Below are 1,153,433 nucleotides of genomic sequence, written 5' to 3'. Positions count from 1 at the left end.
GTCAATGGTCTCCGTTCAGATCAGGCACATCGCGTCGGGGCACTATACATGGCGATTTAGCTGCCCTACTAATGGGATTTATGCTGCTTACAATGCTTTCAAATCCATGCACGAGATTTTCGTATTCTCTCGCTCACTAAGTGCAAACTATTGACCCTACAGAAAAATAAAAACGCCTTCTTGTAGCAAATTTTATGAAGTTAAATTTTGTACTGGGATACGTTTTCGCTGGTGGGCCACGATTTTCTACTTATCTACGTATCTCAGCACAAAATTTAACTACATAAAATTTCATATAAAAATATCCTGTTAATTGGTCCATCATATTTCGGGCTTGCAGCCGGATCACGTTGACATCTTGGCACGATATTCCGGCTAACGAACATGCAGCCATCTTCAGGTGAGTACGAGACTGAAGATTACTGACGCAGACGCAGACGCAGACGCACAAGACTGAGGGATTGTACCCTCTGCAGTTGGCGAAGCTCTAGCGTAACTAACACGCTTCTCCTTCTTACTTGAATACTGGTGTGGAATGTCATGACGGTTGGAATTTTTGCTTGACTTTTGTGCAGATTTTTTATTTTTTTTATTTTTATAAAAAAAAGGTGAAAGGATAGTTAGAGTGATAGTGGAAGAAATTGGAAAACGAATGGCCCAATTGACTGGCCAGAATTTTTTTTTAAAGAAGACAGGACAGTAGAAGGGACAATAGAAGTGTGTGGAAGGCGAATGGCCCATTGGCTAGCCGAGAATTATAACTAAGTGATAGAGTAAAGGATAGGAGGAGAAACAGCATAAGTTGAGAAAAAACGAAAGTCAATTTTCCTGGCCTCTTCTTCTTCTTGGCGGCATCTTTTGATGGTGGTGGCAGACAGTCGTGAGGTGGTGAGGTGGGGTGGGAAGAAAGAGAAAGAAGTGTGAGAGTGACAGATAAAGAAGTGAAAAAGGAGAGCCTGTCATGATTAGGCCGGTTGTGGGGAGGGTGTGGGGCTGATGAGGGTGGCATTCTGTGGAGGGTGGATGACATGACTAGGGGAGATGAATCGATGATATGAGAGATGGTAGTCTACATGAATTGTGGTGACTAGTGTCTGCGAGGTCATGGGGGGCTGAATAAAAGGTCAGGCCATCGAGTGGTGGCTAGATGATGGACACGGGTGCCCAAGGAAAGGATTAAGGGATTAGGAGAGTGACGGGTTTGTTGGTAAAAGGAATTGGCTGCAGAGAGGATACAGGTACGAAGGAGAGGCACCTCGGCCAAGATGTGGAGCTCTTGGGTTGGGAAGTCGAAAGGGAGGTGGAGGGCACGCCGAAGAGCCCGGTTCTGGACGGTTTGGAGTCGGTGGAGGTGGGTGGGGGCAGCATTGCCCCACACCACCACTGCGTATTCAAGGATGGGGCGAACAAGGGAGGTGTACAATCTAACAGCAAGGTGGGAGGGGAGTGAAGAGGTTGGATTGATGAGAGGGTAGAGCAGGCATAGCCGCCCCATTGCTTTACGACGCACATCATCTATGTGGGGGCGCCAGGTAAGGCGTTGGTCCAGGGTAACACCCAAGTACTTCGCAGTACGAGTCCAGGGGACTGGTGTACCAAGGACCATCACCTGAGGGAGCCGAGTGGGAATGTGGCGTCGGCAGATGATAAGGGCTTGGGTTTTGGAGGGATTAAATGCCAGACGCCAGGTCCTAGCCCAATCGGTTAGGGAATCTGTAGCCCCCTGGAGCCGCTGTTGAAGACCTGCCGCACTCCGAGAACGAGAGAAGAGTGCAGTACCATCTGCGTAGAGAGCTACATGTACCCTCGGCGCAGAGGGCAGATCGGCTGTGAAGAGGGAGTAGAGTAGCGGTCCAAGTACGCTGCCTTGTGGTACTCCTGCCCTGATGCGTCGTCGTGTAGATTTCCCGTCAGGGATCCTAACATGGAAGGTGCGACCTTCCAGATATGTGGCTATTAGCCATACATGGGGCACTGGAAAGCCGAGGGAAAATAATTTGTAGAGCAGCCCTTCGTGCCAGACCGAGTCAAACGCTCTGGATACGTCGAGGAGTATGGCCCCGAAGTACTCCTTAAGTTCTATGGCGTCCAGTGCCTCTTCTACAAGGCGCAGGAGTTGGTGAGTGGTTGCATGTCCCTGCCTGAAGCCAAACTGCTCATCAGGGAGGACTCGTTCTCGGGCAATGTGGATGAGCAGTCGTTTAAGGTACAGTCTCTCGAACACCTTGGAGATGGCGGGCAAGAGGCTGATGGGGCGGTAGTTGGCAGGGGAACGAAGATCCTTCCCAGCCTTGGGTATGGCGACCACTTCAGCATGTTTCCAGGCAGTGGGATATTGCCTGGTTCTGAGGATGTTGTTGAAGGTGGCTGTCAGGATGGGAATAGAAGCTGGGGGTAGCTGCTTCAGGAGGGCATTCGTCAGGTTATCAGGGCCACCAGCTTTCTTGGATCTGAGGTACCGCAATTGCAGTTCTACCTCCTCTTCATTGATGAGGGTGATTTCATCCTTGGGGTCCTGGACGGCAAGGAGTCGTGGGAGGCGTGCCGTTACCTGGCGGATATGGTCGGGGTCAACAGGGTCATTGGCCGCAGTGAAGTTGTGCGCGAAGACATCAGCCAAGGCATTAGCCTTGGCGTCTGACTCGGACACAAAGTCATTGCCGACCTGGAAGGGGGGGGGGGATCCGTTGCTCTCGTTTCAGAAGGCCTTTTGTGAGCTGCCAAGCAGACGGGTCACTCAGGTCAATGGCAGAGATTTTGTTCTTCCATGCCTGATTGCGGTGGTCTTGCACCGCAGCCTTGATTTGGCGCTGTAGTCTATTGATGAGGCTCTTGGTTGCCGGGTTCCGAGTGAGCTGCCATTCTCGGGTGGTCTGGTTTTTCTCTGTGATGAGAGCAAGGATGTGGGGGGGGGGGGGAGTGGACGCAGATGGTCTGGGGGCCGGTGTGGATGGTGAGCGGTCGCTGCTGTTGCAGTATCTAGGGCAATAGTGGTGAGGTGTATGAGGGTATGATCTGTGTCCGTTTGATCGGCAGCAGGGATTGTGGGTAGGACTGCTTCGACCCGCCTCTGGTAGGACTGCCAGTCAATACCGCGGATGTTCAGGCCTTCACTAGGCGTGGTCGTGGTTCCAACGAGGTTGATGGAACAAATGACCGGCCGGTGGTCAGAGGCTAGAGCGATGCGGGTGGCTGCAGTGATGAGGTGGGGTAGACCTTTCACCACTGCGATGTCTAGGACATCAGGGGGACGTCCTCCAGAGGGGTATATTGTGGGGTCGTGCGGCCTGATGGTGCAGGCATGATGCCGCTCAGCGACCCAGAGGAGTCGACGACCAGATGTGTTTGTTAATCTACTGTTCCAGGCAGTATGTTTGGCATTGAAGTCGCCCCCAACAAAGACGTCGTTGCCAAGTGACAGCAATGCCTCATAGTCCGGTGTTTAAAGAAGGCCTCGTGGTGGTCTATAGAGAGCCATGAACGTGATGGGACCCCTCACCATGTGAACAACAACGCCAGTGGCTTCCACAGTGTTAAGTGGGGGGAGGGGAATGAGGTGGTGGCGGAGGGAATTTCGCACGTAAACCGCTGTGCCACCGAAGGCGGTGGGCCTGTCTGTCCTGTAGCAGGAGTAGTTTGCTACACGGACAAAAACACCGGGTTTGAGGTGCGTCTCAGCGACAAGGCAAATGTCAACCCTCTCATCAAGGAGAAACTGACGAAACTCGCCCTGCTGTTTATGGAGACCGTTGGTATTCCAGATCATGGCTGTCAATCCGTGATGTCTAACAGCCATGACTGGTTGGAATGGGGGTGGTGGTGGGGGACATGGATTGGGAGAGGGCAGAGGCAAGTTGGAGTGGGATGGTTTGGAGGAGCGAGCTGAAAGCGGAGGAGATTGCTGAGGTCAACGCCTCAACAACATTGTTGATGAGGTCACCAAAGGGGGTGGGAATGGGGGACTGGATGGGGAGAGGGAGTTGGTGAGATTGTACAGGAGTGGGGGTGGAGGCAGCAGAGCTTAACGCCTGTTGCCAGGGAGGGGGGTGGGGAACAGCGGAGCATGACGCCCGCTGTGGGGAGAGGGGGGCAGTGCATGACGCCTGCTGGGAAGGGAGGAGAGGGAATGCTGCTGGGGGAGGAGGGATAGGGATGGAGAGGAGGGGGGTGGGTAGGAGCCCGGAGGGGCAGGATGGGAGCGAGACACGTGGAGGGGGTGAGTCCGCGACGCCGACCCACCTAGGGCACCAGCGTAACTAGTCCCGGACGGGCCGCCGCCGAGGACCCTGAAAATCGTTTTTGGTTCAGATATGCCCTAAATGACTGGATTTTTGGGCAGTCCATGTAGCTGCCCGTATGATTCCCGCCACAGCGGGCGCAAGTGGGGGGAGCGTCCCGGGGTTTGGAGCACTCCGAGGAGGCATGACCACCGGCACACTTCACGCATCGCACTTCGCGGGTGCAGTCACCCGCAAAGTGCGCCAATCCTTGGCAGCGAAAGCATACCAGGGTCATCCTCCTGGAGCGGGGCTTCTCCATCGTCACTTTGACGTGGTCAAGGAGGGTGAGGGTGAGGAGGAGGCGGTTCTCCGGCGTGTCAGGAGCGGAAACGAAGAAGAGTGGGGTGGGGCGGCGGGTGCTGGGGGAAATGATCCTGGAGATGACTGAGGGGGTGATGCCTAATGAATTTAGGGCCATCTTCAGGTCATCGCCAGAGTACTTCATAGGAAGCCCCCTGACGACGACTCGCAGGCGGCGGGACTTGGAGAGGTAGGAGAAGTATGGGATGTTGGAAGTGCGGAATGTGTGGAGAACTGTACAGAGATCCTCTGGGGACTGAAGAGAAAGTCAACACTGGTCATTGGGATTTGATTTGATCTGGTAGGGGGAGGTGTTTAGAATATCTAGAAGTTCTTTGAGAGGCCGACTGTAATCAATCATAATGGGCGGGGTGGGGGGGGTGTGACTTTGGGGGGGAGAGGAGGGGGAGGGGCAGCGTCTGCAGCACCATCAATGGCTGCAAATTGATTATGGACGGGCACATCTGTTGCCATCGCTGCGGATTGACGGCGAGGTGCCGTTTTGCGCGGTACTTGGAATCCTTCCGCGTCGACTATGGCCTTTTTCTTTTTAGGTTGCCGGAAGCGGTTGTGGGACGCATACAGCGTCCTGTATGTCCGGCATGTCGAGTGGCGGTCTGGGGGGGGGGAGCGGGATCTAGAACGCGGCGCACGCGGGCTTGTCCCACATGAAGGGGGCCCTGATGCGCAGATTTCCCTAATCGCCCTAGCTGCAGCTTCATTGATGGCTGCATCAATGAAGCTGCGACCGGGAGTGGCAGGGGAGGGGCAGTTGACTGTGGATGTGATGGTTGTGGTGGTGATGGTGGAGGTGGAGATGGTGGCGGTCATAGGCAGCGCAATAACGCCGCCGGCTGCGGTTGTCCTAATCCTTTTCGTAGACCCAATCGTCACCGTTGTCGTGTGCGTGGTCGTTGTAGGTGGGGGGCCAGATGGGGCCGCCGACGGAGCAAGCTCCGCCGGACGGCGATCCGCCACACCCGTCGCATCAGAACGCACTTCTGTCTCCCGCGGCATCCCAGCTCGGAATGAAGATTACTGGTGCGCGTCGTTCTATATATACCGAAAATTGGCGCGGCGGCGCCTGCGCAGTGGAGAAGGCAAAGACCGCGCCCCCTGTCTAATTTGGCGCGCTCTGCAGCAGAAGCGGGCCGCGCATGCGTAGTGGTGTACCTATATTTGCGTTATCTGTCGTAAAGCGCCTTCGCGCAGCTGAGGCGCGGTAGTCGAAAGTATAAAATCAATTTTCGTCAGCCGTCGCACTAGATGCAGACCCATGTCTCTGTGAAGCGATTAAAGAACGCTGTCTGTACTCGGAAAAGGACTTAACTTCGCTCCTACACCTAAGACTCCACCTTTCGCGGATTTCATAAGTGCTATTGAAGAAGCTGTTAGACCCCTTCCCAGCGACGCAGCTGAAGAAATCAGGCGTGAAACATGCCGTGCACTTAAGAAAGCGACTTCTGTGAAGAACAACATTTCTTCTAGCGAAAGGGCTGCACTTCGCAAACTACGTGAAGATCCCCACACTGTGGTTCTCCGAGCGGACAAGGGCAATGCGACGGTACTTTTGCCACGAAACATCTACAACGAGAAGATTTATAGCCTCCTTGGTGAATCCACATATCGGAAGATCGACAAGGATCCGACGAGCAGAGTAGAAAGAAAAACGACAGTTTTGTTAAACTCTTCTACGCTTCCACCTGCAGTCATTAAAAGACTGAAACCGCATAGTTCTGTTCCACCGAGGCTTTATGGTCTTCCGAAAATTCATAAAGAGGGACTACCATTACGCCCTATTGTCAGTAATATCGGTGCGCCAACCTATGACTTAGCACAACATCTGTCTTCGTTGCTGAGACCTTATGTGGGCAAGTGTCCACATCACATTCGTAATTCCGCCGATTTTATTAGTAGACTGAAGTCGCTCCAACTCCACAATTCTGACTTATTAGTGAGTTTTGATGTCGTCTCTTTATTTATTTACTAAGGTTCCACTGATGGATTCACTGGCACTCATTAGCAGAAGGTTCAAAGCCGACATAACAGCATTATTTCATCATTGCCTGTCCTCAACTTATTTCTTATTCAATAATGAATATTTTGAACAAGTTGACGGTGTTGCCATGGGCAGTCCTTTGTTCCCTCTGGTAGCAAACCTTTTTATGGAGGACTTTGAGGAGAAGGCACTCGAGTCGGCTGAAATTAAACCGAAAGTCTTCTGGCGTTACGTGGATGACACATTTGTAGTTTGGCCCCATGGAGAAGAAAAACTGGCAGGATTCTTAAAACATCTGAATTCCATTCACAAGAATATTCAGTTTACCATGGAGGTCGAAAAAGATAGATGTCTGCCGTTTCTGGATGTCCTTGTCAATCGTAGAACCAATGGATCTTTGGGGCACTCCATCTACCGGAAGCCCACACACACAGATCTGTATTTGCAGGCGACAAGCTGCCACCACCCTGCACAAACCATGGGTTTGCTGCGTACTCTGGTGCACCGGGCACATGTGGTATCTAATAAGGACAGCCTTCCTAAAGAATTAGAACATTTGCAATCCGTCTTCAGGGAGAATGGATATTCTACACGCCAAATCCGCACAGCTGTAACAAAGAAGAAATGTAAAGAGAAACAAGAAGAAGAAGACAAAGAGGTGGTCAGGTCCAGGGCGTTTCTTCCGTATGTGGGTAACCTCTCCTTTAAAATAGGAAGGATTTTAAAGACGCATTGTGTTAAAGTGATCTTCCGACCACCTACGAAAATATCGGCTTTGCTTGGCTCTGTGAAGGACGATCTGGGTCTGAGGAAGGCGGGTATTTATAAAATCCCTTGTCAATGTGGCAAATCCTACATTGGCCAAACTACTCGCACAGTACGGGAAAGATACGTGGAGCATGAGCGCCACACACGTCTACTACAGCCCAACAAATCAGCCATAGCAGAACACTGTACTTCGACGGGACACTCCATGGATTATTGTGGAACAAAAATTTTAGCGACAACTAGATATTTTTGGGAATCCATTATCAAGGAGTCCGTGGAGATACGATTGGCAGAAGATCTTATTAATCGAAACGGCGGCTTTCACATGGATAAAGCATGGGATCCTGTAATTTCTTTAATCGCTTCACAGAGACATGGGTCTGCATCTAGTGCGACGGCTGACGAAAATTGATTTTATACTGTCGACTACCGCGCCTCAGCTGCGCGAAGGCGCTTTACGACAGATAGCGCAAATGTAGGTACACCACTATGCATGCGCGGCCCGCTTCTGCTGCAGAGCGCGCCAAATTAGATAGGGGGCGCGGTATTAGCCTTCTCCACTGCGCAGGCGCCGCCGCGCCAATTTTCGGTATATATAGAACGACGCGCACCAGTAATCTTCAGTCTCGTACTCACCTGAAGATGGCTGCATGTTTGTTAGCCGAAATATCGTGCCAAGATTTCAACGTGATCCGGCTGCAAGCCCGAAATATGATGGACCAATCAATACGCCGGGAAAACTTCAAGATACACATCCTGTTAATTTATTCTGTGGTACTAACAGCTTGTGCATAGCAAGCAAAAGAATACAAAATCTCGCGCGTGGTATTTGAAGGCGTTGCAGGTTGCATAAAACCCATCAGTTGGAGCTGTAAAATATGCACCGTACAAGCTTAGAAGCCTTAAGGGAGTGCAAACGATATGCACTATTGTGGCCGGCTGGAGTGGCAGAGCGGTTCTAGGCGCTACAGTCTGGAACTGCGCGACCGCAATGGTCGCAGGTTCGAATCCTGCCTCGGGCATGGATGTGTGTGATGTCCTTAGGTTAGTTAGGTTTAAGTAGTTCTAAGTTCTAGGGGGCTGATGACCTCAGATGTTAAGTCCCATAGTGCCCAGAGCCATTTTTTTGCACTATCATGAAGAGATCTATTTTTAAATTGGCAGAAATGCTAGCCATAGGGACACATACATGCATTTTCTGTGGTGCTTTTCCAGAAAGGCTTGAACAGCGACAGTCTACAGAGAAGGTCCTGTGACTGAAGTCTGGAGCTACGGGCTAAAATCAGTAATTTTTGTACTGCCTAAAGTTATTGAATTTGTAATGAAAATTTCAGTTTCATAATTACTTGAAGATGACAATAAATTTGCTTGATTTTGGAAATGAGGCCCACAATGACAGCAATCTCAATTCTGGTAAAAAGGATAATGAAAGCCACGTCATAAATGATTTCTGACCTTAGTAAAGCATTTCAGCGCATATCACATCAGCTCTTGTTCCGCACGCCGAAACGCTGAGTGTTACTGATATTGCCCTGACAACCTAAATGTCCTGCTTAGAAAAGAGGGTACGAATAGCTTGTATCCTGAGAAGTAATGTCATACAAACAGGAGTTAGACTATGGCCTGCCTAACAGATCTTGATGTTCGCAGATGAAACTCCTTTACTTTTTAGCGGGAAGGAAGCTCCTAAGGCAATTCATGAAGCAATTGTATTATTCGTTGCAATCAAAGAATAGTTCAAGTCAAATAAATTCTAAGAAAATGAAGACAAACGCAGCAGATATGTAGTCTTCATTACACTAGGCTCTTTGGACTCTTGTATAATGTGGGTCGTGAGAAACTTCGTAGTTTCATGACTAGAAGCAAGACCACGCGGCAAAAACACACTGTAGACGAGTGCTATTGACAGAGGATGTCAAGTTTATCCTATATTTCTCTGTAGCTAGAAAGATTTTGACACCTAACAAGGGATTTCTGACGAAAATGCGTGACTATGGAATACCATACCAACTGTGCCACTGAATTCGTGATTTCTTGTTCAGAAATGACACAGTTTGTAGTGATAGACGGGAAGCCATCTAGGTGAAACCGAAGTGATATCTGGTGTTGAACAAGAAGGTGTTATAGACGCTCTGCAGTTCTTAATCACTATAAACAATTTCAGTCGTCTTAAATTGTTATTGGATGATGCTGTCGTTTTGGATCTAGTGAAGTCACAAGAAGATCGAAACTAATGGCACAACGATTTAGACAAGAGTAGTATATCTTCTTATTACCCGGATTACTTTGACCTCCAAGCGTCTGCTGAAGGTCATCCCATGTCCATCAAGTGCATAGATGATGTCATCAATGGCCTTGAATATGTGATGTGATCAAGATGGTGAAAGGAGGGAAATTTAAAAATTCAAATGAGAGATGGTGGGAAATAAAAAAAAGACGAAAAAATCCGAGATGGCGGAAGCAGCCCAGTTTTAATTAGTAATACCCCCTACGCTCCCCCTCCCCAATCCTTGAATCAGAGCCTAGTACTCTACAGACCACTAAGGTGAAACAGCCAATCCCAATGTACCCTCAGAGCAGCCTTCTTGGCTATGCTCAAAAGTAGCCAAATAGTCTGAATTTTTTGGATCAATGTTTAAAAGTAAGTGTGTGGCAGCGAAACTGGCGATTTTAAAGGTTTAATCAGGGGTGTACAATTAGCTTTATTTACTTGAAATACACAAGAACACACAGTAAACATAAAATCAGTTAGTTTTCAAACTGAAAAACTTAGAAAAGTCTTATTTTCCAAAAATTACGTATTTTAGATTCCCACCATTCCTCCGTCAGCTCTCAGCAAGTCTTTTGTTGACATTACTCGTTATCTGTTGCAGCATCTCCACAGGAATTCGTTGTGTTGCTTCCTGAATTCGATGTTTAAATTCATGAATTGGGTTTGGTGCTGGGGAGCTGAACACTTGTAATTTCAAGTAGCCACAAATCATAGGCTGAAAGATCGGGGAATCCGGCCAGCCATAAAGTATCTCCATGTCTGAAGATAACATGACTGGGAAAGAGGTACCTGACAGGTGCCATGGAATTTCGTGTGGTATGACTGGTAGCCCCATCCTGTTGGAAGAACTTGTGTTTGTTCACAGGCAGATGCGCAATTGCATGAGCCAAGAAGGTCTCCAATATGTGAACACAGCGTTTCCTTGTCACATTTACTTCCCTTGCCCGAAAACCTCAAACCACACACACACACACACACGCACACTCACTCTCATCTTCAAAGAAATACCTATCAGTTATTGCAAAAGAAGATATCCCGCATCATACAGTAACTTTCAAGCTGTGGAGTGGTTTCTCATGGATTTATTGCTATTTTCTATTAGACCATTAGACCAGTAATGAGAATTTTGGTTGTTAATATATCATGACAAATGGAAATGAACTTATTCAGTCATCAGTAAGTTGTTAACAAGATTCTGGTTTCCATTAATCCACTGGAGAAGTGTATGGCAAAACTGAAGCCTGTTTCTACAGTCCTTGTCCTGTAGTGTGTGGAGAATTTGAATCTTGTAGCTATGTAAATGAAGATCTTTCTGTAAGATCTGTTGAACGCTGCAGTATGAAAACCCGAGAGCAACAGAGTGACGACGTGCAGAACGACGTGGATTCAGTTCAATGGTCTCTCTTGCTGCCGCTATGTTCTCGGGCGAACCTTCTGTTTTTCCAGTACCACCTGTCTTATTCATTGTGGAACGATTGACCTCAAAGTTTCATTCCCAGGTCTCGATGGCATGGACTGATGGAACACCATCGTTTTTATGACTCTTCAGCTCTCTTCGAAATTCTTTCTAAATGATCACGTAACTGTTGCCGTACATTACAATATAAGCACGTTGTGTCCCTGTCCCCTACTCCATTGTAGCTAACAATGCTTTAAAGTTTTCTACAAGGTGAATGCAGTGTCGTTTTCCTCATTCCGTCAAACAAAAAGAAACGCTGTTGCCAAATCGCCCGATTCCCTGCCGCCCTACATATGTGCAAAAAGTAACGTCAAAGGTGTAAACTGCAGTAGTTTCATAACTAAAAGTACTTTACAGATCGTTAAAATGAAACAGCCAATCACAATGTAGCTAACTTGAATGTGCGCAAAAATATCCGAACCATGTAATTTTTTTTGTTCAGAAGTATTTGGCAAAAAAATTATGTAAGGATATAATTCGTAATATTTCCACTTCTGCAAGTATTTCACAGACCATTACAATGAAACACACAATTACAATTCAGTCATCTTGAGCATGCTGAAAAATATCTGAATGTTCTGAATTTTCTTCCCACCATGTTCAAAAGCATTTATAAATAAAATTACATAAAGGGTACAACCTGTAGTACTTCCTCATTGAATAGTACTTTACACACCGTTAAAATGATACAGACAATCACAATGTCATTGTGATTGGAACGAATCGATTCGTGAACGATCGCTCTCCTTCGCGGAAGGAGTAGCACCGCTCTTTCAGGGTAGGTACGACGGCTTGGCGCTAAGGTCCGATTTCAACAGCGTGCAGCCGCCCATGGATCAGCTGCCGCGCCATTCACCGTGCTCCGGATTTGGGGCGCTCATCAGCGATCTCCAGCTGCTAGATACATGGGGATATGTCCATATAAATCAGCCGGGTATCACTCATTTTACGCGATTGGTTTATGGCACTGTTCCACAGGACTTACAAACTGAATTATTGGACAAAATTACAGAAGAAGAAGTTATCGACGCCATAGGTAAAGGAGCGCCGAACAAGTCTCCTGGCCCCAACAGACTCTCCGTGGAGTTCTATAAAACTTTTCGGTATTTACTGGCTACCAAGTGATCGTATATCTGTAGGGTGCTTATAGCCTAAGCGATGCCGCTCCTAGCGGCCTTCGTCGAAGGATTGGTTATGGCGGACCACAAACAGACAGGTGGCGCTCGAGTTCATGATTACCACCCGCCGACACTCCTCAACTGTGACATGCCACACTCACATCATCTCATCAGATCGGCCTTTCCTGGGAGTATTAATAACATCCACGCAGCACTGTGTCGATACCGCGACGTAATAGCGCAGGCGAGGGCACACCGCATCTCGGGAGGGCTGGCGTCGCTAGATTTTAGCTAAACTTTTTATCAGGTGGATCAGGCGTACCTGACGTACGTTCTCCATCATATGCAGTACCCGCAGCAGTTCACAGATGTTTTCATGCCCTTTTTTCGAGGGACGACCCCCAAGGAGCTCGTCAACGGGCTTCTCATGCTGTCCCAACCGATTTCTACATCAGTGCGTCAGGGTTGCTCCCTTTCGATCGTACTGTATGCCCTGGCGTCACATTTCTCTGTACAGTATACGCAGACAAACTGGCGCTCCTGCTCTGCAACGGTAACGATGTAACCAACGCACCAGAACGGACTGACTCATACGATGTGGCTTCCGACAGCTGTCTCAGTGTCACCAAGTCAGCCGCCATGAACATAGGAGTCGGGTTAACTCCAGCCTGTTGCGACCACCTACGGCTTAGTGGTGCTATCAGATACCTTGGAGCAGAGTTTCACGACGACATACGCGCAATGCAACCCTCGAATACCACAGCCCGTTACAACAAATTCGGGTCAAAAGATCGCCAACAGTGTTTCCTTTGGTTTACTGTCAACTCCAGCAAGTGGATGAGTTACGTTACCCGAATATCTGTGCTGTGTGGCAGTACAAGACAAATGGTTCAAATGGCTCTGAGCACTATGCGACTTAACTTTTGAGGTCATCATTCGCCTAGAACTTAGAACTAATTAAACCTAACTAACCTAAGGACATCACACACATCCATGCCCGAGGCAGGATTCGAACCTGCGACCGTAGCGGTTGCTCGGCTCCAGACTGTAGCGCCTAGAACCGCACGGCCACTCCGACCGGCAGTACAAGACAGTTCAAGTCAATTCTTTTTTGACGTTTTTAATAATGTTTTGCTTACGTGAATGGTACACTGTCGTATGTTAAAACAGGGCTTGGGTTGCCGAATAAAAAATATGTGATGAAATGCGTCTGCTTTTCGCCTCGACTCATGTCATTTACACATAAATACGACGCTGTTCTATAATTTCTAAAGAGATACTCACGTACATACGCAGATGTTGATGCTGCACTGACCTGTGTAGATCCTCTGACTCGAAAGTAGTAGGACGCCTGACATGTCTTACTTAGGATGAGGCGGCCAGTCACATCTACATCTACTCTCCGCAAGCCACCTTGCATTGTGTGACGGAGGCTGCTTTGTGTACCACAGACACTCCCCGCCCCCTTTCCTGCTCTATTCGTGATAGTTCACAGGAAGAACGATTGCCAGTAAGCCTCCGTGTGTGCTGTAATCTCTCTAATATAATCTTCGAGGTCTTTCCGGTGTTATATGTAGGAGGAAGCAATATATTTGTTGCCACTTATGGGAACGTACGCTCTCGTAGCTCCAACAATAAGTCGCACCGTGATGAAGAACGCAGCGTCTGCCACTGGTGTTTGTTGATCGTTTCTGTGACATTTTCGCGCTAACTGAATGAACCGGTAACAAAACGCGCACTCTTCTTAGGATATTCTTTATTTGCTATCTGGTACGGATCGCATGCTGGCCAGCAGTGTTAAAGTATTTGTCGATCAAGTGTTTTGTAAGCTAATTCCTTTGTTGATGGACTACGTTTTCTGTGAATTCTTCCAACGAGTCTGTCCGGCATCCGCCAATCTCGCGATTAATTTTATGATGTCGTTCCATTTCAAATCGTACCGTAAGCACACTCATAGATATTTTTTGGAAGTAACTGCTTCCAGTGATTGTTCTACAATTGTGTAGTCGGCCTGCTCCTTACTACCCACTGGTGGTTGTTCCACCTTTCATTGTGGGCGACAGGTGACATAGATTTTAAAAACATGTTCAATAGGTTTTCATAAAATTTTGACGTAAAGGATTTGGTATGTAATTACACTACTGGCCATTAAAATTGCTACACCAAGAAGAAATGCAGATAATAAACGAGTATTCATTGGACAAATATATTATACTAGAACTGACATGTGATTACATTTTCACGCAATTTGGGTGCATAGATCCTGAGAAATCAGTACCCAGAACAACCACCTCTGGCCGTAATAACGGCCTTGATACGCCTGGACATTGAGTCAAACAGAGCATGGATGTCGTGTACAGGTACAGCTGCCCATGCAGCTTCAACACGATACCACAGTTCATCAAGAGTAGTGACTGGCGTATTGTAACGATCCAGTTGCTCGGCAACCATTGACCAGACGTTTTCAGTTGGTGAGAGATCTGGTGAATGTGCTGGCCAGGGCAGCAGCCGAAAATTTTCTGTATCCAGAAAGGTCCGTACAGGACCTGCAACAGGTGGTCGTGCATTATGCTGCTGAAATGTAGGATTTCGCAGGGATCGAATGAAGGGTAGAGCCACGGGTGGTAACACATCTGAAATGTCACGTCCACTGTTCAAAGTGCCGTCAATGCGAACAAAAGGCGACGGAGACGTGTAACCAATGACACCCCATACCATCACGCCGGGTGATACGCCAGTCTGGCGATGACGAATACACGCTTCCAATGTGCGTTCACTGCGATGTCGCCAAACACGGATGCGACCATCATGATGCTGTAAACAGAACGTGGATTCATCCGAAAAAATGACGTTTTGCCATTCGTGCACCCAGGTTCGTCGTTGAGTACACCATCGCAGGCGCTCCTGTCTGTGATGCAGCGTCAAGGGTAACCGCAACCATGGTCTCCGAGCTGATAGTCCATGCTGCTGCAAACGTCGTCGAACTGTTCGTGCAGATGGTTGTCGTCTTGCAAATGTCCCCATCTGTTGACCGAGGGATCGAGACGTGGCTGCACGATCCGTTACAGCCATGCGCAAAAGATGCCTGTCATCTCGACTGCTAGTGATACGAGACCGTTGGGATCCAGCACGGCGTTCCGTATTAACCTCCTGATCCCACCGATTCCATATTCTGCAAACAATCATTGGATCTCGAACAACGCGAGCAGCAATGTCGCGATACGATAAACCGCAATCGCCATAGGCTACAATCCGACCTGTATCAAAGTCGGAAACGTGATATTACGTATTTCTCCTCCTTACACGAGGCATCACTACAACGTTTCACCAGGCAACGCCGGTCAACTGGTGTTTGTGTATGAGAAATCGATTGGAAACTTTCCTCATGTGAGCACATTGTAGGTGTCGCCACCGGCGCCAACCTTGTGTGAATGCTCTGAAAAGCTAATCATTTGCATATGACAGCATCTTTTTCCTGTCGGTTAAATTTCGCGTCTGTGGCACATCATCTTCGTGGTGTAGCAATTTTAATGGCCAGTAGTGTATTATCATATGCTTTAACTATCTGCAACTTTGATTTAAAATTTTATAAAGTAAAGTTACTTCCCTAATTTATAAATCACTATTACCATTAAACCCGTGGGCGCTTCGAAGATTTTAGTACAAAACGAAGATAGAAGTGTGGGTGGTACGTAAAAAAGGATGGCTGCGCCTGCAATAAAGGGTCTTTCTGTCTATCTATTCGCAGTACAAAAGCAAATTTGCTTCCCACTCCATGCACCTAGCGTCGGTCCTCTGTAGGTGGTCCAGCATTTCGCTACTGTTTCCTAGCGACGCAGCTTCTGTGTATACAACAGCATCATCCGCGAAACGCCTTATGGAACTTTCGACATTATCTACTGGACCATTTATATGTATTATGAAAAGTAATTGCCCGGGATTCGTTTTTACGGCATGTTGAACTTCGGCGTGGTGATTCGTTTCTCTGGGCAGGCGGCCACGAGTCCGCGCCGTCACTTGGTCGTCGGTTACTGTGTCGTGTTCACTTCATCTTGCTGCAAATCTATTTGTCAGATCTCTACATACGTTGGGTGCATTGGAAGTATAATAGGGTGCATTCACGTGGGACAAACGTATGTTTTAGAAGTCACGGTTATTCACAGTAAATCTTTTACGTTCTTTCGACATTCTGACTGAAAGGGGAACTCAGTTCATCGTGTGCTTCCGCTGCGTTGTCACTGTCAATAAAATTCTTCTCGTCTGTTGACCGCATTGTCATTATGTAAAATTATTCGACGTTCCGGCCATTTTTACAAATGGCCTTGCTCAGGGCTTTTGTTCATTGCGGATTGGGTTGAGCAGTCTGCTCAAGCGGACCGAGTTATCTACGCATTCTATTAGCATCCGTACTCATACTGAGTATTAAACACCCTTATCATTCGGTAACAAATCAGTCCAACTCTTTGACACCACTTTTTCATGTATCCAGTAAAGTGACCTAGTTTTCGTAATTGGTCTGAAGTTCGCTCTTGATCAATGATTTTCATTGTACATCTTTTTACTATGTAGAAGGCGTGCTTTTTCTAATAAAGCAAATTATTAGCATAACGGTTTTAATATAACTGTTTTCTAGAACTTCATTTATTTTACCCTCAACCATATGGTTTATGTAAATTTACAGTCTGTCACAGGCTATACCATGGTCCCATGCCCTGTTTAACTGTACCATAAGTCAAATATTTTGCGAATTCCTCAACGCTGCGAGTATAAGTGGCAGAGAAATAAAAACGGGGTAGAAGGAAAAAAAGTGAGGAAACTGTTTATTTTTTCAAAAGTAACTGCCATCACTACATTTATTCCACTGTGAGACAAGAGTGTCAATGGCTTCATGGAAAAATGTTTGCGATTGCCTACGTAGTCATGAACGTACTCAGGCGTGCCCCTCTTCGCCCGAAGCAAGTCGACGGTCAGGAATATTTTTCTCCAGGACTCCGAAAATATGGACACCGCGTGGTGAGATATCTGGACTCTTTCGAGAAAGTGCAAGGGCTTCCCAACGATACTTCTGCAGCCTTGTCGAAACAAGCTTGGTGATACGTGGGCGAGCATTCTCCTGCAACAGACTGATGCCGTCCGTCGACATTCCGAAGCGTTTGGACCTGGTGGTGCGCTTCAGTTTTTGCAAAATGTCCACGTACCGCTCTGCGTTAACTGTGGCGTCTCATTCCAGAGAGTCAGTGAGCAGCGGCCCGTTGCAGTCAAAGAAAAAAAAAAAAATCATGAGTTGCCCGGATGTGATGTGCTTGTTGTATCGACTACGCTGCAGACGTTTAGCTGGGAGGGCCTTATACATCATCCCCACAGTTGCGCTCTCTTCCCATCAGATTTCCATATTTTTGGAGCCCTGAAGAAAGACATTCGTGGTCGTCGACTTGTTTAGGACGAAGAATTGCACGCCTGGGTACATTCATGGTTCCGTCTATGAAAGCATTGACCGTCTTATGTCACAGTGGGATAAGTGTATTAACAGCGATGGCGATTACTTTTGAAATATTAGCAAGTTATTTACTTTTTTCCATCTGCTTCGTTTTCAATCGACTGCCCTTTTATATTACGCGACTTTTAGCAGTTTCGTGTTAGGGTTCATACAAGAGACTGAGCCGGCCGCTGTGACCTAGCGGTTCTAACCGCTTCAGTCCGGAAACACGCTGCTGCTACGGTCGCAGGTTCGAATCCTGCCTCGGGCATGGATGTGTGTGATGTCCTTAGGTTAGTTAGGTTTAAGTAGTTGCAAGTCTAGGGGAGTGATGACCTGAGATATTAAGTCCCATAGTGCATAGATCCATTTGAACCAGGAGACTGACGGTAAATACAGCAGCACAGCCAGAATTCGCTACAGACCAGTTCTCACCAAATGCTCATATACAAGTTTGTTTTGTATTCAGTTATTAGTGTTTAAGTACTTAAGTAATGTTCAGAAATGTTACAAATTAAACAAACTGCCCAACATGTGCAGGTCTCCGTTACACTAAGAGTTCGTAAACTGTGCTCTCCCTAGTTCACGTTTTTTTTTTTTTACATAGCTAAGTAATGATTATCATGTTCAGTTATTTCCTTCTGATACTGAAGAGTCTGTTTTCCGTTGCGCTTGCGAGCTCAGTTAATGTCGCCACTTAAATTATAGTCAGAAGCGTACTTTCATGGATTTGCCGGAAGGAAAACCGCCTGTGAACAACTTGTAAAAGAGATCTAACATTGATTGAGTCGTTGAATTAATGAAGACGGCAGTTAACTTTCAAAGATACCATTTAAAAAAGATGTAGTGCTGTTCATATGTTCGAAAAGAAAAATGTTACAAGACACACAATTATGCCGGATTATGTCCCCCTTGTAGCTAAACAACATGTGCTTGAATGAGATTTTCACTCTGCGGCAGAGTGTGCGCTGATACGAAACTTCCTGGCACATGAAAACTGTATGCCGGACCGAGACGTGAACTCGAGACCTTTGCCTTTCGCGGACAAGTGCTCTACCAAGAGTAATTGACCGTGAAAGGAAATGGTCCTGAGTTCGAGTCTAGGTCAGGCACACAATTTTAATCTGCCAGGAAATTTCACATGTGCTTGACACATTTTTTAGGTTGTTCCTGGACAAAAAGTTATTTCGGGGGTTCGGGATAAATATGACACTCTGTCTGCCAGGAATAACGAAACTACCGGAAGCTAAACCAAGGTGGACGGGAGTTAACAGAGGTCTCAACGGCATTATTCAACAACCTCGGGAAGGAGGGCACTGCTAGGTGACGTGAACACAACCATCTTACAGCAGTATAATGTCACGATAAATCCTTGCTGGAAGCTTGGGGGTTGAACAGTTGGTTAGTAATCAGTTTTTACAAAGAGGGCAATTACTTGGTGCGCTCGAACTTGCCTCAGTATTTTCATTGGAAAAGCTTTGGTACTTGCAAGAAAACTCGAAGAATACAAAAGAATTTGGATTGAATTCTCATAGAACCACTTGAAGTATCACCACATTTCCAATCAATCATGCAAAATACGCAAGCAAAAGAAAAGGGGAAAAGTTATCTTGGCCGCTCAGATAAAAATATGAGAACCGTAACAGACAGTAAATTGCCGCACATGGAATGTGAGGAATAGAAGAAGAAGAAGAAGAAGAAAAGGTGAGAAATATAGTGCAGAGGCCTTGTGAGAGCATCTACATTGCGGGGAAGATGAATAATGTATTATTAGACAATATGTATTAGAGAAGCGGACCGTAGTACAGAATGCAGTTTAATGTGTAATACAAACCGCAACGCAACTAGTTGTTATTTTTCGTACATAGAGCTGTACCAGAAGTAAAAGTTCCATTATGGACCAGAAAATGTTCAGACTATTGGTTCCATTGTATGACACTGATCGGCGAATCACCTGTTACAGTCAATGAATAAACGTGGTTTTGGGTGAATAAGTATTTGCGTGGGTGCGTAAACATCAACAAGGAGTGTTGTCCTGGAAATGCTACAGCTGTTTTTATTTAAGGAACTGGAACATATAAAAATAAGCCGCAGGTAAGTCAGACTAGACAGTTATAGCAAGTTATTAAGCTGTTTCGATATGAGATTTTATACAGTTCTCAGGAAAGAGAACGTTAAGTCGGCTAAACGTGAATTATCATATGACACTGGGGAGGCAAATGGCTTAATATGAAACATGAGAGAAAGAGAATTAACTCAGTCCAAATACGTATAATGTTATGTTATTGGATAGGGTCATTCTCGGCGGATAGTTATTCAGGTTAGCAGTTTGCAGAAATTTATGCCCAGCACTACTCGCTGCTCTCCCGTAATGAACATGTAGCTTGAACTAATAAATCTAGTTGTACAAGCTGTAACACAAAGTGATGCAGATGCAGCATGTTGTCACGTACTCTAAATTCTTGGTGGTTCTTATGGCTCTTTCACAGGCAATATCTGGAATTTATGATTGTGATATTTGCAATGGGTAGTTTTATCACTGCTATAAACACTTTACGGATGAAAAACCCATGACACTCGTGTAATATTCTACAGTATTTACTATTTAACTAACTGGTTTTCGGCTGTTAAGCTAGCATCAGGAACAAGAAAAAATATGTATGGCTATCAGTTTTGAGAGATCGAATCTTAATTTAAGTGTGTCCAAGGAGTCTCTCAATTGTGTGACAAAAAAGCTGATATTAACGTTTGATATAACACTAAAGTGAGAAGAATCATTTCGATAAAAATGTGAAGTAAAAACTGTTTAGCTTAGACAAAATACATGACACATTGAGTTAACGAATTAAATGACAAATTACAATAATTGTTCAGAGAAGAAACGTAAAATGAGGAAAATACAGTAAACTTTGTTGGTACGTTTCAAAGACCTGACTGAAAAGGTAATATTGTCATAAAAAAGTATAACATTACAAACAAGTATAATATTACAAGTGATACATGATGAGACTAAACTGGTAATTGAAACACCTGCTTTTATAAAAAGTTTAATTATAGGGCAAGTGAAATTGCAGTAAGAGAAATAACGTAAAGTATGACGCACATAAGTAGGAGCGGTAATTTACAAAGAAGTTTGTGAGGGTTTACTTACAAAACTGCGGTTGAAAGTGGTGAATGAGAGAACTGTGTCTGATCGTTTGGTACTAAGTTTGGGTAAATAAAATTAAGTTTCCCAATTTTCATTATTTCAAGTTGGTTCATCTTCCTCCCTTTCTGGACTTTATGTAGTAGCTTTTTCCACGAACCAACAGAACACCCAATTAACACAATAACTTGTTTAAAAAATTCCCCTCGGATTTTCTTTTGGTTGCTTGGTCCTTCATGAATTTCAGGAACGTCACTTGCTAGCTTCTTCAGATGACTGCTGTTGAATGATGGGTCGGGTTAGCAGCAAGTCTAGTTACGGAAAATTTATGTGGAATCAACTATTAAACTCGGTAGAACGCTAGAGAACTAATTAATATTACAAATTTGCAGAGAAAATCTCCGATCACCCATTGATGTGAGTTGCTTAAAAGTGCATGACTAATACAGCTCATTTTCTCATTTACTGCAGATTGCAGTCAGCAGTGTTGTTAAAACATTACAAAGAGAATGCGATAAGAGAGTTCAGAGAGACTGCGAAGAACTCGACAAAATGCTGAGAGATCAATTTGAGTATCAACTGAGCTCCACTATAGAAGCTCTGGAAGCTCGTTTCAAGGAGGATACGCTAAATCGCTTAGCTAACCAACGGGCAGACTTCCATGCGTACCTACAGTGAGTATTGCTCCTTCTCATACTGCATAATTTTAATTATTTTTATTTTGTGTTTATTGTGTGACTAGAGCCGTGCGTATGTTGCCTGGTCGACGGAACTGACGATGTTACGGGGAAAATGGAAAAATAATCTGCTGTATGGACAATTTAGAATTAAAAAGTTCATAAGAATATACACTCCTGGAAATTGAAATAAGAACACCGTGAATTCATTGTCCCAGGACGAGGAAACTTTATTGACACATTCCTGGGGTCAGATACATCACATGATCACACTGACAGAACCACAGGCACATAGACACAGGCAACAGAGCATGCACAATGTCGGCACTAGTACAGTGTATATCCACCTTTCGCAGCAATGCAGGCTGCTATTCTCCCATGGAGACGATCGTAGAGATGCTGGATGTAGTCCTGTGGAACGGCTTGCCATGCCATTTCCACCTGGCGCCTCAGTTGGACCAGCGTTCGTGCTGGACGTGCAGACCGCGTGAGACGACGCTTCATCCAGTCCCAAACATGCTCAATGGGGGACAGATCCGGAGATCTTGCTGGCCAGGGTAGTTGACTTACACCTTCTAGAGCACGTTGGGTGGCACGGGATACATGCGGACGTGCATTGTCCTGTTGGAACAGCAAGTTCCCTTGCCGGTCTAGGAATGGTAGAACGATGGGTTCGATGACGGTTTGGATGTACCGCTATTCAGTGTCCCCTCGACGATCACCAGTGGTGTACGGCCAGTGTAGGAGATCGCTCCCCACACCATGATGCCGGGTGTTGGCCCTGTGTGCCTCGGTCGTATGCAGTCCTGATTGTGGCGCTCACCTGCACGGCGCCAAACACGCATACGACCATCATTGGCACCAAGGCAGAAGCGACTCTCATCGCTGAAGACGACACGTCTCCATTCGTCCCTCCATTCACGCCTGTCGCGACACCACTGGAGGCGGGCTGCACGATGTTGGGGCGTGAGCGGAAGACGGCCTAACGGTGTGCGGGACCGTAGCCCAGCTTCATGGAGACGGTTGCGAATGGTCCTCGCCGATACCCCAGGAGCAACAGTGTCCCTAATTTGCTGGGAAGTGGCGGTGCGGTCCCCTACGGCACTGCGTAGGATCCTACGGTCTTGGCGTGCATCCGTGCGTCGCTGCGGTCCGGTCCCAGGTCGACGGGCACGTGCACCTTCCGCCGACCACTGGCGACAACATCGATGTACTGTGGAGACCTCGCGCCCCACGTGTTGAGCAATTCGGCGGTACGTCCACCTGGCCTCCCGCATGCCCACTATACGCCCTCGCTCAAAGTCCGTCAACTGCACATACGGTTCACGTCCACGCTGTCGCGGCATGCTACCAGTGTTAAAGACTGCGATGGAGCTCCGTATGCCACGGCAAACTGGCTGACACTGACGGCGGCGGTGCACAAATGCTGCGCAGCTAGCGCCATTCGACGGCCAACACCGCGGTTCCTGGTGTGTCCGCTGTGCCGTGCGTGTGATCATTGCTTGTACAGCCCTCTCGCAGTGTCCGGAGCAAGTATGGTGGGTCTGACACACCGGTGTCAATGTGTTCTTTTTTCCATTTCCAGGAGTGTATGTGGTTGAAGATGGGACGAATACCTCCGAGAGAGACAGTTTCAAATTCTTGGTGTACGTGCATAAACGTGTATAAAGTATAGAGTCTACATAAAGTCCGGGACCACTTTCAATCATTTATTGCACAAGAACTAAACATTGTACAGGTGTCATACATATTGCATTTTGAAGAGAAATTCTAAGATTTTTTTTACAAACATTCGATATGCGAACCATGAGTGAACCATGAGTGATGGTAATCGAATTCTTGCCATACCCGTCCCAGCATGGCATCGTCGACTGTGGCAGTCGCTTCCCTTATTCTCTCCCAGAGCTCTGCTGCATCACGTGGTAGAGGCGGTATATACACCAGATCTCTAATGTGTCCTCAAAGAAAAAAGTCATACGGAGTGAGATCTGGTGTTTTTGTCGAACTCCAGCACACAGAAAGCTCGCTCCGCACCTGAACTCGCCATGTTTTCAACTAGCGCTGACTATCGGCAAATTACCAAACTACTTTTTGGGTTTCTCTTCAAAATGACATATGTATCATATCTTACAATGTTTGGTTCTTGTGCAGTAAATAATTGAAAGTGTTGCCGGACTTTATGTATACTCTGTAGTATGTATTGAATACGCCAGCACGGTATATGTTTACGGGCTTTTAAAGAAATTGCGTTTTCTGCTTGTGGAGAATTCCAACGGCAAGGGGTGGGATTCTAGACTACAGGGTGATTCAAAAAGAGAGCACAGATTTGAGTTGTTTATTACAGACAAACTACAGAAGATAGAAACACATTGCGCATGTCACTGGATAGGGAAAGGTTCGAGGTTTTGACACAGTTGCGTTGTTGTTTGTTTGTAGGAATATGGCGACTATACCATAAGAGAAATCATCTTGTGTGCTGGAATTTGGGCGAGGTCAATCAAATGTTCAAATGCATTCCGCCGTGGATTCAGCAAGAAGCCGCATCTGCACAAACTGATTTATATCACGCATACAAAATTCTTGGAAGCTGGTTGTATATACAAAGGGGATGGGGGAGCATTGGTTGGCCACGCGCGTCTGATGAAAATGTCGAGCGTATCCGATGTGCGTTCACACAGTGCCTCGGAAGTTAATAAGACGGACAGGCCAGGAACTTAAACTTCCTCAAACGACGTTGTGCCTTACAAGTTGCAGTTACTGCAGCAATTGCATCCCGTCGACCATAACACAAGGTACATATTCTGCATTTCAGTTCTCTATCGGGTAAAATAAACCACCATAATGTATGAATTTGGGGGTCTCAAAATTCTGGCGTCGTTGCCGATCGTGAAAGAGACTCACTGAAGCTGAATGTGTTTCCTGCCGTTTCTGTTCACAAAGTTTATGGTTGTTTCTTTTTTGCGGAGGAAACTGTGACAGGAATGTCGTACCTGGACACGCTACGAAATCGTTTGTTCCCTCAACTTCACGAACATTCCTATGATTACATTTTTATGCATGACGGCGCCCCACCTCCCTCTCCCCTTGAGGTGCGGCGTATCTTAATAACACCATCACACAATGTTAGATGGTAAGGGATACATAACAAGATCTTGTTCATTGTTTTTGGTCTCCCAGTTCACTAGACTTTATATCTTGCGATTTTCTTCTGTGAGGACACATGAAAGACAGAATCCTTGTCTCATCTACGGCACCTACTTTTCAAGAGCTGAGAAATCTGGTTGTTGAAGCTGTCGATTCAATAAACAGGGACTTGTTGTTTCTTGTGTGGAATGAAATGGACTAGCATTTCGATGTTTCTCGAGAAAACATGGAGCTCATGTTGAGTGTATGGTATAGTGTCGGTGCAGACATAAAACTTTGAACCTTCGTCTACACAGTTATATGCACAAAGTGTTTCTATCTTTCATAGTTTTTTCTCTAATAAACAACTGAAATCTGTTCTTTCTTTTTGAATCACCCTGTGTTTAGTAATATCTTCAACAAACTCATTGACTCTCATCCAGTTCCTGTTTCACATGGTTCTTTTGAGTACGCTAATGCATAAAATGTGGAAGAAGAAGAGCCTGTTTCTCCGTTCGCAGACATTAGCCGTACGTCAAGCACAGGCACATGTACATCACTTCCAAAGAAATGTTTCCTCTCTTACAGAAAGAAATTATTTGGTTACAAGATTGGCTGCATATTACGCCATCATCAGGAGAAATACTTCTACGCAGGCCAATGTAGCTCGACTGTGGGAATTCTATTGATGAATAGCTGCTTATTGCCAATTCTACAGTCACAATGCTCGCTGATAATACTAATTTCATTCGTGACGGTGTGAATAGTTTAGATATTTCATATGGATGTCGTGACGCATATCCCGATAGTCAATAGTTAGAATACATCAGTATTGTTAGTTACAACGTATTTTGTTTCACGGCAAAAGTAGAAAAAATACAGGAGACAGTCATCTTTTTAAAAAGTAACTGTAGTATGTGTTATAGGAGAAATCCCTTATTTCCTCCGGTCTGGGGACCGTTACAAACGGTACAACTTTTGGGCATATAATTAGAGAAATCAAAAAATAAAAAATTTCCATATCCATCCTGAGGAAGTAAAGCTTGAAAATTTTTCTATTGATGCTTTTCCTTTTAGTGTAACAGGAACCAATTATGCACAGGGAGAAGGGAGTCATAACCGAAAAGCAAAATCTGTTTTCTGGTTTAAACAACGACATCTTATTATCAGAATTTTAAACATTGCTGAGAGCAGCAACCGTAAATAAAGTTTCAATATCACTACGGGTATCTTTTTCAGAAGGAAAGTCGCATAAATACCATGACGTTAAAATAGTAAACCTACATGATGTGCTAAGAAGCTCAAGTCAAACAGCAGAAAATATAAAATAATATCCAATGTCTGCTCTTTTAACAGGCTGTACCCGTGTAACAGTTTGACTGTTTCCGTGGAGGACTTCATTCCGTATTTTCTACTGTTTTGCTTGAGTTTCCTAGCTCATCGTGTCTATTTAACGTTATGTAATTTATATGACTTGTCGTCTGAAGAAGATACCCTTAGTGGTTTTGAAACCTGGTCAAGGTTAAAGGTTTTTAAATTAAACTTATGAAACTGGCTGTATCCTTTATATATTTGACATCTTTTTGTATCGCCATTAGAGGAAACAGAAATATCACTTTTTAAAAATCACCGCAGTACATCTTTCTGGAAACATGAAGGCGTGTTTCCGACCTACGAAGTATGAAACGATTCGAGTAAAAGACCGGTCGGTTGTGGTTTTGAAGAAACAATTTATCCTCGAATAGGATTCTGTTATGTGGCAAGAATCTCAATCTCTCTCTCTCTCTCTCTCTCTCTCTATCCCTCTCTCTTTCTCTCTACCCCACCTCTCTCTCTCTGTCTCTCTTTCTCATACACACACACAAATATATACGCACACACACGATGGAACGTGCCTACAGATAGTTGGGAGAAATAAATATTTGATAACATTTCTTTTGACACCATTGCCCTTGTACAACATCACACATGAGAATTTCGAATTCTGGATCTAGAACTTTCAAGTTCATTAAAACAGTGCTGTCAGATTATACTGCATACATGAAACAACATTACCTTTAGCCGTTTAAACAGAGGACTTCATTAGGACTAAAGATTCGAGTTCTATGAAAATACGGTAGGAAATAAGACTAGCAGATCTCTTTACATAAATTCGAATAGTTTCCTCAAATATTGTTTAACATGTTCTGGGGATCTGCTACTGAACATGTTTAAATATTTTTATAGGTGATCGACTAAAGTCATCTTGAATTCAGGATCTAGTAGATAACGATGGATCTTATTGTCCAATGAATAGGAATTACACCTGGTGAATTTCATGCAATTAAGCAGTTAGCATCGGAGCTCAACGTAGGTCGAGTAAACATATCCGTGGAGAGAAGCTACCTTATAGTACATCTTGTAATACTTTCATGTTGTAATGACGAAATAAGTTTGGCGCCCAACATACAGGTGGCAGAAAGCGAACCGTCTTCTACGGAAAGTAGCTGCTGTATTGAAGTGGCGTGCTTGCGCCCTTAAAATCTTAGGGCAGGGCACTAGTTGCAGTTGACAATAGCAAAATAATGTTGGCAATACAAAGAATAACAAATAACAATCATTTTTTAAAATATACCGGGTGTTTCCGTAAGAGCGTGCAAAAATGTAACAGGACATAGAGAATGCTCCATTGAACAATTTGAGGTGGGCAACCTGGGATCGCAGAAGCCATCTTAAAGAGATATGGAAGTTGTGGTGTCACCGCCAGACACCACACTTGCTAGGTGGTAACTTAAATCGGCCGCGGTCCTGTAGTACATGTCGGACCCGCGTGTCGCCACTGTGTAATCGCAATCCTAGCGCCACCACATGGCAGGTCACAAGACAGGGACTAGACCTCGCCCCAGTTGTACGGACTACATAGCTTGCGACCAGACGTACGAAGCTTTCCTCTCATTTGCCGAGAGACAGATTGAATAGCCTTCAGCTTAGTCCATAGCTACTACCTAGCAAGGCGCCATTTGTATCAGTGCTTATAGCGTACTAATATTCAAGAGAGATGTATTCCAACAAGAGAATAAAGTTTAGTATTATAAAACTACGTACTTTTCTTTAGTGCATTAATAAGTCTCCTGTTCCAGTACTTCAAGCCCGTCTGCGTTAGTTTAGCGTGCACCTAGCTACCTCATTGTGTCTAGACAGTATGAACTAGACACAACATTAATTGGCGCCGAGGAGTGGTGCCGCGCCCACGTTGCATTAATTGATTGTACTTTGCTCTGATTTGCTTGTGTCATGGCTTCGCCACAATCTCCAGATGTACTGTCCGAATTTTTTCGCTTGCAGAATCAGCAGACGCAGGCGTTATTGGAGGCCCTTGGACAGCTCGTCCAGGGTCAACGTGCGCTGCAAAACGATGCGGCAGCCGCCGCTTCTTCGCTACCGCTGCCACAAAACGCTGTTGCACCTCCCTTTCGGCCATACGTGGCGGCCGAAGAGACCTGGCACGAGTGGTCTCGCCAGTTCAACTTTCATCTCGCAGCCTACAGAATTCAAGGTAAAGAGCGGCAGCTGTTTTTGCTTTCTTGTGTCGGTGTGTCTACCTACCGTGTGGTAGTGAAATTGTTCCCCGACGCGACGTAGCAACTCTGTCCTACGAAGAAATTTTGTCTGCTTTAGATGCCTATTTCAAAGAAACAGTAAATGTAGTTGCAAAACGGTATACGTTCTTTCGTACAAAACGTACGGCCGGTCAGACTAATAGGGAGTGGGTAGCAACTTTGCAAGGACTTACTAGGGAGTGTGCCTTTGAATGTGACTGTGGACTTCCTTATTCCGATACTATGGTGCGTGATGCAATAGCACAGAACGTTTCTGATGTTCGCATACGGGAACAGATTTTGAAACTAGTTAATCCCTCCCTTCAACAAGTGATAGACATATTGGATAGGCAAGACACACTTGACTTTGCTCAGGCATCTTTTGAAACTTCGCCAGCAGTGTGTCACATTAACCGGCCCGCCGGGCCCGCTGCACGGGACGCTAAGCGGCCCTCGCGCCCATCGCAGCAGCGGCAGCCTCCCTTGCAAACACGTGCGCCGCGTAAGCAAGCAACTGCAGTGAAATCATGCCCGCGGTGTGCAACTAGACATTCGCGTGAAAATTGCCCGTCACGCCAAGCTATTTGCTTTTACTGTCAAAAGAAAGGACATGTTCAAAGTGTTTGCCAGAAAAGGCTTCGATCAGACAATCACAATAATTCCAGGCCCTTTGCTTCGCGCCGGAATCGAACCCAGGACAATCAGGCTCGTGGACCTTCACCCATGGACATTCATGTAGTTCATTCCCACCCGTCCAGTGACACTTTAGCTATCAGTGACTGTGTTCGTCCCACAAACAGAGTGCGTCGACGTCGCCGCAAATCCCGTAAAGTCGCAAGTGCTTCTGTACCTGTATCAGTTCCAATTGCACGTGACAGTCGCTCTTGTCGTCAGCAGGACAATAAACTTTTTGTGGACTTAGACTTTGAAGGCAAAGTGATACCATTCCAGCTCGATACCGGAGCTGCAGTTTCATTGCTCAATCAAGACACGTACAAACAGCTGTGCGCACCGCCATTGCGTGCCGCAAATGTTAAGTTAACTAGTTACTCTGGACAGCCGATCCCTGTGTTAGGACAGTGCAGCCTTCTTGCCACATACAAGGGACAAACGAAACTTGTGTCATTTTACGTTCTTCGTTATTCTAGTGCAGTGAACTTGTTTGGTTTAGATTTGTTTCAATTGTTTAATATGTCTATAGTAAATCAGGTCCTATCAGTGAATCAGACTGTGCCTTCCGCCAGTGTTTCTAGTCTTTGTGAAGAATTTGCAGACATTTTTGCACCGGGCCTTGGTTGCGCTAAGAACTATGCAGCACATTTGGAACTGAAAGACAACGCGCAACCGAAATTTTTCAGAGCGCGCAATGTTCCCCACGCATTGCGTGATGAGGTCGCAAGAACATTGCACGATTTAGAATCTCAAGGTGTAATTGAACGTGTGCAGGCTTCTCTCTGGGCCTCACCCTTAGTAATTTTGCCAAAACCTTCCGGAAAATTGAGACTTTGTGTGGACTTCAAGGCAACTGTGAATCCACAACTTGTGACTGCTACTTTTCCTTTGCCCCGCCCGGAAGATCTTTTTGACAAACTGTGCCCGGGAAAATATTTTTCCAAATTGGACCTAGCAGATGCGTACTTGCAAATACCTGTGGACGAAGAATCCCAGCGCGTCTTAGTGGTTAACACGCATCTTGGCTTGTATCGCTTCAAAAGACTGCCATTCGGGTGTGCATCCGCCCCTGCATTGTTTCAGCAATATTTACAAACTATTTGTGCGTCGGTCCCTACTGCTGCGAACTATCTGGACGATATTGTGATCTCAGGACAGACAGAAGCAGAACATTTGCAAAATCTCCGCACATTATTTCAGGTCTTGCGTCAGCATGGTCTTCGCTTGAGGAAGGACAAATGTGTGTTTTTTGCTCGGGACTTACCCTACCTGGGGCATGTCATAAATGCCCAAGGTATACATCCGAGTCCAGAGCACCTCCGTGCCATACAGGACTTACCTGCTCCGCAGAACTTAAAACAGCTACAGAGTGTGCTGGGTAAAATTACTTATTATGCAAAGTTTGTGCGCAATGCTTCTTCCATTTCAGCTCCGCTTCATCGCTTACGCCGTAAAGGTGTTCCGTTCGTCTGGACGGCGGAATGCGAACGCGCCTTTCGCCAGTTGAAATCGGCGTTACTTTCAAATACTTGCCTTACGCCATTCGATCCCCGAAAACCCCTTTTGTTGATGGTAGATGCATCGGATTTCGGGATCGGTGCTGTGCTTGCGCACAAAGATGGCTCGCATGATCGCCCTATTGCCTTTGCGTCAAAATTGCTCTCATCTGCGCAAAGAAATTATTCACAAATAGAGAAAGAAGCTTTAGCTCTCGTGTTTGGTGTTACCACGTTCCATGACTTCTTGTATGGTCGTCACTTTACCATCATCACGGACCACAAACCTTTGACATCGCTTTTTCATCCGACCAAGCCTGTACCTCCACGTACAGCGCAGAAATTCATTCGCTGGTCGCTTTTTCTCTCGCAGTACCGCTACGATATCTTGTATCGGTCCACTGCTAAGCACGGAAACGCTGATGCGTTGTCCCGTTTGCCTGTTGCTGAGGATAAAGCATTCGATTCTTCCGAACTTGCTTGCATGTTCATTGATTCGGAAGCCGATGACGTGGTCGCATCGTTTCCGATTGATTTTCGTCGTGTCGCTACAGCCACAGCTGCTGACCCTGTCCTTGCTACTGTTTTGCGTTTTGTTGCTACGCAATGGCCCTTGTCAAAGTCACGGATCGAAGATCCTTTGGTTCGCCGTTTTTTTGCTCACAGGGAGAGACTTTTTGTACGGCGTGGTGTTTTGTTGTTGCGTTCTGATAATGATCAATCCCGAGTCGTGGTCCCACGATCGTTACAGTCCTCTGTCTTAAAGCTTTTTCACCGAGGACATTGGGGTATAGTGCGTACGAAACAACTTGCTCGTCGGCACTGTACTTGGTTCGGAATCGATGCTGCGATTACGAATATGTGCTCCTCTTGCGTGGCGTGTGCCGAACAACAATCCGCACCGCCGCGGAAATTCTTTGCATGGCCGAAAGCCACTTCCCCTTGGCAACGCTTGCATATCGATTTTGCTGGTCCATTCTGGAATGCTCGATGGTTGGTTGTGGTCGATGCTTTCAGTAATTTTCCTTTTGTTGTCCGAATGTCTTCCACGACGTCTTCTGCCACAATCCAAGCCTTGTCTGCTATCTTTTGCATTGAAGGTCTTCCGCAGACTATTGTTTCCGACAATGGCCCACAATTCATGTCCGCAGAATTTCAGTCATTCTGCGAGGCCAATGGTATTCAACATCTGACGTCCGCGCCGTTTTCGCCTCAGTCAAACGGTGCCGCTGAACGATTGGTCCGGACTTTCAAGTCCCAAATGTTGAAATTGAAAGAGTCGCATTCTCGGGAGGACGCATTATTGCTCTTTTTGTCTTCGTATCGCTCTCAGCCCCGCGATGGTCGCTCGCCGGCTGAATTGCTCCATGGTCGTCCTCATCGCACCCTGATGTCTTTGCTGCATCCGCCGCATCAGGTTCCTGTGCAGCGGCAGACTCCTGCTTTTGCTCCTGGCGACGTTGTCTATTATCGCAACTATCGCGGTTCACAGCGTTGGCTCGCAGGGCGCATTCTTCGCTGCCTCGGCCGCGCGATGTATTTGGTATTGGGGGCCTCTGGTGAGGTGCGTCGGCATCTCAATCAGCTGCGCCTCTGTCGTCGCCTGGGTTCTGCCGCTCCCCGTCTGCTTTCAGCGACGGTGCCGTCAGGTCAGCGCCTTGGGGACCCATCTACTGGCTCGCCTCATCCCCAGGTGTTACCGACGCTGCCTTCCATTTTGCCTCATGGCGTCGCGCCGCCGCCGCCGCAGCTGCCGCCGGCGCCGCCCGCAGTGGACGCTTCGCTGCAGCCGCCACGCGCCTCCCTGGGTCGCGCGCCGCTGCTCGCTTCCCGTGACCAGCCGTCCTCCGCCATGGACCTCTTGCCCGCTCCGGACCAGATGTCGTCTTCGCCCGTCGGGTGCTCCGACCACATGGAGGTCGACCCTTCGGCCCCTCTTGTCTCCTTACGTGCGCATACACCTCATGTTGACGTGCACCCTGGACTAGGTTTGCAGGCGTTTCCTAGCTCCCCTCGGACCGAATGGCCGGGTGCGGGTGGCACAGCCTCGCCTGTTGTTAGGCTCCCCACCTCATCGCATACGTCAACATGGGGTCCTCCCCACGGCGGGCGGAAGCCTTATCTCACGACCGTTCGCCGATTTGCGGGGGAGGAATGTGGTGTCACCGCCAGACACCACACTTGCTAGGTGGTAACTTAAATCGGCCGCGGTCCTGTAGTACATGTCGGACCCGCGTGTCGCCACTGTGTAATCGCAATCCTAGCGCCACCACATGGCAGGTCACAAGACACGGACTAGACCTCGCCCCAGTTGTACGGACTACATAGCTTGCGACCAGACGTACGAAGCTTTCCTCTCATTTGCCGAGAGACAGATTGAATAGCCTTCAGCTTAGTCCATAGCTACTACCTAGCAAGGCGCCATTTGTATCAGTGCTTATAGCGTACTAATATTCAAGAGAGATGTATTCCAACAAGAGAATAAAGTTTAGTATTATAAAACTACGTACTTTTCTTTAGTGCATTAATAAGTCTCCTGTTCCAGTACTTCAAGCCCGTCTGCGTTAGTTTAGCGTGCACCTAGCTACCTCATTGTGTCTAGACAGTATGAACTAGACACAACAGAAGTAAACTTATTTACCGCTTTGTCTAACGTTACTTTTTCCAGCTTATTTACAACTAACACGCGTATGAGTTTACTACTGTTCTGTTTATTAACATGTACAGTCTTTATTCCCTCCAAGGAAACAAGGAGGATGAGCTTGAGTACTAGGAAGTCATGACGCCATAGGAATGGCCACCAATACTTGAGGTCCGTGCAAAGAGTTCTACGTGAGTTGTTGGAAAACGTACCCTTGGCTGTTCGTGAGAGGATGTGGACACAACATGAGGTTGTACCGTCTCACTGCAGTGTGGATGTCCGGAACCATCTCAGTGCTGTATTTCCTGGTCGCTGCATTGCAAGGGGAGGAGGTCGTATTCCATGGCCTGCGAGATCACCTGACCTGAATCATCCTGATTATTTACTACGGGGGATATCTAAAGTCACTTCACTTGTGCGTGAGACTGCAGTGGATACGGAGGTGGAATTAGTCGCCAGAATTGAAGCTGCCTGTGATGTGATTCGAAAATCACCAGGGATATTTGCCACGGTGCGTCAGAGTCTTGTTCGCCGATGTCACGCTTGCGGTTTCAGCACATTTTGTAAGGTACAGTACAGATGGTACGTTCATTGTGAAAACGATGATATTTGTAGTTAACTGTAACTAATGTAGATAAAAAATTACACTGTGGTGTGATTTTATTCCTGTTATCTCCTTAAGCTGGCTTCTCCGACTCCGGGTTCCCTACCTCAAATTGTTCAGTGGAGCTTGCTCTATGTTCTGTTCAAATTTTCCACGCTGTTACGGAAACACCCTGTATACACAACAAATACTTAGCTGTAGTTTGATGAGAGTGTGAGGCCCTGAAGTAAAAGTTCTGAACACTAGTATAACCTAACTCACTGAACGCTGACCAACTAATCTATCAAGTGTTCAGTCTGGACTGCTGTCGGTGACAGTATCTAAGTTAAGTCTGTCAATAGGTGTAGGCTGCGACACTTGGTAGTGATTGCGGCAACAAGACGATTGTCCAGTGACATCTCAGGTATGTGACATCGGTAGTCATTTGATAACCTATAATAACAGTATACGAAGAAAGACATTCGTCAGTATACAGCAGTGAACCGACCTGAAGAGGATCGCGGCAAGTCGGTCGAAACGTCGGCAATTTAGCTGTTTTAGTAGTTTGTCATGACGCGGCCCAGTACCCAAAATTATTTTATTCAATATGACGATACTTGTTGATAACTGCAAATGAGAGCGCGACAACTGGAGATGAGACTGCAATTGATAAGTGAAAGGGCACGGCCGCAAAAATCTGCTGCCAGTGTAAGAATGTTTATCTGTGATCGCAAGCTAGATAAACTAGTACGCCTGCCTAATATCGCGAGGGACCCCATGAGCGCACAGAAGTGCTGCAACACGACGTGGTACGAACTCAACTAATGTTTGAAGTAGTGCTGGAGGGAAATGACCCCATGAACCCTGCAGGGCTGTCCATAAATCCGTGAGAGAACTAGGGGGTGGAGATCTCTTCTGAACAGCACGCTGCAAGGCATGCCAGATATGCTCAATAATGTTCACGTCTGGGGAGCTTGGTCGGCGGTGTAAGTGTTTAAACCAGAAGAGTGTTCCTGGAGCCACTCTGTAGCAATTCTGGACTTGTGGGGTGTCGCATTGTCCTCCTGGAATTGCCCAAGTTCGTCGAAATGCAGAATGGACATGAATGGATGCACGCGATTTGATAGGACACTTACGTTCGTGTTACCTGTGAGAGTCGTATCTAGACACATCAGGAGTCCCATATCACTCCAACTGTACACGCCTCAGAACGTTACAGAGCCTCCACCAGCTTGAACAGTCCCCTGCAGACATGCAGGGTAACCGAGCGAGGTGGCGCAGTGGTTAGACACTGGACTCGCCTACGGGAGGACGACGGTTCAATCCCGCGTCCGGCCATCCTGATTTAGATTTTCCGTGATTTCCCTAAATCACTCCAGGCAAATGCCGGGATGGTTCCTCTGAAAGGGCACGGCCGACTTCCTTCCCCATCCTTCCCTAATCCGATGAGGCCGATGACCTCGCTGTCTGGTCTCCTTCCCCAAACAACCCAACCCAACATGCAGGGTCCATGGATTCATGAGGTTGTCTTCATACCCGTACACGTCCGTCTGCTCGATACAATTTGAAACGAGACTCGTCCGACCAGGCAACATATTTCCAGTCATCAACAGTCAAATGTCGGTGCTGACGGGCCCAGGTGAGACTTAATGCTTTGTGTCGTGGAATCGTCAAGGGTACACGAGTGGGCCCTCGGCTCCGAAAGCCCATATCGATGATGTTTCGTTGAACGGTTCGCACGCTGACACTTATTGATGGCCCAGCACTGAAATCTGCAGCAATTTGCGGAAGGGCTGCTCTTCTGTGACGTTGAACGATTCTCTTCAGTCGTCGTTGGTCCCGTTCTTGCAGGATCTTTTTCCGGCCGCAGCGATGTCGGAGATTTGATGTTCTGCCGGATTCCTAATGTTCACCGTACACTCGTGAAATGGTCATACGGGAATATCCTCCACTTCATCGCTACCTCGGAGATGCTGTGTCCCACCGCTCGTGCTCCGACTATAACTCCACGTTCAAAATCACTTCAATCTTGCTAACCAGCCATTGCAACAACAGTAACCGATGTAACAACTGCGCCCGACACTTGTTGTCTTTATAGGTGTTGCCGACCTCAGCGCCGCATTCCGCCTGTTTACATATCTCTGTATTTGAATACGCATGCCTATACCAGTTTCTTTGGCGCTTCAGTGTATTTGACTTATGAAGGGAGCGCCTACTGTGGCTTCGCTTATAACGGTAGGCGGGTGGATGGGACTATTTATAAGCTTATAAGCTTAATAAAGTTCCTGATATGGGTGCCACCTGTGTGATGACTGACCATAACTATGTGGCGCCATGCTAGAGACTTCAAAATTGTTCAAATGGCTCTGAGCCCTATGGGACTTAACATCTGAGGTCATCTGTTCTCTAGAACTTAGAACTACTTAAACCTAACTTAAGGACATCACACACATCCACGCCCGAAGCAGGATTGAAACCTGCGACCGCAGCGTTCGCGCGGTTCGAGACTGAAGCGCCTAGAACCGCTCGGCCACAGCGGCTGACAGCAATTAAGTATTGCACTCAGTCTCTTAAATAAACTTATGTGCAAAACTTAAAGACGAAAGTAACTTTACCGTGATATGTCACTGCCAAATAACACAGATAAAACTTGGATCATACGTAGAAGGAACTGCTACAGTATCGCACAGAAAGTAACTGAGTGAAGTACGCAATGAGACGAACAGAAATAACATTTTAATTCGGAGGCAGTAATTACACTGAAGGCACTGCGATTTATGGTAGTCCCCTGGACATTACAAAAGGCATGATATGATACTTAATAGGTTTTGTGATCATTACGGTCGGCAGTGTATGTTCTACGACGTACTACATTGCTGGCCACAAGGTTGGTAAGGTTGTCTTGTGGTGGGGCATTCCATTCCTCCACCAGCGCTGTTGGAAACTGTTTTTTGGTCGTTGGTGCATGTGGACGTCTGCAGTACTTCTCCCAAACGCATCCCATACGTGCTCGATCGGATTTAAGTCGAGGAACAGGCAGGCCAGTCCATTCCCCGAATATCCTCTCGTACCAAGAGCCACGTACGCTTTTCGATGCGGTCGAGCATTGTCATCCATAAGAATGAAGTGCTCTGAACAGACCGACATGACGAGGGAGTACAGCACCATAACACCATTGAGAGGTGAGTGTGCCTTTTTTAAAGATTTGGAGGTCAGTATGACACTGCAACAAAATGCCTCTCCACACCATATCACTTTGAGCACCAGAACTATAATGTCCGACAATGTTCCCGGGTCAACTACGTGTTCCCACCTCTCACCATATGAGGGTACGCTCAACACTTTCGAACATGATAGTTTTGATGGTCCAGTTGCGGTGACCTCTGTTCAGTTATTGTCTTTGTACGTCTCATTGTGTAATTTTTTTCAATTTCCTTCATCTTTATACTGTAACACGTCTATCTATGTACGTTCCAAGTTCAATCGGGCACGTGAAAGATACTTTCACTACTTAGTTTGGCACACCACTGCCCATGGCCACCGTTGGACAATCATCCACTCTGTCTACAAAGCCTCTCTAGGCAGATTTTGTCAATAGTACCAGGGGTGTGGTGGATGACATGAGTTAGAGGAATGCTTTAGAAGCTTAAGTAATTGATAAGAACCACATGGGTCCATTTAATAGCAAATTGCGGATGTAAATAGATTGCAACCAGAGTGCTCAACAACTAATCAGTTTTGTATTAAAATGAGCGAAGGCTCCTCCTGCGAAAGAAAGAAGAAAAATAAACTGCTCTACGAACTGTAAGTAGTCATTCCAGTACAAAATCTCATACCTTCTGTGTACTGTCTACATAATAATTAATGACGAACTGTTGGTCTGTGGGGCTACTCCGCATGATTGATTAAAGTTGTATTTTCTGGCTTCCATCCCAGTTAATTTAAACTAAAATCAAATTTAGAATTAATTTTCAAAATCGACTTGCCAGTTCTTTTCCTGCAACACCTGAGTTCGCAGAAAGTCTAATGCCACGGAAGTTAAACGTAAGACTCTGCAATAGCCGACAATAAATGTGGAACTAATAATCTGAAGGGATGCAAGTGCCTGTTGCAGTCTGTGAATGATAGCGAGTTTGATCCAGATGAAGCATGACTTCATTTATCTGGTTAAGTGAACTCACAGAACAGCATGTCGGATTTGTGAATCATCCCGTCATCAAAACAGTCGTAGCACTGTCATAGAGAGATCGATGGTGTGTAATCTTGCATTGTTTGGCTTCCGTTCAGAGGACAGTACCATCCACCAACCCATAGGTTTACTCTCTGTAAGTCCATCTTTACACGGATAGTTGCGGGACCTCGGGTGTTCAGTATAAAATGTCGAATTAAAACACCTCCAGCCGTCCAAATTTCCAGTTGTGTTTTATTTGAGCAACCAGTTTCAGCACTACATTACGCCATCTTCAGGCCTCCTGACCGACGTGTAGGAAGACCCCCACCTATGGTCTAGTCAAAACAGGAGCCAGTATTTATTGACTGGTATCCGTAAATTTATTCTTAAGACAGCGATCTCATCCATCATCACTTGCCGACGATTCTGTGAGGACCAGAGGTATGATCTATAGCGTCGAGCACACATCTGAGCAAACTGCAATCAACACAAAATTAAATACACTATTGGCCATTAAAATTGCTACACCACGAAGATGACGTCCTACAGACGCGAAATTTAACCGACAGGAAGAAGATGCTTTGATATGCAAATGATTAGCTTTTCAGAGCATTCACACAAGGTTGGCGCCGGTGGCGACACCCACAACGTGCTGACATGAGGAACGTTTCCAACCGATTTCTCATACACAAACTGCAGTTGACCGGCGTTGCCTGATGAAACGTTGTTTTGATGCCTCGTGTTAGGAGGAGAAATACGTACCATCACGTTCGACTTTGATAAAGGTCGGATTGTAGTCTATCGCGATTGCAGTTTATCGTATCGCGACATTGCTGCTCGCGTTGGTCGAGATCCAATGACTGTCAGCAGAATATGGACTCAGTGGGTTCGGGAGGGTAATACGGAACGCCGTGCCGGATCCCAACGGCCTTGTACCACTAGCAGTCGAGATGACAGGCATCTTATCCGCATGGCTGTAACGGATCGTGCAGTCATGTCTCGATCCCTGAGTCAACAGATGGGGACGTTTGCAAGGCAACAACCATCTGCCGAACAGTTCGACGACGTTTGCAGCAGCATGGACTATCAGCTCGGAGACCATGGCTGCGGTTACCCTTGACGCTGCATCACAGACAGAAGCACCTGCGATGGTGTACTCAACGACGAACCTGGGTGCACGAATGGCAAAACGTCATTTTTTCGGATGAATCCCGGTTCTGTTTACAGCACCATGATGGTCGCATCCGTGTTTGGCGACATGGCGGTGAACGTACATTGGAAGCGTGTATTCGTCATCGCCATACTGGCGTATCACCCGGCGTGATGGTATGGAGTGTCATTGGTTGCACGTCTTGGTAGCCTCTTGTTCGCATTGACGGCACTTTGAACAGTGGACGTTACATTTCAGATGTGTTACGATCCGTGGCTCTACCCTTCATTCGATCCCTGCGAAACCCTGCGTTTCAGCAGCATAATGCACGACCGCATGTTGCAGGTCCTGTACGGGCCTTTCTGGATACAGAAAATGTTCGACTGCTGCCCTGGCCAGCACATTCTCCAGATCTCTCACCAGTTGAAAACGTCTGGTCAATGGTGACCGAGCAACGGGCTCGTCAGAATACGCCAATCACTACTCTTGATGAACTGTGGTATCGTGTTGAAGCTGCATGGGCAGCTGTACCTGTATACGCCATGCAAGTTCTATTTGACTCAATGCCCAGGCGTATCAAGGCCTTTATAACGGCCAGAGGTGATTGTTCTGGGTACTGATTTCTCAGGATCTATGCACCCAAATTGCGTGAAAATGTAATCACATTTCAGTTCTAGTATAATATATTTGTCCAATGAATACCCGTTTATCATCTGCATTTCTTCTTGGTGTAGCAATTTTAATGGCCAGTAGTGTGCATTCGTAGCAAAGTAGAACACAGCCGATACACGCCAAGCACTCATGTTAGGGATCAGCTCGGCGAAACATCCATCTCTACGTACATGAAGAAGAAGTCTGAAAACCTCTTAGGCACACACTACCCCTACGCTTCAAATAAAAGGCCTATTTTTACAACCAACTCTCAGTTTAGGCTATGGTAGAGTGCAGATAACAGCCACACCTCAAAAAAATCATTCAGATACATAAAAACCGCAATCTTCTCTAATAATTAAAGTCATGCTGGAAGTCGTAGAGGCTTCCCTGTTGTGCATCATGAGATAAAATCCAGACACCGAGACGTTGCATTCTCTTGCATAAACCTGTTAATTAACGGAAAAAAAGATTGCTGTATGTTGTTCACATATCTATTACCAGTTATAGTTTGGTGGAAAAAAATTGGTCGAGTTATTCGTGTTGGACACTCCTACTTTCACACAGTGCAGAATAACCGATGAGGATCTTCAGAACTCCAATGTCGATTGTTCTACGAATTCAGTTTCCCCGACAAATGAAGACGTACTTCATCACAGAAAAAGACTTCAGGATCAAATTCTGACTGCAATAGCCCGCTGCACTACTGACATCGAACAGCAGTATCTGAATTGATCAGCCGATGCACTAACGTTACATTTTAAAGTGTCAATTTGAGAACATTCTGAAGTGCTGGGGTTTCTTTCCAAGGCCGCTCCTGATAAGCCTCATTTATTCTCGGCTAAAACCGATAAGCAATTTGCCACAACATCCGACCAATGGCTCGGAACCTATGCGGTTATTAGAGCCTGCTTTAGGGGCATTGTGGATCCTGCGAAAAAAAAAGGCATCGTAGGTGAAACACTCAGTCGTTACGAAATTTTATGGGTATCCTCTTGAATAGTTCATTGTCAGGCACCCTCATACGCTGACGTGACAGAAGTCATGGGATAGCAATATGCACAGATATAGATTGCGGTAGTATCGCGTGCACAAGGTATAAAAGAGCATTGCATTGGAGGAACTGTCATTTGTACTCAGATGATTTATGTGGAAAGGTTTCCGACGTCATTATTGCCGCATGACGGGAATTAACAGACTCTGAAGACGGATTGGCAGTTGGAGCTAGACGGATGACACATTCCATTTTGGAAATCGTTAGGGAATGCAATATTCCACGGCCCACAGTGTCAAGAGTTGCCGACAATACCGCATTTCAGACATTACCTCTCACCACGGACAACGCAGTGGCCGACGGCCTTCACTTAACGATCGAGAGGAGCGGCGAGCGTGTATAGCTGTCAGTGTTAACAGAAAGCACACTTCGTGAAATAACCGCAGAAATCATCACGGGACGCACGACGAACGTATCCGTTAAGACAGTGGGTGAAATTTGGATTTAATGGTCTGTAGCAGCAGATGACCGGCGCGAGCGCATTTGATGTCAGCTCAAATAGCTCTATGGGACTTAACATCTGAGGTCATCAGTCCCCTAGACTTAGAACTGCTTAAACCTAACTAACCTAAGGACAGCACACACATCGATGCCCGAGGCAGGATTCGAATTGGCGACCGTAGCAGCAGCTCGGTTCCGGACTGAAGCGCCTAGAACCGCTCGGTCACAACGGCCGGCTTGATAACAGCGCGAGGTCGCCTGCAGTGCATCTCCTGGGCTCGTGATCACATCGGCTGGACGCTAGAAATCTGGAAGATCGTTGCCTGGTCAGATGAGTCCCTATTTCAGTTAGTAACAGTTGATGGTACGGTTTGAGTGTGGCACATACGCCACGAGAGATGGACCCCAGTTGTCGATGGTGTGGGCTGTGTTTACATGGTACGGACTAGTTCCTCCGGATGTTCGGCTACTTGGAGATCATTTGCAGCCATTAGTGGACGTAATGTTCCCAAAAAACGGTGGAATTTTTATGGATGGCAATGCGCCATGTCCCCAGGCCACAATTGTTCGTGATTGGTTTGAAGAACATTCTGGATGGTTCGAGCGAATGGTTTGCCACCCAGATCGCCCGACATGATCCCATCGAACATTTATGGACATAAACGAGAGGTAAGATCGTGCGCAAAATTTTGCACAGGCAACACTTTCGCAATTATGAACGGCAATAGAGGCAGCATGGCGCAGTATTCCTGCAGGGGAGTTCCAACGACTTCTTGAGTTCATGCCACTTCGAGTTGCTGCACACGGCGGGCAAAAGGAGGTTCGACACGATATTAGGCAGTAACCCATGACTTTTGTAACTTCAGTATACATGGTCCTGAAAACAAGTCGTTTTGGAGCTAATTGTCACCTCAGTTTATTTCTGTCCCCATACATTCCCCTTTGCCAGAACTGCTTGACATTCTTAAAACATGTAGCACCATTCATCCTGTCTATGTATTAGGAATCTATGTGAATCTTAATTCGGTGCAGTAATCAAATCCCATTGCTTATTGTCAGGTAGCCTAATTTTTGAGTAAAAATGATTGTTGATGGATTCGCATTTCAGTCTTTTCCATACAGAAGGCTCTCACATTTTATCTACGTAGTCTTGTATGGTGAACCATTCATAAACTCATTCTGGATCCCCATAATCTGTGGATAGCTGTTATAAGTTATGTGACGGATTAGAAAGTAAAACTTTATATCCTATTAGAAAATACAGTATTCCATTAGAATATGCATAAAGTAACCATAACTCTTTTTGTCAGTAAAAAAGTTGAACATATATTGTTCACATATTTATTTCAAGTTATGATTTGGTGGAAAAACATTAGTCCTCGAATATTGCCACTATTTTGTTTCGCTCATGATACTGTACAATCTTTCCTTTTAACATACATTTCACAAATTTATTTCCATCTGGGGCACATCGAATGGTGTAATGGAATCTTGTTGAAAGGTTGTGTCTGGGAAAATTGATTAATTTGCTATTAGGGTTGTGAAATGATAATTAAATGGACACCCTAGCTGCAAACAGGCGTTGATGTACTTCATTGGGGACATGTTGAAAATGTGTGCCCCGACCGGGACTTGAAGTACATCAACGCCTGTTTGCAGCTAGGGTGTCCATTTAATTATCATTTCATTTCTAGCAAAGCTGCATGGTCATCCACGGTAACTGTTGTTTCGGGAACAGATACTACCGTCATATATAGTTATATTAGGGTTGTTTTTCACAAAGACGTGTTCACAAGTCTCCTTACGCTGAAAATGGACGTCCGTGCTGCAGTATTATAGGTTCTGTATACAAATGATTTTTTCACTGCGTATGGTGGTGTTTTTTTTCGTGTGTGGTGGGAAAGTACACAGTGCAGTAACAGCTTTCTGTAGGTAACTAAGTATTAGCCTCCCCGATATTTGCGCTGATAAAAAGGGATCCGCAAGGCTTGTGTAACGTATTGTCACCAATCGTTGGTACATTACTTTAAACTGATGCTTCCATTAGTTTACGTACTGTGAATGATACCATGTACAAGTTGTGGCCCAGCAAGAATGTTAAGTAGAGCCGAAACTATTGATGGTCTCTCTCTCTTCCCCGTCTCTCCCACCAAACTCTTTTTTCTGTTTGTCAAAATGCTGGTATGTTTCATTATGTCTGACCGTAATACTGTTATTTGTTCTTACAGGTACATACGGCAGGCAACCTTAGACTTATTCCACGAAATTGATATGCACCACATGCACGCTCTTCAGAAGCTTCGAAACGACTTAGAAACTGCTAACATGGCTGACATATGTTACGTAGCTGCACGGGAGAGGAAAAGCTGCCAGGAGGAGAAACGAAAGATCTGGCAGAGATATGACGAGACTGTGGCAAAGTTCAAAAAGATAATCGAAGAAAAGGAAATGGATATAGCCGTGACGAGGCTGGAGATCATGAAAGGAAGGTCTGAGGCCTTAGTGTGGCAGGAAAAGGTGGATGAAATTTTGCAAGAATTTCAGAAGTTCGTCGCCTTCGCTCTGAAGTCTCTTCCAGAACATTCCGCCTTTTTGATAGACAGAAAGAGATTGCTTGATGCCGTCAAAGATAAGATTAAAGGAACGGCGTGGAAGAAGGTTACGGATGCGATGGAGAGTCTGTTCAACGCGGTTATGGAGCGTATATCTGAACATGAGCGCGAAAAAGAAGCTATGAGGGAAATCCGTGAAGCAGAGGCAGAGCGAAGACGACAGGAGAGTATTGCTGCATTTATGCGAGGTGAAGTTATCGATTTAGTACCTACGGAAGGCCAGATAGATGAGTACAGGCAGAAGCGTAAAGAGAGTACAACTGCGTTCGTGGAAAAAGAAGTTATACTGCCTGTCGCTGTTGCTGCCGCTCCCACGACGTTCGTGCGCGACGAAATTGTAAAGGCGATACCTCCTGTTGCCGTGCTGGAGACTTCCAAAACGAAGAGGAAGGAAAGGGAACGAGTTGTCCAATTTGCTCGTGATGAAATTGAAAACTTACTGACAATTTTCCGTAAACATCCTAGCATGGCGGACTTCGTAGCTCCGCCTCTAAATACGGAATAAAGCTTTTCACTGAATGTGAGATGTATTGTTTTGTTATGGCCATTACATCTTCAGAGTGTATACGCGGACAAGGAAAAAAAAAATTCCCGGGTTTTTCCCGGATTTCCCGATTACAAAATACACTTTCTCCCGGGCTAAAATACGTTTTTTCCTTGTTAAGTGACAGTATACTTTCCCTCGGGATCGTAAAACTTATCAATCCTTTGAATGGTTAAGATTTGGTACACCGGCGTAGAGCCTCCCGCCACTTTAGGAAACGAACCCCATAAAAAAATGCGTTTCGGAAGGATCTTTGATTTGCACCAACATATACGCTGCATATTTTCGTATTAAAAAAGTATATAGTCGAACCACCAAATACAGAACGTTAGTTTCTGAAGCGTTGAAATGGAGATTCCGATGCGGTTTTGTAAGCCACTCACAGCTCATGTCACGTGATATCGCGAGCCGATGATAGCAGATATTCAGTGCGTTTACATGGGGCTCCCAAAACCGGATTCCGTAAGCCGATCTCCCAATACCGCTCCTGGTGGTCAAGTAAACACTTCAAAATCGGTTCTGGAAATACGCTTCTGGTTGCCAGTTTTCCAGTTCCGCAATCGCTGTTCGCTGCATGTAAACGCAACCGGTACTGAAACGTGCTTGGACTGTCATGTTTCGTTTTCAGAATGAGATTTTCACTCTGCAGCGGAGTGTGCGCTGATATGAAACTTCCTGGCAGATTAAAACTGTGTGCCCGACCGAGACTCGAACTCGGGACCTTTGCCTTTCGCGGGCAAGTGCTCTACCAACTGAGCTACCGAAGCACGACTCACGCTCGGTACTCACAGCTTTACTTCTGCCAGTACCTCGTCTCCTACCTTCCAAACTTTACAGAAGCTCTCCTGCGAACCTTGCAGAACTAGCACTCCTGAAAGAAAGGATATTGCGGAGACATGGCTTAGCCACAGCCTGGGGGACGTTTCCAGAATGAGATTTTCACTCTGCAGCGGAGTGTGCGCTGATATGAAACTTCCTGGCAGATTAAAACTGTGTGCCCGACCGAGACTCGAACTCGGGACCTTTGCCTTTCGCGGGCAAGTGCTCTACCAACTGAGCTACCGAAGCACGACTCACGCTCGGTACTCACAGCTTTACTTCTGCCAGTACCTCGTCTCCTACCTTCCAAACTTTACAGAAGCTCTCCTGCGAACCTTGCAGAACTAGCACTCCTGAAAGAAAGGATATTGCGGAGACATGGCTTAGCCACAGCCTGGGGGACGTTTCCAGAATGAGATTTTCACTCTGCAGCGGAGTGTGCGCTGATATGAAACTTCCTGGCAGATTAAAACTGTGTGCCCGACCGAGACTCGAACTCGGGACCTTTGCCTTTCGCGGGCAAGTGCTCTACCAACTGAGCTACCGAAGCACGACTCACGCTCGGTACTCACAGCTTTACTTCTGCCAGTACCTCGTCTCCTACCTTCCAAACTTTACAGAAGCTCTCCTGCGAACCTTGCAGAACTAGCACTCCTGAAAGAAAGGATATTGCGGAGACATGGCTTAGCCACAGCCTGGGGGACGTTTCCAGAATGAGATTTTCACTCTGCAGCGGAGTGTGCGCTGATATGAAACTTCCTGGCAGATTAAAACTGTGTGCCCGACCGAGACTCGAACTCGGGACCTTTGCCTTTCGCGGGCAAGTGCTCTACCAACTGAGCTACCGAAGCACGACTCACGCTCGGTACTCACAGCTTTACTTCTGCCAGTACCTCGTCTCCTACCTTCCAAACTTTACAGAAGCTCTCCTGCGAACCTTGCAGAACTAGCACTCCTGAAAGAAAGGATATTGCGGAGACATGGCTTAGCCACAGCCTGGGGGACGTTTCCAGAATGAGATTTTCACTCTGCAGCGGAGTGTGCGCTGATATGAAACTTCCTGGCAGATTAAAACTGTGTGCCCGACCGAGACTCGAACTCGGGACCTTTGCCTTTCGCGGGCAAGTGCTCTACCAACTGAGCTACCGAAGCACGACTCACGCTCGGTACTCACAGCTTTACTTCTGCCAGTACCTCGTCTCCTACCTTCCAAACTTTACAGAAGCTCTCCTGCGAACCTTGCAGAACTAGCACTCCTGAAAGAAAGGATATTGCGGAGACATGGCTTAGCCACAGCCTGGGGGACGTTTCCAGAATGAGATTTTCACTCTGCAGCGGAGTGTGCGCTGATATGAAACTTCCTGGCAGATTAAAACTGTGTGCCCGACCGAGACTCGAACTCGGGACCTTTGCCTTTCGCGGGCAAGTGCTCTACCAACTGAGCTACCGAAGCACGACTCACGCTCGGTACTCACAGCTTTACTCCCGAGTTCGAGTCTCGGTCGGGCACACAGTTTTAATCTGCCAGGAAGTTTCATATCAGCGCACACTCCGCTGCAGAGTGAAAATCTCATTCTGGAAACGTCCCCCAGGCTGTGGCTAAGCCATGTCTCCGCAATATCCTTTCTTTCAGGAGTGCTAGTTCTGCAAGGTTCGCAGGAGAGCTTCTGTAAAGTTTGGAAGGTAGGAGACGAGGTACTGGCAGAAGTAAAGCTGTGAGTACCGAGCGTGAGTCGTGCTTCGGTAGCTCAGTTGGTAGAGCACTTGCCCGCGAAAGGCAAAGGTCCCGAGTTCGAGTCTCGGTCGGGCACACAGTTTTAATCTGCCAGGAAGTTTCATATCAGCGCACACTCCGCTGCAGAGTGAAAATCTCATTCTGGAAACGTCCCCCAGGCTGTGGCTAAGCCATGTCTCCGCAATATCCTTTCTTTCAGGAGTGCTAGTTCTGCAAGGTTCGCAGGAGAGCTTCTGTAAAGTTTGGAAGGTAGGAGACGAGGTACTGGCAGAAGTAAAGCTGTGAGTACCGAGCGTGAGTCGTGCTTCGGTAGCTCAGTTGGTAGAGCACTTGCCCGCGAAAGGCAAAGGTCCCGAGTTCGAGTCTCGGTCGGGCACACAGTTTTAATCTGCCAGGAAGTTTCATATCAGCGCACACTCCGCTGCAGAGTGAAAATCTCATTCTGGAAACGTCCCCCAGGCTGTGGCTAAGCCATGTCTCCGCAATATCCTTTCTTTCAGGAGTGCTAGTTCTGCAAGGTTCGCAGGAGAGCTTCTGTAAAGTTTGGAAGGTAGGAGACGAGGTACTGGCAGAAGTAAAGCTGTGAGTACCGAGCGTGAGTCGTGCTTCGGTAGCTCAGTTGGTAGAGCACTTGCCCGCGAAAGGCAAAGGTCCCGAGTTCGAGTCTCGGTCGGGCACACAGTTTTAATCTGCCAGGAAGTTTCATATCAGCGCACACTCCGCTGCAGAGTGAAAATCTCATTCTGGAAACGTCCCCCAGGCTGTGGCTAAGCCATGTCTCCGCAATATCCTTTCTTTCAGGAGTGCTAGTTCTGCAAGGTTCGCAGGAGAGCTTCTGTAAAGTTTGGAAGGTAGGAGACGAGGTACTGGCAGAAGTAAAGCTGTGAGTACCGAGCGTGAGTCGTGCTTCGGTAGCTCAGTTGGTAGAGCACTTGCCCGCGAAAGGCAAAGGTCCCGAGTTCGAGTCTCGGTCGGGCACACAGTTTTAATCTGCCAGGAAGTTTCATATCAGCGCACACTCCGCTGCAGAGTGAAAATCTCATTCTGGAAACGTCCCCCAGGCTGTGACTAAGCCATGTCTCCGCAATATCCTTTCTTTCAGGAGTGCTAGTTCTGCAAGGTTCGCAGGAGAGCTTCTGTAAAGTTTGGAAGGTAGGAGACGAGGTACTGGCAGAAGTAAAGCTGTGAGTACCGAGCGTGAGTCGTGCTTCGGTAGCTCAGTTGGTAGAGCACTTGCCCGCGAAAGGCAAAGGTCCCGAGTTCGAGTCTCGGTCGGGCACACAGTTTTAATCTGCCAGGAAGTTTCATATCAGCGCACACTCCGCTGCAGAGTGAAAATCTCATTCTGGAAACGTCCCCCAGGCTGTGGCTAAGCCATGTCTCCGCAATATCCTTTCTTTCAGGAGTGCTAGTTCTGCAAGGTTCGCAGGAGAGCTTCTGTAAAGTTTGGAAGGTAGGAGACGAGGTACTGGCAGAAGTAAAGCTGTGAGTACCGAGCGTGAGTCGTGCTTCGGTAGCTCAGTTGGTAGAGCACTTGCCCGCGAAAGGCAAAGGTCCCGAGTTCGAGTCTCGGTCGGGCACACAGTTTTAATCTGCCAGGAAGTTTCATATCAGCGCACACTCCGCTGCAGAGTGAAAATCTCATTCTGGAAACGTCCCCCAGGCTGTGACTAAGCCATGTCTCCGCAATATCCTTTCTTTCAGGAGTGCTAGTTCTGCAAGGTTCGCAGGAGAGCTTCTGTAAAGTTTGGAAGGTAGGAGACGAGGTACTGGCAGAAGTAAAGCTGTGAGTACCGAGCGTGAGTCGTGCTTCGGTAGCTCAGTTGGTAGAGCACTTGCCCGCGAAAGGCAAAGGTCCCGAGTTCGAGTCTCGGTCGGGCACACAGTTTTAATCTGCCAGGAAGTTTCATATCAGCGCACACTCCGCTGCAGAGTGAAAATCTCATTCTGGAAACGTCCCCCAGGCTGTGGCTAAGCCATGTCTCCGCAATATCCTTTCTTTCAGGAGTGCTAGTTCTGCAAGGTTCGCAGGAGAGCTTCTGTAAAGTTTGGAAGGTAGGAGACGAGGTACTGGCAGAAGTAAAGCTGTGAGTACCGAGCGTGAGTCGTGCTTCGGTAGCTCAGTTGGTAGAGCACTTGCCCGCGAAAGGCAAAGGTCCCGAGTTCGAGTCTCGGTCGGGCACACAGTTTTAATCTGCCAGGAAGTTTCATGTTTCGTTTTGTTTTTAAAAATTTCGGCTAGTACTGACGGAGTGGCTTTTTGTACAGTGAAGGATAAGAAGAAAAATTAGACTGAAGCTGTTTGCACCTCGTCTAACTGATGAGAAATAGCGATTGTGCTGACTAAATCATAAATTGCTGTTTTCCAGACGCCGTAGTTAACTGGACTAGCAAATCTGCTTCAGACCTTCACATGTAAACACGACAGCGAAAAACGGTTTCCGAAATTCAGTTTTCGTTTTTCGCAAGATGTGTCGCATGTAAAAGTAGGCATAGGACACGTGATGTAGTCAGCCTACAGTAACATCACTGTTAAGTAGCACGAACACACAAATAGGAAAATTAATGTACATAGTGTAGCTACAAGAAGATCTAAGGTTTCACATATAATATTTGTCTTTTTTGCGTGTGTTACAGTTCGATACATCACACAAATGTGCCGGTACAATTTTAAGTGTTGACGTAATTGTCTGGTCTTCTGGGCTCTTAATTATTCTAAGTGGCCTGCCCTCAAAGTGTTAAGCTTTAAATCAAAATCAAACGCACTGTGATTTAAGAAATTCAAAGCTCGTTCGCACACTTAACATAACTCATATTGTGTAAAATGAAATGTACTTTGAAAGTAACGCTTTTCAAACGATCAATTGCAATATTTTCCCGCGACCTGTTAGAACTCGTTTCCGCAGTAGTCAGAGAGCGCCAGGAAACGGCGTTACTGTGCCTGCGCAACCACGATGAAGTAGGTAGCCAATATGTTCGTACTTTTATGGTATTAAAAGATCTTACACTACGTCATAAACGAAACAGGACATCGAGGATACTGCAAGAGCATCGGAATTTCGTAAACCATATTACAATCCATAATTCGACTTAAAGAGCACATTCATATGTCCAGATTCACGAAGAAGTAGGCCCCAAGCTGATATTAAACTTTTCAGTGTGGTTTTCAGAATGCAAATTTTCTTGAAGTGCCAGTACTGTACTATCTCATGTTTAATTCTATTGTATAATGCCATACATCGCAAAAGATAACAACGTGCACTTGAGACTAATTACATATTTTAGCCTTTCATAATTGTGTAATATTTTAATTCACTTTATGGTTCGCAGCCACAGAAATCCGTTTTGTTCTTGAGAGGCAGCAAAATCACTAAACGTAAACACGGTTCACGTGGAGACTACCTCTCATCCCACTAGAACTCAGACTACTCTGCGCATGCGCGAATCTGGCAGCTTGGGTGTGCCAGAAAAATGTTTCTGCGTAGCATCTGGCTGCTTGTTCCTACTGCTGATACAGCTCGTGTCTAGTTACCTAAGACACATCTAACAGCCGCACTTCAAGTATCCAGAAGCGGGAGAAGGCACTGCTCATACGCTACTCAACTGCGCATGCGCATAATCCCGCTGGCAGCTGCTCAAAGGAACCTAATATTAACTGTTGTGACGTTACTCTCATCGGAAGCAGTTTGTTGTTATGTAGCATTGCATAGTCTTCACCCTAAAGCCTTCGTCACATTTTGCTGTTGGCAGATGCTTGTGTGTGTGCTGTGTTTTGTTGTTGTAAATGGCGCATTTCCTTTGCAACTTACGTTTTATTTATTTTTTCTTCGTTTATGTTGCAGTAATGGGCTAAAGTAAAATTCTTTGTTAGAGATCAGTTTTTACCAGTCAAACCTAACAAAATTTTTAACTGAAAGCTAAAACAACGAAAAATTCCTGGAATTCTTAAAAGTTCCCGGGTTTTTCCCGGTTTTCTCCCAGATGAAAAATTCGCGGGTTTTTCCAGGATTTCCAGGTTGTCCCGGAGCGTAAACATCCTGATCTTGTTTTTATGCTTGTACTGGTCACATCGACATGGCTACGGAAAGAAAACTGAAGTACACTGTGAAACGTATCTAGGATATGTAGCGACTCGCACTATCTTATGCCACACCATATGTAAAAAGCAATAGTTATGAACGTTACTAGCGTGGAGCTATTTCGTTCAACGTCCGAAAGTAAATTCACGTGAGGTAGAACAATATTGAGACGTATGTGTTTTTCGTCAAATGTTTGAGCGGAGCGAAAACAATATACTCTAGAAACTACACAGTGGATTTTTGTCCGAATTTTCATAGCTAAGTTTTCATAGCCAAATAGATCGGGTCTGGTACACTATTGGCAAAGCGCGTGGGTGGACATCAAGAAATCGTGGGATTGAATCTCGGTCGGACTGTGGATTTTTCAGTCTGCGTTTTAACCTACCATTCAGCTATCAACGCAGTGAGTAGTCGCCAGAAATCACAGGGTGGTCCTGATTTCACATTCAACTGTAGAATTGTTACTATAAGGACAAATGTGGTATCAAGTAGATCAGCGTGAGGTACAGTTTAACAAAAAAAAATGCTTGAAGGTAATTGGGGTAACCGAGAAACACTAAATTAGTGATATGAGGGGAAAATTAAACATTTCACGAACATCTGCCGCTAGCTACGTAAATGAAGTGTCAAAGAGTTTATCTTATCAAGGCCTAGCTCTCTTGAACTTGAAAAGTTGCGTTGGTGTGATATTTAACCACAATAAAAACTTACGAAATAACTTTAAAAAAAGTGGTCAAGTGTTTTGTCAAATGATTTTTTACAACTAAGGAATAAAATAGACTGGAGAAGCATTTGACGCAACTTCGAATAATGCTCGGACTCATGTAGCCCTACAGAAAGTATGGTGCCGACTGACAGTGTGAAGTTTTATGTTTAACTTACAATCTTGGAACGTTAAACAGCACTATAGGATCATTCCCCAATGGATTACGTAGACGGTAGTCTCATTTGCTGTACATGATCTCGAGTTCCATTCAAAGGCTCGTCAAATGCTTCTCTAATCTGTTTTATTTCTTGCCTTTAGACAAACCATTTCACAAAACATTTGACTATTGTTTTTTCAAAAATTTTTTGTATTCTGCTCCAGTTATAGGAATATTTACAGTGAAATCGAAGGTCCTAGACTTCAGTTTCAGATAAACCTAGACACAGATAGAAGGAAAAATATACAATTATATTGTCTTTGCCTAGCATTAGTCTAGCTATGGTTATCTTACTAGCTGTAAATGTTGTTAATATAAAGAAAAATCAAAATCAAATTTGAATTGACTAACTGTCTGGACAAGGAAAGAACACCTTACACTTTACTGAAATGCACAATATTTGGAAGTGAATCGCCCGGTACTTACTTACTTCCATAAATGATCATGTTTTTATGAATCAGAATCGCTCGGTACAACGAAAATTGTCTCTGTACTCACCACACAGATCTGCTCTCGTCGTAGTAACGTGATACTAATTTGACCTCGAAATGCAGTTGCTTGCAGTAGTCGGCATTTGTCGAAATGTCTTGCATGCAAATCGCAAGGAGAAAAAAAATAGGGAAGCGTTCACTGATTATTTATAGAAATGTAATTATTGTTATATTTAGCCTTTGAAGATGTCATAGAATTTTAGAAATATAGTCAGAATACATATGTTTTTGGATGGGGTCCGCCTTTAGCAAAACACAGTTTTGTTTTTTATCCCAAACATGTTTTACGGCAGTTGCACCATCATCAGTGGGCTTTTATTTTATGGCTGTTAAACATAAAGAATGTTCTCTACTGTTTGCACACATGTAAATATTACTTTTAAAATTGCAATTACAAATTTTTGAAAAACGCTTAAAATAACGTATTCATACATTTTTACCACATGATGTGGTTATCTGGAGGTATTGCGTCACTATAAAACCACAGTACCTCTGGAAAACCACATCATGTGGTAAGAAGGTATGAATACATAATTTCAAGTGTTCTTCAAAAATTTGTAATTACGGTTTTAAAAACTAATATTTACATGTTTACAAACGGTAAAGAACATTTTTTATGTTTAACAGTCATGAAATAAAAACCCACTGATGATGATTCAACTGCAATGAAACACGTTTGGGATAAAAAAAGAAATTGTGTTTTGCTAAAGGCGGACCCCATCCAAAAACATATGTATTATTAAAGCAAACACGGAAAAAAGGAGTTTCAACCTCAAGATGATTATAATCAGAATAGTTTAACTTCAGATAACTGAGAAAGTCTAACTTTATAACAAATTATGTATCCTCTGACGATTTTTTGCAAAAGAGAGCAAAAGAATCTACCTCATCTACTGAAACTATTCCCTAAAGAATTGTTCCACCTGAACATCGGTCTTGATTATTTCATACAGTTTTCTACCACTAGGAATCACTGAAATAGTCATACTCTTAAAATGTTGGCCATTTGTGCCAAGCTGGTATATAACGACAAAAATGATAAAATAATTTGAGATGATCAGTTATGGGTGCAAGTTAAATGATGCTTACACTCAAGACATAATTAAAATTCTAAGCAGTTATTATCTTTTTTGGCAAATGAAATGACTCATTTTCAAAGACTTTACTGGTCGCATACAGATATGTTTTTATGTATACAGGCTGAAGCGGCGAGTGAGAATTTGTACCACCACTGGAAATCGAACCCAGGGTACCACCACTGGAAATCGAACCCAGGTCTTCTGCTTACTAGGCAGGTGCGTTAGCCACAGAGCCACTTCATCACAGCAGTTCATACGGCTGCACAGATTATCTTGACATGCCTCCCTCTTCGATCCAAATTCTCGTTGCCACTCCAGTCTACTTTAAATTCCCCCTTACATACAAACAGGATTGCCGAGGCTCTCCATCTCCAGGAATAGCAACTCAGCATCGAACGTAAATTGTGGGTCCAGCCTGAAACCCAGGTGCAGGTACTTATACAAATGAAATGACACAATTTCAGTGACTTTACTGGTCTCAAAGAGATATGATTTTATGTGTGTATATACCTGGGTTTCAGGCTGGATCCATCATTTACGTTCGATGCTGAGGCGCTGTTTCAGAAGCTGGAGAGGCTCGACAGTTATTTTCGTGTATAAGGGGGCTTTAAAGTAGACTCGGGTGGGAGTGAGAATTTGGATCGAGGGAGGCGTACTAGGGTAATCCGTGCAGTTGTGTAAGCTGCTGTGCTAAGGTGACTTAGTGGCTAACTTAACTGCCTAGTAAGCGGGAGGCGCATGTTCGATTCCAGGCCTTGGTACAGAATTTCACTTGTCGTTTCAGGCTATATACATAACTCATATCTTCTTTTAATCACACACATGAATTGTCCCTAGGTTTCTGCATATAAAATCATTTTTTCGACCACCAGATACAAAGAAAATTGCAACAGATAACACAGAATCCCTAGCCATAACAGTCTTCCCTGTATAAACACACTCACACACACACACACACACACACTGCTCCCTCAAGCGCAACTCGTGGGCTCCTCGTAGAGAGTCGTTGCAGTGAGCCCTAGCAGCTCCGACCATCTGCCCAGGGCAGCTCAGCCAGTGACCGCAGGGAGGTGTGCACCCGTTAGGCCGCGAGTTCGCGCCCTGGTCCCGCCCCTGAGGAAGGAAGCTTGCAGTCCGCCGGACGGTGTCACCCAGAGAGCGGAGGCTAGCAGCGCTCTTGTTCCTCACGCTGGTACAGCCCCACCACAGCTACGGCATGTCGGCGCAGCGGAGGTTGGTGGTAGTTCCGGCGGGTCGACTGACCGCCGACATCCATCACCAGAAGTTCGTTGTAGTTGCCCTGCAGCTTACACAATCGTCATTCTCTCCAGTTCTAGAAGTGGACAGAATGGCGACACAACTGCCCGATATGAGCCTCTGGGCTCGCTTATTTACACATCTTTTCCCTACATCTCTGACGTAGTTCCTCTGGGAGAAGAGGGGGGGGGGGGAAGACAATAAGTGCGCTATTTAATATTTACAACGTCAGCTACCCTCAGCCTGCTTTGGTCCTTCTACGCACACAGGTCACTAGGCGCTGTTGTAATTGCAACATGCGGGTTCTTCACAGCATATCAGTGCTACTCTGATTATTTCACACTTGTATACAGTACCACAGGGTCGTGCTTTCTCGCCTAAGAGCGTAGTCGTAAACCTGCCTCACAGAATCGTTTGCTAAATATCAACACTGCCCTTGGTTGCCATCTGATGTGACGATCAGTCCTTTAACGACTACCATTTCCACAAATTCACGTCTGTAGTTATTCGTGGCGCAGCATATCTCCTTCCTTCCGAGAATATTCGTCCCGAATCTTTAACAACATGCTCTTACTCAACTACCTCAACTCTAATAATTTACGTATTCACGACTTCTCCTGAATTCAAAATACGGGGCTTCCGCTCACACTTTACCACTACCATATACCCCTTCCCACACTAATGGCTTCCCCGACCAACGCCATTCAACCATTCTACTGGTAATCGATGTTTTGATACATCCACAGCCTGTGCTCTTTTCCGTCTTACCCAGAAATACAATACGCAAAAGGGTGCTAGAAACATGCCACTACTGGTGGCTGATATGCTCATCACTAATACATTGTGCTCCTGTCCTTCCCAGAAATGGTGTACATGCCGCCACATTTGTTCCATGGAAATTCCCCCTTGTGGGACTCTATTAATCTGTCCAAGGACTACCAAAGCTGTATACTGAATGTGTTATTTACGAATGCTAAATTTTGAAGGGCTAATACTCTCAGAGATCCTTCTGACCAAAAAAATGGTTCAAATGGCTCTGAGCACTATGGGACTCAACTGCTGTGGTCATAAGTCCCCTAGAACTTAGAACTACTTAAACCTAACTAACCTAAGGACATCACACACATCCATGCCCGAGGCAGGATTCGAACCTGCGACCGTAGCGGCCGTGCGGTGCCAGACTGTAGCGCCTTTAACCGCTCGGCCACTCCGGCCGGCAATCCTTCTGACCAATACAACGTATTCTGCCACAGTGTAAAACAGCTGAGCCCGTAAGCATACTCAGAAGACGAAAATCCGTCCCGACTACCTCACAAGCTCGTGCCATTAATGGTCATTCTGCTTTCCTGAACTTGAGTTTTTCCAGCCCTTCTGGTCTGCCTCATTCGAAGCAATTCATCCATACAGCTTCCTTCGTGAATACGGAGTATAAACAATGTGTACCCATCCTCTGGAAGTGCGTTAGAGCTAGCTGAGACTCCTTCCCATAACTCGTCACATTTACTTCCCCCAGAAGCAAACTCGCTTCACATATGAAACTTCCTGGCAGATTAAAACTGTGTGCCGGACCGAGACAGGAACTCGCGACCTTTGCCTTTCGCGGGCAAGTGCTCTACCAACTGTTCACATGTTCGCATTTCAGTTCGTATTTGGCCACCCAGACAGATTACAGCCTTCTCATGTACTCACCTTTAGAACTCTACCTATGGCATTACCATATGAGACTGCCTTCCCTTGGAGACTAGCGATACCTCGCGAGTTCTACCTGCACCCACTTCCCCCATGTCCCCCATTTCACTGGATATGGGCGAATACTGAATCATTGAAACTCCCAAGTTTCTCCCTGCAAAAGGGACACGGAATGCTATATGCCCCTGGCTCCATCTGTTCCCACGTCCACCCTGGCTGTGTAGAAGAACAGTCTAACACTTTGACTATATGTTGTAACTGTGCGGAAAACTGCCTTCCTGCCAGCCGAAATATCGTCATGAATTCCCTCAGAGCAACCAATACGAGACTAAGTTGTCTGTTCACCACTTGAAACATGGCGTCCTGTAATATCGCCAGTCCACTCCTAGCATCCCCAAGTTAGTCGGCTAGACCAAGCAGCAACCTTTCTACATCCAATTCGTTGTCCAACACGGTCAATTGCTTCTGTATTTCCTCCAAATCGCTATTCAGCACCTCTCTCGTTTTGCTGGTACACCGGGTTAGCTCTGCTGCTAATTCCTCTCATAGTCTAGTGGTATTCAACACCCCTTGTTCTAAGTTCGGTAATCGCGTTGGGTGCCACACCATGGTATCGTTTGTAGAACTTGCCCTCTGCTGAACCTGAGCAACTGTGCTATTTAACTCCTGTACTTTCTCTTCGTTCGATGTTCTCAATATTGTCTTTTACAATTTTTCTCCAACATTTACCCAGCCCCTCTTCCGCCGACTCCTAGCTTGAGGACCCACATCCACTAACTGTGACAACTGCACCCTAAATTTATTATAAGGGAACTGCAACTCCTGGTATTCTCCCTTTATCTCCCTAAATAAATTGTTCTCCTGTGCCTCCTTATATAATACTGAAAATGCATCCTCCAATCTACGCATCTTCTTCCTAATCTCCTAGATCTCCAGCGTTGCTTTTAGCGTCCATTTATGATCAGTAAGCCACACATACTGTTGTCTCGAGAACACCTGATTCTAGAGGCATAATAACCGTTTCCTGCCCCTCCTCGCCCTTGTAGACGTACAGCAACGCAGGACCATTCCAGCTCCCCAGCATGTCCTTACATATTCGTCACCTCCAGAACAAAATTACTCTATCACCCCCTCCCTCCTTCCAAGAATGCACAATTCACAAAATAAACAATTTCAGCAATAACGACATGAAAACTAACAACTCTGGAACAAACAGCAACAAATATCCCTATGACAATTAAAAAATATACTTCCTGATATACTGAACAAAAACATCCGCCAACAAATTACAATTACACAAATTACTTACGTGACCTCAGCCTATAAGGCACATCATGCATCATTTGTTGCTCACCAATTCCAGGTCCGTGCTTTTTAAAATATGTAACTTTCACCTCCGGGTTGGTTGTCGATAACTGTGGTATCCTCGCTATCATTCCTTTAAACGATTTTATGCAACTGATGTTATAACAGACGTATTTGTGGGGAACTATATCTTCACGTTAACCGGTAATGTCATTTCCACGACCTGGTCCTCGGTATTCTGTTAAAAATTTCCTCATTTTTTCCTTTGATATATAGTGAATAAGTGACCATTACCCACTGCCCCAAACAGTATTGTGGAAATTTGCCCATTCGTCTGCATTATTGTTCCTGGCGCACTAGCGACTTAGTGTTTGCCTTTTGTACATTCCTCGAAACTTTCCTAATTATTCTGGCAAACTTCCTCACCAGCTCACCATCTAGTTCTAATTTCGGAATCAAGACATCAAAGAAAGATGGCATTTCCTGCTGAACACCCACGCAAATGGAGAAAGCCCATTGCAGTATGAACCCCGAATTACAGTCACACTGTACGTAAAGTAAATAGGCGTCCCAATCATCGTGCCTGGAACCCACGTAATAGCTCAACATCGCTGCACTTGTGCACGCGTTCAGTTCTCCCATTGGTCTGAGGATGAAACAGACTTGTCCATAACTTCCATATAAGCAACATGTGGCATAGTTGTTTCATTAAATTCGAGACAAAATTCTCACTCTGGCCCATAATTACGGTCTCAGGCATCCCAAACTTTAATATCTGGTTTTTTACTAACGCCTGCGCTACAATACTAGCCCATGGTCTGGCATTGGTACCATTGTCAAAAATCTAGAAAAATGATCGATTGTCGTGAGAACGTACCTGTTTCCTTCGGGTGTGTTATTAAATGGCCCAAGTACATCCAACCTTAACATAGAAAAAGGACTGGACGCGTCTGGTAACATTTTCAAAGGCCCTTTCTGATGCTAATGTTGGCCCTCTGCACGTATGACACGTTCCTTGATGCACTGCTCCACGTCACACTTCCTGTTCCTCCACCAAAACTGCTCTGCTACATGTCTATCCATTGCACTTCGCCCATCCTGACCTGACAACATATGGTCCTGAGCTTGCTGCAATACTTCCTTTCGAAAACCCTCTGGAACCACCACACATGGTCCACACCTCATCGTTCTACACAACAAACGCTCATGCATAACGAAATGTGGCTGTGACTTAAATGCCTGGCCCTCCTTAACCGTTGCCTGTACCTATTACCTCTCTTCATTACTCTTCCCCAGCTTACTTAACAAGGTTCAACGATGTATATTCTCTCTGCTTTATGGATTACCTCGTACTAGAATTCACTAAGCTTAAGTGCTCACCGAGGTAATCTACTAGGTGGATCTTTCAAACCAAGCAACCATTTCAATGAGGCATGGTTTGTCACAACTTAAACTTCCTACCAGATGGATAATATCGAAAATACATAATACTATGTAGGACTGCCATCATCTCTTTCTCTATTGTTGAATAGTTACCTCCCCTCCCCCCCCCCTCCCGGCCCTAAACTAAAGAGAAAGGATGGTATTCTCTGCAAATCATTTTTAGAAACTGTACATCTAAGGCCATACTTTTATTTAATGTGAGCGGCTTCATAATATTAAAACATTTACTTATTGGTTGTTGTAAATAAAAAGCAGTTGGGGGTGAGGTGTAAGGTGTAATTAGATGAATGACGGACATTAACTTGACTTAACGAAGGTTTATTCAGCACTTGCACATACAACAGCGTGGAGCGAACTGCCTCCGGCCAGAACACATGCAGAATATATACAGCTACAGAACATTCCAGTACAATGATTCTTGACATTTGTAGATACTTCTTGAATGTACTCGAACTGAATATGGAAATTGTAGTCCATGTGAGTTTTGAACTCACGACCTTCCATGCAACAGTTTAGTATCATAACCACTACACCACGGTGCTACTCAGCTATTTCCGCGACATTGCTCCCTCCTTAAAAGAACAGCGTCTCTGTGTTACGTCCTAGTCCGGGAACGCGTCATCGGTAACGCATACTCCGACTCCCGACGACTGATTCTCGCCCTGACGGTGATCTTCTTAGAACTTATTTGCCACTACACTCTTCGTCATCTTTCCGCTTGTTGCCTGTCGCTGGAGAAACCTTCACAAGTAACGTCAGACAACTGTCTTACAACCTTATAAGGTCGAAAATAGCGTCTGAGGAGCTTCTCAGAGAGACCAACATTTCTAACAGGATTGAAGATCCAGACGAGGTCACCAGGCTTGTAGACAACAGGGCGGTGGCTCGCGTCATACCTTCGGCGATCGTTTTCTTGAGTCTGCGGCGTGCGGAGTCGAGCTAACTGCCGAGCTTCCTCAGCTCTGGTTAACACCTGGTCGATGTAGTCGTCGGCCACGTCATCAGGATTTAACGGAAACACAGTGTCCATCGTCGTAGTCGCCTCACGCCCATGCACCAAGAAAAATGGCGTAAATCCTGTGGTGTCTTGTTTGGCGGTGTTGTAGGCAAACGTCACGAAAGGTAGCACATCATCCCAGTTGCTCTGCTCAACACCGACGAGCATTGATAGCATGTCGGACAAGGTCTTATTAAGGCGTTCAGTAAGCCCGTTAGTTTGCGGATGGTAGGCAGTCCTCATGTGATGAGTAATGTTGCGCCGACGGTTTATCTCTGTTTTTCTAATTAAATTGTCCTTTCACATCCTCTGACCGATTTAAGGCAAGCATAATTTGAGATACCTTGGCGTCCTTCTTCTGCTCAACAGAGAGATCCTGGGGTGCAGCGAGACAGTCACTATCTTCATCAAAGTCTTGCTGGTCTTGCACAGGGTTTCTTGAGAGACAGTCGACGTGTTGGTGTTTTCTTCCACTTTGTACACTATGGTAATGTCATACTCTGGAAGAAGTAGTGGCCACCTGACGTGAAGTCCTGTTGGATCGTTCTTAAGACCTATCAACCAACAAAGTGAATGACAGTCTGTAACAATCGTGAATGGCCTTCTGTAGAGATACTGTCGAAATTTGCACATGGCCCAGTTCACAGCAAGACATTCTGTTTCTGTAGTTGAGTAGTTTCTCTCGGCTTTTGTAAGTGTCCTAGAAGCATACGCTATAACCTTCTCTTTTCCATCACCAGAACAGCACCGATCCCATACCCACTGGCATCTGTGTGTAGTTCTGTAGGTGCACTCTCATCATACAGGCCAAGTACAGGGTCAGTCGTCAGAACTTTTCGCAGCACATCGAAAGAATCTTGTTGAACACCACCGCAGATAAATTTAACATCTGCTTTTAACAAATCTTGGAGTGGCCTGGCTTTGATACAAAAGCCTTTGATAAAACGACGATAGTAAGAACATAATCCGAGGAAGCTTCTCACATCTCTAATACTTTTAGGAATAGGAAATTCCGTTATAGATCTCACCTTCATTTGACACAAGATGCCCAAGTATGTTGATTTATTTTGCTCCAAAGAGACGCTTTCTTGGATTAAGTTTCAGTCCGGCTTGTTGGAGACACTTAAGATCAGCCCTCTGTCTTTTTATATGCTCATCAAGTGTTTCTGAGAACACTATAATATCTAAATAACAAAGACACATCATCCAGTTCAAGTGCCTTAGTAGATTATCCATCATCCGTTCAAAAGTTGCTGGTGCATTTCACAAACCAAACGGCATTACCTTAAACTTATGCAGGCCCTCAGGGTTGATGAATGCAGTTTTCTCACCATCAACCTCATCTACTTCGATTTGCCAGTATCTCGAGTACCTGTTCATGGCTGAGAAAAACTTAGCCGCCCCCTTCAATCTAGTGTATCGTCAATTCGTGGAAGAGAGTAAACGTCCTTTTTAGTTATCTTATTAAGCTTCCTGTTATCAACACAAAAGTGACAACTGCCATCCTTCTTCCTGACGAGGACCACGGGTGACGATCATGGGCTCAGTGAAGACTGAATGATGTCATTCTTCATCATGCAAGTAGCTTCTTCTGTTGTTCCTTGGTGAGATCTGGTGATAGTCGAGCTAGAAGATCTTGTCTCGTAGTGGTAGTGCTAATTTTGCCCACAGACTCGGATTGGGAGGTTTCTACTGACGCTCAGCTGTTCTTCAATTAACGGCTCAGCGTTTGCTATGCACATGCGTCTAGGAAGGATCTGCGGTTCTCGGCGACAGTTAACTATCCACAATTCACTGAATCCGTTCTTAAACGAGACGACAGAGGCTGGGATGACCAAGTTATTCTTCAGTGGTATTCTTCTCTTACATTCCACTACAAGATCCATGGGTTGATGCATGGCATGACACGTGACAGTTACCTTTCCAGCGCTGACTGCAGGAATGATCACTTCATCCAGAACACAAAGTCTCCGCACACTCAGATGCGCATCTTTCTGTCTTACAGTATCTCATCTCTTCTAGCATAATATTCGAGCGACCACAGTCTATAATTGCCTGAGAAGCTTTCAAAAAGTCCCATCCAAGAATAACGTCATGACTACACTCTTGTAAGACGATGAGTTCTAAGGGCTGTTTATGGACACTTATACCCACATGAATGGTACATCTTCCTGCAGGTTTTACGTATTTTCCATTAGCCACTTTTAGCAGAGATGTTTTGCTGTCGGCGAATACGGTTTTCTGCAACTGGCGACGGTACTTCTCCGAAATGACTGAATATGATGCTCCAGAGTCCACAAGAGCTTGGGCTGGTCGGCCATCCATGAGGATATCGACGTAGTTTCCTACCATTTTTGTAGTGATCGACGATGGAGGATTTTTCTCTTCGGCGGCCTCACCTCCAAGGAAGGTCGCATCCTTTAGTTTTCGAAGTTGCGGCGGCTAGGTGATCGGCTGGAGCTTCTAAATGACGATGGAGACCTCGATCGGCGTGTTGGGGAGCGTCCTCTCCAGCGGCTACTTTGCGGCGATGGTGACCTACGTAGTCCTTCACCCACATCTTCTTGTTCATCTTCGTCGTCCCGAAGTTTGCGTCGGCTAAAATCGGTCTGCTGTCTTCTGGCGCGGGTGTCATCAAATATCCGCCGCCTTTTTCGTCAATAACGCAACACATGTCCCGGTCATCCGCATTGGAAACATACTGGTTGGTTATCCTGGGTCCTCCAGACGTCAGTCTTCCTTGGTGGCCAAACAGGTTCCTCATGCGGCATTGTGCGAACGTAACTCCGCCTGGGTCTCGACTATTTCACCGTTTTAAAGGGAAATGAAGGGCGAGAGATTGGGTTCAATGTCTGTTCCACTTCCTTCCTTATGACCTCTTAAAACGTCTCGGTTTTTTGCTCGCCGTGCAATAAGTGCCTTCCGAACTTCCTCTCACACTATCTGATGAAGAACACTTGTGAAATCAGTTGCTTCCTCCATCACAGACATCGATACGACGTTTGGAAACAGTTCAAACATCTTGCGTGTAATTCTTTTTTGATGCAGTGTCTCGACATAATGGCATCATTTTATGAAGTCGTCTGCTGTCTAAACCTTTTTCAGGAGGTGGGCTTGATATATATCCTCAGCAACACCCTTCATGAGCTGTACAACTTTATCTTCCTCCTTCATTCTAGGATCCACTATTTTACACAGCCCCAAGACGTCTTGAATGTAGGATGCTGTAGTTTCTCATGGACGCTGTGCCCTGCACTTTAATATATCTTCAGCCTTGCACTTCTGTCGTTGTGTGTCACCGAAATACTTGCGCAGTTCCGCCTGGAATACTTCCCAGCTTGTGAATTTCTCCTCGTTAGTGTCATACCATTGCTTGTCAGTGCCCTCCAAATAGAAAAATACGTTAGTCAAACACACGGAGTCATCCCATTTGTTAAATTTGGCTATCGCTTATATACCTTCAGCCACTTGTTTCGATCTTGGCCATCGTCACCAGAGAACCCGGAAAGACGTGTCATATGGTGTCGCACAGTTGCTGTTATCGTAACGTCCTCTTCTTCTTCTATTACCGTTAGATTGCTATCTGTTGAATATGGCTCGAAATCGGGTTTGGCTCTGAGCACTATGGGACTTAACTTCTAAGGTCATCAGTCCCCTAGAACTTAGAACTACTTAAACCTAACTAACCAAAGGACATCACACACATCCATGCCCGAGGCAGGATTCGAACCTGCGACCGTAGCGGTCGCGCGGTTCCAGACTGTAGCGCCTTTAACCGCTTGGCCACCATGGCCGGCGAAATCGGGTTTCTCGCCACGTAAACGGGGGCTCTGTCGTGGCCTGATGGGAGCCACTGTGTCATCGATAATGTGCGCTATCACAAGTTCCAGCACCCGTCGCCTCCATCAGAATAAAGTCACGTAGAAGAAGGTGTAATTAGATGAATGACGGACACTAACTTCACTTAACGAATGTTTATTCAGCACTTGCACATGCAAGAGCTATACAGCTACAAAACATTCCACTACAACGTTTCTTGACATTTGTGGATACTTCTAGAATGTACTCGAACCGAATGTAGACATTAAAATTGTACAGTCGAGTTGTGTTTTGAACTCACGACCCTACATGCAACAGTTTAGTATCATAAACAATACACCACAGTGCCACGCAGCTTGTTCTCCGAAGATATAATTGTCCATGTGTATTTAGATCCTCTCTCCACACTGGCTCTAACTGAATTAACTTAGTTTTGCCCTCTATACAGTAGCCCTGTAGTAAATAATAATTCTGGTATGTAAATCTAAGTCCTGTGGGACTTATTAGACTCGTCACATTGGGCAAATGCGCCCCCCCCCCTCCTGCCATTCCTCCCAATCCTTCGATTCTTCGCAGCCTGCATGCCTGCATGATGAGTTCTCATTTCTTCTGCTGGTAGCTATCTTATGAAGATGACGTTGGATTTGGAGCACTCAACAGCATGGGCACTGATGCCTTTGGTGGATATGAACGTATACATCCCGTGGTTTGATTGATGTCTGACCTCATAAGCGAAATTGTTGCGACCATTCGCCAGGAACTCATTTTAACCTACCATCCATAGTTTATTAGCATCATCTCACCAATACTTTAGGTAGGAGATCTTCACTTCACCGAATTTTAAAATGCTTGTTGCGCTGTTGCCGTTGTGAGCCAGGATGCTGGACAGGTCTTCATCCGAACTACGAAACTCATGTAGTTAAAATACATTGTACTAATAGCGGTATTCCTCAAGCTTCACATACTGGTAGATCATCCCACCGGGAAGAAATTGTGTGTCAGTGGACAGTTTCCTATCCGTAGCATGGTGTGCATCACTTCCTTCCTGGTATGAGGATCAGTATACCTGATTTGATTCGTTGTTGTCCGTCATTTACCATCTCCAACCACTTGTCTTTGACCGAATCGTCAGGCTGTGGTATTTATGCAACATCTCCGCCTACATGTAATTATATTTAGTCGTTGCGCTTTAACATATAGTATAAAAAGAGTAACATCGCTGTAAGCTAGTAAGATACCCGTAGCGCGACGTGACAGATCGTCTGAGAGCGTGAGAACGGGTTACTAGAACCCATAGTATGCTGGAACCTTAGAAGGTAGCGGGATCCACCTAGGAGGTTTGGCACCAAGAAGCGTATCTTTCGTTACTTAGATTTACTATTTGAACGGTAATGTACATCTCCAACCGTGCTGGTAAATTGTTAACAATAACTTCTATAATGCTCAGTTCTTACTCAGAAGCTAATTGCAGTTTTCAGTTACTATTGATCTGCGGGTAAGACGAACAGTGACAAGCGTGCCCTGAACGAGCAGCTGAGCGTGCAGGCGTCAGTCTGTTAAGGTAGTTCAGTAGGAGCCTACGATCGGTTTCTCAAGAGGCAACACGTGATTCAGCACGGAAGTGGGTTTTCGCATAAAGACGGAATAGGTGTGTGGATGTTCATGAACACCATACTTGGCATATATCTAAATATTACAAGGCGAGCTGTACTGCACCTTTTCGTAGACACTGAAACTGCTACAATAAAGTGAGATTAATCATATCTGCAGGAGAAAAAAGGCTTGTGTAATAAACTGAAAGCTTTTTATCTCTATAATAAAGACAGAAAATATAAATCATGTTCACAAAAGACTTTTCAGAGGCGCGGGTAGCATAGATCTAGCAATTGGAAACTACGTAGTCCCGACTTGTAAAGTGGAAACACAGTAACGATACCGAACGAATAATACTCCTGCGCTTTTTTACATTCTCGTGCGTCGAGCGCAAACGTTAGGGAGAAAAATCATTTAAGCGTGGCGCTGCAGGCTTGTGTTGTCGGAGCTGGTTTCCATCCCCTCTGTACAGGTGTCGGGAGAGGGGGAGGGGTGAGGGGGAGGGGGTGACGAGGAGGGGGGGGGGGCGGGGCGCGTTTGTCGTCGCTCTGAGCGGCGCCTGCTTCAGCCGCGGCACCAGCCGCTTTGCATAAGAATCTGAGAGCCGCGCTTTCGTTTGTGGAACGCTCCGCGAAATCAGATAAGCCACTCCGTCTGTGGTTGCGCATTTCTAGCGGCGCTTACCGAAAGTAGACCGCATAATAAGCGAGCTCGTGATTCGCTTCTCGCTATCTTGTGGTGACATGGATGGACAGCATTGCAATGCGGGTAAAACTGGCAATGCTTACTTTTTCATTTCCCGTAGCGCGTTAACCCCTTTTCTTTGGCTGCTTTTCTCAAGCATCTGTTATGTTATCTCGCTTCTGGCGGCGGATCTTGTTCTTCAGTTTGTTGTCTTTACCATGGTGTATCCAAAGCCATAAACAAACACTCACACCATCAGGAGAGCGGTTGCTATGCAACCAGTACACTTATGTAATTGTGGTTCCGGAGAGGACGGGGTGGGGGAGGTAGGTTTAAACATTAGCTCGCTCACTATGTCGTAGAAGATTACAATGGTCAGTTCTTGTGTTGTTTGCTCAATGTGTTGTGTTTTCAGTAACTTATACCAGCGAAAAAATGCTCCTATTGGAGTACAAAAAATACGAATAAGTTCATATTTATCTAAAAGACTTTAACTGAAAAGTGGCATACCATTTACCTCATTCTATCTTCCTCAGCACCTTTAAAAATTTCCCCAAAGATTTTGGCATGCGAACATATTCGCGCTGTATTTTAACATGCAGCTCACATCAAACTCCCCTAACTGTAGCTCCCTCACATGCACTAGCCCACAGCTGTAAGCTGCTCACACCCAACCAATCCAAGTTGTCCTTTGTCACTAACTCACTCAGCCCAACTCATTGTCCCCATCTCCTTGTGTCTCTCTGTCGTTGTCTCCTGTGTGACAACCACAGTCACCTCAGTTCTGTGCTACTATTACAGACTTCTCTCACTGTCACTATCTTCTCTTGCTTTCTTCTCCCAATAATATCTGATTCTTTCCTTCCCACTGCTTCTGTTTCTTTTCACTGTCACTATCTTTCTCTTTCTCGTTGTCACCGTCATATACTCTGTTTCTCACCCACTTCCACTTTCTCTTTATCCCCCCATCCCCCGCCCCTGGTACTGCCTCCTTCACTCTTTTCCTAACACTATTTTGTCACTTGTCACTGTCAACTACGTTCTACTGCCACTGTCTCTCTCTTTCTCCCACACTACCACTGTCTCCTTCGCCGTTTCTGTAAGACAACCACTGTCTACTATTTATTATTTTTCCGTCTCTTTGCCATTGCCACGATCATCTTCTCTCTCAGAAAGAAAGAGCACCAATATATTCACATGCCAGAATTTTGAGGAAATTTTTAAATGTTCTGATGAAGGTACAAGGAGGCAGCTGATACCTCACTTTTCTGTCTGATTCTTTTAAATACTCAAGAACGTACTCACACTTTTTTCTCCGATATGAGGGTTTTTCCGCAGGTTCCCTTCCTTTTCCTGCTTTAGCACGGCGTATAACTCATCGAAAAGAAACTGTTGCTCAATGAAATTCAGATGGTTTACTTACATAAAATCGAAACATCGTAAAATTAATTTTACACCTTTTACGCGCAAAAAGTTTTTGCATGTGCTTCAGTACAACACCATGGAGTTCCCAGATGACAACGGAGACACTTTACAGCCTATTGCCCCGTGCTACGACGCTTCATAAACTATCTTTTCACCTCACACCGGATTTTCACGCGTATTTTACGTGTACAAGTAAGGCAATTCAGAATCTCTGTTTATTGGAACTGATTAAGATACAGGGTGTTTAAAAAATGACCGGTATATTTGAAACGGCAATAAAAACTAAACGAGCAGCGATAGAAATACACCGTTTGTTGCAATATGCTTGGGACAACAGTACATTTTCAGGCAGACAAACTTTCGAAATTACAGTAGTTACAATTTTCAACAACAGATGGCGCTGCAAGTGGTGTGAAAGATATAGAAGACAACGCCGTCTGTGGGTGCGCCATTCTGTACGTCGTCTTTCTGCTGTAAGCGTGTGCTGTTCACAACGTGCAAGTGTGCTGTAGACAACATGGTTTATTCCTTAGAACAGAGGATTTTTCTGGTGTTGGAATTCCACCGCCTAGAACACAGTGTTGTTGCAACAAGACGAAGTTTTCAACGGAGGTTTAATGTAACCAAAGGACCGAAAAGCGATACAATAAAGGATCTGTTTGAAAAATTTCAACGGACTGGGAACGTGACGGATGAACGTGCTGGAAAGGTAGGGCGACCGCGTACGACAACCACAGAGGGCAACGCGCAGCTAGTGCAGCAGGTGATCCAACAGCGGCCTCGGGTTTCCGTTCACCGTGTTGCAGCTGTGGTCCAAATAACGCCAACGGCCACGTATCGCCTCATGCGCCAGAGTTTACACCTCTATCCATACAAAATTCAAACGCGGCAACCCCTCAGCGCCGCTACCATTGCTGCACGAGAGACATTCACTAACGATATAGTGCACAGGATTGATGACGGCGATATGCATGTGGGCAGCATTTGGTTTACTGACGAAGCTTATTTTTACCTGGACGGCTTCGTCAATAAACAGAACTGGCGCATATGGGGAACCGAAAAGCCCCATGTTGCAGTCCCATCGTCCCTGCATCCTCAAAAAGTACTGGTCTGGGCCGCCATTTCTTCCAAAGGAATCATTGGCCCATTTTTCAGATCCGAAACGATTACTGCATCACGCTATCTGGACATTCTTCGTGAATTTGTGGCGGTACAAACTGCCTTAGATGACACTGCGAACACCTCGTGGTTTATGCAAGATGGTGCCCGGCCACATCGCACGGCCGACGTCTTTAATTTCCTGAATGAATATTTCGATGATCGTGTGATTGCTTTGGGCTATCCGAAACATACAGGAGGCGGCGTGGATTGGCCTCCCTATTCGCCAGACATGAACCCCTGTGACTTCTTTCTGTGGGGACACTTGAAAGACCAGGTGTACCGCCAGAATCCAGAAACAATTGAACAGCTGAAGCAGTACATCTCATCTGCATGTGAAGCCATTCCGCAAGACACGTTATCAAAGGTTTCGGGTAATTTCATTCAGAGACTACGCCATATTATTGCTACGCATGGTGGATATGTGGAAAATATCGTAATATAGTTTTTCCCAGACCGCAGCGCCATCTGTTGTTGAAAATTGTAACTACTGTAATTTCGAAAGTTTGTCTGCCTGAAAATGTACTGTTGTCCCAAGCATATTGCAACAAACGGTGTATTTCTATCGCTGCTCGTTTAGGTTTTATTGCCGTTTCAAATATACCGGTCATTTTTGAAACACCCTGTATTAAGAAAATTTTCGAGGCAGTTGGAAATTGGGATGTTGGGAATATATCGTACAAATTTCAGCTATTTACTATGCATAGCCGCCTTGGAATCTTCGGTTTGGTTTTGGTCCTCTGGTGACGGCGAAAATATAGTAAAAAAATATTTTTGTGCGTTTTTCCGAGGAACCGTCCTTGAACATGCCTCCATAAGCCCCAACAATCCCACCGTACACTACCTCAAATGCATAAAGAACCAACCGATTTGCTCCATTTGCCTAAGCAGGAGGAAGTGTGTAATATTCATACTTTGATAGTATTCATACTAGGATAGTGACACTAAGACGATCCTTCTGTTGGCTATACAAATGGCCCTGTCCCAAGAGCTATGCAAAACACTTGACCCTACCTTTTTATAGCCAGGAGAACCCGAGATATGACAAGCGGAAAATCCCATTCTTTCGCACAGCGTTTTGGAATGTATTAGGTACGCATGCTGTCACTAGCATACCGATACAGTACCATGGAATCATTTTAACGTGACTCTTCTGAAGCATTATGAGAAAGATGACTAAGCCATAGAGTGAACAAGTCACAGTGTTGCTCCGTTTGAAGATGTGCTCTTTGTGTATAGTGTGTGAATTTGTGTGTGTGTGTCATGGTCGAATGTTGTTGCTAGAAGCGTCGTATGGAACGCCGGTAGACACGATATGCGAGGAGCCTGTAAAGGCGTGTTCACATACGCAACTAAAGTGTTGCCACATTTAGTGGCATGGCGCAGTGGCACAATGAGGGCCATTCAAACAGGGCGCCACAAATTTCACGTTGCGGCGCCCTTTTCAATACGGCGTCAGCTGAGATGATTCGCGCGGGTATTAACGTTGTAGTGCTGGCTATGACATTTTTTCAATTCAGGCGAAGTTAAAGACAAGAAAAAGAAAACGCTAATGTTGGATGTGAAAATGGATTTTATGCAGGAATAGCATGGGAATAGAAACGCAATTGTAATAAAAATAACACCCGAGGACGAAAACGCTACCTGCTTTGGTAAACTTTTGAGAACAACTTTTTTCCTGTGTTGACACCTTGATGTAGTTTGTAGTTTACATCTCTGATTTCTTTTGCAATTATCTCGGAATAAATAGTTAATTAATTTGCGTTCTTGACAATATGGTGTTTGTGAATTTAATTCATTACTAAGTTAACTTTACATTCCCGTAAAAGGACTGATCGCAGCCAGTATTCAATGCAAACCAAGCAACAATTGGCATGTAAATTTCGTCTGCTGACGCACCACTCTTAAGAGATTTATCGGATGTTGACCAAACTCATGTACAATCTATGACCCAGCTCAAACCACACAAGAACAATTGTCGGTAGCACTGCAAGATGCGTGGATGATCATGTGACTAGAATGATTCCGTCACCTCCTATAGTCAATACTTCGACATGTCACTGCAGATTTGAGACCTCGTGGAGGAGCGACTCGCTTTTAGCATCAAATCCAGTGCCTTCATGACCTGTGGCCACTCAAATCGTGACACTAAAACATACGAATGAAGGGCTCCTCATTGTACTATGAGGCAGTGGCTACGTAGTTTCCTTCGGCGCTGTCGAAGGACTCGTCGTGACTGGACCTAGAGACGGATAATTTCATCATCTTGAAAGAGGGGTTTTTATTTTCACAACTTAGCGTTGGGAGAGTTGGTTTGATGATAAAGAGTTCAAGAACGAGTGCTTCGAATCATAAAGAAAGAACGCTTTCGAAGTCTTGCCGATGGTTCCTGGGAATGGCTTTACTCAAATAAACAGAATCAACATGCTAATGGTAGATTAGTTTTTCTTCACTGTTGATAAGATTTTCGCGGGTGGAAATATGAGCCGAAATAAAGGTTACATTACGCTTCTATCGCAAACAAAGCAGACCAGAAAACGACAATAATACTATCAGGCTCTGTGCAAGTCTATTAAAAGTATATATAAGACTACATATTTCAGATTGCTTCATGAGGAACAATATTACTCTAAACAATATTAGCTTATTTTGTTTTTTATGTTGGTCATCTTACATACAGACGTACTCAGAAGTGGTATGGATTGCTAGAACAGCTTAATGGATGTACAACGTTTTGCTATCATGAGGAGCCGTATATAATATCACTGAGCCGTGGTAAAAATTGCTGTTTTGAAGAGCGCGCCGCAGCGCGTAGTGTGAAGCAGTCGCCCTCCGTTTTTGGCGGTGGCGCCGCTGGGGCAATCGTAGCTTTTGTGTCTCCCTCTGGTGGAAAAGGGGAAAGGTTGCCTGTTCACGTGCATTTAAGGGGCGCTATGATCTCGCCGGTTGGTCAGTCTGGGCGAGTCTGGAGTCAGTCTGGGGTCAGTCTCTCGTCCGACTTTGTGGCGCACAGTGAGAGAACTCAACGAGTGGTCGCCCGGTCGGGGGCTTAGTTCCTGCATCTGAGTGTGCGCGTTAGGCCGCCAGTCTGCTCGAGTTGCTCAGGCAACGGTCATTGGCGGTTGGACTTATCGGTTGATCGGTCGCGCACTGAGACGCAAGATGACTTGTCCGCCTTGAGCGTCGGCGCATGTGAGGTCGCCACGTGAGTCCAGTGGGCCGCGCCTTATAGCGAGGGGTAGTGGCTTCGCGGCCGAAACGAGAGCAACAGGAGTCAACCCACAACATCGGTCTGGCCGGTGCGAGCTGCGACGCCGTGACGCGGGAGGTCGGCACGCCTTCCTGCGTCCGTTGAAGCGGCTGGCAGCGGGCGGTTCGGGAGAGCGTTTTGGGGGTGCTGCGCCAGGTCTTCGCCAGAAATCGCAGTTTATTAGAAGTTAAGTGATTGGTGATATGTTGTTTCATTTACTTGTTAAATTCTACTTGTTTTCTTGGTGAGGTCACCAGTCGCTTTGTTTTGTGGTCGTCCCACCATTCTTCTCCGTTTGCACACCTGCAGGAAGGTGGTTATTTATGAGTTGGGTGGTCCGTTTTCTCTTGTGGAGTAGGAGCGGGTTAGAGCAACCTGCGGTTCGGGTTGTTCGGTAATCTCCCTATCAATCTGCCGTACGTTAATAGCTGCCTCTGTCATGTAAGTCGGATTCGGTGTGTTAACGAATTTATTGCTTGAAGTGTAACGGCCTAATTCCTGAAATATGTTTTGATCTTGCCTATCATCTTGAGAGGCGGTATATGTGTACTGTAGAGCATATTTGGCCAATCTTGTATAATTTTATGTAAGATTGCATTTCATGGGCTTTTATTTAAATGGTCATTTTAGTATATAAAGTTTCCACCCTTCCAAATGGTCCAAATGGCTCTGAGCACTATGGGACTTAACTTCTGAGGTCATCAGGCCCCTAGAATTTAGAACTACTTAAACCGAACTAACCTAAGGACATCACACACATCCATGCCCGAAGCAGGATTCGAACCTGCGACCGTAGCGGTCGCGCGGTTCCTGACTGTAGCGCCTAGAACCGCTCGGCCACTCCGGCCGGCGCTACCCTTCCACCATAAGACTTTTCTTAGAAGTTAAAATCAAGTTGCACCTTCGGTGGCAAGTTATTCTTTTAATTTTAGTGTTTTGTACCATTTCCATCCCTCCCACGGACTGCATAGTTTGTGTGCTTGTGTGAATTGTTAAAACTTTTACTTTAAGGTAATCTGGTGTGTTGCAGATTTGCACCTGCGTAGTATTTCAAGGGTTGTTGTGAGCGGTCGTGACTACGGCCGTGTCAAAAGGGAGCAGCAAGGTTCTCAACCCGAACGCTCAGACACTCAAAAATTTGTTTCTTTCTGCATCTGAATAAATTTTAACTTGATATTTAGAGGGTGCTTTCTGCTTATAATTTTAAATTTGTTTCTTAAAAACAGGCTTTAGAAATAAAATTACCATTTGTTAGAAGCAATTTCATTTTGATTTCATCAGTTACTCCCTGGCAACTACTTCTACGCACACATAGTGTGATTAAATGTGTTAATGTTCTTGATAAATCGCTAGTAAATAAAGTAAATTTTTACGAATATTTTTTTGAAATTAAATCCAAATTCTTAAGAAAAAGTTTTGAAAGTAAATTCACGGTTCACTCACGGCTGACCATATGAAAAATAGATTTCATGAAGCAGGTGGGTCCTATGAAATGCTGTGATTGTATGTCCATGGCCTTTCCAGTCACTATTTGCACTGTGTTTATTTATATTGAATAGATTAATAATAATAATTTCTCTGTAATGATATACCTAGTGTGTCACAGATGTTGCAACTAACATGAATTCAAATTTCAATGAAGGTAGATTCTGGCAGAGTTGAATATTACACAACGCAAAACATACCGTAAACACCTCTGAAGGATTATGACTTACGCTGGTTCCGACTGCTGCCTGCAAGCCAATACGACGAGCGATGTATGATCGTAGGACATGTGATCAGCATGTCGCCACCTCCCTGCCCCCCCTCCCCCCAGCCATCATTAACAGTTGATGAATTCTGATGATGTCGCTCTTCTACTAACTCCACACAAACGCTGTGTGGACCCCGTTCCAAACTTCTAAGAAAAATATATCAGAAGATACCGGGAACTGAACATGTCCTTCTGCATCAAGCAGAGCAACGCTAAACGCCCGACTACGGAGGCGCTCTAGTATTACAAACCTATCAGTTCAATAACTCGTGGTTGCAGAATAGTGACACGAATTATTTACCGAAGAAGCATATCTCGCGGACCATCAGTTTGGGTTCCAGAGAAAAGTAGGAGCACGCTAGTCAATACGGACACTACAATTCATTATGAAGATAAGTTAAAGAAAGGTAGACCTATCTGACTGGAATAAAATCCTTTGGAATTCGGAAGGAAGCAAGGATAAAATTCAGGGAGAGAAAGGGTATACAAGGTGAATCACATCAGACTCGCACCGCAGATATTGCGGAAATGGAAAATGCTATTGATGCGAGGTTTCACAGAATGGATTGGCAGTTATGTGTAAATGTACACATTTTAAATGAACAATACCTATTGACATTAACGAACTAAAAGTAGGGTAAATTGGAATGTTTGTTTCAGGAGTCCAGTGCGAGTCATTTACGAGATACCCTGTTGTGCAAAGTATCCACACCGACACTTGTATATGCCATTCAGACATCTTAGATGCTACGTACGATATTGTTATGTTCGCTTGCAGTCTGCTTGTCTGTTCCCTGAATGCATTGCGACTTGCTAGTCCATGTATGACAGTTCAGATCGTGAGTGGACGACGGGACTTACCAATGCAGGAAACGCCGAGGTGCTCGTGGTGGGTGGAGAGTATACGAAGAACGCAGTTTGTTCTTGTGTGGTGTATGTGGCAAGATATCCCAATAGACGTCAACCATTTCGACAATTACTTATCAACCTCTTCAGCCAGTTACGTGAAAGTGGTAGAGTAACACCTTGACAACGTACCGGAAGGAAACAAGTGACAACAGAACAGGGGAAAATTAATGTTGTTGCTGTTGTTGGAGTTGATCCGCACGTTAGCTCCTACGCAGCCGCACAGGAAAGTGGCATGAGTCAAGGAAGTGTCCTACGTATACTCTATCGACAAAGATTCCATCTACATCACATCGCTCTTCATCAATAGCTGCACAGAAGCAATTACGAGAGTCGTGTTAACTTCTATATATGGGCATTAAGACAGGATACTCCAGACGTATCAGCATCCCGTTCAGTGATGAAGCAACATTTACCAATAATGGCAGGTAAAGCCCGAGACATGCACTACTGGTTCCTTGACAATCCCCTTTGGTCTCGTTAGGTGGAACGTCAGCGTCCAACATGATGGTTGTTCAGCCTATGCTGCACGAAGCACTATAGCGTGTCTTCATGAATTGTTTCCAAATCGTTGGAGTGGACGTAGGGGACCTGTATCTTGGCCAGCCTGTTCCCCGTATTTGACGCCTGTAGACTTTTTCTGTGGGGAAAGCTGAAAGACGCTGTCTGCAAGGACATACTAACGACAGCCGTTGGTATGAAACGACGTACTGCTGCAGCCTTTCGGACATCTTCGTTGAAATGCTAACACGTCTGCGGCAGTCGTTCCTTACCAGGCTGGAAGAATGTATTGCCGCTGCCGGTGATCGGAAATTTGTGGTAAGTTCCTGTGGGACCAAATTGCCGAGGTCATCGGTCCCTAGGCTTACACACTACCTAATCAAACTTAGACTAACTCACGCTAACAACAACACACACACACACATGCCCGAGGGAGGACTCGAAAAAATGGTTGAAATGACTCTGAGCACCATGGGACTTAACATCTGAGGTCATCAGTCCCCTACAACTTAGAACTACTTAAACCTAACTAACCTAAGGACATCACACACATCCATGCCCGAGGCACCATTCGAACCTGCTACCGTAGCGGTCGCACGGTTCCAGACTGAAGGGCCTAGAACCGCTCGGCCACTCAGGCCGGTGAGAAGACTTGAACATCCGACGGGGGGAGCCGTGCGGACCGTGACAGGGAGCCTCAGACCGGCCGGCACCGGTGGTGGTTTTGAACATAACCTGTGCTGATCAGTCTTCTCGTCACTGGTCAGAATCCGCATAACGAATGTATGCACTTTTGTTATTCTTTAGTGTGTGCTACCGCTGGTACTGTACGAGTGTCGGAACTTTTCAAAATACGGTGTCTCGCAAGCGACTTGCACTAGAAATTTGCAACAAGCACCAACGCAATAGGCATTGTTCAACTTAAAAAAGTTTATGTTTGCACAAAAAATACAAGTTCTAAGTATTACTATAATCTGTTCATTGGCGAACAATACGAGCACCTCACTACCGTCAATTTTGTGAAAACCGCACATCAATAGCACTTATCATTTCTGCAGTATTTGCGGTAAAAAGAGCAACTAGTAAAGGAAACCAAAGAAAAAGTTGGAGAAGGAGTTAAAGTTAAGGGAGAAGAAACAAAAACTTTGACGTTTTTCCAATGACATTGTAATTCTGTCAGAGACGACAAAGCACATTGAAGATCAATTGAGAAGAATGGGTAATGTTTTGAAAAGAATTTAGAAGATGAACATAAACAAAAGTAAAACAAGGGTATTGGAATATAGTCGAATTAAATCAGGCAATGCTGACGGAATTAGATTAGAAAATGAGACACTGAGAGGAGTTGACTAGTTTGCTATTTGGGCAGCAAAATAACTGAACATGGTCGAATTTGGTATAAAATGCAGACTGGCAATGGCAAGGAAAGCGTTTCTGAAAAAGACAAACTTGTTAAAATTGAACGTAATTTTAAATATTAGGAAGTCTTTTCTGAAAGTATTTGTCTGGAGTGTAGCGTTGCACGTTCAGACACGAAGCTTTTGAAATTGTTGCTACAGAACGTAGCCGTAGATTAGCTGAGTAGATCGAAATACTAATGAGGAGATATTGAATCGAACTGAGGAAAAAAAGGCATCCATGGCAGCACCTGGTTAAAGGAGGGTTGCGGTTGAAAGGTATCGGGGTATCAAGGAATTATCAGTTTAGTACTGGAAGGATGTATGTGGGGCAACAACTGTAGACTTACACCAAGGCCTGTGCACGGTAAGCAGGTGCAAATACTTGCTGCAGTTGCACAGAGAGGAAGAGTCTTGCATAGAATACACTACTTTGAACTGAAGACCACAACAATACTTGCAAAAAAGGAAAGTAAAAGAAGTGTGTGTGTGTGTGTGTGTAATGAACATACGTGGTAAGCAAGAACTTCTATAACAGGAAATACATATATTTCTATAAATAGTGTAGACCAGAACTGTTATAAGCATATAACGGTTAATAATTGCTTATAAACTGGACAAAATAAAAGATACCGCAGATAGGTAAAAAAAGTAATGGACGCATACCCAGAAAGGTAGAACTGACGAGAAAAACCAAAGCACACAAAAATTATCGGAGGCAATGGACAGAGTGCGAGTTGATACTTTTTAGACGTCTTTTCAGAGTGAAAGATTACAGATTAAGCAAAGAAATTACACTCCAAACACGAACAGCATTTATATCTTCTATTTGGTGGTGTACATTGTACTCATACGAAGCTTAAACTGAACACGGTTCACTGCACGATCTGTGTTTATTTTATATATTTTTCCAAATGTTTACTGTCAACTCCAGTGAGCGGAATAGTTTGTTACCTCGGATACGTACGCTGTGTCCTAGCAAAAGTGAGTCAAAAGCCTTTTCTATTAAGTTCTTAGGAGCGCCATATTTACGTGACTGGTATACTGTATGTTTCTGAACAAGTCTTGTGGAGAGGAAATGGATTACCGAATTAAAAATATGGGGTGCTATTTTAAAAAGACGTACTGAGCTTTGTGTATCATAACCAATAAAGTTGTAAGAAAGGCAATGAAGGTAATTGATGTCCCTCAGCTAACTAAGAAACATTTTCTTCGTTAATTTTTTTATTTTACATCTGGACAAAAAATTATTTAGCATGGTCAAGATGATGGGGACACCCTGTATATGAGCTTGAAACAAATTTCTTTTCTGTCGTAGAAATAAACTTACATTTACAAAGAAATGCCGGAAGACGTTCCTTGATTGGTAGTAATTCAGTAATATTTCATTAGAGAGCAGGACAACTCACTACTTCTTATGTAGACGCACAACAGATTTCAGGTCTGAATTTTGTGAATCACATTTGAAGAAAAGTGCTGATGTTGTTGGCAGACGGGAATGCGGCAATGATTCATTAGTTAATTGGATCCCGGCAGTGTTTTATTTGAGATAGCCAGAGAACTGCGAACTTAATGAACTTAATTGCGCATGCAGCCCAGAGATTCTGTTTGATGTTTTGTGCAATGCTTTTAATTTGTAGTGATACACGTTGCTAACAAACGCTGACCATCCGAGTGATGTAATCCTAAGATGGACCTTTCTAATTTGTACTATCTGCAGCGATTAAACGTAACTTCATTTATGATTCGTTAGCAACTTTATAGTCGAAGCCTGTAGTCATGCAACTTCCATTTATCTCGCTAGTGTCCTCCACTAAGCTTTTTATTTTTATTTTTACCACTCGATACAATCATTGTATTACTATCTTACCTTTCCCACATCTTTCATTTCCTGCAGTTTTCTTCCCTTCAAATGCGTTTCTGGTTTCCGTACTTGATAAAAAAATTAAATTTTGTAGGAGTACTCTTATTCCTTGTTTGCAATCTTTTAAGCATATTGGCATAATACAGTGGGTATCAAAAATAATCATCCGATTTAGAAAAATCGTAACTATTATGTTATTTGAGATATGTGCATGTACAACAGCCGGCCGATGTGGCCGAGCGGTTCTAGGCGCTACAGTCTGGAAGCGCGCCGCCGCTACGGTCGCAGGTTCAAATCCTACCTCGGGCATGGATGTGTGTGATGTCATTAGGTTAGTTAGGTTTAAGTAGTTCTAAGTTCTAGGGGACTGATGACCTCAGAAGTTAAGTCCCATAGTGCTCAGAGCCATTTGAACCATTTTTGCATGTACAACATACTGTTGGAAAGAGCAATCTCTCGAGTCTAACATGGTTCCCGCTAGGTTGCAGCAGTGTGCGCCCACTTCAGTTCTATAATCCGTTCATCATATGAATAATCCTGATGTAAACATTGCGCTATGTATTCTTCCGCGTTTGCTGGAACCTAATTGGATTTCCGTTTCACGCGGGACTGCAGACAAGCTGTCTCGAGTACTGTCAAGTACGATAATAAGGGTACGTTTTGTGCTGTGCATTACGAGCACATCGAGTTAGGGATAATACGGGACAACAGCTTTAACGGCGCATTTAACATGGACAGCACTGGCCGGTCAGGTGGTACAGCTAGGCTGCAGTGATGTGACCAGCTGCAGTTCACACGTAAAGAAGAACGAGCAGAGGAGCAATACAGCTTCGAATGTAATTTAATTTTTAAGCAGAATGAAGTAATACACTGCAGATTTCCCACAATGCGTTCCTTAGACGATTAGACGAAAACCGCAACACGTTATCGGTTTTAGCTAACGTACTATTGTAATTAAAAACAAGAATGATGAAAATTCCTGACTTAACCACAGGGTAATTTTTCTGCATAAGCTGTGTGTAACGTAAGAGAGTATTGAAGGATTTCACCGTATAGTTAAATATTGAAGCCATTGAAGGTATTCCTTACAGTCAGTCGACTGCTAAATTCTTAGCTCCTTCCTTACCCGAATCCGAGAAATACATTTCAGTTCTGGAAGTGTCACTTGCTACGTTGATATCGAACCTATCAACAACAGAATCCACAAAGCCAACCAGGCGCAGCATTTTCTCTTCTTTCATGACGAGCCGTTCTTTATACCGCCAGCGTTCCTCAGTGACGGGTGAAAAAGCTGCGTGCGTTAGTTCCGGTATGTATGGAGGCGTAACAGTCTTGTTACTTCTCGGGCCAAGTCGCGCAACTTGGCTCCAGATTAGTTCTGTTGGGGTCATATTGTAATGGTACAGAAGCAAACGTAAAAGTGCAGCATTTGTATGATGTGCTCGATGCTGTGAAAATGATTGTTTTTCGTGTTCCTACGATACTTATGTACCTCTGTGTATAAAACGATGGACATAGTCCAGATATAGAGGATTTGGGTTTTCATTTTTCCCTTAAAAATTAAATTGTTATGATTTCTTAATTTAAACAACTTTTATGAACAGTCTTTCATGAAACATCGATAGTTAAGAATCTGTATTTGAAATGGAAACATGAATTTCGCGTCCAACATGTAATTAGAAACAAGAAGACGTGCATTTTTCATAAAAATGGTGATGAGTTTTATAATTACGAGATGCAGGTATTTGAAATTGAACGAGAAAAAAATTATACTGGGGAGTTTTGAACCAACTCACGAATAACTGCAAATCGTTGGAGGTGCATTGCGCTACCAACTCCGCTACACATTTTACGGAGACGTGTTTACTAATTGCAGGATATACAACACTGGGAAAACTTCAAAGCCGATTATCTCCGTACATTTATGACAAACATTAAGAACAGCCTATTTCTCGGCACTTTTTTAACCGTGTTCCACGCGCGTGTTTCACTGCGGAACAGAAAGCAGCCTCAGCCATTTTCATAGTGCGCATTAACAGCGCGATAATCAGAGCACAGCGATGCAGAGGCTGTGTCTGTACACGATTTTTGAAATAAAAACTACGTAGATAAAGCGTGATTAAGAAAAACGTTGATGGTTGTTAATACATTTGAATATCTTAAAGTTTCATTTAACCCTTAGCTACAAGCTTAGCGACACTCCGTGCCGCAAACTGCACATTTCTGAGTTTTGGCAGTTATTATGGGAGGTTTGAGGTTGAGCTTCCAGGTATTCACCCACCAGGTCTCTCCACATGATTGCCGCATGACTCCGTGCCTGTGTGATTAACAGCTAGTTGTCTGCAAGCCCTTAACTGAGACACTTCCTCGTTGCGGCACCCCATACCGCTTGCGTGTGTTGGTGTTCTACAATTATATTTATAATACACGATAATGTAAGTATTTTTTTACTACTTCGTTGCTTTTTTATTACTTCTATTACAAAAATAAGCTTCATTTTGCTTCATTCGTCTAATTGTTCTATTGACTTCCGTCGTTTATTTGCTTTGCTTTTCCTTTCATTATTTCCTCGTTTCTCATCTTTCAGGTCTAGACGGAAGAGATTATGGAGCTACTAAGAGAGCTCTCTGATGAAGAGCGTGAAGGCAGATTAGAACAAGAAGATACTTCCTATTTTTCAGACAAAAGTGACGAAGAAGAGAGAATTGTTGAAGATGACCATTCTAGCGAGAGTGAACAGTCAGGAGACGAAGGCCAAGAAACTCTGGAAATGTCAAGTGAATTTCAAGTATTTTTGAAGCAGGGGAAAAGGTCTGAAACACTTTGGCTTAGCAATCCAGTGACCCAAACCTCGAAAACGTCTTCAATTAATTTGCTGTAAATTTTTCTTGGACCCACACATGTATCACGGGATGCTAAAACTGAAATTCATGCATTTATGAAGTATTTGACAATTGATATTTTAGATAAAATTGTAAATTACACTAATGTAATATATAGAAAGAAAGAGAAGTAGTTGCGTTTATTCCAGAGATAGAGATTGTAAGGACTGTAAGGACACCTCTCGGTCCGAAATCATGCGTCTGTCAGGCCTTCTATATATTTTAGTAGTCAACAAGAGTTGCAGAGCTGATGCTTCGCGGGCCTGGAAGACGAATGGTGTCGGTCTAATGGTGGCCAGGGCTGCTTTTGGAGTAAACAGATTTCGATTTTTACTACAATCCCTACGCTTTGACAATTACCGCAGTCGACCACAGAGATGTGTGGTAGATAAATTAGCCCCAATTAGAGAGGTTTATTCAGAAATAAATGAAAATTTTAAGAAAAGTTACTGTTTATCTGCGTTTGTCAACATTGACGAAATGCTCCACCCATTTCGAGGCCGATATGGCTTCGTCGTCTATATGCCAGATGTGTTATTGTTGTGGTCTTCAGTCCAGAGACTGGTTTGATGCAGCTCTCCATGCTACTCTATTATGTGCGAGCTTAATCATCTCCCAGTACCTGCTGAAACTTACATCCATCTGAATCTGCTTAGTGTATTCATCTCTTGAGTTCCCTCTGCGATTTTTACCCTCCACGCTGCCCTTCAATACTAAATTGGTGATCCCTTGATGCCTCAGAACATGTCCTACCAACCGATCCCTTCTTCCAGTCAAGTTGTGCCACAAACGCCTCTTCTCCCCAATACTATTCAATAACTCAAAAATTGTTCAAATGGCTCTGAGTACTATGCGACTTAACTACTGAGGTTATCAGTCGCCTAGAACTTAGAACTAATTAAACCTAACTAACCTAAGGACATCACACACATCCATGCCCGAGGCAGGATTCGAACCTGCGACCGTAGCGGTCGCTCGGCTCCAGACTATAGCGCCCAGAACAGCACGGCCACTCCGGCCGGCTTCAATACCTCCTCATTAGTTATGTGATCTACCCATCTAATCTTCAGCATTCTTCTGTAGCACCACATTTCGAATGCTTCTATTCTCTTCTTGTCCAAACTATTTATCGTCCATGTTTCACTTCCATACATGGATACACTCCATACAAATACTTTCAGAAACGACTTCCTGACACTTAAATCCATACTCGATGTTAACAAATTTCTCTTCTTCAGAAATGCTTTTCTTGCAATTGCCAGTCTACATTTTATATCCTCTCTAATTCGACCATCATCAGTTATTTTGCTCCCCAAATAGCAAAACTCCTTTACTACTTTAAGTGTCTCATTTTCTAATCTAATTCCCTCAGCATCACCCGACTTTATTCGACTACATTCCATTATCCTCGTTTTGCTTTTGTTGATGTTCATCTTATATCCTCCTTTCAAGACACTGTCCATTCCGTTCAACTGCTCTTCCAAGCCCTTTGCTGTCTCTGACAGAATTACAATGTCATCGGCGAACCTCAAAGTTTTTATTTCTTCTCCATGGATTTTAATACCTACTCCGAATTTTTCTTTTGTTTCCTTCACTGCTTGCTCAATACACAGATTAAATAACATCGGGCAGAGACTACAACCCTGTCTCACTCTATTTCCAACCACTGCTTCCCTTTCATGCCCCTCGACTCTTATAACCGCCATCTGGTTTCTGTACAAATTGTAAACAGCCTTTTGCTCCCTGTATTTTACCCCTGCCACCTTCAGAATTTGAAAGAGAGTATTCCAGTCAACATTGTCAAAAGCTTTCTCTAAGTCTACAAATGCTAGAAACGTAGGCTTGCCTCTCCTTAATCTATTTTCTAGGATAAGTCATAAGGTCTGTATTGCCTCACGTGTTCCAGTATTTCTACGGAATCCAAACTGATCTTCCCCAAGCTCGGCTTCTACCAGTTTTTCCATTCGTCTGTAAAGAATTCGCGTTAGTATTTTGCAGCTGTGACTTATTAAACTGATAGTTCGGTAATTTTCACATCTTTCAACACCTGCTTTCTTTGGGAGTCGTATAATTATATTCTTCTTTAAGTCTGAGGGTATTTCGCCTGTCTCTTACATCTTGCTCACCAGATGGTGGAGTTTTGTCAGGGCTGGCTCTCCCAAGGCTATCGGTAGTTCTAATGGAATGTTGTCTACTCCTGGTGCCTTGTTTCGACTCAGATCTTTTAGTGATCTGTCAAACTCTTCACGCAGTATCATATCTCCCATTGCACCTTCATCTACATCCTCTTCCATTGCCATAATATTGTCCTCAAGTACATCGCCTTTGTATAGACCCTCTATATACTCCTTCCACCTTTCTGTTTTGCCTTCTTTGCTTAGAACTGGGTTTCCATCTGAGCTCTTGATATTCATACAAGTGGTTCTCTTTTCTCCAAAGGTCTCTTTGATTTTCCTGTAGGCAGTATCTATCTTACCCCTAGTGAGATAAGCCTCTACATCCTTACATTTGTCCTCTAGCCAGCCGGCCGGGGTGGCCGAGCGGTTCTAGGCGTTACAGTCTGGAGCCGCGCGACCGCTACCGTCGCAGGTTCGAATCCTGCCACGGGCATGGATGTGTGTCATGTCCTTAGGTTAGTTAGATTTAAGTAGTTCTAAGTTCTAGGGGACTGTTAAGTCCCATAGTACTCAGAGCCATTTGAACCATTTTTTTCGTCCTCTAGCCATCCCTGCTTAGCCATTTTGCACTTCCTGTCGATCTCATTTTTGAGACGTTTGTATTCCTTTTTGCCTGCTTCATTTACTGCATTTTTATATTTTTTCCTTTCATCAATTAAATTCAATATTTCTTCTGTTTCCCAAAGATTTCTACTAGCCCTCGTCTTTTTACCCACTTTATCCTTTGATGCCTTCACTACTTCATCCCTCAAAGGTACCCATTCTTCTTCTACTGTATTTCTTTCCCCCATTCCTGTCAATTGTTCCCAGAAACGCTGTACAACCTCTGGTTTCGTCAGTTTATCCAGGTCCCATCTCCTCAAATTCCCACCTTTTTGCAGTTTCTTCAGATAAGCCAGCCAAATATGGAATATAAATGTATGCCTTATGTGACGTGAAAACGAATTACGTATCACATTTTGAGATTTATTGTTGTGTACAGCGTCCAGGGCAGTATGTACTATCGAATAAGCCGACGGAAATCGTAAAGAGATTAGTAGAACCATTGAAAGGTTCAAAGAGAAATTTAACAACTGATAACTATTATTCAAGTTACGAGCTTGCTATACACCTTCTCGAAAATGGCCTTATTTTTTCTAGCCACCATGAAGAAGAACGAGCCAGAAATCCCTCTTGAGTTCCTTCCTAACCGAAATCACCCAGTAGGATCAACTTTATTTGGCTTTCAAGATTGTTGCAAGTGTCATTTTACTGTCCACAATGCACGATAAGCCAGCTGTATGCAAGAAAACGGGAAAACCAGGCATCATTCTTGATTATAACGCTACTGTAGGTGGCGTTGATTCACATGATCAAAAATGTGGCAATTATTCTACGAGGCGAAGAACAAGGAGGTGGCCACTAGCATTATTTTTTCAGGTTTTTAGATATGGCAATTGTAAACGCCCATATTATTTTTGTTGCCAACAACATATCGATTTTGGAAACGAAGAAGCAAAGGCGAGAAGAGTTTATTGTAAACTTGGGATTTAGCCTACTTGAAGGTTATCTGAAAGAAAGAGCTCACATACAATCACTGCCCCTAGATATAAAAGCATATTTGGTCAAATACAAGGAGCCTTCTGATTTACCAGTAATTCCTCAAGTGTCAGGAAAGCGACCAAGATCTGGTCCATGCCACGAGTGCGGTAAACATCGCAACATAAAACTACAATAACATGCTCAGAGTGTACGCGATTTGTGTGCAAAAAGCAAAACTATTTGCAATGCCTGCAATATTCCATTCGACGACGCGTGACATCTTAGTATTTATTTTTTCTAAATATTTGTTCATCGCTATGTTTTTTATGCAACCTTGTTCCTAGTTAGTCATAAGTAATGAGTTATATTTGAAATATTTACTGAAGTATTATATTTGCCATCATGAGTCATTTTTAACAGTTGTACTACTTAAATTTTATTGCTCAATAAATATTTTGAAAATACTATGTGGTATGATTGCCGGAAAATGGAACTGCGCACGCGTAACTTTCAGCGGCGCGTATAGCTAAGGGTTAATGTAACTAGGTAATAATATATCTAATACAACACCAGTGTACGTGTGCTACGGGTTCTTACCAATCATCGCGTTTGTGTTTGTTTCATCAGGTTTATTGTTATGATGAACGGATTATAATAAAAATTGTGTCGGGACAAGAGAAAGCGTTTTGTGTTCAACGTTTTAAGCAGTGCGGGTCAGTAATAACTGTTCAGCGTGCCTTTCATACTATGTATGGTGTGGATCCTTCTACAGCACAGAGCATTAGACGATGGCATGAACATGTCCGATTGATTTGATGTCGTGTGACTTGGGCCTCCCGTCGGGTAGACCGTTCGCCGGCTGCAAGTCTTTCGATTTGACGCCGCTTCGGCGACTTGCGCGTCGATGGGGATGAAATGATGATGATTAGGACAACACAATACCCAGTCTCTGAGCGGAAAAAATCTCCGACCGAGCCGGGAATCGAAGCGCTGACCAGTCAGCTACCGGGGGCGGACAAGAAATCCAATAAACAGGTTGTTTGTGCAGAGGCAAATCGCCGGGCCGTCCCCGAGCGTCTAACACAGACGTCGAACGCATCCACCATAGTTTCACAAGGAGACCGCAGAAATTCGTCCGCCGCGCAGCTTGACAGCTCAACATGCCCCCCATGTTCGCCTGGAGTGTGTTGCGTCGATGTTTACACTTGAAACCGCACAAAATACAGCTACTGCAAGCTCTTCGTCAAGGTGACAAACAATAACGCGTGGAGTTGTGTAATTTCGTTCTTGGCAAGAAGGAGTGTAACAGTTTTCTTCCACGTTTAGTGTTAGCAACGAGGCAACATCCCATTTAAATGTAAAGGTGAACCGTCATAATGTGAGAATATAGGGTACGGAACAAGTACATGAATTTTTGTAACATTAGAGGGACTCTCCAAAATTTAATATGTTTTCCGCAGTTTCACAGCAAAAGGTGTACGGCCCAGTTTTCTTTGCTGAGAACACTGTTACAGGAAGCACATATCTCGATATGCTTGAGATCTTTCTTTTCCCACAATCGGAAACTGATTCGAACGACTTTATTTAGTAACAGGATGGGGCACCGCCACACTAGCACCTGGAAGTCACCGGACCTCTCTGTTTGTGATTATTGCTTGAGGGGTTTATAAATCACTCTGTTTATGTGCATCCGTTACCAACAACAACGAATGAACTGAAACATTGCATAACAGCAGCAGTGGAAGCTGTAACTCAAGACATGCTCGCTGCAGTGTGGGAACAATTTGAATACCGCATTGATATATGCGGTGCATCTCACGGGGTGCATATTGAACACCTACGAAAATGTATGAAAAAACTTTTTGAGTTTCCCATTCACCAAAAAACAAAATTCATTGTATATGTTTATTAGTTTCAGAAACATAGACGTGTCAAATCGGGTGATAATTTTTGATACACTCTGTATTTTATACTACTTATGTTATCAGAAGGGATATAAAACATTTTTATGCCATTTAATCTGTATCTCGGTTTTAAATACCCTAACCTTAAAGAACTTTGCAATATTGGTATACGCTAACTTTGCAGTCGACGTTATCCCATATAATGCAAATAGTTTTCACGAATAATGATTTACAACCATGAAAGTTTGAATTTAGTAATTCGGCGTAAGTAAGTCTAGCCTTTAGCTGCTAATTAATTATAAAACCTACCAAAAATGCAAAATACATTATTTGATAGATTTTTTACCAGTGCAGAAGTAGCCTGAAGTCCACTCCTACGATTATTCGACACATTAATTTTCACAATTTTAGATGTATGACATGCAGCAGTTAATTTAGCATTGTAACGTAGCTATAACAAATAAACCTACGTTCGTCAGTGAAAATGGGCACGATAAGCAACCCGAGCTATCAGTAAACGGAGTCTAACTTGCACAACACTGTGTGCGTGTTGTATGAGTGTCAGTTTCACTGTCGTTTAAGCCCTCAACTAACATTTGGATAAGTATCTGATTGCGTATTTGAATATGAAAAACTACAGGAACAAATGAACCTGTAACAATGAACACCTAAGCTATCTGACTGCGTTTTTGAACAAGAATTTACAAGTCATACAGAATCTGGCTTGGCAATGGAATTTACTGGATTAGAGTACATGACATATTGTGGTTTGTCAGTGTCTCTGTTTTGGCCTAAGTTTTGCACTTACCTCTTTAGATGACTGCCTTTTCCCATGTTGTTTACAGCAATACGCAGCAGCAGCGGCTAAAGCTTATTATTACTAAGAATAAATTTAATAAAGGGAGTTTGCTTGGATCCTGTTAACTACGAAATAACTGGTGAGAAGGGAGTTCATAAATTACGACTATTTAAACACTTCACGTATCATCATGGCCAAGTATTAATAATGGCGAAATGCCTCACAATGACCGTATAAGTATCAATATGGCTGAGTGCCAGATTGACAATTTTCTCCATTTCAAAGTTAAGTTAACATTTAATAACCGCAGCATATTTATTAATTAGATGCGGAGAATAATTATTATTGTTTGGAAGATAAGGAGGGTTCTTTAATTGACAAGCAAAACATGGGATTATTGCAAACTCGGACTAACAATCACGAGCCTAATCCTACAATTGCTTTAGCGCTATGCTGGCGAATTTTACCTTGAATCCCATCTTCAAGCGTAGTTAAGCCATCTAAATCTCCCCTCGCTATATAAATGAAATCAGGCCTTGAGTGTGGTAAGATCTGGCATCACCGACGTGAGGGCAGCATGACACGTCTTCTGACTACGAGCTCGCGACCGAGACTACTACTTTCACTCTCGCAGACAGACCTCGTCTCACAACATTGCTTAGAATCACGCCCCCATGTTTCGCCCTCAGATTGTTACTATCGATACCTGGTGCTTATTTATTTCCAATTTTGTACAATGCAAAGAATAGCATTAAGTTGGCTATATCGTAATGGAGAGTTCTGATACACTCCTTACAACATTCGTAGACTGCTGTTATGGGTTTGAAATTATGGTTTCTGTTATACTTAGAAACACTACGTAGATTTCTTGAAAGTTTGTTGTCAGCCAGTGTTCGCAGCAAATCATTATTTTAACGAATATACAGTAAAATAAATAATATCAAAGCTGTGAGATATTTGTGCCAACTGCGACATCATCAGGCGGTCATACAGTAAATTACTTATCTGGATGCCTGTTTAATAGCTGTGTTCCAAGTTTCTGGCAATATCTTGGCTTCTTCTCACAGCATCTTGTGTTCTGTCAGGAGAGGTCGATCCTGGTATGTAGGGGAAGCGTTGCTGTGGTGCGTCGCCAGTCATTTGTTGTCAAACGGTAACCCCCTTTGAGCTCTTTCCTGTTATGTTATGTTAACCGGGGATCTAGAAATGACGGAGAGGCTCCGTCCCCGCCGCAGCCGCAGTGGTCCGCAACCCCACGACGACTACCGCAGTCCACTTCCCCCCTCCACCGCCCCACACCGAACCCAGGGTTATTGTGCGGTTCGGCCCCCGGTGGACGCCCCTCCCCCCCCCCCCCCCCCCGCCCTCCTCCAGGGAACATTTCACACCAGACGAGTGTAACCCTTACGTTTGCTTGGTAGAGTAATGGTGGTGTACGCGTACGTGGAGAACGTGTTTGCGCAGCAATCGCTGACATAGTGTAGCTGAAGCGGAATAACGGGAGCCATCCACAGACTGGCCTGCTCACCGGACTTCGACACAAATTCGCCGGGCGGATTCGTGCCGGGGACTGGCGCTCCTTCCCGCCCGGAAAGCCGTGCGTTACCCCGCACGGTCAACTGGGCGGACCAGGCTCTTTCCTGTTACTGAAACTGCGCTACTGCAGTACTCAGCAGAGATGCGAAGTGCCCTTTTCAGATGGCCGTGGTTGCAAAGTCTGAAAATAAATGTTTATTACTAACTTGGACACATAACTATGTACTACCAACATTCAGTTAAAAGTAGCGCATGTTGTTACCTTTGAATGCAAGCATGAAAAGTAACAGTGACTGTTGACAACCAAAGCACACACCTAGCGTTCAGAATACTACAGCAGAAACGTATCCCCGTCGACCCTTGGCTGTGGATATACTTCGTGTCTTCTCTGGCCACTTGAAAAGACACCGTGTGCCCTCCAGGTAGGCAATTCCACGGCAGCTCGGTCACGTCCCGCATTGGCGATTATTACTGTGCAGGCTGCCCAGCTCTGCGGCACACCCCGTTGTCGACCGGAACTTTCCACTCGGTTTCTGGCCACCAACCAGTCTGTTCTGCTCTAATTGTGGCCCGTGAAAGTAATCTGAGCCCACCACGCTGTACCAAAACAAGTCTGGACAGCGCTCCATAGCAAGACCAGTGCCACTGCACGATTCGTCCGCTACTAGACAATGCAGCTTCCAGTGGTGGCTGAAATTATAGTCACAGAATCTCCATGTCCGTTGGCCAAAACTTCCTAGCCCAGCCCACCAATACTGACAACCTCGGCCTCCGTGTCAATTCTTGGCCCTAATGCACTATACGCTTGACCGCAGCTTCCACTGCAGCAGCCGAACTGACTTCCAGATGGTGTTGCCGTTTCCACTTGGCGCAGCTGACCTACCTCTACTATGTTGTGCCACCCCAGCTAGTCACGGAGCAGTGCTGCTGTGACTCAAAAGCCAACAACTACGACCTCCGGCCAAACTATGAGTAACAGAGGAGCTGTGCTGTGGCTGACCGGCTGGGGAGGAAGGCAACAATGCCGCGAAATTCAATTTTACGGCACAAACTAAACTGGCCATCACCCCTCAGCAAAATGGCTCTGAGCACTATGGGACTTAACTTCTGAGGTCATCAGTCCCCTAGAACTTAGAACTACTTAAACCTAACTAACCTAAGGACATCACACACATCCATGCCCGAGGCAGGTTGCGAACCTGCGACCGTAGCGACCCCTCAGCAGAAAAGACTAGACAAATACTGGAAAAGTCACAGTACCTCAGTTGTTACAAACACCAAGCGTAACAATACAAACATGACAAGTCGCGACAGGGACGTAATCCCCGACTCTCTCTCTCTCTCTCTCTCACACACACACACACATACACACACACAAACAAGACACTAATAATGTCGTGCTCACAGGTGCAGCGTCTGGTTGTGCTTTCCTTCTATAGGGTAGCGACGAGAGGACAATACCCCGTGCCATGTCCAACTGAAGAAGGGAAAACCCACCTGACAAAGAACCAACAGCTTACTAGCATGCATCCAGGGGACTTAACTACGCCTGCCAGAAATACGCCCCTCTCCCAGTACAACATACCATATCATTCTGTTACCCGGAAAAAAAATATACGCAATCGCAGCGACTATCTGTACTGCCATAAGTTGTAAGTCATAAGACCTGCAGCCTTCTCCTTTCTTCAATAACGGCAACAGCTCATTAACCATAGCCATTGACAGTAACCTATGCAACTTACATATGGGAAGGTGTCTCACTTTCAAAAAAATTGCAGTATTAGTGCTGCTTCCATGAGGGCAAACGTAACATTGTCAGTGTCACTACTCACATCCATCCAGTCCCACGCTGTCAACTGCAGCGTCTTGCCTAGGACTTGCTGAAGTTGCTGGGGACCACCCTCGAATAGATCCATCGAAAGCGAAATCCTCTTTGTGCAGCCATAATGCGTATCATACCTCCCTAGCATCCAAACGTGAAACATCATCAAGAAAAACAAAACACAATTTCTTAATAATTCAAAGCTAAGGCTACAGGTGCTGTAACAGCACAGCGTACAACCATACTGTATGACCAGCTGTAGAGCAGGTTTTGGGTGGGGTTGTATTTGGGCTGGGGGTGGTTTAGGTATGAGCTTATTTTACAATAGAATTTATTGTACAACCCAAGAGGGGCGTTCAATAAGTAATACAACAATTTTTTCTGAAAGCGGGTTGGTTCAAAACAGGTTCGTTCTGTTCCGGATTCCAATACACCATATTAAATCATAGTCTTTTGGCTACAAAACAGTACTTTCCAACACAATCTGCGTTCAGTCCGACGGCCTTATGCTACCTTACTGTGAGGGCCTGAATGTCGGCATGGTACCACTCCACTGGTCAACTTCGGAGACAACGTCTCGCTGCGTCAATAACCTCCCCATCATTCACGTACTGCTTCCCGTGGAGTGCATCCTTCATTGGGCCAAACAAATGGTCCTTCGTTGCTCTTTGTGGTCTTATGTTAGACAGCGAGGAACCCAGTGAGAACACACCTTTGGGTACCCCTACTTGTCTAAGAGTGTGTCAGGACCCATAACAGAGTCGTCCAGTTGCGCAGCGAAATGTTTGCGATCCGCTGATTACCTCGAATGAGAGTGGCCGCACGTTCCAGCACTGCAGGACTCACAGCTGTGTGCGCCGCGCAGGATTAGCCGAGCGGTCTAAGGAGCTGCAGTCATGGACTGTGCGGCTAGTCCCGGCAGAGGTTCGAGTCCTCCCTCGGGCATGGGTGTGTATGTTTGTCCTTAGGATATTTTAGATTAAGTAGTGTGTAAGCTTAGGGACTGATGAACTTAGCAGTTATGTCCCATAAGATTTCACACACATTTGAAAATTTTAAGCACACTGTGTGCGGCCGTCCAGCAAACAGGAGATGGGACAGGATGACAGACGCATCACTCAACCACTCACCGTGCTTTTGCTCACTGCCACGTCTCCATAGACATTCTGCAGGCACCTATGAATATCTGCGATGCTCCGGTCTTCCACCGAAAGCAACTCAAAGACAGCGCTCTCCTTGGAATAATCTCAATTACATACGCTATTTTGAACGCTACAGGTAGCGCCACCATCTATCGTAACTTCGTGAAACTACAGGAGCTGAAACGGGAATGTTCCACGGTGTCCCACAATAAATTCCAGATTTTTCAACCGAAATTGCCAGGGAAAAAAAAATTGCATTAATTAATGAATTTTATTAGCAGCCAAAGACAATGACCTAAGTAGAAATTATTGACAAATGGTTCAAATGGCTCTGAGTACTATGGGACTTAACATCTGAGGTCATCAGTCCCCTAGAACTTAGAACTACTTAAACCTATCTAACCTAAGGACATCACACATATCCGTGCCCGAGGCAGGATTCGAACCTGCGACCGTAGCAGTCGCGCGGTTCCAGATTGAAGCGCCTAGAACCGCTCGGCCGCACCGGCCGGCGAAATTAATGACAGTTAACAAGAAATCAATAGCATTTTGTCCATAAATAGTTCTCACGTAAATGGGCAACACACAATAATAAATAACAAAACTTGTCTGAAGCAAATGTAATGCGGATTTCCACCGAATCCTCCCCCCCATCCCCCCCCCCCCCAATTGACTGCCTCCTTACAGAGGGAGCCCTCATATACAATCGCCGTCATAAAGTGGACCCCTCCCGTTCCCCAGTCCAATCCTACCGCTGCCAACGCTGCCTCAAATACAACGACCATGTTACCGCCACCTGCAAGAGTCCCCCTACCTGTCCCCACTGCAAAGCTTCGCACTTCTTAAAGAACTGCCCCAACCTCAACCCTCACCCCTCCTGCAACACCTGTAACGAACCCTATCCTACCTACTCCTCGAAGTGTAAAGCAAAACCTCCTCCTGTCACCCCTGATCTCACCATCCCTGTCTGTCCCGTCGACGGCCCCATCCAGCCCAACAACTCGCTCCACCCTCCCCCTACTGCAGATGACATCATCCGTTTCATCACCATTGTGCTCCAAAACACCAACCCTTTCCAACACTCCCACACCCTTTCCCAAATCGCCCTCACTCCCCATTCCATCTTCCATCTTACCACCTATACCAACTGCTCCCACAACTAGGCCCACTTCACCCCCCCACCATAATCTAAATCTCCCCTCCCATGCCACAACAACATTACAGTATCCTGTACCATAATATGTGCTCCCTGCCCATCCACAAACTCCTCTTCCTTCACATCCTCCATCAGCACCACATGGATGCCTTCATCCTCAATGAAACCTTCCTTCAACCCTGTATCTCCATCTCCATCTCCACCTTCACCGCACCGATAACCCATAGCCTCTGGCGTGTGGCGTGGTTGCTATCGGCCACCTCAAGCACCTCTCTGTTCAACCCCAACCTCTCCTCAACAATCCTGCCTAGCATCTCACCCTCAGCCTCTTCTTCCCCACCCTTACAGTCACCTGTGCCACAATTTATGTCCTCCCTCGTACCCCCATCCTGTACGATTTTCTGGCCCACATTGACTGCACCTTCTCCACCTACATGGTTGCTGCTGACCTCAATATCCACAGATGTGCTCATGCCAAACTCTAGCGGTGGCGTCGGTTTCTCACCACCCTCCAGGGAGACCTGGTTCCCCTACCCCAGCACACCTGACACGAATCCATCACCACTTTCGATATGATCCTCGCCTCTCCCAACCTCCTTGGGCACATCGCCGTGAATGTTCTTGACCTCATTGGTAGCGACCATGCTCCCGTCCTCTTCACTATATCTAATGGTCGCTATCCCTGCCCCACTCCTCGCCCTGACATCTCTTCTAAACTTGTTCATGATTACTCCCGCACCAACTGGGATGCCTACTGGGACTCCATACACACACAGGTCGAACGCCACGACCTTACTCTCCAATCTCCTGATGACATCTCCCACACTGCTGCCTTCCTCCACCAGACCTTGTCCGACGCAGTCGCCACCCATATCCCTACCAAAGCCATCCACCCTCACCGCCCAGCACTGCTTCCACTTGTTGTCCTTATCCTTCGTGAATTCTGCCGCCTCTACTGCTCTTTTCTCCACACTCGTGACAGGGACACACTCACCCACCACTGGCAATTACAACGACACATCTGTAACATTCTTACTGTGAAGAAGCGCCGTGCTTGGCGACAGACATGTACACAACTCAACACCGTGCTCCCAATAAACTCTTCCAAGTATTGATCTGCTTTCCACCACCGTACTGGGAACTGCCCTACCTCCCAATACCCTCTCCTCTTTGATGACTGTGACTTTCCTGACAACCTCAGTAAGGCCAACCACTTTGCCTCTCACCCATCTGATGTTTTCTCCATCTTAGATGATTTCCAATTTGATCATTCCCCCTTCCCTGATGTCATCGACTGTACGCATACCTCTGTTCCTCCCCTTGCTCCTAGCTTCCAGTATTTTGGCCACACATCACCATCTGAACTTAACACTCCCATCACTACACAGGACATCAGCCTCACACTCTGCACTAAATGCGACACTGCTCCTGGCCACGACTGCATTACCTACCACCACCTCAAACACTGCCCACCCTCCTTCCTTGTAGTCCTTGCCACCCTCTACAATGTAATCCTTGACACCAGCTTCTACACCGACCTGTGGAAAACCTCTTGTATCATGATGTTCTCCAAACCCAACAAGACTCCACCTGATGCCTCTTCCTATTGCTCTATATGTCTCATCTCAGTGTTCAGCAAGTTCTTGGAATCCATCCTTACCCGGCGCATCCATCACAACCTCCACCGACACCACCTCGTCCCCAACACCCAACATGGCTTTCAACCTTCCTTCTCTGCCGATGACCAACTCCTACGCCTCACTCATCTCCTTTCCCTCCAGCTTGACTCCCATTGCTCCTCCATTTTTATCTCTCTAGACCTCAAAAAGGCCTACAACCATGTCTGGCATCCCGATCTCCTGTTTAAACTCCAGACCTACACCCTTCCTGTCAACTATGTCTGTCTGATTGCCTCCTTCCTCTCCCACCACCCCTCCTATGTTACCATCCATAATGCCGATTCCCACACCTTCTACCCCTCCACAAGTGTGTCACAGGCCTCTGTCCTCTCCCTTCTCCTCTACCTCCTGTACACGGCAGATATGCCCCCCCCCCCCACCCCCCATCCAGTACACCTCCTGCAGTATGCCAATGATGCCGCCTTCCTTGCCCTCGCTCCTACCCTTCAATGGTCTCAACGTCTTCTCCAGAATCACCTTGACCTTTTTGTCACATGGTGTAACCAGTGGCTCCTGAAAATCAATCCTTCCGAAGACCCAGGCAATCATCGTAAGTTGTACCACTCGCTCCTTCTGGCTCCTTGATTTCTCCCTTACCATCTGCGCCTGTCCTGTCCGCCTCTCCCCCACCCTCACCTACCTTGACCTCACCATTGACAGTCACTTCACTGGCATCCCTCATCACCACTCTATCCAATGCAAAGCCCACAACCGCCTCCGACTCCTCAAACTCCTCTCTGGCTGGCCATGGGGGTTGAACCCCTCTACCATCCTTCACACCTACAAATCCTTAATCCATCCCATCCTCTGTTTTGCCAGTTCTGCCTGGATATCCGCCCTCCCCCCCCCCCCCCCCCCCCACCAGATCCTCGAGGGCCGTGCACTCTGCCTCGACTTCTGTATATGCCTCCTGACCCTCATGTGGATCCTCTATGACCTGATTCCTTTCCCCCATCTGCTCCTATTCCTCAAACATATCCACGTCCTCTACACCTCACGCCACCTTGATCCCCCTCGTCCCCTGGTTGCTCCTCTCCTCTCCAACCCCTGACCTCTGCTGCGCCTTCACTGTTGTGTCCCCCTTACTTTCCGCCTCTACACCCTTCATCTCCTTTCCCAAGGTGGCTTCCGTCGACTCCCCCTCCTGGATGATGCCCTCTCTCCCTCCATTTATCCCTCCTGTCCACTCTGATCCTCCCCTTCCCCACCTTTCCTCTGTCCTTTTCCTGGGCTCCCTCTCCCCCCTTTCCATCATGTTTTTTCCCCACCTACCCTCTCTCTGCCTCCCTTCTCTCCTCCGAGTCCTTTTGCATTCCCCTCTTCTGCCTTTCCCCACTCCCTCACACGTCTGCCCTGGCCCCCCTTCTGAGTCCTCTCCCACCGTCGGTCCCCCCCCCCCCCATTTCGTTTTGCCTCTCCTCCCCCCTTTTTTCCCCCCTCACCTGTCCAGGTGCTCCCGATCTGCCTTTGGCTGTGGTGTGTCATCTTCATGCTAACTTTTTAGTGCAATGTTTCAAGTGAGTGTTAAGTGTTGCGCGTCTTTCCCGAAGTGTTGCGAAAGGAAATCTTACTGTTGCTGGGTGCGATTTTTATATCTCTTGCGAAAATAAACCCGACTGTCACCGTGATGTTTTATTTGTCTGTCTACTATTTTACCTGTCTGCGTCCTATGTATTTTATTAGCATCGCCAACCCTTTGTTTTATGTTTCAACTTCCACAATTTTCCGCCATTTTACAATTTAAGTCATCGTTTTTATCGCCTGCTCTTATTGTTTATTATCTTCTTCTTATGTTTTAAAAATTCTGTAGGCTGAAGAGCGGCATACTAAGCTGCTGCCAGCCCACCCCCTTCGGGGGGAATCGAACATCAATAAAGGAAAAAAATGTAATAAGTACAAGTCAAATCGGATTCAGCCCCTGTGACACACAAGTGAACACCAACAAAGGACAACAGAACAGAAATCACCATCTTCACAACTTTAGCCCACAGAACATTATCATCGGCAATCAATAAAACACAATAAAGTAAGTGAATGAAATCAGAATAGGAGCTACCTCTACTATCAATAGCCTCCACCATTACTTCTACAGACAACAGGACTACACCAGGCCACCTAGTCTAGGGCAACATACATCGACATAAAATTCTGTGAAACTGTAAATCTGTGCAATAGTTGAACAAGCCTTTAGCGTGACTACAAAACAGGACTTTCTCTTCGATATGGTTACACACGCCGTCAGTGTGAAAATGTACAGAACGCACAACATTGCCTTCTCACATCCATATCATACAATGTTGTACTTGTAACAGATGAGTTGTATTCAAGCACACAAACCAACCACTGGCTGTCTTCACTGTCCGCAGCACTGCTGCACAATAACATCAGCCAGACAACTTGTCCGCTGCCAAACAATCAATTTTGACAACCAAAGCACACTCCTAGTTCTCAGATCACTACAGCATTAACATAACTTCATCATTTTTCCTCTCCGTCCGTGATTGGCGCATTCTCTGGCCACCAGGAAAAGACACCATCCACCTTCCACCCCCCAGGCAGGTGATATTTACAACATCTTGGCTAAACCCATTGTTGATTGCTGTGACTGTACAGACTACTCGAATCTGCGGCACACTATGTTGCTGACTGGAACTTCTGTCTTACTTGCTGGCCACCAAGCAGGTGCTGTGAACTGTGCCCTGCGACGGCAGCTTGGCCCCGCCACGCTGCACGCAGAATAAGTCTGGACAGTGATCCATAGTAGGACTGATGCCACCCCATGACTTGTCTGCCGCTAGCTATGCGGCTTCCGGCGGTGGTTGAATTTGCTGTCGCCGCATCTCCCTGTCCGCTGAAGACACAACCAGGCTCAGCCAACCGACGCGGACAACAATGGCCGCCTCACATTGGGCCAACTTGCTTCAAGACGTGGATATAATAGAAAAATAGATATAAAATCCTACAAAACTGCATTCTTTTTAGATTCTTTGGGTCGTTGGTTAGGAATCTGATGTTGGAAATACAAAATTCAAAATGGTGGATCCAGTTTGACGGATCAAAAATTGTAAAGTTAGCGAATTCGACTAAAGCGTCACGTATGAAGAATTGTGAGGTCGCTGCTAACGAAATCTAAATTGCCTTATAGAAATGTTTCATTTGGTATTTTAGCCATTTTCCAATCAAAATCTTAATCGCATTCGTGGCTTGTGTCTTAACTTTCAGAAGGCTCGCTGGGAGATGGTTCGAAAAGCAGATCTTTTACCTCAGGTGGCACTTGTTTATCTTCTCCAACTGCCATTTTCTGAACTCTCGGGATGAATGGATCCGAAGGTGTCAAAAGCCGGTGGAATATGACATGCATCGTTTTCCCACGCGAATATTTGCGTGTAAAATCTCTGTAACTCTGGATATCTTCATTCCGAGCTTACTGCGCCTCGTCAGCCAGCCGACCAAGTGCCAGCGCAGCAGCTTCGATTCTGGCATAGCCGAGCGTCAAAATTATATGGAGCATTACTGCAGAACACTGTGCGTCCTGTCAAGCTGACACCCAGCTTTCGAGAAATATACATTTTTTGAGAGTTATTGATATGTTTTAGTTCTATAGTTCTGTGTACAAAATGTGAATAGTTCTGTAGCATTTTCCGAAAGAAGTAATGTTATTCGGGGAAATATTAATCTTGTAAAAAAATTGCTTTCCAAAAAAATTATGATCGCAACTCCGAATGGCTCCCCAAGTAACGGGTAAGGCGAACTCTAGATTGCGGTTTACTGGTAGGATCCTGAAGTGATGCAGCCCTTCAACAAAGGAAATTGCTTACAATACTTTAGATCGTCCAGTCTTTGAGTATTGTTTGTCTGTATGGGACCCTTACCAATTGGGTCTGAATCAAGAGACTGAGAAGGTCCAAAGAAGAGCGGCAAGATTGGTGACTGGTACGTTTAGTCATGGCGAGAGCGTTACAAATCTTGTAGAAAGTTTGAAGTGGGACACACTTGCAGATAGACGACGCGCTAAACGGAAGGGGCTGCTCACTAAATTCCAAAATTCGATCTTCGCTGAGGATGTGGAGTATATATTATTAGCACCAACTTTAAAATCGCGCAATGATCGCCATTCAAAGATAAGGGAAATTAGAGCTCGTACTGAGGCGCTCGCCGGCCGTTGTGGCCGAGCGGTTCTAGGCGCTTCAGTCCGGAACCGCGCTGCTGCTACGGTTGCAGGTTCGCATCCTGCCTCGGGCATGGATGTGTGTGATGTCCTTAGGTTAGTTAGCTTTAAGTAGTTCTAAGTCTAGGGGACTGCTGACCTCAGATGTTTTAAGTCCCATAGTGCTCAGAGCCATTTGAACTGAGGAGCTCAGACAGTCGTTTTTCCAACGCGTGATCCGCGAGTGGAACAGATGTGTGGCTAGCGGAATATATATGTGTAGATGTAGATGTTGGAGAATTCTACAGAAAACCTAACGAATTTTTTGTGGAGATAACAGTTGATGAGATAATTGTAATAATGAGGGACTCTTTTTACCGTGTGGCACTGCCGCACGGTAGAAAAATGACCGTCCACTACAAACGTGCAAATATGTGCACGTAAGCCTGTTTGAACATGTTAACTATACATTTAAGGTAGTAGGAGAGCCATTTACAAAACTGGAGCCACGTAGAGGAAATTTGCAACCAACGGATAAAACCGGTAGTAGTATAGTTTTGAGTCGATATATGGTATTAAACTAGTTAAAAATGTCATAAACATTCCTTTAGGAGTGCCAGCCGCCTTATACTGTCATGACAACTAGGCAGGCCGCACAAACAATATCTGAAAAATGTGTGCTTGTCCGATTCAATGTTTACCATCAACTGTCAAGCCGTGTATCATATCGACATGAGGCTGGAATGACGCCGTAGCACTGAACAAGTATGCAGTCTACACAAGATTTCGCGGGACTAAAGTCGGCACGTGCACCTTGCTTTTTCCACATTGTGTAGGTTTTGAGGCGAATTGGTCCACTGTGCGCCGCACCGGTCGTTGGGCCGACGTCACGACGCAGAGTCGTCCGCCGCTTCCACCGCGGCCTCCAGATGATGTCGCTACCACGCGGTGCAGCTGACTAAGCTCTTTCGTGTTGCACCGCCCCAGCTAGGCACAGAGCTGTGCGGCTGCATCTCAAATACCGCCAACTGCACTCTCTGGTCAAACTATGAGTGCCAGAACAGCACTTCCATGGCCTTCTAGTAGCGAAGGTAGGCGAAATTCAACTTCACGGCACAGTAGCTAGCAGGCAAGATCTGATAAAAATTATTATCTCCGTGGGATTTATTTTAATACGTGCCAGTGTAAACGAGTCGTCAGTTGTGCAAATTGGATGACACAGTTTCAAAAAAAGCATAGTACACGAAATTATTACGAAAGAAAATGAAGTGTCAGAAATAAAGTGGTATGAGGTCTTTTCAGACGAAACATGGGTCATATCCATTACATTGTGAATAGATGATGTCAAAGAGGGCGAGGATTATTCTCAAAGGAACTCTTATGCTATTTAGGGCATTGCCATGTAGACACGTAGCGTATGACAGCACTCTAATGGTGAGAAACTGAAATGTGCGCTACGACAATCTTCTCTCCCTGTTTGTTGGGCATAAACACGAGGGTGCTGCCAACCTGGCTAGATCTTCCATTCTCTTTGCTGGATAACAGATGTTCGTACCAACGTACTACACATCCCACACTACCAAATTCATCTGTCATACGCGCTTCTGACGGCAGTAAAGGACCTAACCCACTCAACTCATAAAGATGTGCGCCTGCGGCATCTTGGGAATACCAGCTAGGAACCGATAGGCCGCTACTCTGGGCCACTCTTATGGCTCCTGACGCCTCGTGATGTTCAGAATACTAATTCTGCTGACCTACATACGCATTACTGGTGTAGATACCTTGGGCTCTAAGGCACGCTGGTGGGACGGAGCTCGACAGCGATTAGGACGTTTCGAAGTCTTTTTGTGGCAGGCACTTTCATCAGCATTGCTTCGCGGCGAGGAAAGGACCTGGACACCAGATCTGAAGCAATTGTGCTATATTAAACAAAACCTCACAGTAGTTATTGGTTGATGGTGGTTCTGAGCACTATGGGACTTAACATCTGTGGTCATCAGTCCCCTAGAACTTAGAACTACTTAATCCTAACTAACCTAAGGACATCACACACATCCATGCCCGAGGCAGGATTCGAACCTGCGACCGTAGTAGTCGCGCGGTTCCGGACTGAGCGCCTGAACCACTAGACCACCGCGGCCGGCAGTTATTGGTTGAGTGGAGGCCTGTAACTGTACTAGCTTTCTTCATCTCCATTTCTTCCATCCCATTACTTGGCATAGATCTTCTGTACTAGTTTGATGCCCCCTCCCCCCCCCCCCCCCCAAGCTTCCTCTCGGAGTAGCACTTAAACCCAACGTTGTCGATTATTGGTTGGACATGTTCCAATCTCTATCTTCCTCTTGAGTTTTTACCCTCTGTAGCTCCCTTTAGTACCATGGAACTTAGTGTTTCCCACACATTCCTTTGCTCGCCGATTTTTCGGAGGTTCCACCCATTTCTCGTCTTATCAGGTCACACAGTTTCCAGCATCCTTCTTTTCCAGCTTCCCCCTACTCAGTGATTCATTCCACCAGTAGGACGTGTGTTAAGACATTTGAGAATAACTGTTAGAAGGTGTAGAGAACAAAAACTGTAGGGAAAGACAAAAACTGTAGGGAAAGACAGAGATTGGAATACATACATCAAATAATCGAAGACGTTCGTGCTATTCTGAGATGAAGAGATTGGCACAGCAGAGGAACTGGTGATGGTCCACATGAAACCGGTTTGAAGATTAACCTCCCTTTTAACCCCCCTTCCCCCCCACCCCATCACCAAAAAAAGAAGTGAAGGTAATACCAACGTATGATGGCAAGTGTGAGCTGTGCTGTACCTGAGAGCTGAAGCGGAAACACTTCATAGGCAAGCACAAGGCGGTGTCCTGGAGTGCAACATGAGGCTTTCACGTATCTCGTGTACTTAGCTCGCTCTTCGGACTTAAGTCCGATCCTACTGCCAAGACACACTTTTTATTGAAGTAATACAGCCCTTACACAGCCACGATGGCCATCTGTAGAACTATGAGAGGCCTATGACGAGTCATGCTGGTCGAGTTGTTTTACAGTATGAGTGAGCCGTTTCGTCTCTTATCGATATTGCACATTGTTACACTCTTTGACTGTTAGCAAGCAACGCCTTCGCGCTTGGTGCCACAGAGAGTATGCGCGGCGAGTTCTGAGCCTTTTACAAGCGTACCGGGCTCACCATGGTGGGGTAGGTCTGGCGGTCAAGGAGGAAGCTTCCGGCGGGCAAGAGGAGCGCCGTCTCCACTCCGAGAGGACAAGCTGGGAGGGCGTCTTCGGTGCAGTGCCTGTCTGACTGCACGACGTCGGCGTTAGTGCCCTTTGCGAGCGTATGGACAGGTGGCGAAGTGGCCAGAGGTACATTGGGCGAAGGAGTCATCGGGTTGTGGGGCATGGCCAAAGAGAGATTGGTGTACCAGTTGCCACTTGCAAAAGCCTCTGTTCAACCAAAAAGAACTGAACTTGGTGAGCACATTTCAGAACATTGCCTTTTGCTGTGCACTTGGGCCGCGCAACTGACTTTAACACACAGTTCAGTCCGCTTAGTACTTTTCAGATACAGAGAATTATCAAAGATTTTGTTGCAACCTTATGCATCTTGACCGAGACTTTAGAAAGTTAATGGCCTGAGCAGACACTGATGGAGCCTGGTAGGGCACTAAAAGTGTGAGGTACTTTTATGGTTCTTAGTTCGTAGAAACGGCATGTTGGAAGTCGAAAGCAGTTGGCAGCGAGCCCATTCCTCAGTAAATCTTGCCGGAGAGGTCCACAGCTGTACAGAGCAGACAGACCAGCCCCTAGTCGAGACAGGTCTCCAGCAGGACAATGCCACTATACCTGCATTGGCGCCAGCTGAAGGCTGGGCTGGGAGCGACAGACTGAAGGGACATGTCTACACAGTGGAGTCAAGAACCAGGCATTGTGTGCAGAGCCACGCGTAATAAAAATTCACAAGTTTTCTTGTTCGCTGATACTGCAAATAGACCTGTGACTCACTTCCATCGGCCACCTCGGTTGCCTAAGAAACTCCAGCGTCTGAGAAATGTTTAGAGATAGAATCTTTATTACACTACATAGCTAGGACTAACATGCTCCAAGGCACAGGTGATTTAGATAAAGATATTTTAAGATTATATCTGTTCACTTGTTGCCATGGGAAGCAACATGACTTCGGAGACATCATCTCCTCGCTCTTCGAAAAGTTAAAAAAGCCAGCAATGGGCGTTTTTTTTCAGAGACACAGGTTTCTTAACTCATGTGCTGGTTGGACATGAGTTTGTGCTGTCGTGTAGGAGGGGAGATTTAGCGCCTCTAAAGCCCTATGATTGGCTCAAGACGGGGTGAAGGTGGTCGTACACTTTGTGGAAAAACGGAATTTTTTATCGCGAGAGATGCGAGGCACTCGGGTTCTTGACTTTGGTCTGGAAGTGGTCTTCCAGTCGAAGCTCTGGCATGTCTGGTTGGTGCTTGGGACCTGTCCTGAGACTGACTTCACTTGCAAGTAGTTAGACTGGAGAGCCTGTGGTGAAGTTCATACTGTACCGACAGTGTGACTTCAAACGTTCCGGACTACTCGTTTGCCGAGGGCACACCTATTCGTTTTTGGTTTACCAGTTTTGACGTTTCGTATCCTTGTGCGCTCTGTCGTATAAGTGAGCCAAGTTGGTCCTTGGTACAACCAGCGAATGGGTGTGTCATGCACTGAAATCTACCATGATTTCAGGGCTCCGGTAGAGAGGAAATAGCGACCCGTCTGCCTGATCGCTAGACCGTGAGATTTTTGCATTTCTTTAGTGGCCGCGGTCGATTCACGGGTGCCGCTTCCACGTCTCGCCAACGCCGCGCACTTCTCGCCAGCTGCAATTTACATCGCCGCACGAAGCAAACAGGGTAACATAGATTTGATCAACCAAAGTCTGCTCAGCGTCAGATCAATTCACATTGCGTTATCCACTTTTTAGTGCTAGAGTACTTCACTCACTTCTGCCACCCAGGATCCTTGTCCATTGTTCTGTTAACCAAACTGTTAACTAAACTGTTAACTAAACTGTTAGTTGTTTACAGTATTCAGTCAATAACTATCATTTATGTCTGTTTTTTATTTAAAAAAATAAATGTTGTTAGCAAATTTTACTACATTTTCAATTATTTTGTTTAGTCTGCACAATACGTTAACTTTCATTGTGGCGTCCCACGACCGGTTAACCTCCACACTCCCCACTGAGTTGCAGTCGGTTTTGTTGCTTAATGTTTCTTATTGGTTCTGACAGGCCTGAAAAGAGTAGGCTATTCGTTGTTTCATGTTAAATGAGTTCTGGCCGTTAGTTGATTCTTGTTATCGCGTGTCAGAATTAAATATGATTTTTTCTCTTAACGTTTAATTTGTTAATTTAATGCTTTGAGTACCACAGTGGACAGGTAGAATAAACTTGTATGGTAAGTTGATCCGACTTTCTAAGTGAATGCATCTGGATTTAAAATATTTATTATGTGAATTTTTGTAACTCGTCTTAGTTGCTGCTGTACCTTTGCTTAGTTCTATTTGATCAGACTTCTGTTATCAGCACTGTATCTTGCAAGTTTGGGCCTAGCGATATTACTCTTGCACTAACTTTACCAGGACTTCTTATTAATGGTTTATTACTGAAAGGTTTGTAGCTGTTGCCATCTGTTACAAGTACTATTGCTTTGATTTGTTCTTATTCTTATTTGTTGGAGTTAGCTTAATTATTAGTACCATGAAATATCATTTTAAATATATTCCTGGGTTTGGGCCATGCAGTGCGTAATTTGGAAGAGCTGCTTTCTGTGTGAACGGGTTACTGTGTGTTTGTTGAATGTATTTTATTTTTATGTACTAGAAGTATCAGGGACAGCGCTATTTAGTCAGATCCTGTAGAACAGTGTGTCCAATGTGAACTGGACATCTGTTGACATTTATAATTGCATTGTGATCCTTTGGCCCATTTTATATTTTGTTATTGATGGGCGTAGTTTTGGTTTGTTTTAATAAGATTGTTGTTGTGAGAATGATGCTTATTTGACGGCCCTGATCTGTCACTCCCCTACCAACTTGCTCACTGGCCATTTTAACAAGGAACTGATGTGTGTCTAATATTGTCATATGAGAGCATTTCTTTCTGTTTACGAGAACAAGAAACATCATAGACAGTGTGTGCCAGTTTTGGCCCTTGTCCGGTTTTCTGGAACACAGTATCACTGCCTCACGTGTCCTGATAATGCAACGGTATGGTCCACATGTTATTACAGTGCGTCACGTTATTTTATGGATCACGAAGGTAAGTCAAGGGTACGAGTGCATTTATTAATGCTACTAAGGCAGTCAGTGTAATTCGCATAAAAGATGAAACTGAACTCCAAGCACAAAATTTTTGAGAAAATTGTGCGATTGTTTATGTGTACTTTGGTATAAGGGACCCGTTGTGTCTGGTGCCTATAATTCTTATACATTCCGTTCACTACCACAGTTATCTTTGTTTCTATGAAACCTGTAATATGCAGTCACCAAAACATACAACATGTGTAGTGCAGCAAAATTCAGTGGAAAAAGTACTATGATGTGGTCGCCGTCGCTGCATCAAGAGGTCAGCTTTGCGGCCTGGGCCGCTATTCTGTTACATTCGCTGAACACGTACACGGGTGCAGGCTGGTGTGTACACCTCCAACACTCAACTAACGTTGCCAGAAGAACAAACCTGAGACTGAACTGAGCAGTACTGAAAGCAGGCTTGGGGTTGAGGAGTAAAGTGGACATTACTGTTTTCACTAGGAAGTACAGTGACTGTATGGAACAAGTTTGTTTCCATACAAGACACACATCTCGTGTCGTCAGTAATGACACTGTAGTGCAGATATTTACAGCGCAGTACAGGGTAACAAATCAAACTAAGTGGAGTTACTCTGTAGCAAGCCACCCGAGACCACGCTTCTCTGAAACTAAAACACCTATATAATATCCCCGAACAACCTTCGTCATTTTGTCAGCGAAGTTAGGGCTCACCCTGCATAATACAAAATACACTTCATTTTAAAGTGTTCAGCTGCGACAAAATGTCATTGCAAACAATATTAACAAGTGGAAGCATATACGGTAACTTATCCTATGACATTTTCATCATAACAGTACGTGAAGATACACAGGATGAATCTGAATTTATTCCTGGCAGATCATTTATACAATGTGATGTATCGTTCTGTTTTGTAAATATGCCCGCAAAGTATTAAGAGCATTAGAAGGATACTTAATTCTATGAGCCCCAGTGGTATCTGCCTGAAACCACAATTTTATGTTTTTGAGATACCAGTACCTTTAGCATGTAACCACCGATTATATTACAAGATAGATACTTTTAGCGGTACACTGAGGTACTTCTACGAGTTTAGTGCATTGAAACAGTAAATTATAACGTTCAAAGCAACAGTCGGTGTGGAGATTGTGCTACGAGATTGTAGGAGATTGTGACATCCGTTTCTTTTTTTTTTACGTAGGGGACATATTAAGGAGATCATTGACAGCGAAAGTGAGTACATCTGAATTATTGTACCGTAAATTTTAGTTTATAATATTGCTTTTAAGAGTTTCTCTAAATGAAACCACTGGGACAATATGTAGTTGTGATACAAAAGTTAGTAAATTTTAGGCCCATTTTTGATTGTTTTTTGTGATTATGATTTGTTTTAGGTATTATGAGTTCAAGGAAGTTTCGAGATGTGGGTTTTTGTCTAGAAAAAATACAAATTTGCTTTCAAGTATACCACATGAAATGATGGGTGGTTGTGTATTATATGTCCCAATGGATCCAAAGTGAAACTGCCTCCTTAAAACAACTGACTGTTTACCTTTTGACAATTTTATCTTGCATTCGTTGCTTACTACATGAATAAAGATTAGTTTTGTTAAAAATTTTACTTTTACACTCCAAAGTGCGACCATTTCCTTGAACCATTTGATTGTTGACTTTTTGACATTTTCTTCTTCTATTCAATGTTTATTTCTGTGACAATAAAGTTTGATTATTTGAAAAACTCTAAAATTCTATTTTTTCATGTTTGTGGGACTCAAAGGGTTAAAACAGCAATTTGTAGCAGCAAATGATGGGTACCAGCGAATTCGACTGTAGAGTTTTGTCAGATACTGACGTAACCTATGCACCCATTTTCAATGACGTCGGTTGTTTATAAAACGTCAGTCAGCTCTCGTTCGAGACCGTGAGCAGCAGCCGATTTTAGGTTAGCATGTCCGCCGATACGAATACAGAGCAGAGGCATGTAGAAGTTTCCGATAAACGCGCTCGTTTCTCGGCTCTTTCGGCCGATACGCGGCCACTTGCGAATGTTCGAGTAAGCCGCGGCGCGTGTTATGCATAAATGAGATGTGTCTCAGCATCGCGACTGCTGCCCCGCCGGTGACGTCACGAGCATTGATCGCGGGCCACCGAGAGCGCGGCAGAGGTCCGCCCTCCTGGAACGGTGGGCCGCGCCGAATCAGTGTCCCACGTACCAGATGAGCCCGCCGAGCGACATTCGCTGCGATTTTCTGGCCCGTCCTCTATCATTTACTCAGTGACTCATAAAAATGCAGTGTGAGAACAAGGTTCACCATTACGACTCAGACTTCTCATTTTAGATATGAAGGGCTTATTTCAATAGTGGTACAAGTCACCTCCACTTTTCTGCCTATAATGCTTCTAAAATTAATGATCCAAACAAAGAGAAAGAAAGGTTCATGTCTAGCAAGAAGCCATATGCTTGAATATTTCTGGTACCTCAACTGCAGATTTTTCAGCGCTCATTTAAATGAACAATAATGGACTTGTACCACTATTGAAATAAGCCCTTCATATATAAAGGAATTGTATGTCCTATGCTACAGGAAAAAGGTTCATTCCAATATGACGAAATTTAACGAAAATTTTACCAATAGATGGCGCTTTAACCGTCAGATATGCAGATCAACGGATACACGGCAAACAGCTGTTCCTTAATTTGTGTCCGAGATACCTGGCATGACTGTCTCGATGAAGGATCGCATAGTGCTGGTAATGTTGTTTTACAAAGATCGGTGTCTGTGCGCCAGTAGCCCTGCAGAAGTTCCGGACACTCAAGGATGGGAAAAAGGGCATAAGTCCGATAAGAGTCTGGAGAAAATGATTACAAAATTCTAAAAGACAGGTTCTTTTGAAGTGCAGTGTGACAGAGGGAGGGAAGCAGTCGATCCGACGCCTGTCGAAGATGTGACCACAGCATTACAGGAGGGGTCGAACGGTGGTGTGCATACACACAGTGTACGGGGAACTGCCAGAATGTTGGCCGTGCCTGGGAGCACGGTGCATAAAATCCTACGACATAGTCTGCATTGTTCTCTATACAAAATCACCCATGTTCTGAAGTTACCAGCAAGGGAAACGTACGCTCTGGATTTCTTGCTCGCATGGAAGTGTACAATGGATGGTCGTGGAACAGACGAAGCCGATTTCCATCTTGAAGGACAGGCCAATATACAGAACTCAAGAATATGGGCAACAGAAAATGCGCATGCACATCAACCGGTGCAACTTCACCGTGCAAAGGTGATTATGTGGTGCGGGTTGACTGCGTCGTTTATCGTAGCGCCGTATTCTTTCGAGTTGATCAGTCCTGCGGTTACTGTTACCTGTACCGTCACTGTTATGCACTATGGCAGTAGTCCATTAAATTTCGGGCATGCAGCCGCACAAAGAAGGTTTTTTCCACTGATACTTCGGTCGTGTATCGTCCGGCCATCTTTAGAGTAAGTCGCAAGACTGACGACAAGGTGGCAAGCGCGGCGTTACATGCTCCACCGTGGCGGTACGCGCCTGTGAGTCGGTCGGCAGCAAAGAGATACGCTTACACACGCGCTGCATGTGGCGAAGGCGTACAGACATTTGATTCGCTTATCGATGTATGTTCGGCGGCGATGACACCATGACCACATCTCTGCAGTTTAGCTAACCCAAGAGCCGGATTACACGCTTTGTTCAAATTAAAACCATAATTTCTATTTATTAAATTGTTAGCTCTTGGGATAATTAAACTGCAGAGAAGTCGTCATGGTGCCATCGCCCCCGAACATACATCGATAAGCGAAACGAATGTCTGTACGCCGTCGCCATACGCCGTCGCCACATGCAGCGCGTGTGTAAGCTATCTCTTTACTGCCGCCCAGCGTCTGTACTTAAGATTTTATATTTTTTTGGCTGCTAGTTTCGAGGTTGGGTCAACGCCATCTTCAGGCCCTATATAACAACACTATACATAAAACAAAAATGTGAGTCATCAGAAGTCTGTGAGCTAGTGTAGCCGGCCGTGGTGGCCGAGCGGTTCTAGGCGCTTCAGTCTGGAAACGCGAGACTGCTACGGTCGTAGGTTCGAATCCTGCCTCGGGCATGGATGTGTGTGATGTCCTTAGGTTAGTTAGGTTTAAATAGTTCTAAGTTCTAGGGGACTGATGACCTCAGATGTTGAGTCCCATAGTGCTCAGAGCCATTTTTGAGCTAGTGATATTATAAACATATTATATAGCCGGTCGGTGTGGCCGAGCGGTTCTAGGCACGTCAGTCTGGAACCGCGCGACCGCTACGGTCGCAGGTTCGAATCCTGCTTCGGGCATGGATGTGTGTCATGTCCTTAGGTTCGTTAGGTTTAAGTAATTGTAAGTTCTAGGGGACTTATGTCCACAGCAATTAAGTCCCATAGTGCTCAGAGCCATTTGAACAATAAACATATTATATATAGGATGAATTCATTAAAAGTAGTTACATTTCGTTTATTTTCACTAAGATGCAATTTACCTTGACATTGACAATTGTTATGGTACAAAGAAGTACAAATGATGTCAAACATACACGGTTATTTCCGTTATAGATCAATACCAGACATTAGAATAAAAATGGGGGTATATATAAATCTAGGTGACATGCCATTACTCTTAGAGATACTGATATAGGCATAAAATAGGACTAAAATTGTGTTAAAAGAGAATAATAATACCCTAAAACTCTTCTTTGTGTGTACAGTTTAAGTAACATATCAGTTTTATGCAAGACGGTATTTCTCTGCGCACTGGTAATTTCAGTGCAACGGCGTTCCGGAAATGCTAAAATCATCAGCCGTCGCTTCTATACAACCTATCCGTCCCGATCACCTGATCCTAATCCGTGTGGCTTCCGGGTGTGCGGTTATCTGAAAGATGTGTTCAGAGCCCAAATTACGAACATAGTTGATTTGAAGGCACCCATTGTGGCGGAAAACGGTGGACAGCGTATTTAGCATGTCTTGCGACAGTCTCACTGCAATTAGAAACCGATACCATTTTGCTTTTAATGCGGTTTTTGGCCTAAAGACACATGAAAACTGATTTTTCCAATATGCGTGGTGGATGGGTTTACCAAACTGCTTCTCTCACGTAGACTGTATGATCTACACAGATTTTTCCCGTTTTTCTTAAGTAGAATTTTTATGGTGTTCACAAACTGCAACACCTTCTAAACTTCTCAAGCTAAATGAGGTCATACAAGCATGGTCTTTGCGGCATGGACTTCTGACTAAAAAGGGATTCTGATGGCTGTGGTCCAAGGTTTTTGTTAATCGTGCCTTTTACGTTCTTGTGGTGATATTTCCATACAAACTTGAACCTTTAACACACATTTATTTATATATAAACGAGAAGTGAAATACCAAGTTTCATAGATTTATCTTTAAAAATTTTTTAACACAGCGAAGTATTTTCTCAAAAATTTTCATCCCCTATATTACCCCCTTAGTGGTTGAATTTTCAGAAATACTGAAACGTATATATATATATACACACTCCTGGAAATTGAAATAAGAACACCGTGAATTCATTGTCCCAGGAAGGGGAAACTTTATTGACACATTCCTGGGGTCAGATACATCACATGATCACACTGACAGAACCACAGGCACATAGACACAGGCAACAGAGCATGCACAATGTCGGCACTAGTACAGTGTATATCCACCTTTCGCATCAATGCAGGCTGCTATTCTCCCATGGAGACGATCGTAGAGATGCTGGATGTAGTCCTGTGGAACGGCTTGCCATGCCATTTCCACCTGGCGCCTCAGTTGGACCAGTGTTCGTGCCGGACGTGCAGACCGCGTGAGACGACGCTTCATCCAGTCCCAAACATGCTCAATGGGGGACAGATCCGGAGATCTTGCTGGCCAGGGTAGTTGACTTACACCTTCTAGAGCACGTTGGGTGGCACGGGATACATGCGGACGTGCATTGTCCTGTTGGAACAGCAAGTTCCCTTGCCGGTCTAGGAATGGTAGAACGATGGGTTCGATGACGGTTTGGATGTACCGTGCACTATTCAGTGTCCCCTCGACGATCACCAGTGGTGTACGGCCAGTGTAGGAGATCGCTCCCCACACCATGATGCCGGGTGTTGGCCCTGTGTGCCTCGGTCGTATGCAGTCCTGATTGTGGCGCTCACCTGCACGGCGCCAAACACGCATACGACCATCATTGGCACCAAGGCAGAAGCGACTCTCATCGCTGAAGACGACACGTCTCCATTCGTCCCTCCATTCACGCCTGTCGCGACACCACTGGAGGCGGGCTGCACGATGTTGGGGCGTGAGCGGAAGACGGCCTAACGGTGTGCGGGACCGTAGCCCAGCTTCATGGAGACGGTTGCGAATGGTCCTCGCCGATACCCCAGGAGCAACAGTGTCCCTAATTTGCTGGGAAGTGGCGGTGCGGTCCCCTACGGCACTGCGTAGGATCCTACGGTCTTGGCGTGCATCCGTGCGTCGCTGCGGTCCGGTCCCAGGTCGACGGGCACGTGCACCTTCCGCCGACCATTGGCGACAACATCGATGTACTGTGGAGACGCTCACGCCCCACGTGTTGAGCAATTCGGCGGTACGTCCACCCGGCCTCCCGCATGCCCACTGTACGCCCTCGCTCAAAGTCCGTCAACTGCACATACGTTTCACGTCCACGCTTTCGCGGCATGCTACCAGTGTTAAAGACTGCGATGGAGCTCCGTATGCCACGGCAAACTGGCTGACACTGACGGCGGCGGTGCACAAATGCTGCGCAGCTAGCGCCATTCGACGGCCAACACCGCGGTTCCTGGTGTGTCCGCTGTGCCGTCCGTGTGATCATTGCTTGTACAGCCCTCTCGCAGTGTCCGGAGCAAGTATGGTGGGTCTGACACACCGGTGTCAATGTGTTCTTTTTTCCATTTCCAGGAGTATATATATATATATATATATTTTCCACGAACCTACTACGGTGTCGTAGCAGGCGGAGAGGTGATACTCCGACGTGGCGCGTCCCAGGTGGCGGATAGGGGGGTCCTCAGCGGCTTGCCGGCGGACTTGAGCGAAATAAAATAGCTCTCGCGGACCAAACACACAACATCAAGAAATCCATTAGTGTCTGTTCTGGTATCCAGCGACTAGTGGTCTGCGTCTGTTTACCTAGTTGGTGCGGCAGTGAAATATGGCTTGATCTCAACAATCAAGTCTGCAATTACCGTGATCTTGTTAAAGGTCACCACAACCAACTTCAACTTGAAGTAATCATGATGGAATAAATGGAAAGAAATCCGCTACCCCAGGCCCCAGTCAACGGACTGGACTTTCCTGGTCATCGGATTCTGGGGGACCAGGAACATCATGAGGAGAAGAGTCGGAGCTTCTCAAAACCTCTTCGCAAGCACTACCTTGGCACTCTCAATGCAAACACTCTGTTCAAACTTGGAAAACTAAAACAACTGACAGACATGCTAGATAAATTTCACATCAAAATTCTTGCCATTCAAGAGACGCGCTTCGTAGATGAAAACCATTTCGACACAGAACATTACAGGATTTACAAAGGTAAACCTGCGGTCAGAAGAGGAACACCATTATTGTTTGGTACAGGGTTTGCAGTACACAAATCAGTCATGGATAACATCATAGACTTCAATTCAATATCAGAACGTATCTCGACACTGTCCTTCAAATCAGGTAATAAAGCATACACAATTATCAACGCACATGCACCTACAAATGACCATAACAGAAAGAAGCCACAAGAAATTGAAGACTTCTGGGAAGACATGGAGGAAGTAACTAACAACGTACCAGAAAGACATGTGAAAATTTTAATGGGTGACTTCAATGCGCAGCTTGGTAAGGAGAGAAAATTCAGAGAAATAACAGGCCCATACTCAGCACATATTCGCACGAACAGAAATGGGGAACACCTCATAAAATATTGTCAAAACTTTAACCTCAAAATCATGTCAACACAATTTCAAAAACCAAGACGAAAACTTACAACATGGAAAGCACCCAACACAGTGTGGGGAGAATTTCAGATTGATCATGTGGCCATATCCAAGAAAAATTCGCGGGAAATTCTAAATGTCAGAACACGTAAAGGAGTCTTCGAGTCTGATCATTATTTGCTACAAGTTAAGATTAGGCCAATCCCAAGACTGAAACAGACAGCGCAAAACAAAATAGTCAAACCTGATCCGGAATACTTGAAGATAAACAGGGATAAAATCGTTGAAGAAATTAATAGGCATTCAATAGACACATGGACAGATCTGGCGAAGGCAGTTCAGAAGACTATGTGCTGGGGACAACCACCTAGAAAACGCAAACATAGGTGGTGGAACGCAAATTGTGATGAAGCCATTGAGAGAAGAAAGCAAGCAGTAGCTACAGAAATTCAGAAACATGGAAAGAATTTCAATAAGTTCAGAAACTAGCATCGAAGGAAATCAGAAGGGAAAAACGAGCATATGACAATAACAGACTAAAAGAAATTGAGGAAGATTTCAAAAGAAATAACACAAGAAATTTTTACAGAACTTTCAAAGAAAATATTAAGGGCTATCAACCCCCTAGCCTCTGCTTCCGAAGAACAGATGGATCCCTGGAAACAAACACAAAAGAAAACTGTAAAATTCTCAAACATTACTTTGATAAACTTCTTAATTGCAAAAAACCTACAGGAAAATTAACATTCCAAAAGACCACATCTAATGCCGATTCTGATCCACCCACAATAGAAGAGATAGAGGAAATCATAAAACAAATGAAAAATAACAGAGCTGCCGGAGAAGATGGTATTATCGCCGAGATCTGGAAACTCCAAGATGAAAACATCACCAAAAAAATCCATAAGATTATCTCCGAAATTTGGATCACAGAGAAAGTGCCAGAGGAATGGAAATGTGCATTGATCCATCCGTTACATAAAAAGGGTGATAAGTCAGATCCAAACAATTACAGAGGCATTTCGCTAGTACCAGTTACATACAAAATTTTCTCTAAGGTGCTATTAAACAGACTAGAACCACAAGCAGATCTGCAAATTGGGGAATACCAGGCGGGCTTCAGAAAAGGGAGATCATGCATCGAACAGATCTGGAACTTAAGAACACTTTTGAAAGTCAGACAGGCAAGAAACACTGTAGTTACCTTTGTGGACTTTAAAAAAGCATATGATTCCATAGACAGACAGACACTCTTTGACGTACTGGAAGAATATGGTATCGACAGAAAAACCAGGACACTTATACAACAGACGCTTACAGACACTACCTCCAAGATTAAGTTCATGGGAGAAATTTCGGAACCCTTCCACATACACACAGGTGTCCGACAAGGAGACGGGCTCTCACCAATCCTGTTCAACATGGTGTTAGACAAAATTATCAAGCAGTGGGAGGAACAAGTTAAAGGAATACAGCTGGGAAGACCACGTGAAACCAAAACAATCATAAAATGTCTGGCATTTGCAGATGATATAGCCATACTCAGCAATAATACACAGGAGGCAAAGGAAGCACTGGAATGCTCGCATGAAATAGCTGCCAAAACAGGTCTGCAGGTATCTTACGAGAAGACACAATATATGGAACGACAGACCAACAATGTACACACCATGCATACTGTATATGGATCCGTAGAAAGAGTCGAAAAATTTAAGTATTTAGGGGAGTACATACAAATGGGAGGATCAAACAAGGCGGCTAACATGGAACGAACGAAGAAACTCCAGAAGGCATACAAACTCACATGGTCACATTATAATAAGAAAAGCATATCGAGGCAGGCCAAACTTAGGCACTACAAAACAGTTGTATTACCAGAAGCATTGTACGCGTCAGAAACAACCACAATTGGAGCATCAGGCATCATAGACACAGAAAAAATAGAACGCAAAATTCTCAGAAAAATATTTGGACCAATTCACAGAGATGGCATATGGATGAAGCGACCTACCAAAGAGCTGTACCAGCACACTGACAGACTAACAGACGCGATCAGAAAACGCAGATTAACTTTCTATGGGCACATACAGAGAATGGACAACAACCGACTTACAAAGAAAATTTTTGATGTAGTAAACAGCTCAAGCAAGAAAACAAATTGGTATCATGAAATAGACGAAGACTTAAGGCAGATAGGGATCAACAGGCAAATGATAGGAGACAGGAAATACTTCAGAAACAAAGTTAGGAGTGCAAAATTTATTGTAAAGGAGAGAAAGAAGACAGGAACATTATGGACAGAGCAAAGGAAACAGGAGCACAGCCAAAGGATGAAGAGATTTTGGGAAGAGAAGAGGAAGAGAGGAAAGAAGTGAAAATTGTGTCATCATGTGATTTTCGAGTTCAAACACTGTCCATAAGGGCAACAATGAAATGAATGAATGAATGAATATATATATTATTTCTGACTAAGAAACCAAATACCAGTTTTCGTTGTTATAGCTTCAAAATTGTCTTAATAGCGACATATTTTCAAAGATGCATTCATTCCTTATTTCACGCCATTAAGAGGGTAATTTCGAACAATCCCTTCTTAGACGATGCCTCCAGCATAAGATTCACACACTGTCCAAATTTCAACTTCCTATCCCTAGCGTTTTGATCTGGGAGATGATGAGTGAGCGAATCGGTCTGGCGCTGCATGGAGGTTGCATTTCCAAAAAAACAGCGAAACAAATGTGAAAAGCCAAATAGCAATTGCCATAGAAATAGCTTTAAAAATGCTCTCACAGTGAGATATTTTCATAAAACATTTCAACCCCCTATTTCATCCCCTTAGGGGTTAAGTATCTAAAACAGTAAGATGCGTATTTTTGTATTTCCAGCAGAGATGCCAAATACAAGTTTTCATAGATTCATCTACAAAAATGTCCGGCCCCGGTAGCTGAATGGTCAGCGTGACGGAATGTCAATCCTAAGGTCCCGGGTTCGATTCCCGGCTGGGTCGGAGATTTTCTCCGCTCAGGGACTGGGTGTTGTGTTGTCCTAATCATCATCATTTCATCCCCATCGACGCGCAGGTCGCCGAAATGGCGTCAACTCGAAAGACCTGCACCAGGCGAACGGTCTACCCGACGGGAGGCACTAGCCACACGACATTTCATTTCATCTTCAAAAATGTTTGCATAATGAAATATTTCCATAAAATCTTTCTTCCTCAATTTCATCCCCACGGCGTTCAATTTCCAAAAAAAGTGGAACACGTATTTTTTATTTCTTACCAAGAAGACAAATTCAGATGTTTATAGTGAAAGATTACCGTCAAACCTCCTTGCCTAGGGACGCCAGATGAAAGTAGGTGTCGTCAAGCCCTGAATGAAAATTGCGCAACGGATGACTGGGGAGGGGAGCTTGAGAGCGCTACCTAGAGAGCGTGTCCTTTCTGCACGATACTAGGCAAGGGGCTGGAGGGCTCACACGCAGATGTGTGGGTCCCTGCATTCTATAGCTTTTACTTTAAATGAATTCCCTTAAATTGACTTCTTTGTGATTTTTAAGGTATGTTAACGATTGATGAGAATTGATTACCTATTTATTTTAAACATTATCACTCGATTTTACAGCGATTTCAGCAATTGTTCCAGTTTACTGATATTACAATTTTACAACTTATAGCTCGGGTATATTATATACTAATCTGCACGCACATTTCTACGGGCAAGACGGAATTGCGTTGGCCAATTGTGTATCACCAACGTCTCCAAATATTTTACATAGGACTTCCACTATGTGACGAGGGTAACGGGCAAACTGGGGACCAGATACATTAACACAGGGGGTCAAAATTCCGAAATTAAACGAGAACATTCATTTCCTTACACAATCCAAAGCTGGAAATAAAAGAATTAGTACAAATATTCAAATACCTCTCTTCCATGCTTTAACATTGAGACAGTTGCACTGAGGGCACGTCTGCTCACTTACCCGTCTTCTGTAACACTCCCAGAATATGTCGGGCACCCAGAAGTCTTCCTGGGCCCCGGTGGAGGGGATGGTCGAACCACTTTGCCGTGATCAACCTCTCCACCCCAAATCTTGTGACACTGGAACGTCGTTGACTTTTACCTTCCTGTGCTGTCTCTCTGATCCCCTACCCAGGAGTGAGGTTGGCGCTACTATACTACAGAACTACTTCCCAACTGAGGTTTGGCCACGCTTTACGGAAAGGTGTGAGGAGGATTAGGAAAGTTAATGTGCAGATTCACATTCACGTACGAGAAATGCATAATACACAACACATATAAATACGTATTATGAAGCCTGACATATTTCTTTCCACCATGTCCATATGGGTTCTGTTGCACCCGCGGCCGGCCGCGTCGTGCAATAAAATTGGCTGCGGAGCCGCCTCTGTTTGTGTTTCCCGGTGCGAGCGAGCAGCGAAACCTGCTGCTTATAGAGCGGAAACTACTGTACCGTTTCAATAGATTTAGCTCTAAAAATGCTTTCATAGCGAAATATTTCATAAAACATCCTCTTAGGTGTTGAACTTCCAAATACACCGAATCAAATATTTTTTATTTTTAACCGAGAAGTTAAATATCTATTCCCACAAACCTAGCTTTAAGAATACTTTAGCAGTTCTTTGATAATGATTTAGTGTCAAAAAAATGTTTAGCTCTGTTTTACCCTCTCTGTTTTACCCCAATAGGGGTTGAATTTCAAAGAATGCTAAAACACATATTTTTTTTATTTCTGACCAACAAACTAAATAATGATTTCGTAGGTCTAGCTTCAAAATTGCCTTAATAGCGACATTTTCAAAAAGCCTGTCATCCCCTTTTTCACCCCCTTAATAGCAACATTTTCAAAACGCCTTTCATATCCTATTTCTCCCCTTTAGATGTGGAATTTCGAAAAATCACTACTTAAACGACGCTTACAGTAAAAGATTCACACCCTCTGCAAGTTTCAAGTTTCTGTCTTTAGTGGTTAGGGTCGGGCATGAGTCAGTGAGTCAGTCAGTCACTTGGGAAATGACTTTCGTCTATAGAGATTAGAAAAAGGAAAAGTTAAAAGTAACACGCAAAACATCCATGTAGCGAAAGGCAAATTAGATGCCGGCGGATGCTCTTTTCGGAGGTCCACTTGCTTAAGTTGGTTGGTTGGTTTGGGGAAGGAGACCAGACAGCGAGGTCATCGGTCTCATCAGATTAGGGAAGGAAGTCGGCCGTGCCCTTTGAATGGAACCATCCCGGCATTTGCCTGGAGCGATTTAGGGAAATCACGGAAAACCTAAATCAGGATGTCCGGACGCGTGATTTAACCGTCGTCCTCCCGAATGCGAGTCCAGTGTCTAACCACTGCGCCACCTCGCTCGGTGGACTTGCTTAAGTACCTTTCTGAATACATATAAATATGATTAAATTCGTTTTGTGGATGTTGCTGCATATTCCTGTGGTTACAGATTTCCATTTCCTCCCAGAAGATTATTATTGAAAAATTATTTACATATGACTTTGATATAACAATAGTAGAAAATGAGTTGTTGCAAATTACATATGCGTGCGGCAATAAATAATAATAATTTTTGCTTTTACCTTATACTACATCGCTCAGGCACCGCCATCGTTCTCCACGACCGGCCTTGGTAATTCCATACAGGACACAAGTGCTCTCTGTGAGCTATACAAGTAGACAACTGCTCTCTAAGAGCGACCTGGCCCAACCGCCCGACTGCGAGCTACTACTACTATTGCTGCCGACACTGCTCTCTGGTCTGCGATTCTATTGTAGCATACATATTGCAGGCAGCGCGTGAGCAATCCCTCGAAGTTAGATTTGCTCGAGTGCGCTAGGAATAAATTCCTTAGTCATGGACCTCTCACAGTGTGCTAATAACGTATTCCTTTTGTTGCCAAGTTTATATCTTAGTCTTGAACCAATTCTGCCCCTAATTTGAAAACCTGCATTTACTTTTTTTTTGTTTAAAGCAGTCTACGGTCTTTTCAGATATCGTTCCGCTTTATGAAATAGTGACGTGTTTCTTACTACTTTGATTAAACCTTTTCTTTCTTTTCCCCTTTTAGGCTAATTTCGTTGTATATTTTAATGACTTTTTTGTCCCTTTTGTAACAATAGTTATGTCCTTCCCAAGCGCGCTTTCATCCAACGATAATTTCAGCTTTGTGTTAATCGTTACTCTAAAGCACGCCCATTTATATCTTTTAGCATGGTAAGACATTGTAATCTCTCTACCACTATATTTTTGCTTATGCTTCATTTTAACAGCTTAGTATGCGGCGACAGAACATGGATAAGTGTTGGTTAACAGAGAGAACACCCTTAGCTGCAAAATCTGAAGGTGTTGCCTGGAACTAAATCTTGCTTGCATTACGAAGTGCACCATCAAAGCTGTCTCTCTGGCGCCTTTTCCTTTCCTAGAGCCAGGGTCATCAGTATTTAACAGACCTTCAGTTTCCTTCTTCACTACCTTCTGTACTGTTGTGGTTTGCAACTTGTGTGCGAGAGCTGCCAAGTAGATCGTACAATAGTTCTCGAATTTATCTACCCTTAAACTGTTCGCCATTGTACGGATTATATTCTTTCCAAAGTCCAATGATGTATCTACAATCTCACACGCTGTACTCATTAAATTCATAGTCTTTTGGTTTCTACTTCCTCCAATGATTAAAAAAAATACAGTTTCTTGAGAGTCTTTTAAAGATGATATGCAGTATTTCTTTCCTTTCCTAAACACCTCAATATTAATCTTATTCATCGATCAGTTTATGTATTATTATATGATGTGGGTGCACTTGTACTACTGTGTGCGCGATAAACTCTAATAGCTGATTTAGGAATCTCTTTTTCACAATGATGTAATCAATTAGCTGAATTTCCTCCCTTCCCATTGTACTTTTGTGTAGCGGCAATACAACAATCTCTTTTCTCCATACGTTAAGGGATGTATTTCTAACTATATCTCCATATACGAGTATGAAATCACGAACATCCGCATAGGATAAAAACGAATTACATTGTACCTAACATACACCTTGTAAGCTCTAAAACTAGCCGCAGTGCAACAATCCATTTTCTCCAATTCCAAAGAGATGTATTTCCAAATACTTTTCCATACACGAGCTTGAAATCACAAACATCCGATCAGACAAAAATCTCAAAATTAATGTAGTTGTTTTTGAAAATATAAATGAAGATGCCTTCTCTAAGTAATAGAACTATGACAGGAGACTATAAACCATTTAGTAAAGACTTTCTAACAGTTAGCCCTAGTGAATACAGGTTTAAGTTACTTTAAACGGTTCTGAAAATATGTTTGAGGTTAATGGTTTAGATGGCTCACCCTGTTTAATAATAAAGTGTGAGAATTATTTCAAATGACTATTTCTTTTTCTCTCTAATTTTTACTCTTATAAATGATAATATACTAATGTGTAATAAGAGAAGGAAGACTTATTTGTAGAAACCCGTTTATGATAAACATATGTGATAAACATTAAAAGACTGCATTTGAGGTAGCAAAACTTCTAGAAGTTGTACAAGTGGTCTATTCAAAGCCAATGAGCAAAAAATGGAAGAGTGCTGCTCTTTTATCTTGTTTCTGTAAAATCAGCCCTCTCCTATTAGGAGCTTCTTCAGATGTGCAGACCTAGTGTGTGTAAGCAGTTACTGTTTACTGGATAAATTTTACTTATATCTAAGTATCTGTGCGAATCCGTCATTAATCCAAGCCACTACCTTGTTCCTCACCATTTGTACAGTCGTGGACAAAACGAGCGAGACCCCTCGCCTTTTCGTTATGCTGATCCGCACGGCTTTAAAGTCTGCTACACAGCATAACAGGCAAGGCGACGAAGTGCTACCAACATACTATGCGCAGGCGTGAAATTGACAAACTATCTGAACTTTTTTAGACTGTATTCCATAATTTCTAAGACTATATTAATGCTGATTAGTGTGTTAAATACAACACGTAAACATAGGACAGAACTGAAAGAAGAAACGCTAATTTGTATGAAACGGACGAATAAAAATGAATTTCAGCTTATCCAGATAACAGACAAAGAACCCCAGACCGTTACGAATTAGCAAAATATTATCCGCATTCGCCCGCGAAACGGTCTGTGTCAACGTTCAGACCAGTCATACTGGATTACCATTGCTGACCTACCATGAAAGTGTGCAAATTTAGCAATGCGTGAATATTCATAACGAAATTCACTTAAACATCATTCAGTGCCACACTTAAGTCAATTCCATTATTGACAGAAGCGGAAAAAGGAGGCAGTATCATGTATGAAATTCTACAAGAGTGTCATATTGACATCCACAGAGCGCCAGTACAGAATAAAGGTAGCGATAAATCGTATTGGGTGCGCGAGAATTTCTTAAAATTGCTTTACTGATATTCTACCTGCCTCCATAGAGATTAGAACCGAAAACAAACCAGACCTTCCTTTCACTATGCTAGCAGACAACCTAGGCAAACAGCCCTCTATTATTACCCCAGACATGAACAAGCCGGCAATTTCGCAATAAAAATCTGCAGTTTCTGTTGCATAGAGCTTTCTGGACTCAAAAACATGAATTTTCTTCCTTTATGTCACCACTTATGCGACAATCATTCGGGATGATTATCGAAATAACAAATTACTGTTATTAGAGAGTAAATTTTGTAGGATAATTCTGCACCACCCCAGGAAATAAACGGCTACATAGCTGCCAAACGTATTCTGCATTGTTTCGAATTCTCCACTAGACTCGCCACAGCCAGAAAACGTTCATTAGCAGAAGTGTTTCTTAAGCTAGCTAGCAATGAGAATGTTCGTACTTCTAAAACGCGGTGGCATTAATACTGGGATGTGAATTACCACGTGTATAGGCAAATACATTCTATTTGCATTCCTGTAAACGTGATTTGGATCGAAAACGTAGCTACGACTAATATGCTTATGTATCGACAGCAACTAGAACATTTCGAATAAAGAGTAGCGGGTGTTATTTATGCGGCCCTCATCTTCAGTGTTTTCGTTGTTAGGATTTCGTCACCTAAACCGGTAAAAACGGAACCCTACTAGTCTCACTTTCTTGACCGTCTATCGGTCTACCCAACCCTTAAAACCCGTTTACCTCCAGAACGGGTGGACATAATAAGCGGAAATGTATCGCACTTCTTGCTGTAACCGGTCCCTTGCTGGTGTAAAAAAGTGAGCTTCTATGTCAACGCAATCAAAAGATACGACGGTTTATGTAAAGAAAATTTACGCGAAAGGTCAAAAAATGGCTTCAAGAACTATGCGACCTAACTGCTTAGGTCATCAGCCCCTAGACCTAGAACTACTTAAACCTAGCTAGCCTAAGGGCATCACAGACATCTATGCCCGAGGTAGAATTCCAACCTGCGACTGAAGCAGCCTTGCGGTTCGTCACTGAAGCGCCTGGAACCGCTCGGCCACCGCAACGCGGCGAAACCCTACTCACCTCATGTATAATGATAATATATACTGTCTAGTGAGGATAAACTGTATTCTCCAGCAACTCAGATCGTTTGATCACGGAACTTTTACGAAGCTACATTCAAACTTTGTCGAAGTCGTCTGCAATATCCATTACAAACACCCTAGGAACTTCGTATGCGATATCCACTTCTGAATACGCTGGCAGATAATGCAGTACTATAACAAGTAGGTGGGAACTTATTGTTATTGGTCCATGCATGACACTTTATTTCAATATCACTTTAACGCGCCTAGGTGTTCGTATCTGGCTGAAATTAATGAACAAAAAGTAAATAAACAGTAAACAACTTCGATGTTCAGATCAAGTGAAAGTCACATGTCGTAATTACAACATAATTTCGTTGTTACATCTACATGACTACATCAACAGGATTTCTTTGCAATCCGGACTTACGTGCCTGGCAGAAGGTTCGGATTATTTCTCTACCGTCCCACTCATTAACAGTGTGCGGGAAAAGGGACTACTTAAATCTTTTCTTGCGAGCCTTGAATTACATTATTACTATGGTTTCTTCTTGTGTAAGTACCCTAGGAAATAATGTTTTGGCATTCAGAACATATGGTGGTGATTGAAATTTCGTGAAAAGATCTCGTGGCAACGAAAAACGCATGAATGTTACCCCAACTCGATTATCAAATCTGGGATCCTCTCTCCCCTATTTCGTGACATTACAAAGCGTGCTACCGTTCCTTGGACGTTTTTGCGTGCACAGTCAATCACGTCTGTCAAGGATATTATAGCAGTGGACGGACAAACGTAGTGTAGGCAGTGTTTTCAGTTGGCCTGTTGCGTATTCTTAGTGTGCGGCCAATAAAACGCAGTCATTCGTTTGCCTTCCCCACAAAAGTATGTTTTCGATCTTTCCAGTTTAAGTTTTACTGGGTACTGAGATGAACTGACAGTGCTTCGACTTGTGTTTTGTCATGTAACCGAAAGTTAATTATTGTTATTGGACGCAGCTTTCGTGTTTAATGTATTCCTCAGTCAACAACAGTAGACTCCTCGTACACCACACATAACTGTTTCAAAGTATTAAATTGTTACTGATCTTACCATGTTGCAGTGGTCATCTTAACTTGCCGTTTTGAAAAAAAGGAAAATATTATAGCGAAATGTAGCAACTAAGAAGCGGAGTATCCAAACAAACAAACGTTTCCGGTTTAAGTAGTTGCAGTAGGTCTACTACACAGTAACGTAAATTAGGAGCAAAGTCCATAAGTAGATCCTCATCAGGAAAACCAGCCCTCATAATGCAAAGTGCAACTACAACAAAGAAAGTTTCCAAACATGTCAATGAGTAGTCGAGGAAAGTGGACGCATTCTGTCTACTGAATCCCAACGCACGCAATTTACGAGGGGGCACGCCAAGTGTCAGACCCCGATCTTGCTTTTAACTACGCTCATTGAAAGAGGGGACAAAATAAGCTTAAACTCTACCGCTTCTGAGAAAACGACGGTCAAAGTGTTCAATGCGTTGTTGCTATAGTGTAGATACCGCTTAGCGGTTAAGGATTCAACTGAAGCGGTGGCTCTGCGGCTACCATAACGACTTCGGAACTTTGCGCTGCGAGTTCGAAACCCGGTTTTTCCTTTTTTCCCCCCTCACTCTCTGAATTATCTACGAATGTTTATTCCAATTTATGATGAAACACTGTTGTCGTTATTCGTCAGTTAATTTACTGTGTAAAGAAATAAGTTAAAAAGGGAACACACAGTGCGTAGTGGGGCGATCACTCTGTTGTAGAAATAATTCAGAAGCCAAGATCGCTTAAATACTGTCTACTGGATAACCGGTTTCAACACACTAAAGGTGCCATTATCGGATCTAAATGTAGATTAACATTGATAAACCATTTGGATATAACGATACATGAGGCAGACGAGATGATTTTATATCAGCTTGTCTCATTCGTTTATTATTTTTTTAATTCATTAATTACACATAAAGTTAATTGTCGAGTAATGACAACATTATTTCAACATAAATTAGAAAAAAAACATTCGAAGATAATTCTGATAGAGAGGCAGGAAAATAAAATAATTAAAAAACCCAATATGGTCTCGAACACGGGAATCAATGCTAAGAAGGAACGACGGTAGCCACTGAGCCACCGCTTCAATTGCGTTCTCGGCTGCAGAAGGTATCTACACTAGAGCAACAGCGCGTTGATAACTTTGGCCGTCGTTTTCTCGGAAACGGTCGAGTGTCTGCAGATAAGCCGAAACACAAGTTCGCTTATTTTGTCCTCTCCTTCACTGACAAGGGGAGGCCGCCAATTGTGAAATTCAGATTCGATTCATACTGCGCATAATAAAAGCTCATGGCCAGAGGTGTAATGTGGCAAAGCACCAAGATGCACTTCTCAGCCGTTGTCGAGAAAATCGACAGTTAGAAGAAACCGCTGCGGTGAAATACTCTCTACGATTCATAATTTTCTACAGCGTCGTGGCGCAGCGGTAAGCGCTCGAGTTCGTAATCCGAAAGTCGGCGGATCGAATCTCGCTCCATGCAACTTTTTTTTTTTTAGTATTTGTTTTTTGTAATTCAAATGTGTGTATAAACACACACACACACACACACACACACACACACACACACACACACACACACACACACACACACACACACACATATATATATATATATATATATATATATATATATATATATATATATATATATATATATATATATAATTCCCGGCAACAGGTTGCAACAATTATGCATATAATAAGTTGTTGAAAGTCGTTTGTCGTGGAAAAACTGGCGACTTCGAACATCATTATGTTTTCCGCAAACAAATTTGTATTTCACAAATGTTATTAATTGTCTTCATAATGTTAACCACGTATGGTTAGCGGAAGACGTAGAAACGATATTCCGAAACGAATACGTATAGCGTAAGTCAAACGTTCGAATTAGAATAGAAACCCCACGAACACAAATTTGCTGTGGCAGGTATGAAATATAAACTCCGTTAATCGCTCGTTACACTTGAAGGACAGATGTTGAATGGGCCGAAACGAGCCGCCGCATAACAGCGTAGTTGCCTGCTAACATCGAAAGAAGGTAGATGCGGTCCCTAGCACAACTTATAACACCGTCGAAAATCAGTGCGGACGTGAGAGCTTTGGTACACCCTGTTAAACAAACGGTAAAATGGAGGCGGTACAATTGGAGAGCGATCCGCCTTCACCAACATGCATAAGCAATTCATTAATAGTTTATATATATATATATATATATTTGAATTACAAAATAATAATAATAATAAAAAAATGTTGCATGGCGTGAGATTCGATCCGGCGACCTTCGGATTACGAACTCGAGCGCTTACCGCTGCGCCACGACGCTGTAGAAAACTGTTAATCGTAGAGAGTATTTCACCGCAACGGTTTCTTCTAACTGTCGATTTTCTCGACAACAGCTGAGAAGTGCATCTTGGTGCTTTGCCACATTACACCTCTGGCCATGAGCTTTTATTATGCGCAGTATGAATCGAATCTGAATTTCACATTTGGCGGCCTCCCCTTGTGAGCAAAGTTTCGGGACAATCAGCCTATGACACTTGACGAGTTCCCCTCGCTCGTCGAGTCGCTTCTTACGCCCGGCGAGAATTATGTATGCCTCCGAGTAAACTGCGCCACCTGGAAACACGGCGAGCGGGGATAAACACGTTTTCCTTCTTATAAGGCAACCCACTACAGATAAAATTCATGAAGTGTTCTTCAGGTTGCCTCAGATATTTCAGAAATGTTTCTTGCCTCAGGCCTGCCGCATATGCAAAACGTAAACATTTCATTTCATGTAATATTTATCAGGATAAGACATGACAAGAGTGGACCAGTCCCTTCTGAGAAAAATTAGAGATTTTAAGTTGCTCCACTATGTAATGACACGGGTATGGGCTTGCGATCTGTCTTTTATGCCATCGATTTCCGTGTTACACATACTTGGCCACTGCGTTGTGGCTGCCATCGTGGAGGAGGCAGTCTGTTTCCTGCCAGCGCTGTTTCCGCAGCCAATATTAACCGCGACGAATCATTCAGTCAACGCTAAATGGCCCATCTGGCTGAGGCAGACAAGGGCGCTATAATAGAACTCCATGCAGAGGGATCTTCAAATGCCGACATAGCAAGAACTATGGGTCTTCACAAGTCGACGGTAGCCAGGTGGATCAGACGAAAGGAAGAGAGTGGTAACTTGAATGGGAGGCCTCATGGCCGTCGCCGCAAAACAACAGCAGCTCAGGATCAGCAGATACGCCGTTTCAGTGAGAACCACCCATTTGTCAACGCACGACAAATTCAGCAAACTTTGGGTCTCAATGTTAGCAGTAAGACCGTCACTCCTCGTGTAAGGGAAGGTGGACTGAGAGCAAGAAGCGCTGCTGTGAAAGAGACATTGACTGTTTCCCAAAGAGAAGCTTGCCTTGCTTTTGCTACTGAAAATGGCGACAAACCTCTCCAGTTTTGGAGGCGAGTGATTTTCACGCACCAAAAAGTTTTCTCTACGGCATCATCCGGAAAAGTACTAGTTTACCGGCCTAAATGTGCTAGGTATAATCGAAAATATATTTACAGTTGCCGAAGGAGTGGCAGGTTGTCGGTGCCGGCCGGTGTGGCCGTGCGGTTCGAGGCGCTTCAGTCTGGAACCGCGTGACCGCTACGGTCGCAGGTTCGAATCCTGCCTCGCGCATGGATGTGTGTGATGTCCTTAGGTTAGTTAGGTTTAAGTAGTTCTACGTTCTAGGGGACTGATGACCACAGATGTTAAGTCCCACAGTGCTCAGAGCCATTTGTAGTCGGTAACGGTATGGGCGTGGATATCGGCCGAAGGGTGTGGGCTCCTGTGGGAAGTGGAAGGAAGATTCGATGCGCGCAATTACATATCAATTCTGGAGAACGTGATGTTGCCTGCTGTGGCAGCAAGATTTGGCGATGATCAGATCATGTTCCAACAAGATCGCTCGTCTATTCATATGGCACGTGTGGTTAAGAGGCGGGTCGACGACCATAGTAATATTACTGTAACGGAATGGCCACCTAAAGAAGCTGACACGAATCCCATTGAGAATATCTGGGCAGAAATGGTCAGAGTAATACGAGAAAAGGGCAGTCACCGTCGACTCGCCGACAGCTTTCTGATGTGATTCATGACGCTTGGAATGAGTTACTTGAATCTCCTAGTTATGTGGCTCGAATTGTGGGCTCAATGCCCAACAGACTTCGAGCTGTTGTGGAAGCCAAAGGAGGCTTCACCAATCAGCTGTTTCAAGCTTTGTTTCTTTCTTCTTCGTATTTTTTTTTTTTTTTACTTACAGACGTATATTTTATATAATTTCAAGGAAACGCAGTAAATGGAATGTGGACTGATTTTTGAGGCTTCATTTTGTGACGGCTAAACAGTGCTGCATCATGGGACCCGCTATTTGTCCACATGTGGCTGAACATCAGAGGTGTAAAAAATTTTGAGGTGCCGAAGTTCTCTGGAAGAATAACGTCTTTTAGACAAGGAGATGATTTTTAGTTCATTTCATTTTAACCATTCACACTATGATTTGACATTCTAATCTTTGATTTCATTTTATTATTATGTATCTTTTCTCCAGTGAAAGTCAACGGTAGTAAGTTTCAAGATATGAAGAATAACTGGAAGTTTCTAATTTGTGGAAAGCGTATTTAACAGTTAATATTTTCGACAAATCTGTAGTTATAGGACATATTAAGAAGCGAGTCAAAAATGGCATTGTGGAATGATCAGGTTGGTCTCTAAAGGGTAACGACGATAAAATAGCAAATATGAAACTATGGGTAACAACTATTGTTGATGGTGAGGAGCCATAATCGATATGTCACTTTTCCGTAATTGTATTTCTGAAGTTTATTGTCAATCCTAGGACTGACACCGATACTCTGTTTTACGTAAAGAATACAACCTTCAAAATTTATTTAGCAGCGCAGAATATTAAATCACAGTTTATAGATCAGGAACCTAATCCAACTGCCTTTAATTTTATTTTCACGGATGACATTGAGACAGTAAATAACAAGAGAAATAAGAAAACTCTCAGAATCAATATAGAGAATTCAAGTATCATGTGAATTCAAAAGTTTGCTATAATAGCGATTAATTGCTTTTTACAGACCCCTTCATGCCTACGTTTTCCGTCAGACAGACAATGTTTGAAACTAGGACTAACGAGGTAAACAATTTTTCCACAAATTGTCAAATTGGAAGTCGGAGAGCCAGTTACATAAATTACGATGACAACAAACGTTTTTCAAGTAAACTGATCACAGGAGGCATCCAACGCATTTATTGTGAGTTACATGCACAGTATGTAAACTGGCAACGCCACCAACACACAATACCACTAACAAGGGAACATCCCCATCGCACCGCCCTCAGATTTAGTTATAAGTTGATACAGGGGATAGGCCTTGAAAAACTGAACACAGATCAATCGAGAAAACAGGAAGAAGTTGTGTGGAAGTATGAAAAAAATAAGCAAAATATACAAACTGAGTAGTCCATGCGCAAGATAGGCAACATCAAGGATAGGGTGAGCTCAGGAGCGCCGTGATCCCGTGGTTAGCGCACGCAGCTGCGGAACGAGAGGTCCTTCCGTCAAATTTTCCCAGGAGTGAAAAGTTTAATTTTTATTTTCAGACAATTATTATCTGTCCGTCCGTCCGTCCGATGCGCGGTAACCGCGCCGTAGTATGATGACGCTACACCAAAAAAACATCGAAAGACATGACGTCAGTCGACTATAGCGCACGGAAGAGAGAGTATTCCTGCTAATGAGGCTCCCTGGCTGGCAGTTAACTGTTCGCTACTTTGGACGAGAGTGCATTAAATACGTGCGATGCATTGCGTGGGCAATATGAATCCAGCAAATATAGCTCGTGACTCCAATAACAATGTCAATGAATATTTTCCGAACTGTAAGGCATCGGAAAGTTCCTTAAGGGATCGAACGATTGTCGAACATTTGTATGATTATTTCCTACATTTGTTGAATAACAGTACGTGTGGTGATGATTGTCTGAAAATAAAAAAAATCAAACAACTAACCCGAGGGAAGCCTTAAACCAACGACCTCTCGTTCTGCAGCTCCTCACGCTAACCACGCGACCACTGCGCTCCCGTGCTCAAGCTATCCTTGATGTTGCTTATCATGCACACGGACTACTCAGTTTGTTTGGTTTGAATATTTTTTTCATAGGTCCACACAACTTCTTCCTGTTTTTCGAATGATCTGTGTTCAGTTTTCAAGGCCTATTCACTGTGTCAACTTATAACTAAATCTGAGGAGGGTGCGATGGGGAGGTTCCCTTGTTAGCTATGAAACAACTGTAGCAAAACGGAGCATCCTCGTTATCCATGTGATGGATAAGACGACTAATTCGCAACATAAATGTCAATGTAAGCATCAGTTTCTGTTGGAACGTGCTTCCCGGACCAAATAACATACATTTCCTACGTCTTCAATGCGAATCATGTAGCAAATGTAATTTAAAGGACATAAAAATATCGAGTGAATTTACTAAAATAATTATGAACCACTTGAATTTGCATTCAACAGGCAATGTTCAGAAGTCTGGTGTAGGAGTACTGCATGCTCTAATTCGAAACAACAAAAATCAACAGAGTAACTATTATTGAACGTCATCAGGTCACTCATCGAGCATTCCTATGCAGTACTGTTACTGGTGACGTGTTATGATGCCTTTATCGTTAACTTCCTAAGAAGAAATGAAAGGCTGAGCCCCACCAAAAGACGTAAACTCGAGGAAAGAGTTGCGTGAACATATTATTTTACATCTGATAAATCCAAAAGTGTGTTTTGGGCTACGAATTCTGCCCCCAGGGTGTGTGCAACACAGCTGGAATTTGTTGCCAACAACTGAGTCACCTTTCGGTCACAGTGTAAGAAAATCGAGCAACAAAACTACATCCCCTGTGCTACTGCATGATAACGCACTATGTTGATTTGAGAAACAAAACTATCCAGGAGATTGATAGGAAAGTCGTCTCTCAGGCACATTTGTATTGATAGGGAAGTCCTCTCTCAAGCACTTGTCCCTCTCGTCATATATTTGTAAAATTTTACCTTTCCCACTCTAGATCGATCAACCGTCAAGGCAATTCATTTCTAGACGAAAATACTTTTAAAACTACTCTGGTTTATTGACATCGTTAGAACAAGTAGGTTTCTACAGGCGTAGAATTTGTAAACAACTTTAGCATTGTCATATCGTTTTAGATATCGTGAAAGAAAATTCTGCTGCTAATTAATTTCTCTTTGATAATTACTGTTGCGTTTAGTAAACTAATGGAAAATGCAATTAAAATATTCACTGTACTAATACAAACTAAAGTCAGCTTAATACAGAAACATCACGACGGCAGTCTATCTTAATAAAGCATTAAGTTTCTGTGAGACAATTGGGCTTATTTTAACACGAATTAGTAGGATATTACAGACTTTACACTTAGAAAAGATCTGTATTTATTTCATTTCCTGTACCATTCGTAAGTGTTATGAAAATGGGGCTTTTCATAGATAAAATTATGTATTCACAACAACAACAAAATGTCGGCAGAAAACAAAAGTGGCATTATGAATCTGGCAGTACCGTAAGGTTTTCACTCTGACACTAAGAGTTACTGAAAGTAGCAAGAAGAATTTTGCTCGAGCGTTGTCTTACGATTCCCTTATTAAGTTTTTATCTGCCTGCTTGTAGCTGTGCTACAAAAGAATTAAAAATCTGGCTTTCAGCAAGTCTCGAAAGGCGAACAAAAGCAGCTTGCACCTGGTTACTAAGCATGTTACCTGGGGACTGGTTTTTTCTTAAAGCGGGAAGACATCCTTTTGTGGTTCAATTGGCAAATGTCAGTCAGACGTGTGACGTTAGTCTAAGCGTTTCGGTGTGTTGAATTTGTACCAATGATTTTTCTACACGTTTTTTCTGTCCCAAATAGAGTTGAAGTCTCCCATTAGTATTTTCACGTCATCTTGGTGAATTTTGCTCATGGTATTTTCGAGTGTGTTCCAGAATTTTTCAACATTGTCGGTGTTTTTCTTATTTTCGATGTTGGTGGGTTCAAATGGTTCAAATGGCTCTGAGCACTATGGGACTTAACTGCTGTGGTCATCAGTCCCCTAGAACTTAGAACTAGTTAAACCTAACTAACCTAAGGACATCGCACACATCCATGCCCGAGGCAGGATGCGAACCTGCGACCGTAGCGGTCGCGCGGTTCCAGACTAGCGCCTAGAACCTCTCGAACACTCCGGCCGTCGATGTTGGTGGGGACACGTGCATTGATGAGTGTAAATGTTTTACTGGGGCTCTGAATGACCATAGTCATAAGTCGCTTGTTGACGGGCCAGCCGCGGTGGCCGAGCGGTTCTTGGCTCTTCAGTCTGGAACCGCGCGACTGCTACGGTCGCAGGTTCGAATCCAGCCTTGGGCATGAATTTGTGTGATGTCCTTAGATTAGCTAGGTATAAGTAGTTCTAAGTTCTAGGAGACTGATGACCTCCACTGTTAAGTTCCATAGTGCTCAGAGCCATTGGAACCTTTTGATTGTCGATCGGTGTGAATTCTTTGGCAGAGTTGATAGATCGGTGTTCGAGAAATGCAATGCCGAAGATTGGTACGCCTTTCGTTACCTTTTGTTGTATTCTGCTCTTGAAGATGCAATGGTTTCCCTAATACACGGTTTCATTGTCAGTTAGTCGTGGTTCTTGAAGTGCAAGGATGAGAATTTTTTGTCGGTCCATTTCTTTTGTGAAATTATTTAGTTTTCGTGTTTGGATCAAGGTATCGATGTTTACTTTTAAATTCATGTTTTTTGCTTGTAGGGAAATTTACCAGAGATCTTCGATATTCTCTGTCGTGCTAACCTGGACTCCCCAGAATCCGAAAATCCAACTGCCGCCTGTCGACAGCCGGGTTGTGTACCACCTGGGATAAAGTTGACTTTGCTTGCATAGTTTACGTTTGCTTGTGTTTCATTGGTTGTGCTTGGGTGATACCAGGACCGGACAGGACCAGAGGGTGTTGAAGCCTTTGAAAGCAAATATTTTCAGCCAAGCTCATTGAGCTAACACGGTGACCAGAGTAACGGTGATTTTCACTCAGACGTGTGTGGATTTTGCGTTCAACGGATTGAGTAGCCGTTCAGGATTGTGTTAGTATTTGGTTCACCCCTAGTATTTGATTTCCTCGGTACCACCCATATGGGGGAGGGTTTCCACTATCCGCCACACGCGATTATTATTATTATTATTATTATTATTGTCATTATGTCTCAGCAAATCCCATATGGTGTATCTTCCCACCACTGAAATAGATGTGTATTGTTCGATTCAGTATTTCCATCACATAAATGTGGTTTATAATTACGTTACATTGCTACTAGTAGACATATTTCTCACTTTTTCTTAGACAGTTGCTACCTGTTACTCCATCATAGGAATTTATGTGCGAAGCATTGTTGAAATACAGACGTTCAAATTATCCGATTTCTGTAATTTCATTTCGATACCAGATCGTTCTAATCGGATTCAGCCAGGTAGTCTTAATGTGGATATCCGACCACGACTGTCATCATATGATAGACTGTGTAAACCACATTCTTTATCGGACTGTTGAATATAGATCACTTATCTATGACAGGACCTGAATTCTTAAACACTGTGGAAAATAATAATCCGATGTGCTTATTACAAATACGTTATTCCAATATAAATATGTGAACTAACGAGATAACAGTTTATTTACAGGAGCAGAACTAATGTTCAAATGTTCAAATGTGTGTGAAATCGTATGGGACTTAACTGCTAAGGTCATCAGTACCTAAGCTTACACACTACTTAACCTAAATCATCCTAAGGACAAACACACACACCCATGCCCGAGGGAGGACTCGAACCTCCGCCGGGATCAGCCACGCAGCTCATGACTGCAGCGCCCCTGACCGCTCGGCTAATCCCGCGCGGCTACTAAAAGTATACTCGTCCACAAAACCCATGTGGACAATTATCTGATAATCGGTCAAGCTTTGCTTTGTCGCAGCTCTTTAGGACAAAAGAATGGACAGCTCCCTGCTTTTTGCGTTTCCGATAGCGCCTACGATAAGAATCTGGTGTCATATTATGTTTCAGAGCCGTAAACTGTTTATTTTTTCACCTCATACTAAAACAAAAGCTATGATATGAGACGAGGAAATGACTTATATGCTTCTCAGGAACTTAAGTTTTTCGCGTTAATTTTCTCACTTCATTCTAAAACAAGGACGTTAATATGAGAAGAGGAAATGAAATATACGCTTCCAAGACATATTATTTCCTTGTGTGCTACTACTGCATACATGAAAGCCCTGCAGTTAATTTTTGTATGTTGGATAAATTTTGATATCACCTCACATTCCTTTGTGAGAAGGTTCCTATTTTCTTAGGATTCAAATAGAGTGGACATTTCATCACTGGTTAATATTCTCATGACTAATGACATGATACCCGTTGCAATTGCTCCATGGCACCTGTGAGTAGAGTCTCACGTTGGTTACTATAAGAACACGCAGGCAGTGATATCCGCTCACTGCAGTCAGAGCCAAGGTGATTTCTTTCTGTTTATGGCGAAGCGTCTGCTGCAGTGTCCACGCTCAGCCAACATAAACAAATCGCGGCGGCATTGGGCAGTGCTGATCGCTGCGCTTGTCGCAGGCCTCGACAACAAGAGCGCACTCTCTGCTAACGATACTATGGAGTTAATACATCTTACTTAACGTAATATGCAGGACGTGGGTTAGGTGAAAATTCAGTTTGTAACTTCCCATCGCATTAACATACTTTACAGTCATATTTGATGCCCGGTTGTCTGTCTGATGTTAATAGTATTGATTCAGATTGTGCATTAACACGAAAACTCACTCACACACACACACACACACACACACACACACACACACACACACACACACGCGCGCACACACTCATTGATTCCAGTGAGGGTGACAACTACTGTGTGTTGAACAACACATGCACCAGTCAGTTCCTCAGTTGGCGTCGAGTGGATGAGTTTTTTCAATTACCTTGCATTGCAAGAATTGTATGTAAGAGCCTGAAAGTAAATGGACTTGTATCCTAAAGAGCTGCGACAAAGCAAAGCTTGACCGATTATCAGATAATTGTCCACATGGGTTTTGTGGACGAGTATACTTTTAGTAGCCGCGCGGGATTAGCCGAGCGGTCAGGGGCGCTGCAGTCATGAGCTGCGTGGCTGATCCCGGCGGAGGTTCGAGTCCTCCCTCGGGCATGGGTGTGTGTGTTTGTCCTTAGGATGATTTAGGTGAAGTAGTGTCTAAGCTTAGGTACTGATGACCTTAGCAGTTAAGTCCCATACGATTTCACACACATTTGAACATTTGAACATTAGTTCTGCTCCTGTAAATAAACTGTTATCTCGTTAGTTCACATATTTATATTGGAATAACGTATTTGTAATAAGCACATCGGATTATTATTTTCCACAGTGTTTAAGAATTCAGGTCCTGTCATAGATAAGTGATCTATATTCAACAGTCCGATAAAGAATGTGGTTTACACAGTCTATCATATGATGACAGTCGTGGTCGGATATCCACATTAAGACTACCTGGCTGAATCCGATTAGAACGATCTGGTATCGAAATGAAATTACAGAAATCGGATAATTTGAACGTCTGTATTTCAACAATGCTTCGCACATAAATTCCTATGATGGAGTAACAGGTAGCAACTGTCTAAGAAAAAGTGAGAAATATGTCTACTAGTAGCAATGTAACGTAATTATAAACCACATTTATGTGATGGAAATACTGAATCGAACAATACACATCTATTTCAGTGGTGGGAAGATACACCATATGGGATTTGCTGAGACATAATGACAATAATAATAATAATAATAATAATAATCGCGTGTGGCGGATAGTGGAAACCCTCCCCCATATGGGTGGTACCGAGGAAATCAAATACTAGGGGTGAACCAAATACTAACACAATCCTGAACGGCTACTCAATCCGTTGAACGCAAAATCCACACACGTCTGAGTGAAAATCACCGTTACTCTGGTCACCGTGTTAGCTCAATGAGCTTGGCTGAAAATATTTGCTTTCAAAGGCTTCAACACCCTCTGGTCCTGTCCGGTCCTGGTATCACCCAAGCACAACCAATGAAACACAAGCAAACGTAAACTATGCAAGCAAAGTCAACTTTATCCCAGGTGGTACACAACCCGGCTGTCGACAGGCGGCAGTTGGATTTTCGGATTCTGGGGAGTCCAGGTTAGCACGACAGAGAATATCGAAGATCTCTGGTAAATTTCCCTACAAGCAAAAAACATGCATTTAAAAGTAAACATCGATACCTTGATCCAAACACGAAAACTAAATAATTTCACAAAAGAAATGGACCGACAAAAAATTCTCATCCTTGCACTTAAAGAACCACGACTAACTGACAATGAAACCGTGTATTAGGGAAACCATTGCATCTTCAAGAGCAGAATACAACAAAAGGTAACGAAAGGCGTACCAATCTTCGGCATTGCATTTCTCGAACACCGATCTATCAACTCTGCCAAAGAATACACACCGATCGACAATCAAAAGGTTCCAATGGCTCTGAGCACTATGGAACTTAACAGTGGAGGTCATCAGTCTCCTAGAACTTAGAACTACTTATACCTAGCTAATCTAAGGACATCACACAAATTCATGCCCAAGGCTGGATTCGAACCTGCGACCGTAGCAGTCGCGCGGTTCCAGACTGAAGAGCCAAGAACCGCTCGGCCACCGCGGCTGGCCCGTCAACAAGCGACTTATGACTATGGTCATTCAGAGCCCCAGTAAAACATATACACTCATCAATGCACGTGTCCCCACCAACATCGACGGCCGGAGTGTTCGAGAGGTTCTAGGCGCTACAGTCTGGAACCGCGCGACCGCTACGGTCGCAGGTTCGCATCCTGCCTCGGGCATGGATGTGTGTGATGTCCTTAGGTTAGTTAGGTTTAACTAGTTCTAAGTTCTAGGGGACTGATGACCACAGCAGTTAAGTCCCATAGTGCTCAGAGCCATTTGAACCATTTGAACCCACCAACATCGAAAATAAGAAAAACACCGACAATGTTGAAAAATTCTGGAACACACTCGAAAATACCATGAGCAAAATTCACCAAGATGACGTGAAAATACTAATGGGAGACTTCAACTCTATTTGGGACAGAAAAAACGTGTAGAAAAATCATTGGTACAAATTCAACACACCGAAACGCTTAGACTAACGTCACACGTCTGACTGACATTTGCCAATTGAACCACAAAAGGATGTCTTCCCGCTTTAAGAAAAAACCAGTCCCCAGGTAACATGCTTAGTAACCAGGTGCAAGCTGCTTTTGTTCGCCTTTCGAGACTTGCTGAAAGCCAGATTTTTAATTCTTTTGTAGCACAGCTACAAGCAGGCAGATAAAAACTTAATAAGGGAATCGTAAGACAACGCTCGAGCAAAATTCTTCTTGCTACTTTCAGTAACTCTTAGTGTCAGAGTGAAAACCTTACGGTACTGCCAGATTCATAATGCCACTTTTGTTTTCTGCCGACATTTTGTTGTTGTTGTGAATACATAATTTTATCTATGAAAAGCCCCATTTTCATAACACTTACGAATGGTACAGGAAATGAAATAAATACAGATCTTTTCTAAGTGTAAAGTCTGTAATATCCTACTAATTCGTGTTAAAATAAGCCCAATTGTCTCACAGAAACTTAATGCTTTATTAAGATAGACTGCCGTCGTGATGTTTCTGTATTAAGCTGACTTTAGTTTGTATTAGTACAGTGAATATTTTAATTGCATTTTCCATTAGTTTACTAAACGCAACAGTAATTATCAAAGAGAAATTAATTAGCAGCAGAATTTTCTTTCACGATATCTAAAACGATATGACAATGCTAAAGTTGTTTACAAATTCTACGCCTGTAGAAACCTACTTGTTCTAACGATGTCAATAAACCAGAGTAGTTTTAAAAGTATTTTCGTCTAGAAATGAATTGCCTTGACGGTTGATCGATCTAGAGTGGGAAAGGTAAAATTTTACAAATATATGACGAGAGGGACAAGTGCTTGAGAGAGGACTTCCCTATCAATACAAATGTGCCTGAGAGACGACTTTCCTATCAATCTCCTGGATAGTTTTGTTTCTCAAATCAACATAGTGCGTTATCATGCAGTAGCACAGGTGATGTAGTTTTGTTGCTCGATTTTCTTACACTGTGACCGAAAGGTGACTCAGTTGTTGGCAACAAATTCCAGCTGTGTTGCACACACCCTGGGGGCAGAATTCGTAGCCCAAAACACACTTTTGGATTTATCAGATGTAAAATAATATGTTCACGCAACTCTCTCCTCGAGTTTACGTCTTTTGGTGGGGCTCAGCCTTTCATTTCTTCTTAGGAAGTTAACGATAAAGGCATCATAACACGTCACCAGTAACAGTACTGCATAGGAATGCTCGATGAGTGACCTGATGACGTTCAATAATAGTTACTCTGTTGATTTTTGTTGTTTCGAATTAGAGCATGCAGTACTCCTACACCAGACTTCTGAACATTGCCTGTTGAATGCAAATTCAAGTGGTTCATAATTATTTTAGTAAATTCACTCGATATTTTTATGTCCTTTAAATTACATTTGCTACATGATTCGCATTGAGGACGTAGGAAATGTATGTTATTTGGTCCGGGAAGCACGTTCCAACAGAAACTGACGCTTACATTGACATTTATGTTGCGAATTAGTCGTCTTATCCATCACATGGATAACGAGGATGCTCCGTTTTGCTACAGTTGTTTCATAGCTAACAAGGGAACATTCCCATCGCACCCTCCTCAGATTTAGTTATAAGTTGACACAGTGGATAGGCCTTGAAAACTGAACACAGATCATTCGAAAAACAGGAAGAAGTTGTGTGGACCTATAAAAAAAATATTCAAACCAAACAAACTGAGTAGTCCGTGTGCATGATAAGCAACATCAAGGATAGCTTGAGCACGGGAGCGCAGTGGTCGCGTGGTTAGCGTGAGGAGCTGCAGAACGAGAGGTCGTTGGTTTAAGTCTTCCCTCGGGTTAGTTGTTTGATTTTTTTTATTTTCAGACAATCATCACCACACGTACTGTTATTCAACAAATGTAGGAAATAATCATACAAATGTTCGACAATCGTTCGATCCCTTAAGGAACTTTCCGATGCCTTACAGTTCGGAAAATATTCATTGACATTGTTATTGGAGTCACGAGCTATATTTGCTGGATTCATATTGCCCACGCAATGCATCGCACGTATTTAATGCACTCTCGTCCAAAGTAGCGAACAGTTAACTGCCAGCCAGCGAGCCTCATTAGCAGGAATACTCTCTCTTCCGTGCGCTATAGTCGACTGACGTCATGTCTTTCGATGTTTTTTAGGTGTAGCGTCATCATACTACGGCGCGGTTACCTCGCATCGGACAGACGGAGGGACAGATAATAATTGTCTGAAAATAAAAATTAAACTTTTCACTCCTGGGAAAATTTGACGGAAGGACCTCTCGTTCCGCAGCTGCGTGCGCTAACCACGGGATCACGGCGCTCCTGAGCTCACCCTATCCTTGATGTTGCCTATCTTGCGCATGGACTACTCAGTTTGTATATTTTGCTTATTTTTTTCATACTTCCACACAACTTCTTCCTGTTTTCTCGATTGATCTGTGTTCAGTTTTTCAAGGCCTATCCCCTGTATCAACTTATAACTAAATCTGAGGGCGGTGCGATGGGGATGTTCCCTTGTTAGTGGTATTGTGTGTTGGTGGCGTTGCCAGTTTACATACTGTGCATGTAACTCACAATAAATGCGTTGGATTCCTCCTGTGATCAGTTTACTTGAAAAACGTTTGTTGTCATCGTAATTTGTGTAACTGTCTCTCCGACTTCCAATTTGACAATTTGTGGAAAAATTGTTTACCTCGTTAGTCCTAGTTTCAAACATTGTCTGTCTGACGGAAAACGTAGGCATGAAGGGGTCTGTAAAAAGCAATTAATCGCTATTATAGCAAACTTTTGAATTCACATGATACTTGAATTCTCTATATTGATTCTGAGAGTTTTGTTATTTCTCTTGTTATTTACTGTCCCAAAGTCATCCGTGAGAATAAAATTAAAGGCAGTTGGATTAGGTTCCTGATCTATAAACTGTGATTTAATATTCTGCGCTGCTAAATAAATTTTGAAGGTTGTATTCTTTACGTAAAACAGAGTATCGATGTCAGTCCTAGGATTGACGATAAACTTCAGAAATACAATTACGGAAAAGTGACATATCGATTACGGCTACTCACCATCAACAATAGTTGTTACCCATTGTTTAGTATTTGCTATTTTACCGTCGTTACCCTTTAGAGGCCAACCTGATCTTTCCACAGTGCCATTTTTACTTGCTTCTTAATATGTCCTATAACTACAGATTTGTTGAAAATATGAACTGTTAAATACGCTATTCCACAAATTAAAAACTTCCAGTTATTCTTCATATCTTGAAACTTACTACCGTTGACTTTCACTGAAGGAAAGATACGTAATAATAAAATGAAATCAAAGATTAGAATGTCGAAGCATAGTGTGAATGGTTAAAATGAAATGAACTAAAAATCATCTTCTTGTCTAAAACACTTGACTCTTCCAGAGAACTTCGGTACCTCTCAAAATTTTTTCAGCTCTGATGTTTAGCCACATATGGAAAAATAGCGGGTCTCATGATGCAGCACTGTTTAGCCGTCACAAAATAAAGCCTCAAAAATCAGTAAATAAAACTATTTTTGTACAGTTGCTCCGAATCGCATATACCAACCGCCCTTTGCTGCGACAACTACTCAAAGTCTATTGGGTATTTGATTTTGTTCTGCTTTTTCGGGCCTCCTTACCTCTCCTTCTAGCCCAACCTTTGTTCTGCAATTACGTCTTCATCGGGGAGCTTCTCCTCAACATTTTTATTTTGTGCTGAACTGTTTTGTACCCTTCTTGCATACACACGTGTGTCACGTATTTTATAGAGACTGAATGAATATATAAGGTGAGTATTTCTTCTCTTATCAAATTAAATATTACATATCTTGCTGTGAATTAATTTGTTTGTCCCCATTCCACTTATTGCGTTTCCTTGAAATTATATAAAACATAAGTCTGTAAAAAAAAATCGCGTATAGCCTCCTTTGGCTTCCACAACAGCTGGAAGTCTGTTGGGCATTGAGCCCACAACTCGAGCCACAGAACTAGGAGATTCAAGTAACTCATTCCAAGCTTCATGAATTTGCTGATTTGTCGTGCGTTGACAAATGGGTGGTTCTCACTGAAACTGCGTATCTGCTGATCCTGAGCTTGCGTTGTTTTGCGGCGACGGCCATGAGGCCTCCCATTCAAGTTACCACTCTCTTCCTTTCGTCTGATCCACCTGGCTACCGTCGACTTGTGAAGACCCATAGTTCTCGCTATGTCGGCATTTGAAGATCCCTCTGCATGGAGTATTATAGCGCCCTTGTCTGCCTCAGCCAGATGGGCCATTTAGCGTTGACTGAATGATTCGTCGCGGTTAATATTGGCTGCGGAAACAGCGCTGGCAGGAAACAGACTGCCTCCTCCAAGATGGCAGCCGCAACGCAGTGGCCAAGTATGTGTAACACGGAAATCGATGGCATAAAAGACAGATCGCAAGCCCGTGCCCGTGTCATTACATAGTGGAGCAACTTAGAATCTCTAATTTTTCTCAGAAGTGACTGGTCCACTCTTGTCATGTCTTATCCTGATAAATATTACATGAAATGAAATGTTTACGTTTTGCATATGCGGCAGGCCTGAGGCAAGAAACATTTCTGAAATATCTGAGGCAACCTGAAGAACACTTCGTGAATATTATCTGTAGAAGGTTGCCTTATAAGAAGGAAAACGTGTTTATCCCCGCTCGCCGTGTTTCCAGGTGGCGCAGTTTACTCGGAGGCATACATAATTCTCGCCGGGCGTAAGAAGCGACTCGACGAGCGAGGGGAACTCGCCAAATGTCATAGGCTGATTGTCCCGAAACTTTGCTCAGTGAAGGAGAGGACAAAATAAGCGAACATGTGTTTCGGCTTATCTGCAGACACGCGACCGTTTCCGAGAAAACGACGGTCAAAGTTATCAACGCGCTGTTGCTCTAGTGTAGATACCTTCTGCAGCCGAGAACGCAATTGAAGCGGTGGCTACCGTCGTTCCTTCTTAACACTGATTCCCGTGTTCGATACCATATTGGGTTTTTTAATTATTTTATTTTCCTGCCTCTCTATCAGAATTATCTACGAATGTTTTTTTCTAAGTTATGTTGAAATAATGTTGTCATTATTCGCCAATTAACTTTATGTGTAATTAATGAATTAAAAAGTAATAAACGAATGAGACAAGCTGATCTAACATCATCTGGGCTGCCTCATGTATCGTTATAACCAAATATTTTATAAATGTTAATCTACATTCAGATCCGATGATGGCACCTTTAGTGTGTTGAAACCGGTTATCCAGTAAACAATATTTAAGCGATCTTGGCTTCTGAATTATTTCTACAACAGAGTGATCGCCCCACTACGCACTGTGTGTTCCCTTTTTAACTTATTTCTTTACACAGTAAATTAACTGACGAATAACGACAACAGTGTTTCAACATAAATTGGAATAAACATTCGTAGATAATTCAGAGAGTGAGGGAAAAAAAAAGGAAAAACCGGGTTTCGAACTCGCAGCGCAAAGTTCAGAAATCGCTATGGTAGCCGCAGAGCCACCGCTCCAGTTGAATGCTTACCCGCTAAGAGGTGTCTACACTATAGTAACAGCGCATTGAAAACTTTGACCGTCGTTTTCTCAGAAGCGGTAGAGTGTAAGCAGATAAGCCGAGACACGTGTTCGCTTATTTTGTCCCCGCTTTCACTGAGCGAAGTTTCAGCAAGATCGGGGTATTTCCTCGGGAACACAGGAAGAAACCATAGTAATAATGTAATTCAAGGCTCGCAAGAAAAGATTTAAGTGGTCCTTTTTCCCGCACACTGTTAATGAGTGGGACGGTAGAGAAATAACCCTAACCTTCTGCCAGGCACGTAAGTCCGGATTGCCAAGAAATCCTGTTGATGTAGTCATGTAGATGTAACGACGAAATTATGTTTTAATTACGACATGTGACTTTCATTTGATTTAAACATCGAAGTTGTTTGCTGTTTCAAAATGGTTCAAATGCCTCTGAGCACTACGGGACTCAACTGCTGTGGTCATAAGTCCCCTAGAACTTAGAACTACTTAAACCTAACTAACCTAAGGACATCACACACATCCATGCCCCAGGCAGGATTCGAACCAGCGACCGTAGCAGTCGCACGGTTCCGGACTGCGCGCCTAGAACCGCGAGACCACCGCGGCCGGCTCGTTTGTTGTTTATTTACTTTTTGTTCAATAGTTTCAGGCATATACAAACACCTAGGCGCGTTAAATTGATATTGAAATAAAGTGTCATGCGTGGACCAATAACAATAAATTCCCACCTACTTGTTATAGTACCGCAGTATCTGCCAGCGTCTTCAGAAGTGGATATCGCATACGAAGTTCCTAGGGTGTTTGTAATGGATATTGCAGACGACTTCGACAAAGTTTGAATGTAGCTTCGTAAAAGTTCCGTGATCAAACGATCTGAGTTGCTGGAGAATACAGTTTATCCTCACTAGACAGTATATGTTAACATTATACATGAGGTGAGTAGGGTTTCGCCGCGTTGCGGTGGTCGAGCGGTTCCAGGCGCTTCAGTGACGAACCGCACGGCTGCTTCAGTCGCAGGTTGGAATTCTACCTCGGGCATAGATGTCTGTGATGCCCTTAGGCTAGCTAGGTTTAAGTAGTTCTAGGTCTAGGGGCTGATGACCTAAGCAGTTAGGTCGCATAGTTCTTGAAGCCATTTTTTGACCTTTCGCGTAAATTTTCTTTACATAAACCGTCGTATCTTTTGATTGCGTTGATGTAGAAGCTCACTTTTTTACACTAGCATGGGACCGGTTACAGCAAGAAGTGCGATACATTTCCGCTTATGATGTCCACCCGTTCTGGAGGTAAACGGGTTTTAAGGGTTGGGTAGACCGATAGACGGTCAAGAAAGTGAGACTAGTAGGGTTCCGTTTTTACCGGTTTAGGTGACGAAATCCTAACAACGAAAACACTGAAGATGAGGGCCGCATAAATAACACCCGCTACTCTTTATTCGAAATGTTCTAGTTGCTGTCGATACATAAGCATATTAGTCGTAGCTACGTTTTCGATCCAAATCACGTTTACAGGAATGCAAATAGAATGTATTTGCCTATACACGTGGTAATTCACATCCCAGTATTAATGCCACCGCGTTTTAGAAGTACGAACATTCTCATTGCTAGCTAGCTTAAGAAACACTTCTGCTAATGAACGTTTTCTGGCTGTGGCGAGTCTAGTGGAGAATTCGAAACAATGCAGAATACGTTTGGCAGCTATGTAGCCGTTTATTTCCTGGGGTGGTGCAGAATTATCCTACAAAATTTACTCTCTAATAACAGTAATTTGTTATTTCGATAAACATCCCGAATGATTGTCACATAAGCGGTGACATAAAGGAAGAAAATTCATGTTTTTGAGTCCAGAAAGCTCTATGCAACAGAAACTGCAGATTTTCATTTCGAAATTGCCTGCTTGTTCATGTCTGGGGTAATAATAGAGGGCTGTTTGCCTAGGTTGTCTGCTAGCATAGTGAAAGGAAGGTCTGGTTTGTTTTCGGTTCTAATCTCTATGGAGGCAGGTAGAATATCAGTAAAGCAATTTTAAGAAATTCTCGCGCACCCAATACGTTTTATCGCTACCTTTATTCTGTACTGGCGCCCTGTGCATGTCAATATGACACTCTTGTAGAATTTCATACATGTTACTGCCTACTTTTTCCGCTTCTGTCAATAATGGAATTGACTTAAGCGTGGCACTGAATGATTTTTAACTGAATTTCGTTATGAATCTTCACGCATTGCTAAATTTGCACACTTTCATGGTAGGTCAGCAACGGTAATCCAGTATGACTGATCTGAACGTTGACACAGACCGTTTCGCGGCCGAATGCGGATAATATTTTGCTACTTCGTAACGATCTGGGGTTCTTTGTCTTACTGAAACAGTTAAGTCATCTCGATAAATTGAAATTCATTTTTATTTGTCCAGTTCATACCAATTAGCGTTTGTTCTTTCAGTTCTGTCTTATATTTACGTGTTGTATTTAACACACTAATCAGCATTAATATAGTCTTACAAATTATGGAATACAGTCTAAAAAAGTTCAGATAGTTTGTCAATTTCACGCCTGCGCATAGTATGTTGGTAGCACTTCGTCGCCTTGCCTGTTATGCTGTGTAGCAGACTTTAAAGCCGTGCGGATCAGCATAACGAAAAGGCGAGGGGTCTCGCTCGTTTTGTCCACGACTGTACATGTTTGAGGAAAAAAGTCGGCGAGGTTGGCGGCAGATTGCTCAGGCACAAACGATCGGACGCAATTGATGTCCTTTCGTCAATATCCTTTCGTTAACTGCTTTTCAATTAACTGCCCGAACCCCTGTCAGATATTTTTATCCGATCGTTTCTCGATTGTATGCAATATTTTGCAGTCAACATTACGCGGGCCTGAAGGGTTTCCGCTCGCGAACGACGACGTCTACCAGAGTACTCAATGGCCTAATACTAAGCAGACCTGTGGATAAGAAACACGAAGGTGGACTTCTATAAGGTAAATTGTGATACGAAAGTAGGGAACTTTCCTGTGACGCACCATATTGTGTGCATCTTATCCATCCTCAGTGTGGGTTGCCTCCATGTCACGGCTGTGCTGTTCTACTAAGTAACACAATTTGCACACTGTTAAATTATTGCCGCACCTTTGAAAAACCATTAACTTTTAATTCTCATTGCAGGGAAAGAGGGAAACGCGACATCTGGCGCCGAGTTTGCTGCCACGAAAATTTGTCTGTAAATTTCCATCCTTGTTTATGGTTGCATCTTGGCGTTTTTCCTGTTTCACGTTTGAAAAATTTTTCTAGACCAATAAGTCGTTTTACCTGAAGAAAGAACGATGGAACGAAATCTAAAGAAGAAATTATATTGTATGGTATAAGGAAGCAGTCATACATTATAGAAGAAAAACAAGGTATGGGATATCCTTGTCTATTGCTTACATTTCGCATGTCACAATCTTTTTCTTTTTTAAATATCTCACTGACAATTCATAACTCAAATCAAATTGTTATGAGTTCTGTTTTGAAAAAAGTTAAATTTAGGTATTTGTATTTTTATAAAAGATAGTGACCAAGATGGCAGCTTCTACGCAGTAGATGAATTTCCGCAGTTTTAAAATGTAGCGTCCATCTTCTTTAACGGCACTTAGAGACAATGTTTCTGCTTGTAGTTATAACATTTGTACCATAACATAAATCAGTAGCAATACTGCCGTTCCAGCAACATAGGAAATGAACCATACCATTTCTGACATGTAAACGCAGAGGCCGGCCGTAGTGGCCGAGCGGTTCTAGGCGCTACAGTTTGGAACCGCGCGACCGCTACAGTCGCAGGTTCGAATCCTGCCTCGGGCATGGATGTGTGTGATGTCCTTCGGTTAGTTAGGTTTAAGCAGTTCTAAGTTCTAGGGGACTGATGACCTGAGAAGTTAAGTCCCATAGTGCTCAGAGCCATTTGAACCATTTGTAACCGCAGAGGCAGTGTCTAGTGAGGTAATTCCCGAAATAAGTGAAAAAGCAGATCTGTTCACGTTGTTCTTTAAGAAAATTGCAGTAATGGTGGACAAGAGTGACCAAGAAATGGCCAAGCAAAATTCAGCCCAAATTAATACCGCTGTAGCCGAACGGCCATGGAAATGGCTACGCGAATTTTAGTGCAGGTAGATAATACCCAAGCAGAGCATGGAAGACAGTTTGCGGTGCAAATTAATATGACACTTTCAGAGCGAGATAAACAGTTAGTCACGTGAAATGATATCGGTTTCTCTACCGAAATTTCAGAACTAAATTAAAGTCATGAAGGCATACCAGAAGCAGTAAGGAAGTTAATGGACGATGCACAGGCGCAGCAGACAGTGCAATCTACAATATAAAGCACGGTGTAACAACTGTCTCAAAGGACTGAGAGTTTGGTACTTGATCCTGATGAGGAGGTATGTAAGATGGTTCAAATGGCTCTGAGCACTATGGGACTTAACTTCTGAGGTCAGCAGTCCCCTAGACTTAGAACTACTTAAACCTAACTAACCTAAAGACATCACATACATCCATGCCCGATGCAGGATTCGAACCTGCGACCGTAGCGGTCGGTCGCGCGGTTCCAGACTGTAGCGCCTAGAACCGCTCGGCCACACCGGCCGGCCGGTATGTAACAGCTCAGACGCTCAAGGCTAGAGGTTTTCCAACAAATTTGCCAAATAGTTGGAAGAAAAGAGCGAACAGATTAACAAAATGTTAGATACCGAATGGGGAGATACTGTGCAGCCAAGGACATAGCTGGGATTTTGTCAAAAGTAGGGTCTAATTTGTTAAAGAGGACCTTAAAAAGGCTCATGATTTTCGTTTTATGCTGAAAACACGTAATTTGTACATAATTTGTTTTTGGGAGACCTTCATACAAATGTAGTATTCGGTCTATAATATTAAGCAAAAAAGCTCGTCTTTATAAACAGGGTGTCTCACCTAACTCTGCCACCTCAAATATCTCTGGATCAACAATAGATATTCAAAAACAGTTTTCACCAACATGAACGTACGGTAGGGACTTAGGAAACGAAATACTATGCGGAATTTTAAAACTTAAACAAATACTATTTTCAACACAAACTTGATTATTTTTAAATAGGCACCCCCTATTGTTTCGTATGCAATCAATAGCATGAAAAATCACAAAAATCATGGAGTTGGTTGCATCTCAATATGTAAATTACATCGCGAGAAATTGCGAAGCGAAGTTGACGCTTGAATAAATGAAGTGCACAGCTAGCGCACGTCCTGAGACTCAAGCGTGCACCTCGCGCTGCCGGTAATCGTGATGTGACTGACGTTCTACGTCAGTGGAGTGTTAATGTATGGTGTGGTACTGTATGACAACACATTATTGGCCCATATTTCATTGATGGCACTCCTACAGGGGGACAGTATAGCCCCTTCCTGTGCTGTACCTTATTTGAACCGGTCCACCTCTTATAATGTGTCAAATAATGCGGTATCAGAATGGTGGATGTCCTGCGCAAAATGTTTATTGTTGCGAAATGACAACTAGAGGTACAATTAATGGTAACACACTTGGTTTCACGTTTCTAAACCTCATAAGTTCTGAAATATGTGGCTTGTAAAGGATAGCAACGAGGTGATGTGGCAGGGGAGAGAGAGAGAGAGAGAGAGAGAGAGAGAGAGAGAGAGAGAGAAAGAGCGAACTGCGCAATTAAACATTTCTTTTTTTTGCCAATATGATAATTGCACTCTGTTGGCAAACGAATTAAAATCTTAATATAATGATTGCCTCATTATTACGTAATACAGCTCAGTCTCCTAATATAAGATTCATCATCGCGGAGCAAAACAATGTTAACATTGGGCTGAATAACTTATAAAGTTAAGCCGGTACAAATCTCGTTTGACAATAGCTATCTTAGTCCTACTACAATCTTGCATTTAAATTTACGACTTATCTGAAACCGATTCATAATTTAGTATCTAATTTTATTGAAGTATATTTCATTTCAATAAAATTTTTCAATTTTCTTAAGTCATCCAAACTTTAAAAAGAAATTATTATTTCAACAGTCAACTTGAAACTAAGAAAATGGTTCAAATGGCTCTGAGCACTATGGGACTCAACTGCTGAGGTCATAAGTCCCCTAGAACTTAGAACTACTTAAACCTAACTAACCTAAGGACAACACACACATCCATGCCCGAGGCAGGATTCGAACCTGCGACCGTAGCGGTCGCGCGGTTCCAGACTGTAGCGCCAGAACCGCTCGGCCACCAGCGACCGGCAAACTTGAAACTATATCAACCAAACTTACTTATAAAACAAAACGGAGTACACAAATGTATGGACTACGGTACCTTAACACTAATTCACGCATTAATTTCAGCTAGACTCTTACTATACGCGATCTCATATATGAGTTAGTATTTATTCTTGATAATATCCTTGTACAGCCTTTCATGCCAATAATCTACGATATACATGATATGTTGTTTATATGACGTTTATTTACAAATACATTAGAGTAGTGACTTGGGCTCACTTTTCCAATATATTACGAATAAGACATTTCACAGTAGAACATCTCTCTTTAGGTGATACTTGAAGATATTATACAACGGCGTTCCCCAAATGAGCCATCTTCATGCACAGAGACATACTACAAAATGACAGTCACCAGCGCCCTTCCAATGAAGGTACGGCTTTTAGTGCCGGGAGTCTACGAAGATACGTTTGGCTCCCCTTCGATGCGGTTTTTTTTCATTTAAGCAGACAGGCTGCGTCCTTAAGGGAATGGAATCTTTCAGGAAAGAAAGGAATTCTGAAGAACTTGGCTGTTGCCTCTAGTACTGGACCAACCCCGGCATTTGTCTAAACTGTAATGGGAAACCACAGAAAACTATTTTCATGCCTCATGCCAGTGGATGGGTTCGAACCACCACGCCTCCTGAATCCAGGGACTGCTAGCTCAGCGCCTCAAGGCATGGAGCTACTCCACTCGGTGGGGAATCTGGAAAAGTGATTGTGTGTGTGAAGGGGGGGGGGGGGGGGGGTGCAGGGCACAGTCGGCTAGGACGAATTCAAGTAGCCCGCTGAAGAAATTTGTTATAAACGAACTATAGCATGTGCTGTCATCACATACCCCTTCGCCCTCCACAAACCCCTTCCCATCGTTGCTTATCGGAAACGGAGTTCATGACTGAGTATCACCTGCGCGACCAGACTGTGTGATATCTGGCCATTTGGGCTAATAATAATTTTGAGAATTTCTTTTAAATAAATGCAACCATTGCCGTTTGGGCAATCTTTCTGTTGGTGACGCGTTTTTTGAAAGAGGCACGAAATCCGAGTGTATTTTTGTGCATTGATTTTAATTTAATACCATTCGTAATGATGTTTACCGCTCCGCTGCACTGTCAAATACTGAAATATTGCAGCCGTAAAGTTCCAACCAGTGCTAGCATTAAACTGCTATAGATAGGTAATCAGGCATATCATAGTAGTGCGTAAAATTTTTTAACTTAACCATAACGCTAGATGACAAATCAGAATCGATTTTCCTCTTCTTTCTTGTTACAAACCTATCCATAATTAGAAACAATCAGAACATCACACGGCACAAAACAATAAACGACAGCACTTACATTGAATTCAACTGCCAGAACGAACTGAAATGATTAAGAAAACAACAGTGGACTCAGGTAAGGTCAGCCGGCCATTGTGGCCGAGTGGTTCTAGGCACTTCAGTCCGGAACAGCGCTGCCGCTACGGTGGCAGGTTCGAATCCTGCCTCGGGCATGGATGTGTGTGATGTCCTTAGGCTATTTAGGTTTAAGTAGTTCTAAATTCTAGGGGACTGATGACCTCAGATGTTAAGTCCCATAGTGCCTAGAGCCATTTGAACCACTTTTTTCAGGTGAGGTCAACAATGTACAATAGTTGGTCTCGGCTAAAATAGGTACAAACTATAGTCGATAGTGCTGTCGATATATCGATAGTTTACAACCTTCAATGGCCTTGTTGAGTATCGGTAGTACGCAAATTTGTTCGTCGTATGATGAAAATCAAAGCATACGAGGTGATCAAAAAGTTTCTGTTCGAAGACCGTACATTCCAGAGCTGGTGGTTCTATGCCACTCAGGCAAAATTGCCGTGGTCATAGAGGCAATAATCCCGCCGACGCATCAGGCTGAAGACATCAGTTTGGTGTAACACCGTGTCCTGCTGCGTGAAGGAGTCCGTAACTGCCTATTACACATCCTCGCCCGGTGGAATAGTCGATCTTTCAAGGCCTTTATTTTTTTGTGGTGGGTGAGGGGGAGGGGGAAGAAAAGCGTGATAAGCGCATAGGGAGGATCAGATCTATAGGGTGGGTACTCGAGTGTCTCTCACTTGAGTTGGCGTTTACTGCTGCGTTACGACATTTGCCGTATTGGGGTATGCGTTATCATGAAGCAGTCACACGCCTTGTTTTTATTTATTTTATTTACATGTCAAGTTCCGTAGGACCTAATTGAGGAGCAAATCTCCAAGGTCATAGAACGCGTCAGTACATGAAATTACAGCGTAAAAGTAGTAACATGTAAAAATAAAGTGTTTATGAACCCATAAAGAGTCAAGCCATAAGTTTAAGTAAACGCGATCAAGAATACAACATAAGAATCAACTTAATTTTACAAGGAATTCCTCGACAGAATAGAAGGAGTGACCCACGAGGAAACTCTTCAGTTTCGATTTGAAAGAGCGTGGATTACTGATAAGATTTTTGAATTCTTGTGGTAGCTTATTGAAAATGGATGGAGCAGTACACTGCACTCCTTTCTGCACAAGAGTTAAGGAAGTCCGATCCAAATGCACGTTAGATTTCTGCCGTGTATTAACTGAGTGAAAGCTGCTTATTCTTGAGAATAGAGATGGAGAGAGATGTGACAGGAACGGAACCTAAGTCGATGGAGGATCTGTAGGACACTCGCCTGACTAATGCCACTTCGTCGTGCGATTGTGTGGAAGCTAACGTGCCGATCAATTGCAACAGCAGCAAGTACATTTCCCATCTTTTATCGTCACTTGTCTGCTTCTGTTACGTTGTCTAGGTGCTTTACATCTTTCACGTAACTATTTGAAGAGGCTGACAAATAAAATCTGAGAGGGTTGACGTCTATTGGGATATCTTGCCGCATACACCATACAAGAGCTAACTGCATTGTTCCTAAACTCTCCACACACACATGAGCATGTCGGCTTTTCCTGCATTGAAAAGTTCCATCGTCCACGATTATCATAATTGTTTTCATACAGCTATCGGTGGAGACAGATGTGACAGGGACGGAACCTATGTCGATGGAGAATGTGTAGGACACTTGCGTGACTATTGCCACTTCGTCTGGGTGTGAACTGTCACTAAGTACCTAGCAAATCGCAGTGCACTCAACCAACACACGAGCACACCCGAAGCAAACATAACATTGTACCTAGTAACCACGCAGTCAGAATGGCGCAAACAGGTGTCGGTATGGAAACTTACAAAAATACGATACCTTGTAAGCGACTCGCACTTGGATGCTGTAACGAACACCTCTGACAGTCTAATTTAGCCTACTTTTAGTTTGTTCATATCAATAAGCATTTTTGCATGCAAAAGTATGTTTGCAAAAATAGACACTATCTAAGTATTATTACAATCTGTTTTTATTACAATCTGTTTTATTATTATTATTATTTACTATTTATTTTATGGCCTTCATTGGACCACTGTAGTCAAAAATATAAAGTTCTAAACAAGTTGTTACACAGGGATACAATTTCGTTCGACAATAACTTAATATGATATTTAGGTAATATAATTATTAGAGGCTATTCTTATATGAAAGGTGTTTTGCTCTTCTGTCTGCCCAATATTTCTTCATTCTTTCAGATATTTTCTTTCTTTCTTTATCTGAGACAACTCTTCCTGTACTCCTTTTATTGATTTTCATTTGTAGTCTGGTTTGCGGGTCTTGCAGTATTCTGGTTTTCTCTGTCTTGTTTTTTAGGTCATCTACTGTAATTTGAAGTTCTTTTATATCTTCCTTAATTTCTGTGATCCATTTAATGTCGCTCTTGCTATCCCACAATTTTTGTATTATTTTTGTACTAATTCTGTTTTCTGGAGTTCTCATCAGATCTGTTTATTAGCTAACAATAGGACCCATGACTATCAATCCGTTCTGTGAAAACCATACATAGATAGCACCTCCGTTTCCGCAATATTTGTAGTGCAAGTTTTAAGTGATTCACCCTGAGGTGAAAAGGCGTGGGATAGCAATATGTACATATGTAGATGGCGGTCGTATCGCATACGCAACTGCATTGGGTGAGCTGTCATTTGCACTTAGGTGACTCATGTGAAAAGGTTTCAGACTCGATTGTGGCCACACGAGGGAATTAACAGACTTTGAACATGGAAAGGAAGTAGGGGCTAGGCGCGTCGGACATTCCATTTCGGAAGTCGTTAGGGATATCAGTATTCCGAAATCCACAGTGTGAAGACAGTTCCGAGAATACCTAATTCAAGCATTATCTCTCACCGTGGACTACGCAGTGGCCGATGGCCTTCACTTAACGAACGGAAACAGCGGTGTTTGCATAAAGTTGTTAGAACAGAAAGGGAAATAACAGCAGAAAACAATGTGGGACGTACGCCAAACGAATACGTTACGATAGCGAGGCGAAATTTGGCCTTAATGAGCTGTATCAGCAGACAACCCACGCGAGTGTTTTTGCTAACAGCACGACATCGCCTGCAGGGCATCTCATGGGCTCGTCACCGAGTCGGTTGGGCCCTAGACGACTGAAAAACTGTGGTCTGGTCTCTTGAGTTTCGGTTTCTGTTGGTACGAGCTGATGGTAGGGTTTGTGTGTGGCGCACAGTCGACGAAGCCATAGATCCAAATTGTCAGCATGGTACTGTGCAAGCTGTATTTACATAGAATGGAATGCGTCCTCTCGTCCAACTGAACCGATCATTGACTGTAAATGGTTACGTTCGGCTACTTGGAGACGATTCGCAGCTATTCATGAAATTAGTTTTTATGGATGACAGTGCACCGTGTCACTGAGCCACAGTTATTCACGATTGGTCTGAAGAACATTCTGGACAATTCGAGCGAATGATTTAGCCATTCGGATGGCCCGACATGAATTCCATCGAACATTTACGGGACATAATCGGCAGGTCAGTTCGTGCACAAAATCCTGCACCAACAACACTTCCGTAATTATGGAGGACTAGACAGACAGCACGGCTCAGTATTTCTGTAGGAGACTTCCAACGACTTTCTGAGTCCATAGCACGCCGAATAACTGCTCTGCAACGAGCTTAAGGAGATCCGAAACGGTATTGAGAGGTATCCGATGACTTTTGTCACCTCACTGTGTAATGTCTTTGTAAAATGAATGTAGTAACCAAGGCTTTACGTTGAAACTGATACTGGCCATACAATTGTCTCGCGAATCCCCTGACGAGCAATCTGACGAACACCACGGCAACTGACCTAAGCGGCGATCGGCAGCTGTCCTTCGCGGCAGTGGCAGCTGTTCCTGATCAGGCCTCCGCTCTCAGCTGCCACGGCGACGCCTACCTACTTTCGCCTGGCAACCCTGCACACCCGCTTCACTTGCTCGCCGCCGCGCAAGACGTATCAGCCTCCTTTCAAACGTCGACGACGTAATTTTATTACTATGTACAAAATTTTTCTCGACAGTTAAACTTTGGAAAAATCTTACGTTAAGCACCCGCAAAGATTCAATCACTTCATTAATCAGTCTATGTCTCGAAACACAAATACGAATTTGACAACTCCATGTACAGATATGGTTCAAATGGCTGTGAGCACCATGGGACTTAACTTCTGAGGTCATCAGTCCCCTAGAAAGTAGAACTACTTAAACCTAACTAACCTAAGGACATCACACACATCCATGACCGAGGCAGGATTCGAACCTGCGACCGTAGCGGTCGCGCGGTTCCAGACTGTAGCGCCTAGAACCGCTCGGCCGCACCGGCCGGCCCCAAGTACAGACCCTTTATACGGGTGAATCGCCAAATGTGTGTAAAATCTGAGTTTCTGGATGAACGTAATATATGAATGTAGCTCATGAACACGTACTGAGTAAATACTCTTAATTCATTGCACTAACTGTGTAGAAATCATGGTGACGTCCCTCGCTCTGTAGAGTTTTTTTTTTTTTCGCCTTGGCTCTTCTTCTGCGAGCTCATCAAGGATCAGAACGGACAGAGAACTCAAGAAGAATATCGGACTAATAATTGAGTTTTCATCAATGCTGTAAAGCGAAAATGAATTCATGTCGCCTGAGCACTTACCATAAACATCTTTCAAGAATTTAACATATTTGTAAAGTTTTCTTAACATATCATTAGGCAAATATTTTAATTTATCTGCTACCTTACGCTGTATGTCTCTTTACTAAAAGTTAATATAAATACAATGTGCTGAAAGATAACTCCTAACTCCACTGCAATTGAACAGTTTATAGTGTGTGTTGTTGACATGACACCTTCAAGCGTTCAAGCAAGCATTGAAGTATTTCACATTTTTATTTCTTTTTTGCTCTAATTTTTACTTTCATAAATGATAATGTAATGATGTAAAGTAAGAAATGCATTTTCATTGGTAAAAACCAGTTGGTGATAAACATATTTGCTAAATATTCAAACACTGCATTCAACATAGCGAAACTTTCAGAAGTTGTAACGGTGATGAATGCAGAAGCAGTGAGAATAAATGAAGGAGCGCTGCTTTTCTATCTTCTTCTTGTAAAATCATCCCTCTCTTGTCAGGAGCCTCTTGAGCTGTGCAGACCTAAGGTGTGTAAGCAGCTACTGTTTGCTTGAAAAAATATATATTTTTGTGTGTGTGTGTGTGTGTAAGCAGCTACTGTTTGCTTGAAAAATTATCCATCTTAAGTTTCGGATGAGATTATCTCGTAAACTATACATCAGGTACAAATAGTGGGTAAGACAAGTTCGTAAGCTCAAAGCAGGACATCAAATGATACTACATGTGACCCCCAGCCCCCACCCCCTTGGGTGAGGCGGGGGGCAACTTGTAAATCTTAAATGGAAACCCCCATTTTTATTGCAGATTCGGATTCCCCATAAAAAAAATAATCACATTTTGTCCGAAACACTTTTTTAAACCATTGACAGATGGCGCTGAAATCGAGAAAAATTAATGGTATTAAAATTTCGTTAGGGAACTCTTCACAATTACATTACTCAACCGATTGTGGCGCTACCGTGACCAAACTGCGAACTATGGCTCAGTTTAAAGGTCTGTGCAATGCGACCAGACCTCACTTCACTTTCAGATTGTGAACCGTAAACATCAACAGACGAAAGTAAATTATTCTTTAGAGAAACGTGTTTCACTATTCTCCTACAGAGATTGTTGATACGATCTTAATTTTAGGCGAATGCCATAACAATTACGCTGCAGCTGCGCAATTGTATGCGGATCGTTTCCCAAACAGACGACATCAAAGCGAAAACATTATTAGAAATTGCACTCAACGAGCTCGAAATGGTTACATGCACCGTCCACCTTGACATCGCGAATACAATGAAAACGACGCTGGTACCATTACCATTCTCGCCTGTGTTCAACTGGATCCCGAAATTAGTAGTCGTGCGATTCAGAGACAAACTGGAATACCGAAATCAACTGTTTTGAGGATTTTGAAGGTACATAAATACCACGCATATCATATCACGCTGACACAGGCATTAACGCCGAAAGATATGCAAATACGTGTGCATTTGATGTCCCCCTTTGAGCTTACGAACTTGTCTTACCCACTATTTTTACCCGATGTATGGATTTAGAGATAATCTCATCCGAAACTTCAGATGGACCACCCTGTATATATATTATTTTTCCAGGGCAGCTCAAGAGGCTCCTGACAAGAGAGGGATGATATTACAGGAAGAAGATTAGAAAGCATTTATTCTGAGTGGCTTTGCATTCATCACCGTAAATTGCATAAATGATAAGGAGACGAGGTAGTGGATTAATGACTAATGACAGAATCGACACACACATACACACACACACACACACACACACACACACACACACACACACACATACATTGTTGCTGTTGTGGTCTTCAGTCCTGATACTGGTTTGATGGAGCTCTCTATCCTGTGCAAGCTTCTTCATCTCCCAGTAATTACTGAAACCTACATCCTTCTGAATCTGCTTAGTGTATTCATCTCTTGGTCTACCTCTACGATTTTTACCCTCCACGCTGCCCTCCAATGCAAAATTTGTGATCCCTTGATGCCTCAGAACATGTCCTACCAACCGGTCCCTTCTTCTTGTCAAGTTGTGCCACAAACTCCTCTTCTCCCCAATTGTATTCAATACCTCCTCAATAGTTATGTGATATACCCATCTAATCTTCAGCATTCTTCTGTAGCACCACATTTCGAAAGCTTCTATTCTCTTCTTGGCCATACTATTTATCGTCCATGTTTCACTTCCATACATGGCAACACTCCATACAAATACTTTCAGAAACGACTTCCAGACACTTGCATCTATATTCGATGTTAACAAATTTGTCTTCTTCAGAAACGCTTTCCTTGCCATTGTCAGTCTACATTTTATATCCTCCCTACTTCGACCATCATCAGTTATTTTGCTCCCCAAATAGCAAAACTCCTTTACTACTTTAAGCGTCTCATTTCCTAATCTAATTCCTGCAGCATCACCCGATTTAATTTGACTACATTCAATTGTCCTCATTTTGCTTTTGTTGATGTTCATCTTGTATCCTCCATTCAAGAAACTGTCCATTCAGTTCAAATGCTCTTCCAGGTACTTTGCTGTCTCTGACAGAATTACAATATAATCAAAGTTTTTATTTCTTCTCCATGGATTTTAATTTCTACTCAGAATTTTTGTTTCCTTTACTGCTTGCTCAATATACAGATTGAATAGCACCGGGGATAGGCTACAACCCTGACTCACTCCCTTCCCAACCACTGCTTCCCTTTCATGCCTCTCGAATCTTATAACTGCCATCTGGTTTCTGTACAAATTATAAATAGCCATTTGATCCCTGTATTTTACCCCTGCCACCTTCAGAATTTGAAAGAGAGTATTCCAGTAAATATTGTCAAAAGCTTTCTCTAAGTCTACAAATGCTAGAAACATAGGTTTGCCTTTCCTTAATCTATTTTCTAAGATACGTCATAGGGTCAGTATTGCCTCCTGTGTTCCAACATTTCAACGGAATCCAAAATGATCTTCCCCGAGGTCGGCTTCTACCAGTTTTTCCATTTGTCTGTAAAGAATTCGCGTTAATATTGTGCAGCCGTGACTTATTAAACTGATAGTTAAGTAATTTTCACATCTGTCAACACCTACTTTCTTCGGGATTGGAATTATTACATTCTTCTTGAAGTCTGAGGGTATTTCACCTGTCTTATACATTTTGCTCACCAGATGGAAGTGTTTTGTCAGGACTGGCTCTCCCAAGGTTGTCAGTAGTTCTAATGGATTGTTGTCTACTCCCGTGGCGTTGTTTCGACTCAGGTCTTATTCAGTACTCTGTCAAACTCTTCACACAGTATCATAACTCCCATTTCATCTTCCTCTACATCCTCTTCCATTTCCATAACACTGTCCTCAAGTACATCGCCCTTGTATAGACCCTCTATCTACTCCTTCCACCTTTCTGCTTTCCCTTCTTTGCCTAGAACTGGGTTTCCATCTGAGTTCTTGATATTCATACAAGTGGTTCAGTTTTCTCCAAAGGTCTCTTTAATTTTCCTGTAGGCCGTATCTATCTTACCCCTAATATGATATGCCTCTACATCCTTACATTTGTTCTCAAGCCATCCCTGCTTAGCCATTTTGCGCTTCCTGTCGATCTCATTTTTGAGACGTTTGTATTCCTTTTTGCCTGCTTCATTTACTACATTTTTATATTTTCTCCTTTCATCAATTAAATTCAATATTTCTTCTGTTACCCAAGGATTTCTATTAGCTCTCGTCTTTTTACCTACTTGATCCTCTGCTGCCTTCACTACTTCATCCCTCAGAGCACCCATTCTTCTTCTACTGTTTTTCTTTCCCCCATTCCTGTCAATTGTTCTCTTATGCTCTCCCTGAAACTCCGTACAACCTCTACTTCTTTTAGTTTATCCAGGTCCCATCTCCTTAAATTTCCACCTTTTTGCAGTTTCTTCAGTTTTAATCTACAGTTCATAACCAATAGATTGTGGTCAGAGTCCACATCTGCCCCTGGAAATGTCTTACAATTTAAAACCTGGTTCCTAAATCCTGTCTTACCATTATATAAAATATCTGATACGTTCTAGTATCTCCAGGATTCTTCCATGTATACAACCTTCTTTTATGATTCTTGAGCCAAGTGTCAGCTATGATTAAGTTATGCTCTGTGCAAAATTCTAGCAGACGGCTTCCTCTTTCATTTCTTACCCCCAAACCATATTCACATACGATGTTTCCTTCTCTCCCTTTTCCTACTCTCGAAATCCAGTCACCCATGACTATTAAATTTTCTTCTCCTTTCACTACCTGAATAATTTATCTCATCACACATTTCATCAATTTCTTCATCATCTGCAGAGCTAGTTGGCATATAAACTTGTAGTACTGTAGTAGGCATGGGCTTCGTGTCTATCTTGGCTACAATAATGCGTTCACTATGCTGTTTGTAGTAGCTTACCCGCACTCCTATTTTTTTTATTCATTATTAAACCTACTCCTGCATTACCCCTATTTGATTATGTATTTATAACCCTGTATTCACCTGACCAAAAGTCTTGTTCCTCCTGCCACCGAACTTCACTAATTCCCTCTATGTCTAACTTTAACCTATCCATTTCCCTTTTTAAATTTTCTAACCTACCTGTCCGATTAAGGGATCTGACATTCCACGCTCCGATCCGCAGAACGCCAGTTTTCTTTCTCCTGATGACGACGTCCTTTTGAGTATTCCCCGCCCGGAGATCCGAATGGGGGACTATTTTACCTCCGGAATATTTTACGCAAGAGGACGCCATCATCATTTAACCATACAGTAAAGCTGCACGCCCTCGGAAAAATTACGGTTGTAGTTTCCCCTTGCTTTCAGCCGTTCGCAGTACCAGCACAGCAAGGCCATTTTGGTTAGTGTTACAAAGCCAGATCAGTCAATCATCCAGACTACTGAAAAGGCTGCTGCCCCTCTTCAGGAACCACACGTTAGTCTGGCCTCTCAACAGATACCCCTCCCTAGTGGTTGCACCTACGGTACGGCCATCTGTATCGCTGAGGCACGCAAGCCTCCCCACGAACGGCAAGGTCCAGCCATCTGTATCGCTGAGGCACGCAAGCCTCCCCACGAACGGCAAGGTCCATGGTTCATGGCAATTTACGTTGTAATTTATGATGCATGTTTCAGGAAAATGCAGACGATGTTGGTGACGGATTGTTCGGACACGAACAATCGGACACAGTTGATGTCTTTTCGTTAATTGATTTTCAATTAACTGCTGAATCTCCAGCTTAGATACTTTATCCGATAATTTCTCGGTTGTAGGCATTTTGAAATAAAAATTACGCTGGTCTGAAGGGTTTCCGATTCCGAACAATGACTTATGACAGCCTACTCAATGGCCTTGTAGTAGACAGATCTATGAATAAAAAAACACGAGGGTGGCCTTCTATTAGGTAAACTGTGATATGAAACCAGGGAACTTCCTTGTGACTCACCACATTGTAAGCATCGCAGTAAAATTATCCATTTTCAATCGGGGATGTCATCCCCTGTTTCAACGCCATTTGATCATAGTCCCAGTGCCAGTGCCAGATTGTTAGATTAACGCCGCACCTTGGAAACCTGAGAATAAAGAGGGACAAGAGGGGAACGCCACATGTGGAACACCAGAAAAATTTCAGAGCGATAAATAGCTGCTGTTGTAGTCTCTGTCTAAATAAGGAAAACAACGAAGAACAGATTAAATACATATATGATTGCAAATAAAGAAATATTTTCCACATACGTACCAGTAGATTGCAGAAAGCTTAATAACGAAATATTTTACCAACATATGCTACCAAAAATCGATAAAGTTGTTAAATATGTCTATTTTGATATTGGAATTAACGATATGATGGGTCTGGTGGTCACATCGTATTCTCATGTAAGCTCTTCTCTACGAGAACGTTCCAGACCTCGTGTAGCATGAGCAAAGCAACAAAGCGGTAGTCCTGGCTCCGCCTAACACACGACCTTTCATCATCTCGCACACCTCTGGTCGATGAAATATGCACGGCGTTTACAGCATTAAGGGACTGGCCGCACTAATGAGACCGCTAAGGTCACAGTTAGCCGTAGCAGTGCGGCTGCCGTAAGGGTCACCCATATAACACCGAACCCAGGTATGTGTAATATCTGGACTGTTGAAAGGGGTGTCTGCACGCAGAGTTTCGTGTTATGCTTCTATTTCACACTAGCGCCAGTGTACATTCACAAACAATCGGCTGAATAAAAAACAGAGGCTTTAATTACAGTGCGTCAGTTCTAATGCAATTTTAAATCAGTTCGAAATAATTCCAGTAAGTCTGAATGTTATTAAGACACAATTACTTTAGGTAATGACAGTATCTCGGAATCTAAGAAGCATTTTCAAGTACCTGGAACATGATGCTTTTCATGAACGTTTTGTAAATCCTTTAGACGACCAATCAAAGTGGAACGCCAATTTAGATGCCTTTATTCCGCAACTCGAATGTTGAACTATGACAAATGGTGTCCCGTTTATGGATTGTTACACTATTTTCTAAAAATATGGCACGTAATCGTAGAGATAACACAATGTTTCATTCTCCTTCATCGTCATCACATCATCATCATCATCTTCTTCTTCTTCATAGCGAAGAAGTTACGAGGGTAATCCCAAAAGTAAGGTATCCTATTTTTTTATAAGTACATAGACCTGTTTATTTCTACAATGGTTTACATCAGTTTACAGCTTGAACATTTAGCTATTTTTCGACGTAATCACAATTTCTGTCGATGCATTTTCGTACACGCTGTGGCAGTTTTTGTATGCCCATGTCATACCTGTTCGCCGCCATGCTGTTCAGAAAGTTATGAACCTCTTTTTTCACCTCGTCTTCGGACCTGAATCGCTGGGACCACAATTAACGCTGACAGGTACTGTGAGAGTCTGAAAAAAGGTCAAACGACTAATTCAGAACCGGAGACAGGAATGTTGAGCAAGGGCGTACACGTTCTCCATGACAAGGCCCGCCCACACATCGCTCGGCAAACCGTTGCTCTCCTGCAACAATTTCAGTGGAACATAATCACCCACCCACCCTATAGTCCTGACTTGGCGCCCAGTGACTATCAACTGTTACCTAGTTTGAAAGAACAATTGGCCGGAAAACGATTCAGCTCCGACGACGAGGTGAAAGAAGAGGTTCATAACTTTCTGAACAGAATGGCGGCGAGCTGCTATAACATGGGCATACAAAAACTGCCACAGCGTCTACAAAAATGAATCGACAGAAGTGGTGGTTATGTCGAAAAATAGCTAAATGTTCAAGCTGTAAACTGATGTAAACCATTGTAGAAGTAAACAGGTCTATGTACTTATAAAAAATAGGAGATCTTACTTTTGGGATTACCCTCGTACGTTAAATCACTGAAGGGATCGAAGTCATTTGTCTAGACACACTTTGGCTGTAACGGCGCTGAAACAAAGGATGACACAGAAAATGCCGAAATACTAAACGCTTTTTTCAAAACTGTTTCAGAGAGGAAGATCGCAATGTAGTTCCTCCTCGAAATCGTCGCACGAACGGCAAAATGACAGATATGGAAACAGATGACCGAGGTACAGAACAGCGAAATCGCTCAACAGAGAGAAGGCCACTGAACCTGACGAAATACCATTTCGATTCTACACAGAGTAAGTGAAAGAACTTGCCCCTGTTCTAGCAGCTATGTACCGTAGGTTTCTATTGAAGCTCAGCTTTCCTAATAATTGGAAGAAAACTCGTCACTGTTGTTTTCAAGAGGGTCCTGGAACAGACGCACAAAACCGTTGGCCTGTATCTCGGTCCTTTATAGAAATTTGGTACGTGTTTTATTCGAACGGTTTATAAAGATTCTGCAGACCAAAATCTCCTGTGTAGGAATCAACATGAATTCCAGAAACAACGATGGTTAGAAACCCTGTTCGCTCTCGTAATCTACGAGATCCAGAAAGCAACAGATACAAGCGCCCAGGTAGATACCGTGTTCCTTGTCTTCCGGAAGGCGTTAGATAAAATTGTGCACCTGGAGCTACTGAACAAATACAAGCGTATGGGACATGAGACCAAATGTGAGATTGAAAGGTTCCTGGAAAACGGAACACAAAATGTCATCCTGAACGAGACAAGATTACAGCCTTAAAAGTAACCTCGGAAGTGTCATAGGATCATTACTTTACACAATATACGTTAAAGACATAGTAGATAACTTCGGACGCTTCTTGAGGTTTGTCGCGGATGGTGCTCTTACAGGGTGTTTCAAAAATGACCGGAATATTTGAAACGGCAATAAAACCGAAACGAGCAGCGATAGAAATACATCGTTTGTTGCAATATGCTTGGGACAACAGTACATTTTCAGGCGGACAAACTTTCGAAATTACAGTAGTTACAATTTTCAACAACAGATGGCGCTGCAAGTGATGTGAAGGATATAGAAGACAACGCAGTCTGTGGGTGCGCCATTCTGTACGTCGTCTTTCTGCTGTAAGCGTGTGCTGTTCACAACGTGCACGTGTGCTGTAGACAACATGGTTTATTCCTTAGAACAGAGGATTTTTCTGGTGTTGGAATTCCACCGCCTAGAACACAGTGTTGTTGCAACAAGACGAAGTTTTCAACGGAGGTTTAATGTAACCAAAGGACCGAAAAGCGATACAATAAAGGATCTGTTTGAAAAATTTCAACGGACTGGGAACGTGACGGATGAACGTGCTGGAAAGGTAGGGCGACCGCGTACGACAACCACAGAGGGCAACGCGCAGCTAGTGCAGCAGGTGATCCAACAGCGGCCTCGGGTTTCCGTTCACCGTGTTGCAGCTGCGGTCCAAATAACGCCAACGGCCACGTATCGTCTCATGCGCCAGAGTTTACACCTCTATCCATACAAAATTCAAACGCGGCAACCCCTCAGCGCCGCTACCATTTCTGCACGAGAGACATTCACTAACGATATAGTGCACAGGATTGATGACGGCGATATGCATGTGGGCAGCATTTGGTTTACTGACGAAGCTTATTTTTACCTGGACGGCTTCGTCAATAAACAGAACTGGCGCATATGGGGAACCGAAAAGCCCCATGTTGCAGTCCCATCGTCCCTGCATCCTCAAAAAGTACTGGTCTGGGCCGCCATTTCTTCCAACGGAATCATTGGCCCATTTTTCAGATCCGAAACGATTACTGCATCACGCTATCTGGACATTCTTCGTGAATTTGTGGCGGTACAAACTGCCTTAGACGACACTGCGAACACTTCGTGGTTTATGCAAGATGGTGCCCGGCCACATCGCACGGCCGACGTCTTTAATTTCCTGAATGAATATTTCGATGATCGTGTGATTGCTTTGGGCTATCCGAAACGTACAGGAGGCGGCGTGGATTGGCCTCCCTATTCGCCAGACATGAACCCCTGTAACTTCTTTCTGTGGGGACACTTGAAAGACCAGGTGTACCGCCAGAATCCAGAAACAATTGAACAGCTGAAGCAGTACATCTCATCTGCATGTGAAGCCATTCCGCCAGACACGTTGTCAAAGGTTTCGGGTAATTTCATTCAGAGACTACGCCATATTATTGCTACGCATGGTGGATATGTGGAAAATATCGTACTATAGAGTTTCCCAGACCGCAGCGCCATCTGTTGTTGAAAATTGTAACTACTGTAATTTCGAAAGTTTGTCTGCCTGAAAATGTACTGTTGTCCCAAGCATATTGCAACAAACGGTGTATTTCTATCGCTGCTCGTTTAGTTTTTATTGCCGTTTCAAATATACCGGTCATTTTTGAAACACCCTGTATATACATAGCGGCCGCGAGGGTAGAAAACTGTGGCGATGTGCAAGGAGTCCTGCAGAGGATCATCGACACGTGGTTCAGAGAGTGACTGAGACGTGTCCGCTTACATCGATCAGTCGATCGCTAGATCACGGTAATGGGGCACGACCTTTGGTGGTTCCCCGTGCCAAGAGCTTGACCGGCACGAAGATTGACAAAATTTGCGCCCCGAACTGGAAGCAGCAATTCGGAGCGAGAGGCAGGTTTACCTCCCTTTTCTGACGCGGATAGTAAACGGCTTTTGCAGAGCACAGACCTCATACCACGAAGACAGTGTTTAGGGCTGCCTGTGGTGGCACTGGGACCATGGAACTTTGCCTGTGCCGAGCGTGCGGTGACTTTGAGTGCCACTTCGCTACCGATACATCAAATATTTTGGTGAGACTCTTTCTTGGCTTTTGCACCTTGTTTTTTAAAAGTCGTACTGCTGAAATTAGTTTCTCCTTCCCGAAAGGTCTGCTGTGCCTGCTGTTTATGGGGGTTCGCTCCGAAAGAACTGAAGTCTACCTTAATGGAAGTAACTCTGTTTCATTGCAGACGTTAGTCGCAACTGTTTGTGAAACGTGTGGAAGTTGCGATGTCTGTATTACAGAGCTAGTGGAATTAAGTTAATCGGATCTGGTTTCCGTTGACAATGTTGAGGGCTGAACTGTGCATTGTTTTTCCTTTTAAATACAGTGAAGTCTAACTTGATCGGTGTGCCTTTTCACTGTAATCATTTTAGTTAAGCATTTGCAAGACTTTTGAGTGGTATTAGCCTAATTTAATTAGATTGCCTTTTCACTAAGTATTTGGATAACGTTTTGTTGGGGTTGTTAGTTGACCCGTAAGGAGATTTTCTTGGTAAATTCTGCTAAAATAAGAATGTACTTTTCCACTGCACTTGTCTTAAACAGAGAAACAAAGTTTATCTGAGATTCCGTTGGTGAGCTATTTGAAATAGTGGAGTTTACCATTTAGTAAGAGCTGCCTAATTCGTTAATTAAGGCTGATGTCTTACTGCAATACATGTTAGAACTCAGTGAGTTTGAATTTCCATTTCAGAATGGTGCTTAATGACTCTTCCTCCTGCATAATTAGTACAAATAAATGTTTGCCAATTAATTTTGGTGGCACATAAGCGTTATTGGTTTTCTCATTGCTGTAATAAGGGAGTTACCCAGTTATTAAGTTTTTTGTTGCTTTATCACCATAGCCGGCCGGTGTGGCCGAGCGGTTCTAGGCACTTCAGTCTGGAACTGCGTGACCGCTACGGTAGCAGGTTTGAATCCTGCCTAGAGCATGGGTGTGTGTGATGTCCTTAGGTTACTTAGGTTTAAGTAGTTCTAAGTTCTAGGGGACTGATGACCTCAGATGTTAAGTCCCATAGTGCTCAGAGCCATTTGAACCACTTTTATCACCATATTCGCTGATTGAGCAGATGCTTATTTCAGATTTATTTGTGTTAGGCTCTTAAATGGCAATATAATTAAATATGTGAAGCAGTGCACTGTTGGTATTTTTCTAAGTTAATTCTCAGTCTGTTGTAGTTCATGTTGTACGGGACCTGTCCTATCGAGCACACTCGTGGGTGGCGAGTTCACACCGCCCACCTGTCCCTCGGGGTATCCCGTCTGTCGCGGGGCTGAATTGTATCTGTAAAACTACTCCTGGTTGTGAACTTGTCACCAGCGGACGTGACGCATCGATTGTGTGTCCACTGTTGTTACCACAGCTGCTGCAATCATTTAAGATGATGTATTTGAAAACCAATTGAATTTTTTTTTGTAAATGTGAAGGTTTTGATTATCAATATGCAGCTTGGCTGCCTTCAGATACCTAGCGATTTTCGAAAATTACTTAATTCCTTAATCGTTCAAAAAATCTTTTGCTGACGTCAACTGCCAATCCCATTTCCTCTTTAATATTGAAGTTGTTCAATTTCTTATTTTTAAAAGCTATTTCACTGTCGTCGCAAGGTTATTGACTTTATTTAAATGTGAGGTTACGCATGTTTTCAACTGTGAACGCTGCTTTCTTGCCTTCTGGCCCAGTCCTACCACTCAGCAGCGAATTAAGCTGCTTTAGGGTAACTACACCTAGTTCATTGGTAGCATTAGAGCCTGGTTTTATATGAAGTTGGTGGCCAATTACGTAAATATTGTTGCACTATCCAGTTTGAACTATAATTAGGTGTGTGTGTGTGTGTGTGTGTGTGTGTGTGTGTGTGTGTGTGTGTGTGTGTGTGTATTCCTGTGTCAGAGAGAAGAAACTAATGCTAAATGGTGTTTCAGGGTAGCAGCACTTGTGGAATGGAGCCGAGAGGATGCCTGAGTTTGGCCTGTCAAAAAGGAACAACTTATCTACGAACTCCGCATTCGTGGAGAATCTGAAGATGGCAGCGTCGCTGACATGGCAGTGCGCTTGCGCACTCTTATATTGTCCACTGCGCCTGACCGCTGAAAACATCGGCAAGATAGGTCCCGCTTTATCCGTCTATCATCGAGAATATAGAAGTTTTGGAGGATAGCAGTCCCACACGTACCCAGGTATTCCGCGTTCGGGCACAACTTCAAAAGAATGTTCAAATGTGTGTGAAATCTTATAGGACTTAACTGCTAAGGTCATCAGTCCCTAAGCTTACACACTACTTAACCTAAATCACCGAGGGAGGACTCGAACCTCCGCCGGGTCCAGCCGCACAGTCCATGACTGCAGCGCCTAGACCGCTCGGCTAATCCCGCGCGACTGGGCACAACTTAATCACTGGATCAACATATTGCGCGATTTGAAGGAACTTGTGTACACACCCGAACAAAGAGTTAACGGTGACCAATAGTTAACGCAAAGCTATGCAGTTGCAAACTAGGCTTAGTAGTTTGGGTTGGAGTAACTACGAAGTTACTGAACGGTGTAGTCCTATGCGAAGTCAAGCTAATAAGTCAGGTCGCGGCAATGTGAGTGAAACACATCCTCGCGTAGAATTAGAATCCTTTGCAAGATTGCCGAATACGATTTCGTATCTATTTCAGAATTTGCCAGCGCTGTTTATAGACGAATTTAGGAGTTTTATGGTTATTTGTACGTTTTGAGAAACTCCCGGACGCACTTAACGTCTCGCATCAGATGATCCTTCTGTTGTTCTGGGAACGTTACGTCACGTCGGGGTTATGGGCCCAGATCCTTAACATAAATGAAGTAACGTATTGCATGTAAACAGACAGAAAGGCCCATTATTTTCTGACAACACGATTTCAGAATTACTGGAAGTACTTACTTCCATAAAATATCTAGAAGTGTGCGTACATGGTTATTTGAACTGGGACGACCACATGAGATTAATCTTGGTTAAGGCAGATGCCAGACTGAGATTCATGGGAAACATCCTGAGGAAATGTTGTGCATAAACAAAGGAAATAGCTTACAAAATAATATTCGACCAAAACTTGTATGTTGCTCGTCAGTCTGGGATCTGTACCAGATAGTTCATAGAGGAAATAGGGAAGATCCAAATAAGATCAGCACGTTTTGTTACAGGTTCATCTAGTAAGTGCGAAAGCGTTTTGACGGAAGCCTTGCACCTTAATTCATTTGAAAGTATTTGTTCATTTCTACACACTTAGAGACTCCTGAATTATGTGTAGCTTATTTAAAAAAATTTCTTGGCTCTTTTCCTTGAGTTATCTTCCCTCGTAATTTTCCTCCTCTGACATTAACTAGGAATAGGCTGTCTCGTATTATGTGAGCAGTCTGCTCCTGTCTTTTTCGCGGTATGTTCCTAAATGCCCTTTCTTCGCCAAAGGCTTTTCAGGATTTCCTGTTTGGCCTTGTCCATTTGTCACAGCAGTACATGTCTCCCAGATGTGGATGGTTCTCAGGAAAATAATTATTCGAGGCAAACCACCAATAAACCAATGAAGTCCGTGGCAGCGCTTGTAGTAGTGACTACACATGGAGACAAGATGGTTACAGCTGTCATCACCTGACAGTCTCTCTGTGATGTGGAAAGCAAGGAGAAGCCATCACACGAATCATTTCACAGCAACAATCTATAATGTATCATTCTGGTGTTAAATTTTCTGGGGGTAAAATACATGGACATCTATAGGTGCACATTTATATGGGGCGTGTCCACTCTTCGCCTTTATGATGGCTTGAACTCTTCTGGGGCACTTTCAATGCGGTGTCTGAACGTCTGTGGAGTAATGGTAGTCCATTCTTCCTCAGAAGCCGAAAATGGAGAAGCTAGAGATGTTGGATGCTGGGGTCTGGATGTTCAAAAATGGTTCAAATGGCTCTGAGCACTATGGGACTTAACATCTGAGGTCATCAGTCCCCTAAAACTTACAACTACTTAAACCTAACTAACCTAAGGACATCACACACATCCATGTCCGAGGCAGGATTCGAACCTGCGACCGTAGAGGTCGCGCGGTTCCAGACTGAAGCGCCTAGAACCGCTCGGCCACACCGGCCGGCTCTGGATGTTCCAGACCACGCCAAAGGTGTTCGATTGGGTTCAGGTTGGGGCTCTGATCTGGCCAGTCCGTTTCGCGAATGTTATTGTCCGCAAATCTTGCATCGCAGATGCTGTTTCGACAGAGTGCATTGACATGCTGTTAAAAAACTCATCTCGAGACTGTTCCTCTACTGTACATAGTATACAACATGTGTTCATATCCTTCTGCAATTAGCGTTTTCTTAAGCTTGTTATGTGAAGTACACGCTAACCACGAGCAACATCCCTATACCTTCACACTACCACCTCCATATTTCACTGTTGACATTATACACGATGGCGGGTAGCGCTTTCCAGCCATTCGCCAGAGTCAAACCCTGAGGTTTGCTCAGCTGCGGTACGCCATTCTTTTTAACTCCCTACGCCCTGCCCTTATTTTAGCAGGACTGCTGGTAGCACTTGGGAATTCACGAATGATTCGTTCAGCTGATTTCATGCTTTCTTTTACAATGACCCTCTGCCAATTCTTGACGCTCCTTTTTATGCCTCGAGTCCGCCCTTAGCACATCTGGTGGTCAATCCGCATTACACAAGGGAGGCGAAATAGTTTTGAGCAGATGGAGTAACCCCGCCTCCCCCCCTCCCCCTTCCCCCCGCCAATCCAATCCCAGTATCGGATCTCGGGACGAGGACAGTCTCAGAGGGCCTAGTAATAGTAACAAAGACAGCATGTTTCCATAGTTAACAACCTAACAACGTAAATTACAAGATTGTAGTACAGCAAGCCGTTTTCAACAAATAAGGTAGATTTTGCTTTTATACAATTATTTAGGTAGAATTCTACCAGTTAAAAATTTTTCTTGTCTCAGCAGAAAAAATGCGAATATGGCCCTCTTTGACCCAAAAGTGGGTATCTAGCTGCCTCAATCCTCATTCCGCCTACCTCACCAAAAATTTTGGCACGCCAGCATATTCACGATGTTTTAATACAGAACATTCTGAATTCTTTTACGCAGTCTCTCTTTATAGTGAAGCCTCCACATTCAGCATCTTCCTCTCAGTGCCACTGTCGATATGTATCCGGTGCCACTCTCTCATTTTCACCCATTGGCACTTACTCCGGTTTATCTCCCATTGTCACTGTCTTTATCCGTTCCTCTCGCTCTTCCTTTCAACTGTCTCCTTCTGACATTTCCACTGTCTCTGTGCCCCACTGCCATTGTCTTTGTCCCATTCTTTTTCTCTCCCAATGCCATTGTCTCCTCCTCTTTCGATTACAGTCTACGGTCCTTATCTTCAACATGTCTTTAGGGATTGTTTGATCGGGGTTTTGACCCATAGACCGGAAACTTCCATCCTTTGCAAGTTCACTTTACACTATTTTTTTTTTAAAATGCACACCATTTTAGGCTACACCAACAGTATACCAAAAAAATATGGTGCTTGATTTAAAAGCAGGAATTTTTTGTATTACAAAACAATTTTTGTAAGGTGCTTACGCCCTGATATGGCAACACCGAATAATTTCCAGGTCAAGATAGCCTGTGTAGCCATGAGGTGCCCATCATACAGCAAGCGCGTTATAAAGTTTTATTGGTGAAAAAATGCTGGCTAAAAACAGTTTGGTGGCCTGAGATACCCTTGCGATTACCGTAGAACTCCTTCTATGTGTACTGGACAACAGTTAAAACAGCATTTACGCCTCAGACCGGATATTACGTGCTCAAATACGGTAATTTTTGAACCTCTGGATCTCGGCAACGGATAACGATAACGAAAGATATTTCGAGGCTATCCGAAAAAATCGTTTTAACCCTTTGTTTCCTGACATAAGAAAAAATTCACTTTTTAGCATTTTCTTTGCAGAATTTATGCTATTGTGGCCTCAAATGACGGTAGGATTTTTTGTAAAATTTTATTTTATTTTTCACAACTTTTTTCTCTCCTGGTACTCAGAAGTACCGTCAGACTCCATGGACAGAATCACAATATGCGCAGAAAAATGCTCCAATTTTTATAACTTGTCCTTTATTCCACATAAATATTAAATATTTTTACATTAGAAAATTAATTAACAGAAGTATGGTATTTCTCAATTTTTTTTAAATTTTGCATAAATTTATTCTAGAGCAACTTCACAATACATAGTAACTTAGCTATACATCTTTGACAGTATATACATATCACATATTTAGTGATACCTCATGAAATTGTCGGAAACAGTTCTTTTTCTCATTGCAGCACAAATACACTTTACATGTACTACATTGTGAATGTGGTCTCGACTGAATTTTATTTTTCGCATACATTTCGCATCGTCCTCTTTTACAACTGAACACTACTAAATGGTTTCCTCGGTTGCCAAGACGTACATCCTTCGGAACAGAAAAGTTATCCTTCCTTCTCTTTGGGGGAGTTATTTCATCTTTACCAGAGTTTCTCTTTTTGAGATTTGGCACTTGCTGTTCATTCATTAGCCCTAGTGTCACAGCACTCCTGAATTCCAGCAGTGGCAGTGCCCCATGTAGATCACTGAAAATGACGTAAGCATTGACAAAAGCAATTTCTATTACTTCCCAGAAGAGACGGTGCCACCATTTCTTTGATCGCCTGTCAAGACCATAAGTTGAACGTAATCTCTCTGCATGATCCACACCACCCATGTTTTTATTATAATCACATACAGTAACTGGTCATGGTATAGTCATACTAGTTCCATCTTTCTGTTTTCTTGTCACTACGCTCTGTTCAGTGCCATGGAAGTTTGACGCAAAATACACTACTTTATTTTCCCTCCATTGAAATACTGTTAGGTCTAAAGATGACTCTCTGTGATTTGATTCCCCACGCTTTAGACATTTTTCTTTAGGTAAATTCCCTGGCAAACCTTTCCTGTTTGTTCTAATTGTTCCACAGGCAAATGTATTTACGGATTTCTGTGTGAGAAAAAGTGGACAGAACAACTAGTGAGAGGTAACGCATTGTTGCTACAATAAAGTGATCGCACAACCTGACGGTACTATTAAGTCCGCCTTATATTTTCCACTTTATCTCATTCACTTGTAACGTAATGCTTCAAACTATTATAAAAAAACAAAGAAGGTAAGTACGTACAATGGAAAACTCAACGGAAGTTTCAATAAATTGCGCACAAATTCAGGCAACACCATGGAAACAAGCACATACAATCTTCTGTTTTCACAGCAGCGCGCGAAAAACAATTTCAAGCTCTGACCGCCAGAGCGGTCTACGTATTGCACAATAACATCTATGAAACAGTAGAGCAGAGTTACTGTTACATACCGACAGGCTCTCAGATCACGAAACTGCACCACGAGAAAATAATGAGAGTCAAAACTTACCGGTACTTTTAAGTACCGTTAGGCAACAAAGGGTTAAGAGCATATGGTAAAACTTTCGACGATTTGCCATGAATAGAAATTATAGAAGTGGTCATCGCCACAACTGATACTTTTGTTGCCAAAAAATCATGCTTTTTACGATGTATCTTGATAATGGATAAAGATTTCCGAAAACTGGGAAACGGAGGTTGTAAATTAATATCTAAATAATGTACAGTTAAAATCTAAGCCATTTTCTATAGTTAGTTATTTAGGTAGTTGCGGCCAACGGTCCAGTAACAGCTAAAAACAGCTTTTTGCTTTTCTCTGCACAGTTACGTTACATACTCTTGCAGGCGAAAATGAAACATACGGATCATCTCATGAATGTTGCACATCTGCTTAGTAATCTTGAATCAAGGCAAATGAATAGGAAATAAATTCTTCGTACATCCATATTTAAACTGGATGACGGTGGGACATCAGCTGGTATAATTTTTTTTAAAAATGAAACTCCTCCTGCTGTACTTAAGATTTCATATTTATTTGGCTACTAGTTTCAACGGTGCCTCAACGCCATCTTCAGGCCCGTACACTTTGATGATATCAAGTGTGTGTGGCTGAGTACTAGAAGTCCGCGGTGAGACCAATACGTGCTCCACATGTATGGAGGGCAGTAACTAGTGTGACACCGGCCCTGGGCATACCAATAATCCAGATCGCACGAGAAAACGAATTGTCGAGAAACTGGGGTCTTAATTATACTTCCATTACTATCCTGTTGACCTAAGGATAGAAATTCGGTTTGGACCGGGTGTTCACCTTATACTGTAGGCGTCGTTTGAGATGGGATTTTTCAAAATTCCACCACTGTGGTGGGGAAATGGAGGGTGAAAGTTCTTTTTGAAAATAATTCACTATTAAAAAACTACTAACGCATTTTTAAAGCTAACTTTATGAAAATTGGTATTTGACTTCTCGGTTACAAATAGGAAAATACGTGTTACACTGTTTTTGAAAATTCAACTCTTAAGGGGGTTAAATAGGGCCAGACGTAATCACTGACTCATCATCGCCCAGCACAAATCGTTAAGGATAGAAACTTGAAATTAAGGGAGGATGTGGATCTTATACTAAACGCATCGTTTAAGACGAGGTTGTACGAAACTACTACTAAATTGGTGAAGTAACGCATGAAGGGCTTCTTGAAAATATGTCGCTATTAAGTCAGTTTTGATGCTGTAACTATGAAAATTGGTATTTGGGTTTGTCAGTCAGAAATAAAAAGAAGGAAACATGCATTTCATCATTTTTGGAAATTCAATCACTAAAGGGCTAAAATAATCGAATTTTTTGCTAATAAACCATTATTTAAGAAGCCGTAAAGCATTTTTATAGCTACAACCATGAAAATTGATATCTCACTTCAGTTAAAAATAAATGTTTGTGGTTTTGGAAATTTAAATGGTTCAAATGGCTCTGAGCACTATGTGACTTAACATCTGAGGTCATCAGTCCCCTAGAACTTAGAACTACTTAAACCTAACAAACCTTAGGACATCACACACATCCATGCCCGAGGCAGGATTCGAAGCTACGACCATAGCAGTGGCGCGGTTCCGGACTGAAGCGCCTAGAACCGCTCGGCCACCATGGCCGGCTTGGAAATTTAATCCCCTAAAGGATGGAAACTGGGGATGAAACGTTTTATGCAATTATTTCATTATGCAATCATTTTCAAAGGTAAAGCCGGCCGGTGTGGCCGAGCGGTTCTAGCTGCTTCAGTCTGGAACCGCGCGACCGCTACGGTCGCAGGTTCGAATCCTGCCTCGGGCATGGATGTGTGTGATGTCCTTAGGTAAGTTAGGTTGAAGTACTTGTAAGTTCTAGGGGACTGATGACCTCAGATGTTAAGTCCCATAGTGCTCAGAGCCATTTTCAAAGGTAAAAGTACGAAATTTGTTTTTGGCTTCTCTGATAGAAATAAAACTATGTGTTCCACCATTTTTGGAACTTAAATTCTCAAGTGGTGAAATAGAGGATAAAAATTTAAAGAAAATATTTTGATGTATTAAAAAAATTTTTTAAACGAAATCTATGAAAGCTGGTACTGCACTTCTCGGTTTGATATAAAGAAACGTCTGTTAGTGGTGGAAGTTCCTATGGAAATATCATCACAAGAACGCGGAAGCCATGATTAACGAAAACCTAGGACTCCGGACACCAGAATTGCATTTTGACCAGTATATTCGCAGAAGACCATGCTTCTATGGCCGTGAAAAGTTTAGAAGGTTCTGCGTTTTGTAAACATCATAAAAATTCGATTAAAGGAAAAAAATAAAAAACTGAGCGAAGCTCTGACTTACTGTGGTAGCATTGCTCATTCTGCTCGTGATCTAAGTCTGCACATGCATCACTGTCAAAGAAGCGAACACTGTGTGATAGGAAATGTCATGGGATGACAAACCAACTATCCGAAGATAGATGATTATGCCCCATTCGATCTCACTTATATTTTGATGTTGCGTCACTTAACGTTGGTAGGTGTAGAGCGGTAAATTTGTCACCGTGATGAAGGCCACTTGCAACACTGACCGAAGCGATTATGTACAGGGTGATTCAAAAGTAACAGTACACACTTCATATGAGTAAAATATGATCAAAATAAGAATAAAATGTTAAATGAGGTTTTGTCTGAAATTGCTTTATTTCAGAGTTATGCAGTAGAGTATGTATCATCCCCCCCCCCCCCCCATGAACCATGGACCTTGCTGTTGGTGGGGAGGCTTGCGTGCCTCAGCGATACAGATAGCCATACCGTAGGTGCAACCACAACGGAGGGGTACCTGTTGAGAGGCCAGACAAACGCGTGGTTCCTGAAGAGGGGCAGCAGCCTTTTCAGTAGTCTGGGTGATTGACTGATCTGGCCTTGTAACGCTAACCAAAATGGCCTTGCTGTGCTGGTACTGCGAACGGCTGAAAGCAAGGGGAAACTACAACCGTAATTTTTCCCGAGGGCATGCAGCTTTACTGTATGGTTAAATGATGATGGCGTCCTCTTGGGTAAAATATTCCGGAGGTAAAATAGTCCCCTGTTCGGATCTCCGGGCGGGGACTACTCAAGAGGATTCACTATCAGGAGAAAGAAAACTGGCGTTCTACGGATCGGAGCGTGGAATGCCAGATCCCTTAATCGGGCAGGTAGGTTAGAAAATTTAAAAAGGGAAATGGATAGGTTAAAGTTAGATATAGTGGGAATTAGTGAGTTCGGTGGCAGGAGGAATAAGACTTTTGGTCAGGTGAATACAGGGTTATAAATACAAAATCAAATAGGGGTAATGCAGGAGTAGGTTTAATAATGAATAAAAAAAATAGGAGTGCGGGTAAGCTACTACAAGCAACATAGTGAACGCATAATTGTGGCCAAGATAGACACGAAGCCCATGCCTACTGCAGTACTACAAGTTTATATGCCAACTATCTCTGCAGTTGATGAAGAAATTGATGAAATGTATGATGAGATAAAAGAAATTATTCAGGTAGTGAAGGGAGACGAAAATTTAATAGTCATGGGTGACTGGAATTCGAGAGTAGGAAAAAGGAGAGAAGGAAGGTAGGTGAATATGGATTGGGGCTAAGAGATGAAAGAGGAAGCTGTCTGGTAGAATTTTGCACAGAGCATAACTTAATCATAGCTAATACTTGGTTCAAGAATCATAAAAGAAGGTTGTATACATGGAAGAATCTTGGAGATACTAGAATGTAAGCCGGCCGAAGTGGCCGTACGGTTATAGGCGCTGCAGTCTGGAACCGCGAGACCGCTACGGTCGCAGGTTCGAATCCTGCCTCGGGCATGGATGTGTGTGATGTCCTTAGGTTAGTTAGGTTTAACTAGTTCTAAGTTATAGGGGACTAATGACCTCAGCAGTTGAGTCCCATAGTGCTCAGAACCATTTGAACCATTTGAACTAGAATGTATCAGATAGATTATGTAATGGTAAGACAGAGATTTAGGAACCAGGTTATAAATTGTAAGACATTTCCAGGGGCAGATGTGAACTCTGACCACAATCTATTGGTTATGAACTGTAGATTAGAGCTGAAGAAACTGCAAAAAGGTGGGAATTTAAGGAGATGGGACCTGAATAAACTGACTAAACCAGATGTTGTACAGAGTTTCAGGGAGAGCATTAGGGAACAGTTGACAGGAATGGGGGAAAGAAATACAGTAGAAGAAGAATGGGTAGCTCTGAGGGTTGAAGTAGTGAAGGCAGCAGAGGATCAAGTAGGTAAAAAGACGAGGACTAGACTTGGGTAACAGAAGAAATATTGAATTTAAATGACGAAAGGAGAAAATATAAAAATGCAGTAAATGAAGCAGGCAAAAAGGAATACAAACGTCTAAAAAATGAGATCGGCAGGAAGTGCAAAATGGCTAAGCAGTGATGGTTACAGGACAAATGTAAGGATGTAGAGGCTTATCTCACTAGGGGCAAGATAGATACGGCCTACAGGAAAATTAAAGAGACCTTTGGAGAAAAGAGAGCCACTTGTATGAATATCAAGAGCTCAGATGGAAACCCAGTTCTAAGCGTAGAAGGGAAAGTAGAAAGGTGGAAGGAGTATATAGAGGGTCTGTACAAGGGCGATGTACTTGAGGACAATGTTATGGAAATGGAAGAGGATTTAGATGAAGATGAAATGGGAGATACGATACTGCGTGAAGAGTTTGACAGAGCACTGAAAGACCTGATTCGAAACAAGGCTCCAGGAGTAGACAACAATCCATTAGAACTATTGACGGCCTTGGGAGAGCCAGTCCTGACAAAACTCTACCATCTGGTGAGCAAGATGTATGAGACAGGCGAAATACCCTCAGACAAGAAGAATATAATAATTCCAATCCCAAAGAAAGCTGGTGTTGACAGAAGTGAAAATTACCGAACTATCTGTTTAATAAGTCGCAGCTGCAAAATACTAACACGAATTTCTTACAGACGAATGGAAAAACTAGTAGAAGCCGACCTCGGGGAAGATCAGTCTGGATTCCGTAGAAATGATGGAACACGTGAGGCAATACTGACGTTACGACTTATCTTATAAGAAAGACTAAGGAAAGGCAAAGCTACATTTCTAGCATTTGTAGACTTAGAGAAAGCTTTTGACAATGTTGATTGAAATACTCTCTTTCAAATTGTAAAGGCGGCAGGCGCAGGGAGCGAAAGGCTATTTACAATTTGTACAGAAACCAGATGACAGTTATAAGATTCGAGAGGCACGAAAGGGAAGCATTGGTTCGGAAGGGAGTGAGACAGGGTTGTAGCCTCTTCCCGATGTCATTCAATCTGTATATTGAGCAAGCAGTAAAGGAAACAAAAGAAAAATTCGGAGTAGGTATTAAAATGCATGAAGAAGAAATAAAAACTTTGATGTTCGCCGATGACATTGTAATTCTGTCAGAGACAGCAAAGGACTTGGAGGAGCAGTTGAACAGAATGGACTGTGTCTTGAAAGGAGGCTATAAGATGAACATTAAAAAAAGGAAAACGAGGATAATGGAATGTAGTCGAGTTAACTCAGGTGATGGTGAGGGAATCAGATTAGGAAATGAGGCACTTAAAGTAGTAAAGGAGTTTTGCTATTTGGGGAGCAAAATAACTGATGATGGTCGAAGTAGAGAGGATATAAATTGTAGACTGGCAATGGCAAGGAAAGCGTTTCTGAAGAAGAGAAATTTGTTAACATCGAGTATGGATTTAAGTGTCAGGAAGTCGTTTCTGAAAGTATTTGTATGGAGTGTAGCCCTGTATGGAAGTGAAACATGGACGATAAATAGATTGGACAAGAAGAGAATAGAAGCTTTCGAAATGTGGTGCTACAGAAGAATGCTGAATATTAGATGGGTAGATCACATAACTAATGAGGAGGTATTGAATAGGATTGGAGAGATGCGGAGTTTGTGGCACAACTTGACTAGAAGAAGGGACCGGTTGCTAGGACATGTTCTGAGGCATCAAAGGGATCACAAATTTAGCATTGGAGGGCAGCGTGGTGGGTAAAAATCGTAGAGGGAAACCAAGAGATGAATACACTAAGCAGATTCAGATGGATGTGGGCTGCAGTAAGTGCTGGGAGATGAAGAAGTTTGCACAGGATAGAGTAGCATGGAGAGCTGCATCAAACCAATCTCAGGACTGAAGACCACAACAGCAACAACATGCATCACAAGTGCAACACAAAATTAATTCTTCTCAGAAAACAACGTCAAGAAGGGACCCTAAATTAAACTCAGTTAAATGCTGTAAGATTACCCCAGAACATGTTCAAAATGATGTGGAAGTAGACGAAGAGAGTGAAGTGCTCGACCTCTTATCACTCTAAGAATGTTGCAGGCTCCGTTCCTCATTCTAGACTCTTGTACAGCTGCTTCTAGTTCGCTACTGTAGTTTTGCTATATTCTCAATTGCTACACCATATACGAGCGCCTTGAGATGGAACAAACGGTAGAAGTCCAAGGTGTTAAGGTCCGGAGATCCGGCGGGCCAAGCAACTGGTCCTGTACGATCTGTCGACTTAACGGGATGAGCAACTCTGAGATACTCTCTTGCCTCCCGACAGAAATGTGCAGCGACACCGTCGACAAAGCAACATTAGTCGATAGGCAGGCGAACATGACACGTCAAAAGCCTGTGCTGCCCACTGATGTAATGCCTATCGCAAATGACTGTATTCATGATACCTCGGAATAAAGCAATTCTAGACAAAATTTTGTTGAACTTCCTTATTTTAATCCATACATTACATCCACGAAGTGTGCAGTTATTTTTGAATCACAACAACTGCTGTCACGTCTTCGAATGAAGCAACGATTAAATTCACGATATCCAGTGATTTAAGGCGCTATACGATAAGTTCGTTTATTTGGATAGAAACGTATGGGGCCTTAAGATGGCATAATGAATTGCCGAAACTAGTTGCCTTCAGAATAAAATAAAATGTCTTAAAGGACACGGCTGTTGGTGTATTTATTGATATTGACAATTACTTAACCAGCCGATGTCCCATGGCCATGATGGATCAACAGAGACTGATTGCAGGAAGCGTTCTCTTCGTGTTGCCTTTTCTCTATCTGTGACTGATTTCCGCAGATTGTAAACAGTACAGTATATCAAAGCCACCAGAAGGATCTCACAGTGCACCACGAGTGGCAAGATACAACAGGCATCTATCCTACCTGAGGTGGGGCGGATGTGGAGAGGTAGCGAGTTATGAGGGGCATAATGGGAGGGGTGTAAGACCACCTCGAAGTTGGTTAGTTCGTGAGCGCTCATAGAGCACATAGCTGCAAGTTTTGCGGTAACTGTGTTATTACGACGATTTTTTCTCAACCTCCAGTACACGTGCAACATTATGATCCGTTCATTACGAGTAATGGTTTTTTTACAATAATTTCGATGTGTAATCAGAACAGTGATGCATTTTATACCAGTTGTGGTACCGTGTATTGGGCATCGGTTACCTAGGCTGCAAGGTGATTGTCGAGAATGGGTCTGTAGCAAATTCTGACGTCAGACTGTGATAGATACAGTCCTCAGCTGTATGCTTACGCTTATTAAACTCTTCTCTGTCCAACACCACCCTCTTGCCAGTTGAACATACACTCCTGGAAATTGAAATAAGAACACCGTGAATTCATTGTCCCAGGAAGGGGAAACTTTATTGACACATTCCTGGGGTCAGATACATCACATGATCACACTGACAGAACCACAGGCACATAGACACAGGCAACAGAGCATGCACAATGTCGGCACTAGTACAGTGTATATCCACCTTTCGCAGCAATGCAGGCTGCTATTCTCCCATGGAGACGATCGTAGAGATGCTGGATGTAGTCCTGTGGAACGGCTTGCCATGCCATTTCCACCTGGCGCCTCAGTTGGACCAGCGTTCGTGCTGGACGTGCAGACCGCGTGAGACGACGCTTCATCCAGTCCCAAACATGCTCAATGGGGGACAGATCCGGAGATCTTGCTGGCCAGGGTAGTTGACTTACACCTTCTAGAGCACGTTGGGTGGCACGGGATACATGCGGACGTGCATTGTCCTGTTGGAACAGCAAGTTCCCTTGCCGGTCTAGGAATGGTAGAACGATGGGTTCGATGACGGTTTGGATGTACCGTGCACTATTCAGTGTCCCCTCGCCGATCACCAGTGGTGTACGGCCAGTGTAGGAATCGCTCCCCACACCATGATGCCGGGTGTTGGCCCTGTGTGCCTCGGTCGTATGCAGTCCTGATTGTGACGCTCACCTGCACGGCGCCAAACACGCATACGACCATCATTGGCACCAAGGCAGAAGCGACTCTCATCGCTGAAGACGACACGTCTCCATTCGTCCCTCCATTCACGCCTGTCGCGACACCACTGGAGGCGGGCTGCACGATGTTGGGGCGTGAGCGGAAGACGGCCTAACGGTGTGCGGGACCGTAGCCCAGCTTCATGGAGACGGTTGCGAATGGTCCTCGCCGATACCCCAGGAGCAACAGTGTCCCTAATTTGCTGGGAAGTGGCGGTGCGGTCCCCTACGGCACTGCGTAGGATCCTACGGTCTTGGCGTGCATCCGTGCGTCGCTGCGGTCCGGTCCCAGGTCGACGGGCACGTGCACCTTCCGCCGACCACTGGCGACAACATCGATGTACTGTGGAGACCTCACGCCCCACGTGTTGAGCAATTCGGCGGTACGTCCACCCGGCCTCCCGCATGCCCACTATACGCCCTCGCTCAAAGTCCGTCAACTGCACATACGGTTCACGTCCACGCTGTCGCGGCATGCTACCAGTGTTAAAGACTGCGATGGAGCTCCGTATGCCACGGCAAACTGGCTGACACTGACGGCGGCGGTGCACAAATGCTGCGCAGCTAGCGCCATTCGACGGCCAACACCGCGGTTCCTGGTGTGTCCGCTGTGCCGTGCGTGTGATCATTGCTTGTACAGCCCTCTCGCAGTGTCCGGAGCAAGTATGGTGGGTCTGACACACCGGTGTCAATGTGTTCTTTTTTCCATTTCCAGGAGTGTATTTCCCACCGAAAAGAATAATGATATTACCTTACACAGCAGCCTTTTTTCCGCCAGCTTGTAGATGACTGCTTTAATTTGAGTGTCTGTCACTAGTTCCGGGTGGTACTGTAAAATTTTTTTCCCAGCAGTGTAACACCAGTTGTATGCTATCGTCAATTTTTGAGCTGTATTGCGATTTTAGGCAATCGTTGTGTAGCGCTAAGCATGTAGTTGGGTAATTAAAGCGGAACTTAATGATTAATTAAGTTATTGTGATCGGTATTTATTTCATTTTCCCGATCAAAACAAATTAAGTACGCTAAACTAACCTCCCTCTGTATCATCGGGACAGTTTCGATGTGTTGGGACGCGCAAATGGGTTTTCCATCCAGAAAGACTATGGCTTGAGTCCCAGAAAGAGCACTGTCATTTTCAATTTAGCGCAAATTGTGTTTGGGGGAGGGGGGGGGGGGGGGAACCAAAAAATTGTGTCAACCTCACTTCAGAAACATCCCAAAAAACAAAAAACCTGTCGATTACTCATCCATCATTTTGGAGAATTTCAGATTAGTCATGCTGCAGCATATGACTACCAGAAAGAAATTCACTATGTGCAACCACGCAGAGGTGCAAATATCGATTCGGATCATTATTTAACCAGAGTAAAAATTAAATTCACACCCGAGAGGAGTTTAAAAAGAAAAACACTGATTATCCCAAAATTTCATCCAAACAAAATCAGACTACAAAATCACTGAAAAATGGGAAGAACACGCAGAAGATTGGGAGAAATTTCAAACTAAAAATCATCAAAACAGCAAAAGATATGATCCCTCTTCACAAAAAACCAAAACACCACTGGTGGAATCAAGAATGCGAGAAGGCACTAGAAGAAAGAAGAAAGGCATTTCAAAATTACAATTGCAACAAAAAAGAAGAAACACAGAAGAAATTTTCCGAAATGCGCAAACAGACTTCCAGGATTTTAAGACAAATTAAATGAAAATATGACAGCGAGCAACTGCAGTCAATCGGATAATACTTCAAAAACTACAATAGATACGATTTCTATAAGGGCTTCGTAAACCAGATCAAAAACCTTTGCTTTAGAAAACAAGATGGCAAATTAGCCCTCAAATATAAAGAAAATTACCAAGTACTAGCCAATACTTTTCACAGCTTTTGTATTCTGCCAGCCGCTGTGGTCGAGCGGTTATAGGCGCTTCAGTCCGGCGCCGCGAGGGTGCTACGGTCGCTGGTTCGACTCCTGTCTCGGACATGGATGTGTGTGATGTCCTTGGGTTAGTTAGGTTTAAGTAGTTCTAAGTCTAGGGGACTGATGATCTCGGAGGTTAAGTGCCATAGTGTTTAGAGCCATCTGAACCATTTTTTTTAAATTGTTCAGAACCCAAAGAGAGATTTCTGGAAGTGCAGCCAGATATCTTACCACAGAACTCGTCACCACTAACACAAGAAACGTAAAAGTAATAAAACATCAGGGGAGGACGGAATTTTAACAGAACTCTTGAAAATAATAAATGGTTCAAATGGCTCTGAGCACTATGGGACTTAACATCTATGGTCATCAGTCCCCTAAAACTTAGAACTACTTAAACCTAACTAACCTAAGGACATCACACAACACCCAGTCATCACGAGGCAGAGAAAGAACTCAAGAACTCATGAAGACTTTAGGCCCAAATACACTCAAAGAAATTAGTCAAATAATCCAAAACATCTGACAAACTGAAAAAATCCCTGATGACTGGAAGATTGCTGATTCATGCACTACTTAAAAAGGTAATAAATCAGATATTAAGAACTATAGTGGAATCTCTCTATTACTAAAGTTGGCGTCATTTATGTTGGCGGCTGAGTTTAGGTTCGTTCTGCGCATCTGACGTCACAAAACGCAGTCAGCCAATGAACAGAGAATGACGTTGCCATATCTCGACTGCAGTGCAGAGCATGGACGAGTGTCTTCAGTTTAGGACACGTTGTCATAAATAAAGTAATAAAACAAAAGCAATGTCTTGATAGCAGACATATTCTATTAATTAATTAAACCAAACAAGGAATAAGACTCCTAATTCAGGCGATAGCAAGGAAAAGTGTTTGTATCACTCTCACGAACCGCTTTTTCGCAATAAAGAACTGCGGTAATTGTTTACTTCCTATTGTACTTCGACGAACTGCGGTAATTGTTTACTTCCTATTGTACTTCGACGAAGCGTGAGTAATTCATAGTCATACCAACAGTGTTTGTCAGTATTTTGCGTGACGTGTCATAGTCCTCATGGCGTTATGTAGTCAGACGTGCGTGGTGCGTTATCGTAACGGTTCAGGTGTTTGCCGGCACGGTAGCTCAGCGTGTTCGGTCAGAGGGTTATCAGCCCTCTGTAATAAAAAAACTGAGTTAATCGATCAACAACGAACCTAAACGGCTGTCTTACGACGTCCGCCTCGAGCAGACGCAACGAACAAAAGCGAACAAAATGAGATTAAAAAAAGAAAAAAAAAGGTGTTGGGCTGCTACGCGAATGGTTACGAGTTCAAACCTTGTGCGGTGCTTACTATTTTGATTATTTAAAAACAATATCGAAGTGCCTTACTTCACTAATTATATTCGTTGGAAAGCAAATTTTTTGAAATTTCTAGTGCTTCGTCTCTTCATTACCCCTTTCGCTGCAGCAGACACGTGCTCGCCGCATTCCGCGCTGTGCGCGATTTTCTCATCACTGCACTGCTCGCCTGTGCAGACACATAGTGTTCCCACTGCTTTGACACACTTATCATTCGATTTCACAAAAACTATTTGGCACAAAAATTTGATTTTTACACGTCTTCTTGATACGTTCCCCCCATAAATGACTTAATTTTGTTTCGATGTTCAACGCAGTTACTATGCAGCATTAAATGTAGTAAACCATTGCACGAAATTTTGAAGAGTTTGCAGAGGTAGAAGTCCATAGCGTATACTTTCCGTATGGTCGATTTTAGTTGCCACAATGTTGAGAATGAAATGTGGACAAGATTCCTAAATTTCATATAAAATTTACTGTATAACAATATCTCATTTAATTTAAGTACGACATAGGTGTACGTGCTCTGTGTAAATAAAACTTTTGTTACAGTCGCGAAAGACGGAATATTTCTCAATATTACATACGACACCTATGTGGTACTTAAATGAGCTATTGTTATACAGTAAATTTTATATGAAATTTAGGTATCTTGTCCACATTTCATTCTCAAGATTGTGGCAACTAAAATCGACCATACGGAAAGTATACTCTATGGACTTTTACCTTTGCAAACTCTTCAAAATTTCGTGCAAAGGTTTACTATATTTAATGCTGCATAATAACTGCGTTGAACATCGAAACAAAATTAAAAGTCATTTATGGGGAGAAGGTATCAGTCAAGAAGATGTGTAAAAATCTAATTTTTGGGCCAAATAGTTTTTGTGGAATCGATTGATAAGAGTGTCAAAGCAGTCGGAACACGATGTGTCTGCACAGACGAGCAGTGCAGTAACAAAATCGCGCACAGCGCGGAATGCAGGGAGCACGTCTTTGTAGCAGCGAAAGGGTTAATGCGGCCGTGGTGGCTTTACTTCATGAGCTGCGCGCTCCCCCCTAAACGTAAGCTTGCGAACAATGCTATGCTATGGCGCTGCTTCTATTGGCGCATGCGTCGTGTGCAACTGGCAACGCAGCAATCTCCCGCGTCTGGGCGGGCATGCGCGAGCCGCCAAGATAAAAGAATTGAACTATAGTCACCTACAGAATTCTTTCAGCTTGTCTCTTGAATAGAACACAACAGCAATTAGAACCAAAAATAGCAGAATATCAAGCAGGATTCAGGCCGAACAGATCATGTCCGGAGCAAATTTTCAACCTCAAAGCCATACTCAAAATGCGAGCTCTCAGACAAAAACATGTAGTATGCACATTTGTAGATTTTAGAAAAGCATACAATTCAATAGACAATATAACTATTCCAAATTTTAGAAGAGAGGGGATTAGCTCCCAAAACAAGAGAAATGATAAAACAAACACTAATTAGCAAGAAACCTAAAATAAAATTTATGGAGGAGATCTCAGAACCCTTTGACATTCAAACAGGTGTGAGACAAGGTGATGGACTCTCTCCTATTCTGTTCAACATAGCTCTAGACAAAGTTATGGAGGAATGGGAGAAAGAATTCAAGACATGTGGGGTTTGGAAGCCAATCTGATGGGCGTTGCTAAAATTAACCTCTACATACCATACCTTGCATTTGTGGATGGCCTGACGATACTAACAGAGGATGAGCAGATGGCAGTCAAACAGCTGGAAATACTCAAAGAATGTGCAGAAAAAGTAGGTTTACAAATTTCATTTGAGGAATCTGAATTCTTTCGTTCAAAAACAGAAATTTCAAGCTTGAAAACTAAATATGGTAAAATTAACAGGGTCCCATACTTCAAATACCTTGGAGAATCAATCGAACCGCCTCCAAAATATTAATAAATAATTAGGGTTAAAGCAAAACCTCAGCAACAAAAAAAATCAATGTCAAGAGGTGCAAAAATTCGACACCACAATACTGTCATAAAACCAGCAATCCTCTACGACAGTGAAACACTAACCCTTAACAGCAAACAACTTGAAGACATCAAAAAAGAAGATAAGAAGATCATCAGAAAAATTCTAAGAGGAAGATATACCCAAGACGGTTATAGGCTACAATCAATTAAAAGAACAAAAGTTTTCAAACAACGAAACTGGTATTAGGAAAATGCAAATGAAATTCTTTGGTCATCTCTGCCGACTACCGGAAAATCGATTGATGAAGAAAGTAATAGATTATGTAAGCTCAGTTAAGAATTCCACACCTCGGCTAGACGAAATTCGAAAGGACCTAAAAAATGCAAACATAAGATCAGCCGAAATTCTAGAGAGACACGCCACCTTCAGACACAAAACAGATAAATGGGAAGTTATATCAAAGTAAGCAAAAGAAAAACAGAACAGACCAAAGTGCTAGGATGAGGGTAAACAAGCCTTTTGGGAATGAATGAAAGCCTACTGGAAGAAAAAGAAGAACTCAAAGAAAAATTAGTAGTTATTTGCTTAACGTCTTCCATTTCAGGGGAGAATTCGCCAATAATAACAATAATAATAATAATAATAATTCCTTTCATGAATGACGTGTTTTTATAGTTCTCGGATACGCGTGCGTGAAGGTTTATGAGATGTCCGTATCGAATACTACCGAAAGTTGATAACCGATCATGAGATCGTCGTTATTGCGGGCGACGTCAAAATGACGTCACGCCTGCAGGAAGTATCGTGAAACGAGTGTTGCCCACGAATAAGCAATTAATGAACTGATATAACACACGCTAGTGTTAAATATAAGTGGGAATAGGCGTGTACTGCATTTGGTACGAATCCAACTGAATGCATTGTAGTCAGCCATTCTGTGACTTTTCGAATTCTAAAAGTTGATGAATTGATAAATGGGAAATAAGTTATATAGGAATGCTGATTCCTGCTGTATAAGAATAATGTAGGTAAATACATCGTCGTCTAATATGAAACGGTAACTACGATTTTATTTCAAGTGATTCAGTACATGTGAATCCCGACGTGTGGCACATCGGAACAGCCATTCGGACGTACGGACTTTTGAAGCAAATTCTCGAACCTGCGCACCGTTAGAGAGTTTCATTCACCGCAAAATGTTTCCTCCTTTTTGACGTTTTCCTTGAACGGATAATACGGCCAGATTGCACTCTAGACGAGTGTCATTGAGTAGACAACTTACGAACTTTCGAGAAGTCTAATTTCTTTAGGAGTTGTAGCCTACGACGAACTTCGCAGCGGGGCGTCTGGCAGCAGAAGACTAATTTCGCCGAACTTCAGAAAGGGAATACTAGAAGGTAGTGTCACTTAATAAGCGCACTGATATATACACAAACATCGCATAAATACTTGGGACATTATTTTTGATACTGAAGTACAATTCCAGATAACAAATAACATCGAACACCGATTAGATTTTTGAAAAAGATATTGTGATATATTTAACTGCGCTGAGAGCAGGAGCTGGAGCTCCTAATCCAGAACGCACGGTGACAGGATAGTACTATCAGAGATACATTTTAAATTCATTGTGCATTCAAGGAAGAGTGTAGAGGTTAATCTGCGAACTTAGCAGACAAAGACGAATGTGCTAAGACTTTTAACATTTTTTTGAACATCTGACTTGCTTCCTAAACGTTTAAGAAGGGTGTTTTTAATGTTTCCACAGCGTGACTGGCAGACAGCGTATTTTTTTTTGCAAGTGATCAAGTAGCGGCGCTTTCCTGAAGTTTGCCGGCCGAGGTGGCCGAGCGGTTCTAGGCGCTACAGTTGGAACCACGCGACCGCTACGATCGCACGTTCGAATCCTGCCTCGGGCATGGATGTGTGTGATATCCTTAGGTTAGTTAGGTTTAAGTAATTGTAAGTTCTAGGGGACTGATGACCTCAGAAGTTGAGTCTCATAGTGCTCAGAGCCATTTGAAACATTTTTCCTGAAGTTTTTTAATGTTTATTTTATAGTTCAATTAGGTTTTTATTGTCAAAGTTGCAAATTTTGCACATTCATCATTGGATAAGTAATATGAGTGAAAATGGGAGAAAGTGATTGTAATTTTATGAGAAATTATATTTCATTCACTTTTAATTCTAAGTATTTTAATCAACGAATACAATCGTCGTGGTTTTCAAGCCGTGTCGTTTCGAATTAAGTACTCGACTTCTCGACAGCTGTGATTTCAATAGTGCAAAAAAGTACTCAGTACCGGAGTTGGCCCTACTAAGGGGGAGGTGAGGGGGAGACCATTGGATACATGATAAAATAGACTTACAGAAGAAACTGGATTTAACTGGCAAGAAGAAGCTAAAGATTGGTAAAAATCTAAGAACCTGCTGGGATCCTGGGTCGCATACCGACGCAAACAAGGCACAGCACCAAGTGACCGAGTTGGTCGACGATGTTGCTGATGATGATTAGTTACTTTATTTAAGACCGCTTCCGTGCCCCGTATGCTTCACCGCCACGGTAGCTCAGCGCGTTCCGTCAGGGGACTGGCCAATCTCTGTAATAAAAAAGTGAGTGACCTTCTCATGGATAGAATCTGAAAGATGTTGTGGGACATCCGCTTAGAAGCATTAACGATAAACGACGAAGAAATAGACCTAAAGTAAACAAATAACTGTTAGCGTCGCTGCTTTCGGTGCGGAAGGATGCGGGGCCTGTTACCAGTACTTTCTTAGATTTTTTTCTGAGGTACAGAGGTCCGTAATAGTGTCCACTGAGCAATGTGAGCCCAAATGAGGACCTACTTGAATAAAGGAGCAACGGCACCGTAAATATTCATGTATTGGCTAAACGGCTGGAGTGATAGGGGACATGCTAATCACATGTCCCACGATCAAAGATCGCTCCTCGTACTGCCTTGTAGCAGCAATAGGAGTAGGCCAGAGTGGTGGTAAGTGTATGTTGCTTAAGGTATTGTACGTCCTAGTTCACATTTATTAATCTGGTCCATTTTTCATTTATTGAAATATACTTTGTTAAATCAACATGTGGAAATAAAACACACATTACTAGTAATTCTTAACCAAACGGGTATTAATGGCAGTTGCTGCAGGTGAGTAGCTTTGCTAAGACAGGAGTCTTTGGAAGCTCTCAGGGAAGAAAACACGTGTACGTCGTGGCTGGGGCACGTCTGACGCTGCGGCTCCTTTAAGACTATTTAGCAGCCCTGCCGAACTTGGGCTCTGCGAGGGCATCGTAAAGCCGCGGACGTACAGCACGGACGCATTGTGTACCCAAACGCCCCGCGGGGACGTAATAAAAGGCAGCCAGCCTCACTGCGACGATGATCCACCCGGGCCGAAAGGCACAGTAGCGGAGGTGCAGGGAGGGACGCATCAGGGCACGGCGTCTCGTCCCGCTGCTTTGGAACGTATAAAACCTGGAACGCGAGACCTGGCCGGGCCATTGAAGCAACCCAGTAGGAGAGATACTCGGCTGGGAGAAAGTTCTTCCGCTTCAAACACCACGGTTTACGGCTCCCGCAGAAAGAGAACTTGGCAGCATGTTTCGATAATAAAGGGCCTCCGTCTGGAAACAGCCGACTTCGGGGCCTCCTGCGTGTCTCACAGCGGAAGTGGGCTTCCTGCAGATAGTTCTGCCACAACATTGATTCTGCTTCTGGTTTTCGAAATTCGGTAACGAGGCTAGTTACTGCCTTACAAAATGAAGACAGTACGGAAATGCTTCCATTACAGGTATGTTTTTTTTTTCTGAAACGGCAGGTTTCGGGCTGGGAAGTAATTTTTTGATGAACCCAGCGAAAATTACAAAAAGAATAATATAACGTTTACTCAGCAAGTTCTGAGATCCAACGTGCAACATGGACACATACGAATTTTTTTTTTTAAATTTTTACAAATGTTCCTCAAGGATGTCTATGGTCGAAATGTTACAAATGTTTATTAACGACAGACAGCTCAGAAAATTTCTTAATAAGCAAGTCTCTTTGTTGGATGAAGCCCCTTTGGATACACCAAATAAACAGTATTGGGGACTTTCACCAAGACAGCAAACGAAGAAAAACCTACCAGAACAACTTTACGACTAGAAAATACAGCAGACAAAAAAAATGTTTAAACAGCGTTCTAGTAATTGAAATTAATGCACAATTAATTTTGGTCTGACCGAAAACAAGAACGACCCAAATTAATATTGTAACAACTGTTTAAAAATTCTCTATTTTCTGTTAACGGGCTTTTTGACAATAATTTGTAACCAATGTCCACCAGCCAAGTAAGTTTACAACCATGGCATTAAATATAGCATATTCAAAGCCATTAAACGAGCTGTCTTATATTCGAAGGCAGCATTACTGATACACGAGTCAGCATAGGTGATCACTTGTCGAAGACGAGATTTTGAGCATTTCTGAAAATGTTTGATAAAATTTATGACCTGACTGGAAATTTTAATACAGCAGATAGCTCAAGAGATTTAATAGTTTAATTACTGAGATCAAGTTTATTAAATTTGTTCAAGTTTGACATATGACAACACCGCCAAAACCTACGAACAATCATGCAACAATCTTACCATACGTTAAGCGTTAATCTGAGCCGTATTGTTGAGTTCAATACATTAGGCTAATTTTCCAGGAACGACTCAGAAGGTTCAATCAAACAATACAATTTTAAAACCAGTTGTTTCTGAACACAGAATCTTACAGTAATTTGCATGGTACACGACAAATACTGAAACTATTCCTTTAGCAAATAGACCAGAGAAACGAACCAAAATACAAGTAAACTAATCGCTGTTGCAGAGCTACAACTGAATACCAGGAACACTGTCTAGGCTTGCAGTAGTCGTAGTCATAATGATCCATATAATATCAACGCTAACCGCTAATATAAAACGTGGGCAGAATGAGACAGAAGGGACGTGGAGCAGTCACAACTTACTGGAAAATATTTACAAAAGCTTCAAACTCACACAAAAATAAGGACGAAGTTGCCAAGAAATTGCTCAGCGTTACAGTCTGCTATTCTGCAGTGAAGTCGTTCCAGTATCGTAACATATAAAGCTCTGCCCAGCAGCACATTGCAGAATAAACACCACAGGGCAGGTTGGGCTGCTGACACCACACACTGCCCCTTCTGTCATGGCGACAGCCCCACTGCTGGTATCTGGAAACCGCGGACAGCTGAGGTCCCCATACAGCACTCGTGCTTCCTCGTACAGGCGACTCTCCAATGTCCTGCCTACGCTATTCCTTAAGTACTCGTTCCTCAGTGGGCACCACCGCCAATAGACCCCAACTTCGTTCTGACAGCAGCGGCCAAAGACCACAAGCTAAGAAGGATTGATACTAGAGGATAAGCGGCAGGGACTGCTGGCACACGGCACGATTTACTCCAACAAAGTAATAAAGCTAGGGTGATGTGGAATGTTGCTGAGTGACAGAACTATGCCACAACTGTGGCTGCTGCCGTTCACACCATAAGAAAGAAGATTCAACGTAGCGGACATCGAGTTTTTTACCTCCTATGAGATCTATAATGATGATTACTCGCTATCCACATGATCAGCAGCCATTACAAAGGGACCTGAAGACGGTGTGGTGGTAAGTGGCAAGTTCCTATGGGACCAAACTGCTGAGGTCATCGGCCCCTAGGCTTACACACTACTTAATCAAACTTAAACTAACTTACGCTAAGGACAACACACACATCCATGCCCAAGGGAGGACTCGAACCTCCAGCAGGGGGAGCCTCGCGAACCGTGGCAAGGCGCCTCACACCGCTCGGCTACAACGCAAAGGTAGTGTAATGTAAAACCTGAATGAGAGATTTCTGGAAGAAGTACTATGTGTTGATGATCATGACGACGATAGGTTTCTTTGCGTCTAGACGTCTATGTCTCCAGTGCCCTTGTACTGCGAGCAGCAATACCACTCCGGTAGAAAAAATGGTTCAAATGGCTCTGAGCACTATGGGACTTAACTTCTGAGGTCATCAGTCCCCTAGAACTTAGAACTACTTAAACCTAACTAACCCAAGGACATCACACACATCCATGCCCGATGCAGGATTCGAACCTGCGACCGTAGCAGTCGCGCGGTTCCAGACTGACTCCCGGTAGAATATGAAAACTCTCATGGGATTTTGGAAACCTGGCCTCTCAGTGGAATGTATAGTTGATTATGAAATGTCGCCATTCAATACGGCAGCTCTAAGACATACTAACTCACTAATTTATAGCATGCAATGTTTTTGTAAGCTTCGGCCATCTCTGATGAATAGGAAGAACGATAATTCCGCGTGTATCGTATTTCATCGCCAACGTCGACAACACTAAACTTAACTCTACATTCATGTCCAGATTTGAAACATCAGTGCTAAAACATTCTCAGTCTACATATAAACATGAAAACGCCCAACCTGTACAGTAGGTACTATTAGTTTTGTTGGCTGGTTTATGTTAATAACTCGACGACTAGAAAATTGTGAAATTCCATTGGCAGCTCAACAATAAGCGCCCATCGCTTATCGTTACCGCTGAACTATGGTCTCGGATAGTTGGAGCAGCCCTATATAATATCATGGAAAAATGAAAACCTCTCTAGGTTTCCTACTGGTAACGAACTTAAATACCACGTTTGTGAGATGCACTATGAATTTCACGCTTTGGTGGTAATTTCGTAGTGGTGTTGAACTCTTCAGTCCAGTTATGTATTTAAGACATCGAAATTTTCTCCTTAAAAGTGAAAATGAGTAATAAATATTAACCACGATGGAACTGCGATAAAAATTCAACATTCTTTATATTTTCATGGCTGTCCCAACCACGGATAAGTTACATTCCGCGAATTTGCTCTGCCGTGAACGACGGACATGCGAATCGAGCCACGGATGTCTCAGAGCAATATATTTACTCCAAACGTATTTCTTGCCTTTAAGTATCCATTAATCTCGATCATGCCCGTATTTAGCCAGCGAGCACTTTTTTATGGCATCGTTAACTTTTACTACCAATTTTACATTTATTCTGAGAACGCTAACGTTGCTAGCACGGCGTAAAGATAATGTAATAACATTACTGCTGTGAATCATATATGCAAAGTATCGTTGTAACTTGATAATATGTGGAATACTGGTTTCCATATTCTCCCCTTTATAACAGTGTCACTTTTCATATTGGAAGTTCCCGTTGAATAATAACGGATTTCGCTTTATGACAGTGTCAGATGGTTTAGTCGCTCCTGCTGAAGCGTAAGAGGTTTCACATTCCGACACATAGATTACGTTACACACAGTAAAAACCCCTTCGGTGCGTGTTTTAGATATGTTTCCTGAGCTTATGCAAAAAATTATACACATTAGTATTAAATTGTGAGGCTATAGTAGAAAAATCAGAAAAGTGACATGCTAAAAATCAGAACTAGGAAATGAGCAGTACCTAAAGGGAAATTATACAGAATTCCAGAGGCAAGGGAGATTGGCGCAACCAAAGGTACCTCCTGCCTTAAAACATGTCTCTTGGTATCAAATATTGACGTACAGTTGAGAAGGAAGCATCAAGGACACCGAATGGAAATTATACGTGGATAATTGTAGTAGCAGGACAAGTAAGTGTAAAACAGGTGCTTATAATGACAATACATGCATATGCAAAATATATTACCCAGGACGAGATAAAATGATGAAACGATTAGTAGTACTTACGAAGATATCGACGATGTTATTAAAACGAAATAGTGAATATCTTTTTCTCTCTCCTTTCTCTTGCAGTAGTTTTCCATGTAGGGAATATTTAAAGGGGCAGAATTAAAGCGAGTTACTTATAACACTGGATCAGCTCTTAATCAGCTTAAGGCAAGGTGCTGGCCTACGTTTCCAGTAGTATAGTGTTGGGACGTGGACCACTGATATTGTTCACTAAGGAAATATAATTATTAAGTCTGTAGTATGCAATAATTGTTTTATCGTGAAATGGAGAAGTGAAGGATCCGGCATCTAGCTGTGAAGTGACCCGTTATGGGCTAATAAAGACGAAATGGCTCTAAGCACTATGGGACTTAACATCTGAGGTCATCAGTCCCCCAGACTTAGAAATACTTAAACCTAACTAACCTAAGGACATCACACACATACATGACCGAGGCAGGATTCGAACCTGCGACCGTAGCAGCAGCGCGGTTCCGTACTGAAGCGCCTAGGACCGCTCGGCTACACCAGCCGGCTAATAAAGACGGATAAATTTATAAAATATGGTTTAAAGTGCTTGTGAAAAGATTGAACCGCGTTCGCAGCGGCATGGCTTGAAAACGAGGACTCACTGCAATTCCTCCTACGTAGACCGTGCTAAAGCTTCAGATTCATTTCCTGCTACAGGTGTAATTCGACCTTGTTTGCAAGACCACAAGGAAGTATATCCGAAGTGATGATAGCTTAAGGACGGAAGGGTTTAGGAAAGTTCTACTGACACAACAATCGACTGCAGAGTATTTTAAACAAGTATAATTTGAAAAAGAAAGACCACAATTACATAAATAATGCAGTCTATACAAGATAAAAAGACACTGAAATCAGCGGCAAACGTGCCTTAATGACAGATAGAGATTAGAGGAGCGAGAGACATAGCTCAATCGGTCGAGTAAAACTGCTCGCACAGATTATTAAAGGACGCTTAACAAAGGAAGAGACAGAACACAGAGTTGAGGGCGAGTGAGACAGATAAGGCCTAATGGTGGCACATGGCACAAAACCAAGTAGTTTACACTGAGGTGACAAAAGGTATGGGATAACAATAGGCGCATACACAGGTGGCGCTCTAACATCGCGCACACAAGGTATAACACGGCAGCACATTGACGAAGTTGTCATTACTCAGGTGATTTATGGCCCCAGGACGGGAACTAACAGACTTTGAACTAGGTGTGGCAGTTGGAGCTACACATACGGGACATTCCACTTGGGAAATCGCTAGGGAATGCAATATCAGAAATCCACAGTGTAAAGAGTGCGGTGAGAATACCATATGTCAGGCATTCTCTCTCACCACGGACAACTCAGTGGCCGACGGCCTTTCTTAACGACCGAGAGCAGCGGCGTTTGCGTAGAGTTGTCAGTGCTAACAGACAGGCAACAATGTGTGAAATAACCACAGAAATCAATATGGAATGTACGACGAACGTATCCGTTTGGACAGTGGGCCGAAATTTGGCGTTAATGGGCTATGGCAAGCAGACGGCCGACGCGAGTGCCTTTGCTAACGGCACGGCATTGCCTGCAGTTCCTTTCTTAGGCTCGTGACCATATCAGTTGGACCCTAAACGACTTTAAAACCGTGGCCGTTTTCAGTTGGTAAGGCATGATGGCAGGGTTCGAGAGTGGCGCAGGCACCATGGATAAATGGACCCGAGTTGTCAACAAGGCACTGTGCGAGCTGGTGGTGACTCTATAGTAGTGTGGACTGTGTTTACGTGGAATGGAGTGGTTCCTCTGGTCCAACTGAAGCGGTCGTTGACTGAATATGGTTATAGTCACCTACTTGGAGACTATTTGCAGCCATTCATGGACTTCATGTTCATAACAACGATGGAATTTTTATGGATGACAATGTGCCATTTCAACGGGCAAAAATTGTTCGCAATTGGTCTGAAGAACATTCCAACAATTAGAGCGAATGATTTTCTCCACCCAGATCGCTGGACATGAATCCCTTTGAACGTTGATCGGACGTAATCGATATGTTAGTTAGTTCATCCTGAACTGGCAACAATTTCGTGATTATGGATGACTAGAGAAAAAGCACAATATTTCTACATGGGACTTCCAACGACTTGCTGAGGCAATACCACGTCGAGTTGCCGCGCTTCGCCAGGCCAGTGGATGTCTGACACGATTTTAGGTGGTGTCCCATTACTTTTGTCAGCTCAGTGTAGCTAGCGGCTGCATGGACACGTTGGTCGTCCTGCGGTTAGTTCGATTACGACTGACAATCGCACAGCTAGCGATTAACTAGACTACGGATTGTTTTTCGACTAAGCGGTAACATTGCAACTATTCCAAGGTGCTTGAAACGCTCAGTTAACTATCTTCACATGGCAGCTAATAGGTAGGACCATGTTGTTTGGACTTACTGTACTAGCCATGGGAAGTCGTGTAGGCAAAAATCTTGCTGTTGGCGTTACTTCAAACTTTGGGATTTGGAGAAAACGACCGACTGTGCGAAGGATCTACTTTTAGCAGCCAACATAACAGTGCTCATTTTCATAGTTTGGGACAGGTTACAAAGTTAGATTGGTTAACACTTCCTTTCTCGAACGGTTACGCCCGCTTCTCTGACAGCCTTGCCGTATCCACGCATGAAGGACCGTTCAAACTAGGCACAAAGAGCTCCCTTGCAACGAGAAACGCTATTTGGTGAAAAATACTAATTTATAGCAAACAAAATTTACATCCAATAATCCTATACTGTGGCATCAACTGTTATACCGGAGCCAAGGTAGCCCCTGAGGGCCGGCAACCCATATTACAGCACAGAGGACGAGGTTGTCTATGCCCAAGGCGTACCAAAAGCACCATGGGACATACCGGCTATTTACATACAAGTTAATGGAAACAGACATTCCGAGCACTACTTTCTGCAAGGGGAGCTCGAGCCACGGCCTACAGGAAGTATCACTACGCCAAAACCTGATTGACAGGAGATAGCTATTTAGGGGCTAGAACCAGGCCCGAAGTTCAGTTCACGCTGGATGCCGACCTCGTGTACTGCGACCGTTGAAGATTACGTCTTCGTCTCTGAATTGGATAGTTACTAGTGTGTGGGTGTGTTACCACGAACAGAATACAACTGTGCGCGTCCGGGGCAGAATGCCAATTCATTAGCTTGTCAGGGTGGTTGTGAAAAGACTTCTTTTGTGGAATCAAGACCCGAAAACAATCAGGATGGACAGGCAGGTACAACGTGTCTAGCTGGAGGCCAAGCCAGAGAGAGAGCGACCTGCCTTGGACAGACGCTCCAGCTGCGTCCGTCACCCTACATGTGACCTCTCCCGCACTCCTGGTTGGCTGCTTAAAAAATGATGCATAGGGGATTGTTGCTCATCGTTTTTTACAGAAACAAATATCCTCTGCTCAGGTGACGATCCGACTCGACACGCATTTTTCTCCACCGTCACATACGAAAATTTAACTTGAAAAAATTTTGAAACAGAAACTATGTATTGGTTATCCAACCTGGCTAGGCGACCTGCACGCTGCAATGCTTCGTGTGTTCTCATGTGAAAGAAGATAGTACTGAAGTTGTAACACTTATTTTTGACCTATTTTGTATCTGTATCGATATTTCTGTGTAAATTTGTAGTATTGATTATGTATAATGTTTTATCCATCATGGAAATTCTTTAACTATGAATACATGTTTCAGGTATGTGAAACTTTTGAACGGTGTTGTTTAATTTATGCTTGTGGGCTTAAATAACTAATGGAATGATTGCTATGTAATGTACTGTAAATGACTTGGTCCGTAGTTAGGGAACGTAGAGTTGAATGTAAAAGATGTGGGGAAGCCCCACAGCTACGGAAGTAGCCTGGCGGAGTGGAAAAGGTGTGGTTGGCGGGCAAGTGGCAAATCGTCCTTTGTGACTGGTAAGGAGTCTGGGCTCTGCAGTGCTGCGGTTAACAACTCGCGAGCAGTAGCTGATCATTATGCCTCATATTCCTGGGTTTTTGTGGCCAGAAGAGCTTAAGGGCAGTATTTATGGGCCTCGGATGCTGCATTTTGTGATACCATTATCATGGCAGGTTTTTGATCCTGTAAATATAATTCCCACGCCAAGAAGATATGTAACAGGGCGAGGCCAACAGTATATATAGTGAAAGAGCGAGAAGGTATAAGAAATGAAGGTAAAGGAAGAACAGTAAGAGAATCATTTGAAAAGATTTTTTCTCCAGAAATTAACGTCGAAATAAAGCATACCAACGAAGAAGCTTTGAGATATAATTTACACAAAACAAACAGACCTGAATGCATGACATATGTAGGATTACTTAGTATTATGTGGAGGGAGGATGAAATCACTTATTCCCAATTTATGGTTCAACACTCGAGGAAGGGTTTATTATGGTGCTACTATGAGTAGAAGTTGATTTACTCGGCTTATTAAAATAGTAAGATTTTATGACAGACGCAAAATGGGCGCAGGAAGACGACAGACTGCTGCACTGCGGGAAGTATTTGATAAAATGAAGAAATTACTGCCAACATATTATTCTGCTGAGATGTACATTGTAACTGATGAAAAGTTGTCGTTATTACGTGACAGGTGTCTCTTCAAGGCCTTCACGAAGAAAAACCTGGAATGTATGGTATACTTATAATGCTCACAGACTCTAAAACCAGGTACGTCCTCAGCTTGGAGCGGTATGCAGGGGAGAAAAATAATAGTACACAACAACCAAATTCAGCTGCAGCTGTAGTGAAACGCTGCTTGTTCCTGTACATAATTCAGGGTGCAGTGTCACTACAGTCACTTCAGTTGATTTGGCCTAAGATTTGTAGAGAAATCACAAGCTAATTCTCGTGATAAATTACAAGCTAATAGGAAGCATATACCTCAAGAACTGAAAGACATCTCAAGAAGAGAATTATATTCCAGTAAATTTGCTTTCAGTGATTCCAGTATTGAAAATATCTTAATCACAATTGTTTCTTGTATCCCCGTGAATTCTCCCTCCCTTCTCCTTCCCCCCCCCCCCCCCCCCAAGAAAACCTTGACGCTGCAATTGATTCACCTATTGACACTTAGAACAAAACAGTCATAATTTTATATTGTAATGAGACGAAAGGCGGCGTTGACACAATCAATCCAATGGCGAGGAAATTTTCAACTAAGAGGGCTAGGGAAAGGTGGCCGTTATCTTTTCTATACTCAGCGTTAAACGGTTAAACATCGTTCCTGCTCAACTTTCCGGAGTGGAATAAGACAAAATCTAATAAGCATCGCCTTTTTCTTCAAGAATTGGGACTACAACTCTTGAAATCACAATTGAAGAAAGGACTACGAATATTAGAGGACTACAGAAGTGTGTGGTTTCAGTCATGGGAGGTATTCTCGGACGGAATATCAAGCCGAAGATCGCTGAAAAGGAAACTGTAGGAGGAATGGGAAGATGTCATTTGTGTTGTCGTGAAAGCCAGTCAAAGCACTGAAGTACAGTAACGATCTGTAACAACTGTAAGAGACATATTTGCAGTAGACACAGCAAGAAAAGTATTATATGTTTCATGCATGAAGACATTTACGAAGAAAGTGATGAATAAGTGCTCCCAGAAACTATACAGTGTAAAGTACTGTATTAAATCTAAAACATCAGTAATACTTTTGAATTATAATGAAGTGTTCTTCAGAAACTCTGTAAAGACTTTTACTACCAATGTAAAGAGATTCTGCTCAAGAAAATAACACGAAATACACACAAATGATGGAAAAAAGTGAAAAATACTGAACGCGTCTTTGTAGAGAGCGCTAAAAGGCATTTTCTGTTTCTGGAACTTTATTACACATCAATAGCTCTTTATACAATATTTGGTTGGTAAAGGTCAATAAAAATTAAAGAAATTTGAATTATAAAAATTTGTTTTGATGTGGGCACAAAGTACACCCCTGGCCCTTTACCCCCTACCTCGTCCCGCCTTGGTACCGTGCCTTATGAAAAATACGTTGGTGCTGCAAGGGTTAATAGCCGTGTTGGAAAGCATCTACGGAACCAGATTTAAGAAAAGTCAAAACCTAGCCGATAAAGCGATCTGACTAAAAATCCTAAGAAGATTTGACCTTATGTGAAATCAGTGAGCTGATGGAAATCATCCGTTCAGTCACTCAGAGACAATAGTGGCACCGAAACGGAAGACGACAGGAAAAGGCACAAATACTGAATTCGGTCCTCCGAAACTGTTTCACCGCGGAAAATTATAATATGTCAATCACCACACGAATGCCGAAATGAAAGATATTGAGGTAAGCGAACAAGGAATACAAAAGCAAGTCGAAAGGCATCTGGGCCTAAGGAGTTCTGACCTTATTTGAAATCGGTGAGCTGATGGAAACCATCCTTTCAGTCACTCAGAGACCATAGTGGCACCGAAACGGAAGATGACAGGAAAGGGCACAAATACGGAATTCGGTCCTAAGAAACAACGAGAGCCCATGGCGGTTGAAAAAAAAAGCAGTGCAGATAATTGTCGTTTGACTAGAAAGGTCATAGGACAGATACACGTAATTATAAGCTCATGTTGCTGACGTCAATCTGTAGAATTACATAGATTCCGCAAACAACGGTCTTGCGAAATTCAGCACCCTGAGGTGACGAAAGTCATGGTACAGCGATATGAACATAAACAAATCTCGGTAGTATCCTGTACACAAGGTATAAAAGGGCAGGGCATAGACAGAGCTGTCATTTATACTCCCGTGATTCAAGTGAAAAGGTTTCCTACGTGATTATGGCTGCACAACAGGAATTAAGAGACTTTGAAAGCGGAGCGGTACCTGAAGTTAGGCGTACGGGGCATTACGTTTCGGAAATACTTAGGGAATTTGTTAATTTCGAGATTCTGGTATTCTCGGCCCACTAAAGAGTGTGTCCAGACTACCAAATTTCATGCATTGCCTCTCACCACGGACAACTCAGTGGCCGATGGCCTTCACTTAACGTCCGAGAGCAGCGGTACTAGCATAGCGTAGTCAATGCTAACAGACAAGCAACACTGCTTGAAATAACCGCAGAAATCAAAGTGAGATCTACGACAAAGGAATCCGTTAAGACAGTTCGGCGAAATTTGCTTTAATGGGCTATGAAAGCAGATGACCGACTCGAATGCCTTTGCTAACAGCAACTGCAGCGGTTCTCCTGGACTCGTGACCATAACGGCTGGGCCCTAGACGACTGGAAAACCGTGTTGTGGTCAGATGAGTCCCGATTTCAGCTGGTAAGAGTTGATGGTAGGGTTTGTGGTGCAGACCCCACGAATCCATGGACCCAAGTCATCAATTGGTGGCTCCATAATGGTGTGGCATATGTTTACATTGAATAGTCTGGGTACTCTGGTCCAATGGAACCGATCATTGACTGGTAATGGTTATGTTCGGGTACTTGGAGACCATTTACAGCCATTCATGGACTTCATGTTCCCAAAAAACGACGGAATTTTTGGGGGTGACATGTCAACGGGCCACAATTGTCCGAGACTGGTTTGAAGAACATCCTGGACAATTCTAGCAAATGATTTGGTCCACCAAAATCGCCCGACATAAATCCATTCGAACAAATATGAGGCACAGTCGAGGCGTCAGTTCGTGTACAAAATCCTGCACCAGAGACACTTTCGCCATTATAAACCGCTATAGAGGCAGCATGGCTCAATATTTCAACAGAAGCCTTCCAACGACTTGTTGAATCTACGCCATGTCAAGTTGCTGCACTGTGCAGGGAAAAAGGAGGTCCGACACGGCATTAGGAGGTATTCCATGACGTTTGTAACCTCAGTCGTCTAGTGGTAGCGTCGACGTCTCCACGAAGCTGTTTGCAGATGACGCAGATGCGGAGGTTCGCCAACAATCATTCTTCCTACGCGCCAATCGCGAATGGTACTGAGAAGGGGATATCAGAAGTACCCACCCGCCACACACCGTAAGGTTGCTTTCGGGGCGTATAGAAGTAGGTAGTGATCGTGATGATTACTCAGACGATGAACCCACGCGCACTGAATTGTTCACTTTGTGCATTCTGTAGTTACAGCAACATGTTAATTTTGCTACTCACAGTAAGTGAAGTTTAGAGTACTCACACTTAACCGTGATTTTCCTGCAAACGCCGAAGTTGCCTATTTATGTTGACAACATTGCAATATCGTGATGTTCAACTCGTAACTGCCATCTGGCATGGCTGATCAATAGGGGTTACTGGAACGAAGGTTTTTAGTGTTCGGGTACACAATTCTACACCGTACAGCCGTTGTGTAGCGATCTAGAGAGCATAGGACCAGCAAGGTAACAAAATCTGCGGAAAGGTGTGAAGACCTGACTGTTTCATGCCGTCGTATTTGCTACGCATCAATTTTCTTAATTTTTTTTCCTTATTCCACAACTTGCTTTATACACAGGCTTTTGTGTTAATAGTAGCTTTCAACAGATTTGGGATACTTATTTTTGAAACTTCCACGTCATCAACATAAACCTAACAGCAGTAATCAAGACACAAAACTCGTTTTCTGACCGAGCAACAGTCAAATTGCCATTTATTTATCCATTTCATGGTTTTCCTGTGCTTCCTCTAAATCATTGCTCAGGTATGCCTGGATAGTTACTATGAGTAGGTCATGACCAGCTCAGTTATACATTCTTTTCCATTGGAAAATTTGTAGGACAAGCAGATTACAGACAGAGGTTCATTGGGAGACGCATAATGAAGTTTAGCTCAGCCATGAAAAGAATGACCTTACAAAACACTTGTTCGATTCTTGAGTGTCGTTCATCAATCTGGGAGTTTTCGCGAGATGCGATTAATAGAAGAAATAGACAATATCCAAGAAAGAGCGGCGCGTTTCGTCACGGGTTCGTTTTCTCGCAGCGAGAACATTTAAGAGATGCTCAACCAACTCCATTGGCAGACAGTACAAGAGGGGAAATAAGCATCACGTAGAGATTTGGCATTGAAATTCCGAGTGACTTCCAGTCTGAGTTGTGAGCATATTACTTTCTCCCAGGTACGTGTCGTGAAATGAGAACTAATGGGGAAGTTTACCGACAATCATTCTTGCCACGCACAATTTGCGAATGGGACAGGGCGGTATGTAAAAGATTGTGGTACCAGATGTACTCTCCTTTACCCACCTTAACCTGGTTTGCGGAGTATTGTTGTAGGATATGTACCCTAACTACTTAATGTTGACAGGATATTACATGTCCGTCGCTCCTCAATCCGACAATTGTGATCACTCACACAGTCTGTAGCGCACACAACCGTCGCGGAGGTCTCTACTCGGCGATAGCCGGTTCGAATCCTGTTGGTGGAAGACTTTTCATCGTCAGTCTTAGGCAGGAACGGGGAAGTCAGGAGGTGGCTTACACATGGAGATGTTGGTCACCAGGCACTGCGCTAGAGTTATTGATTAAATTCCAAACCACTCCGCAGTGTATCACAGACCGAGCGCGTGTGTCAGTTTTGACGGGATACCACCCGTCCCTTGGGGACGTTATGCATGACAGTATTGTTCAAGAGGAATAGGTTTTGTGACGCCACAGGCTTCCACCCTCTTTCTTCTCTCTCTCTAATCATTAACAACACTCACGTATCACAGTCATCCGAACTCAGCGAATGCTTATGTCACAGCACATTTCGCAAAGGGAAGGTGCAAACATGCCCTAAGAAAGAAAACGTTCCCAAATAGGCAGTTGAATCTACCCCTCGAGGTCTCCCAGCCAGTACTGCCATACGATTTGCACTTTGCCTTGGAAACTGTAGAGCTTGCAACAGCATTATTCAACGTAGCGAGGAGTAACCATCCGAACGATCTGAAGTGGAATCACGACACAAAACGAAGTCACCGATGTGGCGTCCAGATGAACTGTACAAAAAATTATTGTTATAGGCCTATAAAAAAAGCTGTAGGTAATCAGATACCAGTCCGAGATTCATCGGAAAAATCTTTAGAAAATTCAATTTATTTTCGAGTATTACCCACCAGTTTGATCCCTTAACAGAATAGATTAACGGAAAAGATATAGATCTAACGAAGGGCGCGCATTTCGTCACGGGACGTTTAATTCGTGCAAGAGCGTTAAGCAATGATCAACAGACTCCAGTAGAAGATTAATCATACTGAGTCTATCGTAGAGTTAATATGCCTCAGAAATATCAACTGCCTATGATTAATATATGACTTACGCTTGAGGTACAGGCAGGATTAACCCCATTTCGCTAACTGCTAAGGTGCTATTCCAATATCGAAGAGCCTCTGCAGTTCAGATGGCTCTGAGCACTATGGGACTTAACTTCTGAGGTCATCAGTCCCCTACTTAGAACTACTTAAACTTAACTAACCTAATGACATCACACACATCCATGCCCGAGGCAGGATTCGAACCTGCGACCGCGCGACTGCTACGGTCGCAGGTTCGAATCCTGCCTCGGGCATGGATGTGTGTGCTGTCCTTAGGTTAGTTAGGTTTAAGTAGTTCTAAGTTATAGTGGACTGATGACCACAGATGTTAAGTCCCATAGTGCTCAGAGCCATTTGAACCATTTTTTTTGCTCCGTGAACGTTCAGTGTTTACGCCAGTGTTTTCGTGTTTCGTGATTGTTTATTGGCGTTTTGCACGTGAATTAAGTGTTATGAATGAAGCTATTGGTCTTCGTTCGTGTCGTCTTTCTACGTAGTGCCGTTGGGATTTCGGCGTTGTCCGAAATTTCTTCGCTGCAGAACATCATGGCAAGCTCCGTGAGAAAAAACACCGTGATTTTCACCTTCGACAAGTACACCCGTCGAGTACAGCCCTCTGCACTTGAAATACACGACTGGATTACCGAGGTATTTGGCCTTCATTCTGAATCTGTTCATACCATGCAGCTAGACTCTAATGAATACTGCATTTTTGTAAAGTTTAACGATCCCGTGAGTGTAGACCGCTTTCTGGAAAAATTTGGTTATGAAACGGAATTTATACACCGTGATGGTACTAAAAGTACTGTAAAACTCAGGAAATCCGAGTCTGTAATTAGAAATGTTAGGGTTTTGAATATTCCCATAGAAGTAGACAACTCGAAAATTCAAGATGTCTTTTCAAAGTATGTGGTTGTCAGGCAAATAGTAAACGAAAGGTGGGCTTCGCATTTCAAGCTGCAGTGCTTTAACGGCAGTCGCTCCGTGGAGATGGAAGTGAAGGCGAACATTCTCTCCCACATCTTTGTTGACGGGCACAAGGTGCATCTTATTTACTCAGGGCAAACCCCTACATGTCATGTATGTAACGAGTCTGGTCACCTCCGTCAGGACTGCCCTCGCCGTGTTTCTGTGCTAACAAATAACCTTACGCAACACCGGAAATTAACACTCAACGATTTGTTGCCAGCCAGTAACACAACAGATCGGGCGGCTGTCGTGGATCCTGTTACTACCTCTGAAAATGTTGCACTTAATATTAATAAATTTCCGTCTTTAAAACCTGCATTAACTGCTGAAATTCCGTCCCGTGACAGCGAGTTTCCCACTAAAAAGCGTCCTCTAAAGGACACCGAAAAAAAAAAAATGTTGATGAAGACTCTTCCTGTGAAACACCCGTTGCCAGGAAGCCGAAGCCCAGTCCTGAAGATCTGTTGGAAGTGGAAAAAGGAGATGAAATGCAGGTCGATGTGGCTCCCACTTCTCCACAAGGAATTATACCGCCACGAACAGATAGTGACAGCTGGTAGTGACCTTTCACAAAAATGTGATCCTGAGCCTGAGGTCACAGCTGCAATAACCGCACAGCTCAAACAGTGCGAACAGTACGAGGAAGTACCAAGTAACCAACCTGCTGACTCCGAAGCGCAACACCGCGCCGAAGGAGGAAATAAATAAGCATCACCGCCTCGCCAGCAAGACAACACGCCGGAGCCAAATACTGGCGACTCACAAGCCACCGCCGTTGCGCCAGACGGCCACCGTCGGAGGCTGCGACCGAAACCAGGTCTTGCTGTCACGCGTCATCAAGCGAAAGCCACACCAGAGAAGAAAGACATCAAGAAAAAGAATATTAAATATGAAGTCATCAGGGTCAACACTGACGAGGAGAAAGAGAAAGACCACAGTGACTTATAGCAATGCATTCTCAGGATTTCAGGATAATTTTCTTTTCAAGCATTTCGTTTAAAAGAACTTAAAACTTTTCTAGGAAGTTGGTACATGTAATGGGCACAAAGCTTGTAAAGATCGTGACTTGTAGAGAAGCACGTTGGTGCTATAATCATACCGATCCTCATCCCAAATAGCTTCTTCTGGTATGTCTGTGATGCAAGCTTATAGCATTACTACTATTAACATTAATAAAATACAGTCACCCTTGAAATTGGCAGCACTAATTCTTGTACGAGTCTGGGACAGATATAGCGTTGCTACAAGAAGTTGCGATAACGGAATTTCGGATCCCAGGCTTTTTTGAAAATGTTAATGTTTCTACCGAAGCCAATATCGGTACAGCCATTCTTATAAGGGAAGGCATCCCGGTGACTGAAATCGAACGACTAGAATCAGGAAGAGCCGTAGACATAAAAATTTTCGATGTGACCGTGCTTAACCTTTACGCCCCATCAGGAAATTCCCACAAATTGGATCGTGCGAAGTTTTTTCAAGATGAACTTATTTATTTATTGAGGAAAAATCCGTGTTCTCTTATACTAGGTGGAGATTTTAACTGTGTTTTAAACCAGAAAGATCAACAACCCAATTTCAACTACTCGCCACAGTCAAGAAATTTCGTTAGTTCAAATGGTTCAAATAGCTCTGAGCACTATGGGACTTAACATCTGTGGTCATCAGTCCCCTAGAACTTAGAACTACTTAAACCTAACTAACCTAAGGACATCACACACATCCATGCCCGAGGCAGGATTCGAACCTGCGACCGTAGCAGTCGCGCGGTTCCAGACTGAGCGCCTAGAACCGCTAGACCACCGCGGCCGGCAGTTAGTTAGTTATCTACAGCTTAAGGATGTGTGGGAACTTCAGCACCCGACGTCAGTCGAGTTCACATATATAACCAGCCACTCCCGCAACAGACTAGATAGAATTTACGTGTCATCAAATTTGCAAAATTTTTTATTAAACCTTGAAACTGTTCCCGTGTATTTTAGCGACCACAGTACACTTTTAACTTGCTTTAATTTAAGTGTACAGCCAACCCGTCGATTCCGAGGTGTAACGTCTAGTAAGAAACAAAAACAACATATTATGTAGTAATTAGAAAATTAGATGTATCATATTGTGTCATTGTGTAAAATTATGTATTTTTTTTATTATTTATTTTTGAGAACGTCTGCGTCGGCGAGTAATAAAACCGCCACAGAAGATAAATGTTGAACAGAGATTACAAAAGGAACTAGTATATAATGCGTGATGTAAATTAAATTCTTTGTCTTCTTAATCTGGAAGTTGTGAGAGTAAGATCTCCTGTTGTTGTCGTGGAGAACGCGAATGTAGCATTCTTTTGTCGAGACTGGGAAATGTACGCCATTACGTGTGAATTCACACAGGTCTGTAATCAATGAGATATTTAAATGTTTTAATAGAGTTGTTTAAATGAAAACTTGTATTATTAATTGTTAAAGCTTGCTTGCCTATTATCCCATCCTGTTGAGACATTTTTCAGTTATATAAATATTATCTGTGGTGCTGAGCTGCGTGGAGAACGAAGAGCCGCTGCCGCGGCGTATTTAAACGACTTACAATATAGTCGAGCATACCGCAAGGAAGCGGTAAAATAATAGTAAAATAATATTATTTCTTTTAGCTCCCAGGCTGGCAGTGAAGATCAGCAGATTTTATGATGTGTTGCAGGTTGACGCGGGCTGCTGATAGGATATAATTTACAGTGCAAATAATTTAATGTACCTTCAAAATCTGATAGTAATCTTGCTGCGCTCCGTTCTGATCTGGCAAATTTTATAGTGATAACGTAATTTTTTTTTATGAGAGTCTCATGTTCTTGGGCTAGTCGTGGTATGAAATAGTATTTCACCAAGAAATAAAATCCACTGCGAACTTGTGTTTTTGAACGATCATACGAACTGTAACATCAGTGTTCATTAAAAGTAATTTCAACTTTTAATAACTATGAAGTAGGGAAGTTATATTGATCCTTAGCATGAGTTGCAGTTAAGAAAAATCGTTCTTTAAATTGTAGGCCAGATACAGAACAATAAGACTTCCATAGATACATTTTATTTTGCAAAAAGGTAACGATGATAAAGAAATTCAAAGCACAGCATTGTTAAAAGTATTTCACGTAACTCTTTCCATATATGCGTTGTTACGCCAATAATCAAAAAATAAATAAATAAACCAAAGAGCAACAATTTAAAACAATTCGAGAGAAAGAGTGACGTGAAACTGTCGCCCAAAAACGCGGGGCCCGAATTTGCAGTGGCCACAATTATAAAATTTTATGTATTTTTCTTTCAGTGTCTATTGTTATGTATCTATATATATATATATATATATATGTATTTAGTGATAAATGTATGTAGGTATATCATGATCAATGCCATGTATTAATGAATGTGCAAACACTCTTTCATGACAAAACGTACTACTGCAAGCGAGTCTGAGAAGACGATCCTGATAGTACTGAGAAACTGTAACGACTACGTAATCCGGGGGCAGCCGAACCCCGAGATCAGATAAACTAAAGGTAAGACTACAGTGTAGTTGTCCTGTTTGTAGAAGTTGAGCTCCAGTGAAGTGATCTCATTTCGCTAGTGGTGTGCATATTGTGCGTAGTTTGATGTTAGTGTTTGGGACAGGACAAAGTTGATGGTAGATAGTAATTTTTAGTGTGCAGTGTAGTGTAGATAAATTAACGTATTTTGTGTGCAAGTGACAAAACTGTCAGGTTTGTGTTTTAGTAAGCAATTTAGGAATATGGTTAAGTTGCGTAGTCAACGTCCGAGCAATATGGATACTGAGGAACAGCAATTAGGTAGCGTAGGAAATGTGGAACCGGGTACCTCAAGTAGTACTAGTACTCTCTTTGAGGATATAACATGCGAAAATGTGGGGGCAGGGGCACAGGAGGTGGTGCCACCGCCCACTAGTGCTCAAGGAGATGTCGATAAAGAAATTGTACCACCACCAGAAAAGCAGGAACCAGAGAGTGGTAATCTGCCTGGTGGGTATTCACTTCAGGCTATATTAGAGCGTGTGTTAGATTACCAGGCAAAATTTGCGCAACAACAAGCTGAAAAGGACGAGAAAATTGAGATTTTTCTCGCACAGCAAGCTGAGCGAGATCGTCAGCAAGCTGAGCGAGATCGCAGGCTAGAGGAAAATTTACTTGCTCAGCAAGCTGAGCGAGATCGTCAGCAAGCTGAGCGAGATCGCCAGCAAGCTGAGCGTGACCAGCAACTTGTGCAGTCGTTAGAAAATATGAAAAAAGAGATTGCAGATATGAAACAGAATTATGAGTCGATACCTAAGGCCGTGCAGGAGCTGACTGAACAGGTCAACAACCTGCAAGTAGCAAACACTAACAGGGTAGACGAAATAGGTGTATTAGCCAACCGAGTAGAAAAGCTAGAAACAGATTCCACACAGCTTGTAGAGCAGAAGTGGAACGAACAAGCAACTAAAATCGAAACAGAATTCAACTCATGGCTAGAAGTGAAGGAGGGTGAGATTGACAAAAATATTAATTCTAAAGTACAAGCAGCCATAGCAAATAGAGATTCCGAATCGTTCAGTACCGCAGTAAATAGTCAGGTACAGAACGACGTGCAAACCATCAAACAAATACTCAGTGAGGATATTCCGCAGTGGCAAGTGAATATGAACAAACGGATATCCGACCTGGAGAAGGGTTTAGCACAAAGCAGAAAACATCTGGAACAGGAACCTATGTCGCCAACAGCCCATGGTTTTGGCAACGCACAAACTTATACGCGATACAACAATGGGGAATCTGTAGTCGATAATGCGAAGAGCTGTAGCTCCGGTTCGGAGCACACAGCATATGTCCCAGGAGCAAACCCATGTAGTTCAAAAATATTAGTTGAAGAAAGTTTAATCAAAAATAGGCAATTTCAAACGTTTACTACTGAACGGAAATCAGTACACCCAGTAGTATTCATAAAAAGCTTTAAAAATATCTTGCCCAGTGTATGGAACGAAACACAGAAAATTCAATACGTAATGTCGTACATTCAAGGTGACGCAGCGTTGTGGGCTACAGAAGTAGCAGACCGCTGCAGGACATACGAACAGTTCGAAAGGGCATTTCTGTCGAAATATTGGTCGCCTTGTATACAAGAGCGGCTAAGAAAAGAAGTATATAATCCCGAGCCGTACTCACCCCGTCTTGGGAATTTGAGGCGGTATTTTGAAAAATATATAAACAAAACGCGCTACTGGGACGAGCCTATATCACCAAGAGACATAATAAGACTGCTAAAATCACATTTACCCATTCATATCAAAGAGAAATTAATACACGTACCAGAAAGCGACATGGAAAACTTCCTGTCTGTTCTAGATTCAATAGACTTGATACAGGAAGACGCAAAATCAGCGTGCGATCACTCGCGGAATAATGGGTCAGGATGTAAACATGACAGAAATAGTAGTGCACAAAACCACAACCATGGAAATGGTGGGGGTGGTAACAAGCGACAAGAACATTCGCAAAATGGTAGTAATGGTAGAAGCCAGAACGGATATGGACAACCAACTTATAACAAAAAGCGTCGATTTGACGACCGGTACGAATCCGGAATGTCAGGGACCAACCGCTGGAAAAATGCGCGAGGTCAGTGGCAGAGCAATTATAGTGATAGTAATCGAAATTGGCAACAGAATCAGCGAAGAAGCCCAGAGCGACAGGGTAATGACCGGTATGACAACAATAGACCACCACCGCAAAACGCGCCTATTGCGCAGCCGTGGCGGCCTACAAATCAGAATGTACATATAGTGGAGGTCGCGGACAATAGCCGTCCAAGTACCTCACAAGTAAGCAATCCAACAAACTAGAATCGGCCTCGATATGCTCTCCATCGATGGCCGAGGGATGGAGTGAGAGCAACACGAGTGATAATAATATACCTGGGATACGTATGCTGCGATACAACGACGGTGTCAGTATGGATAAAGATCTACTGAACGAACCGCACGAATGTAAGAAAGATAATAACGAAAATGTGCAAGCTGTTATCGAAGCGAAAATCAATGATGTTGCAGTGAATATAATCATCGACACAGGTGCCTCAGTAAGTGTAATGAGTATGGAGTTATTTAAAGCACTGGGAAAAGGACATAGCATTCCGACTTTCCCGGTTAATAATTGTAAGGTGTCTGGAGCCATTAGTGCACAGAGCCAATCAGTTAAGTACCAGGTGCAGGTGGAGATTTGTAAGGAGGGCGAAGCCATAGTGAGCTCGTTCCTCGTTGTTAAAGGATTAAAGGTGGCCTGCATTCTGGGAGTAGATTTTCTCCGTGAGAGGGACGCATTGATCGACCTCTCCTTGGGGAAATTAAGCATAATTAATAGGGGTAGGAGGATTGAGTTATCTATGATGAAATCGAAGGAGGTACTTGTGCCGTGTTGTAATCGAATCAATATCAAAGGTAGGAACCCTTGGGTACTACACCTCGATGATTTTTCACATGCAGCAGACCTCTATTACCCGAATTTAGAGGAGCGAAATTTTGAAACAAATGTTGAGGCATTTCAAACCAAAGTGCACGAATCTGAAGGTTTAAGTGATACACAAAAGCAACAGTTGACGCAGCTGCTATCGGAATATACTATGGTATTTACCGACCGACCAGGAATAGTCAAAGGGTACCACTATCACATAGAGGTGATGCCCCATAAAACATACTGTCGCGCAACTTACTCCATCCCTTGGTCGAGGAGAGAAGTAGTGGCCAAAGAAAAAAAGAGGTACGATCGAGGTGTAACTAACGAACAGAAATATAATGTAGGAGACCTAGTACTTATTCGTAACCACCCTAAATCTTCAGCCACCTTAAAACAAAATAGTAAGTGGCAATTGCTATATTCAGAGCCCTTTGAAGTAATAAGCGTGCCACACGAATGTAGCTATTTGTTAGCACATCCCCATACGGGGAAGATCAAAGGATTATATCCACGTAAAGATGTGAAGTTATTTATTCAGTGACATATCACATATAAAGAGTAATAGTTGTAAGAAGATTTTAATTGTGTTTTAGAATATAAGTATGTTAGTATTAAGAAAGAAATTTGTGTGTAATTAAACTTGGAGGAAGTGGAATCAGAAAGTGAGCAATAGCTTACACAGGAAAGATTTTGTTTACAGACAATTAGTCATTAAAATATTATATGCTCATTAAGCAACGAACAATCTTCTTGTTGATAAAGTGAGGATTAATTTCTTGAATCATTTTATAAAGGATTAATTTCTTGAACCATTTTCTATGTGTAGTGTGTAAGTGCAATTAATGATGCAATCTTATATAGTAAGGTAATTGCTGTAATTGTATTAGAATAAGGAACCCTGAGAGAGAGAGTCTTTACTAGCCAAACATTGACTTTGTAATATGCAACAATTATGTGATGTGATGTTTGCTGCCAGTAGTGATTTGAGAACGACACTGGAGCAGAAGCTAATTAAAAACAAGCCCGTTCCGTGGAAACTCCGCTCTGTATGTAGCAATGCTTCAATTGAAGCCTGTGTACTTGGTACACGCCCTTGAATATTCATTACGCGATACGCGAATTAAGTCAACCAATGCGGAACCTACACTGTAGTCATATAGGAAAATTCATTAAAAATAATGCTAGTGCTAAATGAAGTATTTATTGAGCAATATGCCCAAGTCAAGCTGTCATGCACATGGTAAAATCTGTTTGCTAGATGGGTGATAACCAGGCAAGCTACACTGAAAGGAGGAAAGGAAAACTATGTAAAAAAAAAAAAAAATCACACACCTTTAAAAAATTTACAAAAGGGCTATATACGCCTAGTAACAATATGAAAACTGTGTTGTGATAAGGTAAAAACAAATAGACGCCATGTAGATGAGAGTAATTATGCGAAGAACAGTTAAAAGGTATTAAAAAATAAACTGTGTGCATAAACAATTAAGGAAAGGACGGAATATTGTGTGTAGTAGGGACAGAAAATGACTGTTGTATCTGCACCAATATATACGTCGATAAGTCTAGTGTTGAGTGATAGACTGTCCTAGTGCAGTGCTCAACGAACAATAGACAGTGTATAAAAACAGTAGTTATTGATCCGTTCGAAGTCGATTCAAACAAACATCGCTCGACGGAGACATTTAGTATGTGTGTAACGAAACATTTTCGCGTGTTGAAAGACGCTCTGGCAGTGTATCAACCGTGGGAGTGAGTGAAAATGTGTAGTACAATGTGCGTGTGACGAACCCTGAATACCAGTGTCACAATGCCACAAGAAACCTGTTATCACGCCAAAACATACCAGTGCATACCAGTGAAGCGACGGCTACTGAACAATAAACGCTTTTAACAAGTTGCATCTTCTTCCACAGCTAGTAATCTGTGTCCTTAAAGACAGTACACCGTTGTGGAATGTTTGTTTCATGCGCTACGACGGGGAGCCACGCGGAGAAGCAGAGACGAGTGCCGTGCCGCCAGCCAGCCGGTCGCGGTAAACCACTGCCACTCGCCGACATCGGCGAATGGTTCGCCGCGGTTCGCGACTGCTTGGGCGCCACGTCAGCACGACGTCGCTGTTACTGAGAGCCGGTCGTCGAACCCAGCGGCCGTCGGTACGCGGCGTTCCAGACGACGCTACTCAACAATTGCTTCGCGCCGCCAGCTCCGTACAACATTGTTGTCATTCAAATGAACTATCAACTATGTATCTAATGCACTAACATGAATAGGGTTTAGTGGACACGAAATGATGTGACAAACATTTTTTTTTTTGAGTTATCCAACACAAATTCAAAGTATTCATGGGTTTAGTGATGTATCGATCTAATATGTTTTCGTCATGTTAATGAAGGATACTCGCACGAATGCTAGACATTTTAAACCAACTGTAGCGAGTAAGTGCAAGGACGATTCATTATACTATTGTAAAAATGTGTAATAAGTGACTTTCATTACAATCCAGAACACAAATATTATATTGATAACAAAGAGACTAAAAGTTTAACATACTATCACAAATAGCCTTTGTTATATGTGAACATTGAATAGAGTCTGAACTTTTTGTGAGATGACCATGGCTCCGGCGCAGTTTTCCCAGGTTTTCTGATCGCACGTAGCCCGAATGGGGGAGCCAAATAAATGTAATGACCCTGGGACTAGGTTGACGGTCACCTCGCAAAGTGTAAGAACAGTATAAAAAGTGTAATTAAACCTACAGTGTGAAAGAACTAAGAAGTGTAAAGTGAATGTTCCAACCAAGGTAACAGACAATAACCAAACAGACGTTAGTGGCAGCATATTGCCGAACATTTTCAACGTTAGTCAATTGCTGCCAGGGGGCATTGTAACGTCTAGTAAGAAACAAAAACAACATATTATGTAGTAATTAGAAAATTAGATGTATCATATTGTGTCATTGTGTAAAATTATGTATTTTTTTTATTATTTATTTTTGAGAACGTCTGCGTCGGCGAGTAATAAAACCGCCACAGAAGATAAATGTTGAACAGAGATTACAAAAGGAACTAGTATATAATGCGTGATGTAAATTAAATTCTTTGTCTTCTTAATCTGGAAGTTGTGAGAGTAAGATCTCCTGTTGTTGTCGTGGAGAACGCGAATGTAGCATTCTTTTGTCGAGACTGGGAAATGTACGCCATTACGTGTGAATTCACACAGGTCTGTAATCAATGAGATATTTAAATGTTTTAATAGAGTTGTTTAAATGAAAACTTGTATTATTAATTGTTAAAGCTTGCTTGCCTATTATCCCATCCTGTTGAGACATTTTTCAGTTATATAAATATTATCTGTGGTGCTGAGCTGCGTGGAGAACGAAGAGCCGCTGCCGCGGCGTATTTAAACGACTTACAATATAGTCGAGCATACCGCAAGGAAGCGGTAAAATAATAGTAAAATAATATTATTTCTTTTAGCTCCCAGGCTGGCAGTGAAGATCAGCAGATTTTATGATGTGTTGCAGGTTGACGCGGGCTGCTGATAGGATATAATTTACAGTGCAAATAATTTAATGTACCTTCAAAATCTGATAGTAATCTTGCTGTGCTCCGTTCTGATCTGGCAAATTTTATAGTGATAACGTAATTTTTTTTTATGAGAGTCTCATGTTCTTGGGCTAGTCGTGGTATGAAATAGTATTTCACCAAGAAATAAAATCCACTGCGAACTTGTGTTTTTGAACGATCATACGAACTGTAACATCAGTGTTCATTAAAAGTAATTTCAACTTTTAATAACTATGAAGTAGGGAAGTTATATTGATCCTTAGCATGAGTTGCAGTTAAGAAAAATCGTTCTTTAAATTGTAGGCCAGATACAGAACAATAAGACTTCCATAGATACATTTTATTTTGCAAAAAGGTAACGATGATAAAGAAATTCAAAGCACAGCGTTGTTAAAAGTATTTCACGTAACTCTTTCCATATATGCGTTGTTACGCCAATAATCAAAAAATAAATAAATAAACCAAAGAGCAACAATTTAAAACAATTCGAGAGAGTAGTGACGTGAAAGAGGCCAATGGAATTTGAATATCTCTGTTTTAACTGACGAAGAACTGGAACAGGAAATAAGAGTAGCGTGGACTATGTGCCTCCGCACAGCAGACAAGCACCCAACAGTCATTGACTGGTGGACTAGGAGGGCTAAACCAAGGCTGCGGAAAGTTGTCATGCAGTGTAGCGAGGCACAGGGAGTTGAGAAATACAATGGAGTTTTATTATAAAGTTTTAAGAGACTTATATCAACAGGCACATGATGACGTAATTCGTTTGAATGATATCAAAAAAATAAAAGCCAAGTTATTAGTCATTAAACGGCAACAGATGGAGGGAATAAAAAATAAATCGAAAGTCACATCAGTAGTAGCAGATGAAACAGCTTCTATCACTTGGTGCGGCATGCTAAAAAAAGACGTCAAAATTTTATTGATGAAGTCCAGACGCATACTGGTACAAGGCTCACATGCCAGAAAGAAATACTGGACGAAGTCCACAGGTACTTTGACAACTTATATGCCCCTACCACAGTGGACGATGCAGCTCTCGAGGACTTTCTCACTATTTTAGGTCCACAATTGTCGGGAACAGAAAACGCTGACATCCTGTCACCTATTACTAAAGATGAAGTGCATGAGGCAGTGCGTAACTCACCTCTCAAAAAATCTCCGGGACTTGATGGCCTCCCTGTGGAGTTTTATGCCCGCTACTGGTCTATAATTGGAGATAAGATCACTTCCATGGCAAATGAGGTCCTGAACGGAAAATCGGTCCCAGCAGAGTTTATGGAAAGTAAAATAGTACTGTTTCCTAAGAGTAAAGGTAAAACCAACTTAAATAATTTTCGGCCTCTTTCGCTACTAAATTCTGATTACAAAATAATTTCTCGTATTATCAACAAAAGACTCTCTGCCTTTTCCAACAAAATATTGAGTCATCATCAATCTTGTTCTCCAAACAAAACGATATTCGAAAGTCTATCTGCATACAGAGACGTCATTGCAATTACCTCAGTGACAAGTATAAAATGTGCTTTAATCTTTATAGATTTAAACAAAGCTTTTGACTGCGTTAGTCATAGATACCTCTTTGCGATGCTGTCAAGAATGGCTTTCCACCGTCAGATTGTCAACATGCTAAGAAATATAGCAACAGGTATAAATGCAAAAATACCAATCAATGGTCAAACATCTAAACCCATACAGATAAGGCGAGGCGTTCCACAGGGCAGTCCCTTATCTATGTTTTTATTTTCCGTCTCTTTAGAACCCTTTCTCCGCACTGTCCACGCAAGATTAACAGGCATAACATTGAGTGGTGAGAAAACTGTCATACTGTCATACGAACTTATGCTGATGACGTGGGTGTTGTATCAAGGAATAAGGAGGAGACAGTTACACTCGAAAGAGAAATCCAAAAGTACTGTCTAGCGTCGGTAGCGACAACAAATGAAAACAAAAGTAAAATATTGAATCTGCCGGGCCTAGATCAGCTCCTACTGGCATGGGCAAAACAAGACAACAAACATAAAACTTTGGGAATAACCTTAATTGCATGTCCGATGAGGATGGCTGCTTTTAACTGGACGGAAACTAGGAGGAAAGTTCATGGTGCTGCAATGGAGAACATCCATTGAACTATGGCCCAGGTTCAAAATGTCAGATTCATCAACTCCTGCATTTTGTCTAAAGCGTATTTCACTGCACAGGTATTTCCAATCCCCAAACTAGTAGCGAAAGGGATCATGTCCACTGTTACCAATTATTTATGGCGAGGAGACATATTTAGGGTTGGTGCGACTACCGGTTTGGTGGATATTCGAAATAAAGCTTCTGCTCTGTTCCTCAAACGGACTTTCCATATACTCAGAGAACTTCCACAATGTATAACCGCAAAGCTCTTTGAGGCTGTGACACCCCATAGCCTGCAAGTACCGATTGATGTGCGAAGGATTAATGCCCGTCTGCAGTATGTGAGGAACTTTTGCCTCGAAGCAAGTTATCTTAGTGACGAAATCAGAAGCAACACATGTATCACTTGTAGGCTTAGAGAAAGCTTTTGACAATGGTGACTGGAATATTCTCTTTCAAATTCTAAAGGTGGCAGGGGTAAAATACAGGGAGCGAAAGGCTATTTACAATTTGTACAGAAATCAGATGGCAGTTACAAGAGTCGAGGGACATGAAAGGGAAGCAGTGGTTGGGAAGGGAGTGAGACAGGGTTGTAGCCTCTCCCCGATGTTATTCAATCTGTATATTGAGCAAGCAGGAAAGGAAACAAAAGAAAAATTCGATGTAGGTATTAAAATCCATGGAGAAGAAATAAAAACTTTGAGGTTCGCCGATGACATTGTAATTCTGTGAGAGACAGCAAAGGACTTTGAAGAGCAGTTGAACGGAATGGACAGTGTCTTGAAAGGAGGATATAAGATGAACATCAACAAAAGCAAAATGAGGATAATGGAATGTAGTCGAATTAAGTCGGGTGATGCTGAGGGAATTAGATTAGGAAATGAGACTTAAAGTAGTAAAGGAGTTTTGCTATTTGGGGAGCAAAATAACTGATGATGGTCGAAGTAGAGAGGATATAAAATGTAGATTAGCAATGGCAAGGAAAACGTTTCTGAAGAAGAGGAATTTGTTAACATCGAGTATAGATTTAAATGTCAGGAAGTCGTTTCTGAAAGTATTAAGGAGTGTAGCCATGTACAGAAGAGAAACGTGGACGATAAATAGTTTGGACAAGAAGAGAATAGAAGCTTTCGAAATGTGGTGCTACCGAAGAATTCTAAAGATTAGATGGTAGATCACATAACTAATGAGGAGGTATTGAATAGGATTGGAGAGAAGAGGTGTTTGTGGCACAAGTTGACTAGAAGAAGGGATCGGTTGGTAGAACATGTTCTGAGGCATCAAGGGATCACCAATTTAGTATTGGAGGGCAGCGTGGAGGGTAAAAATCGTAGAGGGAGACCAAGAGATGAATACACTTAGCAGATTCAGAAGGATGTAGGTTGCAGTAGGTACTGGGAGATGAAGAAGCTTGCACAGGATAGAGTATCATGGAGAGCTGCATCAAACCAGTCTCGGGACTGAAGACCAGAACAACAACAACGTGTATCACAGCGCGCGACATCATACTTGAAAGAAAGTTAAATGAGGGCAGAAACAAATGGCTCTGAGTACTATGGGACTTAACATCTGAGGTCATGAACCACTTAAACCTAACTAACCTACAGACATCACACACATCCATGCCCGAGGCAGGATTCGAACCTGCGACCGTAACAGTCGCGCGGTTCCGGAATGAAGCGCCTAGAACCGCTCGGCCACCGCGACCGGCACAGAAACAAAATTGAAAAGAAATTCCCTAACTGTGACTGGAAAGCTGTATGGCGGAACATCAACTATGCCGGGCTATCTACAGACGCTATTTCCGCATGGTACAAAACAGTTAACAATGTCATCAACACCAACGAGAGACTATATGGGATCGTTTTTAACCAGACACACTTTTGTGGAAAATGCAGTCTGGTGGATACACTCATCCACAGATTGACCTGTGGCGGCAATGTGAATAACTGCAATTGGATCAGGCAACAAATCGCCTTTAACACCAGATCCTCGACGGAATATATAACGTCATCGCTCCTCCTGAGACCGGACATGACGTACTTTCCGAAATTAAAAACCAACGCCATTAGCTGGTTACAGGGAAAATATGTCATCAACTAACTTGGGTCGGACAACGAGATAGAATTCCGCGTTTCATGTAGTGTGAATACGCAAAAATCAGCACGTATCGCAACCACAAGAATGACTACGGCAACTTGCTGAAGATCATTTTTGAAAGAATGGGTGTCGGTTAAATATGTGGAACCACTACAACACCTTGAACGAGAACGAACAGAAGATAATTAAAAGTCACTTGTGTTATTATTATTATTTACTATTACCTTGCTTCCGAAACTTCTATGTTACACGAAGAGTTTTTTTTTTTTCAAAACATTTTGTTCAGAATTACTCGTGTTCGAATTCCAAAGTATTTGTGTGATTCAAGAAGAATTGTTAAGTTTTATCAGTGTTCAGTTTTCTACTCAGAGAAGAGGTTTCTTTGTCTTTCTTACATCGGAGAATGGGAGTTTTGTGTTAAGATTTCTGCACACTTAGTGCTATATGACCCAACAGGGGACATGAAAAAAGGGGTGGGAGGGGTTTGAGCCTCGACGCACTGGCAGTGCCGTGAAGAGACCCCACTGCTAGTGCCTACTGCGTTGGCTTGCCACGCACGGAGGCCCGAGTTCGATTCCCGGCTGGGGAGGGAGATTTTCTCCCCTCAGGGACTGGGTATTGTGCTGTCCTCAACATCATTTCATCCCCACTGCCGACGCGCAAGTCGCCCAATGTGGCGTCGCACTCAATAATACTTGCACTTGGCGGCAGAACTTTCCGTCTGGGAACTCCCGGACACTGACGCCATACGATCATTTCCATTTTATCCAATGACTTGTGTCACGTCAGTTGTACAGGTCAGTCACAAAAAGTCTTTAAGAATGTTGCAGGATAGGTTGTGCTGAGAAATAATTATTAAGGAAAAATTCTGTTAGGTTGCGCCATTTCCGAGTAATTAGTTTTGAAGTTGGCTAATGAGACAATTGCGGGCCCAAAATCAAGCGGCGCGCCAGATACAGTTAGCATCAGTCGTTCTCTTAGCGTAGATGATGGCACACCAGACTGTTCTGCAAAATTAAAACAATTGCAGCTCTCGGTCACAAAAATGAAGTCTCTTTGACCAGGTTTCGGCCACTTATAAGAGTGCCTTCAATAAAAAAAAAAAAAAAAAAGGTCGTGGTGCTGCTACAAGTTTTAATTCATTGCCGCAGCCTACGTCATTATCCAGTGGAAGACGCTACAAGAGTGGCACTGGGCATCAAGGAGAAGTTCCGGGAGAGTACGTAGAGGGAAGAGTCGAGCGACATATTACATATTTTCAGAGATGACTCGAGAAAAGACTATGATAACAAAAATCAGAGAAATTAGAGCTCGTGCAGAGGTTTTAGTACATCCGCTCGCGAATGGAACAGGGAAGAGATGGTGGTACGAGAAAAACGCTCCACCACTTTCCTTAAGGTAACCTGCGTGCTGTAGATATCGATATTTGCAAGCGTCTGGCATTACGACTTTTTTTTGAGCCTTCAGTTTTATTTAATTTTTCGGGTTTTTGGCCTAGATACTGACTGAAGCAGATGTGTAGTTGAGAAGTGGGTTTCGATATAATCACAACCTTCTCATATCGTGAGATCGGGAAAACAGCTTGTCAGAATCCTCGGCTAGCAGTTTTATTCAGATTATTACGGTTATTGTGTCTTACATCTCAAATTACAGCTACACTGCAGTTAAATGCATGCAATAATATACAAATTATACAAAGAGATAAAAATGATCACAGAGGCCAAAAGTCGACAGTATGAACAGCTTTTTCATCAGATTTGGTAAGATCGAGAACAGTGCAAGGTTCTTGCACCTTCCTGCTGAGAAGAACGTGTTGTGTCTCTTTGCGGAGTCTCTCTAATTATGGATACCCTCTGTTTCAGTTTATTCTTGACTCCCGTCGCTTCTATCCTTAAAAAAATCGCACGTTTCCGCGTTTTCAAGAATGGTCATCGAAAGGACGCACATAATTATCGACGTACTCGTTAAAGTCTGTTGTAGAAGCAAGGAGCGGTTCACGCTCACTCATTAGACGTTTTTGGAGAATGAAAATCTTTTCCACATAAATCAACATCGATTCCGAAGGCAGGGATCTTCCGAAAATTAACTCGCTCTGTTCGTCCATGAGATCCAGAGCGCAGTAAACGAAGGTGCTCAGGTTGATGCCGTGTTCGTTGACTTTAAGAAGGCATTCGATATAGTTTCGCACTGTCGTTTAGTGAACAAAACACGAGCCTATACAGCATGCGAACAGATTTGTGTCTGGATACAAGGCTTCGCTATAAACACAACTCAGTACGTTGCCCTTACCGGGACAATATCTACAAATGTAAAGGTAAGTTTGAGAGTGCTCCAAGGCAGTGTTATAGAGCCGTTAATATTTATAATTTATGTTAACGATCTAGAGGATAACGCTGGGCTGTGCTATTGTGCTACTGTCTAGGAAGGTTACATCGTCAGAAGACTGTGACGGAATGTTGGAAGAGCCACAGAGGATCGCCAATTTGTGCAGCGACTGACATCTGACCACGATCCTAGTAAATTTAAGTTACTACGCTTAAATCTGCAACGCTATGCTTTTATATGTGGAGCAGCTAGCCGTTACGATCTAGCTGCGTACTTACGAATTCCACCGAAGTTTGCTGTCGTGATTTCTAGACAAGTACCCCAATGCATTATTCAGGAAAACATTACATCACATCTTGTATGAGGGTTCTTCATCAAAAGCACTGCACTTTGCGAGCATTATCCCTACACAGTTCTCAACAATTCGCCGTACCTCAGATATCAAGTGCTAATCTCGTCTGGTTACTATGCATCTTACTCCAGGTACACACTTTAATCTTTATACTCGTTCAGCTAACTTAGAATGTGTCCGTGCGGCGAACCAAGCTCTCTCTAGTAATCGCAGATGCATCACTGCAACACATCGCAAAACTTCGTTGTTACCCTGCAAGTGTTAAGTATTACATTTGTGAAATGAAGCACACTGAAAAGCTCACACCGCTTCGATTGGAACTGTGTTATTCATAACATATCAGAACAGGTGGACAACAGGTGGGCGGGTCCGGTCGCCTGTCGCGCATGCGCAGTTGGGCACCAGCTGGTGCCTCCGGCTGCAGACAGTCAGCCCGTGACGTCAGTGCCGGACGCGTCTTGTCGAGCTCTCCCGCGGGATGCTGTGCTCTCGGCATAGTCAGGTTTTCCGGCAGTTTAAGAATTCGCTGCTATACCACTAAACTGAGCAACGTATGGGTTGAGTGATTTTTGTCCTCGCCACAAGCTAGCTATCGTAACAACGATTCATCTCTTACACCAGTTTCAGAGTGGTTATTGCCGTGTGCCAAGTGAACATTGTAGTCGCCTTACGCTCGCTAATCGGACGGTGGAAGGGACTGGCTGCAACGGGAAAGTAGTAATCTTTGATGTTCATCCGAGTTCCATTAGACTCAGACTATAAACAAGAACTTTCCGTGTTTCTTCACCCTGATAGCCCTCATAATGTAGTCCTAGCAAGTGACTGTCTCACTGCTCTGTATAATTATGCAGCCTTTGATCATTCTAACAAAATCCCAGACTGTTGTATACTGATACTAGGCTTTATTATTTCGAGAGCTGTGCGGGAGATGATTGTAATTCCACAGCATTTGAAATAGTTTGAATAATATTCAGCTGCAGCATATATTATGTATCTCTTCCATTATCAGATTTGTGCATGCTCCCTGTAATAATTATTTGGCCTACTCCAACCGTAAGCTATCAGAGTTCTCGTTCGAAGACACAGATCTGAAAGGGAGCACTATCAGTAAGAACTGCATCTGCTAATGGATACGCCGATTTGTGGCATTATGGAATTCAGTACACAGCCGCAAGCACGAATTTAATATTTGTTTTGCAGTACTGCACGTCACTTGGAAATGCAACACAATGGAATTAAGCTCGTTCAGTCCGTCAATATACGTGTAGCCAGTAGCATCTCTTTCTAGGTGGCGAGTAACTGATCTAGTAAGGTGCTTTTGTGGCATACCGAAAGGTTGGAGAAGAGTAATGCAAAAGCAAATTACGACTGAAGTACCTTTATGTAAACCTAAATGAAACATACCCTCGTCATTTGTTTCGCATATAAATGGATGAACAGAACACGACACTAACTTTGAAATATGAAGACAGACTTGGTTAGTACAGTGCAATTGACAGTGGTGAGGATAAGTGTTTTGTGGTGTGGTTGGAGGGTGACGCGAGCTGTTTGAGGATATGTCGGTGTTGGCGAATTGCTCGCAGCCGTTTGAAGGCAACGCATCGTGTCCGTGCGCGGCGGTGGACTTTGCCTCCTGCGGGTCGCAGGAAGACTACGTCCTGGGCGCAGGCAACGCCTCCGCGGCGGTCCACCAGGGGCCGCTGCCGGTCGCAGCCGCCGTCGCCATCGCCGTCATCCTCGGTTTCGTCGTGCTCACCACCGTCGTAGGTGAGTGTTGCTTCCTCGAAGACACCGCGCTACGATTCCAGGTATTCTACCAATTACAAGCGACTTCTAATCAAGCTGCGGGCCTATGGGGTATCGTCTCAGTTGTGCGACTGGATTCGTGATTTCCTGTCAGGAAGGTCGCAGTTCGTAATAATAGACGGCAAATCATCGAGTAAAACTGAAGTGATATCAGGTGTTCCCCAGAGAAGCGTCCTGGGACCTCTGCTGTTCCTGATCTATATAAGTGACCTGGGTGACAATCTGAGCATTTCTCTTAGGTTGTTCGCAGATGATGCTGTAGTTTACCGTCCAGTAAGGTCATCCGAAGACCAGTATCAGTTGCAAAGCGATTTAGAAAAGATTGCTGTATGGTGTAGCAGGTGGCAGTTGACGCTACATAACGAAAAGTGTGAGGTGATCCACATGAGTTCCAAAAGAAATCCGTTGGAATTCGATTACTCGATAAATAGTACAATTCTGAAGGCTATCAATTCAACTAAGTACCTGGGTGTTAAAATTACGAACAACTTCAGTTGGAAAGACCCCATAGATAATATTCTGGGGAAGGCGAGCCAAAGGTTGCGTTTCATTGGCAGGACACTTAGAAGATGCAACAAGTCTACTAAAGAGGCAGCTTACACTATACTCGTTCGTCCTCTGTTAGAATATTGCCGCGCGGTGTGGGATCCTTACCAGGTGGGATTGACGGAGGACATCGAAAGGGTGCAAAAAAGGGCAGCTCGTTTTGTATTATGACGTAATAGGGGAGAGAGTGTGGCAGATGTGATACGCGAGTTGGGATGGAAGTCATTAAAGCAAAGACGTTTTTCGTCGCGGCGAGATCTATTTAAGAAATTTCAGTCACCAACTTTCTCTTCCGAATGCGAAAATATTTTGTTGAGCCCAACCTACATAGGTAGGAATGATCATCAAAATACAATAAGAGAAATCAGAGCTCGAACAGAAAGGTTTAGGTGTTCGTTTTTCCCGCGCGCTGTTCGGGAGTGGAATGGTAGAGAGATAGTATGATTGTGGTTCGATGAAACCCCTGCCAAGCACTTAAATGTGAATTGCAGAGTAATCATGTAGATGTAGATGTAAACGTAGAATTACAATTTCCCATCCATTTATAATACAAAAGGGACGGGCGAGTTGAAGTTACCAGTGCTGAAGGTAAACTTTGACCAGTGACGTAATGATGATTTGGTTGCTGCGTCATACGTACGCAGACAGAACACTGAAAACATTTAATTTCAATTTATATTAATTTTTTGGATTGCAAGCTTTTGTGTCAGGCTGATCTGTAGTGTAGCTCGGTGTCTATGTTAAGTATTTGAGTGACAACTTGGGTCTGAGTTGGCAAAGCCAACGAATCTAAATACGAAATCTTAGTTGCGGTGACATACTGATCTGTAGGTGAGAAATGTATTTCAAAACGGCCAAGATTTGCTGATAAAGAGTTCCTTATTTACTACCGATTTTGATGGGCTGATCATCTAAAGGTGTAAAATTGCAGAAGGGCGGAATTTTATCTCTAGAGAAGTCATTGATCTTGTTTCGTTAATTAAGGAATACAGCGATCTAGATCATGTTTAATTAACTCTGATGACCGTCGTTGTACGACGCACACCAGCTCACGCAAGTGGTAGCGATGGTATTTTAGTTTAGTGTTTTCTGAAGATGGCATAATTCTACGGAAACAGGTCATAACATTTAATAAAATTAGATCTCGTCTGTTTTTTTTTTCGTTAAATATCGTAAAATCGTTTTACCTGAGGGCGACCGGATGTCGAAACCAGTAGTAAGTAAGGGATTATTTTATCAGTATTCGGGAGGAGGGGGAGAAATTGCTGTTTATATCCATGTCCAACTATACGTATTTGTCTTTGCGCATTTCCATGTGGTTGATGCTTGCTTTGGGTCGATTTCATTGTCCATCCTTTAGTAATCCGAGTTTAGTCTTCGCCTCTGACGTAGTCTAACTCACGAAAAATCCTAATACTTCATAACGAAGTCTTCCAGCGGATGTGACCAACATTTTTAATCTGACAGTTTTGAATTAAGTATTTTAAAATCAGAACTCTTGCCTACTGAAAAGGATCTAATTGTCAACTAACGATTACTTGTCGTATGTTTGTGAGCAGTACCATGGTCCTATATTAAAAACGCAGCTCTTCGGGATTCACTTTTATACACATTCATTCATGATGCAGAAGTGCAATTCACTTGAAAAATGTAACGAGAACCATTCTCAAATCTTGCGTGTCATGTGCTGTTAGAGAGACTTACACATACATTCGAACTTCACGTGTGAAATGAAAACAGACAGGGCTTAGATGGTGATGACTATAATAAAATATATTGTAACAAGGTATTCACACTTGATTTTTCAGTTACAAACACGAGGTGTTTATCTTAGAGCGTTACACCAATGAAAGATCTTAAGTTGAAAATGTAACGCGAGAAGATAGCAGCGGGCTATGTTGCCTTTGTATATGAAACATTTTAACTTTATTTGTAACTCGGTCATGTTTCTAAGAAACGACAACTTTTTTCAGAATGTCTGTTCTTGATAACATAATTCTAGATATTCATCTCCAAACGACAAATAAATTCGGCTAAGCGCATATATGTAAGTACGAACTCTACCGAGAGCGTTGACAGATTGGTCAGGGTTGTGTGACGAATGTCCCTATTGGCTTTGTCAGTGTATTGTACCCCTGTTGGCTTCGTGAGAATATTGTATTGAGATGTCAGAATGCTAGTACATACACGTGTAATGTGGAATATGTGTCGTAATTGCAAAGAATATTTTCCTCTGACTCATTAACTATTAACAGCAAAGTTACGTTTTCTCTGGTCTGTTCGCCTCCTGCCTTGCTCTGTGGCAACGGGAGGACAAAATAGTGGCTTCAGGAACGAATGACGAAACTTTATTAGTCAGTTTGTTTCTCAGAAGGCAGCACGAAACTGATGGACAAAGTTACTTCATTTTTATGTAAGTGTGAGGTGGTGACAAGCACAAATGGAGGAATTAAATATGAATGCTAACCGCAACAACTGCGAGGAGACGTGTGACGTAGACAAGACAACTGCTGGAGACAGGTGAGTAGTGCTCGCGAGTTACGTCAGACGTGCTTGGGAACACTGATTTGCTTAGTGATCAGTTACTGGAGAATATTTTACATACTTTGAAAATGTGTTGCTAGTAAAGGAAAGAGTATAAGCCGAAAGGACGCGGATAAGAAAAAAGCGTTCAAAATACTTGGGATATGTACAACTAACAGCACAAGAATTCGTAAATGAATTTATTTATTAATTACCCCCCTTGAACGTATGACACTCCGCTAACGAGACCAGTCCTACATAAAGCATTGTTACCGATATTGTTACACTTTGCGCCACGTTGAAGATTCTTGTGCTTTCCTAAGATAATTCAAAAATAGAAAATTTCGAGATAGAGAACTTATTTTCACCAGTTGCGACATATGAACAGTGATCCAATACTGTCAAATGTTTTTTTTTAATTCCAGTCTTTGATCACAATATAAATTCCTTTGATGATGACCGGTTTCAGATGCTCATTACTGACTGAAACAGGTCATCGTGAAAGGAATTTATATTGTGATCAAAGACTGGAATAAAAAAAAAAACATTTGAGAGAACTTATTTACAGTTACGACTTGCACAGAGCATAGAGTGCAGTATGCAGTACCATATAGACTGGTGTTTGACGTCATTGTGAGAAACTGTTTTGGACAACTATTAACAAGACTTTAGCATATTTTGAAAAAATTAATATTACTAATTTAGTGCTGAATCGTTTGTTATGTATTGTAAAGCCTTAAGAGTAGTGGTTTGACCAAAGAGTAGGATTTGATACAGGCACTAAAAATGCAAGTTACGTTGCGAAACTCCATCATTAGAGAACAATACCCATTTTGCGCTAACTTCTTTCAAGCACGAAATGTGTAAGCCGACAAAAGTACACATGCTGCTTGCAGTGAATCACTTGGACAAAGGTGCTTCTGTACCTCGGTCGATACTGTCTCTATATCGGGTAGAGATCAGTCTAGGAAACTGATGCCCTGTAACACGTTATCTAACATGGTTAGGCGACTTATGTCACCAAAATTTAATCACACGTAGTGGATATCGTCTGCTCCACGAACCACAGACATTGCTGCCTCAACGATACAGATATGCGTACCATAGTTACAGCAACGCCAGAGGAGTATCAGTTGAGAGGGCAGACAAACGTGTGGTTCTTGAATAGTGGAGGCAGAATTTTCGGTAGTTGCGGCTGCAGCAGTCTGGATGACTGGCTGATCTGTCCTTATAACATCAGCCAACATGACCTTGCTGCGAACGGCTGAAAGAGATGGTAAATTACAGCCACTGTTTTTTCCGACGACATGCACTCTGCTGTATGGTGAAATGCTGATAACGTCCTCTTCGGCGCAGGTGGGTAACTAGTGGCCCGCGTGTCGGATGCAACCCGACTATTGGTTCCAGCCTGGCCCAATGAAGAAATTCGTGTGCGAGAGAGAGAGGTGTTCACATTATACTCCTCTCGGGATCCATGTTTTACATGTTCCCGCCGGTACTCGGCTGCCCTCGGGTTTGCAGTTCAGACCACTGATAGTTCGGCTTACTCCGCGCACACCCAATGTCGTTTTGCTAACTCTGGATATGAACCACAGAGAGAAACACGTTTACAGTCTGACTGCTAACTTTATTCAGTATTACAGAAACGACTCATGCCGAAGTGATCATTTATCAAAAGTATCTTTTGGACAATTGTTAAAAAATGCTTTTTTGGTTGGTTGATTCGGGTGACTGGACAAAACAGCGAGGTCATCGGTACCATAAAAATGCTTGCTAATAGTGTTTGTGGATATTGACATACTAAATTTCAAACACTTGAACGACTTGCCTGTGGTCAAAAATTGCAAAGTTACTCCTAATCGCTTGTCGACTGGAATAGCGGATCTCTCTGCAGTATTTTGTTTTCCTATTCTCGTAACAGCATTAGCAAATAATTTTTTTCCGTTGTGGATCTGTTGGAACACTGCAATTGTTTAAACTGAAGATAATTTAAAATCAACCACCCGCAACTAATTGCTCTTACAGGCGTTTATTTTTCCACGATGACATTTCAAGATACCTGACGTTCCATCTTCGGTTTTTGCATTTATTTACGTGTCGTAAAAATTCTTTCGTTACCAACGACGTTGCAGTAGTTTGCAATGGAATTTCTAACCATAGTTATTGTAAAACCTCATAGGTAATGAAATAGAGTTCACAACGTGCAAATAAATGTGAATATCTGAAAATGAAGTGAACATAATATGAATGTACTCTAAAACGTTTGTTTTGAGGCGTAATTTGTTGGCGTGTTGTGTCTGGACGGTTGCTTGATTTCGTTGCGTTACCTCATCAACACTAACGTCACGGACGCTATAGTTTTGACTTGATGTGTGAGGAGTCTTCTGACGCGTCACGTGACGAAGCGGCCTGTGAGCATAAGCAAATCACTTGTTCGACACTTTCCTTGTCAACTCCTGTTAACTCAGACACTGCTCTGATTGTTAAACGGCGATCTTGTCGAACAAGTTTACCGATTTTTTCAATGTTTGCATCAGTTTTTGCTGACAATGGTCTGCCAGTGCGAGTATCATCACTGGTGTCTTCGCGGCCATCTTTAAATCGTTTAAACCACTCAAACACTTGTGTTCGCGATAAACAATCATCGCCGTACACTTGTTGTAACATTACAAACGTTTCACTTGCAGATTTTCCTAGTTTGAAACAAAATTTGATGTTAACACGCTGTTCTTTCTGTACACTGAACACTTTCCGACGCACAGACAAAACGTCAACTACTTAAAACAGACGCCACGGGCAGACTGAGTGCAGGAGGCAGATGAAACTCGAGCACTAGGCGGAGCGAGAGCCACGTGACAGGCCACGCGACTTTCAGCCTTATTGCATTCGTTTTATTGTTTCACCAGTACTAGTCCGGTTTTTTTCCAGCCACACCTCGTAGAATAAATTTCCTTTACGTTACGTCTATGGTCCCTTGACGTAAAGTAAAGGAAATTTTTTCAAACAAAGGTGATGCAAGGTAGGTCTCATAATGAATAAGAAAATATGAATGCGGCTAAGCTAGTATGAGCAACAACATAGAAAACGCATTATCATAGCCAAGATAGACAAAAAGTCAACATCCATCACAGTAGTACGAGTTTATAAGCCAATTAGGTCCATATATCCAGCCGTAGCGCCACAACAATGTGCCCTTTGTCAAAGCCACTTTTATCAGTGGATTTCCGAATTTGCGGCCCGTATCATCCCTATAATGTCTGCCCATTCGTCTCTCTTCTGCTTATATTCTTTCCTCACAGCGTCACTTGCCCACAACACCACGAAGAGGCATTCAATCTCGCGGTGTGCAGTGGTCATAATGTTTTGGCTCATCAGTATATCTATAATCTACGGCGGATTTACATATTGGCCCACAAGGCACGGGCCTAGGGGCGGCACCTAATAGGGGGCGGTATTTTTTTCTCTGTACTCATTTTAACCTTTTACGGTTTAAAATAACTGGGCTTACAAACGACAAAAAGTTTTAATATTGTTAAACAACTTGGTAGTTTAAATAAGCCTTAAGAACGAAATTCGACAATACAAGCTTGGAAATATACATAGCTTACTTGGTGACTGAATGGAAATATAATATTGCGTTTCTGTCTGGTATCATCTTAATGGTTGTTCAAAATATTGAAGTAAGCTGTCAGGACGGCAATCTAGAAATGCAATGTTTGATACGCTATTATTAAATGTTGTCGGCTTCTACTTAACCGTACCATATTTTCCCCGTGAAAATACCGGAATCCCTGAAAAGCTGTGGTAAACTAATCAGCAGTTTCTTAGATACTGTAACAGGGGTGGGCCTCAGTATGTAAAACCCGACTCTACTTAAATTTCTTGTAAAAATTCCGCGAAGTATGAAATAAAACCTCCATTACTGTAATTAATGCGAAAGCTCTGTGGTCTTCAATATCTGAGCTATGATTTAATGACACCCGTTTAACAAAACATGTTGATACTGGGAATATTTTACATTTTTAACACATTTTTAAACGAATAGAACATAGGCAGAATATCTAATAATGTGTGAAATACACTTCACAACAGTTCAAAAATTTTATTTATTTATTTACTTAGCTACTTTTTCTGGCGAAAAAAGAACGAGAAACCAACTGTCGTTTGTGTCATTTATTGTGCTGCAGCTTGCACGATATCAAAGTTCCCACTCTGAGCAATCCAATAGTACATGGCATAGCAAATTTTATATTAAACTTCTTAACACGGTTTTTTTCTTCGACGAAATGTTATTTTTATTTTATGTTGGAAAAAAAGTTGCATTTGCGTGTAGACATAACAGCAGTGTTCACACGAACGACAACAAACCACATCAACTGCCAACAAGAGTACATAAACTTTGTAGTCTGTCTTCTCTGCACACAGAATCCGCTAAAATGTTATAAGAATATGTGGGATGAGTCGATCCTGCACACCTCACTGCAAGAAACTGCAAAATTTATTTGCCTTTTAAATTAGAAAGACAGTTCAAGAATATTCAGAACATATTTACGTCCCAGCTAAAATTCCGGCGACGCGGTAAACAGAAGCCAAAAAAGGGACTGTCCCGTTTTCTTTACGAGACGAATTCCAGCTGGAAGGTCTGCTTCTACTGTTCACTGACAACAGAGAAACAGGCGACAATGAAATTAAATTATTCTGCATAGTCGTTCTTTCATAGCATAGTTACGTCGAGTATTGTGCTCATGTGCGGTGTAATACGATTAGAACTGGATACAGTCTCTCTTTCTTTCCATTTACAATTTTTTCTTTTGTTTTGACTGTTAGTTGATAATTTTGTAAGTGCCTTATCATGAATAACAGTGAAAAAAAGCAAACATGCAAAATTAAGTGGGGCGGCATTTCGGAAATTATCGAAGGAAAGTCGAGAACGAGAAGCCAATGTCCTAAAAACGCTGGGCAGAGTAGATAAATTTTTCGCACAATATGTTCCTGGTTCGGCTTCTAGTTCAAGTAGTACGGATGATATTTCTGTTGTATAAAATACAGTCGAAACAAAAGTTAAAAATGAAAAAAGCAAATTGTTCCAGATTTCGAGTTTCACGAAAAACTAAGTGTCGAGTCAGACATTACAAAAAGTAATAACCTCGTTAGTGATGATCTTGCAGAATGATGTGTAATTGAATCAACAATCGACATTCTCTTACAATGTGGCATTAATAAAAATTGTAAAGGTGGTTTTTATAATTCAAGAAGATCAATAGGCGATAAAATCAGATATTTGAACACAAATGAATTTTACCGTAAACTTTTAAATGGTGAATTAACTTTGCGTGATTTTCTATTATTCTCCAGTATCACCGGTGCTGTTTTTTGTGCTCTATGTAAATTGTTCGGCGGTAAGGCCGCGATTGCTACTATGGTGTTGCACATTGGAAAAATATTTCTAATACTTTATCTCATCATGAGAATTCACTTGAACACAAAAATTTTGAGTTATCACTCTTAACAAGAAAAAAGTCACTTGGAACAATAGATAAGCATTTCGAGTCATATGCTGAAACAGAAAAAATGAACTGGCGCCGTGTACTGAAAAGGGTGTTTGCAGTAGTGAAGAAGCTAACAAGTCGTTGATTTCCCCTACGTGGAAACGCTGAAAGATTTCATTCATTACATAATGGTCAATTTATGATTTATTTTTTCTTGCAGAGCACATTGAACGATATGGAAATCCAGAGCAGGGACATATAAATTATCTTTCTTCAACAATCTGTGTTGAAATAATAGAGCTTCTTTCTGAACGAATAAAAAGAATTATCATAAGTGAAATAAAACAGGCTAAATATTTCTCTATAACAGTAGATTCTACTGCGGACATTGCACGTATTGATCAGTTATCTTTCATATTAAGATATGTGAACGAGAATGGTGAACCTGTTGAACGTTTCCTTCTGTTTTTACCAAAGCCGGGACATAAGTCCGAAAACTTAGATGACGCCGTACTAAAAGTACTGTTTACAAATGCCTTTGATATTAGTGACTGTAGAGGCCAGTCATATGACAACGCAAGCAATATGTCAGGAACCTACACTGGTTTGCAGGCACGCATTAAAGAACGAAATCCGAAAGCGCATTATGTGCCTTGTGCAGCACATTCTTTGAATTTAGTCGGCACTTGTGCTGCAAGTTATTTTCGGAAAGCATGTTCATCTTTCAATGTAGCGCAAAATGTTTTTAATTTTTTCTCTGCTTTTACACAGCGCTGGGATAAACTTCTTTCTTTCATGAAACCAGGAAGATAAACGGTAGAAAGTTTATCAAAGTCACGTTGGTCACCAAGAGATGAAGCGTGTGTAAGTCTATATGAAAACTGGGAGGGCGTTGTCAATGCCCTCACACATATTGCCAATAGTACGTTTGAAATACCACTTGTGCGAAATGAGGCTTCAGCTTTATTAATCAACTCAACAGACTAGAAACAGTGTTCATGATGACAGTTTGGAAGGACATACTCCAGAGATTTAATAGTATAAATCTGAAATTGTCAAGTATAAATATTGACACAAAAATAGTGCATGAATTATATGAATCACTTGTAGGATTTATTGCATCCATTCATCTTACGTTCAACTATTATGAAAATTAATCCATGGATATTGTGACTGATATAGATTATGAATGCACCTATAAAAGATCACGAAAACGCAAATTTCATGATGACGAAGAAGCGGACTCTGAGGAAGTTTTTCTGAAACATTTCTCTCAGTATTCGATAACTTGTACGCCGAATTAGTGAGGAGGAAGGAAAGCTATAGAATACTGTTGGACTCCTTCACAGTTTACAGTAATCTTAAGAACAGTTCACTTGACGATATTGCTGAATGTGTAGCAAAACTTCAAGCGTCATATGACGCAGATTTAGAGCCTTCATTCCTTAGTGAATGTGTACGTTTCGCGGAACTTTTGAAATCTTCTGGGATTAGTGATATACCAGTCGAAATGAATAAATTTTTACGAAAAGAGATGTTACAGTCCGTGTTTCCGAATGTTGACATTGCTTTTGGAATATTTCTACGCATGGCACTTACAAGTTGTTCAGGAGAACGCTCGTTTTTGGCTCTTAAAAGACTGAAATCGTACCTACGTTCTACATTGTCTGAGGAGAGATTGAACACCTTGTCCATTCTTCACATCGAAGCCGACCTCCTAACTGATAACCGTCTGAACTATGCAGATATGATCAAAGAGTTTTCTGTCAAAGCGAGACTCTTAGTTTTAAAAACTTAAGATTATAATGTGATTTTTATTATAACTTAGAGCACATTCATTGGATTTACAAATTACGTATTACCTATTTATTTTACAATTGATGATGGCAGAACGCGGAACTAATCCTCGTTTACGTGCAGACGTGACCGAAGCCACCAGACATTACTAAACAATACCGGAACGACCCTGGCGGCTCGGCGCTGTACAGTCGGTGTGTATTCTTGGCGTCTGCTGAAATGTATAGTTACTACGGAAATAAATATACGTAATCGGAAAGTACACTCAGATGAAAAAGTGTTAATAAATAACGTAGTTTAGATCTGTCGATAAATACGTAAAAGCTTTGCTGATACCGTTAGAAAGAGCTATGGTGTATATTGAGCAAGCAATAAAAGAAACAAAAGAAAAGCTTTGCTGATACCGTTAGAAAGAGCTATGGTGTATATTGAGCAAGCAATAAAGGAAACAAAAGAAAAATTCGGAGTAGGTATTAAAATCCATGGAGAAGAAATAAAAACTTTGAGGTTCGCCGATGACACTGTAATTCTGTCAGAGACAGCAAAGGACTTGGAAGAGCAGTTGAACGGAATGGACAGTGTCTTGAAAGGAGGGTATAAGATGAACATCAACAAAAGCAAACCGAGGATAATGGAATGTAGTCGAATTAAGTCGGGTGATGCTGAGGGAATTAGATTAAGAAATGAGACTTAAAGTAGTAAAGGAGTTTTGCTATTTGGGGAGCAAAATAACTGATGATGGTCGAAGTAGAGAGGATATAAAATGTAGAGTGGCAATGTCAAGGAAAGCGTTTCTGAAGAAGAGAAATTTGTTAACATCGAGTATAGATTTAAATGTCAGGAAGTCGTTTCTGAAAGTATTTGTATGGAGTGTAGCCATGTATGGAAGTGAAACGTGGACGATAAATAGTTTACACAAGAAGAGAATAGAAGCTTTCGAAAGCTGAAGATTAGATGGGTAGATCACATAACTAATGAGGAGGTATTGAACAGAATTGGGGAGAAGAGGAGCTTGTGGCACAAGTTGACTATAAGAAGGGATCGGTTGGTAGGACATGTTCTGAGACATCGAGGGATCACCAATTTACGTAGTATTGGAGGGCAGCGTGGAGGGTAAAAATCGTAGAGGGATACCAAGAGATGAATATACTAAACAGATACAGAAGGATGTAGGCTGCAGTAGGTACTGGGAGATGAAGAAGCTTGCACAGGATAGATTAACATGGAGAGCTGCATCAAACCAGTCTCAGGACTGAAGACCACAACAACAACAACATGGTGAGAGCAGTAGCTGCAGTACAATACTGTTCAGCCCTACAGGGATTAAATGTATATTGTTCACTTATATCGAGCATGTAGCTTTACAGACCCTAATGCTTTACATGTTAACTATTAGATTATAAAACAAAATTGATTTTTCCACACTAGTCTGTAAAATTATGTAATAACAAATCCAGTTCTGTGTTTGTTCGTCTGTATTTAGTTGTTAGTTCGTGCACCGAAATCTCTATTTCATTTTCATTTCTTACGCTTCCCTATAGATTCGCGTATTAATACCGAACGTATTTCTGTTTTTTATCTGCTACACATTCAAGTTATAAGATCGTAAAACGACAGCTTAATTTTAATTTTGAACGCATTTCTGTAGAGGTGCGTGTTAATTTCTAATATATGACACGTTTGCTTAAATTATTAGACCGTAACACAACTTTTTTATTTTCATTTTCAACGGTTTCTTGTAAAAGAGAATACTAAAAGTGAATGTATAACAGCTCTGCTGAATTTTTAGGCCATGAAAGAATGGTTGTTTTCCTTGTGTTGGTTTCTGTTGTCTTTCGACAGAAGAATGTGTTAACACAATGCAGTTTTAAGATGGTTTTATCCGCTGCCGTATACCAAAAACAGTTCAGGAACCATATTACATTTTTATTGAGCGTCATTTAGAAAAACGAATAGCAGAGTACGGAAACAGCTCACAGCGCTCCCACCCAAAACGGCAATTGTGAAGTGAGGTAACAAATTACTTACGTTGTTCCCGAAACATACTAATTGTTGCATCTACAATTTAAAGTGATAAACCAGTAACTCAAGCTTCTTGATATTTACCTGCATTATTTGCCTATTTCTCGGTGAGGTACTAGCCTTCCACTATAGGAAATGGTTGCTTCACCACTTACACATACTTTTTTAATATCATTTCTTTTATATTCTTTACTTCTCACAACATCCTTCCTCCTCTTATTAGGAGAAACATCAAGCACAGTCTCGTTTTTCGCCATTTTATAGATTTGTGAATGTTTTGTCGATACTAGCGCTCACGCGTGGGAAAGCAGAAAAGTACCAAAGTCAGTGACTTGCAACTTGTTTTCGTATAGGATTTATATCCTTACGATATCAATGTCATAGGGATCTTTCAATTTAGAATGTGTGTGTATGTGCATGGTACCTTTCTTGACTGACATATTCAGTTGTTCTTCTGCGGTATACTAGGTGTGAGACGATCCCTGTATGCCGAGGGCGGCTGCTTCGCGTGTCTAAACGCGATTTTATAAACGTGCCAATGGTAATGTGTCTTCATAGGTGTATAGACGGCTATTGTTTTCCTCCACACACGTTTGCGTTTCGCAGATGAAAGCTGTCAAAAGCACTCTCAGGTTTTGGAAATTTGCTTGACTCGACTGTAGGTGTGTCTTAGTACTAAAGAACAAGTGTATTAAAACATCATGCATGATGCGGCATTTTTTCACGCACCTTAGTGTTCATGACGTCATATCTCTCAAACAATGTATCATACAATGACGCATGTAGACACTGTCAGCGAAATACGTTGCGAATAGAGTTAGTAGCAAAGAAATAATAAATTTTAACGCCATGCGTGAGTCTCTCAAGCGTCTCAGTGTCTATGAAGCCATATCTGCTGATTTAAGCGACATATAACAAAATAATTTTGTATGTACATTCAACGGCATACGTGAATACTGTCTGCAAAAGTTATTGCGAATAGATTTAGTACGAAAGAAGTAATAAATTTAAACGTCATGCATCATGCGGCGTTTTCAAGGACCTCATTATTTATGATTTTATATCTCGTGTGCCATGGTATGTAGGTGAACTCATAGCTTGCTTGATAGTGAGGGATATGTGTACCAGGACTGGTTGAAATAGATCCAGTGGATTAGGAAGAAATGCGAAAAAGATACACACACACAAATTTTTACGAGGAAGGTTTAACGAACGGAAGAAAACTTGACATGGAAAGCGATAGGAGAAGAAAAAGTACGCACTTACATGTTAGTAGAGTCAAAGAGTCAAAAAAGTCTTGCGTTATATCTGCATGGAGCAGCAGCAAAACTCTTCCTCCAAGCGTCCAAACAACAATATGAACATGGCCCTCCTTCGTTTAGCGAGAGACGTATCACAATATGAACAGTACCTCACCTCCCTAAGATCCCGCCAGCACAGCTCAGCACAAACTACTCTGCTCATATTAAAGCTCAGATAATTAAGGAAATCACTTTACAAAGTGTGGCTTCACAGAACTTTCAGTAAATTACTTCTGCGTCTCCGTTTCCAAATCAGACGACTGTCATTCAAACTGGTGGCAATGAGTCAGTGCGAGAATACACATTTAATCAAACCGATCCTGTTAAATGCCTAATACAACAGTCATCGTTATTGGTAAGCCCTAGACGAGATTAACATTCTAAATTTTTGGGCGTGCAGATACCCTCAGAAGAAAATTTTAAAATATACCTTTCGAGATATCTGCAGAACATTTCTATTACCCACAAAACCAAAACGCTGAATAAGTATTACTTTTTCAGAACTAAGCGCAGTGAATGCTAATTGTACGCACATTTGCTACGTCATAAACATGTTCAACAAACGGAGTACATAGCCAGTCAAGCGAGCAATTTCGCTGCTGTGGAAAGGAAAACAGTGTATCGACAACCTTGAGCGAATTCCGAAAGAGATCCACATGATGCAAGTTTGAACAGCGCGGCGCGTCGCGACTGCGCGCCCTCTCGAATGTATAAATAACTCCCTCCCTCCCACACCCTTCAACTGTCGGCAGTGCGCCGGCAGCCGCGCTAGCTCTTCCGTGTCGCTGGCTGCAAACTGGCCTTATCGTACCCAAACAGCTCAACACTCAGAGCTCTGAATTAAATTTGGTACCCTATGAACTTCAGCTGTGCTTTTTTCTGTGGACGAGAGACACAGTAATTACAAAACAGCTCGCCCAGTGCGGCTGTACGCTCTCACTGAAGCTGCCCTCGTGTGGGACGTGCTTCTCGTCGTCAAACATGTCAGACGCTTTTTACAGCGTGGCTAGTTGCATGCTTAGAAACGAGCTGGTGCATCGCACGGAACGTAACGTGCTCCTTTCCACGATTTACAACTGCTGTTCTCTAGAATGGCAGTTGTCGGCTGTATGTGGCTAGTAACTCGTACATAAATGAACGGACGTAAAATTCCTACTTCAGCTCTATTAAAAAGAACATTTATCCCTTCCATAAGTTCATTATGTTGTTACAGGTATCTCTGTAGGATACACAAATAAGTTTCAACAACCATGAACACGTTATAAAAAGAAAGTTCCGTGTCCAGTTATTAAGAATATCTCCTTATGAACTTCAATTGCAAATAGTGCGACACAAACTTACCGTAGTATTCCAAATAAGATAAAAAACTGGCCAAGTGCAAGTAGGACTCGCTCACTGAGGGTTCCGTACAAACTCAGTTATATACACTACTGGCCATTAAAATTGCTACACCAAGAAGAAATGCAGATGATAAACGGGTATTCATTGGACAAATATATTACACTAGAACTGACGTGTGATAACATTTTCACGCAATTTGGGTGGATAGATCCTGAGAAATCAGTCCCTGAACAACCACCTCTGGCCGTATTAGCGGCCTTGATACGCCTGGGCATTGAGTCAAACAGAGCTTGAATGGAGTGTACAGGTACAGCTGCCCATGCACCTTCAACACGATACCACAGTTCATCAAGAGTAGTGACTGGCATACTGTGACGAGCCAGTTGCTCGGCCACCATTGACCAGATGTTTTCAGTTCGTGAGAGATCTGTAGAAAGTGCTGGCCAGGACAGAAGTCGAACATTTTCTGTATCCAGAAAGGCCCGTACAGGACCGGCAACATGCGGTCGTGCATTATCTTGCTGAAATGTAGGGTTTCGCAAGGATCAAATGAAGGGTAGAGCCACGGGTCGTAACACATCTGAAATGTAACGTCCACTGTTCAAAGTGCCGTCAATGCGAACAAGAGGTGACCGAGACGCGTAACCAATGGCACCGCATACCATCACGCCAGGTGATACGCGCCAGTATGGCGATGAAGAATACACGCTTCCAATGTGCGTTCACCGCGATGTCCCCAAACACGGATGTGACCATCATGATGCTGTAAACAGAACCTGGATTCATCCGAAAAAATGACGGTTTGCCATTCGTGCCTCCAGGTTCGTCGTTGAGTACATCATAGCAGGCGCTCCTGTTTGTAATGCAGCGTCAAGGATTACCGCAGCCATGGTCTCCGAGCTGATAGTCCATGCTGCAGCAAATGTCGTCTAGCTGTTAGTGCAGATGGTTGTTGTCTTGCAAACGTTCCCATCTGTTGACTCAGGGATCGAGACGTGGCTCTACGATCCGTTACAGCCATGCGGATAAGATGCCTGTCATCTCGACTGCTAGTGACACGAGGCCGTTGGGATCCAGCACGGCGTTCCGTATTACCCTCCTGAACCCACCGATTCCATGTTCTGCTAACAGTCATTGGATCCCGACCAACGCGAGCAGCAATGTCGCGATACGATAAACCGCAATCGCGATAGGCTATAATCCGACCTTTATCAAAGTCGGAAACGTGAGGGTACGCATTTGTCTTCCTCACGCGAGGCATTACAACAACGATTCACCAGGCAACGCCGGTCAACTGCTGCTGTTTGTCTATGAGAAATCGGTTGGAGACGTTCCTCATGTAAGCACGTTGTAGGTGTCGCCACCGGCGCCAACCTTTTGTGAATGCTCTGAAAAGCTAATCATTTGCATATCACTGCATCTTCTTCCTGTAGGTTAAATTTCAAGTCTGTAGCACGTCATCTTCGTGGTTTAGCAGTTTTAATGGCCAGTAGTGTACATAGACAGTTCATCCATCCCGGGAATAAGATTCTTGACGATTTTTGCCTGTTATTGATATCGATACTGTCAAGATATCGCTCCTGGGAATTCAAAGTCCGTATCAAAATCTTTACAAGTAGTTCCCTACACTCCTCTGGACATACAAAAAGGAGTGAGCAGGGGACTTCAGTTTATATACGAGTTGTGTGAGAAAAGTAATGAGACTGATTTTTCATTTACGAAAGTTTTTACTTTTTAAAACAAAAATATTATCCCCTTCAAATTAGTTCCCTTCGGTAGCTACACAACGGTGCAGTCATTGTTCCCAGTCCTGGCAGCGGCGCTGAAAACCATAACTGTTATGGCCTTTGACATGTCGGTCACATTCTTTTGAATGTTCTCCAAAGTCCCAAAATGACGTGCATGTAGGACATTTCTCAATTTCTGGAAAAGGAAACAAAGACTCAGTTGAACAGGCTGGCTGTGGAACAGCAAGAATGCCTTTTGAGGTAAAAAAATTCCGTCATGGATGTGGTTGCATGTCATGAGGCGTTGTCATGATGCAGCACCCACTTCTCTGCAATGTCCGGTTTCACTCGATTCATCCTTTTCCTGAGCCTTTGAAGAACATCTTTGTAAAGCACTTGGTTGACAGTTTGTCCAGGAGGAACACTGTCACAAGAGCGCGCACCCGTTCGACGTTTTCTTCGGTTTTTGAAGTTGAAGCTCTCCCTGAGCGACATTCATCTTCAACGAGTTTTCGTCCTTCCAAAAATGTTTTGTGCCAGTGACAAGCGTGTGCTCTTGATACAGAATGTTCCTCATGGGTCTGTATCAACTTTACGAAGGTTGTACTTGCGGATTCCCCAAATTTAACATAAAACTCGATGGCATAACGCTGCTCTAAATTCCGCTGTTTCATTTTCTTACCACACAATACTGACGGCGCTCTCAAAAATCACGTGATCGCTGGCGGAACTGAAATTCGGACTGAGATCTGGAACGGATGAACACCCTGGTCTACACAAGCAGAACGACTTAGCGTTGTCAGATCGCTTGCAGTGTTATCACTCTCATTAATTTTCTCACACTTTTCGTATATGTAGAGAGAGAGAAAATATGTAATAAAATACACGGTGCACATAAAGTCCGGGAACACTTTCAATTATTTATTGCACAAGAACTAAAAATTGTACAGATGTCATACGTATGTAATTTTGAAGAGAAACTCTGAAAGTCTTTTTTACAAACTTTCGATACGCGAACCATGAATGACCCGGCAGACGTCAATACGGTAATCGAATTCTTGCCATACCTGTCTCAGCATGGCATCGTCGACTATGGCAGTCGCCTACCGTATTCTCTCCCGGAGCTCTGCTACATCATGTGGTAGAGGCGGTACATACACCAGATCTTTAATGTGTCCCCATAGAAAAAAGTCACAAGGAATGAGATCTGGTGATCGGGGAGGCCATTTCATGAAACAGCTGTTCCCTTCTGTAGCATGGCCGATCCATCGATGCGGCAGCTCCGTGTTCAGGTGCCCACGAACTTCACGATGAAAATGGGGCGGAGCCCCATCCTGCTGAAAGATGAACGTAGAGTCCGATTGCATTTGAGGCATCAGCCATTGCTGCAATATGTCCAATTAGGAATATCCAGTTACAGTGCTCTCGGCGGAGAAGAATGGCCCATACAGTTTTCGACAAGGCACAAAAAACATTTACCTATGGGGAATCACGCTCAAATTCAGTGCATTCATATGGATGCTTTGTGCCCAGATTCGACAATTATGCCTGTTCACTTTCCCTTTAGTGTGAAAAGAGGCTTCGTCGCTAAAAATTAAGCGATCAACAATGTCATCCCCATCCTCATCCAATTGCTGCAACTGCGAAAAAAAACTCAAAACGCTTGTCTTTGTCGTCGACATTGAGCTTCTGCACCAGCTCCAATTTGAATGGTTTCATAGACAGCTTCTGTCGCAGAACTTTCCACACTGTTATTGGAGCCATTTCGATTACACGGGATGCACGACGCATCGATTTCTTTGGACTCCTTATGAATGTCTCTCGTACCCGCTCCACACTCACCTCAGTCACATTGGGACTTCCGCTTCTCTTTGCCGGGCACAGGCAACCCGTCGAATCGAATTTGTTGTGCCAGTGGTAAATGGTCTTTCTTGTTGGTGGCTTCTTACCGTACTTGGTTCTAAATATCCATTGAACAGCTGTAGCACACTTGTTTTTGTCGAACTCCAACACACAGAAAGCTCGCTCCGCACCTGTTTGCGATTAGGGCTGACTATCGGCAATTTACCAAACTACGCAGTGGCGGTATACATGAAAAATAAAAAATAAAAAACTTTCAGGGTTTCACTTCAAAATGACACACGCATGATATCTGTACAATGTTTGGTTCTTGTGCAGTAAATAAATGAAAGTGTTCCCGGAATTTATGTACACCCTGTATTTTTCATTCACTTACTAAAACATGACTATAGCTTGTATTTTATGTTGGCATGCAGTAATATTTTTCTATTATGATTTTGACACGTGAAGAATGCAATGTACATCAATGGCAAAAATATATTTTTATGTGATCTTATTACAATGTAATATTTTTCGGATTTTTACCCCCTTAATTGTACGGTGAAACATTCCTTCTCGTCAAATTTCGTGATTCCAGGTCAACGGTAAGTACCCTACAGGTTTTTATGAGTGAGTATACAGACGGCCGTATCTTTTAGTTACATAGAATAACAAGCTTAAATTTCTTACACAGCCAAGGAACCATAGGCCTTAGCATGTGTCATAAATCTCAAGTTGATAGGTCTTCCCGTTCCTGAGAAAAGAGGGTCAAAACAGGTGGACAGACTGACGGAAGGATAAAAATTGATCAAAAAATTTTTGTTGCTTATGATATAATTACAAAGCAAAAATTTTCGCATTTTTTTCTTTACTTGTACTATGAAACCATACAGCTTGCCAAATTTCATGATTACTGGTTGACGGAGCGTACCCTTTAGTTTTTAATGAGTGAGTTTGCAGGTGTCAAAGTATGTGACATAAATGGCCGTACCTCTCGGTTTCGTTGACCTAGAAGCTTAAATGTTCTTCACCGCCTACGGACCGCAGACATTAGTATGTGACAATAATTTGAACTTGATACGCCCACTCGTTCCTGAGAAAAGGAGGTCTTACCAGACGGACAGACAGATAGACAGACGCATATAAAAAATGACAAATGTATTTTTTTCGTGTGATACATGTGACATAAATGGCCGTATCATTTGATTGCATTGAGTTAGAAGTTGAAATATTTTACTCTGTCAGGGGATCGTAGACTTTAGTACGTGGCATAAATTTCAACCTGATACGTCTACTGTTCCTGATAAAATGGGTTCTCGACAGTAAGATAGAGCGACGCACTCACAACAAAGCGGTCCTGTAACGGTTTTTTTAATGCTTAAGAAACGTAACCCTAAGATTTATTTCATAATTTCCATTTTTTAATAAAACCCTAACGACAGTCTTATTGATCCCCGGTTCTGTTCAGTAGCAGTATTTTTAGAACATGTAAAATCAGATACTCTAAACAAGAAAGAGTAAAATATCCTACTGCAAGTTCTCTTGTACACAGAGCTACAAAGAATAATTTCGTACTGCGGTGTTACCGTTATGTTTTCTGTACTTCAGGTAAATATTTGTGTGTGTGTGTTTGCGTGTACATAAGAGAAAGTGCACACGATAAACAACGGTGTTCGTAAGTGCGCACAACCATAAACGATGTTCATGAAGGAATTATGGATCCCAAAATCTAGATTGTTTTCGGATGAATAAATAAATACAGAAATGATATCGAATCAGGACGTGAGGCATTGGTCTATGTTTCCTGGCATGTTCGCAAAACTGAACAAACTCACTCCTGAGAAAGGAAGGAAGGAGTGAGGATTTGGGTCAAGCGTCCCTTCAACAACGAGGTCATTTGAGGGGGCACAAGCTCGGACTTTGTGTTAAATATGGAGAAGGAAATAGGCCATATCCTTTCAAAGGAATCGTGCTGGAATTAATAAATCACTGAAAAGCTAAGTGTGGATGGCCAGAAGCGGAACTGGACCGTCGTCCTCCATAATGCAAGTTCATTGCGCCATTTCACTCGGTTTATACTGAGAGCTGAGAGACAGAGAGAGAGAGAGAGAGAGAGAGAGAAAGAGAGAGAGAGAGAGAGAGAGCGGTCTTATACTTCCATAACATCGAATATACGAGAGAACATACTCCTATAAAATTAATGAGGAAGTTGGTTGGTTGGTTGATTCTGGGGAGGGGACCAAACAGTGAGGTCATCGGTCCCATCGGATTAGGGAAGAAGTGGGGAGGAAATCGGCCTGCCCTTGCTAAGGGACCATCCTGGAATTCGCCTGAAGCAATTTAGGGAAATCACGGAAAACCTAAATCAGGATGGTCGGACGCGGGTTTGAACCGTTGTCCTCCCGAATGCGAGTCCACTGCGCCACCTCGCTCGGTAATAAGGAAGCCCAGAACCTTTAAACAAAACACAAAGGAGACCTAAAGAAATATGTGGCTACAGGAGGACAAGAACCAACTGGCTTAACGCCATAACTACACGCCACTATATCCTACACTGCACTCAGCTTGTGTATTATACGACTGTGTGTTTCGTATTACAGTCTCTGAAGGCTTTACTTGCTAATTTATTAATAATTCACATTTAATTGTAATAAATCATATGAAGAACAGTGAGTTTTTGATAAATCGTCAATGTGTCGTTACGTCGAAACGACATACTTTCATTACGCACAAGCTGTAATACGAAAACAGCAAAATACGAAAATTCTTTAACCACCAATATGTTGTTTCCTTTCATTGTATTGCAACAAATCGTACTAATAACGAAGCGTTTTCGAGAGACCCTCAGTTTGCTTTTGCTTTGGAACAGCACATATTCATAGGACCTAACTTGTAGTATAAACCCTTCCAAATACGAGATTCAATTAAAAATCATGATGCAGTCAAACGTATCGGACAAAGAATTACAAGATGGTACACAGTGCTTACACGAAGTAATCTTATTTGTAAATAACGCGTAATACGAATTCAACTCGGAATAAATAAATAAAGCAAACTCAGGTACAAACTTCTACTACCTCTCTTGTCCTTTACATAACCGCTTCTCATCTATACGCAGAGTACTGAAACGACGATTTTGATCATGTCAGACATTTTTTGTAAAATAATACTAATTTTTGGGAATAGAACACAGCGTTTTCTAAATATGATGAGTAGGAGACATTTACAAAATTTCGAATTACTGTAAAAATCATTAGAGTTGGAAGAGAGAAGCAACTGTTTCATTAACTTAATTATTCTTTCCTGTTTTACAAATATTTTCCTGTGATACATGCACAAAATAGAAATGCATAAATGCGAGGTATGCACCTGTAGTATATGTCGCAGACAATTCTCAGACTAATAATTGGGTAACTCAAGATGCTCAGTCTATTTTATAAAATTCTTATTGTTCCACTGTACAGAAGTATCCATAATAGCGAGAGAAATCACAAAACGTCGATTACTGATGGAACTGAAAAGCACTTGACAGAACAGTTGAGTATGGTGGGCAATTGTTGCGTCACGAAACTACCATTAGCAAATAAACAACTGAGCAATATTGACTTCCATCAGCAGGCATCAGGAAAGTAAGGCCGTACTCACACAGAAACGGCGCGGTACGGTCGTCTGTCGGGGATGTGGCGCTGTTATAAGCCACCTCTATGTTACGAAATGAAGTAAATCACACAGAGGTTGCGTCACGGAGACGCGTCGCTTCGTGGTGTGCCCCACGTCTTTTTGTAGCCACGAGTGGAGCACTGAAGCGGCGGGAGGTGGAGACGTTCACGTGGTGCGCTGCACTTTTAATTTGAAGTGCAGAATGCGAGATAATAAAGAGCTACGTCTGTCTCTGTTCTGGGATCCATGCGTGTTCTCTGCTTCGCAATCTACCCGTTCGGTTTTCAGGAAAATATTCGGTAAAAAAAGTCATCTTTCCGCATCTTGTAGTCTGAGATCACATCCTTGTAGTGAACTGGTTCTGTTTTCATTATTGCCCATAGATATTCTGATGCTTAGTAAATAAATAAACCACCAGATACATTTTGAAAAGCTTGCAGTGAACAACGTATTTTGACGGGGTTTAGGTCATAGGTTAATGTGTAGGAAATATAGCTAACATATCGAACAAAGAGAGCGATATATCTTCCCAGTACAGAGTATATAAGTGATACATTTTGACGTTCAGCCATGACGATGTACGATGCGACACCCTCGATGTTATGGTAGCTTGATATGCGGATTTGTGGCTCATATTTGCTTTTGTGTGCTGTTTATGAAGTCAGTTGCAATCATATTTTAAGTTATCATTTCATTAAGAGTTACATTCATTTTAAAAGTAGAGAAAGGCAATCGCAGATTCAGCAACAGAGCTAGCTTTATACAGTACACGTCAATGTTTCTTATCTACATGAGCAGTTTCATTGAGAAAACATTCAATTAATGTTTATATTGACATATTGTCCAACAAATGGCGTGTGATTCAGCGATAAATGTGTGTGAAATGGAAATTTGGTATTGATATAACTAAAGGGAGGATATAAGATGAACATAAACAAAAGCAAAACGAGGATAATGGAATGTAGTCGAATTAAGTCGGGTGATGTTGAGGGTATTAGATTAGGAAATGAGACACTTAAAGTAGTAAAGGAGTTTTGCTATTTGGGGAGCAAAATAACTGATGATGGTCGAAGTAGAGAGGATATAAAATGTAGACTGGCAATGGCAAGGAAAGCGTTTCTGAAGAAGAGAAATTTGTTAACATCGAGTATAGATTTAAGTGTCAGGAAGTCATTTCTGAAAGTATTTGTATGGAGTGTAGCCATGTATGGAAGTGAAACATGGACGGTAAATAGTTTGGACAAGAAGAGAATAGAAGCTTTCGAAATGTGGTGCTACAGAAGAATGCTGAAGATTAGATGGGTAGATCACATAACTCATGAGGAGGTACTGAATAGGATTGGGGAGAAGAGGAGTTTGTGGCACAACTTGACCAGAAGAAGGGATCGGTTGGTAGGACATGTTCTGAGGCATCAAGGGATCACCAATTTAGTATTGGAGGGCAGCGTGGAGGGTAAAAATCGTAGGGGGAGACCAAGAGATGAATACACTAAGCAGATTCAGAAGGATGTAGGTTGCAGTAGGTACTGGGAGATGAAGAAGCTTGCACAGGATAGAGTAACATGGAGAGCTGCATCAAACCAGTCTCAGGACTGAAGACCACAACAACAACAACATAACTAAAGTGTACTGTGTTCTGGATGCATTATGCTTAACTATTTGCTTACCTATTTTATGATTACCTTTTTGAGCTTTTTAATATATGCAGTGTAAGCGACGTAAAACCCCATGTGCATACTTTTGCTACAATTATTACACCATTACTCATTTTATCTTCTAAAAAATAGCGCTATTATTTTTATTTTGCTGGACGAAGACCTTTGAATCTCTGTAGTTACACCTCGGTGCTGCTAAAACACTGTTTTTTTCTGTGTTACGTATTGCAGAAATAGGAAGTTTATTTTGACAAAGTACAACAACACAATCAAAATAACAGAGATCAAAATACACAATGTTTATTGGAATAAAAATCTGCAGAAACAACAGAAGAATATATGGAAACATTCAGCACTATGTCCCCTGCAATTACAAAACATCTACAGTCAGCACTGCATTTTCCGTCCTCGTTCAATGGGTTTTGCCACACAGAAGTGCAAATCCACTGTTCGCTCGGTACTTGCTCAGAGAAATTCCGGTTTTTTGGTGGTGTATACAGTCACATGTCAAGTAAGACTTTCTTTTTGAAACTTTTTACTGGCAGAAGTTTACCATACAAGATCAGGTCAACTCGAATGTAACCTAGTGGCAGATTTCTTTCCCCAGTACCTCTAGGCATCTTTGCAATGCTTTGATAAATCCACAGTCGCTGGATGTTATGACTCCTTTTTCCCGTTAATGTAGTATGGTTTTCGGATGTAACGCATAGCCAGACATCCTCAATTATTTCGAATGAGCCTCTCTGTAACCCTACGTCTAAGATCCCTGAAATATTCCGGCTCCATCTTACAGGCAAGCAATTCTTTGTCCTTAGCGTAGGTAGTGACCGGAGTCCAATCTTCTGGGTGAAAGGATATTCTGTTCTTCTTTATGATGGCAAAATGTCACATGTTAGGAAACTATGCCCTGTGACGAGGAATTTCTGGTCAACAACGGCGGATGATCGGATTTTGGAAAAGTATCTTAATGTTTTGAACATCTCTCATAAAATCTGAAATGTTTAAGCTTACGTTTAAATGGAGATAATATGAAAAATAGAAATTATGATAAAGACTTTCCAGTCTCGTTGTCTTTATCTAACACAACATAGAATCATTTTTGCGACATACTGTAAAAATCTGGGAACAGTCTGGATACACGTTTAGTTCTTCCATTACGGTACGTCGAATACGCCATATTTTCCTACTTCGAATATACCATATTTTTTTCCCCATTTTTCAACCTTAATGTATGTACCCAGTATATTCTTCGTTGCTTGTATTATGTATTATGTCAATTTCTAAGGGAGAAAACGGCTGAGGTCATCGGTCCCTAGACTTTTTTTTTTTTGGTCATCAGTCTACTGACTGGTTTGATGCGGCCCGCCACGAATTCCTTTCCTGTGCTAACCTCTTCATCTCAAAGTAGCACTTGGAACCTACGTCCTCAATTATTTGCTTGACGTATTCCAATCTCTGTCTTCCTCTACAGTTTTTGCCCTCTACAGCTCCCTCTAGTACCATGGAAGTCATTCCCTCATGTCTTAGCAGATGTCCTATCATCCTGTCCCTTCTCCTTATCAGTGTTTTCCTCATATTCCTTTCCTCTCCGATTCTGCGTAGAACCTCCTCATTCCTTACCTTATCAGTCCACCTAATTTTCAACATTCGTCTATAGCACCACATCTCAAATGCTTCGATTCTCTTCTGTTCCGGTTTTCCCACAGTCCATGTTTCACTACCATACAATGCTGTACTCCAGACGTACATCCTCAGAAATTTCTTCCTCAAGTTAAGGCCGGTATTTGATATTAGTAGACTTCTCTTGGCCAGAAATGCCTATTTTGCCATAGCGAGTCTGCTTTTGATGTCCTCCTTGCTCCGTCCGTCATTGGTTATTTTACTGCCTAGGTAGCAGAATTCCATAACTTCATTGACTTCGCGACCATCAATCCTGATGTTAAGTTTCTCGCTGTTCTCATTTCTACTACTTTTCATTACCTTCGTCTTTCTCCGATTTAGACTTACACACTACTTAGGAAAATAGGAATCAAGAGGAGCGTACCTACCAAAACATAAGTAGGGAGTGCACTCATAGGGTCAACCCATATATAAGGTATAGGTACTGTTGCTAGAGGGGAAAGGACAGTATTGTGAAAAAAGTCACAAAATTTTGTAGAGATTATTCTGGTAAGTTTGGATTCTCTATTCCACTAGCACTGTTATGTTTTATGTTTATTAGAGTCAGAAAGAACACTTTCATTTTTCCAGAGTTCCTCCAGACTACAACCTATGGTAGATAATGAAATTAACGTGTACTAAAGAAAAAACAGTACAGAGAAGTGGAGTAAAGAATGACATAATTAAGTGTCTATGACACTTAAAGGGGGAAGGGGCGGGGGGGGGGGGGGGCGGCACGCAATCCGTGACATTGTTCCTCCGCGCGGCTTCGCTGCTTAACATTTACGAAATGCAAACTGTCGAGTGCATCACCTTCTTCAAATGAAGACGACATATTCTGATTCATTTGTAGCGGGACCAGCCCGCGTCTCTCTGACAGCGCTACTTCGCTGTGTATTGTTCACGAATCGTCCGCGCCAAGTTCCTGCCTCGGCGCTGTGAGGAGACAGCCCGAAGGCATTTCTGCGAGAGCAGAACCTAAGACGGCATTTAGGATTGCGTGAGAGAATAAAGCCGAGATATCCGTATTTGTTGAAAGACACAGGTTTGTAGATGTCGGGATGCAATGGAACCGGACGCACACCAAACCAAGTCAAACAAAGTGTCGTGGTTAAGACTCGTACTTTAGTTATTCGTAGACCGTGTCAACAGTTTCTTACGACTGGTTCGGCTTTCATACGATTGTCAACTTATGGGAATTTTCGTCTACCTATTATGCAAACAAATACTATTTTAAATCCCCAAGCATGTATCGTCACATTTTTACCATCAACGGTGGGTACGTTTACTTACTTCTGTGGAAAGGAGACTTGTTTTTAGTAATAATTGCTGGATCGAAAATCAGGGTAAATATTTTGAATCTATTGTCTTCGTTACCTTAGTCTCTAGAATGACAGGTTCTGAAGGACCTTCTTTTCATTATTGTATAGTTTGCCATCTGATTCGAAATTATGTTATTGTGGGGTTGATGAGCGAGCTAACAGTTCACTCTATCTACAATATCTACAAACTAAATTTTGTTCCCCGAGAATATCATTGATTTATAATGTATGTATGTATGTGTGCTGGTGCAATACGTGATATTTTAAAAGTCGACCAGACGAGGCCTATACCGAACTTAAATGCTAGTAACTGAACAAGTGAAGTTATCATCTCGATCTCCTCCCAAACTGAATCACGCAGAAAATGTGTGAAAAGTTCACTGGCTGCGAGTTTTTGGTCGCAGTTCTCTTGCTCCTGCTTCTGTCTGTTTTTAGAATAGTTTCCGATGAAGAACGGCATTGAAGGAGGTCAGCGCTTCTGTGAGTGTCAACATACAAAAACAGATAAAGAACATTATAGCACGTGGCACAAAACTGTAAGATCAGGCTGTAAGACAAAATGAACTAGGTGATACTCAGCGGATGTCACTCGTTTGCCAGCAACTGAATATATGCTGTTAGAAGCAATTTGTATTTAGTTGTAATATTTGTCCTTGTTTGAAGATACGTAGATACTGACGTGTGCGCTGTGTATTTCAATCTGTACGCTTTGCCATGTGACGTGAGTAGGGCAGAATGGTAAATAATGTGGCAGTAATGGTGTGAGTGCAACATTGATTTAAATCCTGGACGGAGAGTATTTGAACGGTGAATTCCACTTTATTTATGCAAGGATGGTTATTTCTAGTAAATACTATCATTTGTCTGAGGCAGAATATATTTGTTTTAAACGTAAACAATCGCTGGTGATCTCATGGTTTAAAGCACGTTTGCACAAATTTAATCTGCAGAACTATATTTGTGTACTTGTAGTTCAGGCAGGCGAGGAGTAAAAAACCGCATTGTTACAATGACAACTAAAGGCGATTTAGAATACGGTGAAACGTGTTTGGTCTTAAAGAGACTTTCATTATAGTTACAATTGACGGTATTTAACCCATACAACTTTCATATTTGCAACTGCGCAAAAAATAGACTGGAAAACAAAGAAGACAACATGTAGAAAAATTACACTTACGTCCTTCTTTTCAAAGACAAATATTTGGGCACATCATTGAGTTCTTTTTGTTTAAATCCACTCGTAACATCTGTCAGAAAGTATGCTTGTTCGGAGATATAGTCTCGGAAGTACTCAGCTATAACTGTCCAGAATTTGTGTGTAACTGATCTACTGGTGAATCAGAATAGAGAGTGCTGAACGCCGGTCTTCATTAATACACTACTGACCATCAGTGTCACAAGATACATCAATTAAAATGCAGTCGATATCTGAGCTTTACATTTTGTATCAAGTGCTTTTGAACTTTGTAAAGTAATATGAAAAAAATCAGTCTCTCATAAAATGTTCATAAATGAACCCCTTTTTCTAACAAAGGAGTATGGAGGCAAAATCTGGATCTAGACCAACGCAGAGTATGTGCAAGCACTTGGATAGCTCAGTGGCTAAGAGCACTGGCCGCAGAAGTTAACGCTCCGAGTTCGCGTCCCTGCCCGACAGGAAGCTTTGGTCTTGTAGAAAGTTTCCGCTATTACTTTCGATAGTTCTTTTTACCATAAGCGATAAGCTTTCGTGCCAAGAATTATCACAACTCCATTACCTCTAATTTATGGTGTATAATTATATAATTAAATTGATTTTAGAGATACCTTGTAATTTTTATACATTCACTTCGTCTAGAATAAAACAGTGTTTGTACATGCGCACAGTAAACAACGTTGTCGAAAGAGCGCGATTGATGTCATGTAATTACGCTCGGCACTGAATTGCTTTCAAATTATTTTCCAGTACAACTAAAAGCCTGCATTTCATGTGTTGAAACATTTGTAATTAATAATATGTGTATGTATGAGTAGCAGTAGCAGAATACTGGAGTCGGACAGATGACAATGTGCAGCGTTGGAGAGAATTTTGGGAAGCATTAAAGAATGAATGATTTCTGTGTTTCAGAGCCTAGAAGTGATACGTCATGTCTTCAGTCACATACATGGATTCTTGATGCGTATTGTTCAGTTCTTCCCCCATGAACCATGGACCTTGCCGTTGGTGGGGAGGCTTGCGTGCCTCAGCGATTCAGATGGCCGTACCGTAGGTGCAACCACAACGGAGGGGTATCTGTTGAGAGGCCAGACAAACATGTGGTTCCTGAAGAGGGGCAGCAGCCTTTTCAGTAGTTGCAGGGGCAACAGTCTGGATGATTGACTGATCTGGCCTTGTAACATTAACCAAAACGGCCTTGCTGTGCTGGTACTGCGAACGTCTGAAAGCAAGGGGAAACTACAGCCGTAATTTTTCCCGAGGACATGCAGCTTTACTGTATGATTAAATGATGATGGCGTCCTCTTGGGTAAAATATTCCGGAGGTAAAATAGTCCCCCATTCGGATCTCCGGGCGGGGACTACTCAAGAGGACGTCGTTATCAGGAGAAAGAAAACTGGCATTCTACGGATCGGAGCGTGGAATGTCAGATCCCTTAATCGGGCAGGTAGGTTAGAAAATTTAAAAAGGGAAATGGATAGGTTAAAGTTAGATATAGTGGGAATTAGTGAAGTTCGGTGGCAGGAGGAACAAGACTTTTGGTCAGGTGATTACAGGGTTATAAATACAAAATCAAATAGGGGTAATGCAGGAGTAGGTTTAATAATGAATAAAAAAATAGGAGTGCGGGTTAGCTACTACAAACAGCATAGTGAACGCTTTATTGTGGCCAAGATAGACACAAAGCCCATGCCTACTACATTAGTACAAGTTTATATGCCAACTAGCTCTGCAGATGATGAAGAAATTGATGAAATGTATGACGAGATAAAAGAAATTTTTCAGGTAGTGAAGGGAGACGAAAATTTAATAGTCATGGGTGACTGGAATTCGTCAGTAGGAAAAGGGAGAGAAGGAAACATAGTAGGTGAATATGGATTGGGGGGAAGAAATGAAAGAGGAAGCCGCCTTGTAGAATTTTGCACAGAGCATAACTTAATCATAGCTAACACTTGGTTCAAGAATCATAAAAGAAGGTTGTATACCTGGAAGAATCCTGGAGATACTAATAGGTATCAGATAGATTATATAATGGTAAGACAGAGATTTAGGAACCAGGTTTTAAATTGTAAGACATTTCCAGGGGCAGATGTGGATTCTGACCACAATCTATTGGTTATGAACTGCAGATTGAAACTGAAGAAACTGCAAAAAGGTGGGAATTTAAGGAGATGGGACCTGGATAAACTGAAAGAACCAGAGGTTGTAGAGGGATTCAGGGAGAGCATAAGGGAACAATTGACAGGAATGGGGGAAAGAAATACAGTAGAAGAAGAATGGGTAGCTCTGAGGGATGAAGTAGTGAAGGCAGCAGACGATCAAGTAGGTAAAAAGACGAGGGCTAATAGAAATCCTTGGGTAACAGAAGAAATATTGAATTTAATTGATGAAAGAATAAAATATAAAAATGCAGTAAATGAAGCAGGCAAAAGGGAATACAAACGTCTCAAAAATGAGATCGACAGAAAGTGCAAAATGGCTAAGCAGGGATGGCTAGAGGACAAATGTAAGGATGTAGAGGCTTGTCTCACTAGGGGTAAGATAGATACTGCTTACAGGAAAATTAAAGAGACCTTTGGAGAGAAGAGAACCACTTGTATGAATATCAAGAGCTCAGATGGCTACCCAGTTCTAAGCAAAGAAGGGAAGGCAGAAAGGTGGAAGGAGTATATAGAGGGTTTATACAAGGGCGATGTCCTTGAGGACAATATTATGGAAATGGAAGAGGATGTAGATGAAATGGGAGATAAGATACTGCGTGAAGAGTTTGACAGAGCACTGAAAGACCTGAGTCGAAACAAGGCCCCCGGAGTAGACAACATTCCATCAGAACTACTGATGGCCTTGGGAGAGCCAGTCATGACAAAACTCAACCATCTGGTGAGCAAGATGTATGAGACAGGCGAAATACCCACAGACTTCAAGAAGAATATAATAATTCCAATCCCAAAGAAAGCAGGTGTTGACAGATGTGAAAATTACCGAACAATCAGTTTAATAAGTCACAGCTGCAAAATACTAACGCGAATTCTTTACAGACGAATGGAAAAACTGGTAGAAGCGGACCTCGGGGAAGATCAGTTTGGATTCCGTAGAAATGTTGGAACACGTGAGGCAATACTAACCTTACGACTTATCTTAGAAGAAAGATTAAGAAAAGGCAAACCTACGTTTCTAGCATTTGTAGACTTAGAGAAAGCTTTTGACAACGTTAACTGGAATACTCTCTTTGAAATTCTGAAGGTGGCAGGGGTAAAATACAGGGAGCGAAAGGCTATTTACAATTTGTACAGAAACCAGATGGCAGTTATAAGAGTCGAGGGGTATGAAAGAGAAGCAGTGGTTGGGAAGGGAGTGAGACAGGGTTGTAGCCTCTCCCCGATGTTATTCAATCTGTATACTGAGCAAGCAGTAAAGGAAACAAAAGAAAAATTCGGAGTAGGTATTAAAATTCATGGAGAAGAAGTAAAAACTTTGAGGTTTGCCGATGACATTGTAATTCTGTCAGAGACAGCAAAGGACTTGGAAGAGCAGTTGAACGGAATGGACAGTGTCTTGAAAAGAGGATATAAGATGAACATCAACAAAAGCAAAACGAGGATAATGGAATGCAGTCAAATTAAATCGGGTGATGCTGAGGGGATTAGATTAGGAAATGAGACACTTAAAGTAGTAAAGGAGTTTTGCTATTTAGGGAGTAAAATAACTGATGATGGTCGAAGTAGAGAGGATATAAAATGTAGACTGGCAATGGCAAGGAAATCGTTTCTGAAGAAGAGAAATTTGTTAACATCGAGTATAGATTTAAGTGTCAGGAAGTCGTTTCTGAAAGTATTTGTATGGAGTGTAGCCATGTATGGAAGTGAAACATGGACGATAAATAGTTTGGACAAGAAGAGAATAGAAGCTTTCGAAATGTGGTGCTACAGAAGAATGCTGAAGATAAGGTGGGTAGATCACGTAACTAATGAGGAGGTATTGAATAGGATTGGGGAGAAGAGAAGTTTGTGGCACAACTTGACTAGAAGAAGGGATCGGTTGGTAGGACATGTTTTGAGGCATCAAGGGATCACAAATTTAGCATTGGAGGGCACCGTGGAGGTAAAAATCGTAGAGGGAGACCAAGAGATCAATACATTAAGCAGATTCAGAAGGATGTAGGTTGCAGTAGGTACTGGGAGATGAAGATGCTTGCACAGGATAGAGTAGCATGGAGAGCTGCATCAAACCAGTCTCAGGACTGAAGACCACAACAACATTGTTCAGTTACTATTAACAATTGCAGTTGCGTTGCAGTGGGTTTACTTTTCTTGAGGCATGGTAATTTATATCATTGCTATATCTATCAGGCAACGATGATTACTAAACATATATGTCAGTAACTTGAGTGTGTTGATTGAGATGGAAGACAAACATTCATTGGGTAGACGTTTTTATGCGAAAGACATTAGAAGCCAGACTGTTTTTGAAATTTTGTTTCCCTGAATCAGTGTCTTGTCAAGATGCACATCTTTTCCACCTTGATTGAGCTGTTTACACACGCAGTGTAGTAGTATTACCATTTATTAAAATACGTTTTCAAGATTTGACAGCAATTCCGGCCAAAAACTGTTAATAAATTCTTTAATTAGTTTTTCCATAGCAATTTACATATACATAGGATCATTACACATCTCATATATAGAAGAGAAAAGAATAAACACAGTGAATATACGAGAGGTGTTTTGGCAAGAAAGGACGAGAGACAGAAAAAAATACCGTGAAAGTTGGTCGTGTTTTAGTTCTCTACTCAATTGGGAATTAACGATAGTATGTATCTCTTCGATTCCGAAAATCCGCATTCTGATCTTTTTCCGAACATCCGAATTTTGCTTCCAAAAGACGGACTCTGTGAAATTTCTCCTTTCTTAAAGTTGATTTCCACTAAGTCCATGTGTGTCTATATGTATGTAACAGTCACTTGCTGCAGAAAGCGTATTCGTCACATACAAAAGTTAATATGTAAGCTATACACTATTATCTTAATAGCACTACAGCACTGAACGTACAGCTTTCACCTCATGTTCTCCCATGAAGCCTGTGTTTTTTACACGCCAAGTAACGGTTTACTGTATAGCACCGCCACTCACTTGACATAAAATACTCAGCGTTTTTAACACGTAACTACATCCTTATCTGATTCATTTCTACTGACTCTTGGGTATCAAAATTACTTAAGATAAAGAGAACATAAACACAAAAGCATTAACTTTGTTATGTAGATGAACATAGTAAGCATAACACAGTAAATTGTTTCTTTTATGGCCTGTTAAGGGTAAAATAGTTGAGTAATGTGTAGTACTCCTCCGTGTTCCCTAAAATCAAGAAATATTTCAATTTTATTCTTTCTATGTGTGATATTCATAGCATGTACAATCAAGGCAATACAGAGTATAAAACTGTATTTGTCTTTCAATACTGTCACCTAGCCATATATTAAATTAGTTGCTTCAACTCTTATACCCGACTGAACCTGTAGTTGGCATCATTTGCATGCAAAATGACCAACTATGGCATTTCATCTATGTGAGAATGAATGGCCATGGATTAATACCAACGAATATCAGTATAGATTGGTTTTAAACGTTTCATCTTTAAGAAGAGAAGAAACTCCTGAAACTATTTTTAATATTATGTAAGAAGTTCTTGATACTGATTGCTCTTACAAATTGATTGATTCAGTGGCCACTGTAAAATGAAATAGTATCAATATTCATTTCTCCAGCAGTAATGGATTGTTTACATCATCTGCTTAACATGAAATTTGAGTCACTGGTTATCATATTTACCGGAATTACTTTCAGAGCGTTATCGTGGCGATTTCGGCCCAGTTAACCGAAAACACAAACACTTGAAGATATTAAATACCAGTCAGTTAGAAATCCATTCCGCTATAATCAGCAAACGTAATTGTGCATGAAATTAATCTTGTTGATTAAGAATTGAATGATGTATGTGTCCTCATTAAACGCACTAATAAGTAATACTTGCTCTTCTCTAGCCAGTAAACAGTTGTATAAAGCATGCTCAACTGGAGGAGAATTTGTAAACACTAGCGAAAGACTTAACATACAGTTTTTCTGAGTCAGTATCAAATATCTACACGCAAGATAAATGAGATTTTGATTCTGTTCAATCTGTCCTTTAATCTTATCAAAAGACAGTCAAAATGGAGCAGATACATTAGTACTCTGCTTGAAAAACAATTTGTCAGATATGTATTAAATAAATCTTATCTTTTTTATGCAAGTTTTCTATCCCAATCGGCGTCTGGCGCAACCAAGTTTCCTGTTCTGCTTTTGCATGGCCCTGTTGTGCAGCGCACACCTCACTCCATCGTTCCAATGTAGCAGGGTCTTTCTCTTATTCTGTGTCGTGGAGGTCTCCATTGTTTAGAAGGCCATCTTTCCTCTAGCCTTCTTCTAAGATGTCCATATCACGCTAGCAGTTTATTTTAAGTTGTGTCCATAAGATATTTTGTAGCCCCCATCTGTTCTCGTAGCATTTTCTTTCTTATTTTGTCTCTTCTTGTCACTTCACAACTTTATCTCCAAAATTCCATTTCCGTTGCCTTTAATTTCTGCTCATTGGCTCTGGAGACGATTCACAGCTCAGCACCATAGAGAGCAATGCTCTCATCTGTAATTTGCTGTAACATGCTTATCAAATGTTTTGACGTCGTTTTATTTCAAATAATGGGATGTAACTTGGAAGTTATCTAAATAAATAAAAATATTAGAATGGAGTACTGTTTCTGAATGTAAGCTCTGAGCTGTAATAATAAATGTACTGTCGACATGTGAAAGCAAAGCTGCACTATAATAATAATTAATTGTCGTAATGAAAAGGGAAGTCTGTCATACTGTCAAAGTTAGAAATCGGACTGCAAGAACTTTGAACAGTATAAACTCCCCGAATAATTAACTTGGATATGCAAAAGTTTGATCGCAAAATCTGTCTTTGAATAACGTAAGTTAGCCCTTATTGAATAAATAAAAAAAATCATGTTTTGTCCTTACCGCTATTCTGCATATTACTGTATCTACTCAGATACACTCGAGAGGTCCAATGTGTTCTCTGTTAATTGCAAATAGAACTGTTTATCGAACATACTTGGTTGGATGATCTATTAAAAAAATGGTAAGAGAAAGGTTGGTAAGAAACTGAAATATGCGCATAAATGCCAACACTAAGTTTTCTGTGTACTGTCAATAAGTGCTCTAGGCAGATTTTAAATTTAATGAACTTCTTAACATCCAAACAATACACTTTCCTATCTCTCAAATATCACAACTTGCAGTACAGTAATCAAGGTAGTTTGATGACGCAGCAATAGTAGAAATATAATTTTGCCATTGCTTCCTCACTCTAACACAAGTTGACATTGTCAGCTTCCTTGCTCTAACACAGCTAAACATAGTCAAATTGTGCTACCTCACTCCAACACTGCTTAACATTATCTGCCTCACCGTAACGAGGTTAAGTTTTACTGCCTCACTCTACCAAAGCTTAACATTGACTGCCCCACTGCGCGCTCACGCAGCTCAAAGATATTCACTTTACTTCTCTCATACAGCTTACAACGTTGCTACTCGCTCACGATCGATTCAGATACCAAATATTCAGATACCAAAATGATACGTGACACCTTTCAAACTGTTTAATTACCATCTTTCCCTTTCCTGTTCCGTCCCTTATGTCCTCGTTGCTTCCATCTTTATCCGAAATGATTGTCCCTAAATATTTATATGCTCGACTACACTTTACTATAGATCTGTCACCCATAAGAAGATACTTTTCTGTATCCCCGCCAGCCAAGTATTCAATCTTTGTAAAGTTAATTTTCATGCCCCAATGCTAGTATTCTTCTTTAAGCTTTCTGAGCTTATAAAAAACACCCTCTTCTTCCTCGGCGAAGATGACCCGATCGCCCGCGAAATTTAGGAAGAACAGGGTGTCATCTCCTAGTATAATCCCCATGTTTTTGCACTTCATTTTCTAATTTTTCAGTGCTGCGTTCAAAAATATTTTAAAGAAGGTGGGCACTTTGTTAACGTTTTCTGTAATAGCAGCTTCCCAACTGTAACAAAACAACTATTGTCGGAATACAGCTTTCTAACTGATTGTACGTATCATTTATGAATTTTCTTCTTCATTGCTTCCCACATCCTGGAAAGTGGTACACTGCCATAGGCCTTGTGGAAGTCTATAAAAACCATGTGTGTCTTCTAGTTACATGCCAGTCTTTTGTTAGTCACCTGTCTAATGCTGCAGATATTATCGATACAAGACCTTCCGGCCAGAAAACCATTCTGTTCTTCTACTTCGTCAATTTCTCTCTCAAGTCTAGTTTAAAGTATCTTACCATACAGTTTCGATATACAACTGAGGACTGTGATGGATCGATAATTTGCGCAGTCATCCATGCTTTGTTTGTAATGAACCCTTCTGTAAGCTCGACAGGGATTTCCGCTCCACTAAGATAGAGGTTAAATAGCTTTGCGAGATGCTCAAATAACTCGTTCGGACCGGACTTCAACAACTCTATATACGTATAGAGCTTCTGGTTCCGGTGCTTTGCCATTTTTGACCTGCTTAATATATCCTGTACTTCTGCTGTTATTATCTCCTGGATTTCTGTGTCATGTTCGTTGCCTGCAAAGGAGCATATATCCTCAAATTCGGATATATCTTCTTTAAACAGTTCTTCATAGTATTTCTTCCATCTATCAAGGCTTACTAGCTGTAAGTTTATACTACTTCTGTTGTCTGTTTTCAGATTTTTCGGGTTTTGAGCTCCCTATGCATTAAGAGATTGATGAAATGTACGATGAGATAAAAGAAATTATTCAGATAGTGAAGGGAGACGAAATAGTCATGGGTGACTGGAATTCGATAGTAGGAAAAGGTAGAGAAGGGCATGTAGTAGGTAAATATGGAATGGGGACAAGGAATGAAAGAGGAAGCCCCCTGGTAGAATTTTGCACAGAGCATAACTTAATCATAGCTAACACTTGGTTCAAGAATCACGAGAGAAGGTTGTATACATGGATGAAGCCTGGAGATACTGGAAGGTTTCAGATAGCTTATATAATGGTAAGACAGATATTTAGGAACCAGGTTTTAAATTGTTAGACATTTACAGGGGCAGATGTGGACTCTGAGCACAATCTATTGGTTATGAACTGTAGATTAAAACTGAAGAAACTGCAAAAAGGTGGGAATTTAAGGAGATGGGACCTGGATAAACTGATAGAACCAGAGGTTGTAGAGAATTTCAGGGAGAGCATTAGGGAACGACTGATAAGAATGGGGGAAAGAAATACAGTATAAGAAGAATGGTTAGCTTTGAGAGATGGAATAGTGAAGGCAGCAGAGGATCAAGTAGGTAAAAACACGAGGGCTAATAGAAATCCTTGGGTAACAGAAGAGATATTGAATTTAATTGATGAAAGAAAATACAAAAATGCAGTAAATGAAGCAGACAAAAAGGAATACAAACGTCTCAAAAATGAGATCGACAGGAAGTGCAAAATGGCCAAGCAGGAATGGATAGAGGACAAATGTAAGGATGTAGAGGCGTATATCACTAGGAGTAAGATAGGTACTGCGTATAGGAGAATTAAAGAGACCTTTGGAGAAAAGAGAACCACTTGTATGAATGTCAAGAGCTCAGATGGAAACCCAGTTCTAAGCAAAGAAGGGAAAGCAGAAAGGTGGAAGGAGTATATAGAAGGTCTATACAAGGGCGATGTTCTTGATGACAATATTATGGAAATGGAAGAGGATGTAGATGAAGATGAAATGGGAGATATGATACTGCGTGATGAGTTTGACAGAGCACTGAAAGATCTGAGTCGAAACAAGGCCCCGGGAGTAGACAACATTCAATTAGAACTACTGACAGCCTTGGGAGAGCCAGTCCTGACAAAACTCTACCATCTGGTGAGAAAGATCTATGAGTCAGGCAAAATACCCCCAGACTTCAAGAAGAATATAATAATTCCAATTCCAAAGAAAGCAGGTGTTGACAGATGTGAAAATTACCGAACAATCAGTTTAATAAACCACGGCTGCAAAATACTAACACGAATTCTATACAGACGAATAGAAAAACTGGTAGAAGCCGACCTTGAGGAAGATCAGTTTGGATTCCGTAGAAATGTTGGAACACGTGAGGCAATACTGACGTTACGATTTATCTTAGAAAACAGATTAAGAAGAGGCAAGCCTACGTTTCTAGCATTTGTAGACTTAGAAAAAGCTTTTGACAATGTTGACTGGAATACTCTCTATCAAATTCTGAAGGTGGTAGGGGTAAAATACAGAGAGCGAAAGGCTATTTACAATTTGTACAGAAACCAGATGACAGTTATAAGAGTCGAGGGGCATGAAAGAGAAGCAGTGGTTGGGAAGCGTGTGAGACAGGGTTGTAGCCTATACCCGATGTTATTCAATCTGTATACTGAGCAAGCAGTAAAGGAAACAAATGAAAAATTCGGAGTAGAAATTAAAATCCATTGAGAAGAAATGAAAGCTTTGAGGTTCGCCGATGACATTGTAATTCTGTCAGAGACAGCAAAGGACCTGGAAGAGTAGCTGAACGGAATGGACAGTGTCTTCAAAGGAGGATATAAGACGAACATCAAGAAAAGAAAACGTGGATAATGGAATGTAGTCGAATTAAATCGGGTGACGCTGAGGGAATTAGATTAGGAAATGAGACACACAAAGGAGTTTTGCTATTTGGGGAGCAAAATAACTGATGATGGTCGAAGTAGGGAGGATATAAAATGTAGACTGACATGGCAAGGAAAGCGTTTCTGAAGAAGACAAATTTGTTAACATCGAATATAGATGTAAGTGTCTGGAAGTCGTTTCTGAAAGTATTTGTATGGAGTGTAGCCATGTATGGAAGTGAAACGTGGACGATAAGTAGTTTAGACAACAAGAGAATAGAAGCTTTCGAAATGTGGTGCTACAGATGAATGCTGAAGATTAGATGGGTAAATCACATAACTAATGAGGAGTCATTGAACAGAATTGGAGAGAAGAGAAATTTGTGGCACAAGTTGACTAGAACAAGGGATCGCTAGGTAAGACATATTCTGAAGCTTCAAGGGATCACCAATTAAGTATTGGAGGGCAGCGTGGAGGTAAAAATCGTAGAGGGAGACCAAGAGATGAATACACTAACCATATTCAGAAGGATGTAGTTTGCAGTAGGTGCTGGGAGATGAAGGAGCTTGCACAGGATAGAGCAGCATGGGGAGATGCGTCAAACCGGTCTCTGGACTGAAGACCACTACGACTCTACATGCATTAGTTAATTTCTTCACATTTAAGTTCCCACATAGCATTTTTGGTCTAATTACTGCTTTCTGTGCCTCTCCCCTCAGTCTTACATACCTAATTATATCATTAGTCTTACTCAGTCTTATTGCTTATAAGCCATCTGTTACATGTCTCCTTTTTCTCCTTCACCGCTGCGTCAGTATCATCATCCCATCAATCACATTTGCCAGACGTATTCTCAACTGCTCCGAGTCTTTCAAAGGCAGCTTCAAGAACATCTCTCAAATATTATCTTATACGCTACTTCCATTGTCATCGGTCTGATGCAGCTTCCTACTCAATCTAAACTTGTATAAGAGGGCAATTGAAGGATCCTGCATTAAATTTATTGGTTGATCCAGTTTCTCTCCATTTTCGTTACAGTTGTTTTGGCACCTGTTAATTTCTCGACAGGGGAATAAAAGTGCACACCGAAGCAGGAAGTGGGCGGATGAACATTCTGCTTCCCTGTAGACTTCGGAAACCTCTACCTTTTTATGATTACTATCTTTCCCTATAGGATAATCAGTTAGAGACTGTAACATCCCTGTAGGCTGTATCCAGGGTTATTGATCTTTTTGTGTTGGAAAAAGCCATTCCATATCTTAAGACTGTACTGTCCACACATTTCTAGCAGCCTCTCTCCATTATCATGCACAATATCCTCCACAAATTTGACCACAACCTTGGTGGCATCCTGCTTCACCACACGCTCATCAAAATCTCCTAAAAAATACGGCGCCTTTCCGTTGCTAATGCCATCTAAGATATTTGTAAAATCATTAAATTACTCTGCTCAGCGTCAGTAGCGTTATTTGTGGGAGCATATGCTGCAATGATCGCTTTGCCATATCCTTTTAGCTTCATATCGACACGCATCAGACGTTCAACCACACAGTCCCATTTCCAATTTTTATGTACCTCTACGGATATCTCCTTCTTTGCCCAACGCTCTTTGTTCTTTAAACTGTAAATATGAACACAATCATCTGTTTCCTTTACTCCTTTATTTTTCTTTTTTGTTTCTGTTAGTGTTATTACATCTACAGTGTGCCGATGTATTTCTTTAAATCCTTCTGTTTTCGTAGTGGCGATGTCCTGTACTTTCCATTTAACAAAAATTCATATACCATTTTCGTTTGCTGGCTTGAGGCTTTACTCTTGGATTTTTTGCGGGTTGAAGTTTTTCCGAGTGATGGCGAGCAGACCCAAAGGCTCAACCCCAACTTGGAGGACCACGTAATTTTTAATCGAGCTTTTCTTCCTCTATACCGACTGTCGCTCTGGACTTACGGGCTCCGTCCACCCTGTGTTTTAATCAGAATTCCGCCGGTTCCACTGTACCGAGGTGCATCCTCCCTACTGTCGCCGCCGTTGGAGATACAACAGGAAAATGAAAGTCATCCTCGGGCCTCGAAACCTAGTACCACTGGGATCGATGAAACAAAAGCTGGGCGTGGGAGACCGATAGAAAACAGAAGCAGCCTGACGGGAGTAAGTGGAAATAATGTCAGACTTAGCTAGGTGCCCATGTAGTTGCCACACATAAACTCCCAAGAAGGGAGCCCCGTAGGGGGACTACACTGTGTCTAGAATATCACCAACTAACCAGTCTGGCATGAGTGATCCTGCCAGAAGCATTGCTCCTGCCGGCATAGCTTAGTGGATCACTGAGGCACCAAACCTCCCCGTCACCGTTAAGGTGGTAGTTCATGGGGAGGTGTTAGACATGTATTAGAAATTAAGGTACAAGTAATGCTGTTATATTGTGATCTTAAATGTTCACATATTTCTTCGTACAATATTAATAAAAAAACTCCCGATAAAATTCAAAGAACTACTACTAGTAATTATAGAATAGCAAACTCAAACAGAGTTAATTCTCCACTTCGAACACAGGTGACAGACTATATTATCCTCTGACGTCTATTGTGATATTCTCACCAAATACTGAAGGACTGGTGACTGTGCGTGTAAGACCATTACTAGTACCAAATTCAGTGGAGATACCACGGTGAAAAATCTTTGTATCAGCACCGCAATTCAATTATATTTGGAGTACCAACACTTATAAGAAATTCCTGTACAAGTATACATCAGCCGCCTTACATTGCATTTACACGTTACAGCAAATTCTGCAGGACCACCCGTTTCGTTAGGAGACTGTAGGTGACAGTTAGATGTCGGTGACAGAACACCATCGTAAAACATAGCCTGATAGTGTGAAATTTTGAAAACAGTAAGTTCTTATTTACTTAATGGCTGTTTTAATAAATGAAGGCAAAATCTCAAGATGGTAAAAACGATAGTTAAAAAGAAACATTAATTTTAGAAAGCTAAAGATCTCCCTCCCTCCCTCTCTCCCTTTCTCTGTCTCTGTCTCTCTCTGTTCCTCTCTTTGTTTGAGCTTTCGATAACTGTTTCTCTCACCACTGCCACAGATATTATTTTCCAGTAACCTACCGCAAATTGAAAATGTCCAGAAAAATCCATATTATCTGCAATCGACTGCTTTGCTGCGGCTCCATCAGAGAAAGTACTTTCTGCTGGCAGAAACGATCGCCATTGTTTGAGTACGTGCTCGTAAAACACACAGTAAGGAAGTCAGAGGTAAATACAGGAATCGGAACCGGTTTAGTGTACACAAAAATGCAGTAGTGAATCGATAACTTAAGTAAAAATAGTGAATCGATAACTTTAGTAAAAATGATCGTAGTATATGCAGTTTAAATTTCACTTCAATCTTTTAACAGATAAGTTATTTCATTTTCTCAGGAAAATATATTGACTGTTCGGCATATTCCCTGCTCTCAGTAATTTGAAGCTGAATGTCGGGAAAATAGGCTGGGTAATCATTTCACAGTCCAGTTAGTCACTTTTTCTGTTGCAGCCGCCTATACGTAGGTACACTATGATTGTGCAGGAGCACATTTTTGTGGCTCTTCTTGAAATGTTATTTCTTCAACTCATTTTGCGAACTAATAATGAGAAAGTACGTGTCAGACTTTTTCATAAATATTCAATTTTTATGATATCCTTAGAGTGCCAATGAACAGCTACCGTTATATTTCCTACAGATAGAAGTTTTACATTTTACTACTGCGCTTTCATTTCGGTCGACCGTATGATTTTACCGTGGTTGTGTATCCAATGTGTGATGATTGGCCAACATGGCCCAATTACTTCAAAGACGATTTCGAAATAGCCTTCTTCGATTGTGTCAGGCACCCATCGCCATCGCGAGCTAAGCTTTTCCGTATGCGTAAGTTCACTGAGGACATTATTTAACTTTTTCCAAAAGATCTCGTCCATTTCAGCAACGTCATATCAGGAGGCCACAGATTTTGTCGATCTTTAAGGAAAAATTAAATCCAGCTTCAGGAATTTAGCAAACATTTAGATTAAATTATCCAGTTGAGTGATATATCTCACTGTTATCACATGAATTCTCAAAAGTGTCGCAGTCCATTTTCTTAAATGGATGTGTTTTTTCCTCTTTTCTATCATATATACGAAACATTTGACGTCAAAAATTTAATAAATGTTGATAAGATAAAACTGGGCCTTAGATTTATTGGGTACTTCGGATAACATTGTTACAAGAAAAACACTTACTGGTAGTGAGATCACTTAACGAAACCTGTCACTACTTCGAAGAGCTATTTCATACTACTCAACCGTCCTCGTGTAAAGAGACTCTTCATCGTTATTCAGCCCCTACATAGCCTCGGCTCCTCCCACGCTACTGTTTCAATGGAGTGCCAAACGTCCCTCCAGTCAAACTTCACATTCGTGTTTGAGTGCTACTAGCTGCCACCAGAGAGAGAAGGCACATATATGTGTTGGGATTAGTGCTACATTCCCAGTTTTCTGCCGTCGGCAGTTACGAGTATAGATAACAAGAACCAATTCGATTAACAACCTCCTGTATTTGCTGGAGTTGCGTTGTTATGTTCACTAATGATTTCCCAAGCGTACCTGCCTCACGTCCATGCTGAAGCTGGTCATTAATGTCCTGCATGGGTTACCTGAAACACATTAGGGATACGCCACGTCGGCAATCCCTCTCATCAAACGGATAATTGCTTCTGGCACAACTGAATATTTATGATAACCAAATCACACTACTCGCTGATCACCTGGTGATCAATCTCAATTGAGCAGCTGCGGTGTGACAGGTTGCACACAAGGGATATAATGCAGTTAAGTTCCTACGACGTCCGCTGTCGTTACCAAAGACAAGTTTCTAAGGCTGCTGAATTTTGGAGAAGCTGAGATATTTTGGCCCAAAATACACACACCAGTATTTGCGGTGATGCGTTCTAAGTGCTTTTTGATATCTTTGCTGAATTTTTCAATTGATTAAAAATGCACTCATACAATTTGAACTGAACTAAATAAGAAAAGCATAAAGGGGAGAAAATTAAAAAAAGAAACTCTCCCTGATGAAGGTCGCTTGAATCTTTACGTCACGAACGCTTTTACAGAAAATACGTACTGTATAAACAAAAGTCGGACCAACTTTGCAATCAATATACATATCCACGTCCTCAAATACACAAAGAAAGACCCTACGAAGTTGAAAGAAGCTTGCAAGGAAAAAGAATGGTAAATCGGAATGCAGTGCAGCTACCAATTTTTTTTTGTTTTTTTTTTTTTTTTGAAATTATGAGTGACTCGCCACCAACAAATTTACAACGAAAGAGATTGCACCAGCTGTGTGACAGGCGGTGCTGCTGTAATGTTTAATCACGTTAGACAAAAGGCTGCATGAAGCGACTTTTTATTGATTTTAATAAATTTGATGACGGGGCTTGCTAGAAAAGGTCATGAAATGATAATATTATATGCCTTGTATTCTCATGATGAATTAAGCGACATTTTCGGATATTTTTCTAATTTCGTCAAAGATTCATTGAAAACAAATTGTTGTATACAATTCGTTGTTAACTGTCTTCGGTTCCGCTCCTCTAAAGCAATGGTTGCGACATGTTCAGTGCAACGAAAGAAACAAGTGAGTTACCTTGGAACTACATAGCGACCTAAATACTTGTGATATTTTTGGTTCATCTTGGAACATCTAAACAGCTGACTGCAGCTGAGTTGCCCACTCGTGCAAATATATCCAAAATTTGTCTCCTGTTACCCTGTTGTGCATGCGTTTTGCATTTCCTCTGTCGAATTATTTCATAACTGGTCCGGATCGATTGGTGTACACCAGTTTTTGGGCTTCGGTAAAACTGCTTGTAATCCATCGGGAGCAGATCTGTATAACAGCTAATGTTGAAGCAAATTCGAATGTAGTGCAGCATTTGATACGTCTAAGGACCCCTCCGTCTCGTTATAAGTCACATGCTGGTCCTCTTTTGGAAGCACAACCACGACAACATTCCGCCAACCAACTGTAAAATATTTTTTTTCTGACAGTGATTGATTAGCAAAATTTGAATGAAGCGACTAGAAGCATTGTTCTTGAACTTGGCCAATACAAAAATTGTCAGAAAGTCGCCCAACAAAAACATTCACACGATATTTTCAATTTCTTTCAAAACAATGCTTCCTTGAAGGTTCCCTGTAAATACATTACTCAGCCAATTTTTGAGTTTATTTTAATAGTAAAAAATAACAGATTTTAGATCAATACTAGCTACAATACCCGGTTTTGCTAGTGCCAGAATATATCGCACATTTCATGGCACTAGGACCATTCTCCCTGTCAGATGTACAGGATGAGTCACTAACTATTTCCAGCGAGAATAACTCCGGAAGTTTGACAGTAGCTGAAAAAGTTGTGGGACAAATGTTGCATGGGACAACGGGGGCCATAATATGACGTTTGTTTTTTGTAGTATTGCGAAACCGTCGAATGGTGTTTACATGTCAGTGGCACGTTAGATGGATACGCCGTATTCGTCGAATATTTACTATTTGTACCATATGCGAGAGAGAATTGTCAGAGTATGTGCTTCGATAAGTGCCGAAGTGATAAGGAATACCACTCAATCCATGATAAGACTGCAGCACTGTACTGATACCAATGGTCATCACTTCGAACACCTTCTGTAAATGGACATTCTTGCCACCGTTGTGACCTTCGTTGACCTTTAAGGACCTTACTGTTACACAACATTGGATTCGTCTCGATAGCGGCTATCAGAAAATAAGTACCAAACTTTGCATCCAATTAAAAAAAAAACAAAGTTGACCTGCATATCTCTGGCGCGACCCCACCTAGCAATAAAAAACCAGCGTCATATTATGGCCCCCGTTGTCCCATGCAACTTTTGTCCCACAAACTTTTCAGCTCCTATCATACTTTCGGAGTTATTCTTGGTGGCAATAGTTAGTGACACGCCCTGTATACCGACATATATTCCATTAAACGTACCTTGTATATAGTGTATACATGCATAAAATATTATTATTTAAATAAAACAGGTGTGAATCAAAAGTTACTTTATTTAATGAAACATTTTATTTTTATTGCATATACATATTTATATTATCATTTTTTTCGCAACGCTTAGCGGTCATACACTATATTTGCAGCTTTATTGTTCGGACTAAAGATGAACAAATTTTGAGGTGATCCAGCTCTGAGCGATGTACAATTGGCCCTGTGAAAAGCATGATTCCTCTAGGTTTACGCCACAATATCGGACTGTTTGGTCCTTTGCTTTGCTGATGGTCACACTGCAAACTAACTTCACTGTAAATTGCGGTCGCCTTAAACTGAACGGTGATACAGTTGACATTATAGGTATTCACGGTATAAATAGTCGTGCCCTTTTCTTTGTCCGTCATTATACTGATTTTGATGATGTTATTCTGCTATTGTTTGATGCAGAATCTGGCACCATTACAAATTTTCGGCGCATTCAGATTTCGCAGCAAAATGACTGACGAACAAACCAACCAATTGAATACAATGAATAAAAGAACAAAATATTTTCTTTTTATTTTACTGTTTCTATATTCACTTTTCACTTTTGATGTTTTTCTCTTTGATCCTCTCATGATCGTTGTCAAATGTGACTGACGAAAACGTGCTGAGCTGCGACTTGTACCGACGATCGAAATTTGATTTAGATATTTTACAACATTCGGATATATTAGATTTCGGAAATTAAAGAAATTTCACGATAATTGAGCCTTCCTCCAGAATGGAATTTTTTGAATATTTTAGATTTGAGAGTAAATTTGGGAACCTGCCAGAATCTCTAAAACAATTCTATAAAATTGTGAAAGACAAGACAAAATTTTTTAAATGTTTAACTACAAAACTAGACTGACGGAAAAAACACAAAAACGCAAAAGAATAATTAATGCAGAGTAATAAAATTCTGGAAATAAATTTGTCTAGTTAACATGTTTAAGTTAGTAACATTGCAAGATCACAGGTTAATGTAAGCGCGAGATAAGCCATTGCAAAGTTGAAATGCTGGTACATTAATAAACGGTGTAACTCCCAGAATATTGAATGCAAACGTGCCTGCATTTTAGAATGAGGAAACATCCCCCAGGCTGTGGCTAAGCCATGTCTCCGCAATATCCTTTCTTTCAGGAGTGCTAGTTCTGCAAGGTTCGCAGGAGAGCTTCTGCAAAGTTTGGAAGGTAGGAGTCGAGGTACTGGCAGAAGTAAAGCTGTGAGGACGGGGCGTGAGTCGTGCTTGGGTAGCTCAGTTGGTAGAGCACTTGCCCGCGAATGGCAAAGGTCCCGAGTTCGAGTCTCGGTCCGGCACACAGTTTTAATCTGCCAGGAAGTTTCGTGCCTGCATTGTGTTATGCAGGTGCCGATTGTCAATTTGTGGTCTGGATTTCCATGACTGTTGCACTTAGTCGGTCAAAACAGGGACGGTTAACGCTGGTGTTGGATGCCGCTGGAGTTGTCATCCGATGATGGTCAACATGTGCTCGACGGGGACAGATCTGGTGATCGAGCAGTCCAAGGCAACGTGTCGAAACTGTGTAGAGCACTTTGGGTTACAATAGCGATGTGTAGACGAGCGTTATCTTTTGGGAAACACCCTGTGGGATGCACTACAGGTCGAATTTTCAGTCAGGATGTTTGAGATAACAACAAGAGTGTTCCTGCTGTCACACGAAGTCCTGCTGTAGGTCCAGTGTGTCTAGCACGTAGACAGGTTGACTGCAGTATCTCAACCAGTCTCCCTCTAACGAACACATGGCCATCATTGGCACCGTGGCAGAACCAACTTTCATCAGAAAACACAACAGACGTCCACCCTGCCCTCCAATGAGCTCTCCCTCGACACTACCGAATGGCCTACGAGCTTTCGTTTACGTCGCACAACTCCTCGTTGGTGTCTTTACGTTCACTATGAGCCCCACAGAAGAGCTGTGGATCGCAGTAATACAAAATACACCCTCCACTTCCGCAGTAATTAGCATTTTGAAGCATGTGCTGCAGAAATGGAACTGAAAAGACGTTCAGAATAATACTCACGATACATTGGACTCCGTATGACAATTTTGAGTTATTTATGAAACACTTTCATACATTCTTGAAGTTATTAACTTATAAATAAAATGATGTATACTAATATTATTCAGACATTTTAATTCAAATGCTCAGTGCAAATCTATTATGCAGCAATACTCAAGTCGTTTGTCATTTCATATAATCAAATTTGCTCACACACAATTTATAACAAGAGCTACGGTAATATTTTGGCCAGCAGTTCGTACATTCTGTGGGTCCTATGATTCACTCATACTTCCGGTTCGCATAAGTAGAGTAACAACCTTACGTTAGAATTTATAGTTATTCAGGGACCGCGAACCACTCTGGGAAGTGAAATTGAAGCCAGAATTGCCATTTGTATTAAGAAGTAATACAAAATACACCGTCCACTTTCGCAGTAATTAGCATTTTGAAGCTTGTGCTGCAGAAATTGAACTGAAGAGACGTTCAGAATAATAGTGACGATATATTGGACTCCGTATGACAATTTTGAGTTATTTATGAAACACTTTCACACATTCTTGAAGTTATTAACTAATAAATAAAATGATGTATACTAATATTATTCAGACATTTTAATTCAAATGCTCAGTGAAAATCTATTATGCAACAATACTCAAGTCGTTTGTCATTTCATATAATCAAATTTGCTCACATACAATTTATAACAAGAGTTACGGTGATCAGCAGTGCCCGTATTCTCAACATCGAGATTGCAACACAAATAGTTTAAATGTTGTAAGACTAATGAATGACAAAGGAATTGTGGACTAATAAATGAGAAACGAGTTGTACTAGCTTACTGGAGAGATGTACAAAACCCACTAGGCGTCAGTGAAAAAATAATATATTTCGTAATGTAAGCTACAGCTCGCAAGACAGGCGTTCCAGGAACAGTTTAATAAATTACAATTCGCTCTGAACATCAGCTGCAACTGCTGCTTAAGATAGCAGTTCATTTTCCGTAGCAGAACTTCTTGACACAATGGTACCGAGCGAGGTAACGCAGAGGTTAGCACACTGGACTCGCATTCGGGAGGAGGACGGCTCAAACCTACGCCCTGCCATCCATATTTAGGATTTCCGTGATTTCCCTAAATTGCTCCAGGCAAATGCCGGGACGGTTCCTCTGCAAGGGCCCGGCCGATTTCTTCCCACATTCTTGACACAATCCGAACTTAATGACCGCCATGTCGACGGGACGTTAAACCCAATCTTCCTTCCGTTCACTCAGCCGTAGTACTGATTGAAATTGCTTGGCAAATCGCTGTCGACGGATTGCTGCGATCTGTGGCTGGCATGTGGTACTCTTGAACATGACGTTTCAGTACCACCATCTAGCGGTAGTTTGTAAAAGCTTAAGAGGTAAGGCTTGTGGCTGCTTCCGCTATGTGAGTCCTAGAAGTAATTTACAAGACGTAAAGTAAGTATCCCGGTAAATGAGAGATTTTCAGTTCGCAATTAACTATAGCGCAACGTTGGCTACAAAACATACGTGCCACTGGTCATCAATGACGATTTCGTTGAATAACTCTTAAAGCCGTTTGCTGTCTGCGTTTATTTAAATTTCCTATGAAGAAGAACACAGAATCTTTTTACCGCATGGTGTAACCAGTGGCTCCTGAAAATCAATCTTTCCAACAGCCAGGCAATCATCGTAGGTCGTACCGCTGGCTCCTTCCGGCTCCTTGATTTCTCCCTTACCATCTGCGCCCGTCCTGTCCGCCTCTCCCCCACCCTCATCTACCTTAGCTTCACCATTGACCATCACCTCATCTGGATCCCTCATCTCCGCTCTATTCAATCCAAAGCCGACTACCACCTCTGACTCCTCAAACTCCTCTCTGGCTGGACATGGGGGTTGAACCCCTCTACCATCCTCCAGACCTACAAATCCTTAATCCGTCCTATCCTCTGTTATGCCAGTCCCACCTGGATATCCGCCCCCCCTCACCCCCCCTCCCCCCAAATTCTAAAGTCCCTCAAGATCCTCGAGCACCATGCACTCTGCCGTGCCTTCTATATACGCCTCCTGTCCCCCATGCGGATCCTCTATGACCTGATTCCTTTCCCCCATCTGCTCCTATTCCTCGAACATATCCGCATACTCTACACCTCCCACCACCTTCCCCCTCATCCCCTGCTTGCTCCTCTCCTCTCCAACTCCCGCCCTCTGCTGCGCCTTCACCGTTGTGTTCCCCCTACCCTGCACCTTTACACCCTTCATCTCCTCTCCCGAGGTGGCTTCTGTTGACTCACCCTCCTGGATGACCCCCTCCTCCCTCCATTTATCCCTCCTATCAACTCTGATCCTCACCTCCCCCTCCCTTCCTTTGTCCTTTTCCTGGGCTCCTTCTCCCCCTTTCCACCCCTTTTTTTACCTGCCTACCCTTTCTCTGCCTCCCTTCTTTCCCCCAAGTCCTTTTTCATTCCCCTCCTTTACCTTTCCCCACTTCCTATCGCGTCTGCCCTGCCCCCCCCCCCCTTATGAGTCCTCTTCCTCCGTCGGTTTACCCCCCCCCCCCACACACTTCGTTTTTTCTCTCCTCCCTCCTTTTTTTCCCCCTCATCTGTGAGGAGCCCCCCATCTGCCCTTGGCTGTGGTGTCACATCACCATGCCACCTTTTTAGTGCAGTGTTTCAAGTGAGTGTTAAGTGTTGTGCATCTGTTCGAAAGTGTTGCGAAGGGAAATCATACTGTCGCTGGGTGTGATTTTTATATCTTTTGTGAACAGATACCAGACTTTTTTTAATTGTCTGTCTACTATTTTACCCGCCTGCTTCCTGTGTATTTTATTAGCATCGCCAACCCTTTGTTTTATATTTTAACTTCCACAATTTCCCGCCATTTTACAATTTAAGTCACCGTTTTTGTCACCTGCTTGTATTGTTTGTTATCTTCTTCTTATGTTTTAAAAATTCTGTAGGCTAACGACCGGCGTACTAAGGTGCTGCCAGCCCGGCCCCTTCGGGGGGAATCGAAATTCAATAAAGGAAAAAAAAAAGCAACAGAGAAAAGCACACAGTGTTAAAGCGCCATAGCATTTCAAAACAATCGAAAATCACCTCGTTGTATTTGTACTGTATATTTGCTTTCTCTTTTTTGCATGCTGCCGATGCAAGCCGAAGCTTGAAACGAAAAACTTACTGAAATGGAAAGACTCCGTGAGTCTTTGGGTGATGGTTCTAACTGGGTGTGATAGAAGTAAAAGAAATCTCAAAGCTAAATTTGTGTTACTTCTGAATGAGAAGAGGAGCGAAGTTGAGAAGGACTTTTCGGGATCTTCATCACGGATTTCTTCCGTCTTTTCAAACATATTGCCTACCTCTACGCAGAGCTGACCAATCACAGCTACACCATCGATAATGACTGATCTCACTTCAAATACAGCGTTTCCTCTTAATTCTCCTCAAGCTGAATCGTATACGTACTACTTTGAGAATCTGAACAGTTGTAGAAATACAGTCCTAGGTTTATTAATTTGTAACCATTATTTACGTATGTATCTCACAGAATAAAGTACCATACATAGGTAGTCTCACAAAAAAATAACTTTTCATGGTGACATTTTTAACATCAGTCAAACATTTTCGACACATTACTTTAGTGAGTAATGTCTCTGTAGGAGACACAAGTCAAAAAATTTCTGTCCTGCTTTGCCAGAGTAACTGATACTAGCTTCTCCAAAAATGGAAACTGTCTGGAATTATTCTGTAGAACTCTTGTAATTTATGTTCGTGCTGAGGGTCCTCATGAGAAACTACAACCGAACTATCTGTGATACATTCTTGTGCAAAATTAAAGCAGCAAACCACTATTTCCCTCTACCGTGGCTAAGTCACAATATAATCATATCAGCTGTTAGCAGGTGGCATTACGATCGTGTTCTGCACGGAAGATGGCATTCCGGTCAACGGACAACCACGCCATTGATGACCACCCATCAAACGGGGTAGTATTTTACGGGTAGTCCCACATCGAAAATCGCTGTGTACACAGAAACCGACGGTGCGGTATGGCACAGAGAAGACGCACACCAGATTCTTTACAGTGGAGAGCCCATAGGAAGAATGGAAGCAGGACAGTCGCAAACTGATGTGCCCGAGGCTTAATGAGAATCGTTCTGTTGTTTCTCGGATGTGGCGACAGTTCATAGAAGAGGAAACTGTATCCTAAAGATCAGGGCAGGGCCAACCTTGTGTGACATCGGAAATTGAGGACCATTATTTGGCTGTAAGAGCACGACGATACCGCACTAGTACTGCATGGCAACTGGCATCTGACCTCGCGGCATCCGCTGGACATGTTGTATCGTAGTAAACGGCGTACAGAAGGCTTCTTCAGAGTGGCTTTTATTGTCGTAGACTTACTGTATGTGTACCTCTGACGCGTCGTCAAAGAAGGGAAGGTCTAGAGTGGAGTCGTTAACATGCCACCTGGATTAATGTGTTCTTTTCAGACATGAGTCCCGAATTGGTCAGGAGAGTTATTCTCGACGGAGTCGCATCTGGCGGGAACATGGAACACGGTTTTGGGGCTCACACATTGTGGGAAGTGACCGATATCGAGGGGATCCTTACTGTGTGGACAGTGATTTCGAACAGATGTTTATGAAACTATACATGTGAATCGGCAAGGTTTAACTGATACCAGGTATCGTAATGAAAACTTCGGACCTCATGTGCGGTTGTTGTGACGTACTGTGGGCCAGACTTCGTACTGATGGAGAATAATGCTCAACCTCATAGAGCATGGGTGGTTGATGTTTCTTGGAAACGGAAGATATTGCATGTGTGGCGTAGTCTACTCGCTCGTCCGATTTTAATCCCATAGAACATGTCTGCGATGCACTGCGCAGATGGGTTGCATCACGTCAGCATCCACCAACCACTCCCCAAGACTTGCGAGCAGCTCTGCAGGACGTATGTGCGTTATTATCTCGACACGAGACTGATGACATCATTCACTGCATGTCCAGTCGTTGTCAGGCCGGTGTTACCACCAGAGGTGGTCACACCCAATGCTGAGCGCCTTAATCAGTTGTCGGAATGTGTGTACAAATCCGTTAAGTTGGAAAAAACGAAGAACATTTTAGTCTACCATTATGTATGCTGCATTTCTTTACATTGAAAAAGATTACTGTTAATGAAGTAAAAGATCCACGCAGTGGACACCAAATGAAAAAGCTACTCCTTATGTTTCTGATCTATACTGCAATAAAAATGCGAAGGAACTGCTAATCAGAACTCAGGGAGGAGTTATAGTTTAATTCACAATCGATTTATTGATCTTAAACAAGACAAGACAACAAAATTATTAAAGAAATATCACACAAAAATATTTATTTAACAAAAGCCTTACTAAAATGGGATGTATGGCGGACAAAGTGATCTGCTGGGGATCGACACACGACACTAACCAGAACACTACTCGCTCTATCTCATTTCATACACGGGAATCCAGGTTATGGCATCAAACTACGCCACCACCAAGCATCTGTATTCTACCACACACAAAAGAAGGAAAAATATGGTTCGAAAGAACAGGGTGCCGAGAAATAGATATTATAGCCCTACGTCGCAGCAGTGAATACTTTACCATCCTACAGGTCAAGGCGGCACACTACGATGCGTTCGGCGACTGAAGTCATGGACGGCGGCAATCTGTTATTAAATGCGCGTTCCCGAAAAATGCAAGTACGCGGTCTCGCGTTCGGTTAATTCAGAACGCAGGTACTTTCCTAAGAGCCTCTGAAACCCTGATGGATTACAGTGTGCAGGTCGACCCGTTTGCTGGTCTGCCAAACCAATTTAACTCTGTGCCATGACTGTGCATGTCGCAATACGTCAAATGTTTAGTCGGCTGACTCAAGACAAATAAGTACACCCACGCATCACTCGTTGTGACCGTGCTGATCTAAGCAGTAGCTCTGACGGTTCAGAAGGTGGCTGGCACAGGCTCTAAGTCGCACCCTAGCAAAGGACACAAGTCTCGCCGTTTAGGTAGAGACCTTGTAACACCATGGCTCTAATGCCCTACTGTTTTATTTTGCCTTTGTTTCATTTAATGTTACATCATTGAGCTTCTGTAAATATTGTTTGGTTGAATCGATAACACAAAATTGTATACTACTTTCTTTGTACAAACTTTGAGTCATGGTCTGATTCTATGCGATGTAGTGTATCTGCAATTTATATTCTTTGTCACATTTGGAGGGAACAAAACTTACTGTATATACTTGTAATTTTGTGTGAATAATTTTCTGTAGAAATGTCTATATGTGTAAATGTTCTGTTTTGTTTAAAATGGTTGTTTACTGTTATGTAAATTGCTGATCCTCACTTAGGAATCTTAGTAATTTTGTGTATAAGAGGTAGTGTGGTTCCCCTCGGGAACGGAACTGTGTAGCGCGCGCATATTGTGGTTGGCCTAGGTGGAAAAGGTGGGACTGATAGTCAGTCTGGGACGAGCCAGCAGTCTGGGACGAGCCACCGGTCGGAGACAAGCTACGAGTCCGTGCACTGCCATGTAAAAGATGCATATGGTGCAGGTTCCGAGAGAGGCTTTTCCTGCTACTTTCCAAGGCCTCGGATGGATGGATAAATAGCTGGAACTATTCTGGAATTTGTATCTGTCGTCGCCACCAAGAAATGACAGAGCCCAGCAATTCTGTCTGCGAATTCACCTACATACATGCAGTTGCCACCACGTTGCGCAATCACTGTAACGTAATACTATTATGATGTACAGTGAAGGATCAGCTTAATGGATGTGTTATTGTGCTCAAATACAAGGTAATTTATATCTGAATTTATGTACCAACCTTGAATTTTCTCCTCATCATAACACCTCTCAGGTTCCTTTCCGTTTGAACTAAAGTGATTACCGAGTGTCCTTACTGAAAGTACGTTAAAACCCAGTTTTGTATTTAATACCTCTTGAACATAGTAAAGAGAAAGTTTAAAGTTAATGTGGCAAGAGAGTGAGCTAAAGTAAATGTTGTTTGCTAAAAATAATTTTCCTATTAAAACTGCTTATTAAAGTGCTGTTGCCAAATGCAAAATTAAAAGTTCTTAAGGCTGAGGCTTCTAAAGTTTTGCTTAGCTAACGATCACCTTGATATCTGTAGTAAATTCTAAAAGATGAGTCAGTTTCTTGCAATTTTGTTAACATTGTGTTTCGATGTAGTAAAAGTGAGAAAGCTGCAGTTGTGAAACGTTATACCCTCTTGTTTGCTAAGTGTTTGTCTCTCTTGTGTGCATATTAACAGTAGAAAGACCACTCAGTTTGTGTAAACCCAGAAAGTGATAGTGTTTTTCTGTACCTGTTATAATTTTGCAAATAGTTTGTGCTGCTCCAATTGTTAGTTTCACCCTTACCGTAAACATATGAGTGTGTCAGAGTTCATTGCACTCGCTTGTGGCCAAGTATAGGTTGTGTTTATCCGTTAAAATTACTAATAACTATTTTATTCAACGAGAATGTTAATCATTCTTTTGCCTAGTTAGGCTGGCGACCGTTTTCTTTATCAATTAAACAGTGCAGATAGGCAATATTTTGTTTATCACCGTTTAATTATTTACGTAATCCTGACTCTCACTTCCGATAAGCCACCCCATTAGGAATAACACGGTCAACACAACAAAATTCCTCTCAGAGGGTAACACTACTCTGTTGCTTTATACCATAATTACTAAAACAAAATAATTCTGTTTTGCAAACTGCCTCCAGCTTCGAGGTTATGGTATAGCAGTAGCAGACAGGGAGTGTTATAACCTGCAGTTCTTTACTAGCGAAGCGCCAGTACAAGGGACTTGTACGAGAGTGCTGATCTCCCTATCTCAGTGTGTTCTCCTCAGCTCGGTTCCAAAAGCACATTTCTCTTTGGTGACTTCCCTCAATTTCGTACAAGCCAATGACGAGCTGGAGCCCGGCATTCTAAGCTCAGTGAATGGTCTTTGAACTGCAAACCGATTTGATCAGTCAGAGACTTAAAGTTAACTGGCAGAAAACGGAAAAAAAAATTCAGCTTCACGGCCTCTTTCCCACACGTTTGCCATGTATTTTGCTAACACAATGCAGGGTGGAAGCACAGCCCTCCATAAACAGCTTGTTATCTCCCCTGTTGCGACCATTTCAAAGTTTGCAAAGAACAGCCATAAACTTGCATTGACAAAAGATGTTTTGAAACAGAGTCTGGACGTTTGGACCCCAGTTTTCCTGTCCCACGGACATTTGCAGAACGTTTACATTTCTTTTGCCGGCTTGCTCGCTAAAAAGGCCTACAATGCGCTGTTGGCGACTTTTCGGCGCTAGGTCGTATACCTGGACGTCTGGCGCCAAAGCTTAATGTGTTTCTGCACAATAAGTCGGCTCCCTGTTCCTTCGAATGCAGGTAAAGCTTACCGTATTTCTTTCCCTAGAGCACACAAACAAGACCATAAACTGTTGCCCACCATTTCATCACAATGTATGAAGTCAAATCGCCATAGATTGTATTGCCTACACCGAATCAGAAGTGAGAGTGCCCTACAATCTCTTAACGTTCTGTATTCTTTATATGTTTTCTGCTTTGCTATTATCTGTTTATGCTGTTTTGTAGCATAATAAAGGCAACCTTGCAAAATTTTCGTTTGTTGCTTTAATTTTTGACACCAGTGTATTTATAACATTGTACCGGTGCACCTAGTAATTCCTTTTCTTTTTTTTTTTTCGAGCTTTCAAATGGTTCAAATGGCTCTAAGCACTATGGGACATCTGAGGTCATCAGTCCCCTAGACCTAGAACTACTTAAACCTAACTAACCTAAGGACATCAGAGACATCCATGCCCGAGGCAGGATTCGAATCTATGACCGTAGCAACAGTTCAGTTCCGGAATGAAGCGTCTAGAAGCGCTCGGCCACAGCGGCCGGCTTTTCGAGCTTTAAATAATGTTAAACAACAATAATGTCGTCTTCAAAAGAGCTCATGATTGCAACTGAAAGTGAAAGAAAAACGTGATTCGTGCTGTCTTGTTGCTTGTCGTAAAGCGAGTCGCGTGTATTGTCCCATTGGGATCAGAAGTGCTGCACCAATAAGCATCACGTCGTGAGACATTTACTGTAATGTGGCGCCGCCTCAGTGAGAACCGGACTTAATTGGAAACGCCACAGCAGTGAACTTCGCTCTGAGCTATCTGACTCGTTCGTTACAAGCCTGAGGGAACGGCTTTTGAAGACGATACTACTTTTGTGACTTATACTATGATATTTTGGCCAGCAGTTCGGACATTCTGTGGGTCCTATGATTCACTCATACTTCTATAGATTCTATTACTTCAAAAGCATATACACTCCTGGAAATTGAAATAAGAACACCGTGAATTCATTGTCCCAGGAAGGGGAAACTTTATTGACACATTCCTGGGGTCAGATACATCACATGATCACACTGACAGAACCACAGGCACATAGGCAACAGAGCATGCACAATGTCGGCACTAGTACAGTGTATATCCACCTTTCGCAGCAATGCAGGCTGCTATTCTCCCATGGAGACGATCGTAGAGATGCTGGATGTAGTCCTGTGGAACGGCTTGCCATGCCATTTCCACCTGGCGCCTCAGTTGGACCAGCGTTCGTGCTGGACGTGCAGACCGCGTGAGACGACGCTTCATCCAGTCCCAAACATGCTCAATGGGGGACAGATCCGGAGATCTTGCTGGCCAGGGTAGTTGACTTACACCTTCTAGAGCACGTTGGGTGGCACGGGATACATGCGGACGTGCATTGTCCTGTTGGAACAGCAAGTTCCCTTGCCGGTCTAGGAATGGTAGAACGATGGGTTCGATGACGGTTTGGATGTACCGTGCACTACTCAGTGTCCCCTCGACGATCACCAGTGGTGTACGGCCAGTGTAGGAGATCGCTCCCCACACCATGATGCCGGGTGTTGGCCCTGTGTGCCTCGGTCGTATGCAGTCCTGATTGTGGCGCTCACCTGCACGGCGCCAAACACGCATACGACCATCATTGGCACCAAGGCAGAAGCGACTCTCATCGCTGAAGACGACACGTCTCCATTCGTCCCTCCATTCACGCCTGTCGCGACACCACTGGAGGCGGGCTGCACGATGTTGGGGCGTGAGCGGAAGACGGCCTAACGGTGTGCGGGACCGTAGCCCAGCTTCATGGAGACGGTTGCGAATGGTCCTCGCCGATACCCCAGGAGCAACAGTGTCCCTAATTTGCTGGGAAGTGGCGGTGCGGTCCCCTACGGCACTGCGTAGGATCCTACGGTCTTGGCGTGCATCCGTGCGTCGCTGCGGTCCGGTCCCAGGTCGACGGGCACGTGCACCTTCCGCCGACCACTGGCGACAACATCGATGTACTGTGGAGACCTCACGCCCCACGTGTTGACCAATTCGGCGGTACGTCCACCCGGCCTCCCGCATGCCCACTATACGCCCTCGCTCAAAGTCCGTCAACTGCACATACGGTTCACGTCCACGCTGTCGCGGCATGCTACCAGTGTTAAAGACTGCGATGGACCTCCGTATGCCACGGCAAACTGGCTGACACTGACGGCGGCGGTGCACAAATGCTGCGCAGCTAGCGCCATTCGACGGCCAACACCGCGGTTCCTGGTGTGTCCGCTGTGCCGTTCGTGTGATCATTGCTTGTACAGCCCTCTCGCAGTGTCCGGAGCAAGTATGGTGGGTCTGACACACCGGTGTCAATGTGTTCTTTTTTCCATTTCCAGGAGTGTATCTAATAGTACACAATAGTCAACATTTTAACGCACATACCGCTTGTCGGGTGGAATGGAAAGGCACTGAAAGGTGGGGGTGGGGGAGGTTGAGGAAACCCTGCACTGCTATCCACTTTTAAGTTTTTTCCCTGAAATGGAGTATCAACTAGACCGGAATCTGGAACCAAACAATACTCACCACCACTTACAAGTGTGAAAGAGGTACTGGCACTGCCCAATAATTTTTTGCACGTCAGTTACTGTAGTTCCACTATAATTGCACAAGCGCTGCAGCTCTAAATGCAACTACAGCTCTAAATGCAATAAAGAAAGACTGGATCCTTAGCGTCGCCTGTGGCCTTTCAAAGGAAGGGCGGAGATTTCAACTGTTGTCCGCCCCAATATACACTGAAGAGCCAAAGAAACTGTTATACCTGCCTAATATCGTGTAAGACCTTCGCGAGCAGGCAGAAGTGTCGAACGTGAAGTGGCATGGACTCGACTAATGTCTCAAATAGTGCTGGAGAGAACTGACACCATGACTCCTGCAGAGCTGTCCATAAATCCGTAAGAGTACGAGGGATGGAGATCTCTTCTGAACCTCTCGTTGCAAGTCAATAATGTTTATGTCTGGGAAGTTTGGTGGCAAGCGGAAATGTTTAAACTCAGAAGAGGGCTCCTGGAACCATTCTGTAGCAGTTCTGGACGTTTCGGGGTCGCATTATCCTGCTGTAATTGCCCAAGTCCATCGGAATGCACAATGGACATGAATGGATGCAGGTGATCAGACAGGATGCTTGCGTATGTGTCACGTGTCAGAGTCATGTCTAGACGTATCAGGGGTCCCATATCACTTCAATAGTACACGCCCCACACCAATATAGAGCCTTCACCACCTTCAACAGTTCCCTGCTGACACGCAGGGTCCATGGATTCATGAGATTGTCTCCATGCCCGTGCACGTCCATACGTTCGATACAATTTGAAACGAGAGTCGTCCGACCAGGTAACTCGTTTCCAGTCATCAATAGTCTAATGTCGGTGTTGACGGCCCCAGGCGAGGCGTAAAGCTTCGTGTCGTGTAGTCATCAAGGCTCTGAAAGCCCATATCGATGATGTTTCGTTGAATGATTCGCACGCTGACACTTGTTGATGGCCCAGCACTGAAATCTGCAGCAATTTGCGGAAAGGTTGTACTTCTGTCACGTTGAACGATTCTCTTCAGTCGTCGTTGGTCATGTTCTTGCAGGATCTTTTTCCGGCCGCAGCGATGTCGGACATTTGATGTTTTACCGGATTCCTTATATTTACGGTACAGTCGCGAAAGGGTCGTACGGGAAAATCCCCACTTCATCGATACGTCGCAGATGCTGTGTGTGTCATCGCTCGTGCCCCGACTGTAACACCACGTTCAAACTTACTTAAATCCTGATAACCTGCCATTGTAGGAGCAGCAACCGATCTAACAACTGCGCCAGACACTGTGCATGGGGGCTTAATTAAAATGAAATGCAAATAATTTTAATTTTTTTGCTTCAGTAGCTGTCTGTCCGATTACGAAGTCTCGTAACGGTTGGCCCTGACTAGTATTATTACGCAATCTGACTGCATAGAACAACAACAAAGAATGAAATGGAAATTTTCATTAACATAATTAATTAATTAAGTCCCCAGCAACTATAAAACCTACGAAACCAAAGCACAAGTGTAACTGTTCTGCGTGTGGAAGTATGACTCAACGTACGCATCTGGCACGGTTCTTCTTCAATAACACAAGAAATTTTAAACATCATTTATACTGAATTAATTAAAGAAAATAAAAATACCATAATTACTCAAGAAAACCAGAATTACGCTCTAATACAAGAACACAAGCCAGATGCTTTGTTGACTGAACCTGTAATGACGCATTATTTAAAACATGGAAATAATGAAAAATAAATCAAGTTTCGTTACCTTCATATATTGACCAAAATCACTCTAATCATTACAATATATCTCCACACCGACTCGCTATTACCACATCTCAACAAGAACTTTTCAGTATCACATCTCAGCAAGCACTCCCTACTAGCACATCTGAACACGAACTGACTACTACGAGTCCTGGACAAGCACTGCCCACTACGACATCTCAATAATCACTGTGCCAGTGGAGGCGGCGGAACAATGCTCTCTAGCGATCTCTGGCGCTGTGGCTCAGTGTAGCCACCTTTCATATGCCCTTCCTCCACGGCTAGAATTTGATGGTATTTTTGCCAGCATTGGTGGTGAAAATACCACCAAATTCGTCAAAAAAATATAGACAAAAATAAAAGATAATATTAATACGTAAATATCATATAACTAGATAAAATTTTGGCTTTGCACTGACCTTTCAATAACCTATTATATAGAATACAGTAAGCAATACAAATTCTTTCATACATGTGACTTTACATAACAGTTTACACAAGTATTATATGGTTAAACAGTTCAATCAATAGCGTCAGCAATGACGAATATGTGCAGGTAAGAGTCTCATAACTTTTCACAAACAGTAATACACAAAAAATCAGTTTATACAAATATTCACATAAACGCTTTCCATAGCCCAAGAATAAGCAGTTGACAGTTCCAGCAGTAGCACCCAGCAATGGTCAACAGGTGCAAAAACCAACAAATGACATTTTTTTTAGTAGAAACAGTCCATCAGTGGCACCCAGTAATGTTGAATTGGTGCAGACACCAACAAGTGACATCATTTCAGTAGAAGCAGTCCATCAGTGGCACCCAGCAATGTTGAGCAGGTGCAGACATCAACAGGGAACACCATTTCAGTATAAGCAGTTCCATTAGTGGCACCAGCAATGTTGAGCAGGTGCACACAGCAACAGGTGACATCTTTTCAGTAGAAGCAGTCCATCAGTGGCACCCAGCAATGTTGAGCAGGTGCAGACACCAACAAGTAACACCATTTCAGTATAAGCAGTTCCATCAGTGGCACCCAGCAATGTTGAGCAGGTGCAGACACCAACAAGTAACACCATTTCAGTAGAAGCAGTCCATCAGTGGCACCCAGCAATGTTGAGCAGGTGCAGACACCAACAAGTAACACCATTTCAGTAGAAGCAGTCCATCAGTGGCACCCAGCAATGTTGAGCAGGTGCAGACACCAACAAGTAACACCATTTCAGTAGAAGCAGTCCATCAGTGGCACCCAGTAATGTTGACCAGGTGCAGACAGCAAGAAGCAACATCATTTCAGTAGAAGCAGTCCATCAGTGGTACCCAGCAATGTTGAGCAGGTGCAGACATCAACAAGTAACACCATCTCAGTAGAAGCAGTTCTATTAAATTCACTTTCACTGATCACACTGTTCATCAGAGTTTATAAGCAGAAATTAAACATGTCCTAGTGGCACCAATCATGTAGAAAAGGTACAAGTAACAGTCCATAATTTTTACAATCACTGATCACACAGTTCATCAGCAGAAATTAAACATGTCCTTGTGGCACCAATCATGTAGAAAAGGTCCAAGTAACAGTCCATATTATTCACCATAACTACTGAGACAGTTCAGTCATGAACAATAGTTTGAATGCACATACAATTTCTTTAACAAATTATTATCAATGCTCTTACACTAAACATACAAATCATAATAAACACACAAATGATATCAGATAATTGTCCTATTAACTATTACAATACACAAATACCAGTAAACCTATAATATTTATGGGTGTCAGTGCAAGCCACTACCAACAAATAAAATAATATTTAGGAGATAGGTTGGGATCACTTCTCTGGGATTATAAAAGGAAAACACACAAAACACACTCTCATCTTTCATCCACATTAGTGCTATTGTGTAGTTGAATAGTGTTAACTGTGTAAATGCAATTCTGTCAAAAGTTGATGTTCATCATGTGTATCAAGTAGTAGTGGCAGCAATGTATAACAGTCAATAATAGTTAGTCAACGTCATAGTCATCATGTCTAGACCAATGTTTGCCAAGCCAGATCAAATTGTACTGTTGCTGAACAACTGTCAGTGAGCCAAGATATGCAAATACTTCCTCTCTTAAAAAAAAAGTGTATACTGCTTATTGATTTAACAAAGTGTGTGTGTAGGCAATCTTCTTTCTACTTTAGTGTTCTAGTCTGCCATCTTTATCCTCCTTGTTCCATATGGACCAACAAAAAAAAAATATGCTCCTCATTTACTTTACCTCTTATCCACCAAAACTCCAATAATCATCAACTTCACATAATCTCAATACCTCAATAATACGTCGATACATATAAACCTCAGCACCAATATCATTTCACTTCCATAACAACTCTTTCCTCTAGTCAGTCTCCTCGAACAAGTACAGACAAAATCCTAGTGCAACTTCAATTCAGCATCCCATACAATCCGAAGACACAGTGTCCACACACAACCTCTGTGTAATCCATCTGACCCAAATTTTCTACTCATTATAAATTATAAGATACATTTTGGTTCCTTGTCCATCATTAAATAAAAGAAATGCATACATGACCTCTAACAGACTTAGTTCGAATAACTCTCAGTAATTAAGTACGATTACGGAGTGTGAATGATCATAATATTTCACAGTGTGTACACCACTTCAAGAATCATAGCAGAAGCAAACATGTGGAGTATTTTTTGTGTCAAGTGTCACTTCCTATTTCAATTGCTCACGAAAATGCAGTGTAATACTGTCAATGGTCTAAACCTAGTTTTGGTCTGTCATGTCGTTAGCTTCCTTCCTATTAGCATAAATTTATACAGATTCCATAAAACCTCAGCTCATGTGACTTCTATGACTTTCTTGTACTAATGTCGTTCGTCGAATTATAGCAGTTCATTTTCTTATCTTAAAAATATAAGGCACTGAGCGTAAGCAAAACATGCAATAGCGAGTAAATATACCAGTAGAGAACAGAATGTCAACAAGTGGATGCAGCACAATCCCTATAACGAGGCTCTGCCAAGCGAACAATCTATAATTAATACCACAGTGTAACCTAAACTCTATGTTCGTACACAGTATATCAGCATTTCTATATACTAAATTGAAGAGTAGTTATGACAACAAACAGAAATGTGTAAATATGCAATCCATACGCACAGCAGCAAACATGCCTTACACAATAAACCGGTCATTAGCATCACATCGACATAAGCAAATAAATGTTCATATGTAATCTTAATAAGTACCCATGAAGGCGCAAGCAGATAAATCACAAAGTATAACTTACATATCTAACCACATCAGCACAATTAATCAGGTGACAATTATAATTTAAATAAATAAGCACAGCTGGCACATAATAAAAAAATATGACATCAGTGAAAAAGCAGTGCAGCCAAGCAATGCATAATATATACAAATAACAACCCTGTTCATTAATTAATCATTGTCAAAATCAGTTAATATGCGTAAGCACGTCGTTTCACTAGTAAATTCATAGAACATGAAATTAGCACAAAGTATGAATCACGTAATCGCAAGCAGCAAATTACGTCTGAAGTACGTACCTAAGTGGAATTATGTTACCTGAAAAATAAACTCAATTAACCGTTACCTTTTTTTGTTTATTACTTTCTTCTTCGAAATGACCTTCTTCCTGAAAATTTTCTCCAAAGCAAGTCGTCTTAACGTCGGACACGCACAGAATTTACCTGAAGGTCTTAAATACTTTATACAACCGTATCCTGAAAAATACTGAACGTTAATAACATAATTTATGAAGTCCTTATAGCTTTATACAGAATTTATTCGGAGAAATTAAACTGTGTATTTATTTACGTCTGTCAGTGCATTCGCACTGAGCGCTCGATCAGCTGTAGGCGCGTGACGTAGGAAGTGATTGTTTGCGGTCAACGACTGCCTTGTGCGGCGCGCAGACTGACTGTTGCTTTGAGTATGTGCCGCCGCCAAAACACAGCGCGGTACTCTTGCATTCTCCGCATGTTTACGTAGCTGTTAGTTTCTCTAAAGTATGTCATTCCAAAAAAAAATTTTAACGTTGCCTGTTGACATAATTTGCATTTGGCAAGAACAGGTCGAATACGTTTTTCCATATTACTGAAGTAACAATTTTCTCGTAATTTACTAAAGCATTTTCTGGGACCAAAATGTGCATAACTGAAATGTGTAAACGAGGTGTGGCCAAATCATCCAATCTAACAAAGCGTCTAAGAAAATTACAGACACCAAGGAAACTACGAACATCACGTTTTGTAGTAGGAACAGCATAATTACGAATAGCGTCTAGTTTCTCTGGATCAGGAAGAATACCGTCTGTAGAAATAATGTGACCGAGAAATTTCACCTGAGAACGACCAAATTTAGATTTTTCCAAGTTCTCTGTAATGCCAACTCTTGCAAAAATACGTAATAATAAATCCAAAATTTTGTTGTGCTCACTCCAAGAACGTTTAGCAATAAGAATGTCGTCAACATAAGAAGTAATATTGTCACGAAAATAAACAGGCAAAATTTCATTTAAGCTACGAATGAATGCTGCAGAAAATATAGTAAGTCCAAACGGTAATTTCCGAAGTCACTTTCGGGTAAAACAGTCAAATCCGGTTATTTTTTTACCTACTGTCTAGATAGATGGATAGTAGAAGAATTGTTTTTTATAGGTGCAAAGAATAGTGAAAGAGTACGCACCGGTGCAGAAAACTAAAAGGGAAATAGCACCACTACAGCTCGGGGCCCTGTGATCGCTACTGCACATATTCACTTAGTGTAGTGAGTCCCCTGAGGACGATTAATAGCTGTACATTAATTTCAGTTTGTGACTTAGTGGCAAATTTGGCGGAAGTGCGCACGTAAATCGATCCAACCATGAACATGGACGTATGTCATTCCTAGAATTGCAAAAGATCTTAAATTTCCGAACAGTCAAGAAGTGTTTACAGTCAAAGCTTCCGCCTCGTGGCGACAAAGACCTACCGCGTCTGTCCCAGTTTGAATGTCGATTATTGTCAAGTTCGCGCGCCTGGCGCTCTCTTGTTGCATCCCGTAAATGAAACAAATTACTTTCTTCAAACCCCTCTTCTACCTGTGATTCTAAATTTCTTTTGCTGTCTTTTCCTACAATTTCCCCTTCAATTTGTTTGACTTGCTTTCGTAATGCCTCAACTTCCCTTTTAACACGTTCATTAAATTTTCCCTGATTTTCAACATGCTTACTTATGTTCTGGTACTCTTCGGTTTCTGCAAATGGTAATGGAGCTGTATCATCCGAATCTCTGCCCCCATGTAAACTAAGACTTGTCAATTTATCTGAAATCTCCTCAACTCTTTCCGATAAGTCACCTCTTTTTTCTTTCTGTTTACCTACGTCTTCCGTAAGTGTCGCGACTCGGGTTTCAGTGTTGACACATTTGGTAGTTAACTGTTCATATTGTTGTGTTAGGTTATTTAATCTGTCATTTGGTACGGATTCCTCGATTCTCTCAAATATTTCTTCCTTATCGTGTGCACGTTGTAAATTTAACTCTGAAAATTTTTGTACTATCACGCGATCTCTTTCTTCCTGTTCTCTATCTTGTTCCCTTTGTCTAATCTCTACTGCAATTAATCTATTATTGTGAGAATTCAAAATCGGTTGTACTTCTTCTCTAATTTCTTTCTTTAAATCATCTTTCATGTTTTTGAAACATGTCCCTATTCGTGAATCTAACCGTGTTTCCAGTGTTCCCATATCAGTTTTTAATTCAGATCCCAAAGTTCCCATCTCGGTTTTTAATTCAGATCCAAACCGTGTTTCCATTGTTCCCATATCAGTTTTTAATTCAGATCGTAAAATTCCCATCTGTGATCCCAGTGAGTCAAACCGTGCTTCCATTGTTCCCATTTGTGAGTCTAACCGAGATCCCAAATTTAATATTGCACCCATCAACTGCTCCATATTAAATGGATCAAAATTCTTTTCGCCCCTAACATTTCCCGCAAAACTAACTTCCTTCTGCATAGCCATAAAGCTATCTGTGTTCGATACAATTCCAGAATCTTCTGCCGTTAATCTCGGATTCTGTGAATTTTCTGATAGAGAAAAATTTTGAAGTGGTTCCGGACTATTTTCCCGACTTATTACATTGTTTTCAACTCCATTATTCATCATACTGTTGTCCTGTGTTGGCGAGTTCGCCATGTCAACAATTTCGTCATTCTCACTGTCCATCATTTTTGCCTTTTTCATCGACCGCGTAATCATTTACAGAATATACAAAACTCGTTACTATATGAAAATTGCACACAATGACACTTTATCTCCAACAATACCATTTACACGAAATGTTTCCTTCAAACACGATTAACGAACAATTGAAATAATTGCACTAAATCGTCAAACGCGTATACAAGACAACAAATCAAATTCAGAGAAAAAATACCATTATAAGAATGACAATTACCAAATCTACACATGCAAAATAGACTATAATTACTAAACTACAAATTACTACAACAATACTACTGTCTACTATTTTTACAATCAGAAGAATTCCAAGGGACGATCCGAAGCAGCGGTCGCCACGTGCATGGGGGCTTAATTAAAATGAAATGCAAATAATTTTAATTTTTTTGCTTCAGTAGCTGTCTGTCCGATTACGAAGTCTCGTAACGGTTGGCCCTGACTAGTATTATTACGCAATCTGACTGCATAGAACAACAACAAAGAATGAAATGGAAATTTTCATTAACACAATTAATTAATTAAGTCCCCAGCAACTATAAAACCTACGAAACCAAAGCACAAGTGTAACTGTTCTGCGTGTGGAAGTATGACTCAACGTACGCATCTGGCACGGTTCTTCTTCAATAACACAAGAAATTTTAAATATCATTTATACTGAATTAATTAAAGAAAATAAAAATACCATAATTACTCAAGAAAACCAGAATTACGCTCTAATACAAGAACACAAGCCAGATGCTTTGTTGACTGAACCTGTAATGACGCATTATTTAAAACATGGAAATAATGAAAAATAAATCAAGTTTCGTTACCTTCATATATTGACCAAAATCACTCTAATCATTACAATATATCTCCACACCGACTCGCTATTACCACATCTCAACAAGAACTTTTCAGTATCACATCTCAGCAAGCACTCCCTACTAGCACATCTGAACACGAACTGACTACTACGAGTCCTGGACAAGCACTGCCCACTACGACATCTCAATAATCACTGTGCCAGTGGAGGCGGCGGAACAATGCTCTCTAGCGATCTCTGGCGCTGTGGCTCAGTGTAGCCACCTTTCATATGCCCTTCCTCCACGGCTAGAATTTGATGGTATTTTTGCCAGCATTGGTGGTGAAAATACCACCAAATTCGTCAAAAAAATATAGACAAAAATAAAAGATAATATTAATACGTAAATATCATATAACTAGATAAAATTTTGGCTTTGCACTGACCTTTCAATAACCTATTATATAGAATACAGTAAGCAATACAAATTCTTTCATACATGTGACTTTACATAACAGTTTACACAAGTATTATATGGTTAAACAGTTCAATCAATAGCGTCAGCAATGACGAATATGTGCAGGTAAGAGTCTCATAACTTTTCACAAACAGTAATACACAAAAAATCAGTTTATACAAATATTCACATAAACGCTTTCCATAGCCCAAGAATAAGCAGTTGACAGTTCCAGCAGTAGCACCCAGCAATGGTCAACAGGTGCAAAAACCAACAAATGACATTTTTTTTAGTAGAAACAGTCCATCAGTGGCACCCAGTAATGTTGAATTGGTGCAGACACCAACAAGTGACATCATTTCAGTAGAAGCAGTCCATCAGTGGCACCCAGCAATGTTGAGCAGGTGCAGACATCAACAGGGAACACCATTTCAGTATAAGCAGTTCCATTAGTGGCACCAGCAATGTTGAGCAGGTGCACACAGCAACAGGTGACATCTTTTCAGTAGAAGCAGTCCATCAGTGGCACCCAGCAATGTTGAGCAGGTGCAGACACCAACAAGTAACACCATTTCAGTATAAGCAGTTCCATCAGTGGCACCCAGCAATGTTGAGCAGGTGCAGACACCAACAAGTAACACCATTTCAGTAGAAGCAGTCCATCAGTGGCACCCAGCAATGTTGAGCAGGTGCAGACACCAACAAGTAACACCATTTCAGTAGAAGCAGTCCATCAGTGGCACCCAGCAATGTTGAGCAGGTGCAGACACCAACAAGTAACACCATTTCAGTAGAAGCAGTCCATCAGTGGCACCCAGTAATGTTGACCAGGTGCAGACAGCAAGAAGCAACATCATTTCAGTAGAAGCAGTCCATCAGTGGTACCCAGCAATGTTGAGCAGGTGCAGACATCAACAAGTAACACCATCTCAGTAGAAGCAGTTCTATTAAATTCACTTTCACTGATCACACTGTTCATCAGAGTTTATAAGCAGAAATTAAACATGTCCTAGTGGCACCAATCATGTAGAAAAGGTACAAGTAACAGTCCATAATTTTTACAATCACTGATCACACAGTTCATCAGCAGAAATTAAACATGTCCTTGTGGCACCAATCATGTAGAAAAGGTCCAAGTAACAGTCCATATTATTCACCATAACTACTGAGACAGTTCAGTCATGAACAATAGTTTGAATGCACATACAATTTCTTTAACAAATTATTATCAATGCTCTTACACTAAACATACAAATCATAATAAACACACAAATGATATCAGATAATTGTCCTATTAACTATTACAATACACAAATACCAGTAAACCTATAATATTTATGGGTGTCAGTGCAAGCCACTACCAACAAATAAAATAATATTTAGGAGATAGGTTGGGATCACTTCTCTGGGATTATAAAAGGAAAACACACAAAACACACTCTCATCTTTCATCCACATTAGTGCTATTGTGTAGTTGAATAGTGTTAACTGTGTAAATGCAATTCTGTCAAAAGTTGATGTTCATCATGTGTATCAAGTAGTAGTGGCAGCAATGTATAACAGTCAATAATAGTTAGTCAACGTCATAGTCATCATGTCTAGACCAATGTTTGCCAAGCCAGATCAAATTGTACTGTTGCTGAACAACTGTCAGTGAGCCAAGATATGCAAATACTTCCTCTCTTAAAAAAAAGTGTATACTGCTTATTGATTTAACAAAGTGTGTGTGTAGGCAATCTTCTTTCTACTTTAGTGTTCTAGTCTGCCATCTTTATCCTCCTTGTTCCATATGGACCAACAAAAAAAAAATATGCTCCTCATTTACTTTACCTCTTATCCACCAAAACTCCAATAATCATCAACTTCACATAATCTCAATACCTCAATAATACGTCGATACATATAAACCTCAGCACCAATATCATTTCACTTCCATAACAACTCTTTCCTCTAGTCAGTCTCCTCGAACAAGTACAGACAAAATCCTAGTGCAACTTCAATTCAGCATCCCATACAATCCGAAGACACAGTGTCCACACACAACCTCTGTGTAATCCATCTGACCCAAATTTTCTACTCATTATAAATTATAAGATACATTTTGGTTCCTTGTCCATCATTAAATAAAAGAAATGCATACATGACCTCTAACAGACTTAGTTCGAATAACTCTCAGTAATTAAGTACGATTACGGAGTGTGAATGATCATAATATTTCACAGTGTGTACACCACTTCAAGAATCATAGCAGAAGCAAACATGTGGAGTATTTTTTGTGTCAAGTGTCACTTCCTATTTCAATTGCTCACGAAAATGCAGTGTAATACTGTCAATGGTCTAAACCTAGTTTTGGTCTGTCATGTCGTTAGCTTCCTTCCTATTAGCATAAATTTATACAGATTCCATAAAACCTCAGCTCATGTGACTTCTATGACTTTCTTGTACTAATGTCGTTCGTCGAATTATAGCAGTTCATTTTCTTATCTTAAAAATATAAGGCACTGAGCGTAAGCAAAACATGCAATAGCGAGTAAATATACCAGTAGAGAACAGAATGTCAACAAGTGGATGCAGCACAATCCCTATAACGAGGCTCTGCCAAGCGAACAATCTATAATTAATACCACAGTGTAACCTAAACTCTATGTTCGTACACAGTATATCAGCATTTCTATATACTAAATTGAAGAGTAGTTATGACAACAAACAGAAATGTGTAAATATGCAATCCATACGCACAGCAGCAAACATGCCTTACACAATAAACCGGTCATTAGCATCACATCGACATAAGCAAATAAATGTTCATATGTAATCTTAATAAGTACCCATGAAGGCGCAAGCAGATAAATCACAAAGTATAACTTACATATCTAACCACATCAGCACAATTAATCAGGTGACAATTATAATTTAAATAAATAAGCACAGCTGGCACATAATAAAAAAATATGACATCAGTGAAAAAGCAGTGCAGCCAAGCAATGCATAATATATACAAATAACAACCCTGTTCATTAATTAATCATTGTCAAAATCAGTTAATATGCGTAAGCACGTCGTTTCACTAGTAAATTCATAGAACATGAAATTAGCACAAAGTATGAATCACGTAATCGCAAGCAGCAAATTACGTCTGAAGTACGTACCTAAGTGGAATTATGTTACCTGAAAAATAAACTCAATTAACCGTTACCTTTTTTTGTTTATTACTTTCTTCTTCGAAATGACCTTCTTCCTGAAAATTTTCTCCAAAGCAAGTCGTCTTAACGTCGGACACGCACAGAATTTACCTGAAGGTCTTAAATACTTTATACAACCGTATCCTGAAAAATACTGAACGTTAATAACATAATTTATGAAGTCCTTATAGCTTTATACAGAATTTATTCGGAGAAATTAAACTGTGTATTTATTTACGTCTGTCAGTGCATTCGCACTGAGCGCTCGATCAGCTGTAGGCGCGTGACGTAGGAAGTGATTGTTTGCGGTCAACGACTGCCTTGTGCGGCGCGCAGACTGACTGTTGCTTTGAGTATGTGCCGCCGCCAAAACACAGCGCGGTACTCTTGCATTCTCCGCATGTTTACGTAGCTGTTAGTTTCTCTAAAGTATGTCATTCCAAAAAAAAATTTTAACGTTGCCTGTTGACATAATTTGCATTTGGCAAGAACAGGTCGAATACGTTTTTCCATATTACTGAAGTAACAATTTTCTCGTAATTTACTAAAGCATTTTCTGGGACCAAAATGTGCATAACTGAAATGTGTAAACGAGGTGTGGCCAAATCATCCAATCTAACAAAGCGTCTAAGAAAATTACAGACACCAAGGAAACTACGAACATCACGTTTTGTAGTAGGAACAGCATAATTACGAATAGCGTCTAGTTTCTCTGGATCAGGAAGAATACCGTCTGTAGAAATAATGTGACCGAGAAATTTCACCTGAGAACGACCAAATTTAGATTTTTCCAAGTTCTCTGTAATGCCAACTCTTGCAAAAATACGTAATAATAAATCCAAAATTTTGTTGTGCTCACTCCAAGAACGTTTAGCAATAAGAATGTCGTCAACATAAGAAGTAATATTGTCACGAAAATAAACAGGCAAAATTTCATTTAAGCTACGAATGAATGCTGCAGAAAATATAGTAAGTCCAAACGGTAATTTCCGAAGTCACTTTCGGGTAAAACAGTCAAATCCGGTTATTTTTTTACCTACTGTCTAGATAGATGGATAGTAGAAGAATTGTTTTTTATAGGTGCAAAGAATAGTGAAAGAGTACGCACCGGTGCAGAAAACTAAAAGGGAAATAGCACCACTACAGCTCGGGGCCCTGTGATCGCTACTGCACATATTCACTTAGTGTAGTGAGTCCCCTGAGGACGATTAATAGCTGTACATTAATTTCAGTTTGTGACTTAGTGGCAAATTTGGCGGAAGTGCGCACGTAAATCGATCCAACCATGAACATGGACGTATGTCATTCCTAGAATTGCAAAAGATCTTAAATTTCCGAACAGTCAAGAAGTGTTTACAGTCAAAGCTTCCGCCTCGTGGCGACAAAGACCTACCGCGTCTGTCCCAGTTTGAATGTCGATTATTGTCAAGTTCGCGCGCCTGGCGCTCTCTTGTTGCATCCCGTAAATGAAACAAATTACTTTCTTCAAACCCCTCTTCTACCTGTGATTCTAAATTTCTTTTGCTGTCTTTTCCTACAATTTCCCCTTCAATTTGTTTGACTTGCTTTCGTAATGCCTCAACTTCCCTTTTAACACGTTCATTAAATTTTCCCTGATTTTCAACATGCTTACTTATGTTCTGGTACTCTTCGGTTTCTGCAAATGGTAATGGAGCTGTATCATCCGAATCTCTGCCCCCATGTAAACTAAGACTTGTCAATTTATCTGAAATCTCCTCAACTCTTTCCGATAAGTCACCTCTTTTTTCTTTCTGTTTACCTACGTCTTCCGTAAGTGTCGCGACTCGGGTTTCAGTGTTGACACATTTGGTAGTTAACTGTTCATATTGTTGTGTTAGGTTATTTAATCTGTCATTTGGTACGGATTCCTCGATTCTCTCAAATATTTCTTCCTTATCGTGTGCACGTTGTAAATTTAACTCTGAAAATTTTTGTACTATCACGCGATCTCTTTCTTCCTGTTCTCTATCTTGTTCCCTTTGTCTAATCTCTACTGCAATTAATCTATTATTGTGAGAATTCAAAATCGGTTGTACTTCTTCTCTAATTTCTTTCTTTAAATCATCTTTCATGTTTTTGAAACATGTCCCTATTCGTGAATCTAACCGTGTTTCCAGTGTTCCCATATCAGTTTTTAATTCAGATCCCAAAGTTCCCATCTCGGTTTTTAATTCAGATCCAAACCGTGTTTCCATTGTTCCCATATCAGTTTTTAATTCAGATCGTAAAATTCCCATCTGTGATCCCAGTGAGTCAAACCGTGCTTCCATTGTTCCCATTTGTGAGTCTAACCGAGATCCCAAATTTAATATTGCACCCATCAACTGCTCCATATTAAATGGATCAAAATTCTTTTCGCCCCTAACATTTCCCGCAAAACTAACTTCCTTCTGCATAGCCATAAAGCTATCTGTGTTCGATACAATTCCAGAATCTTCTGCCGTTAATCTCGGATTCTGTGAATTTTCTGATAGAGAAAAATTTTGAAGTGGTTCCGGACTATTTTCCCGACTTATTACATTGTTTTCAACTCCATTATTCATCATACTGTTGTCCTGTGTTGGCGAGTTCGCCATGTCAACAATTTCGTCATTCTCACTGTCCATCATTTTTGCCTTTTTCATCGACCGCGTAATCATTTACAGAATATACAAAACTCGTTACTATATGAAAATTGCACACAATGACACTTTATCTCCAACAATACCATTTACACGAAATGTTTCCTTCAAACACGATTAACGAACAATTGAAATAATTGCACTAAATCGTCAAACGCGTATACAAGACAACAAATCAAATTCAGAGAAAAAATACCATTATAAGAATGACAATTACCAAATCTACACATGCAAAATAGACTATAATTACTAAACTACAAATTACTACAACAATACTACTGTCTACTATTTTTACAATCAGAAGAATTCCAAGGGACGATCCGAAGCAGCGGTCGCCACGTGCATGGGGGCTTAATTAAAATGAAATGCAAATAATTTTAATTTTTTTGCTTCAGTAGCTGTCTGTCCGATTACGAAGTCTCGTAACGGTTGGCCCTGACTAGTATTATTACGCAATCTGACTGCATAGAACAACAACAAAGAATGAAATGGAAATTTTCATTAACACAATTAATTAATTAAGTCCCCAGCAACTATAAAACCTACGAAACCAAAGCACAAGTGTAACTGTTCTGCGTGTGGAAGTATGACTCAACGTACGCATCTGGCACGGTTCTTCTTCAATAACACAAGAAATTTTAAATATCATTTATACTGAATTAATTAAAGAAAATAAAAATACCATAATTACTCAAGAAAACCAGAATTACGCTCTAATACAAGAACACAAGCCAGATGCTTTGTTGACTGAACCTGTAATGACGCATTATTTAAAACATGGAAATAATGAAAAATAAATCAAGTTTCGTTACCTTCATATATTGACCAAAATCACTCTAATCATTACAATATATCTCCACACCGACTCGCTATTACCACATCTCAACAAGAACTTTTCAGTATCACATCTCAGCAAGCACTCCCTACTAGCACATCTGAACACGAACTGACTACTACGAGTCCTGGACAAGCACTGCCCACTACGACATCTCAATAATCACTGTGCCAGTGGAGGCGGCGGAACAATGCTCTCTAGCGATCTCTGGCGCTGTGGCTCAGTGTAGCCACCTTTCAACTGTTGTCTTATACAGGTGTTGCCGACCGTCGCGCTGTATTGTGCCTGTTTTCATATTTCTGTATTTGAATACGCATGCCTATACCAGCTTCTTTGGCGCTTCAGTGTAAGTCAAGAGTGTTACCACCGCACCATCTAACTCATTGGCTCTGAAATCGATCAAGCTGATGTGCAAGTTTTGTTGTATGACTGTCACATATCACTAAGCGATTTTGTTTCATTTTATGCAACCATTTCGTAGTTATTGGACATGGGTGCATGAAGCTTGTAAAGAAAACAAAGTTTCTGAGTTGTTTGAGTACTAAAGTTTACAGTTAGCTTCTGTTGTCAGTTCTGAATCAGTGAAGTGAGACGTGGAATACAACTAAAAGTAACTGAGCATTGTACATTGTGCAATTGAGAGACGCATGGTGGGAAAAATTGGAAATTTGTGGTAAGTTCCTGTGGGACCATACTGCTGAGGTCATCGGTCCCTAAGCTTACACATTACTTAATCTCACTCAAACTAACTTACGCTAAGGGCAACACACACACCCATGCCCGAGGGAGGATTCGAACCTCCGACTGGCGGAGCCGCGCGAACTGTGGCAAGGCCCCCCAAGACTGCGCGGCTCCACGCGCGGCATGGTGGGAATTACTAGGAGAGTCAAAAACAAACAGATTATTGAACAAACTGAAGTATAACACATTATTGTGGTTATAACGAATGTGGAATGGAGGTGGACAGAAACTTTGGCGATGCGAATGGTTAGTAGGTTACAGGAAATAAGAAGAGACCAAGGAGGGAAATTTGTGGAAAATGTGAAGATATTAGGAGCATGGAGAATTATGTAGAAAGCTCTTGTCCAACAGCGAATGTCATACGGTTTTTGTTGATGATTACGATAATATGTCGTCGAGTCGAACATCAGTGCTCCTTTTCAGTGCATATGTTATACGTGATTTGCCTATTGAATAGTATGCATTAAACAGTGCAAGCAGAGAAATGGGTTCCTGTCTTTGTATATCTGAAAATTAGTGGCCATAAAATAGAGTGAAAGCGAAGAGTTGAAAGTAAATTTGGAACTAGCCAGCCATTGCGAAACTTGGATTTTAGCGTTTACAGAGTAAATACGATAGTGTAACTAATCACTCTGTGTACACTACCTACGTATTCAAAATTATTAAAGGGATGTTAGCTTCTGTTACATACTGCGAACAAATGCACTCGTCCCTATGCACATACAAAATCTCTTTTTGTTTTTAGCAGTGTAGGGGCGGTCTCGTCTGCTCCTATCGACTTGCAAAGGAAGATAATGTAACAGTAGTAATTTATACATTAAAAGCTTGAAATAAATAATGGGAATGTAAATGGGAATTATAAATGAAAGCGTGCCTCTTTTATTAATCACATATTGAATCAGTCAGGAAACAGGAGTGCCTTCCAGGGCAGCTTTTCGCTGGCTATGATCAGGGAAATAGTGTACTAACAGTTGTTCGAGTCTTCTCCCTCGTAACAGCTGAGTGTGATGTCGCAGCAAAGATGTAGTTGTTGCGGTCCCCAGTCCGATCACCGGTTTGCTGCAGCTTTGCAAGCAAGACTATTCTAGGGAAGTTTCTTCGTCTCTGCTCTACTACAGCAAACTATGTTCATTTGCTGTAGTCAAGGCTTGGTCTCCCTCTAGAATTTTTACTTCCCACAAGCCCACTCCCCTCCACTACAAAATTATTTGTTCCTTGATGTCCCTGGACGTGTCTCCCCCATTTTTTTATTTAGTTTTGTGTCATATGGCTGTTTTCTCACCAACAAAGATACATTGATGAGCCAAAACATTATGGCCATTGCCTACCGCCAGGTTGCATGCCTCACGATGGTGTTGCGGGCACGTGAAGCAGCAAGGAAACAATATAAGCGTAAGAGACGAATGGGCGGTCATTACAGCGAAGACACGTGCCGCAAATGTGGAAATCAACTGATATCAGCGGTTTTGACGAAGGACACGTTGTTGTGACGCTGCGGCAGGAAACGAGAATCTCTGAAACGGCGAAGTTGGTCGACTGTTTGCGTATACTACTGTCGTGAGCACCCGTGGAAAGTGGTTGAAGGATGATAAAATAATGAGTAGGCCGTATGGTACTGGACGACCACATCTCATCACAAAACGTAGAGGTCCGAGAATTACCCGTTGTATAATGCGGGACAGGCAGCGAACTGTGCTGGTGCAGGCACAAGCTTTTCGGAGCACACGGTTCAAAGGCTGCTGTTGAACATGGAGCTCCGGATCACACGAACCCTACATGTTCCTGTGTTGGCCCAACGACATTGTCAGTTATGATTGTAGTGTGCACACCATCTCTGAGTTTTCACCGTAGAACAGTAGAAACGTGTCGCCTGTCGACTGAATCGCGTTTCTATTACGTCAGGTCGATGGTAGTGTCCTTACACGCCGTCACCCACGCGAATGACTGCACGAACATGCACCGTGCCACAAATACAGGCTCGTGAGGGCATATTTATGCTATGGGGCACACTGAGTTGGGCTTCCATGGAACCTGTGGTGGTAATCGAATTACGTGAACAGCAGTGAACTACACGAACATTATTGCGACCCACCTGCATCTCCTCATGTGTGAAGTTTCCTCCTACAGATAACTCCAGCAGGATAACGGTCCGTGTTGTGGCGTCATAATCTTGCTACAGTAGTTTGAGGGGCATTATCGTGAACTCACATTGATGTCTTGGCCAGAAAATGTGCGTAATCTGTACCCATTGGAACAGCTGCGTTCCCATTAACTGCCGTCCCGTAATTTACGGGAATTGCTTGACCTGTACTTAGACATCTGGAATCCTGTAAAGGACTTTTAGAATCCATGCTAAGCAGAATCTCTGTTGTACTGTGTTTTGACAGCGGATCAACACGCTATTAAACAGGTGGTCATAATGTTTTGGCCCATCGGTTTATGAGCTTTAAACAAGCTCCCTAATCGATCGCTAAATGAAATATTAATAATGTGAAACACATGTCTAAATGTCGAAGAATTAGGAGGCGTGCACCATCTCACAAGTGTAATTATTGTGATATGTCTTACAGTTCAGTTATTTTGATAGATTGTATACTTCATGTTTCTATTGTTATTTCAGTGTCGCAGAAATAGAGGGGTAGGCGTAAGGGGAGACTGGCATCGACTCACCATTCGGAAACGTACCTGGTTTGCAGAGTTTTGGTAGGAACAAAAACAGATGTATTAATTGTTTTGCTTTTTCACTGTTGTTGTTGTGGTCTTCAGTCCTGAGACTGGTTTGATGCAACTCTCCATGCTACTCTATCCTGTGCAAGCTTCTTCATCTCCCAGTACCTACTGCAACCTACATCCTTCTGAATCTGCTTAGTGTATTCATCTCTTGGTCTCCCTCTACGATTTTTACCCTCCACGCTGCCCTCCAATACTAAATTGGTGATCCCTTGATGCCTCAGAACATGTCCTACCAACCGATCCCGTCTTCTGGTCAAGTTGTGCCACAAACTTCTCTTCTCCCCAATCCTATTCAGTACTTCCTCATTAGTTATGTGATCTACCCATCTAATCTTCAGCATTCTTCTGTAGCACCACATTTCGAAAGCTTCTATTCTCTTCTTGTCCAAACTATTTATCGTCCATGTTTCACTTCCATACATGACTACACTCCATACAAATACTTTCATAAATGACTTCCTGACACTTAAATCTATACTCGATGTTAACAAATATCTCTTCTTCAGAAACGCTTTCCTTGCCATTGCCGGTCTACATTTTATATCCTCTCTACTTCGACCATCATCAGTTATTTTGCTCCCCAAATAGCAAAACTCCTTTACTACTTTAAGTGTCTAATTTCCTAAGCTAATTCCATCAGCATCACCCGACTTAATTCGACTACATTCCATTATCCTCGTTTTGCTTTTGTTGATGTTCATCTTATATCCTCCTTTGAAGACACTGTCCATTCCATTCAACTGCTCTTCCACTGCTTTTTCACTATAAAGTACATTATGACCATTTAAAAAAAATTAATGTTTGGAGCTGAATCTCTTAAAAATACCAAGAGATAATAATGTAGCTGTAATGTGATGGTTTAGACAGTGTATGAAAATGTGATCATATTTAAACTTCATGACGGAGAGTATTTTATGTGCTGTATTGGGACGGTGGAAAACTGCAAGAACTAACAGTGGACGGGAACTGAGGGGTCAGGGGGATGAATGGCGGGACAAGCAGGGATGAGACTTGGATGGCGCACTGTTGGCTAGTTGACGTTTATGTCGGCACGGATTTCATGGTTGTTCCGGCGTGTTCCGGTGGGAGATGGTGGCTAGGTGGTCGGGGAACGGAAACGTATCTGGGGAACTGGACTGAAGACTGGGTATTGTATTGGGTTCAAAGGTGCTACTCTGGCTTATATCGTCATATTTTTTTATTTGTTCCAGTAAAGATTTTGCAGCTTAACTAGAAGTTGTATGTTTTTGTACGTTGCTGTGGTAATAGTGTGTCTCTGTTACAAATGAACTCTCCTTGGATGTCTCAGCAGCTTATTACTATGTGTTCGAGCTATGTAGACTAGGATAATATGAACTTTTTTCTCACTAACTGTGTGTTTAAAGATCTACACTCCTGGAAATGGAAAAAAGAACACATTGACACCGGTGTGTCAGACCCACCATACTTGCTCCGGACACTGCGAGAGGGCTGTACAAGCAATGATCACACGCACGGCACAGCGGACACACCAGGAACCGCGGTGTTGGCCGTCGAATGGCGCTAGCTGCGCAGCATTTGTGCACCGCCGCCGTCAGTGTCAGCCAGTTTGCCGTGGCATACGGAGCTCCATCGCAGTCTTTAACACTGGTAGCATGCCGCGACAGCGTGGACGTGAACCGTATGTGCAGTTGACGGACTTTGAGCGAGGGCGTATAGTGGGCATGCGGGAGGCCGGGTGGACGTACCGCCGAATTGCTCAACACGTGGGGCGTGAGGTCTCCACAGTACATCGATGTTGTCGCCAGTGGTCGGCGGAAGGTGCACGTGCCCGTCGACCTGGGACCGGACCGCAGCGACGCACGGATGCACGCCAAGACCGTAGGATCCTACGCAGTGCCGTAGGGGACCGCACCGCCACTTCCCAGCAAATTAGGGACACTGTTGCTCCTGGGGTATCGGCGAGGACCATTCGCAACCGTCTCCATGAAGCTGGGCTACGGTCCCGCACACCGTTAGGCCGTCTTCCGCTCACGCCCCAACATCGTGCAGCCCGCCTCCAGTGGTGTCGCGACAGGCGTGAATGGAGGGACGAATGGAGACGTGTCGTCTTCAGCGATGAGAGTCGCTTCTGCCTTGGTGCCAATGATGGTCGTATGCATGTTTGGCGCCGTGCAGGTGAGCGCCACAATCAGGACTGCATACGACCGAGGCACACAGGGCCAACACCCGGCATCATGGTGTGGGGAGCGATCTCCTACACTGGCCGTACACCACTGGTGATCGTCGAGGGGACACTGAATAGTGCACGGTACATCCAAACCGTCATCGAACCCATCGTTCTACCATTCCTAGACCGGCAAGGGAACTTGCTGTTCCAACAGGACAATGCACGTCCGCATGTATCCCGTGCCACCCAACGTGCTCTAGAAGGTGTAAGTCAACTACCCTGGCCAGCAAGATCTCCGGATCTGTCCCCCATTGAGCATGTTTGGGACTGGATGAAGCGTCTTCTCACGCGGTCTGCACGTCCAGCACGAACGCTGGTCCAACTGAGGCGCCAGGTGGAAATGGCATGGCAAGCCGTTCCACAGGACTACATCCAGCATCTCTACGATCGTCTCCATGGGAGAATAGCAGCCTGCATTGCTGCGAAAGGTGGATATACACTGTACTAGTGCCGACATTGTGCATGCTCTGTTGCCTATGTGCCTGTGGTTCTGTCAGTGTGATCATGTGATGTATCTGACCCCAGGAATGTGTCAATAAAGTTTCCTCTTCCTTGGACAATGAATTCAGGGTGTTCTTATTTCAATTTCCAGGAATGTATTACCTTGTATATTAAAACATGTCGTTCATTTTACAATTTTCGTCATACAGCAATGTAAACTGTTCCATATTACAAGCAAATATTGTTTGCAGCGAAAAAGAATCGAAGTAATGACAACGAGTAACACTCATCTCACAAGACTTTATGCAAACGTGACGTCATTTTGTCGTCATAATACCGGCAATCGCAGGAAATTGCTATCGAATTTGTGACAAGGAAGAATATGATTGTTATTGCTCCTCGTCTCAGTCACGGCAATTAAAGCTGTCCACACACTCGGAAATCACCACATATTCGGCAATGAACAACGAAATATTTGTGACGTGGAAGAATGTGAATGTTAATGCTGCTTGTTTCAATCGCAGCTATCAAAGCTGTCCTCTTAGGTTCTTGCCTAACAACACTCGGAAATCGATAGATTTTTCGAAAACAAAGAGCGAATTATTTGCGACATGGAAAATTATAAGTGTTATTCCTCTCGTTTCACTCAGAAATAACCAAATATTTATTCCGTCCTCCATTCTTTAACCAGACGGAAATGTAAATAACATTTAATATTGCGGAACATACTTTTGTTACATTCACAAGAAAGCCTCAGGACATGTTAACAACGCTGACATGAAAAGAACTTGGTATACAGCGGAATGCCAACCTACAGTCTTCGACCGTGTAAGCCACAACAGTAACTATTACGCCAGCACTTTGTGGTGTGGTTTTAGCCTTCTGTCTTGGTTGTCATTGTATCTCTTGAAGGCTTACATCGTTGATGCATTATTAATTGACGTTAATGATAATGGTGACGTGTTTGTGATAAATCTTCAATACACGTTTACCTTGGAACGGCATCCCACAATCAAGATTTCGGCCTTACGCCATTTTCAAGTATTACAACAGCAACAGATTAAACCACAACAAAAGTTTAATGTGATTAGAATCATAAACTGTTTTTCTAGCCAGACATTTTGAGAAATGATCCGCTTTCAACGAAAAATAATAAAATTAACCAAAGCAGTAGAATGTATCAAATTCAACAAGGAGTGTAACAAATTATGCAGCCCATATATTAGTTTAACTGTTTCCCCTGATATTTTTCTCATACTTGTGCTTTTATTGTGCTTTAATGTGTTGCAGTTGAAAATGGCCTAAGGCTGAAATCTAGATTGTGAAAAATCTGTTGTACAGTCAAATGGTGATTACATCGTAAAAAAAAAAAAAAAATCAGTTAGCTCCGAAGAGCACCACGGCACAGTGCAGCGTTCAGAGCCAGCCACACGACCTACATGGCCGAGTTATACACGGAATCTGTCATTTCTGTCGTTCGTTTATGTGTTTCCGAGCTCCAACGGCAAACTGCATGAAGAGGACCGCAGGACGAATTTTTCTTCATGCCATGTTGAATGTTCGAACAGGAAGAACTTTACTAATATGGCGTTGGCAAAAAGAAGCTGGCGTTGTAGGAGGCTGGTAGGTGTAGCATATGGCCATTTGGCAAATGCAAATGAAAATTCACCGAACTGGACGACGCTCTCCTCTGCTCAAAAACAGACGGGGCGTCACAACAACTTTATTATTTTGTTTTCCTCCCTCTCTTTCAGTATGTTTTCAGTTTATGCCCAACGACGGTGGGTCACCCATGGCAGCACGAAGAATTTTATCCAGTAGCTCCACTTTTTCGAAAAAGCGCAGGAAATAGACTTGTATAAGTGAATGCGACGCTGTCTTTCAACAGTGTTCACCTATCCAAGAACACCAGTGTGGAATCTTGTAGATCGTAGCAGACGGACCGAAATGCCAATAACAATAGACAACTTTTCCAGGGAGAATTAGCCTGGATGTCGAAAAACGTATGATATGTGATGCTGGTTATATAATTGCGTATTCGATTACTGTGAACATAGTCGGAGACTGAAACCGGCCGGTAGTTGATTGGAGATGTTTGAAAAGGAATGACGCCATCATCAATGAGCCAACCCTACACGCTTCGCAGTTGCTAAATGGGAATTGGATGTTCGTTCTAATCTCCTTGTATCCCCTATCTCTCTTTGCCCATCTCGTCGTCCCCCTTTCTGTCCATCTCCTTTTCCCCCCTCTCTCTGATCTTGACGTTCGTTTACTGTTATTGCAAACGAAACCTCGCTTTGGAAATGAAGTCGCTTAAAATGGATGAATAAATGGGCTTGGATCATTGTTATACTGGGTATGAGAGACACCCCTCCAGCTGCTTGATCTGTGAGGAGAGTAGCTTCAATGACTATATTTCGCATAGTTTTAATCTGCCAACGGGTAGGATTACAAAGTTTCGGTCGATTCAGATTCCATTGCAGTATTCTTACAATAACGAAGAAACAATTACAGAGAATTGAAGCGGCAGAAATGATATTTCTAAGACCTTTGGCAGGATACAAATTAGAAGATCACAAGAGGAACAGTATTAGAAGATGAGGTCCTTGTCCGAGGAATAGTAGAAAATGCCCAACAATTCAGAAAGAAGTGACATGAGCATCTACTACTTACAGATCAAAGTCGGATACCAAGGAAAGCCTAGTAGAGGCCGAATGGCAGAAGAAGAGTAGCAAGAACACGAAGAAGATAGTGCGATTAGTTTTAAATTCCGTGGTTTCGGAACAGGAAAACATGTCTAACCCGAAAATGTACATGGTAATGATGATGATGAAAAATAATATCTATGAGAGAAAAAAATTGATCTATATCTATGCCCTGCTATAATAGTGAAAGCTGGCTGTGGGAAAGAAAATGAAACTGTACATTTTCATAGCACAGTACATCATTTTCATTTTCGCAGTCAGTTTTAACGGAGAATTTCAACATAGTTGTCTAAAAAATGAGGTCTATGGCCATCTCAATGTTTGTTAGCGTATTGTGTAAAGAAATGGAGTAAATAGGTCAAGAGCTTTTGGAAATTTTTGCTAACAACATTTCCCATTTACATATTATAAATATATTTACATATTGTATGTATTAAGAAGTATGTAGCCTATGTCCGTCCAGACATTTATTAGAAAATCATGTAAAAATTTGAAGTTAATTGATAGTCAGGCAGCAGTTAGAGTTGAAGGTAAATTGAGTTCATGGTTCAGAGTAGTTTCAGGGGTAAGACAAGGCTGCAACCTGCCTCCACTGTTGTTCATATTATTTATGGATCATATGTTGAAAACAATAGACTGGCCGGGTGAGATTAAGATATGTGAACACAAAATAAGCAGTCTCGCATATGCGGATGAGTTAGTTGTGATGGCAGATTCCATTGAAAGTTTGTAAAGTAATATTTCAGAACTAGATCAGAAATGTAAGGACTATTGTATGAAGATTAGCATCTCCAAAACGAAAGTAATGTCAGTGGGAAAGAGATATAAACGGATTGAGTGCCAAATAGGAGGAACAAAGTTAGAACAGGTGGACGGTTTCAAGTACTTAGGAAGCATATTCTCACAGGATGGCAACATAGTGAAAGAACTGGAAGCGAGGTGTAGCAAAGCTAATGCAGTGAGCGCTCAGCTACGATCTACTCTCTTCTGCAAGAATGAAGTCAGTACCAAGACTAAGTTATCTGTGCACCGTTCAATCTTTCGACCAACTTTGTTGTATGGGAGCGAAAGCTGGGTTGATTCAGGTTACCTTATCAATAAGGTTGAGGTTACGGGTATGAAAGTAGCTAGGATGATTGCAGGTACTAGTAAATGGGAACAATGGCAGGAGGGTGTCCAGAATGAGGAAATCAAAGAAAAACTGGGAATGAACTCTATAGATGTAGCTGCAGGGTGAACAGGCTTAGATGGTGGGGTCATGTTACACGCATGGGAGAAGCAAGGTTACCCAAGAGACTCATGGGTTCAGCAGTAGAGGCTAGGAGCAGTCGGGGTAGACCAAGGAGAAGGTACCTGGATTCGGTAAAGAATGATTTTGAAGTAATAGGGTTAACATCAGAAGAGGCACCAATGTTAGCAGTGAATAGGGGATTATGGAGGAATTTTATAAGGGGGACTATGCTCCAGACTGAACGCTGAAAGGCATAATCAGTCTTAAATGATGATGAAGATGATGATTGATCAAGATTTTTTCGAGATTAGTGCTAACAGTGTTCCCCTATTATAGTATTGTGTATATTAAAAATGTATAACTAATATCCATCCGAATTAATTAAAGCATATATCCGTCCGAACACTTATTAGAGTACATAACTCAATCAAGAACTTAGAGAAGTCTCTATTGGATTTCTTTCATGTCAATTTCTTAAATCTGTTGTCATTTACTGCGTACATTCCACTTCTAAATTTACTGTGGTGTTTCTGACTCTAACTGGGAGGAGACTGAGCAGTGGAACGTGTTACTTTTACACATAATCAAGAACGGTCTGTCACACTACTACACTTTAAAACACAGTTTATATGTAATTCATGTCACACAGTCTCATACGGAACCTACATCCTCTTTCTTTTATATACTGTATATGATAAGATACTGTCATCCCCCTTCCCTTCTGTGTGAAAGGATGAATGAGCAAATGTATTTCTAGTTGCATGCTTGATGGTAGCAGACAAGCCTATCTGCTAGAGAACAGTAGGACCAACGTCGGAACAGGTGGCTACGCTTTCTAAAAGCAAAGAGCTTTCTATTCTTGGTTGGTCCTGTCCGTCCCTTGTCATGTTGGTATAGGAAGCTGTCTCTATGGTCACTTCCGTTTGTGTCTGAGAAGCACCCTCGGTAGGGGCCCACGGCAGTCTGTCCGCGGCGAGCGTCTGAAGTGGTAAGATTTCCGACTAAGCGCGTCTCTGCTAAGTCCATAGGACAAAGGATTTCTTAAGTTCAGCCTAACTGAAAATTTAATCACCTTTATTTCAGGTTTAGATCTAAAATATCTGATGTTATCTTAAATTGCAACGCAGTGTAATTCGAGTGTGAAGTTCAGAATATCTTCCGGTAGTTGCTAGTTGCTTTGTCACTACTTTGTGAGTAAAGTGGAACCACGTGTTGATCAGTAACTCTAACTAAGATCATCAACCTTAAACGCGAATGTACGTGAGATTATAACGTCTCGTCTTGACAATATTTTTAATATAGCAACTTTTCTTTATGTTCAACACATGTAGGGTGTACTTTGTGAGACCAGTACCACGTGCTTATAGAATTGTTTGACCTATCAGGTTAATAGTAAGACGATAGTAACCAGTTAGAGGTTTTTCTTTTGTAATTTGTGTTTCGATGTAATTTATTTTAATTATCAAAATTATTGTGGAGTTACACTCTTTGTGTAAACCAAGTTGACCACCTGAAGCATGTGGTGTAATCATCAAAGTAGCTCTCAGCTATTCTTTTCGGGAAGGTTTCACAGAGAGTTAGTATGAATTTAGTATACCAGTGTGAGGTTATTTCATGACGGACAGGATTGCGCTACGAACGTAACTTCTTTGGGTGAAAATTGAATCGGTTGGTTGTGGTTAATTTCCTCTTGCATATATTTCAACGTTCTTCGTGTGTTATTTTATGAATGCAGTGTTGTATGTAGTCTCCCAATCTTTGCTCCATATTTGATGTGTTCCGTAAGATTACAAACTCACATTTTCACAATCCTAAATAAGGCACCAGTTTAGATATGGATCAAGTTTAATATGCTGAAAGTTTAACGGAACAATGAACAATGTTAAAATAAATGTCCAAATATAAACTGATTTATTTCTTTTTATTTAAATTCTCTTTATATATATATATATATATATATATATATATATATATATATATATATATATATATATATCACCGGTTGTCGTAAGATGACTATTAAAGGATTATAATTAATGTTAGTATGGTTGGGAATTTGGTAAGCTATACTGGATACCTGGTGAAACATTTGCTCAGTAATGCAATGTTAACTTCCCTAGATAGCTCACAGCTTTTAACCCGCTTTTATTGTCTTGAATATCAGCACCGCTTCCAGAACAACTTAATGCGTCAACTTTACAACTTTTGGAAGGTTTAGATAAGATAGTTAAAAAACATCTTGTCTTAATGTAGCGGTTCAGATGAAGACATCCATGAAAGCCTGCAGACTTACAGAAAAATATTAATTTCTTAACTTTATTTTTTAGTGGTGATAATTAAAACTTTCTGACCGCCCGTCGTACAAAGCCGACCCATCGCAGTCCTCCTACACAAGTTATCCACCTCTAATGGCCTCGGCTTTAATCTGTTGGTGTGTAGCCGTTCTCCTTTACCAGATCAGGGACCTCGCCCAGCGCGTCCGCTGGAGAAGGCCACTCAGCCTTGTTGCCGTCAGCGCCGAGGCGACTGCCGGGAAGACGGGCAGCGGCCACCGTATCAAATTCCTGGGCCGACCTCAGGCGTCTGCGGCCCGCGTCCTTCGTAGGCGGCAGTAACGGAACACCACGCGGCTCGTCTGCACTGCCGGCCCATCCCTGAACAACCAAGGGCAGCCAGCTTGTGGTGCCTCACGTCCTGTTACCTCTACAACGGGCGCGATGATGCGAGATGCGGACGTGTATTATACAAGCAGGTGCCGCAATGACGTCGACGCTTCACTGTGTATTTCGCTTCGCGCCTGCTTGTTTGCAGTAAGGGATATTCTGAGACAATCCGAAGACCTTACCCTGTTGACAGGTTCCTCGATCCTACGATCAGAACGATCTTTATGATGAGCCTGTCGCAACGCGTACATGTCTTGCTTCCCCTACTAAAAAAAAATAAGACTTCAATAAACGTTATTACTTCGCACGTAGCGGCGACGTGGACAATTTAATATTCGCAGAAACTCCTAAAAGACATTTCTCAGTAAAGTCGGGTGCATTCGAGAAGCCCGGGTTTCAAATACCCGTTCGAAAATTTTTAGAATCCCCGTTCGAAAATAATTGCTCACGATTTCTCTACATCACTTACTTGAATGCTGGAGCTATTTCTTGCAAAGTCTGCAACCACTTACTTGTGTCATTCCTCCAATTTTATGAATGTCCCTACCAGGTGTTTATTCGCCCTGATGTGAATCTACAGAAAACCCGTAACACCTTAAAGGCTGTTCAGTGTACCGACGTCAATTTTGTTATGCATAACAGCGCGTGTTCTGTAAATTCAGAAATCATAACAGGTGAAATAGGCCTCATTTTAAGAAATAAAATTGTGAGAATACCACTTTATTCAGACGGAAGCCCCCTGCTGGAGAGAAGACACCCAAGTTTGTATATGGAATTTTTACGTCGCTCACAACAGAAAATCAGTAATGGTTAATATTCAGGTCTTTTGTACTATGTTCTGAAACACGGTGTTTCAATTCCCATGTATGTATGTATGTAATAAACCGGGGACCTAGAAATGACGGAGATGTTTCGTCCCGTCGTAGCCGTCAGTGGTTCACAACCTCACAACTGGCCAAAGCAGTCCACCCACTCCACCGCCGCCCCACACCGAACCCAGTGTTATTGTGCAGTTCGGCCCCCAGTGGACACCCCCCCTCCCCCCCCCCCCCCCCGTACCCGGCCGGTCGGAGTGGCCTAGCGGTTCTAGGTGTTACAGTACACCAGACGAGTGTAGCCCCAATGAATGTTTGCGTGATAGAGTAATTATGGTGTACGCGTATGAGGAGAAATCGAGGCGGAGTAAGGGGAACCATTCCGCATTCGCCGAGGCAGATGGGAAACCGCCTCAAAAACCATCCACAGGCCGACCGGCACACCGGACCTCGACACTAATCCGCCGGGCGGATTCGTGCCTGGGACCTCCACGCCTTCCCGCTCGGAAAGCAGCGCGTGAGACCGCGCGGTTAGCCGGGCGGGCCTCTTTAATTCCCATTATCGGACTTTTCTGTGGGCTACCTTCCACACGAGGAATCTCTTCTGGCATCAGAATTCGCGTTCGTCACTTTTCTAATAAATTCTCTGCTAAAAGGCGGGATTATGTCACCAAACGTATGTTATTGTTTCCTGAAGAACATTCAGTCTAGCTCATGCATTTAATCAATAGTCCCGGTTTAGCTGAACTAGGCCATATGAAGCCATAAATTATAGAGAATAGGATAAATACATAGTACTGACGATTTATACCAGTCATAACGATAACAGATATCCTACTCAGCATATTTTGGATTTGAATATGGCCTAGTTCGATTCTAACCCGTCACATCAATAATATGCTTGATCTAGTCTTCGCTTGGTTTAGAAAACCTCCTTACTATTCAGGTTATGTTGTTACGAAACGCCAAAAATTTAATTTTGCGACCTACCTAACGTCTTCTGGCAAATAATGGAGATCCCATGATTGTAAATAAGTAGATGGGCAAATCCACAAATTCCGTGGATATGTATCTTTTGAAACTTTCAGTATGTTGTATTTTTGAGTTCTGAGATTTTTTCGCCATGTTACCAATGAATAAACTGAATGAAAGGATTTTACTTACGTTTATTTATCGCTTGCAAATGTGTAACATGCGATAATGTTGCATTATCGTGTGGTATCAAATTTGGCTAACAACAAAGTTGCGAAATAGTACCTGACGCATCCGTCTACATCTACGTATACATCATACTCCGCAAGCCACCTAATGGTGTATGGCGGAGGGTACTTTCGGTAGAACTGTCTGATCCCTTCAACCCTGTTTCACTTGTGAATAGTGCGAGGGAAGAATTATTGTCGGTAAGCCTCTGTATTGGCTGTAATCTCTCGTGGTCAATACGCATGATGTATGTGGGGGGGGGGGGGGGGGGAAGGTAATATGTTGTCCGAGTCCTCCTGAAAAGTGCTGGCCCGAAATTTCAATAGTAACTCTCTCCGTGATGTACTTGTAACGTCTACCAGTGGGGTTTGTTTAGCATCTCCATAACGCTCTCTCGCCAGCTAAATGATCCCGTGACGAAACGTGCCGCTCTTCGTTGGATCTTCTCTATCTCCTCTATAATTCCTATGTGATAGGGATCCTAGACAGATGAACAGTACTCAAGAATCGGGCGAGCAAGCGCCTTTTAAGCCACTACTTTCGTGGATGAGTTACATTTTCTTAAGTTCTTCCGATGAATCTGAGTCTGGTGTCTGCTTTTCCCACCATCTGTTTTATATGGCCATTCCACTTAAGGTCGCTCTGGATAGTTACACCTAGATATTTTACAGCAGACGCTGTCTGTCATCAATAGTGTAGCTGTACGGTAGTGGATTTCTTTTCCTGTGTGTGCGCAATATGTTACATTTATTTACGTTCAAGGTCAACTGCCAGAGCCTGCACCAATCAACAGTTCTCTGCAGGTCGTTCTGCAAATTCTTACTATCTTCTGGCGTTGCTACTTTGGTATAGATAACTGCATCATCTGCGAATAGTCTTAAAGAGTATCCGACACTTTCTACTGCGTTATTTACATATATTGTAAACAGCAACGGTCCTGCCACACTTCCCTGTGGTACTCCGGATATTACCTTTACATCTGTCGATTTAGTTTCGTTACAAACGATATGTTGAGTTATATCTGCAAGAAAGTCTTGAATCCAATCGCAAGTCTGCACCGATACCACGTAAGCTGGTGGTTTTTTGATTAAACGTCAATGCAGGACGGTGTCAAATGCCTTACTGAAATCAAGGAACACCGCCGTTTTCCTCTGCGCTGTGGATCTCATGGAGGTACAATGCGAGCTGAGTTTCGCAGGATCTCTGTTTGCGGAATCCATGTTGATTTTTATAGAGGAGGTGTTCATTCTCCAAGAATGTCATAATTCTTGAGCATAAAACATGTTCTATAATTCTACAACAGATTGACGTCAATGATATAGGTCTATAATTGTGTGGATCTGTCTTACGGCCTTTCTTAAAAACGGGAATGAACTGCGCTTTTTCCCAGTCGTTTAGGTATCTTACTCAAGTGATCTATGATAAATTACTGCTAGAAGGGGACCAAGTCCATTCGCATAATCTTTATAGAATCTTCTAGGTATCTCATCTGGTCCTGAAGCCTTTTCACTACTAAGCAATTGTAGCTGCTTTTCAATTCCGCGATCGGTTATCTCAGTATCTGCCATTTCGACGTTCGCACGATGGTTGAAAGGAGAGACAGAGCTACGATCTTCCACGGTGAAACAACTTCGGAAGACCGGATTAAGTATTTCGGCCTTCTCTCTGTTATCTTCCGTTCTGGTGCCGGTGTGGTCGCTAAGAGAATGAATAGATGATTTTGAACCACTTACTGGTTTTAATACGATCAAAATCTCTTAGGCTCCTTACTCAGGTCGCTTGACAACGCCTTACTTTCAAAATAATTGAACGCTTCTCTCATTGCTCTCTTTACGCTCATTTTCGCTTCGTTCAGATTTTGTTTGTCAGCTAGGTTATTTCTCTTGAATCTGAGATGAAGTGCTCTTTGTTTACTTAGCGCTTTTCTAACATGGCTATTAAACCATGGTGGATATTTCCCATACCTTAAAACCTTACTCGGAACATACTTGTCTAAGGCATATTGAACGACGCTTTTGAGTTTTTTTCCATTTGTTCTCCACATCTTCGTCCTCATCACCGAATATTTGAAGCTGACTGCTGAGGTAATCTGAAATTTGTATCCTGTCACCCTTGCTGAGCAAATATATCTTCCTACCTTACTTAAAATTCCTCGTTATAGATGCTGTCACAGCCTTATGATCACTGATACCTTCCTCTACGTTAACTGATTCGATAAGCTCAGGTCTGTTTGTTGCCAGGAGGTCGAAGACTTTACCCTCACGAGTTGGTTCTGTAACTGTCTACTCCATGTAATTTTCGGACAAGACATCCAGAACAATTCCATACGAATCCCTCTCTCTGGTACTATTTTTGATGGCATAACACTCTCAATTTATACCTGGTAAGTTGAAGTCACCCCCTATTACGACGGTATGATCAGGAAAAATACTGATGATATTCTGCAAGTTCTGTCTGAAGCGCTCTACTACTACAGATCCTGACCCATGTGATCTATAGAAGTATCAGATCACCATTTTAGACCATTCTTTGATACTCAATTTCATGCACATTAATTCGCATTCGGCATCCGTGATAACTTCGCTAGATTTTACCGAATTTTTTACTGCAATTATCACGCCGCTAACATTGGCGACTAACCTATCCTTACGATAAGCATTCCAATCTGAACTTAGGATTTCGTTATCATTGACGTCTGGTTTCTACCAGCTTTCTATTTCCAATACTATATGCGCATTATAACCTTCAGTAAGCGATACTAATTCTGGGTCCTTTCCGTGGATGCTCCTGCAGTTTACTAAAATCATGTTAATCTTTTCTATCTCTGATCTACGAGGACCAAGATTCTCTGAGGTCACTGTGGCTGATTTAACAGGTAAATCGTGTTTGTTCCCAGGGAAGGGATTCTCCAGCATAAAAAACCCTGTGTGCACGCCAAACGTACTCCGCTACCCTAGTAACCGCTTCCTACCTGTAGTGCACGCCTGACCTGTTAAGGGGAACCCTACAATTCTGCACCCGATAGCGGAGGTCGAGAAATTCACATCCGATACCGTCGCAGAGTAGTCTCTCTGCTCCAAACCAGAGGACCGCGATCAACCCTGGGTACAATGTTACAAATAGACAGCTTAGCCTGCACCCCGCGTGCGTTGCTAGTTGCATTCACCAAATCAGCCACCCGCCGAAAGGAGCCGAGGATGGCCTCAGAACCCAAGCAGCAGGCGTCATTCGTGCCGACATGTGCCACTACACGCAGCTGGTTCCACCCAGTGCGCTCGATAGCCGCCGGCAGGGCCTCCTCCAAATCACGGATGAGACCTCCCGACAAACATACCGAATGCACACTGGAATTCTTTCTCGCCTTGCCTGCTATCTCTCTACGGGGCAACATGACCCACCTAACATTGGAGCTTCCAATGGCAACCATACCCACCCTCTGTACGTGTCCGGACTGGGCAGGAAAATCGACCGCTGTCCCAACAGAAGAGGCATCCCGTGCTGGCTCAGAGTTATCATCAACACTGGGTAGCACCTCGTACCTGTTTCTAAGACGTAGGGAGCCAGCCGCACGGCCTGCTCCCTCTTTTGCCTTCCGCCCAGTGACACGCGAATCCACCACTGTCTGCCACCCACCTTGGAGTGAGGACGGGCCGGTTAGATGTTGCGTATCAGAAGCCGCAGCGACGTCCGGATCACCAGGAGATTCCAATGGCATGAAAGGTGTCGCAGGTCTCGTCACTGGCGCCCCATGTCACCACAACTTTGAGCCTTAGCTAGAAGCTTTTTGACAGTATCCAACGCAGCTTACAGCTGTTTTCAGGCAGCAGCCAACTCTCCTTTTGTCCGCTCACAACAAACACACCCCCTAGGCATATCGTACTGTGTATAAAATAGATATAAGGTCTCAAATGGCTTTATTGAGTTTGAAATATATACAAAATATATCAAAGGAGAATAAAGTAACACTAACAGTTTCTGTGCAGATTTATCACTGTACGTTGAGACCGTAAGGTGTTCAACAGAAATAAATTTCTCTACTGAAGTTTATGTTATTAGAAATCCTGTTTACCGAAAAGTTACCGCACGAGATAAATATTCTAACTAGTATGCACTGATCTAAACTGTATGCTGTCTACTAGCACAAGCCGGCCGGGGTGGCCGAGCGGTTCTAGGCGGTACAGTCCGCGTGACCGCTACGGTCGAAGGTTCGAATCCTGCCTCGGGCATGCATGTGTGTGATGTCCTTAGGTTAGTTAGGTTTAAGTGGTTCTACGTTCTAGGGGACTGATGACCTCAGAAGTTAAGTCCCATAGTGCTCAGAGCCATTTGAACCATTTACTAGCACAAAATTAAAACTTAGTGGCGTGACGAAGTTTCTGGTGACGGGAAAATTTACACTAGGAAGCCGTCCTGCACAGGGATATTCACAAGACTTAAACAAAAACAAAAACTAGTATTAATTTTCTAACCACCAGCCTAAACTGTAAAATACACACGTACAGTTCACTTCTTTGCAGAAGCACGAGAAAAAAAAAAACATAGACTAAATTGTGATTCTTGAGTTTCTCCCGGCGTATTTGATAATCAAAATATCCACGGGTGTACTGCCGGTCTACAGTGTCCAACGGGCACAATATTTCGGCGATCATACATGTCGCCATCATCAGGTGAACTGACGGACTGAGCTCCTGTGAACGTGCCTGCACGGAGATCCGTACACTATGGCTGCTCAGGGGGAACTGGGTTCGGTCGCGGCGGCGGCCGATTTAAATACCCTCCGCCCGCGGCGCACTCACTCCACCGTCCGCGCCCCGCGCCACGGTCGCGCGGTGGAACAGATTGCGACGGCGTCTGAGATGACGTCGGTGTGATGGCTCTGTCCGCCGTGGTCGTCACAACTACACATTTGCTCGACTTACTCTCGATTAACCCAATCGCTGGTTCCCAAGCCTTGCTAAGATTATAGCCACAGTCACGGTTTATGAGGTCGTCATTGGTGCGAATTTCGATGGCCTCTCTAACAACGCTGTCCCAGTATCTCGACGTCTGTACCAGAATCCTCGTGCGTTCGTACTCCATAGCGTGATTTTCCGACAAACAATGTTCAGCGACCGCCGACTTGCTCGGATACATCAGTCGAGTGTGCCTCTGGTGTTCACGGCATCGATCCTCGACGGTACGCACCGTCTGACCAATATACGACTTGCCACATTGACACGGAATCTGGTACACGCCGGCCTTCCTCAAACCGAGGTCATCTTTGGCGCTCCCCACCAGTGCACGAGTTTTATTCGGAGGACAAAACACAGTTCCGACCCGGTGTTTCTTCAAAATGCGGGCGATTTTCCCCGAGAGTGCGCCTGTATATGGGATAAACGCAGTGCCTACCTCCTCCCTCGTGATTTTATCCATCTCCACAGGTTGTGCTGTAGTGGTTGGGCGGAGAGCACGTTGAATATGCCACTCGGAGTACCCATTTTTTCGAAATACAGTTCTTAGATGTTCCAATTCCTGGGGTAGACTCTCTGCGTCAGAGATAGTGCGCGCCCTATGTACTAGAGTTTTAAGTACCCCATTCCTCTGTGAAGGGTGGTGGCAGCTGTCTGCGTGCAGATACAGATCAGTGTGCATTGTCTTCCGATACACCCCATGACCTAGGGTGCCGTCAGGCCTTCTCTTGACCAAGACGTCAAGGAAAGGTAGTTTACCTCCGTTTCAGTCTCCATAGTGAATTTGATGTTGGGGTGTATGGAGTTTAGATGTGTAAGGAAGTCAAGGAGTTTATCCATACCATGTGGCCAGATGACGAACGAGTCGTCCACGTAACGGAAAAAGCAAGTAGGTTTCCATTCGGATGACGACAGGGCTTCCTCCTCGAAGTTCTCCATGTACAAATTCGCTACCACCGCTGAGAGTGGGCTACCCATGGCGACTCCCTCCGTTTGTTCGTAGTATTCTCCATTAAAAAGAAAATACGTGGAAGTCAAGACATGCCTAAAAAGTTCAGTGGTCTTCTCGTCAAACTTCTGACTTATCTAGTGACTCTCGCAGGGGTACCCTCGTGAACAAGGAAACGACGTCAAAACTCACCATGATATCTGACTCACCCAACGTGAAGCTATCAAGGCGTTTAACAAAATACACGGAATTATGGATGTGATGAGGGCATTTACCTACAAAAGGACTTAATATTCCCGTCAGGTATTTGGCCAACAAATATGTAGGTGCCCTGATGTTGCTGACAATGGGGCGTAATGGTACCCCCTCTTTGTGAACCTTCAGGAGTCCATATAGTCTAGGCGGTACCGGACCTTGGGGTAACAATTTCTTAGCGTCACCCTCCGGTAAATCTGCGTCCTTGAGAAGCGACCTCGTCTTGTTGTCCACGTTCTTTGTAGGGTCAACGCTGATCTTCCGGTAGGAATCGTCATTTAACAGGCTCTGCATCTTATCAGTGTAGTCCTTATGGGAGACAACAACTGTAGCATCGCCTTTGTCAGCCGGTAAGACAACAATTTCAGAGCGCTCCCTCAGATCACGAATGGCCGCCCTCTCTTTACTAGTGATATTTGACTTCATCGGATTGGATTTCGTCAACGCACGACAAGTTTCACGACGTATTTCCTCAGCTGATTCAAGCGGAAGTCGAGCTGCAACCTGTTCAACAGCACTAACAATTTCTGCGACCGGAGTGAACTTGGGGGTGCCGGCCGCGGTGGTCTCGCGGTTCTAGGCGCGCAGTCCGGAACCGTGCGACTGCTACGGTCGCAGGTTCGAATCCTGCCTCGGCCATGGATGTGTGTGATGTCCTTAGGTTAGTTAGGTTTAAGTAGTTCTAAGTTCTAGGGGACTAATGACCACAGCAGTTGAGTCCCATAGTGCTCAAGCCATTTGAACCATTTGAACTTGGGGGTGGGAGCGAAGTTGAGACCTTTCTGCAAAAGAGAGACCGCATCATCACTCAACACCATGCCACTCAAATTGATGACAATCTTGCCCGGAACATGCAGAGATGGTGTGTCAAGGAGACGTGAGAACTTAGCTGTTTGACGTCCCGTTGCCTTCTTATGGGCGGAATCAGCTGCAACCCAGGTGACACCATCAATCCAATAACAGGAAAAAGAAGTGAAGTTACTAGCCAGTTGCAAATGTAGTTTGAGTAATTCCTGTGAGATAAACTCAAGGCTCCGGCGGGTGAATTGCACTCTCTCACGTACTAATGCGAGGCTGGCTCGTTTCTTGATTCTCTTAGCTGCTGCAGGATCGATGTGATGCATGACCTTGGCAAAATTTGGAACAACATTCTCGGAACGACATCTCTTTAGAAAGGCAAGAGTACTTAGCAAACGACATCTACGGTGGCGCAACTTTTCAAATTTCTTCATGCTGCGGTACATCTCCTCCCCGTAAAGGTGTATGCTGTGATTCTTGATTCTGTATCTGCACGCAGACAGCTGCCACCACCCTTCACAGAGGAATGGGGTACTTAAAACTCTAGTACATAGGGCGCGCACTATCTCTGATGCAGAGAGTCTACCCCAGGATTTGGAACATCTGAGAACTGTATTTCGAAAAAATGGGTACTCCGAGTGGCAGATTCAACGTGCTCTCCGCCCAACCACTACAGCACAACCTGTGGAGATGGATGAAATCACGAGGGAGGAGGTAGGCACTGCGTTTATCCCATATACAGGCGCACTCTCGGGGAAAATCGCCCGCATTTTGAAGAAACACCGGGTCGGAACTGTGTTTTGTCCTCCGAATAAAACTCGTGCACTGGTGGGGAGCGCCAAAGATAACCTCGGTTTGAGGAAAGCCGGCGTGTACCAGATTCCGTGTCAATGTGGCAAGTCGTATATTGGTCAGACGATGCGTACCGTCGAGGATCGATGCCGTGAACACCAGAGGCACACTCGACTGATGTATCCGAGCAAGTCGGCGGTCGCTGAACATTGTTTGTCGGAAAATCACGCTATGGAGTATGAACGCACGAGGATTCTGGTACAGACGTCGAGATACTGGGACAGCGTTGTTAGAGAGGCCATCGAAATTCGCACCAATGACGACCTCATAAACCGTGACTGTAGCTATACTCTTAGCAAGGCTTGGGAACCAGCGATTGGGTTAATCAAGAGTAAATCGAGCAAATGTATAGTTGTGACGACCACGGCGGACAGAGCCATCACACCGACGTCATCTCAGACGCCGTCGCAATCTGTTCCACCGCGCGACCGTGGCGCGGGGCGCGGACGGCGGAGTAACCGCGCCGCGGGCGCAGGGTATTTAAATCGGCCGCCGCCGCGACCGAACCCAGTTCCCCCTGAGCAGCCATAGTGTACGGATCTCCGTGCCGGCACGTTCACAGGAGCTCAGTCCGTCAGTTCACCTGATGATGGCGACATTTATGATCGCCGAAATATTGTGCCCGTTGGACACTGTAGACCGGCAGTACACCCGTGTATATTTTGAAAGACTAAATTAATTTACTGTTTATTAGACAAGTGCTGCTGCGCGTCCTCTCGGCTCGGCGGCTGCCGCTACACTAGACAAATAACGCGTGTAACGCACATTTTGGTTTCATTAACGGTTTTCCAGTTTCTTTCCCAGGAGTGCTTCTCGTGATCATGAAATGAGTAGGGCTTCCCTTGTTATATGAGTTGCTTTTACAAGCCAGCTGTAAGACGAGGACGTCACATTCTGTAAATTGTGATTCGGAACGGTTTGGAATCTAACGTCTGCGCTGTGAGCGTTTTGTATTATTCGTGTTCCCTAAATGACTCAGGAGTAAGAAATTAATTTACGATTTTATGTAGGGCTTCAAAAGTCATCGTCATTTGTGTCATCATACTGGAGGCAAGCACCCAATAACAGATATATGAAGAAACGAGTATGTTGTTACCCTGTTCATTAAGTAATCCAGGAACCCGCACCATGTAGCTTAAGAAAACCAATGATAAATCGAAATCGGAATTGCCCAATGGGTTGTGAAATAGTCTTCTGTCGACTGAGCATCCTTAGCACAACTGTGACAACAGATGGAATACAGTTGGCGCGCTATCTCCCAGGATGACATTGTCAGCTCTCTGTTATTGTTGGGAGGCACGTTTCAGGATTGTAACGTAGATGTAGGAGGCTGTATGCGATAGTGAAATGTGTGTTTTACATAATCTATCTGTAGATATATGATCCTTTTATCATGAATACATGCAAGCATTCGCTCAATAGTTGAAAAATAGTTCGACACATGAAAATTACAATTTTGTTGTTAGTTGTTGTCCCAAGGCACTTGCAGTACTGACTGTTTTGCAACATTATCTCTTGTGTCGACGACTTTATCTGGTAGTCTACACAGAGGAAAGTAATTTGTAGATTACCAAGAATCCAACACTTTCGTTAAGTTGACAGGTAGGTCATACAAAGCATTGCATTCTGATATAATTTTTATATACACGGCAGGCCTTTACAGTATAAACCAGAAAAGGAAACCTATTTCATAAATTGTATATTGCTCTTTTAAGAAACAAGCTGCAAATACAGTTCTTCTTATCTCAGTACCTTCATTGATAACGGTCCATAACGGTATGAGACGTAAGAAATGAAGAAACGCGCCAGTGTCGTTGCTTTTGTCGTGTACACAGAAGAAAATCCCTAGCGTTACTGTTGTTCCACTAGGATAGAGGTATGGGAGATGCATTTGCACACATAATAACAGCGTTATTAATTTGCATTTTCAGTTACGTAAAGAAATTAGTGTATATCCTAGCCTCTGAGAGCTTGGTTTGAACGTAGGATAAATTATACGTTAATTATTCAGTGAGTGTCTCTGAATGCACCAGCATTTACACAAATATTACTACGTGCAAAGCCGGCCGGGGTGGCCGAGCGGTTAAAGGCGCTACAGTCTGGAACCGCGCGACCGCTACGGTCGCAGGTTCGAATCCTGCCTCGGGCATGGATGTGTGTGATGTCCTTAGGTTAGTTAGATTTAAGTAGTTCTAAGTTCTAGGGGACTTATGACCACAGCAGTTGAGTCCCATAGTGCTCAGAGCCATTTGAACCACTACGTGCAACAAAAACAAAACAATAAAAATACCACAATCAGTTCTTTTCTCTACGCTACCAGTTTTGGCAATTCGCAGCTGCCATCCTCAGGCCCCTGTACTTTTTAACTGCGACAAATATACAATTTACTGTCTGTCTCTTGTATAACACAAGATAATAATACAGATAAAAATTAAGATAGCCGAAAGTAGCTACACTATACAAAACGTAACATAAAGGGATTGAATGTGTTAAGTTCCACGCAAAATGTAACAGAACATGTTCACATGCTGATTGCCATCAATAAACTAACACATTACACGTAAAAGACATCCAATAAAAGCTACCAAAAACTTGAGATGTGACATAACCGGCCAAATACTTGAAATGATTATATATCGGTGCACATACTAGTAGAGGAATGCTCTCTTTTATATACAGAATGAAAGACACATTCAAGTCATACAGGTGAAAACAATCGTAATTAAAATTTCGCTAAACCATCCTCCTTACAACCAAATGAAACCTGTCGAAAATGTTGGTCAGAGCTGAGGGTTGAGAATCATTTTTAATTTATTCTTTAAGAACATGCCATGCACATAAATGTAAAACTTTGTATGAAAGCATATTTGTGTGTATACAGAGTAAAGTCGATTACTTGCTCGACCTGTGGACCCCGTGCACTACAGTGACTTTAACAAATGACATACCGTTGAATAAGACGTATATTTGTGTGTATACAGAGTAAAGTCGATTACTTGTTCGACCTGTGGCCCCATGATTTCAACAAATGACATACTGTTGAATAAGACAGAGCATGATGTAATTTTATGGTGTATTATTTTCTTGTACGTGGGAGATAGGCTACGACTTTTTTCCTATTTGTAAAATAGTGGTCACAAAAAATAATTATGGCGTTATTACAATTTATAGCAAGGGCTTTAAAGCTTTAAAATGAAAATGGAATTCCTACAGCGGTCATGCTAAGCTGCAGTTTGCCACTTGAGTTGTGGCTCTTTTCGAGTTGTCTCCTCCAAGAATTTCTGTGTAAGGATTTATGGCTGCTTTGAAATAGAAAAGCATCATACATAAGGCGAGCAACAAAATATATTAACCAGTTGATGTCCAGTTGAAACTGAACTAGTTGCCAAATAACGCTGCCGCCAAAAGGAATCGTAAAACTTTCTTATTACAAAAAGGGTACCAGATTTTTGGAAAAAGTGATTTTAAGGCACTGGTTTTATAGAACGAAGAAAAAAAGGTGAAGCAAATGTAATGGACCCTCGATGTCTGGAGGACATAGCGGATATGGCTTCTCGTAAATTCTGGAAACAAAATTTTACAGACATTTGCTCTTGACGCAGAGCAACGAAATCGGCTGGCCCACACGTCAGAGATTATGTGTGTGTGGGCTGGAGGTGATGGGCGGGACAGCGCTTTGCGTCGCCTGTCCCGCCTACTTGCAGAGCTATTCCTGACGCACCAGCGGCCGCTACCCACATGTCAACACGCGCGCTGGATACACAGTCAGAGTGGCTGCCAATGGAGAGCACGTTCGCTCACAGACCACATAAACACTGGCGCCATTCCTAATTGTCTTGGCGACAACGCAGGGGCGAAAACGATGTCATGGGACCTGTGGTGTCAGCTACAGCATTCTTCTCTGGACTGCAGCCAGCTAATCCAATCAACCTGACACGGTATTACATCTACACTGACAGAAAAACGAATCCCAACACCACGAAATAATTAATGTAGCATAATGAAGTTTCCGTAGTATATTTGTCTAGGTAACGTATTTAAGTGCTTAACATCACAGGTAAGCGCGACAAAGGCCAGTAAATGTTGGTGCATTAATAACCGGTGTAACAGCCGGAGTATTGAATGCAAGCATTGCAAACGTATACGCAATGTATTAAACAGGTGCCTGTGGCACTTAGTCGGTCAATAGAGGCACGGTTACTGCTGGTTGTGAATGATGCTGCGTTTGTCGTCCAACCATGTCCCATACGTGCTCGATTAGAGACATATATATATATATATATATATAAGACAACAATTTAAAAAAAACTCTTTTAAATAGTTTGTACTAAATCTAAAATAGTTGTCTCTCGCCAGTTAAATAACGTATATTACACCTGTCAGTTGTTACAAGATAAATGTGAATAAGCCAGCACACAAACCTTCATATTAAAGGCAGTTCGCCAAAAAATTTTCCTCAGTTCGGTGACAGAGTGACACGTGTAAAGGGGCCCAAATCACGATAGGCGGAATAGTTATTGGTGGTCTACAGGGCTACAACAGAAGATCAGCCCCAAAACTTCCATTACAAGCCACAGCTCCCTGAGTTGCCCAAAACTAGAACGGTGCCTGCACGGACTCCGAACCATAGAGATACGCGACACCTACCCGAAATCACCCAATTGAGGTGTGAATAAAACGGCCCGACCACGAAGCAATTACCACATTCCCGCGGACAGGGAAACGAAAACTGTGGTGGGAAGACCCAAACAAAACCACTGGTGAAGAAACTTATAAACTTCATTAGAACTTGAAAAACCCCATCTGTTACATAAAAACAGAATTCAACTTCTGACACTCCACCACAGCGCCGGGAACACGTTGCACTTCCAAATGCTCCTCAGAGCCAACCGCTGCCAGTGGTTTCAACGGCCGATAAGAAGACACACGGTCCCACTCGCTAAGCTCCTGTACCACGCTTCTAGCCGGCCGGAGTGGCCATGCGGTTCTAGGCGCTACAGTCTGGAACCGAGCGACCGCTAATGTGGCAGGTTCGAATCCTGCCTCGGGCATGGATGTGTGTGATGTCCTTAGGTTAGTTAGGTTTAATTAGTTCTAAGTTCTAGGCGACTGATGACCTCAGAAGTTAAGTCGCATAGTGGTCAGAGCCATTTGAACCAACCACTCTTCTAAGCTTCGTAAGCCACGTACATGCGGGTAAGGCAGACTTAGCCCCTGACAGCCAAGAGGTCGGCCAAAGCACGTGGCGAGCAGTTGACGACCCCAAACAAGGGGGTCCCACTCGCGCCACCACCTCTCTCGGTCACCGCCCAGTACGTACTCCTCGATCGTCACGCGAGCATACACTTGTTCCACCTCCCGCCAGGGGGCGGTAGCGATCCAAACAGCGCGCCAAAGCGAAAGTGCCATCGCAAACACTAGGCGGGAAGCGAAAGCACTCTGCCTGGCGCGCTTTTCGAAGAGCCAGACACAACTACGGCTCAATCCTGTTGGAAAACATCCTCTGCAATCTGGAGTGCTATTCATAAATGGCAACACAACAGGTCGAATCATCACATTGACGTACAAAAATTGCAGTAAGGACGCACGGAATAACCACGAGAGTACTCCTGCTGTCATAAGAAATCTCATCCCAGACCAGTGTGTCTAGGCCGGAGAAAGGTTGGTTGTAAGCCCTCAGCTGGCCTCCTCCTGACCAATACACGGCCATCACTGGCGCAGAGGTAGAACCAGGCTCCATCAAAAACACAACAGACAGACCTCCACCCTGCCTCCAATGGCATCTCGTTGGACACCACTGGAGTCGCAAATGGCGGTGGTTGGCGTCGGTGGAATGCACGCTACTGGGCGTCTGGCTCGGAGCTGTGCTTGAAGTAACCGACTTGCCTTTTTGTCACTGTGGCTTCAACTGCTGCTGGAATTGCTACTGCAGGCGCAGTACTACGCGTCTCAGCCACACGCCGAACATGATGGTCTTCCCTCTCGGTAGTGCCATGTGGCCTCCAAGAGCCCGATCTTCTTGCGACCGTACATTCCCGTGACTACCACTGCCAGCAATGGCGTGTAGTGGCTACATTTCTGCCAAGCCTTTCTGAAATATCGCGGAAGGAACATCCAACTTCTCTGATTCATTCGCAAATGGCTCGTGAAAGGAATGATTATCGGTAAAGCGCCGTGTTAGCACAATTTGTTGGCTTATTATTAAGGTGGTCATATGCGAGACGCATGTGGGAGAACGTAATATGTTGTCCTACTTTTACCGGAACACATTCTCTTGGAGTTTCAGTAGCAAACCTCTCCGTGATGGACAGCGCCTCTCTTGTGGCTACTGCAACTGGAGTTTTTTTGGGATCTCCGTAATGATCTCACACCAACGAAAGGATCCCATGACGATACGCGCCCTGTTCGTTGGATTTTATCTACCTCTTCGAATAACTCAGTCTCACAAGGGTCCCAGACTAATGAAAATACTTAGTAATGGTCGTATAAGAATTTTGTAGACCACTCTCGTTGTTTCAGTAGTAAATGTCTCTATGATTCACAACGCCTCTCTTGCAGCTCCTGCCACTGGAGTTACTTGAGCACCTCTGTAATGATCTCGCGGCTACTAAAAGATCCCATGACGATTTGCGTCTTCTTCGTGGGACCTTGTCTATCAGTCTAGTAATGGTACAAGACTAACAGCTGAACAATAATCGGTTGAACAAGAGTTTTGTACACCATTTCTTTCTTCCTATGAGCATAAAATACGCATCTGCTGTTCCCACTATTTGTTTTATGTGGTCATTCTTCTTTAGGTCGCTCCAGATTGTTGTTCCTAGATATTTTCCGATATTTACTGCTTCCAGAGATTTATCAGTGGCCGCCATCATCATGTAAGAATACTGTTTGCTAAATCTCGTCAGAACTGATCCCTTGTGCTGTTGTGCAGACCCAGAGCTAGGTCAGGGCTGTTTTCAGGTTTTTAAGGAGGGGTAGGTTGAGCCTTGGATCCCTGCCTAGCATTTTTGTTCCTGTTCTTCAGTATTCAAATCCGTTAGATGCTAAATCTACACATTTAAGCAAAATAAAAGAAATGAAAAAGATAAAAATCTTATTAGATGACAACTAAAATTCCTATTTTGTCACTGGATCCTGTACCTGTTAGTTTTTTTCTACTTTTTCAGTTTTCTATGATCAGGCATGATGGAATTTTAAAGTGATCTCGATCAGGTGGCAGTTTTAGTTCTTGCGAAGAACTCTTGTATAAAGGGTACTGTATCTCGCAGGAGAGTCATCTTGATGAATAATTTTGCGCGTGCACCTCAGATTATTGTATTTTCTCGCCGCATTTGCGTAACTTCATGGATCGCTTTACTATGCTCCAATGCTGCGGCTTCGAGTGTCAATTTTAATACTTTGTTCTGAACAACCTGAAGTCTTTTTAGTTGACTTTCTGGGACTACGCCGCAGTCTGTGCAGTCATACAACATAGCTGGCGCAGTGTAGATTTATAAAGTCGGTTTTCGTTAGTAAGTCGGAGCTTATTAAACGCGTTTGTTTCTTCACAGTGATGGGATGATTTTTTTTATCAGTCTCCCGTTTGGTTAGATGCCTCCTGACGCGGATTCCTCTCTTGTGGCAATCTCTTCATTTCAGAGAAGCAATTGAATAGGCGTCCTCAATTATTTGTTTCATATATTCTACTCTCTGTATTCCCCCAGGTTCTACTCTATCGCGGAAGTTATTCATTGATGTCTTAACACGTGTTCTATAATCATAGTGTCGGAAGTTCCATGCGGCTTTTCGTGGATGATGCTGTAGTATACAGAGAAGTTGCAGCATTAGAAAATTGCAGCGAAATGCAGGAAGATCTGCAGCGGATAGGCACTTAGTGCTGGGAGTGGCAACTGACCCTTAACATAGACAAATGTAATGTATTGCGAATACATAGAAAGAAGGATCCTTTATTGTATGATTATATGATAGCAGAACAAACACTGGTAGCAGTTACTTCTGTAAAATATCTGGGAGTATGTGTACGGAACGATTTGAAGTGGAATGATCATATAAAATTAATTGTTGGTAAGGCGGGTGCCAGGTTGAGATTCATTGGGAGAGTCCTTAGAAAATGTAGTCCATCAACAAAGGAGGTGGCTTACAAAACACTCGTTCGGCCTATACTTGAGTATTGCTCATTAATGTGGGATCCGTACCAGGTCGGGATGACAGAGGTGATAGAGAAGATCCAAAGAAGAGCGGCGCGTTTCGTCACCGGGTTATTTGGTAAGCGTGATAGCGTTACGGAGATGTTTAGCAAACTCAAGTGGTAGACTCTTCAAGAGAGGCGCTCTGCATCTCGGTGTAGCTTGCTGTCCAGGTTTCTAGAGGGTGCGTTTCTGGATGAGGTATCGAATATATTCTTCCCCCTACTTATACCTCCCGAGGAGATCACGAATGTAAAATTAGAGAGATTCGAGCGCGCACGGAGGCTTTCCGACAGTCGTTCTTCCCGCGAAACATACGCGAGTGGAACAGGAAAGGGAGGCAATGACAGTGGCACGTAAAGTGCCCTCCCACACACCGTTGGGTGGCTTGCGGAGTATAAATGTAGATGTAGATGTAGTGAAAGGCGTATGTACTCGTTGGCAGCGATGATGAGGCATTGTAGAATCTTTGACCAGAGCAGTTGCGCTCGAGGCGCAGTTCAGTGCAGTTGCAGTCCAGATAGGACACAGTACAGTTGCGAGCTAGTGGTTGCGAGTAGCGCGTCGGAGATGACGCAGTCGCGGTCTAGATGCGAGAGAGTTTAGTTGTGTGTGAGCGGTCGGCGGGCGTCGACATGCCACTGGTCAAGATATAGGATGAGGTATATTTTTTTTATTAAATAAGTTTTCATGCAGCATTGCGCTCATCAGATAATCTAATGTATATTCATTGTAATTAACTTTCAAGAATCGCCCCAATAATAATTTTGATTTCAAAGCAAATTTTTAACAAAGAAAAAAAAAATCATTTGACTCCCGTGCTTTTCCTTAAAGAAAATTGTCAGTTAAATTACAAAAAAAAAAAAAAAAAAAAAAATAATTATTGCGATGCATTTCCTCCAAGCTGTGGCGCAGAATAAGAGCAGATATTTCACATGCAGTTATACTAAGGTAAGAAATTAATTCTGATTTTGCACAGGGCCAAAGACCGACATTTCGGTTTAATTGAGTTTTGGTTAACACTGTACTTTCATTGTCATGGGATTATCTTTCATTATTTAATGGGAGCTTATACTTGGGTCAGATTGCTAGTTTTTATTTAATTGTCTTTGTCATTAATATTTTTGCGGGAAGGTTACACTTGGATCCATTTCTAATAATTAGTCTCTTTTAAATTTGTCTGGGGAGCTTACACTTAGGTCTAGCTCCATTTCTAATAAATATTGTCATTTAAATTTTCCGTGGGGAGGTTACACTTGGCGACACCCAGTCCAGGATCGTATTTCGTTGAGAATCTTTTGAAAAACTGTCAGATATCTGCTCTTATTTGCTTAAATATAATTATAATTTGACGCAACGCTTTTACTAATTTGTGACTTTCTTTCCTCAGATCATCGGCAATTCATTGCTCTGTTGTATTTTGTTTGTTGCTTTTGCATTGTGCTTATTTGTTTTGTGAATAATTTTGACTATTGTAAAAATGCCGCGAAAAACTGTGAATAGTGTATCGCGAGGTATTTTGAATGAAATTTCCGACTTAAACAACATGACCGACAGCAATTGTAACGCGCAGAGTAGTGATGACAATGCTGTGTTCACTAACAGTCAGTGCGTTCCAACCGCGAATGACGACTTTTACCTTAATGATGAACAAGAGAACTCAATTGTCTCCTCTGTTAATTTGACGACAATTGATGACGCGGGGCGTTCTGTTGGAATGAGCGCTGCCCAGCTTAACACACCCGGTTTGGAAAGTTCAAGTAACGCACAGACAAATTTGTCTAATGAAAATGGACAGGATACTGAAGGTACGACGGATTTATTTAGTTCCGAAATAATGTCTGACAGTGCACATCCGTCTGATAAACCTTTTTGTAAAGTACAGAATGACCAAATGGTCACACAAAACGCGACAATTGCAAATACACCGTCAAACAGTACAGAGAATAGAGTAGGTAATGTTACCTTGGAACAAATTATGGCAATATTGCTACAACAGGGTAAACAACAGAGTGAAAAATTAGATAACAATTCTAGACAGCTTAGTGAACAGATCAAACAGCTTAATGAAAAACAAGACAACAATGATGTAAATCTCAAACAACTTAGTGAACAGGTCAAACAACAGAATGAAAAACTAGACAATAATAATGAGGATCTCAAACAACTTAGTGAACAAAACAGACAGTTAAATGAGAAATTAGACAACAATTCCAGGCAGCTTAGTGAACAAATTAGAGCTGTTGCCGCGCAGTGTCATGACACTAAGGAACAGTTACGCGAGGAAATTGAGGCTTGTTCACGAAAAAGTAGCGAAGAAATTAAGTCTGTTGCTCAGGAATTAAGGGAATTGCAAACAGCTACAACAGAAACACTCAGAGACGAAATTAGCGGAGTCGCTAAACAATGCTCTGAAAAAGCTACACAATTACGGGACGAATTTAAATTAATGACAACAGAACTTTCGCGCACAATGGATGAAAAGATTGACGCGAAATTCGAACAACAGAACACTCAAATTAACGAACGTCTTAGTCTTCACATACAAAACAGTGATACGCGTTTCCGCAAATTTATTGATGATCAAAATAAAGTAAAACGTCAAATAACGGAAACAATCACTGCTCAGAGACAGGAAGACAAACGTAAAATGTTTGCGAAAGCAAAAACATACGTAGACAACAATATTGCTACCGTGTCCGACGAAATTAATTCCATCAAACAGTTGAACGCGGAATTACGTGATGAAATTTCTGATCTTAAATCAAAAACAGATACACACGCAGTAGATATTCAAACAGTGACAGACAGATTTGAACAATTAGAACTAACACAGGATTTCGATGTTGTCAAGGCTGACGTTAGAAAACTGAACGAAACTGCACGTAAGTTGCAAAAACAGATTAATGCCACTGACACTAAAACCGATGATCAGGCAAAAATACTGACTGAAAAATATGATGAATTGGCCAGTCGTATTGATGCTATCGAAAGTACTAATGACAATAAATCAGATGATACTTCACCGGTTTCATTTAATCAAACACCTGAATTTCAAAACCTACAGCAGACAATTAACGAGATTGATTCGTCTAATAATATCTTACGCAGAAAATTGTCAAGTTTACAGCAAGAGGTAACGGAGATGAAAAACATTTCAGTTAATAACACATCACAGCAGACGCCACTTTTCGAACATTTGCCAGACTCACGCAGCGTGTGTAATTTGGGTAATCTACAGAGAGTACGGGACTTAGATTCCGAACAACCACAGTTCAACAGATTCTCTTACAATCCTGAACCTGTTCCATCACACAGAGACGATAATTTCGATTACAAACATTTTCTGTCAGTAAGAAAATTTAAAGTGTTTAAGAATGACAGAACACAGATTCACCCACTGGATTGGATTCAACAGTTTAGCTTTGCTTTTCCACCGACTTGGCCCGTAACACACAAACTTGAATTTATTTGCAGCTTTTTGGAAGGCGAACCGGCAACACGTATGAGACCGATCGCGAGACAATGTTATTCGGTAGAGGAATTTCAGAATGCTTTTCTGTCAGCGTATTGGTCGATATAAAGATCAGCTAATTAGTTTACCGAATTACGAGAACACAAATTTTCCCAGTGTCACGCAATTTTTTGAGCACATGGTCCAGCAAAATCAGTATTTAAGTGAACCCTATAGCGAATCTGCACTCATTCAATTATGTATCTCTAAATTACCACGATCATTAAGAGTGTCACTTCTAACGGGTCAGCAAAAAGAAAATATTTCAGCATTCAGAGATTTGTTACAACTCTTGGAAGTACAACAATCTGATTATTCTTTTGTAAACAAAAACTTTTCGTATAATAACCAAGGTCTACAAACTTACAGTAATTATGATCAGGGACGTAATTTCAATAGGAAAAGTAACAGACGCTTTAGGAACGACAACTACCAGAACTTAAATCACAGACAAAATTCTGATTATCAATATCGTCAAAATTTTCAGCAGCAGGAGCCACATTTTAGTAACAATAGAAGTTTTTCACAACAACAGCATCAAAACCAGTCGGTTAGCATACCTAACCAACAATGTTATGCACAAGGTCAGCCAAGCTTTAATGTTTCGCCGCGTGCACGTATAGTCCCTGATACAACAAATAGTAACGCACGGCAGCAAAGGAACAACTACGTACAGAAAACACAGTATTTCAATTCCTATCACAATGCACCGTATAGGAATGACTATTACGACAGACGTAAAAATAATGACGACAATTTTCAGCGTACATCTAACAACAGTCGGTCATACCAACAGCAAAATTATCCACAAGAACCTATTCTCATGAATGAACCCGACAGTAGGTATCATCCAGAGCGTAATACGTCTGGAAGAAGTAATAGAACTGTTCAAATTGTAGAAATGCCACAACATCCTCCTGATAATAATAACACATCAGATAGAATCTGACTAGATACTGTACAGGTCGCGTCTTCCAATAACACAAGCACTAGTTTTGGCACGCAAAATGTTGTTCACGAAAATGTAATTACGTTTGACGACATCAGAGACACTCTTTTGCAGGAAAAACCAGTTATTCAGAAAATCATTTCACATCCTGTTATCGAAATTAAAATTGGTTCATCGAAATTTTCGGCAGTAATCGATTCCAGATCACCTATGTCAGTAATAAATGAGGAAACTTTTAATGAGTGCAACAAAGAGAATACTTATCCCACATTACCATTAGGCAAAACGAAAGTAAAAGGAGCAGTATCGAGTAAAGGAGTAGACGTTAAATTACAGACACATTTATCATTTTGTATTGGAGGTCATACTTTTCACTCAAATTTTTGGATTGTTCCTTTATTGACAACAGACGTAATTTTAGGTACTAATTTTCTCGTACAACACGACGCAGTGGTTGATTTTCAGAATTCCTATTTAATGTTAAAAGATGAAAATGTGCAATTGGCTTTAGAGTTTCAGCATTCATTATCTGCGGAAGAACAAACAATTAACCGCACAGAGGTCATTTCTGCAACACGTAACATAGGCTGTAATTCCCCATTGTTCACAGACACGTACGTACAGAACTATAATACTCCAGACGAAGCTGACTACGATGTAATGCAAATGATTTCCGATAAAGTTAAACAAAGTAGTGCAAATACAGACGACGAACGAACGCAATTACATAAAATTCTTTTACAGCAAGCTCCAGTTTTCGACAACATTCCTGGTACTATGTCCGGATTTATGTACGAATTTCAAGTCAAACAGCACGACACATTTAAAGCAAAGCATTATCCCATTCCATATATCCACAGAGAACAAGTTAAAAAAGAGTTGCAGGATATGCTCGACCAAGGAATTATAGAACCGGCAGTTAGTCCGTACATAAACCCGCTGCATATTGTTAAGAAAAAAGATGGCTCACTTCGCCTTGTACTTGATTCACGTCACATTAATGACATTATTATTAATGAAACAGATCGACCACAGACTTTAGAAGAACTGCTACAGAAATTTCACGGTACAGCTATTTATTCCACATTAGATTTGAAATCGGGATTTTGGCAAATTCAACTTCATCCGAATTGCAGAAAATATACAGCTTTTCTCTGTTTTGGTGACTGTTATCAATTTTGCAAATTACCATTCGGATTAACTATTTCTTCTGCAGCTTTTATTCGCGGTTTGAACACTATACTTCCGACAGAACTTAAAGACAGAATTACGACGTATGTAGACGACATTCTTATTGCAGAAGCTAACTGGTGTGAACACAATCTGATTCTTGAACGACTGTTGCAAACTTTTCATGCACAAGGACTCACAGTTAACCTCAGTAAATCGCATTTTGGCAAAACTTCTATAAAATTTCTTGGACACGTAATTTCAGCAGAAGGCATTGCGCCTGATCCAGAAAAACTTCAAGCTCTACGTGACATTACTGTTCCTACGACAAAGAAACAATTACGTAGTTTTTTGGGCTTAATTAACTTTTTTCGTAAATTTATTCATCACTCTGCTTTAGACACACCTAGATTATGCCAACTAACAGGTAAAAACACTATTTGGTCATGGGATAAGCAAGCACATTCTGAATTCGTGAACCTGAAACATGCTTTGTTGAATGCTCCACTTTTATCGCACCCAGATCTTACTAGAAATTTTTCCATTGCCACCGACAGTTCCAACACAGCTTTAGGCGTACATATTTTTCAGGAAATTGAAGAAGATGGCTCTACAGTAATCAAAAACATCGCATTTGCAAGCCGCATTTTGTCACCTGCTGAACGAAATTATTCCGTTACTGAACTTGAAACATTATGTGTTGTATGGGCTTTTACCAGATTTCGGCACTTTCTTTATGGCAGACATACCACCGTATACACAGACCACAGAGCGATACAATTTTTACTTTCAGCTAAATTTACTCACGATAGGTTAAGTAGATGGAAACTGTATTTACAGGAATTTAATTTTACAATAGTTCACATTCCCGGCACACAAAATGTTATAGCAGACGCACTATCGCGTTCTCTCAGCAACAATCAGCAAGACGTAGCAACCAACTTCTGCAAAGCAAATTTCAGTGTCATGTACATTCAGCAAGTTGCATTTGAAAATTTTATTTCATCGTCATTACAGGACATAGCACAAGAGCAACGTAAAGACAATGTGTGGAAAGAAATTAAACACCTTTGGCACGATAAGAATAATGTTACAATTAGGAACCACTACACTGTACGCAATGACATTCTGTTTCGCCGCTCTCATCCTGACAGCAACAATTGGTTATTATGCATTCCTGACGAACTGATTAACAAATTAATCTGGTACACTCATTTAAGTTACGCACATTACGGAGCCAGAAAATGTTTTCTTATACTGAGACAGAACTGTTATTTTTCGAACATGGAAAAACGTATACGACGAGTTTTAGCGTCATGTAAAATTTGCCAGAAAGCTAAGTCTGACACCACTTCACATATTCCTCCATTATATCCAATTGTACCTGTTAAATTAAGACATATGGCCGCAGTAGATATTTTTGGTCCAATTCCGAGAACTAATAGAGGATTTTGCTACATCTTTGTCGCTGTTGAACTCACTTCAAAATTTGTTACTTTCACTCCGTTACGCAAAGCTACTGCTAAAACTGTTTCGAAAGCATTTGTAAAACATTTTCTATTTCATGTAGGGCATGTGATGAGAGTAATTTCAGATAATGGATCACAATTTCGATCTGCTATATGGACACGCATGTTACGAGCTAGAAACATTTCTCCGATTTATATATCCAAGTACCACGCTTCTTCGAACCCGTGTGAACGATTAATGAAAGAAATTGGTAAACTGTGTAGAATATACTGCCACAAAAGACATGTTAATTGGGACACACACATACACTCATTCCAAGATGTAATTAATTCCATTCCAAATGAATCCACTATGCTATCTCCGTCTGTAATACTGAAAAACGTTGAACCACCAAACAAAATTAAAGAATTAGTAACATTTCCTACATCTCGTCGATTACGACACCACGAAATAATTGACATTGCGCTGAACAACATCAAACGTGCCGCAGAGCGCCGGAGAAGACAACAAAAACAGGTTTGTACACGCCGAGACTTTCACATTGGACAGAAGATATTAATACGAACACACTATTTATCCAGCAAATTAAAAGGTAAGTGCAGTAAATTTGAACTTCTATACGCAGGTCCATATCGGATTCGCAGTATTCCTCATCCCAATGTTGTACACGTCGAAACTTTGAGAACCAGAAAATCGAAAGGAAACCACCACTTATCCAATATAAAACCCTTTATTGAGTGAACATACTTCACGATTTATCACGCTGTAATGCTATTTGCTAATTTTTATGAACATTTCTGCAATTATATTCACATGACTACTTATTGATGATTATTGTATTTTTTCTTGGCAAGCGCCCGGCAAGGTAAGGTTGGCAGGTCGCTTTTTTTGTCGTTACACATCAGACTGCACATTTCATTTTTTTTGTATAATTGTTTTCCCGTTTTGTTTGTATACATTATGAACGAGTTAAGGTATAACACACACCAGTTGACTTTGACATTTTTGCCCTATGATATCTCAACATCGTGACTGTTTTACATTTTTCTTTTTTTGCTGCTGCATTATGATATTCTCTGTACACTTTTTGCCTTTAAACACTGTCTATGCTTTTGACATATTACGTTTTCTGTCATGTTATGCTGTATGCTTAATTGTGTCACCATTAACCAGTCATTATTTAATGGGTATATGATTTAAATGCAAGACATTAATCTTTGTTCATCAATTTCAGAAAGAAATGATGCGTAAAGGAAATAAATTAAACAGAAATGGGAATTTCACCTACGGAATAAACGTAAGAAGATGCAATAACTTTATGAAGAAGAGTAAATGGATTAGGATTAACAAGCATTAACAAGAATATACTATACACATCGCAGAATAGCAGTCTTAACTAATTTTTTCTTTCAGAATACAAGGCGATTGATGCAAGCTGTCAGACAGAACTACACATCTTAGTTTTAAGTGATGAAATATGCTAGAGATAAGGAATAGTTGTGTGATGAATAATGAAGTGATTTTTGCAGATGATAATGAATGCTGACGAAGAATAATGATGAAGAATATGCTACTATGAATAATGAAGTTTTTTTCTTTACAGATGTTGATGATAATGAAGTTATGATAATATGGATAATGAAGTTTTTTTCTTTACAGATGAGGATAATGTTGAAGTTATGTATTTATGCTATGTAGTTATTTAAGTATTTGTTGCAGTTTGCTTTGACAGCAGGTGTTATATTGCATAGTAGGATGACTGAAGGTTTTGGAAAGGACAGCTATGGAACACATTTTTATACACATTTCACTACCTGTTAATTCGAAGTTCACTACTTTTCAGCATAGTCTGCGTTTCTTCTTTCAGCTCAATAATCCATTTTGTATTTTGTCCAGGAGAAGCTTTTCATGATACTTACTAAACTTGTTACTTATTATACCTGTTCTAGTACTTGCATTTTTTTTTACCCATTTGTGTCTATCATTTATAAAGTGATAACCTTGCTACAGCTGACTCATGACGAATGACGTTACACATTTTTCATTTATAGGAACAACCTAGAAGCAATTTTTTCTCTTTTTTCTTCTTGCTTTCCCTTATAATGACCCAAAGCAATGCATTGCTAGCACAAAAAACAAAATGTATTACCAGTCTCATATAATGTCACTAGTTTATGATAATTCTGAATAATACTGATGAGCTCTGAATAGTATGTCACTTGAATAATGACTTCTTAATGATACAAAAAAAAAGGAAAAATAATGCTTTGTAACTGGCTAATAACTGCCACTGTTTATTGTAATGAGACTACTTAATGCCCATGATTATTAATGCTATGATTGTAATTTTATAACTGGCTAGTAATTGCCACTGTCTATTGTAATGAGACTACTTATTATGCCCATGATTATTAATGCTATGATTGTAATTGTGTAACTGGCTAAAAATTGCCACTGTCTATTGTAATGAGACTACTTATTATGCCCATGATTATTAATGGTATGATTGTAATTGTGTAACTGAACAAAGATTGCCGCTGTTTATTGTAATAAGACTACCCATGATGACAATAATTTAATTTTATGAACATTATTCTGTAATACTAAAATACATGGTACAGAAATGTTCAATGACTAGAGTATGGATGCCACAAACTAATTATGTAATCACTAATCAAGACTTGTGTAATGTCCTTCACCTTCTGACCTAACTACCTGAAATTATTGTAACATCCATTTGTCTTGTCCATCCTCATTATCATGGAGCACTATATTGGTTTTTGCACTAATTCTACGTTGGTGTGCCGCCTCTTAAGAGCGTGGTGTTGACACGACATGCTGTCCACCACTGTAAGCGATGAAGACGTTATTATGGTCCCACTGTTTGGTGTACCTGGTATACTGCCAAATGATAGCATGGAATATTACTACGACGTTTCAGTGTCTCGATACGCTGATAAATACTTCTGGGAACGGAACTGCAGATTGTATCACTTAGTGTTGTGATTCTGTGGAAAGATATGGACTTTCAGTGCAGCTGTGTGCAAACTAAAGTGCTACAACCATGATGCAATCCTTTCCTTTCCTATCCTAATAGTGAAAATCATTTTAGCTGACATCATTTATGTTCATGGCCTATACATTTTTTTTTCGATTTGTTGAACTCCAGTGCGAGTACACTTGTGTCACTTGTCGACATGATTTTTTTTGCCATTATGTATATTTGTTGTGAAAATACTAAAGACATTTTCGATTTGTTCTGAAGTGCAGTATGTGTGCACTCTTGTCATCTATATTGTATATACTTTTTGTGATTTGCTGATTATTTACCCTTGCGTTTATATATTATGAAAATGTTCAAAAGTTTTCAGTGCCTGTGCACTTTTCTCATTTTTCAATATGATTTGTGCCTTTTCTGTATACCTTTTATGATTTCGTGATATGTTTTATGTCATTTGTTACTCATTGTATATACATTTCGTCTTTTGCTGATATGTTCTCCACTGCAGTGCATGTGCACTCATGTCCCTTGTCAACATGAATTTGTTCTGAAAATGCTACAGAATCTTACAGTGCGTGTGCACTTTGTTATCTGTCAAATAATTTGTATATACATTTTTCTGATATGTTTTGTACTCACATTTTGTACTACAAGTGAATATTTTGTAAATTGTAAAAATTAACTAGTTAAAAAACAAAAAAAAATTTGTTACGATGGCAAGTCCAAATGACTCACCATCGCTGCCAAATTTTTGCCCCCCCAGTGGAGGGTTATGAAAGGCGTATGTACTCGTTGGCAGCGATGATGAGGCATTGTAGAATCTTTGACCAGAGCAGTTGCGCTCGAGGCGCAGTTCAGTGCAGTTGCAGTCCAGATAGGACACAGTACAGTTGCGAGCTAGTGGTTGCGAGTAGCGCGTCGGAGATGACGCAGTCGCGGTCTAGATGCGAGAGAGTTTAGTTGTGTGTGAGCGGTCGGCGGGCGTCGACATGCCACTGGTCAAGATATAGGATGAGGTATATTTTTTTTTATTAAATAAGTTTTCATGCAGCATTGCGCTCATCAGATAATCTAATGTATATTCATTGTAATTAACTTTCAAGAATCGCCCCAATAATAATTTTGATTTCAAAGCAAATTTTTAACAAAGAAAAAAAAATCATTTGACTCCCGTGCTTTTCCTTAAAGAAAATTATCAGTTAAATTACAAAAAAAAAAAAAAAATATTGCGATGCATTTCCTCCAAGCTGTGGCGCAGAATAAGAGCAGATATTTCACATGCAGTTATACTAAGGTAAGAAATTAATTCTGATTTTGCACAGGGCCAAAGACCGACATTTCGGTTTAATTGAGTTTTGGTTAACACTGTACTTTCATTGTCATGGGATTATCTTTCATTATTTAATGGGAGCTTATACTTGGGTCAGATTGCTAGTTTTTATTTAATTGTCTTTGTCATTAATATTTTTGCGGGAAGGTTACACTTGGATCCATTTCTAATAATTAGTCTCTTTTAAATTTGTCTGGGGAGCTTACACTTAGGTCTAGCTCCATTTCTAATAAATATTGTCATTTAAATTTTCCGTGGGGAGGTTACAGTAGATCCTGCCCTATTTTTGATGTCAGTTTTCCACGTGTTCCTCTCCTCATTTCTGAACCTGTCACTCCAATTACTTTCAATATTCTTCTCCAGTATCACATTCTAAATGCTTCGATTCGTTTCTTTTCCTCCTTTCTCATAGTCTGTGATTCATTTCCGTACAGTTCTGTGCTCTAAATGTACATTTTCAGAAATTTATTCTTCAAATAAGGTCTATGTTTGGTACTAGCAGACTTCTTTTCACTAGGAATGGTCCCTTTACTTTGTGGTCCCCAATCTTGATGTAAGTTCAACGGGAATTTCATATCAGCTAATGTTCATTATTTAAGTCCTTCTTCGGTTTCTCTGACAGTGATGTTATCATCTAATCACTGATAACCGTTCAACGTGAATTTTGATCCTAGTGGTGAGTCTTTCGTTTATGTCCGTCATTGCCTCTTCAATAAAGAAAGTAGGCCCAAGGGCTGAAAAATTGCATCCCTGTCTTTTTCTTTTTTTTTTGAGTCTTCAGCTTTTTGACTGGTTTGATGCGACCCACCAGGAATTCCTCTACTGTAGCAACCTCTTCATCACAGAGTAACAATTGCAACCTACGACCTCAATTTTTTGTTGGGTGTATTCCAATCTCTGTTTTCCTTTACAGTTTTTATCTTCTATAGCTCCCTGTGGTAACATGAAAGTTGTTCCCTGATGTCTTAGCAGATGTCCTGCCACCCCATACCTTCTTCTTGTCACGTTTTCCATACGTTCCTTTCCTCACCGATTCTCCGGAGAACCTTCCCATTCTTTACCTTATCAGTTCACATAATTTTCAACATTTTTCTGTAGCAACACATCTGATATGCTTCGATTCTCTTCTTTTCCAGTTTTCTCACTGTCTATGTTTCACTACCATACAATTCTGTGTTCCATACGTACGTTCTCAGATATTTCTTCCTTAATTTAAGGACTACGTTTGATACTATTAGACTCCTCCTGTCCAGGAATGCCCTTTTTGGCAAGACTAGTCTGCTTTTGATGTCCTCCTTGCTCCGTCCGTCATTGGTTATGTTACTGCCTAGGTAGCAGAATTCCTTAACTTCATTGTCTTCGTGACCATCAATCCTGATGTTAATTTTCTCGCTGTTCTCATTTCTACTACTTCTCATTACCTTCGTCTTTCTCCGATTTACTCTCAAACCATACTGTGTACTCATTAGACTGTTCATTCCGTTCAGCAGATCATTCAATTCTTCTTCACTTTCACTCAGGATAGCAATGTCATCAGCGAATCGATATCCTTTCACCATGAATTTTAATCCCACTCCTGAACCTTTCTTTTATTTCCATCATTGCTTCTTAGATGTTCAGATTGAACATTGCTTCTTAGATGTTCAGATTGAACTGTAGGGACTAAAACCTACATCCCTGTCTTACACACTTCTTCATCCGAGCATTTCGTTCTTCTTCTCCCACTCATATTTTTCCCACTTGGTTGTTGTCCATATTGTATATTAACCGTCTCCCCCTACAACTTAGCTTACCCCTACGTTTTTGAGAGTTTCGAACATCTTGCACCATCTGACATAGTCGAATGCTTTCTTTTTATTGCCACAAATGCTATAAACGTGTCTTGATTTTTCTTCAGTCTTGCTTCCATTATCAGCCGCAAGGTCAGAATTGCCTCTCTGGTGCCTTTACCCTAAAGACCAACTGATCGTCATCTAACACATCCTCAATTTTCTTTTCCATTCTTCTGTATATTATTTTGGTCAGCAACTTAGATGCGTGACCTATCTTGCAGTCTTAGGAATTGTGTTAATGATGTTTTTCCGAAAATTAGGTGGTACATGACTAGACTCGTATATTCTGCACACGTAAGTGAACAGTAGTTCTTTGCCATTTCCCGCAACGATTTTAGAAATTCTGATGGAATGTTGTCCATTGCATCTGCCGTATTCGATCGTAAGCCTTCCAAAGCTCTTTTACATTCTGTCTCGTCTATATCGACTCCTGTTTCTTCTCCTATCACGTCATCGGACAAGTCTTCTCCCTCATAGAGGTCTTCAGTGTACTCCTTCCGTCTATGTGCTCTCCCCTCTGCGTTTATCAGTGGGGTGCCCATTGGACTCAATGTTACCGCTCTTGCTTTTAATTTCACCGAAAGTTGTTTTGACTTTTCTATATGCTGAGTCAGTTCTTCTGACAAATAATTCATTTTCGGTTTCTTCACTTTTTCATGCAGCAATTTTGCCTGCACTTCCTTTTTATTTCGTTTTTAAGGCTTATATTAGTGTTTTCCTGAATTTCCGTGAACATTTTTGTACTTCCTTCCCTCACGATCAACTGAAGTATTTCTTTTGTTACCCATCGATTCTTCGCAGTTACCCTCTTTGTATCTACGTTTCTCTCCAACTTCCGTTATTGCCCTTTTTAGAGATGTCCTTTCCTCTTCAGCTCAACTTCCTACTGAGCTATTTTTAATGCAGTATCTATAGCCTTAGAGAACTTCAAGTGTCTCTCATTCCTTAGTACTTCCGTATCCCACTTCTTTGCATACTGATTCCTCCTGACTCATCTCTGAATCTTCTGCCTACCCTTCATCACTATTAAATTGTGATCTGAATCTATATCTGCTCCTTGGTAGGCCTTACAATCCAATATCTGATAGCGGAATCTCCGCCTAACCGTGATGTAATCTTATTGAAATGTCCCTGTATGTCCCGGCCTTTTGTAATTAAACCTCCTGTTCTTTTGATTCTAGAATATTCTCTATTATTAGCTGAAATTTATTGCAGGACTAAGTCTTTCCCCTCTTTCATTCCTAATACCAAGCCCATATTCTTTCTTTACGTACTGAATTACCCTTTCGATATCCTCATACACTATATCTCTCCGTCTTTGGCTTGCGATGTTGTCATATACACCTGAACTATCGTCATCCGTGTCGGTTTTCTGTCGATTCTGACGAGAACACCCCAATCAATGAACTGTTCACAGTGACTCACCCTCCGTCTTTGCTTCCTATTCATAACGAATCCTACTTCCTTTATACCATTTTCTGCTGCTGTCGATATTATCCTAGAATCATCTAACCAGAAATCGTTGTCTTCTCTCCATTTCACTTCACCATATTTAGACTGAGCCAACGGCCTTGCCGCAGTGGTAACACCGGTTCCCGTCAGATCACCGAAGTTAAGCGCTGTCGGGTTGGGCTAACACTTGGATGGGTGACCATCCGGTCTGCCGAGCGCTGTTGGCAAGCAGGGTGCACTCAGCCCTTGTGAGGAAAACTGAGGAGATACATGATTGAGAAGTAGCGGCTCCGTTCTCGGAAACCGACATACGGCCGGGAGAGCGGTGTCTGACCACATGCCCCTCCATATCCGCCTGACGCCTGTGGGCTGAGGATGACACGGCGGCCTAACATCCCGACATAAAAGGGCGGCGGAGGGCTGTTTTGTACCTGAAAAGATAGTAGAAGTCTCGGCAGCTCAGCTCCAGTAAATGTCTCCCTCTTCCTACAGAAAGCGTACTACCATGTGTAGCATTCTGAGTTCCCATTCAAACTCCAGACACACGCAAATTCAATATATCCACTTTACTGCCTCGTTTATATCTGATCGCCCATCCTTTGGTGCTATTAACATTACCATTTCCCATACTTTCCATCCTACTGCAGGAATACCCCAAAGCTCTGTCCTCTTATCTCCTCCGCGCTGCTGATGTTCCTAAACCACCTTCACCAGTCCACTTCCTTCAGTATGCCGATGACACCACTCCCCTCACCCTTTACACTCCAGAAATCTCAACGATCCCTCCAAATCCACCTCAATCAGTTTATTTCCTGGTGTAACTAATGGATTTTCAAGGTCCACCCCTCCATAACCCAGAAAAAAAAATTATGGGTCGAACGAACCAATCCTTCCGTCTCTATGACTTTCACCTCACCATTTACAACCATCCTGTTCAGTCAACTAATACAGTAAAATATCTTGGACTAGCCCTTGACCGTCAACTAACGTGGAAATCTCACCTACTAACCATGCAATAGAAAACCCTGACCCGACCCATCCTCTGCTATGCAAATGTTGCATGGATCTCCACCTCAACGAAGTTCTATAAGTCCTTCCAAATCCTCGAATACCATACACACTGTAACGCTTTCCATATCCGTTTACCTTCTATCATACAGATCTCCTACCATCTCATCAAAGTCCCACCACTCCTCACCCACATCGAACATCTGCGCATCTCCCTTAATATATTCAAACTAGATTCCCATAACCCCATTGTCTCCTCTCTAATCGCCAACCCAGGAAGGCTGCTGCAGCTATACAAGCACGTCCCTCCCTCCCTAAACCTACACATAGTTATCATATCCCAAATCAACTTCAGCCAACTCCCTCTCCGAGAAAATCAAATGTGCCTCCATATTTATTCCTCCTACCAAAGTTCACTCTTCCCATTCCACATCAGGGCTCCTCTTTCCCTTTCAATCCATTCCTATCCCTTTCCTGTTGTTACCGCTACTCTACCCAAACACCAGACTCCTCGTCACCCTCTGTCTTTCCCATATTCTGTCTTCCCACTATCCACCCAACACCTACCTTCAACTCCATAGTTTTGTTTCCTAACAGAGCCCTATCTTTCCTACCCACACCCCACAACCGTATGGAACATATTCTCTTCGCCCGAAATACTTGTCTCTCAGCTCAGATCCTTGAGATTTTAAGTGGAAGAGCAATGCTTCAGTGTTTTTAAGATTTATGTATTTTAGTGTTTTAGCTGTGTGTGTATTTGCTTTTTAATTTTAAAAAGAAAAAAGTCCTAATGTTTTTTCTCGTTTTTATTATATTTTTACAATTGTTCTTGGCTGAAGAGTGAATATTGTACCGCTGGCAGACCACACCCAGCCGGCCGGACTGGCCGAGCGGTTCTAGGCGCTGCAGTCTGGAACCGCGCGACCGCTACGGTCGCAGGTTCGAATCCTGCCTCGGGCATGGATGTGTGTGGTGTCCTTAGGTTAGTTAGGTTTAATTAGTTCTAAGTTCTAGGGGACTGATGACCTTAGAAGTTAAGTCCCATAGTGCTCGGAGCCATTAGAACCATTTTTGAACCACACCCACCCATACGGGACGAGGGGGATAAAAATAACATTAAAAAGAGAAAAGCATATGGATATCACAAGCTCTACTGTCGCCATTACAAAGTAAGAGTTTACGAAAATTGTATGGTTGCTAACATTCAGGATGAGAGTTCGCAGTTGCGAATCAGAACGATTGACACAAATCTATGTAGGCCTAGTGTCCGGATACTTAACGTTGTCACTGGGACCAAACGTAACAGTCTATACGGGCCTATATTATGTGCCTTTCTAAAACGCTTTCGTCGGTCCATTTTTATTCGATGAGAGAATTATCGTTTAACGTTTATGCTGACATTTTGGAACATAGCTTAATCTCATGACTCAAAGAGGAGATTAGGAAACACAGGGATGCACTTCCCAACAAAAGGACCAAGAGAGGTGACAGTGAGAACGCACTGGGCACGCAGTCGGAAGGACGGTGGTTCAGATATCCGCCTGGTCATCCAGATTCAGGTGTTCCATGGTTTCACTGAAGTGCTGAAGGGAGATGTAGGGTGACTCCTTTGGAAAGAACCCGGCGGATTTCCATCTTCTCCCAATCCCAACATCTGATACGTCTCTAATTAGGCCGCTGGGACAATCCACTCCAGTCTTCCTTATCCTGCAGAAGATGGCGTCATCACAGTAGCATATGCTTATTCACCAGCACCTAAATTCTCATGCTGTAGTGACGTCACTCGTGCTATACATTTGACGATGTCTGCACCTGATCTATTACTGGGTGACGTATTTTTTTCGAGAATTTCATGAATGACCAAATTGAAGTCCCTCCACGGCCCGTGCAAGTACATTGGAATCTTGAAAACAAACGCGTTTATTGAGATAAATTTTAGTAGTGCATGTAATCAGAAGGAGCTCAACGCGTTGCAGTATGATATTTGGTTTCGAAACAATAGCTAAAATTTTATCTATAGCTCCAAAAATATCGAAACAACCGGAGTTATCGCAAGGTCCTGGTTACTGTTTAATTTATTTTTAAGCATTTCCTCAAAGCGGAAGAAGAAGTCGGTGAATATGGAAATACGAAAATTATGCTAAGTCTACGTGAATATGTACATTATAAAATATATTGTACATACAAACTGTCATTCTGTAGTAGAAAGTATGTGGGTAACTGAAATGTAATTAATTAACCTGTACTGTGCACTCCAACGCTTGCGTTACGCTGGGAGCTGCTAAGTCAAAGAAGCTATATCGAACAAATGTGCTTGATTCGGTGCAAGCGCTTCTATTCAAAAATGGTTCAAATGGCTCTGAGCACTATGGGACTTAACATCTGAGGTCATCAGTCCCCTATAACTTAGAACTACTTAAACCTATCTAACCTAAGGACATCACACGCATCCATGCCAGAGGCAGGATTCGAACCTGCGACCGTAGCGGTCGCGCAGCTCCGGATTGTAGCTCCTAGAACCGCTCGGCCACTCCGGGCGGCGCACTTCTATTCACCCCTGGACTACACGAAATACACTCTAAGACAAAAAAAAAAAAAAAAAAAGAAAAAAACACCATATAGCGCTAAAGAATTATCCGAATGGGATGAAATCGGTAGATGTGATGTACATGTACAAACAAACAAATGATTACAGTTTCAGGAAAATTGAATGATTTATTCAGAGGAAAGAACTTCACAAACTGAGCAAGCCAGTAATGTGATGGTCCACATCCGGCCCCGAGGCAAGCAGTTTTTCTGCTTGGCATTGGTAGAGTTTTTGGACGTCCTGTCCTTAATGTTCCAAACGTTCTCAATTGTGGAGAGATCCGGCGGCCTTGCTGGCCAAGGTAGGGTTTGGCAAGCACGGAGACAAGCAGCAGACAGTTTCGCCGTGTGTGGGTGGACATTATCTTGCTGAAATGTAAGCTCAGGATTGCTCGCTATTGAGGGCAAACCAAAGAGACATAGAATATCGCTGACGTACCGCTGTGCTGTAAGGGTGCCTCGGATGACAACCAAAGGTGTCCTGCTATGAACATAAACAGCACCCCAGGCCATCACTCCTGTCTGTAGGGCCGTATGGTGGCCAACAGTGAGGCTTTTAGCTGCCAGGGGCGTGTCCATACACGTCTTCGGCCTGGAATCTCACTGACTAGAGTAGAATTCCGTGTTGGAACCCGCTTCGAATTATTCCCCGATGGCCAGAGAAGATGCCCTCAAGCTTACATTCAGCACTGCTCGGTTCCGTTTGTGGTTTTTCTCCACGACAGTGCTATTTACACGTTAATAATTGCACTTGCACACAGCAGTATGAATAAGATGGAGTAGTTGGATGGTTTGCATTTCATGTATACGAGGTGCGACAATAAAGTAATGAGACTGATTTTCTTTGCAAGACGTGGCAACCCTGCAGGGTTGCGTAGGCACAAAATCTTTGACCTTGGTCTGTAAGTTGCTTCTAGTCCAAGTGGCACATCGATGCAACTGCTCAGTCGTGAGTTGTGCTGTAATAAGTTAACACGTGTTTGTGTCTTTCGTCACGGAAATGGAACCGCACCATATTGCGCAACGGTATGCCATTTCTTTTTGCGTTAAAGTGGGTGAAAACGCTACGACAACTTGCGGTAAGCTTCAGAAGGCTTTTGGAGAGGAGGTTATGTCAACAGCTCAAGTTCTTCGTTGGCATAAAATGTTTAATGAAGGCAGAACGAATGTCGAAGATGAAGACCGCAATGGACGACCATCAAACTCACGGACAGATTTCAACTTGGCCAGTGTGCGTGAACTCGTACTATGTGATCGAAGATTATCCGTAAAAATGATTGCGGAAGAACTGAACATCAATCGAGAAACGGTTCATCTAATAATAACTGAAGATCTTGGTATGAGAAGGATTTGTGCAAAAATGGTCCCCAAAAATCTCGCACCACAACAGCGAGAAACACGGAAAAATGTGTCAGCCGATCTATTAGAGCAAACGGAAATCAATCCAGAATTGTTGAGCCGTGTTATCACTGGTGATGAAAGTTGGTTTTTTCAGTACGATCCAGAGACAAAACGCCAAAGTTCCCAGTGGTGCTCAAAGGGATCACCCAGACCAAAAAAAGCTTGCATGTCAAAGTCAAAAGTGAAATGTATGCTTGTGTGCTTCTTTGATTCCAAGGGAATTGTTCATACAGAGTGGGTGCCTCCTGGACAAACAGTTAACCAATATTACTCCGAAGAAATTTTAGAAAGACTTCATAAAAGAATTCTTCGTGATCATGACAACATTGCTAATAATTGGATTCTGCATCTCGATAATGCACGATCCATACTGCTCTATCAGTACAGCAATTCTTAACCTCAAAACAAATTTCAGTACTACCACAACCACCGTATCCACCAGATATCGCTCTGTGCGATCAAAGGACACCATTTTCAAACAACACAAGATGTCCAAAAAGCTGTGACGAGGGTCTTGGAGGATATTACAGAAGATGAGTTCCATAAATGTTACCATCAATGGCAGAAGCGCTGGAATAAGTGTGTGCAATCAGAAGGGAACTACTTTGAAGGAGACAACACTAAATTTGACTAAAACGGTAACTTTTTTTTCTTCACATCAGTCTCATTACTTTATTGTCGCACCTCGTATGTTCACTGAATTGAATGGAGAGCGGTAGTTACGTTACAGTACGTCTCAGGGTTGTTACACTGCTCTGTATTTTCTGTCGAATGTTTTCATGATTGCATATTACAGGCATTTTCACTCTGTGAAGGTAACTCGGGGAAGAAACCGAATAAATTACGTTATTACTTTGTAATGAGCCACCGGATGTCATTGGTCCCTTATGCCAAAATACTTAGAGTGTCTCTCTGAAGAAGGTCAGAAATTTGTCGGTCGAGTTGGGGCTCACCCTATGTGTCACTAAAACTTGATATCTCCATTAGAAACTCAGGAATTCACGTAGTTATTACTACCATACCTGCGTTTCCTACACCACACAGACAGCATACATCGAACGTTTATATTTTAAATGCATCTTGATGGCGTGTTGTCCTAAGAGCTGCAAACTGGTGCGAGCAGAGCTGTGGATGCAGGCGCAAGCCGCCGTGCGCAACGGCAGCTGCGTCCCGCTGGAGGCTCCAGAGGTGAGGCTGTTGTCTTGCGGCAAGACAGATGGCCCTGGGAGACGCTCAGGAAAATTGCGGCCGCATTCAGGGCGGCGCAAAAGCCCCGCTCGTTTCTTTCTGAGCGCTGTCCCAGCTTAAATGACGCACAGCGTAAGCGCGGGCCAGAACCAGTGCAATGCGACGCATGCCGCCGAGAGTGCGGTACCCTGGTAATTCGTGTCCCAAGATGTTTGTGATGCAACTAGTGCTTGATGGAACATTTGCATTCTATTTCCTGAATTAAAGAAGGATCAGCAACCACTATAAAATCTGGAGTACTTGGTTTAGAGATAATATTGGAGACCAATTTTAGAAGAGGTAGTCACGAAGTTTTAATTAATACTCAGAAAAAAAAAATAAGTTGCAGCCATGAAACTGGGTGACGATGTGAGCACTTCTTTGAAAATTCATCCTTTACTGAAAAGATTTCTTACCCAACGACTGATGATTTTGCGGAGACCTTGGTGGTAGAAATCTGGGTTTTGCCTGTTCAGGAAACTTTTACACTTTGAAAATCACCTCATTGCCATTCTGGAAACGCCTGCCTTGAAATGGCTTCTTCGTCTGACAAAGTAGGACGAAGTCACTGCCTGCTATTTAAGGAGAATACAGGGTATGAGGCAAAATTTGATACCTCACAGAAGTAGCTTGTGTGACTACGATCTGTGCATATGTGCTGCCTCTTGGACAGCTTGAAAGACAGCAGCCTGAAGGATTGCCGCCTTTCATTTTTAATTAATTCAACTCAGCGGTAAATGCACGTTTAGTGCACCAGTACCTCAATAGGAAATCACTAGGGCAGTTATGATGTGTAATGAAGTGAGCTGAAAGTGAGTGCATACTACTTGCCTCAGTATGTGGTTGTGCTTGGTAATTAGAGGTGACAGTTCTTTCTCTCTAAAGTCTTGTGAAGTCTTTGTGTTGCCGGTGTTTGGGAAGAGACACGCTGATCGGACAGCTACCGCAGGGCCGCCTTAGTGGCTGCAGTTCAGGGAAGGCAGAAACACCGCCTTCTATTGCAAAATGCCATGAATCGAGCGGGGGTCGGTCGCTGCTTACACGTCAAGGGGAAGGCGAGCGGAAGGCCGGGAAGTCGCCCATGCATGTACAATGTCCTACCGTTAAGGCACTGCGCTGTATTGTTCCAAATGCCGTATGGCACTTTACAACTTCCAGGCTTTGACGCTCGATGGGCCGATGCCGTACAAATAGTTTCCTGTTGGAGAAAAAAAACTTCTTCGGTATCTGCAAATATTTCGTGGGCTGGCTTTCAGAGGACCTTTTTAAGACAATCCTATCTTTTAGCATTGTGAAAAGTTTCTCCTCAGAGTCTGAGATACCTCCGTGCTGCTAGATAACTGACAATTTGTCATTAGAGCAGCCAGTGTGTACATCTTGGGATGTTTGGGTTCCCATGCCAAGCGATTTCACATGAGAGCTGAAAATAAACGTCATCACCGGAAATTAGACGATGTCGTCAGAATTCGAACTGGGAGTGCGTGAAACTTTTGGTGGATGGTCACTCTATTGGAGAAGTGATTTTGTGCCTCTCTCCAGGAAGGTGACTTTGCCCTGATACTTTTTTTTTGGAGTCATCATCTTGATGGGTCCCACCACAAACTTCCCTTCTGTGCCAGCCTCTTCACCTCAGCATGGCGCTTGCAGCCAACGTCCTCAATTATTTGCTGGATGTATTCATATCTGTTTTCCGCTACAGTTTTTACCTAAAAAATGGCTCTGAGCACTATGGGACTCAACATCTTAGGTCATAAGTCCCCTACAACTTAGAACTACTTAAACCTAACTAACCTAAGGACACCACACACACCCATGCCCGAGGCAGGATTCGAACCTGCGACCGTAGCAGTCCCGCGGTTCCGGACTGCAGCGCCAGAACCGCTAGACCACCGCGGCCGGCACAGTTTTTACCTCCTACAGGTCTCTGTAGTACGTGGAAGTTATTCCGTGATGTCTTAACAGATGTCCTAACACCCTGTCTCTTCTTCTTGTCAGTGTTTTCCATATACTCTTTTTTTCTCCCCCACCTGTCAGGCATTTTATGTTACTGGGCAAATGATAAACAATTTTTGTTGATCTATATTGTTCCCATTTCTGAGCGACTGACAGCTTTGATAATGGGCATTAAAGGCCATTTTTTCTTCTAGTGGTAGGTACAGACATCACTATTTTTGTCAAATTGTGATGGATTACCTATGACGAATTTCACTACCAATATGGCTAACTCCTTGAAGATCAAGGTGATTGAAGCAGGTAATTGGTAAAATCCGCACCATTCTACAGTAATTGCAGCATACAATTTCCCAGTACGGTGTGTACTTAAAAAAAATGGCTCTGTGCACTATGGGACTCAACATCTTAGGTCATAAGTCCCCTAGAACTTAGAACTACTTAAACCTAACTAACCTAAGGACATCACACACACCCATGCCCGAGGCAGGATTCGAACCTGCGACCGTAGCAGCCTCGCGGTTCCGGACTGCAGCGCCAGAACCGCACGGCCACCGCGGCCGGCGGTGTGTACTTCCATTTCTGGTAAATACTGTAATATATGTGTGAAGTAGAGGCTACATCAAGTTCGTTTAATGTAACTTTCGAATATGTATTGTAAGGTTAACTTATTTAATACTGTTGTTCATTTCTGTGACTAAATTACATTAGTTGCTATGAAACTGTACTGCATAATATTTCACATAATTTTACAGCTCAACTAATTTTTATTTAATCTCTACGTACACTTCATTATATATTCATAACTATAGCTTCATATGACTATTTTATAAAACATTTACGTAATTCAGACTCGACCCAATTAGAATTAGTAAGGTTTGACGATATTGTATCTGCAAGTCAGAGGAATTCCATAGATGCCTAACAGAACTTTATGAGGAATAGTTGGTGGGAAACAAATCTAAATAAAACTTAAAATGCGATAAATTTGTGATTAGTTGTGAAGTGTTAAACATTTTCAATCTTTAGAGTATACACAGTGAGTTTATATAATTCAAGAAACCAATTTACTGGATGCAAGGCAAGACAAACGACAGAGCTATAGTTGAAGCTCTAATTAGTTGCAAGTATTTGTAGCACTCCGTTGTACCTCGTCCCAGCATACAAAAGATCACCACCGCCGATACAGAAGACATTCTCTCTCGTCTCTACACAAATGCCTAAAAGAAACCAAGGTCTGGAGCGATCGTCTCACGTACATGCAAAATCGTTGAAAAGTGGTGCCATGCTGAATGATGTTGTCGATAATCGCCAGTGTCATCTACACAGTAGAGGGATGTCTTTAGTAGTACAGTTGAACTCGGCTAACTATATACAGATAGATGGAAAGAGAATGGGCTCGATAATAATGAGACCTGTTTCAAAATGCATAAGTACCACGTCATGGATTAGAACCTTCAAGCTATGACGGGATAAGGTGCAAAATGGTCGTCTCTCGGGATTCAATGCTGTGAGAAATTTGTGAAATAGTCATAAAGTGGGAAGTGCTTATAGGACTCAAACCCATCTAAACAGAGTAACTATCGATTGTACAGTAATTGTAAATTTCTGTTGAGTTATTAGTCCCACGACCCATTATTTGCACATCCAGGAAAGAAGGAAAAATAGCTTGCTCCCCTGAGAAGAGTCTGATAATTGTAAAAGGCGAAAATTTTGTCATTTGTCGCATGTCAGTGAACACTGCCAAGGGCACTCTGTAAATCATTGTTAGGAAAGATATGTAATAAAAATGTCGGCTTTGGAATTAAAACATAAGGCTTAATATAGATAGGTGGAAGAGACGGGGCACTGGTGTTAATACTGAAATTGAAAATTTGAAACTCGCGGAGAATTCCCGTCAAAGTTAGTAGAAATCGAGACCTTCCTATTAGGAAGATGTAATGAGAAACCTGTGAAATTTTGTGTAATTACTAAAAGCCCTAAAGTCAAAAGTTTAAAAAAATGGTGTCACAGGGAAGCATACCCACGAACTTTAATGCAGTCCCTATAAGCACTGGTAGTACTCGCATATGCCTAAATCACCGAAAATATGAGTATTTCCTTAACCAAAGACTTTCCCGGCCCAAATACCAATGTGAGGGGTCTTCTGACAATTTAAATGAGTGTATGTGAGCTAGTCTGCCAAAATCAGAATATACCATCATTTTTATATATATCAAGAGTGTTATTCTGAATTTCTTTACACTGTCAAATTAGCTGATTAGAATTTCATGCTACTGTGAAAAACTGAATTTGTCTTCAAGGGCAGGGGGTGGAGGCTGAAAGAGAAGGAGAGAGTGACTTGATTTCGCGAGTGACAACAGTAGTACTATTAACTCATTGCCATAATTAGTGCTCTCGCTCGGCCACTATTTGTGTTACTATTTGGTCTAAACGTAGTGTATAAACTGTATACTTACGACTGTGTCTGTAGTTGCCAAACACAAGCACCCAGAGAAATGAAGTGATGTACAAAATAACTATAGCAGAAGTGACATAGTGAACGATGACTTAACAGTTTTAGAAGATTCAAGCAGTTCGTACGTTGGATACAAACTGCTAACCTCTTTACAGTTCCCTTCTAGTATTAACTTCTAGTATTAACTGCAACCGTCTGTTAAAATGGCCCTGAAAAGCATCAACTACCCGATTATTAGCTTCCATTTTTTGTGGCCTTTGGTCACCGTACTATTCGTGCTGGCTGTTGACTGACGACGCGCAATCTGTTTCTCCCCTGCCCACAGTAGCTGAACGAAGATAAGTAATTCGAGAAACATTCAGTGAGGTGAAAACTAGGGGCACGGATTGTGCGGCCCCTCCCGCCGGAGGTTCGAGTCCTCCCTCGGGCATGGATGTGTGTGTTGTTCTTAGTATAACTCAGTTTAAGTAGCCCCCCCCCCCCCTTCCCCGGTTAGCCGTGCGGTCTGACGCACTGCTTTCCGGGCGGGAAGGCGTGCGTGTACCCGGCACGAATCCGCCCGGCGGATTAGTGTCGAGGTCCAGTGTGCCGGCCAGCTTACGGATGGTTTTTAGGCGTTTTCCATCTGCCTCGGTGAATGCGGGCTGGTTCCCCTTATTCCGCCTCTGTTACTCTATGTCGGCAATTACTGCGCAAACACTTTCTCCGCATACCCGTACACTATAATTACTCTACCACACAATCATTGGGGTAATAATCGTCTGGTGTGAGACGTTCCTGGGTGGGGAGGGGGGTTCCACTAGCGGCAGTACCGCACAATAACGCTGGATTCGGTGTGGGGCGGCTGTGGGGTGAGTGGACTGCTGCAGCCTGTTGTAGGGTTGTGTACCACTGCGGGCTACGGTGGGGACGAAGCCTCTCCGTCGTTTCTATGTCCCCAGTTCCGTACAATACAATACAATAGTTTAAGTAGTGTGTATGTCTAAGGACCGACGACCTCAGCAGTTTGGTCCCTTAGGAATTCACAAATTTGAAAACTAGGATCTTATCTGTCTGGTAGTCAAAACATAGGAAAATACTCTGCTCTTACGTAGGGTCTATTTATCCAGTCAGGGGAACAAACAGTTGTCCATGTTCAAAAAACACTGAGACACGTATTTTTTAATTTGTAACCGGGAAGTCAAGTACCAGTGTTCATAGATATAGCTTTCAAAATACTTCAGTAGCTCTTCGATATTGACATTTTTTCAAAGAAAGCTTTCATCCAGTATTCCACCCCCATAGGGTTAAATTTCCATAAATGCTCAAACACGTATTTCTATATTTGTGAACGCGAAACCAAATACCAATTTTCTATGTCTAGCTTCAAAATTGTCTGAATAGCGACATTAAAAAAAAACTGTCCCCTACGTCACCCCTTACCGTTGGAATTGCAAAAAATTCCTTCTTAAACGACGTTCACAGTGTAAGGTCCTCACCTTCTCCAGATTTCATGTTTCTATCCTAAGCAGTTTGGGGTTAGAGATGAGTCAGTCAGTCAATTAGTCAGGACGCTTTGCCTTTTATGTACAGAGAAGATTGCAGTTCGTTACTAAATGCTTCAAATAGCTCTGAGCACTATGCAACTTAATTTCTGAGGTCATGAGTCGCCTAGAACTTAGAACTAATTAAACCTAACTAACCTAAGAACATCACACACATCAATGCCCGAGACACGATTCGAACCTGTTACCGTAGCGGTCGCTCGGTTTCAGACTGTAGCGCCTAGAACCGCACGGCCACTCCGGCCGGCAGTTCGTTACTTGTTCGGGTATGAGCGCCTTCTTGGAGCACAAGTGTGTGATAGACACTCAAAATAATGTAAATAGCAATTAGTGTTGGTGGTCTGGATTTTTTTATGCTATTGTTTTTTTTATCAACATGACATTGCATGTTAAAGGCTTAGCACTTATCAAGTGAGTATCTGTTGTTAAATAATGTGTAGTGTAATTTACTAAACATTCAAGGCTCTCATATTTGCTTTGGAATACTGTTTGAGAGTCTTCCTTTGTAGAGTGCTTACAGAAAACGTTGTGCCATCATTAAATTATAGTTGTTATGTGGGTAGTACACTGAGCCCATTCTCAACGCCCACTACAACGAAACACACACAGTAATTTAGCAGTGATGTAAATTTGGTGTGCAGCAACAGTCAACTTTTTACATATCGCGTTGTGGTGGGTTATTTGTACTTCCATGATTTCTTTTTTTATTCTGCCTCATTCTACATGGGGTGGCACTGGTTGATCCTTGTTGTTACTGCTGTTTCATGACGATTCTCTCTCTATAGTGAACAGAACAAGAAAGGTGCAACTCACTCATTTGCTCTAGTAATAGAAGTGGGAAAGGTAGGGAGAGAGGCAGATATTAATTGTTCGGGCTCGAGTTCGGTGGTGCAACTATTATACTAGGTAAGTGAGAGCACGTGTTTAGATTCTGATGACTTGACATGTAGTAACGTCTAATGCAAGGTACGTGGAGGCTTGCGCACTAAGGATCCGATGAAGTAGATACATCGTATTGTAGTTATCCAATATGTCTGGCAGCAAACATTCTAAGCGAGTGAATGAAGCTCTGACATGGTCAAATGGACGGATGCTGCAGACGAAACCCCCACTAGCACTCTTGGTTAGGACTAAGGTCAAATTTTCTCAGTACTGATACATTGACGAATTACGCTGGAATAGTGGGGGTTCAGCAGAACGAGTGGTTACACAAGTTCTCATTATGTATTTAAATATACTAAAATGCTACTAAAACTGTCGTTCTGTTTCACTGTGATGTAGGGCAGGAATTCTTCGTTCGGTCTGCTGTCAGTTGTGTTAGTTCATTTAGCGTTACCCAGGGTGCACCACGTGGAGGCGAACTAACTTTACACCCCAGTTGCAGCATTCATAGACCTAACAGCAGCCTATGATACAGTTTGGAAACAGGGACTCATGTACAAATTAATCTGTGCCGTCCCCTGCAAGAAGATAACCAACCTCATTGACGATATGTTGTCAAATAGAACCTTCCAAGTAATAATGGGGAATGAGAGAAGTAAACAGATGAAACTCAATAATGGACTCCCATAAGGCTCTGTTCTTTCGCCCCTTCTTTTCAGCCTTTACATCGCTGACATGCCTGCAACCCGATCGCACAAATTTGGTTATGCTGACGACTGGGCTCTGGCAACAGCCCACAGAAATATAGAAACTGCCGAAGATATCCTTACCAGTGACCTAGGGATCCTCAGCGAGTACTTTAGAAAATGGAGGCTACAACCTAGTGCTACAAAGACGGAAGTATCTGCCTTCCATTTGAACAACAAAATGGCCAACAGAGAACTACATGTATATCTAGACGGGAAAATACTAAATAACAACAAACACCCAAAGTACCTTGGGGTTACCCTAGATAGGACACTAACATTCAAAGAACACCTGACGAAAACTGCAGCGAAACACGCAACAACACGCAACAACATACTGAAGAAGCTCTGTGGCACGACTTGGGGCTCCACAGCATCTACCTTAAGAACATCCGCACTTGGCTTGGTGTATGCAGTGGCAGAATACTGTGCCGCAGTGTGGCTCAACAGCAAACCCACACACATGGTAGATAGCCAACTTAACGCAACAATGCGTATTATATCAGGAACAATCAGGCCAACTCCTACAGTGTGGCTGCCCGTTCTCAGTAACATCGCCCCTCCTAACCTGCGCCGAAAACACGCTCTGGTTAGAGAATTTCAAAAACTCATGACCAACTCTCAGTTACAAATCCATGAAGATACTCACGACATCCAAGGAAACCGACTCTGGTCTAGGCATCCTCCACTAAAGACCGCACAGGCGCTGCACCAAACCAACTTTTAAACAAATGACCGATGGAAAGAGGAATGGGAGAGCAGAACAGCAGTAAACTGCCACAGTATGCCATGCATCTTTAGTAAACCAAAAGGATTTGATTGCCCTCGCAAAGTTTGGTCAACTCTTAATCGCATCAGAACCAACTGTGGGAGATGCGCCGACTCCTTACACAGATGGGGTAAACTTCCTTCGGTCGCTTGCGACTGTGGCGCTGAGAGACAGACGGTCAAGCACATCGTGCAGGAATGCCCACTAAGGCCATATGAGGGTGACACACAAGATTTCCTAACGGCGACCCAAGAGGCAATCGACTATACAGGGTGTTACAAAAAGGTACGGCCAAACTTTCAGGAAACATTCCTCACACACAAATAAAGAAAAGATGTTATGTGGGCATGTGGCCGGAAACGCTTAATTTCCATGTTAGAGCTCATTTTAGTTTCGTCAGTATGTACTGTACTTCCTCGATTCTCCGCCAGTTGGCCCAATTGAAGGAAGGTAATGTTGACTTCGGTGCTTGTGTTGACATGCGACTCATTGCTCTACAGTACTAGCATCAAGCACATCAGTACGTAGCATCAACAGATTAGTGTTCATCAGGAACGTGGTTTTGCAGTCAGTGCAATGTTTACAAATGCGGAGTTGGCAGATGCTCATTTGATGTACGGATTAGCACGGGACAATAGCCGTGGCGCGGTACGTTTGTATCGAGACAGATTTCCAGAACGAAGGTGTCCCGACAGGAAGACGTTCGAAACAATTGATCGGCGTCTTAGGGAGCACGGAACATTCCAGCCTATGACTCTCGACTGGGGAAGACCTAGAACGACGAGGACACCTGCAATGGACGAGGCAATTCTTCGTGCAGTTGACGATAACTCTAATGTCAGCGTAAGAGAAGTTGCTGCTGTACAAGGTAACGTTGACCACGTCACTGTATGGAGAGTGCTACGGGAGAACCAGTTGTTTCCGTACCATGTACAGCGTGTGCAGGCACTATCAGCAGCTAATTGGTCTCCACGGGTACACTTCTGCGAATGGTTCATCCAACAATGTGTCAATCCTCATTTCAGTGCAAATGTTCTCTTTACGGATGAGGCTTCATTCCAACGTGATCAAATTGTAAATTTTCACAATCAACATGTGTGGGGTGACGAGAATCCGCACGCAATTGTGCAATCACGTCATCAACACAGATTTTCTGTGAACGTTTGGGCAGGTATTGTTGGTGATGTCTTGATTGGGCCCCATGTTCTTCCACCTACGCTCAATGGAGCACGTTATCATGATTTCATACGGGATACTCTACCTGTGCTGCTAGAACATGTGCCTTTAAAAGTACAACACAACATGTGGTTCATGCACGATGGAGCTCCTGCACATTTCAGTCGAAGTGTTCGTACGCTTCTCAACAACAGATTCGGTGACCGATGGATTGGTAGAGGCGGACCAATTCCATGGCCTCCACGCTCTCCTGACCTCAACCCTCTTGACTTTCATTCATGGGGGCATTTGAAAGCTCTTTTCTACGCAACCCCGGTACCAAATGTAGAGACTCTTCGTGCTCGTATTGTGGACGGCTGTGATACAATACGTCATTCTCCAGGGCTGCATCAGCGCATCAGGGATTCCATGCGACGGAGGATGGATGCATGTATCCTCGCTAACGGAGGACATTTTGAACATTTCCTGTAACAAAGTGTTTGAAGTCACGCTGGTACGTTCTGTTGCTGTGTGTTTCCATTCCATGATTAATGTGATTTGAAGAGAAGTAATAAAATGAGATCTAACATGGAAAGTAAGCGTTTCCGGACACATGTCCACATAACATATTTTCTTTCTTTGTGTGTGAGGAATGTTTCCTGAAAGTTTGGCCGTACCTTTTTGTAACACCCCGTATATTATCTAAGCTGGACGTTTGATTGTGATTGCTCTTCTGTGAGTGTAAATTTACAATTGGTGGTGTCCTTATATACAAACTGTTTATACATATGTGATTGTTTTTAAATCGTGTTGTTTCTGTCATTTTTACTGTGATGTTATGAGCCATAAGCTAAATAAATAAATGCTACTAAGACTGTGATTTCATCAGTTTAATTAGACGACAAAGACAACAGTCTCCTCCAGAGGTCAAACTGACCCAATTTTACAAACATTTTACTAACTTTTGAGCGGCGTCATTTTTCTAGTGTCCGGCTTCCAATGACACTCTCCCTCTGTGAATCAGAAACATTGCTCTCAAACGGAATGCTGTCACCCAGATTAGCGAACTGACGCTGACTCCTTGTAGAGGCAATCGTCATTTGAGCTTCAAGGGCACACTTTCACACCCAATTTCACGTGGGTGTGTGTGCGAAGTGCGTAGGCGGCTACGGCGCGGGGTGCGGGTCCGAGTTGCACAATGGCTGCCGCGACGTGCGAGTGGCGCTCTGCTCTCATTGCTGTAAATGAGGTGACGCGAAGCCGCGAGGAGGGCGTGATGGAGGAGGCGCGGCCGCTGGCAGCGGGCAGCGGGCAGCGGGCTTACGTGAGTCAATAGGGGAGCCGGCGGCGGCCATTCAGCGCGCTTCCGCCGCCGGGTTTTAATTGAATATCGGGACCTGCCGCCGGCTGAGCGACGTTCAGTTATTCCTCTCGTGTAAGCTTCCGTATTTGCAGGAGCAGCTCCGTTGTTATAGAAAATTCACCCCGACGCTCCGATACTGCTTCGCACCTCTGAAGTATACGCTGATTGCCAGCGCATTTATTTGGTGTGCTGTAAATTTTTAGATTGGGTTGGTGCTTAAGTTAGTAGCGTATTTCCATAAAATTAGTAAACACAGCAGATACACGTAAGAGACACTTCAGTCATCAATAACGTACTCTCCTTCGTTATTTACAACAGTCTTACAACGTCGGGGTAATTACTCTATTCCGCTACTGTAGAAAACACGTGGTTTTGAGGCGAGGAACTCGTCATGTTCGGAGCGCTTTTCATCCGGAAGGTCATTCGGTAGAGAGCGGGAAAGGTGACAATCTGAGGGTGCAAGGTCAGGTGAATAAGATGGGTGCGGAACGGCTTACCAAACCAGCTCACGTTCAAAATGGTTCAAATGGCTCTGAGCACTATGGGACTCAACATCTGCGGTCATAAGTCCCCTAGAACTTAGAACTACTTAAACCTAACTAACCTAAGGACATCACACACATCCATGCCCGAGGCAGGATTCGAACCTGCGACCGTAGCGGTCGCGCGGCTCCAGACTGTAGCGCCAGAACCGCTCGGCCACTCCGGCCGGCCCAGCTCACGTATAGTGTTTTTTGTCTGCCTAGCAGAATGCGTGCGAGCGTTTTCGCGGAGTAGCATCAATTCACACCGCCGCTGTTCCACCAGATGTGTAACGTTATCTTTTGTGGATGCGCGCAGGTCTTTGTACGGGGACCCCCTGATTTGTCTGGGCCAAATCCTCCCTTCTTTTCCTTACATTAGCATAAAGGCTATGTATTGCGAATACATAGAAAGAAGGATCCTTTATTGTATGATTATATGATAGCGGAACAAACACTGGTAGCTGTTACTTCTGTAAAATATCTGGGAGTATGCGTACGGAACGATTTGAAGTGGAATGATCATATAAAATAATTGTTGGTAAGGCGGGAGCCAATCCTTAGAAAATGTAGTCCATCAACAAAGGACGTGGCTTACAAAACACTCGTTCGGCCTATACTTGAGTATTGCTCATCAGTGTGGGATCCGTACTAGGTCGGATTGACAGAGGAGATAGAGAAGATCCAAAGAAGAGCGGCGCGTTTCGTCACAGGGTTATTTGGTAAGCTTGATAGCGTTACTGAGATGTTTAGCAAACTCAAGTGGCAGACTCTTCAAGAGAGGCGCTCTGCATCGCGGTGTAGCTTGCTGTCTAGGTTTCGAGAGGGTGCGTTTCTGGATGAATGGCTCTGAGCACTATGGGACTTAACATCTATGGTCATCAGTCCCCTAGAACTTAGAACTACTTAAACCTAACTAACCTAAGAACAGCACACAACACCCAGCCATCACGAGGCAGAGAAAATCCCTGACCCCGCCGGGAATCGAACCCGGGAACCCGGGCGTGGGAAGCGAGAACGCTACCGCACGACCACGAGATGCGGGCTTTTCTGGATGAGGTATCGAATATATTCTTCCCCCTACTTATACCTCCCAAGGAGATCACTAATGTAAAATTAGAGAGATTCGAGCGCACACGCAGGCTTTCCGACAATCGTTCTTCCCGCGAACCATACGCGAGTGGAACAGGAAAGGGAGGTAATGACAGTGGCACGTAAAGTGCCCTCCGCCACACACCGTTGGGTGTCTTGCGGAGTATAAATATAGATGTAGATGTAGATGAAAGGCACCATTTCTCGTCACCAGTAACGACACATGATTCGAATGATCGGTATTGTTCGGTGTTGATCGGTATTGTTCACGAGCCAATTTATGACGAGTAAGCAGAGATGCGTGTATGTTCGCCCACTGATTTTCGTGATTTTGGCTTGGAACGTGCAGTACCCATACACTCGATTTTTGAAACTTCCCCATTACATTCAAACCTCGCACAATGGTGGAATTACCAAATTTCATCGTATTTGCCAGTACACTGTCGTGGATTATTGAGGATGAGCGCGTTTAAACGATCTTCATCAAACCCCATAGGTTTTCCTGAACGTGGAAAGTCACTAATATCAAAACGATCCTACTTAAAACGAGAAAACCATTTTCTTGTCGTGTTCTGTGCAAAAGCACTATCCTCATATAAGACGAAAATTTTTCTGGCTGTCTCTCTTCCTGTCACTCCTTCGTTGAACTCAAACAGAGTGTCGGAAATGTTCCGACTTCTCCACTCGGCACTCCATGCAAGAGGAACGACTGTGACGAGTACAACAAAGGGTCAGATCTTGTCTGAATACTGATTCCAGACTCATATGATGAGAGGTGGGAACACCTAACGCACCCAGGAATATTGTCAGAAATGCCCATTTCGGTGGTCTGGGTGCATGATGTGGGGAGTGTGACGTCCCTTCCCTCCTCCTTCACTCGCCGGGAGGAGACGCGACTCGTAACGATGTTCGTCCCCTTCGGTATGACGTGGAACAACACCTGTAACTCTCGTAAGAACACTACTCCTCGCGTGGTTTAGAAATATTCTGCTATCTGTCCGCAGCAGTCTTCTCAGCTTGTGCGAACTGGTAAACTGCAATCGTTTATTTTTATTTTTATGTCCGGTCAGTTCCGTGATGAAATAAAATCTAGATTCTTTATTTCATCATTACGGTCGTTTTTCACATCGTATATGGCGAGGATGAAATTTTGCTGTCTACTATTCCGTTGCTATGCCGTTGCCACGTCTAGTTATTAACAACGGTCCGACGTAACTCCAGAGATAACTTATGTTGTAGTAAATGTTTTTTTTAATACGCCGTATTACTGGTTTAAACTAATCACTCTTCACTGTCCATTATTCATCTATTCACTTAGTCACTTAAAATGTTTAAAGAGTCAATCAACTTGCATTAATACACATTTTATTGTACGTTTAATGAGTTAGACGACACGTAAGATTTACCTTTTGGCTCAGATTTTATTGTTCTTTCTGTAATTAATAGTTTGTCCCTACAAGCACACCGATATGACATTCAGGATTAACTTCTGTTCAGTTCGGTAATCGTGACGCTGACGACAGCTTTTGACCAATTGGCGTACTTGTCTTTCTTCGTCAGTCGAATGACTGAGCAATACTTCAATCTCTATCTCACGAATTGTCAGACTTCCAAAACTGAAAGAATCTAATAGCGTTTGCATCCAGACAATTATCGCTAAAGTACTCAAGAGCAACTCAAGAGCAAATAACTGAACATTTTCATATCCGAGTAGCATTGTAGTCGCATTGAATTTCCTTTTCGATGCGGCTATAGTTCTCTTCCACGGTAAATGTTATCTTTGACTGAATTAGTTTCTTGGATGTAACCTTCGTTCATATGATTTTGAATTTATTCCATAGATGTTTAATAAAGAATCTTTGATAATCCTTTCTTTTATCTCCCATTTTTGTATGCTATTCTCAGTATATGAATGATATAAGTCTTAATCAAAATATTACTAGTGTAGATTTTATCGTCAATAGATGCCGTCACTGTCAAGATGACTCACTTCCCTACTTTAAGTTTCCACAAAGTTTGTTAATTGGGGTTTTCTGTCATTGGAGCGTTACAGGAGGCACAATGGGGTAAAGGCATACCGACTTCCAAATCCTTGAAACGATATACGCACCGGCCAACGTTATTTTCACACTGTACTCCTTCCCCCTCTGCCTCTTGCAGGGGTGCATTCGGCCCTGAATTCACTTTGGTGGATGACAATGCGCGACCGCGTCGAACAGCGCAAGTGCAGGGGTTCTAGGAACGAGAGGATATTCCGCGAACTGGCTGGCCTGCCCGTTCCTCCAACTGAAATCGCATAGAGCACATGTGGGATATGATAGCGAGATGTACTGCAGCACTTTCCCCAATGAAGAAGTCAAGAAAAATAAATTAAAACCTAAACTCTGATGAACACACAACGAAATTTTCAAGTTGGCACTAGAAATGTTCCACGTTCCATAAAATATTACCTTTGAATCTGAAAAATAAACTTCTACAAATGCTTTTACTTCCAGTTGTTGATTAGTGCGAACATATCCTACATTATCTTTCTCATGAAAATTCACATTATGTAACCCATTTAGGAGACATAGCAACCTCCTCATATTATTTGCAGTTGACGCTGTCGTTTACCGTCTGATAAAATCGTCAGAAGAGCAAAACATATTGCTCACTGCATTGCTCGGGTTTGATTGATAAAGTTCTATGCTGTCCTTCTAAGGGATATCGTGCCAAATTCTGTCTCGAGCTGGTTGGAGGGCCCTAGTCTAGCCATGATGCTCCAAACGTTCACAGTTGGGGAAAGAATCGGCGACTTTGCTGACCAAGGCAGAGCGGGTTTGGAAAGCAAGAAGACAAGCAGTGGAAACTCTCGCTGTGTGGAGGCGAGCATTATCTTACGAAATTTAAGCCCAGGATGGCTTGCCGCGAAAGACAACAAAATGGGGCATAGCGTATCGTCGACGTACCACTTTGTTGTAAGGGTGCCGCAAATGGCAACCGAAGGGGTCCTGCTGTGAAAAGAAATGGCACCTCAGACCTTCACTCTGCTTGTTGGGCCGTGTGACAGGTGACAGTCAGGTTAGTATCCCTCTGCTGTCTGGAGCGTGTTCACTGGTCATCGGAGCTCTATTCGATGTGGGACTCGTCACTGGAGAACATTTTACTCCAGTCAATGAGATGCCAGGCCGAAGACGTGTCTGGAGACTCCCTAGACAGCGGGGCTTACGTTTCAGCAAGATAACGTCCTCTCATGCACAGCAAGAGTTTCTACTGTTTGTTTTCGTGTTTGCAAAACCCAAACTTGGCCAGCAAAGTCGCCAGATCTCTCCCCAATTGAGAAAATTTGGAGCATTGGGGGTAGGACCCTCCAACCAGCTTGGGATTTAGACGATTTAAAGAGCCAATTGGAAATAATGTGGTACGATATTCGCCAGGAGGACATCAAACAACTCTTATCAATCAATGCCATGCGGAATAACTGCTTGTATAAGGGACAGAAGTTTCAAACACCAATTTCTTCCTCCGAATACAATTTTTTTTTGTCTCTTATGCACGTTAGTAGAAATGGGAGAAATGGCCATTGCAATAAAATAAGAGAATTCAGAGCACGCAAAGAAAGCCTGAGGAGGTATTTGAGAATGGAGCGATCGAGAAATAGTCTGGAAGTGCTTCTATGAACCCTCTGTCAAATACTTAAGAGTGAATCGCTAATTGGTCATGTAGAAAAACGTGCGTATGATACATTTATGATGTTTGTCTTTTTGATAATATTTCACCAAGTGTCCTCGCTAACTGCATACAAACGAGTTTCCAATGTTCTTTGTCTCCTTAACTCTCTGATCAACATGTACATATTCTCATATCTCTTCCAGATCTTGCCGGACGGGTTGGCCGAGCGGTTCTAGGCGCTACAGTCTGGAACCGCGCGACCGCTACGGTCGCAGGTTCGAATCCTGCGTCGGGCATGGATGTGTGTGATGTCCTTAGGTTAGTTAGGTTTAAGTAGTTCTAAGTTCTAGGGGACTGATGACCTCAGAAGTTAAGTCCCACAGTGCTCAGAGCCATTTGAACCATCTTCCAGATCTTCATGCTCTTATCTGAAATATACGGCAGAAACTTTCGTTCCCATCGGAGCAAAATCCTTTCTGTCCCACTTCATCACAAAACTGCTTTCTCCTTCTCTGTAACAGGAAGTCAATTTCGAACTTCCTCATTACGTCAAACAACTGAAAAAATCTCCAGTTTCAAAAAGCAGCTAATGAGTCATTCCGCTATTATTGCCCTCACTTTATGCAGACGGAATGGCTGTAGATAATGTTCACGTACAAAGCTACGCACATCAGCTAGACATGTACCCAACGTTGCGTCGCTTGTCGAGTGCTCGAGGAAGGTTCGCATTCGAATAGACAAAGTATTCTTCCCAAAATTAATAGTTCTAAACGAGCATGGGTGGTCGGCATCCATATTTGACACCTATTATTAGACAAATATGCAAAACAACAGAGCATTAATCAGAAGATCTACCATATTTAGTTTCTTAATACAACACTGCTCATATAGTAGAATAAAAAGAAAACAGAAAACGCATTTTGCTGTACGTAAATAATGTAACTTTCTGGTCTCTTAGAATTTTTGATTTCATGCTATTTTGTCCAACGTGCTTCTCATCTCGCACACAGGAGATCTGGGAACATCGGTATGATTAAACCAGCTTAAGTTTCACAGATTTCACAGCCTCGTTCCCTCATTCCCCGTAGGCGACGTACTTGACCATCTTCACTTTCACCAGCCCGCTGTGTGCTGTCACTTTCGTACTAAGGCTGAAGTCGTTACGTCATTATTAACGTCTTCCTTCGAAACAACTTCACACTTTTCTCCTTTTCGTTGAATCTGTCTGACAGACATCCTTGTTATTTGAGTCATATTGACAACAAAAACAGATTATCATTTCCAGAAAAAGATCACTGACTGGCAATTGTCTGATCCACCGCTACAACTCCAGAGAGGAAGTTATAATATATCTGTGATGCTGTGATGTAGCGCTATGTGGGCCAAGGGTCTTGCCGCAATGGTAACAGTCAGATCGTCGAAGTTAAGCGCTGTCGGGATTGTCTACCACTTGGATGGGTCACCATCTGGGTCTGCCGAGTGTTGTTGGCACACGGTGTGCAATAAGCCCTTGTGAGGCCAACTGACTAGCTATCCGACTGACAAGCAGAAACACCGGTCTCGAAAACTGACGACAGTAGAGAGAGTGTTGTGCTGACCATATGCAGCTCTGTATCCGCATCCGGTGCCACCTAAAGCCTGAGAACGACGCGGCGGCCGGTCGGTGTCAGTTCGCCTTCAGTGCCTGTTCGGACGGTGTTTGTGTTGTTGAGCCACGTGCCGTAATTTCTGGCTCCGAAACACTGTGCTAAGTTATTAATTCGCTGCAGTACTCTTACTCGCGAACTTTTTAACGCACTGAACAGGAGAAATAAGACAGATTCAGCTTCATATTTTTAAAGCAATCCAAATAAACTAAATTGGGGAATGAAATACCAACAAGTTATTTTCGAACATTTTTAAGTATCACCCCTTCTCATATTACACCCGCAGAGTTTTGATACAAATAATGAGTCACATATATACCAAATTCAGTTGACCTTGGCGTTCCTGAGTTAATCCTTTCCACCCAAAACCTGAGTCATACGGTTACTGGGGCAGCCTACCGCCACAGTTTTTTCTCCAGGCCGCAAATGATACGTGCACCAAGTTTGGCAGAAATTGCTTCAGGTGTTACAGAGGTATACAGACACGTTACTGTCTTTGCACCTCCCTCCCCCCTCCACCTGTAAGGATGGAACGTCATCAAGACTGTCACCGATGAGTCTGGCGACCCGGAAAATAATGGATTCGATACTGTTCTCGGCAAATATCGAAATCTTTAAATATTACGGCTTTCCCCCCACAGTATTTTTATACAAATAATTAAAAAATAGTATACAATAAACAATGAGTCATGCATATACAAAATTTGGTTGAAATGTCTGCAGGCCTTTCTATGTTACTCTTTTTGACGCCGTCCTCACTCCTACTGGATGCCGATTGTCCTTACACTTACTACGCTTCTTAACGCGTAGTAACTGATTTGTGCACCAAGTTTGGTGGACATCGATCCGGTGGTTTAGGAGGACACGTAGAGCAACGAACATATTTTACGAATATATATCTGTAATGTTACTAAATTGACGTTTCTCGTCAGGTTTTTCTGTCTGTATTTTAAGGTTAATCCCAGAAATAACTGCAGGGAATCTGATGTGGTTTTCACGAGTAGAACAGTCCACGAGGAAATTTAATTAAAGTAATGGTGTTGATATACGTATCGTTATTTATTCTATATTTAATTGCAGTTTGTAGGGACATCTCGTGGCAATGACAGGAGCTGAGGTCTAGTCTACTACAGAGGAGGAGGCACGTGGCGGGTAAAACAGACAGTAAACAGTCATTGCAACACCAGAGAGCTGCGAAGCTTAAATAACATCTATGCATGTATGCGTTTGGTTGGGTTGACTTGGGGGAAGAGACTAAACTGCAAGGTCATCGGTCTCATCGGATTCGTGAAGGATGGGGAAGGAAATCGGCAGTGCCCTTTCAAAGGAACCATGCCAGCATTTGCCTGAAGCGATTTTAGGGAAATCACGGAAAACCTAACTCAGGATGGCCGGACGCGGGATTGAACCGTCGTCCTCCCGAGTGCGAGTCCAGTGTGCTAACCACTGCGCCACCACGCTCCATTTCTTCTTCTACACCCATACACATAAATTAAAGTCGCGTACTACGTTTGTCTGTCTGTATGTGAAGGATGATCTCAAGATCTATGGATTTTTGTATGTATTCACTAATAGAAACACCGATTACGAGGAAGTTCTTTGTACATAACTATACAATTAATTTCTGCTACGCCAGACAAAGTCGCCCAGCCGTAGATACTTCGTGCTACCTGCGCGAAGCCACCATGGGAATACTGTGTGTGTGTGTGTGTATCAAGTTGCATAACAACGTGTTCGTAATTCACAGCGGTCTCGGACTTCGTCCATTATCAAGTGATCGATTTCGTATCAGAAAAGGAGTTGTTTTACTAGTTGATAAGTGCTCCGGAAACACTCGTTTTCTTCTTTCGATAGCCTATTGATTGGAGTATTTCCGTTGGTAAATCATGTGAGACTTCTACAATCTTTTTGTAATTGGTTGGAGTACAAAGAAATGTGTATCCAGAAAACTGCGCTGAATATGTTTCCTTTTTTGTACATAATTTTGACCCAGGAAATGGTTTATAACGCAATCTGACAACGGTTTCACAAACATATTGACGAGTATGTGATGCTTACATTACGAAAAGGAAAGAAATGGGAGCAAAAATGAATATTTGAGCGAATTAAATTACAGTTACCTCTAGAAATTTCATAACCTCTCTTAGTAGACGTGTAACTAATTTTCCTTGTAGATAAACCAAGTACCATGAGCATGCATGCCTCAGGCTGGTAGTCTAACGTACACCTGTCCACAGAAAAAAACCCGGTTCATTTATCACGAACACGACTAACATAATTTAATAAGCAGCAGGCAATCTTGGCAGTTTTGGAAAAGCTGTCGATTGCAGTTTTGCATCTCACTGACTAATGTTCCTGCTGAAGGTACAATTCAGAGTAATGTGTGCTCTAATTCAATACAGATTTGAAAATGAATATAAAAGCACGTGTGCAGTCGCAGATGAGTGATTCGGGAATGAAAATAAATCGTAGATGCTTTAGTTAAATTTATGATTATTAATACTCATTTAAAAAACGTAACATAAAAAAAGATTATTCTTGTTCAGTGATTCACACTCACAAATTACGAAAGTATCTAAATTAGCAGGAATGGGATGTAGCTAGTACTCCTACTGTATGGATGAACGAATGAAAAACCGATCGTGTACCACGGACATGAGTGGATCAGAATCTACCTCAGTGATCAATGGCAGCTGAGTTTGAACATAGGCGAAGGTACATTTAAAAAGCTGAAACGTAACTAGAGAATATTACGTTAAGTTGCAAAATGCATTTCACCATCAATCTACGAGGGCCGTTCAGAAAGTAACCTCCGGTTGATTTAAAAAAATACACCAAGTTAAATAAAAATATTTTAATATATACATCTTACAACTACATATTTGCACTATTTTTCTACATAGCCTCCATAGCAATTGAGGCACTTATCGTATCTCTTCACAAGCTTTGAAATTCCTTCTGCATAAAAATCACCCGCTTGTGCCTGGAGCCAGCCTGTGACCGCATCTTTGAGCTCTTCGTCGTCATCAAACCGCTGTGACCCGAGCCATTTCTTCAAATGCATGAAGAGGTGATAATCACTTGGCGCCAGGTCTGGGCTGTAAGTTGGATGGTTGATAACGTCCCACTTGAAGGACTCAAGAAGGGCCGTTGTTCTGCGAGCAGAGTGAGGACGGGCGTTATCGTGCAAAAAAACGATACCGGAAGTCAGCATACCGCGGCGTTTGTTCTGTATAGCCCGTCGTAACTTTTTTATTGTTTCACAGTACACGTCTTGATTAATGGTCGTACCACGTTCCATGAATTCAACCAACAACACCCCTTTGGCATCCCAAAACACCGTTGCCATCAGTTTTCTGGCAGAAAAATCTTGCGAGGCTTTTCTTGGTTTGGTAGGCGAATTTGAATGTGCCCACATCTTTGATTGTTCTTTTGTCTCAGGGTTCACGTACTTAATCCAGGTTTCGTCACCGGTCACGATTCTGTTTAACAATGGTTCTCCTTCGTCCTCATAACGTGACAGAAAGTCTAATGCAGAGGCCATTCTTTGAGTTTTGTGGTGGTCGGTAAGAATTTTGGGCACCCATCGTGCACAGAACTTACGGTAACCCAATCTTGCTGTCACTATCTCGTACAAGAGAGTCTTAGAAAACTGTGGAAAACCAGTAGACAACTCCGACATTGAGAAACGTCGATTTTCACGAACTTTTACTTCAACTGTCTGAACGAGTTCGTCAGTCACCAATGATGGTCTACCACTCCTCTCTTCATCATGAACGTTTTCTCGTCCACTTTTAAATAAACGTACCCATTCACGGACAACTCCTTCACTCATAACTCTTGGTCCATACACGGCACAAAGCTCACGATGAATAGCTGCAGCAGAATATCCTTTGGCTGTAAAAAACCTTATGACAGCACGCACTTCACATTTGGCGGGGTTTTCTATTGCAGCACACATTTCAAACTGCCACAAAAACTAAACTAGCGCAGGTACGACGTTCACTCGACCACGGCTTGATGCCGACTGACCTGTTGAGTGCGTGAACGCACAGATGGCGTCGCTACTCCCCCCACAACCCGCACTGTGACCAATCGGAGGTTACTTTCTGAACCGCCCTCGTATATTTCTCGTAGCTCTTACATGTCAACTCCCTTCAGAAACTAACCTCAATAAAAATACCAACGTCCATGGAGAAACTGTTGTTATTCAGAACAGAACTTATCGAGGAAGCAGAAGGAGGAGCAATGGCAAGCAGAATGCGGAATGTTTTGTCCACCATTCAACACGCCTCACACAAACGTGACATGGCCCGTTTAGGCCTCTGATTGGTTTGTAGATATTGCCTCAAAAGTACAGGCTAGCAGATATGCCTTCACTCGATTAGTAAAAGACTGTAGTATATCAAGCTATCAACATCCCTGGTACAGACTGTCTTTGGAACAGACTACTAACTTAGAATTAGCATAGAAATGAATAGCTTGAAAGCAGACACTCTGACCGCTACGGTCGCAGGTTCGAATCCTGCCTCGGGCATGGATGTTTGTGATGTCCTTAGGTTAGTTAGGTTTAAGTAGTTCTAAGTTCTAGGGGACTAATGACCTCAGCAGTTGAGTCCCATAGTGCTCAGAGCCATTTGAACCATTTTTTGAGCAGACACTCTAACGAGCGACTCAAAATTTTTGCATACAGTCATGGAGCTACCCTTCTGTTACCTTAAACTTTGTCTTATGGAAGCAGGATATCGGCCATTTCGATGCTTGTGTATTGCTACATATCGTAATGCTGTCAACAATATTAGTGCAAGGGGAAACAACTACCCAATTATAACGAGAACAATGGACTTGGGCATGATGCTGTGCACAGAAGAAGAATCCTTCTTACACTGGTGGGTAACGAATTGTTTAAATAATTAGGACAGCAAGGACAATCCAAAGAAATTTCGGCACCATCAAGCCCAAAACTATGAACTTCCAAGGAGACGTTCCCTTTTGAAAAAGATCAGTTCGCCATCCGCCATTCTGTACGCTCTATGTAAACACCTTGAAGTCTAGAAAATGTTGTTGAAGTTACGGTTTATGTTCATACGAGAATGGTTTGAAATGAATTCTTTTCCCTCCTAATCAAATCGTTATCAAAGCGAAAAGGAACCAAAATGAACAAGACCACATAACTAATAATGTTACGCCATTATTGGTACTATTTGTGTTGTTACGTTAGATCGGATTGAGTCCATCATGTGGATACTACATGGCATATGACACAGTCTGTCTAAAAAAAGCTTTGTAAAAGAATGGAAGCCTTAAAGAAAGTCATGGGTTGAAGTTCAAATGGTTCAAATGGCTCTGAGCATTATGGGACTTAACATCTATGGTCATCAGTCCCCTAGAAGTTAGAACTACTTAAACCTAACTAACCTAAGGACATCACACAACACCCAGTCATCACGAGGCGCATGGGTTGAAGTAATCACCAACTAACTAACAATAAAACTTGTCATTGACAACAGATGTCTAATGAACCCAACAGGAGAATTACATTTCCACTGAGGAAATAAAACAAAAAATGGCAAGCGTCGAATTACAAGAAAATGTAGGAGTGTAACAGGTACACGTCGGTACTGTACAGGTTGAATGGGAATGTGCATGTGGTGTAGGTGAAGAAATAAAGTACCATCCCTCTCATCAACTCGCAGAAAATCAAAGTTCTAAACTGTCCACAACGTCTATATCAGCTCGAAACCCCAATATGCTGTTGCGCGAGGTTTACCAACACATACACAGCACAAACACTTAAATCAGACCCTATAAATGAGGTTGGACTTCCAAGTTTGGCTACGTTTCTTGTATGGGGCATCAACTCACATTCGTCGCAATGTACCCATTGTTCCACAAAAGTATTTAATATAAATGTAGGCAGGATTTGCTATGCAAAATTCACGTATGCACTCACATATTTTTAATAGTTTCACAAATTCGAGTTTATTTCCAATAAGATCAGAGAAAAATCGAAAGTCACAGTTCACAACAAGTTAATTTCAGAGCCTGACCGAATTTGTTCAGATCTCACAGGCAGTTGATTAAACAAAAATAAATTGCGTGAGTTATCTTTGGAAAACAGTCAAAGTTCCGCAGTATCTCAGACTGTAAATTCCACAATGGCTACACATTAAAACATTCTAAGTACGGCTCGTATCACATGCAGCCCGGAAAATAAGAAGTCCATCAGATACCGAAAAGTTTCTACGTCCGAAAGTAGGAACTATGAATAATTCTCACACGCGAACTAGCGGCTATTTCACCGCTCATCTGATAAAACTTTCTCGGAACACAAACAACACCTGACCGCCTCCAACGGCGTCCAAACAAAGACTTCCCTCCAAAATGCCACCGTTCACCCATGGAACCTTGGTCAAGCACCACTGAAGTCAGTTAAACCGTTGAACATGAAAATTGCTGAAATTCTTAATTTTAATCTTTTATACACATATGATACATCATATAACATGGAAATTTTCCGAGAAATATTATTCTGAGGTTATTTCTCTTTTATCTGCCATAGTTTATTTATAAACAATAATTTTTATGGTTTTCTTCTGTTTTCAGATTTATAAGTATAAATATTAACAAACAATTGAAATTATACATTACATAATTTCCTATATATCTAAAGTTTATAGTACTGCCGCTACTTTTAATGTTCCTCTATTTATTTTGTAAGAAAAGCTGTTTTCAATTGCGCAAAATCAACTTTTCGGCCTCTCGTTTAAGTACATGAAGAATTTCAGTAAATCTACTATCACAGACCAATACAGTTCTACGAGATGTATCCATAAACAACTTGTTTGTTGCAATGACATAATGCGTTGGCAAGTTTTTTGTGGCAGTTGACTAATACACAGCGTCACCGGTTCAGATCCGGTCCAACTGTCTCGATGGACAAGTGAGAGGAGACTCAAAGCAACAGCTGAATAACAGCCGAGCATAGCACGTTGAAAGTGTGGCGGTGGAACTTTAAGTTCTGTGCCACCCTCCGACGGTGGAAGTACAGAGGAGGGGTGCTGTAATGCGCCAACTCTATCGTCAAAGAATAAAGTGGCTGGATGAGAACAGGCCACTGATAGTGACTGTGCGAAAACGGACAGAAAAACGAGGTCGTATTCCACTTTTACACTTCAGAAATTATTTATAACATTTAACTTACAATAACTTCTAAACTAATACAAATATCGAAGGCGCGTCTTCACACGCGTAATCGTCCATCTTTTATGCTTCAAATGAGCCTACTGGCTCTTCAGTGATACACGGTTCAACATTAACTGTGCGGTAAACTTTAATTTTGAACTGGACGCGAAAAGAGGCCGTGAGAAACGCGCAGCCATTATGCTGCCAAATGGACGGATTTTCCCGGTAGCGCTGTCATCTTAGCGGCTGGTGGAAGTCTAGAGGCAACCCCATCTGTGCAACACAGAATGAGCCTGGCCGTTCAAGAGTTCCTGTCATGCTGAAACCAGCTGTTAACACGAATATGACCCGCTCTTAGCCGCCGCCTGTGCATCCGCGGTTGCGTGTTTGTGATTGAATAAAGTGTCTCTTTCCTTTACAGTAGACTGTCGTGGTGCAAAGTGCAGATATTTCTATCGCTGACTAAGGACGGTGTACTGAACAACATTAGATCGGTATGTATATCATTTGCAGACTAATAATAATATAAATATTGCAAGTTGTATGTTTTTAGGTTGGATGGTACCTCCAAGTACATGCAGCTAGAGCAAGCCATTAATAATTACTTTCTCCTGGTCAGCATTGTTATGTATTGCAGTGAGGACGGATAGACAGAACGGTTAGTCGATACTGACAAGCGGAGTCCACTTAGTGGTTCAGTTAGAAGTGTGCAGAAAATATCAGGCCGTAAAATTTATGACGTGTTTATGGGAAGACTCTTCGATGCAGAGAAAGAAAAAAAAGCAGCCAACACACTGTTGTGGGTACGCATTAAGGTACACGCATAAAAATATCTGCAATTACGCCTGTTACACCCTGTAGGCCTATATCTACTAAATTTGACTGCGGCAAATAGACCATGATGTGCCCTAATTATAAGGACTGATAGTCTAAGGAATGATAGATTTCAGTCAAATCACTCTGAAGACCACTTACCAATATAAGTTCGCTTAAATTACAAAAACAAAACTAAGGGGCATCTATGATGACGGGCAAAAACATCGTGCGGTGCGTTGCTGACACTCTTAAGCGTCCACAAAATTTTATTATTGTGAAGTTTTGATTATATGTTCACACTTTCAGATATTACTGAGGGTTTTTGAATGTTGTACAAGGTATCCTGCACTACTTTACAGTTCATCAACTTACTTAGCTTTTACGATTGTAACCTAAAACACTGTTTGTTCTCCTTTCGCACATCGAAAACAAAAATTTGCACATTAGGGGAGAAATATCTAATATTATCAACAACGGTGCATATCTGGATGACTTGATGCTTTTAAACTATAAGAAAACCCTACAGTTGACAAATACGCAGTTTTCGTCAGATGAAGAAGAAGGAATACTGGAATGGAATTGCCAGGTTTTCTTTCTGAAAACAAATTGTCTCTGAGGCGAGATTCACTGCACGTCTATTAATTACAGCTGCACATTTTCCTGGACCTCATTAGTAGAACCAACAGACGGCTCCTAAAAGAATCCTCAAGCTGGAGCCAGCCTATCTGTATTTTCAGATTTTTAAGACATTCATCAATTTATTTCAGTAATTAGAGAAAATGGTTATTTTTTTTCGCTGGAGCAGCTGTTGAAACATAGTCTGGCTCTCGTACCAAAGTTGGCGTCCACCCAAATATTCTTGTTTTTCCCGCCCAAGCTACTCTTCTTTGCAAAGGCGAATAAACTTCCTACAAAAGTCTTTACGGCTCTAGACGTACTGTATTGGAGCTCTAAAAACATTTGGGACATATGAGTACACTACTAAACAATAGGGTACTTTCCGTAACTAAAAGGACGTTAAATTAGTGTCTATGGAAAATGTAATTCATAGCGAAAGAAAAATCTATGCTTGCTGGAAATGCGTTGAAGGAGTACCTTATTTACTTCAAGTTGTTCAGAACCATGGCATAAGCAATCATTGTGACGCATTAGTTAGTGCACTATGTTAACAGCTATCAGTAATGGGCCATTTGATACCAAACAACACTATGGTCTGTTCTTTGTTAATGTTTAAAGGACCTGGCCGGCCAGAGTGACCGAGCGGTTCTAGGCGCTACAGTCTGGAACCGCGCGACAGCTACGGTCGCAGGTTAGAATCCTGCCTCGGGCATGGATGTGTGTGATGTCCTTAGGTTAGTTAGGTTTAAGTAGTTCTAAGTTCTAGGGGACTGGTGACCACAGCAGTTAAGACCCATAGTGCTCAGAGCCATTTGAACCATTTAAAGGAGTTGCAAGCGAACATTTTACATTGTAGACATATAAGGCACTGCTTTCGAAAATAGAGAGTGTTACGCCATGGAGGAAACATCCAATATTTATCATATACTGGGTACTGATGGGTAATGATTTTCATCAACATCAGCATCGGATGCTCATTATGGGTTGGAAGCAAACAGACTGTTTTATAGCTCATATGTCACCTGCGTTTGCCGGTGGCATTAAAATGTGGTCGGAGACTGCAGAGGACTTGAAATATCAAGGCTTGGTTAAAGTAAACAGATTCTGGTAGATGTACAATGCAGTAATATTGCAGAGATGAAGACACCTGCACAGGATGAAGTGACTTGCACCACTTCTAGCGTGATGACCGGCATCAAATGTCTTGCGACTAAAGATCATGACAACATACTATGGGTAACAGGTCAGCAACCCGACAGACCCTTTTGTATGTGCTGATTCCATTGATGCGCTCTCGGACTCTTACTAGGGCGGCAGTCGGAAAGAAAACTGAACCCAGTAGCTTAGGGTGTCCTAAGGAAACTGTTTCCAGTAGATAAAGGATGATCTATCATCATTCGCCTACTGTAATTTCTCTGATAGTGACTAGTACAGTCTACTTGCATTTAAGACGGAGGTTGACTGGGCGTTTAAGACGAAGATAGACTGGGCGATGTTATATAACGAGGACATCGGCTTCAAAGGAATTTCGTGCGGGGCTACTCAACAGCGTCCCTTAATTCTGTTCTAAAGTTGAGGGAAGTTAACACCGGACTACATAGCTACCAATAAAACGAACAAGTAAATATTCAGTTCGAACTGGGATTACTATTTCATGGAAAAGGACATTTTGCATTTTATGTAGACATATTACATAGAACAAACAAAGAGTAGAAACACCCCATAAAGCGCTACCTGTATTTCATTATTTTCTGTTCAGGCTATTTGTAGATCGTTGAACAGTTAATGTTTGTGATATAATTGTCCTGAACCCACCGCCCTAAACATTGAGAGAGCGACAGCATGCACAGTCGTAGCTCGAGAACGAATAAATTTATGTTCAAATCAAAGCTTCCATTGTTTTTTGCCTGTAACTCTCTGTCCGGTACGTCACACGGTGCCCTTTCTATTTCAATTAAGAGTTGGATCTAAGTTACCGACTGTTTTCTTTTTTAATTCTAACGCGCTCGGTCGCAACAGATACCAACGCAAGTGATCAAGTGCTCTGTAAAAGCATCTATTACCATGTTTGTCCCACATTTGACGCATAACTTCACTAGGAATATTTTACATTCGGAATCATTAAGGATCTCATTATATATTACAGAGTTCGTTGCGATAGAAGATACACCGCTACCACTGTTGTTCAGCCTGCCCCTGCGATATGCACTGTTAGGTATGAAAATAGCAAATGAGGAAATTTTACTTATTATATGTATAAAGTATAGCGGGAAGAATACAAAATTATTACATGTATAAATTATTTACACTATTGCCATTAAAATTGCTACACCACGAATATGACAGACGCGAAATTTAACCGTCAGGAAGAAGATGCTGTGATATGCAAATGATTAGCTTTTCAGAGCATCCACAAAAGGTTGGCGCCGGTGGCGACACCTACAACGTGCTTACATGAGGAAAGTTTCCAACCGATTTCTCACACAAACAGCAGTTGACCGGCGTTGCCTGGTGAAACGTTGTTGTGATGCCTCATGTAAGGAGGAGAAATGCGTACCATCACGTTTCCGACTTTGATAAAGGTCGGGTTGTAGCCAATCGCGATTGCGGTTTATCGCATCGCGTCATTGCTGCTCGCGTTGGTCGAGATCCAATGACTGTAAGCAGAATATGGAATCGATGGGTTCAGGAGGGTAATACCGAACGCCGTGCTGGATCCCAAGGCCTCGTATCACTAGCAGTCGAGATGACAGGCATCTTATCTGCATGGCTGTAACGGATCGTGCAGCCGCGTCTCGATCCCAGAGTCAACAGATTGTGACATTTGCAAGACAACAACCATGTGCACGAACAGTTGGACGACATTTGCAGCAGCATGGACTATCAGCTCGGAGACCATGGCTGCGGTTACCCTTGACGCTGCATCACAGATAGGAGCGCCTGCGATGGTGTACTCAACGACGAACCTGGGTGCACAAATGGCAAAACGTAATTTTTTTGGATAAATCCAGGTTCTGTTTACAGCATCATGATGGTCGCATCCGTGTTTGGCGACATCGCGGTGAACGCACATTGGAAGCGTGTATTCGACATCGCCATACTGTCGTATCACCCAACGTGGTTGTATGGGGTGCCATTGGTTACACGTCTCGGTTATCTCTTGTTCGCATTGATGGCACTTTGAACATTGGACGTTACATTTCAGATGTGTTACGACCCGTGGCTCTACCATTCATTCTATCCCTGCGAAACCCTACATTTCAGCAGGATAATGCACGACCGCATGTTGCAGGTCCTGTACGGGCCTTTCTGGATAAAGAAAATTTTCGACTGCTGCCTTGGCCAGCACATTCTCCAGATCTCTCACCAACTTAAAACGTCTGGTCAGTGGTGGCCGAGCAACTGGCTCATCAGAATACGCCAGTCACTACTCTTGATGAACTGTTGTACCGTGTTGAAGCTGCATGGGCAGCTGTACCTGTACACGCCATCCAAGCTCTGTTTGAGTCAATGCCCAGGCGTATCAAGGCCACTTTACGGCCAGAGGTGGTTGTTCTGGGTACTGATTTCTCAGGGTCTATGCACCCAAATTGCGTGAAAACGTAATCACATGTCAGTTCTGTATAATATATTTGTCCAATGAATACCCGTTTATCATCTGCATTTCTTCTTGGTGTACCAATTTTAATGGCCAGTAGTGTAATATACGAGGGTTGGAACTTTAATAGTGGCAACTATTTATTTACAGCTCGTACAAAATAGATACGTGTTTCAAAGTTTTACTGACCTTCGAAGTAGTCACCACCATTGTGTATAATCCGTTGCCAGCGATGTGGAAGTCGTAGGATACTCTTAGCAAGGTGTTGACAGTTTTTTTTAGTCTCATTTTGTTCGTTTTAGTTCGCAAGACACCCGTTTCATTTTGTCTTTGATCCATTAACTCAGTTTTTTTTTTTTTTTTTTTTTTTTTTTTGGCAGCTAACCCTCTGAGCGAACACGCTGAGCCACCGTGCCGGCAACAGTTCGAGCGGCGCGGTCTATTGCCCGACGAATATGTAACAATTCTGAAGCGAATGCCTTGAAGTGTTTCCTTCAGTTTAGAAATCGAGTTGAACTTACGAGGGCTTAAGCCAGGGGAGTGCAGTAGGTTGTATAGCACTTATCAGCCCCATCAGTCGAAGAAATCAGTAACAGCTTGCACTGTACGTGCTTGAGCATTGTCCCGCAAAATGATGGTCAGGTCCTGCAGAAAATGTCATCACTTCTGTCTCTCAGCTGGTGCAGGCTGTGTTCCAAAAATGAACAGTTATGTTGATTTGATATTGCCCGCAGCTCGTGGTCGTGCGGTAGCGTTCTCGCTTCCCGCGCCCGGGTTCCCGGGTTCGATTCCCGGCGGGGTCAGGGTTTTTCTGTGCCTCGTGATGACTGGGTGTTGTGTGATGTCCTTAGGTTAGTTAGGTTTAAGTAGTTCTAAGTTGTAGGGGACTGATGACCATATATGTTAAGTCCCATAGTGCTCAGAGCCATTTTTTTGTTGATTTGATAATGGATCTCGGCCCGAAACTAGTTATCGAATGAAAAATAAAATATTTTTAACTTGGACTGGTTTTTCGTTCTATAAATTTTTAGGTATTTTGTGGGTATGCAAGGAGTGTAATTTGCTACACAGAGCTGCCATCTCTGGCAGCAACAACGACTATAAACCGGTAGCAGCTGTCGAGTGGAGGCGTATCAGTCTCTTAGCAACCCACGAACAGATGTTTGCAGTGGGTCAGAATGCGGAGAATGTTCTGGCCAGAGCAACAGTCGAACGCAGTCAGTTTCTAGGCAAGTCTGAACAGTACGGGCAACATGCTACCTTACGGTATTTTGCTGTATGGTAACGTCCCGGATATTCTAAACACAGGGCACAGCCTTAGGCCTTAACACCTCAAACTGTAACACCTACTGTCCAAATTGCCTGCTGTGCGAGCCACAGCTGATCAAGTTGTGTGCCCAGTAGCAGCACTTATTATCATGCCATTGATGATATTATGGGTAGGAATGATTTACAGAGTAGCAGGCACGAATAACCAGTTCTTCGTCTGTCGTAGAATCATCAATTCAGTGGTAACTGCAATGTATTTATTCAGCATAAATCATACAAATGTTGATGGTGTTAGGACAGGAACCAGCCACAAATTTACTTTGAGTTCCTTTATTCAAAGGAAACCGTAACCGGTTTCGAATCGTTGTGATTCATCCTCAGACGGTTTACACGCTTTCTTTATGACATTTGGTGTGTTTTTACATATTAATTGTCCTAAAATATAAATAAAACATAATTATAAACACGCCACACACAGATGGTTGCGTTACAGATTTTCGTTGCATGTGACTTACGTGAAACGTCGGTTTCGAGTGTTTGTTTTCATAACATTCGTCCAACTGATGTAAATGCATTCCCACTGCATCCTCGGTGTTGCACACGTAAATAGTTCTCACTGTACACTTTAGATTTGTCGCTGAGATCATTTCAACCACGCACCACGTGTTTTGATACATACAAAGAGCTTACAAACATATGAGTATCACAGATGCTATGATATATCGTAACATTTGACGATGATGTCCTATGTTTGGAAAGGATCATATGGTCATTTACACAACTGTAATGCCTTTTACATTAGTACAGAGACATCGAATTTTTGAGTCGATATTGCTAAATTAATTATAACTTTTTTTTATATATTTAGAACTGTATAGGCAAAATAGTACATTATTTAATTACATTTGGCATCATGAGAATTATAGTAACATATAAATTTGCTACTTGATCTGCTGATAGGTGTATTAATATTATTTGCTTTGGAGGCTGGAAAGTAATTTTTGGAAATTTTTTAGGAAAGGGGTGTTAGCTAACTCTGTTTGTTCGTTAAGGATATAGTCTGGGGTGCTGGTTTTGTGTGTGTGTATTTCTAATTCTTCTAATATATTCATAGTGGCTCCTTTTTCCGCTAGATGCAAAATATATCAGGACTGTGGTAACAGAAGACGATTACAATTCTTTAGCTGTGGTCATATAATACTATACACTTGACGTTTCATAAAGTTACCATACTAGAGAAAAGATTCGTTGTTAAGATCATTAGTAAAAATTGCCTTTGTGCAGTTTATCTGCATCTATAAAGAGCTATATACATTAAGTGGAAATGTCAGGCAATGTCGAAGAGAAAATAATACATACACATAGAAGTACCTATATAATCCTAAAATGCATACAAACTATAAAATTGACATGACATTTTCATTATTCTTTCAGACGTTTTCCAAATTTTCAATGTCTCTACAAGCTCGATAGGCTCGTGTTTATTTCATCGTAATATCCTTTCTTATTTTACACACATTGTACATTGGATCGTGGATCACACTGTGCCGTGGAATTGTTTGTCAAGAATCGCTCACGATGGGAGTCCCTTTTCTACCACTTCACTGAATGGAATTTGCCAGTCTCCGTCAACTCATGGACTATGGAACATGAACAGAGAATACTCTGCATTAGTATTACTTGAAATGATCGGTTTAATTACAATGGGTCCAGGATGGATAAAGATCATTTCTTTCTTTCTTTCATTTCGCACTGATTTCTGCTCTTGTTTATGACAGCGGTTAAGGCAAATATCAACCTCGTTCTAACCGTGACCGAAATTTATTCTAGTCGTGACCATTTTATTCCTTGCTTAATACAAGTCGTTCTCTTTCAGTCTCTAAAATATGTTTGCTATATACATATAGCACAATGCCCTTCAAAGTAATATGAAGTCTCAATTATTGTCGGAGCGAGCCACGCTGACCCGGCCATTAAAGTTTCAAATATCCATTATTTCGTCATACGCCGCTGCACTCAATGTTGACAGACCAACACCGGCCAGTATGGCGCGCGCAATCGTAGATTGGCTGTGTGTCGTGTTGTCCGCCGACAACGTGCTGCGTTTAAAGCACGTTGTTTGAGGATTGCTGCTGTTGCTTCGCCGAGGAAACCTGCAAGAAGTCATCTCGTCGTACCACTTGTCAGCTCTCCGTGAGGGACTCACAGGTAAGTGAAAAGAAGTTATTTTGCGAGGGCTGTAAAGTGAACGATACTTATTCACTGACCGTTGCACACGTCAAAAATAAAACTGATACACACAAGATGTGCTATAAAGAGTCGTGAAACAGACTCGCTTTTCGACGCGCAAATTTTCACTTTCGCTTTGATAGACGTTCGTGAACTAACGTCGTCCTTCATTTCACTTTCTCTTTGCAAAAATAACACTTTTACAGAAGGATAACAAGATACCTTGACTAATAGTATTTACATAGTTTGCTTATATGTACATATATATCCTTAATCTAATGGTCACGTGCGGTACAGAATTGCTGTCGATCATTTTCCTTATGGCTCTCTCTCGCCTACCAGTTAAAATCTACGTCTTCCACTTAAGACCATTTTTCAATCTCCTCTTATAAACTTAACTGATCTCGTCGCGAAACTACACGCTTATCAAATGACTTGCTTCATCCAAACAGTACAAGTAAAACTCTACGAGCTGGTCCTTGGAATAGGATGTTTGAAGGATTATCAGGGTCGGTATTTTGGATAAGATTTTATAAAGGAACACAAAAATCAGCATTTAAATAATCTGGATATTATAAAAATTATCATACTAAACAAGAAATATTTATATGCGAGCTGCAATTGTTTTTTGCGTGTCACTCACTTAGAAAATATAATTGATTCATTTACATGCCTCTATGCATGTGCTTGTTTCTCCAATTATTTATTTGGTTACTTGACTCTGTAGCCTTCTACAACAAGCTGTCATCCATTCTTCTTTTTTTTCTGTGACATCACTCTGTAAAGCATTGCGGACTCCTGTTACTGATCGCTACATTGAGTCTTGCGGCTGGCATTTCTTAAGTATAATATTCCCATGGAACTTAAAATATAATGTTATCTCTACCCCTTCTTTTACTACACCTTCGAATTTGCGTCAGCATAACTATCTGCCGTAGACTCTGTTCGTAATGAAGTTTTCCAAATGTATTACTTCTTCTAAGCATCGGATCTTACACATGTTAGCCGGCCGAAGTGGCCGCGCGGTTCTGGCGCTGCAGTCTGGAACCGCGAGACCGCTACGGTCGCAGGTTCGAATCCTGCCTCGGGCATGGATGTGTGTGATGTCCTTAGGTTAGTTAGGTTTAAGTAGTTCTAATTTCTAGGGGACTAATGACCTCAGCAGTTGAGTCCCATAGTGCTCAGAGCCATTTTACACATGTTCTTTAGCATATTATAATGTACTCCTTTTTTTTAAGGTAATGTGTCGCTCTCATTACGATATCCTCTGTTATCCTTTGATTCTAGTCACGAAAAATTATGACCTATTTTTACACAGGACTACAACTTGTCCTCAGAGAGGCTTTAGTTCTCCCCCCCCCCCCAAAAAAAAAAAAATCACCTTCATTATAAGACCTGAGAGAAGGGCACTAATCACTCCTTCCTCTGTGATTTATACATATCGGGGGCTGATTGCCAGATTGTCACACGAGCGTGCATCGTATGTATTAACTTAAAACTAGAACTAAGTTCTCTCTTTGACATTTTCCTTCACCTGCATTCAATTAACACATCGGTATAAAATTTCCTCATACAGTCAGCATTGTATGATGACCTCCAGACGTATTAACTACTGGCTTGTCATTTTTCTTGAGTTATCATTCGACGTCGACGACTTACCTTGTTCTCTGATGATGGTTTGCAATTGCCTAGTACTACTAACATCTGTAAATTTCTTGTGTTACCATTGTAGAATTTTCTTAAGTCATTATGGTGGACAGGCCTTTAATCCTTCCAGTCACGGAGTCGGCTAGCAAGTAACTTCCTGTGTGCGGCTTCCTGATGATAACATGTGGGCCTTCGTAAACGCGCCGGCACTTACGATTTTTCTTTCGTAGCTTCGATGGTTTAAAATGAGTCCTTAGTAAGATTCTCTCACCTTCTCTGCATTCAATAACCTTATTTACCTTTTTGTCAAACGCTTTCTTACGAAGCTTTGCATACGTTGTCAGTGAAATCAACGCCTACCTGATTTTGGTGTCAGCTTCTCGTGGAGGCTAAAAAATGCTGTTTCTAGTTTTCCTGATTGTGGTGGTTCTCCCTATCGGATATCGCCCTTAACGTCTCCTCTGTTTCGTTTTGGTGTTGTGACTGTGTCACGAAGGGTGGTGGACAAGGATCTTGTCCTGTGTACGATCCACTTTGCGCATAATAGATTTGTGTAGTCTTTTGCCGTTTCGTCTTCGGATATCCTGCATAACCATTTGAGTGAGCGAAAAAATTTATATTAGTCGGAGATCGGAATGTATTCTGGGCCAGGTAGTGTATAGTGTTGTCATTATTAGCAAAATGCTGTTGTCCTCCACTTGTTCCACGCCATTTATGTGATTTCCACTCACGCGTCCTGTTAAAGACTGGTCCTCTCTGATAATTTCCTTACTGTGGTGGTTTGTTCCCGTACTGATTTTGTGGATAATTGTTTGTTGAGTTTCCGTACTGTGGCCGTTGTGTACTATCCATTGGATTGCACCGTTGTTTATTATTATCCTTCGGTCGAAACTGTCCATTTCCGTACGACACTTGTTGATTTTTGTAGCCGCCGGACGGTTGGTAGTAAGCGTCGCTACCGCGCGCTCTTCCCTCATTTCCATTGTTGATCGCGTAACCTCCACTGTTTCGCCTGATCACTTCTTTCGGAGCGCTACCGACATTTGCTACCGCGTCTTCGCGAATTAAATCCAATGACTACAATATGGAAAGAAATGCTTCGGTATCGTCCTTGGAAACATTAACTAATCTCTCCCTTATAGAGATGGGCAATTTAGTTTTCAAAATCATGATCGCTTCGTTATTTGTAATTGGCGAGTCCCAGAATTTAATTTTTGCTAAATATTTTTCGAAATATCTTCTGTGACTGCCGTGTTTCGAATTGAACATTTCGGCATTGAACACTTCTTTTCTTAAGCGCTGCTGAACACCATCACTCCAAAATTTGTTCAGAAACATCCGCTTGAATTCATTATAGGTCCTGCATTTGTCTGTCATTTCTATTCCCCATAAGGCGGCATCTCCTGTTATACGGCCATCCTGATTTAGGTTTTCCGTGATTTCCCTAAATCCTTTCAGGCAAATGCCGGGATGGTTCCTTTGAAAGGGCACGGCCGATTTCCTTCCCCGTCCTTCCCTAACCCGAGCTTGCGCTCCGTCTCTAATGACCTCGTTGTCGACGGGACGTTAAACACTAATCTCCTCCTCCTCTCCTGTTATATACCCCGTTACAAACTGTATTATTTGCCTGTCTGTCCAACTGTTCGGAAATAATCGAGAGAAGTTTCGCAAAAATACGATCGGGTGCATGTCACGTTTTTGCGGGTGAAAGGTTGTAAATGTTTTGTGTTTCAATACACTTTCTTCCTGCATTTGGGTTATGAATGTTGGTGGGCTGTTCACTTCAGTGTGGTTATGCACTGTCTGTCAGACTGTGGTAAAACGTGTGATCAAGTGGAGTGCTGTAATGAATTTGCCTATTGTCATTTCGGCATGGGAACTGTTTCCATTCGCTATACATCGGATGTGAGGGACTTTCCACTTTGTTCTTCAGTGTCTGCACCTCTTCAATGACCTGCTGCTTCCATTGAGGAAGGTGTTGTGCCAAAGTTCGCCTTATCTGTCTTAGCTCAGATAACACGGTGTCTTCCGATTCTCCTGGTTCCGCCAAAAGATTATAAGTAACTTCCCTTACTACTTCCTTCAGTTCTGTCTTTACCTTTTTTCTATCAGATGGTCTTTGGTTTATATCCACTCTGTGTAGTGGTCGCATAACGCTTCGGCGTGAGCCTTTACCGTAATTTTTACCTGCTCCTCTATGTCAAGTTATTCTACTTGTTTCGTCAAATCATCTATCTCCTTTCCTATATTAGTGACAACCAGTTTCACAGCGCTGACCTCCTTTGAAATGGTATCACTATTACCCTTTAATGTTACAGTTTCGCTATGGTATGCTTATACTGTGGCATTAATTTCACCCTTGGTAGCTCCTAGTGCTGCATCAAATTTTCTAGATACCTGCTTGATCTCAGCCTCAACCTGTTTACGCATCTCGGTTTTTACTGCTTCGATTTGCCTACTTATTTCCCACTTGACCTCGCCCAATTGGGTATTCAGATCAGTTTTCAAGTCGGTAGTTATTTCAATTTTTATCACTTAAAATGTTTCATTAACCGCATCAAATTGTTTATTTAAATCGGTAAAAGCTCGCATTAGTTCTTTTTTGTTTTCCTCCTCTCGTTCAGCTCTCCCTCTTGCTTTTCGTTCCTTTTCTAATCGCAATTGTTCCTTTTACCTATCTTTATTTCCCATACAATTTTGGATTTGAAGGAGCATTGCATTCCTATCTACAGTTGAGTTGCTACCCGCGGGAATCGTTTGAATTGTTTGGTCTGTGTCAATCATATCACCGGCGTTAGTTTCCGTCTCCACTCGCATGCTAATTGCACCTGAGCGCAACGAATATTGAGTGCTGTTCATATCGTCACTGTCACTTGCTGTCAGGATTAATTTCTGTTTATCCTCCGCCATCTCGCGTGGTCTGTTTGTCAACAGTATTACGTCAGCTACAGGTGGTCTGCAACGCGGTTGAGATGTCAGGTCACGTGCTGTCTGTCAAGTATGGGAGTTGCACTCGCCTAACAAACGACTGTGAACTGAAGCGGAGAAGACAAGATGGAAGACGGGCACATTGAACAACTGAAATAGCACACAGCGCTAGCATTTTACATGTCACATGACGTCATATTTACACATTGAAATCAAGACTCAACAATGGGATTTAGACACTACGTTGTAAATCCTACTAAATTTTGACTAAAAAGAAAATAATTTTAAGCCGATTTTTTAAATGTGCAGATGGAAATCAAAGGAAGAATGGTAATGTAGCTCGAAAGACAACTGTACTACTGAAGCGTCACAACTGCATATGAAAATTTTTTCGTAACTTGACGCTTGATGTCTTGAAAATCGGCAACTGGATATAACATTTCGCCGCTTTCCGACATCGGCTCGTCTTTCCTCTTTGAAATTTTCATCCACAATTTTTTAAACGCGTAGCGTGCACATGAAAAATAAATGTATTGTTAGATACATCTATATTAGCAGCAAACACAAGAGGACTGATTTTCGTGATTTCAGTCGGGTCCCTGTTCGGGCGCAAAGTGTGGTGTTCTTTTTAATTATTTATATTTTGATTAAATTATTTTTCTCTTGTGAAGATTCAGAAATCTGTTGTGAGTTTTGCACCACTTCTTGGCGGGAAGAGCAAAGACTTTTCAAAAGCTTAAGTACTGTATGTGATAGTTTATGTCACATGAAATCGTTTGCAGAAGGCGTAACGTTCTCAAGATTAAGAACAGAGTTCGCATTGCCACTTAATTTATTTGTGTCGTGATTATGTTCGATCACGACCGGATATGAGACATACCAACTACGAACAGAGAAACCTAAGAGACCAGACAGAGATGGAAATTTTCTTTGCTATACTACACCACACATTAAGAGAAATTGGATTTAAATCACAAACAAGGTAAATAGCAATGCGCCTTCTGCCTTAACTAAGACGTTTGCCGACATGCGGTCGGTACCTGGTAGCTATAAAAACACCGTTATTTCTGTTGTCATTAATAGGAGATGGATAGCATAGAAATACTTTAAGTAATAAGCAGGCACTACAGCATTTGAGAGCACAGTAACCAATTTAATTACCTTAGTCAGTATTGCTAACAATGGGCTCCGTACATTTCAATTTTATGTCTTGCTGGCAGTTGCTTTAAATAAAGTCCTTTAGCATTTTCGACATTTCATCTTAGCTGCACACATAAATTCTTACATAGCACTGCGCACTAGTAATATTTTGTAATAACTAATTAGTGATTGTGGACCACGCCATATACGCGTCCTCGGTCAATATGAAATGTATCAGGACTGTGGTAAAAGAAGAGGATTACAGTTGTTCAGCTGTCAAAAAATAAGGAACACAAAATATCTCTATCGATACAATTTATGAACAATTCGTATCCTGCGCTGTGGCGCGTAAGATATTCTTTGAAATATCAGGTAGTCGCTGCTCAGCGACGATCTAAGAAATTTTTACACAAATTGTATGGCTTTTATGAGCCTGCATGGTTAGAATATCGAATGTAAGTTTATTTAAGCTATCGAAACAGATGCTAATATTACAAGTTGGTAGTACAGCGCACCGTGACTTTCCCAGCAGATGTAAAAAAAATATCTTTTGTGGATGCGCGCCCGTCTTTGTACGGAAAGTTGCTGCTTTGTTTGGGCTCAACGATTGCTTTGTTTTCGTTACGTTAGCATAAAGGCACTACATCTCGTTACCAGTACCGATATAGGATACGAATGATCGGTGCTGTTCACGCACCAATTGATGACGAGCAAGCAATGTTGCCATATGGGTACCGGCTGATTTTTGTGGTTTTAGAGCATGCGGTATGCACACACCCGATTGTTGAACTCTCCCCATTGCATGCAGATGTCGCATGATGCTGGAATGATCACAGTTCATGACATCTGCCAGTTCTGGAAACGCTGACGTGGCTGATTCTGGATTAATACTTTTAAATGATCTTCATCAAACCCCAATGTCTTTCTGTTACCAACGTCAAAACGACGGTCATTAAAATGAGAAAGTTATTTTCTTGCCGTGCTCTATCCGATGGCCACCATACAAGGCGCAAATGTTTCTGGCTGCGTCCGCTGCTGTCACTCCCCCATTGAACTCAAACTACACAGTATGTCGGAAAAGTTCCGATTTCTCCACTTGGCACTCCATTTTCTGGAGTCCACAGCTCAACTTACCATCTCCAAACGACAAAATGACAATATGTAAACTTAAATAGCAATAGTAAGCTACAAATAAAAAAAAGACACACTATAAATAAACAGCCGGCCGGAGTGGCCGAGAGGTTCTAGGCGCTACAGTCTGGAACCGAGCGACCGCTACGGTCGCAGGTTCGAATCCTGCCTCGGGCATGGATGTGTGTGCTGTCCTTAGGTTAGTTAGGTTAAGTTCTAGGGGACTGATGACCTCAGATGGTAAGTCCCATACTGCTCAGAGCTATTTGAACCATCTGATAAAGAAACATATAGTAACGGATATACCAACATAAAAAAACAAAAACTTACGAACCTATGCATCAACCTAGTATATTACCATCTGAATTTAATACGTCATTGTTATTTAATTGAGGTTTCAGCTAATTTCCAGTTGCTAATACTACCCTGTCTCTAAACTGTAGAGGTGATGGCTTTTGATCTATGTACCTTTTAGTAAAACGGTACATAAAGACTCTCACTAGAACGTAGCTGCCTCCATCCGGCGGATTTAAAAGTAAACGCGTGGCACCTGCGGCATTCGCAGCAGGTGGTGGCAGCCCTGCCGAACAGCAAGGCAGCGGCCCGCGGATCGGCAGCAGGACAGCCGCCGCATCCGAATTGTAAATGGGCGCCCAGCTCTGCTGAATTATTCCGCCCCCTCACTCTTCCAGTCCACAGCGCGCAGCCGCATTGTCTGCCGATGCCGCGCCGCTTCTCTACCTGCTGGTCCGTCTGGACTGCTGTGGGGGATTCAGGAGGCTTTTATTCATATTGATACTCGAAACAGTCCTTTAAAATCATATGGTTCATATGTTTACAAAACACCCTTCCGCTTGAGATGAGTAAAACATACACCAGTGATTCTCCGTATCTTGTACCCGAATCTGCATTGATAAATAATCATTTCCCATGTTGGCAGTCAGGTGAAACGTCGTTTATCTGGCCCTCATTAATCCGGATCTCTGGTCCATCCGCACATTTTTCCATGTATTCTACCTGTACAGTATTCGATATTCTACAAGTAATAATGAGAAATACCGACCGACAACAATCTCTAATTTAAAATCCAGTCACCGAGCGAGGTGGCGCAGTGGTTAGCACACTGGACTCGCATTCGGGAGGACGACGGTTCAATCCCGTCTCCGGCCATCCTGATTTAGGTTTTCCGTGATTTCCCTAAATCGCTTCAGGCAAATGCCGGGATGGTTCCTTTGAAAGGGCACGGCCGATTTCCTTCCCCATCCTTCCCTCACCCGAGCTTGCGCTCCGTCTCTAATGACCTCGTTGTCGACGGGACGTTAAACACTAATTTCCTCCTCCTTAAAATTCAGTCAACCGCCATACACTATTTCTGGCACGGCGTCAGTTAACTGGTTGACAGTCAACAAACAATACTGAAGTTTTCCTCGGACGCTGCGAATGTAAAATACCATCGAGGAGATGGAAGGTGTATTGTCCATGGGCAAAAAACTAGATGCATAGGATGAACAAAAGAACTTTGTTGAACAATATTGCTTCTGAATTTGGTGCAGGAACTTCAACGGCGCCAGAACAGAGGAGTAATCTATCCAGTTTGCACACTGAATAAATAGTTTGCTGAAGCATTTTCACAAATTTCTGGATGCTTATGTATAGCTGTTAATGACACAATTGACTGGTGGCGAAATGGTAACGACAACTGCAGCGGTCAGATTTCTGATGACGAAATTATCGTCGTTTGCCAATAGTCGCAATGGTGATGATGGATTAGCCGACGAAGTCAGCGCTCTACCGAAGACATTGTGACACACAAATATGCAACATTACTGCTGTGCATTATAATGGTTAATTTGGAGTTCCAGGCGGAAACAACTACGCTCGAAGTATTGTTGGTGACTCGCTTGGCTCATCATACTGTACATAAGCGACATACGAATTCGGCTGAGGCGCTGCAGTCATGGACTGTGCGGCTGATCCCGGCGGAAGTTCGAGTCCTCCCTCGGGCATGTGTGTGTGTGTGTGTGTGTGTGTGTGTGTGTCTGTCTGTCTGTGTGTGTTTCTCCTTAGGATAATTTAGATTAATTAGTATGTAAGCTTAGGGACTGATGACCTTAGCAGTTAAGTCCCGTAAGATTTCACACACATTTGATTTGAATTCAGCGGAAAACAAATTTACTGATTAATTCAGTGTATAAAAATCGCTGTGTTTTTTTATTACACTGAGGTGACGAAAGTGACTGACGAACTGAAACAAGCTATGGATAAAAAAGGTGCCACCACGTCCATACGTCGCGGGGTTGCGCTGTCATCCGTGATTACAGATGTAGGACGTCTTAGGCTGGGCCGAGCGGTAAAACAGGACAGCCAACTGTGGCGGAACTAATATCAGACTTTAATGCTGGGCGGAGAACAAATGTGTCTGAACACTCGGTGCACCGAACACTTCTAACGATGGTCCTCCGCAGCCGACGACTATCCATGTGCCAATGTTAGCGCCACGACATCGGCAGCTTCGACTGAAATGGGCACGTGATCATGGGCAATGTACGTTGGCGCAGTGGTAGAGCATTGTATGGTCTGATGAATTCCGATACCCTCTTCAGCATTATGATGGGAGGGTGTGGATCCCTCGTCTTCCAGGGATCAGCTCCTTGAAACCTGTACTGCGGGACGGAGACAAGTTGGTTCGAGGTAAGTGTCGAGTTCCAGTTAATGTGCTGGCCCCCAGCTCTCCAGATGTAAACCCGATCGAACACATCTGGGATGTGACTAGGCGTGGCGTGAGAGCACATCGCCCCCCCCCCCCCCCCCTCTCCCCGGAATTAGGTGACTTGGATGTGCACATGTGGTGCCGGTTCGCTCCAGCAACCTACCAAGGCCACATTGCTTGCATACCACGACACGTCGCTGCTGTTATCAGCGCCAAATGCGGGCACACGGGCTATTAGGTAGGTGGTAGTGATGTTCAAATGGCTCTGAGCACTATGGGACTCAACTGCTGAGGTCATAAGTCCCCTAGAACTTAGAACTACTTAAACCTAACTAACCTAAGGACAACACACACATCCATGGCCGAGGCAGGATTCGAACCTGCGACCGTAGCGGTCGCGCGGTTCCAGACTGTAGCGCCAGAACCGCTCGGCCACCAGCGGCCGGCTCGTAATGTTTGGCTGATCGGTGGAAAGCAAGTAAAATGACGGAAAAATAATTTTTATAATTACAGTAAAGTACGTTTGTTATGAGAAAAAGGCATAACATAGTCCACAGCCATTTCGTTCGGCTGCTTGGTCACAACTGACCGTTAGCTGGCTGACTAAATTGACTGCTCAACATTGCGGCTGCGTTATAGCCCAAATGGCTGTGGGCGTCGGCCAATACGCATTTTTATGTTTAATTTGTTACGCTGTAATCAAGTAAAGATATCCTCAACTTGAAGGATGGTTTCAGCACTGCCGTGCTTTACTAGACATGGTGTGCCCTTGACTTCCTCCCACATCTGAACAAACTCTCAGAGACAATTCGACAGGGATCTACGTTTTAACATGTACTCCGAAATACCGTGCAATTTGACTTGGAATTATTGCCATTGTTATAGCTGAAAGAAGCGATAAGAACATAGAAAATCATAGGACCCACCGAGGATCGAACCCTAAGCCTAAGTTTGCAGTCTGGAACGTAAGACACTGAGCCACAACGGCAAATTTCTAGACAAACCATCAATAAGCTATTTGTCAAACAGGAACTGCGATGAGCCAAGAGAACAAATACTAATGCTGTACAAGAAGCAAAGAAAGAAAATACGGTGGCATTGTACACTGAAGCAACACAGAAACTAGTGTAGGCATACAAAAACACAGAGATATGTAAACATGTAGAATACTGCGCTGCGGTTGGCAACGCCTATATAAGACAAGTGTCTGGCGCAGTTGTTGGATCGGTTAGTGCTGCTACGGTGACAGGTTATCAAGATTTAAATGAGTCTGAAAGTGGTGTTTTAGTCGGCGCACGAGCAGTGGGACACAGCATCTCCGAGGTAGTGATGAAGTGGGGGTTTTCCCGTACGACCATTTCACCAGTGTACGTTGAATGTTATGAATCCGGTAAAACATCAAATCTACGACATCGCTGCGGCCGGAAAAAGATTCTACAAGAACAGGGCCAACGACTACTGAAGAGAATCGTTCAACGTGACAGAAGCGCAACCCTTCTGGAAACTGCTGTAGATTTCGAAACTGGGCCATTAGCGAGTGTCAGCATACGAACCATTCAATGAAATATCGTGGATGTGGCCTTTCGGAGCCAAAGGCCCACTCGTGTACCTTTGATGACTGCACGGCACAAAGCTTTACGCCTCGCCTGGGCCCATCAGCAGCGACATTGGATTGTTGATGGCTGAAGACATGTTGGCTGGTCGGACGAATCTCGTTTCAAATTGTATCGAGCGGATGGACGTGTACGGATATGGAGACAATGTAAGGTGGCTACACTGAGTCACAGCGCCAGAGATTGCGCCAAAGATTAATATTCCGCCGCCTCCACTGGTGCAGTAGTAGTTCAGAGGTTGCCGTGGGCAGTACTTGTGGAGAGGATGTCCAGAGCAGTACTAGTTGAGAGCATGTCGTGTGCAGTTGTTGTTCCGTTGGGCGAGAGAGTAGATGCTGTTCGGTTGGTGTAATGTATAGATGGAAGATGTTGCAATGATCACAGTGTATTTTTCGTCAATATATATGGAGGTAACAAAAAAGATTTTTATTTCACATTTCCTGAATGACAATGCCTCTTGGTTACAGGTTCAGTCAACAAAGCATCTGGCTCGTGTTCATGTATCAATCTTGTAATTCTGGTTTCTGTGCAATTATAGTATTTCTGGTTTTTCAATTAGTTCATTGTAAATGGTGTTCAAAATTTCTTGTCGTATTGAGGAAGCACCGTGCCAGATACATGTACGTTGAATCACACTACCACACACTGAACAGTTACACTTATACTTTGTTGTTTCGTAGTTTTTATAGTTGCAGGGGACTTAATTAATCAATTGTTATTTTATGCAGTCAGATTGCGTGCTTATACTACTCAGGGCCAACCGGTTACGAGACTTCGCAACCGGTCACACAGCTACTAAAATTATTGCATTTTAATTAAGCCCCCAATGCAACAACCTCATGAATCCATGGACCGTGTATGTCAGCAGGTGACTGTTCAAGCTGATGGAGACTCTGTAATGGTGTGGGGCGTGTGCAGTTGGAGTGATGTGGGACCCCTAAATACGACTCTGATAGGTGGCACGTACGTAAGCATCCTGTCTGATCACCTGCATCCATTCATATCCATTGTGCCTTCCGACAGACTTTGGCAATTCCAGCAGGACAATGCGACACCCCACACGTCCAGAATTGCTACAGAGTGGCTCCAGGAATACTCTTATGAGTTTAAACACTTCCACTGGCCACCAGACTCCCCAGACATGAACATTATTGATCATATCTGGTATGCCTTGCAAGGTACTGTTCAGAAGAGATCTTTTCCTCCTCGTACTCTTGCGGATTTATGGACAGCCCTGCAGGATTCAGGATGTCAGTTCCCTCGAGCATTACTTCAGACATTATTCGAGTCCATGCCACGTCGTGTTGCGGCACTCCTGCGTGATCGCTGTGGAGCCCTACACTATATTAGGCAGGTGTGCCACTTTCTTTGGGCCTGCAGTATATGTTATTCCTTATTTAATTTACAGATAATTTATTGGCGAGTAAATTTGTTTGAATGATTACTTATTCGTATGATTATCCAGATATAAATCTATCTGAATAATATCCATGTCTTTTCACCACTACATCTTATGCTTCCTTTCTCTTTCTGTTCATATTATCATGTGTAACAAGTCGTACTACTTCATTTGCTCGATTTACCTGCAAAAGCCTACGATGTAGATGGCTTGAAGTTTTTCATTAACTACAAACAAAGATGACAATTATAGTCTGTGGTCACACTTCTCAATGAAAGTCTTTTTGATCAGTTGTGTTCAAAATATGTCCAAATGTCAGCGCGATTTTAGCAGCTGACTGAAAGTGAGCGTGAATTCTTCAGCCATTATTTCACAGAAATATGTAGTTCCACGATTGAAACAATTACCTTCAACAACATTCAATATTCGGTTATTACTTTAATTTCCGTTATAATGTGATAACACTTGGTGAATCTCAGGTCTACAGCACACACCTTCTCCGCAGAAAACGTGCAAAATCGAGAGCTAGAAAGAAATTCTAATTCTAAATGCATTTGAATGCTTTCCAGGTGCATTAGTATCACGTAGAGTCTATGTTTCCTTGCCCGCGTGGCAAGGGCACGTGGCTGTTTCGCATCACTCCGTGAGTAAGCGCCGTGTAATACCGAGTGAGTGACCTGCCAGCCACCTGCTTCCGCGTGCGAAGAAAGTAACGTAGACGAACGCTGCTCACGCTGATTCGCCACGCAGATGCACTGCTGTTGTCCACTCCTATCCCTTCCTTGGCCGTGGCGGCACACCTGTCAGTCATATGGCCGCTCTTCCGCCTACTGGAGGCATGAGCGTGACATATGACTAACACGTCTGGAGGCGGGGAAAATCAACCGTGTCATTCGACACGTCGCAGCTGGGAGAACCCGAAGTGCAAGTTCAGCCGCCTATTGATAAGGTTTTCCTCATCCTTAGTGAAATATCTCACCTTCCCTTCGCGAAGTGTGCGAGTTGTGTTTTTTTTTATGTGCACGTGGTAATGTAGGTGATTGTAATGTGTTTGTGTTTGTTTATGTTGGAGTGTGTGTGTGTGTGTGTGTGTGTGTGTGTGTGGTGTGGTGTCATGTTTGGGCTGGATGATGATGATGATGATGATGATGATGATGACGGAAGAGGCAGAATGAAACTCAGTGCCAAGAAACAGGCTACTTCTCTAGAATAGCACCAAGGGGGGCTGCCGAGTTTAACGGTCCCCTGGAATTGATGGATCATCATCAACAGCACGAGAGTGCAGCAGGTAAGTGTGGCAGGACCGCTACTATTTTCCATATACATAAATGATCTGGTGGACAGTGTGGGCTACAATCTGCGATTGGTGATGCCTTGGTGTGTGGGAAGGTGTCGAAGTTGAGTCACTGTAGGAGGATTCAAGATGACAAACAAAATTTCTACTTGGTCTGGTAAATGGCAGCTGACTCTAAATATAGAAAAAATGTGAGTTAATGCGGGTTGATTATGTAAAACAACCCCATAATGTTCCGACAATCACATCGTTTAAATATGTGGGCATAACTTTACAAAGTGTCATGTAATGGAACGAGCATGCGAGGATTGTGGATGGGAAGGCGAATGATCGACTTCGGTTTATTGGAAGAATTTGGGGAAAGTGTTGGTCATCTGTAAAGCGGACCGCATGTAGGACGCTATTGAGACCTATTCTTGAATACTACTAGAGTGTTTGGAATGCGCACAAGGACACATGAAAGGATGACATCGAAGCAACTCGTTGCCAGTTGGTAGATTTGTTACCGGTAGGTTCGAACAACATGCAAGTGTTACAGAGATGCTCCGGGAATTCAAAGGGGAATCCCTGGAATGAAGGCAACGTTGTTTTCGAGGAACACTACTGAGAAAATTTAGAGAACTGGCACCTGAAGCTGATTGCAGAACGATTCTGCTGCCTCCAACACACATTGCGCATAAGGGCCACGAAGATAAGATACCAAAAATTATGGCTCATATTGAGGCACATACAGGGTGATTTTTTCCGCCATGTACAAACTCTAAGGATTGATCGATGAAAGGATACGGAACAAAAAAGTCTAATGTCCGGAAATGACTGGTTTCCGTGCTAGAGACCATTTAGTCAATCGTAATTTGTTACAGACACTGTGGTCTAGTAAGCACTGTTCCATGCAGCCACAGTTAAGTACGTATGGTTCCGTTTTCGAATCGACAGCTTGCTTACTTGTTGTTTACTCGCGGAAAGGCAAATGGCTACGGGTGGCGGGAAGCAAGGTTGTATTAGGAGTCCTATCCCCGCCGACAACAACCAACTACAACAACCACAGCATTCAATGTGTGCAAAAGGGTTTCGCTGTTTGTCTGAGATAGGGTCGTTTCAGGAAGCAGGAAATCACGAAGGACGTACCAGAAATGCTCGACAGCAGTCTTGGAGAGGAAAATGTGATTAACAGTGTGGAAGGCGACCGTCTTGTCAGTACTAGGCAGTTGACCCGCCATTACAGGGTAAGCCAGACGACCATGTGGAATATTCTCCATGACAATAGTTACTACCCGTATCACTTACAGCGTGTGCAGGGCTTACTAGCGACAGACTTTCCACTTCTGGAGCAATTTTGTCTCTGGTTTCTTCACCAGGCAACTACGATTACGGGATTTGTGTCATTCATCCTATTCACAGATGAGGCCACCTTTACGTGGAGTGGTATCTCAACTTTCATAACATTCACTTGTGGGACGGTATGTAGAACATCCACATCCATGGTATGGTGAAAGCGAATCATCAGCTTCTGTGCAAGCGGGGTCCCCGCAGCTGTCGAAACACGCTCACTTGGCTGTCACAGCACTCGCCGATTCAGCTGCTAGTGTTAAAACAGGACGCACGCAGACGGCCACGCCTGTTATTGTTTTTCCTAGCCATTTCCGGCAGGTACCGTCTCACCATGCATACTGATTTAGGCGAATTACAGCCTGGCTTCCCATCTCCACCTTAGAAATACTAAACAGTAACAACTAAAACATGGAAACATACTGAATACATTCTGACAAACACATGAAACACGTGACTTACTGTCGCGGGTGTCACAAGAACCTCCTTCTGTAACAATTAAATGCTAAAAATAAGAAGGTTTCTAAATCCCTTAGAGACGAACGCTTTGACAGAAAGTCAAAGTAAGTAAGGTACAATCTTTAATTTCGAATTTAGAAAATCTATTACAGTTAACGCTTTAGTCTTAGGGTGGCTGAGAAGATGCATCTAACATAGTCTTAGGGTGGCTGAGAAGATGCATCTAACAGTACTGCTTTCGGATTCTGTGGAGATCGATGATTAGTGGTGTAGAGAACTGCAGTGAGGCTGTCTTCGAAGACTGTAGATACCTAGGTAAGCTATATAAAGGCATGCACCTTGGAGGTTGAGAAGTTCTGGGCGCGTCTGTTACGAAGATACTTTAATTTCTTAGTCCTGTTATTATATTCTGTATATTTGTTGATTTATGATTCTAGAGTAATAATAATTTATACTCTCGGGCTGTTAACATCAGAAGACATGCGGTTTGTATTCCCGGTCTTTTAAGTCTCAACCGTATTGATGAGTCGCCGTCCACATTCTGTATTCCGCTATGAGAAAAACTACATATACCAAATTTCCTTTCTATTTCAGGTAATTATTTAAATTTTAACTTTTAAAAGTTCTGCATTGTCGCTACGTTTTGTGTATGAAAGATAACACAAGGCCATAGAGGTAAGTAGGAGTTCAGATACGGAATGGCAAAATTTCACAGCTAGAAACGAGCACTCCAGGAGCAATACTCTCACAACAAATATTTTCCTTCGGAATACATTATGACCTGGACATTCTGTTCGGTGGTCAGTTCTGGACGATTCGATAATGCGCAAAGAAGTATCACTTTTTCGAAACCTTGTTATTGTCTCCCATTGCGACACTTAAGCTTGAAATGCGCTTAAAGCCATCCTCTGTAAAGGATCAAAAGCGTGCGCTCTGCACGTCATCCTCGGGCTCGGCAAAGCTGCAGACAGCAAGATCTCAACCCATGCGTAGAAAACGTCGCAGCTCAGAAGTTCATCTTAAGTGTAACGTTAATGATGTCACATTGGCAACAAATTTCACCACCATTCTGTCCAACGCCATCTTGGACGTATCACACGATGGGAACGTCGTCACACACCCACTTACCAATATTTCACCCCTTCTTTTGATGCCTCTGCGATGGAGGTGAGAACCACGATTCCTGGAGTTGAAATCACAAAGTTTTCTTATGGGTGGCTGAGCAAAATATTTCAGACATCGCACTTAGATTCTACACGAAAAGCCCCACAGAAGGTGGCGTACAGGGCGCCAATGAAACCACCACCCCTTTCCGTGGGACGTTGATTCACACCTTTTGCGGTCGAAAATGACAGTTCGCAATGCGATAAACAACAGGACAATGTTCTTGACAACATTTGACACTGCTGACACCCTCAAACGGTGCAGCCCCACTCTAAGGACATCGTGGGTCTGCAACTCCATGGAATACAGGGTGGGACCGTTCGAAACCACTCGACGAAATTTTAACGTAATCTGAAGCAGCAAAATGTGTTTTTGGTTTTCTAGCCCTCCTGCTTCGCGCCCTCCTGTGCCTTGGTCATGGAAGGGTGATACATTGAAATGGGCCTGAATGATACGGCAAAGTGTCCCTCTAAGATCCCCCAGTTCTGCAACACTCTCAGCGCCACCAATGCACATTTGCTGATCAAAAAGGTACTCGTCAGGGACTTCAACACCCATTCAGTTCAGTGGTTCCTCAGGGCTGCTCTAAGGTCGCAGGTCTACGGTCGCAGGTTCGAATCCCGCCTCGGGCATGGATGTGTGTGATGTCCTTAGGTTAGTTAGGTTTAAGTAGTTTTAAGTTCTAGGGGGCTGATGACCTCAGATATTAAGTCCCATAGTGCTCAGAGCCATTTGAACCACTTTTTATGCTAAGAGCAACACACACACCCATACCCGAGGGAGGACTCGAACCTTCGACGGGAGGGGCCGCGCAGTCCGTGACATGACACCTCAAACCTGGCGGCCACTTCTCGTGGCTAAACCCGTTCGACACCACTTCACCACTTCAGTGGGGTTGCCTCCCCCAGACGCTAGAGCAGCAGTGGAGCCAGTGTGACAGATCCATTTTTAACATACCTGACGAAGGTGCATGAGTGGCACTGAAGGGCTACTGAACTGGGTGTGGGGGTCTTTTCCGTCTTTCCCTGAACATTTTAGTACTTCCTACTTCCGAGGATCAATTTAGTTATTTCTTCTGTTACCTATGGCTTCTTCGCTGCTACCTTCCTTAAACCTATATTTGGCCCTAAAACTTCTATGAATGCCCTTTGCAGAAATGTTCACTCCTGTTCAACTGGACTGTGTGCTATGGAATTCATTATCACACCACTTACGTCCTTCGATAAACAAAGCAGGTTCCTGCTTCAAATCCTGTTCTTTTGTTCTTTCACCGGTCTAACAACATAGGAACAAAATGAAACCATCCTGAACCCCAATTCGCTATCGACGATTTCTCACCTCAATCATCTTCGGTTTTGTGGTGGCGCTAGTCCTTACAGTGTGTGTGTGTGTGTGTGTGTGTGTGTGTGTGTGTGTGGATGCACATGTGTTGCCTTTCAGCACATGCCCCACACACCAAGTTTTTCAATTTCTTTACATAGCGCTCTCTCGTCAAATAGGTGACCTGAAAGTGTCATGGTGAGCACCCGTCGAAATATCTGAGATTCTCGAAGACATCAGCCGTCTGCATTCATAGAAGTTGTTTCAACAGGAAGATTATATGTCTGATTCCTGCTTATTACAGAAGGTAAGTTGACTTACTAAGCTGCAAAACTGTATTGTGAATTGCATTACTCATAATGTACTGTCTAAATTTATTTAAAAAATGTAGTTCTCTTCAGTATTTTCGACCCTCTACTCCATGTTACCAGACTATTTTATATTACCTCCCATTTATCTCTTTTTTATTTCTTTTTAGTAAGAAGATCTTTTACAAGTAACCTGTTCAAAAGATTTAACTTCTCACATTAAGTTACAGTCTCTATTTGTTCGGTTTTGGTATTTAAATCGTTCCTGTAGTAAAGTAAGCTCAAAATATAAAGGATTCTCCATAATAGGCTATCCGAATAACAGGCTATTCGAATATCATATACTATTTTTCCAGGACGACAAATGACGATGATTCGTGAATAAACGCGTAACGCGCTTCTGGTGAAAAAAAAAAAAAAAAACAACCACTCAGACTGCGGTACTCTTGAGAAGGAAAAAGCAAATAATAATAATTTATTTTATATGTTGCACGTTGCACGGAGTTTCCGAAGGAAACCATGCTTCACAGCCACTGGATATTATATTTCTTGAAGGTAACCATGACTGATGGGTTACCATGCTGAAGGGCTTTAGTAACAAAATTTACATTCCAAGTTATTCGGAATAAACTTTTTTCGAATAATATGAACAAAAATATGCACTAATTAGACGGGATTCATATCCGGGATAAGTGCAGGCCAGGGCAAGACATCGATATCCTTACCTTCAAACCACTTTTTAGTTGTAGCAGAAACATGCATAGATGCAGTACCTTGTTTAAACCTTAGACATTCGTTGCCTACATCTTCATACATGCTAATTAGCTCTGGCTTCAGCATCTCAGCGTACATGTTACAGTTCATTATAGTGTTCAGCCAAGCAATGTGTGATTTATCTTTAACGTAGAATACTGCCCAATTCGTAACACTTCCACCACTAAATTTTGTGTTCATTGTTATCTGATGCCAAAAGTATTAAAATCCATCCAGCCAGCCACGCGGGGTAGCCACGCGGTCTTGGGCGCCTTGCCACGGTTCGCGCGACTGCCCCCGCCGGAGGTTCGAGACCTCCCTGGGCATGGGTGTGCGTGTTGTGCTTAGCGTACGTTAGTTTAAGTTAGATAAAGTATGTGTAAGCCTAGAGACCGATGACCTCAGCAGTTTGGTCCCATAGGAACTTACCACAAATTTCCTAAGTTTTTCTATCCAGCCCATTTAAACTGAAGTACTTCTCATCAATGAAGATCGCTTTATCCCATTTTGAAGTCCAAGATATATGTCTTTTAGCAAATTAAAATCTGTGGTGCTTATATTTGTGTGTTAGGGCATATTTCTGCAGTCGTTTTTTGAATTCAAAATGTCTGTCATTTGACAAAATTTGTCGTATACGTCTGGCAGTTACTAACAACTGTAAATCAACAATAAGCTGAGAAGAATAACAGTTTGTGGCCCTTTCTTTGCGCAAAAGGAACAGTTTCAGTGCCTCGAATAATTTTCTACATAGCCCATAATTTACGTTGAGTCACACCGTGCGCCCCCTCAAACGAAATTATTAATCACTGTACCTGAGCGGTTCAACTTCTTGGCGATTTGACCACGAAAACCCCGTTTTCTTATATGTTCAGATTTTTGCTTTTTCATCTCATGATAACTGTTGTCCACATGGCATTGTCACAGTCGCGACTGATGTACACAACACGCACTGTCAGATATGGTGTCTGTTTCCTGTCTGCAATAAAGGTAAATACGCACACACTAACACCGGACGGAATCGACCGCCTTTATACTGAGTTCCATCCTCTACCACCTGAATCGTTGATATCTTTCTATGTACTATACTACTGACACTAACTGCGATGCCGTTTGACTGCGTTTGTTAGTATACTGGCTCTCAAAGTATTGCATAATCACTGTGCACAATTATTCCGCCAACAAAGTAAATTTTCCCGCCAATTACATGCCTTTATACAGATGTCCACTACTGTAGTTTGTAAAAGTTCTGTTCACACACCATCTAAAAAACTAGAAAACACAGTTTATGCAAAAATGGCGCTTAGCCACTTTAGCATGAAAACTCTTCAATTATTTCCGGAGAGAAGGAGATTTCAGTCGTGTAAGAAAAGTGTGCCAGAGTGATGAAGTTTTCATAAAACAGGAACTTCGTAAGCCTCCCTGACAACCATTCCCGTATAGGAGGAGCAATAATTTAGCACGCTGAACAGCTAATGTGAAAGGCAACATAACTTTCTTCGGACAGGTTGCGGAAATGCAGCGCGCTGTGGATATGACGTGGAGGCCCCACCGCTGCGGGTAAATGAAAGCTGTCAGAGCGGCGTGTCGCTGTAAATCAAACACGTGCGGCGCCGGCCGCTGTACTGGTAGACCGTACGGACGTGTGGTCGCCACGGAGGGAAGTTTGGCTGTTATGAAAGTTGCGAACAGTTTGCGCCGCACAAGACCACTATACCTCGCAGAAAACTAGACACAAGCGGAGCCGATAAACTAAAACGAATTGCTGTAACGAACACTGCACCCGCCATCGGCTAAACATACTACTACAGCTATAGACCACGAACTACCTTTCGGTGTGTGGCGTAGGGTACGTTACGTACTTCTCCCCTATCCTTAACTGCTGGCCGCTGTGGCCGAGCGGTTCTAGGGGCTTCAGTCCGGAACAGCGCTGCTGCTACGGTCGCAGGTTCGAATCTTGCCTCGGGCATGGATGTGTGTGATGTCCTTAGGTTAGTTAGGTTTAAGTAGTTCTAAATCTAGGGGACTGATGACCTCAGATGTTAAGTCCCATAGCCATTTGAAGCCATTTGAACCTATCCTTAGCTATATCTGCATCTACATCTACATCTACTGCAATTAAGTGCCTGGGCCGGCCGGTGTGGCCGAGCGGTTCTAGGTGCTACAGTCTGGAACCGCGCGACCGCTACGGTCGCAGGTTCGAATCCTGCCTCGGGAATGGATGTGTGTGATGTCCTTAGGTTAGTTAGGTTTAAGTAGTTCTAACTTCTATGGGACTAATGACCTCAGATGTTAAGTTCCATAGTTCTCAGAGCCATTTGAAATTAAGTGCCTGGCAGAGGGTTCATCAAACCACCTTTCAGCTATTTGTCTACCGTTCCAGTCTTGAACTGGGTGTGGGGAAAAAAAGAGCTCTTAAATCTTTCAGTGCAAGCTCTTATTTCTCTTATTTTATTATGATGATCATTCTTCTCTTTGTAGGTAGGCACCAACAAAATATTACCATGCTCTGAGGTGGAAATTCGTGACTGCAGTTTCATGAGAAGACACTGCCGCAAGGAAAAATGCTTTTTCTTTTAATGATTAGGACCCCAGTTCACTCATCATATCCGTGGCTCTCACTCCCCTATTTCGCTATCGTACTAAACTACCTGCCTCTTTGAAGTTTTTCGATGTCCTTCGTAGATCCTATCTCATGCCCATTCCACACCGCACAGCAGTACTCTAGAAGAGGGCGGACAACATGGTGTGAGTAGTTTCTTTAGTAGACCTGTTGCGTTTTCCAGATGTTCTGCAAATAAATCGTAGTCTTTGATTTGCTTTCCCAACAGTGTCATCTATGTGACCCTTCCACTATAAGTTATTCGTAATTGTAATGTCTAGGTATTTAGTTGAATTTACCGTCTTTAGATTTAACTGATTTATCGTGTAACCGACATTTGGCGGATTCCTTTTGGTACTTCACAATTTTTATCATTTAGAGTTAATTACCGCTTTCCTCACCATACAGATGTCTTGTGTAATCGTATTGCAATTTTTTTGATCATCTGATGACTTTAGAAGACGGTAAATGATAGCATCATACGCAAACAATCTAAGACTGCTAGTCAGACTGTTGCCTAAATCATTCACGTAGATAAGGAACAGAAAAGGGCCTATTCCACTTCTCTGGAGAATGCCAGATATTACTTCTGTTTTATTCGATGAATGTCCATCAGTTACTACGAACAGTGACGTTCCTGATAGGAAATCGCGAGTCCTGTCGCACAACTGAGACAGTAATCCATACTCATGCGATCTGATCAGAAGTCGCTTGTGAGTTACGGTGTCAAAATCCTTCTGGAAATGTAAAAATATGGAATCAATTTGAGAACGCCTGTCAATAGCACTCATTGCTTCATGAGAATAATGTGCAATTTTTCACACGAACGATATTTTCTGAACCTGTGTTGTCTGTCTGGCAATAAATCGTTTTCTTCGAGATAACTCACAATGTTCGAACTCAGTATATGTACCAAAATCCTACTGAAAATCGACGTTACCGATATGTGCCTGAATTTCAGCCAATTACTCCTATTTCCTTTCTTGGATAAGGTGTGACTTGTGCAACTTTCCAGTCTTTAGGTAATGATCTTTCGACAAGCAATAGGCTGTGAAGGATTGCTAAATATAGTGCTATTGTATCAGCATACTCTGAGAGGAACCTGACTGGTATACAGTCAGGATCGGATGGCTTACCTTTATTAAGTGATTTAAGCTGTTTTGTTACACCGAGGTTATCTACTTCTAAATTACTCATGTTGACAGCTGTTCTTGATTCGAATTCTGGATCATTTACTTCGTCTTCTTACTGAGTAACCCTGTTTTAGAGGCAGTGTCATCAGTAACACGACAATTGTTATCGCGCAATGAAGGTATTGATTTTGTCTCTCCACTGGTGTACTTTACATACGACTAGAATCTCTTTGGATTTTGTGCCAGATTTCGAGACAGAGTTTCGTTTTGGAAAGTACTAAAAGCTCCTTGCAGTAAAATGGACGCTGAATTTCGAGGTTCTGTAAAACTTCACCAATCTTGAGTGTTTTGCGTTCTTTTAAATTTGATTTCTGCAGCAGTGTTATGATCTGTTTTATGTCCCAGGGGGGATCATTCCCATCTCACATCTGGTCTATTCTTACATAGTGAGATTGAAAGGAGTGGAGACACTCTCCTATTAAGGCCTCAAGCGAATTTTTATCTCCTTTTATGTTTGGTGGGTTTGGATGCTCCGGTATTCAGTCTCGCTACGACAACCTTGTTGTCACTAATTCCTGCATCTGCCATGATGCTTCCTCCTTGCTCAGGATTATTGGTTGCTAAGAGGTCAAGCTTTTTTTCGCATCCATTTGCAGTTCGAGTGGGCTCCTAAACTAATTGTTCAAAATAATTTTCTGAGAAGCCGTTCAAAACGATTTCGGACGACGTTTTACGCCAACCTCCGACTTTAAACAGTTTTTTATCACCAACATACCAAGGGCAAATTGAAGTCACCACCAAGTATAATTCATTGAGTAGGGTAACTATTTGAAATGACTCTAGTTTTCTTTGAAGAACTGTTCAGCGCAAGTGAATAATCTGAGCCCGGGGGGGGGGGGGGGGGGGGGGGGAGGTGCGGTAAAAGGTAAAAAAATTTGTTAACTTATTCTGCTTGTCAAGTATAAACTCTACCCATACTAACTCACAGAAACCATCCACTCCGATTTCTCTACAAGGTAAACTACCTCTGACAGCAATAAACACTACACCACCAAATGTAATTAATCTGTCCTTTCTGAATATGGTTAGGTCCTCTGTAAATATTTCGGCTGAACTTATTACAGTTTTAGCCAGCTTTTCATGCTTATAACGATTTGAGCTTCATTGCTTTCTACTGGCGGTCGGAGCTTTGGTTGTTTTCCAACATGGCTACGACAATTTACAATAACGATTGCTTATAGGTCTCCTTTCCTGTGTTTCTCCTGCACCCTTTTAGACTAATGCCCATTCTGTAGTTTTCCGAGGTCGCTCCCTCTGTGTACTGAACCCCTGACCTATCAAGCAGAACCCGGAAACCCACCACCCTACGGCGCAAGTCGACGAATCTGAAGGCTACATAGTCACAGAACTGTCACAGGCTCTGATTCAGATCATCTACTCGGGTATTTACCGAAGGACCACCGTTTGGTTCCGTCGACGATGCTACAGAAGGCGAGCTCTTCATCTCACATGAAAGACTGGGAGTCTTTTCTGTTTCAGCTGGCCGCCTGAAACCAGAGAGAATCTCTTCGGATCCAAAACGACACACATCGTTAGTTCATAGAACAACCACCTGCAGCTGGCTACACCCTGTGCTCTTTGCATCAACCTGTTACACCGTTTCCACATCTGGAATGACACCTCCCGGCATGCAAACTGAAAGCGCACTGTATTCCTTCTCGTCCTTGGTAGCCATTTCCCTAAGAGGCTCCATTACGTGGCTATTGTGGGAACTCCCAGTTACGAGTAAATCCACCGCCTGTGAATGCTCAGACCTTGTGGGCTGAAAAGCTTCTTCTGAAACAGGGCGAGCAAATTCATCTGGTTCAGGAAATTCGTCAGCCACAGGTAGTACCCGAAACCTGTTCGCCAGACCAACTGGGGTGGCCCTCCGATGGGCCCCACAAAAAGTCCTTTGCTGTCTGCCTCTGCTTGGAGCGACCTCCCACTCGACAACGGTTGAGCAGTCGACTTCAATGCGGGCGGTACCAGTGGCGGCCACAGTAGTGAAGCTATCGAGGGTATATGGGACATGCTGGACGTCCCCCACGGATCCCCACGTCTGGCTCCCAGTACTGACGCCCATTGGTAACAACGCCGAGTCAACACCTCCTGGAGCTGTGCGAAAGGGACACCAACTGAGTTCGCATCTGAACATATCAATCGCAAACACGGCAGAACTGTGCACTACAGAGTTGTGAGAATGGAAGACAGTGTGTAGAAAGCACTCAGATAACGAAGAAATTAAGAGAAAATATCCACACAGATAACTGAAAATAAGTCGCTCCTGTTTGTAGATCGTAAATATCATTCGTAAACATTCGGTGCACTCGCCTTATCTGCAGCAGCAACGGATGCGGACTCTTTCACTGATGGTCCAACTGACACTTTTCCAGTCGCTAATTTTACGTTAAGGGCCTTTCCGCGAGATGCACGTAAAGAGGAAGCAATACAGTAGCTGACTCTTCTAGGAACGTACCATCTCAAAATTTGAGGCAGAATGTCTTTAATGAGAGTCTCCTTGACTTTATAAAGGAACCTGACAAAGCGAATGTGACGAGAAAAGGGTGGAATAACCAACGACAGAGTAATATTCTACAAGACAGAGCGTGAAATAGCAGAAGTTGGGACGTTGTAGGAAATACAGCAAATCTGAAACGGGAAATACAAAGCCACAGTCTATATAAAGGGGGAGGGGAGGGGTGAGTCAGCGAAGTCTGAAATTGAAAGGATAGGAATGCAGGGTAATATGAATAGTAGTAGAACATGGTATAACGGAAGTAGGATTAGAAAAGTAGAGCACAGAGTGAATTACTGTGAACAGTTCAGTGATAGGTTTTGTCTCATCAGATCCAGAAGCAAAGGAACGCTGACAACAATGGTTCATGTGTACATGCTGACATCGCGAGGAGAAAATGAAGAGATAGCGAAAGTAGAGGATGTAGATGAAAAAGCTAATAATTGCAGGGGATTGGGATGCTATTGTAGGGGAACGAATAGAAGAAAGATTTACGGGAAAATATAGATATAGTGGTAGGAATTCTTGTATTCTGGGTTTCCACACTGTCCATGATTCACTACCATACAATACTGTACACTAAATGTACGCTTCCAGAAATTTATTCCTCATGTTAAAGCCCATATTTGATACTAGTAGGCTTCTCTTAGCTAGGAATGCCATTTCTGTCTGTGCTAGCCTACATTTAGTATCCTCATTCTTTCGACTGTCATGGGTTATTTGGTTACCAAGCTATCAGATTTCCTTAACTTCGTCTAATTCGTGATCACCAATTTTGATGGCAAGTAGCCTCATTTCTACTACTACTCGTTAGTTTCCTCTTCCTTAGGTTCCCTCTCAGTCAGCAGATCATGTAATTCTTCTTCACTTTCATTGAGGATAGGAATGTCATCAACGAATATCATTGATATCCTTTCATCCTGAGTTATAATACAAGTCTTGAACCTTCTTTTATTCCCGTTTTTTCTTCTTCGAGGTATGGGTTGAAGAGAAGGGACGAAAGACTGTATCCTTGTATTCCACTATTTTCACTTCGTTGTTGATCTTCGAATCTTATTGGTCCCTCTTGGCTCTTGTACATATTGTATATCATCCCTCTGTCTCTGCAGCTTACTCCAATTTTTCTCAGGATTTCCAATATCTTGCACCGCTTCACATTTAGGTCAGAACTGCATGTTTGGTACCTTTACCATCCCTAAACCCTAACTAATCGTTATCTAATAGACCCTTTTCTTTTCTTTTCTTCTATGTATTATTCTTGTCGGGGATTGGGATGCATCAGATGTTAAGTGATAGTTTTTTTATTTGCACCTCTTGTATGTCAACTGAAGTATTCCTACTGTTAACCAAGGTTTCTTCGGAGTATCTTCTGTGGACGTGTGTCTGACTGTCCAGCATGAGTGATTACGTTGCTAGAGATATCCAATCCTCTTCATCTGAACCGCATACTGCGATATTCCTTATCGCAGTATTCACATCCTTAGCGAACCTCGAACGCTTCTCATCATTACGCAGTACCTCAGTAAGCCAATTCTTTTGTACATTTCTCTTGAACTTCAGTCTTTTCTTTATCATTACTAAATTACGATCTAAGTGTATATATGCTCCTGTGTACGCCTTACAATCCAATATCTGGTTTCGGAATTTCTGATGACGATGATGTAATCCAGCTGGAATCTTCTCGTGTGTCTGGTCCTTTTCCAAGTATATACATCAAAAAAAGTTTTGCATCATCTCGGTTCCGATAGGCTCCGGAACCTATACAGAAAATTGGAATACAGATCAACATAAACATCATTTCCGCCCTTTTTATTGCTCATGAAAACCAAACATTGCATGTTGTAGCACAATACAGCGAGACCTTCAGAGGTGGTGGTCCAGATTGCTTTACACACTGGCACCTCTGATACCCATCTATCCCAGGCATGTTCGATAGGGTTGCTGTCTGGAAAACATGCTGGCCACTCTAGTCGAGCGATATCGTTATCCTGAGGAAGTCATTCACAAGACTTGCACAATAGGGGCGAGAATTGTCGTTCCATGAAGACGGATGCTTCGCTAGTATGCTGCCTATGTGGTTGCACCATTGTTCGGAGGATGGCATTCACGTATCGTACAGCCGTTACAGCGCCTTACATGACCAACAGCGGCGTACGTCGGCCCCACATAATGCCACTCCAAAACAGCAGGGCACCTCCACCTTTCTGTACTAGCTGGAGAGTGTGTCTAAGGCGTTCAGCCTGACCGAGTTTTCTCCAAAGACGTCTCCGACGATTGTCTGGTTGAAGGCATATGCAACTCATCGGTGAAGAGAACATGATGCCAAACCTGAGCGGTCCATTCGGCATGTTGTTGGGCCCATCTGTACGGCGCTGCATGGTGTCGTGGTTGCAAAGATGGACTTCGCCATGGACGTCGGGAGTGGAGTTGCACATCATGCAGCCTACTGCGCACAGTTTGAGTCGTAGCACGACGGCCTGTGGCCCCACGAAAAGCATTATTCAACGTGATGGCGTTGCTGTGAGGGTTCCTCCGAGCCATAATCCGCAGGTAGCGGTCATCCACTGCAGTAATAGCCCTTGGGCGGCCTGAGTGAGGCATGTCATCGACAGTTCTTGTCTCTCTGTGTCTCCTCCATGTCTGAACAACATCACTTTGTTTCACTCCGAGACGCCTCGACACTTCCCTTGTTGAGAGCCCTTCCTGGCACAAAGTAACAATGCGGATGCGATTGATCCGCTATATTGACCGTCTACCCATGTTTGAACTACCAACAACACGAGCCGTGTACCTCCTTCCTGACTGAATGACTGGAACTGATCGGCTGTCGGACCCCCTCCGTCTAATAAGCGCTGCTCATGCATGGTTGTTTACATCTTTGGGCGGGTTTGGTGACATCTCTGAACAGTCAAAGGGACAGTGTCTGTGATACAGTATCCACAGTTAATGTCTATCTTCAGGAGTTCTGGAAACCGGGGTGATGCAAAACCATTTTTGATGTGTATATCTCCCCCTTTTGTGACATTAACGCTATATTTGCTATTCTAACTGAAATATATTATAGAATTCTTTCTCATTCCTACTTACAATCCCTTGTTCTCCCGTAGCCCTTTTTTTGTTCTTACACTACAATCGCGTTCCAGTCCCCCATGATTATTATATTTTCATCTCCCTTTATATACGTAATATATACATACTGATGAGCAAAACCGTTATGGCCACTGCCCATCACGAGCCTGAATGCCGCCTGGTAGTGTTGCGGGCGCGTGGAGTGGTAATGAAAGTGTTTGTAATCGGGGCAGAAATGAATATACACTGAGGTGACAATAGTCATCGGATAGCAATATGCAAATACACAGAAGGCTGTAATATGGCGTATACGCGTTATAAGAAAAGCAGCGCATTGGCGGAGCTGTCTTTTGTACTTAGGTGATTCACGTGAAAAGCTTTTTCACATGATTATGGCCGCACGACAAGAATTAGCAGACACTGAACGCCGAATGTTAGTTGGAGCTAGACGCATGAACATTCAATTTCAGAAGTCGTTAAGGAATTAAATATTCCCAGATCCAAAGTGTCAAGAGCGTGGTGAGAATACTAAATATCAGGCAATACCCATCACCACCGACAACGCAGTGGCCGACGGCCTCCCACTTAGCGACCGAGAGCTGCGGCGTTTGCGTAAAGTTGTCAGTGCTAACAGACAAGCAACATTGCTGAAATAATCGATGTGGGACGTACGGCGAACGTATCCGTTAGGATAGTAGGCCGAAATTCGGCGTTAATGGGCTATGGCACCAAAAGATCAACGCGAGTGCCTTTGCTAAGAACACGCCATCGCCTGCAGCGCCTGTCTTGGGCTCGTGACCGTATCGACTGGACCCTGCCGACTGGAAAACTGTGGCCTTGTCCTATGAGATCCGATTTCAGTTGGGCTGTAATTACATGGCATTTGCGGGATCCTCTGGTTCAGTTGATCCAATCATTGACTGGAAATAATTTTATGTTCGGCTACTTGGAGACCATCTGCAGCCGCTCATGGTCTATCTGTTCCCAATTAACGACGAACTTTTTATGGGCGACAGTGGGCCAAGTCACCGGGCCACAGTTATTCATGATAGCTTTCAAGGATTTTCTGGACAGTTCAAGCTAATGATTTGGCCATTCACATCGCCCAACACCAATGACATAATCGAAAAGTCAGCTCATGTATGAAATCGTGCGCCGGCAACTCTTTAGACGGTTATAGAGGCAGCATGGCTCAATATTTCTGCACGGGATTTCCAGCAAGTTGTTGAATCCGTGCCTCGTCGAACTGCTGCACTACGCCGGGCAAAAGGAGGTCCAACCCGATATTACGAGATATCCCATGGATTTTGTCATCTCACTGTGTATCTACACATAATCGTCGTTACACGTTTGTCTATCGGTCTCTGTTCCGCCTGTATCCATTACTCACAATATCACGTGCCCGTTATACCAGCTAGCGCCTTTAACCTGGCTGTGGGCAGTGGTCACTATATTTTGGCCCGTCGGTATGTAGATATAGATGCTGACTGCAAAAAAACTTTATATTCAAAAATTCATACAAACGAATAGGCGCAACTTAATCACCTCAAACCTTAACCTGTCACTAAAATATCGCTGGAAGCTTCTTTTACGTATAGTCTCAATACTTTTGTTACAGGCTGCCGTCGGCAGAGAGCACCAAGGTAGAGAATGGCAACAACACTAGAACAGAGAAATCAGTGTGCCCTTCAGTTACAAAAAGGAAGTCAGTAACATATGTTCAAGGAGCATTTCACACACACATCCACTAGGAGCATCACTAACAGTATCTACAATAGTGTCTGCAAAGAACAGTTTAAAAAAAGGGTTGCATTTGCATAGGAAAACTCCTGGTAGTTCTCCCGTATAGAAACAAAACGGTCGGGTGGGAGCGGAATTCCAGCGAAGCCCACAGAAATCAACTCGTCGAGAGCTTCAGATCCCGCAAATAACCGTTTCCGAACTGTTGCGTAATCGCTTGCGCAAGAAGCAGTGCAAACTGCAGTCGTCCAGGCACTCATTCCATAAGATTATGCCCCACAATCTAACTTCCACATCGAGATGTTGGCAAGGACGGTCAATGACATGGACATATCCAGAAGGTTACTTCTAGTGACGACGTAACGTTTCACACCAATGCTAAGGTTATTCAGCAAAATGTGTTGTTGGTGCAGAGAAAATCCCCCATTTCTCAATCGAACATAAATGACATTCGCTAGTGTCTCGTTGTCGAAGAAGAAGAAATACGGCCCCTTCTTTTTCGTGGTGAAAACTATCACGTACGTTTGCAACCTCGACATCCGTTCCTTGTGGCTTCTGCCGCAGCTGTAAGAAGATTTCATCACGGTGCACCAACTCACTTTCACTTGGCTGTACAGGAACACATAAACGTACATCTGTCTGGACGATGGCTCGGCCGTGCAGGTGCAGGTGATGTGTGATGCAAATCACCTCCCCAGTCGCCAGACGTAGCTCACTGAGAGATTTTTTTAAAGATGTGTGTGTCCTTGCCCTGCTACAATACTGGCCCCTGCTACAGAAACTAACCGCAGCGGCGGTAGAGTGTACGACCACACAGCGGCGGTAGAGTGTATGACCACCGATATGTCACGCGATGTTTGGGAAGAGTATGAATATCGTCTCGGCGTTTGTCGTGTGGATCGAGGAGAATATAACGAGTACCTGGAAATTAAAAAAAAGCTTGCAGAGTCACTCTGTTAACAAGGTTGAAACGAATAAGTTGTACAGTTTAGTTTGTATGAGGTTTTGAAAATATAATAATCTTTCGTTCTCATGGGCAGTACTTATGGACAGTAATTATCCTATAACAGCCCCTTGTGTGCACCCGAAGTTGATTTTACATCTGAAGATTTCTCTATGTTAAAATGGCGTGCTGTGTACTATTTGTTTGGGAGACGACAATCCAATCACAAAGCTGATGTGATATTCCGTACCTGCACTGCGAAACTGTCTCATACGTCTTTCGAAGTTAAGGGCATTGCATCAACCTGGGAAACGATATATACTGTCTTCTATGTCTCTGAAACGTTCACCTACCTACTTGTATTTACGTTTCTTTTTGAAACTTATTTTGTAAATGAACCTGTGAAAGAGCAACAAAATTCATAATTCGAAATTATAGTATGAGACAGTCAAAAGAGGAAAGAGTCGCAAACCTTTCCGGTCAAACTTATAAGATTTAAACTGGCTACTTTAAGATAAGAGCTAATGATCGGAAATAATATTTAATTTTTTATAGATGTGAACAACTCACATTTTACAGCAAAAACTGATAACCACTGGTAAAAATCACTATCGAATGTCAATGCATGTATGAGAAACGTAGATAAAATTTTATCGAAGTCTCGCAAATATCACAGATGCACAGCTGCACAGTTAAGCAGACAGGTAGGGTAGTTTATTTTCAGTTTTTGTACACGAAAGACTTCGTATAAGCCTGTAAGAAAGCAATCCATTTGGGTCAGATAAGGCGATCCTGCAGGCCATGGGACTGGACGTTCCCTTCGAATCCAATGATGAGGCTGTGTATGATCTAGGTGTTTACAGAAACTGGGATCATAGTCGATTGGATATGTGCTTTGGAAACCACGTCCTCTCCCTGACAGCAAACGATATCTTCCATAACAACTGTGACGGCATATTTCTAATGATCACGATAATAATGCGCACGTTTCAATCGAGGTGGCAACAGTAAGTTGCTAGAAAGCTTCAAGAGAAGGATGGATTACAGCAATAAAGTCACTTGGAGCTGAGCTGATGTCAACAGAGAAGGCGAAAGGCTTGCAGGAAACATAACATGAAATAAAAAACTAAATGGACAGTATGGCAGATTAATATATAACTCTAAAATGTTGTTGGGACGATCTCTGTTTATATGTTTGAAAGCCAGAACCGCTTGATTGTAAAACGTTTATTCTAATTACTAGTTTAGATAGAATAGTGAATGGTTTGAATGGCTCTGAGTACTATGGGACTTAACATCTGAGGTCATCAGTCCCCTAGAACTTAGAACTACTTAAACCTAACTAACCTAAGGACATCACACACATCGATGCCCGAGGCAGGATTCGAACCTGCGACCATAGCGGTCGCGCGGTTCCAGACTGTAGCGCCTAGAACCGCTCGGCCACTCCGGCCGGCGATAGAATAGTGCTGTCATCTTCAAACTGAACATATACGGAAGTGTAACGCCAATCTGAAGATGACAGCACGATTCTGTCGAAACTAGTAATTGGAATAGACGTCTTATAATGAAGCGGTCTTGACTTTCACAGAAATTACACACACAGAAATGTCAAAATACGCTTCGGAGAGAAAATTCGTTGTTGTCGTTGTGGTCTTCAGTTCGAAGACTGATTTTATGCAGCTCTCCATGCTAGTCTATCGTGTGCAAGTCTCTTCATCTCCGAATAACTACTTGAATTTACGTCCTTCTGAATCTGTTTACTGTATTCGTATCTTGATCTGCCTCTACGATTTTTACAACGAACACTTCTCTCCAATACTAAACTGGTGATCCCTTGATGTCTGAGAATGTGCCTTGTCACCCGATTCCTACTTCCAGTCAGGTTGTGCCGCAAACTTTTTTCTGCCCAGTTCTATTTAGTATCTCCTCAGTAGTTACGTGATCTACCCATCTAATCTTCGGCAGTCTACTGTAGCACCACATTTCAAAAACATCTATTCTTGTCTCAACTGTTTATTGTCCATATCTCACTACCATATACGGCTACCCACCATACAAATACTTTCAGGAAAGATTTCCTAGCACTTGAATTTATGTTCGATGTTAACAAATTTCTCTTCTTCAGAAACGCTATTCATGTCATTACCAGTCTACATTTCATATTTTCTCTCCTTCGGCCATCATCAGTCATTTTACAGCAAAATAGCAAAACTATCTACTATTTCAAGTTTCTTGTTTCATTATCTAATTCTCTCAACACCAAATGATTTAATTCGAGTACATTCCATTATCCCTCTTTTGCTTTTATTGATGTTTATCTTGTATGAACCTTTCAAGACACCATCCATTCCGTTCAACTGCTCTTCCAAGTCCTTTGCTGTCTCTGACAGAATTACAATATCATCGGCAAACCTCAAATTTTTATTCCTTTTCTAACTTTAATTCCTTCTCCAAACGTTTCTTTGGTTTCCTTTACTGTTTACTTAATACACGGTCTGAGTAACTCACTTATCAATCGCTGCTTCCTTCTTTGCTTAGGAATGGTTTTCCATCTGACTGATAGCTGCTTCTCTTTTCTCCATAGGTCTCTTTAATTTTCCTATAGGCAGCATCTATCTTGAATGTGATTTTCACTCTGCAGCGGAGTGTGCGCTGCTATGAAACTTCCTGGCAGATTAAAACTGTGTGTCGGACCAAGACTCGAATTCGGGACATTTGCCTTTCGCAAGCAAGTGCTCTACCGTCTGAGCTACCCAAGCACGACTCACGCCCCGTCCTCACAGCTTTACTTCTACCAGTACCTCGTCTCCTACCCTCAAAACTTTACAGAAGCTATCCTGCGAACCTTGCAGAACTAGCACCCCTGAAAGAAAGGATATTGCTGAGACATGGCTTAGCCACAGCCTCTGGAAACATTCCCTACTGGCAGAAGTAAAGCTGTGAGGACGGGGTGTGAGTCGTGCTTGGGTCGCTCAGATCGTAGAGCACTTGCCGACGAAAGGCAAAGGTTCCGAGTTCGAGTCTCGGTTCGGCACACAGTTTTAATCTGCCAGGAACTTCCTTTCCCATGATGATATAAGCTTCTAAATCCTTACATTGAGCGTGTAAAAGACAGTATGATATTAAATGTAGAGGAGTGAGCGGATAAGTGGAATGAGTGCACTGAGAAAGTCTGGAATGTGTATCAACTGTCTGTTGATAAGACAGACGAATATAAGGGTGTCAGCCTGCAGGATACAGGGTGCCTGACATAAGAGTGAGACTTTGATCTTTGGAAGACTTGCGATCAAAGGAGACAGAAGGTATACATAATATTCCTTCAGAATTTCAATACTCACTGGGTGAAGAAGAAAATAAACTAGCCAATTTAGTTTGTGTAATCTACGAGACTGGAGATAAATTCTTCTAATAACCATGCGCTCAGGGTGCCCCAGCATAGTTTCATCCTCATTACCTAACGATTCTGTCTAATTTGAGATGAAATTTATATTTTCTTCCCTAGATACCTCACCTGTGACATAATTTAAATTATCTGATTCACTCAGTGGAAGCCATGTACCACAGTCGGTAATACCTAAATCATTAATATTGTCTTCAAAAATTGCATAAACGTCCTCAAGGGGTACATCATCCATGATTACATTATTGATATTCAATTTACGTTGTTTTATAGAGTATATCGGTTAACAAAAATACGTCCTAAGCACAAAACCTGAACAGTTAAATAAATTTCGCAAAGTTAAACATGGAAACCTTTTTAACTGACAATGTATATGATTACTTATTCTATGTGAAGCTGCATACCAAAAACAGCACCTCCAGGTTCTGTGTCACACTGCATCTAATGCTATACTGTGAGACAGTTGCATCAGATTTCAGGTTGCTCAGTCGACTACAATCTTACTGATACCCGGCTATGCTTATCTGTGTAACATCATACTCATCATTGCTTATGTGCCATCAAAGTATGCGCCGTACACCACTGAGAAGTTCCACTCCTAGACTTAAACCAAATCTATTTCTTGCTAATTTAAAACCACGTGTAGTTCATAATATCTCTTGAGATTCTACAGTCACTCTTCATATCACACGTATCACATCTGACGAATGTATGTGCTGTTCAGTCTACATTCATATCACGCTATGTCTGCGCCTGAAGTCACTTCTCATACCTCACTGGTAAAGTCCATAAAAAGTATTTGGCATTCTGTTTAATGTTCATATAACACGATACGTCAACTGTAAATAATCCCACATATTGACAAGTATTGTGCCACATTAAAAAAATAGTCTTTCTTCAAAGTCACAGCTCATAAGAACTTTTACAGTCGCTGCTTAATAACTTTGTCTTGAGGCATTTAACAACCACACTTAATAATCACTACTCAAAAAAGCAGTTTCCCAAGAGACTTAATAGTCACAATTCAAGAGAAGCTTTTGTCACACTTGAAGATTTCTATTCAAAAGGAAATTTCCCCAAAAGGGATGCCATGTGTGGCATCCCTTGAACCTGTAAAACATGAAATTTTTCTACCGCGATACTTTACGGCATCTGAATATGTAAACTCCGGAAGTAATTCCTTTCATGAAGTTGCATGTGGAAGGCTCATTGGAAAAACTGTCAAAGTAAATCCTGCCCTGTGACCGTCTGATTGTTGGACGAAAGGACTGCTTAGTAAATATGATCATTATAATCGCTACTACTCCCATAACAATACGAATGAAATTTTTGAGTTTAGGAAACCGATTTCACCTAATATACAGGGTGGTCCAGTGATAGTGACCGGGCCAAATATCTCACAAAATAAGCATCAAACGAAAAAACTGCAAAGAACGAAACTCGTCTAACTTGAAGGGGGAAACCATATGGCGTTATGGTTGGCCCGCTAGATGGCGCTGCCATAAGTGAAACGGATATCAACTGCGTTTTTATAAATAGGAACCGGCGTTTTTTATTACATATTCGCGTAGTACGTAAAGAAATATGAATGTTTTAGTTGGACCATTTTTTTCACTTTGTGATAGATATCTACAGACATAGTAAAATCAATGCCAGTAAAATTCTGTAAGTGAATGTTACCAACACAGTGTCTGACCACAGTACTGAACACCGTAAGTATTATACGTAAAATCACTATTATTAATTATTTTCGAAAAATTGCATCAATCGCTGTCAAAGATACCTGACAGTTATAATTAAACTGACGATGTTCGAGGTGCTGCAGCGCTGGTTGTATGCATCGCAGGACGCTGCAACATTGTAGGTATGTTCATTAACCGATGCACTCGCAGAAAATATTAATAATCCCACTTTCTGCCACCAGGCGAAAATGTGGCGCTGTAAGCAGTCAGAATCTAGTGTGGGTGCAGGAGAAGGGGAGGAACCATCAAACGCTTGATAGCGGCGGTTCTGGCTCGTTTATTCTATGTGGTCGCAACTTACAACATGTATTCAACATGATCCTTCAGATGGTTCAAATGGCTCTGAGCACTATGGGACTCAACTGCTGTGGTCATAAGTCCCCTAGAACTTAGAACTACTTAAACCTAACTAACCTAAGGACAGCACACAACACCCAGCCATCACGAGGCAGAGAAAATCCCTGACCCCGCCGGGAATCGAACCCGGGAACCCGGGCGTGGGAAGCGAGAACGCTACCGCACGACCACGAGATGCGGGCCATGATCCTTCATCTCAGGAACATGCTGCATATATAACATGCATTGTAGAGTTGTGTACAGCAGATAACACCCTGACAAGATCTTTCAGATACACCCACGACCAGAAATCACATGGATTTAGCACGGGGCATCTGGAAGGTCACACATCTTGAAATTGCCTACAGATGATGCAGTCCTTCCCTAAGGTTTCTTCGAGCAAATCTTTCACCCGGCAAGCGACATGTGGTGTCACCCCAACTTGCACGAAAATAGTGTTGTAGACACAGCTGCATGCTTGCAAAACTGGAATCAAGTGTTACACAGGTGTCACTGTACATCTAACACGCTGTTGAGGTGTCACCTCCTTGAAGAAAAACGGACTGAAAATGAAGGAGCATTCGAAACCACACCAAACAGTCACGTGAGCTGAGTGCAGTGGATGTCCTTGCACAACATGTGGCGGAGCAGAGCCCAGCAAGCGACAGTTCTGTGCATTTATGGCACTGTGCAGAGTAAAATGTGCCTCGTCCATCCACAGTATGTTCCCCAGCAGCACGTCATCCATTTCCATGCATTCCAAAATCTGTAGGACGAAGTCACTGCATTGTAGCGCATTCTGAATCGTGTAGGGATATCAGTGCAAAATGCACCACAAAATCGTTTGCACTTTTGACCAGGGGGGAGACAATTCCTGTGACACAGCTTGAGCACTGTCTTCAGATTTTGAGGCATATGCTACAAGGTCTGCTATAGCTACAGCAATTTCATCAACAACTGCCAAGAGAAAGAGCTGGCTCCCACTCCCTCCCACCTAATTCACTTGTTTCTTCAAACTAGTTGACAATTTTTAGCCCATTTATTGACAGCAATTCCTGTCAGCGATATTCTTACACTGCAGTTCTGCTGTTATCGTTCTGATGAAACAACTTTACCAGCAGTGCATGATCATTCTCCTCCATAGCCATTGCGTTTTGTAAAGAAAGCTTCATCTTCTTAACCATTTACACCAACAGTCACTTCACAGACAATAATCAAGGAAAATAGAATAAAAACGCTTAATGTACAGTAAACAGTGGTAAAGCTAAGGGTAGCATCAATCTACTTCATCAATATATTAGGGGAATAAAAAATAAAGTACATGAGCTGGTAGTGTATTTAGATGATCTCAAAAATAAGAATGAGATTGATGTACTTTGTCTGTCTGAACACCATGTAACTGTGGAGACGGAAAGTGTTAGTATAAATGGGTACAATGTAGCATCTTACACTTGCAGATCAAGTTGCCATTTATACAAAAAAGGGTATAAGTACAAAACTGCAGAAGTAAGTAAATTTTGTGTCGATCAGCACTTTGAAGTTTGTGAATGTGAACTACAACTAGAAAATGTAGCGTTGCTATTAGCGACAGTGTACAGGTCTCCACTCCCTATTATGCTGTCTGTCAGACAAAAAGAAATTATTCATCTGTGGTGATTTCAATGTAAACTTTCTAAGGAATGCTGATAGGAAGAGTGAACTAGAAGTGTTATTAATGATATACAACTTAGAATCAGTGATCAATTTCCCTACACGTACAGCTCAAGACAGTATCACTCTACTATATAATGTGTTTGTGCAGGAAGAGGATGTAAAACTAACACATGGATTATCAGACCATGATGCACAACTGATTAACTTAGGAAGCTTAGCAAGGTGTATAGTTCAGAAAATATTAAGTAAAAGCGTAAGGCTGGTCCACCCCGGTAAATATAGAGCACTTCAGAGGAAGTTTAAGAAATGTTAATGGGGAGATATATGTAATGAGCCAAATGTCAATGATAAATGCAACACATTTCTTGATAAATTTATATCCTTTTTTGTACATAGTTTCCCCAAAAAATTAATAAATGTAACACCAAACAGTTTTCAAAGAAACCTTGGATCATTACAGGTATTAAAGTATCTTCAGAAAGGAAAAGAAAATTATATGAGGAAGCAGAATTAGTGAAGACCCAGAAGTACACTATAAAAATTATGGTATAATACCGAGAAAACCTGTCAGAAAATCATAAAATATCTATATTAGAGAGGAAATTAACAGCTCAGGTAATAAAATCAAATCGGTATGGAATGTTATTAGAAGACACAGGAAAAGTAACTGCTGGGGTAGATAGTATTACTATTAAAGGGAATGAGACCGTTTTAACCAACAGTCACAAGTAGCTAATATATTTAACAAACATTTCTTAAGTATAGGTGAAAAACTGGTGAGAATAGTTCAAATGAAAAAGCCATGCAGTACATGGAAGAGTCAGTTTTGAGAAATTTTAGATTAACTATCATCTAACAACCTCTTGTAAAATAAGGAAAATCATTAAATCTTTCAAAAATAAATGTTCTGTTGGAGTAGATGACATCTCCAACAAGATATTAAAAAAATGTGGAGCAGTTACAGCTGATGTTCTGAGTCACATCTGTATTTTCACAGACAGGTTAAAATATGCCATTGTCAAGTCTTTCTACAAAAAAGCGGACACCACAGATGTCAATAATTACTGACCAATATCCTTGCTCACAGAATTTTCTTAGTAAATCACAGTTTGGATTTCAAAAATGCTGTTCCATTGAGACAGCAATATGCAATTTCACTGCCCACATAATAGAGCGTTTAAATAGTAAAATGTCACCAATAGGAATTTTCTGTGACTTATCCAAAGCGTTAAATTGTGTGAACTATGACATTACGTTACAGAAATTACTATTCTATGATATAATTGGAACAGCATGGGAGTAGTTTAAGTCATATCTACAGAATAGTAAGCCAAAAGTTTCTTTAAATGGCTTAAGTGACTTAAGGAAGTTTTCCACTTCATTTGACTGGGGTGAAATTACATTAGGTGTTCCACAGGGTTCGATCATGGGTCCCCTTTTGTTCTTGATATATATGAATGACCTCCCTTCTTATCTGATACTGTTTGCTGATGATACAAGCATCATTATTAATCCAGTGAAACAAACTCCAATAGAAAAAGATACACATAATGTCTTTGGATAAGTTATTGATTGGCTTTCTGCAGATGAACTTTGCTATGAACTTTGAAAAAACTCATTTCATCCAATTTTCTACTGCAAGGAGTACAGTTTCTTCAATAAATATAATGTATCAACAGAAGTAAGTAGCCAGGGTAGAGCAACTAAGATTTTGGGTGTACATATAGATGAGGATCTTAATTGGAAAATTCATATTTTGGATCTCCTAAAGTGACTAGGTTCAGCAACTTTTGCAATCAAATAATTGCTAAGTTTGAGGATACAGAAATTAGCTAGCTAACATATTTTGCATACTTTCGCTGTCTGATTGCATACAGAATATCATTTTGCGTTGCTCAACACTTAGGCAGAAAGTACTTACTGCTCAAAAGAAAGTGGTTAGAATAATGTGTGGGGCTCATAGTCGCACATCTTGTCGGCGCCTCTAAAAGGTTAAGAATTATTACAACAGCCTCACAATACATTTACTCAGTAATGAAATTAGTTCTCAACAACATGGACCAGCTTAAAAACAACAGTGACATTCATGATTATAATACCAGAAGAAAGAAATACTTACACTACCCTCTACTTAACCTATCTTTGGCACAGAATAGTGTAAAATATGCTCTTCGATAAATGACCAGATGAAATAAAATGTCATACAGCAGTAACATTTTTAAAATAAATTGAAATCATATCTCATTGACAACTCCTATAACATAGATGAATTTTTGAATAGGAATAAATAAATCAATAGGTATAATATATTTTGTGCAATTTAAGGGCATGGGTTAGGTAACAACAATTTTAGGCTTTTTTTTATAAAAAACCTTCATTCATGTGTGCATTTCTTATGCACTTGAAACGTTCCACATCATAACGGTTGCCATGAGATAGATCTATGGAACTCGTAACTAACTAACTAACTAACTAACAGAAGAAATCAATCCGCGTCGTCAAGTGATAAACAACATACTGGTGTCATAACAGGAAACATTTCATAAGTGACTGCCGAAGCACCATATTTCCCCATGGTGGTAGAAAATGGAACCATTTTTTTCAGCGTACTGCTTGAGTGCACTGTTAATGAACATACCTACGGTGTTTCAATGTCCTGCAATGCCTGCGATCTGCACTGCAGTACTCAGTACATGGTCAGGTATTTTTGACTATTATTTCTCATTTAACTACTAAACTACAAACATATAACAAGCTATATGGTAACAGGACAGAATACTGAATTAGACTGCTTAATTAACACATCGATTTATTTTTCACTCGCCCACATGGGGTTCAATCGTATCAAGAGTTCATCTCCACCAACATTTGTCAAGTTAATTTCGTTCATTCGTTTGTCTTCCAAAAGTTCTTCACAGTGAATAATATCACAAATATGAGAAATCTGCATGACTAGGTCAACTTGCTTTTTAATAAGTTATTTATTAGTTATTATCAATTGAAAATACACATGTTGCCGCCAATTTTATGTGGAAGTTTCTTCAGTCTGCCGTTACTCAAGTTTCCCGCTGTGTAAGACTTTCTACTGGTAAAATTTTTGGATCATCTGTCACTGTGTAGAGGACAATCTTCTCTCTTCTGACGCGAGATACAGTGACTGTAGCTCTATACTGAAATTAAATCATGACCCACAACGTGGCATATACATCGCAATGTCATAATAGAACTCTCAGAAGAATATCATCCACAGAATCCCAAATATAGCAAAAATGGATGATTTGTAAACAACGGAATAAACTGGTATTTCATACGGTGAAGTTTCTGAGCAGTATAACGTAATACAGGGTGTAAAAGACAACTGATGAATTGTTAGAAAATTACTTTGCCTTTAGAACAGGTAATGGCGCCAGAGACGTAGTTTTGATGTTTTTCGTGATTTGGAGCAAGAATTAAGCAATATCAATACAATTTCATATGTCGATCTAGAAAATGTGTTGTTAACGAAAAGTGCTGCAGTCACGAAATCTTCCGAAAAATAGGTCAATGGTACGTAAAAAGTCAAGTAATACGCAATAAAGACAAGAAGCGGAGAAAACCAGAACACTGGAAAACCGAAAGAGAAGGACTGTAGTCGAAAATTGCGCAAAGCAAGGTCACAGTTTTTCTCGAAACGGAGCTGGTTCTTAGATATGCGAATGGCTGGAAGATTTCCTAGGTAACAGAATCCAGCACATTCTCAATAGAAAGCGTGGGTTCATCAGAGACAAGAGGACCGCCCGGCGTGCCTTAGGGAAGTATGATACCAGGGAAGGATGATACCACCGCTCTATACACATCGTGTCTTGCTCGCCTTAAATAAATTCTTCGTGGTGTGTTAAACGGAAAACTGCTCCAACCATTATTTTTTAACAGCATTGGATAGTACTTGCTGAGGGTATACATTTTATGTAACTGCACAGATGTAGGAGATACAGGGTTAAATTATTTAAATGGAACCATGTGCATTTCATCCAAGAATACAATTACACCCTGGAAGAGCTATTCAAAAATATATTACTGTATCATTTTGGTTAAAAAACATAGATGTGCAGACGATAAAGAGTACACAGGTTATGATGAAGTGGAGCTGTTTACTCCCTTGACTGTACACATTACGCACCAAGTGTAATGCTGCAGTAGAGATGTGGGTTTTGTTTATGATTTCCGTCACATTTAAACACAGGCACTCCTCCCCCCCTCCCGCATATCATTTGTTGTTGCTTCAGCGCACACTACCAACGTAGTCGTGCTTCAGAGTAAATTAGTAACTGCATGGTGGTAGTACACATTGTGATTACAATTTTTGTTGTGTAAAGGTACACACATAACGATAAGGTAGAAATGCTGGTAATACATGGCTGACGTACGTTAACAGGAAATAACTTAATGACTTGGATTTTTTATGTTCAGTACTGTTAGAGAACATCATCATTATTATATTATTACGTTATCTTGGGGTTTAAGCTCTTTTTTCCGTGTTTGCTTTAACAATACGTATGTTTTTGGATATGGCCCGCCTTTAGAAAAACACAATTTTGTTTTTTAACCCAAACATGTTTCACTGCAGTTGCAGCACTTTCAGTGGGCTTTTATTTTATGGCTGTTAAAAATAAAGAATGTTCTTTACTGTTTGTATACATGCAACTACTAGTTTTTAAATCGTAATTACAGATATTTGAAAAACACATAAAATTATGAAATCATACCTTTTTACCACATGGTGTGGTTTTTCTATGTTTTGTGTTTCTACAATTTCAAAGAATTATTAGACAAGACCAACCTATAGAGCTCTCACCCCCCCCCCCCTCCCCACCCCAGGTCCCCCTCCCACACAAAAATCCTAAAACCTACTGTTACTCTATCTCTCTCTCTCTCTCTCCGTCCCTCCCTTTTCATACACACACACGCACACAGAAATTCAGAGCAACCACTGAAAGATTCAGAACAACCACCAGGAACATCTTCAACTATTCCACTGTCAGCCATCTTGTTTTTACACCTTTAACTGTTCCACTGCCCGCCATGTTTGTTTTTACAGCTGGTGAACAGTGACAGTGGCAGTGGCAACTCAAAATATAGTGTCTGACAGTGATGAAGATGAGGAAAATGAAAACGTAAGTGAAACATTATGTAAATAGACACACAAACACACACACACACACACACACACGCACACGCACACGCACGCACACACACACACACACACACACACACACACACACACACACACACACACACACAGAATCAATTAATTTCAGGCATAGAAATAACAATTTTCAAATCGTAATTTTGGCTTAAACAATGGTATCTACCTTAAGGTGTAAGTGGTTGCATATGTCAAACTGTGGAACAAAACAGTCACTGTAGAAACACAACATATCAGAAAAACCACACCATGTTGTAAAAAGGTATGAATTCATAATTTTTCTGTTTTTTCAAATATTTGTAATCACGGTTTAAAAACTAATAGTTACATGTATACAAACAATAAAGAACATTCTTTATCTTTAACAGCCATAAAATAAAAGCCCACTGAAGATGCTGCAATTGCAGTGAAACATGTTTGGGTTAAAAAGCAAAATTGTGTTTTCCTAAAGGCGGACCCTATCCAAAAACATACGTTTGTTATTATGTCTATCTTGTATTCTAATGTACATACCTGTACTGTTATTCACTTTAGGAGGCGAAATTCTGTTCAAGAGCAACTACTATATAATAGACGATACCTTAACAAGCCATCGCCTTCTCGCTGGATCTTCGGTCGTCTCATTTCTCGTCTAGCTAAAATGGGAAGTTTAAATGCGAGACCTCGAAATTGTCGTAGAACACGAACAGACGAAGCTCCTGAGGTCGCTGTGCTCACTGCCGTAGCTGTGAATCCTCAAATCAGCACACGACGAATGCAACATGAAGTTGGCTTTTCGAAAACAAGTGTACCATATTCTGCAGCGGTACAAATTCTATCCTTGCCGTGTTCATATACACCAAGAACTTCATGGAAATGGCGTCAGCAATAGGGTTCAATTTTTTCAGTGGACTCTGTAACAACTTCTGAGTAATCCTAATTTCTTCTCAGATGTTCTTCATACCGAAGAGGCGGCATTCTCTAACAAAGGAATTTTCACTATGAGAAATTTGCATTATTGGTCCATAAACAATCCGCGATGGTTGCGACAGGTAGAGCATCAACGTCCTCAGAACATTAACGTTTGGTGCGGAACTTTTGGCTGAACCTTAATTGGACCTTTCTTTGTAAGTGTCAACCAAAATGGCAGACAATATGCCAGATTTTTAAGACACTCCCTGTTCTCTTAGACGCCGTACCTCTGAATCAGAGGATGGTCATGTGGTATCAGCATGATGGATGCCCTGCACATAATGTCTTGCGAGGACTAATTCTGGACCATAAATACCCTGGCAGATGGATTGGACGTGGTGGGCCAGTTAGTATGCCTGCCCGATCTCCGAACCTTAAACTACTAGATTTTTTTTGTGTTGAGCAGTCAAGGATGCGGTCTACCAAAATGTTCCAAGAACACCAGGGGACATGCAGCAACGCACTATTGATGCTTGTAGAGCCGTCACAGACGAAGTAGTAGCACGACATAGGGTGTCCTTCACCCACAGAGAGACCCTATGTATGAATGCCATTAGTCACCATCTTGAGCGTGTGAGGTAAACGCCCTGTTTTTCATGTAGTGGTAGTATCACAGCAATAGTTACCAGAAAGGGCCATGTTACTTCTGCATTGTCGTAAGTACTGTAATACGGTACTGTACAATGACAACATTCAATAACTGTACAGTGCAGTACTGTTGCATTTAAAGTTTAGTGGTAATCTGCAACATGTTAAACCGCTCCTTGAGTAGGTTAAATGATTTAGTTAAAGAAATTCATTGAAGAGATAATTAAATTAGAGAAGCTATGTATTATGTACCATTTCCATAGCGAATAGTTTTGTGGATAAAATGATGCAGTGTGATACACTTTTGAATACCTCATGGAGAGGGTGATTGTATTCTTGAATACATGTGCATGGTTACATTTAAAAAAAAAATTAACTTGTACCTCGTATCTCGTACACATGTGGGGATACATAAAAAGTATATCCTCAGCAAGAACTGCTCAGTTATGTTAAAAATCACTGGTTGAAACATTGTAAAGAAAATGTAGCTCATCTATCAACAAGTCGCCGTAAGGACGACTAGTGCGATCCATTGTTGAGTGCTGCTCGGGTGTTTAGGAGTAAAGGAAGGTGTCAGAACACTTGAGAGGCATGCTGCTAGATTGGTTACCGGCAAGTTTGATCGATGCGCGAGTGTTAGGGAGTTACTACATGAACCGCAATGGAAATCTCAGGAAGGAAGATGTGACAAATCTTACATCTGTCAAACTGGCCGCTGTTTTAAAATTAGATTCAGGGAGCATTTGCAAGCACATAACAAAACTGCATTAGGAATGCATTTAGCAGAAATCGACCACACTGTAGACAATATCGAGAGTTGTATACGTATTTTACACAGGGCAGAGAAGGGTCGCGCTCTTGACTTGTTGGAGGAGTTGGAAATTTACAAAGCCAACAGGCATGAGCTCACTAGGGTACTCAATGGACAAAGCGATTTTGTACCCAACGCTTACTTTGCTTTATTTGAGAACATACTACGATAGCCAAATACTTTTTTTTCCTTTACTGTATTTCGATTCCCCCCGAAGGGGGCGGGCTGGCAGCAGCTTATTACGCTGCTCTGCAGCCTACAGACTTTTTGAAACGTAAGAAGAAGTTAACAAGCAGTAAAAGCAGGCGATAAAACGGGGACTTTAACTGTGAAACGGCGAAAAATTGGGAAAAGTCAAAACATAAAGCAAAGGTTTGGCAAAGCGAATAAAATACGCAGGACGCAGACAGGTAATATAGTAGACAGACAATTAGAAAACATGGCGACAGTCTGGTTTCTGTTCGCAAGAGATATAAAATCACGCCCAGCGACAGTATGATGGCCGTTCGCAACACTTCGGAAAAGACACACAACACTGAACACTCACTGTGAGAAAAACAAGGAGGGAAGAGAGGAAAAACGAAAGGGGAGGGGGGACCAAAGGAGGGAGAGGACTCATAAGGGGGGGAGGGGGAAGGGCAGGGCAGACGCGAGAGGGAATGGGAAAAGGCAGAAGAGGGAAATGCAAAAGGACGCGGGGGAGAGAAAGGGAGCAGAGAGAGGGTAGGTGGGGAAAAAAGAGGATGGAAGGGAGGGGGAGAGGGAGCCCAAGAAAAGGATGGAGGAAAGGAGGGGGGGTGAGGATCAGATTTGATAGGAGGGATAAATGGAGAGAGGGAGTTGATGGAAGCCACCTTGGGAAAGGAGATGTTGGGTGTAGGGATGGAGGGTTTGGGGGACACAACAGTGAAGACGTGACCGGGGGCAGGGATGGGAGAGGAGAGGAGCAACCAGGGGGTGAGGGGGATCAAGGCGGCGGGAGGTGTAGAGTATGTGGATATGTTCGAGGAAGAGGAGCAGATGTGGGAAAGGAATGAGGTCATAGAGGATCCACATGGGGGACGGGAGGCATATACTGAAGGCGAGGTGGAGTGCATCACGCTCAAGGATCTGGAGGGACTTATAGAATTTGGGGGGGGGGGCAGATATCCAGGCGGGACTGGCTTAACAGAGGATGGGACAGATTAAATATTTCTAGGTGTGGAGGATGGTAGAGGGGTGCAACCCCCATGTCCGGCCAGAGAGGAGTTTGAGGAGTCGGAGGCGGTTGTGGGCTTTGGATTGGATGGAGCAGAGATGAGGGATCCAGGTGAGGTGATGGTCAATGGTGAGGCCAAGGTAGGTGAGGGTGGGGGGAGGCGAACAGGACGGGCACAGACGGTAATGGAGAAATCCAGGAGCCGGAAGGAGTGAGTGGTATGACCTACGATGATTGCCTGGGTCTTGGAAGGATTGATTTTCAGGAGCCACTGGTTACACCATGTGGCAAAAAGGTCAAGATGATTCTGGAGAAGGCGTTGGGACCATTAGAGGGTAGGAGCGAGGGCGAGGAATGCGATGTCATCGGCAGATTGCAAGAGGTGTACTGGAGGGAGGGTGGGGGGGTTGGGGCATATCTGCTGTGTACATGAGGTAGAGGAGAGGGGAGAGGACAGAGCCCTGGGGCACTCCTGCAGAGGTGTAGCAGGGGTGGGAATTGGCATTATGGATGGTAACATAGAAGGGGTGGCGGGAGAAGAAGGAGGCCATCAGACGGATGTAGCTGACAGGAAGGGCATAGGTTTGGATTTTAAACAGGAGACTGAGATGCCAGACACGGTCGTAGGCCTTTTCAAGGTCGAGGGAGACAAAAATGGTGGAGCGATAACTAAATAATGCCTCGCGGACTTATACCTAGTCTCCCTTGATGAGTTATGTTGGGAACAGAAGGCATTTACCTTACTTCCGCACTGCAGTCGCTCTAATCCTGTAACTGATTATCTCCTACCTACTCATGGAATGTATAGCCAAACTATTTAATTTTATTTATTGAATGCTTATATGTTGTTTAAACGTTTTAAGTGGGAGACATGTCACGATGTATGTAAAGCCCTCTATTGGTTAAGTTCTCACGATCGGTGCACGCCTACATAAGATCCTAGCGCTGGTCTCTTTTTCAGCTGTCATATAGACATTTTATCTTTCATAAGCAATTTATAGGTTGCCACAGGCAATGTATTATGCTATATTAATTGTTGACCGTAAATTCACCATAAAAAGGGTCGGACCTATACTCTTCATATATTTCCTTTTAATAATTTTACATGGGTAACTGCATTCATCTTTTGATGTATCACAATTGGTTTCTATGATAGTCGTCAATTTTAATAAGTCTGCTACATGCATTTTATCTAATGTGCTTTTATCAGATTATGTTTTTGCGTAAATGATGAGTACATATAAGCAAGCCCACAGTAGTGACATCTAGGGAGGGTGTAGGCAAACAGGTTTCTGGATGCTACTGTACTCCAGTAATTAGTTGGCAATAATCACTATTCTACACCATATTTTAGATCTATGTGACGATGCTATGCTGATTATACTTATATGTTTTGACGATGCCATTATGACCGTATCACTTTAGGACATGGTGTAAAAAAGTTACGTTATACCATATTCTATCTGTACATTTCCCTGTTTGTATGACAGTTTATTGTGATACATATTGCTGTTTTATGTTAAAAGACACACTGCTCACTATATTTATGTATTTATATATTTTAGATCTGAGGATGGTCATTACAGAGTGAAACCGGTCATTGTCTAAAGAGTTCATATTGTGATCAGAGACTGAAATAAAAAACATTTTACAGTATTGGATCACTGTTTGTATATGCGATTTTGTTTGGGGAAAAAATAAGGAAGATAATGTTCTTTTCACGAAACACCGGAATTTGATACTAACTGCAGAACGATTCTACTGCCGACAACGTACACTTAGTGAAAAGACTGCGAAGACAAGATAAGACTAGTTTTATACGAAGACAAACAGGCAGTCATTTTCTCTCGCTCCATTTGCCAGTGGTGCAGGAAAGAAAGTGACTAGCCACGTACTGTGTGTAGAACAATCCTAAGATTCATCAAACACAAAGGTATACACTTTTAAAGTGACGACGGATTGCATTGAAAGGGTACAGTACCGCCCGACATTGAAAATAGGTACAACATTCTTCGTTATTCTTGTCAGAACAACATATTTTTTGTAATAATAACTCAATTTCACTTAATACACCGAAGCCGGATACCAGTGTAGGAAAGAATGACAATTTATTTATTTAATTGATCACATGTGCACTCCCACAAAATAAATCCCTACATCCAATTTGGTGAGATCTGCGAAATGAATGAATGTATGGTCGTCTGCTAACCGCAGATAGTGAATGTTCAATATATGATCATCTTTGAGACAGTCCTTTGGTCACCTTTGGTAGAACCAAAGAGATGAAATTTACCTGAGCTTTGAGCACCTGAAATGTGGCTGACCAATGGGTAGCATGGTCTTCCCCCACCTCGACAGAGGTGCGAGATGACCTGAAGAACGGCCATGTTTTCAGAACTCGGGCACTGGATCTTCTGTTGGTAAGACCTGTCTTAGGTGTGCTCCGTAAAGACAAAAGGATGGAGAGAATGGTATGCATGTGGAATACTTAAGAGTAGTTTGGAATAATAATTTCTCTATTTCAGGAACTTTTGTGGGGAGAATTAAATGTCAGGCAGGTAATATTAAGGGGATCGTAGTAATCTTCGGAAGTGACCAACGGTCACAATGAAACCACGTGTAGCAATAAGATGAAATACTTCCGAGTGCATAAGTTAAGCTGAATGACTGGCGTGTGTACTATAAGTTGGAAATATTTAAGAAATGGCGTGTGCAGGACTTGAAATTAGAGACGAGTACTTCCACATGGTGAGTACTGTGTGAGTCTCAATCTGTGTATGAGACAAAGGATAAGGAGAAGTACTCGTCCATGGTATCAGTTGAGGACTCGCTTGTGTGATGAATATGTTCTTAATATTACTTTGCGTGTTATGTTTCCGTGTGACGCTTGATTCAAACTGTAATACTCTGAGAGTGAAGCAAGGCGAGTCAGCCGTCTATCCAGCAACGCCACTTGGCTTGCATTGCACAGGAAGATGTGCATTTATCCTCCAGAGTTTATAGTAGGAAAGAAAAATTACAAAGTGGGGCAGTGTCGTGTGAAACTGGGATGAATAATAATTGAAGTGGGAAAGCTGAAAGTGATGTAATTATAACGTTGTGACTATTCCTTGTGTTGTATTCCATGTTGCCAGTGTGATGTATTTCATGTAATTTAAGTATGTGTGGTTTGCATGGGAGAGTAGCAAGATAGGTTCAGAGGCAGTGGGTTATGCATGTTCCTTTTTGTATAGCTCGGTCTGGAGGAAATTTTCGTGATGATGGGTCTGAGAGTCGAAGTGTGAGATATAGTAAAAGATCCACCATCCTACCCAGAAAGTGCACTGTAGTGTTAGATAATTACGAGACCATAAGATAGAGAATCACCAATGTAAAGCCATGCCCACTGGGCGGAGTTTCTCATGTGGAATTGTTGTAGAAAATGTAATGGTGTGTTTAGGTTATAGAATTTATCGGAATAAAAAAAGATAGTGAAAAGAAAAAGATTGGTGGCCTTTTCCTTCGAATAGTATGTTGTCATGATATCCAGAATCTATAATGTGTGCGCCATTCATATTCAGTGCGATGGCCACGTGTTGATCAAAGCCGTTGGGTAAGAAAGAAAATGTGGTATTGCCAGTGCATAGTGAACAGTCAGAGTTGGGTAAATTACTGATAGTCAGATGTGCGTTATCCGTTTCCGTTGCGTAATATTCAAACAGGAGAATAATTTGTAACTTAATTGTGAGTACTAGAGCTCATGTTACTCGATAAATAAGAATGAATCCACTCGCTTGGCAGACCACTCATCTTGCAGGCCTGTCTGCTTGATGCCACAGTATGAGCAAGGCATGTGGGTGCCTCTCAGCATTACCTGTTGAATGGATCGACGGTCTGTAGAGAAACGATTGTAAAAATAGAGCGAACCCGACGAAACACTAAAATGTTGCGAAGCAACTTAAATAATTTTCGCGACAGTTCAAAATTTGGGGCACTTGGCAAAATGACGGGCTTCTGTTACCCTGGAAGCAAAATAGCACAAGGATGTAAGAAGAAACTTGCATATGTGAAGAGGATACTTTTTTTAAAAGAAGTATTAAGTTAGCGTTACCGTGAAAATTAAATTTCTCATAGCATGTATGATTAACTTTCATAGAATAACGCGGAACGTTACGTGGACAGATAAAGGAAAAAAATGGTAAGTTTCTCTGCGGAATCGGTAAGAAAAGGAATATGTGTAAAACAGTTGTACACGAATCCTCATCACAGTTCGAAAGAAAAGTGAATGTAGCAATACCCAGTCCCGCCCATAGGTTTAATAGAAATGTTATTTAAAAAACGAGGCTCGGCAACGCTGTAACAGCGTGCAGTGTGGCCAAGAACAGGTAGCATGAACTCTGCACTGTGCTGGAGCTGTCTCATCAACTCGGTGAGACGGGGTATCGGCGTTGGGGGAACAGACTCGGCATATTGATGTCTGCTTCGCGCTAAACATTTTCTTTTTTCGTTTAAAGTATCAAATTGTATCCAATGTACACCTCCACAATGCATCTTGTGTATTTCTTTCTGTTACTGTTACCGTATTTTAAACATTAAGACATAACATGAACTTCTTACAGACGTAAACGACCACTATGTTTTGTCTATGGGACAAACAAATCCAAAAGAAAATAATAGCGGATACTGTAACATTGTCTGTATCCAAGGAGATATAAAAACACAACAGGTAAGGTACAGTAGATTGCACATTATGCTACGCACAATAATTCCATTCTGTATGTTTGATGTCCAGGCTTATTTTCACAGGATCGGTACGTACACGTACGAGAACAACTCACTTTAGATGACATGTTCAAAGAGACTACCTTGCATTTGCAAAGACTTTACCATACGTTGGATAGTAATCTGCTGGATCCTACACAACACGCTTGCATCCATCATTGCCGGAGCGCCATGCACAGCAGCTATTAACTCGTGTTCATCCCAGGGTTGAGTACTACAAACTCGTACATTTAAGTGTCGTCACAATTAAAAATGTAATGGATTAAGGTCCGAGGAGAGTGTAGGCCAGAACATTGGACCTCGAAGAACAATCCATGTCCCTGGAAACGCTTCATTTAAATGGTTACAAACATTCATTCCAAAGTTTGGCGGTGCATCACTGTGCCGGACAAGTGGAACGTTTTGTAATGAGTCAGGGAAAGTAAAGAAATGTACGATACCGGGGCGCATTCGGCTTGTCTGGCAACAAGTAAGAGCCCAAAAGCAAGTCCACAGGTTTATGCCAAAACGTGCTTGAAAGTCACGTTCGGGTGGAGGGCGCTGTGTTTCAACCAAAATTGGTTGATGTAGAGGTTGAAAATACCTTACGAGTGAAGCTAGATTCGTCTGTCCACATGACGTTATTTATAAAATGTTCGTTGTATTCCACTTGGCACAAAAGCCATTCACAGAGCTATACTCGTCGAATGCGGTCTTCTGGGAGCTGGTGTTGAGTTAACGTGTAATGATAGGGATGCAGTTATTCGTCGTGCCATACCTCAACAACCAATCTTTCATATATCTGGAAATACCTTAAAATATAACGGGTACTTCGCCGTGGTGGAACCATTTCAAAAATAGTGTCTTCCACTAGTGGAGTACATCTAGTCCTTGGCCGACCTCTATCCATTACTTGTGGACGAAGATTACCCGTCTCCCGAAGGCGTTGCTCCCGGCGACGAAAAACATTGTTATCAGGATGGAGCCCTTGAACGTACTGTGCGGCACTAGCACGACAAGCAGCAGCAGTTGTTTGGTTTCGGATGCACCCGGCACCAAAACTATATATCGACATATTCACACTACGTAAAACTTTGAACATAGCTGCTAAGGTTCAGTGACCGTGTCGGAATTATATTAGAACAAATAAGCCGTCGGTCACAAATATCAAGTCAAAATTGACCAGGTTTCGACGCTACTATGAGCGTCGTCTTCAGAATTAGACTAACTGTTCTAAAACATATTAGGTATATAATACATTAATAAAATTGAAGTTTGTAATGACTGGAAAAGATGCAGTACTTACAAGTCACATATTAAAAAAGATCTAAGCCGTAGAGGTCAATTTTGACTTAATATTTGTGACCGAGGGCTTATTTGTTCTAATATATATTCACACTACATCAACTTGACAGGAGCAGTTTTGATCATACACTGCGCGTTTAGTAGACACACGCATCCAGTTTGATGGATTCCACTGTCATGTGTTGGCCTATTGTCATGTGAAAAAGTGATGTCCTGCTCATAAACGACGAGAACTATGGAAAGGATGTGTAAAAAATAAAAAATTAAACTTGCGACGATTCGAACCACAGCTCCTTGGTGGATGTGGGTTTGATGTTCCAGCTGTATGCACAGTAAACTACGACGACTGGTACGATATTGTGGGGTGACACGTGTTCCTCTGTACATTCCGAGGCGCTGAGCGTTGTGACAGTGTTGCCATCATTTTCATACAAGTGTTTTCAAGATGCACCAGATCTTATTATGGCAGACAAGCATTTGTCTTGAATCTGGATCAGTAATCGCACGCCGACTTTCAAGTGCAGAAGTTTTTCTTCGCCCTATCAGCAGTTGTCTTAAAATATTATTTTTATTTTAGAAAATATTATTTTTAACAATGAAAGATTTTGAAGATTAAGCACAACTTTATTCACATGCGGTAGCTGTGAGACCGGAAGTATCAGAACTGCATGAACTTGTGATGGCTAGGCTCGGTAACAGTCTTTGTGAGATGGGGAGCAAAGTCTGATTTGTTGTGGGATCAGGCGGACAGCTGCACGCAATAAAGATCCGCCTAGTCGTCCAAACGGCCACTAAATCTGCCCTTATCTCAGGCAGTGCAGCTTCCGCTCTGCTGTGGTCATAAATGACTCAGTGGAGTTGCTTTCACCACCAAACAGGTTAAGTGATTTTCTTCCTACTGCTTCAGTAGATTCAGTCTTCATGGCGATGTACACTAGGACGGGCATATTACAGGCGTGAAGAATATTTCCTTTTTATCCAAATCATCTGTGTGTTCATAGTATAAACCTACTGATTTCCACTTCCGGGTGTAGGCCGCCTTGTGACTTCACCATGAATTACGGTCCACAGCAATATGCATCTATACTGGTGATGCATGCTTTCTAGTCTTCTACCCATGTCACATTCAGAGCTTTATATCTTTAAATACGCAAAAGAACTTTCTTGCCTGCTACGTGTCTTGACTTCCATTTCATTGTCATTAAGACCACAAAGCTGTCTTTCCCTCAAGCCTTTTCCCTAATCTCTTCCTTCGTATTCCTTTGTCTCATACTAGTTCCCAATGTGCATCTCTCCATTACCGTGTAATTCGCAATTACGAAAGGTTTTGGCATTTAAAATCCATGTCTCATTGGCGTAAGTCAAGAGGAATTCCACACGCTAGTCATATGTTTTTTATACAGCGTCTTTCAGCGGGAACAACGAATATCTTAGGAGGCTACCTTCATCGAAATGAGTAGCAAAGGCGTCGACATAAACAGTTCAAGAAAAATTACACTATTAAATGAAGAGGAGAGAGCGGATGGCTGGAAATAGTACACTGAAAGCCTTTACGAAGGGGAGCAACTACCTGATCGCTTGTTAGAAGAACAAATGGGAGTCAACATGAAAAAAAAAAAAAATAACACTCCCTCACAATTTCTAAAATCGTTACGGTAAGCGACAACCAAACTAACATTCAAGTTGGTTTGTATAATATGTGAATCTGGAGACACACCATCAGACATCCGTACAGTTTCGAAGATTACAACGGCAAAATATGATCCGCCCAATTCGGAAGACAGCTACAGCATACAAGGGCGAGATCTATCGAAAAATCAGCCTAATAGCGCATGCATCAAAGATGCTACTAATGTACAGAAGAATTGAAAAAAATTGAGGATCTATTAGATGACAGTTAATTTAGGTTTTGGGGCAGGGAAATGCACCAGAGAGCCAGTTTGTTAATGGAACGAATACTTACGAAAAATGAAGACACCTTCATAGGATTTGTCGACATAAAAAGAAAAAGCGTTCGACAGTGTGAGACGGTGCAAGATGTTTGAAATTTAGGACAAGAGGTAAGACCTACACGGAAAGACATTTATCATACACTTTGTACAAGAATCAAAGGGAGATCGAAGACCAAGAACGAAGTATTCGGGTTAAAATGGGTGTAAGGCAGGGACGTAGTCTGTCAAACCTACTATTCAATCTATACATCTTTGAAGCAACGACTAAAATAAGGGAACGGCTCAATATTGGGATTGAAATTCATGTTAAAAAAGATGAGTGATAGAATTGGCTGATGGCATTCTTCTCTTCAGTGGAACTGAAGAATTATTGCAACATTTATTGAATGGAATGAACAGTTTGGAAAGCCCACACTATGGATTGAGACTGAGGCGAAGAAAGACAAAAGTAACGAGGGGTAGCAGGAGTGAGATCAGTGATGAATTTAGCATCGAAACTGGGAACCTCGAAGAAAATGAAGGAATCTGTTACCTTAGAAGCAAAATAACACTTACCCACGAACCAAATATCAAATGAAAATTAGACAAGCACAGGCAAAGAAGGCGTTCCTGACCGAGAGAAGCCTACTAACATCAAACATAGGCCTTAATTTAAAGAAGAAAGTTATGAGATTCTACGTTTGGGACGCAGCACTGTATAGTAGTGAAATATGGACAGTTGGGAAAACCAGACAAGAAGAGAACTGACTGAAGCGTTTGTGATGTGTTGCTTCAAAAGAATGTTGAAAATTAGGTGAACATAAGACAAAGAATTAGGAGGTTATCCGCAGAATAGGGAGAGAATGTGGAAAACATTGACAAAAAGAAGCGACAGGGTGATAGGAGACGTATTAACATATCAAGAAGTAACTTCCAGTAGTATAGGACGAAACTGTAGAGGGTGAAAATTGTAGGAGAAGACCGATATGGATTAGTACCCTAATCGGATCTCCGGGAAGGGACAACCACCCTACGAAAGATTAACGTTCTGCGATGCGGACCGTGAAATGTCAGAAATCTGAAGGTGATAAGGAAGCTACAAAATCGGAAAAGGGAAATGCAAAGGCTCTTTCTAGATATAGTGGGGATTAGTGGACTGAAATGGGACAAAGATAAGGATGTGTGATAAGACGAATATAGAATAATATCAACAGCAGCATGAAATGGTATAACAGGAGTAGGATTCGGTATGGTTAGAAAAGTAGGGAAGGAAATGAGTTAATGTTACAAGTTGAGTGACAAGGTTGTTTTCATCAGAATCAACAGCAAACCGTCACCAACATGAATAGGTCTACATGCCGACGTCACAAGCAGGAAATGAAGAAATAGAGAAAGTATGTGACGATATTGGAACGATAACTCATTACGCAAAAGGCAAAGAAAGTTTAATAATATGGGAGGACTGGAATGAGGCTGTAAGGGAAGAAGTAGAAGGAACACTTACGGTAGAATATGTAAAAAGAGAAAGCCAAAATGAGTTCTACAATAAATTTCAGTTATTGATAACGAATAACCTATTCAAGAAACACAAGGGGAGGAGATAGACGTGGAATTGGCCCGAAGACACGGGAAGATTCCGGCTGCTCACCTTACCAGGGGGCTAAACTTTTTCTTGTGAGTATGTGCTTGGCTACCATGGGGCTCCAGCCTTTGCAACATTACTTCCTTTCCGTGTTTCAAGCCTATACTTCCACTGCACCTTCCCCCTCTGCCTCTCCATAGTATGGTTTTCTTGGTGGAAACCCTATGTGGACCAAGTTTATGAACTGGGACTCAAGGTTCCACTTTCAGCGTTTTATACAACTTTCCATTAAATAAGCACATGGTCCCAATTCTTGGGATTGACTTACCACTAATTTTCAAAATTCTCCATAACAGTGGATCGTGAGGGAAGTAGCCCAGTGACGTGTATGCTTCACCATTGGCTTTTACATCTTTGTACCATTCCCTTCAATAAGGCAATACACCCAAAACTGAGCACCATAGCCATCCCATTGTGAGGGGGTGTCGTCAAGTACGTACATGTTGGTGCCCCATGACCATTTACGGACCGCACTGTTGGTGCTTGAGCTTAAAACTCCCCATGTATGCCAAGGACTATGTGCTCATCGTGACTGGAGCGCGGGGCTTGGAGCAATGGATTTGTGGTCAGGTAGCGGTTGCCTGTAGAGGGCAAAAACTGTAGAGGAAGACAGCGATTGGAGCACATCCAGCAAATAATTGAGGATGTAGGTTCCAAGTTCTACTCTGAGATGAAGAGGTTGGCACACCAGAGGATTTCGTGGCAGGTCGCATCAAACCAATCAGAAGACTGATGACTCAAAAAGAAAGCCGTTGCTGAGGGTGAGTGGCGCCCTTCGGTGGAGCCCCCATTCCGAGTGGGTGGCATCTTGGTGGATCAGCTGCAAATGAAGTGGATGAAGTTATCTCCTGCTGGTGACCATATGGCCCTAGCAGACTCTACAGAAGGAAATTCTAATGTAATGCAGGGAGCAACGACCTTAAAATGTTCCCTTCCCTGCTTACACCATGGGAAGAACACAGGGATAAGTGTCGAGGAAAGAAATGCTGGTGACTATAGCTCCCCATAATAGTCTAAGTACAGTTCAGGACATCATTTTCCACCAAGACCTGCTTTTTAAATTTGATGACTGGCTAATGCCATATCGGAGCTTTGCGATGTACACTTTGTCTGTCGTGTACATAGGGGGGCAAAGGACAATAGCGTCGCTATCAGAGCCTTCAATTTGGCCTTTGAGGGCGATTCATTGGCTGAAAAGTTTAAGTTGAAATTTGGGGATATGTCTTTGAGTTGCATTGTTAGCCCCATCTGTAGAGACTGTGAACGAGTGCTGCATGTGAACGTTCCTTCTGCCTTCTCCCCATCTGTGTCACCTGTGGAAAGCAACTTTATCCCTGCTAACCATATTGCACTGTTTTCCAGAGAGAGAAGGAAAAAATGTAAGAGTATAAGACTATGGAAGACCTAATTCATCAAGAAACCAAGAAGAAGTACGAGCACTTGCACGTAGCACGTATAACAGTATTATATGCTAAGATACGACGACATCGCATCTTGGGCGACGCTACTCCCGCCTCTTTCATACACTTCCCACAGTGGTCCTAAGGGCTGCGCAATCGTGCCTGCTTCCTGATGGTTGGAGGATCTCCTCTTGCTGCTTCTCCCACACCTACTTTGGCTTCCCTCCACCGGGAAAACTGCCTCTTCTCTCACCAGGAAGTGGTCCCTTGGGACACTTCCTTCTAAGGTTTCATCTGTCTACAACTGGACATTAGCCAGTGGCTGAATGAGCCAGAAGCTGCTAGTCAGAGGGATTCGTCATTCTTTTCCCTGAAAGTGATTCAGAGAAGCTCTCGCTATCATTCAAATACTCTAAGGAGAGGAAAGATACAAGGAAGTCCTCCAAGGAGAAGGAGATTCCGGTTGCTCCCACGCCACCAGTTACTCCCTGTTCCACTCTTGTTACCGAGGCAGAGATTTCAGCGGCCCCTGAGGCCCAGTTCGCACCACACAGTGGAACCCGGAGCCTATATATATTGATGCCATAAACCCCTCAACAAGTGACAGCAGGTGACCCTAGGGCAAAGCCTGCCTAGCTTTATGGCCCCACGGTACATCGATAATATTATTCTTCGGTGGAATTGTAACGGTTTGGTCCACCACGTTGCTGAGCTGTGACACCTTTTAATAACTTCCCCTGTTTCCTGTATTGCCCTTTACGAGGCTTGGTTTACTGGGGATAGTATAATAATCATGCTACCTATGACAGGGTTTTGAGTGGAGTTTGCATATTTGTTCTGCACACTCTGTATAGTGAACTTGTGCCTATTAACACACCTTTGAAGGCTGTGGCTGTTAGGGTAAGGGCATTTCAGGATATTACCATCTGCAGTGTTTACCTCCCTCTAGATGGTGAAGTGTCTCAGGAAAGATTGTTGCTCAGCTCCCCTCAACCTTGTGCAGACAACCTAATAGGTGGGGCAGCCACAGCTATGTGTAGTCATCTTGGGTATTAGTAAGCGCTTCAGTTGTATTTAGCCCTTTATTACTGGATCACTACCGGTTTCGTGGCATTAAAAGCCATAACTTCAGGTGAACATATGATTAAAACATTCCACGCAACAAGCGGCTACACGGGTAGCAGGGGTTGTGTGGCGTGGGCTGGGCGGTTTTTTAGGTTAGATGGCCTTGGGCAAGTACAGAAAGGGCAACAGCCTCAACGGATGCGGGGCAAAGTCAGGACATGCGGGGACCAAGCAGCAATCGGTATTGTAATTGTCAACTGTCGAAGCTGCGTTGGTAAAGTACCGGAACTTCAAGCGCTGATAGAAAGCACCGAAGCTGAAATCGTTATAGGTACAGAAAGCTGGCTGAAGCCAGAGATAAATTCTGCCGAAATTTTTGCAAAGGTACAGACGGTGTTTAAAAAGGATAGATTGCATACAACCGGTGGTGGAGTGTTCGTCGCTGTTAGTAGTAGTTTATCCTGTAGTGAAGTAGAAGTGGATAATTCCTGTGAATTATTATGGGTGGAGGTTACACTCAACAACCGAGCTAGGTTAATAATAGGCTCCTTTTACCGACCTCCCGACTCAGCAGTATTAGTGGCAGAACAACTGAGAGAAAATTTGGAATACATTTCACATAAGTTTTCTCAGCATGTTATAGTCTTAGGTGGAGATTTCAATTTACCAGATGTAGACTGGGACGCTCAGATGTTTAGGACGGGTGGTAGGGACAGAGCATCGAGTGACATTATACTGAGTGCACTATCCGAAAATTACCTCGAGCAATTAAACAGAGAACCGACTCTTGGAGATAACATCTTGGACCTACTGATAACAAACAGACCCGAACTTTTCGACTCTGTATGTGCAGAACAGGGAATCAGTGATCATAAGGCCGTTGCAGCATCCCTGAATATGGAAGTTAATAGGAATATAAAAAAAGGGAGCAAGGTTTATCTGTTTAGCAAGAGTAATAGAAGGCAGATTTCAGACTACCTAACAGATCAAAACGAAAATTTCTGTTCCGACACTGACAATGTTGAGTGTTTATGGAAAAAGTTCAAGGCAATCGTAAAATGCGTTTTAGACAGGTACGTGCCGAGTAAAACTGTGAGGGACGGGAAAAACCCACCGTGGTACAACAACAAAGTTAGGAAACTACTGCGAAAGCAAAGAGAGCTTCACTCAAAGTTAAAACGCAGCCAAAACCTTTCACACGAACAGAAGCTAAACGATGTCAAAGTTAGCGTAAGGAGGGCTATGCGTGAAGCGTTCAGTGAATTCGAAACTAAAATTCTATGTACCGACTTGACAGAAAATCCTAGGAAGTTCTGGTCTTACGTTAAATCAGTAAGTGGCTCAAAACAGCATATCCAGACACTCCGGGATGATGATGGCATTGAAACAGAGGATGACACGCGTAAAGCTGAAATACTAAACACCTTTTTCCAAAGCTGTTTCACAGAGGAAGACCGCACTGCAGTTCCTTCTCTAAATCCTCGCACAAAAGAAAAAATGGCTGACATCGAAATAAGTGTCCAAGGAATAGAAAAGCAACTGGAATCACTCAACAGAGGAAAGTCCACTGGACCTGACGGGATACCAATTCGATTCTACACAGAGTACGCGAAAGAACTTGCCCCCCCCCCCTTCTAACAGCCGTGTACCGCAAGTCTCTAGAGGAACGGAGGGTTCCAAATGATTGGAAAAGAGCACAGGTAGTCCCAGTCTTCAAGAAGGGTCGTCGAGCAGATGCGCAAAACTATAGACCTATATCTCTGACGTCGATCTGTTGCAGAATTTTAGAACATGTTTTTTGCTCGAGTATCATGTCGTTTTTGGAAACCCAGAATCTACTATGTAGGAATGAACATGGATTCCGGAAACAGCGATCGTGTGAGACCCAACTCGCTTTATTTGTTCATGAGACCCAGAAAATATTAGATACAGGCTCCCAGGTAGATGCTATTTTTCTTGACTTCTGGAAGGCGTTCGATACAGTTCCGCACTGTAGCCTGATAAACAAAGTAAGAGCCTACGGAATATCAGACCAGCTGTGGGGCTGGATTGAAGAGTTTTTAGCAAACAGAACACACCATGTTGTTATCAATGGAGAGACGTCTACAGACGTTAAAGTAACCTCTGGCGTGCCACAGGGGAGTGTTATGGGACCATTGCTTTTCACAATATATATAAATGATCTAGTAGATAGTGTCAGAAGTTGCATGAGGCTTTTCGCGGATGATGCTGTAGTATACAGAGAAGTTGCAGCATTAGAAAATTGTAGCGAAATGCAGGAAGATCTGCAGCGGATAGGCACTTGGTGCAGGGAGTGGCAACTGTCCCTTAACATAGACAAATGTAATGTATTACGAATACATAGAAAGAAGGATCCTTTATTGTATGATTATATGATAGCGGAACAAACACTGGTACCAGTTATTTCTGTAAAATATCTGGGAGTATGCGTGCGGAACGATTTGAAGTGGAATGATCATATAAAATTAATTGTTGGTAAGGCGGGTACCAGGTTGAGATTCATTGGGAGAGTGCTTAGAACATGTAGTCCATCAACAAAGGAGGTGGTTTACAAAACACTCGTTCGACCTATACTTGAGTATAGCTCATCAGTGTGGGATCCGTACCAGATCGGGTTGACGGAGGAGATAGAGAAGATCCAAAGAAGAGCGGCGCGTTTCGTCACAGGGTTATTTGGTAACCGTGATAGCGTTACGGAGATGTTTAATAAACTCAAGTGGCAGACTCTGCAAGAGAGGCGCTCTGCATCGCGGTGTAGCTTGCTCGCCAGGTTTCGAAAGGGTGCGTTTCTGGATGAGGTATCGAATATATTGCTTCCCCCTACTTATACCTGCCGAGGAGATCACGAATGTAAAATTAGAGAGATTAGAGCGCGCACGGAGGCTTTCCGACAGTCGTTCTTCTCGCGAACCATACGCGGCTGGAACAGAAAAGGGAGGTAATGACAGTGGCACGTAAAGTGCCCTCCGCTGCACACCGTTGGGTGGCTTGCGGAGTATAAATGTGGATGTAGATGTAGATGGAGCGGAAAAGTTCGGGATATTTTTACCCAACATTCGTTGTTCATCAAAACAAAACACCGCTAAAAGACTGTGTTTTTTTCATCAGTCTTCTGACTGGTGTGATGCGGTCCGCCACATTCCTCTTCTGTGCTAACCTCTTCATCTCAGAGTAGCACTTGCAACCTGCATCCTCAATTATTTGCTGGATGTATTCCAATCTCTGTCTTCCTCTACAGTTTTTGCCCTCTCCAACTCCTTCTAGCACCATGGAAGTCATTCCCTCATCTCTTAACAGATGTCCAATTATCCTGTCCCTTCTCCTTATCAATGTTTTCCGCATGTTCCTTTCGTCTCCGATTCTGCTCAGAACCTCCTCATTCCTTACCTTATCAGTTCACCTAATTTTCAACATTCGTCTGTAGCACCGCATCTCAAATGTTTCGATTCTCTTCTGTTCCGGTTTTCCCACAATCCATGTTTCACTACCATACAATGCTGTACTCCAGACGTACATTCTCAGAAATTTCATCCTCAAATTAAGGACGACATTTGATATTAGTAGACTTCTATTGGCCAGGAATGCCCTTTTTGACATTGCTAGTTTGCTTTTGATGTCCTCCTTGCTCCGTCCGTCATTGGTTATTATACTGCCTAGGTAGCAGAACTCCTTAACTTCGTCTACTTCGTGACCATCAATCCTGATGTTCACTCTCCCGCTGTTCATATTTCTACTACTTCTCATTACCTTCGTCTTTCTTCAATTTACTCTCAATCCATACGCTATACTCATTAGACTGTTCATTCCGTTCAGGAAATCATTTCATTTTTCTTCACTTCCACTCAAGATAGCAATGTCATCAGCGAATCATATCATTGATATTCTTTCACCTTGAATTTTAATTCCACTCCTGAACCTTCATTTCCATCATTACTTTCTCGATGTACAGATACAACAGTAGGGGCGAAAGTCTACATCCTTCTCTTACGCCATTTTTAATAGCGGCACTTCGTTCTTGGTCATCCACTCTTATTATTCCCTCTTGGTTGTTGTACATATTTTATATGACCCGTCTCTCCCTATAAATTACACTCCTGGAAATTGAAATAAGAACACCGTGAATTCATTGTCCCAGGAAGGGGAAACTTTATTGACACATTCCTGGGGTCAGATACATCACATGATCACACTGACAGAACCACAGGCACATAGACACAGGCAACAGAGCATGCACAATGTCGGCACTAGTACAGTGTATATCCACCTTTCGCAGCAATGCAGGCTGCTATTCTCCCATGGAGACGATCGTAGAGATGCTGGATGTAGTCCTGTGGAACGGCTTGCCATGCCATTTCCACCTGGCGCCTCAGTTGGACCAGCGTTCGTGCTGGACGTGCAGACCGCGTGAGACGACGCTTCATCCAGTCCCAAACATGCTCAATGGGGGACAGATCCGGAGATCTTGCTGGCCAGGGTAGTTGACTTACACCTTCTAGAGCACGTTGGGTGGCACGGGATACATGCGGACGTGCATTGTCCTGTTGGAACAGCAGGTGGCCTTGCCGGTCTAGGAATGGTAGAACGATGGGTTCGATGACGGTTTGGATGTACCATGCACTATTCAGTGTCCCCTCGACGATCACCAGTGGTGTACGGCCAGTGTAGGAGATCGCTCCCCACACCATGATGCCGGGTGTTGGCCCTGTGTGCCTCGGTCGTATGCAGTCCTGATTGTGGCGCTCACCTGCACGGCGCCAAACACGCATACGACCATCATTGGCACCAAGGCAGAAGCGACTCTCATCGCTGAAGACGACACGTCTCCATTCGTCCCTCCATTCACGCCTGTCGCGACACCACTGGAGGCGGGCTGCACGATGTTGGGGCGTGAGCGGAAGACGGCCTAACGGTGTGCGGGACCGTAGCCCAGCTTCATGGAGACGGTTGCGAATGGTCCTCGCCGATACCCCAGGAGCAACAGTGTCCCTAATTTGCTGGGAAGTGGCGGTGCGGTCCCCTACGGCACTGCGTAGGATCCTACGGTCTTGGCGTGCATCCGTGCGTCGCTGTGGTCCGGTCCCAGGTCGACGGGCACGTGCACCTTCCGCCGACCACTGGCGACAACATCGATGTACTGTGGAGACCTCACGCCCCACGTGTTGAGCAATTCGGCGGTACGTCCACCCGGCCTCCCGCATGCCCACTATACGCCCTTGCTCAAAGTCCGTCAACTGCACATACGGTTCACGTCCACGCTGTCGCGGCATGCTACCAGTGTTAAAGACTGCGATGGAGCTCCGTATGCCACGGCAAACTGGCTGACACTGACGGCGGCGGTGCACAAATGCTGCGCAGCTAGCGCCATTCGACGGCCAACACCGCGGGTCCTGGTGTGTCCGCTGTGCCGTGCGTGTGATCATTGCTTGTACAGCCCTCTCGCAGTGTCCGGAGCAAGTATGGTGGGTCTGACACACCGGTGTCAATGTGTTCTTTTTTCCATTTCCAGGAGTGTACTTCTACTTTTTTCAGAATTCCGAACATCTTGCACCATTTTACTTTGTCTAAGGCTTTTTTCAGGGCGACAAATCCTATGAACGTGTCTTGATTTTTCTTTAGTCACGCTTCCATTATTAACCTCAACGTTAGAATTGCCTCTCTCGTGCCTTTACCTTTCCTAAAGCCAAACTGATCGTCATATAGAGCATCCTCAATTTTTTCCATTCTTCTGTATATTATTCTTGTGAGCAACTTGGATGCCTGAGCTGTTAAACTGATTGTGCGATAATATCCGCACCTGTCAGCTCTTGCAGTCTTCGGAATTGCGTGCATGATACACTACTGGCCATTAAAATTGCTACACCACGAAGATGACGTGATACAGTCGCGAAATTTAACCGACAGGAATAAGATGATGTGATATGCAAATGATTGGCTTTCCAGAGCATTCACACAAGGTTGGCGCCGGTGGCGACACCTACAACGTGCTGACACGAGGAATGTTTCCAATCGATTTATCATCCACAAACAGCAGTTGACCGGCGTTGCCTGGTGAAACGTTGTTGTGATGCTTCGTGTAAGGATGAGAAATGCGAACCATCATGTTTCTGACTTTGATAAAGGTCGGATTGTAGCCTATCGCGATTGCAGTTTATCGTATCGCGACATTGCTTCTCGCGTTGGTCGAGATCCAATGACTGTTAGCAGAATATAGAATCGGTGGTTTCAGGAGGGGAATACGGAACGTCGTGCTGGATCCCAACGGCCTCGTATCACTAGGAATCGAGATGACAGGCATCTTATCCGCATGGCTGTAACGGATCGTGCAGCCACGTCTCGATACCTGAGTCAACAGATGGGGACGTTTGCAAGACAACAACTGTTTTGGCTGGCAGGAGAGCCAACACCGTGTTACTAGAGGAGGTTGAAAGGCACGCGTTTTAGCTCACGCAGGCTGGCGTGAGGTCTGGAACAGGACAAGGAAATTAGAATTTAGAAAAACGGACGTAGCTGGTGGAATACTTAACTTTAATCCATTAATGAAGAACGTCGGTCTTGACGGTACATGAATCAATATCAATAGTAACTGATAATGGCGCCTTGCGAGGTCGTAGCAATGACGTAGCTGAAGGCTATGCTAAACTATCGTCTCGGCAAATGAGAGCGTATTTTGTCAGTGAACCATCGCTGGCAATGTCGGTTGTACAACTGGGGCGAGTGCTAGACATGCCGTGTGGCGGCGCTCGGTCTGCAATCACTGATAGTGGCGACACGCGGGTCCGACTTATACTAACGGACCGCGGCCGATTTAAAGGCTACCACCTAGCAATTGTGGTGTCTGGCGGTGACACCACAACAACCATCTGCACGAACAGTTCGACGACGTTTGCAGCAGCATGGACTATCAGCTCGGAGACCATGTCTGCGGTTACCATTGACGCTGCATCACAGACAGGAGCGCCTGCGATGGTGTACTCAACGACGAACCTGGGTGCACGAATGGCAAAACAGCATTTTTTCGGATTAATCCACATCCTGTTTACAGCATCATGATGGTCGCATCCGTGTTTGGCGACATCGCGGTGAACGCACATTGGAAGCGTGTATTCGTTATCGCCATACTGACGTATCACCCGGCGTGATGGTATGGGGTGCCCATTGGTTACACGTCTCGGTCACCTCTTGTTCGTCATTGACGGCACTGAACAGTGGACGTTACATTTCAGATGTGTTACGACCCGTGGCTCTACCCTTCATTCGGTCCCTGCGAAATCCTACATTTCAACAGTATAATGCCCGACTGCATGTTGCAGGTCCTGTAGGGCCTTTCTGGATACAGAAAATGTTCGACTGCTGCCCTGGCCAGCAAATTCTCCAGATCTCTCACCAATTGAAAACGTCTGGTCAATGGTGGCCGAGCAACTGGCTCGTCACAATACGCCAGTCACTACTCTTGGTGAACTGTGGTATCGTGTTGAAGCTGCATGGGCAGTTGTACCTGTACACGCCATCCAAGCTCTGTTTGACTCAATGACCAGGCGTATCAAGGCCGTTATTACGGCCAGAGGTGGTAGTTCTGGGTATTGATTTCTCAGGATCTATGCACCCAAATTGCGTGAAAATGTAATGACATGTCAGTTTTAGTATGATATATTTGTCCGATAAATACCCGTTTATCATCTGCATTTCTTCTTGGTGTAGCAATTTTAATGGCCAGTTCAAAAATGGTTCAAATGGTTCTGAGCACTATGCGACTCAACGTCTGAGGTCATCAGTCGCCTAGAACTTAGAACTAATTAAACCTAACTAACCTAAGGACATCACACACATCCATGCCCGAGGCAGGATTCGAACCTGCGACCGTAGCGGTCACGCGGCTCCAGACTGAAGCGCCTTTAACCGCATGGGCACACCAGCCGGCTTAATGGCCGGTAGTGTATTTTTCCGAAAGTAAGATGGTACGTCGCCAGACTCGTAAATTGTACACGCCAACGTGAATAGCCGTTTTTTTTTGCCACTTACCAAAATGATTTTAGAAATTCTGAAGGAATTTTATCTATCCCTTGTGCCTTATTTGATTTTAAGTCCTTCAAAGCTGTTTCAAATTCTGATTCTAATACTGGATCCCCTATCTCTTCTAAATCGAATCCTGTTTCTTCTTCTATCACACCAGGCAAATCTTCCCCCTCGTAGAGGCTTTCAGTGTATTCTTTTCACCTATCCGCTCTCTCGTCTGCATTTAAAAGTGGAATTCCCGATGCACTTTTAATGTTGTCACCCTTGCTTTTAATTTCACCGAAGTTTGTTTTGACTTTCCTGTATGCTGAGTCTGTCCTTCCGACAATCATTTCTTTTTCGATGTCTTCACATTTTTCCTGCAGCCATTTCGTCTTAGCTTCCCTGCACTTCTTATTTATTTCATTTCTCAGCGACTTGTATTTCTGTATTCCTGACTTTCCCGGAACATTTTTGTACTTTCTCCTTTTATCGATCAGTTCACGTATTTCTTGTGTATCCTTGGTTTCTTCGCAGTTACCTTCTTTGTACCTATGTTTTCCTTACCAACTTCTGTAATGGCCCTTTTTAGAGATGTCAATTCCTCTTCAACTCTACTGCCTACTGAGCCATTCCTTATTGGTGCATCTATAGGCTTAGAGAACTTCATCCGTATCTCGTCATTTCTTAGTACTTCCGTATCCCACTTCTTCGCATATTGATTCTTTCTGACTACTGTCTTAGGTTTCAGCCTACTCTTGATCACTACTGTATTTTGATCTGAGTCTACCTCCTGGGTACACCCTACAATCCAGTATCTGATTTCGGAATCTCTGTCTGATCATGATGTTGCAAAACTTTTGCAAATTTGTGGTAAGATCCTATGGGACCAAAATGGTGAGGTCATCGGTCCCTAAGCTTACACACTACTTAACCTAACTTAAACTAACTTACGCTAAGGACAACATACACACCCATGCCCGAGGGAGGACTCGAACCTCCGACGGAGGTAGCCGCGCGGACCGTGACAACGCGCTCTAGACCGCGCGGCTACCCCGCGCGGCGACCATGATGTAATCTAGCTGAAATCTTCCCATATCACCCGGCCAAGTATACCTCCTTCTCTTGTGACTCTTGAACAGAGTATTCGCTATTACTAGCTGAAACTTGTTACAAAACTCCATTAGTCTATCTCCTCTCTCATTCCTTGTTCCAAGCCCTTATTCTGCTGTAATCTTTTTTTCTACTCCTTCCCCTGCAGTTGCATTCCAATCTCCCATGACTATTAGATTTTCATCCCCCTTTACATACTGTATTACCCTTTCAGTATCCTCAAACACTTTCTCTATCTCTTCATCTTCATCTGGTGACGTTGGCATATATACCTGAACTATCGTTGTTGGTGTTGGTTTGCTGTCGATTCTGATAATAACAACCCTGTCATTGAACTGTTCACAGTAACACACTCTCTGCCCTACCTTCCTATTCATAACGAATCCTACTCCCGTTACACCATCTGACCTGAAATCCTTGTCTTCTTTCCACTTCACTTCATTGGCTCCTACTATAACTAGATTGAGCCTTTGCATTTGCCTTTTAAGATTTTCTAGCTTCTCTACCACGTTCAAGCTTCTGACACTCCACGCCCCAACTCGTAGAACGGTATCCTTTCATTGATTATTCAATCTTTTTCTCATGGTAACCTCCCTCTTGGTAGTCCCCTCCAAGAGACGGTATGGCATAGCTAAAAGCTGCCAGATTCCAATATATTGGATGGGTCCAAAACAAATCGTGCCATAGTGATCGCTTCTCTGGTATATAAAGAAGTGCGTACAGTGGATGCAGTTGCGTGCTCTGTCATACTGATGTGGCCACCTCCCATGTACGCGGTTTTTTCCCTCTGTGACTTGTGTGGCAGTAACCACTTCAATATCGTCTTGTCCCTCCCTCAGCATCACTCCCTGGGATGCCTGCCTAAATGAGCTCTCAAGAAAGTGGAGTGCTTTCGCCTCTGCTGTTGCCATTGTCGCCACAAAGCATGGAGATATCAGTGAGGCAGTCTAGAATACAATTACAGCCATTCTTTCAGCAGCTGATTTGCCGATCCCTTGTTCCTAGGGCCTGCACGAAGGGAAGACAATACCTTGATAGTCATCAGAAATCGCTAAAGCCAATGAAGTTCGCAGGTAGTCTCCCCATCGCCATAAGCAGCAACCAATGTTGGAGCACAACATTGCTTTTAAGTGGCTCCATGCCCAGGCCCGCCACCTAGTAAAACGAGGGAAACAAGAATGCTGGAAACGTGTTTCAATCATCGGCCCACATACCTCTCCTTCGCAAGTTAGGGTGAAGATCAGACGTCTCTACAGACACCAGACACCTGTAGGTGTTTCTGGTATTACCTTGAATGGTACTAGCTGCGCCGGCCGCGGTGGTCTCGCGGTTCTAGGCGCGCAGTCCGGAACCGTGCGACTGCTACGGTCGCAGGTTCGAATCCTGCCTCGGGCATGGACGTGTGTGATGTCCTTAGGTTAGTTAGGTTTAATTAGTTCTAAGTTCTAGGGGACTTATGACCACAGCAGTTGAGTCCCATAGTGCTCAGAGCCATTTGAACCATTTGGTACTAGCTGCACTGACCAACACGCCGTCGCCGAACATTTTGCTGTGTATTAATGTTCAAGCCTCTGCATCTGAGCATTATCATCCTGCCTTCAGTGTCCTAAAACAGCAGGTGGAGCGAAAGGAGTTATCTTTTACTATTAGCGACGTGGAACCATATAATGCTCCATTCAGCGAGAGGACATTCGTCAGTGTCCTAGCCCACTGCCCTGATACAGCCACAGGACCAGACCGCATCCACAACCAAATGAACAGGTACTTATTGGTGAACTGTAAGCGTCATGTCCTTGACATATTTAATCGCATCTGGAGCGAGGGCGAGTTCCCATCGAAAATGTGAATTAATTCCTAAGGGACCAAACTACTGATGTCATCGGTCCATAGACTTAGCAGTACTTAAACTAACTTACGCTAAAAACAACACACACCCATGGCCGAGGGAGGACTCGGACCTCGGCGGGAGAGGCCGCGCAATCTGTGACACGGCGCCTCAAACGGCTTGGCCACTCCGTGCGGCGGGTTCCCGTTGAGAAAGCACCATCTTCCTAATACTGAAATCATATAAGTACCCTCTAGAAATGGATAGTTATCTCCTAATTAGGCTCAGCAATGCTCTCTGTAAGCTTGTATGCTTAGTAAGCTGGCAGCTGTGTTGACTCCTTTGGTATCAGAGTCTTCTGGCTCCGTTTCCTCCAAGGCCATTCCACTACTGACAACGTAGTTTACCTGGAGTCCGCCAGACGAATAGCTTCTGCCCAACGTCAACACCTAATAGATGTCTTCTTCGATCTGCAAAAGGCTTATGACACCCCTCATGCCACTACATCCTCGCTTCCTTACTCCTAATTTTTATCCAGGATTTCTTGTCGCACCATACTTTCTGGGTTCGAGTTGGTGCTTCCCATAGTGCCCCTCCCCCCCCCCCCCACCAATATCCAGGAGAATGGGTCCCACATGGCTCTGAACTGAGTGTCCCTTTCTTTCTAATAGCCATCAGAGGTCTATCAGCAGCTGCAGGGATCTCTGCGTCACCCTCCTTGCTCGCTGACGGCTTTTGCCTCTACTATTTCTCCTCTTGTGTGAGCGTAGCTGAATGTCGACTGCAAGGCGCCTTACAAAAAGTGCAGGCATGGGCCCTCACCCATTGCTGTTGTCAGCCTCCAATACTCGCATCATGCACTTCTGTCGACGTCCTACCGTTCGCCCACAAACAGAACTTCACCTCGACGCCCAATTACTCAATACGGTGGAGACATATCGCTTTTTAGGTCTGGTCTTCGATGCTCGGTTGACGTGGATCTTCTGTAGCTTCAACGAAAGTGGTGGCTGCACCTTAATAAGCTTAACTGGCTGAGTAGCATCAGCTGGTGTGCAGATTGCACTACCTTTCCCAAACCTCTGGCAATGCCCTCAGCACTGTAGATTATACACACAGGAGCCTTTTGAACTAGCCCTGCTTATTCATGGAGGTTGGAGTCCCTCCATTGTGGAGCAGGTGCCAACAACAGCTTGTCAATTCTACTGCACATGTTTGCAACTCCCCTAAGCATACCAACTACTGTCTCCTCTTTCCAAATGTGGAAATCCATCTTCCACAATGGCGGCCTAGATTACAATCGCTATTTTGCATCTGGTTCCTCCTCTCTGAACACTTATCGCCTCTTCTCTGGGCCTACTCATGTACACCACCATTATGCATCCCTCGGCCAAAGCTTCATCTTGAGCTATCACAAAGTCCAAAAGACTCGGTTCATCCTGAGGTCCTCTGCCACCAATTTTTCTCCATCCTTGGCACATCCCGGGGCTCGGAGGTAATCTACAATGATGGCTCAATGGTTGCTGGTCACGTACGCCTTGCTTATACTCACACAGGACTTACTGAACTGCGTTCCCTGTCGGATGGCTATAGTGTTTCCAAAGTGGAGTTGGTAGCCATCTCTCATGCTCTTGAGAATGTACATTCCTGCACTAATGAGTACTTTCCCTATGAAGGAATTCCTTGAGCAGTCTGCAAGCTCTTGACGATCGTCACACTCACCATCCCTTGGTGATTGCTATCCAGGTTTCCCCATATGCCTTTGAACAACGTGGATGCTCAGTGCCCTTCGTCTGCACCCCTGGCCACATCGCGATCCTGGGAATGAAATCACTGACAGCCTGGCCAAACTGGCTACCAGTAAGCCATCTCTTGAGATCTGTATTCTGGAAACAGACCTCCGATCGGTATTACGTCGTCAAGTTTTAGGAACCTGGAATACGGAATGGCTCACTCTGACTTTACCAAACAAACTGTGGGTGTAAAAAGTACTACGAATCTGTGGAGGTCCTCCTTGTAAGCGTTTCGCAAGGACTCTGCCGTAATTTGCCGGCTCACCATCAGCCATACTTGGCTGATTCGTCATCATCTCCTCCGCGTCGTGAGGACCCTTCACGTTTATGTGGTTCCCATTTGATGATGGTCCACGTTTTACTGGACTGCATCGGGCTCTTAAGGGGCTCCGGAACGCCCTATACTTGCAATGTTAAAATAACGCTTATAAATTACATCTTTCCTCACAAAGTATTTGAGGTAGGAAGTTGAACTTTTTACAGATTATTTATTGGAATATGGGCTACAACTTAACACAGGGATTTTACAAAATTTTAGTTCAGTTATTAAAGATGATTTTTTTTCAATTGTAATGAAAATTCACAACATTTTTTTGCAATTTTTTATTTATATATTCAAAAATATACAGTTTTTTGGAAAAAGGCTGTGTTAAATTATGCAGAAGGTACTGTGTAACATTTACTGAAAGTTTGAAACAAATATTTTTGGAAGATCCTTAGAAAACATGTCATTAGTATGAGAAAATAAAAGTTTTGGGAATCGAGCGACAAAGATTGGATTAACTTTTTAGTGCATTCCAGGTCCATAGGATGGATTATCTTCATCCTCTGCAAACTCCTCCTCCAGCTTCCTCTTGTTCCTCCTCCTGTTTACTCTAGCTTGTATTTCTAGACTCTTTACAGCCCTGTCTGCAGCCCGAAGGCGTTCCTTGTCTAAAGCAAGCATCGCTCGTACCATGTTAGAACCTATCTTCATTCCCATATTTCTAAATACCTTGCACCTTACAATGTTGCCATCATTGAAAGTCGCAACAGCATCATACACACCAAAGTGAAGTGTTTCTATTCCAACAAATACAGTCTTGGGGATTCTCGACCATATAACACTATTGACACTTTCATTGGGGTTTTGAGTTTTTCCGTGAATGCACTTTTTCAACAGTTCAGGTGCTGCTAAGTCTCTGAAAATAGGTTTTATCACCTCCATTATTGCATGAGGCAGACTATGCTTATGAGTGTACACTTCACCAGTTAGCAATCCTTTGTTATATTTACACCAACTGTCTTCTTCTTTGGGACACAAGCTATGTTGGGGATTTTCATCGGTTGAAGAAGTATGAAAAAAAAAAGAGCCCAAACAGCCTTCTTCATTTCGTCGACACTTTGTGTATTTTGCCTAATAGCCATTCCATAATAGTTCTGTATTTTGTCAATTACACTGTCAGTTAACCTTCCCTTCCCATCCAACCCTTTACCATCACTGAGTTTTTGTTTTTTGTACGAAGCTTTCAGTCGCCGAAGTCTTGTTCCCATTCGCTTCTGTACGTGTCCAATACACTCAAATTTCTGCACTACAACATCATCAGTATAGGGCTTCAGTCCTTGAACATGTTTGAAACTTTTGGAATCACCGTCACCAAGGTAATTAACATATCGCACTTTATCACACGCCTCAGAACGCTGGAATATACTGGCAACACCAGCCACTTCCATTCCTCCACTACTGCCACTATAGTTAGCTTTGCAATTATTTTCATGTGTACCTTTATATTTTTGTGGACATCTACAATACTTTGATATTACTGCTACATCTAAAACTTTCCCTGTATACATACTGGTGGCAGATACTACACCATGAAGAGATGTGTGTCCCCGTTTATGCCAGGTACCATCGAATGCTGCAGTCAAATCTCTGTTACCATTATTTTCCATTACTACCTCTTCCACAGCGTTCTTCATAGATTCTATACAGACATCTTCTACTTTAGACCCTATTAATTTATTATAGGTCGTAAACTTGGTTGGGGGATTTGGAAGATTCATGATGCCACAGAAAATTGCACCTGCAGTAGCACCCTTACCAATTGAACGCAAGGAATAAACAAATCTAATGTTGTGTTCGTAGATTTTGCTACCATTTTCTTCAGTTGCAGTTACTGCAACACTGTTCCAAAAGGTGGTCATGTATGAACACTTATCACATTTCAGTTGTATTTCACTAGCAAGTCCTACGTGCTTTATTATGGAGAGTTCCAGACCAACTTCTCTACAATGAATACATCTTACACAGTTTGAAAAAATTCCTTTGAGAACCGACATATCAAATATTTCATTCACATCCGATTCGCCCATAAAACATTCATAATTTTCACTCATTGAACCAAGCTTCTTCTGTGAAGTATTTTCTTTCCCACTTTGACTGCTATGGGCAGGTGTACTTGAGAGGTTAGGTTCACTCACTTGGTTATCGTCTTTATTGTTTACAGTAATAACACATACCTTTGGCTTTCCAACATTTCTCCTTTTCTTAAAAGCCTTCAGAGGATTTCTAATAACTTTACTTTTACTCATTATTATACTTCAACAAAACAGAGACTCAAGAAACAGAATTAATTACGAATATTTTCGAGATAACGACAGAGTAAATAAACATGAAACAATCGACAATCACACCAGCGATATATATTGAACCATCACAGGTTAGCCACAACACATACTTTATCTCACATCACTAAAATGTACCTGATGAACACGGACGTTAATAACAACACCATTTGACAGCAGTTTAACAGCGCCACAGTGGGTCACGCCCATGTAGAACACATTTCAAAAAAAATTTAAAAATAGTTGTAGTCTTCGGAATTGAATAAATTATATATCTATTAAAAGGTAATAGTCTGCAGATTCAGAAAACGCAAAAAAGTAAAAATTGAACTTTTCATGATTTTGAGCCTTTCCGGAGCCCCTTAATTCCCTGAATCGCTACCCCTGGTGTTAGGAGACATTGCCTCAGTGGCTGACTTTACGTTTTATTCTGAAGGGGGATTTTACCACTCTGTTTCAGGAAGAGTCACTTAATCTTACTGGCACACTGAGGGATTGTCAGAACACTCTATTGCCTCTTCTGCCCAGACCAGGCTGTGGCTGTCTGGGTTTGGTGGTCCAGCTAGCTTCTCACCCTACCTGCTATTTTTCTCCTCCTTCTCGCATGGTCTGCTCGACTTTTCTCCTACCCTGTCCTTATTGCTAGTCTTTCATAGCACTTTCTGAGTGGGGTACCTCTGGTAAGCGGCGCGAGGCGGGATGTATCTCCCCACATGGCGCTCTGCTTTCAGGGACTTCCAGCTGTTCCCTAGATGGGGCACCTTGCTTTGCTTTCTTCCTATGTCTCCCTTTCTTCTTTTTTGTCCCCAATCTCTCCGTCGTTGACCTTTGGTAGCCTTTAGGGTTTTCTTCCCTGGGCTTTGCACGCTAGGCCATCTCTGATGTACTGTTATGTATACCGGTCTGTTCGAGGAAAAATTGACTGATGAACTAGTAGTTTAATCATGCAAGAAACCAACTATCCAACCAACCAACCAACTTCATGGCAAGACAGATATTGGGCATTAAGGAGTATCCAGGAGCAGAGATATACTCAGACCACAATTTAGTAGTGATGAAGATCAGACTAAGGTTTAAGATCATCGCACAGAAAAATTAGTGTGGAAGGAAGTGGAATACTGAAGTAGTAAGGGATGAAGAGATGCTCTTGAAGTTCGCTAAAGTTGTGGATACTACGATGAGAAACATTGCAGTAGTCAGTTCAGTTTAAGAGGAGTGAACATATCTAAAAAGAGCAATCACAGATGTTGGACAACCATAGGTATTAGGAAGGTAACAGTGAAGAAGCCTTAGGTAAAAGAAGAAATACTTTAATCGACTGCCGAAAGAAGGAAGTACAAAAATGTTCCGGGAAGGACTCGAGTACAGCAATATAAATCAATTAGAAATGAAATAAATAGGAAGTGCAGAGAAGCCAAGGCGAACTGCTGCAGTTAAAGAATGAAGAAATAGAAAATGGTTTTAGTCATCCAGTTTGGTGTAGCCCGCTATGAATTCCTCTCCTGCATCAACCTTTTCATCTCAGAATAGCACTTGAACCGTAACTTCTCAATTATTTGCTGGATGTATTCCAATATCTTGCTTCTCCTACTATTTTCACCCTCAACAGCTGCCTCTAGAACCACAGAAACTATTCGCTGATGTCTCAACACATGCCCTATCATACACATGCCCTGTCATCTTGTGCCATTTCGTCGAAGTAACATATGGGAATGCAGCCGGGAGACATCGTCGACAACCGCCGGTATTTTGACAGGAACAACACGCTGTCATTTTCAAGACAAATCTGCAGCAGCTAAGCGTCGTGCAAGGGAATTTAAAACCTCGGTTTGTAGTGTGATTCCGCTAAGATAGTGTAATTCCGGAAAGATACAAATGCACGCACACACACACACACACACACACAAATGTCAGAATTTATCGATACTGATTATTAGTAACAAACGGGTGAAGGTATCGTTAACCCTGATCCTCTGTTTTTTGACAAGGGAGTGAGCAGGATTACACACAGAATTTAAGCGAAAATCACTATCTCTATTTATAAGGTTTGTTCCTAATTCAATTTCAACTGCTTCCGAAATAAGACTACCCCAATAGCTGAAAATGTCTCCTAGAATTTCTGTATGCTCCCTGCTTAAGGCAAATGGATATAGACTTTGACGTCACATCAGGGTTATCATCACTCAAACGGTTCACGAGTGAACGGTCTTTCACTACAACTATTCTATCGAAAGGTGACCTCTGAAGGGGCTACCTCAGCTGACAAACTCTCAGGGTTTGAGAGGTTGTGAACCAAGGTACGAATTACTTCTACAAGCGGAGGTGGATGGTGACAACTTTCAGCCTGTAGATACAAGTCTGTGTACGATTCCTATAAACTGCATGTACCGCCGTCCCATCAACCTACCTTCCTCCTTAGCAACACTTCAAGGAAGGGAAGGCAGTCATCCTTTTCCATCTCCATCGGAAAAGGAATATTTGGGGGGGGGGGGGAGGGGGGGAAGGGGGGGAATTGAATTCAGATGTTCTAAAAAGTTGTTCAGATTCTCGCTGCCGTGTGTGTGTGTATGTGTGTGTGTGTGTTTATATTAGGGGTGCTCAACGTCGAAGTTATCAGTGCCCAACTGCCGTGAGGCCAAGCAACAAAAGTAGAAAAGGAAACGGTTGGTCAGCGTTCATGTGCCCGGTGGGCCACCTTATTTTAGTGGGCTAAGTTATCAACACCGTCGAAGCACGTCTGGCCTGGTTACAACCTCCGCCTCCACAAACTACGCTCGAACTTACAGTCGGGTCACTCGACGCCTTGTATCATATGAAAAAAATTGCAATTTGTCCAACCGCTCTACACTCCTATAGTTTGATCCATGCAGTTCGACCCATTGAACTGGCATGTCCCGATGTGAACAATAGACTTTTGCGAAGTACCTTTCTCCAAATATCCATTTCATGGTTCCTTTCGCAACGTTCTTTCGTAAACAGGTTGAGATGGACCTTAATTGGCGGACGGCAGCAACCTTGTCTGGATTGAACGTTGTTGTCATTGACCACGACAATCATCTTCAGTCCTTCCGAGTATAGTCTTTCTACGACCACTGCTCTACGCCATATTACATGACTGCGAGGGTTACACCATCCCTTGTGGACAAGTTAGACAGTACACCATCATACATCAACAAGTAGAGCAACTTAATTCACGGTGGGATTGTGGGCACATACACGTACGATAGGCCTCTGTGCCATCGTGTTAGGTCTTGACATCGTTCCATCTTACTGCGCTTTTTCCTACAACAGATTTGTGCATACACACCACTTACTTTATCACTTACGCCAGGAATGGAGCACCCCATGACCACCTGGCACCAGTTCTACACCAACTGCATCGCTCCAAGGGTATCTAATGTTTCGTCCTGTGTGGTTCCCTGTGGTTCCTTGAAGTATTTTGCTTCTAATTCTATGAATAAGAGCATTGATGGTTCTCTGGCTCTCAGTAATCGTTTAAAAGAATGAGTAATACAAAATGTTTGATCAGGTTAACTCCCGCAACTGAGGAACATATTTATGGAATAAAAATCCAGGTGAGTTGCTAGTAAATTTTTAATTTATTCCACGACAGGTTTCGAATCTTTAAGCTTCACTTTCAGGTGCCATCAACTGCGAACAAGAGGAGGGGCTACTAACGCACAAGTACTATGGGGCTGACATACTAAAATGAAGGCTACAGTTGTGTAAAGTGGTCTACTCACATAATTATGAAAACATGAATGTGTGGCGATCGGGCCAGTCAGTCATGGGTATCACACCCATGCAAAACAAACGCATGGGATTGCAACAAAAAAGTTAATTTTGAGGAGCGTTCTGGACAGAAATGTACTCAATAATACTGTAAATAAAGAAATAACTGAACTCACGCATAGGACCAGCAACCACAGTGCCCGCCTGGACAGCATGACACGTAAGTGACTAGTGCAGACGGCTCGGAAGCCAGCTGACAGCGGCTGCGGAAGCGACTGATGTAGGAGGCTAAACAGCCGCAAAACGCGGGAAAAGGGGATTGACTGGTCCGTTCTCTTATATAAGCGCGGTTCACAAGATCGGCACAAACTTGAACTGCAGATGAAGAATATTAAAATAACATACAAGCGGGGAATCGGCAAAAATGCCTGAAAGACAACGTGACAGAGTACATCAGATTAAAGAGATATAAGACAAAAATACAACTTAAACAGTGGGTGCTGATGGTGTATAAAAATATATCTAAAAATTGAGCAACAAGACAACGAGAGGTGAGGTGTGGTAGGAGAATGCTGTAAACATTAGGATCGGTACCATGGTATAAACTCGTCCTTACAGAACAAAAACATCTTAGTCTAAAAAGCTTAGTTAGGCTTAAAATGACAAACACAAAAGAAATAACAATGTACACATATAAGACAGCACTTCGCATTCACACAGTATGAAGCGTAATAAAAATAAGCGAGGAGTAAAGGAGCTACACACTAGGACTGAGGAAAGCGAGTAAAGAAATAAGGCGGATGTGTCATGAATGGCTTCCCTGTAGCTGGGGTACAATAGGATTAATGCAACGACAGAGTCGTCGAAACGGAATAATGTAAGCTAATTAAGTACATGGGAGTGTCACTTTTAAGGTGCAAAATGTAATAATACATAAACTTAAGTGTATGGAGAAATGACTAAAAGTTAACGTGACGGAACGTGTGACAATTAACAGCAATCGCCGACATACTGTAACTGAGGCGGAATAAGGGGAACCATCCCACGTACGCCGAGGCAGATGGAAAACCGCCTTAAAAACCATCCACAGGTTGGCCGGCACACCGGACGTCGACATTAATACGCCGGGCGGATTCGTGCCGGGGACCAGCACGCCTTCCCGCTCGGGAAGCAGCGCGTTAAACCGCGCGGCTAGCCAGGCGCGCTAAAATATAAGGTATTCATGGTATACATAAACTATATACAAAAACAGAGCAGTAAGACGACGACAGCTGAAGGGTGGCGAGAAAAAGATGGCAACCACTGAGATCGATGTGAGGACTTGTCTTTAGGAGCCATAAACAAGGTCTTAATATAAAAATCTTAGTCAAGATAAAACTGATGTATACAACAAGAATTACAATGTAGACAGAGCGGTGCATCACATGCACCAAACGTTCAAAAACAAAAGGAAGAGGCACTAAACTAGAGCTAAGACAGGCATGTAACGAACTATGTCTACATGTAGTGAATAAGAACATTAAAATTCTGCCTCAGTAGAATCAATGTGACGACGATGTCAATAAAAATAGAATAGCAGAAACTAATGTTACATACGCAGGAGTGTCAGTTTATCTGTTAATAAGCTTGAAAGACTTAGGACAAGTGCACATCATTAAGTGCTTAAGAAATGCATAGTTATTTAGAATAAACTGGTGTTTACGCAAAGTTTGTTCATTTAGCATAAACTAGTGGTTCTGGTTCATATGATACAAAATTTCAATTTCTTAAAGTGTGTCAAAGATATGACCTCTTTAGTGGTGGTGGAGGGTGCTTAGGTTTTTGTTGGTATCAGGGATTGGGTGTTTACAGGTCTTAACACGGCTTAGATCCTAACGTTTCTTAAACGTGACAGCAAACGTCCGTCCTGTTTGGCCTATGTATTGGCTGTCATGCGTTCCGCATTTGATTTTACAGACACTCCGTTGCCGGTACGTTTCTTTTCCAGAATCTGCCGCTCGAGAGTATCAACGATTTGGGCTGAATCGCCGTTAGTAAACAATGAGGAAACACTGAATAGAATTGGGGAGAAGAGGAAATTGTGGCACAACCTGACTAAAAGAAGGGACTGAATGGTAGGACATGTTCTGAGGCACCAAGGGATCAGCAATTTATACTGGAAGGAATAGTGGACGGTAAAAATAGTAGAGGCAGACCAAGAATTGAATACACTAAGCAGATTCAGAAGGATGAAGGTTGCAGTAGTTACTGGGAGATGAAGAAGCTTGCACAGGATAGAGTAGCATGGAGAGCTGCATCAAACTAGTCTCTCGACTGAAGACCACAACAACAACAACAACAACAACAACAACTGCCGTTAGTGTTGTTAGTATATTTAACCGTTTAGAGCTCTTTGATTTTGCATATTCAAAGGCCATCAGACAAAAGCTGTATGATTGTGCACAATGCGGCTACCTTGTACTTGTACAGATGGTTGGATGACTCACGAATAATACTGTTGGTGGTTGACTCCTTCATGTAGAGGCCATACAGGATATTTCCGTTCTGTATGGACATACGAAGATCTGAGTAAAGTATTGGGTGATGCATACCATTCAAATCTTGTTAGAATTGGATAACTCGTTCCTTCAGGCGATTATAAGAAAATTCTGTGTAACACCGGTAACATACAATATTGTGTTTGTGAATGGGACTGGTTTCAAAAAAATGGGACTCTATGTGGGTGATGAATATATTAGCAAATATGGTCGCGAGTGGCGAACCAATGGCAAGACTGTAGAGCTGTCTGTAGACAGCATCTGCAAATCGAAAGTAGTTGTGATGAGAACCAATCGGAAGAGCATAATGAACTGATTAATGTCTTACTGTATTCTTTGAAATTAATCTCAATGATGAGGCTCACTTCTTTTGTAGGGGTGTTAGTGTATATGTTGCCACACGTACGTGTAGTTCGTAGCACGAATATCGTTCAAGCAGACAATGATTTGTTGTCGATTTTAATGGTATAGGTAGCTGGGTAATGGTAATTCTTGTGGGAGTTTTGGATTTCATTGGTAATAACGCTCTTTCTTGGAAGGGGTCAAATATTTTTTACGTTTTTTGAACGCGATTTTGATATCACTTAAAATTTTTGAAGTTAAATCGAGACCACAAGTGGCCTGTGTCTGTACGTATGGTCAGAGCTTGATTGTCCTCCAGTTTTTACGGACTAACAATTGATCTCTAGTTCGTGTGACACATTTGTCTTATTCACCCGGCCGGTACATGAGCAGGTTGCTGAGCTAACTCCTGAGAGATGGCTTTATTAAACTTCACGGAGATAAGCTGTTTTGTCAGCAACATTATATTTTTTTCTTCTAAAGCTGCAGTGAATTACGCTTCTGAGCCCGTTGCTACTTAATGGTTGAATGTAGGGTACGTGTTGCATGAGAGGCGTTTGTTAAATAGTTCCGTCTCATCAGCAGTAAAATAAATATTAGTGCGATTCTCTGCCTTGGTATGAAATCGGAAGGAACATTTGTGCGTTTTATCTGAAATAGATGCGTTAGTTCATAGCTTAAATCTTTCAACCTTGTGGGTGCATGTTACTTCGTCTCACAAGACCTTTATACTGTACATAATGTGCATGAAAACATAGTCGAAAATGGAACTGTTGAAGTTTTCAACTGATCGTAGGTGAGCAAGGTACGCATTTTTTAAAAATTGTCTTTCTTGGAGTGCAGTGTTCGAATTTATTTACTCACAGCTGCTCTCATGAGCTGTTGTACATATTTTTTGGAGTGAGCATTTGTCCTGTTAAAACACTGTTTGACATAGTTAGGAATAATCTTATTCGATAAACATACCTTGGTGAACTTCATGCTGGTATTTAACTCAATTAATTTCTTCCGCATGTTGAAGAGATGATAATATGTTCTGGCTGTCCGGACAGCACTTTGGTACAAAATATTTGATCAGGTGAACATCCGCAACTGAGGAATACATTTATAGAAAAAAATCCGCTTCATTTGCTAGTAATTTTCTTAATTTATTCTACGACCGGTTTCGAAGCTTATCGCTTCATCTTCAGGAACTACCAGCTACGAACAAGAGGAGGGGCTACTAACGTACAAATACTATTGGGATGACATACTAAAATGTAAGGTACAGTTGTAGCATACGGTTTATTCACATAACTACGAAAACATGAACGTGTGGCGGGCGGGAGCTGATGGATGAGCTGCGTGTTAGGAGATCAGTTCGTAAAGTCGATCACGCCGAGGCATCCTTCTTCTGGCTGTAGAGTGCATACGGTGCGTGCGATCTTAAATACGTCTCCACCCCCCAGTAGCCAAGAGAATGCTTGCGTAATAGCTCGTCCCAGTTCTTTGGACAGATTTAGAATTTGAACTATGTACCAATATGTTGACAGTAAAAATCTGTTTATTAACTTCTGTCAGTGTCAGGTTTCCCGTTAAGTTTGTTTTAGTTAGTGCTCTAGTAAAATATAGTGCTGTTCACCAGTTGTAAGTCGTCATGTATTGAATATTGGATTGGACGGGTACACCTAGGATTTTATGTTTTCCTTTTATTACTTGCCAAGGCCGCCTGAACTGTCAATGCTTGTCCCTATCGGTATGAGCAAGTTTTCGTAGGGTCTGTCGCTGCACGCGATGCTCTTTCGTATAGATTTAAATCTTGCTTCAATTTTTCCAAATCTTGGAAATGTGTAATAAATATCCATACATTGTCTGTCCAAGCCTTACAGATTGTGCGAGGTTTCGAGTAGTAATGGGTCGAGCGATATGGCATCTTTGTTTTACGAGCACGTGATCGGAAATATGTATGTTACTTCAACTGTTGTCGACCACTCGAGAATGTGAATTTGTTAGTAGATTAAAGACTGCAATCCTAAGTTTATTCCAATATCCAAGAGCGTCCATGACTGTCTTGAGGTATTCATGGCTGACTCTGCCGAATGCCTCGTCCGTCGTTATGCTCGGCGACTCCGTTGATGCTACCTGTGAGGAGCAGGCTGTATGCTGGATGCGGGTTTCACCCTCTCTCTTCTGTCTCTTTCATCAACGCATTTACGAAAAACACAGTTATGGCCCTAAAACTCCACACACACTCATCACAGTAAAGAACACTTAATACCCGTCCTTAAAAATGTTAGATTTCACGAAGGAAAGGTGCCATTGTACGCAAAGAAAGAAATACTTCCCAAGCAGATGGCTGAAGCTAGCCTTAAGGGTGTCCAATGTAAAATGACATGCAACTATTTATTTTAGTAAGTCGAGTGGCCTCAACATACGATTCATTGTATTCGACGTCGACATCAATATCGCATGAGGAGCCACAATTTCAAAGCTAATTATTCGTAATGCTGCCATTATCTCACTCATGATAACACTTTGTCAGAGAGACATGAGAACATTTCCTAAATTCGCCGTTTCAGTAGTATCCCTTGGCTTGAACGCCAATGAAGGGCAATTTTTTATTTTTAACCGAAGTAAACTGTTTGGGTGTAAGAGAGTTTAACATAATTTCTGTCAACTGCCACTCAATTTGCAAATCCTGAGTGAAAGATACAAAATATCGGCTCGAGATTTTCGGCAATGGTACTATGCAGAGCGCCACGAAATTTGGTTAATGGCTAATATCCTTTAATCTTGTATCAATTTTTCGGAGAACGGCATACTTTTTAAACGTTCTGAAGCTGTTTAAGAGACAAGTTCTTTGAGACAGCCCTTGTTAATGAAGACGTTAGGCTGTTTAGATGATTTTAGAGATTTTAACTACCTTTTTTGTAGTCTGGGTGGCAGCGTCTCTTGGAGGCATCTACTTTTCCCACCCACTCTCCATTCACACGTTTGGTGCTAACAGTTTAGAAACCACGAAAAATCTTTTCAGATTTTTTGTGACTTTCAGAACCGTGTTCACAAAACACATAAAGCACATGTAACGCAACAGTACTCCTGCAGTATTTTTAACAAATTCCAAGCAGTTACTGAAGGGATAGTATTTTTTCATCTCATGTCAATATCTCTGCTTCTCCTTTTACTGAAATTACATCCAATAAGCCTGTAATCACCGTATGTATTATTTACAACCTCATCTTAAGCTACGTTAAAACTGTGCCAAGCGAAGAGATTTCGTGCAACATGTTGACTCTATGGCGGCTGCGTTCATCGAGTGCTGATACACCGCGGTTTCCGTGCGCATTGATCTTGCGTGTCACCACACGAGATGAGCTGCGGTTGCGGCAGGCAGGTGTTTGGTTATTGTTTCGGGCCAGTGGCTATATTGGATTCGTGATGGACACTTCTTTCTGCTCGCAGTGGCGCTCGTGTGGTTACCTGCTGCCACACACGCACGCCCACACACACCGCACACGTACGCACACACACACACACACACACACACACACACACACACACACACATGCTCGCGCGCGTTATTAGTTAGATTTACAGTCAAATTTTCCAGAGAACGAGGCAATATATTACTTCTTCCCTAAGTGTGAGACGACTATGACAGAAAGTCGGGCTCATGCAGAGGTTTATCTACTGTACCTCACACCATACCCCACTGAAGTATTCATGTAGATGAAAACTACTATTAGAAATAATTGGAAAATATGGTGCTACTGGCGTCTTCATAGTTCAGTCATTTGGAAAATAACGGAAATTACTATAACAGAGTTGATTTAAGAATTCCTGGTGAAAGAAAAGTAACTGTCACACGGGCTTCGAGATTCTATCACAGCGGCTTATAGTACAGAGAAAGAGAATATCTGAAACTTCTTGGCAGATAAAACTATGTGCCACACCTGGAATTTAACCAAGAATCTTACATTTCACGAGGAATGCTGTCAGTAAGCCGCAGCAGTGTGGGAGATTCAGTGGAGCTTCAGCAATTAATTCCAAAATTATTCACGCTTAATCCGTTTGAGGAATTAGTAATACGTGTGCAGTAATTGGTGTAGGATAGTTTTTCAGGGAGGGGGTATGGGGTGCTGAAGAAGCTAATGCCGCCTACCGAAGCCGAAAACGGACAACCACGAATGGTAGGACAGAATGGGGGGGGGACAAGCGCTGCTTTCATCTCTCCGTGCTGGCACTACAAATGTGCTGACTTGTTTGACATGGCATGGCGTGACAGTCTCTTAGTAACGGCCACGGTACACACAGGTACTGTGTTATATGGCATCTTTTCCCAAAGCTGTCACATAACATTTTTTACGATATATATACTCATACCGTTTGGTCAATGTAGTCGGTCTCTTACGGTACACCATAACTGCAGACAGCATTAAGTACCACCCGTGCCTTCCAGCTAACTGCTTCTTGACATCGATTCTTTTATTATGGTGGGGGCCTTGTTATTTTTCTGCAGTCTTGAAAGCTTCCAAGATGGCAAGGGCGGCAGAAAAGATTATTTAAAGGGACTAAGAGGTCATATTCGTGTTCATAGCTGGGAGCTGACTTTCAGTGCAGGTAGTCGAAAGTGGATTTCACGTCACCCACCCCACATTCTGGGCGGTACAGAAACCAATATTGTTCGAGAAAATGGGAAGAATTGTTTTAGAAAAGATACAAAACTAACCAGGTGCAAACTTTCAGAGATGGTGCAGCGTGAGAACCACTGTTTGACTTGGTTTACATACCATAGAAGAACGTTCAATCCCTCTAACCGGTTTTATGATTGGTTTATAGTGTTTATTTGTGTAGATCATGCACGTCCTCGTGTGTGTACACGTGTAAGCCTTTCAATTTCTCAGCTTCATAAGCAAGCCATTGACTGGAAGAGGTTTTCCGGCTTCCTCCGCACAACATGACAACATTGGTTAATAATGGTGAAATCTGCAAGAGTATATTTAACTTACAAAGTTATTAAAGTACAGAACTGGCATTGTCTGAAGCAATTGACTGTCAAGATTCCTGCTGTGGCACAAACAGCCATGCTTCAGAGTGTTACGTTAGAGATCATTTGCCACTTGCGGGATGGCGATCGAAGAGTAAAAACGTGCTGCCAATCGAGACTTGCTGTCGTACAGAAGGATATCTTCACTTTAGTACTAACTACAAAGTACGAGCTGGACACAAAGTTACGTGTCGTTACTGCTGATGCCTTCCACCTTCATGCTGCATGAATGTGGCAAGAATGGGCAGGAATTGCAGCCACCGATTTGGTAGGGGTTCAATGTTAGTTAAGTCCTTTAAGGAGCTATAGTACGCTACCCATTCCTGCAGTCATTGAACATATCCACCATTTATTCTCGTAACTATACTTTCACTGTGCTCACCCACCTGTGCCAAGCTAGATAGTCCCTTGTACATTTGTGAATGTTCATTTGCTTATCTCAGACAGTAATTCGTATGTTGGTGCTTTATGATAATAAATCTATTTATTATAGTGACCGCTTGGTGCTCTTGTAAACAAATGATCCCTCCTTTCATTAACATATCCATGCATGGTGTGATACCCATATTTTCATGCTTGGCTAGGCCATCCCTATTAATTATCGTTCAATGAGAAGTTTCCGTTTGTGTGCCATCGTCATTTCCTTAAAATCTGCATGATCTTACAGAGAGAATCTCTTCTCTGTAGGTCATCAGAAATCGAACTATAGCGTCTAAGGGGTTTGCTAGCTACAAGATACATACCACTCTTCACCTATCAATGGTTTGCTTTAATATAAAGATCAAACTATATTTTAATGGAAACAGAGCGGTTTTGAGGCATCTACTAGAAATATAAACTAACTTGTATGTGATATCTACCCTCCTAACAAATAAATTTTCAAAATAATACATTTACAATCGGTAATACACTTGAAATACAGATTGGAAATGGATGTGGATGCCTAAATGCAACAAGGACGCTTTTAAGAAACATGTTAATCAATATCCGAAAATTGGAACAAGAAACTACAGAAATATCAACAGGTTTTTAGTTTGAAATTCTTCTTTCGTGCAATCAGCACCTTCGTGACGACACGTTGTAGAATGACTTATCTGAGATCAGGTGTCCGTACAGAAGATGGAGCTTTGTAGTCAACCAATTCAAGATGATTATACATTTATGCAGGTGAAATAAAATGTATCAGTCTCCAAAATTATTTAAGTAATCTTATGAATATGGCTTCATTACTGTGTTGTCGCTTATGCCTCAAAGCTTGATAAATATGAAAAATAGGCGCAATCCGCCGAAACCCACTAAGGGTTTCGAGAAATTTCCCTTGGTCAGCAGGCAAGTTCCGGAAGTGGAGGTCCTCTTCCAAATATTCCCACTCCGGAAGCCTTCTCTCCCACTTCCGGTCTACTGGGTTATATGGATTAAAAAAATCTAGAACAGACGTCCTCCACAACTTTCGTAAGAAGTGGATGTCCTAAAGAATTCACATTTACACAGCTCTTGCAACGTTGAAATAGTGCACACTGCAACTGGTGATAGTGACGGTCGAATTTAAATAACCAGTTTTATTAATAATAATACTCATCGTTTCTGTTGCACATCTTTGTTGTGTGTTGATGGCTCGCTATCCATTTCCTTTCTTTGATTTAACTTTTTATGATCGTCTAGAGGATGATTGAATTATTACTTCAAAAATTATGTGAAAACTGCTGGACTTCCTGCAAAATTACACATATATTTTCAGTCATTATACTTCACAATACAAATCAATAAAACACACAACTCATTCTCCATCCTCACACTTCAAACACGTACAACCAACTGCAGTAAAACCAAAGAGTTTATTCTAACAACATGCAGCAAAGAAATTACTGTCATACATCGATCTATTTACGCAAAATAATTTTTGGAACGAACATTTCATAAATAAAATACAAATAATTCTTTATATTTTTTTGAAATGTCCGTTGTCATCAATATAATTACATTAAGCATTTATAAAGGTTGACATTTTAACATATTCGTATAGCTATGTAGTAGTGGACTTTCGATTTTTGTTTTCAGTACGGTATCATTCATTTCATATGATCCAAGATCGGTTAGTACATTTATCACCAGTTTTATTAAAACACTAGATGTACCAAGTGGGTCACTTTTGACCCACGAGTGTTTTTCGAGGGCCCTACTCCCCTCCATAATTATGGCAGGACAAAACGTTCCTGTGACTTTTCATCGTTTGTGGGACTGTATACTTCACCAAAGTTCTATTCCCCTAGCCTACCTAGATGAAAAATTTACCTGTGGCATTTTAACACGATTTGACATCAGTAACTCCGATTTTCATATACTAAATAGTTTCTGGGCTTGCCTCGACGTTATTCTTGAAATGTTGGAGTATATTATGACACTTAGGGGAAAAAAAAACTGAAATACGTAGAATTCGTAGGTCTAGTGATACTTTATATCTGTGCGGCTTTCCGTTTTCTACGGACTGGCGACATGCAGACCTATGAAGTGACGCTGGGAAGCGACGGCGTAACATATTATACAGTGGGGAAGCCCAGCCCCCTCCTACACCGCTCTCTGGTGCACTGCTGACAGTTCTCTTACACGACAGCAGATGTAAGACGCGTCGCCCTAACGGAAGTTTCATGACGGTATATCTTTGTCTGTGGTTAAATCGAGCTTGTTGAGGTAGTTCTACCGCCAGCGACGTGAGTTTCCAGTTTATCTTCGCGAGTTTGCGGAAATGAAGCTATGATGGCAAGACGGCGTGGCCTTACGGAGGCTGAGATTCTCTACAATCTGGAGAACATTTCACTGACGCAGTTGAGTGATGAATCCGGTAGTGAAATGAATGTGGAGGAAGACGACTATTTTGTTCCAATGAAAACTGCTGTCTCGAGTGATTCAGACGCATAAAATGAACAGCAAGCACAATGTAAGCCATCTGAAGATGATATACCTCTAGCACAACGTTAGCATGAACTATTCTACCGAAGTTTTTGAACCGATGAACGCGCAGTTCACTGTACGTCTTTCTTTCTTCTATTCTTTAGGTGTCGGATATACAGAATATAACTGAGGGTGTGGACATCCATCCCAACTACGGGCCAAACGTGTGTGCAATGCAGGTGAGGGTCTTCAACAAGGACAGGGACGGTGGGGTGGAGGGGTTATCGGTCAGCTAGCTGATGGAGTCGGTAAGTCACTGATACATAAATGTTTATTCAAAACTGAAACGCAATATCACTGAACATCTAATATAAATATATAAGTCATACTGCGTCACGGACTGTCTTTTTCCATTATTCCTTTTCTCTGACCAGTAACAAAGAAATTTGACATACGATTCAATTTGCAGCTGCCAATGGCGATGGTGTAGATGCTGTGGACGACTCACGAGACGGCGACGGTGGACATGGTCGTGGTACATCTGGTGTCTGACGCGGTCGAGCAGCTCCTTATGAAGTAGGAAGAGGAAGCGCCATGCAGCGTCCTCTCCCTAGCGAGATGGAGAGTTCCAATGGCACTAAGTGGACACGGATTGAGACAGGCGACACAGCAGGTAGGCGTAGCAACCAGAATATGTGGCGGGCGAAACATGTGCAGACCACTCGTCACTCTCTGCGTCGCAGCTATATATTGGCGACCCGATCCTGAAATTAATAAAAAAGTGCACCGAAGAAAACACTCACAGCCCAGTTGGTAATAGTGATTGGTCACTAAGCCTGGAAGAACTAGATGCTCTACGCTAAAGGAACATATTTGCAGAAATATACAGTCATCTTAGGTTTGATTCTGTGTCATCTAGAAGACGGCGTAAAGAAACAGGTAAATTTTGCCTTGGTTCAGAGATATCGAATGTATTTACTGACAACTGCTACAAGCCAGATGACAACATGACTGTTGACGACGAACTGTATTCTTCCAAGTGCAGTTGCTCATTCATACAGTACATGCCAAATAAAGCTGATAAGTATGGGATAAAATTATGGATTTTGTGTGATGCTGACAAGGCTACATCCTGAATGGATTCACTTACCGTGGCAAACATGGGACTAGTGATACAAGCAAGGTTCTTGGTCGTCATGTTGTTATCAAACTGGCACAGCCATTCCTCAATTGTGCTCGTAACAACTGACAGCTTCTCCACCTCCGTCAGACTGGCGGCTGAGCTGAAACAGAAACGAACAAGTTTAGTTGGCACTCGTCGAAGAGCACTCACAGACGTCCCTCCTGCGGCGCGAAGTGGAGATGATGCATCATAGCAACATACTTGTACAAGTAAACAATCTTCTCACAGTTTACCAAGGGAAAAAGAAGAAAAGTCCTTATTCTGAGTAGCATGTATGCTGTATTTTAGGTGAATGAGAATACCGAGAAGAAACATCCAAAAACTGTGAAGTTTTATAACGAAACTAAGGATGGACTCGATATAGTTGACCAAATGGCTAGACACTACAGTGTCCGAGCTCTCACCCACCGATGGCCCGTGAAGTTACTTACCTCTAAGGAGATTTCATGCCGAGACTTTATCCTCAGGGTATCAGATGAACTTGCTGTCCCCTACAAACTGCAGAGAGGAGCCAATCTCCCCTTGCAGGCACTCGATACCGGCACTGGCCAATGTGAAAATAGAAGGCGTTGTGAAATTCAGGTTTCCTGCAAACAACCAAAGGGAAGTAAAACATCAAACGAACGCTTCAAGTGCAACAAGTATGTGTGCAAAAGCCACCAAGCAAAAACTCTTGTCGAATGCCTGAACCTTGAAATCATCCCAGGTTAGACAATTCTGTCAACTCTTTTTTCCTAAATATTTCCAAATATTTATAATTATAGGCTGCAGTTGTGTCTTCTCATGGTTTAGTTCTTTGACTGCAATAAGCAAGAAAACACGCACAGCATTCTAGTCACCTGCAGCGTTTTAGAATCATTCACAAATCCTCTGAACTTACCTTATTTGTTTGTAAAAGTAAAAATACTATTACTACTCACAAAGACAGTATGTTTTTACTCTGTTTCAATATTTTTATAAAGAAAAAACATTGTTACGTTGTTTTAATTACTTGTTTTAACGATGAGTGATGAAAGCCTATGGAATTTCTTCTGTAAAATTTAAAATAAAAGAAGTTTATTTCTGAAAATTTATGTTTGACAGTGTAGTATTCATTTTAGAGACGAAATTACCCTTTGTTTACACTTTAGAGTCTTCCTGAACGTATGGTCAACATGGCGACACTCGAAAAATCACCCAGATACGAATGGAACGATGATTTCCTTCTGAGGGTCAAAAATGACCCAAATGTTACTATTAGGGGTACGGTGAAGACCGGTACTTCTAGTGTTAAACGACCGTGTGTAGTCTTGCTTCCTAAACATAAAAATTCTTCCACTTCTACTGTGTCTTGTATAGCGTTAAGGATGCCGTCATTCCCGATCCTACTAAACAAATGAACCGATGATCAAACGTTCAACTTTTCCATTTACGTAAGCAATCATGTTTCAGTTCTAACGTCCTTCTGCGGCGTGGACAGAAATGCGACTAAGGAAGATTAGCCAGCTTCGACCTGAACACACAACAAACTAACGACTGCTGCTTCTGTACTTCTAGAAGACGAGGTAGTTTCCTATTTTACATCACAGGTCAATTACTAAATAAGGAACACTTAAATACGGACGTAAGGAAAACAAGCAAAATTACAGTATTCGTAAACAGTGTTCTCTATTTCGTCGCTGTAACAGGCCGAAGCGAAGTTGTGATTAAACTGGCAAAACCCTCATGAACAACTGACTTCCATGCACGGATAACCTAAAATGAAATCTGCACAAAACAGATATAAACTAAATCGATTTTAAATTATACACACTTACCTCAAATACACGTTTATAATTTAAAATACGAACTACTTACGCTGAATTTCGTAGAGATTGTCTGTATTTTTCGCAAACGATCAAAGCGTCTCTTTCTGTTAATTAGTCTACATAGTTCACATGAGGCATTAATGATCTTACTTTGCAGTCGTTATGTATATGACGTAATCCAGATATCTTAAAACTGAAATTCACTTAGTCAGTGTTGTAAGTGGAAGATATCACATAACTTTCTTTTCCTGTAACTGTGAAAGTCACAAAAGTGATTTTAAACAGGCAGACTGAATTAGGGCAACTGGATGTTTTATAGTTTTGGTGAGACTATAGGTCAAGAGTTGAACATCATTTGTAGGCATCATACTCGTTACACATGCTTTCTTTTTTGTGTAATTTTTTAAAGAATGTCTTTTAATAGCTGCTCTGCTTACTGTAGAGACAGTAAACCTTATCGGGGTACGACCAGAGACATTCAGTGTCTAATATTAGCGGTAGAAAATTTTGCTTCAAATTGTACTTAAATGCACGAAATCGTTCACGCAGCAACGTTATCGTTCCCTGATCTTGTTATCTACGTATTAACCCTCTGGACGTATTAAATTACTTTAATACTAAAGCACGTAAAACTAGAGCTATTCTTTACTGCAATATGAGCTGCAGAATTAAGAAATTTTCCCTGAATGGAAGACAAACGATGATTTCTTCCGTGCTGGCGGTTAAAGTTCTCGTGCGGTGAATAATTTTATCTTAGCTTCGAATTAGTTCCCAAGCTCTTCGCATTACTAACAAGGATAAATGGTGAAGTTGAGCCTTTCACAGGAAACAACGGAGGGAGAGAACGAAGACTATTCATTCCACTGTTCAGCTTCCGCGTCTAAAGTTTGCTCATTAACTTATTTTACTGGACTGCTGGAAATGTAAGCTATAGAATATTTGAAGAATTCTCGAACAGTAAACGTCAATATTATTTTGTATTGTGGTGCTATCCTTCAAAATGTGAAGCATATCTTTTTCACTCGGAATTGCCAAGCCATTATGCCAGTAAGGCGTCATTGGCTCAAAACTTATTACGGTAAACGTGATTTAATATTTCGACAACCCTACAGCCAAACTCTAAGTAACGGGCGCCATGTAACGAAGTAAAGAGATTCTTTACTGCCCCGAACTACAATAATAAAGACCAGCTTTCAACTAAGAGACTAATGGGTTAAAAGTGGAAATCAAAGTACGTAGATTACGCATTGTCTGTAAGACTCAACGTTCCGTATTACTTTAAAAATTATACTCAGAGTCACTTTCGCATGAACAGTTGTAATCACTTCGCTGTATTTGAAATGGTACAAGAAAAGTTTGATCTAGAGGAGACAAGTTTAGTACTTCTTGTAGTGCAGATCTTTCCATTTACAAAATCCCGTAAATGAATCCTGTTTTTCTTTATGAGGGAAATCATTGTCCTCAAAATAGCTTCATCAGTTGTAATAAAGCCAGAATTATGCGAGCAACTTCGCTTTGACTTAAATACATTAAACACAAGTGAAACATAGACTCCGATGGAAAGCCGAACCAGACAAGCAGTCACTACATTTTCATCTTTCTCCCAACCGAGTTTCTGCTGATCCATCTCTACAGGCCACCCTGACCAAAGTACGTAGGCAGTGATCTTCCTTCCGAGGTGACTGCAACCTAACAGTTAACTTTGTTCAACGCTTCAACTGACATCACCAAATGCTTTGGTTTTGCAAAACGTGGGAAGCAACATACTATCTCGACTCCTACTGACTGGAAACAATCTCATCAGCAACCACTTTATCATCCTTGAGACGCCTCCTTCAGGCAACTGCATATGTAATGTTTCAGGTGTTAGGAATGGATGCCTCCGACAGCCTGGCCTTTACGTTCGCCTGGTATGTACCCACGGATCACGACTGGGGTAAGGTTGGTCGATTAATTGTTTACCGCAGTCCTTCAGCAACCGTAGATGAAGCTCTCTGTACTAGCTGAAGAGATGCATGCAAGGAGACACCTAAGGAATGAGTACAGGCTCGCTTTAGTAGAACAGTATGATGTTTTAAGAAGATGGTCGCAGCACATTGTCGCTATACCGTATAGTGAAATACCACATGTCATGTGCAGGGTGACCCATTGTCTTGACTACCATAACTAGTTTGTTTGTAGAAGAAAAATAAAAAGAAGTCAATTAAACGTTGTTTAGCTACCAGGGGCACAACAACCAGCATGACTGCTTTTCTCATAACTTTGTTCCTTACGACGATATGAACAGCAGTACGATTTTTTATAATCGCTCGTTAATCCCTTTCCGCATCACAAGAATTGTTACAGTGCGTGTCACAGTGTACCATTAATGTAAACATGACGTTATTAAAAAAGTAACAAAACACTGACTTTGACTCCCTGTACTTGAACACATTGTAGGTCTATTCGACAGTGAATAATACACCGACGGAACAAAGAAATCGTAACACCAAGGAGGGGTTGTGCGACAGAAACGAAAGTTTTTAGACGTGTTTTTACTTCTGAAAGATGACGTCATTCGGATTTCGCGCCAGTTCAAATGGCTCTGAGCACTATGGGACTTAACATCTGAGGTCATCATTGCCCTAGAACTTAAAACTACTTTAACCTAACTAACCTATGGACATCACACACATCCATGCCCGAGGCAGGATTCGAACCTGCGACCGTAGCGGTCGCGCTGTTCCAGCCTGTAGCGTCTAGAACCGCTCGGCCAACCTGGCCGGCTCGCGCCAGTTGCATAGCACTGGCGCTAGTAGCGCGACTGCGAGGATGCAAATCACGTTTGCTTTAGATACACGCTGTAACGGTCGTGAGCGTTAGTTACCGTTGAGACTGGACTTTGTGAGTTAATGTTAGTTAAGAATGCCTTTAAGGCAAGAAAGACGCCATTATCAGCACCTCACGGAGTTCGAACGAGGTCGTGTAATAGGGCTACGAGAATCTGGATGTTCCTTCTCGATACTGCAGAAAGGCCTGACAGCGGTGATCACGAGAACGTGGGGTCATCAGAAGACCACGTGGCACTATCCTGAAGGAGGACCATCGTGTTCGGCGTATGGCTTTGACGTATCGTACTACATCTGCAGCAGCAATTTGAGCATCGGTTGGCATCACAGTGACTAAATGGACTGTTACAAATCGTTTACTTCAAGGACATCTCTGAGCCGGACGCTCTGTGGTGTGTAATACATTGACCCCAAGCCATCGCTATTTGAGACTTCATCGGCATCAATAGAGAGCGCATTGAAGGGCAGGGTGGGGGTCTCTTGTATTTTATGATGAAAGCTGGTTCTGCCTCGGTACAAGCGATGGCCGTGTGTTGGTTAGAAGGAGGCCTATAATCAACCTATCTGTGTGCTAGACACACGGGACCTGCACCTGGAATTATAGTCTGCAGTGCGATTTCGTAAGACAACAGGAGCACTCTCGTAGCTATACCACGCAACCTGCCTCCAAAACTGTATGCCAATGTTGTGCTGACATTCAAGAACGTCGTTCCAGGGAGGGGTTTTCCAACGGTATAACACTTGCCGAAAAACCGCTGTTGGTTGGTTGGTCGATTGGTTGGTTGATTTGGAGGTTGGGATCAAACGGCGAGGTCATCTGTCCAAACGGATTACGGAAGGATGGGGAAGGGAGTCCTCCGTGCCCCTTCAAAGGAACCATCCCGGCATTTGCCTGGAGCGATTTAGGGAAATCATGGAAAACTTATATCAGGATGACCGGACGCGGGTTTGAACCGTCGTCCTGCTGGATGCGAGTCTAGTGTGCTAAGCACTGCACCACCTCGCTCGGTGTACCGCTGTTGTAACCCAACATGCTCTACAGAGTGTCGACATGTTACCTTGGCCTGTTCGATCATCAGATCTGTCTTCAATCGAGAACGTATGGGACTTCATCGATCGACAACACAACCAACATTAATCGTCCCTGTACTGACCGAGCAAGCGTAAAGCAAGGGTAACAGGCGTGGAACTCTATCTCACAAACGGACATCCAGCACCTGTACTACACAATGCACATACATTTGTACGTTTGCATTCACCATTGTGACGGTTACACTGGTTGTTAATATACCAGCATTTCGCATTAGTAATGTCTTACCTCGCGCTTATACAGGGTGTTACAAAAACGTACGGCCAAACTTCCAGGAAACATTCCTCACACTCAAATAAAGAAAAGATGTTATGTGGACATGTTAGAACTCATTTTAGTTTCGTCAGCATGTACTGTACTTCCTCGATTCACCGCCAGTTGGCCCAATTGAAGGAAGGTAATGCTGACTTCGGTGCTTGTGTTTACATGCGACTCATTACTCTACAGTACTAGCATCAAGCTCCTGCACATTTCAGTCGAAGTGTTCGTACGCTTCTCAAGAACAGATTCGGTGACCGATGGATTGGTAGAGGCGGACCAATTCCATGGCCTCCACGCTCTGCTGACGTCAACCCTCTTGACTTTCATTTATGGGGGCATTTGAAAGCTCTTGTCTACGCAACCCCGGTACCAAATGTAGAGACTCTTCGTGCTCGTATTGTGGACGGCTGTGATACAATACGCCATTCTCAAAATGGTTCAAATGGCTCTGAGCACTATGGGACTTAACATCTATGGTCATCAGTCCCCTAGAACTTAGAACTACTTAAATCTAACTAACCTAAGGACATCACACAACACCCAGTCATCACGAGGCAGAGAAAATCCCTGACCCCGCCGGCACGCCATTCTCCAGGGCTGCATCAGCGCATCAGGGATTCTATGCGACGGAGGGTGGATGCATGTATCCTCGCTAACGGAGGACATTTTGAACATTTCCTGTAACAAAGTGTTTGACGTCACTCTGGTACGTTGTGTTGCTGTGTGTTTCCATTCCATGATTAATGTGATTTGAAGAGAAGTAATAAAATGAGCTCTAACATGGAAAGTAAGCGTTTCCGGACACATGTCCACATAACATATTTTCTTCCTTTGTGTGTGAGGAATGTTTCCTGAAAGTTTGGCCGTACCTTTTTGTAACACCCTGTATTAACCTGCGATCTTGCAATGCTAATCACTTAAGTACGTTACCTACACAAATTTATTGCCGAAATTTCATTATCCTACATTAATTATGTTTTGGTGTTGCGATTTTTTCCATCTATGTAGAAACAACGAATATGCATACCGTTTTTATACTTTAATAGCATTACTACCTTCTCTTCATCGGTGGACTTGTGCTCACACAAACCTTAAACTGAAGACACTTGGCTGTGGGACCAAAGTACTTTTTCCTTGTGTTTCCAATTAAACTGAAGACACTTGGCTGTGGGACCAATGTACTTTTTCCTTGTGTTTCCAAGTGCTTAGCAGGTTGACGAGTTACGTTACCCTTGATGCTTACAATGTGTGCTACTGAAGGAGAGTAATAACATGCAGAGCCGTGGTATGCAATGGAGGTTCTATCCCGTTGCGGTTGTGAGCGCCGTACAAGGTGCGAATAAAAATGTAGCTCAGCTACTAGTTCTGCTGATAGTAAACGCCCTTGGTCTAGTAAAGAAGACGAATGTAATAATTAGAATTTGTTGTTATTTTAAGTCTTCCATGAACACTCAAGCTAACATTGATCAGTATTCCTAGGCCAGAGGAAATGTTGAAAAAATTGGCTGTGCCCATAATTTTTCTAAAATAGATCTTGATGACGACTATTCTCAGTTACCTGTAGTGATCACAAAAATAAGTTTTGGATTGATACGTCATTCAGCTTGTATCGTAATAACAGAATGCCATCTGGTGCAGGAAACCTCACAATATTTTAGAGATACCTTGAGGAAAGCATCCATGGATGGATGGATGGATGGACATGGTGTTATGGGCGCTCAACAGTGTAGTCTTTAGCGCCCGAACGGAAACAACAACGGACGAGTGTCACGAAAATGCAGCAAGTGCAAAAATAGGACTAAAATTATAGGTGAAAGTCTACAGAGGCAATTTGCACGTCAACAGTAGCAAAGAGGAAAGCAGCACATAATGAGGAGAACTGCAAGAGAACGGAGGGGAAGGGGTTAAAATGAAACACATAGCACATGTTTGGAACTGGCCTATTACAAGAATAAAAAGGAGTGGTAAGCCACTCGGCAACACACTAGCATCCATGATATTCCCAAGTGTGTTAATTATTTAGATGACTTCCAAATCACCGGAGCCTCGTGGAAACAGCGTCTGTAAAACCTACCAGTGTTGGTTGAACAACTTCATGCCCGTGGTCCGTGTTGTTGCTTCGACGAGTATAGTTTCTTTGACCCAAGTGTAAAGTACCAAGCGCATATATGAAATAAAGAAGAGTTCACGCGCAGACAGGATCATGAGGACACAGTCAATAACTTACCAGCTCCTACGAATCTCAGAAAACTACAATCGTTCCTGGGCAAAGTTAGTTATTACACGAAATTTATTTCCAACTTAGTCCTAATTTCATACTCTTTTAATCAGTAGCCCTGAAAAAGAGGTAAATTCGTGTGGTCAGAGGAGTCCAGAAAGCTTTCTTACAACATAAAATGTGTGTTAGCTCTGTCCCTTTTCAGTAACGTTTAACCCCTGGTAAATGCTTGAATTATGGGAATGGTGTAGTGTTGTCCTACAAACACGCCGTTAGCGTCTAAAATATTAAATGCAGCACAGCAAAATTACAAGTAGAGAAAGAGGCAGTGGCTGTCATATTCAAGGGCAAGGAGAGACACGTATTTATGGTACAACGTTTGGCCGGATCACTGATCACAAATCCCTCATTTAGCCACTCGATCCCTATTCGAAACTTCCTGATAAGATAGCACAGTTGCTGCAATAGTCGGCGTTGTTACTTGATAGTTATAACTGCGAGATTCAATATGGGACTATCATGTGGCACACAAATGCAGACGCAGTTTCCAGCGCGATATGGGACACAGATGCAGAATTTGACATGGGCGAAATGCTGTGTTTTGCCTTAGACGCTAATCACTGACACACCCTCGACGAATTCTCGATTACGGCGTGTGAAGCAGCAACAGAAACAGGCCACGTTGTCTGCTGTGCTTTGGGATTGGCTGGAGCATCTGCCTAGGAACACAGATCCGGTATGGCACACGTTATTTCGTTGTCCCGGCTTGAGGAGACCGATGGTGTCTTTTGTTAGGCTTGGTGGTAATTCCGTCCACGCTTCGCCATCACATGCTCAAACTGCTCCACACCGAACACTGAAGGATACGCAGAATGGGTTAGGCGCCACGTATATTGGTCCAGTGTTGACACCACCACAGAACCCACAGTCCGGAACTGCGGGGCATATGACCCCATCAGTCAGCTGCGCAGCGTTCCAACAGCATTCCAACCCTTAGTGCTGCCCTCACCATCCAGGGCAGAGAGTACATCCTGATTTCGCTACATCATTCTGAGGAAGAATATGGTTGCTAGTTCTCTCTAATTTCCCATATGTGGCACCACTGCATCAGTTACCATCCGTGAGCAGCTACCATCCGCGCCACCATATTTTCTGTAGAGGGGTATATTTACTCTGATTTCCGAAAACAGCCCTCAATCCGTGGCATCTGCGTTTCAGGATGTTTGTAAATGCAATACTATTGAGCACCTAGCCGCGACCCCATGCCATCTAGCTTCCATTTCTGAAGGCAAAGCAGGTAGATGGTCAGGAACTTGTGACGTCCCTTCCCTCCTCCTTCACTCCCAGGGAGGAGACGCGACTCGTAACGATGTTCGTCCCCGTCGGTATGAAGTGGAACAGCACCTGTAACTCTCGTAAGAACACAACTCCTCGCGTGGTTTAGAAATATTCTGTTATCTGTCCGCAGCAGTCTTCTCAGCTTGTGCGAACTGGTAAACTGCAATCGTTTATTTTTATTTTTATGCACGGTTAGTTCCGTGATGAAATAAAATCTTGATTCTTGATTTCATCATTACGGTCGTATTTCACATCATACATAGCGAGGATGAAATTTTGCTGTCTACTATTCTGTTGCTATGCCGTTGCCACGTCTAGTTATTAACAACGGTCCTACGTAACTCCAGAGATAACTTATGTTGTAGTAAATGTTTTTTTTTAATACGCCGTATTACTGCTTTAAGTTAATCACTTTTCACTGTTCATTATTCATGTACTCACTTAGTCACTTAAAATGTTTAAAGAGTCAATCAACTTGCATTAATACACATTGTATTGTCCGTTTAATGAGTTAGGTGACACGTAAGATTTATCTTTTGGCTCAGATTTTATTGTTCTCTCTGTAATTAATTGTTTGTCCCTACAACACACGCACACCAATACATCATTCATTATTAACTTCTGTTCAGTTCAGTAGTCGTGATGCTGACGACAACTTTTGACTAATCGGCATACTTGTCTTTTTTCGTGTCTTCGTTTTATTGTCCTACGAATTGTTTTTTTATCGTTGATCCATTGCTCTCAAGGTTTGTAACAGTTCATCAGTACGAAGGATAAGTCCGATAAACCAATATCACTCAACTGAAGTCTAACAATCGTCTTACGATGCCGAAGCGTTGAGAACGGTAAAGATTAACTTTCATCAGTCGAATGACTGAGCAATACTTCGGTCTCTACCTCAGGAATTATCAAACTTCCAAAACTAAAACAATCTAATAGCGTTTGCGTCCAGACAGCTATAGCAAAAGTACTCTAAAGCGACTCAAGAGCAACTAACTAACTGAACATTTCCATATCCGAGTTGCATTGTAGTTGCATTGAGTTTCCTTTTCGATGCGGCTACAACTCTCTTCCATGGTAAATGTTATCTTTGACTGAATTATTTTCTTGGTTTTAACCTTCGTTCATATGATTTTGAATTTATTCTATAGATGTTTGATAATGAATCTATGATAATCCTTTCCTTTTATCTCCACTTTTTGTATGTTATTCTCAGTATTTGAATGATATAGGTGTTAATCAAAATATTACCAGTGTCGATTTTATCGTCAATAGTTGCCGTCACTGTCGAGATAACTCATATCCCTACTTAAAGTTTCCACAAAGTTTGTTAATTGGTGTTTTCTGTCCTTGGGGCGTTACAACCTTCAAAACACAGATGGGCGAAATAATGATGACAGTCGATTTTGAGGAAGCATTTACCTTCCTCACAGCCTACTGGTTCATCCTCGTAAACGCAGTCGGGCCGAATTTCACATGAGCGCAGACCTCGCACCCACTTCGACACCAGTTGCACCTGGCACAGAGAAGTAACCATCCATGCTCACAACTTTACTGTCATGTGGGTTCCTACGGAAGGGCTCGCACTTTTGTCAGGAACCTCAGGTGGGCCCTAGGCTCCATGGTCGGCAGTAGTAGGTGGCAAATGTTTGGGGATGCGTCCGGCCAGGAGCCGATAATCAGGCATAGAAATCAGATCTGTAGTGTCCCCTACCCTTCAGCAGCAGACTGGACGTGACATGCAATCACGCCCAGGACAAGACTGACCAACAGCACGTCCGCCACCATTACAACTTCGGCCCTCATTTCAGACGCAAAAAAAAGAGGCTCGACAAAGACCAACGACTGGAGCCGATGGAGACGTTGATCATTGCTGGATTGAGGTACCCACGGAGGGTGAACCGTTTTCCCCATCTGACCTGCAGCTGACACTCACTCTACTGCAGGCAGTACCAAGCAGCGCCATAGATATCATCTACAGGCCAGCAATTTCACAGACATTTCCGACATATGATCTGGCCGATCACGACGAGGAAATGCCATGGGAACCTTTGGCGGAGATTACAGCACCACTGTGACCCCTTGGTCTCAAAGTTGAAACAGACTGGACGATTTCTGGCTCTACGTGCCGATTAAGGGAGTGAGGCGTTTAGTGTCCGACAGTGATACGGATTCCTGCACGGCCTGTCCGTATGGACCAAAGGTCAGATATGTTCGTGCTCCGAGGCACCGCCGCAGCTCACTCTCGCGTCCCTTCAGTGACACTAGAGCGTCTGCAAAAACCGACGCTCCGCCAGTCCTCTCTATTCAGTGAAACCTTCGGTACACGTGATTGATAGTAATTGACTTTCGTTCTGTTTCCATTTATCGATTCGGCCCGCTCACTGGACTGTTAGCACGCTTATGACGGCTTTCGCTACGCTCTGGATATTGCTTCTTGTTACTTGTTCAGTTCATGAAGTGTGGCGGCGTAAGTCACAGGAATCGCCTGTTAATTCAGCCTGTCTCTGCTCGACCGCATGAGTGTGTGTGATCACAAACTGTGTTCTTCGTACGAATAGTAGGATAGAAAATCCGTATTTAAGGCGTAAAATAAAACTGTTATGACTCTTTTTCAGAATGCGTCTCTTGACTGCAGTTTGCGTAATGGAAAATAGCCCATATTAATGTTGCTAAACTGTCCTAATATAGAAATATTGAGAGCTGCTGTCAATACGTGTGAGTTGGAATCATAATATACTGCAGAGCTGTGACACGCTTTAAATCCTACTTTTCTACAAGTTGCTAGTTGTTCATATTCAATTATAATTTTGTATGTTTGTAGACGCACTATTGCTGACAGTGATATGTTACATAAAAAGAAACAGCAATCAGACCAAAACATTCCCTCCAAAATTATTGCGTGTAACATTCAGGCTTCCTCTCTTGTGCCTATCTCTTCGTCTCAGTGTAGCACCTGCACTCAACTTCCTCAATTATTTGATCTGTATGTTCTTCCTGTACAATTTTTGCTTTCTACGGCTCCCTCTATTACAATCAAAATTATTCCCTGATATCTTAACTCATGTCATCTTGTCTACATCTGCGTCTACATGACTACTATGCAGAGGGTTCTTCAAAAAACCTATTTCTCTAACGTTCCACAAACCAACAGCACGTGGGAAAAAATGAACTCTTAAATATTCCTGTACGAGCTGTGATTTATCTTATTTTATTACAATGATCATGTCTGCCTATGTAGGCTTGCGACAATAAAATATTATCGCCTTCAGAGGAGAAAAATATTGACTGAAATTTTTTGGAAGGTCTCACCTCACCCAAAAACGCTTTTGTTTTAATTATTATGATTGGCATTACAGCTCACGTATCATGTCCGTGGCGCTGTCTCCCCTATTTCGCTACAACACCAAACTGCCCTTCATTGCAAATTTTTCGATGTCCTCCGTCAACCCTATCCGGTAAGGATCCCATATCGAACTACAGAATTGTAGCAGAGGACGAAAATGGTAGTGTGGGCAGTCTCATTATAAGAGCTGTTGCGTCTGCTAATTGTTCGGCCAACAAAAAGCAGTCTTTGGTTTGTCTTCTCCCACAAAGCTATATGTGTCATCGTTCCAGTTTAAGTTGTTCGTAATTCTAATTGTTGTTGTTGTTTTTTTTTGGGGGGGGGGGGGGAAGGAGACCAGACAGCGAGGTCATCGGTCTCATCGGATTAGGGAAGGACGAGGAAGGAAGTCGGCCGTGCCCTTTGAAAGGAACCATCCCGGCATTTGCCTGGAGCGATTTAGGGAAATCACGGAAAACCTAAATCAGGATGGCCGGACGCGGGATTGAACCGTCGTCCTCCCGAATGCGAGTCCAGTGTCTAACGTAATTCTAATTCCTAGGTATGTTGTCGAATCAACAACCTTCAGACATGTATGATTTTTCGTGTAATCGAAATTTAATGGATTCCTTTCCGTAATCACAGGAATGACCTCACAGTCTCCTTATTCAGAGATAGTTGCCACTTTTCACATCATGCAGATATAGTGTCTAAATCATTTTGCTATAGGTTTTGATCTTCTGATAACTTTACTAGACGGCAAATGACAGCATCATCTGCAGATAATCTGAGAACGCTGCTCATATTGTTTCCTAAATCGTTTATATAGATTAGGAACAGCAGAGGGACTGTAACACTTCGTTGGGGAACGCCATATATCGCCAGATATCGCTTCTTTGTTACTCAATGAGTTTCCATAGATTACTAAGTACTGTGGCCTTTCTGACAGGAAATCACGAATCCAGTCGCACAACTGAAGCGATAATCCATAGGCGCGTAGTTTCATTAGATGTCCCTTCTGATGAACGGTGTCAAAAACATGCAATGAATCTAAGCTCTCCTGTCGATACTGTTCTTTACAACGAGAGCATAAAGAGCTAGTTGTATTTCACAAGAACGATATTTTCTGAATCCTTTCTGATATGTGTCAATAGCCCGTTACATTCGTGGTTATTCATAATGTTCGAACACACTATATGTTACAAACTCTTACTGCAAGCCGACGTCAGTGGTATGGGTTTGTCATTCATCGGATTACTCCAGTTTCCTTTCTTTCGTATTCGTGTGACCTATGCAACAGTCCTATATTGGTATGGATATTCCGTCGAGCTAGCGGTTGTATGATGGGCATTCAATGAGTATTGTAATATATTTTTTCTGCAAGCAGGATGATTTTATTCAGGGTGCTAATACATTGTATTATTCCCAACTCTTTTGGGTACAAAACCCTATCTTTCATCATGATCTTCGTTGAATCCAACGGCCTTACGCCACTTTGTATTATATTGATCTGGGGACCTAGAAACAATGGAGAGGCTTCGTGCCCGCAGTAGCCCTCAGTGTTACACAACCCATCAACAGGCTACAGCAGTCCACTCACCCCATCGCCGCCCCACACCGAACCCAGGGTTATTGTGCAGATCGGCCCCCAGCCCCAGTGGACCCCCCACCCCCCCCGCCTCCGCGGGGGGAGCGTCTGATACCAGACTACCAGACGAGTGTATAAAACTGTAACAATAATAGAGCGTGTATGTGTGTGTGTCTATTGAACCGGGGACCTAGAAACGACAGAGAGGCTTCGTCCCGCTGTAGCCCTCAGTGGTCAATAACCCAACAGGCCACAGCAGTCCACCCACCTCACCGCCGCCCCACACCAAACCCAGGGTTATTGTGCAGTTCGGCCCCCAGTGGACTCCCCCCCCCCCCCACCCCCAACCCCACCGTCTCAGACGGTTGTAGCCCCAGATGTTTGCGTGGTACAGTAATTATGGTGTACGCGTACGTGGAGAGAGTGTTTGCCCAGCAATCGCCGACAGAGTGTAACTGAGGCGGAGTATAGGGGAACCAAACCGCATCCGCCGAGGCAGACGGAAAACCGCCTTAAAAACCATCCACAGACTGGCCACCTCACCGAACTTCGACGCTAATCCCCTGGGCGGATTCGTGCCGGGGACCGGCACGCCTTCCCGCCCGGAAAGCAGTGCGTTAGACCACACGGATAACCGGGCGGGCTTACGCCTCCTTACTTGGAGAATCTGTACGCCCTCTACTGGTCGTCGTCGGAGCCAACGTCTGCCTCCATCAATGGTCTCCCCATCAACCATGTACTGCTTCCCACGGAGTTTATTGGACCAAGCAGATGGAAGTTGTAAGAGCCGAGATCCGGTTTGTACACCTTTGAGTGTTCCAGGTAGTGGACAAGTGTGTGAACAATATCAACAGAGATGTCCAGTTGAGAAGCGTCGTGCGTGATTGTGATCCATCGATCACCTCGAATGAGAGTGTCCGCTCGTTCCAAGATTTCAGAGGTCATAGCTGCGTGCGGCCGGCCGGCACGTTGGTTATCGGACTAGTTTGCGCAACCTCGTTGCGATAGTGACAGACGCCTCGCCGAACAACTCATCGTGCTGTTACTCACTGCCAGGTCTCCATAGACAATCTACAATCGCCTGTGAACATTTGCGATGCACTGGTTTTCCGCCAGAAGAAACTTAACGACAGCTCTCTGCACGGAATGCAACTCCATTACAGACGTCAATTTGAAGGCTATGTTTAGTGCCACCACTTATGGGAACTTCGTGAATCTATAGAGATTGAAGCGGGAATATTCCACGACGCCCCACAGAAAATTTCACAGTTGCATATCTTATTGAATGCTCTTCGTATAAGATTGGTAAGTATGGGGCTACTGCACCAGCATGCCCTGAAACGAACATAATTGGTACGCTATATGGACCAGAAGACTTGCTTTTATTAAGTGATTTAAGCTGCTTCGCTACACCGATGATATCCACTTCTTAGTTTCTCACGTCGGAACTGTTCTTGATTCGAATTCTGGAATATTTACTTAGTTTTATTTGGTGAAGGAATTTCGGTAAACAGCTTTTGGTAACTCAGCTTTACTGGCGCTGTCATCGGTAATATCATTGGTATCGCGCAGTGAAATTATTGACTGTGTCTTGCCGCCGTCATACTTTACATATGACCACAATCCTTCTGAATTTTCTGTGAGATTTCGGGTCAGAGTTTTGTCGTAGACACTATTAAATGCATCTAACATTGAAGTTTCCAGCTTCAGTAAAACGTTGCCGATCTTGGAGATTTAGTTTTCTTTTAAATCTGTCATGCTTTTTTCGTTGCTTCTGCAACAGTATTGTGAACTTTTTGTGTGCCATAGAGGATAAGTACCATATTTTATTAATTTATTTGGTGCAGATGTCTTAATTGGCGCCGATACTGCTGGTCGGTTCGGAGGAAGGAATCAAACAGCGAAGTCATCGGTCTCATCAGATTAGAGAGGAAAGGGGAAGGAGGTCGGCCTTGCCCTTTCAAAGTATTTAGGGAAATCACGGAAAACTTAAATCAGGATGGCCGGTCACGGATTTGAACCTCCGTCCTCCCGAATGCAAATCCAGTGTGCTTAGCCGCAGCGCCACCTCGCTCGATGCCGTTACTGTTTCTTTAAATTTCAGCCACTTCTGGTCTACAGTTTCTCAGTTGCGTCACTTTTTGTATTTTATTTTCATTTCTTTCTTCTCCTATTCTGAGGAGACCGTCATTTCTTATCAGTCCACTTGTTTGTTTTTTTTTTCGGTTTTTCCAGAATCCATGGTGGATTTTCCATGCGGTAATGCGTATCAGGTCTATATTCTCAGATATTTCTTGCTCATATTAAGGTCTAACTTTGATACACTTTGAAGATGCGACAAACCCACTAAAGGGACAGCCTACATTACACTTGTCCGTCCTCTGCTGGAATATTGCTGCGCGGTATTTGATCGTTACCAGGGAGGATTGACGGAGGACATCGAAAAAGTGCAAAGAAGGGCAGCTCGTTTCGTGTTATCGCGCAATAGGGGTGAGAATGTCACTGATGTGATACGCGAGTCGCGGTTGCAGTCACTGAAACAAAGGCGGTTTTCTTTGCGGTGAGATCTATTTACGAAATTTCAATCACCAACTTTCTCTTCCGAATGTGAAAATATTTTGTTGAGAACCACCTACGTAGTGAGAAATGATAATCATAATAAAATAAGAGAAATCAGAGCTCGAACGGAAAGATTTAGGTGTTCCTTTTTCCCACGCACCATTCGAGAGTGGAATGGTAGAGAAGTAGTATGAAAATGGTTCGATGAACCCTCTGCCAGGCACTTAAGTGTGAATCGCAGAGTAACCATGTAGATGTAGATTTAGATGTATTTTCTTTTGACTAAGAATGTTCTCTTTTCCGATGCTTATCAGCTTCTTAAATGCAAATTACTGTTTCCAAGATGGAAGAATTCCTTTGTCTATTACCTAGTTCCCAGTTCTGATGTTAAGCTTATTATTAATCTCACTTACGCTACTCTTCATTACTTTCGTCTTCCTCTGGTTTACTCTCAATCCATAATCTGTGCTCCAGACACTCTCACAGAGTACAGTCAGTTTTATTACTGATATCTTTTTAGCTCAGATTTTAATCTCACTTCAGGGCCTTATTCACCCATTGCCACTGATATTGGGGTAAATTTCTGCAGTGACGGTGCTCCATTATATTCAACGCCATAACCTCTCTATCGAACAACATATCCATCCTCTGTTGTCGACTGCGCAAGCGCTGAAGAGCTCTAAGTAGGCTAATATCGTACTTCACAATAATTATTCCGCGGTAATGAATATTTGAATGCGGAGATAATCTCTAATTGGTTGAAAATAATCCCTTTCGTTACGTTGGAAACCGGCAACGTGTGAGTGCGTGCCGTTTTGAAAACGTGTATCAGCCGGAAAGGGTCATTTAATTAGAGGACAGCGCGAGCAGCGTAATGAGTGAAGGGAGCGAGTGGACCGCGGTTCGGACGACCGCTCGTTAATGGAGCCGGCGGAGCGCGCAGCGGCGCCCAGCCGCTTGGCGGAGGTGTGGCGCCGTGCAGCGCGGCTGGGGTGGCCGGCCGCCCACGCCTCGCCGACCCGACGCACCACGCATTTACCCGTGACGGGGCCAGGAATGGACCGCCGTAGGAGGCTGCTGGGGTAGCTTTCCGCCGGACATGAAAATTGGAGTAGCGGTCACGTTAACAAACACTCGATTGGTACAATACACTGCACCAGCTGCCCGTAACGAGCACACAGGTCGAAAAATTATTCACCGTCCGGAGACATCAGACTAAAACACTGTTAACACCCACTCTAGCTTCGATAATGGCCACAGCTCAGCGAGGAAGAGAGTCAGCTGGAAATCCCGCCTCTCGATGATGCCCTCTCTGTAGTAAAAGATGATTCCAAAGTTGAAATAATGAATCAAGACACAGAGGAACTAAAGATATTAGCTGCTAGTGGGCATTGGGTTATATAATTCGAGAGAGTTGAAAATTTGTGCCGGACTGACATGCGAACCCGTGTTTCCTGCTTACTAGTCAGATGTGTTGACTACTACGTCATCCGGACACGTTAGTTACCACAACCACATGGACTGTCTTAGCATGCCTCCCATCAGATCGAAATTCTCAGCTTATACCACACCCTACTGATGTAGTGCCCCTGCCCGTTAGGCTCTTCATCTACATCTACATGTACGTGATTACTCTGCTATTCACAATAAAGTGCCTGGCAGAAGGGTAATTGAACCACCTTCATGTTGTCTCTCTACTGTTCCACTCTCGAACGGCGCGCGGGAAAAACGAGCGCTTAATTTTTTCTGTGCGAGCCCTGATTTCTCTTATTTTATCGTGATGATAATTTCTCCCTATGTAGGTGGGTGCCAACAGAATATTTTCGCAATTGGAGGAGAAAACTGGTGAAAATTTCATGAGAAGATCCCGTCGTAACGAAAAACGCCTTTGTTTTAATGAGTTTCGTATCGTGCTTGTGGCACTATCTCCCCTCTTTATCAGAATCTCCCGATTCCCGTAAGAGTTCGGGCTTGGCGCGGATCTGCACTGCTGAGGGTCATCGCCGTAATTATAGTCATGTCTGAAAGAACACACATCACATATGTGAAATAAAGAACAGTTTAATCCCAGTACAAGTTCCCAAGTAAGTTAGTTTCAATGCAACTGAAAGATCACTAGGGATAACTTGAGAATAAAAGAAACAAAGTAAATTGGCGTGCTACCAATTCAGAGGGAAGCCATATTACAAGTGGCATCCAAGGAGGCGGTGCCGCGTGCAGCAGCGTGGACCAGTATGAAGAGAGTGCGATATAGAGTAGACCGTCCTGGCAGGTCTCAGCGAGTTTCGATTGAGGAGTTATGGGTGTCGCCGGCTCGTTGTATGGAAATTAGTGAGCAACTGACTACCTGCTGCTATTTTTTTCCTGCTGTTATTTCACCTCCGGCCCCATGTGGGCGTGGTGGGGTCGTGTGGGCTATCAGCGGTATAGTCAACCCTCTCTTTACCCAATTCGGAAAAAAAATTAAATGGGACGAAAAAACAAGAGCAAGAAAGGTGAGATACAATGAATTTAAAACATTCTAGAGGCGAAAATAAAATGGATGTATTCAAATATACAAGAGATAAGACTTCTTGCACTTGTAGTTAAAAACAATAATAATGAAAAATAAGACTAAACACATTTGAAACACATTTAAAAACATTTACAACATGATTCTGAAACACTAATGTTTTAAAAAAAGCACTATCCTGTCACTAAAATCTGGAAGGACCTGCCCTGGGATTGGGGTTCTGCTGTTGAAAGGGAAACGGTTCGCCATCGAGGAGGGTAGGAATGTGGTGGCATCAGGATGGAGGACTGGTGGATAGTATCGATGGGGTAATACGAGCAGTTGCTGTTGGGACCAAGGAGGGGGTGGAGTAGAGGGGATATTGGTGAGGCTAATAGTTGTTGAGAAAAGGGGGTGAGGGAAGAAAGGCAGGCAGAGAAAGTGTAAGGAAATGTGGGGAGGGGAGGGAGAGGTAGCCCAAAAGAGGTGGAACAGGTGGTAGTATCGGTAAATGTCAGGGCGAAGTTCATGATCTTGGTGGGGGGAGATGGTTAGAGATTGTTTGGGATAGTATTTGGAAGGTGCTTTGATGAAGGGTCGGTGGGATGTGTTGGTAAAGGCATATGAGGATGCGAACGAAGAGGGGAAACTATAGTATTATAACAGTAGAGTTTGCCGATGGTATAGATTGTTCGGAGATGTCCAGTATCAGTGAGGCGAGGCAGCAATTTGATAAGTTGATAAAGGATCCTTGTGGCAGGGGTGGAGGATGGAGGATGGAGGAAGGAAAACATATCTACCTGATAGAGGCTGTGCTCAGCTTTAAGTACCCCCTTGGCGGAAGTATGTCCGCGACCACGTGACGTCTGGGCGGCGCTTGTTTCCTCTATAGCAGCGCCACCGGTTTCCTGGTCCGCGCACTGTTCGGTTCAAATCAAATGGTTCAAATGGCTCTAAGCACTATGAAACTTAACATCTGAGGTCATCAGTCCCCTAGAACTTAGAACTACTTAAACCTAACTAACCTGAGGACATCACACACATCCATGCCCGAGGCAGGATTCGAACCTGCGACCGTAGCTGCAGCACGGTTACTGACTGAAGCGCCTAGAACGACTCGGCCACAGCGGCCGGTGCACTTCTCGGAAGCGTGGCTGGTGCCTCGGGGCGGTGCCTGTAACAAACGGTGAATCAACAGACTGTTTGTATACAGTACAGTGTCCTTAAAATGCGACGGCCTAGTATTAGTAAATAGTCTCCGTAAGAGAGATGCTTGTTGTGACGGGTAGGGAAAGCAGTAGGATAATGGCTACATAGTCATACAACACCAACAAGGGTCTTCTGATATGCCGTCTGCAGCTACCAAATTGCTGGTATCTTGATTGACCTGTAGTTCCAAATAGTCCCAGACGTTGTCTGTCTGCAAAATTTTTACCTCTTGTTTCACCGTCTCAGTTGCACGTCCATTTTTGTGATGACTACAATTAACTACTGTATTTACCAGTGCACACTGGTATGCAAAACTTAAGGACAAAAATAACTTTTCCATCATGTTTCACTGCCGAGTAACATATCTCGATGAAACTTACACCATACACAGAAAAAACTGCTGCAGTATAGAGCAGAAGGCAACTGAAAGGTAGACGAACAGAAATTTATACGTTCGTATCAAAATATTGTAAGATGGCGTAAGTGGGTCGACTTGTGGTGTCTGGAGTTCTCTTGGCACCTGGCAAGAGTGCACGAGTTCCGCATGCGAAGTTTTTAAGGTGGTGCACAAGGGCGGTACGGGAGACGGGCATGGGAAGCACATCGGCCACTGAGTGTCCTGGCAGCGGCGAGCACGTCAATAAAGCCGACGCACAGTGACGATTGCCAACTTGGAAAGGAGGTCTGGAGATGGCTACATTTTAGCTGGGCTTAGTTGTGCCGAAGAGAATGAGCATACTACTTGCATGGGTAAATCTTAATAATGATAGTGCGAGATCGGTAGCCTGATCATTTACGTGTCGACGGGAATTGATATTTAGAAATCAGATGCCAACTATTGTCTTAGAATATATTATATTTATGCAATCGTTTCATTATTTATTATAAACCAAAGTGATTGATAGTAGGGTGCCCTGTGCAATTTGCGTGTCTCTCTTTATTAACTCGATGACTGTTTTTAATGGATTATGAACGTTTCTGGGGCGAGTGCAAATGTGCAGCACATTGAACTTGCGACAGAGCAACAGCAAACGCTTCGGCGAAGCAGGTCTGTGACTGATGGACGAGAACGCAGACTGGAAACAAACTCTAGCCTTGTAGTGGTCCACTCAGAATTTCTCTAACCCAGTTGCGAGGCTAAGGGCACTGGTTGGAAAAGTGCAGTTGGCATTAAGATGTGTGACGTCAGATCACAGCACTGACATGAATGCTTTTTGGTAGTAGGGGAGAGTTTCATGTCATTGGAGGCTGAAATAGACAGGTTATTTTTGGGGGGATTCTCTGTTGCAGGAAATCCTTGTGATTGGACCGCAGTGGTTCGTAATGTTGCGATTGGTGACTGGAACCTTTTGGGGGCAAGAAATAGGGGGCGTAAGTGATCGTCGCGGGTAAGGAGATCGCGGTAGGGCGCAAGGAAGTCTATGGAGAACCCCAGTTAGGACACTGTCATGACCTGGTTGACTTGGCTTAGCGGTGTTCTAGAGGCTGCCGCAGCTTGGAGTCCTGCAAAGGTACTGACGACTCCATTTTCGCGAGGGGGGAGCGCATCTGTAGCACATATCTCGGCTTAGCACAGTCATACTTACGGTGAGCCTAAATGCCAGCACCAGGAGAGTAGTTCAATTTGATATCACACTTGCGGAATTCAGGACGATCACCTTTCTCATCTCCTTTTGCACTGATAATGAATGTGTGAACTTCAAGGTTTTAGTCACTAACTTCCAATCATTGCTCCGATCGAGAATTACAGGACTGAATAGTTGTCAGTTATCACTGAACTTTGGGAGAGAGTAAATTATTAGGAGGGTAAGAAGTAATTAAACTGACAGGGGAGTGACACTGCTTCATATTTAATCTTTATGCAAATTTGAATAGATGTAGTTGCCAGAGGTTTTTGGATATTCGTTTTAGATGTCGATGTCATAAATGTGTGCAGATTTTGACTTTTTCTTTGGAGGAGAGGTGATGTGGCTTCACTCATTAGCGATATATGTAATGCTTCGCTGGCAGAGGGAATTTTTCCAGATAGATTGAAATACGCAATTGTCAAACCTCTTGATAAGAAAGTGTACAAGAGTGACTTAATTATAGACCAATCTCATTGCTGACTTCATTTTCTAAAATTTTCGAAAATTTATGTATTCAAGAGTAGTCTCACATTTAAGTGAAAATAATCTACTCAGCATGCCACAGTTCGGATTCCGGAAGGGTTACTCGACTGAGAATGCTATCTACGCATTTACCCATCAAATAGTACAAGCCCTAAATAACAAATTATCACCAGTTGGTATTTTTTGTGATCTCTCCAAGGCCTTTGACTGTGTGGATCATGCCACACTCTTAGAAAAACTCAGGTCTTATGGAATTGAAGGCTATACACGCAACTGGTTTGAATCATAACGAACAGAAAGCAAAAAGTTGTGCTGAATAACACAAACAATGTTGAGAGGGTGGTAAATTCTAGTGAATGGGGCACTATCACAAAGAGCGTCCCGCAGGGTTCAATTTCAGGTCCTCTGCTGTTCCTTATACATGTGAATGACTTCCCACTTAACGTTCAGCAAGCGGAACTAGTACTTTTTGCAGATGACACGAGTGTTATAACAAATCCCATTCCAGAAAAAACAGCTGAAGATATCGTTAAGGATGTCTTTTAAAGAATTACTGGTTCTCAGAAAATGAACTCTCCCTTAATTTAAAAAAAAAAACTCACTATATCCAGTCCTGTACACTGAATGGAGTCATACCGACAATTGATGTAGCATATGAACAGGGCTCAAGTTAACGGGGTAGATTTCTCCAAATTTTTTGATGTTCATATTGATGACAACTTGAACTGGAAGAAGCATATTACTGGGCTTCTCAAACAACTAAGTTCAGCTTCTTTCGCTCTTCGTATAATTGCTAGTCTTGGTAATAAACAGATCAGCCTGCTAATGTACTTTACATATTTCCACTCAATAATGTCTTATGGAATAGTTTTCTGGGGTAACTCACCACTTAGACATAAAGTATTGATTGCACAAAAGAGAGCAGTGAGAATAATTAGTGGTATTCACCCAAGGACATCATGTAGGCACGTTTTCGAGGAGTTAGGTATTTTAACTGCACCATCACAGTACATATATTCACTAATGAAATTCGTTACAAATAATCCATCTCAATTCGCGAAGAACAGTGATGTTCATACATACAACACTAGAGGGAAAAATGACCTTTCCTATCTGTTATTGAAGCTGTCAGTTGCTCAAAAAGGAATACATTATTTAGTAACAAAAATCTTTGATCATTTTCCCAACAACATAAAGTGTCTGGTAGGTGGCAGGTCATGTTTTAAGCCTAGCTTAAAATCATTTCTTTTCGATAACTCCTTCTACTCCATGGACGAGTTTTTGTTTCAGAAATGATAAAAAGAATTGTACCTCCAAATGTAGTTGCATGTGTATATTAATATTAGCAATAATATATATATATATATATATATATATATATATATATATATATATATATATATAATCTTGCAATCTGACTTTTTCCACATCATATCGATAAAATAATCGGGAAAATGATCTACGTAACATGACATAACTAAAACTAAACTAAATCCATGAATTACTGTTTTGTTTCCAGTTCAAAGAGATGAACCCATGATTCATCTCCGGTGACGATTTTTAACAAAAATTGTCATGATCAGCCTCTTCTTAATTCCACGTAGATGGTGATTCGTTGCCCTTTACGATCTCCTGTTAGGCGACGATAAACCCAGCGGGCACACACCTTTGAGTACCCTGACTAGTGGACGAGTGTGTCAACACCGCCAACAGAGACGTCCAGTTGGACAGTGAGGCGTTTCACTGTGATCCATTGATCACCTCGAATGAGAGTGGCCATGGGTGCGAACACTGCAGGAGTGACAGCTGTGTCTGGCAGGCCAGCACTCGGGAGATCGGACAGCTTTGCACGAGCTTCTTGTTGCGATTATGTCAGACGTCTCACCCAACGACTAAGTGTGATTTTGTTTGCTGCGAGGTCTGCGTAGACATTCTGCAAGAGCCTATGAATATCTACGATGCTCTGGCTTTTCGCCAATAGAAACTTAATGACAGCTCTCTGCTTGGAACGCACCTCCGCTACAGACACCATTTTGAAGGTAAGTGTAGCGCCGCCACCTTTCGGAACTTCATGAAACTATAGGGAATGAAGGGGGAATATTCCAAAATGTCCCACAATAAATAACTCATTTTTTCAACCGAAACTGGCTGAGATAAAAATGTGTTGCGTTACTTATTAAACACCCCTTACAACTGGAGCAGAGATTCAAGAAATGGATAGCGTCAGTCGGTTACACCGCTAGGAGATGGCTTCGGGAACAATCACGGGCCAAATAGCGGAGATTGTAATGGAGGAAGGAGAAACAATAACGGATATCGCAGCGGAGGTTGGAACAACCAGCGAAATTATAACAGTAGTCCACGAAACTGCAGATCGTGCAATCTGGAAAATTATCAACGTGGACAACTTTTCAAGCTAATAGCAGAGGTGATGTGCTGGGCTAAAACAGAGTCAAGATCGTGGTAATATGGGGCGTGAACCCACAACCCGTAATTACAGCCCTCTACGAAACTGAAGTTAGGATAGCTAGACGGATTCAAAAATAATACCTGTGTAATCAATCGTGCCCTGCTTCATAAGCTTAATATTGTAAAATGACATTTCGGAAGTCTTACTTGATGAAAAGGAATCAAATACGACAAGGGATTTACGGCCAGTACTAAAAGTAGCAGTAGGCGTCGTGGAATTACACGGAATATTGAATAGTGGAAGCCAAATTTCGCCAATTGCAGAAGCGTCATTTAACAAATATAAAGAAAATCATATTTGGCTGGAGCTGCCACTGAGAAAAAATGGAATTAAGGTTGCTGTAAAAAAAAGTACCGAAGTGCGTAAGGCTTGAATTAATGTTTCAAGAACAAATGTTGATATGAAACGTCCTGGTGGTTCCGAAATTGCAACTGATCTCGTCATAATAGTGGACCCTCTGCGTGATTACAATGCATTACTGAACTTGGGATCTGACGGATTTATCGTGCAGAAAGGAGAAAAGTTGCAATTGCAATTCGAGGAGCAAGCAATTCAGGCAGAGATTCTGGGAAGCTGTTTGCGGCTATATGTGGACCATCTACTTATGGGGAGAATGATGACGATGATGATTCGAGGACTGAGGAAGAAAAAATGAAAAGAGAAATTGATGTTGCCATCCATGAATGTGTAAATCAATCACGAACGTAGGAGCAGAAGAGAGAAAAGAATTGTGCACAATTCTGCAAGGAAACCGTGATGTATTCCCGTCGAAAACTTCCAGTACGCCTTCAGAGCAGAAGAACACCACAAATTCATTGTAACTCTGTACGCTTTCGTGCTAGCCTACTGCTCAAAGTTGCATTTTGTTTCGTATAAGACCTTTTCATGCATCGTTGAGAAGAGAGATGGTTTGGTTCGCCTGGTATTGGACTCCAGACAAGTTGCAAGACATGAACGTCGGAACACAAAGACCTGAAAAGCTGGAAGAACTGTTACAGAGGCTACATGGGGTTAAGGTTTTGTCGTCAGTCGACACTTGTTCAAGCTTCTGGAGAATCGAGAAATGCCCTTCCTGTCGGAAGTAAATGGCGTTCCTAGTTTCAGACCACTGGTACCAATTTCGCCGGTTACCCTTTGGCCTGGAAATATCTTTGGCTGCATTCATCTCCAGATTGCATGGATTTCTTGATGGAACACTAGGATAAGATAGCACACAGATGCTACGTAGAAGACCCATTAATCACTAAGGGAATTTGGAACGAACATAAGACAGCTTTGAACACGTTGATCAATGTATTGAAGGATCACGGAGTAACTGTCAACCTGGAAAAGTCTTATTTCGGCGCACAGAAAGATGAATTTTTGGGACATATAGTAATGGTAGAAGGGACAAAACCAAATCCAGCGAAATTAGAAACCTTTACACAGTTTCCGACACCACAAACCCAGAAGGACTTAAGAGCGTTCCTTGGCGTCGTTCATTTTAACAAGAAGTTTAGAAGGGTCGACACGCCACGAGTCTGTGCGCTGGCAGGCAAAAAGATGCCGTGCGTCTGGAATGAAATAGGAGACAATGAGTCCCAAGAACTGAAGAGGGCATTAATAAATGCACCATTGTTCGCACATCCTGACCTGTCGGTCGATTTTCCATGGTCACGGATAGCGCAAAATAGGGAGTCAGGATCATGATCATCCAAAACAATGAGGAGGGAAGAGCGGTCAAATGTAAGACAGTTGCTTTTGGTAGTAGAGTGCTGACGAAAATGAAAAATGAGGAAAATTTCTCTGTTACCGAGCTCGAGCCATGGTTTGCGGTTCAAAAAATGTTGTTACTTCCTCTTTGGATGGAAGGCAAGGGTGTACATGGACCACAGAACATTAGAATTTCTTCTCACGGCAAAACTCACCCATGATAGGTTAACCCGATGGGTACTCTGTTTGCAAGAATTTGACTTCTCCGTTACATATATGCTTGGGAAAACGAATGTTATTTCCGACGCACTGTCACGTCCACCGGTAGAAAAGACACGAATTAGCAGAGGCCGCTGAAAGACTACTAGTTCAGCTTATACTATCTGAGGTATGTGGTATTCGAAAATGGTAAACTGTGTAATGGTAACATTACAAGACGTAACTAGGGAACAGTATAAGGACCCAGCTCTCTGATGGCTGAAGGAAAGATGGCTGTTCTACCTGGTACGGAAGGGAACCTTGTTTTACAGGAGTATTACAGATACACTGTGTGGAGGGTGTTCTTCCGGAGGTATGATGGTACATCTCCAGTCTTATACATTCTACACATAAACGTGAACAGTCGTTTTGTTGCCACTTCCCCCACTTTTTTAGATGGAATGTTATGTATCTCTTTTGCCTTATTTGCCCTTCAGTCGTTGAAAGCTCGTATTTTAAATTCTGACTAATTAAGAATCTCCTACCTCTTCCCTGTCGACTCCTGTTTCTTCTGTCACGTGATCAGAGAAGTCGTCGTCCTCTTAGAGGTCTTCCGTGTATTCTTTCCACCTATCGTGCGAGCGGAACGATTAAAAGTGGAATGATCATATAAAATTAATTGTTGGTAAGGCGGGTACCAGGTTGAGATTCATTGGAAGAGTCCTTAGAAAATGTAGTCCATCAACAAAGGAGGTGGCTTACAAACCCTCGTTCGACCTATAATTGAGTATTGCTCATCAGTTTGAGATCCGTACCAGGTCGGGTTGACGGAGGAGATAGAGAAGATCAAAAGAAGAGCGGCGCGTTTCGTCACAGGGATATTTGGTAAGCGTGATAGTGTTACGGAGACGTTTAGCAAACTCCAGTGGCAGACTCTGCAAGAGAGGTGCTGTGCATCAGGTGTGGCTTGCTGTCCAGGTTTCGAGAGGGTGCGTTTCTGGATGAGGTATCGAATATATTGCTTCCTCCTACTTATACCTCCCGAGGAGATCACGAATCTAAAATTAGAGAGATTCGAGCGCGCACGGAGGCTTTCCGGCAGTCGTTCTTCCCGCGAACCATACGCGACTGGAACCGGAAAGGGAAGTAATGACAGTGGCACGTAAAGTGCCCTCCGCCACACACCGTTGGGTGGCTTGCGGAGTATAAATGTAGATGTAGATGTAGATCCTTAGTGGCGGCCAATAATGGCTTTCTCTACTCAGATTCCTAAAACGCCTGTACTAGTCAATGCCTAGATCAACAAGAGTTCAAATGGTTCAAATGGCTCTGAACACTATGGGACTTAACATCTGAGGTCATCAGTCCCCTAGAACTTAGAACTACGTGAACCTAACTAACCTAAGGACATCACACACATCCATGCCCGAGGCAGGATTCGAATCTGCGACCGCAGCGGTCGCACGGTTCCAGACTGAAGCGCCTAGAGCCGCTCGGTCACACCGGCCGGCTCAACAAGAACCCTTGGCCCATCACTGCAATCAATCACATCGACTTTTCCGCAGAGTAATACAACGCTGTCGATGGCGATAAGTTGAAAAAGGTTGGGAAAGACTGACTCAGGCAAGGTTCTTTAGTTTCGCACTTTGTGCTTCAACTGCGAATTATACAGTTAGAATGAAGTCGTCGAAAATCATTACAACGTTACATCACTTCCCGTTAGATGCCAGAGTTATCTTCTCTTAATGAGTGTAGCACCACGTAAGAGAGCTGTAGTTCTACTGGATACATCAAATACCTAAATTAAAACCAGTGGTTCATCTCTCTCGAAAAACATATACTGTAAGTAGTGAAGCAAGCTGCAGCCGACAAGTGCCTACCACGCACAATGATTTCTATTGTAGCTTATTCTGAAAGGATACAGGAAAACATCATCACAAATTGTGAAAAAAATATCCTGTGGGAATCGACTGACGGCGCTGGCTGCTAACAAGGGAACCTCCCCATCGCACCCCCCTCAGATTTAGTTATAAGTTGGCACAGTGGATAGGCCTTGAAAAACTGAACACAGATCAATCGAGAAAACAAGAAGAAGTTGTGTGGAACTATGAAAAAATAAGCAAAATATACAAAGTGAGTAGTCTATGTGCAACATAGGTAACATCAAGGAAAGCGAGAGCCCAGGAGCTCTGTGGTCACGTGGTCAGCGTGAGCAGCTCCGAAACCAGAGGTCCTTAGTTCAAATCTTCCCTCGAATGAAAAATTTAATTTCTTTATTTTCGCAAAGTTATGATCTGTCCATACGTTCATTGACGTCTCTGTTCACTGTAATACGTTTAGTGTCTGTGTTTTGCGACCGCACCGCAAAACGGTGCGATTAGTAGACGAAAGGACGTGCTCTCCAATGGCAACCGAAAACATTTGATCGCAAGGTCATAGATCAACCGATTCCTCCACAGGAAAACACGTCTGATATATTCTATACGACAATGATGGCAGATAATAATTGTCTGAAAATAAAAAATTAAACTCTTCACTCAATGGAAGAACTGAACCCAGGACCTCTCGTTTTTTTTTTTTTTTCTTTTTCAATAAGTTAGTGCCACCGCCACTTTCATCCTAAAGCTAACTAGGACGGCCGTTCGCCACCACTTCAGGTTCCGCCAACGAACAAAAATTAAATATGCCTCTGAACTTTGTATAAAAAAATAAAATAAAAGCAGAAAGGAAAGGGTATAATACTTTATTATATTTTATTTATTGTTCATTTTGTTCTTGTGTATTTATTTGGATTCGAACGCAGGTCTCCTGCCCACTTTTTTTTAATCTTTTTTTTATTTATATAGATATCAATGTGCGAACAGTCATAGTTAATCAAGCCTGGAAAACTAAAACAGAATGAAGACGCCATCGAAGATATGAAACATAAATAACATGAAAAGAAAGCTACCACGTCGTAGTGAGGCTTCCCAGCGACTGCGCCCACTGATAAAGATTGTTCAATATATGCTCGTTTGCAGTTCGTTCTGACCTCATCTGCCACTGCCTGGAACATTCCAGTTGCACGGCGGGCTGTGAAAGGCACTCCATAGGTAGTTTGCGAAGCACTGTCGATATCTGGTATGCCCGAAAATAGCATGATGTCTTTCTTGAAAATAGAGCCAGAAGTCAAGGAAATTCTTGTGTCCGTCACGACAGAGGTAATGGACTGCATGTCCACGTATCCAGGTGACAGAGTTGGTTCGAGTCTTGGGGTAAAATGTCTCATCCGGAAACAATAACGTGCGTGCAGATATATGCTCCGGCCTAACTCGCAAGATATAAGCCAGCATCTGCCGCACTAGGTGCCAAACCGTTTCCGCCTCTCCGCAGCTGAGGCGGTGCTCATCAGAATCTACTGTATTACAACCCACACAATTGGGAGATTCTGCCATTTGGATATTGTAGAGACGTTCTTACGTCACCAGCTTCCCATTAACGACTACGTACAATTGGGAAACAACATCGGAATCAAGCATGGCATCGTGTACAGTCTTCCACACCACGCGCCACCGTACGTCAGGATATTTTAGTTCGACCACATTTAGGGGGCGGCGTTGCAGCATGTCATGATATAGGCGTCGAGTTGTGGCCATTTGTGGTGTCGTGAGCGCGACACTGCAATAACTTTGTTCTAAATAGGAACGTCCTATATAAAAGAGGGGCGCTGGGATGTCCTGTAGTGGCACCGGCGCTCTTAGTGAAGCAGGTCGTAGCGCCGTCAGAAGCAGACTCGTGAGGTTCGAAGGACAACGGCGCAGCAGACATAAATGTGTGCTAACATAGAGGACAATGGCCCTATCATGAACGTTAACTAGGCCGAGACCACCTTTTTCCTTGGGGAGGGTAAGAGATACGTATCTGATCTTCAGTAACATACCAGCGGTGACGAAGTATTCCAGTGCTGCCATAATGCTACGAGCCAAGGGCTTCGGAATGGGCAGCGTTTGGGCGACATGCGGTATGCGGGACGCAAGGTATACATTGGCATAATACGCCCGCTGAACGATGTTGAGGGACCGCAAGCGCTGATTTGCAATTCCGGCCCTAATTTGGTTAAGAAGGCGTCGATAATTGAGCGTCGTCGCGCGTCGCATGTCGTTCATGAAATCTAAGCCCAAGCAGCGTACAGTATCACTGAAGCGTAAGGGGGCAATGTGTTCCTGCGGTAGCCCAATCCCGATGCTCAAGGCGACGGACTTATCAACGTTGATTTGGCTACCAGAAGCTGTACCGTAGGTTGCAATCCAGTCCAAAGCCGCGGCCATGTCGTCAGCTCCACGTATGACGATCATCAAATCATCCGCATATGCGGTGCAACGATAGATGGAACCGCCGAACTGTATCCCAGTGAGCCTGTCTCGGAGACCACACAACAAAGGTTCTAAGGTCAATGCAAATAACAATGTTGATAATGGACATCCCTGTCGTACTGATCGGCGGATCGGCATGGTTGCCGTCAGTCTTCCATTAACAAGAACTCGAGAAGTAGCACCATGTAGAAGGCGCGTCAACACTGTGATAAAGGGGTCGGGGTATTCCAAGCGCCGTAGAACGGCCGTGAGGAAAGTGTGGCCCACACGGTCAAAAGCCTGGCTAAAGTCGATAGACGCGAGGGCTGCCGGCAAAACGTCTCACCCGTGCAAGGGAGATGAGATCTCTGTAACGACATAACGCAGTTCTGATGTAATTGGGTCCCCCCCCCCCCCCCCCCCAAGGACGTCTGATCGCCGGACAAGACGTGCAATAGTGTGCCGCGAATACGTTCTGATAGCAGCCTCGAAAAGATCTTGAAGTCGCTGTTCAATAACGTTAAGGGACGATAATCGCGGACATGATTCTGTCCCTTCGGCTTATGGATGGGGACAATCAGACCTTCCAAGAGTGGTGCAGGCAATGTTATACCCGGGGACATCAATTCCTGGCAAATTTCAATCAAACACGGTAGCAACAGTTGTTTAAAGGCTCGATAGAACTCTAATGGTAATCCATCGATTCCTGGTGATTTATGGGGAGCACCTTTACCAATGGCGTCGAGCACTTCCTCTTCTGTCACGTCTCCCAGTAAAGTCGGTACCATGTCTGGTGCAACTGTACCGTGGACATGTGCTGAAACGGTGTCTACCGTCGCCATATCAGGGAGCACTGCTGAATAAAGTTGAGCGTAATGCCCATAGAAGGCTTCTGCTATATCGGCTTGTTCTACCACGTGTCGACCGTCGTCCGTTATCATGTCGGTTACCAGTGCCCTCGGCGCCTCCTGCGTTCTAGGAGCACGTGGTGCATGGATGGCCTTTCTGATTGTATTATGTCTGGAGCACGCGACCGTATAACAGCGCCTTGTAAATGATGGCGTGCTAAGGAGACGAGCTGCGCTTTCGCGCGATTGACTATGATCTGCCTGTCAGGTGAGGGCTGCATAGCAAGACATTCCCGTAGGACGGTGTAATAAAAGTTTTCCGTGCTCCTCCTCCATGCCGCTGCTTCCCGGCCGTAAGCCATGAAGGTACGCTTAAGAGTAGGCTTCACACATTCAATCCACCAACTGAGGGTCGATCGGTAACGACCACGACGCTGTAAGGACGCGTTCCACGACTCTTCGACAGCACCTTTACATGCCGGCTCGTCCAGATGGGCGACGTTCAGTTTCCAGGGGGGCCTACTGCGCCACACACGTGCAGGTTGGAGGGCAATGGTGCAAATATAGGCTGTGTGGTCGGTGAATGCAGTGGGCCAGAACTCTGCTCCTCTCGTCGCCGTCGAAAGGGTGCTTGTGACGTAAATCCTGTCTAACCGACTTGATGAATGGCTTGTATAATGGGTGTAACCAGGAGTTGGGCCATGGATGTGGCACCACGTGTCAATCAGGTGGAGGTCACGCACTAGCGTTTCCAATTCCGCACACGGGACGTGATGTGGCTACTGATCAGACGGAGATAATGTACAGTTAAAATCTCCTCCGATCACCATATCGTCTATGCGGCCCATAAATAGACGCGTAATATCTTCCGAAAAAAAGCGGGCCCGATCTCTCCGTCTCTCTGATCCTGAAGGGGCATATACATTGATGAGTCGAACACCGTTGACAGTTACTGCCATGGCTCTTGCACTCGGTAAGTAAAGTACGTCCGTAGCCGCCAAACCGTCCCGTAGCAGAACAGCCACACCACAATCGGAGAAGAGGCGTGGGAGATGTGGGCGGTATATCCTTAGAAGTTAGGGAAACTAGCGACACATACTTCCTGTAAGAGGGCCACGTCGATGTCCGCCGCATCAAGCATGCGTTGTAGCATTGTCAGTTTGTGTGGTGCCCTTATCGCGTTGATATTGATTGTGGCAAGGCGAAAGGTGTGCTGCCTAGCCTCTTCATCTAGGGTAGACGCCATGGCAATCAAAGCTAACCGCAAGAGATGCCGGACCCACCAAACCCGTTACAAATTATGAGTCTTTCAAGCTAGGAGTGGCATCCCCAATACCACCCCGTCCCCTGTCACCCGTGCCCTCTTCAGGAAGTTCCTCAACATCGTCCGACCACAGTGGGTGCAACACGATCGGCACCTAAATCTCTCTCACGTACGTCGTCTTTGGTAGAGGTAGACGGAGCACCATCCATCGACGCGACCTGCCGCGTTTGTGGTGCAAGAAGTAACTGGGCACTCGTAGTATGGGCAAGTGAACCGTCTACACCACTTAGATCCTCAGCAGGCGCAGCATCCATGCCGTCTGATGAGATGTCACCTTCTTGACCGGCCGTGTGTAGGAGGCAATCGTCAGAAGGGGTCTGCCGACGTCGCTTGCGTCGTCGAGGCGAACGTTGCTTTCGAACGTGGACATCCGTATCCGAATGTGGGAGGCAATCCAGCGTCGTATCACCTTCCGCTAGGAAAGCCGCGGTCGGGACAATGTTCGCGTCCACGTCCATCGCGTTCTGAATGTTACGTTGCGTCTGGAGTCCGTGGGACTGTTGCTGCTATTGTTGCTGTGGAGGGGGCGACATATGGGTTGGCACCGAGGGTCCTTCCTCTTCCTCCCTTGGTACTTCCGACGTCGATGGATGTGTCTGATCGCCAGTTTCGTCCTCAACTATGGTGCGCATCGTCGTCTGAGCGTACGTGAGGGGCAGGATTGTCGTCCCCGTCGGGGAAACGGAGGCTCCCACTGGTATCTGCGTAATTCTACGTTGTAAGCAGCTCGATCGAACATGGCCTTCCTGCCCACATCCGGAACAGGTACGCGGTTGACCGTCGTACATGATGATTGCACGACAGCCACCGATGTTCAAATAGGACGGCACATGTTTCTTGAGCTCAAGTTTAATTTGGCGCACACCATTGTAGACCTTATATGTCGAGAAAGTTTGCCACTTTTCTGCAACGTGGCTGATAACATTGCCATATGGTCGGAAGGCGTCCTTGACAACTGCCTCTGGGACCTCGAAGGGGAGCTCAAAAACCCTTACAGTCCTTAGGCCCATGCCTGCATGATCCACCGTGACTGCACCGATATGCCCGTCAGAATGTTTGAATCTGAGAGAGTTCGAGTATTTAGAAACCACTGTCGCGCAGACCTCTGCACTGGTCATTTTAACATAAACCACGCTCGCCGTTATAGAAAAATGTATTCCGACGACAGTCGCCGGATCTAAACGTAGATCGTCGCGTATGAACTGTTCTATTTCATAGGCTCGAGGACGCGCGTGATCTGGTTGGAAAGTAATTTTGATCGTATCGTGGCGCCATGTGTGTGCCATAGTCGCACTGAACTTGGAACAAATACAACTCGCGCCGCGAGAAGGTAAACACAAGCAAGCGCTCACGGTCGCGCACGGCGGGGCGCAGCGGGGACGTCCTCGCCCCACCGCAGCCGAAAGCAGACTGTAATTTAATTTCTTTATTTTCGCAAAGTTATGATCTGTCCATTCGTTCATTGACGTCTCTGTTCACTGTAATACGTTTAGTGTCTGTGTTTTGCGACCGCACCGCAAAACGGTGCGATTAGTAGACGAAAGGACGTACTCTCCAATGGGAACCGAAAACATTTGATCGCAACGTCATAGATCAACGATTCCTCCACAGGAAAACACGTCTGATATATTATATACGACAATGATGACAGATAATAATTGTCTAAAAATAAAAAATTAAACTCTTCACTCAATGGAAGAATTGAACCCAGGACCTCTCGTTCAACAGTTGCTCACGCTAGACCACAGGACCACAGCGTTCCTGAGGTCACCTGTTCCTTGATGTTGCGTATCTTGCACATGGACTACTCAGTTAGTGTATTTTGCTTATTTCTTTCATAGTTCCACACAACTTCTTCCTGTTTTCTCGATAGATCTGTGTTCAGTTTTTCAAGACCTATCCACTGTGCCAATTTATAACAAAATCTGAGGGGGGTGCGATGGGAAGGTTCCCTTGTAAGTACAGCGGAAGTGTTGTTCAGGTCAAACATTCCCACCAGCGCACACTGCACAGCAAGCCAGGGCAGAACAGGCGGCTTTAGAGAGCAACTGCGTCCTCCGTCTGTTGGCTGGTGACGTATCGACGGACAGCCGGCCTGCTGGAAATAGCCAGCACCAGGCTTCGATCCGTGACTGCATTATTCCGTCAGCCTGATAGGAAATTAAACTCGTGCTGCAGCACTAAGTCATGGAGCTGGGAGTAGTTCGCGTTTCTAACTACCAATACAAGGAACAAAAGTCTTGTGACCAGCCGCTGCAAGCGATCGTTTCAAATGAGAGCCTAGGAGAGGTAAAGGTAATCCGCAACACTCTCACGCCCATGGGATATCAAACTGCCCTCGACGGAAAAACAGTCAACTTAAGGTTGCTTCACTATTATGTATTAAACCAGAATCTATTCCCTTTTGTGTGTGTGTGTGTGTTACATACTAATGTTTCCCAAGGAATGTGCGCTGTATGTCTACTTTCTGATGACGTTGCAGAAGAACAAACAGGAATCGATATTGAAGAAATAGGGGATCCAGTATTAGAATTATAAATTTAAAAAAAGCTTTGGAAGTCTTGACATCGAATAAATCGGAATGGATATACAACTTTCCATCAGAATTTCCAAAATCATAGGGGAAAGTGGTAACAAAACTATACAAATTGGTGAGCCAGTGTGTAACTCTGGCGGTATACCTTCTGAGTTTCCGAAAACCATCAGCCATACCATTCCGAAGATTGCAGTAGACTACAACTATCGCACAGTAGCTTAACAGCTCTATGCATCCAAGTTCCTGACACGAATAATATACAGAAGAATGGAAAAGAAAACTGAGGATGTGCTAAATGACTAACAGTTTGGTTTTGAGAAACGTAAAGGCACCAGAGTGGTTGATAATGGAAGCAAGACTAGAGAAACAGCAAAACAAGGCCATAGAAATTGTCGTCCTGGAAAAAGCGTTCGACAATACAGAATTGGAAAGATGTTCGAAATTATGAGAAAAATAGGGGTAAGCTACAGGGAAAGAAGGATAACATACATTTAGTGCAAGAGCCAAGACGACCAAGAACGAAGCGCTCAGACTAAAATTGGCGTGAGAATCAAATGTAGTCTTCCACCGTCATCGTTAAGTCTGTACATCGAAGCAACAATGATGGAAATAAAAGAAATGAAAGAAATTGTGCGAGGGTGGTGAAATTCAAGGTGAAAGTATATCAACGATAAAATTCGTTGTTGTCATTGCTGCGCTCAGTCAAATTGAAGAAGTATTACAGGATCTGCTGAATGGAATGAACAGTGTAATTAATACAGAATGTGTATTGAGAGTAAATCAAAGGAAGACGAAAGTAATGAGAAGTAGCAGAAATTAGAACAGCGAGAAACTTAACATCAGGATTGGTGATCACGAAATAGATGAAGTTAAGGAATTCTGGTATCTATGCAGCAAAATAACTCATGACGTACGGATGCAAGAGGACATAAAAATCAGACTTGCACTAGCAAAAGTAGCATTCCTGCCTGAGATACGTCTACTAGTATTAAAGATAGGGTTTAATTTCAGGAAGAAATTTATGTGAATGTACTTTTGGAGCACAGCATTGAATGGTAATGAAACATGGAGCGTGGAAAAACCGGAACAGAAAAGAATCGAAGCGTTTGAGATGTGATGCTACAGACGAATTAGGTGGACTGATAAGGTAAGGAAGGTAGTGGTTCTCTGCAGAATCGATGACGAAAGGAATATACGGAAAAACTGATAAGAAGAAGGAACAGGATGGTAGGATATGTATTAAAACATCAGGGAATAACTTCCATGGTACTAGAGAGAGTTGTAGGGGGCAAAACTATAGAGGAATATAGAGTTTGGGACTGATGTCTCGAAAAAACAAAAAAAAAAAAAAGGATGGTCTCTAAGATGTGTATCTGAAGAGCTATTAGCGCTTGTTCATGTTCGCTACTGTACTCTTCCACGGTACTGGATGGAGCTGTAGAGGGGAAAAACTGTACAGGAATACAGAGATTGGAATACATCCAGCACATAATTGGGGACGTAGGTTGCAAGTGAAGTGAAGAGGTTGGCACAGTAGAGGAACTCATGGCGGACCGCATCAAACCAGTCAGAAGAGTCATGAAAAAAAAAGCCGTACTTTAGCCTGCCCTTTTTCTCTAAGACGCGTACAAAATGTGAAGAGAATAAGCGGTACAACTGTTACATGATCGTTTATTGAAACAACCGGTTTCGCAACTTACAGCTGCATCAGAATGGGTATACCTAAACAGGTCATATAAAATCTAGACCAGAGTTAAAAGGACAATCGAACATTCTCAGTCAAATCAAAGTTGGGTCGTCCATTTAACCTGATCTGGATTTTACATGAACTGATTATGTTCTGAGGATGCAGCTACAAGCTGCGAAATCGGGCTGTTCAGTAAAGGGTCATTTAACAGTTACAGTTCTTGATTTATCGAGATGTATTTTCACAGCTGTGGCTGCTCAGAGTATAAAGTGCTTTGTAAATGTGAAGAGGTTGTTTGTACTTTTGGTTACACGCCCTTTGCATTTTGTACAAAATTTTGGTCCTCTTTGTCCGCTATAGAACATGTCACAGTAATGAAAAACGTTTCAAGACAGAATTATCGTGATGGGTACATCATGTGAAGGAACTTTAGTGTTATTACTCTTAGAAGTTGCGAATTACCATTACAGACGATAATTATTTTGAATCAGAACTTTCCTCTCTTTGCCATAATTGAGCCTCAACATTCGTGAGACCAATGCTAACTGCGGACCCATTAGTTTTGGTGCGTGAAAGTATAGTGCATGATGCTACGTGGGAAAAGCATGTAACATTTGAGTGTGCATAACTCTAAGAAGTCTGAGCATCGCGAAAATTTCGCAGTATTGTGTTATAACATGTAGGTGTACCGGGGGAAAGTAACTCATGACCATTTGTGGTTCTCTTGAATCTTATTTGTGAAAAGCGTAAATATTTTATTTCTTGTTCTTGTATGTATCCGAACCGGAACAACTCAAACTTTTACTCAGTTTAAATGTTAGGTCTTTGTCTTCGATAGTATATTAATTTTGTGTTTATGTTTTCATTACTCATAAAAAAGGAAGTAAAGTAGCGAAAAGTAACTCTCCATAGCCTATTCGACACACCAATATAACAACAAAACGAAAATCCGGTCTTCAGGCATCACTCAACAGCCTATTGTCTTCACATATTTCATAAACCCAACAACATAGTGAAACAACACAAAGAATTGGGACATTGCTATTTGTGGTCACAGGGGAGAAGTACGATGACGGAACACATTAGTCCACTGGTCATCAAAGGGTTTATGCACTCACCATGTAACAATATTTTAATACTCTCAGATGAAGAGTCTGTCTTACAAGCTAGCAATACTACCATTCCGATTCGCGTGCAACTGTCTCCTCAAACAGTAGAATGTGCCTTTCTCGGCGTGAGATATCAGTGCTCCATAACTCCAACTAAGTCCTTAAATTATTGAAGTTATTACGTTTCCACCCTATGCGGGCAGTAGTTCAAACGATATGTGGCGTTCATTTTCTGGAGAATTTTGCATCCCTAAAGATACGGACGAGATAGTTCACCGTCAAGTGTCTATCGTATTTCTTCTCGGGTAACCACTTCACAGCATTTGCATCTGCAGTTCAGAACTACCGTATACAATTTATAAGTATAAATAAACATTTTGGCGTATTACGGCGAACTAATAATGTTTTATACTAGTATATGTTATTACACTACAACACTTTGTGCAGAACGCATGAAAAACTTCCAAAAATAGTTCCATAACCTAAATTTCGCATTTGCACTGTATTTCTAGTGCTTGATACAGCGCCATTATAAGTCTTTATTAAAATGATGGAACGCCTTCATTTCCTTACTCTTTATAGTAAAATGGCGACCGGACGAATGTGTCTGTTTTGAGCTATATACTGTCTTCTGCGATGTGTTGTACGCAAACAATGTGCTATCTTACCGGAGTAAATAACATCGGTTCAAGAATAGAAATATGGAGCATAGTGTCGTGAGAATGACGGACTCAATAAAATTTTCAAAACATGCTGTGGATAAAAAAAATAAAATCGGTGACGAAATGTTTTGTTTCAGTTGTTAGTTAACTAGTTTATTATGGATGTCGTCGAGTAATGATAAAATTTATAACTGGAGTTTGTGTCTTTTTGGTTTCTGGTTTGTTGTCTGCACGTTGTTTGAAACAATGTCTTATGGTACTGACAACAGCTTATTCATTACTATACGGAGATTTCTTTTGTCTGTGAAGTTTCGCTGCGGAATATCCCCTATTGAGAATAATCTCAAGAACTTCACGTTGCCTAAGTCATAGTAACAAACTTCCGACGTGAGAATAAAGGGTATTTCTTTGTTGACCCTGCTCTCCGCCGGAAATTTAGCTGATTGGTTGCCAGAATGTCGCAATCACTGCGAACGAGGTGCTATTCGGATGAGCAGGCAAAGGGGAGTGTCTTCTGTTTCGTTCCGCGTCCTTGTTAGCTGCCAATGTTTCCTCGTAGCATTCAGTTGCTTCCCTTTGTCAGAAAAGAAGTCGACTGCGTGTTCCAAAGTTCTTCCTCGAAGGAGCCACATGATTTCTTTATTGTGTTGTGTTGTGGCCGCTTTGATGCGGACCGCCACCAATTCCTCTCTCCCGCCGACCTCTACACCTCACAGCAGGCTATGTTCCAATCTTTGTCTTCCACTACAGCCTACAGTTTCTGCCCTGTGCAGCTTTCAGAAGTTCCAGTGAAGTTATGGCTTGATATCTTAACACATACCCCAGAAACCTGTCCTGTGTTCCCGTCAACTCTTTTTACATGTTCCTCTCCTCCCCGATTTTGTGGAGATTGTCCTCATGTATTATCAGTGACACGCGAGTTAGCCGTGTGGTCTAATGCGTCTTGCCACGATTCTTGCGGCTCCCCCCGTCGGAGGTTCGAGTCCTCCCTTGGGCATGGGTGTGTGTGTGTTGTCCTTAGCGTAAGTTACTTTAAGTTAGATTAAGTAGTGTGTAAGCCTAGGGACCGATGACCTTAGTAGTTTGGTCCCATAGAACTTAGCACAAAATTAAAAAAAAAATTCCCCCTTTTGCTGTGTTAGTCTGTTTTTTATATGGGGAAGAGTGTTGTACCTGGAGGACAGTGTACCTAGGGACGGATGATATTTCCTGGTCGGTGTTTCAATCAACTGACTGATTTTAGAATCACATGAAGAAACACGCCTTAGAAACCGCCATAAGTAGTTCAGGCATTTTATACCTTTTTGCTGTTGTTATGGGACATGAAGCTGTGTTTTGTGCAACAATTATACAGAGTTGTAAGACTACCACAGGCTACCGTAGACAATCATACGTAAGCGTGCTATATTACCTCACTAAATAACATCTGTATTAAAGAACAGAAATATGGAGCATAGTGTTGCGAGAATGCCTGCCGCAATAAAATTTTCAAAACATGCCGTGGATAGAATGAATAATATCGGCGACGGAATGCTTTGTTTCAGTTGTTAGTTATCACTTTTCTCATGGATGTCGTCGACTAATGATACAGTTTATCATTCGTGTTTATGTATTTTGGTTCGTTATTTACACATTGTCTCAAACAACGTCTTATAGTACTGACAACAGCTTACTGATTATTATACGGAGATTTCTTTTGTCTGTGAAATTTCGCTGGAGAATTTCCTAGGGGTTTTCTTAGTAGCCTTGGTAAGGAACGATCGTAATAGCGTTACCTGTACATTAGGTGTGCTGCATTCTTGTCGGGTGTTACCTAATTTCGATCGCTTTGTTTGCGTAAGCGAACAGTGTCTTACTAGGTTACCTAGAAACTGGAAGCGGTGAACCGTCTAGAAACTAATTGAGACTATATAAAGGACGGCCTAACTTAAGGAACTTTTTGTTCTACATGGTTGTCCTCATGCCTGTTGCTTACAAATGAACATTTGTAGGAAAACAGAAATTGTCAATGTTTAATTCAGAGTTTATTCGTAAGTATCTTATTTCTAATGTGAAACAAAAAGCAAAAAAGCACTCCGTGTTCAGGCCACAAGTGGCCCATCGGGACCATCCGACCACCGTATCATCCTCAGTTGAGGATGCGGATAGGAGGGGTGTGTGGTCAGCACATGATGATTTTCTTTGACCGGAGCCGCTACTATTCGGTCGAGTAGCTCCTCAATTGGCATCACGAGGCAGAGTGCACCCCGAAAAATGGCAACAGCGCATGGCGGCTGGATGGTCACCCATCCAAGTGCCGACCACGCCCGACAGCGCTTAACTTCAAATGTGAAACGTAAGGCTGTAATCATAATAACGATAGATATTCATCATATAGCGCTATAAAACAGAGTTTCCTCTAAGTAAGGTAAAATTAAAGAAAGACAGCTTAAACAAAAACATATCAGGCATCGCTTTAATATTTCGTCGAGCTTCTATGAAACATGCTTCTGTTATTCATCACACATCAACAATAACAGGAAACTACTGCCTTTGATCATCACGAAGTACTTTCTATTGAGTACAAAATAACAATATCCATACCAACTTTTTATATTTGTGCAGGTGAGCTGTATTCGTATCGAAAGTAGTTGCTTTGGTTACATAAAGATGCAGGAGTTACGCTATCAACTAACTTTTATTACTTATAAAATGTAATTCATATTTTGTAACGATATAAACACACTATGATCTAATACAGAATGATGTGCGGTTCTAATTATGTGCAAAACAAACAAATAAAGAACAAAGAGAAATCGTCGGCTGCCAGTTACACTCTCAGACATTGCACGTTTCTTTCCTTACCAGTGCTATACCAGTACTACCGGTTATCCTATCACTTACTATGTCATTTGTGTACCATACCAAATTTACCGAACCGTAGTTTTGGTAGAGCGCAACTCTAGTTTTACACATTAGACTACTATTATAGTATATTAAAGCTATTTGGAAAATATTGCTTTCTTCTATTAAGGGTTTTATGGTGACGAGAATTCTGCATATTTTTAATACTAGTTAGTGGCTAGATGTGTGTGGGCGGTTAAGACATACTTAGTCGCTCTTGTACCGTGGATTAAATTATATTTGCAAGTGAACTGATTTTATTTGATATCTTAACAATTTTTCTTGCACTGAAAACGAAAATTTTTGTTAGCTGGGAACAGCTTATGTTTCAGAATCTTTAACTTGTAACTGGTTTCGATATTACTTCTTCAGAATTTCACTTACTGATTAACGATGTGTAACACAATAATACTCTAACACATAGTCTATTACACGCAATATTGACGAGTATTTTTCAATTGAAACATGTTTTAATTTATGCAGAAATTTGTTCTTAGTTACACATCTTGATGTACTTTGGAACAGATTTTTAAATTTCTAAAAACCATACTTTTCCAAAGTAATTTTTATACGAGAGTATGTTGAAAGGCAATGCTTCCGATATTTTTTTTATGTGAAAGCACTTTAAAGCTTTTTAAATAAGACAAACTTTATTAACATTCTACGGATTTATCCTTTATGCCTATATATGTATTTCTCAACATTAGCATCCCGGCGACGAACATATTTCTCCCAATGAGACACCAGTTTGTTGTTACCGTTACTGTAGAATGTTTGACCTTACTGACGGAGCCACAACCTAGCCTCTGCACGCACCACGTCATCACTATGAAAGTTTTGGAACCAGGTGAATATTGGACGGCACCAAGTCGGAATTGTATGGAGGATGATCGGTGACAATGAACCCAAGGCGTCGGACTGTTGCAGCACTCGTGTATGGTCTGACATTGACATGTTGAACTCTATCTGTGGACGGCATACCGCCAGGGCACAAGCCCTTTGTTGACACCTCGTGGTGCGAAGGCTCGTCCGCACCCGCCTCCATACACATAGGCCGATGACGTCATGTCGACCAGCTGCCCTGCGGTCACTATTTGGTCACTGCCGCCTGCTGCGCCATCCCCGGTTCACAGGACTGGTGCTTCAGTCCTTGGCGCCCCGTCTGCTCAGCTGCTATGGCCGCTCTAGTGTAAGTGACCTCTCCAACTGCCTGGTACGTCGCCATCCACTCAGATCCTGTAGTCTGCAGAATGCTTACATGATGACTTAGTGCTTTGTTTTTACAAATATGTTTACAGCATCAATACAGTGAAAATTATAATGAAATTGTAAAGGATTTCTCTACGTCATTACGTGATTACTCCAAGAATTAAAAAAAAATAAAATGGTTTGTAGAGCTCTTTTGACAAAATAAAATCTTATTCTATTCTACAATTATTCTCTGATTTTATTACAGAAATAATTTTAAATGATTAATTTTCTGTGTCTAAATATTTATAATCTTAAGTAGTGGTGCGGTGTTGTTAATTTCCCACAACCTCTCATGCAACTCAAAGTACTAAGGCGGCTTAGACTACACATTCACTTCAGTCACCCTCATACCATCTAAGTCTACTACTTATTCCTGCAACCCAACTACCATAAAAGATATCCGAACTACTCAAGGTACTAGATTTCCCATTATTTTGTCGTTATGGTGGCACTAACGCTGGTGTATGGCGTGAATCTCGATGAGTGCCGACGGCACCAGTATGCTCGCTGTCCTATGTGGGAAACATAATTCTTCTGCGATATTCTCGTTTTGCTGAAACTGACACATAAATTTCTCAGGTTGGTGTACAAATTTTCCACTCCAGCTACTGCAACAAATACACTCCTGGAAATTGAAATAAGAACACCGTGAATTCATTGTCCCAGGAAGGGGAAACTTTATTGACACATTCCTGGGGTCAGATACATCACATGATCACACTGACAGAACCACAGGCACATAGACACACGCAACAGAGCATGCACAATGTCGGCACTAGTACAGTGTATATCCACCTTTCGCAGCAATGCAGGCTGCTATTCTCCCATGGAGACGATCGTAGAGATGCTGGATGTAGTCCTGTGGAACGTCTTGCCATGCCATTTCCACCTGGCGCCTCAGTTGGACCAGCGTTCGTGCTGGACGTGCAGACCGTGTGAGACGACGCTTCATCCAGTCCCAAACATGCTCAATGGGGGACAGATCCGGAGATCTTGCTGGCCAGGGTAGTTGACTTACGCCTTCTAGAGCACGTTGGGTGGCACGGGATACATGCGGACGTGCATTGTCCTGTTGGAACAGCAAGTTCCCTTGCCGGTCTAGGAATGGTAGAACGATGGGTTCGATGACGGTTTGGATGTACCGTGCACTATTCAGTGTCCCCTCGACGATCACCAGTGGTGTACGGCCAGTGTAGGAGATCGCTCCCCACACCACGATGCCGGGTGTTGGCCCTGTGTGCCTCGGTCGTATGCAGTCCTGATTGTGGCGCTCACCTGCACGGCGCCAAACACGCATACGACCATCATTGGCACCAAGGCAGAAGCGACTCTCATCGCTGAAGACGACACGTCTCCATTCGTCCCTCCATTCACGCCTGTCGCGACACCACTGGAGGCGGGCTGCACGATGTTGGGGCGTGAGCGGAAGACGGCCTAACGGTGTGCGGGACCGTAGCCCAGCTTCATGGAGACGGTTGCGAATGGTCCTTGCCGATACCCCAGGAGCAACAGTGTCCCTAATTTGCTGGGAAGTGGCGGTGCGGTCCCCTACGGCACTGCGTAGGATCCTACGGCCTTGGCGTGCATCCGTGCGTCGCTGCGGTCCGGTCCCAGGTCGACGGGCACGTGCACCTTCCGCCGACCACTGGCGACAACATCGATGTACTGTGGAGACCTCATGCCCCACGTGTTGAGCAATTCGGCGGTACGTCCACCCGGCCTCCCGCATGCCCACTATACGCCCTCGCTCAAAGTCCGTCAACTGCACATACGGTTCACGTCCACGCTGTCGCGGCATGCTACCAGTGTTAAAGACTGCGATGGAGCTCCGTATGCCACGGCAAACTGGCTGACACTGACGGCGGCGGTGCACAAATGCTGCGCAGCTAGCGCCATTCGACGGCCAACACCGCGGTTCCTGGTGTGTCTGCTGTGCTGTGCGTGTGATCATTGCTTGTACAGCCCTCTCGCAGTGTCCGGAGCAAGTATGGTGGGTCTGACACACCGGTGTCAATGTGTTCTTTTTTCCATTTCCAGGAGTGTATAAAAAATACACAAGGTATTATCGACATTTGACTGCATAGCTACATTTCATCCGTTCTTCACCTTCTCAAAAATTGATGGTGTGCCTCGCTCACTCGCAAAAACATGCCAAAGTGACTCGGACATTCCATGCTTACGCCATATAATACAAGCTATCGCCCAAGATCTACCACTCAGGCGCTGTGAACTACTTGCGAAAGCCCACGCGAATATCATCGCACAATAGTGCGGAAAACCACATGCGAAAACCACAAGCGAACAACTACAGTGAACAACAATCGCACAAGACGCGATAGCTCATCTGTGTAACCACACTCGAATAAAATATCCCATTCGCGAGAAACATTGCACCACACACACACACACACACACACACACACACACACACAAATACATCGCACCACTGGCGATGACAATAATCAGCCCACAGCGAAGACAGATTGCACTGGGCAGTGGCCACAAGCCACGGCGAAACACACAAGAGAGTCAAAACGCCTCTCACGTGGACAATACTCGACCATCCTGCAAAATACCTCCATGGGTCTCGCAAACTAATCTCAATGACGCCCCTCTCACACACTATACTACGAATTATATACCGGATCGTACAAGGCCGTTTACTGCGATGCGCACACAATAAACAGAAGAAATTTCATTGTATCTGAACTCCAAGATGTTACGAGAAGAATTCCGTCCCCAGTACTCGTGCTCTAGTTTCAGACTCGAAGATATAAAATTCTATCGCTGTTGTGATACCTGATTGTATCGTTCCGTGCAAACTGCAAAACTGCTATGAGAACACATCAACTCGCTCGAAATAGGACTCAAATAAACAACGAAGTTTCCGTCGTGAAATCGGCACATTTCTATCCTCAACAACTGTAATCAGTGAGCTCTGGGATGACCAACTGTACGTCTATAAATTTGTTACATGTTACGAAGAAATACTTGTACAGTAAAATTCTAACAGTGCCTAGTTCTTACGACAATTTGTAATGGGAGAAGTTGCTATGTTAATTAGCATGGTGAATCACAAAAATAAAGAAATGATTGTTGTCTATAAAACTATTATAACTAAACAAAACTTATGCTACTATCCTTATGTTCGGCTGTCACCGACCATTAAACTATCTGTGGCTTCCAGTAACGTTTCTTCAAGATCGTCGTATCTACGCGTAATACCGTTGATGAGGCTAGGTCCGAGTTCAGTTGCAGATGCGTTTTGTTCCCCTTCTGCATATTCAACTAGTCACTGACGTTGGCTCACGCCCCTCGTCCCGCGTTCGGTCCTCGAATCTCAATTTCCTCAACTTGAGCTCCACTTCCGTTTCCTACGTTGTTCATATGCGCACATCTTCCATTATCATTGAAACCGGATCCATGGTTTTGCCATCCGTTGTTTTGTGGTCCATAGCCTTCATTCCTCCTTCCATTCCATCCTCTGTTGCGTAGTACATAACTATTGTGGTTCCAATTCCAGTCTCTTCGTTGTTCAACTTCATTGGTGCCGAAATTCCCCGAACGTGAATGGTTTCCGTAAGGCGTTCCATTTCGTACATTTCCATTCCTATTACTATAACTGTTATGTTGGAGACGTGACATAGGGCCTGCAACGTATGTCAGAGTTACTTCAGTGTTCTCTGATATTCCCTGCTCGGAATGAGTGCTCTAATTCGTAAAGAATGTTACGGAAAGAACTGAGCTCGACATTAAACCTGCCAGCTAAAATGGTTCAAATGGCTCTGAGCACTATGGGACTCAACTGCTGTGGTCATAAGTCCCCTAGAACTTAGAACTACTTAAACCTAACTAACCTAAGGACAGCACACAACACCCAGCCATCACGAGGCAGAGAAAATCCCTGACCCCGCCGGGAATCGAACCCGGGAAACCGGGCGTCGGAAGCGAGAACGCTACCGCACGACCACGAGATGCGGGCCCTGCCAGCTAATACTTGTTGATGTGGTGACGGAAGTTTCATGTAACAGATACATATGATTTCACCGGTGGAGCACGGTACGCCAAGATACTGGTTCTTTCGATCATTGCATCAAGGAACTTAACTGGGCTTTTGTAGCCTGAACTCTCGAAATATTTGCCAAAATCATTTCGTACTTCATGCGCTCTTGCGCCTCCTTGGACCAGTAGATATTTAGGAAGCTGTCTTTGAACTCCTGGTAACTTCTACACGTCGCTGATATTCCGCGCATTTTCTCCGCAACTGACCCTTGCAAATGTCCGCAAATAAAATCTAATTAGTATTTTAAAGGCCGATTTGGAGATAAAGAGAGGTTAAATTGTGGTATCCAAGGGAGTAAAATTTCCCTCCCCTCGAAAAATTTCGAATTTTCGGACTGGTAAGAAGTGTTGAAAATCAAATGGAGTTTCGTCGAGAGATTGAGTCCTACGGAAAATATCAGTCCTTTGGATGTCCTCGTTCGACGTTCCCTGATTTGTGCTGCCTCCACGGCTTCGAGAAAATGCAACGTTGATCTCACCATGCCCTCTGCTTGCAGCTAACTGTATGCAGTTATCCGTCCAGTCCGAATTTCTTTCTGGTTCTGTTGCGTTCGCGCTTGGCAGCATTTGTAAGTTTCCTTAGCGCCTCCTCCAATTTCTTCTCCTTTCTCTCTGGAAAGACCTGTTTAAAGTTAGGGAAAACTTTTATGTGCACTGCTAGTTGAATTTGCATAAAATTATATGTTATGATATATTTTTGATGTCGTTGAACACAGATCTGAAGTTAGATGTTCAAAATTCAAAATGGCTAATGCACCATGGGGAACGAAGAATTACGTATTGATCAATTTTGACCAAAATTTGACCAAAGAAAAGAAATGGTTTCGTGTAAGTATAGTCTGCAATTCATGGCCCATGTATGAACCCTTTCTATAACTCGAATTGGATCAGAGAGCGAATTTCTCGTTCTTCTTGGCGAGAAAAGCCGATCTGGTTTAGCTGGAAATGCTGTATTCAGCAGCATTCACAAGTTATTCGTCAGCGTTTTTGGCGAACATGCATTCTGCAATACAAATCCTTTTGTAAATGTGTGTCACGGCGCGAGAAGTTTTCTACCCGAGCTGGGTGTCTCCTGCTGAGAGCATCCCACAGCGGCCGTAACACTGCTTCGAACACTAGGCCATAGAAAGTTTCGTAACGTACGAATTAAAAAACAACTTTTCGTCTCAACATTCTAGACATATTTACCTTTCAAAAAATGCAATAAAAATCGAATTTCGTCCATTTTAAATGAGAAACTGGCCTTCAGCACATTTTTTAGTAAATAGCAGTTCTCAGTAACACACGACATTTAGTAGGTATATATTAACACGTTTTGGATAAGTGGGAACATCGGTCACAAATATTGAAATCCTTAATTCTGAAGGTCGATTTCCGTCACTGTGTGACTATCTTCAGTGCTTAGAACAATTTTCTTTCTTAAAAATCCATTAATAAAATTAATATGTTGAATCGTAACTATTAGTCTGATTTTCAGGTTCTTAACCTTGAAGTATGCTGCACATTCCCAGCACATAATCTGCACATGCCCGGCTTTCCGCTGATTTATTGACTACTCACGGACGCTGCACGGAGATGAAGGTTCGTGAGTATGGTGGACAAGGCGGCTAGTTTGACGTCAGAAATTCGTAGTGGAGCCCGTATTTCTCATGGGTCCCATATTGCTGCATTTGATGTAACCGTATTGCCGTCAGTTCTGTGCTTGTTAGCTTAAACGACCCGCTTGCCGTACCTATGGCAGAGCTACTAGTCTACTTACAAGGGAACCTCCCCATCGCACCCCCCTCAGATTTAGTTATAAGTTGGCACAGTGGATAGGCCTTGAAAAACTGAACACAGATCAGTTGAGAAAACAGGAAGAAGTTGTGTGGAACTGTGAAAAAATAAGCAAAATATACAGACTGAGTAGTTCATGGGAAGATAGGCTACATCAAGGACTCTAAGAACACAGGAGCGCCGTGGTCATATCAGTCGGCTCGCAGCCGTGCTAGCGTGCGGAGCTGCTCCGCGCGCCTTCCGACGTTCCGCTCTCGGCGGTGTTTACTTCCGCGTCGCGGTGTTTGTGTCTTGTCTATCGAGTCCAGTACTAACGTACACCATGGCGCACTCGTACCGCCGTGCAACGATCAAAGTAACGTTTCAGGCCGAACATCCAAGACCCAGAGCATTCGAAGTCGAACAGTTTATACGTGAGGATCTACGTTTGAACCCCCAGGACGTACTAGGCATACATTTTTCCATCACTGGAAGTGTTGTCTACATCAAGATGTCGACGGAGGAACTTTGCAATGACATCATTCACCGTCATGCCACCGGACTGAAATTTAAACACTCTGATGGACATATGGGTGCTGTGACAGTCGCCCATGCTGGATTCGGTCTCCGGACATTGCGGGTGTTTGAGCTCCCGTTCGAGGTGCCTCAGGATGTGGTCATTGCCGCTTTCCAACCATATGGCACCGTCTTGGGTCACGTCGCGGAGAAGTGGCAAACATTTACCACCTACCCCGTATTAAATGGCGTCCGGCAAATAAAAATTGAGCTGACGAAACATGTCCCATCGTACCTGCTGATTGACGGTGTGAGGGCCATCGTCATGTATGATGGACAGCCACGAACGTGCGCAGGATGTTGCCAGGAGGGACATGTACGTTCCGAATGCTTACACCGCCGTTTAATACAGACGCCGTTACGTGAAGAGACCCAGGCTTCGACGGTCACGTCCTTACCCATCACCTACGCCAAGGTTGCACAGGACCCCGTCGTACCAATCTCGATTGCGTCAGCAGCTTCGTCAACGCCACCCGCCGCAGCACAAAGCGCCGAGTACACAAGCACGGCGTCGCCTCCAGTGCTCGCTTCAGGACCGTCCGGTTTGCAGACCGAAACCGATGTTCGTGTAGGAACCATGGACGTCGACCTCGGTGTCGTGCCGACGTCTGCCTTTGTCCAGACGGGTTCGGCATCAGACGACGGGCGACCACATTCTGATTCAGAAGGCCACATCAGAAAACAGCGGTCGCCTCGCAAACACAGGAAACGACGACGAACGCCTTCCGATGACGCCCTTTCTCAGACGGCCCCACGAGATGTCGACCTGATGTCTGACGGTGATCTCCCACATTGCGTCCAGTCACGCGATGTGGCAGCAACAGGCGCCCCTCCTGTGACGCCTACTCTCCCAGCCAGGGACGTGTCCTCGCCGTTGTCCACGAATGATGCCGGCGGTCCCCCTGCCACTCATGTTGCGGAATCCACAACACCCGTTCCGGAAGTACGTGACCGTCACATGTCCATGTCGTCAGCTTCCTGGGCCGATGACGTTGAAGAAGAAGCGGAACAGACTGCCAGCGTGTCTGTACAGGAGTCCACCTCGGCGACACTGGGGCTGGCGCCCCGCCAGTAATTATCACCACTGCGGGACCACCGGCGGGTCTCCACCTGCCGGCTACTTCTACCGCACGTTCTGCAAATACTGAGGATGGCCGCACACAGCGATATCGTATCGCCACGATGAATCTTGCCACCATTCGTGCCCCCATAAACTGGCCATGTTCAGAGACACTATTTACTCTGTGGATGTGGATATAGCACGCTTACAAGAGGTGTTTGTGGCTGACTTCCTAGGTCCCACCGGATACAACGCCCATGTTTCCCCCGCATCCGATACCGGTAGCGGCGTCGCCATCCTGCTACGCGACGGACACCCTGCAGAGGACGTCATCTACCTCCCCACTGCGCGAGGTATGGCCCTCACACTGTTCGGCGTGCGTATTATTAATATCTACGCTCCGTCCGGCACTGGCCGCCGTCATGACCGACAAACTTTTTTTAGCCGAAAGCGTCACGCCCCTATTCACCGGTCCGCAGGACGATTTGGTACTCGGTGGGGATTTTAACTCGACACAAGAGCCCGCGGACCAACTCCCGCGACATTCCCCTTGTGCATCTCTCTCAGTGGTCATCGACCGTCTCCGACTTGTTGACACTTGGAAGAAGCACCACGGAATTCAACCGGGCTATACATTCTACACCTCTCACTCGTCAAGCCGCATAGATCGCATCTACGTTACCCGCTCCCTTGCTGATGGCACACGTCATGCGGAAGTCTGGCCCTTGGCCTTTTCAGACCATGATGCGTACCTCTGTGACATCACTCTCGCCCGACAGCAAGTGTGGCATAGTCGTGGTCTGTGGAAACTCAATGTCGCTCACCTGACCTCCTCAGACTGTCGCCGTATGGTCGAAGAAGCGTGGGCACGCTGCCACCATCGCCGAGAAGCCTATGACTCCACCTTATCATGGTGGCTCTCCTGTGCAAAGCCGACCCTCAGGAAGACTCTGATGAGTTATGGGAAGGAATTAAAGGCGTGGCAAACTAATACCCTGCACTTCTACTACACCATTCTACGAGACTGTACGACGATGCCTTTCTCGCCAGCCCGGCAGTCGATGGTCCATCGCACGAAGGCGCAGATCTCCTTGATCATGCGGCGTAACTTGGAAGGCACTGTAGTCCGTTCTCGAGCTTCTAATCGAATCCCTCAAGAACGTCCGTCGATGTACCACCTCCTTCAGGAAAGACAACGACGACGACGAGCTCTGATCCAAGTCCTCACTGATGTGGAAGGGCGCCGGCACGACACCCAACAAAGCATCGGTCGTGCTCTCCATGCTCATTTTGCCGGGCTATACGCAGCCGTACCGCATTCTGCAGCACTGATCACAGAAGTCGCTCAGCTTACTACGAACACTCTTCCAGAGGATGCAGTGCCTGACCTCCAAGACGACGTAACCACCGATGAAGTGCTAGACGCTATCAAGGAAGGTTCCGATAACAGATCTCCTGGACCTGACGGTATCCCCATCGAATTTTATAAAAGTTTTCGCTATTTGTTGGCTTCCACGTGGACGGCAATCGCACAAGAGCTGATGTCACCGATGACAGTGGTCCCGAGCGCCTTTCTAGAAGGAATTATTATCCCCGTACATAAACCGCGCGGGTTATCGAGGGTCCAGGACTATCGACCAATTACTTTGCTCAACAGCGACATGAAAATATTCACACGGCTACTGGCATCGCGACTCAAGAAGGTCGCCTGTTACGTCACATCCTGCGACCAGACTTCCCTAGGAGGCGACAACAACATCCGTACGGCCCTTTGCCGTTACAGAGACATGATAGCATTAGCGCATCATCAGCGTCTCCCTGGCGCCTTGGCTTCACTGGACTTTAGCCAGGCTTTCGACCGTGTTGACCACTTCTATTTACAGACAGTTCTTCAGCATATGGGTTTTCCTGGCGGTATTGTAACGGTGATTATGCGCCTGTTGAGTAGTGCAACCTCTCAAATCATGTACAATGGTCGTCTTACACCGTCCCTGGTCATCGCACGATCTGTACGTCAAGGATGCCCTCTTTCCACGATTTTGTATGCTTTCGCCTTGGAACCCCTGCTCCAGGGCATGCGCCAACGTTTGGAAGGCATGGCTGTGCAAGGCCACCGTTTTTGTTGTACAGCCTACGCAGACGACATAGTACCATATCTGCGCAGTGAAGATGAAGTACGAGCAGCACTGACATGGGTGGCAACTTACGGCGAAGCGTCGAGGAGCTGCCTCAACGTGTCAAAATCCAAGGTCCTGCTCATTGGTGAGGGCTTGCCGGAGAGATGCGCTGCCCCCCTTAGTGTCGCCGCCACCATACGGTGTCTTGGACTTGATTTCACAGCAGATCTGCGCCGCTCAGCGACTATCAATGGTAGACGCTTGCTACAGACAATCAGAGCAAATCTCGCAGATCACCGGCTACGAGCTCTCGACGTTATCCAACGCGCGCAATACGTGAACATGTATCATGCTTCCCGTATACCACACGTGGCTCAAGTACTACCAGTCCCAAATCTCCTGGCGCGACGACTGTTGATGGCTTTCGGCTCCTTCGTCAGCTCGGGGATGTTATTCAAGGTGCAGTATGAATCCCTTGCACTGCCACGAGATCGTGGCGGGGTGGGACTCATCCACGTGCCGACTCGTGTCAAGGCACTATACGTCAGCTCCCAACTAAAACTTTGGCATCGTTGCCCGCAGAGCCTTACTAGCCTCCTGCTTCACAACTTTGCACCGGCCTCCTTGTCCGCCCCAGTACTGGTATCGACCATTCCAACCCCCTTTTATTACATCCAACGATTTTTCCTGGAGTTCAGTTATATCTACCGGTCCTTACCACTTCCACGTTTGTACCTCACGAAAACAGTCTCCGAACTGTTACAACAGTGCCGCCCGTCCAACCCCATCGAACGTAAGTATCCACAGTACGTGTGGCGACACATATGGAAGGCGATCCATGCGCGTTTTCTCGAATCAGACATTCAATCAGCGTGGTACATCACCGTGAATGGCAAACAAGTTAACCGAGATCGTCTGCACCGCATTCATCTCGCCGATTCATCCCTCTGCACCCACTGTGGAGTGGATGACACGGATGTCCACCGGTTCCACTGTGGCACAGCGCTAGACGTCTGGACACTTGCGCGGCGAATTTTGGCGTTTCTTACTCGCCAGACACCGGCTCAGATCGACGTCCACATGCTATTTTACCCCGATAAGACTTTCTACCCCTCCGCCAAAACTAACTCTGTGAAATGGATCTGTGGCCACACGATCCGCTATCTTTTTACTTCTGGCGACAAATCTACGCTAGGATATTGGACTTACCTCAACGAACGACACTGCGTCCTGATACGCAACCCACGCTATAAACAATATTTTTCCAATTTCTTACGGAGCACTTTCGATGACCCACCTAGTAGCTGGAACGTCCAAGCCCTGAGAAGCTGAAAACTGTATAAAACGAACCGACCTGAATAGATCTGCTACCCAGAACCCACGCCTGCGGCAGGAGAAAACACGTTTGGACGAGCTGGCATGCTGTAGGCGGATACACTTCAAGAGCTCCTGTAAGAACTGGACTTTAGCTACAAGTCGCACGATGACTTAAAAAGCTTTTCCTTATTTATTCCTCATAGTTTGTTCTTAAAGGAAAAAGAAATTTGAGTTTGGCTTTGAGAAACTTTTTTACTGGAAGGAGAAACCAGTATAATTGGCGCCTTTGTTTTCTTTTGAAAAAAAAAAAAAAAAAAAAAAACTTTTCCTTATTTATTCCTCACAATTAAAAAAAAATGGTCTCGTGGTAACGTGAGCAGCTGCGGAACGAGAGGTCCTTGGTTCAAATCCTCCATCGAGTGAAAAGTTTAATTTTTTTATTTTCAGTTTATGTGACAAACTATTGTGTTTTCATCACTTTTTTGGGAGTGATTATCACATCCACAAGAAAACCTAAATCGGGCAAGGTAGAAGAATCTTTTTACCCATTCGCCAAGTGTACAAGTTAGGTGGGTCGACAACATATTCCTGTCATGTGACGCACATGCCGTTACCAGTGCCGTATAGAATATATCTGATGTGTTTTCTTGTGGAGGAATCGGTTGACCTATGACCTTGCGATCAAATGTTTTCGGTTTCCATTGGAGAGGCACGTCCTTTCGTCTACTAATCGCACGGTTTTGCGATGCGGCCGCAAGACACAGACACTAAACTTATTACAGTGAACAGAGACGTCAATGAACGAACGGACAGATAATAACGATGTAAAAATAAAGAAAGTAAAATTCTCACTTGAACCAAGGACCTTTCGTTCTCCAGCTGCTCACGCTACCACGAGACCACGGCGCTCCTGAGCTCACATTGTCCATGATGTTGCCTATGTGGCCCATGGACTACTCAGTTTGTATATTTTGCTTATTTTTTTCACAGTTCCACGCAACTTCTTCCTGTTTTCTCAATTGATCTGTGTTCAGTTTATCAAAGCCTATCCACTGTGCCAACTTATAACTAAATCTGAGGGGGGTGCTATGGGGAGGTTCCCTTGTTAGTAGCGCCGAAAAGTAGTGATGCCGCTGCAATTTCAATAAAATATTGCAATCGATTAGGGAATGTGTCTTTTTGTTTTAAGCACTTGTAACAGACCTCTACATCGTATGTTTGATGTGATTTCGTTGTTGACCTTACACTTATGATTTGCACTGCGGGGGCTTGTATTTCAAGGTCCTGAAGTAATTGTTCATTACATACTTGTGTCTGATGAAGCAGGAAATTGACGGAAGTAATAAATTCACAGTATGAATGTAAACATGAGAGAGACCGTGCACTCTCACTAGGCGGATCACCAAAGAAAGAGGACACACAAAAATTCCAATTGAACGAAATATGTTTTTACATTACAATTAATTTTTGGATGGTTTTATTTCAATATTTGTATGAATAAATCAGTTACGGGCCTTTCACATGATGATTTCGGTCTTTCTTCCGTTAAGCCCTCTTTCAAGCATGTTATCTGTGTTAATGATTGGTTAACGGACTTGTTGCGACGGAGGATTTTTTAAACCAAAACACATTGTTTTTGAACGCACAGATGATGCCATGGCGAACAGCTAACGAGTTGCCACGTTCGATCCATGCTGCTAACATGAGATGAAAAAAAAGGGACAAGAGAACGAATTGCTGTTGTTCTATAATGAAGTTGGCGCCAGCTAATTAGCGACTGCTGTAAGGGCCAGAAGCTTTTAAAACTTTTGAATTTGATCACAAAGGACGCACTCCGCTTGCATTGCGGAAGCAGGGGCGGAATTTGAGTGGAAGTGGGATCAACTTCAGGGTTTGCTGAGTTATCCTTCTTAGATTACTGGACTGTACTGTTGTGATGATAAATTTTCGGTAACGTACTCTGAAATAAAGCTTACTGCGATTTTATTAATGACATGTGTGACGCGTTGAGAACTAGATTATTTTATGAAGGTGGTGAAATAAAATTGGACATGCTTCTGAACATTTTGTCTTCTCCATCTCCCTACCATTTCTCTTCAGCATTATACCCTTTGGAATAGTATACTAATGGCTTATAAATCTGAGGTAACTATGGCATTCCCCGCTCGACGTGAAACTTCTTTTAGCTGAGATGGAAACCTTTTACATATGATAGAATATATATTGCACTGATTTTATGCGAGAAGTAAAACCTGTATTCAGGACCGAGGTTCGGAACTGGACACCCGCAATCACTGAGCAAACGCTTTCCAGTTGAGTCTCCTGAAGTAACTATATAGTTTAACTTCCTCCTGCCTCCTCCTCAACAAACGCGTTTTTTCATTTATTTTGTCACTGCGAAATCTTATACAATTCGGCATGAAAAATTCAACAAGAACAGCTGATGTCTGACAGAAAATTTAGAAAAAATATCGAAATCTTGTATTGACGGGCGCCTTTAGTTCCCCTTTTCCACAGTTGACCGATTTCGGCCATCACCAGTCATCTTCTGTACTAGTGAAAGAAAAGGAAAAAAAAAAAAAAAAAAAAAAAAAAACATTATAAGTTATAACAGAATCTTGTGTAACTGCTGAAAACCAATATATAGACCTGCTGAGTCTTAAGTCGCTGAACTATGGGCTTAAATAAAGTGCGAGCCATTGCTCTCTGCAATATGTATGACCTGTGCATACCAATATTTCAGTCTTCTTTCCATCAGGGCTCAAGATGACAAGCGATAGTGAAATCAATTAATTGTAAAAATGTGAAAGTCTTAAATGATTATGCCAGTAATGGACTTTTCTTTTAACGACACGCGTTTCCTTTGTTCCCAGACTTCTGCAGTTGCCTTGGAGAAGTGTAGTGAAACCCTGCTCTGTATATTGTACCGTTGTCTACTCTTCTGGAAATCACTCTACGCCTCATGTCTGTCAATGTAAGTCAACATTGTTATCACCCTCGATATAGAAGAACCAGGTACGTATAGATAGAATATAGGATCACCACTGAAATGTTCTCGGACTGAAACATCGATAACTGAAATTAAGTACATACATTAATCAAGAATTAAGTTTCACTCTGCAGCGGAGGGTTCGCTGATATGAAACTTTCTGACAGATTGAAACTACGTGCCGGACTGGTACTCGATTCTGGAACCTTTGTCCTTCACGGGCAAGTGCTCTACCGACTGAGCTACCCAAGCACGACTCACATCCTGTACTCTGAGCACTACATCTGCCAGTCCCTCATCTCCTACCTTCCAAACTTCAGAGACAAATGTCCCGGCCCCGAACCCCTGTTTGGCATTTAGTTTTAATCTGTCAGGAAGTTTCCGGTACATGAATGTTTATTATCATATCAGCTATACAAACAATTCATCGAATGGCTCAGTACGATATAGCGTCTCCCATGTAAGCAGGAGATCCCGGGTTCGAGTCCCAGTCGGGGTACACATTTTCAACTGTCCCCGTTAATATTTTTCAACGCCTGTAAGCAGCTAAAGGTCTGGATTTCATTGTAATTAATAAAGAGTTCTTGAATGTAACAGGGGAGAAAATTAATTTATAATTTATGCCACAACTTGACAGAATAAAGGATGCAGTTTACAGGACACATCTTGATACATCAAGAAAAGGTCATCTTGACAGTGGAGGGAACTGTGGGAGATAAAAGCTATAGGGTGGAGAAAAAGGCTTGACTGCAGTAAGCAGTTCAAATGGATGCAGGCTGCAGTAGTTACGCAGAGATAAAGAGGCATGCACAGATTAGACTAGCGTGGAAATTGTTTCAAACTACTCTTCGTCTTGAATGCTATAACAACTACGACAACAACAACAACAGTAACATGGAATGGCCAAAACTAGATGCAAATCCGTACGCAAATGGTGTTTTTATTAAACTTCCGCTGCTTGATTCAGTGTAGAGGGAAAAGTATTTACCGTACGGGTATCCAGTTTTCTAGGAATGATGTTCAGATTGTGCACTGCAGGATTTGCGTTTTAATAGGCGCCAACACTGGTACGCTGATGTCGGGTTGAAACACAAGCATTGGCGTACATTATGGTTGCAGACAGTAAAAATGAGTCAACATGAGGTTGGACAAGGTGAGCAGGGCTTTACTCGTAAAGCTGTTTTATCAGAACAACAGCTAGCGCTGCTGTTCTTCGCGAATTTCGACGCATTAAAGTAATACGGAGAGGTCCTTATTCCGCACCAGGTTGAAGAACATGATTATGAAGTTAGAATTACTGCCGATTTAAGAATTGCTCTTGGGAGAGGCCGACAGCTAACCGCACCACAAATTGTTGAAGAAGTTGCTGTTGCCGTGGCTGTGAATGCTGGACATAATGTGCGGACTACAAGCAGTGCATGAGCTGTGTCGTGACAGCTGAACAGCCCATGGTCCTCCATTCCGAAAGTCTGCAAACAGTTGTGAATTAGTGCACTTTTAGACTTCTTCGAAAGTCACACCGAGCAATCTGTGTAACCCGTAACGTAAAAATGGTACGCAGTTCATAAATACTACCCTCTCCTGCTGAAACTGAGATATGTTCCTTTCAGAAGTTTATTCTATATTTTCACGTGGGGCCCCTCTCAATTAGCGAAAATTTAATTATAACCACCCTATGATAGGTAGAGGGTCAACGGCCTTGCCGCATTGGTGGCACCGGTTCCCGTCAGATCACTGAAGTTAAGCGCTGTCAGGATGGGTGACCATCCGGTCTGTCGAGCGCTGTTGGCAAACGGAGTGCACTCAGCCCTTGTTAGGCAAACTGAGGAGCTGCTTGATTGAGAAGTAGCAGCTCCGGTCTCGTAAAATAACGGACGGCCGAGAGAGCGGTGTGCTGACCACATGCCCCTCCGTACCCGCATCTAGTAACGCCTGTGGACTGTGGAAGACACGGCGGCCGGTCGGTACCTTTGGGCCTTCCAACTCCTGTTCGGACGGAGTTTAGTTTCAGTTGTATGATAGGTAAAACGTCTATCAGAGTGCATTAGTTTTTTCACCTCATCACCGTGTTTTCAGGTCTAATAACATGTGTAACGTGGATACAATGCATCAAACGGTCAATGGGTATTGAGAAGAAAAACGGAGAATGCCACACGCTTGCATGAACAACGTTACAAGTATTTTGACAGCTGTTTCATAAGTTTCTGCAAATGTGGCAATGACCCAATATTTTTCTGAATGAGCCCACGGTGTGGCGAGTCTTTCACTGAATGGCTGTAGCTTATTCTTAGTGATAGGGTGTACAGTTCACCGATGGACCATACGAATTTGGAAGCACCTGGATATTGTCACCGATCCAAGAAGATACCCCACAAAAGGGGCCTGAGTTCAACAGCCTGGTAATGGCTAAGTGTATTAATTAACAAACCCCGCAATGTTTGATATATCTGACTACGTAATCGCAGGGGAGAGGTAAATTGCGACCATCGGGATTGCTAAAAATTGCAGTCTGACAGCACCTTTAGCTCTTTCTAAAAATAACGTAAATACTTTCTGGCACAAAACGAATGCACCTGATCAATACTGACTTCAAATCAATAAACACAGCGATCAACACACTTCAGTCGTGTCCAGATATTAATCACAGGCCGCTAAACGCTGTAAATCAGTGGAGTTATATCTTACTTCTTTTTATACATATATGGCGCCAATGTTTCCCTAGCTGTCACTCGTTAATGTTAAAATTCATTTCGAATTAGTATCCCAAAATTCTGGTCTGGCGCGTAGGAATATTAAAACTCAAAACTTCATACGGGATAAGACGATACAAGACTCTATTAATTCAGTGATATTTTCAAATAATGACAAGCAGCAGAAATGAGAACAGCGAGAAACTTAATATCATAATTGGTGATTGCGAAGCAGATTACTTTAAGGAATTCTGATACCTAGGGAGCAAAATAATCCATCATGGACGGGGCAAGGAGGACGTATAAATCACACTAGGACTGGCAAAAAAGGCATTCCTGGCCATGAGAAGTCTACTAGTATCAGACATAGGTCTTAATGTCCGCCCCCGGTAGCTCAGATGGTACAGTCGGCTCTAAGCCGTGGCAGCGTGCGGACGGCCCCGCGCGCCGGCCAGTGCTCCTCTGCAGGCGTTGTTTACTTCCGCGTCGTAGCTTTAAAGCTTGTGTCCGTCCACCGTGAACAATATGTCGAGCGCTTACCGCCGTGCGACCCTTAAAGTTTCCTTCCCAGCTGAACGTGCGCATGAAGTTGAAACGTTCCTAGTGAAGAAGTTCGTTTAGATCCTAACCACGTTCTCGGAATCCATTTTTCGATCACGAGTAGTGTCGTTTACATTAAAATGACAAACACCGAGGTATGTGAAGATGTTCTTCGCCGACATGCCAATGGACTTAAGTTCAAATACTCTGATGGTCACGTCGGAGCTGTAACACTTGAACTCGCAGAGTACGGTCAACGCACGATTATGGTGTTTGAACTACCTTTTGAAGTGCCGAAGGACGAAGTTGCCTCTGTGTTACAACCGTACGGTAACGTCATCGGTTACGTAGAGGAAAAATGGCAAACCTTCACGACCTACCATGTCCTTAATGGTGTGCGTCAGGTCAAAATTGAACTGAAAAAACATATACCATCGATACCTGACAATTGGCGGGGTGCGAGCCATTGTCATGTACGACGGCCAACCCCGAACATGTGCGGGTTGTGGACAAGAAGGCCACGTCAGATCCGCCTGCATGCGACGCCGCCTCATCCAGACGCCGGTCGGCGAGGAAGCGTCCCCAGCGGTGATCACTCAGATCCCTGTCACACATGCCAAGGTTGCCCAGGAAGGTAGCTCCTCTACACAGCGTCTTCCTGCTCCGTTGACGTCGTCTGATCAGGTAGATGCAACCGCTATTGAGATTACTTCTGAGGTGCCACAGATGCCAGATCCTGACCTGCCGAATCTTCGCAGCATTGTGACTGAAAATGCTACTGAGATGGACGTTGATCCGGGAGTGGTGCCTACTTCTGCTTTCCTTCAGACTGGTCCGGAGTCAGCCGAAAGCCACCCGCAATCGGACTCTGAACGACATGAAACAAGGATCGACACGAAAGAGAAAGAAACATGGCCTTACAACCCCTAATGAATTCATTCTACGGATGGATACCAGGGATGCAGACCCGAAGATGGACGACAAACCGCTCTCTGATGACCAAAAGTCTGATGCGAACGACCCGCCACAGGCGACCACTGACAACGAACACCCCTCCTTACTGGCGCCGTCGCCCCTACAGGTCGACGTTGAAGAGAGACTATCCGCTGAGCCGAAAACTACGTTTCCTCTCCACGTGGATGATGTGCACAGCCGATGCCCTACCGCAGTATCAGTCTCCTGGGCAGACGACGTGGAGATCGAAGGGACTGGGGTGGACGGTGCTGATGATGGGGCACCCCCATCGGTTGCGCCCGCACCCGCGCCCGCAAACTCTTCACAATAGCAGCCTCTTCAGCGGACCGGCAAGATCGACGACCTCTCGCTCCTGAAGAAGGAGCCCCATCCGTGCCTGTGGGACTCCAACACCAGCATTATCGTGTCGTAACGATTAACCTCGCGACCATTCGTGCGCCCCACAAACTAGCGCTGCTCCGCGATGTGATTTATGATGCGGACATAGATATTGCGCTTTTTCAGGAAGTGCATGTCGCCGATTTTTAACCACCACATGGCTTCACGGCGGATATTTCTCCCGCTTCGGACACCGGTAGTGGTGTTGCCATCATCTTACGAGAAGGTCTTCCTGCCGACGATGTCCTATACCTCCCCAACGGCAGAGGAATGGCCCTTACTCTCTTTGGTGTGCGCATCGTCAACATTTATGCACCGTCGGGCTCCAGCTACCGTCGTGAACGCAATGCCTTCTTCGCGAATGAAGTTACACCCCTTTTTATGATACCACACGATGACTGGGTCATGGGTGGAGACTTCAACTGCACCCAGCGACCTCAGGATCAATTGCCGCGTCACTCGCCATGCGCAGCTCTGGAAACAGTCGTCACGCGGCTACAATTTGTCGGCACGTGGAGACATGTTCACGATGACCTTTTGGGCTTTACGTACTACACTGCGCACTCCTCTAGCCGACTGGATCGCATCTACATCTCGCGATCCCTAATTCAAAACACTCGACAGGCTGAAATCTGGCCTGTTGCTTTCTCAGATCATGAGGCTTACTTCTGTGATGTTGTTCTCACAAGAAAGGCAGTATGACACGGACGTGGTTTATGGAAACTGAATACGGCACTTCTTAATTCACCTGACTGTCGACTTTTAATAGAAGACACTTGCATCGCATGTAATAGACGCCGTCCCACGTATCCATCTACCATATCCTGGTGGATCCAGTGTGCAAAACCTGCTCTTCGAAAAACTTTAATCCGGTATGGCAAAGATGTTGTCGCCTGGAGGAAGAGCACTATGGACTTTTACTACAGGATCCTACGAGAATGTTCCAGGATGCAAGCCTCCCCTGAGCGCCATACAAGGATGAACCATGCTAAGGCCCAAATCTCCAATCTCGACGCCGAAAATTGATTCACGTCCTAATATACCAAGAAGGGCGTCGCTACGTAACCCAATCTGCAATAGGGAATGTGCTTCACGCCCACTACCAGCAGCTGTACGCCGTAATTCCACATTTCCCAGAGTTGATCGAGGAAGTCTCACAGCTTAACTTCGGTGGTATCCCAGGAGATGCGGCATTGACTTGATGTCAGAGGTGACTGCTGATGAAGTCCGCGATGCGATCCGGCCAGGAACCATCAATCGCTCCCCAGGACCCGACGGTCTTCCCCTCGAATTTTATCGCACCTTCCGTGATTTGTTAGAGTCCACCTTCACCTCCATATGTCGGGAACTGATGTCTCCGGAAGTACCTGTGCCGGACGCTTTCATGGAAGGAATTATTATTCCTGTACATAAACCGCATGGTGGCAACAATATCAGTGATTATCGGCCCATCACCCTCCTTAACAGTGATATGAAAATCTTCACTCGCCTTTTGGCGGCACGACTTAAAAACGTTGCCCGATATGTTGTGTCGCCAGAACAAGCATCTTTGGGAGGGGATAATAATATCCGCACGGCTTTATGCCGCTACAGGGATATGATCGCCGTTACCCAGGCACAACGCCTCTCTGGGGCACTTGCGGCTTTGTACTTTAGTCAAGCTTTTGATAGGGTTGACCATTCGTTCCTTACGGCCGTTCTCCACCATATGGGTTTCCCAGTCGCCGTTATCACGGTAGTGATGCGCCTTCTGCGGCGTGCCTCATCCAGGATTATGTACAATGGCAGACTCACTCCTCCGATAAAAATATGTCGATCCGTACGTCAAGGTTGCCCTATATCAGCGATTTTGTACGCCTTTTCCTTGGAATCCTTGCTATGTGGACTAAGACAACGTTTGGTAGGATTGTCCATAGATCGCTACCGATTCTGTTGCACGGCCTATGCTGACGATGTAGTCATCTGTTTACGTAATGCCGACGAGGTTCGAGCTGTTTTGACGTGGGTAGCGACTTATGGTGAGGCGTCGGGTAGCTCTATAAACGTACGTAAGCCACAAGTTATGTTCATTGGCACATGACTTCCCGTGGAGTGCGTTACACCTCTCACCACCGTTGATACCATTCGTTGTTTGGGAATCGATTTTTCATCTGATCTCCGGCGTTCAGCCACCATCAACTGCCGACGCCTCCTTTTAAAGATCAGAGCAGGTCTTATGGACCATCGCCTTCGATCCCTAGATATTCTCCAACGAGCTCGATATGTCAATATATAAATCGCATTGCGAGTTCCCCACGTAGCACAAGTTCTACCTTTCCAGCTTACTGTGGAACGTCGCATGTTGGCAGCGATGGCATATTTAGTCAGCTCTGGGCTGTTGTTCAAAGTTAACTATGCAACCCTTACTCCTCCCCGTGAACGGGGTGGGATAGGTCTGTTTCACGTGCCGGATAGAGCTCGCGCCCTATTTGTCAGCTCCCAGATGACGGTATGGATACGTTGCTCAACGAGCCTCAGTGGTCTCCTCCTGTCGGCATATACGCCGGTCTCTCTGACAACTCCAGTGATGATCTCGGATGTTCCGGCCCAGTTCCATTATATACGATACTTCTTTCTTGAACTCAGTTATCTACGCCTCACCTTACCAAGACAGCTTTTACTCCAGACAAAGGCAGTATACAAGTCCTCCAATTAGGTCGTCCACCTAACCCGATTGAACAAAAGTTCACCCAGGTTGACTGGCGTCATGTATGGGGCGGGGTGTTCGCCTGTTACCTTGACACGAATGTTCGATCTGTCTGGTACCTAACTGTCAATGGTAAGCAAATCAACCAATTTCGCCTTCATCGTATCCACCTCGCCCAATCACCTCTATGTTCCACGTGTGGAGAGCCAGACAATGACGAACATCGGTTTGTTTGCGGACCGGCGGCGGGGGTTTGGAACTTGATTCGTCGTATTGTGGCTTTTCTAACGCGGGACATTCCGGGTCGGATTACTCCTCTTTCATTATTCGGAACGTGACTATTTTTCCTCGGACAAAGACCAATGCTGTGAACTGGGTTCGCAGACATGCCATTCACTATCTACTCGATTTTTGGACATACCTCAATGAGCGTCATTATGTCGTTGTCCGTCACCCAAAATACAGACAATTTTTCTCGAACTTCCTTGGGAGTGCTTTCCACGGCCCGCCTCGCAGCTGGAATGTGTTAAGCCAAGAGAGAAGAAGGCTTCCTGTTTGGACCAATGAACATTTCTGGACAATTGAACGGAACACGTCAATTTCGAGAAGACGTGACTCAACATATTACCAGCGGGGCGCAGAAGGCCTCTGATCAATTACACACACACACACACACACACACACACACACACACACACACAAAATAAATAAATAAAATTCAGAAAAAGGAAGATTTTGTTTTGTTTGTAAGGATAGCCCTAACCTTGATTTCCCATATTTCCCCTGGTATATAGGCAGCTCTCTGGAGTAGGTTTAGTCAGGAGACAACGCCTGAAGTGGATCAGATTTTTTCGTTATAGGATGAAAAGTGGCGGTGACACTTCGGATTTTTTTTGTATTTCCATTTTCCTAAGGGGCTTTCTAAAAAGAAAAAAAAAGATAAAAGAAAAAAAGAAACAAAAAAAAAGAAAAAATGTGGTCAGCGCGACAGGATGGCAATCCTAAGGGCCCGGGTTCGATCCCCGACTGGATCAGACATTTTCTCCGCTATGGACTGGGTGTTGTATTGCCCTAATCATCATCATTTCATCCCCATCCCCATCCCCCCGACGGGAGGCCCTAGTCCCACGACATTATTATTATAGGTCTTCATATGAGGAAAAAATTTCTGAGTATGTTCGTTTGCAGCAGAGCATTGTATGACATTGAGACATGGACTGTGGGGAAATCGCAACGGAAGAGACGTGGTGCTACAGACCAATGTTGAATATTAGGTGGACTGATAAGGTAAGGAATGAGGAAGTCCTCTGCAGATTTGGCGAAGAAAGGAATATATGTAAAACATTGTCAAGAAGAAGGGACGTCTGTTAAGACATCAGGGAATAACTTCCATGGTACTTTAGTGAGTTGTACTGGGTAAAAACTATAGAGGAAGACAGAGATTGGGATACATTCAGCAAATAATTGAGGATGTAGGTTGCTCTTGAGATACTTTGAGATGAAACGATTGGCACGAGAGAGGAATTCGTGGAGGTCCCGCATCAAACCGGTCAAAAGACTGACGACACACACACACACACACACACACACACACACACACACACACACACACACTCATGCGCACATAAAAAATCAAATATTGTTTTTACAGGGATCGCATTCGAGGGCTCCTTGACGGGCGTCTCATTGTCGCGTCTCCGCCGCTGAGGTCGCTGCTAACGGCTTGCTGAAGTCCACCGGTCACAGTTAGGGCAGTGCAGATCGAGCAGTTACAACATTCTGGAACAGTTTCAACAAGCCATTTAATGCACAGGAAGTACCCCACGCCTGTAGTTCGTCGGCCTCTCAGCAGTTGTATTATTCGCGTACTCAGATATTAAAACAAATCATGATTGTCGCTAAAGGCGACCCTTCAGAACGGAAACCAGAAGCGTCGTCGAGGATCTGCTTGACCAGGTCTGCACAGGCCAAGAGGGAATCGTCGCACCGTCCGCTAAGTAAACCGTAATCTCTTCACATCTGCACGTGCCACCTGTGAACAAGTAGTGGACTCACAACAACAGCCCGTTTCATCCTACACCATCGTTCAAGCACTGAGCAGACACCGTGAGAGTGGATTGGTGTTATCACAGTCGTTCGAATTTTGAGTGGTAGAATATCTGGGAAGCGTGGAAAGCTGACGAGTTGCATCATAACTCAGTTCTGTCCTACCTCAGACGACCATCGCCTGCGAATATGCCAGTGCCGTGGGAATATTGTTAAGAGATTAAGGGAATTCTGATTCTACAGCGGTACATGAAAGGTACCTTGGGTTCTCATGTATTACCTGTACTAACATTCAACAGTACAACTTCCGTCCCCAAGCAGCTTGGGGAAAGGGGGCTGCGGCAGGGTTTGCTGCACCCAGTGTGAAGCTGCTCCCTTTCTTACATGTCTTGGGTCAAGGCATACTGGGACTTGGTGTCTTTCACCAGCCTACGCATAAGGTCTCTTCTAGCGGACAAATGTCATCATTCTGTGAAGATGTCCTCAGCACTCTCATATACAGAGAACATACGATTGCTGCGATAAAAGCCATAGAAATTGGAACGCATAGAAAAGTTTTATGAAGGTAATAGCTATCCACCATGAAAAACAAAAAGAGGTAAGGTTCAAGTAAATGATCTACGAACACGTAGGTTGTCGAATGTTCTCTAAACATAAAGTCAAGGTTATTATCCCTCCGGCATCTCGGATAGTCATACGTTTTAGTTTTGTGAAGCATGACTAGGCTGTGGAAGACATATATAAGATTTTCTGACAGTTTAGAGTTTCATATATATACTATCACTGTTGAATCATCGACGCTGCAACCACCTCCTGCAGCCCGATAAGCCTGCCTTGGCCGAGAGCTGTATTCAGGCAGGCCACGCTATGGTTTCAGTAATACACATATATTAACGTATGTATTCTACTGGGAAGCTGTTTCCGGGAGAGCTACAGAAATGAGTTTGACGAATGGTTTAAATTATTGATTAAATGTAGACTCCGGCTCTGGAAACAGTCTGCTCTCTTAGACAACGGTATTGATTACCTACAGACCAGAGTTTGTGACCTTGTATCCTTTACCGAGGGGGTGACGCTAGCCTGTATCTTTACCTCTCGTATGGTCTTCACTCCAAACACAGGTTTGATGCAGCTCTCCATGCTGCTCTATCCTGTACAAGCCTCCATCTCCGAGTAACTACTGCAACCTACATCCCTGTGAATCTGCTTACTGTATTCATCCCTGGTTCTCTGTCTACAATTTTTACCCCACCACGCTTCCCTACAGTACTAAATCGGTGATCCCTTGATGTCTCAGAATGTGTCCTACCAACCGATCCCTTCTTTTAGTTAGTTTCTCTTCTCCCCAATTCCATTCAGCACCTCCTCATCAGTTACATGATCGACCCATCTAATCTTCAGCATTCTTCTTCAGCAGCACCACATTTTAAAAGCTTCTATTCTCTTCTTGTCTAAACTGTTTACTGTCAATGTTTCACTTCCATACATGGCTACATTTCATACAAATACTTCCAGAAAGGACATCCTGACACTTAACCTGTACTCGATGCTAACAAATTACTCTTCTTCAGAAATGCTTTTCTTGCCATTGCCAGTCTACATTTTATATCCTTCCTACTTCGACCATCGTCTGTTATTTTACTTCCCAAATAGCAAAACTCATTTACTACTTTAAGAGTCTTATTTCCTAACCAAATGCCTGAGCATCACCTGATTAAATTCGACTACATTCCATTATACTCGTTTTGCTTTTGTTGACGTTCATCTTATATCCTCCTTTCAAGACACCATCCATTCCGTTCACCTGCTCTTCCAGGTACTTTGCTGAGCTGACAGAATTACAATGTCGTTGGCAAACCTCAAGGTTTTTATTTCTTCTCCCTGGACTTTAATTCCTACTTCAAATTTTTCTTTTGTTTCCCTTACTGCTTACTCAGTATACAGACTGAGTAACATCGGGGAAATGCTGCAACGCTGTCACTCTCTCTTCTCAACCACTGCTTCTCTTTCGTGCCCCTGACACTTACGACTTCCACCTTGGTTCTGTGCAAACTGTAAATAGCCTTTCGCTCCCTGTGTTTTACCCAAGCCACATTTAGTGTTTGAAAGAGAGTGTTCCAGTCAACATTGTCAAAAACTTTCTCTAAGTCTACAAATACTATAAAATTAGGTTTGACTTCCCTTAACCTATCTTCGATGAGAAGTCGTAGGGTCACTATTGCCTCGTTTGTTCCTACTTTTCTCTGGAATCCAAACTGATCTTCCCTGAGGTCAGCTTCCACCAGTTTTTCATTGTTCTGCTAAATATTTGTGTTAGTATTTTGCAGCAGTGATTAATTAGACTGATAGTTCGGTAATTTTCACACCTGTCAGCATATGGCTTCTTTGGAATTGGGATTAGTATATTCTCCTTGAAGTCTGAGGATATTTCGTTTGTCTTATCTATCTTGCACACCAGTTGGAAGAGTTTTGTCACGGCTGGTTCTATCAAGACTATCAGTAGCTCTAACGGAATGTTGTCCACTCACGGGGCCTTATTTCGATGAAAGTCTTTCAGTGCTTTGTCAAACTCTTCACGCAGTATCGTATTCCCATTCTCATCTTCCTCTACATCCTCTTCCATCTCCACAATATTGCCTTCAAGTACATCTCTGTTGTATAGACGCTCTATATTGTAATACCGCAGCCACTTTCGCCAAGTCGCGCCGAGCAGCCGTGGAGGAGGAAGGGGCTGTACTCCATAGGGCGAGCCCCTGGGTTCAGTCATTCTGCAAGTACACAGCGGGAAGCCGGGCCGACGTCCTCGCCTCACTCAAGAAGGGACACGATGTGAAGGGTTTGTTTGACAACGAGAAGCGTGCCGAGAGCTGATGGACACCTGCAGCCATCAGGACGGAACGCCAAGTTGTATGCGTGAAAGCATCTGAGTTCTTCTGGCCTTGTGGCAGTCATTTTACCTGGCTTGGAAACCAGGGATATGCCGACAATTCCAGAACCCCACTCGCACAAGGAGGAGCGTGCAAAAAGAGCGGGGAATCGGCGCAGGGAGGCGTGTGAAAGAAATCAGCATTCTTAGGAAGATGTTTTCCTCTGCAGTGAGGACATTCCTTGTAAGTGACGGACGCCGACAGATTTTGAGACGGAGCCCAAACATGAGTCTGTCGCGGGCTCATGCAGAGACAGTAACCACTGCTCTCCCAACAGCCTCGGAATGCAGGAAAACATCTTAAGAATGTGAAATCGTGAGAAAGATGCCGATTCACGAGCTAGACGCCAGCCCACGCCAGATAGAAAATTTCCACCCTGCACAGAGAGGCATGGCGATGAAACGGCGATCTGTCATTGGGCTACATTGAAAATTTCGTCCGCCAATGACAACGCCGAAAGGAATAATGTTTCAAAGAGGAGTTGCGCTGAGAGATGGATGAGATGCAAAAAGGGGAGTCGTGGAGAGACCGCCGAAGCGAGAGGCCATGGGCGCTTTTCCACCTGTCGTCAACATCCGCCTCCCGACGCCGTGCTGCACAGCTCCGACGCGACGGGCCGCACCGAAGCAGCGCCTGCCGCCAACAGCAGTATACGACGAACGATAAAGAATATTGGTCAGACGATTCGTCCCCTCCTCCTTCCCCTTAATAACTGAGTTGTGTCTATGTCCAGTCAAATCGCACCTGAGATTTATATTTTTGTTTTTTTTTTCTGTCTGAACAACACGAAATAAATACATTTCTTTCATGTTTTGATCATATAAGCAATATTTTACATTCATAAATGAACCCTTTAATTTTGTACCCTTTGTGTTTGATCACAAAAATGGTTCAAATGGCTCTGAGCACTATGTGACTCAACTGCGGAGGTCATTAGTCCCCTAGAACTTAGAACTAGTTAAACCTAACTAACCTAAGGACATCACAAACATCCATGCCCGAGGCAGGATTCGAACCTGCGACGATAGCGGTCTTGCGGTTCCAGACTGCAGCGCCTTTAACCGCACGGCCACTTCGGCCGGCGTTTGATCACAAAATAATTTCACGAGTTCACTAAATTTTTGGCATCCAACGTGGGGTAGTCTCATTAGTCATCTGTTCGTCATTTCATGTTCGACAGCAGAGAGAGAGTAATTTTCCTAGTTGATCACTACATTTTTGGCGCCCAACATAGGGCGACCTCATGGGTAAGGTTCATGCTGTCTGATGTCACAAAATAATTTCCCGAATTAATCACAACAGTATGCTCCTTCCACCTTTCTGCTTCCCCTTCTTTGCTTAGGACTGGTTTCCCACCTGTCCTCTTGATATTCGTACAGGTGGTTCTCTTTTCTCCGAAGGTCTCTTTAATTTTCCTGTAAGCATTATCTATCTTACTCCTAATGATATATGCTTATACATTTTACTTTTGAACTCTAGCCATTTCTGCTTAGCCATTTTGCTCTTCCTGTTGATTTCACTTTATAGTTGTTTGTATTCCCTTTTGGCTACTTCATTTATTGCATTTTTTATAGTTTCTCCTTTCATCAATTAAATTCAATATCTCTTGTGTTATTAACTTCTATGTTCCTCTGCTGTCTTCACTATTTCATCTCTTGAAGCTACCCATTCGCCTTCTACTGTATTCCTTTTACCTGTTCTAGTCAACCATTGTATAATGCTCCCTCCGAAGCTCTCAACAACCTCTGGTTCTTTCAACTTATCTAGGTCCCATCTCATTAATTTACTACCTTTTTCCAGTTTCTTCAGTTTTAATCTACATGTCATAAAGTGTGGTCAGAGTTGACATCTGCCCCTGGAAATGTCTTAAAATATAGAATCTGGCTCCTAAATCTCTGGCTAACCATTATATAATTAATCTGGAACCTTCCGGTGTTTCCAGGTCTCTTCCACGTATACAACCTTCTCTCACGCTTGTTAAACGAAGTGTTAGCTATGATTAATTTATGCTCTGTGCAAAATCCTATCAGGCGGCATCCTCTATCATTCGTTTCCCCCAATCCATAATCACCTGCTACTTTTCCTTCCATTCGTCGTGTGGTATTTCTTCTCTAGTCCGCTAAAAACAAAAAGCAACAAAAAATCAAAGCCACCTGCATCATATTCAGTATTAAAACCTGAAACTAATTCAGACGCCTCTTCACTGTTACCTCGAGTCTGCGCATGCAGATTTGGCTCGCTCTACAGTATATAAGATGGACGCAGAATTTACGGCTCGCTTGGAAGATATTTGGAATGATTTACAGGCGCTGTGTTACCAGAAGACAAAGTCTACTTACCACTGAATTCCCGCAGTTTTATTGATCACATATTAATAATGTTCTTTTCAATAAAGCTGTTACGTCTACGGCTTCAGAATTCTGCCCAAAATTAGCATGAAGTTAAATTCTGTCTAAATGAAGTTTTTAGCAACTATTCAAATATGTTTTTGCTTAATCAAATATTGGACCACACTTGAACATGGTAACACACAGCATGATGTTATCTCCCGGTTCAGCAAACGTCTACTGCGCTCAACTTAATTCTGTACCAACATTAAGTCTACTGGTAAAACATTCTGAGTCGTCAGGCTGTCTCATATCCCTCTTCAAACTTTTTCAATGGAGCATTAAAGAAGTTTGAAGAGCAATATGACGCAACTTAACGACTCAGACTTTATCCTCAAGGACAACGGAACGAAAGCCTGCAAACTCTGTTGTTAATGAATGTATTACTTTTTTCATAAATGCCCATGTTGATCCATATCACTAGACAATCCACAAGGACCAGCTTCAGGTCATGCCCACAATCAGATTATTAAAAGTATTTTGATACGAGTATCAACGTCACATATTTGCACACGCAGTTATACAAGCTCTCACAGAATACTCTTAATGATCTGGTGATGGCAATAACCCGAAACTCGTCACTGTGAATTGTACAGTAATGTGCAATCAAAAACGACATTTGTGAATAAAGTACCAAAACTTATTGCCGACTCGTTTATGTCTTGAATTGAATGCATTACTACTGCATCATCAGAAATGAAGGAATATTAAAGCCTTCCCAGTTATCTGTACAAGGGTAAACCTTCTCGTTATGCATACGTAATAACAATCTACATGTGTTTCCTGCCGAAAGGCTCCAACTCTAGGTGCATAAACAACCGCATAGCGCACCTCAAGTATAAAGTGTGCGCATCTGAACCAAAATCAGACAGAGCCCATGCAGATAACACCCACTTTAGTCATGTTTGACTGCCGCATAGCATAATCCTGGCGTGAAACTGCCGCTAGCTTTCCCAAAATGTTCCTGCACCTGATTTGCTGCTGGATCGCTGCCCGCTGTCAATTTATAAACCATAAATTAAAAGCCAGTAAAGTTATTATATCGTACAAAAAAGTTATATGCAGAGAAACAGAATGAGATTTGAGAAGGTTCGTTGCATTCTGATGGTCCAGTTCTCAACAGGCTTCCAATGAAAAGAAACAATGAAAATTAATGAATGATTAAAAACCTTGATTCTGCGAGTACTTTCGCAACCTTAACAAAATGCACAGAAGCTCTTCTGCTTACTTTTCAGAGGATTCAGGAAAAAAAAGAGTGCCGCTAAGAAATATAATAGCTACGTCAGGAAGCTTATTTGTAAACTGAAAGACTCAGTCTGTATTGAAGTTTTTCCTAGTGTGAAACCCACTGATACATTCAAACTGTATGAACTGTATGCTAGACTGAGATTAGAACCAAGGTACAGTGAGATGACAGATGTCATGGGATAGCGAATGCATATACGCAGATGGCGGTAGTATCGCGTACATAAGGTACAACAGAGCAGTGAATTGGCGGAGATTTCATTTGCAGTCAGGTGAGTCATGTGAAAAAGTTTCCGACGTGATTATGGCAGCACGACGACAATTAACGGAGTTTGAAGGCGCCGTGGTAGTTGGAGCTGATGCGTGGGACATTGCATTTCGTAAATAGTTACAAAATTCAATATTTCGCTACCCACAGTGTCGAGAGTGTGCCGACAATACCGAATTTCAGGCACAGCGCGCCGAAATTTTTCGTTAATGGGCTTTGGCAGCAGACAACGACGCGAATGCCTTTACTAACAGCAAGATATCGGCTGCAGGGCTACTCCTGGGCTCGGGACCATGTCAGTAGGACCCTGGACGACTGAAAAACCGTGGCCTGATCAGATTAGTGCCGATTACAGTTTGATCTGGTGGCCAGGTTCGAATGTGGCGCAGACCCCACGAAGCCATGGGACCCAAATGTGTAAGCTGGTGGTGGCTCTATAATGGTGTGGGCTGTATTTACACGGAACCGACTCGATCCTCTGGTCAAACTGATCCTATCTTCGACTGGGAATGGTTATGAGCGCCAACGTGGAGAACATCTGCAGCCATTCATGGACTTCATGACGTCAAACAACGATGGAATTTTTATGGATGACAACGCACCATGTCACCAAACCACAGTTACTCGCGGTTGGTCTGAAAAATATTCATTACAATTCAAGCGAATCATTTGGCGACCCCAGTCGCTCGACCAGAATCACATCGAACATTTATTGGACGTAATCGAGAGGTCAGTTCGTGCACAATTTTCTGCACCGGCAACACTTTCGCCAAGGGCAAGAGAGTGCCCTAAGCCTCTGTTCGCTCCCACGTCCTCTGACAAGCACGTTGGCTGAATGAGGGTGACTTTTTGTGCCAGAAGTCTTCGGCCGCCACTGTGCGTAACAAGTTAAAAAGAAAGGGTTACAGTGGTTGAACAGCTCTTCATAAGCCACAAATTTGTATATGAAAGAACAAATAATCTTTGTTGCAAAACTGGATTTTTTATTTATTTATTTATCCTCCAATGACACTGCCCTGATCAGAATTTGAAAGAAACATTGTGCGGTGTCCTGTAAGATAAGAGTAAAATATATCGTAATATGGTTAACAAATCTTTCAGATGCCAGTAAACTGCCTAATACATTAAGAGCCCAATAAACACTCAAACAAAATATATATATATATATATATATATATATATATATATATATATATATATATATATATATATATAAAACCTAATTGTTACGGAAGACTACACGGGAATCCGCGCGTAAAACGTCCTGAAAGCCTAGTTGGTACTTGCCCTTGCCAAATATTTTCAAAAGGTCTCTCACGGCGTCCTATAAAACACATAAACTCAATAACAGTCAAGAAGTATTCAACGGTAAATAACCGGCTGAGCCCCATAAGAGATACGTATATCTGTATAAACAGGCAGCAGATATTCGGCGCCGTCCACATCCACTAAAATGGGATGAAGCCGACGTGGATGCACGACAATGTAAACACGAAGGAAGCGCAGCTGCTCGTGCTCCCGCCTATGCACCCAGTACTGGGCACAGAAATGTGCAAAGCAAGGGTGGCAAACATTAAGAGCGTAATGGGAATTCCATTGTTAAATGCAGAGGAGAGAGCGGATGAGTGGAAACAGTACACTGAAGGCCTCTGTGAGAGGGAGCACTCGTTAAATGATGTGACAAAAGAAACAGGAGTCGATATAGAAGAGATGGGGGATCTGGTATTGGAATATGATCTAAAAATGATTTGGAAGGCTTAAGATCGTATAAGGCAGAAGGCATAGATGACATTCCATCAGAATTTCTAAAAGCAGTGGGGGGGGGAGTGGCAACAAAACAAGTATTCACGTTGAGACTGGCAGTATAGCATTAGATTTTCGGAAAACATCATCCGCGAAACTGCAAAGATTGCAAGATTTGACGGTGCGAGATATATTCCACAATCAGTGTAACAGTTCATGCATCCAAGTTGCATGACAAGAATAACATGCAGAAGAATGGATAAGAAAAGTGAAGTTCTGTTGAGTGACGATCAGTTTGGCTTTAGGAAAGGTACTGGCGCCAGAGTGACAGTTCTGATGTTGCGGTTGATAATGAAAGCAAGACTAAAGGAAAATAAAGACACGTTCATAGGATTTGTCGACCTGGAAATAGTGTTCGACAGTGTCAAATGGTGGAAGATGTTCGAAATTATGAGAAAAGTTCGGATAAGCGTTAGGGGTAGACGAGTAATATACAGTATGAACAAGAACCAGGAAGGAATAATAAGAGTACAAAACCAAAAAAGAAGTGCTTAGATTAAAAAGGTGTAAGGCAGGGATCTAGTCTTTCAACCCTATTATTCAATCTGTACATCAAAGAATCATCGACGGAAATAAAAGTAATATTCAAGAGTGTAATTAAAATTCAAGGATGAAGGACATTAATGATACGATTCGCTGATAACATCGTTTCCTCAGCTGAACTGAAGAAGAATTACAGGATGTGCTGACTGAAATGGACAGTCTGATGGGTACAGAATATAGACAGAGATTCAATCGGGGAAGGACGGAAGTAAAGAAAAGTTGTAGAAATGGGAACAGCAATAAATATAACTTCAGGATTGGTGATCTCGAAGTAGATGAAGTTAAGGAATTCTGCTACGTAGTGAGCTAACCACCCCATGAGGGACGAGTAAGGACATACAAATCAGACTAGCACTGGCAAAAGAAGCGTTCCTGGTCAAGCGAAGTCTGCTATTATCAAACATAGGTCTTAATTCGAGGAAGGAATATCCGAGAATATATGTTTGGACCATACGTTGTATGGTAGTGAAACATGGATTGCTGAAAAACCGGAACAGAAGAGAATCGAAGCATTTGAAATGTGGTGATGCAGAACAATGTTGAAAATTAGGTGAGCTGATAAGGTAAGGAATGAGGATGTTCTCCGCAGAATCGGTGAGAAAAGGAATATAAGGAAATCTCTGACACTAAGATGGGACAGGATGATAGGTCTTCTGTTAAGACATCACGGAGTAACTTCCATGGCACTAGAGGAGCTGTAGAGGATAAAAGCTGTAGAGGAAGTCAGAGAGTAGAATACATCCAGCAAATAATTGAAAACTTAGGGTGCGAGTGCTATTCTGAGATGAAGAACTGGCACAGAAGAGGAATTCGTGGCAGGTCGCATCAAACCAATCAGAAGACTGATCTCTCTATCTCTATCCCTATCTCTCTCTCTCTGACACACACACACTCACACACACACAAATAGAAGATAGTAAATCAGTTTATTAATCATACGAGTGTTGTTTTTCGTATGCCACTGGCGCAACATGTTTGTTATTGTTCTTTCGGTAGTAGTTTCCTCGCCAGGATTCCTATCTCAAACTGAACCTTTGAGCTTCTCTACAATTCCAGAAAGTTTATATCCTGATAACGGGAACACACTGTAGAAGGAAGAGAGGGTAAGAGGATATTTCAGAGAGAGAAATGGGAGTTTAAGTTGAGACGTTTATTTATTACAGAGAGTGGTCTTGGCTATGATCAAACAAAAAGTAAATACGGAATTGGTCATTGAGTGAGAAAATTCACATCGGGCGTAAATCAGAATAGATAGAAAGGAATATTGTCTCCAACGTCGCGAATACAAGTCCAGTGTGAACTACTGCATTAGTTTACAATACGAGGACTGTCCAGAAAGTAAGTTACGATTGATCGCTAAATGAAAATCACAGTGAAAATCAGAAATGTTTCATTTGTAACAGTTAACTACACCTTTCAGCTTCTTCTCTACGTAGTCGCCGTTCTGACTCAGACATTCGTCGTAGCGTTGTACCAACTTTCCAATACCCTCATCACAGAAGGCAGCCGCCAGTGCTTTCCACCAATTCTCTACGCTGGCCTAAAGCTCGTTGTCTGTGCCAAAATGTTGTCTTCATAGCCAGCGGTTCGTTTGAGCAGAGATGAAACTCAGTGGGAGACAATTACGGACTGTATTGTGGGTAAACGTTGCAGGAACATCTTCATTGCCCCTGCAGAATGAGGCTGAGAATTGTCTTGAAGAAGAAACCGCACGACAGTTATGTAATGTTGGTTCCATAGCTTCAGGGGAAAATTCTCACCAGGCCCTCGTACTTGGCGGGAGACACTATTTTCTATAACATCTATACGCGCTCACTAAGAGCTCAGGAATGAAAAGAGCGACATAATTCTACCTAGAGTCATACTAGAGACACTGCCCAACACATCTTTGCAGAGCTTTATCGGATTTTCATAGTCGTTTCCATTTCGCGACCGATCGTAACTTACTTTCTGGACAGGCTTTTTCATGTTGTGCAGAAAGAGCTGTGCTCTTTCAGCTCGGAACCATCATATTAAAAGATTTACAGCTAACCAGTTGCGTAGCGTCTAATGTGCGAATGATATACATTACTAGAACTGACGGAAGCGTACGCTTAAGTGCAGAATGTTAGAAAGAAGCTACTCAGATTAAGTATTTAAGGGTGATCTGACATGTTTGATATAATACGTTACATTTTTCTATTAAAAATATGTTTTCGAGATAAGTTCCTTTGATACCAACGAATTTTGACATGAAATACTTTCATACTTCATTAAGCGAATTTATTTTAGCGATGATCTGAAGTTACTTGCAGTAAAGAGAATCAGTTCATTCTGTAAAATGTCTCTCTCATTAACTTTCTGAGTTCATAATAAGAAAATCGTACCAAGTGCAGCTTACCGTCATGGTCTCGGGAAAAGTATCAATCGGAAGCAATTAAAATGGCAGATCGTGTGGTTTTTGCATCGCTAGGGATAATGCGGATTCAGGTTGTAATATTTATAGCTAACTGCTGATATATGTTATAAGGTGCACTGAAGTGTTTCGTCGCTTCTGTTCGACTCACTACACAAACACGACAAAAGCTTTGTATAATACGGCTATAGTCACAGTACGCAGCATGTTTTCTCGGATAGACAGAGAGATGTAGAAATAACTTCAGAAGCCTCGCTAACACCGCAGGTACCGAGGCTGCAAGTGTGCTCCAGGGAAATGTGTTGGGAGCTTTCCTCACCACGTTGTACAGTAATGACCTTGCAGAGAATATAAAATGTAACCTCAAACTTTCCACAGATGATGACATTTTCAGCAATGGAGTACTGTCTCAAAAAGATACACTATGTGATCAAAAGTATCTGGACACCTAGCTGAAAATGACTTGAAAGTTTGTGGCGCCCTCCATCGGTAATGCTGGAATTCAATATGGTGTTGGCCCACCCTTAGCACCGATGACAGCTTCCACTGTCGCAGGCACACGTTCAGTCAGGTGCTGGAAGGTTTCTTGGGGAATGGCAGCCCATTCTTTACGGAGTGCATCACTGGGGAGCGGTATCGATGTCGGTCGGTGAGGCCTGACACCAAGTCCCCGTTCCAAAATATCCCGAAGGTGTTCTATAGGATTCAGGTCAAGACTCTGTGCAGGCCAGTCCATTACAGGGATGGTATTGTCGTATAACCACTCCGCCACAGGCGTGCATTATGAACAGGTGCTCGATCGTGTTGTAAGATGAAATCGCCAACCCCGAATTGCTCTTCAACAGTGGAAAGCAAGAAGGTGCGTAAAACATCAATTTAGGCCTGTGCTGTGATACCGTCACGCAAAACAAGAAGGGTGCAGCCCCCTCCGTGAAAAACACGATCACACTGTAACACCACCGCCACCGAATTTTACTGTGTGAACTTCACACGCTGGCAGATGAAGTTCACCGGGCATTCGACATAGCCACATCCTGCCATCGAATCGCCACATTGTGTACCGTGATTCTCCACTCCACACAACGATTTTCCACTGTTTGATCGTCCAATGTTTACGCTCCTTACACAAAGCGAGGCGTCGTTTGGAATTTACGGGTGTGAGGCGTGGCTTATGAGCAGCCGCTCGACCATGAAATCCAAGTTTCCTCACCTCCTCCTAACTGTCATAGTAATTGCAGTGGATCCTGATGAAGTTTGGGATTGCTGTGTGATGGTCTGGATAGATGACTGCCTATTACCCTCTTCGGCGGTCTGTCAGTCAACAGACGAGGTCGGTCTGTACGCTTTTGTGCCGTACGTGTCCCTTCACGTTTCCACTTACGACTACAACATGAAAGTCTCACAACTGGAATTGATCAACTCAAGCAAACACTTGAGTATAGCAATTTGCTAGGATATGAAACAGATTGACCATATATCTAGGTTCGGTAGTAGGTAAATCCGGCATCAGACATTGATTCACTGATAGCTACTAGGGAAATGTAAGCTACATAGGAAAATGCTTAAAAAATACTTGTATGACCCATCCTGGAATCTAAAGTTAGAATCTTCTGGGTTGTGAGGCAGGGTCATACTTCCTGTAAAATAATCGACGTTTCGACCTCTGTACTGGGATCTTCTTCAGGATCATCCGGTGCCCTACACTACTAGAACACTAGCGGTATTGGCCATAGGAAGATTCTGAAGAGTTGGCAGTTGATGGTTGGAGTGCTGACACGTAAGTTTCAGATTATCTGCGTATCCAGTAATGCTGGCAAGTGGTGTGATATATATAGGGATCATTTCAACCCATACCGCATCAACAACAGCCTGAAGATGATGCATTGAAGTATTGAAGCAGCTTGCAACAAAATAAAATAAATTCATAAGGACGGCTAGGTATTTTGTTGTGTCACAATAGTAAACGGCCGTCGTCCCAGAGACCTCCTGCCAAAAACTATTCTGCAGAAGACCCCAGCAGAGGGGTAGAAACGTCGATTATTTTAGAAGAAATATGACGCGGCCTAACAACCCAGAAGATTTTAACTTTAGTGATAACGGCCACGAAGGCCAGAAGACTTACATACCATCCTGGAATGTTGGTCAAATGTGGAATGGCCCATACCAGTCAGGACTGAGAGGGGATATTCTGTGCATAGCCAGAAGGGCAGCAAGAATGAACACAAGTTTGTTTTCCCCATGGAAGAGTGCCACAAAAATCATGAAAAAACTGGTCTGGGCAGCTGCTTGAAGATATGCGAACTACCCCCAGAAATCATACTCACAAAGTTTAAAGAACCAGCTTCAAGTGATTAAATGCAATAAAGCCTTCTAATACCGCTCGTGTAGGAGTCGCGAGATTAGACTAATTACAGCAATGACAGAGGCTTCTAAGTAATCAATCTCTTCCCACGCTGCACACGTGAATGTAACAGGAAGATGCCCCTGTAGCTGCTACCGTGGGGAGTATTCGCAATCCACAGTGGTTTGCAGAGGGTAAATGCAGATGTAAATAGTTTGAAAAGGGCCCAGTCGATATTCTGGCCAGTCCTTGTCCACTCATTTCTCACCTTGTTCCTCTTTGTCTGACGGTTTAGTCGTTCCTTCCCTTCGTGTATAGACATTGCTGTCCATTTTCCGTAGGGGCGTTGAAATCCTTGCACTGCCCGTAATTGTCGCAGAAGTGAAGTGCTGTGGTGACTGCGAGTCCCGCCGTGCAGTGTCCTCTACCAGGTGACACGCTGCTGGACGAGCACTGTGCAGTGGAGTGTAGCACGCTGGAGAGCTGCGGCAACACTGTTCGCCGCGCTCCGACTACAGTCAACACTGCCCATACAGTTCCATTTCCCACTCACCCACATTGCCAGCTACCTGTGACGTTTTAGGAGGCGTAGGACATTTTTTACTGTACTATACTAAAACGTACTACAACATTTTACTCAAAATGCATGTTCCAGTAACATTAATGTTCCACGTCAATGTGCAATAAACACTCATAGACTGCAGGCGGCAGCACTAGCAGTGGAGGGTATGTAAAGCGTGGTGGGGCAAACGGAAAACAGTGGAGTCGTCAGTAATTCGGAAACGGAGCAATTTATCTGACGTCCAAAAGAGCAAAATCATTGGCATTTTTTAAATAGCTAAATTTTCAAACTGTTCACGTGCGTCGTTGTTGAAGTATACTGTCCATGGCAAAATGGCGGTGTTCAAAACTGGCGCCAGGGAATCTGTGGTGCAGAACAGGCCACAGCTGACAGGGGTGAACGATGACTTCATAGATGTACATGGGCGAATAGACGTGCAACTGTTGAACATCAGACCATGCAGATAAACCAGCAGTGTCTCCTGAACGACCGTTCAGCAAACGTTGCTGCTAAGGGCCTCCATAGCAAGTTGTAAGTAGGCTGTTTAGGTTTTTATTTTGTTAACGCCAAGTAGCGCTCTGTATGAAAATCTCTGACTGTGCTGTGTGCAGTCTGTGGCTGCTTGGCATTGTTGAAATATTCTCTATTGTAGTGTTGGGCAGATGGATGTGAACAGCGCGTAGCGTTGCGCAGTTGGAGGTGAGCCGCCAGCAGTGGTGGATGTGGGGAGAGATGGCAGAATTTTAAGAGTGGACGATCTAGACGTGTGTCCTCCAGAAAGAGCAATTTTGTAATACTGGATATCATGAACTGATATATATATATATATATATATATATATATATATATATATATATATATATATATATATATATAGTGTTCAAAAGTCATATATATATACAGGGTGAGTCACCTAACGTTTCCGCTGGATATATTTCGTAAACCACAACGTTCAGTTGCGTGTTGTAACGAACACGGGCCACGGGCGTTTCATAGGACGTGGAGGACGCATAAATTGGCCAGCCCGTTCTCCTGATCTTACACCTCTGGACTTCTTTCTGTGGAGTATGTTAAAGGAGAATGTGTACCGTGATGTGCCTACAACCGCAGAGGATATGAAACAACGTATTGTGGCAGCCTGCGGCGACATTACACCAGATGTACTGCGGCGTGTACGACATTCATTACGCCAGAGATTGCAATTGTGTGCAGCAAATGATGGCCACCGCATTGAACACCTATTGGCCTGACATGTCGGGACACACTCTTTTACACTCCGTAATTGAAAACGGAAACCACGTGTGTACGTGTACCTCACCCCTTATGGTAATGTACATGTGCGTCAGTGAAAAAGACCAATAAAAAGGTGTTAGCATGTGGACGTAATGTGCAGTCTCTTCTGTACCTAAGGTCCATCACCGTTCCCTTTGGATCCCTACGTAATTCGGTGCTCTCCGACACACACGATCGAACAGCGGAGGAGTGGTACTCAAGCGTCAACTTTAGGTTACAATATCTCCGGATGTAATTAACATTTTACAATGCAACAAACGGCACTGATTACGTATTTGTTTATATGTTCAGATGTGCTAACAAAACTAACGGGTTTCCATTTAAAAAAACGTAGGTTTGTGTTAAAAAACATACTTCCGTGCATTTTTTTGTGGTTTGTATTAACCAATTACACTAGCCCCTCTCCTCGCGTTCGGTCCCTGGAATCGATTCGTCAGTATTTGATGTGGTTTACGAAATATATCCAGCGGTAATGTTAGGTGACTCACCCTATATATATATATTGAACACTATTAAGGTAAATACATTGTTTGTTCTCTATCAAAATCTTTCATTTGCTTAGTATGCCTATCAGTAGTTAGTGCCTTCAGTCGTTTGAATCTTTTATTTAGCTGGCAGTATTGGCGCTCGCTGTTTTGCAGTAGTTCGAGTAACGAAGATTTTTGTGAGGTTAAGTGATTCATGAAAGATATAGGTTATTGTTAGTCAGGGCCGTTCTTTTGTAGGGATTATTGAAATTCAGATTGCGTTGCGCTAAAAATATTGTGTGTCAGTTTAGTGTTGATCAGAATAAGTAAAGAGCGAAATGTCTGAGTACGTTCGGTTCTGCTCAGCTGTTTAAAAGTCAAATAACGTAAGGGGTTTTCCAGCACAGTAATTCATAAACTTTTCTAAGGAGACGTTTCAAGGTGCATGGTTCATGTACCTACACTGACTGCTGTTCATCGGCTACGAAATCCGGAATTTGCACGTTAATACCGCAACTGTGCGTCCATTGAGGGGCGATAGGTGGCCTTTTCACATGGATCATGTGAGACGTATGAAAGCAAACACACTGCAACAATCGCTGGATGGGTCCAGGCTAGAGGACAGAGCGTTATGGAGCATGGATCTTTTCATGGCATTTCCTGGGTGATCAGATCATTCTGGAAGGCACAATGAATCAAAACAAATCTATTTTTGGGGACGATGTCCACTCCTGCATGTAGTTTGGTTTTCGTCACCACGATGCCATCTACCAACAGAACAATGCAACTTGCCACCCAGGTCGCAGTCTACGTGCATGGTTCGAAAAGTACTACGATGAGATTACCCCTGGCCACTAAACTCTCCAGATTCAAACCGGTTCGAGAATATGTGGCACCACCTCGATCGTGATGTACATGTCGTAGATGCTAAACCGAAAAACGTAGCACCGCTGCCCATGGAACTGGAGCCGGAATGGCTCCACATCCTGCCGGTATCTTTCATAGAGTCATTGAATCTCTTCCTGCACGTCTCTCAGCGGCCTGCACTGGAAGAGGTGGTTATTCAGGCTTTGCTACGTGATCATATTAATGTGACTGTATAGTGTACGCCGGCCGGTGTGGCCGAGCGGTTCTAGGAACGGCGGGACCGGTACGGTCGCAGGTTCGAATCCCGCCTCGGGAATTGATGTGTGTGATGTCCTTAGGTTAGTTAGGTTTAAGTAGTTCTAGGTTCTAGGGGACTGAAGACCTCAGATGTTAAGTCCCATAGTGATTAGAGCCATTTGAACCATTTTTGAGTCCTGTGACGATTGTGTAAATTCTGACTACGTCTTGTAGCACTACTTTATTAGGTTGCTATTATAAGCAGGTTACTTTCTGTTAAAATTTATAATTGCTGATATTCTTGGATCTTAGTCCGTCGTCAGAACATCATTTAAAACGATTTATTATACAGGGTGGTTATAATTAAAATTCCAGTTTCAAAACGCTGTGAAAAATGAACCGCTGCTCAGAATGACGTCAAATTTGAACGGAGTATTGGAAACCAAAAGAAAATTAACGAGAATTACCACTAGATGGCGCTGCAAGCGGCAGGATGTGCAAAATAAAAAACGGGGGTACACGGATGTTCTTAGTTTTGGTCTGAGGTGCTTGGCGTGAATGTTTCAATGAAGGATCGCGCGCTGCTGGTAAATCCCATTTACAAGAACGGTGGCGGCGCACCAGTAACCATACAGCCGGCCGGGGTGGCCGAGCGGTTCTAGGCGCTACATTCTGGAACCCACGCGACCGCTACGGGCGCAGGTTCGAATCCTGCCTCGGGCATGGATGTTTGTGATGTCCTTAGGTTAGTTAGGTTTAAGTAGTTCTAAGTTCTAGTGGTCTGATGACCTCAGAAGTTAAATCCCCTTAGTGTTAAGAGCCATTTGAATAGCCATTTTGAAGAAGCCATGCAGAAGTTACCGGTACTCAGAGATCTAAAAAAAGGACGTTGGTCCGATGTCTACTTGGGTCTGGAGAAAACGATTTTTGAAGAGCAGTGCGGCAGAGGGATGAAAACAGCTGATAAGACGCCAGTAAAAGAAGTGGGAACAGCATTGCAGGAGGGCTCGATCTGGTGGTGTGCAAACATGCAGTGCAGGGGGAATTGCCCGAACTTTGAGAATGCCTTTGTGCGTGGTGCGTAAAATTCTACGAAACATCCTGCATTGCTGTTCATACAAAAATTATTCGTTTTCCAGGAGTTGTTTCATATTGATCTTACAGTAAGATAAACGTCTACTGTATAATTTCTTGCTCACACAGAAGTGGCCATGGAACATTCTGTGGACAGATGAAGCCCATTTGCATCTCCAAGGACACGTCACTACGCAGAACTGCAGAATATGGGCAACGAGAAATTCTCACGCACATCAGCCGGTACCGCTTCATTCTGCAAAATAACTATGTGGTATGGGTCGACCGTTTCGTTTATCATAGGGCTGTATTTTTTAGACGAGTCGGATCCTGTTGATCGTGTTAACCGTAACGTCGCTAGTAACGATATGACAGTCTATGGCGCACCAACTCTGTCCATCTCTTCAACATCCCTTGGGCGGGATCACTGTCACGCAAAGTGGCGCTCCTCCTCACAATGGGCAGGCAGTGATGCGTTTAACAAAAGCTAGAATTATCAGCCACCATTTCGCTATAGCCTAGCCGTCCAGATCACCTGATTAATTCGTGTGAGTTCTGTCTGGGGGGGTTATCTGAATGGTGTTGTGTTTAGCGCCTCTATTACGAACGTAGCTGAATTGAAGGCAAGCATTCCGTAACGTATTTCTTGTGGAACTTGTTGTTTCTTGATTTAACTTTGTGACTAGGAAAGGTGGACAGCATGTTGAACATGTTTTGGCCCGTTCATACGACAATTAATTACTGATTTTATTGTTGCTGTTCATGCGGTTTTTGGCCTAAGGACAATTAAAAAGAGATTTCTTTCGATCCGACGTGGTATGATCTTGCCTTGTTGGATAGGCTTACGTAACTAACAGTGCCGGGCTGTTGAATGTCAAACTTGTACGGCCATGCACCTTGCACAATATTGTTGGTTTAACGTGCAGCTGAAAACACAGCCATCGCAATGCGATTCATTTGCCATTTGTAGCCGAATCCATCTTTTGTGAATGAGTTCAGTGTCCATGTCTCGCAGCCATAGGTCATCACAGGAAGAATGCATTGATCAAATACTGCTTTCTTCAGATTTACTGGAATTTTTGATCTGAATACTTTTGAATTATTCCCAAATGCTTGCCAGCCAAGCTTGATGCGTCGATAGATTTCTGGCCTTATGTCTCCCTTCATATTTATAATTTGGCCAAGGTAGACATATTCACTGACCTCTTCTAGTAGACTGTCCTTGACTTTCACATCTCCAGCTGGGACCCATTTGTTGGATATTACTTTTGTTTTGGAAAGGTTCATGTTCAAGCCAACCAGCTGACACTCCGATGCAAGATCTGTAACTAAGTTTTGGAGCTCTGCGAAGTCTTTGGCCAGTAAGGCAATATCATCAGAAAATCTCAAGTTGGTAAGCCTTCTTCCATTAATTCTAATTCCCTTACCTTCCCAGCTCAGCTTTGACATAGCCATTTCCAATACAGCAGAGAACAGTTTTGGGGAGATGGGATCGCCTTGCTTGACACCCCTCATGATGCGGAATTCTTGAGTTGATTCGCCGATGTTAACATAAGCTGAAGAATTCTCGTAGATGTTCCTGAGCACTTCAATGTATGCTGCTCCCACTCCTTGCTCACTCAAAGCTTGGAGGACAGCTACATGGCTAACGGAGTCAAATGCCTTTTCAAAGTCAACAAAGGCAATGCAGAGAGGTAGTTGGTATTCATTCGCTCTGCTTATCACTTCACTAACGGTCAGAATGTGGTCAATAGTGCTTTTGAATCTGTCGTGCCATTTCTTTCTGTACTCTTCTGTTTTCTGCAGTATGCTTTTGACTCCCAGTTCATTTCTTATTTCACTACTTTTATCCGATATATGGCTTTATAACTATCTAGAGGTCTTAAGGGTCTCATATCTGCTGCCTCAGACCTCTTTCTTTGACTGGTGATTTGAGTCCAAGTCTCTGACCCATACATTAGAACTGGTACTGGCATCACATGTTAGAATTTTAGTACCGTTTCTTTTCTGACTTTTTTTTTGAAGAATGTGTGATTTTGAGTACCTACCATCTCTTGGAATTTTTTAAATTGCTATTGCTGATCATTGTCTATAATATGTGAGATCCTATATCACAGATATTTACTTGTTCTAGCGGTTTATCATCAATTATTGTTTTTTATCATAAAGCTCCTTACCTTGGAATGTCATTATCTTAGATTTACTTTTACAAATCGTCATATTAGAATTATTTGCTGTCTTGTGAGAGGACAAAATTTCTCTGTGTAATTTATCATTTGAGTCCGCTAAGATAATTTGATAATTTTCAAACAGGATTGTGTTTATAACTTCATTATTAACCTTTAATGGTGCACTACGTTGTTCTGCCCTGTCTTTATGTCGTCGTCTATGTATATATTGAATAATGTGATTGATTGAGGTGTCATTTGTCTCGTTCCCAGTTAGATGTCTCTCGCAAACGGACTTACTTTTTGTACCTTGATGTTGTCGTCTGTATACATACATAGAAATAAAATAATTAGATTCTGAGGTATACCATCCTTTTCTAAAGTTTCCCATAATTTAATTATGTTTACTTTATCAAAAGCTTTTTCATCGTCAATAAGGGCTGTTTATGTGGGATGATTGTATTCTCTTTGTTTTTAAATAATTTAGCTGACTGGACAAACATTGTCTCAGCAAGATCTTACCATGAGAAACCTATTCTTTTCTTCTGTAAGAAATGTTTCTGAAAGTACCTTTAGTCTATTTCTTATTAGTTACGTGTATATCTTGTGTCCAGGCTTAAAAAGACTAATACCTCGATAATTGTCACACATTCTGAATCCTTTTTTTTTAAATAATGGGATAACAACTGGTATTTGACAATCTTGTAATATGCTGCTATATTTCCAACATGTATTCACAAAATGCAGTAATTTTGTGTGTAATGATTCTGAAGCGTTTCCAATAAGTCCAAATTGAGATTGTCTTCCTCTGGAGATTTTATGTTTCTGGATAATAAAACCTTTAGTTCTTCCACTGGTATAAGACCAACACACTCGTCATTAACTGCAGTTTTCACATGTTCCTCATGACCAGTCCACAGATTTTGGAAATAATCCAGCCACTCATTTTCTGACGTGGGATTAATGTGAACTGTATCTTTTTCATGTCTGTTTTGACATCTTGTAAGCTATGTACATCATGCTCCATTTCACTCAGAAAATGTTCCTGGCATTGTTTTATTTATTTATTTATTTATTTTGTCTCTCTTGTGCCACTGCTGTGTGTCGCCAATACTCGATATAGTCTTCCTGTTTCTTTGATTGTAGGTATTTCAGGTAGGCCTGTTTCTTACATTTTATGGTGCCTGCTAGTTAGTGGTTCCAAATAGGTAGTTTCATTTCGTTTTTATACTTCATTTTACTGTTCTGTTTTTCTCGAACATGTTTTAGTACTTCACCTAAAACTTTTTTTGTATAATTATCTAATTTGTAGCCAATGTATTCAATAAACTTCTTATCGTGTATGTTTTTTAATTCTGCCTTTACTGCTATACAGTGTGATTCTTAGTTTGGATATTACCAGAAAACGGTCAGTACTATAATAATATCCTCCGTAGCCATTCGTGTCTTTTATTTGAGGGATGGTTTCTGATTTGTGATAACATAGTCTACTATAGAAGTAGTAGAAGTAGTACTCTTTAGCACTGGGGAAAAACTATTTGATAACCTTAAGAGATTGAAGGTAGAAAAATCTCTTATCTCCACTGTAGTTATTAGTGCGTTCTCCATGTTACCGCACTATTCCTTTAACGGTAGATTTATCCTCGCACTGAAATCTCTAACAGTTCTTAAATATTCTGTTTTAGGTTTTGCACTAGTACTTCTCTGCAAGCATTCGCAGTTTGTTTGCGTTTCTTCTCTCTTTCCAAGTCTCTGGCGCATATACAGCAGTTCTGTCCACCAGTTTTCCCAGTATCTTTATCCGTACATTATCAGTCTTTCATTTAAGAAACATGCATGACTGTAACCATTTTCTGTGGGTGCTCTTATTCATAACTACGACTGCAGATTTTGCCCATTCAGTTATGCTTACTGTATATCATAATGTGACCATTAATTTCATAGAACCTTGTTTCTAATATTATAGCTGTATCAGTTTTTATAGTATTATTTCCTTTGTTTTTCTTTAAAGCTCGTTTGTCTAACATTAAATGTGGCTATTTTCAGCATTTTTCCCACTCCTTTTATTCTTAATCTCTTACCCCATAAAAAGATTGCGAGCTTCCAGGTTCTATGAATTGGAAAATTCTGGGAGTGGTTGCCAGTTGTAAGATTCTGGCAGTGGTTGCCAGTTGTAAGATGGCGGTTGTTTTCATCAACCAATGAAAGCTATTGCTTGGTGTATAAAAGATAAGGATCTGACTGACAGGATGCCGTTGAAAATTAATACCACGAATAAAAATAATATTCTTGCGTATTACTTAAAATATCAGAAAATATGTTAACGAGTAAATTCAATTTCGTTATGATTGAACCTTGATTTTTGACAAATCCCTGACTTTCATAAAATGCCAAAGGTAATGTAAATTAGGACACTGGGGGGAGTTGTTGTCTAAATAACAAATGACGTATTCTTTCTTAAAATGATGGCTAAGGAAATGCCACACAAACATTTTACCTGACAATCGCTTTCAGTAATATGTGGTATATAGTTAACAAAGTGATCAGCTAGGATAAACGCACCCACACTAACCAGAACTAACCACTGAATCTGCAGTATGGCCCAAAAACTACACTACTATCAAGCATCTATATATTGGAGCCCTACGCCATAGCAGCGAATACTTTACTCTTCTGCAGCTGAGGGCGGCACAGCACAACGCGCTCGCCAAATGCAGTCGCGGACAGTGGCAATCTGTTATTGACGGCACGCGCCTGGAAATATGCAAGTACGCGGTCTCGTGTTGGCTGATTCGGAACACAGATACTTCCCTAAGAGCCTCTGAAATCCCGGTGGACTCCCGTCTGCAGGTGGACCCGTTTGCTGGTCTGCCAAAACCAATTTGACTCCATGACACTACTATGCGTGACTGAATATGTCAGACGCTTAGACGGCCGACTCAGAACAAATAAGTACACCCACGCACAACGTGTTGTGTGCGTGATGCAAGAAGCAATACCTCTGACGGTTCAGATGGTGACTGGCACCGGCTCTAAGTGGCGCACTAGCGAAGGAGACAAGTCTCACTGTCTAGGTAAGGACCTACCTTTCTTTACTAGCAACACGCCAGTATTAGAGTGTTCTTTTCTATTGTCTACAGCTTTCCTCCATGGCTCGGTAGCATAGCACATTTGCATGCATATACTACACCCAATTTAGCACAAGCCTATCACGAGCTAGAGCTCGGCATTAGAAGTTGGGAGACCGCCTCCCTGCTCTGCATATACAGATTTGACCAATCGGCGACTTAAAAAATTAATTGAGAGGAAAGGAAAAAAGATTGAGCTTCGCGCCCTCTTTTCCCTGCGTTTACACAGTGTCTCTGCTAAAATCATGACTTGGATGGAACCAAAGCCCTCCATAAACAGATCGCTATCTCCCCTGCTGCGTCCATTTCGAACTTTCTAAAGAACGGCCATAAACTCGCTAAGAGCCTCGTGCCTTCACAAATATGTTTTGTAGCAGAGTCTGGACGCCTGGACGCCACTGCCCTGTCCCACAGAATTCTCAAAAACTCTCGGCCGTCTCATCCATTTTCTAACAAGGGCCCATACTCTGCTTTATTGCCGACCATCAGATCATACAATAAGCAGGTCAAAGCTGCAGGGACTCCTCGGCCTTAGTCAGCCTACCTGGACGTGGCTGCCGACTGACCGGCGCCACCGCGTATGTCTGCACAATATATAAATCATAATGGCTGCCAAAGGCTTCTGACTTGAGAAGTTATCCTTATTCAGGCAACAGCCCTGCCAAAGAGCGTGGAAGCGCGGACAGAGGTCCAAGGCACTCTCTTGTCCTTGAAGTGGAAAACTATCACTAAAGGTGGAAGAATCAGCAGTGGTCAACGGCATGAGGATGCAAAAGGCAATGGATACCACTGCCTTTACACGTTTAATGTGTTTCCATAGGACAGAGAAATAGATGAGGATATTGAACAGTTAATTCAGTACGTAAAGGGAAATGAAAATGTAATAGTCATGGGAGACTGGCATGAGGTTATAGGGGAGAGAACAGAAAAAAGTTACGGGACAATAGGGGCTTGGTACTAGGAATGAGAGAAGTGAAAGTCTAACAGCATCCTGCAATAAATCTCAGCTGGTAATAGCGAATAATCTGTTCAAATGCTGGGAGTTACGATACGATTTCAGGAAGAGTACATCAAGGACTGGCAGAGATTTCGAAATCAGATACTGGGTTATAAAGCGTACACAAGAGCAGATATAGACCCAGATGAAGAGTAGGCTACAGTTTAACAGACTAGTCAGGTAGAATCAATGCATAAATAAGTGGGATACAGAAGTATTAAGAAATGAAAAGATACACTTCAAATTCTCCGAGGCTGCAGATACTGCGATAAGGTAGCTCAGCAAGCAGCCTAGCTGAAGAGGAGTGGACATGTCTAAAATGGGCTATCACAGAAGCTCTAAAGGAGAGCATTGGCACAAAGAAGTTAACTGCGAAGAAACCATGGGTCACAGGAGGAATACTTCAGTCGATCGATGAAAGAAAGAAGTAGAAAAATGTTCAGTGCAGTTAAGCAATAAAGAAATAAAATAAACAGGAAGTGCAGGGAAGCTAATACGAAATGGATGTGTGAAAAAAGGTGAGAAATCGGGAAAGGACTGATTTTCGGAAGGATTGAGTCAGCGTACAGAAAAGTGAAATTAAAAGAAAGGGTGGTAGCGTTGAGAGTGCAATGGGCATTCCATTGTAGAATGCAGAGGAGAGAGCTGATAGGTGGAAAGAGTAGACTGAAGACTTCTATGAGGGGAGGACTACTCTGATGACATCATGCAAGAAGAGAGGAGTCTATATATAAGGATAGGGGATTTAATACTACAGTCTGGATTTAAAAGAGCTCTGAGGGACTTAAGACCAAATAAGGCAGAACGGATAGATAACATTCCACCAGAATTTCTAAAAACACTGGAGGACTTGGCAACAAAACAACTATTCACGATGATGTGTAGAATTTATGAGTCAGGCGAATAGCCTCTGACTTCCAGAAAAACATCATTCACACAGTTTCGAGAGCTGACAAGTGTGAGAATTATCGCACAATCAGCTTAACAGCTCATGCACCAATGCTCTTGACTAGAATAATAAACACAAGAGTTGAAAATTGAGGTTGTGTTAGATGGCGATCAGTTTGACTGTAACAAAGTAGAGGCACCAGAGAGGCATTTATAGTGTTGTGGTTGATAACAGAAGCAACACGAAGAATAAACAAGAGACTTTCATAGGATTCGTCGACCTGGAAAAAAATTCGACAATTTAAAATGATGTAACATGTTCGAAATTTTGAGAGAAATAGGGGTAGGCAATAGGAAAAGACGGGTGATTTACGATATGTACGAAAGCTAAGAGGGAGTCGAAGACTAAGAAAGAAGTACTCGGATTAGAAAGGGTGTAAGTCAGGAATGTAGTCCTTCGGCCCTAGTGTTCAATCAATACATCGAAGACGCAGTGACGAATAAAAAGGGAACAGTTCATTAGTGCAATTATTATTATGGTGAAAGGATATTAGATATCATTGATAAGATTTGCTGATGACATTGGTACCCTCCGTGAAAGTAAAGAAGAATTACAGGATCTGTTGATTGGAATGAAGGGTCTAATGAGTACAGCGTATGGTCTGAGAGTATGTCAAAGAAAGATGAAAGTAGTGATTAGTAGCAGAAATGAGGACAGGGAGAATCTTAACATCAGTGTCAGTGATCACGAAGTAAATGGAATTATACTACCTTGGCAACAAAGTATGACGGACAGAAGAAAGAAGACATAAAAAGGAGACTAGCTCTGCCAAAAAGGGCATTCCTGGCTAATAAAACTCTGCTATTATCAAACATATGCCTCAATTTGAGGAAGAAATTTCTGAGAACGAACGTTTAGAGCATAGTGATAGTGATGGATTTCCATAGTGGATGGAAGTGAAACATGGACTGTGGGAAAACCGGAACAGGAGAGAATCGAAGCATTTGAGATGTAGTGCTACAGACGAATGTTGAAAATTAGGTGGAATGATAAGGTAAGGAATGATGAGTTTATCCGCATAATCGACGACGAAAGGAATATATGGAAAACACTGACAACTAGAAGAGTCAGGATCGTTCGACATCAATTAAGACGTCACGGTACTAGAGGGAACTGTAGAGGGTAAAACCTGTGGAGGAAGACGTATGTTGCAAGAGCTTCTCTGAGGTGCATCACATAGGTGCAGGAGTATCTGCAACGAATTGACCCATGGTGCAATTGAATCTCAATGTAGACAAGTGTAATGTGCTGCGAATACATAGAAAGCAAGATCATTTATCATTTAGCTACAATATAGCAGGTCAGCAACTGGAAGCAGTTAATTCCATAAATTATCTGGGAGTACGCATAAGAAGTGATTTAAAATGGAATGATCATATAAAGTTGATCGTCGGTGGAGTAGATGCCAGACAGAGATTAATTGGAAGAATTCTAAGGAGATGCAATCCGAGAACAAAGGAAGTAGGTTACAGTACACATGTTCGCCCACTGCTTGAATATTGCTCAGCAGTGTGGGATCCGTACCAGATAGGGTTGATAGAAGAGATAGAGAAGATCCAACGGAGAACAGTGCGCTTCGTTACAGGATCATTTAGTAATAGCGAAAGCGTTACGGAGATGATAGATAAACTCCAGTGGAAGACTTTGCAGGAGGGACGCTCAGTAGCTCGGTACGTGCTTTTGTTGAAGTTTCGAGAACATACCTTCACCGAGGAGTCAAGCAGTATATTGCTCCCTCCTACGTATATCTCGCGAAGAGACCATGAGGATAAAACCAGAGAGATTAGAGCCCACACAGAGGCATACCGACAATCTTTCTTTCCACGAACAATACGAGACTGGAATAGAAGGGAGAACCGATAGAGGTACTCAAGGTACCCTCACCCACACACCGTCAGGTGGATTGCGGAGTATGGATGTAGATGTAGATAGTCTTGAAATTGCCTATGAATTCGTTAGTTCCTGGTGACCGCGCGGACCTGCGATTATTACCGTAGTTATTCCGCTGCTGCGCACTCGAGAGCAAGACGCTCAGTCCGTCTGCCATATTATGACCATCTAGAATTCTTCTATGGCTTTCAGCAGTTCCACAGCGTGATTAGTCTCTCTAAAAGTTACTGTTATTAATTGATGGCGCGCCCGGTCAGGTATGCTTCGATTTAGTATGCACATTCATTCTTCTTGGTGAAGGGGGATCGAGACGCCATGCAGCTGAATTCCAGAGAGGAAAGTCTCTATCTGTTCCGAAGTTTATGTGGTATGGGACTCTTGTTGCAATCCTGAGCTTCAGTACTTACTGTTGTGTCCAGAACTAGTAATGTGATAGAATATCAGACCGCAATTCATTAAATATCCGGTGGAAACGCCCAGACACTTCGCACCAGAACTGCTTCGTTGAATTTCTGCCAGATGAATTTGTGAGCAGTAATCAGTGAATTTTTCCAAGAGTATTGTTAGTGCATGGTGGTGGCGTTAGCCTTCAAACTACTTTCAATACTAAGATTATTTAGAGATTGGATAGAGGGTACACCACTGCTGCTAACTATTGTTTATTCCGCAGTTACTGTACTGTGCGAGCATTCTTTCCGGTCCGGCTCTGGCACTCAGTTTTGCTCTGTCAATGTTGTTACGCCGTTTCGTAGACATTCAGCAATGGGCTGACTAACGGTGCTTACAGTTCCCAGCACTTTGCAGTCGTGACAAAAACGGCTCCATCAAAATGGTTCAAATGGCTCTGAGCACTATGGGACTCAACTGCTGTGGTCATCAGTCCCCTAGAACTTAGAACTACTTAAACCTAACTAACCTAAGGACATTACACACATCCATGCCCGAGGCAGGATTCGAACCTGCGACCGTAGCAGTCGCACGGTTCCGGACTGCGCGCCTAGAACCGCGAGACCACCGCGGCCGGCACGGCTCCATCTGGTCTAGCGGATTTCAGAAACTCTCCTTTCCATCAAGTTCGCGCTGGCCACTCGACATTATCTTGTTTTGCACACCTGGTTTTATTAAATTTTCGGTCTATATATTTTACAATGCAAGCTGGTTGCGTACCGTTGTTGGTTAGTGAAGGTAAGTGATCCAGAAACGATTTTCATTCCTCCCCTTGATAACACGTGTGACTGCGCACGTCCCCCAACTGATTGGTCAACAAAAAAGTCTCTTGCTGATTTAATCCCCGTTTTCAAGAAGGGACGTTGAACAGATGTGCGGAACTATAGACCTATATCTCTAACGTCGATCAGTTGTAGAATTTTGGAACACGTATTATGTTCGAGTATAATGACTTTTCTGGAGACTAGAAATCTACTCCGTAGGAATCAGCATGGGTTTCGAAAAAGACGATCGTGTGAAACCCAGCTCGCGCTATTCGTCCACGAGACTCAGAGGGCCATAGACACGGGTTCACAGGTAGATGCCGTGTTTCTTGACTTCCGCAAGGCGTTCGATACAGTTCCCCACAGTCGTTTAATGAACAAAGTAAGAGCATATGGACTATCAGACCAATTGTGTGATTGGATTGAAGAGTTCCTAGATAACAGAACGCAGCATGTCATTCTCAATGGAGAGAAGTCTTCCGAAGTAAGAGTGATTTCAGGTGTGCCGCAGGGGAGTGTCATAGGACCGTTGCTATTCACAATATACATAAATGACCTTGTGGATGACATCGGCAGTTCACTGAGGCTTTTTGCCGATGATGCTGTGGTGTACCGAGAGGTTGTAACAATGGAAAATTGTACTGAAATGCAGGAGGATCTGCAGCGAATTGACGCATGGTGCAGGAAATGGCAATTGAATCTCAATGTAGACAAGTGTAATGTGCTGCGAATACATAGAAAGATAGATCCCTTATCATTTAGCTACAAACTAGCAGGTCAGCAACTGGAAGCAGTTAATTCCATAAATTATCTGGGAGTACGCATTAGGAGTGATTTAAAATGGAATGATCATATAAAGTTGGTCGTCGGTAAAGGAGATGCCAGACTGAGATTCATTGGAAGAATCCTAAGGAAATGCAATCCGAAAACAAAGGAAGTAGGTTACAGTACGCTTGTTCGCCCACTGCTTGAACACTGCTCAGCAGTGTGGGATCCGTACCAGATAGGGTTGATAGAAGAGATAGAGAAGATCCAACGGAGAGCAGCGCGCTTCGTTACAGGATCATTTAGTAATCGCGAAAGCGTTACGGAGATGATAGATAAACTCCAGTGGAAGACTCTGCAGGAGAGACGCTCAGTAGCTCGGTACGGGCTTTTGTTAAAGTTTCGAGAGCATACCTTCACCGAAGAGTCAAGCAGTATATTGCTCCCTCCTACGTATATCTCGCGAGGAGTCCAGGAGGATAAAATCAGAGAGATTAGAGCCCACACAGAGGCATACCGACAATCCTTCTTTCCACGAACAATACGAGACTGGAATTGAAGAGGTACTCAGGGTACCCTCAGCCACACACCGTCAGGTGGCTTGCGGAGTATGGATGTAGATGTAGATGTAATCGCGTATTAACTTTATAAATTCTATTGCCGACTATTTCTAACTACATATTAATTGTCACCGAATGTTTATTGTAAGATCCATCTCATTTGCGTAATTTGCTGTTAACGGTTTCTGCTTGATTTTTCTTCATTTATTTCATACCTTCTTGAAAAATGCGAGGACATCAAAAAAGAAATGATTGTCGGAAAGACTAACTCAGTATATAGGAAAGTGAAATTAATTTTTAGGGTGTTAACATTAAGACTGCATTGGGAATTCCACTGTTAAATGCAGATGAGGGAGCTGATATGTGCAATGAGTATATCGTAGATCTCTATGTGGGGGAAGACTTGTCTGGTGACGTGAGGAAACAGGAGACGATAGGAAAGAAATAGGGGATTCAATATTAGTCAGATTTTAAAAGAGCTTTAAAAAACTTAAGATCAAATAAGGCAGAAGGGATAGATAACATTCCCTCAGAATTTGTAAAATCATTGGCGGAATGAGGAAGAAATTTCTAAGAATATACGTTTGGAGCACAGCACTGTATGGGAAGGAAATATGGACTGTGAAAAAACCGGAACGAAAGGGAACAGAAGCATTTGAGGTGTGATGATACAAAAAAATTTTGAAAATTAGGTGGTCTGACAAGATGAAGAATAAAGAGGTTTTCCGCAGAATCTGTGAGGAAAGGGATATATGGTAAACATTGACAACAAGAAGGGGTAGGATGGTAGGACATCTGTTCAGACATAAGGGAACAAATTCCATGGCACTAGAGGGAGCTGTAGGAGATAAAGGTTTTAGAGGAAAACAGAGATTGGAATACATCCAGCAAATAATTGGGAACGTAGGTTGTAGGTGTTTCTCTGAGATGAAGATGTTGGCACAGGAGAGGAATTCGTGGAGGGCCAGTAAGATGACTGCCGACTCAGAATAATTCCAAACTTGTTAACATAGGAAACGTGTCAGCCAACTGCAACTGCGAAATGTTTGAATGTACGGCGTTAGTTCCGTGGCTCAATTGGCGTGGAAATCGCGGAATCTCGGTCGGAGGGGTTGACCGCGGCGGACGTCGACGACTGATGAGCAGGTTCAAATGGTTCAAATGGCTCTGAGCACTATGGGACTCAACATCTTAGGTAATAAGTCCCCTAGAACTTAGAACTACTTAAACCTAACTAACCTAAGGACATCACACACACCCATGCCCGAGGCAGGATTCGAACCTGCGACCGTAGCAGTCCCGCGGTCCCGGACTGCAGCGCCAGAACCGCTAGACTACCGCGGCCGGCCTGATGAGCAGGCTCTGGCCGGTATCGACGTAGTTGTTGGCTAATGGGCGTAACAGGAGCGCACCCGCGCACACAGCCGGTTGTTCTTCTGCGCACAGGCGCTCAAATGACCCTCAGATTCCTCCTGAGGCCACTTATGGTGTGAGATGGCACAGTAGCTCAGGGGCCCCGTGGCTCTCTATTGACGGCGTTCTCAGCATCGACATTCAGCGTTTAAATAAAAACGTGGACTGGTCCCCTCAATCTTAGCGGAACAGTGAGCGCTTCTGAAAATGTGAGGGAGGCCACAAACCAGTTCCCGGTTGCAGCTCCGTCTGGTGGGCTAAAGGAGGGTAAACGAGTCTAGTGTTAACAGTTCTGTTGTTGTTGTGGTCTTCAGTCCTGAGACTGGTTTGATGCAGCTCTCCATGCTACTCTATCTTGTGCAAGCTTCTTCATCTCCCAGTACCTACTGCAACCTACATCCTTCTGAATCTGCTTAGTGTATTGATCTCTTGGTCTCCCTCTACGAATTTTACCCTCCACGCTGCCCTCCAATGCTAAATTTGTGATCCCTTGATGCCTCAAAACATGTTCAACCAACCGATCCCTTCTTCTAGTCAAGTTGTGCCACAAACTTCTCTTCTCCCCAATCCTATTCAATACCTCCTCATTAGTTACGTGATCTACCCACCTTATCTTCAGCATTCTTCTGTAGCACCACATTTCGAAAGCTTCTATTCTCTTCTTGTCCAAACTGGTTATCGTCCATGTTTCACTTCCATACATGGCTACACTCCATACAAATACTTTCAGAAACGACTTCCTGACACTTAAATCTATACTGGATGTTAACAAATTTCTCTTCTTCAGAAACGATTTCCTTGCCATTGCCAGTCTACATTTTATATCCTCTCTACTTCGACCATCATCAGTTATTTTACTCCCTAAATAGCAAAACTCCTTTACTACTTTAAGTGTCTCATTTCCTAATCTAATCCCCTCAGCATCACCCGATTTAATTTGACTACATTCCATTATCCTCGTTTTGCTTTTGTTGATGTTCATCTTATATCCTCCTTTCAAGACACTGTCCATTCCGTTCAACTGCTCTTCCAAGTCCTTTGCTGTCTCTGACAGAATTACAATTCTAGGACGTCGGAAAGCTCTGCGAACTGTGTGCTGTTATATCCTGCCAATATCGTAGAAGTATGTAGTAGGCACCCCCCTGCTACTGCCTGCTCTTGTTAAAATGAACACTTTGCTTGCAACTTCATTTCCTGGCAGTGAAGAAGGCTTCATCTTCTTCTTGTAGTTGCGATCGTAATTTATCCCTCGCTTCATTACTATGATCATGATCAAGACACTAAGCAGTGATCTACGGCATGAGAATGCAGAAGGCAATGGAAGCCACTGCATTAAAGACACGTAATAAGTATTCACAGGACATGAGGCCTCTAATTGGAAAAGTGACGGGATGATCTCTCCATTGGAAAAAGATTACGAAACAGTCACCCGTTCGCATCGCCGGCTGGGGACTGCCAAGGGGGAGCTGACCACGAGAAAAATATTGAATAAGCAACGAAAAGGTAACGTTCTACGATTGGGGTGAGGACTGCCAGAAGCTTGAACTTGTAAGGAAAGCTAGAAAATCTGAAAAGGGAAATGTAAAGGCTCAAACTAGATATAGTGGAGGTCAGTAAAGTGCAATGGAAAGAGATTGAAGGGTTATATCAACAGCAGCAGAGAATAGTATAACGGGGGTAGGATCCAGTAAGAATAGGAGGGTAGGTCGGAGAGTGTGTTAGTGTGAACAGTTCAGTGATAGGTACGATACTGGAGTGTCTATGTTGTTCCGAATTATGCTGCAAAGCTCTTTCGGAAATGCAAGAGCAGTCGCCTTACCCTGAACTATCCGAACTTACGGCCAGTCCCAAACTTCCATACGTCGTCAACCAGTGTTGACATCCTATTCTCGGACATCCATTGTGTGTATTCCTGTACAGACGAGACATTGTACTTGAAAGTCGCTTGCCCGGTGTCGGCGGATAAATGAGATATCGCAGTGCCTGTGTTATTCCGAATTACGAAGCAAAGTTATTTTGGACATGCATGACGTACTTTGATAAGTCAGTCTTGTGGAAGGAAATGCGGAGCAAACGTAAACATCGCGAGTCACATTCGTGGGAACGGAAGTCGTACCAAACTTTTTTTTTATGTGCTGAATATGGCTCTACCCCATACGCGTATTAATAAAAGTGCGCGGTGGTAAAAAGGAAACGTAAGTTGATTGCCAAATAAATATAGTAGAGGTAATTTTATAAATGACCAATTGCTGGACAACGAAAAGCGTGGAAAACCGTTTAGATTAGATTAGATTTACTTTCATTCCAATTGATCCGTAGTGAGGAGGTCCTCCAGGATGTGGAACATGTCAGAAAAACAACAATACATGACAAATATTTACAACTAAAACAAATAAGCTAATGTACCATTCCACAGGTCCCAAGTGGAATGATCGTCATTTTTTAATGAACACTAAGAGTCATTTTACAAATACTAATGCACTGAATTTAAAATAAAAAGCTTTTTATTTATTTATAAGGTAATACAACTACTGTAATACTTATTTACAATGAACACATTACTGCACTGAAATGGTGCAGAAGTTAGATTATACTAACACACACACACACACAGACATACAAATTTTCAATGAACACATTACTACACTGAAATTGTGCAGAACTTATGTTATACTTATATACAAATCTGTTGTTTTTACTAAGAAATTCATCAATGGAGTAGAAGGAGTTGGCCACCAATAAATCCTTTAGGCTTCTCTTAAACTGAATTTCATTGGTTGTTAAGCTTTTTATGGCTGCTGGCAAGTTATTGAAAATGTGTGTTCCTGAATAATGCACACCTTTTTGTGAAAGACTAAGTGACTTTAAATCCTTGTGAGCCGGCCGAAGTGGCCGTGCGGTTAAAGGCGCTGCAGTCTGGAACCGCAAGACTGCTACGGTCACAGGTTCGAATCCTGCCTCGGGCATGGATGTTTGTGATGTCCTTAGGTTAGTTAGGTTTAACTAGTTCTAAGTTCTAGGGGACTAATGACCTCAGCAGTTGAGTCCCATAGTGCTCAGAGCCATTTGAACCATTTGAACCATTTAAATCCTTGTGAAGATTATTCTTATTTCTAGTATTGATTCCATGAATTGAGCTGTTGGTTTGAAAAAGTGATATATTTTTAATGACAAATTTAATTAAGGAATAAATATATTGGGAAGCAGTAGTTAGTATCCCTAGTTCCCTAAACAGGCTTCTGCAGGATGTTCTTGAGTTCACACCACATATAACTCTCACTGCACGTTTTTGTGCCCGGAAAACTTTAGCTTGGCTTGATGAATTACCCCAAAAAATAATCCCATATGACATTATGGAATGAAAGTAAGCATAGTATGCCAGATTTTTCATTTTTATATCCCCTATGTCTGACAAAATTTTCATTGCAAACAGAGATTTGTTAAGACGCTTCAGCAGTTCTGTGGTGTGCTCCTCCCAGTTGAATTTATTATCAAGCTGTAATCCCAAGAATTTAACACTGTCCACTTCTTCTATCTTCTTGTCATCGTATGTTAGACATATACTCTTGGGACACCCCTTACAAGTTCTGAACTGCATGTAGTGTGGTTTTTCAAAGTTTAGTGACAAAGAATTGGCTAGGAACCAGTGATTAATGTCCACAAATATTTTACTGGCTGATCTTTCTAAGACTACACTTGATTTGCTATTTATTGCAATGTTTGTATCATCGGCAAACAAAACAAACTTGGCATCTGGTAATGTTACTGATGAAAGGTCATTGATATACACAAGAAAAAGTAAGGGCCCCAAAATGGAACCTTGTGGGACCCCACATGTAATTAGTTCCCAGTTGGATGATGCCTGATAGCCTGATACATGTCTCTTTCCTAATAACACCCTTTGTTTCCAGCCAGAGATATAAGATTTGAACCATTTTGCGGCATTTCCTGTTATACTATAATATTCTAGTTTACTTTAAAGGATATTGTGATTTACACAGTCAAATGCCTTTGACATTTCTTCGTCACTAAGTGAAGCACCTCTTCGATTCTAAGCGCAATAATGGGCCCATAACATGCAAAGTTTGAACTAAACACAACGAACGAAGCGAAATGATGTGGGAAAGCATAGGGTGTAAAGTCGTATTATATCTACCGCAATGCTTTCGAAACTATTGCAGGACTACTAATTTTTAGAACTGTAGGTATTTTCCTATTATAAATTCGTCCAGTGGAAGTATTTCTTCTTGTAATTACATTTTTTGTTGACAATATGAGCATTTGGCCATCGTGTTAATAATTCCTTCTGACATCCACGAATATTACAATTTCTGTTAAAGTATTGTTTATGTGTAAAAATTATATTTATATTTTGAAATATTGTCTAAAATATTGTATAACAATATATATATAAGAAGCCGGTCCCAAGCCCGGTTGTAAAAGGAGGAGGGGGAGGAGTAACACCTCGTAAAAAAACCTTGGTTCACCTGGCCCGGGTGATAGTACCTTGTGAGGGTCCCTTGCCAGGGATACGGCGAAGACCTCAACGGTAGTGAAGACGGAGATGAAGATCATCGGTACGGCGGAACTGGCGGAAGAGGCAAGCATTATCAACAAGATAAAGCATATTGAAAAGCCCAGACACGTCTGTGTGGCAACCACCGGTACTCTGGCCAGCGTCTGTTCACCATGTGAGGTGCGGCTGAACACCAAGCTCCAGGAACTAACAATCCCTGGTTCTAACTACCCAGCATTAGCTGGAACTTAATTACAAGCAGTATGATTCGTACAAGTAAAATTAATATTACCCCAGGTGGCCAATCCACTCGCCCTGTGGCGACAACCAAGCTATCGGATTCTGGGGAGCTTGGGCTCGTACGACAGAGAAAGTCGGAGTTCTCTAGTAAACGTCCACGAAAGTCCCATACATTTATTGGCACTTTTAACATTCAGACACTAATTCAGACAGGCAAACTTCATAATCTTACAACAGAACTCAACAAACAGAAAATTCAAATCCTTGCTCTCCAAGAGACCAGATTCACTGATTCAGAAACAATAGACTACAACAATTACCGTATCTTTAAAAGTAAAACAGACAAGAAAATTGGCAAAGGAGCTGCAATATTTGGCATGGCTTTTATTGTAAATAAGGACACCCTTGACTCTGTTATAGACATAAATCAAATCAGTAACAGACTAATGACCATGCGAATCAAGCACACCAACAAAATACATACATTTATTAATGTTCATGCACCTACCAACATTGCCAACAAAAAAGAACCGGAGAAGACAGAAAAATTTTGGGAAAAACTCGAAACTGAAATGTCCAAAATTCCAGAGGAGGATGTAAAAATTCTTCTAGGGGATTTCAACGCGCAAATTGGCAAAGAGAGGAAATATAAAAAAACAGTCGGTAATTACCCTGCACACAAATTCACAAACAAGAACGGCATGAGACTCATCGAGTTATGTCAGCAAAACAACCTAAAAATCGTGACAACATCACTTCGAAAAGACCCCAAGAAACAAAAAACATGGAGATCACCAAACCTTCAGCTTGGTGAATTTCAAATAGACCATGTTGCGATCTCCTATGACTTCCAGAAAGAAATACACGACGTTCAAGTCCGCAGAGGGGCAAATATAGATTCTGACCACTACCTTACCAGAGTTAAAATTAAATTCACTCCAAAAAGGAAACGCCAAAGGAAATCACCACTAATTCCCAAATTTGACTTGAAAAATATCAAGGAATCAGAAATTACAGAAGCATGGGATAAACAACCAACAAACAACTGGAAAGATTTCCGAACGAAAATTATACAGAAAGCAAGAGATTTGATTCCGTTAAAGAAAATATCCAAGCATCCATGGTGGAATTCGAACTGTGATAACGCATTAGAAGAGAGACAACAAGCCTTTTTAAATTACAATTGTGACAAATCAGAAACCACACAACAAACATTTTTCAAAGTGAGAAAACAAACAGCTAAAATACTTAGACAAACTAAAAGAAAATACCTTAATGAACAGCTAAACACAATTGAAGAAAACTTTAAGAACCACAACACTCAAGATTTTTATAAAATATTCGCAAATCAAATCAAAGGATACACTCCACAAAATCTCTGCTTCCGGAAACAGAATGGAAAATTGGCACTAACTAACAAAGAAAATTGCCAAGAACTAGCTAAATATTTCTCACAACTCCTAAATTGCCCACAACCAAGTACAAGATTCCCCAGATTACAACCAGAACACACGAATGAGACCTCACTACCACCATCTCAAGAAGAAATTTATAGTCACATTAGAAAACTCAAAAATAATAAATCATCGGGAGAAGATGGAATTGTAGCTGAACTACTGAAAAACCTTGGTCCAAATTCGTTAAAAGAGATCACTAGCATCATCCAAGAAATTTGGCAGACAGAAAATATCCCAGAGGAGTGGAAGTGTGCACTAATTCACCCACTGCACAAAAAGGGAGAGAGATCAGACGTAAACAACTACAGAGGCATTTCACTTTTACCAGTTACCTACAAAATTCTATCTGCATGTCTCCTAAAGAGGGCACAAGAACAACTAGAACATACAATTTCAGATTACCAAGCAGGCTTTCGTCCTAATAGATCATGCCCGGAACAGATATTCAACCTTAAAACTATTTTAAAGATTAAAGCAATCAGGTCAAAACCAATAATCTGCACATTCGTTGATTTCAAAAAGGCATACGATTCCATAGACAGACAGTCTCTATGTCACATTCTCGAAGAACGAGGCCTAGACACTAAAACCCGAAAACTAATTGAACAAACACTAACAGAAACCAAATCAAAAATTAAATTCAGAGGGGAAATTTCGGAACCATTCTCAATTAAAACAGGAGTAAGACAAGGAGATGGGATCTCACCACTATTATTCAATATAGTTTTGGACAAAGTTATGAAAGAGTGGGAAGTAACACTAAGGAAACAAAGCTTGTGGAAGCCAATTGAACTAGGAAGAGGTAAAGGAAAATTGAACATCCCTTATTTAGCGTTTGCAGATGACTTGGCAATTATAACTGACAGTGAAGAAACAGCAGTAAAACAAATTGAGACACTTAAAGAATGTGCTGAGAAGGTTGGCCTGCAAATCTCCTTTGAGAAGACAGAATTCATCTGCTCAAAATTAGATATTTCGAAACTAAAAACAAAGTATGGTGAAATAACTAGAGTCAAGCACTTTAAGTATCTCGGTGAAGTTATTGAACCAACAGGACTTGAGAAAATAGCACAAAAAAACCGATTACAGAAAATCAAGAAAGCATTCGGACTTATTCAAAATATATATAACAAGAAATGTCTATCAAAAGGCACTAAAATCAGACACTACAACACAGTCATCAAACCAACAGTCACATATGCAAGTGAAACACTCTCCCTGAATAGAAAATTAGATTTACACGAAATTAAGAAAGTAGAGAGAAAAATTATTAGAAAAATCCTAGGACCACGATACACACAAGATGGATACAGGCTGCAGACTACCGAGACAACCGAAAAAATATCAAACATCGAGGCAGATATCAGGAAGAGGCGGATGAAGTTTTATGGACATATAGACAGATTACCTGGAAACAGGTTAACTAAACGTCTATTGGACTATATGACATCACTTAAGGCAACAATACCCTGGGTAACTGAAGTTAAGAAGGATTTGAAAAAGGCAAAAATTGACATAACAAACACATCAGACCGGGATACATTCAGAAGAAAAATCGACAAGTGGAAGTTTACTCCAGAGACGGAATCTAAACCTTTCCGACCAAAGTGGACCGAAGAAAGGAAGAAGGCCTTTGGGGAGGCAATGAAGAAATACTGGGAAAATAAGAAGAACATTAAGAAATGTTAATCACCTGCTTATCGTTCTCCCATGGGGACATTCGCTAATAATAATAATAATATAAGAAGGAAACAAGAATGAAATTAGTCTTAACTTCTACAGGAGCAGTATCCAGTGCAACAAATAAATGTGTAGCTGCATAACTGGTATCCGCATGCCGCCTAGCGATTGTCTCGCACATGCCGTTGGCCCGCTTGGCGTCGTCTCCAATTCCTTAGGCACGGATTCGTCGAACTAAATGTTACGCCAAAGGGTTAATCGTGTCTTCAATAGTAGTGTGACTAAAGAGGTGGGGCTGCTCGGATATTCCTCCACACAGAGCTGCCAGAACATTACTTTCCTGCGCTCGATTCACACGATATTGAAACCATAAATCTACTTTACGACCTAACATTCAGATATCGGCTATTCTCGTGGGAAGGGCTTCTGCGTGTGCTGTAGTTGATCGGAGTTAGAAAGCTAACTCAGTTTTTATTTGGAAATTGAAGCCTTTCATGGAGAACAAACAACAGCGAAAGAGAGCACTCCTGATGAAGTTATTTCCCAGACTTGTAACATCCCTGCCCCATTTAATCCCACTTGTTGGAGCTATTGTGAAGGCTTGTCTTAAATTCAGATTTTTTTTAGATTTTTAGAAATTCATGTTTCACTTATGGAGCAGAACGCGGATTAAACGAAGTAACGAAGGGAACCTAAAATCGGATTTCATTACACTTCAGTACCCCGATATAGACGTAAACTGTTCAAAGGACAAGACGAGATTGTCGTTTCTTTTTAACTACTATCGAAATTATGACGATTTTCTTGTGAAAGTAAGTGTAACTGATCTACGTTACTAAGCAGCTTGAATGTAGGGTCAGATAAAGCTTATCATTAAAATCTTGAACATGGTTGGGGACAGCAACTACAGAATGCAGTTTTCGTGAGAAAAACATGAAAACAGCTTAATCAATTGCAACAGTAAGATTTATTGCAAACCACTTGACATAGGTTTCGACGTCTTCGAAAATGTATTTTTCTGAAGGATCAACAAGTAACACCTAAAACTCTTAACATTATATACATGTTAAAATATAGTTATAAGGTAGGAGAGAAAATAAATCACTGATCACTGACCTACGAAGAATTTTTACGCTTACTGCTTGTATAATGTTGTACATTAAATATCTAGCCCTAAGGCTCAAGTAAAGATCACATTTACCTCAATGATAATACAGGTACAAGATATAGTGCAATAAGTGAACAGGCGTTGCGCCGACGCCTCTGAAGTCGAGGGAAATTTAAGACGCGAGAGGGCAGTACATGCATCTGCGGGAGAAGTGCACAAGAGTACCGGGAAGATTAGCACTGAAGAGGCTACCAAACAGCTAATTTATTAAAATAATGACGTAGAAAAAAAGGACTTAGCGCCCGTATGATAGTACAAACCACACAAAATTGTAACAAAGGCGAATACATTTGCTTAATCGAGTCGCTTGTTTCTAAAAGAGGACAACTCACTTTTTTTATAAAATTTTCAGCAGAATGAAAAAGAAAAGCATTCCATACCACTTGTTTAGCTATTTAATGGCAAATTTCTTTCTACTTTGTGAAACAATTATGTTTTGGATTGTGTGAGATTAATATTACCTTGTTTGAAAAGTATTTGTAAATGCTACGGTAACTTTTATCACCTGATCTTCTGCCGCTATAACAATAAATAAGGAAGCTAATATATTCCAAGGAGCTTATGAAAATTACCTGCAATTGGGAACCTATTAATTAATGAATTACTCAGAGCGCAATAAATGCAATGTAAAGTAAATATGTATCAGTCCTAAGCATACCGTTATACATAAAAAAGCATTGTTTACACAATCATATTGTGAAATATATTTAAATGATAACAAAATAAATCAGTGTTTCTCAATGCTTTTCAGCCTAAAGTACTTAATATAATCAAAATTAACTTCATAACTCTGAAGAGCTAAGAAAACTTCCCGAAAAATCATACAAAAATAATTATAAAACGTGTTACTGGCAGCTTGTTCAAAGAACTGTCTACATTTTATACAAAAATGAATGAAAAACATGTTATAAAAGATTGGTTGTGGTAACTTTTTAGTTAGCTTCAACCACATCTATGGTAAGTCACATCTTGTTTATATGAACAAGCCAAGATAGACACGAGGCCCAACCTAACACAGTGGTACAAGTTTATAAGCCAACTAAGCCCACAGATGGCGAAGAAATTGAAGAAATACGAGTGTATAATGAGGTAACAGAAATTATTCTGATAGTTAAGAGAGTCGAAAATTTAATTGCGATGGGGAATTTGATTTCGATAATAGGGAAAGGAGAGGAAGAAAAATAATAGGTGAATATGAATTGTTGGAAAGGAATGAAAGAGGATGCCGCCAGGTAGAATTTTGCACACAGCATAATTTAATCATAGTAAACACGTGGTTTAAGAATAATGAAAGAAGGTTGTGACGAGGAAGAGACGTGGAGATATCTGAAGTTTTCGGTTTGATTATATAATTTCTGAACACAGTTTATCGGTTATGAGCTGCAGATTGAAACTGAAGCAATTGCAAAAAGATGGGAGATTAAGGAGATGAGATAAGTTGAAATAACCAGAGATTACTGGGAGTTTCAGAGTAAGCATGAAGCAACGATTGACTAGAACAGGAGAAAGGAATACAGTAGAAAACGAATGGGTAGCTTTTAGAGATGAAATAGTGGAACAGCTGAAGATCAACAGTTAAAAAAATGAATTAGTAGAAATCCTTGGATATCACAGGAGATACTGAATTTAATTGATAAAGGGGAAAATGTAAAAATGCAGCAAATGAACCAAGCAAAAGGGAATACAGTTGAGAGGAAGCGCAAAATGGATAATCAGGAATGGCTAGAAGACAAAGGTAGGATATAGCAGCAATACCACCAAGAGACAGATATATAACGTCTACAGGAAATTGAAGAGTCCTTTGGAGATAAGCAGCTGTATGGATATCAAGAGCTCAAGCAGTACACAATTACTAAGCAAAGAAGGGTTCTCTTAAAGGTGGGAGAAGTGTTTGGAGGGTCTAACTCAAGGGAGAAGGCGATATTATAAAAAGAGAAGAGGACGCAGATGAAGGTGAGATGGGAGAAGAATTTCCAGAAAAAGGCCCTGGGAATAGACGGCGTTCCGACAATATTTGGGAGAACCAATCATGATATACTATTCCATGTGGTGTGCAAGATGAATGAGAAAGGCGAAACACCTTCAGAACTGAAAAAGAATGTAATAATTCCAATTCCAAAGAAAGCTGACAAGTTTGAATATTACCGAACCCTTAGTTTAATAAGGCATGGTTTGAAAAAAACTGTCACGAATTATTTATATGGGAATGGATGAACTGGTAGAAACCGAGGTCGAGGAAGATAAGTTTGAATTCCGAAAATTTTTGGGGTAATTTGGGGCAATAATGATCCTACGGATTCTCTTAAGAGATAGGTTAAGGAAAGGCAAGCCTTCATTTATAGAATTTATAGACTTAGAGAAAGCATTTGGCGTGTTGACTGGAATACTTTCTTTGAAATTCTGATGGTAGCAGGGGTACAATACAGGGAGCGAAAGGCTTTTTACAACAAGTACAGAAATCAAATGGATGTTAAAAGCTTCGAGGGGCATGAAAGAGAAGCAGTAAGACAGGGCTGTAGCCTATTCTCAATGTTATTCGAACTGTACATTGAACAAGCAGTAAAGGAAACCAAATAAAGATTTGAATTATGAATTAATATTCAGGGAGAAGAAATAAAAACTTTGAATATTGCCGGTGGCATTGTAATTCTGTCAGAGAAAGCAAAGGACTTGGAAGGAAATTTGTGCAGATTTCACTGTGTGTTGCAATGAGCATATAAGATGAATACGAGCAAAAGGAAAACAAGGATTATCCTTCCTGGCAGATTAAAACTGTGTGCCGGATGGAGACTCGAATTCGGGACCTTTGCCTTTCGCGGGCAAGTGCTCTACCATCTGAGCTACCCAAGCACGACTCACAGCTTCACTTCTGCCAGTACCTCGTCTCCTACCTTCCAAATTTTACAGAAGCTCTCCTGCGAACCTTGCAGAACTAGCACTCCTGAAAGAAAGGATATTGCGGAGACATGGCTTAGCCACAGTCTGGGGTATGTTTCCAGAATCAGATTTTCACTCTGCAGTGGAGTGTGCGCTGATATGAAACTTCCTGGCACATTAAAACTCTGTGCCGGACCGAGACTCGAACTCGGGACCTTTGCCTTTCGCGAGCAAGTGCTCTACCATCTGAGCTACCCAAGCACGACTCACGCCCCGTCCTCACAGCTTTACTTCTGCCAGTACCTCGTCTCCTACCTTCCAAACTTTACAGAAGCTCTCCTGCGAACCTTGCAGAACTAGCACTCCTGAAAGAAAGGCTATTGCGGAGACATGGCTTAGCCACAGCCTGGAGGAAGTTTGGAAGGTAGGAGACGAGGTACTGGCAGAAGCAAAGCTGTGAGGACAGGGCGTGAGTCGTGCTGGGGTAGCTCAGTTGCTAGAGCACTTGCAAGTGCTCTACCATCTGAGCTACCCAAGCACGACTCACGCCCCGTCCTCACAGCTTTACTTCTGCCAGTACCTCGTCTCCTACCTTCCAAACTTTACAGAAGCTCTCCTGCGAACCTTGCAGAACTAGCACTCCTGAAAGAAAGGCTATTGCGGAGACATGGCTTAGCCACAGCCTGGAGGAAGTTTGGAAGGTAGGAGACGAGGTACTGGCAGAAGCAAAGCTGTGAGGACAGGGCGTGAGTCGTGCTGGGGTAGCTCAGTTGCTAGAGCACTTGCCCGCGAAAGGCAAAGGCCCCGAGTTCGAGTCTCGGTCTGGCACACAGTTTTAACCTGCCAGGAAGTTTCATATCAGCGCACACTCCGCTGCAGATTGAAAATCTCATCTAGTGAGGAGGTGCTGAATAGAATTTGGGAAAAAAGAAATTTATAACATAACTTGACTAAAAGAAGGGGTCGGTTGATACGACAAATACTGAGATTTTAGGGATCACCAGTTTAGTGTTGGAGGGACGTGTGGAGAGTAAAAACCGTCAGGGAGACCAAGAGACGTATGCAGTAAGCAGATTCAGAAGGACGCAGGTTTCAGTAGTCCTAAGGTAGCCTAATGCATGAGGTGCTTACTTTCGATAAGCACAAACTTGAAACTCTTCATTATAATGCAGACTAAGTATATCGGAACAGTTAGTGCTAATATGAATTACAGTCATTGCTTTTATTCATTTAATTCTTTTCATATGTATTGATACGGCACAAAGTAAGGCAGAGTCCAAGTTATAATATTTTTAACGGAGTTCAACCACCTTGACTTGAGATAGGCTGGTTACGCCACGATTAGTGGCGGACCAGGAAGCACAGTGATGCAAGACAGACGCAGCAGGGAAACAGAAAAGGACAGCAACTAAGCCAAGTAATACGCGCGCTCGTTCGCGCGGCGGCATGGCGCTGTAAGCAATAGCCACGGCTTGGAAAAACACTCATAGACCAATTTACCTAGCTGCTAAGAGAGAATTAAAGCAAGGGTAGCAGAATAACGAGGCCACATGCGGTCATCGTCAGTAAACCGCACGTCACAGAACCACGGAGAGCTCTTTAAATACCGGAGCCCCAGCTCCAAATGGGTGAGAACGGGTCAGGCCAAAGGGAACGATGGATTCCGTGTCGACGACATTCCGTTCCATGACCATGCTGTTTTAGGAAGTCTTGTCTCAGATCAACCAGCGCAGTACCAGCCAGCCGTGGAGTGCCGCAGTGCTGAACTCCACCGACGAACTTCATGCTGTGTCGTACCAACCACTACTGCTGGGAGAGCTGAAGAACTACCAGCAGCAGCGCAGTACCAGGTGCTGTACTATCTGAAGGTGTGACGGAAGACGACGACCAGGGTTCCTGGCGGACCACCGTCCGGTACGCCTAAGTGCATCTGGGTGCCGGGCCCATCAGGTCGGCAGTACTGGGTTCAACGCCTGCCGCCTACACCACACCGCGGATGGGGCGGTCCAGGGCAGAAGAGGCAAGGAGTGGGATCGAATACACTCTCTCAGCCGGTAGCAGCTGTCCATGCTGTACCAGGCTCGGCTAAACATCCTTATCGACGCAAGAGGAACGACGTCTCGCTAGGATGCAGGCGCAAGGACTGACGCAGCGTCCGACACAGAGAGTCTGTCCGTGACCAGGGCAGGAGGAAATTGTGGCCGACAGTGCACCACCCTTTGTAAAGACGCCACAATAAACGATTCACTGATCGATCATGTTTTCTTAGCGCCACGAGCGCTTCCAGACGATTCCTGATATTGCTCAGAGGTGTCATCCGCTCGGCCCCTCTGTAGTATTACTTGTGACAAGGGAAGCCACAATGCCCAGACGACTCTGTTCTACCAGTGATGATATTCAAAATCTCCCAGAGGGAGATCTCCGGTAGCAGCGTTCGTAAACTGTAGGTAGAAACATCAGTAACAAGGAAAATTCGACTTAGGCCTGGGGTGGCCGAGCGGTTCTAGGCGCTACAGTCTGGAACCACGCGACCGCTATGGTCGCAGGTTCGAATCCTGCCTCGGGCATGGATGTGTGTGATGTCCTTAGGCTAGTTAGGTTTAAGTAGTACTAGGGGACTGATGACCTCAGAAGTTAAGTCCCATAGTGCTCAGAGCCATTTGAACCATTTGACATAGTCCTGAAAGCGTACTCACATGACTAATAATTAACGCGACTGCACGTGAAAATCAGGATATTGGGTTTAGGGTCGTTGACTTGCAAAAATTTTCGATTGTAAAGTTATGTTCGTTATATTGCTGATTCAGTACACCTGGTTTGTTTGCTCTGATACTGTTTTATGTCATTGTATCTACAATGATGTTATCCTTGTCGGTACCTCCATATTATTTCAGCGAATGTAATGTACACTGATGAAAAAGAGATCACACACCAATAAGTAAAAAATGTAATGGAATGGAATGTCAGGAATACATCTTTATTAGTAACATATTTAAGGGATTAACATTGCAATGTCACAGATTAATGTAAATACGAGATGAGCCACAGCAAATGTAAAATGCTGGTACATTAACAACCGGTGTAACTGCCAGGAAGTTGAACGCAAGCATGGAAACGTACGTTCATTGTGCTATACAGGTGCCGAATGCAGTTTTTGGAATGGAATCCCATGACTGTTGTACGTGTTCGGTCAGTAGAGATACGGTTAATGCTGTTCGTGGATGACTGTGGAGTTATCGTCCGATAGGTGCTCGATTGGAGACAGATCTGTTGATCGAGCAGGCCAAGGCAACATGTCGTCGCCCTGTAGAGCATGTTAGGTTGCAACAGCTGCATGTGGACGAGCGATATTCTGTTGGAAAACACCCTCTGGCATACTGTCCATGAATGGCAGCACAACAAGTCGAATCAACGGATTGACGTACAAATTTGCGTACAGGATAACCATGTGAGTACCCCCTCTGTCATACGAAAAAGCACCCCATACCATAAGTATAGGTGTAGGTCCAGTAAATCTAGCACGTGGACAGGTTGACTGCAGGGCCCCGACTGGCCTCCTTCTAACCAATACTCGGCCATCACTGGCACCATGACAGAACCAGCTTCGATCAGAAAACACAACAGACCTTCAATATGCCCTCCAATACAATGATGTATTGATGTGTTGCCTCTCTCTAAGAAACTAATGGTCGAGAAATATGAGGCATAAGTCCAGACATTCGAGGTCTTGAGAAGTAATGTAGGTGCCGATCTGGCTTTCCTGATTTATGTTTCTCTTTCCCTTCAGTAGCTTGAGAGCAATATTAAGAAAATTGCTGAAACGATGCCACGGTTAATATTCTTCTATATTGCTATCCAGTGTATGTTGTGCTCTATCATTGATAACCTCATCTCAGGCAGCAGGTTCGGTCTGTTTGGTTGCAGATATAGTTTGAAGTCAGTTTCGTATGCAGGTTCATAAATTAATTGCTTTGTTACATTCTTAATAGGATAACAACTGTTATATTATTCAAGTCTCCAAGGAAACTAATTTTTCTTCTTATTGCATTCGGAGCAATATTGTCCGATAAGAATAGCAGCGAATAAACGTTAATTGAAAAATCACCTAAAATCCTTTTATTACTAAATGCTGATTAGAAGGAGAAAATAAATACCGTAATACTCTTGCACAGAAAAGGCTACACGACTGCTTCAAATTTCCAGTCGCGAATAAATAAAAAATTCTGTTGTGATGTGAATCCGTTGAAGATTAATTTATTGCACTGAAAACTGGTTCTTTATGGTGGGTGTGGCTCCCGTCCTTAAATCATGGTGTGATCCCTATTTCAATCAGTGGGCGAGTGTATCGCAAATCTTAGAGCCACTTTCAAGAAAAGTTTTCTGAGAATGTCTATGTTATAGGCTCGGGACAAGAACTAAAAACTAAAAGTATTCTTTCTAGTTTACAATATAATCACGTATTTATAACAACCGTTACCAGGAGGTGACCGGTAAGCACTCTAGAGTTGAAAGAAACTGCCGGAATGGGAGGCGCTGTTTCCTACTACACGACGTGTGAGAGCCAGTGTGGTCAGTTACATCGCAGACATCACTGTGGTACGCGACGGGAAGAGATTGTGTGGGCATTCGTCCATCAGATGGAGCCAATGAGATCAGCGACCCTCTAAGCGCTCATACAGAGGAGAAGGAAGAGTTAGCTCGTGTTTCGTGTTTCATCCTTCTTGATACTACTCTCTACATGCCGTTTGCACTAAAAAAAGCTTACGTAAGGCACAAAACTCACACTCTATGAAGGATATATGCCAATATACACGAGAGAACAAGACCATAAGAGTCAGGCGGCAGAACCTACCCCTCCGTACGTAGTAGGTAACAGTATCAGGCGACTTCATTTTTCTTTTAGGAAAGGTAATGGAAAATACAACCAACTCCCTTAGAATCTTATTTGTTTTCACGATGTAGTAATGAACATTTAGAACGAAATCTATTTTCTTTAAATCATATATTCCTGGAGCTAAATGTTACAAGACATAACAACACATTGACATTGAAAATTTATAGGAAAATTGTGACTGACCCCAAACATATATAAACAGGCAGTATACAGATCATTGCTACATGGGGCAATTAAAATGCCTTTAAGCTAAGAAAAAATACAACAGAAAATAAACATAGCGAAATAGAATGCGGTTGTGAATGATTATACTGCTTCCATGGTTGACACAGTCCTTGGCAAAGTGAAGAAAGACCTTGGCACAAACCACACCACAGAAAAAGGACAAAAACAAATGTATATGTAGCATCCTATACATTGGCCATATATCACACGAGACTGCAAAAATTTCCAAAAACAACAAAGTAAAAACTGAGTTTGTTTTCCTACATCTAATAAACTACAACAAAAACTTACATAACATAAAGTGTAATCAGCACCCATACTCAGACTCTGGAATGTACAAAGCAAGATGGCAGGAATGCTCCGTATCCTTCCTACGACTAAAAGTTGGAGATTTCAACACTACGTATACACAGCACATTAATGACAACACACCCAACAGACACACAAAATTACCAATTTCCACACACATACTGTACACAATACCCCATTTGGAAAAGTAGACTAAAATGTCAAAGCATTCCGCCGACTAAAGAAATGGAATAAACTGAATCCGTGGGAACTGGGGATACGAAACGAAAATTAAAACACCTGCTGCCCCCTCTTTTGCATTTAATTTATTTACGCAGCCAGTTTCCGTGTTCCACTTCACAATCTTGAGGCCCCTTGAGCAACGTAAATTGCGAGGAATGCAGCCCCGTGTGCAGTCACAACGTGAGCCAATATTAAACAACCAGTACCGTAATATTGGCTCCTGTTATGACTGCACACGAGATTGGATTCCTCCAAATTTACGTTGGTCAAGCGGCCTGAAGATGGTGCAACCAAACACAGAAACTGGTAGCATAAATAAATTAATGCAAAAGACGTGGCTGCAGGTGTTTTAATTTTCATTTCATGCTGTAGAGCCAAAGCCCTGTAACCATCTGCTACAAGAATGGACACACAGAGAACAGGAGAAATATTCACATTACAGGAAATATGAAGATAAAACATTAAATGAAAAACTTGAAACTGAATTTCATCTAACGCAACGGGGGTTTACACACACACACACACAAAAATAGTAACACATAGAAATAAGCACCACTGTAAACAGCTCTAAGAAAATTATGATGCATATTATTAAGATAAATGCTCTCTGTAGAAAAGTCTATCACACTCTGTCGAAGATAAATAACATTTTCTCTGCTGACTACATCTATAAACATCTTTGTAACTGAGTGTTTATGTAGGTTTGATATGCTAGGCGCCGGCCGCGGTGGTCTAGCGGTTCTAGGCGCTCAGTCCGGAACCGCGCGACTGCTACGGTCGCAGGTTCGAATCCTGCCTCGGGCATGGATGTGTATGATGTCCTTAGGTTAGTTACGTTTAAGTAGTTCTAAGTTCTAGGGGACTGATGACCACAGATGTTAAGTCCCATAGTGCTCAGAGCCATTTGAACCATTTTTTTTGATATGCTCGATGTCTACTGTGCAGAGAAAATTGTGTGTGAAGTTTAACATATGTGAGACTCTGTACAAATGGACCATAAGAAAACGGTAGCCTAAATACAAGTTCTTCCAAATTTCACCAGTAGCTGTATAGAAAAACCGACAATTAACTAAAAATTGTCCGTTTTTTTATATATTGCAGTAGGGTCAACAGGAAAAAGCAGAACCTGAGACATCAAAAACATTACGAAAAAATGGATTGTACACAGAGAAAAACGCAATTGAAAATGGGAATCATTTCCCGAAACGAGAAGTGTAGAATATAAATAAAAGAACATCGTGACTGGTAGCAGAAAAGTTGTCCATACAAACCCATAGATGATTTTAATAACACAAATTTCTAGTGCTGACGTGCGCCATATTTCTCAGCGTCTGACCAAATTGCACAGGTTTCACAATAAGGCGATCGTATAGTTACTTCATTACTATACTTCAAAGTCAGTGAGTTACATCGGAAATAACTTGTATCTCATGTCACTTTTGTCATCTCATTGTCTGATTCTTGAATGCAACCATATTACTCACAATATATATGCGTGCGCGTGTTCCACGTGTCCTCCTAATCCACAGGAGCGATTTAAAACAAACTTGGTATACATATCCTTCTGTCAGCCAACAGTCGCTGTGAGGGTAGAAAGTACCTACCTATCATACTTCAGGAGATCTGACGTCAGACACACCGAGGTGCGTGGAAAACCGCCGCATCATTCTTTTCGACTAACTATATTTTCGACACATTTTGCAGACAGTAGCCAATACGCCGCTGAATATAACTACACAAATACATCATTGTATGACACACAGTTCAAGAGACATGTCTTCCCTATTGTATCATTATATGACACATAGATCAGGAAATATGACGTCATAAGCACTGAGATGTACGGAAAACTACCGCACCATGCATGAAGTTTTAATACATTTATTCTTTACTATCAAGACACTCAGCCGAGTCAAATGGAGAACATCCCTGACACCGAGCAGCGCTTTTGACAGCTTTCAACTGCGAAGCGCAAACGTCTTACGTGAAAACAATAGCCGTCTATGGAGCTATGGAGAGGTACTACCATACAGACATTTACAAAATCGCGTTGTAGAAAAAAATGGCTCTGAGCACTATGGGACTCAACATCTGTGGTCATAAGTCCCCTAGAACTTAGAACGACTTAAACCTAACTAACCTAAGGACATCACACACATCCATGCCCGAGGCAGGATTCGAACCTGCGACCGTAGCAGTCGCGCGGTTCCTGACTGAGCGCCTAGAACCGCTAGACCACCGCGGCCGGCTCGCGTTGTAGAAATACGAAGCAGCTGAGCTCAGCGTACAGAAATTGCGCAGGATCATGTTTCATAATTTGTACACCGTGTTCATACATTTGTACACTATTCATATTTCTTCGCAAGTATATTTCATTAGTTGTAAAGTGTTTTCACGTGTATATGGAAATGAAATTTTTACGATACTTCACTACAAACACAGTTCTTTGTTTGTTTTCGTTAGTAACAGAAAAGTGGCCAACGACGTGTTTGTCAGGTAGTTAGTTCTATTATACGAATATAGCTTAACATAGGGCCGAAAGACCGGCGAATCTGTAACCGAGGCAGTGAAAGAACGCTCCGCACGTCTCGTCTATCGCCGTCGGCAGCGCTGGTGGTAAGTGGAAACCGGCTGCCACGTCGGTTTGTCGGAAACAGTGCGCGACGTGCTCTGAAAGATAGAGGATGCAGCCTCTACCGCGACCAATGGCCAACACGTATCGATCCTGGAGTGTCTTCTGCTCCCTCCTCTGGTCTGGGGAGGAGTTCCGCTAAACAGGCAGGGTACTGGTAGAAGGACGCTACGAACGACCTACCATCAGATTTGTCATGGCCCCGTTTATCATTAGACACATTCACGTTAACTTATTAGACTTAAATGCCTCGAAGCTCTTTTTTATAAGTCACTATTTCGCAATGGTCATTAATATTACGAGCGTTGTTAAGATTAATGTGATAGTTTGCAGAGTAGACACCGTTTATGCTAAATGTGTCAACGACGAATGCAAATAGTTTCATTTAATAGTATATTCATGTTCAGAAAAAACAGAACACCTTGAATGACTAGAGGTAGGACGTTCGTATTCACAGGACGTGTACATTAGTATGTTCTGCGGAGATGATTAGCAGTTCTGTCACCTCGGTTTAGCAAGAGTCCTCTTGCCTCGTAGCCATAGGGTCCGCCGTGGCCCCTGATAACTTTTTCCATGGGTGGTGGCATCGACGCGTGTAAGGCGCGAATGGCGTCCTGTAGAATAGCCATCCACGGTGCATTCACATGGTTACAAAGTTCTTCTGTGGTGGTTGGCAGCGGGTTACAGCGCTGCACCCGTCGTTTCACCATATCACACACATTTTCGATTGGCGACGGGTCTGGTGATGTAATGCGCCAGAGCAAAAGTCTAGCATCTTGTAAGTCCAGAAAGGTACGTGTTCGTGCAGCAACATGTGGTTGTGCGTTGTCTTGCGGAAAAATGGCGTCTGGGGTGTTGTGCAGAAAGGGTGTGACTACGGGTTCACGTGGGTCACACTTGTCACAGAGCCCTGGACACGCACCAGCAGTGATCTGTGGTTATAGCCAATAGCATCCCACCCCGTAAGGCCTTGAGTTGGTGTTGTATGTCTTTGTGCGAATGCGGTCACGGTGACGCCGCTCCCCCTGTCTGCGGCGAAACAAAATGCAGCCATAATTTTCGAACAAACAGAGCCTGTGAAACTTCCTGGCAGATTAAAACTGCGTGCCGGACCGAGACTCGAACTCGGGACCTTTGCCTTTCGCCGGCAAGTGCTCTACCAACTGAGCTACCCAAGCACGACTCATGCCCCGTCCTCACAGCTCTACTTTGCCAGTATCTCGTCTCCTCCTTTCCAAGCTTTACAGAAGCTCTCCTGCGCGTGAGTCGTGCTTGGGTAGCTCAGTTGGTAGAGCACTTGCCCGCGAAAGGCAAAGGTCCCGAGTTCGATTCTCGGTCCGCCACACAGTTTTAATCTGCCAGGAAGTTTCATATCGGCGCACACTCCGCTGCAGAGTGAAAATCTCATTCTGGAAACAGAGCCTGTATTTGTACTGAAAACACTATCTAATGCCATTCCTGTCCCCACTGAGGTCATTCCACACACCATTGCCGTCTAGTACGTTTCTGAACATTCGTGTATGATAGGCGTGAAAAGGACGATGTGCACGTAATTCATGACGTAATAAACGGCGACGGACGGTCACTTCTGATACTGTACGATGTGTTACACTGGTCCACTCTTGCGCCGGAGCCGAGGCCGATGCAGATCTGTCCTGGAAATGCCATTCGGATAAGGCGTCGATCTTTTCTTCTCGCGTTGAGGGGGAGGGGGGTGGTGTGGTCTTGGTGGTGCGACCGGATCCATCTCGTCATTTTATATTGCCTTCCGTGAACCATTCTGCACACACCCTTTGCACTGCCGACTAACTTCGTCCCACACAGACAGTAATGCATCATATTCTCTCATGCTAAGAATGCACCCTCTTTCAAACTCACTGATTTGACGGTACGGTTCACACATAGGCCTACGACGCGTCCTGCTCGTCTGCTCAAGTCACACTGATCTATTAATTTCGATTTCTAGCGACAACGAGAGCCGCAGGCATTTTTTACCAGTAGGTGGTGTTGCGCCTCGATATCGATGTTGACTTTCACCAGCGGGCCGACATGGTTAAATTGCTAATCATGTTTGCAGAACAGACTATTGTACATTTCCTGTGAATATGAATTTCTTTGTAACGTGAGTCTGTATTTGTATATTCATGATAAGAAATTTCTTCGCTCTTCTTGGCAACTTAACCTGTTCTCTGTAACAATAGGAAGTAACTTGGTCACATCGGTATGTACAACCACGTTCTCGATCGAGGACGACGCCTAGCTATTTAATAAAGGACAGTGACCAAGGTAAATCACTTTATGAACAGGGGAAATTGCAGCTACTAATATCATAAAATTTATGCGATTGAAGTCCGGCCACAAGCTAGCTTGGGACAAGTATGGAGAAGGAAATCGGCCATTTCCTCTTGATATGAACCATCGTGACATTTGTAAATTTTCCGAAACCATTAAACATCTTAATTTGGTTGGCATAACTGGGCCACTCCATTGTGTCAAGTTACGAAATTCGGAATAAAAAACCTACAGCAGCATTCGAGAATCCACAATAAGAAGAAGAATCAAGATACTCACAATAAGTATTTACAACAAGAGTAAAAGTGAAACTGGACAGTTTCTGGGTTGTAAGGACAGTGAAAAGTAGAACTACATGTAAACGTTACTACCTTTAATGCGAGTTTTCTATTTAAAGACTATGAAATAGGCTCACAGAAAAATAATTACAGGGTTGTTTATTTTAAAATATGGCAGAATATACAAATTTAATGTAAGATGGACGAGATACAGTTGCAAAACAGAACTAATCCACTGGAATTTTCACGAAAAAACGAAGCATCGAGGTAGAGCGAATAGTCATCTATACAGTACCGTAGAAGTAATAGAGCACGAGGAGTGTTGTTGGAACCGAAAATCTCTTTCGAAGTATTCCCAGCCCCACCTCGCTGGTATCTGGATGAAAATAAAAGACTGCTACAAAAAAGGGAAAAGAAAGGAGAATAAAGTATTGATACCTCCGCCGTTCGTTCGTTGTCGGTGTTGTCACTGGCCAGGACCTCAGTTAACTTTGTCCTGCTACACATGTTTTTCTTTTCTATCGGTCGGAATGTTGTTCATTCTAGCAAATTGCTACGCATTTTTAAGTACAGAAGGCTCATCAGTTCTACAGATACACTCTTTTAAGTTCCTCATCATCGTGGCAGTATATCGGGGAATCAGTTGCATGATTATCGGCATACGCTTTAGACAGAACAAAAAAACTTAAGCATATCGATTCAAAGAAGGGAAATGAATTCAAAACGTTGATTACAACGCGGTAATCCGTGGTAGCAGCGTTCAGAGGTAGATGAGATATTTTTCCTGTTGATTTCACTTCATCTACCTGTAGTAACTATCGTCAGTGCCTTCTTTTTGCTGCAGTAACGTTATGAAGGCTACGGTATAGTCCAGTAGGTCCCAGCAAGGGGTAATTACACCCCACCCCCACCCCAAAGGTTTAAAAACAAAAGGGTTTGATTGTGTTTCGCTCATGAAACTAAATTGTTTTTAAAAGATCATCACTATTATCTTTGTTTCGTAAGGCAGTCATATTGATTATGTACGATTATCATACAATATCATTTATGCGTGACACAGTGTGCTGAAATTTACAGCTTGTAAAACGATTGTATGAACGTTATGTTCCTACATACATACCGTGTACTTAGGCATGCACTTATGACAGTCAAACTCAGACGTATACGTCAGATACGCTTAAATATTTCATTAAAATGCCTTCTCCGATACTTATGTAGTTCCTGCAGCGGACCATAAATTTCTTTATTATTCACTTTGCAACAGATAAAAGATCTAATTGACAACACAACAAAACAGTAAGTATATAGTGGCTACTACGTTGCGTTAGGGCTTGCACAGTATTATTATACTACTATTATTAATGGTACGAATAGACACAAGGTACTGGCAACCCTAAAGTCTTCCAACTTCCGTCGGGTGAGAAGTAAGTACAGTGCACACATTTTAACTTGATTAACTTTAAGTGTGGGTGCAGGGTGTGGGTGAAGTGTGTGTCGCTGTAGTGGGGAGTCGTGTAGAGAAAGCATGTTTTGTATTAGGTGTCTATGTTCAGTGTGGACAGCTAGATTTCCTTTCTGAGAAGGAATTGTAGGTAGCATTCGTGATGCACTGAGAACTGCTTCATGGTTCTGTAAACAAGGTTGCTAGAAATAAGCAGTAGCTACTGTCTCGTTGACTCATAACTTCATAGTTTAATGAAACACCTACAGAAACTAAATATAATTAGATTTCGTCATTTTAAAAATAAAAGTCATCACCTTCATCATCATCGTCTTCAAACATTACGCCTTCTTTTGTTTTCCCTGTTACGGTACCCATCGCTTCCTCGGTCTTCCTTTACTTCTTCTCCCAACTGGCTGAAATCTTCTTATTCGGAGTGGTAATCTTTGTCCACTCTTTCTTTCGAGATGTTCATTCCAGTTTATCCTATTTTTTTTATTTTATTGGGGATGTTATATATATTCAGTCCGAATTTCGAAATCTGTCGGTTCTTATGCAACCCTTTACTGCTCTTAGAAACCTCATCTGTTTTGCTTGTATGCGACTTTCTGGACGTTTGCTTATAACCCATTATTCACCTTCGTAAACAAGTACTGGAACTGCCATTGTTTCATACAATTTCAATCTTGTTTCTTTCCTCGCTTTATTTTTTAAACATCTGTTTATTGTTCCACATCTATTCCCAAACTTTGGTAATTTCTGTTCTATGTTTTCGTCATACTCATATGTGACATGACAACCTAAATAAAGTATTTGACCTGTTCCAGCATTCTCTTTCTGGTCATAAATTTTATCTGAACAGGATGTTTCCCTTTGAAAGCCATTGATTTCGTCTTCTTTTCTGAAGTCATCCAATTGTATTCCTCACAAACCTTACCTAGTAAATGTATTCCGCTTTATAGGTCATCTGCTTTATCCGCCAGCAGTGTGGCGTCGTCTGCACATAAAACACAATTCAGGCGGGCATTAATGTTAATCTTAATAGCTCGTTAAGTGTTCAAAGAAATTTCTTTTTCAGTCTAAGGTTTAGTTAGGCGTTAATGTTGATGTTCGTGGAGAGGGGAGGAGGATGGGGGCGTGGATTGGGGGGGGGGGAGGGTGGCAGGTATTGGCTAATATATGATTACTTAGGGATAAAGGTTTCAGGAAGTTTCGGAAACTCTTCTACACTTTTTTTACTTTCGATATTTATAGCGTGTGTTCTTATTTTTAGCCTTCCTTAGCTGGACGAAGTCTGGCTAATGTAGTTATTTTTATTTCAGTGAATCAGGATCGTCCCAGAACATAATTAGGTACATATTTTCAGCGCTGTTGTGTGATTCGCAATTACGAGGGTTGGTATGAAAAAATACGTCATTTGGGAAGCTAATAAAAGCATGCTGAAGTGAGGTATAAAAAATCATTTTGAATACTAAGTAGCAGTGCTGCTTGTTTAATAAAAATTTCATCCCTCAGATAGTAGTCTTCCTACTGACGCAATGATGGAGCCTTTCCCAGAATAGTCGAATGAGGGAGTAATTTATGTTGCATCCTGTTTGAAAGATCTCAGGGAAATACAAAGAATTTTTCAGTCTCACGGCGGATAATTTTTAAAGGGTAACCGGCACTGGCGATTTGTTTTGTTTTCCATGAGCAATTCGGACTTGTTTGTCTACTTGCAGAAGAGATTCGAGTCCTGTAATTTTTGGGGATGGTGTATTTCCTACATGTTGTCTTTCAAGGAATAATGTATTTTCTTCCTGCCACCATTACTCAACACAGTAATAAGTTACAAAAGAAAATTAGTAATTGGAGTTTATAAATGCCTTTAGAGGGAAGAACATATTTGATATTGGCTTGCCAGGACTGTGTCCCTTATACTGAAGTCAGAATCTAGCTATGGCCAAAGGGTGCACTGAAACTAAATGACACAATTACACTGGACCACACAGACAAACATTTCACAGGAATGCTAGAAACAGATTGTTGCTCCATTACAGCTAGTAGCCTTAAAAGAGTACTTTATCTAGGGCCTAACCAGGGTGGAATGACGAGATGGTTTCACCTCATGAAAAAACATGTCAAATATTGGCGTGGCAGCGTGGATGACTTGACAGAGAAAGACTGCACAACTCATTACTAACTAGACGCTGACAGCTTGTAGCTTGAAATAAAAATTATTAATAGGTCAATTAAATGAAATTATTGTAAGTTGTCACAACAGTTAGTAACCTCACTAAACTGTCCCTCACTTCTGCTTTCGCTTCATTAAACATTAAGTACATTTACAATGTTACTTATAATCCGTCTTGACTGAATGCTTGAAGGCCGCCATATGCGCCCCAAACGCTACAAATTTTTCCGTTGGCCTCTCACGAGTCCCACCACATGGTTTTGGGGTTCTGGATACCAACTCTAGCCTTACCCTGCCAAGGACAAGGACAAGCACCTGACACAGTTTGTAGTACGTGGCTACGCACTACCAAAATCAGCGAGGGTGCGTTGTGTGCTGCGCTGTGCTCATGGCGCCAGGCCGGCGAGAATCTTAGTATTCCTCCCCCTAACGGTCACAACTGGCCCCCTTTTTACCGCACCAAGACCTTCGAAGTGGCTTTTCTGCCCTCATTTTCAACATAGCTCTTAGTTTAAATGAATGTTTATGTAGTGGACTGTTAAGGCAGCCAGTCCACAGTGAAGTAGCCGAAAGGGCACACGTACACACACGCCGACTGGCGCGAAGTCTGGAACAGGATTCGTAATGAATGTGATAAAGAAAAGAACGTAGCTACTAGAACACTTAACTTTTATATTGTCCTTTGGTATACAGCATTCTTGATGATACAAGTGAGACTATCTTGAGATACATGCAATGTTACAAATGGCGCCTTGCTAGGTCGTAGCCATGGACTTAGCTGAAGGCTATTCTAACTGTCTCTCGGCAAATGAGAGAAGGGCTTCGTACGTGTAGTCGCTAGCAACGTCGTCGTACAACTGGGGCGAGTCCTAGTCAGTCTCTCGAGACCTGCCGTGTGGTGGCGCTCGATCTGCGATGCTGACAGTGGCGACACGCGGGTCCGACATGTACTAATGGACCGCGGCCGATTTAAGCTACCACCTAGCAAGTGTGGTGTCTGGCGGTGACACCACAGTTTATTTTATTGTAAAACCAAAGACGGACCACAAACGTTTGTTAATCAGATAGTTAATTGCAGTCAATGGTGACCATTTTCTGGTCAATGATGACCATTTTCAGACCTGAGTACATCCCGTGTACTAAACAATTCGTGTCATTGAGTACTGTCACATTAATCAGCAAACAACCTTAGTCACAAAATCATAAATTTCGAGTGCCATGGGCATCATTAAGCCTATATATTGACACTATGAGGACACGAAATATACTGTCAGGCAGTGTAATTCAGTGTCAATATGTCCATTGTATTCTCAATTTATGTTTTGCGATGCAGCTTGAGTAGCTGGTTAACGTGGCTGAACACTATGTACGCAACGACACGAATTGTGTAGTATACTGGATTTACTCAGGTCTACTTCTGCGGTCCGTGAGTGAATTTATAATAAACTAAATATTATTTCCAAGGTTCCTCGGGAAGCGTATCGCGAATATATGGCAACTCGTTAAATAAATGTATTTAACATGTCTGATGGGATACCGCAATCACTGGTTATACAGTGTTACTTATAATCCGTCTTGATTGCAAAAATGTTTATTCACATGACCGGTTTCGGCTCCTCTAGAACCATCTTCAGATCTGGAATTTCGGTTACAGGAGTAACCCATCCACACACAGCAACATTCACTTTTTTTTTCGTTATTGAATTTCGATTCCCCCCGAAAGTGGCGGGCTGGCAGCAGCTTAGTATGCCGCTCTTCAGCCTACAGACATTAAAAAAGGAGAAGATAATATACAATAAAAACCAGGCGACAAAATCGGAGACAAAGGGGTAACATGGCAAAAAAAATCGTGGAACTTAAAACATAGAACAAAGGGATAGTGATGCTAATAAAATACATATGAAGCAGACAGGTAAAATAATAGACAGACAATTAAAAAACACAGCGACAGTCTGGTTTCTGTTCGCAAAAGACATAAAATTCACACTCAACGACAGCATGGTTTCTGTTCGCAACACAGGAAAAGACGAAACAACACTGAACAGTCACTGGAACACTGCACTAAAATATGACAGCCGAGAGCAGGTGGGGGGAAACTGGGCAGATGAGGGGAACATAAAAAAGGGGCGAAGGTGAAGAAAAGCGAATGGGTGAGGGGGGAAAGGAGCTAATGGAGGATGAGGACCCATAAGAGGGGTGAGGGGTGCTGGGCAGACGCAACAGTGAGTGGGGAAGACAGAGGACAGGAAGACAAAAGGACTCGGGGGGGGGGGAGAAGGGAGGTAGGGAGAGGTTAGGTGGGGAGAAACACAAGATGGAAGGGGGGAAGAGGGAGCCCAGGGAAAGGACGGAGGAAAGGATGGGGAGTGTGGATCATAGTTGATAGGAGGGATAAATGGAGGGAGAGAGGTCATGCTCTGGGAGGGGGAGTTGATGGAAGCCACCTTGGGAAAGGAGATGAAGGGTGTAGAGATGGAGAGTAGGGTGGACACAACGGTGAAGGCGTGGGATGGGGCGGGGATGGGAGAGAAGAGGAGCAACCAGGAGGTGAGGGGGATCAAGGCGGCGGGAAGTGTAGAGTATGTGGATATGTTCGAGGAATAGGAGCAGATGGGGGAAAGGAATGAGGTCATAGAGGATCCGCGTGGGGGACAGGAGGCGTATACTGAAGGCAAGGCGGAGTGCATGACGCTCAAGGATCTGGAGGGACTTATAGAATTTGGGGGGGGGGGGAGATATCCACGCGGGACTGGCATAACAGAGGATGGGATGGATGAAGGATTTGTAGGTGTGAAGGATGGTAGAGGGGTGCAACCCCCATGTCCGGCCAGAGAGGAGTTTGAGGAGTTGGTTGTGGGCTTTGGATTGGATGGAACGGAGATGAGGGATCGAGGTGAGGTGACGTTCAATGGTGAGGCCAAGGTAGGTGATGGTGGGGGTGAGGCGGACAGAACAGGTGCAGACGTTAAGGGAGAAATCCAGGTGCCAGAAGGAGCGAGTGGTACGACCTACAATGATTGCCTTGGAAGGATTGATTTTTAGGAGCCACTGGTTACACCAAGCGGCAAAAAGGTCAAGGTGAATCTGGGGCAACCTTCACATGCTGCGTCACGTTAAATTGGTTAGCAGAAGGCACGTCATTTATATTAATTATAAAATTCTTACAGACAGGTGGCATCTGGTACATTTGTTACATTACATATGCACATACTGTATTAAGTAGATTTTTCTAATTTACTTTTATCTCTAAAACTACCTAGTTAAAATCTGTAGTTGTCAAGGTTAAAATCTGTACTTGTCAAAATTAAAATACACAATAAAATTATCATTTTTGTACGATCGAAAACAAAGGGCGATTTCAATATTCATGGCGCTGATGTAGACTTGTTTTCCTCCGAGGTCTGATTCCGTGCTTCCCGCTATTTTGGTGTTGTGCCGCGAGCGGTTCAGTCGTCTGATGTCCATCGCCGTGGTTAAGAGGCCGTGCAGGAGGGCTCCGTCAACGTCGTTGGTCGCTGCACGCATCTTCCAGTTGTTTCACAGTGCACCATCTCTCACCCTTCGGCTTGGACTTCTATACGCAACAGTGATCATTTCAGTAAGTCGTCATAAATACTAAAATAGGCCTTATGATTAAACCCGCTTTGCTCTTTGAGGATTAAATCCGGGTCTTTCTTATTGTGGGTGTATATTTCAACTTCTTCCAAAATGTTAAGAAACGCTCCCTTATGAGCTCTATGTAGGATGTCTAAGTTTTGTTCAATGTTCGTGACTGAGTGACAGTGCAAAAATAACAGGTAAGATTGAAAGACGCTTTCGTAATCCGACGTTAAATTAGGGTTCCGAACAAATAACATGCTAAAATTGAAGCTCCGGCACAAAATATGTAACAGTAGGAATAAATTTTTGGATTCAGGTGTATATAAGATCAAATTTGATAACTACTGTAAACAAGGCATAGGGCAAACTGGTAGGAATTTTGAAACTAGATTCAGGGACCACACGTACTGTCAAAACAAAACAGCATTTGGGGCGCGTATGGCCGCCTTAAAGCACTCATTCAAGACGGATTATAAGTAGCATTGTGAATGAACTTAATGTTTAATGAAGCGAAAGCTGAAGTGATGGACAGTTTAGTGAGGTTACTAACTGTTGTGACAACATACAATAATTTCATTTAATTGGCCTATTAATGACTGTTATTTGAAGGCTTATCCCTTTTAATTAATTATTGTCCACGAACGGAATCGTTATATGCCACGCATTCATTCTTCCAATTGGCCATACCCACTAATATGGGTATTTCCACTAAGTCTTCGTATAGAGATAACAGCAGCTCCAGTCTCTTGCAGTATTTCTGGAGGAGAAATGCCACAGTAGAATTTAGTGAATATCTTTAACGTTAACATAGACCACGTGAAAGTGAAAGGATGTTGAAAGTATTTAACATTTTTTACTATATTTAAAGGAAGAAAAAACGGAAATACGGATGCGTCCGATCCCGCCCGTCTGCTTTGACCCATGACGTCACAAATATGGCGGAAACAAAAACAAACACACACACTTTCCACAAGAAGCCTAATGACACTAACGGGACAAGCGCGGGAAATGGGGTGTTTTGGGTGGGGGGCAAACTAAATATAAACAAATTTAGACGCCTTGCGTAGCTACAACGTGTAAGTGAAGACAGCCATGCATGAATACCCACCCACCTCCCCAGGGGTCGTAACCCCTGCAACCCATAGAAGATAAAGATGCTTCAGTAGCTGATTAGTGTTTTTGTCTCTTTTTAAAAAAATCTCACGGAATAGAACGAACAGATCAGAAAGATAAATATAATAAACTAAAACAGAAATTGGAGGAAACAGATAATTAAAATAAGTAATAAGTGTTTTTAAATTTAAAAAAATCTCACGAGATAGAACGAACAGATCAGAAAAGTAAATAAAATAAAACAGAACTGGAGAGAGCCACACTCAAACCAAACTCCGCGCCGTCATGACGTCACACACGACGACACCCTTACGTCACGGGTCAAAGCCGACGCGTGGGATCGGACGCTTCTGTCGACCCGAAAAAACGAAAACAGTGAAATCATTCAAGAAGCGACAGAACACAAACCTCTGAAGAACCTCAGTTGTGGATATGTGGATTTCCTTTATTTCTTCTATATTATATTTACATTGATAAAATGTGAACTTCGGAGCCAGGAACGGAAAATGTACTTTCCTTTTCGATGTACCATTTTTATCAATTGAGAAAAAAACTTTTCTAACGATAGTGATGCCATGAAAGCATGAACTGAATGAAAAAATTTGTTCATACAATGCGAGCTCTCGCGGGTAGTATTTGCATGCTGCGCCTGGGACCATGACCTGTCTGCCCATAAAATAAAAGTCACCGTGAACAATTATTACCCCCCTGCCCCTCCTTTTCATAGGGCTATTACATACGACGGCTACTTTGGTTTTCATCGTCTGGCCAGTTGCGAAATTAAAACCACAGTGAAAATATGATGAATATTTGTGCAAATGGTTCAAATGGCTCTGAGCACTATGGGACTTAACATCTATGGTCATCAGTCCCCTAGAACGTAGAACTACTTAAACCTAACCAACCTAAGGACAGCACACAACACCCAGTCATCACGAGGCAGAGAAAATCCCTGACCCCGCCGGGAATCGAACCCGGGAACCCGGGCGCGGGTACGCTACCGCACGACCACGAGCTGCGGACAATACTTGTACACATGTGGTGCACAGAGTCTCTAGTATGCCCCTCTGTCACGTCACGTTGTACTGTTCAGTTTTGATCGCACAGCGAGAGTATGTAAATATGCCTAGAACATAGTGTCTGCTGTTGAGAGTAAGTTCTGCTGACGGTTTTCTCCGGAATTCATACAGTCCGCATAACGTAACCGTCAAGCGTTTCCTTCTAAATGACAGTTCTTGGCAACACGACGAAGACGTTCCTGCAGCGTTTTGGATGGGAAGTGTTTGATCACCCATCATACAAGCTGCACTTGACTCTTTGATTCTCATGTCTTCGCTCACGTGAACTGCTAGCTATGAGGACACCATTCTGGAACAGACAGTGAGCTGCAGACCAACGTAGGAAATTGACGGAAATGACATGCAGCTGCATTCTATGACAAGGGTTCTGAAAATTTGGCACCACTCTACGACAAATGTCTCATAATTCTTTTCAATTCGGTGCGCTTTTATAATCCTGAGATTGATTGTGACCAATGAATCTACTCCAAATTGACTGGTTCAGGTGAAAACCGCTCTGTTCGTCGTAACTTAAATTCTACGTCATAAAAGGTTATTCTGATGTAACAAAATGGACACTTTCGCATCAACATATAAAATTATTTGAAATAATCCATCCATTTTCATACAGATCTTATTAATTATGTCTACTTTATTATTTTTATACGTGTGATTTATTATTTGAAGTGGCGTTATACGATTTCTGTGGGATACCTTTCATCATCTAATCCGGCAAAGCCTGATATGATATAGTTAGTCATTTCTGAAGCAAGTGATGTACTTCAATTGAGATAGGAAGTTATAAATACATCGATTTTGAGTTGAAAGACTATGTATTAATTGGTATTAATTAATTAAACATCGAAAAAACTGTATCAATAGCCGTCATAGTATTTTGAACTATTGTAGTACTTTGACTAGCCAAAATTGAATTTTTTCTTTCACAAACCATTGAAGGAAAGGAATAGTTCGATATACGTCACAATAGCACTATGTTTGATTTTAATTTTCGTAATTTTCTTGTGATTATTGTTTTATATGTTTCTAAACCTTGCAACTCCTTTCAACATCCAGTTTAACTAGCATATTATTATTATGATCTGCATGCTATCCTAACCGGCAATTTGTGAAGGACTCCCAATGTCTTTTGGATGCACTGAGTTATATTACCCATCAACGAAGATTAAAATTACAGTATATTTAGATTTATCATAAGACACGCCATAATGATGACGCGGGTCTTGTTTAAGGCCATTGGGGTGACATCACAGCTCGCTAGAATAAAGGCAACAATTTCAGATGAAGGGGAGAACTATGCCCTTCGCGCTAAAGAAATTTTACTGACAGACTTGTCACGGTATGTAGCAGACGGCAGATGTGACTGTGTTTTCAAGATGGCGCTATATCGTACTGCCAAGTGTAAAGGTGGCGACATTGACTCACTGAGGCTCCAAGGTGCATCTCTTTTATAGTACTGATTTTGTCTAGAAAAATAATAAACTAACGATATTCTAACTTTTTTCGTTATCTATAAAGTAAAACAAAGAAAAGCTGCCTCAATCAACATATGAAATCTTGGATCTGAAACACTTGACAGCAGGACAACGTAACAGCACCCACGGAAGCTGTGCATTCGGGAATCTACGATATTAGTAGAAGTTCGAATTAGTGTCATTTAATAAGTAGACTGTTGAAAACTTCCTGGCGGATTAAAACTATGTGCCAGACCAAGACTAGAACTCAGTACCTTTGCAAGGGTCCCAAGTTCAAGTCTTGTACCAACACACAGTTTTAATCTGCCAGAAAGTTCGGTATCAGAGAACACTCCATTGCAGAGGAAAATTTCGTTCAGGAAACATCCCCAAGTCTGTGGACAGGTCAGAAGTTCTGTGAAGTTTGGAAGGTAGGAGAAGAGGTACTGGGAGAAGTTAAACTGTGTGCTTGGGTAGCAGTTCATTCTGCCTTCGGCAGTGCTACGCTGAGGACACATGGCAGCTGTAACCATAACTACACAAAGCGACATTGTGATTCTTTTTTGGTCCAGTTTCACCTGTCGCAAGGTGATCGATGTCAAACGGTCCCTGTGCGACGAAGCGACCAACGAAGGCTATCATAGGGATCGATAAATTCCACTGTCAGTAGTACTGTCTGTGTGAAAACGCGTGTGACAAAATTATACGAGTGGCACACCGTGGACTACGCCTCTCTCACTCTGATGGTAACTTAGGACCCGTCACCATTGACCATGCTGGTCTCGGTGTCAGAATGTCCAGAGTGTTCAAACCACCGTGTAAACACACTGCGGACGTTTTGATCGATGCCCTCCAACCCCACAGTACGGTGATCTAACAGACTGCCGAAAAGTGGACATGGAAGAGGACATATCCTGTCCTCAGTGGTGTTCGGCTCGTTCTCATCGAACTTTGGAGCCATGTATCTATCTAACTCTGGATTTGTACGATGGTCAATCACGTAAATGCACTTCTTTCGGGGAAGAAGGCCATCTATGGTCAGAAGGCATTCAACGACGTGTTGTGCAGATTCCTCTTACAGACGTCCCAACCTCGACCACCACGAGTCTTGCCAGTGATGTATGCAGCAGCAATCACTGCGACGACGACAACTTCAAATCCGTCGCATGGCCACCTGACCAGCACAATACCTCTCCAAACATCACTCGGACGTCGTGTGGTCACTAACAATGAGGTGGCCGCCTTATGGTCGACGCACAATGGAAGGAGTGACTCCAGTCCACGGCCGCTTGACGCATTTATTGCGCCTACGACGGCCTTCGAGTCGGGAAATCGCACAAAATTCATAAAAAATGATCACTAAGTCGATGTAAACTTCGCTGTCACTCAGGAGAGCGGCGACTTTACCTTCTCACAACGACGCTGGTTCTGCGCGGCAGTAAGACACACACATCACAATGTCAGCCAACGGACGAGCGTGACGAAAAGCTTTGCACGCCATTTGCCTGGCGCCATCGAATACTAGGGATGTTTCCCCGTCGCATGCACGGGTTGAGACCACAGTCTCGCCACAGTCGTCCCTCGAACTGTATCCCCGCAGAGTAAACCATTTGTGTACAGCGCAGTCCCCTCGACAAACGAGCTGGGACCTCAACCAGAGTTCCCGCCACCATCCTGACCCACATCCAATAGAGCTTCCATCCACACTGGAGAACAAGAGGTGGTGACATCCGCCGATATCTCCTTCCCCGCTTCTCATAATGGCATACCCACTCCCATCACCACCATGGCACAGATACCACTTTGCAATGCTCAATATCCACATGGTCAGCAACAAACTCAAGTTAAAACTCTTGCGCGACATGTTCAGGACGTCAGAAGTAGACGTCGCCCTTCAAGAAGTGAGTCTTGCTACCATCTACTATTTCCCCTCAGTCAACAGTTACATAGGGTGTTGTGTGTGGTGTGGTCCTCTTCATCTGGGAAGATATTCTCTCACAGACGTTGTTGTTCTCCCATCTGGACATGGTATGCCCTGAGACAATTTGGTAACCAGGTCTTCAATTTATATGTCCCATCAGGAACTCCGTCATACACAGAAGAAATAGCACCATAATTTGCCTGGCGATACTGTTACGTCGTAATAGACGTTTTTAACTGTGTCCTCCATCCAGAAGACCAGACTCCTGGCTACTCAACACATTCGGCCTTACATACAGTGGTGGATGACTTTCATTTCATTAACGCATGGAAGATAATACTCGGCACACCTTGCTACACTCGCTACAGAAGCCATTCAGCAATCCGACTCGATAGGATTTATGTTTCAGCAACCCTTCAGGTGGGTGTGTCCTCTGCGGAAATGATGCCTCCGGCTCTTTTTGACCATCGTGCGTTCATCTGGCTCTACTACTGCCTCCATAATCAGTTTGGTGCGGTCAAGGTACCTTGAAGCTCAGTACCTCTCCTCTTCAAGACTTGCTTTGTCGACAACGCATTGCTGCTACATGAACGTCCTACAGGCAACGGATACTTTGGTACGCCTCGGCCTTCTGTGGTGGATCACTTGTGTGAAGTCAGCGATCAAGAATGAGCTTATCTAATGCGTCAGAGACGTGGCAGCATGGCACCGGGACACTATGCACTATTATTAAACCGTTTTACGTGAACTTCATGTTCACTGTGAATGCCAACGTACCAGAGACAAACTTCTGTCCCTTCAATACAAAAAAAAACTGCGAGGTGCGATCAAGCTGTCAAGACACAACCAACGAGGAGCTGCCATCCATGCTTCATGTCACGTCCGACCTCCATCGTCGATGACGTTTCCTCCTCTTTACCCTTACCACCCAGGATAGCAACCGTTTCAACACTCAAACAGCTCTAATCATTACCAGAGATTTTACGATGACGAACCGGCGGCGGCGACGGTTTCCGATGATGTTCTCCATTCTTCACCCACAACGTTAACAGTTCGGAGGAGGCGTACTTGGTGATAGCTCTCACAGCGAACGAGGTGGCAGACGCTATCGTCAAAGGCCCGAACTAGACGGCCTTCCGGTTGAATTGAATTGGACCTTCAGCACACTGATGCTTCCACGTGGGTCCGAGATATTCCAGGAGTTGCTCAGTCCCTCCTTCTCCGTACCATCAGACTTTGTCAACGGCATTCTCATGCCGATGCCCGAACCGACTGGGGAACCTACATTATTCACTGTGGATTATAAAATCTATGCGCATCTCCTGGCAGCGCATATGCGTGCAGTGTTACCTGCAGTATTTTTTACGGAACAAACATCGCGAGGTGGTAGGGTCACACTCCAGGCGGCCTCACGTGAATGTCGGGACCTTATTGCGCTGGCTGCAACCTGCCACCTCCGTGCGGCACTGCTGTCGATAGATGTCAGCAGTGCCTTCGACAGGGTTTGCCAACCATTTTCTCCCCACGGTGGCAGAACGCACGGGGTTGCCCCACCATTCATATTTGCCATTCGGCGCTTACTTTGCAATGCCAAGTCCATGGTCCGTCCCTGTCTAGTGTTCGTTTAGCTAGTAATGAATTCTGTCCAATATTTTGTACGCAATCGCCCTCGAGCCTCTCATCAAAGGCTCCTCCCTGTCTTAAGGGACAAATATTTCGCGGTCACACATTCATTTCATTCCTAAGCGCCTTTTATTTCCATATTCCTAAATTTCCCTAAACATTTTTGTACTTCAGAGGTTGAAATTACCGCTACAATTGTAAGGTTCCTTTAATTAGGACCACGACCGGTTTCGGGCTCTTATACACCCATCTTCAGGTGGCGTAACTTGGTGCTGTGACTCCGAGCGCCGCGGAGTCACAGCACCAAGTTACACCACCTGAAGATGGGCGCATAAGAGCCTGAAACTGGTCGTGTCCCAACTAAAGGAACCTTACAACTGTAGCGGTACTTTCAACCTCTGGTATAATGCTCACTTGGGGATGTTCCTCCGACAGGACTATTTATATTTTTGTACTTCCTTCTTCCGTCGTCAACTGAAGTGTTTCTTCTGTTACTCATGGTTTCTTCGCAGTTACCTTCTTTGTACCAATGTTTTTTTATGCAACTTCTGTGATTGCCTTTTTAGGCAAAAACTTCGTGGCGCCTAAACTGATAAAAAAAAGTTCAAATGTGTGTGAATTCCTAAGAGACCAAACTGCTAAGGTCATCGGTCCCTAGACTTACACACTAGTTAAACTAACTTATGCTAAGAACAACACACAGACCCATGCCCGAGGGAGGACTCGAACCTCCGGCGGGAAGGGCCGCCCAATCCGCGACATAGCGCCCTCTTTCTTACGAAAGGTGATCACGGTCGTATATATGTTTGGGGCAGACATCTCATTATACATACACACCATGTTGAGACGCTGTCGGGTACCTTCACTATCCTCTACACAATGCGTCTTCGAAATCCCCATTCCGGGCGCACCTGCAGCACCAATCATCGTGGCGCACATTAGTCGCTCTTACGTATGTACATGGCGCTCTTCTAACAATGAGAGCATCGAGTGAAGAATTTTTGTAAGTTGTTGATGGACATCCCCTGGAACTTGTTGGAAACACGACGCTCTGACATACAATGGTCGACGGTGTGGAAGACTGCCCATGTACTTTTCCTTCCGTCTGACATTACTGACTTGTCAACAACAAGTTTCCTAACAACCAACGACTACTCCGTATTGGTCTGGCTATGTCGCCACTTTGCACAAGTTTTCCATGCGAGGACACCAACGGAAATCGCCTTTTATGCACTACGAAAGTGGAGGTCTGGTTCCTAATACCATATTGGCTTCCGCGCCCTGCCAGTAACAGCCCACCTCAATCTCCTGCTTGTCTCACATACTTCTCAATTTTCCCCCAGTTAAGCACCACGCGATCACGTTCCGAGCTTAGGCGATCACCTACCTTTTCCGTGATCCCACACTCCAAACACGAGTTTTGGTGCCGCGTACCGTAAGCTCACATCACCCTCTAGTGTTCCCCACATATCGTCGAACGTTTGCCAACTATTTACGCAGCGTGATCAACAATCCCTGATCCCTCCCCCCCCCCCCCCCCCTAGTTGCGAGTACCCGACCTCCTACGTTCATGAAATGTTTACGATCCTTCTGGAAGGGTCCGGCGTACCAACATGTCCAAGAGGGTAGAGACCTGAATGTGTGCAGAGAGAAATGCATGATTGCATTATTACTTTTTCTGAATTTAAATTTTAGTTTATGTTTTTGTCTGCCCGTGATGTCACGGTCCACTAAGTGGCTCTCTCTCCCTCCTAGGAACGCCCTGATACGCTGACCCAATCCCACATTGCAGATATATTCTTAAATTATTTAAAAATGGTAATAAACATGAAAAAATAAAGTAGTCATTAATGCCAGTTACTTTGATCTAATTCGATTCTAGGCTTCGGGTTGCGGACCCCTGTCCTCTTCACCCCCACCCCTCCCTACACGAGACTCAGTTTTCGTGATCAGGTAATAAAAAAGAAAAAAAAGGTCGGTAGAGCACTTTCCAGCGAACGGCAAAGATCCCGAGTTGAGTATCGACCAGGCTCACAGCTTTAATCTGCCAGGAAGTCTCATATCAGCGCACACCTTGCTGCAGAGTGAAAATTTCATTCTGGAGCCTGTTTGTTTTCACTCTGTCAGCAATAGATATGTTGTGTCTAACATTAACGTTACGATGGTTCAGAGACTTCAGTATCGCTACTGAAACATTTTTAAACTCATAGCACTGATACTTGGTAAATATCGATGTTCATCGAATATCCAATTTCATATATATGAAGACGGTATATGTTCTTTCGGACATGTCCGAAAGAACAGATACCATCGGTGACCATGCAGCTCGTTAGAATGAATTTACAATGAAATGAATACCCCTAGCTGCATACAGGCGTTGATATAAGTCAACAGGGACAATTGAATCTCGTGCTCTTTCGGACATGTCCGAAAGAACAGATACCATCTTCATATATATGTAAGATACAAGCTTATATATATATATATATATATATATATATATATAGAGAGAGAGAGAGAGAGAGAGAGAGAGAGAGAGAGCGATAGCGATTTGTGAGTCGTGTGTAAATTTACGGAAGAGAAAACACCATTCGTGGTGAGTTAGACTTATATATATATATATATATATATATATATATATATATATATATATATATAAGGCTCACCGGCCATTTGACCATCTTCTTCTGTGCGGATGCACAAACATTGCTAGAACTCTTACGGGAATCGGCAGTAAAGCCGCGAGTAATGAGTATAATGGGCAGGGGCACTATGAATATAGTGCGGAGCAATAAGCTGCGAATGTGGGTCTCACGGGAGGCGTGCCAGAGATCAGTCCCTGCAGTCGCACTATTCCTCTGTGTCCTCGGGGGCTCAGCTGGATAGAGCGTCTGCCATGTAAGCAGGAGATCCCGGCTTCGAGTCCCGGTCGGCGCACAGATTTTCAACTGTTCCCGTTGACTTATATCAACACCTATATGCAGCTAGGGGTATTCATTTCATTGTAAATCCATATTTCAGGCTATAGCGTCGACGCCCGCTGACATGCCTACAAGGCGCTATATCTTGTCCTGGTGCGGAAAGAGCGTCCTCCTCCTATGTAAGCAAAGTCAGCTACGAGTGAATAACAGCGAGGGCGGGTATCTTTTAATCCGCGTAATGCGCAACTGTACATGACGGAGAGCGATTTGTGAGTCGCGTGTAAATTTACGGATGAGAAAACACCATTCATGGTGAGTTAGAGTTTATCCATAGAGACCCTGTCGCTGCCGCGCTACCGAAAGCAGTCGTGGCGCCTGGAAGTAAAATCTGGGGAGGCGAGCGCGCGGAGAAAGGCGCGAGTCTGTGTGTGGCGCCGCGACAGGCGGCAGAGCGCGGCGCGGCGCGGCGCGGCGCGGCGAACCCGTAACTCGGAGAGCAAATTGGATGAGCGCTGTGGCTGATGCCGCCAGCGCCACCCTGCTGGAAAATTAGACCATGAAAAATGTATGGCGCGCACCGCACACCCCTGGCCCTTCTCGACGCCTCGGTTCGCCTTCCTTCGCAAAGGATGCGACAACGGGGGCTGCCTCGCTATGTCCCACCAGATGTCTGCTCAGACGTTGGCATTAACGGTCACGCAGTTCAACTTGGGGTAAAAGGTTAAGATTTCAGACACATTTAAAGCGGATAATAAGCTGCATTCGTGTCGACCACTCAATGTAGAGAAAATGAAGACTAGGTAACGATTACAATTTATCTTTGATCCTTGTGAACTGTTACCGATTTGTAATTACGGTAGTCAAGTGATTAGATGTCCACTTTGGGGCTTCTTGACCTTTCGAAGATAGGAACTGCCACATTTGTGGGAGAGCTAATGAAAACTCTTGATTATCCAACCGTGTGTGGCTGTGTTCAGAAACAGTGCTGTTTCGACGAATGTCAAACTTACCAATTATGACAGAAATACGCCGGTAGACAAGGAGCATACAGACTAAACGTCGCGGTATTTGAACCCTGTAGCCCAGCTGTAAATGTAAGAGCATTACACCGGCAGAATACTCCTGGAATGTCTACTATAATACCAGTGAGTATCAAAACGAATCATCCAGTTTAAAAAAAATCATAGCTATTACGTTCTTTGAGATATGTGCGTGAACAAAGCACTGTTGGAAAGAGCAAACTCTCTAGTTTTACATGGTTCCCGTTAGATAGGAGCAGTGTGTGCCTACTTCAGTTATAGTAAAAATGGTTTCAGGACAACAGAAAGCGTTTTGTGTTCTACGTTTAGCGCAGTGCGTGTCAGTACTAACTGTTCAGCGTGACATTCGTACTAGATACACTGTGGATCCTGCTGGAGCACAGAGCGTTAGACGCCAGCAGGAACAACTCCGATAAACGTTGTTTGTGGAAAGGTAAATCGCCGGGCCGTCCCCGAGTGTCTGACACAAACGTCGAACGCACCCACTATAGTTTCACAAGGAGTGCGCAGTAATCAGTTCGCCGTTCAACATGCCCCCGATGTCCGTCTTGCGTGTGTTGCGTCGACGTTTACACATGAAACCATACAAGATACAGCAACCGCAAGCTCTTCGTGAAGGTGACAAACAACAACGTGTTGGGTTCTGTAATTTCGTTCTTGGCAAGGCGGTGGATGACAGCTTTCTTCCACTCTTAGTATTCAGTGACGAGGCAACATTCCATTTAAATGGAAAGGTGAAACGCCATAATGCGATAATATGGGGTACGGAACAACCATATGAAGCTGTACAACATGAGAGAGCTCTCCAAAATTTAATGTGTTTTTGCAATTTTAAGGGATTTGGAGTATGGTTCATGTTTCTTTGCCGAAAACACTGTTACAGGAAGCACATTTCTTGATATGCTTGAGAATTTTCTTTTTCCATAGTTGGAGACTGATTTTAACGACTTCATTTACCAACAGCATGGGGCGCAGCCACAGTGGCATTGGGAAGTACGGGAATTTTTAAATCAACGATAGATCGGTCGCACTGGACCAAATGATTCAACCTTACATTACTGGCCTCCAAGGTCGCCGGACCTGACTATATTTCTTGTGGGGGTTTATAAAAGACTCTGTTTACATGCCTGCGTTAACAAAATCAATGAACTGAGACATGGCATTACAGCAGCTGTGGAAGCTGTAACTCAAGAGATGTTCGCTACAGTGTCGGAACAACTTCAATACCGCATTGACATATGCCGCTCATTTCAAGGGGGGCATATTGAACACTTATGAAAAGGTATGAAAAAAAGCTTTTTGAGTTTCGCGTTCAACAAAAAACCAAATTCATTATCTATGTTTATAAGTTTCAGAAAGATAGACGTGTCAGATCGGATGATTCTTTTTGATACACCCTGTATACTGCCCACTCACATTAATGTGGCAACCTGCCAGAAGCCTGAATAACTACCATTCGAAGAGCGAGAAGTGTTGGAAGAGAGCCAGTGAGGCTCTGGATGGTACCGAGAGGGATCTGGTGCCATGCCCGCTCCAGTTCGATGGCCAACTGCGACAATTTTCTCATTTTGAGGGTCCACGGCGCAAACAGTCCGTTCGAGGATGTCCCACAGATTCGCGATTGAGTTTAAATCCTAATAGTTTCGTGGCTATTGGAGTGCGGTAAATTCATCCTGGCGCTCTGCAAACTACACACTTGCGTCATGACGATGAGAAACAAACTGTATGAAGGGGGTATATGGTACCCAAAGATAGATATACTTGTATAGATCCACTCTACCTTCCAGAATGACGAGCTCATCCAGGGAACGTCACGAAGATATTTCCCAGACCATAATGATCCATCCTGGTTGCAGGGTGTTTCCTTTCAGACGTTTCACGCCGTACAAGCCAACGGCCATCTGTCCGATGAAGCCTTTAACTTGATTCGTCTCAAAAGGCCATCTGTCACCACTCAATTGATGTCAAGTTTCGGTACTGGCTTGCAAATAACAGCCTTCGTCGCCGACCGACAGCAGTCATCATGGGTGCATAAACCAGGCGCCTGCTGTGTGAAGGCCTGTACGCCGCAATGTTCACCGAACGGTGGTAGAAGAGACGCTTTTGGTAGCCCCTTGGTACATCCGGGCAGTCAATTGCTCAAAAGTTGCACGTCTCCTTGCCGTCGTCCACTTCTGTCATCAATGGCCCGTTGTGCACCACCGCTGCCTCGGTGCCATTTTTCCATTCACGGTATACTTTAACTAGGGAGCGCTCATACAGTTAAACAGCTTAGCCCTTTTGAAAATGCCTCCGTCCTTGGCCTGAAAGTCAACGACCATGCTCTTTCGACGTCAGATGAATCAGTCCGTTTCCTCATTACGGCAACGACTTCATTGTTTTCCACGTCCCTCCGACATGCTTTATATACTCTCCACTGCTAGCGTTGCCACCTGCTGTCTGTGAGGAGCCATTGTACGCTGACGTCGAACATAGGCGGTGATCACATTAACGTGACAGGAAAGTGCATATTAGAAACTGTTGCATGGAATGGATAGATTCTCGAAAAGAACATCAATAAAAAAGAACAAGGCGACAATGGAATGTAGTCAAACCATTAGTGCAGCCTGACATTGTCAGTGAGTATAGGGCAGTCTTATTACACTGGTGGACGTGCACCATTTTTCATGTTATCGTTAAACCGGTACACGTTTCATAAAGATGACTGCTTTATAGGCCATGAGAATCGTTATTGTGGAAGCTAGGTTACGGAACAGCTGACAATTTCTGAAACCGTTGCATATACTGTTCTCACGATAATACATGCTATGCTATTGCAAGTAATAAACGTCTGATCCAACTTTTACCCATGCAACTGGACGTCGTCCTATATTACCTTCATCCTGCGAGATTACGAACTAAAAATGGTTGCAGATAGCAACCGAAACTAGTTACCGTACTTTAATTGTGAAAGGAAAATTTCGGTCATGGCATTAAAAGTTTTTTCATTTAAAAAAATTTTTGTTTAATAGTTCAGCTGTGCTATGGGATGCCGAGGAAGTCGCATTTGGTAGGGAAATGGCTGAAGAAGCAGAAGTACCACCACCGTAAATTTAAATGTTAGAAAGACTTTTGTGAAAGTTTTTGACTGGCATGTAGCTTTATTTGGAAGTTAAATGTCGACGATAAACTGGAGATTCGAATTTGTTGTTGCAGAAGAATGTATAGTACCAGGGATATAAAATTGAAGGGAGGGCGGGGGCAAGCGCAGACATGTGGAGAGCTGCATCAAACTAGTCTAGAATGAGGGCTACAACAATATTACAATGCTAGACAAGGAGAATGGTTTTGTGAAAGGGGGATTATGTACACAGGGTGATTCCGTCACGATGTTACAATCTGTCGCGATGACGGAAATGTATCAATTTGAGGTAGGGTAGGCAGGTTCGAAAACGACCGAGTCAAAAGTTACAATCGAATATCATTCTGACACATGCACCGGTACTGTTGTTGCTAACATAGTAGGGTAGGCAATCCCGACGAGCCCTTGGGGTAACAATGCAATTATTCCAATGCGGATGGCGTACAGAGTACTGACAAGAGCAACTCTGGTGTACTATGTCTGTACTGTAGTGAAATGCACTCTGTCTTTACGAGTTGAAGTAGTAACGTCGATCAACCGTAAACAAATGCAGTTGCATCCGGTGACGGAACTTGCAGACACGTTTTTCGTTTATGGGCAAGCAAATGGAAGCAATAGAGAAGCGGAAAGATTGTACAGGACCAAATACCTGCGTAGAAGACAGTGCCTTACAGTGGAACCTCAATTTCCATCTTATGTACTTTCCTTGGAACAAGCCTGTTTAACAAGTGACGGAATGGTAAGTAGTCGTAATCTTTATGTTTGGGTCGATGAAAACCCACGATACAGCTGCCATCAACACAGATTAGCAGTCAACCAGTCATAGTTAGTAATTACCTTCTAGACCCGTTTCTTCTTCCTTCCCACTTATATGCATCTGTGTACACAGTGTTTATCAGAGACATGCAACCCAGGTTCGTACACATTATTCGTCAATGGATGTGGTTCCAACCTGATGAGGGCCCACCTCACTTTGCACAGGGTTCGTGAACACTTGACTCACATTCCCTGAATGGTACACAGGCAGAAGTGGCACTGTTTCGTGGTCAGCACGTTCATCGGAACTTAACCCATTTGATTTCTTCTTGTGGGGCCATGTGAAAAGTCTTGTGTACGAGACCCCTGTCAAGCCTGAGGAGTGAGACGCCATTTTGAACAACTGTTGAAATGTAGCAGCTCGTGAAACATGTAGAGGCAAAGTGAATTCGTTATTACTGTACTGCAAAAATGTGTGTGAAATCTTACAAGACTTAACTGCTGGCCGGCCGGAGTGGCCGTGCGGTTCTAGGCGCTACAGTCTGGAGCCGAGCGACCGCTAAGGTCGCAGGTTCGAATCCTGCCTCGGGCATGGATGTGTGTGACGTCCTTAGGTTAGTTAGGTTTAATTAGTTCTAAGTTCTAGGCGACTCATGACCACAGAAGTTAAGTCGCATAGTGCTCAGAGCCATTTGAACCATTTGAACTTAACTGCTAAGGTCATCAGTCCCTAAGCTTACACACTATTTAACCCAAAGTATCCTAAGAACAAACACACACCCATGCCCGAGGGAGGACTCGAACCTCCGCCGGGACCAGCGCACAGTCCATGACTGCAGCGCCTAATACCGCTCGGCTAATCCCGCGCGGCACTGTACTGCAGAATTAGAATTTGCGGCCTCTCTGACAACAAGTCAGGTGCAGCGTTACTGGTTCATCAAAAGAGGAAATTATCTGCAAATACTAGGGAGTATTCAGCGGAAATTCTGTGCGTCATGATCAGGTTTCGTACGTAGGAGCTCTTCATTTGAGCGCTGCGCTAGGCTAAGGCGGAACTTCAGTAAATTGTCGCTTATATCTTTCAACTAGGTTGTTTCCGCAGTAAGGTCCTTTGCCTCAAACTGATATACTTTTCTTCTTCATCATCCCTGTGAGTTTGTGAAATCACCACCACCCCGTATTCAAAGGCACCACATATAAAGACAGACGTGACTAGTGACACTACTAATGACGCGACAAGCGACATGACTTTAATGACACACATACATCTTCAGCAAACTTGTAGTTAAGTCAAAGATTTTTGGCAGAATTGATAGAAGTAGCATATAGGAAATAATGAACCTATAAGAACCTAAGTGACACCCTAGTGCGTTTGAGTAATGTATTGGAGGATGTTGTTTTCTAGACACTACGTCCCTACTGATTAACGTGCGTTAAGTTACGCAGTTGTCAAAACAAGAAGAATGCAGTGTACAGGATGACAGAAGCGATGTGCAAGTCTGCGCTGTCGAAGTCCGTATCAGCCGGCCGCTGTGGCCGAGCGGTTCTAGGCGCTTCAGTCCTGAACCGCGCGACTGCTACGCTAGCAGGTTAGAATCCTGCCTCGGGCATGGATGTGTGTGATGTCCTTAGGTTAGTTAGGTTTAAGTAGTTCTAAGTTCTAGGGGACTGATGACCTCAGATGTTAAGTTCCATAGCGCTCAGAGCCATTTGAACCATTTGAAGTCCATATCCAAGATGGATAAACAGCATGTAAACAAATAATTCGAAAAGCACGGTAGCAGAATCTTGTCACCGCGCTAGTTCTTAAGTGATACGTCCAGTAAACGCTCGGAGCTAACAGGTTGCTGCGAAAACCGAACGAAAAATGAAGTGCCCAGTCTGGTTGCAGTTACTTACCTGCACAGAAGGTTCAGCGTGGCTCACAACACAGATAAGTAATTCACGCTTATGCTGGCTCGGATAGCCCGACGCGTGTAGTTCCGCCGAAATCTGGCAGATGTCAGCACAGCCTCTTTGGATTAAGTGGTCAACTACAGGAGACTTCCATGAAGCTCGTTCGAGCGCTGCAGGCTCGAATTTCCCGGCCGTCTACTATTGTTACCCGAGCGCCGCTCAGTCGCCCGCTGTTGGATCATGGCGCCTGAACTTCAGATGAAGGAAAGTGCCAAAGCGAAACTTGATTCGAAAGAATATATCCCGGGTGCAAAAGATGATAGTCGTAACAATGTTTGGGAGAGATATTCAGTAGTGATTGGTAAGGATGTTGGCTACACGTACTGTGGCAAGTGCTCTGCTCTCCTGTCTTACAGATACGCCCCACACATCTGACGGCATGTCTGCACAGCACACGAAGTGAAAGTTCTGAAGCATTACCAGTTTCAATGAAAGCTACAGTAATTAAAAAATTTGCGTAGAAATGTGTGACTGAGACCTTCGTCCGTTTACGTTAAAATTAGGTGTAGCATTTCAGGCTTTGTCAGGGGATTCTAAACGCCAGACGGCTCCAACAATTTGCGTTACCCTATGACTGTAGCACGAAAAGACTGAAAGGCGAGCCGATTATATACAAGCGAGTATGACGCCCAGATCTATCCAGGTCATAGGCACGAATGCATGTGGATGAACAGCGGATATATGAACCGATACATATCGGGAACTATTTCGGTGAAACATTGTTCAAACTGATGGGAGTAAATCCCCAGCATTTTAATGAGACCCTATTTCTCATTCACCGAGGTGCTATTACATGCAAGGCATTGCAATACTTTCAGCATTATGCATGCATCACATGTGTTTTAAATACAGTCTTGAAACACAGTTGGATGACGACTGTTTGATAAATGGGGTTACAGTGGTTTATACCACGACTTACGCTACCAAAGGTACTGTTCGTTTCGTGGTCACAACTGGTGATGTGAAATCTATTCATACAACGAGAAACGGAGATCAGCTGGAACAACTTGTTCAGAATGCCACAGGCTGCAGTTAGGCAGTGCGATAAAATCATAGAAATGATTCTGGAGAGAGGCGTTTCTGAAAAACTTACTGGTTACGACAACGCAAATGAACTCGGGACGTTTTTGAAGCCATTAGTAGATACAACAGAAATGCTTGAAGGCGAGAAATTTCCAACAATTCAGTTTGTTTTGTTATGGGTCCACAAACTGAAAAATCATTGTATTATGGAGCCCGAAGAGGCAGATGTACGTTTAAATTACTATAGACGCGCTGCGTGTCCACCAAATGGAAATTGTGCTTAATCACTGAAAAACTCCGTTTCCATGTCACCAATATTTTTGCAGTACAGTAGAACTGTCGTATTGGTTCAAATGGCTCTGAGCACTATGGGACTCAACTGCTGTGGTCATAAGTCCCCTAGAACTTAGAACTACTTAAACCTAACTAACCTAAGGACAGCACACAACACCCAGCCATCACGAGGCAGAGAAAATCCCTGACCCCGCCGGGAATCGAACCCGGGAACCCGGGCGTGGGAAGCGAGAACGCTACCGCACGACTACGAGATGCGGGCAACTGTCGTATTATCGTCTATTAACTGTACATGCTACGGGTGCCGAAAGATCGCTGTCTCTCTCACAGATGAGAAAGTCGAAATTTGCATGTTGCCCAAAATAATAACTACTCACGAGAGAATAGGCAGTCTCGGTTGCAAAATGGCTTTTTATTTACTTAATTTGTGCCGCGTTTCACTCTCGAGTATCATCAGACGTATGGTAAAAACTCTCGAGAACTACTGGCAAGAGTATTCTTGCCAGTTGTGCGCGAGTGTTTTTACCCGGTGGATGTGCCCTGTATATTCTATTAAATGACGTGCCATTTTTGGTGATTGCAAAACTTTCTGTACACTAGAGTGTTTTTACCCGATGTTTGATGATACTCCGGTGAGAATGAAACGCGTCACAAATTAAATAAATAAAATAAATCATTTTGCAACCGAGATTGCCTATTGTTTCTTGAACATCTCAAGAGGTTGCTGTACCGTGAACCGAAAGATGGAGTGGTGTCATTTTAATAACCATTCTGTGGTCACCCTTTCTATTATTGGAAAAGGTGTCTGCTTCTGACAGAGATGAGACGTTAAATACTGAGCGTAAATGGTGTGACGAAAGTATTTGCTCGTGAGACGGTAGAACAAATTTAAAACGTGGCACTAATATCCTCTGGGGAAAAGTCAGCCGCGCACAGCAGCCAAAAAAATTAAGTCCCTGTTTTCGGAGTGACAGGGTTGTGGGTCATGTCATTCTCAGTCTGCCGATGAGGCTGTCTTGCATTTGACCCGAATAAACAGTGGTGATGACGAATATCCGCTTGAGAAGTGAAAGCATCACTGTAGTCTCTTTCCCAAGCTGTCTAACTTGACGAGAAAGAAATTTTGTGCACTGGCTCCAAGTGTGACTTTGAAAGAAAATTCAGTGCGGAATGAAACTTTATCTGGGACAGACGAAGCAAACTTGATCCGAAACGAGTCGATTCATGATAATTACGCGAACAGGGAATAATTTGGAGACAAGTTTGCTTCTGTTAGAGTTCTAATCTCTTAGGTGGTTAAGTTCATATTTGAACCAATAAACGGTGTCTCGGAGTGGACTAAAGCGATGATGTTCAAACATGGAGGAGATATAGAGAGAAAGGAACTGTCGATGACATGCCTCGCTCCGGCCACCCAAGAGCTACTACTGCAGTGGATAACCGTTACCTAAGGTTTATGGCTCGGAGGAAACGTGACAGCAACGCCACCATGTTGAATAATGCTTTTCGTGCAGCTACAGGACATCGTGTTGCGTCTCAAACTGTGCGCAATAGGCTGCATGATGCGAAACTTCACTCCCGACGTCCATGGCGAGGTCCATCTTTGCGGCCACGACAACCTGCAGCGCGGTACAGACGGGCCCAACAACATGCCGAATGGACCGCTCAGGTTTGGCATCATGTTCTCTTCACCGATGCCTTCAACCAGACAATCATCGGATACGTGTTTGCAGGCAACCCGGTCAGGCTGAACGCCTTAGACACACTGTCCAGCGAGAGAAGCAAGGTGGAGGTTCCCTGCTGTTTTGGGGTGGCATTATATTGGGCCGACGTAAGCCGCTGGTGGTCATGGAAGGCGCGGTAACGGCTGTACGATACGTGAAGGCCATCCTACAGCCAATAGTGCAACCATATTGGCAGCATATTAGTGAGGCATTCGTCTTCATGGACGACAATGCGCGCCCCATCGTGAACATCTTCTGAAAGACTTCCCCCAGGATAACGACATTGCTCGACTAGAGTGGCCTGCATGTTTTCCAGACATGAACCCTATTGAACATGCCTGCGATAGATTGAAAAGAGCTGTTCATGGACGACGTGACCCACCAACCACTCTGAGGGATCTACGCCGAATTGCCGTTGTGGAGTGGGATAATCTGGGCCAACAGTGCCTTTATGAGTTTGTGGATAGTATGTCACGACGAATACAGGCATGCATCAGTGGAAGAGGACGTTCTACTTTGTATTAGAGGTACGGGTGTGTACAGAGATCTGGACCACCACCTCTGAAGGTCTCGGCTGTATGGTGGTACAACATGCAATGTGTGGTTTTCATGAGGAATAAGAAGGGTGGAAAGGATGTTTGTGTTGGTCTCTATTCCAATTTCCCGTACAGGTTCCGGAACTCTCGGAATCGAGGTGATGCAAAACTTTTCTTGATGTGTGTATTTCCTGTGTTCGTCTGTGAAAATGGACTCGATAAACAACCTGAGCTATCAGTAATCGGAATCTAACCTGCATAGCTCTGTGTGCGTATTGTATTAGCGTCATTTTCACTGTCATTTAGCCCTCAACAGCTTGTTACATGAGAAACTTAAAACTAACATTGGGATAAGCTATCCGACTGCGTTTTTGAATATGAAAAACTACAGGAACAAATGAAATTGTAACAATGAATATCTAAGCTATCTGTTGCGTATTTGAATAAGAATTTACAGGTGATACAGAATCTGACTTGTGCAACGGACTTTACTGGATTAGAGTACATGAAATACTGTGGTGTGTCAGTGTGTCTGTTTTGGACCTAAGTGTTGCACTCACCTCTTTAGATGACTGCCTTTTTTCAAGTGGCTTACAGCAATTCGCAGCAGGATGCAGCAGCAGCGGCAGAAGCTTATTATTACTAAGGATGAATTTAATAACAAGGAGTTTGCTTGGGTCTTGTTAACTACTAAATAACTTGTAAGAAGGGATTTCATAAATTATGTCTATTTAAACACTTGAGATATCATCATGACCAAGTATTAATAATGGTGAAATGCCTCACAATGACCGTATAAGTATCAAAATGGCTGAGTGCCAGATTGACAAATTATTTCAATTTCAGTTAACATTTAATAACCGCACCATATTTGTTAATTAGATGTGGAGAATAATAATTATTATTTGGAGGATAAGGAGGCTTCTTTAGCTGACAAGCAAGACATTGGATTATTGCAAACTCGGACTAACAATCACAAGCCTAACCTTGCAATTGCGCTTTAGGCTATGCTTGCGAGTTTTAGCTTGAATTCCATCTTCAAGCGTAATTAAGCCATCTAAATCCCTCCTGGCCATATAAACGAAATCAGGCCTTGAGTGTCGTAAGAACTGCCATCAATGACGTCAGGGCAGCAAGACACGTCTTCTGTCTCCGAGTTCTCGACTAACACTACTGACTTGTCTCACAACAGTGCTTAGAATGGCGCTCCCATGTTTCGCCCTCAGATTGTTACTATTTATATCTGAGTGCTTATTTATTTCCAATCTTACACAATGCAAAGAGTAGCCTTACGCTGGCTATATTGTTTTCGGAGAGTTCTGGCACACTTCTTACAATATGAAGCAAGATATTTTCTCTTACGTATCATAATGATTAGACACCGCCACGCTGGTACATAAGTCCAGCGATACCAGCTCGCAGACACACAGAGCCGCTACTAACACTGTCGCAATAATAGCAGCTCGGCGAGCGCGCCAGACCGGTTGGCGGCCTCTGTCCTGCACTCCCCTCGGCGCCTCATTCGACCACAGCCTGTCCGCTCCGAGCTTTCTTGCCCGGAAAAGCCTTGCCCGATCCCGTTGGGATGAGCTGGGTTGTGTTGTTTGGGGGAAGAGACCAAACAGCGAGCTCATCGGTCTCATCGGATTAGGGAAGGACGGGGAAGGAAGACGGCCGCGCCCGTCCAAAGAAACTATCCCGGCGTTTGCCTGAAGCTATTTAGGGAAATCACGGATGCGGGATTGAACCGTCGTCCTCCCGAATGCGAGTCCAGTGTGCTAACCACTGCGCCACCTCGCTCGGTCCGAGCGCGTTGGCCTCGAGCGAGTATGAGGCACCAAAATGCGCTCTTTTCAGATGTCTAGCTCACAATCGCGTAAGTCTGCGCCCGCCTCCGGCTATCTGGAGCTTACCGTCACTAGCTGCATCGACCTTTCTCCAGACGTCGTACCGCAGCCGGATACCCAACACATTGAAAGAGGCGCAACTACATCAGCATCTACAACATAGTCCGCAGTTCACCTAATGATATGTGAATCAGGGTACGTTCGGTACTCGCAGGTTCGAATCCTGCCTCGGGCATGGATGTTTGTGATGTCCTTAGGTTAGTAAGGTTTAACTAGTTATAAGTTCTAGGGGACTAATGACCTCAGTAGTTGAGTCCCATAGTGCTCAGAGCCATTTTTTTTACGTTCGGTACCACTAAATGATCCCTCCAACCCTGTTTGCACTCACGAATAGTGCGTGGGGAGAATGATTTTTTGCCGGTAAGCCTCTCGATTGGCTCCAGTTTCTCGAATTTTCTCCTCGTGGTCAGTAAGCGAGATGTATGTGGGCGCACGTAATATGTTGTCTGACTCCTCCTGAAAAGTGCTGTCCCGAAGTTTCAATAGTAAATCTCTCCGTGACGCATAACGTCTCTCTTGTAACATCTGCCAGTGGAGTTTATCATCTCCGTAACGCTCTCTGTACATTCCCTCGGAAAGACGGAACAGTGTTAAAAGTAAATTCTCATCTGGTGGCGTGATGTGAAATCATTCAGTGAGCTAATTAATTCAGATTCCTAGGATGCTGTATATTGTTTTTAAATTATACACTGACCAGCCTTAACATTACGACAACTGCTCACCGTGAAATCGAGATCCACTTGGTGGTGTTGCGGACGCATCATGCAGTAAGCAAAGTATAAAAGCAGAGCAAAGACGAATGGAATAACATCCCATCGGCGACACGGCCCGCAAGGGAAATTTTCGAAAATAAGGAATGTCGACAAAGGGCGGATTGCTATGGTGCACCGGCTGGAACGTGCATTACAGAGACGACTGGCACTGGCGTGCGCTCGGGCTGATGCAGCAGTCTTCACCAGGCACGAGTCTGCCTCTGGATTCAGCAGATACCACTCTGGCTTACCAAGCCACCAGTCGCAGCGGAAGACACAATGAGAAGAGGTATTATGACGAATAAAAGAAGTAATTTTTTGCGGCTAACGCCGCCGCACATGTTCATCAGCCTCCATTCTGACGAAAGAGCAGTCGGGGTGGGCGACCCCACACCTTGTCTTTTCTGACAGCGACGACATTTTCTAGCAGGTATCTGCCTGTGTCACAGGGTCCGAACCAACATCTACTCCTACGCAACTACGCTGCAGTTCTCATTTAAGTGCCTGCAAGAGCATTCTTTGGCCCACCTTCGTGCTATTTCTCTACCATTCCAATCTCTAACAGTGTATGGGAAAAATAAGACATATCTTTCTGTAGGAGCTATGATTCCTCTTATTTTTTTATCATGAGCATTTCTTCCTATGAAGATTGGAGACAAACATTTTCGCAGTCGGAGGAGAACGTTTGCGCCTAAAATTTCGCGAAGAGATCTCACAACGGAGAATGTCCTTGTTATAAAGATTGCCACTCCATCTCATTTATTATATCCGTGTCTGTCTGTCCACTATTTCATGAGAATATGAAACGAGCTGCGCTTCTTTGGACTTCTTAGATGTCCTCCGTCAATCCTATCTGGTAAGGATCCCAAACCGTACAGCAATATTTTAACAGAGGACGGACAAGCATAGTGTAGTCAGTTTCGTTAGCAGACCTGTTGCATCTAGTAAGTGTTCTGCCAATAAAACGCAGTCTTTGACTGCTGTCTGTATTATCTTTCCAGCTTTAGTTGTTCGTAATTGTAATGCCTAGGAATTTAGTCGAACTAACAGCCTTTAAATTTGTGTGCTTTATCGTGTAATCAAAATTTTAACGTATTTCGTTTTGTCCTTGTGTCGATGACTTAAGCTTGTCATTCAGAGACTCCACTATTCACACCATATGGATACCGTGTTGGGTTTGATCTTTTGGTGTCTTTACTAGACGGTAAATGACAGCTTCATCCACAAACACTGTAAGAGGGAGGGCTGCTCTTATCGTGTGCTAAATCCATTATATAGATTAGAAACAGTAGAGGTTCTGTAACACTTCTTTGGTGAACGTCAATAGCACTTCTGTTTTACTCGATGATTATCCGTCACAAATCCAGCCCACAACTGAAGCGATACTCCATAGGCATGCAATTTGGTTTCGGTAGAAGTCTCTTGTGAGGAACAGTCTCAAAAGCCTTCTGGAAATCTCGCACTATGGAATCAATTTGGGATCCCTGTCGATAGCACTCATTAATTCTTGAGGATAAAGACCTAGTTGTGGTTCATAAAACGATATTTTCTAACTCTGTGCTATGAGTCAATAGATCGTTACCTCCGGGGTAATGCTCAACGTTCGAACACAGAATATGTTCCAAATTCCTACCGTAAATCGATGTAGGTTATGAGACTCTGTAATTCATCGGATTACTGCTATTTACCTTCTTGAATATTGTTATGTCCTGTCCAACTTCCCAGTGTTTAGCTGCAGATCTCTTGTCGAGTGAGTGGTTGTATAGGATTGCTAAGTGTGGAGCTATTGCAACAGCTGGATCGGAATACTTGCCTTTATTAAGTGACTTAAGTTTCTTCGTTGCACCGAGGATATCTACTTGTAAAATGGAAGCTATTCTTGAAAACTTCGTTTTTTATGATGAAGGAATTTCGGTAAACTGTTTTAAAGAACTCCGCTTTAGTAGTGACGCTTTCATCGGCTATATTAACATTGGTATTGCGCAGTGAAGGTATTGACTGTGTCTTGCACTGGTCTACTTTACATACGACAAGAAACTCTTTGGATTATCTGTCAGATCTCGAGACAGAGTTTCGTTGTAGGATCTATTAAAAGCATCTTGTCTTGACGTCCGCGTTAAGTTTCGAATTTCAATAAAATATTTCCATTTTTAAGGGTTTTGTGTCCTATTAAATTTGGCATGCTTTTTTTGTTTCTATAACAGTGTTCTGATCCATGGGGGATCAGTGCAAACTTTTTTAAATTTCTTCCGGTGTAAATATCTTAATTGCAGCAGATATTGTCCCTTTGAATTTAGGCCACATTTGGTCTCCACTTACTACATAGTTAGTTGGGATGGAGTGGTGACTGTCTCTTACGAGGGCGTGAAGTCAATTTGTATCTGCTATTTTAAATAGGTACATTTTGCTTTCCCTTTTCGTCGATTTGGAACTGCGATTGTTAGTCTCGCTCCAACTAATCCCAATATCCGTTGTAATATCCCTTTCTGCTCAGGATTATTTGTTTCTAGGAGGTCAAGTAAGTTTTCACAATCATTTACACTTCGAATGGACTCCTGAACTAATTGCTCATAGTAATTATTGGAAAAAGCATTTGCCGGCCGGAGTGGCCGACTGGTTCTAGGCGCTACAGTCTGGAACCGCGCGACCGCTATGGTCGCAGGTTCGAATCCTGCCTCGGGCATGGATGTGTGTGATGTCCTTAGGTTAGTTAGGTTTAAGTAGTTCTAAGTTCTAGGGGACTGATGACCTCAGCAGTTAAGTCCCATAATGCACAGAGCCATTTGAACCATTTTGAGAAAGCGATTAGTACAATTTCTGAAGATGTTTTATACCTACCACCGGCTTCGAAAACGTATTTCTACCAACATAGTAGACTGAAGTCAGCAGCAGTTGTATGAATGGGATAACTATTTGAGAAGATACTTAAGTTTTCTTTGAACTGTTCAGCAACTGAATCATCTGAGTCAGGAGGTCATTAAAAGGAACCAATTATTAAGTCATTCCGCTTCTTAGGGATAACACTTTTCCATACTAGCTCACAAGAACTATCTACTTCAGTTCCGCTACAAGATGAACTACTTCTAACAACAACAAACACCACGCCGCCAACTATATTTTATCTACTCTTTCTGACGTCATTAGATCCTTAGTCAAAATTTTGGCTCAAGTTATCTACGGTTTTAACTAGATCTCGGTACCTATAACGATTTGAGCTTGAGTGCTTTGTGTCAACGCTTGGAGCTGTGGTTCTTTGCCAACACAGCTACGACAATTTGCAACTATTGCGCTACAGTGAACACCGATAGAACGCATCCACTTATTTTCGGGAATTGCGTGGCCTTTGCGGCGACATCTGGAGCCACTTACCTCCGGAAACATATCAAGGACTTGTCAGATTCATGCCTCCCAGACATCCTAAGAAGAATATGATGAAGAGAGATGAGAAATGTACTGAAATGGATTGTTGGGCAGTCGAAGAGAAAAAAATATACGCACGTTGTTCGGAATTTTTGAAAATTAATTTATATGAAATGTAGCAAATTCTTACCATTGTGATTCAGTAAACCGTTCCCATACCTCTTGTGGTTATAATTTGTGTATGAATAAACCGTGACTTCACATACACTGAAAAGTGACGTATATTTAAATGAGCTCTGGAATCCGAAGTTGTAGGTTTATCCTCCTGAAATATTAACCATTGTTTCAGAAACACTCTCCATACGAACAACTCTACGCTACGGGAACATCTGAGGTAATACATTTTACAAAAAGGACACTGCGTACAGCTGTAAGACAATCTTTAATGGAACACGTCCTGTTTCATGGCCCATATCCACATCCTCAGGTGCACGTAGTAATGTAAATCATTAAAGACGTCGATGTAGGAAAGAAGACGAACCCAACCCTCAATGGTAAAATGGTACTACCTGCCAAATGCAGATAGTTATAAAAGGGGTCGAATGGTGCGTACATTATCCTCCATAAAAGCAAGGGAGAACAAATGATCCAGCACATGCTAGTGGCAGCCCCCTCCCCCCCCCCCCCCCCCCCCCGAATATCAACGACACACCCACCACAGTGGTTCTTCCTCACTGTTATGGAGGACGAAGTATGCACCGTTTGGTCACGTTTCTAGCTGGCTGTCTGGATTTAGCAGACAATGCCGTTTTACCAGTGAGAGTTGGATCTCCCTTCTATCCTAGAACGATGTCGTTAATGACTTGAAATATTTTGTACACCTGAGGATGTGGCTACAGGCTACGAAAAGAGTCGTTTCCCATTGAAGATTACCATACAGCTGTACATGGTGTTCGTTCTGCAATACTCTTCCTACAGCTCACAGAAGTGACCTAAAATAATTATGGTTTTAGTCAATGGTGTTTGTATAAGCTACTGTCTATGAAGGTTTCATTGCTGAGGCAAAAGTTATCAAAAGTGAATGATACGTGATCCACATATCATGCGAGCGGTATTGTTTCGCAAGAAAGACTGCTATGACATCAGAATCTCGCAAGATCGAATTTCCACATATTGCTCTGTGCGATGCAGGAATTTCTTTCACTGTCACTGTTATAAATGTTTGGTGAACACTTACGCTGAAATCATATTCGCCGTCTGATCATAAGTATCTGGACAATTCTACCTAAATCACTACGTATACCACTAGAGGCGGATCCGCCAATATAAAAGGAGATGGCGAGTGTCTTCTCGTCAGTAAAGAAGCAGTACCGACAAAGTGGGACGGATAGGAGGGCTCAGTGACTTCGGCCGTCGACTATTCACTGGATATCACGTGAGTGACAAATCAATCAGGGACATTACAGCCCTTCTAAAGTTGCCCAGGTCGACTGCTCGTAATGTGATTGTGAAGTGAAAAGGCGAAGGAAAAATTACAATTAAATTAAAACCATGCAGACCTCATATACTAACAAATTTGGACGATCGATCAATACGGAGAGAGGTTGTAAAAAAATCACATGACATCAGCGGAAGGAATCGGTCGTGAGTTCCAAAGCGTCATCAGAAATCCAGTTCGTACAATTACTATGCGCAGGGAATTGAAAAGGGTGGGCTACAATTGTCGAACAGCTTCTCATAAGTTGCCCATTTCTGTAGTCATTCCTCAGCGACTCCTGAGATTATGTAAAGAACGACCTCGTAGTGAATAGAAAAAAGGCAATAGGAGAAGAAGTGCTTTTGTCCCTTCTTAATTTTATTGTTTGCTTTGTTTTTGTGGCACATTGCAAAGATTCCATTAGATGATATTTTTCCTATTAGTATTCTTCCGCAATGGAGGGCAAATATTATGGTTTACAATACCTAGAAATGACATTAACTGATGAAACAATTTTCGTAACATGTTTTGTGTTCGTCTTTATATATTTTCCTCGGCAAATAAATGTTGATATTTTGAAACATGTCGACGGTACTTTTACTATCGTTTCTCTTCTCAGCAATTTACCACACAAAATTTGTGAAAAACACTCCTTATTAATTTCCCCTTGGCCCTTAATAAATTTAATTACTGATAGTTCCTCAGTCTTGGTAGTATTTCTCGAGATTTAATATCATGGATTGTTATGGCTTAACAGTACTTTCATCCTTCTGTACAGATTAGTAACGCGAATTTCAGTTTGAAATAAAATACCACTTTAATACGCCACGCGTGCTGCGGTGGCTTTGTCAACAGATAGAATGAGTTATCTGCCATTTCACTAGCAGAAATCGCATTGAAACAAGAAAAAAGTGCTGTAAGGAAAATGTTTACATATTTTGTTAAAGAACGACAAAAGTACCAGATACCAGGGGTTTGCCAAGGAGATGTTGTAGTGCCTCTGCTGTTCTTAATCTATGTAAACGATTTAGGAGACACTCTCAGCCGCCATTTTATCATCAGAAGATCAAAATGAAGAGCAAAATTAATTGTACAGGATACCAGCTGGGTTAAAGCATAGGAACCATTCAATGACACATAATCCGTAAGGTCTTTCGGAGCCGAAGGCCACCTCGTGTGCCCTTAATGACTGCACGAAACGAAGCTTTATGCCTCGCCTGGACCCGTCAACACCGACGTTAGACTGTTGGTGATTGGTCGGACGAGTCTCGTTTCAGATTGTATCGAGTGGGTAGACGTGTACAGGTATGGAGACAACCCCATGAATCCATGGACTCTGCATGTCAGCAAGGAGCTGTTGAAGCTGGTGGAGGCTCTGCAATGGTGTGGGACGTGTTCAGTTGGAGTGACATGGAGCCCCTGATACATCTACATACGACTCTGACAGGTGACATGTACGTAAGCACCCTGTCTGATCGCCTGCATCCATTCACGTCCGTTGTGCTTTCCGACGGACTGGGGCAGTTCCAGCAGGACACACCACGCCTGATGAATTGCTACAAAGTGCCTCACTGCCGCTGGCCACGAAACTGCCCAGACGTGAACATTAGTGAGCATATCTGGGATGCCTTGCAACGTGCTGTTCAGAAGAGATCTCCATCCTCTCGTATTCTTACGGATTTACCAGCCCTGCAAGTTTCATGGTGTCAGTTCCCTCCAGCACTGCTTCAGACATTACTTGAGTCCACGCCACGTCGTGATGTGGTACTTCCGCGGTGCCTGCGGGGACCCTACACGATATTAGACAGGTGCACGAGTTTCTTTGGATCTTCAGTGTATATGGCTGGTAATCATGCAAAATCGCTGCCATTTTGGTAAATGCCAGTGCTACTTCGTTTTATCTTTAATCATTGATACTATAGTTGTGAAATCTCATGTTGCAATGACACAAATTGCAACAAAACTATTTTTCAAACATATGCAGCGAAACGTCCACCTAACAACGTCCGCCTTCTTGTCAAACATTTCGTCAATCAGAATTTTTCTAGGTAAACATAGTAAAGTTTGACTAATTGATCCTGCAGGGGGCCCTTCACGGGAGCCTATCTGACGGAACAGCGGTGCGCTGCCGTTGTCTCCCAGTGGGAGAGAGAGTGAGCCGGGAAGCCGGGGTGGATTTGGCGCGCCTTCCAGATCCCACGGCGCGTGGCCGTGGGCCTTGTGTGGGCTCTGCACAGCTCGAGAACGCGGCGCCTGCGCCTAGTCGGCTGTAAAAGCGCGTGCTGTGGGCTTACAGCAGCCACGCCGCGTTGCAGCACGGCCTCTAACACTGCCGAATGGATCACCTGCGCTGATGTGCACTAGACGTGTAGCTGAGTGGTTCAGCAAACCGAGTAGCGGCAGACATCCGAACCTGAGGTGGCCCGCATCCCACTTATCTAGGTAGTCAGAGAGAATCAGTATTTCTTGACTTCCGAAAAGCATTTGAGCCAGCAACATACCAACGCTTCTAAAATCAGTTTGGTCGACACCAAATCTGTGATGCGATTGAAGATTTCTTGGTACACAGCATGCTACTTTGGATGGACTACCCTCAGTAGAGTGCCCTCAGAGTCTTTCGTGGTGGTGTGTTTGAATAATGTCTTCTCGGTTTTCAAGCAGCGACAAGTCGAATAAAATTCTCGTGCTTTCGATGGCTATCTCTGCCATCGTCATCAGGAGTAAAACTACTGCCTGCTGGAGCTGGCACGATTTTACGCTTACATAGCTACGGTTACGGCTACTACTTAAACTATCATAAACTTCCGCTAAGGACAACACACACACCCGTACCCGAGGGAGGGGCCGCGCAATTCGAGACATGGCGCCTCTAACCGCGCGGCCACTCCGCACGGCGCAGAGAGGACCGAAACGACTCTTGCGCGGAAGATGAGTTGGGCAGCTCATAGAAGCTCCGGCCCATCCGGGACCGAATGAGATCGGGTGGCGTGAGGGTCCGGCGCCACATTTGAAACTGCTGCTCCCGCCTCCCTACAAGCGTTAAGCATCCGTCGTTGCGTCTTTTCGATATCCAAAGCCATCCCCCACGAGCTACTCAGTATGTACTCCTGATCTCTGTTAAAATTGTTGTTGACCATTCCAGTCTCAGCCGCCTCTTTCATAACGGAATCCCAGTATGTTGACGCATGAGGCACGACTCTCGTGTTCTCAAACTGTGTTCGTGTCCGTTTTCTTGGTAATGCTCAGCTATGGCCGACTTGTCGAGCTCCATTTATTTAATAAGTATAATTTAGACATTCCTTTACTAATTTAATATCCGTAAAAAGTGGTGTACTGTACCTTTATTTTTACCATGCAGGTTCACCTGATGATGCAGCTTAAAGCCGCGAAACCGGTCGTCTTTTAATAAACAACAATTTTACCAGCTGTGAGCGGATTTCTTCCTAACTGTTTTGGAGATTATTAGCGGAATAGAGTAGTGCTTTTGGCATCTCTCGCACGACGCAGCTGAGGACGTCAGACTAACCGCCAGCCATATACTATCGAAAGCTAAGCCAACGACATTGCTATCCTGAGTAAAAGTGAAGAAGAATTATATGATCTGCTGAACGGAATGAACAGTCTAATGAGTACACAGTATGGTTTGAGAGTAAATCGGAGAAAGACGAAGGTAATGAGAAGTAGTAGAAATGAGAACAGCGAGAAACTTAACATCAGGATTGATGGTCACGAAGTCAATGAAGTTAAGGAATTCTGCTACCTAGGCAGTAAAATAACCAATGACGGACGGAGCAAGGAGGACATCAAAAGCAGACTCGCTATGGCAAAAAAGGCATTTATGGCCAAGAGAAGTCTACTAATATCAAATACCGGCCTTAATTTGAGGAAGAAATTTCTGAGGATGTACGTCTGGAGTACAGCATTGTCTGGTAGTGAAACACGGACTGTGGGAAAACCGGAACAGAAGAGAATCGAAGCATTTGAGATGTGGTGCTATGGACGAATGTTGAAAATTAGGTGGCCTGATAAGGTAAGGAATGAGGAGGTTCTACGCAGACTCGGAGAGGAAAGGAATATGTGGAAAACACTGATAAGGAGAAGGGACAGGATGATAGGACATCTGCTAAGACATGAGGGAATGACTTCCATGGTACTAGAGGGAGCTGTAGAGGGCAAAAACTGTAGAGGAAGACAGCGATTGGAATACGTCAAGCAAATAATTGAGGACGTAGGTTGCAAGTGCTACTCTGAGATGAAGAGGTTAGCACAGGAAAGGAATTCGTGGCGGGCCGCATCAAACCAGTCAGTAGACTGATGACATAAAAGAAGCCACCGAAATCAAATATTAGCCAGGAGGAAAATCGAGGTTTACTCTTATTGCATGAGAATGAGGATATGGTTGTCTTGCCAGTCGTCTAATTAAATGCCACTGTATTTCTGAACACTGCAGAATACCACTTGAAGAGCCGGCCGATGTGGCCGAGCGGTTCTAGGCGCTTCAGTCTGGAACCGCGCCACCGGTACGGTCGCAGGTTTGAATCCTGCCTCGGGCATGGATGCGTGTGATGTCCTTAGGTTAGTTAGGTTTAAGTAGTTCCAAGTTCTAGGGGACTGATGACCTCAAATGTTAAGTCCCATAGTGCTCAGAGCCATTTGAACCACTTGAAGATGCTGCACGTATTAGAAAATTACGTTTACTGGAAGCTTAGTTGCGATCCGACACAGGCCAGGCCATAGTCAGGAATTCAGGGAAGTTATTAAAGGAATCTTCTTTACCAGATGAGTGATGAAGAAATTAATGACTTGCGCCGCCACACCTCCTAGGGTTTATGGACTGTTGAAGACACATACAGAACTTGTTCCTTTCAGGCCCATTGTTAGTCCAATGAGCTCGCTCACCTGCGAACAGGGAAAACGTCTTGCAAGACTATCGTGGAAACCATGTTATATACTCGTAAACATTTGTTGAAAAACACAAGAAAATGAAAATAGGCCGAAACGACGTAATGGTTAGTCTGAATGTGCACCTTTTACGAGGGTACGTTCTCGCTTCCCACGCCCGGGTTCCCGGGTTCGATTCCCGGCGGGGTCAGGGATTTTCTCTGCCTCGTGATGGCTGGGTGTTGTGTGATGTCCTTAGGCTAGTTAGGTTTAAGTAGTTCTAAGTTCTAGGGGACTGATGACCATGGATGTTAAGTCCCATAGTGCTCAGAGCCATTTCAACCATTTACGAGGGTGCCGTACAAGACAAGCTGGATGTTTGGCCCTGGAATGGTCAAGTCGTTACGTCTTGTTCTAACGACCACGTGCTTCTTGTACTGCAACAAATACTACGAAATGATGGTTGGCACAGGAATGGGCTCAGCACTGTCTCGAGCAATCGCGATTTTCTTCATGGAGCACTTTGAGATGATGACTCTGAAACCTGCGGTGTTGCGTCCGTCTTGCTTCCTAAGGTACGTCGATGACACCTTCCTGACATGGACTCACGGTGAAAATACACTGCAGCAGTTCGTAAATCACAGGAATGGTGTCCATTCCAACATTAAATTTACCATAGACGTGGAGAAGGATGGCAAGCTACCGTTATTGGATGTTTCAGTTGAGCAGAAGACATTAGGCCGGCTTGGTCATTCAGTGTACAGGAAACAGACGCACGCTGGTCGACATTTGAACGCCAATTGCTTTCACCGCCCTTTACACATGAAAGCGGTCCTGAACACGTTAATAGCCCGCATCTCGTGGTCGTGCGGTAGCGTTCTCGCTTCCCACGCCCGGGTTCCCGGGTTCGATTCCCGGCGGGGTCAGGGATTTTCTCTGCCTCGTGATGGCTGGGTGTTGTGTGCTGTCCTTAGGTTAGTTAGGTTTAAGTAGTTCTAAGTTCTAGGGGACTTACGACCACAGCAGTTGAGTCCCATAGTGCTCAGAGCCATTTGAACCATTTTTTTGAACACGTTAATACACAGAGCCACAAGTTATTTCTGACGACGACGACCTACAAGACTGAATTGCGTTTAGAGAGAATGAGTATAGCGGATTCACATGTGAACGCTTTCAGGTGTCACCTAGGAAAGACGCTTTGTGAATAGTTGAAGAAGCCAAGCCGACGGCTATCCTGCCATACTGAAGGGAAATGAAGTTAGGATCTGTACTGCTGAGTCATGGATTGAGACCAGTGTTCCGGCCCGCCCCCAAGATTCGAGACATGTTGCGCTCTGTTAAAGACGACATGACTCTTCCTGTGCTCGGTGTGTAAGGTATCCCTTGTGAGTGCGACTACATGTATATAGGTCAGACAATTTCCACAGTTGCAGAGCGTTTTATTGAGCACAAGAAACACCTTAAATAAAGGGAGCTCGACAAGTCGGCCATAACTGAGCAATGCCAGGAAAACGGACATGAAATACAGTTTGAGTACACGAGAGTCGTGGCTCATGCGTCAACATACTGGGATTCCGTAATAGAAGACGTGGCTGAGATTAGAATAAACAGCAACAATTTTAATAGAGATCAGTGGTAAACACTGATTAGGGCGTGATGGCGGGCTTTGGATGTCGAAAGGAAGCAACGACGGATGCTTGACTCTCAAAGGGAGACGGAAGCAGCAGTTTCAAATGTGGCGCCACCTGACGTCACTGTCACTGTCCCACGGCGGGCTGGAGCTGCTGTGAGCTGCCGAACTCGCAGTCCGCGCACGCGTCCTTTCGGCCCTCTCTGATTGATACCAGCGGTCGTAACCGCCGCTATATAACCGGAAAATCGTGCCAGCCCCGACACTTACCGGCACCTCAAGGAATCTCCCCCCACTCCTGGCTGCCCTTGCTACCCTGTAGAACGTCGTCCTCTCCACTGGCTTTTACCCTGACCTGTGGAAGACTTCCGTGTCCTGCTTTTCCCTAAACCCAATAAATATTCCTCTGACGCGTCTTCCAATCGTCCCATCCACCTCACCTCCGTGTTTAGTAAGGTCTTCGAGTCCATCCTCTATATTCATCGCCACCTTAACCAGCACCACCTCTGTCCCCTAATTCAGTGTGGCTTCTGGCCCTCCTTCTCAGCCAAAGGCCAGCTCCTTAACCTTCCTAATCTTCTTTCCCTCCAAATTTACTCCCATCACTCTGATATCTTTGTTCCCCTCGACGTCGAGACCGCCTATGACTGTGTCTGGCATCCTGGGCTCTTCTTCAAACTCCAGACCTATGCTCTCCCTATCAGTTACATCCCCCTCGTTGCTTCCTTCCTCTCCCATCGTCCCTCCTATGTCACTATCGACAATTCCAGCTCCTGTACTTTATGTCCCACCGTCGGTGTGCCCCAAGGCTCCGTCCTTTACCCTCTCCTCTATCTCCTGTACACTGCTGATATGCCCAAACCTCCCCTGCCTGTTCATCTCCTCCAACTTACTGATGAGGCCGCCTTCCTGGTCCTTTATCCTACCATTCAATGACCCCAACATAACGCCGGCCGCGGAGGCCGAGAAGATCTAGGTGCTTCAGTCCGGAATTGCACGACTGCTACGGTCGCAGGTTCGAATCCTGCCTCGGGCATCGATGTATGTGATGTCCTTAGGTTAGTTAGGTTTAAGTAGTTCTAAGTTCTAGGGGACTGATGACCTCAGATGTTAAGTCCCACAGTGCTCGGAGCAATTTGAACCATTTGAACCCAACATACCCTGCAAACCCACCTTGACCAGTTGACCACTTGGTGCAACCAGTGGTACCTTCGTATCAATCCCTCCAAGACCCAGGCAATCATCATAGGTCGGTCGCACCACCCACTCCTTCTGTCTCCATGATTTCTACTTAACCATTTATGGTCATCTTATCCACCTCACTCCTACCCTAAAACACCTTGGCCTCACTCTTGCCCGCTACCTCACCTGGACTCATCATCTCCTTACAACCCAACACAAAGCCCACAACAGACTCTGCCTCCTGAAACTCCCATCCAGCCAGACATGGGGACTGCATCCTTCCACCATCCTTTCACACCTACAAATGCTTGATCCACCCCATCCTTTGTTATGCCAGTGTCACTATAAAGCCCTCCAAATACTAGAATGCCATGCACTCCACCTCACCTTCTGTATACACATTCCATCCCCCATGCGCGTCCTCCATGTCCTTATCCCCTTCCCTCACCTTCTTTTCCTTGAACACATCTGCAGCCTGTATATTATCTGCCAACTCAATCCCCCCGCACCCAATGGTGTCCCCTTTCCCTTCCACCCCAGCCCACTGCCACGCCTTTACCATTGTGTTCTGCACTCTCTTCCTCTCTGCACCCTCCACCTCCTTTCCGAATGCAACTTCAAGCACCTACCCCTCCTGGATGATGAGCTTTGCCCCGAGATCTACCTCTCCTGCCAACTCCTACCCCACCTTCCTCCCCCATACTCCTCAGGGCTCCCTCTCCCCTCCTCTTCCCTTCCAATGAGTGGTATGCCCCCTCCCTCTCCCATACCCCTCTTCTGTGTCTCTGCACTCCCTCCTGCCTTGTCTTCCCTCTTCGTCTCCTGCCCCATCTATCTCTGCCTCTTGGTGCACCTCCTGCCCCCTTTTTCCTCTTTCTCCCACTCCCCCCCTCACCCAGCCACCAACACATTTTTCTCCCGTGTTTTTCCTTCCTCTCCGACATCCAGGTCACTACCAGCGGTTTTTATTCCTCATGAGTGCTCCGTCATTTCGAGTGGCATTTTTTTTAAAGTGTCTCGTTCTGTGTGATTTTTATACTGTGGTCGACTTCTAACTTGAGTTGGACTCCAGTGTATTTTAAGTGTGTAATGAATTGCCAGCTGTGTTCTTTTAACTTAGATGTCAACTTTTTAACTGTCCCCCCCCCACGGCATGTCCCCATATTACTGTATATTTTAACTCCCATTGTCCCCATTTTTATGCATGAGTTTCCATTTCCATGTATTTTTGTAAAGTCATTTGGCTGAAGAGCGGTGGACTATGCAGCTGCTGCCGCCAGCCCACCCCTGCCCATATGAGGCAGCGGCATGAAATTACAATAAAGAAAAAGCTAACCAGCCCCAGCAGTCAATAGCTGTACTCCTGACGACGATGGCGGAGACAGCCATCGAAAGCTCGAGAATTTTATTCGAACTGATGCGCCTTGAAAACCGAGAAGATTTTATTCAATCATGAATAGAATTAGAAATATCTACAGTCGTCGTGCATACCACAAAATTTAAGATGATTTAGAGGTCTCCAATAATGGTCAATAACAAAAGAGGATAACTACAACATGCTGTAACGTTACAGTACATGATCGCGATGTAATGATTTGACAAGAAAATCATATGTCAACATCAAAAGAACATGAGCATAATTTGATTCTCCATAGTTCAATATCTCACTCCTCATGGGCGAGGCGAGGGGGGGGGGGGGGGGGGACGCTTACTCAGTTTTTGAATTGGACTGAGGGAAAGTTGGTGAAGACTGTCTACTAGTATAGCTGAAACTTTATGTTCCTGGAGTTAGTTTTCTGAAGGGGAAAAGCAACATGTCCACAATCCAAGAGCAACCTGCGCGTTTCTTTAGCGTCTACAGCAATGTAGAAGTACATTTTATACAGGGTGTTCCAAAACTATTCGAGCAAAATAATATAGGATGTTGAGAACATCAGAAAAAAATGTGGTTGTGGTACATACGTACCCTGAGGGAAAGTTCTGATGCTAGGTACGATTTACACGAAAGGTAGTTTAACATACTAATTACAGCAGCAGCGTTCACAGGAAATGCTTCTTGTGCCTTTATGCATACAGTACATCGTCGGATCATTGACTGACGTTTCCGTTCAAAGATTCTTCTCGTGTACATAACGGTACCAGCAGCAACGGCGGCTCTAGCGACGAGGTCTTCTTCTGTTTCCACAAGGGTTTCATACACAAGCTCCTTCATATAGCCCCTGAGGAAAAATTCAGACACGTGAGGTCATGTGAGCTGGGTGTCCATGCCACAGGGCCATCTAGGCTGATCCATCGATACCCACAATGGTCCTCAGATGAATCCCTTCACCAAGGCTGAAATGGCCTGGCGCTCTATCGTGCTGGAAATATATCATTTGTCTAAATTCAGATGTCAGTCTTCCAGCAGTTCTGGCAGCACATGTTCCTGGAAGGCGCGATATCGCCGTCCATTGAGGCAGAATGAAAGAATGTATGGTCCATTCAACCCATCAGCGAGAATACTGGCCCACACATTAACACTGAATCGCTGTTTATGAGTACGAGGTTGAGTACGTCGCGAATTCACATGTGTACCAAGATAAGAATGTGGATGCAGAAATAGCCTTCACGAGTTAACAAAGCCTCGCTGATGTGTAAGACCTCGGCCGGATATAAGTAGTGTAGAGCAGTCTATTGTAAAAACCATTTTGGCAACTACACGCATTGGGGAAAATATTCAGTTGCTAGTACTGCAAATCGCTGAGGATGGAATGGATGAAGATGCTAGTCTGACGACAAGGATGTGTGCAATACGTCGTGTACTTGTAGACAGTCTTCAACAAGTTGCAGTCTCTTGTCCTCCATTTCGGGTGTTCACGCGAAGAAGTGTGATACAGAAGTAGTGCAGAAGGAAAAGATTCGCTTAAAGTTCTCTGTAGATATAGATACTGCTATAAGGAATAGTACAGTAGACAGTTCAATTGAAGAGGAACTGACATCTCGAAAAAGGGAAATAAAGGAAGAAGGAAAGGAAAACGCTAATGCAAAAAAAAAAAAAAAAAAAAAAACTGCAAGGAAACTATGGGTAACAGAAGAAATCAGAAGAAATACTACTGTTGGTCGTTGAAAGAAGGAAGTTGAAAAAATTTCAGGGGAATGAAATACAAATCGCTTAGGAGTGAAGTAAATAGTACGTGTAGGGAAGCTAGGCCAAAATGGCTGCATTAAAATGTGAAGAAATCGAAAAAAAAGACGGTCGGAAGGACTGATTCAGCATGCAGGAACGTCAAAACAGCTTTTGGTGAAATTAACAGCAACATTAAAGAGTGCTATAAGAATTTCACTGTAGAGGAGATCCTATAGGTGGAAAGAGCTCATAGAAGATCTCTATGAGGGGAAAATACTTGTCTGGTGACGTGGTAGAGGAAGAAACAGGAGTTGATGTAGAACGGTTAGGGGATCAAGTATTAGAATCCTGTTTCAAAAAAGATTTGGAATCCTTAAGATCAAATAAGGCAGAAGGGACAGATAAAAATCCACCAGAATTTATAAAACCATTGGGGAGAGTGGCAACAGAGCGACTACTCACGATAGTGTGTAGTATGTATGAAACTGGCTTTCGGAAAAATGTCCTCCACACAATTTCGACGACTGCAAAACCAATAAGTGCGACAATTATCATCTTAACAGCTCACGCATCCAAGTTGCTGACAAGAATAATATACAGAAGAATGGTAAAGAAAGTTGAGCATGTGTTAGATGATGGTCAGTTTGGCTTTAGGGAAGGTAAAGGCAACAGAGAGGGAATTCTGACGTGGTTAATAACGGAAGGTAGACTAAAGAAAAATCACGTCACGTTCGTAGGATTTGTTGACCTGGAAAAAGCGTTCAACAATGTAAAATAGTCCAAGATATTCGAAATCCTGAGAAAAATAGGGGTATGCTATAGAGAAAGACGAGTAATAAAACATATATACAAGAACAGAGAGGAAACAATAAGAATGAAAGTCCATGAACGATGTGCTCGGATTAAGCCGGGTGTCTTTTGCCCATGCTGTTCAGCCTATGCATCGAAAAAGGAATGCCGGAAATGAAAGTTCAAGAATGGAATTAAAATTCAAGGTGAAAGTATGTCAATGATAAGTTTCGCTGATGATATTGCTATCCTCAGTGAAAGTGAAGAAACATTACAGGATCGGATGGATGAAACGAACAATCTAGTGAGTGAAGAATATGGATTGTGAGTGAATCGAAGAAAGACAAAAGTGATAAGAAGCAGTATAAATGATAACAGCGAGTAATTTAACGTCAGGTTTGGTGACCATGGAGTAGATGAAGTATTAGGAATTCTGCTGCATTAACAGCAAAATAACCCGTGACAGGCGGAGCAAGGTGGACATAAAAAGCAGACTAGTATTGGCAGAAAGGGCGTTCCTGGCCAAAAGAAGTCTACTAATATCAAACATAGGCCTTAATGTGAGGAAGAAATTTCTGAGACTCTACGTTTGACATGTTCTACTCTCAGGAGGATCCCCTCTTTCTTGGGTCTATGGAATGAATAATTAATCTAATCTAATCCATAGCATTGGTATTGAAACATGGACTGTGGGAAAATCGGAGGCCGGCCGAAGTGGCCGTGCGGTTAAAGGCGCTGCAGTCTGGAACCGCAAGACCGCTACGGTCGCAGGTTCGAATCCTGCCTCGGGCATGGATGTTTGTGATGTCCTTAGGTTAGTTAGGTTTAACTAGTTCTAAGTTCTAGGGGACTAATGACCTCAGAAGTTGAGTCCCATAGTGCTCAGAGCCATTTGAACCATTTTTGAAAATCGGAACAGAAGAGAATAGAAGCATTTTCGATGTTGTGCTACAGACGAATGTTGGATATTTGATAGACTGAACGTAATGAATCGGAGAAGAAAGGAATATATGGAAAACACTGACAAGAAGAAGGGACAGGATGGCAAGATATCTGATAAGACAGCACGGAATCACTTCCACACTACTAGACGGCGCTGCAGTATATAGAGGAAGACAGAGATCTGAAATACATCCAGCAAATAATTGAGGATGCAGGTTGCAAGTGATACTCTGAGATGAAGTGGTTGGCGCAGGAGAGGAAACAAAATGTCATACTTACGTGCTGTAGTGTCACGGAGTAGTCAAGAGTTGGCAACGTGGAATATTGTCAAAGTTTCGTTGCCTGTGCCGAGAGCCAGAGGCGGTAGGTCAGGCGAGAGCTAAGAGGATTGCACATATATCGGAATGTGTCGTCGCGCAGGGGCAATGGCCTGGTTACACACGACAGGCGAGAGAGAATTGCTTAGCACGCGGGTTTGTGTTAGACGGAGACTTTCGTAGAGTGTAAGACAGAGGTATGGCGTCACCTGTACTGCATTTCACAACTTCGCGTAAGTCTGCCGTACCAACACGTAACTCTGTCGCAAGAACACCTAAGGGGCGAGTACCACAGATGAATCAACAGTATAAGTGGAACGAATGCGTTCATTACAAACGAGCATGACGTCAGGACGTCGCTCGTGCTTCCTTTAAACACGCCAGCTTCGATAGCAACAAGGCACTCGCAGTTAGACTTGCAGCTAGATGTGTACTGGGTCGCTGCGTAGCACTCAGCTCGGTGATCGACATGTTAATCTTTATTAAGGAGATGTTCCAGTAAGGGCGGCCCATCCAGCAGCAGACGTGAGGGGCAGTACCAGCTCTGGTCTTCTATGCTGCCGCTGTCAATTATCAACCCAGGATTAGCAGACATTGCAGCAGACTCGCTCGCCGCCAATGCTGACCACATCAGTGAGCCGTCGTCGAGATCGTGCGGGGGCTAGGCCCTGTGCTTCTGCTGTTACAACCGGGTGAGCCGACGACACTGGTGGACTGCAGCCTGTTCCACCCGTCCACCGCGGACGAGCCAACAGGAGCAGCAGGGAAGAAGAAGGGGTGCGATAGAATACACTCCGCACTACGAGAACGCCTCTCGTGCCGACAGCGTCAGGACTCCAAACCAGAGACTCCACACGCAGCAGCTTGCTGTCCGCAGCAGAGCCGGCCGCCCAGCCGGGCGCCGCCAGCCATGCGCGGCCGAAGTAAGGGCATTCCTCCGCTGCGTCACAGCACGCAACGCTGCGCTAGCAAGACTGCGCGGCCCGGATTTGGTGTCATCACTACGAGTCAGCGAGGACTCGGGAAAGGTCGTTGATATCACCAAACCACCTTGTACTCGGCAGGAATAAAGGTGTTATGAGTTAATAATGTTGTTTGGCGTTTCTGGCGCGTCCACAGTAATTTCCTAGCATCCTGACAACTGGAGAGGTCACCGCTCGGCCATCCAGTCCACCGTAGGCGACTGGGACCACCGGGGCGCCTACAGTGCACAGAAAGTGCCTGTTTCCCGTAGTAGGCGAAGCAGACGTCCGGATGTTTGGAAAGCGCTGTCGGTACTCTCTCACTGCATTTCAGCCCCTCCCATTTACGGACCCGTACAACAATACGTGTCAACAATTCCAGCAATTTGTAAACCTCTCCACGTTCACTGTTGTTGTTAGAAGGCGGTAGTGATTGCGACTGAATCAGTGTATTTACAAACACGTCACCGTTGTGGTGACAAGGCAGTGATGCCTGCGAATGAATCAGTCTCTTTCCAAGCAGACCTCAGAGCCAACTAACAGTACACAGAGCAGTCAGCGACAGGAAAGCTGGGGTCTGCAACACTAACAGACTGTTCACCAAGTCCTATACGCCGCAAGTTAACGTTGCTTTGTCCTATTCACTTGCCTACTTTGATTCTCAGAAGTGTAACGTTGATGGTTGCTGCACTATATTTGTTGGCATTTTGTTGTTAATGTTGTCAGTTCTTCATTACAGGTGTTTGTTTTCACGTGTCTACACAGTTATTAGTTGATGTGGTTATATTGTTCGGACTGCTCACCTGTACTTCTTGTGCCTTGGTAATACGCAACAATGTTCTGGTTTATTCCTTGAATGGTACAGTCCTTGACAAGCACATCTCACTTAATCACGTACTCATGAAGGTTCAGACTGATATATTAAACATTGTGCAGTATACCATGAGATAAGATTTTATTTTAGGGTTGATTGGTTAACAGATTTATTACATTACACATAAATGGCTCGACATAACTTTTGATTCGATAAGAAATAGGTAAAAAACCTCAGTATACTGCTCTCTGTATGTTTTTATGTCTACTAGATTACCTTGGTCCATCTTTACTGATAGCGCCTTTTGACATGATACTTGCATATTCTGGATAAATTACGACATAGATAATTACATATATCTGGTTCTGTAACACTCTACGGATTCTCACGTCATAACTTTTGCCCTCATAAACACATTTATATTCCCCTCACGATAATCCTGCAATTACTACATAACAAGTGGACATGTTCTCTATTGCATGTCCGTTTTACTGGTTGTTTTGTTGGTTGTAGGTCATATTTTTCTCTGTTTTACACTGCATAAGGGCTACATGTCATATAGGTACACGTGTCTTTGGTTGTTGTGATTGAAATGAATGTCTTTTTGATTTCATAATACATCTAGCCACACGCCTATCTACCAGCACACTTCCCACTTTCATGAAGGTGTTGGTTATGACCTTTTTTTTTTTTTTTTTTTTTTTTTTTTTTTTTTTTTTTTTTTTGTTGCGTCATCAGTCTTCTGACTGGTTTGATGTGGCCCACCACGAATTCCTCTCCAGTGCCAGCAGCTATTTGCTGGACCTTTTCCATATGATATTTGACATTTTTGATATTTTCTGCTTAGTGGGCAATCGTTATGGTATATTACCTTAGCTTCACAGTTTGGTTCAGTAAAAATGCTTTTATTAAATAGGTTGCACCTTATGAATCTGTGATTCTCAGATCACATTGAAGCAACTGTATATTCTTGTTTTATTAGTTATTATTAGTATAGGGAACATGGGGATGAAGGTAGTTAATATGGTGCTGACTTCCAGTAAATTGTTTTACGTTTTACTATTACATGATAGCATATAATATATATTTTACCTTCAGATTGCACTCATCAGTATGTGTCTGTGATTGATATGCTTCAGTTGATTCACAGTAAATTCAAATGGTTCGCCGGCCTCTGTGGCCGAGCGGTTCTAGGCGCTTCAGTCCGGAACCGCACTGCTGCTACGGTTGCAGGTTCGAATCCTGCCTCGGGCATGGATGTGTGTGATGTCCTTAGGTTAGTTTGAAATTGGCTCTAAGCACCATGGGACGTAACATCTGAGGTTATCAGTCCCCTAGAACTTAGAACTACTTAAACCTAACTAACCTAAGGACATCACACACATCCATGCCCGAGGCAGGATTCGAACCTGCGACCGTAGCAGCAGAGCGGTTCCGGACTGAAGCGCCTAGAACCGCTCAGCCACTGCGGCCGGCCACTGTGAATCGACATTGGCATTACGTACTGGTTGTTTGTAAGTACGACACAGTGGATATCTATGCTCCGATTGTAGGTTCTCTCTTACTATTACATGGTACATGTATTTTATTCTCTAGTTTATATTCAGGGTACTGTGCAACTGTTCTCTCATTTTATTCCTTAATTTATGTTTAACCTTCAGGCCACTCCCTGTACATTTTTGTTTTTGTTGTATGTTTGCTGCATATCAACACTCTATACAATTTTACTCCTTAAATTTTATATCACCCTTTTGTCAGGTAGTATACACTTATTATTGTTGTCTTCACACAGTGACTGAAGATGCCGTAGTGTAACGTTGCAACAGGTAGCAAAAATAAAATAAACTTGGGAATTTAGGGGGCTGATGGTGTTTTGATTTGACATATTATACTGAACAGTGGAGGTCCCGCAAGCATGCTGTATTTAATGTTGGAGTTACAGAGACTCTCCTTATGTTCGGAAGGATGATGTTTGCTCTGTCCGGCCATCCTACGGTCTACGGCACGCTAATGTACGTCCATCACACGCATGTGGACAGAACTACTCTCATTACTAACGACAACAGAGCGCCATTCCATACTTCAGTCGTCTGTCACAACACTGCAGTAGTAGTGGTGTGGTGTCAGCCGGGCGAGAGGCATACGTTATCTTGGTCCTTCTGCAGGTAGACGGCTCCCAATGGTCTCTGGTGATACAGCAGTTCCAATATGTGATCAAATATCGTTTCTGGGTGATGTTCGGTCAGCCTCCGTTGCTCGCAAAGTGCGTCGATCATGACGCTGAAGCTGTTAAACAGCCCTTGGTGATACACCTTGTATCATGGTGTTACATTTTTTTTCCGGCAGTGCGTGTTTAAGTTATCTCAAAGAAACAGTACAAATTTCAATCAGAGTATTGTATGAAGTTTCGAGATTGCCGCCAGATCATGTTGACTTTTGACCACAATATTTCGGCTGGCAATTGTCCAGCCATCTTCAGGTGAATGCAGACACTCACCTGAAGATGACTGGACCGTTGCCAGCCGAAATATTGCCGCAAGAAGTCAATATGATCCGGCTGCAATCCGAAACCTCACAGAATATTCACGACGATGGGAAAACTTCAAGAATCTCGTTCAGTCAGACTTTGATAAGATTTGAAAATAGTGCGAAGACTGTTTGTGTAAAATTTTCGGATGCGTAAAAGCATCCTGTGACTATAATGAGTCACAACTGGATATAAACAACTCATATACCTCAATGCAAGAATTTTAAGGGATAGGAAAAGCAGTGATAACATGATCTGTCATGAATCATCCAGGTGATAGATTTCTGCTCATTGGTAGGATGCGATGGGAAATGCTTGCACGACATTCCTAGGAGCCATCTTACAATAATGGTGAAGTAGGTGGCACACACACCAAATAAGACTTTCGTGTGATATAGAAAGTATACGAATAAAGGACTGCACTAAATGTCACAGGTTTTTCAGCACAGAAGAGCTGGCTAATTTGATGCGGCCAGCAACGAATCCCTCTCCTTCGCCAACCTCTTCATCTGAGAGTAGCAGCACTTGCAACCTACGTCCTCAACAATTTGCTGTATTTGCCTCCACTCTCTGTCTTCCTGCACAGCTTTTACCCTCTACAGCTCCCTCTAGTACCATGGAAGTTGTTCCCTGATGCATTGACAGATGTCCTACCATTCAAACCCTTCTCCTTGTCAGTTTTTTCCATATATGCTCTCCGATTCTGCGCAGAACCACCTCATTCCTTACTTTAGCACTCCACCTAATTTTCAACATTCGTCTGTAGCACAACATCTCAAATGTTTCTGTTCTCTTCTGTCCTGGTTTTTTCACAGTCACTGTTTCATTACCATACAATGCTGTGCTCCATAAGTACATTCTCAGAAATTTCTTCCCCAAATGAAGGCCAATGTTTAATACTAGTAGACTGCTCTTAGCCGGCCGCGATGGTCTCGCGGTTCTAGGCACTCAGTCCGGAACCGCGGGACTGCTACGGTCGCAGGTTCGAATCCTGCCTCGGGCATGGATGTGTGTGATGTCCTAAGGTTAGTTAGGTTTAAGTAGATCTAACCACAGCTGTTAAGTCCTATAGTACTCAGAGCCATTTTTGAAGACTGCTCTTAGCTAGGAATGTCCTATTTGCTAGTGCTAGTCAGCTTTTTATGTCCATTGCTGGCTATTTTGCGTAGTTAGTAGAATTCGTTACCTTCCACTATTTCGTGATAATGAATCTCGATGTTAAGTTTCTTGCTATTCTCATTTCCGCTACTTCTCATTACTTTAATCTTTCTTCGATTTACCCTCAATCCATATTATTTACTCACTAGACTGTTCATTCCATCCAGTAGATCACGCAATTCTTTTTCATTTTCACTGAAGATAACAATGCCATCAACGAATCTTGTCAATGATATCCCTTCACCTTGAATTTTAATTCCTCTGCTGAACCGCTCTTTTATTTCCATCATTAATTCTTCGATGAATAGACTGAACAGTAGAGGCGAAAGAGTACCTCCCTATCTTACACACTTTTTAATCCAAGCAATTCTTGATCTTCCACTTTTATTATTCTCTCTTTGCTCTGATGCATGTTGTATTTTACCTGTTTCTCCCTATGTCTTACCCATATTTTTCTCAGGATTGCGAACATCTTGCAACATTTGATATTGTCGAATGCTTTTTCAAGGTCGACAAATCCTATGAACATGTCTTGACGTTTCATCGATCTCGCTTCCATTATGAAACGCAAGGTCAGAACTGCCTCTCACTGGCCCTTACCTTCCCTAAAGCCAAACTGATTGTCATATAACTCATCCTCAATCTTATTGCCCATTCCTCTGTGTTATTCGCGTCAGAAGTTCGGAAGCATGAGCTGTTAAACTGTGTTAGAATTCTCGCACTTGGCAGCTGTTGCAGTCTTCGGAATTGTGTGGACGATATTTTTCCGAAAGTCTGACGGTATATGGCCAGTCTCATACATTTTACACACCAACGTGAATAGTCGTTTTGTTGCTACTTCCTCTAATGATTTTATAAATTCTGATGTGATGTTATCTATCCCTTCTTCCTTAATTGATCTTAAGAGGACACTACGTGCAATTCATTGAAATTTGACAATTTCTGTTTTCTACTTCATAATGTACTTTGGACTTTTCTGAACATTTCGGTATCTAATACATGAAAATCAACAATTGTGAGACCTTCAAATAATATTTTGATTATTGACTTGTGACTGTCAAATTTCGCGGCTACGTATGTACTGCCAAAGTTGAGTAGTCATATCATGGGAACTACACAGTCTAGAAGGCTGTGAATTGCTTTGTTTTGTGCCTACTGTTACGTCTCAGAAGTTGGCCTTACGAATAAACAAATCAGTCCTTTGTTTCTGATACTAGTTTTCGTTGAAACGCAAAACTGTCTGATAGCAAGGCAATAAAATGTGCTGGAAGACTAGCGGACAGAGTAATTGATGAATTACAGGAATATTATGGAAGGCCATTAGACATAACCGTGAAAATTTAGAGAGGATGAAAAGAGCTGTGTGAAGCATTTTCTTTCATCGAATATTAACCTATGAAAAGCCATATGCTTTGTGTCCAACTCCACCAAACACTTGGTGTAAATATAAGCAAGTTGAATTTTCTGGCACTTTGCATGAATTTACACATCAACATTCTCTTCCTTTGGCAGTAATGGAGGCAATAGAGCCTATTTACAGAGATTTGGCAAATCTTGAGCTACTAAAGAAGTGTTTATATGGGAAGACCCAGAATGTGAATGAGGCGTGGTGCTGTGTGCCTAAAAATGTATTTGTTGGCCTTATACTCTGAAGTTAGCATTGCCTGATGCTGTAATAACTTTTAATGGTGGGAACTATGACTTACGGTTCTGGAGAAGTTAGGTGTAAGATTTGGACAGAACACAACTAAAGGACTGTGGGAACTGGATGAGCTTCGTGAACGTGAAGCAGAGTTAGCTGATCAGCAAATGACAAAAGAAGCAAGAAAGAAAAGGAGGAGGCAACCACTGGGCTGTTGTGACGCTGAAGAAGACAGACTATGGGCCAGGGCAATTCTAGTGCATGAAAGCCGCAGGAATGTAAGTCTGTATAAGAATTTGTAATAAAAAAGTTTTAAACCTCAGTATCTCTGAACTACGTTTTTTGTAATAAATGACCCATTTTCTAAAAATGTACTGATGGTAGAGACATGAAATTTTCACGGCATACCAAGTGTGAGTTTAAACACATATGGAACTAGAATAATTAAAATATCATGACTTGTTTTGGTTTTATGTTAATTTATTTACAAAATTCTGTCACAAAATTGAGTGTTTGAAAGAAAAAAAAAGATAACATGCCCCACAATACAATTTTAGTAATAATTCTAGTTCAGTGTATCTAGAAAGGTGCAGTCAATAATTATTGAAAACTGTAAGTTGGTGTCTTAAAAGTTTCCAAGATAATGGGTCATAAAATTCAACAATTTAACATTGGCGGCATAGGACATACAATGTCAGCTTATGTCTTCCAAAGCTCTTTTAAAATGTGGTTCTAATAATGGATCCCCTATCTCTTCTATATCAACTCCTGCTTCTTCTTGTATCACGTCATCGGAGAAGTCTTCCTCCTCATAGAGGTCTTCCACATACGCTTTCCACATATCCGCTCTCTCCTCTGCATTTAACCGTGAAATTATAACTACACTCTTAATGTTACCGCCCTTGCTATCAAATTCTATATGCTGAGTCCTTCCGACAATCATTTCTTTTTCGATTCCTTCACATTTATTATCCAGCCTTATCGTCTTAGCTTCATTGCACTTCGTATTCATTTAATTCTTCAGCGGCTTTTGTTTATGTATTTCTGTATTTTCCTGGAATTTTTGAACTTCCTTCTTTCATCGATCAACTAAGGTATTTCTTCTGTTACCTATAGTTTCTTCGCAGTTATATATGTTTTTCTTGCTAACTGTCTTGACTGCCCGTTTTAGAGATGTCTCTTCAACTTAACTGCCTACTGAGTTATTCCTTATTGCTGTATCCATAGCCTTGGAGAACTTCAAGCGTATCTCTTCACTGCTTGGTGAAACGAAATGTCGTGTAGCGAGGGCCTCCGGGAGGGTAGACCTGATAGCCTGGTGCAAAACTTTTGAGGTGACGCCACTTCGGCGACTTGCGCATCGATGTGGATGATATGATGATGATGAAGACGAGACAAACACCCAGCCCCTGAGTGGTGAAAACCTCCAACCCAACCGGGAATCGAACCCGGGCCACCCGGCAGGACAAGCCGGCGCGCTGTCCACTCAGCTACGGTGGCGAAATCTTTGCTTGGTACTTCCGTATCACACTTCTTTGCGTATTGATTCTTCCCGACTAATCTCTTAAACTTCAGCCTATTCTTCATCACTACTACATTGTGATTTGAGTCTGTATCTGCCTCTGGGTTCGCCTTACAATCCAGTATCCGATCTCAGAATCTCTGTCTGACCATGATGTAATCTAACTGAAATCTTTCCGTATCGTCGGGCGTTTTCCAAGTATACCTCCTCCGCTTGAGATTCTTGAACAGAGTATTCGCTATTACTAGCTGAAATTTATTACAAAACTCAATCTTTCTCCACTCTTATTCCCAGTCCCAAGCCATATTCTCCCGTAACTCTTTCTCCTTCCCTTACGACCTCATTCCAGTCCCTCATGACTATTAGTTTTACATATCCCTTTACCAACTGCATTAACCGTTCAACATGCGGCACATATACTTGAACTATCGTTGTCGGTTTCCTGTCGATTCTGATGTGAACTACCCTATCATTGAACAATTCACAGTAACACTCTCTCTGCCGTACCTTACTATTCATAACGAATCCTACTCCTGTTATACCATTTTCTGCTGATGTTGATAATACGCTATAATCATCTGCCCAGAAATTCTTATATTCTTTCCGTATCACTGAACCTCACTATACCTAGATTGAGCCTGTGCAATTCGCTTTTCGGATTTTATAGCTTCCCTACCACGTTCTACCTTATGACATTCCAAACCCCGTCTCGTGGAACATTATCGTTTCATTAGTTACTCTCTTTTTCTCATGCTCACCTCCCCTTTGGCAATCCCCTCCCGGAGATCCGAATGGTGGACTACTCTGTAATCTTTTGCCAGTGGAGAGATCATCATGACACTTTTTAAATTACTAGTCGCATGTTCTGTGGATGCACATTATGTGTCTTTAATGCAGTGGTTTCCACTACCTTTTGCATCCTCATGCCATTGGTCATTACTGATCCTCGCGTTTAGGGGTAGTTTCCCACATTAAGGGCAAGAGAGTGCCCTGAACGTCTGCCCACTTCTCTGCCCTTTTTGACAAGGCCGTTGGCAGAATGTGGACAGGTTGAGGTATTATATGTCGCACTTATCACTCGATCGACTTTCCCGATTTGCTGAAGCAAGTTGTAACGCTCTTCCACCAGAGGGCTGGGAATCGTAGCGTGTAACGTGGCAATGTGTAACGAAAGTTTGTCGGTATATGAGAGACACTCCGAAAACTGAAAACACTACTTTGAAGAGTTCGTCCACATACTCCTTCAGCAAGACGGTGCCAGACCATACACAAGCGCTCCGATATCTGCAAAAATCAGACGCCTTGGGGTCACTGTCATCGATCATCCTCCACACAGCACCGACTTGGCACCATCCTATTTTCGTCTGTTTCCAAATCTTAAAGGACACCTTTGAGAACTTCATTTGTTAGTGATGGAATGATGCAAGCACAGATGAGGTTGTCGTTCCGTCAACAAAGTCAAACATTCTCTAATGATGGTATCAACAAATTGGCTTCTCTTGCCAGAAATGTGTTTGTCACCACGATGACTATGTTGAGAAATAAAGATGTAGAATGTTAATGAAGCTTGTTTTATTTAAAAAATTATAAAACTTTTCACAATAAAAATTCAGAGAAATTACTTTTCAGTACACCGTCGTATTAAAAGACTAGTTTTCCAAGGATGTAACAAGTAGTTGGTCGTGACACTATTGCTGCGGGTCAGGGTTTAATTCCTCGTGTCTATTCGTTGTTGTCACTGTGCTGGCTGCAAATTAAAATTCACCTGCCTCAGAACGGCGTCTGCTCAATATCCCTTTACACGACAACGTAGATACTTACAAGCTTATGTAAAAGCAGCGTTGATAAAGAACACCACCTAATATCTACAATTACTGAGGCCACGCAACTCTAGTTATGAAAGGAAGTTCTGTAGAAATACTGTCATCCAGTTTTATCTGGCAGTACGAAAATGGATTGGCTTTTGGAAAATAATATCCGAAATTTCCACACAATAATGTTTATTTTGTCCTCGATAACCAAAGAAAAGATACTATTCAGTCCACATTTAAACTATTGGCTATTTCCTTCCAGTTCACGATTCATACACAAATTTCACATGTACAGCAGCCAGAAATCTGTCCAAACCCATCCTAAATCAAACAACGTTTTCATAGTCATTAATTTCACCACTAATATGAGTTATTACATTCGTCCTTCTTGTGGATTTCTATAAAAGAAACTGCTCGCCAAAAATGCTCAGTAGTTGAATACTGAAACATGCCATGCAGATTCTATGAAAGCCAGTATTTCACACACGAATATCTGTCCAACAGATTTAGTCAAAACCTCTGAAATTTCACCAAGCAGTCCTCAACAACAACTGATATCGATAAAAGCTCACCAATAACTCAAACACTAAGTAATTCTTCATCTTACACATTATTTTTACTGGCACTAGTAACATGACCATCAGCATTCAAAGCTAGAAAGCGACTTGCTTCTTCCAGCCTCACTCCCAGTATAACTATCAGGTAAAGAGCGGGAACTGTATCAATTCTGATTGGCTAACCCTACTGGCTGCCAAACAGAATACTCGCTCGTGATCATACTCACACCAAAACTGGTCTGCACCAATCCTTATACATAGACACATTTGCATCAATCTGACATACAAATATTATAATAATGTTTAGTAAACGAAAACGAAAAGACAATAATTCTGGAAATATTCTTTAGATACAGATTTTACTCCAGCTGACTTCCTGGCTGCTCTGTTACAATAGCAATCACACCTAGACATACGTAATCGGCAAAGTGGGTAAATCCACTAGGATCATTTTCCCACGTCAGGCTTGTGTAACTCTTGCACGCTTCTGAAGACAGTATATAATGCAATATTGAAATTTGACGTTGTCCCACATACACACACTCATTTACTCAGAGGCTCACATAACATACAATAAAATAAATATTGATTTTAATATTTTTTTCTGAAGTTATTCTAGATTTCATACTACGAAAACTGTATGATATTTGAAATTTTTAAATTACATTAAATTTCAATTAAATAATTCTAGGGCCTGATACATCAGGTGAGTATTTCAATTGACAACCAAAAACAAGTCATAAATATTCCCAGTTGAATTTCCTTTCTTAAGTGTTGTTTTTCTAACTTTAAAGTAAATTTTTCTATCTCCGAAAATATGCCCACTAGAAAGCTGAGCTTTTCACACCACCTTTCTATTAATAACAAAGTGGAGTATACAAATTTTGAAAGCGATTACACAAAAACTACTATCCTTTATTTACATTCTTATAGGTGGTGAATGTACGCGTTCAGTAAGAGACATTGAATAGCTTTCCCAAAGCAGGCAGTGACAGATGCACTTGTGTCTCCCGGGTAGGGCGCTAAATGTCAGTTCCCGAAGTTATATGCAGCAAGCTATCCTAAAACAAACGTTCACTCGGACCAACTTGCTACGCTACACTATGTTAGGAATCATCATGATATCTCCGTGAAACAATTCAGGGAAACCATGGGAAACCTAATTCAGGATGACTGGATAGAGTTTAGAGCCTCAATTGTCCTGAATAGAAGGTCAGTCTGTTTAAAACAGAGCGACATAACTCGATTTATCCGTACTGTATGATACTATTTTGTTTACACGTTGTTCCAAAGAAGCTCTTTAATAATACGAGAAAGTTAATTCAAAATCCCTCCTTTCTCAGCACCACACAGTACCTAGTGAGATCACGATAATGACAATGACGTTTGGTTTCCATTTTGTGTGCTGGAAATGAAACATCAGGACCGCTTCATAATTAGCGAGATTTGGAGCTCAAAAAGTGGATAAGACGATAGCACTATCCACTGGAGAACTTTGGTGTAAAATTAACCAGAATAATAAAAAAAAGAAAAAAAATTGTTGACCGAAAGTATGATGTGACATGCCAGAAGAGTTTTATGAAGTTACGTGGTGTAGTCATACAGCTTTAATTGTCGCATCGAAGTTAACGTTTGTTTACGGATAGATATCTGCATCCTTGGTACACACTGTCATCCTTACAGCACGGTACCATAGCATGCCGCCAGAGGAGGCAAAATCAGACGGCGCACTCCATTTCCACTTCATCAATGGACTGCAACATCTGTCCTTGTCTGTGAATCAATCTGGAACAGTGCGTACAGTTCCACAATAGTGTATTACGTATAAAATGTTTTTGGTATTTCGTGTAACACTAATGGAATTTTTTTTCTAAGAGGATAAAACTGCTAGAGGGACGTGGAGTAACCTACAGAGGTTGATTAAGTTTAATCTAACAATAGCTATTTTCCTATCTAAAACTAAACTCTGCCCGAACAGGCCTGTACCGACCGGCCGCCGTGTCATCCTTGTAACGTCTTGTAATAAACAAAGACAATATATTATGTAATAATTAAAATATTAGAGGTGTCATATTGTGTCATTATGTAAAATTATGTATTATTTTCTTTATTTTTTATTTTTGAGAACGTCTGTGTCGGCGAGTAATAAGACCGACACAGAAGATAAATGTTGTACAAAGATCACCAAATGAATTTGTATATAAGGCATGATGTAAAGCAATGTCTTTGTCTTCTTAATCTGAAAGCTGTGAGAGAAAGATCTCCTGTTATTGTCGTAGAGAGCGCGAAGGTAGCATTCTTTTGTCGAGATTGTGAATTGGACGCCATTGTGCGTGAATGTACACAGGTCTGTAATTATTAAGATATTTAAATGTTTAAATAGAGTTGTTTAAATGAAAACTTGTATTACTTAAATGTTAAAGTGTGCCTGCCTATTATCCCATCCTGTTAAGATATTTTTCAGCCATATAAAAATATTATCTGTGGAGCTGAGCTGTGTGGAGAAAGAAGAGCCGCTGCCGCGGCATATTTAAACGACTTACAATATAGTCGAGTATACCGCAAGGAAGCGGTAAAATAATAGTAAAAAATAATATTATTTCTTTTAGCTCCCAGGCTGGCAGTGAAGATCAGCAGATTTTATGATGTGTTGCAGGTTGACGCGGGCTGCTGATAGGATATAATTTTCAGTGCAAATAATTTTATGTACCTAAAGAATCTGATAGGAAACTTGCTGTGCTCCGTTCTGACCACGGCTAAATTTTATAGTGAATACGTAATTTTCTTTAATGAGAGTCTCATGTTCTTGGGCTAGCCGTGGTATGAAATAGCATTTTAGTAAGAAATAAAATCCACTGCAAACTTGTATTTGTGAACGATCGTACGAACTGTAACATCAGTGATCATAGGACATTAATTTCAACTTTGAATAATTACGAAGTAGGAAAGATATATTGATACTTAGCATGAGTTGCAGTTACTAAAAAATCGTTCTTTAAATTGTAGGCCAGATTCAGAACAATAATACTTCCATCATTTTATTTTGCTAAAAAAGGTAACGATGATAAAGCAATTAAAAGCACAGCATTGTTAAAAGAATTTCACGTCACTCTTTCCATATATGCGTTGTTACGCCAATAATAATTAAAAATAATTAAATAAACCAGAAGGAGCAAAAACAATTTTTATAAAAGCAACAATTAACGAAAGGGCAGTCGGCAACAGATATAGTTTTTTTTTTTTAGAGAGACGTGAAATCCTCAATCCACAGACGTCACTGGATGCGAATATGGAGGGGCATGTGATCAGCACACCGTTCTTCCGGCCGTATTACAGTTTTACATAAAAAGCAGTAAAAATACTACAATGACAGGCAGCAAAAAGCTGTGCCAAAACTTTTACTTTCAATGTTTGTTAACTTTTTCATCATGAAACACTCCCCTTTACATTACGACAATTTATTAGTATTACAGTGCAGCTTTGCCTTCACATTACGACAGTACCAGTTTCATTACGACAGTTCTTTTATTATTACAGAACATACCAACACCAGACATAAGAGTATGAACAAAGATTTAATTTTTTAAATAGAAATAAACATTGTATGTAGGACATCCACCAGATGTTCAGTTAGATTATGAAAGACTGGTCTCACAAGGCGTCCCAGACTCAACTGAAACAGAAGCGGCGAATACCTAGGGGACCAACAGTAGGCTAAGTAACGGTTCACACATGATAAGTGACTAGTGGGCATGATACGAGATCAGAGTATCATTCGACAGCGGAACTCCCACGCGATTAGAGCGAGGCCTTAACGCCCTTTCTCCTCCCCACCAGACAGGAACAACCATCATAGGACAGTCAGATACAGGAAATACAGGATTTTATGGTACGATGACACAAATGTTTGGAACAAAAGATATGCGATGAAATTTCGAGTAACATGTTATCACACTACCATAAGAAGGTACAAGTAAGTGACTGTGAAAACGGTTTGATGACCTGACAAACGCTGCCAAACTTTTAAGGAGAATAATTTATGGACGAATAGAAAAATAAACTGCAAAAACAATAAACAAACGTGTTAGGCTTGAGAAGACGTAAATATCGCAGTGAAGGTATCGTCACCCTACCCTTATTAATTGAGGGGAGGGGGAGAGAAACAAAGATATCTTAGAGAATTTTGCGGAAACGAATGATGCAGTATGCCGTCGTAAATCATGAAGAGATTAGGGATACAGCATACGACTCTGCAACAGGTGCAGACAGAAACCCGGCAGTCATGACAGTGGGAAAAAGGGGTACCGACATATGCCGCTTGATTTAAGGAACGCGGCAACCACATTTCAGGTGTTTTTTTCGTTTTGTCATCAACATTGTCAGAGAGGAGCGGACAGAGATTCAGGTGATCCTTTTGCATTTAGAGTGAAAATATGCCCATAAAAGGCTGAAGAATCAGCAATGATAAACGGCATAAGTGTGCAGAAGGCCACGGAAGAATAAGACGATTTGTATCCACAGGACATGTGGTCTGCAACGGAAAAAAGTGTTATGATGATCTCTTCATTGGCCAAAGATTCCGAATTAGTCCACATTCGATTGAACGGGAGTAGTCTTAGAAGGGGGAGTGGACCATGAAAAACATTGAATAATAACCTGATGAGTAACATTCTATTATTCAAGGCGAGGATTTTCTGTGCCCTGAATGTGATACGAAAGCTAGGAAATACAAAAAGAAAAACGCAATGGCTCAATCTACACTCCTGGAAATGGAAAAAAGAACACATTGACACCGGTGTGTCAGACCCACCATACTTGCTCCGGACACTGCGAGAGGGCTGTACAAGCAATGATCACACGCACGGCACAGCGGACACACCAGGAACCGCGGTGTTGGCCGTCGAATGGCGCTAGCTGCGCAGCATTTGTGCACCGCCGCCGTCAGTGTCAGCCAGTTTGCCGTGGCATACGGAGCTCCATCGCAGTCTTTAACACTGGTAGCATGCCGCGACAGCGTGGACGTGAACCGTATGTGCAGTTGACGGACTTTGAGCGAGGGCGTATAGTGGGCATGCGGGAGGCCGGGTGGACGTACCGCCGAATTGCTCAACACGTGGGGCGTGAGGTCTCCACAGTACATCGATGTTGTCGCCAGTGGTCGGCGGAAGGTGCACGTGCCCGTCGACCTGGGACCGGACCGCAGCGACGCACGGATGCACGCCAAGACCGTAGGATCCTACGCAGTGCCGTAGGGGACCGCACCGCCACTTCCCAGCAAATTAGGGACACTGTTGCTCCTGGGGTATCGGCGAGGACCATTCGCAACCGTCTCCATGAAGCTGGGCTACGGTCCCGCACACCGTTAGGCCGTCTTCCGCTCACGCCCCAACATCGTGCAGCCCGCCTCCAGTGGTGTCGCGACAGGCGTGAATGGAGGGACGAATGGAGACGTGTCGTCTTCAGCGATGAGAGTCGCTTCTGCCTTGGTGCCAATGATGGTCGTATGCGTGTTTGGCGCCGTGCAGGTGAGCGCCACAATCAGGACTGCATACGACCGAGGCACACAGGGCCAACACCCGGCATCATGGTGTGGGGAGCGATCTCCTACACTGGCCGTACACCACTGGTGATCGTCGAGGGGACACTGAATAGTGCACGGTACATCCAAACCGTCATCGAACCCATCGTTCTACCATTCCTAGACCGGCAAGGGAACTTGCTGTTCCAACAGGACAATGCACGTCCGCATGTATCCCGTGCCACCCAACGTGCTCTAGAAGGTGTAAGTCAACTACCCTGGCCAGCAAGATCTCCGGATCTGTCCCCCATTGAGCATGTTTGGGACTGGATGAAGCGTCGTCTCACGCGGTCTGCACGTCCAGCACGAACGCTGGTCCAACTGAGGCGCCAGGTGGAAATGGCATGGCAAGCCGTTCCACAGGACTACATCCAGCATCTCTACGATCGTCTCCATGGGAGAATAGCAGCCTGCATTGCTGCGAAACGTGGATATACACTGTACTAGTGCCGACATGGTGCATGCTCTGTTGCCTGTGTCTATGTGCCTGTGGTTCTGTCAGTGTGATCATGTGATGTATCTGACCCCAGGAATGTGTCAATAAAGTTTCCCCTTCCTGGGACAATGAATTCACGGTGTTCTTATTTCAATTTCCAGGAGTGTAGATACAGAAGGGGTCAGTGAAATTAATCGGAAAAGAGAAATAGATTTATGGAGAGATGAATGTAGGGTAATATCAACATAAGCAGAAGATGGTGTAAAGGGAGCAGATTTCCCTGTGAGTAGGGAAGTAGGATGGAAGGTGTGTTGCACTGAACAGTACGGGGTAATATAGGATTCTTCTCATCAAAATTTACAACAATCCAATGCCAACAATAATAATTGAGGTATACGTGACGGCATTACAAGCAGAAGTTGAAGAGATACATTATATGAGAACTTTTAACTTTTGACTATATAAATGGAGATGGTGATATAACGGCAACGCGGGATTGGACCAAAAGATGGTGTTATGAGAGAATACGGCCTCGATAGTAGCAGCAATAGTTCTGCAGGAAGATACTGGACTGTAATGCGTACGCAGGAGCAGATATGCACCAAGTTCACAATTAGGTAATAACGAAGAGTAGAATTTTGCGTTTTAGGTGAAGTGTCTTTATTAGAAATCACAACTTCATGGAACCCCGGGCCAGAATCCCACCACTGCTTAAATTTTGAATAAAAATCATCAGTGGCGGCTGAATGCTCCTGGCATAAGAAGCCACTCTTGCTCTGCCAACGGCCTGGTCAAAGAGTGCGGAGGACCGTACAGAGTTTCGGTGCACTCTCTTGCCTGTGGGGTGAGAAACAGCACCTGAACGATGGATGAATCAGCAATGATCAACAGCATGAGGATACAGAAGGAAAATGAAACCATTGGACTAAGGGCACATAATGTGTATGCACATGACATGAGGGCTGTAATTGGAAAGGTGTCAAAGCAGGCGGTCTATGCATTGGCAAAAAACTAGGATCTCCGGGAAGGGATAGGCAAGGGGGAGGCGACCATTACGAAAAGATGGAATAACCAACGAAGCGATTACATTTTGGGAGTCAGATAGCAGAAAGTTAGAAGTTTGAACCAGTAGGAAAGCCATGAAATCCAAAAAGGGAAATACAAAGATTCAGTCTACAGGGTTTCAGTAACTAAAATTACAGTTCAAAATGCTGTAGAAAGAGAACTATTGCTCATAATGGCCTCAAATTTGTACAACATACTATTGACGCAGCGAAAAACAATTTAATGAAAATTTTACCAATAGATGATGCTGTATGCCTGTTAACGTAAATGGGCTTGTCTACAAATGACAGATGAATCTCGATAGCACAGCTATGGTTTGAGTAGCACATTACACCATCCGTACTGTTCAACATGCACGACAGCACAAGTTCGTCAGTTAACAGTTGTGGCACTGTTAGGACGTACCAAATTGGATGGGAAAAATCGGTTGTTGATGGTCCTGTGATCAAAAACCACATAAAAAGCAAAATGACATCGGTTTCTGACTATCCTGAGACCGGCGAAAGACATGTTCAATTGCTGTCCACCGTTTTATGCCACAATTTGAAATCAAGGTACAGGATGTTACACAACACAGCGGGGTGTCTCGGGAGCTACGTTCAGAATGCGTTGCTGAAAGAGTGTCTTCAGTTCAGGCACGTTCCTAATCACACCTCTTTCAGATAACCGCACACCGAGAAGTCAAACGGATTAAGATCAGGTGTTCTGGATTGCCAAGCTGTAGGGAAATGACAGCCGATAATTCTAGTATTCCCGAAAGGCCCCTGCAGCAGCCGTTTCACTGACTGTGAAATGAGCGGAAGAGCGCCATCTTGCATAAAAGTGACCCTACCCACACGTTCACGTTGTTGAAGGGTTGGAATAACATTTGTGCGCAAAACACACTCATAGCGGTTACCAGTAACGACACAGGTAACAGAACCCGCAGGACTCATCTCCTCGAAAAAATACGGCGCTACGATAAACAATACCATCGACCCGCCCCACACAGTCACCTTTGCAGAATGAAGTGCTACCGGTTGACGTGCGTGCGGATTTTCCGTTGCTCATATTCTGCAATTCTACATATTAACATTGGAGATGAAAATGGGTTTCGTCTACTCACTGAATATTCCGTGACCTTTCATTGTCCACATCCAAGAGAGCAAAAAATTCCAAAGCGAAAGTTTGTCTTGATGGCAGGTCACCAGGAATCAACTCTTGAACAGGGGTGTTTTTTCTTATGGAAAGCAAGGCAGGATAATATGTGGGATTTTATGCACTGTCCTCGCAGACACGTCCAACTTTCGGGCAGTTCCCGTGCTCTGTATGTTTGAACACCAACACTCTACCCGTCCTGTAACGCTGTGGTCACAACTTCGAGAGACATCGGATCAACTGCTTTTTTCTCTCTGACACATCGCACTTCAAAAGAACCTGTCTTTTCGAAATTTGTAGTCATTCTTTCCAGACCCTCAGAAGATATCGAACCACTGCCTTTTTTCATTCCCTGGGTGTCCCGAACTTCCGTAGGGCTACCAGTCCATTCCACGTAAATACAGCTTACACCAACTGAAATCGGGACCGTTTTTGTAAAAGAGCTTTACCAACAGCGCACGATCGTTCATCGAGAAGACATGTAGGGCGTCTAAAAATGGACACTGACGTCAGTGAAGTGAAACGGAAAGAAGATAAGGATTTTTGGTCAGACGAATAGGGGGTATAATATCAACAGCAGCAGAAAATGGTATAGTGGGAGTGGCATTCGTTACTCAAAGGAAAGTAGGCCACAGTGCGAGATACTGTGAGCTGTTCAGTGATAGGGTTGTTCTCATCAGATTCTACATCAAACAAATGCCTCCAACGATAGTATACACACTGAGGTCGTAAGTGGAAGATGAAGAGATAGAGAATGTATAATTTCTGAGATTACTGAACGAGTAATTCAGTATGCGAAGATAGATGAAACTCTAATAACCATGGAGCATTGGAACATGGTTGTAGGAAAAGGAATGGAAGAAAGGGATGTGGGAGAACATGGGCTTACCAGTATGAATGAGAGAAAAAAAGGCTAACTCAGTTCTGCAACAAATTTCAGGTGATAATAGCGAAAACCCTGTTCAAGAATCAAAAGAGGAGGTGTCATTGTTTATTAAACCGGGGACCTAGAAACGACGGAGAGGCTTCGTCCCGCCGTAGCTCTAAGTGGTTCACAACCCGCTAACAAGCCATAGCAGTCCACCCACCCCATCGCCGCCCCACGCCGAATCCAGGGTTATTTTGCGGATTGGCCCCCAGTGGACACCCCCCCCCCCAACCCCCCACCCCTTCGGAGAACATCTGATACCAGGCGAGTGTAACCCCAAATGTTTGCGTGGTAGAGTAATTATGGTGTACGCGTACGTGGAGAAAGCGTTTGTGCAGCAATCGCTGACTTAGTGTAACTGAATCGGAATAAGGGGAACCAGCTCGCATTCGCCGAGGAGTATGGAAAACCGCCTTAAAAACTATCAGGGAGCGGCACGCCTTCCCGCTCGGGAGTTAGGAGAAGACATACTTGGAGAATATCGGGAGACACGGAGACAAGATTCCAAATGGGTTACATCATGGTCACAGAGAGATTCTGAAATCTGATATTAGATTGTAAGGTGTGCCCAGGAGCATATACAGAGAAGATCACAATTCAGTAACGATGAAGAGTAGACAAGTTCAAGAGAATCGTATGGAAGAATCAGTTCGGAAGAAAGTGGGATACTGAAGTATTGAGGAACGCTGAGAGACGTCGGAAGTTCGCTAAGGATATGGATATTGCAATAAGGAAAACCGGAATAGACAGGTCAGATGGAGAGGAGTAGATACCTATAAAAAGGGAAATCACAGATGTCGAACAGATAAACGTGGGGAGGAAGAAGGTAACTTCGAAGAAACCTATGTAGCAGAAGAAACATGTCAACTAATGGACGGAAGTAGTAAGTGCAACTTGTTATGGAAAAGACAGGAATACAGCAATATAAACCACTTAAAGCCGGCCGAAGTGGCCGTGCGGTTCTAGGAGCTGCAGTCTTGAACCGCGAGACCTGTACGGTCGCAGTTTCGAATCCTGCCTCGGGCATGGATGTGTGTGATGTCCTTAGGTTAGTTAGGCTTAACTAGTTGTAAGTTCTAGGGGACTAATGACCCCAGAAGTTGAGTCCCATAGTGCTCAGAGCCATTTGAACGTTTTTTGAACCACTTAAGGCAGCAGGGCAGCAAAGGCTGGAGGCAAAATGTGAAAAAGAAATGACAGTCGAAAAAACTGACTCAGCATCCAGAAAAGTCAAAACAACCTTCTGTGAAATTAAAAGCAAGGATAGTAACATCAAGAGTACAGCGGGGATCCCATTGTTAAACGAAAAGGAGAGAGCGGATGGGTAGAAGGATACACTGGAGGCTTCGATGAGGATGAGAAATTTCTGATGACGTGATAGAAGAAGAAATTGGAGTCGATAAGGGAGACATAAGGGTCCACTATTAGAGTCAGAATTTAAAATACTTTAGATCAAATAAAACAGAAGGGGTAGTCAACATTCTATCGGAATTTCTAAAATCATTGGACGATATGGCAACCGAACGACTGTCAAAGTTTGTTTGTAGAATCGACGAGACTGGCGATATACCGTGAGACTTCCGGAAAAATATCATCCACGCAATTCCGAAGATACCGAGTGCTAGAACTAGAGCACAGCTCATGCACCTAAGTTCCTGACAAGAACGATATACAGTAGACTGAGAATGAAAACTGATGCTCTAATGTGTGATGTTCACTTTTGCTTTAGGAAAGAAGGCATGGGAGAGGCAGATCTGATGTTGCACTAGATGATGGAAGCAATATATAAGAAAAATCTGGATTCGTTTGTAAGAACTGCAGACCTAGAAAAACACTGCGACGAATGAATATGATGCAAGATATTCAAAATTCTCAGAAAAAATAGATGTAAGCGCATACAATATGTGTAAGAATAAGAAGGAACAGTAAGAATGCAAGGCCGACAACGAAGGATTGGATTAAAAAAGGTGTAACGCAGTAACTTGGTATTTTATCCACCTTCTTCAGCAACTGTAATTGCATACTTCGGAATACTCAGCAACCAGTTGCATAAAAGAAATCTGATTTCCTCTGGAAGACAATGAATTCGCCCTCTCCCATCGACGTAATAAAGAACCTATTGGAATTATCAGACCGTGCAACACTTTGTCACTGCGCCGACGTCAAGTACCGATGGTCACGTGCCCGTTTAAATGGTAGCTGCTGCTGTCGAGGTGAAAACCCTGGCACGTGCATAGGTCGTCGGCGGCGGAGGCCCATCATTAGGAGCGTTCGGTGCACTGTGTGTCCAGTCGTACTTGTACTTTGCCCAGCGGTAAAGTCTGATGTTAGTTCCGCCACATTACGCCACCTGTCCTGTTTTTGCCCAGCCGACGAACGTCCGAAATCTGTAACGAGGGGTGGCCGCTCAACCCAACGACGCCTGGACGTGGTTTCACCACGGTTTCGCCACCTGTTGAAGACGCTAAAGTTCCTGACAAGAACTCCTCGAGCACCCGCCAAGTCGAGCAGTTTGCGAAATGCTCCTGCCGAGCCTCCAGGCCATCTGCCCCTGGTAGTAGGAGGGGGGGGGGAGATGTTATAAGGTGGTAAACCGTGTGGGAAGTGGATGGTGGAGTGGGATCGTAGGGGAGGGAGGGAGAGAGAGAGAGAGAGAGAGAGAGAGAGAGAGAGATGGAGGATATGTGATGTTTAGGAACAAGACTGGCTTATAACAGGTAAATTCTTACAAGATGTAGCAATCGTTATAATTAATTACTACATGATAATACCAACAAACTGTTGAAAATTGTAGTTTGCGGTGTGTAACCTATTGATTATAACCGTAACGGAATGACTGGGGCTCTAATTGTGGCTTACTAAATACGCTCATGTTCAGAAAAAAACAGAACACCTTGAACGACTAGACATAGGACGTTAGTAAGTTCCGCAGACATGATTAGAATTTCAGTCACCTCGGTTCAGCTCGTGTCCTCTTGCCCTGTAGGCACAAGGTCCGCCAAGGGCCCATTATAACCTATTCCATGCATGAGGGCGACAACTTGTATAAGGCACGAATGGCATGCTGTGGACTAGCTCTCCATGCTGAATTCACCTTGTTCCAAAGTTGACCTGTGGCTGTCGGCAGTTGGTCACAGCGCTGCAGCCGTCTTTTCACCATATCCCACACATTTTCGACTGGTGACATATCCGGTGATCTTGCGGACCAGGGCAAAAGCTGACATCCTGTGACACCATGAAGGCACGTGTTCGTGCAGCACCATATGGTCGTGCATTGTCTTCCTGAAAAATGGCGTCTGGTGAGTTGTGAAAAAAGGGTATGAGTACGGGCCGCATGATGTCATTCACGTAGGTCCCACTGGTCACAGTGCGCTGGCCACGCACCACCTGTGATTTGTGACTGTACCCAATACCATCCCACACCACAAGGCCCTGGGTTGGTGTTGTATGTCGTGTGCGAATGCAGTCACTGTGACGCTGCTCCCTTGTCTGCGGCGAACCAAAATGCGGCCATCATTTTCAAACGAAGAGAGACTGTATTCGTTTTATATTAACGCGAAACACAGGAGAGTGTTTCACGGACATGATAAGCGAGTTGAGGTGGCAATAATTGAAACAAAGGTGTTTTTTGTTGCGGCGAGATCTTTTCACGAAATTTCAGTCACCAAGTTTCTGCTCTGAATGTGAAAACATTTTACTGTACCGAACCTCCATAGGAAGAAATGATCATGATAATAGATAAATAATCTGAAGGTGGTTCGAAGAACCTTCTGTAAGACACTTAAGCGAATTGCAGAGTTGTGACGTAGATTCAGAAGGGCGGTGGTATCATTCTCAGAAATTTTCTTCTCCAAACATTCAGTGTTCGACAGCAATTTTCTGGAAGTACCTGGTGTGTTTACTATTACAGCAACGAAGTAGTCAGCTTTCACACTCGATATGAATCAATGTAAGTAAGAGCGGAAAAATACACAACTTATAAACAATAACTTTGTCATAGTGAAAAAAAAGTCATACATAGTCACTATTGCAACAGTCAAAAAGTAAGCTTAGTAATGGCAAAAACGATTGGTATTTCCTGTGTTGGTTACTTGAGGAACTACGTGTTTCGTTTCCATGAGGAGTTTGGAAAGGAATAATCACTATATTTCTTTGCAATCTTCTCGCGGAGATGAAATTTCTGGTTCCTCAAGTAACCTACAAATGAAATACCAATTGATTCTCTTCTAGATTACTCGAATGATATGTATCAGTTCGTTACTTATATGTCGGATTTAAAAAGAAGTAGTTATACTAAATGGAAACGTAATAAAATGTATCTCCATTACTGTCAATACAGAGCCTAGTTCTATAATAAATTAGGTTATTTTACCTCTGTTGACATATCCAGCCTTGTGGCAGTATTCTCAGTTATTTACTTCTCCCAAAATTCGATGTTTGATAGTAAGCACTCATCGATAACTGATCGTTCGCTTTCTTTAATCTAAAATTTCTCTTATTAACACCCATGAAATAATACACATTTTCGACTACTACAGAAAATTGCCTGAAATTTATTGTCACATTTCATTATTTGATTTCTTTTTCCGCTCTTGGCATTCTTTTTGAGTTTATATCTATCGTTCTTAACAATTATTGATAGTCAGCACTTTATATTCGCTGTGAGGCAATAGGTTATATGGGCTATACCTCCGTCAGCTGATCCAACCGAACCTGATATCAAACCAATGAATATTAATTGTTTTCGGCGACCTGGTGAAACATCGAAGGAAGCAGTAATTCTCGAGACTTATAAATGTTCAACTTCTGGAATTATGGTATTGAGGGGCTGCTGGACCTCACAACAGGACTGATTTCTTAATTGCTTAAGGGAGGCTGAATGCTCCCCACTATGTAGCAAGGGTGGGAAATGAGTTTTCATATCTTCACTGGAAGGGTATCAAATGGCATATTCAGGCAGGATACGACAATGGCCATACTACATCTCACGCCACAAACGACTTCAGCAATGTACAGGATCTTGACTGGCTTGCTTAGCCTTCTGATTCGTCACCCATACAGTTTATTTCGGATGCGATAGGAAAAGCAATATTTTTATACCAGCCTATGAATTTTCATGAAATGCGCCATTGCGTTTCAAGGATAGCAAGAAATTCTTCAAGACGATCTTGGAAAATTATTTTTTCTCATGTCACAAGGTATACAAGAGTTTTTGGTAACCGTTGGGCTCTCACCTCGTTTGATGTTGATTATGCACGACACGCGCAACTGATGTTGATTATCAGTTCCGAATCATTTATCCCCTTTTATGTGCACAGAGTCTGATAAACACAGGGTTGGTGTTGCATTTTTTAGTACTTTTAGTGTTTGTCATTGTATGAAGCCATACTTAATTTCACTCTGTTCCAAGATATCAGCAGCTAAAAAGCTTTTTTTTTAAAAAAAATAAAATAAGAACATTTATGGCCTTTATTCAATAAAAAAACCAAATAAAATGCACCTATGCCTCGAACTATTGTTGTGTTAATTTATCAACAATATGAACCACAACTGTAATAATTTCAAAAATATTATAATTGATGCTTTACTTTTGATCTGCCATTTCATTACTAAATCACTAGTTAACACCCAAAATTAAAAAATAAATATAGCTCTTGCAAATATTAATATTTTGGGGCAGCTTGTGAAAGGTGATCAGAAACAGACAAGTTTGTAAGGGTGTTACAGGTAGGTTGCGCTGAGAAATAATTGTTAGGAAAAAAATTCTATACTTTTCGGGTTGAAGTTAGCAGTTGAAGTCAGCCAATGAGGCAGCTGCGTGCACAAATTCAAGTGGCCCCACCAGAGACGGTCTTGCCAAACGTGTTCTTGGTTTGGTTTCCCAAAACCGAACTAGAGAGTGATACAAAAGCTGGACGTCGGATGGTAGTAAGAATGGAACGCGAGCCAAGGATATGTTGCCTCGTGCACTATTATCTACGCTATACTAACAACTGACACTAATTTGCGAGCTAACATCCCAAAGATGTTCGGGCTCACATGCGGTTCCTCTTCGTCAAAATGTCTTGGCTCAAACTCGTCTAGGTGTTGAACTGCACCTGTGGCATTACACGCCCTAAATTAGACACTTGTGACCCTTTGGTTAAATTGTCTGACTGATGGCAAGTTTGCGAAATACAAGGTTAACATAACATTTGACAATAGTAATAATAACATTGGGAACTAAATTAACGACCCATAAATGATGTAGGCCCCACAGTTGCGATTTGGTTAGAATAATGTTTATTTATAAAGCAAACTAATAGCGAAAGTGGTCGTATTCGGAGTTACTGTTACACTTGAGCGCATATCCATTTGACGCAACTCGTTCACAATCTCATTGCGAAATACAAGTTACTACGCGAAAAGTTAAGAGTTCACACCAGGCACGCGGCTGCTTACCACTCAGGGACTAAGTCCCGCGATATCACACAACGCCAAATTTTCTAAGTCGTTTCACTTCCTAGCTAGCTGCCTAAAGATCGACCGTCCGTTTCCGCGTCTGCATCCGAGTTGTACCCTTTGGTGTCTCCAACCGAACTGTACGTTGGAGTCGAGACCAGAACTGCCCTCTGCCCTTCTCCGGCCGCGTTTCCCGCGCACCGAACATCCTAACTCAACTGGCTAGGGCAGTTCCCTATTCTGAAGCCGTCTATCTGATTGGTTACAGCTTATTCTACATTATTTTACATTTTAACATATTTAAATAATCAAAGCTTGACCACTTTCACGTTCTAAATAGAGTAACAATAATATTCATTACATAATAAACGTTAAATCCTTTTACATAAAACCGATTCAATTTCCTTCTTAACTTTGAACGTCACGCCCAGTAGCATTGCAACAATGTGCTTTCTGATAAATAAATAAAGAACAAAAGTAATTATTATGCACAAAACTTTACTACAAATATTCTATTACCTAATGACTCAATAAGGTGTCATGCTGTCATCCTTCAATGTGTGATGTGTGGAGAAAACGATGATCTGATGCTGAACTGAAAATACTGATAATTTAAATTTACTATATCTTTTAAACTGTAAGAAGGCTGTTTAGGTTTTTATGTTGGTAACGTCACCTAGCGCTCTGTATGAAAATCACTGGCTGTGCTGTGTGCAGTCTGTGCCGGGTTGGCATTGGTGGAATATTAGCCATTGTAGTGTTAGGCAGTTAGATGTGAACAGCGTGTAGCGTTGTGCAGTTGGAGTCGAGCCGCCAGCAGTGGTGAATGTGGGGAGAGAAATGGCAGAATTTTGAGAGTGGACGATCTGGACGTGTGTCCATCAGAACGAGTAAATTTTTAATATTGGGGATCATGAACTGATATATATATATATATATATATATATATATATATATATATATATATATATATATGTATATGATGACTTTTGAACACTATTAAGGTAAATACATTGTTTGTTCTCTATCAAAATCTTTCATTTGCTGACTATGCCTATCAGTAGTTAGTACCTTCAGTAGTTAGAATCTTTTATTTAGCTGGCAGTAGTGACGCTCGCTGTATTGCAGCACTTCGAGTAACGATGATTTTTGTGAGGCAAGTGATTCATGAATGGTATAGGTTATTGTAAGTCAGGGCCATTCTTTTGTAGGGATTTTTGAAAGTCAGGCTGCGTTGGGCTAAAAATATTGTGTGTCAGTTTAGTGTTGATCAGAATAGGTAAAGAGCGAAATGTCTGAGTACGTTCAGTTCTGCTCAGCTGTTTGAAAATCAAATAATGTAAGAGGTTTATCAGCACAGTAATTCATTAATTTTTCTAAGGGGACGTTTCAAAACAAATAAAGTTACATAGTTCATATTTACAACATTTTTCATTTTAATGACGCTCTTCTACAGGGTGTTACAAAAAGGTACGGCCAAACATTCAGGAAACATTCCTCGCAAACAAATAAAGAAAAGATGTTATGTGGACATGTGTCCGGAAACGCTTAATTTCCATGTTAGAGCTCATTTTAGTTTCGTCAGTATGTACTGTACTTCCTCGATTCACCGCCAGTTAGCCCAATTGAAGGAAGGTAATGTTGACTTCGGTGCTTGTGTTGACATGCGACTCAATGCTCTACACTACTAGCATCAAGCACATCAGTACGTAGCATCAACAGGTTAGTGTTCATCACGAACGTGGTTTTGCAGTCAGTGCAATGTTTACAAATGCGGAGTTGGCAGATGCCCATTTGATGTATGAATTAGCACGGGGCAATAGCCGTGGCGCTGTACGTTTCTATCAAGACAGATTTCCAGAACGAAGGTGTCCCAACAGGCAGACGTTCGAAGCAATTGATCGGCGTCTTAGGGAGCACGGAACATTCCAGCCTATGACTCGCGACTGGGGAAGACCTAGAACGACGAGGACACCTGCAATGGACGAGGCACTTCTTCGTGCAGTTGAAGATAACCCTAATGTCAGCGTCAGAGAAGTTGCTGCTGTACAAGGTAACGTTGACCACGTCACTGTATGGAGAGTGCTATGGGAGAACCAGTTGTTTCCGTACCATGTACAGCGTGTGCAGCACTATCAGCAGCTGATTGGCCTCCACGGGTACACTTCTGCGAATGGTTCATCCAACAACGTGTCAATCCTCATTTCAGTGCAAATGTTCTCTTCACGGATGAGACTTCATTCGAACCTGATCAAATTGTCAACTTTCACAATCAACATGTGTGGGCTGACAAGAATCCGTACGAAATTGTGCAATCACGTCATCAACACAGATTTTCTGTGAACGTTTGGGCAGGCATTGTTGGTGATGTCTTGATTGGGCCCCATATTCTTCCACCTACGCTCAATGGAGCACGTTATCATGATTTCATACGGGATACTCTACCTGTGCTGCTAGAACATGTTCCTTTACAAGTACGACACAACATGTGGTTCATGCGCGATGGAGCTCCTGAACATTTCAGTCGAAGTGTTCGTACGCTTCTCAACAACAGATTCGGTGACCGATGGATTGGTAGAGGCGGACTAATTCTATGGCCTCCACGCTCTCCTGACCTCAACCCTCTTGACTTTCATTTATGGGGGCATTTGAAAGCTCTTGTCTACGCAACCCCGGTACCAAATGTAGAGACTCTTCGTGCTCGTATTGTGGACGGCTGTGATACAATACGCCATTCTGTAGGGCTGCATCAGCGCATCAGGGATTCCATGCGACGGAGGGTGGATGCATGTATCCTCGCTAACGGAGGACATTTTGAACATTTCCTGTAACAAAGCGTTTGAAGTCACGCTGGTACGTTCTGTTGCTGTGTGTTTCCATTCCATGATTAATGTGATTTGAAGAGAAGTAATAAAATGAGCTCTAACATGGAAAGTAAGCGTTTCCGGACACATGTCCACATAACATATTTTCTTTCTTTGTGTGTGAGGAATGTTTCCTGAAAGTTTGGCCGTACCTTTTTGTAACACCCTGTATATGAAATGTCGATTGTTAAGATCGGTCAAAGCGTTCAGCTTTTAGCATTCAGGTCTTTGTTACAAAACTTGTTAATTTCACTTTAACTGTAAATCCTAAACTATTATAGATACGATCAGTATTCAAGTTTTATTGCGATCACCATGAAAATTTATGAAGGATGGCGTATTAAAATAACTGTGGCTTAATTCCCTGAATTACTACAGATTTAAATAGTTTTCATAAATGTTTCCCTTTATGGCCGATCTTAGGTCCGCCATATTTAACACTGCTACGTCTCCTTGGCCACAAACGGCTTTTACTGAGTTTCCCTATGACGTAGGTTCTCGTCTGTCTCACTCGCACACTACAGCGCTTAGGCCTCAATAGACGCGTGTGATTTTCCCTATTCGTGGCGAATCTCCGTCCTTTGTGGCATGCGGTCCTGGACGACAGGGTTTCACAGTTCCTGTAGTCTGACGCTTTCGGCCATATATCTGAATGAGAGCGCAGTGCTCGTTAGCTCACAGATTGTATCTAGTGAGTCGCTTGAATTTGCGAATACAACCGCTGATTGATCAACTTCAGTGCTAACTATCTGTTAAACGGTGCTGCCATCGAATTTTTTTCTTAACAGTTACTTCTCAGCACAACCTACTCTGCAGCACCCTTACAAGGTTTTCAGACTGTTTCTGACCGCACTGCATATATTAGCAAAGATAAATGAGCGAAAGGTAGGCTACACCCTTCTTCATATTACTGTAGGTTAAGGTGGCGCTACTAATCATTCTCTCTAATTTTATTAATTCATTTAGTGAATATCAAATGTTATTTAGCAAAATATACTTGGTTGGCTTTTCTGTAAAATCTAAAACTACTGAAATTTTGTAATATCACCCTGGGGCTCTGCTCTAAAGCTATGGCTGAAGTATTGATCGGTTTTGTTGAAGCCATCAGTTCCTGTTTGACGAATCCCTCGTATTCCCAATACGTTTAAGCTGATTTCAATCTTGTACTGAATTCCTGCCGGTGCTTCTTTTGCCCTATTAGAAAGTGCAGGTTCATTTACATCATACAAATACAAACTGACAACATACTGGAAGGCATATGTCGTCTTCTCCCAAGACGTGAAGAGCCATGCCTTCTCTGAACCACTTCCCGGTAATACATAGCACATTGTGTGATACGTATAAACAAACCGGTGTAATTAGTGCCTCTAGAATTCCTATGAATAACATTCAGCTTCAAGTCGAGGTGTGGCTGTGTTTTGTGCACGTAATTCCGGACACAAGAGCGTACGGAGGAACTCTCAGGTACACTGTGCTGACGTGACTGCTGACGCTCCGGCCAGCATAGTGCTGCGGCTTGTCGAGTCCGCAGAACTCAGAGCCGCTAACTGTTGGCCCGGACAATACGTCAGCGGCTGTAGCTGAATTTACCAGCTACTGCGAAATCCCCAAATAAGGGGATTGCGACGAGCGCAGCCAGCGCTGTGATCGCCAAAATTTCCACGAAAGGGAAACAACTGCAGCAGTCCCCAACTACGAAACGCCGTCACTTGAAACTCGAGAACCCCACACTGGGGCAAATAAAAGTGGCCTGGGCGAGTGGATACTATTTTTGGCAGAATCAACGGAGGAGGAAAAGACCTACAGTTACTTCCAACAGGATGGAGCAACTGTCCATACACCCAGCCGATCCTCGAAGCGTATTTACACAATCTTCGCGCCTGACAGAGTTGTTAGCAGAGGTCAGTCTGGTTGCGGCCCTAACTGGCTACCCAGATCATCTGATCAGTGAAATTACTTTGTGTGGGGCGCCCTTAAGTCTAAGGTGTATAGGAACACCCCTCACTGTATTCGAGAACACTTCGGATGAGACTGCAGCAATTCCAGCAGTCCATCCGCATTCAGCAACTTGCTGATAAGAGCGGAAAAGTGCCAAGAGATGAATGGTGGTCACTTCAGCATCTACTTAGTCAGATTAGTACTGTATTTCCTTTTTTCTTTTGTGTTTCTTTGTACCTTGGAACTCTATTCTCCGCGACACTTTTGCGTATTTTCCGCACCATGTGCTTATCTGTATCACCAATTTCATAAGCTTCCATTTTCTCCTCATCTAGTTTTTCCGTGGGAAACTTTTCACTTTCGAACAGTGCTGTGCTCTGCACTTAACTTCAGGACCTTCTTTCTAATTTCCCTAGCAATTTGTAATATATTTTTAGAAGAACTCGTTCACAAAACAAATCTTCCTTTTTTGGTTCAATATAAATGAAATTTGGTTCTTTCTTTGGTTACACGTTTTAGTTTGCTTCTTAGGTAGAGGAGTTCCCCATTCATTCAATTCGAAGCTTCCCTTTTCTTCAACTTTTCATCACTTTCCACTTTGGTTTACTTATCCTACTTCTTCAAAATCTTCCTTACTTTTACTCATGAGCAATTTTGTCTGCTAAGCATAAAACACTGCCCTTTACTCTCTTGTACTTTTATTTTTTTTCTGGCAATTTCTTTTTCTCTTTCACGAATATGGTAAACATCACTGACGATAGACAGAAACTGCAACGCACTGCTATACCCTACTGTCTCTCTATGTAAATCTTTCGAACACCATTTTTTTTTATCGTCAGTCCTGCAACTCGTCTGATGAACACAGCATCAACGTCCACTCCTGTGCGAATGTCTTCCTCTCAGAATAGCATTTACACTAATATCCTCAAATGTTTGTTGGTGTACCCCAATCTCAGTGTTCCCCTACAGTTTACACCCTCCAGTACAACGAAAGTAATTCCTGCCTCTTGTTCTTGTCAATGTTTTCCACATATTTCTATCTTTGTCTTGTCTGTGTAAAATATCCTCATTACCTATTGTATGACACCACCTAATCCTACTGTAGCACCACATATCAAATTCTTCGATTTTAGTCTTTTCCGTTTTCACTACAGTCCATAATTCTTCCATGCAAAGTTGTAGTCCATAAGTATACTTCTCAAAAATTTCTTCCACAAACTAGCATCAATAATATTACTAGTAGGCTTCCTTTGGCCTGGAATGTCCTCTTCGCCTATGCGAGTTTTTATTTCTTCCGCCTTAGGGGTCGTAACGTTAACAAGTTTATCGCTAATCTCACTTCACTCTTTCTTTGGTTTACTCTTAATCAATTTTCTGTGCTCAGTAGACTGTACATTTTGTTCCGTAAGTTCTGGAACTCTTCCTCGCTTTGACTGATAATAATGTTGTTAGCGAATAGTATCACTGATATTCTTTCACCTTGAATTTTAATCTCGCTCCTGAAAGTCCCTTTTATTTCAATCATTACTTCTTATCCAATCTACTCTTGTTTTATATATAATTATTTGTAGGAATCTGTCAACTTTCATAAGCAGAATGTAAATACTCTCGTGTTCAGACAAAACAGAACACCTTGAACGACTAGAGATAGGGGGTTCATATTCACGGGACACGTACGTTAGGACGTTCTTCAGAAAAGATTAGCATTTGAACCATGTTGACGTCAGGTTGAAGGTCAACATCGATATCGCTGTGCAATACCACTTACCGGCCCGCTTGCTTAACTGGGTGGTAACGTGTTTGCCTCCTGTGCAAGCGGGCCCGTGTTCGATTCACGGCCGGGTTGGAGATTTTCTCCGCTCTTGGATTGGGCACTGTGTTGTCCTCATCATCATTTCATCCTCATCACCGGCACGCAAGTCGCCCAATGTGGCGTCGACTGGAATAACACTTGCACTCGCTGGATGAAATTCCCTGCATGGGGCCTCACGGCCACCAATGCCATACGCTCATTTCCATTTTCACCACTTTCCGATAAAATGTGACTATGGTTATCATTGTCGCTAGAAATCGAAGGTAATGCATCAGTGTGACTTGAGCAGACGTGTGGAACACCTCGCAGACGTTTGCGCGAACCGTACCGTCAAATCAGTGAGTTTGAAAGAGGGTGCAATTTTCGCATGAGGGAATGTGACGCATCCAACTGGGAAACTAATGCCCTTGTGGGACGAAGTGTTTCGGCAGTGCAACGGATGTGCGCAGAATGGTTCGCGGAAGGCTGTAAAACACGACGAGACGGGTCAAATCGCACCATCCATACCACCCATTGAGGAGATCGTCGCCTCATCCGGTTGGCACTGCAGGACAGATCTGTGTCCCCCTCGGCTTTGGCAGAACAGTGGAACAGTGTTAACAGATCGTAAACTATCAGTGGTGACAGTCCTTCGCCTTTTATTATAAAACAGTGTGGATTATGTGCGCGTCGTCCTTTTCAAATGGCTCTGAGCACTATGGGACTTAACATCTATGGTCATCAGTCCCCTAGAACTTAGAACTACTTAAACCTAACTAACCTAAGGACAGCACACAACACCCAGTCATCACGAGGCAGAGAAAATCCCTGACCCCGCCGGGAATCGAACCCGGGAACCCGGGCGTGGGAAGCGAGAACGCTACCGCACGACCACGAGCTGCGGACGTCGTCCTTTTCTCCGCCTACTTTTGACGAATGTGCAGAGACATGCTAGATGGCAATGGTGTATGGAACGACTTCAGTGGAGACCACCATCAGTATAGTTGTGATCCAAAATGGATAATCTATGTAAATATAAATTACAAGGCATTTTAATTAAACAGATGGTTAGTATCCTGTTCTATGCATCATTTGTTTCGTTGGAACTAGTCATTTTCCTCTCGCGTTCCACATTCATATGTGAACATGTTGACTACTTACAAGTTCGTTTCTTTTTTCTTTTCTTTTCTTTTTTTTTTTACAGTACAGAAATTAGTAATTCCTACGCAACACCTGTTACATATTACAGTCTTACATACAGAAATACTTCTACGGAATGAAAGGCGTTGTCAAAGAGAAACTTTTGAGTTTTATTTTAAATTTTCCGTTGCTGTCCGACTTCGAAATTTTGTTTGCAGAATTGTGCACCCATTTTTCTGCTAACCGCAATCGTAGTGAGAATAATTGTAATTACCGACATCATTGTTCCTTTTAAACTGTAGTGCTTTATTCACAAATTTCATAACCGAATAACTGTAATGTGTAGCTTTAGTTGCCTAATTCCCGTAACGTAACTCCACACGATGATCTTGGGTGAGAACCATATATTATATTACAGCACGTTATTCAGCAATGAAGACTTCCTCTCTTGTAGACGACATCCCTGTAGCAGACAAAATCAAATCCTTTAATTTTTCGTTGATTCCAATCACACTCAAATATATTCATTTAATTAATTTACCTTCTGTACTTATTTCGAATTAAGAAATATAATTAATCGAAATAATAAATGAAAAGCACTAGTTTGATTTTGTTCTACAGTATTACTTTTATTGTGTTAACCGGTTTTCGGCTTACAAGGCCATCTTCAGACATTTACTGAGTATTGTCACCAAAGAAGTGATAATGTTAGTAAACAACATTGAAAGTGAAGTTACACGTCTACATTGAATCAGAAACATACAGTAAGTAACATCTTCGACAGTGTGGTGGTAATGCAATGTAAGATGTAAAAAAATTGTACAGTAAATAATTAAAAGTAAAAACGGAGTAGGCAGGAAAAAACTTTAACACAAAGTTGTAACAGCATGCCTACATAACATCTTCTATTAATAAACAAAACCAACGAAATAAAATAAAATTAATACTTGACAGGCCTCCTTTAGGAGGTATAAAACATGGAGAGTGATACACAAACCAATTAAAAGAAGAAATAATTATCAGTGTAACTACAGAATATATAAATTAACGCTATAATTAATCGAAATAATTTGCCCACCAACTTCGAAACACAATAAGTCCATTACCACACAAATAATACGATCTTAGCCTAATTAAGAAACGACGACGATAAAATTGGTTTCCTGTGAGTGATTAACGAGTCAATAATCATATCTATTTGCCAAATTGGTTTTCCCAAGGAAGAAAGCGTTTCGCTGCCCCAGAATACACGTTCTTTTGTAGGACACGCCATATTCACCCTCACGACGCGACGCACTGCTTTTTGGTAATATTTGACTTTAAAATTTTTTTACAGCTCAAGTAAACAACGGCAAAAACGTGCGCGCGCATATCTCGTTACAGCAGCGCGGCCGCCGGGCTCTACATTTATTCAGCCGCGTGAGAGCTGCGCTGCGAAAAAGATGAGCCGGCGGACATACGAGGTGTAGCGAGAGCGCTTATTCCGACTCTCTCAGATAAAGAGCAAGCGTTCTCGCAATAACTCACACTTTTCCCAAGAGGTAATGAAGACAAAAACTTACCTAGATTGCAAATCTATGTAAAGTTTACTCAAGAAATCAGAGTAGTCTAATCTTACACAAACTGACTTTCACATTATGCACCTGCAGAACTTTGCTATGGGAGCTTCGTAAAACGAAGAAATCGACCAGCTGAAATAACGCTGGTGTTTATTCTAACTGCAGTTTTGTGCTTGTCTTTCACAGTTTAAAATGCCTCCAATGATGAATGATGTGCTGCGGGGGCTAATTATTATATATATTCGTCAGAATGAAGAAATGTTTGACCAACTCTGCCATCCAGCTGGTGAAAAATGACGGGGTCAGTGGGAGAAAGGGCTTGTTTTAAGCTGTTGTTGTTGTTGTTGTTGTTTCTGTTGTTGTTGTGGTCTTCAGTTAGCAGACTGGTTTGACGCAGCTAATGCAATCCACATCCTTTTGAACCTGTTTACTGTATACATCTCTTGGTCTTCCTCTACAATTTTTACCTCCATACTTCCCTCCTCTACTAAACTGGTGATCTCTCGATATCTCAGAATGTGTGCTATAAACCGATCCCTTCTTGTTGTTACGCTGCAAAATTTCCTTTCTCTTCAGTTCTACTCAGTATCTCCTCATTGATTACGTGGTGCACCCATCTTATCTTCAGCATTCTTCCGCAGCGCCACATTTCAAAAGCTTCTATTCTCTTCTACCTTAAACTGTTTATCGTCCACGTTTCACTTCCATACAAGTTTCAACCCACACAAATACCGTAACTTCAGAAGTAACGTCTTAACATTTAAATATATATTCTATGTTAACAAATTTCTATTCTTCAGAAACGATTTTCTTGTCATTACCCCTCTATATCTTACAACCTTTCTGCTTCGGCAATCATCAGTTACTTTGCTGCCCAAATACCAAAACTCATCTACTACGTTAAGTATCTCATTTCTTAATCTAATTCCCTCAAGATCACCTTATTTAACTAGAGAACATACCATTACCCTTCTTTTGCTTTTGTTGATGTTCGTCTTATATCCTACCTGCAAGACAGTGCCCATTCCGTTCAAGTGTTCTTCCAAGAGCTTTGCTGTCCTTGACTCAATTACAGTTGAATTACTGCATGGTATATGTTTTTTTTTAAATGCGTGGACAGGAACATAAATAGAATAAGACGGTACACTTTATATAGAAGACACTGCTTTGTAGCGGTAGATGTGGAATTATCAAAACTAGTCAAGTTCGTATGTTTAGGAAGCATCATAATTTTATGAAATTATTTAAAATACACAATCGAACATTTGTTACAGTTACAAAATAACCTGTCGATACAGAACTGCAAGTTTGCTGTCATTAGTAAAAATATACTAGCCTGATAAGACATTCTCTTACAAATTTCATGAAATCTAATTGATGGAACGCTTTTAACGCTGAAAAGTGTCTTGTATCTGGAGAAAATGGATTTACATGCAAACATTTTCCGAAGTATAACATTTATAGTAAACAATGATGACGAATTTGATTTGAAATAAATACATTCAAAAACTTTAAAAGAACTTTATAACCATTTTCAAGAAACATTCTGAAAATTTCAGAAAATCGTGTCTTGTCTCCTTTCTATTTGATGTTCAGAGAGGGAACATCCCCTGCGCCATGCCGCACACAGCGCCAGGCAAGAGTTCTCCCCTCTGCCGTATCCCATTCACCGTCGCCAGTGCGCTGAGGGCCTCCACAGCTGCTGCTTTGCACTGCGTACTGTATCATCCCGAAGTAAGGCTAAAAATATCTGTCAAGATTTCATAAAAATTCCTATGCATAAAATCACTTTGCTCACTGAGCAGTTTTTCAGGGCTTTTCATTTGGTAGTTGTAAATTCCAGTTCATCCAGCACATTTAGATAAAACTTTTCGGAGCTCTGTGTAGCACCTCCATTTCTTCACTAATTGTGTTAATCTGATGACTCATTTTACATGCGCTTCCGCTGTCCGATTATTGTATCTACAAAGTTCTTCGCCTTGGATCACAAAATTTCGCCTAGTCTGCCCTTTGGAATACCATCACACTCTTCACCTTCAGTTCTGTGCACCCCAGAATTATTGTATTTATTTTGCTCCATTTTGGAAGGTCTTGGTGGTAATGTCTTGACAAGAATTAGCAATTCTCTCAGGCACACACCCTTCGTGTGAAGGGGTTACAACCTTTTTCTTAAGTTTTATCTCCTTACTCTTCTTACTCCCGTTAGTCATACCAGAAAACTCATTTTTGACTTTAGTAAAGGTACACATGAGACATTGCGTCCTCTGTCGTAGGTGCTTGTGTAATAATGTCCAGTTCTCTCTGTAATTCATCTTCCTTCAGTGGCAGGCTAAGGGCACATAGTGTAAACGTATGCTCTTATATGCTGTGCTCGGAGGCGTGAGCTCACACCTATAATGAAGTCGTAGCATACGTGGTATATCATTTCTACGCACACCTACAGCGTGCCTTCCTTCCTCCACTTTTCAGGAGAATCTGATTAAAGAAATCAAACAAGATCTGAGAAAGAAGTTAGACGTAGAATTAAAGGTTAAATTAGAAGCAGTGCTGTTTGTGTTTACTACGAGAGGAAAATCTAGATAAATTAGGATGAATCGAAAAAAAGAAGAAGTGAGAGAACAAATAAAGTTGCACGAAGAGAGTAAACCTATGCTTGTTATTTGCAGTGGTAGCGATGAAGTTAATGAGCTCGTGAATAAAACCTTGTTTCTTAAGTTGAAGTGTGCTTACAGCTTCCAGTAAAAATTAGTGTGTGCTTTGCGAACGAAGTCAAGGTCGTAGCAGTTCCAGAGAACGCCGTCCTGGCCGCGTTAGATGTTCTGAATCTCTGCACTAGTGCACCAATTGAAGTTAAAAAATTATTAGGAACAATCTGACAAAAATATGTACTTTAACATCTTTGAACTGCAGCATACGTTAGATTTCTCATTGACTTTTGATTGTTTTATTTGCAACGACAAGTTTTTTTTATGGAAGATAAAGGTTTAGCCAGGGGAAATAGCCTATCAGTTATTTTACTACAAGTTTTTGTGAAAGACTTTGAAAATAAATTTTTCATCTCTTTTCTACAAATTAAAGGCAAGCCGACTTATACAGACTGTGCGTTGATGACCCTGCACTGAGGTGACAAAAGTCATGGGATAGCGATATGCACATATAAAGATGGCAGTGGTATCGCGTACACAAGGTGTAAAAGGGCAGCGCATTGGCGGAGCTGTCATTTGTCCTCATGTGAAAAGGTTTCCGACGTGATTATGGTGGCACGGCGGTTCAGATGAGTCATGTGAAAAGGTTTCCGACGTGATTATGGTGGCACGGAGGCAATTAACTGAAGGCGGAATGATAGTTGGACCTAGACGGATGGGACATTACATTTCAGAAACTGTTAGGGAATTAAATATTCCGAGATTCACAGTGTCAAGACTGTGCCTAGAACACCATTTTTACGGTATTAGCTCTCACCATGGTCCATGCGGTGGCCCACGGCCTTCAGTTAACGGCCAAGAGCATCGGCGTTTGCGTAGAGCTGTCTGTTCTCCAGACAAGCAACACTGCGTGAAATAACAGCAGAAATCAGTTACGACAGTACGGCGAAATTTAGCGTTAATGGACTGTGGTAGCAGACGATCTACGCGAATTCCTTCGTTAATAGTACGGCATAGCCTGCAGCGCCTCTCCTGGGCTCGTGATCCCATCGGTTGGACCCTAAAAACCGTGGCCTGCCAGGTAAGTCCCCATTTCAGTTTATGAGCTGATGGTAGGGTTTGAGCATGGCGCAGGCCGCACGAAGTCACTGACCCAAGTCGTCAACAAGGCGCTGTGGTGGCTCCACAATGATGTCAGCTGTGTGTGCTTGGAATGGACAGGGTCCTCTGGTCCAACTGAACCGATTATTGACTGGAAATGATTATGTTCAGCTACTTGCAGACCGTTTGCAGCCATTCATGGACTTCACGTTTCCAAACAACGACGGATGACAACGCGCCATGTCACGAGGCCACAATTGTTAGCGATATGAAGAACATTCTTGACAATTCGAGCCAATGGTTTGGTCATCTAGATAGTCGAACATTTATGGAACATAACCGATAGATCAGTTCATGCACAAAATGTTGCAGTGGCAGCTCTTTCTCAATAGTGGACGACTACAGAGGCAGCATGGCTCAGTATTTTTGCTGGAGACTTCCACTGACCTGTTGAGTCAATGCCACGTCGAGCTCTGCGCTATGCCGGACAAATGGAGGCCTGACACGGTATTAGTGTATTTTGCTGTTCAAATGGAGGAAAGAACTACTACTACATGTACAAACGGTGAACATTTGAAAAGGGGAGCACACAAAAATGCGATTCACATTAGAACTGGACGAGAGTGGAGGAATCATCTTTATAGATTTGATCGTAAGAAGGGAGGGAGGAAAGCCTGCTGTCTGAGTGTATAGAAGGGATTCATACTGCACAGCAGTGTAGGAGCGACCTCGCGCATCCCAAAGCAGCTTAAAAGCGCATACATTTACACACTGTGCAACAGAGCCCTTCGAGTGCATTTCAAGGAAGATAAATTACCGATGTAATTAGATATTATTAAACAAGTAATGGATACAGGAGGCAAGATTTCATGCGATTGTTTGTTGTTGCTGTTGCGGCCTTGAGTCCGAAGACTGGTTAGATGCAGCTCTGCACGCTACTCTATCCTGAGCGAGCCACTTCATCTCCGAATAACAACTCCAACCTGCATCTTTCTATATCTGCTTACTGTATTCACCTCTTGGTCTCCTTCTACAACTTTTACCCCCACACTTCCCTGTAATACTAACTCCATAGATGTCTCAGAATGTGTCCTATCAGTAGAACCCTTCTATTGGCCAAGTTGTGCCACATATTTCTTACTTCCCCAGTTCTATTCGGTACTTCTTCATTAGTTACGTTACTGCTCCATCTAATCTTCAGCAGTCTTCAGTAGCACCACATTTCGAAAGCTTCTTTTTATCTCAACTGTTTATCGTCCATGTTTCACTTCCATACATGGCTGCACTCCAGACAAATACATGCAGAAAAGATTTCCTGACGCTTATGTCTATATTCGATGTTAACAAATTTCTCTACTTCATAAATGCTTTCCTTGCCATTGCTAGTCTTCATTTTATATCCTCTCTGCTTTCGCCATCATCAGTTATTTTGCTGCCCAGATAACAAAACTTTTATTTTTTCTCCCTGAACTTTAATTCCTGCTCTAAATTTTTCTTTAGTTTCCTTTACTGCTTGTTCGATGTACATATTGAATAGCATCTGGGACAGGCTACAACCTTGTCTCACTCCCTTTTCAACCACTGCCTCCCTTTCATGGTTCTCGACTCTTACAATTTCGTTTGATTTCTGTGATTTACCCCTGCTAGTTAGAGAATTTCAGAGTATCCATTGAAGGTTGCCAAAAGCTTTCTCCCAGTTTACAAATGCTATATATGAACAACCTTTCATTTTGTCCGTAAAATAACTAGCGAATCGTACTTTCCGATTCAACACATCATCAGTCCCATAAGATCGCTTTCTTTCATTCACGCTGTAGTCACACATTTATCACCAGCTAAACTAAGGAAAGAAATTAATCTAATTAAAACAGTAACCTGTAATAACGGCTACAAACCCGCACAAGTGGAAAACAATTTGGAAGCGAAACCTAATAAGAACTATTGCTCCAGGTAACAGACATAATGTGGATAATGATATAGAAAAGTTATTTCAATGCCGTATCTAAGTAGCGTGTCGTAAAGGATTCAGCGTCTGTTGGCTAAGAATATAGATGCCAAATTTCTTTTCTACACATATAATAGTTTTCAAAAAAATTTAATCCATAATTTAGAAACTTTAGTGAACCTTTACATAGCTCAGGAGTTGACAAAACTGCTTGCGATGTGAGTCCGGTGTTTATAGCGGACAGATCGGTAGGCCCTTTAACATTAGCTACAACGAACACCTGTTAGGAGAGAAGGGTACCAACGTTTATAATTCCACTTACGCGGAGCATTTGTCAATATTGGGTCACAATCAAAAGGCAATAGAGGACTTGACTATTCTACATAAAGAGAAGAATGTGTAGAAGCTTGTAGTCTTGGAAGAACGTGAGGTCTTTACACGTTTGGTCAGAAAAGATGGCCTCATTTGAAATGAAAAGCTACAGTTGAGAAACAAAAAGTTTCTTTAAGCTGTTTACGCCATTGCTCATAGCTGCGTGAGGTTTTTGCTCATGTTTCTTTTTACTTATATTTCGGAAACGTTATTTTTCCTTTACTTAGCGGACTCTGTATTTCCTTACCGATAACAGGCCACACGGTACCATATTCAGTTAAAATCTTGCTGCAGTACACTGTTTATTTATTTATTTTTTTGATCAGCACATATTTTGTTGTTAACCATTGTATTGACATAGTTATTATTTTGAAATATTTGTACCGTCCTCATAACGCCCTTACTTTTACTCTATGTACAGTTTGTACTATTTATCCACATGGCAATTTGATGTGCGGTCTAAAGTAAAATGAACACATTAAAAAATAAAAATTTTTTTTTCAGACCTGAAGATAACAGCAAAGTCTGTCGAAACCGTTTGTTTCAGATAAAGAACTATTTATACGATCTCAACCGTTGAATGTTTTTAGTTTTTAATACACTTATGTATATTATACTGATGGGTTAGTGCTTCAATAACTGTGCTTAATAGGATGAGCATTTACCACGCTACTTTACTTGGGATCGTAACTACTGTAGTTGCCACACGTATAGTTCAGTGTCTGTTCTTATAATGAGCTGTACCTGTGGAGTAATTCTTCCTGTTTTTACACGGAGATCTTAATTTGTAATACCTGCTGTTAGACATGAACTTCTTAGCTCATGATGTATGATTATATCAATGAAGTGAAAATTGTGTAAGTACCTTTTTTATTCCGTGTACTTCAATTCACTGTTGTAATTTAGTGGTTATTTTAGATGTCTGTTTTGTAATATGTTTAAGACATTATAGGTGATTTCATTCCTTCTGAAGAAGATATCCGAGTGCCATTGAACCCTGGTCAAGGCGTGTCAGAATAAACTTGATGCAGCCAATTGGCACTGTAAGTCATTTAATGAAAACTAATAAATTGTGTAAACGTAGAAAATAGGTACAACGGCCACTAATGATACTTGTGAAGAATAAAATGAAATAAAATAAAAAAACCAAATGAGAAGCTGGGAAAATATCTTAGTTTTGAGTCGGACAATGATCGATAGTCGTAAGCTAAAAAGCAATACCATATTGGTGTCGTAAGAGCTACAGTGACCAGCAACGTGAATTTCGTTAATGGCAGGAAATATGGTACAATTTCCATATTATATCTGGTGGTGAGTAGTTACTTGCGTACTGGTGTAATTGAACGTGCGAGTACTGATGCGTATTCTCAGCCTATGCCCATAAGAAAACAAGAGTACTTTGCGGTGAAGCAAGGAACAACGTTCTGTAATAAAGTTCGGGAAGGGGGAGGATGAGGATTAAAATCAGCCGTCTCTTTTGAAAGAAACCATCCCGGGGTTTGCCTTCTAAAACGTAGCTCAGGACAGTGATCTGAACCTCCTTACTACTCCGCCCTGCTATATGGATTGTGATGTGGCAGACAGAACTGTTAGATTGTATACGCACCCGCCTGCTGTATCACCGGCGTGGGAAAAACACAATGCTCTCTATAGCGTTAAGTTGTTTTATGATGCTGACGAGAACTAGGATGGCATGCATAGCCGTCGTATCCACGAAAGGGTGATGTTGGTGGGGTGGGGGAGAGAGAAAGGGTTGGTGGACACTGAGTCAGCCCAGGTGTGTGTCTCCCGCAGGCTCTGGTTCCTCAACTGTGAAAACAGATTTCACCAATCACTGCTCGAAGAAAGAACAGCGCACGCCAGAAAGGAAATGGCCCGCTATCGGTCGTCACTCCCACGCCATGTAGCGGTGCAAGTGCTTGCAAAAAAGGGGAGGTGGGTTTTGGTAGCAGACGGGGCTGGTTGAGGTGGTCGTTTCAGCATGAGCTATCAGTGTCGTCCCGCTCAGGGCACAGTGAGTCGGCAAGTAAGCGAAGACGGGGGTGCATTGATTCCATTCTATAAAACTATATCACTACGCTGATAACTTTAGGTGAAAGGTCGAATGGGTTGTTAGGAAAAATAGACCTCTTACTCAGTGAATCATGTAATGTGAACCTACAGGGTGTTTCAAAAATGACCGGTATATTTGAAACGGCAATAAAAACTAAACGAGCAGCGATAGAAATACACCGTTTGTTGCAATATGCTTGGGACAACAGTACATTTTCAGGCAGACAAACTTTCGAAATTACAGTAGTTACAATTGTCAACAACAGATGGCGCTGCGGTCTGGGAAACTCTATAGTACGATATTTTCCACATATCCCGCATGCGTAGCAATAATATGGCGTAGTCTCTGAATGAAATTACCCGAAACCTTTGACAACGTGTCTGGCGGAATGGCTTCACATGCAGATGAGATGTACTGCTTCAGCTGTTCAATTGTTTCTGGATTCTGGCGGTACACCTGGTCTTTCAAGTGTCCCGACAGAAAGAAGTCACAGGGGTTCATGTCTGGCGAATAGGGAGGCCAATCCACGCCGCCTCCTGTATGTTTCGGATAGCCCAAAGCAATCACACGATCATCGAAATATTCATTCAGGAAATTAAAGACGTCGGCCGTGCGATGTGGCCGGGCACCATCTTGCATAAACCACGAGGTGTTCGAAGTGTCGTCTAAGGCAGTTTGTACCGCCACAAATTCACGAAGAATGTCCAGATAGCGTGATGCAGTAATCGTTTCGGATCTGAAAAATGGGCCAATGATTCCTTTGGAAGAAATGGCGGCCCAGACCAGTACTTTTTGAGGATGCAGGTACGATGGGACTGCAACATGGGGCTTTTCGGTTCCCCATATGCGCCAGTTCTGTTTATTGACGAAGCCGTCCAGGTAAAAATAAGCTTCGTCAGTAAACCAAATGCTGCCCACATGCATATCGCCGTCATCAATCCTGTGCACTATATCGTTAGCGAATGTCTCTCGTGCAGCAATGGTAGCGGCGCTGAGGGGTTGCCGCGTTTGAATTTTGTATGGATAGAGGTCTAAACTCTGGCGCATGAGACGATACGTGGACGTTGGCGTCATTTGGACCGCAGCTGCAACACGGCGAACGGAAACCCGAGGCCGCTGTTGGATCACCTGCTGCACTAGCTGCGCGTTGCCCTCTGTGGTTGCCGTACGCGGTCGCCCTACCTTTCCAGCACGTTCATCCGTCACGTTCCCAGTCCGTTGAAATTTTTCAAACAGATCCTTTATTGTATCGCTTTTCGGTCCTTTGGTTACATTAAACCTCCGTTGACAACTTCGTCTTGTTGCAACAACACTGTATTCTAGGCGGTGGAATTCCAACACCAGAAAAATCCTCTGTTCTAAGGAATAAACCATGTTGTCTACAGCACACTTGCACGTTGTGAACAGCACACGCTTACAGCAGAAAGACGACGTACAGAATGGCGCACCCACAGACTGCGTTGTCTTCTATATATTTCACACCACTTGCAGCGCCATCTGTTGTTGAAAATTGTAACTACTGTAATTTCGAAAGTTTGTCCGCCTGAAAATGTACTGTTGTCCCAAGCATATTGCAACAAACGGTGTATTTCTATCGCTGCTCGTTTAGTTTTTATTGCCGTTTCAAATATACCGGTCATTTTTGAAACACCCTGTACATGGTCAGTATCGTTACACTGAATTAAATTTGTTTACATTAAGAGTGGGGTTGTTGAAATGATTTTACTTATTCTGGGACTATATTGTAACTAGGCAAAGTTTTATTGCTACTCTTAACAACGATCCGCTTCACTTTGTTTAGGCATGGACAAGTTCGACGTGGTTTGCAGACGTGTCAGGGACCACTTCGAATACTGAGGTCCACTCTCTATTACCTACCAGATCAGACAAATACCAGCCCTAAGAGAATTCATTGCCACACACTGTTGATGTTCCAAAGCTAAGCCGCAAAACAGATAAGGTGTAAGCGAATTTACATGAATGAAAGTTAGCAAAGTGAGAGATTCATTATATTACTGAATTGTGCACGTCCCTCTTATTCCACGCTCATGGTGTCCTACTGACCGCCGGCCGCGGTGGTCTAGCGGTTCTGGCGCTGCAGTCCGGAACCGCGGGACTGCTACGGTCGCAGGTTCGAATCCTGCCTCGGGCATGGATGTGTGTGATGTCCTTAGGTTAGTTAGGTTTAAGTAGTTCTAAGTTCTAGGGGACTTATGACCTAAGATGTTGAGTCCCATAGTGCTCAGAGCCATTTTGTCCTACTGACCTTCCGATGTTGATAATGGCGGTCATGAAGGTAGAAAATGGCGGGAGTGGATGCAAGATATGGTTTGCAAATCAATGTTCTCAACTTTCAACATTTATTTACTCAGAGAAGCGACTCGTAGCGGGGTAAAGATAATTCTCTAATTTTTGGTCTGCTAAAATTACTGGTGCCCTACGTACATCGTAAAATATTGACAATTATTTTAGCATGTCCCTCTCTCTGTGGGAAACAACAGGTTTCTTCAGTTTCTCCATAGAACAATTGATCTCTAACACGATGCTTTTCTGCACTAGGAAAGAGGAAAGGGTGTGCCCTCAATTAAGCATTCGCACATACGCAAATACTACCTCGCTAAGGTCTTTTAGACCCCGAGCGTTTGAAACAGAAAGGAATGGTAGAACTATCAATACGGCCACTCGTAATATTCAAGCGCGCTGTCCCAAATTTGACGGATTACATAGGCCGTTACTCAAACTGTGAAAATATCGCTCTTTGTCACAGTTCCCAACAGTACAATTTCTTTCATATGAACATACCCGGATCTAGTCCAAATAAAATTAAATAAGCAGCTCCGTCACAACGCCCCCCCCCCCCCCATTGCCAAAAAAAATTAAATTAAAAAAATATAAAAAAAATTAATGAATTATTTAATCAAGCCACTTGCCTATCGCGACTGCATTCGAATCAAGAACACACTCTCCATAATTGTGCACCCAGGACCCACAGGTCCTTCACAGACAACGGGAATTCAATGTAGCCACCATGTACACGTGCTTGTTCGTACAAATGCTTTCACGTGCGAGTAAGCTCAGCTTAATTCTACGCGTCACACACAGATAACCTCAACGTACAATCTAAACCCGCAAGGCTTATCTAAACTCCGATCAAGCACACTCCGTCATCGTTGTTTGTCCAGCCAGCACCACGAGACCTACTGGGAACAATGGATTTTCAAGGTACTCACCGTATAACCGTATCTGTCCATTCGAAAGAAACCACACGGAAATAATCTCAACCTATTTCTGCACTTCACTAGCATTTAATCTCATCTTAAGACTAACCTTTTGTATAAGACAAGGGCTGCTGGTTATGTTGTTCCTATTGTTTTTCTCATTTAGTCGCAATGAGTCCTAAACAGGAATGCATTAGTGCGTAATTCACCCATAACAAATACATACCCTCGTCGTCAGCAACATTAGGGGGGCACACACTAAAATCAACTGCCCACCTCCAGCCCCTGCGTCCGAGTGCAAAACATGACGAGACCAGCGGCCAGTGGTGGAGGATGGACTTTCTGCCAACCACGACCTACCACACTTTCGGAACAGTTCACATCTTTTCTATCCAAGGAAGAAAATTGGAGCTGGCAGTGGCTTGTGATCGCACAGGCAGCATCTATGAAACTTCTGAACAGACGACACATTCCATGCTGTTCAGCCACCCAACAGCAGAAAACAAAAATGAGCCACATAAATATAAGCACTGAGACAGTGAGAACACTTGAGGATTAGTCACAGATGTGCACTGAAAAATAGAGTAAAACAGTTTGTCCATCCATTCTCCATAGCGAATTCGTATCACTGTACCGAATTACATTGGAATTATTTGCGCAAATTACGAACTACGAGTCTCTCTAAAATGGACAAAAGTGAAAGGAGAAAAGTGGTACCTTTTCAACATTTTCGATACAAATTATTTTAGAAGGACGACATATGCAGAAGAAAACAGTATAAATATTCACCATGCTCCAGAAAGTTTGTAAAATGGTTTTATGCTAAGAAGGATGTGAATTTCTTTTCGCGTTTTTAACTTTTAGTATTTTACTATTTTTAGTATTTTAGTTTTACAATAAAAAGTGTAGAGTTTGGAAGACAGGTAGGGCTGATATTCTGATACCACTACATTATCCAGGAAAAATAAACTATGGATGTAAAAATCTACAAACATTGTTAACTTGGAATGTAAAGATTATACAGGAGAATCATCTCAGATGTCCGCTCCCGGTAGCTGAGTGGTCAGCGCGACAGACTGTCATTCCAAAGGGCCCGGGTTCGATTCCCGGCTGGGTCGGAGATTTTCTCCCCTCATGGACTGCGTGTTGTGTTGTCCTACTCATCATCATTTCATCCCCATCGACGCGCAAGTAGCCGAAGTGGCGTCAAATCGAAAGACTTGCACCAGGCGAGCGGTCTCCCGACGGGAGGTCCTCGTCACACGACATTTCATTTCATCTTAGATAAAACGAACAAGAAATATGTAAATATTTAAGTACGCATGTAGGGCGGAAAATGTTTGCATATTCGTAAAAATAATAAATTCACGCTTGTTTATCGAATGACTGTAGCTATGTCTATTTCTTAAATCTAATAAATTCATGTACTACGTTTCAGTCCTTATTCATTGCATATACGTATTTTCTTTCTTTCTTTCTTTCTTTCTTTCTTTCTTGAGGCCTTTGTCCCATTTCAATGCGGTGTCGGCATTGTTATTACGGATTGGGCAGTGTTAATTGCAGAGGGTGGCCGGATGCCCTTCCTACTGCCACCCCAAACCCCCTGGGACGTAAATAGTGTACCCACACTGTCTGCATTTAGTGTAAGCCACGAATAAGTACGAACGTCTGAAAATGTCTGTGAGGTGTGTAACTGAGGCGGAAAGTGGGGAACAGCCCAGTATTCACCTACCGGGATGTGAAAAACCGCCTAAAAACCACAGCCAGGCTGGCTGGTATATGGGCCCTCGTCGTTAATCCGCTGGGCCGATTCGATCCGGGACTAGCGCGCCTACCCGAGTGGCATTAGCGCTCTCAGTCACCCTGGCGGGTATGTATTTTCTTATTGTAGTTAAATAAAGTGTTGGAAAATTTTATGTGGGGGGGGGGGGGGGAGATTCTATTTAGACAAATCTCAATCTTATTCCATGTTTCGTTATGCTTGTCCTTGCAAGCAGTGTGTCACATCGTTACAGTTTCTTCTATCAGTTTTGGCTGTACTGTCACTCAGTGTGTCTCAAGATACGTCGCAGTATAAACAAGAGTGTGGCTGTGGTTCTGTCGCTCGTTTCTCTCGAGTGCTGGAGTGAGTCAGGACGGCTAGTAAATGTCCCCAATGCTCGGAGGAGGGTGGCAACGTAGAGATAATTTAGCAAATATATGTGTAAAACATCAATGGAAGTAAAACGAGGGTAATAAATGTAGACGAATTGAATAAGGTTATGCCGATAGAATTAGATTGGGAAATGATGTATTACTAGTAGTACTTGATAAGTATAGCCATTTGTGCCGCAAATTGACAGTGGCTGAAGCAGAGAAGATATAAAATGTAGGCTGTCAATAGCAAGAAAAGTGTTTCGGGAAAAGACAAATGTATTAACTTCGAATATAAAATTAAATGTTGAGAAGTCCTCTTGAGGGTATTTGTACTGAGTGTAGAGTAGCGTGGAATTGAAATGTGGACTATAAAATTGCACACAAGAAGAGGAAGTCATGAAGTGCACTGGGGAAAAAGAAACTTGTGGCGCAGCTCGACTAAAAGAAGGTATCAGTGGATAGGACGCATCCTGAGGCATCAAGGAGTCTTCATTTGGTAACTGAAGGAAGTGTGGGAGATGAAAATTGTAGAGGGCTTCTAAGGTCTGATTACGGTAAGCAGGTTCAGGGTGATATAGTTTGAAGCATGTATGCAGAGAAGAAGAAGCTTTAACAGAACAGCGTGGAGAGCTGCAGCTAGCCAATCTTCGGACTGAAGTACACAACAACAATATGAGCCTCGTTTGTTCAACACGCTCTGGTCGGTCAGCCATTATTAAATGTACAGAATGTAGCTAGGGTGCAGAAAAAAAGCTGTGACAAATATAGTCACTAATACATTAAGAGACTTAGTTGAGCTTGTCTGTACCAGTAGTTCACACCATTACGAAAATTCACATGAGGAAGGTCAAACCTCTGTTATTTGAAGGATATCGTGCATACATGAAGGCTGGATATGTTGGCTGAATATGCACTGTCAGAACTTAATAGTTTTGTTACCAATGACTCATGGTTAGGATAACATGAGGCTGGAAGGACACTCTGTTCCGAACGTCATAGGCCTCCCCAAGTAATGCGTAATACATGCCATTACATAGATGAAACTACAGTTGGAAAGGAAATGTAGTAATTCTAATTGATGTAGGGCTTATGCTGTGTGGAGCTCTCTGTAACACGTCACTGGACGATGTGGCGCAATCCACATCTACATTTATACTCCGCAAGCCACCCGACGGTGTGTGGTGGAGGGCACTTTACGTGCCACTGTCATTACCTCCCTTTTCTGTTCCAGTCGCGTATGGTTCGCGGGAAGAACGACTGTCGGAAAGCCTCCGTGCGCGCTCAAATCTCTCTAATTTTACATTCGTGACCTCCTCGGGAGGTATAAGTATGGGGAAGCAATATATTCGATACCTCATCCAGAAACGCACCCTCTCGAAACCTGTACAGCAAGCTACACCGCGATGCAGTGCGCTTCTCTTGCAGAGTCTGCAACTTGAGTTTGCTAAACATCTCCCTAACGCTATCGCGGTTTCCAAATAACCCTGTGACGAAACGCGCCGCTCTTCTTTGGATCTTCTCTATCTCCTCCGTCAACCCGATCTGGTACGGATTCCACACTGATGAGCAATACTGAAGTATAAGTCGAACAAGTATTTTGTAAGCCACCTCCTTTGTTGATGGACTACATTTTCTAAGGACTCACCCAATGAATCTCAACCTGGTACCCGCCTTACCAACAATTGATTTTATATGATCATACCACTTCAAATCGTTCCGTACGCATACTCCCAGATATTTTACACAAGTAACTGCTACCAGTGTTTGTTCCGCTATCATATAATCATACACTAAAGGGTCCTTCCTTCTATGTATTCGAAATACATTACATTTGTCTATGTTAAGGGTCAGTTGCCACTCCCTGCACCAAGTGCCTATCCGCTGTAGATCTTCCTGCATTTCGCTACAATTTTCTAACGATGCAACTTCTCTGTATACTACAGCATCATCCGCGAAAAGCCGCATGGAACTTCAGACACTATCTACTAGGTCATTTATATATATTGTGAAAAGCAATGGTCCCATAACACTCCCCTGTGGCACGCCAGAGGTTACTTTAACGTCTGTAGACGTCTGTCCATTGATAACATGATTCTGCGTTCTGTCCGCCAAAAACTCCTCAATTCAGCCACACAGCTGGTCTGATATTCCGTAGGCTCTTACTTTGTTTATCAGGCGACAGTGCGGAACTGTATCGAACGCCTTCCGGAAATCAAGGAAAATACCATCTACCTGGGAGCATGTATCTAATATTTTCTGGGTCTCATGAACAAATAAAGCGAGTTGGGTCACACACGATCGCTGTTTCCGGAATCCATGTTGATTCCTACAGAGTAGATTCTGGGTTCCCAAAAACGACATGATACGCGAGCAAAAACATGCTCCAAAATTCTAAAACAGATCGACGTCACAGATATAGGTCTATAGTTTTGCGCATCTGCTCGACGACCCTTCTTGAAGACTGGGACTACTTGAGCTCTTTTCCAATCATTTGGAAGCTCTGGACACATATTCGTGAAGACGGAGGCTCAGATCCTCATGAGCTGCCTTGTTTCCCTTCATCGCTCAAGGAAAATTCCAGGGTCGTCTCGAAATACACGGTGGTCTGCTGTCCGATCATTTCCTGTATCTCTAAAGACCTCGTCGTCGACGGGTCGTAATGCACTTATCTTTCCTTTCTTCCTTTTTATTCTAATTGCATCTCATTGTAAAGTCATTTTAACTCAGCTTTGTAGAACCAATAAATACCTGACAGCGTTGATATCGAATTATCGTTAATTGTGTCTTGTAATTAAAAAAAAAGTTGATAAATTTTGGAAACACCAAATCTTGCTTTGTGGGCAGCATTGATACAGGGAACACAACGTACGAAAAATGTTGTTTCTCTCTGACATCATGTCATATATGAGCCTATGAAATATGTCTGTACAAAATGTATACATTCTTAACTATAAAATAGTCGAAATTATTATTCAGTTCCTCCTTTTCTAGCAGACAAGTGAGCGTAAGTGAAGTCTGCGAAATGTTCACTTTGCCCGGTAGATAGATCAAAGTGGCGATAGACAGAGAAAAGAAAAGATGAAGCAGATGAAGTCGAATCTGGTTTGGTGTCTCTCCATAAACTGCGTCTTCCAGTTGTTGCTTTCCACATTTTTCTTTTTGTGTAATGAGTGTAGTGGATTATTCCACTCAGCAAGTTTAAACGCCAAGTTGCGTGAATGGGAACCGATATGCCGTAATCTCTTAGTTTCATGTCAAAAATATGATTAAGGAAAAATTCCTCTTCCTGTTGGTTGAATATATATTCATTCACATTGCTGGAGGAGAAGCTAGGTACCACGTGGAAAATGAGGTGGCTTCCTTCTTAGCAATAAGCTAATTAATGAAACAAATGGTTAGTATCCCCAAAAAATTTTCTCGTCTTCAGTAACGTAACTGTTTTGTAAGTTCTTTTATTTTAAGTGTGTATCTTGAGGCTTGTCTTATTATCAATTCTGTTATGTTCAAACGAAGTAAATTTATTACAGATCGCATGTTCAGGGAAAGTGTCCACTTGGCTACTTTCTCGTGTCTGGCGACTGGCCACTACGCCCGACATTATGCAAAATATTGTCTGAATACGAATTTATGTAACCTTTACAATTCACAAACACATGCTTTCGAAGACTAAAATATAAAGTTTTACCAGAATGTAGCAACATATATTGTTTTAATACGAAGGCATTTATTTTTCTTCAAGGTCTGATCGGTCGCGAAATTGGAATCACAGTGAAGATGTGTTGCACATTGCCTCTGGTTTGGACATCGATCGCGTCACGTCCCACTTTTCAGTTCCGAGTGCACAGTGATGACGTAAAGGTGCCTATGACAACAGAACCTCCGGCCTAGGGTGAAGTGCGTGCTGTTAGTCGATTACTTCGTGCTGAGAGGTTTCGCCAGATTTCATGCTGCCCACAGAACGCAACTGTCAAGAATGACAGCTAAGTGTGGCAGTAGATTGAAGCAGGACTTACAGCTCGCGCAGAATACGGTGGCCGATGGGAAGTGACCAGTTTTCGTTAAAAGTGCTGGGCGAGTTCATCCGTTTGTTCAGAAGGGAAGGCCGACAAGCGTAAGCCACCTTTCGGTTGATCGGCAATGACAGAATCGACGCGCACGCCCTAATGTCTTTCTCAAACGATTTTACAGAATCTATTCGGTAACACAATTTAATTTTTGCTTTACTTGTAGCTAGGTTCATTAAGATGTGCCAATCATTTCGTCAATGGTCGTAGTTATTGTGATATTTATGTGGAACTAAGACGCTAAGCGAAATTCGAAAAAGTTTGCAATGAAAACAGGTGTCGCTATGATTTTGCGTATGGTGCACATTACATAATAGGCTACGTTGCTACGTATGAAAATTATCTAACATATTTAATTTTTCTTTAGACTTGGTTGGAAGTCTCTATTTGTCACGAATCTCGAGAAAATTGGTCTGGCGTAGTGCATTCATTTTCAATCGCACCGCGCCAGCGATAAAACCAGAGTGAAATGTCCACAACATTCCTCAAATTTCAAAAACGGTTTGAGATACCAAAATTAGATTTTGGCAAATGATAGCACACAAAGAGCAGAGTATGTTACCATATGGGTATTATGCCAACCTTCATTATCTACCGTATTATTTCACTAACTACGGACTTTTCCGATAAAAGAATGTGACTTTTAAGGGCCATCGATAGCTGGTGAAACGAGAAATACTACGGGTTTTGGAACAACATAAGTCATTACACGTTTATTTAGTTCTGAGGATGTGCCTTTTCATAAGACACTGACCTCACTTATCCTCCGTTCCTCACTTATGAAACATAATAAACCACTGTTTCAGAATTTTGTCGCAACTGCGTCTGCACAATATGTTAGTGACGTGTGACTGAGTAAAGTCCGCTGAGTTTTGGAAAAAGAAGATAATTTTAACATGACAACTAGAGAAATGTGTAATTTTACTCAAAATTCCCCACTAGTGAATCTCGTCTGAAAGTTACAAAAAGCGAAAATAAATCGCTGCATTTTTGGCGGAATACTTTTTAGTTACTAAGCAAAGAAGAGGTAACAATCGTTTTCAATCGTCACCATGCAAATGCGGGCGTGGAGGAGCTTAGCGTCATGTTCACCAAAAATGTGAATGTAGGCTTCGGTTTAGAAAGGCACTTCCCCTGCAGCTCTTGGCATTCCCCCCTATAGCGCTCTGACAAGGAGAGGACGTCTACTCAGCATCGCCGAATTCGTCCAAATTTGTGGTACATGTGGCGCGTGGTGAGACAAGAAAGTGCCACAAGTGGAAACTCCAGATGGTCAAGCGCTTAGGAAAGAAAAGGAATTTTGGTACGGATGATTCATCATGTGCATCTCATCAATTGTCCCTGTGAGGGTGTATTCAGGAAGCAGTGTTTGGCTCAGCAGTATGAGATCGGATTCGCATTAAAAGAGTGTCAGGTTCGAATCTGCCCAGTAAATAAATATTTTTGTGCTCCTTAGCAATCGTACACTACTGGCATCACAATTAACCGCAACATCATATAGATTATTTTATTAATTTATATAAGAACAAAAAGTATAAGCATAGGATGAAATGCGGGACTGTAAACAATTACAAAGGGATTGTAGTTAACGCGTACATGGGAATGTCGCATATGTAAATCAGTGCTTCCATTCTTTTGCAGTTGATCATTTACATGTATCGGGGTGATATTCATCAAAGAAACAGGGAAGCAATAATTTTGACCGCATCTTGCGCACGTTATAATCGTCGCCTTTTTTGCAGTGACATGCTTTTTCTAATGTCTCCATAGAAAAAAACAACTTGACTGATATTCTGAAAACAGATTCCTTCATCGCAGAGTCCAGCAGCGAACCACACGTAACACAGCACGTCGCTGAATACGTGCGAGGATAGCTGGTGATGCACCGTATAATGGAATGTAGTTTGATGCAAGCTTCTCGGTAAGTGATTTCTTCTTCTTTCTCGCTAAGGTAAGTGCAGTTTTATCATTTTTATTAGGTTTCTTACCTGACGATAAAAATGTTCATTGCAGGGTTGCACTAGTGGCCTACATTTGGGGAGAACTACTTTGATACTGCACGATGGCAATCCGTCTTCGTTTTGGAACAGTTTGTCGTATATTTGTCAAAGAGCACAAAAATATTTGCCGCTATGTGAAGTCGAACCCGCGACCCTGTCAATACGAATTCGTGGTCTTCCCGCGTTTTCTTCTCTTTTTTCTTTTTTTTTGTTTATCTCATTTTGTTCGATATTATTCGTCGCATTTGTTAAAGACAGGCGCTCCATGACACCTGTTCGGGTTCATTGTTGATCCATTCACACGGTTTTTCTTATTACAGATAGCATCTAACCCTCTGACCGAACACGGTGAGCAACCGTGCCGGCGTGAGCCAAACATCGCTTCGTAAACACATTGTCACAAGGACATGGTGATAGATCCGTATCAAAATTCCTTTTTTGGCCATCTGAAGTTCCCATTTGGGGAACTTTTATGTCTCACCACGCCCTACACGTACCATAAATTTGGACGAATTCGGCGATGACGAGTAGGCATCCTCTCCTTGTTAGCGACCCCCCCCCCACACTGCTGCACTCCCCACACTTCACATGACGACTGGGCATCTTGCGACCACGGGGCATTGTGCGCGCACTATACAGACGTTCAGTTAGAGGAGACCAGGGAAAGAAGAGAGTGTCAGCCGATGATCTTGTTCATCGATTGGACTAGGCGATTCGACGAAATCGTCTATGACCGACAACTGAGAACAAATAAAGTTACTGTCCTTCACGGGAGTGCTCGGCTGCGCATTGCAGCTGTAATAAATACGCTGCCGCAGCGTTTTCGCTGGAAAATGTTCGATCGCCCTCCATACAGTCGGACTTGCCAGCTGTGAGGACAGCATTTTGGCACAGACAACGATCTGCAGAGCAGAGTAGGGAACTGACGGAAAATACAAGTGGTTGCCTTCCATGACGAGGGTATTGGAAAGATGGAAGAACACTACGACAAATGTCTAAGTCAGAGTGGCGACTATGTAGACAAATAGCTGGAAGGTAAATTTTACTAGTAAAACATTTTTGACTTTCACTGTGATTTCCATTTCGCTGCCTATCGAACCTTGAAAAATAAAATAGCTCTCGTACATGCAAATGAATCTGTCACTTGCTTTAAATTGGACAGAGAGAGAAAACAAAATATTTCACTGCAGAAAACCGAGCGCCGGTATCGGCACGAAAATCGATGATGTAACTAAAGAAATTGTGGTGTCACCGCTAGACACCACACTTGCTAGGTGGTAACTTAAATCGGCCGCGGTCCTGTAGTACATGTCGGACCCGCGTGTCGCCACTGTGTATTCGCAAACGTAGCGCCACCACAGGGCAGGTCACAAGACACGGACATGACCTCGCCCCAGTTGTACGGACGACATAGCTTGCGACTAGACCTACCAAGTATTCCTCTCAATTGCCGAGAGACAGATTAAATAGCCTTCAGCTAGTCCATCGCTACTACCTAGCAAGGCGCCATGTGTATCATTGCTAATTGCTTACTACTATGCAAGAGATGTATTTCAACAAGAACAAGACTACATTAAAGTTAAGTATATTAAAATCTCTCTTCTTTTCTTTATAGTTTTCATCCAGTCTCCTGTTTCAGAATTTACGCCCGTCTGCGTTAGTTTCGCGTGCACCTAGCCACTCATTGTGTCGAGACCTTAGGGAATCGACACAACAGAAATCACTTTGAATAGTTTTAAATGTTCGTCACTAGGCTGCAGCAATCCCCAAGAGAATATAACGAAGTGACCACTGCACGCGCGCTGGCCACTATAGCTGTACTTACCGCGCATTATATTCAGACTGCTTTAGAAGAAGATAGGACTCACGTTTTCCAATCTCCGTATGGAGAGTGAGGTGGCTACTTTCTTAGGAGCAAGGAAATTAATGAAATATATGGCTAGAATCCCCAAAGCCGTTACAAGGGAAAACATGTATCAGGCTGGTTCCATATTTTCAAGATCAGGAGAAATGAGTACAAAAAGATAACGGCCACTAATTGCTTCTATCATCACGACGAGGCATCAGTACATGGATGATAATTTAGTTACAGTAAGCAGGAGAGTTCGTGGGTAATGTCGTTGCTCTCCCAATATAGTAGTTATGATTTTGACATTGATTCAACACGTAAAGAAGAAGCCTGAGGAGTAAAGAACTCCAGACGGGGTTTTATGAGTCTTAAGTAGTAGGCTTAAGAGTGTAATATGAAATAGTCAGTGCACCAACTACGGACTCTCAAATCATGTACTTTGAAGTAAAGCCTTCCTGTGTTCGTCCGACGTAATTTCTTGTATATCGAAGCTAAAATTCACAGGAATTGCCTAGTTTTATATGAAATGCAGCTTCACTTTTACGATAAGTTTCTCCAAGTGTGCCTCTTCAGATCAAGGGACGTCGATGGTAATCTATAAACAGCTTTCTCTGTAATCTATGGCACACAGATGAAATATGTAGAAGTCTTTCGTGCATTGCTCATTTGGAAAAATATCAATCAAAATCAGGACTGACAGTTCAAAGAAAATTATTGAGTACATTCTCTTTGGAAAATACTAACGCAGGGAACGAATGTTCGTAACATCCGAAAATGATTATTAATAAACGTGATGTAATGATTTACCTCAAAGCAAGGTAGTTACAAGAGAAAACATTTAACTCTGACATAATTAGTGTTTTCTCTCCTAAAAGGAGATCTACAACGAAACTTTATAATTTCAAATTTTCTATGTCAATTACCGAGCTCCTCTTACCATTCGGTTTTACGTCGATGGTTCATGATGATAATTAAAAACTGGCATAGCATATTATATTAAACTCAGTCAGTCGATGTTTGATGCTGCTTTCATTGCGACGTACTCTGTTACTCAAGTGATACACTCGGAGAATCTGGCCTGGCACGAAATTATTCTAAATTCACAATGTAGACGATACCAAGCCTTCATACGAGACAACTCTGTTTGGGTGTCGTCAGTCTTCTGACTGCCCAGCCACGAATTCCTCTCCTTTTCATCTCGGAGTAGCACTTGCTAACTTACGTTCACTATTATTTGCCAGACAAATTCGAACCTCAGTCTTCTTCTACAGTCAGTACCCTCTACAGCTTCCCCTCGTACAATGGAAGTTATTCCGTGATGCCTTAACAGATGTCCTGTCGTCCTGCCCCTTTTTCTTGTCAGTGTTTTCCATATATTCCTTTCCTCTACGATCCTGTGGAGAACCTCTTCGTTTGTTACTTTATCAGTCCTCCTAATTTTCAACATTTTTCTGTAGAACCATATCTCAAATGCTTCAATTCTCTTCTCACAGACCTTTTTACTACCATACAATGCTGTGCTGCAGACGTACATTCTAGGAACTTTCTTCTCCATGTAAGGCCCATATTTGAAACTAGCAGACTCCTCTTGGCCAGGAATGCACCAGTATTAGTGTGCTTTCTTATGCTTTCTTTGCTCCGTCCATCATGGGTCATTTTGCTACCTAGGTACCAAATTCCTGATCTTCGTCTACGTCGTGATCACCAATTCTGATGTTAAGTTTCTCGCTATTCTCAATTCTGCTACTTCTCATTACTTGCTCTTTCTTTGGTTTACTTTCAATTCATATTTTCTCCTCACTACACTGTTAATTTCGTTCAACACATATTGTAATTATCCTTCACTTCCTTTGACAATAGCAATGTATCAGCGAAACTCATCACTGATATCCTTTCAGCATGAATTAATCCCACTCTTTAAACTTTCTTTAATTTTCCGCCGGCCGCGGTGGCCGTGCGGTTCTGGCGCTGCAGTCCGGAACCGCGGGACTGCTACGGTCGCAGGTTCGAATCCTGCCTCGGGCATGGGTGTGTGTGATGTCCTTAGGTTAGTTAGGTTTAAGTAGTTCTAAGTTCTAGGGGACTTATGACCTAAGATGTTGAGTCCCATAGTGCTCAGAGCCATTTGAACCATTTAATTTCCGTCACTGCTTCTTCACTGTATAGATAGAACTGTATGGGTGAAAGACTACATCCCTATCTTGCTCCCTTTTTAATTCCAGCACTTCGTTCGCCACGGTAGCAGGTTCGAATCCTGCCTCGGGCATGGGTGTGTGTGATGTCCTTAGGTTAGTTAGGTTTAAGTAGTTCTAAGTTCTAGGGGACTGCTGACCTCAGAAGTTAAGTTCCATAGTGCTCAGAGCCATTTGAACCAGCACTTCATTCTTCCAGTCTCGTTGTTGCTTCTTGTGCATAGTGTATATTCCCCGTGTCTCCTTAAGGGTTATCCCTTGTTCTAATCGTCTTTCACTGTACATTAGCGCTATTTATCTCATAATTTCGAACTTCTTGCACCATCTTACACTGTGGAACGCTTTTTCCATGTCGATAGGTCTTATGAACGTGTCTTGGCTTTTCTTCATTATCAACGGATACTTCAGAACTGTCTCTCTGGTGCCTTTATTTTATCCAACGCTAAACTGATCATCAAACAGATTAAACTCTGTTTTCCATTCTTCAGTATATTATTTTTGTCGGCAGCTTGGATGCATGAGCTCTTAAACTGATTGTGTGATAATTCTGGCACTTCTACGCTCTTGCTACCTTCGCAATTGTGTTGATGATGTTTTTCCGAAAGTATGATGGTATTTCGCCAGACTCATACATTCTACACACCAACGTGTATAGTCGTTTTGTTGCGACTTCCCCCAATGATTTTCAAAACTCCAATGGAATGTTATTTATCTCTTCTGCCTGTTTCAATTTAAAGTCAGCTGAAGCTATTTTATATTCATCTTTATCACTGGATCCCCTACCTCTTCTCTGTCGCCTCCTGTTTCTTCATCTATCACTTCATCAGAAAAGTTCTCCCCGTCATACTGGTCTTCAATGTATTATTTCCACCTGTCCTTCACATTCTCCTCCGAAAATCTCTTGTTGGCGCCGACCTACATAGGGAGAAACGATGAACATGATGAAATAAGGGAAATAAGACCTCGTACGGAAAATGATAGGTGTTGGTTCTTTCCCCACGTTATACGAGAATGGAATAATAGAGAACTATGAAGGTGGTTCGATGAACCCTCTGCCAAGCACTTAAATGTGATTTGCAGAGTCCCTACGTGGATGTAGATGTAGATGATCAGGCCTCTCCTCTGCATTTAACAGTGGAATCCTCAGTGCACTCTTAATGTAACCACCTTTGCTTTTTTCATTTCACGGAAGATTGTTTTGACTTTTCTATATGCTGAGCCAGTCCTTCGAACAATTATTTCTTTTTCCACTTCTTCACATTTTTAATACAGCCAATTCGCATTAGCTTCCGTGCAGTTGATATTTATTTTATTCCTAATTGACTTTTATTATCTGTATTCTAGAATTTCCCTGAACATTTTTATACTTCCTTCTCTCATCGATCAAATGAAGTATTTCTTGTACCACCCATGGTTTCTTCGCAGTTACCTTCTTCGTACCCAAACTTCGGTCATTGCCCTTTTTGGAGATGTTCATTCTTCTTCAACCGAACGGCCTACTTTGCTGTAGATTATTGCAGTACCTATAGCCTCAGAGAATTTCAAGAGTATTTCTTCATTCCTTTTTACTTCCGTATACCACATTTTTGAGCATTGGTACTTCCTGACTAATCTCTTAAACGTCAGCCTATTCTTCGTCATTACTAAATTCTGATCTGAGTCTATATTTACTCCAGGGGACGACTTACAATCCAATATCTGATTTCGGCACCTCTGCCTGATCAGTACGTAATCTACCTGGAATCTTTCCGTGTCGTCCGGTGTTTTACAAGTAAAACTCTTCATCTAGCGATTCTTGAACAGAGTATTCGCTATCACTAGCTGAAATTTATTGCAGAACTCAATTACTCTTTCTCCTTTCTCTTTCCTATTACCAAGCCCATATTCATCAGTCTTGTGATTGATTTGATGCAGCCCGCAACGAATTCCTCTACAGAGCCGACCCCTTCATCTCACAGTAGGACTTGCAACTTAAGTTCTCAATAATTTGCAGGATTTATTCCAATCTCGGTTTTCCCCTACAGTTTTTATCACCTGCATCTCCTTCTAGTTCCGTGGAAATTACTCCCTAGTGTCTTAACAAATGTCCTACCATCCTGTCCGTTCTTCTTACCAGTGCTTTCCACATATTCCTTTATCACCGATTCTCCGGAGAACTTGCTCATTCCTTACTTTATCATAGCCCCTAATTTTCAACATTCTTCTGTAACATCACATCTCAAATGATTCGATTCTCTTTTTTCTGGTTTTCTCACAGTCTATGTTTCACTATCACACAATGCTGTGTTCCAAAAGTACGTTCTCAGAAATTTCGTTCTCAAATTAAGGCCTATGTTATTACTAGTATATTTCTCTTGTCCAGGTATGCCCTTTTTGCCATTGATAGTCTGCTTTTTATGTCCTTGCTCCGTCCGTATTGGGTTACTTTGCTGCTTAGGTAGCAGAATGCTTTAACCGCGTCTACTTCGTGAGCCCCAGTACTAATGCTAAATTTCTTGCTGTTCTCATTTCTGCTACTTCTCATTACATTCGTCTTTCTTCGATTTTACCATGTAATTCTTCTTGACTTTCACTGAAGATAGAAATATAATCAGCAAACTTGTCATCGATATCCTTTCACCTTGAATTTTAATTCCGCTCTTAAATCTTTCTTTTATTTGCGTCATTGCTTCTTCGTTGTATGGAATGAACAGTAGGGGCGAACGACTACATCACTCTTTTACGCCTTTTTATACCTTGCACTTCGTTTTTGGTCTTCCATTCCTCATTATTCCTCTTGGTTCTTGTGCATATTGTATGTTACCAGTCTTTATTTATAGCTTACCTCTACCTTTACTTTATCGCTAATCTCATTTCTGCTATTCCTTAATACTTTTGTCTTCCTTCGATTTACTCCCAATTCACGTACTGTTTTCTTCAGACTGTTCATTCAATTTAACACTTCTAGTAACTCTTTATCACTTTTAATGAGAAGAGCAATGTTACCCAGCATTTAGTTCCACTCTCTCTTTTATTTCCGTCATCGATTCTAAGACGTACAGACTGAATATTAAGGGAGAAAGGCTACATCCGTGCCTTACATCGTTTTTAATCCGGGAACTTCGTTCTTGGTGTTTCACTGTTATGGTTCCCCCGTGTATCTAGTACATATTGTATATTACATGCCTTTTCCTATGGCTTACCCCTATTTTTCTCAGAATTTCGAACATCTTGCTCCATTTTATATTGTCAAACGTTTTTTCCAGGTCGACAAATCTTATGAACGTGTCTTGACTTATCTTCAGTCTTGCTTCCATTATTAACCACAGCCTCACAGTTGCCTGTATGGTGCCTTTACCTTTCCATTCTTCTGTATATTATTCTTGTCAGCAGCTTGGATGCATGAGCTGATAAGATGATTGTGCGATAATTTAGGTACTTGTCGGCTTCTGCAAACTTCGGCACTGTGTGGATGCCGTTTTTCTGAACGTCTGATGGTATATATCCAGACTCATACATTCTACAGTCCAATGTGAGTAGTAAATTTGTTGTCATGTCCCCAAATGATCTTAAAAATTGTGATTGAATGTTGTTTAGCCCTTCTGTCTTTTTCGATCTGAAGTCTTCCAAAGTTCTTCTGAATTCTAACATTGGGCCCCTATCTCTTCTACACTCCTGGAAATTGAAATAAGAACACCGTGAATTCATTGTCCCAGGAAGGGGAAACTTTATTGACACATTCCTGGGGTCAGATACATCACATGATCACACTGACAGAACCACAGGCACATAGACACAGGCAACAGAGCATGCACAATGTCGGCACTAGTACAGTGTATATCCACCTTTCGCAGCAATGCAGGCTGCTATTCTCCCATGGAGACGATCGTAGAGATGCTGGATGTAGTCCTGTGGAACGGCTTGCCATGCCATTTCCACCTGGCGCCTCAGTTGGACCAGCGTTCGTGCTGGACGTGCAGACCGCGTGAGACGACGCTTCATCCAGTCCCAAACATGCTCTATGGGGGACAGATCCGGAGATCTTGCTGGCCGGGGTAGTTGACTTACACCTTCTAGAGCACGTTGGGTGGCACGGGATACATGCGGACGTGCATTGTCCTGTTGGAACAGCAAGTTCCCTTGCCGGTCTAGGAATGGTAGAACGATGGGTTCGATGACGGTTTGGATGTACCGTGCACTATTCAATGTCCCCTCGACGATCACCAGTGGTGTACGGCCAGTGTAGGAGATCGCTCCCCGCACCATGATGCCGGGTGTTGGCCCTGTGTGCCTCGGTCGTATGCAGTCCTGATTGTGGCGCTCACCTGCACGGCGCCAAACACGCATACGACCATCATTGGCACCAAGGCAGAAGCGACTCTCATCGCTGAAGACGAGACGTCTCCATTCGTCCCTCCATTCACGCCTGTCGCGACACTACTGGAGGCGGGCTGCACGATGTTGGGGCGTGAGCGGAAGACGGCCTAACGGTGTGCGGGACCGTAGCCCAGCTTCATGGAGACGGTTGCGAATGGTCCTCGCCGATACCCCAGGAGCAACAGTGTCCCTAATTTGCTGGGAAGTGGCGGTGCGGTCCCCTACGGCACTGCGTAGGATCCTACGGTCTTGGCGTGCATCCGTGCGTCGCTGCGGTCCGGTCCCAGGTCGACGGGCACGTGCACCTTCCGCCGACCACTGGCGACAACATCGATGTACTGTGGAGACCTCACGCCCCACGTGTTGAGCAATTCGGCGGTACGTCAACCCGGCCTCCCGCATGCCCACTATACGCCCTCGCTCAAAGTCCGTCAACTGCACATACGGTTCACGTCCACGCTGTCGCGGCATGCTACCAGTGTTAAAGACTGCGATGGAGCTCCGTATGCCACGGCAAACTGGCTGACACTGACGGCGGCGGTGCACAAATGCTGCGCAGCTAGCGCCATTCGACGGCCAACACCGCGGTTCCTGGTGTGTCCGCTGTGCCGTGCGTGTGATCATTGCTTGTACAGCCCTCTCGCAGTGTCCGGAGCAAGTATGGTGGGTCTGACACACCGGTGTGAATGTGTTCTTTTTTCCATTTCCAGGAGTGTATATTGACTCCTGCTTCTTCTCCTATCAAGTCATTAGACAGGTACTCTCCCTCATTTCGGCCTTTAATGTACTCTTTCCACCTATCTGCTCTCTTCTCTGCATTTCACTGTGGAATTACCATTGCACTCTTAATGTTACTGCCTTTGCTTTTAATGTCACCGAAGGTTGTTTTCACTGATATACTGAGTCAGTCTTTCCTACTATCATTTCTTTCTTGATTTCTTCACATGTTTTCTTCAGACATTTTTCCTTAGCTTCTCTGCACTTCCGAGTACTTTATTCCTAATTGACGTGTGTTTCTGTATTTCCCTAAACCTTTTTGTACTTATTTCTCTCATCGATAAACTAAATTATTTCTTGCGCTATGCATAGTTTCTTCGATGCTTTCTTTCTACTTATATTATTCGTTACATCTTCTGTGACTGCCCTTATAGAGATGTCCTATCCTCTTCAACTGAGCTACCTGCTGAGCTATTTCTTATCGCAGTATCTATAGCCTCACAGAACTTTAAGTGTATCTCCTCATTTCTTAGAAGTTCCGTATTCCACTCCTTTGCTTATTGATTGTTCCTGACTGGTCTCTTAATCTTCATCACTACTAAATTGTGATCTGAGTTCATACCTGTTCCTGGACATGACGTACAATCCAGTATCTGGAGTAATCAAGCCGGCCGTTGGTGGCCGAGCGGTTCTGGCGCTACAGTCTGGAACCGCGCGACCGCTACGGTCGCAGGTTCGAATCCTGCCTCGGGCATGGATGTGTGTGTTGTCCTTAGGTTAGTTAGGTTTAAGTAGTTCTAAGTTCTAGGGGACTTATGACCTCAGCAGTTGAGTCCCATAGTACTCAGAGCCATTTTGGAGTAATCAAACTCAAATTTTCCCGTATCTCCCGGCCTTTTCCTTTTGTGATTGTTGAGCAGAGTATTTGCTATTACTAGCTGAACTTTGTTTCAGAACTCAATTAATTTTTCCCTTTTCTTATTCCTAGTACTAAGCACATATTCTCCCATAACAATTACTTCACACTCCTTTCCCTACAACCGTATTCCAGTCCCCCCTGACTATTAGATTTTCATCTACTTTTACGTACTGAATTACCCGTTCAATATCCTCATATACTGCCCCTATTTCTTCTTGTTCGGCATGCGACGTCGGCGTGCATACGTGAATTATCGTTGTCGGTGTTGGTTTGCTTTCGACTCTGACGAGAACAACCCTATCACTCAACTGTTCACAATAACACAGTCTCTGTCCTACCTTCCCATTCATAGCGAATCCTAATCCCGTTACACCATTTCCTGCTGCTGTTGACATTACCCTATACTCGACTGACCAGAAATCCTTTCCTTTTTTCCATTTTACTTCACTGACCTTTATTGTATCTAGGCTGAGCATTAGCATGTGCCTTCCCAGAGTTTCTTGTTTCCCTACCACGTTCAAACGTCTAGCATTCCACGCCTCGAGATGTAGAACTTTATCTTTTCGTTGTATATTCGATTTTTTTCCGATGGTCACCTTTCCCTTGGTAGTACCCTGCCTGAAATCCGAATGGTGGCTATTCCGGAATCTTTCGTCAGTGGAGAAATCATCATGACACTTTTTTTTATTTACAGGCCGCATGTTTGCTTTTATATACTGAATTATCCGACCTGTATTCCCAGAAACATTGTCTACCTCTTCACTTTACAGTTGCGATGTCGGCATTTATACTTGAAATATCGTTGTCGGTGTTGGTTTGCCGTCGATTCTGATGAGAAAGAGCGAATAATAGAACTGTTCACTGTAATTCACTGTCTACCCTACCTTCCTATTCATATCGATTGATACTCCTTTTATAGCACTTTCTGCTGCTGTTGATTTTACCTTATGTGGCCATAAATTCTTAGCTTCTTTCCATTTTACTTCACTGACCCCGGCTATATCGAGAGTGATCCTCAACACTTCCTTTTTAAAATTTGTAGTTTCCCTACAACTTTGAAACTTCTGACATTCCATACACCGACTCGTATGACTGAGATTTAATTGCAGTCGAATTAGTCTGTTACACCCCCACTAAATACCACAGTAACAGGATAAGCTGTATAACAGACTGTTCCTGGTTGCAAGAGATCGTCAGCTACTTTGATGGACGGTGAATTTATGCCTACATTACTAAAGGCAGACCTCACCGAACATCTAGTTTCCACTCAGAATCTAACAATTTTTTTCGCGTGAATGGTCTGAGAAACTCGGAAAATCTCATCACTCCTCCGTGAGGGCTTATTGAAACGCGGCAGTTTGGTGTCTTGTGAATACCGTAATATCAATACTGCGCCTGTAGTTTCAGTTTTACATTGCTTCAATTTTTAAGCCGCATTCAGTGATGTGCTGCATAAAATACACTCCTGGAAATGGAAAAAAGAACACATTGACACCGGTGTGTCAGACCCACCATACTTGCTCCGGACACTGCGAGAGGGCTGTACAAGCAATGATCACACGCACGGCACTGCGGACACACCAGGAACCGCGGTGTTGGCCGTCGAATGGCGCTAGCTGCGCAGCATTTGTGCACCGCCGCCGTCAGTGTCAGTCAGTTTGCCGTGGCGTACGGAGCTCCATCGCAGTCTTTAACACTGGTAGCATGCCGCGACAGCGTGGACGTGAACCGTATGTGCAGTTGACGGACTTTGAGCGAGGGCGTATAGTGGGCATGCGGGAGGCCGGGTGGACGTACCGCCGAATTGCTCAACACGTGGGGCGTGAGGTCTCCACAGTACATCGATGTTGTCGCCCGTGGTCGGCGGAAGGTGCACGTGCCTGTCGACCTGGGACCGGACCGCAGCGACGCACGGATGCACGCCAAGACCGTAGGATCCTACGCAGTGCCGTAGGGGACCGCACCGCCACTTCCCAGCAAATTAGGGACACTGTTGCTCCTGGGGTATCGGCGAGGACCATTCGCAACCGTCTCCATGAAGCTGGGCTACGGTCCCGCACACCGTTAGGCCGTCTTCCGCTCACGCCCCAACATCGTGCAGCCCGCCTCCAGTAGTGTCGCGACAGGCGTGAATGGAGGGACGAATGGAGACGTTTCGTCTTCAGCGATGAGAGTCGCTCCTGCCTTGGTGCCAATGATGGTCGTATGCGTGTTTGGCGCCGTGCAGGTGAGCGCCACAATCAGGACTGCATACGACCGAGGCACACAGGGCCAACACCCGGCATCATGGTGTGGGGAGCGATCTCCTACACTGGCCGTACACCACTGGTGATCGTCGAGGGGACACTGAATAGTGCACGGTACATCCAAACCGTCATCGAACCCATCGTTCTACCATTCCTAGACCGGCAAGGGAACATGCTGTTCCAACAGGACAATGCACGTCCGCATGTATCCCGTGCCACCCAACGTGCTCTAGAAGGTGTAAGTCAACTACCCTGGTCAGCAAGATCTCCGGATCTGTCCCCCATTGAGCATGTTTGGGACTGGATGAAGCGTCGTCTCACGCGGTCTGCACGTCCAGCACGAACGCTGGTCCAACTGAGGCGCCAGGTGGAAATGGCATGGCAAGCCGTTCCACAGGACTACATCCAGCATCTCTACGATCGTCTCCATGGGAGAATAGCAGCCTGCATTGCTGCGAAAGGTGGATATACACTGTACTAGTGCCGACATTGTGCATGCTCTGTTGCCTGTGTCTATGTGCCTGTGGTTCTGTCAGTGTGATCATGTGATGTATCTGACCCCAGGAATGTGTCAATAAAGTTTCCCCTTCCTGGGACAATGAATTCACGGTGTTCTTATTTCAATTTCCAGGAGTGTATTTTTTAAATGAGGCGTAGCTCAGGTTTGCGGTAGGAGTGCAGTTTAGCTGGGGGATCTACAAGTGTGGGCTCAGTCAACTGCAATTTAATTTTATTATGAACAATGAACCATAAAATTACCAGAGGACATACACAACACAAAACAAAACCAGGAGTCTGAACTTAATTTCCCGAATAACATAACACCTAACGTAATAATGTAAATATTGAGGAAAATAAGCTTTCGCTCCAAAATACAATAAAGTCTTAAGGAGGCACCAGTGAATATAACTTCCAATAACAAAATCTTAGCCGGCCGAAGTGGCCGTGCGGTTAAAGGCGCTGCAGTCTGGAACCGCAAGACCGCTACGGTCGCAGGTTCGAATCCTGCCTCGGGCATGGATGTTTGTGATGTCCTTAGGTTAGTTAGGTTTAACTAGTTCTAAGTTCTAGGGGACTAATGACCTCAGAAGTTGAGTCCCATAGCGCTCAGAGCCATTTGAACCATTTGAACAAAATCTTAAGTACCAACGTAAATACTTCACTCCAAGGCCGTTAAAAATGTGCTCTAGTATAACCTACCACAACATACCCTAGTAAGGAGGTAGCCCCCGGACACCCCACCGCTACCACACCTTAAGCAAACACGGACGGTATGGACAACATACACCGATGAGCCAAAATATTATGACCACTGCCCACCGCGAGGTTTTATGCTGTTTGGTGGCGCTCCGGGCACTTGACATGATAAGAGAAGTATATGAGTTGTGCAGAGACGAATGGGTAATCATTCTAGCGACTATAAGTGGCTCGAATCCAGCTGTCTGGCGAATTAAGTAACTTTGACAGAACTCAGATTGTTGTGGCCAAGTGCGTGGAAGTGTGCATCTCGGAAAAGGCGACGCTGGTCGGCTGTTCGGCTGTTGCTGTCGTGGGCATCTATGGAAAGTGGTTGAAGAATACTGACACCACGAGTAGGCGACAAAAAGTTGGAAGTCCATACCTCATCACAGAACACATTGATCGGAGACCTGACGAGTCTCTAAGTAGGATGGCCGGTGATCTGTGGCAGAATGAAGACAGGCAGATGTGTTTTAGAGCACGTTGGTCAGCGCACAGTGTTGAACATGGCGTTCCACAGCAGAGGGGCCCCTACGTGTCACCATGTTAACCCCAAACAACAACGTCATTTATGATTACAGTGGACAGGGAATCATCGAGATTGGACCGCGGATCAATGGAATCGTGGCGGCTGGTCTGCTGAGTCCCGTTTATTGTTGAAGTAAGTCGATGGCCGTGTCCAATACAGGAGAACGGCTGTTCGAAACATACAGAGCATCACGGACGCAGGCCGGTCGGAACGGTATTACGTTATGGGGGACATTCATCTGGGCTTCCGGGGGACCTGCAGTTGTAATCGAAGGCACCACGACAGCTGCGCACCGCGTGAACATTATTAGAAACCACTTGTAACCCCATATGCGTGATATCGATGGGATCTTCCAGTAAGATAACTGTCCGGCCAGAATTGTGCTCTAATGCTATGAGGAGCATGATAGTGAACTCACGTAGACGTCTTGGCCATGGTGAAACCAAAATGGGGCACTATCGAGCCGCCCGTAAATTACGGGAAATGTGTGATCTGTACACTGGCGTTGATGCCACAAACCTCTGGCAACTATGGCGCGCTGAATCACTTCTGACAAGGGAACCTCCCCATCGCACCCCCCTCAGATTTACTTATAATTTGGCACAGTGGATAGGCCTTGAAAAACTGAACACAGATCGATCGAGAAAACAGGAAGAAGTTGTGTGGAACTATGAAAAAATAAGCAAAATATACAAAGTGAGTAGTCCATGGGCAACATAGGCAATATCAGGGAGGAAGTGAGCATAAGCGGGCCGTGGTCTCGTGGTTAGCGTGAGCAGCTGCGGAGCGAAAGGTCGTTGGTTCAAGCCTTCCCTCGAGCGAAAAGTTTACTTACTTTATTTTTGCAAAGTTATGATCTGTCCATTCGTTCATTGGCGTCTCTGTTCAATGGAATAAGTTTAGTGTCTGTGTGTTGCGACCGCACCGCAAAACCGTGTGATTAGTAGACGAAAGGACGTGCCTCTCCCATGGGAACGTAAAACATTTGATCGAATGGTCATAGGTCAACAGATTCCTTCACAGGAAAGCACGTCTGATATATTCTATACGACACTGGTGACGGCATGTGCGTCACATGGCAGGAATATGTTTCGACACACCTAACTTGCACACTTGGCGAATGGGTAAAAAGATTCTTCTACCTTGCCCGATTTAGGTTTTCTTGTGGATGTGATAATCACTTCCAAAAAAGTGATGAAAACGTAAGAGTGTCACATGAACTGCAACAAATGAATGCAACAGTTTCACAGTCGCACAGTTTTCCCTGTGCTCTGTCAAAACATGTGTTTTTAACGTTTTCAAATTTTTCCGTGTGTAGACCGTCAAATCCTGCGTATGTCCAAGCAGATCTGAACATGTCTTGGAATTTTGGAGAGCGAAGTTGATTTTGTGAGATTGCCTGAACTTTGATAATTGTCTGAAAATAAAAAATTAAACTTTTCACCCGAGGGAAGACTTGAGCCAAGGACCTCTCGTTCCACCGCTGCTCACGCTAACCACAAGACCACGGCGCTGCTGAGATTACAACCTCCTTGATGTTGCCTATGTTGCCCATGGACTACTCAGTTTGTATATTTTGCTTATTTTTTCATAGTTCCACACAACTTCTTCCTGTTTTCTCGATTGATCTGTGTTCAGTTTTTCAAGGCCTATCCACTGTACCAACTTATAACTAAATCTGAGGGGGGGTGCGATGGGGAGGTTCCCTTGTGAGAGGTGGACCAACACGCTTTTAAGCAGGTGCCCATAATGTTTTGGCTCAAGTATGTACGCAATCTACAGTAATATATGAAATATCGAGGCACACATAAAGGCAGCTTGAATCACAATCATTAAAATACAATTCCTCACATAATTCATTCCCTTACGGTATTCAGTCCTCAATGTGTTTGATAAAAAAAAAAGAAAAAATACACTTAGATAAAGCACTGCTCCTTTATATACACTGGGTGGAGAAAAATTGTCACTAAATTTTAACCCTGGATAGCTGATGCCAGTAGGAATTAAAATTACTGATGTTGTGTAGGTTGACAACGCACTTTTTTAAACTACAGAAACTTGGCGCCACGCGCTCCTGTTGGCCGTGGGATTGCCCTCTTGCCGTTCTGTTGACGTACAGCGCTAGGGTTGTTTGTTCACACATACAAATGTACCTCACCCCGTCACTGCCCCAAAGTGACACGCACACGCGTCGAATAGGTCTTGCTGTTTGTCTCCACCTCATGTCAGAGGCATTCACACATAAGCTTTGCTTCGGAGCACACATACGTCATCTGCGATTTAGTCAAACAGTAACCACGGCAGTACAGTATTCGTTTGAAGAACAACGACATATGGTTTTTGTTTACGGACTAGCCGACGATAATGCGCATTAATGTATGAGGAACGGTACCCAGCAAGACGCCAACATGCAAACGTTTACAGCAATTCACCGACGACTTGACGGAAAAGGCTCATTAGCGGGATATCATGGTGATGAAGGGAGATCTCGAACACGATGGAATGCTGCATTTGAAGAGACCTCGAGCGCTTCGAGGAAGCACAAGTACTCTAGCGGTTGAACACGACATGGGGTCACTCATCGGTTAGCGTGGAAGATTTTGAGGGATGACGGCCAGCATCCATTTAGTTTCCACCCTGTCCAAGACCTAAATCCTTTGTCGGACTATAAACACCGGCTAGGGTTTTGCCGGTGGTTTCTGCGACGTGCTGCACGAGATCCCGACTTCCCGTCATTGTGTTGTTTACTGACGTAGGCACCTTACAGCGGTATGGCCTTTACAACACTCGACACGTTCATTACTGGGCAAGGGAAATCCTCACGTCACGTACGTCCACGGACACCAGGAACGATTTTCGCTCAAAATTTGGGCAGACACTGTGGATGACCATCTGAGTGAGCCGGTCCGTCTACCTCCTCGACTTACCGCGGCAAATTACCTTCACTTTTTCCAAGAAACTCTACCCTGCCTGCTGGAAGATGTTCCCCTGGAAATATGGCTACGCATGTGGTTGTAGCACAATGGGCCGCCCGCAAATAACAGTCATGCTGTACGCGGATATTTAAATGAACTTTTCGACGGCCGGGTAATTGGCAGAGGTGCTTGGTGGACATGGCCCCCGCTATCACCAGACCTCACGTCCTATGGGAATTCTGCAAGGTTCCAGTTCACCCACCCCGAAGGGAACCATCTACAAACGAAGAGGAATTAATGGATCACATTCAACATGCCGCCAATAACATCAGGAAAGTGCCAGGATTCTTTCTTCGAACGAGTTCGGCAAAACACCGTTCGACGTTACCAAGCCTGTGTCGCGTCAGAGGGTCGCCAGTTCGAGCATCTGCTTTAAATAAACAATGTCCTAGCTAAAAAAAAGGCCCTTTCGGGGCGACACAATTTGTGAAAGACTTTCTGCATGCGACGGGTTTGTTCCCGGTACATCATGAAACTACAATCGATGAGTCGGGACCCCGGCGGATTCGCCCCAAGGCCCCCAGAGTGGAAGGCTGGCGCCCTGCCACCAAGCGTGCGGGCCGCCTTGGATACATCGCTATCTCCAGCACGCAAAGCATTCGCGGTCATTCGTTGTCCAGAGCATCCGGTAAGAGGGCAATCCTGCGGCCAATCGGAGCATGTGGCGCTAAGTTTCCGTAGTTTAAAAATTGTGCGTTGTCGACCTACATTAGTAATTCTGGTTCCTACTGGCATCAGCTATCCAGCGTTAAAATTACGTGACACAATTTTTCTCCACCGTATATATATCGGCTTTGAAGTCAATAAAAACATTCAGAAGTTAGGATGGTTTTCAAAAAGAACGTAACAAACACAATTAAAAAAAAAAAACAAAACATAACAAACACAATTGACTTCACATATCTTAAACCCTTCTTGCAGCATTGGTACCACTAGCGCACTAAATTTTAGTACAGTCAAATGGTGTCAACCTCGCATCAGTAAGCCTCACATACAGGGTGTTACAAAAAGGTACGGCCAAACTTTCAGGACACATTCCTCACACGGAATGAAAGAAAATATGTTATGTGGACATGTGTCCGAAACGCTTATTTTCCATGTTAGAGCCATTTTATTTTCTCTTCAAATCACATTAATCATGGAATGGAAACACACAGCAACAGAACGTACCAGCGTGACTTCAAACACTTTGTTACAGGAAATGTTCAAAATGTCCTCTGTTAGCGAGGATACATGCATCCACCCTACGTCGCATGGAATCCTTGATGCGCTGATGCAGCCCTGGTTAATGGCGTATTGTATCACAGCCGTCCACAATACGAGCACGAAGAGTCTCGGGGTTGCGTAGACAAGAGCTTTCAAATGCCCCCATAAATGAAAGTCAAGAGGGTTGAGGTCAGGAGAGCGTGGAGGCCATGGAATTGGTCCGCCTCTACCAATCCATCGGTCACCGAATCTGTTGTTGAGAAGCGTACGAACATTTCGACTGAAATGTGCAGGAGCTCCATCATGCATGAACCACATGTTGTGTCGTACTTGTAAAGGCACCTGTTCTAGCAGCACAGGTAGAATATCCCGTATGAAATCATGATAACGTGCTCCATTGAGTGTAGGTAGAAGAAACTAAAATGAGCTCTATCATGGAAATTAAGCGTTTCCGGACACATGTCCACGTAACATCTTTTCTTTATTTGTGTGTGAGGAATGTTTCCTGAAAGTTTGGCCGTACCTTTTTGTAACACCCTGTACACACGGAAGTGCCAATGAAACTGGTACACCTGCCTAACATCGCGTAGGACCCCTGGAAGCATCCAGAAGTGCAGCAACGCGACGTGGCATGGACTCGAATAATGTCTGAAGTATTGCTGGAGGGAACTGACACCATGAATCTTTCAGGGCTGTTCATAAATCCGTAAGAGTACGAGTGGGTGGAGATCTGTTTTGAACAGCAAGGTATCCGAGATATGCTCAATAATCTTCATGTATCGAGAGTTTGGTGGCCCGCAGAGGTGTTTAAACTCTGTTCCTGGAGCCTCTCTGTAGCAATTCTGGACATGTGGGACGTCGCATTGTCCTGGTGGAATTGCCTTAGTCAGTTGGAATGCACAATGGACATGAATGGATGCAAGTGATGAGACAGGATGCTTACGTACGTGTCACCTGTCAGAGTCGTATTTAGACGTATCAGGGGTGCCATATCATTCCAATCGCGCACGCCCCACACCACTACAGCACCTCCACCAACTTGAACAGTCCCCTACTGACTTGCAGGATCCTTGGATTCATGAGGTTTCCTCCATATCCGTACATGTCCATCCGCTCGATGCAATTTGAAACGATACTCGTCCGACCAGGCAGACGTTTCCAGTCATTAACAGTCCAATGTCGGTGTTGACGGGCAGTCATCAAGAGTACACGAATAGGCCTTTGGCTCCGAAAGCCCATATCGATGGTGCGTCGTTGAATCATTAGCACCCTGAAACTTGATGGCCCTGCACTGAAATCTGCAGCAGTTTGCGGAAGGGCTTCACACCTGTCACTTTGAACGATTATCTTTAGTCGTCGTTGGTCCCGTTCTTGCAGGATCGTTTCCCGGCCGCGGCGATGTCGGAGATTTGATGTTTTACCGGATTCCTGATATTCACAGTACACTCGTGAAATGGTCGTACGGGAAAATCCCAACTTCAGCACTACCTCGGAGATGCTGACTCCCATCGCTCGTGAGCCGACTATAACACTACGCTCAAACTCACTTAAATCTTGATAACCTGTCATTGTAGCAGTAGTAACCGATCTAATAACTGTGCCAAACACTTTTTGTCTTATATAGGCGCTGCCGACCGCAGCACTGTATTCTGCCCGTTTAAATATCTCTATTTGAATATGCATGCCTATACCAGTTTCTTTGGCGCTTCAGTGCATTACTGCATCCATCGTACAATCCCGGCGCTACCTACGCAGTAAATATTAAAAAGCATACAAATGGTGGCAACCTTCATAATTTAAACTTCAAGTCGAACATGATATTGCTTTCATTACTTAAAAGATACACTGCTGTGACATAAGTACCAATAAGAGCCAAATTTAATTTTGATTTTACACAAGAGGGAAACGAGGAACAATACTGACATTCAAAACGAAGCCCTCCCTTAAGAAGACAAGTATACTAAGACACTTAGTTTAACAGTACACAGGCTCATGCTAGTAGGCAACACTAAAGCAGTGTAATGCATGAGACAGAGATGATGGAAGAAGCACAACTAAAAGGACAGCGCCACAATAAACCACAATGGCAATTTAAAACGATGTCACTCTTATGCCGATCAACCACACTGTCTGCCAAAGAATGGCACGCAACAACTAATGAACGGCAATGACTGCAAAACAACTCGAACACACATGGACCACACATTATGTATGTGTCACATTGCTGCAGTAGTACATGGTAATAAAGAGGAAAATAGACTAAACAGCCTCTATGGAAAGAAAACGCATGGTGAACCGTAACATGCAGACGGTATGTGCACTCCAGTTATTGCTGACATCGTGACTACCTATTTTCTTGCAACTGCCGAGCACGATGATAACATGTCACTTTTGAATCCTCACTTATCGAAACGTGACAGGTATAGCGCCTTCCTGAACACCATATCCTGACACGGCAGCCAGGAAATGGCAGGAAGACATTGCGGGCATGTTATCTGCAGCTCGCCGCATCGCTCCGGAAGTCGTACTGTGTGCACAACACCGAGGGAGCGGCAGGCAAACAGCATGCACCCATTGCCTGTAGCTCTGAACTGTCTTGTTGCTCAGCGGTTGCATCTCCGTGACTCAGTGTACTGTCTGGCTGCTGCCCGAATGCACTGCAACAGACAGTATTTTCTCTTCATTGACCCCAAGCAGACTCGGCGAGACTATGAATGCCTGACAGTGCACAGACTTCCTTTTAACCACGAATACCACCCACATCATAGGCCTCTCTGAAACAGACAAAGGGAGTCTTGGAATAACTCGAAAGCCTTGGGAGTACACAAATGCCACCACTGACCGAAAGGCCAGAACAACAAAATAGCACAAGTTACTTTTATGCACAGCCTTCCAGTGACCATAATTTCTTCCACAAGCGCTTTCTAGCTCCCAGCAGGCACGAGCTCTGGATGTATTTGTCAAATCCTGTCTGCTGCTCCGGCCACCCAACGCCTCGTATTGACAGCAGACCTTTGCAGTGTAGGCAGTTCAAAACCCAACTGCCTTGCTGCCTCTACGCTGTCTACTTGTCAGACATCAGGCGGCACCGTTGAGCTTCTGCAAAGATTTCATCACTTTTGCTGGAATTTTACAATATCTTGTTCCAATATGGGTTCCTCGTACTGACCAGTGATCTCCCATCGTGCATCACACGTAGCCGTACAGACACCGGCACATCCCGGGCTAGTCCCGCTAATGTCAAACAACCTAATGTCTGGCCCCAGCGACGCACCACAGACTTGAGTGCCGCTTTCCATGGCAAACCGGCGCGGGCTCCTAGGAGATTCCATTCCGGTCGTGCAACTGCGTTTTGCTGCGCTGCACGACCACAGCTACCGTCGGCGTGGCGCTGCATGGGCAGCTCGCCGAAACCTGCACTCTCTGGCGCGCCTGGGAACATGAACCACTCTGGCATCAACTACAGCATCAAGTGCACCGTGAAATAGCTCATTCACATAACATAAATTTGTATCTTTTATACGTCTGATACTTAATATACCAAGCCCTACATTGAATAAAGGATGTCTGTCAAAAGAACATACAGTATCGCAACTAGTTCCGTTCTGTGCTGTTATTTACGGCCCGCATCTCGTGGTCGTGCGGTAGCGTTCTCACTTCCCACGCCCGGGTTCCCGGGTTCGATTCCCGGCGGGGTCAGGAATTTTCTCTGCCTCGTGATGGCTGGGTGTTGTGTGCTGTCCATAGGTTAGTTAGGTTTAAGTAGTTCTAAGTTCTAGGGGACTTATGACCACAGCAGTTGAGTCCCATAGTGCTCAGAGCCATTTGAACCATTTTTTTGTTATTTACATTCCCCTAAAAAAATCTGTTACTTGTTATCTGAGGGCAAACTAACAAACCAAAATTTTTATAATGTAGGATTTCTGACATCAAATGATAAAAAAAACTGTGGCAATTTACAAAATTTCGGAAGGATGTTGATTGCGTCATTTGGCAAGATCTTAGGATAATAATTTTGGAAGTCATGTTAGGGAAAACAGCGATCTATGTTATTCTAACTAAAATAAACAACTGTGAGCACAAATGGTTTTATCTGAATTACTGGTGGCTGGTTTTAGTTTTAGTAGACCAGCTACAGACCATTTGGTGACACTGAAATTTTACAAAAATTGTGTGAATGGGGTCAGAAATTACACAGTTATTCATCTTGTACAGAAATCTATAGGCAATATGCCAGTTGGTCTCCTCCCCCGGCAATCTGGGATTCGTGCCATGTGTAGTTTCTTGGTATTCTACTGAGTGTTTGACATCCTATGTGCGGGCATTACGGTGCAGTGGCGCTAGAGGCATCCGCGATAGCTGCGAGGTATGGTATTCGTTTGGGCCGGCTTTCAGTCAGGGTTTACGAGCACAGTGCTGGATAGGGACACTACGGGTACGAGTTGATGTTGGACAGGGTCCTGGGTTTCGATAGCTCGACTGTAGTCTAGCGATAAGCTCTGCGGTTTGGTGTTACTAAGCGTGTCGTTGTATGTAGAGTTAAAGTTGTTGCTCGCTGTTTGTGGTTATTACAGTGACCGCAGTCAAGGCACAGGGTTGCGTAATTTGTAGTCAAGAGTGGTAGTTATTCAGTGCTCGGTCACTCTCTGTTATACCTAGCTTCACCGTAGTCAGGAAGGTGTTTGACGGTGCCTTAAAGAGGTGAAAGATGACTCTAAACGTTTACCTGAATTTATAAGAAAGAAACGCCGGTACAGCACATCGGTGTGAAGAGGTTGTGTGGTGTTGCCGTTGTGAATTACTGTAAGGACTGGCTACGACAGCAATGTATGTAGTTTGCAAAGGAGTTCTATAATGCGTATCTGCTGCCTTAAAGCGACGGAAACGGCCGTTACCGAGTTAGTGGACACCTCAAGATTGTGGTACGCGTCGATTTTCTATGTCTTCGTGTCGCTATCGGATTAATCGAAATGGGAAGAACTGGTGGGCTGCCGCCTTGGTATAGTTTTCAAAACGGTGAAACTTGGAGTATGGAACACTAACGCGTTCCTATAGTGTCTTGTCGCACGGTCAGTGTGTTCCGACCAGTGCAGGGCGTTGCGATCAGATTTTTCGTTGGTATTGGTTTTGTTGATTTTAAAGGTTCTTACAGTGTTATTTTTTCGCCTTTTGTGGCAGTTGTTATTGCGGAGTACGTTTTGAATGAAGTACGGCGCTTCGCTTGTGTAGAATGGTGAAGTGGAGCACCACAGTAATTATTTTAATTAAGGGTGCCTGACCGTAAGTACTGTTATGGGTACGGCCGCACTGCGCTTCTGCACAGCACCCTAGGGTCAGTTGTGCCAAACCATGTCCTGTCTTTGCCCCTGCTTGGGCGACCACGTCGAGTTGTGGTTAGGTTTATCGGCATCTGTAGCTGATTTTGTAGTTCAGTGGGCGTACTGGCAGCCTGTGTGGCAATAACTTATTTGTAAATGGCTCTGAGCACTATGCGACTTAACGTCTGAGGTCATCAGTCGCCTAACCTAAGGACATCACACTCATCCAAGCTCGAGGCAGGATTCGAACCTGCGACCGTAGCGGTCGCTCGGCTCCAGACTGTAGCCCCTAGAACCGCACGGCACTACGACTGGCCCAATGTGTTTGTATTTGAGCAGAGAAGTTACGAGCTTCGCCAGCCTTAATCTTTTTTGGAGTTTCGTTAAGTTTTAAAACTTTTGCTGTCAAAGCTTTAGCTCTGCTTCTGCCCTCATTTAAGTTGTCTGACTGATAAAATTGAGCACTGGTATTTCAGTTGCCTGCGTTCCTTGAGGTCTGTGACACATAAACATATAGCAGTGTTAAGCTGTTGTGTTCCTGGCGTTGGCATCGCACACCAGAGGCCGTATACGTGCTCTTTAAAGGAAGGCTGGTTGAATAATATTTGTTTGGTTATTGAACTTTAAGCGATTATCTTTATGTTAAGGGAATTTTAAATATTGTTGTTGTTGTCATTGTTGGCGCCCGATATTTAGCGTGTGCTGTCACTTGCAGGAAGAAAGCAGTAATCGAAGTGCATGTTGCAGTTTTGGCCAGGGTGAAGTCTCACCAGCCGGTCGTGCGGGATGCCTCCCTGAGATTCCACCGAGCTTCAGAATTCCGCCAGCAGGACCGAGAGAGCGCCTTCAATGTTTCCATCATCCACTGGGCGTCGGGCGTCACCCAAACTGGAGAGCTTGATCATTTCATTATTCGGAACTGTTTAAAGAAGTAAATGGATTTCATGCTATTCAGCCTCGACAGTTAATACATAGTCCTCTTCTTCCATCAAAATTGAGTTCAGCAATAAAGTTGCGACAAGTATAATACAAAATTTGTATCCATTTGTGACGTGTAGATGATGTGTCTAGTGGTTGTGTGTCCCGGATGGCACAAGTTGCCAACTGCTGAGTGTCATAAAAATGCTACGTGTTGTGATGCATGAGTTGCGCCCACCATTCCCATTCTTCTATACGCCTCTATCCTAAATATTTTATCCCTTTGCAAATGAATACCTTGTCTTCATGTTACAACAACTGACGGGAATATGACAACGAATACTTTGTTTTACTGGATGGGAAAGGGAGTTTACGCCGTGACGACAGGCTTAGATAGCGCCTGTCTCCACAGTAACCAGCGGCGTTTTTGCTCTATACATCACTGCAACGACATCTGCATTGTCATAGGTGCGTATCATCCGTCCCCATGGTAACCAGCGACCTCCTACTCCACACGTCTGTGCATCGACAAAACATGTACGGTGTTATAGTCAGTTTGCAGTAGGGTTTTGGAGCATATACTGTATTCAAATATTATGAATCACCTCGAAGGGAACGATCTATTCACACGTAATCAGCATGGTTTCAGAAAACATCGTTCTTGTGCAACGCTGCTAGCTCTTTATTCGCACGAAGTAATGGCCGCTATCTACAGGGGATCTCAGGTTGATTCCGTATTTCTGGATTTCCGGAAAGCTTTTGACACCGTTCCTCACAAGTGACTTCTAATCAAGCTGCGGGCCTATGGGGTATCGTCTCAGTAGTGCTACTGGATTCGTGATTTCCTGCCAGGAAGGTCGCAGTTCGTAGTAATAGACGGCAAATCATCGAGTAAAACTGAAGTGATATCAGGTGTTCCCCAGGGAAGCGTCCTGGGACCTCTGTTGTTCCTGATCTATATAAATGACCTGGGTGACAATCTGAGCAGTTCTCTTACGTTGTTCGCATATGATGCTGTAATTTACCGTCTAGTAAGGTCATCCGAAGACCAGTATCAGTTGCAAAGCGATTTAGAAAATATTGCTGTATGGTGTGGCAGGTGGCAGTTGACGCTAAATAACGAAAAGTGTGAGGTGATCCACATGAGCTCCAAAAGAAATCCGTTGGAATTCGATTACTCGATAAATACTAAAATTCTCAAGGCTGTCAATTCAACTAAGTACCAGGGTGTTAAAATTACGAACAACTTCAGTTGGAAAGACCACATAGATAATATTGTGGGGAAGGCGAGCCAAAGGCAGGACACTTAGAAGATGCAACAAGTCCACTAAAGAGACAGCTTACACTTCATTCGTTCGTCCTCTGATAGAATATTGCTGCGCGGTGTGGGATCCTTACCAGGTGGAATTGACGGAGGACATCGAAAGGGTGCAAAAAAGGGCAGCTCGTTTTGTATTATCACGTAATAGGGAGAGAGTTGATACGCGAGTTGGGATGGAAGTCATTAAAGCAAAGACGTTTTTCGTCGCGGCGAGATCTATTTACGAAATTTCAGTCACCAACTTTCTCTTCCGAATGCGAAAATATTTTGTTGAGCCCAACCTACATAGGTAGGAATGATCATCAAAATAAAATAAGAGAAATCAGAGCTCGAACAGAAAGGTTTAGGTGTTCGTTTTTCCCGCGCGCTGTTCGGGAGCGGAATGGTAGAGAGATAGTATGACTGTGGTTCGATGAAACCTCTGCCAAGCACGTAAATGTGAATTGCAGAGTAATCATGTAGATGTAGATAGTTACACTGATTACCCATAGAAGGTAGTTCTTATCTTAGCCCTTTCTTATGGTATTTATACTTTTTCCCTATTTTTTAATTATTATGAGTATTCTTTAAATGTATTTGTCAATTAAGACTGTTTTTTATGTGTTTACACATTTATTTTGCTATGCTTCACTTTATACACACGTTATTTTTCTTGCCTTGTTGATCACGCACAGCGCAGTGGGTAGACAGCTCCTCCGTCATAGCTCTTGGCATTCGTTTGCTACTCGGCATTTGACGACTGGTTTCTCTCGCCGTATACAGTTGCTCTGTCCATCGTCTATGCGTGTCACCAATGGGTATGCTACTTTTTGTAACTTAATTGCGTGTTGATTGCTGTATAAGATGAATAACTGTGTAATTCCTGACCTCCTTCATATAAATTTTATAAGATTTCATTGTCGCCCGCTGGTCAGATACCGCCACCAGTAATGAAATGAAACATAATTTGTCAACCTAGACTGATTATTTTCATTAAAAGCTTAGTACTCTCGCCTGCCGCGATATACACGCAGTGCAGGAAACCAGCCTGTGAAGCGCAAGAAGACAACACTTGCTTCTTATTACTTCCGTAAATTAATTTGCAGGAAACCAGCCTGTGAAGCGCAAGAAAACAACACTTGCTTCTTATCACTTCCGTAAATTAATTTTTGAGTAGTTTCATATGACACACAGAGGTATTGATAATCTGTTTTTACATTCTCCTGTAGAATTACAATGACTGAACTTAAGGGTTTGCTGCAACCAGCGATTCCTTGGTCTGCTAAAAGTGGTTCGATGAAACTTTCTGAAGAATGAAGATTTACAATGAGTGTAATAGAAATTACACTGTTCCAGAGAATGAATGTGGCTGTACTGCTAATCATTCATGGTGTTCACTATACGTGAGTAATGACTTAACAGTTGCTTTTCTTCGATCCCCTCGACACTTCACTTAGATCAAGAGATGTGGCCTCAAGCCGCTAAGGTACTGCCATTAGCGCCGTAAACTCACAGCGGAACGGCAGCGAAGGAGGCAGAGAAAGTTTGCGCCAGTAAATTATCAAGGTAATATCTTTATGGAGGGAGGCCCATAAAGATTTGACTGCTCTCGTAAACGAGTGATGAAGGAAATGAAGGTGAATAGCTGTGTCAGCCATGATGCTTAACTACTCACTCTTAGAGATCCACAAATAAAAACTGATTGCTGTGGAAGACAACCAGCCATATTTAACAATTTGTTGAGTAGTTGAGTTTGTTGTGAAATCTATTACAACTATCACTTGATATTGCAATTCTTTAAGAATGATTGGCAACACTTGTAAAGCCACATTAAACCATTTATGTTGTGTGACAAGGCTTCAACTTCTAGGTTCTTCCCAGTTCACAGTTTTTTTCTTCAGTTGTGTATAAGTAGAAAACAATGTGATTTTCTTGGAGATAGCACCCTTGTTAGATTTATATGCTTTGACATGCTTGGCTGCACCTTAGTAACGTTTCAGTTTGGTGTAGCGCATGATTTGGGTCGGTTGGGGTTTGCGCTGGGGCTTCTTCGAGTGTGGTCATATTTTGAAATAATTTTTATCAACAGCCAAACATCAGAACATAAATGTTCAATCGACATCAAGAAATGTCATCCACAGTTTAATATTGGAATAAACAATGCTCCGCCCATCAGTAATTCTTTATTAAAATGGGTGCAGGAAAACAATAATAATACAGATAACTTATTCTTGGCAGACTGAAATGTTCCTAAATCCCAATCTTACTCGGCCCAGGAGACAAACAGCGGGTACCACGAAGAAAGAAATATCACTGTCTGTCCATAATAGCTATAGCTTAACAGGTGGGCACAAAAATTTGCACAACATAACAAAAAAGAACGACTGTCACAGAAAAGAATTAGAATCTACTAGCATAGAACTCCATCGACTCTTCACGTAATACTGCGGACAAAACAATTTCATAACGCTATCTATAGTACTAAGGAAGGTCAGCAGCACAAAACAGAGAACATATCGTAACGCGGCAAGATAAGTGACACTACTCGAAAAAGACATCTTTTTTGTCACCGAAGTACCTCAAAGTGCACGAAAAGTATAATGGAATCTACTTACAACAATACTTACTTGAGATTTAAATAAAGCTTGTATTGTTTTAGTATAAGTTTCTTAGAGTTGATTTTTTTTAGTATTGCATTTTTGAGTTGTGTCACTTTTCATGTCGGGGTGCGATTAGGCTAAACACAATGATTAAATCACAACCTCTGCATTATTACAATAATGCAATAAACGCTCAATCTCTGATGCACCAAGGCCCCACCATATGATACGGAAATTTCGCCTTACAACGTGTAACAGCGCCACCGTGTTTTAACGCACCATTAAGGCACCAACTGACTTTTCACCATGTCTGGCGCATACCGTGGTAATTTACTCTGCCAAAGCCTTTCAGCTTCCCACTAATGGCTGCGAGTCACAAAGGCACAGCACTTGGTACTCTGCACAAATCTTCCGTAACCTCTCCACCATTCTGGCTTTGACCAGCCGGCTTCTTCTGAACACGGCCCACTCTGCCACTCGCGCTGTCTTCGTTGACAACTGCGACTCTGCAAACACACTGGCTCCGCGCCACTCACGTTCCAGTCCCCCCCACTCTTTCTCGGTGTCAACAAACTACGCCCCCACTAGCCTGCTGTGAGCTGCTGACTGGAGCATTCAGGACTAGCTCGCTGATAAGAGACAACCTGGGCCATCCCGCCGTGTCTGGCAAAAGGGGACGTACCACAACATTACAAACCGCGTTACGAGCAGCCACAATACTGGCCTCCAGATGAAGTTGTTGGTTCCATTTCGGTAACACAGACTGCGTTCCACTCTGCCATGCCGATGCACGAAGCCTCGGAACAGTGTTACTGCATCCAAACGTCCCCTCCGAAGTCAGCACAGTAACTTACCCACACAGGCGCACCCACCTGGGCTACCGGCCGTAATGCATCATCTGCCAATATACGGAGACTTTTCATGCAATTGAGCTCTTCGAATGTGTGGTAGTGAGTGTGATCCAAAAGTGTGAAAATTATTGCCCCACATTTAGTCTTTTATACAAAATCATTTTTTCTTTTAAATGACTCCAATGTGCATGTTGATAGCTGCTTGCGAGGTGGTTCGTTGTATGTTGACTGAAACGAAGTAAATGAGAACCCACTTTGATGAGGAAGTTAATGTTACTGTGACTGTTTTCCAACGTCGAACTGTGTCGCTAACATATCTGCAAGCATTCTGGCTCAGTTTTACCTTCAGATGTCTGCTGAAATTCATCAAGTGTCTGTCATGGGCGTGCAAGACGTCATACATGACCTTAAGTGCATGACATCATCAAGATGGTGAAGTCAAGAAATTAAAAAAGAAAATGCAACATGGCACTAGTGGGAAGTTTAAAAAATGCATCTTAGTAATGACGGAAAAATTTAAAAGTGCAAGATGGCACTGTTAGGAAATTTAAAAATGATATCTTTTTACATTCGTTAAAATGAAACCACCAATGACATCGATTTTTTTTATTTAAAGCAAAAGAGGTTAATTAGTATGTGTAACCCACTATGTTAAAATGCATCCACTTACACTACAGTTTTCCAAAAAAATTACATAAGCTTGACCTAAATTAATGCCACGTTCAAAAGTATTCGGTTCATACATCAGCACCCTCAGGGGGCCCAGCATTTAGTTGCTGGATATTGGCTTGGCGACCCCGGGGTCCCTGAGCTGGGGACTGGGAAGCGCCACCAGTCGTCAATACCATAAGCTCTGAGCGTATTTCAACGACCACCGTAAGGCGCAACAGTGGAATGTTGTACAGTACAGAGCCCGGGCATCTTGGCTTAACTGCGTGGGTGACGAGGATGGTATAAACATCCATAAATACCATTCAATCTCAAGGTGTGCTGTGCGCTGAGGAGACGCATGGCTGTTGAGGCAGAACAGTTGCTAGCGGGCGACCTCTGGGGAACCTGCCGCCCCCCGGTTGTATTAGGCTTACCCAGGCAAGCGGGGCTCTGTCTGGGTGGACATTCCTTCCCCTGGCTGCTCGTGGGACCACCATGAAACGGAACAGGAATAGTGTGCAAGCACGAGTCTCTAAGAAAGGAAAGTTCAATGCATTAACGTATGACCCCCAATCGTTCCCTTCCCTGCCCACACCAGGGGAGGAATGGCGGTCTAAATTACCTGGTGTGACGTATTCTCCTCGATTTCTAGTTTGCAGCCGAACAGATGGGAACTCATTTCTGACCACAAAGCCTCAGTTTTTTGTGGAAAATTTAGAGGACAAGTTTGGAGAAGTTGAGGGAATGTCTAAAATGAGGTCTGGAGCAGGCCTCATACAGACAGCATCCCCAGCACAGTCACAGCCATTGCTTGCTTGTGACAAGCTCGGTGATGTTGCTGTCTCGATTACGCCTCATAAGAGCCTCAATGTGGTTCAGGGACTTATTTTTCATCATGACCTGTTGTTGCAGTCTGACGACGAGCTCCATGCAAATTTGGAACGCTGCGGTGTCCACTTTGTATGATGTGTCTTCAGGGGACCTAAAGATAGTAGGGTCGCCACTGGCACCTTCATCTTAGCTTTCGACAGTGACACCCTGCCCGAGAAGGTCAAGGTGATGATATATCGATGTGATGTTAAGTCTTATGTCCCTCCTCCCATGCATTGCTTTAAGTGCTGGAGGTTTGGGCATATGTCATCGAGATGTGACGCCAACCCTACCTGTCGGGATTGTGGCCGTGCCTCCCACCCCAACGTCCCATGTTCGCCGCCCTCAACTGCAGACAGAAACATTCACCTAGCTCATCAAATTGCATGGTTTATCAAAAAGAACAGAAGATTGTGGAGTATAAGACCTTGGACAGGCTCACTTACACAGAGGCTAAACGCAAGTACGATCGACTTCACCCTGTGCTAATTTCATCGACATATGCTGCAGCAACTTCGATGTCGCCATCCCTGGCGATGAGCCCCCAAGCTCAGCCGCTTTTTGTGGGCCCTCCAGCCCGGTCGTCTATTCCTGCCCCCCTGGTAGTTTGGGTAACACCCTCTTCCATTGCTCCCATGTTATCAACATTGGGAGTAACAACCCCTCCTTCTTTGGGGACTTCAGTCCCCACCTCTGTGCTGGAGAAGTGCCCACCTCCTCCGGCTCCCATCGCGTGGAAGGGATCGCTTGGTGCCCTCCCTTCCACGGTTACTGCCCCTCCAGATATCAGCCAGTGGCTGAAAAAGCCACCACCTGAGGGCCACAGGGCTTCCAGGTCTTCCTCGGTCCATGAGCCTGGATTGGAAAAGCCCACACAGCCTGATAAACCGAAGGACAAACGGGACCCTACCAAAAAGAAGAAAAAGCAAAAGGAGAAGGACACAGAGACAGAAAAGGAGTTCAACACTGCACCTGAAGATGATGTGGAGCATCTAGCATCCACTCAGGAGCTAGATGTTGCTCGACCCGTAGCTCCTGTGGAAGTTGATCTGGCTACTTCGCAATCGGTGGCGGCGAGCACTTCTAAGGCGTGACCTATCCTCCCCCCCCCCCCCCCCCCCAAAAGGTTCTTTCATGTCTTCACAGTCGGATACCATTATCCTTAAATGGAATTTCCGTGTTTTTTTCCACCACCTTGCTGAGCTGAAACAGCTTTTGTGCCGCTTCCCTGTCACTTGTCTGGCCCTACAGGAAACCTGGTTTCCTGTTCGGTGGACCCCCTCCCTCTGTGGCTACCGGGGTTACTATAAGAACCGAGTAGAATACGACAGGGTTTCTGGTGGTGTCTGTGTCAATGTTCTTGCCACTGTTCCTAGTGCCCCAGTGCCACTTCACACGCCTCTCAAGGCTGTGGCTGTTAGAATCCGGACAGATGAGGTTGTCCCTCTTGCTGACCTAGCTGCCTTGTTCGCCCAGCTCCCCCCCCCCCCACCCCCACCATTCCTCCTTTTGGGGGACTTTAATGCTCACCAACCTTTATGGGGTGGGGCCAAGATCTCAGGCCAGGGGAGGAACGTTGAGGCTCTCTTTGCACAGCAGGACATTTGCCTCCTTAACACTGGTGCTCCCACATATCTTAGCTTGACTCATGGCACATACTCGGCCATTGACCTCTCTCTTAGTAGCACAGGTCTTCTTCCATTCCTCAGTTGGAGGGTCCACGACGCCCTCTGTGGTAGCGACCACTTTCCTATCCTGGTTTCTCTTCTTCAATCCCAACCCCCTGACCAGCTACCACGATGGTCTCTTCGTGGAGCTGATTGGGCAGCCTACACCTCAGCTACTATGGCCTTTGCTGTGCTTCCTGGTGACATTGATTTGGCAGTGGACGAGGTCACTATGGCCATTGTTTCTACTGCTGAGGCAACTGTCCCTTGTTCTTCAAGTACCCTAAGGCGTACGTCAGTCCCTCGGTGGACACCAGAGATTGCAGAAGCTACCTGTGACCACTGGCGAGCCCTGCAACGACACCGGCGTCATCCTTCCCTAGAGAATCTGGTTGCCTTTAAACGGCTGCGGGCCCGGGCTCAGCGGTTAATCCAGCGGAGCCAACATTACTGCTGGGAACAATATGTTGCCACCATAGGTTCTCGCACCTCCCCATCTGAGCTGTGGTCGCGGGTTCGGCGCATTTTTGGCTTTCGCCCTCATGCCTCTGTCCCTTGCCTTTCTCTTCAGGGTACACTTTGTACTGACTCAATCGCCATCGCCGAACATCTGGCAGAGTTCTTCGCTTGTAGTTCTGCGACAGCAGGCTATAGTGCAGAATTCCGGGCCATTAAAGAGCAGGCTGAGCGTATGCAGTTGTCGGTTCGCAAGCACTGTTGGGAACGATACAACGCCCCGTTTAGTGAATGGGAGTTCCAAAGTGCCCTTACAGCTTGCCCTAATACCTCTCCAGGTCCAGACCGAATTCACAACCAGTTTCTCCAGTTTCTTCGCCATCTCTCAGCGCACTGTCAGGATGAATTACTCGCCCTGTTTAACCGCATCTGGACTGAGGGCGTTTTCCCAACTCGTTGGCAGGACACCGTTACCATCTCGGTGCTGAAACCAAGTGCAGATCCACTGGCGGTTGATAGCTATCCCCCTATCAGCCTTACCAACGCTACGTGCAAACTCCTGGAACGGATGGTGAGTCAGCGGCTCATGTGGATCCTCAAAGCTCGGGGCCTGCTGCCCCAGCAACAGGGGGGCTTCCGTCAGGGCCGCTCAGTGATCGACAATTTAGTCTCGCTAGAGTCGGCTATTCGCACAGCTTTTACTCGGCGAGAACATCTAGTTGCTGTTTTCTTTGATCTTCGGAATGCGTACGATACCACCTGGCGCCATCATATTCTTGCGACGCTGCATAAATGGGGCTTACGGGGTCCACTTCCGATTTTTCTACCCAATTTTCTCTCCAATCTCTCCTTTCGGGTTACAGTTGGCACTTATTTTAGCTCTGATAATATTCAGGAGAACGGTGTCAAAAATGGTTCAAATGGCTCTGAGCACTATGGGACTCAACTGCTGTGGTCATTAGTCCCCTAGAACTTAGAACTACTTAAACCTAACTAACCTAAGGACATCACACACATCCATGCCCGAGGCAGGATTCGAACCTGCGACCGTAGCAGTCGCACGGCTCCGGACTGCGCGCCTAGAACCGCGAGACCACCGCGGCCGGCGAGAACGGTGTCCCGCAGGGCTCGGTTCTCAGTGTTCCCGTCTTTTTGGTGAGAATTAATGGTCTTGTGGCTGTGGTGGACTCATCAGTCTGTTCCTCCCTATATGCCGATGACTTTTGTCTATATTACAGTTCCCCAAGCATCAGTGTCGCTGAACAGCGGCTGCAGGGAGCTATCCGTAAGGCACATTTTTGGGCATCCAACCATGGTTTTCAGTTCTCAGCCTCTAAGACCTGAGTGATGCATTTCTGTCGTCGTCGAACGGTCCACCTCCATCCAGAGCTCTACCTTGCCAATGAACTCATTCGTATTGAGGAGACACATCGCTTTCTTGGCATGCTGTTTGATGCTCAGCTCACTTGGGCACCTCATCTTTGCGACCTTAAACAACGGTGCTGGCGGCACCTCAACATCCTTCACTGCCTCAGCCACACTGTTTGGGGGGCTGCACGAACAACCTTCCTACAGCTCTATAAGGCCTTAGTTCAGTCCTGTCTCGACTACGGGAGCATGGTGTAAGACTCAGCAGCACCTTCAACGTTGCAGATCCTCGACCCAATTCTCCACTCTGGCGACAGGTGCCTTCCGCACTAGTCCGGTGACTAGCCTACTTGTAGAAGCTGGAATCCCTCCCCTACGATTCCGCTGACAACAGTTGCTTGCATCATACATCGCCCGCATCCATGCCTCGCCTGACCACCCAAACTGCAGGCTCCTTTTTCCATCTTCTGCACTCCCCTCCCCACGATGGCGGCCTAGGTTGGATCTCCCGATCGCGGTCCACGTTCGTTCCCTTCTCTCCTCACTCGAATCCTTTCCCCTTCCTCCATCCTTCCAGCCCTCTTCCTATACCCCTCCTTGGTCCCTCCCTCGCTTGCAGCTTTGCTTGGATTTGTCCTGCGACTCCAAGTCCTCTGTTCCACCTGCCAGTCTTCGCCAACAATTCATGGCACTTCTTGCCTCGTTTCACGATGCAGATGTAGTCTACACCGATGGTTCTGTGGTCGATGGACGCACTGGGTTTGCTTTCATTCACGGCGACTACGTTGAGCATCATTCCCTGCCTTGTGGGAGCAGTGTTTTCACTGTGGAACTGGTTGCTCTTTATCGTGCACTTGCTCACCTTTCCTCGGGAGTAATTTGTCATATGCAGTGACTCCTCGAGTGGTTTGCAAGAACACGACCAGCGTTTTTGTCAGGACCTTTTGGTGTGCGGTATTCCAGATGCTGTTTTTGCTCTCGCTGAGTGTGGTCGTTCAGCGACGTTTGTGTGGTCCCTGGGCCACATCGGCATTCCAGGAACCGAACGTGTCGATCAGTTGGCCAAGCAGGCCACCACTTCGCCACTCCTGGAGCCTAGTCTCGTGAAAAGAGACCTCTGGTCAGCCCTACATCGCAAGGTACGCGATGTCTGGAGCTCTGAATGGCCTGTCTTGAACACGCCAAATAAGCTCTGCATGGTAAAATCGTCCACGGCCATATCGAATTCATCCTTGAGGATGGGACTCAGTTGTTCTCTGCCGTCTCCGAATTGGAGATACGCCGTTGACCCACAGCTATCTGTTCGCCGTGAGAACCCGCCCAAGTGTCGCTGTGATGCAGAGCTGACAGTGGTCCATCTTTTGATAGACTGCCCCCTTTTAGCCCCCTTGCGGCAGTCCTTTAATTTACCAGCTGCACTTCCTTTAATTCTAGGTGACGATGCCTCTATAGCTGACTCAGTTTTACCTTTTATCCGTGCAGATGGGTTTTGGTTCAAATGGCTCTGAGCACTATGGGACTCAACTGCTGAGGTCATAAGTCCCCTAGAACTTAGAACTACTTAAACCTAACTAACCTAAGGACAACACACACATCCATGCCCGAGGCAGGATTCGAACCTGCGACCGTAGCAGTCGCGCGGTTCCAGACTGCAGCGCCAGAACCGCTCGGCCACCAGCGGCCGGCTCAGACGGGTTTTATCACTCACTCTAGTGTGGGCGCTCTCGCGTGATTTCTCAGGCTACACCCATTCCAGCGACTTTTAATTGTGACGTGGATACCAAAATAGTGTCTTTTATGGTAACAAGTTGTGTTGGTACCTCTAACAACGCTTTCCAGCTGGAGGTTCTTCGTTTGTAGTTGAGTGGTTGACCTTTTACCTGATCCATCAACCACTGTAGTTTGTTTTACTCTAGTCAACTATTTGCTCTGCTCCTTTTAAGTGTCCTCTATTTTGTGTTATTGCGGTGTTCATTTTAGCTCTGTACCCCCTTGGTGTTCCCTCCCTCTGGGTGCAGAGGATACGCTTTTACTGTATAGGCCTTCTACAAGTATGTCTGTTTGGAACAGGGGACTGATGACCTCGATGTTTAGCCCCCATCAAACCCCAAAACAAACCAAACCATACATCAGCCTCATTATTATCATCTGATATATACACTCCTGGAAATGGAAAAAAGAACACATTGACACTGGTGTGTCAGACCCACCATACTTGCTCCGGACACTGCGAGAGGGCTGTACAAGCAATGATCACACGCACGGCACAGCGGACACACCAGGAACCGCGGTGTTGGCCGTCGAATGGCGCTAGCTGCGCAGCATTTGTGCACCGCCGCCGTCAGTGTCAGCCAGTTTGCGGTGGCATACGGAGCTCCATCGCAGTCTTTAACACTGGTAGCATGCCGCGACAGCGTGGACGTGAACCGTATGTGCAGTTGACGGACTTTGAGCGAGGGCGTATAGTGGGCATGCGGGAGGCCGGGTGGACGTACCGCCGAATTGCTCAACACGTGGGGCGTGAGGTCTCCACAGTACATCGATGTTGTCGCCAGTGGTCGGCGGAAGGTGCACGTGCCCGTCGACCTGGGACCGGACCGCAGCGACGCACGGATGCACGCCAAGACCGTAGGATCCTACGCAGTGCCGTAGGGGACCGCACCGCCACTTCCCAGCAAATTAGGGACACTGTTGCTCCTGGGGTATCGGCGAGGACCATTCGCAACCGTCTGCATGAAGCTGGGCTACGGTCCCGCACACCGTTAGGCCGTCTTCCGCTCACGCCCCAACATCGTGCAGCCCGCCTCCAGTGGTGTCGCGACAGGCGTGAATGGAGGGACGAATGGAGACGTCTCGTCTTCAGCGATGAGAGTCGCTTCTGCCTTGGTGCCAATGATGGTCGTATGCGTGTTTGGCGCCGTGCAGGTGAGCGCCACACTCAGGACTGCATACGACCGAGGCACACAGGGCCAACACCCGGCATCATGGTGTGGGGAGCGATCTCCTACACTGGCCGTACACCACTGGTGATCGTCGAGGGGACACTGAATAGTGCACGGTACACCCAAACCGTCATCGAAGCCATCGTTCTACCATTCCTAGACCGGCAAGGGAACTTGCTGTTCCAACAGGACAATGCACGTCCGCATGTATCCCGTGCCACCCAACGTGCTCTAGAAGGTGTAAGTCAACTACCCTGGCCAGCAAGATCTCCGGATCTGTCCCCCATTGAGCATGTTTGGGACTGGATGAAGCGTCGTCTCACGCGGTCTGCACGTCCAGCACGAACGCTGGTCCAACTGAGGCGCCAGGTGGAAATGGCATGGCAAGCCGTTCCACAGGACTACATCCAGCATCTCTACGATCGTCTCCATGGGAGAATAGCAGCCTGCATTGCTGCGAAAGGTGGATATACACTGTACTAGTGCCGACATTGTGCATGCTCTGTTGCCTGTGTCTATGTGCCGGTGTTTCTGTCGGTGTGAACTTGTGATGTATCTGACCCCAGGAATGTGTCAATAAAGTTTCCCCTTCCTGGGACAATGAATTCACGGTGTTCTTATTTCAATTTCCAGGAGTGTATACTTCTGTAAATACTGTAGTGACTTGTCATTAAATTTGTGTACGGAACATCAAAACATTACGTGCAGTGTTCCCACATCTACCTCAGCATCATTATAACCAGTATATTTCATGTGTCTGTAATAGTTGCTGTAATTAGGCTACAACATTTTAACAGATCGCACTGTTTAGCTAGGTCTGGACTTGCCTGACTTCGCAGAAACCAGACTTATATTGCATAATGTTTGGACCTGTACATCCCTAAAATTTTGCACTGCGTGTTTTATTAAAATTCAACCATTTTAAGAAAGGTTTGTTTCCTTTTCTGCATACGGTTTTTTCAGTTGGGTGTTTGGATGAAAATTGGTTTTCTGTAGTATTGTGCGGTAGAAACCTCCTGCCATATGTCGCATCATGTAAGCTTTCAGCGGATACGTGCTTGGGTTGGCCTCCTGAACTGCTCGAATTCTAATTCGGTTGACCAGTTGGGGATGAACCTTTTCTCAAAAACTGACATTTGCTTCCAATTTCTAAGAAAATCACTGACTCTGAATTTCCGTGGATCTACAAACGGCATCAAGAGGTCTCACATTAATTGTTTATGTTTTGTGTTATTATATTGATTGACTAGATTTTGCACCACATCACTCCAGTCCAAAGAACCCTGAATGTAGAAATATGTAAACGTCTTTCCTTTAAGAGCTCTGTTAAACTGCTCCACATTTGGTGCATTCAAGTCCTTACTTAAGACTGTAAATGATTCAAAATACTATTACTTTTTCCGCATAGCTTTCTAAACGCATCTCCAACCTTCGTACCAGTTTTACTCTTTAGAGCAGTGCCCAATGCATATTTGGAATACACATCAGTTACTGTTAAAGAATGTTTATAGCCTGAATTGTAAATGGAACATCCAACAAGGGCAGACAAAGCAGATTGATGAAGGCCATGAAACCCATGCTCTTCGGATGAACTTCTCGTTCTGGGCGGTCCAGTTCTTCAGCTACTTTAGCTTTCATTATGATTCCACTGACGTCAGAAACAAAACCTCGTTGGAATGATGCATCAACAACAAAATGTTTCTTTATATAATACATTACAGAGGGAGGGAGAAAAAAGTCAAACAAATAAAAATACGTCCATATAAATTTTATAATAAAAACATTAGGTTTGTTAGTTCAACAGAAAGGTTCATTCCACTCATTGTAGTCAAGATATAAATTTTATTTTAAAAAAATTTTATAGGTCATTCGTTTTTCGGTAACAAGGTCCATTTTTCTCACTGGAATTAAAAAAAAAAAACCTAACGTTATAACTCCCATTGTTCGAGAACAAGAGCCATTCGACTGATTAGCGTTATATGGGAAACTCCGCAAGTGATAGTCATGCTGCCATTGCTCCAATAATTTCACGTTTAGTTGGGCAGCTGTTTTCTGTTGGAGTCTAGGAAGTAAGCGTCATCCCTTATCCTATTTTGAGCATCACATTCTGGCTACAAATCATCTTTAATCCACCTCACTTTCTCACGAAGACAAGTTACTCAGGTGGAATAACTGAATGTATTTAGAGCTATCTCGAGTGACACACCAGTTGAGCCAGTGCTATGATGGCTGTCATTCGCGATTAATGATTTTTCAGAAGCTGTATGCAATTCACAGTAAGGCGTTGTCCACCCTAGAATGAAAACACCAGAAGGAACCATGCTGCTTAGAGACCCAAGGTCCTCGGCGGTACTTTTGGGGCAGCCACCACAAATTGTATAAAGCGTGGATAGTGACCAGGATGTAGCTGTCTGTTGGCCGAAAACTAATTAAAGACAAGAATTGCGCCAGCTAGAATGAAGAGATAACTTATCTTTATTTCTGACGAAACGTGCACCAGCAATACAAGTCCAAGTAATATCCAAGAGTAATCCGTGTACTGAGCCTAGTCGAATGCAATAGCGAATATCACACTGCATTGGCTCCGCTATAAACTCCACGAAAGGCTAGCAACAGACTATAGACTGTCCGTCTCGGGGCCAGCGCTCCTCCTTATATGCAAAAGGCAGAGGGCGGTGCGGACCCGAGCTCAGCCATGGCGCGACCTCTTCCGTCGGCGGTGACGCCCTGAGACGCCGACGGCCGCCACAGGAACTGTGGCCAGCGATGTCACGGTCAGGGCGCGCGTGCGCTAGTTGGTTTGTTGGTTGGTTGGTTGGTTCCGTGGGTGCAACATAACATTTGAAATGCAAATTCCTTCGGATCAAATCGATTGTCTGTCGAGGCATATTTGGCAATCAAAGAAGAAGCGATATATGGTTCTGAAGAAAAAAATTCTTAAGCAAGAGAGGTTTCCCTTACCTTGAGTAAGAGATTTGACTCCTGGATACAACACTGTGAACTGATTCTCAGCTTATATACAACTTCGAGATGCATCTTCAAGTTTATCAGCGTACTCTTCGACTATGAAAGGAGACGGTGTATATGTTTCCGGGGGAAAAAATTGAATGTGGTATCTCACTTTACCAAAGTCCTCGATTACCTTGGTTAAGATGTTGGAGACCAGTGATCATTTGTGGCTATGAGGGCTCAGTAGATCCAAGATGTGCGCTTTTCCTATTACATGATCATGACGTTATTTTCACTTGAGGAATTACGAAACTTCTTATGGGCAGCTTAAAACCTCTGATATCTGGTTACGCCTTGTTATCCTATTGGTTGAAGGTGTTATTTCTGTAATAGAATCGTGAATGATCAGAAATTATGCTTCCGTATTCTTTGGGAACGGTGCTTTTGTTTGCATTTCAGATACCATATCAGTGACAGATAATTTCAGTATTTCTTCATTTTGACGTGAACAAGAGATTTCACGAACGCTGTACAACTCATGAATGGATTTCGCCTTAGTCCTCTCTCTCGATAACACAGCGAGTGAAAATCGCAGTACAGTTCATACTCTCGTGCAGCTATTGTTTGTGCTAAAATCAACTGAATAGTTCTCTTCGGATATACCTTCAACTTTGTTATGTGTATCGAACGGGATAAGCCGCAGTCGTGTGAAACCGAAATCTTGTTGGATTGAAAAGCTAAAAATTCTGTTTTGGGCGGTGTTTTGAATTTCACTCATTACGGCCATGTACTAATTTCTGGTGCAACATATTCAATTAAATTCCAATGACGGAATACTACTCAGGCTTAGACCATTTCTCAAGATGTCCTATAATCTAATCTGTTCATTACCGTACACTTGTCTGTCTGGCATTTCCTAAGACAACTTTTGAGCGCAATTTTCGATTTGGCCTCTGCTTCATCTGAGGTAATTCTGGCCCGCTGCAAATCAGTATAAGTTACTTGCGAGAGTTTAATCCTCCTGTAAACCTACCGCAGTGAGCGGGCTGCAGAAATCGAAACGTCCACCTTCACAAACGAATTCTTGTAGCACATTTCTCGTTCTCCAGCCAGCATTATTCTGCGTAAGATTGCGTAATTTCGCATAAAAAAAGCATATCTTTTCACTAGTGTCGCAATTCCGATATTGTGCACACGATCAACAACTTGGTTATTCAAATAATGATGAATTTCCGAAAACAACCAAAGTGCGCAATTAAGTAATTAACGTAAGTAACTCTCTGCACTCCCTTCTAATCGATAGGCATTCCTTCAGTACTTAGACGACTTTCGCATGGCAGTAAGTAAATGTTTTTATTTTGTATCACAATTGAGATGGAATCGTTGTGAGCAAAAACGGGTGACCAAATGATTTATACTTACGACATTTGAGACAGATAATAGAGTCGTCAACTATATTTTTTCTATCACATTGAATATGTTACTCGTCTTCCTCTTCTCCTTCACTCACCAAAACGTCGAATGAGAGCTCACAACGAATGATGTCAGTACCTATAGCACTACGTATCCTAGCTATGTTAGTATTCGACGATTTTGAGGAGTCAACATATTTTTCAGGTTCTTATTCTCCTTCTCTTCTTCTACATCTTCTATGTAGTGGTTTTTTTTTCAGGTACAGCATGGTGATTGAACAGTTACTTCTTCAGTATCGAAATCCACAAGACTTCAATCTTGATCTTTAATTGATACACTCAATTCTGAAACGTATCTTAACATTTTGGCATTTAAATGGGTGTGTTTGGTGGTTCCATAATCTTCTATCCAGGTGTTACTTCAAACCAGGACCGATGTGAAGTGTGTGTATGGGCAGCACTGCTCAGTGAACCTTCAGAAACATTACAGTCGACGCATAGGACGTTAACGATCTGAATATTTATTTGATGTTCTGCTGTCTTTATGGTTTCTTTTTCGATTACATTTAACTAAAACCTAAAACTAACTTATGTTATAACACAGCTCAATTAAAGTATAGTTTATTCTTGAGTGTTTTATTGTAACTGACATGCAATTTTCCTTCGATTTTCCTTTTGTTCTGTATCATCTACATTATTTTTGATTCTGTATGACTCTTTCTCACTGAAAAAGGTGGAAATAAGGTAATGGACTTCAGAAATCCCATGTTTCAAAGGAATTATGTCTAGAATTTTCTGATCGTTTATCTGATTATAAAATTAGAAGATATTTTTATGTATTGCTTATCTAATCAACATTCGGTATACAATTGTTTATAATCGAGTTTTCACCAGATGGGCTAAACATTACACCATACTCGATGTCATCAATTGTGATACTGTCAGTATGTGCTAAAAACTTGCAAATTTACCTCCCGAGTTCAGAAAATTTAAGTAAAGGTGGTCACACATTTGACTTTTAGATGACTGAAAATGGTTGTACTTGCACTTGATTGTATAGATTTTTAAATATCTCGCCACTTTACAAAAACTAATAAATTAGCGAAATTATCAGAATTATGCACAACATTACCCTTTATATTGTAAGATACCCTATGTGAACCAGGTTCACTTTTTGTCTGAACATTAATAATCGTACTCTTATATATCTTTTAGGTGTTTTTGGGTAAGGAATCTCTTGTAAAGAAACCACAAAAATCTGGCGTGGTGTTTCCGATTTCTTGGCACAATATTCTAGGCCAACACTAATGCCCACTCTTGTTGGAAGACAGCTTTAGGAGAATTTTTTCATTTAATACTGGCAATCGCCGTTTCTCCTGTTGTTGTTGTGGTCTTCAGTCCTGAGACTGGTTTGATGCAGTTCTCCATGCCACTCTATCCAGTGCAAGCTTCACCTCCCAGTACCTGCTGCAGCCTACATCCTTCTGAATCTGTTTAGTGTATTCATCTCTTGGTCTCCCTCTACGATTTTTACCCTCCACGCTGCCCTCCAATACTAAATTGGTGATCCCTCGATGCCTCAGAACATGTCCTACCAACCAATCCCTTCTTCTAGTCAAGTTGTGCCACAAGCTCCTCTTCTCCCTAATCAATACCTCCTCATTAGTTATGTGATGTACCCATCTATTGTCTAAACTATTTATCGTCCACGTTTCACTTCCATACATGGCTACACTCCATACAAATACTTTCAGAAACGACTTCCTGACACTTAAATCTATACTCGATGTTAACAAATTTCTCTTCTTCAGAAAGCCTTTCCTTGCCATTGCCAGTCTACATTATGTATCCTCTCTACTTCGACCATCATCATTTATTTTGCTCCCCAAATAGCAAAACTCCTTTACTACTTCAAGGGTCTCATTTCCTAATCTAATTCCCTCAGCATCACCCGACTTAATTCGACTACATTCCATTATCCTCGTTTTGCTTTTGTTGATGTTCATCTTATACCCTCCTTTCAAGACACTGTCCATTCCGTTCAGCTGCTCTTCCAAGTCCTTTGCTGTCTCCGACAGAATTACAATGTCATCGGCGAACCTCAAAGTTTTTATTTCTTCACCATGGAATTTAATACCTACTCCGAACTTTCCTTTTGTTTTCTTCATTGCTTGCTCAATATACAGATTGAATAACATCGGGGAGAGGCTACAACCCTGTCTCACTCCCTTCCTAACCACTGCTTCCCTTTCATGCCCCTCGACTCTTATAACTGCCATCTGCATTCTGTACAAATTGTAAATAGCCTTTTGCTCCCTCTATTTTACCCCTGCCACCTTCAGGATTTGAAAGAGAATATTCCAATCAACATTGTCAAAAGCTTTCTCTAAGTCTACAAATGCTAGAAAAGTAGGTTTGCCTTTCCTTAATCTTTCTTGTAAGATAAGTCATAGGGTCAGTATAGCCTCACGTGTTCCAGCATTTCTACGGAATCCAAACTGATCTTCCCCGAGGTCGGCTTCTATCAGTTTTTCCATTCGTCTGTAAAGAATTCGCTTTAGTATTTTGCAGCTGTGACTTATTAAACTGATAGTTCGGCAATTTTCACAACTGTCAACACCTGCTTTCTAATTATTATAGTCTTCTTGAAGTCTGAGGGTATTTCGCCTGTCTCATACATCTTGCTCACCGGATGGGAGTGTTTTGCCAGGAATGGCTCTCCCAAGGCTGCCAGTAGTTCTAATGGAATGTTGTCTACTCCGGGGGCCTTGTTTCGACTCAGGTCTTTCAGTGCTCTGTCAAACTCTTCACGCAGTATCATATCTCCCATTTCATCTTCATCTACATCCTCTTCCATTTCCATAATATTGTCGTCGAGTACATCGCCCTTGTATAGACCCTCTATATAGTCCTCTATATACTCGTGTATAGACCCAAATACAGGCAATTTCTTTCACGGAGTGCTATTACTTCTATTGTAGATTATATCTTTGCATCTCTGCTGGCTGTTTACGAACGACTTTTGCATCACTACCATCCTTAACAACTACTTCTGCAATTCCAGCTAACCCAGCTAGAGCTGATAATGGGTAATATTTCACCTGATCTGGGGTAGGGTATTACACGCTCTCTGTAGAGCAGTTTTACTTTCGGAGTAACTTGTTAATTAATTTTGTGATTGATTTTTCACATCTGTTATGAGAGTACTGCCTGGTTTAATCCACTTCAGATTAGTTTCAGATGATTTAATTAGTCTGTTCGTTACATTTTCTGCTTTCTTTTTTTTCTTAGTCTTTTCATGCCCAAGCCCTTTTTTAACTTCAGCTTTCATTGCACCTGTTAATGTTACAGGAGCTAATTTTTCACTGAGTTCAGTGTCTTTCGCTGTCACTTGTCACCATGCTCTTTCATAAAAAATTTGGGCCTGCTCGATATCTGTCTGACAGACCGACCGGTTTCATTACGTAAGCGATATCATATTCCTTACACACGAAATGTACTGTACTAACTCCCACATCACCTCTGTTTACTCGTTCCATCAACTTTGTCCCTGGATCACAATATGGGAGCCAGCTAAATGAAGCTTTATGGGTAAGGTGTTGATAACACGATTAAAGAGAGAGACACCTTGCTTCTTCTTCTTCTTCATTGCTTGAAATCCACCTTATGAGTGATGTAGTAGAATCTAGACAATGTCGATATATATTACTTGCTGCAAGGCAAAAGAGTTGTTACTGTTCATGAAGTTGCGATTTAAGACGCATGCTCTTCAAGTTACCATGAGTCATATCGCTGACGAAAGAGGGTTCAAACCACAAAATGACAAACAGATGATCTGTTTCCAAATACACTTAGATGCATTATATCTGGTCCTTAAGATTGTGAGAAAACGGATATGATTATTAAAGGAATGTGACTATTAACCTTCTCCTTCATGGAAGTCGTTTCAAATCTAACTACTTATTTATGTAATCATATGAAGGATTTCTTTCCTATGAGTTCCCATTATGGTGTAGACAGCTGTTATCTTTGTGAAACACGGAGCAAAATTCCGAAACACTTAGATACAATGCAGATGTACTATTTGTTCAAACAAAACGAAAATATCCAGGAGGAAATTTTCACTCAGCAGCGGAGTTTACGCTAAAGTAAAAGTTCCCGACAGATTAAAACTGTGTGCTACACCGAGACTTGAACTCGGGGCCGTCACATTTCGAAGGCAGATGCTTTACCAACAGAGTTACCGAAGCACGACTCACGATCCAACTTGAAAGCTTTATTTTCGCAGTACCTCATCTCCAACCCTGTAAACTTCACAGAATTTCTCCTGCGAAACTTGCAAGACCAGCACTCGTGGAAGAAAGGATATTGTGGAGACATGGCGAAGCCAAAGCCTGGGGAATCTTTCCAGAAGGGAAGGTAGGGGACGAAGTTGGTAGAGAACTGGCCCACAAGGGTTAAAGGTCCTGCGCTCAAATGTAGGTCCTCCACATCACTTTTAATCTGCCGGGAAGTTTGGAGACACGCGTGATTTGAGGCATGTATTCGGCGAACATGTCAACCCAGATATTACTTTCATTTCATTCGTCGAAATGTACAGACGAGGATGTAGGGGTAATGCATATAAATTTCTAGTTATAAGTAAAATGTTAATTTAAATATCGGTTCCAATCGTATTAATTTCGACAACTGTAATTGCATATAACATCATCCAGTACATGTGAGCAGTGGTATAGCTTGAGATGTTTTCTTACAATCAGTTCAGATGATGATCAAGGATTGAGGTTCTCAACGTGTTTCTCAGTTTCATTGGACGAAAGATCAGTGTTGAAAGCCAGGCGTTGAAATCTCGACGAGATATCGGCAGAAAACTGGATCTTCTGCAAAAAAGAAAACGCAAGTTGAAAATGACTGACTACTGGAAAATGCATTTAAAACCGTTTCTCAACCGCTACAGGCATTAGGACGGCTGTTCCGACAGAAAAGAGACCGACTTGAAGAAGATTAAGCCAAAGAGAACACTGTATTTATGAAAACAGAAGTGAGGGAAGATCATGATGGAGAAGAAAAAGAAGATGATGATGAATAGAATATGGATGGGGATGATGATGATGAAGATGGAGGTGAAGAAGAGTCTCTAAAGAATGTTATAGCAGAGAGAAGGCGAAAACTTGCGGCATCATCTGTTTAGTAGACCAACGGACAGAACAAGTGATACTGCGTACGGCATAGAAATTGCTCAGATAGCAAAAGTGTGAATGACTGGTAATTCAAAGGTAGCTGTTGAAGAAGATGGTTTAATAATTCACAATGTAAACCACTGGAGAACGAGGGGATTGTATAATCTATTGTTTAAAATTAAACTACCTTAGAGGACTTATTCAACACGAGATCTTCAAAATAACGATAAAATTCTCAAGGCTACCAGTGCTCATAATCGTAACTATCTCCCCTACTGTCCAATTAATTCCAACTGGAGCTATAAACATACACAGATCGTTCAGGCTACATTGGATAAAACTGGTGCATCATTGGCTCTGAGCACTATGGGACTTAACATCTGTGGTCATCAGTCCCCTAGAACTTAGAACTACTTAAACCTAACTAACCTAAGGACATCACACACATCCATGGCCGAGGCAGGATTCGAACCTGCGACCGTAGCAGTCGCGCGGTTCCGGACTGAGCGCCTAGAACCGCTAGACCACCGCGGCCGGCGGTGCATCATTATTGAGAGATAATAACACACGTGTTGGTATAGAAGGGAACGAAAATGCACTTCATGTTCACTATTAGAAGACAGTCTCCACCCAATGGCAAGCACTTACAGATTTCGTTCACTGAAAGGATCTGAATGAATTCGTGGAGCAGTTAGTTTTCTTGCTAGCTAGTGACAGGCTATAATTCTGCTGCACAGCGGAATAACTATGTAGTGCAGATTTAAAATTTTTATTCCCGCTCGGAACGAAGTAGATTGATCTGGTATCCCAAATGTTATGTCAACACGGTATACCGTCTCTGCAGTAGACCTTGGTACCGGAACAGGATAAATGTAAGCACAACTGTACTACTCAGCAAGGCACTTGAGATAACACTATATAACTCCGGCCGATCATAGCTACAACGTAAAAAGTCGCCAGAAAACCCGAGCTCGACGGCCTCGACTCATTACTGAAACTACCACAGCATGGCAAGGAGCGCTGATAGGACTAATAAAGGGGGAAGAGGAAAACGTATTCAGAGCTACTGGTTCACTGGATCCATACATCATCCACGTTCTGCTGTTAATGCCTGGTGGGTCATTGCGGATGAGAAGACTGCTGAATAGGCAGCAGTTTTTGCTGATGATCTGCAAGCTCCCGTCTTCGCACAAACCAGTCGAGGTGTGCCAGAGCAGCCTTCCGTCTGACTCGTAAACACCTGCTACAGACTTGCACTGTTGATCCTTTGGGGATGTGGGAGATGGCCTGGTCAAATATTTAACAGAATTTTGGGATGCAATGAATTATCAGCTGCTTCCTTCGAAGACTTGACTTCAACTGCAGTCAAGCCTTCGAAGGAAGCAGTTGAGCATCACGACATCCAGAAACATATTGCTCCAGAAGACAGTATCGATAATTTTGAGAGGTGCATATGGGACCTGAAGATGGCATAATGAACTACCGAAACTGGTAGTGAAAATAAAATAAAATAAGTTCTCAATTTGCATGGCTGTTTGGCAAATTCCTTTGTTGAATAAATGCTCCAGTCTTAGTTGATGCATGGTGGATGGCCGGAGTCCCTCTGCCTGACAACCGGCATCTTGGACCACCGTCGGCAGACTCCTCCCAAGTGCAGGATGAGGTAAGGAGGGAGCTGAGGTGAGAGCCGAATGGGATCAGTGGAGTAGGACGGGACGCGTGTACTTAACTCGCTGTACACTCGGCTAAGGCCCTGACCTGCGGTAGCAGCCTCACGAAGCGTTGACGAGGCGTCAGCATTCTTCCACGGCACCTGCACCTCGCGCCCGACCAACAGTTCAGCTATGAAGAAGCTAGAACCTTTGTAAGCTTTGCTTCACAATAAATGTATTTAAAGCTAATGCTGTCTCACTGATACCTCCAGGTGTGCATGGGACCATTCACCCTCACATTTGACTCGAGCTCTTGACTAACACCCAACCTCAGGGCTGGATCGTTAGTGACTACTGAAGAGGAACTTCGCAAAACAGTAACTATTGCTTGAAGTTTGTGATGTCTGTTGAAAATAAACAGAATCTCGTTATTAAAAGCGTAGCATAAAATCAGAAAAATGTAACTGCTCCCCAACAGTGATCACACAAAGCTGACGGAGACAAATGTAATTGACACTCCGCTTGACGTAATATGACACGCAAGTCGATTCTTTTGGGCAGGCAGTCATAGGAAAGCCTGAACTAGCTGACAAAGAGATTTTGCAGATAATTTTAATTGAGGAGGGCTGAGAACTTTACATAGTCACGCCAGTTGTTACTCTGCGGCGTCCTGTAACCTGTGATACACCATTTACATTAGCACAAGAAGATGCAATTTAGAAGTTGCGAAAACGGTTGTGTGGATTTACAATCGACCATAAAAAAATTTGCTACAGCGGACCATTGGATACATCATTCACTTACACTTTAATACTTTTAATACATCTACATATACATCTACATGACTACTCTGCAATTCACATTTAAGTCCTTGGCAGAGGGTTCATGGAACCACAATCATACTATCTCTCTACCATTCCGCTCCCGAACAGCGCGCGGGAAAAACGAACACCTAAACCTTTCTGTTCGAGCTCTGATTTCTCTTATTTTATTTTCATGATCATTCCTACCTATGTAGGTTGGGCTCAACAAAATATTTTCGCATTGGGAAGAGAAAGTTGGTGACTGAAATTTCGTAAATAGATTTCGCCGCGACGAAAAACGTCTTTGCTTTAATGACTTCCATCCCAACTCGCGTATCAACTCTCTCCCCTATTACGTGATAATACAAAACGAGCTGCCCTTTTTTGCACCCTTTCGATGTCCTCCGTCAATCCCACCTGGCAAGGATCCCACACCGCGCAGCAATATTCTAACAGAGGACGAACGAGTGTAGTGTAAGCTGTCTCTTTAGTGGACTTGTTGCATCTTCTAAGTGTCCTGCCAATGAAACGCAACCTTTGGCTCGCCTTCCCCACAATATTATCTATGTGGTCTTTCCAACTGAAGTTGTTCGTAATTTTAACACCCAGGTACTTAGTTGAATTGACAGCCTTGAGAATTTTACTATTTATCGAGTAATCGAAATCCAACGGATTTCTTTTGGAACTCATGTGGATCACCTCACACTTTTCGTTATTTAGCGTCAACTGCCACCTGCCACACCATACAGCAATCTTTTCTAAATTGCTTTGCAACTGATACTGGTCTTCGGATGACCTTACTAGACGGTAAATTACAGCATCATCTGCGAACAACCTAAGAGAACTGCTCAGATTGTCACCCAGGTCATTTATATAGATCAGGAACAGCAGAGGTCCCAGGACGCTTCCCTGGGGAACACCTGATATCACTTCAGTTTTACTCGATGATTTGCCGTCTATTACTACGAACTGCGACCTTCCTGACAGGAAATCACGAATCCCGTCGCACAACTGAGACGATACCCAATAGGCCCGCAGCTTGATTAGAAGTCACTTGTGAGGAACGGTGTCAAAAGCTTTCCGGAAATCTATAAATACGGAATCAACTTGAGATCCCCTGTCGATAGCGGCCATTACTTCGTGTGAATAAAGAGCTAGCAGCGTTGCACAAGAACGATGTTTTCTGAAACCATGCTGATTACGTATCAATAGATCGTTCCCTTCGACGTGATTCATAATGTTTGAATACAGTATATGCTCCAAAACCCTACTTCTTAAACACTGGTGCGACCTGCGCAATTTTCCAATCTGTAGGTACAGATCTATCGGTGAGCGAGCGGTTGTATATGATTGCTAAGTAGGGAGCTATTGTATCAGCGTAATCTGAAAGGAACCTAATCGGTATACAATCTGGACCTGAAGACTTGCCCGTATCAAGCGAATTGAGTTGCTTCGCAACCCCTAAGGTATCTACTTCTAAGAATCTCATGCTAGCAGCTGTTCGTGTTTCAAATTCTGGAATATTCCATTCGTCTTCCCTGGTGAAGGAATTTCGGAAAACTGCGTTCAATAACTCCGCTTTAGCGGCACAGTATCGGTAACAGTATCATCGGCACTGCACAGCGAAGGTATTGACTCAGTCTTGCCGCTTGTGTACTTTACATGCGACCAGAATTTCTTCTGATTTTCTACCAAATTTCGAGACAATGTTTCGTTGTGGAACCTATTAAAGGCATCTCGCATTGAAGTCCGTGCCAAATTTCGCGCGTCTGTAAATTTTAGCCAATCTTCGGGATTTCGCGTTCTTCTGAACTTCGCATGCTTTTTCCGTTGCCTCTGCAACAGCGTTCGGACCTGTTTTGTGTACCACGGGGGATCAGTTCCATCTCCTACCAATTTATGAGGTATGAATCTCTCAATTGCTGTTGCTATTGTATCTTTGAATTTGAGCCACATCTCGTCTACATTTGCATAGTCAGTTCGGAAGATCTCTTAGGAAGGCTTCTAGTGACACTTTATCCGCTTTTTTAAATAAAGTTATTTTGCATTTGTTTCTGGTGGATTTGGAAGAAACGGTATTGAGCCTAGCTACAACGACCTTGTGATCACTAATCCCTGTATCAGTCATGATGCTCTCTATCAGCTCTGGATTGTTTGTGGCTAAGAGGTCAAGTGTGTTTTCGCAACCATTTACAATTCGCGTGGGTTCGTGGACTAACTGCTCGAAATTATTTTCGGAGAAAGCATTTAGGACAATCTCGGAAGATGTTTTCTGCCTACCACCGGTTTTGAACAAGTATTTTTGCCAACATATCCCCACCAACTGTAACCGTATGAGTGGGGTATTTATTTGTTACGAGACTCAAATTTTCTCTGAACTGTTCAGCAACTATATCATCGGAGTCTGGGGGTCGGTAGAACGAGCCAATTATTTAGTTCGGCTGTTAAGTATAACCTCCACCCATACCAATTCGCACGGAGTATCTACTTCGACTTCACTACAAGATAAACCACTACTGACAGACACAAACACTCCACCACCAATTCTGCCTAATCTATCTTTCCTGAACACCGTCTGAGACTTCGTAAAAATTTCTGCAGAACTTATTTCAGGCTTTAGCCAGCTTTCTGTACCTATAACGATTTCAGCTTAAAAAAAACTGTTAACTGTATAAACTCTAAGGCAATCATTTATACAGTGGTTTTGCTTTTTGAAATAAGCCAGGTCTTATTCTGGCGTGTCGTGTCCGTGAAATAAAACAGGCTGTGAGATTTTGAAACTCACTGTCTTGCTGTTGGAACAAGTTTAATTTTGTTGGAACAAGTCGAAAATTTCTGTCTCAGCCGGAAAATAAGTATATATGAGATAACTGCTCGTAGAAATAACGTATTGATGCTGCTCCTACTACTGCTGCTGCTGTCTGTGTGTTCGCCTTTAAATTTTAAAAATAATGTAACTGCATCAAAATTTCTGAAATAATTGGGAGAAGTGATAACAAAACGACTATTCACTTTCTGACAAGAACGAGATACAGAAGAATGGAAAAGAAAAATGAGATTGTATTAGATGACGATCAGCTCGGTCTTAGGAAACATAAAGCTACCAGAGAGGCCGCTTTGACGTTGCGGTTGGTAATAGAAGCAAGACTAAAGAAAAATCAAGATATGTTCATAAGCTTTGTCGACCTGGAAAAAGAGTTCGACAGAGTGAAATAGTGCAAGATATTCGAAATTCTGAAAAAAATAGAGGTTAGCTACAGGGAAAGGAGGGTAACATACAATAAGTACAAGAATCAACACGAAACAATAAGAACGTAAGACCAAGAACAGAGTGCCAGGTTTAAAAAGGAGGAGGAGAGCAATGTAGTCGTTCGCGCCTACTGTTCAATCTATGAATCGAAGAAGCAATGACCCAAATAAAAGAAAGATTCAAGAGTGGAATTAAAATTCATGGTGAAAGTATATCAATGACAGGATTCACTGATGACATTGCTATCCCCAATGAATGTGAAGATGAATTAGAGGATTTGTTGAATGGGGTGGTCTGTCTAATGAGTACAGAATATGGATTGAGAGTAAATCGAAGAAAGACGAAAGTAACGAAAAGTAGCAGAAATGAGAACAGTGAGAAACTTAACATCAGGACTGGCGATCAAGAAGCAGACGAAGTTAAACTATGATTCTTAGTCAACAAAATAGCCCATCATGGACGGAGCAAGGAGGACATAAAAAGAAGACTAGAGCTACCAAAAAGGCATTCACATCTCAAATGCTTCTAACCTTTTTCATCCTCTAGTCTCAGCGTCCATGTTTCTGCCGCATATAGTGCCACACTTCAGACGAAACATTTGCCAAGCCTTTTCCTTAGTCCTTTATCTAATTTGCCACGTAAGTCTCCTCTTTCTGTTGAATGCCTCCTTCGCTACTGCAATTCGAGTTTTCACCTCCTGGTGACATCTCAAGTCTTCAGTTATTGTGCTTCCAAGATATTTAAATGCACTTACTTGGCTAATGGTAGATTGTCCTATTTTAATGTTGGACAGTCTGCGTATTGTGCTGATGACCATAGTCTTTGTTGTTGCTGTGTTTATTTGCATCCCATATTCCACACAAGCTTCATTCAGATCTTTCAGCATGGTATTCACTGTTCACTCACTTTCAGGCACTAATACCATGTCATCAGCAAATCTTATACGTTCTATTCTCTTTCCACTTCCAGCAATACATATTCGTCTTTTCCAATATAAGATTTTCGCAATAATCTCTCAATATCTTGTCTTACTCTACAAATTTTTTCCTCCAAATTTCCCACCATTACAATGCTGACGATTTCTTGACACCTGAGGATATAACCTTTTGGCTTATCTCTCCTTTTAGTCAAGTTTTACCATACATTTCTTTCTTTTCCCGACTTGATTTAGTACTTCTTCATTACTTATTCGATTTACCAATGTAATCTTCAGCATTCTTCTGTTTTACGACATTTCAAGGGCTTCTTTTCGCTTATCGTCCACATTTCACGTCCATACTAGCCTACACTCAAGACAAATTCCGCTAACATTTATATTTACATTCGATGTTAACGAATGACGCAGTCTAAAGTCTAGATAAATTTTATGGAAGGACTACGAACTAGCAGAGTTAATAGATATACACATGAACTCCCTCAATATTGCAGAACCTTCGAGATTTAGTGTTTTCAGCTGTTTCCGAATAGTTACTATATGCATACTATTCACCTTCGCAAGAAACTGCCAGTACGCATCCTTGTTTTTCATTTTTGAAACAACAACTGAAAACAAATTCAGCACTTCGGCTTACGTTATGCTCTCCCCGTCATCAGCAGGTTAAAGAGTGCTAGACCTGGCGTAGTCTCTCAAGCATCACGCACTTCCCTTCTGGTAGCCAATAACGTTTTGACTAACATCTGCAACTGTGCTCTTACATTCTCATTTATTGAACAGCGGGTTGTGTTATATTAGAAACTTCCTAATGTTGTTATGATTAGGTCCTTGAAATTATCTAATCCAAATTATTTCAGGAGAGATATAATGTATGTACATTGAAAAACACTTCTTAAAAGACGTCGTAATGTTCTGACAAAGAGGAATATCTTAATCATAAGGGGAAAAAACCAACGGAATGAATCTTCTTGCTACAGAAGACGTGTAACTACATGAAACAGTAACCACAACCTCGGGTGACAAGTTAAGCCATGAGCGGTGGAATTACGTCTCAGCACCCGACGCGAAACTTCTGTCTGCTGTTATCTCTGCCACATCCTTCCAGACTCTGCTGACCTGCCACGAAGTTTAAATACACTTTTTATGCTGTTAACGAGTTTGTCACTTTCCACGCAGATAATGAGAAAAACTAGAGAGTTCTACTGCACGTAATTTGTACAAAACGCTGGCTGCTGCTCCTGCTATCTCCTTTTTCTGGCTAGCGTTAGCTGTTTATGCCCCTCATTCCTCGCATTTCTTACAAAATATTTTGTAATGCTACGTTTCCTTGACCATCAGTCATATAACAGAAAATTTCTTCACTAAGGAGAAAGAGTCATCAAAGAGTTGAGCGTTCGTTGGACAGTATAATTCGTATACCTGTTCTAGTCAAGAATAAACTGGAGATGAATCGCACACCATTGTCTTACATCCAACATAATTTAGCCACATGTTTTACGAGGATTAACATTCATGTGTGCTGTTTACAAAATAAACATTTTAAATTAGAAAAAAATTAAATCATCCTGGACACAGGTGTCAACAGTGTCCAACAATGAGGCGTATCAATCGTGTCCATTAGCAGAACACGTTGTGTAACAAATGACATGGCAGTGTCACAAAACCATATTCATACTTACGCACACTATTTTATCAAAAATACAAAAATTATAAACATAACAACAATATATTCTGTAGTCTGCAGGGGTAGAAACAGCAGTTGTGGCATTCAGATTCAAAGTGAAATCATATCTCTTGAATTCAAACAATGACTGCTTAAAACGAATTTTGAGTTCGTTACAACAATTGGCTCAATGTATAAGAAGTTCATTCAGAATTTGCAACAATTAAATTCTCACAGATATGCCAGTTAATTCCAGATGAAATGATGTCACTCACAATCACTATCATTTTTAGCAAGCTTTGACCGAAAAGCACTTTTTAACAAAATTATCTTGTTACATTATTGTCTGGAAAGAGGTCGCTCATTATACATACATTAAAAAAAGTTTTCTATCACCTCGGTTCCGAGAGTTCCGGTACCCGTACAGAAAATTGGAATAGAGATCAATATAAACATCATTTCCGCTCTTTTTATTGCTCATGAAAACCACACATTGCATGTTGTACCATCATACAGCGAGACCTTAGAGGTGATGGTACAGACTGCTGTACTCCCTGGTACCCCTAATACCCAGTAACATGTCCTCTTGCATTTATGCATGTCTGTATTCGTCGTGACATACTATCCACAAGTTCATCAAGGCACTGTTGATCCAGATTGTCCCTTTCCTGCCGGCCTCGGTGGTCTCGCGGTTCTAGGCGCGCAGTCCGGAACCGTGCGACTGCTACGGTCACAGGTTCGAATCCTGCCTCGGGCATGGCTGTGTGTGATGTCCTTAGGTTAGTAAGGTTTAAGTAGTTCTAAGTTCTAGGGGACTGATGACCACAGCAGTTGAGTCCCATAGTGCTCAGAGCCATTTTGTCCCTTTCCTCAACGGCGATTCGGTGTAGATCCCTCAGTGTGGTCACGTCGTCCATAACCAGCCCTTTTCAATATATCCCAGGCATTAATTTGATTTTATTTGATTCTAACAGGAGAGCTAAAACAGCTTAGGTCTAACCCGCCACTGCCCGCACCGAAACTAGGTTTATTGTGCGGTATCGCTCCCTGTATATCTAGTAAAGCCAACCAGTGCCCTTAAATAGTACAAGGAGTCCCTCTACTAGTTATTTGTTAGACACAATTTCTTCAGGTCTAGTTGTCCCGAAGATTCTGTATCTTTTACTCTTCAATGCCATGCATTCAGAGATTAGATGTGATGCAGTTTCTTCACCCTCATCACAGATTCTACGTTTAGGGTCCTCTTCCATTACGCCCATTGTGTGTAGGTGTTTCTTGAAATTCCCATGGCTGGTCATCAGTCCAGTCATGAGTTTGATCTCTTTCCTGTTGAATCCCAGGATTACAGAGCTTCTTTTAAAACATGTCTTGGGCATCATTACCTTACCATGTTTTTGTTTATGGACCTTGGTCCAATATCCTACGTGCTGTTTCCTAAGCCAGTTCCATAGTTCTAATTTGATCATAGCCTTGGTGATTGTCAAGACAGGTTCCGGCCTAATAAATGGAGTTGTTGCCCCCATCCTAGCCAATCTATCGGCTTGTTCATTGCCATAGATTCCTGACTGGCCAGGGACCCACACTAGGTACACCCTGTTGCTTCCCCCTAGCTCCACCAGAGCCCTGTGGCAATCTGCAACAATCTTAGATCTTGTTGCAGGAGCTGCCAATGATTTCAGGGCTGCCTGGCTGTCTGAATAGATCTAGATGCTACGGTCATTGTAGCACCTACTCATATTCTCCTCCACACATGCCCTGATTGCAATAATTTTGGCTTGGAATACAGAGGCCAGTTTCCCTAGGGAGATACTGCTCTCCCGTCTTGGCTGAACCCAACACCTTGATCTGTTTTCGACCCATCAGTGAACCAAACGATGTCCCCCGTCCGGTGTCGAACTGTTTTCTCCCACTGTTCCCTACTTCCAATTATTATGTTGTAAGGCTTGTCGAAGCAGTTCGGAGTTATTATACAGTTAGCGGGCATTTCCCCAGCCATACCTATATTTACCTCACTCATTAAGTTAGTGCGTGATTCTGGATATCCAAATGAGACCCAGTTTTGGCCAATTTTAAGTCTGTATGCCCCAGCTGTGGCTCCATCTTAACCCAAACGTGAAATGGAGGTATATCCAGCATGACTTCCATTCCAGCGGTTGGTGTGCTGCTAATTCCGTCCGTTATGGCTAAGCAGGCCAATCTCTGCACCTTAGCAAGCTCTTTAGCAGCAACCCGCTGTTCTACCTTCTTCCACCACACTGCGGCCCCATAGGAAATCCTAGGTCGAACTACTGTGGTGTATATCCAGTGCATACCCCTGGGGCTTAGGCCCCAGTTTTTGCCACAAGCCCTCTTAGTACTCACTAAAGTGCTTTTCCTTGGAGCAGATTTAATATGAGGGTTCGAAGTTAGCTTCTCATCCAAGGTTAACCCCAGCTAGATATTTCACTGTCCCCTTCACAGGTAGAGTTTCATCGAAGAGTTTTAGATTCCAACTTGCATGCTGAATATGTCTCTTCGTAAATGGCACCACAACAGTCTTCTTAGGATTAACTCTCAGATCCTGTTTAATGCACCATTTTTGCACAATGTCCAACCCTCCTTGTGCTATATTCCTGACTGTGTCAGTGAATTTGCCAAGTATTACGATGACAAGGTCATCTGTGTATCCTCGGCAGAATCATTGTCTGGAATTTAGTTACTCAATAGGTTCGTTCACCACTAGATTCCACAATAGAGGAGACAAAACTCCTCCTTGTGGGCAGCCTCTAATGGTCTTAATTACCATCTTTTCATTCATCATGGTAGCCTCTACCTTCCTTCCACTAAGCATGGCTCTGGTCCATCTACATATAGTGGTCCCCAGATCATGCACCTCTGCTGCCCTTACCATGGAATCGAAGGTCGTGTTACTAAAGGCCCCCTCGATATCCAGGAAGATGCAGAGGGCTATTTCTTGGAAGTGAAGTGCCTTTTCCACCTTCCCGACGAGTTGGTGGAGAGCTGTTTCACATAATTTACCTGGTTGGTATGCGTGTTGGTTCAGGTGTAGAGGGACCCTACATAGCCTCCTCTCCCCAAAGTATACATTAACCAGTTTTTCCAATGTTTTGAGAATGAAGGAGGACAAACTGATTGGTCTCATATCCTTGGCCTTGGTATGATCAATTCTCCCTGGCTTTGGAATGAAGACAACGTTCACTGCCCTCCAAACATTGGGAATGATTCCTATTGCTAAGCTAATCCTAAATAGCTTGCATACGATTCTTATAAGCTTTCCACGTGCCTGTTGCAGGAGAGCTGGAAAAATTCCATCTGGGCCAGGTGACTTGAACATCTGGAATGTTCCCACCGCCCACTAAATTTTGTTGAAGTTCACACACTCTTTGGCCGATTCCCAGTCCTCCCTTCGAGTGTCTGAGAACCGTTGTCTCTCTTTGGGTCACATACTGGTCTGTGTTATCCGACAGAGCATATTGAGGAAAGTGAGTTTTGAGGAGCAATTCCAGGGTCTCATGCGCTGTCTTTGTATGTTTCCCATCCTCCTTCCTCAGCATACCTCCTGGATTAGTTGGTAGTGAGAATCTTGTGAAGTCTGGCTTGTACAGCCGAGCCTTCCACTTCCTCACAGAATGCCTTCCAGGATGCCTCCTTTGCTTGTCTTATTGCAAGATTGTAACTGACAAGAGCCTCACGATATTTAGCCCATTGTCATTTGCATCTCGCACTATTAAACAGTCTCCGTACCTGTTTTCTTTGCGTTTCCAATTTGTTATTCCACCAAGGAACGCTCCTATTTGTGCACTTCCTGGTGATTGTGCAGTTGTCCTGATATGAGGTCATTATGGCAGAGGTAACAGCCTCTGCTACTTTCTCAAATTCTACTGGTTTCCTTATCGTGGTTTTAACTTCCGATGAGCCTAAGTCAAGGTCCCTCCTATATGTCTCCCAGTCTGTTTTCCTGGGATTTCTATAAGTCATGGTCTGTCTGATTCCCATTTCAACCTTGAATTTAATGTACATAAGGTCCGATGAGGATGGCTCCAACACCACATGCCATTGTTTGACGTAGCTACCCATTGTCATGGAACCAAATGTTATGTCAATTACTTCTTCGCTTCTGCTATTCCTGAATGTAGGTTCATTGCCCCTATTCAGGACCGTTGTTAGCTAAGAGGAATTCAAGAAGGTACTCACCTCTACTGTTGGTGTCCTTGCTGCCTCATACTAGGTTGTGGGCATTGACGTCACACCCTACCAGCAGTTGGTCACCTTGCCGACGAGAAGTCTCTACCAGTCTCCTCATCTCCGAGGGGGGAACTGTCTTTATAAGGAAGGTATGCTGAGGCCAAGAGAATTTCCCTCGTGATACCTTCCTCACATTTTTGCATTTTGATGGTCACTAAGTCCCTAGAGCAGAAATCCATCATTTGCATGAAAGAAATGCCGTTTCTAACATAGATGCATGTTCTGGAGTTTCTTAGATTTTTAGCATAGATCAGCTTACCTCCAGTGCCTCTGAGGTCCGATACACCCCTTTTGTATAAATAGGGCCACGTCCGCTTCCTGTCTCCCCAGGCAGCGGCTCAAGGCAGCAGAAGACCCCTTTTTAAAAGCGTTCCATTATACTTGGGCCATGACGGCGCATCTCGTATCTACCCCCGAACTAAAATGTTTCCTCCAGCAGCTTTTTTCACCTTTTACTCATAGACATGCAGGATTTGGGTTTGGTGTGTTAATATTGTAGAATCGAGTGTCATCCCTCTGCATTACATACTGTACGTTTTAATAGGCAAATCTGCACATTATTGCCGAAGTAGATAAAGTGACATACTCACCTACTTGCTATGACGTATAAAATCTCTCATGTAAGGTGTGAAATTGACATTCAGTCTATCTGCAACCTCGCATATCCTCCTCCTTCCATGTTCAATTTTGCGCTGGATCAATCAACAGTTGAGAAATTGTTTTCAACTGCTGACTATAGCAGTTGTTATATATTTATATTGACCAACTCTCTGTTTTAATATGGGGTAATCGAAAAGTTGTTCTTTCAATCTCCTTTTCGTTATTTTTCCACTGCAATTGATTTTCTGTATACTATCGATTTGAGCACTGAAGTAATTTTTTTACAAAATTTTATATAGTTTTAATAATTTTCTGATTCAATACAATTGTTTCAAAAATATGAAGCCTATTCTTTCTATTTTATAGTTGTATAGGTTATAATTTTAAATTTAAAGAAATTAGAGCTTCCCTATAAACTTTTACCATTCATAATTTTTTTAGACTGATTTTGTGATATCAAGACTTATGTTATATGATGATGGGGATGTACTGAAGTTGAGGGAACTTTCATTTAAAATTATCCTCCCCTTTTTTAAATACTTTTGTATGATTCTCAACCTTAGTTTAGCTTGTGAATTATAATTCAAGAAAGTTTCATTTCTTACAATAATTTCTTAATTTGTGTTATACTTAACAGCACCCTTCTCATAACTTTACAAGAACAATCCCATTCGCCAACATATTTATATTCCCCCCAAAATCTTAAACTTATGCATTATAATTTTAGAGAAGAATTAAATTATTCCTTGACTTTTACAAACGTATTAAATTCCTAATCTTAGTAATTACCTTGTAAATATTAAATTAACATCATGAAATTGTAAAAACCCTTTTCTATACATAACCTATATTTTAACAAACACATTACATATATATTTTAACAAACACATTATATACTGGGATATAGCCTCCAAAGAAAATATCAAAATTTAATTTTCTTAACTTAGATGTGTTGTAAAATATGAAAGAAAAGAAAATATTATTGATCTGTCAAGATTGAAAACTGAAAAGTATTATTACCAAAAATCTGTCTCTTGCACAAAACCCTTAGAAAATTAAATATTTTTGAACAACAACAAACTTCATGTGTTCATAAAAATTTTCTTTTTTCAGTTTTATCTGACACTAGTCCGTCACAGACAATCCTTTCTCATATATCTTGAATGTGGTTCATTAAAGTCGTCATTCTCCTTTTCATGCGCCTCAACGTGTCTCTTCTGAGCATGAAATGGTGGTCGGCAGAGAGAAAGATTGCAGAAGGTTTGAGTGTATTGTGCATGCTTGGTTACCTTTGTTCCATTCCGCATGTACCCATGGCGAAATTATATTAGAGATGCATTATTAGCAGCATAAACTTATATTCTTTGTCCATCCTTGAATCTTTATGTCAATCCATCGTTATTTAATTCGTCCCATGTTTTCTACACGAATAGTCTTCTTCCACCTATCGGTGTGACATTTGAAAGTGTTGTAATCTGCCATAAGGAATATCGGACATTTGTATTGCTGGAACAGTTATAATTGGGATTTTTTGTTGGTAGGTAGATGCAATAATAGTCTTGTATGTGAAGGGATTTAGAAATGTCTCTTGATTTCTTCTGGTCCAGGCTCTTTTTTCTTCCTAATCTTCTGCATTGAATCTTTTTTTCTTGTTGCATCTTGCTATCTTTCCACTTGTGCCTTCATTCTTCTATGGACTGGGAATTGAGATTTAAGACCTGCTTAACCTCATTATTTTTTAACCCGTTCTTATGATATTTCCTTTCAAATCGTTGTGTATCCTTTATCGTATCAGGGTGTCCATCAGGATAGATTGGACACATTTGCATCGTTCTCTTGCTTACTTCCATGAGTGTTCAGGGAATGTTTCGCAGTTGCCGGATTCTGTACGGCATGACGATAGTTTCAGCCATTCTGTATCTCGATTTACAGAAATGCGCCTCTTGTTCTTCTGGTGAATTCAAACATTCGTTCTCCCTTGATGTCACATGTCCACCTCCATTCTGGTTAGGTGAACATTCATCGTATCTATTTATTCTGCTCTAAAAAGCTTGCGGCCGAAGTGTTAAGGATCTAGCACTTTAGCAAAACTGTTGTTTCACGTGAATAAAGATCGCATCATGGTACATGTTGACCATATCCGAGATTCGTTGTAGATCCCTACTTTTGTCCAGAAGTGTTATCCTTTTGGACTGTTGCTTCCACCAAGGCATTTCCTTCCATCATCTCAAAAGCTGACGTACCTAGCACCCACATTAAAAGTTCCTTCCTCTCATGCCTTACCGTTCTACTCAGTTCTGATGTCGATCTGACCTCAATGATGATGCATTGTTCTTGATGACATCATGTATAATACAACACAGTGCACAGTTTTATCCATCTTACATATCTTACATCCCAACATTTCTCTAATTTATATGGTATTACTACCTATCTTATCATAACTCTTTCTCCCTTAAGATACATTACAAGCTTAACAAACACTAAACTACTAAGAGACATTACAAAAATTCCATATTTTAAATATACATAAGATTCTCCTTACAACTTTACATCTTTTTTATTAGATGAACATCCACTGCCATTTATATGTACAACTTTTTTTTCTATTAATATGAATGTTATGGTTTCCTCATCTTCATCACGATGGATAGTAAGAGGAAAATTGATGGTAATGAAGTTTAGTGTATTAGTAGGTCTGTTTTTTTTTTTTAACTTCAGGGACATCATGTTATAAAAACTCCGCACCTTGACATCGACTCCGCACCTTGACTCCGACTCCATGGTCTTTTTCTCTGCAGTCTCTTCTTTTCAGCATAAACTGTCATGAAACTTCAAAATACAATATTTCTCTGTTTCCTGTTTCCTTTTTTTAAAACCCTCTGTCCCTCTGTCTGCATCCTTCCAAGAAATAACATGTTTCTCGCCCTCCTTAATAATTCAATTCTCTCTTGTAATTCTTATCTCCTAAAAATCTTTTGCATCTATTTCCCTCACATTTCCTTTTTATAAAAACTTGTGGTACCTTCTACAAATCATAAACTCTTCTCAGTTTCCCCGAAACTATCCCCTCAACTAAATGTTCCCTGTCGGTGACGGAACAAACCACAAATGAATATTTCCTTCTTACCTAATTCTTTACTTCCTTCCCAATTCTTTGTTCCTTTCATCCACAAAAATGAACTTCTTTCTACTTTACACTACATTTTAAGAGAGAATCTTTCTCCTTGCTTTCTACTCTTTCCCCATAACACATTTCTTCTGGAGAAGAGTTGCTTTAGTTCATACCTTATTGTTCTTCCTTCACAAGTAACCTTTTGAAATACTGAGAAAGTAAACTAATTTACTTTATCGAAATAAGTGCAAATTAATTTTTTTGTATGTATTTATTAGCTTCCCTACTTTTTGACTTTTCATTTTGCTCTTATTGGAATCTGGATATTTGATAAAATAATTTTTTTGTGGGGTTAATATTTGCTGTTTTATCCTTTATACAATTTCAATTGACTCACATGGTGCAAGCCCAATGAGTTTCATGTTTTTAGGTTAACCAATTAGACTGCATTATTATGGACCACTTTGCTTACTTCCATAGGGCCTTGATATACTGAAAATAACTTATTGTTTTGATGTTTTTTCTTGCTAGAGAGATGGTGGGTCTTCACAAGTACTTTTTGTCCTAGTGAAAATATTCGTGAGGTTGCTGTTTTGTCCGCTCGGCTCTTTCTATTTAACGCCACAGCCTTCAAATTGCTCAGTACCAGTTTTACTAGATGTTAATGTTGTACTGGTGGTAATTTATTTTTCAGAATGTAATTGGAGGTAATAACTTACTGCTATGTGGCATTTAGTTTACCACATCCAGGAAGTCAGACTAATGTCTGTCCCACGTATTATGACGTTTGCTACAATACAAACGACAGAGGGTTCCTAAATCCTTCATCGTTCGTTTAGCGGGGTTGGCTCTTGACATATATTTGGAAATATAAACAGGTTTGACTTTATGCCGTCGCAGGGTCTTTTGCCATTGTGCTGAATCGTATTGTGGTCCACAGTCTGACAGCGTTTTATCGACACGACCAACCTGTCGAAGGAAATTTTGTGTCAGTGCATTGCTTATACTGCACCCAGTTGCTTTCTTCAAGGTAGTAAACGTCACGTATTTTGACCTTAATTCTAGGACCATGAAAATGAATACATGACCTCGCTGTGTACGAGGAAATGGACCCATTAGATCTGGTACTGCTACGTGTCCCAGTTTCTCTGGAATGATACAGAACATTGGTGGTTTCATTTGAAAAGTTACTTGTTTAGCCCTCTGGAATTTCTTACGTTTAGCCAGAACCTGTTTGAGCCTTCGCTCCATATTTGCGAAGTGACAAGGCATCTTTAATTTTAAAAATGCATTTCGTAGGACCAGAATGACTGTTTCTCAAATGAGTATTCTTAATATACTTATTTATCAGATCCTGTGGTACAAGTGCGATCCATAAACTTGTATCTGTATTACGTCTGTAGCATAAGACATTGCCCTTTATGAAATAGAATTGTCTAATGGCGCGAGAGTCACGATTTTTCAATTTAGCTTTAACCATGGCGAGATCTGGGTCTTTGCTTTGTCCCCTGCCTAACTGTTTTAAAGTATATGTGATGTAATTTTCAAATGGTACATTTTTCAGCTAATACATGGCTACTTGCTCTTCTTCTGCATTACTCACTCTGCTTTCATTAACTCCTTTTGGCAATCTGGAGAGGATATCAGCTATGATGTTTGATGGTCCAGGCACGTAGGTGATTCGAAAATCATATTCCTGCAACGTTAACATCCACCGACCTAATCTTCCTGGCAATAGTTTTGCACTTAACATAAATTCTGGTGCTTTATGGTCAGTAGACACACTGGTTTTTCGATCAAACAGGAGGTATCCGAATCTACGAAACACCCATACCACTGCCAATGCTTCTAACTCTGTGATCGAGTAATTCTTTTCAAATTTGCTTAGTACTCGACTAGCGAAAGCTATCGTCTTTCTTATCCACTGTCCGTCTTCCTAATACTGTTGAAAGAGTACCACACCTAATCCTGTTTTAGCACTGTAGGTCGCTATACAGAATTCCTTCGTCAAATGGGGATACGCTAAATTTGGTGCCTTTACCAGTGACTATTTTAGTTGTTGGACCTCCTGTTCTGCTTGGACACGCCTCAGCGAGGGCATCTTTTTACTAGTTAACGTACATAAACGTGGGGTAGCAAGGAATTCTATCCAAATGAACCTTTTGTAGAAGTTAATGAGTCCCAAGAAGCCACGCAACCTCTTTCTGTTGTATGGAATGCCTATATTCTGTATTGCTTGCAGTTTGCTAGGGTTAGGTTCAATTCCATGCTCAATAATAATATGGCCTAAAAACATAACCCTTTTATTCCTAAAACTGTACTTTATTATGTTCACAGTTACTCCATATTCTTCTAATGTCCTTAGCAACTTACTGAGCAACTCATTATGAAGTTTCCATGATGGTTCGGTCACTAAAATGTCATCGACATAATAGGTGAGACGCTGTTGGAGATTTTTTGTCCAATACAGTTCTTACCCCCCCCCCCCCCCCCCAAAGAACGATGGACCTTGCCGTTGGTGGGGAGGCTTGCGTGCCTCAGCGATACAGATGGCCGTACCGTAGGTGCAACCACAACGGAGGGGTATCTGTTGAGAGGCCAGACAAACGCTTGGTTCCTGAAGAGGGGCAGCAGCCTTTTCAGTAGTTGCAGGGGCAACAGTCTGGATGATTGACTGATCTGGCTTTGTAACACTAATCAAAACGGCCTTGCTGTGCTGGCACTGCGAATGGCTGAAAGCAAGGAGAAACTACGGCCGAAATTTTACCCGAGGGCATGCAGCTTTACGGTATGATTAAATTATGATGGCGTCCTCTTGGGTAAAATATTCCGAAGGTAAAATAATCCCCCATTCGAATCTCCGGGCGGGGACTACACAGGAGGACGTCGTTATCAGGAGAAAGAAAACTGGAGTGTGGAATGTCAGATCCCTTAATCGGGCAGGTAGGTTAGAAAATTTAAAATGGGAAATGGATAGGTTAAAGTTAGATACAGTTGGAATTAGTGAAGTTCGGTGGCAACAGGAACAAGACTTCTGGTCAGGTGAATACAGGGTTATAAATACAAAATCGAATAGGGGTAATGCAGGAGTCGGTTTAATAATGAATAAAAAAATAGGAGTGCGGGCAAGATACTACAAACAGCATAGTGAACGCATTATTGTGGCCAAGATGGACACGAAACCCATGCCTACTACAGTAGTACAAATTTGTATGCCAACTAGCTCTGCAGATGACGAAGTAATTGAAGAAATGTATGATGAAATAAAAGAAATTATTCAGATAGTGAAGGGTGACGAAAATTTAATAGTCATGGGTGACTGGAATTCGGTAGTAGGAAAAGGGAGAGAAGGAAACGTAGTAGGTGAATATGGATTGGGCTAAGAAATGAAAGAGGAAGCCGCCTGATAGAATTTTGCACAGAGCACAAGTTAATCATAGCTAACACTCGGTTCAAGAATCATAAAAGAAGGTTGTATACATGGAAGAAACCTGGAGATACTAACAGGTTTCAGATAGATTACATAATGGTAAGACAGAGATTTAGGAACCAGGTTTTAAATTGTAAGACATTTCCAGGGGCAGATGTGGACTCTGACCACAATCTATTGGTTATGACCTGTAGATTAAAACTGAAGAAACTGCAAAAAGGTGGGAATTTTAGGAGAGGGGACCTGGATAAACTGAAAGAATCAGAGGTTGTACAGAGTTTCAGGGAGAACATAGGGGAACAATTGTCAGGAATGGGTGAAAGAAATACAGTAGAAGAGGAATGGGTAGCTTTGAGAGATGTAGTGAAGGCAGCAGAGGACCTAGTAGCTAAAAAGACGAGGGCTAGTAGAGATCCTTGGGCAACAGAAGAAATACTAAATCTAATAGATGAAAGGAGAAATTATAAAAATGCAGTAAATGAAGCAGGCAAAAAGGAATACAAACGGTTCACAAGCAAGATCGACAGAAAGTGCAAAATGGCTAAGCAGGGATGGCTAGAGGACAAATGTAAGGATGTAGAGGGTTATCTCACTAGGGGTAAGATAGATACTGCCTACAGGAAAATTAAAGAGACCGTTGGAGAACAGAGAACCACTTGTATGAATATCAAGAGCTCAAATGGAAACCCAGTTCTAAGCAAAGAAGGGAAAGCAGAAAGTTGGAGGGAGTATATAGAGGGCCTATACGAGGGCAATGTATTTAAGGACAATATTATGGAAATGGAAGAGGAAGTAGATGAAGATGAAATGGGAGATACGATACTGCGTGAAGAGTTTGACAGAGCACTGAAAGACCTGAGTCAAAACAAGGCACTGGGAGTAGACAACATTCCATTAGAACTACTGACGGCCTCGGGAGAGCCAGTCCCAACAAAACTCTACCATATGGTGAGCAAGATGTATGAGACAAGCGAAATACCCTCAGACTTCAAGAAGAATATAATAATCCCGATCCCAAAGAAAGCAGGTGCTGACAGATGTGAAAATTACCGAACAATCAGTTTGATAAGTCACGGATGCAATATACTAACGCGTATTCTCTACAGACGAATGGAAAAACTGGTAGAAGCTGACCTCGGGGAAGATCAGTTTGGATTCCGTAGAAATGTTGGAACACGTGAGGCAATACTGACCCTACGACTTATCTTAGAAGCTAGGTTAAGGAAAGACAAACCTACGTTCCTAGCATTTGTGGACTTAGAGAAAGCTTTTGACAATGTTGACTGTAATACTCTCTTTCAAATTCTGAAGTTGACAGGGGTAAAATACAGGGAGCGAAAAGCTATTTACAATTTGTACAGAAACCAGTTGGCAGTTATAAGATCCGAGGGGCATGAAAGGGAAGCAGTGGTTGGGAAGGGAGTGAGACAGGGTTGTAGCCTATCGCCGATGTTATTCAATCTGTATATTGAGCAAGCAGTGAAGGAAACAAAAGAAAAATTCGGAGTAGGTATTAAAATCCATGGTGAAGAAATAAAAACTTTGAGGTTCGCCGATGACATTGTAATTCTGTCGGAGACAGCAAAGGACTTGGAAGAGCAGCTGAACGGAATGGACAGTGTCTTGAAAGGAGGGTATAAGATGAACATCAACAAAAGCAAAACGAGGATAATGGAATGTAGTCGAATTAAGTCGGGTGATGCTGAGGGAATTAGATTAGGAAATGAGACCCTTGAAGTAGTAAAGGAGTTTTGCTATTTGGGGAGCAAAATAAATGATGATGGTCGAAGTAGAGAGGATACATAATGTAGACTGGCAATGGCAAGGAAAGGCTTTCTGAAGAAGAGAAATTTGTTAACATCGAGTATAGATTTAAGTGTCAGGAAGTCGTTTCTGAAAGTATTTGTATGGAGTGTAGCCATGTATGGAAGTGAAACGTGGACGATAAATAGTTTAGACAATAGATGGGTACATCACATAACTAATGAGGAGGTATTGATTAGGGAGAAGAGGAGCTTGTGGCACAACTTGACTAGAAGAAGGGATTGGTTGGTAGGACATGTTCTGAGGCATCGAGGGATCACCAATTTAGTATTGGAGGGCAGCGTGGAGGGTAAAAATCGTAGAGGGAGACCAAGAGATGAATACACTAAACAGATTCAGAAGGATGTAGGCTGCAGCAGGTACTGGGAGGTGAAGCTTGCACAGGATAGAGTGGCATGGAGAACTGCATCAAACCAGTCTCAGGACTGAAGACCACAACAACAACAGGAGAAACGGCGATTGCCAGTATTAAATGAAAAAATTCTCCTAAAGCTGTAATTCTGTCAGAGACAGCAAAGGACTTGGAAGAGCAATTGTACGGAATGGACTTGAAAGGAGGATATAAGATGAATATCAACAAAAGCAAAACGAGGATAATGGAATGTAGTCGAATTACGTCGGGTGATGCTGAGGGAATTATACAGGGTGTTTCAAAAATGACCGGTATATTTGAAACGGCAATAAAAACTAAACGAGCAGCGATAGAAATACACCGTTTGTTGCAATATGCTTGGGACAACAGTACATTTTCAGGCGGACAAACTTTCGAAATTACAGTAGTTACAATTTTCAACAACAGATGGCGCTGCAAGTGATTTGAAAGATATAGAAGACAACGCAGTCTGTGGGTGCACCATTCTGTAGGTCGTCTTTCTGCTGTAAGCGTGTGCTGTTCACAACGTGCAAGTGTGCTGTAGACAACATGGTTTATTCCTTAGAACAGAGGATTTTTCTGGTGTTGGAATTCCACCGCCTAGAACACAGTGTTGTTGCAACACGACGAAGTTTTCAACGGAGGTTTAATGTAACCAAAGGACCGAAAAGCGATACAATAAAGGATCTGTTTGAAAAATTTCAACGGACTGGGAACGTGACGGATGAACGTGCTGGAAAGTTAGGGCGACCGCGTACGGCAACCACAGAGGGCAACGCGCAGCTAGTGCAGCAGGTGTTCCAACAGCGGCCTCGGGTTTCCGTTTGCCGTGTTGCAGCTGCGGTCCAAATGACGCCAACGTCCACGTATCGTCTCATGCGCCAGAGTTTACACCTCTATCCATACAAAATTCAAACGCGGCAACCCCTCAGCGCCGCTACCATTGCTGCACGAGAGACATTCGCTAACGATATAGTGCACAGGATTGATGACGGCGATATGCATGTGGGCAGCATTTGGTTTACTGACGAAGCTTATTTTTACCTGGACGGCTTCGTCAATAAACAGAACTGGCGCATATGGGGAACCGGAAAGCCCCATGTTGCAGTCCCATCGTCCCTGCATCCTCAAAAAGTACTGGTCTGGGCCGCCATTTCTTCCAAAGCAATCATTGGCCCATTTTTCAGATCCGAAACGATTACTGCATCACGCTATCTGGACATTTTTCGTGAATTTGTGGCGGTACAAACTGCCTTAGACGACACTGCGAACACCTCGTGGTTTATGCAAGATGGTGCCCGGCCACATCGCACGGTCGACGTCTTTAATTTCCTGAATGAATATTTCGATGATCGTGTGATTGCTTTGGGCTATCCGAAACATACAGGAGGCGGCGTGGATTGGCCTCCCTATTCGCCAGACATGAACCCCTGTGACTTCTTTCTGTGGGGACACGTGAAAGACCAGGTGTACCGCCAGAATCCAGAAACAATTGAATAGCTGAAGCAGTACATCCCATCTGCATGTGAAGCCATTCCGCCATACACGTTGTCAAAGGTTTCGGGTAATTTCATTCAGAGACTACGCCATATTATTGCTACGCATGGTGGATATGTGGAAAATATCGTACTATAGAGTTTCCCAGACCGCAGCGCCATCTGTTGTTGAAAATTGTAACTACTGTAATTTCGAAAGTTTGTCTGCCTGAAAATGTACTGTTGTCCCAAGCATATTGCAACAAACGGTGTATTTCTATCGCTGCTCGTTTAGTTTTTATTGCCGTTTCAAATATACCGGTCATTTTTGAAACACCCTGTATTAGGAAATGAGACACTTAAAGTAGTAAAGGAGTTTTGCTATTTGGGGAGCAAAATAACTGATGATGGTCGCAGTAGAGAGGATATAAAATGTAGACAGCAATGGCAAGGAAAGCGTTTCTGAAGAAGAGAAATTTGTTAACATCGAGTATAGATTTAAGTGTCAGGGTGTCGTTTCTGAATGTATTTGTATGGAGTGTAGCCATGTATGGAATTGAAACATGGAGGATAACTAGTTTGGACAAGAAGAGAATAGAAGCTTTCGAAATGTGGTGCTACAGAAGAATGCTGAAGATTAGATAGGTAGATCATATAACTAATGAGGAGGTATTGAATAGGATTGGGGAGAAGAGAAGTTTGTGGCACAACTTAACTAGAAGAAGGGATCGGTTCGTATGACATGTTCTGAGGCTTCAAGAGATCACCAATTTAGTCTTGGAGGGCAGCGTGGAGGGTAAAAATCGTAGAGGGAGGCCAAGAGATGAATACACTAAACAGATTCAGAAGGACGTAGGTTGCAGTAGGTACTGGGAGATGAAGGAGCTTGCACAGGATAGAGTAGCATGGAGAGCTTCATCAAACCAGTCTCAGGACTGAAGACCACAACAACAACAACAACAACAACAGTTCCTAAACCTGTTATAAAGGCAGAAGAGGATATGTTCAGTTCGAAAGGGAGCCTATTGAACTGATAACTTCCTCCAGGTGCGATAAAAGCCATATACTTTCTACATTCAGGTGTTAGTTCTGTTTGCTAAAAACTAGACCTCAAGTAAAGGGAAGAGAAAATTTTGACCCCAAAGAACTTGTGTAAAAGCTCTTCCAGTTTTTCTGGGCGATCGGTCTCAGGAATAATAATGGAATTTATTTATCGCGCATCAATGACCAACCTATACCTTCTTATCGAGATGGCGCAGTGGTTAGCACACTGGACTCACATTCGGGAGGACGACGGTTCAATCCCGCGTCCGGCCATCCTGATTTAGGTTTTCCGTGATTTCCCTAAATCGCTCCAGGCAAATGCCGGGATGGTTCCTTTGAAAGGGCACGGCCGAGTTCCTTCCCCGTCCTTCCTAATCCGATGAGACCGATGACCTCGCTGTTTGGTCTCTTCCCTCAAACAATCCAATCCAATCCGTATTATCCACAATTTGCAATGGACTGTTGTAAGTTGAAGTTGATGTTTCAATGATGTCATCATCTAGCATTTTGTGTAATTCTAAAAATACTTGTCTTCGGTAACACGGTGGAATATTGTAAGGCGGTACTTTAAATGGCTTGTGATATCGAACCTTGAATTAGTATTGAAAATTTTTAATGGCACCGCTTTTGCCGTAATACTCCTTCTAATTCGGCGTTGTCTAAAATTTCCCTTATTTGTCGCAACTTATTATCTATTTCTTGATGAAACTGACATTTATTCAATCTGCCACCTCACAGAATGCCTCGCCCGTATGCTGCCGATGTGGCTGCACTATCGCTTGGAGGATGGCATTCACGTATCGTACAGCGCCTTCCATAACCACCAGCGTCGTACATCGGACCCATATAATGCCACCCTAAAACAGCAAGGAATCTCCACCTTGCTGCACTCTCTGGACAGTTCGTCTAAGGCGTTCAGACTGACTGGGTTACCTCCAAACAAATCTCCGACGATTGTCTGGTTGAAGGCATATGCGACACTCTTCGGTGAATAGAACGTGATGCCAGTCCTGAGCAGTCCATTCGGCATGTTGTTGGGCCCATCTGTACCGCGCCGCATGATGTCGTGGTCGCCACGGACATCGGGAATGAAGTTGCGCATCATGCAGCCTATTGTGCAAAGTTTGAGTCGTAACACGACGTCCTGCGGCTGCACGAAAAGCATTATTCAACAGGGTGGCGCTGCTGTCAGAGTTCCTTCGAGCCATAATCCGTACGTAGCAGTCATCCACTGCAGCGGTAGTCAGTCCCTGGGCGGCCTGAGCGAGGCACGTCATCGACAGTTACTGTCTCTCTGTATCTCTTTCATGTCTGAAAAACATCGCTTTGGTTCACTCCGAGCCGCCTGGACACTCCGTTGTTGAGAGCCCTTACTGGCACAAAGTAACAAAGCGGATGCGATCGAACCGCGTTATTGGCTATCTAGGCATGGTTGAACTACAGACAACCCGAGCCGTGTAACTCCTTCCTGGTGGAATGACGAACTTATCGGCTGTCAGACCCCCTCCGGCTAATAAGCGCTGCTCATGCATAGTTGTTTACATCTTTGAATGGGTTTAGTGACATCTCTGAACAGTCAATGGAACTGTGTCTGTGACACAATATCCACAGTCAACGTCTATCTCCAAGAGGTCTGGGGGAGGGGGGGGGGGTGATGCAGATCATTTTTTGATGCGTGTAATTTACAGTGCAACAGTATATTTCTTATGTTGGTAAGCAATACACACTCTCTCTGTAAAATTATTGACGGATGCAGGATGTGTTATCTATTTAAAAGAACAGACTCAATAAAATATATTTTGGTGATAAAACTTTAAGAGATTTCCAGAACCAATCAAAAGACGTGGGATGTGTTAAGTACAGATGTATGATATTCAAAGTTGACAGATGGTAACGAAGAATGAGGAGTAATCAAAGTGATGGACCCAATGACAAAATTGCTGTGACAAACCTCATCGTAACGTTACTCGTATGAAGATAAATGGCGATACTATGAAATGTATGTACTGTATGATATAGAGCGGGATGTGAAAATAAATTTAAGTTCTCTCTCTGAGACCCCAACATAACCATCCCTTGTGGAATTGCTACAAAATCTAGAATGAAACCGTGGACCCTACACGTAACAGCGTCTCACTGGATGTAACAGATATTGTACATTTTTCGAAATGATTTCCCAAGAAACCTCATTGACTATATACATTTTCCGCTAGATATGCTCCATTTCCGACTATGTGAAACTACCAGCAGTTCGTAGATTATATGGAAGGTATGCTAACACAGCCCTTGTTCATCTTCAACAACTTTTCTTTTGTCCAGACTAGTAGTGAAGTTTAGGCCGTTGTAGTAATTTATTTTGAGGTAAACGGAAATTCTGAGAGATGTTACTTACAAGTTCTATCGTATTCCATTGTCTTTTGGCATCTGTCTCGGACACTTCGGCCGATGTTCATGACTTTTCTGGCGTTTCGTCATAACGAGTGGCTGGAAATGTCAAGGCTTCACCCTCCATTGCTGGGTGAACCTTTGACGATGCCAGACACTAGCATTCCTAATTGGAATCCCCTCTGCCCCACTCCCAACCTGGTGGGATGATAAGTGCGTCTGATCTCACACTTTGGGAATGAAATATGTACAAAAAATTGTATTAAAATATTGAAAGAAATTTCTTTCTCTCTCTCTCTCTCTCTCACACACACACACACACACACACACATCTCTCTCTCTCTCTCTCTCTCTCTCTCTCTCTCTCACACACACACACACACACACACACACACACACCTACCACTCCTCCCGATAACTGGCTTACAACAGGCCGGACTTCGAACACCCAGTTCTTCTCATTAGAGCAGAAGATAAAAGTGTAAAATAAATAAATAAAAGTAGCTTCACCCTCTAGAACCCATCAGACCAAACATTCGACACTGTTCACTGTCGCCGCGCAGGGTAGCCGCGCGGTCTGGGCACCTTGCACGTTCCGTGTGGCTTCCCCCGTCGGAGGTTCGAGTCCTCCCTCGGGCATGGCTGAGTGTGTGTTGTCCATAGCGTAAGTTAGATTAAGTAGTGTGTAGGCTTAGGGACCGATGATCTCAGTAGTTTGGTCCCATAAGACCTTACCACAAATTTCCAAATTAACTACCTGTCTCCCTTCCTTCGGCCCGCCGGAGTGGCCGTGCGGTTCTGGGCGCTACAGTCTGGAACCGAGCGACCGCTACGGTCGCAGGTTCGAATCCTGCCTCGGGCATGGATGTGTGTGATGTCCTTAGGTTAGTTAGGTTTAATTAGTTCTAAGTTCTAGGCGACTGATGACCTCAGAAGTTAAGTCGCATAGTGCTCAGAGCCATTTGATCCATTTCCCTTCCTTCGCCAATGCGCAGTAACATCATCAACTTTTTGTTCGTTTACAAGCTTTCACAAATGTTTATAGAAATGTCCCAAATGTTTTTTCTAGTATTGACATTACAATCAAATATTAAAATGAAACGGTCCTATTTTCATCATCTAATATAATTAAGAAAAAAAATTACTGTTTGCACAGATTACACAGTGAGTTGGATAGTTTTACAAGCGAATCACAGGCGACCCTCAACTCCACGTAGGCGCATATACTAAGATGTTAAAAGCAAATCTTACAATAAATTGAGAGAGAAACGTAATTCACGTACCAGAACTTAGAACTAACTGTGTCAGTACATACGGAATGGGTATTGCAAGAAACCGAATTTTTCAGTACAAGGATTATACGTAATCGACGATTATATCCGCTATATTTGCTGAAATTCCTGTTTCAGGTGCATGTCAGCGACCGTGTACTGTATGTATGGCGCTTTTTCCCTGGTGAAGAAACACAGCAAAGCAACATGTCATAGACTTGACAAAAATCGCACGCATGTATCGATTCTTATAATTGCGAACAAATACTTATAAATACTATTACTCGCTGATGTAACCCAATAACAGTACACAAAACTCTCAACGGGCATTCAGAAACTAAATTGTATTTATTGGCATTGATCACAATTCTTGACAGTTATGAAGAAGTACTAAAGTTTTCATGGAAGGAAATAGTTTCTAGTTCCTAATAACTTATGAGAGGTATTACGACTCTTTTAGATATCCGTTAATTCGTTCTGCACCATAAGCTCACAAAGATTTATATTGATGTGACTAGACTCCACATTTTCTCTTGGTGGTATCAGACTAACATTTTGATTTAGTGCTGAGAGCGGTGCGATCTCTTATGCTCAGGAGTGACAACTCTTAAGACTGATGGTATACCCCAAGTAGCCTTCAGATTATTCTGAATATTTAGCCAGCAAATAGCCTACTTCAGAGTAGAAAGTACAATCAGTCTGTGAGAGGTTCACTTGTACGTGGAGGCGGATTTTGTATTATAATTCATGAAAAATGACCTGAAACGGTTTTCATATGTAGAAGAGGTAGTATCTTTGACACCACTGAACGAAAGATGTTGCCTGAGTGGCAGAGTCGACTGTGAGTAGGAGCTCGCGGAGCGCAGTTGCAGTTGCCGTTGCACTCTGTTATAGGTAGCATGTAAGACTTAAAGTTTATAGCTAGTGGTCAGCTGTGAGAATTAAGTTGTTGGTCTAAGGACGTAGCATAATATAGTTTTTATAAAATGAAGTGATGAATGACTTTTTTTTGTGCTCAGACACAGCCAGTAAATGTTAGGTCGTAGCTATTTCTATAAAAGTGTGTATTATGAATTTGTAAATCTATAAGATTATCAAGAACTGAAGTGAAACTGATTGTTAACAAATATCAAAGAAAAGTAATGAACTGATACTCTAACTCAAAGGGAAAGCAACTGGAACAAATTGGTAAGGTAATGAAATTTTGTATATTTAGTTTTAAGTACGCAGCAACGCAACTTGTGGACTTCGCTGAATTTTACAGTACAGACTCTTGAATGTGGGAACCAAGTATTTTCCATCACATTTAATCTGTAGGTTTCTCAGGTATACTTGATTTTTAATGTGTTGTGTGTTTTGTAATCCTGATACAGAGAAGTTAAATTTTGGAATCTATTTTGTCAAACGGAGTCAGACTTATTCTCATGTAACAATCCAAGTGTTTTTTAATTATGATAGTAAGTGAGAACTGTTGAGAAGTTCACTGACTTTGATGTTTCATGTAAAATGTTCCACATCAGATTCTGTGAAGGTGAATCTTTATTTTGAACACAATTTTCAGTCTGAAGCATTTAGTCTTAATATATCCCCTTATCAGTACCGCCTCCTCTTCCATCTGATGTTTATTTAAATGCAATGAATATTTTTCTAAAAAAATCAGTTTTCAATCAGAATCAGAAAAATATTAATGTGTCAGAATCAGAAAAGTATTAATTTTGTAACAGCATCAATGCAGGCAGCATTGCACAGCGCTGAGCCAATGTACAATATTTGCAATGAATATTTTTAAGGTTATCCATTTATCAACCAGTCTACTGATATTATTTGTATGAAGCTATTTTACGGCCGGCATTGTACTTCACTATGTCAAGATTGAATATTTTTATGCCCACTGTGGAGAGGACAGAATACCAAGATAACATCCGTTGCGACTGTAGAGCTAAGGAAAATTTATTTCATTGTTTATTTGCACAGGGAATTTCATCGGTTTATTGCACAGGGCCATAGAACTCGGTGCTCACGAGACTGGGTAAATTTCAGAGTGGTTGATTTCATTATGGCAATTCTGCGTTGGTTTTGCAGATTAAGTCATTTGCAGAGCTAGACACCACACAGTATATTTGCGTAACACAAACATTACGCATTACATATTAACAGAGAAACACCTACACATTTTTAAAGAGCGTTGCAAGCCTGTCGACTGACCACATCACACCAGTGTGCGAGGAATTCTAGATATGATGGTGGAACCATCACTGAAAAGCGAAATGGAAAGCAAATGTGACTATAACTTTTTACTTTACGTGCGTTATGTTCTGCTCATTCTTCAGGGATTGTTTATTCAGTTAGAGGCCTACTTATTGTTTTGGCCACTTTATTGCGTAATCTTATGGACTTTTCGTAAGTGGAGGTGGGTCATCTTGAAGTCTGTCGCGCCGGCCGAAGTGGCCGAGCGGTTAAAGGCGCTACAGTCTGGAACCGCACGACCACTACGGTCGCAGGTTCGAATCCTGCCTCGGGCATGGATGTGTGTGATGTCCTTAGGTTAGTTAGGTTTAAGTTGTTCTAAGTTCTAGGGGACTTATGACCACAGCAGTTGAGTCCCATAGTGCTCAGAGCCATTTGAACCATTTTTGAAGTCTGTTGCGAAGGAGGGTTCTCTAAGTTTTCTCAATAGTGTTTTCCGAAAAGAATGTGTTCTTCCCTCCATTAATTCCCTTTTGAGTTCACGGAGAATTTCCGTAATTCTCGCATCTTGTTAGTAGATAGTAGATAGAACTGGTGGAACACCTCTTGAGAGTGATTCTACTGTCAGTAATATACGTCTTTCACAGGGAACAGGCAGACAGAGAAAAGAAATAAGGATTGGTGCAGAATCATATAGATAATCGTTTTTCCCACACCCCTTTTGTAAGTGGAACAGGGAACGTATCCTCTGCCATTCACCTTACGGTAGGGATCCCAAACACTCTAACGGTACTAGGTTGTACATGTGTTGTGTATGTGCATGTTTTATGGGTGAGCTAAACTTTTCTAGAATTTTCCCAAGAAGCCGAAGTGGACCACTCGCCTTCCTTACAACCATCTCTAAGTGCTCGTTCCATTTCATGTTGCTTCTCAACGTTACACACTCATGTTGTATCGGCGTAAGTGTGACTAGGAGGATATCACTAATGACGCATTGCAGGAATGATTTTCCTACTCATCTGCGTTATGCTTTTCGACATTAAGGGAAAACTTCCATTCATCACACCCAGTAGAAACTCTGTCGTAGCCAGGCTGTACCCTAACGCAGTCATTTAAAGCTAACACTTTCCTCTACAATACAGGGTGATGGCCACTCACTGCATGTAACCTATCGTATCCGCTATATCAATTACGTATACGGATAACAAGAGCGGTCCTATCACCGAGCGAGGTGGCGCAGTGGTTAGCACACTGGACTCGCATTCGGGAGGACGACGGTTCAATCCCGTCTCCGGCCATCCTGATTTAGGTTTCCGTGATTTCCCTAAATCGCTTCAGGCAAATGCCGGAATGGTTCCTTTGAAAGGGCACGGCCGCTTTCCTTCCCCATCCTTCCCTCACCCGAGCTTGCCCTCCGTATCTAATGACCTCGTTGTCGACGGGACGTTAAACACTAATCTCCTCCTATCACTCTTCCCTGGGGCACACCTAACTTTTTCGTCCGATGACCACTCAACATCCAGGACAATGAACCGGCTTCAGTTCCTTGAAAGGTTTTCCAGCTCCTCCCATATACGGGAGCCAAATCTATGTGCTCCGATCCTGTGTCAAACACTCCCCGTAATACCTGAACTACTAGGGGACTTAACAAAGCAAGTTACACATTATTATGGGAGTCCAAGTAACTTCTACTGAATGCTGCATACAGTTCGAAGTGACATAAATACATGACACTTTTTCTACATAAGGTCTGAGTAAACAACGGTCGCACTTTCTACCAATCGTTCAAATCCTCGACAATACAAATCCGCTCCTCGATCATAGAGCTATTCGGGAACCGCAGCGTAAACATCATTATCGTTGGAAAAATCTCTTTCCCCAGATGTTCTTCCGGCTTGCCCGACGGCAATTGGTTCAAATGGCTCTGAGCACTATGGGACTCAACATCTGTGGTCATAAGTCCCCTAGAACTTAGAACTACTTAAACCTAACTAACCTAAGGACATCACACACACCCATGCCCGAGGCAGGATTCGAACCTGCGACCGTAGCAGTCCCGCGGTTCCGGACTGCAGCGCCAGAACCTCTAGACCACCGCGGCCGGCCCCGACGGCAATCGCATGGTGAAAGAAGTGGACTTAACAGTCAGCATTACCGACATCTGTGCTACCTGGTCCAACTTTGGCACCATTTCGCTACAGCTGTACACGACGTTGCATTTGGTTCGTATACGGTCAGAATTTCACGGATAATGTATGTGTAACTTAAACGTTATGCCTACAAGAATCATACTATCGCTCATAGTGCTACTTTACGTTCCATTTGATTCACCACCTCAATCTCACACCATAATGGACCTGTTTGTTACACGTACGCAGAAGAACTGAGTCTGCGGGAAACACAGAACATTTACTGTCTTCTGGCAATGAGCCACTCTTTTTACGCAATAGTCTTACCATGGAACGAAATGTGTAATTAACTGTCTGAAGTCGCTACATACTTTGTGATTCTGCGAGGCACACACAATGTTTGTCATTTTTTCTAAAAAGAGTTATTAGAGATCAGCATCTGCTTGAGATGCAAGTACTGGACCCGCTGAGTAACTAGAAGATACGCACCGAATGTGTCTATACATAAAGACGACAACGTGCATCATTATGAAAACAGACGAAATGTGTGCTGAGACACACATTTTGATGCTGTTAACGAGGGCTGTGCGTGTAAGAGACAGCTCACGCCGAGCGTCTAAGTTCCATGGAAATTGTTTCCACAACATTAATGAGTGAAGCTGTGCTAAGTGACAGTAACTGGCGAAGTCCTGTAACAAGGGATTAATATTTTGTGGTAGCTGGCTTTAGCATAAAGCGAAGTTTAAACACTAAAAGAAATTGCAGGAAATACCAAGGCCAGCGCAGGGAATGTGATAAAAGTATATATTTCTTATCAGCGTCAAATCAGATACTGTTAGAGAGGAATGGGATTAAATTTCAGGCCTCTTATATTGCCTTAAAAATAATGCTCTACTGTAGGCATGTGGTTATAATCCAGAACGACCAAAAATGTTGCAGCGAAATAAGCAAACAAAATGCAAGGAAAATTCAGTTTCTCTATTTAATAGGGTGCGAGGAAGTCATCTGCAGTTTGTGTATGAAAAAGGTATATGTAGGACCAACATTATATTACAGGATGTACAGGACACTATGTAGGATCGGAGTGTTGTCTACTAACATGAAATGTGTGTAATGATGTGTGCAGCTACACTTTTTATTTCTCACTTATCAGTTATTCCGTCAGCGTTAAGTGGAATACTGGAAGGACTACTGGAAGCGTCCCCTTGTGTGTGAGCTATTTTCGTGGATGGAAAATTAATCTGATGCTCTTAATTAGATAAAGGTGCTGGCTATGCGTTGTCATTGTAGAAATGCGTGGTGCACTAGCACGCTCCTCGGTCGCTGGTACGCCGATCGACAAGATGCAGATGAAATACTTGGCATATGTAAGCCAACAAAATTATTAAATATAAATAACGACTTTAAGGACTTGACAGACTCACGGGCTCAACTGGAAGATTATATTTTGAGCAATGCGCATGGGAGATGATAGGTGAGCAGTCAGTCTATCTTATACTTTCAATTCCTATAAATATCAACAGCGATACCAATTTCCTTCATGATTCTACTAAATTTCTGAGGACAAGAAACTGGCTAAGCCGCTTAGATAACATTAACTCGTAATAAGCTGCTTCATTTCAATAAAGATTTACACTAAGCTGACGAAAGTCATACGATACCTTCAAATACAGTGTTATAATTCCGCCGGCCGCTGTGGACGAGCGGTTCTAGGCGCTTCAGTCCGGAATCGCGCTGCTGCTACGGTCGCAGGTCCGAATCCTGCCTCTGGCATGATTGTGTGTGATGCCCTTAGGTTAGTTAGGTTCAAGTACTTCTAAGTCTAGGGGACTGATGACCTCAGATTTTAAATCCCATAGTGCTTAGAGCCGTTTGAACCATTTTGTTGGAACTCCTTTTGCCGGCATAGAGCAGCGTCTCGGTGTGGCATGGATTCAGCAAGTCGCTAATGGTCCCATGCAGAAATATTGAGCCCTGCTGCCTCCACAGTCATCCATAATCGCGAAAGTGTTGTCGATGTTTAATTTTGTGCACGAACTGACGTGTCGATTGTTTCCCATAAAAGTTCGATGGGATTCATGTCGGATGATCTAGGTGACCAAATAATTCTCATAAATTGCCTGGTTACATGGCGCGTTCTCATCCGTAACAGTACCATAGTTTTTTGGGAAAAAGAAGTCCATGAATGGCTTAAAATGGTCACAGTTGCTTCAGTTGTACCAGAGGACACTGTCAGTTCCATGTTAACACAGCCCACTCCATTATGTAGCCTCCACCAGCCTGCACTGTGCTTTGTTAAGAAATTGTGTCCTTGGCTTCAAGCGGGCTGCGCCACACTTGATCCCAACCATAAGTTCTTCCCAACTAAAATCGAGACTCATGTGACCAGGCCACGGACTTCCAGACGTATAGGGTCCAACCGATACTTTCACGATCCCAGGAGAGGTGCTACAGGCTATGTAGTGCTGTTCGCAAAGGCAATCGCGCCGGAGGTCAGCTGCCATAGCCCATTAATGCCAGATTTAGCCGGACTGTCCTAACGGATACGTTCGTCGTACGTCCCTCAACTTCTGCGCTTATTCTTGGCAGTGTGGTTTTTCTGTTAGCACTGACAACTCCACGCAAAAGTCGCTGGCCTAGGTTCTTAAGTGAAGGAAGTTGATCACTGCGATGTCCGTGGTGAGAGGTAGTAGCTCCAACTACCATTCCGACGTGCGGTCATTATCATGTCGGAAATCCTTTAAGATGAATCACCTGAGTAAAAATGACAGCTCCGCCAATGCATTGCCCTCTCATAACTTGTGCACGCTGTACTACCGCTGTCTGTATGTGCGGATGCTGCTATCCCATGACTTTTTTCATCTCAGTGTGCTATACACTGTCCAGTAACATTGATGTGATCACAGGTCAGAAGCCTGAATAACCACTTTTTGCATCACAGACCGCTGCGAAACGTGCAGGAAGAACGTCATTGAGGTTCTGGAAGATACCAACTTGTATGTAGAACCAAGTGGACTTGACTGCCGTGGCCTGCTGCCCTAGGTTATTCGGTCAACGATCCATGTCGTGAACAACCGGTGAGGTGGTCCTACAGATCCTCGACTGGGTTTAAATCCAGGGATTCTGGTGCCCAGGGGAGTACTGTAAACCCACCCTGGTTGTCTTCGACGTACGCGTGTACACTCCGAGCTATGTGGCATGTTGAATTGTCGTGCTGGGAAATACTATCGTGCTCAGAAAAAAGAAACTGCACGTGGGGGTGCACATGGTCCCCAAGGACAGATGATTACTTGTGTTGATCCATTGCGCCTTTCAGAACGACGAGGACACTCAGGGATGCCACGAAAACATTGCCCAGATCGCCGGCCTGAGTGGTCGAGCGGTTCTAGGCGCTACAGTCTGGAGCCGAGCGACCGCTACGGTCGCAGGGTCGAATTCTGCCTCGGGCATGGATGTGTGTGATGTCCTTACGTTAGTTAGGTTTAATTAGTACCAAGTTATAGGCGACTGATGACATCAGAAGTTATGTCGCATAGTGCTCAGAACCATTTAAATCATTGCCCTGATTGCTCCCTTCTCCGGCCTGGACGCTTCCGATGGGATTACGACAGGGCCAGATGCAGGATAAAACAAGATTCATGTATAAAGGCCTCCTGTTTCCACTCAACGGATGTTTCGTTCTGTTACTGAGGTGCAAATTTCAGCCTTTTTCGCCGATGAACAGCAGTCAGAAGGGTGCATGAGCCAAGCACATGCGGCGACGACCTTACACAACAACGTTCACTGAACGGCCGTTGAAGAGACACTGTTGGCAGTCCTCTGGTTTATCTGGGCGATCAGTTGCCCTACAGCTGTGCATCTATTTGTCCATACACATCTCCGCAGCTGCCGTTCACCGTTTTCATGTATGGTCCGTGGTGCCAAGGCGCCGGGTTTGGATAGCGCCATTTTGCCATGCACGGTATACTTTAACTACGGCTGTGTGCGAACAGTTTACAAACTTAGCCGCTTCGGAAATGCTTCCACTCTTGGCCTGAAAAATGATCATGCCCTTTTGGGCGTTACGATAATGACTGCACTAGAATGAAATTTTCACTCTACAGCGGAGTGTGCACTGATGTGAAACGTGCTGGCAGATTAAAACTGTGTGCCGGACCGAGACTCGAAGAAGAACTGTTGCTTCGTGTGCCTCCTCCCCCTTTTCCCGCCATCCCCCTCCCCCCAAATACGTTTTATAAACTCTCCACTACTAGTGCTGCTACCTGCTGTCTGTGAGTGGTTATTGAAAGTTGACGTCGAACATAAGCCGTGGTCACACTGCAGTGACTGGAGCGTGTATATCACGATCCTCTCATTACTTCAAAGACATCTTTTACAATTGGCGTAGAGGCTTTGTCATTTACCCTACACAGCGTTCACCTGGGATAGAAGAGCATGGATGTAATTCAGTCACATGCTGTCTGTCTTATTAGGGTATAGAGGACTAGATGAAAACAAAATCAGATTCACACACCAGGAATGTATGCAACAACTGACCTAGGGATATTGTTAAAAAATGGAACGTATGGAAGAACCAAGAGAGCACTGCAGAACAACAGGCAGGAAAGCTCCGGTGTACCCCGTGAATTCGTCACTACCACATGTGAAGCCACAAATATGTAGACACCACTGATAGCCACAAGTCGTCCATACGTGACCCTAACCACCTCGCATACTACTAGTAATTCGTCTTTTACTATGTACTACTGTCAGTATCTTATGATCGACCACGCACCCAATAGGTCGCACGGTGGTGGACGAGAAAAATTTCATGAGTTACGCAAAGTTAATATGTTGTTGTTGTGGTCTTCAGTCCTGAGACTGGTTTGATGCAGCTCTCCATGCTACTCTATCCTGTGCAAGCTTCTTCATCTCCCAGTACCTACTGCAACCTACATCCTTCTGAATCTGCTTAGTGTATTGATCTCTTGGTCTCCCTCTACGATTTTTACCCTCCACGCTGCCCTCCAATGCTAAATTTGTGATCCCTTGATGCCTCAAAACATGTCCTACCAACCGATCCCTTCTTCTAGTCAAGTTGTGCCACAAACTTCTCTTCTCTCCAATCCTATTCAATACCTCCTCATTAGTTACGTGATCTACCCACCTTATCTTCAGCATTCTTCTGTAGCACCACATTTCGAAAGCTTCTATTCTCTTCTTGTCCAAACTAGTTATCGTCCATGTTTCACTTCCATACATGGCTACACTCCATACAAATACTTTCAGAAACGACTTCCTGACACCTAAATCTATACTCGATGTTAACAAATTTCTCTTCTTGAGAAACGCTTTCCTTGCCATTGCCAGTATACATTTTATACCCTCTCTACTTCGACCATCATCGGTTATTTTACTCCCTAAATAGCAAAACTCCTTTACTACTTTAAGTGTCTCATTTCCTAATCTAATTCCCTCAGCATCACCCGACTTAATTTGACTACATTCCATTATCCTCGTTTTGCTTTTGTTGATGTTCATCTTATATCCTCCTTTCAAGACACTGTCCATTCCGTTCAACTGCTCTTCCAAGTCCTTTGCTGTCTCTGACAGAATTACAATGTCATCGGCGAACCTCAAAGTTTTTACTTCTTCTCCATGAATTTTAATACCTACTCCGAATTTTTCTTTTGTTTCCTTTACTGCTTGCTCAATATACAGATTGAATAACATCGGGGAGAGGCTACAACCCTGTCTCACTCCTTTCCCAACCACTGCTTCCCTTTCATGCCCCTCGACTCTTATAACTGCCATCTGGTTTCTGTACAAATTGTAAATAGCCTTTCGCTCCCTGTATTTTACCCCTGCCACCTTCAGAATTTGAAAGAGAGTATTCCAGTCAACATTGTCAAAAGTTTTCTCTAAGTCTACAAATGCTAGAAACGTAGGTTTGCCTTTTCTTAATCTTTCTTCCAAGATAAGTCGTAAGGTCAGTATTGCCTCACGTGTTCCAACATTCCTACGGAATCCAAACTGATCTTCCCCGAGGTCAGCTTCTACCAGTTTTTCCATTCGTCTGTAAAGAATTCGCGTTAGTATTTTGCAGCTGTGACTTATTAAACTGATAGTTCGGTAATTTTCACATTTGTCAACACCTGCTTTCTTTGGGATTGGAATTATTATATTCTTCTTGAAGTCTGAGGGTATTTCGCCTGTCTCATACATCGTGCTCACCAGATGGTAGAGTTTTTTCATGACTGGCTCTCCCGAGGCCATCAGTAGTTCTAGTGGAATGTTGTCTACTCCCGGGGCCTTGTTTCGACTCAGGTCTTTCAGTGCTCTGTCAAACTCTTCACGCAGTATCTTATCTCCCATTTCGTCTTCATCTACATCCTCTTCCATTTCCATAATATTGTCCTCAAGTACATCTCCCTTGTATAAACCCTCTATATACTCCTTCCACCTTTCTACCTTCCCTTCTTTGCTTAGAACTGGGTTTCCATCTGAGCTCTTGATATTCATACAAGTGGTTCTCTTCTCTCCAAAGGTCTCTTTAATTTTCCTGTAGGCAGTATCTATCTTACCCCTAGTGAGACAAGCCTCTACATCCTTACATTTGTCCTCTAGCCATCCCTGCTTAGCCATTTTGCACTTCCTGTCGATCTCATTTTTGAGACGTTTGTATTCCTTTTTGCCTGCTTCATTTACTGCATTTTTATATTTTCTCCTTTCATCAATTAAATTCAATATTTCTTCTGTTACCCAAGGATTTCTATTAGCCCTCGTCTTTTTACCTACTTCAGTTTCAATCTGCAGTTCATAACCAATAGATTGTGGTCAGAATCCACATCTGCCCCAGGAAATGTCTTACAATTTAAAACCTGGTTCCTAAATCTCTGTCTTACCATTATATAATCTATCTGAAACCTGTCAGTATCTCCTGGCTTCTTCCATGTATACAGCCTCCTTTCATGATTCTTGAACCAAGTGTTAGCTATGATTAAGTTATGCTCTGTGCAAAATTCTACAAGGCGGCTTCCTCTTTCATTCCTTCCCCCCAATCCATATTCACCTACTATGTTTCCTTCTCTCCCTTTTCCTACTGACGAATTCCAGTCACCCATGACTATTAAATTTTCGTCTCCCTTCACTACCTGAATAATTTCTTTTATCTCGTCATACATTTCATCTATTTCTTCATCATCTGCAGAGCTAGTTGGCATATAAACTTGTACTACTGTAGTAGGCATGGGCTTTGTGTCTATCTTGGCCACAATAATGCGTTCACTATGCTGTTTGTAGTAGCTAACCCGCACTCCTATTTTTTTATTCATTATTAAACCTACTCCTGCATGACCCCTATTTGATTTTGTATTTATAACCCTGTAATCACCTGACCAAAAGTCTTGTTCCTCCTGCCACCGAACTTCACTAATTCCCACTATATCTAACTTTAACCTATCCATTTCTCTTTTCAAATTTTCTAACCTACCTGCCCGATTAAGTGATCTGACATTCCACGCTCCGATCCGTAGAACGCCAGTTTTCTTTCTCCTGATAACGACGTCCTCTTGAGTAGTCCCCGCCCGGAGATCCGAATGGGGGACTATTTTACCTCCGGAATATTTTACCCAAGAGGACGCCATCATCATTTAATCATACAGTAGAGCTGCATGTCCTCGGGAAAAATTACGGCTGTAGTTTCCCCTTGCTTTCAGCCGTTCGCAGTACCAGCACAGCAAGGCCGTTTTGGTTAATGTTACAAGGCCAGATCAGTCAATCATCCAGACTGTTGCCCCTGCAACTACTGAAAAGGCTGCTGCCCCTCTTCAGGAACCACATGTTTGTCTGGCCTCTCAACAGATACCCCTCCGTTGTGGTTGCACCTACGGTACGGCCATCTGTATCGCTGAGGCACGCAAGCCTCCCCACCAACGGCAAGGTCCATGGTTCATTGGGGGGAAAGTTAATATAACATCACCAAAATTCATTGTACACGTGCCTACGAGGGATCATTAAATTCAAGAAGAACTGTGCAGCTATGATGATTAAAATGAACTAGCCTTAGCTTAGAGAGCACTTGGTCGCTTGTGAGCAGAATCTATCAAGTCACACAAAGAAATTACGAATTGAATATTGAGCAAACGAATAAATTAATATGTTACTTGGAGATAGGATAAGGATAAAATGAAAGAAATGTATTCGCAATTGCCAATATGTTTAGACTTAAGCTGCACAATTGATTAACGACGGTGAAAATTTGTACTGGACCGGGACTCGAACCTGGGTTCCCCACTTATCAGTGGTTTCCTTAGCTGCTTCGACTGTCTGAGCGTGCTTCCAGGACTGACCCATCTTCTATACGATACTGTGTGTCTAAGTCCTGTATTCGCACAGTTTCTGTGGTTTCCACTCATTGCCGTTGCCCTGTCTTGGCGTGAAATACTATTTGCCATGTCAGGACACTGCGTAGTACAATGCGTAACACAGACGCTGCAAATAGTATGAGGGTAGAATATTTCCACAAGCAATATCGTTCAGCTTCAAACCAACGATCCTGTCACGGACCCAGGGCCTGGCTTCGCAAGGCATCTAAAAATCACACGGAATCTAACAAAAATACCGAATTATCATGTTTCACGAATATTACACAGTTCTGCAGTTGGATAAACCATCTAAAGTTAAATATCAAACAGAGACAGAACACTACGTTTACGATCTAACAGCAGAGTTAACCGAACACATCCATTACTTACCAACACAGACCAGGCAGTGAACCAAAAACTTGGCTCCACTGCGCTAGGAACGCCGGCGGCTGGTGGGGAGGGAAGAGCCTTCTGCTGTCTATACCTGCATCTTGCACCAGGCCGAAGCATTTATTTCCTGTCCCTAAGCTATGTCTCTGGTCCTTCCCAAGCAGTCGAAAAGCTAATATTACAATACAGTTCAATGACACTAAGATACTCTGTACCTACAGAGTAGCGTGCTTCAAAACGTTCGTTACCTCTCATTTACAAACCCAGACATAAACCTAGATGGAAAAGGAAGTTGAAATAAACTCCGTCAAGGGTAAATAAATAAATAGACACACACACGCATTATTCCTTACCAGAAGCTGGGTGAATGATCTTGTCGCGAAGGAAGCAAATAGGAACAAAAATGTTAAGGACAAGTTGCCGACAACATATTCTGACACAAACTGCACACAGCATTAATGAAAGGGAGCATACTACCACCTTAACAATAATGATTTATTGGCAGCTCATATCTGGATTCATTACATTGTCTTACATGTTTTCGCGGCTGTGGTAGCACGTAATGACAATGTTTCATTTTGTTTTCGTTATTGTCTTTTGCCTTCAGGTACCACTACTGGGCAAAATCCTTCTGCTTCCTTTGATGTCTCATGCTGTCATTGGCCATAGTCGTTCCCCTAGTGATAACAGATACCAGACATAAAACATTGTACGCATATCACATGTACACTCGTGCTCAAAAGTATCCGAACGACCTTAATTCCATTTCGCCTGATTCGCATGCAACCCACATAACGCATCTGTCTAGCAGGTCCTCTAATCGCTCCTTGGTACAGTCGTTTGACTTTTGAAAATGGTTCCAACAAGTCATCACTAGAAAACACTGCTCTGTATCGCAATAACTCAAGATGTAGAGTAATACCACGATACTAGAAATATCAGGGAACACCTTATCACAGATAAGACTGTCCTTAAGGCTTGTAAGCTCACTTTTATTGCAATAAATGACATACCTGATTAGATTAGAGATTAGATTAGATTAGTTTTTGTTCTATAGATCCGTGCTGAGGAGATCCAGGTGGATGTGGAACATGTCAATTGTTTTTTAAGCTGAAATAACAATACTAATAGTATGAATATATACAATACATCATTTGTTTCTATTAAAAAATTCGTCAATGGAGTAGAAGGAATTGGCCACTAGTAAGTCTTTCAGGCTCCGTTTAAACTGATCTTTATTTGTAACTAAATTTTTTATGTTTACTGGCAAATTATTGAAGATGAGTGTTCCTAAGTAGTGGACCCCTTTTTGAACTAAAGTAAATCCTTGTGCAGATCGTTTTTGTTCCTGGTATTGTATGTATGAACTGAGCTGTTTGTTGGGAAAAGAGATATATTATTTAGGACAAATTTCATTAATGAGTAAATATACTGAGAGGCAGTAGTTAGTATACCCAGTTCTTTGAAGATGTTTCTACAGGACGTCCTTGAATTTAGTCCACAAATAATACGCATTACACGCTTTTGGACTCTGAAAACTTTTGTTTGACTTGAAGAGTTACCCCAAAATATTATACCATATGATATTATGGAATGAAAGTAGGCAAAGTATGCAAGCTTTTTCATTTTTATGTCGCCTATGTCTGCTAACACTCGAATTGCAAATACAGATTTGTTAAGGCGTTTCTGCAGTTCTGTGGTGTGCTCTTCCCAACTGAATTTATTATCAAGTTGTAATCCCAGGAATTTAAGACTGTCAACCTCTTCTATCTGCTCTTCTTCGTATTTTATGCATATGCTGGGTGTAAACCTCTTACAGGTTCTGAATTGCATATAGTGAGTCTTTTCGAAGTTTAATGTCAGTGAGTTCGCTTTAAACCGTTTATTAATATCAATGAAAATATCATTAGCAGATCTTTCTAGAACTACACTTGCCATACTGTTTCTTGCAATACTTGTGTCATCTGCAAACAAAACTAACTCTGCTTCTGGCAGTCTAACTGATGAGAGATCATTAATGTACACAAGAAAAAGCAATGGCCCTAAGATGGATCCTTGTGGGACACCACATGTAATTTCTTCCCATTCTGGTGATGACTGATGACTTAATTCACTAGTCCCTTGCACTGACACCCTTTGTTTCCTGTTAGTGAGGTATGACTTGAACCATTTTGCAGCACTGCCCGTGACACCATAGAATTCTAATTTACTTAATAGGATGTTGTGGTTCACACAATCAAATGCTTTTGACAAATCACAGAAAATACCTGCTGCTTGTAATTTGTTATTTAATGAATTAAGTTAATTTTCACTGTAGGTGTAAATAGCCTTCTCGATATCAGAACCCTTCAGAAATCCAAACTGTGTTCTTGATAATATGTTATTTGTGGTCAGATGGTTGAGCAGCTGCCTGTAAATTACTTTTTCTAAAATTTTTGAGAATGCTGGCAAAAGTGAAATCGGTCTGTAGTTTGATGGAATCTCTTTATCCCCTTTCTTGAATAGAGGCTTAACATCTGCATATTTTAGCCAGTCAGGAAATGTCCCAGTTATAACTGACTGGTTACACAAGAAACTTAGAATTGTACTAAACTCACAAGAACATGCCTTAATTAACTTGGTTGATATTTCATCGTACCCACTAGAATGCTTTGTTTTTAAAGATTTTATTATGGAAGTTATTTCTTTTGGTGAAGTGAGTGATATATTCATGTACTTGAAGCTATTTGTGAAGGCTAGTTTCAGATATTCAAGGGCATTATTTACTGATCCTGAAAGTCCCATTCTATCAGTAACGGATATAAAGTACTTGTTAAATAGATTTGCCACACTATGCCCATCAGTTACTAATGTGTCATCTACCCTTAGTGCTATTTGCTCCTGTTCCTTTCTGATTCTACCAGTCTGCTCTTTCACTATATCCCATATTGTTTTTATTTTGTTCCCTGACATTGCTATCTTCTTCTCGTAGTGCATTTGTTTAGATGTCTGAATTACTTTTTTTAATGTTTTACAGTATTCATTGTATTTAGCTAAATCATCAGCATTGGAGCTATTCTTGGTCGACAGATACATTTTCCTTTTTGTCTTGCAGGAAATCTTTATTCCTTGTGTAATCCATGGTTTTATTATAGACTTCTGTTTAATTCGAGTAACTTTTAGAGGAAAACAGTTTTCGAACATGGTACTGACATTGTTCATGAATGTTATATTTTTCATTCATGTCATGAGCACTATAAACATCTTTCCAGTTCATATCTTTGAGCAGTTTTCTAAAACACTCAATTTTTGGTTGATTGACTACTCTCCTGTATTCAGATTTAGCAGTCTTGATAATCTGCTTAGAATTTACATCTAAAACAAGGAGCTGCATGTCATGATCTGATAGTCCATTTATAACAGGTTTTATGATATGATTTTGTTCCTTTGATTTGTCTATAAAAATGTTATCAATGGCTGTCCTTGAGGATTTAGTGATCCTAGTTGGAAAGTTTACAGTGTGAGTTAGATTGAAAGACAACATTACTAACTGCAGTGAATGTTTACTGGAAAATTGCATTAGAAAATCTGTATTAAAGTCACCAGCAATCAAAATTACTTTGTTTCTTCCTGTTAAATAACCCCTACGAGCTTCTAGATGATCTAAGAATAGATTATAATTTCCTGCAGGTGCTCGGTAAATAGTTATTATTATATAGGATCTGTTATGGAACTCTATTTCTGTTGCACATGCTTCTAGATGCTGCTCTAAACAGAATTTATTAATGTCAATATTCTTTAATTTATGGCAGTTTTTGATAAATGTGGCAACTCCTCCTCCATCCATATCTACTGTGCAGAAGTAGGAAGCTAGCTTAAATCCTGAAATGTCTAACGTATCTATATCAGTGGTCACTTGATGTTCAGAGAGGCAGATTATGTCAATTAGGTTAGATGAATTCATTTCATCGATACAAATGAGTAGTTCATCAACTTTATTTCTAAGTCCCGGAATGTTATGGTGTAATAAAGATAACTGATACTGCATACTAATGGGATTGTAACTGCTTTGGCGAAGATGAACTGGCAGTTTCTGATTACTTTCTGTTAAACATTGTTTAAATGGAGGCTATATGATAAAATCAGACTCCTGTTCATCTGTTTTCTCAAATTGAGTGTGTCTGCCACTCTCTCTTAAAACTCGTTTTCTTTCCCCCTTCCCTATCCTAAAAAAGGCATCCCTCTGACACCACTGGTATTTTACCACTTGTGGCAGTGTCCCCCCTTAAGTTTCCTGCAATCAACCCAGACAGTTTTCCCTTCCCTTTCCTATTGAGCTGAAGGCCATGCCTAGTGTAGTCCCACCTATCGATAGCATCCACAGGAATCAAACCAATATGGGAGCCTATATCCGTCCTAAGCAGCCACTCCAGCTCCAAGTTCAACCTCCCTACGGAAGAGTTCAAATGAGGCCGATCATGGCGTCTCAACACAGACACAAATCCCACACTCGTATGCTTCGTTGCTGATGCTGTCTTCAGCAGGTCACTCTCTATGGAATATTCAGAGTCTCTGTCAATGCTATTTCCCGGACCACCCACTATAACCACGGCATCCTCCTTTGTGAAATCCTTGCATAAAGCACCTACATCCTCTGTTACCCTACCCAGATCTGCACTAGGCTTGAAAAAGTTTGTGACCTGGTACTCAGGACCTAGATTTTCCTGCAGTAGTTGGCCAACACCTCTACCATGGGAACTACCTAACAACAGAACTTCCTTTCTCTTTACAAATTTCCCTACCTTTTTCAAGTCCTTGAAAGCTTGTTGTGCCCTTTCTACAGCTTCAGCTACATGAGGCTCATCCGATTCTGACTGAGGCAACAGGTCAAATCTATTTTCAAGAATTATGACAAGGCTGTCTGATGCTCTCCTTTGCCTGTTCCCCCTATTACCTGTTGCCACTTCCCACCTCTGTTTACCCTTCTCCCTCTTTAACCTGTCCAGATCCTCCCTTGCCTTGTCTAGGTCAGCTTGAAGAGCTGCAATTTTCCCTTCCTGTTCCAGTATTTTCCTATCTCTACTGCAGATCCTACAATACTACTGGTGAGACTCATTTACGTCCCCATTTTCCCACGCCACTACATTCGCCCCAATGAAAGAAACTACAGCACCCATCACACCATACCCCGGAGCTAACGATCCTACGGCATGTCACACACTTCTCACTCATGGTAAAAACAGAAATCGTATAAGCTGATTTAAGTACTGACTAAAACGTAAACAAAGTACCCTAGAAAATATTCAGGCAGATATAAATAAATTGAAAGAGTACTGAATAAAAAAACTGGTGATTACATATAACTCACTGTTTACTTACGATACGCGCGCGTGAAATCAAGCCTAAAATCCGTGCTATAGGCGCGAGAAGGAAAATAAACTTCTTACCCCGTTTAATCTTCTTTAACACTTCACTAACACTTCCACTAATGTAACAACACTTATATTATATTTATACCAACTGGAAACGTTTATCTATAAGTTTAATTCACTGCTTACTTACGATTCGCGCGCGTGAAGTTAGGCCTATGATTCGAGCTACAGGCGCGAGAAGAAAAATACGCTTCTTACCCCGTTTAATCTCATTTTATACTTCACTAACACTACCACTAATTCAACAACACTTACATTATACACTCCTGGAAATGGAAAAAAGAACACATTGACACCGGTGTGTCAGACCCACCATACTTGCTCCGGACACTGTGAGAGGGCTGTACAAGCAATGATCACACGCACGGCACAGCGGACACACCAGGAACCGCGGTGTTGGCCGTCGAATGGCGCTAGCTGCGCAGCATTTGTGCACCGCCGCCGTCAGTGTCAGCCAGTTTGCTGTGGCATACGGAGCTCCATCGCAGTCTTTAACACTGGTAGCATGCCGCGACAGCGTGGACGTGAACCGTATGTGCAGTTGACGGACTTTGAGCGAGGGCGTATAGTGGGCATGCGGGAGGCCGGGTGGACGTACCGCCGAATTGCTCAACACGTGGGGCGTGAGGTCTCCACAGTACATCGATGTTGTCGCCAGTGGTCGGCGGAAGGTGCACGTGCCCGTCGACCTGGGACCAGACCGCAGCGACGCACGGATGCACGCCAAGACCGTAGGATCCTACGCAGTGCCGTAGGGGACCGCACCGCCACTTCCCAGCAAATTAGGGACACTGTTGCTCCTGGGGTATCGGCGAGGACCATTCGCAACCGTCTCCATGAAGCTGGGCTACGGTCCCGCACACCGTTAGGCCGTCTTCCGCTCACGCCCCAACATCGTGCAGCCCGCCTCCAGTGGTGTGGCGACAGGCGTGAATGGAGGGACGAATGGAGACGTGTCGTCTTCAGCGATGAGAGTCGCTTCTGCCTTGGTGCCAATGATGGTCGTATGCGTGTTTGGCGCCGTGCAGGTGAGCGCCACAATCAGGACTACATACGACCGAGGCACACAGGGCCAACACCCGGCATCATGGTGTGGGGAGCGATCTCCTACACTGGCCGTACACCACTGGTGATCGTCGAGGGGACACTGAATAGTGCACGGTACATCCAAACCGTCATCGAACCCATCGTTCTACCATTCCTAGACCGGCAAGGGAACTTGCTGTTCCAACAGGACAATGCACGTCCGCATGTATCCCGTGCCACCCAACGTGCTCTAGAAGGTGTAAGTCAACTACCCTGGCCAGCAAGATCTCCGGATCTGTCCCCCATTGAGCATGTTTGGGACTGGATGAAGCGTCGTCTCACGCGGTCTGCACGTCCAGCACGAACGCTGGTCCAACTGAGGCGCCAGGTGGAAATGGCATGGCAAGCCGTTCCACAGGACTACATCCAGCATCTCTACGATCGTCTCCATGGGAGAATAGCAGCCTGCATTGCTGCGAAAGGTGGATATACACTGTACTAGTGCCGACATTGTGCATGCTCTGTTGCCTGTGTCTATGTGCCTGTGGTTCTGTCAGTGTGATCATGTGATGTATCTGACCCCAGCAATGTGTCAATAAAGTTTCCCCTTCCTGGGACAATGAATTCACGGTGTTCTTATTTCAATTTCCAGGAGTGTATTTATAACACCTGTACACGTTTTAAAATAGTTTAATAACAACGCTTTTTATAATTATTTAGTGCAGCAAATACTCGAAGAGTCCGCGTCGGCGCAGTGTTGCCAACTTCCAAAAAATGTTACCACTCTCATTATTACGTCAGATAGGTAATGCACGTAGTAAGTTCGTCATATTCAGGATTTCCTCTTGAAAGTAACATACCGTACTTATTATTTAACACGAAATGACATTAAAAATTTAAGTTATTCACGAGCAGCTAGTTGAGAATAGGTATGAACTTCAAATGACACGACGAACCGTATCGTTCTGCATATGGATTCAAACCCAGGTCATGCAGAGTAAGATTTTGTGACTGACGGAAACTAACAGTCATTCCTGACTAGGCATACAGAGAGTAATATACCTCTATTTTAGAAAGTATCAGTTAGCAAATATCAACTTTAAATTACATAACGTAAACATTTTTAACGGACGCGAATTCATATCCAGCATCTATTGTCCCTGTTAACGAACTACGAGAGAAGTTAAATATTGCTTCTTCACAAGTAACTTACTTGAAATGCCGTGAGGTCAAGCTTTGTGTTAGAGAGGAATTCGAACCCAGAACCTAATCGGATTGTTATCGAAGCACAATCAACTGTGACATACCGGATTTTCTCGGCAGCAGCTAGATGTTTTAACTAAAATGACTAGACGAAACTTTAATTTTTTCCTTCCTAGGACTCCAACCCGGCACCTATCGCTGTTATATTCTAGAGAAAACTGACGTTAAATACGGGTTTGTTACACCAGCAGCGACATGTGAGCATGTTTGAACTAGAAATAATATAACGAAAAGTTCAGTGCTGACTGGGAATCGAACCCCACACATATCGTTGTTGACTACACACAAACAGACGTCAGCTACCGAATTTTTCTCCACCAGCATCTCGGAATAACATCCTTGAACTTAGAGTGACCTCGCAAATAGTTATATGTCTCACTGAGAGTCAAAAACGTCAGATATCGTTAGTGTAGATAACAAATGGAAAGCCATTACAAGTCAACATTATTATCCACCAGCAGATAGGTGTTCTCATGCTAGAGCTTGGTAATTCATAATGAAAACCTTAGTGCCTGCCCAGATTCGAACCCATTCACGCGCAATATGTGGAGATGTTGAGGAATCTGCAGTTTTGAACAAACAACAAATTGTAGTCGAGCTGTATTGTCACGAAGGGATCAAATTCGTCGTTAAGTCCGGTCTGAGTTGCATTCCCAGTTCAGAACCAATTTTTCGGCATACAGAAGCTCAAATAAAAGATGGAATAAGTGTCCTGTGATCCTATATAGCGTCTGTTTCGTCACTAGAAATAAATAACTAGTATAAGAAAGGATACTGGTGATAGTATTTCTACATTTCACCACCCCTGACTTTATTGTGGTTCAACCTAACTTCTACTTGGTAGAGAAGGAATATCATGTTTAATGTGAATTTCAGACCACAATTCCATTATACCTTCTTCACTTGGCGTAGCCAGAAGCGAATAGAATCTGTCTCTCCACATAAAAAATCATCAGCAGATGGTGCAATCGAACCTAGACCGTCAGTATACGAACCTATCATCAATCCAACATACCACCAAATCCTTTTCTCCGTTACTTATTTTTCTATCATAACACCGATGCGGCACACTCGATGAGAAATCTGACACACAGGCTCCCTGTAGTGGTTTGCAGCATGTTCAGTACAGTCATTTACTTGGTTGACCGAATAGCCATGAACTAGCTGCCTCGGCTATTCAATGCATACATTCGACTCTATTTTGTAATCACCGAAATAAAATAACGTAACTGCCACCTACACAGAACTGCCAACAGTGCAGGATGCAGAAATTTAAATAGGAAGAGTTCCTGTGCATTTGAGGTACTCTATCGCACTATCTGTTTGTTGAAACCGTCGTGGAGTGCAAAAGAAAAGCTGTAACAGTCTGTCTCTCAGAAGTCTAGATCCGCCCTTATGCATTATCTCACAGCACTGTGGAATGCGGAAGTTCTGGAGGAACTGTTGTCGACTTCTGGAGTAGCTAGCTACTAGCGTAACGGTAAGCGTCCAGAGTTCTACTTCATCCGCAGCTACCTTTTTTAAAATGCAGTTCTGCTGTCTGCTGAAGTTATCAATTTAATGTAACTTTGAACATAATTCCCTTCACTTCTCAACCCAAAGCAGTCGCATGTGGAAAAAAGGGATAACTTCTGCGACATTTAGTTCTTTTGAGGTTTAATAGACGGCCAGGCAGCAGACGCATCTCGAAGCTTTTGTATTATGTATGGGGAGAGTGCATCGTGCCAAAATAGTCAGAAAAGTATTTTCTACATTAGCTCTCGTCTGGTAGTGGCATTTTATTCTTCTTCAAACCTTGTTTGACAGTTTTAACTCACAACAAGTTTTCTACATGCATGTAATCAATAAACTCCATGTGCATTGTCAGACTGTTATAGGTAACATCAGAGAATTCGCATATATCGTTGATGATTAATTTCTCTCTCATGATTAGTATTGTTTTCCCACAACACTAAAAGAACCCTTACGAAAACTGAGCAAAAAAAAAAAAAATGGGTCAAATGGCTCTGAGCACTATGCGACTTAACGTCTGAGGTCATCAGTCGCCTAGAACTTAGAACTAATTAAACCTAACTAACCTAAGGACACCACACACATCCATGGCTGTGGCAGGATTCGAACCTGCGACCGTAGCGGCCGCTCGGCCCCAGACTGTAGCGCCTAGAACCGCACGGCCACTTCGGCGGGCGAAAATTGAGCACTGTATTATAAGAAATGAAATAAAACTACCCACGATAACCTTACGACGAATGTCTGTTTTAATAAATCTGAGTGCCTGAACACGAGTGTGCCTCTATTGCCACGAATTAGTAAAATAATACTCACGTAGATTTTGATTGTGTCTGTGTTTAATTGGTATGCTGTGTCTTACTCAACAGGTATGGAAATGTGGCATTTCATAAATAAAGTTATGTATTCCTATAAATCCAAAATTTGTTTGTCAGCAGCGGAAAGAGGCGTTACCTGTCGTGCAGCGTTGTAGGTTTTTCACCATTGCACTATGAGCTGAAAGTATTGCTTGCGATTTGCTTATCAGTTCATTTCCTTCATACTTATCACCCTGGTATGTGAGTCTTACGTGAAGAACAATATTGAATTTCGTATCGTTGACGGTCGATTCGAATTTCTTTAGAGACGCTTGTATTGTGAAGCAGCTTGTCAGTCAGAAAGCCGAGATATCTGACCATCAACACAACTTACTGAGTTGAGCTGCCAAGAGGATTTGATGTGTGAAGATTTTCTTCTGATTTCGTTACAGAATTTTTTCTGGAAATTTGCAGCCCCATAAAATAAATCAGAAAAAAACTCACACACGCTAGCCTCTATCATGGTTAGAACTGACGACTCCTTGAACCGTTGTAACATGAGACACAGGCGGTACCACGGGGCTACGGACAGACTGCTACCGGTATGCCACACTCATCATGGTATTAGTCGCTCAGCCTCATAACGCATCGTGTACGATAATAAAAGTTATCGCTTATGTGAAGAATAGCACTCCTTTATTCAAAAAATTGAATTTTCTGTGTCTGTGTCTTAGTTAACATGAGGATTATACAGCACGAGTAAAACAAACGGAAAGGGAATACCAAGTAAATTTATCCAGTAACTTCAGTACCATACGCGGAAGTGATTGCACTGTCACAGTGTTGCCAAATGTTTGTGACGATGTTGCCAATTCTCAGCTGTGCTAGTAACAGCTCTGTAGCGTTGTAGGAGGAGAATCCCGTGCTGGTGTCGTAGGAGGATATGGAGAGGAGGCGCGGGGTTTGGTTAATATGCAGAGTTTTCTCCTACCAGTTGTGTCAAACATTCAGGTGTGTAATCTTCCATCACGATTACAGTTTCCCACAAAATATATACGAATAAAACACTTACCTTGTTACTTTGTGACAAAAGATTATTTCAGTACAATCAAAAAACTTTGGAAATCAACTTTGCCCACCTGTCACGAAAAGTAAGATAACAAACACTATGCAACTCGAAATCGATTATATCTATGTGCAGTCTTGGGATCATAGAGGTAGAATTTCATGAATTGCACGAGAATGTAGAAAAATTTTGGTGCAAAAGGAAGCTGTAAGAAACACAGTTAACTAATTATTCTGTACCACGTAATAATCAATTCATTTGAAAATTCAGAAGAGAAGAAACCAAAAATTATGCCCATTAAGACAGAACCTAAAGTGCAGATGCGGGCACTGTGCAGATCTGGGCTTTTTCATCTTCAGATCTATGCAAATAATGTGTACTAACCAGCGTATTCATTGCTTTCGTAATGTTTCCCTCTTGTTTAGTCTTCTAATGATGAACTGAATTCACACCCATGAGTCTGATTGTATCTTTGTATCCTTCCATCTACTATCTTTGTGTGTTATTGTTCGGTGTTCAAAAAGCAAAAAATTATTCTTGCTCCCACGAGGTATTAAATAAGGTCACAAGAAGGCTAACGAATTATAATCAAAATGCAGTGAGATGCCAATTTGTCTGTCGTCATGGTGTTAAGTCGATAGAAATAGTTGGGTGTTATTGCCTGCATCACCGGCATCCCATTGTCGTCTTCTCTTATTGAGATTTTCATGACTCTGAACACAAGACGCCGAGATAAATGTGTATCTTCTCCGTGACGAAACATCCCACATTCCATTCATCTTGATCCATTCGTTACGTGCATTTGCGGTTATGAGTGATAGGAAAGCTGTTGTGAGGTGACGAATAACAATAACAATGGTAGTAATAACAAATCAATACTCAAGGATGTTTACTGCATTACAGACGATTAACAAAATAACCAAGAAAGGCTGAGTGTTTAATTGGCGCACTGCATAGGTGTTCTTACCACTTTGTTACTGAATTCTGATCTGGTTGTTTGCAGAGAGAAAAGAAAGAACCCTGTAGCCATACATATCGCTAGTACAATGAGATATTACCTACCAACTATCCTTGCTTTACATCACGAGACTAAACTGGCGTCACTGAGCTGATATTCTAAATACATTCCTGTTTCCTCTCTCTGTGTGTCTCTCTCTCTTTTTATTTTTATTTTTTGAGGAAAGCACCGAGAAGCGTGAATAATAAGCAAGTAGGCATATAACCTGTTCACAGTTATTTTCATCGGGATATGTAATGGAAAAATACAACTTTTAAGTGTATTATTGCAAAATTCCAGTTATTGACAGTCTATTCGTAAGCTTGCTTGCATTCAGTGGGGTGAAACCTATCAGAGAAGCAGCAAAACACAAACATATCTTGCACCATGCGCAACACACAAACGAAATCTCGCTGCACTGATGTGTTGTCCGATATATTACATGGTAAACATATCTGATTCATGTTTCTGAATACAGCTCTATGAGATATCAATTTGAATGCGTACCAAGTGTATAGAAGTATATCTTGAAATACGCGGAAAGGCACATAGAGGTATTCGACTGAAACATAGCCATAACCAATACTCTACATCTACATCTACATTTATACTCCGCAAGCCACCCATCGGTGTGTGGCGGACGGCACTTTACGTGCCACTGTCATTACCTCCCTTTTCTGTTCCAGTCGCGTATAGTTCGCGGGAAGAACGACTATCTGAAAGCCTCCGTGTGCGCTCGAATCTCTCTAATTTTACATTCGTGATCTCCTCGGGAGGTATAAGTAGGGGGAAGCAATATATTCGATACGTCATCCAGAAACGCACCCTCTCGAAACCTGGCGCGCAAGCTACACCGCGATGCAGAGCGCCCCTCTTGCAGAGTCTGCCACTTGAGTTTGCTAAACATCTCCGTATCGCTATCACGGTTACCAAACAACCCTGTGACGAAACGCGCCGCTCTTCTTTGGATCTTCTCTATGTCATCCGTCAACCCGATCTAGTACGGATCCCACACTGATGAGCAATACTCAAGTATAGGTCGAACGAGTGTTTTGTAAGCCACCTCCTTTGTTGATGGACTACATTTTCTAAGGACTCTCTCAATGAATCTCAACCTGGTACCCGCCTTACCAACCATTACTTTTATATGATCATTCCACTTCAATTCGTTCCGTACGCATACTCCCAGATATTTTACAGAAGTAACTGCTACCAGTGTTTATTTCCGCTATCATATAATCACACAATAAAGGATCCTTCTTTCTATGTATTCGTAATACATTACATTTGTCTATGTTAAGGGTCAGTTACCACTCCTGCACCAAGTGCCTATCTGCTGCAGATCTTCCTGCATTTCGCTACAATTTTCTAATGCTGCAACTTCTCTGTATACTACAGCATCATCTTCGAAAAGCCGCATGGAACTTCCGACACTATCTACTAGGTCATTTATATATATTGTGAAAAGCAATGGTCCCATAACACTCCCCTGTGGCACGCCAGAGGTTACTTTAACGTCTGTAGACGTCTCTCCATTGATAACATCATGCTGTGTTCTGTTTGCTAAAAACTCTTCAATCCAGCCACACAGCTGGTCTGATATTCCGTAGGCTCTTACTTTGTTTATCAGGCGACAATGCGGAACTGTAACTGGGGTCGACAGCATCGTCGTCTACCACCTTGACAACTCGAACGGTGAGAGTGCTCGGCCGGTTACTTACGTTTACTGGTATCAAAGCTACAGCATGAAAACACAAAAATGTTAATAACCCGAAGATCATTAATTTTGGAACCCACAGAAAGTAAAGCAGTCATCAGTCGGAAGAGTTGTTTGAACACCACAGTGCTTTAATAGGCACGGTCTTGTTGGAGGTGGTATGCCGTTGCTTTCCTCCGACCTTTGAGTTTACTTATCTAGCCAGTTAATAGAGGAACCTACAGTCTAACGTGGCTTTCGGACCACAATGCAACTCGGAATTTTTCACATCAAAAAACACTGCCCGAGGGGAAATAAGTGTAAAATGGCACATAAAAATCTTAGCACTGACGAGAGATCGAACCTGACACCTTTATATCCGTAGTCTTGCTCTCTATCACCCTGCCACCATGCAGCCAACAGTGTGGTTTCTGCTTGGCATTAAAATTAGGATCTCCGTGGGTGCCTGCGTTGGCACTTGCGTGTCCCTTAGGAGACATCTTCGGGATTACCATCGTATACGTGTGTGTAAACGCCTTCCAATGCCCACTCAAGGAAGGCAAGGATACACAGTCTAGCTTCAATATTACAAATACGCCTCAGTTTGTGGATGAACGCAGACTTAGGTTGATAATCATTTTGAATATTTAGCAGTACTGCACCCACTGGTGTTAAGCTCGTTTTCAACCAATGATCCCCACAGCTACAGGAACACTATTTGTGATACCTCTCAGACAAAATACTTACGCAGTGCTATCAGACGAAAAGATCAACCAGATACACACTGTGGGAAGTTTGTTTCACAACTTTCGTACCTGGATAAAGAGCTTTTCCTATTTGAGATATCTGTGAACGTTGCTGCATAAGACGATTTAAGAAGAAACTAAATTCCTTCAGCTACGCCAATGTTTAAAGAAATCGTCTTAACTGCACTAAATCGTGGTTTGTGAATCGGTTATCGGCCGTACTCTACCGCATTTCGTTGGTTGGAAGGCAAAAAGTTTACTGACAAATTTCACTGGGAGGTCGTGTCGTTTTATTTAATGATTACAAAATCAGGTAAAACGAACAGCGAGGTTGTCAGTATAAGCACATCACTGTTGTCAGTATGATGTTTCACCACCCAGGGTGTGTAATGATAAGGTCCCGTTTAGGTCAGGCATATTGTATACAGAAGTGGAAGAGAGAGCACCACTAAATTCTACAATCCGTATGCATTGCGTACACACAGAAATTACTGTTACAGTATACTAATGGAGCCAAATGAGTGAATTGCATATTTTCCGGTGAGACATAGCACTAGGAAACAGTCTTCGCTACATTAGGTTACTTAAACTGGTGTCACTCTGGGCTAGAATTTATGGTCAGCGACTAAGTGCAAGGTCAATGAGTCGGATGCGGCTTTTGCAACAGTGAAATACTTTCCTACATTATAGAAGCGAATATTAAATTTGAACTAATATTGCGAAAATTTTGGACTTGGATAGCTTAGAATGAAAATCTTCCTGTTTATTGCAAAGGAAAACAATTGATTTAAAAAAAAAAAAAAAACATTCTCTGTCATACACAACTTGAAACAGACGACGTCGACCAAATCATATCGAAGAACTGACAGCGACGTATATCGGAAGGCAGTAAGATCCCTTGGCTTTTGGTTAGGCAGTATTCGACAGCCATTTCTAGGCGCAAGTATATGAAGGAGGCAGCGCGTTTTTGTTATCAAGTAACGTCTTCATCAATTACTGCAGTTTTAATGTGATCTACGAGTAAATGCTGATGTTTGATATTAACATGAAAAGGATTCCATAGACAGGGCAAGAACCTGTTCTTGGGCAACTACTTCTATAATGACCAAAAGGCCTTAAATGATCTTCAAGCACATGGGTTAAAGAAGCGGTATGAAGAAAATGATAGTAATAATGACGGTAATAGTCGAATTATCCGGTAACTTCACACTTCACGGTGGATTTTCACGAACTAAGGAATTTGCTGAATTAGTGAAAATTTCCAAATGGCTTTACATCGAGGCTATGACGCCTAGAAGCGTCTTCACATCCTGCTGACATGAGAATAGCATAATCTCCACGTCTGAAGTTTGCTTCTACTTAACCGTTTAATAGATTCGCATTTTTTCCACCGTGACTAATTTTGTAAGCTAAGCAATCATCCTTTACAGCACACTCCTGGGGCTGGGAAATGTGGCCACAATGGTCTGGTGGAACGATCACAGGTGCAACGCGTGGGTTCAGGCATTTACTTTTAAGAGGCACAAACAGATTTACTTTACCTCTGGTAACCTTAAGAGAGATATGTTATAATCCAGAATACGCATTGCACATAACGTTCCTTCATTACCAAATGGGCAGAGTCGTTTTACGTTGTAAAATGACATAGGTGGAGGTCATGGTAAACAGAAATACTGTCGCCAGTAAACTTACTTACATTAGAAAATTTTATTTTATTTGATGAACCGATAGCCATTCAAGGGCTCTTATTTTACTTGTACTTGATTGAACTAGAGACGTTGAAAAATTTGGTGCTGGACTGTGATTCGAATTCGTATCTCCTCTTTCGAGGATCTGAATCTCTCGGAACAGTATAGTTCAATCATTTCGTTCCTTTTCCCAAGACTGCAATATTATCCAGGTCTCCTCCAGAGGTAAGTATGTAGCTCCGAATCCTGATCCAGTACAAAATTATTCATAATTTCATTTCAAGCCCTATCACATGCATACCGGCCTGTTAGTGAAAATTAACGTGCATTTTAAATGTCTGTTCATGTGTTACCAATAACTTCTGGTCAGACACGCACACATCTTAGTGTTGGTGAGTAAGCAGTTCATACTTAAGCTATATTCGTGGACGATAAAGAAGAATGATAGGAGTGCGGTTCGATTGCTCTCAGGCACAAAAATTTGTATTCTTATTTTAGATTCAAACACCTAGCAGCTGGTAAGGAAATCCGATACGTAACATTTGATTTTACTTAGTTAAAAATCCGATTACGTGATGGGTTCGTAACTCCGTCACAGAACTTCATATCATGCGCTTCATCTTTAAATGCATACAAACTTTGTTACTTCTGAATTGAGGAATATCAGACATCTTTCGTGGTTAGTTAACAGGGATGAAAGGGTCTTGATAGGAGTCCCGGTTTATTACAAAAACTATCGTCTTTTATTTTCAAGTTTAGATTTAGTTACTCATATTGGCAAACATTTCGGTAATTCATCACTGTTCATGGCTGGTCAGCAATATGATATGATTAGTTTAGATTAGATTAATACTTGTTCCATAGATCATGAATACATTTCGTAATGATGTGGAACGTGTCATTTTAATGAAAAATTTCTTCACATATCAGTATTCAATTTCTGTAGAGCAGTTTTTTATCCTGTCTCTCATTCTTTTTTATTTCTGTCTCTCTCTCTCTCTCTCTCTCTCACACACACACACACACACACACACACACACACACACACACACATTCGCTTTTTATTTTTGTTTGTTGTGCTCGACTATTGGCGAGGCACGAATGCGTCCGTGAAAGAGTTTCTTAGTTTTGAGTACAGTTACGAAAGAAATATAAAAACAACTATTAGAGTTACTGATTTATGATGCTTTGTTAGCAGTCACTTCTCAGCATTATTAGTAACTACGCTGCAGTCCCTAAACCTAGTTACAGAAATGCGAATCAGATGCATTGCGCGTGGAAATCGCAACTAATCTCATCCTTTAAATAGCGGTTTGCGAATTCTAGTCACTATTGGACTTGTAAGAGGAAGGCAGAGCACATGCTTCTTCGCTGGCCCTGTGGTGACATGCTGGCCTGTGGAAAATCGTCTGTTATGATTCGCGGTTCTAGTCTTGCTGACAGTGTCGTTTTTATCCCATCTGCGAAAGAGCTACAAGCAATCAGATCAAACATCGATAAGCATACTGCAAGAAATACTTTCAGCTCATAGTGCAATGGTGAACAACTTACAATGCTGCACAACAAGTAACGCCTCTTTCCGCTGCTGACAAACAAGTTTTGGGTTTCTAGGAATACATAACTTTATTTATGAAATGCCACATTTCCATACCTGTTGAGTATGACACAGCATACAAATTAAACCCAGACCCAATCGAAATCTACGTGAGTAGTATTTTACTAATTCGTGCCGATAGAGGCATGCTTGTGTACAGATTCTCAGTTTTGTCGTAAGGTTATCGTGGGCAGTTTTATTTCATTTCTCATAATACAGTGCTCAATTTTCGTAAGGTTTCTTTTAGTGTTGTTAAAGCAATACTAAACATGAGAGAGAAATTAATCATCAACGGTATATGTGAAATCCCTGATGTTATCTATAACACTCTGACAATGCACATGCAGTTTATTGATTACATGCATGTAGAAAACTTGTTCGGAGTTAAAGCTGTCAAACAAGGTTTGAAGAAGAATAAAATGCCACTACCATACGAGAGCTAATGTAGATAATACTTTTCTGACTATTTTGGCACGATGCACTCTCCCCATACATAACACAAAAGCTTCGAGGTGCATCTGCTACCTGGCCGTCTACTAAACCTCAAAAGAACTAAATGTCGCAGAAGTTATTCCTTTTTCCACATGCGACTATTTTGGGTTGAGAAGTGAAGGGAATTATGTTCAAAGTTCCATTAAATTGATAACTTCAGCAGATATCAGAATTGCGTTTCAAAAAAGGTAGCAGCGGATGTAGCAGAACACGGGACGCTTACCGTTACGCTAGTAGCTAGCTGCTCCAGAAGTCGACAACAGATCCTGCAGAACTTCCGCATTCCACAGTGCTGTAAGATAATGCATAAGGGCGGATCTAGACTTCTGAGAGACAGACTGTTACAGCTTTTCTTTTGCACTCCACGACGGTTTCAACAAACAGATAGCGCGATAGAGTACCTCAAATGCACAGGAACTCTTCCTATTTAAATTTCTGCATCCTGCACTGTTGGAAGTTCTGTGTAGGTGGCAGTTACGTTATTTTATTTCGGTGATTACAAAATAGAGTCGAATGTATGCATTGAATAGCCGAGGCAGCTAGTTCATGGCTATTCGGTCAACCAAGTAAATGACTGTACTGAACATGCTGCAAACCACTACAGGGAGCCTGTGTGTCAGAATTCTCATCGAGTGTGCCGCATCGGTGTTATGATAGAAAAATAAGTAACGGAGAAAAGGATTTGGTGGTATGTTGGATTGATGATAGGTTCGTATACTGACGGTCTAGGTTCGATTCCACCATCTGCTGATGACTTTTTATACGGAGAGACAGATTCTATTCGCTTCTGGCTACGCCAAGTGAAGAAGGTATAATGGAATTGTGGTCTGAAATTCACATTAAACATGATATTCCTTCTCTACCAAGTAAAAGTTAGGTTGAACCACAATAAAGTCAGGGGTGGTGAAATGTAGAAATTCTATCAGCAGTATCCTTTCTTATACTAGTTATTTATTTCTAGTGACGAAACAAACGCTATATAGGGTCACAGGACACTTATTTCATCTTTTATTTGAGCAACTGTATGCCGGAAAATTGGTTCTGAACTGGGAATGCAACTCAGACCGTGCTTAACGACGAATTTGATCCCTTCGTGACAATACAGCTCGACTACAATTTGTTGTTTGTTCAAAACTGCAGATTCCTCAACATCTCCACATATTGCACTTGAATGGGTTCGAATATTGGCCAGGCACTAAGGTTTTCATTATGAATTACCAAGCTCTAGCATGAGAACACCTATCTGCTGGTGGATAACAATGTTGACTTTTAAAGCATTTTCATTCGTTGTCAACACTAACGGTATATGACGTTTTCTACTCCCAGTGAGACATATAACTATTTGCGAGATCACTCTAAGTTCAAGGATGTTATTCCGAGATGCTGGTGGAGAAAAATTCGGTAGCTGACGTCTGTTTGTGTGTAGTCAACAACGATATGTGTGGGGTTCGATTCCCAGTCAGCACTGAACTCTTCGTTATATTATTTCTAGTTCAAACATGCTCACATGTCGCTGCTGGTGTAAAAAACCCGTATTTAACGTCCGTTTCCTCTAGAATATAACAGCGATAGGTGTCGAGTTGGAGTCCTAGGAAGGAAAAAATTAATGTTTCGTCTAGTCATTTCAGTTAAAACTTCTAGCTGCTGCCGAGAAAATCCGATATGTCACAGTTGATTGTGCTTCGATAACAATCCGATTAGGTTCTGGGTTCGAATCCCTCTCTAACACAAAGCTTGACCTCACGGCATTTCAAGTAAGTTACTTGTGAAGAAGCAATATTTAACATCTCTCGTAGTTCGTTAACAGGGACAATAGATGCTGGATATGAATTCGCGTCCGTTAAAAATGTTTACGTTATGTAATTTAAAGTTGGTATTTGCTAACTGATACTTTCTAAAATAGAGGTATATTACTCTCTGTATGCCTAGTCAGGAATGACTGTTAGTTTCCGTCAGTCACGAAATCTTAGTCTGCATGACCTGGGTTTGAATCCATGTGGAGAACGATACGGTTCGTCGTGTCATTTGAACTTCATACATATTCTCAACTAGCTGCTCGTGAATAACTTAAATTTTTAATGTCATTTTGTGTTAAATAACAAGTACGGTATTTTACTTTGAAGAGGAAATCCTGAATACAACGAACTTACTACGTGCATTACCGATCTGACGTAATAATGAGAGTGTTAACATTTCAGGTATGTCATTTATTGTAATAAAAGTGAGGTTACAAGCCTTAAGGAAAGTCTTATCTGTGATAAGGTGTTCCCTGATATTTCTAGTGTCGTGTTATTACTTTACATCTTGAGTTATTGCGATACAGAGCAGTGTTTTCTAGTGGTGACTTGTTGGAACCATTTTCAATAGTCAAACGACTGTACCAAGGAGTGATTAGAGGACCGGCTAGACAGATGCGTTATGTGGGTTGCATGCGAATCAGGCGAAATTCAATTCAGGTCGTTTGGATACTTTTGTGCATGACTGTACAATCATCATACGTTTATTTGTATCATATCTGTTAGTGTAGTACACTTCTAGCCACTAGACTTGAAACACTAGAAATGATCTCCTCATGGGGGTAAGGAGATTTGTATGTCTCAATGATCTAAAGTCCTATGCTGGCGGGAACTACGCTTGGTAGGTAAGGAAACAGGTAAGGAGTTGTCCCCCATAGGTGGCTCCCTTTTCGGGAGCGTGTGAGTGGCAACCACATGGTTCCTTCGCTATCTCTGACATTGCTTCCACATACTTGTCACATTTCTTCTGTTTTCTTTCCTCTCTGCCTCTCGTGGCCATCTCTTGCTTTTTCGATCCGGACGCTATTAATTTGCGAGTGTTGTGTGGATAAAATATTCTAGCCAGCTTGTTGTTGTTGTTGTGGTCTTCAGTCCTGAGACTCCATGCTACTCTATCCTGTGCAAGCTTCTTCATCTCCCAGTACCTAATGCAACCGACATCCTTCTGAATCTGCTTAGTGTATGCATCTCTTGGTCTCCCCCTACGATTTTTACCCTCCACGCTGCCCTCCAATACTAAATTGGTGATCCCTTGATGCCTCAGAACATGTCCTACCAACCGATCCCTTCTTCTGGTCAAGTTGTGCCACAAACTCGTCTTCTCCCCAATCCTATTCAGTACCTCCTCATTAGTTATGTGATCTACCCATCTAATCTTCAGCATTCTTCTGTTGCACCACATTTCGAAAGTTTCTATTCTCTTCTTGTCCAAACTATTTATCGTCCATGTTTCACTTCCATACATGGCTACACTCCATACAAATACTTTCATAAAAGACTTCCTGACACTTAAATCTATACTCGATGTTAACAAATTTCTCTTCATCAGAAACGCTTTCCTTGCCATTGCCAGTCTACATTTTATATCCTCTCTACTTCGACCATCATCAGTTATTTTGCTCCCCAAATAGCAAAACTCCTTTACTACTTTAAGTGTCTCATTTCCTAATCTAATACCCTCAACATCACCCGACTTAATTCGACTACATTCCATTATCCTCGTTTTGCTTTTGTTGATGTTCATCTTATATCCTCCCTTCAAGACACCATCCATTCCGTTCAACTGCTCTTCCAAGTCCTTTGCTGTCTCTGACAGAATTACAATGTCATCGGCGAACCTCAAAGTTTTTATTTCTTCTCCATGGATTTTAATACCTACTCCGAATTTTTCTTTTGTTTCCTTTACTGCTTGCTCAATATACAGATTGGCTACAACCCTGTCTTACTCCCTTCCCAACAACTGCTTCCCTTTCATGTCCCTCGACTCTTATAACTGCCATCTGGTTTCTGTACAAATTGTAAATAGCCTTTCGCTCCCTGTATTTTACCCCTGCCACCTTTAGAATTTGAAAGAGAGTGTTCCAGTCAACATTATCAAAAGCTTTCTCTAAGTCTACAAATGCTAGAAACGTAGGTTTGCCTTTCCTTAATCTTTCTTCTAAGATAAGTCGTAAGGTCAGTACTGCCTCACGTGTTCCAGTATTTCTACGGAATCCAAACTGATCTTCCCCGAGGTCGGCTTCGTGTTAGTATTTTGCAGCTGTGGCTTATTAAACTGATTGTTCGGTAATTCTCACATCTGTCAACACCTGCTTTCTTTGGGATTGGAATTATTATATTCTTCTTGAACTCTGAGGGTATTTCGCCTGTTTCATACATCTTTCTCACCAGATGGTAGAGTTTTGTCAGGACTGGCTCTCCCAAGGCCGTCAGTAGTTCCTATGGAATGTTGTCTACTCCGGGGGCCTTGTTTCGACTCAGGTCTTTCAGTGCTCTGTCAAACTCTTCACGCAGTATCGTATCTCCCATTTCATCTTCATCTACATCCTCTTCCATTTCCATAATATTGTCCTCAAGTACATCGCCACCGAGCGAGGTGGCGCAGTGGTAAGACACTGGACTCGCATTCGGGAGGACGACGGTTCAATCCCGCGTCCGGCCATCCTGATTTAGGTTTTCCGTGATTTCCCTAAATCACTCCAGGCAAATGCCGGGATGGTTCCTCTGAAAGAGCACGGCCGACTTCCTTCCCCATCCTTCCCTAATCCGATGAGACCGATGACCACGCTGTCTGGTCTCCTTCCCCAAAACCAACCAACCAAGTACATCGCCCTTGTATAGACCCTCTATATACTCCTTCCACGTTTCTGCTTTCCCGTCTTTGCTTAGAACTGGGTTTCCATCTGAGCTCTTGATGTTCAAACAAGTGGTTTTCTTATCTCCAAAGGTCTCTTTAATTTTCCTGTAGGCAGTATCTATCTTACCCCTAGTGAGATAAGCCTCTACATCCTTACATTTGTCCTCTAGCCATCCCTGCTTAGCCATTTTGCACTTCCTGTCGATCTCATTTTTGAGACGTTTGTATTCCTTTTTGCCTGCTTCATTTACTGCATTTTTATATTTTCTCCTTTCATCAATTAAATTCAATATTTCTACTGTTACCCAAGGATTTCTATTAGCCCTCGTCTTTTTACCTACTTGATCGTCTGCTGCCTTCACCACTTCATCCCTCAGAGCTACCCATTCTTCTTCTACTGTATTTCTTTCCCCCATTCCTGTCAATTGTTCCCTTATGCTCTCCCTGAAACTCTCTACAACCTCTGGTTCTTTCAGTTTATCCAGGTCCCATCTCCTTAAATTCCCACCTTTTTGCAGTTTCTTCAGTTTCAATCTGCAGTTCATAACCAATAGATTGTGGTCAGAATCCACATCTGCCCCAGGAAATGTCTTACAATTTAAAACCTGGTTCCTAAATCTCTGTCTTACCATTATATAATCTATCTGAAACCTGTCAGTATCTCCTGGCTTCTTCCATGTATACAGCCTCCTTTCATGATTCTTGAACCAAGTGTTAGCTATGATTAAGTTATGCTCTGTGCAAAATTCTACAAGGCGGCTTCCTCTTTCATTCCTTCCCCCCAATCCATATTCACCTACTATGTTTCCTTCTCTCCCTTTTCCTACTGACGAATTCCAGTCACACATGACTATTAAATTTTCGTCTCCCTTCAATATCTGAATAATTTCTTTTATGTCATCATACATTTCTTCAATTTCTTTGTCATCTGCAGAGCTAGTTGGCATATAAACTTGTACTACTGTAGTAGGTGTGGGCTTCGTATCTATCTTGGCCACAATAATGCGTTCACTAAGCTGTTTGTAGTAGCTTACCCGCGTTCCTATTTTCCTATTCATTATTAAACCTACTCCTGCATTACCCCTATTTGACTTTGTGTTTATAACCCTGTAGTCACCTGACCAGAAGTCTTGTTCCTCCTGCCACCGAACTTCACTAATTCCCACTATATCTAACTTTAACCTATCCATTTCCCTTTTCAAATTTTCTAACCTACCTGCCCGATTAAGGGACCTGACATTCACGCTCCGATCCGTAGAACGCCAGTTTTCTTTCTCCTGATAACGACAGCCTTTTGAGTAGTCCCCGCCCGGAGATCCGAATGGGGGACTATTTTACCTCCGGAATATTTTACCCAAGAGGACGCCATCATAATTTAATCATACAGTAAAGCTGCATGCCCACGGGAAAAATTACGGCCGTAGTTTCCCCTTGCTTTCAGCCGTTCGCAGTACCAGCACAGCAAGGCCGTTTTGGTTGTTGTTACAAGGCCAGATCAGTCAATCATCCAGACTGTTGCCCTTGCAACTAATGAAAAGGCTGCTGCCCCTCTTCAGGAACCACACGTTTGTCTGGCCTCTCAACAGATACCCCTCCGTTGTGGTTGTACCTACGGTACGGCTATCTGTATCGCTGAGGCACGCAAGCCTCCCCACCAACGGCAAGGTCCATGGTTCATGGGGGGGCTAGTCAGCTTATTAAAAATTATTTATTTATTACGACGTTTTGAATACTGGTATCATTAGTTATCAAAGAGCTTAGTACTTGTAAGGTTCTGTGCCATTACTAAAAATCACGCCAAATATGGTGTTTAATTCCAACACAGAGACTTTTCTTATAAGTTCAAAGACTTTTGATACCTAATGCAAGCAATAGCCAAAACGTCGTAATAAATAAAAAAAAAAATTAATAAGCTGAGAAGACGCTTTTATTAACAAAATATTCGCAATTAATTTCCTGTATTAAACTGTTAATTTGGTATCCATTCTCTAATCTTACTTTCCATGGCTGGGAGGAATGCTTCCTCAACCGTAATGTCACCAGCTTTCCTATGGGAGCATACCCTTTTTCATTCACACAAGCCTCAAAATAAGCCCCGGATAAAAACTGACAGTCATGGACGACGACCAGGCAAGGAAAAGATTAAGACTTACTGAATAAATAAAGGACATACTCAATGTTGTCACATGTTATGGGTCCAGGGACAAATAAGACAGAGCTTAACAAAATACTCAAAGATTATAATATGGATATAGCAATGACTACAGAAAGCAAAATGATGTTGAAAGGTAACAAATATCTAGAAGATTATCTCTTATTATACAGTGGATTAGCACCTGAACAAAGAGCACCTAGTGGAGTGCCAGTACTGGTAGTCGCAAAACGGTTAGAAACACTGGCAATCTGCACTACTAAATGAAAGAATCCTTCCACAAACTGCGACATGGAGACTGAAATATGACAGAGGATGTCCATCAGTTATAGGAACCTACCCACCAGAGATTTAACAATCCTAAGAGATTTTGGTCTTAAATTCAGTAGGCGATTCGAAATCATCTACCCAGTCACTGAGAGACCATAATGGCGCCGATACGGAGAATGTCAGAGAGAAGGCCGAAGTACTGAATACGGTCATCTGAAACTATGAGGAAGATAGTAACACCGTCCCTCATTTCAATCACCGTACGAACTTCTAAATGGCAATTGTTGAGATAACTGATCGCGGAACAGAGAAACAACTATTATCACTTTGTAGTGGAAAGACATCAGGACCAGATGCGATAGCCGTAAGATTCGACACAGGTTATGCGAAAGAACTTGCTCCCTTCCTGGAAACAGTTTATTGTAAGTCGCTGGAGCAACGAAGTGATGCCTTATGGCTGGGAAAAGCGTTTTCAAGAAGCGTCTTAGCAGAGATGTACATAACTGTAGGATTATGTTGTTGACGTCGATCTGTTGTACAATTATGGAACATTTCTTATGTTCAATATTATGACTTTTTTTAGAACGAAAATCTCATCCGTGAAAATCAATGTGGATTCTGCAAAGAGAAATCTTGCGAAACTCAGCTTACTCTGTTCCTCCATGAGATCCACAGCGTCGTAGATGACGGTGCTCAGAATGACCCGTGTTCCTTGACTTCAGGAAAGTATTTGACATCGTCCCGCACTGCCTTTTAATGAAAAAATACGAGCTTATCGAGTATCGGATCAGATTTGCAACTGGATTCGAGACTTCCTTGCACATACAACTCAACACGTCGCCCTCAATGGAACAAACTCGACAGCTGTAAAGATAATTTCCGGAGAACGCCAGGAAGGGTGATATGAAAGTAGTTGTTTACACTGTATATAAATGATCTAGTAAAGTGCGTCGGAAGCTCTTTGCGGCTGTTTGCAGATGATGCGGTTGTCTATAAAAAGGTAGCAGCTCCAGAAGACAGCAACGACTTTCAGAATGACCTGCAGAGGAGTGATGAATGCAGGCCTCTGGCAGTTGACATTGAACGTAAATCAATACAATGTATTGCGAATTCATAGGAAAACAAATACACTACTGACAACTACGCTTTTGATAACAAATTACTGTAAACAGAATCTACGGTGAAATGTCAGAGAGTATTCATCCGGAGCGACCTTTAGTGGGATGAACACATAAAACAAATAGTAGGGAAACCTGATACTAGACTGAGTTTTATGGGAAGAATTTTAAGGAAAATGTAACTCATCGACAAAGGAAGTGACTTTCAAGGTGGTTGTTCGATCGATTCATAGTCATTGTTCATCAGCCTGGAACCCTCGCCAGGTGGGACCGATGGACGAGGGAAAGAAAATCCAATGAGGAGCGGAGCGTTTTGTCGCCAGGTGTTTTAGTCCACGCGAGAACGTTACAGAGGTAGCGCACGTTACAAGATACGTGTTGTGACTTACGGAGGGATTTATAATTGAAATTTCAGGAGAGTACTTTCCGGGAAGAGTCGGGCAACATATTACTTCCTCTCACATACGTTTCGCGAAATGAGCACAGCGAGAAGATTCGAGAAATGAGAGCTCAAACAAAGGCTTACCAACAATAATTATTCCCATGCGCCATACGCGAATGGAACAGGGCAGGGGTGTTCAGTTAGTGTTACTAGATTTAAAGCAGGGATTCACGAAAACAGAAAATAGAAGGGCGTCTGAATTAGATGGAATTAGCTCAGAACTGATTACATGTGGTGGAACATATCTAGACTTCAGAATGCTCAAACGCTATAACATGTGATGGGATACAGGTGAAATACCAGAATAAGGTGAAATACCAGAATAAGGTGAAATACCAGAATAATGCAGATAGGCTGAAGCTATGTCATTCTTCAAAAAAGGGAGACAGTAGTAACACAGATAAGGAAACGGGTCTTACGAATACCTCTTGTAAGACTGATAGCGAAATTATTAATGAAAGTCTATGAAACATCTCTAATTCAGTTTTCTGTAAAGGAAGATCCTCCGTCGACGATGATTTCACCCTGAAACAAATTCTGTAAAAAATCAGTCTGGAAGCACGTCTTGCATTTATCGACTACAATAAAGAAACTGATTGGCTCTACAGAAAAACAGTAATGGAGAAAAAGGTTTCCTCTGGCACTTGATAAAAATATGCCAAAATTTATGTATCAACACCAACATATGAACAGATACTGGCAAAGAGCTGACACTAGAAACAGAGATAAAGCGGTAATAGGGCAAGGATATAGTACGTCACCTACATCCAACGACCTGGGCAGGGCATAGATGAATGACGGAACACCACACGGTGTGATACTTGGGACACGTCGTCAATTTCTACATCCGACGCTTTTGTCGACGACGAGGAAGGACAAAGAAAACAAATTACTAATAGCGGTAGGCAGTTTAAACATTGTGAGTCTAAATTATAACCTGATGACATCAACACAAAAAAACAATTGCCTTTTTAGGGGAATGTCTGATAAGGAACAAGATAATGATCAGTAACATCAGAAAACTTTTGAAGGACAGGAAGACATAAGTAAGAAAATACCTATAAACATATATGTGACACGACAAAAAGAGCATGGATGGGTAGAACGAGAAGAGAGATGCAAATGAAATTTCATTAAGTCATCATACTAGCCACAGTGCTGTATGGAGCAGAATGCTGGGCATTAAGATCAAAGGACCGATGAAAGTCCTTAGATCAGTACAAGGCTGCACAAGAGGAGAAAAAAATGAGAAATTTTGAATTAAGAAAAGAACTGGCGGTACAGCCATTAAGTGAAAAAGTAATCCAACGAAAGCAGTACTGGGAAGGTTACGTATTGGCTTTATCATCTCAGAGGATCCCTCTACAAGCGATGGAACACATCTCTACTGGAAGAAGGAGTGTGTGACGGCCGAGGGAGAGACTGTGAGGTCGGAGTAGGCCATAAGAGCTAATCCTAGATTACAGAAGATTTTGTACTTAGGACATTCACAACTGAGAGGCATGACAATCCGCTTCAACTGGAAGTGCTTCCGGACCCCCGTTGTGGCCCTCCACACAGCAGTGGTTGGCATTCCTACCGAGCGGCTACCCGACGGTTGAAAGCGTCCGCCAGCAAGCAATGACTGGAGCTCTTGCACTGACTGGCCCGATCGCATGTTATGTATTACCAAATACTATAATTTCGTGCACCTGAAGATGGGATTTTAAAATCTCGAAACTTGTTGTGGTTTAAATAAGTATTAGCACAACTGAAGCAGAGCTCTCTAAATTAATTATTGTACACACACATTCATACCAGGGGATTCACGATTCTTTTGTGAGCACGTGCGTGGTGATGGTCGGATCTCAAGTCACTGCTGGAGTGTGTGTTATGCCAGTCTCTCGGCGACCCATGACCTAATATGACGAATTTGCCCTACCAACTCGCACCCCTTCCCCCTTTCTCCCAGGGGGCTCACAGTTCGTTCGTACGTTCATGTCGAGGATAGCTACTTAAGCCACTGCAATACTTCTTCCTTTACTGTGGTGCAATTTTTATATCTTTTTACACAATTATTCTCTGGGATACATTCACTGCTGATAACCTAGTTCGCTTGTAGGACTTAGACTATAGTTTTCCCAGTTTATTATTTTATTGTACACTACTTATTTCGGTTGTGTTTGGTCCCTATATCTGACTTTGGTCTCAACTTTCTCAAAATGTTTTACAGAAGTGCGGGCCGTGCGGGGAGGGTCGTCCTATACACAGAACGCTATCGAGAACTTCTGGGGGGTCGACAAATGGTGAAACCCTGACCAAGCAAGAACTACACTATTGATGCCCGAGCAGTGACACACTCTCCGCACATGTCGACGAGTTAGGTACCTGTCAACCTGGGGGTAGAGGACCACAGGACACTGGCCGTCAGGCAATGTGTCCACTGCTCTTGCCTTGATAGCGCCCGTGCAGAGAAACCCTTATTCGGAGAAGGCGGTATTATGGCAGATATTGGGCGTCTTGGTAGAGATTGAAGTTACCAGCCAACAGCCACGAGACTTCGGCAGTTTCCTCAGATACGCCGCGATACACTGAGGATCGGTAGGACCTTAGAAATTTCGCTCATTGGTCACGCCCTGAGAGGAAAACAAAACCAAGCGATATGCACTCAAGACCCTCCGTGTCTAGTCTATACCCGAATAGATGGAGGGGTTCTTTCTCTCTACTAAACCAATGTTCTTTGTGCCTAGTATTGGAAACGTATTTGGCGAGCACTTTTCCATATGAAACGATTCCATCTTAATTAAGGCAGCAAACCCTGCCGAGTGCCGGCCGTTACACTCTTTTAAACAACTTGGTAATGTATCTGTTACAACTACGCACAATAACATGGTACAGGGTTTAATTTTTCACGGGCACCGAACGCTGCAGTTTCATAAAGAACTACACGAATACTTGGAAACGTGGGGGATCCACTTTGTACGTCGTGTGTACCCAGGCCCACCAGGGAAGAAGGCTGACACTGGAGCATTCATCCTCGCTTTTGAGGGGGATTCGTGTCCAGAAAAAGTGAAAACCATGGTTTATTATTGAGATGTGGGGATTTCCCACATCCAGCGATGTGCTTTAAAAGTTAGCTTTTCATGCGCTTCTCATTTAGTGGTTTCTGCAGTACCAACCTCTGAAACCACACTCCTTACCTGCACAGTCCTCCGGCGTCTGCCGGAGACAGGGCTCCCTTTCGAAAACCACCCGCCAGAAATCTACAGACTATCAAATCGACACCAACCAGTCGTTGATGGAGACTTGGACTGTGTGCGTTCCAGGGCTGCTCGCTCCTAGTATTAGCGTCTGTTGACACGAGTCCATCTCGTTACCACTCATCCTTCAATCATGCCACTACAGCTAACTTTTTGTCATCTGTCGATATGATTTTTCCATGTCTATCATGCCAACGATTCCACCTTTCTCAAAGCCCAAAAGATGGCGGTAAGTGGTACGTGCACGACCCCTGTGCATGCTGCGTTGCGATTTCTGCATTGGGAAGTTCCAGTAAAGTTAGAGACAAACAACTGTCATCGAGCGGTCACATCATTCTCCATATTTAGGAATGGCATTTTCCCGTAGTGATAATGCTGAGGTCAAGCTCACATAAAGATGAACTTTCAGTTAACACATCCTACAGCCGTAGAATTACTGGAGTAACAGTTTTGGCACCATTTAGTCACGGTAATTATGGAATTGAAGGTTAAGGATTTTTAAAAAATAATTTTGTATCTTTAGTGTAATGTCAAGCTGTGCACTTACTTTGAGAAATTACATCAGAAACAGGAACCAAAAGAAACTTCCTGGCAGATTAAAACTGTGTGCCGGACCGACACTTGAACTCGGGACCTTTGCCTTTCGCGGCAAGTGCTCTACCAACTTTTTTTTTCTCTTTTTTCTTTTAATCTCAGTTTGTTCGCTTTTTTTCGTTGTATCTACTCGGGGCGGACGTCGTAAGACATCCGATTAAGTTCGTTGAAGGTCGATTAACTCAGTTTTTTTTATTACAGAGGGTACGTAACCCTCTGACCGAACACGCTGAGCTACCGTGCCGGCGAAAGTGCTCTACCAACTGAGCTACCCAAGCACGACTCACGACCGTCCTCACAGCCTTACTTCTGCCAGTACCTCGTCTCCTACCTTCCAAACTTTACAGAAGCTCTGCTGCGAACCAAGCAGAACTAGCACCCCTGAAAGAAAGGATATTGCGGAGACATGGCTTAGCCACAGCCTGGGGGATGTTTCCAGGACGAGATTGAGTGAAAATCTCATTCTAGGAACAGAAAGAACTCCCAAAAACGTGTTCGTAAACACTTCCTCAAAATTCCATTTATATCTTTAAGTCTTCGAAATTACTAAGCTATGGAGGATGCCCGCTAACTAAACAATTACCAAGTTGGTTAACGATGTTATAACTCGTAATAAGATTCCAAATGAGTGCAGAACTAGTGTCACTATTCTTCTGTACAAAAAATAAGAAAAGAAAGATCCTTGCAAGTGCAGAGGGATGAATCTACCCATTTCATTTCTTAAACTCATAATAAAAATTAGAGGAAATTCAACGGCTGTAGGAGAGCTGCACGGCCTTAGATCAGGCAGGTCACGCGCGAATGAATTCATTCCTGAACAGGTTCTAGAGGAGTCCCTTGAATACAACGGACCAACTTATCTTTTTTTTTTATTTATTTACAGAAGGCTTTCGATAGGATTCAATTAAAAGATGCGGTAAACCTGCTATGGAATCGCGGCATTCCTTACAAAATTTTGAAAACAACTGAATGCATTTATTTCAACAAGTACACTCAGGTGAAAATTGATTTCAGCGGAACCACGTTAATAATAATATTAGACATGGTGACTGCTTGAGTCCGCTATTTTTGAATACAGTCACGGATGAGGCGATAAAAGTAGGCGTTGGTTGGTAGTCGTTACAGAATAGGAGATGAGGAAGTACAAATCATTTGTTATGCTGGTGATGCCGTTCTGTTAGCAGGCAATAAAGAGAACGTGCAGGAACTTTTACGTACGAGTATATTCACCGTGCGAGCCAGAACACTAGATACGGTCATATCCAGTCAAAAAACCAAATGTATGACCATTTTTGTGGAACAAATTGGTTGCAAACTGGAAGTAGATGGAAACATTATTTAAGAGGTAAAGACGTGTAAATACCTTGGTATTGAACTGTTTAGTACTGGAAGTGTCGAAAAGGAGGTTAGAGAACATTAGCAAAAGCACACAACGTGGCAGGATATTTAAATGATAGTTTGGAAAAACAACTCATAGGAAATGTTACAAAGAGAAGAATATACAAAACAATAACCCATTTTGACACACACAGCTGTGGCAAAGCCTGAAACGTCAAAAAACTAGAGGACTATTGGAAACCACGGAAATGAAAAATACTGTGGAGGCTTGCACGGAAGACATTAAGAGATAGAGAACTGAAAGCACTACAAAAAGATTTAACGTGGGCTCCATTAATGAAAGAGTACATAAGAGAATGCATGGAACGGAACGATCCCACAAGCAAGATGGATAAACTGAAAATTGTGAAAGTCGTATGAGATAAATCACTAGCTGCCGAAAGAAATATAGGCCGTCCAAGGAAAAGATGAAGTGATACTCGTTTGCAGTCGATGTTAAAAAAATGTATGTACAGACTGAGTATATTTCTTCAATACCGTTGCACATATTGCAACAATACTGACAGATCTTTCTTCGTTTTCGAAACTCATAAAGAATACGCTGAAGATACAGGTAATGAAATCAAAGAATAGTTCAATGTGGAATTTGTCGCTGATTTGCTTTTTGTTACAACGTGAGAATAGTGGATGTACCAGCATTATCACTGTGCTTATAGCTGACGGTTTGTTATCAGAATTCTATGTAGGACAGACGACCAGATATGAAATATCTGTACACAATGTTGTAAACGTATGAGACAATTTTTAATTGAAATATCAAACATGCGAACAAATTGTGTTTATCGTCACCGATGTGTGGAAGCTTCATTATTGGGGTTCTCATTAATATTCGTTGTGTCGTAAATACATGCCATGTGTGTACTTTCTGGCAGTTAATCTTGATTTTGGCGGGTGGTGAGCATAACCGCTGAAATTTAGCATTTGTTTTGAGTTAGTGTGTTTTACTGTTATATGGGAATTTATGGCGTGTTATAGTTAATACGAAAACAGATTCCAATCATGTGATAGGTGCAATATATTTCTTTAATTACATACAACTGTTAATTTATACAACGTTTCTTCTGCAGCACATGCCCTGAAAAGTAATTTTTTAGGCTATGAAGTACGTAACCGTCTTTCCCTTTTGGTATTCATGACATTAACTCCGAAACCTCTCTTGTACGGCATTTAATGGGCAGAAGCGTAGAATGAAATTATGAACAGAAAAGCATTGCATTTCTTACTCACAAGAAGCTATCTCTTAACTGTCATGAATGCTAACACATTTCACCAGTAGTGACGTAATATAGTATATCGATAATCCCTGCAGCAGTATGTTCGTTACATCACTTCTACGCGTACAGAACATACACTACATGGTCAAAAGTGTCCGGACACTTATTAGTGCACATTAATATGGGCTGTGCCCACCCTTCGCCTCTCTGCCAGCTCCTTTATGACCGACTGAACTCTGCTGAGGACACTTTCAATGGCGTATCTGAACATCTGTGGTGGCAGCCCATTCTTTCTCAAGAGCCGAAACCAGAGGAGGTAGCGATGATGGACTGTGGGGTCTGGAGAGAAGTTGACGTTCCAACTCGTATCAAAGGTGTTAAATTGGTTCAGTACGGGTCCCTGGGCATATCAGTCCATTTCAGGAGCCTTAACGTCCACAAGCCATTACCTCACAGGTGCTGCTTTATGGCAGGGTGCAGTGTCATGCTGCCACAATCATCGCCTCTGAACTGTTCCTCTACAATACGCAGTTAGACCATTATACTCCATTCTTTATAACTCCGTACACACAGTCATTGCGCTAGGTGGACTGCTGGTACCACTTAGGAACTCAGGAGTGATTCCTTCCGCTGACTTCATGCTACTTTTTACGATCACTCCTCGCAAAACTCGACGTTCCCTGGTCGTCAGTAGTTCATGAGGTCTGTCTATTCATTGTTTAGCTGTATTTGTTCCTTCGCGTTTGCACGTCACAGTCACATCACCAACAGTCGACTTGGGCAACTTTGGAAGGGTTCTAATATCCCTTATTGACCCGATACTCAGGTGACAGCCAATGACAAGTCCACGTCCGATATCACTGAACTCTCCTGATCGACCTACACTATGTGATCAAAAGTACCCGGACACCTGGCTGAAAATGACTTACAAGTTGGTGGCGCCCTCCATCGGTAATGCTGGAATTCAATATGGTGTTCGCCCATCCTTAGCTTCCACTCTCGCAGGCATACGTTCTATCAGGTGCTGGAAGGTTTCTCGGGGAATGGCAGCCCATTCTTCACGGAGTGCTGCTCTGAGGAACGTTATCGATGTTGGTCGGTGAGGCCTGGCATCTACATCCATACTCCGCAAGCCACCTGACGGTGTGTGGCGGAGGGTACCTTGAGTACCTCCATCCGTTCTCCCTTCTATTCCAGTCTCGTATTGTTCGTGGAAAGAAGGATTGTCGGTATGCCTCTGTGTGGGCTCTAATCTTTCTGATTTTATCCTCATGGTCTCTTCGCGAGATATACGTAGGAGGGAGCAATATACTGCTTGACTCCTCGGTGAAGGTATGTTCTCGAAACTTCAACAAAAGCCCGTACCGAGCTACTGAGCGTCTCTCCTGCAGAGTCTTCTACTGGAGTTTATCTATCATCTCCGTAATGCTTTCGCGATTACTAAATGATCCTGTAGCGAAGCGCGCCGATCTCCATTGGATCTTCTCTATCTCTTCTATCAACCCTATCTGGTACGGATACCACACTGTTGAGCAGTATTCAAGAAGTGGGCGAACAAGCGTACTGTAACCTACTTCCTTTATTTTCGGATTGCATTTCCTTAGGATACTTCCAATGAACCTCAGCCTGGCATCTGCTTTAGTGACGATCAATTTGATATGATCATTCCATTTTCAATCACTGCTAATGCGTACTCCCAGATAATTTATGGAATTAACTGCTTCCAGCTGCTGGCCTGCTCCATTGTAGCTAAATGATAAGGGATCTTTCTTTCTATGTATTCGCAGCACATTACACTTGTCTACATTGAGATTCAATTGCCATTCCCTGCACCATGCGTCAATTCGCTGCAGATCCTCCTGCATTTCAGTACAATTTTCCATTGTTACAGCCGCTCGATATACCTTAACATCATCTGCAAAAAGCCTCAGTGAGCTTCCGATGTCATCCTCCAGGTCATTTATGTATATTGTGAATAGCAACGGTCCTACGACACTCCCCTGCGTCTTACTTCGGAAGACTCCGTTGAGAATGACACGCTCCGTTCTGTTATCCAGGAACTCTTCAATCTAATCACACAATTGGTCTGATAATCCATATGCTCTTACTTTGTTCATTAAACGACTGTGAGGAACTGTATCGAACGCCTTGCGGAAGTCAAGAAACAGGGCATCTACCTGGGAACTCGTGTCTATGGCCCTCTGAGTCTCGTGAACGAATAGCGCGAGCTGGGTTTCACACGACCGTCTTTTTCGAAACCCATGCTGATTCCTACAGAGTAGATTTCTAGTCTCTAGAAAAGTCATTATACTCTAACATAATACGTGTTCCAAAATTCTACAACTGATCGACATTAGAGATATAGGTCTATAGTTCTGCACATCTGTTCGACGTCCCTTCTTCAAAACGGGGATGACTTGTGCCCTTTTCCAATCCTTTGGAACGCTACGCTCTTCTAGAGACCTGCGGTACACCGCTGCAAGAAGGGGGCAAGTTATTTCGCGTACTCTGTGTAAAATCTAACTGGTATCCCATCAGATCCAGCTTCCTTTCCTGTTTTGAGCGATTTTAATTGTTTCTCTATCCCCCTGTCGTCTATTTCGATATCTACCATTTTGTCATCTGTGCGACGATCTGGAGAAGGAACTACAGTGCAGTCTTCCTCTGGCACGGCGTCGGCGTTCAGAAACATCCCAAAGGTGTTCTATAGGATTGAAATCAGGGCTCTGTGCAGGCCAGTCAATTACAGGGATGTTATTGTCGTGTAACCACTCCGCCACAGGCTGTGCATTATGATCAGGTGCTCGATCGTGTTGAAAGATGCAATTGCCATCCCCAAATTGCTGTTCAACAGTGGGAAGCAAGAAGGTGCTTAAAACGTCAATGTCGGCCTGTTCTGTGATAGTGTCACGCAAAAAAACAAGGGGTGCAAGCCCCCTCCATGAAAAACACGACCACACCATTACACCGCCGTCTCCGAATTTTACTGTTCGCACTACACAAGCTGGCAGATGACGTTCACCGGGCATTCGCCATAACCACACCCTGCCATCTGATCGCCACATTGTGTACCGTCATTCGTCACTCAATACAACGTTTTTCCGCTGTTCAATCGTCCAAAGTTTACGCTCCTTACAACAAGCGTGGCGTCGTTTGGCATTTACCGGTGTGATGTGTGGCTTTAAGCAGCCACTCGACCATGAAATCCAAGTTTTCTCACCTCACCCCCAATTGTCATAGTACTTGCTGTGAATCCTGAAGCAGTTTGGAATTTCTGTGTGATGATCTGGATGGACGTCTGCCTATTACACATTACGACCCTCTTCAACTGTCGACGGCCACTGTCAATCAACAGACGAGGTCGGCCTGTACACTTTTGTGCTGTATGTGTACCTTCACGTTTCCACTTCACTATCACATCGGAAGAAGTGGACCCAGAGACGTTTACGAGTGTGGAAATCTCGCGTACAGACCTGTGACAGAAGTGACACCCAGTCACCTGACCACGTTCGAAGTCCGAGAGTTCCGCGGAGCACCCATTCTGCTCTCTCTGGATGTCTTAGGCTACTGAGGTCGCTGATATGGAGTACCTGCCAGTAGGTGACAGCACAATGCACCTAATATCACAAACGTATGTTTTTGGGGGTGTCCGGATACTTTTGATCACATAGTGTATTATGAAATGATAATTAAATAGACACCCTAGCTGCAAGCAGGAGTTGATGCACTTCATTGGGGACATGTTGAAAATGTGTGCCCCGACCGGGACTCGAACCCGGGATCTCCTGCTTACATGGCAGACGCTCTATCCATCTGAGCCACCGCGGGCACAGAGGATAGTGCGTCTGCAGGGACTTATCCCTTGCACGCTCCCCGTGAGATCCACATTCCCAACATGTCCACAACACTACATTCGTAGTGCGCCTAATAGATGTTTGCCCATCATACTCATTACTAATGGCAGATTAATCTACCAAGTCCCGTACGAGTTCGGGCATAGCGTGTGCGTTCGCACAAGAAGGTCAAAGGCCGGGAACCCATATTTTTAACTACACTCCTGGAAATGGAAAAAAGAACACATTGACACCGGTGTGTCAGACCCACCATACTTGCTCCGGACACTGCGAGAGGGCTGTACAAGCAATGATCACACGCACGGCACAGCGGACACACCAGGAACCGCGGTGTTGGCCGTCGAATGGCGCTAGCTGCGCAGCATTTGTGCACCGCCGCCGTCAGTGTCAGCCAGTTTGCCGTGGCATTCGGAGCTCCATCGCAGTCTTTAACACTGGTAGCATGCCGCGACAGCGTGGACGTGAACCGTATGTGCAGTTGACGGACTTTGAGCGAGGGCGTATAGTGGGCATGCGGGAGGCCGGGTGGACGTACCGCCGAATTGCTCAACACGTGGGGCGTGAGGTCTCCACAGTACATCGATGTTGTCGCCAGTGGTCGGAGGAAGGTGCACGTGCCCGTCGACCTGGGACCGGACCGCAGCGACGCACGGATGCACGTCAAGACCGTAGGATCCTACGCAGTGCCGTAGGGGACCGCACCGCCACTTCCCAGCAAATTAGGGACACTGTTGCTCCTGGGGTATCGGCGAGGACCATTCGCAACCGCCTCCATGAAGCTGGGCTACGGTCCCGCACACCGTTAGGCCGTCTTCCGCTCACGCCCCAACATCGTGCAGCCCGCCTCCAGTGGTGTCGCGACAGGCGTGAATGGAGGGACGAATGGAGACGTGTCGTCTTCCGCGATGAGAGTCGCTTCTGCCTTGGTGCCAATGATGGTCGTATGCGTGTTTGGCGCCGTGCAGGTGAGCGCCACAATCAGGACTGCATACGACCGAGGCACACAGGGCCAACACCCGGCATCATGGTGTGGGGAGCGATCTCCTACACTGGCCGTACACCACTGGTGATCGTCGAGGGGACACTGAATAGTGCACGGTACATCCAAACCGTCATCGAACCCATCGTTCTACCATTCCTAGACCGGCAAGGGAACTTGCTGTTCCAACAGGACAATGCACGTCCGCATGTATCCCGTGCCACCCAACGTGCTCTAGAAGGTGTAAGTCAACTACCCTGGCCAGCAAGATCTCCGGATCTGTCCCCCATTGAGCATGTTTGGGACTGGATGAAGCGTCGTCTCACGCGGTCTGCACGTCCAACACGAACGCTGGTCCAACTGAGGCGCCAGGTGGAAATGGCATGGCAAGCCGTTCCACAGGACTACATCCAGCATCTCTACGATCGTCTCCATGGGAGAATAGCAGCCTGCATTGCTGCGAAAGGTGGATATACACTGTACTAGTGCCGACATTGTGCATGCTCTGTTGCCTGTGTCTATGTGCCTGTGGTTCTGTCGGTGTGATCATGTGATGTATCTGACCCCAGGAATGTGTCAATAAAGTTTCCCCTTCCTGGGACAATGAATTTACGGTGTTCTTATTTCAATTTCCAGGAGTGTATATATGACGGTAGTATTTGTTCCCGAAAGAACAGTTACCGTCGATGACCATGCAGCTTTGCTCGGTCGGGGCACACATTTTCAACATGTCCCCAATGAATTGTATCAACTCCTGCTTGCAGCTAGGGTGCCTATTTAATTATCATTTCATTTCGAGCAAAGCTGCATGGTCATCGACGGTAACTGTTCTTTCGGGAACAGATACTACCGTCATATATACACTCCTGGAAATGGAAAAAAGAACACATTGACACCGGTGTGTCAGACCCACCATACTTGCTCCGGACACTGCGAGAGGGCTGTACAAGCAATGATCACACGCACGGCACAGCGGACACACCAGGACCCGCGGTGTTGGCCGTCGAATGGCGCTAGCTGCGCAGCATTTGTGCACCGCCGCCGTCAGTGTCAGCCAGTTTGCCGTGGCATACGGAGCTCCATCGCAGTCTTTAACACTGGTAGCATGCCGCGACAGCGTGGACGTGAACCGTATGTGCAGTTGACGGACTTTGAGCGAGGGCGTATAGTGGGCATGCGGGAGGCCGGGTGGACGTACCGCCGAATTGCTCAACACGTGGGGCGTGAGGTCTCCACAGTACATCGATGTTGTCGCCAGTGGTCGGCGGAAGGTGCACGTGCCCGTCGACCTGGGACCGGACTGCAGCGACGCACGGATGCACGTCAAGACCGTAGGATCCTACGCAGTGCCGTAGGGGACCGCACCGCCACTTCCCAGCAAATTAGGGACACTGTTGCTCCTGGGGTATCGGCGAGGACCATTCGCAACCGTCTCCATGAAGCTGGGCTACGGTCCCGCACACCGTTAGGCCGTCTTCCGCTCACGCCCCAACATCGTGCAGCCCGCCTCCAGTGGTGTCGCGACAGGCGTGAATGGAGGGACGAATGGAAACGTGTCGTCTTCAGCGATGAGAGTCGCTTCTGCCTTGGTGCCAATGATGGTCGTATGCGTGTTTGGCGCCGTGCAGGTGAGCGCCACAATCAGGACTGCATACGACCGAGGCACACAGGGCCAACACTCGGCATCATGGTGTGGGGAGCGATCTCCTACACTGGCCGTACACCACTGGTGATCGTCGAGGGGACACTGAATAGTGGACGGTACATCCAAACCGTCATCGAACCCATCGTTCTACCATTCCTAGACCGGCAAGGGAACTTGCTGTTCCAACAGGACAATGCACGTCCGCATGTATCCCGTGCCACCCAACGTGCTCTAGAAGGTGTAAGTCAACTACCCTGGCCAGCAAGATCTCCGGATCTGTCCCCCATTGAGCATGTTTGGGACTGGATGAAGCGTCGTCTCACGCGGTCTGCACGTCCAGCACGAACGCTGGTCCAACTGAGGCGCCAGGTGGAAATGGCATGGCAAGCCGTTCCACAGGACTACATCCAGCATCTCTACGATCGTCTCCATGGGAGAATAGCAGCCTGCATTGCTGCGAAAGGTGGATATACACTGTACTAGTGCCGACATTGTGCATGCTCTGTTGCCTGTGTCTATGTGCCTGTGGTTCTGTCAGTGTGATCATGTGATGTATCTGACCCCAGGAATGTGTCAATAAAGTTTCCCCTTCCTGGGACAATGAATTCACGGTGTTCTTATTTCAATTTCCAGGAGTGTAGTTAGTGTATTATGCTTTTACTGATGCTCTACTGACGACACAACACTGTCAACCGCGTTTTATTCGGCGGGTCCGCTTCTCGTAACATTTAGCTGTCGATTCAGCGTCACCCAGGAGTGTCGAGATAGTTTTGATCATATAATATACAGAATGCCCCAATCGTTCGGAGTCAAAATTATACAGCCTTTAAAGGATACTAATCTTAATATTTTTAATTAGGAAACAATGATCCAATATGAATATCTCATGCTTTCCACGATCTTGAATGAACCGTATGTATGAGATAGATGTTTGTAACTGCTTATGCTACATATCGAACAACTGCCGGCCCTTCGTTTGAGAACAATTGACAGTGATTTGTCCCCGGCTGAGTTAATTACTGTTTTTGTTCCATGACTGGCTGTCGAAAACCGAGCGTTCCTCTTTACACGAGTTTGCAGATATGCATGTAATGTAGGGTGCAGTGTGGATCATTGCCTGCAAATACGAAAGAATATACAGGAAATAGTTTCACAATTACCACAATTCTGATTGATAAGACCTTATCTCGGAACGTAGGAGCTTTCAAGAAAGAGGTTGTTCGAGCCAAAGAAAGATTGAAAAGGATATCAAGGAGAATATGAGACGCATTTTCATTGTGTGAGAGCGTATTTATGAATAAATAACGGCAAATCTGCCCGCTAAATACAGTTTTGGGAGTATTGGTGGAGTATCATTGACACCGTCATTATAATAACGTGCAAGTAATGAGTGACAATTAAGTTTTCACCTGAGTTACACAGCACTGTGTATAGAAGCATAAATGATGACTATTTACAGTTCGGCGGGCGTGAGATCTTCGGTGTGGCAGGATATTTCTGGTTCCAATACGTTCAGGGTGATGTATAGGGTGTGACAAAGAGGTATGACCAAAATTTTAGGAAAAATTCCACACACGTACATGGATGTTGCCTCTCCCCACTGTTGTAACTTCAATAAAATTTTGCGAAACGCTTAGATGGGAAAAGAGGAATATATATTGGTGGAAAAATAATAGAATGTATAAGATTTGCTGATGACATGGTATTAGTGGCAGAAAGTGAGCAGACAGTGAATAACATGCTGAAAGATTTGAATGAAGCTTGTGTGGAATATGGAATGCAAATAAACACAGCAAAAACAACGAGTATGGTCATCAGTACAAGACGCAGTCTGTCAACATTAAAATAGGACAATCTACCATTAGCCAAGTAAGTCAATTTAAATATCTCGGAAGCACAATAACTGAAGACTTGAGATGTCACCAGGAGGTGAAAACTAGAATTGCCATAGGGATGGAGGCATTCAATAGAAAGAGGAGACTCTTATGTGGAAAATTAGATAAAGGACTAAGGAAAAGGCTTGGCAAATGTTTCGTCTGAAGTGAGGCACTATACGGGGCAGAAACATGGACGCTGAGAGTAGAGGATGAAAAAAGGTTAGAAGCATTTGAGATGTGAATGTGGAGGAGAATGGAGAGAATAAGCTGTATGGAAAGAGTGAGTAATGAAAGAGCACTGGAAATGGTTGGTGAGAGAAGATGTCTGCTGAAGGTTATAAGACAAAGGAAAAAGAACTGGTTGGGACATTCATTGAGAAGGGAGTGCAGATGCTTTGGTAGGACTGGTTTGTGGGAGAAGACTGAGAGGAAGGAGGTGGTACAAGATGATAGACGACATAAAGGGAAGAGGAAATTATGCGGACTTGAAGAGGATGGCAGAAGACCGGACAGCCTGGAGAACTACCATGTGAAGACCTGCCTTTTGGCAGAACACTGATGATGACGTGGATGTGGGGCAGAAGCGCATTTTCTTAAATTTTGAATTCAGTTTTTACAACTCTTCAAGACATTAATCAGCTGCTTTGAAACGGAGTCTCATCTGTGAACATTACAGTTCTCTATAGCGAGGGTTGACACGTCGTTGAACGAACCATTCACAGAAGTGTACCGTTGCGGGAGAGTCAGCTGCTGATAGTGCTGGGACACGCTTCACATTTTACAGTTACAGCAGGTTCTCATGCACCACTCCCAAGAGGTCGTGTGGTCAACATTACTTGTCTTACGCTGGCAGTAGGGTTGGCGTCAACTACACGAAGTTCCTCCTAAAGCTAAAGTGTCGTCGTCCTTTTAGGGCTCACCCAATCGCGAGTATTAAGATTACACGTTCCACTCTCCCTAAGACGAGGATCAAATGCTTCAAACCTCCTATCGGTGCACTGTCGTTCTGGAAATCTTTTCCGGTACAAACGTTGAGCGGCAAGGCCATTACCTTCTGATAATCCGCATATCAAATGGGCATGTGCAAGCTCCCCATTTGAGTACACTTCCACTGCACTGTACCAGAAATCCATCCTGTGATGAACACAGAAAACTTGATGCTACGTGCTTGCACAGATCGAGGTGAACACTGAACAGTCCCCACGGCCCGCGTGATGCTTGTTGAGCAATGAACTGAGTCATTTAAATATTACCTTCATTCTTTGGAACAACAAACCCTGAACGCGCACCTAACAACGAACCCGTTGAGTGCGAGGTCGCAAAAGTACAACGATCTTACCCTCGACGCCCCATATATCGTCTCTCTTGCAACCACAGTATTGGCTGATAATGGCAACAGGGGCGGGACTGAAGGTATCCAATGGTGAGTACAGCATGAGGCTAGAGAGCGTAGTTGAACTGCTTAGTCGAATTATTTGTCGACTAAGCAGTTCGAGTACGCTCCGTAGCCTCATGCTAGGCGACGAATAATTCGCTACAGTGCCAGTGGTGCTGATACAAAGCAGATTAATAGTAACGATAAACGAAGCAAACATTGCATTACATGCATAACAAGAGTTGCCGTTGTTGACATTTTATCAGAAAAGAACGCAAGGATTTTCGTAGAGTGAGAAAGATGTGGGAGATAAAACGTTAGCGTTTCTACAAGATGAATCAGTGGAACGTGTGTTGTCATATACGCTTCACTGTGCGGCCAGTGTACACGAGGGATACAATAACGACGATACTTACTTAACAAGTAAAGCGATATTAAAACGGATGTCGAGCCATGCAATTCATCATCCTTGTCGGTCAGAGAGTAAAGGACAATCATGGTCCAAGGAGCGGGTACTAAACATAATTACGTACGTGTTAGATCATCCGCAGCACAGTAAAAATACCATTATGAACAGATTTCGAATAAGTCGTCAATAATATGACCCTGTCATGGACAAAAAAACTACAGACATTCAACGGAGAATAAGGCGCGCTTGTTACAAAAACTGATTTTTGGCGTTTCGAGGATGCTCGATACAGATTACAGAATGTGCACGATAGTGACCCACTACATCAAATTGCGACATAGATTACAGTGACTTCACGGGAAAAAGTGGATGGTTTCACATAACTTCAAACAGAACAACAGAATGGAATACGTAAGATAACGAATTTTCAAACAAAACGTCAACTTGACGATGCACAGCAAACTGAAGAATCGGCCCGAAAGTTTGTAGATGAGATAAACAAGGTTACCTCAGCGCATTCGTATGCAATTATGCCGAGTGTTAATGTGGATGGTAAATTGGCTGTAAAATTATTTATTGCGCTGCGAGAAGTTGGAGGTAGTCTGACCCCTACGATTCTTTCTCGTGTGCGTGATCTTACAAGGGCAGTAGGAAATATTTACGTCAGAACAAGCTAGATTGGGGAAATGGGCTAAGAGAACTACAACTTTAGTATGAGCGCTGCTTTTGGCCAATAGCTGGTCAAAACAACTTGATTTTGCTTGATTCCTGGTCTGCTTATAAAAATCATATCCTTTAGAGCAAACTTTACGTCCTGAAAGGTATGTGACATTGCAGTTCGTGTCATTTCGAACCAGTGAACAAATTGCCCCTCTGGATGTTTGTTTTTTCAATGCCTGTAAAATATCTTATCACAATAGCCGCAGCTACCCCTTAAAGCATAGCCAGTTTCACGACAAGCTTCACGACAGTCTGTTTCCAATGTGGCAGCATACCATCACATTATATCAGTTCTCATCACCCGTTTACACCAATATGATTCTATATGCATTCTTTAAGAGAGGGTACCTAGATGAACGTCTTGCACGGTGTTTAACTCCAAAGAAGTTCGTTTTTGATCTTGATGGTGCAAAGCTTTGAGATCACTGTGGAGCGCTGTTTGTCATTCGGTGCTCATGGTGCGCTTTATTGATTTGTTTTGAACGTTTCTTGAATGTCAAAGATGTCGATTTTATGAAATGTAATACGTACGTAAGATCGATTTCTGCACGTCACGGACAGTCATATTTTGTCGCCTTCTTGATGCATATGATGAGTCATTAGCAGCTAATTTTTTGCTACCATAACTGATAACATAACACTTTCAAATGATTACTGAAGACTGAACTTGCGACTTCGCACTCAAGGTATTGTTTGTAAGAATTAGAACTTACTGTATACGCCAACCAAATATAATCAAGGAGGTACTTGGAACATTTCATGCAAGAAAAAGTTCGTGAAATGCTGCTACGTTCAGTTTCTGTGTTTCCTGCGGTGAGACTGAATGAAGAAGAGAAATAAAAAAAAAAAGAAGTCTAACATGGAAATAAAGTGTTTCCTGACCCGTATACTTATATACATTTTAGTCCTCTATGCCTGAGGATTTGTCTGATGACGTGATAGAAGAAGAAACCGGAATCGATACGGAAAGGAGACAGGGGATACATTTTTAAGAGGCAGAATTTGGAAGAGCTTTGGACGACTGAAGATCAAATGAGACGGAAGTGATGGATAACATTCCATCACAATTTCTAAAATCATTTTAAGAAGTGGCAACAAAACGTTGGTGCGCAGCAATGGCACCGACTTTTTATAATTTCTATGGGTGTATATCAATGGCGGAATGTAGATATATTATCTGGGGAGTCTAGATATTTTTTTAAAATGATTACTTTTCATTTATAATCTTTTATGAACATCGCCTGTGTTAAAAAGATCTGTGCCGCGATGAAGTAAAACCAACTGGTATTATAAACATACGTTGGGACTGCCCTAGCTCAGTCGGTAACACAGTTGACTTAAAAGTAACAGAAATGAGATCAAACAGCGGGCCTGATAAACTAGGGCTAACCTACAGACCTAGAATTGTAAAGTACGCGATATGGGTCCGCCTGCAAAAATAAAAATCCTAACCCCCCCCTAACATAAAATGTATAACGTATCATTAAATAACGTAACTTTGATTTCACCAGGTAGCAATAGAAATTTAATCGAGTGCGTTGTAAAATCCCACGTAATAAGAACAAAGAGATCACTCGTTTACTATAATCAAAGTATTAAACAAATTGATACAGATAAATGTTATTAAAAATTAAACACATTATAGTCATTGACAGTCAATATCAATAAGCATAGGCCTATAGTTGTTTGATTCACTTGTACCTACAAAAACTCACTGACTCACCTTGATTTCTAAGGAAACTGCACCATTCGGCGTAATTTCTGTGATGGAAGGTATTGATTATTGACTGGCTTTAATACATGACTTTGGATACTGTGTAGGCTGAGTTCACTGATTTTGTCTTGTGTCATAGAACACAGATAGTTCTTTACAAGTAGGAGCTTCAAAAATAAGTGTTCAGCCGAAGAAGCACCGACAGGAGTGGTTAAAAACAGGTAAAAGTTTGTGCATTAATCTAGTACGCAACAGCTACGATTGAATTCTCTGTTACTAATAGTTTTGTTAATCAGCTACCTAGATTAATAAGGCTGTTTTTTTTTCAGAGCTTTTTTTAATCTGGGAATTTACTGGATAAATCCTCTTAATGTTCATTTTTAAGAATTACTACTGCGTTGTGAATCCCTAAGTCGGAACCAGGATTTATAAATTCTGGGAAAATAATTTTCAAAAAATATCTAACATTATCCATACACTCAAATTTGCTCTTTTACTTGGCTACAGTGATGTTCAGACAGTCATTAAAATGTCCCATTTCTTTGTCAAACATGTACCTAATGACATTGCTTCTTAAAAATTGTGTCGATAGCAAAATAAATTATCAGCTGTATATGAAAGAGAGAACACGATTTATCAATCTCTACTTTTTCCGATTGCACAATTTGATATGATAAACAACAAAGCTTTCATTGAAGTGCTATATGAAACACGAATTCGCATTTGTCTAATTGTTTTTTCAAAACAACAATTCGTTACCTTTCTTCCCTTTGCTTAAACGTGGACATTACTTTTTTTGGAGACTTAATTAGTCTAATAGACATAAGCATGAGGAAGAGCTTTTACAGACTGGTGTCTTGAAGACGAACATGTTGGGCCAAGTTCTTTTTGAGGCACAAGAAGATACCAAAAGTTTCCATCTTTTCATTCTATGACTGACAAAAGGACAACGTTTCTACTGCGTCATTAAACGACCTGACTTATGGAATTCCACGTGTAGCATCGTTAAGTGCTAGACCTGATGTGTGAACTGCTCAAGACACATATTTTGATGTCTTTTGTCTTTGTTGAATTCTCGTTCTGATAGCTTTGTGTATGCCTGGCATGCAGGCACAACCGTCATAACCCTGACCACAGCATTTAGTTAAAAAGTCCCTTTTCATCTATTGCAGTTAGTATTTCCTTTTCTGTTCGTAATGCACTTTGTGATGTGTCGACAGAGGTGCCGACACAGTGTTTTTTGAGGGGGCCGAAATGCACGCTATAAGCGCACGAAGGATGGCGTGAGGTCTGAAACAGGATACGTAATGAATGCTATAAAGAAAAGTACGTAGCTGCTATAATACTTAACTTTAATCCATTTGTATACAGCATTCTTGATGATACAAGTGAGACTCTTTAGATTCATGAAGTAACTAATGGCGCCTTGCTAGGTCGTAGCCATGGACTTAGCTGAAGGCTATTCTAACTGTCTCTCGGCAAATGAGAGAAAGGCTTCGTCAGTGTAGTCGCTAGCAAAGTCGTCGTACAACTGGGGCGAGTGCTAGTACGTCTCTCTAGACCTGCCGTGTGGTGGCGCTCGGTCTGCAATTACTGACAGTGGCGACACGCGGGTCCGACATGTACTAATGGACCGCGGCCGATTTAAAGCTACCACCTAGCAAGTGTGGTGTCTGGCTGTGACACCACACTTTGATCTTTTATTTCACGAAAACTTAAAAAGCTTTCATTTATCTTCACCTCACAACACTATCCAGTGTAACATATCCACAGTTAAATTATCTATTTTTCTAATGTCGTATGCTGCTTGTGTAATAGTAGAAAATAATAAGACAGCGTTAATATCCCTAATAATTTCTTTTTCAACTGTATGGGACAGGAAGTTTTGAAGTGAAGAGCTAAGGTATTTTTTAGTTATGGGCCTCTTACGGTTTATCTATAGATCGCGCAATACCGGATTGTATTTTGCGAGAAGTTTGATGTTCGCTAAAAAGTTTCCACTGTCTGATTTTCCTATTTTCTCCCTACGCACCCGAAAAGCTATATTATTACATTCTAGTGTTATCCTACATTAAGCTAAAGAACGTGTATTCACGCTTTCGATAGTTATGAATACATAGCGGCGTCAAATGTGTTTTTCTTGCCTTCGGACGTACATACATTATCATGTCACACTATACTTTTAGTTAACCACCTCCAGTCTCGAATAACCTGACTCCAAGGCGAAGGATTTTCTCAAAGAAAGAAGTTTTTACTTTCATCATTTACATCCAACTGATAATCTGCGGAATCAATTGAACAGTGTGTGATATTAACAGGCCTAATTACATTAATGGCGATTTTGCTACCACCTTTTTTTTCGCCTTGATAATTGCTGTTGTAACTTTTCACTTCAGAACAACATTCACTCGAACTCTGTAACCGTTGTACTAAACTGAGTAGACTGCCCGTTATTACACGATTACTTCTTGTTGGATAATTGACGGTGTAGTCGAATAAAGATATGACAAAAGTTAAGTGTTCATAAAAATGTGCATAATACAGTCGCGAGTACACTAAACATCAAGAATGGATGATTTTCTTCCTAAATGTGAAAATTGGTATACATTTTCATTTGTGTCATTGTTTGGCAATACCTAATCAGTGCCGCACTTTTGCGAAGTCCGAGGAACGTGTTGCAGTCAAAGTGGTTTGAGAGGCGCCAAGGACAAGCACTTATTACATACTCTGCACTAAACTCAATTTAGCGTTGACTGATTCTACGAAACCACGTTGATCTGGCCATTTCTATGCATTTCACTGTACTGTTTATCGTGTACATGTTTCAGTGTTTCTATTTGTATATATTTCGTTTTTAACAAAATAACGTTATCTTTTATTTTCTGCGGGCCGCTAAAATACCTGGCCGGCCCGCATTGCAGACCCTAACGTTACACTCAGCATCACAGGCGCACGTTTCTGAAGTTTACTCAGTCTGAAATGCCCTGGCGCTAAAGCGACTCGCTGACCATGTGTCCGCCCACACAAAGGCCTCTGTGACTGGGCCTGGCCCGCGAAGTCTGTCGCCCTTGTGGGTTTGGATTATAACGATACCTTAAACGAGTATTCTCAGAATATGTAATTGTAACATTTACCAATTCTTTCTGTATTAAATTATTTGTCTTTTTTCAACTTTTAATTCAGTAACAAAATGCTAGTTAGATCTGTATCAAGAATTGTGTACTTTAAACAACTCACATGCACGGTGATTGCAACAGGCAACGATGTTATCAACACCTTACTAAAAGGAGTTAACACATTCATACAAATTAAAATGAAAAAGTCTTCATAAACCAGATAGCTTTATTTCATTGAGAAAGAACTATGCAAAGATTTATTTGTGAACGGAGCTACAAAATAATAAAATTTGCGTACTAGGTAATAATCATGACACATTAACTTTTAGTATAAAACACTTCCCTTCTTAGGTCAGTTGCAAATAAGATTTATTTGCAATTTTTGTAATATTTTAGTCATTTCTTTACGAACATGCAAAACTGCCAAATCATTCAATACTTTTTGTGTGATGGCTGACCGTAAAAGCTTTTTCAGTCGTCCAAGTGCTGGAAACGATTTCGCAAAGGTAGATGAGGTAACAGGTATAGTTAAAATCATTCGAATAAACTTCACAAATCTGTGAGCATTTAACGCGTGGAGTCACTGTTTTCTTTACTTAAAGTCTGACAAGTTGGCCACTTTCTCTTTCTTCGCTCTGCATACATCTAGAAACATGTCCCTATGCAGTGTTAGCTTGTACTTGTTAATGTCTGCCGCGTAGAACTGCAGGGTTCGGTTAGCACCAGTTTGACCGACAGCGAAAGCTTCAAGTTGTGAAATAAGTAACGGAGCATTTGAGTCAAATCTACGATTTAGCGAATCCAGAGCCACAACAATTTTTTTAAAAAATATTTGTCTGCACATTTCCTCCGGCGGTTAATACCTTCGTCGTAGCATTTTCGCATCTTCCTTTTTCTAGGCACAACTGGTATTTCAATGTTGAGTTCCTCCACTTTCCTAATGCTTTCATTCTAGAACTCAAAAAATAATCCCCTTGTGAAACTAAACTTGCAGACAACGTTTCAACCAATGTTGTGATTTCTGAGTACGATAATTTCTTCTGAAAAGAAGAATGAAGTTGCTCAATCCTGCCGAAAACTGAGATTAACATTTTCAGGTAAATAAGAAATCTGAATTGACGCAGGTTTGGGAAATATCCACTAGCCTTCCTAACGACTTCACTTTTTTCCTTCTGACAGATCTTCCAATAATTTCAAGAGAACGTTATAGTTACTTCCCAGCGATTTTAGTAATTGTACCCTGACACACCATTTCGTTGGACTGAATGGTCGCAAAGTCAATGTGTGAACGTTTTTTAGAACACCACCTTCGTTGTCTTCTTGTAGCGATTGAAACACCGCTAGCCTCTTTACCGAATGTCTTACAAATGTTATTAATTCACGGAGAATCGCCAGAAAGTCTCATACATAACTAGTACCTTGCATCACATCCTGTAATACAAAATTCAAATTATGCGCCGAACAATGAACAAATACAGATCTTGGCTCCAACTTTGTACTCCTGTTAAACATCCACTGACATCGGTCGCACCATCATAACATTGATTACGACAGCTTTTGTGTCGAGGGATAAACGTCTTATGACATCTTGGATGACTTGAAACAATGTCCTAAAACTTGTTAAAGTCACTTCGTAAAAGTCCATAAAAACTTATTCAATTTGAAGATTTTTATCGATATATCTAAAAAAATGTGGATAGTTGTTCCTTCACTGATATGTCGGAAGTCTAATCTACAATAACAGAAAAATATAGTGCCTCATTAATAGATTTCACAATGTTTTACTATAAATCACTGGATAATCTTACAATTTCATATCGTGATAAACCCATTTATATGAAGTTCGCTGCGGCCAAGCTTTCAAGTCAGGAGCATTTTCTGCTCTAAGTAGCAGAAACTGATCAGCATTTGATGCTTCATCGGTGTGACCACAAATTGCCATTCCTTGCTGTCTTAGAAACTTGAGGGACGTTATTTAAAATCGCCTTGCGTGCATTTTTCAAATCTTCTAATTTATGTGTTGAGATAAGGGATGACACATTGGTACCTTGTTTCGTAGTTGCCAGAGCAGTCATGGGAGAACGGTGAAGTGTACATTTTTCATGAACTCTGAAACGTTCAGTTGCCTTTTGCCACTGGGAAAATCCACATCGAGCAAATGCATTAAACGAGTCCCTGTCTGCAGAAGTATCAGTTGCCGACGGAAACACTATACTGGAATTAGAAGCGTTTTTACACATACTGCAGAACCCCATGTCCAATTCTTTGTTGAAATAAATCCAAGGAAATATGTTTTTCCAGCTTTCATGGTATGACCTACCTGATAGTTTTTTGACACTTCTTGCTGATGCTCTACAGGAACTGGCAGAAAACACATTCACGACTTCCTTATTTTTTGGCTGAACCAGCTTTTTACTATAGTCCACCTGTGATGATGATTACAAACGTATGACTGATTTATCCATATCGAATAAGTAACTGTTCGAAATAGAAAGGATGTATAGAAGCAGCACTCAGTATTGTGTTTCAGCTTTCCACACGCGTTCAGTAATCGCGCAACGGTTGAAAACTGCGAAAATGTTCGCCCTGCGAACAGCTTTTGCTACGCCCATGCCGTCAGTAGACGCTCTTCCTTCTACTAGCTATTAATGCGGTAACAGCTCTTCAATCTACAACATAAGCTCCCGCGTCTTTCGAAGTCGTTGTCTCAACAAACAAAACGATAAGAATCCAGATTACATGCAAACAATTTCACTAAAATATTAAACCACCCCACTCTTTCGTTTAAAAGAAAAATAGCTATTGAAGTAGTTTGTAACAGTGGGCTTCCTTGTATCTCGGATTATTCTTTGTTAGTGCTCAATATTTTAAATCAGGTATTTTAAAACAATTGCTGACGAACGGAGTGGGCGTATTGTGGCGTGTCACTTGTAAGAAAACATGAAAGCAAGCCGAGAAGACAGGATTCCATTCACAGCATAGTGCCACTGTTACTTTGGGGAGTGCCTTTGACTTGGCCAGAGAAAGGCAAGGAACGAGGGAGTGCGATGTTTGATTGCCTTTCCACAGAGACATCTGAGACAGGCGTGTTTTAGAGGTCAGAAATTTTAGCTTTGATCTCGGTTTTTTAATAGTTCATTAATTTTTGATGAAGTGAGTGAGAAATATTTATTTTATTTTATTTCTATGAAACTAAAAATTCTGAGGATGCGGCGCATCCACAAGATAATGTATGTGGGTGCTCGAGCCCCGGTGCACGCACATAGTTGGCGCGCATGGTGTGTAGAATGTACTAGACTGGCGATATAGGCCTACGGTCAGACTTTTGGGGAAATAACATCCAAAAAATTCCGAACACAACATCAAGAATTATCGTATTATCATCTCAGGAGCTCATGCATCCAAATCTCTGACAAGAATAGTATACAGAAGAATGGAAAAGGAAATTGAGGATCTGTTAGATGACGATCTGTTGGTTTTCGGAAAGATAAAGCCACCAGAGAGGCAGTTCTGACGTTGCGGTTGATATGGCAACCAAGACTAAAGAAAATTCGGTACACATTCATATGATTTGTCGACCTAGAAAAAGTGTTCACCAACGTAAATTAGTGCAAAGTACTCGAAATTGTGAGAGAAATCGGGGTAATCTATACGGAGAGAAAGGGAGAGACGTGTAATACACAATACGTCCAAGAGCCAAGAGGGATCAATAAGAGTGAGAGCCCAAGAACGAAAAGCTCGGATTAAAAAAAGTTGTAAGACGAGGAAGTAGTCTTTCGTCCCTACTGCTGAATCTATACATTAAAGAAGCAATGTCGGAAATAAAACAAAGGGTCAAGAGCGGCGTTAGAATTCAAGGTAAAAGGATACCGGTGATATTATTCGCTGGCGACGTTGCTATCCTCAGTGAAAGTGAAGAAGAATTACGGGATTTGTTGAATGGAATGAACAGTCTGATGAGTACAGAATGTGGATTTGGAGTAAATGGAAGAAAACTGAAAGTAGTGAGACGTAGGAGGAATGTGAATGCGGAGAACTTAACATTAGAATTGGTAATGACGAAGTTGAGGAATTGTGCTACCTAGGCAGAAGGATAAGCTATGACGTACGGAGCAAGGCTACTAGTATGAAACATACGCCTTAATTTGAGAATGTACATTTTAAGCACAGTATTGCACAGTAACGAAAGAAGAGAATCGAAGCATTAGAGATGTGATGCTACAGAAGAATGTTGAAAAGAGGGTAGACTGATAAGGTAAGGAACGAGGATGTTCTCCGCAGAATCAGCGAGGAAAGGAGTATATGGAAATCACACATAAGAAGAAGGCACAGGAGGACATCTGTTAAGACATCATGGAATAACTTCCATAGTACCAGAGGGAGGAGTATGGTGTAAAAACTGTAGGGGGGAGGGAGCTGCAGAGTGCAAAAGTTATACGGGAAGACAGATACTGGAATACATCCAACATATTATTGAGGACGCACGTTGATAGTGCATGAATCACTTTCAGTTACTTTTTAGCTCAATAAGTGATGGCAAGTGATTTGATATTGTATACTGAACGACATGTGTTGCATTGGGAGTCATGCTGTGAGCATCTGATTCAATGTGCAATTCCATTGCAGGTTTTAACGCCTTGTGACGAACGTTTCTATTTATGAATTAGTGTTGTTATAATATTCTGCGTAGCAAACAGATAGCATAAATAGACTTCGTATAAGAAAAGGAAAACTGCAGCAAGGAATACTCAACGAGAAATAACTTTTATGGGCCACATCAATACTGCAATAGCTTCCTACAGGACATTTTCGTCCGGAAATGGGATCTAATTCAAGCATGATAATGGTTGTATATTACCAGCAATGATTATCGACTAGAGGGTTGCAACAGTACAGGTGATCTAATACATTATTTCCTGCAGCCAGCCATGTTCTGTTCACTGTAGATGTGCTTCCACGACTGCTCGCGTAAAAAGATGGTCCCGGTATGACGGTTCGTGAGCCCATTATATCCCTACACGCTGCAGGTCGTTGGACTGGAAGGCTAGATTCTCTCCCATGACTATTGTCATCGCCTGTGTTACATGTGGTCGTTGGTGTATGAAGTCTTCAGTAGAAAATGAAGAGCATCTGTTTGGTAATGTCATAGCTGCGGAGCTTCTTGCAGAGCAGATAACGTTGATATTTCAAAGAATGCAGAAAAGTTTTATGTACTATTTCAGTACATGTATTGTATTTGGTGGTTTTCCCCGTTCTGCAACTGTTAGGACCTTAAGATATTGCTGTACGGTGTAAGATGAGTATGTCGATGAAAATGAAATATTCGTTTACTTCCACTGATAAATACCTACGTCAGACACTGTGATACCTTCAGTTGACCATTGCGCCATATGTACGGGCTGTAATAAAATGATACAAAATTAGAGAAAGTAGGTGTCCTTGTGAACTGGTTGAGTACAATAACATCTGCTCTGAAACGTAACGCATTGAGGTCGTAGACTGTCGAATTTATAGGCTCCTCTAGCTCTTCAAATGGTTCAAATGGCTCTGAGCACTATGGGACTCAACTGCTGAGGTCATAAGTCCCGTAGAACTTAGAACTACTTAAACCTAACTAACCTAAGGACAACACACACATCCATGCCCGAGGCAGGATTCGAACCTGCGACCGTAGCGGTCGCGCCGTTCCAGACTGTAGCGCCAGAACCGCTCGGCCACCAGCGGCCGGCTTCTAGCTCTTCCCTTCGACGGCTAGCGTGAGTTTGTTCTCTGACGAAGCGCAAGCTGAACTTCGCGGTATGCCGGGATGAGCCTGACAACATTCAAGGCGTTGGATGGCGCAACCCTATGGGTGATAAAAAACTCACGCTTACTACCTAGCGGATGGCATTGGCCAGTATAAAATGAAAACTAATGAGGGTCGTTTCTAACATTGGTTCCTACACTCAATTTATTCCTCACGAAAGCCGCTAAGTGTTTTGTCTGTGTCTTTTTATTACACCTTACATATACGGCGTGATTCAAAATTCCTAGTACACGCTGGGAGGGGGGGGCGGGGGTTGTAGAGGGGACTTCGTAGATGAATTTTTGATATGAAATCCATGTCCAGAAATGTAGCGTTAGGATCTAATATAATCATTTTCAGATCTCACACTTGACGATACACACACAACGGACACCAGAAAGTCTGCCCTGCCTCGTCTATAAGAGACCTGTGCCGTACAGGAGCTCATAGTATGCGCAACGTTTCGAGTACTCGTCTTCTTCTTCTACTCAAAATGACGAAGAACGTTCCCTTCAAAGTCGAAACTGCAGCACGTTCATGGAATACCGGAGTCGGCCTTCCTAGTTGCGAACGTACCGATTTCTCGCAGCTTTATTATAGTCGGACTGTTCTTGCCTTCTACGGAAGTTCGTGATTTATACTGAAATAAGGAAATCGCGTCGGATAAAGAGTGTTGCACCGAACCGATACTGATACAAAACGAGCTCAGGAAAAATTCAGTTTTCATTCTATCTTTTCGAGAGCTCATTAGTTAGAAAAAGTGAATGTCTTTTAAAAACGAAAAGAAACTAGGTATCCTATTTTTTTCACTAGAATGTAGAAGTATCGGGAAGAGAACAGGTTAGCTGTAAGCACTTATGTGTTCCAACAGTGCCCAATAAGAATGACAGTTCGGTGAATGTCGAAAACTTTATTATTTGAAAGGTACTGGAATGCTGACAGAGCGTAAGAAACAAGCCTGCAACGAGCAGAGCGAACGAGATAGTTGGTCTGGCACTTGTTGCTCATAATCCACGTATCAGCTCCAGAGAAATTACGACGGTCTTGAAACAGCCGAAGTTATCCCAACGTTGTCACATTTTGTGTGCAAACGTCTTCATGTGTCGCTTCATTAGCAGATCAAACAGTGGGACCGCAGCAGATGCGTGGGATTCTGTTGCTCGATTTTCAAATGACAGTAGACCAGCAGGGTGTTTCATCAGACAATTTTCCCACAAATCATGAAAAGCTTAATGTAAGAGGCCGGCCGAAGTGGCCGTGCGGTTAAAGGCGCTGCAGTCTGGAACCGCAAGACCGCTACGGTCGCAGGTTCGAATCCTGCCTCGGGCATGGATGTTTGTGATGTCCTTAGGTTAGTTAGGTTTAACTAGTTCTAAGTTCTAGGGGACTAATGACCTCAGCAGTTGAGTCCCATAGTGCTCAGAGCCATTTGAACCATTAATGTAAGAAGTAAGCCTTATTGGGCTGTTGGGAACCAGCACTGGCTGAGGCAGGTTGGCTATCAGAGGCAGTGGAGTGTGAACTTGGGACATGGCAGTGATATGTGCAATCACTGACCTCGCTCATTGTTTTCGTAAGCATAAGAACGAACCGGAGAATGGGGCTGGAACAAAACATCTATGAATACGGTCGTTTACTGAAGAGGGTTTGGTGAAAACCACATTGTGATCAGAGTTGGAGATCACGACATAATTTCATTTTAATTAGGCACTGAAATCAGAATTAGTGGTATCGTGCGAAGGCGGGAAGCGGCCATTGTTGCGGTAGTGGGGCGGCAGAGTGTCCAAAGGCGTTACGTAGTCATAGTGGGTTTCAGAGCGCGTTTACGGAAAGTTTTCGGAGCACAGCAGGCTCAGAGATTAAAAGTGACAGATCATTATGCTGATAAGAACACGTAGAGTTTGACAGATGTCGTATCCATATGAGATGTCAGTCTACCTTAGTTACATCATAAGCTTTATACTTGTTCACTTGCCGGCCGCTGGTGGCCGAGCGGTTCTGGCGCTCCAGTATGGAACCGCGCGACCGCTACGGTCGCAGGTTCGAATCCTGCCTCGGGCATGGATGTTTGTGTTGTCCTTAGGTTAGTTAGGTTTAAGTAGTTCTAAGTTCTAGGGGACTTATGACCTCAGCAGTTGAGTCCCATAGTGCTCAGAACCATTTGAACCATTTTTTGAACTTGTTCACTTAATGTAAAATAAATCTGAATTTGAACAGTCGCATAGAAAGCGATTTTTATTGGTGTTTCAAAGTAAATTTTTGCTGGTGACAGTATCTGCAGACATAGATGGAGATAAGCTAACTGAACAATGCTCATACCTATCATACTCCGTCACTTAACCAAATGTCGTTAAGCTGTGTAGTGGATGACTGTTCCTACAGATTGTCAATGATGGCCGTCTGGTAGCCAGTGAGGAGTTAGTGTAGTTTACGTATTGCAGAGACCGTGTGTTTTCCTACTGACAGCTTCCGAAACTATCCTGGCGGCTTAAGTCCCGCAAAGCAGAGCAGCAAAATAATTGTTTCGCCACTTGTGAGTAACTAATTCGGTAGGGAGGAATTGTCAGACGGAATTAGTTCCAGTCTCGCAAGGTCCTAAATTCTGGTGCGTGCTATTGGGAACTTTGCATAATAGTTGTAAGGTATTCACATTAACTTCGTTTCAGGAAGAAGGTCCACGGTAATATATGTGATTTTTCCGGATTAGTTTGTTATTTATTTAATTGTGTGCCGACCTCTTTCCGAGTGTTGCAGTAATCATGCAAGATTCAATTCGGTGCACGTGTGGGAGCAAAGTATAAGCATAACTGAGTCATAGGTAAGGAAAGATACGTTTAACAAGTCCAGAAAAAGGAAGATCTGAAGGGAGGTCTATGTTGTAACTAAGTCACACATTCCTGTTAGATCACCGCTTGGCGTCCGAGCCGGGGTGATAAGTATTACACAGCAGAACTTATTATTTAGGTTGTTCTTCCTCTAGCTGTATTCCGATATACTTAAAACTCTAGAATAAATTAAATGGGAAGGTTTGTGCATTGAACGATTTATTCTAATTAACGTCAAATTGGTAAACCACATTAATTTCATTATCGAGAGGGAGTCAACCATGTTTGAGACTTTTGGTGTGGGATTATTGGAGACGACGTTTTTTGTACTTCTTTGGAAAAGACCTTAACGAGTAAATGGTTTGCACAGTTCCTTGCCGTAATGCTGCCGGTTCTCCTACAGCAAGTACCAACTCGATGGATGCCAGGCTCACTACCCGCTATTGGCTACGAAAGCCCTCGCTCAGATCTTTCCCTAGATAGGATTTGAAGGCATTATCAGTTGGTCTGGGCGTCCATCTGATTTGACATCACGGGACCTCTATTTTCTTTTTTTCTTTTTTTGGATAAATTAAAAGACGACGTCCAAGCACAAGTTTCGACAACCCAAGAACATTTAAAACATCACATTATTGCAGCATTTGCAATAATATAGAAGGAATCTTTCCAGTCTGTCCAGAGGTCCTTACATCAGTAATTTCAAATGTGTATTGCAGTAGACGATGGGGAATTTTGAACACTGGATGAAAACAGAATCTTAAGGAAGTTCTTAAGACCACATCATTTTGTGATTTGCTTTTTGTTGCTATTCCTAATCTAATTTTGTAATGTAAGTGTATATCTCGGCGTCATAATCATGACGCTACGTTATCATTTAACAGTCTTTATATCTCATTCCCTGTTTTACAAACCCATTCAATATTTGACGTGTATATGCATATCTTTTAAGCCTACGGGAAATAAAGCACAGAATTATTACTATAGGCAACTGATGATTCATTCTTAGGTGCCACAACCTTCGCCATACAGTCGGTCTGTCGGTCCAGCCACAAGTAGCGAAGTGTGATCAGTACCAGCTATAAATGAAAAAAAAAAAAAATTTCTCCACTATTCTGCTTTCACGAACGACTCTGTGGTCAGGGAATTAGCAGCTGTGGCAGTACATTTTGTAGCAAGAGGTCCTCAAACACTTGCATCTGGAACCAATTATATTAAGGAATTACCGCTTTCGTGGCATGTAGGCACTACATCAGGTGCATATAAAAATTAGAACATGGTGAACAATATGGCGAAGAATAAAAAGGCCTAATTGTACACTGATAAGCCAGTACATTATGACCCCTGCCCACAGTGAAGTCAGATGCCGCCTGATGGCGTTGGTGATACTTGATGCGGTAACGAAAGTTTTTAAGCAGGGCAGACAAGGACGGGGGATCACCTTAACGAAGATAGGGGCTGCAAATGGAAAATTCATTGAGATAAGCGACATTGGCAGAGGGCAGATTATTATTACGCAGAGCCTGTGGAAGACGAAAACCGCGAAGCTGATTGAATTACCACGTACTACCGTTGTCAGCATCTACGGAGAGATGTAGGACAGACACTCCCACTAGGTGCTAAATGGTTGGACATCCACGATTCTTCACAGAACGTAGGGTTCGGAGGCTTGTCTGCTCTGTAAAGTAGGATAGATGGTGATCTGTGGCGTATCTGCCGAAAGAGCACAATGCTGGTGCATGCACAAGTGTTTCGGAGAACACCGTTCGTAGTACACTGTTGAACACGGAGCTCACCAGCAGACCACCCCTACGTGTTCACGATTTAACCCAACGATGTCGTCAATTACGATTGCAATGGACATGAGATCACTGGGAGTCGACCGACGATTAATGCAAATGTGTCGGCTCTTCGGGTGAATCACATTTTTGCTGCACTAGGTCGCTGGTCGTCTCTACAAACTCTGTCATCGACGTGAAGGGCGGCTCGAAACGTGCTGAGTGCAACGCCACGGACGAAGGCTGGTGGGCACAGTATTATGCGCTTGCATCGGACCTGTGGTAGTGATCGAAGACACGTTGACAGATGCGAACCACATGCATCCCTTCATGCTTTATTTATCTTGTTTGTTTGTCCATCTTTTTCACTGGAGGTCTGCGGGACCACGGCCGTTCACTATTGTAAGAAAGTGAAGCGCCTACAGCCGTCCTTTTGATATTATTTATTGTATAACTACCAGTTTAGGCGCTACAATGCGCCACCTTCAGGCCTGAAGATGGCGCACTGAAGGACCGAAACTGGTAGCTACACAATAAATGAGATCATAACGACAGTTCTAGACGTTTCACTTTACATCTTCCTCGACAGCAATGTCACCTTTCACCAGTATAACTGTCCGAATCTTCGAGCCAGAAACTTGCAACAGTGGTTTGAGGAAGATTATACTGAACTCATGTCTCGGCGACCAAATTCTCCTGATGTAAATTCAAGCCAGTCGCGGTGGCCGAGCGGTTCTAGGCGCTTCAGTCCGGAACATCGCTACTGCTACGGTCGCAGGTTCGAATCCTACCTCGAGCATGGATGTGTGTGTTGTCCTATGGCTAGTTAGGTTTAAGTAGTTCTTAGTTCTAGGCGACTGATGACCTCAGATGTGAAGTCCCATAGTGCTCAGAGCCATTTTTGATGTAAATTCTTTGGAACCCACCTGTGTCGCTATCGGGCGCCATCACCGCGTACACAAACCAGTGGCCCTTTATTTACGCGAATTACATGACCTGTGCGTGGACATATAATGCCACATCCTCGACAAACCTACCAACAAACTGTCGGATCCTTGATATGCAGAATGAGTCATATATTTTGTTCCAATGACGGACAAACAAGCTATTAAGCACGTGTTCATGTAGGTTTGGCTCAACAGTGTGTGTAGATGTTTTCCCTTTCCCAAGTTTTATTCATCTACTATTCGCCCAAAGATTAAGAATATTGGGCCTTTTTATAATTTTTCAACATGTCGTTTACCATATTTTAATTTTTATATGCATCGGACGTTGTGGCTCCATGCCACGAAACCGGTAGTGCCTTAATATAACTGGTTCAGATTACAGTTGTTTTCGGAGCTCTCCCTACAAACTATTCCATTTTTGCAACTAGTTCTCTCAACTGCGCCAAGCATGAGAGCTCCATCAGCTTGCAGCTGCATTTCTCTATAACAACTCGGTTTTCTGCGTCAGGCGATAATCGTTTTAATGTTCAAAACATACATATACTAAATTCTAAATACTGTAATTACTACGCTAATCATTTCGCTTCTTTTGGAGCTATAATACTTGCAGAAATTACTATAGCCCTACCTGAAAAATTGCGTTTGGTTCTGATATCTTTGTAATTAACATAGCTCTAAGAAGAGACTAAACGTAATTTAGTGACAATGTTTTCACAAGTTATTTTGGTGAAAGAATTATGATATCTCAAGCGGTAAAGGAAAGAGATGAGCTGAATCACCATGCACGTTAAAACTTTATACGAGGGCGTGCTGAAAAGTAATGCTTCCGAATTTTTGTATGTGAAAACTCTGTTCACTTTTTAAATAAAAGAAACGTTGTTCACATTCTTCATCTTTATTCTTCATGTCCACATATTCGAAGTCCTCTGTCGCTAGACGGCTCCGAATTACAGCGTGTAACATGGTGGCGTTTAACGCAACCGTGTCGGTGTGTCAGAAACAGCGTATTGTAATCGAGTTTTGAATTCGAAGACCTCGACCAGACGTGGAGCACGCCGGCCGAAGTGGCCGTGCGGTTAAAGGCGCTGCAGTCTGGAACCGCAAGACCGCTACGGTCGCAGGTTCGAATCCTGTCTCGGGCATGGATGTTTGTGATGTCCTTAGGTTAGTTAGGTTTAACTAGTTCTAAGTTCTAGGGGACTAATGACCTCAGCAGTTGAGTCCCATAGTGCTCAGAGCCATTTGAACCAATTTAGACGTGGAGCACCATCCCTTTCAACATGACAATGCTAGACCACACTCGAGCGCTGTGAGATCTGCTACGATATGACGACTTAGCTTCACTGTCATCAATGATCCTTCATGCAGCCCCAACTTGGTCCCATCATATTTTTATCTCTTTCCAAAACGTAAAGAACTGATAGCGATAAAGCGGTTCACGCCGATGTGGGAGGTTGTGGCTTTGTCAACAAAGTCAAACATTCTACAGTGTCGGTATCAACAAACTGGTGTCATAAAAAACTTATTACAGCCAAGACAGCACTAATAATAAATATTAATTAATGCGATCTATTGACTACAAAAAGTTTTTTGCAACTTAAATATAAAGCGCTCTTTCCATTTTGTCAATACGAAAAATTTCAGTGAAACTGGCCTCTCGTTGGGAGAAATGTGCTCGTCACCATGGTGACTGTACTGAGAAAGGAATGTGTCAACATGTAGATTAAGGTTCAAATGGCTGTGAGCACTATGGGACTTAACATCTGAGGTCATCAGTCCCCTAGAACTTATAACTACTTAAACCTAACTAGCCTAAGGGCATCACACACATCCATGCCCGGGGCAGGATTCGAACCTGCGACCGTAGCGGTCGCTCGGTTGCAGACTAGAACCGCTCGGCGACAACGGCCGACGAAGAATAAGGAATTAGAACGTTAATAACGTCTGTTTTATTTAAAAAGCCTGAAGAGGTATCACATAAAAAATTTAGAGGCATTACTTATCAGCACGACCTAGTAATTCCGGTCCAGACGGACTCGTCATGGTAAAAGAAAATGTAGAAAATTGTTGCCAGTGTACCCATTTTAGAGGCGCCATCTTGTAGGCTCACAGTAATACATACATTTCGTACCTCGAATTGCACTCTTTTCGTAGTTTTTTTTCCACCTCTTACTTCTCCCTGGGGTCTATTCACCTTATCAAGATACTCAGCAAATATCACTTCCGCAGCTGCTTGTAGTGATAACCCGAATTCTCTAACACAGTTACTTGTCTGCAGTTCCTAAAAGTGTGTTCTTGATACTGAAGACAATACTGCTTTGTGGAACATGATAATAGTGCTATAATCAAACGAAAGGAGACGGTATGCAGCTTACCTTTAGTCAATTAGAAGACCTACCAGAAAGAATTTTTTGCGGGCAGTGAAGAACACGTAGAAAATGAAGAACCTCTTCTGCTGAAAGATGACATGTAAGTATACAGGTTTATTTCAAATAACCACATTTTGCTAAGAAATAAGGAAAAATACCTGCTAGCTTGAGGCAAATAAAACGTCTCTCTGATTACTGTAAATGTGCAGAGGGAACAGTTCTGCTACAAGAATGCGACGAACTTACTCCACTGTAGAACTGTACCAACAGAAAGCGCTGGAGCCGAGCAGGGCAGCTGTCGGTCACCGCTGCTTCTTGAGTGAGGATCGACTGTGCAGCGTGACCTGGGGACTGGAATGCATCTTCGATAAGCCTTGCTGCTTGGAAAGGGGAGGACACAGAAATTTAATAACAAGAAGTTCCGGCGAAGGGCTGAACTTCCTGAACTGAAAATTTTGTCACCGGATTAACTGTGCTGGTGTATTTTGCTCCCTTATTGTCGAGGTCCTGAGATTAAGAAAGGAACTTCACAAACGGAGATCTGACACTTTGTAGGCAGTAATAAGCTGCTGATAAAGTGTACTAATTTATTACGTGGATCGGTTAGGTCGCGTACCATCGTGCGGTACACAATATATCCGACACCAAAGGTTGGCACTGGCGCAAGAATGATAACATTCAAGCAGTTTAACTTCGATACAACCTGTGAAAATCTGCTTGCAGTGAATCGTATCCGCTTATCCTCCTTTTTTCCATGCTTTTGAATCCACCTTAGTCTTATACAGCTCATTTATCATATCGTAACGGGAAGCAATCCTTATAGGTGAATGCCCAATGCAACAAGCTAGAAATACAATGACGTATCTCATACTGAAACTTCCTGGCAGATTAAAACTGTGTGCCGGACCGAGACTCGAACTCGGGACCTTTGCCTTTCGCGGGAAAGTGCTCTACCAACCGAGCTACCGAAGCACGACTCACGCCCCGTCCTCACAGCTTTACTTCTGCCAGTATCTCGTCTCCTACTTCCAAACTTTACAGAAGCTCTCCTGCGAACCTTTCAAAACTAGCACTCCTGAAAGAAAGGATAGTGGGGAGACATGGCTTTGCCACAGCCTGGGTGATGTTTCCAGAATGAGATTTTCACTCTGCAGCGGAGTGTGCGCTGATTTGAAACTTCCTGGCAGATTAAAACTGTGTGCCGGACCGAGACTCGAACTCGCGACCTTTGCATTTCGCGGGAAAGTGCTCTACCAACCGAGCTACCGAAGCACGACTCACGCCCGTCGTCACAGCTTTACTTCTGCCAGTACCTCGTCTCCTACTTCCAAACTTTACAGAAGCTCTCCTGCGAACCTTGCAGAACTAGCACTCCTGAAAGAAAGGATATTGCGGAGACATGGCTTAGCCACAGCCTGGGGGATGTTTCCAAAATGAGATTTTCACTCTGCAGCGGAGTGTGCGCTGATTAGAAACGTCCTGGCAGATTAAAACTGTGTGCCGGACCGAGACTCGAACTCGGGACCTTTGCCTTTCGCGGGCAAGTGCTCTTCCAACCGAGCTACCGAAGCACGACTCACGCCTCGTCGTCACAGCTTTACTTCTGCCAGTATCTCGTCTCCTACTTTAGTTCCTGTATCATTACGAACTGTGATCTTTCCATTCGAAATGAATCAAGTTCTTGAACTGTTCACCCTATCATCACTATTAAATGGCCTATTATCAACAATAACCTGCTACGTACCCACCAACATTTTGTTGTGGCGTATTCTTTACTAAGATTCTAAATAAAAAGCGGCTTAAAGAGAAAGGTACTAAACGCGGAAAATTGCGCTATAAAAACTGCGCTGAAATATGTGAATATGTGTTCCAAAGCGACGAAAGACAAATAGGCAAGCAGCCTATGATTTCTGGCTTTAGCCTTGTATCATAATCATAAGTCATACAGTAGAAGAAGCTTTAGAAAACCTGCTTGATGTATTTTAACTACAGCCCGTTAACCTTCCCGGACAACATCCATTACTCTAAATGCCCCTGTTTACCCTTTGAAACAAACCGTTTTCCTTCTGGTGAATGGAAATATTCATCGCGCTGCGCATACAGCTTTTCATTTTCAGAAGATTGTTCCTCCGTTCAAAAGAGCCTTCAGTTATGAAAATAAAAGCACGTCACACGAAAGTGCTCCTTCAAAAGCAAGGAGGAAAACTAAAGCTAGTTTACCATGGAAAATGAGGGCAGTCGCAACGTGGCCTGGGTTAGATTGCTAACCTCTTGGGTAAACAGAATCCCGAACGAAAGACGTTTTACGGCCTTAAATTATGGATGTATTCCGTTTGTCCATGAGACGAAAACATCTTCTCATTTTAGCAGAACATATCATCTAGGCGCTTCCAAAACTGTAGTGCGAGGTTGCCTGAGGCCTACAATGTTGGCACTCGACGCCCATCATGTTGTCTACCTTGCACAGTATTGGCTGCTAATGGGAACAGAGGCGGGACTGAAGGTATCCAGTGGTGACAACAGATGAGGCTACGGAGCGTATTAGAACTGCTTAGTCGATGAGTAGCTCACAACACGCTAAAGTGCGAGTCCTGCTGCTACAAACCAGAGCTATGTCAAAGATACACAGGGCAAACATAGCATTATATCAACAACAACAGTTACCGAAGTTGACATATCGTCATAAAGGAACCTAAGGAATTTCTCAGAGTGAGAAAGAAGTGGTGGACGAAATATTAGCGTTTTTGAAAGATGAGTCATGGAATGTGAGGTGTCGTATACGCTCCACCGTGCGGACAATGTACATGAGTGCCGTGATGACGATACGTGCTTGACAAGTGAAAGTGTTACTGAAACAGATATCGAACCATGTAGTTCACCATCATTGTCGGACATGGAGATACAATAGTTGTCCAAGGTGTGTACGTGAAAGATCATCCGCAGTATCTTAAAAAACAATAACGAACGGATTTCGAATATGTTCACAGCACTGTGACCGTGCAGTCCATTAACAAAACTACGGATATTCAATGCAGAACAAGACGCATTTGTCATAAAAACTGGTGTTTGCTTGTTTCAAGGATGCTCAAACTGCGCGCGACATAGATTACAATGATTTCAATGGAAGTAGTGGATGGATGCGTAACTTCAACAGCGCTGCAGAACTAGAAGATGTCAGATAACGAAATTTCAAACAAAGCATGAACTTGGTGATGCACAGAAAACTGCGGTAAACGGCGGAATGAGCCCGGAAATTTGTAGATGACACAAACAAACTTATCTTTCAGTAAGGAATTTCTTTTCAACTCCGACCAGTCGGGATTTGTAAGGGAGATGCATATGAAAGGAACACTGGAAATCAGAGGTACCAAGAATGTTGTATCAAGATCAAATAACGTAAACGCCTTAAAGAATCATTAAGCGATTGTGCCGACTGCCAATCTGGTAAATTGGCATACTTATTGGGCGGCGAGAAATTGTAGATGCTCCGCCCCCCCCCCCCTAAGGTTCTTTCTCGTGTGCGTGATCTTGCAAGGGCAGTAGAATGTACTTGCGTCACGTCTATGGTATGAGCACTGCTTTTGGCCAAGAGCTGCTCAAATTAGCTTGCTTTTGCTTGAATCTAGGTCTTCGCATAAAAATCATACTCCTTTAGAGAAAAGTATCCCTCCTGGTCATACCACCTGGAACCACTGGAGAAATTTAGCCTGTCTGTTATTTCCGTGCCAATAAAACGTAAAATAACACTACCTGCAGATACGCCTTAAAGGCTAGCCATTTTCACGATAAACTCCACGACAGGCGGTTGCATGCCATCACATTCCACCAGTTCTCATCACCCCGTTGTACCAATATGATTCTAGATGTATTCTTTACGAATGGATACGTACCTGAACGTCCTGCACGGTGTGAAAGTCCCAATGAGTTCGCCTTCGATCTTGATGGTGCGAACCTTTGTGATCACTCTAGCGCGCCATTTTTCATTCAGTGTTCACGGTACAGTTTAATGGTTTGTTTTGAACATTTCTCGAATATCAGCAGTGTCCATTTTGTAAAGTATAATACATACATCCCATAGATGATTGGTCTCTGCGCCTCCCGGACACTCATATTCCGTTGCCTTCCTGATGCACATGGTGAGTCATTAGCAGCTAATATTTTTTTTATCATAACTGTTAACACAACAAATGAGCCTTACTAAAGATTGAATTTGCGACTTCAGACTCAAGGGGTTCCATGTCAGGTGCCGTAAATTCTAGCAGGAATATAGTTTTTGGCCGTACTTTTTTATGTGAATAGAACTTAGTTACGCGATAAAAATAAATAAAGGTCGAATGTGCACTGAGGTAAATTCCAGCTGCAGACAAGGCTGCGAAACACACGTATTTCAGCAAAGAGGGATGGAAAAATTATGAATCTAAACGACGCATAGCGAACGAGCTTCGAGTAAGAGAAGCTGGGCTCAGAAATAGTCTTAAAGAGGTATGAGGCTATTTCAAGTCTAATTTTATCTACATTTATTACCTATGGGCTATGTACTATTTAGAAATAAGCCATAAATTAATTGACCCCTATATTTTGTTAAGAACATTCGCATGATTTTTTTATTAAATGCGCATTACAGCTTAAATTTCACGGACATACGATATTATACTTATTTTACCTAACTTCTTTGTAAGATTATGTTTAATGTAACATCTTTTGCACCAAGCTCTTTGATGTGACATCTATGTAAATCAAGGCATTGGCTACAAGTGATAATCGATTTAAATCAATGGAGGAAGTTGAACATTTCTGCTGGACTGGGATTCCAACCCGAATCTCCCACTCACTGGACAGGTGCTGTTAACCACTGTGCCATCCGGACACAGCGGTCAGCGCAGCGGCGCGGGGTACCCTAGCACGCCTCCCCTCAGATCCAAATTCGCATATTATCCACACACTACTGACGTAGTTGCCCTTGCCCATTATCCTTATTACTCACGGCGTTTTGCGCGTGCACATCCACACTGAAGTGATCAATTGGTCGGCCTCACCTTAATGATATACATGCTGTATCTTTCCTTTCGGGCATATATATTCGTATAGATCAGTTATTTGGTTTCTAATGGAAATAATAATGTAATTTTGTGTAAATTTTGTGTCGAAGACCCATATTTGATCCATATTTATTTACCGGGGCAGGGTCTTTTTCCAAGTGCTGCAATGTTTCTGTCTATTCTGTTTTATTGTACTAAAAGTAATAATTTTATATAATTGAATTTAAGAACTTTGTAAAGTAGTTAGTTTCATAATTATTCAGTGAGACTTGATTTTGAAATACTCAATTAATTTTTTCAAGATTTCCTTCTTTCTTTTTTTCCATGAAAGATAGCTGAAGTTTCACCAAATTAAAATTGCTAGCAGTTGAACAAAAGTACTATGTTTAGTTGTCGTTCTTATTGAAATCCCTGTTCAGTATTGAAGTTACATGAATAAAACTGGAATTATTCAAGACAGTTACCTGGTACTAAAACTGAAGTGCCAGGATTAGGAATAATTGTTGTACCAGTATGCAATAGTGTTTATATCTTCCTTATATGTAGTTAAAAGGCGTTTTATCGCGTCTTAAATAAATTGTTCAGTCTTGATCCTGTGCTACTGATAGATTATTTTCTGCGCCGCCATGCTACATGTTCAGCCAGCTTTGCTTCGCACATTACAATAACAGAAGTGCAACTATCAATTTTATAACGCTTCTATGCTGTAATAAGTAACTGGCTACGATTGTTGAGACTGTAACAAATCTAGGGACCTACGTCCCATTTGAGCCATGTAATGTAAAGAGAGAAATGTTCCCAGACAATATAAATTGTAATCATAGTAGAGAACATAATTATCAGAAATCCATTTAAATGACAGTATTTCTGCAATAGTGAAGCTGAAAAAAAGAATCTCGTGTCCAGGCTTTTAGTGCTCCCCTATTAGTAATCATTTATCTGGAATGATCACTAGCTTTCTGCTTTAATATACACGTAGTAATGTTACTGAGAACCACTTGTTGCCAAAACGTTTTAATACTCGTTCGACGTTAGTCATGCTAAACCAATGGTGTATTGCGTGGTAAAGTCTACTTCTATATCTTACCATATAAGCTGAAATGGAATTCCACTATCAAGTAAAGTAAATAACAGTAATTAACTTTCTTTATGAACATTGCCAGTACTTTGTACAACTTTGCCAAATTACGTGGGCGACTGTTCTTTTGTATGTAAATGCGTTTTACTTCTATGTAACAGAATCTTAGAGTCCCGTTTGCTCTGCTGTTACTTCTTTCAATAGACAATTTTTATAAAAACGAAATGTAGGCCGATACCTTGTTCATAATACAAGGTTACGATCAAATTAACATCCCTTCACAGGAGTAACGTTATCTGAACATTTCTAATTTAGAAATATCCGGTAGTGCGGTAGTGTTGTATCCCCTTTCCGTAATCTAATAACACTCGCAAGAAGTCGAAAGTTAAAACATTGTAGAGCCGTGACGGTTTTCTCGCAGAATGTCGATGTCACTAGTCATGATCTTTGACTAACGTGTTGCCGTTGGAGCGCAGCGCCCTCCGGTGTGGTGGATCCGGGCGTGGTGGGCAATGTTAGCTGAGAAATTAAGCAGTAACGAGCTTTTCATGAGGCCTCTTCGCCGTGGTGCTAGCTGTTGGTGGGCGACCAGTAATGGGATCACGTTGCCCCTTGTAAGTCATTGGCTACCGACGTCGCTTGTGCAGTGGCTTATCAAAAGGGCACCAAGCTGTCAGGTCAGTGTTGACTGTCATTTTAGTCTGTCTTCCTTCTGCTTGTTGGGGACGGACGCCCATGTCTCCTTGGTATCCTTAGGGATATGAGATTCCAAGATCTTCTTATCATTTTAGACTGATTCATTGGGTGATATCATATTATAATTTGTTTTATGTATTAACCTTATGTATTCGTGGTGCTTGTGAATCTTTTAGCCAGTGAAAAGCGCCGTGTTTGGAACATTGGTGGTGTGCATTAATGTATGTTACCTGCTCTTGTCCGCCTCCTATTAATTCGTCTGATTTTTAAAGTAAGTGACTGGTCGTGTAGTTTTTAATTGGAGGAGCAGCGAAATGTTTAGTATCAGCAGTTACTGCAGATGTTGAATTGTTCATGTTAGAGCGTGTCGGTTTTGCTATTTTACTGGCCTATTTATAATTTGCTTTTGTTGTTTATTTTCCTTGAAGCTAATGCTAAAGCCCTATGCTGCATCAGAAATTATATAGCGCACCTGTTCTATTTAAGTGGCTCAGATAGACTCTTCCAGGACACATTTGTTCTCTCCGAACCGCTATGGACTAATGTGTGTACGGTTGAGCTTTGAATGTCATCATGCGAGTGTACTTGTTGCTGATTTAATGATTTTGTAAAAAGAAAAAACATTACAATTTTATTGCTGAAATTGTTTTTTTTTTTTTTTAGATATTTGTAACTGGCATCTTAAATCTTTTGGTTGTCACGGTTTTTGGTAAGATCACACATTAATTCTACACTAAGAATTATTTATTTGATGCATCGCCGTGTTGGAATTCTAATTAAAATTATTTGTGCAGCAGCGAACTGTCGTTAATCTTTTGTACTCCATTGGTAGTACATGTCACATAGGATCGGGCCTATCTTACTCACAGCCCATCGGCTTGCTTCGCCGGCTGTTTACGTCATTTGGAGTGCATACGCTCGGCAATTCTCGCCACTGTCTGTCTTTCGCGTTGTTTCCTCCAACTGAAGTCGCACTACTTAATGTTCCTGTTCAAGTTAAGTTTATACTTGGAATAAATCTTAATTTGTATCCGTTGGTTTGTGGCATTCCCCTTAAGCAAATTTTGATTTGCTTCGGGATCCCAACATATGCCTTAACCTATTGTAACTTAATTATTCTTGTGTTATTGAAAAATGTGTTAAATCTTGTGACGTATAAATTTTCGGTGCCTACAGTGTCACATCTTTGTGTCCCACATATTTGTATTTTTAAAGGGGATCACTTAAGACTATTTCCATGGGTTCGCCCCTCAAATTTCTCCGTCATATCAAAAAATTGTCGTCTGATGTAGTACAAACTGAAAAAATAAATTCCTTTTAAAGCACAGTTTCGTATATAATTTATATTCAAAACCTTACACTGTGTCAAGGAACAAATCCTACATCGAGAATACTTTACACAAGTTTAAGGGAAGAAATGCTTCCGATAATTATTACAGTATTTAAAGAACATCAAAATATGAACAGGCTGAAATGAACAAACAGTACATGAGACTATGTTAATCAATTCAACTGTAAAAAGCTAAGGAGCATATTAGCAAAATGAGAAACATGCAAAAGTGAAATGCCAAAATGAGCACTTGATTGGGAGTAAATCAAAACAATCATAATGGCTGAAAGAGAGCACAATAACATGAGCCATAAACGAAAAAGAGCTAAGCAACTAAGCAAATAAGAGAATAGGCAAAAATGAAATGCCAACAAAATGAGAGATGACCGAACTCCGTCGGCACTTATATACGGTTGCGCTCGTGGCGGCACCTCGCGGCCCGTACGCAACACGCGCGCCTGCGGTCGCAATGCACTCTTAGCGTTCGCGGCGGCGTCTAGCGGCCCGTACGCAAGTTGTGCGATTGCTGTCGCAGGTCGACCCTTAATCTATCATGCTACAATCTTCAGCTGATGAGTGTTTCAGGACTCAAAATTATCTTCCGTATATACTGATGTTACATTGTTTTTTATTGTTTTCAGTATGGTTTTAGTTTTCTTTTATCAGTCAAGTGTAAATCACGTTTTATTCTCACCATTTGGTAAATAAGGCCCTTCTGATCTGTCCTGGGACTGTAGTTTAGATTTACGTCCGCCTTTATAACGGCTTTACCCTTATTTCATTCTGCGTCTTATATAGGATGCGTTCGCCTTAAAGAATATTAAGTCGACTTGCTTTTAAAGTTAACTTTAAATTTTTTGTAAATTATTTAAATTGGCTTTGAATTTTACATGGTCACATTGCTTGGGCTTTTAATTAATTGGAAAAGGGGCTTAACTGGCTACTATGTGAGTGAAACCGTGTAAAATAAATTTGCGTTTTACAGTGAATGAAATGTGTAAAATCCCGACTGGTCCAACTCTTCCGGATTTTCCTATCTGGTCTAAATTAAGAAGGCGTAATTATCACATTAGAATTACTGTTATTCTTGAAGTCTGCAATGAAATCTTTAGTATGTAATACTTCGGTACGCTGTTTGAAACAATACGCCTGCAATGAAATTTCTTGACTTGCCTTTATGGAACAGGAACTTTTCATCTTATGTAAAAAATTATTTAGATAATAAAATAAAAATATTCTCTTATATTTACCAAATATTATACTGAAGTGTTTTTCCCTCACATTTACAGGTAATCGGCTACACAATTTCGTTCACCAATTGTCGGTTTTTAGAGCGAAAAAAAAATGAATAAGAGCAGAACATGTCATTCCTGTACCGCCTGTGATGGTTAAAGTCCGGTCCGTTTATACGCACAAGCAGTATCTCATGCCGATCTCAGCGAAATGAACGGACTGAATCCACAAATATTTTACTGCACGCTCCGTTAATATTTACATGGTACGGATTTTGATGTAACTGGATAAACTTCATCAAAGAAAATATTTGTGGAATACTGCTGCATGTATTGACGTTAACACGCATACAAGTATACAACTCCGGTGACGGAAATTATTTTTCGGAGCTGCTGTACTGACGGACTCCAGAAGAATGGCAGTAATTGGTTGGACGATGTGACAGCGGATTACACCACAAAGCCGCCCGCGCGTTTACAACACCAACATTAATCTAACCAACTCGTATCCACGCCGTTACGGGAATAAATGTCCGTGATGCTCCCGTTCCTCGTGCTCCATCAACACAATTCTTCAGTCTATGTTTTTACGTGGTGTGGGAACGGATACAGTGAAAATGTTATTCCCAGAGATTCGTGACAACATCTAAATCCACCGGAAATCTTTTTCGGGATGAAATCGGAATGATCAGAAGCCAATCAAAGACGTTATATTGTGAAGGTGTCCGCCCCTGGTAGCTGAGTGGTCAGCGCGACAGACTGTCAATCCAAAGGGCCCGGGTTCGATTCCCGGGTGGGTCGGAGATTTTCTCCGCTCAGGGACTGGGTGTTGTGTTGTCCTTATCATTATCATTTCATCCCCATCGACGCGCAAGTCGCCGAAGTGGCGTCAAATCGAAAGACTTGCGCCAGGTGACCGGTCTACCCGACGGGAGGCACTCGTCACACGACGAGATTGTGAAGGTAATAAAATAAGCAATTGAAAAATGTACTGTTTATCATCCTCTGTCCGCTACTATTTACAGGGTACGTCGCCATTCATTCGTTTCTACATTCCAATATTTAGGTCTCTTAGCACCAAAATTTCCTTTGCTGTGTTTATAGTGATTAGCAATCCTGTCAGCTTGTCAAAGTGTTCATATTTGTCACTCCGTTGGAATCAAACCACTAGGACTATTTGACGACCTTCAATTTAATTCCAGTGTACTTTTTCATATCTGTCCATATATTACTTAAAATTTTCTTTTGGATACCTATCGTTCCACCTCCTCTACCTCCCATTTAACCATCACACTGTAAGTATGTTTGTACTCATCAGTTTTATTCATACGTACCCGAAGCTCACATTCTGGAGAACAGAGCGATTAAGGAGCTGATTGGTCACGCGTGGATAATCGAGAAACTTTTAGCACCAAACGTGGATATCAATCTACTCTTCGTAGACATGAAAAAGGCCTACTTCAAAGTCCACCAGAATTATTCTAAGCTCAACATACATCTGAAAGAAACCAAATAAATATCATGCAGGTATGCAAAGTATGCAATAGAAGCACAACAGTGTGGCGACTGACAGAAACATGTTGACAAAGGTCTGAAACAAGAATATGCTTTGTCATCTTGATATATGCAAGGAGCTTTTAAGAATTCGACAGAAATTGAAAATATGGGTATTAAGTGAAATTTTCCTGTGCTCTGTCTTGTTCTCTTGTTCCTTCCAAGATGAACGTATAAATCTCATGATATGAAAAAAATCAAAGGAGGAATTTCAAAATAATCATGAATCTCATAAATATGTACCTAAAAACTGGTGGCAACACTACAACTTTGGTAGTGAAAAATAATTTTGTTAAAGGATATATGCGACCTTGGTCATGTCAGGAGACCGAAATAATAAAAAGGAAGGACTGTAATACTAAGGCTTTCGATGTAAATACTATATTTTTCGCTATAGCCGACATAATCGTCTTGAGAAATTTAGCAGCTGTATTGATAACTGTATTGAAATTTAAAGCGGTCTTATCCTCTTAAAATAATATATCCAGGCTGTGACTGCCTTGACTACAAAAGCCTGCTGCGTTAGAATTTTCGTAAATGATATAGATTTTATTTGATGTTTGTGCATGTGTAATCACTTATCATGAGAGTATAGCAAGGCAAAGAAAACTTTTGTAATGGAAAATTTTCGTCAAGGACAGTAGCTGTTCAATAAGTTAAAATGTCTGTGAATTCCTAAGGGCCCAAACAGCTGAGGTCATCGGTCCCTAGACTTACACTCTACTTAAACTAACTTATGCTAAGCACAACAGACACCCATGCCCGAGGGAGAACCCCAAACTCAGGTGGGAGGGGCCGCGCAATTAGTGACAGGGCGCCTCTAACCTCGCGGCCGCAAGGCGTGGCTGTGCAATATGAAATGAAAATCAAAACACAATTAAAACACCTGTAGCCGTTACTATTGTACTTATTTACGCAAGCAGTTTCGGTGTTCCATGACACCATCTTCAGGCTACTTAACCAACCTTGTGTGCAGTCATGGAAGGAGCCAGTATAATGTAAGCAATGCCCGTGGATCTCTGGTTTACACGACACTATCCCATCGTTCATCAACTGACGCCAATAAAATCATATACACGCAGGTTCAGCAACCAGCCCATCCTACTGAGACTCAGATGGCCTAACTTACGCCTCCACTATAGGAACAGGTGCCCCCCCCCCCACCCCCACAGAACGGGCTTGACGCAAGAAGAAAATACACTTCCTAAAACCTAGAAACACCAGTAATTTTCAAGGCTGATAACACTCATAAGGGCGTGAGGCTAAAACACAACGTATTGCGCCCCCCCAGGGGATCCACAACTCTTTTGTGGATACGTGCGTAGCGAGCACGGGACCCCGAGCTGATGTGGCCTTCCTTCCTTTCCGGGCTGCATACCTTCCCTTTCCGCATCCTTCCCCATCCCCCATCTTCGCCCCCCCCCCTCACCTCTGGCTCTTTCCTTCCTTTTCTCCCCCTCTGGGGGAACGGTTTGTGCCTACGTCCGGAGACGGACGCTTGTAAATGTACCACATTCTTCGCCTTCCTTACTTGTAAGTCTTCGTCCTTCCTTTGTCCCTCTCTTTTCCTTACCTCTTCTCTCTACCCTTTTCTCCGCTGCGGCGTTTGAGACCTCTTCTTTCCTTTCCCTTTCTCTTTCTTCCTCCCTGTGCGTGTCTGAAGGCCAACCCACGCACTTCCATGCGTAGCCGGTGACGGGGTAACGCGTAATTCCCCGCCCCGGGTAGACAGGTAGGACACGTACGTACCCCCTGGTAACGGCCAGGCCCAGGGAGGGGTGATTACCCGAGCTGATACCTTCCGAAAGTGCCGATTGGTCCCTCCGTCCGTTTGTCGGGAGGTGTGACCTGAGGTGTGAACAATCACCTAAGGCGGGAGTGCCCTCAGAGAGGGCCCCCACAAGGGAGGAGCGCGCCATCGGAGACGCCGGTAATCATGGGGGATTCTTCCGCAATGGTTTCCTCATCTTCCACTATGTCTGCTCACAAACGTAAGTTCACTGAGTCTCAACCACAGTCAGTTCTTCCATCGTTGCCACAGTTCCTTGTTGTTTCTCGGTCTGACGAAGGTCACGACTTCTCCACAGTCAACCCTTTCATAATTCAGAAAGGTGTCGACGCAATTGCAGGTCCTGTAAAGTCTTGTTCCAGATTACGGAATGGCACCCTGTTGTTAGAAACACACAGTGCCCTCCAGGCACAAAAATTGCTGCGTACCTCACTACTACACACTTTCCCTGTCCGGGTGGAACCGCACCGTACCTTAAATTCCTCGCGTGGAGTTGTTTATACACGCTCCCTCGATGGACTGTCTGACGAAGAAATTCAGCACTACCTGTCAGACCAGGGCGTAACGGCTGTTCATAGGGTTATGAAAAGGGTTGACACGAAGATCATTCCAACCCGCACTGTCTTTTTGACATTTGACAAAGTGCAACTCCCATCGAAAATCAAAGCAGGCTATGAGATAATTTCCGTTCGTCCTTACGTCCCAAACCCTACGCGTTGCTATCGGTGCCAGCGATACAATCACACCAGCCAGTCCTGTTCTAATCCGGCCAAATGTGTTACGTGTGGCAGGGATGCCCATGAGGGTGCTTGTCCACCTCCATCCCCTCGCTGCATCAACTGTATGGGTGACCACGCTGCTTCCTCTAGAGATTGCCCAGTTTTTAAGGACGAAAAGCTCATCCAGGAACTAAGAGTGAAGGAAAAGGTGTCGACCTTTGCTGCTCGGAAGTTGTTCGCCAGTCGACAGCCCAGCGTGCCTCAGACAGGCAAATACAGCACTGTCCTTGCTTCTCCTCGGCCAACAAAGGAGGCGGCCACGCAGACTTGCGACCTCACCTTTAGTGCCACGGTCGTCCGATCGGCCAGCGCAAAGATCGCCCGTTCAACTTCACCACTTTCGCCTGCCCACTCTTTGGCTCACCCTTCGTCGGGTTCTGCTAAATCTCGAGCCCAAAAGTCCGACACCAAGTCTTCGAAGAAAGAGCATACTCGTGAAGAGTTTTTACGTACGGCAACTTCACCACCATCGGTTCCTCCTTCCTCTAAACCTCATACTTCCAAGAAGGCTACAAAGAAACCCAGTTCCTCTCCTTCTCCGCCAAGGCGTGTCCCATCCACAGCGCCACCTGGCGGAAATCGCCCTCGGCCGTCTTCTGTGTCGCCGAGGCGCACTGCTGGTGGCCGGTCAACCGGCCGATCGCTGGTGGCAGGAGCTGCTCCTGACCAACCTATGGATCAGGATCTTCTGCCTTCGGCCGATTGCCATTCCATGCTGTCGGTCGCAAGCTCTGAGCAGTCGTTGAGTTGACAGCACCCTTGGTCACATTCCTCCATTTTCTGTTCACCCTATGTCCATTATCCACTGGAATATCCGCGGCATTCGAGCCAATCGGGATGAATTGTCGATCCTCTTACGATCCTACTCGCCGGTCATCTTCTGTCTTCAGGAAACAAAGCTGCGTCCTAATGACCGCTTTGTTCTCCCTCATTTTCAGTCCGTCCGATATGACCTCCCCTCTGTGGAAGGCACTCCAGCCCATGGAGGACTCATGATTCTTCTCCATGATACTCTCCATTATCATCCAATCCCCTTAGACAGTTCCTTCCAAGCTGTCGCCGTCCGTCTTTCCCTTTCTGGATACACGTTCTCTCTTTGTACTGTATACGTTCCATCGTCCACACCAATGGCACGAGCTGATCTCCTTCATCTTCTTGGTCAGCTTCCACCCCCATATTTGCTGGTTGGGGACTTCAATGCCCACCACCCACTTTGGGGATCTCCACATCCTTGTCCACGTGGCTCCCTATTGCTAGACGTCTTCCACCAAGCGGATCTAGTTTGCCTCAACACTGGGGTCCCCACGTTTTTGTCTGCCTCCACGACCAATTTATCTCATTTGGACCTTGCGATCGGTACTGTTCCGCTTGCTCGGCGCTTCGAATGGTTCGCCCTTGATGATACACACTCGAGTGACCACTTTCCATGTGTCCTTAGGCTGCAGCCTCAACTGACATATATGCGCCCGCGACGCTGGAAGTTTGCCCAAGCCGATTGGACACTTTTTTCGTCTCTAGCGACATTCGATGACCGTCGCTTTCCCAGCGTCGACGATGAGGTCACACATATTACCGACGTTATTCTTACAGCTGCGGAACGTTCCATTCCACGCACCTCCGCATTGCCCCGGCGCCCCCCAGTTCCTTGGTGGAACGAGGCATGCCGTGACGCAATCCGTGAGCGGCGACGTGCTCTTCGCATTTTCCGTCACCATCCTACTTTAGCAAACTGTATCCGCTATAAGCAACTCCGTGCGCGATGCCGTCGCGTCATCCGCGATAGCAAGAAGGCAAGCTGGCAATTCTTTATTAGCTCCTTTAACACCTTCACTCCCTCCTCGGAAGTTTGGAGTCGGCTTCGACGGTTCTCAGGCGCGCCTAGTTTCTCCCCGGTCTCTGGGCTCACTGTCGCGCATGATACCTTAGTGGACCCCGTCGCAATTTCTAACTCATTGGGTCAGCACTTTGCTGAGATTTCGAGCTCTTCAAATTACCCGCCAGCGTTTCTCCCGAAGAAACGTGCAGCGGAAGTGCGACCTCTTGCTTTCTCCTCTCAAAATCGCGAAAGCTACAATACTGTTTTCTCCATGCGGGAACTCCAACATGCCCTCTCTTCTTCTCGCTCCTCCGCCCCAGGATCGGATGGTATCCATGTCCAAATGTTGTTGCATTTATCAACCCATAGTCTGCGTTACCTCCTTCGCCTTTATAATCGAATTTGGACCGACAGTACCTTTCCCAGACGATGGCGGGAAGCTATCGTCGTTCCCATTCCGAAACCTGGAAAGGACAAACATCTCCCCTCTAGTTATCGCCCCATTTCTCTCACGAGTAGTGTCTGTAAGATTTTGGAGCGTATGGTGAATTACCGTTTAGCTTGGTGGCTGGAATCCCGCCGTCTTTTAACACCTGCCCAATGCGGATTCCGAAAGCATCGCTCTGCAGTTGACCATCTTGTTGCTCTCTCCACTTATATCATGAACAATTTTCTCCGGAAACGCCAAACAGTCGCAATATTTTTTGATCTGGAGAGAGCATACGATACCTGTTGGAGGACAGGCATCCTCCGCACACTGTTCTCTTGGGGCTTTCGAGGCCGGCTGCCCCTTTTTCTTCGCGAATTTATGGCAGAGCGAACATTTAGGGTGCGGGTGAACACTACTCTCTCCCGTACTTTCTCTCCAGAAAACGGGGTACCCCAGGGCTCCGTGCTGAGTGTTGTACTGTTTGCCATCGCTATAAATCCGATTATGGATTGTCTCCTTCCTGACGTCTCGGGCTCCCTCTTTGTGGACGATTTTGCGATCTACTACAGCTCTCAACGGACCAGCCTTCTTGAACGACGTCTTCAAGGATGTCTCGATCGCCTCCACTCTTGGAGCCTCGAAACCGGCTTCCGTTTTTCTCCCAGTAAGACCGTTTGTATTAATTTTTGGCGACGTAAGGAGTTTCTTCCGCCCTCCTTACATCTAGGTCCTGTCAACCTTCCGTTTTCAGACGTCACTAAATTCTTGGGTCTTATGTTTGACAGAAAACTGTGCTGGTCCTCCCACGTTTCCTATCTTTCGGCTCGCTGTCTGCGAACGCTCAACACCCTCCGTGTCCTGAATGGTACCTCCTGGGGAGCGGACCGAGTGGTCCTTCTCCGCCTCTATCGCGCCTTAGTGCGCTCGAAATTGGATTATGGAAGCATAGTCTACTCCTCTGCTCGGCCGTCTATTCTTCGGCGTCTCGACTCTATCCACCACCGTGGATTACGTTTAGCGTCTGGAGCTTTTTACACTAGCCCTGTGGAAAGCCTTTATGCTGAGACTGCTGAACCTCCGCTGTCCAATCGGCGAGCGGTCCTTCTGAGCCGTTATGCTAGCCATCTGTCTTCCATGCCTGCTAATCCAGCCCACGACCCTTTTTTCGACGCCTCCTTTGATGTAGGGTATGCAGGCCGCTCCTCCTCCCTACTACCCCCGGGAGTCCGCTTCCGTCAACTGCTCCATTCTCTTTCCTTCCGCTTTCCTAAAACCTACTTGACAACTTGGGGTACAGCACCGCCTTGGCTTCGTCCCCGGATCTGTCTGCTCCGTGATCTTTGTCAATTTCCCAAGGATGGTACGCCTTCACTTGTTTATCGTCGGGCATTTGCTGCTCTCAGTGCACAAATGACAGACGCCACCTTTATTTACACCGACGGCTCGAAAACATCGTTGGGTGTAGGGAGTGCCTATATTGTTGGCGACGCCCCAAATCACTTTCGGCTTCCCGACCAGTGTTCTGTTTATACTGCGGAGGTTTTCGCTGTTCTCCAGGCTGTCCACTACATCCGCCGCCATCAGCGGATACAGTACGTTATCTGCTCCGATTCTCTCAGCTCTCTCCTCAGTCTCCAAGCTCTTTACCCTGTGCACCCTCTGGTCCACCGGATTCAGGACTGTCTGCGCTTGCTCCACCTGGGGGGCGTCTCGGTGGCGTTCCTCTGGCTCCCGGGACACGCTGGTATCTGTGGGAATGAGGCGGCTGATATAGCAGCCAAGGCTGCAGTTTCTCTTCCTCGGCCAGCTATTCAGTCGCTTCCCTTCACCGATCTACGGAGCGGTTTATGTCGCAAAGTTGCTCAATTATGGCATGCGCATTGGTCAACACTTCCCCGCAATAAATTGCGGGAAGTGAAAGCCCTTCCTTGCGCTTGGACCTCTTCCTCCCGAACGAGTCGTCGGGAGGAGGTAATTTTAGCTAGACTCCGGATAGGGCACTGTCGTTTTAGCCATCGGCATCTTTTAAGCGGCGATCCTCCCCCACTCTGTCCCCACTGCTCTCAGCTGTGGACGGTAAGACACCTTTTAATTGAATGCCCCTATTTTAATCCGTTACGCTCCCGTCTACAGCTATCGCCTGATCTATCGTCGATTTTAGCAGATGACACGCGCTCAGCCGACCGCGTTCTCCAGTTTATTAGTGACAGTGAAATGACGTCAGTCATTTGAAGTTTTATCGGGGACCATCAACCCCTCTCTGTAGTGGACTTTTAAGCCTTGTTTCTGCTTTTCGTGTCCAATTTTTTGAGTTTTGTTCCCATTTTTGCTGTTTTCCATTTTCAGTTTTTATTCTTTCCTCAGTCGCGGACCGGGCGCTAATGACCATAGCAGTTTTGCGCCCTAAAACCAAAAAAAAAAAAAAAAAAAAAAAAAAAAAAAAAAAAAAAACAACGTATTGCGCCCACAACGTTGTCTTTTAATCATAAACTGTAGTTAAAATAGTCTTTCAGAGCACGGTGAAAGTTACTGCACGGTTACGTTTACCAATGGCCGACGCTTTGCCTTTTCCTTGAATGAGAACACTGATTGCAAGAATACCACTATTGAGTACACGGAAAGAAATGCCGGACAGTTAATTTTGCTAGTGACGATAGTCATTAACGGCACAAAATGTACCGCGTAGTTAAATTGATTACCGGCAAACTGCCTACCTTAAAACCACCGCTGACCTCCTTCGAGAAAATCAACACAGTACTTAGTGATCGGGTGAGAATCGCTGCATCTTTAAAAAGTTAAGGATCAACGCCAGTGAAGGGACGGTATGGAAGAACAGACCTTGTAAGTCCAAACCAGTAACAAGCGGCAATAAGTTGTAGCCCCGGCTTAGCACACTTTAATTACAGACAAGGATGTAATGACAGCAACGTCGTGACGCATAATGGCTCACAACCATACATCACTTAGACATAGGTCAATAAGGAACGTTAATAGCCGTGACAAAATAATTGTTACCAATAGAGTGTCCATATTTCGCTTTTATATATTTTATTTTTGAGTCAAGTCTTCTCACTGGTTTGATGCGGCCCACCACGAATTCTTCCCCTGTGCTAACTTCTTCATATCAGAGTAACACTTGCAATACACGTCCTCAATTATTTTCTGGATGTATTCCAATCTCGGGTCTTACTCTTCAGTTTTTGCCCTCTACAGCTCTCTCTAGTATCATGGAAGTAATTCCCTGGTGTCTTAACTGATCATCCTGTGCCTTCTCTTTGTCAGTGTTTCCCACATAGCCCTTTCCTCTCCGATTCTGCGCAGATGGTTCAAATGGCTCTGAGCACTATGGGACTCAACTGCTGAGGTCATTAGTCCCCTAGAACTTAGAACTAGTTAAACCTAACTAACCTAAGGACATCACACACATCCATGCCCGAGGCAGGATTCGAACCTGCGACCGTAGCGGTCTCGCGGTTCCAGACTGCAGCGCCAGAACCGCGCGGCCACTTCGGCCGGCGATTCTGCGCAGAACATCCTCATTTTTTACCTTATCAGTCCACCTAATTTTCAACATTTGTCTGTAGCACCACATCTCAAAGGCTTAGATTCTTTTCTGTTCCGGTTTTTCCAGTCCATGTTTCACTCCATACGATTCTGTGCTCCAGACGTACGTACTCAGAAATTTCTTCCCCATGTTAAAGCCTATATTTGATACTAGCAGACTTCTCTTGTCCAGGAATGCGTTTTTTGCCAGTTCTAGTCTGCATTTGAACTTCTTGCTCCGTCACCGGTTATTTTGCTGCCTAGGTAGCCGAATTCCTTAGCTTCATATACTTTGTGACCATCAGTCCTGATATTAAGTTCCTCGCTGTATCATTTATGCTACATCTCATTACTTTCGTCTCTCTTCGGTTTACTCGCAGTCCAATTGCTATACTCATTAGATTGTTCATTCCATTCGGTAGTTCATGAAATCCTTCTTCACTTTCACTCAGGATAGAAATGTCATCAGCGAAGCGTAATACTGATTTCCTCTCACCTTGAATTTTAAATCCACTACCGAATCTTTCTTTTATTTCCATCATTGCTTCTTCGATGCACAGATTGAACAGCAGAGGCGAGAGACTACACCTCTGTCTTACATCGTTTTTAATCACAGCACTTCGTTCCTGGTCGTCCACTCTTATTATTCCCGATTGTACATACTGTATATTACCCGCCTTTCCCTATAGTTTACCCCAAGTTTTTCGAACATCTTGCACCATTTTACATTGTCGAACGCTTTTTCCAGGCCGACAAATGCGATGAGCGTGTCTTCAATTTTCTTTAGTCTTGCTTCCACTACCAACTGCATCGTTAGAACTGCCTCTCTCGTGCCTTTACCTTTCCTAAGGCCAAACTGGTCGTCATCTAACACATCCTCAATTTTCTTTTCCATTCATATGTATATTATTCTTGCCAGTATCTTGGATGCATAAACTGTTAAGCTGAATGTTGCCACATTCCCCAATGATTTTAGAAATTCTGATGGAATGTTATCAATCCCTTCTGCTTCATTTGCTCTTAAGCCCTCCAAATCTGTCTTAGATTCTGATTCTAATACTGGATCCCTATCTCTTCTAAATCGATTCCTGTTTCTTCTTTTATCACATCAGACATCTACCCCCGCAAAGAGGCCTTCAATGTACTCTTTCCACCTATCCGCTCTCTTGTGCATTTAACAGTGAAATTACCGTAGCACTCCTAATGTTACCTCCCGAGGTTTTAATTTCACCAAATGTTATTTTGACTTTCCTTTATGCTGAGTCAGTCCTTTCGAAAATGATTTCTTTTTCGATATGTTCACATTTCTCATACGGTCATTTTGTCCGGCCTTCCCTGCACTTCCTACTTTTTTTCATTCCTCAGCGCCATGTATTTCTGTATTACTGAAATTCCGTGAACGTTTTTGTACTTCGTTCTTTCATTGATCAACTGAATCATTTCTCCTGTTACCCATAGTTTCTACCCAGTTACCTTCTTTGTAGCAGTGTTTTTCTTTCCAACTTCTACGATCGCCCTTTCTAGAGGTGTTTATTCCTCCGCAAGCGTACTGCCTGCTGAGCTCTTTCTTATTGCTGTTCTATAACCTTACATAACTTAAAGTGTATCTCGTCGTTCCTTAGTTTCTGCATCCCGTTTCTTTGCGTGTTGATTCTTCCTGACCAATTTCTTAAACTTCAGTCTACTCTTCAGCACTACTACATTGTGACCTAAGCCCATATCTGCTCCTCGGTACGCTTTATAATCAAGAATCTGGTTTCTGAATCTGTCTGACCAGGCTGTAATCTGACTGAAACCTTCCCGTATCATCCGACTTTTTCTAAGTATACCTCCTCCTCTTGTGATTCTTGCACAGAGTATACGCTATTATTAGTTGAAATTTGTTACAGAAGTAATTTAGTCTTTCTCCTCTCTCATTCGTTGTCCCAAGCCCATGTTCTCCTGTAACCGTATCATCTTCTCCTTCCTCTATAACTGCATACCTGTCCCCCATGACTATCAGATTTTCATCTCTTTTTCACGGACTGTATTATCCGTTCAATATCCCGATATACTTTCTCTATCTGTTCATCTTCAGCTTCCGACTTCGGCATGTATACCTGAACTATCGTTGTCGGTGTTGGTTTGCGTCTATTCTTATAGAAACCACCCTATCACTGACATGATCACAGTAACACATTTCTTCCTATTCATTACGAATCCCGTTGTATTATTTCATGCTACTGTTGATATTACCCTATACTCATCTAACCAGAAATCCTTGTCTTCTTTCCACTTCACTAATCCCTCCTATGTCTAGATTGGCCCATTGCATTTTCCTTTTCAGATTTTCTAGCTTGCCTACAGCGTTCAAACTCCTGACATTTCACGCCCCGACTCGTAGGACGTTATCCTTTTGTTGGTTAATCAACGTTTTTCTCAACGTCACCACCCCCTTGGCAGACGCTCGCGGAAATACAAGCTAGGGACTATTCCATTCCGGAATCTTTTGCCAGTGGATGTATCATTGACACTTCAATTACAGGCTACATGCGCTGTGGATACACGTTATGTGTCTTTAATGCAGTGTTTTCCATTGCCTTCTGCATCCTCGTGGCGTTGATCATTGCTGCTTCTTCCAACTTTAGTGGCATTTTCGCATCGCAAGAACAAGAGGGTGCCCTGAATCGCTGTCCACTCCTTCGCCCTCTTTGGCATAATGAGGGTGACTTCTTATGCCGGAAGTCGTCGGCTGCTAATGCTGATCGTTAATCAAAATTTAAGCGGTAGCGGTTTTCCAACCCAGTCATTGACTTCACTGTCCCGTGTTTACTATTTATTTATTTATTTTATTTATTTATTGATTTATTTAACCTGGCAAGATTAGGGCCATAAGGCCCTCTCTTACATCTAACCAGGCATTCTACTTATTTTACATTCATATGTTTTAGTAGGCATGTTAAACTACATCTAGTACAAAAAGTGAAATAAACAATTTGAAAGGTACACCTGGAAAAATACATACATATAGAGTTTATATTCTTAGATCACAAGTACTGTTATAATTAGACATTATTGAACAGACAGATTTGAGATAGGAGTGCTGGCAGCAGGGAGTATGAGGGAGACTCATGGTGAAGGGAGGAGAAGAATAGAGAGACATGATGAAACATAATTAAGGAAATATAAAGGAAAAGAATATTGCGTGGCTAATAGAGATAGATGAAGAGGAAGGCATCTCAGGAGCAACATAGGAGACGCTAGCTTTGCTATTTGACAGATGAGGGGATTGTCCTTGTACATTAATTTTGTGGAGAACTTTATAAGGATGATAGTAGGAAATGCTTCAACTTCTTCTTAAAAGCAGCAGGAGATTGAATTTTGCGCAAGGTAAAGGGCAGTTTGTTCCAGAGGCGGACAGCGGCAACTGAGAAGGAGTTTGCAAAAGTTTTTGTTTTGTGAGTGGGCACAGTTAGGATACCAAATAAGAGTGACCTCGTGTTTCGATTATGATGACATGACAGGTTTTTAATCTCTGAAGCAAGGTACTGGGGTGTTTGCGCCTCGAGGAGTCGGTGGAGTAGACATAGTGTGGTAGTCGCGCAATTTGTCCGGCCGCAGCCACCCTAGCTGGGAGTATGAAGCACTAACATGATCGTATCGGCGAATGTTGCAGGTGTAACGCACACAGGCATTCATGGTTAGCTCTAGCCGTCTTTTGTTTTCACTGCTCATGCCTTGTTGAATCACATCACAATAGTGGAGGTTCGGTAGAACGAGTGCTTGCACGAGCTGGCGTTTCAAGTCCTGTGGAAATATGTTCCGAAACTTTTTGAGAGCATAGAGACAAGCAGACGTCTTTCGGCACACTGCGACTGTATTCTCCGCCCAGTTGAGATGCTCATCCAAAGTTACACCCAAGTTCTTCACTGTTTTCTGATATGGTATTGGAGTACCGTCGAGCAGAATAGGAGGTAGCCGTTCGCGGAAATCTGAACTTATTAATTTCTGATGGGCTATTAAGATTACTTGCGTCTTTTTTGCATTTAGTTTAAGCCCCAGGTTTTTCGCCCATGTCACTACTGAAGACAGATCATCATTCATCTGAGCGATTGCAGTGTTTACATCTTCAGGTCTGACGCTTAGGTAGAGCTGGAGGTTACTGTAACTACGGAACATATTCCACGAAAATTATAGAATCTTAAATCAGATACCATTTGCGGCAGTTATCATTTCTCATCAACCTTGCGTGTTTGTTATTCTTAAACGCGTGAACTACTTGAATCCCAACGTCCTTCATAACTTATTACGTACCTTCCCTCGAATTCTTTAATATGATTCCTTCTTATATTGGTCTTGCACTTTTTATCTTCCAACATGTATCCCTCTTTTAATATTCATAATATTCAATAAAACGCTTTGTGAAACAATATGATTTCTATATTTGACTATCGCCTTCTACTCGGTAAAATTTTTAAAAACGCATGCGCAGTCTGCCGGAGAAACAACCATCGTCACCACGACAATACCCTACGATTAGTGAGCGTCTCACAGTCACAACGGTCTGCATGACACCCTTACAGTTTTCACAGTAATACTCATTTCCATATTATTCTGTTCACTACCTGTACCTTAAATTACATTACAACCTTTACTGAATTGAAATATTTTTGCCCCACTCATATAGAGGAGAACGTCTGTTTTTTTTTCTATTCTTCCATTCGCGATGCGTGTTCGTACGTACGTAAGAGGTATCGACAAAGGGGGAGGGAGGGAGGAGAGAGAGAGAGAGAGAGAGAGAGAGAGGGGGGGGGGCGAGCTGTGGGATAGGGGGGTGGCATTCCTCTGCTATATGACGCCAATAACAAAATAACTGGGTTAAGAGATGGCCCAGGAAATGAGATGAGGCATGGAAGGAAATGAAATGCGCCGAGTGTGTCTCTCGGCTCGATAACAAAGTACACAGGACCGGGAATAGCCTGTGTCACTGCTCTCGCTGACCCACATAGCTCAGAGCTTGATAACTCACTCTTCTGTGTGAAGGGCAACTTGCTTATGCTTCCAAAAATACCTCTGCAAGAGCCAGTTTTAACGGTAAGGGATTCATATGCTTGCGGACAGGAATACGTAACAGTAGAGTAGAAAGTGCCATGTTTTCTAAGTCACAATCTTAAATGGCGTGTGTAACATATTTGACAAGTTAGAACATGGAAAACACGCAACACAAGGCATAAATTCATCTGTTACATGACAGTCAATTACAAATGAAAAAAATATAAAAGTAACGTATGAATCTGTTGTCAATCACGGCCCACGTTGTTATAGAATACAGCCAAGTGGCAGAAAGATGCCAGTGAAATTTGCTGTAGGAGATACATTTATACTTCTTCTGCTTTTCTACACTGATGTAGACAACATTGATTCCAAGTAGAGACATTATGCAGTTGCTCAACCAAATATTACAAAATGTTTAATATGTTCAGTGCTCCGAAACAGTTAAAGAGATCATACAATACACTAAATAAATTAGACACTCAGTTACCAATGCGATTAACGGTTAATGAGGACATGTGACACTGATGAGTGATCTGTACGTCGGATGGGGACATAAAGCTCGGCGGTCCCTTTGTTGCTATTCAAGAGGAGCAGTCTATGTTCATATTACATCACGTACTTATTATTACACTATACACGCATCCGTAACACTCACCTGCACTCCATAAGTACATACATATCACAGCTCATACATATCCGAAAGGAAAGAGGTCAATGTAAGCGAGGGGAAGAACATCCTTCCCAGATAGGTGACTGAAACCACTCCGTTGATTTCTCAGTGAAATGTGCCACACGACAGTTTTATTTAGCCTATCTGCTGGGACACGTTCGTGCAATCTACATCCATTTTATTTTCATTACTTTTTCACTGCACTCTGTTCCGTGATTCATTTGCTTGTTTTCTGTCTCCCTTAACTCCCAGCTCGCATAGCGTCATTTTTCGCTGAAATAACGGCACTTTTACAATGATTGTCGGAAATTATCACTACCGTAAGTCGAAATTCCGTGACTGTAAATTTTTCTCGATCAGACCCACCTAAAACGTAATTCTGATAGTAGCATTTTCTTACGAAAAGCACATACGGTTATTTTTGTTTTTCTACGGCACATCTAGTCGTAGTCTTCAATTACTCTAAATATAAAAACCTATTAGCTGCATCAATGGCTTTTTCGTTACATTTCTTTTCAGTCTTTACATTTCTGAAATCTTATTTCAATTGAAATACCGGTCTAATCACAAATTTGCTTTGGTATTGCTGAAGTTTATCTGCAGTAAAGCAACAAGTAGAATATCAGGATGGTCAGACATCCACGTGCCGGCCACGCCCAACAGCGCTTAACTTCCGTGATCTCACGGGAACCGGTGTATCCACTGCGGCAAGGCCGTTGCCTGTACGTCCATCCACAAGATACAATTTGAAACGAGACTCAGCCGACCAGGCAACACGTTTTCAGTCATCAACAGTACAATGTCGGTGTTTACAGCACCAGGCATCAAGGATACACGAGTGGGACTCTGGCTCCGAAAGTCCATATCGATGATGTGTTGCTTGAGGCTTTCCCGACGGACATGTTGTATATATGGTACTCAGGCGAGACGTCGGATGTCATAGTGAAAACTCCACAATATTTCGTCAGCGAAACTGGCCGAAATCTTCAGGTGCGACGAACACACTGCTAAGGCAGGACCAGGGCCCCCTATTTATGCCGCAGCTACAAGGAATCTCGTAAACACCGGGTCTTCTTAGGCCAAGGCTGTCCTTAGATGAGCCCAAGAGAGCTCTGAGTTTTTCCGGCGGACGAAAAACACATTTAACTTTATGCCTCTTCAATAATCTTCCTATTTTTGAAGAGACACCGCCGATGTACGGCAAGATGACCATTCCCCTTTGTTCTTCGCCTTCTTCCACTTCCTCACGTTGGGTAACCCGCTTCGGTTGGCGAATCTCCCATTCGGAGTATCCATTTTGTTGGAAAATGGTACGCAGATGGAGTAGCTCATTGGATAAGCTGTCTGAGTCTGATATGGCTCGTGCTCTGTGGACCAACGTCCTCAGTACGCCACTTCGTTGCAAAGGATGGTCACAGCTGGTGGCCTTTAAGTATAAGTCCGTGTGCGATGGTTTACGGTACACTGCGTGACCCAATGTGCCATCTTCTTTTCTCCGTACCAACACGTCCAGGAATGGAAGTTCGCCGTTTTTCTCCATCTCCATCGTGATGTTGGGATGAAGCGAGTTAAGATGCTCAAGAAAAACATTCAGCGATGCAATGCCGTGAGGCCAGATAACGAAGGTGTCGTCCACATATCGCTAAAAACACGTAGGTTTCAAATCCGACGTCTGGCGTGCTCTCTCCTCGAAGTCTTCCATGAAAAGATTAGCCACATTGGGTGACAGGGGACTACCCATTGCGACGCCGTCAGTCTGTTCAAAGTATTGTCCATTAAATAAAAAGTATGTCGAGGTGAGCACATGTTGGAATAAGTCTAAAAGTTCCCCATCCAGCTTCTCGCTAATGAGCAACAACGATTCCTGCAATGGTACTCGAGAAAAAGTGAGACTACGTCAAAACTCACGAGTATATCTGATGGTGCGAGTCGTACGTTCTTGAGCCGACTAATAAAGTCTTGTGAGTTACGGATATGATGCTCACACTTTCCTACTAAAGGATCCAATTGCGCTGCCAGATGTTTCGCGAGATTATACGTTGGTGCCCCGATATTGCTCACAACAGGCCGCAGTGGCACATTATCCTTGTGAATTTTGGGCAATCCGTTTAGCCTGGGAGGTACGGGCGCCTGTGTACGTAGTCTCTTAGCAACCATATCGGAGATCGTGCTGTTTTTGAGGAGCTCCAAAGTTTTCCGCTGAATTTTTGCTTAGGGGTCCTTAGATAGCGTGCGATATGCAGAGTCGTCCAGAAGCTGGTGCATCTTGCTCAGATACATCGACGTGGAGAGGATAACAATCTAACAGCTGCAGAGAGGTCAGTGGTTCGATCCATACGAGAAGATCCTGATATTGTGATTTTGTCGGCGGATAAGGGAAATGCGACTGTTATCCTCTCCACGTCGATGTATCTGAGCAAGATGCACCAGCTTCTGGACGACTCTGCATATCGCACGCTATCTAAGGACCCCACAGCAAAAATTCAGCGGAAAACTTTGGAGCTCCTCAAAAACTGCACGATCTCCGATATGGTTGCTAAGAGACTACGTACACAGGCGCCCGTACCTCCCAGGCTAAACGGATTGCCCAAAATTCACAAGGATAATGTGCCACTGCGGCCTGTTGTGAGCAATATCGGGGCACCAACGTATAATCTCGCGAAACATCTGGCAGCGCAATTGGATCCTTTAGTAGGAAAGTGTGAGCATCATATCCGTAACTCACAAGACTTTATTAGTCGGCTCAAGAACGTACGACTCGCACCATCAGATATACTCGTGAGTTTTGACGTAGTCTCACTTTTTCTCGAGTACCATTGCAGGAATCGTTGTTGCTCATTAGCGAGAAGCTGGATGGGGAACTTTTAGACTTATTCCAACATGTGCTCACCTCGACATACTTTTTATTTAATGGACAATACTTTGAACAGACTGACGGCGTCGCAATGGGTAGTCCCCTGTCACCCAATGTGGCTAATCTTTTCATGGAAGACTTCGAGGAGAGAGCACGCCAGACGTCGGATTTGAAACCTACGTGTTTTTAGCGATATGTGGACGACACCTTCGTTATCTGGCCTCACGGCATTGCATCGCTGAATGTTTTTCTTGAGCATCTTAACTCGCTTCATCCCAACATCACGATGGAGATGGAGAAAAACGGCGAACTTCCATTCCTGGACGTGTTGGTACGGAGAAAAGAAGATGGCACATTGGGTCACGCAGTGTACCGTAAACCATCGCACACGGACTTATACTTAAAGGCCACCAGCTGTGACCATCCTTTGCAACGAAGTGGCGTACTGAGGACGTTGGTCCACAGAGCACGAGCCATATCAGACTCAGACAGCTTATCCAATGAGCTACTCCATCTGCGTACCATTTTCCAACAAAATGGATACTCCGAATGGGAGATTCGCCAACCGAAGCGGGTTACCCAACGTGAGGAAGTGGAAGAAGGCGAAGAACAAAGGGGAATGGTCATCTTGCCGTACATCGGCGGTGTCTCTTCAAAAATAGGAAGATTATTGAAGAGGCATAAAGTTAAATGTGTTTTTCGTCCGCCGGAAAAACTCAGAGCTCTCTTGGGCTCATCTAAGGACAGCCTTGGCCTAAGAAGACCCGGTGTTTACGAGATTCCTTGTAGCTGCGGCATGTCGTACATCGGACAAACTTGTCGCACTGTAGAAGAGAGATGCACTGAACACCGACGCTACACTCGTCTGGAGCAACCAGAAAAGTCTGCAGTGGCCGAGCATTGTCTCAGTACAGGCCATTCTATGAATTATCAACATACAAAAATTCTCGCATCGACGAGTTTGTACTGGGACAGTGTTACTAAGGAAGCAGTGGAAATACGTAGCTCGACGAATTTTGTAAACAGAGACACGGGCTTTCAGCTTAGTACAGCTTGGGATCCAGCACTGGCCATATTGAAGTCGCATCGAGCAGGGAGGAATACTATTGGTCATAAGACTGACGACGATTCGCCAGCAACATAAATATTCTGTTGACAACGGGAGAATAATCAAGGCGCCTACGTGGACGCGCAGTTTTGCTTGTGGCTTTCGTCAGAGGTCGCTGGGGCGGCCGATGGCAGCACAGAGCAACGGCGGCAGCCTCCGCGCGTGCGCCGAAGTATTTGGTTCTTCATCATGTAGGTGGCGTTACTGTCCTTCCAGCTACCAGTTGATATCGTGGCTATTGGCCATCGAATTTGGCGCCTCCACGCATGCGCATTGCCTGCCTAAAACTGGCATAAATAGGGGGTCCTGGTCCTGCCTTAGGACATCTCTGGCGGTACTCCGCAAGGATACCGCCCTTCGATTGTGCCATTCCAGCACTAATCGAAGCGCTAGGTTTCAGGTGCCAGCCAGCCAGCCAGCCAGCCAGCCAGCCAGCGTCAGCAGCAGCAGCAGCAGCAGCGGTCCAGCCGACAGCAGCCAGCCAGCCCTCCAGCAGCAGCAGCAGCAGCAGCAGCCAGCCAGCCCTCTAGCAGCAGCAGCAGCAGCGGTCCAACCAGCCCTCCAGCAGCAGCAGCAGCGGCCCCGGACCCGTCCGCGGCAGCAGCAGCAGCAGCAGCAGCATTCCTCCCCTCCGTCGTCGAGTCAGCGCCAGCGCCAGCAGCGTGGGACTCTGGTCTTCGTCCGTCTTCGTCTTCCTCTGTCTTCGTCTTCATCCGTCTTCGTCTGTCCCCAGTTCTTGTCCCTTCTCTTTCGTTCTGCCGTTTTTGTTTCTCCCTGTCGTCATGTCCGCCCCCACCACCACTACCACCACAGCCATAGTTTATACTTCCCCCTCCGCCGCCACCACCACCATAACATGGTGTGCCCAGTCACACCCCCCTCCTTTCATTCTGCCTCTTCTCACTCTCCCTTCGCCCTCGCTCTTTGTCGCCCCCTCTCCAGCTTCTTCCTCCCGCTCCTCTCCCTCTCATCCTTTCCCCCCACTCCCCCAGCCTGCCACTGCAGCTCCAGCTAGGGTGGTGGCCCGTCGGGCCACTGCCCATGCCCAACTCTCCCCATCGCCTTCGCCATCACCGCCCCCGCCGTCACCGTCACTATCTCCAGCGCCGACCGCTGCGTCCACGCTGGGACCTGTCCCTTCCCACCACCTCCCTATAGCTCCTGTCCCTCATATCACCACCCACCCTACTGCCGCCGTTAAACGCCCTAATGGTACCACCACCTCCTCCGCTCCCAAAAAGACCCCGTCCCGTCCTCCTTCCCCCCTCCCCAGGGTGCCATGGATGTCTCCCCGCCTGGCCCTGCTCCCTCCGCCTCCTCCTCTCCTCCTCTCCCCCCCTCTTTATACAAATATCTCCTCTCCCGTACCGATCCTTCCCTTCTCGAGGCCCGGAATCTCTCCCTCCTCCTCCGCCAACACTTCCCTGGTGCCCCCATCTATCTCCTCACTCCCAGACGGGATTCCATTCTCATCTCCTCCCCCAGCCCAACCCTCCATACTGACATCCTCTCCCACCTCCCCATCACCCATTTTGGCCCCAACGCCGCCCTCACCCCTGCTCCTTCTCCGTCTCCTACCCACCAACCCCAACCCCCGCGTCACCCGCCAACCCTCACCGCCGTGATCACTCGGCTCAGTCCGTCGATCACGGAGGAGAAGGTGTTGGCGGAGCTCAAGGCGCATCCCACACTGGAGGTGTGGGCGGTCCACTGCATTTTCAACTCGGCCGGCCCCACCCGCCTTATGCAGGTTTTCTCTGAGGATGCCCCCACCATTGACTGTCTCCTGAAGGAGGGTGCCCTCCTCTTCAACCAGCGCTATAAAGTCGACCCCTCCCATTCCCCTCCTCAATCCCTGCGCTGCCAGAGGTGTCTGCACTATAACGCACACCCAACAGCTGAGTGCCGCGAGGCCCCCACCTACTCGCATTGTAGGCAAGCGCACTTCCTCCAGCAGTGCCCTAACCTCCAATCCCCTCCCTCCTGCAATACCTGCAATCTCCCCCATCCCACCTACTCCCAAAAGTGTAAAGCCCAACCCCCTCCTCAACTCACCGCCGCTGTCCATCCTCTGGATGCCCCCACCCCTACTGGCAATTCCCTTTGTCCCCCTCCTCCCCACTGCTGAGGACATCATCAGGTTCCTCACCATCGTCCTTCAGAATGTTCATCCCTTTCAGCGCCCCCCATCCCACCTACTCCCAAAAGTGTAAAGCCCAACCCCCTCCTGAACTCACCGTCCCTGTCCATCCTCTGGACGCCCCCACCCCTCCTGGCAATTCCCTTTGTCCCCCCCCCTCCCCACCGCTGAGGACATCATCAGGTTCCTCACCATCGTCCTTCAGAATGTTCATCCCTTTCAGCGCCCCCACACCCTCCAACAGATATCCCTCGCCGCCCGTTCCATTTTCCAACTCAAAATGTACGCCACCTACTCCAACAACCAGGCCCATTTCACCTTCTCCCATCTTGACACCCTCGTCTAAATCCCTGTCATGGCACGACAGCAATGTATCCTTTTCAACAATATCCACTCCCTTCCCGCCAACAAGAACATCTTCCTGCACACCCTTGCCACGCACTGCGGGGATGCCTTCCTCCTCAATGAAACCTTTCTCCAACCCCACCACACCATCCACACTTCGCCCTATCTCCTCCACCACTCCGATAATCCCCTCCCAATTGCGTGTGGCGTAGTTGCCATTGGTCACCACTGCCAGATCCCCGTTCGGCTCCAACCTCTCCTTCCCGACCCCACCGAACACCTGATCCTTAGTCTCTTCTTCCCCGGCCTTACCGTTACCTGCGCCACCATCTATGTCCGCCCCAACGCCCCTCTTCCCTTCGACTTCCTCTCCCGTCATCGACCGTACCTTCTCCTCCTACGTGATCGCCGCCGACCTCAACATCCATAGTCATTCTGCTGCCCAGTTATGGCAGTGGCATCGGTTCCTCTCCTCCCTTCAAGGCGACCTCATCCCCATCCCTCAGTACACCCACCCCAAATCCAACTCCACTCCCGACGTTATCCTCTACTCCCCCAGCCTCCTTGGCCGCATAACCGTGGATGTCCTGGAGCCTATTGGTAGCGACCATCTCCCTGTCCTCCTCACCATTTAAGACGGTCGTCGCCCCCGCCCCAACCCTCGTAATGACCCTCCCCCTAAGTACGTCCATGACTATTCCCGTCCCAACTGGAATGCCTACCGGGATACCCTCTCCACCCAGGTCAATAGCCACCCTTTCACCTACCACCACCCTGACAATGTCACCCATGCCGCCTCCTTTCTCCAGCAGACCTTGTCTAAGGCCATGAAGGCCCACGTCCCTACTGTCGCCTCCACCCCCACCGTCCACCCCCACAGGCCGTCCTCCTCCTCCGTGAATCCCGCCGTCTCTACCGTGCCTTCCTCCGCACACGTGACACGGACACACTACGACGCCACCGGCAACTCCAGTGACACATTCGTAATTTGCTCGCAGCTAGGAAACGCTGGGACTGGCGACAGACATGCACCCCTTTAAATGCTACCCTACCTATCAACTCGTCCAAGATCTGGTCAGCCTTCCGTCGCCTTACCAGAACTAAACCCTCCCCCTACTATCCTCTTCTCCATGATGATCACCCCTTCCCTGACACCCTTAGTAAGGCCAATCACTTCGCCTCCTACCTCTCCGATGTATTTTCCATCCCCCATGATCCCCAGTTCGAATACTCCCTCTTCCCGGATATCCACGATCGAACTAATACCTCTGTCCCTCCCCTCGCTCCTGGTTTCCAGTACTTGGACAACATTGCCCACACGGAACTCAATGCCCCTATCACTACACAGGATCTCAAACGCAACACCGCTCCTGGTACGATCGTGTCACCTACCGTCACCTTCGTGAAGCTCCTCTCTCTTTCGTCTCCACCCTGGCCAGGCTCTACAATGTAGTCCTGTCCACCAGTTACTACTCCGACCTGTGGAAAACCTCCCGTATCCTAATATTCCTTAAACCTGGTAAACCGCCGTCCGCCATCTCCTCCTACCGTCCCATCAGCCTTACCTCGGTCTTCAGCAAGGTCCTGGAATCTATCCTCACCCGACGCATCCACCAGCATCTCCGCCAGCACCGCCTCCATCCCATTACCCAGTGTGGCTTTCGGCCGTCCTTCTCTTCCGACGACCTTCTCCTTCACCTCACTCATCTCCTTTCCGACCAGCTTAATTCCCGTCGCTCTGCAATCTTCCTCTCCCTGGACCTGGAACGTGCATATGACCGCATATGGCATTCTGGTCTCCTCTTCAAGCTCCAAACCTTCACCCTTCCCATTAACTATGTCCGTCTGATCAGCTCCTTTCTCTCCCGCCGTCCTTCCTGTGTCACCATCCATAACACAGATTCCTACACTTTTTTCCCCTCCGCCGGTGTGCCCCAAGGCTCTGTCCTCTCCCCCCTTCTGTACCTTCTGTACACAGCGGACATGCCGCCGCCGTCACCCCCTGTCCACCTTCTCCAGTTTGCCGATGACACCGCCTTCCTTGCCCTTGCCCCCACCCTGCAGCGCTCCCAACACCTTCTCCAATCCCATCTTGACCAGTTCACCACTTGGTGCAACCAGTGGTTGCTCAAGTTCAATCCCTCCAAAACCCAGGCGATCATTGTAGGCAAAACCACCACTTCCTTCCGCCTCCTTGATTTCTATCTCACCATGGCCGTCCTATCGCCCTCACTCCCACCCTTAAGTACCTTGGCGTCACCCTCGACCGTCGCCTCTCCTGGACTCCCCATCTACGGACAATTCAAGCCAAGGCACGCTCCCGAATCTGTCTCCTCAAGCTCCTTTCCGGCCGTACGTGTGGTCTGGACCCCTCCACCATCCTCCACACCTATAAATCCCTCATCCGCCCTATCCTTTGTTACGTCCATCCGGCCTGGATCTCCGCCCCCCCCCCCCCTACCTTTTATAAATCCCTCCATGCAGTGTCGGCAGACTTGCCAACACTACGCACACTAATTGAAAGAGGCAGCCAAGATGCACGTGCTAACTCACGAAGGATGGAGTGAGGTCTGAAACAGGATACATAATGAATGCTATAAAGAAAAGTACGTAGCTTCTTGAATACTTAACTTTTAATCCATCCTTTGTATACATCGTTCTTGATGAGACATCTGGAGATTGTGGCGATACAAGTGAGACTCTTTAGATACAAGCTATCTAAGGCTAATGGCGCCTTGCTAGGTCGTAGACATGGACTTAGCTGAAGGCTATTCTGTCTCTCGGCAAATGAGAGAAAGGCTTCGTCAGTGTAGTTGCTAGCAACGTCGTCGTACAACTGGGCGAGTGCTAGTCCATCTCTCGAGACCTGCCGTGTGGTGGCGCTCGGACTGCGATCACTGCCAGTGGCGACACGCGGGTCCGACATGTACTAATGGACCGTGGCCGATTTAAAGCTACCACCTAGCAAGTGTGGTGTCTGGCGGTGACACCACACTCCAAATCCTTGAAAGCCATGCTTTCCGCCTCGCCTATCGCATCCGTCTCCCCTCCCCCACGCGGCTCCTGTACGATCTCATCCCCTTCCCCCACCTCCTCCTTTTCCTAGAAAGGATACGGATCCTGTACACCTCCCGCAAACTCGATCCTCCTCACCCGCCAGTCTCCCCGATCCTCTCCCACCCCACCTGCTGCCGCGCCTGTATTCCCACGTCCCACCCGGTCTCAATCTCTCCACCCTCCTTACCCTCTCCCAAGGTGGCTTCCGCCAGCTCCCTCTCCCTGATGATGCCCTCCTCCCCTCCATCTACACCTCCTACCAACTTTGATCCTCCCACCCTCCTCCTGTGTTTGCTCCTCTGGGCACCCTCCCTCCCTTCTCTCCCTCTTCCCTCCCTCCTCTATTTCTCCCCACTCCTCCCCCAGGCTTCCCCTTCCCTGTCCCTCTCCTCCTGCCCCCATCTCCTCAGCCATTGGCATCTTTGTTCTCCCCTCTCCCCCACCTCACCCTTGTTCCTCCCTTGGCAGGTCCCCGGACTCGCACACGCTAAGTGGACGTTCGCGCGCTGGAGATCATCGCCATCAGTGTCTCGTGAGTGCCGTCGTGTTTAGTGTTCAGTGTTCACCGTCACACTCCATCGTTCACCAGTGCTATCGTCATCTTCAGTGTTTGTGCTTCGTGTCACCAGTTTGTAGTGTGGATTGTCATCGACTGTGAGCGGCTTCATGTTTTTTTATGTTCATGTGCCTACTGTTTTTTCCCGCCGTTTTTCCAAGTGATGTATCTTCTCTGTTTATATCATTGTACTCTCTTCGGCTGAAGAGCGGCGTATTGTGCTGCTGCCAGCCTACCTGTTCCACAGGTTTTAAAATCACAATAAAGAAAAAAAAAAAACCTGCCTTAGCAGTGTGTTCGTCGCACCTGAAGATGTCGACCAGTTGCGCTGACGAAATATTGTGGAGTTTTCACTATGACATCCGACGTCTCGCCCGAGAACCATATACATATCGATGATGTTTCAGTGAATGGTTCGCACGCTGATACTTGTTGATGACCCAGCATTGAAACCTGCAGAAATCTGCGGAGGGGTTGAACTGCTGTCACGCTGAACGATTTTCTGCAGTCACATTTGGTCCCGTTCTCGCAGGATCTTTTTCCTGCCGCAGCGATGTGGGTGATTTGATGTTTTACCGGATTCCTGATATTCACGGTACACTCGTGCGCCACCGTAACACCACGCTCAACATCATCTAAGTCTTGATATCTTGCCATTGTAGGAGCTGTAACGGATCTAACAATAACGTCACACTCTTGTTGTCTTATATAGGCGTTGCCGACTGCAGCGCCGTATTCTGCCTGTCATCTCTCATCTCTCTGTATTTGAATATGCATGCCTGTACCAGTTTCTCTAGCGCTTCAGTTTATATGTAGAGCATTACGAAAGAGTGGCTGATAGGTTTATAGTTCCTTATGTATTAGCTGCCTGCTACGTTCGGCTTATAACAATGAGAGCACGCTCTACATTTTACTTATGTATCTTTATTTCTCTTTTCACGTGTATTTGTATACTACTCTTTTTGCCATATGTGGCTTAATTTAAATGGCACATAACCACGATCTTACATAAATCATCGTACTCAGTTTTCCGACTTCCTAGCTTTCTTAACAACACTTTTTTCAGTGTGAAATTTTTGAGGCTTTCGCGGCCACTTCTTTACATGGAGCCTGCTGGTGCTGCTTTCGAGATCTTCTACTGACAATTATTTAATTTCATTTTTTCCCCCTTGTGTTTCGCGGAATTCTCAAATTTCCACCATTCATTGCTTTCATGGAGCAGAACCCGAGGCGAGAATTTGTATATACTTCCACACTAAGCTTCTATCAAAGAAACAACATTCAGAAAAAAATTCATTCGTTCGAAACACAACTTGCTTTATTCATTCACAACGTCTTGCAAACAGTAGACGCAAGTGGACGATTAATTTCCCTCTCTAGATTTTCGTAAGTCTTTCGATACTGTGTCTCGTATACTGATAACGAATATGCGACCATACGATCATTGCAGGTGTGCAATTGGCTCAATGAATTTTTGACTAATAGAATCTAGTACACTGGTGTGCAAAACTTAAGAACGAAAGTAACTTTCGCATGATGTGTCAATGGCAAGTAAGATATATTGATGAAACTTGGCACATGCACAGAAAGAACTGTTACAGTATGGTGCAGAAGGTTACTGAAAGAAATACGCAATGCCACGATCGGAAGTGACATTTTTATTCAGAGACGATAATTACAATGAAGTCACCGGGATTTGTGATGAGCCACTGGACATTACTAAAATATGGACTTAATTCTTAATAGGGTTTCACACGGCCTCAATGCGTGCTCTGCAACTTGCTCCCATGCTGGCCACGACGTTGGCACGGAGTTCTTGTGGGAGGGCGTTCCATTCCTCCACCGGCGCGGTTGAAAACTGTTGGATGGTCGTTTGAGCATGTGGACGTGTTACAGTACGTCTCTCGAACGTGTCCCACACTTGCTGGATGGAATTTAAATCTGGACATCGGGCAGGCCAGTACGTTAAGTGAATATCCTCCGGTTTAAGGCCTCCACCAGCTACGCAGTTCGACGTGGTCCCACATTGTCTTCCATAAACATGAAGTTATGGCCGAATGCTCCCATGAAAAGACGCAAATACGGAAACGATTTATCAAATAACGTCAGACAATGAGCTGACGATGCTTTTTTGTACAGGAAAGCAACCTTGGTAAATGATCGTAAGGAAATGCAAAATGTCTTTCAGAAAATATCCACTTGGCGTAAAAGATGACAGCTCTCTTTCAAGGAGACTAGATAATGCCACTGAGAAACAGAAGAAACCCGATAGTACCCGTCTACGTGATTAGTGGTGAATATCTGGAGCACATCACACGGTTGGATAATCTGTATGGAATAGTACAAAGTCATAAAATCAGTCTTTGGGAAGACGATCAAAAACTTGAATTTGTTGATACATTTACTGGAAATTTTGGAACATCTGTGAAGAAATCACACATAAGACGTTTGTGCACCAACGTGGCTGTCTTTACCACGTAGAAATTACAACGACCAGCTAATAAATTCATAGATGTGCTGCTGCAGTCTTAACAGGTCTGTTTATCTCATACAAAAGTGAAATACAGACGCTGAGGAACTTAAAAATGCGTTCTTAGGAAAGGTGGCTTTAGAGCTAAAAAAACTAAACTCCGCCCGAACAGGCCATGAAGGCCCAACGGTACCGACCGGCTGCCGTGTCATCCCCAGCGCACAGGCGTCACTGGATGCGGATATGGAGGGGCATGTGGTCAGCACACCGTTTTTCCAGCCATATGTCGATTTACGAGACTGGAGCCTGTACTTCTCAATCAAGCAACTTCTCAGTTTTCCTCACAAGGGATTAGTGCTGCCCGCTTACCAACAGCGCTCGGCAGACTGGATGGTCACCCATCCACGTGCTAGCCCAGGCCGACAGCGCCTAACTTCGGTGATTTGACGGACACCGGTGCTCTGCGGCAAGGCCGTTGGCACAGGATGTGACTTTATCTAATGAAAACCTAGCACTGGTTTTCCAGGAAGACTGCGATCCAATGTTTCTGGCATCATCTGACGTCTCACCTTCAGATAATAAGACAGATAAGGGCCCATATAGAGGCGTACAGAATTTTCCCGCTCAATACACGAAGATAATGAAACAGAAAATAGCTAATACCGACATTACCTTCTGTCAAACAATGTAACGTATCTTACGAAGTATATAGATGTTTTTGTACAGAGTTTAGACAAAACTATGGGAACACCGCCATAAATGCACGCTTGGTCGCAAATGGAGATGCGAGCCAAGCCCGCAAGTTGTACTGTTAGCGCAGACAGGAAAAGCGGTAGAGTATCATCCGCTGTCACAAAAAGGACGAAAATGTATATCGTCTGATGGTGATAAACGGTCATTGAAGACGATTGTGACGAAAAATGAGAGGACGATAGTTGCAAAACTCACTGCAGAGCTGAATGTCACACATGCTAACCCTCTCTGTACCAAAACAATACAAAGGGTGCCCCACAAGTTGGGTATCGCAGAGCGAGCTCTAAATCCAAAGCCACACATCGGTAATGGAAAAACCCGTAACAGAAAGTCATTAAACATCGAATATAGAGGAATCATTGAATATGGTACACTATCAAGTCAACATTGTAATGACACTTTGCTCCTTACCCAAGTGCTTGTTTCCAGGGTGCAGTCTGCCATGACGCCACTGTTATCGAATACAACGTGCGACCATTCTTCAAACGAAAGGATATTTGGCGAATGGAATGGTCTGCCCGTTGTCCTGAATCAAACCTTACGCCGACTTCAAACCTTACGCCGACTTCAAACCTTACGCCGACTTCAAACCTTACGCCGACTTCAAACCTTACGCCGACTTCAAACCTTACGCCGACTTCAAACCTTACGCCGACTTCAAACCTTACGCCGACTTCGATCCTACTAAACACATGTGGAATGCGTAGAGGAGACGTAATGCAGCACTCCCATGCGCAACACCAGTTGCATTCAGTTGCCGTAACCCACGCTGGTGGAGTCATTTGTTTGGATGAATCTTGTTGCACAGTGTGTTCAACTTTCGATCGGGATTATGTCCCAAGAATGAGACATGCCGGTGGTTGGGCGATGATTTAGGCACATATACCATGGCATTCTGTGATCGCAATGAGTTAAATGCCAGGTCACATTACTACAAGGGATTATGTGGGTTTTTCGGTGATCTGATCTATCCCGTGGTAGAATGATTGATCCCCATCGTGACGTTGCGAACAAGCTGACTGGGCCCCAGTTGACATGGCTCGCACCATCCAGGGCTGGTTTTGAGAGCACGGTGACGAATTATCGAATCTCTGCTGCCTACCGTAGTCATCAGATCTGAATAAAATTGCGCCTTTGTGATCTTTTTGGGATTGGGGGGTGCATAATCGCTATCCTCCTCCATCGTCTTTATCTGAACATGCAAAGATTTTGCAGAAAATGGTATAAGATGCCCTTGAAAACCATACAATATCTGTATTTATCCATTCCGAGACGACTGGCAGTTGTTTTGGCTGTCAACGGTTTTCCTGAATCGCATTAGGAATGGTAAGGTATAGCGTTTTTGGCGTTTCTACATTCTTGTCAAACACTGTAATTATTCGACATTTCTCAAGACACGAAGCGGAGTGAAATGCTTATTTTAAGAGTTCTTGGAGTGACTAGAGTGAAGACCTAAAATTTCTTTAATTTCATGATGTCGCGATTCAGATACTGCGGTTGCAATCTGTAAACAAGATTTGCTGTTTTTCATACAGTTTGAAGTACGTACATAAATGTTCAGTAGAGCAGAGACAAAATGAGGACAGTAAATGCAATTTGTCTCTTAGATTTGCAATTCGTATAGTATTTGTGGTCATGAATACGGCACTGGTACATCAGTGGTTAGCGATAGACGGGCGCACACTCTTGCGGTTTTGTCACGCTTACCTGTATGTACTTGTTAAACTATACTATGTTCGCGGTTGGCGTTTCACCTTGAAACTGAAGCTGAGTATGCCCAGCTAGGTTACGAGTAGGTACTAGCTTGAGAAAGATGTTGCGGAATAGCGACTGCTTGCTTTAGTAGAGAGTGTGTGTGTGTGTGTGTGTGTGTGTGCGTGTGCAAGTTTTTCGACTTAATTCTGATTTGACTGTCTTACCAGGAGCTATTTTGTCCTTAAGACCATTCGACGAATGGTTGTTTATTTTACATGATGACAGAAATATTAACCATCTTAGTGGCTGAGGTCGCTAGGGCATACTTACGTAGTTGCACTCGAATCGGCGGTAGCTGTTCGAAATTATTATTTTCCAGTGTTTGCATTCGGGTAGTAACGCATAGGGAGATATGATAGCATGTGCCCATGTACGAGGGCGTACAAAGAAAAAAAGATGAATCAACATTGCTGTGGGTGGAGCTTGTGTAGTGCACATTTCTGCCGCAAGGCGTGTATGGCGCAACTAATTGCCAGTTCAGTGCAACCTGTGTTGTCGAACTGGCTTGTTCTGTTCATCTGCAGTAATTGTTTTTGTTAGCTCTGTTTTCTTCTTGTTTCGTTTTTTTTTACGACGGCAAGTTTAAGTGAACTACGTGCAGCTGTGAAATTTTGTTTTCTACTCGGTACAAATGCTGCTGAAACTGTTTAAATGTTGGAAACAGCTTACAAAGATGACACTATGGGAAAAACTAAAGTGTTTGGATGGTTTGCTCGATTTAAAAATGGTGACATGTCGATTGATGAAAAACCTCGTTCTGGACGTCCATCAACTACCCTGTTGTTGTGGTCTTCAGTCCTGAGACTGGTTTGATGCAGCTCTCCATGTTACTCTATCCTGTGCAAGCTTCTTCATCTCCCAGTACCTACTGCAACCTACATCCTTCTGAATCTGCTTAGTGTATTGATCTCTTGGTCTCCCTCTACGATTTTTACCCTCCACGCTGCCCTCCAATGCTAAATTTGTGATCCCTTGATGCCTTAAAACATGTCCTACCAACCGATCCCTTCTTCTAGTCAAGTTGTGCCACAAACTTCTCTTCTCCCCAATCCTATTCAATACCTCCTCATTAGTTACGTGATCTACCCACCTTATCTTCAGCATTCTTCTGTAGCACCACATTTCGAAAGCTTCTATTCTCTTCTTGTCCAAACTGGTTACCGTCCATGTTTCACTTCCATACATGGCTACACTCCATACAAATACTTTCAGAAACGACTTCCTGACACTTAAATCTATACTCGATGTTAACAAATTTCTCTTCTTCAGAAACGATTTCCTTGCCATTGCCAGTCTACATTTTATATCCTCTCTACTTCGACCATCATCAGTTATTTTACTCCCTAAATAGCAAAACTCCTTTACTACTTTAAGTGTCTCATTTCCTAATCTAATCCCCTCAGCATCACCCGATTTAATTTGACTACATTCCATTATCCTCGTTTTGCTTTTGTTGATATTCATCTTATATCCTCCTTTCAAGACACTGTCCATTCCGTTCAACTGCTCTTCCAAGTCCTTTGCTGTCTCTGACAGAATTACAATGTCATCGGCGAACCTCAAAGTTTTTACTTCTTCTCCATGAATTTTAATACCTACTCCAAATTTTTCTTTTGTTTCCTTTACTGCTTGCTCAATATACAGATTGAATAACATCGGGGAGAGGCTACAACCCTGTCTCAGTCCTTTCCCGACCACTGCTTCCCTTTCATGCCCCTCGACTCTTATAACTGCCATCTGGTTTCTGTACAAATTGTAAATAGCCTTTCGCTCCCGGTATTTTACCCCTGCCACCTTAAGAATTTGAAAGAGAATATTCCAGTTAACGTTGTCAAAAGCTTTCTCTAAGTCTACAAATGCTAGAAATGTAGGTTTGCCTTTCCTTAATCTTTCTTCTAAGATAAGTCGTAAGGTTAGTATTGCCTCACGTGTTCCAACATTTCTACGGAATCCAAACTGATCTTCCCCGAGGTCCGCTTCTACCAGTTTTTCCATTCGTCTGTAAAGAATTCGCGTTAGTATTTTGCAGCTGTGACTTATTAAACTGACAGTTCGGTAATTTTCACATCTGTCAACACCTGCTTTCTTTGGGATTGGAATTATTATATTCTTCTTGAAGTCTGTGGGTATTTCGCCTGTCTCATACATCTTGCTCACCAGATGGTAGAGTTTTGTCATGACTGGCTCTCCCAAGGCCATCAGTAGTTCTAATGGAATGTTGTCTACTCCCGGGGCCTTGTTTCGACTCAGGTCTTTCAGTGCTCTGTCAAACTCTTCACGCAGTATCTTATCTCCCATTTCATCTTCATCTACATCCTCTTCCATTTCCATAATATTGTCCTCAAGTACATCACCCTTGTATAAACCCTCTATATACTCCTTCCACCTTTCTGCCTTCCCTTCTTTGCTTAGAACTGGGTTGCCATCTGAGCTCTTGATATTCATACAAGTGGTTCTCTTCTCTCCAAAAGTCTCTTTAATTTTCCTGTAGGCAGTATCTATCTTACCCCTAGTGAGACAAGCCTCTACATCCTTACATTTGTCCTCTAGCCATCCCTGCTTAGCCATTTTGCACTTTCTGTCGATCTCATTTTTGAGACGTTTGTATTCCCTTTTGCCTGCTTCATTTACTGCATTTTTGTATTTTCTCCTTTCATCAATTAAATTCAATATTTCTTCTGTTACCCAAGGATTTCTATTAGCCCTCGTCTTTTTACCTACTTGATCCTCTGCTGCCTTCACTACTTCATCCCTCAGAGCTACCCATTCTTCTTCTACTGTATTTCTTTCCCCCATTCCTGTCAATTGTTCCCTTATGCTCTCCCTGAAACTCTGTACAACCTCTGGTTTAGTCAGTTTATCCAGGTCCCATCTCCTTAAATTCCCACCTTTTTGCAGTTTCTTCAGTTTCAATCTGCAGTTCATAACCAAGAGATTGTGGTCAGAATCCACATCTGCCCCTGGAAATGTCTTACAATTTAAAACCTGGTTCCTAAATCTCTGTCTTACCATTATGTAATCTATCTGATACCTATTAGTATCTCCAGGATTCTTCCAGCTATACAACCTTCTTTTGTGATTCTTGAACCAAGTGTTAGCTATGATTAAGTTATGCTCTGTGCAAAATTCTACAAGGCGGCTTCCTCTTTCATTTCTTCCCCCCAATCCATATTCACCTACTACGTTTCCTTCTCTCCCTTGTCCTACTGACGAATTCCAGTCACCCATGACTATTAAATTTTCGTCTCCCTTCACTACCTGAATAATTTCTTTTATCTCGTCATACATTTCATCAATTTCTTCATCATCTGCAGAGCTAGTTGGCATATAAACTTGTACTACTGTAGTAGGCATGGGCTTTGTGTCTATCTTGGCCACAATAATGCGTTCACTATGCTGTTTGTAGTAGCTAACCCGCACTCCTATTTTTTTATTCATTATTAAACCTACTCCTGCATTACCTCTACTTGATTTTGTATTTATAACCCTGTAATCACCTGACCAAAAGTCTTGTTCCTCCTGCCACCGAACTTCACTAATTCCCACTATATCTAACTTTAACCTATCCATTTCCCTTTTTAAATTTTCTAACCTACCTGCCCGTTTAAGGGATCTGACATTCCACGCTCCGATCCGTAGAATGCCAGTTTTCTTTCTCCTGATAACGACATCCTCTTGAGTAGTCCCCGCCCGGAGATCCGAATGGGGGACTATTTTACCTCCGGAATATTTTACCCAAGAGGACGCCATCATCATTTAATCATACAGTAAAGCTGCATGTCCTCGGGAAAAATTACGGCTGTAGTTTCCCCTTGCTTTCAGCCGTTCGCAGTACCAGCGCAGCAAGGCCGTTTTGGTTAATGTTACAAGGCCAGATCAGTCAATCATCCAGACTGTTGCCCCTGCAACTACTGAAAAGGCTGCTGCCCCTCTTCAGGAACCACATGTTTGTCTGGCCTCTCAACAGATACCCCTCCGTTGTGGTTGCACCTACGGTACGGCCATCTGTATCGCTGAGGCACGCAAGCCTCCCCACCAACGGCAAGGTCCATGGTTCATGGGGGAAGTCAACTACCCTAATCGACGAAAATACTGAAAAACCTGAGCTCACAAACCGTCGACAGACAATTGATAAAGTATCAAAGAATAGTGGGTTATCTTATCTTATCTTATATTACATTACATATAAAATGCCTAATATATTTGCTGACAGAGTAATACTGTACGTAAATTCAGTTGCAGAGGCTCGAGTTCTGTTTACAAATGACCACTGTTACAAAAATGGTTCAAATGGCTCTGAGCAATATGGGACTCAACTTCTGAGGTCATCAGTCCCCTAGAACTTAGAACTACTTAAACCTAACTAACCTAAGGACGTCACACACATCCATGCCCGAGGCAGGATTCTAACCTGCGACCGTAGCGGTCGCGCGGTTCCAAACTGTAGCGCCTAGAACCGCTAGGCCACTCCGCCCGGCAGCACTGCGGGGAAAAGAGAGCAAATATGGGCTAAAGAAACATCAATAAAAAGTGAAACTTCCACTTAACATTACGAAAGATTAAGTGATAAGGAAAACTGGAAAGCAGTGGGCGCTTTATACATATGCGTCGGCACTGTGTCTTGCTGGTGTTAAGTAACGTGAATTTACGGGAAAGGGAACTGACAGTCTCTTATAGGAGACCAGTTATAAGTGCAATAATTTTAGAGGTGGACATTAGTATTAAATTATCTGTAAAACTTTGATGTATCAGAGTGGTACTGCATATATATGTTACTTAACACCAGTAAGGAGTAGTTGCTGTGTTCCGAGATAATTTAGCTAGTAATTTGTTTCTGCTGTGTATTCTACCATATTTAGGTACATTAGTGTCAGATAGACTTGATAAATTGAAGGTTTCGATTTTTATTTGCGTCTGAACAGGAAAAGCGGTTTCTGTTTAGGGCAAACGTTTGTTTACATTCTTAACTGACGTTAATACGCGTGATTATCAATTAAGTCAGTGTACAGTACTCAGTATTTACGTTTATTTTAATATTCACTAGACAGCCCTAGCATTTTACTGTAGATCACTGTTTAGTTTTCTTTAGTATACACTAGATAGCCCGTAGAAGGAAATAAGCACCTGTTCTAGCTTCTACCATACATTTTTATTGTTTTTCATTGTTGACTGTCCTTTCTGCCAACTAGAGTGTAGCTGTCAACCTTGTGTGGCAGTGGGTTTCTTAAGTTTCTTATAGTAAATCACATGTTAGCTAGATGGATAGGGACTGCGTCTGTTGTGTGCGGATGCAGGAGGAGTTGGCCACAGTCCAAACGCAGGTGGAAGCGTTTTTTTCCACAGTCAACAGGCTCCAGAGTGCCATCCTGAGGTGTCGTGGGATGGGGTTCCTGGGGCAGCCTCCGCTGTACTAGATGTGCAGGGGAGGATGTCGCAGCTCTCTGTCGCCGATCTCACGTGCGACTGAGCCGGCAGACCCACTCTCACCTCAATGTGGGTGGCGGACTGTGTCGAAGCCTCGAGCCTCAAGGCGAAGGCTGCATGGGGGAAACAAACTGCTACCAAATCCCATGATGCATTTCGCTAATAGATTCAATGTGCTGTCTGATGGTGGGTGGGGGGGGGGGGGGACGTTGAGCGAGATCAGAACGCACCTTCTGCCAGGATAGTGGCCGCTCCTTCAGCAAGGACCTCATGCACGTGGGGATAGGGGTTTGTTAGTTATTGGGAGCTCCAATGTTAAGCAGGTCGGGTAGCCCTTCAGGAACATAGCGGTTAGAGCGGGGAAGAAGTCCAACGTTCACTCGGTGTGCTTTCTGGGGGGGGGGGGGGATGCCTTTTCCGGGATGTGGAAGAAGCTCTTCCGGCGGCTATCGACCGTGTGGGGTGCAGCCAGCGGCAGACTGTTGCACATGTCGGCACCAACGATGCCAGTCATCAGGGTTCCGAAGAAATTATTGGGTCCTATCGACGGCTGGCTAAATTGACGAAGGCAGCTTCCATCTCTCGAGGAGTGGAAGCCAAGCTGACGATTTGCAGCATTGTACCAAGGGTGGACTAGGGTCCTCTGGTTTGGAGTCGAGTGGAGAATCTAAACCTGAGGCTACGACGACTCTGTGACGAAAATGGTTGTAGATTCCTCGACCTACGCTATGCGGTGGAAGGTTGTAGGACGCCCCTCGATAGATCAGAGGTAAACTACACACAGGAAGCAGCTACATGGGTAGCACAGTACTTGTTGTGTGCACATGGTTTTTTTTAGATTAGGTTCCTCCCCACGGGAAACAAACCGTTGGCCTGAAAACATACCAGTTCATGACACTGACGTGGGTGTGACAACCGTAAAAATTGTTAGTTCGCCTGAACAGGTCATTCCAAAGGATTTAAGTATGCTAAATCTCATGTTAGTAAATTGTCGAAGTGTGTGTAGCAGATTTCCGAGTTACTCTCTGGAGTAAACAGTAGTAGTGCCAATACTATATTAGGTACCGAAAGCTGGTTGAAACCAGACATAGATAGCAGTGAAATTTTGAACTCGGATTGGACAATGATTAGGAAGGATAGGTTCAAAATGGCTCTGGGTACTATGGGACTCAACAGCTAAGGTCATAAGTCCCCTAGAACTTAGAACTACTTAAACCTAACTAATCTAAGGACATCACACACATCCATGCCCTTGGCAGGATTCGAACCTGCGACAATAGCAGTCGCGCGGTTCCAGACTGAAGCGCCTAGAACCGCTCGGCCACCATGGGAAGGATAGGACTGATGCTATGGGAGGTGGTGTGTTCATTGCAGTTAAAGGCTATTTAATCGCAGTTGAGATCGATACCGGGTCGGACTGTGAAATACAGGGTGATTCAAAAAGAATACCACAACTTTAGAAATGTGTATTTAATGAAAGAAACATAATATAACCTTCTGTTATACATCATTACAAAGAGTATTTAAAAAGGTTTTTTTCACTCAAAAACAGGTTCAGAGATGTTCAATATGGCCCCCTCCATACACACGAGCAATATCAACCCGATGCTCCAACTCGTTCCACACTCTCTATAGCATATCAGGCGTAACAGTTTGGATAGCTGCTGTTATTTCTCGTTTCAAATCATCAATGGTGGCTGGGAGAGGTGGCCGAAACACCATATCCTTAACATACCCCCATAAGTAAAAATCGCAGGGGGTAAGATCAGGGCTTGGAGGCCAGTGATGAAGTGCTCTGTCACGGGCTGCCTGGCGGCCGATCCATCGCCTCGGGTAGTTGACGTTCAGGTAGTTACGGACAGATAAGTGCCAATGTGGTGGCGCTCCATCCTGCTGAAATATGAATTGTTGTGCTTCTTGTTCGAGCTGAGGGAACAGCCAATTCTCTAACATCTCCAGATACTGCAGTCCAGTTACAGTAGCACCTTCGAAGAAAAAGGGACCAAAAACTTTATTGGCTGAAATGGCACAGAAAACGTTCACCTTAGGCGAGTCACGTTCATACTGAGTTGTTTCCTGCGGATTCTCAGTGCCCCATATACAGACATTGTGACGGTTGACTTTCCCGTTAGTGTGGAAAGTTGCTTCATCACTAAACACAATCTTTGAAACGAAAGATTCATCTGTTTCCATTTGAGCAAGGATAAAATCACAGAAATCGATTCTTTTAATCTTATCAGCTGCAGACAGTGCTTGAACCAATTTCAGACGATAAGGTTTCATAACTAACCTTTTTTGTAGGACTCTCCATACAGTTGATTGTGGAATTTGCAGCTCTCTGCTAGCTCTGCGAGTCGATTTTACTGGGCTGCGAACAAATGCTTGCTGGATGCATGCTACATTTTCATCACTCGTTCTCGGCCGTCCAGAACTTTTCCCTTTGCACAAACACCCATTCTCTGTAAACTGTTTATACCAACATTTAATACACCACCTATCAGGAGGTTTAACACCATACTTCGTTCGAAATGCACGCTGAACAACTGTCGTCGATTCACTTCTGCCGTACTCAATAACACAAAAAGCTTTCTGTTGAGCGGTCGCCATCTTAGCATCAACTGACGCTGACGCCTAGTCAACAGCGCCTCAAGCGAACAAATGAACAACTAAATGAAACTTTATAGCTCCCTTAATTCGCCGACAGATAGTGCTTAGCTCTGCCTTTTGTCGTTGCAGAGTTTTAAATTCCTGAAGTTGTGGTATTCTTTTTGAATCACCCTGTAGTCTGGATAAAGCTGTCAATCAGACAAGGCGCGACCATTGTATTAGGATACTTTCATAGACCACCAGCATGCGCAAATAACGTCGCGGAACGTTTCAGGGAAAAGTCTTGAGTACATAGGAAATAAATATCCAAATTATCCATTAGTTAAATATGGAGACTTTAATCTGGCGTCCATTGACTGGGAAAATCACATGTTTATCACAGGGGGCAGAAGCAAAGACTCGCGTGAAGTTATTCTAGGAGCGCTCTCAACATACAACGTTGAGCAATTGGTTTGAAAACCAGCTTCAGATCTGAACATATTATATATTTTGGCGACAAACAGACGTGATCTTTTTGAGGAAATTAATCTAGAAGAAGGTACTACCGACGATAATGTCGTTGCTTCTATGTCAGTGAAAGTGGGGAAAAAATCGGGATAGACTTTTCTTGTTTGGGAAAGTAAATAAAAGTGTCATTAATGAATACCTTCATAGTAATCTCCAAGCATTCATCGCGGGACACAAAGATATTGAGCATCTTTCGTCGGAATTTCAAGGTACTGTCCACCAAGTGCTAGAGAAATGTGCCTAGCAAAAATATAGGGGAGGGAAAGGATCCACCTTGCTTCAACAAACATATAAGGAAGTTGCTGAGGAAGCAGAGAGTTTTGCACAGTCCTTTTAAACGCAGTCACAATCCCGCTGACGAACAGAAATTATGCGAAGTGAAAGCAGCTGTCAAAAGGTCTATGAGAGATTCTTTTAACGAATTTGAAAGCAATATTTTATCTGCAGATTCTATAAATAACCTCAAATTTTTGGTCGTATGTAAAATCTATGAGAGCTACAGATAATTCAATACCTTCTCTTGCTGATAGTAGGGGTAATGTAACCGGTGATGATAAACAGAAGGCCGAAATTCTAAACCTAGCTTTCAAAAACTCGATTACGGTAGAGGTCTGCAGCACCATTCCCCCTTTCAGTTATCGAACAAACGCAAGGATGGCTGACATAGTCTTTGTTGTATCTGGGATTGTAAAACAGTTAAGATCCTTAGACGCCAGTAAGGCATCTGGCAGAGACGCTATCCCTGTAAGATTTTATGTTGACTATGCTACAAATATAGCACTATTCTTATCCATCATCTATCAGAAATCATTGGAACAGCAGAAAGTTCCAAGGGACTGGAAAAAGGCCCAGGTCATAGCAAACTATAAAAAGGATAGAAAATCGGATGCACATAATTATCGGCCAATTTCACTGACATCGATTTGTTTTAGAATCATGGAACATATTTTGTGTTCAGATATAATGACCTATCTAGACTCTGAGAAGTTCATCTGCAGAAACGAGCACGGTTTTAGGAAACAGCGGTCAGGCGAGACACAGCTGGGCCTCTTTGTGCGTGATATACAACAGGCTATAGATACCGGCTCCCAGGTCGATGCCATGTTTCTCGAATTTCGAACTGCGTTCGATTTAGTTCCACACTGTCGCTTGCTCCAATAAGTGCGTTTACGGTCTATCCGATGGCATATGCTGTTGGATAGAAAGTTTTATAATAGACAGAGCAGTATGTCGTCCTGAATGGGGAGACTTCAACAGAAACAAGAGTAACATCAGGTGTGACCCAAGGCAGCGTAATAGGTCCGCTGCTTTTTACGATTTAAATAAACGATTTGGTTGATGGTAGTGACAGCTGCATTAGACTGTTTGCCGATGATGGTGTAGTCTACAGGAAAGTAGTATCACACGAAAGTTGTGAGCAAATTAATGAGCTTTGCAGAAAATAATGTCTGGCAGTTACCTCTCAATATTAGTAGGTGTAACCTAATGCGTATAACAAAGCGAAAATTCCGTTTTTGTAAGAGTACAAAATAAATGCCCAGTCTTTGGAAGCGGTAACATCCGTCAGGTATCTGGGTGTGACTATTCGAAATGATCTCAAATGGAACGATCAAAACACAAGTAACGAGTAAGGCGAACTCAAGATTGCGGTTTATTGGTAGAATCCTGGAGCGATGCAGTCCTTCAACAAAGGAAATTGCTTACAATGCTTTACTTCATCCAGTCCTAGAATATTGTTCGTCTGTATGAGACCCTTACCAGTTGGGACTGATTCAAGAAATTGAGAAGGTCCAAAGAAGAGCGGCAAGATTTGTGAATGGTACATTTAGCCATCGCGAGAGCGTTACAGATCTCATAGAAAGTTTGAAGTGGGATACACTTGCAGATAGACGACGCGCTAAACGGAAGAGGCTGCTCAATAAATCCCAAAATCCGATCTTCGCCGAGGATGTAGAGCAACTTTCATATCGCGCAATGACCACCATTCAAAGATAAGGGAAATTAGAGCTCGTACTGAGGCGATCCGCGAGTGGAACAGAGGTGAGGAATGTGACTTTGGCGCGAATAGTGCCCTTCAACACACACCGCTTAATGGCTAGCGGAGTGTATATGTAGATGTAGATATCGGTTTGAGCCTATACCACTGAACTATTGGCCTTTGTCTCTGGTAAGATGAATACTTATGTTATGTAAACATTTCATTCTTTTGACTCCTGTTACAGTTTTGTGTAGACAATAGCATTAGCAGTGGGCGAATACATTTGAGTGTTTACTCTGACGTACGCAGAATGTAATCAGGCTCCTGTCTTAAGCCATGGCATGCTACGCTTCTGGTTTTTATAACAATTTTATGACAAATGCCACTCGGTGTCAGCTAATGTATTTTATCACCATGTGGTGTAATAAGCGAGTACACTTACCTCACTAATATTTTCTATTGTTAGTAAATTGTTATGTATGTAAAAATAATTTGTACCCTTATATTTTCTTTTTTGGGACCCACTCATTCTGAAGAGGCTGGCTGCTTTTTTCAACCCCTTCAAGTTTTGGTTTTGTATACAGGTATAGCTGCGGAGGTGGAATAGACGCAGCTAATTGTTTCTTGTTAAACTAGCGATCTAGCCATTATTAGATACAATACTCTTACTGTTGTGTAATTCCGTTTGAAAATTCTGTTTTGAGACTGGTATGGAATGAAACTACGTACTGAGGGCTGGAAAGCAGAATGTTTGTGTTATTGGGTGTTGTGGACATGAGGATATTAACATGTCTGTTGCTGTGAGTTTTCTGTACATTTTAAAACTTTGTGTGTTTGAATGATATCTATGTCGATGTTTAGTGATATCCTTATGTGGATTTTTCACCGCTATCCATGCAGAACTGTATGTTTGGTGTTACGAGTTTAGTGTTCTCGGAATGTGTTCAGTTTTTTATACCAGTCCACAGACACAGCACATCACTCACGTATCTGTACCAACATTTGACATTATAACTGACAGGTTAGTTATGTAGGAACTGTTTTCCGAAATGGTCCATGAAGATTTATACTAAAAGACGACTGAGGGGAGAAACCATTTCCAAGCAATACAGCTGTCTGTGCGGAGAATTTCCAAGTAGAAAATAATTTTGTTGCAGATATGTCAGGGTGGCCAGTCTTACGTCTTCTTCTTGTACAGGGTTTGTAGAATCTTGTACCGCAAGGAATCAAAGGGAGAGGATGTCGATATGTGTGGCTGGTATCCTCTTTTTTATACAATACAAATGCACATGCATATTAATATGGTTCTTTATTTACATGAACTTCTACTTAACTTGAATGGAGTCCATGTGTCGTGGTACAAGCTCATTAGTAATAGTCCACTTGCATACAATATCGGTAATCTTGTTATTACAAACTTTAATCTTACTGCTGGTCCAGCTATAGTTACTAATCAGGTCGCTATGTACCGTCATAGACTGTTACGAACTAATCCCGCTCTACGAGTGTACGACAGACGCAAAACTGGCCCTTCAGCCAGCGGCGGCGGCCTAAATACTTGCTGCCGAGTGGGCGTTGGCAGTCTGTTGCTTGTCAGTGTGTTCAAATGGCTCTGAGCACTATGCGACTCAACTTCTGAGGTCATTAGTCGCCTAGAACTTAGAACTAATTAAACCTAACTAACCTAAGGACATCACACACATCCATGCCCGAGGCAGGATTCGAACCTGCGACCGTAGCGGTCGCTCGGTTCCAGACTGTAGCGCCCAGAACCGCGCGGCCACTCCGGCCGGCTTGTCAGTGTATCTCTGGCCTCTCTCATGATAGGTGCGCTTGATCCAATGTTACAATCGATCGTCGCGCTACATCTTTGCCTACTGCTGTGCTGGCGACAGCTTATGCCAGCACATTCCTGCTGCTTGTGTGGTGCAGTGTCAAAAGCCTTCCGGTGTGAATAAAGAGCTAGTTGTGTTTGACAGGAATTATGTTTTCTACCCCATGTTGACTTTGTGTCAATAGACCGTTTCCTTCGAGGTAATTCATTATGTTCGAACACAATATATGTTCCAAAATCCTGCTACACAGCGACGTTAACGATATGGGCCTATAATTTAGTGGATTACTCCTACTACCTTTCTTGAATATTGGTGTGACCTGTGCAACTTTCCAGTCTTCGGGTACGGATCTTTCCTCGAGCGAACGGTTGTATATGATTGTCAAGTATCGAGCTAATGCATCAGCATACTCCGAAAAGAACCTAGTTGGTATACAGTCTGGACAAGAAGACTTGCTTTTATTAAGTGATTTAAGTTGCTTCACTACTCCGAGGATATTTACTTCTACGTTCCTCATATTGGCAGCTGTTGTCGAATCGAATTCTGGAATATTTCCTGCGTCTTCGTTTGTGAAGGCATTTCGGAAGGCTGTGTTTAATAACTCTGCTTTGGCAGCACTGTCTTCGATATTATCTCCATTGTTATCGCACAGAGAAGGCATTGATTGTTTCTTGCCACTAACATACTTCACATACGACCAGAATCTCCTTGGATTTTCTGCCAGGTTTCGAGACAGTTTCGTTGTGGAAACTGTTATAGGCGTCTCGCATTGCAGTCCGCGCTAAGTTCCGAGCTTCTGTAAAGGATAGCCAACCTACGGAATTTTGCGTCTGTTTAAATTTGGCATGTTTGTTTCGTTGTTTCTGCAACAGTGTTCTAACCAGTTTTGTGTACCAAGGAGGATCAGCTCCGTCGTTTGTTAGTTTATTTGGTATAAACCTCTCAATTGCTGCCGATACTATTTCTTTGAATTCAAGCCACATCTGCTCTACACGTACATTATTAATTTGGAATGAGTGTAGATTGTCTCTCAGGAAGGCGTCAAGTGAATTTTTATCTGCTTTTTTGAGTAGGTTTATTTTTCACTTATTTTTAGAGGATTTGGGGATCACAATATTCAGTCTCGCTACGACAACCCTGTGTTCACTAATCCCTATATCGGTTTTGATGCTGGTTATTAACTCAGGATTATTTGTTGCTAAGAGGTCAAGTGTGTTTTCACAACCGTTTACTATTCGCGTGGGCTCATGAACTAACTGCTCGAAATAATTTTCAGAGAATGCGTTTAGCACAATTTCGGATGATATTTTATGCGTACCTCCGGTATTAATCATGTATTTTCGCCAACATATCGAGGGTAAATTAAAGTCACCACCAACTATTATCGTATGAGCCGGGTACGTGTTTAAAATCAAACTCAAGTTTTCTTTGAACCTTTCAGCAACTGCATCATCTGAACTGGGAGGTCGGTAAAAGGACCCAATTTTTATTTTATTCCGGTTGCCAACAATGACCACTGCCCATGCTAACTCACAGGAAGTATTGTAAGTAGGCTGTTTAGGTTTTTTTATTGGTAACGCCACCTCTGTATGAAAATCACTGGCTGTGCTGTGTGCAGTCTGTGGCTGCTTTGCATTGTTGTAATACTCACCATTGTAGTGATAGGCAGCTGGCTGCGAACAGCGCGTAGCGTTGCGCAGTTGGAGGTGAGCCGCCAGCAGTGGTGGATGTGGGGAGAGAGATGGCGGAGTTTTGAAATTTGTCATGAACTGCTATATTTATAAATGATGATATCAAGGTAAATACATTCTTTGTTCTCTATTAATATCTTTCATTTGCTAACTATCCCTATCAGTAGTTAGTGCCTTCCATAGTTTGAATCTTCTATTTAGCTGGCAGTAGTGGCGCTCGCTGTATTGCAGTAGCTTGAGCAGCGAAGATTTTTGTGAGGTAAGTGATTTGTGAAAGGTATAGTTTAATGTTAGTCAGGGCCATTCTTTTGTAGGGAATTTTGAAAGTCAGATTGCGTTGCGCTATAAATATTGTGTGTCAGGTTAAGCACAGTCCTGTAAAATTGTTGAAAGGGGACATTTCACATGTCGACCCTTAGCCTAGGATACCTCACTGGAATCTTCTGATTTTTTCTTGTAGTTTGTGTAATTAGTGTAGATTTTGTTTATTGCTAGCGCGTAATTCTAGAGAGAATCTCCTTTGTAGTTGTAGTTTTTCATTGTTGTATAGTAAAATAGTTGTGGCATGCATGTAGATTTGCACCAAGTATTTCGCAGCTGCAATTAACTAGATATTATTTTCAGTGTTATGTTAATGTGTTCTCTTAATTTTGCTCTTCAAATTGTGTTTTTCTGTGTTGTTGTGTGAAATACTGTGACAATAATGGCGTGTGAAAAACTTAATACTAGGCTCCAAAGTAAACTAAGAAATGACAGTAAAAATGAAAGCAGTGTGTTAGCGTCACCGAGTAATGAATTAACTGATGTTCAAAATAGTAATTTAGTAATTGTGCATAGGGAAATGGAGCGGGCGGCAAACAATGGCGTAGGCGGTGAAACAATTAGTGAAGAGGGAAGCATTATCGATCGATCGGTCGGCGACAGCTCGCCTCAGGAATCCGAAATGACAGGAAACAATCTCACAAATGCTGTGGATTCAGGATTTGGGTCCTCACCGTTTTCTCAAATAAGTCAAGACACATTTTCTGCTTGTTAAAATGTGAATGTTGCCGGTGCAACTTCACTGCCGAAAAGCACTGAGGAACGTGTTTCAGACACCAGTGCATTGTTATTACAATTAATGCAACAAATGGAACAAAAGCTTGAAAAATTAGACACAATTGAACAAAATCAGAAACAAATGGAACAAAATCAGAGTCAAACACAGCACCAGTTAGACGCAATGGAACAAAATCTTCACACCACGCTTGAACAAACACGTGAAGATTTAACTACTGAGTTACATAACATCGAATCGAAATGTCAAAAAGTATGTAATGACGTAAAAACACAAATTTGTGAGCATTTTCAACCTATTTTTTCGCGGCATGAAAATGCACTACAGAATCACGAAGCAGCCATAAAAGAACTGCAACTATTGTTCATGAAAATCATGAGACCTTGCAAGCTAAATTTGACTCAGTTGCATCAACCGATTCGGTTACGCAACTTGCAAAAACTCAGGAAAACTTAAAGGACACAGTAGATACTCTGAAACTTGGTTCAGAAAAACACACTGAGGAAATGTGTTCACTATCGGAGAAAGTAGCCGAACTTTCGGATCAGTTCACTAACTTATCTACGAAGGTAGATGTAATCTGAACGACACAAAACCGGTAGTCTTTAATGACACAGAAGAGTTCGAACAAATTAGGAAACTGAAACAAAATCTGAATCAAATTAATACGCAACACCAAAGAGAAATCCGTGAAGTACAAGGTCAGCTGACACAGGTAATACAAGAATTACGTATTTCAGAGGACACTCGCGCTCCAACACGGGAAGAGGGACTTAGAAATACGGAAAAGCCGCAAAATAATAACACAGGGCATTTCGGAAGTTATGAAAGAAATTGGCAATGTGCACCGAATTTTGAGATGGAACGGCCGACGCGACCTAACAATGACCGATATGCGACTCACCGACATGATGATTTTGACTATAAGCTGTTCATTACTACATGTAAATTCAAAACATTTAAGAATTCTGGCAACGACATTCATCCACAAGCATGGCTCCATCAATTCTCTCATTGTTTTCCTCCCAACTGGTCATTAGAACACAGATTAGAATTTATGTGTGGCTACTTAGAGAATGAACCAGCTGTGAGAATGCGATCGGTCATTCACGATTGCCACAGCGAAGGAGAATTTTACCATGCCTTCCTCTCAGCATATTGGTCTCAAGCCACACAAGACCGAGTAAAACATCGCATCATAATGATGAAACGTTTCGAACAATCTGAATTTTCCAGTATTATGAAATATTTTGAAGACATGTTGCATAAGAATCAGTATCTTTCAAACCCATACAGCCCCTCAGAACTCATCCGAATTTGCTTAATCAAACTGCCTGAACATTTACGACATATTATTTTGGCAGGACGTTGCAAAGACGACATTGAAGCTTTTCAGGGACTGTTACAAGAACTGGAAATTGACACTGACAATCGCGGAACGCGAGAACAGGAACACAACAATTACAGGTCACATCTGTCACAATTCCGCGATGACAGAAATAATACACGACAAGGCTATTCTTATAACGTAAATCGTGACCAAAACAGACACCACCCGTATAACAACCGTTGGCAGAGTAGTAATTATTACAGGGAAAGATCACCTCTCCGCGGTAATGACTATCACAGAGACAACCCGAGAAACAGACAATATGGGAACCAAAACAATTATTATTACGAGAGACAGAATAGCTTTAGACGCAACGGTCCAGCGCGCAGTTACGATTCAGGGAGAAATTCTCCACCACTTAACCGACCAGAAAGAAACCACAGAAACTACCGACATGACGATAGACGATATGATCGTAACGACAGACCTGAATTGCATCAGAACTGGCGGGATTTAAACAGGGCAGGGCCCTCTCGTCACGGTGAATTTGTAGAAGTTAGGTCTCCAAACCCCAATAACGACGCGCGCCAACAAAGAGACAATAGGCAATGACTCACACCGGTGGCAGCCACAAAACGTACGTATGAAACTGACGACGCAGCTGCCGTAGCTAGTAATTACGTAAAAATGGAAGACATTAGGGACATCTTACTCCAAGAACACGACGTAAAACATAAAAACATGGCATATCCTGTGATTCACATTACAGTAAATGACGTAAAATTTACGGCAGTACTTGACTCTGGCAGTCCCATTTCAGTAATCAGTGAAACAGCCTTTAGCAAATGCAACAAATCGAACGATTGCCCCACACTTCCGTTACGTAAGATTAAATTACAAGGTGCAATCTTTGGAAAAAGTGTAGATGTACGCCAACAAACCAACTTAGAATTCTTTTGTCAAAACCACAGTTTCTCTATGAACTTTCTTATTGTTCCATTATTGTCGACGGAAATTATACTGGGAGTAGACTTTTTGAATGAATACAAAGCAACCTTAAGCTTTCACGATGCTGAAATAAGTTTAGAAAAAGAAGGTAAGTCAGTAGCTTTGAAATTTGAAGATTGGCTCTCAAACCATGACGAAGAAATTAATCGGCTTTACCTCCTGTTAGACAACAGTTCGGAATTTTCGACGGAACTTGACACTAACAATCACTCTGCAAGTACTGACAGGGGTGATATCGACGGCGCATTTGATACTAATGAGTTAATTCAGAATAAAATTCAAACAATTGAGAATTGTAATGACAATGATAGGCAAGACCTTTTTGAGATTTTACAAGCACATTCCACAGTTTTTACTCACACAACAGGAACAATCAAGGGATTTCAATACCAATTTCGTGTTCGTGAGCATACTAAATTTTGTGTTAGACCATACGTAATTCCGGCGCATTATAGGGACCGTGTTAGAACAGAAATACAATCTATGCTTGACGAGGGCATTATTGAGCCTGCAGTAAGCTCATACAACAATCCATTACATGTTGTTGAGAAGAAAAATGGATCGATCAGGTTTGTCTTAGATTCGAGACAAATCAATACTATCATCATTCCTGAAACAGACAGGCCGCAAACGTTGGAAGAACTTCTTCAAAATTTTAATGGTGTAAACGTGTTGTCTTCCATTGATCTCAGATCCAGCTTTTATCAGATCGAACTTCATCCAGAATGTAGAAAATACACAGCTTTCCTTTGTTTCGGCGTTTGTTATCAGTTTCGGAAACTTCCCTTTGGTTTGAACATTTCTTCAGCAGCATTCATTCGCGGGCTAAATTCCATATTACCTGAGTTCTTAAAACGTCACATCACCTTATATGTGGACGATATTCTAATAGCAGAAGCTTCATGGGAACAACATAATCGCATCCTCAACAGTTTGTTACGTATTTTTGCAGAATCTGGAATTACAGTTAACTTGGAAAAGTCTGAATTTGGTAGGTCAAAGGTGAGGTTTTTGGGACATATTATTTCTTCTGAAGGCATTCAGCCGGATCCTGAAAAGTTAGAAGCAATCAGAGCCATTCCAGTTCCATCCACAAAAAAAACAAGTCCGCAGTTTTCTAGGTCTCGTAAATTTTTATCGTCGTTTTCTGAACATGCAAATTCTTGTTACACCAAAACTTTGTTCTCTCACTGGAAAAAATACTATTTGGAACTGGGACGAACAAGCACAGTTGGAATTCAATTCTTTGAAAGAATCGCTACTTAACGCGCCAATACTAGCTCATCCAGATCTGTCACAAGATTTCTGCCTTAGCACGGATTCTTCTAAAGTCGGACTTGGTGCCCATTTATTTCAAGAAGCCATAGAAAATGACACTACTGTTCAGAAAACCATTGCTTTTGCTAGCAGAGTGCTAACAAAATCTGAAAAAAATTATTCCGTTACTGAATTAGAAGCTTTAGCTATCGTTTGGGCATTTAACAAGTTCCGTTTCTTTCTTTCTGGTAAGCACGTAAAAGTATACAGTGATCATCGTGCATTACAATTTCTTATGTCTTCAAAATTAAATCATGATAGGTTAAAACGTTGGGCATTGTTTCTGCAAGAATTCCGCTTCACAATAATCTACATTCCCGGCAAGGAGAACATTGTTGCGGACGCACTGTCACGCGCACCAGCTGGGCTTGAGAAAAGTAACACAGAAAGTAGCCTCGAGAAAAATTTCAGTATTCTTTACATTCAGAAAGTCGCCTTTGAAAACTTCATCACTACATCTTTAAAGGACATTGCTCATGAACAAGATAAAGATCCGATTTGGAAAGACATCAAGAGCAAATGGCATGAAAAGACACACACTCAGATTCGGCATTATTATCTGGTTAGAAACAACATACTGTTCAAACGCTGCACTGTTGATAAGCTATGGGTACTTTGCATTCCTGACGATTTTGTTAATAAGCTCATTTGGTACATTCATTTCAGCTATGCACATTTTGGCCCACGAAAATGTTATCATATTCTTCGAACGACTTGTTATTTTAACAATATGGAAAAGAGAATTCGAAGAGTCTTGTCTATTTGTAAACTTTGTCAAAAGGCGAAACCATCTACTGCCTCACATCGTGCTCCGTTGTTTCCTATTATTCCTTCTAAATTAAAAGAATTTGCTGCTGTTGATCTCTTGGGACCGCTTGTCAGAACATCTAATGGATTTTCGTACGTTCTAGTCGCTGTTGAACTTACTTCAAAATTTGTTTCTTTCACTCCGTTACGTAAAGCCACTGGACGGTCTGTATCCAACGCCTTTGTTAAAAATTTCTTACGTGAAGTTGGACACGTTAGTAAAGTCATTTCAGATAACGGACCGCAATTCAGATCTGCTGTTTGGTCACGCATGCTTCGCAACCATAAAATCAAACCTGTTTTTATTTCATTGTACTCACCACATTGTAACCCCTCCGAACGGATTATGAAAGAAATCAATAAGCTTTGCAGACTTTATTGTCACAGAAAGCATCAGCATTGGGACAGATATTTACACTTATTTCAAAACGTGCTGAATGAAATGCCTCATGACTCCACTGCTTTACCACCTACTCTTGTACTGAAGAATGAAGAACCACCGAACAGAATCAGAGAGCTTGTACCTTTCCCGAATACACGTAAACTTCGACACAAAGACATAATTGATTTGGCTCTTAAAAATATAAAATCTGCAGCAGACAAAAGGAGAAAACTACACGGTAAAGCAAATGTAAAGAAATTACATATTGGTCAGAAAGTTCTCATTAAAGCTCATTCATTGTCACATAAGAAGAAACACTTGAGTCACAAATTCTTTCTAGTTTACAATGGACCTTACAGAATCCGACGTATACCACATGATAATTGCGTTGAAGTTGAAACTCTGCGTACTAGGAAGAGTAAAGGTTTACACCACATTTCACATGTAAAACCGTTTATGGAAAGATAATCTGCTTTTTAACTTTTAACTGTTTTTTCACTTCACATTTCTAGTATGCTTTGTCAGACTTAAGAAACTGTTAACATGCAACAATGTTTGAAGTTAAATATCCAGTCAAGAACCAAGGGAACATTTTTAAACAGAAATTACGAATGCATTGTTATAGTGAACAGACGACACAGTGTTGTATTTGTACATTCTTGCTTGTTAGTTGCACGATTATGTAACGACTATCAGGCTTACATACTTAGGACACATACTGGTACTGCTAATGAGATTTTAATGCAACATTTTGGTTTATTTGAAAATACATTCTGAATTTAAAGTGCTTTCTGAGGGATACCAGATGACACAGAGGTTAGTTTATGTGACAGCTACACGACTATATCACGACGCTACTAATGAGTGACAATTTACAATGTTGCTTTTGCGGTGTATCTGTTTTATATCTGCAGTTTTTCTGAATTCTTCTGTAAAGTAAAACATGTTTTAGCAGTAACTTTTGTGGTATAGCAACAATGAGACAGCCTTTTCCGTAGCACAACAATACGTTACAATACAGTACTTTCTTCATCACAACAATAAGCGTAATAACTAAGATATCTATACGCAAAGCATTTCACTTTTGTTTATCATGAGGTAAGTACATTGACTTCTGCAGAACTTAGCTTTCGGAGGACGATAACTACGAGACTTCCACAGAGACTATCTTACAACATGACGCACAGTTTAGCGCTACAGGACACGTATTTGAGTGATTAATTTTGTACTTAAAACATTTATTTTTAAAGATTTTTGAATTGCAAAGAAAGTTTTCCGTGATACATTTCATTCCATTGCTGTAATCTGTAACTCCTGAGGGTATAATTACATTAATCCTCAGGGGGGTACATACCTACTTTGTGTACCATGTGTTTGGCACGCACAAGGAGCCCTAGCTAATATGGTATTTGCTTATACAACTTTACACATCGGTACCATATTTCTCTAACACACAAATTACACAGCTATCTGATCATTTTTTTTTACTACATCAGTGACACATGTTTACGCAATTACACAGTTGGGTAATTTCACACTTATGAAACTGTATTTTGTCTGTACTTTGTAAACTGTTCATATTTTTTCAGAACCATTGTGATACTATGAGAGCTTTGAATGATATATTTGGTATGGGATCATGATTTTAAAGTACGTTTGAGGTAGATGACACTATTGAAATGAGCAGAGAATTTTTTTTAAAGTTTTGATATTATTGGAGGAAGCTACGACGATTTTGAGATTTGACTGAGGTGTTATGATGTTATTTTTACGACGACGATGTGTATTATGCTGCTGAGGTATGTTTATGGTCAAGAAGCTGATGCTATATGAGGAATTTGATTATGCTACGTATTTCATGTAATGAAATATTAAAGAAGCGTCGACGAATTTGTATATGTGTAATAAGATAAGGAGTAATGAGTAGCGGTTAGGAACTCTGCGTTGTGAAGACGTATGTTGGAAACCGAGAATCGTACTTTTAGAATTATGAAATGTGTGTAAATGCGTGAATGTATCACAATGCTGACGAATATTTTTTTTTGGACACTTATATTTATAGGATTTTGTTTCTACAGATTTGCAACGCTAATTCTTGACCTGTGAAATATTTTTATATGAGACTGTCGCTGTAGCAAAAACTGCTGTCGTAAATATTTCGTTAAGAAAGGTAAGTGACCTTGATGTAATGCGTTGTGGCACGCAGCTGGGCCAGCCGCCCGGAGAAAAAGCCATTAGGTGGAGAAAAAAAGAGGCCATTAACCTCGCTTCTGACATTCCCTTGTAGAAAGCATCGTAAAAACGACACGGTTGAACTTGAAAACATATGATTATACTGGATGCCTAATGAAATGACGAGAAATATTTTTATGTCTATACACCTGATTATGACTACTGTCTCTCTAGTTGAGAGATTTTTCTACTAACTTATGAAATACCTCATGACTACTGAATGATATTTTTATGCTTTGCTTTGTACATAGTTGCTTATTTCATTTGATATCTAGTTTCTAGCTGCACTGCAGCATTGGTAAAAATAAAATTTTATAGATGTATTAATGTAAATATTTTCTGTCTACAGATCGAGTAAATAATAATTTTTTCAAAAAAATGAGGGAGCACAAAAAAAGGGCATTTACCTTCACAGGAACTGCATACATAATTTTCTTTTCTAGTACTTGGTAATCTTTTCTAGAATTAGTTTTTGTGGTGCACCACTTTAATTACATAGACATTAAGATGTGATTATACATTTCCCTTATCTGCATTGTTGTCTTTACTGTAATATTTTTCTGCTTGAGAGTTGTCATGTTTAGATATAATTTATTGCTTTTGCTTCTGCTGTTTGCCAGGCATAGTGTTATTGAATTTGACTTTGTATTATTCTGTTAAGCCAGTTTTACTAATGATTTAATTTTATTGTTTGCTGCACATTGCCTTAGATTAGTTGTAATATTACAATTGCTTTGCTAATTTCTTAATGCTGCTTGCTTCGCAAATCTGCGTTTTTTTCATTGCTGTTTATATTAATTGTTTTATGTGATGCTGCATTGCCTCGTTCCTTAGTTTAGCATCTGAGCTCAGTAGATTTAAGTTAGTTTAAGAGGGGGTAGACTATATAAGAAACTAACTATGATGAATTGGAAGAAATACATTGAAAATCTATAAGAAAATGGTTTGGCCAAAACAGTATTTTGAAATAGGATATGAACCAAAAAAAGTAGGGTTTAGGGACAACAGGTTTAGGTAGGATTTTCTTGGAAATAAATGATGAAGTAAGATAATGGAAAATAAATAATGAGGTAAGAAATATGTGAACATATATATACAGAAAGCATGCTTGAATAGGATTTTTTTGGTGGAAACAAATGTGGAAATAAGACGAAAGATCTATGGAATGAAGTTTTGGGTTGGACTGCAGTACCAAAAGTTACACTGAAAACGAACCCTGTCCTTTCCATTGTGTTATCCCCCTATGTGTTTGTGTACCCTTGTGTATTTGTTTTCTTCCTGTCTCTGTGTAGTTTCATAGAATTTTTTCTTTTCTAATACTATTCACCATGATGAGGAATACTGTTATCCTCAAATATAATTGGTATTAATAATGTTATTTACTTTGTAAAGATGTTAGACATTAGTAATTCTGTTCTGTTTTAATGCTCATGTGTGAAGTCGATGTTTCAATAATTATTCTGATCTTTTATGTATGTACTTATGTCAAAATTCCTATAACATTGATGTATATGTTATTTCGATTCTTTTGTAAAGCCTGTACTACAAATGTTATCTGTATTGTTATGTTCTTGAATTATGTGTTTTGTACCTTTGTTATTGTGTTCTTATGTTATAAAATTGTACTTGTCACCAGTTCATCATATTATTAACTTGTAAGTTACATTTCACTGCACACGTTTCTGTTGGTCATAGTATATGGACAATATGTGAGAAGTAGGGACTGTTAGTGTTTGTATGTGTGTTAATAATTCAGCAAGGGACTGGATAACAGCATTGCTGGTTCTAAGGACAATTCCAAAAACTTTGTGAGTGCACAAGTGGTGGTTATGGACTTGCTATATTCTCCGCAAGACTCTTCGATGGTGATTGTGCACCTGCACAGTCGCAACAGATGGCTGCTGGCCATCTCTACAAGGACTACATTGGGGCTGCATCTTTGCTGACTCACCAGTACCATTATTTCTGCAAGGACTGCAGTGGGTCTGCGCCTCTGGTGGCCCACCAATACCGTAATCTCTACCAGGACTACAGTGGGTCTGCTCTGTGATGACCTACCAAACGATATTCTTCAAAACTTCGATTGACTCCGCTGTGGGTTTGCTCTGTTGTGGCCCATTACCTGTCAGCATGTCAAGAGTCAGCACTGTCTTTCCGTTGGAAGGACAACGCTACTTTTTCAAGACTGCATGGAAATCCACTACTTCCGTGTGCATTTTCTTTTACTGCTCAGACTTTGAGAAAAACACTGCAATGTGATGAATGATCAGGACTGTCTTTATGGACTGTGAGAAAATTTTAGCTTTTGACCAACACTGTATCAATAAGTGTGTGCATTTGATTTCTTTGTTATTGTAATTGTGAAAAAAAAAATTTTTAACAAATATGTATTGGCCAGTGCCCAACAAAATTTGTAAAATTTTTTGTGGGGAGCATGGGGGCTATGTAAGTAGGCTGTTTAGGTTTTTTTTATTGGTAACGCCACCTCTGTATGAAAATCACTGGCTGTGCTGTGTGCAGTCTGTGGCTGCTTTGCATTGTTGTAATACTCGCCATTGTAGTGTTAGGCAGCTGGCTGCGAACAGCGCGTAGCGTTGCGCAGTTGGAGGTGAGCCGCCAGCAGTGGTGGATGTGGGGAGAGAGATGGCGGAGTTCTGAAATTTGTCATGAACTGCTATATTTATAAATGATGATATCAAGGTAAATACATTCTTTGTTCTCTATTAATATCTTTCATTTGCTAACTATCCCTATCAGTAGTTAGTGCCTTCCATAGTTTGAATCTTCTATTTAGCTGGCAGTAGTGGCGCTCGCTGTATTGCAGTAGCTTGAGCAGCGAAGATTTTTGTGAGGTAAGTGATTTGTGAAAGGTATAGTTTAATGTTAGTCAGGGCCATTCTTTTGTAGGGAATTTTGAAAGTCAGATTGCGTTGCGCTATAAATATTGTGTGTCAGGTTAAGCACAGTCCTGTAAAATTGTTCAAAGGGGACGTTTCAGTATCTTTTTCAATTTCGTCCCGTGAGGCCGTGAATCTGTGGGAAGAAAAGAAGCACAATCACGGGGAAAATGACAAGCACGAATTTAGTTCTGGTGGCGGCGCTGCTAACCATAGGGACCTACAATAAAATACATAAGAGCTAATGCGTTCCTGGATCGCGCCTCTTTCCCAGTGCCCACGGTTGCCATAAGCCCTGAAAAGAACTAGATTGCGCGGCGCAAAGCGATACTTGCGGACCACTGGCGGCTCCGGATGCTGCGGTGGGTGGAGCGAGTGTAGCAGCGTCCGATGGCGGTGGCCATGCAGAAGTTCCACCGTTGGTGGTCCGTCTCGTGGGTGGGAGCGATAAGAGGCGAGAAAGAGTTGTAGCGCCTGTTTCCGTGTGGGTGGTGCGAAGCTTGGCCATCTATTGCTTAAAAGTACGTACGAAGCGTTCTGCTTCTCCGTTGGACTGGGGGTGAAACGGAGCATTTGTTAGATGACGAATGCCATTTCGTTCACAAAACTGTTCAAAATCACGATAAGTGAACTGTGGTTCGTTGTCCGACAAAAGTAATTCCGACAAACCTTCAATGCAAAATATGGAGGACAATGCTTGATTAGTGCTACGTGACGTAATATTAGCCATAGGTACCGCATACGGAAACTTGCTAAGAGAGTCTACCACTATGAGCCACCGAGTGTTCCATAATAGTCCTGCAAGGTCAATGTTCAACCGTTGTCATGGTGAGTGAGTCTGAGGCCAAGCTGAGAATGTCTATGGTGGAACGGATTGGTTTTCCGCCCATGCACGACACTGTGACGTCATCCGTTCATTGTGGGTGTCCATGCCCTGCCAAGTACAGTGCCGGCGTGCTATTTGTTTAGTGCGAATAATTCCCCAATGTTCTTGGTGGAGCAATCGTAACATATCCTTTTGCATCACTTTGGGAATAAGCACACACGACTGTCCACTGTCATTTTCAACTAGGATCACACTCAATTGAACTGAAAGGCTATGCTGACGTGCGAAATATTGGCACAAACATGAGTTCTGGATACTGTTAAATGAGCGAGGCCGAGGCGTGCGAATATAATGCAACAAAATGTTGAGATCTGTGTCTGCTTCCGTGGCCTGTGCGATTTTTCTGTAGTGCAAGGGAAAAGATTCCAGCAATTTAGAGTCCTGCGCATCGATTTGGCAACAAGATGAGGCAGATGCATGAAAATCAGTCTGGGCCAATCGGAAGGCGAGATAGGGCGTCTGCATTGCCATGCTTTGCCGTAGGTCTGTACACAATTTCATACTGATGGTGCGAAAGCAACATAGCTCACCGTTACAATTTTTGAGCAGTGGGTGTAGGAACGGCCTTTAAGGAATGAAACAAGGATTGCAAAGGCTTGTGATCTGCCACTATAAAGAACTTGCGATCATACAAATAGTGATGAAATTTGGTTACACCATACGCAATAGCGATAGCCTCTTTTTCTATTTGAAAATAATTATACTGAATTTGAGTTAACAATTTAGAGGAAAAAGTGATAGGTCTGTCTTGTTCACCAATTTTGTCGCAAGCACAGCACCGATTCCGTAAGAGAAAGCGTCTACTTGCAAAATCACTGCTTTGGCAGGATCAAAATGTACTCAACATCTGTCACTGAGCAAGGTATCAATGAGTTACTGAAATGCGTCGTGACATTCTTTGGTCCACATGAAAGACAGATTTTTCCGACGCAAGCGATGCAATGGTTCCACGATCTGTGAAGCGTTCGGAATGAAACGAATGTGGTAAGTCAACTTGTTCAGCACTGACTGCGGTTCAGATACATTGCGAGGAACAGGCAGGTCACGGATTGTAAGCAAATGAGATTGGAGGGGCTGCACATCCTGACTGTTTATTACATGGCCTAAGTACTGTAGTGCACTTTGAAGAAAGTCACACATTTTTCGAGACGACACTTGAGTTCTGCTTCTGACAACACTCGAAAAAGAGTACCCAAATTGGCAATGTGTTCCAAGTAACGTTGAAAAATGGCGGGTGCGGAAGCACTGCCGAAGGGCAAACGCAAATAGTCGAACAGTCCTAAGTGTTTATTCACAACAAACAATTTCTGGGATTTGCAAATAGGTGTCACGCAGATCTATCTCAGATAGGTAACGTCCTGCACCAAGCCTGACCAAGAGTTCCTCCTGACGAGGTAACGGGTAAGTGTCAACTATTGTCTGTTGGTTGACTGTAGACTTGAAGTCAACACAAATGCGATTAGAAGGCTTAGGCAACAGAACGAGATTACTGGCCCATGGACTAGCTTGAATGGGAGCAAGTACACCATTATCTTGCAATTCTTTCAGTTCACTGGCTACTTTGTGTCTTAAAGCAATTGTAACGGGGCGGGCCCTGAAAATCTTAGGCTGTGAATTGTCTTTCAGTGTAACTAACATGTACTGCAAAGTTATTAGCTTTTCCCATTCCTTCTGAAAGTAGTTCAGGAAATTCTTTAAGCAAGCTAGCAACACTGCCTTTTCCTGCAAAACCTACACTGAAAGTACATTGTCTCGGATGCTAAGTCCAAGCCAATCAAAGGCATCTAGACGGAATAGGTTCTCACTGTCTCTTGATTTCAACGAAGTAAAATTCACTGTCCTACTGTAAGATTTGTAAGTGGCAGGCAAATTACACTGTCCAAGCACTGGAATTTCCCGTCCGTTGTAAGCAGTAAGGTGCTTGCTAGATTTAGAAAGGCGTGGTGAACCTCACTGTTCATACGTGGCACGATTAAGCAAAGTTACAGAAGCACCTGTGTCTAACTGAAAGTTCACACGATGGTAAGCAGTTCGTAATGAGACAAATAGTTTGTTAGAAAGTTGTTGCACAGCATTACGGCGAGAAGGAGGCACAACCTTAATCTTACTTTTGTCAGAGCCTGTTGTAGGTATTGAAAACACAGCGTTCACAACACATGCACAAGCCTTTTTTTTTTCTGGGAGAGGGCAAAATTGGCATTTTTGTCCGTTGCAAACAAACGGCTTGGATTCAATATTTCGACATAACTGTCGTAAAGGAATGTGACTGTAATATAAGTTAAATGTTCATTTGAGACTATAATAGTGAAGCCTTAGTCACAGCAAATAAAATTTGGTTTTATTGCCGGTTTCAACGAGCTACGTCATCATTTTGCAACGTAAAACATCTGTTGGTGAATATATAATGGGAATTGTGACCATACATCTGATAACAAGTACGAAACATTGTAAGACCAGGCAACCGAGGCAACTGTCCAGAACCATTGTAGTGACTTGGTTGTGCACCTTTGCTTCGGTTGCCTGGTCTTACAATGTTTCGTAATTATCAGATGTACGGTCACCATTCCCGCTACATTCTCTAACTGATGTTTTACATTTGAAAATGACGACGTAGTTCGTTGAAAGCGGCAATGTAACCCTATTTTTTAAAAGAAAAAAATGTTATGTAGTGTGACTAAGGCTTTGCTACTGTAGTGTCAAATAAACATTTAAACCGCTTTTTCCGCACGTGTAACACGTTACCTTACTTGATAGGCAATTCTGTCTTTTATGGGAAGCAAAATATCTAGGGCAAGACTTCACTAAATTCACAGGCCTATTTACATGCCTACCTAGCTGTCCGCGCGGCTGTGTACGCGCTCGTTATTGTGGGTGCTTAGGACAGTCACGAACAAGGGGCAACTCGACCAGACAAATCGGGGCCTGGTCGGACTTATTAGCCGCCATGCCACCAGAATTATATTAATCTAAGATTTATTTTTCTAAAAAAATCTTTGTTTCTTAATCTTTTGTTATACATAATAACCCACTAACTCCGCCTAAGCCGGTCCCAAGCCCGGTTGTAAAAGGAGGAGGGGGAGGAGTAACACCTCGTAAAAAAACCTTGGTTCACCTGGCCCGGGTGATAGTACCTTGTGAGGGTCCCTTGCCAGGGATACGTCGAAGACCTCAACGGTAGTGAAGACGGAGATGAAGATCATCGGTACGGCGGAACTGGCGGAAGAGGCAAGCATTATCAACAAGATAAAGCATATTGAAAAGCCCAGACACGTCTGTGTGGCAACCACCGGTACTCTGGCCAGCGTCTGTTCACCATGTGAGGTGCGGCTGAACACCAAGCTCCAGGAACTAACAATCCCTGGTTCTAACTACCCAGCATTAGCTGGAACTTAATTACAAGCAGTATGATTCGTACAAGTAAAATTAATATTACCCCAGGTGGCCAATCCACTCGCCCTGTGGCGACAACCAAGCTATCGGATTCTGGGGAGCTTGGGCTCGTACGACAGAGAAAGTCGGAGTTCTCTAGTAAACGTCCACGAAAGTCCCATACATTTATTGGCACTTTTAACATTCAGACACTAATTCAGACAGGCAAACTTCATAATCTTACAACAGAACTCGACAAACAGAAAATTCAAATCCTTGCTCTCCAAGAGACCAGATTCACTGATTCAGAAACAATAGACTACAACAATTACCGTATCTTTAAAAGTAAAACAGACAAGAAAATTGGCAAAGGAGCTGCAATATTTGGCATGGCTTTTATTGTAAATAAGGACACCCTTGACTCTGTTATAGACATAAATCAAATCAGTAACAGACTAATGACCATGCGAATCAAGCACACCAACAAAATATATACATTTATTAATGTTCATGCACCTACCAACATTGCCAACAAAAAAGAACCGGAGAAGACAGAAAAATTTTGGGAAAAACTCGAAACTGAAATGTCCAAAATTCCAGAGGAGGATGTAAAAATTCTTCTAGGGGATTTCAACGCGCAAATTGGCAAAGAGAGGAAATATAAAAAAAACAGTCGGTAATTACCCTGCACACAAATTCACAAACAAGAACGGCATGAGACTCATCGAGTTATGTCAGCAAAACAACCTAAAAATCGTGACAACATCACTTCGAAAAGACCCCAAGAAACAAAAAACATGGAGATCACCAAACCTTCAGCTTGGTGAATTTCAAATAGACCATGTTGCGATCTCCTATGACTTCCAGAAAGAAATACACGACGTTCAAGTCCGCAGAGGGGCAAATATAGATTCTGACCACTACCTTACCAGAGTTAAAATTAAATTCACTCCAAAAAGGAAACGCCAAAGGAAATCACCACTAATTCCCAAATTTGACTTGAAAAATATCAAGGAATCAGAAATTACAGAAGCATGGGATAAACAACCAACAAACAACTGGAAAGATTTCCGAACGAAAATTATACAGAAAGCAAGAGATTTGATTCCGTTAAAGAAAATATCCAAGCATCCATGGTGGAATTCGAATTGTGATAACGCATTAGAAGAGAGACAACAAGCCTTTTTAAATTACAATTGTGACAAATCAGAAACCACACAACAAACATTTTTCAAAGTGAGAAAACAAACAGCTAAAATACTTAGACAAACTAAAAGAAAATACCTTAATGAACAGCTAAACACAATTGAAGAAAACTTTAAGAACCACAACACTCAAGATTTTTATAAAATATTCGCAAATCAAATCAAAGGATACACTCCACAAAATCTCTGCTTCCGGAAACAGAATGGAAAATTGGCACTAACTAACAAAGAAAATTGCCAAGAACTAGCTAAATATTTCTCACAACTCCTAAATTGCCCACAACCAAGTACAAGATTCCCCAGATTACAACCAAAACACACGAATGAGACTTCACTACCACCATCTCAAGAAGAAATTTATAGCCACATTAGAAAACTCAAAAATAATAAATCATCGGGAGAAGATGGAATTGTAGCTGAACTACTGAAAAACCTTGGTCCAAATTCGTTAAAAGAGATCACTAGCATCATCCAAGAAATTTGGCAGACAGAAAATATCCCAGAGGAGTGGAAGTGTGCACTAATTCACCCATTGCACAAAAAGGGAGAGAGATCAGACGTAAACAACTACAGAGGCATTTCACTTTTACCAGTTACCTACAAAATTCTATCTGCATGTCTCCTAAAGAGGGCACAAGAACAACTAGAACATACAATTTCAGATTACCAAGCAGGCTTTCGTCCTAATAGATCATGCCCGGAACAGATATTCAACCTTAAAACTATTTTAAAGATTAAAGCAATCAGGTCAAAACCAATAATCTGCACATTCGTTGATTTCAAAAAGGCATACGATTCCATAGACAGACAGTCTCTATGTCACATTCTCGAAGAACGAGGCCTAGACACTAAAACCCGAAAACTAATTGAACAAACACTAACAGAAACCAAATCAAAAATTAAATTCAGAGGGGAAATTTCGGAACCATTCTCAATTAAAACAGGAGTAAGACAAGGAGATGGGATCTCACCACTATTATTCAATATAGTTTTGGACAAAGTTATGAAAGAGTGGGAAGTAACACTAAGGAAACAAAGCTTGTGGAAGCCAATTGAACTAGGAAGAGGTAAAGGAAAATTGAACATCCCTTATTTAGCGTTTGCAGATGACTTGGCAATTATAACTGACAGTGAAGAAACAGCAGTAAAACAAATTGAGACACTTAAAGAATGTGCTGAGAAGGTTGGCCTGCAAATCTCCTTTGAGAAGACAGAATTCATCTGCTCAAAATTAGATATTTCGAAACTAAAAACAAAGTATGGTGAAATAACTAGAGTCAAGCACTTTAAGTATCTCGGTGAAGTTATTGAACCAACAGGACTTGAGAAAATAGCACAAAAAAACCGATTACAGAAAATCAAGAAAGCATTCGGACTTATTCAAAATATATATAACAAGAAATGTCTATCAAAAGGCACTAAAATCAGACACTACAACACAGTCATCAAACCAACAGTCACATATGCAAGTGAAACACTCTCCCTGAATAGAAAATTAGATTTACACGAAATTAAGAAAGTAGAGAGAAAAATTATTAGAAAAATCCTAGGACCACGATACACACAAGATGGATACAGGCTGCAGACTACCGAGACAACCGAAAAAATATCAAACATCGAGGCAGATATCAGGAAGAGGCGGATGAAGTTTTATGGACATATAGACAGATTACCTGGAAACAGGTTAACTAAACGTCTATTGGACTATATGACATCACTTAAGGCAACAATACCCTGGGTAACTGAAGTTAAGAAGGATTTGAAAAAGGCAAAAATTGACATAACAAACACATCAGACCGGGATACATTCAGAAGAAAAATCGACAAGTGGAAGTTTACTCCAGAGACGGAATCTAAACCTTTCCGACCAAAGTGGACCGAAGAAAGGAAGAAGGCTAGCTGTGCGGCATTTGTGCACCGCCGCCGTCAGTGTCAGCCAGTTTGCCGTGGCATACGGAGCTCCATCGCAGTCTTTAACACTGGTAGCATGCCGCGACAGCGTGGACGTGAACCGCATGTGCAGTTGACGGACTTTGAGCGAGGGCGTATAGTGGGCATGCGGGAGGCCGGGTGGACGTACCGCCGAATTGCTCAACACGTGGGGCGTGAGGTCTCCACAGTACATCGATGTTGTCGCCAGTGGTCGGCGGAAGGTGCACGTGCCCGTCGACCTGGGACCGGACCGCAGCGACGCACGGATGCACGCCAAGACCGTAGGATCCTACGCAGTGCCATAGGGGACCGCACCGCCACTTCCCAGCAAATTAGGGACACTGTTGCTCCTGGGGTATCGGCGAGAACCATTCGCAACCGTCTCCATGAAGCTGGGCTACGGTCCCGCACACCGTTAGGCCGTCTTCCGCTCACGCCCCAACATCGTGCAGCCCGCCTCCAGTGGTGTCGCGACAGGCGTGAATGGAGGGACGAATGGAGACGTGTCGTCTTCAGCGATGAGAGTCGCTTCTGCCTTGGTTCCAATGATGGTCGTATGCGTGTTTGGCGCCGTGCAGGTGAGCGCCACATTCAGGACTGCATACGACCGAGGCACACAGGGCCAACACCCGGCATCATGGTGTGGGGAGCGATCCCCTACACTGGCCGTGCACCTCTGGTGATCGTCGAGGGGACACTGAATAGTGCACGGTACATCCAAACCGTCATCGAACCCATCGTTCTACCATTCCTAGACCGGCAAGGGAACTTGCTGTTCCAACAGGACAATGCACGTCCGCATGTATCCCGTGCCACCCAACGTGCTCTAGAAGGTGTAAGTCAACTATCCTGGCCAGCAAGATCGCCGGATCTGTCCCCCATTGAGCATGTTTGGGACTGGATGAAGCGTCGTCTCACGCGGTCTGCACGTCCAGCACGAACGCTGGTCCAACTGAGGCGCCAGGTGGAAATGGCATGGCAAGCCGTTCCACAGGACTACATCCAGCATCTCTACGATCGTCTCCATGGGAGAATAGCAGCCTACATTGCTGCGAAAGGTGGATATACACTGTACTAGTGCCGACATTGTGCATGCTCTGTTGCCTGTGTCTATGTGCCTGTGGTTCTGTCAGTGTGATCATGTGATGTATCTGACCCCAGGAATGTGTCAATAAAGTTTCCCCTTCCTGGGACAATGAATTCACGGTGTTCTTATTTCAATTTCCAGGAGTGTATATTACTATTTATAATTTGTCTACTTTCTTTAGTGGTATACTTAAAAACTAAGCTCTACACTATCTGCGGCGTTACAGATGTGCCAGTCGGGTATAAACCTACTTGCACGGCCTTGCTCACCGAGCTAATCCTTATGAGCTTGCCCCTGGCACTGGGCGGGCCCAAGAGGTCTTGACTATTCACTGCAGGTTCCTATTGTTCATTTTCCTACATCCAAGTCCTACTTACAAGAGAAAACCTAATGTACGTGAAATCCGATGAGTTGTCTAATTCGGTGTCATTTTACTCCACTCCCCCAAGTCCCGGACGTGGCGGATTACGACTGTAACGGCAGTCGGCCTGTCCACCCCCAGGCGGTATACGATTGGGGTACTGGGATACATTTTATTATTTGTCGTTAATCTCGGTTGTCCCTTAAATACTCTAGATGAAGCTTTTGTGATATCTCGTTGGCCAGGCCATTCAGTACTCTAAATGTATCCTCATGTCGTAGCAGGGTAAAGGTGTCATGGTTCGGTAGTTGCTGTCTCAGCACAGCTGCTACTTCATAAACCACATGGTCGGGAGTACCCTTCGGTGCACTAAAGTCGCATGAAGGCGTACCCCTTCTCCCAAACCAACACAGGTATGTCAGGTAGGGCCTATGACCAGTGAGAAAATGGAACAGTCCCCCTGTCAGCTTGAAGTATCCCAAATCTAATCGTTCTCTTACATCTGGTAGGAATTGAAAGTTCTTCGCCCGGTGTCATCGGCTTCCCATGCTTCCTGCCACAGCTCTACACCCCTTCTCTTCATTGCACCCTTATCCCCATCCTGAAACCCAGAATATATCCTGTTTTTCCGATCTCTCCCTTCTTCGTCCAGAAACATGCTACCTGTTCCGTAATTTTAATACCAAGGGCGCAAAGCCCCATTATAACCCACAAGGCCCCACCCAGAGGTGTCCTGTAGGCCCCAACTGACCTTAATAACATATTAATCTGTACTCTTCTCACAGTCATGACAGGCACCGCCCACGTGAACCCTTGTGCCCGGACTCCGCTGTAACCCACTACTGACGTTATTATGCTGTTGTGATATAGCTTTATTAAATCGGCAGGAAGATGCAATCTTTTGTATCCAATGTATATGAGATTGTTAAGCACTTTTAAGGCCCTTTGGGTTACGGTTTGAATGTGATTTACGAAATGTATCTTTCATCAACGATAACTCCCAGATATCATTCCTCTAGCTGCTGGAGAACTGGTGAGTCACCGATTCTAACTGTCGAGTTTCTAATTAGTTGTCCTTTCAACAGGAGATAGGTTGACTTATTTGGTGATATTTTCATTGTAGTTTTTTGGCACCATTGTTGTGATATATCCATAGCCCTCTCAATTTTTGGCTCAATGTCTTCACGGCTATGGCTACCCACCAACAGGAGGAGATCATCCGAGTAGGCTATCACCCCTAACACATCTTCACTCTGTTGCATGTTGTCCAGTAATGGTTCCATGTGGATGTCCTAAAACAAGGAATCCAACACAGAACCCTGGGGCATCCCTTTGTTATTGATTTTCTAACTCTCCCACTAGGGGATCACAGCCAGACTACCCAACCCTCGCAATAACTCCTCAGACAAACGTGTAGCGGCGTTGGACACTCCTTCTCCCTTAAATACGAGAAGAGCGAAGGCTACCACATGTGGTCAAAGGTGCCACTGATGTCCACCATTATGACCTCGACGGAGAGGGTGATTGCGTCAGCTGCTGACCGCCCAGGCCTGAAACCGAACTGCCTGACACTCAACCCACACAGCACTCGATGTGCAGCCAGTCTGACAGCCAGCAATTTCTCGAATAGTTTTCCAATGAGATCTGACAAAGATATGGGTCTGTATGATTTGGTCTCAGTTTTATCTTCTCTGGTCCTTTCCTTATTATAACCACATTTGCTGTTTTCCAGATTTTGGGAATTTTTTGCAATCTGAGGCACTCATTATGTAACTTGGTAAGTGATGCTACCAACTGAGGGGCGAGAACCTGCATTGCCTCCGCAAGAATTCCGTCTATCCCAGGAGCATTTCCTCTCCTTAAAGATTTTATTTGGGCAGCCACCTCCTCTTCAGAGAAGGCGTACACTGCCCCGTCATTTGTATATCCTACAAGATCAGCTATTCTCATTTGGCGCTGGCACTCCGTTTCCCCTTCCTCACTGTTGTCAGGCAACAGGGACTGGAGAAGGACCTTAGCATTTCTCTGCCAAGATTCTGTCATCCTGTCCCCATGCCTGACTGTGGATAACACCATTGGGGAGCAGATCTTCTCCAACGTCTCTCCATGGATCAGTAGTAAGTTGATTTATAACATACCTCTCCCAACTAACTGCCTGAAGTTCCTTCTGGAATGTTTCCTTTAACTCCCTCTATTGTTGCAGCCATCGTTTCCTTTCCCACCAGATGACACTGATCTGGTATTGCTTCCTTACTCTTCTGATAGACTGGCGTATATGCTCAAGTTCGGTGGACCATGGTGTCGGAGAGGCCGCTATGGCCCTCCTCCTGTTTGGAACAGCTGCCTTCACTGCCATGGTAATCACCCTCACCAGCGGCTCATCGGCTCATCGGCGTACCGATCCACATTTATGTTATGGTATTTATCACCTTCTGGTAATGCAGGAATGTCATACTCCCTTGCTAGGCGCTCCCAGTCAGTTCTACTGTAATTCAATTGCACATTCCACCCCCTGCCCCAGTGGAACTCTCTGTCGACTATCGTAAATGTGATCACATTGTGGTCACTTGTAGTCGCCTTACCTTCTACTTTCCAGTCTCACGATCCTTACGGCATTAGGTGTCGTGAGTGTTGCATCGATGTTCGTGCCTTGTCCCCCTCCCGCTGTATAGGTGGGAGGGTTACCAGGCTTGTTGGCCACCACAAGTTGCAAAGCCGTAATTGTTTCTTCCGATTTGCCTCCGTTTGAGTCTCTTGTGCCACTGAACGATATGGTGATTTTGCATTTATGTCAGCAGTCACAATAACTTTTCGGCCCCATAACGCCCTGATTACCCGAGTGAGATGGTTAAGATGCTGCCCAATGTCGTCTCCATACTGAAAGTACATACTGGCCAGAGATAGTACTCCCGCGGAGATTGTTTCTCCACGACGTTGCAGCGAGTGGTAGCTGCGAGGGAACTGTTAATTGCAAAGCTTTGTTCGTTATTATTATCGCCGTTCTCGGCTCACCTCCACTACTGACTTACTGCTATATCATCACGAGTCTGCTGCTATGTGTGCGTAGCTGTCCAACAGTTATTGTAGTCATTATAGAAAGTAGGTATGTACACGACTTTCTGGCCAGTTCTTTCGCCAGTCGAACGAAATGTGCCCATTGGCCAATACTGATTGTACATAAATTTCGTCTAGATCAAATTCTTCCTCTTCTGTCGAATGCTTTCTTGACCAGATCTCGTAGGGCCCCGAAGTCGGTGGAGAGATTCATTGACTTAAGCTGTATTCTGAGATTTGCAATGTTCGGGGAAGTGATGGATAAGAGTACTTTAAGATATGTTCTCGTATTCTACTATCTCGGGCATTTAATGTTATTGCATCACGGATCATTAAACCAATGTAAATGTTGCCACATCTACACTTAAATTTACACTTCCTAATCACGGCCTTCAATTCTGTCTACCACTGATGGTACCTCCGTTCCGGCTTTTCTGCACGCTAAATAACTGATGTATAGTTTCAGCTATTTGGACTTACTGGTCATAGTATTGAGTTAATGCAGTTATTACTTGGTCATAGCTGAATTCGACGGGAGACGCGGCTGGGAACGGTTTAGGTATTAACCTGAACACTGGGAAACTCGCAATTGAAAAGAAGTATTGTAACTTTGCAGTACATTGAACACAATGAACTTGACAATGTGCTTGGGACTGAGTCTGACATTCTTTCCAATCATCTTCAGTTTTGTGACATTACCGGAACGTTGGTATGCTGGTCGGCGGCACTTGTTAGGCCGGTTGGCTGGTCGGTTGTGCTTGTACGGCCGACGCAGCTTGTGCAGCCAGTGGCTGTTGTACAGTCGTCAGTAGGGTTGTGATTAGTTCTGAAACTGAAAAGCTTGTGTAAGATCCATCACATTGGCTATCTGCGGCAGAGACGCTGGGGCAGGGGGTGGAGTGGGCGGGGAATTAATGGGTTACACATATACGTTACAGCAAAAAGCAAGCAAAGTCTCAGAAAAGAGAGATTTGATTTGCTCTGCGGCTTCCCTCCTGGAATACATGCAAAAACAGAACAACAAATTAGCAAATAGAGACACTTGAACATGATCACCCCTGCCAGCTAAAACACAAAAGTAGCAAGGGAAATCTTCGGTCAAGTTTTTTAACTTAGATCACCGTTGAATTATCCTCGTCGCCACAGTAGTCTTATATCTCAAGGCATCAAGGAAGAGGGTGTTTTAATGGATGGCTAGTGCCCTTTTTCTACAACAAAAATACACACGTCGATTAATATGGTTCTTTATTTACGTGATCTTCTACTTAACTTGAATAGAGTCCATGTCTTGTGGTACCAGCTCATCACTAATAGTCCTCTTGCAGACAGATTCGGTAGTCTTGCTATTACAAACTTTAGATTCACTGCTGGTCCCGCTATAGCCACCAATCCGGTCGCTTTGTACTGTCATAGCCTTTTGCGAAATAATCCGCTTTGCGAGTGAATGACAGACGCCAAACTGGAATGAGCGAGTCAGTGAGACCCTTCAGCCAGCGGCGGCGACCTAAATATTTACTGTCGAGTGGGCGTTGCGGCATGTTGCTTGTTGGAGTGTCACTGGCCTCTCATTATAGTTGCGCTTGATCCAGCGCCTGCTATCGATCTTTGCTGACGAGTATGCTGCTGACAGCTTACGCCGGCACATGGTTGATGCCTGCTCTGCATAGTAGTTCTCTCAGCATACTGAGACGTTCTTTGACTGGTGTCTTTGTAAATAAGCTGATAACTTAGAGGACATTAGTTTTGCACTATTTGGAACAAGGAGGTTTTTAATTTTGTTAGTGTGGTGTATTGAATTTGTAATTTCGAACTTATATTTAAATTCTTTCTTGGCAGACGCTCTATCCATGAGTGCGTGGGCAAATGTCTATAAGGTACAATACATATGTAGAATTGTGGACAGTTGGGAATGTGAGTCTCACGGGAAGCGTGCAAGGGATAAGTTCCTGCAGTCGCGCTATTCATCTGTGTCCTCGGTGGCTCAGATGGATAGAGCGTCTGCCATGTAAGCAGGAGATCCCGGGTTCTAGTCCCGGTCGGGGCACACATTTTCAGCTGTCCACATCGAGGTATAACAACAACACCTGTCGGCAACTGAGGTTGTCAGTTAGTCATCATAAATAGATTGTTAGTCATGGAATACTAATAGTACAGTCAGATTGCAGATATACCTTACAAAAGATGGGATAGAAGATTTTATTTTTTTAACTCGTTCATATTGTTGGAAAGGTTACAAAACCAAGTTTTGCTAACAAAATTTCTCTTGGGAAAACTTCCTGCAGTCAAAAAACTTCGAAAATTTCGGACTTTTTTCAGTTTTTTCAAAATATCTCTGTTTCATTTGCTCCTATCGCTTTAACGTCTATTTTCTTTTTTAAAGAGCACAAAATGTTCAAAAATGTTCAGATGTGTGTGAAATCTTATGGGACTTAACTGCTAAGGTCATCAGTCCCTAAGCTTACACACTGGTTAACCTAAATTATCCTAAGGACAAACACACAAACCCATGCCCGAGGGAGGTCTCGAACCTCCGCCGGGACCAGCCGCAGAATCCATGACTGCAGCGCCTTAAACCGCTCGGCTAATCCCGCGTGGCAAAGAGCACAAAATTCTCTACAAATTTGATTGTTACCATTTTTTTCTACTCCCAGTATCTAAGGCGCTACAGCGCGTCAAAAAGTACCATTTTTTCAAATTTTGAGCATACTGGCAAGATACCTTATTTTTGAACACTATTTTTTCAGTTTCTCTTTGTGTAGTATAAATAGATTATCCATCATGCTATATGTTGGAATTTACCATCTCACTTTCAGGTATTCAATTTCTCTGTATGCAACATGAGGATTGCTGGGCACCCAACTATTGTGATTCTTACATTACTACCTGAAGTTCACTATGGGCCACCTCAGCCCTGGTATTTGTAAAACTATAAATATAAAAATACATCATTAAGAGACATACACACAAACACACAAACACACACACACACACACACACACACACACACACACACAATAAATTGTCTCAGGAAACTCAACTATTATTAGTGCAATAGGCAACCTAATTAGGTAGGTAATTATTCTTGTGTATAAAGGCCACATAGTTGACATTAAAAATAAGTAGCTTTAGTACAATTAAAATGCATTGTACTTACTAAAAAATGTTGACAGCTCTGGGTGTGTAATACTTGTAATATCGCACTTTAGCGCACTTGAGACAGGTATGAGCATCACTTCCAACGTTTTGATGGGCCAGGTTCCTCAGTATCACCAGAAACACCTTGAGTTACGGATTCAGGGTCTGTACATGGAGTTGATCCCAGATTGACCTCTTCTTTAAACAGCGAGTCAGCCTCTGCAAGTTCGTTGATTTCGTCAGCGGTTTCCTCGACATCCTCCATAACATCTTCTTCACTGTCTTCATATAAAAAGTTTGGCACGTTTTCACAGTTGACCCCAATACATTTCTTGCAAATTGAAGAACATTTCAAACCCGCTTTTCTGTAGGAGCACGCTCCGCCACAGTTCAGCTTGCATGAGCATGAAACAATGTGAAGAAGTGCTTCAGGTGCTGGATCGTGGCTCATTATAACGAATATTGGACCGCGGTCACTGTGATTCCAGCCCCATTTCTCAGGAGGTTTCCAGTTTCCCATCCAACTTGTTGGTACGTCCGCAACGAATGATGTTGTGCAGCATCTTGTGTAGGCGGCAACTGTGCAAGATTGTTTGCTTTTTGTGGCAGACTTGGCGAATAACTGGTACCGCAAATGGACTAGTGTGTGGGAACTGCTGACACCTCCACTATACAATGCGATAGTGACCTTTTCTCCTGCTGTTATTATTTCTTCAAGGGTAGCATGTGGTTTATTGAACGTGCAAAGCGCTGAGGTTGTTGTTGTTGTTGTCTTCAGTCCTGAGACTGGTTTGATGCAGCTCTCCATGCTGCTCTATCCTGTGCAAGCTTCTTCATCTCCCAGTACTTACTGCAACCTACATCCTTCTGAATCTGCTTAGTGTATTCATCTCTTGGTCTCCCTCTACGATTTTTACCCTCCACGCTGCCCTCCAATGCTAGATTGGTGATCCCTTGATGCCTCAGAATATGTCCTACCAACCGGTCCCTTCTTCTTGTCAAATTGTGCCACAAACTCCTCTTCTCCCCCAATTCTATTCAATACCTCCTCATTAGTTATGTGATCTACCAATCTAATCTTCAGCATTCTTCTGTAGCACCACATTTCGGAAGCTTCTATTCTCTTCTTGTTCAAAAATGGTTCAAATGGCTCTGAGCACTATGGGACTCAACTGCTGTGGTCATTAGTCCCCTAGAACTTAGAACTACTTAAACCTAACTAACCTAAGGACATCACAAACATCCATGCCCGAGGCAGGATTCGAACCTGCGACCGTAGCAGTCGCACGGTTCCGGACTGCGCGCCTAGAACCGCGAGACCACCGCGGCCGGCTCTCTTCTTGTCCAAACTATTTATCGTCCATGTTACACTTCCATACATGGCTACACTCCATACAACTACTTTCAGAAACGACTTCCTGACACTTAAATCTGTACTCGATGTTTACAAATTTCTCTTCTTCAGAAACGCTTTCCTTGTCATTGCCAGTCTACATTTAACATCCTCTCTACTTCGACCATCATCAGTTATTTTGCTCCCCTAATAGCAAAACTCCTTTACTACTTTAAGTGTCTCACTTCCTAATATAATTCCCTCAGCATCACCCGACTTAATTCGACTACATTCCATTATCCTCGTTTTGCTTTTGTTGATATTCATCTTATATCCTCCTTTCAAGTCCATTCCGTACAACTGCTCTTCCAAGTCCTTTGCTGTCTCTGACAGAATTACAATGTCATCGGCGAACCTCAACGTTTTTATTTCTTCTCCATGGATTTTAATACCTACTCCGAATTTTTCTTTTGTTTCCTTCACTGCTTGCTCAATATACAGATTGAATAACATCGGGGATAGGCTACAACCCTGTCTCACTCCCTTCCCAATCACTGCTTCCCTTTCATGCCCCTCGACTCTTATAACTGCCATCTGGTTTCTGTGCAAATTGTAAATAGCATTTCGCTCCCTGTATTTTACCACTGCCACCTTTAGAATTTGAAAGAGTGTATTCCAGTTAACATTGTCAAAAGCTTTCTCTAAGTCTACAAATGCTAGAATCATAGGTTTGCCTTTCCTTAATCTATTTTCTAAGATAAGTCGTAGGGTCAGTATTGCCTCACGTGTTCCAACATTTCTGCGGAATCCAAACTGATCTTCGCCGAGGTCGGCTTCTACCAGTTTTTCCATTCGTCTGTAAAGAATTCGCGTTAGTATTTTGCAGCTGTGACTTATTAAACTGATGGTTCAGTAATTTTCACATCTGTCAACAGCTGCTTTCTTTGGGATTGGAATTATTATAGTCTTCTTGAAGTCTGAGGGTATTTCGCCTGTCTCATACCATCTTGCTCACCAGATGGTAGAGTTTTGTCAGGACTGGCTCTCCCAAAGCCGTCAGTAGTTCCAATGGAATGTTGTCTACTCCCGGGGCCTTGTTTCGACTCAGGTCTTTCAGTGCTCTGTCAAACTCTTCACGCAGTATCGTATCTCCCATTTTCTCTTCATCTACATCCTCTTCCATTTCCATAATATTGTCCTCAAGTACATCGCCCTTGTATAGTCCCTCTATATACTCCTTCCACCTTTCTGCTTTCCCTTCTTTGCTTAGAACTGGGTTTCCATCTGAGCTCTTGATATTCATACAAGTGGCTCTCTTTTCCCCAAAGGTCTCTTTAATTTTCCTGTAGGCAGTATCTATCTTACCCCTCGTGAGATAAGCCTCTACAGCCTTACATTTGTCCTCTAGCCATCGCTGCTTAGCCATTTTGAACTTCCTGTCGATCTCATTTTTGAGACGTTTGTATTGTTTTTTGCCTGCTTTATTTACTGCGTTTTTATATTTTCTCCTTTCGTCAATTAAATTTAATATTTCTTCTGTTAGCCAAGGATTTCTACTAGCCCTCGTCTTTTTACCCACTTGATCCTCTGCTGCCTTCACTACTTCATCCCTCAGAGCTACCCATTCGTCTTCTACTGTATTTCTTTCCCCCATTCCTGTCAATTGTTCCCTTATGCAACTCCCTGAAACTCTGTACAACCTCTGGTTTAGTCAGTTTATCCAGGTCCCATCTCCTTAAATTCCCACCTTTTTGCAGTTTCTTCAGTTTTAATCTACAGTTCATAACCAATAGATTGTGGTCAGAGTCCACATCTGCCACTGGAAATGTCTTACAATGTAAGACCTCGTTCCTAAATCTCTGTCTTACCATTATATAATCTATCTGAAACCTGTTAGTATCCCCAGGCTTCTTCCATGTATACAACCTTCTTTCATGATTCTTGAACCAAGTGTTAGCTATGATTACGTTATGCTCTGTGCAAAATTCTACCAGACAGCTTCCTCTTTCATTTCTCTCCCCCAATCCATATTCACCCACTATGTTTTCTTCTCTCCCTTTTCCTACTCTCGAATTCCAGTCACCCATGACTATTAAATTTTCGTCTCCCATCACTACCTGAATAATTCCTTTAATCTCATCATACATTTCATCAATTTCTTCATCATCTGCAGAGCTAGTTGGCATATAAACTTGTACTACTGTAGTAGGCATGGGCTTCGTCTCTATGTTGGCCGCAATAAAGCGTTCACTATGCTATTGGTAGTAGCTTACCCGCGCTCCTATTTTTTTATTCATTATTACACTTACTCCAGCATTACCCCTATTTGATTTTGTATTTATAACCCTGTATTCACCTGACCAAAAGTCTTGTTCCTCCTGCCACCGAACTTCACTAATTCCCACTATATCTAACTTTAACATTCCACGCTCCGATCCGTAGAACGCCAGTTTTCTTTCTCCTGATAACGACGTCCTCTTGAGTAGTCCACGCCTGGAGAGCCGAATGGGGGATTATTTTACCTCCGGAATATTTTACCCAAGAGGACGCCATCATTTAACCATACAGTAAAGCTGCATGCCCTCGGGAAAAATTACAGTTGTAGTTTCCCCTTGCTTTCAGTCGTTCGCAGTACCAGCACAGCAAGGCCGTTTTGGTTAGTGTTGCAGGGCCAGATCATTCAATCATCCAGACTGTTGACCCTACAACTACTAAAAATGCTGCTGCCCCTCTTCAGGAACCACACGTTTGTCTGGCCTCTCGACAGATACCCCTCCATCGTGGTTGCACCTACGGTACGGCCATCTGTATCGCTGAGGCACGCAAGCCTCCCCACCAACGGCAAGGTCCATGGTTCATGGGGGTAGCGCTGAGGTTAGGTGTTCATTTTTCGCAACAATATTGCAGCACTTGATTTTTCCTTGACCAAAAAAAGCCGATGTTGCATCACATCCGCGTGAGTGAACAGAACGATTGCAGTTTATCCAGGTCCCATCTCCTTAAATTCCCACCTTTTTGCAGTTTCTTCAGTTTTAATCTACAGTTCATAACCAATAGATTGTGGTCAGAGTCCACATCTGCCACTGGAAATGTCTTACAATGTAAGACCTGGTTCCTAAATCTCTGTCTTACCATTATAGAAGCTGTCTGAAACCTATCAGTATCTCCAGGCTTCTAAATGATGGCGTCCTCTTCACTGTCAAACTTATAAGATGCAGTGGAAAACCAGAAAACCACTTGTCTTCTGCATTTCCTTATCCTGGCTTTAAGAAAAATAAGTTTTCAATGCCTTGCCCCAAACTGGTCATGAGCAAAAGCAGGTCAACATCTTCTCCTACAGTGACAACACTTCCAAAATCTTTGATTCTTGAAGTGGCAGATGTTACAATCGTAACGTCAGCATCTTCATGTGCCTGGCTTTGAAGCTGTTTCAGCTATCACCACATCGTCACCATATTTCTGGAAAAGGCGAGCCTTGACAGTTCGAATATCAGGACGAGGTGATTTGGGTATTTGCTCTAACAGATCGTCCATAGAAAACTGACATTATTCCGTATTGGTTTCGAGGTAGGTAAATATAGCCTCCACACCTTCATCTACTTGTGTTGCAGGTCGGTAACCTCGATTCTGTCCAGTAGCTGAAACACGGTGAAAGAACTTTCTGTAGCAAAATCTGTGGCATCACCCATCTGCAGCAATCAAATCATTTACATTTTGAATCCGCTCTATCACTTGTTGACCAAGTTCATCACCACATCGTTTAGCCTGTTCTAATACTGTCGATTGCACTTCCAGTTTCATTACTTTGTAAACAAAATTTCGTTTGGCATATGGCAATCTTAACTGCTTGGTTAAAAAGTCATCAGAATTCCCTTTTGCAAATAAGAAGCATTTCTCTTTGAAATTGAATTGACCTTTTCCTTGCGACCGACATAGCACGCCTGTTGGTTCGTGAGGATGTCGAAGGCTAGCTGCTATCATTCTCTCTTGTAGCATGCAACACGCAACATCACCTCACTGAGCATTTTCAAAAAACGGGTATGGGCAGACTCCCTGCGTTTAGCACTACAATCGATAAGTGTGGTCAGTCCTTTCTTTTTCACAAACGGTTCAAATGGCTCTGAGCACTATGGCACTTAACATCTATGGTCATCAGTCCCCTAGAACTTAGAACTACTTAAACCTAACTAACCTAAGGACATCACACACATCCATGCCCGAGGCAGAATTCTAACCTGCGACCGTAGCGGTCACGCGGTTCCAGACTGAAGCGCCTAGAACCGCACGGCCACACCGGCTGGCTTCTTTTTCACATTTCTTCCACCACTCACCACAGTTTTTTCGAAAATGAAACACAAATTCATGTCAGACATACTCATTTTCAGCACCACAACATATACTGAATGGAAGCGACTCCAAACTGTAGGACCCTTATTGTTATGTGCTAATGGCTCTCAACGCGCTGTGAACAATCACCAGAGATAATCGCCGTCCGCCTGCCAAAGAATAAATACGCTTTTGTCCGCTAAAGAACAATTCCTACATACTTTTTCTTATAACTGATCATTAACGTCAATCAACTGTAGAAAATGTACTGCACCTGCATGCAATCGTATTACATATTGTAACATAAATAAACTTCACGCAATCGGACGTGAATGTGTTCGTAGTTACTGAATATGATGCTGTTTGTCCTGGCCCTGCAGCAGAGTGAGATGGTAAATTCCAATGAATAACATGATTAGTAATTTGTTTATACTACACAAATATGAACAGAAATAACAGTGTTCAAAAATTAGGTAATTTGCCACTTTGCTCGAAATTTGAAAATTTGGTATTTTTTGACGTACTGTAGCGCCTTAGATACTGGGAGTAGAAAAAAAATGGTAAGAATCAAATTTGTAGATAATTTTGTGCTCTTCAAAAAAGAAAATAGACGTTAAAGCGATAGGAGCAAATGAAACTGAGATATTTTGAAAAAAAAACTGAAAAAAGTCCGAAATTTTCGAAGATTTTTGACTGCAGAAAGTTTTCCCAAGAGAAATTTTGTTGGCAAAACTTGGTTTTGTAACCTTTCCAACAATATGAACGAGTTAAAAAAATAAAATCTTCTACCCCACCTATTGCAAGGTACACGCTTTTTTTCTGACAGTTTCACTGGACTATAAAACGACTTGAGTTACATGTACACTCCTACAGTACATACTAGGGACCAGAACACACGGAAGAATTTAAAGAAGAAAATTATTCAATAGAACGATCTCATGAAAACAAATAAAAGTAGTATTTTGGTTCTCATTTACAAAAGTGACTGAGAAATTGAAACATCTCCTCACACCCAATTCCTGCCTTATTCTCACCAAAGACCCCACCGAAACGTTTAAAAAAGAAATTAAAAACTTAACGAAGACCTGCAAAAGGTTATTATCTGAATATGACGCTAAGTATTTGAGCAACGTGAATCCAGTAATAGCTCCTAAGCTGTGAGGATTTCCTAAACTACACAAGAAACGGCAACATTCACGAACTCTTATGCCAATCTACGCTGCAAGAAACTATAAAATTAGCAAAGATTTAAATTTATGTATCTAAACCAAGACAGAATTTAAATCTAACTTTGTAATTATAAATTTGGTGAAGCTCGTCAGACAAATTAAAAACAACCCTATTCCACATAGTGCAACACTAGCATCTTCTAATGTTAGCAGCTTATTTACAAACATACCACTGAAACAAAACGTCGATGTTCTGACAGAAGTACTGTACAGAGCAAGTATCAACCCTGTACAAGTAGATGACTTAAGAATGGCCATCCAGACGTGTCTGCAAGAATATTATTTTCCATTCGAAGGTACTCTATGCAAACATCTACATTACTGGTCTTCGCAATGGGGTCTTTTAATAGGAATCTTCATGGACCTTTCGAAAAACGTAACGAAACTCTCAGTGATGATATCAAATGTTGGTAGAGATATGTAGGTGAAACACTGTGTCTGTGGAATGGTACCAAAAGACAAGTAAACAGATTGCTAGACCATCTAAAGTTGCAATAGAAAAACATACAGTTCACCATAAAGACAGCTGAAAAATCCATTAATGTCTTGAACCTTAACATAGATATCAGTTAAAATGCATACAGTTTTAAAGTTTACAGAAAACCCACAACAACAGAAATGGTAATACCCTATGTCCACAATACCCAAAGACACACAAACATGCTGCCTTCTATTTCGTGATACATAGTCTTACATCCATACCAACACCAAAACAGAATTTTCAAACAGAATTAGACATCATTAAATTTAATGCATGTAACGATGGCTATATCTTTGGCTTAAATGACAACATTCTACACAAGAAACAAAGAAGAAAAATGATTCCCTACATATATGTCCCGCTACAGCTATAGTCATATCCAAAACCAACTGGTGTACTTTCCCTCATTGAGGAAACCTGTTTGACAAATTAGCCAAAACTCTCAAATACTGCAATCGTAAAACTTTATTTCATGTAAGAGGCACTGCAGGTCATACCTTATTCAACAGCAAGGACTAAACAGATTTATTTGTTAACAGCGCTGTTTACAAAATCACCTGCAGTGACTACAATAAACAGATCAAAGAGGTAGGGCTGTAGCACTATGCTGATCGAACACGAACACAGCTGGATATTACATAATTCGGAGTCCGCCTTTGCCAAACATGTGCTGAAGAAAGGACATAGATCTGAAGTCTACACAGAAGTTATACTGTACAAGTAGCCAACAAAGGAAGAGTAGAATGACTTCAGGTAAATATTTACCTCAAAATCCCCAGCTGCTTCTAAACGATTAATTGCAGCTGAGCACATTTCCACTTTTAGGGTTCACATGACGCAATCTACCGGCCACTTACCCACAGACTGTCGCAATGACATACTGCTACACAACACGAAAGCACAATAGAATTCCATATTTCTTACCTTGCTCATCTGACAAATTTCAGTTATAACAACATAAGTAGTAACACTATAATATCTACATCTACATGTTTACTCTGAAATTCACATTTAAGTGCTTGACAGAGGGTTCCTAGAACCACACTCATACTATCTCCCTACCATTCCAGTCCCGAACAGAGCGCGGGAACAACGAACATACTAAACCTTTCTGTTCGAGCTCTGATTTCTTTTATTTTATTTTGATGATCATCCCTACCTATGTAGGTTGGGCTCAACAAAATATTTTCGCATTCGAAAGAGAAAGTTGGTGACTGAAATTTCTTAAATAGATCTCGCCGCGACGAAAAACTTCTTTGCTTTAATGACTTCCATCCCAACTCATGTATCATATCTGCCACACTCTCTCCCCTATTGCGTGATAATACAAAACGAGCTGCCCTTTACACCCTTTCGATGTCCTCCGTCAATCCCACCTGGTAAGGATCCCACACCGCGCAGCAATATTCTAACAGAGGACGAACGAGTGTAGTGTAAGCTGTCTCTTTAGTGGACTTGTTGCATCTTCTGTGTCCTGCCAATGAAACGCAACCTTTGGCTCGCCTTCCCCACAATATTATCTGTGTGGTCTTTCCAACTGAAGTTGTTCGTAATTTTTACACCCAGGTACTTACAAGGGAACCTCCCCATCGCACCCCCCTCAGATTTAGTTACAAGTTGGCACAGTGGATAGGACTTGAAAAACTGAACACAGATCAATCGAGAAAACAGGAAGAAGTTATGTGGAACTATGAAAAAAGTAATCAAAATATACAAACTGAGTAGTCCATGCGCAAGATAGGCAACATCAAGGGTAGTATGACTCAGGAGCGCCGTGGTCCCGTGGTTAGCGTGAGCAGCTGCGGAACGAGAGGTCATTGGTTCAAGTCTTCCCTCGCGTGAAATGTTTACTTATTTTCGCAAAGCTATGATCTGTCCGTTCGTTCATTGACGTCTCTGTTCACTGTAATAAGTTTAGTGTCTGTGTCTTGCGACCGCACCGCAAAACCGTACGATTAGTAGACGAAAGGACGTGCCTCTCCGGTGGGAACCGAAAACATTTGATCGCAAAGTCATAGGTCAACCGATTCCTCCACAGGAAAATACGTCTGTTATATTCTATACGACACTGGTGACAGCATGTGCGTCACATGACAGGAATATGTTGTCGAGCCACCTGACTTGTACACTTGGCGAATGGGTAAAAAGACTCTTCTAGCTTGCCAGATTTAGGTTTTCTTGTCGATGTGATAATCACTCCCAAAAAAGTGATGAAAACATAAGAGTTTGTCACATAAACTGCAACAAATGAATGCAACAATTTCACAGCCGCACAGTTTTCCCTGTGCTCTGTCAAAACATATGTTTTTAACGTTTTCAAATTTTTCCGTTTAGAATTAGCGTCCCCATACTACTGCGCAGCTACCTCGCATCGGACGGACGGACGGACAGATAATAATTGTCTGAAAATAAAAAAATTAAACTTTTCACTCGAGGGAAGGCTTGAACCAAAGATCTGTCGTTCCGCTGCTGCTCACGCTAACCACGGGACCACGGCGCTCCCAAGCTCACACTCTCCTTGATGTTGCTATCTTGTCATTGGACTACTCAGTTTGCATATTTTTCTTATTTTTTTCATAGTTCCACACAACTTCTTCCTGTTTTAGCGATTGATCTGTGTTCAGTTTTTCAAGGCCTATCCACTGTGCCAACTTATAACTAAATCTGAGGGGGGTGCGATGGGGAGGTCCCCTTGTTAGCTGAATTGACAGCCTTGAGAATTGTACTATTTATCGAGTAATCGAATTTCAACGGATTTCTTTTGGAACTCATGTGGATCACCTCACACTTTTCGTTATTTAGCGTCAACTGTCACCTGCCACACCATACAGCAATCTTTTCTAAATCGCTTTGCAACTGATACTGGTCTTCGGATGACCTTACTAGACGGCAAATTACAGCATCATCTGCGAACAACCTAAGAGAACTGCTCAGATTGTCACCCAGGTCATTTATATACATCAGGAACAGCAGAGGTCCCAGGACGCTTCCCTGGGGAACACCTGATATCACTTCAGTTTTACTCGATGATTTGCCGTCTATTACTACGAACTGCGACCTTCCTGACAGGAAATCACGAATCCAGTCGCACAACTGAGACGATACCCCATAGGCCCGCAGCTTGATTAGAAGTCGCTTGTGAGGTACGGTGTCAAAAGCTTTCCGGAAATCCAGAAATACGGAATCAACTTGAGATACCCTGTCGATTGCGGCCATTACTTCGTGCGAATAAAGAGGTGTATCGTGTATTTAATTATATGTAGTGTTAAATAGTGTCCTTTGTGTAAACTGTGATTTAGAATTAAGCTAGATAGTTCTCAACTAATGTCACGACTTCACAAACTTTACCATTATAGCTATACAACCTGTAACATTTTAATACTGTGTAGTCTGATTATTGAATGCGTTTAATTTTATCGTTGGCGTAAAATGTAATTTACAACGTTAAAACATTTTCGGTGTACAACATCCTGTGCAAGTGTTTACTTGAGAACTAATGTTCCTTGCGGACGCTGCTCAGTTTGCCAAACAATCCGAAACCTATTGAGAAACAAATAAAAATCAGTGGAAGAGTTTACTGGCTATTCAACATTAAATTTCAATTTTTTGTGATTCTCGTTTATTTTCGGAGCAATCAACTCCCTTATTCTGTATTTTGAAGGAAATGGCCCGCACTGGCCGTAAAATACTTCTTAGTAAAAGTCACGACCAGTTTCGTGTGAACTGAAGACGTATCCTTACGTGATCTGTACAAAAATTAATAAGGAAATTTATTTCACACAGAATTCTTCATAATGGGTCAAGAATAAAGGATACTGAAAAGTAATATTACATAGCAGTACTTAAAGAATACACACCCATTCATTCTAACAAGTAACATGTCATAGCGGAAAGATAACTGCCTTAGAGCCACTTCCCATCGTTCACATCAAGTTATAAATAAATACTGCGCTAAAAGAGATAGTCAGTAGTTAAAATGGGCAGGATAGTACAACGTATATAAATAAAACCTAGATAAAAACCAAACGGGCTAAACAAAGCTGTGGGTTAGAAACGCACCTAGACAATTTTAGTGTATGAAGCCGATAGACAAGAAGAGCCTTATCGTGCCGCGAGCAGGAAGCAGGTTTAACGGTAGTAGGCATGGCAGTATTGATCGCTATGCAATGGGAAAAATGTTTACAGGTGGCGTCAGAGGCAACGGGAACAAAACCATCACTGTAGAAGGTGTAAAAGATGGGGTTGCTGAATTACTTGAAAATATGTAACAGAGTACAGAAAAGACTGTATCCCGTTAACACAAATTCCTTCTTTCACAATTACAGTTAATAAAAATACTGAAAGTAGGTAGTTAAAACGTAAAATATTAATAAAGCACGAGTGGTAATACATCCTGCCTCTTTCACAAATAAACTACCGTAATAATGGACAAACGTGAAATGCTAAAAGGAGAAGCTAAAGACTGTGATAATAAAACAGTGGTTTACAGGCGTAATGCCTGTCTGTTTAGACAGTCAAATTTCCTAAAAGACTCTTGTGTCTCGGATCCGTCTGCGCATTAAAGGCAGAATCAGGGAATCTTCTTAGAGTACGATAAATCTGTACTGCTTCTGAAATAAAACATTAAGGGTATTTTCTCTGCTTTGGAAATGCAGTTTTTGCGTATTCTTTCGGATGTCGGTATTAAAGTGAACAGTTCCAGCGCAAATGCGCGCTTGGTGCCGACTTCGAACTGGAATCGCTGATGTGCTCCCTAAAGCGGCTTTCGAAGTTTCGTCCCGTCTGACTTATATATTTAGCATTGCAGTAGCCGCACGTGACAATATACACGATGACGTATTTTTCTCCCGTGTCTCAGTCTCCCTATGCCTGAATTTTTCCTTTATTCTTTATGATGTAAAAAGCCGGAGTTATATCTTTAGAAGTCAAACATTGGCGATTCTGCTCTAAATATTACCATAGAATGGTATCCTATGAGATTTATTATCAGCAAATGATTTTCTATTTTCTGGGGTAAGGAGAATCAAAGCTGCGGGTGTCAGTGGGGCATGAGTAGACTAACGTTTCACATTCAACTTCTGTAATATATTTTTGGTAAATTTGCCAACCAAATCACTGTCATAACCATTTGAATATGCTGTGAAGTGTATTATATTGAATTCCCGATGAACTTCACAGGATAATAGGACACAATGCAATACTTGGAGTGGAGTCCTGAATGATGCCTTTTTGAGTTTTAATGGGTGGTTATACCTTTTATTTATACCGACGCCAGAAGTGGTCGGCTTCCTTAAAATATCATAAGAAATTTAACTCCATCAGTTCTGACAGACATATCCAAAAAGGTAATTGCAACTTTATTGCTTTTTCCGTAGTGAACTGGATCTTGTCATGCAGTTAGTTGTACTCACATAAAAAACTATCACAGTCTTGAGATGAACCCTTATATACTAAAATGATATCATCTATGTACCTGGCCAGAAACCTATTTATTAGAAAAATTACTTAAGTTCTCCAGCAATCAAGCCATGAATATGATCGCGAGGCATTAAGGTTAGTTGGAACGCCCTGTCCCGACAATGTTAAATTTAATGACTTGGCTTCCCAATATTTCAGGACCTACTGTAGCCATTGACATGAGAAGTTTACAGGACATTAATCTGTATGTTGTGAGTCTACTGAACCACAATAATTGCATTTCAGCCACTGATTTTGGAAATAAAATTTTTAATTACGCGGTTAAAATTTGTTTACTTTTTTGTGCATTATCCTAAATAATTTTAATTATACAGAACATTATGTTCTTCTTTTGGTTCAGTAGACTCAGGATATGCGTGTTATTACTCCCTGGATATTTGAATACTCTACTCGAAGTGGTTTCTGAGATTTAGGGAAAAATGCAACAGAAAATGTAAATATTCAGGAATGGCTTCTAAAGTTTCAAAACATCGTAACGCACTTTATATACGCTTAATTTTTTATTTTTAGTCACTTAGAAGCACCCTGCACCATACTGTATATCATCCTCTTGATCTTCTTCCAAGTTTTTTCCATCTTTTCTTCTTTCTGGACTCCTTAGTGGCCAACTGTGCTGCATACTCTGCTTTATCAGTGCGAACCTTGTCCATCTGTTCAAGTTCTCTGATGGAGTTTGCTCCAGGATTAATTCTCATATGTTGTAGCACTTCCACCCTACCAATGTTGCCATCATTAAAAGCAATAACAGCATCACTGACCCCCCCCCCCCACTTTAGTGTCTTCATTCCAACAAAAACATCTTTTGGTAAGCGAGTCCATATAAGATTATTGAACGACTCCTTGGGATTTTGAGTGTGACCATGCAGACACTTCTTCAGTTATTCAGGATTTGACAGGTCTCTGTAAATAGGTGTTATGATATCCATGACTACTGCTGGGATGGAATGTTTATAGTTGTATGAACCGTTTGAGTACTGGGCATCGCGTAATTGCACTACGGATCAGTGCGTAACATGCAGTGTCTTTTAGTAAAGTATTATTCATATATACACTCAATTGTATGGCACCCTTTTTTGGGGAACCAACACATAAAATATGAAAACAATTTTCAAACTCCAGTAAGGAGCCATAAGAGTAATAACCAAAAACACTATTCGAGCTCATTCTAAAGATCTGTTCAAAACACTGGGGGTTTTAACTGCTCCATGTGAATACTTTTAGAACATAAAAAAATACATTGGTAATTACTGCACAAACAGCTCTATCCATGACCATGCATCAAGGGACTCAACTTACATTTACCAAGAAAAAATAAACATAAAACTCAAAACAGAATTTTCTGCCAAGGAATAAAACTACACAATAAATTACCAAAAGAGATTAAAGAAACTGCAAAAATACATTATTTAAAAAGGTAGCTAAAAAGTACCTGTTATGCAATACATTTTGTACATTGACGGATTACTTAGATAAAACAGAGTAGGGGTTTAATAAAAAAAATGGTATATAAATAACGATGATTAAACAACATCCAACATTCCACGTAACACCTTCACTAGGTTTTTTCCTTCTTTTTTTCCTTTCTAGAAATACTTACCCCCAAGCTATGCATAGCATAATACTAACATCTCTTCCTCTTTCTGAGGTCAACATCTCACTCATTATGGAGTGATGCTGACTCAGTTTTTCAGGACAGCAAGTGGAAAGTTTCGGTACAAAAATGGCCCAGATATCACCTGTGTGTGTGTGTGTGTGTGTGTGTGTGTGTGTGTGTGGTGAGTGAAGTGTTACGAAACCAAGAGCGTATAGTGTGTGCAGTGACTGATAGTGAGATATGAGTGAACAGCGTGGCATTACATTATTTAATAAGTTACTTGTAAAAGAAGGATTCTATACCAGGAGTAAATCTATTGATTATATCTGACTAGAAGTCTGTAAATATATGTGTATACATACTAGCTTATTTGGAATTGGTCTTAACTTGTAAATACTTTAACATGTCCTCTATCCTTGCAAAAGGAGATCTACGGATGAATAAATCTGCTGCTGCTACAACAACAACAACAACAACTACTACTACTACTACTACTAATAATAAATCCTGAAAACTTGTCGAATTTACAAAGTGGGCGTGGCATATTCATCACAGCACACATTCTTTCTGCTGCAGTGTGTCCTTTGCCAATAGCTCTCAATCCATACAGCCACCTAACATTTACTTCAAAATTATTATCTTTACACTTATCAGAATTCCAAAACGAATGAGTTTATTTACAACTGGCACAACTAACGATAAATTTCCTGGCTAGTCCATTTGATTCCTCACTGTCTTTGTGTAAACTAACTGGCCCTCCACATATTTTGTAACACACACATTCACCTAACACCCTTGTTAGGATGTGTAAATCTATCAGAATATAACCTAACCTACCACTTACATCACTTTAGTTTTGAGAAAACTGTGCATCACAAAGTTTTATTTTGATCTTCGAAGCACTAATGGATGTTTCTCTAGATATTGACGAATTTGCCTATATTTTATTGTTTGTAACTTCACAAGCCACATGTTGAACACAATGTTTCCCTTTATTTGAAAATCTATTACCATGAAACCTACGTTTCTTAAAAACACTTCGTTTTGGCGTCATAGTTTACTTTTTGAGAGATTTACCAATGTATTCGCCAATTTTCCTAGGAAAAATGTTAGCACTTTGACAAGCAACATGTTTTTATACTATGAAACGTTACGAAACTGTATTCCACACAGATACCAATACTAACTTGTAATTTAACCTTTATAACTCAGCAATCCACAGCCTTCCATATAAACAATTACCGATTTTATTAGATCTTGAAGTAATACTTACTTTAACATTTTCAGCCATTGTAGATCATATTTAAAAAAATAAAATACTTCCCATGTGAGTTTATAAGTGATACATATATCATTTTATTCGGAAAATTGCAAACCTGAAACCAATTTTAGTAACTGAAGCACTTTGACAATTTCATCACACAGTCTTCCACTGTGCTCCCTGAGATTCTCGCTGATAATGTGATGTAGTTTGTGTGATGCTATGCTTGAATATAGATATATATTGAAACTGGAGAAGTGTCCTCCGGGGTCGACAGGTCAGAGAGTCTACTAATCAGTTCCTTCCTATTCGAAATAGGATTTTAAAGTTTCTGTTCAAATATTCTGCCAATACCTTCCCTAGATGAAAACTAGGTCCATTTCTGGTGTTAATAATTGTGCAGACTTTCTGTATGCAGCTTTACAACACGTCTGTCTAGTTGCATTAGGGTTCATCAGAATAACAAATGTCTTTTTAAAGGGACTAAAAAAGTTTCTTCTGTTTATCCTTTGTTTAATACCTTTTGACGGTTAGATGATAGCTACTTTTTTCAGTGTTATTCACCCCAGTGAACTGTTCCTATTTAGTGACATGTTGCTACTCTGATATAACCACTGCTAATTTGGATTTGATCGCCGGTATTACAAATGTATTATCATCATGAAGCTTTTTATTAATCCTGTTTATAGTTACGTTCTCTGTAGATCCTATAGAATATGGATAACTAGGAATACATAAACGGATAGAGTAATTCTCTTCCAAGAGACCATTTTTAAGAATTCAAAAAAATTCCTTTTTGTACAGATCACCTGAGGACGCAACTTCAGTTGACGCGAAACCGATGTTGAGTTTCAATAGAAGTATTTTAAGCCAATCCAGACAATTTCATTACAAACGAGGAAATTTGGCTGCGTTTTCCTGCAATTTCAAAAAAAAATCTTATTTCCTTATTCAGTTATAGTGAAGAGCAATAGTCAGCTACGTCAGATTAACAGGGTCACATCTTTAGGTGACACCCCGGGTACCCTTATTACATGCACATCTCCCACATTCTCTGTCTGGAGCACTTCGCTGTCATTACATTTGAGTAAATGACAGACGTCTTTAGCGACCAGCTGAAAGCAACACAGAACGGTGTTAAAACAGCACGCGTTGATTCACGTGTGTTATGTGATATACAACTCGCCGAAAACGTCTGTAAAGCCTGGTACAAACTCGAACGAAATGTCAACTCCGTGTATCCGTGCAAGTCGCAATTAAGAGATCGTTGTATCGAAATATTATCACAAAGCACCTGCAGCTATATCATAAATTTAATATTGTGTACAATTAAAGCGTTCAGACGAACTTCCAAGCGTTGAGTTCTGCCAGCTGTTTCTGGGCGAATATGCAATAACGACATTTGGATACTCGTTTTTCCTTTGACCGAATGAGGCCTAGTTCAGCCCGTCAGTGTATACGAACTCGCAGAACACGCGCCATCATGCTTCAGAAAATCCCCGTCAGTGGTTTGCATTGCCCTTGCACTACCTAGAGATTGGTATTTGGTGCGAAATATCTGTTGTCGGCATCATAACGTAATTATTTGACTAAACTGTTAATGCTGCGTGGTACGTCCAGGAACTATTTATTACATATTACGGTCAACTCAGAGGAGGAAATACTGTATGGATATTTTCAGCAAGCCTGAGCAACAGTTCACACCGTCTTACCAAACTCGCGTGAGCTGTTCATTGAGGAGAGGACACTCAGCAGAGTCAGTACAGTCCTGTGGTTTTTACCTGTGGAGCAAATTGAAGGGTCAGGTGTACTCATATAACCCTCGCCCCGTAGAAGAGCTACAGAACATTGAAATATGGCTGCTATCCTTCAGACAGAGCTGTTAAACATGTCTCACGTTTCGATAAATTGAGCGTAAGTGCTGCAGCGACGTTAATGGTGGCAGTTTCCAGCTTATTATGTGATGTTCACTAACAAGGGTTAAGAAATAGCGGTGCCTGCGTCGTTAAGAAGTACGAAACACTGTTCCTTCGGACATGCGTACATATCCTAAAGAACGTGCACTGCTACGGCTACAGCGGTAAAGAAATAAAGAAAATATATACGCATTTGCGAAAATGAACCACCATCGGCTGTGCATTGGAAAAACGACAGTGGAAATTTGTACCGGTTCGGGACTAGAAACAGGATTTCCCACTTTACGCGAGCAGTCGCCTTAACTGTTTCGGCTATCCGTGCACGAACCACAGCCAGACCGAAACTTCCACACGACGTCGTCCATGTCACTTCCAGGAAGGAAGTACTTAAAAATTGCTCTGTGCACTATGGGACTTAACATCTGAGGTCATCAGTCCGCTAGAACTTAGAACTACTTAAATCTAACTAACCTAAGGACATCACACACATCCATGCCCCGGGCAGGATTCGAACCTGCGACCGTAGCGGTCGCGTGGCTCCAGACTGAAGCGCCTAGAACCGCTCGGCCACAACGGCCGCCAGGAAGTATGTACTGAAAGTTAAGGGCGAAGAGATACGAATGTATGCATGTGCAAAGAACATTGCATTCCACTTCTTAGTAGCACAGGCACAGCTATTTCGTATTTATTCACCAATACCAGGCCCTCGACTCTCAATAAATATGTCCTCCTCGGCTAAGAATATACGTAACATAAGAGCGCAGGTTGTGACACATGCACGACAACATGTAGAAGTTTGAATCTAGCTATGATTCGTGCACAGATAGCCGAATCCGTTATAGAAACCGTCCACGTGAAGCGAGAAATCCAGGTTTGAGTCCCGGTACGGCACAAATTTTCATTGTCGTCATTCAATATATAGCCGACGGTGGTCCATTTTCGTAATTGCGAATAAATTTCCTTTATGACAAGGGTTAATCCCGCCTCAGTCTTATTGCAAAAAGTCGCTGGCGAGTTTTTGTGTCCACCCTGTCCAAGCACGTAGTGCACATAATGCCTGTTTGACGTTTATTACATTCTGCCTTCATTGCGATGCAGATTTTATTGGATAGTAGTGCAAAGGTCAGGGGATGATACAGCATTTCGAATGGCAACTGTGAAACTTTCAGACGAACCGACTGTTCATTTGTGGCAACTGAGTAATAGTCGCAGCTGTCGGTGCAGGTTTTGTTCGCGTTGAGCAGCAGAGTAGACCGATATAGCCACTGCCGTATCTGTGTTTCCCATTGTGTACCGTGAACAAACAAACAGCTTTAATACAACAGAGCCGCTGCAGGCGAGGCGCAGAACTCAGTGGCTGACGACAGGGGGGCGTGGGGGCAGTCGGACAGAGCTGTTGGCTTGTTTACAAAACAATGTCGCCGCGTGGTCCCGAGGGAGACCTGTGAAAGTGCGCGCTAAACGGATCTCCAACGGAAGAGGGAGCGACTGCATGTAGCTCCAGAGCTCCAGTCCAGAAAGGGCTACGTTGTGCAACATCGTGCGTGCAGTGCTAATCAAAGAGAATAGAGAAAGGAAAAGACAATAAATTAGATAATGAAAACGAAATGTCTCGCTGGGGAACGAGGCACTATGCTCTCGAGAAACCTTTCTCTGTGTTATATGTGAAGAAATTCATGTTACCAACACAAGCTGCTTTTAATGAATAATGACTTTATTGGTGACTATTTTCAGCAGAAAATACCGTTTTTAAGTTCATCTAAAATATAATACCATAAAACTATCTTAAAATTTCAGCTAAAAAAATTAATGACAAATATAAACATGCTCCAAAATATATAGAAACACAATAGCTAAAATAGAACGAGTTAAGCAATTTAAATCTCTTGGAGAAACTACTCAACAAAACAGACTAAAAAAATCAGGAATAGCTATAGGAGATAATAAAAAGGGAAGAACAGATGGATTGAGAAAAAATATCTAAAACAAGAAATCTGTATCTAGAAACCCAAAAGTAAAGAACTATACCACAGTGGGAAGACGAGAATGTTTATGTTCATGTGAGTACTTAAAATATGAACTATAATCTGGACAAAATATAGATATCTCAAAAACGAAGTGTTACAAAAATACTATGGGTGGTTGGAGGAGTAACGAGGACATCTACAAAAATAAGGAGAGAATATAAGAAGTAATGACAAAGCGAAAATAAATCTTCTTAGGACACCTCTATCGAATGACTGATAAAGGGCTAATGAAAAATAATAGTGTATTTCTCGAAAAAGAAATCGAATGTAGCATGCCTTACAGAAATAAGAAAAGAACTGGAAAGAAGCAACATCAAAGAATCGGAAATGAGAATTATTTTAAGAATAAGACTCCATTTAAAATGCTTTCCAGGTAGAAGAGATCAAAAGTCGGGAGCAAATTGAGCAGATGAAAGGAAAAGGCTACGTGGGGGAAAGATTAAGCAGTACTGCAAAAACATGAAACAGCAATGAAACAAGAAGTTGTTACGTGACCCAAGCTGGTCAACACAATTATAATAAATTATCTTGGTTCTACAGGTTAACACGTAAAACGTTATATCTCAGTTATCAGTTGTCTTCGTCAACAAAATTTACAAGACCTTTGAATTGCTGACACACATTCTCCACGTCACATAACAAACACAACTCTGTCAGTTTTGAAACTTACGTCAATGTGTCGAACATTTACAGAGCCACTTATTGTAACGCATTATTATACCAAATTGAAAGTTGTACTTCCTACCGAAATTTCTCATCAATAAAACATTATCCACTAAAGGAAACTTATGGCGGTAAGATGAATTTCTTATTGAATTTCTGAGATGAGAATTAACATTCATTTTTAAGCAATTATTGCTATGAGTATATTCAAAATACTACTTGGTACACAGTAGAATTAAATTACAGTCAATTGAATCTTATAAATTGGATATAACGATTAAAACGACATTACAGGAACAAGAACATACAGAAAAAAAAGAAGTGAGAAGATGCTATTTCTAATCGATAACTTGACAACTTTAATGCCAGGCAGAAGAGCAGCACCGTTAATTTTACATTTGAGAACATACGACAGATATGTGAACCAGACACACTACGTTGTAACATGCGGAGCATTAACACAACGCTTCTCACGTGAATAATAATATTACTAAAGTGACTTCTATCTTGCCAGATGAATACAACCATGCTTCTTGCTAAGCTTTGTCATTTTGCTGGGTAGAACTGTGAAAGCATTTTTTGTTTGCGGTGTCACATTGTTTGTTAGACAGTAGCATAGCGCTGCTATCAGAACTTTTTCTTACTTGATCTGTAGGTTTTCTCTAGTCATTCAACGTAATAACAGGGGAAGCAGAAACTATTACCTTCCTCTTTTTAGTAGACTTCAAAGGGAATCACTAATCATATTAGGGTCAGAAAAGTAAACTGCTAGCAAATTTCGAAAAAAAAGCTTCTTATTGTTTCTATTCTGGCTGATATACCTGTTGTCGAAAGGCGTTTCTTCCAAAATAGCGTTGCACACTGGCAGTCGGTCTGCGCTGATTTAGCTTTTAAGATATGATACGCATTTTAATAGTAGTTATTGTTAATTGGGTCGGAATACATAACAATGTGCTATTTAGTTTCCAACATCTGACCTCAATAAGATACCGCCTATTTAAGCACCAATCTAATATTGTTTCTTTGTAAGTATCCAGTTTTGCAAACTGTGTTCAGGCATTATCCTTGGACACTCCTCTACACTAGCTTTTCTTTCTTTTTAATTGATTCTCACACTTGCTTTCCGTGGAATAGTCACGAAAAAATTTTCAGTGATCAAGAAAATACTATCTTCATTAAAATGCCAGTCTTGGATCACCAAGTTTGTTTACAGTCAGGTTATGAATTTCGGTTAATAATGCCCATCTTCAGACATAGAAAAATATAAGCACATAGAGGTAGCCTAATTTACAAACGCATTCCTGCGTATACGAATGTAAAACAGAAAACATTTTGCGTTGCACGTACCACGCCATTACATGTGATGGTGAAGTCAAAATCATTAGCTATTTCGGTTTCGTCAAAAAAGTTAAACTATGGTATGTAAGGAACATTACCGAAGCGTTCACTGCACATGAAGAGAGACGCAGTTAGACTACTGTGAATCATCTGCCAGTATCTCGTCTCCTACCTTCCAAACTTTACACAAGGTCTCCTGCGAACCTTGCAGTAGGTCCCGAGTCCGAGTCTCGGTCCGGCACACAGTTTTAATCTGCCAGGAAATTTCATATCAGCGCACACTCCGCTGCAGAGTGAAAATCTCATTCTACTGTGAATCAGTTAGAAACGCGCCTCCACCCAAACCCACTACACGTCATCGATTCAGATCAGTTTACTTGATTTCGAAGGAGTACTTGCAACATAATGAAGTATATAAAAATTTAGTTCACATTTTATAAAAGAAAATGTAAAAGATACACACAAAATGCTTGTGCGTACACGTCATGTAAAAAGGTTACTGGGAAGATTACATAGTGTCTTTATACAATCGAAACAACCTAATTAAAGAAAGAATTACATATTACTAGTGAAAAAATTTCAAATGTGGACAATGTGCTCACGCAACACGCCCGCTGGGCGTGAGCTCGTAGCAAACCATAGGAACAACAGTAAAATGGAATCAAAAGGTCACAGGACGCCATAGCATCACTACCACACGACATCCATACAACAACCATGATTATAAAATAGCAAAATATCAAAATATGTGTTATAGAAATATAGCCTAGAAAGAGGTAGTAACACATATGCCACATCAGGAACCCCAAGACACTGTATAAAAGTACTATGCATGACATTTCAGATGTTGGGCTGGTAAATAAAGAAATGTTTTAGTGGGCAGGCAACGTTGGTGCACACTACTCAAGAGTGGATAAAATGGTTCACAGAAGATTAATAGGACGACGTAAAAACATTACTGTAAAACATTATTTATTCATGTGACCACGAATACTTTTCTATTATCAAATAAGTTAAACAATATTGTATATTATGCATGATATATTTGCACAAGGCAATCAGTATTAAAATATACAGGGTGAGTCACCTAACGTTACCGCTGGATATATTTCGTAAACCACATCAAATACTGACGAACAGATTCCACAGACCGAACGTGAGGAGAGGGGCTAGTGTAATTGTTTAATGCAAACCATACTAAAATGTACGGAAGTATGTTTTTTAACACAAACCTACGTTTTTTTTAAATGGAACCACGTTAGTTTTGTTAGCACATCGGAACATATAAACAAATACGTAATCAGTGCCGTTTGTTGCATTGTAAAATGTTAATTACATCCGGAGATATTGTAACCTAAAGTTGACGCTTGAAACCTCCGACGTTCAGTTAGTTGCGTGTTGTAACAAACACGGGCCACGGTCGGCGAGCAGCATCTGCAGGGACATGTTTACGATGACGACCGTGTTTACGAGTGTGGCTGTAGTGCACTATTGTGGTTTGGTCTAGCTGTCGCAGTGTCCGCATGTAGCGCTTGCTGCTATTGTTATTCTGCATTCGTCTCCGTACGCAGACCAACTGTAGTACACCGTGTTACCAGACGCCTGTGATAGTGTAGTGTTGTAGGAACTGTGACCATGGTGTATTCGAACTCTGAAAAGGCGGAGATGATACTCATCTATGGCGAGTGTCGACGAAATGCAGCTAAAGCCTGCAGGGTGTATGCAGAACGGTACCCGGAAAGAGAGCATCCAACGTGCCGCACATTGCAAAACATCTACCGCCAACTGTATGCAACAGGTACGGTCGTAGCACGCAAACGGGTCCGTAACAGGCCCGGCACAGGATAAGCGGGTGCAGTTGGTGTGTTAGGTGCTGTTGCCATAAACCCACACATTAGTACACGGGACATTGCGAGAGCCGGTGGACTGAGTCAAAGTAGTGTCATGTGCATACTGCATCGTCACCGCTTTCACCCGTTTCATGTGTCGCTACATCAGCAATTACATGGCGATGACTATAATCATCGAGTGCAATTCTGTCAATGGGCATTAACAGAGAATGCGTTGCAGTTCTACCTGTTTACCGATGAAGAGGGTTTCACAAACTACGGGGCAGTGAATCTACGGAACATGCATTACTGATCCGTGGACAATCCTCGCTGGCTCAGACAGGTAGAGCGACAGCGACCGTGGACTGTAAATGTATGGTGCGGAATCATTGGCGACCACCTCATTGGTCCTCACTTCATTTCAGGGGCCTAAACAGCTGCAGCATACATCGCGTTTCTACAGAATGATCTGACAACGTTGCTCGAAAATGTCCCACTGGAAACGCGTCGACGTATGTGGTATCAGCATGATGGTGCACCTGCACATTCCGCAATTAACACTAGGCTGACCCTTGACAGGATGTTCGACTGGCGTTTCATAGGACGTGGAGGACGCATAAATTGGCCAGCCCGTTCTCCTGATCTTACACCTCTGGACTTCTTTCTGTGGGGTACGTTAAAGGAGAATGTGTACCGTGATATGCCTACAACCACAGAGGATATGAAACAACGTATTGTGGCAGCCTGCGGCGACATTACACCAGATGTACTGCGGCGTGTACGACATTCATTACGCCAGAGATTGCAATTGTGTGCAGCAAATGATGGCGACCACATTGAACATCTATTGGCCTGACATGTCGGGACACACTCTATTCCACTCCGTAATCGAAAACGGAAACCACGTGTGTACGTGTACCTCACCCCTCATGGTAATGTACATGTGCGTCAGTGAAAAAGACCAATAAAAAGGTGTTAGCATGTGGACGTAATGTGCAGTCTCTTCTGTACCTAAGGTCCATCACCGTTCCCTTTGGATCCCTACGTAATTCGGTGCTCTCCGATACACACGATCGAACAGCGGAGGAGTGGTACTCAAGCGTCAACTTTAGGTTACAATATCTCCGGATGTAATTAACATTTTACAGTGCAACAAACGGCACTGATTACGTATTTGTTTATATGTTCAGATGTGCTAACAAAACTAACGTGGTTCCATTTAAAAAAACGTAGGTTTGTGTTAAAAAACATACTTCCGTGCATTTTTTTATGGTTTGTATTAACCAGTTACACTAGCCCCTCTCCTCACGTTCGTTCTGTGGAATCGATTCGTCAGTATTTGATGTGGTTTACGAAATATATCCAGCGGTAATGTTAGGTGACTCACCCTGTATATGGAGAAAAAAGAGGATAAATGGGAAAAAAGAGAGAATCTCCCCAGATTTATAAATAAAAAGCAAGAAAAATCGTCGAACGTAGATACTGTGCCCCCACAATTTGTTCGACAAAATAGGGGTCTCCAAAAGCCACGTGCTAAAAACGATAAAATATTAAAATGTCATTAGACATGAGTCTCATCTTACCTACTTCTAAAACACAAAGTGTAACTAAAACTGTTTCATTAAGGACGTTTGTCAAAGATTTTTCATAGTAAATGTTCTGCTTACGATAATCAGAAGGATTCGATTATAGAAATGTGTATCATTTGGCAGGTTGATCTCTGGCAATTCAGTGGCCATCCGTAAGATGATAAAGTTTTTGAATAAAGGCGCTATTTTCTGGGCATGTCATTACCTTACGTGTGTCAGAGTAACAAAACATTTAATTTTTTTGGAAAAAAACAGTAGGGAAAGGGGCGGTCTGCTTTACATTCCTATAGCTAGGAGTGCGTTTGTAAATTATTCTGCCTCTAAGTGCTTGTATCTTTCTAGGTCTGAAGATGGTCATTACTAACCTACTTTAGTAACCAGATTACAAATAAACATTGTGATGATGACTGGAATTTTAATAAAGCAAATATTTTGTTTATTTATAGTCCTGAAGAACATCTTCGTGGGCCAGCTGCTGGTAACTTTCCAAAGAGCTTGTAATTTTTTCGCACAGTGCTGTACTATATGCCGACACCAAATAATGTTTTGTTTACTGTTCTTCCTTATGATGCCCTTTTAATATCTGGGAGTGTATGTCGTTGCAGAGAGATCAAAAAGAAAGTTACGAAGCTTTAATTTTCAAACTCTGTGTGGAATTCTGTCTACTGGTGAACACTACCAGCCATAAAGGTTAGCACGCAGAAAGCATGGTCGGATGCCAACGTACAGTTAACTTCGTCTACGTACACACCATCGACGGATATGTAAGTGGTTATACTTGCTATTCGCTGAGACAGGTAGTACATTACTGTTGTTCGCTCTTAGTGTTTTTAAGAGCAATGGTAGGTTGGAACAGCGTCAGATGCTGAGAGATCACTGTGAAGGACATGATGATGTTTCGGTTTCGCTTGAGACAGCATTATCAGCGTTTAACAGAGTTTGAAAGCGGCCGCATAAGGTGGTCTCCATTTGGCAGGCTGGCGGAATAGTGTAATTTCCAGATTTGTGGGGAATTCGCATCTGACAGTCCCCCGTTGCTGGACTGCCTGAGAACGTGAGGACAGCTATACTCATCGTTACGGCTCCGCTGCCCACATCTCGTGGTCGTGCGGTAGCGTTCTCGCTTCCCACGCCCGGGTTCGATTCCCGGCGGGGTCAGGGATTTTATCTGCCTCGTGATGGCTGGGTGTTGTGTGATGTCCTTAGGTTAGTTAGGTTTAAGTAGTTCTAAGTTCTAGGGGACTGATGACCATAGATGTTAAGTCCCATAGTGCTCAGAGCCATTTTTGAACGGCTCCGCTCGAACATATTTGTCCACCGCAAGCACACTGCATTCCCTTTACGTCGACAACTGCCAAGTAACCGACTCCTTGCAAAATTCCGTGACATCCTGCACCACTGCTCCGAGACTCACGGCACCCGAACAAGGGAATTAGTACCCAAACTAGGCTGCCGTTTACACCACTACACAAACGGCCGCGTTTGGAGCGGTTCCGTAACCGGGAAGCATGGATTACCTATGAATTTCTTCGCATTGTGTTTAACAATGAATTGCAGCTCTCCAGTCTCTTAGACGACCATCTTCGGAGAGAATCGCGGGGATCTGGGGAGAGGACCCGTTCTTCCAATGCCTTGGAGAGGCACAGCTTCATCATGTGGGGGGCCATGGGGTACCACGGGTATTAGGAATGGAGCGAATTCTTACCTCCCACACGAGAGTATCGTGTTCGTTTTCAATAAGACAATGCTCGTCTAGAAACAGTACGTGTCTCTCTGAATTGTCTGCATGATGTTGAGGATCTTTTGATATTCCACCTGACAAACTACCCACAGTTTGTCACTATTTTTTTTACGTTTGACTGCATCCTCAGGGCCTCAAATTGCTTAAAGGTGTCGATGCAGGGTTGGAGACTTCGGTGCACTGCGACTTGTACTCATCCTTAGTGTAGGATCATGCACTAAATAACAGTCGAATATCTCTGACGTTCCTCTGTTGTAGGACCCTAGAGAATATTCTAAGCTTAAACATTATGAATCTCCTGAATAAAAGGAAATATTACTCAGAGGATGAGGACGGCCTCAGGAAATGCCACTCTTGAGCGACACAGCTTGTTGTATTCATACAGACATCTTTGAAATGAAGGTGAACAGGTAGGTTACGTGTTCCTAGATTCCCGGAAGGCTTTCGGCAAGATTCTGCATCGTCTACTACCAACCAAGATAAAATTATGCAGAGTACCTTCGCCATCAGATGATTAGCTCAGAAAATACTAATATAAATAAGTGTAATTTGATATCAATTGATGTCTATATATAGGGTGTCCCATTTATCTTGACCACCCTGAATAACTGTTTGTCCAGATGCAAGTTACAAAATGTTTCAAGTCAGGGAGACATCAATCAGCATGATTGTCTTCGTTGTATCTTTGTTTTTTTACAAAGATATGAACGGCGGTATGACTGTTTAAATGACACCCTGTATTTTTTGTTCGGTAATTCATTTCCTCTCCAAAATACCTATTCAAAAATGTATCACAGTGTACCATTCACTGAAACATAACCTTACTAATTACATCACACAACACAGAGGACAAATGAGAACATAAGTAGAATACATACCCGTCATTGTTGTCTGATACTATTTTTAATAGGAGCACTTCGTTCTTGATCGTCCACTCTTATTATTCCCTCTTGGCTGTTGTATATATTGTACATGACGAATTTCTCCCTATAGCTTACCCCCATTATTCTCACAATTTCGAACATCTTGCACCAGTTTACACTGTTGAATGCTTTCTCCAGGTCGACAAATCCTATAAATTTGTCTTGATTTTTCTTTAGTCTTGTTTCCATTATCAACAGCAACGTCAGAATTTCCTCTCTCGAGCCTTTACCTTCCCTAAAGCCAAACGGATGGTCATCTAGTGCATCCTCAATTTGCTTTTCCATTCTTCTGTATATTATTCGTGCAAACAACTTGGTGCTTGATCTACACTCCTGGAAATTGAAATAAGAACACCGTGAATTCATTGTCCCAGGAAGGGGAAACTTTATTGTCACATTCCTGGGGTCAGATACATCACATGATCACACTGACAGAACCACAGGCACATAGACACAGGCAACAGAGCATGCACAATGTCGGCACTAGTACAGTGTATATCCACCTTTCGCAGCAATGCAGGCTGCTATTCTCCCATGGAGACGATCGTAGAGATGCTGGATGTAGTCCTGTGGAACGGCTTGCCATGCCATTTCCAGCTGGTGCCTCAGTTGGACCAGCGTTCGTGCTGGACGTGCAGACCGCGTGAGACGACGCTTCATCCAGTCCCAAACATGCTCAATGGGGGACAGATCCGGAGATCTTGCTGGCCAGGGTAGTTGACTTACACCTTCTAGAGCACGTTGGGTGGCACGGGATACATGCGGACGTGCATTGTCCTGTTGGAACAGCAAGTTCCCTTGCCGGTCTAGGAATGGTAGAACGATGGGTTCGATGACGGTTTGGATGTACCGTGCACTATTCAGTGTCCCCTCGACGATCACCAGTGGTATACGGCCAGTGTAGGAGATCGCTCCCCACACCATGATGCCGGGTGTTGGCCCTGTGTGCCTCGGTCGTATGCAGTCCTGATTGTGGCGCTCACCTGCACGGCGCCAAACACGCATACGACCATCATTGGCACCAAGGCAGAAGCGACTCTCATCGATGAAGACGACACGTCTCCATTCGTCCCTCCATTCACGCCTGTCGCGACACCACTGGAGGCGGGCTGCACGATGTTGGGGCGTGAGCGGAAGACGGCCTAACGGTGTGCGGGACCGTAGCCCAGCTTCATGGAGACGGTTACGAATGGTCCTCGCCGATACCCCAGGAGCAACAGTGTCCCTAATTTGCTGGGAAGTGGCGGTGCGGTCCCCTACGGCACTGCGTAGGATCCTACGGTCTTGGCGTGCATCCGTGCGTCGCTGCGGCCCGGTCCCAGGTCGACGGGCACGTGCACCTTCCGCCGACCACTGGCGACAACATCGATGTACTGTGGAGACCTCACGCCCCACGTGTTGAGCAATTCGGCGGTACGTCCACCCGGCCTCCCGCATGCCCACTATACGCCCTCGCTCAAAGTCCGTCAACTGCACATACGGTTCACGTCCACGCTGTCGCGGCATGCTACCAGTGTTAAAGACTGCGATGGAGCTGCGTATGCCACGGCAAACTGGCTGACACTGACGGCGGCAGTGCACAAATGCTGCGCAGCTAGCGCCATTCGACGGCCAACACCGCGGTTCCTGGTGTGTCCGCTGTGCCGTGCGTGTGATCATTGCTTGTACAGCCATCTCGCAGTGTCCGGAGCAAGTATGGTGGGTCTGACACATCGGTGTCAATGTGTTCTTTTTTCCATTTCCAGGAGTGTATAAAGCTGATTGTGCGGTAATTCTCGCACTTGTCAGCTGTTGTCGTCTTCAGAACTGTACGGATGATACATTTCCGAAAGTGAGATGGTATGTGGGCAGACTCATACATTCTACACACCAATGTGAATAGCCGTTTTGTGGCCAATTCCCCCAATGATTTTAGAAATTCTGATGGGATGTTATCTGTCTCTTCTGTCCTATTTGATCGTAAGTCCTCCAAACCTCTATTAAATTCTGATTCTAATACTGGATCCCCTGCCTCTTGTAAATCGACTCCTGTTGCTTCTTCTATCACGTCATTCAAATCTTCCCCCTCATACAGGATTTCAGTATATTCTTTCCACTTAATTCGCTCTCTCCTCTGCACTTAACAGTGGAATTTCTTCTGCATTCTTAATGTTATCACCATTGCTTTTAATGGCACCGAAGTCTGTTTTGACTTTGCTCTTTGCTGAGTCTGTCCTTACGACAACTATTTATTTTTCGATGTCTTCACATTTTTGCTGCAGCCATTTCTTCTTAGCTTTCCTGCACTTCCTATTTATTTCATGCCTCAGCGACTTGTATTTCTGTGTTCCTGAGTTTCCTGAAACATTTTGGTACTTCCTCTTTTCATCGATAAACTGAAGTATTTCTTCTGTTACTCATGGTTTCTTCCCAGTTACCTTCTCTGTACCGATGTTTTTATTTCCAACTATTGTGATCACCCTTTTTAGAGGTATCGATTGCTCTTCAATTCTACTGCCTACTGAGCTATTCCTTATTGCTGTATCTATAGGCTTATAGAACTTCAACCATACCTTGTCATTCTTTAGTACTTACGTATCAACTTGTGATTATTGAACAGGGTATTCGCTATTACTAGCTGAAACTTATTACAGAACTCAATTAGTCTTTCTCCTCTCTCATTGCTTGTCCCAAGAACATATTCTCCTGTAACCTTTTCTTCTACTCCTTCCTCTACAACTGAATTCCAGTCTCCCCGATGACTATTAGATTTTCATATCCATTTATCTACTTTATTACCCTTTCAATATGCTCATATACTTTCTCTCTTCATCTGCAGCTTGCAAAGTCGGCATGTATACCTGAACTACCGTTGTCGGTGTTGGTTTTCTGTCGATTCTGACAAGAACAACCCTATCATTGAACTGTTCACAGTAACACATCTCTGCCTTACCTTCCTATTGATAACGAATCCTACTCCCGTTGTACCATTTTCTGCTGCTGTTGATATTACCCTATACTCATCTGACCAGAAGTCCTTGTCTTCTTTCCACTTCACTTCACAGACCCCAACTATATCTAGACTGAGCATTTGCATTTCCCTTTTCAGATTTTCTAGTTTACTTACCACGTTCAAGCTTCTGACATTCCACGATCGACTTGTAGGACGTTATCCTTCCGTTGATTATTCAATCTTTCTCTCATGGGAACCGCCCCCCCTCCCCCCTGCAGTTGTCTCCCAGAGATTCGAATGGAGGACTATTCCGGAATCTTTTACCAATGGAGAGATCATCAAGACACTTCTTCAATTACAGGCCTCATGTCCTGTGTATACACGTTACGTCTCGTTATTGCAGTGGTTACCACTGCCTTCTGCATCCTTATGCCGTTGATCATCGCTGATTCTTCCTCCTTTAGGGACAGTTTCCCACCCCTAGAACAGCAGGGTGCCCTGATCATCTGTGCACTCCTTCTCCCCATTTTAGGCCGTTCGCAAAATTAGGGGTGACTTCTTATGCCGGAAGTCTTCGGCCGCCAATGCTAGTTTGAGAAAGCTAGTTAGAGAATAAATCAGGAAATGGACACAAAGGATGCATTAACATTTGATATTTAACTTGCAAAGAATAAATGCAGGATGTAAGAACACAACAAGATACTAAAGCATTCGTGGTTTGAGGCAAAATTCTTACAAGACTGTGAGGTTGCTTCTTTGAACACGCATGTCACCTAAGCTAACAAAATAGTACCTTATATAAGAGGTGATCAAAATGTTTCCGTTCGAAGGCCTTACAGTCCAGAATCGGTATGCCAGTCAGGCAAAACCGCCGTGAGCATTGAGGAAATCATCCAACCGATGGCCCAGATTGACCACCGTATCCAACTGCATGAAGAAGTCCGTAACTGCATGTGCATATCCTCCTCCGGCAGGATTCCGTCGACATTTCAATGGCTTTTTTACGGGATCGGAAGTGTAATGTACCCATGGGGAGAGATCAGGATTGCGGGGCAGGTGCCTGAGTGTCCCCCAGTTGAAGCTCCCAGTTGAGGCTCTCAGCTGACGCTAGCGTCGCAGATCGACTGGCATCTCGTGACGAATCACGACCAGCATGGAACTTGGCGCATCATTCCACAACTGTGGTTTTCGACATATATTTTGTCCCATACACATTCTTGTACCGGCGTTTGTCCTCCGGCAACCAAGAAAAGAATAACTTCACGTTGTTCATGCCTGGCTGTATTTAGTAATTACGTTGCACTGTTCACGTTTCCGCATTTACCGCACACAATTTGGAAAAACACGGATGCCACACTGATTCCTTCCCTAGATGTCGGTGCTTACATACCCGCATTGGAGTTGAGCTACATTGCACATACGCTGGTGAAACTCTCTCAAACGCTAACATTTTGACCGCTTGTCATAACACGATACTAAGAAAGTTAATCAACAATTGGGGAAGGTACATATAACCCAATAACTAGGTGAGATAGTAAGAATTTAAGAAACAATGTTTTATCAGTACCCAATTAAACTACCACAAGTCCCTCCCACCACAAAAGTCCCAATCTCACTAATCTACGTAAGCCAAGTCATACTGGGATAACGGTTGTGCCCGTGCAAGAGCCTGTGAGTAAGTTGTCTTCAGTAAACTTCACAATTTCAAGATAAAATTAGCACGGCCGTTCACTACTTAATAGGTAGAGCACTTAACATTCCCATGAATAAAGAACACAGAATGACTAGGCAGAACATCATAAAACAGCCAGCCAGAGGTAACCGATATCATAAAAGGCAGTAAATTAACACGCAAGAAACAGCGCACGAATATGAGAAGGCCACGCAGAATGCTAAGAGGGACGCGATTCTATACTTAGGTAATTTATCTCAGAACGTTTCTGACATGCTGTAGCCTTTTGAAGTTGAAGCCGTATCTAAACCCAACACCACTCTGCGATTTAAATTAAGAAACTGTTTAAAACATGTGGTTGATAAATACGATAGAGCTGGTGTCTACAACATTCACTGAAACTCTTTGAGGCCGGCCGCGGTGATCTAGCGGTTCTAGGCGCTCAGTCCGGAACCGCGCGACTGCTACGGTCGCAGGTTCGAATTCTGCCTCGGGCATGGATGTGTGTGATGTCCTTAGGTTAGTTAGGTTTAAGAAGTTCTAAGTTCTAGGGGACTGATGACCACAGATGTTAAGTCCCATAGTACTCAGAGCCATTTGAACCATTTTTATGAAACACTTTGAAATAAATTACATCTGCCAGACTGGCAACTCAAACAGGTCGAGGTACAAGGAACACAAGGACGGATTCCGGCTTAATAACATTGTAAAGTCATCAGTAATCACGCTTATTCGAGAAAGTGGAGACCCTACTTTGGGATCTCATGATCTCTTAATTTTGCATGTACGAGATAAAGGTATGAAACTGGATCAATTAGAACAAATTGAGATTACTACACATGGCGTGAAAAATCAAAATACGTTAAATGAACAGTTTACGGGAAAAGTTTCGCTAAGTTCAAGTACCTTGGTTCCACGATCACTGTTCGCGGCCGATTCACCGAAGAGGTCAACACCAGAACGCAGGCAGCTTGGACGAAGTAGCGTACAACAACCGGAGTCACTTACGACCGCAGGATGAAAGATAATTGAAAATCAAAAATCTATCGCACTGTCATCCGACCAGTCGCCTTGTATGGTTGTGAGTGTTGGCCAACTACAGTTGAGGCAGAACGCCGCCTAAGTGTAATGGAAACGAAAATGCTAAGCGGGCTTCACTAAGTTAGATCACGTTTCCAATGACAGCGTTAGGAAACAGTTTGGCGTTGCACCGATCCAAGACAAGATGCGTGAGAGTCCTCTTCGATGATGTGGGTATGTTTTATCGGCCGGTGAAGATTCTGTTGCCAAAGAGGGTTGTACACTTGAAGCCGTCGTCAGAAGACTCAAAGGACGACCTAAGCAACGTTGGGCTGATAAGATTCATAAAGACCTTAAATGCGTGAACATCCACCCAGATGCAGACCGTGATAGAGTGGAGACACCGGACCCATGAAGCGGACCCCGCAGGCACGCGGGACAATGGCTGAAAGAAAAAAAGAACAGCTTACAGAAGACACAACAATTTCATCAAAGATTTTGTAGAGTCCTTTTTAATATCCGTCTTTGTTTAGCGACTTTAATTACAGTTATAATTTTGACGTTCTGTTTTTGTAATGATTTAAAATTCCGAGATTCAGGACTAGGTTATGGATCATCTTCGTTCTTTGGTTTCTCTTTGATTTCGTGTGTTCAATAACGAAGTTCTCTCACGTTACTTCTGTGTTTGTCTTCCGTGTGCGACTTCCATGGAGATATAAGGGGCCGTACACAAGACTGGCTGTTCTTGTGGCGCTGCAAGTTCTCAGGACAACACATGCCATGTCCTTTTAGCCCATTATATCAGTAGACTGTAATGAGTGTGTACTTCTTAAGAAGTCACGGTTACAAGGGAAGCGACGAAATAATTTTATTGTTGTTACTTATATTTCACCTTGATCGCTTTTAATGCATCCTGTATAACATTTCAACAAAGCCTCGACCTTCGAATGCGTAAATTTGGGTGTTTTTATGCTGTGAATAGTTGCCTGAGCCGAAATTTTAAGATTAAAAATTAGCACATATCGAAGCGAAGTTAGTGTGAGTATTCAAGCTCACTTCAAGAATCTGTCGATTGCATGCTACAAGACATGAGGGATTCCTTCAACAGTCCTGTGTACGGTGCCGCAATGACCTATGTGGCTAACTGTAACGATTTCCCACCCGCACTACGTTTCCTTCCCATTCCTACATTTCATGTTTCCATGTATGTACTAGCCGCATCATCATAAGTTATGTCCGTTCTGTTCGACATCAGATTTCACTGAACTCCGAAGGGAATCAGAATTTGCAGGTAGAGAATTTAATGGATGAGGGTCACTGGATTGCAGTATGCGATAAGTTGTAAATTTGAATCAGTCAGGGTCAGTGTTTGGATGCCCAAAGCAATGAAGAAAACTGTTCATGAGATGTGGTATCTGGGTTAGAGTTGCAGTCTGGGACAGATTTCCCGCTTTTACCATTGCATTACCACACAGACCGTTGTGGCTGGCAATCGTGATTTTCAAACTATGCTTTACCTTTCCTTTCCCTTCCTAAATATCATGTTTACACATATGTGTAAGCTGTATCATCATGAGTGATGTCTGTTCTGTAAGACATGTCCGACAGAATGTACACCCTCCACATATATACATTTCCGAAATAGTTACTATGAGCCAAACAGTCCATCTTACCCAGCTTTAAATGAACATACGGATCTTATTTAGCCAGAAAGGATTCCTTCTAACGTCTCATACAATGTGGTTTTATGGAACAACTTCCCTGTTGTAACCTGCTTCGGTGCGGCTGTCTGTGTCGAACGTTTGACAGTCTGGTCCTTCTAATTTAACTGCCCTCACACAAGCCAACTGAAGAAAGGTCCAAGACTGCATAAAATAACAGGTCTCCCGCACCATAATAAAATGAAAGGAGGTCAGCTTTACAATCGCTAGCAATAATGGATATTGTATGTAGTTTTCATGCAGCGTTAGAAACATTGACTATGCTGGCTATTGGGATGTGCGTATTACATTAGAAAAGAGGTTGCAGAAGAGTTTGGACATAATATGCTACGTAGAAATGGATGCAACAGCTACTCCGAGATGAAGAGATTGGCACAGGAGTATATATATATATATGTAGGGTGTCCCAGTTATCTTGTCCACCCAAAATATCTCGGGAAGAATAATAGCTATTGGAAAACGACTTTCACCGGTATCAATGTAGGGCTGGGGCCCATGAATGTATATATTTGGAATCATTATAAAACGAAAGCATATGTGTTTTTAACACAAACTAATGTTTTTTAAATGGACCTCCTATATTTTTTCTTCAGCAGTCCATAGCATGACAAAGCACATACACAACAGCGTTGATTGCATCGCAATATTCCCATTACATCCCGAAATATTGAGACGCGAAGTTGACGCTTGAAACACCCGACAAGCGCTGCTAGCGCACGTCTTGAGGCTCAGGCGTGAACCCCATGCTGCAGGATGGCAGCAGACCGTATTATTCGTTCCGGACTTCTTGATAAGTATGGAAGTAAGATTACGCATGTCAATCACATCGCGATTACGGGTAGCATGGAGTTCACGCCTGACCCTCAGGACGTGCGCTAGCAGCGCATGTCGGATGTTTCAAGCGTCAACTTCGCGTCTCAATATCTCGGGATGTAATGGGAATATTGCGATGCAATCAACGCCATTGTGTATGTGCTTTGTCATGCTATGGATTGCTGAAGAAAAAATATAGGAGGTCCATTTAAAAAAAACATAAGTTTGTGTTAAAAACACATATGCTTTCGTTTTATAATGTTTCCAAATATGTACATTCATGGGCCCCAGCCCTACATTGATACCGGTGAAAGTCGTTTTCCAATAGCTGTTATTGTTCCAGAGATATTTTGGGTGGACAAGATAGCTGGGACACCCTGTATATACACTCCTGGAAATTGAAATAAGAACACCGTGAATTCATTTTCCCAGGAAGGGGAAACTTTATTGACACATTCCTGGGGTCAGATACATCACATGATCACACTGACAGAACCACAGGCACATAGACACAGGCAACAGAGCATGCACAATGTCGGCACTAGTACAGTGTATATCCACCTTTCGCAGCAATGCAGGCTGCTATTCTCCCATGGAGACGATCGTAGAGATGCTGGATGTAGTCCTGTGGAACGGCTTGCCATGCCATTTCCACCTGGCGCCTCAGTTGGACCAGCGTTCGTGCTGGACGTGCAGACCGCGTGAGACGACGCTTCATCCAGTCCCAAACATGCTCAATGGGGGACAGATCCGGAGATCTTGCTGGCCAGGGTAGTTGACTTACACCTTCTAGAGCACGTTGGGTGGCACGGGATACATGCGGACGTGCATTGTCCTGTTGGAACAGCAAGTTCCCTTGCCGGTCTAGGAATGGTAGAACGATGGGTTCGATGACGGTTTGGATGTACCGTGCACTATTCAGTGTCCCCTCGACGATCACCAGTGGTGTACGGCCAGTGTAGGAGATCGCTCCCCACACCATGATGCCGGGTGTTGGCCCTGTGTGCCTCGGTCGTATGCAGTCCTGATTGTGGCGCTCACCTGCACGGCGCCAAACACGCATACGACCATCATTGGCACCAAGGCAGAAGCGACTCTCATCGATGAAGACGACACGTCTCCATTTGTCCCTCCATTCACGCCTGTCGCGACACCACTGGAGGCGGGCTGCACGATGTTGGGGCGTGAGCGGAAGACGGCCTAACGGTGTGCGGGACCGTAGCCCAGCTTCATGGAGACGGTTGCGAATGGTCCTCGCCGATACCCCAGGAGCAACAGTGTCCCTAATTTGCTGGGAAGTGGCGGTGCGGTCCCCTACGGCACTGCGTAGGATCCTACGGTCTTGGCGTGCATCCGTGCGTCGCTGCGGCCCGGTCCCAGGTCGACGGGCACGTGCACCTTCCGCCGACCACTGGCGACAACATCGATGTACTGTGGAGACGTCACGCCCCACGTGTTGAGCAATTCGGCGGTACGTCCACCCGGCCTCCCGCATGCCCACTATACGCCCTCGCTCAAAGTCCGTCAACTGCACATACGGTTCACGTCCACGCTGTCGCGGCATGCTACCAGTGTTAAAGACTGCGATGGAGCTGCGTATGCCACGGCAAACTGGCTGACACTGACGGCGGCGGTGCACAAATGCTGCGCAGCTAGCGCCATTCGACGGCCAACACCGCGGTTCCTGGTGTGTCCGCTGTGCCGTGCGTGTGATCATTGCTTGTACAGCCCTCTCGCAGTGTCCGGAGCAAGTATGGTGGGTCTGACACACCGGTGTCAATGTGTTCTTTTTTCCATTTCCAGGAGTGTATATTGTGTGTGCACGGACTAGTATTCCAAATTTCTCATTCATCTTCAGACCTACCCTCTTTGATTTTGTGTTGATAACACTCTAATGACATGACCACAAAGTCTATTCTCACCCACCTTGGCAAACTGCTGGGGTTTAATGAGTGAGAAAGCGGGGTGAGCGATGTCTTCCCGTTTACCTGCCCTTTATTCTTCACATTTATGGCTATAGGGGCATTTAAAATGTTTTGAGTAATCCACACGCATGAAAAATGTGCACAGATTATACAAGCACTGGTCTTCCGCATATCCCTTCCAGATCTGACTTTTTTTCCTTTTTTCTTTTCTGGAGGAAATAAAATTTTTGTTAGTGCTGTAATGCTGTTAGGCAATATTTGAGAAGCAAGGTTTATACAAAAATAAGTAGCCATTTTCAAAATGTACATTGCACATTTTGCTTCTTTTTATGGTCTAAATAACCAATTTCGAAATATTCACTGTTGTAATAAATAAACTGTTTATTCAATAATTACAGATACAATTGAATGTAGCGATCATAATAATATTCATTTATACAGAACCACCCACTTTCGTGAACTCTGGCCGTCACAAGCTGCTGCGCTCTGCTACACTAACTTGTTGACATATTTATAGTGATGCATACAGTTGGCAGCACTTGTACATGATAAAAAGGCTGAACATTCACAAATGTGTACATGAGTTTTTCAGTGGGAAAAAATATCTCTGTACCAAACAAGAGACAGTAAAATTTAACGTATACAATTGCAATTGTAGCCAGCAGATAAGAGCACGTGATCAAATCCGAAAGAACCCAGGTTTGTTCATATGAGTTCGTGAGTTCGTGATTAATTGAGAAGGGGGTTGGCGGGGGTGACTGATGACTGGTAACCACATATTCCGGAGTCTCAGCACACCGATGGCTATCAAAGCGGAATGCTCAAATTCTTAACAAGTAGGGCCTATTTGAATTCCAAATTATTTTTAGAGAGCTTGTTTTCCAAGTTTTTTCCTTAATCTGTCTTCTGTAAGAATATGGGATATTTTTAAGATTCCTATAGATCATGAGAAACAGCTGTTCTGTCACACTTCCTGGATGTACTCCAGAGTTCCATCGGCAGTCAATACGGTTGCGTAGGAGATAGTGTGATGAGGGTCATTCCCATTAGTGACTTTGGTCTGTTTTACTTCGTGTCACTGACAACACCCCATTCAACATAATCATATTTTCTTCTTCAGTATTTGAGTTATGACACTGATGCTGAAACTGTCTATTCATTCCTCGAATCTTGCAGTGTAGGAGGAAGAAAGGTGAGTTAAAATGTTCAAATGTGTGTGAATTTCTAAGGGACCAAACTGCTGAGGTCATCGGTCCCAAGTCTTAAAGACTGCTTAAACTAAGTTGTGCTAAGAACAAAACACACACCCATGACCAAGGGAGGACTCAAACCTCCGGCGGGAGGGGCCGCGCAATCCGTGTCATGGCGCCTCAAACCCCTTGGCCATTCAGCGCGGCAAAGGTGAGTTAGCACACAAGCTGGGATTGAGAAAGGCTGGGAAGATAAAAATCAGATTTCTTTTCAAAGGAAACGTTTCTGCATTTGCCTGAAGCGAAACTGGGAAGCCGGCCGCGGTGGTCTAGCGGTTCTAGGCGCTCAGTCCGGAACCGCGCGACTGCTGCGGTCGCAGGTTCGAATCCTGCCTCGGGCATGGATGTGTGTGATGTCCTTAGGTTAGTTAGGTTTAAGTAGTTCTAAGTTCTAGGAGACTGATGACCGCAGATGTTAAGTCCCATAGTGCTCAGAGCCATTTCAACCATTTTGAAACAGGGAAACCACGAAAACCAATATCTTAGATTTTCAAACGGATAATTATTTTGATAATATCTGCTAGCTTTTCTCTTGGCCTTGTTTGTACGAAATACCTTGTCAAAAACGATAAAGATATTTATAAAGAAGCTCAGTTTCACAAATCGCAAGAAACAATGTAAAAGGTGGATTTGTCATTGGTGGTAACTGCGACAAGGAATTACGTTTCGTTTTCACTTAACAGTTCACGTACGAGAAGAATGAGAAAATGTTTGAAAATTGCTATACGAGATTCCTACAGGTTAAAATAATGAATTAAATATTCATGCTAATAACCTACCGAGAAGAGGGCATTTCTTCACACATTAGGTGCAACGACGTGTGTGACTAGGCCCAGTATCTGTAACGAACGGCTCGTTACGCGGGAGATTCACTGCTACTTCAGCAAATTAATGCACTACGAAATGAGTCGTGATACAAAGTAGGCAACATGCGGTGGAATGTGCAACACAAGCAAACCGACGCTACCACTGCGGTCACATTACCAGCACAGGCCATTACTCAAGCTGACAGAGGGAATACATAGATTTCAATTTACGTCTCATACACATAACATTGTCGCACATTGGTTTCCAGGAGTTACACGAGAATTCTATACACAAGCTCTGTGGAAAGCAACGTTTATAATCGAGATATTCCACAATTCGTTTTCACGATTTTATCCCGAATAGACAATGCATTAATGGAGTCTTACTTAAATTAAAGCAAAGTGTTAGACGCCTAATAAGATCTTGGACAGCTCTTTTATTTGTTAGCATTTCCTCCGTCGACTGCCTAATCTTTAAAGAGTGTGAGTTGTCGGTGAATGCAGATATCACAAGTTTCCTCATCTTGTCTTTTATTCATGTGCCACTGACAAACAAGGAACTTACATTTTTATAAGCAGTCTCAAGAATTCTGACGTACTTCACATAAAAAAATAACAGTTCTCCTCTTTTTTTTTTATTTGGGCCATCAGACTTCTGATTGGTTTGATGCGACCTGCCATGAATTCCTCTCCTTTATCAACATCTCAGAGTAGCACTTTCAACCTACGTCTTCAATTAGTTGCTGGATGTATTCCAGTCTCTGTCTTCCACTGTAGTCTTTGTCGTCTACAGCTCCCTCTGGTACCATGGAACTAATTCCCTGATACCTGACGTCATATCTTACTGTCCCTTCTCCTTATCAGTGCTTTCCACATAGTCCTTTCCTCTCCGATTCTGCTTAGAACCTCCTCATTCCTTACCTTAAAGGCTACCTAACTTTCAACATTTGTCTGTAGCACCCCATCTCAAACGTTCCTATTCTCTTCTGATCCGGTTGTCACACCATCCATGTTGCACTATTATACAATACTGTACTCCAGACGTACGTTATCAGAAATTTCTTTCTCAAATTAAGGCCTACGTTTGAAACTAGTAGACCTCTCCTGGCCAGGAATGTCCTTTTTGTCATTGCTGGATTACTTTTGATGTCCTCATTGCTCCGTTCGTCTTTGGCTATTTTATTGCCTAGGTAGCAGACTTCTTTATTTTCATCTATTTCGTGACCGTCAATCCTGATGTCAAGTTTCCTACCGTTCTCACTTCTGCTACTTCTCATTACTTTCGTCTTTCATTGATTTACTCTCAGTAAATATTCTGCACCCATTAGATTGTTCATTTCACTCAGCAGATCATGTAATTCTTCTTCACGTACACTCAGGATAACAATAGGATCATCGAATCGTGTCATTGGTATTCTTTCACCTTGAATTTTAATTCCACACCCGAACCGTTCTTTTATTTCTATCACAGCTTCTTCGATGTACAGATGTACGTATAGGGGAGAAAGACCATATCCTTTGTCTTACACCACTTTTAATCCCAGCTCTTCGCTCTTGGTGGTTCACTCTTATTATTCCCTCCTGGTTCTTGTACATATTGTATATTACCCGTCTCTCCCTACAGCTTACCCCATTTTTTACAGAATTTCGAACAGATGTTGGCTTTTTCCAGGCTGACAAATGCTATGAACGTGTCTTTATTTTTCTTTAATCTTGCTTCCATTATTAACCGCAACGTCGGAATTGCCTCTCTCGTGCCTTTACTTTTTCTAAAGCCAAACTGATAGTCCTCTAGCACATTGTCAATTTTCTTTTCCGTTCTTCTGTATATTATCCTTGTCAGCAAAATGGATGCATGAGCTGTTAAGCCGATTGTGCGACAATTCCCGCACTTGACAGCTCTAGCAGTCTTACGAATTGTGTGGATGATATTTTTCCGAAAGTCAGGTGGTATGTCGCCAGACTCATACATTCTATACACCAACGTGTACGTCGTTTTGTTGCCAATTTCCCCAATCGTTTTAGAAATTGTCATGGAATGTTATCTAGTCCTTATGCCTTACTTTATTTTTAAGCCCTCCAAAGCTTTTTTAAATTCTGATTTGAGTACTGGATCCCATATCTCTTCTAAATCGACTCATGTTGCTTCTTTCATCACATCAGACAAATCTTCCTCCTCATAGAGGCTTTCAATGTATTCTTTCCACCCATCCGCTCTCTCCTCTGCACTTAACAGTGGAATTTCCGCTGCACTCTTAGTTATCACCATTGCTTTTAATGGCACCGAAGTCTGTTTTGACTTTGCTGTATGCTGAGTCTGTCCTTCCGACAATCATTTCTTTTTCGATGTCTTTACATTTTTGCTGCAGCCATTTCGTCTTACATTCCCTGCACTTCCTATTTATTCCATTCCTCAGCGACTTGTATTTCTATGTTCCTGAGTTTCCTGAAACATTTTGGTACTTCCTCTTTTCATCGATAAACTGAAGTATTTCTTCTGTTACTCATGGTTTCTTCCCAGTTACCTTCTCTGTACCGATGTTTTTCTTTCCACCTATTGTGATCATCCTTTTTAGAGGTGTCCATTCCTCTTCAACTCTACTGCCTACTGAGCTATTCCTTATTGCTGTATCTATAGGCTTATAGAACTTCAACCGTACCTCGTCATTCTTTAGTACTTCCGTATCCCACTTTTTTGTGTATTGATTCTACCTGACTAATGCCTTAAACTTCAGCTTTGTTTTCATCACTACTTTATTGTGATCTGAGTCTATATCTGGTCCTGGGTACCCCTTACAACCCAGTATCTGATTTCGGAATGTCTGTCTGACCATGATGTAATCTAACTGTAAAATTCCCGTATTACCCTGTCTTTCCAAGTATACCTCCTCCGCCTGTGATTCTTGAACAGAGTTCAACAGAGCTTTTTTGAATGCCAACAGTATTCGCACACCGTGTTGGAAATGGTAATGTGTTTTGTGTTTGGTGGTTCCATATCTTTGTTCACCCCTGTATTCATTGCTCCTAAACCAACACACTAAAATTCCGCTCAGCGTCAATGTTAACACGATGAGAGAAAGCAGTAATTAATCAAGTAGGGTATGACCTGTGACGGTCGCTGTGTCCCTAGCGTACGACGGTCATGTTTACTGACTTTAACATCACACACAGCCGTTACATCTGTGGCTCTAAACTGTGGAAATGATCGTCTGGTCGCTCGGTGACGCAATCTCACTTGCTTGTTATCTGTCTAATGTAACAACTTCCAAAGGCAACAAAAATTTGAAACATTTAATATACAAATAACTATCGATCGAATATAAAAAATTAAAACGCCGTCATAATGTACTCATTAAGACGTGTAATCGCGCATTAATGATTTAATACGACGAGAGGAGCATTAAACATTCAATGAATGACGTATATAGCCAAATGGTTGTTTGAAGTTTATTCTAATAAGCCTCTACAAGGTTTCAGTGCCACTAAGTGTATTTTCTTCAGAAGGAATAAAGTCACATAACTTTCATTACGTTAAAAGTGTAAGCATACATTATGAGCTAAAGTGCGTAAGTCAAATAGCGGACATCAAAGATTACGTCCTCCATGAAAAACAGCAAGTTGCCAAACGTTTAGTCAAACGTTTCTTCTTATAATAACCTGTACCTTCTCCCCGTTTTCCGTGAGTACGTAATCGATTATTTCTGCTGTTTGATTTGGGTGTTTTAACTCATAATGTATGCTTATAATTTCAACATAAATAAGCTATGTGACTTTGTTCATTCTGAAGAAGATAGTCCTAATGATACTAAAACTTAGCCAAGACTTAATAGAATAAATTTCCTACTCGCTGTATACATAATTTTTTGAAAGCTATTTACGGTTGCTTCTGTCAGCCAGGTTTAAAACAGTGACAAGCATTAATGATAGAAACTATGTATATGCCTTATAGCAGCCTTATTCGTAGATCTCAAATTACACAAACTACATTAATCCAGGATTTTAGAGCACTAATCGACTTACACCACTCTGTTCACATAATTTCATACATTTTCGAAACTTTTTATTTTTTATCCTCCCCTCCCCCAACAAAATAATTAAAGGAAAAAGTTTATCGCTTACTAAATTTTCGCTGTTGTAAAGTAAAACTTCAGAATCAGGCGCGGCTTTTAAACCCAGCAGATATCGTGCACCAATAAAAAGCCTAATTGGTCGATTGAATTACATGTATATGCCACTTTCCCAACTAAAAACAGAAACCATTGAGTTTTGAAAAAAAAATTAATGTTTCTTTATCCATAGTTCATTAAAAATTTTCAACAAAAATTAGACACATCTGGAAAAACAACCACATTGTAATAATACAGGATGCGGCAAATAAAAGTGGCCCAAACGAATGGATACGATTGGACGTACGCATATGACTACACACCGTTACGCGCACACCATGTGTACTCCCGCCACGTGATCCACACCGGTTCAGATGGTAGTGCGGGCTGTGTCAGTGTGAGCGGAGCAGTGCAAAGGAGATTCAAATGGCTCTGAGCGCTATGGGACTCAACATCTGAGGTCATAAGTCCCCTAGAACTTAGAACTACTTAAACCTAACTAACCTAAGGACATCACACACACCCATGCCCGAGGCAGGATTCGAACCTGCGACCGTAGCAGTCCCGCGGTTCCGGACTGCAGCGCCAGAACCGCTAGACCACCGCGGCCGGCCAGTGCAAAGGAGACGACGGTGCTCGCAGTGGAGCGGCGGGTGGTCGTTGTGTTAAGTCACGTGACAACGAAGTCGAGGAAATGGTGTGGCCAGTTGTTTGCTGAAAAGTTTATTGGTGTCAAAGTGCCAACAAAGAGTGCTATACAACGCTTAGTCCGGAAATTGCGCCCGCATCTCGTGGTCGTGCGGTAGCGTTCTCGCTTCCCACGCCCGGGTTCCCGGGTTCGATTCCCGGCGGGGTCAGGGATTTTCTCTGCCTCGTGATGGCTGGGTGTTGTGTGATGTCCTTAGGTTAGTTAGGTTTAAGTAGTTCTAAGTTCTAGGGGACTGATGACCATAGATGTTAAGTCCCATAGTGCTCAGAACCATTTGAACCAACCGGAAATTGCGTCAGACCGGATACGTTTTAAACAAGTGAAAAACACTCTGAAACGCGCCTGCAGACGAGAAAATGTGGCTGCAGTTCAGCAGAAAACGATTCAGAGTCCTGCCAAAGCAACCCGACGCCTGTAGCAAGGGACCGACATATCATGTCAATATTGCGGACGAATACTCCACCCGGAGCTTCATACGCATCCCTACTGATTGTCTGTTGTTCAAGCATTAAAATAAGCAGATGCTCCTCATCGCCTCCATTTCTCTGAGTGGCTGTTAACAATGAATGGCTTATGCCTGATGAAGCCTGGTTTTACCTGAGTGGTTATGTCAACTCACGGAATCACAGGTTCTGGGCAGCAGAGAATCCGCGTAACTACCACGAAACATCACTGCTTGAGCAGAAGGATGGGGTTTGATGTGCAGCGTCTGTACGCCACGTTATTCGTCCCATCTCCTTTCATCAGAAGCTGACTTCGGCGCTTTACGTTTTGAAACCATTGTGGCAGCATTGATGGAAGAGGAAGTGACCTACAGCAACTTCCAACAAGATGGACCAACCTTGAAGCATATTTACGCAATCTTCACCCCTGACAGTTGTTAGGAGAGGTCAGCCTGGTCGCGGCCATAGCTGGCCACCCGACACCTTATCTGTCTGTGTACGATTACTTCGTGTGTGGAGCCTTTAAGTCTAATATGTATCGCAACAGCGCTCATAGTTTTCAAGGACTGCAGCAGAGCATTTCGGATGAGACTGCAGCAATTCCAAGAGTCAGGCGTCGATCCGCTTTAAGCAACTTGCTGACCAGGCCCCAAAAGTGCCACGACATGAATGGTGGTCACTTTCAACACCTACTCTTCTAAGGTAAGTACTGTATTTCCTTTGCTGTGTTTCTTTGTACCCTTTAACTCTATTCTCCAGGCCACTTCTTCACATTTCCGTGACACTCGCTCCAGCCGGTGGCCATTCTATGTGCTCGACTGCGATTACTGCCTGCTTGTTGCTCAACACTCCGCTGTCCGTTTTGCAGTCCTGCTTTGGTAACTTCTATTTCCGAACTTTCGTCACGTCGGCTCAGCCATCACCTTCGTAGGCGAACCACTGGATGTATTGTGGATAATTCCTGTGAAACTAAAAAGACAAATGCCTCACGGAGATCAGTTTAGTTTATATCTGTTAGTGTTATCTGTGTTTAATTCTTTTAACGGGTCGTGCTGCCTGTTATGTGTCGTTTTATTTTAACTGTTCAGCATTTATCAAGAAGTGAGCCCCCTTTCGTAGTAGTAACAACCGTTCTGTGGAAGCATTAGTGATTTGTAAGTTGTTAAGTTTTAGTTAATACTTACCTGAGTAATTCTTCGCACATATTGAAGTGCTTGTTCCTTGTTGGCGTGTTTCATGCAAATTCTCTAGCCGAGCATTTGTTCACGGTAGAGGTAACCGGTAGTCAGTGCGTTGCACCCTGAAAGGAGAGCTTTTATTGTTTGACAAGTTTGGTCAACATGAACGTTTTTGGAGATTGTGTGTTGATGCTGTTAAATTTTTCTGCTCTAGCCTTGAGTATAGTGCTTTTGTTTTTATCGTGGGCCAGTGAACTGTTGGTTTATCCCTTCCTTGTTTAAGAGAGGTTTTATGTATATTGTAGTTGAGCCAGTGGTTGTGGTGTCACCGCCAGACACCACACTTGCTAGGTGGTAGCCTTTAAATCGGCTGCGGTCCGTTAGTATACGTCGGATCCGCGTGTCACCACTATCAGTGATTGCGGACCGAGCGCCGCCACACGGCAGGTCTAGAGAGACTTCTTAGCACTCGCCCCAGTTGTACAGCCGACTTTGCTAGCGATGGTTCACTGACATGCCGGCCGCGGTGGTCTCGCGGTTCTAGGCGCGCAGTCCGGAACCGTGGGACTGCTACGGTCGCAGGTTCGAATCCTGCCTCGGGCATGGATGTGTGTGATGTCCTTAGGTTAGTTAGGTTTAAGTAGTTCTAAGTTCTAGGGGACTGATAACCACAGCAGTTGAGTCCCATAGTGCTCAGAGCCATTTGAACCATTTTTTGGTTCACTGACAAATTGCGCTCTTCTTTGCCGAGACGATAGTTAGCATAGCCTTCAGCTACGTCATTTGCTACGACCTAGCAAGGCGCCATTATCATTTTTTATTTATCTTGGGATGCATGTACAGTCAGACCGATGTTCACCAATTATGGATTAAAGTTAAGTATTCCAGCAGCTACGTACTTTTCGTGATAATATAATTACTTTACCTGTTCCAGACCTCACGCCAGCCTGCGTGAGCTTAAACGCGTGCCTTTCGGCTTCCTCCAAACCCCGTGAATTGGCTCCTGCCAATTCACAACAGTGGTAACGCCTTGTCGCGGCGGATTGGGTGTTCGAGGTCTGTCTCGGAGTGGAATCTGGTGTCTGCGGTCTTGTATACTGATCTCACACAGAGCCGGCTTCTCATATTATGGCCTCAGGAACCTTTTTAAGTAAATTGTATTGCTACAAATTTTAGAAGTATAAACGGAATATATAAACATTGCACCGAGTAACAAGAAAAGATTTAATGCCTGAAATTAGTAAACCACTTCTTAAAATACTTACCGAACATAATGAAAAATTTGGATTCTACCTGTGGGTTAATTTTTTCTAATGTTGCATTGTGTAAATAGGAAAAGAAAAAAAATAATTCTTGCAGCTAGTTAATGTTTTTCATCAAAAGAAAGGTACTTAGGAAATTTGTAATATACTGGTTTGCGGTACTGTACTAATAAATTTGAGAGGATACTATTTTCAAGAAACAAATCATGTTAAATTTGTTACCCGGCCGTTCCGTTAGGACATGCTGATTTTGTCCCCTCACTGATTGTGGTCCTTGTTCAGCCTGTATCACTCGCGTCGGTCGTCTGCTGGCGTAGCGCATCAGCGCCAAATTTCGCACACTGTCCTAACGTAAACGTTCGCCGTATGTCCCACGTTGATTTGTGCGACTATTTCACGCAGAGTAGTTTGTCTGTTAACACTGCCAATTCTACACAAAAGCTGCTGCTCTCCGTCGTTAGGTGAATGCCGTCGGTCACTGCGTTGTCCATGGCGGGAGGTAATGCTTGAAATTTGGTATTCTCGGTGCCCTTTTGACACTTTGTGTCTCGGAATATCGAATTGTCTAACGATTTCCGAAATAGAATGTCCCATGCGGCTAGCTCCAAGTATCACTCTGCGTTTAAAGTCTGTTAATTCCCGTCGTAAGACCATAATCACGACGGAAACCGTTTCACGTGACTCTCCTGAGTATAAATGACGCCACCGCCAGTGCACAGCCATTTCATACCGTTTGTTGCGATACTACCGCCGTTTTTACATGTGCATATCGCTAGCCCATGATCTCTGTGAATTATGTACACTACTGGCCATTAAAATTGCTGTACCAAGAAGAAATGCAAATGATAAACGGGTATTCACTGGACAAATATATTATACTAGAACTGACATGTGATTACATTTTCACACAATTTGGGTGCATAGATCCTGAGAAACAAGTACCCAGAACATCCACCTCTGGCCGTAATAACGGCCTTGATACGGCTGGGCATTGAGTCGAACAGAGCTTGGATGGCGTGTACAGGTACAACTGGCGATGCAGCTTCAACACGATACCACAGTTCATCAAGAATAGTGACTGGCGTATTGTGACGACTCAGTTGCCCGGCCACCACTGACCAGCCGTTTTCAGTCTGGAGAATGTGCTGGCCAAGGCAGCAGTCGAACATTTTCTGTATCCAGAAAGGCCCGTACAGGACCTGCAACATGCTGTCGTGCATTATCCTGCTGAAATGTAGGGTTTCGCACGGATCGAATGGAGGATAGAGCCATCTGAAATGTAACGCCCACTGTTAAAAGTGCCGTCAATGCGAACAAGAGGTGACAGAGACGTGTAACCAATGGCACCCTGTACCATCACGCCGGGTGATACGCCAGTATGGCGATGACGAATACACGCTTCCAATGTGCATTCACCGCGATGTCGCCAAACACAGATGCGACCATCATGATGCTGTAAAGAGAACCTGGATTCATCCGAAAAAATGACGTTTTGCCATTCGTGCACCCAGGTTCGTCGTTGAGTACACCATCGCAGCACTCCTGTGATGCAGCCTCAAGGGTAACCGCAGCCATGGTCTACGAGCTGATAGTCCATGCTGCTGCAAACGTCGTCCAACTGTCGTGCAGATGGTTGTTGTCTTGAAAACGTCACCATCTGTTGACTCAGGGATCGAGACGTGGTTGCACGATCCGTTACAGCCATGCGCATAAGATGCCTGTCATCTCGACTGCTAGTGATACGAGGCCGTTGGGATGCAGCACGGCGTTCCGTATTACCCTCCTGAACCCACCTATTTCATATTCTGCTAACAGTCATTGGATCTCGACCAACGTGAGCAGCAATGTCGCGATACGATAAACCGCAATCGCGATAGGCTACAATCGGACCCTTATCAAAGTCGGAAACGTGATGGTACGCATTTCTCCTCCTTACACGAGGCATCACAACGACGTTTCACCAGGCAACGCCAGTCAACTGCTGTTTGTGTATGAGAAATCGGTTGGAAACTTTCCTCATGTCAGCACGTTGTAGGTGTCGCCACCGGCGCCAACCTTGTGTGAATGCTCTGACAAGCTAATCATTTGCATATCACAGCATCCTCTTCCTGTCGGTTAAATTTCGCGTCTGTAGCACGTCATCTTCGTGGTGTAGCAATTTTAATGATGAGTACTGTATAAATATGGACTCTCTATAGCTGTGTCCAACTGTATCTGTCAGTTATTGCAGTAACAACTATTAGAGACAATAGCAGTAGTTGGGAGGTAGTAGATAATGCAGTTTGTTTAGTGTGCGAAACAACTGGGCTTTTACTGAGGAGCCGGGTGGCGCTGGGGCCTCGGCACGAGGCGCGACTGCCGCAGGTGTGAGCAGGGCAGGCGACTTGTTTGGGCCGCCCGGCGCCCCGTGTGTGTGAGTGTGCCTTGCCCCTTGCCGCCCCCGTGTGTGGCTCGTCGCCTCCCTTTGCGGGGGCATCGGTCGATGAAATCCATTTTCGCAGCTGCACGGGCGGCGGCACCTGGCCGATGCCACTGCCTGACCTGTCGCCAGCGACGATAAAGCATCCGCCGCCACAAAGGCCGGTCCGCGTCTTGTAATGGCGACCCCGCCCCCCGCTCCCCGCCCCCCGCCCCCCTACACCTCCCACCACTACTGCCTCCCACTGTCGCCCCCGCCAGATTTATCGCCTTACTAAGCGCCTGTCCCGCGACATGCAAGCTTTGGCCGCGCTGTTCGCGATCCCACCGTGAAATATCTCGCCCCGTATATCTCGCGTTATTGCCTGGAATTGGACGTCATGACGAAAAAAACGAAAATTGCCATTCGACGTAGTCTTTCACAATTTTGAGAAGTGAAACAGAGTTCGATGTTCTGTGGTCCATATCGAGAAACCATAAGGCACAAAAACAAATAAGGAGCTGCTACTGTAACTTACCTGTTGTGTCATTATTTACCATTATTTAGACCACAAATGAAATCGAAATCAACTGCAAGTAGCCCTTCTTTTAACGTGAATGTTACGCAGAGGAATATTAAAGGTCTGAGTATTTCTTTTTAATTTTTATTTGCTACATGCTCCATTAAAACATTTGTGATATACATGGTTGTAGTGTGTGTGTGTGTGTGTGTGTGTGTGTGTGTGTGTGTAGTTTAATACAATGTCTGTGTTGTATAATCACTATGGTGATGGCGGTGATGGTTCAAATGGCTCTGAGCACTTTGGGACTTAACTTCTGACGTCATCAGTCCCCTAGAACTTAGAACTACTTAAACCTAAATAACATAAGCACATCACAAACATCCATGCCCGAACCAGGATTCGAACCTGCGACCGTAGCGATCGCGCGGTTCCAGACTGAACCGCCTAGAACCGGCGATGATGATGGTATGGTGATGATGATGGTATGATGATGATGATGATGGTATGATGATGGTATGATGATGATGACGGTATGATGATGATGATGATGATGATGATGATGATGATGGTATCATGACGATGATGAAGATGATGATGGTATCACGACGACGATGATGATGATGATGGTATGATGACGATGATAATGATGATAGTATGATGATGATGATGTTGTTGTTGATCATGGTATGATGATGGTATGGTATGATGGTTGTAGTGTGTGTATGATGATGATGATGATGATGATGATGATGATGATAGAAGCGACAGGATGAAACCTGATGCCGACAAAAAACTTACTCGTCGTGGAAAGCACCAAGAGGGCCGCCAAGCTTGTCATCCTCAACGTATGGGCGAATCCCCATCGAGAGTGTCATATGGCCTCACTTGACGAGACACTGTAGAACCATCACATCGGTGCAAAGTCTAGTGATCACAAACCTTATGCCGTCGCCACTCCTCCTCTGGCAGTGGAAATTATTTCCACTACCCAGAACCGTGCGTTAGTGAACTCGGCCTCGTGGGCAGGTTTGAGTATTAAGGTGTACCTTCTCACAAGCAAATTGAACTTGAAGACCCACACACCTGAAGTTGTTAAGCCAAACGAAAACAATGTTACTGTTATTTTCGCAGACCAAAACAATGAAGTACGCATCTGACAATACTGAACTCTGTAAAAAATGAATGCACCCATCTGGATACGATTCTGAGCAACTTATTAAGCCCACTACCGTTAATCCATTTAGGCATTTGTCGTAGCGTTGAACCCACTTTTCAATTCCCTCGTTATAAAAGACAGCAGCCAGTGCTTTTCGACAATTTTCTATTCTGGACTGCAGTTCGTTGTCTGTGCCAAAATATTGCCTTCATAGCCAGCGGTTCATTTGCGTAGAAATGAGCCTCAGGGGTAGCCAATTACGGGCTGTATTGTGGGTGATCAAACACTTCCCACCGAAAACGCTGCAGGATCATCTTCACTGCCTCTGCAATATAATATTTCACCAATTGAAGTTGCATAACAATCTCTTCGCACCGTGTGTTGCGTAACGTTTTACTTTAACGATACCTTTCTCTTTCATTTCGAACTGTGTAGTTCTCGAGCAAATGTCACCGAAGTGATGATATTTGAAGAAAGAGTACCATGGAGGGAGAGAAGAAAGGCAGATTCGACTTCAACGTCCTGTCGATGATATAATCATAAGAGAAGGAGCACAATAAAGGGTTGGGGAAGGATAGGGAAGGAAGTCGGTCGCGACCTTTTTAAAACAACTATATCATCATTCGCCTAAAGAGATTCAGGGAAGTCACCGAGGATCTAAAGCTCGATGGATGGTAGTGGGAATCTGAGCCACAGTTTTGCCGAGGAGAGAGGCATTTGACTCGCAGTAAGAACGGGATGGAGTTCCTCGCTCAGGGCTCCACGTTTAGGCATCTGGTAGATTTCCTGAATCTGCGACGGGCGTTCAGTGAGTAATGCAAACTTATTTTTTTCTGAAATTAGGTTGGTTTTATTCAGGATTCTACTACACCACATTATTTCCCATTCTTTCGGCTATAAAATCATATTTTGAACATAATCTCCGTTCAATGGCAGGCCGCGGTGGCCGAGCGGTTATAGGCGCTTCATTCCGGAACCGCGTAACTTCTACGGTCGCAGGTTCGAATCCTGCCTCAGGCATGGATTTGTGTGATATCCTTAGGTTAGTTAGGTTTAAGTAGTTCTAAGTTCTAGAGGACTGATGACCTCAGATGTTAAGTCCCATAGTGCTCAAAGCCATCCGTTCAATGCAATGGCCTTATGCCATGTTACTGGAACGGCCTGTATGTTCGCTTCGTACCATTGTACCGGTCTACGTTGGAGCCTACGTCTTGCTGCATCAATAACCTTCCCATCATCCAAGTACTGTTTCCCGCGGTGTGCACCGTTCAGTGGGCAAACAGATCGAAGTCGGGAGATGTGAGGTCCTGGCTGTAGGGTGGATGTGAAAGAACAGTTTAAAGATGTTTTGTGAACCACTCTAGGGTTCGTAGTCTTGTGTGAGACTTTTCGCTAACACGGAGAAGGAGAAGTTCGTTTGCATTTTTGCGGCGACGCACATGACGAAACAGTTTCTTCAGTTTCGTGATGGTAGCACAATACGCATCAGAGTTGACTGTAGCACCATGAGGGACAACATCGAACAGGATAACCCCTTCAGAGTCCCAGAAGACCTTCGCGTTGACTTTAAAGGCTGAGGGTGCGGCTTTGAAATTTTTGATCGGAAGAGAGATTGTGTGTCCCCACTCCATGGACTGCCGTTTTGTTTCTGGTTCTAAGTGTTGAACCAATGTTTCATTGACGATGACGATGTTCGACAAAAATTGTCATGATCACTCTAGTAGTGCGCAAGCTATTCCGCACAGGTGGTCCTTCGTTGCTCGTTGCTCTTGCCTCTGTTAGGAGGCGAGGAACGTGGCAGTCACACATCTTTGACTACCCCAACTGGTGGACGAGTGTGTCAGCACTACCAACAGAAACGTCTGGTTGAGCAGCGATGTGTTAGGTCCATAGATCACCTCAAATGAAAGTGTCAGCACGTCCCAACATTGAGGACGGTTGGCACTCGAGATATAGGACAGGTTTGAGTAAACTTGTTGCGACGATGACAGACGCGTCGCCCTACGACTCACCTTGCTTTTGTTCACTGTCAGGTCTCTGGAACGCGCCTATTTGAGTCTGCGTTGCTCTGGTTTTCCTCTAAAAAAAAAAAAAAAAAAAAAAAAAAAACCACAATAACAGCTCTCTGCCTGCAACGCATCTCCGATCTCCGTTACAGAAGCCATTTTGAAGGCTGCGTATAAAAGCCAGCACCTATCTGAACTTCATGAAACTATAGGCGCTGAAGTGAGAATATTCCACGATAACAAATTCCGCATTTTCTTCCGGAAATTTCCGGGAAAAGAATGTGTTGCATTACTTATTAAACAACTATCGTATTAAGATGAGTTGGAAGACAGCACTTTTCAAATGTACACCATCGTCTGCCCTCACCGTCTTTGTTCTATTCCAAGTTATGCTTTCTCTTTGACGAACTCGGAGCTGTCGAGACATTAAATATTCCTCTTTCAGTCTTCCTCCATAAGGAAATTTCTGGATTCTACTTCTGGTTAATGTAAAGAAATCTTTCTATTTTCTCGTTGGTAAGCAAGCCAAACACCGCCACTCTTTTTGTAATGTTTACAAGTGCCTCACATGGTTGAATTTGTTCCTTGGTGGCCGGGCAAGCAAATACTACATTACAGATTGGTAGTGAATTTCGATTAAGTTAACGGCGTCCTCACCTGTCAGTGCACTGAGAAAGTGACGAAACGAAGCTGTATCTGGGTTCGGATTTTCTGCTCAACTACAGTTCGCCCTACAGTTAACTGGGAAAACTAAGCCTGATTGCAGAAGACATGTTCATTTGCATCACTAATACGAAGATGCTCCAAAAAGTAACAAGTCCTCTGCGATAAAAGGTTCATTCATACACTGAAACAGATACACAAAGTTACTTATTAATTCTGCGCACAGTCACAGTGGTTTTCAAAGCATATGCCTCATCGGCGAATCAGTCTGTCGAGATTAGGTAAAACGGAACAGGGGTCCAGGTCTCCAAGGAACTTAACAACAGCCTTTTCAATACCGGCACCGATTTTGAACCGTCAAATGGCCAGATGCATCAGTCACTTTGTGCGAAATGACTCTGAGCACTATACGAGTTAACTTCTGAGGTCATCAGTCGCCTAGAACTTAGAACTAATTAAATCTAACTAACCTAAAGACATCACAGACACCCATGCCCGAGGCAGGATTCGAACCTGCGACCGTAGCGGTCGCTCGGCTCCAGACTGCAGCGCCCAGAACCGCACTGCCACTCCGGCCGGCTCAATTTGTGCGAGATGCAGGCTGTATGCAGGGTGTTCCTGTACACGCTGTCGGAAACGCCAAACCAAATCACGCGACCGTTTCAGCTTTGCGAAAAAGTTGGACAATTCCACAATAATTCCTGGCATTCACGGTCTCTCCATCACTGACGAAATCAAACAACAGCACATCAGGCGTGTCCTAAAACACTGTAAATTATGTTCGTAGATACATTTACGTGTGGAGGGTGGGGGTGGGGGGAAGTGAGAGGGGGAAGGGGGATGGCACCCATGTTTTTTACGTCTCAGGTGTTAAATAATGAACAGTGCAATCCTCAAATCTGTGATGAGGTACTAATGTGACATAATTCCAGTTACATTCTTACTTGCTTAGGTAGGTTGATTGCCTATACAAGGTCTTTAACTGACTCCATCAAAATGAAGTGTGGTATACACCTTGAATTTATGTAATACACCACGAAAGAATTATTCGAATGGAAATCGTTAGATATGACATACTTGTACAGACATATAAATGACGACAATTTCAGAAAACCCGGATGATTTATTCAGGAAAGAGAACTTCACAAATTGAGCCAGACAATAGCGCGTAGGTCCATCTCTGGTCCTTAGGCGTTATTCGACCTGGCATCGATTGATAAAATTGTTGGATATCCTCCTGAGGGAAATGGTGCCAAATTCTGTGCAGTTGGTGCGTTTTAGCTCATCAGTATCCAAACCTGTTGAAGGGTCCTACCCATAATGCTCCAAAAGTTCTCAACTGGTCAAGGTAGCGTTTGGTAAACACGAAGACAAGCAGTAGAAATTCTTGGCGTATGTGAGCGGCCCTTATTTTGCTGAAGTGTAAGCCAACGATGAACAACCAAATGGGGCGTAGAATGTAGGGATGTACCGCTGTAATGTAAGGGTGCCGCGGATGAAGACCAAAGAGGTCCGGTTACGGAAAGAAATGGCACTCCAAACCATCACTCCTGGTTTCCGGACCATATGGCGGGCGACAGTCGGGCTGGTACCCTAACACTGCCTGGGACGTCCTTAGATACATCTTCGCTGGCCATCGAAGATCAGTTATCATTGAAGACAATTCTACTGTAGTCAATGAGGCGCAAGAAGTGGCTGGAGGCGCCCCTGGCAGCGGTGGGGTACGAAGCTGACTATCGCCTGCCCCACAACCAGAAGTGGTGGAGTGCCGTTTCTTTTCGTAATATAGTGCCGCTCATGTGTCCAGTGTTGTCGTTGGGCGCACTGCTGATGGCATGCCATCCGCCACTGCAGCAGAGTGGAGAGCTCGACAGTTGTCGCTGACAGTTCGTGGTCCTTTCACAAGTCATTGACTTATCACTGTGAATATTTATCTTGTCGTGGAGCTATCATGGTCATATATATTGCTGAGCCTGGCTCTCCTGACACAGATTCTACTGAATGGTTATAATTAAAGTGCAGTACACACAGATGTTCACCGTGGTAACGGAACTTGACAGGTATGCTAAGCGTTAATGTGGAACCGATGTGCACTGGAGAAAAAAAGAAATTAGATCCAGTTGTGGCCTCCAGATCCAAATATGGCGCTATGAATCCAAGAAAGACTATAGAAACATTTCCATTTTAATGGGTTAAGAATGGGACTTCACAGAAAACACCGGACAAGTGAGAAAGACTTAATGTCGAACTACTATCCGCCACGTACACCATTTATTCAGTACAGTCACCGGAAACGTCGACGAGATGCTGCGCCCATAAAACGACATGATCATCAGTTTCTCGCAGCAGGCCGGTGGAACGCTTAGCAATATTGGCCTTAAAATCAAGTCCAGACCGAACTTTCCCTGTTGAAAGCGTTCTTTTAGATATCCCCACAGCAAAATGTAGCAGAGATTATGATCAAATGATCTTCCAGGCCACGCATCTGCAAAGCCTCTGGAGATAATACCTTCACGGAAGGTTCCATTAAGCAGATCTTTCACTGGGGGAGCGACATGAGGAGTATGGGTTACCACTTCTTTTCTCAGCAGGACCCCTTTGGTCACATTTACATCACAGCGCTACGTTCACGATATTCTACTGCCAGTTTTGTTGCCCTTTATGGCAAGCCATCCCGGGCTTACAATTCAGCAAGGTCCCCCCAGGGGGTCCACAACTCTTTTGTGGATACGTGCGTAGCGAGCACGGGACCCCGAGCTAATGTGGCCCTCCTTCCTTTCTGGGCTGCATACCTTCCTTTTCCGCATCCTTCCCTATCCACCATCTTCGCCCCCACTCCCCTCACCTCTGGCTCTTTCCTTCCCCTTCTCCCACTCTGGGAGTATGGTTTGTGCCTATGTCCAGAGACGGACGCTCGTAAATGTAACGCATTCTTCGCCTTCTCTGCTTGTATGTCTTTATCCTTCCTTTGTCCTTCTCTTTTCCTTACCTCTTCTCTTTAACCTTTTATCCGCTGCGGTGTTTGAGACCTCTCTTCTTTCCTTTCCCTTTCTTTGTTTTTCCCTTTCTCTTTCTTCCTCCCTGTGCATGTCTGAAGGCCGACCCACGCATTTTCTTGCGTAGCCGGTGACGGGGTAACGCGTAATTCCCCGCCCCGGGTAGACAGGTAGGACACGTACGTACCCCCTAGTAATGGCCAGGCCCAGGGAGGGGTGACTACCCGAGCTGATACCTTCCGAAAGTGCCGATTGGTCCCTCCATCCGTTTGTCGGGAGGTGTGAACAATCACCTGAGGCGAGAATGCCCTCAGAGAGGGCCCCCACAAGGGAGGAGCGCGCCATCGGAGACGCCGGTAATCATGGGGATTCTTCCGCAATGGTTTCCTCATCTTCCACTATGTCTGCTCACAAGTAAGTTCACTGAGTCTCAGCCACAGACAGTTCTTCCATCGTTGCCACAGTTCCTTGTTGTTTCTCGGTCTGACGAAGGTCACGACTTCTCCACGGTCAACCCTTTCATTATTCAGAAAGGTGTCGATGCAATAGCAGTTCCTGTGAAGTCTTGCTCCAGATTACGGAATGGCACCTTGTTGTTAGAAACAGTCAGTGCCCTCCAGGCACAAAAATTGCTGCGTACTTCACTGCTCCACACCTTCCCTGTCCGGGTTGAAGTGCACCGCACTTTAAATTCCTCACGTGGAGTCGTTTATACACGCTCCCTCGACGGATTGTCTGACAAGGATATTCAGCACTACCTATCTGACCAGGGCGTAACGGCTGTTCATAGAGTTATGAAAAAGGTTGACATGAACATTGTTTCAACCCGTACTGTCTTCTTGACATTCGACAGAGTTCAACTCCCATCGAAAATAAAAGCGGGCTATGAAATAATTTCCGTTCGCCCCTATGTCCCGAACCCTACGCGTTGCTATAGGTGCCAGCAGTTCAATCACACCAGCGAGTCCTGTTCCAACCCGGCCAAATGTGTTACGTGTGGCAAGGATGCCCATGAGGGTGCTTGTCCACCTCCATCCCCTCGTTGCATCAGCTGTATGGGTGACCACGCTGCTTCCTCTCGAGATTGCCCCATTTTTAAAGACGAAAAGCTCATTCAGGAAATCAGAGCGAAGGAAAAGGTGTCGACCTTTGCTGCTCGAAAATTATTCGCAAGTCGAAAGCCCACTGTGCCTCAGACAGGAAAATACAGCACTGTCCTTGCCTCTCCTCGGTTAACAAAGGAGGCGTCCATGCAGACTTGTGATCTCACCTTTAGTGACATGGTCGTCAGATCGGCCAGCGCAAAGATCGCCCGTTCAACCTCACCACTTTCGCCTTCTCAATCTATGGCTCACCCTTCATCGGGTTCTGCTAAATCTCGATCTCAAAAGTCAGACACCCGGACTTCCAAAAAAGAGCATACTCATGAAGATTTTTTACATACCCCAACTTCACAACCATCGGTTCCTCCTTCATCTAAACATCATGTTTCCAAGAAAGCTAATAAGAAACCCGGTTCCTCCCCTTCTCCGCCACGGCGTCTCATCTACAGCACCACCTGGCGGTAACCACCCTCGGCCGTCTTCTGTGTCGCTGATGCGCACTGCTGGCGGCCGATCAACCGGCCGATCGCTGGTGGCAGGAGCTGCTCCTGACCAACCTATGGATCAGGATCTTTTGCCTTCGGCTGAATGCCCTTCCACGCTGTCGGTCACAAGCTCTGAGCAGTCGTTGAGTTGACGGCAACCTTGGTCACATTCTTCCATTTTCTGTCCACCCTATGTCCATTATCCATTGGAATATCCGCGGCATTCGAGCCAATCGGGATGAATTGACGATCCTCCTACGATCCTACTCGCCGGTCATCTTCTGTCTTCAGGAAACAAAGCTGTGTTCCCGTGACCGCTTTGTCTTCCCCCATTTTCAGTCAGTCCGATTTGATCTCCCCTCTGTTGAAGGCACTGCAGCACATGGAGGACTCACGATTCTTCTCCATAATACTCTCCATTATCACCCAATCCCTTTAAACACTTCCTTCCAAGCTGTCGCTGCCCGTCTTTCCCTTTCTGGATACACCTTCTCTCTTTGTACTGTATACATTCCATCGTCCACATCAATGGCACGAGCTGATCTCCTTCATCTTCTTGGTCAGCTTCCACCCCCCTATTTGCTGGTTGGGGACTTCAATGCCCACCACCTGCTTTGGGGATCTCCACATCCATGTCCGCGTGGCTCACTATTGCTAGACGTCTTCCTCCTAGCGGATCTTGTTTGCCTCAACACTGGGGACCCTACATTTTTGTCTGCCTCCACGACAAATTTCTCTCATTTGGACCTTTCGGTCGGTACTGTTCCGCTAGCTCGGCGCTTCGAATGGTTCGCCCTTGCTGATACACACTCGAGTGACCACTTTCCATGTGTCCTTCGATTGCAGCCACAACTGCCATATATGCTCCCCAGACGCTGGAAGTTTGCCCAAGCCGATTGGACACTTTTTTCGTCACTAACAACATTCGATGATCGTCACTTTCCTAGCGTCGACGATGAGGTCACTCATATTACAGACGTTATTCTTACAGCTGCGGAACGTTCAATACCACGCACCTCCGAATTGCCCCGGCGCCCCTCAGTTCCTTGGTGGAACGAGGCATGCCGTGACGCAATACGTGAGCGGCGACGTGCTCTTCGCGTTTTCCGCCACCATCCTACTTTGGCCAATTGTATCCGCTATAAGCAGTCCCGTGCGCAATGCCGTCGCGTCATCAGCGATAGCAAGAAGGCAAGCTGGAAATTCTTTACTAGTTCATTTAACACCTTCACTCCCTCCTCGGAAGTTTGGAGTCGGATTCGACAGTTATCTGGCGCGCCTAGTTTCTCCCCGGTCTCTGGGCTCACTGTCGCCCATGATACGTTAGTGGACCCCGTCGCAATTTCTAACTCATTGGGTCAACACTTTGCTGAGATTTCGAGCTCTTCAAATTACCCGCCAGCGTTTCTCCCGAAGAAACGTGTAGCGGAAGTGCAACCTCTTGCTTTCTCCTCTCAAAATTGCGAAAACTATAATACTGTTTTCTCCATGCGGGAACTCCAACATGCATTCTCTTCTTCTCGCTCCTCCGCCCCAGGACCGGATGGTATCTACATCCAAATGTTGCTGCATTTATCACCCCATAGTCTGCGTTACCTCCTTCACCTTTATAATCGAATTTGGACCGACAGTACTTTTCCCAGACGATGGCGGGAAGCTATCGTCGTTCCTGTTCCGAAACCTGGAAAGGACAAACATCTCCCCTCTAGCTATCGCCCCATTTCTCTCACGAGTAGAGTATGTAAGGTTTTGGAGCGTATGGTGAATTGCCGTTTAGCTTGGTGGCTGGAGTCCCGCAGTCTTTTAACACCTGCCCAATGCGGTTTCCGAAAGCATCGTTCTGCAGTTGACCATCTTGTTGCTCTCTCCACTTATATCATGAACAATTTTCTCCGGAAACGCCAACAGTAGCAATATTTTTTGATCTGGAGAGAGCATACGATACCTGTTGGAGGACAGGCATCCTCCGCACACTGTTCTCTTGGGGCTTTCGAGGTCGGCTGCCACTATTTCTTCGCGAATTTATGGCAGAGCGCACATTTAGAGTGCGGGTGAACACTACTCTCTCCCGTACTTTCTCCCAAGAAAACGGGGTACCCCAGGGCTCCGTGCTAAGTGTTGTACTGCTTGCCATTGCCATAAATCCAATTATGGACTGTGTCCTTCCCGATGTCTCAGGCTCCCTCTTTGTGGACGATTTTGCGATCTACTACAGCTCTCAACGGACCAGCCTTCTTGAACGACGTCTTCAAGGCTGTCTCGATCGCCTCCACTCTTGGAGCATCGAAACAGGCTTTCGCTTTTCTCCCAGTAAGACCGTTTGTGTTAATTTTTGGCGTCGTACGTTCTTCCACCCTCCTTACCTCTAGGACCTGTCAACCTTCCGTTTTCGGACGTCGCTAAATTCTTGGGTCTTATGTTTGACAGAAAACTGTGCTGGTCCACCCACGTTTCCTATCTTTCGGCTCGCTGGCTGCGATCCCTCAACACCCTCCGTGTCCTGAATGGTACCTCCTGGGGAACGGACCGAGTGGTCCTTCTCCGCCTCTATCGCGCCTTAGTGCGCTCGAAATTGGACTATGGAAGCATAGTTTACTCCTCTGCTCGGCCGTCTATTCTTCGGCGTCTCGACTCTATCCACCACCGTGGATTACGTTTAGTGTCTGGAGCTTTTTACACCAGCCCTGTGGAAAGCCTTTATGCTGAGACTGCTGAACCTCCGCTGTCCAATCGGCGAGCAGTCCTTCTGAGTCGTTATGCTAGCCATCTGTCTTCCATGCCTGCTAATCCGGCCCATGACATTTTTTCGACGCCTCCTTGGATGTAGGGTATGCAGGCCGCCCTTCCTCCCTACTACCACCAGGAGTCCGCTTCCGTCAACTGCTCCATTCTCTTTCCTTCCGCTTTCCTAAAACCTTCTTGACAACTTGGGGTACAGCACCGCCTTGGCTCCGTCCCCGGACCTGCCTGCTCCGTGACCCTTGTCAGTTTCCCAAGGATGGTACCCCTTCACTTGTTTATCGTCGGGCATTTGCTGCTCTATGTGCACAAATGAAGGAAGCCACATTTATTTACACTGATGGCTCGAAAACATCGTTAGGTGTAGGGAGTGTCTATATTGTTGGCGACACCCCAAATCGATTTCGGCTTCCCGACCAGTGTTCGGTTTATACTGCGGAGCTTTACGCTGTTCTCCAGGCTGTCCAATACATCCGCCGCCATCAGCGGATACAGTATGTTATCTGTTCTGATTCTCTTAGCTCTCCCCTCAGTCTCCAAGCTCTCTACCCTGTGCACCCTCTGGTCCACCGGATTCAGGACTGCCTGCGCTTGCTCCACTTGGGGGGCGTCTCGGTGGCGTTCCTTTGGCTCCCAGGACACGTTGGTATCTGTGGAAATGAGGCGGCCGATATAGCGGCCAAGGCTGCAGTCTCTCTTCTTCGGCCAGCTATTCGATCGATTCCCTTCGCCGATCTACGGAGTGTTTTATGTCGTCGTGTTGTTCTTTTATGGCACGCACATTGGTCGACACTTCCCCATAATAAATTCGAGACGTGACATCTCTTCCCTGTGCTTGGACCTCTTCCTCCCGAACGCTTCGTCGGGAGGAGGTAATTTTAACTAGACTCCGGATATGGCACTGTCTTTTTAGCCATCGACATCTTTTAAGAGACGATCCTCCCCCACTCTGTCCCCACTGCTCTCAGCTGTGGACGGTAAGACACCTTTTAATTGAGTGCCCCTATTTTACTCCGTTACGCGCCCGTCTACAGCTATCGCCTGATATATCGTCCATTTTAGCAGATGACACGCGCTCGGCAGATCGCGTTCTCGAGTTTATTAGTGCCAGTGAGATGACGTCAGTCATTTGAAGCTCTTTTTGGGGACAACCAACCCCTTTCTGTAGTGGATTTTTAATCTTTTCTTCTGCTTTTAGTTTCTCCAATTTTTTGAGTTTCGTTCCCATTGCTGCTGGTTTCCATTTTAGTTTTTTACCGTTTGCTAAGTAACAGACTGGGCGCTAATGACCATAGCAGTTTTGCGCCCCAAAACCAAAACAAAAAAAAAAAAAAAATTCAGCAAGGTAATGCCCAGCCGCATACGGCGAGAGTTTCTACTGATTGTCTTCGTGCTTCTCCATGTTGCACGAAAACTGTGGTTTTCCCATCGTTGCTCTCTTCCAAAGCAATAATCGCAAACTGTGCAAGGAGGTCTCGATAACGTGGAGACGACACCTGGCAAGCCCTCTGGAACCCACACCACACAGTCACATACAACGAGTACAGTAGCTTCAAGTGTACAACATGCGATTTAAAAATTCCCCAAACTCGAAAGTTCTTTAAACTCTCTACATCCTGTAGTAAAAAATCTGTCTCGTCGCTCCACAGAATACTGGCTGGCTACATGTCATTAACTTCAAAAAATGGTTCAAATGGCTCTGAGCACAATGGGACTCAACTGCTGTGGTTATCAGTCCCCTAGAACTTAGAACTACTTAAACCTAACTAACCTAAGGACATCACACACATCCATGCCCGAGGCAGGATTCGAACCTGCGACCGTAGCAGTCGCACGGCTCCGGACTGCGCGCCTAGAACCGCGAGACCACCGCGGCCGGCTCATTAACTTCGATACTTGCCAGAAACCGAAGAGCAAATGCAGAACGTTGCTGTGATCATGACGTTTCGGTTTCTGCAAAATCTGCATCTTGTACAGGTACCTGTGTCTTATAGACCGCAAAACTTTCCGTACTGTTGGCCGTATGTGGATAATTCACGTAACACTGAATGAACACTAGCACTGCCCGAGGCACAAGCTGCGTGGTCAGTTACAGCAACAGCAGCCTCGTCAACCACTTCCACCGGGGCGGGATGCCTTCCTCTCACAGGTACCACACCAAGCACAACCGCGTTTCTTCTTTACAACAGTTAATGACATGGGACCTCTTCTCAGACCTTTCAATTGTCGACACTCTCTCAACGCAGCGCTGTAATTGCTGCCGTTCACATAAGTAGTTTCACTAACAGTGCACGGTCCCTCTTCTCGATAGCTATACTATTCACTCACGTTGCGGCTTGTCGGATGACAGCGTGGATAACATACCGTCATACAAACGTCGTATAGCGCCAGAATTGCACTTGGTGGCCACCACTGGCACTAATTTTTTTCCAGCGTACACCGATTCTGCATTAACGCATTAGCGAATCTATCAAGTTTGATGCCATATGATAACAACAGCCCACACTGCACCTCTGTGATTATCTGCACTTTGATAATAGCATTCGGATGACAGTCGTGCGATCCCGAGCAATGCGAGAATGAATTTCGTGGACCGGGAAACTGCAGTCTCCAAAGGGCATGACCCCACGACGGTGTTACGAACTAGCCACTGTTGAATTCCGTGCTTGTTTGTCGACGGTAGCATATCCAAGCATTACTTCGTGCCAATTTGACGTCTGCTGGATGCTGCTTATTTGGTGTTCTGTTTTAATAGACCGCAGTATGCATACGTAGAGGGAATCTAATACAAAATAAAGGGCTCTAGTGTAACTGATACTGAATTAATTAATGTAACAACATTGAATGTTTAATTATCTCATGAACATACGTCTTAGGAACATTGTAACACCAGAATCGATATTTAGCCTGAAAATTCAATTTTCTTTTACTGTTTAGTTAATAGATTTGTATTTGAAGGTAGTAGCTGTATTTAGTTTTTTTAAAAAAAAGTCACATATTGCCTTCTTTTTGCAAAGATAGTTATATCGAAGCCGTGTAAATGGCAATTCTAAAGGGAGAGGACCAACATTCTGCGAGGGAAACCACACGAAATTTCCTTGTGCCTGAAACTGGTCTTCAGAGAACAATAATGTTAATGAACATGACATTGTAACTCATTACTGGATTGATCACTACGACGTTGCGTGTGGAAAATTTCATACTGTGTAGCAGTAACGTGTATTTGACTCTCAAAAAATTAGTCTAATCTTGTAGTTATGACCTTGTAGGGCGGGTTCTGGGGCTCACTGATGGGAAACAGTTTCACTTGGAGGCGATAAGCGTACACGCATGCACATGAAAAGAAAAATGCACCATACTATTCACCTGTGATTTTGAAGGCGCCGAAATGGTGATACAGCTGTATTATGTATTCTTTCCATGTTTTCTTTGTCTCATAGTAATGTCAGAAGGAACCGATTTCCCTCTTTATCTTCTGCCTCATTTTGCTGCTGGTCTGCTTTGCGCTTGTACGAGGTACGAAACCACTGACAGCAGTTCTGTTATTTGTTGACTCTGCAGCTGAACAGGCGATGTTAGACGCTGCCCTAACACTTAGATGTTGCTCTCCCTGGTTTTCCTTGATTCCTTAAATGTCTCAGCGTAAATATTTCAACTTATGTATTTAAACTTAACACACACACACACACACACACACACACACATACACGTACACAAAAATGCAATAGAAAGAAAAAAGTTGTCGCGCTCTGGTGTCCGAAACTTCTTGTTCCGCTTTTCCTCGTCGCTAGTCTGTCAAGACTTCCTCTGCACGTTGTGTGATTTTTAAGCCAGGAATAGATGCCGTTCATCAACAAAGGATTCATAAATTATTTTATTCTACATCTAATAACAAATAATAAAAATAATACACAAGTTTATTACTGAAGTTGCAGCATCACTTGTTAACGGTAGATTTGAGTGTAGAAATACGATATATATACATACAAAAGATTTTTATATCAGTCAGTCTGCATTACAATAACTGTTCAGCAGATGATGAGCCACGGCAACTATGAAAGTCTATAAATGTTATTCAACAGACAAACACACAAAACAGGCTCAATGCATGAATGTTCGAACTTCATTACACCCACCGCTGGAACTGCGTAGAGGGGATGCTTGCATCTCATTGGTAGAGGCGTAAGCGTTTGTGGCAGTGTCCTCTTGCCGCGGTGGTGGCTGAAGGAAACGCAGCTGCGTAACTGGCAGCGCTCCGGCTCTTGTGACCGAGCGGTTCTAGGCGCTTCAGTCTCGAACCGCGCGACCGCTACGGCCGCAGGTTAGAATCCTGCCTCGGGCATGGATGTCTGTGATGTTTTTAGCTTATTTAGGTTTAAGTAGTTCTAAGTTCTAGGGGACTGATGACCTCAGATATTAAGTCCCATAGTACTTAGAGCCATTTTAAAAGTAGATAAATGTAATATAATTCTTATAACAAAGAGAAAGAACTCGATAGTATATGATTAAAGGGCCAGTGGTGAACGTCTTGAACGCTTGACATAGTAAAGTATGGAATGACGACAGATCTGCCAGTAGTCTTGACTGTTATATTCACTAACTGTTACAGTTGGTGTTGAGAAGTACGTGACTGTAAGTTCGTGACAAGATCGCTTTTGACAAAAAGTAGTACAGAGAATGTAAGGACCAAGAATAATACGGAATTCTTCGTGTTGATTGATTATCCATAGACAGGAAGTTAGAAGTGTCCTCCTTCAAGGAAACAGCCGAAAACTAATTAACGATAACATCCAATTGACGTAGCAAGTTAACAATCGTATATGCTTCTGGGCTGCTACAGAACAACATCCATATCATGTGGGAATAAACGGTACGACTCTGTGATAAGTGCATCTTATCATTGCCGTTAACATATGCGCATTTATGATTCTAGTGCAGGATAAGTAGTCTGTAATTAAATACATGACGCAACGTAGTGTCAGTAAAGTAATTTGATTCCTCGTTGCCTTTTGTTGGGAAAAACAATGGACAAGTTTAATTTTCGAGCAGGTCTTATAGATTGAACCGTGTAGGTTGCCGTAATTTTTGAAATACACACTAAAACGAATGTTAAATGTCATTTTATTTGTTTGCGGCCTCAAAAAGACTTTCTTTGCAGCTCCTGCATTTCATATCACTAGAACCTGCGATATCAAGGAAAAAATCCGTAATCATCCTAAGCCACGAATGAGGATGGAAAAAAAAAAGAAAATTGACAAGAAGGAAGTGTTGTTGCCTGACGTCCGCGGGAAAACTTCCTGCCGCTATATCGTCTCGCCGCGCTATCGTCTGTCCATTCTGCGGTTGGGTGTTCACCTTGACAAGCTGAAGGATGTAGCGACATTGGCAAGACAAACTCAGCCATCAACTTGTTAGCCCTCAGCCTTTGGCATCTGAGGCACTTCTGCTGGAGAGTGGTTTCCACAGTAGTTGATGATCTAGGAAGTGGCAAATCTTTTTCAGCGTGTAAAACAATTCAACTGCATGTTATTATAAATAATGACGTAACAATCCCCCCAGGGGATCCACAACTCTTTTGTGGATACGTGCGTAGCGAGCACGGGACCCCGAGCTGACGTGGCCTTCCTTCCTTTCCGGGCTGCATACCTCCCCTTTCCGCATCCTTCCCCATCCCCCATCTTCGCCCCCCCCCCCCCTTCATCTCTGGCTCTTTCTTTCCCTTTCTCTGGGGTTATGGTTTGTGCCTACGTCGGGAGACGGACGCTTGTACATATACTACATTCTTCTCCTTCCTTCCTTGCTTGTAAGTCTTCATCCTTCCTTTGTCCTTCTCTTTTCCTTACCTCTTCTCTCTACCTTCTCCGCTGCGGCGTTTGAGACCTCTCTTCTTTCCTTTCCCTTTCTCTTTCTTCCTCCCTGTGCGTGTCTGAAGGCCAACCCACGCACTTCCATGCGTAGCCGGTGACGGGGTAACGCGTAATTCCCCGCCCCGGGTAGACAGGTAGGACACGTACGTACCCCCTGGTAACGGCCAGGCCCAGGGAGGGGTGATTACCCGAGCTGATACCTTCCGAAAGTGCCGATTGGTCCCTCCGTCCGTTTGTCGGGAGGTGTGACCTGAGGTGTGAACAATCACCTAAGGCGGGAGTGCCCTCAGCGAGGGCCCCCACAAGGGAGGAGCGCGCCATCGGAGACGCCGGTAATCATGGGGGATTCTTCCGCAATGGTTTCCTCACCTTCCACTATGTCTGCTCACAAACGTAAGTTCACTGAGTCTCAACCACAGTCAGTTCTTCCATCGTTGCCACAGTTCCTTGTTGTTTCTCGGTCTGACGAAGGTCACGACTTCTCCACGGTCAACCCTTTCATTATTCAGAAAGGTGTCGACGCAATTGCAGGTCCTGTAAAGTCTTGTTCCAGATTACGGAATGGCACCCTGTTGTTAGAAACAGTCAGTGCCCTCCAGGCACAAAAATTGCTGCGTACGTCACTACTACACACCTTCCCTGTCTGGGTGGAACTGCACCGTACCTTAAATTCCTCGCGTGGAGTCGTTTATACACGCTCCCTCGATGGACTGTCTGACGAAGAAATTCAGCACTACCTGTCTGACCAGGGCGTAACGGCTGTTCATAGGGTTATGAAAAGGGTTGACACGAACATCATTCCAACCCGCACTGTCTTCTTGACATTTGACAAAGTTCAACTACCATCGAAAATCAAAGCCGGCTATGAGATAATTTCCGTTCGCCCTTACGTCCCGAACCCTACGCGTTGCTATCGGTGCCAGCGGTTCAATCACACCAGCCAGTCCTGTTCCAATCCGGCCAAATGTGTTACGTGTGGCAGGGATGCCCATGAGGGTGCTTGTCCACCTCCATCCCCTCGCTGCGTCAACTGTATGGGTGACCACGCCGCTTCCTCTCGAGATTGTCCCGTTTTTAAGGACGAAAAGCTCATCCAGGAAATTAGAGTAAAGGAAAAGGTGTCGACCTTTGCTGCTCGAAAATTATTCGCCAGTCGACAGCCCACCGTGCCTCAGAAAGGAAAATACAGCACTGTCCTTGCTTCTCCTCGGCCAACGAAGGAGGCGGCCACGCAGAATTGCGACCTCACCTTTAGTGCCACGGTCGTCAGATCGGCCAGCGCAAAGATCGCCAGTTCAACCTCACCACTTTCGCCTGCCCACTCTCTGGCTCACCCTTCGTCGAGTTCTGCTAAATCTCGAGCCCAAAAGTCAGACACCAAGACTTCGAAAAAAGAGCATACTCATGAAGAGTTTTTACGTACGGCAACTTCCCAACCATCGGTTCCTCCTTCCTCTAAACATCATACTTCCAAGAAGGCTACAAAGAAACCCAGTTCCTCTCCTTCTCCGCCAAGGCGTGTCCCATCTACAGCACCACCTGGCGGAAGTCGCCCTCGGCCGTCTTCTGTGTCGCCAGGGCGCACTGCTGGCGGCCGATCAACCGGCCGGTCGCTGGTGGCAGGAGCTGCTCCTGACCAACCTATGGATCAGGATCTTCTGCCTTCGGCTGAATGCCATTCCATGCTGTCGGTCGCAAGCTCAGAGCAGTCGTTGAGTTGACAGCGACCTTGGTCACATTCCTCCATTTTCTGTTCACCCTATGTCCATTATCCACTGGAATATCCGCGGTATTCGAGCCAATCGGGATGAATTGTCGATCCTCTTACAATCCTACTCGCCGGTCATCTTCTGTCTTCAGGAAACAAAGCTGCGTCCCCATGACCGCTTTGTTCTCCCTCATTTTCAGTCCGTCCGATATGATCTCCCCTCTGTTGAAGGCACTCCAGCACATGGAGGACTCATGATTCTTCTCCATGAAACTGTCCATTATCACCCAATCCATTTAAACACTTCCTTCCAAGCTGTCGCCGTCCGTCTTTCCCTTTCCGGATACACGTTCTCTCTTTGTACTGTATACATTCCATCGTCCACACCAATGGCACGAACTGATCTCCTTCATCTTCTTGGTCAGCTTCCACCCCCATATTTGCTGGTTGGGGACTTCAATGCCCACCACCCGCTTTGGGGATCTCCACATCCTTGTCCACGTGGCTCACTATTGCTAGATGTCTTCCACCAAGCAGATCTAGTTTGCCTCAACACTGGGGTCCCTACGTTTTTGTCTGCCTCCACGGCAAATTTATCTCATTTGGACCTTGCGGTCGGTACTGTTCCGCTAGCACGGCGCTTCGAATGGTTCGCCCTTGATGATACACACTCGAGTGACCACTTTCCATGTGTCCTTAGACTGCAGCCTCAACGGCCATATATGCTCCCGCGACGCTGGAAGTTTGCTCAAGCCGATTGGACACTTTTTTCGTCTCTAGCGACATTCGATGACCGTCACTTTCCCAGCGTCGACGATGAGGTCACACATATTACCGACGTTATTCTTACAGCTGCGGAACATTCAATACCACGCACCTCCGAATTGCCCCGGCGCCCCCCAGTTCCTTGGTGGAACGAGGCATGCCGTGATGCACTACGTGAGCGGCGACGTGCTCTCCGCGTTTTCCGCCACCATCCTACTTTGGCCAACTGTATCCGCTATAAGCAGCTACGAGCGCGATGCCGTCGTGTCATCCGCGATAGCAAGAAGGCAAGCTGGAAATTCTTTATTAGCTCATTTAACACCTTCACTCCCTCCTCGGAAGTTTGGAGTCGGCTTCGACGTTTCTCAGGCGTGCCTAGTTTCTCCCCGGTCTCTGGGCTCACTGTCGCGCATGACACATTAGTGGACCCCGTCGCAATTTCTAACTCGTTGGGTCAGCACTTTGCCGAGATTTCGAGCTCTTCAAATTACCCGCCAGCGTTTCTCCCGAAGAAACGTGCAGCGGAAGTGCGACATCTTGCTTTCTCCTCTCAAAATCACGAAAGCTACAATACTGTTTTCTCCTTACGGGAACTCCAACATGCACTCTCTTCTTCTCGCTCCTCCGCCCCAGGACCGGATGGTATCCACGTCCAAATGTTGCTGCATTTATCAACCCATAGTCTGCGTTACCTCCTTCGCCTTTATAATCGAATTTGGACCGACAGTACTTTTCCCAGACGATGGCGGGAAGCTATCGTCGTTCCTGTTCCGAAACCTGGAAAGGACAAACATCTCCCCTCTAGCTATCGCCCCATTTCTCTCACGAGTAGTGTCTGTAAGGTTTTGGAGCGTATGGTGAATTACCGTTTAGCGTGGTGGCTGGAATCCCGCAGTCTTTTAACACCTGCCCAATGCGGATTCCGAAAGCATCGTTCTGCAGTTGACCATCTTGTTGCTCTCTCCACTTATATCATGAACAATTTTCTCCGGAAACGCCAAACGGTAGCAATATTTTTTGATCTGGAGAGAGCATACGATACCTGTTGGAGGACAGGCATCCTCTGCACACTGTTCTCTTGGGGCTTTCGAGGTCGGCTGCCCCTTTTTCTTCGCGAATTTATGGCAGAGCGCACATTTAGGGTGCGGGTGAACACTACTCTCTCCCGCACTTTCTCCCAAGAAAACGGGGTACCCCAGGGCTCCGTGCTGAGTGTTGTACTGTTTGCCATCGCTATAAATCCAATTATGGATTGTCTCCTTCCCGATGTCTCGGGCTCCCTCTTTGTGGATGATTTTGCGATCTACTACAGCTCTCAACGGACCAGCCTTCTTGAACGACGTCTTCAAGGATGTCTCGATCGCCTCCACTCTTGGAGCATCGAAACAGGCTTCCGTTTCTCTCCCAGTAAGACCGTTTGTGTTAATTTTTGGCGACGTAAGGAGTTTCTTCCGCCCTCCTTACATCTAGGACCTGTCAACCTTCCGTTTTCCGACGTCGCTAAATTCTTGGGTCTTATGTTTGACAGAAAACTGTGCTGGTCCTCCCACGTTTCCTATCTTTCGGCTCGCTGTCTGCGATCGCTTAACACCCTCCGTGTCCTTAATGGTACCTCCTGGGGAGCGGACCGAGTGGTCCTTCTCCGCCTCTATCGCGCCTTAGTGCGCTCGAAATTGGATTATGGAAGCATAGTCTATTCCTCTGCTCGGCCGTCTATTCTTCGGCGTCTCGACTCTATCCACCACCGTGGATTACGTTTAGTGTCTGGAGCTTTTTACACTAGCCCTGTGAAAAGCCTTTATGCTGAGACTGCTGAACCTCCTTTGTCCAATCGGCGAGCAGTCCTTCTAAGTCGTTATGCTAGCCATCTGTCTTCCATGCCTGCTAATCCAGCCCATGCCCTTTTTTTCGACGCCTCATTTGATGTAGGGTATGCTGGCCGCTCCTCCTCCCTACTACCCCCGGGAGTCCGCTTCCGTCAACTGCTCCATTCTCTTTCCTTCCGCTTTCCTAAAACCTTCTTGACAACTTGGGGTACAGCACCGCCTTGGCTCCGTCCCCGGATCTGCCTGCTCCGTGACCTTTGTCGATTTCCCAAGGATGGTACCCCTACACTTCTTTATCGTCGGGCATTTGCTGCTCTATGTGCACAAATGACGGACGCCACATTTATTTACACCGACGGCTCGAAAACATCGTTAGGTGTAGGGAGTGCCTATATTGTTGGCGACACCCCAAATCAATTTCGGCTTCCCGACCAGTGTTCGGTGTATACTGTGGAGCTTTACGCTGTTCTCCAGGCTGTCCACTACATCCGCCGCCATCGGCGGATACAGTACGTTACCTGCTCAGATTCTCTCAGCTCTCTCCTCAGTCTCCAAGCTCTTTACCCTCTGCACCCTCTGGTCCATCGGATTCAGGACTGTCTGCGCTTGCTCCATCTGGGGGGCGTCTCGGTGGCGTTCCTCTGGCTCCCGGGACACGCTGGTATCTGTGGGAATGAGGCGGCCGATATAGCGGCCAAGGCTGCAGTCTCTCTTCCTCGGCCAGCTATTCCGTCGCTTCCCCTCACCGATCTACGGAGCGATTTATGTCGCAAAGTTGCTCAATTATGGCATGCGCATTGGTCAACACTTCCCAATAATAAATTGCGGGAAGTGAAAGCTCTTCCTTGCGCTTGGACTTCTTCCTCCCGAACGCGTCGTCGGGAGGAGGTAATTTTAACTCGACTCCAGATAGGGCACTGTCTTTTTAGCCATCGACATCTTTTAAGCGGCGATCCTCCCCCACTCTGTCCCCACTGCTCTCAGCTGTGGACGGTAAGACACCTTTTAATTGAATGCCCCTATTTTAATCCGTTACGCGCCCGTCTACAGCTATCGCCTGATCTATCGTCAATTTTAGCAGATGACACGCGCTCAGCCGACCGCGTTCTCCAGTTTATTAGTGCTAGTGAAATGACGTCAGTCATTTGAAGCTTTTTTTGGGGACAACCACCCCCTTTCTGTAGTGGATTTTTAAGCCTTCCTTCTGCTTTTAGTTTCTCCAATTTTATGACTTTGTTCCCATTGCTGCTGATTTTCAGTTTCGTTTTTTTTACTGTTTCCTAAGTCACAGGCTGGGCGCTAATGACCATAGCAGTTTTGCGCCCTAAAACCAAACCAAAAAAAAAATGACGTAACAAGTTTCAAAGTCGTGTATTATGATCCCTTTACCTCATCTTAATAAGACCTGGGCGAGTTATACTCACCAGAAGTGTCGGATTTAATAATAATAGGACACAAAATATTATGCTCTCGGAATAACTGGCTTGACTTCGCATATCCGCGATCGTGAAAGTTTGGAACATTTCAAATGCGGTAATTTAATTCCCACTAAGCAATTGGGCTTTCTAATTAAATGAAGAGGAGGCTCTAAACAGTTACTACAGATAGTAGTGATCTCGGTGAGAAGGACGCAATGGCTACCAGGCAAACATCGCCCAAGTCGGTTAGTGTGGCTTACACAGCAACACTCACCCATTTTTTCCCTCGGTAATCTTTTAATAGCATAACAGGGAGGGTGATGTTATGAAGAAATAAAACAAGAGTCATTAGTGATACAAAACTGATAATTATTTGCACCTATACATTTAGAATTATACATACGGCTTAAAACACCCAACTCCAGGGGAAGGAATGGATATCGAGGCACGTGATATAAGGAGAAAGACAGAGAAATAATAAACAACACTTCAAAGATATAAACTCGATCTTTCGTTTTGATACTATGTGGATTTATAATTTACAAAAATAGATTCCTTTCTTTGTTGTTAATAATTTAATAAACTTATCAGCGTGTTAAAACAACAAAAAAACTACTTTCAACATCGATGTCGCTACTGAAGAAATACTGCCTCGGCTGGAAGAAATTGACCATTTCTGGGAAAGTCAATCTATATTAATCCAGCACAACCCTTGCTGCTGTGTGTTTTTGGTGAACGTCCCTCCTATTCAATACGTGAATGGGGCGCGGGAGTAAATACTGTCTGTAAATCTTTGTGTAAGGTTCAGTTTCATTTATTTTATGGTCACGGTCAATTCGTAAGTATGGGACTTGTCTACAAAAGTGCGATATCGAAATGTCAACAGTAAGCATCTCGGCGATACGCAACTGCCATCGGCATCGGAATTGTATAAGGATATCTGTGGCGCTCTATCTATAACAAGGGGACAAGTGCCAGTCGCAATTTTATATATTTTTTATGTTTATGTTCAGAATTTGTGTAGTTCAGAACTCAAATATCAGTCATCAAAAGCATGTCAATGCGACTCTCAAATAATTCTCGAGAAAGTAGATTTCGAAGTTTTCCGGCTGACTGCAACACGCAAAAGCAACGTCAATTTTTCCCGACAGGCCTCGAGGCTATGTGGTAGAGTGCCCCCATCTACCAGGCGTGTAGTGCAATTTCAGTTATTAGCCCAGGTAAAATTTTCAACAAGATACACATTGCGTGAGCATTTCGCTAAACCGTAAAATACATAAGGATGAAAAAAATTAATCTGTAGTTTTTAAAATTTAAACACTCTTTTATAAAAGATGAGCAATAAGGAATCTATATTTTCAACAAAAACACAAATTTTAAATGTGGTTCGTAATTAGAAATAAGAAAATATCCATTTTTCATGAAGTAGGAATTAGATATCTGTTCTTTAGCATACATTTGATAAATTTTATATTTAAATTATGTAGGTATTTGAACTGAAAAGAAAAACAATAATGAGCAAAACGAGACTCGAACCAGCGATTACCAGTATCGAGCGCTAATGATTTTTCGCCTTCTGTATTTTAAACTCCACGGAATTGATAGTAGAATATGCATTTCTCTTTAAAAATTTGCATCAGCCGGGAATCGAACCTAACGTAGCACGTGAACTTTCCACCTTACGCTTCCAGGACCTGTGGAGGAAAATCGACCTTGCTTTAGCTTGCTAACGACGGTCGGTAAACTTCAAAGTCGATTTTGTCGAGATTTCTGGAGCGTTGCATCGAAGTATTGTGGAACATTAATATTTAATTTCTGAATTTCGCGTACCACAAATTGAAAAAAATTGCGAAAACCCGATTACCGTGTGGTCCCGTTCTAAGAAACCCACGACGGAAACGCCATTGGATCGTCCCTGTTTCTTCTGTCAATCTAAGGGTAAGGGTCCTATATCGGCGGGCAGTAGCCCAGATTAGACAGATAACTTTTTTGATGCTTTTTTTGCTAAAGTGGTCGAACGGAATCAAAACTAAATTTATGGTGGATGACCTCCATAACTGTTGCCAGTCACCCACAAAACGACGTTAACTAAGTTACAGTTCTAGTTGATTAGTAAAGGAAACTATTCGTCCTATAAATCTGGCATAATTTTCAGTCCACATATTAGTTTGTGTATTGAAGTTTATTCTTACCACGTTCTCACTAAAAGTTTTTGCGACTTACAGCTTTCTGCAGCTGAAGTCGTGGTGCACATCCGCAAAAGTGACACTTCTCATCCAAAACCAGCATAGAATTAAATTCTGAGTGATTTCTGGATTATATTTTTCGTTTTTACCATACCACACATTAAAAAATATTTACTCGTTTTCAAAAGTAATCGCAAAAAATTCAACTTGAAATTGTACAAATTGTGGGATAAAGAAGAGGAAGGAAGTTGTAAAAATGATAAAAATTATTGTCTTAGTTTATGTTATATCGAATTAAAGGTATATAAATTCTCGAAATTAACTTGTCATGTATAAAGTGACATAGGAGGATTACTAGAAAGACATGTAAAACAGTCATTGAAGGCTTGAATAACATTTACCTCATTTACTCTGTGTCATTGATAACATATAAAACATTCACTGTATTCTTAGTTTCTAAAATATGTTTATTTTCACCTCGTACATTGAGATCAGTATCTATAGCTTCCATATCGATTTCAAACCTCTTAAAAAATAAGGTTCCATCGTACACAAACAGGGGTACACTAAACGATCATTTTGTGTTAGACTGTCATTAGAATGGTGGTTTTGATTTCCTACATCGAAATGTAGTTTTTCAACCACGGTTGTTCTGTATTTCATCCTGCTAGCTTATATCAATCACACATGGCGTTTTACAGAATATCTGTCAGAAAACTAGTGGTTAAGATCAATGTGCAAATAAAAACTGCGTTGACAATATTTCCCAATATAGGACGGTAATATGTTAAATGCAGAAAGGTTTTCTCTAATAACTGCTCAAGCAAAACTGACGTTCCCCTAAATCGATCGCTATAAAGGGTGGTCAAACAGTTAGCATTTGAGGGCGCGACTCAGATGCAGGTATGTAAAGCCGTCGGCACAAGGATCGTGCTGTCGAACGTCATTTCTGAGCGCGCCGAGTTCAACGTGCTGCTGAACGCTCTGGAACGATGCGACATTTGCATACAGTACGAGTGCCCCAACGTGGTATACAAGATCGCAGCGCTCTCTAGCGGCAGTTGTCGGCTGTATCTGGATCGAAAATCACCCTGTTAACGAAGTGGACTGGTGTAAAATTAATACTTCAGCTCTATTAAAAAGCACATTTCCAACCTTCTCCATATTCTACTCATATTGTTCCGTCTGTAACATAGATAAATATAACTGCAATATCCATGGACATGTTATCAGGCAAAAAGAAAACTATCATATCTGGTCAACAAGGTCATCAGCTTATAAAAGTTCCATTACATATAGTGCGATACAAGTTTTCCATACAGTTCCTCACAGGTTAAAAATTGCTTCATGATTCTCAGTTTTAAATAAAACCCTGAAGTCATTCTTAATTTTGAATCGTCCCCTTATAAAAATTTATGAATGACTGTTCTGATAAACCTCTTACATTATTTGATTTTTAAACAGCTGAGCAAAACTGAACGTACTCAGACATTTCTCTCTTTACTTATTCTGATCAACACTAAACTGACACACAATATTTTTACCGCAACGTAGTCTGACTTTCAAAAATCCCTACAAAATAATAGCCCTGACTAACAATAGCCTATAACTTTCATGAATCACTTACCTCACAAAAATCTTCGTTACTCGAACTACTACAATACAGTGAGCGCCAATACTGCCAGGTAAATAAAAGATTCTAACTACTGAAGGCACTAACTACTAATAGGCATAGTCAGCAAATGAAAGATTTTGATAGAGAACAAACAATGTATTTACCTTAATAGTGTTCCAAAGTCATCATCATATATATCAGTTCATCATACCCAATATTACAAATTTACTCTTTCTGATGGACACACGTCCAGATCGTCCGCTCTAAAGATTCTGCCATCTCTCTCCCCACATCCACCACTGCTGGCGGCTCACCTCCAACTGCGCAACGCTACGCACTGTTCACATCCAACTGCAGAACACTACAATGGCGAATATTCCAACAACGCTATCCAGCCACAGACTGCACACAGCACAGCCAGTGATTTTCATACAGAGCGCTAGGTGACGTTACCAACATAAAAACCTAAACAGCCTACTTACATAGCCCCCGTGCTCCCCACAAAAAATTTTGCAAATTGTTTTGGGGAGTGGCCAATACAGATTTGAAAAAAAAAAAATATGGGGAGCATGGGGCCCATGTAAGTAGGCTGTTTATGTTTTTATGTTGGTAACGTCACCTAGCGCTCTGTATGAAAATCACTGGCTGTGCTGTGTGCAGTCTGTGGCTAGTTGGCATTGTTGGAATATTCGCCATTGTAGTGTTCTGCAGTTGGATGTGAACAGCACGTAGCGTTGCGCAGTTCGAGGTGAGCCGTCAGCAGTGCAGTGTTGGATCTGGGGAGAGAGATGGCAGAATCTTGAGAGCGGACGATCTAGACGTGTGTCCATCAGAAAGAGTAAATTTGTAATATTGGGTATGATGAACTGATATATATATATATATATATATATATATATATATATATATATATATATATATGACTTTGGAACATTATTAAGGTAAAGTCATTGTTTGTTCTCTATCAAAATCTTTCATTTGCTAACTATGCCTATCAGTAGTTAGTGCCTTCAGTAGTTTCAATCTTTTATTTAGCTGGCAGTATTGGCGCTCGCTGTATTGCAGTAGTTCGAGTAACGAAGATATTTGTGAGGTAAGTGATTCATGAAAGTTATAGGTTATTGTTAGTCAGGGCCATTATTTTGTTGGGATTTTTAAAGTCAGATTACGTTGCGCTATCAATATTGTGTGTCAGTTTAGTGTTGATCAGAATAAGTAAAAAGAGTAATGTCTGAGTACGTTCAGTTTTGCTCAGCTGTTTAAAAATCAAATAATGTAAGAGGTTTATCAGCACAGTCATTCATAAATTTTTATAAGGGGACGTTTCAATTTGTCACTGTTCCTATTCAGTTGCAGAATCTTTACAACATTTGAAATGCAAAACTTGCAGGTGCAAAACATCTTACTGCAAGTAGTGCGACCTGTCTTGTAGATAAAGCCAATCGAAAAAACCCACTCCTCAGAAAAGTGTACTTACATTTCCATGGCATCGAATATCATAGAATATAATTCTATTAAACTAATAAGAAGGTATCAGAACCTGCTGACTGGTTTGATGCAGCCCGCCACGAATTCCTGTCCTGTGCCAACTTCTTCATCTCAGAGTAGCACTTGCAACGTCTGTCCTCAATTGTTTGGTGGATGTATTCTACACATTCTACACTACATTACTGTCATACACCCTTTTTAATCAGAACAGTTCGTTCTTGGTCGTCTATTCTTATTATTCCCTCTTGGCTCTTGTACATTTTGTACATTACCCGTCTCTCCCTATAGCTTACCCATATTGTTCTTAGAATTTCGAACATCATGCACCATTTTACATTGACGAACACTATTTCTAGGTCGACAAACCCTACGAACGTGCCTTGGTTTTTCTTTAGCCTTGCTTCCATTATCACCTGTAATGTCCACCCACCTTCATTCTTCCATCTGTTGTCTACATTAAACAAAGCGCAGTCCAAGTAATTAATAAGCAAAGTCTTTTATGAAGATTTGACAGGAGCGAATTTTACAATAAACTTCAAAGCTTTCTTATATTTCCATGTTGAGATGGCTCCAGTTCTTCTTGTCTAGATGTCTGATTCTTGAAGCTGATAATCCAACATCAGGTCCTCACGGTTGCTTTGAACTTAATAACTTGGCAAATAGTTGTTGCAGAATTTTTTACGTAATTGTTTTCCACAGATTTTTCTCACATTTAGGTATATCACACAGTATTTTGATTTTTCACATTAACAAAGCCAAAATTACAGTGTACGCACTTAGTATACAAAAATACGTCCGATCACGTCAGAGGCAAGCCTATGACTCCCATACTCTTCGGACATAATAATATTTCAAAGACTTTACGATTTTTCTTAACAAATGAATTCCTACGAGTTTTCGTTACATTATTAATTTCAATTATTTTCTACTGCTGTTGATATTACCCTATACTCGTCTGACGAGAAATCCATGTCTTCTTTTAATTTCATTTCACTGACCCCTACTATGTTTAGATTGAGCCTTTGCATTTCCGTTTTCAGAACCTCTAGTTTTGCTGTCACGTTCAGGTTTCTGACTTTCCACGCCCCTACTCGAGGAACGTTATCCTTTCGTTGATTATTCAATCTTTTTCTGATGGCCACCTCCCCCTTGCCAGTCCCTTCCCGGAGATCCGAAAGGGGAACTATTCTGGAATCTTTTGCCAATGGAGAGAACATCATGACACGTTACCAATTACAGGCCACATGTCCTGTGGATACACGTTAGGTGTCTTTAATGCAGTGATTTCCATTGCCCTCTGCATCCTCATGCCGTTGATCATTGCTGAATCTTTCTTCTTTAGGGGCATTTTCCCACCAGTAGGATAATAGAGTGCTCTTAACCTCTGTCCGCCCCTCCGCCCTCTTTGACAAGGCCGTTAGCAGAATGCGCGTGACTTTTTATGCTGGATGTCTTCGGTAGTCAATGCTGGTTGTTAATCAACGTTCAAACAGTGGCGGGATTCGAACCCTGGACCGAGGACGTATTGATTACTAATCGAAGAAGCTACTCCCAGAACTTATTAGACAACGACAAAGTTAGAAAAAAAGTGTTTGGGTCTATTGATATGCAAGGCAGAAACACATTATCTGTAAGCTTACAAATATGCATCTCTGTTCATTACGCTACACCGATCGTCAATGACTTGCGACCATTCTTTCCATCTTATCTCTTAAAAGTTTTAATCGTAGATGTGTTATTAACTGACATTCAATTACAACAAATTTTACCAAGAAAAATGTGTTTTTGATGGATCAACATAGTGCCATTTGCTTGAAACGGCATACTTTCATAATACAATAATTCTTCAATCACCAAAACGAAATTTCCCGCAGTTTCATTGCATCAAATCAAACACTAACGACGGGCTTTCGAGAGATTCTCTATTTTCTGATGCTTAGAAGCGGCATATATTTATGTACATATGGGCTTCAACTTAAAGCAACCATTGAGTCTCGCTACTCTGTATGAATATAGAGGGCATCAAGTGACGTAAGTGGAGTTCTTCCATCTCACTGGACTACGTTCAGAATATCAGAAAACTACATATTCCACTTCCCGTTCGAAAATACTCTACAACTTGCTCTACCATCGCTATGATGTCACAAACTCGGCACGCTCAACGTTCGAATGCACGTGAGTGTGCTGTCGGCTTGGGTACCGACATGTAGAGAAGGGAATGTATGGCACCCGCGTCTTTTCGACGTGCATCCGGTAAATGCGGGAACCAGAACTGTGGTGACGTTCTTACCAAAACCATCCAAACAGAACCAACGTATTATTATTTTCTTGACTGCCGAAGCAAAAACGTCGGTAAACGTCTGTCCGAGAACGAATAATGTGTATAGGCAGCATGCCTATGGAAAACAATCGTTGTGGAATGGTGCACAAAGTTCGTACTGTTCGCTATTCGACAAAAGACGCCAGTCAATCTAGGAGGCCACCGTCATTTCTCGGAACCTGGCATCTGCATCACTGGGCAGCGGCACTGCTCAACGGCAGAGAAATTACAGGCTGCAATTAGGGAAAAGAGCGACAGTGAGTGTTGGTGCATCATGATAATGCACGACAGTATATCGCAAATGTTGTATCGTCTAATTTCTAACGTCCTCCCCCGGTCATTATGACCCATCCTTACCACTTGACAGAACTAAAGTGCCTGTGAACCAAGGCCCTGCATGGTAAGGAGATCACGGATGAAGTCGTGATTAGGCATCAGAATAACAGCCGTCATACATGCCCTACAATATTTCAGGGAGGAACGCGTAGCAACTACTCTAGAACACACGAACAACTGTTACCAGTACTAAATCTTTTTATTACAGAATAACCATACACATTGGTTTTCCATGTTTTAGTTTGGTGACATTGGAAAAACCTCCATAATTTGGAAGATCCTGACAATTCACAAACTATTTGAAATTAATAGTAATAAACATGAACACAAATAATTTTCGGGTTTGCTGCGGGGCGACGTCGTCGACCACCGCCGATATTTCAGCAGCAGCACTGCCTGCTATTCTCAAGGCACAGCTGCAAGGAGGAAGCAATGTGCAAGGGAATTTAATACCTCAGTTCACAGATGAGAAACAAGGAAGATACCACACACAGAACAAGTAACCGCAAAGTCAACACACAACCAAAGATAACCAACATCAGAAATATCGATATTGACTATTAATCAACAGGTGAGGTAGCACTAATTCTGTCCCTCTGTTTTTTGATGAGAGACAGAGCCGGATTCCAGGCAGCATTTAGACAAAGTCTACCATCTCTGTTTATAAGATTGCTTGATAGTTTGATTTCAACAGCTTCCTTAATAACACTATCTCAATAGCTGGACATGCAAGCCAGAATCTCCGTGTTGTATTCCATAGGATGACTGATGCCAAGGCAGTGTTCTGCATTAGCGGATTTGCTCGGCAGTTGTAAGCGTGTGTGACGCTTGTGTTCAATACACCGGTCTTCCACAGTCCTGATTGTTTGACCAATATATGACATGCCACAACTGCAAGGAATACGATAGACACCAGCCTTACGCAAACCAAGACCATCTTTTACGGACGACAACAGGGCCTAAATCTTAGAAGGTGGTCGAAAAACACATCATATTACTGCAAAATACGGCCAATCCTGTTAGAAATGGTTCCTGCGTAAGGCAAAAAGGCCGTAGACTTAGGTGCCACTTCGTTGTTATCGTCACTCACCCGTTGCACAGAAGGCTGATAGCGCAACGCACGTTTGACCTGCCTCTCACTATAACCATTCTGACAAAAGGTAACTTCGAGACGTGATAGCTCAGCAGCCAAACTTTCAAGGTGTGAGATAACGTGGGCCCTGTGAACCAAGGTACGAAGTATTCTTTCACGCTGAGCTGGATGGTGACAACTATCAGCTCGCAGATACAAGTCAGTGTGAGTAGGTTTCCTATATTGCTCAGACAATCAGAACTGTGGAAGACCGGTGTATTGAACATAAGCGTCACACACGCTTACAACAGCCGAGCAAATCCGCTATTGCAGAACATTGCCTTGACATCAGTCATCCTATGGAATACAACAATACGGAGATTCTAGCTTGCACGTCCAGCTATTGGGATAGTGTTATTAAGGAAGCTGTTGAAATCAAACTATCAAGCAACCTTATAAACAGAGATGGTGGTTTCTGTCTAAATGCTGCCTGGAATCCGGCTCTGTCTCTCATCAAAAAACAGAGGGACACAATTAGTGCTACCTAACCTGTTGATTAATAGTCAATATCAATATTTCTGATGTTGTTTATCTTTGGTTGTGTGTTGACTTTGCGGTTACTTGTTCTGTGTGTGGTATCTTTCTTGTTTCTCATCTGTGAACTGAGGTATTAAATTCCCTTGCACATTGCTTCCTTCTTGCAGCTGTGCCTTGAGAATGGCAGGCAGTGCTGCTGCCGAAATATCGGCGGTGGTCGACGACGTCACCCGGCAGCAAACCCGTAAATTATTTGAACATTCAATTCGCCGGGAAAAGTTAAGGTCTAACATCAAGACATATGAACCTTTGAAAAGCGCTCCTATAAGAGAAAGGAACCCCTATCATAACTTACAATACAGTGATCACAAAACAATTTACCATCCAAAATATTACATGCACAACACTTCAATATGCCCTATTGTGTATACTATTTTAGCTGGACAATAACATACATTTATCGATACCTTTCTCGCGTTTTGAGCTCTATGAACTCACACACGATACGTGGCTAGCATGGAATGAGAAGAAAATACGTGACTCAACTCCAATCTCCGATAGAGCTGAAGTGCACACACAAGCTGATGACTCCCCTGCTGAGGACCTGAGCAAACGCAATATTTACCGTGCTTTATCGGCGGCTGCTCTGGTCGACAGTTGCGTGTGTTGACTTTGGCACGTCGACGATGTGCGGACCTGTAAACCTCAATACTATTCTGGCCTTGACTGTATCAGCAGTCGGAAACTACCCTGAGTTTTCGCGAGGCTGAAAACTGTGTTTTTCGCTAGCTAAACTATTGAAAATGTCCACTCGCTCTGGCTTAGCGACACGTACACCACTGGCCTCTTTAATTGTTCTGCAGAACGTAAGTAACTCGGTTCGAAATCCGTAATCTCCACTCTGTAGCTGTTAAGAGATTTTCGAACCCTGTGAACGCAAGTGTGCAGTAAAATGCTCTTCTAGGCTGACAGAACAGGAAGTGCTCCGTCTACATACGGCCCTGGTCTAAAGAGACCTATTTCCCTTCTACCCACGGCTCCAGTCTGAAGAGACCTCTCTTCCTTCTGCCCTGACAAGACCGTCCTGTATATCTTTCTGATTCCCCTCACCGTACCTCGTGTTTATACCCTACCATAAGTCGTAGCGGCCGACTTGCATGTACGACTTGCATCGTTTCTTGGCCCAGTGAGGACTGAGAAGCCAATTGTGGGTGGAAACTATTTTCCTTCTGGCCTACAGCATTCATGTTTCGCTCCTATCTTCTCACACTCCTGCCACATGGGGTAGCCTCGGTTCGCACAGCTGCCCCTAACAGAGGTTCGAGTCGTCCCGCAGTCATGGGTGTGTGTGTTGTCCTTAGCGTAAGTTAGTTCAAGTTGGAATAAGTAGTGTGTAAGCCTAGGGACCGATGACCTCAGTAGTTTGGTCCCAAAGGAACTTAACACGAATTTCCAATTTTCTCTCAGACTCCGACGATACATGAGCTGTCCACATGCAACTTGGTGTTGTCCACGCGTGAATCACGTGATATGCGGGTATTTGTTAAAAATAGCGGTGCTTTACAATGTGGCCTTTTACCTGTTTCGAAAAAAGAAACCTAGCGACAATGTTTTTCAGCTATTGAAAGACCTCCCATTGTGATTCTGAAAGCATTACTTTCCTAGAAGCTTTCCCAGACACGAGGTGTCGTGTTTCTCCATGTGTTCTGTCCAGTCATCTCTGACCCACTGTTAGCTTTATTTTGTGCGGCTCAATATTTTTCGTAAATGCGAATTCAGTGTATTAGTCCTCTGAAAGTGGTTACATGGACGCCTGCTATGCTAAGGTGTTTCTTTCTATGCAAAAACAGACATAATGTCTGCAGCGATACCGCAATCACTTTTTATACACTGTTACATTTAATCGGTTTTGATTGCAAAATGTTCATTCACATGACCGTTTTCGGTTCCTCTAGAACGATCTTCAGATCTGCAATTTCGGTTACAGTAGTAATCCGTCCACACTCAGCAACCTTCACATGCTACGTCACATGTGACTTCTGTAACCGAAATTGCAGATCTGAAGATGGTTCTAGAGGAACCGAAACCGGTCATGTGAATAAACATTTTTGCAATCAAGACGAATTATAAGTAACAGTTTCTTTCTATTCCACACAGGTGTGAGTCAGAGAAGCACGCTTATTGGTCTATTTTTAGCTGTGCACTGTCATAAACGACCAGCTTCGGCTGTGCTAATGGTGCCTGCATCCCCACTGTGAAAGGTCAGCTTTTTACGACCCCTCTCGAAATGCATTCCATTTTCTACTTCTCTCGACGGCTGGGAACACCCTTCGTCCACTTTATTTCAAAGTGATTGTGATACTACGTAACTATTAACATGCAAATTAGGGAATGCTTGTTAATATCACGTTCATATCAGCCACGTATGAATGATTACACTCTGTGCTATGCAAATTAGTATAACTTTACTTGAAGTAGAGCATGTGTGGTATCAAACTCCTCAGCTTCATAAGTAGATTACTTTTCTGTATTTAAGGTAGTATGTTAAGGGGCAAAATTATACCGCCACCTTACATATCCTTCCCCTTCAGAGTTCATTTTGTACAGAAGTGAATCAATGGTTGAGGCATCGATTAATACCATACAAGATTCTGCAAAATTTTCTTTATATGAACATTCAAGACCTGCCACGGATATCAACTGTATAGTCCAGCTTTTCAAACTATTCCTATGAATAAAGTATGCCACTGTTAATGGATATACATATATATGGATACACATGCTGCAGATGTTTCAGTTCTAAAATTTTGTTTATAGATTACACATATTCTCTTCCATCCTGAAAATTAGTATACATTAATTCAACAGTTATCTATTGATTCTCTTTATCAATCATTCTGAAAATTAACCTTATCAATCATACACCCTAAGTGTGATCATCAAAATGGTTCAAGATGTGGAAACTTCCTTCAAATAATTACTTGAACTACAGTTTCTCAACCAGTCGTGTAATTTAAATTATCAGTTCTCTAATAGTTTTCAATTATCATATGTCTGCTATCTGAGAGCATGTCAAAATTCTTGTCTCTTAAAAATTATCATAAATTAATATCCTGCATATGGATGCTTTATCTCCAATAGAAACACATGAACATGCACTACTCCACTGAACCTCTAGAAAATAGCTTTAGCACAGTATTTGTAACTCTCTAATAATACAAAAACATTACTACCCACATGTATACCTGTAGGAATATGGCTTTAAAAAAACGTAAAGTATTAATACACACATACATAGAAGTAGAACAGTCTAATCTCCACACTTATACATCAGTTCAAAATATTCATTCTATTCACAAGAAAGACATCCACCTTTATTGTTATACCCTCATAAATTAACTACTTTTCATCATTTCATTCACTTAAAAATAATTTACTGAAAATATCCCTTGGAATTTTTCTTTATTAGCACCCCACTTGAAAAATATTTTGTACAAAGTTTGTATATAACTGTCCATTGTTTTTCATGGTGATATTGTAGTCTCCCTCAGCTGAAGTGTGATGCCATGTAGACGAAATTGGGAATTGGCACAGAGTGAGCAATATGAGAGGGCATTGCGTTGGAGTTAAAGTCTCCTGACTGTCAAGTCCAAAAACTAAATCAACTCTGTTGAGTAGTCATGTATATGGTACATGACTGGTTGATATGTGGTAGAGCTGACTGAACATATCCTTGGCTGCTCCATGTAGTGGTATTATGGATCCTCAGAAGCTGCAGTAATCATCATCCTTACATGGGATTGTAGCCAATTGAAGTAGATTTGACCTCCAGCTAATCATTTATAGGTGGTATGTCACCTGGTTTGATATTAATAATTATCTAAGGATGGGATGTGGGATTCCTCTCTTCTATGCCATCTTGTTTCTTGCCTGTCTTTTATGATGACTCTTCTGTATTTGCTGCTCCTTCTGCCCTTCTTGCTTCAGTTTGTTTTTTCTTTGGGCTGGGATAAGGTAAATTGGAATTTTAGGAATTTTGACTTTTGTTTCCCAGAAATATTTGATGTGAATCATTGAATAATGTAATATGTGGTTACTACGTTTGCCTGGCAATGTAGCTTCCAGCAGCCCATTCTACTTATGTGTTAGATACATGTTATAGAATTGAATTACCTTGGTCTTTCTGGAGATGCTAACTTTTCAGTAGCACTCCCGCAATAAACTATGCCTGTTATTGTGGTTATGAATTTCTTTGTAACCTCTGCAGCTTCAGGCTGCCTCTTTGAATAGGTACTGTGCTGATAGGCTCTTCATTGCATCTGCCACACCAGCATCTGCCTGTCGCCTCGTTCCATGTTCGTTGATGAACGTTCAAGGTAAGTTGTTCTATGGTGTTCTTTACTGCTATCTTCTGTCGAAGTAGTAGTAGTAGTTGTATTGCCTAGCGCCTCTCCTCCCTCTCTGACTGCCCTTCCCTCTCGCTGCTATACTGTCACCTCATCTGGATCTTCATGTTCAGGTCGACCCCGTGGATTGTCATCAACTCGTTACTTCATGCTGTGGTCCTAGATGTCCACTCGTGTTACAATTTTTTTTAACCAATGATAAACTACTAACAGTTTTAATAACTGCCCTCAAAACTTTACACTGGGCTTCTAACATATCTCACAATTACTTCTGTGTAAATCCCTTTTGCTTTACAAATTTAGATTCGAATATTTCATTGTTTCTTAATTCTATGTTTCCCCATGTTTTGAGAGAAATTGTTACAGTAGAAGGAAACGGTGATGTACTTTGAATATCATTAGTATGTGCATGCAGTTGGTATGTTTTTAATCCTAAACCTTGTTAGATTCATGCTAAGAAAATGAAAAATGTCCTTGTCCTGTGTTCCCTCCCCTCTTTGCCACTTGCACTCTTATATACTATCGACTCCTGCAACATAAATTCTGGACCTCGCAATGTTCTCGTCCGATTACCTTACATATATGTATACCTCAACTATTTCAATCAGGTCTGTCAACTTGTTCCAATACCACACACTTACTATAACTTTAATACTTGCATTTATTGGCTCTCCTGTATTTTCCATCTTAACCTCCTTTGATCTCCATCATCGGCTCTTTGAATCAAAATTCTGCTAATGTCTAATTAATAATACTAAATCCTCTTCACATTAATTCAATGTCCTTCATCAATCAGTTCGACTATAATTTAGTGTTTTAGGTGACATATCGATAAAACGAATGTTAATCTCATGTAAACAGCAAATTATCAAGGTACCTGATCTCGGTCAAACATGTGAACTTTGATTCTTATTATTCTCTCATATGCCTTTAGATGTCTTACGTGGTAAATGCCTAAGGACTTTCCTGCTTTTGGGTTGACTAATTCCACAGAATTCCTACAAATTTATACTGGACCCTTATATGCAGAAAAGAAACCAGTGGCATTTCTGTTTTTGTCTGTTTCATAAGTAATATGTTTTTACTCAAATATTTTGTCCTACTGTAAACACTTAATTGATGGCAGTTTTTTCTGCCCTGGAATTTTCTTCATGGCTGCACAACAGATGTTGTTCAGTACCATTGCCACAAGATTTCGGTGTTGTATTCTTGGGATTGGTGAATATTTTATTACCTCCATAATTTTGTCTAGGGCTCGTTTATTTGTTAAGACAGTAATTGGTGGAAGTAAAGTGGTGCTATGGGGCAATTCATTGATCACTGTCTGAAACTGTGTCGAATGTGTATTATGGGTGTTATGCTTCTTACTGCAATATAAGCGACGCAATGTTCCTAATTCTTTCATTGTCTGCTCAGCTGGATTTGTACTTGGTTTGTATTTTGAAATGTATTTGGGCTTGATTCGATGCTTCTTGAGTGTAGTCTGCCACTGTTTTGACCTGTATTGTGGCTCACTGTCAGAAAAAATTTTGTCAATCCTGCCCACTTGCTTTAGGAAATCCTGATTGAGTGCTTTTGTAGTTGCCTTTTTCAAGGGGGTAAGGGTAACATACGTAGATATTAATTCTACCACAGCAAAATAAAAGTGTTTCCATTATTTGTCTGTGATAACATACCCTTTAAATCAGTTGCTGCAATGTGTTTTAATTTTTCAGGAATTATAGGATACATATGTGGTCAGTTGGAAATGTTACGTGCTTAGCCCTCTGACGATTTTTGCATTTGGCGAATACTTTTCTTATTCCTTTTTCCACATTAGGAAAATGACATGAGTGCTTTAATCGCAAGTAATATTTTCGTGGGCCATCATGATCATTGCTAAGATGTGTATACCAAATTTATTTGTTAATTAACTCTTCTGGAATACACACTACCCATGAACTTCTATCTACATTTCTTCTGTAAAACAAGAAGTCATGTTATACGACATAATGGAGGCGAATGACGATGGCGTTCTTATCTTTCCACTTATGTTTGATTTCCAAAATCTCAGGGTGTTTGTTTTGTTCTGCGGCAATTTATTTGAATGCATTAGTTACTTAGTTTTCAAACGGTACATTTTTATACAATAAATCCAAAACTGATTGTCCTCATTATTACTTCCCGTACTTTTATCAACACTTCGAGGAGATACTCATAGCGCATCTGCTAAAAAGTTAATATTTTCCTTGTACGTAAGTAATTGAGAAATCATACACTTGTAGTATTGCCATCCAGCTAGCAAGTCTGCCATTAGTTAGCATTGCTGTTAACAAAAACTCCAAAGCCTTATGGTTAGTAAAAACTTCTGTTTTTCTTCCAAATAGAAAGTATCGATACCTTTGGAGTCCTCACACAATAGCTACCGCTTCCAATTCTGTAATGGAGTAATCCTGTTAACACTTAGTAAATATTCTACATGGCAAAGCAGTAGTTTTATTAATAATTTGTCCCTCTTGCTCGCATTTCTGAAATAGTGCTACCCCAATCCCGTTTTTTCGCTGTCTGTGGCCATGCAAAAATCCAAGGTTAGATCGGGATGGGCTAATTATTGGTGCTTTTGTTAGAGCAATCTTTAATTTCTGAAATACCTCCTCTGCTTGCTGGTTCCACACCAATGGTGTATTTTTGCCAGTAAGCTGACATAAGTGTAGTGCTGGTAATGTATCTTTCCAAATTAATTTTTTGTAAAAATTGATCAGACCTAAAAATGCGCGTACTGTCTTCCGATTGTAGGGCCTTACGAAATCCCTAACCACTTGTAATTTATTTGAATCTGGTTCTATCACCTCTGCTGATATTATGCGACCCAAGAACTGTATTTGCTTTATTCAAAACGTGGATTTTACAACAGTTACTATGACACCATAGTTTTTTAATGTTTGTAGAAGTTTTCGTAGAACTTCATTGCGTTGTTGCCATGATGGTCCTGCAATTATTATCTCATCTACATAGCATATCAGTTTTCTCCGTATTTCTTTATTTAAAATTATTCCCAATGCCCTTATAAAAGCTGCAGATAACATATTAAGCCGCAATGGTAATCTTTTGAAATGGTAGCTCCGCCCAAATGCTATAAAGGCTGTATACTTCCTACATTCTGGTGGTAACTCAGTTTGCCAAAAATTTGATCTTAGATCGAGGGATGAAAAGATTATTGTCACCTGAGATTTCTGAAGTAATTCCTCTAACTTCTCCGGTCGATCTGTTTCAGTAAAAATTATTGTATTGTTCTCTCTCGAATCTAGTACACGACGAATACTACCATCTTTCTTTTCTACAATCCATACAAGACTATTGCACGTTGATGGTGTGGGTTCAACTATCCCATCTTCCATCATTTTGTGCAGTTCAAGAAACACTTTGTACCTATAACACAGTGGTATGGTGTCAGGTGGAACCCTAAAGGTGTTCTTTTACCTCAAACTGGTACTGAAAATGCTTAATTGCACCTGTCTTTGATAAAAATGTCTCTGAATTACTACGCAGTATCCTCTCTAACTCTTTCTTATCATATTGAGAGATATTACTTACTTCCTGTAATATCTTCTCTATTCCTAATGAATGTCATATACTAAGTCTGGATCTATCATCTTCGGTTCATCATCCAGTTGTGCTATGGATGTTTATCTTCTGACACCTCTCCCTCAGTTTGCATACTTAATTGCATGTACTCACTGGGAGTCATGACCTGTCCAGGCTTCTCTCACCTAATGTCATGTTTGCTTTTCCCATGTCCAAAATTGCTCTAATGTCATGCTCCCTTTTCCCATGTCCAAAATTGTTCGTTGTTGATTCAAGAAATCTGACCCAAGAATCATCTCTATTGACAATTTCGACATAATTACAAAATTAGTCTTTATACGGGGTTATTACAAATGATTGAAGCGATTTCACAGCTCTACAATAACTTTATTATTTGAGATATTTTCACAATGCTTTGCACACACATACAAAAACTCAAAAAGTTTTTTAGGCATTCACAAATGTTCGATATGTGCCCCTTTAGTGATTCGGCAGACATCAAGCCGATAATCACGTTCCTCCCACACTCGGCGCAGCATGTCCCCATCAATGAGTTCGAAAGCATCGTTGATGCGAGCTCGCAGTTCTGACACGTTTCTTGGTAGAGGAGGTTTAAGCACTGAATCTTTCACATGTTGTTGTTGTGGTCTTCAGTCCTGAGACTGGTTTGATGCAGCTCTCCATGCTACTCTATCCTGTGCAAGCTTCTTCATCTCCCAGTACCTACTGCAACCTACATCCTTCTGAATCTGCTTAGTGTATTGATCTCTTGGTCTCCCTCTACGATTTTTACCCTCCACGCTGCCCTCCAATGCTAAATTTGTGATCCCTTGATGCCTCAAAACATGTCCTACCAACCGATCCCTTCTTCTAGTCAAGTTGTGCCACAAACTTCTCTTCTCTCCAATCCTATTCAATACCTCCTCATTAGTTACGTGATCTACCCACCTTATCTTCAGCATTCTTCTGTAGCACCACATTTCGAAAGCTTCTATTCTCTTCTTGTCCAAACTAGTTATCGTCCATGTCTCACTTCCATACATGGCTACACTCCATACAAATACTTTCAGAAACGACTTCCTGACACCTAAATCTATACTCGATGTTAACAAATTTCTCTTCTTGAGAAACGCTTTCCTTGCCATTGCCAGTCTACATTTTATATCCTCTCTACTTCGACAGTCATCGGTTATTTTACTCCCTAAATAGCAAAACTCTTTTACTACTTTAAGTGTCTCATTTCCTAGTCTAATTCCCTCAGCATCACCCGACTTAATTTGACTACATTCCATTATCCTCGTTTTGCTTTTGTTGATGTTCATCTTATATCCTCCTTTCAAGACACTGTCCATTCCGTTCAACTGCTCTTCCAAGTCCTTTGCTGTCTCTGACAGAATTACAATGTCATCGGCGAACCTCAAAGTTTTTACTTCTTCTCCATGAATTTTAATACCTACTCCGAATTTTTCTTTTGTTTCCTTTACTGCTTGCTCAATATACAGATTGAATAACATCGGGGAGAGGCTACAACCCTGTCTCACTCCTTTCCCAACCACTGCTTCCCTTTCATGCCCCTCGACTCTTATAACTGCCATCTGGTTTCTGTACAAATTGTAAATAGCCTTTCGCTCCCTGTATTTTACCCCTGCCACCTTCAGAATTTGAAAGAGAGTATTCCAGTCAACATTGTCAAAAGCTTTCTCTAAGTCTACAAATGCTAGAAATGTAGGTTTGCCTTTTCTTAATCTTTCTTCCAAGATAAGTCGTAAGGTCAGTATTGCCTCACGTGTTCCAACATTCCTACGGAATCCAAACTGATCTTCCCCGAGGTCAGCTTCTACCAGTTTTTCCATTCGTCTGTAAAGAATTCGCGTTAGTATTTTGCAGCTGTGACTTATTAAACTGATAGTTCGGTAATTTTCACATCTGTCAACACCTGCTTTCTTTGGGATTGGAATTATTATATTCTTCTTGAAGTCTGAGGGTATTTCGCCTGTCTCATACATCGTGCTCACCAGATGGTAGAGTTTTGTCATGACTGGCTCTCCCGAAGCCATCAGTGGTTCTAGTGGAATGTTGTCTACTCCCGGGGCCTTGTTTCGACTCAGGTCTTTCAGTGCTCTGTCAAACTCTTCACGCAGTATCTTATCTCCCATTTCGTCTTCATCTACATCCTCTTCCATTTCCATAATATTGTCCTCAAGTACATCACCCTTGTATAAACCCTCTATATACTCCTTCCACCTTTCTACCTTCCCTTCTTTGCTTAGAACTGGGTTTCCATCTGAGCTCTTGATATTCATACAAGTGGTTCTCTCCAAAGGTCTCTTTAATTTTCCTGTAGGCAGTATCTATCTTACCCCTAGTGAGACAAGCCTCTACATCCTTACATTTGTCCTCTAGCCATCCCTGCTTAGCCATTTTGCACTTCCTGTCGATCTCATTTTTGAGACGTTTGTATTCCTTTTTGCCTACTTCATTTACTGCATTTTTATATTTTCTCCTTTCATCAATTAAATTCAATATTTCTTCTGTTACCCAAGGATTTCTATTAGCCCTCGTCTTTTTACCTACTTGATCGTCTGCTGTCTTCACCACTTCATCCCTCAGAGCTACCCATTCTTCTTCTACTGTATTTCTTTCCCCCATTCCCGTCAATTGTTCCCTTATGCTCTCCCTGAAACTCTCTACAACCTCTGGTTCTTTCAGTTTATCCAGGTCCCATCTCCTTAAATTCCCACCTTTTTGCAGTTTCTTCAGTTTCAATCTGCAGTTCATAACCAATAGATTGTGGTCAGAATCCACATCTGCCCCAGGAAATGTCTTACAATTTAAAACCTGGTTCCTAAATCTCTGTCTTACCATTATATAATCTATCTGAAACCTGTCAGTATCTCCTGGCTTCTTCCATGTATACAGCCTCCTTTCATGATTCTTGAACCAAGTGTTAGCTATGATTAAGTTATGCTCTGTGCAAAATTCTACAAGGCGGCTTCCTCTTTCATTCCTTCCCCCCAATCCATACTCACCTACTATGTTTCCTTCTCTCCCTTTTCCTACTGACGAATTCCAGTCACCCATGACTATTAAATTTTCGTCTCCCTTCACTACCTGAATAATTTCTTTTATCTCGTCATACATTTCATCAATTTCTTCATCATCTGCAGAGCTAGTTGGCATATAAACTTGTACTAGTGTAGTAGGCATGGGCTTTGTGTCTATCTTGGCCACAATAATGCGTTCACTATGCTGTTTGTAGTAGCTAACCCGCACTCCTATTTTTTATTCATTATTAAACCTACTCCTGCATTACCCCTATTTGATTTTGTATTTATAACCCTGTAATCACCTGACCAAAAGTCTTGTTCCTCCTGCCACCGAACTTCACTAATTCCCACTATATCTAACTTTAACCTATCCATTTCCCTTTTTAAATTTTCTAACCTACCTGCCCGATTAAGTGATCTGACATTCCACGCTCCGATCCGTAGAACGCCAGTTTTCTTTCTCCTGATAACGACGTCCTCTTGAGTAGTCCCCGCCCGGAGATCCGAATGGGGGACTATTTTACCTCCGGAATATTTTACCCAAGAGGACGCCATCATCATTTAATCACACAGTAAAGCTGCATGTCCTCGGGAAAAATTACGGCTGTAGTTTCCCCTTTGCTTTCAGCCGTTCGCAGTACCAGCACAGCAAGGCCGTTTTGGTTAATGTTACAAGGCCAGATCAGTCAATCATCCAGACTGTTGCCCTTGCAACTACTGAAAAGGCTGCTGCCCCTCTTCAGGAACCACATGTTTGTCTGGCCTCTCAACAGATACCCCTCCGTTGTGGTTGCACCTACGGTACGGCCATCTGTATCGCTGAGGCACGCAAGCCTCCCCACCAACGGCAAGGTCCATGGTTCATGGAAGGATCTTTCACATAACCCCACAGAAAGAAATCGCATGGGGTTAAGTCGGGAGAGCGTGGAGGCCATGAAATGAATTGCTGATCATGATCTCCACCACGACCGATCCATCGGTTTAAGAAATGCCGAACACCATGATGAAAGTGCGGTGAAGCACCATCCTGTTGAAAGATGAAGTCGGCGCTGTCGGTCTCCAGTTGTGGCATGAGCCAATTTTCCAGCATGTCCAGATACACGTGTCCTGTAACGTTTTTTTCGCAGAAGAAAAAGGGGCCGTAAACTTTAAGCCGTGAGATTGCACAAAACACGTTAACTTTTGGTGAATTGCGAATTTTCTGCACGAATGCGTGAGGATTCTCTACCGCCCAGATTCGCACATTGTGTCTGTTCACTTCACCATTAAGAAAAAATGTTGCTTCATCACTGAAAATAAGTTTCGCACTGAACGCATCCTCTTCCATGAGCTGTTGCAACCGCGCCGAAAATTCAAAGCGCTTGACTTTGTCATCGGGTGTCAGGGCTTGTAGCAATTGTAAACGGTAAGGCTTCTGCTTTAGCCTTTTCCGTAAGATTTTCCAAACCGTCGGCTGTGGTACGTTTAGCTCCCTGCTTGCTTTATTCGTCGACTTCCGCGGGCTACGCGTGAAAGTTGCCCGCACGCGTTCCACCGTTTCTTCGCTCACTGCAGGCCGACCCGTTGATTTCCCCTTACAGAGGCACCCAGAAGCTTTAAACTGCGCATACCATCGCCGAATGGAGTAAGCAGTTGGTGGATCTTCGTTGAACTTCGTCCTGAAGTGTCGTTGCACTGTTATGACTGACTGATGTGAGTGCATTTCAAGCACGACATACGCTTTCTCGGCTCCTGTTGCCATTTTGTCTCACTGCGCTCTCGAGTGCTCTGGCGGAAGAAACCTGAAGTGCGCCTTCAGGCGAACAAAACTTTGAGTTTTTCTACGTATCTGTAGTGTGTCGTGACCATATGTCAATGAATGGAGCTACAGTGAATTTATGAAATCGCTTCAATCATTTGTAATAGCCCTGTAGTGTGTCGTTGACACGTAAATGCCATCCTAGTTTGCTGTTTGGCCTCAGTGCAATGACCCATAGTTAGTCCTTTGACTCTCGATTTTCGTGTTTTGAATACCGACAGTTCATTTTCACTTTTTTATTGGCCAAACAGCTGTTCTGAAATGGCTCTCATTTCACTTCCACTGTCAATGACTGCTTTGATTATTGTATCTCCCACTCGAGCCATAATTATTCAGTGTATCTCGAATGGCACACTCCGATCTTCTTTTTCATGAGTGCACCCTCAATAGAATCATATTCGAGCCAGTTGAACTGTGTACTCTCAGACACCAAGCTTTATGGTGGAGGTACGTCAATCACTTCCTCTTTTATATCCTGAACGGCTTTCACAGTCTTTGCTGGTCTAATTTCGCCAAACTCTTCTCTCTATGCATGTATAATCGCTTCACTGTTATCCGAATTATAAACATTGACTTTGCTATCCAGTGGTAGCCCAACTGGGGCTTCGCTCGATGACACGTTTTCCTATTGGACTGTCTCCATTCTGCTCTCTGTGGCAAATGTTTGATATAAATAATATAATCCTTCATCATCCTCTGAATGCGTTACTTCGATTGGTGGGACGTCTGCCTCATCGTCACTTCAGCCCTAGTCAATCTTGTCCCAACCTGTAACTTGTATTTCCGATTCTATTTGTTCGTCCTCTATTTCTAATTTCTATTCCAGTTAATCTGTTTGTTGTTAATTATACAATCGTCTGTGGGTCGAGTGTTATCCTCCTGGTCCCGCATTTCTTCAACTAGCCAGTCCTTATGTTTCCCTGGTTTAGGTTGCCTCAGGTTATTCGTTTTTCGTCTGATCATCAAATGTACTCGGATTCTGTTATCCTTATCTGGTTCTTGAGGGTTGTTCGAATTAGAGTAATTCTGATTTTATTGGTGAAACCAATTTGGTCTATTTTCACTATTTCATCAATTCCCGTTGTTTTTATTGTTATTTCGGAAAAAGTGACTGTTGTAGCCATTCCGACCTGAATTCCTATATCCGTGATTACATCCATTATTACGTCCTGAGTTCTGTCTGTACCCATTGCAATTGCCATTGTTTCCGTGTCCTCCGTGTCCTCTGCCTATCACTGTTGCTGTTCTATTGATTTCGACGTTCTCTTGCGTCATCTTCGCTGAATATAAAGTCTAATTCACGAAGAATTCCTTTAAAGGCTTGCACATTATCTCCTGCTCTACCCACTAATAGCTGTTGATACCTTAATGGGACTTTCATCGTGCACAATCGTATTAGTTCTCCGTCACTGTACAGATTGTCTAAGCATTCGTTCTTCTTGACCATGTCCTCAAACAACTTAACCGGACTCTTCTCTTTCGAATTTTCAGAACATTGTCTTCTGAAGCAACTCATGTTTAATTCGGTTTCGTGCTTCAGGAGACCAACATCGCGACAAAAATAATAACTTGAACTCCTCATACGACTTACACGCTTGAGCTATTTTTTGCATGGTTTCTGCAATTGCTCCGTCCATATGTGCAGAAATAAAGTCTAGTTTGTAAGATAGTGGCCAATGTTCAGTTAAAGCGATCTGAAATTGATTACTAAACGTTCTTGGATGTAAGGAATTTCCATCTTCTTTGTAGTGTTGAAATTTCCTTACTGTGAGGAAGCGGTCATTGTCAAGTTGGCATATAAACTTGTACTACAGTGTTACGCATGGGCTTGGTGTCTATCTTGGCTATGATAATGCGTTCACTATGCTGTTCATAGTGGCTTACCGTCATTTGTCACACCAACTGGAAATCCTATCTTTCTTGCAACCTCCCAAAGACATCTTCCCGTACACTATAGCATCACCAGCAAAGAGCCGCAGATTGCTGCTCACCATGTCAACAAATTATTTTTGTATAGTTGGAATAAGAGTGGTCCTATCACAGTTTCCTCGGGCCTGCTGACGATACCCTTGTCTTGCCGTCCAGGGCAACGTACTATGTTCTGTTATGTATGAAGAACCACTCACATGTCTGGGAAACTAATCCGCATGCTCGTACATTGGTCAAGAGTCTGCTACGGTACGTTTTTTCAAGCACTTTGCCTTCGTTTGCCCTTCATTCATGGTGAGCAGAATATTATGAGAGAAAACAGCAAGCTGAGTTTTGCACGATTGGTTATTTCCAAATCCGTGCTGATCCGTGGATCGAAACTTCTCCGTCGCAAGGAAATTTACGTATTGGAAATCAGAATATGTTCAGGAATTGTACAGCACACCAGTGTAAAGGATATTAATCTGTAACTTTCCCTCTGATTGCCAAAACTTTTGTCGCGATTTGGCAGACCACATAGTTTGACCCATCAGATTTCCCGCATAAGACGACACAGCAGTCGAGTCGGCATTGGTACCGTTCTCAAAGTACGGGCCTCAGCTGTTTCTAGCCGACATGTCATCAGCCCTGGTAGCCCAACTAATGAAATAAATACCCTCCCCCCTCCCCTCTCTCCCCCGGCTCCGGTCCCTGCAGCATTCGGGGCGGCGCGGCGCTCGCATGACGCCTGTGATTTATGGGGTCTGCAGCCCGCCTTACGCACAGGAGGCCACCAGCTGACGTCACAGGACGCCGTGGCGCTAACCCCGGCTCCAGCCATTAATCTATGACGCCCGAGCGCTTTTTGGGTAACGCCAGCCGCAGACAGAAAGGAATTTTAACGAGCACCCGAAATTTCTACTGCAAACGGCTAATGGCGCTGCTAAAGTAGCTTTAGCGACGTTCCGAAAGCTGCTCACTGCCGATGAACACAATTGTTCCTTCACTTTATTTGCAACAGTGGCTTTGACGTATGATAATTGTTTTTTTATGTTCACACTTGGGTTTACGTTTCTGTTTCCTACTTCTTCGTGCTACGCTGTGCGTCCTCTAAAAAGCAGGAACAAATGACTTAGAAATTTAAAAATAGAAAGGTTTTCGAAATACTCGTAAAATATGACACACACACACACACACACACACCTCTTCTGCTTATTTTTGTGCAGTGATAATTATTTTCCAAAAATTTATTTACTGTGGAATAAGGTTTTTTTTAAGCCTTCTGCACAATATTGCTCCATCAAAAACTTACCCTTTACAAGAACTTATGATTCAGTCTCTAACAACCAACGACTGTTAGTCACGAAGACGAGTGGTAAGGACAAGTTATTGGCCGTTTGGTGTGAAATCAGGGCCACAAGAAGACTATTGAAAGGAAAAGCATCCGAAGGCTAGGGTCGTCTGCTCAGGCTAAGGACACTGCGTGTAGGCACATTATTCAGAGCCAATCTAATTCCAGATCTAAGCTCCACGAGATGTCGGTTCTTAGAGCCATTCCCATATTGTGAAGGTGTTTTAAGATTTACCTGTCACTGATGATTCAGACTCCATTAAATCCACCAAGAGCTCATCGTTATGGACCCAGAAGACAGATATCAATAATTATTGCAAAGTGTGGATGTTTAGGAATTTTTGGCAATGGTCAGTTTTTTTTAAACAAAGAAACACTACTTCCACTGATATTTGCGGTACAAATCAGTGAAGTAAATCACATAATTACACTGCGCCCGTTTTGTACTGAGACATCCAGTGACTAATGATAATTCGGGTAGGTCAGGTTGCTTATTTTTAAAGCAAATTAAATTCAGTTCTACATAAGATATAAGCAATAACAGTATGATGATATTTTGTTGTATACACTAGATTTCACATCATCATCCCCTAAAGGAATCTGAATTTGGTAGGGAAACTAGAAAGGCTGAAAAGGGAAATGCAAAGTCTAAATCTGCTTTAGACAGAGTAGGGGCCAGTGAAATGAAGTTCAGAGGGCTAGTGGTTTAGCAGTGGCATGCGTCTGCAATGGTGAAATCTGTAGTCAGATATTCTGGATTCATTTTATTTCACTCTCTCTCCCTCTCTCTTAGTTTTCTGGTGTGGGGAAGAGCAGTCGTAGTGGCCACCTTAAGTGCCGTGTCTTCTCACAAAAAGTTTGTCGGTTACAATATTCGTTCAATCAACTAGTGATACCAGCTAATGCTTACCAATACATCTGTTTGTTGATGAAATACGTCATATATCTTTTTCAAACAAACTGTTCAGCACCAGATATTGAAAATACCGCTACAGTTGTTAAGTTCTTTTAGTATCACACGGCCGGTTTCGGGCTCTTATATTCCCATATTCAGGTGTCGTAACTTGGTGCTGTGACCCCCGAACACCGCGGTGGACGTGTACAAGGCGCGGTGTGCTACCTACGAGCGCAGAGCATGGAGTGCACTCGTAGGTAGCACATCGCGCCTTGTACACGTCCACCGCGGTGTTCGGGGGTCACAGCACCAAGTTACGACACCTGAAGATGGGAATATAAGAGCCCGAAACCGGCCGTGTGATACTAAAAGAACTTTACAACTGTAGCGGTATTTTCAACCTTTCGGCTTAATTCTCAGTTGTGCATGTTCTTCCAACAGCTTCAAAGGCAGTGTGACTCAGTAAGCTGCCAATACTTTTCTGTGCGATGATGCGTGGCAACAATAGCCTATGAATTATCGTATGCAGTCTAGTGTAATTGTACATTAACATATTTGTGACAACTTCGTTGTAACTACTTAAACGAATTTTGTTTTTAAGAGTTTTTTCTTTCTCCATGTCTCTAAGGACAGTTTCACTTAGGATCTGTGGAAAGGGCATTAACATACTTATTTTTTGTAAATAAATGTGTATAATATATTCTTGTTTTATAACGTGCTCTACATACCTGAGACTGTGTTTACTGGGGATATATGTAGTAAAAAATATAACTACCTAATTTTAGAAAAAGCATAGATTCAACCGTGTTGGCGTGCTGAATAATATTTGTACCATGTCTATAGATTTCAGTAGACTTCAGTAACATAGTACGCAATTTAGAAATAAAAGAGCAGGAGAATCCGTATCACCACAACTATTTTCTGTAGCTCAAGAAGAAGTTTACTGATCCTTAATTAGAAAATGCTTTAATTGAACATAACCACTACAATTATGCTCTAGTACACAGACAAGAATAAACACTATTTGCTAGGCATCTTGAGTGGTCTAAAGAAAATTATTCAACTACACATAGTTTGGGAGCTCACTTAACTTATCTGATAACAGTTTTTTTAGTTTTATGTCCTTTACATGTATCCATGTGTTCTGCATGTTCTAGATGCACGTGGTATAGGTTTCCAATTGATAGGTCACATTTAAACATTTCACGGCACATAACCTATACTGTAGCACACTGCGCATTGCCTTGATCAGATGCTGTATGGCTAACTCACTTTCGTTTTGTTGATGGCAGTGTACTGTTTACCTCTAGTGCACATAAATGAACCGTTCCTGATATGTCTCTGCCTACAGACTGCAGAGAAACCTTGCTTGAAGTGGAGCAGCGTCGGCTAGTGTGGACTCTTTGTAAGAATTTGCCTGGGTACGAGGAAATGAACGGCATGGTTGCTGAAGTGGCTCACCGAACAACCGAACTATGAAATGCAGTCACGGAGGTGCGGCCGCAAAACGAAAAGTGCAGTACGGAGCTACAAGCAACGAGTGCAGTCTGTCTGTCTGTTTCCTTTTCCCACTGCCGTGTATAGAGGACGATGGGGATGGATGTAGAAGTGTTGGGATAATATTAACGGGGTGTTCTGCCCGCTAGGTTTGCAAGTGGATAAATATCCGCCACGCCAGTGATCGCGGATTAGAAGTTATCATCTGTTCACAAAGCTTCACTGTCCTTCTGTTGTGGTAGAGGCTATTGAGTCAGTTTTCCTTGTTACTGCAGTGGGAAGGTACGGCGTTGCAGCAGGCACGTAAAGTGTGCTTCCTCTGCATTTGACCGACGTTGTTTGCAGACATTATGGTTGATCAATATTTAGATGACGTCGCTGGGAAAATGTGTCGTTGATCACTGTATGGCTCAGTTGTTTTGCCTGTAGTCTTGGTTCGTTAAGACTTTATCAAATTTGTGTCACTCCTTGGGGTTGAGGTAACGTTGTCTCCTGACGTGAGCTTGCGACCTTGTTAAACTGTGTAAGCGTGTAGTTTGGTCTCTACTATACATGAGAGGCTTGTTTGGGAATGATAAGCTTCCTTCTCGTTAGTCCACTGTTTCGAAATTAGTTTTCAGTTTGCTACATATGCCTCTAACCGTATGTTTTTAAGTGATGCAAAGGACTGTGATGCTTTATTGAGAGGTTAATTTACGAAGCACCCCTCCATTCGATTGGTTTTGAATATTTATTGCGCTGGTAGCGCCGAGATTCTTTAACAGATTGTTTCATATGTATGTCAAGCTACTGATCTGAGGGTGTCTCCGTTTGACTGCTTGAAGTTTATTGCTCCAGTTCCACCAAGGTTGTGTGAAGACTCCAAGATGTGAGGTGTGCCGAGATAGTTAATTTATATTTTTGATGTTTGATTAGAGCGAGTTTTGCGTCAAAAAATTATTTTTAAAGAAATTGCCAACTACTTGTTAAACCTCGTTATTCGCAAGGAGAAGGTACCGCTGGGTGCGAAGTTGCTGTTCCTTTAACTGTTTATATTAGTTTTAACATTCTTTGTTTTGAAACTGGTCGTCAACATTCAATTTTATTATCAATTTTGGTGAACGATTTAGCTTTAATAGTATACAGGATATCTCAGGAGGAATGGCCAATACCTAAAGACCAATCGAAGCAAGGTGTTGTAAACTTTGGCTCTAATTTGAGTACGCTCAGAGCTATGAACCTTCATTTTCGATGCTATGAAACACTCTCTTCTGTATGAATCTATGTGCTTTCCTTATTTAGGGAGGAGGGAGTATGGACGAAAACAAGAAAAAATTGTCTGTAAACATGAGCACGCAAACACGACCTCGAGAGCCATGAGCACTTCTTCAGTTGAAGAGACGTGTTTCGCAGTAGCGAAGATGAAATGCTCATATCTCTTAAGGTATGCGTTTTAAAAACCATGTTTACTAGACATCCTTCTTTCCAGTAATCGTTTACGTCATATCGCTGATTGTTTACCATTCTTCCTGGGCCACCCGCTGGATACGTCTGAGTGTTGCTTTTTTTATAAGGTGCTTAAAAGATTACAAAATATTTTAACTACCATTTGTAAGATGAAATATTGTCGTCTTGTTACCAAATGTAATTATATAAATGTGGAAATGAAACTGTACTGTGATCGGCTATGGTGAAATTACTCTTACAATTAAATGTAAAAAAATGTAAAAAAAGTAGTAGAGCACGTTTATAAAAGACAAAAAGAAAATCAACTATGATAAATTTAAAATCATGTGCAACAAACCTAACACAAGGAAAACTGTGGGAATTAACAGTGAAGCCATGTGAACAGTTCATGTGTTTTTGCGTTATCTGAAGACGACTGTGTGCTGTTGATGAACAAACTAGCGTTATCAAAACGAATATTCAGATACATCAAAAAAGAAAGTTTGCGAACGGTATGTATTAAAGTTTTGACTTACTTCAGTAGGACACTGTACTTGAATGAAAATCATTTAATAACTAAGGAGTGCTGGGTGAGGAACGCAGAGGTGTCTTCTGGAAATTGCTATAAGAGACCTTAAAACAAGCAGGGAACCGTATGAAGATACACATTATGACTCTAATGAAAGTGAGATGGAGACCGCATGACTTGCAGCTGTGTACCTTGGTGGTAGATGCAGCGCGGAAGTATCTAACTGTATTCTAAGAAACAAGAAGACACTGCGAGAGACAATCTAATAGAAAACGAATAGCTGACATCTGATAACGTGCAGCAGAACCTTAAATTAGCACAGTCGAAGACTTAAATGTATGTAAAAGTCTAGGAGAGATTCTTATCTATCAGTATAAGGAGATTTATTTAAAACAAAAATTGCAATCGTCATTAGTTGATCTGTTTCTCTTGCTTGCCCTTAATGTTTCTTAAATGTTAGTGTAGGCATCCCATAATTGGAGGAGAATAAGTACCTAACGCGACTAACATGATTCTATTACACCCAACAAGGAAAATAAAAACTGGGATGTAAAAATGGCTCTGAGCACTATGGGACTAAACTTCTGAGCTCATCAGTCCCCTAGAACATAGAACTACTTAAACCTAACTAACCTAAGGACATCACACACATCCATGCCCGAGGCAGTATTCGAACCTGCGACCGTAGCGGTCGCGAGGTTCCAGACTGTAGCGCCTAGAACCGCTCGGCCACACCGGCCGGCTGACAACGCAAACGCTGCTTCTCACGGTCATTTAGTGAAGGGCGACGGCCACTGCGTTGTCCGTGGTGAGAGGTAATTCCTGAAATTTTGTATTTTCGGCACGCTCTTGAGACTGTGTATCTCAGAACATTGAATTCCCCAACGACTTCCGTAATCTAATATCCCATGCGTTTAGTTCCAACTAACATTCCACCTCCAAATTCTGTAAGTTCCCGTCGTGCACCCGTAAATACGTCGGAAGCCTTTTCACGTGAATCACCTGAGTAGAAATGACAACTCCGCCAATTCACCGCCATTTTGTACCTTGCGAACGCGATACTACCGCCGTCTGTATACGTGCATATCGCTAACCCATGACTCTGTCACCTTAGAGTATTAAATACTGGAATAAGATGGCTGAAGGAGGAAAGTAGGTATACCTCAGTAGCTATTTAAGCATTTATATGCGGTTAGAGAGTAGGATGGCGAAATAAGTTGTCATTTTACACAACACTGAGACGAAAATGCAAATATCTCGCCAGAATGAAGGTAAATAATTAACAGGATCAGGCTAAATCTAGACAATGTCTAGTTTCTCTTTTTTAGGCTGCTGTATTTTACAGCAGTTTTGTTCAGTCACTCTTATCCTGAATAAGACATCTTAAGAGTAACATTCTTATCCTCCAGGTTTGCAGCTGGTATGGGGGAGGGAAAGCAAGGGGGGGGGGGGAAATATGGAATCATGCAAGCAACATAAGCGACACAACATTGTCCAAATGGCATGCAGTGGATTGCACTCATTTAAATGATACGCTAATTATTAAAGGAAAGTATTTTGCAACAGCTACACATGGCTCATCAGAAAACGACCACGAATTGGCCATGTTTCTTCTAGGGAAATATAGAACCGGCCAGTGAAAGAGTGTCTTACAAAAACGAAGAGCTCACCGCTTAAAGAGGTATGCGCCAATCTCTCAGGAGGACTGTAAAGAATCAGCGGCACTTTCTCTGGGATTAGGCAATACAAGTAATGGACTGGACGGAGGGAGATTATAGAGAAAAGCTTAAAATGTCGCAGTGTATTTCAAAGAAAGACGACCAGCTGTAAGATTCTCCGATGGATAGTAACGCCTCTTCAATAACGGCTCAGTAGAAAAACATCAAAGATTTTGTGCGTAAGCGTAGGAAATGCCAAAAGCTTCTAAAATATACCGAATACGCTCTGAAATCAGTAACGCGTAAGGAAAACACGGTGAAGTGTGGTATATCCTCCGATAGCGGTAGTTCAACTAATGAAACATAGACGACGGTGTCGTGAGGAAAACAGTTCAGATTAATTTTTTTCGTAGTCTATGAAGTTGCCTATAACGACCATTCAAAATGAAAAAACGAAAAGATAAAATGCCATAAATTTTTAAAATATAGCAACCTCTATTTCGAGCTGAGTTTTGTGCTCTTACTGAACAGTAATTTGCAGAAAATATTATTGAGATACAAAATAATCCGTGACACTTGAAAAACTGACGCTTTGGGATATTTAGTTCATGGTATATGTAACAAATAACATACGACTTTCCGCACTCATTATCACAGATTGTTGTTATTTTTGAATAACTGCACTGGTTAATTGCACTCACGTTCATTTTACTTGAGCTACAAGAGTGTCAAACGTGTAAGGGGCAGTTAAATAGAAACGACAAAGATGAAACAAAAGTATGTAAGCTGTTTATTAATTCAAAAGTAACAGCAGTAACAGTATAACATTTATCTACATCTACATATATACTCCGATAGCCACCAAGCGGTGTGTGGGGGATGCACCATTCGTGCCACTTTCTATGAGATCTGTAAAGCTCTCGCGATGGCTAAACGTGCCAGTCACGAATTTTGCCGCTCTTCTTTGGACCTTCTCACTCTCTTGAATCAGCCACGTGGGATTAGCCGGGCGGCCTAAGGCGCTGCAGTCATGGACTGTGCGACTGGTCCCGGTGGAGGTTAGAGACCTCCCTCGGGCATGGGTGTGTGTGTTTTTTTCCTTAGGATAATTTAGGTTAAGTAGTGTGTAAGCTTAGGGACTGATGACCTTAGCAGTTAAGTCCTATAAGATTTCACACATATTTGAATATATATTTTTTGAACTCTCTTGAATCAGACACATCTGGTAAGAGTCCCATACAGACGAAAAATACACTAAGACTGGACGAACTACCGTATTGTAAGCAATTTCGTTTGTTGAAGGACTGTATCGCTTCAGGATTCTACCAATAAATCGAAGTCTAGAGGTCGCCTTACCCGTTACTTGTGTGATCTGATCGTCCCATTTGACATTATTTCTAATAGTCACACCCAGATACTTGACGGATTTCACCGCTTCCGAAGACTGGGCATTCATTTTGTACTCGTACATCAATGGGTATTTTCGCCTTGTTATACGCAGTAGGTTACACTTACTATTATTGAGAGATAACTGCCAGTCATTACACCACTCATTTACTTTCTGCAGATCCTCCTTAGTTTGTTCACAACTTGAGTGTGATACTACTTTCCTGTAGACTACAGCATCATCGGCAAACAGTCTAATGCCGCTGTCAATACCATCAACCAGATCGTTTATGTAAATCGTAAAAAGCAGCGGACCTATTACGCTGCCCTGGGGCACAACGGATGTTACGCTTGTTTTTGTTACAGTCTCCTCATTCAGGACGACATTCTACTCTCTGCCTGTTAGAAAACTTTGTATCCAACCGCATGTATCATCGGATAGACAGTAAGCGCGTACTTTTTGGAGCAAGCGAGAATATGCAACTGACAAAGGGAAGGCCTCAGACACGGCCAACCGATTCGGCTCAGATTTGGCTGGTCGCTTGTATACGATCTAAAACGAAGGAATCTAAGGTATTTTGGGTCAACACCCCCGCGTTTTTGAAAAAAATCACCCCTAAAGTCTATGACGAGCGATCGACTCAAAGTGGGCGGTATCGATAAATAAATGTAAATAGAGCATTTTTCATCACCAGGTATGGGGTCCGAAAACGCATACTTTTCCAGAAATCGAGGTAAGAAACTTTTACAACTGCCGCTTCTGTACCCACATGGTGAACGCTTTTTCGCCGACAGCACCGACAGCGCAACGGCCAAGTTAACTGGCTGCCAATCTCGAAGAAACGTAGTGGATGTTATTTTTTTGGTTTGTATTTTTCCATATCTCAATTGATAGGGTAGGTGGGTTATTAAGGTAAGTAGATCAACAAGGAATGATAATAAGGTAGGCAAATAAATTTCTCAAACCTCTTGAGATAGTAAACAACTAAAATGTTACTCCAGGTCACTTTACAGTGGCTCTTCCAGTCGCTGTTACGTGTCCTCACTTTTCTTCGAACAACTAGATGGATGGTACTTGTCATATAAACATTCGAAACAAATATACTCACGGCACCAAGAGCATCTAATGAATGAAATCTTTCGACAGCTACACTGTTCCTTCCCTATGATATGACGAAGGGGCAACCGGGACACCATAACTCTCCCCGCGTGCATTCTATCCCGTGCCTCGCTGTAAACAAGCGTCGCACGGTTGGCTATCTGTGATCCCTCGTGAGGAAGTCGCAGCACTTTCACTCGGAGTTGTTTTCATGTGACAAGGCTTAAAAGTTTAATACTTTACTAACTCACGGCGTTTGGGAAATTAGTTTGCCTACCTTATTATGATCATTCCTTATTGATTTACTTACCTTATTAACCCTCCTATCCCTATCAATTGAGATATGGTAAAATAGAAACGAAAAGAATAACATCCGCTATGTTTCTTCGAGATTCTAACCCCGGTTTTCCGATTCCCCGCCAGTTAACTTGGCCGTTGCGCTATCGGCGCTGTCGGCGCTGTCGGCGAAAAGCGTTCACCACGTGGGTACAGACGCGGCAGTTGTAAAAGTTTCTTACCTCGACTTCTGGATAAGTATGCGTTTTCGGACCCCATACCTACTGATGAAAAATGCTCTATTTACAATTATCTATCGATCCCGCCAATTTTGAGTCGGTCGCTCGTCATAACCTTTAGGGGTGATTTTCTCAAAAACGTGGGAGTGTTGACCCAAAATAGATTCCTTCGTTTTAGGCTGTACACAAGCGACCTGCCAAATGTGAGCCGAATCGGTTGGCCGTCTCTGAGGCCTTGCCCTTGTGAGTCGGGCGCCTTTCGAAAGTCGAGGAATATGGCATCAACCTGGGACCTGGTATCTAGAGCCTGTTGTATATCATGCACAAAGAGCACCAGCTGTGTCTCGCATGACCGCTGTTTCCTAAAACCGTGCTGGTTTCTGCAGACGAGCTTCTCAAAGTCTAGAAAGGTCATTATGTCTGAACATGAAATATGTTCCATGATCCTACAAAAATCGATATATCGCTGCATACAGGACGATCAGTGCCCTCACGGTAAAATTTTGCCTACTGAAACATGATTATACCCAGGCGTGCGTGTCTTTGTCTGAAGAAAATCGATAGCCGCTAATGTCTTCCTTTAAGACTGGAAAACTATGGAAATAGCTTAGGAGGGATTGTGTAAGGGGTTCCCAGCGAAATTACTGCAGCGTACTCGAAACAAACTTCGCAACAAGAGGCCGTCTGTTCATTTTGGACGAAGAGGGTTACGTCCTGGTTCAATCATTGCTGCGTGGGCAACGGCAAAGAATTTCCCAGGAACGCACAGACCGTCCTGTCTCGTAAAGGGATAAAGGCGTTAACAGTTAAGGCGATCACTTTTCTAACTAATAAAAAGTTTAATTACTATTTTACATCCGTCTTATTTTCATTGGATAGCACCTAGTACATTTTCTAATGTTAATACACTCCTGGAAATGGAAAAAAGAACACATTGACACCGGTGTGTCAGACCCACCATACTTGCTCCGGACACTGCGAGAGGGCTGTACAAGCAATGATCACACGCACGGCACAGCGGACACACCAGGAACCGCGGTGTTGGCCGTCGAATGGCGCTAGCTGCGCAGCATTTGTGCACCGCCGCCGTCAGTGTCAGCCAGTTTGCCGTGGCATACGGAGCTCCATCGCAGTCTTTAACACTGGTAGCATGCCGCGACAGCGTGGACGTGAACCGTATGTGCAGTTGACGGACTTTGAGCGAGGGCGTATAGTGGGCATGCGGGAGGCCGGGTGGACGTACCGCTGAATTGCTCAACACGTGGGGCGTGAGGTCTCCACAGTACATCGATGTTGTCGCCAGTGGTCGGCGGAAGGTGCACGTGCCCGTCGACCTGGGACCGGACCGCAGCGACGCACGGATGCACGCCAAGACCGTAGGATCCTACACAGTGCCGTAGGGGACCGCACCGCCACTTCCCAGCAAATTAGGAACACTGTTGCTCCTGGGGTATCGGCGAGGACCATTCGCAACCGTCTCCATGAAGCTGGGCTACGGTCCCGCACACCGTTAGGCCGTCTTCCGCTCACGCCCCAACATCGTGCAGCCCGCCTCCAGTGGTGTCGCGACAGGCGTGAATGGAGGGACGAATGGAGACGTGTCGTCTTCAGCGATGAGAGTCGCTTCTGCCTTGGAGCCAATGATGGTCGTATGCGTGTTTGGCGCCGTGCAGGTGAGCGCCACAATCAGGACTGCATACGACCGCGGCACACAGGTCCAACACCCGGCATCATGGTGTGGGGAGCGATCTCCTACACTGGCCGTACACCACTGGTGATCGTCGAGGGGACACTGAATAGTGCACGGTACATCCAAACCGTCATCGAACCCATCGTTCTACCATTCCTAGACCGGCAAGGGAACTTGCTGTTCCAACAGGACAATGCACGTCCGCATGTATCCCGTGACACCCAACGTGCTCTAGAAGGTGTAGGTCAACTACCCTGGTTAGCAAGATCTCCGGATCTGTCCCCCATTGAGCATGTTTGGGACTGGATGAAGCGTCGCCTCACGCGGTCTGCACGTCCAGCACGAACGCTGGTCCAACTGAGGCGCCAGGTGGCAATGGCATGGCAAGCCGTTCCACAGGACTACATCCAGCATCTCTACGATCGTCTCCATGGGAGAATAGCAGCCTGCGTTGCTGCGAAAGGTGGATATACACTGTACTAGTGCCGACATTGTGCATGCTCTGTTGCCTGTGTCTATGTGCCTGTGGTTCTGTCAGTGTGATCATGTGATGTATCTGACCCCAGGAATGTGTCAATAAAGTTTCCCCTTCCTGGGACAATGAATTCACGGTGTTCTTATTTCAATTTCCAGGAGTGTATTTACAAAAATTGTAATGTTTTTAACTAGCATTGTGTATCCATTTTCTATTTGTTTCTTGGTACATGTTAGAGAACTTATGATATTTACTAATTTTATGAAAAGCCATCAATCTGCGTAATTGTTTTATTTGTCAAGCTGTAAAATGAACAGGTCGACATCCACTGTCCCTATAGGAAAAAAAAGATTCAATCTCTTACGACTCTGCAGTTCAGTTGGTACGGGGACACAGTGGAAGGGATGACTTCTTAAGTCACTCCTGCACGATTCAAATAATACGATGGTTGTCCAGAAAGTAAGTTCCGATCTGTCGCGAAATGGAAACCACAGTGAAAACCAGAAACATTTTATTTGCAACAGTTAGGTACACCTTCCGCCTACTTCCCTACATAGTCGCCACTCTACTTCGAGTTTTATCGCAGTGTTGTGTCAACTTTCCAGTATCCTCGTCATAGAAAGCAGTCGCCTGTGTTTTCGGCCAGTTCCTCGTTGTCTGTGGAAAAATTTTGTCTTCATAGCCAGCGGTTCTTGTGAGCAGTGACGAGACTATGGGGAGCCAATTAGGACTGTTATTGTGGGAGATCAAACACTTTTCATCGGAAACGCTGCAGGAGCGTCTGCGCGACAGTTGTATTATGTGGGCTGCACGACACAGGTGAAATCTCTAACCAGGCCCTCGCACTAGGCGGGAGACGCTATTCCCTACGCATCTTTATGTGCTCACTGTTCAATGGAAACTGAAAAGAGCGACGCGACACCATCGACGGACATACTAGAGACACTGCCCAGTACATCTATGCAAAGCTTTACTGGATTTTCCCAGTGGTTTCCATTTCGTGACCAATCGGAAATTACTTTCTGGACAACCCTCGTAAAAGGAAGAACGTAATTTGATTATTGTTTTTTTTTTTCATTTTTCCTATCACCAATGTTCTGTGGACGTGGTTTCAACACTGAAGTTTCAGCTACACCCAGAAGTTTTTGTTAAATGAGAAGTTAGTACAGTATTGCACACAAGCCCTTCATGCTATTAAGTCGAAGTGATCGTCGATACTGCGTTATAGTGGTTTCGTATTGAAAAGCCCATACTCCGCTGGTGGTACTCCAGGATGTGCTCGATAGGATTTAGCCATCACGTCCAAATCCATACAGACAGTAATATTGCTGTCGGTTACTAACTTCCCTTTCCGAGGGTAATTCTTCTAGTGCACTCTTTAGGAAACGCTAATTTCCTACTCATTTGTGATAATCAGTAAGAATTTTTGATTTCTTTTACAATTTTTCAACGAACATGCATATTATAGTAAAACAAACCTGACTCAGTAAGGATTTGTACTGTCATACGTATAACCTTTCATTAATTTTATTAACTCCCAAAAGCTCTATAGTATGTAAACAGCACGTAGTATCTGACCTGTGTATTCCTGATATTTTATTCGTTTGAAGCTAAGGTACGAAAATAAAAATAAATAAAAAAAATAAATATATGGCACTATTTAACTGCCAACATTCAGTATTGCTAACCCCCACCCTCGCCGCCATACCCCAAACTATTTCTATTTACATGCGTATTGTCAGTTTTAGTGACGCAAATAATGCGCTAACAGGACAGGCCCCTGCTAAATTGGACTCAACTTCCGGACTGGAAGACAAGAATTGTCTTAACAGTCTGATTGAAATTTAAAATACTGCATTTTGTAGACAAAGGAGGGACTATGGACCTGTTGGAAGACCTTGAAATTTATATTGCATCACAGAAAGAACCACTGACCCTTCTAAATGATAAGGTTGAATCGAAGAACAAGTCATTTTTCGATAATTTTCGGAATCTCTTATGTAACTAAGAACCCACATAACCCACGTTTTAGGTTTATGTTACTTTTATGACTTATTATTTTACATCTTTCAACCAGAAAGTCTTTCACCTATTGCTGTAATTTTGTCACATGTAGAGTTACTTGTCTGTATATATGGAAAAAGAAAGTTGTGAACTATTGGTACATCTTCCAAATATAAACATGTAAGACCATTATATTTCTTGTATGTAGATTTATGACTACGTCGATACACAACCTATGCACTTTGCAATCTGACATATGACGAAGTATTTTATACGACAACATTTTAACAACCTTTTCTATCCCTTGCTTCATCACTTTCGATATGTAATATATGTCCTTTTTATTGCATGCTCATGCGTTTGAAAGGTTTCTCTACGTTTGTCAGACAGTGATAAGGCTACTTTCAGAATATATGTACGATAAATGTTACAAGTTGATTCGGAGTAGTTTGCGTCGTATCTGTAAGAATTTCGTATGTATGCATCGAATATTCTGATTCTCGATACTATAAGTGGACTACTTCCACGATATCGTATCTTTGGTGCTGAAGTTGTCTTAGTTACGATCTTTGAACCACTAGTTTAACTTAATATCAGTTACTACCCGATTTTCGAAAGGAACACGCCTATCTCACCACTGACTACTAGTATTTGAAACATACTGTTGATGTCAACAAGTATGGTGAGTTACTTGTAAAATGTTATCTACTTAGACGTCCTACACGTAATAACAACGAAGCACTACCGTTTCTCCGTCCGCTTACCGCGTGTTACAGTTACATCACTTTTAGAATGTAGCTTCCTTTTTGGTTTAATGTCAACAGCTAGACGATACTTGAATTGTTTTCCCCTACGTGTAGAGATTGTTCTGTTTAGTACTGATTACAAGTTAATGGTTCACGTGTTTATACCCGGATTATACCTACGGTGGAGTGCAGTATGTTGTTACTCCGATGAGTGTATATATGCGTCGAATAGTCTGGTTCTCGATACTGCAAGTGGAACACTTCCATGATATTGTCCTTGGTGATGAAGTTATTTTGGTTACGATCTGTGAACCACTAGTTTTGATTTCACACTAGTCACTACATGCCTTCCGCATGGAGCACATCCATCTCACCACCGACTACTGGTGTTAGCCACTTATTATCGCTATCCACAAATAGTGAATTACTGCCCGCATCTCGTGGTCGTGCTGTAGCGTTCTCGCTTCCCACGCCCGGGTTCCCGGGTTCGATTCCCGGCGGGGTCAGGGATTTTCTCTGCCTCGTGATGGCTGGGTGTTGTGTGCTGTCCTTAGGTTAGTTAGGTTTAAGTAGTTCTAAGTTCTAGGGGACTTTCGACCACAGCAGTTGAGTCTCATAGTGCTCAGAGCCATTTGAACCATTTGAAGTGAATTACTTGTAAAATGTTGTCTACTTAGACGTGCTACACGTCATAACAACGAAGCACGACCGTTTCTCCGTCCGCTTACCGCGTGTTACTGTTACATCACTTTTAGAATGACTTAGCTCCCTTGTAGATTTAATGTCAACTTGTTTGAAGATACTTGAACTATTTCCCCCGCGTGTAGAGAATGTTCTGTTTAATACTGCTTATAAGATAGTTCACGTGTTTATATCCGCTTATACCTATTATAGAGTTCAATATGTTGTCTCTTCGATGAGTAACTTACGCTCCTTAGACAGATTTTATACTTGGTACATTAACAACTTCCATTATTAGTCAGTTTATCTTAATCAGTCAATTGGTCTTATACTCAAAATAATTGTGCATCCAACTTTCATGCTCGTTTCTTGTAAATCAGTGGGTAGCCGATATGCTTTAACTACCAGTTCTGTACAACTGAATTATAAAGATCAGTAAAATGAATGAGTCCCCATGTTGTTGTAGTGATTGGTCCAGTAGACTATTTGCCCATAGTAAATACAGATTAAGTGCATCATTGATCGTAATTAACTCGAATGGACACTCGACGAGATCAAATACTTAATACGAGAGTTACACATCGTGTATTTTACTGAGTGGCTGTGTTTGTGTGTATTTATTAGAGGAACAACAAATAGGTTACATATATGACCGTTTATTTCAACTGACATTACCTAGATTGCTTCTATTTAGAGCATTGCCATGTACCTGATAGTGCTTTTGACCATGTAAACTTACTGGAATTGATTGTTTTAGACCCTGATCGTAGCCTTCGATGACACAGACATAGAAATTATTTCAGCAACGTGTTAACTTATACTTTTATTGGGATGAATAGCTTTTAGATTGATCAGTATGTATTTTACACTATTGACTACCTTGTATCAACTGGGTTTGACACCATTTTTTCGGTCCCTTGCCATTTCTTTCGTGGTGTTAGGAACGAAGTTGTCTAAGTAAATTTCGCCACTGGTACTTCAGTATGACGACAGTACAGAATTTTGCAAAGTAAACTCTAGTCTACCTTGCCCACCGTTCAATACTAGTAAACATTGAAGTTTATCTAACCTATGTCTGATTGGCAATGCGTATGTTCTTTTTATAGTTCATTGTTAAAACAAAAACATTTACAATGTTCCTCACCTATATTATCCATTAGAATAACGGCTTGTCGCTTAAGCTTTTCTATACTCCCATTTTTAATACCTGATATTAACCTATAATAAAACGATTGTCCATATACAGCTTCATTTGTATTTAGTGATACCACGTAAATGGCTAATGTGTAGAGTGATGGCATTTTAACGGAAATGACCAAAAATATAATTAGTTGCATTAAAATTATCCATTATGGAATAATAACAACAAACAAATAATTGTTTTGCTTAATAACTCATAAATTACTGTTGCATTGTTTATATACGGTATGTTGTATTTAGGGCCTGAAGATGATGTAACAACATCGAAATTAGTTGCCAATAAAACCAACACCGTAATACAGCTGGAGGAATTTCGTCGTTTTTGAACATATATTATACCAGCTGACGTCCCTAGTCGTCCGTTTCAATTATGGATATACGAAGACAGAATTTCTGTCTAACAACTATGTAATCTGAAATCCTTGTTTCTCCCGGCCTTTTGCTTGTATATCTCATACTCTTGTAATTCTTGAACAGAGTATTCGCTATTAATGGCTGAAATTTATTGCAGAACTTAGACTTTCTCCTCTCTCATTCCTACTACCAAGCCCACGTTCTCCCTTAACTCTTTCTACTGCTACTTCCCCTAAAACCACATTTCAATCCTCTGACAGTGCTTCATCTCGGTTTGCGTACTGCATTACCCTTTCAATATCATATACTTTCTCTATCTCTTCATCTTCAGCTTCGGCATATATACGTGAACTATCCTCGTTGGTGTTGGTTTGCTGTAGATTCTGATAAGAACAACCCTGTCACTGAACTGTTAACAGTAACACACTCTCTGTCGTACCTTCCCATTCATAACGAATCCTACCCGCGTTATACCATTTTCTGTTGCTGTTGGTATTACCTTACGCTCATCAGGCCAGATACCATTGTCTTCTTCCAATTTCACTTCAGAGACGCCCACTATGTTTAGATTGAGCCTTTGGATTTCCGTTCTCAGACTTTGTAGCTTCACTGCCACGTCCAGACTTATGACATTACACGCCGCAACTCGTGGAACGTTATTCTTTCGTTGGTTATTCAATCTTTTTGTCATGGTCACCTCTCACTTGGTAGTCTCCATCCGGAGATCCCTGGAATCTTTTGCTATTGGTGAGATCAACGTGACACTTTTTCATTTACAGGTCACATGTCCTGTGAATACACACTGTATCTCTAATGTAGTGGTTACCATTGCCTTCTACAACCTCAGCACATTCTTAATTGCTGCCTTCAGAGACAGTTTTACAACCCAAGGGCAAAAGATTGCTCTGAACCTCTGTCCGCTCCTCCGACCTCTTTAACAAGGCCGCTGGCAGTCAGGATGATTTCTTATGCCGGGAATCTTTGGCCGCCAACGTCGGTGATATCGGTTTGTGTGTCATCACATTACTCCTCCTTACTTTCTTGAATACTAGTGTGACATGTAAAACTTTCCAGTCTTTAGGTATCGATCACTCGTGAAGCTAGCAATTGTATATGATTGTTGAGTATGAGCAATAATATGAACAGACCTTAAGACAATCTTATACATGCTGGACCGTAGGATTTGCATGAGTCTTAAGCCACTTTGCTTCACCGGTACCCTAAAGAAAGGGTAAGATGACTGTGGGGCTCTAGTAAAATGTCGAAATGAACATTTTATTTATAAATCAAAGACGTTTTGTTGACTTTGATACCGCTAAAATTACAAATATAGCATTTCTCCTTTGCTTCCCCATAATTTAAGTCATTTTTAGAATGAGCCCGCTCTTGCCATCGATAACATTGATACATTTGTTTCTTTCCAGTCTGACCACACAGGATACATCATCTTTAATCGATATGATCGGAATCACTGCCGGTGTAATAAATTTCGATGTATGAATTTAAAGATGTCAGAGGAGTCTAATCTAGGATCATTACAAAACCACCGTTGAACGCAATTTTATATTTAGGACCTGCGTTCATATTTTTTTTTTTTTACTTTTCATTCGCGTTTTCTTTTAAATTTTTATCTCTCTTCTTCGTCTCTTTCCTTCCACAGCTATTTTCACTGGTGTGCTGGTTATGTGTAAAGATGGCAACTTATTTCTTCGTTTTCTTAGACCACCGTTAGGTGCAGCTTGATGTAACTGAGATGAAGCAGAGACAGATTTGAAATCAGAGTTGGGTGATGGAGATAAAATAGAAGGAGGTGTAAAGTTAAATGAAGGTCCTGGCAGATGTTCTGCTTGGGGTAACGGAGATAAAAAGGAGGTAGTTGTGGAGCTAGGTGAAGGCCTTGTCAGTGCATCAAATTCTGCGGCAGAGTTTGCTGATAGGCCAGGTAGAGCGTTTGTTTCGGACGGAATTTCAGTGATGGCGGTGTCCGTTGTTAGTGATTGCGAGAAGTCTTCATCGATGAATATCTGTGAATTTAATAGTTCGGTTCCTGTGTCTATAAAACCCGTGATCAGATTCTTTAAAGATGCAACTTTCATAAAGCCAATACTGAACAATTTTGTAATGACCTGTAGTGTTATCACTTGTCCTTGATGATAAGCAAGACAATCAGAACAACCTTTGCTACAGGCAGTCTTCAGAGATCCGTAAACAGAGGCATCCAACGGTTGCAATCTGTGACTTGCGTGAGGCGGAAAACCTTTAAGAGTTATGAAAGTATCTCTGCTGCAAGTAACAATTCCAAAGTAAAATATGCTGTATGATGATCGATAGAAAAGGATTGGATTTGTTTCCGATGGTCTTATTTCTTTAATGATGTGCTTCAGCTATTTTTCAAAGCTCTCAGCATTCATCCTGCCAGACTCATGGCCAGCTCCAACACATCCAGGTGGTGTACCATCAACATGTGCTGGCTACATTTTAACGCCGGATGAATAAATGCTTGGTATGAACTGACCTGTGGCGCTAACACAGCAAACAACGTTGACATTTGTTCGCCTCTCAGCAGCGGAAACCAACTGCCTATATAAACAACATAAACTGCCAAAGGCGACAACTGAAAATTTAGCCCCATGTCTTGCAACGTCATGTCAAGCGATATAGTCGTCAGCTAGCTCGTAACGACAAGCTTTTGTATGTGATACAATAACATTTACTAATAACAGTCCTGATTTTTTCTTTATTTATTGCCCGCACTACGCATTTCTGCAAATAATTCCCAAACATGAATTGCATTTATCGTCTTTCATGACATTTCAGGTGTGATGTTTGCCATGTGAGAGCTCGTGTATTATTCCGGTAACTTTAATGTTAACAGTCGCATTGGTGTAACTACCGATTTACTTGACGCTATAGATACTGGCAAATTTCACTGTAACTCCGGCTGACGGTGGTTGACCTTTGACTTGGATAACGTATAGAAAGTTTCACTCTTGGAATTCAGTCTTGCATATCCATCAAATAAATATATTTATAGAAGTCGTTAGCAAAAGCAGATGATAGTACTCGTAAATAAACATTTAATGCGTGGCTCGAAGGCTTAAATACCGTTGCTGTTGAGAACAATGGCGGATATGTGGGGTAGAGTTTTTGTTCCAAGGCCTTGTTTTTTTGTTTCTTTCATCAGCTCTAGGAGAAGATGGGACTGTTATGTTTCATCTTATATTGCGTTAGATTTTGGTTTCTCGGAAAAGAATCTTTACCGGAAGTATTAAGATGAAAATAGCGTATACTAAGTTGGGTGCCTCCTGTTTCCCCCCTGATTCTGTGTAAGGCCTAGCTTCATTAGAGTTTATGTACATGCATAGTTCATATGCCTATTGTAGTTACTGATTAACATCTAATTTTACTGTGGACAAACATGTGTATTATCAGTAAACTGACACACTAAATGCAGTAGAGAGGCGTACTTTAATAAAGTCGTCTGCCTGACATTCCTAATGACCATGAACTTACGATGTAGAAATTTGACAAATACGACAGCTATGTATAATTGATACATGTGAAACCATAATGGTACCTAGCTAATGTAAGACAGCGGTATCATTACTACGATTAATACAAAATTGTACACTGCACTTATACTGGGCATGTTTTAGGACAAAAAAACGCACTTTTAATAATTTGTACTTTGACCACAAAAACATGTCATTTTTCCATCATCCGTTGCACCTGTCCAACTGAAATATTCGGTGTGCTTGATGTTCCATAATATGGCGGGCGGTGTTGCTGGTTGCTGCCGCCCAGAGCACTGTGATGCATAGACTGCATCTCTACGGTGACTACATACCTCATTGGAGGAAACCTTTACTAATCTCAAAGATACAGGAAGAAAATTTGTTAGACTGTCATACCAGAGGAATACTCTGAAAAGCTGTGTTATCCTTGATAGACAAAGGACTAATTTCGAGATTCTTTTATTACTTCTAGTATTAACTACTTTTTGCTCTTATGTGCTGGCGTAAAGACGTACTGTATAATTTTGTCTATGTGTGTCTTAAATGAAGGTGTTAAATGATGAAAAATGTGTTCTATGTTTTCTGTCAAAATCAAGCCTAAATACCATACCAATGGAGTACAAATTATTCTGTTAATTCGAGAAGGCGAATTTTACACGGAGGCGACGATCTTCACGACGGCGCGGCTCAACAGTAGAGGTACGTGATTGTGCTCACTAGTTTCCTTTGGTGGCCGCTAAGATTCATTCCGATGTGTTTTTGCCGAGACATTCAGAACCTGCAATCTTCCTTTTCGTATAAAAATAGGAGTCCGATAGAAAAAGAAATGTTCTTAAATTTAAATAATTGCAATTTTTTTTACCCAGGCCATGGGGAATGATGGAACGTACGTGCCTCTACCCTGATTGTACGTTCGCAATCTCAGAGTGTGTTACGACGTAATTATTTTACGAAAAAAAAATTTGATGGATCTTTCTCATCAGATCGCAACCACTCTCACGTGAATGTACGTACCCTCTGAATGTGTCTAGTCAGTCGTGAGCATTGTTCTAAAGCTTTTCTGTTAATATTCAGTGAATTGCATCTCCGCAATTTTTGGTTATGCCGCAAATCGCACTTCACGCGAAGTATTTATTACGCAAGTTTCAGGTTCCATTTAATGTCAAAAATTCCGAAGTACGGCTGACTAAAGAAACCGCTACAATAATTTCATATCTCTACAACTACAATATCACAAAACAACAATAGCCATAACAGAGAGGGTACGCTACACTTCGTGGGAACAACTGAACATCTTGTTTCATCAATAATAAAAATCTGGTGGGGCTCAAAGTTATATTTTGTTCTTATGTCTCTGTGTATATTACAGAATCCCTCTACATTGACTTTATTAAATGCAGACAGTCTAGCTACCGACATAGGTTCTGGTTTACGAAGACAAAACTTGAACGGTGTCATGAAATTTGGAACAAAATCTTTCCCTGCCATCGTTTTAGCTTTGCTGAATCTGTGATCTATATTATTAAATTCAGCATAATCATAGACAATTCAAGCACAGTCATACCTTGTCATTTCGAAAGCTCTTAAATTTAATTCGATGAAATACTGTACCAATTCTTGCAGTTGGCCATGATTAAATGCATTTTTAAACCTGCTCGCATTTTGTGGCAAATTCTGAATTAAAATAAGCAGCGTGAATGGCTACGTCCACAATGAGAATTTCGAAAAATTTACAAAGAGTTTATTTTAAATTTATTTTAATGAGAAATAAATAACACATTAATTTAAAATGAGGTTCCCAGATATACATATATACGTATATGTATATATTACATAGTGACGTGAAGTAGCTTCACGGAAGTTGAACTTCCTCGTGGCGGCTTTAACTGGATGTCCGTTTCTTACATGTTACATTGCCTTTTTCGTTAATTTCTTGCTCCATTTCTGTCGATCTGTCTGTTATGTACATTGTTCCCACGTTTATTACGTAGTCTGTAATCAAAAAGACATGATTATACAATAACAAAGGAATTAGAAGCATGGCGACAGAGAGAGGCGGGTAAGATGACGAATTCACCATCTTAGTCTCTGCATAATTCGTCCTCTAAACCGCCATAGACTTTTTGGATACAGACTTAAACATGCACCAAGTTTTATAAAATAATTTCATTAAACCTTAGCTAAAGCATCAGTAAATCTATAGAGCTTGAGAGGAATCTATTAATATTTATTAATACAGCGTACATGAAACTTTAACTACAGGAAAAATTGATACAAAAACCGCGTCCACTTCCAAACCCCTTTTCTCGACAATACAAAATACCAACGACTCAAGTTCAACAGATCACGTTAGGGAAGCAGTACCATAGTGCATGTAGCACCATAGGGTTATCGAAGAAATTCACAATTCATCTTAGACTCGTAGTAAACTTACCCAACTTTTCCATACATGTATTTCAGAGCCCGTGTATCGAATGCAAGTATAATCAACTGTGGAGATGCGGAAATGGGTAAGACAACTGAATCGTTTTCAGGAGGAGTTCTATTAATCTATCCGTCTGCCCATACAAAGATAAATTCTCCTTCGCTTCCACAAACAACGTTAGGTAAATGCTGGTGTCAATTTTTTCAAATTGTATGGTTTCTATTAACTCCTACCCCCCCCCCTCAACCCCCCCCCCCCACCCCCAACATGAGTATTACTATATTTCATCTCAGTAGTGAGTCCCATTTTTCAGAAACAGTCAGTACGGTCCGCCACTTCTAATGTTACCTGCTCTTCCAAAAACTTAGAGTAATAAATACATCCTGCAGGTGCTAACAGGTGTAAATATTACAAAAATTCTGTTTAGTAAGTCGTAGTTGCTAATACGATTTGTTTTGTAGAATGGAAAATCTTGCAAAAGCCGTCGAGGAGTTTGATTTCCGGAGGAAAGTAAGAACGCACGAGGTAGTACTAACCCTACGACTCATCTTAGAAGATGTTAAGGAAAGACAAACCTACGTTTATAGCATTTATAGAATCAGAGAAAGCTTTCGACAGTGTTGATTGGACTACAATCTTCGAAGTACAGGGAGCGAAAGCCGATTTACAATTTGTACAGTAGCCAGACGGCAGTTATGAGTCGAAGGGCATGAAAGGGAAGCAGTGGTTGAGAAGGGAGTGAGACATTATTGTAGCGTATCGAAAATATTATTCAATCTGTAAACTGAGCAAGCAGTAAAGGGAGCTAAAGAAAAATCTGGAGTAGGACTTAAAGTCCAGGAAAAAAAGGCTTCGGGGCTTGCCGATTACATTGCAGTTTTATCGAGGACAGCAAAACACTTGGAAGAGCTTCGGAATGTAATGGATAGCGTCTTTAAAGAAGGGTATAAGATGATTATCAACAGCCGCGCGGAGTGGCAGCGCGGTTAGAGGCGCCCTGTCGCGGATTGTGAGGTCCCTCTCGCCGGAGATTAGAGTCCTCCCTCGGGCATGGGTGTGTGTGTTGTTCTTGGCTTAAGTTATTTTAAGTAGTGTGCAAATCTAGGAACCGATGACCTCAGCAGTTTGGTTCCTTAGGAAGTCAACACATCTGAAAATTTTGAATATCAACGAGAGGAAAACGAGACTAATGGAATGTAACCGAATAAAATTAGGCCATTGCGACGGATTTATATTACGAAACGAGGCAGTTCAAGTATTAGATGAGTTTTGTTACTTGGACAGCGGAATAAATTATGACTGGCGAAGAAGAGAGGATGTAAAATGTAGACTAGCAATGGGAAGAAAGGAATTTCTGAAGAGAAGAAATTTCTTAACATCGAATATAGACTTCAGTGTTAAGATGTCTTTTCTGAAAGTATTTATACGGAGTGTAGCCATGTATGGAAGTGAAACATGGGCGATAAACAGTTAGATAGGAAGAGAGTTGAAGCTTTGCAAACTTGGTGTTACAGAAGAATGCTAAAGATTAGATGGGTAGGTTACATAACTAATGAGAAGGTATTGAATAGAACTGGGGAGAAAAGAATTTTGTGGCACAACCTGACTAGAAGACGGGTTGATAGAACACATTCTGAGACATCAAGGGATCACCAATTTAGTACTAGAGAGAAATGTGGGGGTAAAAACTGTAGAGGGAGACAAAGAGATGTATGCTGTAAGCAGATTCAGAAGGATGTTGGTTTCAGTAGTTATTCGGTTATGAAAAGGCATGAGATCTGCATCAAAATGGTCTTCGGACTGCAGACCGCAACAAAATAGACTGGGTTGTAGAAGGCTTTAACGCTTCTGTGCTGTACATCATTTTCCGATCCATGTGAACGAATAATTGATGGAAAGAAGTAAGGATGGAGAACAACAATCTCTGATTCGATAGGGTTATGGCAGAAGCGGCCGTAGGCTTTCGAACTTACCACTTCAGCATTCATGGATAGTGATTCAAAAACTACGGATACCTAATAGTCGGAAAGGAATTCTGATCCTGCTCCTGCCACAATGGAACCGCTGACATAACACTGCGCCATCTTCCCCTGTCCGTCATCGCAGCTCGGGGTCTCGCAGTCGAGTTCTCGCTTCCCGAGCACGGGGTCCCGGGTGCGATTCCCGGCGGGGTTAGGGGTTTTCACCTGTCTCGAGATGACTGGGTGTTTGCGTTGTCCTTATCATTTCATCATCATGAAAGTGGCGAGATTGGGCTGAGTAAAGGTTGGGAATTTGTACGAGCGCTGATAATGGCGCAATTGAGCGCCCCACAAACCAAACATTATCATTATCTGTCCCTCATTCATATAAAACTTTGGAGGCGCATAAATAACTCAATAATGCATCTTATTTACGCAAAAAGCTGTGCTTCTCTGAAGACGCCGTAGTGTCCCTGTAAGAGAGTAGCTCTGTTTGTATTAGGCCTGTGTGATTAATTTGCCTCTCTTCTTGTTTACTTGTTTGTACACCAAACTTGGGTTTTGATTCATCTGCATACACAAAAATTTGATACAGTTAGACTATCTTGGTGAGTAATGAATGTACTCGGATACGACTGATCTATTGGTCTTTGAATTTGCCTTCAGCTGATGTATTATCTGCCGGCTTCATCACGCTCGAAGAATATAGCGCTGTAGGGAAATGAATATTTGGGAGAGTTAATGCTTCTTTTTCTCCTTTTCCTTATGTTTCTTTACTTAATTTTTAGAAATCTACTTATCTGCAATGTCAGGAAATCTAACTGCTAGACATCTATTGTAGCTGGTCTACGGGTATCTCCCAGATGAAGACCAAAGTTACCAGAGTGTGATTATTGTCACACTACAGCTCGAGGAGTGCGCCAATATCGGCTGTATGGTGCCCATAGAATTCCGGTGTGATAAAGAAAAGATGTCTGATCTGTATGTTGGAGCACTTCTATAGCCCACTCTTCAAAGGTGGTAAGGTGCCAGCGCCTCATGGTAAGGGGATTGATTCTCTTGACTGTATTATACGTACGCTGGTCAACTAACTACCTCTGAGCAGAAGTCAGAGATGGGCAAACATTTTGCTTCTCCATTAAGTTTACATGATCTTTGTATTATTTGATTGTGTTCACTTGATAATGTGGAAATACTTGCATTAGTTGGATTGTCTGAAATAGGATATGTATATCGCCAGACAAGCCAAACCTGTAATACTGTCTCTCACATTTGTCTGCTCTGGAAACCTTGTATTATCCCTCTTCATGGTTTCTTCTGAATTTTTTCGGCTGAATTTGCTGAAATGCGATGTCACTGGTATCTCTTCGTCGTACCACAGGCTTCATAACGTGTCCTTCCCTATTGACCCTATCCAGTTATTTTGGAACAGCAATGTTCTTTTACAGTATAGAAGAGACACACGATGAGTGCTGAATTACTAACTCTCACTCTTTCAAATGATATTGTGGCTCAGCCCTGGTACCCGCCAACTCCGTTAGCTGTGCGTTGATCTCAACACAGTGAATATCTTTGTTTACTGAGTTTAAATCCACCCAAAGAAAAGTTTCTCTTACTGATTGTATGACTCAGGGCAGAACACAGAATTTAAGAAAGATGTGTCTACTTTGTTCAACTGAGCTGTTGTCTTGTTCTTCTGACGGCAGTGATTATTGCTCCACTCGTTTAGATTTTAAAGACCGTTGGCGAAACGACGCCTTCTCCATGCAAAAGATAGTTAAAGACAGCTGCGATTACAGTAATGAGGCTTGTCCGTGATGACTTTATCGCCATTCTGTGTAACCTTGTTTCCTGAAAAATGGGAATTCGTTCACTTCTTGAACCACCGAATGTTAGTTTTTGATTAAAATTTTGTTGTGAAGCAAGCTGATATTCTTTACGTTTGTTCCTCCATTACGATATACGTAAACAACTCTATCTACAGCCTCTGGCGGGCGCATCGCTACCGACCTACCGCCGCGTCATCCTATGTCAATGGCGTCATTGCATACGTCATGGAGGTGCTTGGGATCGGCACACCACTCTCCCGGCCGTTGTCAGTTTTCGTGACCTGGAGCCGCTACTACTGTCAAGTAGCTCTCCAGTTGGCATGCGTATGCTGAGTGCACCCCGTTCCAGCCCTCCCATGATGAAAAAATCCCTGGTAGTACCGGGAACCTAATCCGGGTCCTGTACGTGGCAGTCACTGCGCTTAACACCCACCTACGGAGGCGACAACAGGATATATGAGACAGGCGAAATATCCTGATAGTCAAGAAGAATATAATTATTTCTGTTCCAAAGAAGGCAGATGCTAACGACCTATTAGATTAATAAGTCATGGTAGCAAAATACTGGCACGATTTATTTACTAATTTTAGAAGGTAGGTAAAAAGAAAGGCAAACCTACCTCTATGAAATTTGGGGATGCAAGTAAATCCTTTGACTTTTTTTAATTTCGAGGTAGCAGGGATAATATGCATGCATCAAAAGGTTACGAATCGTATATGAACCAGAGTGCAATTATAAGAGTCGAAGGACATGAAAGGGAAGCAGAAGTTGGAAGAAAGTGAGATAGCGTTGTAGCCTATTCTCAGACGTTATTCAGTTTATACGTTGAGCAAAAAGTAAAGTAAACTGACATCTCGAGAGGGAATTAAAGATCAGAGAGAAGAAATGAAGATTTGAAGTGTGCCACTATTCCGTGAGAGACTGTAAAGGATTTTGAAGAGCAAAATGTGTGTCTTGAAAACAGGTGTTAAGATGAAAGTGAAAAAAGTAAAACAAAGGTAATGGAACATAATCCAATTGAATTATGCGCTACCGAAGGAATTAGAGAATGAGACAATAAAATCGGTAGACGAGTTTTGTTATTTGGACAGTAAAATAACTTATTATGTAAATTTTGAGGAGGGTGGTGGGGGGGGGGGGGAGGTGGTGGAGAAAGGAAACGGATTATTGATATCAACTGCATCCGGAATTTCTGCGGCATCAGCGGTGACGAGTGAAAATCTGAGCCGGATTGAGACTAGAGCTCTCTCGCCCACTAGGAAATTGCGTTAACCACAGCGCCACCCGGACACAGTATTTATCGCAACTGCACGGACTATCTCGACACGCCTCCCGGCAGACCCACGGTTCCACAAAGCGCCACCTATCCGCTGTCCCTTTCCATCGCCCCCCCTCCCTTCCCCTCGCTATCTCTGCATGAAGCCGATATAATTCCGTATCGGCAATGAATATGGTGGATTCACTGTACATCGAAGCGAACCAGTTACATGAATCCTTAGTGTCTGTTCCTCATATAAAAAATAACTAATCTGTTCCTCATTTAAATATCAACTAACGATGATCGAAGTAGAAAGGATATATGTTTGAATCGTACCCTTGTACAGAAGCGTACGGCAAGCAGTTCAGACAACAAGGGAATGGAAGATTTTGAAAGGTAATGCTACAGAAGACAGAAGAATGCTGAAGATTATGTGCATAGATCGTGTGGCTAGTGAGCAGGTACTGAATCGAATTCAGGAAAATAAAAATTTGTGCCACAACTTGACTAAAAGGATCGTTTAATGCGACACTTTATGAGAAATGTGGAGGAATATTTGGAAATAGAAGTGTGTGTGTGTGTGTGTGTGTGTGTGTGTGTGTGTGTGTGTGTGTGTGTGTGTGTGTGATGGGGATGAAACTGTAGAGAGAGACGAAGGGATGAGTACAATAAGCGTCGCTGATATGGAGGTAGGTTGCAGTAGTTAATCGCGCATTGAGAGGTTTGCACAGGATAGAGTATCATGGAGAGCAGCAACAAACTGATATTCGAACTGAAAACCATAAGAACAGAAATAAGTAAAAAATACTTAGCAGCACAAACTTCCATCAATGTTTAGGAGGTAGAGAGTGCGGATGATGGGAGATGGTACGCTCTTCAGCGCAGGAAGTGGCGTCCGGTTACCTTGCGTCTCGCGAGCGCAAGTTAGCGCATGGAGTAGACGGCAGAATAAATTGATAATTTGGTTATCGAATTATCTGTGACGTATGAGCGGTTACTCTTCGCCTTTTACTATCGTATAGTTAATTTTTTTTACTACAAGGAGCGAAATGAGTTTTTATTACTAGATAAGATTAACGAAGAACAATCATCGAAATGGGGATATAACCTGTGAAACTGTTGTTTCACTTGAGATAAAATACGCCACGGTGAAATTACTATTATTCCGAGTGGACTAAGGAATATTATGGTTTAATGACATCTCTACGGGGTTATTAGAGACGGTGTTCAAGTTCGGACTGGAGGAGGATGCAAAAGGGCATTTGCCTTGCCCTTTCCAGTGAATCATCTCGAATTCGCCCGAAGCGATTTAAGGAAATCACGAAAAATCTAATTCATTCTACTCTAATGGGGATTTGTACCGTCGTCGTCCAGAGTATTTCTCCACTGGCTTACCGTTGCACCAGATCCTTGTTATTTCATCTGTTAAGAAACGAGTCAACAGCAAACCGTAAATTGTCAGTCTATCTTTAGAGCTGCCGGTAATGCGCAAGAGCAACTAGTTGTTAGTATGAAGTGCTCAAAAGGAAATACTGAACAGTGTAGTGAGAAACGTGCTCTTAAATTACCGCGAGTACCAGTATTTCTCAGACCAGTGATTTGTGTCAAGTATGCATGCACCCTCCGTTAATAGTCGAATTCATTACAGTATTATAGAACAGGGCATTAGAAAGGTCGGAGAGATTTAAATACCATTATATGAGACTAAAAATAAGCAAATTTGCGCAGAGGTCAAATAACAATCATAGTATTCTTGCAGAAAGTGTGGTCCAATCATATGACGTCTAGCGTTCAAACTTGAGAAAATGTAAGCTGCTTATAGGATGGCACGCACAGGGCGTCCAGCGAAGTAATCGCTCATTTCAAAATAAAATACCGCGAGAATTAAGGTCTACCGACGAGCCCAAAGAAAAGTACGTTTGTTATGAAAAATGTAAGAAGTTCATATGGAAGCTATACATAAGTTACGAAATAGCTCAAAAACCTGCTAACAGATAGCCCTGTACGGCGTGCAGCTCGTTGAGTATCAGCGTGCATAATTAAACTCGTCCACTGCATGCAGCCTTGCTATCACCTAACGTAAGAATATTTTCGTGATGGCCACCACCCGCAATACAGGGGCAGCGCAATCGAACAAAGACATTTGCCATCACATCTTGTAGTGTCTGAACGGAAATGAATTGAGAGGCCACAAGATTGGCCTATTCAGGCTCGTCCAGAGTGGTGGGATGGTTCCGGTAAACAGTGTCTTTCAGTGTGCCCCACAAGGAATCAGCTCAGGTGAATGTGGAGGTCAATTCATCCCTGGGCCAGTAAATTTGCAATACTGCAGTGCAGTGACGCCAGCCCCGAATTATTTATCAAGAAAGCAAAACACCGGTTCGGTGCGATGTGGTCTGACCCCATCTGCCTTGAACCACACGGTTCCTGGTCGATCCTCCAACACCAGCAATGTGGCGAGAAGATATTCAAAAATTACAATGCAGCGTCCACTGGTGTCTGTTTTCCGCATGAGAAAAGGGCAATAATGCCTCTGGTGTATGCCACAGCCCAAACAATAACTTTGTGAGAATACAGTCGTTTCGCTTCCCGCAAATGAGGATTTTAGGAAGCTCAAAATCGTTAGTTTCATGTATTCACGATTTCATTCTCATGGAAGCGCGCTTCATCTGTGAAACAGGTGCAGCCAACATCAAATCCTTGATTATCAATCACTCAGAGAATCTGGTTTGCAAAGTAAACCCTTCGTCGCCCAGCTCGTACAGGTATTGCCTAGTAGCTTTGTATTTTGAATGGAAAGAACCGTGGCGACTTTTTCAGGAGTGACTGCAAATTCTTCAGTTGTAACTTCCGTGCTGAGAGGCCGTGGTAGATGTATAAAATTTCCACCTAACGTTTCGTGTCAAACTGCGGGAGATATCTTCTGAGGTGGAGACGAAACCTTAGGTCTTTCATCCTGGAAGTTTCAGCTGAAGACAACAATGGCCGTGAAAGCCTACATTGTATGTTTAACTGCAAATTACCTGATGTCAGCATTTCCTACCAGATCATCCAGCCACGTTGCCTGCCCGTCGGAATTTGCGGAAGAGCCTGCAAATGGTTTTTATATCGGATCCTGTTGGAACACTGAATCGTGTTTCAAAACTGCGTCTTGTTGCTGTAGGACTGCGTTCCAACCTGTGGTATTCCAGTACTAGAAAAATCACGTTGTCCAATCGAATGCACGATTTCAACCTCTTCCTTCGGCACGCTAAACTCCTTTACAACGGTGGAACTCATCGCTCTGAGCTACATTGCAGCTGTTATTGCAGCGTCCTATATTAGCAGCTTTTCGAACTATTTCGAAACTTCTGCAAAACATTTGTATAAAAAATTTATAGCTTTCACAATATACCGCTTGTCGCATTCGTTTATCGGTCTTAGTGTTTGAGGAATTTAGTTTTGAAGTCAGCGACTCCTTCGTTGGACACTGTGTAGTAATAACTCCCTAGCATTGGATTGTTGCGATAACGAAGACATTTGCATACATGTTGGTAGATCAGTTTAATATACCTGACTGACTTTCATCCGATGTGTGGTTATCTCGTAGTAAAAGAGGATCCAATATGAAGAATGTTGTTGTAGTGGTCTCCTTGTTTACTGGGAGGCCTTTGAGCAAACGCGGGCGAAACTCAATGAAACTGTAATCACCCCAGTGGCTTTACCTGAAATCCGAGTATTGTCCCCGATCGCTTTGTGCCCGCCTCGTGTGTCAATAGGACTGTGTCCTTTGTTTAGTCCGGTACTGGCTGAGAAAGGGCTGTAATCAGCTTAGCAGCAGCGGCCACAGCACCAATCGACGGCGGCCTCGTAAGCTGTCCTCCGACCGTGGAGCTTGCGGACCCAAGTTAGCAGGTGAAGAGAGCTACAGAGACATTCAGAAGGAGGATAACTTGTTTGTTAATTCACAGGTATCAGCTCAATGTCACTTAGACTATAAGGTTGACGTCGAGAACCATTGCAGTATTAATTGTTCCAAGAAGGAACAGGATCTGGAAAACTCAGATTTATGAATAAAAGTATAGAAAATGGCACAAAATATTGTCAATGTATTCAATATATTAATACCTTCTTTTCTTTTTGAAAACACATAAAAATGTAGGCGAGAACAGGTTGCCTTTTTTAGCAATGCAAATACTGGGATGAGAAGTTTTTCCACGTTGTAATAATGACACAAATGGCTTGCTGACTCGGTAAGTCACTTTCTTGGAACCATTACTGGTAGAATTTTGTGTTGAGCGTTATACTCACAGTAAATTTAGCTTGTGGTACATGAAACACCTCTTCAGCACGGCCGATTCACAGGACTATGTGTCACTGCTGGTAGCTACATCTCCTACCAAACCAAGTAGATCCACCCTTTCAGTCTCCATAGCAGAACAGCCCTCCCGTCCCTTAATTCCTATTTCTGTTTCCCCCCCGAACTGAAAATAGTATAAATCATAATTTTCCACCGAATCCTTGATGTAATATTCATTCCTGCAACTCAAAACACACTGTAGATCGCTGAACCGTAACGTTATTAGTTAAATCACTTTTCTCAGACTGTTTTTTTCCCTAAACTCTTCATCCTCTATAGAACGTTTCATAGCAATTGACAGTGTCTCCAAATAATGGCAGATTCTTGAATGTGAAGTGAATTCGGAGTGAGCTTCATCTGAATCTATATCTCTGCATAAGTTTTTTGACTTCAATCGTTTCAAATGGTTTTTGCAAATTATTTTAGAGTGTCGTATACACAGACAAATACATCATGGAACTGAAGCAAATGTATACTATAAATGGATTTCGAAACATGGAGTGTGGTGCGAGAATATTTTCAAAATTCGCTGTAACTTTGGTCCTGGGTCTAGACTACTTTGCGTCGACTTTAACGTCAGGATACATCGAGGCATTCAGTTTTAAGATAAAGTCAACAGAACTGAAGGACTCATGATGCTTGACAACTTTATAACCTGTCGTTAATTCTGCAGCAACAACAAGCAATTCTGCCTGGACGTCTTCGTTAACCACGAATGAAAAACATGCTTTGATATTGATGCTACCGCGAATCTCTTTGCATGGTCCTTCGTAGAAATGTGATTTCTCAGTTTCCGCGTGATTTCCGCGAGCTACTGAGATGAAAGAGCTACAAATGGTTCAAATGGCTCTGAGCACTATGGAACTCAACCTCTGAGGTCATCAGTCCCCTAGAGCTTAGAACTACTTACACCTAACTAACCTAAGGACATCACACACATCCATGCCTGATGCAGGATTCGAACCTGCGACCGTAGCGGTGCCGCGGTTCCAGACTGTAGCGCCTAGAACCGCACGGCTACTCCGGCCGGTGAAACAGCTGCAAATCTGACACAACGTTTCCTGATCTGTACGTCCATTCTAGACAAAAGACCATTCTTCTGTGTATTCATACGGGAAGTGCCACTTTCTGTTTTCATCCTTAGCCATTTTCGTAAGCTATTACAAAATACGTTTAGTAGACGGTAAACAGTCGACATATCACTTTAGTCATTGACATATACGTCACTCTGCACACTTCCCGCCCCATATACCCGCAGTATACACTTCAAACTTTATTAACTTGTACACATTGTTCGTATTACGTTTAGAAAGAATCGTCTTATCAGATCACTATTCAAATGGAAACTGCCTAATTCCTCCGCTTGGCGATGGTTAAATATTCCCAGCCCTCAACTACGGGTGAAGTCTGGTATTGTCTCCAATGATGGCGTTAGATCCAGAAGGTGCTTGCATTGTCGGTACAGGAGACACAACATGCAGCGCCAACTGTGAGACTACCTTGTCAACCTGAAATTCTTGACATTAATGTGACTAAATGTGGCTGCATTTACGTGTTGTACTAACAGATGCAGTTACTTCAGTACTTCAGCCAAGCCCTCAAGAGTTTTTTTGCAACACGCAATCTTACCCTCCCGCACATCACTATTAACTCTGTCTTGGCAACTCTCTGTCTTTGCACAAATTTTGAGAGTTTAGAGAGGCGTACGATATACAAAAGAATAACATTTTACTTATCTTCATTATCTTGTTGTTGTTGTTCGCTTGTCTAGGGGTACATTCTTGCAGCTGAAATTTCGATTTTGTAGGTTCTAGATGGCTAAATAACTGATGATTTGCCTGTATTATTCTTGGATTTTATTCTTTGTCACATATTTCAACATCACACCGTTTTTACATTTCCCACATAAAAAAAATTACATTGTTGGCGACAAACTTAGAAAACGTCAACTTCCATCAGACACATGCCCACCACTCTTCGCACTCTGCGGCACTCACACCCCTTCAAAGAGTCCACAAAACAAAAGAGCTTACAAACTTTGCTTACTAAAGAAGAACCTTCGCTATTATATAATCATTATTTTGTAAATTAATCTAGCAATAAATTTAATAATTACCGTTAGATTGTGTAATTAATAATATGAATTTCAAGTATGCCACAAATTTTGTAATCTCAATTATTTTTAAAAGGAGAGTAATTTTAGCTGTTAGTACAAATCGATTGTAAAACATTAATTCCTTTTTTATAAATTTTAGTCTGAAATATAACACATTGTACACAAAATCATATGAATTTTTTAGTGAAAAAGCTGAGATAATTTTAACCTATACAAGAATCGATAGTATACATGGTATCGGTTATCTCGATAAAAGAAGATATTGTCAGAGGAGGGTGCCTCATTATAAACATGAGGGCAAAATTAGGCCTTGCGAGGATTTCGAGACAAGCAGGTCCATAACGACGACGGTCCCGATATATCGGGACGGATGGCAACTTTATCCATGGGTGTTTCCGTTGTTGGTAGCATCTCTGGAACTCATCTGCAAAAGTCGTTGTTACAGCTGATTGGCGTCCTGTACTGTTGAAAAATGGTGTCCTTTAACGACTACTTCACTTTTGGGAGTAAAAAAGTCACACAGGGCTACGTCAGGTGAATAAAGATTTTGTGATGGCGCTGCAGTGGACTTTGACGTCAGAAACTATCCAACACTCATTGCAGTATGGGATGGTGCATTATTGTGATGCCGGATCCGGTCTTATTAATGTGTGCACGAATACGACGGACCCTTTTCGAAGCCTTTCCAGAATTTCTTGGTAGTAGTGTCTGTTTACTGTCTGTTCACAATACGTATGGAGTCAAAGAAACACACAAGCATCATTTTTCCTTCTACTTGCGCTTTGTTTGGTCTTGGCGATTTGTAAGAACACCATTGCAAACTTTGATGTTTCTTCTGGGGATCACACTGAAAGGAAAAAGAAAATACTTTCATCACCAGTGATAACGCGGATCCTTAATTATGGGTTCAGTTCCACTGGTCTTACAATTCTCCATTCATCTTTTTTTTAGTGCTGTGTGAAATTTTTTCACATTCCCAGATTTTCAGTCAGGCTAACAGTTCGCCAGTTTATTTTCAGTTCGTTTGCAACCGTTTTCACAGTTATTTTCGATCAACTCGCGCAAGTTCTTTTGCCGTGGTTGTGTTGTCATGTGATCGTTCTGTTGCTGGTTGCTCATTGTTCATGTTCTGTCTTCAGAAAAGTTTTGTGTCATTGAAACAACTGTGCCCTTACTAAAAGATGGTTTCCAATGCTTGCTCAAGCTTGCTTCACTGTCGCACTTCGTGTATGTCTTACATTTGCTCTGTCAAGCTTCTTCCTACTGCCTCCGTTATGAATATATCAGGTATGAAGAAAGCAGCTAGTTGGACAGACTTAAGTCACATATTTGTTGCCTCATTTTTCCCAGCTTGTCTCTCCACTGTCGCAAGCATCCAGCTATCGCGCTGTTCCCTTCTATACACGTTACAAACTTTATCTCGCAAAGGGTTCTGTATTACTGCGTTATGTCATCACTCATCACCTTTGTCAGTATGTTAACAATTTATTATTTAGGAATTTAGCTAGATATAAGATTATAATCGTCCCCTAAATCTAAAAAGCGATGTCGTTTTCACAAACTAGTGATAAAAAAGACATTAATTTTCATCAGCATTTTTTAATGTAAAACATTATTACGTAGTGGCGGAATATGAAATAGTTGTGATAATTTTAGACAATTCCCTGTTCATATGATAGAAAATATGCAGACGCAGGTGAGAATAATCCATTACAAGGCCATGACGCTGATACGTCCCTACGCAATGTTGTGTTTTTACAGATACATAAAAATACATAATTTATTCACATGTGACAATTCTTTTTTTTTTCTTGCAGGTGAGTGACAGTGATGGCATTGGAGCCCCTTGCTGCTGTTTACGTAAGTACATTATTGTACTGTATATATATATATATATATATATATATATATATATATATATATATATATATATATATATATATATATATATATATTTTATACGTTCAGCTTGCAACATGTAGCATTCACCTCTATTCCGTATATAGCTTCAGCCTGACAGTGTTCATCTGTACACCTGATATTAACAAGTCATATTAACAAGATCCCCCCTGTCAATATGACCCAACACGTCACCGGTTCTCACCATTTCCTCTTCCACTTTTCTAAGAGCCACGAGATATAAATGGAGCATATAATCGCCAAAATACTCAGTGGACACGAAGCGACAACGAAATTGTGCACATTCGGTATTGCTATGTGTTAAAGCTAGGACTTAAAACGCATGTGATATAAACAGCTTTTTACTATATGTACACGGGAACTTTACAACTTTTCTGAATCTAATTATGCACAATTGCTATACAACAGATATTTCCAAAATCAGTTCAATTTCTACACTTGTCGGCCATTACGAACGAGGAAGAGTCCAAATCACTTTTGATTATCACCTCCCAAAAATCGAATTCTGCCTACCAGGATTAGTGATAGTTCTACTCCTCTACATATTTACCACTCAATGCGACACTGAAATGCTAGGGAACTTGGTGGTGTAGTGGTAATTTACGTAATATTTTGTACAATTTTATTTATGATATTGAAGAACACAGAATGTGGAAACAGATTTGATTTTCTCTATTATAATAAGACGTTCAATATGGATGACAGGAAATAATAATCTAGATCAAAATGAAATCTATTAAAATCTCACCAACCAAAACAATTATTAAATTCACAGTTAAAATTATTAAATTCACAGTTAAAACCTAACGGCATTTAAATAAATAGTACAGCATGAACTTCAACAAAATAAACCATCAAAGTTTAAGACATTCTGTTTAAAAAAAAATTTACAATTATAATTTACAGAACCGTGGCTATGCAAGCTGAAGTGAAGACCCAGAGGCAACGTGGTTACAACGAATGACCATTGTTTCCTATAGCGTACGCCACTGCCTCCACGTAACCGCTTATACTTTCAAGGTTTTACAATAAATAAATAAGCTGCCTATATCATAAACAAACTCCTGGAAATGGAAAAAAGAACACATTGACACCGGTGTGTCAGACCCACCATACTTGCTCCGGACACTGCGAGAGGGCTGTACAAGCAATGATCACACGCACGGCACAGCGGACACACCAGGACCCGCGGTGTTGGCCGTCGAATGGCGCTAGCTGCGCAGCATTTGTGCACCGCCGCCGTCAGTGTCAGCCAGTTTGCCGTGGCATACGGAGCTCCATCGCAGTCTTTAACACTGATAGCATGCCGCGACAGCGTGGACGTGAACCGTATGTGCAGTTGACGGACTTTGAGCGAGGGCGTATAGTTGGCATGCGGGAGGCCGGGTGGACGTACCGCCGAATTGCTCAACACGTGGGGCGTGAGGTCTCCACAGTACATCGATGTTGTCGCCAGTGGTCGGCGGAAGGTGCACGTGCCCGTCGACCTGGGACCGGACCGCAGCGACGCACGGATGCACGCCAAGACCGTAGGATCCTACGCAGTGCCGTAGGGGACCGCACCGCCACTTCCCAGCAAATTAGGGACACTGTTGCTCCTGGGGTATCGGCGAGGACCATTCGCAACCGTCTCCATGAAGCTGGGCTACGGTCCCGCACACCGTTAGGCCGTCTTCCGCTCACGCCCCAACATCGTGCAGCCCGCCTCCAGTGGTGTCGCGACAGGCGTGAATGGAGGGACGAATGGAGACGTGTCGTCTTCAGCGACGAGAGTCGCTTCTGCCTTGGTGTCAATGATGGTCGTATGCGTGTTTGGCGCCGTGCAGGTGAGCGCCACAATCAGGACTGCATACGACCGAGGCACACAGGGCCAACACCCGGCATCATGGTGTGGGGAGCGATCTCCTACACTGGCCGTACGCCACTGGTGATCGTCGAGGGGACACTGAATAGTGCACGGTACATCCAAACCGTCATCGAACCCATCGTTCTACCATTCCTAGACCGGCAAGGGAACTTGCTGTTCCAACAGGACAATGCACGTCCGCATGTATCCCGTGCCACCCAACGTGCTCTAGAAGGTGTAAGTCAACTACCCTGGCCAGCAAGATCTCCGGATCTGTCCCCCATTGAGCATGTTTGGGACTGGATGAAGCGTCGTCTCACGCGGTCTGCACGTCCAGCACGAACGCTGGTCCAACTGAGGCGCCAGGTGGAAATGGCATGGCAAGCCGTTCCACAGGACTACATCCAGCATCGCTACGATCGTCTCCATGGGAGAATAGCAGCCTGCATTGCTGCGAAAGGTGGATATACACTGTACTAGTGCCGACATTGTGCATGCTCTGTTCCCTGTGTCTATGTGCCTGTGGTTCTGTCAGTGTGATCATGTGATGTATCTGACCCCAGGAATGTGTCAATAAAGTTTCCCCTTCCTGGGACAATGAATTCACGGTGTTCTTATTTCAATTTCCAGGAGTGTATATATATATATATATATATATATATATATATATATATATATATATATATATATATATATATATATTAAAACGAACACACAATAAAATAACCCTTTGCAAATTCGTCAGCCTAAAGTATTTAAAACTTGACGACGATCTTCGGATTATTATTTATTATACACCGGTCACAGCCTTTAAAGTAGTTTGCTGGACATAACTTTACAACTGTGCATGAAATTTACAGGCCAGAAGCAAAGAAGTACAAATTAACTGTTTCTATAACTTAGTGCCAAGAGCACTGGCCCATCAGTCGGGTATGAATTACAAATCAACTTTTAATAAACGACAACGATTTCTCTCGTTTAAGGCTGCAGAACACACATTATTTATTATTACACTTTATTCTACGTAAAGTTGGTATTGCACTGCACTCTGTGACATCATTCTAAACCACAACAGAAATAAAAGGCATACGCACAAAGAGAGAAAAGAAGTAATAAAGAAAACCTGAAAACCATTCCAATGAAATTTTACGGAAAAATGTTCCAGTAAATAGAAAAATGTTTCAGTAAAATTAAGGTTAGATGTGGTTTTAAGTCCACAACACTCTGAAACTCCTTGTAAAACATAATTTAAGTAATAAATCTGATAAATTTGATGGCTCTGCGGTTTAGAAGATAGTTTGTAGCAGACGTGACAAATTTTATATCGGTCAAACCGGCCGTTCTTTTAAAGTAAGATTCAATGAGCATTTGCAGGCACCTAAGAAGACTGCATTGGGAATGCGTTTAGCGGAAACAGGCTACACTATCGGGAATTGTATGCGTATTCTGCACAAGGCCGGAAAAGGTCGTGCTCTTGATTTGTTGGAAGAGATACATATCTACAAAGCTAAAAAGCATGAGCCCACAAGAGTACCCAACGCCTACTTTGCTTTGATAACTTATTACAGTAACCACTTAATGCCTCCCTTATTTACATCTAGCCTTGTTGCTGATTTATGTCGAGAACAGCATGCATTTGCCTTGCTTCCATACAATCGTCGCTCTAACCCGGTAAGTGATTATATCCTATCTATTTATGGATTGTACGGCCAGACTATATAATCTTATTTATTGAATTTTAGAATGTTGTACAAACCTTTCCTGTGGGAAACACATCACGATGTACGAAAAACCCTCTTAGCGGTTAAGTTCTTAAGATCGCTGCGCTCCTACGTAACATCCTGGCGGCCGAGCAAACAGAAGGCGCTGCTGATCAAAAAAATGGTTAAATGGCTCTGAGCACTATGAGATTTAACTGTTGAGGTCATCAGTCCCCTAGAACTTAGAACTACTTAAACCTAACTAACCTAAGGACATCACACACATTCATGCCCGAGGCAGGATTCGAACCTGCGACCGTAGCAGCAGCGCGGTCCCTGACTGTAGGGCCTAGAACCTCTCTGCCACTCTGGCCGGCTGCTGATCATTGATCTGTCTTCCATATAGTTCGTTGGTCACACAGACATTTTATCTATCATAGGTAATTTATAGATTACTATAGACTGGGTATTACTTATATTTTATTTTTGACCGTAAATTCACCATAAAAGTGGCAGGCCTATTATATTTCCTTTAAATAATTTTATATGTTTAACTGTATTCGTCTTTTGTTTTGTCACAATTGGTTTCTATGATAGTTATCAAAATTTAAAAGTCTGCTACATGTATTTTACCTACTGTATTTTCATCATATTATGGTTCTTATGTAAATGAAGAATACATCTAAGCCCGCAGTAGCGACATCTATGAGGCTTATAGGCAAACATATTTCTGGTAGCTACTGCAGTTCAGTATGTTTTGTACAGTAGCCGGCTGCTGTGGCCGAGCGGTTCTAGACGCTTCAGTCCGGAACCTCGCTGCTGCTGCGGTCGCAGGTTCGAATCCGGCATCGGGGATGGATGTGTGTGATGTCCTTAGGTTAGGTTTAAGTAGTTCTAAGTCTAGGGGCTGATGACCTCAGACGTAAAGTCCCACAGTGCTTAGAGCCATTTGAACATTTTTTTTACACTAACGCCACTAACGCGGGGTAGGGTGGGAGAGGATGGGAGAGACAAGTGGGTGGGAAGAATTAAGCTTGCGGGAGGTGCAAAGGATCTGTATCAGTTCGAGGAAAAGGAGGTGTGGGAAGGCAATCAAGTCTTAAAGGATCCACGTGGGGGATGGGAGTCGGATGCGATAGGCGAGGCGGAGTGCATGGCGTTCCAGGATTTGAAGGAACTTGTAGTAGGTGGGACTCTATCTTTCAAAACAATACAATATTTTATATCACAATATACTCTCATACAAACTAGGAACGTACAGGTAGCATAAGGTAAAGCGTACCTGTTCTACATCATATCCTAATGTGATAAAACCGTAATGGCATCTTCTAAACATATAAATGCACTCAGCAAAACATCGTCATGTAGAACTAATATATGGTGTAAAATAGGCCACATCCTCCACACAGTCAGTCGTCTGACGAAATAATCGTTTTTGATGTTCAGTTCTGTCATTGTACTTCTCAATACTCGATACGCGTACTTCAGTCGGTGCACAATTGGTCGCGCATCTGAGGAAACTACGTTAACAACCTGTCGTGGTCCTAAACCGGCATCCTTTACCGCATAACATGTTTTATTTAACATATGGCACAGCCAGGTGTCTGCGCTAAGAAGACGTCGCGATAATTTCCGTAAAACTGTCGGTTAAAAAACTTCCGTTTAGCTTTCGCCGTGTTGACGAAAATATTTATCAGGATTGGACTCTGACAACTACACATTACGGTTCCTGCCTTCGTTTCACGCCCTTTTTGAACGTGTAAGAGCACCTAGTTGCGATTCATCTGTCTTCAAGCACCAGGATGTACACTTCTCTTGTGTCTCCCAGTAGAGGGCAGATTTGTCATTTAGATCTTCGTCGTTCAGCCCTCTCCGACCACTAAGGTAGCTTCTGTGCCACCCAACCACTGCGCTGTTGCCGTGCTCTTCTACCAATGCAACTTAGATCGCTGCAGCGCTGTTCTTCTTCAAATGAAGGAAATGAAACACCACACTATATTCCGTGTGCTGAATGGGCTGTGCCGTTTTTCTTCAGGTCGTCTAGCGGTGTGCTACGGTACTCTAACGCGGGGATTTCATTGTGTTCCAGGGTACAAACATGTACCTGCAAATAAACAAGCATAAAATACGTAACTGTGTTGCCAACATGAATGTATTGTACAATGCTTAGAAATGCTTCATGTAATGCAGTGTTCGATGGTAACGTTAAAATCATTCGTAACGTTATTACTGCAAACTAAGCAGCATGACTGTGAGAAAAAGCGACACGGCATAGACAAAGTTTAAACCTAACTTCGGAGAAATGAAATGCTAAGGTGTTTAGCTGTGAGGTGAAAGGAATGCTGATTCCTAGTTTGAATAACATAAACAAAGATAAAATAATATTATGTGTTACAGGGTTTGTTAGTATATTCTCTTATACAGGTGAACTGCAAGAGAGTTTCTAAATAACCTCTCACATCAAGTCTGCTAATCTAAATGGTTTCATTTTGTATTGTATGTATAGATTTTTGTATTCACCCTCTCTTTATGATGATACATTAGTCGTCTCCCATAAACAAACTCAGATTATGACATTTTTCACATTTCAGTCACTCGTTTTTTTTACCAATGATATCATAAACATAACGGTCAAAGAACAAGAGATGAATTCTTACAGACTTAACTCCCTACGAACAGAGTGGTGTTTTTTGACACGATGTAATTTGCGAATTGTGCCAGCACAGTGGGAAACACACTGAACAGTGATGAAAACGGGAACATTAACAGAGCAAGCAAAGCCCCCCAGGGGATCCACAACTCTTTTGTGGATACGTGCATAGCGAGCACGGGACCCCGAGCTGATGTGGCCTTCCTTCCTTTCCGGGCTGCATACCTTCCCTTTCCGCATCCTTCCCCATCCCCCACCTTCGCCCCCCCCCCTCACCTCTGGTTCTTTCCTTCCTTTTCTCCCCCTCTGGGGGAATGGTTTGTGCCTACGTCCGGAGACGGACGCTTGTACATGTACCACATTCTTCGCCTTCCTTACTTGTAAGTCTTCGTCCTTCCTTTGTCCCTCTCTTTTCCTTACCTCTTCTCTCTACCCTTTTCTCCGCTGCGGCGTTTGAGACCTCTTCTTTCCTTTCCCTTTCCCTTTCTCTTTCTTCCTCCCTGTGCGTGTCTGAAGGCCGACCCACGCACTTCCATGCGTAGCCGGTGACGGGGTAACGCGTAATTCCCCGCCCCGGGTAGACAGGTAGGACACGTACGTACCCCCTGGTAACGGCCAGGCCCAGGGAGGGGTGATTACCCGAGCTGATACCTTCCGAAAGTGCCGATTGGTCCCTCCGTCCGTTTGTCGGGAGGTGTGACCTGAGGTGTGAACAATCACCTAAGGCGGGAGTGCCCTCAGAGAGGGCCCCCACAAGGGAGGAGCGCGCCATCGGAGACGCCGGTAATCATGGGGGATTCTTCCGCAATGGTTTCCTCATCTTCCACTATGTCTGCTCACAAACGTAAGTTCACTGAGTCTCAACCACAGTCAGTTCTTCCATCGTTGCCACAGTTCCTTGTTGTTTCTCGGTCTGACGAAGGTCACGACTTCTCCACAGTCAACCCTTTCATAATTCAGAAAGGTGTCGACGCAATTGCTGGTCCTGTAAAGTCTTGTTCCAGATTACGGAATGGCACCCTGTTGTTAGAAACACACAGTGCCCTCCAGGCACAAAAATTGCTGCGTACCTCACTACTACACACTTTCCCTGTCCGGGTGGAACCGCACCGTACCTTAAATTCCTCGCGTGGAGTTGTTTATACACGCTCCCTCGATGGACTGTCTGATGAAGAAATTCAGCACTACCTGTCAGACCAGGGCGTAACGGCTGTTCATAGGGTTATGAAAAGGGTTGACACGAAGATCATTCCAACCCGCACTGTCTTTTTGACATTTGACAAAGTGCAACTCCCATCGAAAATCAAAGCAGGCTATGAGATAATTTCCGTTCGTCCTTACGTCCCAAACCCTACGCGTTGCTATCGGTGCCAGCGATTCAATCACACCAGCCAGTCCTGTTCTAATCCGGCCAAATGTGTTACGTGTGGCAGGGATGCCCATGAGGGTGCTTGTCCACCTCCATCCCCTCGCTGCATCAACTGTATGGGTGACCACGCTACTTCCTCTAGAGATTGCCCAGTTTTTAAGGACGAAAAGCTCATCCAGGAAATAAGAGTGAAGGAAAAGGTGTCGACCTTTGCTGCTCGGAAGTTGTTCGCCAGTCGACAGCCCACCGTGCCTCAGACAGGCAAATACAGCACTGTCCTTGCTTCTCCTCGGCCAACAAAGGAGGCGGCCACGCAGACTTGCGACCTCACCTTTAGTGCCACGGTCGTCCGATCGGCCAGCGCAAAGATCGCCCGTTCAACTTCACCACTTTCGCCTGCCCACTCTTTGGCTCACCCTTCGTCGGGTTCTGCTAAATCTCGAGCCCAAAAGTCAGACACCAAGTCTTCGAAGAAAGAGCATACTCGTGAAGAGTTTTTACGTACGGCAACTTCACCACCATCGGTTCCTCCTTCCTCTAAACCTCATACTTCCAAGAAGGCTACAAAGAAACCCAGTTCCTCTCCTTCTCCGCCAAGGCGTGTCCCATCCACAGCGCCACCTGGCGGAAATCGCCCTCGGCCGTCTTCTGTGTCGCCGAGGCGCACTGCTGGTGGCCGGTCAACCGGCCGATCGCTGGTGGGAGGAGCTGCTCCTGACCAACCTATGGATCAGGATCTTCTGCCTTCGGCCGAATGCCATTCCATGCTGTCGGTCGCAAGCTCTGAGCAGTCGTTGAGTTGACAGCACCCTTGGTCACATTCCTCCATTTTCTGTTCACCCTATGTCCATTATCCACTGGAATATCCGCGGCATTCGAGCCAATCGGGATGAATTGTCGATCCTCTTACGATCCTACTCGCCAGTCATCTTCTGTCTTCAGGAAACAAAGCTGCGTCCAAATGACCGCTTTGTTCTCCCTCATTTTCAGTCCGTCCGATATGACCTCCCCTCTGTGGAAGGCACTCCAGCCCATGGAGGACTGATGATTCTTCTCCATGATATTCTCCATTATCATCCAATCCCCTTAGACAGTTCCTTCCAAGCTGTCGCCGTCCGTCTTTCCCTTTCTGGATACACGTGCTCTCTTTGTACTGTATACATTCCATCGTCCACACCAATGGCACGAGCTGATCTCCTTCATCTTCTTGGTCAGCTTCCACCCCCCTATTTGCTGGTTGGGGACTTCAATGCCCACCACCCGCTTTGGGGATCTCCACATCCTTGTCCACGTGGCTCCCTATTGCTAGACGTCTTCCACCAAGCGGATCTAGTTTGCCTCAACGCTGGGGTCCCCACGTTTTTGTCTGCCTCCACGACAAATTTATCTCATTTGGACCTTGCGATCGGTACTGTTCCGCTTGCTCGGCGCTTCGACTGGTTCGCCCTTGATGATCCACACTCGAGTGACCACTTTCCATGTGTCCTTAGGCTGCAGTCTCAACTGCCATATATGCGCCCGCGACGCTGGAAGTTTGCCCAAGCCGATTGGACACTTTTTTCGTCTCTAGCGACATTCGATGACCGTCGCTTTCCCAGCGTCGACGATGAGGTCACACATATTACCGACGTTATTCTTACAGCTGCGGAACGTTCCATTCCACGCACCTCCGAATTGCCCCGGCGCCCCCCAGTTCCTTGGTGGAACGAGGCATGCCGTGACGCAATCCGTGAGCGGCGACGTGCTCTTCGCATTTTCCGTCACCATCCTACTTTAGCAAACTGTATCCGCTATAAGCAACTCCGTGCGCGATGCCGTCGCGTCATCCGCGATAGCAAGAAGGCAAGCTGGCAATTCTTTATTAGCTCCTTTAACACCTTCACTCCCTCCTCGGAAGTTTGGAGTCGGCTTCGACGGTTCTCAGGCGCGCCTAGTTTCTCCCCGGTCTCTGGGCTCACTGTCGCGCATGATACCTTAGTGGACCCCGTCGCAATTTCTAACTCATTGGGTCAGCACTTTGCTGAGATTTCGAGCTCTTCAAATTACCCGCCAGCGTTTCTCCCGAAGAAACGTGCAGCGGAAGTGCGACCTCTTGCTTTCTCCTCTCAAAATCGCGAAAGCTACAATACTGTTTTCTCCATGCGGGAACTCCAACATGCCCTCTCTTCTTCTCGCTCCTCCGCCCCTGGATCGGATGGTATCCATGTCCAAATGTTGCTGCATTTATCAACCCATAGTCTGCGTTACCTCCTTCGCCTTTATAATCGAATTTGGACCTACAGTACCTTTCCCAGACGATGGCGGGAAGCTATCGTCGTTCCCATTCCGAAACCTGGAAAGGACAAACATCTCCCCTTTAGTTATCGCCCCATTTCTCTCACGAGTAGTGTCTGTAAGATTTTGGAGCGTATGGTGAATTACCGTTTAGCTTGGTGGCTGGAATCCCGCAGTCTTTTAACACCTGCCCAATGCGGATTCCGAAAGCATCGCTCTGCAGTTGACCATCTTGTTGCTCTCTCCACTTATATCATGAACAATTTTCTCCGGAAACGCCAAACGGTAGCAATATTTTTTGATCTGGAGAGAGCATACGATACCTGTTGGAGGACAGGCATCCTCCGCACGCTGTTCTCTTGGGGCTTTCGAGGCCGGCTGCCCCTTTTTCTTCGCGAATTTCTGGCAGAGCGAACATTTAGGGTGCGGGTGAACACTACTCTCTCCCGTACTTTCTCTCAAGAAAACGGGGTACCCCAGGGCTCCGTGCTGAGTGTTGTACTGTTTGCCATCGCTATAAATCCAATTATGGATTGTCTCCTTCCTGACGTCTCGGGCTCCCTCTTTGTGGACGATTTTGCGATCTACTACAGCTCTCAACGGACCAGCCTTCTTGAACGACGTCTTCAAGGATGTCTCGATCGCCTCCACTCTTGGAGCCTCGAAACCGGCTTCCGTTTTTCTCCCAGTAAGACCGTTTGTATTAATTTTTGGCGACGTAAGGAGTTTTTTCCGCCCTCCTTACATCTAGGTCCTGTCAACCTTCCGTTTTCAGACGTCACTAAATTCTTGGGTCTTATGTTTGACAGAAAACTGTGCTGGTCCTCCCACGTTTCCTATCTTTCGGCTCGCTGTCTGCGAACGCTCAACGCCCTCCGTGTCCTGAATGGTACCTCCTGGGGAGCGGACCGAGTGGTCCTTCTCCGCCTCTATCGCGCCTTAGTGCGCTCGAAATTGGACTATGGAAGCATCGTCTACTCCTCTGCTCGGCCGTCTATTCTTAGGCGTCTCGACTCTATCCACCACCGTGGATTACGTTTAGCGTCTGGAGCTTTTTACACTAGCCCTGTGGAAAGCCTTTATGCTGAGACTGCTGAACCTCCGCTGTCCAATCGGCGAGCGGTCCTTCTGAGCCGTTATGCTAGCCATCTGTCTTCCATGCCTGCTAATCCAGCCCACGACCCTTTTTTCGACGCCTCCTTTGATGTAGGGTATGCAGGCCGCTCCTCCTCCCTACTACCCCCGGGAGTCCGCTTCCGTCAACTGCTCCATTCTCTTTCCTTCCGCTTTCCTAAAACCTTCTTGACAACTTGGGGTACAGCACCGCCTTGGCTTCGTCCCCGGATCTGTCTGCTCCGTGATCTTTGTCAATTTCCCAAGGATGGTACGCCTTCACTTGTTTATCGTCGGGCATTTGCTGCTCTATGTGCACAAATGACAGACGCCACCTTTATTTACACCGACGGCTCGAAAACATCGTTGGGTGTAGGGAGTGCCTATATTGTTGGCGACGCCCCAAATCACTTTCGGCTTCCCGACCAGTGTTCTGTTTATACTGCGGAGCTTTTCGCTGTTCTCCAGGCTGTCCACTACATCCGCCGCCATCAGCGGATACAGTACGTAATCTGCTCAGATTCTCTCAGCTCTCTCCTCAGTCTCCAAGATCTTTACCCTGTGCACCCTCTGGTCCACCGGATTCAGGACTGTCTGTGCTTGCTCCACCTGGGGGGCGTCTCGGTGGCGTTCCTCTGGCTCCCGGGACACGCTGGTATCTGTGGGAATGAGGCGGCTGATATAGCAGCCAAGGCTGCAGTTTCTCTTCCTCGGCCAGCTATTCAGTCGCTTCCCTTCACCGATCTACGGAGCGGTTTATGTCGCAAAGTTGCTCATTTATGGCATGCGCATTGGTCAACACTTCCCCGCAATAAATTGCGGGAAGTGAAAGCCCTTCCTTGCGCTTGGACCTCTTCCTCCCGAACGCGTCGTCGGGAGGAGGTAATTTTAGCTAGACTCCGGATAGGGCACTGTCGTTCTAGCCATCGGCATCTTTTAAGCGGCGATCCTCCCCCACTCTGTCCCCACTGCTCTCAGCTGTGGACGGTAAGACACCTTTTAATTGAATGCCCCTATTTTAATCCGTTACGCTCCCGTCTACAGCTATCGCCTGATCTATCGTCGATTTTAGCAGATGACACGCGCTCAGCCGACCGCGTTCTCCAGTTTATTAGTGACAGTGAAATGACGACAGTCATTTGAAGTTTTATCGGGGACCATAAACCCCTCTCTGTAGTGGACTTTTAAGCCTTGTTTCTGCTTTTCGTGTCCAATTTTTTGAGTTTTGTTCCCATTTTTGCTGTTTTCCATTTTCAGTTTTTATTTTTTCCTCAGTCGCGGACCGGGCGCTAATGACCATAGCAGTTTTGCGCCCTAAAACCAAAAAAAAAAAAAAAAGAGCAAGCAAAGATATGACCTAAAGAAAAACTGGTCAGGTGCCAGTTGGACTCGCGCTTTGAAGTTTTCGTAGCCTACAAATTTCATTATGTGTGTTTCATCCACAATGGTTGCAGTTGAGCTGCATAAATGTTCCTCTGTATAGTATAGAATAATAACCGCTACCAGTCACAAGAGACGGTGATTTTATTTAATACATTACAGGTTTCTGGCTTGTGTCCACCTTCATTTGGATAAAATTAATATCTATGTTACCATACTCATAGTTGGAGAAACTTAATTATATATATATATATATATATATATATATATATATATATATATATATATATATATAATATATATACAGTTCATCCATGTCACGAATCGAGAATCGCAACGATTTTTACATGTTATCAACATTGAAAACGGCGAGATATCGATCTCGGGAATTCAAAGACTTTCGGGAATGTTTAGTTTTAATTTTGAACTCTGATAAAAAACGACAACAGACATATTTTTTGTTTGTGATACAATTACAAATTAATAAGTTTAAGATTTTTTCCTTTATATTATACATGAAACCGTGCTTCATGAATTTTTTGATACTAGGTCAACGTTGTAATGAGTAAATTTGGGGGTATAAAATAATGTGATATAATGGTCACATCTTCTGAGTGCACTGACTTTGAAACTTAACTTCCTTACACCACTAAGTAACCATGGGCTTAAATGTGTTACGCAAATTTTTACCTGATACGTCTATCCCGTCCTGAGAAAAAGGGATGTTAACAGACGGACAGACAGTCGGACAAAAAGCCAGTCCCCGATGTTATTCAATCTGTACCTCGCGCGAGCAATAAAGGGAACCAAAGAAAATTAGGAGTAGGAATTAAAGTTCAGAGAGAAGGAATAAAAACTTTGAGATTTCCGATGACACTGTAACCCTGTCAGACAGCGAAGCACTTGGACGAGCAGTTCAAAGGACAGAGCCTTGTCAGGAGGGTATAAAATGAACTTAGTAACAAAAGCAAAAGAAGGATAATGGAAAGTCGTTGAATTAAATCAGGCGGTGCTCAGAGAATTAGATTAGGAAACGAGAAACGTAAAAGTAGTAGATGAGTTTTGCTATTAGGGCAGCAAAATAAATGATGGCCGAAGTAGAGAAATATAAAATATAGACTGGTAATGGCAAGAAAAGCCTTTCTGAAGAGGAATATTTTAACATAGAATGTAGATTTAAGTGTGTCGGAAGTCTTTTCTGAAAGTATTTGTATGGAGTGTAGCCATATACGGAAGTGAAACACGGACGATAACGAGTTTAGACAAGAAGAGAACAGTAATTCTGAAATGTGGTTCTACGAAGAATGCCGAAGACTAGATGGGCAGATCACATAACAAACGAGGAGGTACTGAATAGAATTGGGGAGAAAAGAATCTTAAGGCACAACCTGACAAGAAGGAGGTCTCGGTTGATGGGACGCATTCTGAGACATCAAGGGGTCACCAGTTAAGCATTGTAGCAAGTGTGGTGGGCGGGGAGGAGGGGGGGGGAGTAAATACGGTAGATGGGAGACCAAGGGATGAAAAGTAAGCTGATTCAGGGGGATGTGGGTTGCAATAGTTACTCCGAGATGAAGAGGCTTGCACAGAAGAGAGTAGAATGGAGAGTTGCATCAAACCAGTCTTCTAACTGAATACCATGACAACAACGTTATACAAATTACAAATCAATAATTTTCTAATTTTTTTGTCTTAGATGTACCTTGAAATCTTTTAACCTGCCCAACAACATTACTATAGGTCAACAAGACGTACCCTGTAGGTGTAGATGAGTTTTCGAATATCAAAATATTTGACATAAACGGTCGTATCTTTCGATTACTTTGACGTAAAAGCTACTATTTTTTACGCCTCAGAGGGACCTTCGATCTTAGAACGTGACATAAATTTCAATGTGATATATCTTTCTGTACCTGAGTAAATTCATTTTTAACAGTCGGACAGACAAACACACGGAGAGACAACAAAGTGATCCTATAAAGGTTTAGTTTTTACAGATTGAGGTACAGAACACTACAATGAAAAGACATGCGGAAAAGGAAGCCTTGTACGAGCAGAAACCACATCTTCAACCGCAAATGCGTCTTACCTCGTATCCTAATTAAACTGGTTGTTAACAGGTACTGGTGGAGTTTCAAAGAGTTCCTGAATCCAACAAATGATTTCGTCGTCCAGCGGAATTAAATCAGAGAGAACTTTTGGCATGTTATATATAAATCGCAAATTTATCTCAGAATGCACGTTTTCTTATTACAGTTCTTCACTAAGTTGCTGCGTCAACTATCGTGGATGGATTACCGCGCAGTCATCTTACGACGCCATTGCAGTTGCCAGCTTTTAGAATAATTTCTTTGGCTGTGGTAAAAATAAAAATAATCTAGTTTGAGAATTGTCTGTTGTTGTTGTTTTTGTGGTCTTCAGTCCTGAGACTGGTTTGATGCAGCTCTCCATGCTACTCTATCCTGTGCAAGCTTCTTCATCTCCCAGTACTTACTGAACCTACGTCCTTCTGAATTTGCTTAGTGTATTCATCTCTTGGTCTCCCTCTACAATTTTTTACACTCCACACTGTCCTCCAATGCTAAATTTGTGATCCCTTGATGCCTCAGAACATGTCCTACCAACCGGTCCCTTCCTCTTGTCAAGTTGTGCCACAAACTCCTCTTCTCCCCAATTCTATTCAATACCTCCTCATTAGTTAACCACCCAATCTTCAGCATTCTTCTGTAGAACCACATTTCGAAAGCTTCTATTTTCTTCTTGTCCAAACTATTTATCGTCCATGTTTCACTTCCATACATGGATACACTCCATACAAATACTTTGAGAAACGACTTCCTCACACTTAAATCCATACCCGATGTTAACAAATTTCTCTTCTTCAGAAACGCTTTCCTTGCCATTGCCAGTCTACATTTTATATCCTCTCTACTTTGACCATCATCAGTTATTTTGCTCCCCAAATAGCAAAACTCCTTTACTACTTTAAGTGTCTCATTTCCTAATCTAATTCCCTCAGCATCACCCGACTTAATTCGAATACATTCCATTATCCTCGTTTTGCTTTTGTTGATGTTCATCTTATATCCTCCTTTCAAGACACTGTCCATTCCATTCAACTGCTCTTCCAAGTCCTTTGCTGTCTCTGACAGAATTACAATGTCATCAGCGAATCTCAAAGTTTTTATTTCTTCTCCCTGAATTTTAATACCTACTCCGAATTTTTCTTTTGTTTCCTTTACTGCTTGCTCAATATACAGATTGAATAACATCAGGGAGAGGCTACAACCCTGTGCCACTCCCTTCCCAACCACTGCTTCCCTTTCATGTCCCTCGACTCTTATAACTGCCATCTGGTTTCTGTACAAATTGTAAATAGCCTTTCGCTCTCTGTATTTTACCCCTGCCACCTTTAGAATTTGAAAGAGAGTATTTCAGTCAACACTGTCAAAATCTTTCTCTAAGTCTACAAATGCTAGAAACGTAGGTTTATCTTTCTTCTAAGGTAAGTCGTAACGTCAGTATTGCCTCACGTGTTCCAATATTTCCACGCAATACAAACTGATCTTCTCCAGGGTTGGCTTCTACTAGTTTTTCCATTCGTCTGTAAAGAATTAGCGTTAGTATTTTGCAGCTGTGGCTTATTAAACTGATTGTTGGGTAATTTTCACACCTGTCAACACCTGCTCTCTTTGGGATTGGAATAATTATATTCTTCTTGAAGTCTGAGGGTATTTCGCCTGTCTCATACATATTGCTCAGCAGATGGTAGAATTTTCTCAGGAATGGCTCTCCCAAGGCCGTCATTAGTTCTGATGGAATGTTGTCTATTCCCGGGGAATTGTTTCAACTCAGGTCTTTCATTGCTCTGTCAAACTCTTCACGCAGTATCATATTTTCCATTTCATCTTCATCTACATCCTCTTCCATTTCCATAATATTGTCCTCAAGTACATCGCCCATGTATAGACCCTCTATATACTCCTTCCACCTTTCTGCTTTCCCCTCTTTCCTTAGAACTGGGTTTCCATCTGAGCTCTTGATAGTCATACAAGTGGCTCTCTTTTCTCCAAAGGTCTCCTTGATTTTCCTGTAGGCAGTATCTATCTTAGCCCTAGTGAGATAAGCCTCTACATACTTACATTTGTCCTCTGGCCATCCCTGCTTAGCCATTTTGCACTTCCTGTTGATCTCATTTTTTAGACGTTTGTATTCTTTTTTGCCTGCTTAATTTACTGAATTTTTATATTTTCTCCTTTCATCAATTAAATTCAATATTTCTTTTGTTACCCAAGGATTTCTACTAGCCCTCGCCTTTTTATCTACTTGATCCTCTGCTGCCTTTACTACTTCATCCCTCAGATCTACCCATTCTTCTTCTACTGTATTTCTTTCCCCTATTTGTGACAATTGTTCCCTTATGCTCTCCCTGAAACTCTGTACAACCTCTGGTTTAATCAGTTTGTCCAGATCCCATCTGCTTAAATTCCCAACTTTTTGCAGTTTCTTCAGTTTTAATCTACAGCTCATAACCAATAGATTGTGGTCAGTCCACATCTGCCCCTGGAAATGTCTTACAATTTAATACCTGGTTCCTAAATCTCTGTCTTACCATTATATAATCTATCTGATACCTTCTAGTATTTCTAGGATTCTTCCATGTGTACAACCTTTTATGATTCTTGAACCAAGTGTTAGCTATGATTAAGTTATGCTCTGTGCAAAATTCTACCAGGCGGCTTCCTCTTTCATTTCTTTCCCCCCAATCCATATTCACCTATGTTTCCTTCTCTCCCTTTTCCTACTCTCGAATTCCGGTCGCCCATGACTATTAAATTTTCGTCTCCCTTCACCACCTGAATAATTTCTTTTATCTCATCATAAATTTCATCAATTTCTTCATCTGCAGAGCTAGTTGGCGTATAAACTTGTACTATTGTAGTAGGTGTGGGATTCGTGTCTATCTTGGCCACAATAATGCGTTCACTATGCTGTTTGTAGTAGCTTATCCGCACTCCTATTTTTTCATTCATTATTAAACCTACTCCTGCATTACTCCTATTTGATTTTGTATTTATAACCTTGTATTCGCCTGACCAAAAGTCTTGTTCCTCGTGCCACCGAACTTCACTAATTCCCACTATATCTAACTTTAACCTATCCATTTCCCTTTTTAAATTTTCTAACCTACCTGCCCGATTAAGGGATCTGACATTCCACGCTCCGATCCGTAGAACGCCAGTTTTCTTTCTCCTGATAATGACGTCTTCCTGAGTAGTCCTCGCCCAGAGATCTGAATGGGGGACTATTTTACCTCCGGAATATTTCACCCAAGAGGACGCTATCATTTAACCATACAGTAAAGCTGCATGCCCTCGGGAAAAATTACGGCTGTAGTTTCCCCTTGCTTTCAGCCGTTCGCAGTACCAGCAGAGCAAGGCCGTTTTGGTTAGTGTTACATGGCCACATCAGTCAATCACCCAGACTGTTGCCCCTGCAACTACTGAAAAGGCTGCTACCCCTCTTCAGGAACCACACTTTTGTCTGGCCTCTCAACAGATACCCCTCCGTTGTGGTTGTACCTACGGTACGGCCATCTGTATCGCAGAGGCACGCAAGCCTCCCCACTAACGGCAAGGTCCATGGTTCATGGGGGGGAAATTGTCCGTAAGAATACTGAAATCACTATGAGGCAGAATGGCATAGAATAAAGCACTTATTTATGTCCGTTTTCTAACAAGTGCGTAATACTCAAAATTCTGTGTTAACCAACAATATGAACCAAATGTGAGTAGTGTTTCGCAACTCTTCCCACTCGTATTTCAGTATGCTGGCAGGGTTTGCCAGACATTGAATTCGAAAGGTAACATTTTCAACAAAGCTAGAAAACTGTGGACCTTTCTAACGCATACAAACGAAAAGTTACGTTAAGAACGAATTTTCTTTAACCTTCTCATTGTAAATGGAAATAAATGCGCTGATAATTTAATAAGGTCAATGTAAAGCTTCAGCGAAGGGGACTGAAAATTTGCATTTTAATTATGAAACAAAGAACACAGCTCCATCGCCACGAGTCATCGCAGATTGCAGAACTTCAGCAATTAATCAGAGCGGTGTTAACAATACAGTAAAGGCAATTTTACTTTTTTCTTGCTCTTTCCTTAATGTATCAATTCTTATTTCACAGCAGACTTTGTGTTTAATTGTAGAGACAGGAAAATAGGAAGAAAATGTTCTTTGACTCTTGCAGTATAGTTTGTTTGCTTATGGAACTTTTCACTTATTTGTATATTTGCACGCAACGTGATGAACATACACTTTGTCACCTTTTGTAAATTACACTAAATTATTACTATTTATCGTCACATTCATTTGGAGCCTAAATTTTTATCTTGGTTATCTCGTCTACTTTAACATGCACCAAAATGCCTTTAATTCAACGGCTCAAAGAAATGGTTCAAATGGCTCTGAGCACTATGGGACTTTACATCTGAGGTCATCAGTCCCCTAGAACTTAGAACTACTTAAACCTAACTAACCTAAGGACATCACACACACCCATGCCCGAGGCAGGATTCGAACCTGTGACCGTAGCGGTCGCGCGGTTCCCGACTGAAGCGCAGAACCGCTCGGCCATTCCGGCCGGCTATTCAACGGCTATCAGAAATGTTCTAGTCTTATAAAATTTCATGGAATCAGAATAATATTGCAAGTAAGTAAATTAATTTTCATTACGATTTCGGTCACTTTACTGCAACACATGCTCTCGGATTTGCCTGAACGTGGAGGCATGGACGCTATATACCATCCAACGTTCTGTTACCAGAATTTACTCCCAAATGCACAATTATCTTCGGACAGAGAATTCGGTCACTCTAAATGAGAGCAAATTTGATGGTCATTTTTTTCCCTCGGTAAGTGAATCAAATTTTTATGTCTGTAGATTTTCCTTGTTTCTTCATTCCAAGGATAGAATGAAACTCAAAGAAAAATTCACATTGTTTCGGAAAAGCGACGATTTTAAGTTTCCAGAATTTTTTGTAAATCATGGTTTCTACACATTTTTACTGAGCTTCATTAAACAACCAGTTTTGGTCACAAACGAACCATCCTTAGCTACAATGTGGTATCGTTAATCGGATGCATAACACATCATATTTATTAACAAGCATCATAGTACAAAATATTGGTTTACGGCTTGATGCTTTTAAATACATATGATTTGTCATGTATCTCATTAAAGACGTCACATTATACCTGGGGATTATCTGTTTATTACCGAAACTGATTCCTTAATAAAGTTACAAAACAGCTTTATGCAAACCATGATTTTCCAAAAATTAAAGAATGTTTCATTAAATTTACATTTGAAATTCGTCACTAAGAAAAGGAAGAGAAGGAAAAATAGTAGTAGGATATGGACTGGGGCAAAGGAATGAAAGAAGAAACCGCCTCGCAGAATTTTGAACAGAGTATAATTTAATCATCGCTTACACTTGGCTTAAGATTTGTGATAGATGGTTATAGACGTGGAAGAGAAGTAGCGACAGTGGAGATTTCGAATGCAAATGTAAACTGTTAAGCCATTTGCGTCCCCAGCTGTAGAATCAGGCAATTATTTACTGATTGTAAACTGGAGATTAGAGCTATGGAATTTCCAGAATGGTATAAAATTAAGGAGATAGGACCTGGTAAATTGAAAGAGCTAGATACAGTTGAAATTTTCAGAGGGAGTATTAGCAGACATTCGACTGAAACAGGGTATGGGAATGTGTAGCTTTGAGAGTTGAAACAATGAAGCCAGCAGAGTATCATCTAAGTACAACGCCGAGGCGTAAAAGAATTCCATGGGTACCACAACAGATATTGATTTTTAGCTGATGAAAGGAGCAAATATAAAAATCCATAATATGAAGCAGGAAGAAGGGAATAAAGACGTATAAAAAATGAGATTGACTGTAAATGTAAAATGGCTAAGCAGGAGTGGCTAGACAGCATAGGCTGTATAAACTTGCCTGACTAAGGGGATAACAGATGCCACTAATAGAAAAATGAGAAAGAACTATCAAGAAAACCGGAAGAACTGTATGAATATCAGAGCTCAGATGAAAATACCAAGCAAAGAAGAGAAAGCTGAAAGTTGTAATAAATGTGTAGTGTGTTTATACAACGGAAGAAAATTTGAGTGCAATATTAACCCTCGAGCGGGCGCGCCGTTTTCCATAACACGAGCGGGCGTGCGGCGCGCTTTGTACACATGAAAAGAATAGGTTCCCTTAAGTTACCAAGGTAAGTCAAGTATGATCAAAATCACACTTTAATCTTAGTTTATTTAAATACGGAGAAAGTGAACTTACATGAGCTAAACTACAGTTTTATAAAACAATAATGAAATAAATTTTTACTATAACTCTCCCTTGCCAAGGACGGGTGGTAAACACAGTAAAGACGCATTCCAAGCATTAAGCAGTGCAGTTCCATCAGATCTCGGTCACCTGCTTATTCGATCACTAATTATCTCGTAGACAACTGCCTCAATGTGGGATTATGTTGCTAGTTCGTAACTGGGGTCATTTTTTTGAACTGATCGTACTTTTTTCACCTGGCTCGCTTTGTATTTTGTATTGCTGCTGCACACTAGGACGTACGGCAACACAATTTATCACTGTTACCTAAAGCATTATTGAAGGAATAGGTATAGGTTTCCAGTTGTTAAACAATAATAGAACCGCACAAAATCATTTTATTTTTTGTTGGCGTACTTTATACACAGGGTAGAAAGAGAAGAGGAAATAGAAGCTGAGATGGGAGGTATGATACTGCGAGAAGAATTTTACAGAGCACTGAAACACCTAAGTGGACACAAGGTACCTATAGCAGACGACAGTCTCTCAGAATTAATGAAGTACTCAGGAGAGCTAATCATGACAAAAGTGTTCCACCTAATGTGCAAGATTGGTGAGACAGGCGGAATACCGTGAGACATGAAGAAGAATGCAATAATTCGAATCCAAACAAGGAAGGAGTTGACATGTGTTGATACTACCGAACCATTAGTTGCGGGATAGTGACAAGAATTAATTAAAAAATGTGCGTGATGACACCGATCTCGGGGATGATCACTTTGGGTTCGGGAGAAATACAGGAAGACGCAAGGATATACTGACCCTAGGTCTTGTTCGAGAACGTAGACTGAAGAAAGACAAATCAAAGGATTTGTAGTTTTGGTGGAATATTTTGACAATATTGACTGGAATGCGCTCGTTTTTACTTTGAAGGCAGAGTGGATAAAATACAGAGAACGAAAGGTTGTTTACGGCTTGCACAGAAACTATGCTGCAGTTACAAGATTAGGACATGAAACGGAAGGGTAGTTGAGAATGTAGACATCGTCGCAGCCTCTCTCTGATATTATGCAGTCTGCAGAGGGTAAGCAAGAAGAAATTAGTAAAGGGAATGAAAGTTCAGACAGCAGAAATAAAAAGTTTAGAATTTTTCTGATGACTTGCTACTATCAGAGACGGCAAAGTCTTGGATAATCACTTGAAGGGAATGGACAGTGTCTTGGAAGGGGATTATAAGGTGAAAATCAGCAAAACTATAACATGCAATGCTGGAGGAATTACATTGGGTAACGGTAGCGTTCTCGCTTCCCGCGCCCGGGTTCCCGGGTTCGATTCCCGGCGGGGTCAGGGATTTTCTCTGCCTCGTGATGACTGGGTGTTGTGTGGTGTCCTTAGGTTAGTTAGGTTCAAGTAGTTCTAAGTTCTAGGGGACAGATGACCATAGATGTTAAGTCCCATAGTGCTCCGAGCCACTTTTACATTGGGTAATGCAACACTGAAAATAGCAGATATATTTAATTATTTGGGCAGAAAAATAAGTGATGTTGGCTGAAGTAGAGTGGACATAAAATGTAGATCAGCAATAAACGAAGATCATTAAAAGCAAGAAAAGAATTTCTGAATAAGAGAATATTTTTAATACCTCATATAAATTTAAATGTTAGGAAGTATTGTCTGAAAGTATTTGTCCAGCGTGTGTCCTTGTAAAGAGGTGAAACGTGGACAACACAGTTCAGTAGAGAAGGGTAGGAGCTTTTATCATGTGGTGCTACAGAAGAATGCTGAAGTTTAGATTTGGACATAAAATTAATAATGAGGAGGTACTGGGGAGGACAGAAATTTATGGGACATGGAGATCGAATTAATAATGAGGAGGTACTGGGGAGGACAGAAATTTATGAGACATCTTAACAAAAGAAGGGATCGGTTGGTAGGATATATTCCGAGGCATCAAGGAACAGTTCTTTGGTAATGGAGGGTGTTTTGGGGATAGAAATTGTAGAGCGAGATCTAGGCATGAATAAGTAAGCAGTTTCAAGTGAATGTAGGTTGCAGTAGCTTCTCAGAGATGAAGAGGCTTGCACAGGATAGAGTAGCGTGGAGAGATGTATGAGATCTGTCTTCGGCTTGAAGGCCTGACGAAAACATAACTAAACAGGCACTAATCATAACTGCAGATGCCCTAAGAGTAATGTTTGCTTAGAAGACTAAAAATCGGTAACGACATTATAAACTTATTGATTACTGTACCGGAAAATTACCTTCTTATACTTACCGAAAAAATATCTGAACCTATTCGCTTCAGAGGAGTCACATAATCTACACCAGTACAGGATGGTCAGAAACAGTCTGAAAAGCTTATGTGTTGCTGGGTAGGTTGTGGTGGGAATAATTGTTAAGAAAAAAATTCGTTGCGCTGTTTCCGAGTAAAATAGCATTGGAATTAGCCAATGAGGTCGTTGCGCCCACAAATTTAAGCGCCCCGCCATAGTCGGTGACGACAAAAGTGTTCCTCGTTTGGTTTCCTAAAACGGAGCAACAGAGCGATACAAAAATCAGACATGGGACTGTAGTATGGACAGAAACCGAGCCAAAGCCTCAGCAATCTCTTGCGCTGTCATCTACACTATGAGGACAACTTGTAGGGAAGCAGCCTACTCACGCCGTAGTAAATTCACATCAGTCTTTCCATTGTGTGCCAGCCAGTCTGCTGTAACTAGCTCTGACGTCATAAATGTTGCGCAATACTTTAAAAATCAAGCAAATAACCTAAAACATTTCTAGCATGTCAGGAGTAATACTCAATTAATGTGTGTTGAATGTAAGTTCGATAACTTTAGCAATTTTCGAAATTTGGACGTTTTTCTGTATAAATCATTGGCGCAACAGAAAAGAGCTAGAGAATTAGAAATTTATAATTAGATTCATTTTTCATAATTATTTAATAAAAACAGTACTTTGGATTTCACAAATTAAAATTTTAGTGGAAATTCATGATTTTCTGGTTTTTGTCTTAAAACTTAAGGAAGCAAGATTGATTAAGTAGGCTAATAAATAAGGCTAGGATGTTTATATTTAAGTAGGTTGGAGATCCGCTATAACTATGAAGATGTGAAAAGTTTCATTTGAATACCTATAAAACTATAGCGATAGCGTATCTCCAAAGGACCAGTTCAGAGCTCGTCTACTGCGTGCAATGTAATTAAATTAATTCTCTCGCCCAAAATATTTAACTTAGCCACGTCAAAATTTTATTATCAATACTTACCTGCGTGCTGAATGCACATTTAAATTAAGAGCTTCATCGGCCATCAGCAAAAGAAGCTATGATTTATTCGGTAACCTAATGTGGTGCATTACTAGCCCAGCGGCTAGTCGGGAGAGCCGATTTGATCAGGCGTTCCCTTAGCCGTCCGCACCGCGGCTTTATATATAAGAACGCTGCGCCAGGAAGCAAGGCCCCAGTTCTCTCCAGACGCTGAATAGCACACCATCTGTGTCGGGAATCGCGTCGCGTCGGGATCATTGCTATAAATAGCCTCGGATGCCGTATTAAGTTACTCGGGATGCGTGTAACCATGAAATCATTTCCGAGTGAAGTGTTAATTCTGGGTTGACTTTAATTATCGATCTTCAGTTTGCGTACTGTCGTATTTTCACGTGCCGCCGCGGGACAAACATTCTACCATTATTTAGCGTGGCGTTTGATGAACCTAATCATCAAATTATGGCGAGCATTCATTTAAACATTTGATTTGGACAGTTATAGTTGCATCAGCGCATTAGACTCTGAACTGCTCTGTTAGTCAGATTGTGTGGATTCTTTGTTTTCATCTGTGACTTTCAGAATACAGAGAATTTTTAGAGAATCGTTTTTTGATTATGAATCCCAGTCAATCTCCTAATTTCTCTGAGATATAAGCTGTAACTATAAGTGTATTCTCAGATGAAGTGGGCACTAGGAATTCTAATTACAGGCTTCACGTTTTGCTAATCACTTTGTGGTTGCCAATATTGTAGTTAGAGAGCCAGTGTTGAGAACGGCGAAAGACAGCATAAATAACTTCTAAATAATAGGAACATTTTTAACAACAATAATTTCACCAGCCGCCACACATATGGTTAATCGGCCGGGAAATGCCGTGTTTCTACATTCAAACATTTATAGAACAGTAAGTAAAAATTTCTAACCGCCGCCCCACATATGGTGCATCGGCCGGGAAATGCCGTGTTTCTACATTCAAACATTTTAAACAATCAATTCCTACCAGCTGCCCCACAAACTGGCACTAATTCTATCCGGCTGGCCGCTTGAGCCTGCGTGCGCAACGGACTGGTTGACTGATTTCATTGCTGATTAACTCGGCAATGATGTGACGTAACTAATTTTTTTCTTAACAGTTATTTCAGCACAACCTACCATTATAAGCTTTTCAGACTGTTTCTGACAATCCAGTAAACATTCTCCGCAGACGACTCCCATTACATGATACAAAATGTTAGGGTTTATTCCTCTTCTAATCACGTACGGAGCATGGGATGAATTATCGCTTAAACACATTCGTGCGCACTCTAATTACTCTAATCTTATTTTCGCGATCCCTAAGGGGCCGATATGTACAGAGCTCATACATATTTCTACATTCTTCACTTAATTCTCATTCTCGAAAATTTGGAACTAGGCTTTAGTGGGATAACGGGCGTCTATCTTAAAACGTCTGCCAGTTCAGGTTTCGCAAGATTTTCGTGGCTCTCCACCGAGTCAGTAAAATCTGTGAGCATTCGTGCTGTCTTTCCTTCAATACGTTGGTTATTTCCTGCTAGAACTATTTGGTTTAAGTCGCAGACACTTCAGCAGTATTCGAAAATAGGACTCACAAGTCTTTTACAAGCATCTTATTTTGTAGACTGGTTTCCACAGAATCCCACCAGTCCAATTCATCCACATGCTTTACCTACAACTTGTAAATGTGTAGGTCCAAAGAGTCTATACAAATGTAGTTTTTCACTTTTTATTCTTCACTTTTGTTCATTACCATAAGTAATAAATACCACTATATTGAAATATTAGAAATGATCTCAATGTAAATGTTTCAATTTACAGGACTTGGACAAGAAAATGGAAACACTGCAAGAAATGCAAGCTTCAACATAAGTGCAGGTGCTAGTCAAATCAGCAGGTTGCACTGTTGTCTGACTACGGACACACCCGTGCAATATAAAAATAAGAGGTCGACAGTGAAAGGTCTCTATTGGATTCCTTTCATGTTAATTTCTTAAATCTGTTGTCATTTACGGCATACATTCCACTTCTAAATGTACTGTGGTGTTTCTGACTCTATCTGGGAGGAGACTGAGCAGTGGAACGTGTTACTTTTACACATAAACAAGAATGATCTGTCACACCACTTCACTCTAAAACACAGTTTATATGTAATTCATGTCACACAGCCTCATATGGAACCTACATCCGCTTTCTTTTATATAGTGTATATGATAAGATACTGTCATCTCCCTTCCCTTCTGAGTGAAAGGATGAATGAGCAAATGTATTTCTAGTTGCATGCTTGAAGGTAGCAGACAATCCTGTCTTCTAGAGAACAGTAGGACCAACGTCAGAACATGTAGCTACACTTTCTAAATGCAAAGAGGTTTCTATTCTTCGTATGGTCCTGTCCGTCCCTTGTCATGTTGGCATAGGAAGCTGCCTCTCTGGTCACTTCCAATTGTATCTGTGAGGCACCCTCGGTAGGGGCCCAGGCCAGTCTGTCCGCGGCGAGCGTCTGAGGTGGTAAGATCTCCGACTAAGCGCGTCTCTGCTAAGTCTGTAGGGCAAGGGATTTCTTAAGTTCAGCCTAACTGAAAATTTAATTACCTTTGTTTCAGGTTTAGATCTAAAATATCTTATGTTATCTTAAATTGCAACACAGTGTAATTAGAGTGTGAAGTTCAGAATATCTTCCAGTAGTTGCTTCGTCACTACTTTGTGAGCAAAGTGGAACCACGTGTTGATGATCTGTAACTCTAACTAAGATTATCAATCTTAAATGCGAATATGCGTGAGATTATAACGTCTCGTCTTGCAATATTTTTCAATATACCAACTTTTCTTTATGTTCAACCCACGTGGGGTGTTCTTTGTGAGACCAGTACTGCGTGCTTATATAATTGTTTGACCCATCAGGTTAATAGTATGACGATAGTAACCAGTTGGAGGTTTTTCTTTTGTAAATTGCATTTCGATGTAACTTATTTCAAGTATCAAAATTATTGTGGAGTTACACTCTTTGTGTAAACAAAGTTGACCACGTGAAGCAGGTGGTGTAATCATCAAAGTAGCCCTCAGCTATTCTTTTCGAGAAGATTTCACAGACAATCAGTATGAATTTAGTATACCAGTGTTTGGTAATTTCATGACGGATAGGATTGCGCTACAACCATAACTTCTTTGGGTGAAAATTGAATCGGTTGGTTGTGGTTAATTTCCTCTTGCATATGTTTCAATGTTCTTCGTGTGTTATTTTATGAATGCAGATTTGTATGCAGTCTTCCAATCTTGGCTCCATATTTGACGTGTTCCGTAAGATTACAAACTCACATTTTCACAATCCTAGGTAAGGCACCATGTTTAGTTATGAATAAAGTTTAATATGCTAAAATTTTAACGGTACAATGATCAATGTTAAGATAACTGTCTAAATATAAACTGATTTATTTCTTTTTATTTAAATTATATAATCACTGGTTGTCGTAAGATGACTATTAAAAGGTTATAATTAATGTTAGTCTGGTTGAAAATTTGGTAAACTTGACTGGATACCTGGAGAAACAGTTGGTAAGTAATGCAATGATAACTTCCCCAGATAGCTCACAGCTTTGAACCAGCTTTTATTATCTTGAAGATCAGCACAGCTTTCAGAACAACTTAATGCATCAACTTTACAACAGCAGGAAAAGTCACTGCAGAACTGAATGTCACGTTCGTGTACTCTGACAGCATCAAAACAGCACAAAGAGAGGCTCCATTAAGCTGGGAATTCCAAAACCACTCATGAGTGACGCAAATACCCGTAAAAGACAAACGTGGTACTGAAGCTATAAAACCAAGACTATGGAGCAGTGGAAGAAAGTCATTTGGTCTGTTGACTCTTGTTGCGCACTCGTTCCATGTAGGTGATGATTTGGGCAACCATCTCGTGGTATTCCATGGGGTGCATGGTTACTCTGATGACAGTGTTGGCTAATCAGGTCCACCCCACGGTACAATGTTTGTCCCGGAATGATGATGCTGTATCGCTGGGTTTGTCAGCAGGAGGATAAATTGTCTCATCTTCCCCGTCCAATATAGTTGGCAGATTTCAGTATTATTGTGCCCATATAGTCTTATTTGGAAACAAGAGAGCTTGATCACTGTCCATCTCGAATATCGTTATCTGACCTAGCCACTATTTTCCATCAATAATGGTATAAGATTCCCTAAAAAACCAAACAGGACTTATATTTGTCCGTATCGAGACGAATGCCAGCTGTTTCGAATGCCGACGGGTATCCTGCACCGTATAGTGTTAAGTTTCCATATTTTTCGCAACCTTTCTGTCTGCATGTATCTTTGTTAGAAGAGAGCCTATGTTGACTATCGAAAGAGAACAATGGAGTTGCATGATTGGTAACGTGATAGGCAGATTCTTGTCGTGGTGGCATGATTTGCATGTTGTATTTCATACTTTATTTGCTGCCATTTGCAATTACTTGCCGTCTAGTGACTAAGGGCATTATACATGTAGTTCTTGTGGTCTTCAGTCCAAAGACTGGTTTGATGTAGCTCCCCATGCTACTCTATCCTGTGGAGGCCCCTTCATCTCCGAGTAACTACTGCAACCAACATCCTTCTGAATGAGTGATATGAGACAGATTTTAGGAACAGCCCCACAGTATTCACATAAAATCATAGTAGGGACTCACCCTCGACCTGAATGATTTATGACAATCGGAGACTTGAATTGATGTTAAATGTAGGAGTGATTGTCAGTTTCTGTAGCAATGCAAAACAGAGTTTCATGCTGGTTGGAAGGAAATAAGTGTGTTTTGGGCGACGTTGGTACAGAGTTGAGTGTCAGAAGAGACAGGGACGTTGCTGAGTCCTTCTTAGAAGGCCAGCGAGCGTAGGTGGCCATTTCATGGCCGGGCCCTTCAAGCGCCTTTGTGACACCCCATGGCACCGCTGAGCGTGTGGACGTTAGGACATCCCCTGGCGACTGCTCGTACAAATACGTTTACGAGGTGGAGTGAGGAGGTACTTTTAGTGAAAGGTGCTCTTGACAGCTGAAAAGAAAAGGTTGTTTTAAGGATGTAAAACTGCAAACACTGATTCATCTAAACGTTTTCCAGAATAAGAAGAAAGCACGAGAGTGACAAAAGGAAGGTGCCTCGTTGATTTAGGAGAGGGACAAGCATGCGAGGAATGACTCTTAGAGGAAACTTGTAGAAACGATATCTTTCGTTAACAAAGTAAATCATAGCCAAGAGAAGGGAACCCCGTACTCTCTGAGGAACATTTTGGTCCGGCAGATCTCAGAAGTTTGAGACAAAGCAATCAAATTGCGCATGCGAAGTGAGGTTTCCTTGTCGAACCCTCTCTGTACAGGAATCATTTCACTTCGCTTCTTCTTCTTCCTCTTCTTCGTCTTGCTTGTTAGTCAACTTCAGATCTTGTTGTCTCGCCTCTCTTCTTGGAAAATTGCTGTTATTCTCCAATTTTCATTAAATCAGCCACCTTCCAGCACTTAGCCTTAGGAGAGGACTGCTGGCACAGTCACTGATTGAGGACGCAGTATTTCAGTCACTGACAACTACACTATGATCTGGGCAGGGCGCCACTGTGTGAAATGTAGGGAATTTTACGATCTCACAGGCTCTCTCTAAAATTTACCCTGTGAAGTCATGAACAGTTTGCCTTTTCAACTCTGTATTACCTTCAGTAGTTCTACTATATGCGAACAAGTTTCACAACAATCGCTTGGTACATGTGCTATTTATCATCAGTTTTCTCCTGACCATCACATTAGATTCAGCAGAATTCCGTTCATACATGTTGCCATTATTAAATCTTTATGAAGATGTTGCTATTATTCATGAAGAAATAATTATTTTGCCTCAGTCAATTGTCCAACTTTTGATGTGCAACTACATCCAAGCAAATAGGATAAGGTGCCACTTAACATTTTATCGACCCACACCCTAAAAAGGTAGCTTACATGTAGATTTCTTTTAGGAGATTGTGTACAACATTCGTTGTTCAGTGTAGACGCCGGTTTGTTTTCACAAATTTTGAAAATTATAATCTTGAATAAATGTACCAAATGATTAGGATGTGTTATTCTAACAACATACATCAAACTACAGCCGATTCTCCCACGCAAGCTGTAGTGATCAAACCCTAAAGAGCCAAAATTACTCTACTGCTTTTGGCGTGGCAAGAAAAGTAATTTGAAAAGCAGTGAGTGTTTTCAGTCTACACAAAGAAGTCTGTCATTCTTATCTGAAGAGAGTATACTGATGAGCAAAAACGTGATGACTTCTTGATTAATAGCTTGGTTGGCCATCTTTGGAACGAAATACATCACTGATAATGCTTATCAGGGATCCGACAGTTTTTTGGTGGGTTTGAGGAGGTATGCGGCATTAGATGCCTGCAGACGGGTCATGTGACTTGCGTAAATAACAGGCCGCTGGTTTGTGTACTTGGTGACTATACCCGACAGCGACCCTGATGCGTTCCATAGGATTTATATCATGCGAATTTGGTCAACGAGACATCAACGGGAGTTCATTATAATGCTCCTCAAACCACTGTAGCACAATTCTGGCTCCGAGACACGGACAGTTCTACTGCAAAAACATGACATCACCGTCAGCGTGGACATCAAGCATGAAGGGATGCAGGTGGTTCAGTTGTCAGCGTGTCTTCGATTCTACCATAGTTCTATGCAAGCGCAGGAGAATGTCTCCCATAGAATAATACTGTTCCCACCAGCCTGCGTCCGTACGTTTCGAGCCGCCGTTCACCTCGATAACGGTGTTTGTGGAGTCAACCAGTGATCCAATGTAGCAAAAATGTGACTCACGCGGAAGGCCGACACGTTTCCATTGATCGAGGGTCGAACCCCGATGGTACCCTGTCCACTGCAGTCGTAATTGACGAGGTCTTTCGATCAACAAGTAAACACGTAGCGGTGCTCTGCTGCAGAGCTCAATGTTCACCTACGTACGATGAACGGTCTGCTCCGAAACATTTGTGTGTGCACCAGCATTGTGCTCTATCAGGCAGAGATGTCATAGAACACCATCTATTTTCTTTACATAGCAGACAAACCTCCGAACCCCACGTTCCGCAAAAAGTCGGAGACTTTTAACCATATAGAGTCTAATGGTAGTTTCACCGTCCTTTTACCTCTTTCCGTAGATGCTCACGAGAGTATCACGTGAACATACGACCAGCTTTGTCATTTCGAGATACTCGTTCACAGACTCTGGATTATAATAAATTGCCCTTTGTCAAAGACGCTTTTTTCATGGACCATATGCAACCATCGTCAAAATCGCTTCTCTAAACTGATTTTCCATTTCCAGCCCATATCTTCGCTAGGGTAATCCTCCATCCACGTATGTTTCGCTTACACACTTTCGTTACCACGTCATGTTCCCGCAACGCCACAAGGCGGTATCCAATGTCGTGGAGGGCAGTGGTCATGATGCTTTGGCTGACACGTGTAAAGTTTCATGCCGTCAAATACCAAGATCAGGAGTGTTTACGAACTGGAAGTTTTGGGAAGAAATGTAAAATATGTATTTCAAGGAGGAGATATGTTTATTTTCTCTCAAGAAACGGACGGTACGAGTGGTTTCGGGTCGAGAGTAAATATGAAATGAAGAAGACAACACAACACGCAGTCTCTGAGCGGAGAAAATACCCGACCCAGCCGGGAATCGAACCCGGGTCCGTAGGACTGCAATCTGTCATGTTGACCACTCAGGTATCGAGGCGGACGCTTAGTAATGAAAGTTGGTGTGTAGAATGCATGAGTCTGGCGACATATCATCTGATTTTCGGAAAAATATGATCCACATCATTCCGAAGGCTGCAAGAGAGGTCAAGTGCGAGAATGAGCGCACAATCAGCTTAAGAGCATCAAAGTTTCTGTCAAGAATAATACACAGAACTATGGGAAAGAAAATTGAGATGTGTTACACGACGATCAATTTGGCTGCAGGGAAGGTAAAGGCACCAGAGAAGCAACTCTGACTTTGCAGTTGATAATAGAAGCAAGACTAAAGAAAACGCAAGACACATTCACAGGACTTGTCAACCGCGAAAAAGCGTTCGACAACGTAAAATGGTGCATGATGTTCGAAATTCTGAGAAAAATAGGTGTAAGCTATAGGGAGAGACGGGTTGGGTTGTTGTGGGGGAGGAGACCAGACAGCGAGGTCATTGGTCTCATCGGATTAGGAAAGGACGGGGAAGGAAGTCGACCGTGCCCTTTCAAAGGAACCATCCCGGCATTTTCCTGGAGCGATTTAGGGAAATCACAGAAAACCTAAATCAGGTGACCGGACGTGGGACTGAACCGTCGTCCTCCCGAAAAGGGATCCAGTGTGCTAACCACTGCGCCACCTCGCTCGGTGGAGAGACGGCCAATATCCAGTATGTAGAAGACCCAAGAGGAAACAATAAGACTGGACGACCGAGAACGAAATGCTCGGATTAAAAAGGATGTAAGACAGGGATGTAGTCTTTCGCCCCTACTGTGCAATTTGTACATCGAAGAAGTAATGCTGGAAATAAAAGAAAGATAAGGAGTGGAATTAAAATTCAGGGTGAAAGGGTATCAGTGATACAATTCGCTGTTGACTTTGCTATTCTGAGTGAAAGAGAAGAAGAATGACATGATCTATTGAATGGAATGGACATTACAATGAGTACAGAGTATGGTTGAAAGTAAATCGAAGAAGGAAGTAACGAGACGAAGCAGAAAATAGAACAGCGAGAAACTGATGGTCACGAAATAGATGAAGTTAAGGAATTCTGGTATCTTGGCAGCAAATAACCAATGACAGACGGAGCAAGGAAGACATCAAAAGCAGACTAGCTCAGGAAAAAAGGCCGTTCCTGCCCAACAAAAGTCCACTAGTATCAAACACAGGTCTTGATTTGAGGAAGAAGTTTCTGAAAATGTACGTTTGGAGCATAGCATTGCATGGATGTGAAACATGGGCTGTTTCAAAACCGGAACAGAAGAGAATAGAAGTACTTGTGATGTGGTGCTACAGACGATTGTTTAAAATTGGGTGGACTAACAAAGTAGGGAATGAAGGGGTTCTGCGCTTAATCGGAGACGAAAGGAATATGTGGAAAACACTGGCAAGGATAAGAAACAGGGTGATATGACACCTGTTATGACATCAGGAAATAACTTCCATGCTACTAGAGGGAGCTGTAGAGCAAAAAGTGTAGAGGAAGACACAGGTTGGAATATGTCCAGCAGGTAATTGAGTGGCAGGTAGCACAGGAGAGAAATTCGTGGCGGACCGCATCGAACCAGTCAGAAGACTGATGACTCTGCTCGTGAGGAAGAAAAATGTTTAGAAAATGTTCCTTCGAGACACAAATTTTCTCACGTTTACATATGCAATGTGATCAAAAGTTCTCAGACACTTATTAGTGGACATTAGATGTGTGTCCTTTCCTCGCCTTCATGATTGCTTGAATTCTGCTGGGGACACTTCCGGTGGGGTGTCTGAATGGCGGCCCATTCTTCCTGAAAAACAGAAAGCAAAGAAAGTGGTGATGTTCGTTGCTGGGGCCTGGAGAGAAGTCGATGCTCTGATAAACTCCAAAGGTGTTCCTTTAACTAGAAATAGGGATTTTGGACAGGTCAGGTCATTTCAGAATGTTGTTGTCTACAAACTATTGCGTCACAGATGCTAGATGATGAGAGAGAGCATTTAGACTCTGATACAGTGGTCGTCTGCGAACTGTTCCTGTCCTGTACACAATGCACAGTGCACGAAAAACAAATGCATATCGTAACACCACTAATTCTGTACTCATTGTCGGCACTACGCACTATGGCATGTACCATTCTCCAGGCGTTCGCCAAACCCAAATCCTCCCATCTTACTGCCACAGGCTGCAAAGTGATTCGCCATTGCAAATCATTTGTTTCCAGTCATCCACCGTACAGTGGCGTCGCTCTTTAGGCCGCCTCAAGCGTCACTTAGCATTGACTACAGAAATGTTTGGCTTCTGGGGATCTACTCGATCGTTGTAGACCATTCCCTACGCATAGTCATTTTGCGAAATGGACTGTTGATAGTACTTTGGGACTCACGAGTGATTCTTTCCTCTGATTTTATGCGATTTTGTAGAACGACCCTCCGAAATTACTCGACGGTTCCTGTCACGAGACCAGCTTGGTCTGTGCTAGTTTTTTCACGTTTCCCCTTCACGATCATCACATCGCGAACAGTTGATGTGAACAGCTTTAGAAGGGTCGAAATGTCGCTGATGGATCTGTTACTCAGGTAACATCCAATGACTAGTCCACTTTTGAAATTACTGAGCTCTCCTGCCCGGTCCGTTTTGAAGATAATAAATACTTCTCTACTGACAGTATCCCCTGCCTGGTTTTATACTGGCCAGTCTCCCTCTCGTGACGTCTAATGGTCAATTCCGCATTACGTAGGGATGACAAAATATCTTTGACCAGACAGTGCACTTTTTGACGCTACTGACACATAATACCTGACGAAACCTGTCATTGTAATTCCTGGTGAATCTTCTTGTGGTTGAGAGGTAAAGACAAGGTAAATGGCAGCCTAGAATAGTCTGACCAGATTTCATTCCCGCGATCTCTCTGTTCCGAGAAATGCGGTTTACCACTATTACACCAGGCCAGACTAGTCGCTGAATGCATGTATGTAAACTTGCAGTTCCTGAACACGGCATATGAGGAGCGAATTAAACACGTATTTCATACTGAAACTCCCAGAGCTCGCACTTACGTAAACAGGAGCGGCCTACGGAAACGAGGCAGTTGTAGCAAACAGGCCGTTGTTGCATAGCATTAATTAGAGGACGCCTCGCAGAACTTGGCTGGGAAGCTGAGGCGGCAGCCAGCCAGCCAGCCAGCCAGCGAGCCAGTAGCGTGCGCCGGCGGCGGCCGCGTGCTGTGCGCCGGTAGCGGGAATCCCCTACCGTGAGGCGAGGCAATAAATCACGGTCGCGGCACGCCAGCAACAGTTGCCAGGTACCGCCCGCTCCCCCGGCGACCGCGCGCCGTAATTCACCTATCTTATGCAACTCTCACCGCAATAGAACCGAGCGGCTGCGCGGTGGGGCTTCGCCTGTTGCTTCCAACTTCCATCTCTGCCGCACAGCTGCTGATTAATAATGTTGTGTGAGAACGGGAATGTGTTCCGCACTGCTAATGGAGCGTCCGCAGTGGCTGTTATGCACCGTCGGGGGCTTTCTAATAATAACAGAAAGCTTCGCACTGTAAGGTTACTGTAATGAAAACACACGAAAATAGGAAGGATTTGATCTGTAGAAAATATGACTAGGTGTTCGGTTAACAGCGATAATGTAGAAAGGGGTGCAATATAGGCGTTTGGTGGAGATAATCTGTAAGGGGCCTAAGAGAAAAGTCTCTTTTGAGGGTGTTACTGTAGCGTACAAGCAACATATTGCGACAATGCGGGTATATATGTACCAATTTGTAAGCAAGGGATAAGAGTGAAATTCGTGTCTTTGCGATGAGCCTCTGATAGATGCGGACACGTGAAGTATGGTAGCATTTTAACCACATGTATCCAAAAGGGACGATATGCTGCTGTTCTTCTCTTGGCTGCCGAAGGAGAAACATCAGTAGACATCCACCGAGGACTGAAGAATGTACATGGGGAAGTACGTCTCTCGAAAACCACATCTGAGATAACTGCGACGTGAGGTGCTGCTGTTTTATTATAACGTACGCCCCCATATCGCAAATATCGAAACACAGAAGTTCGCAAGCGGGAGACACGCTACTACCTGGCCTATACTACTGATTTTGTCTGCCCCCCCCCCCCCCCCCCCAGTACGAGTACCACGCCTTCTGTCCCTTAAAAAAAACTTTTAAGTGTCAAGAGCTCTTGGCGGACGAGGATGTAGCCTGCTGCGAACGTGGGGCTTCTCCACGAAGCACAATGTAATGTTTTACCAAACATGTGTATTCAAAATCTTGTACATGGTCCTTCATTGGAATAATTGCCCCAATGCCCACGGCGAGTGCTGATCGGCATCACTATTCTAGACTGTACCGCCTTCGAAAGAAAACTGTTTGGGCGCCCCTCGTGGAATGATGCAGAATGATATGCTTCCGGAATGTGTGTTGGTCATAGGTTTTGTTATTAATGGGCCGTGTTGCAAAAAGAGTGGTGTGTATGTGCAACCGTTGGTTACAAGAAGGTTGTAAGAAGAGCTGAGTGGTTATATTCACGTATGTACTATGCAGGAGACCTTTCGATTTATGGTACTACAAAACATTTCCCCAATCACCGCTGCATTTGCGATTCGTGCGTGGGAAGAACGACTGACAAAGTTTTGTATCAGCTTTACTATCCCTGCTTTTCTCGTCGTGGTCATTTTGTGAGACGTATGTTGGAGGAAGTACTACATTCCCCTTCTTCGAACGTACACTCTCGGAACTTCAACAGTAAACTTCACGTTGATGCACAACGCCTCTTTTATACCGACTGGAGTTTGTTGAGCATCTCCGTTACGTTCTCGCCCTTACTTAATCATCACATGACGAAAGGTGCCGTTCTTCAATGGATATTCTCTACGTCTTCCATTATAACTCTTTTATCTTGGCGGCTCGCGCTTGCCCGCCCAGACGCGGGAGATTGCTGCGTTGCCAGTTGCACACGACGCACGCGCCAAGAGAAGCAGCGCCATAGTACTCGTATAGCACAGTTCGCAAGCTTACGTATAGGGGGGAGCGCGCAGTTCATGAAGTAAAGCCACCACGGCCGCATTAACCCTTTCGCTGCTACAGAGACGTGCCCCCCGCATTCCACGCTGTGAGCGATTTTGTCACTGCACTGCTCGCCTGTGCTGACACGTGGTGTTCCGACTGCTTTGACACTCTTATCATTCGATTCTACAAAAACTATTTGGCCCAAAAATTAGATTTTTACACATCTTCTTGACTGATACCTTCCCCCCATAAATGACTTAATTTTGTTTCGATGTTAAACGCAGTTATTATGCAGCATTAAATATAGCAAACCATTGCACGAAATTTTGAAGAGTTTGCAGAGGTAAAAGTCCATAGAGTATACTTTCCGTATGGTCGATTTTAGTTGCCACAATGTTGAGAATGAAATGTGGACAAGATACCTAAATGTCATATAAAATTTACTGTATAACAATATCTCATTCAATTTAAGTACCACATAGGTGTCGCATGTAATATTGAGAAATGTTCCGTCTTTCGCGACTGTAACAAAAGTTTTATTTACACCGGGCAAGTTTGGCTTTATTTTAAAGCACTTCAATCAACCAAAAGGAATTAGACAAAATACATTAAAAACACTGTGGACCTAAAAAAACATTAGGACTTGAATATACCGTATATCAGTGAAGTGCTCTGAGCTATGTCAAATATAATTTTTGTGTGTGGCATACACAAACAGCATTTATTTGCTAAAACACTGATCAGCCGACACAAACGTTGAATGCTGCGTTACAGCAGCACAAAACTACGAAAGGTGACTTGGCAATGGTGGAGACAAAATACTGCCCACTGAAGATGCTTCAAAAGAGAGAAACGCGTTTGGTCTAAATAAGTCGCTTATTACAGTTGCAGAAGAGGAATATATTTCAATACCATTGGTAAAACTGCGACTGTGGAACAAAAACAAGAAAGAGAACATGAGTACCATTGTGTTTGTGCCATACCTTTCATTGATTGAAGTGCTTTAAAATAAAGCCAAACGCGCCTGGTGTAAATAAAACTTTTATTACAGTCGCGAAAGACGGAATATTCCTCAATATTACATACGACACCTATGTGGTACTTAAATGAAATGAGATATTGTTATATAGTAAATTTTATATGACATTTAGGTATCTTGTCCACATTTCATTCTCAACATTGTGGCAACTAAAATCGACCATACGGAAAGTATACGCTATGGACTTTTACCTCTGCAAACTCTTCAAAATTTCGTGCAATGGTTTACTACATTTAATGCTGCACAATAACTGGGTTGAACATCGAAACAAAATTGTCATTTATGGGGGAAAGGTGTCAGTCAAGAAGATATGTAAAAATCTAATTTTTGGGCCAAATAGTTTTTGTGAAATCGAATGATAAGTGTGTCAAAGCAGTGGGAACACAATGTGTCTGCACAGGCGAGCAGTGTAGTGATGACAAAATCGCGCACAGCGCGGAATGCGGGGAGCACGTGTCTGCAGCAGAGAAAGGATTAATGAAGAGATAAAGCACTAGAAATTTCAAAAAATTGCATTAAACGAATAAATTTCGTGAAGTAAGACGCTTCGATATTCTATTTAAATAAAGAAAATATTAAGCACCGCACAAGGTTTGAACTCTTCACCTTCAGATTACTAAACCAACGCCTGAACCATTACGCTAACGCAGCTCGTCCAGTAATGTAACTCCATAAGGACTCGAACACGTCACGCAAAATACTGACAAACATTGTTGGTATGACTATGAATTACTCACTTCCTCGAAGTACAATAGGAAATAAACAATTACCGCTGTTCTTTATTGCAAAAAAGTGGTTCGTGAGATTGATACAAACACCTTTCCTTGCTATCGCCTGAATTAGGAGTCTTACTGCTTGTTTGGTTTAATTAATTAATAGAATATGAAGCAATTGGTATAAAGAATACTTTTTACAAACTTTCTATAAAAGAAAGTCTGCTATCAAGACATTGCTTTTGTTCTATTACTTTATTTATGACTAAAACTGAGGACACTCGTCCGTGCTCTGCTCTGCAGTCGAGATCTGGCAACGTCGTTCTCTGTTCATTGGCTGACTGTGTTTTGTGAAGTCAGATGCGCAGAACGAACCTAAACTCGGCCGCCAACAAAAATGACGCGCACTTTAGTTCAGCCTGGTAAGGGTCCCAGACTAGTGAGCAGTATCAGATATCCATCTTAAAAGTGTTTTATAAGCCACTTCTTATGTGGATGAATAATATTTCCTTAAGATGCTTTCAATGAACCTTACTCTGATATTTTCGTTTCCTACGCTACACTTCCTGTCATTCCATTTGGGTTGCGCTGGATGGTTACTTCTACGTATTTTACGGAAGCAGTTGTTAGCGGGTGATTTTTCGGAAATAGCGTAATCGGACAGAAATGGATCTTTTCATTATTTACATGAAGTATGTTTCATTTATTTACGTTCGGAGTCAACATGCACAAGAAACTGCAGGGAAAGCTGGGATTCCAATACCACTTATCAGTGAAGCAACTGCCTGCAACGGAAAACTTGGTGCAGAAGCAATAGAAAGTGGAGTATAAAGTAACGGAAGTCCGCGTAAGGGTTCTATCACACTCTGTTCAGCTTCTGGCTATCTCAAGAGTGAAACGTGACGGGGATTAAGTGATTATTTTGGCAACCACATCGTGGTATTCCATGCACGCCATCGTTGCTCAGCAAGGTCGCTTTACTGCCGGTCCTTGTGTGACCATTTTGGCTGATCAGGTTCATTCTATGATACATTGTTTTTCCCCAATGGCGATGTTGCGTTCTAAAACGGTACAGCCCCTGTTTACACAGCTTGGATGGTACTGAATTAGTTTTCCGAGCACGAGGATGAATTGTTGAACCTCTAAAAAAATGGCTCTGAGCACTATGGGACTTAACATCTATGGTCATCAGTCCCCTAGAACTTGGAACTACTTAAACGTAACTAACCTAAGGACAGCACACAACACCCAGCCATCACGAGGCAGAGAAAATCCCTAACCCCGCCGGGAATCGAACCAGGGAATCCGGGCGTGGGAAGCGAGAACGCTACCGCACGACCACGAGATGCGGGCTGTTGCACCTCTCCTAGCCAACAATGTTACCAGATCTCACTATTATTTAGCCTTTCGGTAGACTTTGGACAGAAGGGTCCGTGATTGTTCACGTTTATCATCGTTACTTGCCACTATTTTGATGCACGATTGGTATAATATTTTCTTGGAAACCGTACAGGACATGTATTTATCCATTCCGAGCAGACTAAATGCTGTTTTGAACGGCTGCTGGTTTTCTGTGCCATGTTAGGCATGATAATGTGTTTTCATTGTTTCCATTTTTTTCTGTATCTGTCATTTATTTTTAACTATTGTATTGCAATATGGAATCTGTTGTGGGACATTGTGGAATACTCCTGCTTCAGATTCATGAACTTCAAACAGGTGGTGGCGCTATACGTAGCCTTCAAAAGGCCTCAGTAATGGAGATGTCTTTCAAGAGAACAGCTGACACTCAGTTCCTTTGACGAAAATTCAGAGTTTCGAAGATGTTGATAGGCGCTCTCAGAATGTCTACGGAGACCTGACAGTGAACAAACGCACGGTGACTCGTTGGGCGAGGCGTCAGTCAGTAAGGTGGCGCAAACCTGTCCAGACTTCCATGTGACGGCCGGCGCGCACACAGCTGTGACTCCTGCAATGTTGGAACGTGTGGACACTGTCATTCTAGATGAAAGATGGATCACAAACAAACACCTCGCTTTACAACTGGACGTCTCTGTTGGTTAGTGCTGAAAAGCCCGCCTATCATTTGCGGGTGTTCAAAGCTGTGTGGCCGGTGAGTTCCTCGCCACCTAGCACAAGACCATAAAGAACAACGAAGGACAATATGAGCGGAATTGCTTGCGCGTTGCCAGGCTGATCGAGAAAATTTTTTGTCGAATATTATCACAGGCGATAAGAATAATGGCGTGTGACGAGGGCCTCCCGTCGGGTAGACCGCCCGCCTGGTGCAAATCTTTCGATTTCACGCCACTTCGGCTACGTGCGCGTCGATGGGGATGAAATGATGATGATTAGGGCAACACACCACCCAGTCCCTGAGTGGAGAAAATCTCCGACCCAGTCGGGAATCGAACCCAGATCACAGGCGATGGAACGTGGGTTCATCACTATGAACAGGAAACAAAACGGCAATCCACGTGTTGTGCCACGCCATATCTCCGCGGAAAAAAAAGTTCAATGAATCACCCTTAGCCGGTGAATGCATGCCGTAGGTTTTCTGGGACTCTCAAGGGGTTATTCTGTTTCATGTCCTCCCGCATGCTGCAACGGTAACTCAGAAGTGTAATATGCTACCATCTGGAAAACGAAGAAACGACTTCAGCGTGTTCGTCGTTATAGACGGGCTAACGAGCTTCTTCTTCTCCATGACAAGGCCTCACGAAAGTCTGCTCAGTCGAGACAAGGTTGCAGAACTTCATTGGACTGTGCTTCCACCTCCACCCTGTAGCTCTAATTTCGCACCTTCCATCTGTTTGGTCCAATGGAGGATGAAATCAGACGGAATTAGAATGTGGCTGACGGGGAGTTTACTCATCGCTATGCTCCGACGTCGACCAGTAGAGTAGTACCATGAGGGCATATATGCTTTCCCAGTAAGGTGGCGTAAGGCTGTTGCATTGAACGGGGCTTATAATGAAAATATAGTTTTTTGTAGCTGAAAGAGTGGTAAATAATATGGTGTATTGTAATTCGGGATAAAACCATGCAAGAGAAATGCATTCCTTTACTTATTGAACACCCCTTGTATTTTTGTGCTGATATCAAGAACTGCTTTACAGATATGGTTTTTCTGATAGACTACCAGACGAGGAATGTTTGTGTATACAGATTGTAAATATTTCATATAAACTATTTCATATGAACTATTATGAATTAAAATCACCCACCGCGTGACAACGACGCCATTACCTTCTGGTTGAGAATGGCAGAACCCCTTGTGTGTTCTTAAGCTTGCCATACAAATAAACTCTTTGAATTTGATTCGGGTGTCTTGCTGGATGCAGTAGCTTGTGTAACAACAAATATCGACAGCTTACCTTGCCATCATCTTCGGAGGTAAAATGAGCATCCTCGCTACATCGTATTTGCTTTATACTCCAACGCCTCCCACCTGTTCCCCCGTTACCTGCTCGCATGCCAGGCTGGATGGAGTTGTCGGGTAGACCTGATCGCCGAATGATTGATGTAAATTCCACTCCCTCAGTGCTTCTCCTGCCCCACTGGAACTCAAAAGTCTCTCTCTGCTTACGTGACTTCAGCTGGCGTACCTAACGTAGCGAAGTTGACAAATAGATAACAACTTTAATAAGATCACAGTACTAAATTATAGATCACCCGCTGCACCGACTGACCATGCGAGGTAACTACAACGACGTTACGTTATTCACACACCAAATACCGCAGAATTGTCAACTTTCACTTATACTTCACACGTTATAAACGTAACTACAGAACGCTAGTGAAAGTGTATTTATTTGGCTTGCCGCTGCCGTTCTATAATACTCAAATATTCATTCTAACAACGTCAATCTACAAAATTTTCATTAAATAAACATGAAATTTGGAATAATAGGAGAAAACATTCCTGCTGATGCTGATACACACACATCAAAAAGTTTGGCATCACCTGGGTTCCGAGAGTTCCGGAACATGTACAGAAAATTGGAATAGAGATGAACATAAACATAATTTCCGCCATTTTTATTGCTCATGAAAACCACACATTGCATGTTGTATCACCACACTGTGAGACCTTCGGAGTTGGTGGTCCACATTGCTGTACACACCAGTACATCTAATACCCAGTAGGACGTCCTCTTGCATTTATGCATGCCTGTATTCGTCTTGTCATACTATCCACAAGCTCATAAAGGCACTGTTGGTTCAGATTGTCCCACTCCTCAACAGCGATTCGGCGTAGATCCCTCAGAGTGACTGGTAGGTCACGTCGTCCATAAACAGACCTTTTCAATCTATCCCAGGCATATTCGATAGTGTTCATGTCTGGAGAACATGCTGGCCACTGTAGTCGAGCCTTGTCGTTATCCTGAAAGAAGTCATTCACAAGATGTGCACTATGGAAGCGCAAATTGTCGTCCAAGAAGACGAATGTCTCACCAGTATGCTGCCGATATGGTTGCACTTTCAGTCGGTGGATAGCATCGACGTATCGTGCAGCGGTTATGGCGTCTTCCATGACCACCAGCGGCGTACGTCGGCCCCACATAATCCCACCCGAAAACAGCAGGGAACCTCCACCTCGCTGCACTCGCTGGACAGTGTGTCTAAGGCGTTCCGCCTGACGTGGTAGCCTCCAAACACGTCTCAGACGATTGTCTGGTTGAAGGCATATGTGACACTCATCGGTGAAGACAGCGTGATGCCAATCCTGAGCGGTGCATTCGGCATGTTGTTGGGCCCATCTGTAGCGCGCTGCATGGTGTAGTGGTTATAAAGACAGATCCCGCCATGAACGTCGGGAGTGAATTTGCGTATGATGCAGCCTATTGCGCACAGTTTGAGTCGCACCACGACGACCTGCGCCTGCACGTAAAGCATTATTCAACATCGTGACGTTGCTGTCAGGGTTCCTCCGAGCAATAATCCGTACGTAGCGCTCATCCACTGCAGTAGTAGCCCTTGGGCGGCCTGAGGTAGGCATGTCATCAACAGTTCCTGTCTCTCTGCATCTCCTCCAAGTCCGAAAAACACTGCTTTGGTTCACTCCGAGATGCCTGGACACTTCTCTTGTTGAGAGCCCTTCCTGACACAAAGCAACAATGCAGACGCGATCGAACCACGGGTTGACCGTCTAGGTAAGGTTAAACTACTGACAACACGAGCCGTGTACCTCCTTCCTTGTGGAATGACTGGAACTGACCGGCTGTCGGACCCCTTCCGTCTAATAGGCGCTGCTCCTGCATGGTTGTTTACATCTTTGGCTGGGTTTAGTGATATCTCTCAACATTGAAAGGGACTTTGTCTGTGATACAATATCCACAGTCAATGTCTATCTTCAAGAGTTCTGGGAACCGGAGTGCTGCAAAAGATTTGTTGTTGTGTGTCTATATCCAGGTGACAAAATCCATTGGATAGCAATATGCACATATACAAAGGGCGGAAGTATCGTGTAAAAAGCTACAAAACGGGAGTGCATTGACAGAGCTGCCATTAGACTCAGGTGATCTGTATGAAAAGTTTCCGATGTGATTATGGCCGTACAATGGCAATTAACGGACTTTGCAGGTGGAATGGTTGTTGTAGCTAGACCAATTAACATTCCATTTCGGAAATCATTAGTAAATGCAGTATTCGGAGATCCACAGTGTCAGGAGTATGCCGAGAGTACCAAACTTCAGACATCATCTGTCACCATGGACAACGCCGTGGCCAACGGCCTTCACTTAACGGCCAAGTGCTGTGGTACGGCATTTTTTTGTCAGCCCAAATAGACGAGCAACATTGCATGAAATAATTTCAGAAATAAATGTGGGACTTTAGTAATATGCGACGAAATATGAATTTAATGGGTTATGGCAGCAGAAGACCGACGAGTGTGTCTCTGCTAACAGAACGGCATTGCCTCAGCGCCTCTCCTGCCCTCGTGACCATATTGACTGGACCTTTTTGAGTCGCCATTCTTCAGACTAGTTTGATGTAGCCCGACAGGAATTCCTCTCCTGTGGCAACCTCTTCATCTCAGAGTAACACTTGCAACCTATGTCCTCAGTTATTTGCTTGATGTATCCCAATCACTGTCTTCCTCTGCTGTTTTTACCTTCTACGGCTCCCTTTAGTATCATGGAAGTTTTTCCATGAAGTCATCCCGTCCCTTCGTCTTTCAGTGTTTTGTATATATTCCATACCTCCGCGGTCCAGTCAATGATCTACTCATTCTTTGCCTCTTCAGCCCCCTAGTTATCAGCATTCTTGTGCACCTAATTTTCGACATTCTTACGTAGCACTACATCTCACGAACTTCTATTCTCTTTTGTTTCGATTTTGCCAACGTCCATGTCTCACTGTCATGCAATGCTGTGCGCTAAAAGTACATTATCAGAATTTTTTTCCTCAAATTAAGCCATATATATGATACTTGTAGACTTCTCTTGGCCAGGAATGCCCTTTTTCCAGTGCTACTCTGATTTTTACGTCCTCTTTGCTGCGTTCGTCACCGGTTATTTTGCTGCCAAGGCAGAGGAATTCCTGAACTTCATCCACTTCGTGACACCATTTCTGATGTTAAGTTTGCTGCTGTTCTCATTTCTGCTACTTCTCATTACTTTCGTCATTTCTTCGATTTATTCTCAATCAATATTCTGTACTCATTAAACAGTTAATTTCATTCAACAGATCCAATAATTCTTCTTCACTTTCACTGAGGATAGCAACGTAATTAGCGAATCTTTCAAGTGTTGTTTTTCCCCCTTGAATTTTAATCTCATTTTTGAACTTTTCTTTTATTTCCCTCATTGTTTCTTTGAAAGTAGAGGCGCAAGACTATATACCTGTTACACCCTTTTTAATTCGTCAACATCGTTCTTGGTCTTCCACCCTTATTGTTTTCTCTTGTTTTTTGTATGCATTTCGCTATACCTTATCCCCAGTTTTTCTCAGTATTTCGAATATTCTGTATCATTTGACATTGTCAAACACTTTCTCAGATCGAAAAATCCTATGAACGTGTCTTGGTATTTCTTTAGTCTTGCTTCCATTATCTAAAGGCAACCTCGGAACTGCCTGTATAGTGTCTCTACATTTCCTGAAATTGATCGTCAACTAACACATCCTCAATTTTCTTTTCCATTCTTCTGTATTATATTCTTGTTAGCCTTAGCTGTTAAGCTGATTGTGCCATAATTCTCGCATTTATCAGCTGTTGCAAAGGTGGGAATTGTGTGGGGGTGTTTTTCCGGAAACCTCATGGTATATCGCAAGTCTTATAAATTCTACACACTTACGTTACTGCTTGTCCCAACGCTTTAGAAATCCCGATGGAACGTTATCTACCCCATTTGCCTTATTTGATTTTCAGTCTTCCGAAGCTCTTCCAAATTCTGACTCTAATACTGGACGCCCTATCTTTCCCCTATCGACTTTTGTTTATTTTTCTATCACGTCATCAGATAACTCATCACCCTTATAGAGGCCCTCAATGTAATCTTTTCACCTATTCCCTTCCTTCTCTGCTTTTAACAGTGGAATTCTCCTTGCGCTCTTAATATTACCGCCATTGCCTTTAATTTCACCAAAGGCGGTTTTGACTTTCCTATACGGTGAGTCAGTTCTTCCACCAATCACTTGCTTTTTTATTTCTTCACATTTTTGACGAAGTCATTTCGCCTTCACTTCCTGCACTTCCCGTTTATTTCAATTATAAGCGACTTCGATTTCTTTATTCCTGATAATCCCATACCGTTTACGTACTTCCTTCTGTCGTCGATCGACTGTAGTGATTTCTTCTGTTACCCATTGTATATTGGCAGTTGCCTTCGTTGTACCTACGTTTTTCTCTCCAACTTCTGTGATTGTCACTCTCGGAAATGTTCATTACTGTTCAACTGAACTGCCTACAGAGTTATTCATTATCCTAGTATCTATAGCCACAGAGAAAGAGAACTTCAAGCTTATCTCTCAGTTCATTAGTTCTTCTGTACCCCACTGCTTGGCACATTGTTTCTTCCAGAATAGCACCTTACACTTCAGCCTACTCTTCACCCTTACCAAACTGTTGTCTGCCCGTAGATATGTCTTATAGTCCAGTGTCTGATTTCGGTATCTCTGTCTGACCATGATGTAATATAACTTAAATCTTCCTGTACCTCTCGGCCTCTTCCAAGTGTGCCTTCTCCTTTTGCGATACTTGAACAGAGTATTCCCTATAACAATCTGAAATTAATAGCGGTACTCAATTAGTGGTTCTCCTTTCTGATTACTACAGCGAAGCCGATATTCTGCCGTAAATCTTTCTTCTATTCCTTCCCCTACACCCACATTCCAGTCCTCCATGACTACTGGATTTTCACCTCCCTTTAGGTACTGAATTACCCGTTCAGTATTATCACATATTTTCTCTATCTCTCCATCTTCTGCTTGCGTATATACTTGAACTAATATTGTCGGTGTTGTTTTGATGTCTATTCCGATGAAAACAAACCTGTCATTGCACTGTTCACAGTATGATTTTCTGCCCTACTTTCCTATTCATAACGAATTCTACTCCTGTTATACGATTTTCTGCTGCTGTTGGTATTACCCTATATTCATCCGACCAGAAATCTTTGTCTCCTTTCCACTTCTTTTCGCTGACGCACATTATATCTACATCGAGCCTTTGAATTTCCCTTTCAGATTTGCTAGCTTCCCTTACACGTTCGGACTTCTGACATTCCACTCCCCTAGGCTTAGAACGTTATGTTTTCGTTGGTTATTCAATCTTTCTCTCATGGTCACCTGTCCCTTAGTATCTGGTATTACCCTCTCAGAGATCCGAAAGGGGGACTAATCCGGAATCCTTTGCTAAGGGACACTTTTCAATTACAGGCGACACGTCCTGCGGTTACACGTTATTTGTCTTTAAAGCATGCTTCCCATTGCCATCAGCATCCTCAAGCTGTTGATGATTGCTGCTTCTTCTGTCTTTTAGGGGCAGTTTCCCACTCCAAGGGTAAAAGTGCGCACTGAATCTCTGCGCGCTCCTCCGTCCTCTTTCACAATTCCGTCGGCAGAATTAGGATGATTTCTTATGCCGGATGTCATCGGCCGTCATTGCTGATGATTGTTATTCAAAATGTAAGCAGTGGTGGGTTTCGAATCCAGGTTCGAGGATGAGGGCGTTCTGATTAACTAAGGAAAGACACTGACCTCACTGATGCGCCTACGGACCCTAGACGACTGGAAAACCTTGGCCTGGTCAGACGAATACCGGTTTCAGTTGGAAAACTGATCGTAGCTTTCAAGTTTGACGCAGACCCCATCAAAGTTATCCAAGTTGTGAACAATGCATTGTGCACGCTCGTGGCGGCTCCGTGACACTGTGGTCTGTGTTTACGTAGAATGGACTGGATCCGCTGATCCAAATAAGCCGATTGTTGACTGGAAATGTTTATTTTCGGCTACTTAGTGTGGTATACACCACTTCTAACAAACACCGAACAACGCGCTCCAGTACGCGGCCGCCAAATACATCGCTGGCCGCACTTCTCTGGGCGGCCAGCTGCTTTCATCGCTGGCCGTCTTCACACGCACGCTCCCTGACGTGGCCGAGAAATACATCGCTGGCCGCACTTCTCCGGGCGGCTCGCGGCTACCATCGCTTGCCGCCTTCGCGCGCGCGCGTTTTTCAGCACACAGCAATTGGCTACGCCAGGAAACATTGCGATTGGGTTTCCCTGGAAAACAGCGACCCCAGCCGACGGCTCCATTAACTAGCAAGCCTTATATAAACCCGGCCGCCGCCGCAAACGAGTTCTCACCGAGAAGTGCAGTACGCCGTGTTCCAGCTGCTTGTGAATGACTCGCCGCACCACTCGGTTACCTGGCTGCTCGGCGGAAAATCTTGCGACTTCACTTGGAGAGACTGAACTTCACTGGACTTGGGAATAATTACGGGACGTGCAACCCACCATGCACATTCGGACATTGGTATAACCAAACTTTAATTCTGCATTACTTCTGAGTGTGAGCCTTGGTAGACACTTGGCTAACATAATTGTTAAAAAGTGATTTGTGATTTAATAAACCAGACTGAAGAGGTTATTGTGTTATTCCTGGTTATAACACTTAGACCATTTGCAGCCATTCATGGTCTTAATGTTCTCAAATGACGATGTCATGCACCGGGCCACAATTGTTCACCATTACAAATTCTGGACACTTCGAACGAATGAGTTTCCCACCCACATTGTCTGGCATGAATCCCATCGTACATTATGGGACATAATCGAGAGTTCGATTCCTGCAGAAAATCTTGCACCGGCAACACTTTCGAAATTGTGGAGGACTACAGTGGCAGTTTGGCTCAATATTTCCACAGAGAACTTCTAATAACTTGTTGAGTCCATGCTACGTCGAGTTGGAGCACTACGCCCGGCAAAAGAAGGTCCTACATGATATTAGGAGGTATCCCATTACTTTTGCCAACTCAGCGTAGTTTTTTCCGTGAAGAGCTTTTTGTATTTGGTACTATTTTCTGAAATATTACATGACATACTGGTAACAATTTGTATATCCCTTCAGCAGTAAGATGAATATTGTCGTTTCATAAGTGGCGTCAGGACCTATCAAACTGTGTGTTGCACCCATATGTGTATCTGTTCCGTTCGTTACTGCTTTTACAAACAATTTTACAAGGAATTATTGATAACTTTGTCAGTAAAATAAAGCCGTATGGCAGGAATGGCTGGCAGACCCCTAAGGACAGCTTCAGTGGTCTAATTGGAAAGGTTTTTCCTATCATCCTGTCCGCGGGAACCTTTCCTTCACGAAGTATGACATCTGTGTTTGTAAGTGCAGGTAATGGTTGTGTGTTTAGTGTAGCTGGAGTTGGATTTTGAGGCACGAGACAGAGGGTGAAACTTGGTGCCAGCAAGTATCTTCTCCTGTCTAAGAGCATCAAGTAGGCCACTAAGCTTAGCGACCCCACCTAAAGGACGGACCGCCATCAACAATGCTGCATGCCCTCACTCCATAAGACACCGTGCAGAGGTTGGAAGTGAATGCAATACATTGGTGCAAAGACTGGCGATGAGGGGTTTTATGCCAGCACCCCTGACGTCCTCTCTGCAGTGAAGGCAAAGGGAAAAACTGTCAACAGAATGAGGCGTATCAAATGGTCACCCATTCAAGTGCTGGCCACGTCCGACTGTGCTTTACTTTCGTAATATGGCGAGAACAGGTGTACCCACATCGGCACGGCCTTTAACAATAACTGTGTTAATGTTCATTTGAGAAGTGTGGTAATTATTTTCAGTGAATTCGACTCATATTGTGATTTCAACTGTGTCATCAGATTTTCAATAGCGGTTTTGGTAGTGAGATTTTATTTTTATTGAATATTCAAAGCCTTAGTTTTAGAAAGTCAGAGTCGACCACATTGCTCACTGTTCACAAGCATGCGGCAGTACAGTTTACCCAGTCTTACGGAAATTCCAAGTTTCTGCCGCACGGTGCGCCACCGGACAGTAGCTCACACCTTCCTTCATGGCTTTCTCCAGTGAATCGATGCACTCGCTTACCTATCTGTCCTATCCACTTAACACCTCGGCCAAAAAACCGGTTTCGTAGCGCCCCTATGCAGCTGGTACACCGTCTTAATACACATATCAAAAAAAGTTTTACATCGGTCCAGTACCCAACACTCCTGAAGACAGACGTTTACTGTAGATATTGTATCACAGACAAAGTCCCTTTCACTATTCACAGATGTCACTAAGACCGCCCAAAGATGTAAACAACCATGGATGAGCAGCGCCTATTAGACGAAGGGGGTCAGACAGCCGATCAGTTCCAGTCATTCCACCAGGAAGGGGGTACACTGCACCCGTTGTCCGTAGTTGAACCATGCCTAGACGGTCAATACCACGGTTCGATCGCTTTCGTATTATTACTTCGTGCCAGGAAGGGCCCTCAACAAGGGAAAGTGTCCAGGCATCTGGAGTGAACCAAAGCGAAGATGTTCGCACATGGATGAGTTACGGAGGGACAGGAACTGTCGATGACATACCTCGCACAGGCCGTCCAAGGGCTACTTCTGCAATGGATTACCGCTAAATAGGGATTATGACTCGGAGGAACCCTGACAGCAACGTCACCATGTTGAATAATGCTTTTCGAGCAGCCACAGGACGTCGTGTTAAGACTAAAACTGTGCGCAGTAGGCTGCATGATGCCCAACTTCACTCCCGACGTTCATAGCGAGGTCTATCTTTGCAACCACACCATGCAACGCGGTACAGATGGGCCCAACAACATGCCGAATGGGCCACTCAGGATTGGCAGCAAGTTCTCGTCACTGATGAGTGTCACATGCCTTCAACCAGACAATCGTCGGATACGTGTTTGGAGGCCACCCAATCAGGCTTAACGTCTTAGACACTCTGTTCAGAGTGCAGCGAGGTGGAGGTTCCCTGCCGTTTTGGGGTAGGATTATGTGGGGCCGACGTACGAGGCTGGTGGTCATGGAAGGCGCCGTAACGTCTGTACGATATGTAAATGCCATCCTCCGACCTATAGTGCAAACATATCGGCAGCATTCTTCATGGACGATAATTCGCGCCCCCATCGTGCACATCTTATGAGTGACTTCCTTCAGGATTTAATGAAAGAACAAGTTTGTTACTAGTCACTATTTATTTATCTCGATGACGGGTTTCAAAGGGTTAAACGTCCATCATCAGGTGAATTTACATTTGTTGGTATGACATTTGTGTGTCTGTTGTGTTAAGATTTTTTGGAGGAACTTGTGGCACTGTCTAGTGGAGAAACAAAATACTATTTCAGAGCAGGGTTTTGGGTTTCTTCACAAAACATTAAACGTGTATCTAATGGTAAACATAAAATAAGTAAAATGAAATACCTCCAGTAGTCACAGATTCCATTCACTGTCGTAACACATCAAATGTGTACTGTCATATTTTGTAAACAAATATGGGTGCATGGATAGTGTAGCAGAAGACAAAACATTATCACAAAGTACAAAGAACATACGGTCTAACAACCTTATTACAGGATAAATTTTAGAGGATTTGGACGTATTGTTAGAATATATATTTCAGGTGGTATATAAATCTGATTTTGACAAGTTAAAATAGTCTAAACTTCTTACTCGTTTATAAAATCAGGTGAAGTTTTACAAACTTTAAGTACAATAATCATATTGGCTACAGCGGTGAAATTATACACAAATAACAAGTTTGGTTGGGATTCATAGAGAGATATCAAAGGCTGGAGGCAGAGGGGGAGGAAGAGAAAGTGACACTGAGAGAGTGGGTGGATAGAGTGATTTTATAAGAACATACTTTACAAGGCAAGGGGTCTTAAGATTATATCTGTTAATTGTAATAACTGTCTAAAGGTTGGCTGTTGGTGTGATGATATATCTGTAAATGAGGTCATTCTCTTGTACACTTGGCACCTGTCATTTATGGTAAATATTTATTGTAAATGTGTGTGTGTGTGTGTGTGTGTGTGTGTGTGTGTGTGTGTGTGTGTGTGTGTGTGCGCGTGTGTGTGTGTGTGCGCACGCGCGTTTTGTAATTTTAATGACGTAGGCAGTTGCCTATCGGCTAGATAGGCCAGCATGTTCTCCAGACATAAACCCTATCGAACATACCTGGGATAGACTGAAAAGGTGTTTTTATGGACGACGTGACCCACCAACCACTCTGAGGGATCTACTCCGAATCGCCGTTGAGGAGTGGGACAATCTGGACCAACAGTGCCTTGATGAACTTGTGGATAGTATGCCACGACGAATAGAGGCATGCATCAATGCAAGAGGACGTGCTACTGGATATTACAGGTACCAGTGCGTACAGCAGTCTGGACCACCTCTGAAGGTCTCGCTGTATGGTAGTACAACATGCAATGTGTGGTTTTCATGGGCAATAAAAAGGGCGGAAATGATTATGTTGATCTCCATTCCAGTTTTCTTTACAGGTTCCGGAACTCTCGGATGCGAGGTGATGCAAAACCTTTTTTGATCTGTGTATGAAAACTTGAATGCAAATGTCAGTTACTACGTGCCAACATTCTGCTTCTAAACGAGAACGTCCAAAAATGGGAGCTTTTCTTTAATCTCCAATTCTGTCATATTCTTAGTACTTTGTTGGAGGGCGTTAAAATTTTCCAACAAACGGTTAAGTGCATCAGATTCATGTGGCCAGATGAAAAATACATCATCGTCATATCTCCAGAAAGATGTTCCATTTACGTTTGCCATCCTGAGTATCTTCAAAGTCCTCCATAAATAAATTAACAACTATGGGTGATAATGGACTTCCCTTAGCCACTCCCTCAGTTTGTACATAAAACTGTTAATCTAATAGCAAGTAAACTGATGCAAGCACATGACAAAGTTCCGAAATTTTCACATCCAACGTTTAATTAATTAAATTCAATGATTCTTCAAGTAGAAAATGTGACAACAACAAAGATCACGAGCGGGTTAGAGGACCTCCACTGAGTAGGCGATGTGACTTTCACATTCGCCGACATAGGAACGACGAACAACTCCCAGATGCTTCATAGTATTAAAGGTGGGTGCACCCAAATGAGAAACAGTGAGGCGGAATGGCATAAATCCTTTTTTTTTGAATTTTGGGCAAGGCGTACAACCTCACCAGAATGGCAGACCCCCTGCGGGTCCGGGGTAAGAATAGGCCCGAGGTATTCCTGCCTGTCGTAAGAGGCGACTAAAAGGAGTTTCAACCGTTTCGGCCTTCCATGTGATGGTCCCCCTTGGGGTTTGACCTCCATTTTTCAAAATTCTAGAGAAATATGAGCCTTTTGGGGAAGGACGCCTTACGTGGTGTACCACTGGTCCTCAGCGCACTAAGACCTTGGCACTCAGCATTGTACCGGCGTTGTAACCATACCCAATATGCCTCAAATTGGGCCTAAACGCCTGATGGGTTGTACAAGTTACGCCCATAGTGCGTCCCCATCTGCACCTACGATCATGATGGACTTTCCATGGCACCAGAAATCCAGCATGGTAGCCAGCCCGTTGTGGTGGGGTCGTCATGTACCCTCTAGGTTGTAGCCCCCTGACAACACAGGGATCGTACTGCCGATACCTGAGCTGCACCCTCCCCAAGTCGGCCAAGGAGTAGATGCCAGTCTCCTTCGGGCATCAGGACTCCCGGCAACTGTCATCCTGGCAGGTGGCCCTTGCTGAGGCTGGGGGGCGCCCATGGGGAGAGCCCCTGGTCGGAGTGGGTGGTATCGGGGCTGACGTTTCGCAGATGAAACGTCAACACGTATCAGGTCGCTCTGCGGCCGAGTCTTTCAAAAGGAAAGGTACTGTAGTTCTGGTTTTCCTGCCCTTTCCCCCTTGGCCACTCCCTGGGAGGAGGGACAGGCCCGCCGGCTTGGGGCGAAGTACTTCCCCCGCTATTTGGTCTGTTCTCGAACCGATGGGGGGACGTTCGCCATCTCCAAGCCCATGTTCTTTGTTCAGCACATTGAGGACATCTTCGGGGAAATCGAGGCTCTCAGTAAGATGCGTTTGGGGTCCGTTCTTATAAAGACCACCTCCGCCACACAGTCGGCGGCGCTCCAGGCGTGCGACCGCCTAGGGGACATCCCTGTGTCCATTGTCCCGCATCTGGCACTAAATAGGACGCAGGGGGTTATTTTTCATCGTGACCTCCTGCTACAATCTGATGAGGAGCTCAGGGCCAACCTGGAGCGCCGAGGCGTGCATTTCGTCCGGCGAGTCCAGCGCGGCCCCAAAGACCGTCCCATCGACACCGGGGCCTTTATCCTCGCCTTCGAGGGGGACGTTCTCCTGGAGAAGGTAAAGGTGATGTGCTACTGGTGCGACGTGCGACCTTACGTCCCGCCTCCTATGCGCTGTTTTCGGTGTTTGCGCTTTGGGCACATGTCGTCACGGTGTGAGGCTGAGCCCCTATGTGGCGATTGTGGACGTCCTCTTCGTGAGGAACATACATGCACCCCACCACCTCGGTGCGTTAATTGTCCTGGCATCCACTCGCCTAGATCCTGAGACTGCCCCGCATATCAGAAGGAGAAGACGATACAAGAACTCAAAACTTTGGATCGTCTCTCTTATTCTGAGGCCAGGAAGAAGTATGACCGCCTCCATCCCGTGCCGTTGACCACTTCGTTTGCCTCAGTTGTGTCCCCTCCTTCCGCGGTATCCTCACCCCTATCCTGTCCCCCCTCTGCCTCCTCCCCCCATCCGGGGTCTCTGCCGCCGCCACCCAAATCCCTCCCTTCCAAATCCTCCTCCCCCCGTTGCCCCCGCCCCCTCTGCCCCAGGGGCCACCATTCCTCCTCCTCCTCCTCCTCCTCCCCCCCCCCCCCCACCGCCTGAGAAGCGATCCTCTTCTCAGGCATCCATCGGGGAAACGTTTCGGACCCCAGCTTCCGAGTTCCGGCATTCCAAAACGGACCCCGCGCGTGTGGACCTTCTTCGGGTCCAGCCCACCACCTCTGTGCCTCCTCGGACTTCCAAGAAGGCCTCCAAGAAGAAGTCTCTATCCCCCTCTCCACCCCGGCGCGTTTCGTCTGACGCTCCATCCGTGAGTCGCTGCTCCCGGTCGTCCTCAGTTTCGCCGGGACGCGCTGCTGCCAGGCGCTCAGCTGGCCTCTCATCGGCAAATAATGCTGCCCCTCCTACACCACCAGGGACAGCGGCCACAGCTGGCGACGACTCGATGGAACAGGATCCGCCTCCCGCCGGTTGTAGCGTTGTTCCCTCGAAACCTGGCCCTCCGCGGCCGTCGAGGTGACCAGCTCTCCCCCATCTCGTTCCCTCTTCTTTTGACTAGCAATGGCCTTGTTACATTGGAACATAAGAGGTATTCGATCTAATCGGGAGGAATTACAACTGCTCCTTCGCCTGAACTGTCCGCTCGTCCTTGGTCTCCAGGAAACCAAGTTGCGCCCGACTGACTTTGCCTTTACCCACTATACCTCGGAACGGTATGACCTCACCCCTGTGGACGGTATCCCAGCTCATGGTGGGGTCATGTTGCTCGTTCGGGACGATGCCTATTACCATCCCATCCCATTGACCACCCCACTCCAAGCAATAGCTGTCCGTATTACTCTTTCTGCTTTTACTTTTTCAGTTTGTACCATCTACACTCCATCGTCATCCGCTGTTAGTCGGGCTGACATGATGCACCTGATTGTTCAGCTTGCCCCGCCGTTTTTATTGTTTGGCGACTTCAATGCCCATCATCCCCTTTGGGGCTCTCCTGCATCCTGTCAAAGAGGCTCACTCTTGGCAGATGTCTTCAACCATCTCAGTCTTGTCTGCCTCAATACTGGCGCCTCGACTTTCCTCTCGGACTCTACTCATACCTACTCCCACTTGGACCTCTCGATCTGTTCTACCACTCTTGCCCGTCGGTTCGAGTGGTATGTCCTTTCTGACACCTATTCGAGCGACCACTTCCCCTGTGTCGTTCGTCTCCTGCACCACACCCCATCCCCACGTCCCTCGAGCTGGAACATACCGAAAGCTGACTGGGGACTTTACTCCTCCCTGGCGACCTTTCCGGACCACGATCTTCTCAGTTGTGACAGTCAGGTCGAATACCTCACGGCTGTTATCATCAATGCTGCCGAACGTTCCATTCCTCGTACTACCTCTTCTTCACGTCGCGTTTCTGTCCCCTGGTGGAACGAGGGTTGTAGAGACGCTATCCGTGCTCGACGACGTTTTACGCACCTTTCGCCGCCATCCTACGTTGGCGAATTGTATTGGATACAAACGACTCCGAGCGCAATGCCGTAGAGTCATCAAAGACAGCAAAAAAGCTTGTTGGGCCTCTTTCACCAGCTTCTTTAACAGTTTTACTCCCTCTTCTGTCGTCTGGGGTGGCCTGCGCCGGCTGTCGGGCATTAAGGCCCACTGCTCGGTACCTGGCCTGACCTCAGGTAATGAGGTCCTCGTTGAGCCTGTGGCTGTCTCCAACGCCTTCGGCCGGTTTTTCGCGGAGGTTTCAAGCTCCGCCCATTACCACCCTGCCTTCCTTCCCAGGAAAGTGGCAGAAGAGGCTCAGCGACCTTCCTTCCACTCGCTGAATCTGGAAACTTATAATGCCCCCTTTACTATGCGGGAACTCGAACGTGCGCTTGCACTGTCCCGGTCCTCTGCTCCGGGGCCAGATGCCATTCACGTTCAGATGCTGGCACACCTTCCTCCAGCGGGCAAAAGCTTCCTTCTCCATACCTACAATCGCGTCTGGACCGAAGGTCAGGTCCCCATGCGTTGGCGTGACGTCGTCGTTGTTCCTATACCCAAACCCGGGAAGGATAGACACCTTCCTTCTAGTTACCGCCCCATTTCTCTTACAAGCTATGTCTGTAAGGTGATGGAGCGCATGGTTCATGCTCGGTTAGTTTGGATTCTTGAATCTCGACGGCTACTTACCAATGTCCAATGCGCTGTTGACCACCTTGTGACCTTGTCGACATTCATCATGAACAACTTTTTGCGAAGGCGCCAAACGGTAGCCGTGTTCTTCGATTTGGAGAAGGCTTATGATACCTGTTGGAGAGGAGGTATCCTCCGCACTATGCACAGGTGGGGCCTACGCGGTCGCCTGCCCCTTTTTATTGATTCCTTTTTAACGGATCGAAAGTTTAGGGGACGTGTGGGTTCCGTATTGTCCGACGTCTTCCTCCAGGAGAACGGAGTGCCTCAGGGCTCCGTCTTGAGCATAGCCCTTTTTGCCATTGCGATCATTCCAATTATGGATTGCATTCCACCTCATGTCTCAGGCTCTCTCTTTGTCGATGACTTCGCGATCTACTGCAGTGCCCAGAGAGCATGCCTCCTGGAGCGCTGCCTTCAGCGTTGTCTAGACAGCCTATACTCATGGAGCGTGGCAAATGGCTTCCGGTTCTCTGAAGAGAAGACGGTTTGTATCAACTTCTGCCGATATAAAGCGTTCCTTCCGCCATCCTTACATCTCGGTCCCGTTGTTCTCCCATTCGTGGAAACAACTAAGTTTCTAGGGCTGACGTTGGACAGGAAACTATGTTGGTCTCCGCATGTCTCTTTTATTTGGCGGCTCGTTGTACACGTTCCCTTAATGTCCTCAGAGTTCTTAGTGGTTCATCTTGGGGAGCGCACTGTCCTGCTTCGCTTGTATCGGTCCATAGTCCGATCGAAGCTGGATTATGGGAGCTTCGTCTACTCGTCTGCTCGGCCATCCCTCTTACGCCGTCTCAACTCCATCCACCATCGGGGGTTACGTCTTGCGACCGGAGCCTTCTACACTAGTCCTGTCGAGAGTCTTTATGCTGAAGCTGCCGAATTACCATTGACCTACCGGCGCGACGTACTGCTGTGTCGGTATGCCTGCCGGTTGTTGTCTATGCCCAACCACCCCTCTTAAGAGTCCTTCTTCGCCGATTCTCTCGACCGTCAGTACGGGTTGTATGTGTCTGCCCTGCTGCCCCCCCGGAGTCCGCTTCCGTCGCCTGCTTCGACAATTGGATTTTGCCCTTCCTACCACCTTCAGAGAGGGTGAGAGCCCGACACCACCTTGGCTCCACGCTCCGGTTCATATTTATCTCGACCTCAGCTCACTCCCGAAGGAGGGTACTCCGGCTGCAGTGTATTGCTCACGGTTTGTCGAACTTCGTGCTCGACTTGCCGGTCACACCTTTATTTACACCGATGGCTCCAAAACTGACGATGGTGTCGGCTGTGCCTTTGTCGTCGGGGCCGCCACCTTTAAATACCGGCTCCTCGACCAATGTTCCAGCTTTACGGCCGAGCTTTTTGCTCTCCATCAGGCCGTTCAGTATGCCCGCCGCCACCGCCATTCATCGTATGTACTCTGCTCTGACTCACTCAGTGCTCTTCAGAGCCTTGGAGCTCCCTATCCGGTCCATCCCTTGGTTCAACGGATACAGCAGTCCCTCCATTCTTTCGCTGATAATGGTTCTCCTGTCAGCTTTCTGTGGGTTCCCGGACATGTAGGAGTGCCTGGGAATGAGGCTGCGGATGCTGCAGCCAAGGCTGCAGTCCGCCTGCCTCGGCCAGCCTCCCATTGTGTCCTGTCATCTGACGTTCGTGGGGATGTTTGTAAGAGGCTTGTGTCGTTGTGGTGGGATGCTTGGTCATCCCTCCAAGGAAACAAGCTCCGGGCAGTAAAACCGCTCTCAACTGTTTGGACAACCTCCTCCCGACCATCTCGGCGAGAGGAGGTCCTTCTGACCAGGTTGCGGATTGGGCATTGCCGGTTTAGCCACCGCTACCTGCTCTCCGGTGACCCAGCCCCGCAGTGCCCTTGTGGTCAGGCATTAACAGTGCGCCTTGTTTTATTGTCGTGTCCCCGCTTTAGTCAATCTCGTGTTGTCCTGACCCTGCCATCTACTTTACCGGATATTTTAGCTGATGACGCTCGAGCAGCTGCTCGTGTTCTGCGTTTTATAACTTTGACTGGCTTGTCCAAAGACATCTAACCTTTTTACTTATTTTATCTACATCTTTGTCAGGTCTTTCTGGTGTCCCCCCTCCCCTTGAGTTTTACTAGATTCCATGTGCTCTAACAACAGTGACTGGGCGCTAATGACCTCAGTAGTTGAGCGCCCTTAAACCCCACAATGGCAGATTTTCAAGATTTAAATGAGTTCTAACGTCGTGTTATAGTCAGTGCATGAGAGATAGTACACAACATCTCTGAGGTAGCGATGAAGTGGGGATTTTCTTAGGACCATTTCACGAGTGTACCGTGAATGACAGGAATCCGGTAAAACATCAAAAGAAGATCCTGTAAGAACGGGACCAACGAATACTGAAGGGAATTGTTCAACGTGACAGAAGTGCAACGCTTCCGCAGATTACGACAGATTTCAGTAATGGGCTGTCATCAAGTGTCAGCGTGCGAACCATTCAATGAAACATTATGGGCTTTCGGAGCTGAAGTTCCACTCATGTACCCTTGATGACTGCACGACACAAAGTTTTACCCCTCGTCCGGGTCCATCAACTCCGACATTGGACTGTTGATGACTGGAAACATGTTGCCTGGTTGGAAGAGTCTCACTTCAAATTAGCATTCCTACGGACTTGGGCAATTCCAGCAGGACAATGCGACACCCTACACGTCCAGAATTGCTACAGAGTGGCTACAGGTGTACTCTAAGCTTAAACACTTCTGCTGGTCATCGAATTCCCCAGACATGGACATTATTGAGCAAATCTGGGATGACTTGGAACGTGCTGTTCAGAAGAGATCTATAACCCTCTTATGCTTGCGGATTTAAGGACAGCCCTGCAGGATTCATGGTACCAGTTAGCTCCAGCACTACTTCAGACATTAGTTGGGTCCATGCCACGTTGCGTTGCGGCACTTGTGTGTGCTAGCGGGAGCACTACACGGTATTAGCCAGGTGTACAAGTTCCTTCGCAATGAATCCATTTTACCGGCATAGCTGACACGAGGAAGGACTGTGACATTCCGTTCGTACATCACTTAGAAATCCCTAGAGACTATTGTCATCATTACGTTCGTTTCAACTAATCCTTTGTGGCTTACGTGAGGCTAGTTTGTGTGACTTACTGAATGTCGTCATTTGACGGATAGTTCTCTGCTAGGTGCACAGGTGCTACTCGCAGCTACTACACGTGGTGATGTGTGGTGGTGTACTGAAAAAATGAAATGTGGCGTGGCTAAGGCCTCCCGTCGGGTAGACCGGTTGCCTGGTGCAAGTGTTTTTTGTTGACGCCACTTAGGCGACTTGCCCGTCGATGGGGATGAGATGATGATGATGATGATGATAACACCCAGTCCCTGAGTGGAGAAAATCTCCGACCCAACCCGGAATCGATCCCGGTCTCCTCAGCACGGCATTCCATCGCACTGACCACTCAGCTATCGAGGCGGACAGTGGTGAACTGTTACCATATGATTATAGTGTCCCTCTTTCTAGTTATCAATGTGTGTCCTCGTTCTACTAATAATGTTTACTTTATTGCACATAATGCGAGTTATGCTGGCCTGTAAATCTCCAGTTACACTTTATTACGATATAATATTCAGAAATACATTCCTGGAAATTGAAATAAGAACACCGTGAATTCATTGTCCCAGGAAGGGGAAACTTTATTGACACATTCCTGGGGTCAGATACATCACATGATCACACTGACAGAACCACAGGCACATAGACACAGGCAACAGAGCATGCACAATGACGGCACTAGTACAGTGTATATCCACCTTTCGCAGCAATGCAGGCTGCTATTCTCCCATGGAGACGATCGTAGAGATGCTGGATGTAGTCCTGTGGATCGGCTTGCCATGCCATTTCCACCTGGCGCCTCAGTTGGACCAGCGTTCGTGCTGGACGTGCAGACCGCGTGAGACGACGCTTCATCCAGTCCCAAACATGCTCAATGGGGGACAGATCCGGAGATCTTGCTGGCCAGGGTAGTTGACTTACACGTTCTAGAGCACGTTGGGTGGCACGGGATTCATGCGGACGTGCATTGTCCTGTTGGAATAGCAAGTTCCCTTGCCGGTCTAGGAATAGTAGAACGATGGGTTCGATGACGGTTTGGATGTACCGTGCACTATTCAGTGTCCCCTCGACGATCATCAGTGGTGTACGGCCAGTGTAGGAGATCGCTCCCCACACCATGATGCCGGGTGTTGGCCCTGTGTGCCTCGGTCGTATGCAGTCCTGATTGTGGCGCTCACCTGCACGGCGCCAAACACGCATACGACCATCATTGGCACCAAGGCAGAAGCGACTCTCATCGCTGAAGACGACACGTCTCCATTCGTCCCTCCATTCACGCCTGTCGCGACACCACTGGAGGCGGGCTGCACGATGTTGGGGCGTGAGCGGAAGACGGCCTAACGGTGTGCGGAACCGTAGCCCAGCTTCATGGAGACGGTTGCGAATGGTCCTCGCCGATACCCCAGGAGCAACAGTGTCCCTAATTTGCTGGGAAGTGGCGGTGCGGTCCCCTACGGCACTGCGTAGGATCCTACGGTCTTGGCGTGCATCCGTGCGTCCTTGCGGTCCGGTCCCAGGTCGACGGGCACGTACACCTTCCGCCGACCACTGGCGACAACATCGATGTACTGTGGAGACCTCACGCCCCACGTGTTGAGCAGTTCGGCGGTACGTCCACCCGGCCTCCCGCATACCCACTATACGCCCTCGCTCAAAGTCCGTCAACTGCACATACGGTTCACGTCCACGCTGTCGCGGCATGCTACCAGTGTTAGACTGCGATGGAGCTCCGGCTGACACTGACGGCGGCGGTGCACAAATGCTGCGCAGCTAGCGCCATTCGACGGCCAACACCGCGGTTCCTGGTGTGTCCGCTGTGCCGTGCGTGTGATCATTGCTTGTAGAGCCCTCTCGCAGTGTCCGGAGCAAGTATGGTGGGTCTGACACACCGATGTCAATGTGTTCTTTTTTCCATTTCCAGGAGTGTATATTTTTCGTGTGTGCAGTTGGACTACTGCGTATGTCTTTCTGAGCGCTATTAAAGCTGCCTTGGTCTTTTCGACCCAAGATTATAAAACAGAGGGGTGATGTGCGCACGAAAGTGGAAAACCAAGTGGATTCCTTTTTTAGCTATTTGATAAAGTTACGGCATTGAGACTGTCAAAGAACTTTCCAGTTGTTGGCTTGAAAATACTGAGATGAAATGTATAACGTAAAAATGAATTTTCAACCAACAATATGTATTTATTATTGAGATGTAACAAAACACTGCTGTAAAACCAGCTGTGAAAAACAGGCATTTTAGATGAGAATTAATGATCCATCAACACGAAATGAAAAAAGCAAACAGAATTAATAAAAATGAGAAACGTATTTACGGGAGGGGGCAAGATTACACTCTGACAAGAAAAGTAAGCCACCCAGAACGGAAGGAGGAAGAGAAAACAATGGATAAATAAGATATATGATGGTACTTCATTACAAATTCGGGACGACTGCACAAAGTATTTGGTTGTATCAGTGTGATATTGCACCCCTGTGTTGATTCCGTTGGGAAGTGTCACAAAGCGGACCCGAAGCGACCTGGCCCTGGTCTGTGTTGTCCTGTACCCTGGCACTAGAAAAGGATTGAGTTTGAGTTTGGCCCGCACATATGCTATCGGTGTCAGACCGTGGGACATGCGTCTCGCAGAAAGTTCACAGAGAGAAGTGTTGCACCGGACGAAAATATACTCATCGGTACAATGGTGGGTTCTTTATTTTGCTCCTAGAAGAGGCCGAGTGGATACCGCAACAGAAAATATTTGCACCGTTTATTGTAATATAGATGATAAGAGTTACTTAAGTTTGCACAATACATTTCCATAGGAATCTCATTAATATTTACAGCTGCTTTAAAAGATAACGTATGGCTTGATATAGACAAAATACTAATCTCTCACTCAGAGTACAGTTACCAATAAATTTCAGGTAGAGTTCTAATAAATTGATCACATAGCTGTCCTACTAGAAGACAATGTTGTCGTCTTAGTCGATGATCACTGATTGGGCTGAGCGATCCTGTAGACGAAAGTAGAAGAGGGGTTACGGCAGCGTAGCGATGTCGCTCATTCAAAGAAGCTGCTTGCAGCGGCTATTTTCTTTTGTACATGAAATGTATTCGCAGTTGTGAATACAAACAACCATCAGCTGTATAAGGGAATGACGACAACGAAAATTTGTGCCGTACCGGACTCGAAACTGGATTTCGCGCTTTACGCGTATGATCACCTGAACAACTTTGGCTCTCCGAGCACGCCAGACTCAAACTTCCGATATCGTCGCTCCTGAGTTCTTGTTAACAACACAGGGACTGCAGTATCGTATGCATCCGCCTGTAGTACGGAAACTAGATATGTATGTTCGAGTATAGGTTGTGACGCAGGAACGACGATATGTGGGAATGTGGGTCTGGTCGTGAGTCATGCACGAATAGGAAAAGTCGTTAAGGTGACGCTGACCTAAAGTGGGAAATTCGGGTTGGAGTCCCGTTCTGGCACAAACTGTTCGTATTTGCATGTGGCAAGTAGGTTTCGTACAGTTCTTTTCGGCTCAAGTCGCTGCAGTGCCTTTACCTTCGAACATGAATGCATTTCCGAAGGAACAGTGCAGCACTCTTTTTAACAACACAGGCACTGTAATGTCTTGTCTTGTGTTGTCGATACAACGGCACCTCACTCTTCAGATGACAAGAGTGTCAAGTGTGAACGAGCATTGTCCTATTGAAAAATGGCACGACTATAATGTTACAAGAAACGTAACACATGATGATCTGGATATCCTTGACTTATCTTCGTGTGTCAGTCTCCCCTTCAGTCAGTACCATCCCAAGCCTGTAGTTATGCCTGAAGGCTCCTCTTGCCAGAACGCATCTCAAAAACATTCGGGCCGGCCACGGTGGCCGATCGGTTCTAGGCACTTCAGTCCGGAACAGCGCGACTGCTACGGTCGCAGGTTCGAATCCTGCCTCGAGCATGGATGTATGTGATGTTCCTAGGTCAGTTAGGTTTAAGTAGTTCTAAGTTATAGGGGACTGATGACGTCATATGTTAAGTCCCATAGTGCTCAGAGCCATTTGAACCATTTGAAAAACATTGGGAGAATGGAAACTCTACTGGTCGCCACCATGCTCGACCACAATGGTTAACCAGGGTAGTTCAGAAGCTCGATTTATCGCTAAACTCAGTGCGACGCCGTTTATGAGTAATCCATGCGTGACGGCACCATTCCAAACGCAGCCATTCGTGTTGTGGTGTTAGTGGCAGCCTGCGCATTGGGTGGTAACTTCCTAGTCTGTCTGCTGCTATTCTCTGGCCAGTGTTGCAGGGGACCCAGTACTTACTTTTGCCTGGCAGGCGAGGAAGTGTAGGAGTTACGGTGCGCTTGGTGCACAATACGGCGGTCCTGCCTTGCGGCCCTCAGACACTGTCGACCGGAATCTCGACGACGGGTATGTCTGTTTTTATATTCCCTTACTGTTCAACATCTGGCCGCTGCCATATCCAAGTTGTAACGTCTAGTAATAAACAAAGACAATATATTGTGTAATAATGAGAATATTAGATGTGTCATATTGTGTCATTGTGTAAAATTATGTATTTTTTCTTTATTATTTATTTCTGAGAACGTCTGCGTCGGCGAGTAATAAGACCGACACAGAAGATAAATGTTGTACAGAGATCACAAAATGAATTAGTATATAATGCATGATGTAAAGTAAAGTCTTTGTCTTCTTAATCTGGAAGCTGTGAGAGAAAGATCTCCTGTTGTTGTCGTAGAGAGCGAGAAGGTAGCATTCTTTTGTCGAGATTGGGAATTGTACGCCATTACGTGTGCATTTACACAGGTCTGTAATTGTTGAGATATTTAAATGTTTCAATAGAGTTGTTTAAATGAAAACGTGTATTATTTAATTGTTAAAGCTTGCTTGCCTATTATCCCATCCTGTTAAGATATTTTTCAGTTATATAAAAAAAATTATTATCTGTGGAGCTGAGCTGTGTGGAGAAAGAAGAGCCGCTGCCGCGGCGTATTTAAACGACTTACAATATCGTCGAGTATACCGCAAGGAAGCGGTAAAATAATAGTAGAATAATATTATTTCTTTTAGCTCCCAGACTGGCAGTGAAGATCAGCAGATTTTATGATGTGTTGCAGGTTGACGCGGGCTGCTGATAGGATATAAATTACAGTGCAAATAATTTAATGTACTTACCGAATCTGATAGGAATCTTGCTGTGCTCCGTTCTGATCTGGCTAAATTTTATAGTGATAACGTAATTTTCTTTAATGAGAGTCTCATGTTCTTGGGCTAGTCGTGGTATGAAACAGCATTCTAGTAAGAAATAAAATCCACTGCAAACTTGTGTTTTTGAACGATTGTACGAACTGTAACATCAGTGATCATAAAACAGTAATTTCAACTTTGAATAACTATGAAGTAGGAAAGATATATTGATCCTTAGCATGAGTTGCAGTTACTAAAAATCGTTCTTTAAATTGTAGGCCAGATCCAGAACAATAAGACTTCCATAGATACATCTTATTTTACTAAAAGGTAACGATGATAAAGAAATTAAAGGCACAGCATTGTTAAAAGAATTTCTCGTCACTCTTTCCATATATGCGTTGTTACGCTAATAATAATAATTAAAAAATAAATAAATGAACCAAAGAGACTAACAATTTATAAAAACAATTAACGAAAGAGTAGTCAGGACGGGAAAAAGTTCCTTACAAATCTTGATATTCCGAAGATCTGGATATTGTACAATTCGATCAGCCGAACAAAAGGAGACCCACAATAACGCCTTTTCCAATCTGTCATGTACTGATAATGCTGTCTCAAGGAATAAGCGGGATTTCCGTATCCTCAATATTTGATGCTGTTCTCGCCCCCTTATACGCCTTGTCAGACCTGGCAACACTAATACAACCATATAATACATATACTTCGTTTAGTCAATGAATAACATAGCACATCACATCATCAGCAGGATTAGTGGAAAGGAAAGCAGGTTACATTTTAATGATCAGTCGACACTGAGATAGCTACACTCCACACACACACTTCAGACATTATTTCAGGAGAAACAATAAAACCATCCATTTCATATAAACGCCTCCTTATTTACGCGACCTAGCCCATTTGGGCTACACAGTAGAGGTGCAAATCATATGTGTACATTATTATTCGGATTTTTGCGAAGTTACTTTCACAGTCCCCTCCTCATTGTAACTGTCACACTTTCCCTCAATTTTATGCCATGCGTTATTTTCTCAGATTTCTTGAGTTTTAAGGCCTTTTGTGATATTAGATTCCTTGAAGATTTCGGAATGCGCACCATAAATTTTAATGCCTCATATTTCGAATTTTTCTTATCGATCCCTAGTTGGATGCATCTGCCGTTCTTTGTCTTACTGTACATCTTCTTGGTGGCTCTACGTCTGCATCCATCTAGTTACATGAGTAATTACCTGAAGGTCTTCCTTAAATTCCTTCTCATCCAATGGTACCTTTTAGAAACTGTTACAGTGCGCCGACTTCTGCTCTATACAAATTTTGCAAATACGTAACTTTCAAACCCAAACACATCTTAGCTATATTAATTCAATTGATAATGCAGTGTCTTGTAATTATATGCAGAGTTCCACATCATAAACACGAAACAAATATTGCGTAGTTAACTTAGGTCAGCCAAGGGATGAGTCCCGACCCCGATGATGACTAAAGATGCAAATAAAAACATTTCTGCTCCGTATTACTTCCAACTGGTAGTACAACAGCTCATCATACGAGGGTTGTCCAGAAAGTAAGTTCCGATCGGTCGTGAAATGGACACCACAGTAAAAACTCGATGAAGCTTTGCATAGATGTGTTGGGTAGTGTCTCTAGTATGACCGTCCATCCCATCAAGGCCCTCTTTTCAGTTGTGAGAGAGTAGAGGTGCCTAGAACAATGATGTGTCCTGACAAGTAGGAAGGCCCACTGAGAGAATTCGCCTTAATGAATGCAGCCCACAATTGCCATGCACTTCCTTCTTTATTGCAATTCTCAGCCGCACTCTGCAGGGGCAGTGAAGACACTCCTGCAGCCTTTTCGATGGGAAGTATTCGACCACTCAAAACAGAGCCCTAATCGGCTCATCCTGAGTATCACGTCTCTTCACATGTAGTGCTGGATACGAAGACAACACTTGGTCGCAGGCTACGGGCTGTAGACCAGCGTAGAGAATTATCCGAAAGCACAGGCGGCTGCCTTCTACAACGATTGTTGGAAATTTGGTATAACGCTCCGACAAATGTCTAAGTCGAAGCGGCGACTGTGTAGAGCAGTATCTGGAAAGTGTAGCTAACTCTTGCAAATAAAATGTTTCTGATTTTCACTGAGGTTTCCATTTAGCGACCGATCAGAACTTACTTTCTGGACAACCCTTATAGAACTGACTTGGTAACAAATCTAAACCATAACAGAGAGAGATACTGAGACAGAGAAAAAATATGCTAAGCAGACAAAGGAATAAACGAGGGGTATTTATGAAAAGTTCAGAACAACAGGATCTGATATAACTGACATGTCAAAATATAGTTAAAACTATCAATTTACAATATGTTAAACACTTTTCACAGTGGTTTGTGTGACTCATTTTTATTCTTACACTTCTTACTGTTCGTACGTACAATAAATAAATAAATAAATAAATAAATAAATTACACAAAGGTTTGTCAATTTAAAAGTACATTTTCCTTATCGATTATTTAAATATATATCCGTTCCAGATTTAGTGCTAAACGTTTTACTGGAATACATTTTTGCATGTACCACTTATTAAATATGTTTTTTGTTCGTAAAATTTATGCAAAAGATATTGAAACAATGCATATGTTTCGATCCTGATCAACTATTATGAACTATGTCATGTTAGAAAAACTGAAAATAAAGCAAAATAAATATCTGTCGTAGAGAATATATAGCATTTCATCTCGACGTTATGGAATGAAGTATCTCATGTTAGATAATCGATACATGTTCGCAAAAACACGTCTCGTACACGGTAGTAAAGAAATCGGCAATTGTCGTATTCAAATTGTTCAGATGTGTGTTAATTCCTGAAGGACCAAGCTGCTGAGAACATCGGTCCCTAGACTTACTCACTACTTAAACTAACTTAAACTGATGCTTAAAACAACAGATACACCCATCCCCGAAGGAGGAATCGAACGTCCGGCGGGAGGGGCCGCGCAATCCGTGTCATGGTGCGTAAACTTGTTGGATCCTTTCACCTCCATGGCGTGTGGAGTGCAGAGGAAAAGTAGACTGTATGGAGGTATTTAATCAACATCAAATATTGTGACGCCTTGGCCAGGTTATGCTGTTTGTAAATGTATATTGTTACTAGATTGGCCGCTGTGGGGTAGGGGACGTGTGAGAGGGAATTTTCTCATTTTCCTTCCTGTGATGGCAGACAACTCATCGTCTTGCTATCTCGTACCGATCAGATTCTTATGGTAAAAATTGCACCCGTAAATAACGTGGCTTCCTGAATGAATGAGCATTACACAGATTGTCATCTTCAAATGTGTGAGCATACCTATTTGCAAAAAGAAATACAAATGTAAATAAGGTTGTTTCAATGGAAAGCAGTTTGTAGAGAAAAATGACATTCTGAAGATTTGTTAAGCGCTTGTGACAGTACTGCATAACACCTTTTAAAATAAAGACGATTATTATCGTTATTAATTGGAAAAATCCCCGCTGCTGTTTTGGGGCCCCCATTGTACTTACAAGTGTCTTCAATTGTGCTTGTTAATGTGATTCCCCTAAATCGCTCCAGGCGAATACCGGGATGGTTCCTTTGAAAGGGCACGGCCGACTTCCTTCCCCGTCCTTCCCTAATCCGATGAGTCTGGTCTCCTTCCCCAAAACAACCCAACCCCCAACCCTAACGTTCATGTATCACTTCTGCTTCTGTAGAAGCGCAAATGTAGCTCATATGTTGCCTGTGTTGTGTTCGATAAGCGCAGTCTGTTCCTTCAAAGATGCACCAGTCCCCACAAAATTAACGTATCGAGTGTTTTTTTCGAGTTTACAGCATTCTGCGACACCGTTATAAATTTTTCGAGTGTCACGAGGAAGAATGCTGCCCCTAAAGTTTCTAGTTCTTCAGGGTATCGTAGGAAGTGACCTCAATGTGCCAACAATGGCTTCTTCGTCACTCATTCCGTTATTTAAACGCCACACAACAACATGATTATTCTTTTTCACGCAACTATAGTGCTACAACTGTTGAACCGCAGTGGTTGCCACCAGTGACACAAAGAGCACAGTCGCCATGAAGTGTTCCGAATGATGCAGAGTTGAAACGTTCAGTACTTAGAGTGCCACCGTTAGTCTCTATTGGTCGAGGAAATCGCGCGCTCTGGAGATTCTGTATGCGAGAGGCGCATAAGTAGACTTCTTTCCTGTTGTTCTCAAAACGAATAGTAAAAATCAATTATCTCTGTGGAATTTTTTTCAAGAAAGCGGGGGATAGTAGTTTTGCGAAGTGTACTATCTGCTGTAAAGAATATAAACATTCATGGAGCACGACCAATATACGAGATTTTTTTCTTTAACTTGTCAATGCCGCACTGAGTTTCGATTCGTTCATTTTACAAGTCAAGAAGGTGTAGCTGGAGTTTTTGTTTGCAGCTTCATCTCCTACCCCCGCCTTGTTAATAGAAACTGAAGCCATCGTGTCATTTGTGTTCTGTTTATGGACACTGCCATCCTTAAAAAAAATGGTTCAAATGGCTCTGAGCACTATGGGACTTAACATCTGTGATCATCAGTCCCCTAGAACTTAGAACTACTTAGACCTAACTAACCTAAGGACATCACATACATCCATGCCAGAGGCAGGATTCGAACCTGCGACCGTAGCGGTCACGCGGTTCCAGACTGAAGCGCCTAGAACCGCAATGACTCATCGGCCGGCCTTGCCATCCTTAACAACTCATTGAATAACTGCGTTACAGCAGGCTTAATTTATTTTCTTGTTCATTCCAACAAATAAGCAATACGTTTGATTGTGGATGTCTCTATAATCCGCTCTCTCAAAACGTTATTACTTCCGCCCGCCATTACCAGCTGACTGTCCAAAGTTTACACTTGAGAGATGAAAGTTTGTCCCACAGTCTGTGGTTTGCATAATAACAGAGAGCAAGTGAGAAACGAACGCGAACCCCAACACCGTCGGAATTTAAATTTATACAGCATTCGGAATCAGCTGGACGTGGCGTTACAATTACTATATCGACGTCTTCCGAGTACATAAACACATGACAGTACTTCCATTGTGTTAGTGAATCGGAACAGAATTAAACTTCTTGTGCTTGCAAAATGGCGTCAGCATAAATGCATATCTTCTGCCAAAAGGGCTCACCACCGAGCGAGGTGGCGCAGTGGTTAGACACTGGACTCGCATTCGGGAGGACGACGGTTCAATCCCGCCTCTGGCCATCCTGATATAGGTTTTCCGTGATTTCCCTAAATCACTCCAGGCAAATGCCGGGATTGTTCCTCTGAAAGGGCACGGCCGACTTCCTTCCCCATCCTTCCCTAATCCGATGAGACCGATGACCACGCTGTCTGGTCTCCTTCGCCAAACAACCAAACCAACCAAAAGGGCTCACCATAGCAAGTTGTAAATACAGGACATGTTAATCAAATCGGAACTTTTCAATGGGAATGGGAAACTCTCATTTATTGTTTAATGGAAGCTGTTGTATCGCAACTACAGTGAAGTCGATGAAACGCTATCAGAGTCTTCCAAGTGCAAACTTTGAGCGGCACGTGTGTATTATAGGAATATATTGGTATGATGGTTGAAGGTGCCTCGCCGCACCTTTCCTTACCCTTCATTCTATTGTGCTCTTTATACCGTTCCGAGCGCTTCTCTCAGTGAACGGTGGAACTCTCAAGAAAACTTTTACAAGTTATACACTTTGTCTTTATGATCAAGAGTGCATCCAACGTCAGCGATGTAGCAGCGGCAGCACTACAGTAGAGTGATGGCCCTATTGTTTTGTATTGATCGTGAATTCAGCTCATTAACTAGACCTTGTTACTCTCGTGTGCAGTTTGTCCCGTATCTGCTGCAGTTCATCAGCGTGAATGTAGACCTAAGATAGCAGCACTGCATGGCAGACCAGTAAACATTTTCCCTCTCGCATCCCTATTCCTCGTAGTGACCTCCTCCTCCTCCTTCTTCTTCTTCCTCCTCCTCCTCCTCCTCCTCCTCCTTCCTCTTCATGCTTTCCTCGTATTTCTAAAATGCTGAAGATCAACTTAACATCGACAAGTAATATATTGGCCCGATATTTATAAAATTTTTTATGAATGAAAGTAATTTTTCTGAAAACAAGATGAAAAAAATTTTTGAGCGTATTATGCAAAAAATTCGGGCATATTGGCAGTTGATTTTAGCGTCACATTTTTTTCAGATCATCAATAAAATCCTACTAGAATACAATATTCGTGATGAGACAGTAGTACTGCTTACAGACAATGCTGCAACTGTAACGAAGAAGAAGAAGAAGAAAAAAAAACTGCTGAAATCTTAAGGATTCGATATTCGCACTGTCTTGCCGGTTGCATCAACTTAACAGTACAAGGCTGTTTCAAAGTAGAATCATTTTCCGAAATTTTATCGAGAAATAAGGCTGTCGTGACTTTCTTTCATAACTCGACACTAGCCACTTGCAAACTGCGCCATTCTCAAAAAGTGCAAACAAGAAAGAACTGAAACTGATTAAAGAGGTGCTGTCTCGATGGAGTAGTTCATACTACATGCTCAAAAGAGATTTTGGAAGTATGAAGTGAGATTGCGATTTCGGTCAGTGAAAGTTTAAAAGCACCACAGTCCCCCACAGCAGAAAATTACTTAGCTGTACAAGAGATAATAGGGCTTCTGCAACCTTTTGAAATAGCAATGACAGCAATTTCACTGCTTCCTTAATTATACCTCTTATACGAGGTAGTTCTGCAAAGTTGTCAGATTTGGCAAGCACCTTAACAATTAATGATGCTCGAAGTGTTCTGGATTCATTGATTGAATCACTAATGAAAGACTGAAATCATTTAACACGTGGACTGTTAATATGCTTGTGATGTTATTAGATCCTAGGTTTAAAAATACTTGGTTTCAGCACATTTCAGGAGGCAGACAATGCTGCACAGATATATCGCATCAACACAGTGAATGATACTTGAAACAGAAGCATCCATGAGCAGTGATAATACATCTACCATTTTGAAATCGAATTATCAACTTTGTTGCCCAATCAACAACAGAGTAACTTCGTTGTCGGTACACCAGTCAGTAATTCCATAATTCACCTATGTCAGTATTTTGAGAAAACCTGTAAGAGACAAGAGGGCTTGTGTATTCGAAAATTGGACAATATCTAATAGTATGTTGTTTGTAACGGCCACTAAATATTTGTGCTGTTCAGTAACTTCATATCCTGCAGAGAGCGAGTTTCGTCCAAGGCAGGAGAAATAATTAATGAAAACTGCAACAGACTAGAGAAGAATTTAAGTACCTTTCTTTATATAAAACAAGATATCCATATCTTGTATTGTTGTACTTTAAACAATAAGAAATTCTTACAAAGTTATTTTTCGTTTCAAATCCCTGCACAAAATAATCCATGGTCAATCGATGCATCTATAGCTTTTACAGGAACTATTGATAATGCCAAGTTCCAACTACCGATGTTTAAGTAACAGTTCTGGAATGAAGTGACTGTTTGGTTAACCATAAACGATATGAACATGGGCTATTTATAAATAAGTTTAGAAAAACAGAATCAGATATGACAGTTAGCATGCCAAAGTGCAATTAAAACTATTACTTCAGAAAATGTTAAACTTTTTCCAGTACCTTCGTGGGACTCATTTTCGTTCCTAGTGTTCTAAAATACCACCGTTTGTACATACAAAAAAAGACATGAATAAAGGTTTAAAATTTTGGTCATGGCTGTTATTCAGTAACCGTATATTAGTTAAAATGTAAGATTAAAGAGCCAAGCGGTTGCACATAAACGCTTACCCAGATGGGCACAACATCAGACTCTGATGTTGTCAACAACATCAGACTCTGATGTTGTTCCCAGCTGGATACACTCGGCAAAAGGTACAACGTTTTCTTTTACTTTTGATTTGAGCACAGCTGCTCAAAGTTCTGACTATTGCTTTTTAGCAATGTAATTTTACGATTTAGGAACTCATCATTCTGATGAAGACACCCCTAGTACGTGTCGAAACCTTGGTCGATGTACCTAACGTTTATGTGCAACCGGTTGGCTCTTTAATCTTATATCGGGACATAGATTTGTCAGTTTAAAAGAGCGTGTTTTGTTGCCATAATTTACTTATAAATCCATTCCTGATTTAGTGCGAAATATTTTACGGGAATTATATGTGATTCATTTTGTCGACTTGCTTGATTGAGAAATGCAAAATTTTTTATTATGAGTGTTGGCGCTCAGCCTGTCACTATAGCGTTCTGTACATACGTTTATACTATCGCGTACAGTAAGACATGCACTCCAGAATGAACTTTCACTCTGCAGTGGAGTGTGTGCTGTTTCGAAAGTCCTAGGAGACTACTCTACAGAACACAAGAACGCATCAAATATTCTGAAACTGAGCCAATCTCTAAAGTAGATTGTTCTGTTTTACTTCAGAAATAAATATCGTTGATATATTGTTTGAGCTGTGATAAAAACATTTTCTCGTTTACGTTTAGAGTAAGAGCGCGTTCGCCTTGCACTGTGATGGCTTACCGCGAGCTCACACCTGAGGTGCGACCTCCCTTCGTTACTCTGGGAGTAGCACTCTGTGGCCGAGAGCCGGAAGACCACTTCGCAGCGACGCACGGCCCACTCTCGCCGCGGGTGACGTCAGCACGCCTGTAGCCTTTTCGCCGGTACGTGACTCTGCGACGATATATCACTCCGCCACGAAACCTCCTTCCGCTTTTCTGGAAGTACGCTCATAAATCATCTCTTTACGCACCGGACGGCGTCGGCGACACAAAACAGAAAGTGTTTTCGGTCCAGTGTTGTGGCACCACTGGGACAGAATGCGACTCTGAGCGGCAACGATACGGCGCGTTTGGTACGTCCGAAACACTATAACTCAAGACCGAACGACAACTTCCACAGGTACGTGCATATCTTTCTAAACACAAAATGGTTTCAGTCGTTTGAACGATTTCCGTTCTTCGATGCCATAGGATATAAAAGGGTCCTCCTACTCACTACCATTTCACACTTAAAAGATTTCAGACAGCAAATCACTCTCAATGAGAGCCGTAAGTGGATGGATGCATGGATATGGTGTTATGGGCGCACAACAGTGTAACTTTAGCGCCCGAACGGAAACAATAACGGACGAGTGTCAGTAAAATGCAGCAAGTGCAAAAATAAGACTAAAATTAAAGGTGACAGTCTACATAGAAAGTGTGCACGTCAACAGTAGCAAAGTGAAAAGCAGCATGTAAAGAGAACTGCAAGAGAACGTAGGGGAAGGGGTTAAAATGAAACACATAGCACATGTTTGGAATTGGCCTATTACAAGAATAAAAAGGAGTGGTCAACCACTCGGCAACACACTAAAATTTCTAACCTAAAATTTTAGGCTGAAGCCCAGAAACATCACAGTACCTTAGAACTTTCTTGACACTCGCCTCGTCATCGGTTAAGATCCCCACTGATATTAACTTCCGCCCTCACCGATATAAATCACACTCAACTAAAATGTGGCGTACAGTGATTCGTAAGCCACAGGCATCAATCCGTAAGTAATAAGGTGACTAAGTGTTAATAACATTTACAGCAAACTAATTGAGGTAGATGTAACGTAATGTCCTCCAATTCCAGTGACAATAGAAATAATACCCGTGGGCTAGGTGTTTGCCGGCATGGTAGCTCAGCGTGTTCGGTCAGAGGGTTAACTGCCCTCTGTAATAAAAAAACTGAGTTAATCGATCACCAACGAACATAAACGGATGTCTTACAACGTCCGCCCTGAGCAGATTCAACGAACAAAAGCGAACAAAATGAGACAAGAAAAAAAAAGGGTAGCGTCTTTGATTCATAATGAAAACTTCTTCGGTCGCGGGTTCGATCCCCGCCACTGTCTAAATTTTGATAAATAATCAGCATTGGCGGCCGAAGACTTCCGGCATAAGAAGTCAGCCTCATTCTGCCAACGGCCTTGTCCAATAGGGCGGAGGAGCGGATAGAGGTTCAGGGCACTCTCTTGTCCTAGGGGTGGGAAATTTCCCCTAAAGGCGGAAGACTCAGCAATGATCAAAGACATGAGGATGCAGAAGGCAATGAAAACCACTGCATTAAAGACACGTAACGTGTATCCACAGGACACGTGGCCTGTAATTGAAGAAGTGTCATGATGAACTCTCTATTGGCAAAAGATTCCGGAATAGTCCCCCATTCGGATCTCCGGGAGGGGACTGCCAAGGAGGAGGTTACCATGAGAAAATGAATAATCATCGAAAGGATAACGTTCCACGAGTCGGGGCGTGGAATGTCAGAAGCTTGAACGTGGTAGGGAAACTAGAAAATCTGGAAAGGGAAATGCAAAGGCTCAATCAAGATATAGTAGGGGTCAGTGAAGTGAAGTGGTAGGAAGACAAGGATTTCTGGTCAGATGAGTATCGGTTAATATCAACAGCAGCAGAAAATGGTATAACAGGTGTAGGATTCGTTATGAATAGGGAGGTAGGGCAGAGGGTGTGTTACTGTGAGCAGTTCAGTGACCGGGTTGTTCTAATCAGAATCGACCGCAGACCAACACCGACAACGATAGTTCAGGTATACATGCCGACGTCGCAAGCTGAAGATGAACAGGTAGAAAAAGTGTATGAGGATATTGAAAGGGTAATGCAGTATGTAAAAGGGGACGAAAATCTAATAGTCATGGGCGACTGGAATGCAGTTGTAGGGGAAGGAGTAAAATGACTCTGAGCACTATGGGACTTAACAGCTGTGGTCATCAGTCCCCTAGAACTTAGAACTACTTAAACCTAACTAACCTAAGGACATCACACACATCCATGCCCGAGGCAGGATTCGAACCTGCGACCGTAGCAGTCGCTCGGTTCCGGACTGCGCGCCTAGAACCGCGAGACCACCGCGGCCGGCGGGGAAGGAGTAGAAGAAAAGGTTACAGGAGTATATGGGCTTGGGACAAGGAATGAAAGAGGAGAAAGACTAATTGAGTTCTGTAACAAGTTTCAGCTAGTAATAGCGAATACCCTGTTCAAGAATCACAAGAGGAGGTGGTATACTTCGAAAAGGCCGGGAGATACGGGAAGATTTCAATTAGATTACATCATGGTCAGACAGAGATTACGAAATCAGATACTGGACTGCAAGGCGTACCCAGGAGCAGATATAGACTCAGATCACAATATAGTAGTGATGAAGAGTAGGCAGATGTTCAAGACATTAGTCAGGAAGAATCAATACGCAAAGAAGTGGGATACGGAAGTACTAAGAAATGAAGAGATACGTTTAAAATTCTCTAACGCTATAGATACAGCAATAAGGAATAGCGCAGTAGGCAGTACAGTTGAAGAGGAATGGACATCTCTAAAAAGGGCCATCACAGAAGTTGGGAAGGAAAACATAGGTACAAAGAAGGTAGCTGCGAAGAAACCATGGGTAACAGGAGAAATACTTCTGTTGATTGATGAAAGGAGGAAGTACAAACATGTTCCGGGAAAATCAGGAATACAGAAATACAAGTCGCTGAGGAATGAAATAAATAGGAAGTGCAGGGAAGCTAAGACGAAATGGCTGCAGGAAAAATGTGAAGACATCGAGAAAGATATGATTGTCGGAAGGACAGACTCAGCATACAGGACAGTCAAAACAACCTTTGGTGACATTAAAAGCAACGGTGGTAACAATAAGAGTGCAACGGGAATTCCACTGTTAAATGCAGAGGAGAGAGCAGATAGGTGGAAAGAATACATTGTAAGCCTCTATGAGGGTGATGATTTGTCTGATGTGATAGAAGAAGAAACAGGAGTCGATTTAGAAGAGATAGGGGATCCAGTATTAGAATCGGAAATTAAAAGAGCTTTGGAGGACTTACGGTCAAATAAGGCAAAAGGTATAGATAACATTCCATCAGAATTTCTAAAATCATTGGGGGAAGTGGCAACAAAACGACTATTCACGTTGGTGTGTAGAATATATGAGTCTGGCGATATACCATCTGACTTTCGGAAAAGCATCATCCTCAAAATTCCGAAGACGGCAAGAGCTGACAAGTGCGACAATTATCGCGCAATCAGCTTAACAGCTCATGCATCGAAGCTGCTTACAAGAATTATATACAGAAGAATGGAAAAGAAAATTGAGAATGCGCTAGGTGACGATCAGTTTGGCTTTAGGAAAAGTAAAGGAACGAGAGAGGCAATTCTGACGTTACGGCTAATAATGGAAGCAAGGCTAGAGAAAAATCAAGACACTTTCATAGGATTTGTCGACCTGGAAAAAGCGTTCGACAATATAAAATGGTGCAAGCTGTTCGAGATTCTGAAAAAAGTTGGGGTAAGCTACAGGGAGAGACGGTTCATATACAATATGTACAACAACCAAGAGGGAATAATAAGAGTGGATGATCAAGAACGAAGTGCTCGTATTAAGAAGGGTGTAAGACAAGGCTGTAGCCTTTCGCCCCTACTCTTCAATCTGTACCTCGAGGAAGCAATGATGGAAATAAGAGAAAGGTTCAGGAGTGGAAGTAAAATACAAGGTGAAAGGATATCAATGATACGATTCGCTGATGACATTGCTATCCTGAGCGAAAGTGAAGAAGAATGAAATGACCTGCTGAACGGAATGAACAGTCTAATGAGAACACAGTATGGTTTGAGAGTAAATCGGAGAAAGACGAAGGTAATGAGAAGTAGTAGAAATGAGAACAGCGAGAAACTTAACATCAGGATTGATGGTCACGAAGTCAATGAAGTTAAGGAATTCTGCTACCTAGGCAGTAAAATAACCAATGACGGACGGAGCAAGGATGACATCAAAAGCAGACTCGCTATGGCAAAAAAGGCATTTCTGGCCAAGAGAAGTCTACTAATATCAAATACCGGCCTTAATTTGAGGAAGAAATTTCTGAGGATGTACGTCTGGAGTACAGCATTGTATGGTAGTGAAACATGGACTGTGGGAAAACCGGAACAGAAGAGAATCGAAGAATTTGAGATGTGGTGCTATAGACGAATGTTGAAAATTAGGTTGACTGATAAGGTAAGGAATGAGGAGGTTCTATGCAGAATCGGAGAGGAAAGGAATATGTGGAAAACACTGATAAGGAGAAGGGACAGGATGATAGGACATCTGCTGAGACATGAGGGAATGATTTCTATGGTACTAGAGGGAGCTGTAGAGGGCAAAAACTGTAGAGGAAGAGAGAGATTGGAATACGTCAAGCAAATAATTGAGGACGTAGGTTGCAAGTGCTACTCTGAGATGAAGAGGTTAGCACAGGGAAGGAATGTACGCTGTAAACACCGCTCAAAGTATTTAAAAACCCGGTTATCGACATCAAGAAATGCGAAAGATTCCGTATACAGTTGATACATGACCAATCCATTGATGAGGGAACTGTAGACTACAATATGGTGGATTCCCTTCTTTTTCGAGGTAACTGCTTCACCTGCTTCCCTCTGACTTCTGGAATAATGTAATGGTTCAACATACAAACGTTAAAGACGATTGACAGGCGTCCGAAATTAATTGAAACACATTCGCTGGAAGAGAATGTCTTGGCGTCAGCTGTGTTACGTATAAATACACTACCTCCTTTTAGTTACACACGGAACTTTGTGTCCACTAGGACTCGAACTCAACATATATGTAACATAGCTAAAGTCAAGGCATCCGCATTCAGCGAATTTATTTCGAATTAGTTTCAGGATATACTGGTTCACGTGACCTATGGCAGTTTACTCAGCTACACACACACACACACACACACACACACATCACTTGCTAAAAGAACTGAAGAGATTTCCTTTTAAATTTTCAGATTCGACCTCACTGACAGTGATGATTTCTCGCGACTCCGATATCCGTGATATATTGTTTTAACTGAGTATTCAAGGTAAACGAAATGCCTACGAACTTATATCAGTGACATGGAGTAAAAATTTATACAGCCATTGTCAGTTTTAAACAAAGTTTTTTCTAGATATGGACTCGACAGCATGGTGTAATGACATGTCCACCGCTCTTGCAAGTTGTTTGCATTTTCTCCTGAGCCAGTAATACTCCAGACTTTACGTCTCAGCTTCCAGTTATGAGTTCTTTGGTAAAATGACACTGATTCAGTAGTAAAAACCCACCGCGATAAAGGCCACTTACAACGCCAGTATGTACGGTTACGAAAGTCACGTGGTCATAGTACTGGAAGCACTCTTCTTGGAAGTCTAAGTTGATTCGATACTTCCCATAAAATTTTCACAAAGTACTTCCTTCTGCAAAAGAACGCAAGTTGCACTTTATATGTGACTCCTGCTAATTCTAACTTCAGTCAATCTAATTTCTCGGTAAATCGAAGTGGTCATACCTCGGTAAATTGAAGAAATCATTTGCATCCTTGTTCATTCGATACATCGAAGGCACTATTATGACAGATCACCCGAAACCTTCTATAATTCTAAGTTACAGGCTACCTAACACTTGGTAATTCTGTTTTGTCAGTTGTTTCCGTATTATAATAACAAAACAACAACAAACAAAAGCAAACTATATATATAGAAACTGGTATTGATAAAGTGATACGTAAACGGGAAGAGTACGCCGCTGCGGTCGGCAACGCCTTTATAAGACAACAAGTGTCTGGCGCAGTTGTTGGATCTGCTACTGCTGCTAAAGTGGTAGGTTATCAAGACATCTGTGAGTTTGAACGTGGTGTTCTAGTGGGCGCACGAGCGATGGGACACCGCATCTCTGATGTAGCAATGAAGTGGGGATTTTTCCGTACGACAGTTTCACTAGTGTACTGTGATATCAGTCATCAGGTAAAACATCAAATTTCCGTTGCTGTGGCAGAAAAAGATCATGCAAGAACGGAACCAATTTCAGCTGAAGACAATCGTTCAGCGTGATAGAAGTACAGTCCTTCCGAAATTGCTGCAGGTTTCAATGCTGAACCATCAGCAAGTGTCATTCAACGAAATATCATCGATATGGGCTTTCGGAGCCGAAGGTCCACTCGTGTATCTTAGATGACTGCACTATACAGAGCCTTAAGCCACGCCTGGACCCGTAAACACCGACACTGGACTGTTGTCTGGAAAAATGTTGCCTGGTCGGACGAGTCTCGTTTTAAATTGTATCGAGCGGATGAACATGTACAGGTATGGAGACAACCTCATGAATCCATGGACCCTGCATGTCAGCAGGGGACTGTTCAAGCTAGTGGAGGCTCAGTAATGGCGTGGGGCGTGTTCAGTTGGAGTGATAGGGGACTCCTTACCCGTCTAGATACGACTCTGACAGGTGAAACGTACGTAAGCATCCTGTCTGATCACCTGCATCCATTGATGTCCAGTGTGCAATACGATGGATTTGGGCAATTTCAGCAGGACAATGCGACACCCCACACGTCCAGAATTGCTACAGAGTGGCTCCAGGAACATTCTTCTGAGTTTAAACACTAGCGCTGGCCACCAAACTCCCCAGACATGAACATTATTGAGCTTATCTGGGATGTGCGCTGTTCAGAAGAGATCTCCACCCCCTCGTACTCTCACGGATTTATGGACAACACTGAAGGTTTCGAGGTGTCAATTCCCTCTAACACTACTTCAGACATTAGTCGATTCCATGGCACGTCGTGTTGTGGAACTTCTGGGTGCTCGCGGGGGCCCTACACGAAATTAGGCAGGTGTACCAGTTTCTTTGGCTCTTCAGTATGTATGTGATTTGAGGTAAAACAGCGAACGTTGACGATATAGTTTGTTTGGATTGGAAACATGAAATAAGAAGCCTGCTAAAAATTTACAGACAACTTGAAGTGTTCAATACTGACAAAGCGGCACCCTTTTCTCAAATTTCTCCCTGACCACACATTTACATGGACGGGTCCCTGAAAGTTTTTGATAACTACGGCTATTAAACCTAGATGTTTCAAGGGTATCAGATTATTTCTTATGTCTTGCCGGTCCATATCACTCCAACAGAATTTCGTGGATGACAACAGAATTATTCAGTGAGTAGCTGTTGACAATGCAGAAAACGGTGACCAAACAGAAGCGAAAAGTCCTGCTTTTCCTGGCCAACTCTCATCGTGTGCATATATACATTACCTTACTGAAACGTAAGCCCAGGATAGCTTGCCGTGAAGGGCAACGAAACGGATTGTAGAATTTGTCGATGCACCGCTGTGATGTAAGTGTGCCATCGATAATAACCGACGTGATCCTACTATGAAAGAAATTGGACGACAGATGGTGACTCCTGAATGTCAGGCCATATGGCGGGCAACAATGGGGTTGGTGTATCACCACCGTCCGCGGCGTCTCCACACATACGTCTTCGACTTGCAACTTCATCAGTGATGAGTCACCTTTCGAACTGAGCCCTGATGACCAGCGAATTAGACCAACGCCTTATTGACTTGCTCAACTTGTGAAGCTCTTTCTGCTGAATAAATCATCCTTTTTTTCTGAGATTGTAAACGTTTGAGTGCACATGTACATCGCACCTACCGTTTTCCAAACCATTTGGATAACTCCTTTGTGGCGCATCATTTTTTTGTGTTTTCGGCTTTCTTCAAAATGGGAAACGCTCTAGACTAAGCACGCTAGAGGTTACTGATACTGCAAAGATCATTGACTTCTACCCAAAATTAATCTGAAGTTTTCTGATGCACGTGCCTTTCATGTTAATGAAGAAACTAATCAACTTAATATATAAATATATTTCCTTTCGTGTTGCAGAGGTTACTTTCAGAGACAGAGGCCTACGAATGTTACTGAAAGTATAATAATATGTTCAAATTTATTTTAGGATCGGAATCGCTAATTTAGCTTGTAACAATTGTATAGATTAGAAGTAGGTGTATATTATGTAACTGTGTATCTGCAGTTATGGAGTGTGTATCCTTCGTTATTTAAAGTCCTTGATTCGTGACAGGAGAATTTGAGTTTTGTAATGTATGTATGAAAAAAGCAAAATGATTTGTTAAATTGATAAATTATTATAATATGCATATATTCATAAAAAGAAAAAGTTTATTGAAAGCTCGTTCGTGCTTAGGTCACTTGTATTTGTAATATATAAAAGATTTAGGGAAGTCCCTCCGCAACGGAAGCGGCATGGCGCGATGAAAAAGGTGGTTTTGGCAGTCGAACTGAGCGGCTGCTTGGTGTGAACGGTACGCAGTATGTGGCTAGCCGTAGCACGGTACATTTAGACGGTGCTAAGAGAGGCAATTGGAAGCTGATTTACAATGGATTTACCTCGGATGTGGATCTGGATATTATTTGATATTCTCAGCAAAAAGAAATGGCTCTACTCAGACGATTTCATTAGCCAAAATCAAACGTTTTCGGCTTAATGAAGGTCACATTATGGCCAGTTTTCATTCAGTGGCTCGCACGATCGTCTTCTGATGCTCCGTAACTGAAGACGCTATTCAAATAAAAATCGCTGAAAACACCGTTAACAGAGACGGCTTCCTGCAACTCAACTCTGCATGGAACCCAGCGTGGCGTTAAAGCCGCCAGCTAGAGTATATAAAGGCCAACCAGCATCCCATCAGCGTTCATTCCACTTTATAAAGTCAAGGAATATTTGGTCGAAAGCTCGTGACATTTTAGTTACTTGACGCGGCTGTAACGCCGACAACATTTTATTTAATAACATTGAGAGGCACCCACATGCCTTGCTCATACTGTGGCATCAAGCAGTCAGGCCTGCAAGATGAGTGGTCTGACAAGCGAGTGGATTCATTCTTATTTATCGAGTAACATGAGCTCTCGTACTCACAATTAAGTTACAAATTATCCTCTTACATGATTAATACGCAACGGAAACGCACATCTATCAGTAATTTACAGAACTCTGACTGTTCACTACGCACTGGCAATACCACATTTTCTTTTTTTTAATTTAACGGCTTTTATCAACACCTGGCCATCGCACTGAATATGAGTGGAGCACACATTATAAATTCTGGATATCATTACAACATACAATTCGAAGGAAAAGGCCACCAATCTTTTTCTTTTCACTATCTTATTTATTCCGATAAATTCTATAACCTAAACACACAAATTCTATAACCTACAACAATAACACATGAGAAATTCCGCCCAGTGGGCATGGCTTTACATTGGTGAATCTCTATATTATGGTCTCGTAATTATTTAACGCTACAGTGCACTTTCTGGACAGGATGGTGGATCTTTTATTATTTCTCACACTTCGACTCTCACAATCATCATCACGAAACTTTCCTCCAGACCGAGCAGTACAAAAGGAACACGCATAACCCACATACCCACAAACCACACATACCCAAATTGCATGACATACACCACACTACAACATGGAATACAACACAATAAATAGTCACAACACTATCATTTTCAGCTTTCCCACTTCAATTAGTATTTATCCCAGTTTCACACGACACTGCCCCACTTCGTAATTCTTCTTTCCTGCTATGAACTCCAGAGATATATGCACGTCTTCCTGTGCAATGCAAGCCAAGTGGCGTTGCTGGATAGACGGCTGACTCACCTCGCTCCTCTCTCATGGTATTATAGTTTGAATCAAGCGTCACACGGAAACACATCTCGCAAAGTAATATTAAGAACATATTCATCACACACACGAGTCCTCAACTGATACCATGGACGAGTAGTTCTCTTTATCCTTTGTCTCATACACAGATTGAGACTCACACAGTACTCACCACGTGGAAGTACTCGCCTCTAATTTCAAGTCCTGCACACGCTATTTCTTAAATATTTCAACTTATAGTACACACGCTAGTAATTCAGCTTAACTTAAGCCCACGGAAGTTCAAATGGTTCAAATGGCTCTGAGCACTATGGGACTCAACTTCTGAGGTCATTAGTCCCCTAGAACTTAGAACTAGTTAAACCTAACTAACCTAAGGACATGGCACACATCCATGCCCGAGGCAGGATTCGAACCTGCGACCGTAGCGGTCTCGCGGTTCCAGACTGCAGCGCCTAGAACCGCACGGCCACTTTGGCCAGCCACACGGAAGTATTTCAACTTATTGCTACACGTGGTTTCATTGTGACCGTTGGTCACTTCCGAAGATTACTACGATCCCATTAATATTACCTGCCTGACATTTAATTCTCCCCACAAAAGTTCCTGAAATAGATAAATTATTATTTCAAACTACTCTTAAATATTCCACATGCATACCATGTCTCCACTCTCTTGTCTTTACGGAGCACAACTAAGACAGGTCTTAACAGCACAAGATCCAGCGGCAGAGTGCTGAAACATGGCCGTTCTTCAGGTCATCTCGCACCTCTGTCGAGGTGGGGGAAGACCATGCTACCGTATTGGTCAACCACATTTCAGGCGCTCAAAGCTCTGGTAAGTTTCATCTCTTTGGTTCCACCAAAGGTGGCCAAAGGATCGTCTCAAAGATGATCATATATTCACATTCACTATCTGCAGTTAGCAGACGACCATACATTCATTCATTTCACAGATCTCACCAAACTGGATGTAGGGATTTATTTTGTGGGAGTGCACATGTGATCAATTAAATAAATAAATTGTCATTCTTTCCCACACTGGTATCCGGCTTCACTGTATTAATTGAAATTGAGTTATTATTAGAAAAAAAAATGTGTTCTGACAAAAATAATGAAGTATGTTGCACCTATTTTCAATGTCGGGCGGTACTGTACCCTTTCAACATTACTGTGAGGCAAATAGTAGCTGGTGTAACTATTCCAGTGCATTGACTATATAAACAAGCCGGATTACCTTCAGAGCATTTGTGGATCTAGAGAAAGCCTTTGACAGCGTAAGTGAAATGTGACGTTGATAATCCACGCATGATTAAAATCAGAGCAAGGCAAAAAGTCTGAGAACGAAAGTCTAGTAGCATTTTAGAACACTTCATTGCATAGATCGCAAGTTTTGTTGCTCATATAACCAGTTTCAGCCTCTTCACTGGCCATCTTTAGACCCATAATCACAGACACTGTGTAGAGTACTCAGCACTCGTACATAGTAAAAAAAAAAAATCACTCTGCATGCTCCGTATTCTATACGATATGTGGGATTATGGATCTGAAGATGGCCATTGAACTGGCTGATACTGGTTATTTATGTAACAAAACTTACGATCTAGGCAACAAGGTGTACTAAAAGGACACTAGACTTCCAAATATGGAAAATTGCCTCTTGCTTCCACTGACGGCGTCAGGTATCATAATTATAATTGAACATCCATATCAGCGCTCACTCCGCTGCAGAGTGAAAATCTCATTCCGGAAACATCCCCCAGGCTGTGGCTAAGCCATGTCTCCGCAGTATCCTTTCTTTCAGGAGTACTAGTTCTGCAAGGTTCGCAGGAGAGCTTCTGTAAAGTTTGGAAGGTAGGAGACGTGATACTGGCAGAAGTAAAGCTGTGAGTACCGGGCGTGAGTCGTGCTTCGGTAGCTCAGATGGTAGAGCACTTGCCCGCGAAAGGCAAAGGTCCCAAGTTCGAGTCTCGGTCGGGCACACAGTTTTAATCTGCCAGGAAGTTTCATATCAGCGCACACTCCGCTGCAGAGTGAAAATCTCATTCTGGATCCAAGAAGACGGTTAAATTTCGAGTGTTCACAGCCTCTGTAAACTTGTTGAGGGATATACTGGACTAATATGACAAAAGCGGAATGGTGTGAGGATTTAACTGGTCAAAGTTTACAATCAACAGTGTTATTAGGTAAATTCCTGTAGGAAGAACCTTTCAAGGTAACTGGTGAAGAAGTAATAATACAAGTGCAAACGTCTCTTCAGTGCAATCGTTGCGAAACGTTTTCCAGCCCCTAACTGTGTTTCAACCATTTTAATATCCACTGTTTCATCAACATGCGATGTAAGCTGAAATCTCTGCTAAGGAGCGCCGATGGGTGCAAAATGGCTAGGAAGTGTGTTACGTTGCCACGATAGAAAAAACAGCTATCCATCCCGCAATCATTATCCGACGGGTCATAAACGTTGTTGTAATTCATGTAAGCGAAAAGTTTGAAGGGAAGAAAACTTTACAGAGCTCATTGAATTCATTGATCGTGAATTATAACGGCTTCATCCTCGAGACCGACGCTTAGAATAGCCTCGTCGTCTGTAGCTTCTTGGAAGATCGTGTCTGTCAGCGTCACGAAACTGTTGACGAAAGATAATAAATCTGTGTGTGACCCTGCAGGATTGTGGATTTGCCTGCCAGTTTGTACACTTGGATACTGGGGCACTAAATACTCTTCCGTATGGTTTACCTCGGAGAGATTAGTATCTGAAATTTTCGTCCGGAAAAACTTCATCGATCAGTTTAGGTTGTGATTGAGAAGGGCTACGAGTAATAGCAGCGGTTGAAGAGATCGTGCTGGTAAGGGGTGGTCATCTATATCAAGAGTCATTTTCTGGACGTTTCTCTTAAGTATACGCGTGCAGCGTAATCCTTTTAGCGGTATATGTGAGAAGCTTCCCGTTACTTTTAATTCTCGTTTGAGTGTTGTGTTCGAAACAGATCGAGGCCGCTCTGTGCGTTCAGGATTTCCAGGCAATGAGTGCGGGTCGTGGCGGCCAGGGTATAATATTTGTAGCGAGTACTGGTGTGATTGGTTGGTCACCTTTAGCGTACGTTCTTGCAACTGGGAACCGGGTTGAACGTCGTTCTCGGTTAAACGGATGATCATATGTAACTTAATTATCGCGCGGCAGAATAGTTGCATTCAGAGTAAAGGGCTGGATGAGTGACGCATTTGATGAAATAGTAGAGGGTTGTGACAAAATTTGTGGTCGACACTATATTGTGTAGACGCGGTAACAATAGTGTAGATCAAGAAGGTAGTGGATGGATGATAGGAAATGCCTGCCATGGAGAGGTAGTAGGAACCTTCGGTTCAATGAGGAAGAATGTGTTATGGCTCCTAGGAACAGATGTTTGTGTTGAACGGTGCAGAGATATGATAATGAATGATCCACGCACCACAAAAATACACTACAGTCATTTACACCTCAATAGATCTTTGAAACGATTCAGCCACGCGGTGGGGCTGTGCGGTTTGAGGTTCAAATGGCTCTGAGCACTATGGGACTTCACATCTATGGTCATCAGTCCCCTAGAACTTAGAACTACTTAAACCTAACTAACCTAAGGACAGCACACAACACCCAGCCACCACGAGGCAGAGAAAATCCCTGACCCCGCCGGGAATCGAACCCGGGAACCCGGGCGTGGGAAGCGAGAACGCTACCGCACGAGCACGAGATGCGGGCGCAGTTTGAGACTCTTAGCATAAGTTTAAGTTAGTTTAAGTTAGTTTAAGTTAGTTTAAGTTAGTTTAAGTTAGTTTAAGTTAGTTTAAGTTAGTTTAAGTTAGTTTAAGTTAGTTTAAGTTAGTTTAAGTTAGTTTAAGTTAGTTTAAGTTAGTTTAAGTTAGTTTAAGTTAGTTTAAGTTAGTTTAAGTTAGTTTAAGTTAGTTTAAGTTAGTTTAAGTCTAGGGATCGGTGACCTAAGCAGTTTGGTCCCTTAGGAATTCACACACATTTGAACATTTTGAAACGAATCAGAACAAAATATGAGAGGTTATACTTCTGATATATATGAACAGATAGCACACTATTGTCCACACTGACGAATTAAATGGTACATTATTTTTATTGTTGGATTTGAATAACAGCCTAGTAGGGTACTAACGATAAACATGTCGTCTCGTTTGATGTTCTCAGATTTATATTGGGACATGAGTTGCAGGGGTTCTGCAGCTTTCTACCGTGGAAGTAACACAATTAAAAGAGCGTTAAATTGATTAACTGCCTGAGCATCTTTGTTGCAGTTCGTGTGTTTCACATAGGAAACGTTAGCCAAAAGGCCAAGCTGCTAGCGCACCCTTCGCGTTTATGACAGCTTGAACATTGCTGGAAACACTTTCGATAGTGGAATGACAGCCTATTTTTCCCCAAGAACTGACACCAGGAAAGATAATGGTATGAAACAGTGAGGTGTGAGCGAATTCGACGTTCTTACTCATACCAAAAATGTTCCAGTGGGTTTAGATCGGGGCTCTGGGCAGGTCAGTTCGTTTTAGGAATGTTACTGACCACATATCTTTGCCTCATAGATGTTGCTTCGTGACAGGATTCATTGCCGTGCTGATACAATCTTCTCCAAACTGTTCCTTCACTGTACGTAGTACACAATCTACATCTATACTCCACAGACCACCATGCGGCGTATTGCGGAAGGTACTGGACAATTGCCAGTAAGCCTCTGTGTGGGCTCGAATCTGTCTAATTTTGTCTTGATGGTCTTTTAGAGAGATACACGTAGACGGAAGCGACATATTTGTTGACTCTTCTAGGAACCCATGCTCTCAGAATTTTAACAGTAATCCACACCATGATACAGAACGCCTCTCTTGAAGCGTCTGCCACTGGAGTTGGCTGATCATCTCTGTGACACTTTCGTAGTTGCTGAACGAACATGTAACGAAACGCGCTGTTCTTATTCGGATGTTCTCTACTTCCTCTATCACTGCCGGCCACTGTGGCCGAGTGGTTCTAGACGCTTCAGTCCGGAACCGCGCTGCTGCTACGGTCGCAGGTTCGAATCCTGCCTCGGGCATGGATGTGTGTGATGTCCTTCGGTTAGTTAGGTTAAAGAAGTTCTAAGTCTAGGGGACTGATGGCCTCAGATTTTAAGTCCCATAGTACTCAGGGCCATTAGAACCATTTGAACCTCTATCATTCCTGACGGGTACGGATCTCATACCGCCGAGCTGTATTCAAATATTGGTCGAACGGCTGTTTTGGAACGGGCGTCCTTTGCTGAGAGACTACACTTCCTGCTGATGACATCTGCCTTAATCGCGATTGATTTTATGTGGTAATTCCATTTCAAATAGCTCCGTACGCACGCTCTTAGTTATTTAAT

General features: G+C 43.0%; 1 non-coding gene and 1 pseudogene across 1 annotated transcript; one reads left to right on the top strand and one right to left on the bottom strand.

Annotated features, from left to right (window-relative positions):
- Window positions 1–344,483: 344,483 nt before the first annotated feature.
- LOC126254104 (5S ribosomal RNA) lies at window positions 344,484–344,601 on the top strand (annotated as a pseudogene).
- A 479,458-nt stretch (window positions 344,602–824,059) lies between these two features.
- Trnat-ugu (transfer RNA threonine (anticodon UGU)) lies at window positions 824,060–824,134 on the bottom strand. Its single transcript has one exon. It is a non-coding gene; the product is annotated as a tRNA-Thr (tRNA).
- Window positions 824,135–1,153,433: the final 329,299 nt, after the last annotated feature.

The sequence above is a fragment of the Schistocerca nitens genome, chromosome 4 (assembly GCF_023898315.1).
Source record: "Schistocerca nitens isolate TAMUIC-IGC-003100 chromosome 4, iqSchNite1.1, whole genome shotgun sequence".
Lineage (NCBI taxonomy): Eukaryota > Metazoa > Arthropoda > Insecta > Orthoptera > Acrididae > Schistocerca > Schistocerca nitens.
This window is presented reverse-complemented; position numbering and strand designations above follow the sequence as displayed.